This window comes from Macrosteles quadrilineatus, unplaced genomic scaffold, assembly GCF_028750875.1.
Source record: "Macrosteles quadrilineatus isolate MER2022 unplaced genomic scaffold, UCM_ALF_1.0 Scaffold_2__2_contigs__length_208266976, whole genome shotgun sequence".
NCBI classification, from domain to species: Eukaryota; Metazoa; Arthropoda; class Insecta; order Hemiptera; family Cicadellidae; genus Macrosteles; species Macrosteles quadrilineatus.
The window spans coordinates 9,744,928-10,861,181 of NW_026542595.1; the positions used below are offsets into that span (position 1 = coordinate 9,744,928).

The 1,116,254-nt window shown below is 34.0% G+C and overlaps 9 protein-coding genes, 2 long non-coding RNA genes and 4 other non-coding genes across 29 annotated transcripts; 9 read left to right on the forward strand and 6 right to left on the reverse strand.

Moving 5' to 3' along the window:
• Positions 1-1,196: 1,196 nt before the first annotated feature.
• On the reverse strand, positions 1,197-44,250 carry LOC128987433 (sedoheptulokinase-like). 3 transcript variants are annotated; one of them, XM_054408275.1, is made up of 11 exons: positions 43,877-44,250; positions 25,597-25,698; positions 23,069-23,209; positions 22,596-22,747; positions 20,566-20,667; positions 19,557-19,749; positions 17,148-17,220; positions 12,169-12,300; positions 11,219-11,362; positions 5,656-5,851; positions 1,197-4,800 (listed from the first exon to the last, which is right to left on the reverse strand). In XM_054408275.1, exons 2-11 carry the CDS (start codon positions 25,687-25,689, stop codon positions 4,620-4,622), a joined length of 1,407 nt encoding a protein of 468 aa, XP_054264250.1. In that variant the 5' UTR covers positions 25,690-25,698; positions 43,877-44,250; the 3' UTR covers positions 1,197-4,619. The 3 variants fall into 3 exon arrangements, with proteins under 3 accessions (XP_054264250.1, XP_054264249.1, XP_054264248.1); XM_054408274.1 differs by lacking the exons at positions 1,197-4,800; positions 5,656-5,851 and adding exons at positions 6,215-6,401; positions 29,340-29,612; XM_054408273.1 differs by lacking the exons at positions 1,197-4,800; positions 5,656-5,851 and adding an exon at positions 6,215-6,401.
• Positions 42,019-42,951, reverse strand: LOC128987786 (uncharacterized). The gene has a single exon (XM_054408811.1). It carries the CDS (start codon positions 42,949-42,951, stop codon positions 42,019-42,021), a length of 933 nt encoding a protein of 310 aa, XP_054264786.1.
• Positions 44,251-46,108: 1,858 nt separating the features above from the next.
• LOC128986624 (uncharacterized) lies at positions 46,109-50,811 on the forward strand. The gene is made up of 3 exons (XR_008490144.1): positions 46,109-46,279; positions 49,322-49,484; positions 50,683-50,811. It is a non-coding gene; the product is annotated as an uncharacterized LOC128986624 (long non-coding RNA).
• Positions 50,812-52,750: 1,939 nt separating this feature from the next.
• On the forward strand, positions 52,751-59,004 carry LOC128987795 (uncharacterized). The gene is made up of 5 exons (XM_054408821.1): positions 52,751-52,929; positions 53,036-53,042; positions 53,652-53,790; positions 57,555-57,867; positions 58,881-59,004. Exons 1-5 carry the CDS (start codon positions 52,751-52,753, stop codon positions 58,942-58,944), a joined length of 702 nt encoding a protein of 233 aa, XP_054264796.1. The 3' UTR covers positions 58,945-59,004.
• An 8,541-nt stretch (positions 59,005-67,545) lies between these two features.
• Positions 67,546-90,878, forward strand: LOC128986558 (THO complex subunit 4-like). The gene is made up of 5 exons (XM_054406986.1): positions 67,546-68,086; positions 79,098-79,247; positions 85,073-85,220; positions 87,215-87,346; positions 89,142-90,878. The coding sequence occupies exons 1-5, from the start codon at positions 67,877-67,879 to the stop codon at positions 89,270-89,272; spliced, it is 771 nt and encodes a 256-aa protein (XP_054262961.1). The 5' UTR covers positions 67,546-67,876; the 3' UTR covers positions 89,273-90,878.
• A 20,688-nt stretch (positions 90,879-111,566) lies between these two features.
• LOC128986010 (RNA-binding protein Musashi homolog Rbp6) lies at positions 111,567-913,819 on the forward strand. 12 transcript variants are annotated; one of them, XM_054406067.1, is made up of 17 exons: positions 111,567-111,866; positions 176,768-176,808; positions 628,139-628,220; positions 696,305-696,389; positions 712,578-712,619; positions 786,724-786,816; positions 865,359-865,407; positions 887,848-887,930; positions 889,223-889,307; positions 893,938-893,970; positions 894,805-894,888; positions 898,816-898,866; positions 903,029-903,160; positions 903,992-904,057; positions 904,727-904,971; positions 905,382-905,436; positions 907,777-913,819. In XM_054406067.1, the coding sequence occupies exons 1-16, from the start codon at positions 111,811-111,813 to the stop codon at positions 905,427-905,429; spliced, it is 1,275 nt and encodes a 424-aa protein (XP_054262042.1). In that variant the 5' UTR covers positions 111,567-111,810; the 3' UTR covers positions 905,430-905,436; positions 907,777-913,819. The 12 variants fall into 12 exon arrangements, with proteins under 12 accessions (XP_054262042.1, XP_054262043.1, XP_054262046.1 ...); XM_054406068.1 differs by having other exon boundaries at positions 111,568-111,866; positions 905,388-905,436; XM_054406071.1 differs by lacking the exon at positions 903,992-904,057 and having other exon boundaries at positions 111,569-111,866.
• Trnav-uac (transfer RNA valine (anticodon UAC)) lies at positions 472,583-472,655 on the forward strand. Its single transcript has one exon. It is a non-coding gene; the product is annotated as a tRNA-Val (tRNA).
• Positions 913,820-1,013,324: 99,505 nt separating the features above from the next.
• On the reverse strand, positions 1,013,325-1,013,397 carry Trnav-uac (transfer RNA valine (anticodon UAC)). The gene has a single exon. It is a non-coding gene; the product is annotated as a tRNA-Val (tRNA).
• Positions 1,013,398-1,015,231: 1,834 nt separating this feature from the next.
• Positions 1,015,232-1,016,612, forward strand: LOC128987115 (lysozyme M1-like). Its single transcript, XM_054407823.1, has 2 exons — positions 1,015,232-1,015,348; positions 1,015,929-1,016,612. Exons 1-2 carry the CDS (start codon positions 1,015,316-1,015,318, stop codon positions 1,016,553-1,016,555), a joined length of 660 nt encoding a protein of 219 aa, XP_054263798.1. The 5' UTR covers positions 1,015,232-1,015,315; the 3' UTR covers positions 1,016,556-1,016,612.
• Positions 1,016,613-1,024,959: 8,347 nt separating this feature from the next.
• Trnap-ugg (transfer RNA proline (anticodon UGG)) lies at positions 1,024,960-1,025,031 on the reverse strand. Its single transcript has one exon. It is a non-coding gene; the product is annotated as a tRNA-Pro (tRNA).
• Positions 1,025,032-1,026,073: 1,042 nt separating this feature from the next.
• Trnas-uga (transfer RNA serine (anticodon UGA)) lies at positions 1,026,074-1,026,155 on the reverse strand. The gene has a single exon. It is a non-coding gene; the product is annotated as a tRNA-Ser (tRNA).
• Positions 1,026,156-1,029,015: 2,860 nt separating this feature from the next.
• Positions 1,029,016-1,040,685, reverse strand: LOC128987319 (uncharacterized). The gene is made up of 3 exons (XM_054408098.1): positions 1,038,811-1,040,685; positions 1,035,362-1,035,497; positions 1,029,016-1,029,427 (listed from the first exon to the last, which is right to left on the reverse strand). Exons 1-2 carry the CDS (start codon positions 1,040,552-1,040,554, stop codon positions 1,035,391-1,035,393), a joined length of 1,851 nt encoding a protein of 616 aa, XP_054264073.1. The 5' UTR covers positions 1,040,555-1,040,685; the 3' UTR covers positions 1,029,016-1,029,427; positions 1,035,362-1,035,390.
• Positions 1,040,686-1,060,030: 19,345 nt separating this feature from the next.
• LOC128988053 (28S ribosomal protein S23, mitochondrial) lies at positions 1,060,031-1,069,994 on the forward strand. The gene is made up of 3 exons (XM_054409235.1): positions 1,060,031-1,060,439; positions 1,062,586-1,062,747; positions 1,069,570-1,069,994. Exons 1-3 carry the CDS (start codon positions 1,060,396-1,060,398, stop codon positions 1,069,868-1,069,870), a joined length of 507 nt encoding a protein of 168 aa, XP_054265210.1. The 5' UTR covers positions 1,060,031-1,060,395; the 3' UTR covers positions 1,069,871-1,069,994.
• Positions 1,069,995-1,075,059: 5,065 nt separating this feature from the next.
• Positions 1,075,060-1,079,831, forward strand: LOC128987625 (uncharacterized). Its single transcript, XR_008490257.1, has 3 exons — positions 1,075,060-1,075,297; positions 1,078,316-1,078,478; positions 1,079,679-1,079,831. It is a non-coding gene; the product is annotated as an uncharacterized LOC128987625 (long non-coding RNA).
• Positions 1,079,832-1,084,451: 4,620 nt separating this feature from the next.
• On the forward strand, positions 1,084,452-1,103,276 carry LOC128987418 (uncharacterized). Of its 2 annotated transcripts, none has more exons than XM_054408251.1 (6): positions 1,084,452-1,084,841; positions 1,097,125-1,097,197; positions 1,098,511-1,098,587; positions 1,101,050-1,101,156; positions 1,102,152-1,102,222; positions 1,102,844-1,103,276. In XM_054408251.1, exons 1-6 carry the CDS (start codon positions 1,084,752-1,084,754, stop codon positions 1,103,176-1,103,178), a joined length of 753 nt encoding a protein of 250 aa, XP_054264226.1. In that variant the 5' UTR covers positions 1,084,452-1,084,751; the 3' UTR covers positions 1,103,179-1,103,276. The 2 variants fall into 2 exon arrangements, with proteins under 2 accessions (XP_054264226.1, XP_054264227.1); XM_054408252.1 differs by having other exon boundaries at positions 1,102,866-1,103,276.
• Positions 1,103,277-1,116,254: the final 12,978 nt, after the last annotated feature.

A 1,116,254-nucleotide genomic window follows, 5' to 3' on the forward strand; every position in this document is an offset into this window, starting at 1 on the left:
CTCTTAACACTGACTTATTATACAGAAATAACTTGAAGAATATTGATTTATTTAAAGACCCAATAAGTAAATTCAAATGGTTCAAAGTTGAGGTTTTTTCAAGTGATCTAAAAAATATAAAATGTAAATAAAAATACTACAAATAAGACTATTCAGGCTATCATGTCTGTCCACATCCTCACATAAACTGACCTACTTTGTATGGTCACCATTTCATTGAAAAATATTAAAAGTAATAAAGTATTTGAATTTGTTGGTTCCAAACCATCTGTTTTTAGATGTTGCTTGGACCAATACTGTTTTTGTCTAAAAAATATAATTTATTGAATATCAAATTATTAAAGAAATTGACAGGAAAGCAGGCTTACATTTAAATAAGTCCATAGAGACACATAAAATATACAACAAAAAAATGAATTTATATGAATTGATTTGATACAATTGATATGAATAACCACTATCATTCATATCAAACCCACCAATAACCTACAATACTTACATTTTGACAGTTTCCATCCAGCCAAAACCAAAAGATCTATACCGTATATCCAAGGCATCCGAGCCAAACGTATTCCTCACCAGAAGAGGAACTCTCCAATTTCAATTCAAAAATTTCCAACACATTCGTTGAAAGAGGCTATCCCAAAAACCTTGTAAAAAACCAAATCTGATTAGCCCAATCAAACAACCCTAAAAAAAGAAACAGAAACCACCCCAAAAATGAAACCTAAAAACTGAACACCACCATGGTCTACAATCCCTCAACTGCATTCTAAAAGATGTATTCAAAATTCTCCAAGCTTCCCCACAAACAAAGGATTTCCTGAAAACACCCCCAACCACCACATTTCGCCAACTACCTAACATCACAAAGATTCTTGTTCATCCTAAGATACCGGATCCAATGACAGCAACCAGAAACAAACCCTCAAACGGCTCTTTCCCATCTAATACTTCCAGATGTAAAACGTGTCCCATCAAACTCCCCACCACAAGTTTTTCCAGCAACGCCACAAATGAAGTTTTCAAGATTCAAGGACACGACACCTGCAGCACAAGCAATGTAATGTATCAGCTTCAATGTAATAACTGCCCAGCTCAGTATATAGGCCTAACAAAGAACCAGTTCCGTACCAGAATGAACGGTCATCGTCAAGATGTAAAAAAAAAACAATTATAAAGACGAACCAGTAGTCAACCATGTCTCATCACACTCTAAATCTGATTTCAATTGCTGTTTTTCTTCAAAAATAATAAAACAGCTGCCTCCAAACTGCAACCACTCAGAACTGAGAAGATGGGAATTAAGCTACCAATGGTTCACCCACTCTAAAAACCCACCAAACCTTAATATAAGATAATCACCATTCCTCACCTTTCATAGCAGGCTAGTGTAAATATAGAACAGTATAAACAAAGTGGATTATTCATAATGAGTGAACAATATTAAACATATGCAACAGTATAAACAATGTTTAGTCTCTTGAGCTGTGTTAGCAAATGGCAACCCTGACAAGGTGAAATAGATTCAAATTGCAACTGCCATTGCCATTTCTCCAGTGGTTGAAAATTTCTACTTTTGTTTTGTATAATTTATGTGTCTCTAAGGACTTATTTAAAGGTAAGCCTGCTTTCCTGCTAATTTCTTTAATGATTCATGGCAAATACCCTACATTTTTATCAGATAACCTTGAATATAAAATTAGATAATTTCTCTTAGGCCTACAATAATTCTAATGGTTGAAAATACAGAGTATTAATTTACATTGTTCAACATTCTGACTAGAGGCATATTGGTAAATTAAAATATAAATATGTCAATCTAAGAAAATTTAAAAGGATTATTGTTCACGTCATAAAATTAAATAAAAGAAAATCACGCAATTGTTGGTCCTAAAACCAATTAATCCTAGTAGTATATCCTTAGTAAAGAGAAAAGTAAAGAATGTGAAGTAGGTAAAGGGTAACATTGAAATTGGAATGTTTACTCGAGGTATACAGTTGAATATATAAATATTTAGCTAAAATTTGATTAAATGCTCACTTTCAAAAATACTTATCAAAAGAATTTTAGAAAATGTTTTATTTGTCTACACTGTTTTGGTCGATAAAAAATTTAAATAGATTTGTTTCATAGCAAATATGTCCTAAAAATATATTTATTGAATTGAAACAACCAACATTCACAGAAAGTCAAATCACCCTTCAGTTTGTCATGATTCATAGATAATCAACAGCCTTAACTTTTAGATAAAAAAAAAAAATATATTACATGATAAATTATTATTCATTCACATCTATTTCTCACGGCAGTTTGTGAAAAATTGTTGAGACTGTTGCCATAAAGCATATTATTTCAATATTGCATTGAAAGGTTCTGCAAACAAAATTATGAACATAAAAGCGACGTTATACAACATAATCTATGGTTACACCCATGTTCCACAACATAAAAACTGTTGGTCGTAATTTTGACAAACTGAAAGCTGAAACTATAAATGACAGTAATTTATAATCTAAATCTAAGCTAATGTGTATAAATATATATATGATACATTGTGTTTACTTTTGTTATAAATGCTGAGTCAAAATAATTCCAATACTGTATTTCATGAATAACTAGAGATTACTTCTACATCACTCAAAGCTTCCAGATTTACTACTATTAATCACATTGTGGAAATAGAGAGTATAAGTGCTTTTAAATACTGACAACATACCATGCAGTTTGTGCACTCCATACAATTCCTAAACTAGTTTTAAAGCTACTTCTCAATTCTTTCAGGAATACAATGATAAATTAATCCAAGTATTAAATCCTATTAAAATTAGTAAAACAACAATTTTACTAATGAATAACGTAAAATAAATGTACATACTTTATGAACTACAATAAAATTATCCATTTCTTTTTTACGGATAAACACGTGTTCTAAATATATGAATTTTTAAATTTGATGTTTAATGTTTTATATTGGGTTAAAAAAATCAAGTACCCTAAAGTTAAAGAAAATCTTCTCTGTTTAAAAGTACTACAGTAAAAATAAAATTGCTTATGTTCCAAATGCAGTATATTTTTCTTAGTTAGCAAAAAGAGGGAAATATCTGAAGAGGAAAATATATCTGTACCTCCTCAGTTAACAATCAACTTCAGACGTTGACAGTGGCCATGACACTGACTGACCTCAACAAAAAAACAGAGCTGCAGCATGGATAAAACACACTCCCTTAGTAGATTTCTCATCCATATGGAACAGCTGAAGACAATTTTATTGTTAGCGCTGTACAGCGTACTGTAGAGGTCGTGTTTTGTTTACAATTTGTTTCTTGTCATTTAAAACCTCGTTTAGCCAAATAATACGATCTAATCATAAACAATAACTCTTCCCCTAGTGATATAACCAAACAGTAAAGCACAAATCAAGAAGTTAACCCTAAAATAATAGAAAAAAATGTTGTCCACACTAGCGCCCAGTGTCATCATACATGAACTAGACACAAAAAACTAGCTTCAAAGTTTACAATAGGATGAGATGTCTACTTGTGTTGGTTAGTGTATGGATGCAGCCAGTAAAGGACATCAAACATATGAAATCCCTCAACTCCCTGGTTACTTAACATCGTCATAAACAAATCATATACTCTGCTCATAGGGTGTTCATAGGTAACATTACATATTCAAAATAACTTTACTTATTTCGATATCACTCTTACAGAATTCTGTAAGCAATATTGTACTTGTTTTTGTTTTTAGAGTACCTATCGTGTATAATGAAAAGATATACAGACTAAGTTTTACTGGCAAAAAAATTGAGGTTTAAAAAACTCACCAAGGTCAAGATTAGAAATGTCATATAATAAAGTTATCTGAGACTAATGGTTTTAGTCAAAAACTGTATCTTTATTTATTCCTTTCTCTAATATTATACCGTACAGGTATAAAAGCTTTTTATCAAACCTTATGAATCTGTTATAACTTTACTTTACTCTGTTTGACTACATAATACTGTATTAAATTATCACTAGGGATTTGAGGGCCAGACTTTTTTTATTTGGATCTGTTAAAAAATAATGGATCTCTGGTATTGGGCCAAAATTGGGTCAGTTCAAAATCAGATTGATTTGAAAGTATTGATTTATGAAAATATGAAATAATAAACGAATACTTAATTGCAGTAATGGCAAAATCAAGGACAACATCTGCAGCATTGGTGAAATCATCAACGTCTTCCACAGGCATGGCAAAAACTACCTCTTCAGCGGTTTTGGCAAAATCGTGAACATAAACCATATACAGTACATTACCACGATTTTACCAAAATTGACAAAATTGGAATGCACATCTTTGCAGATCTCAGGGATTGCAAAAGTAAAAGCTCAGCTCGACCCGACCTGAGTTTGGCCAAAAAATTATTTCCAGTTCATTACCGAAAATTAAACTTAACTTGGTTAAAATGTGCCATTTAAAAATGTAGTAAAGTTTACACCAATTTTGGACCCACTTACTGCTCAAACCAGCAGTGGTTGTTGGAAGTAACAGTGGGAAGTTTGTTCAGCATGTAAAGGTTAGCAGCACCCTCTTTTGGAGGTCGAGTCAAATCATATTGGGAGGTAGGTGTCTAGTTTCTGCTGACAGCCATGGCTGCCCCCCAGGCTGCGTCACCTCCGGGGACAAACACTACAGGCAGTTGGTAGCACTGCCGCACCTCACTCTGCAGCACTGGGTTGCGAGTGAGTGCCGAACCTATCCCCAGGATTCTGGAGATGTTGGCCTTGAGCAGCATTTCACGTGGCATCATACTGTGTTGATAAAAATGCAAAATAGGTGTTTTCAACATTGTGTCTTGGAAGCAATAAAGTGTCTTTATTTATGTAAAAATCTTGCAGTATTTCTCAAATTGATACATCAAATTACATCTTAATTTACTTTTGATTTGCAATGTTAACTCCAGGGGGGAATAAGATTGTATTTACAAAACAGGCTAGGCCTACTCCTACAACACGCCAAACTAAAATTTCTTCCCAGGAGTGCTCAGAAGGAGCTGATAAAATCCAGGTGTGATACAAAAACTATTCCATGGTTTTAACTAATTAATTATTTTATTTTGTATGTTTTTAAGACAGTTTCAGTTTTGATTTAACTAAAAGGCCCAGAGCTCTGGGAGCTGTATCGTGCTCACATTCGTTAAGAGTGTTTTGAGAATCTTGCCAACTTTTAGGATAACTCTGTGTTGTCCTCCTGATCATCCAACACCAAAATAAAACATTACAGGTCAATCTCATTAAAGTTTAAATCTCACTTGCAAGGATATAAACTCAACATTTTTTATTTGACCCTAAATATCTGAGTTTGTATCATATCTTTCTCTTGAAGTAAGTGCAGAGGCAAACAGAATTCATAGGTATGTATTACGGAATAGTTCATGAACAAAACATAGATTGTGCGACTGTGGAATTCATAATGATAAACTACAATAAAGGAACAAATGAGCAGTATAATAAATTCAAAACTGACCCCTTACGGATCTCTACAAAGGAAATAATTAGTACTTGTTTACTCCAAAAAGTGGGCAAACTGGGGGTTATAATTTCAAAATCACAACACATATAAATAATTAACTACCACTTAGTTTACTATGTCTACATTGAGCCTACCTGTGTAGGTTCTCTATGATTCCCCGACAGATGGCTTTGAAGACCTGACCCAGTCCCAGGTTGCCGGGGTCTATGTTGGTGATGGAAGCATTCTGTTGTGGTGAGTGTCTCTCGCCTAGCAGGGTGGGGATGACACACAGGGTAGACTCAGAAGAGTCCTGGGACCCCAATTCTAGCACCTTGCTCCACACACTACCTGTCAACATACCAATGTTGGTGATGGAAGCATTCTGTTGTGGTGAGTGTCTCTCGCCTAGCAGGGTGGGGATGACACACAGGGTAGACTCAGAAGAGTCCTGGGACCCCAATTCTAGCACCTTGCTCCACACACTACCTGTCAACATACCAATGTTGGTGATGGAAGCATTCTGTTGTGGTGAGTGTCTCTCGCCTAGCAGGGTGGGGATGACACACAGGGTAGACTCAGAAGAGTCCTGGGACCCCAATTCTAGCACCTTGCTCCACACACTACCTGTCAACATACCAATGTTGTGATGGAAGCATTCTGTTGTGGTGAGTGTCTCTCGCCTAGCAGGGTGGGGATGACACACAGGGTAGACTCAGAAGAGTCCTGGGACCCCAATTCTAGCACCTTGCTCCACACACTACCTGTCAACATACCAATGTTGTGATGGAAGCATTCTGTTGTGGTGAGTGTCTCTCGCCTAGCAGCGTGGGGATGACACACAGGGTAGACTCAGAAGAGTCCTGGGACCCCAATTCTAGCACCTTGCTCCACACACTACCTGCCAACATACCAATGTTGTGATGGAAGCATTCTGTTGTGGTGAGTGTCTCTCACCCAGCAGGGTGGGTTGCAAAATGTAAATGCTGACAAAAATCCCCTGACAAAAAAATTAAAAACTTATCAGCAGACCAACTTTTTCATGTCCCAAATTTTATACAACCTTGTTTTGCTATATATTTATATTTTTTTTTTTAATGGGTTAAAATTTCAATTTACATAATTCGAAAACAATATTACTGAGGTGATATAGTGTTATTTAATACCTCAAAATTTCAGAATTTTATCTCAACTATAAGTGGCTGTTTTGACGGTGTTAATGAATCACGGTGAATTAAAAATATTGTGGTCGCCGCACGCAGTGGAGTTGTCAATTGCATCTCTGCTTAACACAGAAGGTGGCTTCAGCACATGTGTCCTCTATGTTTAAAGGATAGGGATTGCCACTCTAGTATAGCACAAATGCCTTTGCCTAGCCTAGATCCAGAGAACTCCGCTAGGGGCAGCAGTGACCGGGACGATTTTACTGGGCGTCACCCGTCACCCCTGGGCAGTGGTGGAGGTGGCACCGATGGTCGCGTATGCATTCTTGAAACTTCATTGGGTGTAGATCAGCCAACCGAAAAACAGTTGGATTGAGTTGTGGGAGAAGATTGGTGGGGGTTCTATTGTTCGGCTGTCAAGGATTTTGTTTGCAAAATCGTGCAACAACGCCGAAAGAAAGATTCAAACGTCCAATAGAGCCGAAACAATTTAAAGCGTTGGGATTCGGTACTGTTGGATTTATTTTTATTTCGGAGCTAATGGAATGATTCTAAATTCGGTACTCTTACACATTTTTAGTTTTCGTTCGATGGTGTTGGATTTTAAAATAAATATTTCGGCTCTGTTACACAAACATCTCTTTCGGCGCTATTGGAATTTAAAATCCAACAGTGTCGAACGTGAAATTTGGCAAATTTGGACTAAAAACATGATTCGGCACTATTGGATTCGGTGCTATGGCACCTTCTCGAGATCCAACACCAAACTTTACCAATTGAAATTGAAGATTTGCAAGAAAAAGTGAGATTAATGTCACAAAAAATTGAACACCTAGAAAATGAAAACAAATACCCCCGCCGCAGCAAACCTGCAGACTAAGCGAATTTTCATTTGCCTGATTGGATTTACACTAAAATGTCTCCTTAAAAATATCACATTTATTCCCTATTTAAATAGAATCAGTTTAACACATACTTAGGTTTGCTGCAACAGGGAGGGTAAAAGTGTTTTTTTATGTAAAATGTTAATAGTTAGTAAGAAATAAAAACATTTTCCAAATTTGGGCAAAATATGTTAATAAACAAGCAAACTATAACAGTTTACTTATTCTCCATAAGAATAACATAAGAATTTTAAATTTACAATTTTTTGGAATTTTCTCCGTAACCATTAGGCGCATTATAACGCTTCAATATACTAAATTATTTGTTTTTTTAAGCTCTACAAAATTGTTTGGAAAGAAATTGCAAAATTTTATGTTTTTTGGGTCAAAAATGGGAAAAACCCATTTTTACCCCATATAAGCCCCCATAAACCCCCGTTCCCATGGTCCGACCATGCTGGTTCGCGAACTCGTTTGAATAAATGTAGGTTTACACGTTTGTACCAAATTTCATCAAAATCGGATCATTTTTGCTCGAGTTATTGCGCTAACGGACACATAAATATATATATATATATATAAATATATATATATATATGAATTTGAACGGATGGTGTTTTTGGCCTCTAGGGACCTCAAAACGAAAAAAAAATCGGTCCCGGGTCCAAGTCTTACCATGAGTACTACGGTAATAGCTTATTCCCTATATGGGAAATTCGCTAAAAACTAAAACAAGAAATGAAATCTTTAGTTTGTAAAACAGTTTTAGAAAATCTTCTTTTTTGTACGAAGAAATTAAAGAACTAAATGCTCAGTGTAAACATACAGATGAGAAATTAACTGCTGTGTTGTCCAAAATCTTCACACCAGGAAATAAAAAATTTTATTAAATCCGAAAAAACGGGTCCGTTGGTCAAACGAGGACATTGCTTGCGCCACCAGCCTCAGATCGATAAGTGCAATAGCTTACCGCTACATGCGAAGCAAATGAAATTACCCTCTTCCTGCTTTGAGCACTCTCAGAAAATGGGCCTCCAAATTTGAATGTTCGCCAGGAATAATGAAACATGTGTTACTGGTCATTGAACACTATGCAAAGACAATGACCGAATTTCAAAAACTCACATGTCTTTCATTTGACAAAATGAGTGTGAGTGGTTGGATGGGTTTCGATAAAATAAATGAACAGATTGTTGGTCCTCATGAACAAGTGCAAGTCGCATTTATCAGAGGACTAACTGGAAAGTGGAAGCAACCTGTTTACTACGAGTATGACAAACCAATGACGCTTGGAACTCTAAATGAGATAATCACTTCAGTTGAAAAAACTGGATAGAAAATTGTATCAGTAACGTGCGACTTGGGCGGTGAAAACCGATCAGTTTGGAATTCATTAGGTATAACTACAAATAACACTTATTTTCCAAATCCTTTCGACAAATCAAGAAACATTTACGTTTTTGGTGACGCTCCACACCTCTTGAAACTGGCTAGAAATCACTTTTTGAACAAAGGGTTCATTACTGTTGATGGAACTCACATAACCTCTAAGTGTCTTGAAGAAATTACGGAGCTTCAAGATTCCGACTTAAAAGTTGCTTTCAAGCTGAAAAGTGACCACATACATGTCAAAAATAAACATAACGTCAAACTGGCTGCTCAACTAATGTCAAACTGTACCTCTAAGGCTGTGGAATTCTTAGTCAAAAAAGGTCTATTAACGGATCCTAACTGGAAGTTCACTTCTGAAATGATTGGGTTATTTAATGATTGGTTTGATGTACTTAATTCCCAAATACCAAATCACAAGATTCCTGAGAAATGTGCATTTGGTGTTCAGATCGAGAAACAGACTAACATATTGGATAATATGTCTCAGTTCATTTCAACCATATTAGTATTTGGAAAGAAATCCTTTTCGCTTACTGCCATTCCAAAAAGGAATTCTAATCACGAATAAATCACTCAAAGATATGTTTGATGATCTACAGAAAAGATATAAAACTAACTTTATAATTACATCAAAACTGAACCAAGATGTCTTGGAAAACTTCTTCTCCTACATAAGAAGTATGGGTAGGGCGTATGACCACCCAGATCCAATGCAGTTCCCGTATAGATTACGATGGTATATTCTAGGCAAACATTCCTCTACAGCCTTTGCTGTGAAAGGAAATGTCCAACCGGGTGATGAAACGTGTTTGGTTTCAAGTTTCAACCTTTGAAACATATGTACCTACAGCTGCGAAGGAATTGAAATGGAGTTCTGCCAAAGCGCATTCATAATACCTCCAGAGTCAAAACCAGCAGACATCATAGGGGACGAAGGACTGCGATATGTGGCTGGTTATGTCGCATTTAAGTTGAAGAAAAAATATCCCCACCTGGGAACACCCTCAAGCCACATATTGAGCGTTGATCCAGAAACATCTCAGCAGTGGATCGAGACTGTTTCCAAAGGGGGTTTAAGCGTCCCTTCAGACGATTTCTTAGGCTTTGCCAGACATATTGAAAATGCATTCAATGAAATTCATGGTGAATGTGTTTGCAAAGAGCGTGGTATAAAAAACAAAGTGTTTGATAAAGTGAGTAAAACCAAAGAATTGTACCCAAATATCCCCGATAAAGCGGCGTTACGACTGATACAAGTTAGAACTTATATTCGAATAAAGCACCTCAACACAAACTCTAATGCTGCATTTGAGGAAGGAAGGAAAAAAATGACAAATAAAAGAAGAAATAAAGAAGTTAAAAAAGTAGACGAGCCTGTAAGAAAACAAAAAGTTTAAATGAGTGTTTAAAAGTTTGTTTGATATTTATACCAATGTTTGCAATTTTCAATGTTAAATATTTAAAAAGTCATAGAGTTAGAAATTTAACAATCATAACTAATTAGTAACTGTATTGAACACTGTCTTTATTGTAGGCCTACAACTATCACATACTGTACAGTACTGCAATGTCTTGTTTGTGTTTTTTATGCCATGACTTAGGGTATTTTGTCTTATGTATTGTATCCTAGTTCAATTATAACAATAAACCTAATTTTTAATTAAACCTTTAACAACTAAAATGAATTCTATTTTAATGATAAGTTTATAATTTATACTTTTATAACCACAATATATTGAATTCGATACTTTTAACAGTCACTTTTACAATAAAATGAAAGTTTAACGTTGTTCAGTTCAGTTTTGGAAAAGGGTTTGTCGATCATTACATTTTAAGTTGTTATCCGATTTCTTAAAACGCGGTTACGAATTTTAAAGGTGTTACGAAATTGTCCTCAGTAAAATGTTCCGAACAGACCCGTGCGTTTTTCACATTAATGCCAACCCGATCAAACGATCGTAACCACTGTCGTTTTAGATAATCATTTTCTGGAAATCTATAATATTTTATTTGAGAGTCTTTAGTTTTGCGATAGTAATTTTTACAACCGGCAACTGCACAAAACGCCATTCCACTATTTTGAAAACATTACAAAAACAATAACAATCAAATCAAAACAAACACATACCAAAATGACAGTTACAATCAGGTGATCTTTTGTTTGCAATCTGAGTGACGTCAGAATTTACGGGAATAGCACACCTATGTTTTTTCCTTCCACAATAAGAGTTTAACATTTGAGGAATTTGTAACACATGACATATACTTAGACAACTCACTCTGAGGCATGTTGAAGCCCAGGTCTAATGTCCACTGCTGCAGCATCTGTATGAAGGTAGCCAGAGCGTTACCTCCGTTGAGAGCAGTTGCCACAGCCAGGTACTTGCCATCAAAGTATGGGAAATATTCTACCGGACTGGAGGCTGGAACACGCGGCGTCAGTTAGGAACCATCAATAAAATGCCAGAAACATGCCATCAAAGTAGGTAATACTAAAATAAATAAAGAATTTCATAGGAAAACTGGCCAAATATCAGACTGATATTGCTTTACCTGAGCTGAAAACCTTTTTCCTACCTTAGAGAAATATAACTAATTTGGTGGTCTCCCTGAATGGAGCGCCGAATTCATCCAATTAAAGAACACTGTTAGCTTTAAAATGATTCTGATGACAATATTTTAATACTTTTTCAATGAATAACATGAAAGAAAAAAATAAGGATGAAATTTGGGACAAACTTGTGTGTTACCCTAAACTGTTCTTTGTCCAAACAAAAATATTCTCTTAAAGACGAGTCTAGCAGTTCAGGTGTCAAAACATACTCTCTATGAAGCAAGCCTTTTTATCATGATTGCATTAATGACTTTCATACATTGTTTGGATAGCAAAAATAAGTTATTGCATTTATTGATTAGTTATTGAAGAGACCGAATTAGATTCTGGGGCAATGAATTCTTCACCAACTTCACGCAACATTGTGCAAACCAATTATAGAAAACCTCTGTCTCTTGTCACTTCACCAAGTCCTAGCTTCCGCCTGCTCCTCGCTTCACTTCAATCTGTGGCAATCTTACAAGTTTACTCACATAGGATACAGCTGTGTTTCAAATTGAACTGTTAGCAACAGTTATTGGTTTTTTAGTATTCTTTTGTTCAGATCTGAAATAGGATTAAACTACGACCTCAATTCTCGCCTGCTAATTAAAAAGTTAATTTAATTATACTTACCATCGACTTGATCCGTTTGGAAATTAGCAGCAACAAATCCCAGCTGTGCGGATGTAGAAATGTTCAAAACAGCATCATCCAAATTCCGAAGTGTTGCTAAAACTGAACACTGCAGATCTCCTAGAGCTGCAGCTAGAGCCAAGTATTTGATCATAATCTAAACTAATAGGTACTTATAATTTGGATGTTATAAATACGTTTGGTATGCAAACCATACAAGCAATGTGTCTGTACCCAAATACATCATAATTATTGGTATATTGTATGGTACACAAATTAGGAATATTTTAGTTGACAGCTATTTAGGCTACAGTACAGGGTCCATAGGAAGTGTTTCCGGGAATTTAGAAAGTCTTCAATTAGATAATATTGTTAAAATATCTTTAAGATTAGTGTTTTATCCTATATTTCTGTAATATTCTTTTTACAACAAAAGCAATCTAAGGTTTGAACACCCTGTAGGATATATCCTAAAGACATAGATTTATAGTTGTCTTATCAAGTTTTTAAATCTTGTAGGTTCATATTGAAAAGAATTCCACACTTACAGAGGGTTTACTTTGATGGGTTTTCCCTCACTTAACACATTCACTGCTGACAGCTCTGATCAGAGTCTTGCTAGTGCCATCAACTAGTGCCGCTAGCGGACAGTTCCAAATAGAGTCCCCTTTGTGCACCCTTTAGTGTGAGCCTAGCTTTTGCTGCGTTTTAGCCTTTTTGAGGCTTTTCAGCAGTGAACATTATTTTTATTTACAGTTGTCTGCACTAACCTTTCAGGATGGTACATTAAAAGTTATTTGTTGTTTCTATTGGAAACATAATGACTAATTTCCTTTTCATATCCATAAAAATCAGTGATTTACTTAATAGTTTTGTATAAAAATCCTGATTACTTTTTCCTCCCATACATAGTATGTGGAGAATGTATTGTTTTGTAATTTTCGAGTTTGACTACTTTGAGTTTTGGGGTGATATATTTGTTTTGGGTGCCCTGAGGCCCAAAGGTAGGGTTTTAGGTGATGTCTGGTTAAGTGTGTGAGTGTCTGCGTATAGCGCTACAGACTACATCTGTGGTATGATTTTGATCAAATTTTGTATGTGGGCAGTGGCGGCGATAGCGGGCCCACGAGCTAGGGGGGCTTTTAAGCATTGACCGGGATTTTTCGGGAAATTTTACCGGGACAGGGGCCTGCGATTGTGCGACAGGCTGAGGGCTCCTATCGTAACAATATTTATATGAGAATTACCATACTTTTTTATGACAAAAATTTGTTAAACCCAGTAAGAGCACTAGGACAAGTAGTTTACAACAGCTAAACTGACACTATTAGTACAGTCTTACCTTGATATAACGAACCTCGATATAACGAATTCCTTGATATAACAAATTTTTTTTAATCCCCTAGAACTCTCCATAAGACACAATGTATATTTTACCTCTACATAACAAACAAACCATAACAACCACCTTGATTTAACGAATTTTTCGTGATTTCGGCTAAAATAAGACACCTCAATATAACGAATTTATCATTGTCAGAACCTCTACATAGCGAATTTAACCTCTGCATAACGAATTGTCTACGTCTTTCCCTTGATATGGTTTATGACTACACAATACAGTGTTTGGCTAGGTTTTAGGAGGGTTAGAACAAGCTGTGATTTTAAACTTACAATTTTTAACCTGTACCAAGGTCAATGCCATTGTCATGATTGTGCAATATTCAAGATCCCTCCCCTTTATTATGCCGGATAATTTAGGTTCTACTGTACAATGTAAACACTGTACTGTAAAGTATTGTAGCCTATGCTACTTTAATTGTACTGTATTTTAATGAGGTCAAATCCCGACCTATATTGACACTATATCAAACCTGACTATATCAAACCACTATAAGCTAATTCTGAACCTCGACTTAGCGGAAATTCCTGCAAACCTAACCTCTATATAACGAACCTCGTTTTAACGAAATCCTTGATATAACGAATATTCAGTTCGGTCCCTTCAGATTCGTTATACTGAGGTTGGACTGTATTACTAGACCAATCGATATAAATCCTCTACCAACTCAAGTAAAACAATTTTCATCAGTCATGCAGGTGTCATTAACTGTCCTCGTGGACTTTGTAAAAGCGCCATAATTGGGCCGTATTTAGAACCAATGTGGCCCCCTGCCTAGGAGATCCTCCTAGGCCCCGGCGGGTCACACCAGAGCCCTCTATGCTGATTCAAATAAATGAACTTGACATTTTTTTTCGACCAAATCGGCGAATTAACCTAGGTGGCTAGGGAACTAGCTAATAAATCATTTCATTCTTTCATTGACGCTAATGGAGGATTTTCATTTAATTCTTTACTATGAGGAGGCTGCACTTTAGATTTGTTTACTTCGAGTAAGGTAAAAATTTTTACTTAACTATAGGCCTCGAACCCAATCAGGTCGGTTCAAAATCGGTTTGCTTTGGAAACAGTTGATTTTTATATAATGGCAATTTTCGAGCCGGGCAGAGCCTGGCCTACAAGCTTGAGAGATCAAGCACAATGTCAGAAAATCAAGCTCATCTAGCCGATTTTCTCAGTACACAATACAAAAATGCCCAATTAAAAGTAAAAGCTTTTATGTCCGCGAAGATCACACTCACTAAATTGAAAGATTAGGCCTACGCTTTTTCTGCGATCGCGGATATCGACCAGAACTTTTCCCCGCGATTACAGAAGACGATATTGACGTTTCTTTTTCCGCGAGAGATATATCCAGGATTTTGCCGCGATTGCAGAAAAAATTATTTCCCTCTCACCACGGGTTGCGTAAAATACCAGGAATTGGGCCGTGAATGCGGGAGACGATGATGTTGTGATTTGATGATGTCCTAGGTTAATTGCAATCACGGTTGGTTGATGATAATGTTTTCATGACTACTGAAATTATTCACGATTTTGCTGCGATCATGGAAGACGATGATGACACCTCGGTGCCTTGGGAGATGCTGTGGCAAGCTAAAGTGCAATTGCTTTAATACTTTTCGATGAAATGGCAACCATACAAAGTCGGTATATTAAGCCAAGTATGAATGTTTAGGCGATAATACATGTGATAATGTTTTAAAGAATATTGGGAGAAGGGGGCCTGGCGAACAAACTTGCTGGGGGGCCCGCGGGATCTTATTGCCGCCTTTGTATGTGGGTACTAATCCGTAGTATTTCCAGGCATTATAAAATTTTTTTTGAGAATTTGTTTTTTATTTTTTCATGATGGGTTAGCCTCTGGATCGAAAATTGCAATATAAAATGGTTTAGGTTACCTTTTGCGTCGAACGATCCTTGTGTAGTAAGTGATAACTACAGCTGTTTCATGCCGCTGGGGCACATCATCAGGTTGTAGAGCGTCAAGATAAAATAGCTGTCATCCGTGGATGATTTGGTCAAAATAAATATTACACAGAAAACATAAATAAGAAAACATTTAAATACACGAATTTAACAAACTTGGCCAAGTGACAAACTGACAAACACGCGAGACAGGCGCCGGTGAATGTTGCGTCATGACTGCGGGCGTGGTCCAAGCATCAGCTGTTACCCCCTCCCCCCTACACCTTAATCAGGACCTGTTTTGTTTTGGTCTATTGGTTTTGGCAGTATTGTAAATAATGTTTGATCTGAATGAAGTTTGTTCGTTTAATAGATGGTCAGGGTGTTCTTTGGATACCTTGTAAATTTCGAATTCCTCTATTGTGTCCATATATCTGCCTTTATTGCATAAATGCATAATTTCCAAATTACTATGTATATCTGTGTAGTTGTGGTTTGAGTCAATAATGTGGTTGGCAAATGCTGATTTCGAGTTCTTTTTGGGTAGATGTTCTTTAAATCTAGTAGCGAACGAGCGAGCAGTTTGGCCGATGTAGAAACTCGGGCAATCGTTGCATTTGAGTTAGTAAATGCCGGTGTTATTATAGTTTTTTATGGTAATTTTTCCATACCCTATAAAATAAGAGAAAAAAATTGAATACGGTATTCTCAAAGATGGCTCAAATGATTTTGATTCAAATTTAGTAAGTTAAAGTCCTTTTAACACTAAACAAAACAGAACAACACCCTTTATTGTAAAAATTGAGGTTCAAAATTTATAATAACTTATGTGATTTTCTCATAAAATAACAAAAAATGGATTTTCAAAACCATATTTATGGTTTTTAAAATTCTATACAGTTTTGTATAACAGGTTGTATGATAATTTTGTAAAGTGAAGTTCCAGGTTTTTTCCTGGATTTTCCAAGTTTTTTTCAAGTTACTGCGTGAATGTTTCCCATATGAACATTATATTAATTCCTGCGTAAATGTTTAGTTCCAATTAAACTATAACTAATTTAAGACTTACAGCTAAGGTATGCATCAATATACATCACATTTGTATGTTTATAATCTTTCCAAATATCAGTGAGCTAGTGTTGATCACAGCAAAATCATGAAAATCTTCTGCGGCCGTAAAGACATCATTATTGTCATCTTTCGCAGTCACGGAAATGTCATCTTCGTCATCCACGATCCCAGCAAAATCATGAACATCTTTCGCGGCAGTGTACACATTATCTTCATCATCGTCTTTCACGGTCACGGAAACATCATCATCGTCATCCGGGCTCTTGGCAAACCCACTAAACACTTACGTGGCCATGTAGACATCATCGTTGTCTTTTGCGGTCACGGAAACATCGTTGTCGTCGTCCAATATCGCAGCAAAAACATGAACATCTTCCGCTGCCGTGTAGACGTCATCATTAATTCCAGTGTGAAAACGTGATCCTCGACTTCCATGATTGTGGTAAAATCATGAATATTTCTCGCAGCAGTGTAGACGTCATCATCAACATGTATGGAATGTTTTGTGCAAATAAAGTATGTCTATGTCTATGTCTAAGACTGAACGTTCATAGATTTATTGACATAGGCCACTACGTGTAACAAATTGTTTACGTACCGATGGGTGTTCCAACAGGGATTCCATGCCACTGATCTGCCAATGTTCCAGCCACATCTCCACTTGGTATAACCTTGAAGTAAAAAATAAAGTTAAACTAAAACAGAATGCCTTGCTGGCCTCACATTTTCAAGTTTTTTGAACATCTTTTTTTAATGGAAAAACAAGCAACGCTCATTTACGTACAAGCACTTATAATGCAGCTTCAATCTAAAATGCTTGCACACACAAGCTAAAAGACTTAAACCATTAAGGTAGCTAAGATACCTACATAGTCCACCAAAGATTTCAACCATAAATCATTTCTATAAATTATTGGATTAAAACTAAATTATGTTCTGCAGGTCACAACTTGTAGATTGAATCCAAAGTTGACAATTTTTTCAATGGGTAACAAAAGGTAGGTTGTTACCTTAAACTATAATGAAAACAGCGCTTAACTCCGTTTTCAGTTTATTAAAAAGAAATTTTATTTTAAGTTAATTTCTTGTTTGATTTGTTATGGCTAAAGTTAATGTAAAGGATAAAAGAAGGATGAAGTAAAAGGAATTCTTTGGCATATCCTTAAGTGTACATAGGATCTTTACCACTAGGTTTCTAAATAAAAGTAGTTTACATAGCTAGCAAAGCAATCTATAGTTCTCGCCACCTTAGGTTGAGGAAGCCCAAACTGATTTGCAGGGCCATTATCTGTTGGTTCCGCACGACCCTTTTACAATCCCATTAGGCCGGCCGCACACAGATGCACCATTTCACCTGAAGCAAGTGTTGCGAGGCAAAATGTTTTGCTGGTTACGAGCACCCCATCTATTTCAATGGGAGGCTGCACACTGATCAAGCAAACGTTGCAAGGTGCCTCGCAAAGCCTTGAAACATTTGAACAGTTGCTGGACGAATGGGTCCGGTATAGCACGATGTTTGATGTTTCAAGGAGCAAAACTTTCTGCGAATGCGCCAAATCGCTTTTAACCAGTAAAGCTTAGTGGCTCTCAAAATTCAATTGACCTTTTGTTGTTTAAAAATAACTCATCTTTGAAAAATTAATTTTTAAGTTCCATTAAAACTTAAATTATGTTTTTAATTACCGTTGAATTGTTTAATTTTTCTTTCTACCATTTACATAGTCATACAGCCCATGCAAAGTAGTAAAATAATTGAAGAAATAATTAATATATTAATTTACTTGTTTACGTTGGTGACATCGATTTAACAAACATTTCTATTTTTGTCTCATCTTAAGGGACAATGTTTATGGTTTTTGAACTATAAAGAAAATACCAATTAACATAAGTATTTTAAACCGTAAACATTGTCCGTTTTAGATGGGAAAAAAAGAAGTGTTTGTTAAATTGATGTTGCCAAAGTAAACGAGTACGGTAAATTAATACATCAGAATATAATTTTAATTTTACTAAATTTTAATATTGTACTAAGGGCGGTCAAGGAAGTGTCGCTAATAGGATTCTAAAAGGGTCGAGCCGGTAATGGCCCTGCAGGTCAGTTTGGGCTGCCTCAAGTTAAGGTGGTGAGGAGTATAACCCATGATTGGCAATAGAAATCAGCTGATGCTAGTGACGCATAGCGTCATGCGGCTACATGGTGCATCAACCTAGATCGTGCGAGCCTTCCGTTCATCATTCCTCTTGGTCTGTCACTGATACCTTTTTACGATTCGCAAGAAAAAAAAACGTTTTTGCAAGATGCCTGATCTCCATTTGACAACTCGACATTGTCAGCAAGTAATTTAGGAATCATCCCAACTTGCATTAGGTCCACAGATAAGTGTTTAAGTGTAAGAAGCTAATCAAATAAGTGTATTTTAAGTGTAGGAAGCTAATTAAATAAATGTATTTTAAGTGTAGGAAGCTAATTAAAGGTTGGTTACACTCAATCTCAAATCAACATGTGTTTTAGTTCAACCATATTTTCTATAGATTAGATTGGAAGGTTTCCAATATTAGCAATAAATTAATAATTGTAATCAAATCTGGCTTGGCCTGCTTTCTGGTCTGGGTAAAAGATCTCCGTCCTCTGGTCCCTAGCTAGGTTCCCAATTTGGATATCTCAGTCAATTTTGGTAACAATAAACATAGGTTAGGGCTCAGACAGGCTAGGGTCTGATTTCCAGGCTCTGGTACACCATCTTACAAATCAACCACAGAGCCAGAGAGAGCCTGCTCTGTACATGTGGTTTCACAATGTGTGTTGTGATAGCACAATTCAATACATACACCACAATGTACATACTAGCAGTGGAAGCCAGTTGAGCCAAGCGATATTGTTTCATAGTCTTTAATAAAGCAATAAATAAAAACAATGTTCATAGATGTTTTATATATATTGTCAGCCAATAATCATAATAAATATTGATGAATAACTACTAAGTCTTACGCTTTTTCCAGTCCTTACCTCAGGCAACAGACTGGTGGGAAAGCCAGCTCCCTCCAGCAGTTCAGAGTTCCAACTGTGATCTTCTGTGTTGAAGTAGCCCCACGATGCAGCGTTCTGCACGGACATCACAGGGCGCTTCAGATTGGCCAACATAGCAACCATGAAGTCCTGCACTGTCCCCGCACAGTTGAATCTTTCAAGCTTTTCTGGCCTATTCACCAAACAATTTTATTACAGTAGAGACCTAGAGGTTGTCAAATTAACACATGCACTCATGTCTTCATACGTACTGACATCTACAAGGGTGCACTCAAACCTCCCTGTCAGGTCCTTACCTCGTTGTTAGCAGATCTGATAATACTGCAGTTGTTATGATTTGAGGCAATGAAGTAACCGTTTCAATGGGTCGACTTAAACAAGTCTATTCACTAAAACCTGACCACATTGATTCCAGCATTTCTAGAGCCACCGACACTACTACCCCTTCCTTAGGTCATGCTGACAATCAACTCAAGGCAATTTGATACCAAAGCCTATTTTGAGGACTACATGCTTTGGACAATTGGACATCAAGTGAATTTTCAGTACGGTTCCAGGATTAAGATTTTTTTCTTAGTTGATTCTTCGTGGTTCAATCACTGGCAGGGGGTGTTGTGTCTGCCTGTATATAAATTTTTATTTCACATTTGTTATTTATTGATTTAATTTTGGTTTTAATTGTTTATTTGTTTTACAACATAACACAATCATTGTTATCACTTTAATTTGTGAGTTTTCAACTTCACTGTCTACAAGGAGTTAACAGACTTAAGTGAATTGTGGCCATACATTTACATGTTTATAAAAAAAATCTAAGATGGTATGTTACGGATACAATTTAACTTGCAATGTCATCAGACTACCCTGTTATGTGTTGTACAAATGATGAATGGTTAAATTTAGATTTCAAGTGCACACCTTAGTTTATTATAGTTGAAAAGATTCCATTTACCTAGTAGTTTAATACTCACAAAATCTGTTGACTTACCTATTTTTAGCAATCCAGAATAGTGTATTGCATCCATAACCTGAGTAAGCTCTGAGGTGTGAGTCAGGTTTAGGAAGAGAAGACAAAAAATCAGGATCACATCTGAAACAGTTGTAATATTCACTATGTGACTACTTGAAAAAGTGGCTCAGGTAAGCGAATAACTCAAATGATGAATAAAGATGCTTTTTTATGATGTTATGATGTGTTTTTTGTCTATGTGTTTTAAAGATGTTTTTTATGTTGGATGAATGAGATCCTTTCCGATATAGCACATAACATCAATTTGACGTAAAAATTAAGTTAAAGACGTCAAATTGATGTCCTGATCAAATTGTAGACGTCATATTGACGTCAAATTGTGGTCAATTTTTGTATCACATATTTCAATGAAAAAATTTTTTTCCTTTATTTTTAATGATGAAATATTAATACTATAATGTCCATGGTCTGGCTCCTTTTGGACGAGAGGGTCCAACTTCTGTCCCTGAGCCTAGTGTCATCTGGAACTGATACTCACTATCGAGGACATCTCCATCATCAAATTTTTGGTTAGACTAACTATCTGCTAATCTTTAGTACATTTGCAAAAATCAAGTACGAAATTTTCTGTGGGGCAGTTGAATAAAGCAAGAGAACTTTCTTTCCGACAAGAAAAACAAGACTAGCCTCTGTACAATCATTGACTATATGTGAAGATGATGAGGAAGAAGACAATGAAAAAGGATGTTAATACTGTTCTATGAAACAGAGATCAATCTTTATCATAACATGAATTTGTGATGTATTTTCAGTGGCAAGAACTAGAATATTCAATTATAGAACTAATGTTACCTTGTTCTTGCAAGAACAATGGCTCAGTCAACATTAATTCAATAATTAAATATGAATTTATTTTGTATGTTTTAATTGTTTTAGCTTGGATCATCGTAATAAATAGATAACCTTTTTATTTTGTCAAATTGTTATTTACATAACTATTACCAATTTTTACCTTAAATATACTTATATTTGATCTAAAAAATTATCAGAAACCATACAAATCGTGCAAATAAAAAAAATCAAAACTTGGCGACTATTTGTGTAATTCATGATTTTCTCTTTTAATCTTAAAAACGCTGTAACTTTATACCTACATCTTATCTATTTACATATTTGTATATATTATTGAAGTAAATTTAATTCTCTACAACCTTCTTTCCGTCAATATTTCTGAAAAATAAAAAGGAAGGAGAAAAAATAAGATTTTAACAAAAAATGTGAGGTGAAAATCTTTTTTCGAACATTATATTTTTTTTGAGCGCGGATATCTCAGAAACTGTGCGTTTTTCACTAATAATGTATATGATCAAAGTTGTAGCAAATTTAATAAGCTTTAACTTTTACATGGAAAAATTTAATCTACGACACACCGTTTTCAGGTTATAAGCAAAAAACCGCAAACTAGGGCATTTACACCTCCCACCACCAGAGAGCGGCAGGGTGATTTTATTCTCACCTATCTCTATCATATTCATTAGGGGACCCTCCCCGACACATTTTTGAAAAAAATTGGGAATACATAGATTTGTTCCTCTATTTTTCCTAATTTGGACTTATTTGCTTGAACTAAGTCCATGGAAGCCAAAGGCCATCTAGTATTTGCCCGCCATAAGAGCAATGTTAATTTTGTCATTTTCAAACAGCTGCTGAAGAGCTATTTACCACCTTAAAATATTTTATCACATGCTAAAGTGATTATAATTTAAATTAGTATACTGTGAGATTATAAATTTGCTTTGTAGTTTTTTTTTATTGTTTAATGAGTTAGAACGTCTAGGCTCCAAGGACTCTAAAGATCAGTTGAAGAGTTATGAAATAACTTTCTATAGAGTAAAGATCTTGCTTTGATTCTGAAAAATATTACAAATATAAATGCTTCACAACTAACTCATTAAAAACCTAGACTTTTCCAGGTTTCTAGAAAAGCTAAAGCCGAGCTCTGAAATTTTCGACCACTAGTCCTTCCACACCATTTAGTAAAAACCAACCTTGAGTCCTGCCAGGTATAAAGGTTGGACACCTGGGTAGGGACAATGTCATAGCGAGAACTCTCTATGTCTGCTCTCTCCCACGGAGCTGAGGTGTCATAGTGCCACAACATGACCCCATGCATTTGTCCACAGATTCCAATAATCTCCACCTATCACACATATAAAACCATGTAAAGGTTGCACAAATAAGTGTGCTTCAGAGTTTACTGAAAATAAAATAGCACATACTGAACATAAAAATCTTTTCTATTTATGAAATGTTTAATATATTTTTTTTTTATAGCGTCAAGTTATTCACTATTTGCCTATGTCTATGATCAAATTAGTTTTAAAGTTTATTCAGTAGTAACATTGTGCTGAATAATTTGGGGTGTATAAAAATCAGATGTTAGTAATTCACATTGTACAGAATAATTGATGTTATTTACATAAATTTATAGTTGGCTGAGAGCCAGTAATTCAGAGTTCACCTGGCGCAGCAGTTCCTTGGGTAGCCGAGAGACACAGATGTGAACTGCTGACATGATCTTGGGCACATTCTGCTTGTTGCCCTCACACCCCAGCTCACTAGGTACATTGGCCTGGGTATCCTTTGTCTGGCGTGCCACCACCTGCAATTCATTCTTTAACTACCAGTTTTTTGGGGAAAAACCAAACCGCGAGAATTAATTGAATATTTCAGTTATGTTTCATTGGTTGTGACACAACAATTTCACTGCGATTGTCTGACAACATTGTGACATCTTTGATATTGCGAAGAAAGTACCAGATTTCGCCATGATCTAAGGAGACAGCGTTATGTATTAATGATTTTGCCTGTATCAGGAATAAATTTGGGAATGTCTAAAAGACTGCAGTAGATATCCAGGATTTTGCTGTGACAGCAGGCGATGATTATGATGTCCACGCGATTGCGGGATACAATAGTTTTGTCTTCGCAATCACGATGGATGTTCAACATTTTGGCCACGATTGCAGACAATGATATTATCTTCGAGATCTTGGCAGATGTTTTAACATTTTACTGCGATTGCTGGAGACATAATGTCTTTACTAACGCACAGGAATTTATATGATTTTGCAACAATTGGAGGAGACGATAATGACACCTTGACAATCACCAAGATTTGGTTACGAATTACGATGATACATAATTTTCATTTACATTACATAAATGCACACTTAAACAAAATCCATAACAGCTTTTCTATTAGAACAAGACAGTTAATCATTACATATTATGATGGAGTGTTTAGGAATAAATCATAACTAGTTTCAAGGATAACTGCAAACATTTCTCAGTGATTGGTGAAACTAGAATTTTACTAGCAATAATCCCTGTAACAAAATAAACGGTATTAGCAATCTGACACGTACTTTCTCTTATTAGCTTGTTAACAACCTTTATCATGGACTAGCAGAGAACCCGTCCTTCATACGGGGTGTGCATATAAGTATAAAATGCTTATTGCAGTTATGATCAAGCTTTAGTTTTCAATGGGGAGGACACAGTTTGATAAAATTTGCTTCTTTAAATTCACAGTACCCTATAGTATTACACATCTACCATAGTCATAAATGTTCTACCACTTCACCGTAAACAATCCTACTTTGACAGTTATCATCGCGTATCACAGTTTTTTATTGCTGCTTAGTTCAAATTAGCTGTTTTCATAAATGCAAAAAAATATTGTGCTGCACCCTGTTGGTAAATTTTATAACTTTTTAATGCTTTTACATATCATAGAACCAACTTTTTTATTTGAAACAGCTGACTAAAGTCTTTAATTCCCTTTTAATATAATTACTCATAAGGTTAACATGGGGAACTACAGAGCCACTGGGGCGGTGCCCGAAAGGATTTTTGAGATAAGAATATGCCTATATGTTAATCGGGAATGTGAGCTATCATCATACCAAATTTCAGCCCAATCCGTCCAGTAGTTAATGCGTGATTGAACTTCAAACAAACAAACAAACAAATAAACACACAAACTTTCACATTTATAATATTAGTAAGATATCGGTGGGAGTAACGTTGATATTTTATTTTTGGGAAATCACAAAAGCTGTAATAACTTTTGAACCGTAATTTTTACAGCAATGGGGGTTTTCACTATATCTTTACAATTATAAAGACCATAACATACTAATTTGAATCAAAACCGGTTTTTTCTCAAAAATATGATTTTAAGTTATTTTATGCGGTTTTTAATGGAAAATAACCTTAGTTACAATATCTTTTGAACCGTAATTTTACGGAAATGGGATTGGTGCCATTTTGTTCAGGATTTAAAGGACTATAACATACTAAATTTTTATCAAAATTGATCAGGTCATTTTTGAGAAAATCCTATTTTTCCGTTATTTTATGGGTTTGATGGGAAAATCACCATTAAAAATCAAGATTAAAAAAATTAAAAAAGCCTGGAGATACTATGGACCTACATACCAAATTTCGTCAAAATCGGACCACAGGTGTGGTTTGTAGCTTTTGTACACATCCACATGCAATGACAGACACACACACAACTTTTTTGGGTTCAGGGGTGCCCAAAACGGATATATCCACTCAAAACCCAAACTCAAAAATTTTGACAAAAACAATGTAAAGGGGGATAAAGTAAAAAGGGTTAATATAGCATCACCAACAGTAAACTTTACACAAAGAAAGTGATCTTTAGTGGTTTAGGCTGAAATATAAGTAGGTGGTCATTTTATTTATTAACCGAAAATAAATGAAAAAAAAACAATAAAACAAAAAACAAGCTGTAACACCAAACTGAGTAGAATTGCAACCGACACATCACTAAATTAAATAGCCTAAGCCTAGACTAATGTAGAAAGGCACAATAAATACATAAACTGAGAAATGCACAAGGTAAATATTTTAGAAAATAAAAATGAGGAGGAAAGACAGAAAAACAAAGCAAATGAAGCATTGAATATACTCAAATCATATCATCTAATCTTAAAATTGATCTTGTGAGGTACTGACCTTGCCCTCAGTCCAGTCCACCAGGCAAACCTTGACAGACGTGGTGCCAATGTCAAGCCCGAGGATGATTCTCTGGTCAGTCCCAGTGCTCATATTATAGCCCTGTACCAAAAAACAACTCAACATTTCGCCAATCTTTAGAAACAAGTATTTATTCTACAAACTAGTTTGTCTCCAACAGGGCAGTGAAAAGGAAATTTATTACAGAATTTTAACCAAGCCAATCACTCACATATTTCCCAAGCTTATTTTTTGACAGTTGAAAAAAAATTAATAGTTGATTTATGTGATAATGCCGTGACCCCCTTGGAGTAGCTTGAAGCAATGCGTTAAACAGTTCCAGGCTAGAACCGTCCTAGAATGTAAAGGTGGGACATAAAAAAACTACTGTACAACTAATATTGTACTTCCGTTTTTTATAAAAATCAAATTGAAAACCCATGATTACTGTAATCAGCAGTTTTACTATTTATATACCTAAATAGAAGCTTAAACAATACCTAACAGTAATTGAGTTTCGTTTTCAATCTAGAAATCATTTACTTAAATGAATATAAACTAAAACTAGTTTATGATATTATAATAATTATTGTTAGTGTTAAATAAGAAAGCTGAAGGAAGATATGTTATTTACAGGTAAGGTCAGACTAACCCATTCCTAAACAATGAAAATAGATTGTGTACCCTTTCATAATAAACTGTTGGATTGGGAAATAAGCAAACTTGAGATCTTGTTTAGAAAACCATAAACAAGAAATCATCAGAGCTTTTCCTAATGTTTAAAGACTCTATCTACAAACAAATAGATCCTCTAAACTAAGGGAATGGGTTGTAGATTTAAATTACTCGTAACTCATTGATGACCTTAGAAGAATGTTACGTGTATGTGGGTATAAAAATAAATATCCAACTATAAATAAATAAACATTAGCAGATTAAACTTTTCCTTAAAAACATCCTAGTTAAAGTTAGACGACACCATGTGATTCTTATAATTTCTCTATTTAAATCTGATGATGGTAGGAGTGTTCAATACAACATTATCCCCATTTAAAACCTGATTATGTGTTTGACATCTTGTATATGTATTCAGTATACGTCTAATGGTAAGACCTAGACCCGGGACCAGTTTAATTTTTTGTTTTGATGTCTCCAGAGGCCAAAAACACCATCCATTCAAAATCATCATATCTACATATTATGTGTCTGTTAGCAATAGCACGATAACTTGAGTAAAAATGATCCAATTTTGACAGAATTCGGTACAAGCATGAAAAATTAATAATATAAACTTAAATTTTGATTCTAACGAGTTCCCAACACCAGCATGTTCCAACCTCAATCGGGGTATCACTGATTATAAATTGGCTTTTATTCCCATTTTTGTCTCCCAAAACACTCCATTATTGTTGAAGATGCATTAATGCAACTTTGCAGTTAAATTGACTGATCTATGATTTGAAAAACTATTTTTTATGATATCAACACCTAATTTAGGTAATTTAGACTCTAGGCGAGTAATTAATTGATTTTTAGGGAATTTCTCATATACCTCATCTTACCTTACTAATAATATTATAAATGTGAAAGTTTGTGTGTTTGTTTGCTTGTTTGTTTGAAGTTTAATCACACATTAACAACTGGACGGATTGGGCTTAAATTTGGCAAGATGATAGCTCACATTCCAGATTTAACATATAGGCCTATTCTTACCTCAAAAATCCTTTCGGGCTTCGCCCCAGCAGCTCTGTAGTTCTTCATGTTAACCTTATGAGTATTCATATTTAAAAGGAATTAAAGAATTTGGTCAGCTTTTTCAACTTATATAAAAGTTAAAAGGTTTACCAACAGAGTCCTTCAACTGGCCACTCCAATTGTGCACCCTCGCTACTAGTTGCGAGCCCACGCAACTAACGAGCGAGTGGCCACACATAATAAGGCTCTAAGCAGCAACAAAAAGCTGTGATACACAAAGAGACCTGTCAAAGTAGGATTGTTTACAGTTATGTTTATGGTTTTAATTTAATGAATAATTTGTGATACCATTGTGTGAATGTTTGATCATTTATTTTTTTCTATTGTTTAGGTGCAGTGGTAGAACATTATTTATATGGTAGATGTGTTATACTGTACTATAGCATACCGTAAATTTAAAGAACAAAATTTTATCAAACTGTGTCCACCCCATTGCAAACGCAAATCTTGAGTATAACCGCAATAAGTAATAATGCCAACTCCGTACGAAGGATGGGTACTCTGCTAGTATATATATATATACTAGCAGAGTACCCATATATATATATATATATATATATATTATTTATTTTATATATATATATTTTATGTATATATATATTTTCCCCATATCTCACATACATTATTCAAACTAGATTGCGAAACAGTATAGAATGGGATTTTATGTGGTAAAATTTTAATTGGGTTTTCCCATTTTTGGACCCCAAAAACATTCAATTTTTCCCATTTCTTTCAAAATTGTTTGTAGAGCTTAAAAACAAATGATTCAGTATATTGAAGTGTTGCCATACACCTAATGGTTACAGAGAAAATTCTTAAACACTGTACAATTTTAATTCCTATGTTTTTCTTATGGATAATACCATTGACTATACATAAATTGTTGTAGTTTCCTCGTTTGGGATGTATTATTTTGATCAAATTTATTTAACAAATTTGTTTATTTCGTACTAAGCTATTGACATTACAAAACAAAATTTACCTCTTTCTTTGTAGCAGTTAGCCAACACATTAAAATTAATGGTACAGTATTTATATAGGAAATTAGCCTGATGATTTTAAGGGATTATTTTAGTAAAAATCCAACCAGGTAAATGGAAATTTGCTTAGTCTGGAGGTTTGCTGCAGCGGGGGTATCTTAACTCTTAACTGCATTAGTCTTGATTCTAGATAAAAGTCAAATACACTAACATATAAATATTGAGAAAGAGGTCAATGATTAATATGAAAAAGTACGCCTACTTACACAGGTTAAATGGATGTAAAAAGTAGGTAGTAAAGGATCAAACAAGCCGAATACAAGCCCTTAGCAACTTATCTTATCAACTTCAACCACATCAGGTGTCACATGATAAAACATCTGTTATCACTCCTGATAGGGGTATTCACAATCACTTAAAACTTTCCAGGTGTTAACAACAATATACAGTACTAAGCAAACGATTATTGCTCCTAAATTTTGAAGAAGACAAATCTTAACAGCCGTTGGAGAAACCCTGTAGATTAAAGAATAATCCACACAGGAACTCATTTTTTTTCAAAAGAATTAGGGTAAAACACACATTCAGTGATTGAGAATGGAGCGGAGTAATGCCATTCAGAGTGACAAAATCAAACCCATACAATCAAGTAACTATGCACACACATACCACTGTTGTGTGCATAGCGTAGCATCACGGTTAACTTTGAAACAACAATCTCGTTTTTTTTTTTGCGTTTGGGAGTGGAGCGGGCAACAACCTTGTCATAAGTGAAGTCTGCTCTAGTCACTGTACGAAGGTAAAGTGTAATGTTGTCAGTGATTTTACATTTATATCTCTTTTAAAGGCTGCATTACAAAATAAAAGAACAGGTCTGGAAACGATTGGGTGAGTTATTAGGAAGGTAAGAGCAGCTTACAATGGATGTGCTACCGGTATATATTAATAAAATAAATTCTTTCTCACCGTAGTTGAATCTCACCTCAAGAAAATGTTATAATCGCTTACCTAATACACCAGTCTTTTCCTCTGCACATATTGGTTTCTTCCAATTAATAATCTTTCTACTTCACCGAAGCTGCTTCAAGTTTTGAAAGAATGTAATCAAAGGTCTAGATAGGCATGCAAATGTATTGCACGAATTGTGATTCATGCTTCGTAAAGGGAGCGTTTCATAATCTCCAAATTCCACAAACTCCAACGATTATTTCACAAAGTCCAACGTTAATATATTAAATAAACAGAGCGTTTCATAATGTCCAAATTTCATTAGCTCCAAATCTATAACATTCAAATAATCACCGTTTCACAATGTCCAAATTTCACAAACTCCAACGTTTAAATACCAAATAAACAGAGCGGTTCATAATGTACAAATTTCATAATCTCCAACGGTACAGTCTGGGCCAGAAGTCTCTACAGTGGTTGCCACGGTCAGATAGCAGGCACCTGCTGCCGGCGCTCAACTACTGATTAATGGTGTGCATTTTAATGATTGAAGAACACTTAGCTGTGTGACTCAACTATGTGTTAACACATAATGTGCAAATCAAAAACATTTTTATATTTTTAATAGCTTTAATTCAAGCTTTCGGCCGAGTTTCTGAACTGTTCTGTCTCTCAATTAAAAATATAATTACAAATATCGTAAGAGATTTTTTTTACCGATGAAAAATTTTAAAACGTATAAATATATTTTCTAATAGCTGTCAAAATGTCATGATGATTACATCATTATTTTTTTTTATAAAAAGTCAAAATAGCCCTTTGTTAGAAAAGTGCCGAAAACCTTGTACTTTATTAATTCTACCCACTGAAAGGATGAATTTAAACTACATAAAAAGGTAGAAACTAACATACATAAACGCAGAAATAAATTTTTATAAAAATAATTTAACTTATACATTATATTGTAAGTATACTGGTCACGTTTCAATAAAAGCTCAAACTCGAGTATTTACACTTTTTTACTCGACAGCAGTCACGTTTTCTCTTTGCAACTTAATGTGGCTAGTTCAATAATGTTAAAAGTTTTGACAAGACGATAATTTATATTTGGATTTGCCTTTTCAGTGGAGAGCTTAGCATTGTATACCTTTTATTTACCAAAAAAATGCGTAATCACAAACAGTGGAGTCTTTGACTTTTGTATAAAATATTAAGGTATGAAGTTGTTGTTGTTGTAACGATTATTACATATTCTTACGATTTTTACTTTTAAAATATGATTACCCATAATGTTAACATGGGAAACTCCACAGACAGGAGTCTGAAAGGATTTTTGTGATAAGAAAATGCCTATGTGTTAATCGGGAATATGTGCTATCATCATGTCAAATTTAAGACCTATCCGACCTGTAGTTGATGCGTGATTGGACTTCAAACAGACAAAAAAAACACGCAAATTTTCACATTGATAATATTAGTTAAGAAGTACAATTATATGAACGAGGCTTTAATTATCCATGTTGCGATATAAAAACTAAAGGCGGGACCACAAAAGTTTGCAGTTGAGGGAGGAGCCTATTTACCACGTGACTCTGAAGGAGCCAATGAGGACAATGTGCTGTTGCCAAATCTAATAATACCAGCTGATTTGAAAATATTGTTTAGGAATTTATTTAGTGTTGTCAATGGGCAATATGGCAACGTCGCACTAGCCTTGTCTTGTGATTGGCTACCGCCAACTGCAAACTTTCGTGGTCCCGACTGTATAATAACTTCATTCACGTTTAACTTCATTGAGATACAGTAGAACGTTCACTAGTGTTAGAGAATATCCGAGTAGGCCTAGGCTGACTACTAGGTTTGCTGGGGACAGTTGACCCTTCACTAGGGTTAGTTTTGTTATAAGTGTTACAAGTAATTTGTAGAGTAAGTAGGCTACCTGGTTGTAATAGATCGACATTAGTGGGCTGTTTATTCACATTTATCACAATAGAAGAGTGTTTGTTGTTGTTTACTAAGTTAGTTGATGGTTAGAATAACTAACCTCAAATATACACTATTGTTGACATTTGGCAGTTTGACACTGACAGACTCATCTAAAACAGTTTGGGCAACGTTCATGGACAAATTAAGTAGGCCTAGGCCTACGGCAGGGTCAGAGGTACCAACCAACAAACAAAGGCCTATCAGCTGACAACTATACAATAAATACATATTGTTCAGTAGGTATCAACAAATAATTACAAAAAATATTAACTTAGGCCTATATTGAAATGAAACTGTTCTAAGAAATAAACTAAGTTAACCAAACATAGCTTAAGTTAACAAACCAAACTTGTTGTAAGTCACCATTGTAAAATTCTGTTTGATATTCCGGTTGCACTTAAGTAGGCTATCTGCCCTAAATAAAAACAAAAAAAGTTGGATAAAGAAATTAGTTTTACTTTTGTCTAACAAAGCCCATGTTATGAGTACAATGAGAATTATTTGTTGTTGTTCAATAATAAACAACACATGTTCTTAAAGAATATTAATACCAACTCAACTCACAGGCTCTCAGGTTTCAAATTTTTTTTAAAATTTACCCTCAAACCTGAGAGGTTCAAAAGTTCCTTCAGTCGACTAGAAGGTAAACTCTTCGTCAAGAAGTCTGCCAACTGAAGTCTTCCAGGTACATGTTCCATTTTGTAACATCCTTTGTTCAAGTACTCTCTAACAAAGTGGAACCGAACACTGATGTGCTTCGTTTTTCCATGTGTTAAAGGATTGTGTGCTAATTGTACTGCACCAGCATTGTCAATGTACATAGTTGATTCGATCAAGGAACCACTGATTTCTTCTAACAAGCCTTTAAGCCATATTACATGCTTAGCAGCTTCACTAGCAGCAACATATTCCGCTTCAGTAGTTGATAGTCAGATACAACTTTGTTTCTATGAAAACCAACTAATGGCTCCGCCAGCAAACAAACATAGACATCCTGAACGTGACTTTCTGCTGTTTTCATCACCTGCGAAGTCTGCATCGTAGTCCTTAGAACCTTGCAGGTAAAGAAGGATTCTCTTGACTTAGTTCCAGTCTTTGATGGTTGGACTAGTCACATGCTGTGCCACCATACTAACTGCATAGCAGATGTCTGGGCGAGTGTTTGTCAAATGTAGCAAACTGCCCACAGCTTCACGATACGGCACATCTGTTGATAGAGGCTTTGCATTTGTGTTGACATCAGATTTGTCAAATGGTGTTGACACTGCGTTACAGTTTGACATCCGATACCTTTCTAGAACTTGATCTAAGTATGCCCTCTGGCTGAGAACTATTCCATTACTTGTTTGAACAATCTCGATTCCAAGGTAAGTTTCAGGTTTTGATACTTTGATTTCAAAGTTTTGTTTCAAGTTCTGCACAAAAAAATTCACTTGTTTTTCACAAGTACCACATATAAGTCCATCGTCCACATAAATGATGACGAACATATTTTCGCCATTTCCTTCACGAAGGAACAAAGAAGGATCTGCTGTACTCGGTTTGAAATTTTGAGATTTCACGAACTCAGTAAGTCTTTTATTCCAACACTTAGGACTTTGCTTAAGGCCGTAAAAACTACGTTGTAGTTTCCATACTCTTCCGGAGTTGTCGTTATAGCCTCCAGGTTGCTCGACATAAACCTCTTCATCTAGCTTTGAATGTAAAAATGCTGTTTACACCAAATTGTTTAAAAAACATGCTTTCCTGTGCTGATATATTTAATACTGTCCTTAGAGTATCGAATCTTGCTACAGGACTGTAGGTGCTAAAATAATCTACTCCTTCTTTCTGAGCGTAGCCCTTTGCAACAAGTCTAGCTTTGTATCGATCTGGAGTTTTCTTCTTTGAAAGAACCCATCTTACTCCAATTGCTTTCTTGTTCTTGGGTAACGGTACGAGCTTGTAAACTTGGTGTTTTCGAAGAGATGCCATCTCATCATTCATAGCTGCCTGCCAATGAAACCACCCTTCACTACTAACGGCCTCATTATATGTTGGTCCAGCTTCAGCTACAAGAAAATAATCTTGAAGATAACTAGGTGGTTGCCTTTGCCTTCCCGGTCAATTTTCCTCTTCCGGTTGTTCACAATATTCAATTTCATCAGGTTCAGCTTCTTCATTTTCCTCTTGATAATTGATTGGCTGACTCTTGTCTTCGCATAGGATAGGAATGGATACGGTTTTGTCAAGTTCTTTGTCTTCATCAGGAACAGTCTTAGCCAAATCTTCTGTGATGCCCTCTGCTCTGACAACCTCTCCTTTCTGATAAGGTTTAAAGACAACATCTCTACTGACCACTATTGTGTGACTGTTGTAGACTCGAAATCTATCTCGTTAATCGCAATATACTCAACCAATTTTCCTGGAACTGATTTTGCTGACCATTTCTTCCGTTTCTGTTTTGGGATATGGACATAGCTTTCTGTAACCAACGGTCAAAAATGTTCAATTGGTGCTGGTCCTTTTCCATACCAAAGTTCATATTTTATTCTTCAAAAAAAGGCCATAAGAGTTTTAACTGATACTGCACCTCGTACTTCTTGTCGTCCTCTGTTTGTACATTTGAAACTATTTAACAATTCATGCTGTGTATATATATCAACTATGTATATTTGTTAAAAAACACTTGACCTCATTCTCATCAAAAAATCACCAACATCCATATAACACTCGACATAGACACTCTTCAGTTCCCTATCCATAGAACAGTTATTTATGAGAAAGCTCCTTTGTATATGGGTAGGAAGCTATTCAACCACCTCCCTAACCAAATCAAATCGACAGAAAAGATGGATGTTTTTAAAAAACTACTTACGGAACATTTGGAACTACTTTGTCCTGATGAATTTTTTTGTAATTAACTCTTTTTGTTATATTTTAATCTTCTGACCTATTTTTTAATATATTACTAACTACAATGAAATAAAATATATAATATCATGTATTTTGTTGTGAAAAACTGACGTGCCATATGTTTACTGGTGATGTATCACAATTATGTAAATTCTATGTGACAAATAAACATTTCATTTCATTTCATAAAGGTGTAGCCTACCTTCTGTACTTGTTGGTCCTGTCCGATTGATCACATGACACGCTGTGTTCATTGCCTCTGCCCATAAGCTCTTTGGCAATCTTTTTGAATACAACATGCTTCTTGCTGATTCAACTAACGTGCGCATTTGCCGTTCAATAGAACCATTTTCTTCTGGTGTATAAGGCATAACAGTTCTCATAGTCATGCCTCGTTTAGCGAGCAATTTCTTCACTGCAAAATTATTAAAATCAGTCCCACCATCACTCATAAACGTTTTTACCACATGTCCAGCAGTTTGACATTCATTCAAGTATGTCTCAATGCAGTCTGTAACCTCCGCCTTATTTTTGATGAAAAATACTCTACTGAATTTAGTAAAGTAGTCTTTGAAATCCAGGCAGTAGCGACTTCCTCCTAGAGAAACATTTTCCATAGGACCACAAAGATCTCCACTTACTATTTCTCCTGCAATTGTTGGCTTTACAGTCCAAGAAAGGTATGTAGCTCTGTGTTGCTTGCCTAGTACGCACCTTCACAAAATTCATCTTCTACCTTGACATGTATTCCCCTGCTTTTAAGAGTTTTTAACACATGTGTCTTATTTTTATGAGCCAGAGATTCATGCCACTCTTGGATGGTTTTCAGTTTACTACTACACACTGTTTCAGCTTCTACATGCGGCAACAGAACATCCATTTCAACTTCATAGAGTCCATTTACACAATGTCCATACAGCTGTGCAACGTTATTCTTCATGAAGACACATTTTTCTTTAGTTACCTACTTTGAAAGTAAATCTTTTCTTCACTGTTGTACTGACTGACATCAGGTTCCTTCCTAGCTTGGGAATGTACCATACATTCTCTAAAGTTGTGATGTATCGGTTCAACTGCCTAAATATCATCACCATTTCCCACAATGACTGAGCACTTTTTAATATTTGTGAAGTAAACCTCTGATATGTGTGAAAGAAGTTCCTCCGGAAACACATATTCTGCAATGCTCCAGAGTCTGCAATAAAGTTGTCTTTCCTGTGCTCCTTTGCTACAAAACACAAGAATGGACCACTGTTACCTTTTCCAGGCTCTGTTGTGTTTTTGTCTTCTTTTTCTGATTTCTTTGGACACTGACTAGCATAGTGTGATCCCTTACAAATAAAACACTTTATTTTCTTCTTTACAGAATGCCTTTTGCCTTCTGAGAATGAACTTGTGATATTTCTACTAACCTGTAAGGCTTGTCCATTATCATTTAATTCATAGACCTAGGTAGCCTGGACTCAATCAGACGAATTCTCTCTATTAGCAAATCAACACTTCTGTCTTTCACTGGTATGCTTTCCCCCACACTCTTGGACTCAAAGAATTCTTTAGGTAGTGTACTCATAATCCTTGACATGAACACAAGTTCTGGCAGTTCTGAAGCTTTATGCTTTTTAAGTTCATCATTCACTTCTCTGAAGTTCAACTGCAATCTTGAGATATATTTAATCAAATCTTCTCCATCAGTTATAGGTACTAGATGTAAAGAACTGTTCCATTGTTCTATCTAGTCTCTGACTTGATGATTGTTCATATATAGGTACTCAACAGCTTCTGCCACATTTCATGGCACTATCACAAGTAGCCGTTAATTCTACACATGAATCGTCTAGAGCAATTACAATAAAGTAGGCCTACCTGAGCTAAGGTGTCACCTTTCTTGAAATCCTTAAGCTTCTGCTCCTCTGTTTCTTCAGGCCTTGCCTTTTCACCAGTAATCAGATCACTAATTCCATGATGTCTCAAAACTAATTCCATCTGGCGTTTCCACCTTCTTCATAATTGAGAATTGCTTAGTTTTTCAACATTCACTCTTAAATCCATTCTTTTAATATTTTCTGTAGCCCATAACCAAATAAAAACAATAAAAGTTGGATAAAGAAATTAGTTTTATTTTATTTAACAAAGCCCAGGTTATGAGTAGAATGAGAATTATTTGTTGTTATTCAATAAAAAACAACACATGTTCTTAAAGAATATTAATACCAACTCAACTCACAGGCTCCAAAATTTTTTTTGCCCTGCACTCATTCGAATTAATATATCGATTGGTAGGCCTATATCGATTATTTCAGTTGATATTAAGTATCAAGTTTTGTTAGTTAGGTTAACATAGCATAACTAACCGAGAATGAAATAATACGTATATAGAATATTCTATATTTCGTTATTTTTCATTCCAATGAGTGTAGGACAGATTACTAAAGTGCAGCCAATATATTCCCCACATGCCTTTACGTCATCAAACAGAATTTAGAAATGGTACAGCAAGTTCGGTTGGTTTAAACAGTTTCATTTCTTCCATAGGTATACATCATTTTTGCCTAAACAAGATGAATAATGAATAATGAATATGAATAATGAAGTTTATTTCCCACAAAAAACCACAATATAACAATACATGAGATGTAGAGAAATAGAACTGGCTACTTGATCCAGTAGTGTAACCAGTTTGCTTAAACTAACTTATCGGCTAACATGACGTTGTAATTTATGGTCTAGCATCTGTTATAAAACATTGAATTCCGCCTGAACTGTGCATCTGATGGACAAAAACAAGAACTGTTTTAATAAAGAATGAAAGTTATTACAACAGGATATTATTGATATAATTTATGTCCTGCTGAGAAGAAAGCCAAATTATCGTTGCTTTGCTAAAATGCTTTAAATTTAAACTATTCTTTATTTGAAGTGGTAGATAATTATAGTATTTTGGACCTAGATATTGAAAAGAGTGACGAAAAATAGCTTTATTTACTTTGGGTAGTTTCAGAGTATTATTGGTAATGCTTCTTGTTATGTATGTGTGTGTAATATTTGGTATGACGTTAACTCTGTTTCCACTTCGAACAAAAAACAGTCTAAGAACTTTGAAAACAAAAAGGTGCTGTATGGGCAAAATTTTTAACTGTTTGTAGAGTGGAAATGAACTTGTTCTTTTAGGTTGTTTCAAAATTATCCGCATAAAAAAGTTTTGTGATGTTCTTAATCTATTTATCAAGGTTTTATAAGTTCCTCCCCAGCATGGCAAGGCATATTGCAATCTTGAGTTGATTAGTGCAAAGTATAATGTTCTCAAAAGTGATTCGTTACAAAAATTTCTTAAAAAATAAAATTTTCTTATTTGTGTTCGTATCTTAGCATGTAGATTTAATATATGAGGTTCGAAGGTGACTTTTTCATCGAGTAGAACTCCTAAATATTTTATAGATTTTACTTTTTCTAACGGCTGGCAATTACATAGTTGTGGACTGCAATTTGAGGAGTGAAAAATTAAAGGAGATGGCAATTCAAAACCGGTTGAGTGGAAATTAACAAATTTGGTTTTGTTTACATTTACCTGCATTCTATTGATCAAACACCAATTTCTTAAAAGTAAAAGATCATCGTTTATTAAATTTTCCATCAACATCAAATCGTTTTGTGTGTAAAAAAGAGCAATGTCATCAGCAAAAGCAAAGATATTTCCGTTAAAAGGTAGATTTAATAAATCGTTGATGAACACTAAAAATAAAATACCTGAGGTCGTTGACCCTTGGGGCACACCCGTTTGTACAATGAGAGGATTACTGTAGTCATTGTTTATTTTTACTTGTTGCCTCCTATTTGTGATGAAACTCTTAAACCACTCAAAAGCTGTACCTCTTATTCCTACGTTTTGCAATTTATTTAAAAGAATGTTGTGATTTACCATGTCAAAAGCTTTTTTAAAATCAATAAATAGACCTGTTGTTTTCAGTTTTGAGTTTAATCCTTGGAAGATGTGATCGGTTACTGCCAATAAAGCACTTTCTGTTGACCTGCCTTTAATAAAACCAAACTGCTTATTACTGAAAAAATGTGTTTTATTTAAAAACTTTTCAATTCTAATCATCATGAGCTTCTCGAGTATTTTAGAAAAAAACTGAAAGTAAGCTAATGGGTCTGAGATTTTCTAAATTAAAAGAATTATTTTTTTTCAAAATGGGTACAACTAAACTTAATTTGAGTGTCTCTGGAAAAATACCTTTGTTGAAACTCATATTAAATATGTATTCTAAAACAAGAGATATTTCGTCAATTATATGTTTAAGTAAACTAACACTGATGCCATCAAAGCCAGTAGATTTTTTGTTCTTTAAATTACTAACAACTGACTTTATTTCCTGCACTGTAGTTGGTGCTATAAAAAACGTTTGTGGACAGATGTACATAGGAGGTAGAATTGCTGCAGGGAAAGTGATTGGTTGTCCAGCCTGTATTGAGACAAGGTGGTTGTTTATTTCCTGGGCGATAAGGCCAGGCTCTGTTATCAGTGTCCCATCGTTTAGCTCAATCCTATCAATGTTCTTATCTTTTACATTTCCAGTCAAGTTATTAATGATTTTCCATTGTTGGGCAATATTACCATTACATTCTTGAAGTTTATTTGAATAATATAAGTTTTTTGCTGTGTCAATGTCAACTTTTAAATTGTCTGTAAATCTTTTGAAATAGGTGTTGAAAGCAGTGTCATATGGTCTTTTTTTGGAAAGTATATAAAGCTTTCTTCTCCTTTTTATTCGATTAAAAATTTTTTTTGTAATCCAAGGACTCGATAACTTTGCTTTCCTCAGTTTAGAGTCAACATGAACAGTTTTTTTACTAGTATTAACAACGTTCATTAATTTTTCATAAAAAATACTAAAACAATTGTTTACATCTAATTCAGAATAAATATCTTCCCAGTTAGTATTCTTAAGCTTAGTTTTTACAAGATCAAAATCAAGTATTTGTTTCTTAAGGTTTATGTTATCATCACATGTGTTAACAGTTTTTGTATTGGACAAATATCTAAATTTAAGACCTAGAACACAATGGTCAGTGATACCTAAATCGAATACTCCACTGGAAAACTGTTGCATATATCTATTTCTTACAAACATGTGGTCTATTAATGTTTTTGTAAAGTGAGTAATTCTAGTAGGAGAGTTAACTATGGATATAAACCCATTATTGTTTAGGACACTATTGTAGCTTTCAGATATAGCACTTTCCTCCAAAAGATTAATATTTATGTCACCAATATATATTGCATTATTTTTTATTTCTAACATCAGCTGAGATAAATCTATTAAAAATGAGTTTTCTGGAATTTTTTGTAATCTGTACAGGCATACTAGCTTAAAATACACTTGGTTCTTTTTATATCCAGCAATAAGATATCAGCTGATCTTGGGTTAAAAGACAACTTTACATCCTTACTTTCTATTGATTTGTCAACAAAACACAAAACACCTCCAGCTCTGTATTCATCGTTGCATGAGGTAAAAAGGTTATATCCTGGTATGCTATATAAATTTGCTTCATTACTGTCAATCCAAATTTCACTAATAGTCGGGTAAATATAGGATATGACCTTAAAAAAATTGCAAGAAAACGTTTTATGGTTTTATTTTGTAGAGCTGGGTTTGCAGAATGACATACTAAAAGTTGCCAAAAATCGGTGCACGAGAAAACCACTAAAATCACAATTAATTTAAAATGGCGGCTTTTTTCAACATTGGACAAATTAAAAAAACATATTTCACATGTATTTGTTATGCACATTTTTTGAGATATTGACTTGGGACCACCGCCTGTATTTATTGAGTGGTTAGTACTTCATTTTGATAGGGAACATGTTTTTGGCCGCCATGTTGGATCCGCCATATTGGACATAGATAATTTTTTTTCAATGTAATGATAGTGTTGTGATACATCATTACCAACTACATTTTTACACTGATTTCAATGCCGAAATCCGTTTTTAAATATCCTTATTCATTTAGAAGATATATACAAAAGAAAACTCTGCACCATACATTTCTTATGGACGTTTCGTAGTTTGACATATTTTTTTAAATTATTTTTCTTATATCTCCAGTTCTTATTAACGCTTGTAGTTCGTTCTAGGCTTAAAATATTCAGTAATGTAAGGGCTTTCATTTGAGCTCTTGATCATTAAAATCAGACGAGTTAAAGACCAGCTACAAACCTCAGAACAATATTAAATTTAACTTTTTATAAATATATTTTTATTAAAAGATTTATAACTCGGGTTGTTAATACGTCACCGAGTTCTTTCTGGTCTCAAATTACTCAGTAAGTGTTTAGCTTTAATTTTATTGATCATTAAACAAAATCTGACAATTTTAAAATGAGTCATGGGCCATAATTTAACATTAAAATGTATTTATTTTGAAATTTGTCTTTAGTTAAAGACGTATATCCCCAATTCTAAATAACACCCAAAACTCTTTATAGTCTTAAATAATTTGCCAAATTATTGACTTATATTTTAGCTATGGATTACGTTCCGGGAGTTATTAGGGTTTGGGATATATGTCCTTAACTAAAGACAAATTTCAAAATAAATAAATTTTAATGTTAAATTAAGAACCATGACTCATTTTAAAATTGTCAGATTTTGTTTAGTGATTAATAAAATCAAAGCTAAACATTCACTGAGTAATTTGAGACCAGAAAGAACTTGGTGACGTATTAACAACCCGAGTTATAAATCTTTTAATAAAAATATATTTATAAAAAGTTAAATTTAATATTGTTCTGAGGTTTGTAGCTGGTCTTTAACTCGTCTGATATTATGATCAAGAGCTCAAATGAAAGCCCTTACATTACTGAATATTTTAAGCCTAGAACGAACTACAAGCGTTAATAAGAACTGGAGATATAAGAAAAATAATTTAAAAAAATATATCAAACTACGAAACGTCCATAAGAAATGTATGGTGCAGAGTTTTCTTTTGTATATATCTTCTAAATGAATAAAGATATTTAAAAACTGATTTCGGCATTGAAATCAGTGTAAAAATGTAGTTGGTAATGATGTGTCACAACACTATCATTACATTGAAAAAAAATTATCTATGTCCAATATGGCGGATCCAAGATGGCGGCCAAAAACATGTTCCCTATCAAAATGAAGTACTAACCACTCAATAAATACAGGCGGTGGTCCTAAGTCAATATCTCGAAAAATGTGCATAACAAATGCATGTGAAATATGTTTCTTTAATTTGTCCAATGTTGAAAAAAGCCGCCATTTTAAATTGTGATTTTAGTGGTTTTCTCGTGCACCGATTTTTGGCAACTTTTAGTATGTCATTCTGCAAACCCAACTCTACAAAATAAAACCATAAAACGTTTTCTTGCAATTTTTTTAACGGTCCCTATGTAAGTTTGTTTAGTTTGCCTGGACTATAAGGACAATGAAATGTATTTTGTGTTTTATACTACTTATTTCAGCAATGAAGCTATTGAAATTTTTTCTCAAGCTCCTTATATTAGTATATATTAAATTAAATTCTTTTGTAGCGTTCCCAGGCAAAAAGAAATCCTGTATTTCAGATTGAGAATTGTGTTTCAGTATGTGATGATTCATTTAAACAGTATGCATTTTTAACTCTAAAAATAAATTGTTTATATGTACGGTTTTATAAAGATAAACAACTGTCACACTCCTTGATGACAGAGAAGTAAATAGAACCTGAGATAAAAATAAACATTTCATAGAATATATAAACATAATAACAATAAAGAGATAACAAACATTATATATATATATTTTTTATTGGACAAAAATAGTGTAGGTTGACTCATGTTGACTTACATGTTATTTAAGTTTCTCAAGTTCCTCGTAGGTGTCCACTCTGAGGCAGCGATCATTGTCACACTTCCGTACGAAGAATTTACCTTCTCTGCACCACGCATACTTGTATCCGACTTCTTTGCACTTTTCTTTAAGCTTTGACAGAAATTGTTTATTTTCTGGAGAGAGGTGTTCGTTGACGTAGACGCTCCGGGCTGGGAAGGCTGCATGGATTTCTTTGGCTGTCATCGTCTTCTTCTCCCTAAAACTTTTCAGCAAGGTTTCACGAGATGTCCTCCTGGAGAACTGGACGATAAGTGGCTGCGTGCGTTCTTTTTTGAAGGATGGAACACGGTGTGCAATCGATATGTCACCTTCCTGGATGTCGATTCCCAGAGCAGCTCCAACATCTTTTACCAACTTAACCACATCTTCATTTGGAGTTTGAGGGATCCCGCTTATCTCAACGTTGTTTTTCCTGGAATATTGTTCCAGTGAGCGGACTCTGTCTTTCAAAGAGGTCACTTCCACAGTAAGGGTTGCATTTTCTTTGCGGAGATCATCATTTTCCTTCTTCAATGTAGCTAGTTCTCCTTTTATTTCCGTCATTAGTTTGTTTGAATCATCCATCATGTTTGATACAAAATTTAAAGATTCCTTAAGTTCACTTATATCGTTTCTAGTAGATTTCAACTCCATGAAGACCTTTTGTTTGAAATCTTCCAGTGCTTGTAACAGCTCTTTCGTGCCATCCGCACTAACCTCCGATGTAGCTGATAGTGAAGGACGACACTTTTTGCATTTCCAGTCTCGTAGAGATCGCGTCTTAGCACCAACCAGATCATCTTGAGCACAGCGAGAATGGAAGAAATTACCACAAACACCGGTACACTTGATCTTCTGTTCACTTTCACTGTTCTCGATCGATACACCACAGATGCCACAGTTCGACGACATAATTAAGTAAAAATTGTTTTCATTAATAGCTCAATAGACACAGGGTAATACCTAATAGAAGATCAGGGTAATACTGAACTTATACTACTTATGTTATATGGCATTTTTTCCTTATCTAACTTATCAAAATTAGACTAGGTTAAGCACTTTTTACCTTTGGCACTTTGGGGGAAACGCCTATTTCACCCAGTTTTTTTGTTGTTTTTTTTTTTTTTGTTGGAGTTCGGATAATTGGAGTTTCACTATTCAAATGTTATCTAATTATTTCCAACTAATGTGTGTTTATATCTAGGCTATATGCCTAGGCCTAGCCTACTACGCGTTTGTAAAAACTGTACAAAAATGTTATGAAATCCAATAGCCTATTCTTTTTGGTTTAAAAAGTAGCAATGGTTCGTTTTCCATGTAGCCTATATTTGATACACAAAAATATCGGGTACCGGTACACTTCCATATCTGTTGGCACAAACAACCGAATGAGAAATATTGATTATCAAATTGTTTAATTTGATATATCGTTTGGTTAGTTGGGTTAGGTTAACCTTACCTAACTAACCAAACGATATAGGTAGGTATCAAATAAACTTAATCGATATTTCGATCGATATTTTCATTCAGTTGTTTGTGCCAACAGATATGGAAGTGTACCCAAAATATCTAACTTAAGTTATATAACTTATTGAAAAAATTAATTGATAGGCCTTCCGGTATTAATTAATCTTCAAAATAGCCTAGGTAGTAGCTCAGTTAAAATGCAAAGTTGCCCTTATGTTAAACCATTAATAGGCTACATCTTTAACACTGATGGAGTGTTGCCATAAATTAAGCAAGATAAATTAACAAGTTAGTGTTTGAAGTCAGGTTCCAGCCTAGGCTAGTAATGATAGGCCTATCAAAATAACTTAAGATCTTTCATCTTTCTTACCTTTATTTCAAATCAGTGGAAGCAATTTAGTGTTCTAAGCTCTCCCCCACATCCACCTCTGGAGGACAAGTGCTACATTGCACGTGAATGCTGTCTATTATCATATTAAATGTAATTTAAAGTCACTGTCTATTCATAGCTGAAGCACAGAATACAAATAGGCCTAAGTGGGATACCATAACCTCCACTCTCCACTCCACTACGAAAAGGGAAAAGTTTACAAAACAATTTCACGCTAGGTAGCCTACAACTCCGATTCCTCCAGCAAATAAACTAACAACAACAAGAAAACAAAATATTAGTTAACAATGGACTTTGAACGTTTTTAGTCCATAATTTTTATCATTTTTCTCCCTCCCTCCCGCGACATCTTAACTTCGAGCGAGCGTCGTCTGCGCCTGTCGTCCTGTCACGTCACGTCGGCTGCTCCCGTCCGCACAATTTTTATTTCAGCTGCAGTTTTTTAATACAGACAAAATGAGAATTTAAAAATAAAAAATAAAAAATATTATAAAACTAAAAAAATTAAATTAATTTTAGCGAATTTCCCTATAGGGAAGTAAGCTATTACCGTAGGTGGCAAGGTAAGACCTAGACCCGGGACCGATTTACTTTTTCATTTTGATGTCCCCAGAGGCCAAAAACACCATTCGTTAAAATTTTTATATATGTATATATATAGATTTATATATATATATATATGTGTGTGTCCGTGAACGCGATAACTTGAGTAATTTTTGTCCTATTTCGATGAAATTTGGTTTAAAGGTGTAAAGCAGGATAAACTTGTTCGCGAACCAGACTTGTGTGATCCTGGCAATAACTTGGCAATAAGAAGTGCGCGCGCCACAAAAAATCTATTGCTGGCCGTTTTGCGGCAAAATACGTCCGCGATGCATATTACAGATTATGCCAACAGATAGAAGACACTTTAACGGACACGACAGTATCAACATTATGTACCTGGGGAGTAGGATAAGGGGGGTAAAATCGGCAAAAAGTAGTGTGCGCGCCACAAAAAATCTATTGCTGGTTGTTTTGCGGCAAAATACGTCCGCGATGCATATTACCGATTATGCCAACAGATAGAGGACACTTTAACGGACACGACAGTATCAACATTATGTACCTGCCCATGTAGCAAGCAATGTATATAATACGTAAATATTCGGGATTAAGGTATAACCAACGTATATGTATTAATGATACAGATAATATACATATTATATACCAATATGAAAATACGGTTTCATCCAAAATAAATTTTGCATAAAATACTGTAAAATGAAGAAACAAAGTGTAAATTTTCACCTAAATGTTGTTTTGAGGGCATAAATTAACTTTCGAGAATGCAGTAAAATAAGTAAAGGTATTGATGATACAGATAATATATGTATTTTATATCAATAGAAAAATACGAAAAAAATTGTAGTGTTGTATTTATTTCCCTGCATTTTTTCAACATCCTGTGTAAAATGTATTTGTAACACATACTATACTATAATATTCATAGATGATGAACAAAATATTCTGCCGCGCGAGATACCCGAGTCTCTGCGTTTTCTTAGGTTCGACGATGTTCGCTGATGCATTATGGGAGCAAAACAGCGGGGGTCAGCATCCGATCCGATCCGCCACCGCCATATTGTTTGTCTAATGTCTTTGTCTCACAACTCACAACAAACGTTGTCCTTGTGACGAGACCTTACCGTCAGACCGTCACCGCCCACCACCGCGCCGTGCAGAACGCATAACACCGTGCTTAGCCGAACTGATCGTGGGAAATTGTTATCTCTATCACTGTCGCTGTAAAAACGTGTCGTTTGTAGGTTAAATTTAAATTAATTTTAACTGTCATAACCTAACCAAACTTGCTGATAATGAAAATTTTGAATGAAAGAAAGTTTACTAAAAACAAAAATAGTTCTGTTGATGAAATAAAATTATAAATGTCTCAAAATCAATTATATATTTTTTTAAATATAAAATTAAACTATCATAACCTAACCAAACCAACCAAACTTGCTGATAATGAAAAAATCGAGTCAAAAAGTTAATGCCTCCTGTGGGTTTCGAACCGGCTACCTCCAAAACATCAGCCCGGTGCGCTATCCACTAGACCACCGAGACACACGGCTATTGACAGTATCGTTGCGGTAATGGTGTTCGCTCGAGCAGTGGTGGACGGTGGCGGTCTGTCGGCAAGGGTTAATGTCCTACGGGCGTGTTTAGACTAGAGCATCTACTTCTGATTTTCAGTGTTACACGTGAAGAATTCGTTGTTTTGTTATTATTTACTTATTAAATAGGTCTATTAGTTACTTTTTACTTTATATTCTTTAAGATTTGCGTTACATCTTCGACTTTTTAACTTCAGTGGCGATTCGACCAACTTGAGTTAAGGTAAGTTACACAAATTATTATCGTTATTGTAAGTTATTAAGAGATTTAGCATATGTTTTGTTAATAACTCGAATGGTGGTAATCTAATTTAAATACTTTATAAGTGGAAATAGGTTACAATAGCCTTCCTAACCCCTTAAAAACTCTACGGATGGAGGCTCTTTAGGGAAAAATTAGGCTGTAGTTTACAAAACTAAGGAAGCCAACTTCAGGAGATAACCTAGACCTAATTCATTTCAATATGTCCTTGGTCTGAACTAATTTAGCTTGGAGACAAGCTAGGCCTAGGTCTACTTAACAAATACCGTAGCTAAACTTATGCCTAAGTTACTTAGAACCTGTCATAAGTTAGCCTAGGCCTAACTTACAGTTAAGACTAAAAATGATGTTAATTGGTAAGGTTATGTTAAAATTCAGGCCTAGTCTTGTAGGCAGATGAATATTTTAAGACCAGAAGGGGGTAACTTAACTTACAGTTCCGAAGAGAACCTGTGATCTGTGAACAGATGTATGACTTAATGATAAATATCTTTGGTAAGTTAAATTAAATGTTTATTCTTCTTCCCAATGTAAATATCAAATTGACCTATGATTTGTTTTGCCTACGTTTCTATCGATATTAACTAGCCTATAAGCATATTTAACCACAAACAAAATATAGCCTGAGACGGTAACTTACTAGCCAAATATAGCCTAACCTATTTAATGAATAAGCAACAAAAGAAAACATAAAGTTAGCCTCTTAGGCCTATAACTTAATGTATAAGCTAACTGGGAAAATTAAAGTCAATGCAATATTAAAGTTAACTAGGCCTAAACTTAGGCCTAGGCCTATGTTAATATTTATAAAAATATTGATAAATTGTTATTGATCTGATAACTTAATAAGATCGCAGGTTCTCTGCGGAACTGTAACCCCAGAAGGCTGCAGCTTTATAATTAGGCCTACGTCCTTCCAAACTATCAAAAGGAAATGTCAAACAAATAACTTAAGGTGCCGCGTTTGCGATCAGTAGGTTATGGCTAGGTTAGGTTTAGCTACCGGTATGTTTTTTTTTTTTGTTTACGATTAACTTAGGTCTAACTTATGAAACAACATCGCAGCTACCTACGTTTAGTAATTTTTATCAAGGCTTGGCACATACGGTAATAGCCTAGGGTACGATTTATTTATAGATGGCACTTTGAAGGGTAACAACGCTATCAAAATGTATATCAAATATGCCTATGACATCACAGCTGTCTTTCTAAGATCTAGGGATGAAAGTTTTAACTTACCCAGTACCGCGGTTAAAAATGGGCCCTGGTCCAGGGGCGCAAGAGTTTTTTTTGTTTTGTTGGGTGCGCTAGTAACAGACACTAATTGGAAAATATCTGAAACCTCCTCACTTCGTCTTCCACTCATGACTCATCACTGCCACTGTTTGTATATTAGGCCTATCATTAACTATACTTAATCGTCTGTCTTTATTTGTAGGCTATTAATTTGTTATGTCCTTTTTTCATTATACTCAATGTCAGTTGCTTTTTTCAAATGGCGAGAAACTTATTACAGTATCAATTTGTTAGCAAGTAAAGATACTGGCCGTGTTTTTGCTTATGATTTTATTTAAGTTTGAAGGATGTTATTTTACGTTGTAATATCACACCCTTTTTCTGTGAAATGAGCAAAAAACCAAGTGGCAGTGATTTTAGAAAGAGGGCGACATAAAAGATTCGTAAGGTAAAAGTGTTACAAAAAGTTCCTAAAATAAGTAGCCTAGTTTTTACGGTAATTAAAATCATTTAGGCCTAAATGATGATGTGTACAGAAAGTGATGTAGGTAAATCTGAAAATGAACTTTGATGATGTTAAGTTATTGACGAGTTGGCCAAAAAAAAAATGTAGAAAAAACCAGCCATTTTACGGTATTGACTTTTTGGAGTTTTAAATGTTTGCAATTATAACTTATATAAATTAAAACTATGTTTTAATTCACACTTTTTTACAACTAAACCAATTTTACTTTTAAGAACGCACCATTGGAAATATAAGTGTTTACGGTATGTAAGTAACAGTTAAACTTTAATTGATGGTTTACGTTTTTAGTTACTAAGTTTAAAAGTAATTTAGTTATTCAATTAACAATCAAAAGTAAACACAATGAGTCTTCTTATATTTGTTAGGCCTATATTGCAGATGCGCAAGCAACTCATAAAATGTCTATATTCATTTTATAATTCAAATCAATGTCGGCAGGGTGGGGGGGGCGCAACTATGACTTGGGCCCATAGCGTATCACATAACTGACCGCGGGCCTGAACTTACCCCCGAGTGTAGATATAACTGAACCTAAAAATACAGAGGAGTGTGACGGCTGGGACTGAACCTGCTAAGGGAAAAACTTAAGAATTGAACTCACAGTCAACTTTGTATAAAATATAATTTGCCCGTTGATTTTCAGTGGCGTAACAGAAGGGCCCGCAATGCGGGGTGCCCGGGAGCTGGGGGGGGGGGGGGGGGCGGTGGGCAGAGAGACCCACTAATTTGTTTAGGGTACCACTCTTTTTATGATTAATCTGTTTGATCATTGTATCGGTGGTCCTAAAATAGCTCTGGGGGGAGGGGGAGGGCGATTCACTATGTTGAATCGGTGGTCTTAAATTAACTCATAAGAGGGGGGCCCAAAAAATAAGTTTACAGGGGGGCCCGTAAAGATTTGTTACGCCACTGTTGATTTTGTTGTGCTAAATAATGTATGGAATCTCGAACGTTTCTTTTTCTAAATGCTGGGCCCAAATACACTACTTTACTTCTTTGCATTTGCCCGATTATGAGCAACATGTAGGCTAGGCCTACACTAGTTTATTATAAATGAAGGTCCTATAATCAAAGCTTCTTACAAACAGATTTGTAAACTTAAACTTTTCTGCCATCCTTGTTGAAAATAATAACATACCGTACTTTTAAACAAAAAAGCTTTTTATAAGACACCAGACTTGTTAAACTAATATAATAGTAATAGAGGTTGAAGAGTTAAGCATTTTTATAATGTGTTTCAGGTCAGTTATCTTCGCACGGTTGGCGGGGCCAGTGTTGAGGACTCAACAAGACGGATCCTTGTAAGACTATTCAAAAATGAGCTTGCGAGAGAATTTAGTTGGGAAGGAAGAGGAGGAAAGAAGTGGAGTCTGCAGAACTCTGCATTGGTGCAGTTGATTTGCCGTAAGTTTTTAACATGGTTTATAATGTTACTTTTATTTATTCTTTCAATGATAGGCCTATATTTGACATTTATTTATTTTTCTATAAAGTCAACTCAACCAAAGTAAGTAATTTATTTTTTAACCCTGTTTTTACCATCATAGGTTTTATGATTTAACTAATAATTGGTATGTACATATACGTCATACAGTAGCCTACATTTACTTCATACCCCCACTTGAAAATGTCATTCTGGCGAAACATCTTGTTATTCTTTACATACATTTTTAGCAGTATGGCGTGAAGTTACGTAACAATTATTAGTCAATAAAAAGGTTCAGGGGCTAGATCAATGGATTTTAATTATATTAATTTATCATCTTATAATTAATTATCATAGGCTATATGATATTAATTTATGATGTTACACACATTTTTTGTCTGTAGAATGTACCGTACCTATCCTTTTTTTCTGCACTGTACTCTTTAAACCTCTTCAATACTTTGATTTCTTGATTGCAACTTGTTAGTTTAGCTAAAAAAAAAAAACGATTTTGCTTAACACGTTCAGTGCGGCAGGCATTCCAACAGGCGCTCGCCAATGGCGGCAATGCCCTGGCGCGGTGCCGTACCAACAGCAAACGCAATTGGCATTCAAATATTTCAATCTGACGAAAAACAAAAGAGCATGGGCGATTGTACTACGTTACCCCGAGATTGAACGTAGTTCCCTAAAACACCCAAAGGTAGCAGCACTGCCTGGATCAGTAGTCAGTGGCTTTGTAATATGGCTTGAAGAGAGAAAATCCCCAAAACCGGTACAAAAGCATTGTCAGACGGGATTTTACGGGAAATTTTAGTACCAACCTACACCAAAATGAAGCTTACATTCTAAGCTACGGGCTAGCAACGATTTTAACGTTCCCCGGCAATGGCTGAGCGCATACTGAACTAATGTAGAGGGGGTTGCGCAACTACATCAATTGATGTAGGCCGCTCATGTCGCGACTACATCAATTGATGTAGTCAGCACTAAACGTGTTAAAAAAATGTTAAAAATGAAAACATTAAAAATGAATTAATCTAAGTTTTGCCATCAAGAAAACAAAGGATTGATTACCAAAAGATATGTTGCTCTAAGCGTGAATCTTGTGCGTACCCTAATATTACCTTATACACAGGAATACAGACATTGACACAAGTGTGAATTTTGTTTCAGGTGTAGTTCGTCAACAACACCCGTCCTCATTCGATCTCACAACATTTGAGAAAAAACCAGCGAATGGTTACGTCAAGCAGGAACAAGGATTTATGTCAAAAATAAAAATTTAGGCCTACCGCAGATGATTAATTAAATAGTTTTTTCTTGACATTTCTTCATTGTTTCATTTATATGTTCCTTTAAAAAGTGTGTTAATAAACAATAGAAACAATTTTATAAAAACAACTTTTATACTTGAATGTATTAGGGTACTTGTGATTACATCTGAACAAATATTTTTACTCATTTTTTTTATTTTTGTGCATTTATTTTTTGTTTTTTTTACTGTGCAAGTATTTTTTGTGCACAATTTAGAATAGGTCTAAAAAGTTACTACAAAATCTATTATTATTTGTTGAGCCTAGCCTTCTTGTTTTCTCACATTAAATAAACAACAGGGAAAATGGAAAACTAAAAAAACAACATTTTCATGTAAGAATAAGATTCAGTTAAAAAAACTAGAAATTATTCATCAGTTGTGAGAAGTGAGTTAGTATTTTTTTTTACACTTTCAGTTGTTATTTAATCATACTGTATTATTATTAATAATAGGTTATTTTTCTAAACTATTTCAACTTAATCTTCTTAACATTCAAGCTAGTTATTACTATTAATTATTATCAGCTGAATAATGCTTGGTAATATAAACACTAATATAATAATTAACATATTATTTACTTTTTTATGCAAATAAATGCACTATCCAAAATGCTTGTTAAGTGGTACCTATTCTCATCAAGGTAATTTAATAAGTTTTTCTCAAATAATCTTCAATGTACGATAATTAAAAAAAATTGAAGCTGTCTTGGTCTAATATTTGTTAAGGTAGTTGCCATATTCTTTATCTTCCCTACTTCATTAAAACACATATTCTTTAAAGGTAAAATCATTTGTTTTTTTGTGGCTGCTACCATTTTTAAGGAAGTCTACAAAAATTGCATAATTCTCTCATTCTTTGGTTTGATTATGATATGAAAATAAATGCTGATAGCTAGCCTACACCAACAATATAACATTACATTTTTTGCATACTGTATTGTAATGATGTAGTAACTGTAATAGGTGCTCTTTCCCCTTCTAGACTTTCACTAGGGCCCCTCTGGTTCACCTTAGGAGCTTGATGTGATCCGTACCCGAGGTCCTACGGGCCTGCTTCAGATGAAACTACTGAACAGCAGTAGGTTGTCCCTAAACTAGATCAATTAGGTATTTACCTGACAAATCACAAAACACATATTTCTAATGAAGACTTAAAATATTGTTTTACCATCATACAACACACCAACCCTCATGACACATAGTTCACCTCCCATAACATTAAACCTTCAAAGAAAACTGTTAGTAAAAATCAATGTATATAATTTTATATATTGATTTTTATGACAATTGTATTTTGAGCCACTTTTTATTAATATGGCATCAAATATGTATCATCTATGTATAAAATATGTATTTTATACATTTAAGGTATGCATCAATTTCTATCAAAATTTACAGATTATATACAGATGTATAATATGTATCATATCTGTAGTTGGATCCTTATACAATATGCATATAATACATATTTAGGTGGGACATATTTACAGATACAATCTGTATTGTATACATTTCTATACAGATTGTATACAAAAGCTATACCATGCCGGTAGGTAAATTATACGTATTATATACATATTTGTGCTACTTGGGTGGGGAGTAGGATAAGGGGGGTAAAATCGGCAAAAAGTAGTGCGCGCGCCACAAAAAATCTATTGCTGGCCGTTTTGCGGCAAAATAAGTCCGCGATGCATATTACCAATTATGCCAACAGATAGAGGATACTTTAACGGACACGACAGTATCAACATTATGTACCTGGGGACTGGGCCTGACCTTGGCGGTGTAAGAGAATCGGTCGTCAATCGTCACCCATCCAAACCAGCCAACCGTGCTGTAAGGGAAAGTGGTAGCTATAAAGGTGGCAACCCTCATCCCTCGTGGCTGGGTTGTCAGGGTTGCCACCTGTGGTTATGTAAAAGGCACGATGGTCCCGCCGCGTCACCCTATCACTTACATTGGCTTAAAACACGTGGCGAAGGTGCTTACGGGTGGCAACCCTGATATATCCGGTACATCATCGTTGTCGTTGTCCACTGTCCAGTGTCCAGTCCACGTTTTCGTTGCCATAGCCATTACAGGAGAGTGCTGTGCTGAGCTGACGAGGTAAGCCATGCAAGTTATGTAATTAGAGAAAGTCGTTAAAGTCACCCTAGTTCTAGTTCCCTAAATTTGAAGTAGGTAGTAATTTATGTTGTACTACTATTACTAGGTTACTGGTAATAACTTATTTAAATTGTTTGTCAAATTAGGGGGTTTTTTAAATTGGGATTGAAGGGCTCGGTTACAGGCATGTTACAAGTTGTTAGTATAAGCGCAGATTAGTAATATCTAATCTGAGTGTAATAATTAGATAATAATAATAATAATAATAAAGCTATAAACAAACATTTGTCGTACTAAATAAATACCTAAAGTTCATTTTAATCTATTAACTTAGGTAGATCCTAACTTAAACGAAGTGCTGCCATTCACATTGGGTAGGGCTGACAAGGATCAAGAAGTAGGTAGTTTGACCAGCAGGGTACAAGAGGTTTGAAGGGCTTCCCTGCAAAAGGGGGACTTTGGAAAATTTTAATTAAAAATTAATTACTTGTACTGTTTTTCCTTTATTTAATTATCATTACATCTATTCATTTATTTATCTTTTTTGAAATATCCATCAAAATCAAAGGTGGGCCTGGCCTACCCTCTCTAGCTGTCCCTGTTAGAGCAAAAGTTACATTAGTAGGCCCAGACATACTTTAGAAATGTGAAAACTTTTCAGCAAGGACATAACATATTGAACTTAAAGTGAAGACTAAGTTTGGAAAATATTATTTTCACAGATGCCTAACAAAAAGTTAAACTTAACGGCTGCGTCCACCTATGTGGTGTCGGAGGAGGCTCTTCGGCGGGTGTCGATTGCCAACCGAGTCGCCGAAAGCGTCCCTTGGGCCAACACATACCTGGTGGTTGGAATGCTCGGTAAGTTGCAGGAAAAATATAAATGAAACGTCAAACTCATTTACAATTTGTGTGTAGGGACAGTTGTAACATGTTGGCCAACTACTAATAACTACTACAAACTAATAACCAGAATAACTGTGCATAAATTGCAACATAATAACAGCATGTTACTTTCGTAACATGAGGATAGTATTTGTAGCCTATTATTGGTCAGAATAATTGCAACATCCTTTATTACTCATAATTTGGAATAATGGCACAATATAGTATATTTCGTACCTAGGTTACCAAAAAACGAGGTTTTGCCGGCTCGAGATAGTTTTTAAGTTCGAGGCAAAGTCGAACACCAAAATCGATCGAGAGCTGCAAAACCAATTTCGGTCCATGGTACGAATACTATTTTTCACCACACTACTACTATATTCACAATAATAGTAATGAAAACTGATAGTCAGGGGTGCCCACAGGGGGGTTTGATGTCGCAAAATGCGACATCAAACTAGGTAGATCAAACGCTTTTTTAGTATTTTCTTGTTGTCTTTGTTATATTTAAGTTTAGTGAAGATTCCATGTTATAGACCATGTTACTAGAATCTATGGCCCTTTTTTTGTTAACGAGGTCTATTGTAACATATGTTATTTAATGACCAATAAAGATTTATGATTTATTTAATGTAAATAGCTATTTTACGCCACACTACACTATTTTGACGAACTTCCCATGCAAGGATCTAGTCCAGAAAACAGCTGTTTGTCCTTAATCAAATGGGGTTTCATACAGTACTACTGTACTATGAGTTTTGCCGGACACCAATCAGCTGATTATACTGTATTTGGGTGGCAATGAGTGGTTATAACAAAAACATAACCTCTCTTAGAGGTTATGACTAGTGATTTTTAGTCCTTTAGTTGGTGGTAATATATAGGGATTTGAACGGATTTAGTAGTATGGCGTAAACTATCGTACGTCACTCGTCCAAAATGTGTTGGCCGGACTCGTATAAAAAAACCACTACTCCACTTCGTCTGGCACGGGATTCAGGACTAGTAACGTAATAAACTATTTTACCACACTATGATGTTTTTAACTATTTTACATATAGGTACATTAATTGGTGGCTGAAAGTTACGTTTTGCAGGCCATGCCACAGCTGTCATCGTCATTCGGGGATCGAGCAGGTTTTTACATCCCTAGGGCTGCAAAATCAGCTGCCCGCTTTAAATACACAACAGTATCCATAGCATTGCAATAGAGTTGTTTTATTGTCACCGCTGCCTAGCAACTATTTATATTATTATTTTTGCTGATTCCTCAAATTATTTATCCACATGACCTTAAAGTTGTAGTTGTGTTGACTATATCAGTCAGGGACATATTTCCGAATAGGCGGACTAGGCGACCGCCTAGGGCGGCAAATTTTAGGGGCGGCAACATTTTGAGGGTAAAAAAATAAAAAAACAAAGTTTTAATCTAAAAAAATTTTAGCAAATAATTTTGGGAACGGCAAAATAGCCATTTCAAATATTTTTATTAAGTATACAACTATTTCAGAACGCATCCAAGTCAAACAAACGTCAATAGTTTATTACACAGCTGTGTAGAGTTGTCCGTGCTGCCTGCTGCCCCTATTGGTCTGGCGGACACGCTCGCCGCGGGAGCGGGTCGCCGTGCCGGCCGCTATGTCTAGTGACAAACGTAGAAAACACTCCCTTCTGTTTACTTTATACACCACTACGCAGTGGCAGCACTATAGCTGAAAGATTCTTGGAAAGTGTGAACTAAATACTTACCACTGTACCAAACTTAACTAATTTAAAATTGTATATTATTCTTTCAGTAAAAGTACGTAATTTTTCTTTGCGATTCATGTGTTTTTTGTAAGAAAAAAATAGTTTAAGAAAACATATTTCTTTCATTTCAAATCAAAGCCAATCTCTCAAGTGGATCTGACTAATAGTGTTCAATGAAAAGCGTTATAAGAACCATTGTATACAGGCGATTTTGTGTGCCGTTTTAAGCCGCAAAATGGGATTGTAAAAATACTGATTAGATAAAAAAAAAAATGGTGCATTCCGTGTAGGCCTATCCAAGTCAGAATGTTTTGCAAAAAAAAACGGCACAAAAAACGTTTGTTAAAAGGGGTCGAAATAGTATATTTCGTACCTAGGGCCGAAAATGAGGTTTCGCCGGCTCGAGATAGTTTTTAGGTTCAAGACGAAGTCAACCTAAAACGATCGAGAGCTGCAAAACCATTTCGGTCCGTGGTACGAACGCCATTTTCCACCACACTATACCGTAATAGCACTATTACCACAAAAATGATGCACACTGATAGTCAACACAACTAGAACTTTAAGGTTATGTGAAGAAATAATTTGAGGAATCAGCAAAAATTCAAATAAATAGTTGCAAGGCAGTGGTGACAATAAAACAATTCTATTGCAATGCTATGGATACTGATTGTGTATTTAATATGCATTCATGTTTAAAAAAGTAAGCGATCAGCTGATTTTGCGGCCCTAGGGATGTAAGAACCTGCTCGGTCCCCAAATGACGATGACAGCTGGCATGGCCAGCAACTTTCAGCCACCAATTAACGCATGTAAAACAACTAAAAACATCATAGTGTGGTGAAAAGTTATTAAATTTGTTGATGCAGCATGCAATATTACCGATTATTTTTCCACAAAACCAGCTGACAGGGCATGTATTGGCCAATGGAGTGATATTAGTGAGGTCGGGGAGTGCGTTGAAAAGTGGGAGCGGGAGGGGCGGCGGCAAACTTTGTTGCCTAGAGGCGGCAGATACTTAAATACGTCCCTGATATCAGTGTGCAGTGCATTATCATTGAGGTGAATTAGTGGTAATAGGGTATAGTGTGGGGTGGTGAATAATAGCGTTCGTACCACGGACTGAAATAGTTCTCGATCGTTTTAAGTCCTCGACCTCGTATCGAACTTAAAAACTACCTCGAACCAGCTAAACCTCATTTTTGGCCCTAGGCATGAAATATAGTATTAAGTTTAGGCCTAGTAAAAGGCCTCTAGTTTAGGCCTCTATGCCGTAGAAATTATGGTTCAAAAGTTATTGCAACTTTTGTGATTTTCCCTTTTAAAACCTGTTAATTCATAGAAAATCGGATAAAAAAACTACTTGGCCAATTTTGATTCAAATTGTGTGCATGTTAAAAATCCAACTCATTTAAATTAAAACTAAACCAACAAATAGTTTGCTACTAGAGTTTTAAAGGAAAATTGTCCATTTAAATTGGGTTAAAAGTTTGATTCAAACGCTTAAATTCCCATAAATTTAAAGAAGTGTCGGGGGCACCCCTTCCCTCCCCACATTATAAACATAACTATGGGTACCCGCATTATAAACATAACCCCAGACCTTCCGGCATGGGTTAAACAACGAATTTGGGGGGGATTCTGCGACGTGAGCTTTGGGGGGGATGGGCACCCCTGCTGATAGTCAACGAAGTTTAACAAACACGTTATTACAGGAAATCAGCTGATTATACAACAAGTCGTTGCACCACTTTCAGTGGCAATGACAATACACGAAAACTTAACCTCTCTAAAAAGTTATTAGTAGTGATTGTTAGTAATTAAATCCAGATTGATAGTAATTAAAAAAACGGTCGTAGGTAAAGTAGTGTACGCAACTCGCGTTAATAGTCTTTGTATTGTATAATTGTCTATAATAACTATATAATAATTGTCTATTGTATACTATATGTATTGTATATATTTTAATTTATTGCAATATCTGTTTACAGAGCAATTTAAATACAACGAACAATGTTTTATTAACATCCTCCGCGGCTGGAGGATGTTAGGAAGACGGAGGGAATTCGGACGAGGAGGTGCGAGAGGAAGTGAGAGAGGAGGTGAGAGAGTGCGTGAAAGAGGAGGTGAGAGAGTGCGTGAAAGAGGTGAGAGAGTGCGTGAAAGAGGTGAGAGAGTGCGTGAAAGACAGGAAGAAAGGGATTTGGAAAGAAGAGCGGAACACATAGTAGTGAGAGGCCTAATGGATGAAGAGAGGAGGGCAGAGAGAAGAGGAAGAGAAGAAGGGGACAGGCATAATGAACAGTAAGTTATCACATTACCAAAACTGTAATATTAAAAATCCAGGAGTGCATATTAAAAATATGCAAACCTTTATTAATTTATGGTTACCTATACATAAATTAATATCATACAGCACAACAGTTACATAAATCTGTGTAAACAATCCTACTTTGACAGTTCTCATTGTGTATGACAGATTTAATATCATCAATAACTAAATTGTATGTCGTTGTAAGGTTGTACAGTTGTCAAGTTATAAGTACAGTGTAAGGTTGTAAAGTTGTAAGGTTTACAGTAGCCTACCTACATGGTGCAGCACGATTAATTTTTATTGCATTTTTTTAAATATCTAAGTTGAAGCAACTACAGTAGAACCTTGATTAAAAGACCCTCAATAACAAGTCACCCTTAATAACAAGTGTAATTTTCAAATCCCCTTGAATTTATTTTACCCCTAATCACATGTTATTACAAACCACAATAACAGGTCAACCTTGATAACAAGTCCAATTTCATAATCACCATCAGAGTCTTGTTATCGAGGTTCTACTATCATTAACAAGTGTGAAAAAGAGAATTTAACTGTTTTATGTTTACAGGCAGTGGTAGAACATTCTGGCTGTGGTAGATGGACCCATACCAAGAACGGATACACTGCTAGTTTGTATATATAATACAGGTTTTAATATTAATTTTCATTTCAGCAACTGCAATAGGTTTGATGACGAAGGAGACGAGGAGGTTGGTGAAATGGAAAATGGATAAATATGTTTTAAGATCTATTTCCTTTATAAGTGGGCAATGTTGCTATAGTAACAAACTAAATAAATTTTTTCCCAAAAATAATAGCATAGGACTACCGTGAATTAAAAAAAGGTAAATTTTCTTTAACCGTGTCTTCTTCCATTGTAAACTCCAAGAACAAGTATAACTGCAATAAGCATTTCATACTAAAACGCCAACCTCTTATGAAGGACAGATACTCTGCTAGTTTGTTAATATAATACAGGATTTAATATAAATTTTTGTTTCAGCTACTACAATCGACACAATGGGGGGAATCAAAATGACGACCTAGAAGATGGAGAATCAAATTAATTTCATTTTTTTTTTGCAATATTTCTAATTTAAGATACAATTTATATTTCATGTTATTTTTTATATTGTTTATGAATTATTGTAAAAATACTTTACCTCTTTGTTCCATTTTTTTATTTTTTATTTTTTCATATTTGTAGGTTTGTGAATAAACTGTTGTGGTGGTGCTCTATGATTTTCCTATCTTTCCTACTCTATCTAATCTAATCTCTATCTAACCTACTCCCCAGGTACATAATGTTGATACTGTCGTGTCCCGTGTGTAAGTGTCCTCTATCTGTTGGTATAATCGGTAATATGCATCGCGGACGTATTTTGCCGCAATACGGCCAGCAATAGATTTTTTGTAGCGTGCGCACTACTTTTTGCCGATTTTACCCCCCTTATCCTACTCCCCAGGTACATAATGTTGATACTGTCGTGTCCGTTTGAGTGTCCTCAATCTGTTGGCATCATCGGCAATATGCATCGCGGACGTATTTTGCCGTAAAACGGCCAGCAATAGATTTTTGGTGGCGCGCGCATTGTTTATTGCTCATTTTACCCTCCTTAACCTACTCCCCAGGTACATAATGTTGATACTGTCGTGTCCGTTAAAGTGTCCTATATCTGTTGGCATCATCGGTAATATGCATGGCGGACGTATTTTGCCGCAAAGCGGCCAGCAATAGATTTTTTGCGGCGCGCGCACTACTTTTTGCCGGTTTTACCCCCCTTATCATACTCCCCAGGTACATAGTGTTGATACTGTCGTGTCCGTTAAAGTGTCCTCTATCTGTTGGCATAATCGGTATTATGCATCGCGGACGTATTTTGCCGCAAAACGGCCAGCAATAGATTTTTTGTGGCGCGCGCACTCCTTTTTGTCGATTTCACCCCCCTTATCCTACTTCCCAGGTACATAATGTTGATACTGTCGTGTCCGTTAAAGTGTCCTCTATCTGTTGGCATAATCGGTAATACGCATCGCGGACGAAATTAGCCGCAAAACGGCCAGCAATAGATTTTTTGTGGCGCGCGCACTACTTTTTGCCGATTTTACCCCCCTTATCCTACTCCCCAGGTACATAATGTTGATACTGTCGTGTCCGTTAAAGTGTCCTCTATCTGTTGGCATCATCGGTAATATGCATCGGGGACGTATTTTGCCGCAAAGTGGCCAGCAATAGATTTTTTCGGGCGCGCGCACTACTTGTGGCTGGAGTTATTGCCAGGTTCACACGAATGCGAACCAGCATGATCGGACTATGGGAACGGGGGTTTATGGGGGGTTTTATGGGGTAAAAATAGGGTTTTCCCATTTTTTACCCTAAAAACACAAAATTTCACAATTACTTTACAAACCATTATGTAGAGCTTAAAGAAACAAATAATTTAGTATATTGAAGCGTTATTATGCGCCTAAGGGTTACAGAAAAAATTAAAAAATTGTAATTTTAAAATTCCCATGTTATTCTTATGGAGAATAAGTCAACTGTTGTAGTTTGCTTATTTATGAACATATTTTGATCAAATTTGGAAAATACATTCATTTCTTACTAAACTATAGTACCTATTAACATTTTACATTAAAAAACACTTTTTACCCTCCCTGTTGCAGCAAACCTAGGTACACGTTAAACTAATCCTATACTCTAATACGAGCAATGTTTGCTTGTATGTATGCTTGCTTGCTTGCTTGCTTGCTTGCAGAAAGATCTCGAAAACGGCTCCGACGATTTTCTTCAAATCTTGTAAATAGTTTATTTTTGGCCTAAAAACAAGTTTCATGCAGTTAGAACTGCCAACAAAAATCTAATTACGTAGAAAAACGAAACTGAAAGTCACATTTTTTTAACATTAGTCTTATGGGTTGCTAAGTAACCATGTTGGTTGAATTAAATAACAAGGAAAAAGTAAACAAAAGACTTGAAGTTGTAGCACGTGTTCATAATAAACCAACTACCCACAGTATACTAGCAAATTACAAATACAGTACAAAAGGAAAAACATCACTTGTTAATATTGAGCAAAGATTATACTTAAGATTACTCGAGACATTGTAGTCAAGGGTAGCAGTGCGAAGTCTAGGATCTGTTTATGACGAATACATTAAGGTATCTGCAATCCTAAAATGCTATGGGAAGGGAAGGAAACAGGTCCGTGACGTAGGAAGTAGTGAAGGAAGTAGTAAAGGCAATCATAAAATGCTATGGGAATAGAGGGAAACAGGTCCGTGACGTAGGAAGTGGTGAAGGAAGTAGTCAAGGCGAGCTGTCCGGAGTGTGGGAACTGTTTATGACGATTAGATAAGGGTATGGGCTATCCTAAAATGCTATGGGAAGGGAGGGAAACAGGTCCGCGACGTAGGAAGTGGTGACGGAAGTAGTCAAGGGGAGTTGTCCGGAGTGTGGGAACTGTTTATGACGATTAGATTAATGTATCTGCAATCTTTAAATTCAATGGGAAGGGAGGGAAACATGTTTGCGACGTAGGAAGTGGTGAAGGAAGTAGTAAAGGCGATTAGTATGGAGCGTGGGAACTGTTTATGACGATTAGATTAACGTATCTGCAATTCTGAAATGCTATGGGAAGGGAGAAAAACAGGTCCACTACGTTGGAAGTGGTGAAGGAAGTTGTCAAGGCTAGCTGTCCGGAGTGTGGGAACTGTTAATAACGATTAGATTAAGGTATCTACAATCTTAAAGTGCTATGGGAATGGAGGGAAACAGGTCCATGACGTAGGAAATGGTGTAGGACGTTGTATAAAGGCGAGCCGTGTGGAGTTTGGGAACAGATTTATGTATCTCCGAAACTAAGACTGCTTTCAGAGTGAACTAATGATTTTCTCCGAGCAAAGCTCGGTCCCCAGGTACTTCTATTTAAATAGGGAATAAATGTGGAAATTCACTAAGTCTGCAGGTTTGCTGCGGCGGGGGTATTTTTATTATAAAATTAAAATGTTATAACCTAACCTAACTAACCAAACTTGCTGATAATGAAAAAATTGAATGAAGGTTTACTTATCAAAAAAATAGTTCTGTTCATAAAATAAAACTATAAATGCCTCAAATTCAATTTAAAAAATTTAATTATAAAATTAAACTGTCATAATCTAACCAAACTTGCTGATAATGCAAAAATCTTAGATAAAAAGTTAGTGCCGCTTTAGCTTCTCAGTCCAGCACTGAGGAAGCAAGCCTGAATTAATCTTAAAATATCAAGCCATCAAACCAAATTCAAGGGTCCTACTGAAAACTTGTGAAACCTGAATCAACCCTGAAAATTTTAGGTTGATTCAAGGTAAACATTTCTTGCAGTTATGCAAAATCAAGGCTGAATTGAGGTTGAATTAAGGTATAAGTATGTTTAAATTAAGGTAAAATCATGGTCAACTCAGGACTTAAACCTGAAAATTTTAGGTTAATTCATGGTAAACCCTTTTGGTCGAAATCAAAATATATTAATTGTTGAATTCGGGTTAAATAAAAGCATAATCATGATCAACTCGACATAACAAGTGATTGACTGACAAGGAATTTTACTTGAGTTACGGTCTTAAAGCAGTCCGACATTTTAATGTCCCTAGTGGATAGCCTAGCTGTTTTGTTTTTGTGAACTCGAGAACTTTAATGATGCCTTTATTTATTTTAAAACGGTTGCACCATTTTTACAAGATAATTTATTTTTGTAAAAAAATACAACCGACTTCAAACGCTCTAAAAAGAATGAAATAATTTCAATAAAGTAAACTTTTGTATTAGGCAAGCTCACGTATTTAAAGTCGGCGCGGCTCTATGATGATTTTTGATACAAAATTTAAAGAGGGTGTCCATATTGCAGGTGACTATCTATAACTAAAGGGGTTAATCTGCATGTTTTTTTTTCATAGTTATGCGTTAAGTGTTATTTTATTACCGTAATCAGAGATCGGCATCATAGTGGTATTACAAGTATCTTTAAAAATATTATAACGCATTTAAATGTTTCTAACTTAGAAAAGTAACGTTTTAATACTAAACTAGCTTCTTTTCCCTATCACAATATCAAACTAAATTATTTTCCTATTCATATAGAACATTTGTGTGTGTTATTTTCATAATGCATTTATTCTGAAGTAAACATAAAATACAAGAAAATATTTCCTTTAATATATAAACAAAACAGTTCAGAATGTTTTTTATATATTTATGTTATCCAGCTACAATTTATCGATTTTCAAAATACACACACAATATTTAATTTCAATCATATTTGTAGCTTGAGCCGCGCCGACTTGAAATACGTGAGCTTGCCTAATACAAAAGTTTACTTTATTGAAATTATTTCATTCTTTTTAGAGCGTTTGAAGTCGGTTGTATTTTTTTACAAAAATAAATTATTTCATGATTTTTAGTGACTGTATAATTTTTTATGTATTAATTACTTGAGGTTTTTTGACAAGCAAAACTGTTTGAAACAATCAAAAGTTCCACAGAACAATCATTATTTTAAAACTGCTTGAGTCACCTGTTCAGGTTACATAATCAATGGGTATGAAAATAAACATTTTTAGATATTCCTTTAAGAAAGAAAGAGTTGTCCATTACATTAGGCCTAATGAAAAACTAATTGTATTTTCTAGATACATTGAAATGTCAGACATCATCGTTTCCTGCAATCGGTGTACTTCTACATTATAAAAAGAAATACGTCTCAAGCCTTTTGGAGCAATATGAAAGCTATTCCTCAGCTACCAGCACTAAAAAATCTCTCAAAAGTTGAAAATTGGTCGTTAACACGTATAGTACCTTTGGAAAATATTATATGAAAGATTCGTTCAGCTAAAAGTGGTGTAAGTCATGTAGGGGGTTTTGTTTGCTCAAGATATAGCCTCGACGAAATTGCAAATCATCTTATTCCTCTAGGACCCTCCGAAGCAGGCATGATAGTATTGATATGTTATAGCAACTGGGTAGAGAATATTAATAAACATTCCACATCTGCAAATGAAATATGTATATGAAAGATTGGCTCAGCTAAAAGTGGTGCAAGCCATGTAGGTGGTTTTGTTTGATCAAGATATAGCCTAGTCGAAATTGCAAATCATCTTCCTCTAGGACTTTCCGAAGCAGGCATAATAGTATTGATATGATATAGTAACTGGGTAGAGAATATCAATAAACATTCCACATCTGCAAATGCATGTTTAGTAATTAAAATATTTTACATTTTTAAGACAATTGGAGATTATGCACTGTCACACTTTTTAGGTCGTGTAAGGAATAATTGCATTTAATTTATATTTAGACCTGTTTTACGAATGCTTTGGTTTTCACAATACACCTTTCTTTGTCAATATCATACAGCTATTCACTGAAACATATATGTTTTTGTAAGTCAGAATATTCAATACTAAAAACAAAATTACTGTATACACAAATCAGGTCAGACGTTAAAATACATTTTTTATAGTAACCAAAGCAAAATGCATTTTTCTCAATGTAATTCATTAAGGCTCCATGGCAAGAAATAGTTTATTGATCAATATGAAGCAACTGTTTCATGAAGAATTGTCTGTAGCTTCATTTAAATGGTTTCAACTAACAGCTGTAGGAATTTTATTATTATTTATTGCCTTCTCTGCACAAATGTAAACAATCTGAACAAATGTAAACAAAATAAGTGTTGAATATTTAAGGTTTTCAGAATTTTTCACCGAAACAAATATTATACTTAAAGATAATATATAAGGTACCAAATAGAAACTCTCCTGGTTATTTTGGTGGTGGAACCACACTGATCGGTAAAAGAATCACAGAGAAATTGGTGAACATACATAGAAAAAAAAACATCGCCACAAACAAATTGAGAACCTCCTCCTTTTGTTGGTAGTGGGGAAGGGGAAGTCGGTTAAAAAATACAGTGGTACTGTCTTACAGAAAGAACAAGCAGCAGAGGGAAAACAAAAATCACAGGCGAGTACAAAAGTAGTGAGAAAAAAACTGGAAAACAAGACTTCAATAACAAGACATAAAAGATAAATAACAACTATAAATAACAAATTATAAATAACGATCTATAAATAACAAACTATCTGAACAAGTTGACAAAACAAGAGATTTGAAAAACAAAACCAGAGTAGGAACAATAATGATACAGTCATTGTTAAAGGTGCCCTTTAGTCTACAAAGGCAAAACAGCTATCTATTAGGACATCAACATATTGGTTGCTTTATGGCAGTATATTCTATTTGTCTATATGGAATAAGATCAAAAAAGAGCTCTAGTTTTGCAAACTGGAACATGAAAGTTATTGAAAAATTTACAGCCATGAAAAAATTAAAGTGATCGAATGTAAAGTTCCAGTTAATAACGTCTAACGCCTCTTTCACACGAAGCGGCGCGCGCCGTGCGGCGTCCGCCGTGCGGCGCTACGCCTGACAAGCGTGTGTCTTCACACTAGTATGGTTTCGTGCGGCGCGCGCCGTACGGCCCTCCTAAATATTTATTATTTTCTGTTCAGTTGTGGCTTTTAAATTAATACTCCACTTAAAAGTTCAAATAAAATGAATACTGTAGGCTAATTTAATTTCCGTTCAGTTGTGGCTTTTAAATGAATACTCCACTTAAAAGTTCAAATAAAATTAATACTGTAGGCTAATTTAAAATATAAAAACTAGTGCACCTGTTGCTCGAATTCGAGCAATTGCAAAATATTAAAGTAGTTTTTTTACGAATAATTGTCACAATTTCCGTCGACTTAAAAGAGTCAACTCATAGATAATGTAACCAATCACTCCACTCCAGTATTCGAAACTGGAAACGAACTCACTCTGAAAACGAACGCTCACTCCACTCCATCTATCGAAACTGAAAACGAAAACTCTCTGTGTATCATGTGTGTACTATGAACAGTTGTAATTAATACTAATTATTCGTCTGTTTAACCATAGATAAAAAATACTCCCCCTAAAATAATAGAAACAAAATGTCGTCGACACTAGCGCCCAGTATGGCGTACATGAACTAGACATGAAAAACGAGCTTCAAAATTAACAATGGGATGAGAAGTCTACTTGTGTTGGTTAAACTAAACAAAATCTTGTCTTCATAAGATATACATTGGGATTTTCATGGCCGGAGGGCAAAGCCCGAGGACTTTTACTACAGGAATTGGTGAAAGGGTACACAACAAATACTTAATTTTGACACATCGTTTGTAAAAATCCGTCCATTATTAACAGAGGAGTAGTATTTTATAGAAATCGCCTTCACGTATTATATATAAGTATTCGTCATATCTGAAAATATTGTATTCTAGAAGTTAAAAAAATGTTACATTACGTATAAATTACTAAATTATTAACTTAATACTAAATATTCTCCTCTAGTTATTAAAGAAAAAAATTTGTTTTAATACTTTAAGTTGACCGATTTGCATGGGATGAACATAAAAATATATGTTTTGTAATAGCTTTAAATATATTATTTTCCGATACAACGATATATAATTTCTTAATTAACTGTTGCACCTTCTTGGTCAGGTTGTTTGCCTAAATTGAGACAGCGTAGGGGTTGGGCCGTGCGGCGCGCGCCGCACCGTGTGAAAGCTCCCATAAGAACCAATGCACCTTCACCAAGTGGTCCGGCGTGGACGCCGCGCGGCGCTGTCGTCCGGCTCAAGGTGCATCCGGCGGTAACTCGCGCGCCGTGCGGCGAATTCGCCGCGCGGCGCGCGCCGGACATAGTGTGAAGGGACTCATATACTCCCATAGCCCTACGCCGGATCCGGCGGGCGCCGCACGGCGCGCGCCGCGTCGTGTGAAAGAGGCGTAACATTTCTTGCCATAGCCTTTATAAAATTCTTCGTATCAAAGTCGGATTTGCGGGTTTTAATTCCCCCTCTTAAAGCCATTTCAAATGATGTGCTATAGGCTTATATACTTAAAAGGTGGTTGCCATTAAACATTTTAAGGTACCCCCAGCATCCCTGTTTTGGGTGGGGGTGTTGGGTGAATTTCTAAATAGCACCAAAAAGTTATTTTCAGGATTAGTTACCGGTACGTATTAATATCACGGTCTCCTGATAGAATTGGCAACGTCACAAGTGGTGTTGTTTAGTGACATACGTCCCATAAGATAACATGGCAGACAGGTGACATCAGCTCATTAATTCACACTTTATTGATTTAAATGTATGAACATAAATTTATTAAAATATTGAAAATAAAACATAGAAATTAAAACCAAAACAATATGAATTAAAAATCTTTATTTGTACATTTTAAGCGGAGTCAATCAATCTTTGTAAATACACAAATACCATTAGCGGCTTCCAAACAGCTGTTACGACACCACTTGCGACGTTGCCACTTCGAAGTCGAAGGCCGCGGCGAGTTAAAGGCGGCCGTCGTGATTAATATACGTATACGTAACGTGTATCGTAGCTCGTTTGAATATTCATGCAGCCGTTAAAAAATAATCAGTCAGAGGGGAGTATTATGGGCTATGGGACACCCGGTATGGCGATATAACAGATTAAAGGTCAAATTTTCTCTTCAGTGTCATCTCCAATGTTAAGCAGGGGTATCGACGATCGAAGCTCAATAGAAAGCTTTTTGAGCCAAATACTTGGCATTAGATCTGGATTCTTTCATTTTTCCAGCTAAAGGGGCAAATCTAAGCCCAGCCAATCACGCTCGATTCAGCGACAGCCCCATTCCGATTCCGCCATTTTACCCTCCTTTTGTGGTTACGGTTACAGCTCAGCGTTACGCGTTAGCGATCGTAGCCAAGTCGAAGTCTTATTCTTTCTGATTGATCTAGTTCTGTCCGTCAGTAAAACTTTGATTAAATTTAAACTGATAGATGCAGTGATGAGTTTATCCTAAGACACTCTTAAACTTTACTATCGTAGCCTATAACGCTTGCGGAATTTGAAACTAAGTTAGGCTACGTTCAAGTTTGCACTATGATGGATAAAGTAGAAATGAGTTTGGATGATATCATCAAAACCAGCAAACAATTTAGAAATCCACGCGGTAGAAGAGGAAGAGGTTCAAGAGGAGGTGGAGGGTTTCGTCGTGGAGGAAATAGAGTAAATGAATCTGGAGGTGTCAGCAAAGTAAGAAATACCGGTTCTGGAAGGAGAGGATTTGGGGGGAGATCTCCTTTCTCAAGAGTAAGTCTGACAATTCATAATTTCATCATAGCCATAGTAGGCCTACTTTAAATTTATCACTTTTATGACTTAGTTCAGGACACCTAGGCCTATAGGAATGTTCATGTGTTCAGTAGGCCTAGGCCTAACAACATTTTAAGTTGGCTTTCGAGTTTTGGCTAGGCCACTTGTGTGAACCTGGCAATAACTCGGCAATAAGAAGTGCACACGCTCGCTAAAATCTATTGCTGGCCGTTTTGCGGAAAAATACGTCCGTGAGCCATAACTTATTACCGATGATGCCAACCAGCGAACACATAACAAAATAGAAGCGCTACTTGGAGCGTGGCAGTCTGACTAGCCGACGAAACGGACAAAGATGGCGGCACTAGCCTAGTCCCGGCGTCTGCAACGCCTGGTCGTCTGCTGTGCTTCGAGTCAGGGTTGTTTACATAGGCTTTGTTTAAATGTAAAAATACTTCTGTATAAAAATTACTTAGGTTTTTCTGGAAGTAGGCCTACATTGTCGTATTACTATATTGTTGGATATATCTTAAAGTAAATCGATTATTTTACTGTATTATTGGCGACATAATTTATCTAATGAAAACCTTTATACTTAAGTTCCTATAAATGAATTATTCCCAACTGATTAGACAAGCACAAATTCTTTTAATCAGAATTTTTTTAATCAGAGTTTACTTGGCTATTTCCAAAGTTTAATGGTTTAAGAATCGTTAAGGTTGATGTTAGCCTCCGGATTACCAATATACCTAGGGCCTACACAAACATAATTACTCTAATGATAAATTAAAATAACAATAACCAGCATATGTAGTCCTACTCTGGACGGATAAAAAAAAGAGTAAACTATAATAGGGGTCATTCCATATGAAATCAACCAATAAAAAATTATTTTCAACCTGACCATCTTGGATTTTGATGGAATTTTTCATACTTGTAGTATTTTGAGTCCTGAATCCAAATATGTTTTTTAAAAAAATCTATCTTTTATAGTTTTTATGATATAAATATTTGAAAATGGTAAAAATTGGCGTTTTTTACCGTGCGCGCAAATCTAAAATGTTGTCTAGGATGAGTTCTATTAATCCTATCAAGTTGTACAATGGCTCATTTTAAAGAGGATTCAAATGCCTTTAATCTGATACCAAACTCAACCTACTTTGGTAAAAATGAATTTTTTTTGAAAATTTCAAAATATGTTTTTGAAAAAAAAAATTAAGATAGGCCTAGTGTTTTTTGAAAAATTTGAAAATTAGATATGTTAAAGAATGTAATCTAGTAAGTACATTATAAAAATTTCAAAATGGGATGATAATGGGATCAGCAGTTATGATAAAAATACTTGACTATGGTTCACTGTTTCCAAGCATTTTGGCGCATACAGCGTGTAAGTACTAACCTAAATGTATCATTAAATAAGAGTCTATTAATTATATGATTAAAATTAAAAATATCTGCCTATATTTGAATTATGTATGTCATATTTTGCTATAATAAACTAAATCTAGCAAGTAAACAACATTATTCAAGTTAACAGAGTTTCCGCCAACCTTTGAACAAACATGGACCAATGGGTTTTGGTTCAGGTTCCTCAGTCTTTTCCAGTTAGGCCTAGTTGTGTTGCAACCATTTACTGTAATCAATCTTTAAGTCTGCCTTTTCACTAGGCTGTAGACACTAGTCAGCCACTAGATCTGTGCAAAATCACATTGAGAAGCACTTTACGTTTACACTATCAGGTTGCAGCGACCCATCTCGGCTGTAGCGACTCGGTCTTGAGACAAGAGGAAAGACTGACAAACATAAGTTAGACCTGTGTACCTGTTAAACAAATTACAACTTCTCAAGACCGGGTCGCTACTGCCAAGGTGGGTCGCTGCGACCTGATAGTGTAAACGTAAAGTGCTTCACAATGTGATTTTGCACAGATCTAGTGGCTGACTAGTGTCTCCAGCCTAGTGAAAAGGCAGACTTAAAGATTAATTACAGTAAATCGTTGCAACACAACTGGAAAATACTGAGGAACCTGAGCCAAAACCCATAGGTCCATGTTTGTCTGTCTTTCCTCTTGTGACAAGAGAGAGAGACAAACAAGCATTGATAATTTTGTCACACAATATACTGTGATCAATCTATTTAAATCCTGTAGTAACCTTATTATTGATACATAGATAATATTCCATGATAGCCTAATTATTTAGTTTTGGGGAAATGTCTGCTCATAGGTAATAAATAATGTATTCTTACTTTAACAATTAAAATTTTTTTAGTGAAAACTGATTTGTGGATTTAAATACCACAAACCACATACCACATTTCTGTATAACTACTATTTTGATATGTTAAAAATTAAAAAAAGTTACGGAGAATTTTCAAAATGTCCGTCCAGTTATTTTTTAACTTTGCAAGGATATTTTTTAAAATATCATAGCAGTCAAATAAAGGAATTGGATTATGGCTGCTAATAATAACTAAAGCTCAAAACATCTGTTTTCATTAGAAAAATCATTTTAAAAAATAACACTTAAACTCAAGTATTTTTTTTTTCATGTCCGGGAAATTTTGCTCCAGAACTAAGGGTCGCGACGCCATAAGTAAGGGTCAGCAAATTGGGTAATTTTTCTTTTTTTTTAAGTTATTACTGCTTATAAAGTAATCAAAGCAGGTATTTTCTTAATCCCAGATAAATGGGCTATTCAATTATGGTTTTATGTCATAAATCATAAACTTACTGGGTTTGCTGTAGACATGGAAGTTTGGACGACTTTTTTTTACTAAAAAATTTCAGTGAAAAATAAGTATTTTTAATTTTTTGTAGAACCATAGTATGCACTGTTAAATATTTTTTTTTAAGTAGAGTATTTATCTGGGAATAGAAAATTATAATAAACATTATCATTTAAAGATAAAATTAATATGAAAAAAAATAAAATATGAAAAGTGGAAAGTTTGTTCAAAGTAGCCCCCATGTTCAAAGGTTGACGGAAACTCTGTTAACTTGAATAATGTTGTTTACTTGCTAGATTTAGTTTATATTATAGCAAAATATGACATACATAGTTCAAATATAGGCAGATATTTTTAATTTTAATCATATAATTAATAGACTCTTATTAAATGATACATTTAGGTTAGTATGTACACGCTGTATGCGCCAAAACGCTTGGAAACAGTGAACCATAGTCAAGTATTTTTATCATAACTGCTGATCCCATCATCATCCCATTTTGAAATTTTTATAATGTACTTACTAGATTACATTCTTTAACATATGTAATTTTCAATTTTTTCAAAAAACACTATCTTAATTTTTTTTTCAAAAACATATTTTGAAATTTTCAAAAAAAATTCATTTTTACCAAAGTAGGTTGAGTATGGTATCAGATTAAAGGCATTTGAATCCTCTTTAAAATGAGCCATTGTACAACTTGATAGGATTAATAGAACTCATCCTAGACAACATTTTAGATTTGCGCGCACGGTAAAAAACGCCAATTTTTACCATTTTCAAATATTTATATCATAAAAACTATAAAAGATAGATTTTTTTAAAAAGCATATTTGGATTCAGGACTCAAAATACTACAAGTATGCAAAATTTCATCAAAATCCAAGATGGTCAGGTTGAGAGCCTTGTTGATTTGATATGGAATGACCCATAGAAATTAAAACTGGGCTTAATTTAAGTAGTGTCACACGTTACGAAGTAAATTATTTATAAAACAATAATTGAATTACCGTAATTTATGAAGAAAATTAATAATTCTTTTGAGTCTAGAATCAAATAAGAGATTTATAAATCTTAAGTTATTGTCATTCTTTCTGTACTGTAGCTAGCTTGAAATACATTAGAGGTAGGTTAAGTAACCTGCCTGCTCTACTGGTCTCACTTAAACACGGCTTCAGGCTGTGTAATGATCACTCAGGGGTTGATTTTTAAAATGTCGATTACACAGTAAAAATTTGTGATTTTTTCTCATTTGTATTAGAACAAAAACACAATCTGCCTCATTGTTAATTAAGAGGAACAGACCATGAATTTATTACTGGCAAAGGTGAATGTACTGTTGTAAATTGTAATTATAGGCATATGGTACAAACTAGCCTATTCGACCTATTGTTTGGTCCAGAACATAAAAATTCAATACTTGGAAAATAATAGTGAAATTCCCCAAATTTTAACACAAAATTAGATATCTAGGCCTATTTCTATTTAGGCCTACCTATTTATTTTTTTTTTACATTTCATTAGGCCTACATCATTTGACAGGACATAAAGTCATATAGGCCTACAGGATACTACTAAAACTAAGACATAACAAAAATGTCTTAACTTACTAAATTATTAATCCAACTTAATGTCCCTATTTAAATACCATTCGATAGGAAAAACAAATTTTGTCTTTAACCAGGTCTTCAGGGTGGATCTGAACTGTGTATTACAAAACAATCAATATTTTTTATGCGGAGTGGTAACTTATTGTACACTTGTGGGCCCAGAGACGGATTTATACGTATTTCCCCCCTAGGCACTATCCTTGGTGCCGCCCCCCTTCATATTATGTTTCGTACCTAGGACCGAAAATGAGGTTTTGCCGGCTCGTAGTTTTTTAAGTTCGGGACCAAGTCAAGAGCTGCAAAACCCTTTCGACCCGTGGTACAAACGCCATTTTTCATCACACTATACAAAAATTGAGGGTCAGTTGTAATTTTCACACCATAAAAATGCACATTAACAGTTAACACAACTACAACTTTAAGGTTAGGTAGGCTATGTGAAGAAATAGGCCTAATCTAGAGGAACCAGCAAAAATATACTAATAAATAGTTGCTAGGCAGCGATGACATAAAATGCATATGGATATTACTTGTATACTTTATTTTGTACATTGTTTTAAGTAAGTAAGCGAACAACTGGTTTTGAGACCCTAGGATCGTAAAAACCAAATCGGTCCCCAATGACGATGACAGCTGCCATTTCGGTCCTGAACAGCAATTACATCTAGCTTCCAGTCTCCAATTAATGTTTTGTAAAACTGCTAAAAACATCTTAGTGTGGTTAAAAGTAATTAGTTTTTAAATATAAACTAAGTCTAACCCATTTAGAGTGTTTATAAAAGAACACTGCAAGTTATTTTATTATTTTAATTACAGTTGAAAAGGTCTACCATACCACAAACATTAAAATACAGTAGCCTACCTACTTGAGTTGAATAAAAGAAATAACGACTTTGAATTTATATATTTTCACATAAATATCTTTGTAAAGTCTTTATTCTGAGTCCCTACAATGGTTTCCTCCTATTTTTAACCATTATAAACTCATCTATCTCATCATTACCCTTTGACTGTCGTTTTCCGTCACCACCGTGCTGTCACGGTCGCGCCTACAGTCGGCGGACTATGCAGCGGCAGCGGCCGTAAGCAGCGCACTTGTAAGCGGCGGCAAATGTAAGTGGCGGCACTCGTAAGCGGCGGGAAAAACGTAAGAGGCGGCACTTGTAAGCGGCGGCAAATGTTAGTGGTGGCACTCGTAAGCGGCGGGAAAAACGTAAGGGGCGGCACTCGTAAGCGTTGGCACACATAAACGGCGGCACTCGTTTAAGTACCCGATCGGGAATGGCCGCACTCAACGTGTTAAGCAAGTAGGCAATATTACATTTGGATTACTCATTTGCCAGTCAATTCTGCAATGTAATATAAAACCAGGGATAACGTAACATTACCTAATAAATAAGACTTTTAACTTAGTTATGTTATTATTTACTTATTATTACAGTAACGAGTCAAGATTAAATGGAAAACTTCTGCTTTGTTTTGATTTCAAAACAAGTAGGTAGTGATTTATTGTAATGTTTAATAATCAATACAGTAGAACCCCTCATATTCGGCCTTGGTTTTACCGGTCCTCTGTTTATCCGGCCCCTTCCAGGAAGCCAATATCAAAATTTTGTTTCTCACAGCTTAAAGACTTTAAGATGCAGCCACTAGTCTTTGTGACTGCTCTATCATACAATAAATTATTCTCATTATTTATCTGTTTGTTTATACATTTATTTGCTGAGTCACTATATACTCAGTTGAGCTAGTAGGCCTAACCTCTGATCAGTTGGTTGGTTATTCCCAAAGTGGGGTTAGTACAGTCCCGGCCACGTAAAGAGAGAAAATGTCCAGGTAGACCCGGTCAGGCCTAATCCGCCGTTGTCAAAACATAGCTATTGTTTTGAAACCGAGGGGGCGCGCTACCCCATCCCAGCGGTCATTGCTACAGCCTCCCTTTTAATTCTTAGAAATAACTCGGGCCAGTACAAATTCTATAAATCGAACGGGTGATCGCCTATAATTTAGTGACAGGTCATTTTATTCACAAAGTGAAGACGAATATCACAAAATTTGAATCGCAATTCTACGTCGCTTCGTTGATTGGCTAGTCGATGTTGAGAAGCAGCAGGCAATGACCGCTGAGGTAGCAATGACCACTGGGAGATTCCTGGGATGGGGTAGTGCGCCCCCTCGGTTTCAAAACAATAGCTATGTTTTGACAACAGCGGATTAGGCCTGACCGGGTCTACCTGGACATTTTCTCTCTTTACGTGGCCGGGACTGTACAGTACGAGTACATTAATTTTTGTATTTCACAAAATGGTTAAGAATGTTGAGTAGAAATGCATGTACCATTTAAGTCCTAATGATTTTTAAGTACAATTTATTGTCATTTTTACCTCCAATTAATAGGTTTTGTTACCTGGAATCATAATATTTGTACATTCATTACTTAATGACTTTAACCTACAAATACTTGTTTTCTTTTTACAAACATGTTTATTTTTCTAAAAATGGTCCCAGAACTGAATTAAATTATACTTTTGATTGCATATATTGATTACCTGTTATTATTAGGTATGAATTATCATTTTCATAGTAGGTTGGTTTATCCGGCCAAATCGTTATCCGGTCAGGGGCTTGGTCCCGTGGTGGCCGGATATGAGGGGTTCTACTGTATTTTGTATGAAGTGGAATAACCTCAACGGCCACTCTTAGAAATCAACCTGGAAATAAAGATTAAATATGTTAGGTTCGTACCTAGGCAATATTTATGAAGTAAGTATAGTACTATGACAAGTTCCAATGGGTGGAAAAACAATATTGTTTCGAGGGGATTTTAACTAGGTTCAAATCTATTCACTGTTCACTGTTCCCGGTCGTTTCTTGGTGCGCGTGCCTTCTTCGGTGGACCTGCGTGCGCAACTACCCTAACCGCGTCACGTGTCTTTGCAAGTATTTGTAGCGGGCCGCTACATCCTCCCCCCCCAGTGGGTTGCTTTTTTGGGGTTGGTTTTGAGGTTGGGAAAGATGAGTGGGTGGTTTTTTTTATTGTTATTTATTGTGCTCTTCGTGAGATTGTCTCGTTCTGACATCGTTGGTGTGTTAATGTGTCTCAACAGTTTTCTGCACTCCTTTTGGTTTTGCTCATTTGAGGTCATAATGTGTGTTGGTGCTTCTTGTAACTATTAACTATTTTTTTTACCTAAACTAAAGGTAACTATGGTTTTGGGAGTTTCCTTAATCTCTGATCTAAAATGTGGGCGGGCATATATCAGTGGGCATATAATGTGGGAAGGGGGGGGGATCAGTGATAAATTGAATTATATTGGGGTTGATGAAGATCTGTTTGCTAGTGAAGTTGGATATATGGTTGAGGTCGAAGCATTTTGGAAGTCATTTTGTAACAATTCAATGGAGACGACGATGATGTCATTGATGTCTACAAGGCCGCGGGAAATGTTCATGATTTTGCCGTGATCGCGGACGACGACGATCGCGTTTCTGTAACCGCTGCAGTCAATGATGATGTCTAAACGTACGGTACGTGGAAGATTTCATGAAAAATAAAAATTTGCTAGTTTGAATTTTTTATTGCTGCATAATTTCTTTACTTGAAAACACCACATTATCATAATACTACTTTAAGACAAAGACAGGGGTTGGTGTAGTATTATTCAGAAAATTTTGTTAAGCTATAACAATTGGTATCGGTATCAAGAATCGAGAATTGATACATTTTGGTATCAACACGCACTAATTGTTGAAAAAACTAGTCTTGAAAAATCTGGAATTAGTCTTGAAAAGTCTGGAATTAGTCTTGAATTTTATAATGGAAATAAACTAGACACCCTGAATTCAATATTTTCAATACGGTAATACTTTTTTAATAGAATAATTTAATTTCCACCATTTGTTTTTCATTTTATCTAAATGTCAATCCCTTTTCAAACCATATATAGTAATTAATTGTCCATGCAGACCAATAGGTAATCAATTTAATACAATATATAATATAGAAATTTCAAATAACATAATTTCATGTAAATATATAATAGCCTAGGCTATAACTTTTGTAACAAAATTGCTTCAAATTCAATATAATTTTATTTAAATAACTTTTCAAAATTATAATATAGCTCTATAGCAAATGAAATTTGTTATAATATATATGTGTAAACAGTGGCCTACAATTTTATGTGATTAAGTCAGCATTGACATATGTGAGTGCAACAATGCATCAGACCATCATCACTTCCAATAGAGACAAGATAGTATGAAGATGTAAATTGGATACTACATATTTAATATCAACATTTTATAAAAAAAAGTGCATTATTCGGACAAAATTAGTGGAATTTGTTGAAAGAAGACCCATCCTTGTTACGAACATTAATCATTTATAACATCAAGAATTTTACTACAAAGAAGACATCAATTTTGGTGAGATCACTCCAATAGACATTTGTACTCAAATTCAAAGTCAAGAACTAATAGAAGCTTAACTTATTCAGAACTATTATTAATTCAACCAATCTATAATTCGAACATACTTTATTTTTTTTAAAACAAAATTTAATTAGGCTTATATCACAACATTAAATTCAAATGCCGCTCGATCACCCCACCTGAGATAAAGATCCTTGCAGTAAGTTATAACTCTTGAACCTAAATTAAAACCATTGTAATAGGCCTAGCCTAAAGATTTTAAAGTAAATTCATTTCCCACTGTTTGTACAATTTATTGTGAACCGTTTTCTTTTCTTTTACTATCAGTTTTGTATTATAATTAATAAATTTAAGTTTCGATGTTGTACATGGAGTAACCATTGTAGTCTTAAGTTTAAGGTTGATTACAATTTTATTCCATATTCAAACAATACAATATTATTGTGATTGATTTTGTCAAAAAATAACTACATCCTAATTTTGGCAACATTGTAGTTGACAAGAGACAACATTGCATGCTATAATATTCCGGAAGGTTATTGAAGTGTTGACGATTGTTGAAGTTTGATGGATGAAGTCTAGTAATTGCTGGTGAATTTTGAAGGTTGCTGAAGTTTGATAAGTTTCTTGAAGTAGGGTAATTGTGAGTTGTTGTAATTGTTATACACTGAAGTTCTTGAAGGTGTATTGTTGTGACATAGTCTCTCAATTAGCTCTTGACCTCTTACTAAGTACGGGGCTCTAATTATATTGCTGATCGTCTCTTTATGTTGGATGAAATGCGTTGGGTTTTGAAGTTGGTGTCTGGTTGATGATACATTGTTTTAGAGGTGAAATTGGAGATTGTTTTGATTGATTTTTATTTATTTTGGTTTTTGTTATCACTGATATATATTCCCTAAATATTCTGAAAAATTGATCGCAACTACTCTACTTAAAGATACTTTTGATACTTATAATCTAAAAGATTTTATTAACAATAAAAGAAGGTGTCCTACCTGATTAACAATTAAATTTAATTTACTGAGGGAAAAAGAAAAATATATATATACTAGCTGACCCGGCGAACTTCGTATCGCCTAAGTTATAGGTTTCCCCTAAGATAGACCGATGGAAAGAAAGTACCGTTACGTTTAATTTTCAAGATGATCTCGTTCGCATCGCTCAATCACGTCCTGGTTGAAGTTCGTTCGCTACGCTCACTCACCTTTGGGCTGGAGCTCGTTCGCTACGCTCACTCACCTTTAGGTTGGAGCTCGTTCGCTGCGCTCACTAGCCTTCAGGTTAGCTCGTTCGCTACGCTAACTCGCCTCCAGGTTGAAGTTCGTTCGCTACGCTCACTCACCTTTGGTTTGGAGCTCGTTCGCTACGCTCACTCACCTTTAGGTTGGAGCTCGTTCGCTGTGCTCACTTGCCTTCAGGTTAGCTCGTTCGCTACGCTAACTCGCCTCCAGGTTGAAGTTCGTTCGCTACGCTCACTCACCTTTTGGTTGCAAATTAGCTGTTGTCATAAATGTAAAAGAAATAATAGTGCTGCACCCTGTTGGTAATCCTTGTAACTTTAATGCTATTGAACATCATAGAACAGAACCAACTTGTTTAATTGAAACAGCTGTTAAGATTCATTAATTCCATTCCTCATAAGGTTAACATGGGAAACTCCAGAGCCACTGGGGCGGAGCCCTTTTAAGAATTTCGAAACGGGAAATAGTTTACGTCCGATTCACATACCTACAGAATTTACACACCAAATTTCATAACGATCGGTGAAGTCGTTGCAGACAAACACTGTGACACGAGAATTTTATATATTAGATATATCTAATGTTTTTCTACTTAAATGCTATGTATTTGATTGACTGGGTGGTGTATTACTAAATTTATATTGATTTACTTGTATTTATTAACTAACTAGTTGTGACACACATTTTATACTCTTTCGGTTTGGATGCTTATCGTGGTTGTGATTCTTAGCCTAGATGCAAAAACTGTATTTAACCTCAAGACCTAGGTTCTTGTAAGTTACCTCTTTAAAAATAGTAAAAATGTAAGTTGGTGATGAACTTCAATATAAACTGCTGTTCCTGTATTGAAAAAGGCTGCATAGTATCAATTTTACAATTAATTTAGTATTAGGCAAATTTAATTTTAGAATTCAAATTACGTTTGGATTAGTCAACACTTTTGAGATACCTGAAAATAGTTTCTTTTTGTTCACTTAGATGTTTATTTTCAGTCACCAGGAGATATTAACAGCCGTTGGCAGCACGATATGTACGACGGACCAGCGTTCAACAGACGCACTGCAACATCAGGATTGGCTGGTGGTCCTACAAAACTTCTTGTTTCCAACCTTGACTTTGGAGTATCCAATTCAGACATTCAGGTCAGTAGACTTATGGCGTTCTGTATTAGTGAGGAAATATCACCATATATAAAACATACTCCCTTAGTAGATTAGTCATCCTAATGGAACAGCTGAAGCCAATTTGATTGTTAGTTCTGTACGTCCAACTACATAGGTTATGTTTTGTTTACAATTTGTTTCTTGTTATTGCAGTCATTTGAAACCTCGTTTAACCTAATAAAACGATATAATCATAAACAATAACTGATCTCCTAGTTATATAACCAAACAGAAAAGAAAAAATCGTGAAAATAACTCTAAAATAATAGAAACAAAATGTTGTCTACACTAGCGATCAGTGTGGACGTACATGAACTAGAAAACTAACCTGCATCAATAATGGCCTGGTTCTACGTCACTAGACAGCAAAAAACCTTAGTCGAATCAACTGCACCAGTTTAGTTAGAATCACGTATTTAACCTTTTTTGATGTCAACTAACAGGTCTACCAACATTCATTTTTTTCCAAAATGAAATATGTATGTCTAACTTATATGTATAGTTTTCATAATTATTGTCGTGTCGGGTTGTAACTGGTATGGAAATATTTAGAATTTAATACCGCATTATTTGATGCAATTTAATATTATACTCCGTATATATAAATATATATAATGCGCTTTTTACGTTCACCGGTTTAGAGTCGGACACTTCCAGCATTCTACTCCGTGGCAGCGCTTGTCGCCCGGTGACTGCTCGAACATTGGATTCCCGCCCAAAATTACGCGCTTTCTTTACTACCTTACCTACCCGTTTTGGTTATGTTATGTTACGTCTCCAACTCTTCATATTGTATGGTACCTAGTTTATGAAAGTTATTAGTTTTTTCGCTGTGATTCATCATGAGTGCTTCAAGATTACAATTAATTGAAGAAGCGGTGAAGGAAGTGAAAGAAAAGAGACTGAGCATAAGAGCTGCGGCAGAGAAATATGGTTTGCCGAAATCTACTAATAAGCGACCATGTTACTGGCAAACATAAAGGCACCCACAGAAGGCAGCCAGTATTTACTACAAAAGAAGAGCAGGTGATGGCAGCCCACATTGAGAAGGTGGCGGAATGGGGATTTCCGTTTACAAGACTAGAGATTAGATTTCTAGCAAAACTCTACCTAGACAAAGATGGAAGGAATGTAGAAGTATTTAAGGACAATTTTCCCGGTGAGGATTGGGTGGATGGCTTCATGAACAGGAACCATGATCTTCGTCTGCGGATGTGCAGAAATATAACATTTCGACGAGCAAAGGTAAGAAAATTTCATAACTAGGCCTTCCCAACTAGGCCTACCTAACTAGGCCTACCTAACTAGGCCTATCTAACTAAGCCTACCTAACTAGACCTATCTAACTAAGCCTACCTAACTAAGCCTACCTAACTAAGCCTACCTAGAGGGTTCTCAACTCGTCGAAGAGTGCAATCTCTTTGATGCTCGCCGGCCGTGCGACTGGAGAACTACTTCCACCCATGGTCTGCTACAAAGCAGAACGTCTGTGGGACTCGTGGGTCGTTGGGGGTCCAAATGGGACCAGATACAACCGGTCGAAGAGTGGGTGGATAGATAAGACCACATTCACCGATTGGTTTAAGACCATCGTTTTGCCTTGGGCCCGATCCGAAGAGGGCACCAAGGTTATGATCGGTGACAACCTGTCCACCCATTTTTCACCAGAGGTAATAAACCTTTGCAGTGAAAACAACGTGTTGTTTGTTTGTCTTCCTCCTAACGCAACACATCTGTTACAACCGCTGGACGTTGCCTTTTTTAGGCCTCTGAAACGTGCCTGGAGGGACATCCTTTGCAAATGGAAGCTAAATGCGGATCGTCGGCTCTCCAACCTGCCAAAAAACCATTTTCCAACCCTCCTGAAAGAACTGATGTCTGCGATCTCTTCAAACGCTGCGAAAAACCTTTAAGCGGGATTTAAGGCATGTGGAATTGTACCATTAGATGCCCAAGTGGTTTTAAACAAACTACCAACCACCACACAACCAGAAACTCCGACTAAAAAAGCCAAAAATTTGGTTGGAGAAGGCGTCATCGAGTTACTATCAAAGCTCAGATATGAAGCACCAGGCGCAGGCAGAAGGAAGGTAAAAAAAAGACTCAATGTTACACCAGGGAAAAGTGTATCCCAAGATGACGTGATTGAGAACTCAATCCCTACAACTTCTACTGACCTCCCATCTGACTTGTCTCCACCCAGGAAGCAGAGGAAGCGGAAACAAATCGAAGACGAATCAGAGAGCTCAAACCCTGATGACAATCTTCTTTCGCTAAAGGAATTCTCAGACAAATTTAATGAAGATCCGCCAGAGGACGCCGAACATTTAGTCTTCAAAGACCCCGAGGTCGGCGATTGGCTATTAGTAAAGTTCCCCGCAGTGGCGTAACAGCCGCCCCCGCGGTGCGGGGGGGCCCGCGAGGTTTAGGGGCCCGCGAGGTTAAGATACCCTTTTCTCATAAAACCGTCCGTAAAACCGATCCTTTGTTCACGAATGTTTTTCTCTCCTGACAAATTATAAATAAAAAAACGATGTGTTGGTAGATACTTTTATTCTGCCAAATCTACTAAAGTTTTATCTTTTAATTAACAATATTGTTAACGAAACGCCAACGCTCACTACGATCACCCGACGATGTGTATTGTCAGTGTGGTTGTGTAGCTTCATGCTAGCGCTAGGAGCTGTGTGCCTGCCTGCCGGCCTGCCGCCGCGCCGTGGCGACACACACTCGGAGCCAGCCTCTCCGCCTCCCCCCTCCCCCACTAACCGCTCACGTGTACTCAGCTGACCGTAGATCACCTGATTTTGGAGATCCATTCCATGCGGATTTCCATGTGGAAATTTTTTACAATTTTAAAATTTATGATTTTTAATATGTAATCGTTGAAAATATTATCTAAAAGACACTAAGAAATTGATATTTATAATAGTACTCTATGTGTAAATAAATACCCCCGCCGCAGTAAACCTGCCAACTAAGTGAATTTCCATTTGCCTGGATTGATTTTTAATTAATTTGTTAAAATAACATAAGTAGTGCATGTCGCGAGAGTTTCTCAATCAGGTGTCATGTCATTAAATTGGGCTAATTTAGTGAAGCACTAACATTTACAGTCGGGACCACGAAAGTTTGCAGTTGGCGGCAGCCAATCACAAGACTAGTGCGACGTTGCCACATCGCCCTTTGACGACACTAATTAAAATACTAAACAATATTTTAAAAACAGCTGGTATTATTCGATTTGGCAACACCGCACTGCCCTCATTGGCTCATTTGAAGTCAAATGGTAAATATGCTACTCCCTCAACTGCAAACTTTCGTGGTCCCGACTCAAATTATAGTTGGAAGCTTGGTTGAGTTTAGTAATGAATGTGAATGGTGGAGTAATGGAGTAGCCCATATATATTAATCACGGACATAACTCCCAAGTTTATTATCACTGTGACAGTGACAAAATATAAAATATGTTTCAAGGACGACTCTGGTCGTGTGGTTGAAGAATAGGTAAATACTTGATATTGCTAGAGACCATCCTCTGCCAGTCTGATCGTGTAGGCCGTATGCCTGCCGTCACCTACGTCATGTGATAGTTGTGGTGTGGTGATGGTTGTGGTATATAGTGCTGTGGTGGGGAATGGGAGGGGTAGTAGGGGGCCCACACAGACATATTTGCGGGGGTCCCGGGGAAATACTGTTACGCCACTGGTTCCCCGGGAAGAAATCAGTAAAGTTTTATGTGGCCCTTGTAGAGGGTAAAGCCATGGAACTATTTGTAAGATGTGCCCGAAATGTGGAGAAAGCCAGTTTCAAGTGGCCAGATCCAGAAGACAGGTGTTTCATAGACTATGACCAGATCGAAAGAAGGCTCGAACCACCGAAATTTAACTACAAAAATGACAGGCTTGTCTCTTTTTCCTTTAAGAACTCGTTTTCTGGATATAACGTTTGTTAAAGACTTAACGTAACAACGGCTTCTACGCCATTTTGTGCCTAGTGTCAATTTTTCAAATGTTTGTAACAACGGCTTCTACGCCATTTTGTAGGCCTAGTGTCAATTTTTCAAATGTTTGTTTAAACTTTAAAACCATATACTGTACCCGTAATAAATAATTAATTGTTTGTTTGAACTGTTTTGTTTAATATCCTAATCTGTTGTCATTGACTATTACAACTCCACATGTATTTATTTATGCTTTTGGTTCCTATTTTATCTTAATCTATGCTTAAAATATTGAACCCCTTAAAATGTGATGTTATTTTAGAGTTCCTTGACTAACTTACCTTACTAACAACATTTTACACGTCATTGATATGTTAAAAGACATCAGACGACTCAAAGCACTGTCCAAAACCGGACAGGAGAGGTTAGTTTGCAGGATTTTAGCATTATTAAATACGTGTCCGACTTAACCCCGATTGGGTGGGTTGACCCGGACACTTTATTTTATTTTATATTTAATTAATGTTAACATCTAAAGAAAGATCTGGGTTAAGGAAATAATAAATGAAAGACGCTCTTCAAGATGGTAATATTTTTACTGTCGATATTCAAAACACAAAGTCACTATAACCTAAAAATAGCAAAAAAGTGTCCGGATCAAGCCTGATTTACGGTATTTAGCTTTCAGAATGTCTGCTCATATAGTCATAAAAACAGGGTAAAAATGCTGGTTGTTATCTTCTGGTCGCGCATGTGAGCTTAAGTTTGAACAAAAAATGAAAAACTCATATTGTATCAGAAATTTTTTACAATTTTAAAATTTATGATTTTTAATATGTAATCGTTGAAAATATTATCTAAAAGACACTAAGAAATTGATATTTATAATAGTACTCTATGTGTAAATAAATACCCCCGCCGCAGTAAACCTGCCAACTAAGTGAATTTCCATTTGCCTGGATTGATTTTTAATTAATTTGTTAAAATAACATTTATGTTTATTTATAATGGCTGACGCCAATACGTAAGAAGATTAAGATTTTGATACAATTAAAAAAAAAAATAACAGATGTAAAATGTGAAACAATTCAGATCAGTTACAAGTAATAACATTTGACAACAATAATTGAACAACATATACAAATAACGATAAATAGCAACAATAATACAAGTTAACAAACAGGAATAAGTTAACAATAACAATTTCTAATTCAAGAAAATTTTTAATATGAATTTGTGTGCAAAAACAGAAACAAAATTTTTGCATGAACCATAACAAGCAAATTAACAAACCAAACATAACAGAAAAAATGCGAACAATCAGCCGTGATAATTTAACAAAACCAGATAGGGCAGGTAAGAAAATTTGCCTAATGAAATTTTGTGTTTTGAGGGTCAAAAGTAGAAAAACCAATTTTTACCCCATAAAACCCCCCGTAAAGCCCCGTTCCCATGGTCCGATCATGCTGGATCGCGAATTCATTCAAGTTTATCCCGCTTTACACCTTTAAACCAAATTTCATCAAAATCGGACAAAAATTACTCGTTATCGCGTTCACGGACGTATATATATATATATATATATATTAATAAATGAAATAAATAATTAAACATTTAGTACCCTTTTTTTAAGTTATTAATTTATTGAATAAACACAATTTTATACATATATAAAAATTTGAACAAATGGTGTTTTTGGCCTCTGGGGACATCAAAATGAAAAAGTAAATCGGTCCCGGGTCTAGGTCTTACCTACGGTAATAGCTACTTCCCTATAGGGAAATTCGCTAATAAAAAGCCTATGTTAACCCTATCCTCCAGGTTAAAAATGTCAATTAACTTTCCAACTGTTATGTTCCAGGAGCTGTTCACAGAGTTTGGCCCCATACGAAGCGCCAATGTAAACTATGACAAGTCTGGGCGATCCATGGGTTCAGCCAACGTTTTGTTCGAACGCAGATCTGATGCTGTAAAAGCAATGAAGCAGTACAACGGTGTTCCATTAGATGGTGAGTAGGAAATACCTTAGATGCAGCAAATCTGCTGACTAGGTGAATTTCAATCTGTCCCATTAGATTCTTAACATATTTCTTTAACCTGTCCCCTACTATTCCCTACTATCCCCTAGTAGTGTGCATTTTTACGGACGGTTAACTTGTAGTCAGTTGAAATCTTATTAGGCCTACCTGTATTTAGAAGAGCAGTTCTAAATATAATAAGTAAGCATAGATTCAAGTTTCAACTTTCCTGATATGCAGGCAAAACTATTATTATACACATAACAGGGTGTCTAGTAGTCGGTAAAAAGGGGAAAGTCTGGATTTAGTATTTAATTGAATTACAAAATGTTCTTGAAAAGTCGGGATTTAGTCTTAATTTTGATATCAGTCAGGAAATTTCATGACTTTGCTGCATTCGCACTAGACGATGATCACGTTTCCATGACCGTGGGAGTCGATGATGATGTCTACATGGCCGCGGGAAATGTGCGTGATTTTGCCACAATCGCTGACAACAACGACGTTTCCGTGACCAATGATGATGTCTACACGGTTGCGGAAAATGTGTATGATTTTGCCGCAATCGCAGACGACGACGATGACGTTTCCGTGACTGAGGGAGACGACGATGATGTCTAAACCTCCGCAGAAGATGTTCACGATTTTGCCTCGATCGCGGACGATGATGATGACGTTTCCGTTACCAAGGGAGTCTGTGATGCCTACGCCCAAAATGGCCGCGGGAGATGTTCATGACTTTGCCGTGATCATCGCAGGAGTCAATGAAGATGTCTACACGGCCGTGGGAAATGTTCACAATTTTGTAGCAATTATAGACGACGACAATGACGTTTCCGAGACCACGGGAGACGGCAATGATGTTTCCGTGACCGAGGGAGACGACTTTGATGTCTACTCGGAGTGGTAGACGCTCATGATTTTGTCGCGATCGCAGACGTAGACGTTGATATTTTTGTGACCGTGGGAGTTAATGATGATGTCTAAATGGGCTTTGGAAATGTCCATAATACAAGTTTTGATGTTTAGTATTTTTCCTCTGTGCCTTTACTTCACCATCACCTCCAGTCTTGCATTGCCTGTTGAAAGTGATTAGCTGACAAATTTACTACTGACTGTCTTTGTACTTACTACATTGATATGTTTTTAAAAGTTTAAATTAAACAATTAGTTAGCCGAGATTGTCTCCCGTGATATACTCTAAATGAGTATAGTAGTAGCCTACATGTCTGTCACTTGCCAATTTGTATCTCAATAGGGGAAAATTACAATCAGCAATAAACATGTAGTGGCTAAATAACCTAAATACAGACTTGGCTATCTCAATAGGGGAAATTACAATCAGCAATAAACATGTAGTAGCTAAGTAACCTAAATACAGACCTGGCTATCTCAATAGGGGAAAATTACATTCAGCAATAAACATGTAGTGGCTAAGTAACCTAAATACAGACCTGGCTATCTCAATAGGGGAAAATTACAATCAGCAATAAACATGTAGTGGCTAAGTTACCTAAATACAGACCTGGCTAGTTAGATAGAATTTTTGCAATAGATTCTTGTTCTTGTTCTTGTTGTGTAACCCTAAATAAGGTTGTAGCAGAGGGAAAGATATTTAAAGCTGCGGAAAAAAAATAATTGGAAGATAGGTGCCAAGATGGAGTGATATTGAATTGATTGAATGATTGAATTGATTGAATGATTGAATGTGATTGGAGAGAAAAGGAGAGGGGAGAGTGTTTGCTCAACCACGGCGGGCGGTTGAGTTGAGCATGCAGCCCGGCGTTGTAGCTTGCAGATACTATACCAAATAGCGTGCCGCTATGTGTTACAAGATTATATTTTAAGTAGTAAACTCAATATTCTCCCTAAAAATAATTGTTCTTCTTAGACTTGTTGTAAAGTCCTGTATTTTTAAAGTTTTCTTATCACCATTATAATATTATTACTACTGGATTATATTAAGTTAACCACCTTTTTCGCAGGACGACCAATGAAGATAGAACTGACCACCACGGATGTTGGTCAAGTGTTAAACAGAGTGTCTGGCGGGGGAGGGTTTGGGGGCCGCAGAGGAGGTGGTAGAATGAACCAACGCGGCACAGGCGGAGGCAGAGGTAAAAATACTAATACTTTGCAAGAATGTTTTGAAATATCAGAGAGCACAATTTTATACCATAAGAAAGTAGTGTTGTAGTACTGTGAGTAATTTTTATTTTATAAATTAATTTTTAGCTTCTATTTATTTATTAAAAAATTGAAGAATATGGACCTAATCTGTGACGTAATATAATCTACTCTCTATATACAGGGTATCCGGTCATAGTGTTAAATAAAATTAACCGTCAAACTACATGGTAATAGTGATTGAATGATGCCTATTTGAGGTTTCCAACTCAAACAGTAAGGTAATGAAAGATAAATTAGGGTAACAAAATAATAGTAGTTTTTATAAGAAAATCTGTATTACTATGTAAGAGTGACATGTGTTGTTAAAATAAAGGTCACTTTTGAAATCCTCACAAAAGTTAAACATTTTTTTGACAAAAGCTTAATAAATAATATTAAAATCCTTATTTCTAGGTTGCAGAGATCCGCTGAAGGTATCAAATATGATCTAAAACTTCTCATCAAATAAGCTTTAAAATGATGTATAATAACCTATAATTACCATCACAATGCATAGTGAAATTCTTGCATCATTCTGAAAATATATGGTCAGGCTAAAAATAAGTTATTTAAAGAATAATTGAACAATAGTAGTTTTCATCACTAGGAGCAAAAATGGCTCTTTTTGGTACAGAAATACAATTAAGTACCAAAAAGACACTTTCGCTCTGTGTGATTAATAATTATTTTCATCATACTGTGTAAATAACCTTCATATCGTTACAAAATTAGACCACATAAATGGAGGTTATTTTACAAAGTCGTCATCAATGTTTACATCTTCAAATATTGTGTGATTAATAGCGTTTTCATAATGCACTGATACAATTTTAAGGTTAGCAAAGCGAAAAATTTACCATATTTCCCTATTTGAAGTTTTCCAAAAACGATGATTTCGCTGATGAATTAGAGAACTAAAAACGGCTGCTTTCTGGACGGTATGATGAAAACTAAGTGCAAAAGACCTTAACATACCCCTTACCTTGAGTGTAAATTTGTTTGGGGACCATGAGCATAGGCTACTAATAGTGATAAAATTATTGAGACATCCATTTACATCCCTAGTTTCATTGAAAAATGAATATAAGTAAAAAAAAAAAACAAGTACAGCAATTTTGAAGTCTGGACCAATTACATTGGTAATTTTTATCGGGTGCGCACCAAACTCTAAACTGGTACATTAACCAATAAACATTATTATACAAAAGAATGACGGGATTTTAAATGGTTATTGCTTGGGTACTATTCAAGGTAACTACCAAATTTATTCATTCTTATTATAGCAATATAAATTTTTTTTATAAAAAACTATCATGTTATAAAAAAAAAGTTTGTTCGCTTACTGTTTGATTTAGGAACCTCTAAACATCATTCAATCACCATTATCATGTACTTTGAAAGATAATTTCATTTAACACTTATGGTCGGACATCCTATACAGTGATGAGGAGTAGTCAACAAATAAAACTCATAAATCAAAGACATAAAAATATTATGATAAAATTTGGCCTAGTTTGTTAAACAGAACGGTTGCACGTGATTTATGTATATCAAGACTAAAAGCTGACCATAGTTTGTGGGCTTTTGATCTGACAACCGCTCATCATCCAAGTAGAATATCAATAAACTAGCAAATACAGACTTAGGTGTAAAATAAGTAATTAATTGTTCTATTATGATCGGCTATATGAGTTGACAGTCCTTAATTGCACATCAAAGTAATATATACTTTATTTGACCTAGGTTTCCGCCGGGGAGGAGGTGGTGGAATAGGCCGAGGCGGAGGAAGAGGAGGAGGCAGAAAACAGCAACCCACCCCTACAGCAGCAGAGCTTGATGCACAGTTAGATGCGTACGTTAACAAGATAAAGTGAAATACTGTACTACACAAATTGAATGGAAATTCTTTGCTATCTGCCATTTGGATTAAGTTATCATGTATCATAATTAAAATACATGGACTTCTCTGTTTATAGGTTTCTAAAGGATTAAGTTGTTTCAAAAAATGCAATTGTTTTATATGTTTTTGTGCAATATCACCTGAGTGGTTATATTACTCATTTTATATTCTCATTAGTCCATATTCAATTTGTCAACAACTAATTTTAGACTATAAAGTTTTTATGACCCTACCTGAGTACAGTGTAATTTGTTGCCTTTTATAGCTTTAGTATTAATTATCTCTGACTATTAATACAACTAGACATCCCATCCCCATGTTAAATGTTATGACCCATCAAATCCGTCAACAAAAGATAAGGTATAATTTTAAAATATAATTTTAGACACAAGCACATTCTGTGACTGGCTCACACAGCCACGTTCATTTTAAATAAAAAATTGGTGACAGCTAGTCCATATAGATGGGATGTCTACTTCAGTATCCAATAGTCAATGGTATATCTAATTTATTTTGCAAAGAGACAAGTTATGTAGTTTTTATACATATGTTAGTCGGGGGTGTAAATTATTCTTTCTACGTAAACCATACTATTTTAGGAGGTAGGAATGATGCAACAAAGCAAATAAATCAGATTTTTCTTCAACTGAGTATGCAAGAATGTAAATATTGTAATTTGATAACAACAAAAGTAGACCACTAGTACCTCGTAGTAGTTGGTAGTTTGCTTTTTGTAATAAGCAAATCATTTTGTTGGAAGCTTACATTACTTTCTACTTTCTTATCCGGGACAGTTTTTCATTTTATTTGCCGTACACATCTCTCCAAGCAATATAGTTTTTATTATGAATAATATTTTAACATAAAAATAATCGGGAAGCAAAGCAACTTAGCCTATTAGGAAATTGTAAATAATTTTGATACAGTGACTCTTGTACATATTTATATTTTTAAAGTTCAATTTTATTATTTATTTAATTTTTATTCTAAGCAACCTTTAAACCCCCCAAATAAATAAAGCTGGTTCATATCAAAGGAATCTTCGAAAATAACTCCAAATTTAACAATCTCCCTTAATTGTAAGATTCATGGTACAACTAACCGTGTTATGATTTGAAAGCAAGAATCGGGTCAGCACAATAATAACAATGTTTAAGCAGTATTCCTCCTACATAACAAGTCTTCTTAAGTCTTACAACTCACAATCTCTTTATTTTACTTTTGAACTGCAATGTGTTTATGTGGATCATGTTATTATTTTTCTACATAATGCATTTGATATTTAGTAGTTCATTATTTAATACTTATGTATCTTCCATTTATAATTACGATCTTCAACTCAGGACAGAGGAGTTCTCGCTTAATGAATTTCAACCCATAATGGGAGATCTATAAATTTATTTAAGGACAAGATTCTTTAGCCATACTACTTACAGGTTAAATCTCCTACCCGAGATACAGGTGTATTCACTAAAGTAGTAAATATATTATGCCTACTACTAGTAAAGATTTTACAAACAACAAAATTGTTATATTTTTTTATCTGTTGTTTGACTTTCCTAATAAATTGCAATACAAGTGCAATACTAGTAAAAAACGTCATTGCCAATAAATCTATGTAGGTCATATTTATCATCTTATCTGTTTAATTGTAGTTTTAAACTTTATCATGGACAAGAGACTAATCCAAAATAGAACAAAACCAACATTACAAATAAAAGTTCTTCTTTGTTTAATTCTCTTGTAATGTGGGGCATGTGTTTTATAATCATATTGAGTAAACTGACTAAACAAAAGTATATGCAAAGTTTATAAGGGGAATTTATTTGTTTTCATAGCAGGTAAGTCTCCTTTTGTAAAAATGAATAAAGGTGGTCTATGAGTCAAACCATTTAAAACCCTATTGACCAAAGTATATGAGATTTTGTTGCAACATCTCAGTGCATTTGTATATATTAAATCTTTTAAATACAATAATTTAGTTTTCTCATTTCATTGTCCTATAACCAAACCTCTTAAGTTTCACTCAAATATGTTTCCACAAGCAGATGAGCTTGTGACAACCCCAAGCCAGTCCCAGATTTAACATAACGCAAAAAAAAATTTATTCAAAAACCATACTTTAAATTTAAAAAAGAATTAGAAAGAAAAACTGATTTTGATTTATAAAATTACTTATTTGCCGCAATGGCTAGTGACTTTGATGATGTTCCGTTATCGTGGGAAATTCTCACAATCTATTTGCCATCATGGGTGACGATGAGGATGTACCCTTGATCTTGAGAGATGTTCACAATTCCGTTGTGGTCGCAGGGAAGCAGTGGCGGCTCTTCCATAAAAAATCTCTGTACCTCTTCTTCATTTTAGGCATAAGCACATGAAATTGCTACCCAATTCCCCAATGCAATGGAGCACAAACATAACACCTGTACACATAACATAACACCCAGTAGATCAAGGTCTATTAATCAGTAAGTTTTAACAAGAAACGTCGGCGTAAGTGTGGCGCCTGCAATCTGAGTGCAGTAAGCACAAACACTCTGGGCTAAGCTGCCGGCTGCGCAGCTCCAGCCTTACCAAACCAATGGTCACGTTAATTTCATGCGGGTGGAATGGTGGTTGCTTCACTCCCTGCAAATGTCTACCTGACGAAGCTACATTTTAAGTGTATTTTGATGTTCCTGTATTATGATAGTTTGACAATGGCGTTCTGCTGAAATGTAACTACAAAGTACAAACTAAAATTTTGGAACTGCAGACAAGGTAATAACCTTCACCTTATTTTAGTCTTAATAGCAGTTTCGGGGCTACAACAATGGTTTAAAGTTAAAAGAGGAGATTATGCAAGCAGACTGCTGCATGGGCAGAAAGCAGATGGCTAAAAGGTTTTAGAGGCTTACTTTGTTAGTTTTAATGATTCTGTAAGCAATGGCTATGGCTCAGTTAAAAATGTACCTTTTTTGGACCCACAAACACACGTTTATAACATTTGGTAGCTCTGATGATGTCACTGATTTGTTACTGCATATTAAATTTGTTGAGTTAGATTGTGGGTTTTGTTGTGTGGGTCGATGGCTCAGTAACTGTACAAGGTGATTCAGGGTCTTATTAGAGTTTATTGATTTAAAAGCAAAATATGGTTACCATTTTGACTCCCTTCCCGGTTGGTTATAATGATGAGCATTCAAAGGCGATTGTAAATAAGCTTGGTTTATGTGGTGTTGTTGAAATGCATTGCTCAAAACAAAACAATGGATTTGAGTGTGGTCTAAGAGTTTTGGTCAATGCTAAGTTTATTCTAGATTTTTATTGTAAGCATGTAACATCAAACTCATTGTTACCTTTCTTTGAGTGGTACAAGAGCTATTGTACAAATGGGGCCAGAACTGAGACTCCAGCTGCTGGTGAGACGTCACCCGCACCTGTGAGCGCTGTTTACTCACCTGTTAAGGCTGTCCCCATTGTACGTAAGGACGACTGGACTAATGTTAGGGTTAGGCCCGCTGCACATTGGAGCGAGGCGAGGCGCGGCTTATTCTGTAATACACGTGTTTAAATGGAACACCGCACATTGAGCAGAGGTTGCGCGCAGCACAGCTGCAGCCTCTGTCAGGCCTCCGCGGCATTGTAGTTGGAATACAGTTTTCCTGCACCTCGCTCGCGCCTGCGTTGGTTATCTAGTGTTTTGTGAGTGAAAGATATAGTAAGTCAAAGTCAAAACATTCTTTATTCATTGTTTTGTAGCGTAAGTACATTGAACATGCGTCATTTCTTAAAAACTAATCCTTATAATACAATTTCTGTCAATAAGTACAATAATGTGTTAAAAACACCATCATTTCTGTTGGCAAATATTAAATTTAAGGCCGTTAGTTATTTTAAAACTCATCTAGTGAGTATAATGCTCTCTCAACTAGGTGTTCTTTTAATTTTCTCTTAAATTTTGAAAACTCTTGATTTGTGTCTATTATGGTAGAAATTTTGTTTAAAAATTTAGATCCTATATAATTTGGCTTTTTCTCAAACATTTTTAATCGGTGACTTTGCAACCTTATTTTTTTATTGTTTCTTGTATTATAATGGTGGATCAACTGACCAGTCTCAAATTGCTCTTGATTTTGTTTTGAGTAAACAATAGTTTGATATACATAAAGACTAAATACCGTCATAATTCTTAATTCTTTAAACTTTTCTTTAACATGGTCAGTTTGTTCCATATTTAGCATTATTCTGATTGATTTATTTTGTAGTTTTAATATCTCATTCAGATTATTAATATTGGTTGCTCCATAAACATGTATATTGTAGGCTAAATGAGACTGAATCATACCGTAATAGACCATTTTGAGAGTTGTCAGATCACAAATATTTGTTAATGTCCTGGAGAGCAGACACACCTGAATTCATTTTTGCCAGTACTTTTGCAATGTGGGAGTTCCAACTGAAACTGCTGTCTATATTTAGGCCTAAAAAGGTTGTTTGTCGAACAGGTTCTAAAGATGTATTATCAATTTTTATGTTGGGGAAAGCAATTGTTTTGTTTTTGGTGGAAAAGTTAATATAATTAGTTTTAGAAATATTCAAAAATAAATTATGCTCAATTAAAAACCTTTGGATATTAAATTAAATTAATATGTATTAATGATATTAAAACAACATATTAATTAATGATATTAAATTAATATGTTGTTAAGCATTGCATTCCTTCCCAATAATGCCACTTTCAATTAATGGATTTCTACTATTGTTTGTTTACACCAAAATATTCTCTAAAAGATCGGTCTGGCAGTTCAGTAGTTAAAACATACTCTGCATGGCTTAATTTTTTTCATGATATCACATTTACAATAACATTTTGAGGTTTTTCGGATATCGAATAGAGTAAAACTAAATTTTAAACCCACAATCAAAATCAGCAAATGTCAAAAAAATCTCCATCTATTCGCGACAGTAGGACCAAAGCTAGGAAACCTCTGTCCCGCCTCGCTAGGAGGGGTGTTAAAAACTAAAGCAAAGAATATAAATAAATTACCTCTAATTACATGTAAGAATAGGTTTGGTGTTTGAATCAGCAGGAACAAGGTTGTTACAGTACAAAAACAGTTATAATTTATTTTTGTAAAAAAATACAACCGACTTCAAACGCTCTAAAAAGAATGAAATAATTTCAATAAAGTAAACTTTTGTATTAGGCAAGCTCACGTATTTAAAGTCGGCGCGGCTCTATGATGATTTTTGATACAAAATTTAAAGAGGGTGTCCATATTGCAGGTGACTATCTATAACTAAAGTGGTTAATCTGCATGTTTTTTTCATAGTTATGCGTTAAGTGTTATTTTATTACCGTAATCAGAGATCGGCATCATAGTGGTATTACAAGTATCTTTAAAAATATTATAACGCATTTAAATGTTTCTAACTTAGAAAAGTAACGTTTTAATACTAAACTAGCTTCTTTTCCCTATCACAATATCAAACTAAATTATTTTCCTATTCATATAGAACATTTGTGTGTGTTATTTTCATAATGCATTTATTCTGAAGTAAACATAAAATACAAGAAAATATTTCCTTTAATATATAAACAAAACAGTTCAGAATGTTTTTTATATATTTATGTTATCCAGGTACAATTTATTGATTTTCAAAATACACACACAATATTTAATTTCAATCATATTTGTAGCTTGAGCCGCGCCGACTTGAAATACGTGAGCTTGCCTAATACAAAAGTTTACTTTATTGAAATTATTTCATTCTTTTTAGAGCGTTTGAAGTCGGTTGTATTTTTTTACAAAAATAAATTATTTCATGATTTTTAGTGACTGTATATTTTTTTATGTATTAATTACTTGAGGTTTTTTGATAAGCAAAACTGTTTGAAACAATCAAAAGTTCCACAGAACAATCATTATTTTAAAACTGCTTGAGTCACCTGTTCAGGTTACATAATCAATGGGTATGAAAATAAACATTTTTAGATATTCCTTAAGAAAGAAAGAGTTGTCCATTACATTAGGCCTAATGAAAAACTAATTGTCTTTTCTAGATACATTGAAATGTCAGACATCATCGTTTCCTGCAATCGGTGTACTTCTACATTATAAAAAGAAATACGTCTCAAGCCTTTTGGAGCAATATGAAAGCTATTCCTCAGCTACCAGCACTAAAAAATCTCTCAAAAGTGGAAAATTGGTCGTTAACACGTATAGTACCTTTGGAAAATATTATATGAAAGATTGGTTCAGCTAAAAGTGGTGTAAGTCATGTAGGGGGTTTTGTTTGCTCAAGATATAGCCTCGACGAAATTGCAAATCATCTTCCTCTAGGACCCTCCGAAGCAGGCATGATAGTATTGATATGTTATAGCAACTGGGTAGAGAATATTAATAAACATTCCACATCTGCAAATGAAATATGTATATGAAAGATTGGCTCAGCTAAAAGTGGTGCAAGCCATGTAGGTGGTTTTGTTTGATCAAGATATAGCCTAGTCGAAATTGCAAATCATCTTCCTCTAGGACTTTCCGAAGCAGGCATAATAGTATTGATATGATATAGTAACTGGGTAGAGAATATAAATAAACATTCCACATCTGCAAATGCATGTTTAGTAATTAAAATATTTTACATTTTTAAGACAATTGGAGATTATGCACTGTCACACTTTTTAGGTCGTGTAAGGAATAATTGCATTTAATTTATATTTAGACCTGTTTTACGAATGCTTTGGTTTTCACAATACACCTTTCTTTGTCAATATCATACAGCTATTCACTGAAACATATATGTTTTTGTAAGTCAGAATATTCAATACTAAAAACAAAATTACTGTATACACAAATCAGGTCAGACGTTAAAATACATTTTTTATAGTAACCAAAGCAAAATGCATTTTTCTCAATGTAATTCCATGGTGGAAGGAAAAAACATAGGTGTGCTATTCCCACATATTCTGACGTCACTCGGATTGCAAACAAAAGATCATCTGATTGTAACTGTCAAATTAGTATGTATTTGTTTTTATTTGAATGTTATTGTTTTTATAATAATAAAAACAATAACAACCAAATCAAAACAAACACATATACTTATTTGACGGTTACAATCAGATGATCTTTTGTTTGCAATCCGAGTGACGTCAGAATATGTGGGAATAGCACACCTATGTTTTTTCCTTCCACCATGATGTAATTCATTAAGGCTCCATGGCAAGAAATAGTTTATTGATCAATATGAAGCAACTGTTTCATGAAGAATTGTCTGTAGCTTCATTTAAATGGTTTCAACTAACAGCTGTAGGAATTTTATTATTATTTATTGCCTTCTCTGCACAAATGTAAACAATCTGAACAAATGTAAACAAAATAAGTGTTGAATATTTAAGGTTTTCAGAATTTTTCACCGAAACAAATATTATACTTAAAGATAATATATAAGGTACCAAATAGAAACTCTCCTGGTTATTTTGGTGGTGGAACCACACTGATCGGTAAAAGAATCACAGAGAAATTGGTGAACATACATAGAAAAAAAAACATCGCCACAAACAAATTGAGAACCTCCTCCTTTTGTTGGTAGTGGGGAAGGGGAAGTCGGTTAAAAACTGTATCTGGCTTATGGTGTGTAAGGCAAAAAAAAATATTCACATGGAAAAGCGACAAAAAAAAAAACACACATTGTGAACAAACAAAAAGGTCTTGGTTTTGTCATGACCTAAAAGTGCAGGATGATCGTGGTTCAAATACTTCCAAGTTTTGTATTTCTGAGGAGAACATTAACAATAGCATAAACTGTTTGGTAATTGGGGATTCATTGTTGCGTTATTCTGGGCAGAGAGCAGGACTGTTGTGAATGTCCTTCCAGGTGCAAAAACTGTGGATATTAAGCATTCTCATCCTGTCTTCTCAGCATCAATTGTAGTAGACACCAACAATCTCGCTCTTGACTACAAGGGCGAAGCTGGGTATAATGAGGAGTGGGGTAAGCGCGAGGCATTGCACAGTATGGCAGATCTATTGTCTACCACCAGACGATCTTTTCCTGACTCTATAGAGTAATTTTGAGTGGTGCAATTGTACGAAGGGACATAGAAAACTACCACCTGAATCACTTTAATGAACAGTTGTACATGATGTGCATAAACTTTGGCGTTTCATTCATAAATGCAAACCGTGTCTTGAGTAGATCAAATTTGACACAAGATGGTAGACATTTGAATAGGGCTGATAGTTTCAGGTTTGGGAATTTTATTTTTGGAATGCTTGGTAGTAAAACTGCAGACAATCTGAGCTCATCAAAATTACATCAGCTTCCTTCACAAAAACCAAAACAGTCGGGAAATGGGAGAGGCCATGCAACAAATATACGAGGATAGCTCATGTTAACATGCGCTCTTTGGGCACAGAGGTTTTGAAGAATTGAAATCTGTAATTAATGACTTTGATTTTGATGTTTTAGGTGTAACAGAAACATGGTTGAACCCAATGTTGGCCGACGACTGTTGTAATATCAATGGTTACCAAAGAAAAGCCAAAAGCCTATGCAAATTATTTTACTGCTCGAAATTTTGAGAAAAGAGTAGGAAAATAACAATGTTTACATGTTTAATTCATCTTGGTAGCTTTTTGTTAACAATGAATCTTTGACTTCTTAAACTTTGTTTGGATTGGGCCTCGAAGTATTGTTGTTGTCAAACAAGGAGATCAAGGATGATAAGGAATCACGGTTTTAAATTAGTCATTAGGAGACTCCTTTTATCTATGGTTTTATCCAGCTGATAAACAGATAGGTGACATACAGGGTGGCGCAGAGAAATGGGAAATTTTGAAGTCGTTGTTGGTGCACCTGTATGTCTTGTAGGAATGAGAAACGGAAGTCATGACGCCAAGTAGTAATAGTCCAGGAGCTGAGGGGGTTTGAGCGTGCATGAAAGTAGTACGCAATGTTATTGCTGATTATTGTAATATGGACTGTGGTGATCAAAATTACGTATGTCGCCTATTTCAAAAGTGGTCGATAAGGTGGGGGGGGAGGGGGCAAACATGGCGGTTTGCGCTATGCGTTAAAACGCTGATAGTTCGAAAACGGTAAAAGATAGAACATCGGTTAAAACGTCGTTGGAATTCTAAAAATGTGGACAACAATAATGGTTATAAGGTTCGAGGTCGTATCTCTATAAATAAACAAGTTATTGTATAAAATATGTAAAAATGGACTTTTCGTGTAGTTTTTTAACCGAAAGTAGAATTAATTTGTCAGTGTCGCAAAGAAGTAATATCAAATATCTTTGCTGATAGTTGTAATATGGACTGTGGTGATAAAAAATACGCATGTTGCCTACTTTTCAGGTGGTCGAGAACTTGGGGGGAGGGGGCCAAAGATGGCGAAACGTGCTATGCATCGAGACGACTGTAGCTCGAGAACGGTACGAGATAGGACATCGGTTAAAACGTAGTTTTAATCCAAAAAATATTACCAATAGAAAAGGACTTTGGGTAAAAAGTTGTATCTTAACTAATAAAAAAGTTATAGCAATAACAAGTTTAACAAAATCTACATCGTACAGCTATTTTTTTCGAAAATCGTATGGATTGTTGATAAATAATAGTGCAATTACTTAATTACTCTGCTAAATATTAACTAGGTGCATTTTCTTATAAGAAAAAAATATATTATTACGAATACATTTGGTTTAAAATTTAAAACACGGCCTCCAAACTACATAGGTATAATACTTGGGGTTTCGCCGCAATCAAATGCATAATACAGACTACCACTACAAATCCAATTTTAATTATTATAAAGTTGTAGGTTATTAAAATATGATTATGTAACAGATTCTTATTCAGTTATGCCAGTTATTCAGTTCTTATTAACAGTTGTGCCGATATCAGCAGCACTGCGCAGCAATTATGACGCAACCTATCGGACGAACCCCAAGGCGTTTGGAGGCCGTGTTTTACATTTTAAACCAAATGTATTCGTAATAATATATTTTTTTCTTATAAGAAAATGCATCTAGTTAATATATAGCCAAGTAATTAAGGAATTACACTATTATTTATCAATAATCCATACGATTTTCGAAAAAAATAGCTGTACGATGTAGATTTTGTTAAACTTGTTATTGTTATAACTTTTTTATTAGTTAAGATACAACTTTTTACCCAATGACCTTTTCTATTGGTAATATTTTTTGGATTAAAACTACGTTTTAACCGATGTCCTATCTCGTACCGTTCTCGAGCTACAGTCGTCTCGATGCATAGCGCGTTCCGCCATCTTTACCCCCCTCCCCCAAGTTCTCGACCACCTGAAAAGTAGGCGAAATGCGTATTTTTTATCACCACAGTCCATATTACAACTATCAGCAAAGATATTTGATATTACTTCTTTGCGTCACTCACAAATTAGTTCTACTTTCGGTTAAAAAACTAAACGAAAAGTCCATTTTTACATATTTTATACAATAACTTGTTTGTTTATAGAGATACGACCTCGGACCCAATAACCATTATTGTTGTCCACATTTTTAGAATTCCAACGACGTTTTAAACGATGTTCTATCTTTTACCGTTTTCGAACTATCAGCGTTTTAACGCATAGCGCAAACCGCCATGTTTGCCCCCTCTCCCCCACCTTATCGACCACTTTTGAAATAGGCGACATACGTAATTTTGATCACCACAGTCCATATTACAATAATCAGCAATAACATTGCGTACTACTTTCATGCATGCTCAAACCCCCTCAGCTCCTGGACTATAAGGGACATTTAGTTGAGAAGGAGCAGTGGAGTGGTGCGGAGCGTGCAGTCGCCGTGAGAGCGTACAACAAAAATGGTGACAGTGCAACAGCTGCAAATGTTTGGATGTCTGTCACTTTCATGTAATTGGACATTTCAATAAGCAGAACATGCGTTACTGAGCTCAACGAAATCCCACTGAACGTCATCAACGTCCGTTACACAGTCCCAAAGTTACAGTATGGTGTACAATACCTTGTCGTGGTGGGATTGGACCTTACTTTTTTTAGGATGAAGATGGTTCCACTGTAACTGTCACATCTCGACGAAACATTCATATGGTGGAGACATTTTTTTCTCCACGGATTCATGCTTTTCCAGATATTGAAATTCAGCATACCTGGTTTGAACAAGACGGAGCCACCTCACACACTGTCAATCTGTCAATGGCTGCATTGAGAAGTTTGTTTGGGGAACGCATCATTTCAAGGAACGCTAACGTCGTTTGGCCCCACGGTTTACATACCTCTCAGTGTGCGACTTCTTTCTATGGGGAGATCTAAAGAGCGTTGTGTACCTGACTAGGCCAAGAAATCTTATTGAGCTCAAGACTCAGATCGAAGAACACGTCGCCAACATCCCAGAGGGCACATTGCGTCGCACATTGCTAAGTCTTAAAAACCGATTGAACGAATAGGCTCAAAAAAGACAACACTTAACTTATGTTATTTTTAAAATGTGATTTTTAACTTCATTCCTATTTCCACCATTTCTTATGTATTTTCCACACTTGACCAACACATTTTCACCATTAAAGATGTGTTTTGTACAATTTTCTTGGTTTATTATGATTATTTCAAAATTTCCCGTTTCTCTGCACCACCCTGTATATTAAACACAATGTGACATGATTAAACACAATAGACCGAGGATTCTGCAAGTAGAATTACTATCCTTTTGTAAAATCGTGTGTTCATGTGTGGTTACGTTTGGATGCGCTGATGTAGGCAAAATATCACTTTTATTTCAACTAAATACTTGTATCTTATCGTTTGAATAAATGAATATGGGAAATTACGGTGTACATACATTCAATGAGGGTGGGTAATTATCACGGATATTAGAAAGGATAACGCACGGCCACCTTTAACTCCAGGACGCGGCCTGGTAGATTTGGCAACGTCGCAAGTAGGGTTGTTAAGTGTCAAACGTTCCATAAGATAACATGGCAGACAGGTGACATCAGCTCATTAATTCACACTTTATTGATTTAAATTTAAATTTATGAACATAAATTTATTAAAATATTGAAAATAAAACATACAGAATTGAAAACTAAAACAATCTGAATTGAAAATCTATATCTATATATTTAAAGTGGAGTCAATATTTTCATAGTCCAGTAGCCTAGCTTTCGTAAATACAAATATTAACAAGCCATAGAAAAAAGATATTTAACATATTACACATTATAGACTAAAAAGTAGTAAATAATTTAGTCAGCAGGTTTTTGTGGCCGTGGTGTTATTTCTATTTTGAGAATATTTATGTCAATTGGGTCAAAAATGAGAATTTAATTTTTTTATGGAGATTTAACATGGAGCCAAATTTTTAAAGTTACGATAGTCACCCTGACCATACTACTGGACGGATTTACACGCGGGTGGTACCAAAAGAAAGGTTATCGGTCCTATATGTGCAGGTTTTATTTTTATTTTGAGAATATTTATGTTAATTGGGTCAAAAATGGGAATTCAACTTTTCTTATGGAGATTTTACATGGGGCTAATTCTATTTATGTTATTAATAGACAAGCATGTTTATTGAAAACCTCTTTCTCAGCTCCTGTGCATCGCAGGGGAAATCTACGCATACTGTTAGAAAGCTATTTGCCTGTAGATGTGCAGAATCTCTTTATAAATTAAAATAGGCTCAAAAAAAGCACAAAATATGAATTTAAAATTATAAAAAAATAACATGGTCCTTATGGGTTGTCATGTTGGTGAATTAAAGTTTGTGACATTAAAGTTACAAGGATTACCAACAGGGTGCAGCACTATTATTTCTTTTACATTTATGACAACAGCTAATTTGCAACCAAAAGGTGAGTGAGCGTAGCGAACGAACTTCAACCTGGAGGCGAGTTAGCGTAGCGAACGAGCTAACCTGAAGGCAAGTGAGCGCAGCGAACGAGTTCCAACCTAAAGGTGAGTGAGCGTAGCGAACGAGCTCCAACCTAAAGGTGAGTGAGCGTAGCGAACAAACTTCAACCAGGACGTGATTGAGCCATGCGAACGAGATAATCTTGAAAATTAAGAAGTTAAACGGGGCAAAGCCCGCGGGTTACAGCTAGTACAGTATAAAAAGAAGATATTGGTTGGTTTCCATGGTTGCAATGCGAATACTCACAATATCACAATGTTTAAATTTGCTTTGACATTTCAATGTAAACCAGAAGAATTGTCAAATTGTTTATTTTACAATTTCAGACAGCTGATGCAACGAAATTAAATTTAACTAGTGAACCTGTGCGGCTCAATGCCCCGCAAAAAACATATGAATTTAGAAAACAAATTCATCGTGTTATATATTGACTCGACGTCGAAGATTAAATACAGTTAATAATAAGGCTTTAGAAGGGAAGCAGTCCAGCCATTTTCTAGCTGTATGCGTATCATATTTAGTAAATTAATAAGTGTTCAAGTTCAAGTATGTTAAAGGGTAGTTATTTTTTTAAAGATTTTAAAAACACATTTAACAAAACATTTTATCATATCAAACCAATAGGCCTATGTATCATATTTTGAGGGTCATAAAATGCTGCTTGAAGAAAACACTTTAAAAAATAAACACTAAAAACAATATTTTTATGACCAAATCACTTCCATGAATACTACAATTTTAGTCCTAAAGTTACCTTCAGGAATATTAACCTGGCCAGAATTTTCCGTAATGAATATGCGTATCCTATTGAAAGATGTAGCCTTACTTAAAACAACATATATATAGTTGCTCCATGACTGAAATTGGTCTGGCTAAGAACAGTGCTGCTCTTTAATTAAAGTGCTTGTGCTGCAAATGCCAAAGATAACAGAAATTAGCATCTTTCCATTTTAAAAGGTAAGTTTGTTCCAGACGGGCAAATTTGTATCCTCAAAATCAAAATAACTCTATATTTAAAAACTCAGTTGGATTTTCTAGATGGGCGTCTCCGCCTTCGTCTGTTTTCGAGGACCCACTCTTCTTCCCTTTGGCATACTGACAATTAATTACCTAACTTGTCAAGTTCATGTAGTAATTCATTAATACTGTTAGTTTATAAAAAAAAATTAGATAAAAGTTACTTGGCCTTGTGCTTTTATAACTGCAAACTCAAAATACACTCACATGTAAAAAAGAATCAAGTTATTGGTTAAAAAAAAACTATGTTTGTGTAAAAACATTATTCACATGAAGTAGATAATTTGTTTGATTTCTCGATCAGCTGTTTCGTTTCTAATGAATTAATAATTCCAAAGATTTGTGATTTTAAATACATACATTATTATAGTAAAGTTTTCTATGTCATGGTAACCTAGTCTCAACTAAATTTTTCTATTCCCAGCATTAAAATAAAGTAGTGAGATCCATTATGAGTAAACTTTAAGGTACACAATCCTTGATTGAAATGTAGTATACATTAACAGCCATAATACACAGCAATTATTTTTTAGTAGACTTTGACTATTTTCAAGTAACAAACATATGTTTCTGTAAATGAAAATGATCTCCCACGTTATCCTTATGGAGAAATACGAAACTTTAAAGGGCCCCAGGGCCTCGCTCTCTAATTATTTCCCGAAAAAAAGGTTTCCTGCACAACTTCACGTTACGCTCTTTCCAATGACACCAAAAACATATCAATCAGTTCAGTAGTTTCGGAGAAGTAATTGTCACAAAAAACCTGCTTGCGTATTAAATAAGTAAATAGATATTTTACACAACTACTAGGTGAAACCATCGATCTCTATTAGTAGTAATAATAGAGATCGATGGGTTAAACCCGTCAGTTGCTTTAAAGGCTTACGATAATTCCTCAAACTGCAACAGAGTGAAATTATAAAAAATGTTAGCATTTAGTATTGTTTAATGAGGATAAATAAGTGTAGAAACAATAATGACTATTGCGTTAGTTACAAAATATGGTTGATCATTCAATGAATAACATATTTCGTAAACCGTCCGTCACGACGGTTATTGTTCCTATGTTAACTGGTTTCTCTTTTTTTTGATGAATATAATAAAATGAAGAATGCTTTTGGAAGAATCTTTAAATAATATTAAAATCGTATTGGTGGATCTTTTGTTGTACACACTTTTGCGACTTCATCAGTGTTATGCAGATTAAATCTGTGTTTTTTTTTTACAAAAATATCTGTATGTTGAGAAGGCACGTCTTTACTTCAAAGGGAGGCCCACCCTAAAGCTGTGTAAGTTTTATTTTTCCTTCGCCACGTCATCATACCGTACTACTGTGCCAATGAATAACCCTCCAATTTTAGCAATAATAATTTTTTAGCATAATTTTGATTCCATTTCATGCGGATATCAGTTGTCTCAGCCTTATCAATTACATAAAGTTTTCAATATAATCTGTCTTCGGAATGTAAGGTATAGTGGAATATACTTGTAGTGAAGCTGGCTTTTATTCTTGAAATGAGGAACCTCGTTCATATGGTCATGGGACTTCATTAGCAACAAATAATGTAAATGACAAAGCAATGCTGCATTTCCAAAAAGTAAATACTGTAAATTGTTAGGTAAATAGTGACGTTTACATGCATTGTTGTTGATCAACGTATCTTAGAAAGGATGAGGATATCTAGTTCAAAACGAACATGACTTTTCTGTCATGACAGTAACTGCTTAAATGGAAATACGTTTTTGTGAAATTTGTTTTACAGTCGAAGTGTAGTGTTATTTTCACAAATCTCACTTAAGGCCAACCAAGTGGGCCACGGTCCGTAATAGGCCACTGCAAACCATCTGTCAAGATATAGGTAATATTTTAGGCAAGGTTTCTGTGTTTGAATGTTATTACACAGGATAAGAGCACAATGAACTTCTTCTGTAGATAAATAATCCGTTGGTTGAGAAAAATATAAGCCGAATTGATAAATGTCACAATCTAAGCGCATTAAATTGGTTCTGGCCTGAACATTTTTTGTAGTATATAATTTGGGCATTTTTATGTTACTATCTTGGTAAGTTACCGGTGCAATTTACAAAATTTCTTTTAGGGATAAACTAAATGGTTTTTGTTGCTGAGTAGCGCTAGTAAACATGCACAACCCTTTTCGTTAGTTCAATAACAGCCAAAGGCTCTATTTTGTTTTCACTAAGCTGAATGAATACATCAAATTAATATCTCTAAAAAGTCTGCAATCAAATTGCAGTTTTGCAGATTAATGACTTTCTAAATCATGCACATATTTCTTCATAACAATTATTACAAATTTAATCCAGTTGCCGTAAACCACAATTAATTTAACAAAATATGGACACGGCTCATATGGGAAACGTGCCCTTCTGCACTATTATTTTGTATTGTAATACACAATCAACATTTTTTCCAATAATTGAAAAAATGTATGAAAATAGTCTCATGAACCTATGATGATCTGTCTTGGACATAACAAAATATTGGCAAAAGTGGTCAAAAAGGCAGACACAAATCCGTAAAATAGATATAAGATAATTCGATAAGAAATCATTTTTTAAGAGTTACTGTAATATTAATGTTTTACAATGATTTTGTAATGGAACGTTATATTGTAAAACATGAGATGATGCAGAACAAAATAAATTTTAAAATCAAAAAATGACATTGCAAATACTTCTTTTTGACCAACTCAGTAACTCCCTATAATATGGGTTGTTTAAAATACAATTTAAATATTAACAGCTTTTTCATTAAAATTAGTGAACAATTATCCATATAACGATAATGTAAATAAATCTGGGAAGGAAATTTTAAAGGATTCTAGGGCAGAGCCCTAAGGGAATTTACTTTGTTTTCTTTTGATGGCTCATCTACAGACAGAGACCTTTCTTTGGACACCTCTATCAAGTTTCTACGACCAGCCGTTCTCTCAAATTAGTGGAGACAAAGTTTCCAATTAAATATTTAGATTCACCCATGTTACTCTTTTGGGAGAAAACCCAACGTTGATGGAAGATTCTGCCCAAACTAATAAACACTCCAAAAAATGAAAAATAAAAACTTTGCAATACTACAGACCAGGGCCATTCTTTTGACATTTTAACCATCAAAATCGGTCAAAAAATGAGGGAGGAGTTCTGTTTACAAAAATCGGCTTAGCGAATTATATACTATATATAGATCTAGTGCACCTGTTGCTCGAATTCGAGCAATTGCAAAGTATTCCAGGCGTTATTTCAAAACTAATAACAGTTATAATTTCCGATTACTTAAAAGAGTCAACTCAAAAGTAGTGTAATCAATCACTCCACTTTCACTATAGTTATCAAAACTGAAAACGAACTCCCTCTGAAAACGAACGCTTTTGTGTGTATCATATGTGTTTACTATGAACAGCTGTAAATTATTCGTCTGCTAAATAGACAAAATATTAAGATTGGGATTTTAATATTTTGGGATTTTTTAGATTGGGATTTTGATGGCCTGTGGGGCAAAGCCCGACAACTTTTATTACAGGAATTGGTGAAAGGAGGCGTCTACACAAAAAATACTTAAATTTGACAGATCGTTTGTAAAAATCCGTCCATTATTAACGGAGGAGTAGTGTTTCGTAGAAATTGCCTTCACGTATTATACAGTATATAAGGATAGAAGATAGATAGATGTGGTAGGTTTATTTAATTTAACACTTTATCATAGAATATTAATTCTAAAACTATGTCAATAGTTACAGAAATAAAAAAAATCTATAACCGTTTCTGTATCAGACCAGGTTCAGCTTTAGATTTTTTTTAAGTGACTAAGTTATTAAAATGATGTGATTGAAAAATTTTAATGGAGTATGAAAATTACATTACGATGGGTAGATGTTTGATATGAATTTGGAGGCTTTTTTCATAAATTCGAACTGCTTAACATGTGTTGGATTAACTTAACATTACTTGCACTTCATATTTACTTGTTTACATTTAGGTAAATTTAGTTTGTGTTTTGCTACATATATGCTTAAATTAAACTAAAGAATATAGTAAATAACTACATTGCACGCCGTTGATTTTTATGTTAAATCTGTGGCATATTTAATTATTAAATGGTAATACAGAACACTCTTATTTTATCTTAATATAGCTTGCAGTTCTTGAAGCTGATGAAGAGAACTGGTTTGTATATATTATGTTTGTTGATATTTTTGTAGAGTAGAATCAGAGATGCAATGAAACATATACTGTTTTTACTTTTACATATTTTAGTCCTTGATGTTTTGATAATCATATTACTTTTGTCTGCCGTCTTTAATGGTAAATTAATAATGTACAACTTTTTATAGTATAGATATTATTTCTTTGATATCTCAAAAGACTATTGATAAGGAACAACAGTATTTGTAAAGTTTTTAACAGCTAATTTTAGTGTGCTAATGATTTATTGTGAGTAAATATGGAAGGATTTGTGATTTAATTTGAAGAAGATTGGCCTAAAAATTTGTTTATTTAAATTTAATAAATAGTAGTTTTGAAACTTAAAGATTGGAAAAAATGTCAAAAATTAAGAAAAAAGATATGTAAATAAGGAAGATGAAGGTAAATCATGTATGTGGATAAGTTATTCAAAAATATTGTAAGTTTTTCTCATATCAGCCTACACAAGATTTAAAAACAAATAAAAACCAAAATGCTGGTTTCCAGTTCTTAATAGATTTAAATGCCAGAAGCATTCTATAAAGGCCATAAAGGTTAAAAATAGTTATACGTCCACCAACGCTTTTAGAAACAAAATTCAACCTCAACCTTTTAAGGTTGAACTTTGTTTCTAAAAGCGTTCGCGGACGTGTAACTATTTTTTACAACAGATGTAAGATCAAAATGTTTCTACAGTATTTCGTGTCCTCCTCTCGTTTTAAAGCACGGGTGCAACGGCTAGTAATCTATGAGTTGTTTATATCGTTGGTAATTTATAATTTCAAAAGAATTTGTTGGCTTTTTGTATTCAGAAAATTGACCCCTAAATATTTATTTTCATATGCACATTGGGTAGCACTTTTATCCTCTAGATGTGGCTTTCTTGGGTTTGGATGATATCCCGTGAAAGCCCTTCGTCCTATGCTTTTAAAATTTCAAAGTTTGTGCTGAACTCTGTTGTCAATCATCTGAACTTTTTCAGTTTAAATTTGTTTAAATCAAAACAAGATGGCCGTGATACAATTTTGTTTGGATCCAAACGAAACTGGTGTTATCGTTACGGTTGGTGATGTTTTGGTGAATTCTAGTAACATATTTTACTGTTATTTTTTTGAAAATGGAAAGAAGAAAATTACTTACGTTCGATTTTGTGTTTTCATATGTTTCATTAGTATTTGTAATTTTTCTAAGATACCTCGAAGAGATCGTGCACGCAATGAAAACAATAAGTCACGCAATACAAATAATAGGGTTATGACGAGACATAACTGTTTTCACCCTTATCAACTGCCCTTAGCCATGGACAATTCAGTGTATCCCCCTTTTTAAACTTGGACTAATGAATGAAGTATGTAGTTTTTGTGATGCTTTATCTATACTATTATATACAAATCTAGTGGTGTCTGTCTGTATGTTTGTTACTAATAGGCGCATAAACTACTGAACTGGCTGGGCTTTAATTATACAAAAATATAGCTACCATACCAAGGACCTTTATAGGACTATTCACACTTCGATACTGACCGTGGGCTTTGCCCCTTTGGCTTTAAAAGTTCTGAGGTGAGGATTTTAAAAGTAAATATTGATTGGTCTCCATGGCTGTCATGAGAACACATACAACGTTTGCAATTCGCTATGCCACCCAAATGTAAACAAGCTGAACAATCAAACCACATTAATTCACATTTCCACAGCTAATTTATAAATAGGCATATAATATTCTCTACAAACATGTGACATGTTTATTTAATCTTATATTTGATGGTTCATTGATTATTAATTTTATGAAAGAAGTGAGATTGTATATCTATTGCTGTATCTAACCCTAATTAATCATTTAAAATTTCGCTAATGTGAATAATTGTATTGAAAGATTTTGGTGTAAAAAATAGAGAAATTATAAAGTTCACTTTAATTCAATCATTTTAACATTTTTGAACAATTAACATGTGTTTAGAGTAGGGCACACACCTTAAAAATGGAAATTTTTTCTCAAGAAGATAATTAATTGTATATTTTGCCATTTTGAGAGAAATATTGTTTACACTATTTGCCTGTTCACAAATTTTTAATTCATAATTTCATATTACTACCCATAGATTAGTTATTATGTTTTCTAATCCAGAGGTAGTTACTACCTATCTATATTATAACTGTTGACACTTCCTGTAGATTTCACATTCTATTCTAATAATGAATAACTTTTTACGAGCGTTTCATGTTCATCACATGTATATTTTAAACCAAGTTCCTCTTAACTTAACCTACCCTTGACATAAACATTTTTTGAATGACGTTAAATTTCCTAATTCTAAGCTGATACACAAATATTTCAATTTAAAAACAACAATAAAAAACTAAGTTGTATATTCACTTGCCTTTGGTGCACGAATAGTAGGAGCTATAAATAGTAGGGATAAGTATATTTCTGTTTGTTTTAGTAGTAAGAGTGTTAATGTTTTTGTTTGTTCACATAGTATATACTGAGATATTTTTATAATCAATGCTAAGTGAGCAATGCTTTTTAGAAGCAAGATCACAAGTTTCTTTTCATTTAAACCGTAATATGCCCCAGATATTGTAAATTATTGTTTGTCTATGTTTGATTTTATCATTTAAAAGTAAGTAAAAGCTTTGAGTTTTTTATTTGTTTTATTGTTTGAAAATATTTTTTTATGTAATTATTAAGTTTAAAGTTTGATATGTACATTTATTGGAATTGAATCTTATTTTACACTGTTTTTCATTTCAGATTTCAAAAAGCACCATTTAAACATACATCATCCCCGGACGAAGGTCGGGTACTCTGCTAGTATTTCATATGTAAAAGCAGCTACAGGCGTTATTATTAAATTAATTAAAATATATATAGGATTTTGGAGTCACGAAGTGACGCTGGCTGCTAGTATTAACTTAAATACAATTCACGTAGAACTATTTTAGTTTTGCCTATTTCACCTTACTAAGATAGAACCACTTAAAAGATTTACCCGTCACCCTGGTTGGGAAGTCGCCTTCCGTCCGTGGCTGCAATCTGGATACAGCGATCACTTTGCCTATCTGCGGTCTGACCAGGCGCAGCAAGCACATCCTAAACACTTACACTAAACTCCGTTTAAAGGAATTAATTAAAGGTATTAATCATACACACACAAACATATACACACATTATTATAAACTATATATAATCAAATAATTATTTTTGTAATAGTTATCATATTCTATTATCAGGTACTGTATGTAGTTGTTCTGTCATGATTGTAATAGCAGGGCTTTTTATCTAAGTAAATTTATATCTCTAGTTGTCATCTAGTTAGTGTATGTTAACTTTGTCATTTTACTGTTCTGTACTCAACTTGTTGTTACAAGCCATTGCATAGTTTACTAATTTATACATTATTGTAAATGGAGTGATCCGTTGAAAATCATTAAATAGAACCATCAAACTATAATATCGGCAAATTGTTGTTGTCATATGGTCAAAATAATTTACCAACGTTGAGAGGTATGGGAATTTTAATTATATTTTATAAGTTGTAATAAATAGTGTACTGTCATACAGTTTGATTACACTTTTAAGTAAAAATGAAACCTATCATTTGAACAACATAAAATAACTGCGCTCATTTATTGCATAAAATTGTTTATGGTAACAAGTTTAATAACTTCTAATAGTTTACTTATAGTTAACTTCAGTTAGTTTACTATGTAGAATACTCTGTACGATACTTTTAATAAGCATTCTACATAACTCAAATCATATACCTCGAAGTTAAAAAAATGATTAATAGGACAATGCACACAAACAGCTTACTTTATCATATCGAGCAGTCAAAACAACAAGCGAAAAGTCGATGTGTATAACTCGCGCGAGGAAACGGTCGTGTATGTCAGGACCGACAGTAAAACAACATTGTAAATAAACAACACGTACAGTTACGTAAACACTGTTCTGCGTTGCGACGGTTGACGACATAGTTGTGCGTTTCTCCGCCAGGTCGTGGGAGCGTTAGCGACGTGCCGTCTCATCGACACAGTCCGACAGAGACAGAGATACCGCGGCACGTAGGTGCGAGAGAGAAGAAGCTACTCCGTCACCATGAAAAGGTGCAGCGGCTCGGCCAATGGCGGCGGCTCCGTAGCGCGCAGGCCCCCCTCTGTCCGCCAAAACAGTAGCTTTTGTTCAGTTCAGTTTCGTGTTGGCACCGAGGCGAACGGACGCTCCGTGACTGTGTAGTTGACATCAGGGGTAGAGCAGAATACCGACCGTAGTGAGTAGGTTCCCCCCAGTGACTCGTGCTGGTGTCTAGTGTTGTGTAGAGAGAGGGAGGTTTCTGTTTTGTACGAGGTCCGAACAATCAGCCACGCTGGAGATCTACCTGGAGATGGAGGCGCAAAGCCAGGACGGCGCGGGTCCGGCGGAGGTGCCTAATGATCCCGGGTGAGTGACATTAGCATGACGTACCTAGACATAGTCATAAAACAAGACTACAGTAGATAACATCACCTGCGGGGTCAACATAACCTATACGCGGTACCTCGCCACCGTATCTGGCCTGCACAGCTGATCGTGTACTGTACTTGGGGGATAAACTGTAATATCAATACTAAAACACAATATCAAAACAACAAACAAACAGTTAGGTTATCAACAACAGTGATAACTAACCTCACTTTTATACCTTGGTAAACTAACCGTGTAATCAATGTAATCTTACACTAGTTAAACACACGATTCCGTATACCATTTTAATACCGATAGTGTATGCTTATTGATAACGTTACTGATAAGAGATAAGCCCTCGTAGCTTGGACGTCAATCCGAGAGTACTCGAGTATCACATGTTTATCATTTACTACTTACTGTCGAGTGGTTCAGCATGATAAATAATCTTGTTTTGAAGCTTTATCAATTTGATAAATAAACTTTGATAACGTTTAAGACTTAATATTATTTAAAAATTAAAATAGACCTAGTAATTAATTAGTTATTAGTTTTAGTGTTTTCAGTAAGTAATAAAATTAGTATTATTAGCAAGTGATGATTAAATAGGTGTTATGTGCGTTAAATCTTGCCTGTAATGATAATAATAATTAAAATGATAGTTAACAACTATAAGCCTAAACATTGGTAAAAATTGAAACGCAAAAATGGTACAAACGTTAAATATATAGACATTTGAGGTTAAACTAGCAATTGAATTAAATAGTTTTTATGACGGGAGGTCGCTTTCATAAATTACCCTCGCCAAAATGTTATTTAATTTGATTTAATTGCCTTCAAATATACTGTAGTACCACCGGTACATATTAAGCGTAAGGTTTTAGAAAACAATTTTTCATAGGAGATGACATCAATGAATTCCATTAGTACGAATACGTACACAATAATTATTATTTGCAATTTAAGGTGATTAAAGATGATAAGCTTGAATTAGCGGCAAGCAAGAGCGGGGTTGACTCTATTGATCGGGCCCGGCCGGCCGGCAATGTAAGCGTGGGCATTCCACCCGGAACTACGCAAATATGTGAATTATATCCCATATACAGTAGTATAATATCACGTGTTACGTTTTATACTCCATGGAGCGCGACACAGCTGGCCACTCTGCTTCTCAGCTGATTAATTAATTTTAACTGCGGATGCATCTCATTCTTTCATTGTTATCTCGTTTATAACAGTTTTTAGGTTAGGAATGCACTTCAACACTTGTGTATATTAGTGTACGGTACATTTTCTATTCATTTGTGTACGGATTGTGTTTTTAAGGGATTTGTTTTAATTAAAAAAATATTGTTGTGTCAAATTCTAGAAATACATAGTGAACTAAATATTATTCAATACACGATACTATGGGAGTATGAATATTACATTCAGCATAATAGGCCTACATTAATATAAAGTTGAAAAAAACTAGCTTAAGCCAAAATTTTTCTCATTACAGTACCTAATCATTTTACATTTTACTGTTTTAAAGATTTGTTAAAATTATTTAACTGTTTAGTAACCAACTCTGTTAAATATAAAATATTTACGGAAACATTTTTGATATTTACCTACTAAGTTACCTAATTAATTATTTCTAAGAAATGGTAAGTGGGTTAATATTTTTTGTCAGAAGATTCGCCTCCTATAGATGTAAATAAAATAGGCCTAGTAAACGTTGGCTATCAACCAACGTAAGTAAGCTTAATAAGTTTGATGTAGTTATGAATGAACATTTCTATGGTAATGTGTTGACTTTGTTGAAAAGTATTTGTATTTCCATATCTTGCAAGTGATAATAAATGCCGGCGGCTATCGTATGAGATAAAATGTTTATTCGATATAGTTGGCCACATTAACCCTCTAACTTATGCCATTGTATTTAAACTGTTACAACAAAACTTTAAACTTAATACTAAGAACAATTAAAGGGTAGAACTTCCGGTATAAAAATAGGTAATAATTAGGTAGTTTTAAAAGACCACTTTTCTTAATAGGCCTACTAAAAAGTGTTCAATAACAATTAACGATCAAAACCTTTGGCAACAAAAAGATTAGACCTAGGTACATTTGTACTTAAGTTGTAGTTAAGTTATGCTAGCTTTAAAACAGTTTATAGAATACGGTAGGCATACTTAATGTAAAAGGAAAATATTATCCATACAATCGCTTTAATATTACCGGTAATTTTAAATACTTGCGACAAATAAGTAACTACGAAACTAACACTACTTAGGCTATTAAGTTTAATTTTAATGAAACATGAGAGCTATTTAGTATTGGGCTCTTCTGCAACTGTGTTAACCATTAGATACCTATTTAACTTATTCGCTAATTTCAATTACAATTTCAAACATTGTAATAAATTGTTATTTTATATTATTTGAATACTTTATTCGTAGTTAAGATAATTTTTTTTTCTTTACCAATGAACAATAAATGACGTTTGTTGTTTATTTTGTCCTTATAACTGATTAATAATGGATCTTATAACATAAATCTATGGTTACGTTTAGTTTAATTTAATTATAACTTTAATACGGTAACGAAAATCAATAAATAAATACCAAGCATTCGATTGAAGATTAGCGTTATAAAATATTAAAATAATATAAATATCTAACTCAAATAATATTTCTAAATTAATTACTTAAGTAGTCATCAATCGAAAATATTTTCAAGTGATATTACCTGTATTGTTCTAGGAGTTATAACTCTTATTATTGAACATGTAAATTGTGGCATATTTTTTAAATGTGCTGTTTTTCACTTATTAAATGGAATTGAGAACGTGCCTACACTATTGTAGGCACCGACGTGGCGGCACAACCAATAAACCTCTTAACATTAAAGTATGGTGTAATTATTAATCTTAAACAGATGATTAAAATCATATGAACGTCATAGTGTTTTGCCATTTTAGAATTCACTAGGCATACACCAGGACTACCTTTTAATATAGGCCTACCTAAAGTATTTTTGTTGAGAACAAAATAGACCACAATTAATTAGTTTATATGTATACTACTTTTTAGGGACCTGTATAAAAAATTACAAGTTACAAGCTGCATCTTGTTATTTGTAATTTCCAATAGATTTTCATCGGACGATTAGCTAGTTTACTAATAATATTAGTTAGTAGTTTATAAATTTCAATTCACACATATCAGTTCCGGCAGAGTTCCGTCACAGTTCAATCGTTGTTGCATCCTTAATTTTTCAGTCAAACTGCCAGTCATTTGGTTTCAGTCAGTCTTCCGTCACTTTATTTACAATGATGAGTCAACAATTTTTAATTAGGCTACAACAAAATATTCTATGAATTTTTCATCGTCTATCTAGTTGATTGCTACAAACAGTACTTAAAATTTAAAACGAGCATTTAAATAAAAAACACTATTTTCTAACCTCAAACACATCCGTCAGGCGTCCGAACAATCCAAAAATATCTGTGAGATGAAATCTGAAATTGACTGACAGACGCCGGCAGAGCGACTGACGGAACTGCGTCGGATGAGTGTATATAGCGCAATAGAAAGTTCATTAATAATATTTTTTCCGTGACGTTACTGATTTGACTGTACTGTGATGTGGCGTGTTAACACGTTTTGCGAATACAGTAATATGAATTACCTTAATACCATACTTATGTTTAAATACACTTTCAATATAATACGATGCAATTGTTTTTCCTATTGAGCTTAGGACGGTGTGTCGGACCAATCTACACCTCATGTAGACAATGGCTCGAATAATGGCTTCGAAGTGACAGTGTTTTTAATGTTCTTGTACAAGATCTGATGATGAAGACTTAGTCTTCGAAACGCGTTATCCGTAAGGAACAAACAGGATCACTCTGGCAGTACTCAGGTAATTTTATACCTTTTATAATAAAAAACTCTTCAGCAGCTGATTGAAATAAATATTCAGGGTTGGTAGGTCATTGAAAACCTGGGAAAGTCAGGTAATTTTGTTTGGTCTGAAAAAGTCAGGGAATTATGTTAAAATTCTGGAATTTCTCCTGAAAGATTACCTTTTTACAGATATGCTACATTTTGCTCTAAACATGTTTTTAACATGTTGATGACTAATGGCAAAAAGAACGACATAAGCACTGATGCACAATTTTTTATCGATAGTTAATTATCGGTGCGGGGGAGGAATCGATATGTATATAGTTCGAAACAAGCTCTGTATTAGAGAGTTATTAAAATGAGTTAAATATTTACCTTTTTTCTAATATTTCTTGATTTTTATTAGTCGATATCGACTTACGGTATACCTGGAAAAAGTATAATATCAGTCTGGAAAAGTCAGGGATTTTTTTCAAATTTAGTACCAACCTTGACATTGCCCTTATGATGGGCATATCCAAGATGACCGACAGCCTCCAAGGACTCCATTGGAAAGAAGTCAACAATAACAAAACTACAAAGAAAATTTCTAATCCCTCAGTACCATGGATACTTATATTAGCTATTTGAAAACAATATTTTGGAATGATAGATAACCCTTCAGCGGCTGTTATAAATTATCCAAGGTGACCGCTAGCCTCTTAATCTTGCCATGTACGTTGCTGTTTGGCAATGAACATTTCAATACTGATTCCGAGAAGTTGAGTTCACTGTATTTAAGAGCGGAGTTGGACACGTAAATTAAAGTGAACAGAGCGTTGTTAGTAGGCCTAATAGTCCCAGGAATATCCGACAATGCGCGATGCGCGAGTTGACAATACACGTTATTACCCCTGATACACGCATAGCCGCAGCGACGTGTAACTTATGTACATGAGCCGACAGGGCATTTCTAATTTTAGGCCGTAGACTGCATGCCGAGGCTCTGCAGACTGCACTAGCCACCAGAGACCTGCACTTCATTTGTGACTTTCATTTAATTGCAAGTCTCGTTGGGAGCAAAATGTGTAGGAATGCGAACACATTTGTTACTCTACCATGAGTTGTTGGAGGTGTTAAAGTACCATAGCTTAATTTAGTTAGCATTTAAAGCATTTTACACTTTTTGGAAATCTGATGGTATGGGCTTAATACAAAAATAGTGTAGGCTACTTTAATACTTAGATGTTCTGTGATCTTTTAATCTGCCTTATTGTCTAAAGATATAGGGATGGAATAAATCCCAAGGTAGTAACTCTTATTAAAGTGTTTGGCGGCTTCTTTCAACCTTGCGCTTGCCCATCCACATGATCCTGGGGCCTCTGCATGCTCTGCGCTAAGATAAAACTTTGTCCATTTCAACGTTTTGTTTTCCTATTGTTATCTTTGAAATGATACATAAAATAACTTAATAAAATAAATGCACGAGAAATGAGAAAAGGTTATAACCAAATGGTAAAACACTTAGTTTAATCGGGAAAAAAACTTTACCGTACATTTTTGGAAAGTAAAAATACTGATATTTACTTATTTAACGTGTTTATGTACTTTAAACAGACCTAATTTCTAATTTTTGTCATGATATTGACTAATATGCTGTAAACACTAAAATTCGCTAAACAATCATGTTTCGCATAGATTTTACCCATGATTTACATTATAAGTTGTTTTGTACATTTACCTGTACGATTTAGAAGATCCATCAGACTATATATGGAGGACATACAATATAACTCTTCAACGAACCTTAGGAGGGTTTTCTAAGGATTTTACAAACGATAATATCTACTTATATGTAAAACTATAATGTAAAAATGCATATAACAAATGTATGTTTAATGTCAAATGCTACTAGCGATGGCCGAGATATCTAAATTGTATTTGATGGTCTACTGGGCGTAAACTTGACCGGGCTGTGACTTGATTTGATTTGATTGCTGCTGCACAAATCAAGCCTGCGATGGAACAATATTCAAACTGATTAAATTAACTGATAATATTGTTTGGTTTTGTGTTGTATTAAATCATAATTAATTTAATTTGTGAAAGATCGACTGTGTTAACAAGCTTACAATGGTTCTTTTATAATAGAAAAACATGGTTGAAGAGTATGGTAATTTATGTACGGTAAGCAAACATCAATGTTCGGTAGTGATGGACGCACTGCGAGGGGTTTGTTTTCTGTACATAATTCTTATCCGTACATGTATATTGTTGAGCAGCTTTGTGGGAAAATGATCAAATCTCTTAAAGTGAAAACTTATACATTTTGCTAATATACTTTTTCTATTTTAATTGTATAAAATAAATATGTCCATATGTTGATTTATACTGGCTAATGTACGTAATTGTGTTATGAAATTCGCAATAACTACTTGCAAAGTTGGAGTGGTATTAGTTAAAGAAGTAGGACAAGTGATAGTTTAAGCTGCATCTGAGTTCGGAGGGATCCGCTTTAGTTCCGTAGTGTCTCTACATATTCAGACTCTAAATTAGTGGTTTTCTCGACAGGTTAAAATATATTCATTGCAGTCTAATAGCTCCCGATATTTAAACGATGAATACGAATAGTGCGGTTCACACATTGCTATTTACAAGTTCAAGCCATCTTGTTCATTCGGCGCAATCTGACAACAGAGCTTTTTGGCTCTTTTTGTTTTAACAGATGGTTGGAGTTGCAGATGATCCTTGTCCTGAACGGTCCTTGCGAGGTATTTCTGTCAGTTGTACAAGCACCTAGGATCTCATGTCTAATGTCCTCTGGTAGTGATTTGTTAGCACAAGTTTCACCGCGCTGAAGATGTCCAGGACCGCAATGTTGTGGGAAGCCTAACTTAATTCTACGCCTGTGGATATTTTAATTGAAATCAAAAGGTAGTTTAGTTTAAACGATTTTAAGAGAAAGCGGTTCAAACCAAACTGGACAACATCTAATAAATAATCTAGTGCTGGTATTGAAAGAGATTGGGGAAATTTCTAGAAGGTGAAGCCATCCTTCTTGCAGCAATGAAAAAATTACAGAAGCATTTTAGAAGACGCTTTTGGAACCGAGAAAAGTCAATCCAAATTCAGAAACATATATTGCATGATTTTTTAGTTTAAACGTTTTAAGCAAATATACGGTTATATTTTCATGCTATGAAAATTGATTGACGACACCTATGCACTGGGCTTCATATAGTGCTAAGTAAAATTGCAATTTTATAAAAGGCTTGCGTGAGTAAGAACCATAGAGCAGAAGGCTGTTTGTTTGAATATAACTTTGACATTAAAAATCTCACGAGATTGTTATCCTGAACTTTTATCTGCGTTCTCGAAAACCAAGTACGCAAGTACATTGCACAATAGCTGAGAGGGATCATACACAAGTTCCGGCTGTAATTTTTGTTTTGCACAAAACATTAAATAGCTCAATACAAGTGTATACAATGACAATTTTCGATTTGAAATTTCCTTACTTGAGTAAACTCCGGTATTAGGAACGTGCTAAAAGCGCGATTGGTTATGAATTAAGAGGTATTCATGGCTGGCTATTTACCCTGTACCAAAGAATAACGTGTCGACCTTCATTAGGATCAACTCTATATCCACGCATCACGTTTTCAATCACAGTTAACACCAATAATGCGTCGCTCTCCTGTGTGTCATGTCATAGACGTATTTACTGGATGGATTTAGCCCACATCAATGGAGGTGCTATTTCAAGCCGGCAGATGACCGTGGACTCTGCCAAACCAAAGACAAATTATCGGTCGGTAGTTTCGAAGCATAACACACCGGCAGTCTGTTACCTGTTCAGAAATATATTTGTCGGTCTGTGAAACTACCAACAACCCTTCGTCTCCTCTGAAATATTAGGAGAATCCTCAGAAGTCGTGTTTTATTGATACAGTATATTCTTAATTTAAACTGAACCAATATGTCTTTACTTGTTATTTTGTTTAGACACGAGTTTAATGGCATATTTCAATTCATTAACTTTCTCAGAAAATCTAAATAAAACATTATTAAAAATCTGAATTCCGTTTTCAAAAGTGTTAATTGGATCAAAAAAGTATCTTTACATGATTATAGACTATTTTAGAGTGTTGACTACTAACACAAAAAAATGTTCTCCAGATTTAACCTAATCGCTCTTAACACTAACACAATTTTGTTCTCCGTGCATAGTCCTGACCAATGTCCTGAATATGATTTATACGTAAGTAAATAAAATAAAATTAAAAAAGGTTCGTTCATGAAACTCGACCACTGTACTGTATTTGGTAAAACGTTTATCATATTTTTTTATTCGAAGAGTTCTCTTAGAACCAATTATATTTCATAAATCACATTAGTCATAAACTGAAGTTCCTAGCCTCCATACGAACTGCTTCATTTGTTGGCGTTGATGGCCAATTTACTATCTACTAATACAACAAAATGTTCATTAATCCTTTACCTCAATTTCGTGGTTTTGTTTGATCTCATTCGACATGAGCGAAGCAGCTAAATGAACACCTGTCAACGTCTCGACAAGAGTCAGTCGTAAAAACTAACGACTCAGTTCTCTAACGACTCGCTCACTCCTGGTCCCGGTAGACTCATTTCCATAATTATTATCAGCGGTTTTGTATGTGGATAGATTTGTAGACTGAGCGATTGAAATGAGAAATCACAACTGTTTGTCAAATAACAGATACAAACTATTTTTTACGAGAAAGGACGATTTGTTCTCTGATGTTGTAACCTAATTGGCCAAATTGTTATTACAAGCGTTCCACAAAAGTAGACTCTCAGTGGAAGGAATTATATTTTAAATTTATTGTAGTACATTGTGTTGAATGCAGTTTATATGATATTACAAACACTGCTGTGATGAGGTGAACAATCCAGTAATCTAATTCATCTATATTCACCTACTTACTTTAAAAGTTATTTTTTTTTAATATATATATATATAAATTAATAACATGCTAAACGTGTAGGATGAACATAAGAGTAACACTAAGTAGTTGAACATATTTTGTTTCTGATAAAATAGTTTGTATAATTTTCTGCATTCGTTTATGTCTCAGATTTTTATTTTTATTTTGTAGGGGTATACTGGATAGTGTTTTTTAAAAGAGAATGATCAAAATCGTTTCCCGATTGTCACTTATCAGAAAGCACTACAATAAGCTTAACCTAAGTAATCAACACCATTTGAGATTTTCACGGTCACATATTGTAGTGGTCTTCGGACTACATCGGTGCCGATGCACGTGAACGCCCAATATTTTTAATAATGTAGAAAAATTAAAAAGTTTTATTCTTTCTTGTTGTTTATGTATGGGAGTTCGAAGCATTGCAAGTTGCGCTGTTTGTTGTAGTATTATTGTACTAGTCGTACTAGTAAATTAACTACAATAGCATATTAACCGTTCTATTATCCAGTAATTTTAAATAATGAATTCAGTAATAGTTTGAATGCACCTTTAGAAAAGTCACAAAAATGCACGTTAACATGTGAGGAACTCCATCATAATTTATACATTTGAAGACATATGAATGAAGACAGGACGTTGTGTAGTTGTAGAGTGTGGAGTGTCTCTATCGTCTATCATCTCCTACATCGGTCACAGTGTTCCCCGTCAAACGTCGACCACTTCTAATGAACAAGTCTATAAAAAGCGCGGCTCCTGTGACGACCGCCGCGCCAGACAAGTCAAAACCTTACACCTGGGTAGACGGCATCCGTCAACGTACGTCAACGTCAACGTCAACCGCCGTCAACCGTCAACGTAACTGGAGAAGCACACTAGTAGGATACTTTGTTGCTTCTGTCCGCTAGACGCTAGTCATGCCTGGGATGTCATTGTTTCTGCATGCCACTTAGATACCTAAGAGATGGTGTTCTATCCTGCAATCTTGTCATAAGCTGTACAACAAATTAAAAACAAAATTGATTATTTTGTAGGTTGCTGATTTGGTTTTGAGGTCTGTTAGGGTGTCAAGTTTTGAAAATGGCTCAAGTTTAAATGACATTTGGAGTTTTAATATTTACACATAAATAATGTAATGGTCTGTAAGAGTCATCGCTCTATACTATGTACAAAACATACAAATTTTTACCCTAAAATAATATTTCAAGTGATATTTTTTACAAATATGACTAGGGGTTTAGACTACTGCTTAACAACAGTATAAAAACCACGACGTCAAAATCAGTTTATTGATTTTGACCGTCATGACTGAAGGAATAATTTTTGTTTATAGAACAACTAACTGTCAGCATTCCTGATATTTAAATTATACATTAAAACCTATTACTAAAATGTATAAACACACAAGGTAAATCGTAGTTGCAACTGATAAGTAGTAACCATCTTAGAACTTAAAAATTTGTTTATTTTTTATTAGGTTTAATTATTAGCAACGTACGAGGAGATTTTCAGCTTGACACATAAATAAGTAATTATTGTCACCAAAATAATCAAAAAAGTTCCCTTAGCTTATGTCAGGTTCCCTATCGTATGCTTTATAATCCGTCCGACACAAGCTCTCTTCTGCAATAGTAAAATACTACATAAACATTTCTTGTTACATAGTTTTTATGAATTTTTTCTCAAGGAAAGAAGCTTAAAGCTGGGTTTTCCTATGCGCGGAGAGAGGAGCGCGGAGAGCGGACTCCTCTCGTTTTAGCGGAATGCCATGTTAATCGCTTTTCCGCGCTCCTCTTCCGCGTCTAGGAAAACCAGGCTTTACCGTAGGTGGCATAGTTAGACCTAGACACGAGACCGATTTACTATTTTTATTCTGATGTCTCCAAAGGCCAAAAACACTATTCGTTAAAATTAATATATTGTTATTAATATAAATATTCAATATATATTTGTGCGTGTGTGTGTCCGTGAATACGACAACTCAAGTAATTTTGGTCCGATTCTGATGACATCTAGCTTGGATGTTAGGTACTGGATAAATGTAATCAAGTTCGTGAACAAGCAACATCGAGCAATAAGAAATAGGTTTTATGGGTATTGATATTTTTCAAATAGGTCTAGGCATATTAGTTTTTTACATTTTTAACTAAAAAAATGAAGATACTCAGATTTCATTGCAGTCATCAAGTAGGGATAAAAAATAAATAATTTTATATATTGAAGCATTGTTGTACCACTAAAGCTTTCGTAGAAAATAAAAAAATGAAAAAATAAAATTTTACTGTTATTGTTATGGATAAAAAGTAAACTGTTGTAGTTTGCTAGTGAATATTATGATAAAGTTTGACAAATTGATTTATTTTGTAGTGTATTATTAACAGTTTACTAAAAGAGCTTTTCCCTTCGTTGTAGTAGCAAAACTAATTACTCGTTATACTTAATGTTATTTAAGAAGTGAACAAATCCGACATGTTAAGGAACTACTGTATTTCGTGTATAAACCCAATCAGGCAGATGGAAATTCGCTTAGTCTGCAGATTTGCTGTAAATGGGGTATTCATAAGGTGTTTTCGAAAGTTTATCATCATAAGATAGTCTCAATGTCAACAATATTACCTTATTTTAATACACGATTGGACAATAACAACTTTAATCCGTGGAATGGCAACATTAAAGCTCGAACGGTGATGTAAGTAAAGTTGGCGCCAACTATAACTCTAATATTAACTTATAACTGTTACGTAAGAGTTCAGATGTAAAGATAAAGTGTTTGAGTGATGAGTAGTAGTGTTGTGTTTAGCACATGTAACACTTCTCTTTAAAACTGTCGATACATAAACAAAAGCGTTTTTTGTGAATAAAACATGCACTTTATTTATGAGCATCTTTATTTATGAATTGCGGCTTAACAATAACTCTGCAGTTTGTACAAACAATTGTATAAGAGTTAAAACAAAGTAGATACCAAGAGACTACAATTACAAATAAATTGAACACGATCGTAAATAGAGATTAGAATATTCCAATCAAGACCTGAAAGCAATGAGGCAATTTTAATCCTTAAAAGGTAATCACGTGCCGTATATTAATCCCGCTCGTTGTTTACGTCTGTGTTGAGTTTATGCTTTCAGCTCTTGGCGACGCGCGACGCGAGCCTCGGCCGCCGCCTCGTTCAGCTCATAGAGCACTGCGCATCGGCTTTTTATAGAATCCTGCTTTAACAGGGATCATCTCATAACTCCAAGGTTTCATAACTCCAAGTGATCATAACTCCAAAGTTTCATAAGTCCAAGAGATCATAACTCCAAATTATATTTAATCCAAAGTTTCAAAACTACAAGTACCCGAAAAGGGATAATTTCATTACTCCAAGAAAAATATAAAAGCAAGTGATCATAACTCCAAAGTTTCATAAGTCCAAGATATCATAACTCCAAAGTTTCATAAGTCCAAGTAAAAATTAAAGCAGAGTGTCATAACTCCAAAAGTTGAGTCGAGTCTCATATCTCCAAGTGGAATGTGTAGTACAGTCAGCGCCACAAGTTCCTGCGCTGTCCGCTCCGCTGTAATACTGCCAGCAGCCTTTGCCGCATCATTGTATCCATATACCTACCGTCGCCTGTCAAACGATTATGTAATTTTGTTATATACTTACAGATTAATTAATTGATATACTTCTTACTTCTATGCTAAAGGTACTTAAACCTTTAACTACTCGCGCGGGTTTTACTAACGTATGTACTCGCGTGGGGTGTTTTTGACACCCCGTTATTACATATTTGTTATAATTAATTGTATTAACACTAATAATTGGTAAATAACATTTTTTGTTGTTATTTAAGTTTATTAAAACGTTTTTATTAGCTCGCTTTCTTGTCCGGTACAAATTTTGCAATCAATTTTATACTAACTTCCCGATGAGCTAGAGACTTGAAACTTGAAACATAGCCCACAAATGGAAGACAATGCAATATAATATCATTTAATTTTCATATTTCCCTTGGGCTACGCCCCATGGGCTTGTTTTTATTTTACTGTATACTGTTTCCAATATGAAAGAGTTATTTATTTTAAGTTATACAATGTAAATAATATATTTCTTTTACCAACTGCAGTTTATGTGTGTATTTGGTCAAGTTTTGCATATAAACCATTTGTTGTATTAAAAAATATGTATTTTGTCATTGCACTGTTTAATATTGAATAACTAGCATATGTAATACCCGGAAAATATATAATTTTTAAAAGATTATAATGTGTCTGTGAATGGTAAAGGTATTATTTTTCCCTAAAATGTACTACTAAAAAAACAGTTTTTAGGGGGGGGATCGTAATACACACAAGTTTTGTGCAAACAAATTTATTTATATGTCAAAAACACTTGTTTGTTATCGAAATAAATGTAAATAAAAAATGTCCTTTCATTACTTTTAGAGTCTTTCGCAAAAAGAACAACATTACCTTATACAGGAACTTGTACTTTTTACGAAACGTTAACACTCACGTGGGGAGTTGAAAACACCCTATACTTTGTAATACACATGTATTACCAAGTGAACACTAGAGATCGCACGGGGACTTTGGATGAGAAACGTTTCTGTGTTTCACAGTTTTAACTTTACATTTCAGGTAATTTACACTAAGTGTACAATGCAGTTGTCTGCTTGCAACATTGAGCAGATAGCAGACATAATAATCAAATAATTTCTAAAGTCAATGTTACATATGTTTCTCGTAAATGAAATGTATACTTGCAGTATCCAATCTCATTAGTATATATTTTGTTTCAAATGAATGCAATGTCTAATTTCGTTATTCAAAGTCAATTACAAGTCTGGTTCAATTAAATGTATTGTCTACCTCAAAGTATATATGTGTCATCTGGTTCTCATAAATTAAATGTCTATTTGCAGTAGCAGTATCCTAAATCAATAGTACGCCAGCTTCACAAAAATGAGAAATTTACTTGCAGTATCCAATGTCAATGGTCCATTTGGTTCACATAAATAAGATGCCTATTTGCAGCATTCAAAGTCAATGATACGTCGGGTTCACTTAAACGAATTGTTTACTTGAAGTATACAAACTCAATGGTACATATCGTTCACATAAATAAATTGTCTACTTGCAGGATCCAAAGAAATGGTTAATTTGATTCCCATAAACGGAGTGCCGATTCGCAGTATATTAAGTCAATGTTACGTCTGGTTCACGTCAATGGAATGTCTACTTGCAGCATCTAAACTCAGTGGTATCTTCGGTTCATATTAATGGAAGTCCTAATTATTGCAGTACCTATTCAAAGTCTGCATTATTTAATTGTAAGTCTAGTTCACTGAAATGGAAAGCCTACTTGGAATTGCAAGTTAAATGGAAATATAACTCAATGGTAGGCTTATATTTGGTTAAAATGTAATGGATATTTAGATTATTTAAAGTCAAAGGTGTTTCAGCCTTATTCTGGCGACCATAATTATTGGTTGTTTTCATTTTGTAGTAAATTATGCTCAATGATATTAATCTTATTGTTCTTCCCTTTTTCTGTGTCCTATACGGTAATGTACTTTTTAAACGATTCTTTGACTAACATATGTGGCAACTCTTGTTTATCTTTTTAGTGTTATCTCGCAAATAAAGTCATAGCAACCAATGAACCCATAAGGCCCATGTTAAATTAAAAAAAAAAAAATTCACGTAGGGAAAAGCCCTGTTGTCCAATTTGTACCATTTAAGATTTATACATTCCCATGGTTGGTTACTATGATCGTGCTAAATTTCGTGTAGATCGCTTCAGCCGTTCAGGAGGTATTTGTAAAACAAAAAGAGGAGAGTAGTATAAGAGCTTCGCTTTGCGCCGTTCAATTACTAATGGTTGTTAATCCTCTATATATAGAAAACGGCTAATACGATTTCCTTCTAATTTGATAAATAATTTATATCTGGCCTAAAAACGTGTTTACTGCAGTTAAAACTGCTAGCAAAAAACTAACTACGCAACAAAATTGAATTGAAAGTCTATAATTTTTAACATTGGCCTCATTGGTTTCCAAGTAACCATGACCATAGACTAATAGAACTATTTTAAGTTGTAGTGTGTTGTTATGTTCACCAAGGTTTTACGAGCAAATTAACGAATGCAGTGCAAAGGGGAAAACACCAGTTGTTTCTATTGAGCAAAGATTACACTGAAGATTACTCAATGTAGGGGTTCAATGGAAATAAACTAATACCACTACCCTGTCATGGCTTGGTTCCCAGGTACTACTACATAAAACCAGGGATACCGTCACCTCTAATTGAGACTTTTAACGAAATTCCCATAATAAGGAATAATCTATTACCGTAGATCTCAAGGTAAGACCTAAACCCGGAACCGATTTTTATCTTCATTTTAAGAGCGCCAGAGGACAATACACACTTCGTTCAAACTCATATGCTGTACTGTATATAATATATGTGTGTGTAAATTTGGAATAAAGGTTAAATTTTAAATATGCAGATCTTGATGAGTTTAAGTTATAATTGGGCCTATTAGGCTATGCTGATTCAAAATGTCCAATGACGATTTGTCCTTAGTTAGTGATTTAAACGAGATGGATGATGGTTACCAATTTGGAGTCTCTGTCTTCACCTTTGTACCACATGCAATAAATAAAATAGGGGTTGGTTAAAATTTGGTACTTTTCAAGGCACTTTTGATTTAAAAAAATTTAAAATTTAGATTACACTTTGGGATAAATTTAATTTAAGTCAAGCACAATGTCCTATAAAGTGATGTTAACACTGCAAAGAGTTGGCAGGATCTGTGGAGAGGCAAGGGTTGAAGTTCTGGAAGTCCATGTCCATTGTTGAAATAATGTACAGCTGGTTAATTCACATAAATGACACTTGCCACAGTAATTTTGGTTTTCTTTGGATTAATTTTGAAAAGTAATACTATATTTAAGATGTTATTATTATATTGCAATTTTCTTACAATTATAATAGTTAGATTATCACTTTAGAGAGCCACTGGTTTTCTTCCAACATTGACAAGAAAAACTGGTAGCCTACAACGTTGTGTTCACCACTGTGTAGGGTGGCAAAAAGAAAATGTCGCATATATACATATAAATATTAAATAGATATGTATATTCTTTTTCCAGTTGTATCCTTGTTATTGGTTTTGTGTCATATATATGGATATTCGAATACTCTTTATAAATTGCCAAGATAGTTTTTAAATGTAGTGAAACATTGGACAATAATTAATTAATTATAATTACACATCTGTGGCTGGGTGAATGCCAAACGACAAAACAGTAATTGCTGAGGACGCTTTTTAAACGATGAATAACCAATACTAGTGTACATGTTGCTCGAAATCGAGCAATTGCAAAGAAGTACAGGAGTTATTTATAAACAAATTACTTATTTAAAAACTAAGAATAGTCATAATTTCCAATGATTTTAAAAGAGCCAACTAAAAGATTATTAATCAATGGAAATACTCACAATTTACATAACAGTCCTATTCCAGTTTAAAGGGTAAATTTTTAACAATCAAACTGCCCATGGACGGGAATTGCTTACAATTTAAGTCAACGTAAAAAAGCTGTCCGCTTTTATAAAGTACCAATTAAGTAAAAATTTAACTAATTACTTATATCATTAAACAGAAACCAACATCCAAAACTATACACATTTTTAATACAACGTAGATAATTTACACATTGACTGTTTACAATTAACGTATGTTTTTCTTCTCACTACATATTAATTTTTCCTTCGCAATGGGAAAAATCTGTTTCATAATCATTGAAATAGATTTATAATAAATAATCTATCATAAAGTTTAAGATTAAATAAACCTACCACATAGTTGTTTTAATTTTTTTTATCAGCTGTCTAAAATTGTGAAATAGGCATTTGACAGTTCTGGTTGTTTACATTTAAATGTCAAAGCAAATGTAAACATTGTGAATTTTCTCACTCTTCCATGGAGACCAATTATTAATATTTTATTTCTTACAACAGCTGGAGTTTCAAAACAATATTTGTTTCTCATGTTAATCTTATGGAGAAATACGAAACTTTAAAGGGCCCCAGGGCCTCACTCTTTAATTATTTCCCTAAAAAGAAAGTTTCCTGCACAACTTCACGTTACGCTCTTTCCAATGACACCAAAAACATGTCAATCGGTTCAGTAGTTTCGGAGGAGTAATTGTCACAAAAATCCTGCTTGCGTATTAAATAAGTATAGATGAGAGGAAAAGATGGAATGCAGGTGTCCACAGAAAATACAGGGTGTTTTTAAAAGAATGCCGGGATTTTAAGTAATAATTGATTGAGTACTATTCAAGGTAACTAAATATTTGTCAAATTGAAGTTAAAACAACTAAGTTTTGTTTCCCGTGTAGCAAGGGAGGAAATTTTGACCTTGGCACGAGCAAAACAGGTGCGCGGTGGTAGGCCGCTATTGTGACTCATACGCTTGACGCAGTCGCCAGTATGACGTTTACGGCGCAACAGAAGGCACAGATTGTAATCTGTGGTTCGCAGAGTTTATATCAATTACTAAATTAAAATTAATTTAAATCTACTTGATGATAAAGAAACTTGAAGCTGGTTTAATGAGTTTCGTGGCACCGTAGTGTTTTGAAAAGACATTCACCTGGCCAGCTAAAAACGAGTCGCAGTCAGATTGGCACCACGACAGATTGGCACCATGGTGTTTTAGCACCCGGCGTCACATTGGAACCTCGTTGACATGAGGCCGTGAAATATCACCCCACGTCAGCTTGGCACCACGACAGATTGGCACCACCCCTTTCTAGAGGTTCCAATCTGTCATGTACTGTAACGACTGATTGGCACCTCTGCGGCCGCCGTCAGCTTGGCACCGCGACAGATTGGCACCACCCCTTTCTCCAGGTTCCAATCTGTCGTGTACTGTTACGACTGATTGGCACCTCTGCGGCCGCCGTCAGCTTGGCACCGCGACAGATTGGCACCACCCCTTTCTTGAATGAGGTTTGAAAATACAACAACGCAGTTTTCTGCGTGCAATATTGAGTGGAGCTGGAATATTAATCCAATCCTTCCCAATGAGTAGTTAAATCTCATTCACGAGGAACAGGTGTAGTATTGACTTTTAGATCAATACTACACCTGTTCCTCGTGAATGAGATTTAACTACTTGCAGTATTCAAGTAGAGACGGTAAATGTACAAAAAAATAAATGTAAATAAATAAAGGTAAATGTATGAGATGGTAAGTGGTAACCATTTACCATCTTTTTTGTGTATTTACCGTCTTGTAACAGTATAATCGTAAATATATGTTTTTAATGTTATAAGACGTTTCTTTTATTTACTTTCCATCTAACTAACGTACATTATAAATTAAACGTTTTATTTTCATTTTAACTAAATCATAATATACAAAAATAAAATAAAACGTTAAAATGTAGTTCTTTAACTTAAAGTCAATCACTTCAACAGTCAATCTGTAGATTCTTGTGTAAACCATATTAATAATACTGCAAAGGGCAAACGTATCAAACTGTTACGACTTCCCGAAAAAATAATCAAATTTTAAGTTCATTCTAAAAATATTTTAAGTTTTGGAACGGTCAGAGTGAGGCAGAGAATCTGTCAACTATCACTAATCGTCTTGTTTTCCGGGTCCGACTCCTATTGTTGGGGCGTACGTACTTCCACGGAAACAAGAGACACTGACTCATAATAAATGTGTTCAGTATAAATATGTATCTTGTACAACTTTTGATGATTTACAAAAACAAATATCATTACGTTCTTAGTCATGATTTTTTGACATTTTACATTAAATTTCTAGCAAATCGGTTTACGTCTGCCTTGACAAGTAAATACTACAGGTAATGTGTAAATTAAACATATTTTAATAACTAACAAACATACATGTTATTAAGTTTTCTACAATGAGATTCTGTGAATTTTGATATAAAATTACAAACAAATCTGTTTACTTTTGCAAGTAACAACTACTGATTGATGTTAACAAATCCGGACAGTTATTATTTCTTGTGAAATTATTATTATAGGTTAAAAATAAGAACAAATAATGTTGCTTTTTAAACAATTTGTTTTGTTTGGTTGGAATACTAGAATACTGGAGTGCGGCAAAAGGAAGTAAATGCAGCAATTAGCAACTGTCTGTACTATAATCATAATTTGTTAATTGTACAAACAATTGTACTGATTTTATTTAACTAATCCTGATTAAAAAAACTTATTTAAAATTCTTTTATGGTTAACTAGCAGTCATACCCGTTCTCCGCAACGGGAAGAGAACGCTAAAGAGAATAATTATGTTCTCTTTATGCAACCGCATCTTGTTTACAAAAAGGTAAATTAAGTAATAAATTACAGCATCTCAAATATATCACAATTTATCACTCTATAATGCATAAAAAATATCATTTCATTGAAATAATATTAGTTAACTGAATGATAAATTGTCATATCTTTGACAAGCTGTAACTTCTGAATGAAAAAACCCTTTTTAACCAGGTTAACGCACACCCAACTTCCGAAAAATGACAGCAAGGTTTCATTTAATTGTGCCAAATACTTTAGTAGGTATCAGACGTTTTCCAAATTATAAACTTGAGTTTAATGGCATAATATTAAAAGCCTTGAGGAACTGTAACTTTGATTAGATGGACCATTTACGAAGTGGTTTGTGCTGTTAAAGTTAATGTTATTATCAATGTGTATGCATTAATTGACATTAATTGCATCAAGTATTGACACGTTTCTGTTTTCAAACATCAGACTAGTAAGTAAAACGAACAGGTGGGCCTATTGAGGGCAGCGGTGCCAATCTGTCGTATACTGCTACGACTGATTGGCACCTCTGCGGCCGCCGTCAGCTTGTCACCACGACAGATTGGCACCACTCATTTCTCGAGGTTCCAATCTGTCGTGTACTGTTACGACTGATTGGCACCTCTGCGGCAGCCGTCAGCTTGTCACCACGACAGATTGGCACCACCCCTTTCTCCAGGTTCCAATCTGTCGTGTACTGTTACGACTGATTGGCACCTCTAGGAGCGGTGCCAATCTGTCTAGGTGCCAATCTGACGCGGTGCCAATTAGACGCGTACCCCTAAAAACAAGCAATGCCATAGTCGAAGAAATCCGACAATTCTGCATCAGAAACCCAAAAAAATCAATTGCCTGACGAAGTCTTCAGTTGAAAAAAGCTAAATTGGTCACTTTATGAGGTTTTCTGTAAAAGATAGAGTCTTTGTGCCTAAAAGGATTCGTTGAAGAGATCAGATAAACCTGCCGATCACCCTACGTACAGACATTGCCAGTTTATGCTCATATAAGATTGATGAAAATCTGAATTTTATTAAATCATTCCAAATTGTATCAAAGAATGAGGAAAAAACTTTGTTCTTTTTCCTTCAATTTGACGTTTAAATCGTTTAATTATCTTGAATAGTCCCCGAGCAACGACCGTTTAAAATTCCGGCATTCTTTTAAAAACACCCTGTACTTCATAAAAATTTATGTAAATAAATGACAATGACCTTTATTTTGAGTTATGTTGAAATATTGAAACGCATGTGTGTAAATTAATATAAGGTGATCAAAGATATAAAAATGATCAAATATTTACAAGAAATGTTTATTATATGGAACTGTTAGGTACGTAGTGTATGAGTTGAGTCTTAAACTCGTCGGAAATTATGACTTTCATTCTTTTTCAAAAAAGTTATTTGTTTTTTAATAACTACTTGACTTCTTTGCAATTGCTCGATTTCAAGCAACATGTACACTATACATTAAAACGTCTCAGAGTGATTTATTTCACGATGCTAATCAATAACCATTTGACATATTTTCATGATTTTGTGTTGCAAGAAACATCGTTACCCCTAGGACTGCCAATAACCGATACCGTATGTTTCAGTTCGAAAGACTATGACAACATACCTTAGTGTAGCAATAACACAAATAAGGTCCTCGATATCAATGCTTCTGTTTCATTCAATAAGATGTTTTATGACATTTCTTCAATTTGAATCATGCCTATTTATATTTCATTACTATATACATTACAAATAAAACTGTGAGCAATACTCTTACAAAACTTGTACAACCTTTTTTTGTCCGAACATAATCCCCCAGATGAACATATTTCCTAGCATCAAAAACATATTTTTTCAAGTAAATAAAACAAACGCCAATTAATTGCATTGCCCAGCTCTTTCATTAAATGAACAGAATTAAATTATTCAAACTGTGAAAGCATAACAGACGTAGCCCGTTGAATTCGGCCTATGGGGACCTGAGAAATTAGTCCATACCTATAATATTCAGCAAATATGCACATTCTAAGCTCAAGTTTGATGTGCTGTATGCCTATATTTTTATTTGGTAAACTGCCATAACAGTTTACATTTAATTTGATTGTATCTATATGCAATATTTATAATTTAATTTATATTTATATTTATATTTATATTAATACTAGCTGTACCCGCGGGCTTTACCCCGTTTTACTTTATAAGTGAGCTCGTTTGCATGGCTCAATCACGTCCTGGTTGAAGTTCGTTCGCTACGCTCACTCACCTTTAGGTTGGAGCTCGTTCGCTGCGCTCACTTGCCTTCAGGTTAGCTCGTTCGCTACGCTAACTCGCCTCCAGGATGAAGTTCGTTCGCTTTGCTCACTCACCTTTTGGTTGCAAATTAGCTGTTGTCATAGAAAAAAAAAATAATAGTGCTGCACCCTGTTGGTAATCCTTGTAAGTTTTTAATGCTTTTGCATATCATAGAATCAACTTTTTAGTTGAAACAGCTGACTAAATTATTTAATTCCCTTTTAATATGAATACTCATAAGGTTAACATGGGGAACTATAGAGCCACTGGGGCGGAGCCCGAAAGGATTTTTGAGATAAGAATATGCCTATATGTTAATCGGGAATGTGAGCTATCATCATGCCAAATTTCAGCAAAATCCGTCCAGTGGTTAATGCGTTCACTTGTCACAAACATACATCCATACATACATCCATACATCCAAACTTTCTCATTTATAATATTAGTATGATTTTTTTTATTATATTTATATTTATAGGCCTTTCTTACTTAAATTTACATTTTTTAAACGGGCAGTTCAGAAGACGGGGCACGGAAGCCACGTCATGTTGGTAACATTGACAATTCGAAGTAAGCGGCAGGCAGGTTGCCAGTATGGATACTAAAAAAGTCCCACACGCCCCTGCTCGCCCCTCCACGCAACTCTCCATCAATTCCAGAACATGAAATGATCCATAATGTCATATGGGTTCAAGTTATGACCAAATGTTACAGGACCACTTTTGTTAGCTGTATTGTTCTACACCTTTTAATTTTATAACTCTTCTCTAGAGTCATTATTAAAAGAATTAATAAATACTAGTGTACATGTTGCTCGAATTCGAGCAATTGCAAATATTACAGAAGATATTTCAAAACGAATAACAGTCATATTTACAACGAATTTAAAAGAGTCAACTCAAAGATTACCGGTGTGTAACTCAGACTATGTTTATCTTCGTTATTGATAAACCTAAAGCATTCGGGCCGGTTTTCTCCTTCTCAAAATGCCTCGCTGTACAGGCAACACAGGTCATTTATAGAGGGCCAATTGAGAACGAAAAGTCGTTTTGGGGTAGTGTTAGGGGGCATTTGTAACCTAATAGTTGAGATTGTCCAGGGTCAGGTGCTGACTGTGATGAGTTAAGCCTACTCGCCACTGTTCTGTGAGCTGCGGTCGTTATCACGATTACGCCTCCTATCTATATGTGTTGTTGTCGTCACGTCGGAGGCATATAAAAGAAAAAAAACAACAAATAAACAAATGATAGCTACACAAAACAACGATAAATGTTACAATCGTACTAACACGATCCGTCATAGCTACACAAAACAACGATAAATAAATACACAAATTTAAGATACTGTACAACCATACTAACAAAATCCGTCTTGGAGGTTATGTTTACACAAACTCAAATAGTAAATAAATGTAGTCGATGGGTTTCATTGAATTGAAAAATAAATAACAGCAATTAAATTAAACAGCTGACCAAAATGTAAACAATTATGTTCTTCATAAGGATAACATGGGAACTTTCAAAGCCACTGGGGCAGAGCCCAAGGGACTTTTTCAAAAATGTAAGGCCAGTTTGCAAATCTACGCGACACGTTCTTTCCAATGAGATGTCAATGGATAAAATCGGTTAAGAAATGGCGGAGGAGTTCAACCGACAATATTAAATTTTGATCAGCTGTATAATTTAATTGCTGTCAATATTTAAACTGCATTTCAAAGAAAAGCGTCCTACAAAAATTAAATCTTTGAAAAATAAATCATTGAAAGAACCCATTTGCAAATTATTGAAACATTAAAAGTCATAGAACGCCCCCTAGTAGAAGAAATAGAGATAATATTTTTTTAAAGAATTAACTATCGTCATTAGCCTGTATAATGAAGAACACCTACAAGATTCAGATTCCTACAAACTATGAACGAGGATGTTAGCCGAAGTGCTACAAATTTTATTAGGAAACATGGACTTAACTTTGTAATCATTGCAGAGGAAAGCCCTCTAAAGCCAAATAAATCTGGTACGTCAATGACATTAATCTAAGTTTTCATAAAAGTCAAGCAATTTTAATAATAGCCTATGAAAATATCCAAGAGCCCCTTACCAACATTTTACTGAAGGCTTTTAGTTATTATTCATATGCTAAGGGAAACAAAAATCATCTGAACAACAGAAGGTCTTTAACTTTGCATTTCTCAGGTAAATATAATTAACGTTATTGCAACTAAACAAAAAATACACCAATTGAACAAATAAAATTGTGACAGACAATTTGATGAAAAATAAGTACGACAACGAATTTAACACAAACAAAAAACTAACATTTGGATTATGAGTTAAAATTCTGGTGACGCAATAACAACGATAAATATACAGAAAATCAAAACAAATTGAAGACTGGTACACAATCATCACATGTTTGATTTTCAGCGTGGGATGAATATAGATAAGTTCATATTTTATTTGGATTGTGGTCGAGTTTTGACCACTGGACGACATCAATCTATATATCTATATATTTATTTAATACGCAAGCAGGTTTTTTGTGACAATTACTCCTCCGAAACTTCTGAACCGATTGACATGTTTTTGGTGTCATTAAAAAGAGCGTAACGTGAAGTTGTGCAGGAAACTTTCTTTTTAGGGAAATAATTAGAGTGTGAGGCCCTCGGACCCTTTAAAGTTTCGTATTTCTCCATAAGATTAATATGAGAAACAAACATTGTTATGAAACTCCAGCTGTTGTCGGATATTAAAAGTGAGAAGAAGAACATATGTTAATTGTAAACAGTCAATGTTTAAATTATGCTGTATTAAAACTGTGTATAGTTTTGGATGTTTCATATAAGTCAGGAAATATTTTTTAGAAAACACTAAAAAACAGTATCAGCTTATGAAACATGATAAAATATTTACAGGAAATGTTGATTACAGTATATTGAACTTTATATACATCATGAGTATTTCCATGAGTTATACACCGGTAATCTTTGACTTGACTCATTTAAACTCATTGTAAATATGACTGTTATTCGCTTTGAAATTACTTCTGTAATACTTTGCAATTGCTCGAATTTGAGCAACATGTACACTAGTTCTTATATTAAAGTACTTAACTCATTAAGGTACTTCAATAATACCTAAATGATAAATACCTTCTAATTAACTCAAATAAAACAATCTGGTATTAGGTATAGATGTATTTACTCAAAAACCTATTTCTATGATAATTTAGTCACGAAATCCAAATGTTTAGACCTATCTATAAATTATATCCGCTTGTTTGGATCATACAAGTCTAGATAGTATTTTTAAAATTTTAAATATGGTATTTTTTTATTAAACCCATTATGCACTACAGACATTTTACGTACAATTTACTTTGCTAACATACACTCTCATATTTGTTACGGAATAAAGATTTATGAGGGAACAAGTAATTGTAACTATAATCAAATTTTATATTTACAAATGAATGCTACAAGATGAATCCTTAACCTGGATTAATACTGTTTAAATTTTTCCGAAAATAGGAGATAAAAAATTGTGGAAAAAAAGGCACTACGACTTATTTGCGTTGTGCACCACGAATATTATGTAGAAAAAATTTCGAAATTTCGTACATACAGATTAAGAAGTTAAGACTAAATATTTTTCATAGTTTAGAAATTTTAAAACGTGAACTAATACTGTATTTCCTTAATATTGTTGTTGGAAGACGGCAATTGCTAAAATACTGTGCGCGTAAACTAATTCATTCACCTCATGGTGGTCATCTAAGTCGATTATTGGACAAACTAAAAGTCTTACGAAAAAATGTTTGGAACAAAAATTGAAGAACATCTTATTATCTATACTTTTCTCGCTGAAAGTTTTCATCTGACCAAAAAATAAAAAAAATCCTCGCTCACTTACTTTTTCATGTTTACATTGAACAACCTTTTCATATTTTCCATTATTAAACATTAATCATCTGCACGAACTAAATTGTATTTATATAGTATTAAACATCAGTTTACGCAGAATTTAAATATGTAAATTTCATCCTCTCACTATTTGTATTACAATTTAGACGAACGTGCAAAGCGACAGGGAACGCACCACTTCGAATAATCTCGCCAACATCGGTAACTCTCTTCCAGCATGTGTGTGTGTAATGGGTGCGTGTGTGTGCGTACGTTATCGCTTCCTGCACAGACTGTACCCATTGTCACTTGGAGTTATGAAACTTGGTGTTATGAACCCTTGGAGTTTTGAAACTTGGACTTGTGGTCCTTGCAAATCTGTACGTTTGGAGTTATGAAATTTTGAATTTTAATTTACTTGGTTTTATTTTAACTTGGACTTATGAATCTTGGAGTTATGAACGCTTGGAGTTATGAAACTTGGTCTTATGATATTTTGGTTTTAATTTACTTGGACATAATTTTACTTGGAGTTATGAAATGTTGTATTTAAAAGTACTTGGAGTTATGAAAACTTGGAGTTATGAACCTCACCCCTTTAACACCGCACAGAAGAATACACCCATTAATTAATTAGCACTCCACTCTGGAAATGGATCGTGATTCAGAGAACGCCATTCTTGATCCTTCAGAATGAAGCGTCAAAAAGTCTAACGTTTATTGTTGCACTAATTGAAAAATAAAGTATTTTAAAACTGCGTGCATTTCAAAAGTAATTTAACCATTGGGTCGTCTTAAAACTTGGATCAAGTTCAGTAAGCGTTCACAATGAACACTTATTGAGCGGGTGCCACATTCATTACATACCACAACAATTATTCATCAAGTTTTTATTATATCAGGTATAGGTTAATTTTATATACAACATTTCAACATTTTGTTCAACCATTACGTATATGTTTCAATAATAATGAATTTACAATCCATCTTTACTCTGTATTTTCTCCTCTCCAAAAAGATAAAGAATCAAAACAGATCTTCTTTGCAGAACTTAAACAACTGACATATTGTTTTGATTGCGAACTCAATTCAATCATTGATAGGTTTGCGATCCTGTAATCGTAATGCCCGTTTATTTCTAAATTGTTTTATTAATTGTTGTAGAAGAGGATACGTTAGCCCCAGATGGGCCCAAATACACCATAGTCGTCATGCTACGATGTTTTACACCTCCAGTCACGTGTAAAGGCTACAAGTCAGGTTTGTCGAAGCTTGGAACACGCAGTGGTTTGTACGCGAACAATAATTCCCCAATCCACATAATGAGGGGCCTTGTCCTTGCTGTGGGGACTGACCGCTCGGGGCGCTGGTGGCGTGCCACGTTACGTTAATGTGCTTCGACATTACTGCTCTTGAGTTGGATATTGACTGTGTTGAACGACTGCTAAATTAAAGCAGCTGCACATATGCATGGGATGCAGAAGTAAACGATTAGCTTGTTGTTCTCAGATATAATTTGCTTAGAAAAGCAGTTCCACAAGTATCTATAGACAGATGTATAGATATATAGATCATTGACTGCCCAAACTACGTAACAACACTCATGCAGTTCTGACTGGACAATATTTGTCAATCATTTGGCATTCGATTGTACAAGTTGTAGAAATACAGTACTTTTAATTGATACATGCATTGATATCTCATGTATAGTTGGGCTCGTGCCTAGCGTCCTAGGAGAAAAAAACAGGTTTACTGAAATATAAATCGAAAAGATAAGCAATCCACATTAAGGTATTAAGGTATTAAACACAATCAATGGGATGTCAAAACTTTTATTATAAATTCTACAGCCTCTGGTTTTGTTACCGTAAAATGACATGTTATGTTCAAAATTTAGAAATATACCACCTTGTTACGAGAGGTGATGATCCCTAAAAAAATATTCATTTTAGCATCGTCAACCTATCCCCACATTAATTTGCAATAGCTAAAATAAAAAACACTATTGAATCAGTCGAAATTGAAAATGGTGGTTGAGGCGTGAATAGCTCAAACAAAATGAACAGTTAAACCCCAATCAAAGATGGGCTGCGGAGCTGCGAGAGAATCGATCAAGTAGGGATTCCCTCCTCGAGACGTGAGTCCCAATTTCGCCTGCTGGCGTTACACTGTCACACTTTGATATTGTGGTGTTTGGGGAGGGCAATATTTACCCATAATCAGCCAATTATTCTAAAGGAAAAATTAACATGGGATCAAACCATTGTAATAGTAAAGTGAGACTATGGCAAAGATAACTTTAAAACGATTAACTGTATCCTGTTTTAATACAATTATTATAATTGGTCAATGATGTAAAAGAACATCTCCTCAAATGAGCTCGCGAACAAGTCATCGTACAATTAGAAGAGGTAAATAAATAAAGACGACATCATTTAGTGACTTCTATATTTATTCGACTCCAATCGATCATGTAGCGTAGACTACATGCAGCGCACTCTCAGGTTCAATACTTGGCTGGTCTGACACTCAGAAAACTACTCCTATATCACTGATGTAGCAGCAACACAGTATGTATGTGTGTGACACAATCGATCATGTAGCGTAGACTACGTAGCCTACATGCAGCGCACTCTCAGGTTCAATACTTGGCTGGTCTGACACTCAGAAAACTACTCCTATATCACTGATGTAGCAGCAACACAGTATGCATGTGTGTGACACAATCGATCATGTAGCGTAGACTACGTAGCCTACATGCAGCGCATTCTCAGGTTCAATACTTGGCTGGTCTGACACTCAGAAAACTACTCCTATATCACTGATGTAGCAGCAACACAGTATGCATGTGTGTGACACAATCGATCATGTAGCGTAGACTACGTAGCCTACATGCAGCGCACTCTCAGGTTCAATACTTGGCTGGTCTGACACTCAGAAAACTACTCCTATATCACTGATGTAGCAGCAACACAGTATGCATGTGTGTGAAACAATCGATCATGTAGCGTAGACTACGTAGCCTACATGCAGCGCACTCTCAGGTTCAATACTTGGCTGGTCTGACACTCAGAAAACCACTCCCATATCACTGATGTAGCAGCAACACAGTATGCATGTGTGTGAAACAATCGATCATGTAGCGTAGACTACGTAGCCTACATGCAGCGCACTCTCAGGTTCAATACTTGGCTGGTCTGACACTCAGAAAACCACTCCCATATCACTGATGTAGCAGCAACACAGTATGTATGTGTGTGACACAATCGATAATGTAGCGTAGACTACGTAGCCTACATGCAGCGCACTCTCAGGTTCAATACTTGGCTGGTCTGACACTCAGAACACCACTCCCATATCACTGATGTAGCAGCAACACAGTATGCATGTGTGTGAAACAATCGATCATGTAGCGTAGACTACGTAGCCTACATGCAGCGCACTCTCAGGTTCAATACTTGGCTGGTCTGACACTCAGAAAACTACTCCCATATCACTGATGTAGCAGCAACACAGTATGCATGTGTGTGAAACAATCGATCACGTAGCGTAGACTACATGCAGCGCACTCTCAGGTTCAATACTTGGCTGGTCTGATACTCAGAACACCACTCCCATATCACTGATGTAGCAGCAACACAGTATGTATGTGTGTGACACAATCGATCACGTAGCGTAGACTACATGCAGCGCACTCTCAGGTTCAATACTTGGCTGGTCTGACACTCAGAAAACTACTCCCATATCACTGATGTAGCAGCAACACAGTATGCATGTGTGTGAAACAATCGATCACGTAGCGTAGACTACATGCAGCGCACTCTCAGGTTCAATACTTGGCTGGTCTGACACTCAGAAAACCACTCCTATATCACTGATGTAGCAGCAACACAGTATGCATGTGTGTGAAACAATCGATCACGTAGCGTAGACTACGTAGCCTACATGCAGCGCACTCTCAGGTTCAATACTTGGCTGGTCTGACACTCAGAAAACCACTCCTATATCACTGATGTAGCAGCAACACAGTATGTATGTGTGTGACACAATCGATCACGTAGCGTAGACTACATGCAGCGCACTCTCAGGTTCAATACTTGGCTGGTCTGACACTCAGAAAACTACTCCCATATCACTGATGTAGCAGCAACACAGTATGTATGTGTGTGACACAATCGATCACGTAGCGTAGACTACATGCAGCGCACTCTCAGGTTCAATACTTGGCTGGTCTGACACTCAGAAAACTACTCCCATATCACTGATGTAGCAGCAACACAGTATGCATGTGTGTGAAACAATCGATCACGTAGCGTAGACTACATGCAGCGCACTCTCAGGTTCAATACTTGGCTGGTCTGATACTCAGAACACCACTCCCATATCACTGATGTAGCAGCAACACAGTATGCATGTGTGTGAAACAATCGATCACGTAGCGTAGACTACATGCAGCGCACTCTCAGGTTCAATACTTGGCTGGTCTGATACTCAGAACACCACTCCCATATCACTGATGTAGCAGCAACACAGTATGCATGTGTGTGACACAATCGATCACGTAGCGTAGACTACATGCAGCGCACTCTCAGGTTCAATACTTGGCTGGTCTGACACTCAGAAAACCACTCCTATATCACTGATGTAGCAGCAACACAGTATGCATGTGTGTGAAACAATCGATCACGTAGCGTAGACTACGTAGCCTACATGCAGCGCACTCTCAGGTTCAATACTTGGCTGGTCTGACACTCAGAAAACCACTCCTATATCACTGATGTAGCAGCAACACAGTATGCATGTGTGTGAAACAATCGATCACGTAGCGTAGACTACGTAGCCTACATGCAGCGCACTCTCAGGTTCAATACTTGGCTGGTCTGACACTCAGAAAACCACTCCTATATCACTGATGTAGCAGCAACACAGTATGCATGTGTGTGAAACAATCGATCACGTAGCGTAGACTACATGCAGCGCACTCTCAGGTTCAATACTTGGCTGGTCTGACACTCAGATCACCTACTCTTTTAACAATAGGAGCTCAATTTCGTGATTTATTAATATTAAGTTGATAAAAATATATTTTGTACTAGTAGTTTTCCTACAGCTGTAAAGCGAATTTCCATTTATCAAGCCATAACTATAAGTTTCTCTTAAATTATTAAAATTTATTTCTTATTAAAAAAACATTAATTTTTATTAGTTCTTATGTTTGCCGTCACAAGGAAGGTAATTATGTGTTGATATTGAAATGTCAATAGCTGAATATGAAATAAACAAGATCGACAATTTGCATTAAAATATAAACCCTAAACAAGCAAACTTCAACAGTTTATTTTATTTATATTTATCCTCCATGAGAATAATACGGGAATTCTTAATTTACACTTTATTAAAAATTTATTCTATCAAGCATACGATAACGCTTCAGGGCATACAGTACTAAATTGTTTCTTTTTAAGCTCTAAAAATTACATGGAAAGAAATTTCAAAATTTTATGTTTTTGGGTAAAAAATTTAAACCCCAATTTTTACCTCATAAACCCCCGTCCCCATACTGTACTTCGATCATGCTGCTTCGCAGACTTATTCGAATAATCGAATTTTTAAGTTAACTTACATGATTGTACCGAATTTAATCAAAGTCGGATCATGTTTTTTCTCGAGTTATCGTGCTAACGTAACGGAGACACAAATGTATACTGTAAATATATAATACACACACCGTTCTCATATTTTGACTACAGCAGTATTTAAGCGACTTTAAACAAAAAAAAGATTTTACTCTTATTCGACGAGAATATTTAAACAAAATAGTAAATTCAAATAGTATCTGAGCAATATATTTTGCGTAAATATTTAGTTAACAAGAACAATGCAACTGGATGTAAACTGGATAACCCACCGCGTTTACTAGCTGTCGTGACGAAGTCCAATCATTCAATAATGGATGCCACATCAAGAATCCATAAGCTGAGAGGGGTTTTTCTTGTAGAAAAACATTCTTGTAGTGTAACAAAAAATAATCTCAAATGGTTGAATGTTAACACTATTAGTCTCCTATTAAAATTACGTGTTAATTACTTCATACTGTTAATTATTTAGAGTTCATTTTCATTCGGTTCTCTCTATCATAATGTAAATTGGTTCCTTTACTATTCGTAGGCCTACATTAAACTATTTATGATTTAAGAGTATTTTAGAATAAAACCTGTTTGATAAGTTCGATAAAATCGCCGAATTAAGAGACATTTACCTAATTAACTAACAGTAATTGAAAGATTCGCCTTCCTTGCATCTCAATAAGACCTCGATCGGCTACGTTACTCTTGACGGCGCCTTGAAAGAAGCCCTTCATTTCTCATCGTTCATTTTCCATTACGGTAATTACCTTCAGCTTATATAAGTTGCGTTGCACGTGTAGGGTCAGTCCCCCCCTCCCCCCACCCTGTAGTACACTGAGGGAGGTAACTCTGACTGTAGGAACTTTATAACTATGCTTATCTCTGTTAAGCTCCTTGATCTGCTACATATTGTAACTCCCCTTTTAAAGAAATTGTACCGGTAAGTAGAAACGAGTAGTTAACTTTAAACTATTGCTTGTAATTAAAATAATTTGCTGTGCAACTGACATTAGCTTTCTTGGTACGTATTTTGTAATAAATTTTGTATTACATGATATTAGAATGGTTCACATTTCGTATATATATAAATATGAAATTTCTATTCAACTCATTAGAACTTTCTTTATACATCAACGTTTGATGTGCAAGACTCTTTTTTACTAAAATGAATTATGTGTAAATCCTGAGCGATCAAATATCATAAAATTAACGAAACGAGTTGGTGAAATAATAGGATCATCCGCATAAATACTTTTCAGGAATTAAAACAAATCCTTTAAATAAAAATTCTAATGAATTCAATACTATAAACCTTAGCATCCAAACAATATAAACGGTTGGTCAGTAACAAGTAAAGTTGCTGATCCGGCAAAACTGGTCGCTGCAAATGTTTATCTCTTTAACATCCGAGCAAACGGACAGAACTCGAGTCCACAGAACCACAGAATCATCAGCTCGCCAGTGAATGGGCGATTGGTGGCTAGATGATAGAGGGGGGGGGGGGGGGGGTAGTGAGAGCAGTATTGTAGCGAGAATCCAAATCTGGAATTGTTGCTGTTTATTGAACCATCTCAAATATTAATTACTCGCAGAGTTAAGGAGTTTCACCGGGATGATCCTGGAGCGGCGGAGGGGAAGGGCGGGGGTTTGTAGGGGCAGTGGAGGGGAAGCAGGGATTGTAGGGGTGGCTTCCCTCTTTTCGCTAATGTATCAAACAACACGATTGTTTGCTTTTGATTGTTGACCACGCCGCCATTCCCAGTTTCAACAAATCTGCTTAGCGATTGTGTTTCCCTAAAACAAATAATGTTCTCCAAATTCCACTGCTGCTGTGTCCTCGTTTTATTAGGTTTTACCAATGATTTTATTTTCTGAGGCTTGTCTGATATTCTCTAAAACATTGTATGTATATTTTGATTTTTTATTCTCAGTTACTAAAATTGACAGCAACTTAGGCTTACCACATCTTTTTATCTATACAAATTGTTTACAGCATTTGACATTTTATGTCCGCCTAAAGGGCGGAATGTTGTGTTAAATGTAATTTTAATGAATCGCTCATTAAATATCATATAATGCATTTTGTGAAAGTAGTGTGCGGAAGGCAGTTTCAAAAAATTAAGTATAGCTCTAGTAAACTTTTAAAACCTAAGCAACATACATATTTATCATATTTATATTTTCTGAAGCAATTAAAAGTTAACTTTAGAAGGTACTTAGGCGTTTCTAAATTAAGATTTTTAAAATTTTATTGTAATTAAGCAATAGTAAATTTAAGACTAAATATATGGAATCAGCAATATTTATATGATACGTCTATAAATCATTTTGAAATTGTTCTGTTATGAATTTTCTTACAATCGTATTGTAAAAAACATATAATTGTTTTATTAAAAGATAACCATAAACAAGCAAACTACAACAGTTTTCTTATTCTCAATAAGAATAACATGGGAATTTTAAATTTAGTATTCATTTAAATCTTTCTCAATAACCTTAGGAGATAGGGCAAATATTGTCATTACAAAAATATTTTTTGTGCTCCTTAACTTTTGTACAAACAAAAATTCTGTATTTCCAACTGTTTGTGAAATATGGTTAAAAAGTGAAATTTGCCACCATTTTCCAAGATGGTGGCCATAGCACATTATGCATGAATGTTGATTTATAATATGTTTTTTGTTACTGGGTACTAGTGCTATACATATGCTAGGTTTCCCCTCTTAGGGTATTATTTCAACCTAAAACCGTAAAATGACTAGCTGTTTGTATTAATCTATACAATGCTGATGTGTTACTTAACGTCGCTTAAGATGGTTCTTCCATAACCTTTTGTGCAAAATAAAAACAGTATTGTAATCCTGAGAGACATTCATCTTGATTGGTTGAAGGCAATTGAAACGGATTCCCTCCTTTCTGCATTCAAATAAGGCTTCAGTCGAGCGGACTTTATTCTTGACGGCGACTTGAAAGAAACCTTTTAATTCATCACTCATTTCATCAATTCGTTTAAAAGATTTAGTTCAAAAGGTTGTTCAATGTATTAAATAATGAATTACAGTCTTTCAGTATTCTTGAAAATGCGGCATATAACTTTCAATGATGGTTCCCTATGCTGCGATTGCACTTGCACGGTTGTACAATGAAGGTCCTGTACAGATGGGCAGGGATGGTTCATGTCGAATCTGAAAGTAGACTCTTCATCCTATTGTAACGCAGGAGCCTTTTTTATGTTGTTTCATGTTGTTTGGTAACTTGTAGATTGCGCTAATATCGAGTAAATATTTGCATTAGTTTAGAGTAGACTTTACGATTGGAGTTTTTTTTGGTCATGAAACCAGAGGTCGAGGCTATTATTTAAAAGTAAAATTAGTTTTATTACAAGAAACATAATTATAGTAAATGGACTGAACGAAAACTGTCTTCAGCTGACTCTTGACACTATGAGGAGGCATGCAATTAAACCAATGCTTAAACTTCCGGCGAAGTTCCATTAAATGCTTTTAACCAACAATGGAGTGACCTCAACATACGGATACAAGTAAATAAGTAATTAATGACCATACCGTTAAATATTTGTAATGGCAAACGGTACCACTATTTACTAATCTAATGAGCTTAAATTAAACATTGTAATCTCATATGAACTACCTTGCAGAACAAAAACTCGAGGTATTTAAAATAATAAATATAAATAGTTGTTACAACCTCAGAACACGTTACACCCCATACAAACCAGCAAGACGAGTGGGAGTAAGTAAGGGTAGCGTGTGATGTAAGTAGCCCCCACACCCCCCTCAACCACCCCTTCTTTGATGTCAAAGTGTGACTGTGTAACACCATCCGACAAAATTGGGACTAACGTGAGGAGGAATCCCTACTAGTTCGATTCCCTTGGAAACAGATTTCATCCCATTCTCTATCAACGAACGTGATACTCATTAATTTAAGAAAACAACTACCGCGATGGAAAGAATATTCGTCAAACAGTAGTGTCCATGACCTTTTTAAACGTGATTGTATGTGAAAGAGGATGCAAACTTAACAGATTTGAAAACTTTTGGTGATTTCTGAGTCAACTTTCACGCAATTTTTTGAAAAGTTCCACACAATAATTAAGTTCACTATTAATTAGTTATCCATGTAATGATTATTTTTTTGAGTATGTACTAATATATTATCTAAAAGCAAGGAGGCCATATGCCTTAGATTCTCATTAGTTCAATAAATAGCATTTTAACTGATACAAAATCTGAAGTAAAATCATGTAAATACCGTATTTTCAAAATCATTGAAGGGTTGATCACCTTTTACTGTACACAGGCTACGCTGTCTCCAATAGTTCTACACTCGCTAACAGTTATGCACAATTAGCTAGCTTTACGCTAGTCATTGCGTAAGCTATCATGATTGGGGTTGATTATTGTTATCAATGTGATTACTGTTTGCAAACAGCTTTATCTGGCGACAAAGACGCTTTCCAGGAAACTGCATATAACATTAAAACAATAGTTTATTCGGCTGTATCGTCAATACCAAAGACGCACTAAATGCAATGTTTCGGTTGATGTTACCGTTATTTTACATGTTTAGGTAATTGATTGTCAATGAGATAGCATAATAGAAACAAAGTTGTTTACTAACTATATCTGCCATATTTACCTCAGACAATTAGTGTCGAAGCAGAAATAAAACAAACTGCTTAAAAGGTCATTGCTAAATTATGATAATGGTGTAAAATGTTCAATTATTAGATGCATTTCCATAAAACCAGTTAATCCCAAGGGGGACAGCTGTGATAAGATATGACGTCATGTTCGACCGGTCATTGGCTGCTCTACCTCTCATCTGTCGCAGCGTTCAAAGATTGATCGGACGAGATCTGTGATTCAATGAAGGTTGCGTTGCGTCACGCCCTGTATAATACTGTACCAAGTTGGTCTGTTTACTTTGTTATAACTGAACATTGCGATACAAGTTTGTTGAAATTCAATGTATATTTAGTTGTGTCACACCTTGTATAATACTGTGTCATGTTGACCCAGTGTCTACTGTGGTGGTTTAACTGAACATTGTGATACAAGTTTGTTGGAATTCAATGCATATTTAGTTGTGTCACACCTTGTATAATACTGTGTCATGTTGGCCCAGTGTATACTGTGGTGGTTTAACTGAACATTGGGATACAAGTTTGTTGACATTCAATGTATATTTAGTTGTGTCACACCTTGTATAATACTGTGTCATGTTGGCCCAGTGTATACTGTGGTGGTTTAACTGAACATTGGGATACAAGTTTGTTGACATTCAATTTGTATTGTCTTGCGTCATGCCTTGAATAACACTGCGCCATTTCGGTCGAGTGTAGATTTTTGACGCAGAATGACTATTTACTGAGATTTAAATTCCTATGTTTAACGAATTAGGGAAGTAGCAATTACCGTAGGTAGTACGGTGAGACCTACATCGGAGACAGATTTATTGTTTTAGTTCCGATGTCGCCAGAGGTCTGATTTTGATGAAATTTGGCATCAACGGATAGGGGTGGCATAATATTTTAATGAGTTCGTAAACTATCACGATCGAATCATGTGAACCGGGTGAAGTTTTAACTTTTTAATTTGAGTTTTTGTTTCTAATTATTACCCTCAAAACTTGAAAAATTACCAATTTTTATTACATCTACATATCGTGTATACATACCTTAAAAACAAATAAATTTGTAACTTAAATCGTTGTTGTGACATTAAAGGTTACGGAGAAAAATTCAAAAAATGCACATTTTAAATACTTATGTTATTATTGTAGAGAAAAAGTAAACTTTTGCTGTTTGAGTGTTTGGCTAATTTATTCATTTTATAGTATTATACTTTTTACATTTTACAAAAAAACCTTCCCTTCCCTGTTAGGTAACCTAATTACTCGTTAAACTGAATGTAATAAATGAGTATGATAAAGCTGACACAATTAATTAAGGAAATATTTGAGTGAATTTAAATCAGAAAATTGAGAGCTCGTTTAGTCTGCAGGTTTGCTGATGTGTTTTTTATCACGTTATAAAGAGAGTAGGCATATTATTAAAGAGAGCTACTTATCATAGATGTTCAAACTTATAGCCAGCACTTAAAATGAGTCTTTATTCATAATATACAGGATGGCTGGTCGTCAGTGTTACAAAGATTTTTTTGTGTAAGTACAAAGTAAATGAAGTATGATTATGCATATAAGAGTTTCTAAATAAAAAAGCTTCCCAAAGAATTTACCTGTAAATGATGACATTTTTCGTGTTCTTCATTATATTTTGAATAAGAATAATAGAAAATTGTGGATGATCAATAGTAAAAACGGTTTGAATACTAGAAAACGGGGTACTTTTTACTGTTTTTACTGTTCAAACTGAAACAAAAATACAGTTTTTGCTGAATACACGCCTACTATCTATATTTAAAATGTAAAAAAAAACACCATGTTTTGGAGTCTTCAAACCACTAAAACGAATATAAGCAGATCTAAAGCTCAATAGTGTAGCATTTGGTTGGAAAGCTTATAAAATGGCAGCGTTTTCAACATATTTTGCTACCTTCATGTATACAGGGTGTAGAAAAATGCAATAGACCATTTTATTTTTTATTTTTATCATATACCTTAATTTTAATATCCGGGAATATTTACAATGGCGTTTTTACTATTGATCCTCCATCATTTTATATTATTCTTATTCAAAATTTAATGTAGAACACGAAAATGTCATCATTTATGTACTTAAATCCATTTACAGGTAATTGATATATTGCTGTATTGTTTTTAAAAACATGGTTATGAAAAACTTAAAATAATTCTTTGGGAAGCAAATTTTTTGACTTGGAACCTTTTATATGCATCATCATACTTCATAGCCACCCTGTATACAGACAGCATAGTTATTACTGTATACTTTTTCCAATAAAAAAAAAAACGATTATTATTGCCTATTAATCCAATTTATCTTTAAGTGATAGAAAGATATAAAAACTTATTATGTATAATAGCACGTTGTTGATAGTATTGTGCATGCAGCTATTATCATATCGCTGGGGAACATTCATAGCACATTTATGGCAATTGTCCAGATCGATTGGATGCCACTTTATACTTTTTAACAGAGTTGGTTTTGTTTTAATTACCTTAGAGACAGAAATTGATCAATCATTTATCTAAAAGAACTATACATCTTTACAAAGAGTGATTAAAATAAATCAACACAAAACTAATCAAGTACTTATGACATATTTTTTCACATGATTAAGATTAAAACTAAAACTCTTTCAGTGAATGTTTGAAAATGTGTTGGTATTGTGCAGAAACTGTAAGTTCATTATGTGTATTTCTGTGGCAGATTTAAATAGGTGTCAGTAAAATAATTATTTGTGCCACGTGTATGTGATAGAACCCAACTTAAACTTTATAAACGCTTGGCAAACCTTATTTAAAAAAAATAGTATGTAACAAACAATCCATCCATGTTTTGCCTCCTGGATTGATAAAGAGTATTAATAATAATAGGTTAAATGCCTTCTTTACGACTCCAATCCAAGTCGTCTTATTTCATGACTATAGTTTCGGGGCAAACAGCCGCTTTGTCAAATCTTCTGTCTTTTTAACAGAAAATCACAATGACATACATAAGATTTGACAATGGGGCTGTTTGCCCCGAAACTATAGTCATGAAATAAGACGACTTGGATTGGAGTCGTAAAGAAGGTATTTAACCTATTATTATTAATAATGTAACAAACAACTTTATGAAGCAAAAATTCCAATAGAATAACCGGTTGGCATTGAAAAAAAGTAAAAACAGAATAAACAAATTTTAGTTTTCATATAAAATCTTATCAATCGCCAATTAATTAATATTTAACGTCAAAGGTTTCATTTGGCGCTTTGTTTATGAATGCGTTACCGATTGTGTATACATAATAAAATTACAACCATCGCGTTTAGGTCACCTATTAATTATCCATTTTAGACAACTAGTATTTGTGGAGGGGGGGGGGGTTGTGGGCGGAAACGCTTTTAGACCTACAAGATGATATGAGCTGATAGCTGATGGCGCGGGGCACGACACGACACCTGACCAATGACCAGCTGATTGTAGGGCTGATGGTTACATTACATTGTATAGTATAAACACGCGTTAGTGTCATGTTCAATGGAATTAATCAACATCGTGCTACAATTCATTCACACAAGCTGATTTTTTGTATGATCTCCTAACAGTTAGTTAGTTTTTAAATTGCCGTAAACACGTACATATATCGTACTAATAAAGTATTAAGTTTCATTGGTATTTTTATCATCGCCTTTAACAATTGGAATCTGCTGAAGATTATGTTAATCGCTAACTTTCGACAGTTTCAAATAATTAGCCACTACGTATATCTATCTTTAGCCAAAAATATTATGTCTCGGATGCCGTATGCTAAACCTGAACACAATAATATACAGTAGTTAAACTACACAAATACATGTATATCATATCATTGTTTATCTATATGTGTCATCCTGCCATACTTAACAGCGTTAACAACCTGAGGCTGTATGCTTGGTCTTCTCTGTATGATTGTGTACGCAATATTCAATCATTTTTACCCTGTATAATATCTATCATCGTATTCAATATATACAGATATTTTGTAGAAGTAATTAGTATGTCAAAGAATGTAATTTTATAAGTATCCTCACATTGGTTTTGAGGAATGCAATTATTCGTATTTTTGCCTTACGAACATAACATTATACCTGCCTCGTATTACAGACCCACATTCGATAGGTAAGTGTCCTAGCGTTAAATCAACTGCTTGTTTCTTCATTGTCGTATCACGATCTACTTGATCATGAGGCATCGTATTCCATCCAACAATTCTGCAGCTGTTGTATGCGGTCCAGAGTTCCTCCGCAGTTCCCTCGCAGCAATGTTATCCCCTGTAACTGATGTGCTCCGTATCTCTCCCCACCCCTCATTATCAGCCCTGTTCGCACGATTAACCGATTACCCAGTACGTAGGCCAAGCGTTGTCGATGTCTGTGTGTAGGTGCCGTGTGGCGCGTGCTGCTCTTTATCCATTATTGGCCCCTGGGGGCCGTTGATGATATATTTATCCCTCCCCACGCCAAAACCACTCGCCCACTTATTTATTGGCATTTCTCGGTGCGATGGAACGCATACAGAACGGGCGGCACCCCCGGGGCTAATTTGAGGGTGATCTTTTAACGGTGGACTTACTGCAGCGGAAAATCAAATGAGATAAATAGAGCTGCAGATCCGTATTGGGCAGAATTGTACACACATACCTTGAAAACAACACGCAAGATTTTTTAAATCAACTCCGCTGAATCTACAAAACTATTGGAGCTATTTTACTTTCATTGAATTTGGACTTTGGAAGCGATACGGTCTATAGGAGTATTAATGGTTTGCGGGGAAGCGGTTTTAGTTTTGGAATCAACTACAGTACGAAAGTAAACGTTTTGTAAAGACTAGGAAAAGTGCTACATTTTACAGTAATTTCGAAATAGCATTTCTGTAATGCGCCATATCAGTTCAAATAACGTTTTATTATTGATTTGTCTATGGAACCCTTATATCGTGTATTTAAACAAATACATTTATAATAATCTCATAAGAAGACACGTAATTTTATGTGTGATATTGAAAATTTGTCAAATGTACGCTTAAGAAATTTAAATTTCGTATAATCCTGATTTATGTGGGTGCGACATTGTTAGCATACAACACAGGCTTAAATTTAACTCTCATGGTCTCATGCATTTTTTTTACAGTATAAACTCCATTATAGTGTTTTATGATTTTTTTTGTTTTTGCTGAATGTCCATACAGTTTCGGCATCAACCACGTGGTCAGATGGAAGTTGCTGTCAGACATTACGTCCTTGACTCCACGATTGACGTAGAACACACTACTATGGATTATGAAAGCAGCCGCCGTGGAGGCTTACGAATGAAAATGTTAGCTGAATTGTTAAAATGATTCATAATGATTACGGCATATCATCTTTAATAGATACTCTTTAACAGAAAAATATAGTAATATGTATGGATATTTGTTCAATATTAAATTAACAACTTTTTTCAACTCTTGAATGGGTAAACTATCCTAATCTTCTTTAGTTTTAAAACTGAATATCATTCAATATCAAACCTTCCAAGATAACCGATTTACTTTACAAACTACTTATCGAAATCTCCGTTTGTAAAATAAAGTCAATCCCACGTTTTCCACGTTGATTGTTCTCACTAGTCGTGTACAGTACGATGTGTAAGGTAATGTGTGCACAATACGTCATCATGTCGACACGATCGTTTGGACGTTTATTCGACGACGCGATGTAAATGCAGTATTTACACGGTCGTCGCGACCGATGGCGACATACGCTAGTGCCATTCATCTGATGCATTTGGCCCGGCTTCAAAGTGATTATAATTAACCCCTACGGATGGCAGCGACGTCCTAGCCTATCATTTGAAAATCACCTGTACTTAGTACCGTCTCAATTTATGGAGCACTTACAGCATCGCCTTGGCAGGAACAATAGGGAGTGTAACTGAGTAAAACGTTGGCACCCATACTGCCAAAAAATCGACCTTTGCGAAAATGTATTCTCACGTCGAATTGCATGTTTTGTGCCTTCTCATTTGATGGACTACATCCGAGGATGTTTGATTTTACGAGGATTTATAGCGCATTCATGTTGATTTCGTCTTATTCTTTAAGTGAGTTGTAAGCCCAACTATTTCGGACAGACTACACACAATTTTACCAATAGAAATAAATTTTTTAGCTAAGACAGAGTGAAATAAATGCAAATGTTAATTTTATCGTAGTAGAACCTCAATTTGTTTTAAACCCATAATAGCACCACTATAAATGATACAAATCAAGAGGCTATATTGTAATCAACCACGTATGCGCGACGTACGTAACATGATGCTGTACGCCTATGTTCTCCCGTACACGGTTGTTCGTCCCCGGTGGACCGTGTCCGTGCCTGTGTACGCCCTTCCTATCCCGAACTCGATAAAGGACACGACCTTCAAACCTTGTAGAACGGTATAGGCTTCAGTGACTATATTTTTATGATAGGAGGAATATGTGTGAAAGAGACAAATTTTTTAACGGTTTGATGATCGTTTGAGCCTTAATATTTGTCATGTTACCCAACAATTATTCTTAATGTAAATTCAATAATAATAGGTACATTTTAGGTAAATTTAGAGCATCATCAATACTATCTGCTTTTGTTCTTTAGGTATCCGAGAATTTAGTAGCCAATCATAATGTTGACTACAATTAGACTCAATTAAGTGACAAGTCATGCAGCTATTCCCTGTTACCTTGAAAAGAAAATAACATGAAAAAGAGTTGATTTGAGAGATGAAGTTAGAACTTGCTCTAAAAATAAATAAAACAATTATATTGGATAAATAAGACAAAATAATTTAAATAGCTAACTATTTACATGATAAAAAAATCTTTTCATTATAAACAGAATCGATCTTGTCATAGAAACCTGTTTTACCGAACACTTGTTGGCCTTACTGCGGCCCCACAGACCCCTAACAACAGCTGGGAGTTGCTTTGGTCTGTTGTCGTTGTCACACAGGACTGCACAGCTGGATATAAGCCCCTCCACGAGCCAGTACTGTGTGTAGCATGCGGAGGATTAGCGCATCTCTCGTCTGTGTCGCAATGCCATGCGATAACCACGTTATGCAATGTCGAGGTCTACATTCAAGTAGAGAATACCTAATCTAATTGCTAATGTTTGGTTTATAGTTGATTTAAAATAGAGCCAGCGAACATACTATATATGACAGAGCACAGAGGGGGGGGGGGAGTTTGTTACTCACAACAATGAATACAAACATTGACTATACACCTAGTAGAGGTGTATAGTCAATGATACAAACCACAAACTATAGTGGTTTGTATTCATTGCTCACGGCAAGGCTGAGCCCATCACTTTCTTTTTGTAGAGTTCTTAGAGCCATTTTACTGTTATTTTCATCATTTCATCAAAACCTCTTCATGCTCCTTAGGCTATTTTAAAACTTAATTATGCAGTTTGTAGGCATATAATTAAAACATAGTGTGTAATAAATGTATGATGTAATTTATTACACATACTATCCAATCAACCGAAGCAAACTACTACATGTAAAGGGTTTTTGATTCGTTGAAGTAGTTTACGTCCTAATATCAAAGTACAAAAATGGATCGTAGCTTGTTAGTGATAAATGCGTGTTCTGGTGTTCGAATTATGCCAACTACCAATACAATATAGCCAACTAAACGATTAATGAGTATATTAAATTCAACGTATATGGTAATTTGTAAATTATCGGCTGTTCTACGGGGAAAATACATAGTACATAGTGTTTTATTATTATTGCTCTATTTTATTAGCAGGTCTTGAGTACTCATCATACCCATAACTAATATACAAGGTTCATTTATCTAAATTCAAATGTGGTGTGGGATTATATATATGAAATTTAGGATTACTATTAAATTCTTTTTGTAGTAATATAAGGGGGCCTTTCAAAAAGCCCTGAGTGTGTCAATTTTACATCGTACCCCCCGGTCCCGGTTCCAATGTATCACATATTTGTTGGAGCGGCGCGGTGGCGCTTAACCGTTTAAGTCGCGGGTTATCAACATACCGGTGTTATCTGCTGATAACAGTTTTACAGCTGTTTGAAGAGCGCCTGGATGCTTTACGACTGATAGCGCATTAGAGCTCCGGAGCAGACTTTGGGCTGGTTTATGTCTGCTAGAGGTGCGCAGATCTAAATCCATCCAAGCACACGATGTCTATGAATACGAACAACTGACGTTCTATTACAGCACAGCGCATGTAGTAACCTCTATAGTAATACCGTTTAGTTTGGTAGCAGTTTTTATCTCAACTTGACGGTTTTACTTCAACACTGCATGGTGTAGGCTTATAGTGTTTACGTTTTTAGGTGTCCTGAATAATGTAGATTAAAACTAGATATAGATAACCCTGACAAACATCGTAATGATCACGAGAACGTAAATTGGCGACTAACCGTAGGTCATGACACTAGTTTATCGTGTAAAATTATAACAAAATATATACATGTGTATTACTGGTATGTATTACTGTATTATCATTTTATTTTTACAACAAAATCATATTTTCTGACGTAGCAACGTCTTGAACCACTATACAGGAGGGAGCTGATACCGTCCTCGCTGTTGAAGCTGCTATCTCAAACCCTTGGCGATAAGGGAAACTGCGATGGTTTTGCTCCTGTTGAGATCTCAGTGGCTTTAGGACGGGCAAGGTGGTAGGGAGGTGTATCATAAGCGGCTTAACATCTTGCAAAACCCTTGCCATTTTAGTTAACTGTCTCCGTTGACATAAGTTTTGAATATTTTTGAAACTTCCATACGGTTTTTAAAGATTTTTATTATATTGTTTAGGTTTAAATCGCTTGCATTATACAAAAAATAATTTGTCTGAAGGTTAGTTATAATTCTTTGAATAATTCAAAACTATTAACCACCCTTCATACATAAACAATATTTTTACGCACAAAACGATCGTTGTAAAACCAACTATTTGACACAATTCCAGTTTCTCCCAGATGCGGTATTCAGGTAATCTCAAGTTTTTGATGTTTGGCACATCAATACAGTCTCAGTGATAGCCATTGAGTGCAGTAAGCGCTCAATATAGTTTCAGTTAGCCATTGAGTGCAGTTAACGCTCAATGTAGTTTCAGTTAGCCATTGCGTGCAGTAAACGCTCAATATAGTTTCAGTTAGCCATTGAGTGCAGTAAACGCTCAATATAGTTTCAGTTAGCCATTGAGTGCAGTAAACGCTCAATATAGTTTCAGTTAGCCATTGAGTGCAGTTAACGCTCAATATAGTTTCAGTTAGCCATTGAGTGCAGTGTACGCTCAATATAGTTTCAGATAGCCATTGAGTGCAGTGTACGCTCAATATAGTTTCAGTTAGCCATTGAGTGCAGTGTACGCTCAATATAGTTTCAGTTAGCCATTGAGTGCAGTAAACGCTCAATATAGTTTCGGTTAGCCATTGAAAGGAGTAAACGCTCAATATAGTTCCAGTTAGCCATTAAGTGCAGTGAACGCTCAATACACTGCTTCAGCACAGTAAGCGCTCGACGATAAACACAGATAGGTAATAGTATATTTCGTACCTAAGGCCGAAAATGAGGTTTTGCCGGCTCGAGATAGTTTTTAAGTTTGAGACGATGTCGAGAACTTAAAACGATTGAGAGCTGCAACCATTTCGGTCCGTGGTACGAACGCTATTTTTCACCACACTATACCCTATTACCACTATTCACCACAATAATAATGCACACTGATAGTCCACACAACTAAAACTTTAAGGTTATGCCAATAAATAATTTGAGGAATCAGCAAAAATAATATTAAAAATAGTTGCTAGGCAGCGGTGACAATAACAGTTCTATTAATTGCAATGCTATAGATGTTTTTCATAACACTTGGTTTTGTGGAAAGCAGGAGAAAATATTTGTAATTTTCTCAAATCATAATTATTCTTACATAATTCATAATTTTTCCAGAATTTCTTAAAATTAACTTATGTAAAACAGCTAAAAACATCATAGTGTGTTGAAAAGACCTTTTATACCTTTTTTACTACGTTTTCGTTGATTACTACTTTCCTGTTTACTTTGGAGACATTGTTAACACTAAACGACTCGATAATTAACTGCGTAATAAATTCCAACTTTATAGGCTCAAGCCATTGCTTCTCACCTCTTTTACACAGAAAATAGATTTCATTAAACTTTAAATTAGATTAGTATCGGCAAAATTATTTACATAATGTCCCCTACTTAAACATTATTTACGACATTACTATTTATGACAAATTTAATATACACGTTGAGATATAAATTGTAATTCCATAATGTATATTTAGTTTATACTTAGCTAAAAATGGATTTTTAATATAGTACTGGTAAACAAACGGAGGATTAAAATTACAAGGACGTAAATTCAAATAAATATTAATCACACAGTAATTGGAAAAAACCAAACAAAATAGTTTTTAACAGTTTCCACCCCTACACGTCAATGTCAACGACTATCCACGTACTTGGGATGCCGCTTGGGATGTAAGTTTGTTCTCGGTTGAGACACTCAGGCTAGGATTCCTTCCCTGGGACGGTTGAATTTTATCATACTGTACCATTATTTTCAAAGTTGGAACCGCGTCTTGATATCCAACCCAAGTACAATTGTATATGCAACAAACCTTCCTGGAAACAAGTAGACTGTACTCGACCAATACCGAAATAGGGAAAGTTGGTGTTATAATTAGGCGTTTACGTACATGGGGGCTGAAAAATGAGCGATCCTGCGGTGTAGATTAGAGCCCCAAACTATGGATAACATAGGAAATGGGGATGGATCACGTGATCACTTTCCTGGAGAATTGAATGTTCTACTTAAAACAAGCGAGGGAATGCTAACTATCTATGGCTCAGTGAAGAAGTATATTTTTTACATTTTTTGATATCTAGGATGATCTAGGATTAAACAAAACTTTTCTTATTTGATTCCATTGTCCCATTAGTATTAATATTTTTCGTTTACCATGGTGGCTGATTGCGAAACCATACGATGTATCGTTTTCATTGTGTCAAATCAAAGGATGAATGCAGCGACTGTGTTGTGGGTTAGTTTCAGTTACAAGTACAATTGTACCTATTGATTGGTAACACTCAGATCAGCCTGCCTTAGGTTCATCAGTCTGTATGTAGCAATTTCACGTTGATGTAACAGGGTTAAATACGTTGGTGATGATGTCTATTGTTGCTGGAGTTGCGACTCTCAGTACCAACACGCTCGCACTTGTCCAAGTTTATACATGTTTGATTTCTGTGTCCTTGTTGCATTTTTAAGTGAATACCTTAATATTGTTCTGAGTCAGTACAAAAACTACTTACTGGGTGTAATGATAATTGTTTATAACAACCTTGATACTTATCGTCTCTTTAAACCTACTTACAATCCATGAATTGACACCTATGTTAGCCCTTGGGAACGCGCCAAGTCATCGTACATTGGCCTTACAACAATAAATTGCCAATTCCACGTACGCTGCGGACTTTTTTTCTAAGTTGTCCTGTAATTCATTCTTTGTGCCTATTCTGTTCTGTAGCAGTTTCGCAGAGCGCCGCGGCGCGTCAGGTACATAGTCATATGACTCGTACTATAATGCACGGTTTCTACCAGACAGCACAGAATAGGTTTCTACGTATTGTGAGCCTATATTGTTCCGTAGCAGTTTCGAAGTGCGCCACGGTGCGTCAGGTACATAGTCTTATAACTCGTACTATAATGTTCTGTTTCTACGTATTGTGAGCATATATTGTTCTGTAGCAGTTTCGCAGTGCGCCGCGGTGCGTAAGGTACATAGTCTTGTAACTCGTACTATAATGTTCTGTTTATACGTATTGTGAGCATATTATATTGTTCTGTAGCAGTTTCGCAGTGCGCCGCGGCGCGTCTGGTACATAGTCATATGACTCTTACTATAATGTTCTGTTTCTACGTATTGTGAGCCTATATTGTTCTGTAGCAGTTTCGCAGTGCGCCGCGGCGCGTCAGGTACATAGTCATATGACTCGTACTATAATGTTCTGTTTCTACGTATTGTGAGCCTATATTGTTCTATAGCAGTTTCGCAGTACGCCGCGGTGTGTCAGGTACATAGTCATATGACTCGTACTATAATGTTCTGTTTCTACGTATTGTGAGCCTATATTGTTCTGTAGCAGTTTCGCAGTACGCCGCGGTGTGTCAGGTACATAGTCATATGACTCGTACTATAATGCACTGTTTATACGTATTGTGAGCCTATATTGTTCTGTAGCAGTTTCGCAGTGCGCCGCGGTGTGTCAGGTACATATTCATATGACTCGTACTATAATGTTCTGTTTCTACGTATTGTGAGCCTATATTGTTCTGTAGCAGTTTCGCAGTACGCCGCGGTGTGTCAGGTACATAGTCATATGACTCGTACTATAATGCACTGTTTATACGTATTGTGAGCCTATATTGTTCTGTAGCAGTTTCGCAGTGCGCCGCGGCGCGTCAGGTACATAGTCATATGACTCGTACTATAATGCACTGTTTATACGTATTGTGAGCCTATATTGTTCTGTAGCAGTTTCGCAGTGCGCCGCGGCGCGTCAGGTACATAGTCATATGACTCGTACTATAATGTTCTGTTTCTATGCATTGTGAGCCTATATTGTTCTGTAGCAGTTTCGCAGTGCGCCGCGGCGCGTCAGGTATATTGTCATATGACTCGTACTATAATGTTCTGTTTCTACGTATTGTGAGCCTATATTGTTCTGTAGCAGTTTCGCAGTACGCCGCGGTGTGTCAGGTACATAGTCATATGACTCGTACTATAATGCACTGTTTATACGTATTGTGAGCCTATATTGTTCTGTAGCAGTTTCGCAGTGCGCCGCGGCGCGTCGTAGCCTGGGTTGATACAAGACGTGATGATGCATAATTGAAGCCTACATTCTTGACTCCCTCTTCCTCCCTCCCCTCTCGCTTCACCGCTATACAATACAGCCTCGTGGATCAGTTTGAATGCTCAACTAACCATTAATGTTGCAGCTACGACAGTGAAGCATAGATTACTATCAAACTAAGTGATATTGTTTATTTACGCTTCGCAAAAAATCGAAGCACTAAATCTTTTTATTAAACATCATTTTAAGCATCTACAAGTCCAAAATAAAAACAATTTTCAAAATATCCTTTTCATCAAGGTAATACTACACAAACTAATTGCTAGTCATTCGTCTAACCAACTCATTATGAGGAAGCATGTACTACTGTTGATCGCAACTCATCATAAACAAGAACATAACTTTAGTTAAGAATGGTAATGAAAACCTGCTGCTATCGCTGCCTCGCCAACTACGTGCTTGTGACATGTATTCCCTCATTATTTCACTTACAAGTAGGAACGAGTAAATTACTGTGTTAAGGGGCAAGGTATATTGTACAATAATAATGATTTGTTATTCCCTATTGGTGTACGATTACTCTAGGCCACGTTGAGATATAAATTGTAATTCCATAAAAACAACCGACGATATTTAATAAAATTCATAACATTTAGTTGTTTCTTAATAGGCCATAAGTCTTTCTAATACACTGGTGTTAACATTGTAACAGCTAATACAAGTAATTAAGTTTGAAAAGAAATCGTTTTCAATCTACATCGACGATGATTAGTTAGGATGAACTTAAGATAAGTTGCTCTTACTAACAGAGTTTAAACGAAACTGCGATGCTTAGTTCCACAAAGTAGATGTAGATTAATCTGCTTCTAGTGAACGATTTTTTAGATCGATCATATTCAAGTTGTGAAACTGTGTTGACCAGATTAAAACCATATCACCCGGAGCTTACTACATTTAAACCTTTTTATAATTATACACAAAGGTTCACGTATTAATACAAAAACTCTGCCACTACGTCAAAAGGAAGAAACTTCTTATTGGCCTCAATTTACTCATTGAGGTCCAGAGTAGCACTTTGAATGGTTGTATCCCGCTCTCGTAGCCAGGCTGTGGACCAGGCTCTCGCTTTACTTTATTTTTTCCACCAAGATTCATAGAGAATAGCCAAACATACATCTACAGTTTTTCTGTCACCAATAAACATAAAATTTTCTTCAAAAAATTACATATAAATCAATATTTATAAATCAAATTGTCATAAAACTTTCTCTGTGTCTGGTAGTTGGTATATGTTTAGTTATAACTGGTAATCCTCACATGGACTTTTGTATTCTAATCGGTAGATGGCACTAATACCTGTTATCTTTTTGATCTCAACAGTTAGTTGGTAGTTGGTTTCTAGTTGGTTTTTGGTTGCTGGTTGCTGGTTGCTGGATGCTGGTTGCTGGTTGCTGGTTGCTGATTGCTATTTTCTAATTGATGGTTGATAGTTGCTGATTGCTATTTTCTGGTTGATAGTTGCTAGTTGCTGATTGCTAGTTGCTGGTTGATGGTTGATAGTTGCTGATTGCTATTTGCTGGTTGCTAGTTTTTGGTTGCTAGTTGGTGGTTGCTTGTGTTTGTTTGCTAGTTGCTAGTTGCTGGTTGCTAGATGCTGGTTGCTAGTTGATGGTTGCTAGTTGCTGGTTGCTGGTTGCTAGTTTTTGGTTGCTAGTTGGTGGTTGCTCGTGTTTGTTTGCTAGTTGCTAGTTGCTGGTTGCTAGTTGCTGGTTGCTAGTTGCTGGTTGCTGGTTGCTAGTGGCTAGTTGCTGGTCGCAAATTACTAATTGATGGTTGCTAGTGGCTAGTTGCTGGTTGCTATTTGCTGGTTGCTGGTTGCTAGTTGCTATTTGCTGGTTGATGGTTGCTAGTTGTTGGTTGCTAGTTGCTATTTGCTACTTGTTGGTTGCTAGTTGCTGGTTGCTAGTTGTTGGTTGCTAGTTGCTATTTGCTAGTTGTTGGTTGCTAGTTGCTGGTTGCTAGTTGTTCGTTGCTAGTTGCTATTTGCTAGTTGCTGGTTGCTAGTTGCTATTTGCTAGTTCTTGGTTGCTAGTTGCTAGCTGCTAGTTGATGGTTGCAGGTTGCAGGGTTTCATAAGTGTGAGAATCGCACGCTCAGCCCGGCCGGTTCCACAATGCTAACCTACTTACATTACATAAGGTGTCAGTAACCTGCCGCTCGGCGACCACAGTTGCACAGCTACAGTCCGATATTTCGGTGGAACTTTAACGTGCAAACATGCATTTTACACGTCCTATACGTGTAACGGTAGAAATGCGAAATAATGTACACCAAATAGGACTAATGTAGAGTTTTAAATTGTATAAAAATAGCTCAGTACATATTTAAATAGAATTCGAATCCAGTTCAATTTACATTTTTGTTTGTGTTATAAGTGTGAAGCACTTAGTAACGTTACAAATTTGTCTAGTAAAACATAATTGCATACATGTGTTAAAGCCATGAAACTTAAACGATATAGATTTCGTAAGGAAGCCATGCAATAACTAAGCTTACCTCTCCCCTAACTTTTACAGAGTAGGTTAGATTGTTAAAAAATAATTGTGCCTTATACTAGTCTGCCTCATATAGGCGTGGTTATACATATCTCCGTTAGGCCTACACACACAGGAAGGTAGCGCTCGGGAGAAGTCGCAAGTTTAACAGTAACTAATTGCACTCACTACATACAGTCATGTATGTACCAGTATGCCTCATCCGAGACCTCTAGTTAGCGAGTAAAGTAATGAAGTACCTGTCTTGTCCGCGGGCTGCCAGATGCTGCGAGTTGACGCGACGTGCCGGTGGAAACCTTCCAAACCCTACATGCCATCACTCGATATCGCAACCGCGGCTCCACTTAGTGCCCCAATACTGCCAACTTGTCAAGGTGATGGCACTTTTATCAACGAGACCTTGCATTCCCAGCTGCATTTCAATTGTAATCCTCTTTTGGTTTGACTCGAGTGGGTTGAGTGATTTTTACAGTTTTTAAATCCCTCGATCAATTAAACTTTACAGCTGTGAGATAAAATGATTGGTTTGACCAAATTACGCGTACATTTTTAACATTTGTAATGATTGTTTTTTTGCTAGTCACGTTTTAAATTATACTGTAAACAATGATATATATAGACAAAAACAAAACTTTTTTATCTGACTGCTGCTTATTGTAGTGAATTGAAATTTAGTGCATATATTAATAACGGCAAAACTGATTTTGAGAAAAAATATTTTTATCAGGTGTGGTTTAAAAATCGTGGCCATTAAAGTCTTTAAATTGAAATAGCATAAAAAATATTCAGGTTAACACAACTAATGTAGTAATGTTTTATTTAAACAACTTGCTTAGAATTTTAACCGTACAAAGTTGAGAAGATCGGTTCATAAGTAACGGAGAAAACTCATTTTTAAGAAACTGTGTAGTGTGTACATATAACCGCTTGTTGAGAAACCAAAAATTACAACGGCTGATTTTTTAGCTTAGCCGTGATATTATCCAATGACCACAGATTCTTGATTGAAACACAGTATCTTAAAAATTAGTTATTCCCTTGTTCTTTTTTATCAATCCGACCATCTCAAATTTGGTATCGTTAGAATCTGTAAGAAAATTGCCTAAATAAAACATTGCCACTGTAGTCTTGTTTACCTAAGTAGTGTTTATGTTATTTCAGTTTACAGATTTTTAAGAGCCGCCATGTGTTTTTAAGAACTGCACATGATAAACAAATAATACTTTTTTCTCAAAATTGGTCGTGACGTTATTGATCTAAGCACCAAATTTCAATTCACTACAAAAAGCTTTTTATCAAAATAAAAATAGTTTAATGAAAATTAAAAATTGGCGGCTGTACTGGTAATATTGATTATTGAGATTTGAACGTGATATTTTATTTTGCCTGGGCCCAGGAATGATACTTCTAAAGGTCGGTAGAGTTCAGGATCACCATGTATTTAATATGTTTAATATGTAGGGTGTGACTTTGAGCTATAAGTCTAGTTAGCCATAGATATAAGGATACCCCGCTTAAAACATAAGATAAACTCGAGGCACTCGAGGATATTTTAAATTCAAAGTATTATTTTAGTTTAGTGCCTACTCCAATTACTTTTTCTTTAATCCAATTTAAGCTTTCTTAAATAGTGAAATTTAGATTGCTAATAACAGCTGTGTCTATAGACCTGAGGGCATGTTATTGAACGATTTTACGCTTATCTTTGTCAAATGCAAACCACGTCCAACAAGCTTATGGCTTATGACCACCAAGCAGTTTTCTGCAGTCTAGTGACACGTCTTTTGCTAGAGCTAGTCTACTCTGCAGTCTGCAATACGCACGTATCCGCTGTCGTCCGTGGTAATGAATTAATGGCCCACGTCCGACTCAACCATTAGGCTAATTTATGTCGGATAGGTCAATTAAACCGGCCAGTTTGCTTGCTCAGCTCTCCGATTGCTCACGTCCAGTTGATTGCCAACTTTCCTGACACTTTTATTTCCTCAAACCGTTCATAGAAGTACAGTATCTGATTATTTGTAAAACACATTTCCTTAAGTTTCCTCAGTAGTTTTGTTGGAACGCCTAGTCAGGTAAATCGCCAGCAGTCATCTAAAATATTCTTACCACCATTTGCTTTCATACTAAACTTCAAAGTTCTTAACTGAGCCACAAGTAGGTAATTCTTTTCCGTGGATCCTAGTTTTGGTAATGATTCCTTAGGCAAATGAGTACTTAATTATTATTCATTACTATTCCCTTATTTGAATAAAGAATACTTAGGGTTTCGTGGCTTATTTAGGTACCTACTGTATTTGTTTTTGTATAAACCTTTACATAAATTATTTTCTAACTTCATAGTAACGGATACACGATTTTTTACGGCCAGGGCGAATGCATGTAAGAATTTTAGTATTAGGTAGTCTTGTGTTGGCAATGACAAGACCACTATCCTAACATAGCCTAAGTGTGCAGCTCTTATCTTGTTATATACCCTGCTCATACATTGCAGGAGTTTTGTCCCACTGATAAACTCTTACTCGACCTTGTAAAGTTTTCATGTTACACAACAACACAATGAACGTCCTCGTGGCGGATGTCCGTTCCATTGTCGGGTCTGTGTGTTCTTTGATATATAGTTCTATCAAACAAGATAAAAAAGCAGTGCTCCGTGTAATCCCAGATAACGCTTAAGTAAAGTTGTTTTCTCAGTCTCCAACTGTCTCACTAATGAAGAAGTATCCAACTCCATAGTAGAAGAGGAAACGGACCTGTCCTTGTCTCAGTGATAAGCCCAGAGAATGACCTTGCGAGGTATACAAAACCACCATGTTATACAACACCACAATGGACGTTCTCAGGGCGTGTGTCTAGCCTCTATTGTTCCAGTCCTCGGATTGAGTTACTCGCTTCGCTCCCACCTCTTTCCTCTCTCTCTGTCTCACTATCACTCTTTATTTTTAACTATTGCCAGTCGCTAGTCCACGTCGCATTCCCCACCTAATTGTATTGGACATAGTCTAATTGTTGACAAATCATCTGTTCTGTTCACAGGTCATTGTTGTCTGTTAAATCAGCTGTTGTTTGCTTTGGCCTTTGATGATCGCCTATCACAAGAATAATTAGTGCCTCCGTGTTGTGTAATTGATTGCCCGTGTTTACGTTAGTTTGTGACAATTTGCTGTTTAAAACGTAATTTGCAATCAGTGTAAATATTGAGTTTTGTCAAACATTCAATAGTTTTTAAGTTCTGCGATTTTATTGTCTATAAATGAAATATATGTAACTTGTAATAGTTATTTTTGTAAATAATCACCGTATGAAAGTAAGTATTTTGTAACTTAAGTATTTGCATTTATCTAAACTTAACTGTTGTGTTTCTAATCTTCAACCTTAACTATATTTGAACTATTTTGACAGTTTTGGAAATTCACAAATCGCAGAAAGCATGTTTGTGTCTTTTATTCAACTCGGATTTAGTTCTCTATTTCTCTATTGAAAGAAATATGTATATAATATTTCACTAGATTTCGTTTGGCTCCAGTTCCGTTATGTCACCGTCCAAGGTAATTTCCATTTTAATGTCCAGTATTAAATAAAACCACGAGTTAGATTGATAAACAGTTTTGTGTGTTTAACCAAAACTTGCTAGTCAAGCATTTCCTAGTGTTAGCTGGTGTGGGAGGATTCAGCAATTGTTTGATAACCACAGTTGGGTGGTGGCGGTGGTTGAGTGTAGTGCTTGGCTATCATGTGACCCAAGTGATTAATACATAACACGCACACATGACTTACGTGCCTACACCAGTACACAGGCCCTTCACTAGAGACTAGAGGCTAGAGGCTAGTGTTAGCTGGTGTGGGAGGATTCAGCAATTGTTTGATAACCACAGTTGGGTGGTGGCGGTGGTTGAGTGTAGTGCTTGGCTATCATGTGACCCAAGTGATTAATACATAACACGCACACATGACTTACGTGCCTACACCAGTACACGGGCCCTTCACTAGAGGCTAGAGGCTAGAGGCTACTGTAGATGAATGGACCTCTCATTTAGCATGCAATAACTATCTGCACACCGTCTCATGATTCAGTTGTGATAGACAATAGTACGGACGTGGGTTTGTACACGAGATTGTCCTGAGAAATTGCGGTTTTGAATGTAGATTGAAAATCATTCGTGCTAATGCACATTTTCAGCGACGAATGTATGGTTATATTGCATTGCATGTTCTACACACTCCCAGATTCAGCTACCGTAACATTAATTGCAAGATTTATCTCTACAAATAAGAGTGTAAAAATATTTAATATTTCCACACCACTTATCCGTTGATGATAATATAATGTAGTAAAATAATTACATTAGAAACTATAACATTTGAAATCATTCAACATTACTTGGTTTGAGTAATGAGAACGAATAATTCATTTTTGGAAATGTCCTTTCCAAACATTTTTTGGTTGAATAATTTTAAGTGTGAAGTACAATAAATGGAGCTTTTTATAGGGTAACAAAACTCTGTGTATACTTCACTGGTGTTGTATTGCATGGCCTACGAAATTTGTTAGAGAACTTAACTTATTGCTGAAATATATTCATTCATATTTATATAATTTTCAGTCTTTCTTGAATTCACATAGCGTTTTCTTGCGAATCATTATGTAATGCAGTATTTAAGTGGATACTAAACAAACACTGTTAGAAATTTGTTATAAACCAAGCAAATAGTAAATTTGTTAGGAGAGAGTGAATTAATCCCAATGGAATTAAATACTTTTTACCACACCTAGCTTAGATTTGAAGTATTATACATATACATTACACATTAACCATAGATAGTTATTATACTAACCCATTCACGAACGACATGGTTTGAGGTATTTGATCCATGGCAGCCGCTATTGTAATTTTCGCTATTTATACGTACTACAAAGCATCTTAAACAAGCATCTTCAACTTATTAACTCTTCCACGAAGAAAGCTACGATTAAGATCTGTTTTCAGTTCTAAGTTATGGTAGATTACCTTATTATATTTCATAGTGAATAAAAACACAATTAAAACAACTTTTTAAAATTTGGCAAGAATATAAACGTTTAATTTGAACAGGGACCTCCTAAAGTAAAAAATACCGCAAGTTTACGGAATTTCGTTTGCACGCATACTGCATTTCTTACTACCGGATACTGTAAAGACGCGTATTTTTAAACGCAATTAGTGAAAGGGTGAGTTCAACATAAATCGTTCCAGTAATTGAATAAATCATCTGAGGCCGGTTGTGACAGTCTCTCTAGCACTAGCATGTAGCGGATACTTGTATATTCCCTAGGCACCAGCCTAATGTGGTACGTGACCGTGTTATGGTACATGAACGTGGACATCACCTAGGCTGACTTGTAGGGAAGTAGTGTGACAGTCTCTCTAGCACTAGCATGTAGTGGAGACTTGTATATTCCGTAAGCACCAGCCTAATGTGGTACGTGACCGTGTTATGGTACACGCACGTGGACATCACCTATTCTGACTTGTAGGGAAGTAGTGTGACAGTCTCTCTAGCACTAGCATGTAGCGGATACTTGTATATTCCCTAGGCACCAGCCTAATGTGGTACGTGACCGTGTTATGGTACATGAACGTGGACATCACCTAGGCTGACTTGTAGGGAAGTAGTGTGACAGTCTCTCTAGCACTAGCATGTAGCGGAGACTTGTATATTCCGTAAGCACCAGCCTAATGTGGTACGTGACCGTGTTATGGTACACGCACGTGGACATCACCTATTCTGACTTGTAGGGAAGTAGTATGACAGTCTCTCTAGCACTAGCATGTAGCGGTGACTTGTATATTCCGTCAGCACCAGCCTAATGTGGTACGTGACCGTGTTATGGTACACGCACGTGGACATCACCTAGGCTGACTTGTAGGGAAGTAGTATGGCAGTCTCTCTAGCACTAGCATGTAGCGGTGACTTGTATATTCCGTCAGCACCAGCCTAATGTGGTACGTGACCGTGTTATGGTACACGCACGTGGACATCACCTAGGCTGACTTGTAGGGAAGTAGTATGGCAGTCTCTCTAGCACTAGCATGTAGCGGTGACTTGTATATTCCGTCAGCACCAGCCTAATGTGATACGTGACCGTGTTATGGTACACGCACGTGGACATCACCTAGGCTGACTTGTAGGGAAGTAGTATAACAGTCTCTCTAGCACTAGCATGTCGAGCGATGCAAAGGATACTTGTATATTCCGTAAGCAGCAGCCTAATGTGGTACGTGACTGTGTTATGGTACACGCACGTGGACATCACCTAGGCTGACTTGTAGGGAAGTAGTATGGCAGTCTCTCTAGCACTAGCATGTCGAGCGATGCAAAGGATACTTGTATATTCCGTAAGCAGCAGCCTAATGTGGTACGTGACTGTGTTATGGTACACGCACGTGGACATCACCTAGGCTGACTTGTAGGGAAGTAGTGTGACAGTCTCTCTAGCACTAGCATGTAGAGCGATGCAACGGAGACTTGTATATTCCGTAAGCAGCAGCCTAATGTGATACGTGACCGTGTTATGGTACACGCACGTGGACATCACCTAGGCTGACTTGTAGGGAAGTAGTGTGACAGTCTCTCTAGCACTAGCATGTAGAGCGATGCAACGGAGACTTGTATATTCCGTAAGCAGCAGCCTAATGTGATACGTGACCGTGTTATGGTACACGCACGTGGACATCACCTAGGCTGACTTGTAGGGAAGTAGTATGGCAGTCTCTCTAGCACTAGCATGTCGAGCGATGCAAAGGATACTTGTATATTCCGTAAGCAGCAGCCTAATGTGATACGTGACCGTGTTATGGTACACGCACGTGGACATCACCTAGGCTGACTTGTAGGGAAGTAGTATAACAGTCTCTCTAGCACTAGCATGTCGAGCGATGCAAAGGATACTTGTATATTCCGTAAGCAGCAGCCTAATGTGGTACGTGACTGTGTTATGGTACACGCACGTGGACATCACCTAGGCTGACTTGTAGGGAAGTAGTATAACAGTCTCTCTAGCACTAGCATGTCGAGCGATGCAAAGGATACTTGTATATTCCGTAAGCAGCAGCCTAATGTGGTACGTGACTGTGTTATGGTACACGCACGTGGACATCACCTAGGCTGACTTGTAGGGAAGTAGTGTGACAGTCTCTCTAGCACTAGCATGTCGAGCGATGCAAAGGATACTTGTATATTCCGTAAGCAGCAGCCTAATGTGGTACGTGACTGTGTTATGGTACACGCACGTGGACATCACCTAGGCTGACTTGTAGGGAAGTAGTGTGACAGTCTCTCTAGCACTAGCATGTAGAGCGATGCAACGGAGACTTGTATATTCCGTAAGCAGCAGCCTAATGTGGTACGTGACCGTGTTATGGTACATGAACGTGGACATCACCTAGGCTGACTTGTAGGGAAGTAGTGTGACAGTCTCTCTAGCACTAGCATGTAGAGCGATGCAACGGAGACTTGTATATTCCGTAAGCACCATTCAAATGTGGTACCTACGTGATATCCTGAGCTACGATTGAAATACGACAAAGCAATTTCCTAATAACAATTACGTTTTAGTTTCAGTTTTATGGGAAATACGGATATAGTTAAGAAGGATAAGCCACACTGCGATATCATATGAGCCGCCCAAGGTTAATTGCAGTTTCACAGTATCTGGTGTAGAGAGCTCTGCTCCCTTCATTCAACTCTGCCCAGTTGTAGTTGGAGACTCAAACTTTGTTTGCAACTCAAGCGAACTTCTTGGGTCAAGTAATCCTCGAGCAAATAACCCAACGAGTGCACAGCCACAACTGAGCTGTCAGTGTATAAACACTCTAGATTCAAACTGCATGTATACTGTGTTCATACGTGAATGTTTACTGTAACGATTTAACTGTGGGACCAATCAAAAAGACAAGCCTAGATGTTTATTTTGGACAGAAATAGAAAAGCCAAATACTGTAATGTTTTTCATTTTAACATGTAACAAGCTGTTGAATAAAGTTGGAATTCATTCAACACAATTACAAAAAAAATTAGGTCCAAATATTTTAATCTCTTTATAATTTAGTGCAGATGTAATGCAGTAACTTCAAGTTTTGTTGGTAAATTTTAACATTTATGTAGAAAAGTTGTCATAAAATATAAATTACAATCTGTCTCTGTGGCAACTAAACTCCATTAAAAATCGCCCCCGTGAAAGTGTGGATTCAAATAAAATGCATTTCATGGATAAAGTAGGAACATTGTATTATTGTATATAATTCTAAATTAAATTTTTTTGTAAAATTGAGTCTATATTGTAATTTTATCATATTCTTTGCGTTGTTAGCATTAGAGACATAAACATAATTTGTATTGACACATACAGCAGGGAAATTGTTTTGTAAACCAAACAACCGACATTTTAGTAGCAAGTAGACATTTGCTCTTTAAAAATATAGCTTGTCAATGAGCTAAAACTAGACCTTTTTGTGTTATAAATTTTTATTCCAAAATACAATCGTACGAAACTCAAGATCTGCAGTCCATGTTTGGTTTGGGACCTGTTGCGATTCAAAGCAATGGCCTCATTCTTTCTATTGTTCTACTTGTCATTCATCCCTCCTTCCACCCCCAACCCTTCCTTCTTTCATCCTTTATCGATTCTTCATTCGTCATCCCTTCTTTAGAGCCTCTTATAACGCTCGACGGACTCTACTTTGGTTACGAGGGTGTTTGTCATATGTTTTACGTAATTGTAAGCATTGTTTGTTTACTTAATGAATTGTTTGTTTCAAAGTAGGCCGTAATGCAGGATGTTAGGCTAATAGATGACTCGAAGACCAGAGTTGATCTATAAAAATGTTTCAGTAGTCCGCGAAGTTACAGGCTGATGTATGTACAAGTACAATACGCTCGAACGATTGGTTTGTCCAGACAACAAAGGGAATATTTACTAGCAAGATCTAGGCATGACTTTTGATGTTTCTGAAAGGTTTATTAAGCTTGTGATGTAAGACTTGGTTGTTAATGTTTTCAGAAGGCCAAACAGTGCAAGTAGCTTTAATGAAACGAAATTATCGTAGGGAGTTTAAATAGGAATTAACACAGCATTTCCATGTAGTTATTATTTACAAGAAAGATTTAATTTTTAATTTTTAGTCACTTTCAAAAGAAATCTTGTATTGACTCCACTGGAATGAATTCAAAACAACACATGCAAAATGAAATGGGCGTATTAATAAACTCAACTAATGCACGCCCCCCACTTGTATGTAAACATAACCTTAGGTTACAAAGATTCAACAGTTCAACAAACAAGGAAATAATGTCGACCGAATGCAAATTTCAATGTGAATCTACTGCATTAGAGCGGTAAATATTTGAAATTCACTCTGTGGAATCAATACAGATAATACTCGACACTTTGTTTGGTCGACGATGTAATGCTACATCCACCAACGATCTTAGACAACAATAAGTGTTCTTGAAACTGTATTACATTCCGAATACATATCCGCTACTGCGGAACAGAACAACCGTCCTGAGACGACAACTGAATGAAAATTGGGCTTAAACTTGTTTGATTCTCCCTACTCAAACGAATCTGGGCACCAATCGTAATTGTATGATCAGTTAGCATTGCGCCAGTATTTAGTAACAATTATTAACAAATTGTTGTTCAATAGAAGCGGTTTGCATAGATTATTTATTATTAGTAAACCACAGTAAACTTATTTTATATTATTCTTAATATTCAAGGTTGATATAGTATATTATCTTATACTCGTACTACCTCGAAACATCCAGGATTGCTTGTAATTAGTGATGTGGGTCGGGTAAATACCCAGTGGGTAGGTAAATATAAATTGGGTATTTACCCGGGTTTTTACCCCAGGCCCGGGTAAATACCCAAAAACTGGGTATTTATAATTTTTATTACAGTTAGAGAAGATTTAGATGTTTTTTTGCAATTATTACCCTGTAAGGATAGTAAAATGATGATAAAATGTGTTAAACAAAATTTCATATGGTCACTACTAGCATTTTCCTTACGGGTATAATCGCCATAAATACCCAGGTCTGAGCATAAAGCATTATCGGCATAATACCCTGGTCGCATGGTTGCACTGGTCCTGACTCCTTATGATTTTGTAATTTCTATGATAGATAAATGAATTTATTTTATTGGAAGTGAAGAAAAATAATTTGTAAAGTAATAATTATTATTTAGAAAGAATGACAGGAAGATTTAACCTAGTAGTGGCCTATGTGTAAACAACTTATGAAAATAATTAAAATTCAATCTGTAGGATATGGCAGGATTTAATAATATTTTTGTTCTAGATCTTTTGTTGGTATCAATGGTATCAAAATAAAAAAAAAACTAATTTCATAAACTTGTGATACAAAACATTTGAATCTATAGCACAATAAATCTTTCAAAATTATATTAAGTTAGACCAAAAAACAGGAGTTACATTTTTTTAGTAGGTTTATCCAAATATATTATTGTTTCCAACTAAGCGGTAACACAGAAGAGTTTAATTACTTTTAGTATTCTGCCATTCTGCCTATGTCAATCAGGCTTAGGTCTGTCTAGCCTTCCAAGCCATTTATACAATAGAAATTTTAACTATCATAATTAAATAACAGTAAAAGTAGGTTCACTATTTCTCTGATGAGGTTGTTTTGATTTCATTTCATAGGGAGTGTTTAGTTTCTAGCATTCTCAATCAAAGGTAGCATCACAGGCTTGTTTTATTACTGCACACCTGCACACCCAGCCTGTTTATGTTATGGTTATAAATTTATAAAATGATAAAAATTGAAATAGCCACAGGCTTGTTTAATATCCTATTTTTTATTATGTTAAATTTAACTGATGTTACTCGATTTAAGACACGAAACCCCATGCTTATTAAGAAACTTTATGTATTATTTACAAAAAAAGTGCTAAATCATTAAATAAAAGGTACTATCAAAGCTTCAAGTTACTGTAAAAGGTGTTATAGGCTATCCTAATTTATCATGTAGTGATAACAATAACATATTTAGGGGTAAATATAAACGAATTTAAATTGATTTCATAAATACCCAAAATACCCGGGTATTTATGGATTTTGGGTATTTACCCGGGTAAATACCCAGGGTATTTACCCCGAGTTTTAAATACCCAGGTATTTTACATCACTACTTGTAATGTTTTAAATCAAATTAAACTTACTTTTTATTAAAAACCATTAGTTTTGAGTTTGTATGGCGACTAGTTAAAAAAATTGTTTTTTTAGGCCAATCAGGCTTGAAATACCCATAAGCCTCTTATTTGTTAACCTGTGATATAAATATATTTATTAACCTACACTCATTTAGAACAATGTATTCTAGATCTAGAGTACTTCTCGTAACATTTGTTAAATATTTTAATAAATTACTAAATAAACATTACTATGATTGATGTTTTAAGTGAAGTTCTCAAAACCAAACGTGATGAATGGATGTATAATAAATATTTCGATATATTAAAAATGCAGTGACCTATTTAGAAAGACAATTTCCTTATTTATGCATAATTGGATATCTGAGAAGTTGATAATACTGTACTAAGCTTAAAAATAAAGAAAAGAAAATGTTGTCTATATCTAGGTCAGAGGAAACCATTCCAATAGACAAATACTGTGTTGGTTGACAATATTGAAATTACTATTCTTTAGGTTTCTATTAATATTTTTTTTGGCAAATAAAATCTTTATTTTAGTGTATTTTAAGCAAAACTCAACTAAAAAAGTAATTACTTGTAGTGTATCCACAAAACACTTACAACAATCAACAAAATCTTATAAGAATAAATACATTTGTGAAGAAATGTGTTAGGTTTTAAAACAACTACTATAACTTTAACCTATAAATTGTTTGCCCAAATGTGACCCTGTTTCATTCACACAAGATTTTAAAAATATTTTATTTTCAACATTTCAAGAAAGTTCAACTGTCAGACTTGAAATGCAATTTATATTGTAAAGCGGTTGGAGCCCGGCTGGTTAGAGTGACTGTTCAGTGTTCAATGCTGACGTGGATGCTAGTGTATAATGCATGCTCAGGGGTAATTGATTATCAACTAAGGTAGCCTACTGCAGAAGATATATTGCGGTTCCCAGTGGTTGCGTATCATAGTTGGCAATGCTATAATTACTTTGCTTTGTAGTCTTTCACCAGTGATACTCATTTCTAAATTAATAACCCAGTTTTATAACTGCAGTATTTATACATTTTTTTACTGGGCTGTGTTGTATTGTTATTTGTGTAACTAGTGGGTGAAGTGGCACTTTGCTGCACACGAGAGAAATGTTTTTCGAGAGCAGTAAAAGCAGTTTGCACTTGTGTTACACATTATATTTTCCTGCAGTTTCTATAAATCATATAAATAATTAGGCTTTCAAACACTGTACAACACGTTTTTAGGTTAGGTTAAATCTAAACATCAAACGAAATGGGAAACTCTGCACCAGCTGATCGTAGTTGTAATATCTGTGGTGCCAACTTATTTTCAATCGTACACGGATTACGTGCATAATAAAAGCACGCTGTTAAGTGTTGTTTGGTTGGAATACTGGTGTGCGCCAAAGTAAAAACTGTGCGCCAAAGCATAGAATAAGCATACTCTCTAAGGAAGTATGCTTAATCTATGGCCAAAGTAAGGCTTTCTGTACTAATCTGTGCAAGGAAGCCCACTATGTTGGGTGACTATAGGATAAATCCTTTAAGTGTGTACTTAATGTATCTTCTAGAACTGTAGCTGAAGTGAACTGATGTTTAGCTTGATTTACAGCTTTCTTAAAGTAAACAGCTGTATAAATAATCAATCAACTAATGACACAGAATACAGTTAAATTGTAACGTGTTAATAAAAAAAATCACGATATTTAACTGTTCTAATAAATTGATTTTAATAAATAAATTGTTCTCCAACAGTGTCTTATATTTCTTTTGCACTACAGTACAGTGCAAAATAAATATAAGACACCGTTGGAGAACAATTTGAATATACTGGTAGTTAGTTTACACAAGAACTTAAACAAATACAGTTCAATTTTTATTGATAAAGCATAAGTCATTTAATTTTATTTTTCAAGTTGAGATCTCAAGTACCACAATATCAATTCAATAATCTCTCCAAAGGCGGCTGCATGGTAGTTAGTTTTTATTCAATTAACTAAACAAATATATTTTTATATGTGAAATACCTGTTAAGTCTAGCACAGATGATTCCTCGCCAAGCCATTGACCCACTTACCCCCCCCCCCCCCCCCCCCACCAACAATTCACCCCAACAACGCCTAAGACCCATCCGCCACGTCTTATTTGCCCCTTACTCGATGTTTTCATCGATTTCTCATCCCTCATCCTTTCGTTAGATCATAAAACCAATGATACGAACCATATGTGTTATGGGATTTTTTTAAATCGTTCCGTTTCTTTTCTTATTTTACACGTCTTATAAATTGCAAACATAACAATTTACACCCAGGAAATCTCTTTTAACTTACACCTTACCCTGTCGTGAATAACTTAACTACCTCGAAAATAGATACCAATGATAACTGAGCTGTCAAATGTGTATCTGTTAAGACATTTTTCTATTTAAAGCTGTATAACAGCCTCGTAATATGTAAAAGCGTTAAACCATTTAATATTGTAACTCTAACTCTTTGTACTTAAGAAATATACGATTTTGTCCTAATAATTCTGTTTTATCTTTTACAGAAAGATGTTCATAGGAGGCCTCAGTTGGCAAACTAGTCCAGGTAAGACAAAATTGTATTGATATCGTATTCGAAGTATAGTTACCTTAAGTTATATTTATACTTATATGTGTACCTTGAAAAATCATTGTACGGTAGTTCGTCGAATGTACATTTACACTCCACGGAATTGACTACCAAAAATAATATAACAAAATCAAACAGCTTGTTTTACCAGACTAAGGTGCTATGTTTGCTGCTCGCCAAGCATATTATGTAGATTGTTTAAGCTGGCATTTCGTTTTCTTGCAAATTTGATTATCCCTCAACGTGGTCACGTAGTAATGTAGTCTATTACAGTAATGCTTTGTAATATTGAGTAGGTAAATTAGTTTATTTAAATTTAACCATAGTATAGTTTTGGTATCTCTTATCAAGTGTTGATTTCTAATGCATTTTTCCATAAAATGAAGTGATTTGTTGTAACATATCCCTCTAGAATAGTAACGTTTTAAGAACACTTTTGCAATAAGCAAACTAATTTTAGATTATCAAAATTAAGTGATATACAAGGCACCAATTAAAAACACTCGGTTTTTAGGAAGATATGAGGGATATGAGGGGTTTTCCACGTTGAGAGAGAGAGAGAGAGAAAAATTCTTTATTTACAACAATTATTTTGCAGCATTACATAAAGGAAATAAAAAAATATCACATGGGTCACAATGACCTGTGCGTGATAAAGAAGCATGTTAGCATGTATTTCCTTTTTGTCATGAATTTCTCTGCTTAATCAATTAGATTTTGCGTAAATTCTGAAAGAATGTGCTTGACTGATGTGTTGACGGAAAGTTTCTTGCAACGTACAAAACTGAAAATAAATATGATTGATTTACAGGTTGACATGTAAATAGTTTTAGAATACTTGAGTACATTGACAATTTTGAAAGCTCCGTCATAAAGCTTTTCTTAAATTGTACGTAATGTATCTTTTTACGTAAAGGTTTCACATTTACTGTATAATTGTGTACAACGGTAATCCACACAATCTTAGTGATTCAATCATTCAGTGAGTCATTCAACCATTCAACATAAAAATAAATGGTTTAATATCAGTCTATGTTGGATCACAACTAAGTCATGCGATATCAGTATCAATATTGGAAAAGATTATGCTTCATCGAGGATATTGAAAAAATAATAAAAAACATGAATTAGAGTTAAAACATTTAAATAAACAGTTTTACAAAGTACGACTTAAAAATAATTAATCAGGATATCTGGTGGTGTTTCTTGGTGATTTTTCTAAACTACAATATTGCTAGTGTCTTAGCACCACTCTTGTAAGAAATTATTCCTAAAATAATAAAAAAAAACAATTAGTGGTTTGCCACGACCTTGATACGGTATAATTCTATTCAATTAATTGAGATGGGGACGCCACATAACCCAAATATGAGTGTAGATTGGTGTCAGATGATCTGTGTAGCCTTGTTACTGACTAAGATCAGCTGTTTAATTTATTTAAAGCCCAATGATCAGGGACAGCTGGGTCCAGTTTCGAACCATCACAAACCTACTGACACAGATGATTTGTGATGATTTGTCTATCATGTGTCTCAGGATAGAACCGGTGACCATTTGATCGAAGGCGAGCAGTCGTCTACCTGCACTAATGCACTGTTTAAGAATTTCCCAAATTTTTACGAGGCCTTTAGTCCTAAAACCTATCACAAATGGTATTTCTTAATTCAAGAAAATAAAAAAAAACACTACACCGTTAACTGTTTTGCTTTGTTTCAACACTAAGTGATCTGAACTAATTAATGACTGGATGCTTAGTAAAAATCCACTAAATTAGTTATTTAATAGCTATTGGTTGCCTATTTTTGAACTCTCAGTCCCATTTTATTATTATGGAGTAATAGTGAATTGCTAATGCTATGCTTTTTACTGATACTTATTAAAAATAAATGAATACTTATTTGATCTTTTGAAATTTGTATCCGGAACCAAAAGCTTAGTTTCAAATGCTATTTTACAATCGACCTACAGTATTTAAATTATAACTAAATATATAAGCCTAATGGGGAATTCATTTTGTGTAAAGGCCAAATTTTGTCTACATTTCGTCTATTGTAGGAATTGGTCACTAGTACAATGTTATCTAAAGGAATAAAATTACATTAACTAGCATTTTTATATTTTATTTGCTTAGTCAATGTTAGCGTTAATCACGGTTTACATTATGTTGTTCCAAAACTAACTCTTTGGAAAATATAAGTAATTAATTTACGTCGAATTTCAAACAAAGAAATATTTTGTGTGGTCTTTGGGTCTTCGAAATATAGTATACTAAAAACGCTATCAACTATACACAATAGGTAGTCCTAATTAGTATTAATTTTGTTTTCTTTTAGATATTGACTTTTAAATGAATGAGACAAATGATGGCATCTGTTTAAGAGTAATCACTACTCTTAAACAGACGCCAAACACCAAATAAGGCTCCAATAGATGTGTTTTCATTACAGACACATATTCAAGTCCATTTAAGTTCTCTGTCTTTTCTTCATTTTAGTAACGTAACAATGAACACGTTAAACGACAATTCAAACACCATTACACTTAATATCTGCAAATGTCGCGTACAGACTGGCTGTGACTGATGTGAGGTCAAGGTCATGGGAACCTATAGGCCTACTAATATTTTTTTAACATAAGAAAGATATACAAATGGACCCTTCAATACATCCCTATGCATAATTTGCTAATACGTGCATGGAACGCGAATAAATTGGGTAAATGTAAGAATTCGGTACACACCATCGAGTACGCTATTACGGGGCCATAGAATACATTATTATATGTATTCTTATTATATATGTATTCTATAGCCCCGACGCTATTATACGGGGCGGCGTCTTCGCTCCTCAGAAGTTCAAAAGTGGAGCGGTGTGGTCTGCTGGTCTGTCTGGCCAATAATGGACCATAAAGTCTCTCACCAGAACCAGACCTCGACCCCACAGGTTATGTATACAGAGCTCGCATCACACAGTCATCTCCAAGAAAATTCGAAAACCTTTTTAGTTTTCGGGCTTTTCGTGAAAAGTTTATAACAATCTGAGCACAAATCTGTAAGTCCCGAACTTCTTCTATTCCTGAACTCAGTTTTAGTTTGCATAGGGTCCAAATTAAATTTTAATTATTTAAGAAAAAGATAAGTTAGCCGTGAAACCAACCTTACCTAGGCCGGCAAGCATTTAAGGAACTCAGAAGTATCCGACCGTAGTTGGTTGAAAATAATCACGGTATATGAGTAAAATATGTAATACACTTGACCAAATAAGAACGTCGAAACAGCCAATCATACACAATATGGTCATGAGCTCCAATAAGGTTTGTATGCCTACATACCCTTCCTGTAAGCAGTTGGATATAATATAAAAATTCGCTGGGAAATGCGCAAAAGTTGCATGGTGTTTTTGTATTTATAAAGGTACTAACATTTTATATTGTCACAGGAAGAGGGAGATTTGCGTCACTTAGAGATCTTAGAGAGATCTTAGTTGGTTTTCAATAGCTTTCTAGGTAGATACGTATAGTGAAAAGATTTCTGCATTTCCGAATGGTTAGAGTGTATCATTTTAGGAACGATAAATTAACAACCGAAAAATAAAATGGCATTGGACACTATGGTTTTTGTTTTGTAAATTTAAGCACATTTTACGGAGGGGAGTTGAATCCTAAATTAAGGGTAATTGTCACCATCAAACTTTGATTTTTTTATTCAAGGAACAAAAACAGTTAAGTCCAATAGCATGCAATTGATTAAAACTGCTATAAACCCAGTTAATTCTTCGGCGGTCCTTTGACGGTTCACGACGTCATATTACTTTGCAGTTGGCTTATATAATTTTGGCTGTTAAGTAACTAATATGAGGGTTTTGCTCCGAGACCAAACCCACACCGGTCTCCTCTCCAAAGGCTTTTGTTCCCGCTAACAAAACATTGAATTGTAAACAAAACAAAAACCACAATAATGCAGCTCACCTAGCTTAGAGCTTTAATTAACTTTGCTTTTTGCTCACTCTTTGCGCATTAAATTTAGAGATGTTATTGTGGCCCTTTGAAATATGACGCATCTCTTCATTCGTTTTTATATACAGTACATTTAATAAATGAGATCATTCATGACAATTTAACAAATTTCATCAAGGAAATAACTACTTAATTGATACTTCGATGTAGTTTTTTGTTCATTTGATTTGTTTGTTTGAATTTTGTGAAAAGAAAATTCTAATTTGTATAATTATTAAAGGTAAACAATATCGATAAAGTAATATTAAAGAAAGTTGTGGCCATTATCGGCTTAACAACACTGAAATGTTACATTGTTGAAATAGGTTTATAGCTACTGTATGGGAAAAACTACTTTTTCTGTGGAGCACCAGTTACATGTATAAGCAGACTCATATATAACAATCAAGCATTTAAATTGCAATGTCACATTACATGTTACATTATGGTGTGTTACAATTTAGGCTTTTGATCAACCAAATTACATAATAACTCTATTGACCTATCAGGGGTAGGCGTTTGATGGCACATTAAAAGTCAAACCAGAGATAATGGAATATATAACGTCAATATGGGTGGGATTAGTTGAGCATAACACAAAACGTATGTGACATTTTAAGGTCTGTGGAAAAGTACTTAGTCAAAATATTAAAATGATCATGTAGTCGGGTAAATATAGGATATGACCTTAAAAAAATTGCAAGAAAACGTTTTATGGTTTTATTTTGTAGAGTTGGGTTTGCAGAATGACATACTAAAAGTTGCCAAAAATCGGTGCACGAGAAAACCACTAAAATCACAATTTAAAATGGCGGCTTTTTTCAACATTGGACAAATTAAAAAAACATATTTCACATGCATTTGCTATGCACATTTTTCGAGATATTGACTTGGGACCACCGCCTGTATTTATTGAGTGGTTAGTACTTCATTTTGATAGGGAACATGTTTTTGGCCGCCATCTTGGATCCGCCATATTGGACATAGATAATTTTTTTCAATGTAATGATAGTGTTGTGACACATCATTACCAACTACATTTTTACACTGATTTCAATGCCGAAATCCGTTTTTAAATATCTTTATTCATTTAGAAGGTATATACAAAAGAAAACTCTGCACCATACATTTCTTATGGACGTTTCGTAGTTTGATATTTTTTTTAAAATTATTTTTCTTATATCTCCAGTTCTTATTAACGCTTGTAGTTCGTTCTAGGCTTAAAATATTCAGTAATGTAAGGGCTTTCATTTGAGCTCTTGATCATTAAAATCAGACGAGTTAAAGACCTGCTACGAACCTCAGAACAATATTAAATTTAACTTTTTAGAAATATATTTTTATTAAAAGATTTATAACTCGGGTTGTTAATACGTCACCAAGTTCTTTCTTGTCTCAAATTACTCAGTGAATGTTTAGCTTTGATTTTATTAATCAGTAAACAAAATCTGACAATTTTAAAATGAGCCATGGACCATAATTTAACATTAAAATGTATTTATTTTGAAATTTGTCTTTAGTTAAGGACATATATCCCAAACCCTAATAACCCCTGGAAAGTAATCCATAGCTAAAATGAAAGTCAATATTTTGGCGAATTATTTAAGACTATAAAGAGTTTTGGGAGTTATTTAGAATTAGGAATATACGTCTTTAACTAAAGACAAATTTCAATATAAATACATTCTAATGTTAAATTATGGTCCATGGCTCATTTTAAAATTGTCAGATTTTGTTTAATGATCAATAAAATTAAAGCCAAACATTTAGTGAGTAATTTGAGACAAGAAAGAACTTGGTGACGTATTAACAACCCGAGTTATAAATATTTTAATAAAAATATATTTCTAAAAAGTTAAATTTAATATTGTTCTGAGGTTCGTAGCAGGTCTTTAACTCGTCTGATTTTAATGATCAAGAGCTCAAATGGAAGCCCTTACATTACTGAATATTTTAAGCCTAGAACGAACTACAAGCGTTAATAAGAACTGGAGATATAAGAAAAATAATTTTAAAAAAAATATCAAACTACGAAACGTCCATAAGAAATGTATGGTGCAGAGTTTTCTTTTGTATATATCTTCTAAATGAATAAAGATATTTAAAAACGGATTTCGGCATTGAAATCAGTGTAAAAATGTAGTTAGTAATGATGTGTCACAACACTATCATTACATTGAAAAAAAATTATCTATGTCCAATATGGCGGATCCAAGATGGCGGCCAAAAACATGTTCCCTATCAAAATGAAGTACTAACCACTCAATAAATACAGGCGGTGGTCCCAAGTCAATATCTCGAAAAATGTGCATAGTAAATGCATGTGAAATATGTTTTTTTAATTTGTCCAATGTTGAAAAAAGCCGCCATTTTAAATTGTGATTTTAGTGGTTTTCTCGTGCACCGATTTTTGGCAACTTTTAGTATGTCATTCTGCAAACCCAACTCTACAAAATAAAACCATAAAACGTTTTCTTGCAATTTTTTTAACGGTCCCTATGTAAGTTTGTTTAGTTTGCCTGGACTAATGGTGCATGTATGTGTACATCTTCGAAACAGATTATGTATTTTATTTATTTTTTGGTGGAAGAACAGCCAGAGAAGAAGTTTATATTACCATAGATTCGATGGTAAATCTTATAAAGGTTACTATTTCATCCTAAGAAACTCACATCTATGTACTCGTTATGTACCCGTTATGTACTCTTTGACAAAACTTCTACTAATAATATTATTACGAGTATTATTTTAATTCACGACCATTTTTAAACCTTTACATTGCTTTATATGGGAACAGGTTTTATCAAGTGTACATTGACTTCATGAACCAACAGCTAAAAATATATTAATATATTTGTAAGTTTAAAGATTAGATTGTTTTTAGTGGAATTTGAATTTTCAAAATTGCATCAAACTATAACCACGGCCCGCAACAATTTACTTATCCTCCATAAGAATAATATGGAATTTTTTAGATTTAAAGTCATTAAAAGTCTTTTGACCTTTTCTCCCTAACCATTAAATTTTGCCTCCAATAATGTTTCAATATATCACACATATCAGTACAAAGTGGTTTAAAAATAATTTGCTAAGTTGTATGTTTTGAAGGTCAAAAATGTAAAACCCCAAATTTACCCCATAACCCCCCCCCCCCAATGGAACCCTTTTCCCATGGTAGGATCATGTGCTAGTTTGCGAACTGGATTGAATAAACGTAGGTGGAACACGTTTCTGCCAAATTTCATCAAACTTAAATTTTACGAATTACCGTAGGTCTCATGGTAAGACCTACGGTAATACCTCATTCTCATTCCCTACAGATTGGACAATAAGTACGACTATATATCACATTATTGGCCGGTCTTACATGCGTTTTTATTGAAACTAAATCACATTTGCGATTACCAACTAAAACTGGTTAGATTTTAATCTATAAAACCTGATCAAAACTGTAACTATTCAAGCAATAGCTATCCTCAAAGTTATTTGAACTTTGTTTATATATAATGACTTTTAACCGTCCCTTCTACATTAATTTGGTTCACATATACTACACCATTATATGCCTACTTATCGTTTAATAAACCACCAAAATGTGACTAAACCGGAGCCTCTGGCTAAACATATCTGTTTATAGCTTAGACTGCATGATTTGTTCTTTACAAGCCTAGCGTTAAGTTGTGTAGACAGTGTTTACGGTAAAATTAGTTTTCCTCTTTCACAGAATTATACATGCATCTTACCTAATAAGCTACTCGCACCTGTTACAGCGTTATTTAAGACCTGTGAGGATTCTAGCCTTTCAAGCAGTGCCAAGGAGTTAGTGGTTTATTTATTGCAATTTCATTGTTCTCAAACTATTCGATTGAGCAAAAGCATCCTCCTCGTCTAACTAGTAGTCTCAAACAAAGGGTAGGTGGTCGGAAACATTCAAAGAGAAAAATAGGGGTTACTTAAGTTCGTAGATGTAAAGTAGTTTAAGTTGAAGGTAATGCAATACTAAAATTTAAGGTTCTAAAAGGCATTTGTTTTATTCCACAAGCGCTTTTGAAAAATATGTTCTCGTCTTCAGGCTGAGTTTAAGACTCTGCTTTTTTATATAGTTGTCAACTTTCATATATTTCTACAGTTACGGTAGTTGTATTTAACGGTTTATACTTAAATTGAAACGTTTGGGAAATGTTCTCTCATTTTTACTACACGTATTTAGCAGGCTTTTTAGTTTAGATATGATATTTTATATAGAACTTCTAAGCCCTGTCAAAACGGGAAACGGAGAACGGCATCCTCTGGCCCTGTTCCGCATATAGAAGTTTGGTTAGGTTGGTTAGGTTATGTTAAGTTAGGTTATATAAATATGTCACCTGAACTTACGACCAGTGGCCGGGACCCCTACAATCTGTCAAAACAACTGCAGAGTAAAGTAGCCAATTAATAGAACATTGAAATTAATTCTAATTTACCTACCGACAGAAAAATATAATAAATGATTGATAGTGTTAAATATATATTAATTATAGCATAGGTTGTGAACTGTTGTTGTTCAATGGAAGTGACCTCGAAAGGGCACTAAATTTGTAACTTGTTAATATTGTGTTAAATAAATGTAAAATCTTCAACAGCACTTATAGAATGTATTTTTTCTCTATCCTTTATTTTGACTAATTAAAATAAATATAAAATAATAAACTTTTTATGTCAAGTGTTTTAGCATGAGAGTAGTTAGAAAAGAGACTAGCGTCGGAATTATTTACTCTCTACTGATCATTCGCTCAGAAGCACGATTTATGTTATTTGTTAGACATTTAAACTAACGTTAATCCTGCACTTTACCAAGCCACTTACCACATAGGACTTGATGGCCTGAGGGCGTCCAAAACACGCAATGAGAGCTAACGCGCTGTTTATAGCTTCTGAACCTTCGCCAATCTCGCAAATAGTTCTGGGACAAAAGCCTCTCATTAATGGATACCTGCGGAATTAACCTCCACCGCCGAGTTCAGCGAGTTCACACTTATTTCAGTCATGGACATTGTCGCTACGGAAAACTAGGCTCTTCTTGTAATCAATTTTTCAGTTTTTCCAATGTTATATTTGCTTGTTTAAACAGTGCTTGCAAGGCAAAAACATCTTGGTTGTGTAAATAAATGGGCAGATGATAATTACAATACTTGTTTACACTGTTGTTTCTTGATTCAAAAATATTCTTATTTCCAGAACAATTCATAAAAAAATAAAAATATAAGATGTTTTCTATAACGTTTTATTGACAACTAGAATATCAGTACTGTAAATAACAAAATGTATTAAAAAATCAAAAGAAGTGGTGTACTAGATACTGTACTAGACTGGGGCGGTGGCATTGTTTTATAATCTAGCTACTAGGAGGTCACGAATTGTGGATATTTATAGGCATGCACTGTGGATGTGATACTCCCTGGTGTGGATTAACGTCCACTAGTGAGTACTACCACTATGCGCAGTACTATCCTGATAATTAGACCAATTAGTTAATACCAAGGCAAAAATGTGGTTCAGATTCCACGATAAACCTTAGGTCCCTAGTTGCCATTAGCTGTATGGGGGTCACTAACAATACTACCAGATCGCGCCACTCATCATACACTCATCTCCATTCATACTTGGCTTAAAATACCTACTTTGTATGGTCGCGATTTCAATGAAAGGTATTTAAAAAGTATTAAAGATAACGTTATAGCATTATTTTTAGTGTCAGTAAAATTCATCAATATTTATATAGAAACACATGAGATAAACTACTGTCGTCATATCGTGATTTACAAAAAGTCATCATTCAAACGCAACGTGCAGAGTTATAAAAGGGGAGACAAGATATATATCTCATTGAAGATAGTCATTCTATAGTTAGTTGAAGACTAGTTGTTGAATAACGGTAATTTATTGTACGATGAATCTTGCTAGTGTGGTAGTCTGGCTGTGATACAGTATCTCCGCCAGAGTCCAGTCGTCGACCTCAGCAGCATTGTCTGTGAGGAGATGGCACGTCTTTGTACCTGCCATCCCCACAACACCTTTCACCACTGTGCTGCACGCTGACCCGTAGACCGTAGTTAGCGACAATGAGTCAGCTGAGAAAATATATCAGGTATCTAGGAATGACTTCTGAAATTCATTCGCTTGTATACACGTTTCTGTACAGAGACGCCAGGATGAATACAATAAAGTTTAGTTGTGGTTTAAATTTTTATCTGGATGGAAATCTGTAAGAGGTGGAAAGCCTGGATGGATGAAGACAAAAGAACTATTCCACCTGAAGTTGACGACTGGGCAATAATCGTAGACGAAGACAATGCACGTAACACCTGGCCCCTTGGAAGAATATCTGCCCTATACCCCGGTCGAGATGGACAAGTAAGAGTTAGTTGTTGACATCACAACACCAAAAGGTACTTTTCGGCGTCCGTTGACAGAAATTGTCATTCTACCTGAGGAGGGGAAAGATGTTAATGACTAATTTCATATATATGTATGACCATTGATTAATCTTTATATTTCTTTTGTATGGTTTATTTGTGAAGATTAATTATCACATGTTTTAATATTGTAAAATGATTAAACTGATTAATATTGATTAATGATTAATAATAAACAGTGATTAAAATGTTGTACTGAAATTGACTATTCATTTGATTTGACTTTGATAATTGACAATTTGAGGGCATAGCTGTGATTAGTGAATTACTCTCTACAGACATATACTATACACAAACTGTGGTGGTTTCTACTTCAGTGTTAATTGGTATAACTGATAAAACCTTATGATACTGGTTCTCCTCTGACTAAGATTCAATTCAATGCGATCTTCTGGATGTTCACTGTTATCTGATAGCTCTGGTATGCAAGCAGTAATTCAATATAACTCCATATATAGTACCTGTGGATTCAATTAGTAGTAGGCGTGTTCAATTTCTTATCTCAAATGAATGTATAATATTTGTGATTTAAATAATATTTGCAACATTTCGTTTTTTTATAGTTTTGGGCTCTATTATTCATAGTACTAACAATTCTACAATTATTTAAAAGTGACGTGTCAATAGTTGTAAGGCGTGTTCTTGAACTGAATGGTGGAATACAACGGTTTAGGAGTGAAGCCGAAGAGTTTTCTCAGCCGTATTTCGTGGCATTCAAACTCAATTTCAGTCCTATTCGATCATTTAGTGTTATTTGCCTCTGAAAATTGCGTCGACAGAGAGAATGGATCATAAAGAAAAAAAAACTGATTCACAAAAAACTATGGTTTCGGGTGAATAAAATTACCTTTTCTTTTATTACTTTAGCTATTTTTTGTCTAAGGAAAAACGTCCAACTTATTACTCATCTAAAGAATTAATACATGAATAAATGAATTCAACCTATGAATGCGGAATACGACATGGTCAAATGATTTATTCTATAATATTTAGCCCCGATTGGTATAGGACAGAATTATGATTTAATATCGAAATCAACCAAAGTCATTGTACAAAATAAACTGTCAGTAGTTGTTTCCAAAGTATTAGGCGTATACTTTGATGCGCTTTACTTCCTCTTTCAACAGAAGTACTGTAAGATTTGCTTTGTCTGAGTTCCATCATACCTATATTATGCAACAGTAGAAAATAAAGGAAATTATATTATAAGCGCAGGCAGCGCAAGGGGCGGGTTTTGAAGCAGACTATACAAAGGAGTCTTTGATACTCACTCGTCGTTTCCAACGATCTTTTGACCCGAGGGAACTTCGTTATCCCATCATACAACCTCCACTTAGATTATTAGGGACTAAGTAGGTGTTCTTTGTTGACTCAAAACAGGACACTATCTTCAACTGTGTTTACAATTTCTTATAGATCGTTGATGTTTTGAATATTCGTAGATTTTACTCCCAAACTAATGGGTTTTTCTAGATGTCACTTTTTACGTGAAATATAACAAAAAAACAACGAAAACCAAAATGAAATATGTACAATGTTATCTAAAAGAATACTAAAAAAATAATAAAATTTAAAGGTTAATCAATGGAAAGGTTGTGTGCATAAAATGATGCAAACACATCAAGATTACAATATATAATATGTATTACAGCGTTAATTTTTTTATTTCTATTTTTTTCGTATGCGAACTGTTTCCATTGAACAAAAAATAATAATATTCTCTTAAACATCATATTCTGTATACTTACTTTACAGAATCTTATATAGGAAAGAAACAAGTTCAAAGTAATAAAAACTAAATACAATATATTGGCTTTAGCTGGTTTTATAGAAATCTTATTCCTCAGACATTAAAATATTTTTGGCTTGTACTGTTTATAAAAAACAACTTTAAGAACATTATCATGATATAAAAACATTGTCTAACTTTAAGAAAGTTATCCACAACGCTTAACCTAAAGGTTTAAAGTCAAACGCCGACCTAAAAATAAAACATGTTCTCGATGCGTCAAATCGACCAAAACAAGTACTTCAACTTTGGACTCGTCGGTATTGGATGATAATTCTATCAATTAAAAAGCTTGAAAATCTTGTAAAAGTTAGTTTACAATAGCACACTCATTTTCACTAGTAATCAAAATTATTGGAGTAAAAAAAATATTAGAATCTTTAATGCTAAACTTCTACTAGACAGAATCGCATGTATTTTATCATTCATTAACTTTACGAAAGGTATGAATGGAAAACAGATAATTATTTTCCGAACCATTTGCTACATAAAATCGAATATAATATACACCAATAGACCTTACCATAACCTTACTATACCGTATAAGTTTAGTTACCGAAACACACAGATTATTTCAATATTTTGTTTTGCCCTATAACTAGACAATTGTTTTATGAGCAGTAACTTACAAACAGTGTAACTTTTTGAATTAGCCTTAAATCGCTAATTCAACTACTAATTCATACTACTTCAAAGACTAATTTATACTGGATTTTTTTCTCTTTTACTTAGAGTAAATTGTACATTTTAATATTGTCACAATTTTGCAATTCGGGCAGCAAAGTTTTGCTTTAGAGGTTTCAAAGCTGAGCACGCAACCTAAGCCATATCCATCCCCTTTGAAAACAATAGTTTACGATCAACCAAAAATATGATTCTAACGTTTTGCCTTTGCATATAAAAAGCTACAAAAATTGTTTGAACAATTATTTGAGGTAAAGGCACTTTGTAGAATTACTCTAATTACGCTAAAATTAATGAGCCCGGGTAAAGCCTTCCCCGGCTATGTCTTCAATCTTTGAGTCTTAAAAAGCCAAGATTCAATTTAGATCACCGCCGGGATACTGGCCCATTCGAACAGATTATAAAACCATCTTAGACATTAAAGCTCTAGAATCTTGTGTTTTATTGAAAACTCAATTACTAAAATTGATATGAAAAAAATAGTTCAGGATCAATTTACACATAAATATACTTTGTTCTTATTACATGGTTTGCTGGAAAATTGATATGTCTAAATTACTTTAATGTGCACTATGACTGCATTTTGCGCGATGCGTTGTCAAGATTTGTTGTCGCTTGGACTTCGATTTTGTTTCATACTTTTTATATTTTTAAAGATGGTTCAAATGACGTAAAAAGGCGCTTTTTTGCCATCCAGATTCTAGGCCTTGGTATTTTTATATTTGTTAATATATTGTACAAGCCAAAACTGTTCGAAAACGTAATTTCGAACAGAAAAAATCGAAATATTTCTGAATATTGGTAACTTATATTAAGCGTAATACATCAAAAATAAATTTGAGACAGGAACCCAGACACAAGAGGATCTGTAGACTAAAATATATTTTGTTGCTTTAAAACGATTTATATTGCTTTAAAACTAATAAACATGTTAAATACGCCGTGATACAAATTTAACCTAATTTATCAGAATTAATAATTTATCTCTTCCTCAGAATTAATTGCGCTGATAGCCAACGACGTAAAATCACATTTTACGCCGGGGTGGACAAAATCCTTCTTAATATTTTAAAAACAGTTAGCCCATTACAATTTTAAAAATAAAAATAAATACCGGAATAGTAAAATAATTGCTATTACTGATTGTTTAATGCAGTTGAAATGGCAAACCGGAACGTTTTTGCTGTCAAAACAATAACAGGCACATCCAAGCAAATCCTAGGGGTTCCGTAAACTGACAGCGAACAGACTTGGCGGGCACCCGCGGGTCCGGTTTTACATTTGGATTTTGACAACCAGGTAAATCATCACGAAGCATTACGGTAGGTATCACGTCGGTAAAATATTATTGTTGTTGAGTATTTAGCCTGTTGAAAATTCTAATGCTATTACATATTAATCCAATGTTGGCTGTATACACCAAGACTATTCATACGACGATGGCGGTGGATTGACAAAAGGACCACGAGTTTGCAATGATCAGCAGTCACAATTTTCAATCAAAAGTATGTATACATATTATGTAATGTTTTCATAAAAATTCATGGAATCAACAATGAACTTTTAATTTTCGTCACATAGTATTCCAAATGAAGTAGGCAGTGAAACAGCTAACTAGTATATGGCTTAGACCTTAGACCAATATAACAAATACAACACGTATGATACCCAGAGTGATGACCGAATCTTATGATAGAAATAATATTTACATTTTAAAACAAAAGTAGCTTAGGTCGATATTTTATCAAGTTGTGCTAAATGCCTACCTACACACCATGTTAATGTGTTGGATTGCATTTTAGCAGAACGTGTCCACTTTACACTCCCGGACATGCCAGAACATGCATGGACATGCCGGGGTCACGTGACTCGTTGTGCGAGTGACGAGATGAATATTTACACCCTGCGGTATGCGGTAATTGTATATAATTTGGCCGCATACATAACCAAATGGCCGGGACTATTGTTCAGCCGTCTTTATCATCTCATGACAATTCCATTGACCGTTCCAAATCGTCCGGTTAACATGAATGGGAAGTGTTTAATTGGTTGTAAATTGTGCATGGGATTTGTGCATGTGATGTGTTGTGATTCTGTCTTGTATGGTTTACCGACAATTGATGATATAACCTACACTTACAGTATATCTTATAAATAACATTTTTTGGTCAATTGGGTCGTTTGCAACGTTTATGTTTGGGTGTTAACGAGATGAATATTTACACCCTGCGGTATGCGGTAATTGTATATAATTTGGCCGCATACATAACCAAATGGCCGGGACTATTGTTCAGCCGTCTTTATCATCTCATGACAATTCCATTGACCGTTCCAAATCGTCCGGTTAACATGAATGGGAAGTGTTTAATTGGTTGTAAATTGTGCATGGGATTTGTGCATGTGATGTGTTGTGATTCTGTCTTGTATGGTTTACCGACAATTGATGATATAACCTACACTTACAGTAATATCTTATAAATAACATTTTTTGGTCAATTGGGTCGTTTGCAACGTTTATGTTTGGGTGTTAGTAAGGTCATAAATATGAAAAAATCATCTTCAGTATATAACGGTGGTAAACCAAACTATTATGAGGAATCTATTTGAATAACATCGTTTGTATTTGAAATTGAGAGTTAATAAAACAGCATTCTGTGGTCTTATTAAATTAAACCACCAGCTAATAAGCTGATTCCTAAAAATAACTATCCCATTACTGTACATTGTCGTTAATTAGTGTTGGCTTTTCCATAATGAGAGTACAAAGGTTGTACACAGATGAATAGTATTTGTAAATTGCATTTTCATCGGAACATTTGCCTGTATATCAGTGGGTTATTTGTTTTCCTATTCTAGACTACATACATATAAGATATTACGGTATAAACATCTGCTCAGTTGAATTGGTCGTAGAGTTAAGTCACTTATAAATTGCCCGTCTTATACAGGGTGGTCGCGAATAAGCGTTAAACTTTTTATTGGGTATAAGAGGAGCATAAATGGAACTCGTAAACGTGGTTTAGAAAAATATATCTCATACACACCCCGAGAGATGAGTTGTTTTAAGTTTTTTGGAAAAAATTGACATAATTGCAAAAATGTTGCATTTTTCGGGTTATTTTAAAACTTTTATCAACATTTAACAGTACCATCGCATTCTCCACAAAATTTTGTATAAAAATACATGGACTTCAACTTGCCTAATCTGCATAGCTACTTATTAAATTGAATAGAAATAAAAATTTGCGTTTTTCAAAAAAATATTAAAACATATGTAAACATAAAACTTTTTTAAAAAAGGTTTTAAAGAGCAGCAAATACTTTAAAAAACTGGCCCATAATCTAAGCTTTCAAACAATACCATAAAACGTAATATTTGATTCGGATAAATGTCAGCTATTCATGTTTGAATGGCGTAAAACACAATTTATCCAAAACATTTTTCACTACTGTCGCGTCGTAATAATGTTTTTTAGATTATTTAAAATAGCACCATCCTAAAGGATTTTGAAATCAATATTTAGCAATACTTTTAAAACTGGATCCATTAACTCAGCTATAGGGCCAATCTTATACAAATTCTAGTAAGATATGTATGATATGAAAATTAATAACATAAAAACTAATAATAATCCATTTCGTAGTAGAGAAATTTGTTTTATTATTTACAGTACAGCCATGATATGAAACTAAAAAATACTTAGTCACTTTCCCTTATTTACACTACTGCATACTTCACTAAAACGACAAGGCTGTGCCCTATTAAACCTTAAAAAACAAGATACAGATATTTGATATACATCAACTTAATAAATAAAATAGCCTTGAAATATGGTAAAGTGGAAATATTACAGTAGTTGAGGATTAAATTGAACACATGAGACAAATTATTTAGTTTCAGGTAATGAAAATTTTCAACATTTTGGATAGCTTGTACAAACAGTTGATAAAATTTAAATCAAAAAATAAAAGTTAGCCATAAAATATGGAAAAATAAAAAGATAAAATAATGGATTAAAATAAACAATTCGCCTCACTTCACAAATCAAATGAGAGAATGGCTTCACTTCAACTTCCCACTTGGATCGGACGTGGAGACACTGTTTCTTGGCATGCTAGATCTCCGGATCTTATCCCTATGGATTTTTTGTTTGTTTGGGGATTTAGAAGATTGGGGTAAGAACTTTTTAACAGGAGCTTTTTAATTGGAGCAGCAGAAGTGCAGAAGAGCAGGGGCAAGATGAGCCATAGCATAAGATGAGCCAAACAAATTACTCTACTACGAAATGAATTGTTATTAATTTTTAATTTCATATCATACATATCTTACTTGAATTGGTATAAGATTGGCCTTATAGCTGAGTTAATTGATCCAGTTTTAAAAGTATTGCTAAATATTGATTTCAAAATCCTTTAGGATGGTGCTATTTTAAATGATCTAAAAACCATTATTACGACGCGACAGTAGTGAAACATGTTTTGGATAAATTGTGTTTTACGCCATTCAAACTTGAATAGCTGACATTTATCCGAATCAAATATTACGTTTTATGGTATTGTTTGAAAGCTTAGATTATGGGCCAGTTCTTTAAAGTATTTGCTGCTCTTTAAAACCTTTTTTAAAACAATTTTTATGTTTACATATGTTTTAATATCTTTTTGAAAAACGCAAATTTTTATTTCTATTCAATTTAATAAGTAGCTATGCAGATTTAGGCAAGTTGAAGTCCATGTATTTTTATACAAAATTTTGTGCAGAACTCGATGGTACTGTTAAATGTTGATAAAAGTTTTAAAATAACCCGAAAAATGCAACATTTTTGCAATTATGTCAATTTTTTCCAAAAAACTTAAAACAACTCATCTCTCGGGGTGTGTATGAGATATATTTTTCTAAACCACGTTTACGAGTTCCATTTATGCTCCTCCTATACGCAATAAAAAGTTTAACGCTTATTCGCGACCACCCTGTATATTCATTACTTAACTTGAGGAAATTGCCAAGACACTAAAAGACAATGTTACATGAAAACATATCCCACAGAAGTAGTTCGCTGGAGCCAATCGTTATGTCTTCTTATAATTGTTAGCAATATTTTATTGAAACGGTACAAGACCCTGTAAAAGGTTTACATTGCATGGTCAATTGTTATCCCTATGAACTACTCATGGGAGGTTTGGATTCATGAATAAATATAGATTTTTCGTAGATAAATTTGCCAACTAAATAATTATACGTAATTGTTTTATTAATTGAAGCCAGGACAATCTTAACAAGGATAAGGTTAAAAATTCAACCGTCCCATCAACGATTTTGTCTTTTAAAGTTAATATGCAGTATTTTTATTAAACTCATCAACGAAAATCCTTTTGTTATACGTTTTGCTCTCATATTATTTCAAAAATTTAAGCAAAGGGCTCTACTAGTCGTTAATTAGGTAACTAACATAAATTTGTTTGTTGAACAGTCAAGTATAATTTTATATTGCTATAATTATACATAAAAAAGTCTAAAGGAGAGAATAGAATTTTTGTAAATAAAAATTACAATGCAGTTACTGAGTTTCAAATTCCTTTATGAGACATAAAATTGATATCTTATGTTATTTACTTTACTCAAACTAAAATTATTTTTATCAAATGATCAAAATCCTTTTTATTGGTTTTAACTCGGATGTATTATGGCACTTATTCAACATTAGGGGCCTACTCATTATTATGTATTGTTGTTATTACTTATTCAACAAATAACCATACAAAAGGGAGTGTTGCACGACGTCCAAGTGCCACGACGTCCAATAATATTTTTCCAGTGCCACGACGTCCAAAACATCATTTTTGAGTTGTTGCACGACGTCCAAGTGCCACGACGTCCAAAAGTACAGTAACTGCCAAAAATATAGTCTTTCTACAAGCTTTGGACGTCGTGGCACTTGGACGTCGTGAAACAGCGCACTGTAGGATTGTAAAGAAGTATCATTTGCACCACGTCCAAAGCCTCTGCCAGTTGCACGACGTCCAAGTGCCACGACGTCCAATCAATATTTGACTGTTGCACGACGTCCAAGTGCCACGACGTCCAAAGTCCCTGTACACTGTGAACACTGTTTGCCGACCTCAGTGCATACAGTTCGTATTGCAATTATTGAAAGCAACTAGGCCTAGTCAACTGTTTGAAAGTTGTCAACCGCTTCGTCTTCGATTAATGTTTAAATTATTCAATATTCAATGATTCTAATTGAACTAATTATTGTATTAGCTTAAATTTTTATATGTAAAATAAATACTATGTCACCGTAAAATGTAGTGATGCAGTATTTCTGTTGTTATGATTGCATAATTGATTTCTACAAAATAGAGCTATGTCATAGAAACGAAATAAATAAATGACTACACTATTCACTATATTGTATGATTAATACAATAAATTAATCACTAGCCCAAAAGTAAATATGGTAGGTTTAATGTGAGTAGTGGTAGAATTCTAAGTACTGCAGTAGAATAGAATTGTCATACTATATCACTTGGTAGCAAATTTACTCGTAAGATAAAATGTATGCACAGTTTTATAACAGCTGTAAGACTTCCCATTTAAGTACCGGTATCATTGAAATTCTATAACTTCCATTGAACAGAAATGAGATAAGTAGATATTGATACACGGATATATGAATTTTCATACACTTATAATATGACGAATTCAAAAAATGTTTATCCGTCAAATGTGCTAAATATTATGTAAGGTGATTGGTTTAAAGCTGTTAGTTGTTGGCGATGACAGTTAGTTAGTGCAAGTATAAAATTGTAGTGCATCTAATACATGTTGGAATTGATTAGCTAACTGCCTATCAATCTGGTTCTTCTTGTTCACGACGCCACTATCATACAATATTTGCATTATTGGTGCGACGACCAATATTACGACGTGGTCTTTGAGCCATGCTCAAAACAAATATAGCAAAACTGTTACTTCCATTGATAAACTAACTTTAACCTAGGATGAAAGTAAACATTGAAATGTAAACAAAACAGTTACAAACAATTAACATATGTTTATCTTATTTAAATAAAACAAGATAAACCCATATGTCATAAACCCAATATAATTTTTCTTTCAACTTACATTAAAATAACAAGCGAAATTGCGTGACCCGTAAAATAAAATCCAGAAGGAAATTTGCAAATATTTTTTACCAAAACATTGTGCTCAGTATTCTTTAGCTGTTGGCCAAATTTCATATCAATTGGTCAAGCCATTACATTGTGATGCTCTTACAAAGAAGTTACAAAGTGAGGGAAAGTGAGCTACGCTCGCTCCGCTCGTTTCGCTCAAAAACGTATTTTAGCCATAGCACAGACAATATATAATACTATAATAGTAATCTATCTATCTATCTATACTATTAAAAAGAAGAGGTGGTGTGTGTGTGTTTGTGTGTGTGTTCGTGTGTGTTTGTATGAGATAATCTCAAAAAGTACTGAACCGACTGGGCTCAAATTGCACGCAAGTGAATCTACAGCTCCGAGGATGTTATAAAATACTATTGTTACAAGTTAAATAGAATGAAATGAAAAGAATACTTTACTGGAAGAAACTTTTATAATGTACTAAATTGGTCAAACTTATTTACAGAATAATTAATGAACAACAGAAAAAAATATTTGAAACAATGAAATATTTAAACAAAAACATTTGAATTCTCATAAGGAAGTCAAAGAGTACTAAATATAATAAACATAGTCCAATAGTTATTATATGCAACACTCCCCCTACTCAAGGCTTCCTTAGAGACTTCATAAGAACGTTAAGCCAGTCCAATTTTCTGTCTTGAAACCTTCAACCTTGCTAGTTGTGCACTTGTGTCAATTTTCTTCACTTCAAGGTTTCCTGCTGTCACTTTTTCTCGAACGAAAAAGTGTTTTTTTTTCAATGTGTTTGGTTCATAATGTGCGTTCCCCATAACGGCATTCATCGCAAAATCTTCAAAACGAATGGGCTGCCTTACCATAGCTCTATCTCGGAGTGGGCGAGTTTGCACAACGTTTTCTTCATGTTGTTCTGCTTCCTCGTCTGTCAATTTATCTTCTTCCGATTCATCTTCAGGAAAGAGAATGGGGACATTTTCTACTACAGGGGCTGAACAGTTCTCATCTTTTGCTTCATCGGGGACTTTTTTTGAGAGAACGGCTCGGCGTAGAAACTTGGTAGGGGTGTCTTGGTCTGTAGATGAGTTATTAAAAGAAAAACTAAGCAAAATCCCTTAGGACTCTGCCCCAGAAGCCTTTAAAGATCCCTCCACAGAGTTGTTTACACTTTGGCCATGTGAATAATACTTTTTAACGAAACAGCTGTTCATTTTTAAATTGTATTTCAAACAACACACATTTATTGGGAGTTACTGAATTCTACCATTGACTATTGGATACAGAAGTTGTTGTATGAATAGTCAAAGATTCTACCAAATAAGTATTAGCAATGTTATTTTCTGATTTAAAAATTTATTTTCTTCTTTATCATGTCATGTTTTGCAACATAACGTTCAATTACAAAATCAGAGGAAAATCATTTCATCACAGCAATTCTTAAATTATTATTGAACTATCTTATATCTATTCTACGGGTTGGTGTCTGCCTTTTTCACCACTTTTGCCTACATTTTATCATATTATTCTACACATATCAAATATTTATGTAGAAATATCTGCTCTTATCGTGTCTAATAATATCCAAACATAGAAACCTTGCCTAAAATTGTACCCATCTTGACAAACTATTTGCGCCTGCCTATATTACGGACTTTGGCGCACTGAGTAGGTAACATCATTGAAAAATAACACGACATTTTGGCTGTAAAATATGGTACAAAGAGAAAATACTATTTAAGCAGCTACTGTCATGACAGAAAGGTCATATTCCTTTTAAACTAGATAACAAAATCCTTTATAAGATACGTTGATTAACAATATGTAAACGTCAATATATACGTAACTGCCAATTTACGGTATTTTTGCTTTTTGGAAATGTCCCATTGCTATGTCATTTGCATTATTTGTTGCCAATGAAGCCGCAAGACTATATGAACTAAGAGGCCCCTAACAGTTCAAGAATAAAAGTCAACTTCACTTCAAGTATTCCACTACACCTAACATTCCATAGAGAGATTATATTGACAACTTTATGTTATTGATAAGGCTGATACAACTAACTGACATCCCCCATGTCAAGGAATTCCAGCTTAAACAGTAACCCCAAAATCAATTTCTCAAAACTGTGCTAGAGGGTTCATTCATTGGCACAGAAGTACGATATGAACTGACGCGACGTGACGAAGGAAAAATCAAACTTCCACTTTAACGGATATACCTCCATTATGCAGTTAGAATATGTCTTCCCAAAAAATATTTTCTTTTCAAATAAAATCATATTACATTGATGAAATCACGGAAGTGTTTAACTACAAAAGATCCACCAATACGATTTTAATACTATTTAAAGGTTCTTCCAAAGGAAGAGATACCATATAAAATACTAATAATAACTCCGATGGCGTACGGTATGGGAAATATTTTATTCATTGAATGATCAACCATATTTGGCAACTAATGCAGTTAATATCATTATTGTTTTTTTTTACACTTATTACTCTTTAAACAATGCTAAATGCTCAAAATATGTAATATGTGTATTTCACCCAATTAATCGCAGTTAGATGAATTAACGTAAGCCTTGAAAGTAACCGTTGATTTTGACGGGTTTCACCTAGTATTAAATAATGCACGAATATTAGAACAGAGAGGGTAAGGATTATAAATTTAAAATAATGATGTTACTAGCCCGAATGTAAACATTATTTTACATTACTTAAATGTAGCTGTCAAACCATTTAATGTAATTTCATTAGTATATGATTGTTACTTATTACTTAGTTATTTCATTTGTTTATGTTTATGATCTACTAGCTGTACCCGCGGGCTTTGCCCCGTTTAACTTCACAAGTGAGCTCGTTCGCATGTCTCAATCACGTCCTGGTTGAAGTACGTTCGCTACGCTCACTCACCTTTAGGTTGGAGCTCGTTCGCTCCGCTCACTTGCCTTCAGGTTAGCTGGTTCGCTGCGCTAACTCGCTTCCAGGTTGAAGTTCGTTCGCTACACTCACTCACCGTTTGGTTGCAAATTAAATGAATGATTAAATGAATTTATTTATTTCCATTGAGAACTAACTTATTACAGTAGAGTCCCGCAAACTCGGCTCTCGATAACCCGGCAGTCTGGATAACTTGGCCATCACCTGGCTCAGAAAATTAGTGATTTTTTGAGTCAGAGTTAAGGCCGGTCTACACGCAAGGATTTACCGTACGTTTTACCTGCGCAAGTAAATCGTTGCGTGTGTACCGCAAAACTGTGCATTTTTGAGAACTGCGCGGAGACGGAAGACGGAGCGATAAAACTATTGCGGAGAGCATAGTTTTGACAACGTTTTCAGACAACTCGTTGCGTGTGGACACTGTCATCCGTTTCAACTCTGTCTTCACGCTCAAAACCCCAGTATGCAGCGTTGTCTTTACGTGCTGTCAGAGGTATAAGTGTGTTTTTTTAATTACGATCGCAGATCTTCGCCAATGTTCCCGTGATTTTGTTGTTGAATTCATCGAACTGTACAGAAAATTTCCTTATTTATGGAGGGTCAAGAGTAAGGAACATAGTGACTGTGATAAGAAAAAGACTTAAGAGTCTTTTGAAAAAAAAGAAGAAAAAAAACAGTAGATTCAAACGTGAACAGAGAAACTATTTTGAAGTTTGTTGTCTTTTTAGTAAGCAACGTCTTGACCATACGAGCGCCGTCGTCTCTCAGACTTTCTTTGCTTACTTGTAACACTGGCTGCAGAAATTGCCAACAGAAACACATCTTCCATGATATTACATGCACTACACTGAAAGTTATCACAAAACTGCACTAAAGTTGGTGCTGAAACCTGTACCGTGTGGACGAATTTCTTTGCAACGACTTGACTGTAACGTTTTACCTGCGCAGATAAAACGTACGGTAAATCCTTGCGTGTAGACCGGCCTTTAAACATGGACTCAAGCCAGCTCAAGTCAAATTATTCGCAACTGGTACTAAGGATTTGTTGTACTATATCTGATATAGTCTTTTTCTAAGTTCACGTCGCACTCGCAATTAGTTCGCATGTTTTATCTAGGAAAGCAGGTATGCCCTAAGTCATAGCATTTGTAGGTTAAGTATAATAATAACAAACATGCTTATCGTAGGTTTGTAGGCACACTTGTTTAAGAATATGCCGTGGTAGGTTTTGTTTATAAATTTTATTTTTTAATTCTTGTCTAATGACGATATTGATTTGTATTTCTGCGAAAATGTTAATTTATTTGTCAAGGGCATGAGCGGCCCTCTAGTCTTTGTATGTTACATGAAGCACAACATGAAAAAGAATAAATTAAAGGAAGGTAAAAAACGGATCAGTCGCTGAAGGTCTAATCAGACCTTCGACACACATTTTGCAGTTTGTACTTGATGCTGAGGATCCCATGAATCCTGTACAAAATTAAAAAAATGTTTCATTAAAACTACAAGTTTATTACTTTTCCGAGAACCAGCCTTTATCAGGTCTTCCGCTCCCACGCTAGTCGGCAACATCAACTGTGCTATATGAAAACAATAAATCTTGAGTAAATATACTGTATGTTGAATTTTGAGGTTGTGGTGTTCCTTCGTAAGCACATTTGATTATAATCTAGGAATATGTAAATTTATTGTTATACGTTAACTTTATTGATATTCGATTTGCTACAGTACTATTAAACCTAGAACATTTTTAATTCGTGCGCGTTGTATTTTAGAGTTGGGGAAACAAAAGAACCCTGTGTACAACTTATTTATATGATATTCTCATTGGTTGCAATTTAATAAGTGGTGTAGCAAAACACAAACACAAAATTTATTGAAATAAAATTAAGTCAATGTTAAGTGAATACTATTAATAAACATATTTGCGACATAAGAACATTTAATCGAAGCCTACAAAACAGTTCGAAAAAGGCATTCTATTCTTTATACTACTACAAATTAAAATGAGGGTATAAAAAATAGTTTTCAAAGATCATGTTGATCAATGTACATTCATCTAATCTTGAAAAAATAAGTATTTAAAAGCTTACTCCAAACATAATGAAGTTTATCGGTTGTTAAAAAAAGTCATCATTTTTCAAACCATGTAAACCTTATAGTTTTCCAACTGTAGCCTTGTTTATTTTTTCTTTTTATGTTTTTTTTTTTTACTTTATGATGTTTCAATTTATGGTTCAAATATTCATAGTATATATATTTCTGAACAAGAACATACACCCATGTATATATAACTAATAAACGTTCCATAAGCATTTTACACGAGAGAACACTGTTCGGCAAGTAGCCGGTCATCGTAACCGGTCATCATGAAGGAGCTTGGACGTCGTGCAACAGCGCTGAGCTATATTGGACGTCGTGCAACAGTCAAATATTTATTGGACGTCGTGGCACTTGGACGTCGTGCAACTGGCAGAGACTTTGGATGTCGTGCACATGTTACTTTTTTACAATTCTATAGTGCGCTGTTTCACGACGTCCAAGTGCCACGACGTCCAAAGCTTGTAGAAAGACTATATTTTTGGCAGTTACTGTACTTTTGGACGTCGTGGCACTTGGACGTCGTGCAACAACTCAAAAATTATGTTTTGGACGTCGTGGCACTGAATAAATATTATTGGACGTCGTGGCACTTGGACGTCGTGCAATGCATCCATACAAAACACGATTATAGTTTTCAAACTCGACGCGAGCGAGGGCTCTACTATTGTTATAATAACATGCAAACTAGACTTTACTTTTCGTATCGATTTCCACACAATTCATCATATAAGTGTTGATTTATGCATTAACTGTATTCATACGACTTGTTTTATGGCTTGCTGTTGCAACTATAAAATCTGTAAATACGGTGTAGAAACATTTACAGGTAAAACGTACATGCTAAAGTATAAGTAAATACCTTATGTTGAGGGAAAGGAATTTTAAAGTTAAAAAAATATCTGGTCCATCAGCATAACAGATTATAATTGATACAATTAGGTGAAACTTGTGAAAGTTTATTCGTGTCTCAATTTAAAAACTTTTCATCTTTATTTATGGAATGTTATATCCTGTTAGCGACCGCAGCCTATTCTTTTCACCTAACTATATCAAATGTAATTAATAACGATGCATGGCACATCTTACTCTCATCTCTTGATGGAAGCATGTTTATATCAACCATTTTATCAACCTAACTAGAAAGTGTTACATCTGCATTTAGGTGTATTAGCTTAAACTTGCACTTTTACTACTTACGATTAGTATAATTTTAAGAGAAGTGTTTCGTGACTGTGGAATAGCACACGTGCGGGCCAATACCAAAGAATGAGAGTCAACCAGTTGAATTAAAATCATATAAAGAGCGAACTGCGAGTGCGTGCGTGCGAGGGCGAGGGCGAGGTATAAATAAGCGACAGCTGCGTAGCCGTTCTTCACATTTGTTTATAGCTGTCTCTGCAAGTTTACCTGGTTAAGGAGTATAACAGTACAGCGAACAAATGTTACGTCTTAATAAAAAAATTTACCTTGCAAATAAAAAATTGACGTTTTGCAACCAAGGAACGCGAAATACATACAAATCAGTCTGACACTAACTTAATGCCCTTTAAGTAAAATCTTAATTTATGTTTGTAAGTTTCATCGTCCCCATAAACTTAAAGTTATTGTAACTGAATCTCTATCACTATCTTCCGACAAGAGTTAAATTCCCTAAAAAAACTCAAATTTAAAATAAGTAGTAGTTGTCCTTTTGACCGAACAGTATTTTGAAAAATCTTATTTTTACACGTCAATAATGCCATGTAATAAAGACATCAATAGATTACTATAAAAATAGTCATAATGCCTATCTTCACATCCTAGGGAGCTATGCTCTAGCCCTACATGCCCTAGAGAGTCCTGGTATTATCACTTAGATAAAAGCGTAATAGTAATTATAATTATAATTAATTAGGTGCCAGGTGTCAATATTCTATGATTCATATTTATGCAGTTGTTTGGCGTGGAGATGTGGCAACGTCGCTTCGGCCACGTCAATGGTGCCTCAGAATATTTGAATGAACGAAGTGAATTCTCATACTGGTACAAAAAGCATCTCATGTAAATCCAAAAACTCGAGAATGACTACGTATATGAAGTTGATGTTTTGCACAAAGGTTCTTTATCATATTATCTTGGTTAAGTTCGTTATTGGAGATTATTTGTTCAGTAATTATAATAAAATCCTAAAAAAACCATTTTAATTTATCCCCATAAGAATAACATTAGGAGCTACCTTCTTCTTCTTTTTTTTTGTTTACATTTTACGACCAACAACTTTGTTGTGAATTCTAGAGACCGATGTGAATTATATTATTTCTTTCATCCATGGAGTAAACAGTGTATGTATATTAATGTATATTATATTAGTCAATGGTTTTATGCATAATAAATCTTTAAATTATAATTATTTAAACATTCATCTGAGGAAATATGGGATTTAAAAATATCCACTGAAATGTATTACAACCGATAAAAATATTTTAGGTAGTTACATGTTTTAACTTTTTACATGTGTTTATGGTTGTTTGATATGTAGGCTTGAATTAAGACCGTAGTCCTTGGGCCGAACTTCATCACTTGGGTGGCATGATGGATTTCTAAAAATAAGTGGTTTTAACATTGTCTTGAGCTTTTTATATTATTAATTTTCAATATTATTGTTATAGCATACAATTAAATGCCTATGCCAATCAGATTTTTTTTAAAGAGACATTTTTCAAACTGTCTCTTTTTTATCGTCGTCCGTCAAGTCGTCGTCGTCGGATCGGTTGTGTTTTGTTTGTTGTGTTTTCTGTTGTCCGTTGGTTCTTGGCTAGGTGTTGTGCGGAAATTATAAAATAGTGAAAGATTTTTGGGGTACAGTTTCTTAACTGGGCTACGCTAATATTGATTGAAACTACTATCGATTCGATTAGTAAACCTTCATGCGATTTTTCACCCGGCATGTCAATGGAAAACATTAGATCTAGGCTAGGCCTATATGAACTCAGGGAGGCATGGCCATTGATTGGTTAGACTAAGCAAGGAAGTAGGCTAACTTAAATTACTGTGTATCGTCATTGTTAAGATATGATCTTTCAAGTGTTATATTGAAACTAGGCCTATAACTTAACGTTATCCGGTAGGCCTATAAGCTAAGTAAACTTAGGTACACTAACAAATTAGGCCTAAGTTATCAAGTGTAACTGACAGAGTGTTCCCTATCAAGTTAGGGTAGCCTGCAATCAAAGGTAAAAGCCTACCTACCTTGGCCTTTTCTACAGTCTTAATTAATTCAAGTTAAAGGACCTAGGCCTAAGTTAATAGATAAATTTCTTCTAAACTTTAAATTGGAGAAGTTAGCCTATCTGTGGCCAAGCATGGTTTTCCTAGGCGCGGAGTGCGTAAAAGCGATTAACACCGCATTCTGATGCTTTTCTAGGTAAATAGTTAAGTTAACATTAACTTAAACTTAAATGACTGTAAGAGGCCTACCTAAGGCAAGAGGAGTCTATATATAAGGTAACATTAAGTTACCTTGATTGCCAAGTGACCATGTAAGTCCAAAAATAGGATTACTCGCGTTGGCGTTTCAACGTCAAAGGGTCATTGTCAAATCGTAAGTTACAAAAACTTTCTAAACCATTATGGTCGGTTCACAGTCTTTCCGACACACACAAAAAACACATTCAGTTACCAGTACAAAAATACATTTAAAAGTAGACCTAACTTACTAACTAAGTAATTTGTGGTAGGCCTAATGCGACAGATCTGCTCGCATGCCAAGACTCGACTGCCGAGCAGTCGAGTATCGGCATGCGAGCAGATCTGTCGCGTTACCACAAATTAGTTAGTAGGCCTACTTTTAAATGTATTTTGTTGCTCGGCATGCGAGCAGATCTGTCGCGTTAGCCTCTCACAAATTAGTTAGTAGACCTACTTTTAAATGTATTTATGTACCGGTAATGTGTTTTTTGTGTGTGTCGGAAAGACTGTGACGTGACCATATTATGGTTTAGAAAGTTTTTGTACGATTTGACAATGACGCTTTGACGTCGAAACGCGCGTAAACCTATTTTTGGACTTACATGGATCACTTAGCGATCAAGGTAATCTAACCTTATATATATTTTATCATCAGTGATTCAGAAAAACAAAATAACTTACAACATAAAGAGGAGTCTGTGTTTTGCACTCCGTTTCTGTGCCTAACTTAGGAAACTCCGGCTTAAGTAGGCCTACAGGGTGAGTTAGGTTCATCAGTTTGCAGTCAACTTTCCATAATTACTGTACTAAAGCCTAAGTTAGTCTTAAAGCATTCATAGCTCATCAGAATCTATAAAAATTGATTCATGTGACTATTAATTGTTCTAACTTAAAAGCCAGTTAACCTCAGAATTTCTCATTTAATAGGCCTAGGCATGGGTGCAGTTCCGGTAAAACCTGCAATATTTTATCAAATTAATAATATATCGATTATGGTTCGGTTCGATGAATTTTAATAACTTAGGCTAACTTAAACTTACTTACTTAGGTCTAACCTAAAAATAATAACAAGCAAAAATGATCCAATTTTGATGAAATTTGGTGTAAGTTAAACGTGTCAACCTAAATTTATTCTAATGACTTCGCAAACCAGCATGATCGGACTATGGGAACTATGGAGTATGGGTTTATGGCGGTTTTATGGTAAAAATAAGTTTTTTCCTTTTTAACCTTACAAACACAAAATTTTAAAATGTCGTTCCGAAACCATTTTGTAGAGCTTAAAAAAACAAATAATTTCTTAATGAAGCGTTATTATTCGCCTAATGGTTACCATGCACGGAGAAAATTCCAAAAAATTTTAAATTTAAAATTCCTATATTCTTACGGGGAATAATTCAACTGTTGTAGTTTCATGTTTTTTAACATATTTTGATCAAAGCCGAAAGTACATTCGTTTCTTAAACTACTACCTAACATTTTACAATAAAAAACACTTCTATACCCTCCCTGTTGCAGCAAACCTAAGTACTCATTTAACTAACCAAATTTAAATAGGTACATAGCCTAAATATGATATTTTTAAGGAGACATTTAAGTGTACATACACAATCAGGCAAATGGAAATCTGCAGGTTTGCTGCGGGGGAGGTATTATTTTAAATTTGAGCGACTAAAAAGGGAAGAAATTATAAATTTTCTAACTGTATGCGGTACCTAATTGACTTAAGTTATATTAATAAGGTTTAAGTTGAATTATGATAGTTATTGTTTGTTTTGTTTAACTTTCATAAAATAAATTTTTATTTTGGTTGAGTTCAAAATCAATATGGTAATAACTCAATTCCACGTTTTAAACAACAAAAATATATTTTAGAAACAATAGCTTATATCGAACCGAACCAAAAACGATATAGCGTTTTCGTATTGATATTTAAATCGATAATATATAGCAGGTTCTCTGCGGAACTGTACCCCTAGGCATACTTCTAGGTTTTGAATTGGCTTAAAGTATCACCACGAATAAATGTTTTATACCGTACACATTAAGCTTGATTCTAATATTACACCGAGTTAGGCCTAGGCTAAAATACATTTATATTTATTCATATAAAAACTAATGGTTGACAGAGTGAGAAAAAAAGCCATGAGTCGTAGTGGGAAATCTTTTGCTTGGGTTTATCCAAATAAGCAACTCTTATGCAGTGCCTTTTTTTAATAATAGCCTATTGTTAACGTAATGAAGTTAAGTCTATGATATTGCGTTGGCCAAGGCCATCTTGAATTGTAGAATAAATGGTAGTACCGTACCTAGATATGTTCAATTAATTGTGCTTCTAACATGCCTTAGGTAAGTTAAAAAGGCTATTAAGTAAAAATTTAAAAATATTTCATACTTAACTTGTGACCTTTCCTAGCCCACAGGTCACACACTTAGGCATAACTAAGGTAAAAGAAATTCCCCAACTTAAGTTACCGGTATACTAAGCAATTAAGGAATAAAATATCTTTGCAATTTACCTTTACATAGCATAGTGGTTGTGGTGGGTATTTAACGCATGGGATATATAATAGGATACTATTACTAAAGTAAAGTGTCACCTATTAAGTTAGGCCTACCATTACCTAATACTTATTACTTATAGCATAGTACAGGGTACCATAGATAATGCCGGTAGTAGCAGGGCTTTCTTAGATATACCGGTAATAACAACAGAAAATTAATATAACGTTGAATGAAATATTTGAATCAATATTTATATCGAACAAACATTTCATGCGATAATATATCCTAAGTACTCTGTAAGACACTTAGTGGTTTCATGTTTAGGCCTACAGCAAGCTTTATAAAATAAGGTTTTGAAATAAAAGAATAACGAGTACAGATACACAAAATATGTTTATTTTTACAAAATCTACAACTCGTACAGTCTTTTTAGAGATAACTCCCACAATTTTCGAGACATTTGTCATAGAGTAGTACAAGTTTGAGTATACCCTCCTCGTAGAATGTTGCGGCCTGTGTAGTCAACCATGAGGTAACACTTTCTTTCAGCTCTTCATCCCAGTTAAACCGCTGACCGCCAAGAAAAGACTTTAGATTGCGAAACAAATGAAAATCGCTTGGATCGAGGTCAGGGCTGTACGGAGAAAGCCCTGAAAAAGTGTCTCGTCATATTTGCTGTGTGTGATCAAGCATTGTCATGAAAGAAAACCACTCCTTTCGTAAGCATTCCTGGGCGCTTATTCTGTATTGCGCAACGCAATTTCCTGAGAGTCTCGCAATAAAGATCTGTATTGATTGTTTGGCCTCCTGGCAAAAAATCAGTAGGCCTAAGCAAAATCCTTTTCTGTCCCAGAAAACTGTGCACATAGCCTTTCGAGATGGCAAGAATTACTTTCGTTTGATTTTTGCAAAAACGTAAGTTTAGTTAGTGTGCCTCCATTCCATTGATTGATGCTTGGTTTCAGAGGTATCATAAGAAACCCATGATACGATTCGTCTCCCATCACTATCTGCAATGAAAATGTATCACCATTCTCGTCATAATGAGTCAAGAAATTAAGTGCACTGCCCATTTAGTGGTTTTTTCCCCGTTCAGAAAGGATGTTAGGCACCCAACGTGAGCGAAGTTTATAAAAGTCAAATTTTTCAGTAACATTCTCGTAAATTACAATTCTTGAAACTTGAGGAAATTCACGTGCAAGAATTCATATTATAAAATTAAAGTTTTCTTTAATCTTCACATTGACTAATTGCACTAATCATTTCATTGTTTACCACAGATGGACGTCCACTTTGTTCCTCATCATGCACTGTATCTCGCCCTTCTTCGAACTGTCAAACACATCTTCTCACCTTTGAATCACTCATTACGTTGTCCCCATAATAGATTTGTCGGTAAATGTCAATTGCTATAACTTTTTGTACAGTATTAAAAAAACAAATCACTGATCAAATTTCACAATCGGCTGGATTATCAACCAACGCAGGCATTACGAACACGCATTACGAAGTGTACGACAAAAAAAAAACGAGTTCCAAATGGCGTAATTTTCTTCTGGGTGATGACACAGAGTAACTACTGCGCATGCTCTAACATGCGATCGCAGTGCTCCCCCGGAGAGTAGGGGAATCTTACGTTCCGAACTTACCTCGTATATGCGACGCTGCGGTCATCGTCACGAACCGAGGTATAAATTTAATACTATACATCTAGAGCTGGTGTCTTTTGGTTCACTATACTCAACAGACCATGGACCAGTGATGCAGCAAAGAAAAAAAACAGTTTAGCCAACTATTATATGATGCCACTAATCATCATATCCACAGACCAAGTAAACTGCTTAGTGTCTTGTTTACATTCTGACTGTGGCTAAACATTCACCTTAAATTACAGCTGTTAAATTACCAGTGGCGATTCCAAGGGGGGGGGGGCACAGAGGCTGAAGCCACTCCCGGGAGTTTTTATATTGGACCTGGAAGTATAAATTCAAACATAATTTTTGTTATAAATACGTAACGGTGGTTTTTGAACATAGTGTATAGACCTTAAATGTGACTTTAAAAATAGCAAACTGTCTGGGCGAGGAGCTCTTGGATCCCCTACTGTTGAGGAACACCCCGCCATCCCCCCATAACAAGGCCCCTAGAACCGCCACTCTAAATAACAATTCACATATCAATCTTAATGAAGAAAGTTTCAATTATAAACCAATCAATCAAAGTTTCTCAGTATACCAGATATTCTGACCTTAAGATTGAGGATCTTTGAAAATGGACTCTAGAAATAAATTAAACTTAGAGGGGACAAAGCCCTAAAGGAAATTAAGAAATTGTATAAATCCACCGACACAGGGTTTTAAACCTAAGGTGGTTATTGTTTTTTTTTACGTTGTATAGAAAAAAATAAATATTTAAGAAAAATTACCATTTGCAATCATTAGCATTAAAATGACACCTAGACCTAACTATTAAAATCTGAGACTTACCTAAGTTTTAAATTTGATAGGCTGGAAAAGGGTTGTTACACAAAATCCCTTATTGTTTTAAGTTTATGGATCATTTAAAATAGTTGTAGGCCTATGACTTTTTAGTTTGGTTTTTAGCTACTATTTAGCAAATTTCTCATGTATAGAGAATAAGCTATTACTGTCTCAGGTCTGGGTAAGACCTAGACCTGGAACCACTTTAATATTTAATTTTGATGTTCCAGTGGCCAAAAACACCATCCGTTCAGATTAATATATAAATATATATATATATATATATATGTGTGTGTGTGTGTGTGTCCATAAGCACGATAACTTGAGTAAAAACCATCCAATTTCAATGAAATTTCATACAAACCTGTTTGGACGAGTTAGCACAGGAGCATGATCGAACTACGGGAACAGGGATATATAGGTAAAATTTGGTTTTTCTCATTTTGGACTAAATAAAACTTAAATATTTTCTCTCTAAACCATTTTAAACAGCTTAAAACACAAAAAAATTTATACATTGAAATGTTTTCGTACGGTTATTTAATACAGAGAAAATAAAAATATTTTAATAGAAATTCCCCTGTTATTCTTTTTGTTTTATTTTATTCTAAGCTATTAAGTATTTTACCAAAAATTACACTTTATTATTACCCTCCCTGTATTAGCAAACCTAGGTACTCGATAACCCTAATGTTAATGTTATTAAAATTCATTTTAGTGAAAATCAAATAAGGCAAGTAGAAATTAGCTTAGTCGGCAAGTTTGCTGAGGTGGAGGTAATTTTTTAGAGTCATATAATGAAAATTGGGATTTACTGAATGATAAAAAGAGTCCCATATAAAAAAAAAAAAAACAACTTTCTTTGATGTAAAACTTGAAATTGGGGACTCTAAAGATTTTAACCCTTCCAGGGCTATGGACGGGTATATATGTCAATCTTTTTTTACTTTCCGGGCTAAAAACGGATATATCCGTCCCGAGAAATTTCTTTTCTGGGACAAGGAAGAAAAAAATATCCGTCCAAAAAACGAATTTATATACAATGTTTATAATATGGTAATATAAGTTTTAAGATTGGTTTCAACTAACTTACAGCATAGCAGAATCCATGACTACAAGTTCTGTATTGAGTACTGAATTCTTCAGGTATTAGTGACTTGTATCTCAAGTAACAGTCTAATGAACACCAACAAGCTGTAGAAATTCTGCAGGAATACCATCAGGGCCAGGTGCTCTTCCATTTCTAAGGAATGGGACAGCGGAGAAAATTCCCTCTTCCCGAAAGACTGGTAACGCGCCCTAATCTCCAAATTCCTTCGCTGGTAGCGGTGGGTGCTTTGGAAATAACGCTTCAATGATAGTAGCCACGGTGACAGGTTCCATGGCTGTAGTTGGTGATCAAGTCCCTAGCTTTTGGGTTACAATCTTGTAGCCCATCACTCAAGAATTGTTCTGGATGTCCTGACAGTTGCTTCCAGCACCTGACGTTACTCCAATTGATAGCACCATGGGGATCTTGCATGGCGGCCTTGTGCTCTGCCGATCTAGCATTAGCTTCAGGCCAGTTTCTGGCATGCTGCGCTGCTCGTTGGAGCTCAAGGCATATTTTCCGGCGTTCTACAATCTTGGGTTTCCACCAGTTAACTGGCTTCTTTCTGCGGTGGCGAAAATCTTAGGCATGGAACGATCAAATGCCGAAGATGGTGGGACGCATTGTCAACGTAGCTTGAAATTCGGCACTTCCAATGTCCCCAACAGGCTAATTTTTTATGTAACCCTGAAATGTGCCCTGGCAAAGACAACTGAGGTACATTGAGACGGATGAACTGAGCTGGAATATTGTGTATATGCCCAGCTCAGGAAAGTTCAGGAATTTCCTTGAAGACAATTGCCTGATAAGTCGCTTGCAGAGTAGTCCTCAGAGACTCTCCTGTCAGTGACCGGTGGGCTAGGGTTTCAGATGCCAGAGAGATGTCAGGGACCATCTTTCCATGCCGGGGGTGACGGATGGTGGAAACTTCAACTGTGTTTAGGATATAGAGAGCTAGCCTGGCTGCCATCTCTAAAACATACCGCCTTCCTGTGTTTGTTTCACATTCCACCACGCTAGCATTGAAATCCCTCCAAACAGTCACCTCACCATCGATGTTTAGGATCTTGCCCTCTAGAGAGTCGAACGTTTGACAGTACTCTCCAATTGGGTGTGAAGTAGTAGGAGAAAAAAAATGCTTGATATTTAGAAAATATTTACTCCTTCATAGTAATTTTGCATTTAAAACTATCTTATTATAATGACTTAAAATATGAATCTAAATATATGAAGTTTTAAAACTTAAAAACATTTGTTTGGTCACTCGCACAACAAAATCAGCAGTATCTGCTGGTTCAAAATAGTGTTTCCCCACCACCACAACACACAAGGTTTAAATTCTCATCCTCATGTATTGTGATGATTATAATTCTTCTTAGTTCTTATGGGTCATGTAGGAGATGTTCTTACACACTGTTGTACAAGCCCAGTACAATGTTGTACAGCAATGAATCATCACAAATAATAATGTTGGAGATTTTATAGATTGACAAACCTATATTACTTAGCATTTTCTAGCAATATTGCTGGTTTTAGTAATAAATTGAAATACATTCTTTCTTTGATTATACATCACAGAATTTGGAAAGATTTACCCGTTCTTTTAGTGGATTTTCTCAAACCTGTCTTATACCTTGGACCAAAGTTTCCATGCTTCAGCACCAACTCCCTGATTCCTGGTCCTGCTTTAATGACACAAGCCCAAAGTGCAGTTTGGTGAAAAAGTATTATCATACTGTAGATTAAACATACTCCCTAAGGCCGGTTTTATGCACCGCGACAGTCGCGTGTCGCGGCGCGACTCAAGTTCTATTGAGTTAAATGGGAGCATTTATGCACCGCGACAGCGACAAACTGCCGCGGAGCGACTCTAAATACCCGCGACAGGTTTTAGAATCGCAGCTTCAAAAAATGTGTCGCGCGCGGTTCAAGTTCTATTGGATCAAATGGACACGTTTATACAGTCGCGGTGCGACAGTAGTATTTTTAATACTCCACGTGGTATATTCTCTATATATTTATATTGATTAATGTCAATAATTAATATATAAATGAGTTCTTTACCCTTTATTTGTATTATAAATTACATCATTTTATTATGAAATGACATTTTTAAGAGGGTTGACCCAATTCCAACTGTAAATTGTATGTGTTGTTTAAATAACTGGGGTTTTGTCATTAACGTGTACAACACTACAGGGTCTATATTTAAACAACTTAATAATCACTCATACATCACAACCACAACACACAACATTGGATTGAGAACTGACTGAGTTCTTTAATTCCCCCACCACCGGATGTGAGTTTACGCGACAAAAAAGTGTCGCTGTCGCGTGACATTTTGGTCAGCCGCAAGACGTGGCGCGACTCGTGACTCGCGACTGTCGCGGTGCATAAAACCAGCCTTAGGGAGTTTGTTTCATCTATAGTATTATGGATTTGATAAGTGCCTTAATTAAGTTAAAACTTCTTGAGCAGCTAATCAACTGATATGAATGTGGTTAGCTCTACTGTTAAATAACATATTTGTATGTATGAAATGGTCTTCGTTCATTCTCATACGCGACTTCGGAGCGTACTCCTAGTTATATGTTCTTTACCCACCGCCGGCGGCATCCCTTTCAGCCTTCTTATCATTTTGTCATCACGTTTTCGTATCAATATGTAAAGACGGTTCCATAAATTCAGTATATTTTGGCGTAAAATATTGCATAGGTTAAAACATGTCACAAAACATCCGATTTATAATCAATAAAAAGGGATTTTCATCAATTAACAATAATAATTTTGGTTGAAGTTACCTTGAGATATAGATTGTATGTCTTAAAAGGACTTTGCCATTCAATAACTGCCTCATAATTTTGGTTTACCAAATTTTTTTCCCTTTAGACATCTTTATTTATAACTAGCAGCTATACCCGTGCCTTGCAACGGGGTCAGTATGCAAAAGAGACAATGTTGGTTGTTTGAAAATGCCTATAGTTTCACTCCTACCATTTAATTTAGAAAGTGACACCTAGTGACATAATTCATTTATGTTTATGATCCATACAGTTTCTGTTCTCTTATTCGTGCAGTATTAACATGTTAGAACCAGCTGTGTGGAATTGTGAAATCAAAATTCATTTTGACACTTAGTTCTGCTTGTTTACATTTTCACACTTGATTGGACCTTTGTAGGTTTGTTCTTTGTTACCATGGATACCATCAATCAATATTTACTTTTAAATCTCTCACCTCCGATATTTGAAAGCCCACGGGGCAGAGCCATAGATTGAAGCGGGAATAGTGTATCCTGGGAGCTGTAGCTTCATTTGTGTGCAATTTGAGCCCAGTCGTTTCAGTAGTTAAAGAGTTTAGCTCATACATACACGCAGACAGACACCACCTCTTCCTTAAAATAGTATAGAATAGAATAGAACATAGAATATAGAATATAGAATACATAGATCGATAGATAGATAGATTATAGCAATATCAAATACTGTAATACTGGACTGTACAACAAACTAATTTATGTTGATTACCTAATTAACGACTAGTAACGCCCGTTGCTTGATTTTTTTTAATAATATAAGGGCAAAACGTATAACAAAGGATTTATTTTGTTGAGTTTGATGAAATAAAATACTAAATTTTAGTATTACCACACTAATGAAGGAATATTGGTCGACCAATGCTTATTTGTTAATGTGTGTACTGTAGCATTAAGATATTTCACTGATTTAGCACATATGGTACTTTGTTCCACTAACAAATCAAGCCAAATCTGTAATATTATACCAGATTTTTATAGCAATAGTATAAGGAGGTATGGTGAAGAACAGACCAAAATTAAATTTTGTAAAATAATGAAGTTTGGTTGAATGACTAAAAAATAAAAAATATTATACTCTAGCTATAATATTATATAATAAACTATTTTAAATTGCAATAAACTCAGCGTATCGCTGTTACTTAACACATTCAGTTGGACCTAAGTAGGTAAACTAGAACTTGTTACTGACAAAAAGTGTAACCTTGATAAGTATGATACCTCGATTGAGCAAGGCTACATGGTGTGAAGATAATCATCGTGTGCAAGCTGCAATTTGACCTACCTATCGTCCTGTGCAATCAGCAATCTGCAATCTGATCCATCTTCCGTTGTTGACTGGCAGCAGTGTAGGATAGCAGCTTTTTACAAGTCTCTAGTCGTTCACCTGGTACATGCAACTATTGTATATGACCATCATTACTGCGAATGTGATATGCTGCCGCTTAACACAAAGAAAACACAAATCATCTCGATAGCATAAAATGTAAAAAAGCTGTATAATGCTATAGGCGTTACAGAATTATTACGTTTTGTGTTTAATAAAGAATTAATTTTACAAACATATGCTAAATATCTTCGTACACTGCAAAAACTGTTATCAAGAAACAAACTGCATTGAAAGAGCAATTACAGCTTATAAAGATAAACTTATAACTAAACATGTGACTAATAAAAAAGATCAAAGCACTGGTAAAATTTTATAGAGAGTCTAGACAATGAAGTTAGATAAAAAAAGAAAATTTAATATACAAAACTAATCTAGAGGGAAACTTAGTTTTTCCTCCACCTTGTGCACCGATTCAGAACTCCTAAAATCTGATGGTTGGATTTGAGATGACTTATAAAATATTAGAAAAAAGATTTAATGAGCATAATTTCAACCAAAATTTTACTTTTGTCTGTCATTATTAAAGGTTTTCATCGAAAATTGAAATAGAACTCTGTTTTTATTTTATAAATTTACATTGTCTATCCAGAGTTTCCTTTTTGCCCTGTAAACGTATATTCTATCACACCTATATTTAGTGTACAACTAAGTTTTATTCCGTATATTCATTTTTTTATTTACTTGAGTTTTTCACTTTAAGTAAGAGTTTGAGTATAGTATTTCTGATTTATTTCCTGTTTCTAGGTATGTGTCTGGTAACTCAAGCGTCTTAACTAAACCGAATACACCCGGTAAGTGATGGAAAAGTTTGACATAATTATTTTAATCACCCTTATTAGGTAATTAGTACAGTATGCAATACCATTGACTGTTGGATATTAAATTGAATAATAGTCAAAGGTATTCCAGAATATCGGTTAAGTCCAAGATAATTTTAATTGTAAATTTCTGAGGTGCAGGTTACAAATCACAGACCATCACGTGGTTATTGTAACCATTAAAGACTATCACGCAGCTAATGTAACAAATACATTATATCACGCAGCTAGTGATATGATCACAATGTATCACGCATTTCATTACTTAAAATTAATTGCCCTAGATTTGCTTTTGGCTTGTTTATGATTACGCAATCAACTTAATATTACTAAATAAACATGTATATATTAGTAGTGACTTATTAAACACGACGTCACATCGTTAGCTGCCTATTATTTTGCATGCCTATATACCGATTTTAAATAATGTTAAATAATTTACATAATACCAGAAGATATAGAATTTTTTTACTAATTAAATTAAACAAATAAAACGTCCGACTTGTCTTACTTATGATTGTTGAGGTTTATAATATTGTTCATTCTATTGTGACACCAGGGTAGTAAATTAGTGTGTAAGCCTCAATTTATGACCTAAATTAAATTATCGTGCAATTTAAGGGGGTCCCATTTAAGGCCTGTTTGACATTAATATTGTCATCTATAAGTAGTAAATATATTTTACTAAGTAACTCTTTAGGCCGGTAGAAAGATTTATAGTAGTTATAACTTATTTTTGAAGTAGGTGAACATTTAATTAATCAATAAATTATATCAACCATTCTCACAGAGAGCATGCCAAGATCATTGATGTAAATTCATCCACATAACGAAACAAACCGTGTTCGAAGACATCTTTGTCGACGAATGTCTAATTTCACTGGTCACATTCTGAAAGTCTGACTGAAGACAGATTTTTATCACAATTCCTTTGAGAACGGTGATTATTTTTAGTGACGTAAATTGCCCCTCCATCGAGCCACAATCTTTCTTTTCTGTTTGGAGTCCTTTACCAAAACTTAATTTATCTTAATAGTTATCTAAGTGTCTTTTAGTTCCGCTCCGATATAATCTGAAAAGGAGAGATAGTTTTGACGGTGATTTATACATCAAGCTTATTATAATATATAAGTAACGTCGTTTCGTATGACTGAAATTTTAGTGTAGTGTATTTGATCTTTATACAATTAAGTATTAGTAACAAGTTTTTGCTCGTCCATACTTTTCACTGCTTGTATAGTTTGAAAATCATGCGTTTTATCATATTTCTTTTTCTAGTACTACTGTAAAAATATTAGGAATTGAAAAAATTCAGTTTAACCATTGAAAGGATTAAGAAAATATATCTATACGGCTTTTATTGTTAATTTTTATTAAAGATAACCGCCTACTCAGAAGCTCGTTTTCACAACACTATTACGTAATCGTACATGGATTGTTTCTGTATCACAGAATTCGATTCGAAGAAAAATAGAAGCAAATGAGCAAGAAATGCATTTTGGCGGAGGTCCATGTTACCAGCGGGGGCTCCTAAGTGGGCAATTTGGTTCGTCTGTATGGAGCTCCATGCTGGGAGACCAGCAACTACGAAATAATAACAATCAACCCTTCAGCCGAGCACTCCTTGTCAAACTATATCAACCCTTTCAAACTCTCTTCTCTCTGGACTTGACTTAAACATTTCGTTGTCCACCTTACGCTTATTTATATTAGGTAGAGGGCGAATTATCAAAGATATTGTTTTTTACTGTTAAGACAGTCTCAGAGATTACTTGTAGGTAAATCATACTCACACTCACTGTATGATCGTATTAGTAACATCAATGAGTCAGAGGAAAACCTAAGATAAAACTTATTCCTCACGAGTAAAATAGACCTATTCATCACATGTTCCAGGCTAAACCCCTAAAGATATTCATAAAAATATATTTAATTTGCAGTAATTCCGTTCTGTTTAGCATTTCTTATACGAGGATCAGCTTTAATTTGATATACGACAAGTCAAGATTTAAAAAACTAAATATTTTTCTATGATTTAATTTTTTTTTAAGTTGGTAGCCTTGTAAATGAAAATTTTTAAATGGCAACATATGTAAAAGTGTGTATAATTTTGAAGGTCTTGTAAAAACAAACAACTTTTAAATTTAAACCTACCGTCTATCTTTGGTCGTTTTATAGTAATCAACCAAAAACTCCAATTGCCCAGATAAAACTCATGTTAAACGCGCAGTACCATGGGAATAGTGTATCTCCATCCACTAATCTTCAGTACTGTACGTTTAACATGGGTTTTATATGGGCAATTGGAGTTTTTGGTTAATTACTATAAAACGACCAAAGATAGACGGTAGGTTTAAATTTAAAAGTTGTTTGTTTTTACAAGAGCTTCAAAATTATACACACTTTTACATTTGTTGCCATTTAAAAACTTACATTTACAAGGCTACCAACTAAAAAAAGAATTAAAATCATAGAAAAAATGTTTAGTTTTTAAAATGTTGACTTGTTGTATATCAAATTAACGCTGAACCTACGAGGATTAAGAATTTTCAAATAGAACGAAAATAAGTTTAGTGGTTTTCAAGATACAGGGTATTCTGTAAATATCAATATTTTATATAAAAATGGCCGCCATTTTGAAACGGACAAAGATAAATGAGTTCTGTTTTCACTAAATTGTTTGTCTAGTCTAGAGCTTTAAAATTATGCGTAACATGACATATGTTTACATTCGAAAACTCTGAGATTCGAACCCATGACCCCCAGTTTCTTGAACACCCTGTATTTTAAAAATAGTAAAAACATTTTTACGTTATTCCTTGGGTATGAATTAGTGGGGAAAAGTTTTGTTTCATCCCTGTATGTCAAGCCGTTCGTCTGTAATCTGTTTAGGACAGCTTAGAAGATTCACCCTGTATATTTGCTTTGTTATGCAGTTTAATGATCAGATCCACGACTTCATAGCATGTAGCGGCTTCTCCTATAGGGTTGGTTTTGGGGTCCTCAGAGTTGAGTGAGGTTGTGATGGGATCAAACCAATGCAATTATAATATTGATTATTATTTTAAAATCGTATGAAACCCGTAATCAGATTCCGTTATTATTGCTTAAACCTTGACTCGAAGAACTATCGTTGCATGGTGACCGAAGGTCCGTTGGACTTGAGATACCAGTCTAATGATTAATGAATCCTATGTTTTATAGCCACTGTCTGCCTTCGTGCATGTGAGTCATGAAATCAATTTCACTCTCATTTGATAATTTTAAATCTCCATTTACCTACGGTTCAATAACTGTCTATGCTTCCTTTTCGTTCTCATATGATATTTTCAAAGTTCAAAGCAAAATTTAGTATTATACGGTAATCACTAAACCTTTAACCTTAGGGGTTTAAAAGGCTAACTTTCTTTTGAGAATTTGACGCTTTTAGTTTTTAACTTTTTGTATTATCTTTGACTATTAATACAACGTATTATTTTAGAACAACCAAATAAATCAAAAGCTTTTTACCACTCAAAACATCCAATTAAAAAAAGAAGTGTTAACTTATAGTCTGAATTAATATGATAAACTTCCATTTGCGTCTTATATTTGTGAAATATAGTACTATTTTTAACAATTTTACCCTGGCACAACTTGATTTAAGTAACGATAAAAAACTAACCCATTTATATAATATGTTAAGCCTCTTAAAGAAGTAGATTAGCTAATTAGGGTGAATCATATAATGAATTACGACCTAAGATTATCTCAAATCTCTAGCAACAGGTAACTCATTAATATGATTTCATTCAGTCAGCGGGTTTAGCTACTTTCTACTTTATCTAGAAATTTAATGTTTTCGATAATTTTAAAATTCTGTGCCCAGTGTCTGTTTGGATTAGTAACAATGTGCTTTAATTTGGAAATTATCCAAATCGGTCTAATCTGGTGCAATTAAACAACAAACGTATATTGTTTGGAGCATACAACAACAAATAGTGTAGTTGTGTGTTTGTGTTCAGCCGCACTCATGTTTATTTTAGCACTTTGGACGTGTAGCTTTGAGGTGAGAATGCCATTGGGCTTGTTTCCATTCCTGATATCAGTAATGAATACACACAGAGTTCTGGCTGCAGACCAAGTTAGCCGGCGCGGCGGACAGTTGCGCTGTCTGGGGATGTGTTGGGAAATACCCGGGAAAATACCACCAGTTCCCCTCATGCGGTCCGTTACACTCGCATTCAGTTTGCTTTCGTCTTCATGATAATAATAAGCGAATACAAATGCTGACGTTGTACAAAGATGGTGCAACAGTGGGTGTTGAGCAAATTGCAAAATAACGATTAGGTTAATTGTAAGACGTGTAGGTGAAGATTGACAATTTGATTTGCCATTTTGAATGCAAATGAAAATTCAATCTGTTTAATTAGACGTCCTATACCTTTAAGTCAACTACTAATTTATTGATCTGTAGACGTACAAAGGTATGTACCTTATAACAGTCATTTTAGCGAATTTCCCATTAAGGAAATAAGATATTGCCATAGGTCTCATATTAAGACCTGGATCCGGGACCGATTTACTTTTTCATTTTGATGTCCCCATAGACAAAAAACAAGATTCGTTCAAATACATGTGTGTCCGTTAGCACGATTACTCGAGGAAAATGATCCGATTTAGATGAAATTTGGTATACAAACGCGTAAATCTACGTTTATTCGAACGAGTTCGCGAACCAGCGTTATGGGGCCATGGGAACTGGGTTTTATGAGGGGAATTATTGGGTAAAAATTGGTTATTCCCATTTTCGATCTTCAAAACACAAAATTCCCCACCTTTTCTCCAATCTATTTAGAAGAGCTTAAAAACAAATAATTTATTTTATTGTAGTGTTTTTGTGCGGTTATTGGTTATGAAGAAAATTTACATAATTACAAATTTAAAATTCCCTTGTCATAGAGAGTATTCAACTGTTGTAGTTTACTTGTTTATGGATATTTTTTATTAAACCAGACAAATTTATTTGTCTTTTGCTAAACTATTAATATTTTACCTAAAACACACTTTATTACCCTGCCTGTAGCAGCAAACCTAGGTACTCGTTAAACCGAATAATATTGAAATAGTTTTGAGTGAAAATCTAACAAGGGAAATAGAAATTCGCTTAGTCTGCTGGTTTGCTGCGGTCGGGGTACTAATGCATACTATCATTAAACCCACTCTCAGTGATCGTTGTAAGAGTATCTTCAGTAGTATGTTCGTTATTGTATCTTTCAGCACCCGATGAATGGGATTAGAGGGACTAAGGTAATTAGATTTTTTAAATATACGAATAATTGCAGTACTGCATTTGATGTTAAAGTCTTTGAATATAGTGTTTGTACAACAACTAAGCACTTGATTGCTATTGACTAACACTACATAATAGAGTAAACACAATAATTCAAGTACAACAGGAAAAACATGATATATACCAAATGAAATGTATCATTTGCATAAAACACTACGTTAACCAAACGGGGCAGTAATTTAAACGTAGATACAACAAATTCGTACAAGCAAAACATGCAGCACAATATAAAATGTATGACGGAAACTGAACACTTTTCTATTCTTAACCCTACTAACACAGGTAAAAAATAAACACCAAGGCCAATGCTTTTATTCGTACAATTCATTGAATAATAAAACCTGGATGTTTTTCACAGAATTACAACTCAAAACTCTTATGGTGTTTATCTACAATGTAATAACCATACTTAGGTCTACTATTGTATATGAAACTGGCATAATTTACTAAACACGTCATAAATAGTTAAGTAAAAATATACATTTAAAATATACTGAAAGGAACATTCAACTGCATGTTCGTCACCAATATTTCTACTGAGTTGATTTTTTTATCTGTAAATTGGACGATTCTCATTGTTTGCAGTTTCAGGGTAAATAACACAAATACCATTAATTAACTGTCAACAGAGACCGGCTTGATGGACCTTTTCATTATAATCATTAATTACAACGGAATACTGTTAAGTACCTTCACTAACTAAATTAAAGTTTTAATTTATTTTTACTAAACTGTATTTGATTATTATTGTTGGGATACAATGGATAAAAAATAATTTCAGGAAGCTGGTAAGTAATTTTCTCTACATAGTTTAAGTCAAGCAAGGGATTTTCAAATGTAAAGGGATAATTAATGCCCATTCAATAGAAATCTTACAATATCTATTCCTCATTCGAGCTTTACTTATACATATTAGGCTCTAACAATTGTAATTTTTATTGTATGCCTCATTGGAACATCAAATATTCTAAATCTCCCGCTAAGTTAAAAAGAAATAACTTTACACCGGTAAGTAATTATAGCCAAATTCATGCAGAAATCACATCTTAAAAACGATTTTTCGATTCGGTGTTTATTCTTTAAGGTCATTTTGGCATCTATTTCCATTTCGGTACAAAAAGCCTAGAAGTGAAGGTGGCGCAACGTGGTGGCCACACGGGGAACCTCACAAGTGTCAGATTGTGAAAACATTTCACTCTTTATAAACACAACACACTCACTCACAACCGTCTTTTTATAACTTTTGACTTGTTGCCAAACTCATAAACATTATTTTGGGACAATTCTTGTTAATGGAATTTTGAAACACTGACCTTGGCATCTGATCTGGTTATTGCGAATGCAATATTAAATGTTCTTCATAAAGTCAGTTTAATGCAACTTTAACATTATAATTTGAATGATCATATCTTGCATCTCAAATACAATCTCTTAATTACTTGTAACAATACTTCTTTGGTTGAATAGTATCAACGATTAGAATAGCAGTAAAACTCTGAGAATTTTTAAAACTATGAGGACCCTTGCAAGGTAAATTTTTTCACGAAACAAAAGTACAAAAGTATTCAAAAGTGTGCAATCACGAGTTAAGCCTTCTCAGTAGTGATCGAAAATAAACGTTACTTTGAATCAATGAGCCGTCATTATTTTGAATTTACAAGAGATAGTAAATACAACAGGACTCTGTAGGCTATTTTATTACTATCAAATAAAGTATTTTAGTTAATCAAGTAATCTTGTATGGTTATGGAATGACAATCTAAAAGCCAAAACTCAATAACTCGCATGTATGCAGTGGCGCAGATAATGGAATTAGCGTGTGTCTATTTCAGGTATATATATTTTACAGATATTATTTGTTTACTATTTTACAATGGTTGAAAGAGTATAATGAACCAAGCGATAGATTTGTAAATGTGTATGTAACTGAACAATAAATTTACCTAGTATAAACGGACATAAATGTCAATTTCGAAAACATAAAAGAAACCCAATAAAACCTCACTTAATATGATACCTTAAATATGCATACCTTGAATTATTTTTCAAATTCAATTTTTTATTACGAAGTACCACTGATACAATAATTAGTCATAACGCTTTTCGTATATCCCATGATAGTGCAATTGATGACATAGGTTTTAAATATAAACTCATTTTAAAGATCTTTAATGATGTTCAAAAACAACAGGAAAAGTAATTATACGTGAAATTGTAATGTATGGATAACCGATTATGATATAATTTTAAACAAACAAAATCATTAATTAGTTTCATTATTAGTGTCAAAACCAAATTTTGAAACGTAGCTCCTATTAATAACCTTGTAATGTTTCTTTGGTCAAATGGATAATTCAAAGTTTTCAAGTAACCGTCGTACACTATTTAAAAGAGTATACAATTCCTGACAAGTTAGTCTGCAAGTCCTGGGGGAAGAGGACGGCTACTTGTAGTCCAGTAAATCTGTCAGAAAAAATGGGGTTGCTGTGCAAAAGGTCGGGTAGTTCTGATTTTTGGATATGTTGTTAGTATTGGGCCCATAACATAAAATCCAAGTTATCCACCTCGAGATACTGCCGCTCGCCGCGGGGCGCGCCACTTGTTATCGAATTATAAAAAAATATGGCAATTCCTATTGTTTTTCACTCAATCTTGCGAACCGTTGATTTTACCGGAAATTTTATATTATTACATTAAAGAAGAATAAATTTGTGGCAGTTTAAGCCCAACAGCAAGTATGTAGCGTAAATAATAGTCATAATACAGACCATCAAAATAAATAAATTTTCCAAAGACGTATAAAAATTGTGGTTTTTTCAATATGTCCACAATATAGTTGTTTGAAGCAAACACCGTATTGAATTAGAGAGTATGCCAGTTTATTTGTTATTAATAGAAAATAAATGAAAGTATGAATGAAAATATCCCCACCTCAGCAAACCTGCAGACTAAGCGAATTTCCAGTAGCTTGATTTGATTTTCACAAACCTATTCAAATAACATTAGGTTTAACTGGTACCTAGGTTTTCTGCTACAGGGAGGGTAATATAGTATATAAAATAATAATAGTATGATAAGAAACAAATCAATTTACCCAATTTTATAAAAATGTGTCTATAAATAAGGTAAAAACAATAATTAAACATCTTCGCTATTGGAATAACTTGAGGTTTTTTAATTTACATTTTTTAATTTTCTCCGTAACCAATAACTGTAAAAAACATTTTAATGTACTAAATTATTAGTTTTTAAGCTCTACAAAATTCTTTAATGATACAATTGTAAAATTGTATGTTTTGAGGGTTAAAAATGAAAAAAAAAATATTCTTACCGGCAAAATACCTATAAAGCAACCGTTCCTATGGCCGGCCTTATCATGCCGATCATGCTTTTAATAACTCGTTTTAATAAATAAATGTACGTTTAGATGATTCAATGATTCATTAAGCCATTAAGCAAAAGCAATAGGCTAAGTCACTTACAATACAAACTAAATGATAAATAGTCCATCTCTTGATTCACAAATAAAAGTAATGTTTGTACCAAATTCCATTAAATCGGATGATTTTTGGGAATCATCGTGCTAACGGACGATAATAACTTTTTTGGATACAGTTTAGTAAAATCTTTAGTTTTTTTTTTTATACAGGGTCTGCAAAAAACTTACCTAGTTAGAAAATTTATTTATTTATTGTACTAGATACAAACTACTGTTTAACGACTGATACCATAGAGAAGGCTATGCTAATACATTAAATGAAAGGTAATAAAATAAAAGTTATTTTAACACGACCACACCTCAATATGCGAACCATTTGTAGCCCTGCAGACATGCAAGCTATTTTTACTCATTTTTATCATTAATATTTTATTATTCGTATTATAATTTATTACCAAAACTATGTTCAAGGTCAAATAGGTGTACGCAACTTATTGCCAACGTACGAAACTAAAACGTTGAAGTATACTCTACACAGCACGAAATGATTATTACTCATCCATTTGAACAATAGTATCAGACCAGTATCACACCAGAACTCGTCTGTACGTCTTGTAGTGAAATTTCCGATATTTGTGAATTTGTTGTGTTCTTCAATATCAATCATGTATTTCAATTAATTCATATTCAGCATGCCCTGTATAGATGGGCGCACTTGGCGTGGAAAAATTACCCGCTGCATGGAAGATCTGTAGAGTGATTGTGATTGGAAGATCTCATTTGCCTGATCTTTAAGCCTCAATAAACTGTTAACTATGTTACACTGTTTTTTTTTGTTTTTATGTGAAAGTATTGTACCCAAAGCTTAGCTTAAATGTTTATGTATAAACATTTGACAGCTTTGGAAAGAGTAGTTTTGCCGTTGAAGGTATATTTGAAGGTCTGTTTTTCGGCATGTAAACCTACATTTATTAAAACGAGTTCGCGAAGCATGATCAGGCCATGGGAACGGTTGCTTTATGGGGTTTTTGTTAAGAACGGGTTTTTCGTATTTTTGGCCCTCAAAACATACAATTTTACAATGAGTCTCTAAACCATTTTGTAGGGTTTAAAAACAAATAATTTAGTACATTAAAATGTTTTTACAGTTATTGGTTACGGAGAAAATTAAACAACCTCAAGTTATTCCAATAGCAAAGATTTTAATTATTGTTTTTTCCTTATTTATAGACACATTTTTATAAAATTGGGTAAATTTATTTGTTTCTTATCATACTATTATTATTTTATATACTATGTTACCCTCCCTATAGCAGCAAACCTAGGTACATACCAGTTAAACCTAATGTTATTTAAATAGGTTTGTGAAAATCAAATCAAGCAAATAGAAATTTGCTTAGTCTGCAGGTTTGCTGAGGTGGGGATATTTTCATTCATACTTTCATTTATTTTCTATTAATAACAAATAAACTGGCATACTCTCTAAATCAATACGGTGTTTGCTTCAATTAACTATATTGTGGACATATTGAAAAAACCACAATTTTTATAGGTATTTGCAAAATTTATTTATTTTGATGGTCTGTATTGTGACCATTATTTACGCTACATACTTGCTGTTGGGCTTAAACTGTCACAAATTTATCCTCGTTTAATTATATAAAGTAATACTTTCGGTAAAATCAACTGTTCGCGAGATCGAGTGAAACCCCACAGGAATGGTCAGATTTTTGATATTTCGATAACAAGTGGCGTGCCCCGCGGCGAGCGGCAGTATCTCGAGGTGGATAACTTGGATTTTATGTTATGGGCCCAATACTAACAACATATCCAAAAATCAGAACTACCCGACCTTTTGCATACCAAAATGTCTTATTTTACTGGACTATTGTTCCCTCTATTTCACACATTCGAAGTTCTTTCTCAGCTGATAAACTATTTATTTTCTCATGTAAGAGTTTTTCAATCAGACTTTCTTTGTTTTCGCTCCTGTTCTTTTCCCATATTCTCCTAAGGGAGTCTTATTGTCGTCCTTAACACTTCATCGGTGTACACATTTTCTCATTGTACGTTTCGAATTACAGTATTTGTAACCTTTGACATGAGAAAATAAAAAAGTTAATTTACTGTGATTATAAAAAAGAAGAGGTTTTTTACTACTGAAGACTTTTAAGCAATGCTGAATTGATTCAATGGCATTCAATCCGTGATTTTTAATTGACATAGCTAATTAATTAAATTACTACAACTATGCTGGTAGCTTTTTTGTACAATAATATACAGCATAAAGTCAGATACTTTAAAAACCTTTTTAAAACCAAGGTTTTCATTTAACTGCTTAAAAAAACTAATTAACCAATATAGTAATAGCATATTAGGTCAGCGATACTCTCTTTTATTTGAAATTACTAAAGCACCTAATATTATAGTTTAATAAGGGGAGTAAATCTTTAATCATACGTTTTTAGATATATTGCATACTTGATAAAACCTGAATAAGTAAACCCCTTTATGTAAACAATAAATAAAAATGTTTTAAAGATATTTTAGTAAAATTAGTAACTGATATATGAGGAAATTCCATGCTTTTTTGGTTAAAATATTTAATTTCATAATTTCATTAATTATATGTCATTGTATCATTGTATGTATGATCATTGTAATTAGTTTGTAAGTTGTGTTTGTGAAAATCAATAGCTTAGCAAGCACTTCCTAAGATCAAAGTTAGCGTTTTTAAACTATAAAACGTGCGATTAGTTTATTTTATAATCAAAAGGAAATCGGTCTTATATTAAACATTTTATCAGGAAAATCTTACATTTAACATAGCACGTGTTAGGATAACTTAAAATGCATTTATGAACACAGCGAATTTAGAATCAATTTAGAATCTTTGTTTTCGTACAAGTTTGTAAATAACTCATTATCTTTGACAATTATTGATTGAATTAAAAATCTTAGTTCGAAAACAAGTCTAAGCCTCCCCCGTATTTTTCTAAATGAATATTACAGCTGTAGACATCAGGAGAAAGATAAGGCATGTTACAATTAAAATTGAAACTCGTGATTACAGTGCTGCAAGAACCCCCCTCCCTCCCCCTGCTGCACCTTGCACTGCAGACGTTACGTCACTGATCACAGTGCTGCAAGAACCCCCCCTCCCTCCCCCTGCTGCACCTTGCACTGCAGACGTTACGACACTGATCACAGTACTGCAAGAACCCTCCTCCCTCCCCCTGCTGCACCTTGCACTGCAGACGTTACGTCACTGATCACAGTACTGCAAGAACCCCTCTCCTCCCCCCCTGCTGCACCTTGCACTGCAGACGTTACATCACTGATCACAGTGCTGCAAGAACCCCTCTCCCTCCCCCTGCTGCACCTTGCACTGCAGACGTTACATCACTGATCACAGTGCTGCAAGAACCCCTCTCCCTCCCCTTGCTGTTCCTTGCACTGCAGACGTTACGTCACTGTTTTCAATACTGTACTGTTATGTGCCACCTCGTTATTAGCTTTCAACTACACTATGCATAGTAAAACTTGTCATAATCAAGTTGCCTGTTTATAGTATATGCAGTAAAAGTAGTGGATGTTTGTAAATTTCACTTTTAACTTGTAAAACCTAAATACTGTTAGCTAATGAAAACAAATTTCCGTAAGTTAACAGAAACAAAAATACCCCCGCCGCAGCAAACCTGCCGACTAAGCGAATTTCCATTTGTCTGAATTGATTTTCAGTTAAATATATTTTAATAACATTAGGTTTAACGAGTACCTAGGTTTGCTGCTACAAGGAAACAAATAAAGTGTGTTTTTGAGTAAAATATTGATAGCTTAGTACAAAATAAATAAATTTGCCAAGTTTGATCAAAATATATCCATAAACAAGCAAACTACAACATTTGACAATATTCTCCATAAGAATAACATGGGAATTTTAAATTTACAATTTTTTTAATTTTCTCCGTTACTAATAGTCGAACAAAAATACTTTTATATACTAAATTATTTGTTTTTTTAAGCTCTTTAAAAAGGTCTAAAGAGAAATCGGGAAATTTTGTGTTTTGAGGGTCAAAAGTGAGAAAAACCAATTTTTACCCCATAAAACCCCCCGTAAAGCCCCGTTCCCATGGTCCGATCGTGCTGGTTCGCGAACTCATTCAAGTTTATCCCGCTTTACACCTTTAAACCAAATTTCATCAAAATCGGACAAAAATTACTCAAGTTATCGCGTTCACGGACGTATATATATATATATAAGTCTATATATATATACATATATAAAAATTTTAACGAATGGTGTTTTTGGCCTCTGGGGACATCAAAATGAAAAAGTAAATCGGTCCCGGGTCTAGGTCTTACCGTGCCACCTACGGTAATAGCTACTTCCCTATAGGGAAATTCGCTAACAATGTAAAAAATCCAGTATGATAAATTGAGATTGGCTAACAATTAAAATTATAAGGTAAAAATCTGTGAACATTAAAGTCAAAAATGTACTTACGTTTTAAGTTCATAATTAGCTTTACCCATTAGTGGATGAACTTTACCTGAAATTTGGGATAATTAAGAGAAACAGTGTACTCTTTACTCTTTGTGCTTCTTACCAGTAATATGTAGTAAGAGTGATGAGGGAGAGATGCAAGAGTGCGGGAGGAGAAGTGTAAGAGGGGGGGGAGGATGAGTTGTGACGAGAGTTTGTAATTACTACTGTAGCCGGTGATCAAAGTGCGCGAAATCTTCACTCAAATCCTACTCTTTGAGTCCTCAATACTACCGGTATTACCTTTGGATTCTTACCATGGGCGAGGTTCATATATACCTCTCTCCATCATATGACTTATGTTACATCATGCTAAGTAACGGATATCTGTAGTATTATATGCGTTGGCATTCATTTAGTAGTCATGTAATCATGTACATAATAATTCCCACCGACTGTTTGGTAAAATCCATACAGTATTATATATTTTAATTTACAATTATGCTCACAATTTTGACTGACTAGTTAAAAAAAAATGTCCGTTATTAGTTGTTCATACTGTCTCAATAATATTGGGAATCACAATAAATCATTAAACCCACTATTTTCAGTGGGTCTGTCATTGTCCCTGTGGATCAGATTTTGCCAAACTTACGTAGCTTCAACACAGGCTGTGTGCTAGAATTATATGCGTTTCCGATGACTTGATGACCCACTACAAGCTGTACGCCACTCCGACAGCGAGGTGATCCTAAGTTCTGTTTGTCATCGTACTGATGAGTTTGTTTATGTATGCCGATGACCCGGACCCTAGCTAGACCCTGACACCGCCATGACGATGGTAATGACAGGTCGAGGGTCGCCGAAGTCATTCATACATCTAGAAATGGGAGGCAATAACTTGTCAATTAAATGATAATATGTACATAATTAAAAAAAAAAATTATATTAATTTAGATTACAACTGACGGTGTTGAACCAACGGTTCTAAAGATTGTCAATTCAGTCAAATCTTAAAGGTTCGACTCGGATTATTGAACATTGATAGAATTTGGTTGGGACTTTGAGGAAAAACTCGTTGGCAATTGTTTGCAAATGAAATGTAAAACTTGTACTACATTGGTGTGATATAACATTTTCCGTTTTAAAAAGTAACCCAAGTGATGCTACATTGCTGCTAAAATAGTAGGAATGTGAGGAGAGGTTTGAATTACAATTGCACAACTACACGACGTATTTAATAGTTTATACAGACCTTACAACCTATTAAAAATCCAACTTTGTACCCTGACACAAATGCTTGGATTTCCTTACTGAGGGATAATCTACAACATGACGTGTTTATGCTTGTCTTCAACTACTTTTATATTACGGTACATCTTTTTGTTTATTTAATTTAACTACATATGTTTTTAGATTTAACTCTTACTTTTATTTATGTTGGTATACAAAAATAAAAGTTGTTTTATGTAACTTAGGTATATCTGTTGTTAGTGTTTTAACACTTTCAGAACCTGTTACATTAGTATATTTCATCAATAGGGTGTAAAGTGACTCTTTTCGATCCGAGTTCAAGTTTAATAACCGAGGCGAAGACGAAGTAGGACATCTACTAGGGAGGGTTGAAAAGACTCGTTTTGTCCGTATGATATCTATATCTTTCGTCATAATATTGCTATTTTAATTAACAAAAAGAGCCAGAAAACAAAAATTCTTTTCATGCAGAGATAACCTCTCAATACGACTTCTAACTTGTTTTCAATTTTGCTCATGGAAATAAGCAGCTATTTAGTAAGTAAGTCAATCTTTTCATCTATTACGAATGTGTACATTCGATATGACGAACTATTAACAAGAATATAACAATAAGCTATAACTGATGAAATCAATCAAAAAATCATTTTGATACATGGGATTGCTTACAATTCATATTTATAACTGTTTACATCAGCAGATTTTTACTCCCAAGGGACAAAAATGGCTTTTTAATCCCTGGGAAGTAAAATAGATACTTAAGATCCGCAACGCATGTATTAAAAACGGCTGTTTTGCTACAGTATAACGAAAATTTGTAGCCGCTTGCTAGTCTTTAATCTTTGAACGTGACAAAACACATTATTCATTCGACCCTATCCAATAGATGGTCTCTTGTAGTTTTAGATCACTAGCGCTCATACTAGTAATATAGCCTACGACGTTTCTTAGCAAGTCTGATAAAAAATGACAAAATAATCATTTGCTACAGGCCTATATTTTACCATACATGTCATTTACATGACACACTTACCATCATTTGATATAGTTTTGCCTGTTTATAGCTGACAGTATAATGCCATACTACGCTAGTAGTCCGTTGCACGCGTCACTACAATGCCGTACAACGTGGAACGGTTTCCTTTGTACCAATATCCTGCGATTGCAACATATTAAATGCATTTCACTCTGTGTAACAGCCTTGCATTTTGCGCACAGGCAATTAACAAGCCAATATACTATGCTATCAGTCACAGCCGGTTGATTTAAAAGAATGCAATATGCATTGTATTCAGCGTTTGAGTTTTTATATTATTCACTAGTATGTGACACAATATTAATAATAATTTAACAAAATATAAAACAGATTTTACTTCATAATACCATGGGGCCGGTTGTTTAACTATTGTCATTATAACTACTGGGGTTAATGAAAGTGACTAAAACACCTAAAGAAACAAATGTGCAGAACTATTTACTATTATAAATAGAAGTAATTAAGTGTGTTCATTTAAAGAGCGATATAATTGATGCTGTACCAATTATTTTCCTACACAACAATCGACTGGTGACATTTGTTTCATCATATTGTTATATCCCTGACAGAAGAAGGACGACGATTGCTAATCAAGACTCAATATTGGACGATAATGAAAATGCATTTGTCGCGTCTGCAGCCCGGAATTGCAGCAATGGAATGCACAAAGCTTCGTCGTTAGTTTTGTAGTTTGCAGTTATAAAGGCGACTGGATTGTCTCGTTTTATAAATTTGTTGATTTAATCAGATCCTTACCAAATCCTCCTTAAGCGTGTCAAATTTATTTCCCTTTTTAAATATCGTAAGGTTTAACGATTAGTAAACCTAAAAAAGTTTACCTATATAGAAGAAAGAGATTTGTCAAAGGTTGCCAGTTTCCATTGAAAACATGTCAAATCTTTATTTAAGAGGTGTGCTACGTTTGAGACGGGTGCTCGATTATACTAGTGTGTGTGTGTGTGTGTGTGTGTGTGTGATTGGCGGGAGAGCACCTGTTGTGTTTACTTGACTTTGTTTATTCCTGGACTCTAGTGCAGTAAATCAAACCTGGAGGGAGCGAGCCGTGAAGGTTTACGGCCCCACATTGTTGCAGCTGGACTAAAATAAATTCTGGATCCACACTACTCCCGATCGTACACCTATAGTGGAATGTGATATTGTATCGGTGCTGGATGCTTTATCACAATTTCAAAGGAAAAATCTTATTATTAAACGTTAAAAGGTTAATGTAAAAACGTTGTACTGCCTTGAAATAGCTCAAGTCTCATTTGAAGGCTATGTGATAACTTTCCTTTATGATTATAAAGGTTGTAAATGTTTTAAGATGCGCAAAGGATTTTACATGATTGCATCACGAATTTCTTAATTATTCGTGCTTAGATTTTTTTGCTTAGTGGTAAGGTTCGTGTAATTATTCTGTGTTTTATACATATTTTAAGCTGTACTTATTATTATGGCCCACTGCCCCCCCCCCCAAAAAAAAAGAAAAAAGGCTTGAACTTGCACATTCCCTGATTTATATGATAACAATTAAGGAAATACTTTTGTGAAAAGCCAATCGGGAAAATTAGAATTCGCTTAGTCTGCAAGTTTTCTGTGGTGGAGTTTTGTTATGCATCATCAGTGGTAGCTTTAATAATAACGAAGAATACAGTGTAATAGACCCTGCTTAAAGTCGAACCAGCATCTCTCAGACCTTACTGTGATCACTATATCCACTCAGTTACTCTTACAAAAGGAGACAAAAATCTATAATTTATTTGACGTCTTTGAGAAGCGGAGCATTACTAGTTGATCATCTTTTGCTTATGGTAAGCAGATAAATCTTTTGGTAAGATGGGATTAAGTGTACCTATCAAATATTTTGGTAGTTTTCAATATGACTTAATCATTAAACTGTCTCTTAGGCTGCAATAAATAAATGGATTGTTTTATTCGAAAAAATTAAGAACTTAAATATTTAAAGCGAAAACTTAAATTCTTGGGGGCATTATTAAAATGCTGTTTTGAAAGAAATGCTCTCATGTATTTGAGAACCCTTGAAAGAGTAATAAAGCTGTAAGTCAAGATTTAATATTCATCTTTTCTTGTAACTGACTTATTTAGCGAATTGAGTTACAGTAACATAGTTTGCAATGAATTGAGGTCGTCAAGTAATTATACGTGAAGTAAACAACTTATCCGTGTCAGAGATGTTTTTGGGATACAGTATATGAAGAAATATTATTGATTGTCTAGAGATATTAGTATCTTCATTTTAAATACTATACATACGCTACGAATGTACAGTAGTTCACGTAAAATGTTTTGAGGATAATTTAAAACATATATCAAATAAACTATGTTATTCTTACGTTTTGAAATATAGATATCAGTTTTTTGTTTAATTATTATACAGGGTGATTGATATAAGTGTGCCAGCCTTTTTATTCGGAAACTATAAGAGATATCAAAAAAGGTTAAATGGTAAGTGCCTTGGATTTTTTATTTAAAAAATTGTAGTAAAGTAAAAAAAAATATTTTTTCTTTATATTTTTTCCAATATGGCCGCCAACATTGATTTTTCTTATGGAACACCCTGTATTTTATGATGTATTCAGGTAGAAAATGTAATTTTAAGACAATTTTATTATTGTAATTTTTTTCATAAACCTAACCGTTTTAAAGATAATAATGGTTAAAGTTTTGAAATTTCTGCATGAGAAAGAGTTTTGATAAAGGCCTAAGCAAGCATTCCAGCTGTTTTATTTGAAAACTATTCGAAATTTCACAACTTTTTAACTATTTAACTTTTTTTAATATCACTTATGGTTTTCGAATAAAACGGCTGGCACACTTATATCAATCACCCTGTATACTGCATAATATGAAGGGCCACTTCATTAGGAGCAAACCTTTACGTTTCCAAGATTGTCTTTGTAAACTATTTATCAAATGAACTGTTTGCTGTTTATAATATACCAAACGATTAACTTACCTAAGAAATTCATTATAATCATCAAAGAACTATACGAGTATACAGTACACCTGCCTACTGGTATTGTCAGTCCAAGCTATATCTAGATAAGTCATAACCTAGATGAGTTGTACGTCGGACATAACCTACAATGGTCCACTGCGTACATCGTGCTTGATTATTGCACCTCGCTCTCTTATGTTCAGGTTTAACAGAAATATAACACACATAACGCTATACTGATTAAAAACACTAACAGCACAGGCATTGAAAATAATAGTTAGGCAAATCACGTCTAGGCTGATTTTCCAAAGAGAGCTTTGGCAATATTTACATTATATCACTCAGATAATACCCAACACACTTTTACTGTGCTTATTATTACACTTGCCGCTTTTATACGTGGCTCGCCAAACTGAAAACTATTATACCATGACTTGTTTTCCAATTTGTTATCTACACTACATTGACCTTCTCTAGTAACAGTTGTGCTATATGATTCATTAGTCTGAGGAACAACGTCCACTTTGTACAGGTTTATCTGGTGGTCAGCGGCGCGGCGGCGGCGGTTTCTCAACTTAATCATTAACAGCGTGTTCCGTCAATAGATTACTCAGTTTGTATCGCTCCAAAGTCCTGCGCTCCCCTCTCACCCCCACATAATGATAACCCCTTTATCTGTAGGTTAGCAGCTCAATTGCCGGGTCCATCAGATGCATAGGTTGCAACATCCGACTGAGCTACATAGCTTTCTGCTTTGTCCATGACTACTTACAAGTTGACAGTAAGAGTTAGCTACCTGCAATTAACGCTCAACAGAGATGTTATATACTACGTGTCGTTGATGTTTTTTTTATGGTGGATTAGCTAGTCTTCAGTAGTATTACAGAGAAGTAAGGTACAGAGGATAGGTTTCAGCTCTGGTATGTTGGGGTGGTAGTATTTTGATGAACAAAGAAGAGTTTTAACGTCGAGCACTACTTGAGTGTACCATTGAATGTTTCCTCAGTATCTTACTTCTCTATGGTAGAATACAGAATGGACATTCCATATGGTTGAAGACTGAGCAAAGATGAACTTCATCTGCTCTGCGACTTGAAGGGGAGACATTTTACGACAATAAAACATTTTACCGGTGTTTTATAACTTAACTTTGTGTTTGCAACAATTTGATATTACTAAATTACTTTTAATTACATTATTTACGTAAACTATTTCAACTCTATTGGCATTTCAACAGATGTTTTAATGTTGTAGACTGTAGGTAATAGGAGCAAACATGAAATATTTTAGATTTTGTGTAATAAATTTCAGATTACTACTGTATGTAATAACTGTATGTAACAACTGTATGTAATACACAACTTAAGTCATTAACGGACCTTGGGTCGAGCCAGCTGTGGTAACCTTTTCACGCTTCTTATTTTTACAATGTCTGAGTTGCAGACCAACGAAATGACTTTTATAATTTGCATTTGCAGATTTTCAAATTATTACTTACATATGAATATAGAGCGGTGATATAGCAAGTAACATCAATGTAATGATAATTTTGAAACACATTTAAAATATCGAATCCGTAGATTTTATATTAAGTACAGGGTTGAGAAATATAATGCTACTGGAATAGAAACTATCTCTTTTTTCACAAAAAGAAAAAGTTTAACAAGTATTCAGCAAATTTTCCTTCGTAAAAACCTAAAAAGCCTAAGATCCTGAAATTTGTATTCGTGTAATACAATTAAACTAAACAATTTGTTGAAGGATCTTATGATATCTGATTTCAGAGAAAATAAAGTTACCATTTCCCAATATTAACGTTTTACTGTATTCTGTTTCACCGAAATGTTGCGCAATTTTTACAGTGATTTTATCGTTGTAAAAACTGTTATCGAGAATATCACCAAGAAATAATTTATATCTAATATCCAAGCTTCCCTTTCGCAGCAAGCTCTCACAGTAACCCTCTCATCTTTGGTACTCTACTTTGGCTTATAGTATTTAGAGTTTTTAGGGCCAGAGTGGAATAATATGCGATCCTCGATTAAGTTTATTACCAATATGTCTAGAAAAACTACTACTTCTAAAAATACCAAGCCAAGGCAGCTAAGGACCACAGTAAGATATACAACCCATTATATATCCTGAGATGTACGTACAGTCCTTTTCATTGAGGTAAATTTACATATTCCCAATTTGATATTACTATATATAACAGTTTCTGCCGATGAATTTTGTTGGATGTAAAAATGAGTTTCTTGAGTTTTAAACATTAAAAAATGTGATAACTTCCTGAAATAAATAAAATGCTCTTCGGTCTTCAATGTACAGTAATGTGTCAAAAACTGGTTGTATCATTGACTAACTTAGAAAATTACTCGGAGTTAATTTGAATAGTTTAAGGTTTATTACTGCACTAATTACCTCGCTGAAAGGAAGTGCAATCTGTAGTCAACCGACTGCATAACAAGGGGATATTGGTCCATCAATGAGCTCTACTGGGTTGCAATACAAATGCCTCGATTCAACCGACATCTCATTGTCTCCAGTTGCTAGGTACACTTTTCTAAGGATAGGCCTCACTCATTGCAAACCATCTTGCAACCCATCAATTTAGCAAAAAAATCTTACATTTTGTGCATTATGATAAAATTGATTTACAAATCGGTAAAACTCAAATGTTTAGTAAGTGGACAGTTTTTGTTTGTTTGGAAAATGCAGAATCTACCCGATTAATTCGAGCTTGCAAACAAATTATATCATTATTCATATAATTCAATCATTCATACCGTTGTCTCATATTATAGGTTTGAGTAGTTATTCATTATTTCAATAACTAGGTGTGAGATGTTACTAATGTTAAAACGCAATTTTTACAGTGATTTTATCGTAGTAATGTGTTTATTTAAGTTCTATTGGAATAAAAGTGCCTTCGAGAATATTACCAAGAAATAATTACTATCTAAATCCAAGCTTCCCTTTTCGTAGGAAGCTCTAACACTAACCATCTCATCTTTGATACTCTACTCTGGCTTATAGTATTTAGAGTGTTTAGGGCCAGAGTGTAATAAACACTCTACCAATTGAGCGTAGCGAACAAAGATGTAAAAAAACGTATTTCCAAACTCGATTTTTAGCAAATGATATTATAGATTATAACATAACAACTTAATATGTCCTTGAAAAAAAAAAGGTTTTTTCCAAAATAATATCAATCCTAAAACACGAAGATTCTAATTTTCATTCTAGCCATAGGATTCAAGCTTTGAGCTTGAAAAACTATATAGTTTAATTGTTGTAAAAATAAAGGTTACGACGAAAACTCTCCCCCCCCCAAAAGTCTACATTTGACATTCTCATGTTATTCTTATAGAGATAAAGGTAGATGTTGTAGTTTGCTTGTTTATGCATATATTTTGATCAAACTCAAAACATTTATTCATTTCATTATTTGCTATTAACATTTTGATCAAAAACACTTTTTTCCCATTCCCGTTGCAGTTAACCTTAGAAGTACTCGTTAAATATCTTGTATAATACTTACAATGAAGTAAAAATAAATATGCGTGTTTAAAATAACCTACGGTATTTAAATCAATGTTGATTTGACAATTTTAGACCATGGACGGCATTAAAACGGGATGCGCAATCAAACAAAATCTTTGACATTAATGCGGGGGAATAAAATGGGATTTTCTTGGTCGGGTGAGTGGGGTTTTTGGGGTTTTTGTTTTATTTGTGTAGAAAGACTGAATTAGACTTAAATAATTTTTTATTCTTCCCCAATATTTCATTTAATTTTGATAATTAGAATGTGTATTATACTGGCTTGATTTGTTTTGTTTTAAAAGAATATTTGAAAACAGTCTAAAATAGTTGTGTTTCATGTTTGACAGGTTATTCGATATTAACACACAATAAACGCCTCTTAAAACGTACATTTCTGAAATCAGCAAAACATTTATTCGTGTTACAATTATACGAGCGCATCAACCATGAGTTGGGTTGGCCTACCAATGAAACCATTGAATTCTGCATGAATTTTGTTATCCCACTATGGTGGCAACCCATTAGTTGACCAGTTTTATAACTAAGTAACCAATATTCTACATATGTTTATTACAATGACCAATTCGTCCGATTATTGCACACAGAGACAAGCGTTAACAGAATGACAGAAAATCCACGTTTAGTAACGAATAAGAGGCCTACAAAGGCTTGTGTGAAAAGACGAGAACGCATTTGAGTGCGAGGTTCGATCCAATCTATATAACGGCCCGAGCGACGGTTTCCCATCTGAGCTTTGTTGGAACGGCGAATTGAGGCTCGGACTGAACAAGTATTTAAACTTTCATTGTGGAAAACATGTTACGTTATGCTATTAAATGTTATGTTCCCAGTGTTAGTATATTCAAGGTATCGGTTTACAAGACTATCACGTTGCCGTTATCTTAGGATCACTTTGCTGACTAGCTGGAAAAGTTATGAGCAGGTCAAATTTTTACATTACATGTAATAATTTCTCACAAAAGAAGTGCATACCTCAATGTAATTAATCGTATTATTTGTATAGTTTATGAGTGACCGTTTCAATAACTGAAACGATTTTAATAATAGACTTTTATGCGACAAATACAATAATACAAACCCTTTTACAATATATTTTGTTTTTTTAATTAGGTCACCAACTATTTCAAACAACATTATCATACTTTGAGTAATCTATAGATAGTTTATAACTGAGATACTAGGTACGACGTCGATGAATTTAGAACATAACTATGTTGAACAAGTATGGGCAAGTAAGCAGAAAATGTTTTATAATAGTAAAGTAGCTATATGATTATTTTCTAGTTACTGTAGCATGAACTAGAAGTAGCAATTTAAAGTTTCCGGAGCACGTGGTACAAGGGGGTCACCCAAAGTCCGCGATAGTTGCCTTAGAAACGTGTTCTGCGTCCAGTGACACATCTACATCCGCTACTGATACACGTTGTAACCCCTCGTATACTTGTAGTTCATATATCATCTTCTCATATACTATCAGTGAATTGACCACTCTTTGCTGTAACTTGTAACCATTCACCGACTCAGTGAATGGTCCACTCTTAGTTTTAACCATTCTTATAATGTGTAAATGGTTCACTCGACGTTGTAATCACTCATATCCTAAGGGAAGTGGTTGTATCTTAGCTGTAACCACAATATAATAAGTTAATGGTCCACTCTTCGCTGTAATCACTCATAAACTCAGGGATGGTTCTTTCTTAGCTGTAAGCACTCATACTCAGGGAATGGTTCTCTTTTTGCTATAACCACTCATATACTCAGGGAATGGTTCTCTTTTTGTTGTAAGCACTCATATAGTCAGGGAATGGTTCTCTTAGCTGTAGACACTCTAGTTAACGGTCCACTCTTAGTTATAACCAGTGTTAGTGTTCACTTTTTCATCGTACTAATGATTTGCTGATATATGAATTTAAAGAAGACAGAAAATTCTCGGTTACTTAAAGCGAACAGAATAATGAAAAGTGTATGGTAAATACTTGAGACTCTTTTAAAGCTCCAACTTACGAAGCCATGGGTGCAAGCACAACTCGGTTTTGAACCGTTAAAAATATTTTTTAAAGTTCTTTTATCGAACTGGTAAGTACATTATCCGTAGTCGAGCTCTCTTTGCAGTTATACTGGACAAAAATAAACATAGATTGATTAAAAGTAGATTTTAATTTATATTCTGTACTGTTTCTGTAATTTCTCGCATTTACTTTGTCTGTATTGCGTTTCCATGATCATAAAACATATTTGGAAATACTTTCATCAGTGTGGCATGTTTATTATATTAATTAATGAACACAATGTTTTCCATTACTATACATTTGTTTTATCCAGTTATACTCGTGCTGGTGAATATAAATCGAGGTTTGATTGGAGTGACAGTGGCGCGCTTAGTGGTTTTCACAGAATTGTGAAAGCTATAAGACATGGAGCACCATTGTCATCTGCAGCAGTGTCGAGGGAATTGGATTCCTCTATTCCAGTTTCATGTTTTATAGTATTATGCAAAAATTTAAACAATTTATTAAAAGATGCATTCTCTTGTCATTTATTGACCGGGTTTGTTCTTAATTACGAAAAATGTTCAGCACTTAGCTGCTTCCTTCTTTCTCCTCAAACATTAATACAACAATGGAATACAAAACCCTATTAATATATATAAAAGATTCCAATACATGTTCGTAATCATTGGGTAGCGTGCGTAGCCAGGATGTTGGGCGTTTCACTGTTGAACCTTCATTGATTGAGGCTTGGCCTTTAAATGTCACTCCCCTGCTATTCTTCCGTCAAATGACTAATTTAATTATATATTAGAACTAGCCATCAATTCTACTTTTTGAATCGGTTGTAAGAACAACAAAACAGCAATTCTTTGTAATTTCCCACTTGCAGTCATAATGAAGATTGACAATTGTATTCTTAAAAATATTCTTGAGTAAAGTATATTTGAGTTAAGTGTTCTTGAGCATTTTTAAAAATCTTTTATATCTTATCAAATCTAAAAGGGATAGACAGGGCGATACGTTATTTGATCTTGTCGACTTTCCTGAGATCTTTTGTTGCTCTAGCAAATAGCCTGAAAATAAGTTTCTAAAGGTTTTTGAATAAAATATTGAAAATGTTATATTACTTTCTCGCCCCAATTCGGCGACTTTCGGATTCGAATGCGAGCAATCACATCACCCGGCTTTTAGCAGACAGTTCAATCTATACTTTTAAAATACAGAATACAAGTGATTTAAAATTATAACCATAATGTTACTGCACAGTTTGTTTATGAAGATGTACAAACACAGATATATTTAATTAGTGCACAATTATCATAATTATACGTTTACCTTTCAAACTTTTGGTTTCACATTACGTTTCATTAAATATTAATTTTGGTTACTAAAGATTTAGTTTGGATATTCATTTGAACAAATCAAAAGTTGTCAATATCTAGTAACATTCTAAAGATTCAGTTCTATTTTAACAATTCCAGAACCTATTTTTGTCAAGATTTAACTAAAAAAAAAAACAGGAAAAATCGGGTCATTCGAAACAATATTTACGATTTATATTTGATTCACTCCTAAGTCCTTATAGTTGTAAATTAGGTAAATTTACAGTTTTTGGTATTAGTTACAAATATAATATTTTATTATAGTAAAATTAATAGAAACTTTATTTCTAAATCCTTGGTATATCCACGTCTGCTTTTGTGCGTTGTAGAGGCAATAGCTTACAGTTCACCAACACAAACTTACCCCATATAATTTCTCTATAACAAGACTAAGCAAGTGTGACTAGTGTGAGTTGTGTGAGATGTGTGGATGTGATTCCTCACAACAATAGACTATAACATTCCACTCCACATTAACGCTGGGTCCAGCCTTTTGTCAGCATTCCGGCTATGTAATACATCGCGGTTTGCCGAGCGAGACTCCGCGCTCAATGTCGAACTATAAGCACCATTGTTGTAATGCAATCATAGAATAGCTCTTGTTCAAATGATTATAGCCCACACCCAAGTTTCGTATAATGGCGTATGGATTTGTGGTTTAGCCATTTATCTTCGCTGACAAACAATAATATTTCATTATATAAAAATGTTATAGAATTTCATCATTTGGTAAATGGATTTGTTTAGCCAAACATTCGCTATATTTGCGTAAATACAGTATGTATTTGTAAATACGTCCTATATATGAGCGTAACATTAAAATAGTTTAATGAATTATTGTTAATGTTAACAATATTATCACAATATTAACACACTTTACAATATTATCACTAATATTTAACTAACTATTATATGTATTTTTCAGGTTGGTTGTCTTGGAAGCCTTTGGCGTTGTGTGTGTGTAAGTAATATTACTCAAAAGGTAGGCTGAGATGTTTTAGAGAACGAGTATTAAGAATCGTAATTTGTTCAGTTTAAAGTATATTTATTTATAATAATGTATTAATATTGTATTAATAATAATGTATATTTATAATACCCCCGCCGCAGCAAACCTGCCGACTAAGCGAATTTCCATTTGTCTGAATTGATTTTCAGTTAAATATATTTTAATAACATTAGGTTTAACGAGTACCTAGGTTTGCTGCTACAAGGAAACTAATAAAGTGTGTTTTTGAGTAAAATATTGATAGCTTAGTACAAAATAAATAAATTTGCCAAGTTTGATCAAAATATATCCATAAACAAGCAAACTACAACATTTGACAATATTCTCCATAAGAATTAAACATGGGAATTTTAAATTTACAATTTTTTTAATTTTCTCCGTTACTAATAATCGAACAAAAATACTTTTACATACTAAATTATTTGTTTTTTTACGCTCTTTAAAAAGGTCTAAAGAGAAATTGGGAAATTTTGTGTTTTGAGGGTCAAAAGTGAGAAAAACCAATTTTTACCCCATAAAACCCCCCGTAAAGCCCCGTTCCCATGGTCCGATCGTGCTGGTTCGCGAACTCATTCAAGTTTATCCCGCTTTACACCTTTAAACCAAATTTCATCAAAATCGGACAAAAATTACTCAAGTTATCGCGTTCACGGACGTATATATATATATATATATATATATATATATATATATAAGTCTATATATATATACATATATAAAAATTTGAACGAATGGTGTTTTTGGCCTCTGGGGACATCAAAATGAAAAAGTAAATCGGTCCCGGGTCTAAGTCTTATCGTGCCACCTACGGTAATAGCTACTTCCCTATAGGGAAATTCGCTAATAAACAAACAAAGACCAATTTAATGCTAATACTCTGTCTGTTCCAACATAATTTCTGTCCCAAACTATCAGATATACATCGGTTTTTTAGATTTACCTACGTATGCAATTTGCATAATGTTACATTATCACTACACATCGGCATCACACGCACATTAATACCATCACTTAACATGGTTACAGCTTATTTTAATTGTTGGACTAGAAATCATCACCACTACTTGCTCTTTAAAGCATGTGTTTAAAAAAGCTTGTAGCAATTGTCTCCAAGTATATCTTATTTATATTTTCGAAACGACTTATTTGACCTCACAGACAGCCACCGAAACTAATGAGTAAATGAAATCCTAAAACCTAACTTAAATACGTTTTAGAATACACCTTTATTGATATATTTGTTGAATGAAGATTCCAGTAAGGAATTTATACATATTTGCATTATCGTTTATCTCACAGTGTTATGTCATGTCAGTGGTCGGCGTCCATAATAAATATCATAAAGAATTTTTAAACATTTTACTAGTCGTTGAATATTTAAACCGCATTTTACCTTATTTCAAACAAAAATAATGAATGTTTAAAAGGTTTTTGTCAAAAATTCCAAATTTAATACTCGATGGCTTCACTACAACATTTTCACTGAACATTTTCTAAATGTTCGTGTTGTATGAAATGCTCCAGAAACAAATTGTGTAATCGTAACAGATAATTAACTGGTGCAAACGAATCACTGCTATCAAATATATTACAGATTCATAATACGATGAAACAATAAACAAGGCAAAAACCAAGGAAAATTTACACCCAACAATCATGTAGGAGACGAAGATCTACGCATATGACTATCTAAATACAATGAATATAAAAACATCTGAGATTGACAAACATGGTGAACATTAAAAATATTAAAGTTAGACTATTATAAAGACTAATAAAATTAAATTATTATATACTTCAAAATATAAAATACAAGTAAAATAAGGTTTATATGTAGGATACATCTAGTAAAGTCTCTTGAGTACATACTCAGCTCGAACACTCCTCGATAATTTCTAAAATCACTTGTCCTTTTCATACACAAAAAATCTTAGGTCAGTTGGACTTGTAGGATGTGCCTTGGTCTGTGCTCGCTGCTAGAGTGTTGCTGGCTACACAAACATCAGCTGTTCTCAATCAATATCCCACCCACTACTCACCCTACCACCCCCCCCCCCGCCGTGCCTTTAACCTTTACTCTACTTCCCCACGTTCCTCGTGTAGGTACTTACTTTATGCGCCATCAAACACATGTATGCAGTGCGCCGCGTCTCCTTGCGGATATCTTGATTTATGTCAAACATACGCAAGTTTATGTTGAGAAATTCGCCTACCGTATTGTTTTGAGTTTTACTTCATATTCCAGATCTAAGAACGATTAATTCTAATGTTACTTTTACTCAATTTGTTTAATATTTGTTAGAGATTTAGTAAAACGCATTTTTAAAGCATAACATTTTGCAATCAATAGAAATATTAGTTAAGTAATATTATTAGTTGTAGAAGACCTAAAAGATTCGTATCGTGTATGAAGTAGTTGTTAAAAAACGAGACCCTAAATACGGGCCTTAATGATTCTGTCCCACTGCACATTTAATCGATTTGTAGCCTCCGACCTGCTATATAAAATGTACTTAAAATAAACAGTACACCGAATTGTATGAAATTTTTAATAATTTTGATGAACCAGTCCAAAACCATATTGTTCGCAAGTGTAATGAGTAATTTGGGCTTGTCATTGAAATGGGAATGAATTAATTCAATTATTGCAGGTTTTAGTTTATAGTCATGTCCAAGAAATTTGAATACTTTTTGTACTTATTAGTAGGCGTGAATAAAATGAAAAAAGAAAACGTTAATTTGTGGGTTGAATTTCTCTTCATGTTTACCTTTTTCGATTAATTAGCAATAGATTATTTGGAAATTTAATTAGTAAACAGTGTCTACACTACATTTAGGATGTTCTCTCTGGACCCTCTATTCCAGACCCTGAGGTTTGTTACAGGCGGTTCTCTAGTTTCGGACTTGCCTCAACCAAACCGCACTGGTTCCTGAAACCGGTCCAAACAGTTGTGCAACCTTTGCACACGACAATGCACTTATACCGAATTCACTTTCCAACTGAGCTTTTGTATTTTCTCAATGGAAAAATGTTTGGAAAAAGATACAATGTCTGGGTGTATATTGTGATTGGATCTTTAACCTTTCAGTCACCATGGTCAGCACCACAAGATACTAGTTCCAAGAGAATACTTAATGTGTACTAAACTTGGAATTGTCAACATATATAGTTCACGATTTATATTCACGAAATCCTATATTAAAAAAGTTCTATGAGGGTTCATCAGAACGTGTAAAACGTAAACTAAATCGTTATTTTGAGCCGCGAGGTTGGCAGCGCAGATAGCATTGTTGCCAACGCTTAACAGTAAATTCCCTTAACGTCCCGGTCCCTAGGGCCTTACTTCAGGCTGGACAAACCGAATTTATGCCCATGTAAACACTAAAACCCTCAGTTTTTAACTGGTTACTCTCGGAATATTATAAGTTTTAATATGAAGGTTTTGAATATAAAACGGTTAATTTTGTGATCACTTAATACATTTTAAAATGATGTCTAATCAATCCAAAATTAACTATTTTGACATGTTAAAACATGTTCAATTTTATAGAATAGTTTAAATTTGTAGCGTTGAAAATAATTAGAAAATAAATACACAGTAGAAAATAAAATGTATGGTACATCTCTACCGTTGTGCATTGGGAATGTAGCACTGTAGCTCATTGTAAAAACTACTGCAATACTTAATTTCTCACATTTAAATAGATAACATATTATTTAACCCATAATTATGTTGTCCCAAAATGTACCTTATCAATAAAATTTAAAACAACAATAACATAACAATAACATTTATTTATTTTGGGGTTTTTAACGTATGGTTCCAAAAGTTTTTTTGTTTTTGTTTTAACGCCGAGTCAAATAAATGTTACTAACCAAATATTGTTTGACGAATTATTTCAGTTAACGTATTTATTTAACTGACTGACCTATCGGCGACTGTATATTACAATGACCTGTTTCTAGTCAAGACATATAGACGACATTCGTCCAAGGTAGGGAATGATCTAAATGTAGCGTCCCTTTAATAAATCAGGTGACTGACGGAGAGGCTCGAACTTGTAGCTGGACAGCTGTTATTTATTAACCCCAGCTGATCGACCCCGATTAAACAGCTGTTTCATTTGTCGTTGCGACTGACTAATGGTATCCAAGTCTTGTTTTACATTTCACGTTGTCGGGTTGATGTCAAGTGATGATGTACTAAAGGACATGCTATAAAGACTACTCGTGTTATGTGATGTACGATTTGAAATATTTTCCACTTAAAACATCGTACGTTAGTAGGTTACCATTCATTTTATGTTATATCACATTGATGAATTTATTACAGAGGGAGTTTAAGCTAAAATTCAATAATGTAATTACGCCTTTATCTAAGAAAAAAGAATGGTTTTGTATTGGTTTTTAAACCACACATTTATTTCATTTTACCCTCTTAAAACAAAATCACATTTTTTGCTTAATGTAAAGATTACATCATTAATATTATTTTTTATTTTTAAGTCAACGTCTTTATTTAAACATAACAATACAAGCGGCAATTTCAATATGATCAATCTAAACAGCCTTTTTATGTAACAGTTCCTAAATAAATTTGTCAACTATCTCTTTTTATCAAATACGGAACCAGTTATTCCTGGACGTACATATGCATTTTCGCAAAATCGATGAAACATTCAAACTATTCAGCCCTTCTGGCATTTCAATTCAAAATATAATTTCGCACTCACCATTTCTAATACACGACAGATTTATAATTTAGTCGAAAAAAAACATAAAATCATCCCTAAAAAACTTCAAAATTATAATGAACTCACATTAAACCATTTACGACCCTTAACTAACAATTTTGATCATAAAGGGTTTCAATAAGTGCGAAGCGGTGTAAATGTTCATTTTAAAAGTATCGTTAGCCAATTGAAAACAATGTTAGTCTGAAAGCGTTTGGAACGAAGAAAGTGTATTAAACCTGACACAGGCAGGATTATAGGGTTTAACGCGCGCGTGTGCGTCGCTGCGCGTACGGGCGCTTGTCGCAATGTACCAGCTACTTAGTCTTTCACGTGTTTACATGTCCACTCGGTTTAGGTAGTTTTGTTTTCGGAATAGGTATAGTTTTTATGTAAAAACTCATTTAAAACAATTATTAAACAACAATTTTATGCTTTAAAATTATACATCACAATCCAAACATCGCAATCTTTTCCCTATGTATTTAACAAATGTATAAAATTTTCTCTTCATAAGATCGGGTAGGCTTACAATGTGAAGACAAACTATGGGCTTTCGAATAAGCGGACTCTATATAAATGGTCGGCTTTTTTGCATTTTATGTTGCAAACAAATTGAGGGTGTCAAATAATTTATTATAAGCATAACTCTATTGTGAACTTTAACTTTTGAATATAATTTGCATATAATATAATATAATTTTTTACGGATAAATTTATGAATGTAATGTTTTTGTAAAAAAAAATTACACTTGAATAAATGATCAAAATTTCGCTTTAATAATTTAATACATCTAATTGATATATTATTATATGTTTAAAATTTATTTTGAACAAAAGAATGTTTGAAACCCACTTATATTCTAAGTGTGCATTTTGACATGTAATTTTGATGCTATATTACTAAGTGCTTAAGTGTTGAAGTAAAAGCACGACCAGATAACTTAATGAAGTGTTATCGAAGTTTTGGTTTTTAATAATTGAAAGAATAGTGTAACATGCATAAGTGACTTAAACGTCACACACATGCGGGCTGTGGTTTCTGTGGAGTTATGGGGACTAATTACTGCAGTCGGCGCACGAACAGTTATTGCTTAATAAATACGCGCACTTTTAAACGGAATCCAATATGATGACGCATGTAAACTGCATCACTGCAACGTTTAAACTTACAATTTTTATTGGCCTTGCCATTAAGTGGCGGTATCGTTTTAGCTTCCTATTGGAGGTTTTATTGGCCTTGCCATTAAGTGGCGGTATCGTTTTAGCTTCCTATTGGAGGTTTTATTGGCCTTGCCATTAAGTGGCGGTATAGTTTTAGCTTCCTATTGGAGGTTTTATTGGCCATGCCATTAAGTGGTGGTATTGTTTTAGCTTCCTATTGCAGGTTTTATTGGCCATGCCATTAAGTGGCGGTATAGTTTTAACTTCCTATTGGAGGTTTTATTGGCCATGCTATTAAGTGGTGGAATTGTTTTAGCTTCCTATTGGAGGTTTTATTGTTTTGCCACATAAAACGAATGAAATACGAGTAATATTGTTTCATGTCATAAGACATTTTCAGAGTAGCCTACAAGTTTCTCTGATCTTATTGATTGAACCTAAATTCTATTTTTAATTTATTGTGACATTATTGACCACGTAGATTAAGGACGGATCTACTATTAAAAAGGTCAGTTCTACTGAATGCGTAAAGTTCAGAGATTTGTCTCCCAAATATAATGATTATCAGAAATATAAAGAAAAAAATATAAAATAATTATCGAACAAACTTATAAACTTATTCCGTTGAACTTCCACGACTTAAAAATAGGGAGTTTTCAAATAAAAATAATCCAAACATTACCGTTAATTAAAAGCGGGTATTTACTACCTTTATCGGCATGTAAGAATTAAAAAGATAGTTTTGCACATCTTTGCTTTGCAGCAATGATTAGTCGCATCTAGAATACAACAGTTATTGCTAAACTGTCGCTTAAAAAAGTATCAGTGCAAAAACAGTCACATGACATGACACCTGAATCATCTGCAACTGACAAAAATGTAGACCAGTGTCTAGACTAGGGCAGGAAACAGATGGCATGTTTTTGTAAGAACAGATGTAGGCACTCGTGATGGTGTGGCGGGAAACTACTACCCCCACCCCCCCACCCCCCCACCACACACCCCCACCCCCCCACCCCATACCCCTCACAACAGCTTCAATCTTAATCTTATTCAAATCTCAATAGCCAAGTGCTGAAAGTAAATTCTCTTCCTAACCTCACTTCCTCTCCCAAATACCTGCCCAATTTCTATACCATAAAAATTCTTTCATAAAAACTTTTGCACACTTTTTATTAACCACCTGAGAGCAGTTTCAAAACATGTTATACTCTTCTACAAAATATAACAATACTTTTAGATTTATTAAAGAAAAAAGAAGAAAAGTACTAAATATTTTATTCAATAATATATTAACATTAATTATAAGTAATAGGCCTACATTTTTATTCTTCCTACAAGGTTTACCATCATACATTGAGTAGATACGTGTATTCTAATATGTTTTTGCTAATTAAACATTTTATCGGTCTAAATATTATGAATACAGTAATTAACGATGCCTAATGACACATAAATCAGTTTTTTTTTCAACTGAAGTAACTGATTTAAGTTTGTTGCAAATAAAATAATATTAAAGACAAGACTTTTCTAGAATTTTCCAAACTTGCTTTTTCCTTTATTGATTGAATTTAAATTATTTTTAAACTCATGTGCTTGGCAGTAATACATTGTGAAACAGAGACTGTTATGTGTAAACCCGTCCTGATGTTATGGATTTGCATTGGACGCTTAGTGAACCATGCATGCCAAAACGTATTGACCATCAACTATTCAACTATTTTATTGTAAGTTATCATCTTCGTTTTGCGGAATACTATTTATTCCTCGTATTAAAGACTCTTAAGAAATAAAACAGATTGATTTTTCGGTTTTCAATGCGCGTTTATTAGGCTCATAGGTTGAAATAAATCTATATCTATAAAAGAGGAACTATGTATGTGTGTGTGTATGTATGTATATACGTTATGGACTCCGAAACCGCTCGACAGATTGTAATGAAACTTTCAGGCATTATTAAGCATCTTTCAAGGATGGTTCGAGTGCAGTTTGGTGCAGATCTATCAAAAGGGCTCTGCCCCAGAGGGTTTTAAGTGGGCCAATGTCAGACTTTTTGATCTACAATGTTTACAAATAAATATAATTTAAAAGCAGATGTTAACTTTTACCAACTGTTTTGTAGGTTGGAATAATTACAACATTCTGTATTAGCATTAGCCATGATTTGAAATAGTGCCACAGTGTTTCTACAGAGTGCAGCACAGAAAACTATTTTACTTTTGAATAAGTCCAAATGTATTAAACCCCAATCGCAGCACACCTGTGCACTTAACAACGTTTAAATTCTCCAATGTTAAATATTAAAACATAAAAACCTTTATAAAAGTACTGTATTATAAACAATAAAAGGGATGATTTTTTAAAATTTATGACAACAGCTAATTTGCAATCAAAAGGTGAGTGAGCGTAGCGAACGAACATCAACATGGAGGCGAGGAAGCGTAGCGAACGAGCTAACCTGAAAACAAGTGAGCGCAGCGAACGATTTCCAACCTGAAGGTGAGTGAGCGTAGCGAACGAACTTCAACCAGGACGTGATTGAGCCATGCGAATACTTATGAAGTTAAGCGGGGCAAATAAATACAGTGTTTAGTACAGCTAGTAATAAATAAATATGAAATAAATAACATATTGCCTATAGTATGTATTTTTAATAGTAGCAGTTTAGGGGCTACAAAAAAAAAACAATTAGAAATGTGAGTAAACAAAATTTTCCCCGTTTTTTCCCGTGTAAAAATGGCTTCAACAATTTTCCTCCGAGTTTTTTTTTGTTTTTGCCTTTTTAGGCTTCAGTTTTATATTTTTATGAGACTCAGCTACAGAGGCAAAGCTTGCGTTGAGGGTCGCACATCGACCGGACGTCGTCATTGTTTGTTCTACATAATGTTGTTGTCCGTCCCGGGCTGGACGATGCTAAGAAAAGGAGACCCAAGTGTCGATAGTATGCCATCGATTTGTGTACCATGCCTTATTTACACCTTCAAGGAGGTTGTCTTCTTGTCAGTTCTGCCCGATGTTGTCCGTGCCTGCTAAGACAGTTGACTCAAGAGTATACTATTGAGAGTAAACCTATTGATCTACGTCCCATCCCTGAATTATTTAACAGCTAATGCCATCAAGGAGATTGTCGCCACGTAGTTCTGCCTAATGTTTTTGTACGTGCTACACTGGATGATACTATGTTTAGATATGGATGACTCAACCATTGACAACCAATCAATTTACGCTCTATTTCTGAAATAATATTATCATTACGTGAGTCAGTGGTTTAGTCTGTAGCGTGCCCTGGGCAGCGATGTCTTGGGGTCCGGATCCTAGTATCTGCTGTTACTTTTGATCAGTACAGTTCACCCTTGTACTGTACTGGCTCACCCCCTGCTGTACTGGATATTTTCCACGCTAAGGCTTAAGGCCTATGTGGACGGGCAAGTGCAAGGTCAAAAGAGACGGTCAACCTGTTCAGAAAATACATATATAGCAGCAAACACCACCATACGATTGTTTCTCAAACACAAGTGCCTCAATTGTTTATAGTACAACATCAATCCACAATTCTTTCTTGAATAACAGAACAGTAAACACCATCAAAGAGATAGTCGTCATCTAGGGTCACGATTTGTTGAAGGTATATACTTCTAAGAGTAAGAAAAACTACATTATCAATTAAAGAACAATTTTAGGTACTTTGCATAGATTAAATGTGAATTTTTTTAAATTACAAAAACGAATTAATTACATAGTTTTAATAGGAATATGAACTCGAAATTAGAAGCCGTAATCATTGCTCAATAATTCAGAACATCCAGTTAATCAATTGCAGTAATCTATTTTCTGTGAAATTTTTCAAAATTTTGCTGTTCGCTTAATCCCTACGCAATATCTCGTGAATTAGCGTTGCACAACTTATATGGAAAATCAAAACGTCTAATTATGATGAATTATGACTTTAGACCAGGTAGGACTAGGAGCCAGGTCAGAAGTAGTTGTAGGCGGATGACGGATTTGCCGAACATCTCATGATTTGACTCGTTAAAGGCTTCGCCAACTGCCTGTTGTCTAAATTAACCGATTTCTACTAAGCGTCATTCGTTTATTATGACTAAGTTTGACTTTTAATATTGGAAACATAATGAATTCACAGTATATATCGCATTATATAATGTTCACTTTCATATAGTTCTGGACTTACACAAAAACATTATCGTTCGTATCACAACTCCTTATAAAATACGTCGCACATAGCTATAAAATTCGCTTATTTATGGAAAATAGGTTTTATGGTTTATTTTTTTCTGTGTAAATATCTAAATGTATTCATTTACTTAATTAAATATTCAACATTTCATATTTGTATTCTTCTATATTGTTAACGTATATTTAGATTGAAAGTATAGGTATTCAACATACGTCAAAGATATCGCTTTGTAAGCCTTAATTGATCGTTGAATTATCAATCTGTAGCAGGTGTTCCGTTTAAACACGCGTACACAATGCTGACGTTACGGTTCCTGGATTTGAACTGCAGTATTTTGGATGTCAGTTACAACTTACAGTTACTTTATCGATGTTTTTACATATTATATCGTTACGACGCCAAAACACGACTATTAGATTTAAAGCAAAATGAATTAATGATGTGTTTATAGCCCTGAACGAACAACATGGGTGACGACATCAGGTCGATACGGACACCAATTTACGTCACATTTGATGGATAAAAAATAAACATCATCAAGAATCACATTACTGATAGAAAGAGTTTCTAGCCAATGTTTTTAAAAGTTTTAGTAAACGTTTGTGTAAAATTTTAAATAATTCAATCCACTAACAAATTACATAAGCGTTTTAATAGATTGCAAAAATTGTGTCTCGACACAATGCACCGTTCAAATTAAAACCAATGAATAACTAAAGATATGGATTCTCTGTACATCGACATAATTGATTTGAATAAATCAAAGTTCACTCTTAAGCGATTCACTCTTGCCTCTGTAATGTACTTCTCTTGAAACTGTCAGGAACATATAACGAGAGTTGGCAAAGTTTGTGAAATCGATATGTTGATTGTTTGATCTTACTTACGCTTGGATTGACTTGTTAAGATTTGTAGTACTATCAAGTTCTTACTTAACATCACGGCGTTGTTTTTGACTAAAACTATTGACGTAAAGTTTGTGTTTAATTTTCATAAATCCTGATAAAATTATGCTGCTAATGTTTTGGTGTGCTTGTTTATGCAACTTGTTATTTTTACGCTAAGGCAAACAAGTATATTTTACCAGGTATTTTATCGCAGAATAGAGCGTAGCTTTTACTATGTTCTCACATCACGACTGTTTGGTACGACACTAGCCGCAAGTAAAGCTCACAGAAAGAAAGGGCTTACAGTGCAAAGTATAACCTGTTATTTTCAACCTCAGCAAATTTTAAATTCTAAACAGATTAATTGATTTTTTTGGTGTGTACCTTATTGTAAGTGATGATTTTACTCCTTAAAATAATATGGTAACATTTTGAATGTCAATTCTGTTAATTCGTTATTTCTCTTTTAATACTCTTATGATATAATCTTTTTGAGCTGTATTAAAGAAATAAAATAAACAGCTTTTTGTTTCTACCATGCTAACTGTGCAATGCTGTATATTGATATTCGTAACGAATGGATTTGAATGGTTTAACGGAACGCTCGGAGTTTAGGTGAATTTATTTTCAGGTTAAATATAAATCACCCTTCACTTTGGCTGCGATTGTTTCAACTTAATGGACTTGCATCCAGGTTGCTGATGGAAACATATCGCACATTCTAAACCTGTGGTCGCCAGTGAATCATCTGACTAAATATATCAGCTCATGTGAATTAGCTGTGGAGAAGTTCTCTTTATTATGCGATGTTACTATTTCTTACAGTATTATCTCCTTTTTCACATCAATGTATGAATAATTAATCATCAGCGAGTTTAAAAACTTGTATACATTTGAGGGTTTATAGTTACACAATTACAACTTAATAACACCCCTAAAACTCCTTACTCATTTCTATAAATATATAAAGCAGCATCATAGAAATTTTCAAAACAAAATTGTTAGGAAATTACTATAAGACGGCATATGGCTACCTAGCTTTTACCTTGTGGATATAAAAAAATGTTTAGTTACTATATAAAAACCTACGCCTTATAATCGTAGGAAAATGAAAATGAAGTGTTTTATATATCTCTTATCTGTTATTCAATGTGATTTGCCCTCTTCGTTTGTCTCTAGTTGTATACGTTAAAAAGGCTTATTATATGGATGTTTTGCAGCAGAAACAACATTCACCTGGCGCTAGTCAATGATGGTCGATTGGTAGCAGAATTGAAAGAGCAATTGTTGCTAATCAACGTTCGATTATTAAAGAGAATACACGGACGAGAGTTCGTTTGTAAAACGTACATACCAGCTACTATACTAGGTATTTGACATTCTTTGTCTGTTGGGAGGGTAAAATATTTTCTATGAATAAATTGGTTACCTTTGCCAGTAGGTTTAGTATATATATTAGTGATTTACTATTCCAAGTATGCATTGCCAAGTACCAAATTTTACATCAACTCAGATTCTAGATATTTTGGTGTATTAGGAACTATTAGATATCTTTACATATTCTTATTAATGATACACGAAAAGTATTTCAATTCAATACTGACAAGATTGTGAGTAGTTTACTCTGCTTGGGCCAGCAGGTTTCACCTTTGACAGCTTACAACTAGATCATGACATAAACCATCTATCTAAAGTCCATTTCTGATTGTACTGTAATTGAACCTTGTTGTAGGATCTAAGTTGTGACGTTGCATCTACTTAATCCGTAAGTGATTGTTGTTTCCAAACCTAGGCCATACCTTGTTAATCTAAGTCAGAACAAATAGGCGTTTTATTTTGCAACAGGCGCTTTTTTAAATGCAGCATGCCTCGAAGAGCATTGCAATTCCTAGGTTTATTTTTATTCTGCGACTTTTATGACGTTTGCTTCCGAATAATTCAAGGATCGAACGTATATTTATGTGATATCTTTCACTGTATTAATAGTGGTTTTATTTTGATCACATTGTCTAACGGTTTGTGAATGCTGTAAAAATAGTTGTATGGCAATAAAGATTTCATTTTTGTAACTATATTATACGAGTAATCCACCCATGTTTGAGACACTCTCTTAGTCTCGTCTCGAACAACGGCATTAGGGAGAACGCGACACCATTCCCCTTGATGATAGTTGCTGCTGTATAATTCAGGGATTGTACGCAAATCGATGTAATAATATCGACACTTGGGTCACCGATGTTTGAGAAACTGTCTTGGCATCGTCCAGCCCGGGACGGACAACAACATTAGGCAGAACAAACAGAGACGACGTCCGGTCGATGTGGACTCCTCGTCACTTGTAAGAAAATTTGTTCTCTAACGTAGTAAATGTATTACAGTAAGGGCTTTCTAGACTAATTACCTAATATTTACATAAAAATTATATTTTAATATCTAATATCGTTTATGGTTTTAACTTTTTTACAATTATAAAAGTTGCGTGAAGATAGAAGTTTTTTAAGGCACTCACACTCGTACCTTAAATGTTCTGCTTGTGTGGTTAACACTATTTACGCGAGTTGCGTACACTACTTTAACTACGACAGTGTTTTAATTACTAAACATTACTACTCATAACTTCCAAGAGAGGTTATGTTTTCGTTTATTACCTCTCATCGCCACTGAAAGTGATGAAACAAAACATTGTATCAAACACTAATTGCACCTTTCAACATTTAAATTGGTCTGAACAGCTGATTAGCTGAAGTTCAAACCGTTACAATTTGACTTTTTCTCTCTCAATCCTTGTACCTCATTGGTCCGTTACTCGTTTTATTATTAGTAAAACTATGCTGTTATGAAAGTAAACAATGCTGTTATGTAAAACCTCTCAATTCTAAGAACTGAACTGAAACGGCTAGTTTACTAAACGCTCGTAGGTAAAGTTGTTAACTTACTACGGATGGATATAAGTTGCTTCAACAAGTTAACGTTTGGTCTATTTAGGGATCAGATTCGAGAGTAAAACAAACCAAACATACCATATCTTTGAACTAAATGGTCAAATATGTATTATTGCGTTGAATAGGAAATTCAATTTCAATTTACTTCTTTACGCCGTTAAAGTGATTTATGACCTTTCATCGAAGCTCTTTGTTGTAATCATACCCTGATCGGTGAGGGAGGGTCCAATGTCATTATTTTACCGGGGAGGCGAGAGCGGTCGAAATGCGGTTGATTCGCGGTTTGGGGTGAAAATCAATCCGTACAATGCCCAGGATATTAAAATCTACTGCATGTATGTTTTGATTTAATAAAACCCCTATGAACTTGAATAAAAAGTGAATGTTAGTAAGTAAACCATCGTAAACCATCACGATTCAATGATTGTTTTCAACCTAAATAGTCTAGAGTCAATGAAAGTATATTTGTGCTTCACAACACGTCAAATAAACGTTTTCAAATGTTCCCGAATCCGAGTACTAGCTATTTAAAATAAAGGAGTTTAAATTGAGTAGCCGACTTGCACAGATAGTCTTGTCATAAAAAGAACGCTACAGTTATATATAACTGTATAAATATTATGTTTGAGGTAGGCCAATAGTCAAATTTTGCTGGGTACAAAAACACATATTATATTGATATTTTGTATGTTTTTTTTTTCCTGTAAAATTGTGCAAACTGGAACATTGTAATGAGAAACTTTTTTGAATATAATATCTACACTCTAAATCAAAAGTAATAGCACTAATCAATACTGTCATATATTTATCCAAAATGTACCGATATAATTTTCATTTGCCTATATAGCCTAGTTATTTTAAATTTTATATTTGAAGCTAGATTACATATGGAACACAACTAATATAGTAGAACATAAGTTACTTTTGAAAAACAACTGACATGGTATAATGTAGCCAAGAGTCGACCATGATAAATAGAACGAAGAGCTCCTCCAATCGAGTAAGTTTACCCCTCCTCAATACCGACGTGTATACACCTCTTCTGTTAACCTAGGAACCTCTCTTGAACATAGTGGATCATTATATTATGTAAAAACCGGGGAGCGAGCTGGCGTAGTGGCTAGAGCGCGGGACTTCAGTCCCTGAGGTCATGGGTTCGATCCCCGTCAAGTCACCAATGGATTTTATCTAAGTGATAATGCCGCAACCCCTAGGTCTAGCCTGAAGTAATGTGAAAAACTATCCCAGGCTCGTGCCTAGCGTCCTAGGACAAAAAATATGTAAAAACCTAAAAATAAAGTAACATAATGGCGATGACTGAAAATAATAGTTAAAAGATTGAACTATTTTTCTAGCAAACTAGAAAAAAGAACCAAATAAAAGCAGTACTGTAAACAATATACTTTTTTTCTGAATTAGTTACCTACATGTCTAAAATGGTATTCCTTAAAACTGCCGTAAAATGTTTTTGTGTGTGCTTTGGTATAATTTATTATTTCCATTCTAGGTTGATAACGCATGACTTATTCGGTATCGTACCACAATTTTAAAAATACTCGTATCAAAAACATGGCGTGCAAAATGTGAAAAATTGAAATCTTCGTTAAAATAACAATCTACAGAATTTTAGTTTTCATAATTGCAAATCGAGATGCAGTTATATCCTATATCATAACTTGTTCAACTGGGTTGTGGAGACGAGCAGCATTGCCAGATTACACTTGTAGGATACTGTAGTGGTTTACTATTTGATTCATTGTCCGATTCTCTTCCACTCATTGTTGCATGACTGATATAATTGGAGACCTTTCCCAATTATACTTCTACGAATCACACCTACCACCTACCACCTACCCACATTGGCACGAAACAAGTTCAATAAAGCCCACTTCACAAGGGAGCCACTCATGTTGGATAGGAAATAACAAAACTTTTGTCTACAAAAAATAAAAATATTCATTTTGGGCGATAATTAACTGTCAGTTTTTAGGTGAGAAGTCGTGCAAGAAGAGAAACAGTCCTGGAATAAACAGCAATTTCCATATTTTTAGTGTATTTTTATGATTATAAGTTTGATTTAGTAAAATAACCTAGGGGGTTGAGATGTGGGCATTCAGGTACAACAATCTTCAGGATATTAGAGTACGCAACTCATGTATATAGGCCACGTAGCCAATTTTTATAAACATAACATTCTGTATTTTAATGAGTCAACCACTGAGTGTGCCACTGTCAAAAATTCTATTTCACCCCTTACATTTTCCGAGACAATTGTTGTGACAAACAAAATGCTTATGAATATTTATCTTTTCAGTTTGACTTGGGAAAAATGTTTTCGTGTTAGACATAAATCAGTTATTTATACCAACGCACTCTGTCGTCTCCTTATAACTACGTTTTATGTTACAGTATTAAAAAATAATCAACTACAACTGAAACCTAGTCAAAATACAACTTAATGGTCCCAATGTCCTGTGTACATGAACACTCTTGTGTACACATTTGTACAGAAACACACAGTAACTGTTGTCGAATTCGTTACTTGACAATAAACTTTGTTATTACATAACTAACGACAAACAACAAGTGTCGCTTTATTTACTATCCTTTAATGCTACTTTACACCAATACACAAAGCATCGTAAGCTGTTAGTGTTTGAGAAACACGCTACATAGAGAGTGGTTGATGCTGGTAGAGTTGGAGGGAGTGCGAGTGTGATACTCTGAATCCCCTGATTTGACACGTCTACCTGCACAACTTGTTTACCTTATTTACACAAAATGAAAACTTGATTCAGCTCTTCCTTGAGTTTGCCTGCCTATTCTTACGTTTTGTCTTTCAAGTTAATTTACGTATTCACTTCATTACGTACTATATTCATTTTTTAAACAACTTCTAGAAAATTAGTTGCCGTAGTTTGAAGGCGTTTTTACATTAAAACTAAAAGGTTAAGTTTTTAAAATACATTTAAAAGCTTTGGCCTTTAAAATGGTGAATATTATCTACGCTTGACATATTACTCACCTTCGTAAATAATTAATTGATCCGAAAATATCTCATAATATAAAACGGTTTGACCATAAACAATTAGTTAAGGTGGGTGCCTGAATCAAATTTCATGATATAGGTTAGTTTCATATCAATTTTCCATTGCACCAAAATTTGGAGATGTTGTAATAAGTTTAGTAGTCCAGTCATTCACTATCATCACAGTAGCCGCATGAGCGAATAACGCTACTAGTAGTGTAAAGTATAATCGCAAGTTAATATACAAGCTAACCCAACTTTGACAGATAAAATTGCATGTTTAAACTGTAATTGTAGAATATCCCGTGGCTTCAAACAATAGAATACAATTATACCAGTATTAGACGATTTGTCCGTTCTTTGTACAAAATGTGTTGTGGTTTTATAACGTTCTTGTAAATGAAAATGTGAGAGGCGATGTTTTGCCAATAGCTTGTAGACGGTTTCGTAACGAAGCTTGATTGTTCCATTTAATGGACATGCCACAGAGGAATCAGACGTGTTGCCAACGATCAAAAATTAAATTTCCCTCAATATTTTAACTCGCTGTGTTTTCTCTAAGGAGTATATCGTTATTTACATGCAACTAATAGTCTAATTGGTATACGGAAATTTGCTAGTTAAAGGTAGGCCTATAACGAAATATGAATTCAAGCTGTATTTCTTATAGTGTTCATATTAATGTACTCGTAAGTAAATAATATTCCATTTTGCAATTATATTTAACGTTAAAGTTGTCTATGATAAAACTAACTTATATAAATATTCAAATGCTTTACAAAATCGTATTTTTTATTTCCTATTTAAATATAAAACCGGGTTTTTAACGGTATACAAATATTTTAGCTGTGAAAAGCACACTTGAGTAGAAGTGTTTTCAATTTTCTTGATCTTCAGTTAGAGTTAGAACTGAGAAAGAGCCTTGGGTGCAATAGATCGAATGAAGGACCTCTCCAGCGAAGAGCGACTGCAACCTACTGCGGAGTGATAGATTAACGCACCATACACTCTTCACTTCTTACTGAACGGCCAAGGGGTGACTCTTCCCTCATTAGTGGAATAATAACTTACTTGTTACAGTTTCTGAGCTCTTCTCTAAACAAACCACGTATTTTTAGCTAGACTCTCAACAGGAGAAAAGTGATGTCTTCCTTTAAACATATTCTTCTTTATTTTCTTAATAACCGAATGATAACTTACTTGTAGCGTATTCTATGCTATTTTCTTATCAACCCAATGATAACTCACATGCAGCGTATTCTATGCTATTTTCTTATCAACCCAACGATAACTCACATGCAGCGTATTCTATGCTATTTTCTTATCAACCCAATGATAACTCACATGCAGCGTTTCTATGCTATTTTCTTATCAACCCAATGATAACTAACATGCAGCGTATTCTATGCTATTTTCTTATCAACCCAACGATTACCTACTTGCAGCGTATTCTATGCTGTTTTCTTAACAACACAAAGATAACTCACTTACTGTGTATTTGTCATAATGTCACGTGATACAAAAATTAAATTTTATTATATATTTTATTAATTGTGAAAAATATTTGTTTTATACAAATATATAAACGGTAATAAGTGTAAAATATAAATCAAGAAAAAAGTTAAATTTAAGTTAAATAACATAATCTAACTTTAAATGTTTGAGCAGATAAATTGATAGCTGGAAGGTAATGAATGTCAAAGGAGCTTGCTTGTTTCCTTTATAAGGAGATAAACATAAGTAGACCGGTAAACCGTTAGATATGTTTCGAGTTTGTTTATACAGTAAATACATTTTTAATACTCAACCAAAACTTTCAGCCAATGGAATTATGTGTTTAAGGATACAATTTATTGTAGTTTTGTAAAAATGTCAGTTGATATTTTGCAGTTTAAACATTTTAAGATTGTACACATAATTATTAGGTATTATGAGTAAATATAATATTAAACTACATAGTTTGTTGGTTTGAATAGTATTGGAGCTATAATATCGTGCTTATATGGTAATAACTGCATTTAAAACAGGAATGTCATAAAAAAGAACAAGAAAAAATTGTTATTTATAACGTCTGAACCCGAGGGTTCCATACTCCCAAAAGGTTCAAAATAAGATCAGTCAATACCCCGTTCCGAAAACACATGTCCCTCACAATTCTGCTGTTGTCTTACGGTCTTCAATATTGTTCACGCCATTGTTATTCACATTACACATTAGGCCTAACCATTGTAATTCATAACTGCTAATGAAACCCCAAAAAATACTAATACAAATATCTGTATTGAGTTCATTATGTTGTTCGTAAATATGCAAGCACAATGCGTATTGTGCCGAAAAAGCAAGACCAATTTCTGTTCGTATATATTTATTTGCTTCATAATGTATGTTCTTACAGATTGTTCAAAGTTTAAAGTTAGCTATCATTTATGAAACATTGTAATCAATATTATAAATGTATGTTATGGTATTTTAAGAATGCAGATGAAATCTTGATATGCATTTAGTTTCTGCATTTTCTCTCTCAGCTTAATCGTTTAGGATCTACAGGTTGCAGAATGGACACCGCCAGCAATTTTTTGCTTAAGAGTAAAAGGCTGTAACACCTAAACGAACAGATTTAGAGAAAAACCTTCAATAGAATTTTATTTTTCTTTACAGAGTGGATGTGCTGTCCATGCACACCCACTACTAGATAAGGGGTTGTGGCCTTAGGTGGTTGATCGGGCGAATTTACCGTTTATTATTGGTTTTATCGATTGATTATCTGATTAGTTTATTATTGGTTTTATGGATTGATTGATTAACTGATTAGTGATAACTGTTGCCCTAGAGCTCTTTCATGATTCAAGAGTTTTCTCTGTTATCTGGCATCAGCTAGTACAGGACTGTTATTGCATGTAATTGATTGGTTATTTGTGGTACTAATTGGACTTAAGTAAGTACTTTATGAGTTTAAATTACTATTCTACAACAATCAAATAGTTTTTGAAGAAACTATGATGAAAGAAAAGCTTTTTATAGTATAGTGTCAAAAGATTGAAATTTACAAAATATTGGGTCCATCATAGGCTTGTACCCATCATTCTAAGATTAAAAACACTGTACTAAGGCTCTAAGACAATATATTACTTTTACAAAATGAATAATGTTGAACAAAGTCATTTATTAGTGTTTAATCTTCTGTTTCAATCGACATAAACTACCTTTTACCTCGTCTACTTCCTGTACTATAAATTTACAATTGACTGTATTTCAAAAGTAAAAAGGTCAAATTTATTAAAAATGGTCAGTTGAGTCACTAAAATATATAAATCGCCAAGAAATATAATAATAATTCACTATATACTGCATCATTGTATGAGAAATGGCAAAAGTTAACAGTAATCTCCTTGAAAGAGGAAAATTTTTTCAAATTGATTTTTGAGCCCTAAATATGCAATTAAATTGAGGTAAACCATTAATTCCTCTTGTAACTATATGTAAATTGTCAGGAAAGTTTACTCAAAAATTAATAGGTTATATATTTGTAAAAAAATTATGTAAAAGGTGTTGCGGAAATATGATGCGTGAAACTAGCTATAACTTACTTTAAATGAGGATTATTCTTTAGAAAAATGACTTTTAATGGGCCAAATGTTGAATAGCCTAGTCTTAAATATTATTTAGTTTAAAACAATCTCATTTAAAACTTAAAAAAACAATTTGGGCTATTTTGAGATCAAATTTGATACACCAGATTATAGTCTGAAATGAATCGCCGGTACTGTTAAACAACATTTTTCAAGAAATACACCTTATACTTGCTCTAAATCTTGTCAAATACATTTAAGTTATCCAAACCAAGGGTATTTTATGGTAAAACTGCCATTATTGGGTTTAAATAACTTTTTATTTCAAGAAATGTATGATTTTCAAAAGAATTGGCCAGTTTTGTAGGAATATTTTATTATGGTAATAACTTTGCCATTTATTGGCCAATTTGCATAATTTAAACTTTTAAATGATGGTATTGTCATGTAGTTTATAGAATAATAAATAACTCTCACATATCAAAAGGCAATCTTTGTAAATTATGACTGTCTACATAGCCTTTTCTTGTTTAGTAGGAAGCATTGTAGAAATACAACGCAGTACATGGTTCTACTGCTGGATTTTACACTTTATGAATTTATACTAAAATAAACCTTTTTGATAGTGTAAAACAAACATTAAACAACTGTCACCGAAATAAAAAATGTATTTAGGATTTGCAGTAATAGAGTTTCCCACTGTACTAAGGAAGTCTGTCAAAATACATAGTAATATGGGTCTCTTTAGCACTAATATCAAACAATGACCAATGCTTCTTCCTAAAGGATATTAGTATTTTGTTCAGCAGATTATTTCTTTTTATTACCATCATTCAAATCTAAAATCGGGATAAACTCATAGCTATACTCACAAAAATACTGATAGGTTATTTCAATCATCAATCAGACAATCAATCACTATTAAGACACATTTCATTTTGCAGCTAAAACTTCTTTATGGTAGACAAAGGTATAAGAGACTGATTTTAAACATGGCCCTAGGTTAAACTAGAATTATTTTGATTATACTTGAGATAATAATACTATACGGTACATTATTTCAGTAGGCATGTTAGGAATAAAGGGAAACTCATCGTCTTTTTGGTAGTTTTAACAGAAAAAAACAATCAATCTAGCATCTTTTGGGTAGGTTTAGTACCATATCTTATCAGTCAATCTATTAATCAGTAATCAGCCTATCTATCAATTAGATAAAACCAATAACAAACGGTAAATTCGCCCGATCAACCTTTAAAGCCACAACCCCTTATCTAGTAGTGGGTGTGCATGGACAGCACATCCACTCTGTAAAGAAGAGTTTGATAAATAAATATCTTTAAAATAATAAAATAATAATAAAATCAATAAAATCTTTTTTAAATAGCGTTTAAATATCAATCATAAAATATAGGGTGTTCTATAAGAAATATTCAAGTTGGAATTATTGGATAGTTAAAGTTTTTTGAGCCACACGTATTTATACACAGAAATACTCTTAAGGTGGAATTCACTTCTTAGCAATGCTCTTAGAGTTTGAAAAGCGTCCCATATAAAATGCATGTATTTCAGCTAACATCTTAATAATCTATTTATTAATGAGTCCAATACTTTTAGACCTTACTCGTTTTTAAACTGTCAACATTTGATAGCTATGTGAGTTGAATGAATATGTCAAGTACATAAGTGTTTACTAACTACTTAAGTATATTAATGTGTGAATGATTAATGTCAGTAGTGAAACATACTATGACATCGACTCAATGTCATATAGCACCCACTGTATTGTATAGCACCCACTGAATGACGGCGACTCAATTTTATAAATTGATATTCTCTCTTGTGGAACCGTCCTTGACCTGTGTTGAGCTCCACACAACAGACGACAGACGACAGACGACAGCAGTCACTTCACTTACTTACTTGTGTTCTTCAAGTCAATAATGGAGTAATTGTTCATTTATGATATAATACGTAGATAAATTTTGTGCATAGCATTTCCTAGGCATTTGGTAAAGCGGTTGTAATTTTATCAGTGCAAATTTTATGTTGTCCTTGTCCATAAATATTTTTCTGAAATCACATCATAACGTACCTAATTATACAGGGTGAATTTTAAATGAGTTCCCCCCCTACTTTTTTCTACATTTCTTAAGATATCATCTCCGGACCACGTCAGATCATTGTTGAGTAGTAAGTATTTCATTTTGACTGGGTGTACATTTTTGGCCGCCATCTTGGATCCGCCATATTGGATACAAAGTTTTTTTTTCAAATGTAAAGGTAGGGTTGTGACCCATTATTTCAAACAATAATTTTACGTTGATTACAATGCCGCAATTAGTTTTTAAAAATCTTGATCCGTTCTAAAGTCATGAGGACTTTTTATAACTTTATTTTTAGCGCATTTTAACATTGTGCATTTACAAACTAAGACCATAATCTCAAAATAGTGCTAGATAAAGATAAGTATACAACACCATTCATTGTTGACATACTTTCACTTGGTTGTGACGGATGTAGTTTTTTCAGCCGCCATCTTGGATCCGCCATTTTGAAATGTGATCAATTAATTTAAATATGAAGGTGGTGTTGTGACCCATCATTTTGAGCTACTTTTTTATGCTGAACTCAATGCCGCAATCCGTTTTTCATTTTCATCTTTGGATTTTGAAATATTGAAATTTTAAATAAGAGTATTTTAATATTTCATCAAGAAAGCTTGATAACCAAAAACGGATTGCGGCATTGAGTCCAGTATAAAAAAGTAGTTCAAAATGATGGGTCACAACACCACCTTCATATTTAAATTAATTGATCAAATTTCAAAATGGCGGATCCAAGATGGCGGCTGGAAAATTTACATCCGTCATAACCAAGTGAAAATATGTCGACAATTAATGGTGGTGTATACTTATCTTTATCTAACACTATTTTGAGATTATGGGCTTATTTTGTTAATGCACAATGTTAAAATGGGCTAAAAATAAAGTTATAAATACCCCCGCCGCAGCAAACCTGCCGTCTAAGCGAATTTCCATTTGGCCGAATTGATTTTCAATTGATCTATTTAAATAACATTAGGTTTAACGAGTACCTAGGTTTGCTGCTACAAGGAAACTAATAAAGTAGTGTGTTTTTAGTAAAATATTGATAGCTTACTATAAAATAAATAAATTTGCCAAGTTTGATCAAAATATATCCATAAACAAGCAAACTACAACATTTTACAATATTCTCCATAAGAATAACATGGGAATTTTAAATTTACAATTTTTTTAGTTTTCTCCGTAACCAATAACCGTACAAAAACACTTTGATATACTGAATTGTTTGTTTTTTTAAGCTCTTTAAGAAGGTTTAGAGAAAAATTGGGAAATTTTGTGTTTTGAGGGTAAAAAGTGAGAAAAACCAATTTTTACCCCATAAAACCCCCCATAAAACCCTGTTCCCATGGTCCGATCATGCTGGATCGCGAACTCACTCAAGTTTATCCCGCCTTACACCTTCAAACCAAATTTCATCAAAATCGGATAAAAATTACTCAAGTTATCGTGTTCACGGACACATATATATATATATAAATCTATATATATATATACCTATATATATATATATACATATATAAAAATTTGAACGAATGGTGTTTTTGGCCTCTGGGGACATTAAAATGAAAAAGTAAATCGGTCCCGGGCCTAAGTCTTACCATGAGACCTACGGTAATAGCTACTTCCCTATAGGGAAATTCGCTAAAACTCCTCATAACTTTAGAACGGATCAAGATTTTTAAAAACGAATTGCGGCATTGTAATCAGCGTAAAATTCTTGTTTGAAATAATGGGTCACAACCCTACCTTTACATTTGAAAAAAAAAAACTTTGTATCCAATATGGCGGATCCAAGATGGCGGCCAAAAATGTAAACCCAGTCAAAATGAAGTACTTACTACTCAACAATGATCTGACGTGGTCCGGAGATGATATCTTAAGAAATTTAGAAAAAAGTAGGGGGGGAACTCATTTAAAATTCACCCTGTATAGTATATTTAAAAGCATTGATTTAAAATCTACAGATTTTCTCATACTGACCGCTTTTCTCTCTAATTGGCTCTTTATTAAAATAAGCTCTTTATTAGTTCTGAAATAAACACAAAATCTCCCGCAATACACTTAACCTTTCAGGATGCTGTTCGTCTTAACAACTTATGCATACTTGTTGATATTTAATAGTGTTTTGAAAGCATTGGCGTGGGTTTGTTAAGATATCCGTGTTTTGACATTGTTGAAGAAAGACGATTATAAAAGTCTGATTATTCCTAAGTTTATAGTTTGTTACTCACAAACACAACGTTAAATATTCTCATAAACTCTTAACAGATTATAAGTTAAATAATGTATTTCTCATTTACAGATCAATGTAGTCTTTTCGCGTCTACGTTAATTCAAAATGTTTACTGGGCTATATTTACTTATATTAATTTGTCTCTTGTTAATGAATTGAACGCCGGTTATTTTTGTGGTCCAACATTTCTAAGAATGGTAAAATATTCCAATCCTAAAAAAAAAGAAAATGTAGAGAAACACTTCACTTTATTTTAATATCCCACCCACAAAAACACGTAAAGAAATCAAATATACAGGGTGTCCCGGAACTCTCTACCAATATTTTAGGGCATTGTTCCTGGGTAAGAAACATATCTAAATATCATATTTAAATTGTCCGGAAGTCCTTACTTACTCAGATAGCCGCCATTTTGTTTTTTTTTCACTTATTAATTTTTTTCTGAAGATTGGTTAAACATACGAAGTTGAAACTTTGCACAAACATTTATGACAACTAGACAAAGCTACAAAAAAATTATGACGATTTTTCAAATTCATAAAACAAAATGGCGGCTGTTTAAAATTTTGTTTCTTAAATTACTCAAAAACCGTTGATGTTACAAAGATTTTACAAGAATAACTTTTTTAAGGCAATTTTATTACAAATCGATCGACACCTTAATCTTTAAGATCGGACGAGTATTAACTGAGATATGGCAGTTTTAGTGATGCGTGACCGCTTTCAGCATGCGCTGCAACTAATATCCGGCGGTCACGTATCACTAAAATATCTCAGTTAATACTCGTCCGATCTTAAAGATTAAGGTGTCGATCGATTTTTAATAAAATTGCCTTAAAAAAGTTATTCTTGTAAAATCTTTGTAACATCAACGGTTTTTGAGTAATTTAAGAAACCAAATTTTAAACAGCCGCCATTTTGTTTTATGAATTTGAAAAATCGTCATAATTTTTTTGTAGCTTTGTCTAGTTGTCATAAATGTTTGTGCAAAGTTTCAACTTCGTATGTTTAACCAATTTTCAGAAAAAAATTAATAAGTGAAAAAAACAAAATGGCGGCTATCTGAGTAAGTAAGGACTTCCGGACAATTTAAATATGATATTTAGATATGTTTCTTACCCAGGAACAATGCCCTAAAATATTGGTAGAGAGTTCCGGGACACCCTGTATATTAACATAGATTTTCAAGGACTTATAATCTGGAAAGTGGAATATGTCTGTACTGTACCTCCAACTCGACTGACGTGTTTAGTATGTTCAGTCACCTCCTCACAACACCATCACTTGCTACGCTGGGAGGGATTGGAGTTACTACAGTATATTGTTGTTTTAATTCAAAAATTACGTGGGATTGGTGTTTTTTGTTTGCCTCCAGAAATGACGAAATTAAAACCATATATGATGTTTGGAAACGTGTTACTTTGTTTTTGTACCGTACCTTATTGTTGATAACATTTTTATTACTGCGTTAAATAGTTAGTAACACTTAGACACGTAAATTATATTAACATAAAATACCCCCGCCACAGTAAACCTGCAGACTAAGCGAATTTCCATTCTCCTGATTGGATTTACAATGCAATATCTCCTTAAAAATATGACATTTATTCCCTATCTAAGTAGCATTAGATTAACGAGTACTTAGGTTTGCTGCAACATGGAGGGTAATAAAGTGTTTTTTGTGTGAAATAATAATAGTTTTGTATAAAATAAATGGTTTTTCCAAATATGATCAAAATTTGTTCATAGACAGGCAAACTACAACAAAATATTATGTTATCTTCTATAAAAATAACATGAGAATTTTAAAATTACAATTTTTTGGAATTTTTTCTGTAACCATTAGGCGCATGATAACACTTCGACATACTTAATTATTTGTCATTTTAAGCGCTACACAACATTTTTGGTTTAAAAAAATTCCCAAATGGTATATTTTTAGGGTCAAAAATGGGAAAACCCCATTTTTACCCTATAAACCCCCGTTCCCATAGTCCGACAATGCTGGTTCGCGAACTCGTTTGAATAAATTTATGTTTACACGTTTAAAACAAATTTCATCAAAATGGGATCTTTTTTGAGAATTATTTATGAAAACGTGTATGCTGTTTTCTGTACAGATATTATTATTTAAATAATTTCCATTACCTCTACATGTCATAATTATAAGCCCACACCAACAAAAACACAAACTATACAAAATACCGAAATGGTTATACCACTTAACACGTAATCATTGTTTCGTCAGTTTAAACTCGTGGCAATGAATTAGGATGGGTGTTAATTTATTTAATTATTCAATACATTAAATTAACACCCACCCACTATATTCCTGACATTTGTCCCCTTCCTTCATTTGCCGGCGAGTGGTGGAGCTTTTACTGCCTGTAAACATTCCCTAATGCAGTGCAAGCTGTAAGCACGTTTTCACCAGTTAGTTTTACGTTCTCTCGAGGCTCAAGTGGAGGCCAAGAACGAGTTATGTTACAAATTCGCTACACAGTCTATTTATAAATTAAACACAAATCGTAAAATGACATTTCAAAGTCAATAGTGAGCTGCTGCAGGCCAGCCATTTGCATCGATGGTATTTGTTTTAAGTACGTAAAATAGCACATTTATTTAACAATAGGTTTATAAGTTTCTAAATAAATAAGTATACTTCTCTCAATCATAAACGAAAAATACGTTTTATAAAAAATAAAGCCTTGTATTAAATCTGAAAGGATATAAAAAATCATTAAATTTCCTTACCGAAATTGGCTTTAACAGGGTACTGTATTGCATAAGTAAGTAATTTTATTGTTTTAAATTAAATTATTTTTATTTATAAAATTAAACCTAAAACATATAAAAATAATATACTTTTCTAAAACGTAATCTACCTTATTAGCTTGTAAAAAACTTCTATTTATAACGGTTAAAAATATACAGCTTGAGTTGGAAAGGTCTATAAAGTTATCTATATGCGGTGTCCTTCAGACATGCGAGGTACCCTCAACAGGTGCTGGCCAACATGAAATCGATGTTACTGTCATTACTAACCTCGAAACCCCTCAATTCAAGCCATATTTTAAGTACTTTTAGAAATATCTAATTCAACATCATTCTATATCTTAACAAAATGTTAATCACGTTTTCATTCTAGGTAAGGCCCTTTGCGGTACCACATTGGAAGTAGGAATTCAATGAATTAAAATCTTAACTGTTTACGTTGTAGTAAAATATAAACAAAACTGCTAACATAGTATTTTGTTTACTGTCCGTGTTGTTTAATACGTTTTGCGTCACAGCGGGTAGAAGAAGTCAGTGGCATCGGACATGTACACACTAACTATTGATTTGCAGAAAATATCAAAATGGGCTGTGGATTGTTATTAGCATCGGACATGTACACTAACTATTGATCTGTAGAGAGACACCCCAGCAGGATGTGGATAGTCAGTGGACAATGTGCACTAACTATTGATCAATAGAGTGACATCACAACTGGCTGTGCATAGTCATTAGCATCGGACTTGTACACTAACTATTGATCAATAGAGAGACATCACAACTGGCTGTGGATTGTCAATAGCATCGGACATGTACACTAATTATTGATCAATAGAGAGACATCACAACTGGCTGTGGATTGTCAATAGCATCGGACATGTACACTAATTATTGATCAATAAAGAGACATTACAACTGGCGGTGGATAGTCATTAGCATCGGACTTGTACACTAACTATTGATCAATAGAGAGACATCACAACTGACGGATAGTCATTAGCATCGGACATGTACACTAACTATTGATCAATAAAGAGACATTACAACTGGCGGTGGATAGTCATTAGCATCGGACTTGTACACTAACTATTGATCAATAGAGAGACATCACAACTGGCTGTGGATTGTCAATAGCATCGGACATGTACACTAATTATTGATCAATAGAGAGACATCACAACTGGCTGTGGATTGTCAATAGCATCGGACATGTACACTAATTATTGATCAATAGAGAGACATCACAACTGGCTGTGGATTGTCAATAGCATCGGACATGTACACTAATTATTGATCAATAGAGAGACATTACAACTGGCTGTGGATTGTCAATAGCATCGGACTTGTACACTAACTATTGATCAATAGAGAGACATCACAACTGGCTGTGGATTGTCAATAGCATCGGACATGTACACTAATTATTGATCAATAGAGAGACATCACAACTGGCTGTGGATTGTCAATAGCATCGGACATGTACACTAATTATTGATCAATAGAGAGACATCACAACTGGCTGTGGATTGTCAATAGCATCGGACATGTACACTAACTATTGATCAATAAAGAGACATCACAACTGGCGGTGGATAGTCATTACCATCGGACATGTACACTAACTATTGATCAATAGAGAGACATCACAACTGGCGGTGGATAGTCATTAGCATCGGACATGTACACTAACTATTGATTAATAGAGATACCTCATAACAGGCTGTGGATCGTCAGTGACAATTTACACTAGTTATTGATCAATAGAGAGACCTCATAACAGGCTGTGGATCTTCAGTGACAATTTACACTAGTTATTGATCAATAGAGAGACCTCATAACATGCTGTGGATCGTCAGTGACAATTTACACTAGTTATTGATCAATAGAGAGACCTCATAACATGCTGTGGATGGTCAGTGACAATTTACACTAGTTATTGATCAATAGAGAGACCTCATAACATGCTGTGGATCGTCAGTGACAATTTACACTAGTTATTGATCAATAGAGAGACCTCATAACGGGCTGTGGATCGTCAGTGACAATTTACACGAGCTATTGATCAATAGAGAGACCTCATAACGGGCTGTGGATCGTCAGTGACAATTTACACTAGTTATTGATCAATAGAGAGACCTCATAACATGCTGTGGATCGTCAGTGACAATTTACACTAGCTATTGATCTGTAGCTTTGACCGCTTTGACAAACACAACAGAAGCACGTGTCTCTGGCCAAAGCCTACAGACCGATCAGTAGACAATCCGTTGATATTTACTCTATCACTATTTCATAAATATCTTAAGATTTTTAACATCGCTTATCAATAGATTTCTATTCTTATTATTGTAAGTTGATTTTAAGAAAACAAAAGTCTGTAAGCCTTGATGTTTGTTCTTATGGTTTTTGTAATTTTTGACATACTCTCTACAATGCGTCACATTTTTTAAATATAACAAAATTTCAGTTAGGTTTTGTTTTAGATTTTAGTAAAATTCTAACATAAATACACATGTAAAAAATAAAACTCAATTGACTTTTTAGATCATTCATAAAATCTATATAATTTGATTGTTTTTAAATGTTGGATAAAATATTATTTTTTTAAAATGTTAACCGTTTCATAGGATTAAAGGCTTAATTTATTTGTTAATTTGCACGCTAACGCACTGCACATTCCTATTTAACTAATGAATCCATTCAATGTAAACAGAATTTAATAGAAAATTATTTGCTTTGAATAAATAAACATGAAATGAGCAATGCCGTTGATTAGATTGAGTGCTCCACTACAGTAGAGTCCGTGGCGTTGGTGCAGTGGAGTAGTGGAGTGGGTCTATCCCTTGGGCAAAACCAGCTGCAGTCTCATCCATCCTCCGGTTTATAATGGAAATCCTGTTATATGGCTTACAATAGCGGAGTTCAATATCACTCTAAAACAGTCTTGGGTTCATAAACACAATCTACATGTAAATAATATACATGTGTTTCTGAGCAAATTTTGAGTCGCGTGAGAGGTGAAAAGTATGAGCAAATTAACTAATAATCCCCATAGCTATTTCTAACTAAGGTATTTAAGGTCCTATTTAAATTTACACTACTTATTTTTTTTACTAATAGAGTTTTGGACAAAAATATATAACAGTAGTTTAAGACAGTTTTTTTACGAAAGCTTATAAGAGGTTAATAAATTTGTAAATGTAAATTTGTTCCGGAATAGCATTATTAGTGATAGGTTGTTCAAACTTATAGTTATATTATTTCGATTATATTTGTATCTAAATTTATAAGCCAACGCCTTTTTAATAACGTCTAAAGACTGACAATTAGAATTTATTAAAGTTTGAAAAGATGGACAACTATTTAATTAGCTTAAAAGGTGAGGAATACAGTTTAACAAAACTTAATTTTACCTGGTTACCAAAAAAATTAATTAACACCAGTAGAACCTCGATAACCAGACTCTCTTGGGTATTTTTAAAATGAGACTAGTTATCAACTTTGACTTCTTATCAAGGTTTGCATGAACATGAAATAAGGGATTAAAAAAATTCTTAGGGAATTGAAAATGACACTTGTTTTCAAGGGTGAGTTGTTATCGAGGTTTTACTTTACTAAGTTCACTTCACAGTTATATCCTATTATCCTCTTAAAATGCATTATGTTATCATTGAGCATTACATTTATTGTTTTAGATTAATTACGTACAAACATGTTTTGCCATAATTTCGCGATTTTCTTTATTTCACTCATTGATTTTGACACTTTGTTACAACAACAATCTTTTTTGTTTCGCTCAGGAGTATGCATAAAGTAAGGTCTGTGTAAGTGCTCATTTAGTAAATTTAATTTATACCGTGGTAGGATTTCACTGTATTGTACATAATTTCATATGAACCTGGTGGAATAAAACGTTATTAAGGTGATTAGAAATCCACTCGATATTTCCACCAGGTTTTCCAAAACGGGCCGTTTGTTGATTAATCATGATTTAATAATTTACTAGATGCATTAAAACCCCATTTAATGAACCAAAATACATTTACTTAAAAAATCAGGCCAATTTTCGTGTCAGTAAATAGGACAGTTCATTAGTAATGTCAAATGACCACCCATTCATTTGCTGTGTACCCAATTACATTCTTTGAAGTTGAAAGACGGAAGCAAATAAAAGAAAAACTGAGTCATTACAATTCAAGCTTCATTATTAGATTGCAGAGAAATGCAACCAAAACAAATTGAGCCTTGCTGACGGAGAATTCTGATATTATGAATTGTTGAGACTTCTTCAACCCTACGTCCTACCCTCTCCCCTCAGATCTCTTCAAGTACCCTCCTCCCACGCCATCATCCCCTGAATCCTTTCATGCGGCACGTTCTTACGCATCGATCACCTTTATGTCTGCTCATTAGAGATGGCATTTTTATTGTTTATAAAAATTTAAAGTTTTCGTTTGTTAGAATTGTTGCATTTATGTTGTTTTCGTAGCAGATAATACCTCAGCAAACCTGCAAAGTGCTATTCCATTATCTAATTATATAAAATTAGTTTTCATGAGTGCTTAGGTTTGATGCTACAGCAAAAAAAGTGGAATGAAAATCGGACTAAAACTAATCGAGTTTTTTCGTGTTTGCGGACACAGAAACACAAAATGTGTAATTTTTTTTTGTGTCCGTACAATAGAGAGAGTAAAGAGAGGGAAATAGAGGTAGAGATAGGCAAAGAATAGTCCTTTTTACTTCTTGGGATACTAGAATGGGAAAGAATTTGGTCCCGGGACTAGATCTTACCATGCCATCTACGGTAATAATTTCTTTTCTGTAGGGGAAATTTTACGACACACCTATACCTCGCGAGGCATATAAACCTATCATATGATTATTATTTTTTTTAATTATAGATAATTATGAAAAAACACATACGACTACTCTAAGCAATACCAGTGCTGGTTTTGTATGATGTTTCCATACAAACGTTAAAATAACAACAAAAGAGACAAATAATTTGCTTCTTGGCGACAAGCACCACAACACAACGTAAAGTTCACTTCGAACATATTTACTGCTTGTCCAGCATTAGAGTATGTTTTACCGCCCGTAAAAGAAATAGCCTGTAACTAGAAAATATAGTTAAATAAGTTTTGGTGCAGGAGCTGTTCGGGTTGATTTTACAACTTAACAGGAGCTTACAGTCTAATACAGTTAATACAGTCTAAGACTAAATATTTGTTTTTATATAACAATTAATCGTTATCTACAAAATATAAACTTCTTAGGTCTCTGAATGATATTACAAATATATTTAAACAATAGTAATCTCTTTTGGTTGTTTAAAGATTGCCTTTATATATTATAGTCACTGCAGGTTGTTGTATAACCAGTAATTGAGACTACGTATTTTAACCTAAAGACATTATATCAAAATATTCGTTAATACTGCATTTAACTTTATTAGCAATGATTATGTCCTTTTATTTATTTTATATGTATTACTAATATTATATTATTTAACTTTATTAGGAATTGGTTACCATACCAAATAAATTTTACTAAACAATGCGTTTAGTTTTAGTTACAGACTGTTTTTCTATTTTATTTTTATAAGTAATCACAAAATGATTGTCATAATTATACTCTTGAGGTCTTATTAAGATTCCATATTATTAAAACACGAATAATAATAATAATAATAATATAACTGTTACTAAAAATATTCACTTTTATAATTTAAAATTGTATTATCAGTGCTTATTACGTCTTATATACCGTGTGTTCAAACTTACTTTTAGTTTTTTAATTGCCTAAAACTTCATATCCAAAACGCTCAATTTACCGATATTGGCGTTTTTTCATCGATTCTCAGGAACAGAACATTAAATATATATTTCAATTTATTTAAAAATATATGATGAAAATCAGGTTTTATTAATTCGATTAAAATGTTGAAACATGACGTACGACTATGACAAAAAGAAAGTTTAATTTATATACTTACATGATTTTATCGGTTAAATCGTCATAAAGTTGGAACTACATTTTATAATACTAAATATTCAACCATTAAAAATACATATATACTGTTTTATAAGTGTATCAATATTTGTTTAAAAGGCTTATCAATCATAAATGACGTAATGATAATGTTGTTTCATTGTTAATTATAATAAAATGTTGTTGTTTCAGGTATGTTCACGAGACTCTAAAGAGGTTTACGCTGTCTTCTCTGTACGAGAATGGCTATGGTATTCAATTTTTCTTATATAAGGTATTGCCTCTTTCTTACTTTATGACTTTTCATTCGGCGATTTTCACATTTACTTGTAGATTAAACTTTATTCAGATTGCTCGGTAAATACAGATCCTTAATCATACATTTTTTACGAGTACCAAGTATACGTTTCATCTTCAAGCCAGCAGATAAATAAAAAAAATCACCTAAATACAATGTCTTTTGATAATAGACAATATTAACAAACAGAAATAAAAACATACCCGATATTAGTTAAAGTTACTGTTAAAAAAATTGTATTTAACATATGTTCGTTTACAATATTTGTAAACATCTCAGTTCATTGTTTTTCATACCAAATAGAGGTTCATAATCAATTTCTTCTGTTTAATATCTTCATCTTTTTACATTTACTAATAAAGTAAGTTACTGTCCATAACTGTAACAGTTGTTCAGGATGTAGGTGTTTAGATTTATCACAATGTGCCAAATGTTTACATGTGATACGAGTCAAACCTGCTTCATTGTGTTTTCCTTTGAGTATTGTAATTTTAGTAGAGGAACGTTGCAAAAACAATGCGACTCCCGAGAGCCAAGTGTAGCATTACACAAGTAATGCTTACGTATTGTACGACCAGCGGCCATACTTGACGAACTATGCAGTTATAATACGCCTACGACTTGTTGACCAACGGTTCCGCACGGATTCAATTAGTTTTTTCTGAAGTATTATGTTACTTTGTTATTTACTTTTCTATTTATGAAATTGCTTTATCACAATTGGCACATGTTGAAGCAATTACTTTAGGTAACATACAGTTCTCTGTTGTTCACGTGGGATTCAAAAAGCAGGATTTCTTAAATCGTGGAGCTAAACCTAACCCTAGCTATGATGGCATTTTATTTTAAATTAATGCTCGACATAAATATTTAATAAGGTTAAATTATTTTGTTGAGTTGCAGCTTATTAACGGTTTTTATTCAACTGTTAAATTAGTTCAACAAAAGTATTCGTGCTATCCCTAAACGGCTATCACTCGTTGCACATTGTTCAATGCTATGCAAAATAGTTACATTACAATAAAAAATACATTTCCTTCTTCTACCTTCTGACTAAGCATGAATGGTCTGATGCAGTAGCATTTCTCACATGGGCTTGGAAAGATAGCGATATAAAGGGTTGTCTTGATTTGTAAACTCATTTGATTATTTTGAGTCAGCTGATGAACCATACATATATATTATTAGTCATCGTGTTGGGTTAATTGCAAACAATTTTAGCTAAAGCATTTACGGCATGACTTAAAAAGTTAGATTTTGGTTTGATTAAAACCATATTAAAGTTTGTCGTTGCATTACAAAGTCAGAGTTCAAAAGTTTAAACTTTACAGGGTTCCTAACTTTCTTGTTTCCTTGCCATGTGCGACTGCGTCTCACATCTCGATTTTGACAAAATATATTTATTTACAGGAACAATTCGGTTTGCTCTTTATGCCGAGTTAAGAAGTTTTTATATAGTTGGTTATTTGAGCTTTTATTGGCAAAATGTACGCTATATCTTACCTGTTAATGTGTTATATTTATAATTTACGAGTAAACATTATTACCGATTGACCCTTTTTACGCTTTACCTATATCACTAAGGATAATAAAACTAGTTTAATACTAGGATGATATAAACAGGCACTTCTATTGATGTTATGTTGTTGATCACCTCTATTGCTGGGTGCTTGACGAGTAGTTTAGGACTACTGTATCATATTTTGAATAACCCAATGCTCTTAATTGCTCTTCACTATTAACCGATACAAGTTTTACTTAAAAAGCTTATTATAATTATATTTTTAAGACACGCTATATAAAAATATGTTGCATTAATTACACTAATCCTAAAGTTTGCACCCATTTTGTAATAGTTATTGCACGAATGCAGAATAACGTTGTTAACACCTTATGGCTTAGTTTACAGTTTTCATAACCTGAGTTTTACTGTATGAAGTATTAGAGGAACACGACAAAAGCAAGTTAAGCAACAATAAATATAAAACATGAGGTCATTAACGTGAGCAGAGCACGGACCGCCAGTTTGTTCTTGTAATTAACTTTACATCGCTCAGTAACCAACCAGTGTAGTATTTATGGTTTTGCGATTTATACTATTATGATGTTTGTAATTAGATGTTTGTTGGGGTTTAATCTATATTGGCTTAAATGATAAACATATATTGTTTTTTGTATCATTTCAATCTGAAATGGCTTAAAGACAGAAATCAGTAACTTACACCAGCGTCATCTGTTGGCGACCGATTTCAATGATAGAAAAATGGCAAGAACCTTAACATGAGAATGGAATAGAGTCAGAGGTACAACGTACAAATATGCCAGATAATGTATATCAATTGAGCGGAGTGAGCGAAGCTCTTATACGTCGGCTCTTATGCATTTCGTGATACGTAAACACATCCCAGACCGCTGAAACAATCATTTTATAATTTTGCATGATAATAAACACCATATCGGTGAGTGCCAACATCTACACGGTGTGAACAAATTATCCTAGGAATCTGCTTCGGTGGTCTCAAAGTTTCAATGTAATCATTACGGAAGCAGTTTTCAATACAAATGCATAAAATCGGCTACTGACTGATTGAATGATTGCAACTGTTAATAATGGATATTAGAACAGACACGGTCATGGATCATAAACATAAAAAATGATATCATTAGCTCGAACTTTATACTAATGAAGTTAACTTAAATAATCACAGTTTTCCCGTTTTTCATTGATCCATTTATAAATTGATACAAACATGTTCATTTCCAGGCCAGTGACGTCATTTGTTTATGTTTATAGTCGATGCCGTTTCTGTTATAATATTCATCATGTTAATCATACCATTATGTTTTATTTTAGGTGTGATTAGTTTTTGGTTTCAGTTTGAACACGATTTATTATTTTACCTACATAGCAAGTTAATTAGTACGTGTATTTCTAGCAGTGCTAACTAAACACTTTTAATGCTGTAGATTAAATTTGAAGTTAATTGACTCACGTTTAACACCTTAAGAATACGACACAATCTAACAATACTGCCCAAGTACTTGGATAACCTTATTTGAGTATTTTCGTAGCAGCATATCATATAAAAAAATCAAAATATACTTTATTTCAAAAAATATTCAACAGAATAAAATATAAACATAAACTTCCAGTGAAACAGGCACCTTACTAGCTATTGCATGAATAAAATAAATACTGTAATCATAAAAATACATGTAAACTTAATAATAATTATAACAAATGATGGAGGTTTCAGAGAAAGCTATGTTAATATAGTCATTTAGGAAATATGCATATATATTATTAGTGATGATGAAGTTTGAATTAAACTGCAAACACTATTCACCTAAGGTTTCCATCGAACAGAACGATGTGTTGTAATATTAACAATTCATATTCGCTTAAATAATAGTTAGTATAGTGTTTGAAATTCCCTAAGCTTACATGGAAAAAAAGCTTTTTTGATCGTTTTATTGTATTAGTAGCCATCATATTGGCGATGAATTAGTTTGAATGAAATCCACATGTTAATTTAAATCACATGTGAATCAAACGGACGGGACGGAACAATGTGTTTTAACGTAAAAAAAGTTGTCGGTTTACATATAATACTACATAGAATTTCTTCAATTATAATATCTTGGTTAAAATTGATTTTAAATGGAATATGCGTACTTGGAGAAAATCCTTATTGCATTTTTAATAGCGTCTCATATGTTAGTGATGAATCGGTTTGAATTAAAACCATATTACGTTATAACCACGCTCGATCGACAGATGGGCAATTTTTTATCCAGGATTTCCAAAGAAACGACTGATGGCCATTAAAAAAAGCTCCGTCTGGACACATACACAAGTCGATAATGAACGTTTAATATTACAGTTTTAGTTAGAAATTATCATATTCATTAAAATTTACTGACCAATCAATAAACTTGATATTGTATTACATATAAATTTGTTAAGTGATTATTTAATCTAGTTAGTTATTTAATTTATTTATTGTTCCGTACGTATCAGATATAAGGAATAACCATATTTCGTGTTTCCATCATTTATACACTTACAATCCCACACAGTTAAGCTTATATTAATATGCACAGTTATCAGTAACCAAAACTGATGAAGCCAAAACTATTTTGGTTGACTTCTACGTTATCACTAGTTAGAACGGTATCACTATCACTAGTTACAACAAAGTAACCCGAATATTTAAAGCGGAAATATAAATTTAGGTCTCTAAAAATGCATATTTATGACATCGCTGTGTCTTTTTCTTCCATTCACTGGAAACAATATGTAACTACTTTACTACATCAATAATAATTAATTCGACACAAATATGGCCTCAATTTAACTTTTAGTTAAAAAAGGCAGATTGACAGTGAGCTTCAATTACTAATTAAAATAATGCTCTAATAACTCCACTCAATCTTGTGGACGAATCTGAGGAAACCCAGTTTTACTAACACATAAATACGTTCTTTATAAATTTTAATAGCACCCTGAACAAAAATCAGTTGCTTTTCCTAATTGGAAGCTATATGGAAGGAAATCTGAAAAAGGAGGGGATTGAAATAATAAAATACATACTCATTTATTGTGTCTAATAAATTATAATTTTTTTTATTTTGCTATCGAAACAAATGAGAAAAATATGGTCTATAAAGAAATAGGCCTTGTGTAAAATTTGAATGGTTAAAATATTTGGGTAAATATTATTAACTTTAAATAAAAATTCCAGTTTTACTTATTTCATACACATGCAAAACAAATACCGTTCCTAATAAAAAAATGACGTATAATATAACTTGTAAATAAAATAAAGGTTTTACATATTGACACCAGTTCCGCTATTAGTCGCCAGGAGCGCTGTAGTTCCAATTAGTGCCGCGTCAGTTGAGTGATAAGAGATAAAGTGATAACAGCTGACACCGAGGTGTCAACAATTAACGGACTGCCTCAAACTTCACTATCCTGGAACACAAAATTAAGTGGCAAACCGCAGACTATTGGGTTCGTGCTACTTTATCTGTAGAGCTGCTTATTTTAATATGTATTAAATTGTGCCCTATACATAAGTGCCCCTTAGCAATATGAAACGATCTTTGTTGAGTGTCTTGTCATGCATTATTAAACAATATATAAAAAGTAAACCTAGTTTAAATATGCTTGTGTTGCAAGTTCTATTGCATTTCCGTTTGTGATATAAGCTTTATTTGATTGTAATAAGTAAAGTTTGTTGTATTTGTTGGTTTCACTGCTAAACAATAAGACATTTTTAAGCTTCATAGTATATTGCTGATTTCCAATTAAAATTTGAGGTCGAGGAGAAATAAATCGAAAGAAACAACTTTTTCCAAATAAATACTCAAAAATTATTTAGTAAAAAACTAGCAGTCTGCGTCACTTTGTGACTTCAAAATCCGTGATGTATTTGATATATAGTTGATAGGGGTGAAAACGATTATTTCTCCTCATATCCCTATTATTTGCATTGCAAGCACGATCTCTTCAAGGTATCTCAGAAAAATTACATATATTAATGAAACATAATATGAAAACTCAAAATCTAACGTAAGTTATTTTATTATTTACATTTTAAACAAATAACATTACAATATTTTACTTGAATTCCCTAAAACATTAATTAAACATACAATGAAAACACAAAATCCTATCACAACACAAAATCTAACGCAAGTCATGAATTCACTGAAACACCACCAACTTCAGATAACCCCATTTCCGTATGGATGTATCATGGCATTCAGTTTTGATGTAAACAAATGTAAACTTGAAAAATTTCAGATAATTGACAACCGAATTCAGCACAAACTATGAAATTTTAAAAGCCAATAGGACGAAGGGCTTTCACGGGATAACATCCAAGCCCGCAAAAGGCACATCTACAAGATAAGAGCTTTAAACTGATATCCAATATGTTTATAAAAATAAATATTTAGGGGTCGATTTGCTGCACACAAAATTCGAACAAACTCTTTTAATAATATACATTATCTGTTAACAGATAGCAAACAATGTTATTACTTCAATTGGAAGATTTGTAACCAGCTTGTAACTTTAACAATCAGGTTCATTTTCCCAATGCATCTATCTATTTAAACATTGTGTTGACTGATAAAAAAATTGTAATTTGATGTTAAAAATACAGAAATGCTAAATATTGTGCAAAAGACCTGAAACATCGTATATTCATTTTTAAACATTACACGATTTTTACTAGCTAATAAAAATTTAAACAAGACTTACAAATGTGTAAAACAATCCATTAAAAAGCTCTTCAAAAATTGTCCTTTGGCATTTTACAAAGTCAGAGGTAATAATATAATCAACTTGATAACTAATAAAAAACCTATAGAAAAAGTGGAAGGGTTTTGGAAACAAGACTGTTTATAGTAAACTAAAAGTGTGATCAAGCGTCTAAAGTTTTGTTCTATTTCATGTCATGATGTAGATTCCTTTGTAATAGTAATCACAGAGTAACTAAACTATATTGTGAAACCACTGTCGTGAATTATTTAAGCTAACACTTATTAAAATATTAATAACAAAGTTATTTATGTTTAATTCAACTCGTGTTGAAATTTTAACCTACTTTAAATATTTGTTGCAAGGATTATTTTCAAAAGGTCGATGTTTTTGTGCAATAAACAAATATAAATTAATGTCTTTACAATGTTTCGTATGTTTTCGTAGTTTAATTTATTAGCAAATTTCTAAAGTGGATTTAGGATATATGACAAGTCAATCAGGAGGGATAACATTTGTACATCTGAAAAGACTGTTATTATTTTTACTAGAGTTATGAATTGTCGTAGGCGGTTTTCGTAAATTAGCAATTTAATATTTTGTATGTGCAACTATGTTCTGCATTGTTCTACATCTGTTCTATTATGTTCTACATATTTAAGAGTGAAATTATCTAACAGAATATAACGCTTTTGTTACCCGTATATACCTCAAACTTACACTGCTGCGAATATCAAATAAAACTAGAAGTGGTTAAAAAATTGAGCAAAAATATGTAATGTACAGATTTATATATTTGCATTCCACGCTGTAAATAAAACATGTAATTGAAATTTATTCCATTTGTGTTGATTTTCTGTTAATATTTTGTTATTATTTCGTCACCAACATGGTAACTCACAAGGCCCATGTTAGTTTTTATATTTTAAATTCATTTTTTCTAATATCTTTCTAACAGTATGCGTAGATATTCAATGAGATGCTCAGGAGCTGAGAAACAAGATTTCCAATCAGCATGCTTGTCTTTTTAACATATAGAATTAGCCCTACGTTAAATCTCCGTAAGAAAAGTTTAATTTCCATTTTTCACACAATTAACATAAATATTTTAAAAATAAAAATAAAACCTGCATGTATAGAACCGATAACCTTTCTTTTGGACAACCTGCGTGTAATATGGTCCAGTAGTACGGTCAGGCTATCATAAGTTATGGAAAGGTTTTTAATATATATAAGATATTTTCCAATAATAATATTAAGCCAACATTTTAAAGCAATATTGGAATGTTTCTCTGAGGAATACTCGCCCTTATATTGATTCATTTAACCTTTTAACTATGACAACGGTAACAATTGATTACATGGTAAACAAAACTTAACGCAGAGATTTACAAGACCCAGTACAGTGTAAGATTGTGCATAGATACTAGGTAGTGTGTATCAAGCTGTTATATCACGTTGTGAAACAGCAACCACGTGATGTATGCATGAGAGCGATATCACGTCTAATGGAACTATCGTATCTCGTTACCTAACCCCGAGCTATCTAGTCAGAAGCCTTAATATTATCCAACTTTGGAATCAATTACTAAAGAAAACACACGTATTAATTAGTACGTATCTAAATGTCAATAAATGTCGTACATACGACATGAAAATAAAAAAAATATACACGTTACACTTATAAGTTATCAATTAACATGAAATATTCCTGTGATATTATTAGATGTTATTAATAAATAAAATACTACGAAACTAAACACAAACCTATTCTAGTACTTACAACTCAATAATCACAAAGTATGTTCTGGTCTGTAATCTTCAAAGTTAAACATGGAAAATAAAATATTTAAATTTTCAATATCCTCTCTAATATGTGTGGTACCATACTTTAAACGTGTATAGCAACTAGGATAGACTAATTTCGTGTTCTTATAGACTAGACAGGACCCATACACTTGCGACCTATCATAGCAAACGTAATTTCAGTTTTGCGTGTTTCTCGTGGTGTTAGTAGCACATCTATTTCACTATTCAAACACTGATCACGAAAATTAAAGTAAGCAGTAAACTTGCATATAGTTACTTATCAATATTAGGTAAATATCAGGTGTATTATCAGGTGTATTAGGTAAATGGTTACATTATGAAGATAATAAAATGTTGTATCGAATAACTTAAATAAAAAATTAAATAAATACTAAAACCTGTTTAAAATGACTTTCGAAAGCAACATTTTACATTAGGTTATTTTAGAAAAGTAACAACAAAATTTGTATAAATAGCTTATCAAGAAAAATGAAGTAATTAGCGACAATAACAACTCTGTAACTAGCAATATGTTGATTAACCATATAACATGGCATAGAAAGATAACTAACTAACTAGCTACTAATACAACCTACTGTATGTTTTTAAAGAGAAAACAATTACCTGCATTTTTTCTCAAAATATATCTTTGGTGGCATTGCATTGATACTAAACTTAGGCCCTACCCCCTACTAAACCCGAGGGAATATTGTTCTAAGTTATTTTATATTCTAATGTTTGTTACGACCGAACGTCTTTTCGAACGGTGAGTTTAATTATGTGTATTGTAGTTAAAAGGCGTTATACCTGGTTGGTATAATTTGATACAACCCACACAAAGTTTGCATACCATAACTACGCCTACACTGACTGCAGGCAACCAAACCCCATAATAAAATCCTCATTTCCCCATTTTACCAAACCTCATCTCATTACATTTATGATCTTTGTAATATTAATTTACTACTTAAATGTGTGGGTTTCCCAGGAAAAGAAATTAGAAGTATTTGATTGGAGCTTTTATAAATTGTAGTAAAACAACATATCTTTAAAAGAGTGGTTAGATTAATCTATTTAAACATATATACACTCCCGTTTTATCTAAATAACTATACAGCCCGATGTGTAACTGACTCACTCACTCACTGGGGATACTAATTCTAGACCACTTCTAGATGAGCTAGAGACTTGAAATTTTCGGTGGTTGTAGGTCTAGTGCCCAAACCCCCGGGAAAATTCTAAAAAGTGACATTTTTTTATTTTAACCCCCCCGTAATCTCGAATTTCCCCCCCATGTTATTCTTATGGGAAATAGCATAGAAAATTGCCGACTTTGGTAAGCTCATCTGAACAACTTAGAAACGTGCTAGAAACTTCAAATTTGCGTAGTATTGTAGTGAGAGATCTTACGTTGGCGGTGGAATGTGCAAAAGTTCCATTTTCAAATTTTAACCCATCCAAAAATCCAAAATGGCGGACCTCTGAAAACGAAAAAACACTTTTTTTTCAACCGGATGTAGCTCGAAAACGGTAAGAGATAGAAAAGATTTGAAAGTATATTCAGGAACAGGAATTAAATTTTCTACAAAACCCTCTTTGGCGTTTTCCAAAAATCGGACTCCTTCAGCTTAAAAAACGGCCTACTTTCAAAATTTGGTAAATTTTTATTAAATTTTTACCGGTTTTCGCCATTTTTTCATACTTAAACAATTTATTTTTCAAAAATTATTATTGCTTTGTATTCTCCTTACTTTACTTTAAATTTTACTCATTACATGTTTTTTCGTAACCTCACTCCTTGACCCCCAAAACTTAATTTTAATCTCAAAATTTGAAGGTTTTTTGCCACTTTTACGAGCCCCATGTTATTCTTATGGAGAATAAGATTGAAATTTAATGACTTTGGTATGGTCATATGAATCGTTCAGAAACGTGCTAGAGACTTGGAATTTGGTAGTATTGTAGTAAGGGATCATAAGCTAATGGTGAAATTTTCAAAAGTCCCATTTTCAAATTTTAACCACCCTAAAAATCCAAAATGGCGGACCTCTGAATACGACAAAACAAGGTTTTTTCAACCGGATGTAGCTCGAAAACCGTAAGAGCTAGAAAAGATTTGAAAGGATCTTAGCGAAAGGAAATTAAATTTTCTACTAAACCCTATCAAGCGTTTTCCGAAAATCGAACTCCTTAAGCTTCAAAAAACGCCCTACTTACAAAATTTGGTAAAGTTTTATTAAATTTTTACCGGTTTTCGCCATTTTTTCATACTTAAATAATTTTTTTTCCCAAAAATTATTATTGCTTTGTATTCTCCTTACTTTACTTCAAATTTTACTCATTACATGTCTTTTCGTAACTTTACTCCTTGACCCCCAAAACTTAGGTTTAATGTCAAAAATTACTATTACGAATCGGTGAATTGGTTCTCGCTCTTATTTCTGCGTTCTCATTTGACTACCCTAGTTGGATTTGAGTTGCATCTTTAACTCTAATTTTTCGAAGTTCTTCGTGTTATTTGAGTATTTATTGCTTATTATGGATTTTACGTGCGTTGCTGTTGGATCCTTTCACCAAGGAGATCCAAGGTTCACTGACAGTAACAACTCTCAGTGTGTGGCCAATGCGGCCTGTGCTCTAGCTTGGCAAGTGTTCCACGGTGGTTTCAACACTAATGCTATCGATGAAATACTCACGGCCGGTGATCGCTTGTATAGAGAATCTCGCCGTGAGTATAACGTTGGTAGCCGGTACTTGTTCCCCGAGGAGCTTGCCAGGCGTTTCGAAATTGCAGATAGGGACGTCACCGTCGAGGAAATGTCGTTCGTCTGCAACGGATTGTACCCGGCTAATGTAGACAGCCTTGATGAGGCAGTGACATCACTGTCAACTGTCTTGGAAAGTTCAATGCCCGTTGATTCTCTCGACGGCGGGTTTCTGTTCACGGGGCAATTAGTGACTGTGGCCTTTTGGCGTCACCGAGAACACTTATATCTCTTTGATTCCCACGCCGTGAATAATATCCGCCGTAGAGATGTTGTCCCCGATAACAACAAAGCGAGGCTATTTCAATGTGGTAGTTTCACTGCATTGGCCTCACTTTTATTGACAAATTCCGCGTTCGTCGGTGGAGAGTACAGCATCATGAGACTCAAGTTTTCGATTGACTGTACAAACCAACCGATCGAACATGCGGTTATTGATCCAAATCCTATTCCCCCCTCCCCGACGGTTTCAGATCCCGTATTGGATGTCAAAAAAGGTCCTGGCAGACCTAAAAAGGTAAAACGCGGGCGTCCGAAAGTTTTGGACACTACGCATGACGAGCAAGTGCAAGCGGCAAAGAAGAAGTACAGAGAGACGCACTCTGATGACATCAGAGAAAAAAATAGTCAGTACTCCCAGAACCATCCTGAGGTGAACAGGGAGGCTGTAGGCCGTTACAGCCAAACCCACCCTGAGGTCAACAGAGCTGCTGTTGGCCGTTACAGCCAAACCCATCCTGAGGTCAACAGAGCTGCTGTTGGCCGTTACAGTCAAAATAACCCTGACATACACCGGAAGGCTGTTCGAGAGTACGACTTGCGTCATCCCGGAGCTTCTTCTGGAAGAGTGCAGATTTTCCGTCTGAAAAATCCTCTATTTACCGATCTTCGTCACTTGCCAGCTTCACTTGCTCGAAGCATTTCTGACCACGGTCCAATGGGGTCTTGGAAGGGGGAGCTGTTGAATGATATTCCAGCTTTTAGTCTTAAAAAAGTTAGTCTTTGGGACAATGATATTTTTAAATGTATGCACTGTGGCGCTCCACTTTTTGAGGAGGAAAAGGGTAGGAAGAAGTGGTGTTGCGGACAAGGGGCATACAACGTCCTTGATCTAAGTCCTCTTGATGAATCCTTCTATTCGGATCGGCGTTTTCTCGATAGGGCTCGTGCCTACAACGACCTGTTTGCGTTATGTGCTTTAGAGGTATCTGGTGGGTACAGGCACCCCAGTGGTCTCTCTTTCTTTAAAATCGAAGGGAGAATGTACCACCAGGTCTACAATCTGTCCGACCCTGGTCAAAAGTTTACCACTAAGGCTGGGGACGTACAGTTTGTGAACCGGTCCCGTCTTTACATCGACGACGGTGAAGAACGGCGGAACATTGCCTTGGGTAGATCACTTGACGGTGACGTTGTTGACTCTATCAATCGATACCTGTCACAGCAGAATCCATACGTCACTCACTATCGGCGTTTGGGTAGTGAGCCAGCTGTGAACGCTCACTTGGATTTCCAAGTGACAAGTAGATCTACCCATGGTCCCGTTCTAGGTGACAGGCAAACAGGCGTTGAGGTGCACGCTGTCATAAGCACCGACGAGACAGTTTACGAGCCCCGCAAGCTATCCGTATGGAAAGTTGGATCCGGAAGACCCACTTCTATCAACCTTTTCAGTCCCCTCATGGAACCCTTCCAGTACCCTCTGCTCTATCCTCAAGGCACTTTGGGCTGGCATATTGGTCGCCGCGACAATTTTAACAACAAATTGTCCCAGTATGATTATTCCCGTTGCCTTCTGCTGTCTGAGCCTCGTTTCTCACACCTCGGCCGACTGTCTCAAGCTTGGCAGGTCGAAATGTATGCCAGATACGAGGACGAGAAGCTCAACTACATCAAGTTCACGCAGACGAAGGCAGCTGAAAATGCCATGAGGATAGGGCCGTTGGATGAGATTGAAGCGGCGAATCGTGGTGGACGGCAAGTGCTCAACGACATTAACAATGACGAGACAGTTCAGGGGGAAGGTGGGGTACAGGCTGGCAAAGTTTACCTCCCAAGTTCGTTTACCGGGGGGCCGAGATATATGAAACTTCGATATGAGAATGCTATGGCATTGGTCTCACGTCTCGGCTTCCCCACATTTTTTCTCACATTCACTTATAGTGCGACTTGGGAGGAGAACAAAAAAGCCTGTCCTCGAAATAGCGGTCGCAGTGATCCCAGCACGGCCTGCAGAGTTTTCTATATCAAACTGCTGGAACTCCTCCGTGATTTGCGCAGCGGAGCTATGTTCGGTCGGTCTATCTACATAGTCCACGTCATCGAGATGCAGATGCGGGGTCTTCCACATGCCCACATCGTGTTCAAAATCGATGGCGATGGACCAGTGCAGGCTTCGGACATAGACTCCCTCATCCGCGCTGACATTCCATCTCCGGAGGAGGCAGGAGGCCGATTAAGGGCGTTGGTTCTGCGGCACATGATCCACGGCCCTTGTGGTACGGATCACAGGACCGACTTCCCTTGCTGGGACACTGCCAAAGGCAGCTGTTTAAAATTTTTCCCCAAACCTCCCTGTGAATCAACCCATGTAGACGAGAGGGGTTTTGTAAAATATCGACGTGATTATGGTAACGAGGGGAGTATAACTTCAAGAAACAAATCGATTCCTGTACATGACGGCTGGGTCGTGCCGTACAACTCGGCATTACTACTTAAATACGAGGCACACATCAACTTGGAGGTAGCTTCCACTCGTCGTGTGATCAAGTATCTGTTTAAATACCTCATGAAGGGTGGCTCGCTTCAGAACGTCAAAGTTACTCCTCTTAGTAAACAAGACGATGAAGTTGAGCACTACGTCACGAAGCGTATGGTGGGAGCCAGCGATGCATGCTGGCGTCTCTTGGACTTTCCCATCTCAAAGTCTGAGCCCACAGTCGATTGTCTCCCTGTCCACCTAGAGGGAAAACAGACTGTGTGCTTCCGCCCTAACAACTTGACACACGCCACTTCGGGAGCTACCTCTGACCTGCTCTTGTATTTCAATAGGCCTCTTGACTCGGTATTCGACGATTTAACCTACCAGTCTTTTTTCGAGCAGTACGTTATTCATAACAAACGCCCTAGTAATGCTGAGGTGTACGACCATCCAGACGGCAAGCATTTCCTTACCTCAAGAAAGCGTGGTCAAAAGATCTGTCGTCTCTTCTGGGTCTCGCCAAACAGAAGCGAGCAGTACTTTCTTAGGCTCCTTTTGATGGTCATTCCGTGCCGGGGATACGCCGACCTGCTTGCTCGTGGTGGTGATGGTTGCACGACATATCAACAGGTTGCGCGCACCCTCGGTTTGGTTGAGGACGAGGACGAGTACCACCAAGCCCTCAAGGAAGCAGCTCGTTTCATGGTCGGCCCGAGGCTCCGCTCTTTCTTTGTCCTTCTGTGCAACATGGGAGCTCCTGCGGCCCTCTTGTGGGATGCTTTCCGTGACGCATTGTGCGAAGACCATTTGGAGCGGAATCCTCTTGATCACGAGGTTGCGTACAAGCTGGCTCTGATTGAGATCGATCGAAGCCTTCGACGTCAGGGATCCTGCTTGGCCGATCACGGTCTCCCTACTGTAGACGACGACACGACCGAACTGGGGAGGGAACTTCTCATCTACGGTGAAAATCGTCAGAGATCACTTGTAGATGAGTGGGAACCTAAACTTTCCCGCGACCAGAGGGCGGTCTTCGATTATGTTCGGTCTCTACTACAGGGCCAAGTCGATCGTCGATCAACAAAATTGATTTTCCTTGACGGACCCGGAGGCTACGGCAAGACCTTCCTAATACACGTAATCCTCGCTTACGTCCGTAGTCGTAACCAAGTCGCTATTGCTGTCGCTAGCTCCGGCATTGCCGCTGGTAATCTGCCTGGTGGCACGACAGCACATAGCATGTTTCGGCTACCACTTGATCTCGGCGATGGCACTGGATATTGGAACTTGACCAACGGATCTCAGCGGGCAGAACTCATCAGAGCCGCACAGCTCATAGTTTTTGATGAGGCCCCGATGGCTCACCGGTACATTTTTGAAATCATCGACAGATCTCTGCGTGACTTAATGAATTCACCTGAGCCATTCGGGAATAAGATCTTTATCTGCTGCGGAGATTTCCGTCAGATCGCACCAGTTGTTGCCAAGGCTCGTACTCCGGCCGACATTGCCTGTGTATCACTGTGTGCGTCATCTCTGTGGTCAAGTTTCAAAATCTTTTCTCTCTCCACTCCTCACCGGACTTCTGGGTCCACTGCCTACTCTGACTTCCTCCTCCAAGTAGGCAATGGAACAATTACATCTGTTCCTTTTGGGGAAGGCCGTGACTCTGTTGCCCTGATCCCACTGTCCGGTCTGAAATACGTGACATCCCTTCCCGACTTGATTGACTTTGTGTTTCCTGCTTGTGACCTACACCACACAGACATAATTGCTGGCAGGTCCATTCTTTCAACCATGAACGCCAATGTCCAGCAGATCAATAACACCGTTCTCAACCTGATGGACGGCGTCGTTCATGAGTTGAGGAGTGCGGATTCTGTGGACAAGGAGAACGACGATGGTATGGATGTAGACGTTCACTTGTTGAACCAAGCTACTGGCAAGGGTGTACCAGACCATGTCCTGCGACTCAAGATTGGCTCCGTGTGTCTCGTCATGAGGAACTTGAACATTGACAGCGGACTCGTAAACGGCACTAAAGTAATCGTGACGGCAATAAGACCTCGTCTGATCACAGTGCGACTCCCTGGACAACATGATCCGATTTGTATTCCCCGGATACAATTCGTTTTCCCGTTCGTCGAGGGGTCACCGCTTCGTGTCCGCCGTCTTCAGTTCCCTCTCATGCTGGCATATTCCATGACTGGCCACAAAAGCCAGGGCCAGACGATTGATCGCGTTGGAGTCGATCTTCGCAGTGACTGTTTCACCCATGGTCAGTTGTACGTCCTTCTCAGTAGGGTCAGACATCCAGACCATATAGTCGTCCTTGTCCGTCCCGACCGTGTCCAAGGTGGAATCGCATACGCGAAAAATATCGTGTATGACGATCTCCTCCTGTAACCCTGATTTGACTTTAGCTTTAGGTTGTTGTATATATTTCATTTCAGTTTTTTCTTTATTAATAAGTCGTTTTTTTGTGTTTTTAGTATTTTAGTTTGGCAGTACGATAGGGGGCCTGCCTTATCAAAAGTCCCCGTTGTTGTTTATATTTTTTCTTCTTTTTAGTAGTTAGTTAAGTTGTTCTCTATATTTCTTTAAGTAGTTAGTAAAGTTTACTAACTTGTACATTTGTAAATAATTGTAAATATGGTTCCGACGTTTCCTGGCCTCCTCGTGGCGGAGCTGGATATGCCATAAAGTTTATGGCTAACCGACAGGGAAACAAACATTACTTGATCTATTTTCATAAATATATACATGGATATCTACTATAATCTATTTACTTCATATGATACTTTACTATTATCAACTTATTCACTTATCAATCTACTTATCTTATACAAAAGTCTACTGCATTTTTTAACAATTGTAAATATGGTTCCGACGTTTCCTGGCCTCCTCGTGGCGGAACTGGATATGCCATAAAGTTTATGGCTAACCGACAGGGACACAAACATTACTTGATCTATTTTCATAAATATATACATGAATATTTACTATAATCTATTTACTTTATATAATACTTTACAATTATCAACTTATTAACTTTTCAATCTACTCTAATATATATTGTGAAATAATTATTACTTCAATATCGATTTTCGCTATTGCAATGCCAATTATATTATCACTTCGTTTGACCAAATACTCAATTGTAAACATACTTTACTAACGTACTCTCTTACCGCAACTTTAAAATTAATGTTTTATAATGGATTCTTTAAGTTGGAGCTGAAAATTAACTTGCCGAACTCCTCAAGTATATTAGTTTTGATATAACGCAATATAGACTGTTTCACTGACTGCTTTGTTACCCGTCTTGTTACAACTAAACTCTAATCTACTAATGACGACTAACAGCTAGGGGGCCTGGGGGCGGAGCCCCCAGCGAGCCAAAGGCGAGTCTAAATCTAAATAACTATACAGCCCGATGTGTAACTGACTCACTCACTCACTGGGGATACTAATTCTAGACCACTTCTAGATGAGCTAGAGACTTGAAATTTTCGGTGGTTGTAGGTCTAGTGCCCAAACCCCCGGGAAAATTCTAAAAAGTGACATTTTTTTATTTTAACCCCCCCGTAATCTCGAATTTCCCCCCCATGTTATTCTTATGGGAAATAGCATAGAAAATTGCCGACTTTGGTAAGCTCATCTGAACAACTTAGAAACGTGCTAGAAACTTCAAATTTGCGTAGTATTGTAGTGAGAGATCTTACGTTGGCGGTGGAATGTGCAAAAGTTCCATTTTCAAATTTTAACCCATCCAAAAATCCAAAATGGCGGACCTCTGAAAACGAAAAAACACTTTTTTTTCAACCGGATGTAGCTCGAAAACGGTAAGAGATAGAAAAGATTTGAAAGTATATCCAGGAACAGGAATTAAATTTTCTACAAAACCCTCTTTGGCGTTTTCCAAAAATCGGACTCCTTCAGCTTAAAAAACGGCCTACTTTCAAAATTTGGTAAATTTTTATTAAATTTTTACCGGTTTTCGCCATTTTTTCATACTTAAACAATTTATTTTTCAAAAATTATTATTGCTTTGTATTCTCCTTACTTTACTTTAAATTTTACTCATTACATGTTTTTTCGTAACCTCACTCCTTGACCCCCAAAACTTAATTTTAATCTCAAAATTTGAAGGTTTTTTGCCACTTTTACGAGCCCCATGTTATTCTTATGGAGAATAAGATTGAAATTTAATGACTTTGGTATGGTCATATGAATCGTTCAGAAACGTGCTAGAGACTTGGAATTTGGTAGTATTGTAGTAAGGGATCATAAGCTAATGGTGAAATTTTCAAAAGTCCCATTTTCAAATTTTAACCACCCTAAAAATCCAAAATGGCGGACCTCTGAATACGACAAAACAAGGTTTTTTCAACCGGATGTAGCTCGAAAACCGTAAGAGCTAGAAAAGATTTGAAAGGATCTTAGCGAAAGGAAATTAAATTTTCTACTAAACCCTATCAAGCGTTTTCCGAAAATCGAACTCCTTAAGCTTCAAAAAACGCCCTACTTACAAAATTTGGTAAAGTTTTATTAAATTTTTACCGGTTTTCGCCATTTTTTCATACTTAAATAATTTTTTTTCCCAAAAATTATTATTGCTTTGTATTCTCCTTACTTTACTTCAAATTTTACTCATTACATGTCTTTTCGTAACTTTACTCCTTGACCCCCAAAACTTAGGTTTAATGTCAAAAATTACTATTACGAATCGGTGAATTGGTTCTCGCTCTTATTTCTGCGTTCTCATTTGACTACCCTAGTTGGATTTGAGTTGCATCTTTAACTCTAATTTTTCGAAGTTCTTCGTGTTATTTGAGTATTTATTGCTTATTATGGATTTTACGTGCGTTGCTGTTGGATCCTTTCACCAAGGAGATCCAAGGTTCACTGACAGTAACAACTCTCAGTGTGTGGCCAATGCGGCCTGTGCTCTAGCTTGGCAAGTGTTCCACGGTGGTTTCAACACTAATGCTATCGATGAAATACTCACGGCCGGTGATCGCTTGTATAGAGAATCTCGCCGTGAGTATAACGTTGGTAGCCGGTACTTGTTCCCCGAGGAGCTTGCCAGGCGTTTCGAAATTGCAGATAGGGACGTCACCGTCGAGGAAATGTCGTTCGTCTGCAACGGATTGTACCCGGCTAATGTAGACAGCCTTGATGAGGCAGTGACATCACTGTCAACTGTCTTGGAAAGTTCAATGCCCGTTGATTCTCTCGACGGCGGGTTTCTGTTCACGGGGCAATTAGTGACTGTGGCCTTTTGGCGTCACCGAGAACACTTATATCTCTTTGATTCCCACGCCGTGAATAATATCCGCCGTAGAGATGTTGTCCCCGATAACAACAAAGCGAGGCTATTTCAATGTGGTAGTTTCACTGCATTGGCCTCACTTTTATTGACAAATTCCGCGTTCGTCGGTGGAGAGTACAGCATCATGAGACTCAAGTTTTCGATTGACTGTACAAACCAACCGATCGAACATGCGGTTATTGATCCAAATCCTATTCCCCCCTCCCCGACGGTTTCAGATCCCGTATTGGATGTCAAAAAAGGTCCTGGCAGACCTAAAAAGGTAAAACGCGGGCGTCCGAAAGTTTTGGACACTACGCATGACGAGCAAGTGCAAGCGGCAAAGAAGAAGTACAGAGAGACGCACTCTGATGACATCAGAGAAAAAAATAGTCAGTACTCCCAGAACCATCCTGAGGTGAACAGGGAGGCTGTAGGCCGTTACAGCCAAACCCACCCTGAGGTCAACAGAGCTGCTGTTGGCCGTTACAGCCAAACCCATCCTGAGGTCAACAGAGCTGCTGTTGGCCGTTACAGTCAAAATAACCCTGACATACACCGGAAGGCTGTTCGAGAGTACGACTTGCGTCATCCCGGAGCTTCTTCTGGAAGAGTGCAGATTTTCCGTCTGAAAAATCCTCTATTTACCGATCTTCGTCACTTGCCAGCTTCACTTGCTCGAAGCATTTCTGACCACGGTCCAATGGGGTCTTGGAAGGGGGAGCTGTTGAATGATATTCCAGCTTTTAGTCTTAAAAAAGTTAGTCTTTGGGACAATGATATTTTTAAATGTATGCACTGTGGCGCTCCACTTTTTGAGGAGGAAAAGGGTAGGAAGAAGTGGTGTTGCGGACAAGGGGCATACAACGTCCTTGATCTAAGTCCTCTTGATGAATCCTTCTATTCGGATCGGCGTTTTCTCGATAGGGCTCGTGCCTACAACGACCTGTTTGCGTTATGTGCTTTAGAGGTATCTGGTGGGTACAGGCACCCCAGTGGTCTCTCTTTCTTTAAAATCGAAGGGAGAATGTACCACCAGGTCTACAATCTGTCCGACCCTGGTCAAAAGTTTACCACTAAGGCTGGGGACGTACAGTTTGTGAACCGGTCCCGTCTTTACATCGACGACGGTGAAGAACGGCGGAACATTGCCTTGGGTAGATCACTTGACGGTGACGTTGTTGACTCTATCAATCGATACCTGTCACAGCAGAATCCATACGTCACTCACTATCGGCGTTTGGGTAGTGAGCCAGCTGTGAACGCTCACTTGGATTTCCAAGTGACAAGTAGATCTACCCATGGTCCCGTTCTAGGTGACAGGCAAACAGGCGTTGAGGTGCACGCTGTCATAAGCACCGACGAGACAGTTTACGAGCCCCGCAAGCTATCCGTATGGAAAGTTGGATCCGGAAGACCCACTTCTATCAACCTTTTCAGTCCCCTCATGGAACCCTTCCAGTACCCTCTGCTCTATCCTCAAGGCACTTTGGGCTGGCATATTGGTCGCCGCGACAATTTTAACAACAAATTGTCCCAGTATGATTATTCCCGTTGCCTTCTGCTGTCTGAGCCTCGTTTCTCACACCTCGGCCGACTGTCTCAAGCTTGGCAGGTCGAAATGTATGCCAGATACGAGGACGAGAAGCTCAACTACATCAAGTTCACGCAGACGAAGGCAGCTGAAAATGCCATGAGGATAGGGCCGTTGGATGAGATTGAAGCGGCGAATCGTGGTGGACGGCAAGTGCTCAACGACATTAACAATGACGAGACAGTTCAGGGGGAAGGTGGGGTACAGGCTGGCAAAGTTTACCTCCCAAGTTCGTTTACCGGGGGGCCGAGATATATGAAACTTCGATATGAGAATGCTATGGCATTGGTCTCACGTCTCGGCTTCCCCACATTTTTTCTCACATTCACTTATAGTGCGACTTGGGAGGAGAACAAAAAAGCCTGTCCTCGAAATAGCGGTCGCAGTGATCCCAGCACGGCCTGCAGAGTTTTCTATATCAAACTGCTGGAACTCCTCCGTGATTTGCGCAGCGGAGCTATGTTCGGTCGGTCTATCTACATAGTCCACGTCATCGAGATGCAGATGCGGGGTCTTCCACATGCCCACATCGTGTTCAAAATCGATGGCGATGGACCAGTGCAGGCTTCGGACATAGACTCCCTCATCCGCGCTGACATTCCATCTCCGGAGGAGGCAGGAGGCCGATTAAGGGCGTTGGTTCTGCGGCACATGATCCACGGCCCTTGTGGTACGGATCACAGGACCGACTTCCCTTGCTGGGACACTGCCAAAGGCAGCTGTTTAAAATTTTTCCCCAAACCTCCCTGTGAATCAACCCATGTAGACGAGAGGGGTTTTGTAAAATATCGACGTGATTATGGTAACGAGGGGAGTATAACTTCAAGAAACAAATCGATTCCTGTACATGACGGCTGGGTCGTGCCGTACAACTCGGCATTACTACTTAAATACGAGGCACACATCAACTTGGAGGTAGCTTCCACTCGTCGTGTGATCAAGTATCTGTTTAAATACCTCATGAAGGGTGGCTCGCTTCAGAACGTCAAAGTTACTCCTCTTAGTAAACAAGACGATGAAGTTGAGCACTACGTCACGAAGCGTATGGTGGGAGCCAGCGATGCATGCTGGCGTCTCTTGGACTTTCCCATCTCAAAGTCTGAGCCCACAGTCGATTGTCTCCCTGTCCACCTAGAGGGAAAACAGACTGTGTGCTTCCGCCCTAACAACTTGACACACGCCACTTCGGGAGCTACCTCTGACCTGCTCTTGTATTTCAATAGGCCTCTTGACTCGGTATTCGACGATTTAACCTACCAGTCTTTTTTCGAGCAGTACGTTATTCATAACAAACGCCCTAGTAATGCTGAGGTGTACGACCATCCAGACGGCAAGCATTTCCTTACCTCAAGAAAGCGTGGTCAAAAGATCTGTCGTCTCTTCTGGGTCTCGCCAAACAGAAGCGAGCAGTACTTTCTTAGGCTCCTTTTGATGGTCATTCCGTGCCGGGGATACGCCGACCTGCTTGCTCGTGGTGGTGATGGTTGCACGACATATCAACAGGTTGCGCGCACCCTCGGTTTGGTTGAGGACGAGGACGAGTACCACCAAGCCCTCAAGGAAGCAGCTCGTTTCATGGTCGGCCCGAGGCTCCGCTCTTTCTTTGTCCTTCTGTGCAACATGGGAGCTCCTGCGGCCCTCTTGTGGGATGCTTTCCGTGACGCATTGTGCGAAGACCATTTGGAGCGGAATCCTCTTGATCACGAGGTTGCGTACAAGCTGGCTCTGATTGAGATCGATCGAAGCCTTCGACGTCAGGGATCCTGCTTGGCCGATCACGGTCTCCCTACTGTAGACGACGACACGACCGAACTGGGGAGGGAACTTCTCATCTACGGTGAAAATCGTCAGAGATCACTTGTAGATGAGTGGGAACCTAAACTTTCCCGCGACCAGAGGGCGGTCTTCGATTATGTTCGGTCTCTACTACAGGGCCAAGTCGATCGTCGATCAACAAAATTGATTTTCCTTGACGGACCCGGAGGCTACGGCAAGACCTTCCTAATACACGTAATCCTCGCTTACGTCCGTAGTCGTAACCAAGTCGCTATTGCTGTCGCTAGCTCCGGCATTGCCGCTGGTAATCTGCCTGGTGGCACGACAGCACATAGCATGTTTCGGCTACCACTTGATCTCGGCGATGGCACTGGATATTGGAACTTGACCAACGGATCTCAGCGGGCAGAACTCATCAGAGCCGCACAGCTCATAGTTTTTGATGAGGCCCCGATGGCTCACCGGTACATTTTTGAAATCATCGACAGATCTCTGCGTGACTTAATGAATTCACCTGAGCCATTCGGGAATAAGATCTTTATCTGCTGCGGAGATTTCCGTCAGATCGCACCAGTTGTTGCCAAGGCTCGTACTCCGGCCGACATTGCCTGTGTATCACTGTGTGCGTCATCTCTGTGGTCAAGTTTCAAAATCTTTTCTCTCTCCACTCCTCACCGGACTTCTGGGTCCACTGCCTACTCTGACTTCCTCCTCCAAGTAGGCAATGGAACAATTACATCTGTTCCTTTTGGGGAAGGCCGTGACTCTGTTGCCCTGATCCCACTGTCCGGTCTGAAATACGTGACATCCCTTCCCGACTTGATTGACTTTGTGTTTCCTGCTTGTGACCTACACCACACAGACATAATTGCTGGCAGGTCCATTCTTTCAACCATGAACGCCAATGTCCAGCAGATCAATAACACCGTTCTCAACCTGATGGACGGCGTCGTTCATGAGTTGAGGAGTGCGGATTCTGTGGACAAGGAGAACGACGATGGTATGGATGTAGACGTTCACTTGTTGAACCAAGCTACTGGCAAGGGTGTACCAGACCATGTCCTGCGACTCAAGATTGGCTCCGTGTGTCTCGTCATGAGGAACTTGAACATTGACAGCGGACTCGTAAACGGCACTAAAGTAATCGTGACGGCAATAAGACCTCGTCTGATCACAGTGCGACTCCCTGGACAACATGATCCGATTTGTATTCCCCGGATACAATTCGTTTTCCCGTTCGTCGAGGGGTCACCGCTTCGTGTCCGCCGTCTTCAGTTCCCTCTCATGCTGGCATATTCCATGACTGGCCACAAAAGCCAGGGCCAGACGATTGATCGCGTTGGAGTCGATCTTCGCAGTGACTGTTTCACCCATGGTCAGTTGTACGTCCTTCTCAGTAGGGTCAGACATCCAGACCATATAGTCGTCCTTGTCCGTCCCGACCGTGTCCAAGGTGGAATCGCATACGCGAAAAATATCGTGTATGACGATCTCCTCCTGTAACCCTGATTTGACTTTAGCTTTAGGTTGTTGTATATATTTCATTTCAGTTTTTTCTTTATTAATAAGTCGTTTTTTTGTGTTTTTAGTATTTTAGTTTGGCAGTACGATAGGGGGCCTGCCTTATCAAAAGTCCCCGTTGTTGTTTATATTTTTTCTTCTTTTTAGTAGTTAGTTAAGTTGTTCTCTATATTTCTTTAAGTAGTTAGTAAAGTTTACTAACTTGTACATTTGTAAATAATTGTAAATATGGTTCCGACGTTTCCTGGCCTCCTCGTGGCGGAGCTGGATATGCCATAAAGTTTATGGCTAACCGACAGGGAAACAAACATTACTTGATCTATTTTCATAAATATATACATGGATATCTACTATAATCTATTTACTTCATATGATACTTTACTATTATCAACTTATTCACTTATCAATCTACTTATCTTATACAAAAGTCTACTGCATTTTTTAACAATTGTAAATATGGTTCCGACGTTTCCTGGCCTCCTCGTGGCGGAACTGGATATGCCATAAAGTTTATGGCTAACCGACAGGGACACAAACATTACTTGATCTATTTTCATAAATATATACATGAATATTTACTATAATCTATTTACTTTATATAATACTTTACAATTATCAACTTATTAACTTTTCAATCTACTCTAATATATATTGTGAAATAATTATTACTTCAATATCGATTTTCGCTATTGCAATGCCAATTATATTATCACTTCGTTTGACCAAATACTCAATTGTAAACATACTTTACTAACGTACTCTCTTACCGCAACTTTAAAATTAATGTTTTATAATGGATTCTTTAAGTTGGAGCTGAAAATTAACTTGCCGAACTCCTCAAGTATATTAGTTTTGATATAACGCAATATAGACTGTTTCACTGACTGCTTTGTTACCCGTCTTGTTACAACTAAACTCTAATCTACTAATGACGACTAACAGCTAGGGGGCCTGGGGGCGGAGCCCCCAGCGAGCCAAAGGCGAGTACAGTACTATACAATCCGATGTGTAACTGACTGGGGATACAAATTCTAGACCACTTCTAGATGAGCTAGAGACTTGAAATTTTCGGTGGTTGTAGGTCTAGTGCCCAAACCACCCATAAAATTCCAAAAAGTCGCATTTTCAAATTTTAACCCCCCCGAAAATTCGAATTCCCCCCCCCATGTTATTCTTATGGGGAATAACATTAAAAATGGCCGACTTTCGTGTTCCCATCTGAACCACTTAGAAACGTGCTAGAGACTTCAAATTTGCGTAGTATTGTAGTGTAAGGTCTTACAATACCGGTGGAATTTGCAAAAGTCCCATTTTCAAATTTTAACCCCCCCAAAAATCCAAAATGGCGGACCTCTGAAAACGAAAAAAACACTTTTTTTCGACCGGATGTAGCTCGAAAACGGTAAGAGATAGAAAAGATTTGAAAGTATATCCAGGAACAGGAATTAAATTTTATACAAAACCCTCTTAGGCGTTTTCCAAAAATCGGACTCCTTCAGCTTCAAAAACCGCCCTACTTTCAAAATTTGGTAAATTTTTATTGAATTTTTACCGGTTTTCGTCATTTTTTCATACCTAAATAATTTTTTTCCGCAAATATTATTATTGCTTTGTATTGTCCTTACTTTACTTTAAATTTCACTTGGTAATTGTTTTTTCGTAACTTCACTGCTTGACCCCCAAAATTAATTTTAATCTCAAAATTTGAAGGTTTTTTGCTACTTTTACGAGCCCTATGTTATTCTTATGGAGAATAAGATTGAAATTTAATGACTTTGGTATGGTCAGCTGAATCGTTTGGAAACGTGCTAGAGACTTGTAATTTGGTAGTATTGTAGTAAGGGATCATAAGCTAATGGTGAAATTCCCAAAAGTCCCATTTTCAAATTTTAACCCCCCCAAAAATCCAAAATGGCGGACCTCTGAAAACGAAAAAACACGTTTTTTTTCAACAGGATGTAGCTCGAAAACTGTAAGAGCTAGAAAAGGTTGGAAAGAATTTTAGCGAAAGGAAATTAAATTTTCTACAAAACCCTAATAAGCGTTTTCCAAAAATCGCACTGCTTCAGCTTCAAAAAACGCCATACTTTTAAAATTTGATAAATATCTTTCAAATTTTTACTGGTTTTCGCTATTTTTTCATACTTAAATAATTACTTTTTGCAGATATTATTAGTGCTCTGTGTTCTTCTTGATTTACTTTAAATTCTACTCATTTAACGTTTTTTTGTATCTTTACTCCTTAACCCCCAAAACTTAGGTTTAATGTCAAAATTTAAAGTTTTTTTACCACTTTTACAAGCCCCGTGTTATTCTTATGGAGAATAACATTGAAAGTGGTCGACTTTCGTATGCTCATCTGAACTGTTTAGAAACATGCTAGAGACTTGAAACTTGGTATTATTGTAGTAGGGGATCTTATATTAACGGTATCGCACTCCTTCAGCTTCAAAAAACGCCCTACTTTCAAAATTTGGTAAATTTTTATTACATTTTTACCGGTTTTCGCCATGTTTTCATACTTAAATATTTTTTTTTTCAAAAATTATTATTGCTTTGTATTCTCCTAACTTTACTTTAAATTTTACTCTTTACATGTTTTTTCGTAACTTTACTCCTTGACCCCCAAAACTTAGTTTTAATCTCAAAATTTGAAGGTTTTTTGCCACTTTTACGAGCCCCGTGTTATTCTTATGGAGAATAAGATTGAAATATAATGACTTTGGTATGGTCATATGAATCGTTTAGAAATGTGCTAGAGACTTGTAATTTGGTAGTATTGTAGTAAGGGATGATAAGCTAATGGTGAAATTTTCAAAAGTCCCATTTTCAAATTTTAACCCCCCCAAAAATCCAAAATGGCGGACCTCTGAAAACGATAAAACACGTTTTTTTCAAACGGATTTAGCTCGAAAACAGTAAGAGCTAGAAAAGATTTGAAAGTATATTCAGGAACAGGAATTGAATTTTCTACAAAACCCTCTTGGGTGTATTCCGAAAATCGCACTCTTTCGGGTTCAAAAAACTCCCTACTTTCAAAATTTGGTAAATTTCTTTCAACTTTTTACCGGTTTTCGCTATTTTTTCATACTTAAATCATTCCTTTTTTGCAAATATTATTATTGCTTTGTATTCTCCTTACTTTAGTTAAAATTTTACACGGTACGTGTTTTTTCGTAACTTTACTCCTTAACCCCCAAAACTTAGGTTTAATGCCAACATTTGAAAGTTTTTACGAGCCCCATGTTATTCTTATGGAGAAAACATTTGTAACCCCATAAAAACCACCATAAGTCCCCGTTCCCATGGTCCGTTCATGCTATAGATTTACTCTGGTTTACTTAAGGTTTCATCCCCCTATCGAATTTACAACCCCCCCCCCCAATATTAAATGCCCCCAATGTTATTCTTACAGGTGCATAAGTCTAAATCACGTTTACACATTTCTAGATTAACTGGATATCTGAAATTTTTAATGATTGTAGATCTTGCGCCCTTTCCGAAAAGTTACATTTTACAAATATAACACCCACCCCCACGAAATATAGAATCCCCCCCCCCAATGTTATTCCTACAGGTCCATCGGTCTAAATAAATTTTACCCACTTCTAAAATAGCTAAAGATCTGAAATTTGGCTCAATTGCAGGTCTTGCGCCATGGCCCATTTCTATTTACCCCCTACCAAAAAAGGGGGCCTGGGGGCGGAGCCCCCAGCGAGCCAAAGGCGAGTATAATTGCATAACATTCCATAGCTGAATGAATAATATTTTGGTTAGTTGCGTGGTTGCACAAAACATCATATGGAAAGTTGATATCCTAAAACTAGAATAGTTAAATAAATGTAATTTTACTAGAAAAGTATTTCGTGGCAAAATCAAGGAGTGAGACAGTAATGAATATGAAACAACAGATCGTTAGTGAGAACGTGCGCCACTGACTTGTCCCTGTAGCAGCTTAAACTCGTTTGGTCGCCGTTTTGTCAACTTGTAACGCGTTTTATTGCGTAATGTTCTCTTTTATTTATATTTCAAAGATCTCCATATACAGGGTGTCCGAGGTTTAAACGTTTGATTTTGTATTACTTGCCTATTTATTCACCGAAGATTTTGAAACTTTATACAATTTATGAAGCAGGTTTTAAAAATATTCTGGGAAAGTTTCAGCTCCTTAAACCTTATAGAAACAAAATGGTGGCACATAAAAATAATACTTAAAAACGTTAAAATGATATCTTTGGCTTTGTAAAATATTTTTATTGTCACATTCTATGGAAGTTATGATTATAAATCAGAAAACTAGGACAGAGTCTAATGTAAACCCTAAACATAGAGTCCAAAAATATTCGGTGTGATCCATCCACAGTGACACACTGATAACAGCGTAAACAAATTGACCGTAAGCTCTTACAAAGAAATTCTGTGGTTTCCAGAAAAGTTCCTCTTCAATTGATTGTTTTAGTTACTCATCGTTATTAAAGCTAGGATATAAACGTGTTCCCTCAAGATTAGAAGATTGCTTGATCATTTTCTTGAACCATAGAATGAGGCAAGACATCTTAATTTAAAACTTTGCATACGTATTCCTAATCATTGTAAAGTCTGCATTATATGCAACGTAGTACACACATCAGATAATAAGTGATTTTTTTGGAAAACAAATTGGTAAAATTTTCAATATGCCCAAATTTGTTCTACAAGGGTTAGGGACCTGAAGTTTTAACAGAAAATGTTTAAAACCTACTTTATAAATTGTGTAAATTGTGTGGGAAATAAATGACCAAGTAACATAAAATAAAACTTTTAAACCTCTTTTTAGGGTACACTCTGTACATATAATACACAATCCTCAATTATTGTAGTTTTATTTATGTATAAGTTGCTTTTGAATTACAATATAATTGATTAATGTATTAGGTAATATATTAGTTTCACATACTAGTCCGAAATAAGCTAGCTACGAAATATTTTCTAAATGAATCATTTAAAGCACAAGTTCATTTATTGCAATTAAATTGGCTTTATTCTCAACAGTTAGCACTAAATGGCGAGGCAGTAGTTATTGTTACAATTACACTTGCACCTAAGTTACCACTGTGGACTGGAGCAGTTAAGATGTAGTTGTGAGAGTTGTTATGACCTTAGGGGAGAGGGGTAGCAGTGAGAAGGGGATTAAATGTCTCGAGGGAATATAAGGATACTTGAGGGTAAAATCACAGCGTGATCCGTCTCAAGTATCAGATACTTCGAAATGTTACATGATGTTAACTAGTCCAGTAGAATCAACGCAATTAGTTAATAATGATGAATATAGGTAAAACAATCGAGATGCATCTAAGTATAATTCTTGTAATATTCATCACTCTTTGATACTAATACAAAATAAATCAAAACAATCTAGATTAATCTCTAATTCTATTAACTTAATAATAATAAAGGCAAAGGAGTGTAACTTGACCGCGACCTTGGACATGATCATCAGTGTCCATTGAAGACTGGCCGTGGTACCTCCTCACTACATCGCTGCAATACTTGTTGAACAACTGTATAGTGTAGGCTGATGTATCTATATTTATTGTAACAATACACTGCATCAAACTACAGTGGACTGAGAGACGCTACGTCAGTGTAACTTGACCGCGACCTTGGACATGATCATCAGTGTCCATTGAAGACTGGCCGTGGTACCTCCCCACTACATCGCTGCAATACTTGTTGAACAACTGTATAGTGTAGGCTGATGTATCTATATTTATTGTAACAATACACTGCATCAAACTACAGTGGACTGAGAGACGCTACGTCAGTGTAACTTGACCGAGACCTTGGACATGATTATCAGTGTCCATTGACGACTGGCCGTGGTACCTCCCCACTACATCGCTGCAATACTTGTTGAACAACTGTATAGTGTAGGCTGATGTATCTATATTTATTGTAACAATACACTGCATCAAACTACAGTGGACTGAGAGACGCTACGTCAGTGTAACTTGACCGCGACCTTGGACATGATCATCAGTGTCCATTGAAGACTGGCCGTGGTACCTCCTCACTACATCGCTGCAATACTTGTTGAACAACTGTATAGTGTAGGCTGATGTATCTATATTTATTGTAACAATACACTGCATCAAACTACAGTGGACTGAGAGACGCTACGTCAGTGTAACTTGACCGCGACCTTGGACATGATCATCAGTGTTCATTGAAGACTGGCCGTGGTACCTCCCCACTACATCGCTGCAATACTTGTTGAACAACTGTATAGTGTAGGCTGATGTATCTATATTTATTGTAACAATACACTGCATCAAACTACAGTGGACTGAGAGACGCTACGTCAGTGTAACTTGACCGCGACCTTGGACATGATCATCAGTGTCCATTGAAGACTGGCCGTGGTACCTCCCCACTACATCGCTGCAATACTTGTTGAACAACTGTATAGTGTAGGCTGATGTATCTATATTTATTGTAACAATACACTGCATCAAACTACAGTGGACTGAGAGACGCTACGTCAGTGTAACTTGACCGAGACCTTGGACATGATTATCAGTGTCCATTGACGACTGACCGTGGTACCTCCTCACTACATCGCTGCTATACTTGTTACACAACTGTATAGTGTAGGCTGCTGTATCCATATTTATTGTAACAATACACTGCATCAAACTACAGTGGACTGAGAGACGCTACGTCAGTGTAACTTGACCGAGACCTTGGACATGATTATCCGTGTCCATTGAAGACTGGCCGTGGTACCTCCCCACTACATCGCTGCAATACTTGTTACACAACTGTATAGTGTAGGCTGATGTATCTATATTTATTGTAACAATACACTGCATCAAACTACAGTGGACTGAGAGACGCTACGTCAGTGTAACTTGACCGCGACCTTGGACATGATCATCAGTGTCCATTGAAGACTGGCCGTGGTACCTCCCCACTACATCGCTGCAATACTTGTTGAACAACTGTATAGTGTAGGCTGATGTATCTATATTTATTGTAACAATACACTGCATCAAACTACAGTGGACTGAGAGACGCTACGTCAGTGTAACTTGACCGCGACCTTGGACATGATCATCAGTGTCCATTGAAGACTGGCCGTGGTACCTCCTCACTACATCGCTGCAATACTTGTTGAACAACTGTATAGTGTAGGCTGCTGTATCCATATTTATTGTAACAATACACTGCATCAAACTACAGTGGACTGAGAGACGCTACGTCAGTGTAACTTGACCGAGACCTTGGACATGATTATCCGTGTCCATTGAAGACTGGCCGTGGTACCTCCCCACTACATCGCTGCAATACTTGTTGAACAACTGTATAGTGTAGGCTGATGTATCTATATTTATTGTAACAATACACTGCATCAAACTACAGTGGACTGAGAGACGCTACGTCAGTGTAACTTGACCGAGACCTTGGACATGATTATCAGTGTCCATTGACGACTGACCGTGGTACCTCCTCACTACATCGCTGCTATACTTGTTACACAACTGTATAGTGTAGGCTGCTGTATCCATATTTATTGTAACAATACACTGCATCAAACTACAGTGGACTGAGAGACGCTACGTCAGTGTAACTTGACCGAGACCTTGGACATGATTATCCGTGTCCATTGAAGACTGGCCGTGGTACCTCCCCACTACATCGCTGCAATACTTGTTGAACAACTGTATAGTGTAGGCTGATGTATCTATATTTATTGTAACAATACACTGCATCAAACTACAGTGGACTGAGAGACGCTACGTCAGTGTAACTTGACCGAGACCTTGGACATGATTATCAGTGTCCATTGACGACTGACCGTGGTACCTCCTCACTACATCGCTGCTATACTTGTTACACAACTGTATAGTGTAGGCTGCTGTATCCATATTTATTGTAACAATACACTGCATCAAACTACAGTGGACTGAGAGACGCTACGTCAGTGTAACTTGACCGCGACCTTGGACATGATCATCAGTGTCCATTGAAGACTGGCCGTGGTACCTCCTCACTACATCGCTGCAATACTTGTTACACAACTGTATAGTGTAGGCTGCTGTATCCATATTTATTGTAACAATACACTGCATCAAACTACAGTGGACTGAGAGACGCTACGTCAGTGTAACTTGACCGCGACCTTGGACATGATCATCAGTGTCCATTGAAGACTGGCCGTGGTACCTCCCCACTACATCGCTGCAATACTTGTTGAACAACTGTATAGTGTAGGCTGATGTATCTATATTTATTGTAACAATACACTGCATCAAACTACAGTGGACTGAGAGACGCTACGTCAGTGTAACTTGACCGCGACCTTGGACATGATCATCAGTGTCCATTGAAGACTGGCCGTGGTACCTCCCCACTTCAACTGTATAGTGTAGGCTGCTGTTTCTATATTTATTGTAACAATACACTGCATCAAACTACAGTGGACTGAGAGACTCTACGTCAGTGTAACTTGACCGAGACCTTGGACATGATTATCCGTGTCCATTGAAGACTGATAGAGGTACCTTCCCACTACATTTTATCGAATCATGGGATTTAATAGTAGCTTAGCACTTTGTTAATGTTTAATAAAAAATACACATTTGAAAGCAGTGCTATTCCGAAATTTATGTATCACTTTGTTGAGCATAGCTTGTTTTATGATGAAAGTCCTTTACTTTAATAGTACCGACTACCACTTTACAAATTTTAAATTCAAAGGTTATACATTTAACCTGGACAACCAATACAGTTAAGATTACCGCTAAAGTAAAGTTTGAGGGAGCCCGAAAATTGTTGACACCTCGATGTTGATGTTGGTTGTTATAACTCAACTGTCATGTCGTGACGTTAATTGGTCTTCAGATGTCCATTTAAAGGTTTTTAAAATATACCTTATATTTGAAATAGCTTTTTATGATATTATTGTTACAAATCTAATTAAAACTGTAATCAACTTGATTAAGTGGCAAGTAATTAATTGTATTTTATAGGAGCTTTAAAATGTAATATCATTATTTAAATCAAGCATGGTATTCATTTTAAATTCGGATCTACACAAAGGTATAATTAATTGTATTTAGGTTCTACCAAAATTAGGTATAATGATACAATATATACATTCGTTTTGATAAGTGTTGGGTCAAATACATTGATTTTTACAGCTTTAAGGTCTAATTAAAAAAGCATAGATTCTGCGGTTGTACTAAAAGTTAATCCGATGCAAGTAACAACAGATGTGGCAGCTTGAAGTCTCCTTGGTAATTTGAAAACATCCAGCAAATATCCACACATATCCGCGGATTAGATTAAGTCAAGAGGTTGGGACTGTGTAGATCAGGAAGAAGTTATGTGACATCGGACTTCCGGTGCGTAACTTGAAGCGTTTCCGGTCCAGCTCTTTGATGACGCTGCGATAAAGATTCTCAAATCTTGGAAAAGCAAGTCGTGGCCATATCTGTTTGATCTACTTGAGTGAGATATATATTTAAATCTGTGTACGCAATATTTTATTAGCTAACAACTACAGTAAAAAAGTAGATTTCTGATTTTGGAGGGGCCCAAATAAATGCTACATTGTATTACTCATAATATATACACACATTCTTTCTTACTGTGTTGTGTTCCACATATTACGTTTCATTTCAATAAATCAATATTTTCAACAGTATAATGAGCTGATGTGATAAATAGTCTAGGTCTTCCTAGTTCAATGATTTAAATTCTGGAGTTGGCACTGGAGTTCGTAACCGCAACAAGGTACCTTCTTTAAAGTAATTTTCATAAAAATCTATTCTATAGCAAGTTTGTCTAAACTGAAATAAAAACTTTACAGAGCATCGATTTATTTAGGATTTAACAATTGTTGCTGCAAAGTTTCACATGCCATTCATACTGCATCAGCTTAGCTGTGCTGTAATGCTTAATGGTAACCAGGTAACCACAACGCGTTACACATTGTAAGATTTACTGTATATAATGTTTGAAGGTTCTCGGTGATATCGCCCCAAGAAACCCCTATTCCCGTGAGACATCTAAACACCCCTCCCCCCCCCCCCCCGACTGACGCTCCCTCAACTGTCGACAACCCGCTGACATCTATCATACTCCGATTGTTTCATGTAACTTTGCAGCATTTACATTACCTGTACACGCTCCGCTAAATGTCGGTAGATAATTGCCTTTCGTCGATGAGCTCGTATAATTGCTTGTTTTTTGATGAATTATTGTTGATCTTATGATAATTTTTGGTATTGAATAAACGTTAAGAAAATGTAATGCTTGTAAATACCTGTGTACTAGGAAGTGTTGAATTGTAAAAAAAGTTTCCGTTAAAATATTGTTAAGTGTGATTAAAAAAAATATATTTTATGTACATTTATTGTATTTAGTTTTGTACATGTTATGTATATTAGACGATTGCATTGTAAATTAGTATATATTACAATTTGTAATACTTACATTTATTATAAAACGGATAAACTATTTGTTATAGGCCCTACAATATTTTTACAAGTTTAGATACACAACACTTTTCAAAACTAGATTCAATACTCAATTATTGATCAGTTAAAGTCAAAATTGCTATCTCGAAAAACTGTAAACGTTTAGACACATTGTTTAAAAATCAATTAATTGAATCATATAATTAACGTTTAACAGTAATGTGTGTAGAATTTGATTTATAATAATGATTTATTATAATGATAACTGTCCGATTCGCATTTAAATATGAAAGAAATAAACAGGCTGGCGATATAAATGAACAATAAAAGATGGTCGTGTTGGTGTCGACAAATGAGCTGAACGTAATGTTATTAAGGAAACCACAGCGGTTTATGTTGAAATTAAAATTGTGTTGTTTCGTATTAATTAGTAAATTACACTCGACGACCCGTGTTTTTACCTTTGTCTGACAAATTTCATGATGCATATTTGGTTGTAGAGCTACTAACAAGCGTGGGATATCCTAGCTTGAGGGAGTAAAAAATAATAACTTTATGATGAATTTATTTTTATATTTATACTCCATCCGATAACAGTGTTAACATAATTATTAGTTTATTTTGTGTAATTAAAATGAAAGTTAATTCAAGGCCGTCTCAAATGTATGCTCAATGTTAGCCATGATTGATATTTGTGTGTTTTTTTTTTTATATTTAAATAAACCAATGTTTAATTACGTTTTTACCTGAAAAGGAACTAAAATTATATGGGTTGCGTGTGTTTATTGTTTATTGTTAAAAATGCTATGTGTTTTAGCCATTTGCAAATGCAATTTAAAATTACTTTTTTTCATTACAATGTGAGTTTGCTGAAAACAAGTGTTGTACAATTGTTTTTTAAAGATTAAACCTAAAATAGTTAAAATAAAATTATAGATCATCAATACTCTTTAATGTAGCAATGGATTATTGAATGATTCTCTATACCGAATACACAAAAAGATATAAGTTTTAGATATGCATGGATTCATTAATTTATTTTAAATTGTAGTCTTTGAATTACATCATTCACATTGGAGATTTGGACAATGTTAAAAATACATTTTTAGAACTTAAGAAAGATAGTAGACTGTATTTTATATAATGGTACAATTTATAATTATGCCAACAAGCAAAGGTAAATCATTACAAACCTAAACAAAAGCTAAATGTCCCTAATGTGCATAATATACTGTATACATATTGTTAAGGAATAAGTAGCCTATATAACATAAAATATTAAATACAGAAACGAAATTTCTGTAACAGAAAAAATATTTCTAAGATCAGTTGATCTTACAGACAGTGACATAGAAACCAGATATTCACTTCAGAATACCCAATATGTTAATTGTCACTACGATATTGTAGACGTTGCATAAAGCGTATAGATGATAATGAAACAATTATATTTTGCACTATTAATTTTCTTGAGTAGGTATTAATTTTCTATATCTGACCATCTAAATGCATTATATATGTTAGACGTCAATAAACTCTTGATTCTTGATACAAAGGTTGCGCCACAAGTGGGGGCAACCACCATTTAATTCACCATGCAAATTCATAACAATGCCAACTCGTCAGCTGATTGTGATCTCTCCGTTGCTGACGGCGCATTTCCTGTTTACTTCTATGCCTGCGACTGTCTTTCTTTATACATTTCACTTTCTAAAGTGACATGAACAACTTTTCTCAAATTAATATGTATTATACATAATTGAAATAGTTTAAAATCATTTTTGAACAAAATAGTACAGTAGTGGTAGCCCATATTTGTGAAGCAGTTCAAGACAGGTAAATGGTTTATTGCTTGACACGAAGCACTTTTCGAAGAATGAAATAAATGGAAGCGATTAGGGGGAAACGAGCTAACACGCCCGTGATTCGCAACGGCAAGAGAACGCGGAGGATAATAATGGAGAACTATCTGAACGAAGCAGAAGTGTGTATACAGTTACTATGATGGCGTTGGTGACATCGGGCTCAGCTTAGTATAGCGCCCAGACAGCGCGACATAGGTTCTGGAGCAACAGGTTCACGCTTACTGCCATCAAGGTGTTACTTTGATATACCTAGTAGTCAAGTAGTGTAGAACCAACAAAGATAGTACAATTAGTGGTATCCTAACTATATCTTTTACCAGACATTTGTCATTAAACAAAGAAAATTCATCTTTTCAACCAATATTCCATAAAATGTATATTCAGAACTGGGTCCAACATTATGCTGGAAGTGCTTCGAATTAATTAGCCAACTAGAGGAGTTTGAGCCGAGGGAGGGGGGATAGCCGCAACACATTAAATCTGGCCAAGACTGCTAGGACCTTTATTAGTGCCGTTATAGTTGATAAGTGATAACGAGAACTGGCCAACTTTGTCGCTCAATGTTAATCTGGACCGCTTTAGTGTTCAGCATTCAGCCCAAGCTTAGCCTAGGGTTTGTATTGATGGACCGTTTGTGTACAATTGGCCTCCGTTTCTTACAATTTATACAGGATTATTACTAAATAACAGTACACAAAAAACATGTAGGTTTGTGATTATGACATGAAAATACTTCGTCAAGTCTTTGGATTGAAAATGGAACTTTAAAATGATATTTTGGTATTTGTTGCCCATTAATATGCTTCATGGCATGCATATAGTATGTACATCAAATACATAAACTCCTGTGGCATTAAATGAAACTTGAAATATGTTTTATCTGGAGAAATGGTTCAAATCAGTAGAGGCAATATGCCGGTTTTACCCCACTTGGGGCACGTTTTCCCATAAGAAATAACATGGGATCATTTTTTGGCCACTAAAATCAAAAATCCTGATCTTTGCCTAAATATCCCTATATAATTGTCAAACCTTATTTCTTACTTATTCCCCATAAATATATTCGATATTAAGCTAAAAAAGCTATTTCTTATATTTATTGACCCTTACAAGTGTAAATTTAGAGTAGTGGTGAACCCACAATATGACATCACTTTAGGCACGTTTTCCCCATAAGAATAACATGGTGAGCTTTTTTTGACCACTTTTTTAAAAATCCAGCTCTCGACCAATACAAGCCTATATAAATGATCAATACCATTGTATAACACTATTACTATTTCAAATCCATATGCATTCACATGTATATTCTCAAAATCATCAACTTGACAGTGCGAGGTTTGTACGCGAACTCAACTCATGGCGTGCTCCCGGTCATGCTCCCGGCTTATGGTTAGGCTTCTCACTCCCGACTCATGGTCGGTTTTCTCGTCTCTAGTGGTAGCTCTTGATTAAGCCTTGGGTGGGTGACCTCCTGTTGAAGTAATTTCTAGTTAAATTGTTAAAAAAATTTTTAATTTCTAGCTGAAAATTTTGAAAATTTCACAATTTCTGGTTAAAAAATTTTGAAATTTTGAAAAGTCTATAAATAGAAGTGACATTTGGGTGATATTTCATTCTGGACCATGAGGCCCACCTGTCAACACTGCTCCGTGTCGCTCTCCACCAAAAGTAACCTGTTTCGCCACTACAAGGTAATTCATCAAATGAAGGTAAAACTGTGCAAAGTTTGCAATTTAATCTGTGATAATAATGTGGCTTTAAAATCACATATATTACAAAATCACAAGACTTGTAATTTCTGTAAAATGAATGTTGTTGGACATTTTAAAAGACATGCCAATTCTTGCATCAAATGTCCATATACAATGATTAAATTTGTTGGTGAATCGATTAGAGCTGACCTTAAAAATACTCTTCAGTCTTGTCCTCTTCCGATAAAATGGACGTTAGTTAGGAGAATCAAATTTATAAAATATTCAATGGATCAAAATGGAAAATTAGTCAATGAAAAAGAATGTATTGCAGATTTTAGAAGCCTTACTACCTTAACTATTGAGAAGAGAGATTTAAAGCCTCAAATTGAAAATGCACTTTTAAAGATTGACGCTTCCATACACAAATATCAAGCCCAAGGCAGTGGATGGATATATGACCATACTAAATATTGGCAGCTGCATGTTTACAAGTATAAGCCCCTAACTCCAAAGTCATATATCCCTACACCAAAAAGTATTCAATCAAAACATGCAGTTTTAAATATTAAAAATGCATGTTTTGATTGAATACTTTTTGGTGTAGGGATATATGACTTTGGAGTTAGGGGCTTATACTTGTAAACATGCAGCTGCCAATATTTAGTATGGTCATATATCCATCCACTGCCTTGGGCTTGATATTTGTGTATGGAAGCGTCAATCTTTAAAAGTGCATTTTCAATTTGAGGCTTTAAATCTCTCTTCTCAATAGTTAAGGTAGTAAGGCTTCTAAAATCTGCAATACATTCTTTTTCATTGACTAATTTTCCATTTTGATCCATTGAATATTTTATAAATTTGATTCTCCTAACTAACGTCCATTTTATCGGAAGAGGACAAGACTGAAGAGTATTTTTAAGGTCAGCTCTAATCGATTCACCAACAAATTTAATCATTGTATATGGACATTTGATGCAAGAATTGGCATGTCTTTTAAAATGTCCAACAACATTCATTTTACAGAAATTACAAGTCTTGTGATTTTGTAATATATGTGATTTTAAAGCCACATTATTATCACAGATTAAATTGCAAACTTTGCACAGTTTTACCTTCATTTGATGAATTACCTTGTAGTGGCGAAACAGGTTACTTTTGGTGGAGAGCGACACGGAGCAGTGTTGACAGGTGGGCCTCATGGTCCAGAATGAAATATCACCCAAATGTCACTTCTATTTATAGACTTTTCAAAATTTCAAAATTTTTTAACCAGAAATTGTGAAATTTTCAAAATTTCTGGTTAAAAAATTTTGAAATTTTGAAAAGTCTATAAATAGAAGTGACATTCGGGTGATATTTCATTCTGGACCATGAGGCCCACCTGTCAACACTGCTCCGTGTCGCTCTCCACCAAAAGTAACCTGTTTCGCCACTACAAGGTAATTCATCAAATGAAGGTAAAACTGTGCAAAGTTTGCAATTTAATCTGTGATAATAATGTGGCTTTAAAATCACATATATTACAAAATCACAAGACTTGTAATTTCTGTAAAATGAATGTTGTTGGACATTTTAAAAGACATGCCAATTCTTGCATCAAATGTCCATATACAATGATTAAATTTGTTGGTGAATCGATTAGAGCTGACCTTAAAAATACTCTTCAGTCTTGTCCTCTTCCGATAAAATGGACGTTAGTTAGGAGAATCAAATTTATAAAATATTCAATGGATCAAAATGGAAAATTAGTCAATGAAAAAGAATGTATTGCAGATTTTAGAAGCCTTACTACCTTAACTATTGAGAAGAGAGATTTAAAGCCTCAAATTGAAAATGCACTTTTAAAGATTGACGCTTCCATACACAAATATCAAGCCCAAGGCAGTGGATGGATATATGACCATACTAAATATTGGCAGCTGCATGTTTACAAGTATAAGCCCCTAACTCCAAAGTCATATATCCCTACACCAAAAAGTATTCAATCAAAACATGCAGTTTTAAATATTAAAAATGCTGACAATAAATGCTTCCTTTGGTCGATTTTAGCAGCTTTACATCCAAGGAACTCTAATGAACATGCTGAAAGGGTTTCTAATTATGTACCCTATGAAAGTCAGTTGAATATGACAAACATAAAGTATCCTGTGAAAATATCTGATATAGATAAATTTGAAACACAGAATGATATAAGTATTAATGTATTTGGACTTGAAGACCAGAAATGTATATATCCATTAAGAACAACCAAACTAAATAGTAATACTCACATCGATTTATTATTATTACAAGAAGGTCGTAAATCACATTACTGTTTAATTCGTGATTTTGATAGGTTAATGTTCCACTCTACAAAACATGGCCATAAGCAGCATTTTTGCAAGTTGTGTTTGCAACATTTTTATACTAGTGATAAATTAGAACGTCATATAACATATTGTAAAAACTTTGATGCCCAACGAGTGGAAATGTTGAAACAAGATACATTACAATTTAAAAATTATAAATATCAACTTAAAGCCCCATTTGTAATTTATGCTGATTTTGAGTGCTTTATAAACTCTAACAACCATATTCCATCTGGATTTGCATTTGTTGTAGTGAGAGATTCTAAGATTATTTCTGAAGAGTTATATAGTGGTGCAAATGTTATGGATGTATTTTTCAAAAGGTTATTTGAGACTTATGACTTCATTAAATGTCAAATGTCGATATATATTCCTCTTGTAATGACTCCTGAACAAGAGGCATCTTTCCAAAACTCAACGCATTGTCATATTTGTGAAAAACCCCTATATTTTGATAGGGTGCGAGATCATTGTCATTCATCTGGCCGATACCGTGGAGCTGCCCACAATGATTGTAATTTAAACTATAAAGTAACAAAGAAAATCCCAGTATTCTTCCATAACTTGAAAAATTACGATGGACATTTAATAATGCAACACTTGGGAAAATATGATCGTAAATTAAATTGCATAGCCAAAGATATGGAAAAGTACATTTCATTCTCTGTTGATGATTTAATATTTTTAGATTCCTATAACTTTCTGTCACTTCCATTATATAAATTGGCTTCCAATTTAAATACATTTAGATTCATAGACAATCCTCTACTACAGCGTAAAGGCGTATTTCCCTATGAATATATGACGGGACCAGATAAGTTTACAGAGTCTCTACCCCCAATTGAAGCATTTTACAGTACTCTAACTAAAGAACATATCTCTCCCATTGAATATGAACATGCTAAAAATGTCTGGACCCATTTTAATATGAATAATTTACAAGAATATCATGATTTATATCTTAAAACAGATGTATTGCTACTGGCTGATGTCTTTGAGACTTTTAGAGACCTGTGTTTAAAGGATTATAAACTTGACCCCGTACATATGTATTCACTTCCTGGATTAACATGGGAGGCCTGTCTTAGAATGACTGGTATAAAATTACAATTATTTCAAGATATTGACATGCATTTGTTCATAGAAAGTGCAATCAGAGGAGGAGTCAGTATGATTTCCACACGTTATGCTAAAGCCAATAATAGATATATGGGTGAACACTATGATCCCAATCAAGAGAGTGTGTATTTAATATATTTAGATTGTAACTCGCTATACTCTACAGCAATGTGCGAGCCACTGCCTGTGGATGAATTCCGTTGGACTAATGAGATAGACTACAAATACAATCAAAATTATGAGTTTGGTTACATTTTAGAAGTTGATTTAAAATATGATAAAAGCTTACATGATTTACATAATGACTATCCATTGGCACCAGAGAAAATGAATGGGAAATTAATACCAAATTTAAATGACAAAACTAAATATATTTTACATTATAAAGCATTACAAAAATATGAGGAATTGGGGTTGGTTGTTACAAAATACCATAGAATTTTAAAATTTAGACAATCAAAATGGCTTGCACCCTATATTAATTTTAATATTGAAAAACGAAAAAGTGCTAATAATGATTTCGAAAAAGACTTTTACAAATTGTTAAATAATAGTCTCTTTGGTCGAACAATTATGAATCAACGAAAGTTCCGTGACATATATCTCAAGGATGAGTCACTATTAACAAAATATGTCACTAATCCAAGGTTTGACTGTAGCAAAAAGTTCGATAACAATTTACATGCTATACATTTAAATAAATTAGTTGTAAAGTTTAATAAACCAATATATTTAGGAATGACAATTTTGGATATCAGTAAAGTAATAATGTATGATTTCCACTATAATTATATGTCAAAATTTAAGAACAAAAGATTTCTTATGACAGATACGGATTCTTTAATGTATTCTATAGTTACAGAGGACTTTTACAAGGAAATAGAATGTGACTTGCACTATTTTGATACCTCTGGATATAGTAAAGACCATTTCTTATACTCTGATAAAAATAAAAAAGTCACTGGCAAGTTTAAAGACGAATTAGATGGTCATATTATGTATGAATATTGTGGTTTAAGACCAAAGTTATATTCTTATATTCCTCTAAAATGGTTATATGAAGAAGACAAGCAAGTTTTAGAGGTGAAGAAAGCTAAAGGAGCTGATGGTGCTACAGTTAAACATCTCCTCAGACATCAACATTATTTGAACTGTCTTGCAACTGGGCAAGATTACTATGAGAATGTGACAAGAATTAAATCTACAAATCATCATCTTCAAACTTTAACCATGAATAAGAAAGTACTATCCTTTGACGATGACAAGAGGTTCATTCTGGAAGATGGCATCAATACTCTTGCGCTTGGTCATTATAAAATTGATCAAACATAAATTGTATGTGTAGATATATAATAAATACAAATGTTAAAAAACTCCAGTCTTTCATTTATTTACCCTTACCATCCTCTTGATAGAATTGGTCAAACATAAATCTATATTTGCCATTATTCTTTGACCTTTCCTTGTCTATCACGAAAAAGCCATATTTAGTTTTATCCCAACATTGATGACAGAGATTTTTAAATTGGTCAAATGAAAAGTCATTACCAACATGATTGTGATATACATGTTTTAAATTTAAATCATCTTGTTTGAATAATATTAGAAAATTTACATTATCACGTAAATGTTTGTGTACTTTGCTGTAAGATTGACACAAGTAAAAACAGTTAATATTTTTATGTCGACCCATTGAGAAAAATTGTGTAATATTTGGACTATTTATGTCATCAAATACAACAACTGACTGTGTTTTTACATCATTTGGTGTGATTTCACAGTCAGTAAACGTGTGTAATTTCACTTCATCACACAAACTAAATATTTCAATTATTTTTTTATATTTTTCTTGTTCTAAAGATTTAGATATTAAATATAAGTTTGTAAATTTTAATCCTTCCTTTCTTACAATTAAGTTATAAATTACAACCGTCTTCCCACTTCCACTTGGACCGCAAATAACACATCGAATATTGGTGGGAAATAGACCCAACTTCTTTGGTATATTTTCCTTAGTATGTACTATTTTAAATTTGTGTTTTTGTTGAATAAAAGACATTTTTTATATAATAAAAATGGTAAAAAATGTTAATAAGAAAACATGTAAAAAGGGCAAAGGTTTATTCCTAAAGCCTTACAGGGGTCGAGGGTTATTGAATACTCTTATAAATAACCTTCCATTCCCACTTCACATACCATCATATCGGTACTGTGGACCTGGAACGAATATACGTGAGAATATAGCTAAAAATGTACCTCCAAAAAATAAACTAGACTCTTATTGTAAAGAGCATGACATATTCTACATGAATAATCCAGATACCGCTGCTCGGAACAAAGCAGACATGAGATTAGCAGACTTAGCTTGGACTAGAGTAACGGCCAAGGACGCAAGTCTTGCCGAAAGAGCTGCTGCTTATGCCGTGACAAATTTGATGAAGGCAAAAGCAAAGATGGGAATGGGATTAAAATTTAATAAAAAAGATGGACAACTACCAGCTGTTAGAGGCCGCAAAAGACGTGCCTCACTTCAGGGGGGTGTACCTAAAAAACGAGCTAAAAAATCTAACACCAAGAGTAAAAGAGTGCGGAATAGTTAATTTGGACAGTTCATCTGGCACACATTGGACAGCTTATCGTAAAAATAAAGATATTGTAATTTATTTTGACCCATTTGGAATCCAACCTCCAAAAGAAGTAATTAAATATTTTGAGGGATATAAAATCTACTATACAACCGATCAAATACAAGATTTAAATAGTTCTATTTGTGGAATTTTATGTTTATCATTCTTAAAAAATATTTCTTTATAAAAATGGATTCATTTACTATAACATTTTCGGGTACAGAGCCAGAGCTAAAGTCAGTATTCTTTCCTCCCATAGAATTAAATGATGATTATGTAATTGGATTGGTAGATTTTCAAAGTTATAATTCCATATTTAATGTTAAAAAACCCCTAAATACTTTAACATATTACAAAGTAGAGAAAATTACATTACCAAAAGGAGAGATCTCAGTTGATGATTTAAACCGGTTATTAAATGGTAAACTTAAAGTTATAATAGATAAAAATGGAGAAGCATTAATTAATACTAAATCGAAACTTTTATTCAAAGGGCTTATTCCAAAATTAAATCAACTTAAAGGCAACAAATTAACCATTAGAGAAGGTGATGATGTTTTCTATTATGACCACAATGCTCCAGTTACAATAGAAATTTCTGAAGGAACATATGAGGTGGTTGAGCTTGCAAAGGAAATTCAAAAGCAAATCCCAGACTTTTTCCTTACAGCTAATAATAAAACTATGAAAGCGACATTACTTTCTAGCCACGTGTTTGATTTTACAAAACCATGTTTAGGGTCTGTTTTATTGGGATTTAAAGGTATTTCTACTCCTGGTGTTCAGTTTGAATCTACAAATAAAATAAACATTAATAATGTAAATGTGATTAGAGTAAAATGTAATATTGCAAACGGGTCCTATTTAAACGGCAACAAATCACACACCATACATAGCTTTTATCCAGAAGCTCCTCCTGGCTACAAAATTATTGAAGTTCCAAGAAATATTATATATTTTCCTGTAAATAAGAGAAGTTTAGATGTTGTCAGTATTACATTTGCCGATCAACACGACAAGGCAATTGACTTTAACGGAGAAGAAACTACAATTACTTGTCATATAAAAAAGATATGAGAATTTATAAGAATTTATCTATAAGTGTACAAAATGCTAGGTTCCTACGATCAATAGGACTAAAGTTAAAATTTTCTATTAATAAAAATGGAAGATTTTCTAGACGTTACAGGGAAATCCCAATTCGACGATAGTGTGGTTAAAATTACAAATCACTCCTATGTTCCCCACAATACTTTAGCAATAAATAATTCTGATGAAATTCGAATATGTATTAATAATCAAGATTTGCTAACTCTCCCATGTAGGAGTTATCTGTATATTAAGGGAGAAATTGAGAATCATGATAAAGGTCATTTTATAAATAATGCATTTGCGTTCTTATTTGATGAAATTAGATACGAAGTCGCAGGTAAAGAAATAGACATTGTAAGAAACCCAGGAATTTCTAGTCTTATGAAAATATTGAGCTCTTACAATAAAACAACTAAATTGTCAAATGTAGCATTTGATTCTGACACAAATTTAAAAGAGTTCCATAAAGGTGGCAAGTTTAGTACATGTTTGCCATTAGAGCTGTTAATGGGTGTATTTGAGGATTTTAATAAGGTATTAGTAAATGTCAAACAAGAATTGGTGTTGAAAAGATCCAAAAATGATTTGAATTGTATATTAACAACCACTAGTGCTCCAGCCAGTGGCACTGCTGATACGATTCCCAAAATTACACTTAACTCAATTCAGTGGGTAATGCCACACGTGATACCATCAGATGGAGAGAAGTTACAATTACAAAAGATGTTATTGCAAAATAAAAATTTGCAAATTGCATTTAGAAGTTTAGAGTTACATGAACTTCCATCATATCCCAATACCACAAGACATACATGGTCAGTAAAGACGTCTTCAAGTTTGGAGAAGCCTAGGTATATTATATTTGGTTTCCAAACAGCTAGGGATAATAGTGCACGAAAAAGAACTGATGAATTTGATCACTGTAAATTAAAAAATCTCAAAGTATTTTTAAACTCTGAATATTATCCTTATAGTGATTTAAATCTCGACTTTGAAAATGGAGATGTCTCTAAAGCTTATGAGATGTTTATGAGGTTTAGAGAGACTTACTATAATACTATCCCAGATCCTATGATTAGTAGGGCTGAGTTTATGAAGAAATATCCACTAATTGTAATAGACTGTTCTAGACAGAATGAAACAGTGAAGGAAGGAATTGTTGATATTAAATTAGAGATTGAAACTGCAGAAAATGTACCAGCAAATACATCTGCATATTGTTTGATAATACATGATAAAGTGTTTGAGTACAATCCTTTGTCAAATGAGATAAATAAAATGTAAATAAAAGATGAAAAACATTCAACAAGAATTGGTTGACTCTGCAAATCAAATACGAGAGAAATATAGAGCTTTAAAACGTGGCAAGTTTCTAGAGGCTGAAGAGAGGTTCCAAACATTCCAACCTTTAATAGAGCCATTACAAGAATTAAAAAAAATCACATCAGAGAGGCCTCAAATGGAGATACTCCCAATGACTCCATCTAGAATATCAATGATACCAAGATTACAACCATTACAACCATTACAGCAATCCACTCCACAGAAATTAGATTTTGGTCTTTTAGCATCAGACTATTTAGGAAATTACCTCAGTAAAAGTAGTATGACAGACACTACATATGGTATTAGACGAGAAGCAAATAAATTTTTTATTGGAAATAAGGAAGTTGATATTGCCAATGATGATGTTACAGTTGCAAATAAAACCTACAAGGGGACAAAAGGTTTATGGGAATTGTTAACTTTAAAAGAACCTGAGAACTATACTCAGGCTGATTTGCAAAATTATAAAGAGATTTTGGAAGCTACAAATGGACATTTAAAGAGTTACAAAGATGGTGCACCAATTTCAAGTAATAGACATACTAAATATCTTAATATAATTAAACCTCTATTTAAATCTGTTGGTGAAGGTTTGAGACAAGTGACTGGTAATAAAATAGATTATATTTATTGGGATGATCCTAATGAGCTTGTAGATAGGTTAAGACTTCTTTGGCTAAGTCGCCAAGCTGGTAACTCAGGAGTGGATAATGAAATAGATTCCATTATTGAGGAATTAAGAGAAAGTGGAATTATTTATTAAATAAAAATATGTTTATAGATAAATTTTATCGTTTATATAATCCATATAATAAACCTACAGAACCCAGGGCTAGTAATGAACCTACTTTAAATTTACAAGACGATAGTTGGAATTGTTTAAACCGTAAAATTGGTAATGTTAAAGATGGGGAGTTTGTAGATGATGTATCAACTTTGGGTCAGACATTAACTAGAAAAGGTGATGTATTTTTACAAGGTAAAACTAAATATGAGTTTTTAGAATCTAAGAATAAAAATTGGAATGCTAAAAAACAGAAAATTACTAATGTGGAAAAGGGTAAAAGTTTAGATGATGTGCCCACTTTACAACAGACTTTAATACGAACAGATGGTGGTACATTTGTACAAGACAATAAAAATTATGAATTTTTAGAATCAGAGAATGGTGTTTGGAATGCTAAGAAACGGAAAATTACTAATGTAGAAAAGGGTGAAAGTTTAAATGATGTGCCCACTTTACAACAGACTTTAATACGAAAAGAAGATGGTAAATTTGTACAAGACGATAATAATTATGAATTTTTAGAATCAGAGAATGGTGTTTGGAATGCTAAGAAACAGAAACTTAGCAATTTGATAGAAGGTACAGATAGTAAGGATGCTGTGAATGTTTCACAAGTTCCAAAAATGGAAGCAGGCTATTGGGATTTTAATAATAAAAGGTTAGTACGTGTTAAACCTGCCGTTGATGACACTGACTGTGTTACAAAAGAACAGACTATAACTTTTGATAAAAAAGAAAAATGTTGGGATGCCAAAAAACAATATATAAGAAATCTGCCAATGGGGGAATATTTAGATGATATTTGTTTAATGTCACAAGCTATGTATTATGATGGATCAAAATTTGTATATGGAGGAAGAAAATTTAATTTGATGGAATACAATCCTGATTTATTAGTTGCCGACCCCACATCTTTGAGTGGATTTAAGTATATAGATAATAGACCATATATACCAGAAAACTATGTATTTAAAAGAATGGAAGATAATCTATTGATTGAGGCTAATGGTAATATATTTACAGTACAAGGAAAGAATGATGTTATAAAAAATGAATGAAATTGCATACGAACTTCATAAGCCTGCAAGAAAGAATTTCATTAGAAGGTCTTTTAAAGTATTAGGTATAAACGAAACTGTACAAATAGATTTAATTGATATGCAAAACTATGCTAGAGAGAATTCTGGCAATAAATATATTTTAACTTTAATAGATACATTTTCTAAAAAAGCTTATGCTGCTCCGCTAAAGAATAAGACGGGTTTGGTGGTTACAGAAGCCATTAAAACCATTCTACCAAAGGGGGTTAAAAACATTCAATCTGACAATGGAAAAGAATTTTTTAATCAATATTTTAGCAAACTAATGAAACAATTAAATATTAATCACTATCACACATTTTCTACAACTAAGGCTGCAATTGTAGAGAGGTTTCAGAGAACTTTAAAGAATTGGTTATATAGGGAATTTAGTGCTCAGGGGAGTTATAAATGGTTGGATTTACTTCCAAAGTTAATTCGAAAATATAATAATAAGGTGCATAGATCTATAGGAATGAAGCCTAACCAAGTGAATATTAAGAACAGTAAATATGTGCATGAGAGGTTGACTTCTAAAGTAGTGCAAGTTAAAAAGCCAAGATATAAGGTAGGTGATAGTGTGAGAATTTCCAAGTATAAACATGTTTTTAGTAAAGGATATACCCCGAATTGGACAGGGGAGCTATTTACAATAGCAGAAGTAAAGAATACAAAGCCTGTGACTTATACCTTGAAAGATGAAAATGGTAATATAATCAGGGGAGGCTTCTATACAGAGGAATTGTTAAAGACCAAATATAAAGACATGTATTTGATAGAAAAGGTTATTAGGAGAAAAGGTGATTTATTATATGTCAAATGGCTTGGGTTCCCAAGTAGCCAGAATTCATGGATTTCAACTAAGGATGTCCAAGGGAGCACGCCATGAGCCGGGAGCATGACCGGGAGCACGCACACGCCATGAGTTGAGTTCGCGTACAAACCTCGCACTGTCAAGTTGATGATTTTGAGAATATACATGTGAATGCATATGGATTTGAAATAGTAATAGTGTTATACAATGGTATTGATCATTTATATAGGCTTGTATTGGTCGAGAGCTGGATTTTTAAAAAAGTGGTCAAAAAAAGCTCACCATGTTATTCTTATGGGGAAAACGTGCCTAAAGTGATGTCATATTGTGGGTTCACCACTACTCTAAATTTACACTTGTAAGGGTCAATAAATATAAGAAATAGCTTTTTTAGCTTAATATCGAATATATTTATGGGGAATAAGTAAGAAATAAGGTTTGACAATTATATAGGGATATTTAGGCAAAGATCAGGATTTTTGATTTTAGTGGCCAAAAAATGATCCCATGTTATTTCTTATGGGAAAACGTGCCCCAAGTGGGGTAAAACCGGCATATTGCCTCTACTCAAATCATTGTTTTGATACTAATCCATCTTATTTTGAGACAGTATTATTGATGTTATTTTTTAGATTAATGATAGGTGACGACTTTTTAATTATTCTATAAATATATCTCTTTTAACGATTTGCGTTATCTGTTGACGTTTATTAATAAGTTAAACTGAACTGGTTTTAAAATTCAGAGAAATAAAAATAAATGCAAATTATTGCAAAATAACTTTCAATTATTTGACTTGAACTTTATTAATTTTATATATTTGTCGTGTATGTTTCAATTAGCTGTTTATTTCATCAGCTGACTAAGTAGACGGTAAAAGTACATTATGTTACTTTTCCATGTGTAGGCACTGCAACGGGGAACTTTCCAGACAGTCAATACGGATGGAAAAAGTACCTGTTTCTATATAGTAAAATCTAATGTTAAACTTACATTATACGGCTTAGATAACAGGTGCCCAAGATATAGCCTAAAGCTTGCAGAGAATCACACATACTGGTTCTAACCATGTTAGACTTGTTAGAGCCAGCAAGCGCTAAATGTTATGTCCTAGAAGATAATTATTCCAGTTCTATTTGTGAATAGTTCATGTCTCGTTGTAGAATTATCTTCCTTACTGCCGGTGAACATATCCGTTCACTGCCTAATGTTTGTCTATTTCAATTAAATAGGAATGATATAATAACGAAAAGGTTGCACGATGCACCAAATAGGCTGTTTAATGAATTTATAATATTGGCAGTGTACACAGCTGGAGCTGCCCAGATAGTTAATTACTTGGGATTCAGCATAAATATTATAGTCATTAACAGTTAATAAATCCAGTGTCTAAACCTGGAACGTCAATTATAACGTAACGTATGTTCTACTAAACGTTTGCTGTGAGTGTGAGGGAAATGTAATTTGCTACTACGAGATAAAGACAAAAATAGACACTTATATTAAATACAAGTATACAGTATATATACATTCTTATAACCATTACGAGTCTTAATTTTAAATGAAGCCCAATTGCTTTTGAAAGTTGTATCTTTATTTGAAAACAGTTTCCAACACCTGGAACTGCGACCTAGTGCGACGAAAATACTTGGATACACTACGAAAAATACTACGAAATACACTGAACTCATATCCTCTCGCGAATGATTTTAATATTAAAATAACAAAGTAGCTTTGTAACCGATGTAAGTCACCTCTTTGTGTTGGTAATTGCCTATCTCATCGCAGGTTATTGTCTATTACCCGTGTGTGTGTATGTGAATGAGCGTGATATCGTATGAAAATCCAATTCCAACTGTATAATCGTGCCGTGGCTGTTTTGAATTGCACAATTTTTGTCGTATGATTATTATGTGCTGCGATCGTATTAGAATAAATATAGTGGTTATAGTTTCACTGCACATCGATTATGTAATCATGGGTAAATTTTGTGAAAATATGAATGAATTAAATATTATTCCTATTTTCAAGTTTAGCAACATATAGTTTTGATTTGAAATTAGTCGAAATATGAAATGAAAAGGCAAAAGTATGCATTTGTATTACATACATCACATTTACGCCAAGTTAAGTGCGTAGGCATAATTGCTTTTACAATAAGTCTATGTAGATTTTTTGGCCTTCAACAATGGAATTCATTACTTTGACATACACAGTCAAAACTAGAATAAACTTCCTATTCCTATTTGAAGGATACTTGACCAAACTATTCAGAACCCTTTTGATTACTTAAACACCATGAACGTTGTTACAAAACATTCTATATATTTTTCATTAGAGGGTTGGACATTTTTACTAATTTGTGCTACTTTATGTAATTAATAATACATTTGGGTTGTTCATAAAGTAATGTGCCTGTGTTTACCAAACGTCATTAAATTATTCTTAAATATTCGTTTTTATTCTACTTAGACTAATATTGTACTAAATATAAATATTGTGGCCAAAACGTATTTCCTACTCAGGCGCCGTTTCTGCTACTGTCACATGCCGTAGTCCGATCCCCTTAAATGAAAAATAAATCACTTTTGTTATACAAGTTGTCAAAGTTCAAATTGTATTTTGTCTCAATGTCAGCCACACTCATACACCGATTCAGAGAACATTCTACATCATTTTAATTCCGTTGTTCTTTTGTGTTCTAAGTCAAATTTGAAATATTGTAGTTTTAATGTTGTCTTAACTAAGTATATTTTGTGGTTGTATAGACCATTTTTCGTGTGTGAAAAAGGAATCAACAAACAAAAAGGTACAAGAATAAACTATTTAATATATATATATTTTAAATTGTATAACGTTACAGTGCCAGGGGATCGAGCATTGCTCTGTAGCGGTGAATTACGTTTAATAGTTATAACAACAAGCCATACTATACACATTTTTCAATTTTTTGAAACATTTTTATTATTACGAATCATAATAATTGGTAATTCTGAGCAATTACTTGGTCAACCCCAATTTTTTTCATACTTTACTACGGTCATCAGGAGGTTCTCAGAAAGCAAGAAACATATAATTCAAGGCCCGCAAGGCCATATTACAGGTTGCCGAGCGATAAGAAGGTTCAAAGTTTAAGCGATAACAGTGGCTTGCGGGAGACGCGCGGAAGGCCAGTTGTGACAGTACCGTTATGGCTATGGCTAGTGGTTCCTCCGACAATCCTCCCGGCGATTACTGAGTTAATTAATAATCTAACTTAACCTAACCTAACCTAACCTAACCTAACTTATTATGTTTTTTTAGTCTCAAATACATCTCTAAGGCCAATTGTAACAGTACCGTTACGTTACGTTAGGTTACGTTAGGTTAGGTTAATTAATAACCTAACTTAACCTAACCTAACCTAACCTAACTTAACCTTGCGGGGCTTAAATTATATGTTTCTTGCTTTTATAAGAGCTTCTGCAATTTTATTGGGCGTTGGCAATATTTGCATTCTTATTGAAATACTCTGATGTAATAATTTTAATTACCTTAGATATTTTTCTAATTTCAAGTTTTCCTAAACCATAGGTATAATAAACCTTTATAATTATATGTATTTAACCAACTTTAAAACGAATGCAACCGAATATAGCTATCTATATTTAAATCATTACCCCTCCTTTGATATTATATAAAAAGTGTGCTTTAGAAATTTACCCGTTAGTAATGGTTGACAGCCTAAAATTTAGTCGACCAATTCACTCACGAAACGTGCTTCAAAAAAGGCCCCAGATAGAAAAAATGCTTACACTAGTAGCCACGAGAGCCTGTAGTTGGCGGCAGCCAATAGGAAGACTGGACTAGCGGAACGGTGCAACATCACCCATTCGCTAATTTTCGACACTAATAAAAAAAAAAATACCATTTTTAAATCAGCTGGTATTATTTGATTTGGCAACAACGCTCGGTCCTCATAGGCTATTTCGAAGTCACGTGGTAAATAGGCTCCTCCCTCGTGGACCGTACTGTAGATGTCTACTTGCACAATTTACAGTCAATAGTAAAATCACTCATTTATAGTAGTTTATCTTTGTATAAACATCGTCTTGATTGTTTGGAGATTTAAAACAGCCGATTGAAAATGTTTGTTTAAATTATAATTGACATAATACAAACATTAATATTATTCATTTCACTGCTAAACGGTTCATAGTATGCTACATTTTCTTCCTACTACAGGGATTGAGTTTTGTTGGGAGAGGGCCAAGCAAACTAATCAGTATTCGATCAGAAATTTGTTCTCCAATGTCGAGTTATCATCTGGATAATATCTGTTCAATAGTTACTACAGAATGTTTTCCCTCTGTACTGTTTGTTTTAATTTGCAAGTATACTGAGGATTTCTTGTTATAAACATTATGTTACAAGTATTATTTTTACTTATCCCATGTTATTTTGTAAATCCAACATGCCAACATGGTGACGCATAAAGCCACTGTTAACAATTTTAATTTTCAAGATTCAAGATTTTATTTCACACTACATTAACATATTTAACAAATTGTATACCTGTGATGGTTATTTTTGTAAGTGAACAGGTGAAAATGTAATTTATTTTAAAACTAAAACATCTTATACCTATTTTAAAACCATGCATAAATATCAAAGGATTATAATTTTGTTTTAATCCTTTAATTGTAACATTCACTTAGAATTAACCAACTTTCACCATAGATTTATTGAAGTATGGGACAGAATTCTGATTTTAAGCTATGAAACACAAATCTACGAATACCATATGACCAATACAATCTCAGTGACAACTAAGGTGTCTTTACAAAACAACGTCAGCATATTTAACCAACGTTTCAACGCGGTACCATTTACCACAGCAGGTTCTCAGGAGCATTGAACTGAGGGACAAAGCCTCAGTGAATGGTCTGTACCCCCTCGCCCCCCCCTGCCCCCTCGGCTCCCAAACCGTGTTTACGGTGAATTTCGAATTACGGAGCTACGCGGCTGAGCGCCCACGTTGCCACCAAGTCGTCATTCGTTCCATTGACTCCTGAAAACACCAATCTTAGTCCAACTGCTGTTAGATTGAAGATGGGAATGAGGTTCAAATATGATTACTCTGGTGGGAAGATTACCGTTCCATTGATCACATTCCTTGTATTTGATGGCGTTACATGGGAAAGAAACATATTTACTTTAAAGCAATAGTGATAATAAGTTTATAAGGCATTGGGCGTTTCCAGACCTTGGTTTAAAAATGTAGCTTTTTTCGATCAAAGTACATATACAGAATCACAGTTTCATTGAAGCTTTTATTGTACGTACAAAGTTTAGAAATGAATTCATAAAATCATAATTTAGTCATATTCGTGTTATCTTGATCTCACATTATAATGTTTCAAAAATCGTAAAATGGAATCTGCAAAAAAACAGTTCTAATGTCATTATTTATCCATGATACCATCAAACAGTGAATACACAGGGTAGCGTCTAAAAGTAGATAGAACTTAAAAAGGAGTAACCAATAATGTAGGCATAAATGTACATGTAGGTTATTATTTCTAATCTTTATCAAAGTGTCTGTGTATTCTCGACACCAACTGGGTAAAATAATCACTAACTCCTTTATTAAATCGTCACCAATCACATGATGCGTAAAAAATAATAATGCAAGCAAATAATAAGTTTAAAGTTTAAACGCCACTGTTTACATACCAAACTAATGCTGCAGTGTTTGAAAAAAACCTTTGTTGCTTGAATAGCTTCAACATACATACATTTAATATCACTTAGGGTAAGCGGAAAGGTTTCAATCCTCACCGGTATTTTGATATACAGTAATTGATTACTGAAATTAGAACTATGAACACATGGTTGACGTTAATCAACGTTTATAGTTAAGCTAAGCTAATAATGGCACTGTTAATTACCAAGCATTCCGTTGCAAGTTTGGAATGGACCGCGCACAAGCTGCTTCACAATCAGCTGATAATGACAGAAAACCAGTATCAGTGCAAATTGCTACGTATATGTATAATTAGTTAATTAACCTGATACAATAAAGTAATAAATCTACTGCGTCCGACATTGAAGAATTATTTTAATGTAGTACATTATAAATCTTAATCATTTAATATGACATCTACAGCCCTAAAGCATGTTATGATTTCACCGAATGCCCAGCGACACTCACAAAAATTGACCTATTCTATTTGAGAAATGGCCCCATAAAGGTGTCTAGATGCCGCTGTCGCCGAGGCATTATGTAAATAGCGCATGAATAATGCTTTAGAAGATCCAAGGTTATGCTAGAGGTCGCCGGAAGCGACTGACAACGAAATAAACACGTAATAGGACAACCTGCTGTGTAACCCGAGACCTACTGGTGTCAGTCCACTATTGTGGTTCCATGTTTGGTTGGTACACTACCGTCATATGGTCGCCATTTCATTAGAAAGTATAAAGAAAAGACAGCATAAAGTACACATAGCATTGTGGACAAAATAAATATACCCTGTTGTTGAGTTAGGCCTAATATATTATCATACTAATATTATGTGAAAGTGTGTGTGCTTGTTTGTTTGTTTGTTTGAAGTTCAATCACGCATTAACTACTGGTCGAATAGGGCTGAAATTTGGTATATGATGCAGTAGCTCACATTCCCGATTAACATATAGTATAGACATATTCTTATATCAAAAATCCTTTCGGGCCTCAGCCCAGTGGCTCTGGATTCTCCTTATCAGTATCTATCTATATATTAATAGGCAAGCATGTTTCTTTAAAACATTTTTTCTCAGCTTGTGTGCATCGCAGGGAAAATCCACGCATACTGTTAGGAAGATATTTTCCTGTATATGTGCATGTGTATAAGAATAAGAATATCTTTATTGTCATTAAAAACAAACAAAAGTACAATAGACAACGTCAAAATAAATTAAAATAGGCTAAAAAATAACCACGTAAAATTAATTAAAAATTATAAATAAATTTACATGGACCTTATAGGAAATGGTGACGAAACAACAACGAAATATAAACAGAGAATCAAAACTGGTTCGTCGCCACCCATACGCTTTCAACCCCAAGCAACTCCAATACTTGAAGAAGATGTTTCTGAATAAGAATACTCTGAAACCCCTCTTTTCGCCGTACAATGAACAATGTATTAGGTTGTTCATTGTTTTTTACCATGCACATTAATATTTCCTTTTCATCCTCTTCTCCAAGTAATATATTCGCTGCCAACTGTACTTATTTCATGACGGTACTAGTCTTGAGAGTCGCAAGAGTCGCGGCATAGGAATTAAGACAAGCGACTACAGCCGCGCGACTAAAGTCATATCAGTCGCCGCATGTAGGAATTTAACCTTTAATGATTTCAAAACGGCCGCTTGTCGGTATCTACATATGAGTGCATGAGGCAATTGTGCAGAGCCATGTGGCGTTTACTCCATATCAATATTCAAGCTAATTTGTATTCTGTGTATTCCCGCTTTGTATATCAGTAGGCCTAAACTAATGCCCCAACTCCTTGAACTGTCCATTTGAGCAGAGCGTAACATGAATCAACTGAATTGCGTGTGAAGACTTTTTAAACGTCAAACGGGCCGCAATAGAAGAAGCTCAATCATGTTGGTCATGCGAAACATGATGGGAATCGGAAAGAGTGTAGCAGCCTTGCTTTTTAATTTATCACACAAAGAGTTCTTCATTATTGCGTATGTAGTCTTGATGAATGAAAACAACAGAGGAAACGTCTGACTTTATTATATTATTTGATCAGATTACATCTTGATTACCCATTACTTCAAAGGGGTGTAATCTTTGTATACGCGCCGCTGAGCTGAATGGGATACGCAATGTGCCGGGATAGTAAGTAGTAGTTGAGTGGGATTATTTCTCAGCAATCACATCAATATCAGCATGCAAGGTAGAGCCTCGTTTGTAGAAAGCATTCTACAGTAATTATAAATGTGATGTATTTTATTGTGATTCTATATTCTACTGATATATGTAGTGACTGAGCACAAAAGAATCATTCTGCAGAATTTATTTGTCGAATGCTGTTTAGGTACATATAACTAATTATCATGCCATTGATAAAGTTATGAACCATTTGTGTGTGAATGGCTAGTTTTTTTATCAATTTATTACTATTCATATTACTTTACTCGCATTAGTTTTCATGCAAAAACAATTATTCTTATGATGAATAATTTACAAGAAAATTCTAGGTGTTTCTTTTGAAACATACTGTATGTTTAGTGCAAATGTTTTAGTAAATTTTCAATTCTGGATATAATTAACGAATAGGCAGTAAGGAATTTAAGAGTATTTGAGTGGGATGACTTATTATGAACTTATATATATTCATCATTTCCTATCCCGAATGTAGTTATTTGTAATGTAAGTAAGTCATTACCGCTCGAGAGCTGTAGATGTCCGCACACAGCTCATACATTTTGTAATAGGCCATACACACAAGTTTTCCTACCACCATAATTAGTTTATCATAGCACACAGATTAACTCTTTAATTGGATATCAAATGTCATTTAGGTTATGTTTGCTTTCTTTATGTTGTGTTATTTGCTTACCGAATGTTTATAAAATGAAGTTAGGTGATTTAGCGATTTAGCTGAAGGGAATGATTATTCTCGCTCTCTCAGAGCTATTTTGCGTACTGTTTACAGGTGTGGTAATGTCATCGTTTCCATGCAGTATAGGAAAAGTAATAGTGGAACTGGGAATGATATAAATACAACGAGAGCTAAGACGGACTATAAAAGTGACCATGTGATGCTTCATGGAGGTTGAACAACGAATGCACAGAATGCTTCAAGTTCCGACCAAATGAACGCTTGATTACATGAGCTGGCAGGTATCACAACATCAACGCATCATAGACCGCAACAATGCTTTGTGGAGTCCGGAGATATTGGATGAGGACAACTTGTGGACCACCGATTACACATCAGCTCGAGTGTTTACTATATTGTCAAACCTCAGTTCATAGTATCTTTAACACTCTCCAGTTCATATGAGGTACTGTGTTATTTAATTTTTCAGTTGACTAAAAAAATCTAAGAGGTGTTATGGTTCACCTATTTTATTATGTGCATTAACAAATACGTCGCAGCTGATGTATATGCTAGAGTGGACTTCCCTGAAGGGTTCAAACCCCGCATCATCACAGTGACGAGGCTCGGAGCGAACCTCAATCTGTAAAGCCAACTAAATAGAAAAAAATAAAGAACGGGTCTCTTAAACAAAGAGTTCTTTTCCACTTTTGGGGGACCACCTTACGATAATTATGACCATAAAGCTTAACATACTAGGCACACATCTTCCAAAAAAGTTCCTATACATAGTAGCCATTTTCATGCTTAAATCCACAATATTCACTCTGGTGAAAAATATTTTTGTAATCAGAAATAGAGCACAACAACCAAACAACTCAACACTCACACATATAACAATAAAATTGTGTTTATCATATTAATACAAGACATGTATACAATAGTAACAATAAAATAACTTGGATCTAATGTTTTTATTTTAAACTCTTGATATTTAAAACCAATTAAATCAAAATTACAAAACTTATTCATATTTTCGACAATTACTTGACTAGTATTTGTATTCAATTGGCACATGGATGTGTAAAAGTGTCATATGTCTATGGGTTGTGCGAACCAGGAGAGGAATAGTTTGGGTCTTGTCGGAAGATTCCTCAATTCTCGCCCCTTTGTCAACGCCGATCTCGGCGATTCTTTATGCGGCGATCGCGATTTATTACGACCACACGTGACTTGTGTGCGGCAGAAAAGAGATTTTTCATTTAATCTTACTTGAGATGGTTTCGTCGATATCTTGACAAACAAATAAGTGCATTAGAGTTGGAACTTATCACTTGGCTTGTGGCTGAACTGGTTGATGGACCGAATATTAAACTAATTGATTTTCCGGTTATTGTTTATTGCTCCTGTACCGTTACTTATTCGCCTGAAGTTCAATACTAGTTTCTGATTTAACTAAAACATACTGTGCCGTTCTATTGTTGGTATAAATATGCAAAAGAATTATCACTAACAATAACGCATAAATAATAAAGGTTTTCCAGACACATTTAGTATTGTCACATACCATGATTTGAACTTTATTGCAGTAACATAGTAACATACATTTCATATCAGAGGCTTAGGCAATTCTCGTTTTACAATTGTTGATAAATTATGTATTTTTGTTTCAGGTACGTGTAACTAACTGGTCACCAATTAAGGGTAAGAATAACATCAATGTTTCGTTTAGTAGCAAACCATGAACAAAAATAACTGTTTACTTGTTAGAGTAAAATATATTTCAAAATTTTCGCTTTGGAATGGTTTAAAGCGCATAAGGCGCAAATAAATTAGTTTCGTAAAATATGAACTTAATTGATTTTTTAAACTAAAAGAATATAAAACAAAAGCTTAAAGTATTGGTTTTGAAGCATTATCGCCACAATGTTATATATTAGTCCAAAAGTCGTCTATTTGGGCAAACTTTTATGAAATATATTTGCCATCTAAAAATTAAAGTGTTTAATGGAATTAATAAATTAATTCCATCCAACATTTTAATTACAACAACATTTTAACATAGGTGTTAGTAAGAATAACTCAAATTGTTATTATTTAGTACGAAAAGGAATAAAAAGGTCCACTCTACTCGTTTAAGGTGTTTTGGCATATCGAATTGTAATAATAAACACAATAAATGCCTCCATCAATACAACACATGCAATTTATTTACAATGTCACCTATCATACCAAAACACAACCGATATTGGTATTTATTGTGTAAAACCTCAGTTACCGGTTGCTATCTTGTTAATCATTGCTGCTAAAAACTTCTCCTTCATTTTAAACTTGTAAGAAGTTGGCAAAGAATGTATTCAATGGAGCAAACTTGTTTTCAAGTTGAAACAGCTTAATTAAATCGCAATAGGGAATGTGAACTTGACTCAAGTCGACCTCGTTGGTGGATGGTTGGTTCTTATTGGAAAAGAAACCGACTTCGCTCGCCGCACACCGTCCGCATATTACAACTCAACTATTTGATGAAAGTGCAACAACCATAACTTATCCTTCTATTAATATTATTAGGAACTTTTATTTTACTTTATAAAACTAGATGTATGTTAATGTAACTGTTTCAAGCCCATTTCGTGATTTGATTTTAAAATTTATTAAACACTTTTTTATACTATTAATAGTTTTCATAATTAACTCAGTACATGTGCACTGGCCAATAAAGTAAATATATTTTGTTGTGACATGCATGTGACACGTTCTTTGCAGAACCTTTTCCAGTAACTGCAGCTTAGTTTATACAACAGCATATTCCACCTTTCCCCCATTACTGCAATATACTCTGAGATCAACTCGTATTATGTTCTTATTTTTGGTAATCCAACAACAATGATAAATCAAGTGAGTTAAAAGACTTTTCCGCCGGTTCTATATTTTTGTACACAAAGTTAAACTTTGAAGTTTGATGAAATGAAATTATGTAGATCCGCACTTGTTATCTAATTAAAGTGGTAGAATGTGTGATGAACTGAATAACACATCTGGGTCATTTATTGATAACTCCTTAACTCTACTAGATAACCTGGTACAACTTTTCAGCCTCATTTCCCTCTACAATGCATTAATACTAGGAATTCGGCTGTTTTCAGTGATAAACAGTTAAATTATTCATCTCGCTATTCAGCAGCAATCATCCTCTCTAATTAAATACCTGAATTAGTCCTTTATCCGTTAACATAAATTCCTAAGATAAATAAGAATACAAAATTTTGATATTATACAATATACAAGGCATTATGGAAATATGATTTAAAAAAGACACACTCAGTAACTATAATTACATGTTTTAAGGTTGAAATTTCGTAAATGTTTAAAGTCCACATACCCTGTAAGATGATAAGAAAATTTAAACATTATTAGGTAAAGAAAATTTCTATTGAAGGCTGCTATACGATTTTCGTACATGTAATAAAGCTATAAACTTGATTCAATTATCTTTGAATATCCAGTCATGGTTTACGTTTATTACTACAAACCAAGCAATAAGAAACTTTAGAAAGCAAATGTAGATTTTTTAAATGGTAATGTTTTTAATTTGGACATTATATTCGGGATTTTACCAGGCCAAACAAGGATGATAGAAAGTAGATGCCAAAATATATTATTAACTGAGCGAAAAAATATTTATGTCTTGATCGAATTTGTAAAGCAAAAAATTATTTGTATAAAAAATTAACTAAAATTGACTTCCTTTAAAATTATACAATCTATTATCCAATTCTAGTTTTAACTCTAAATCTCTTTCAGGACATAACTTTATCAACGAGAAGAAAAAGAAATAAAAAAGCTATATTAAACATAAGATTGAAGATATACATTAAACAATAGCTGCTCATGGTAGGATTGATTTTGGGGAAATGATGTCATTGTTGTTGGTTATAGTTAGCACAATCTTGTGTAGAAACATTCAAGAGTGATAATCATTCTGAATGGAGCGGCACTAATCGTTGCCTCTAAATAGACCATTACAGCAGAGGCTGCTATAATACAAACCCCTTCTTCCCCGAGACTGCTATAAATTCTGTAAAAAGAGACACAACCCGCTTCTGTCTTCTACTTTTAACTAACATTTTTTCCTTCGAACTGATTTGAAATACGAGCTCCTAATTTGATACGTACGATTATATTTGTTAAATTTAAAACTTTATGGTGAATAACTCATAGCTCCCATTAAAAAGAGTTTTAAAATGATTAATATAAATCACTTATACACATATACATTGATTTGTATAGGAGTATGCATTATTAGATTCTACAAAGATGTGTTGATACTGGTCAAGGCATAATTGTAACATTTATATTAGTATATGTTGGGGTTTCAATACAATGCTAGAACATTGTGTGTGTGTTAGTACTTGACCAATGTCAATAGATTACAATAACATCATACGATTAGTTAGAACATATTTAATCTAATAAAGACCCACAAAAAAGTAAAACAATTTGGGAAATAAATAAAGAAATTTAATTCGTTCGACCTAATAAATCGAACGGTTTGTTACACCTTAATCCAAATATCAATCCCTAGAAAAGTTGTAAGTCATGATAAATATTTATCAAACCACAAGACTTCTTTATAATGCATCGCATGCCATTTAAATCATGCCAAGTCCAATTTACAGCTTATCTTTTTTCATACAAAACACTGCAACGAAACCCACTGAAAGAACAAGAATTGCATATACCTGTCCTTTTGTTAAACCGCCAGCGATAGACAAGTTGACAATATATTCGGTTATCCCCATCCAATATCATCAAATTCCACAAAGCATTTCAGTGGTTTGTGATGCGGGTTTGTCATACCTAGAATCTGTTGATGTCAAACGTTGTTTCTTGCTCGTGTTCGGTGAATGCCACTTGTGTTTATACATTTATCATTTTTATGTGTGATATCGTAAACGTATTTGTTTTTGTAATATTTATCACCAAATTGCTTTTTAAGTACATTTTGTTATTTATTTCGTGAGAAATAGATAATGCAATAATCATCCATTGTGTATCAATAACTATAAAAACAGGGAAGCTAAATTAACGCATGAGAAACGAAAAAATATCATTCAGGAATATTTCAAAACCCATAACCATTACACATAAAAATTAAAAAAATAAACTTTTAACACAAAATAACTGTTATTGTGAGTTAAAATACAGACAATTAGCCTACAAACAATCGAGTGAAGCGCATTAATACAAAATAATTACGTAAACACTGAATTATAACAAAACGGAATACCCTAAATTGTAATTAAAGTGAATAATCAAGATAACACTTAATCAACTATATAAAATAATAATCATAATATATATTTTCGATGGATTAAAAGAAGGTCAAAGCATGATCATTAAAACAATAAACTATATTATATTCTACAGTATTTACTACACACATATAACCAAATACTTTACAAAAATGAGCACAAAGACGTATCGGTTCGCACTTCTTGCATACGAAACTAGGAAATAAACTCAGTGGAACTTCAACTCCTTCAAATTAAAATTGTAAGCCGGGTTTATAACAGTGTCTGTCTTTTACTGCCGAGTTCTAAACAAACGGTCGTCAAGTTAAATGAGCGAAGTTTGAGCAGTAATATTAGACAGTCTGCATTTGTATTGCTACCACTGCAGCTGCATCAAGCAATGCATGAGACGCATATGTAATGTGAGCTTGGAAGAATGAACGTGATCATCACGTGACCGTCTACGTGTCTACAATAACCTCCTTAGGTCAAAGTGTAACGGTAGTCTGCTTAGCAAGGTAAGGACATTCAAACATTTTTATACTAATTACAGGTACGAGTATGTTATGTAACATAGGCTCCACGTTTAATTGTTGACAACCAAGTGCGACTGCATAAAGACTGCAACTAAGTTGAACAGCTTTGCAGTGTAACAGAGAGTGTTCAGGGTAGACATCTGTCCCTAGACAGTGGTTTGGACAAATATCTTATCTCTAATGTAAACACACCACAAACACGAGTTAGTCAAACTGTGAAGATTATTAATACTTCTTGTCCCTTAATCAAGGTTTTACTCGTGGTTAAATGGTTTAGTTTAAATTTCGATCAATTATGAGTGGGAATGAAGTGAAATGTTTGTAGCATTTTTTATTATTGCAACTATCTTAAAATCTTTTCCAGTACTTTAAATTAAGGAACCTTTGAATAATTATTCCACCCGGGCCCATTAATAAAACACCATTTTTGATCATGATGTTATAAAAATATATATTACTAGTGGCGTGTGGGGCCGTTGCCCCTAATTTAGACTGACTACAATAAAACTATATGTAAAAAGACAAATACTTAAAATACGTAAAAAAATCAATTTTATGTTACTGTACTTAAAATTAGGATTGTTTCTTGTTTTATATCTTGGTTTTCCTTCCGTTGGAGTCGTATATTAATTGCTGTGTGTCAATGAAATACAAATTATCCATATGAAGCACATGAAGGCAACTCCCCATTTCGCGGTAGTAAGTCATAAATATATCTATGCATTTTTCCCTGAATTTTAAAACAGTAAGGCCCTTTTCCCGGAATCTCTTTTTGTATAGCGGGAACCGACGCCAAAGACATTGCACTGTTGTATTGCCTTATGTTTTTTTTTTTTTTTTTTTTTTTTTTTTTTTTTTTTTTAAGTTAGAGTCATGTAAAAACAGTTCGTCATTTACTTGTGGTTGGGGCATGTTAAAGAGTCCATTGTGTAACATGCGTTGATATGTCCATTTGTGGCCTCCTCTGCGGAGTGAAATGCGCCACAATGTATGCAAGTGCTGTGAAGAGGACCTAGATTTTGAGAAACAACACTCAACTCATTTTCCAGCGTTCTTCTGAAGGCAGGTTGTAACTTGTAAACCAGCGTGTGGATTTCTTTCATAGTTAGGCCTTAGACGCTCTCCTTCAGCATTTCTTGTGTCAGTTGAATTCCTGGCTCTTCCACGTCTTGCAGGTCTTCCCCTACCCTGTCTAGTTACTTCACTCATTATAAAAACGGAAAAGATTAAACAAATACATTTCATTTTGAAACGTTATTTAACAACATTGACTTTTGGAATAAATGTAAACATTGCAAATAAATAACAGCTGATTAGAATGCAGACGTTTTTCAGTCCCCATGCTTTTCTTATGGTGGATATTTTACGTTATATCTCGTTTTCTGGTAACTTTATGGGAATTTTGCTATTTTTCCCGAGTCCCCGGGGTCAAGACCTTTAATTTAAGACCTCTACCACTTTTCTGCGACTTACCAGACGTCCACAATTTTCTGGTAAAAATTTTGTCTTACAGAATTATATATAGATAACCAATAAGATTTTTTATTTTGAATTTGACAAAACTAGAGCCGTCTTTAACTTGAGAAACAATGCCAACACTACGTATTACCAGGATAAGTTTTTTCAATAAGAAGAAAAAAAATGCGTCTTGTTTTGACACACACAACTGACTAAAGTAAAATTGTAACATTAAATCCCACTAAATTAAACCACTTACTTTGGACTTCTTTAAAAAGTGTTATTTTATCAAAGACAGATATTTCCTTTCGTACTATGAATAGGAAAAAGAATCACGTTTATATAAGAAAAGAAAGCATTAAAGACTTAATGCTATCGAATGAACACTTTGCTATTGGAATCAGAAACAAAAGCGAGTTTTAGTGAATTTTTCTAAAGAAAAGAAACTCTTACCATGTTATTGTATTATGGCGTGTGTGTCCGTGAACACGATAATTTGGCTAATTGTGGTCCGATTTTAATGAAATTAGACATGCAGCGAGATAAGGTATATGAGTAGACGACATGTTGACCTAAAACTAACACGTTCCCTCGCACACACACAGACTGTTGGAAAATTCAGTAGAACTCCCCAATAAAGTGGGACGAGGGAAATGTTACAGGCAGCGAGATAAGGTATATGAGTAGACGACATGTTGACCTGAAACTAACACGTTCCCTCGCACTGACACAGGCGTGTTGGAAAATTCAGTAGAACTCCCCAATAAAGTGGGAGAGGGAAGTTTTACAGGCAGCGAGATAAGGTATATGAGTAGACGACATGTTGACCTGAAACTAACAAGCACCCTTGCACACACACAGACCTGTTGGAAAATTCAGTAGAACTCCTCAATAAAGTTGGGCGAGGGAAGTGTTACAGGCAGCGAGATGAGGTATATGAGAGGACGACATGTTGACCTGAAAATAACAAGCACCCTTGCACACACACAGACCTGTTGGAAAATTCAGTAGAACTCCTCAATAAAGTTGGGTGAGGGAAGTGTTACAGGCAGCGAGATGAGGTATATGAGAGGACGACATGTGGACCTGAAACTAACAAGCACCCTTGCACACACACAGACCTGTTGGAAAATTCAGTAGAACTCCTCAATAAAGTTGGGCGAGGGAAGTGTTACAGGCAGCGAGATGAGGTATATGAGGGGACGACATGTTGACCTGAAAATAACAAGCACCCTTGCACACACACAGACCTGTTGGAAAATTCAGTAGAACTCCTCAATAAAGTTGGGCGAGGGAAGTGTTACAGGCAGCGAGATGAGGTATATGAGAGGACGACATGTTGACCTGAAAATAACAAGCACCCTTACACACACACAGACCTGTTGGAAAATTCAGTAGAACTCCTCAATAAAGTTGGGTGAGGAAAGTGTTACAGGCAGCGAGATGAGGTATATGAGAGGACGACATGTTGACCTGAAACTAACAAGCACCCTTGCACACACACAGACCTGTTGGAAAATTCAGTAGAACTCCTCAATAAAGTTGGGCGAGGGAAGTGTTACAGGCAGCGAGATGAGGTATATGAGGGGACGACATGTTGACCTGAAAATAACAATTAACCTTGCACACACACAGACCTGTTGGAAAATTCAGTAGAAATCCCCAATAAAGTGAAACGAGGATCAAGGGATACTGATCCGAAATAATGCGTACAAGATGATGACCTCTTGACCTGAAACTAACACTCGCACCCCACGCACTCGCACATACACACGAGCATGGAAAAGTTTCGAGGGTTTTCAATGTCACATTAATAACAAGAAATTCTTTGGGCCATAATTTACATTTATTTGCCTTTTATCATAATCTTAGATATTTCAAAATATTGTTTTTAATGAGATCCAAGCTTGGATTTAACGCATATAATACCAAGATATTTTAATTATTATGTAGCCTATAGTATAAAGATGTATGTAAGCAATAAAACGATAGTATGAAGCTGATACAGGTAATAGGTACTTAAATAAGCTATTTAGGTACCTACACCTATCATTAAATAAAAGCTGACGCCGATAGAAGTAGGTACCCTTCATACTCTATTATATCTAAATACCTTTTTATAGCCAACCTAAATTATATCTTTAAAAAAATATTTTATCATGTATCTAATTCTGGTACGTCGACATTTTAACATGAGAAGATAAGATAAAACCTAATATATATTATCTCAAGTATGCACTTGTAAATCTACTACATTTTTCAAAGTATCACTTAAAAATCTTATGTAAAACTCCAATCGGGAAAAAGTTGTTCAAGTTCATAAGTAGTTTTTTCTGTCAAATCAACTGCAAGAAAGATTGATTTATTAGTGTTTAGTACATAACCCGGTAGTAAACCATTACGATTTGATTTGTCGTGGACTGATTGCTGAGGAGATTAGTTTTTCATATATTAGATCATGATAAGTTAGATGATAAAAAAAATAGTTTTACTAACAAAGATCATACATTATACAACTAGCAATGGGAGCCAACTTTTGTGACCTCTCATATCAAAGTATAAAACCTTTACACAAAAGTCAAAACACCTTCTCCAGTGTCAAAACAATGTAGGTTTCCTGTCCAGAGCTAGTGTCAGTTTCGTCGTCCCTAGAGTGTGAAGATTTGTAACACAATCGAGCCCGGCTTACAAGCGCCACAACATCTGTCTGCCGCGATTAGCAACATGAGCGTTAAAAATGAATCTCCCTTCCTGACATGGTGGTACTGTACTACGTTCCACCGGCTCAACATTTTACATTTCTGTATGTTACTTACAATAATATGGTTTCTTAAAGACTTTAAACTAAATTGGTGCACAGTTTTGAAGTCTTGAATGGTTAAGTTTGGAACAGTAAAACATACAAAAACTCTAAGAACAGTTCCCATTTTTATGGGGTAAAGTAGACGTAAAATTTATCGTATTAACAATTTCAATAAATTTGAAATTCCACCAACATTTTTATTAAACTGATTTTAAATTTTTATATCTTCCTCATGTATACAATACTTTATTCTGTTTTTAGCTTATTGTAACAGAAATTGTATTTAGGTTTGGTCGTAGTTACTTCGTTAGTCTGGTTTGAAAATATACTTTCAGTAATGTAGTTATGTAACTTAAACGGGTGGGAAAAATAATGTAACTTATTCTGTGTAGATTGGCGTGTTCTGGGGCAAAAACGAAAGGCTAATGTAGTTGCTAATTTTCTTTGACGTAGGCCTATTAATTTTTCGTCCTCATTTTGGGAATAGAAGACGAATTGTTAGTATTCCGAAATGTTATTTCTTACAAAACAGTTTTACGATACCAAGTATCGCATGCATTATGAAACTCCGATTAGTACATTTGGTATTTTGGTGAAATTATACATCCTCTTAATCTCTTCCAACACACTAATTGAAATCATTAATTATGGTAACAACTATATACAGATGTTTTTATCTATCTAGTTGCAACGAATGTCAGTTTATCAACGTCCAGGTCACCAGTTCACTGTCCGTTTGTTTTCCAGCCTCACGATGTACACAAGAGGTCAACTGAACGTTTGTTTTAGGTCCCTCGCTTTCTTCCATCGGAATCCCCTCAGACTGCGCTCCGTAATTTAACGCAATTTTTTATCCCGGCAGTCGCCTTTTAAACGAATAAACGCGCTTAACAAAGTTACAGGTCTCGGCGCATTACTGTTCTGCTGCCGGCTTGGTTTTCTTTCGTTTTTGTCACCTTTGTAAGTAACCTTTGTAATTTGTCAATGGCCTTATCATGGTCTTATAATTATCGTACATATATGGACATGTTTATAAAAAACAGGGAACCCAAATTTGATTATAATGAAAATCCTAACTAATACGAAACGTGCTGGAAAGATGATTTAGGTTGTGAATCAGAACATGTGTTGTGTAATATTCACTATTAATAATAAGTTTTATTGATTTTCGTCCACTTGTGTGCTGTCCGTCTAGACTCTTTTGTACTGATCCTGGATAAGTATAACGTTTTTTGTTGACTGATAATCCTTTAACTCTATATTTGCACTATGATAATGATGAAAACACAAACATGTTGTAACATTTTGAACAGAAGACAATCGTCTCCCAGATGATGTGGAGTTTCCTGCAGTCAATGGGGCTCAATTCCGCCACCAGCCATGTCTTTGACCTGTTTCCGCAGTCCCAAATAGTGTGGATCCGTTTTGTTTGTGGGTTTCCTATGAGTGTGTAATCTGAATGTATAAACCGTAATTTCCAACAAATATTCGAATTTATTTTGGCTTAATCTTAATCAGTTACGAATCGAAATTCCAATTAAAAAGGCTTAGTCCATTTTTACGTAATATGTCTTGCAACATTTTCCGTCCATTCTTTAACCATAGGTTGCTTATTTAATCTATCAAAACTACATTATACGAGATTAGTGTCATTGATTACAGCGTAAAATTTAAGTGTGGCTCTTTAACAACGCGTGTATACTACGACTACAATCAGCTCGTGCAGCGTTTAACAGCCTTTTGATATTTTGATTATGACTTAACGTGTTGTTTAGTGTTTGAAAGACAAATTATTTATATGCTTTATAGTAACTAGGAAAAACATAAAGTTCAACGCGAGCACAAAAGTCTCTTTGCTGCACTCTAAAACCTTTCCACGCTCGCCTGCGGCTCGTGCGTAAACATTTCTCTCATGTGCAAAAAAGTGCCAATTTGTGCAAGAGTTACATAAATAACTATTTTCTGAGCTAATTGTATATCGTAATAATTTATCATATAGTTTAACTATAAAAGTAATCAAGCAGTTTAATTTAAATCCCTCTTATTTTGTAAGGTCTTTGGTGAAATAACGTGTTATCTTCAGTTTTATTCATATTGTTTCATATATGTTTCTAAATCTTCTATTCACGTATTATTAATTACCTAACGAACAATAGCAAGTACGGTCCTAAACATTATGCATCAGGCATTTAAAACCTATTTCCTATCTAGGAAGAATAATTCTAACGGTGTAGCTACTTATAGTATGGAGTATATACAGGGTGAATTTTAAATGAGTTCCCCCCCTACTTTTTTCTACATTTCTTAAGATATCAACTTCGGACCACGTCAGATCATTGTAGTGTAGTAAGTACTTTATTTTGACTGGATAAACATTTTTGGCCGCCATCTTGGATCCGCCATATTGGATACAAATTTTTTTTTTTCAAATGTAAAGGTAGGGTTGTGACCCATTGTTTCAAACTAGAATTTTACGATGGTTACAATGCCGCAATTAGTTTTAAAAAATCTTGATCCGTTCTAAAGTTATGAGGACTTTTTATAACTTTATTTTTAGCCCATTTTAACATTGTGCATTTACAAACTAAGGCCGTAATTTCAAAATAGTGCTAGATAAAGATAAGTATACACCACCATTTATTGTCGACCTATTATCACTTGGTTATGACGGATGTATTTTTTGGCTGCCATCTTGGATCTGCCATTTTGAAATGTGATCAATTAATTTAAATATGAAGGTGGTGTTGTGACCCATCATTTCAGACTACTTTTTTATGCTGAATTTAATGCCGCAATCCTTTTTGCATTTTCATATTTGTTTTTTTGAAATATTGGAAATTTAAGTAAGATAATTTTAATATTTCATCAAGAAAGCCTGAGAAACAAAAACGGATTGCGGCATTGAATTCACCATATAAAAGTAGTCTGAAATGATGGGTCACAACACCACCTTCATATTTAAATTAATTTATCACATTTCAAAATGGCAGATCCAAGATGGCGGCCAAAAAAATACATCCGTCATAAACAAGTGATAATAGGTCGACAATAAATGGTGGTGTATACTTATCTTTATCTAGCACTATTTTGAGATTATGGTCTTAGTTTGTAAATGCACAATGTTAAAATGGGCTAAAAATAAAGTTATAAAAAGTCCTCATAACTTTAGAACGGACCAAGATTTGTTAAAACTAATTGTGGCATTGTAATCAGTGTAAAATTCTAGTTTGAAACAATGGGTCACAACCCTACCTTTACATTTGAAAAAAAAAAATTTGTATCCAATATGGCGGATCCACGATGGCGGCCAAAAATGTTTATCCAGTCAAAATAAAGTACTTACTACACTACAATGATCTGACGTGGTCCGAAGTTGATATCTTTAAGAAATGTAGAAAAAAGTAGGGGGGGGAACTCATTTAAAATTCACCCTGTATATTTTATAAATATAAGACTCACATTACCGTAAAAGTGGACGTCAAACTACGACAATTGCCAGCTATATGGTGGCGTCATGTTGGGCATCGACTATGACGTTAGCCGCATCACATCTGCCAAATGCAGCTAATGTCAAATTCTTGGCTCCAAATCTAACATGTCTCCACCTCCATTGCAATTATGCGCCCGTGTATCTATCCATCCCTTGCTCTGGCCACAGTTGTGCGGCGCGGCTACTGTGTATTGGAGCACGAACATATAGAAAGAGAGAACGATTCTTTTTAAATACCCATATTTACAATGAACTTATAGCCGATCTAGAATAGGTTTGGTTATGTTTAAATGAAAATTAAGTTATATTGTGAAAAATCATATTTTTTTATTTATTTAGGGATGTCGGTCAATTTTATCTAAAAAAAACAATATTGCTATATTTTTTCTGCTTGTTTGACATGTTTCTCCTCCCAGCACGAAATCCTAGAGCAGGAAAAGAGACCACAAAGAAAAGCTTTCAGTGGTCGCAACGGTTTCACAATTAGTCCTAAAGAACAACTCATTTAACTGTTCTAGCTATCGACCATTTAATCAATCATTATTCTAAATCACTTTTAATTTCTACTGTGTGGTATATTTAAGAAATGCGTTTATGTAAAGCAAAATTTTATCATTAAATTTATTAAATTGTGTTTCCGAAATTAAACACAAATTAATACATTTTGAGCAGCTTCTAAAATAGTTGTTTACTAGAACTCCCTGCTATTTAGCAACAGATTTCATAAGTATTAGTAAAAAAAAAAAAAAAAAAAAAACAGTTAGCTTAATTTAAATTCTAAATATTCCTTAAATGATGCTTTTGTAAAAAAAAATAACCTTTGTACTCTTTCTATCTAAAAATATAAAGGCTAAATAGCGTTAAGCTTAGACCCACCACAATAGTATGTATTTACTTACTGTAATTCATTTTGTATTTAGTTTATGACTATTCAAGTGCATGTAATGCGACACTATATCAAATAAAGAACGTTTTTAAACTTAGGACTTTTTCGAAAACTATAACGATGCAACATTTTTGATCATTTGTACTATTAACCTTTTCCATTTTCTCACAGTTACAGTGACCAACAATTCGTGAAAACAACGAAATGTTTCCAAGTCTACACCGTACGTGTATGCCTTTTACATTTTCCTGTCGCGTGTAGTGTGAGACTAGCAAGATGATGCGATACATTATGTTCAGTGTACGACGCGTCACAGGCCACCGCGACGTCTAGAACAAGGTCGTGGTAGGGTAGAAGATATATTAGCTGCAGATAAAGATTGAGAGGAGCGTCGTATTTCATGTACCAGATTACCAGCCAGCGTCAACGTCAGCCGACAAAACTGATAACGACTCGACGTTCGGCGAAAACACTGCAAATATCTTATCAAAGCCTTTATAAATAACGAACACAGAGAGTTTGGTGAAGTGAAACTAGGATAAGGATGTCATCAGCTCAAAGACCTTTTACTGTTTTATTAGTTTTAAATATTTCTTTTGACACATATTACGATAACAATCTTTAATTTTTAAAGGTGGGTCACTTTATAATTTTTTTCTAATCCTATATAATAAATATGGCAGATTAAATATTTTTGTATACAACAAAAACCTTCAGCCACAAGAAAGGAAGAGGTAAAGAACTGGAATATAAGGCAGACCGAGCGTTTCCTTCGAGGCAATATTTTCCCAATCACACAATTTGGCTGAAGTCCAACCCGGCCGAACCTGGCTTAGGCTCTTGGTGTAGTTTAAAGGAGGAATTGTACAATGTGGGCTTTCTAGAACACACACTGAGTTGGCTAAACGTATAATTGCACTGTTCTAATTGGTTCTATTCGATTCACACGTCCACTTTGTCTTTGTTTCACCACTCTTGCAATTTACTTTAAGTTTGATTCAAATAATTGGCTACGATTATAGTTAGAATCACATATAATACAGTTACAATACAAGTCAATATACTTGTTGAACCTCTCCCAAGATCACGTAGCTCCCAGTTGTGTTGGACACCCCGTCTATTCAACGCTCGATTTTTACCTGTCCGCCAGAACGCAATTATTTTCTCCGGCATGTTGATTTTCAAATTTATAGCATCAGACGGAGCCTGGCTCAGTGCCGGCCTACGTCACTATATCTTGGCAGTACGTTTGCACTTAATTACTCTTTTAGGCTTGTTTGTCAAAACCAATGTTATTGGAATCAGAGATGAGGGGTTCGCTGACTTGGGGATCCACATAAAAACACCCTTATAGGTTTGTCAATTTAAAATATAGGCAATCTTAACTTTAAGTTATTATATCATATTTATTTGAGTATTTAAATAATAGAAAATCGATTGATGACGATTTTATGATAAATAAACTCATATCAAATGTGTGTGGATACAGTGAAATCATACAATATACAAATGTTCATATTCTATTCTCCAGTTCTCTTCCACAAGGATCTAAAGCGGAAGCTATCTCTACCAAAGCCCTTTTTGTTCTAAAGCGGCCTTTTTGTCTCATTCGTTTGAAACAAAGTGAATAAAACTAAACCCCAGTAAAGTAGTCTGGAGCCGTCGTCTTGCGGTCCTGAAAAGTAGGCTTAAATACGTCCTCTAAATCCACCTCTTCTTGCCCAGACATCTTACATTCGATGAGCAAATCTTTGAATAATACAGTTCAGCTATTGTCTGTTGGATGGTACGTAATATTTTGAATAGATTATTTACTGAAAAATTGTTTCGCCAACATTAAAACATAAATGGAAATGTATTTTACTTAGAAATGTGGACCTATATAAGAATGAAATAGTTTATTACAAAAATAACTAAGTTTTATGAATTTATCTAACTACTTAAATTTTTCAATCAAGAAAGATATACGTTTCTTATGTGCGATTAATTTTTTTCACACTTTTATTAGCAGTTATAAAGAAAATTTAATTCCCAGTCTAGATAAACAAAAAAATAAAAACAGATTTGAAAATACGGAAAAATCTATTTATAAAAACGTATCCTCCATCCATTTTACGTTACATCCAAACCACCGTACTGAACCATAGATAATGTAGTATGTTGAGTATGATAACATTGTACCAAAAGAACTACTAGTGTACATAACCTATAATAATTTCAATCTATAGTATCCCATATCCAAAACAAATTGTTGATTCCTGCGTTTTCATAGTTTAAGAGATAAGTTAGTGATCTACTTGGTAGTGTAAAATGGTTTATTGCTTAAAATTAAATAACATTTTGGTACTATCATAAATTTCTGTTGACCCTAATTTGTTTGAAACATGTATACCATACCATACAAGTTCACTCATTGCCATTATAGATTTAACAGACAAGCAAACGAACCGTCTAACAAGCTGAAAATATTCTGTCACTCTTGGAAGCCCAGAAGTTCCTTGGCAGTGTTTTCTTCCAAGTTAGCTTCAACTCGTAACTTTTACTGGGTAACTTTCCTATTTCAGAACAATCGATATTGATAGAAATGAAAATATGGACTTAATTGGCGACGAAAAATACAGTTTTATTTCCAAGTTAAAATAATCATAATCCGAGTCAGTCAACGGGGAAACTGTAAGCTCAATGAAACGTGATCCATTCAAAATCAATACAATTGAGATTCTGTCCAAGTCTCAACATGATCAAGTTTTCAACATGATTTCTACTTTACCTTGCCCTATACATGAGGGTAATACTGCTAATAGCTAAACCTGAAGCGACGAAGTCTCCTAATAGTTATAGCTATCGACACATCTGCTAACATAGAAATTCTCAGGCTTTTAGTGAATTTCATTATTGGTAATTAGTTATTACCGTAGATTGGATGGTAAGACTCAAAATTTAATACTCGAAAACGTTTCAGCGAACCCAAAACGATAAATCTAAGATTTTTACGAAAACCATACTTTTTTGTGATATAGGCCTACTATATTAGGAGGGAGAACTTTTCGCCACACTAAAAAGACTACCTGTAATTCTATTCTTAATTAAAAACATTGGATACTTATTTAATACAGTTTGGAACATTACAAAACTCAAAGAATTTCTTAGGTTAAGCCTTCATTTTAGAGTTAAAAATTACATTGATTGTACAGTTTTTGTTGTTGCAAATTAAAACAGTTGATGAAACAATAGCAATTATTTGTTTATTTGCGTCGGAAAAATACAAAAAAGGTAATATACAGTACTTTTGCGCACTAAACAATATAATATGATGTCAGGTCACATATCGGGTCTATAGGGTTTCACAGTAGTGTAGTGAAAATTGTATTTAAATCATGCTAATATTATAAATTTGATATTTCGACCGCTTGTAAGTTTTTGTGTTTGGGCCTTAGTCACACATTAACTACTGGTCGGATTGGGGTGAAATTTGTCATGATGATAGCTTACATTCTCAATTAACATTGTGCATATAAACAAATTCTTTTGGGCCACACCCCAGTGGCTCTGCAGCTTCCCATGTTACTCGTATAGGTAATCATAATTTAAAAGAATCAAAAGATTTTAAACGCTGTTTCACTTTAAGAAATAAATTGGGCTCTATGATGTGCAATATCATTGAAAAGTTACATTGCTTAATAACAGAGCGAATTACTATTATTTTCTTTATCATGATGAAAACCTTTTTTTTAATAAAAATGTTTAATACAGAAAAAACACTTTCAAAGTAGGTATGTTTCCTGTTATGTTTTAAATTTCATAAATTAGATGTTTATAAATAGCTTTCGTATTTAGTATGTTTGTTTCCCCAAAAATAATGCCTGGAAAACGGAGTAGCGTGTTTTTATTTTTAGTGCATTACTGATCATGTCAATGACTTAGGTGAAAGGAACTAATATAAATGTGTCGTTTTTTAGTAAGTCACATGGTCAAATACTTGAAAACTAGACCATTTTAGGGGATTTTTCCTATGAGCTGTATCCCCAGCCTTATGAACATAGATATATTTTTGTGTTCACTCTCTAGGGCTCTGCCCAAAGTATCTATGTTATTCATGTGAATACCCCTAATTTTATAATTGCAAAATTGATATGAATCATGTCTTTGAATATTATACTCTTGGTGCTTTACTTAAACTGTGGACATTTCATGGGTAACAATTATTTCATACAGCAGATCTAAACAACATAATTATTCTCTTTAACGTTTTCTTCTCGTTGAGAGAACGGGTATGGTGGCTAGTGTCTGACCTATTGAAGGAAATAGTTTAATAAAATCTAATCAGGCAAACGGAAATTCGCCTAGTCTGCAGGTTTGCTGTTGTGGGGGCCTTAAACCTTATGGATGTATGTAATGTTAAGTCTAAGTAGTTTTATGGTAGATCTGCATTTCCCTGTTGAAGAAAATCTCGCTAGGGACCGTAGCGTGCCGAGTGCCTATTGTCTGTGTTAGGAAGGCACTCTGGCAAATGACCAAATTAGTCTTTAGCTAACCTGGCCGTCGGAGTTTACTTAGGTTTTAACCTTTCCAAAATGCTACGCAAACAACCAAAACTGATTTTGTCGTTGCTGTACTACTATCAATCGGTATACCATTTTGTTTTATGCTATCCTCTTAAAACAAATTCAATTGCTCATCTCGAAAATTATTGGTTGAATAGTCGTGCAAAAATCTATACCATGCATCAAACTCATTCTACATAGCACTGCCCTATTTTACATAGCCAAGGGAAATTGTCGTATTGTATTACATGGAAATATGGTAATTGACTAAACTGTCTACGGTTTAAACCGTAGTATTCATTTCGACGTTTCTTCCATGTAATTATTTATGATAACAGGTTTACTTATTGCTTTTGTAATATGATCATTTACTGTTTTCAAGTAACGTCGATTGTAAGACGACCTTGACAGTTTCACACATCTGACAAAATGTAAATTTTAACATGTCGTTTCGAGTCATCAACATAATTGCACTAGATTGATTGTTTTGCCGCTAACACCATCAGAAGCAACCAGTGACAACGGATGTGTCTTACATCTATCATGAGATATATGTTATTAGTTGGCAGCAGTATAAAGGGCTCATGTTGAATGTAATGACTGCGGGTCTCTGGATTATATCGGGCGCCGGTTTTCAATAAGCCATCTCCATATTCTATGGGGAGGGGTGGAATGGGCGGCATACCTTTCGCTCTCACCCCAGCTTCTATCGGGTTTACGTTAATGCTTACAAGATAATAATACTCTGTGGCTATCGACGATATATGTAAACTTGCGTGGTTTGTACAATACCAATCACCTTTACATAATACACGTATGCAGCGCAATCTGTATCAACTATAGCAGTGACAACCAATATCATACAACGTTACCAATACAGTACATCTAAGTTGGCTATGAATATGTATTGACTACAAGTTAACAAAGTTAATTATATTTACCGCACATCAGTTTAAATACTTACATTAAGTACTATCGATATTAAAATTCAATCTTTCAATGAATAGTAAGCTCTATTCATGAAAAATTATCTTACTAAAATAATGTATCATCGAGCTGGATGAATACATTTTTTTGGCGAATCTTCAAACAAAAAATAATTAACTTCTTTAGATTCAACTTCTAAAAGCGTCTAAAAGTATATTCAAGTGAGTGGGAAATTCATTGTTTACAAAAAAACAACTAACATCATTGTTTTTTCTGTGAACATATCAAAAAATAAACCGATTGATTTTCCAAATCATAGTTCAAACTAATTCTTACACTTTAAGCAAGAGTTCGCATTGATGCATGTTAACTATGTTTGAATGCATTGCATATATTTTTTGTAATAATTGCCTATTACCAGTTTTATTTACAACGAACTACTATCCAACTTATGTTTTCCTATTAATATTTAAATAGAATACTTATATTGTATAAATTGTTGCAAAATTAGTTATGATTTACGAAACTTAATTACTGTATAAGTAATTATATATAATATAACTATATGTATTCTAAGATTTTTTGTAATAGGATATATATTTTTTATCACCAATTAAATTTATATTTAAAAATAAAATAGGTTATAGACATAATACACTATTTAATCCCTTACCAAGTTGTGAATGATTGGGAAGATTTGAGGCAGTTAGAAGGCCGTAATGGATTAAGGCTACGACCATTGAGCATACTATTTGAATAGCACTGATGTTACCCATAACAATTACTATTTTAACCAAATTAGGACAGAACCATTGTTGCAACAGTCCTGAAGTCTGGCCCAATAACCTTACCTTGGCTTTTGAACATTTCCTCACTTAAAAGCCTAAGCCAGGTCCGTCCTAGTTGGGGTCCTGCCAAAATGTGCGATCAGGGAAATGTACTTCCCAATGTTGGGAGAACTCGCATCTGGTCTACTTTACCTCAGAGGTGGATTCAAAGTGTACTTGGCCTCGTATAAACTTATTTACTGGATATTGTATTTTTTTACACATTTGCCATTGTAAAATTCGCTATAGGTTCTTTATTTTTATTGCCATACATTTTTTGACAAAGGTCTAAAGGTATAAAGACGCCGGTAAATGTAATGACGTCATTAGGTGTAAACATGGGTTTGTCAAGTAGTTAGCACTTTTGATTAATTTTATAGAGCCAATCGTTGAAGAAAAACGTTTTTTGCAACAATAAAATGGTCCATCAATCCCTAATATTTTGTAAATCCATGTCATTTTTGCTGACAGATCACCATCCAAATTTCATTAAATCTTTCGTTGCAATAGTGATACAGCCTCACTTGACTTGGGAATGAAGAAACATGTGAGTGAGCAGGAACTAAGTGAGTGACCGGAAGCCAGTTAATTATTGACAACCACGTCATACTCATGGTGCATCAGTGTGATAAAAGCGATGAAATACTTATTGTCTATATGACATAGAGACTAAGTCGTTCTTACAGAGATAACACTTGTTTGTTTCCTCAGCTGTATCTGCCGGTAAAAGCTTGCAAACGACCGCGAGCCACGAGACCCTGCGGCAGTACAGAATATTGGTCCGTACATAGTTTCTGATAGAAAATCTCGACAAGACGACAAACTAATGAAGCATGTTTTCCTGAACAGTTTTTTGCTTAAATTAAATTATACTATACACACTAATATAATAATCGTAACTTTGGGTAACATTGTGGGGTGGTTTAAATATCATGCAGGATTTATTTAACACCCTACATTACAGTAATTTCCTTACAGCATTCTTCGATTCTGGTAAAAGGGAGTTTGGCAGTTTGAATTTCGGTCATTATATTAGGAAACCTCTAACCATACTGTGGAAATGAATAGGAAGGAGAGTAAATAATGGAGCAAAGTTTGCAAGGCGCGAGAGAAGCCGCCTTACCCTGCATTGTTACCAACTGAACTACGCTAAATTATTTCGCTAACTGCTCACTATACCAACCAACCAGATAGAATTGAGCAATTCGCCTACCATCTGATTTTGCAAATGCCGGAATTTCATCAACCTTTAAAAATGTTGTTTGTTCCAAGATACGTTATAAGTCCAATTTCCACATTATTGTAATTTGTTGTTATTGCTTAACTATTCAAAGAAATATTTACAGAAACAGGTAGTTTTAATGATCTAAAACATCAATGTAAGTGTAACGATTCACTGTATGATGCAATTCATCCGCATGAGCTATTCAAATCAGAAGGTAGTAAAGTCTCTAATAGACATTTTCTAACTTACAGCGCATATTTGAAAGATTTGAAAGGGTGTCTAAAATTAAACTAATAATGAGCCTTATAATAACCTGACAATATATCTCAAACTTTCACAAATGTTGGGAAATTCAACCATGTTATTTATGTACGAAAAAATCAGTGTGGGTATTCATTACGGCCATTTAACATATTACACTTCTTTAAGTGGAGAAAATGTTCTTACACATGTTCTTATGTGTTTTTTAATGTTCTTATGTGTTGTTATGTTGTTGTTAGATTTATCTTGTACATCATAATTGCAAATTATGCCCCAGAACAGAGAAATGTACTCATTGGGGTTTCCGCCACTAGCGCATTCGTACATATCTATTGTAACTTGAAATTCTTTTTGCTAAACATACATATAAGAAACCAATTGAATTTATTTAAACCACATTAACTTCTTATTAATACAAACTGGGGACAAAGCAAAACAGCATTATGAAAGTGAGTAACGATAATAGCTTTTGATTCGTAATATTTATTCCTTAGTAAAACTAATAAGCTTTTCAAATTTACCTTTTTTTTTAAATTTAAAATTTTAAAATTTTAATTTTTTTTATTTAATTTGAAGAACATAATTGTTTACATTTTGATTTAGCTGTATAATTTAATTGCTGTTATTTAGTTTTCAATTCAGAAACGCATTGTTTACATTTACTGAAATTGTTGAAATTAAGTATTTACTATTCCAACTTCCATTCGTACATATAACAATGTAAAACCACAGCAAACCTGCAGACTAATTTAATTTCCATTTACCTGACTAGATTTCTACTAAAATATTCCTTAAAAATTGTCAGATTTATTTCCTCCTTAAATAACATAAATTTTAGTGAGTACTTAGGTTTGCTGCTACAGGGTAAACTGCTATCGAGGCGTGTGATAGCTTAGTATGAAATAAACAAAATTTCCAAATTTGGTTCAAATATATCTATAAACAAGCAAAATACAACAGTTTATGTATTCTCCATAAAATAACATAGACATTTTAAATTCAGAATTTTTAAAATTATCTCCGTACAACAACCCTTCAATATACAAAATTATTTATTTTTTAAGCTCTACAAAATAGCATGGAAAGAAATTAAGAGTTTTTGTGTTTTTAGGGTCAAAAATGGGAATAAGCTATTTTACTTATATGCAATTGCTCGATTTCGAGCAACATGTAAACTAGTAAGCCTTTAATGCAACCGTCGATTTTGACGGGTTTCACCTAGTACCAATTAGTAGGCTACTCACACACCAGATCTCAAATTAGGACCACATGTGTAGTCTATAGCTGTGTACATATCCATCCACACGCATATCCACAGTCACAAAGACAAAGACGTCACTTCTAAACACACTTTTTGTTTCAATATTTGTACACAAACCTTACACACAAAAAATTAACTACAGTAATAGTTTCTCTATACACAAGAGGAGAAAGTAAAAATTAAGCTTCAATTTCATTTTATTTACCGTGATGATGTAAAATCTCCAATTCGCATATAATATTACAAATAGATACGATAATTTACAGTACAACAACAACAATCATATAATTTATGTTTGTTTTTTGCAACTACTACTTTGCGATTAAAAGTCTGTAAAGTTCTTGTTGTCAATTCAAATAGAGGCCGACGACCTAAGTGTGTTTCACCTTGAAATTCATTACTTTGAGGAGTTTTACCGGAAGCAGCATACTACCACCTGTCGTAAAGAGCACGGTGTGACGTCAGCTGTCGTAGAGTCGCGCCGACCTATCGTCACTGTCGTTAAACTTGATTACGCGCCTGTCAATGTGGGTTTACGATGATTTGCCCACTGATTACATGTGGATGTTAATGATTTGCACAGTCATCAAATGATGTTAGAAGTTTGCCTACAGTTTCTTATTAACTCCCTCAATAAAATAAATCAAATCAGGTTTTTGTCGGTATACGTTTGTTTTTTTGTGCTTAAACCCAATTTTTTTAACGGTGAGTTCGGCTATTTCATTTGTTTTTTGATGGTATTTAAAATAATGCTTGTGCCTTTCTACAAATCAAAGTCTACATTATTGAAAATTTATCGGAGTAATAGCTACTGTGTTCAGACCAAATATTCCTATTTGATAGCGAATCTAAGCCACTTTATTAAATTCTTACGTCAAAAACAATAAAATTAAAACTAAGTAAGTCTTCCTTGGAACGAACTTAACTCTGCTCTATAATCAGTGGTGATACAAAACAATTTTTCTACGGTAGGTCAACGTACTAAGTATTTTTGTATATCTCCTCCATGCGTATCAAATGTTATAGTGACAAATACGGGAATCGAGTTATAATTTAACTTTGTCCTGTCTTGAATGTAATTACTACGGAATATTTATAAGGAATATTTACATATTGTGAATATAATTCACAATAATGTGCATGGTTTGAAATTAAAAGGCTCCATCAAACATGCAACCTTACTTACGACATAAGATACGGTTTTATGGTATTCATTTTTTAAACAAACTCATATTTGCAAAGTTCGTGTACACAAAGAAAGGGCTCAGATAAAGAAGCAGTTCGAGTTTTGTGACTTGGAATATACTGATCAGAAATCGCAGCCATCAGTTTTATATGTATAGACTTCGGAGTTATATATCATATGACAGTAGCCATTCAATTTGTACACATAAGTTTAAAGGGGCCTCCAGTGGCGGTGCAACTGCTCCATCAGACCAATCTTCAGAAACACCATAAGTTGTTATTTAACCGTACAATCGCATGGATTAGCAAATTACTGCTTTGCTCGATAACTGGGTTATTCTACATTGTATACATCATTATATATATATAAATCCAAAAATATATGATGCTAACATTGTATTATTTATTTGGTATCCAGTTTTAATTTTAATAAAACCAATGCATGAAGATTAATTTGTAAAAAAAACATTTTAACAATATATCAGTTAAAAATGCATAGAACCAATACCAAACATAAATAAAATATTACACATCATAGTTTTTAAATCAACACATAATTAATTGGATTATTATGAAATACATTTTTATTTCAAGCCAATAATGTTGATTTTTTCTCTCATATTTAATAGAAGAAAATTAAACTGTTATTTGCTTAAAGTGAAATATTTTAGGAAGCCTAAGAAGAGAAGTTTATTGGTCGGTGTTTTCGTAAAAGTTTTCTTTGAGTCGTAACTTTTCCGAAGTCTTTCATATTTCAGTGAAACTTTTGATCGATCACGCCTCAGTATTAAAGTTGCCACTTACTCGCGCTCCGCTTCTGCGACATTTTCTAGCTCAATCCTGAAAACGCTTTGAGTAAATAATGGGGTATGGCACTTGTAAGTTATTTGGGAAAAGTTGCAAAGTGGTGGTATAGCCAATACGTGGGCTCCACTACATACATGTTTTACCGTGGTTTATTTCTTTTTTTCATTCATGAGGTTTATTTCACTGCTGTAAAACAACTTTAGACTACTCCTAAAGTAAATCTCTTTTACATGATCAGAATTCACCTTAGTACAGTGCAACCGCTATTTAAAAGAAAGTTTTAAAGCGCCAAGAAATGTTATTATATATGTAACAAAGGTGTCTAGCAATGCTTCAACTCTCCCTTGCCATCTTAAAACCATCTAGTCACCTCCTCCGTAATTCAATGGTTTTGGAAATAGTTTGAGCTTCTATATTGGCCCCACTGAGGTAATGTTTATCTGCACTTTATAATTTGCGAGGGCTTAAGTAATAGGTACTATAAAACATATAGTTTTGTTGTTAGTTAATCCATGAAATCCCTGCAATTTATATCATTTAAAAAATATTACGATTACTTTGAAACTAAACAAGTTAGTTTATTTTTGCCAGATATCTGTTTCGAGCTCAACATAACAACAATTTAATTTTGTAATAACCAATAACTTATAACAATGTACAAGCTTTCTTAATTTGTATTTATGTTGATTACGAAATTTGATAATTAAACCAGTTTCCAATAGCTGCATCATTGCTGAAGCCGCTGTGCTGCAGTGCAGGTGGGACCAAATCCTTCAGGATTATGCTAAGGTTATAGTTGTTATTGCGAGGATATCCTAGCAGCTTCACATACATGCCGAGCAGCTCAGTTTGGGGTTAATTTAGTTAAAGAATCGATTCACTAATTAATTTGTTTTTCAAATCGATCTTTACGGTCGGTAATAAATAGATTTATAGCTAATTATGTTCAATAGCCGGTAAATGGGACATTCATCACACGATGGCAATGAAAAAATTTGGATGGCTCTTATGATTATAAAAAAGCATCTCTATTTTCCTAAAAGCTAAGTGTAAATCTGTATATTATTTGTCAATGCGGATTTTATTTACAACTGTGTATGACTATATGTGTGCATCATGGCATTATGTTTCTAGTTCATGTGGTTAAGGTATACATCTTTGTATCAATTATGTTTTAAAACTTGTCATTTGCATGTTTACATGAGCTAATAACGTTTGTTTTAAAGATTTTTCTTATTTTTCAGGTACGTGGAATCAAATCCAGTTATGAACAGGTAGGAATAATATTTAGCAAGTTTGAAAGTATTACAAAAATAATTATCGAAATTAATAGTATAACACTCCCTGGTCACTAAGAAACAATTCACATAAATTCGGGGAAAACCGGGATAAGCCTAACCTAATCAAACAGTAACTGATGAACTATGTATTTTGTTGGATTTTTAAACCCCTTGTTTGAATGAAGACCATAACAGCATAAAAAGAGTAAATAGTAATATTGTTTCAGGTTGTTCAGATGATGAGTTTACTGCAGTTAAACCACAAAACTTTTTAAACGTTTAAAAACTACATCAGTTCCTGGAATGTAATATCCTTCCCGTGTGTGTGTTTAAAGTGGGGAGTTTTGACAGCCAACTTGTTGTTTAGAAATTAGTTTCGGTTATTTTATCTCTCATTGTCCGTGAAACAAGACAGAAAATAAAATGACTATACTGTACTCAACAAAGCAAGTAATTGTTAATTATTCTGCCACAGCAGAAAGTGACGTGTTTAAAACGCTGGAAAGTAAAACGTTTAAAAGAAAGAAACATTTTTATCAGATTCATTCAGTAAATTTTGTCAGCGACATTTTTTAAATTAGTTTCAGGACAAATTAATTCATCCCGACGAGTTGTTAGCTCTTAGCGAAATAATTTAGGGAGATTTTGCTGAAACAATGACGGTGTAAGACGGCTTCTGTCGTGTTTCGCTAACTTTGGAGCATTATTTATCCTTTCCAACGCAAAACAATTGTGTGAATCCGTTTCACTGAGTATTGTACAAATACCACGTTCAGGATAATTGTCTTGTTAAATAGGTTAGCGTGTATTTATCTTGGTAAAGTAAGAGTTAAGATAGTTTGTGACAAAATTGGTACAAGGCATTTAAAACTTCATAAAATGTGTAAGTAAAAATATGATAAAAACAAAATTTTCACTTATTTGTTTACCATTTTAAACTAAGGATCTTTTCTACCTCGCTTCGACACTGTAAGTATTATTTGAATTGGACTTTTACTAAATAGCTGTCTTACGACTTCTCTAACTGTCTAAATAGATGTTAAACGGAGTTTTGAATGAGACTTGCTTTCAGGCTGAACAAGCAATCGAGCTGTAATCGGCCTATACATTATATTTACCCTCGAAATTATTATTATTTTGATGTTTTGTTATTTCGTAAGGAAATTGTATCGATAACGAGAATACTTCGTTACATAGAGATACTACTGGTACGAATCTTTTGACTTAGTCTTGGTATGTCCCTACCTGAAATCAATCCATGCTGTCAGTCCGCTAGTTCTGTCTTGCCATACAGAGCAACGGCACCGTTTATTTCTTCACAAAGACCGGGGCCACACTTGTAATTTTTGACCAGTGAGATTGTTTTTTCCGTTTACACGTGCGACGCACGTGGAACAGTTTGACCGTGGCCACACTCGTCTTACGAGATAGGATTTTCGGGCAAACCAGCGAGACTGATAGATCATGCCACACTGGCAATAAAAATTGTCCGTGTCCGTGATCCGCACTCCCCCCCTCCACGCTCACTGTACAGTAAATCAGTCAGGTTAAAACTAGAAACGTCCGTGGAAAAAATTCAGCGAGATAAGATGAGTGTGGCCCCGGCCTTAACACAAACAACATTGGGACAAACGTTACTGATCCACGTTTAATTACTAAGTAAATCCCTTCTAAATTTTAGTTTAGGGGACCAGGTAAATTATAATGAAAGCATTTATTGAAACATCTTAATAATTTATGGTCGTTCATAAATATTTACAATCCTTAATGTTGAAATTAATTATTTTAATCATACATTTAACACTCCCACTAAATACGTAAAGTGCTATGTCTTGAAGGGTGCCATGTTTGAGTAAGGCTTGTAAACAATAGCCAACAGACCAACTGCCGCTGCCGTGTGTGGTTGTTGGCGGCTACTATTTGACCGCGCTCCAACTGGGGTTAATCTTTACACTCTATCATTTGGAACGTCGCGACCAACTTGAGAATAATTTGGGAGCGAAGAAAGACTGCTCTGTGAACGCGACCTCGTTTATTTTTGCACCTCCGTTGCTCTTGTTTGAGAGAAAATTCGGATTACAGGTGTTTAGCTATTCCTGCTCTCCAAATCTACTAATCGTTTGGTTAATCAAGGAAAATCGTTAGAAAAGAACACTATTGGTAGCTGATACGTTCTTATATTTTCTTACTTGCATACCTTTATTTTCATTCTACAATTAGTCTTGATATTTAAGTATTCACTAATAATTAGAGGCCCCTGAAAGTAATCCTTTAATTGAGACAGAGCAGAGAGGTTTTTAATTTCACTAACACAAAACGAGCTATTGTAATAAATTATTGAATTGATTTAATATCTTCATATTGATATGTTACTTTTTCAAAGTTAGCTATAATAAATACATTTGTTGATATATGGTTATAGAGATTATAATAATAGAAAACTGATATAAAAATGTTATTAAATTTAATTTTAAACCATTGGATTTAATTGTAAGTGACTCCCAAAATTGAAACATTATGAAACTCGTGACTTTGACGATTTTCCGTAATAATAAGAAATTGACCTGATAAAATTACTTGGGAATGCACGCAGTACTTGAAGTTAAGTGTCGTTACCTCTCACTTATAAATACATTTCCATGCGATATTTTAACACACAAGTAGCAAGATATGGTGAAACCCTACAAGCATCAGTTAAGCTATTAACGTTTTTTTTTTTCAAATTGTTTAGGTCTATGAAATAAACACTTTAAATATATAACAGCGTAAAACTTCCTAAAGATAAACTAAACTATATAATTAACAGATCATTATGGTAAACAGTTAAGAACTCAATGGCGAATATAAAGAACTGATTATTTTCCTGTCCTATGGAGGGACCGTTAACTTGGGAACTAGTTGAGATTTGCACTTCTGTTCACAAATGCAGGAGATCTTAAAGTCGTCGTCCACAGATCAGCAATGTATAGCCAAACACACGAAATACGAATGTTGAAGTCCCCAACGACACCGATAACTCACATCTATGCAGCAATTATAGTTTTATCGCCAAGGCACTGACAATGACCGGCCTATTAGGCAGCTCGCTTAATTTATTTGTTGGCTCGCTAACAACTCTCAAGCCAATTAAATTGCTAATTTATACTGACTTAAACATCGATTCCGAGCCATAGCAGCATCGTGGCGCTCCTGTTAAGCGGACTATTGTCATTAAAATAATTTACCTTATTGTTCGGCTTTGCTTCAGTTTCGAATTGTTAATTATCAACCTTTAGAACGTAATTTAGTAGTATACTTAACTCTTTGAATTTACATTCTAAAGAGTGGTAGTAATTTATAACGATTATTTTTAAGTGTGTATAATACATGTATGTATTTACTTAGGTAACGTAGGATATACAACTTATGGAGACGTGCACGTTTTGTTTCCCTAACCGAGTTACTGTATTTTATTTGTAATCGTAAACAATAAGTATTTATTTGATACTCTGTATTACGTGGGAAATATAAAATCTTATATCTGTTGAAAAGTTTAAATAATTATTCTTATAAACTTTCACGTAGTTTTGAGTTTGGTCCCGGCTTTCTTATACCACATCCTTTATACAGGGTGATCAACTCAAGGAGGCCACCATTGGGATATCGGAAACTGTAAGAATTAGAGAAAACTTTAAATGGGGGACATTCCTTTATTTTTTGTGGCAGTTAAAAATATGATTTTATTTTTTCGAAATTCAGCCGCCATTTTCCAAAATGGCGGCCAACTTTGAAATTTCTTACGGAACACCCTATATTTGATCATGGTTTCGGATAGAACAGGCAATTTAAAAACTTTTTTATTCTTGACATTTTTTCGATAAACCCACTCGTTTAGGAGTTACAGCCTATGGAAAAATGACTTCCGGTGTACATTTTACATCATGTAGCTCCTAAACAAGTAGGTTTATAGCGAAAATGCGAAGTGTAAATAAGTCAAAGAAGTCTTAATATTGCATCCACATTCCACAAAGACCATAAAATACACAGTTTTCCACTTCTCAGGTTTGCCGCCATTTTGGAAAATGGCCGCCATTTTTTAAATAATAGATTTAATAGTTTTAACGAATTTTATGGTCTTTTTGGAATGTGGATGCAATTTTAAGACTTATTTGACTTATTTACTTTTCGCATTTTCGCTATAAACCTACTTGTTTAGGAGCTACATGGTGTAAAAATGTACACCGGAAGTCATTTTTCCATAGGCTGTAACTCCTAAACGAGTGGGTTTATCGAAAAAATGTCAAGAATAAAAAAGTTTTTAAATTGCCTGTTCTATCCGAAAACATGATCAAATATAGGGTGTTCCGTAAGAAATTTCAAAGTTGGCCGCCATTTTGGAAAATGGCGGCTGAATTTCGAAAAAATAAAATCATATTTTTAACTGCCACAAAAAATAAAGGAATGTCCCCCATTTAAAGTTTTCTCTAATTCTTACAGTTTCCGATATCCCAATGGTGGCCTCCTTGAGTTGATCACCCTGTATATAACTATAAAAGACCATACAGTATTTTATATTGGTTAATAGTTTTTTTTCAAACACTGTAAATTATTGTACTTAATACCCGAAAAAAGTACATTTGAAACCATTATAAATAGCTTATTTTGACCTTACAGTAGTAATGAAAAGCTGAACTATGCATTAATTATGATTGTAAATCCAGGAACAAATCCATCTTTGTACCAAACTGTCTAGTGACAGCGTCTAGTAATAATTTATGAACATTTGCACATAGTTCTCGCCACCACCATTATAAACTGTTGCAACAACTGTTTAATATTTATTGAAGCAAATCATTGACACGACTTTTGTGTTTCAACATACGAATCTGTTATCAAACTTTAGCTGCGATCGTCCAATGTTTGTGTAGGCTACTCTGGCTACATGCGATAATCGCTTTCAAAATATCCTGTTATGAGTGAGATAGGTTGGCTTTCATTGCATTATGTGAATATACAGACATTATATGTTTAGGGTTTGGATGATTTCGCCTGGAATGTCTTTACCATTTTAAAGAAACGGAACAGAATATAAATAGGTATTTTGACTCTTCATATAAGAATACACCGCTAACATCAACGTTTTATAATAGCTTTCGATGCTATTTTAATGAACTTCAATGCTTTTCTTTATGATTTATAAAGATTCAACTACGTACAACGGACATTATATAAACATATTAACATGTTGATAACCCACACCTTTTGTTAAGTTAGTTTAATAAATTATGTTGTGTAATAAATGGATAAAGTTAAATAATTTTTTAAATTATTGAATTACCTTGATATTCGGCAATACATATTTTAATATTTACTTTAACCTATTATTAAAAAAGAAATATTAAAAATAACTTAGTTTATTCTTTTAAATAAATAAAGACCGCTTTTACGTAATAAAATAAAATCAACAATTATTACAGAAATGGAGATCATGTTTAATACAATTTAAAACTAACCATACGAGTAATTGTACATTTTAGAACAAAAATATGATAGATAGTGTGCAATTTTCTTAAGAAGTACACGAACGTCCTCACTACTAAAAATATAACTCTATTGTTAGACTTGGAGTGTGAAAAAATACTTATTTTATGTCATAACATTTATATGACTAGTTTTAAAACGATACAGCACTAGAGGTGACAATTATTGGGATCTGACCGTTCCTCAGCATCCAATACAGTAGTCTAACTGTAACAACAATAAACATGATCACGTGACTGTCTCCGAACTAATCAACACAGCTCCTGTAATGATCTGTTTCTGTTTCATTAATGAATGTCCGTCAATCCTCATTATAGAACGGTGCGACAGTTTGACCACTTAGAAAGTTCTGTTTTAGTTACGAGAATGATATTCAGTCCTGGAGTTTCGGTTACAGCATTATGTACTTAAATGTGAAAAATAAAAGTAATTAAAGCTTTTTAATTTCATTTAATATTTTTTTATTGAACATGAACATTGATTTAAGCCATTTAATTTGAAAAAGGAATAACCAACGCGTAAGTATTTAAACAAAACACATTGATGATTATCTAATGAAAAAACATTTTGTATGAGAATCAAATATATACAAAAATATACAAGAAACAGGCAAAATGTTACGTTGAAGAAATAGCTTGTAAGGTGTAAACCGGTTATTTTTATCACGGTGAGTATCCCATCATTTTCCTCCGCGTTTAAATTAGTATTTTCACACTACCGATTGGCTCTAAAACTAAAACAAATTTGTTTACCCAACAAATCAGATTCGTCGATACTTCTTCTGTACCTTGAGATTCTACGAATCGTTCTAAAATGTAATACTGCATTTCGTGTAAAACTAACACGGTTGTCCCTATAAATCGATAACTAACTAAGTTTGCTATGACATTAAATGCAGTTTAATAATTGATTAAACTACAATATTCACAGTAATGATGTAAGTGTTCAATAAACTAAGGTACAGGTAAACGGAACTTCAATCAGAAGTGTAACAAGAGATTCGTGTCCCGCAGCACGCAACTGTCATGGCCCTGACTGGCTTCAATAAATATTAAGCAGTAGCTGCAAGTGATTATAGAGGGGGCAAGGGGGGAGTGGTTTAAGGGGGGTACAATTGAATGATGATGGCTGCATCAGCCGTGTGCGAAAGGCGATCAATTATTGCTGACCCGTCCATCGGGGCCATGTGAAATGCTACCACTCTCCTATGGAATGATACATGAAAACTGGGGAATTCAGAGGGTATAAATTGTAAAATCCATAGACTTTGTTAACGGTTAGCAAGTAATAAGCTTATTTAATATAATAAGGAAATGCTAGCAGTGACTCAAATCAATACCGTCAAAATTGTTGAAAATAATTATTTCCTACAATACGAATGGATAACTTAAAATGTGTATATGAAAGTCGAATTGAATTGTAATAGTCTAATTCTCACAACACTAACCACCATCAGAAAAATAAAAATGTATTACTGAAATAGGTGTCCGTTAAAAACTTATCATACAACTATTGGTTGTTTATCCTTAAGTATTTCAAAATTAATTTTTATTCATACAAAATGCTATACTATATGTGTTTAAATATCATTTTGGACATATATGGATACCATTGCGTACTCATAGGAAACGGATTACAACTTTCGAACACCTTACCAATACCGGGGGTCGTATTCCGACAATAACACGATGAATGCTGGGTACCAAGTTGACCAGAGTCTGTAGCTTAACGAAGTTGGGTACCAAGTTGACCAGAGTCCGTGGCTTGACAAATGCTGGGTACCAAGTTGACCAGAGTCTGTGGCTTGACGAATGCTGGATACCAAGTTGACCAGAGTCTGTGGCTTGACAAATGCTGGGTACCAAGTTGACCAGAGTCCGTGGCTTGACAAATGCTGGGTACCAAGTTGACCAGAGTCTGTGGCTTGACGAATGCTGCGTACCAAGTTAACCAGAGTCTGTGGCTTGACGAATGCTGGGTACCAAGTTGACCAGAGTCTGTGGCTTGACGAATGCTGGGTACCAAGTTGACCAGAGTCTGTGGCTTGACGAATGCTGGGTACCAAGTTGACCAGAGTCTGTGGCTTGACGAATGCTGGATACCAAGTTGACCAGAGTCTGTGGCTTGACGAATGCTGGGTACCAAGTTGACCAGAGTCTGTGGCTTGACGAATGCTGCGTACCAAGTTAACCAGAGTCTGTGGCTTGACGAATGCTGGGTACCAAGTTGACCAGAGTCTGTGGCTTGACGAATGCTGGGTACCAAGTTGACCAGAGTCTGTGGCTTGACGAATGCTGGGTACCAAGTTGACCAGAGTCTGTGGCTTGACGAATGCTGGGTACCAAGTTGACCAGAGTCTGTGGCTTGACGAATGCTGGGTACCAAGTTGACCAGAGTCTGTGGCTTGACGAATGCTGCGTACCAAGTTAACCAGAGTCTGTGGCTTGACGAATGCTGGGTACCAAGTTGACCAGAGTCTGTGGCTTGACGAATGCTGGGTACCAAGTTGACCAGAGTCTATGGCTTGACGAATGCTGGGTACCAAGTTGACCAGAGTCTGTGGCTTGACGAATGCTGGGTACCAAGTTGACCAGAGTCTGTGGCTTGACGAATGCTGGGTACCAAGTTGACCAGAGTCTGTGGCTTGACGAATGCTGGGTACCAAGTTGACCAGAGTCTGTGGCTTGACGAATGCTGGATACCAAGTTGACCAGAGTCTGTGGCTTGACGAATGCTCCGGGTACCAAGTTGGCCAGAGTCTGTGGCTTGACGAATGCTGGGTACCAAGTTGACCAGAGTCTATGGCTTGACGAATGCTGGGTACCAAGTTGATTAGAGTCTGTGGCTTGACATCGGAACAGAAAATAGTTCGTCTCTCCGCTGGCATGATTTTGTAATATTATGTTAATATAATATTATAATGTAATATTATGGAGGAAGGAATGAAGATTGCACACATAAATTGTTTGTGATAGATTACAAGTGACACAACCTGTGTGTCCTTTACTTACATTGGTTATTTCTGCCGTGACATTAGCTGCAGAACCACGTGTCCGGACCGGACCGCCCAGCTGTTGACGGATGGTCCCCTGGTCGTGACGGAATGCGCCGTCATTGCTACAAAGCCGCAGCCTGGGGACCCTGGGGACGTGAGCTCAGTTGGGGCAATTACCTCTGTGAATGGACAGCCGCCAAGGTCTCTGCACAACACTAGTCCTGTAACATACGTAACCACGCTTCTTACTGACCGCTCAGTGTTAAAATCATCCTCTGTCCTCTAGAAAAGTTAGGTAATAGATACACTAACAGACTTTAAACCTGGCTACTAGTCAAGGGACTACAAGTATCTTCCCTACTGTATGACTAGCATAGATTGAGCACTGAATACATGAGTGAAATACTCTTTGATAGAGGTCGAGCTAGTTTTCAATCCCGTGAATAGTGGTAGAGTTCAGTTTTCTCTACAAAAGTGATAGGGTGCGAGAAGCGAGAAACATTTAAACCGTATATTAGCTGATACACGGCGACATTGCCCGGGTATTCATCATCAGCTCATTCATACCATTGTGTGATATTTCAATCCATCAGCGCTCGTTCATACAACATCACGGTGAAACGACAACGACGATATGCAGCTACGCGACAACGATAATTGTTATATGAGTGAATTGTCTGCTTGGTAAACACCGCTAGGATAATGCTTTAACGTGCTTTAGTTTGTGCGTTATTTGTTCACAGCGAAGAGGTGTTTTTGAAATGTTATATAGTACAGTTGAATTTACAAACAGTCGAACATTCTCATCTCAATCTACTTAAAGGTTTTTTATGCATTTATGTTGGATAAACTTAGTTAAACCCTTTTCTTGCCATGTAAATAGTTAAGTAAATAATGATTTATTAATGATTTTACATTAGACCAGCCCCTTTTACATTATATTTGGTATATTTTTTACTGACCTGTCAAACAAGATATTTTTGTTTGAACCTTGAAAGTTTGAAGACTAATGTTTACGAATGATATATTTTTGTAAGTTGTTTATGTGTTTTAGGGTTGATTATTGTATGACAATGTCTTAATGTAAAATTATCAATGGTCACTAAGTATATTATGTCATTTCATCTTAAAAAAAATGTTATGGTTGTTTGAAACATTCGTAATAACGAAATAGTTTACACGAATCTCTCTTTTAATAAGTACTGTACAGAAATTTATAAATAATAAACAATCTACATAATGTGTTTTCACTCAAGTAATATCAATTATTAAAATCACGGAAACTGTCTCTCTTAAGATTGAAATGCATTGCAAATTCTACTCTGGATTGTAACACAATTAAATAGCTTGCTTACTCATTTGCACAATGCTCAGGATACCTTTGTAATTTAACACAACGACACAACAATGTTACAGTTCTGCCAACGTAATCCGTGACGGCAGTAATTTCCCTCCTGTCAATCGCAAGCGCTCAATTTCCCTCAGCTTCACATTTAGCGGATTATTGATAATTGTAATCACTTGTTTGTACCCAACGTTAAATGTTCTGGTGAACGATATTTCTCAAGCTTTTGTACAATCTTGTCTCATAGGTTTACTAAGCTTACTGTTTATTATGGTGTGCAAATTAAGTAATGGACATTACATCATAACCTAAAACGACTACCAGGAAGACGAACACCGAACCAATTCAAGAACTTTTTATTTTAAATGTGTGTGATTCTTGTACAGTCCGAGCAGTTTTCTCTCTTAATCTTGCCATCGAGCAAAGTTTCAAACAAAAAAATACAATTATTCAAAGCATAAACTGTTAAAGCCAAGTATCCCAGTTTAATAAATAACTACTGTATTCACTCTCTATCGTACCTCACAGTTTTTTTGATGGTCGATTTCAGTACCAATAATAACATCTTACAGCAAACGATAGTCACATCAACAGTTTTACGTGAATTCGTATTTTTGCAATTTCCTTCTGTGTTTAAACGTACAAGGTTGGGATTATTTTTTTTATATTCAATACAATTTATTTTTGATTAGGGAACAGGCAACTCGAATGATCAAAACTAAAAACTTGAAAGTAAAAGAAAAATGTTTTATACAAAATACAAAATTATCGTTTAACCCATCATATTATTTTTGTATAGTTTAACATTATACGATATCTATGGTGTAAACTCAATAGTAGTACTCATATATTATTAACACGGCCATCTCTAAGCCTCATAGTCAGCAGCTTAAACAACTCAGAGCTTAAATAAGCTAACTAATTCCATCGTCCTACCTGTGGACCGTTGAGCAGTCATACTTTGATAACATAAGCACATTATCCTGCTGGCTATTATATTTGTATCAACAATACTACTGAAGGAAGAGAATTTCGTAACTGAAACTGACAATCACAATGGTTCTCTTACATTAAAACATAGTTAGTAATCTTATGGTTATAGTTATTATATAGCAAGATTTAATATTCAATAACGTTTTTTTAATTTGTAGTAAAATGTTTTATTGCTGCATAATACTATTTATATTATGTACTTTATCGTGTTTACCTCATTAGTTTATTCTTTTATCCAAATTAATTCATTTGAAGCACAGCAATGTTTTTCCTTAGAACATATATTAGTAAACCTTCTAACTTGATAGCGAATTGATAGCTAATTTATTGGTTAAAACCAACATATTATTAGTAGTTTTAAATTACGAGTAGATAGTAGCTAATTTAATTTACATAAAATCCATAGAAATGTGGATACTTTGTACGTACTTCCATAAAACATGTATTAATTTAACTAGAATTTAATAACCGCAAGACCTGCATATTTGACGAACTTAAGCACTAATGATGTTCCCGAAAATGAGCTGGAACAAACAATATATGGTATTTCTATCTATTGTATGTGTGGCCGAGAAGCATCTGAATTCAATATAAGTTTATTTCGTCAGTTGATCGTGTAAAAAGGGCATACATATGATCCAATGATCAATACAATCAGCAGTGTGTACATGAAGGATATCATAAAAGCCGCCTGGACATATTTAATAATCGAAGCGACCACAGAACACTAGCCCGGCAACATGATTATGATCCAACGGTAGCATTGAAACAGAATTACAGCGACTAATAATTAAAACATCACTGGCAGCATTGACACTGGCGAGCGATGCAACTGGCATAGGGGAAATTGAGAGATTCAGATTGACGGATGGGAAATTATAATGGCCCTGTGTTGGCAACACTGACTGTTCTATGTCCCAGGCTTCATTCACCTATAAACAATATACTGACCTCAGTGCAGCAGAATATTCGCGGTTAACAATCATATCTAGAGTGTGGTAAAAACAAGTGAAAAGATAATTATAGGCCTATGTATTTTAAAAACTACAACAGGACACTTAATTGTGTTTCATTTGGGTAATTTCTTGGAATAGATAGGTTTTACTAAGGGGTAGGTGAGGTGAAAATGCAAATTTAGTATTCCATCGCCTGAATGTTATAATATGAATATAATAATGAATGTTATAGTGCAGCAGACCTACCATAACATTTTATCGCAACTTTTCCTACCACCGAATACAATTTCATACTGCATCTAGTGTTGTAAAATTTATGGATTCTTCATTGAACTCGTTTTTAAAAATCTATTTCTATCAAAATCAATGAAATCATAACAACTTTTATCACTAAGGAGTCGTAAGGGAGAAATTGATTATTGGGCTGGCGTACCAAACTATTGAGCCAACCGTATTTCAATACAGAAAAATCATATTATATGTTTTTTCATCGTAATAAATTCATTTCATATACTCACTTATGTTTGCTATGGCTTTTATGTTTTACCACCTTCAAAACCGTACGGAATTGTAAGAGTTTATTAATAAAAATAAAAATATTAGTTACTGTTTATGGGCTGAACAAATAACTAGCCAATACTTAACTTTTATTTTATCCTGATTAATCGAATTTTCTTTATACGTGTGCATTTACGGCTGCGCATTATTATTTAAAATCATAATTTCATCACATAAAACAAATGGTAAAAAACACAGAAAAGTTAGTAGTTTTTGTAACGAAAAATAAATGTACTATTCAATTCTCGGCGATATCCAAATTCAAATTGGTTTGGTATTTTGTTTGTTTGTAATGTTAATTGTGACGATTGTTAATAATTGTTATTAATTTTATGATTCATTGTTATGGTGTATTAATGGTTGACTCAGGTCTACCAAGTTTGGTGCCCATCTCCCCTCTACCACATCGGTTCCTCCTTTACCACCATGACTCGTCTAGTGGTATTATGGGGCTTACCGCTGTCAACAAGTTTCCCAATATGGCGGTCCTGTCAATGGTCGATCCTGGGTCTCATCGTCCTTAATATGACACCTTATATGCTGACAACTTGGGTGTCGCTCAGTGTAACCCTCTGCTTAATCATGCTTACTATTCTGTTTTAAATTATAAACACCGTAGCGGTGGTGGACAAAAAGTATGTTTACTCATAAATTAATTTTATGTCTAAGAATTTGCAAAGTTCGTTTCTTGTTTAATGAATCCTTTATAGATTTTGAGAAGTGCTCAAACAACGGGATAATAACCATTTAAAGCCTGATTTAATAACTGGTTGACATTTTATTTTACGTCCCAAAGGCCATAAACTTATTTTCAAGTTTACTACTATATATTTGTTTATTTAGTATATGCATTTGATATTGTGAAATGATTTGGCATAGCCCTCAACCTAACCTAAGCTTTATGAGAGTATTAACACTTCCTCCAAATTTAACATCAAAGACTGCTCCTTTTATAGCCGATCATTTAAAAACACATAAAAAATTTAAGAAACGTTTTAGGTAATAAAAATTAGAGTGAAGGGTGATAAATTAAAAATATTCTTGTACGTTAAAGATGATCAAATAGAGGACCCATGTTGAACAAAATCAAAGTTGGGGTACGTTCCAAAGATGGCTTAATATAACAGGTACAGGAAAGACACAACTTCATACAAAACAGTTATAAGATGATAATGTTGGATTACAAGTAAAAAATACCTATTCAAGTAATTTTATTTCCGAAGGGGGAAAATAGACACATAACAAAAAATATTGGAACCATACATTATCATATACGTATTGGATAGACATTTAGGCAAAAACGCCCATCCCTTTACTTTAAATTGTTTTTCTAACAGAAACCCTGATAACTACGACTTTTCCAGTGTTATACATTTTGTAAATTCTTAAATAAAGGAAATGACAACGGAGCATCTAATTGGAAAATCGTAGATACCAGAACCGTTGCATTCTTGAATATCAAACCTACAAAATGGTAATCTAATAAAATGTAGGCAAACTCATAAAAAGTGCGTGTCGATATTCCACATGTTATCTAAGTCGTCCCTCAACAAGCGGATAACATTTCGGGAGAACAGTGTACAAAACGGCCTGTAGGCATTGAGACCCGGGCACTTAGCTCCTTGCCCCTTGCTGGATTGAGTGATTTTAAGCTGTCCAGCCCTCCCCTTCCTCGCCAAAATCACGGCTGGTGTAAAAAGAGTCGTGCGTGTTTTATGGCAGATTAGATGAGGGCGATAGCGTGGTCTCCTCCCTATGGACACCCCTATATACCACATCATTGCTCCCCTCCCCCCCTCCCCCGTGACACGCTTGGCACTGTGTCATCCTGCGTGTCACACCTTAACTGACGATGTTGTGCTCAAAATACCGCCACAGAAGCAGACTAAAAATTTAGCGGCTTTTATCCAACCGGCTCGTTATTTCTTTGAAACGAATAATAGGACCTACGTGAAAAGTAGCTTATAGCGGGAAACACATGTTACTAATTACAATAAATTTAACAATAAAACTACGCAAGCCTACAATTAACAACTTCCTTCAGGATTACAACAAAATTAAATTAAATGCATCTACAAAACAGCATTTTTTGCTAGGTAAAAACGCTTGTATACAAGGTTTTGACTGAATTAAACAAACTTGCATAGAAGAAATGTTAACACAGCGACTAATTAATTAGTCGTGAACTAGCTATCAGTTTTCTGGTAATAGCCTACCGTCCTAAAGCATGGTTGATGTCACATAGTAAACAATTTGTTTTTCATACGTATTATCTTTTAATAACAGTTTTGTTAAATAATATTTTGCAAGTGTTTATGTAATGCTCGGACGTATACTGAAATAAATAATACAACAAACTAAAAAGAAGCAACAAAAACTCAACTATTATATTCCCTAATCCCCCCCCCCCAAGTTAATTGAATTTTCTACCTAGAAATTGAATAATTTTCAGTGAGGCAGTAAATAATACAATATTTAGAGGTGGAGTATCTGTAAATGAATCAAAATGACACGAGGACACGTAAAGAATAATTTATGGCGACAGGGTCAGTGCAGGAAATGCAATAACATTGCCATGATAGCCACAAGCGCCGGTTAACTGTATCCAACATATAAATGGAAACACTCGCTTACCTGCAATAGAAACTGGCAGTTAATGATAAACATGTATAGCACGGTTTAGTTATAAATAGTCTCAAAATGTAATTTAAATATATCACACCTACTAAACTCACTCTATTAGCAAAAGTAATAATTGAAAGTATTTCAAAGTAATAAATTAAAACCACTCAGTTATCTTTTTCATTATGAGATTTTGAAATCGAAACTGTTCTAGATATGGTTTAATATATGCAAAAATAAGTTGTAAAAGTAATAATTTGTTAGAATAACTAACAATATAAAGGTCTTTGCGATATGTTCAATGATGTCTATTGAAATGTCTGGATAGTCCACTAATTAACACATTCAGTCTCAACTATTTAAATATTTTTGGAATCAGTCAGTGGGTAATTTATCTTGTTGTGTACCATTTTCAAACTCTCCACGCTATTTCCAACAATATGGTTACCAAACAATAGCTATGCAAGATACTTATCATTGTACTTTTGATAAGAAACAAGACTGTAACCGATTTGGTTAAATAACGCAATATGAATATCAAAACAAACACAAAGTAGGTCAAACGTAGCGTAAGCCACATAACTAACCCAATATAAGTGTATGATTGAATCGCAGTCCCTAACACAACATACATAACGTCGTCATGGCATATCGATCACACAGTTATAACTTTTCCAGACCAAATGATTGGATTTGAACGTTTGGCGTATGCAGATATTAGCTGCAGACCTGTGTTTATCTTTGGCACTGAACGTATTTAGGTTCCAGGCGGTTAGTGTATTTCCCTCGGGCTCTGCAGGGTTATTTAACTGCTTGGGAAGGGATCGTCGCATCCTCAGACCATTATTCGCATTTAAATACAGATTGTCTTTATTTCCAACTCTCTACACAGAATTATATTCTTGGTCTTTCTTCAGTTGTTGAATATTCGAATCTCTTTATTTGTAGTTTATATGGCTTATTTCTGGTGGGAATGATTATGAATTAATAGATATATATTTACCTGTGTATCTGTAGTTTTATACATTGTTTTACTTATTTTTTTATGCATTGTTGCCACATTTATTTTAATAATTGTGTTCTTGAAAATACAAAAAATTGGTAAAAAAAAGACACTTATAAAGTGTTATTTGACGTATTTTTTAGCTTTCAGGTAATTTAATAACACGAACGATGTTGATCAAAAAGTTTTTAATAATTTGTATATCTGTTTACGATTTTAAAAAATTTGAAAAAATGCAGCACAAATATAATAGATCCTATGTATTAAAATTTGTTGTTACTGTATATAATAACAAGGTGTTTCAGAACTTTTCCCTAGGGCGATCGTGTTTGTTGCTAAGTTCACACATTGTTTTTAGCGAATTTCCCTACAGGGAAGTAGCTATTACCGTAGGTGGCACGGTAAGACCTAGACCCGGGACCGATTTACTTTTTCATTTTGATGTCCCTAGAGGCCAAAAACACTATTCGTTCAAATTTTTATATATGTATATATATATATATAGACATATATATATATATATATATATATATATACGTCCGTGAACGCGATAACTTGAGTAATTTTAGTCCGATTTTGATGAAATTTGGTTTAAAGGTGTAAAGCGGGATAAACTTGAATGAGTTCGCGAACCAGCATGATCGGACCATGGGAACGGGGCTTTACGGGGGGTTTTATGGGGTAAAAATTGGTTTTTCTCACTTTTGACCCTCAAAACACAAAATTTCCCAATTTCTCTTTAGACCTTTTTAAAGAGCTTAAAAAAACAAATAATTTAGTATATGAAAGTATTTTTGTTCGATTATTAGTAACGGAGAAAATTAAAAAAATTGTAAATTTAAAATTCCCATGTTATTCTTATGGAGAATATTGTCAAATGTTGTAGTTTGCTTGTTTATGAATATATTTTGATCAAACTTGGCAAATTTATTTATTTTCTACTAAGCTATCAATATTTTACTCAAAAACACACTTTATTAGTTTCCTTGTAGCAGCAAACCTAGGTACTCGTTAAACCTAATGTTATTAAAATATATTTAACTGAAAATCAATTCAGACAAATGGAAATTCGCTTAGTCGGCAGGTTTGCTGCGGCGGGGGTATATTTTATGTACGAATCGAGCTGTCTATAATATCACAAATGAAAGTTCATAAAAATTACGATTTGAAACAGGACAGTCAAATTACCTTAACCACTCATTGATACGAGTTGTAAAAGTTTGTCATTGTGATGTTAAAATTATAAACACCTTTACATGAACAATTAAAAAAAAACCCATGGTATATCGTTGCATCTTTCATTATATTTATGAATTAAATCAATTATATAGTACATAATAACGACTTTTTTTACAAACATAACTAAGTTTTGCAGATCCATTACTTAATATTAGGCCATAACAACACGTTATACAGGACATAAAACAAATTAATTGCGTAAACGCTGCCACATAATTTGACTGCTAAATCGTGTTAATGTCGGGACGGTTTGTAGCCAGAACTGACGGAAGTGGCAGATTTTCCGTCACTGTAGCATGACCCCCGGTTTGGTGGGAGGGAGGGTAGGGAGGGGGGATTAAAATTAGCACACTGTACATATGGTGGAAATTAGTGCGATTATAATACTTAGATTTTATGTAGTAATTTATAAACACATTTTTAATTTGAGTAATATTGGTAATCGCGATACAATCAATTTGACATACACTGTATTTATTTTTTAATAACAATCATTCATAAGGAAGAGACTATTTTGTTTTCATACTGTTAAATGAAAACATGAAAATTTAAGTTGAATTACCAATAGGAAAACTTCTGTCGGCAACTATCTAACATGTAATATACCACAGTCTTATGTGCATCGTTTTGAAATATCACAATTTTTCTGTGAGTGTAAAATAAAAAACTTCTTTAACCCAAAAAAATGGTTTAAGTTACAGGTTTGTTGTGCAAATTAATATCGTCAATTTAAATTAAAAATACAATGTTAATGTAGTCTTGTGTATAGACTATATATTAATGTGCCAGTGCCAAATTTAAAATTCACCGTATTATTTCCGATGTATGTTTTGCAGCTCACTTTATACTGTATACTTGAATATACAACATACCTGAAAACTAAGTTACCATATTATATTTGTATATTAAATATTAATTAGAAAGATATAAATAAAATATGACTATTTTGTTATTAAATTGTTCGATGAGGTATTCAAACGTCCACGGGACAAAAAACAGTTAAAATGATAAATAAAAAAATAAGAAAAAAAAATAAATAAAAAAGACATATCCTCGGTGTACCGCTTATGTAATAAAATCACTTGATGTTTACTGTCGGGAAAAATTATCGCCACGTTTTAAAGCGGGATCGTTAGCTGGAGGGGTCTAATTAGATTTTGAGTTGGTGGAGCGTTTTGTGCTGAGGGGAACGATAGGGGGGGTTAGGGGGGGGGGTAGGCCTTTTAATACATCTCTAAACCATTATGGTGCAAATTAAATCAGTGTAATGAAGATGACCCGTTGGTTATTTAACGTAACCACGTGAGGTACAGAGTGTTGTAGTGGTCGGGTCGATAAGTGGCGCTATCACTTGTCACGATGGTTAACTACTAGCAACCTCGATATCTGCAGTACGATATCTTCCTCTACATACAACTACATACCACGCACTGTAGAATGTTTGTAATCAGTCGATAGAAACAAATCCATCTTACAATATGCCTGCCTCTCACTTGTTAGTTATAGTAAAACGAGACCGTTCAATGATCAATTAAATTAAATTAATACATTATGAACATTATGAGAGATTTTTATATATAAAAAAAAAAAAAAAATAGAACAATGGTATTTGTTTATAAAATGAATTTTTAAAATTGCAAGATTCGTAATAAATCAGTTCAATATTTGGCTCCCGAAAAAATTCTAGAATATATAAAAACACCTAACAAAGTGTTTAACACAAAATTTTAAAAGAAATATTAAACAAAGCATCCATTTCGTACTAAACAAAAATGGTTATGACGGTTGTGTGGTGGATTGAAAAGTTTTCAAAAATAATGTTTAAGTAAACCAACTTACTTGTAATCAACAAAACTATTTAGCATACATGTTAAATCACCAACCTTCCTTCTCTTCTCGTTTTTTTATAACCAAAACACGAGTAAATTTGTTATCACTACTCAGTGCGTTGGACACCACTAATATCCCAGGAACCGTCTCTCCTGGTCCTAGCACATGTTGTAGTCGTTGACAATGTACCTGAGCTCTAGTCGCATCTCAGCTGTGATCTCCTGGCCCTAGCACATGTTGTAGTCGTTGACAATGTACCTGAGCTCTAGTCGCATCTCAGCTGTGATCTCCTGGCCCTAGCACATGTTGTAGTCGTTGACAATGTACCTGAGCTCTGGGTAGTCGCATCTCAGCTGTGATCTCCTGGCCCTAGCACATGTTGTAGTCGTTGACAATGTACCTGAGCTCTAGTCGCATCTCAGCTGTGATCTCCTGGCCCTAGCACATGTTGTAGTCGTTGACAATGTACCTGAGCTCTAGTCGCATCTCAGCTGCTGTGATCTCCTGGCCCTAGCACATGTTGTAGTCGTTGACAATGTACCTGAGCTCTAGTCGCATCTCAGCTGCTGTGATCTCCTGGCCCTAGCACATGTTGTAGTCGTTGACAATGTACCTGAGCTCTAGTCGCATCTCAGCTGTGATCTCCTGGCCCTAGCACATGTTGTAGTCGTTGACAATGTACCTGAGCTCTGGGTAGTCGCATCTCAGCTGTGATCTCCTGGCCCTAGCACATGTTGTAGTCGTTGACAATGTACCTGAGCTCTAGTCGCATCTCAGCTGTGATCTCCTGGCCCTAGCACATTTTGTAGTCGTTGACAATGTACCTGAGCTCTAGTCGCATCTCAGCTGTGATCTCCTGGCCCTAGCACATTTTGTAGTCGTTGACAATGTACCTGAGCTCTAGTCGCATCTCAGCTGTGATCTCTTGGCCCTAGCACGTGTTGTAGTCGTTGACAATGTACCTGAGCTCTAGTCGCATCTCAGCTGCTGTGATCTCCTGGCCCTAGCACATGTTGTAGTCGTTGACAATGTACCTGAGCTCTAGTCGCATCTCAGCTGTGATCTCCTGGCCCTAGCACGTGTTGTAGTCGTTGACAATGTACCTGAGCTCTAGTCGCATCTCAGCTGCTGTGATCTCCTGGCCCTAGCACATGTTGTAGTCGTTGACAATGTACCTGAGCTCTAGTCGCATCTCAGCTGTGATCTCCTGGCCCTAGCACGTGTTGTAGTCGTTGACAATGTACCTGAGCTCTAGTCGCATCTCAGCTGTGATCTCCTGGCCCTAGCACATGTTGTAGTCGTTGACAATGTACCTGAGCTCTAGTCGCATCTCAGCTGTGATCTCCTGGCCCTAGCACATGTTGTAGTCGTTGACAATGTACCTGAGCTCTAGTCGCATCTCAGCTGTGATCTCCTGGCCCTAGCACGTGTTGTAGTCGTTGACAATGTACCTGAGCTCTAGTCGCATTTCAGCTGTGATCTCCTGGCCCTAGCACTTGTTGTAGTCGTTGACAATGTACCTGAGCTCTAGTCGCATCTCAGCTGTGATCTCCTGGCCCTAGCACATGTTGTAGTCGTTGACAATGTACCTGAGCTCTAGTCGCATCTCAGCTGTGATCTCCTGGCCCTAGCACATGTTGTAGTCGTTGACAATGTACCTGAGCTCTAGTCGCATCTCAGCTGTGATCTCCTGGCCCTAGCACGTGTTGTAGTCGTTGACAATGTACCTGAGCTCTAGTCGCATCTCAGCTGTGATCTCCTGGCCCTAGCACATGTTGTAGTCGTTGACAATGTACCTGAGCTCTAGTCGCATCTCAGCTGTGATCTCCTGGCCCTAGCACATTTTGTAGTCGTTGACAATGTACCTGAGCTCTAGTCGCATCTCAGCTGTGATCTCTTGGCCCTAGCACGTGTTGTAGTCGTTGACAATGTACCTGAGCTCTAGTCGCATCTCAGCTGCTGTGATCTCCTGGCCCTAGCACGTGTTGTAGTCGTTGACAATGTACCTGAGCTCTAGTCGCATCTCAGCTGTGATCTCCTGGCCCTAGCACGTGTTGTAGTCGTTGACAATGTACCTGAGCTCTAGTCGCATCTCAGCTGCTGTGATCTCCTGGCCCTAGCACATGTTGTAGTCGTTGACAATGTACCTGAGCTCTAGTCGCATCTCAGCTGTGATCTCCTGGCCCTAGCACGTGTTGTAGTCGTTGACAATGTACCTGAGCTCTAGTCGCATCTCAGCTGTGATCTCCTGGCCCTAGCACATGTTGTAGTCGTTGACAATGTACCTGAGCTCTAGTCGCATCTCAGCTGTGATCTCCTGGCCCTAGCACATGTTGTAGTCGTTGACAATGTACCTGAGCTCTAGTCGCATCTCAGCTGTGATCTCCTGGCCCTAGCACGTGTTGTAGTCGTTGACAATTTACCTGAGCTCTAGTCGCATCTCAGCTGTGATCTCCTGGCCCTAGCACATGTTGTAGTCGTTGACAATGTACCTGAGCTCTAGTCGCATCTCAGCTGTGATCTCCTGGCCCTAGCACATTTTGTAGTCGTTGACAATGTACCTGAGCTCTAGTCGCATCTCAGCTGTGATCTCTTGGCCCTAGCACGTGTTGTAGTCGTTGACAATGTACCTGAGCTCTAGTCGCATCTCAGCTGCTGTGATCTCCTGGCCCTAGCACGTGTTGTAGTCGTTGACAATGTACCTGAGCTCTAGTCGCATCTCAGCTGTGATCTCCTGGCCCTAGCACGTGTTGTAGTCGTTGACAATGTACCTGAGCTCTAGTCGCATCTCAGCTGTGATCTCCTGGCCCTAGCACATGTTGTAGTCGTTGACAATGTACCTGAGCTCTAGTCGCATCTCAGCTGTGATCTCCTGGCCCTAGCACATGTTGTAGTCGTTGACAATGTACCTGAGCTCTAGTCGCATCTCAGCTGTGATCTCCTGGCCCTAGCACGTGTTGTAGTCGTTGACAATGTACCTGAGCTCTAGTCGCATCTCAGCTGTGATCTCCTGGCCCTAGCACATGTTGTAGTCGTTGACAATGTACCTGAGCTCTGGGTAGTCGCATCTCAGCTGTGACTCTAAACATTTAATTAACTCAAGTCCACGTCCCACATCATCCTGTCAGACTCTTACGTTAATTATTACTAAGAGGCTCACCACCCCTACTTAAATATTCTACATTTATATTCATTCTCGCTAACTAAACAATTTGTAATCCATAAGATTCTTACGAGACTTTAATAAATACAAATATTTAAAAAATGTGTTTTTCTAGTCGCTAATTTGATTATGAATCAACACGAAAGATACCTATTAAACCTCTCTTCATCGAATAGCTACATACTTAAAAGTAAAATTAGAACCAGACAAATAGAAGAAGCCTTTATTTTGGTGTCCACACTTCACACACTTTAGAAAAGTGTATTAAAGTGATTATACAAAAGTGGAGCACTTTTATATCAGTCTTTAGTTTTAGAACATTATAAAATCCAACCCAAAAATATATACTGTTGTGATGTAAATAAATAAAAATACAAATATCTTTTTTTACGTTTAAAAACGCTTTAAGGGATATGTAAAATGATTAGAGAGGAGAGAATATAATACCGGGTGTCCAAAACCACCGTACACCCCTTTCAAAACGTTGGAAACATTTTCTTACAAACAAAAAATAATACAGAACTAGCTAAATTGGGTACGGTCTACCAAATGGTGATAATTTCAAATCCAAAATCACACCGGAATTGGGTTTTTCAGACCGGAAGTTGACTTTTTTAATGCGAGCTTCCAATTTTGATTGCGGAATCGGATTCTACGTTGAAAAATACATAACTTTTGTATAAAACATATTTTGAAAAAAACTAGTTTTCTACCTCTAATCCCCTATTAAAGTCAATAATTTTGGGTCATTCATCTGTCAAAGTTACTCGAAACAATAATGGAGAAAAACAAATAACAAAGATTACATAAAGACTATGATGAATAGAATCGGCTGTTTATTGTAAACACCTTAGTAATTGAGTAACAGCTGGTCAACATATTGCTTAATTTAATTTTTGTTTAAATCATTTGTTTTTACATTTGACCATTTTAATGTAAAACAAATGATTTTTTTTATGTGATAGCAATGTGTAGACCAGCTGTTACTCAATTACTATATTGTTTACAATGAACAGCTGATTCTATTTATCACATTTCTTTATGTAATCTTTATTATTTCTTTTACTCTATTATTGTTTCAAGCAACTTTGGCAGATGAATGACCCAAAATTATGGACTTTGATAGGGGATTGGAGGTAGAAAACTAGTTTTTTCAAAACATGTTTTATACAAAGGTTATGTATTTTTAAACGTAGAATCCGATTCTGTAATCAAAATTGGTAGCTTACATTTAAAAAAAGTCAACTTCCGGTCTGAAAAAGCCACTTCCGGTGTGATTTTGGACTTAAAATTATCACCATTTGGTAGACCGTACCCAATTTCGCTAGTTCTGTATTATTTTTTGTTTGTAAGAAAATGTTTCCAACGTTTTGAAAGGGGTGTACGGGTGGTTTTGGACACCCGGTATAACTTTAGGCTTGAGTACAGTAGTATCAAATATGAATGTTAAGAGATTTTACCTTGAACTATTTTATTCTTTGTTATCTTGATGTGCCTTGAGCTGAGATATATTAATAGTGAAAATAGAGGAAACTACTTAGAACTTGTTAGATACTCTGATAGAAACAAAATCACAAAGTAATTAAGAGTAAAAATGATTGAGTTTAACAATTGTATTTCTTCAACATCAACACAGAACATTTTAAAAACCAACAATAATAATAAAGCACAAAACATGTTAATATTTAAGAACCTTATTTATTAATATTTAAAAACATGTGTTAGAGCCAGACCAAAGGCAAAACTATTTGAATGTTACAACTTTTATGTCTTGGAGGCAGACTAAAAGCAAAATAAATCATAGAATACTTAACATTTTATTTAGGATCTATGTCACCCGAGTAGTTCTGACCTTTAAAAATGTATGCTCCATGGGTAATTATCATATGAATATTTTTTTGTATAAAGAACTCGTTTCATAGTGTTGAATACAGTCGGAGTGTTATTTTATTTATTTTTGTAGTTTGTAGGATATTTAATTTTTTTCGGAGCAAAGATCTTTTATTTGTATAATTATGAGATGAAGATACAGTATTTCTTATTTTCTCAGTACAATAATTGACCAAGCGATCTGTGTAAGTGTATGTGAAGGGCCAATACTCTCAGCCCTGCATTTGCAGGTGATAATTTGTGCTTGGGTGTGGAATTAAGGGTTAAATTTATATGTATATTATCGCAGTATGTGTGTGTATATATGTTACCCCGTGCAGGTATATTACCACCCTGTGTTTGTTTGTGTGTGTGTGTGTGGTGTGAAGATGTCTTGAGTAAGGAGAGGGGGGGTTAAATTAACGCAGGCTGATAAAGGACCCTCTGTGGTCTTCGCTAACAAGGCCTAAGGGATGTGTAGGAATCATCCTGCTTTACATAGCAATTTTGTGGGATCAAATAAACGTCGTAATATTGTCTTCAACATTATCGTTATGTGGCAAGTAGCTTATTTACCCTTGGATTTAAGTGAAATTTAGCTAGCTTGTTACATATGCGCACATTTGATGATAATTAAGAAAACTAATAGTATACAACGGGTTGATACGTAACAATATAAATTCTCAATTGATCAAATGGTTATGTATTTAGTATAGAATATATCTTTTGCAGGCATACGTTAAGCTCGTGTTAAGCATTTATTTAACTACAGTAATACGTTTCACAAGGCTAACTTATTTCATAGTAATGATATAAACACTCCCACCACAGCAAACCTGCAGGCATGCGAATTTCAATTTGCTCGATTGGATTTTAATTTTCACAGTTTCTCCATAAGAATTCATTTACTCCCTTTTTAAATAACATTAGTTTAACGAATATATGGGTTTGCTGCTACAGGAAAGGTAATGAGGTGTTAATTTAATGAAATGTTAACAGTTAAGTATGAAATAAATATTTTTTTAAAATTTTATCAAAATATGGCCATGAATAAGCAAATTACAACGATATACTAATTTTCATTAAAATAATAAAACCATTTAACATATACAGTTTTTTTTATCCTTAATTATTAAGCATATAACGTCACTTCAATATACAAAATGATTTGTGTTTACGAAAAAAAATGAGAAAACCCAAATTTCACCCCGTTAACCCACCCCCGTTCCCATAGTCCAATTATGCTGGTTCGTGAGTTCGTTCAAATAAATTTAGGTTTACATGTTTATACAAAACCTCATCAAAATTGGATGATTTTTGCTAAAATTATCGTGCCAATGGACGTATATATAAATTTGAATGAATGGTGTTTTGAACAACAAAAAAAAAATATTTATATGGGCTGTAATTTGTTTTACTCCTGACGCATTACATTTTCTTAGAGTTTAATTCGTTAGAAATATAAAATTTATACAGTGAAATTTAGCAGCAAAACATCTTAAAATAATATGTTATTATTTTAAGTTTTGAATTGTTTTCGTTCTTAGTAATTTATTTTGGCCTGTATGGATGTATTTTTCTGAACTTCACCATGAATTAATTGAATGTGTGGCATATAAAATATTGAAAAATAATTTGGCTTAAATACACCCAAATTTCTTAATTAAATCTTCAGCTTAAATTAACGGCAGATTTGAACCAACAATGCAAAACATGATACAAGTTAGACTAGTTAAACGTCACGAAAGAGGAAAAATACATTGGAAAATAAATTGGAAACAGGTAAAAGCAGTATCGGAAAACCAGAGGCTGAAGAAAACCTGGAGAGGTTGGACCTTCGCCAGCAGAACACTGCCAATAGGAGGGACATGGGATGACAGTGGGGGTGGCTGTACAATTCCATTTACATAAATAAATATATTGATATCTAATAAGGTCCTATATCACATTTGATATATTTTTTTAGTTATTACTATTTTTTATGTTTCTATGTTCAATTTTTACATTTACATTTTTTGTATATATTATTTTTTTTATGTTTTTATCGTAGGATTCAATGTGAATAAAAAAAATTCAATAATATTGGAGCACTACCATTTCTAATGAAATGTTTAATATTTTCTTGTCAAAATTGTACAACAAAGTTTAATAAAAATATATGATATAACAGTTGTTTTCTAAGTTAAATTACATTTAGCTCAAATAATTACGAGACCACATTTATATAGGCTAGCTGTATTATGTTCCATAGTGCAAATATTTACTATCATATGATCTGTTATTGATTTCACTCATTGTGACGTTTATTAACCTTTGTCTTTTCCAATTTATAACACAAAAAGATCCCTTATATTTGTGAAAATCTGAAATAATTGTTTTAAACCGTCTTGTTTTATGGTTTTGCTTATTGTGTGCAGATACCAAATGAAAATGTTTTAATTCTTTTTCAAGATAAATAGTCAACGCTAGTTTCCTCACGTCCGAACCCCCCCCCCCCCACAGCCAGTAGTCCCTCCCCTTCTTACTAATGAGAATGTTTATGGCAACAATCACGTTAGTACGCTGCTGTGGGCATTCATCAAAACTGGGGTTTCGTGGTTGCAACCTCGACAAATTACACCTCTTACGCTTCCATCTCTGGTCCGCAGGCATGATTATTACAATTTAAAGTCACAAGCTGGTGGAACATTTTTCGCTATCCTGCAGAAATCTTTACTGTTTAAAATTCATGCGTGGTGCTAAAAGTGTAATTTTTATCCATATAGTGAAAACAATCAGCAGGAGGTGAGTACATCAGCAGGACAATCTTCCTGAATGCTCGCTGACTTTACAGAAGAAAAGAGGTCCGATAAAAATATGTAAATGGGCATGTGAATTTTAGTACGAGATACATTTTATTGTGTTACATTTGACGGGTTTCAATACGTTTAATATCCCAATCTCAATATTTTGATTAATTGAAATATAAGAATTTTAGCAAATTAAACTTGAATTTCTTCTGGCTTTAGCGGAGCAATACCTAAAGCGTCTTATGGCCGAAACTGATCTTAGTATTTAAAACAAACTATAATAAAACCATTTATTCTAGTTGGTTGGTCAAGAGAATTTTTTTAAAGAAAGCAATATAAGAATTTTTTTTAATTGGATCATAACATGCTAAAGTAAAAGATATTCAAATGTCAAACTATTTATTTTTAGCCTCGCTCATTTTTCACTCCTTAAACTAGAGGTTTCTCTAACTGAGCCAGTTTCGGTCCTAGTAATAAAATGACCGATACTATTTTAAACGGGTGCATGGCTTATTAATTTATGCAAACTACATACCTATAAAGCATAAAACTCATTTCTGTGGAATACCAAGTAATCCGTACTCCATGTTAAACCTAAGAACTACTAAGCCTGGTGAATGTTCCATCCATACCAAAAGTAGTATACATCTGCAGTTGTTCATTTTGCAACAAAAGATTTGATCATTGACGATTGCCGTTCCAACAATCATAAACTGAAGAGCTTCATTAAAGCTGGAAACTGCTAAAGAGGAGAAGCGCTCGTGTTTAATTATAATTGAAACAGTTAAACAATCCCAGGTAAACTGCCTAAAGCAAACGACTGCAGAAATAACTAGATTTATCGGACAATAACGACTAAAAGTGGAAACTTCTTGTTATAAGCGCCTTTTTTCATTTCCCGTAGTTATAATTTCTTACTGTTTTGTTATTGTATTTTACATTATTTAAAAATAAATTTGCTGGGTAAAATAATTATGATTAGAAATTGTTTTTACAATACGGCTTTTTATTTGTTCTTGAATGTCTTCTTGTGTTGCTGAATTATTCCGTCATTAATTTTTACTAAGATTTAAGAAACCGTTGGTATTTAAATTGAAAAAGATAATTCAAGTATTCATATCTACAAACTCTTAACATTTTACAGTGATTCTTACTAGTTTTATCTGCGCCAAATAGTACCTATTATATTTCAATAAATGATTGTGGCCAATCGAATATTGAAAAAAACGGTTCGATTTAGAATTTGTCAAAATATTTAACTCAAACATAGCCGCAAGGAACGAGTTTGCTTTGCAATTTTCTTTTCTGTAAATTATTTTAGGCAACCTGGCAAACACATTCTTATAATGTTAGTTTAAAATCAAAATTAATGTAAAAAAATTGCAGAAAAATTAACCAAACGTAAAATATAATGAAAACAAAACAATAACTTTGACACGAAATCATAATTTTCATAGCAATATAAGTCAAATCAGCCGATAGTAATTTAGTCAGGTAATTCCTTCGAGAAATAAATTTCCAAACTTTTCGAATTAAATGTTGACATCATAACTTTTATAATTAAACTTTATCCAAATATTGTATATAACTTTTGTTGTATTGTTATAATATGTTTGTGGATGTGGTAAAATATATTCTTTTATTAAATTTGGTCGGATTTAAACATATTATACATTTTTATCATGGTTATTTTGTACACCAACTACACGTCTGTGCTGGACACCGTTAAACAGCGCTGCCACATACCGTGGGTTTGACAACATCCAGAGTGTGCATAATGCAGAGCTATATCAAACTGCTGCAGCGAACTGGCTGTGCATAATTTTAGGGACACAAAGGAAGTGACAACTGAGGAATAAATCAAGAAAATGTTCATTCCAGTTTGATTTGTGACTCATAAACCGTTTCTAGTGTTTAACACTGTGATAATGACGTACCAAACTGCTGCTGTGTTGACGTCGTGTTGTTGCGAACCTTTTACATTCACGTTATGATTGATGCATTTTTACTGATGAATCTGCCATAGCATCGTAGGCATACATGCGTAGTGATGTTTCAATACAAACACTATGTACTTGATTTTAGTTTAATTTTACAATATCGGATAGTTCCATCTAACTTAGCTAAGCACACTCCATTTTTATTTGGTAAGGTAGATGGTGTTTCCTAACAATTTAACGTGTTATACAAAATCATCCCATAAAACCCCCCCGTAAAACCCCGTTCCCATAGTCCATGCTGGTAATATAAAAATTTGAATGAATTGTGTTTGTGGCCTCTGGAGACATCAAAATTAAAAATAAAATAGGTCTTACCGTGCCACCTATGGTAATAGCTACTTCCCTGTTGGGAAATTCGCTAAAATCAACCTAATACTAATTGATTTAAGTTTCAACTACAATTGTAAGGAGTTATTTGACCTCACAACACCTTAATTTCTTCTTTCTTATAGTTTTTGGAGAAGAAGGTCAATAAACGCGTAACATACATTTGGAGGTGCCTGTAAATTCATTATGGTTCCATATTCCATACTTCATAGGAATTATTTTACATGAATTATTGAGTGGAAATTGTAAAAGCAACATCTCAATTTAAACACTTATTAAAGCGTTAGTTAAAAAAGAATTAAATCTGACAAATAAGAAAGTTTTGTGTTTTGATAGTCATTTAAATAGATTAAACATTTTAGGCAAAAGGCTTTGAGCTAACGAGGTTTTAACTGACAGGAATTTGTAAATTGTTGTCTCTTAGTTAGTCCACACACACAATTACTACTAGAAGGTGAAAAGGTGTTACAGGGTGTTACAGAGAGCTATATACAGTAGGCAGACGGCACCCTAGAGTGTAGCAAATAAACCCTCGTCTCTACATATGGCTGGCAGTAAAGTGGTAGACGTGATTGAGTGTGTTAGTATCCATGTAAACGAGACAACACACACAATTACTACTACAAGGTGTTAGAGGTGGATACAGGGTGTTACAGAGACCATATACAGTAGGCAGACGGCACCCCAGAGTGTAGCAAATAAACCCTCGTCTCTACATATGGCTGGCAGTAAAGTGGTAGACGGGATTGAGTGTGTTAGTATCCATGTAAACGAGACAACACACACAATTACTACTACAAGGTGTTAGAGGTGGATATATACAGAGTGTTACAGAGAGCTATATACAGTAGGCAGACGGCACCCCAGAGTGTAGCAAATAAACCCTCGTCTCTACATATGGCTAGCAGTAAAGTGGTAGACGGGATTGAGTGTGTTAGTATCCATGTAAACGAGACAACACACACAATTACTACTACAAGGTGTTAGAGGTGGATATATACAGGGTGTTACAGAGAGCTATATACAGTAGGCAGACGGCACCCCAGAGTGTAGCAAATAAACCCTCGTCTCTACATATGGCTGGCAGTAAAGTGGTAGACGGGATTGAGTGTGTTAGTATCCATGTAAACGAGACAACACACACAATTACTACTACAAGGTGTTAGAGGTGGATATATACAGAGTGTTACAGAGAGCTATATACAGTAGGCAGACGGCACCCCAGAGTGTAGCAAATAAACCCTCGTCTCTACATATGGCTAGCAGTAAAGTGGTAGACGGGATTGAGTGTGTTAGTATCCATGTAAACGAGACAACACACACAATTACTACTACAAGGTGTTAGAGGTGGATATATACAGTGTGTTACAGAGACCATATACAGTAGGCAGACGGCACCCCAGAGTGTAGCAAATAAACCCTCGTCTCTACATATGGCTGGCACTAAAGTGGTAGACGGGATTGAGTGTGTTAGTATCCATGTAAACGAGACCACACACAATTACCAATACAATACGGAATAAACTACTTATTCTTAGCTTAACCATCTATCAATGTGTGTTACCTTTCTTTCTTGGCACAAATGCAAAGCTGGTAGTATTTAATGTTTGGCAGTAGAACTTTACTAAGTACTTGTAAAATAATCCTTCATTATTTGATAAATATAACTAGATTATTTCCTTAAGTTGTCAATTGAGAAGTCTTGAAACTTGGACCGCGGGCAATTTATTTAGGCTAATGTAATTGAGTTTCATTGTACATTAAAGACAGCGTCTCAAACAAATTTCGTTGAACACCTTGGTTAATTTCACAAGTAATCTTGTGGCAATGTTTGAGTAAAGTAATACAGCTACGAAAATGATAATAGCTGATTATTTATAATAATAGTAATCCTCAAAATTTCAAGAAATTATAAAAAGTGTTCTCAAATTGTAAACTTATATTTCCGACTTATATTTTTTTAATATACTTTTTTTATTTTATTTTTTATTGCATTAGGTTTAAACAACAGTTCTATATTACAGTATTATATTTTATCATACAATTCTATAAATAGTATACCATTGGCTTCTTTATGGCTAAAATGTAGAATAGTGCGATCTAACTTATGAAAGATTTATTTTTATCGTCAGGAGGATTATATTTAACGGTATAGGAAGTTTATTTCATAAGTATTTTCAATATAGCATAATGTTTTATTACTTTAATATTCAAAGATTTTTAAAACTTAAACATAGGGTTTAGACGGTTTTAAAGTAGTGAATAATCCAATAAGGTAATTTTAGCCTCTTTACGATTTGCAGTTCATTCAACGAAAATTTACATAGTAAATATACTTGTTATCTTTAGGGTAAGTAAAACAACAATCGGTTATCAGCCAGTTTTAAGTATGGAGTAAGTCTCATGTTTATGCATATTAAACACAAGGCCATTGTAATAGCATAACGGTTACATGAGGACATTTGTACTTATCATTAAATAGATTCGTAAAATAGTCAAACCAATTGATAGATTCCAGTAAATTCAATCAATTTTCACAAGAAACATAGTTTGTACAGACAAATATAATTCCAAAGCGTGGCAGTTTCAACATCAAAAGGTAGATGGTGTCGGTGGATTGTGCGATCATTGGAGAGTTAAACGTTCCACAGAGTTTATGGCCCACAAATCAAAACTCCGACCATTGTATGGATTCACAGTTCGCGGTCCTTGCTTTTCTTTCTAAAAACTAGTTATTGCCCTTCTGTTCGTTTTGCACAAGATGAGATGTTTCAACTGTTAAATTACGAACAATATAATATGTTTAGGGACTACAAAACATGTTTACTCTCACATTAGTTATGGAAACGCCAGTATTGATATGTATCAAGATAATATCATGCAGCACCAATATCTATTCATTTTATATATTGTCTAACTATCTGAGAATGCTGTGATCTGATTATCATCCATTATATCCGTTTCAGGTCCAAGTAGATTACAAATCTCGAGTAAATGGATCAGCGTGAAATACCTTTAATAATTTTTAGGTTTGATTAGATTATTAAATACTATTTGCTTTAAAATAACATTTAATACAAAGTCTTTCATAATACATCCAACTAATTTTGATCTCATCAAAGTTAAGGCTGCCATCACACGAATGAAAAAATAAAGATGGAAATCGTGTTGATAAAGAGAAGTTACTTCTTTTTATAAGTCGTTATTGTCCGATAAATCTAGTTATTTCTGCAGTCGTTTGCTTTAGGCAGTTTACCTGGGATTGTGTAACTGTTTCAATTATAATTAAACACGAGCGCTTCTCCTCTTTAGCAGTTTCCAGCTTTAATGAAGCTCTTCAGTTTATGATTGTTGGAACGGCAATCGTCAATGATCAAATCTTTTGTTGCAAAATTAAATTAAATTGTTCCAAAATGTGTAGGTTTAATATTCAAATTTAAACAAATACCAACGCATATAGTTTATTCATTTTGACACATTTGAAAAAAAGTATATAAGCAGAAATTAGCTATCGACCACGATTATTAAAACAACGGCATGAGAATTAAATTAGCTTCTCTATTGTGAAATATTATACTAGATAAAAAATCTAATTCGAAAACCTGAGAAATCTTATATAATGGTTTAATGATTTTCGTTCTGTATGTTAGGTGAGTTTACTGAAACTATCAATTCTAATAATTCTTCTGGAACCATGCAATCCCAACGGATCTTCGGTAGTTCCTATAGCTGTAATTTCACATTTGGTAAGAATTATCTTTTACAGTTTTAAAACCACATTGACTATATAGAATATCGGATTTTATTACGAAGCAAACTAAAATATTCATAAGTATAAACTAGTAATACTGTATATCATTCTATTTTGTTCGGATATATATATATTCATAATTAATAATAGGTTGTTATATACGGTTATTTAAGTTGGCGACTTATTATAATTATGTTTGTTAATAAATAAATAAAAATTAATTCTACCGGGGAACAATGACGGAAACATTTTATACATGACAGTGATGCACATTAAAATACAAATCACCCAATCTGTTTGTGCGTTTCTACATCAAAACTGGCTTGTTTGTAAACATATATATTTAGAATTTGTATTTGGATAAAAAGTTGAGTAGTTAAAATAATTTATTCCTACAGTATTTTTATGTTATGAAATATTTTTGTAAAACATTCAGTAATAATAAAACAGTCGCACCAAAAATATATTTTGAAAACTTCATCAAAAAAAGACTTAAAGAACAAGTAAACATTAGAAGATTGATAATACAGAACTAAAACCACGAACACAACGCATCAAGTGATTATTAGTCAATTTAAGTACTTCATCTACGCTTGAGTTTTTACAGAATGCTGGTCATAAAAAGAGGGGTGACGAAACATCTGTTTTGAGTTTTGTCACTGAGGAACTAACGTGATTGTTGCCATAAACATTCTCATTAGTAGGGTGGGTAAGGGAGGTTCCGACAGTGTGGGTGAGGAGAGGGGGGTAGGACGTGAGACAAATGCACAAGTCTCTGCTCTTGGAAATAAAAACATAAAACTACTTCTTATGGCTGTCTACCTTATTACTGCGATCTAGGTCATCCTTAATGACAAGTATAAAAATGTAAATACATGCGGCATCTATGAGGTGATGTACTTGAATTATTGATACAGTATTATAATCCACGTCATATAATTTTTCTGATAAAACCGTTTTAAATTATTTGTAAAATTGAGTGCAAGTTTAATTTTTTTATAACATTTTGGAAATACTTTTGTATGCTATGATATTTCTCCATATAAAATATACTACATGATAATGAGAGGTAAAGGAATTATTCATCGTAAAAAAATTCTTTATAAAGTAAATCTTGATAATATAATTTACGCGTTCCAAGTTAAGAATACGTATCATGGAGTGGTTTTGCATGACTATGTAAAAAATAATCTTTTCAGCTTCGTAATCTTACCTGTAGGAGATCACTTACAATCTCAGTAAACCTATTTAATAATACCATATCATCAATGTCACAGTGCTGCGATTGCAACTCTGCTATTCTTGTAGGTTCGCATATTAAGCAGACATGATACTTAGCCACGTTAATGTCGCATTATCCTGCACTGAGCGACGGCATGATGCCTAATCTGTCAGGAGCAGATGCCTAATGCCGTCTTAGTCTTAGTCTTAGCCCTCCTGGGAATGTAATCCGTGTAATGTATGGCTTCATAAACCTGCCGACACAATGCCTGTGTTTGCTCTAGAATGTATGTCATATGCCGTTTGAATAGTAAGTAGCTAGTCGTGTTATCCTAGGCATTTCTTCTACATCTCTGGAAACAATTTACTCCCAGTGTAAAATGGTAGACGCCGATTATTTTTACAGCAATTCTAATTTTGTTAATTTAATGTAGAACTAAATAAATAGAATAATAAAAGATTTAAATACAAATTTTGATTTTGCGAAAAGATCTTTGCACTTGGAACCTCACGAGTCATATATTTGTTGTCATAAAATGGTAAATTGAAGGGGTTGTCTTTGCTTGGGAGGGGTATACTTGGTCAATGCGAATCACGTTCTCTATACCTCCCCCCCTCCATCGTTCCAACACTAATGGCCATCGTGTGGTCACAACTATCATAATGATGATTCTTGGAAGTGAACTTGTTATTTCAAAGATTAGAAAAATGGCTGTGCTTTATCGCAGACAATCTGGCCTTTTGTGTTTATAAAAAACCTGTTAGATATATTAACGAATCCAATTATAAAAATGTCTCTTATAAATTACCTTCTAGCTCCAAGTTCTAGCACAGAACAATTTTAACATGTTATCAAAATTGTCCATTTACTCCAATTGAGTTTTCTGAGAGTGTTTCTATTATAGGAACTTGAATATCCAATACGATTACAAAATCAAGGCTTGTTCAGCAAATAGGAAACCAGCCAGCGCCAGATCCCATTACTTCTGATCAACAGTCTTCACTCAACACTATCTGCATTCGTTGCAGTATGAATGACCTGTCCCGTGTAAGTGTAGTGCGGCTGTCAAGGCCAAGTCGTGTCCGTGTCTTCTCACGCGTGCGAAGCGTGTCGCGTTTCCTCGCTTCTCCTTTCTTCGCGGTCAAGACCGTGAACACCATCCCCTCCTCCTCTCTTTCCCATCATTTCTCTCCCATTTTCTTCACCACGGTTTCTGTCTTCTTTTTTGTACCAGGCTGCTCTACTACGATCACTCACCTCTTCAGCCATAGTAATTTGCATTTCTGAACTCCAAATCTGTCTGACTGATAAATAAATCTTACTTAGCATATTTTTAATCGTAAGCAAATTAAATAGTAGACGGTGTCAATTAAGTGTGTAAACATCGCCATGTACGATATGTATCTGTGTGTCATAAGGTAATACATATTTTTTACGGTGAAATGTGTGTGTATAATCTATCTAATGTTTGCTACTACGGCATCACCCAATTATGTTTCTGTAATCTATGTGATTTGTTAAGTCATTCATTACTAATACCACCCAAGTGTGTATACGTAAGAACTTTCTCATGGCAGCTACTACCAGCATCACGACGACTACCCAAGTGTGTATATCTATGCACTTTCTCATGGCAGCTACTGCCAGCTTCACGACGACTACCAGCATCACGACGACTACCCAAGTGTGTATATGTATGCACTTTCTCGTGGTAGCTACTACCTGCATCACGACGACTATCCAAGTGTATATGTATGCACATTCTCATAGCAGCTACTCCTAGCATCACGACGACTACCCAAGTGTGTATATGTATGCACTTTCTCATAGCAACTACTCCTAGCCACCTAGCATTACGACGACTACCCAAGTGTGTATATAGTATGCACTTTCTCATGACAGCTACTCCTAGCCACCTAGCATCACGACGACTACCCAAGTGTGTATATGTATGCACTTTGTCATGACAGCTACTGCTAGCCACCTAGCATCACGACGACTACCCAAGTGTGTATATGTATGCACTTTCTCATGACAGCTACTCCTAGCCACCTAGCATAACGACGACTACCCAAGTGTGTATATGTATACACTTTCTCATGGCAGCTACTCCTAGCATCACGACGACTACCCAAGTGTGTATTGCATGCACTTTCTCATGGCAGCTACTCCTAGCATCACGACGACTACCCAAGTGTGTATTGCATGCACTTTCTCATGGCAGCTACTCCTAGCATCACGACGACTACCCAAGTGTGTATATGTATGCACTTTCTCATGACAGCTACTCCTAGCCACCTAGCATAACGACAACTACCCAAGTGTGTATATGTATGCACTTTCTCGTGGCAGCTACTCCTAGCATCACGACGACTACCCAAGTGTGTATTGCATGCACTTTCTCATGGCAGCTACTCCTAGCATCACGACAACTACCCAAGTGTGTATATGTATGCACTTTCTCATGACAGCTACTCCTAGCCACCTAGCATCACGACGACTACCCAAGTGTGTATATGTATGCACTTTGTCATGACAGCTACTCCTAGCATCACGACGACTACCCAAGTGTGTATATGTATGCACTTTGTCATGGCAGCTACTCCTAGCATCACGACGACTACCCAAGTGTGTATTGCATGCACTTTCTCATGGCAGCTACTCCTAGCATCACGACGACTACCCAAGTGTGTATATGTATGCACTTTCTCATGACAGCTACTCCTAGCCACCTAGCATCACGACGACTACCCAAGTGTGTATATGTATGCACTTTGTCATGGCAGCTACTCCTAGCATCACGACGACTACCCAAGTGTGTATATGTATGCACTTTATCATGACAACTACTGCTAGCCCCTATTTATCGTCTGCTCGCCTTGTATCGCGTGTACGCCGCAACCTTCGCCACGTTGTTATCTGCTATCAACCTCACGATAACTCGTACCACCGGAAGGTCATAAATACAGAGACGTCGGGCCAGAGTGCAGATACTTGGACGATTATCTGTTGTTAAGTTAAAAGTAGATCCTTGGTGTTCTTTTCCACAGAAACCTGTATTTTGAAGTTGTGTCTCACCTTCTCAGAATCTTTTGTAAATTAATCATCAGATTTTTAAAGTTTTTACACCAGATTTTACAGTTAGCGGAATGTTCAGCCTTCATCAAGGTACTGGTTGGAATAAGAAAATACAAATTATTAATTTTTAACGCAAGATCACATATAACTTATAGTGTCAGTAGCAATTTGTAATTTTAAACCTTCTTAAATCGCAGTTTAGTAAATATGTATAATATATCACCAATCAACATCTTTGGTTAAAGTATTTCCCTTATTACAAAACGTGTATTGACCAAAATGTTTGGCTTGATCTCGCAGGTTAATATGCACGACTGTGGTTCACCTGTGCGGGCTTATGGTGTTTGTGCCCCGGTCCCAGGCAAAACAACACCAACACGAACCCTTATACATCATATCACTATGGGTACAGTTTTCCTAGGGTAAGATACTGATAAGAAACCCTGGTTTTAAGATACTGTAAATATGAAGAGGTAGTTTTAGGTGCTGAAAATAGGAATTAATTTATAATATGCCCAGAAAAAATTGCGTTAATACAACTATTGAAAGTGAAATATAATTAGCTTAAATAAGGAATTTGCGTAAATTATAAGTTTAGTTGAGTGTATATGGTATGTATATGGTATGGTGTATATGGATTGTCCTTTTCAAACAGGTCATATAATCAGCTAATGAGTGTTTTTTTTTTGTTTTTTTTTTTTAGGTTGGTGCACAAGAATGTAATTTGGACCTTTTATGTGTGAGTCAGTACTAAAGTAAATAATATTTTCATAAGCGTTTAGCATTGTTTAATACATAAGGGTTAAATTGTATATAATGCTGTAACATAATCCACAGCTACATAAAGCATTGAAACCTTTGTTTGACAGTTGTGCTAGTAATGAGGTATGAACCCACAATGACCTCTGCTTGTACTGTCGATCCAATATACTGTGCGCATAGAAAATCCCCGATGATGATTTGTTAGCCACAGAGCCCATATGGTTCGTTATCCCCATAACTAGACCACTAGTTATAGTAGTTGAAGACAAACATTGGTTATTTTATCGAGCGTTATTCTGTTAATGTTCATAACAATCTTTGTGGTGAGGTTGATATAAATCAATATACCCGGGACATCCTTCAGAGGTTTTTCATCAAAGGTTTGTTATCCATAAAATTTATGCAAACAAGCAACTAGATTGTATTAATACAGTATTGAAAATTACGAAAAACAAAGTGCAACGCCATAATGGTCTAACCAGCGATCACATAAGACAAAATAGTCTTATGTTATCGCTGGGTATAACCACCTATAAATTATGTATAACTAAATTATATCTGACCTAACTTCAGGAGTAAGTGGAAAGATTGATCTTAAACAATGTACTTTATTTAATAATTTTTTGAGCTGGGAAACGTAAAATTGATTTTGCATAGTTCAAGGGAGGATGATAGGTAATTTTCAACTACATGGACAAAATTACTATCCTCCAGTTCCCCTATATGACTGGTCTTTGGCTGTCGTGGGAAAAGAGGTTTTTGGTTAATAATCTTTTCGTACGCATGGAAATGATCACAATGCCACACCTGTAAACTGTACGCAAAATAGCTCATTTCCGCATTATTCATTCCCACTAAATAAATCAGCTGATTTTTTTGGCATTTTTTATAAAACCCTAACATCCGGTAATGCATCCATGAAAGTAATGGCTTGATTCCTTAACCTAAATGACATTTTATATACAACTTAAAAGTCTACTCGTTTGATATTATTAGTTAATCATGGTGGTAGGAAAAGACGGCAAGTGTGTCAGACGCAACAAAATATAGTTGTTGTATCATATTACAATCAGATAATAGTATTATGTAAGCTTACTTACTTTGTAGAATCAAGTCCGAAATACGGTTTGGTAGAGAACCCGACCAACTTGTAGAAGATCGCACAACAAATTTCATCCGCGAGCCTAACGTGCAAGTGTACATTCCTTGCTTGCAATAACGTGAAGAATCCGCCTCTCTCAACCTGTACTAGGAAACTCTTGTCAACACGTTTGTGTTTATATAAAACATAATTGATGCAATCTTTCTAAAACTTCAATATATTGCATTCTCTTGCAAAACTGTTAGCGTCAGAGCACACGCTCTTTAACGTGCTACTCTATTACCGACTAATTATTTTGATTTATTAAAGTGACAGCCCCCACATATTCTTGAAAAATATAAATATAAACAGGAGTACTCTACTTCCTAAAGATTATTGTGCATTCACATTTTTAGACTTATTCAATACAATAATAAGTAATTATTACTAGTATCATTTTAAATCTACCTAGATTGGAAAAATGAGAGAAGAAATAAGAGACTTGGTTATGACTCTAGATGAGACGATTCAAAAGTTTATTTCTGAAGGGAACGTTAAACCGATTCAAGTAGAGTTTAAAAACACGAAATAATTGAAAACAGCTACTATAAACTCGAGTAGTAAGAGGGAAGGATCTTACAAATGAATGTTTATTGTTAGAAGATGTTGGAGGCAGAAATTAGCTCGGGGTCCATCTTATCGTCATCTTTGTAGTGGTAAACTTTGATTGCAAAACTTTACGCCCCATCAGAAAATTCAACTCCGTAGATAACCTCCGCCGAGTCCGTTTTTAACTTAACACTAACATTTCGTTGTTCACTTAGCGCTTCTGTTGACGAACTTGTGTTTCTTTAGGAAAATTATTTTACAACGAAAACATAAAATTTCAAATATAGCTTTACTTTACTTGTTCATTGTTTTTACATTTTTTTTAAACATTAACTTGTAAATGCTGTCTGTTAGTGTTATTTAATAAATTATGGTATCATCAGTTTTAATTAACCTCAGTAAATTCCACTAAAATGTTTCTTTTTCGTCATGAAATTAGCTTTTTGTATGACAACAATTTCTAAGGGATCTATTATTTACCAATCAAAATTAGCTTAGCCCAGTGTGTGCTTCATTAGATAACAAACATTGTTTTTATCTAAAGATAACTACTGTAAAACATAAAGTTTTGTATAGTGTTTACTACAATTTTAATTTCAATTGAGCACCTAACAGTTCACGGATTTCGTGGCAAATTGTTGAGCAGACAATCTTACTAATATTATAAATGTGAAAGTTTGTGTGTTTATTTGTTTGTTTGTTTGAAGTTCAATCACGCATTAACTACTGGACGGATTGGGCTGAAATTTGGTATGATGATAGCTCACATTCCCGATTAACATATAGGCATATTCTTATCTCAAAAATCCTTTCGGGCACCGCCCCAGTGGCTCTGTAGTTCCCCATGTTAACCTTATGAGTAATTATATTAAAAGGGAATTAAAGACTTTAGTCAGCTGTTTCAAATAAAAAAGTTGGTTCTATGATATGTAAAAGCATTAAAAAGTTATAAAATTTACCAACAGGGTGCAGCACAATATTTTTTTGCATTTATGAAAACAGCTAATTTGAACTAAGCAGCAATAAAAAACTGTGATACGCGATGATAACTGTCAAAGTAGGATTGTTTACGGTGAAGTGGTAGAACATTTATGACTATGGTAGATGTGTAATTCTATAGGGTACTGTGAATTTAAAGAAGCAAATTTTATCAAACTGTGTCCTCCCCATTGAAAACTAAAGCTTGATCATAACTGCAATAAGCATTTTATACATATATGCACACCCCGTACGAAGGACGGGTTCTCTGCTAGTTTATTATATTTCACCCAAGATCAGATATAAAATCAATCATATGTAACTTGTATTTAAAAAATGTAAATATAAAATGTATTTCATTGGTGGCTGTTCATCAGTAAAAACAGTTTTACTAGTAATGCTAGCAATGATACTCGTAATGCAATTAATGCTAACATAGAACAAATTATAAAAAGGCAGATGTGTACAATGACTGAAAGAGTAAAACCGTACAACGATGCAAACAAGGAACTATGGGTATAAATTACTATGCCGAAATCCTGTCAAAAAAATGAGAATTCCATTAAAAAGCCTAGTTTCTTCTGTAAGAAATTGAAATAAACTATATTTTTCGAAAAACAATAAAGTAGACAAGTGTGCTGTTATGACCTCCAAGGCTAGTTAGTAATGTTATCGAGGACTCTATAAAAATGAACAGCAGAAAGAAAGAGCCCTCTGTAGTAAGTTTAGAAGTGGCAATTAAATTGATAAAGTTGGAGTTCCAAAGTTGAAGGGGCGGCTACTGTATGGTACAATGGGGGCAGTGTATGTCCAGGCTGGACTTGGCTTCAGTACGTAATTGTCTTGTTGTTTGTTCAACGTATACCTTACATAAACAGATGCATTCTTTATTCTTCTGCTTGAACCCACGATGTAAGCTCAATCTGATGTAAAACTCTCAGTCAAACCCCTCGAATAAACCAACTGATCGTAACTTATTAATTTAATTATTGTTAAATTTACCTCATATTTCACTGCAGTTGATGGTTGTAAACCCCTAGCTATAGCACTCTATAGACTATGAGAATTTCCATTTAAATGCCTGATTTTATTTGTAGTCAATATTGAACTAAACAGGTCAGATTTATTCCCTGTTTAAAGTACACCAGGTTTAAAAAATAGGTTTGCTTATAAAAGAAAAATTTTAAAAGGGTTTTTAGTAAAATGTATCAATGTAAAATGTAAAATGTATGTGTATACCTTAGTATCAAATATAAACATTTTCAAAATGTAATCAAAATATATTAATAAACAAGTAAACTATACAGCTGTTTACTTATTCTCTGTGGGAATAACGTGGCCATTTGAAATTTACAGTTTTGTTGGAATTTTCTCCGTAACTATTAGGCATTCACCAACGCTTCAATAGCTTCAATTATTCTTTTTTCGAGCTCTTCGAAATGGCAAGGAAAGACTATTGCAAACATTTATATTTCGAGGGTCAAAACGCGAACTAGTTCGAATAAACGTAGGATTGCTGGTTTGCATCAAACTTTGAAGTTTTGTTTTGCAAAATATAGCTAAACTAACATAATTGCTCAATATTATGACTAAATAACAAACCATCTTAACAATAACCTTAACTAACTCAAAAACTCTATTATTTAAAAAAATGTAATGATCATTTTCTAAGCCACAACCTAGTGAGACGTTAACTTCTTTAATTCAATTCTTTATTCAATGTTAAAAGAATATAGTCTAGATGCTGGAGAAAATACCCTTATTTTGTTTGAGTGATCGGTTAAAATTAATTAATTAATTGTGCAGATCCATTCTTGTTTATTTAGACTTCTATTGAGTAATACAATTCCTTGCATGAGGATGTGAATTGAATTAGCCCATCCCGCGGTGTCTCAATCTATTTTATCGCGGATTTAGAGCATTAATTTTAAAGTCATTACATAAAGAGGAGGAACGAATTGTATTTGAGAGAAATGTAGCGTAAGAGCGAGTTACTAATGTATGAAATATCAATTAAGTCTTGGTAGTTGGTAGCCGGGTCGCAGCCTCAGTTGAGCACAATGGCGCAACTAGACCGCTATTGTTTAAGTTTCCGTCTGGTCTGAAGTTGCCAGGACTAGAGGCCGTCCCTTCTTGTGTAGTTTTGTAGTTTATAACACAACTTTGTTTGTTTTTCTACCAACCTAATTGCAGAACATGTTATTGTAAAAATAAATGTTGAACTTCATTAAAAACTCCCAAAACTCCAATCCCCTCTACAAAGCCATTTTAAACCTGGTTTAAGTTTAAAACCTATATTGTATGCGATAGAATGGTGGCCGACGTTCTTATTTGTTATGCAATATCTGGCTGGATAATATGATATGTTTATTTCAAAAATCTACTAAGAGTTTCAACTGTAACATCTCTTTTTTACCTGTCCTACTCAACCAATTGTTATAATTAAGGTTCGATTTTTTAAATCTAATAATCTCCTACATGGTAAGAAAATCGGTAGTTTCATTTAGGGTTATGCCCCGTAGATTTTTTTTACATTTTTATTTTATTTAAAAGGTTCAGTGAGCTGAAAAACTGTATAGTGGTGTTAAGAATGGCCATTTAACAGCTGATAACCTTCAGTTGCAAGCTTATACATGGCCGATAAAATAGGACTAAACACAGTTATTGCATTATTGATTTCAATTAGACCAGTTGAGGCACATAATTCCTTAGCTTGTATTCTTTATGAGTGATATGATCTTTTCATATGCAACTGTATAGGTAAATATAGACCGTGGCGATATCTTGTGATCGTAGGGACATCAGAACATCCCCACGTTGCATTTGGTACCATTCGTTGAAACTACAATGGACATGATCAAGTTTATGGCGATTTTACAAGTCGACCGCGAATATTTTGCAGACTTTTTTCGCATTTGTAAAGATAGAAATAGATTTCAGTCTAGAAATTTATCCAAATAGCATATATTGAAAGTCCACCCGTAAATCGGAAATAATGGCCCAGGAGCCATACATTTTGGACGACAATTTATATTTGTCAGTATATTTGCCTCTTGCTGGGTGGTTTATGCTGATCACCCAACTGCTTGTGTGGTAAAAGATCTTGTATTTTTTGTTACTGGTTAGATAATATATTCGCGTTCGATTTCTTCTCGATCTATAGTTTGGGAAACGCCGCACTAGACAACTCCCCAGTAGAGTTCCTATATCCTATCACCAGGTCTGGTTCCCAGGACAGTATAGCATCCTACTGTAGATGTAGTATTAACAATAAGCCCCGCATCCGATGGCGACAGTCAGGTTATATGTAACGAGATATGCGTGGTAACGCACCTTCACCAAACGTCACGCTCTACAGTCCGCCACTTACGTAACGCTGTGACGACGCAACGTAACGCCACCTCAAGGTGACGTATTGGTTGCAGTTGTAGTTAAATGAATGAGAGGTTCTGTTCCCTACTTTCATAGAAAAATGAATTAAACCTATTTGGGGTAAGTCAAACAGCTAAATGTGAAGTATTCAAGTCAATCGTTTCATAAATCCATTGAAAATGATTTCAATGTTCATTAAATAAATAAATATGATACATCAAGAAGATTAGTTAATTTAGTATTTTGTTATATTTGGTTTTTTTTAATTCAATTGCGCCTTGATTATTCATACTGTTGAAATTCCAACCAAACAATATGAGGAAAATTTTCTCTAATTCGTAGATACGTACCTTGGACTGAAGCCGTATGATTAATTTCACTATCAATAGTGATTGATGATTAATTTAGCAAGCTAACTTATTAATCTTTTTTTACCGGATTGCAGCATAGAGAGGAAAGTAGTTTTACAGCAAGTTATAAGTTGTATCGCACGTCTGGGAGCTACCTCTCAACATGTCTGTACAACGTGCTCTCAGCTATATACTTTAGTTTGTAACACATACAAGAGTGTAGTGGTGCAACTATAGGCAGCAAGTTATAAACCAGTTGAATTGCACGTCTGGGAGCTACCTCTCAACATGTCTGTACAACGTGCTCTGAGCTATATACTTTAGTTTGTAACACATACAAGAGTGTAGTGGTGCAACTATAGGCAGCAAGTTATAAACCAGTTGAATTGCACGTCTGGGAGCTACCTCTCAACATGTCTGTACAACGTGCTCATAGCTATATACTTTAGTTTGTAACACATACAAGAGTGTAGTGGTGCAACCACAGGTAGCAAGTTATAAACCAGTTGAATTGCACGTCTGGGAGCTACCTCTCAACATGTCTGTACAACGTGCTCTGAGCTATATACTTTAGTTTGTAACACATACAAGAGTGTAGTGGTGCAACCACAGGTAGCAAGTTATAAACCAGTTGAATTGCACGTCTGGGAGCTACCTCTCAACATGTCTGTACAACGTGCTCTGAGCTATATACTTTAGTTTGTAACACACACAATAGTGTAGTGGTGCAACCACAGGTAGCAAGTTATAAACCAGTTGAATTGCACGTCTGGGAGCTACCTCTCAACATGTCTGTACAACGTGCTCTGAGCTATATACTTTAGTTTGTAACACACACAATAGTGTAGTGGTGCAACCACAGGTAGCAAGTTATAAACCAGTTGAATTGCACGTCTGGGAGCTACCTCTCAACATGTCTGTACAACGTGCTCTGAGCTATATACTTTAGTTTGTAACACACACAATAGTGTAGTGGTGCAACCATAGGTAGCAAGTTATAAACCAGTTGAATTGCACGTCTGGGAGCTACCTCTCAACATGTCTGTACAACGTGCTCTGAGCTATATACTTTAGTTTGTAACACATATAAGAGTGTATGAGTGCAAAGAGTTAGTTTTCTAAATGAGAACCTATTTACATAACAGTTTGTTAATCCTTCTTATGATATTCAATTTTACAATTCACTGTATTAAAAATAAAATCAATGGCAAAAGTGATTTTGTTAAACATGTCTTCAAAATTAACATATTAGCATATGTACTGTACTCGTTCGTATAAAGCATACATCTGATCGGCCATAACAGGGTTCGGAACATCACTATTAATTATTGGTAACAACGCCAATATGTAACTCGATAGGCTCGGGCAGACGACCATTAGAGGATAATAAGAAACATCAGACGTAACACAATTAGTGACTGCGATAATTGTATCCATGGCAGAATTGGGAAGAAGAATAAATTACGAAGTTGAAAATAATAGGAATGTAAAGTTTTCACAATTACTCTCTACATGGGGTCAGAAGAATTAGCTATCAAGGACATCACTTAAAAATGTATTAACAAGTAGTGTATAAAACATTGGCTGAATGAAAACGAATTACCAAAGTAGAACATAATAGACACGACTTTAAATTAGTAGGGGTACGCTTCATTCACATTATTTCTCGGTTTTTTTTTCTTTTTTCAACTCACTAGTTATCATCAAACTTTTTTATGTTGTCTTAATCGTAAACATTTTTGGCTTGTTTAAAACGTTTTCAGTTGTGTTCAGTATTGTTACATTACGTTTAAACCCACCTATATTCAAGGCTATATGTGTTTATAAAGTATTTAAAATAGTAGATGACTTTTTTGGATACTGTTATAATACAATACAAATTTCAATAAAATATATTGTAGATTGAAATAACTCAAAATTGTTTAAAAACAATACATGAAGGATATTCAGTCTTTGCTGGTTTTTTCAAATGTATTCCTTAACTAACTAAAAAAACAAGGCGATGAACTAGCTATGTTAGGTATTCGATTTACAGAGACATAATTGTAGTTACTTTCAACCCTTCTGTGCGTAACCATAGACTGCAGAATAAGTACATCAGGCAGACCTACGCTTCGCTTATTCGACGCCTGAACAAAGGAATACGACACTTTGTCGTATGCTTAGGTACTCGTTTCAACGTAGAAACGCACACCATCTTTAGTGTTAGCACTTAGCCTTGCCCATAGCCTAAACATCATAAAATCTAAGCTAAATCTAACACAGGAGGATAGTGTTGGATGTGCTGAAATTAATCAAGAGAAATAGCCAAAACACCACTTAACAATGATGTAAAGTGTGTTCATCGTGAGCGCCCAATTAGTTGTTGTTTTACTCGTAACTCTTGTAAATTGCAGCATTTGACGGCGAACTGCATGTTTCACATCTGACTCTATTTCAGTGCAAGGTCTCTAGTATACTAGACGGTGGATTAGGAAAATCTGGCACGTCCAGCGAAAAAAAATGGCGATTGTAAATAATTTCACTTTTCTAAATATTATAAAGTCAACTATTAATTTGTCCAATGGGTTAATTGTTGATCTGATTGATATATAACTAAATAATACCAGTTTGCACTAGTTGAATTTATTACTAATGAAAATTTGAGATTATTTTAGTAATCACTTCTGCAAATTGATGAAATTTACTGAAGGGAAAGTAAAATATTGTATGTTGTGTAGTGAATTATGTATGCTTGGCTGTCGTATGTTTCTAAGTGTCCCTTACGTTTCCGCGGTATGTGGGGATGATTGAGATGGGTAAAATGACAAGCGGGGTTGATTGATAACTGTTGGCGAATTGAAATAACACGACTGCGTCAATGACAAATCGCAGGGGATGGAATATGGATTGATTAGTTTCGTTAATATATGAATATAGTGTTTATCTAAATAATGCAAATAGATTCAACCGTCATATTTGTCTTCAGTGTAGCCACAAAATATACAGACTTGTGTTGCTAGACGATATAGCTGGGCCAATACAGGAGGATTCCATTGTACCCCTATGTGTGTTGTGTGTACTGCCCTAGGTTCACTAACTTGTATGTATTGATCAAATACAAATACTACTCCTTCTATTCCTAGTCTATATAAACGAATCTGTTATTTATATTATCAATTACACAAAAACACATGATTTTTACTTAATAGTATATCAACAAACTATTTTCTATACCTAAACCAAATATTTTAAAATTTTTTACAGGTTTCCAACTCTATATACATACTTAAAGTAATAGTGATCCGTATCCTGACAAAGAAGAATGTAAACATATTGTATGTAATGTATTCACAATACTTGTGAATGATATACAACGATATACGGACAAAATTCCTTAATTAGAATAACATATTTCTCTGGTTTCAAATCTGTTTATGTTAAATTATATCGTATAATACAATAATTTGCCCTTATACAATGGTTTCAGATTGTGATTTAACAAATCACATTGATTACTGGTAGGCTAAATCCGACTAAATAACCAAGCCGAAATAGTTTTTAAAAAGGTTGACGAAATATAAAAATAAGTACCTAATACCACATCACAATGATTCCGTCATTATTATAGCATGAGTGTTGTTGTTTTCATAGTTTAGAATTACAGTTTACCTCGAACTAAAAATGCTAGCAGTTCCCTGGCCATAGCAGCTGTACAAAGTCACTAATATTGTCCACATTCTATGTCATTTGAGTTTACGTTTAACTATACAAATGCCAGCAGTTCCATGGCTATACACAGCTAATGTAACCAACATTGTCCACATACTTTGGCTTTACAGTTTACGTTGAACTATACAAATGCCAGCAGTTCCATGGCTATACACAGCTAATGTAACCAATATTGTCCACATACTTTGGCTCTACAGTTTACGTTTAACTATACAAATGCCAGCAGTTCCATGGCTATACACAGCTAATGTAACCAATATTGTCCACATACTTTGGCTTTACAGTTTACGTTGAACTATACAAATGCCAGCAGTTCCATGGCTATACACAGCTAATGTAACCAATATTGTCCACATACTTTGGCTTTACAGTTTACGTTGAACTATACAAATGCCAGCAGTTCCATGGCTATGCACAGCTAATGTAACCAATATTGTCCACATACTTTGGCTTTACAGTTTACGTTTAACTATACAAATGTCAGCAGTTCCATGGCTATACACAGCTAATGTAACCAATATTGTCCACATACTTTGGCTTTACAGTTTACGTTGAACTATACAAATGCCAGCAGTTCCATGGCTATACACAGCTAATGTAACCAATATTGTCCACATACTTTGGCTTTACAGTTTAAGTTGAACTATACAAATGCCAGCAGTTCCATGGCTATGCACAGCTAATGTAACCAATATTGTCCACATACTATGGCTCTACAGTTTACGTAGAACTATACAAACTCCGCCAGTTCCTTGGCTATACACAGCTAATGTAACCAATATTGTCCACATACTTTGGCTTTACAATTTACGTTGTACGATACAAACTCCGCCAGATCCATATTCCCGGACGCTTACAATTATCGTTGCTGTCGCTAATTGTGTTACGTCTGACATTGCTAATTATCCTACAACCTGTCCGCCCTTTGCAGGTCGCATTATTGGTTAGCAGCGGCTTTGTTACTAATTAATGGGCGAGTGTCAGAATGTACCGCGAACCCACCTTTACGTGTGTATCGAATTTGTGTTGAATTTGTATCGTTTAAAGACTAAATCAAATTATTTTACCTATTACGCATATTTACAAGGAAATTAAAGGTCCTCACCCTATTAATTGATTTAGAAAGTATGAGTGACAAATAGTTAGTTTATCTTGAAATAATGCAGCTGATAAACATTGTAGCACTTTTAAAGTCAACTCCTGATTTTGTAAAACTTGCATTGTGATTTTGGCAATCTAAGGCATTGCATTGATTTTACATTAATCAAGAGCTGATCATTAATAGGGTATTGTAGTGTTAAATCTCTGTCAGGAAATATTTTTAAATCAGTAGAAAAGCAGGATTGGTACAGCCCTTGTTCTGGTATGTTTGAAAATTTTGAGGTTCCTCCTCTGTTTGCCTTATGGGTACAGAACAAATGTTTGCATTTTCATAACGGAAATCTGATGAATATGCAGGTTCTGAGCATTTAGGAGTATGTTATATACATCGTATTGCAGGTAGTTCTCTATTTAAAACTACATACTACTTTCTTTTTTGGAAGTGCAGAGTTGTGCACTCAACTAAATCAACCGCATGAGCAACTATATATAGGGTGGTAAAAAACTAACGATCGAGGGAATACAGAAAAGTATTAATTTCAGTTATTAGGGTGACAATATTAGTTGACTAATTTATAGATTGTTTACAACATGTATGTTTTATATTTTAAATATTTACCGAAAGGAAAACTTGGAAAGTTGTATGTTTGCTGAGAGCAGAAGTATGTTGCTTTGAAAGGTTTATTTGTTATGAAGATGGATGACTGGTGATTGAAAGGCGGATATGTCCGACAGTTGGTTGATGAAATTAACATTTTGTGTTAGTCCTACCCGTAAAAAATATTCAGGAGCTGTTGAAAATCTGTGCATTGGGTATCACGCTCAATGGAGAACACTGGAATGCGTGTTTTAAGATTAAGAAAAATTGTGCCAATGTTTGATTGACATATCGTTTATAATAAACAACGTAAACGCATAATCGTTTAGAATTCATATATGTCATAGATTTTAGTAATGTTCTTTTACTTCCTCACAATGTTCATCAGAGAGTTTTTCACTTGGTTTCAGTATCATTCCCCCATTTATATCTGTAATGAGATTCAATTGATTAAAGTTTCGCGAAACAACGAAAAGGCTCTTTGTTTGGTGGAATTCCAACGGCCCAGTGGAATTTACTACTGACACCCGCTACGTTGACCACAGTGTTCGCTGTCTCAGATCTGCAGAGGAAGGAAGGGAAGAGGAGGCAGTAATGAAGGTAATGACCGACAGAGCTCACCACGTGTCTCCGCCATCCCGGGACCGTCATGAATGAGTGGTTCTGGTCCTCAAGGTCGGAAAATCGCCGTCAGCGCAGTTCCGTGGCAAACTGACAGGATGGTTGAGAATAAAGAGGTGTATATACCAAAGATTCAGAAGAGGTGGCGAATTTCATGAATTTAAACTTAAATAAATGTATAATATATAAATGTCTAAAGAGGGATTCTACAATAGTTGCTGACACTACATAAACTTAGATGTTATCAATTCTTTGATATCATTCTTTCATATAATTGTAATATAGTTAAGTGCAAGGAGACACAAATCTTTGCTTGACTTTATTAGTAGTATTTTAAAATTAGGTTCACTGTGCATTCTAAAAAAAAAACTATTTACATATTTGTTTCATGGTAAAACCAGAATTCCTTTAGATATGTTCTATATGATTCATCTTCATTCCATCGAATAATAATATTCACCTTGGACCTATTTAAAATTTTTACTTCAGGATCGGGGTTACAACTTTCAGTAGCTATACACACGAGAACCGATTAAAACTTTTGTATTTTGACACCTTGCTTATTTATTTATTCGAGTTATTAAAAGATAAATTAACCGTCACAATATTAATAACACAATTAAAGTAACTACAATATTAATTTAAACTACTACGTAAACATCAAAATTATTATTAACGGTGCGTCGTAGTTTTACATGACGACTGTTTGTAAGGATTTTGAACTAAAGTTAGGCTATTGAACCAAACAAGCGTGCAAAGACAAGCCAGCAGGCTATCTGTTTCAACATTATACCCTTATAATCACATCTCACGGGCCAGTTGCCATACCGGAGCTGCATTACTGCCAATACACCAGGGCTGCATAATACTGCCAATACACCAGGGCTGCATATTACTGCCAATACACCAGGGCTACATAGTACTGTCAATACACCAGGGCTGCATATTACTGCCAATACACCAGGGCTGCATATTACTGCCAATACACTAGAGCTGCATAGTACTGCTAATACACCAGGGATGCATATTATTGCCAATGCACCATAGGGTTGCATATTACTGCCAATACTCTAGGGCTGCATATTACTGCCAATACACCAGGGCTGCATATTACTGCCAATACACCAGGGCTACTTAGTACTGTCAATACACCAGGGCTGCATATTACTGTCAATACACCAGGGCTGCATAGTACTGCCAATACACCAGGGCTGTGTAGTACTGTCAATACACCAGGGCTGCATATTACTGCCAATACACCAGGGCTGTGTAGTACTGTCAATACACCAGGGCTGCATAATACTGCTAATACACCAGGGATGCATATTATTGCCAATGCACCATAGGGCTGCATATTACTGCCAATACACCAGGGCTGTGTAGTACTGCCAATACACTAGAGCTACATAGTACTGCTAATACACCAGGGATGCATATTATTGCCAATGCACCATAGGGTTGCATATTACTGCCAATACTCTAGGGCTGCATATTACTGCCAATACACCAGGGCTGCATATTACTGCCAATACACCAGGGCTACATAGTACTGTCAATACACCAGGGCTGCATATTACTGTCAATACACCAGGGCTGCATAGTACTGCCAATACACCAGGGCTGTGTAGTACTGTCAATACACCAGGGCTGCATATTACTGCCAATACACCAGGGCTGTGTAGTACTGTCAATACACCAGGGCTGCATAATACTGCTAATACACCAGGGATGCATATTATTGCCAATGCACCATAGGGCTGCATATTACTGCCAATACACCAGGGCTGTGTAGTACTGCCAATACACCAGGGCTACATAGTACTGTCAATACACCAGGGCTGCATATTACTGCCAATACACCAGGGCTGCATATTACTGCCAATACACTAGAGCTGCATAGTACTGCTAATACACCAGGGATGCATATTACTGCCAATACACCATAGGGTTGTATATTAATGCCGATACACCAGGGCTGCATATTATTGCCAATACATCATAGGGCTGCATAGTACTGCTAATATACCAGGGTTGCGTATTATTGTCAATACACGAGGGTTGCATATTACTGCTCATACACCATGGATGAACTGTACCTATAGTACTGCAAAATCTTCAGTACTAGATAGTACTACCACAACACCAGATCTGGACTATCCTGTCAATACACCGAGGTCAAGCTGTACTGCCGTGTAGCTACGGCTGCAGTGAACCGTAATTTCATTACTACATGTAGTAAAGTATTGACTTTATAACAGTTCTCATCCTGAAATAGGCAGTATTACAACACACCAGAAGTGCAAAACGCATAGCACTACACCTTACTATATGGTCATGGAGTAGTGCCCCTAAAACGGTTGTGCACGTAAAACAGTATTTAAACATTAATAGAGGTGTACATCAGGAGGTATGCCGGCAAAAGTTGTTATATTACTACAAACCAACATTTCACCCAAGCCACCTGCAGGTAGGGAGTGCAGAGATGCGGAAACGATAGGTTAGTTAACTTTGCTAGGGCTCAGAACAGGGCTGCGTCTCTGATACAGCATCTCTCGCCAATCTCTGCTGCCCTGAAACTGTTTGTAGCACATCTGGACGATTTTTAAACGCAATATGAAGAAGCCCAAAGAATATAAAATAATTATATATTTAGTTAACACGGTAGGTCCAATCCTGGCAACAAAGTTATGTGTTGGTGTAGTTTTGGTTTTCAAGTACTTACATCTTATGTAAGACTCTTGGAGTGTACCAAATTACTAAAACATATTCCCGAATATCAAATTGGAACTGGTAGATATGAGTTTTATTGCACCAACTTTGGAGTGTCAACATAAAACAAACGACTAGTAAATACGAAATTCCTCATATGTTTTAATTACCTCTTGATATATTATTGAAACGAGTAGTCTATATTTAAATATAAAGTCTTTATTAGAAAACTAAATAACAACTGTGATAACTAAATGCTATTATGTTTAATAGCATTCAGCATTGTTCCTTGAAAGTACGTCTACTAACGTAATACATTTTTCAGTTCTTCCTGGATATTTTCGGGGTTTTCAGTTTTTTTCTGTGGTTTATGTTGAATAATTCTATAAACATATAGGTTTATGTTATACCTTTTTTTACTATGGTAAAGTTTTTTTTTAAATTCCACCGTCAAGGCCTACAGTTGTATTTCCCCTGGTGTGTGGGACTCTCATAAACTAAAAACATATCGGTCCAGACCATGGAAATTCTCTCGTAATCGCTGTTTGCAATACTCTACTTCAATATGGTGCCTTCGTATGCCAGAGAATACCGCATGGGAATGTTGTACCTTACACTATACCACAACACTGTTGCTAAGACAGCAATACTTCACCTATAAGCTTCCTCACTAAAGTAGAGTTTAAAGTTCTGTTTGTGCACGCCTTCTAAAGATGTCTGTAATTGCAACAAGCCAGTTCACCTCAAATCTGATAGAATTAATAGTCACTATACAACTGACTACAATTGATAGAATAATCCCATTATTATATGATTTATAGACTGAGTCAACATTTATTAACGACTCTAATAATTTACAACAACACGGTGTTAGTTTGTATTACTGTTAAATGTCCTATAGTTAATAAAACAGTATGTAGAACTATCCCTTTATACGTGATACTCAACTGTCAATGAGTGGTTCATGTATAGAAAACTTTCCTTGTTTTAATTAAGACGTAAAATCTGTAGCAATACACACCTAATTAGAATATTGTAATAACACAATATAAACGTAATGAAGCTGCAAAGCTGTAAATCCAACACCCATAACGTATTTTACTCCATTGGATCATGGACAAAAAAGTCCATGCTGATGTTTATTGAAAATAAAATTTATTTTTACAAGTTTTAAACATTATAATAACAGTAAATACCCCCGCCGCAGCAAACCTGCAGACTAAGCGAATTTCCATTAACCTGATTGGATTTACACTAAAATGCCTCCATAAAAATAGCACATTTATTTCCTATATATAGAATTAGTTTAACGAGTACTTAGGTTTGCTGCAACAGGGAGGGTAAAAAAGATTTTTTTTTATAAAATGATAATAGTTTAGTAAGAAATAAAAGTATTTTCCAAAATCGATCAAAATATGTTCATAAAGAAGCAAACTACAACAGTTGACTTATTCTCCATAAGAATAACATGGGAATTTTAAAATAACAATTTTTTTGAATTTTCTCCGTAACAATTAGGCGCATAATAACGCTTCAATATACTAAATTATTTGTTTTTTTAAGCTCTACAAAATGGTTTCAAAATAAATTGTGAAATTTCGTTTTTTTATGGTCAAAAATGGGAAAAACCTATTTTTGCCCCATAAAACCCCCCATAAACCCTCGTTCCCATAGTCCGATCATGCTGGTTCGCGAACTCATTCAAGTTTATCCCACCTTACACCTTCAAACCAAATTTTATCAGAATCGGACAAAAATTACTCAAGTTATCGTGCGGATGGACACATATATATATATATATATATATAAAAATTTGAACGAATGGTGTTTTTGGCCTCTAGGGACATCAAAATGAAAAAGTAAATCGGTCCCGGGCTTAGGTCTTACCATGAGACCTACGGTAATAGCTACTTCCCTATAGGGAAATTCGCTAAAAGTACATATTTGCATCTACCCGAACGAAGAACATATCTTGCTCAAGAGGAAAGCCTAGGGATCGAGTAATAGCTTGAAATTAATTCAGCATCGGGTGCGGGCTGAGTGCTGCAGATAAGCGGGGTGGAGTCCTCAGCATAATCATCTTGCAGCATCAGCAGTGGCAATGACGTGCTGATGTCACAAGTCTGCATTCTGTAGTTGTGGACAAAAGTCCCTGATAGCCAAATGCAAACTGCAAACTCACAAACTAGCATGACTGAGTGTGCGGGGTTAGGTACGAAGGCTTTAATGTAGTTAAATAAATTTAAAATACACTTGAAGCATGTGATTGGACATTTACCTTTACATACCCTCACGCGTGTCAGAAAGATATCATGTGTCCATTTATCTTGTCACTTTAAAGAGCAAATAACTTTGATTTCTGGCATGTCATGTAAAGGGTAATTGTCACGGTCATAAAATTATTTCAGAAGAATATCCCTTAACCAATTTTTACAAAATTCATTTCATACTACATCAACGAATTAAATATCAAAGAATAGGCCCATTTCCGGCCGAAAGAATTTGAAATCACACAATAAATACGCATCTGGATTTGTCTATAGTGTCTTATTAACGTATGTGCTACTATAATGAATGACATGTTGCCAGCTTGGCAGGAGGAATAAGGAATTCAAAATGATCCATCACTAATGTGCCTTGCTCCAGACGCTTGGTAATTATATCCGCATTACTACAGAGAGGCGCCGCCTAGCTGGTGACAAGAACATCCAATTACCAAGGAAGCTAATTCACTGGATAATTAGGCTTGGAACTGGTAATTGTTGGACGAAGATGGAAACTTATGTCTCATTATAATCTGTTTGTGGTCTCAAATGCAACAGAGAATATTATCAATCGTTCAAAGTGACATTACTATAATAAAGACGTATTATGGCATTGTTTGCTCAAGGGTTTTATGCAGATTTTATTGTTAGTTACAATAATCTTTGGGTATAGAGGATCATTTATGTTTGTTCTCGCTATTTTAAGACAATCCGTCTAAAGCACAATCCAGAACACAAGTAAAACTACGTTCCTACACGAAGTTTCTATGAATTTTGACAAAAAGAAGAAAAACTTTACGAAGCGTTTCCTTCATGAAGGCCGTTCTTCCATTTTCATCATAATTCTGAATTGCTTTGCACTACTGGGTACGTTCTGATTGAGGTTTAACGTAATGGGCTTTCAAAATCGAGTTTGATACGATTGAGTTAAAGAAGGAACATAATTTCGACATATAAAGAAAATGACTGTATCAGTTCAATTTGTGATAAAATGGAATGTGTTTATAATTCATCGATTACGTTGTGAGTACGGTTATAATTCATCGATTACGTTGTGAGTACGGTTATAATTCATCGATTACGTTGTGAGTATGGTTATGAAACTTGGTTTATAACTGCTGTTCCTCCAAATACAAACCTGTAACTTAATAATTGGCCAAATATTTTTTTGGCATTTGCGCAAAAGAACATGTAAGATTTTGTAACGATTGGTTTTTACATTTTAAAATGTTTTTTACAAATTTCAAGTTTGGCTTTTGAACCCATGATATGTTGAAATATCCTTTATATAACATTACTATACTTTATGATAAAATTACCATTAGAGTGTGATGTTTTTATTTATATAATCCCAGACAGTACCTATGTAAATGTTTTTATTTTTATTTTTACGAATCATTTCTCTGTTCAACTCGGCTTTTGTTGTTTTACCATTTGAAATATAAGATGAATGTGAGAGTAAACAAATTGTTTACAAGATAAGTGATCGAGTTAGGGAGAGAGACGCAATGCGGCAAATTCACGCACAGCAAATTGGACGTATAAAGTTTACCTTGGCTGTAAACATTTACACGGGCACGCCCGCTGGCTGTTGAATGTGTGGCGACAAATTTACTTTATTTTCTTCACAGCTTCTTTAATTTTGATTTTAAACTAAAATTCCAATACCCATACCTTTTACCTCAAATTGAAGTTTGTCCAAGAATCGGATTATTTTGGGACAATAAAACTGCTAAGCACTATCAATATGCTATTCAGTAGTTATGTTGTAGTCTCACTGCTGTTCGCGAGAAGCAAGGTTCCACACCAGAGCCTTATTTCTAACGGTTGTAGTCGTCATGAAGAATTTGCACTACATTCTTTAACTGGAATTGCTGCGTAACCATAAAGATTGTATCTATAATAGAAATATTACCACTATTTGTATAACTGTAATGTGAATACAAAGAAAATTACACCATCAATTATCTTCATTATTCATAAAAAATTACTAAAATTGGCTTAACTATTATTACTTTTTAGCCACTTCTCTTTGAGAGTTTATAATTTTGAAGCCAAAGTTACAACAAAGTGAAAAAACAAGTCAAATACGGTAACAACAATCTAGAAAGGTAACGTAAACGGCCGTTGGATTGCCACTAACCCTTAAATAGTGGTCTATTTTAATTGTGTTAGTAGGCCTACACCAAGTAGGTTAGAACATGTTGATACTTTATTTAAAACTATATTCGTAGCTTGTGTTTTAATACCTATAAACTGCATTACAAAATTGTTTGTAATTTCAACTGTTCTATCGTTTTAAAATAAATTCCTTAATTTAAACACTTTAATCTTTGCTGGAGATAAAATACCTATTGTATGTTTTTGCATATTTAAAAATAACATTTATGCACCGTGTTTGATTTGACCCATCGACCTCCAGTGCTTGATGAAGATTCGTCCACTCTTCAGGCAGTGACTCACATTGTAGAATGTCTTGGATGTCGTTGGACCACAGCAGAGGCAGGATGTGCGAGCTAATCACTTAAAGTACCGTCGTTGCGGGGGATAACTGGAACCAATCAAATCCCCCCTTACCCCGCAACAATCGCCCCCCCCCCTCCCATCATTAACCAGCCAATAACTTACCCTGACTGACCACCACGTGATGTCACAAAGCCTTCAACTTTTGTACTGTAAAATTAAATTTTATCAACTTTTTAAATCAACCGTACAACTTTATTTGATTCTCTCTACGGCCTAGGCTACACGGCTAGTTTTATTGATTATCCTCTTAATTGGCCTTTAAACCGATTAATCCTTTCAATATGTTGAGTTACATCAAAATGCCTTTCAATATTATTAAGCTTGATCTTAGCTTTGTTTTAAACATTAAATAAGTTTTATGGGTTTTCAGTATCGTAATTATGATATTTTAAATATTTTTGTAAAAATTAGTTTTGGTGCTTATTAATAGTTTTTGTAAATATTTGAGATTTGACCAAGGGTTAATGGGGTAGATGTAAATCCTACTACAAGTTCTACAGATGATTAACCTATGTAGCAATGAAACAAAACTTGATCGTCTATTTTAATTAGCACACTTGAAATATAGCAGTACTGATGTTAGTTCTAATCTGTTCCCATACTATTCACAAGAATAACAAATCGCAGTTACTATTCGACCCAACAAACTATGTGATTGGACTTTGGCTTCCATCAGTGACAGAATGAGGTTGGATTAAAACAGGAATCAATAGTTAATACTCCAGTTACCTGCCGCAATCAACTTCCTCTCTGGGAGATTTATGTCTTATATTGCATTGGGACTTCTACGTCTTCCTTTGGCACCCTTCACGTGTTTACAGACATCTTGTGTTAATAGGCATATAGACTTTATTCTTTAAACAAATTATTTGATATAATTTAGAAAATTATTCTATAACATATTTGTAATACTGAACATCTCTCACTTATTTAATTTTGTATTTTGCATGGTATCTATCGCATTGAACTAGATACATTGATTAAAACTTGTATCCATTTGTTGGAATAAATAGAAAATGCATTCTCCAAGGGGTTGATTCTTAATTTCCGAAAACCTAATTTAAAACATTTCCACTGAATATTTATTGTTGTTTGTCATTTATTGTTTGACACATATCAGGTGCAACATTGCACTTGAAAAGTATAATAATATTTATAATACAAATTTGATCTTTATTGTTTGGATTATATTTCATACAGCATACAGGTTAACATAACTGTTTGCCTATTATTGCTACGTTCTTTTTAATACCCATTTACGCCATTGCTAATGTTAAATTATAATATTATTACCAAATCTTAATATTTTATTTAAACCGCATGACGTACATTAAGAGCTAACATTAGTTAGGGGTAACTCATTTGAAGTCCCTGAAGCAATGCAGTACTGAGGTAGAGAGTGTAGAGAAGTGGTTGGTGGCAAAGCAGGGAGGGTAAAGCACCCTGCAGGGAAACTCCCGAACATTTTACTGGCTTATTACCTCTTTTAATGAAGACAATGTAAATGTTTACAAAATTATGGCACTAAGAGCTTGTTAATGTAGCCAGTGTAGCGAGAAGCAAGGCGATCGTTATTGGCTGTTTGCCGTTTTTCGTTTAAAGGGGCTGCCTTTTTGTTCTTCTGAACTGCAATAAGCATTTATTTCATCCTTAAATATGAGGAATCTAATAAAAATAAAGTAAAACCTATGCGAGTGTATACTTAACTTTCCTAGAACATTTCCCTAAGATATAGAAAATGTTATTAAGAATATGCAAGTGACAACAAACATCAAAGTCCCTAACCATGGTAAAACCGATAGTTTCATACCAATAAAAACCCCCATTGCATTGAAAATGCTGTAAAAAAGAAAATATAATTTCTAAAAGTTTTCTTACATCCATCAGACCTCAAAACGTAAGATATCTTATATCCCGGTTCATACAGTCGGTGGTATATTTTTACTGCTTCTTTACAAAACCTTTTCCTTACTCAAGTAATGTACTAAGCGGCCCTTTTTTCCACAATTTGAATAGTGTGAAGTTGTATTGTATTACTAGTCTTTTATGAAATAAATCCGTCTACGAAATCATCTGGTTAAAAGACAGGATCAACGCTTCCATGACTTCTCATTTATATTAAATTCGTCCACGCCATATGCACCCGGATGAGCTGGCGTGGATGTGTAAAAATAATTTACAGATATTTAATTTCGCTAGCAATTTGTATTTATTTAATCTATTTTTGTCCAAATCTTATAAATGGGTAATACTAGTAAGTATGGTCTAATGAAAAATTTAAGATTTTAAAAGCATGTATTTAACCTAAAGAAAAAACGTTAATCGTATTGTCCTTTATTTATTCACCGAATATACAGTTTACTTGTAGTCAAAGCCGTTTAAATAGTACGGGGTAAATAACAAAGTACCAATAATCTATTTGTACGTCTGTCAATGTCTGTAGTATTTTGGACTTTTCAGAGGTATTTTTATAGTCAATATTTTATATATCTAAAAACGATAAAGAATATAAAAATATACCCCCGCCGCAGCAAACCTGCCGACTAAGCGAATTTCCATTTGTCTGAATTGATTTTCAGTTAAATATATTTTAATAACATTAGGTTTACCGAGTACCTAGGTTTGCTGCTACAAGGAAACTAATAAAGTGTGTTTTTGAGTAAAATATTGATAGCTTAGTACAAAATAAATAAATTTGCCAAGTTTGATCAAAATATATTCATAAACAAGCAAACTACAACATTTAACAATATTCTCCATAAGAATAAAATGGGAATTTTAAATTTACAATTTTTTGAATTTTCTCCGTTACTAATAATCGAACAAAAATACTGTTATATACTAAATTATTTGTTTTTTTAAGCTCTTTAAAAAGGTCTAAAGAAAAATTGGGAAATTTTGTGTTTTAAGGGTCAAAAGTGAGAAAAACCAATTTTTACCCCATAAAACCCCCCGTAAAGCCCCGTTCCCATGGTCCGATCGTGCTGGTTCGCGAACTCATTCAAGTTTATCACGCTTTACACCTTTAAACCAAATTTCATCAAAATCGGACAAAAATTACTCAAGTTATCGCGTTCACGGACGTATATATATATATATATATATATATATATAAGTCTATATATATATATATATATACATATATAAAAATTTGAACGAATAGTGTTTTTGGCCTCTGGGGACATCAAAATGAAAAAGTAAATCGGTCCCGGCTCTAGGTCTTACCGTGCCACCTACGGTAATAGCTACTTCCCTATAGGGAAATTCGCTAAAAAACAATATTACAAATTTCAAATAAGCTATTATAAAGCAAAGAATAAAGTTGCGAGGACTTACTTCAGTTATCAATGAGGGAAATGAAGGCTTTGAGTCGAAGCAATCGACCGAAAGGACCGATTGTCGCTGTCAACTTCCCTGGTTTTATTAAACTTTACCGACTCTTCACTCCTTTATTGAATAATTAAAAGGATAATGTCCGTACTCGACGATTGTTTTGTTAAAAAAAGTTAATTATTTATTATTTCTTTAATCAACAAATTTATCACCTTTTAAAACCAAACTATTCGTGCCAATTGAAATTAATATGAATTTAACTTAGATCAAGTTTATCACATGATGCATAGTCAAATATTGTCTTAAATATATATCTATAATTTCCCTAGGGTTATGCAACTCTTTTACTGTTATTATTGTTGGTTCAGATTCATTTTGTCTAATGTTAAGAATTTCTTTTCGTTGAGCTAATAAAAAAATAAAAAAACCGTCCTATAGCGTGGAGAGGTGGTTCTTTGGTAAAATGTAGGAATATTTAGGTTGTTGGTTGATCAATGCTTATAGAAGTGTCGCCTACGTAGGTTCCAGAGTGCCAGGGTGCGGGCCTTATCTTCCGGTGATAAGCTGAGCACCGCCTAACCGTTCTCACGATAACCTACCACCTCAGCAAACACACATACCGAGGCTTAGGCCTGGGAATTTCTCCTTTGGCCCAAACAAAGAAATAATGGTACATACCTGTCATTGGATAATTTTTACAAGGGCGAACTAAACAATCAAGTTTAGCTGTGTAAAGATCAAGAATATTCAAACATTCTCAAAACACAGACATTTGTTTATGTCTATTTATATAAAAATAAAGTGACAGTCTTCTGAACCTGACTCATTATATTTTCCCAATACTGAGTTTTGCGAATAATAATGGTATAGCATTTAATGACCACATTTAGGTTAAAGTGATTACTTTTTATTTATAATTTAGATTTTCTTTGAAAATCGTTTTAAATTGCCTGTTTTTTACAAGTGTGGGTTGTAAAATATACTATAATTATATAACATATTTATCCTGCATCTGTAATTTACTTGTCTTGTACATGATTGTCATTGATTTTTTTATACCGAGGTAGACGTCCTACCGTAAGTGACATCATGTAGCCACTTAATTCATCATTTAAAAAGTAGGAGTAGAAGAACTTATTTAGTGTGCTACAGACCCAAATTGTCTCCTTTCTTTTTATTGCTGAGATGGTGTAATATGAATTATGCGTTAGTAGGCCTTACTCAATAACTTGTTCTATCGGTTTGGCTTCGTTAAAAAGTCAGAATTTTTAACAGGAAGTAATACCTTACATAACCGTACTATCTTGTTGGCTCATTAGCAACTCGTTCATAAAAAATGATATTTTGTACCAACTATGATTGAAAAATATGATGAACTGTACATGGTCTTTCGACTTTTTAAAACAAGAAACACCTATTACGTTGCTCTAAAGTTTATAATTAGTGTGTCGGGTAGGGACGTATTTAGCCCGATGGTAGAGCAGAGGAGGGTATGTGGAGTGTAGGCTTACCTGTCTAAACCAGGTGTTCTGTGTCTGGGTACACTTATAGTCACTCAAATATAACCTACAGGCCACGTGGACCACTCGGGGTCATACAACTTACAACTTGCCTTCACCACCATAAATAGCAACCAGGTAGGCCTACAAGAAACCTTTTATGCTAAACCTGATATTAACAGTGAATACACAACAATATGTATTTATACTGAGCATACATATGACACGCATTTCCTGCATTACATACAGTACACATTGGTACACACGTAAAATAGGAAATATGTTATTACAATACAAAAATGCTATAGATTGATGTATTATCAAGTTTATATTCAGTCTATAATATTCAGTTACTATATTCAGTTTATATGAAGTTTATATTATTCAGACTGTTCACAATCGTTAAAGTATGTGAAATTAAACAATATAAATTGACTAACTAGTAAGGGGTTCAATAAACGTCTTTTGCATCGGGCTACTGTTGGCCTCTTAAAGCTCATTCGTTTACTAAGCGTAGTTTTACTAAACATGCGATTTGTAAAAAGTTTCTTGGTATACAATTCTGTAATAAGAATTTATAAAAAAAAACAACATGAGTATTAAAAGCAAAAGAGATGAAACCGTGATCGGGTTTGTCCAAGCTGTAAAATGGTTGGAAATGCGACTGTAAAATGTAACTGTAGATTTATTGTTGATCACAACTTTCCATTTCAGCGTTCCTTGTAGTTTCTGTCGTTTAATTCATTTTATGTGTATAGTCCCGAGTTTATTGCTGTAGTACAACAAAGCGATTGGCTATCTATTATAATCGTTTTTAGCACTTGTTAATGGTAAATTAAAATAAAAGCTATGCTCATCAATGGGTAGGGAATTTAAGCACGTTTACCGGTCTGCCCGTGTTTCAATTTACATTTGTAATTATACAAATTCTGTTGAAACTATCGTACCATTTATGTCATGCTGAGGCCCACTGGGACCATCTCAGTAAACTAAATAGGCAAATCATCACAATCATATAAATGTTTATACGTCTGAATACAAATTTAAGGTTTTATCAATAAAAAAAAATAATATTTTGAACATGCTATATAATTTTTACAGAGAGACATCCATTATTTTTAATATACAAACTATCATTAAAAATATGTTGTAAAAATGGTCAAAATGAAAATAATTAACATCTACCGTATTGATACTCTTGTCACCTAAGCGGACTCTAATACAACATTAAAGTATCTCACCCGTCCATCTCGTCTTCACGAACAGTTATGGATTCCTAAGTCACAATTATCCTGTCAATTAGTGGCTTTTGTAATTATAATGTTCTTGTGTGCGGCGCTTGTGTGTAGTAAGGCGAGGATAATTGTCGTTCGTGGTCGGCGTACGTACGTCAGTCTCACAATATTAATATCTTAATTATACAGGTCGTTGGAGTGTATGTCGTCACAGACTTGTAGACAAATGGTTAGATCGGGGTTAAGGTATACATATAACATGTAGTTGATCTGACAAGTTATAGATGCAATGTAGTCATAAAAGTATACATATGCACTGCTCTAAAGCAAATGGTCAGACAAATTCAAGTCTAGTGTGCTGTTCCGAAAATTCTGCTTCACCCTATTAAAGTAGTAATCTGCCCTAGCAATGCTTGGAAAGGATGCACATGTACACGGTCAGGCACTTTTTCGAAAGTGTGATTAAAGGAAGTGCCGAGTGTCTCATATCATCTCACTCAACAAGAACACTGATAGTAATATAAAGTTTCGTCTCAAGTGATCAATTAAAATAATGAATTCTTTCATGGAATGAAATAGACTACACTAGGGGCCACGAGAGTCTGCAGTTGGCGGCAACCAATAGCAAGTCTGGTTCAGCGCGACGTTGCAACATCACCCGTTTACAGATTTTCGACACTAATTAAAATATACTAAAAATATTTTTAAATCAGCTGGTATTATTAGATTTGGCAACACCGCGTGGTCCTCATTGGCTCCTTCCAAGTCACGTGGTAAATAGGCCCCTCCGTCAACTGCAGACTCTCGTGGACCGTACTGTAGGCTATGCTCTGTTATTATTGCAGGTAGATGTGAACAGAGTTAACAGATCTATATTTTGTCTAACTAGTATAATATGAGACCTGTTAACCCTTTATTTACACATTGCTTTAATGAAATTAACAGTCTTTCCCTGATTATTTTTTTTCGATCTTGTTAACTGAGCTGTGTAATGATTGAATTAAGTAGAGTACTTTGAAATGTTAAATTCTGTGAATATCGTGTGATGACTGAAGCTTGTATGTTAAAGATTTTATTTAGAAATTTAGAACTCGGAACATTAAATCTACGTAATGCTTATCAATACGAATTTGAAATTAGGCTACATATTAATTTAGATTTACAACTATAAGTAAGAGGAAATCAACATATATGTATCGTTCACAAATCGTATAACCATACGAATATTTAAATTGTGTTGTGAAATGAGTTAATGCGCCTTTGAAAGTTAGTTGCAGCGCCCAAGGCAAAAATTTAATTTTTTTTAATTCAATAATTATTCTCTGAAATATAAACAGAATTTAATAAGCCGTTTTACCTACGATTTTGATAGTTTTGTATTTGATTCCATCCTAAATAAAAACTTAGCTAAATATACGCCAAAATGTGTGTATATGATCGTAAAATTACGTTTAATAACATGAGAAAATTTTATACGGTATTAGACCAGTGTGGAATAGTTCTTACGGTATAACATTTAAAGTCTAATTAATTCGAATAATAAGATGCCTAAAGGTATGTTAAATATTTACATAAGGGTTGTGTAATTAAATACACGATAAGAGTATATCTCATACGTTTATAAGTGTCGTGTTTGTTTAATCTTATGTAAAGCGTTGTAATTGTAATTATATTGTTATTGTACAAAATAAAGTATCCTATCACTTTGAGAATAATGACATCTAAACAAACGAAGTATGTAGTTAAGATTACGCAACCTGCATTATTTCACTTTCGGTGAAAGTTGTTCGAATCGCCCTAACTTTAATCCAAGCAACTTGTATTCAACTTAAACTTTGATGCTAACTTAAATCAAGGCACTGATGTACATTAGGGGTAATGCGAAAGAACACGTTAAATTAACAGGGATCTCCAACGGGCCGCGGCCGCGAGGCCTACCAACATTACGCAGTTGAAAAGTTGTATAATTAGTTTTTAATTACATTATCCAGCAACCTGATTTAAACAGGTATAAAACAGTACAAGTACAATGTAGCCTCTTAGAGCCTTTCCACGTAATTAGGCCTTACCTTCTCATTATATTTATGTTCGTCATTTTAATTTGTTATGTTTATGGTTTTGTTTTGTTATGTTAATGTGCTAGTTGTAAGTCTATAGGTTTTTTTTTTTTATCCATGTTTTGCCTCCTGGATTGATAAAGAGTAATAATAATAATAGGTTAAATACCTTGTTTACGTCTTCAATCCAAAGTAGTCTTTAAGATAACTATAGTTTCGGGGCTAACAGCTCCATTGTCAAATCTTCATGTCTTGTTAAAATTACTGTGTTAACTGTGTTAAAATCACAGTAATTTTAACAAGACATGAAGATTTGACAATGGAGCTGTTAGCCCCGAAACTATAGTTATCTTAAAGACTACTTTGGATTGAAGACGTAAACAAGGTATTTAACCTATTATTATTATTACTATATAGGTTTTTTCTGTGATATATATGAGAGAAGATGCAATGATTACCCCTTAATATTCAGTTGAGTATTTCAAAATCTAAATAATTAATACGTATAATTTTAGGGAATTACACTGTAAATATTTTATCAGCTTCGTCAGCTAAGGGAATAATATCTTGCAAGGAATTAAACCTGGTAACGGTTTTCTTCCTTGGGAGTTTAAAAGTTCTTAATATAAGTTTCCGTCGGCGATTGGGGCCCCAGATGCGCTCTTTAATGATCTCATCGATGGAAAATTTCGTATTAATAGATTCTTTGATTGGAAAAAATAACCGATACTTTTTGGGAATATTACCGACTTCTACTGATGATGCTTTTATGTGTTATGTCAGAAGAATTCTCTGTGGTGTTATGTAGAGAGACATATTATAAGCTTAAATGATTACAAGAAATTCAAGTTTTTTATTACTACATATATAGTGTTACTATTTGATTTGACACAATATAAACTGTCTAACTGTTACCTGATATAAGAAGCCCACCGCTTCTATCGTACTTAAACATTTGTTACATACACTAATGTGTAAGCATTTTCGTACAAGTTTATTCGTACTATCAGAGCTCATTTAAAAATAAGATTTAAGTTTAACTATTCTGTATGTAATAGTTGATTATATAAAATACTCCCCCTGATCATTTGGCTTTAAACAAATGATCATGTCTGATAAAATAGCTAATTCTAGTCAGTAGCAATGCCACACAAATCTTCTCACAACATCCTTCAGTCATATTTTGGTTAAAATACGGACCTAGGATAATGATAATTATAATAATAATAATTAAATACTTGTAATCATAATGTAAGTAGTTAGACTTTCAACTATTATGTGTCAACTGTTGTTAAGTTCAGCTTGAAGAGTTGTAAATTATTGATCCTAGAGTCAAATCTGGAATTTATCATAACCACCGCATGGATATAGTTACTGTGAACTATGAAAATTAACATAATTCAGAAAAAAAAACTCAATTTAGGAAACTATTCTGGATTATATAAGTTAAGTAGACAAACCTAACAATTTTAATTGCGTTACATAACTACATATAATCAAAGAAAATAAATGTTTGATGGTTTTTATTTGTGGTCACGTAATGTACGACATGTGTTACATAGTAATTTGCAGTGGAGTTCATCGTGAAAGTAATACAAATCATGGCCCTCTTCTGACTCACCACTGGTGATTGGACTCACTTACTTGTTTTCTCAAAGCCTACTGACATTGCACAAACAGACCGCAGAAATGAAGGGGCAAAATCAAACTTGCCCCATAACGGCACACAACATCCCACTAAGTTATATTTGCAGACATCCACTCTATTATGCAATTAAAATCTAATTACAGCAGAGTTGCCCCTGAGGGTGTGGATACTGTATTCTCCACACGTTCCTCCCCCACCCCACCCCCCTCACCACCGTGCCACTCAAATCTTCTCTTGTTTCTACAATTCTCGATTTTATACTCTTGTATTCGTTGTTGAACTTTCACTTTACGACGAATTTTCACACTTATATCTCCTTAAGCCACACGTATTTTAAATTACAGTATTTGTGCTTTTACAATTGTTTATGTGATATTTTATAGGACTAGTTGTTAATCGTGATTAAAGTCATTATAAGTTGTGTTTTAATACTATAGGATACCTTAATCATATTTCGTTAATCTAATGATCATATAAGGTCAGTATCTGCCAATTTCTAACCCAAATTAATTATAAGCCCTGTTCCTAAGGCTTTGGGAATAGTAATAAAATATAACTAGACTCATTTATTGGCTCATAAAATGTGTTTTTCTATATTTTGATATGAAAAGTAGGCCTACTTGACACCAACAAGCCATACACACCAATACAACGCCATAAACATAGGAAGGTATCAATGTGTAGCTTTATTATCTATATTTATATTTTTACCTAGCTACTCTTAAAATAAATCTAATCAATTTCTTTTTGTTTCGTGTGATGAATGGTTCGCTTACCAATTAGTGAGTGCTTGTTTATTACACTAGGCTGCAAAATATTTTATTTACTGGAAGTCTTTTAAAATAACATAGTACAAAATATTTCAACAACAGACCCGTTAATTTACCATAATGTGGATAATGTATATGATTTTAGCACCTGATTAAAATAATCATCAAGTTTCAATTTTAATTTTGTTCTACGCAAGCAACAATATCCAAACCTTGGCAGCTTGGGTTGCATGTTTGATATTACTGTACTAGGACAATGCATGCATGCATGGTAGTCTCGGAGCGCATTATACGTAATGAATCATGCAGCATGCACTTTATGTGGGTCGCGCCACCACACCGCATAACACTGACCACCTCGGCATGCGCCATCTTTTATTTAATCTTACGATTTTTCAAAGCTGAAACATTAAATATTTCTAGTAGAAAAAGACAAGATTTTCAGATTGAGTACCCATTAACACAGTTGTAGGAAATACGTTTTGATACGTCGGGCATATGTCATTTGTAATTTGTATGAAGTTAATTTGTTAAGTTCATACACGCAATGTATATTAATTTCGTAGAAAGTATTGTTTAGTTTTCCGTGTATGTATTAAATCAACGAATAAATAAAATATGAATACATAACATATAAAGTATATCTTTCTAGTGGAACATTCAGTTAAGCATTAACTATTCTATCTATTAAAAACGACAACATTTCAAACTCTGTATGGAAAGTGGTTTTAAATTCTTGGCTGCATTATAAAATTAATTAATTGATTTATACTCTTGGAAAAGAATTTTTTTTTGAATATTATCAGTTGTATATGCCTTTAACTTTTAACGGTTATGAGAAACATATATTTTCTAACCTCAATTACGTGATGTTAGGTACTGGAATTTCAAGTTATCCCATTAGACCATGATTTAAAAAACCTTTTTCTATTTTTAAATATGGTTAGATTGCTGTTTTTATAATATGTGTCATTCCTTTGGAAAATGGTTGTTCTTAAATGTATAAAAACAATTATATATGTCAAAAGATTGCGCGTCAGTCTCTTGAACCGAAAAACATGACTTTTCTTAAGTACAGGTATGATTCAAACTATGGTTTGGTTCTTACATGTGCACTGTCACAAACTACCCATTATGCCTGCTTACTTTATAATCTAGCCGCACCTATTTGTGTTGATTTAGTTTCCGGTTCTACCAAAACAATTCTCTTACAATAAGATGTAACCCTTGAACGTGTTGTAAAACAACCAGCTGGCGGCCACTTAGTAGTCTTCGTGAAGAGTTCGAATAATTTAAATTCCCCCTTGTTTCAAAAGGGGTCACGGAAAGAAATAGGGAGGAGTCTAAAATAAATTATGTTGTTAAACATACGTACACCGTCGTAATATTCTTTAACCGACGCACTACTCTACTACTTGACATGTTTTGTACGAGGTGGTGTAGTAAGAAAATATTTATTATGGGAAACAGTTAATTATAACGTTAAATCTGGCCTTTTTTAAATTTTGGATTTAATAAAAATATCCGATCATATTTTGCAAAATAAAAAGAAACAACTTCTTATCAAAAGGAAATAATAGTGTACAGTAAACACTTAAAGGGAACGGAAGTTGAAAATAAAATCGGCAAATCCGGCTCAGACTCGACTTTAGGGTAAGAGGATGTTGAGGGGTGATTTTGAGGGGGATGAAATCTAGAGGGCGGTGGAGTCATGAAGGGATTCGGCTTAGTGTCACCGGTAAAACTCTGTATATTACAATCTGCAAGTTTGTATTCTCTTACCTCATATATTATAGCTTTGTTGGATTTTCAAACTGAGCTATCGATTTTTGTCTCTCTATTAAAGCTAAGCGTATACCTGCAAAAATGATATTTATCTTAGCAAAAAATTAAAACCAGGATTTATTTATAACCAGGAATCTTCTTTATATACAATCATATATAAAAATAAACATCGGTGACAATGTTTTACATCGTGTGTGTAGATGTATCAGTTTCACAAATGGCTTACATAACGACAAACAATACCGAAGACAAGCGTTTATCATGTCTTCATTAATATCGTTGATTATACACGCACTTAAAATATTCTGTTGTTTATTTCTTTCTGATTAAAAATAATTTGGCCCTTTTAGGCAGTTGTATTTCCCTTTTAAACATTTCATCAAATTAATTTGGTTATTATTCAATGTCCCTCATTTCTAGCAAACGTGGCTTGCTGATTGTTTTGCCAATTACTAGCAGACCTTCACATACAAATAAAATAATAAACAGTGATAAATTCTTTTAATTTCGGAAACGTATTGCAGTAAGGCAAGTGATATTTAGTTCGGAGAAAAGAGTAATTACTATCTACTTTGTTGGCAACAACCGCGGTCCTCGCACCACACAGCAAATACGTACCGCACTCTACAAAACCGCCAATAATTGTAAGCCCGATCTTTATTCTCTTATTTTGACAGCATCTACAACAGTAGCTTTTTGTAATGAAACCCTAAAGCAATTTCATAATTAAGTACATAGATATAATGTTATACAATAATCAATTTTATTAAAAATAAATTTTGAAACATTACTTGAAATTATTGCATCAACTGTTTGTCCCAATATTTAATGGACAATTTTACCATCCTAATGTGTACTTTGAATTGAATTTAAAGACCATCGTCATTGTCATTAATAGCATTAACAAAATGGTAGTGTTATTAATAGGCATGCTGCTTAGGAATCTAATTCACTTAACGTATTTAAAATTAAATGTGTAAAGATGTAGTTCAAACTTCTGACATTTTCATTGGCACGTTGATATTGACCAGGACCCGAACCCACGACATCGCTGCCTTGGGCCCGAAGTCCGCGACGCTACCGACTGAGCCACCGACTCACTAACCTCCTCTTTAATTTAATAATAAAAAAAATACAAACTGTACAAGTATTTTTTATAAGCAAATGACATAGGAACTACAAGTAGGATTTTTAGACCCCAACTGACCTTTCAACACGTAATTTATATGGACCATAATTGCGTGTGATCCAAGTGATAGCAGAATTATAACTGTCACGCGACCGTCTTTTCTACATTTCCATGCCCTTTATATTCCTCCCCGCCCCTTCACATTCAACACATACGGAGGATTAGGTTGAATGACGCAATAAAATGTGTAGGGTTTCACATCAGGTCATATCAGTCGTTACACATTTCAAACTATTCGTGTAGGCCTACTTCCTCTGTAAATAAAACACACTAATATCATAACTTACTTACCTGTGGTCAGGGTTACTGGGGTTAAACAATCATTTTGTGGAGTTAGTTAACACAAATCTTTCACCAGGTTCACCTATTTTGATGCATGATTTTGTATAGTTTAGACACAAGTTCATATAGGAATTGTGCAAAATGCGACCTAGTATTACATAGATATACGGCAATGATATAATACATTAGAAGCATACACTCAAAAATAAGATATTTAAATATTATGCATTAGAACTAAACTTTGTATAGTGCTTTTCGCCACAAATAATAATTTAAGTTTATGCCTATACATTTTCGGAACATTATTTTTTTCTTAAAAAGTCGAAAGGCAAAATATATTTGATGAATATAAAATATTTGAGATGACGAATAAACATGAAATGAGACAAAATTCTAGCGAACGATAATTTTCCTTTAGGTAACAGTGAAGTTATAACAATTCCATCAAACCAAAGTCATTATAAAGTAACGCGAAAGATTTATAAATGATTATTTTTTAGAGTATTCTTTTGTTAAAACAAAAACTCTTTTTGGGTAGAACCATTTTTTGCAGTAATCTTCATGTATGTTCGTAATTTGAAAGTAAAAATAAGCAGCAATTGTAGATGTAGACGGATCATTCTCACACTAGTTAATTTTCGGTTTGATAGAATGCTGCAAGGGTCCTCATTTGGCCAGTGTCGACAATTTCCATAATTTCAGCCAGACTTCACTGTCCGTCGTCCACTCCATTTGCTAGACTAATGGACTTCCGCTCCCACTCATCCGAACATTACCAAACGCCTATCCGTACCTTTATCCGAATATACTGTAATCCGTACAAAATTATTATAGTCCCTCTTTGTAAGCAACCAAACTTCAATCTTGAATAAAATTAGTAAAAACTCAGTTAAAAGTAAAAGAATAGTTATTTGTGCAACTAGTGAGAAAAGTGAGCAATTGACTCACTCGAGAGAAATCCTTACTCACGAGCCGTGGGCGAGTGAGGAATGTTTTCTCGAGTGAGGCAATTGTACTTTGAACTCGAGTTGCACATTATACTTTTCCTACAGTTACCATAAAACAAATAAATTGGTGAAGAAACATAACCTATTTTTACACAGAAGTGAACTTTTAATATAACATTTAATGTGAAGTGACTAATACAACAGTACAACAGCTGACCAGCTGATTTACAGCCAGTGCTGCCAACGTATTTCGCGCGCATACGATGTTGCCTGCATGTTACGCGCTCACTATTTCGTGCCTTCACGTTGCAAATCTGGAGTGAGACAAAGTAATTAGAGTGAGACAATGTTAACATTGTCTCACTGATGAGCGAATTGGCCACTTTGCTTTCTCAAATCAGTGAGAGAACATGAACATTGTTAGGTAACTGTAGGAAAATACTTGTTTTAAACAAATCATAAAATTAGTCCAGGAGCTGAGGGGGGTTGAGCATGCATGAAAGTAGTACGCAATTTTATTGCTGATTATTGTAATATGGACTGTGGTGATCAAAATTACGTATGTCGCCTATTTCAAAAGTGGTCGATAAGGTGGGGGGGGGGGGAGGGGGCAAACATGGCGGTTTGCGCTATGCGTTAAAACGCTGATATTTCGAAAACGGTAAAAGATAGAACATCGGTTAAAACGTCGTTGTAATTCTAAAAATGTGGACTACAATAATGGTTATTGAGTCCGAGGTCGTATCTCTATAAATAAACAAGTTATTGTATAAAATATTTAAAGATGGACTTTTCGTGTAGTTTTTTTTTACCGAAAGTAGAATTAATTTGTGAGTGTCGCAAAGAAGTAATATCGTATATCTTTAGTGATAGTTGTAATATGGACTGTGGTGATAAAAAATGCGCATGTCGCCTACTTTTCAGGTGGTCGAGAACTTTTGGGGAGGGGGGCAAAGATGGCGGAATGCGCTATGCATTGAAACGACTGTAGCTCGATAACGGTACGAGATAGGACATCGGTTAAAACGTAGTTTTAATCCAAAAAATATGGCCAATAGAAAAGGTTATTGGGTAAAAAGTCGTATCTTAACTAATAAAAAAGTTATAACAATAATAAGTTTAACAAAATCAACATTATACAGCTATTTTCTTCAGAAATCATATGAATTGTTGATAAAAAGTAGTGTAATTACTTAATTACTCGGCTAAATATTAACTAGAGACATTTTCTTATAAGAAAAAAATATATTATTACGAATACATATGGTTTAAAATGTAAAACACGGCCTCCAAACGCCTTGGGGTTCGTCCGAAAGGTTGCGTCATAATTGCTGAGCAGTGCTGCTGATATCGGCACAACTGTTAATCCTCCAAAAATTCATTGCCTTCTAGCTCAGTGATATCGGGGTTGTGAAAGTATTTGTACAGTTTAAGACTACTGACATTTATTGTGTTTTATTTATACAAATAACATTCTTTTATAACTTTTAATAGTTATTTAAATATTTTAAATTTCAATACATTTTATTTTAAGTTGCTTACGTTTTTTTTTAAATTGTGTGTGGCTGGTTTTTATTTACGTTTGTTCAAAATTTCACCAACTTACAAAAGTTAGGTACCTATTTAAATTCAACAAATAATATCAACAACCAGTGTAATTGTTATGGACAGAATGAAGAGATTTACCGTATTTTTATTATAAAGTATTTACTTTTGTAGTTATGTTTTTTTTTATTTCATATAACTGTATTTAATAAGAATCTGTTACATAATAATATTGTAATAACCTATAACATTATAATCAAAATTGGATTTGTAGTGTTAATCTGTATTATGCATTTGATTGCGGCGAAACCCCAAGTATTATACGTAGTTTGGAGGCCGTGTTTTACATTTTAAACCATATGTATTCGTAATAATATATTTTTTTCTTATAAGAAAATGCCTCTAGTTAATATTTAGCCGAGTAATTAAGTAATTACACTATTTTTTATCAACAATTCATATGATTTTTTAAGAAAATAGCTGTATAATGTTGATTTTGTTAATCTAAATCTTGTTCGAAAATGATAAATAAAATAAAAGTTTATTTTTAATCACCAGTTGTTATGTCGCAAGATTAAATCCTGGAATAAATTACTAGTCTTATCGATTATTATAGTTATCATCATAATTGCCGTTTACAAAAACAAGTACAATCCTTTCTAACTCCAACCTACAGTATACTTTATACTTTATACTTTTCGATGAAATGGCGACCATACAAAGTAGGTATTTTAAGCCAAGTATGAATGGAGATGAGTGTAGGATGAGTGGCGCGATCTTGTAGTCTTGTTAGTGACTAAGGCCGACATATTCCTTAGACACAGCTGTTAATTAATAGCCCATACAGCTAATGGCAACTAAGGGACCTACAGTTTATAGTGGAATCCGAACCACATTTACGCCTTGGTATATACGAATTGGTCTAATTATCAGGATAGTACTGCGGATAGTCGTAGTACTCACTCGTGCGGACGTTAATCCACACCAGAGAGTATCGCATCCACAGTGCATGCCTATAAATATCCACAATTCGTGACCTCCTAGTAGCTGGATTACAGGACGACGCCACCCGTCCCAGTCATTTTGGTATGTAGGCTACACATTTAATGCATATAATACAATAGATATTGTTCAATCTAACTGGTATTAAAAATAACAAAATAAATAAAGTAAACATACGTGTATTTTATAAAACAGACATTGTTGATAACAAAAGGATTTTAAACCGAATAACATGTAATTACCAAAAGCTACGTATGAAGGATCTAAAATCTTATATTATTAGATTACTTAGTACTTACCAACTACTATACGCTTTTCAATGTTGAGGAGCACTAGATGGGGATGAGTTGAAAAGTAGAAAAGTAAGAAATTTGTATGTATAAAATTTATTATATAATTTTTATTTAGCTTATGATAAAAGTAACAATTCCATGCCAGAGTTTTGCAGATGTTGTTTTATCCTCTTGACCCGCCGCGCCGTACATTTCCATAACCAAATCTCACCTCTCCGTCATCATCTATCTTATCTTATATGCTTCACATGTTACCTGTTATACTTGGAGTTTTGTAATAATCTCGTACAAACATGTCTTATCTACGGATACGACAACTTTCAAATCTTATCAATGAGAGCGCAGGTAAACTCAGAGAGCCGCAGTCATAACATTTTAAACTGTCTTTAAAAATACTAAATTACCTATATAGAACTTGCACAGTTTTCCGTGTTGGTTTCATTAGGTTTCCTTATTCAGGATTTCAGTACTCAGAAAAACAATGAATAATAGAATGGTAGGTTTATCGGTTTGTCATACGCCACTTAGAACCTTAAACTTCCTTGAAATATTTGTGTCGCATAATTTACATCCCCGTCGTTGTACGAACTAAAAGACATCTTTTGTTTACTGAAAGAATTAATGGATATGAACAACTTACGATTGGCTGATACGTAGTGTATTGGAGTTATCCTAGTGATGTTCCGTAAATCAGTGTATCAGAATGTAGAACTGTTGTTTGTTATCGGCTCGGTGGCGCTAAACTGTGACGGTAACAACAACCTACTATGTGCTGCTCTCCACATCTTATTTCCCTACGGCTTACTCTTTACTGACTACGGGAATCCATATGGGGTATCCACCAAAACCTTTCCAAATGTTTACTGTAAGTTTTAGAATTTTATTTAGTTCACTAGAGTCGCAGTTACGCTACAGCTCCGAGACTTATAAATAAAATTGTATATTGATATATTTATACCTCTCACAATTAATATTATTTATAAAAGTACTAATCGGTACGAGATCCAATACGAGATGAAATAACGATCATGAGTATTGATAAAAATTGTTATTCATGTTATCTAGTTTACTTGCACAGTATTAGTAATGTTGAAGAGAAATATATATTGGCCTAAGATAATCAAAGTACATGTTTTCGCTGAATTCTTTCATAAATAGTTGACAAATGTTTCATTTTGTATTGCAAATGCGTGTTACACCAACACAAAGACTGTCCTTTGTTAATATTTGTAGTGAAACATGTTACTAACACTTTTTATTAACATGAGCAACAAGATGTTTTAAAACATATTTCTTCGATAGGGTATTGCAATAATACAATTTTGGTTTAAAATACTATTTAAAAAATGTATTGGTTTTATCCATATAAAATGACATTGCTATGATGAACAGAAAACAATACCTTTCACTCATATATAAAGGCAAAGTTGTTAAATAATACAATCTTATACTTGTTCGCATAAAATAAAAAGTACCATACAGTAATTTAATAGTGGGAGTTAAATTGTAAATGGCTTGGTAGAACGAAATGCCAGCCAGGATTAGTTTAACATTGGGGTCAGATGTACAATTACATGAGTTTGAACAGTTTCCTATCTATTGGACTTTCCGGACAGTCTAGTCGGTTCATCTGTCCACTTCAGTGTCAATGCAGAGTCCCACTTATCTATTGATATGTTAAACTCTCAGTAGAACCCCACTCAGTAGAATTATGCGAATCACCTCCAAATTATGCTGATAATACGTGCATATCTCCTGGCAAATGCAAGGCATGTAATTATATGGGAAATCTTAAGACTTAATCAACTCAAAATATTATTATATACAGCTATTAAATACAAAATATGCATTCAACCAACTACCGACACCTAATGGTGATGGTGTATATGGATTTTTTTTTACTCGAGAAAACCATTCAGTATATGTTTGTTTGTTGTCTGTTTAAAATGAAAGTAGCCTTTGGATACATAAAAATGATAATTCATTTTGAAATGAAATAAATAACAACATTTTGTGTTTTACATCAAACTATTTTAATTTATAAAACCGGTTTATCCTAAATATATGACTGTTGGACTGAAACCCCAACCTTAACGTATTTTATATAAAGGCCAATACAGCTTAATACGTTGGTTGTGTTCTGACATGCCACTTTCAGGTGATTTTTTTTATAAATGACATTCAAAATTACCATGGCATTATAATAACAAAACATGTTCGTTACAAACTAGCATACCAACTTGGGTAGAACAAGTGCGTTAGTGAGCTGCATATCGCTAAAACTAACAAGGCAAGTAAACACTTTAAAATTATTAAATCTAGCTAAATTAAATTTCTTTATATTCTCATTTTACACATTTAAAAAATCTAAACAAGAATTTATCAGACGGTGCTTTATACTATCGTGTTTTCTAACATTTAATTCTATAATGATTGGATGTGGCAGTGACCTGGATGAGCTGATAAAGGGGCCAGTGTTTATAACCAGGAGTAGGAGCCATCATCGAAGTGTTGATTAATTTGTATTATATATATCTTAACATTAGCTTACACCCCTTCCTCTTATGCCCTTATACATCCTCACAAAAAACATAATATATACATGACTTTTACTACTCTATAAACAATAAAAGTCTTACAGGAGTAAGGGAAGTATGCAAGACGATAATAACGACGTAATACCTCATACGAAGGCCGAGTGTGTTAATGTCTGAGACGGACAATATATTAGCTCCTTATACAAATAGCCGTTGTAAACAACCTTATCTCCTTCGTTATCAGACTATAACGTTATGCCTAGGTGGTCGTTATGGCTCATACTGCACTCGCCTATCCGACGAGGCGAATCGACACCTTATAACATTTTTACAGACTAAATGCGTATTGCTCTGTTTCTAAAATTTACTACAAATAAAATTTCAATTGCAAGATTTTACTGAAAAGGAATATTGTTTATGAGTACCTTCGAAAATGTATTATGAATAGAGAATATATTAAACAATCGTAGCAAACAAGAAAATTGCTAACCTACAAGATTGCACTGTACTTAACTTTAAATAGCATATACGATTGGCAAAACTGATCTTGGCACAAAAGTTTCCAAATAGAGATATTTCTCCAAGTCACTTTTCTTTACATAACCTGTTGTTGAAGGTTTTGTTTGTGCCGGGACTCAGTAAACATGACGGTAAACAACCACTCTGCCATATTTTGCCGGCTTTTATGACGCTCAGCCCACCGGAGTTTCATACTTTAAAATATTAATTTCCTTAGGATAGTTAAAACTTGTTTCTAAAGTTAGTTTTATACTTATGTTTTTTACTTTTAAATTGATTTTAAAATATTTTGACACAAATACGACACCAAAACGTTTTTATAACATCAGACTAGACAAATTTTGTAAAAATGGGTCCATTAAAGACATTTTAAAATGTTCTGTTGAGATAATATTGTTACTTGGTCAATAATATCCAAATAGTATTTTGTCGATATTGTTTGACCCCAGAACAGTTGTTTTGTATTTTATACAATTATCATGTAGATAGTGTAACGGTTTGTTTAGTTTTATGATTAAGGAATCGGGTTTAAAAATAAACTGAAGTTCCGTCTAACAACAAAAATAATAATAAAATATTTACAATAACACAGCTTAAAGCCTAAACCCCTGATAGTTTGTGCATAATTACTATCTACACCAAGTATTTTATGTATAATTATAAAAGTATAGCAAATTTGTATTATCTTTTTTTAGCGGTTATTTGTAGTATAATTAATTGATTTTCAAAAGAACGAATACGAATTCCTCGACTATTGGTTGGTAAAAGCTAAGCTATTCAGTGATGCAATTTGTAAATTAGACTTGAACAACATAAGTGTAAGCAATAACAACTCAATCGCAATACAAAAACATCTTGATTTTATAAAATTGCAATTGTTAAAATAATAACGAAATTTAGGGGTGGAGAAATAGTATTACCGACTGACAAATCGATTTACACTCGAGTTTGCAACTATGACTGGGTCAAACTCGTCATGAGATGTTACTTGAGGCTTCAACTATAGATGCACACAACTTGACTCCATGAAATGTGTTATCATACACTTTCTTACATGTTTACTGAGCTCAAACAGTTGAATATGTTATAATCACTCATGGATTTCTAAAAATAAATCACGTTTATTTTCCCATATTAATGCATTAAAACTGTTAATGCTGTTAGAAAAATGTATTTATAAGATAACACGAAATTTTTTAAATTATATTCACTTGGTAGCATTACAAAATTATGTCGTTTTAAATTGACCTTATCATTAAGTTGATCTAATATAGGTCGTTAGTTCATAAATTGTTTTTAATATAGGCCTAAACTAATCTAAAAAAATATACAACTTTTTTGTAGTGGAAATATTCTGTGTAAACTAAGGTAGAAATAATTTGTCATAAGTTAAATGTGCTGGATATTTAATTTAATTTTTATGATTCTCTCAAAAATACTGCATACGTTCTATTGAAGTCCATTGCTTGAATAAGTATTTATTTGTTCAATTACCTTGGTTTTATAAGTGCACTGCACGTTTAATACTTATCTTTAGAAACGACCAGACATTATGAAAAATAAATAAATAAAACAGGTTTTGGCCTAAGCAAAATACGCGAAATAAAAAAAAAAACAACAATAAACAAAGGTGAGAAAAAGACAGTTAGACGTACCTCATAAGTGTAAAACTTGTGAACACTGATGCAAATCTTACAAAAGCTTAATCCATGCTCAACTGACACCACACCTCGCCAGCTGTTCGTCATTTGTCCCTTACAACTGGTTTACATGGTATGGAATTTAGCAAATTTTGTACAAAGTTTTGTATTATATTATGAAAATCTTTAAGTATTTATTTACATACCCTTTTTGTGCCGTCAGGTATTCTGTATCATACCTAGGTACTTTAAACAGTCAAAGTATGAAATAAGGTCCATAGTATACTTTGTCTGGCCATTCTACAAACACAGCTTGCCCGTCCGTCGGCCTCAAGGAAAAGTATAAAGTAGTTGTAAGACTTTTTTTAGACTTTTGTGACTAATCCAACTAAGACCATACAGAACATATGCAAATTTTGTTAAGTAAATAGTTTTTTGTGAATAAATGTCTTAATTACATGCGTTGCCCTACATAAACGTGGACATGAAAGTAACACGATTCCGAATATTGTTAATTCACACCTTTCCTGAAAGCTTGATGAAAGCCAAACGCCTAATTTGTCACAATATACAAACTGTTTTTATGATAACAAGAAAATATTGATAAAAGGCCCTAGTACGAGGTTCTGCTTTCATATATAATGAACACACTGACGTTTAACATATATTTAGATTAGTTGCACGACGCTCGTATTCATGGTCGTATATAGCGTATTGTACGAGTGTGAGGGGTACTGTACACGTGATATGGCTCGTGTAGACCACGTGACCTCACAACAACACAACACACCTACAACACCTGCACACTGCAGTCTGCCCGACCACAATAGAAGCAGTGATGCCAACATTAGATGTGTCATCTGCAGATTACTCTATAATTACCAGCTGATTGTTGTGTTGGCTGTCAGACGTTTGTTTGAAGTGTTTACAGTATACAGTCGTATTTTATTAATATCAATCCTGTTTACATAAGTCTGGTCATATTTGGAAACATTTTAGTATTGAGTTGGGCTACGCCATAGTTTGTTTTATCACAATTAGTTACCAATTAATTATCTGACAAAATTTTATGTCTTAAGCCAAATTTTAAAACATTTAATTAGAGTTTAAATTATATGATAGAGGTATTAAGCTTATAATTAAAGAAAATAAATCCTTAAACTAATTACAAACCAACTACTTTAAACTTATACACCGTCTAAACATTTAAAATTTTAAATAAGACTGCCAATTATTATTTTAAAAAAATACGAAAACTGATGAACACACTTGCAACATGCATAGAACGCGAGCATTTTACATAATACAAACTTAGGGCAACCATTTTAAGGTACATAAATCGTAAATAATCACTCGGGTCGATTCATAAATAGGGAACGATGAGTCATTAAAGTCAAATTTAAGAGCTTAATGCCACGATGCAAATGGTATGCAAATATTTGACATGAATAAATGCATGTTTTGACCGAAGCGGCGCCCGTACACGGCGAGCCATGTTCTTGCAGATTACATCAAAGTAAACAACTTAGAGGAACTTAGCTGGGCCAAACATTTCAACTTTGATTTGTTAAAACTTGGGGTCTGCGTCTGAACTTGGTGCACTCTTAACAGTTGTTAATATTTTAAACACAGTAGGCTATATGTTGCACAGTGTGTATAATACCTTTAAATAGTGGTAGAAATGTATAGGCCTACTAATCACCAATTTACTAAAAGAGTACATATGTGCGACGTTAAATCAGTAATTATGAGTAAACGGTATTATAAATTTGTTCTTGGAATATTCGTCGGAAATAACAGGTAATAATTAAATAACTTATAAACTACTTGTATACCGTACTATTAAATATGTTTAACGAGTATTAGTAATATCAAAAATGCACGAACATCTATCAGTAATTTTTAAAGTTTAGGCAGGATGTATAATAGTTTGTGAACCCTAATTTCAATACGAATGCGTTTTAACTTTAACTAAAACAGTGAATATGCAAGTGAGTGTTTTGAATCTGAGGGATTTCAGCATAATGCCCTTATTTCACCTTAGTGTCCTAATTTTCTTGACTACAATTCATCTTGGTAATTTTAGGCCGCTATCTACACGACAATAACACTCCGGGAGGCGGAAGCCATATGTCTGCTGGGTTATCAGTAGATGTGACCTAGGGGTAGAAATGCGATGGTGTCGTGCCTTCCCCACCACCTTGCTGACCTAAGATTAAGATACTCTCCTTCCACTTCTTAGAGTGTTGGAACGTGCAGTTGTGTTAATATAAACCGGTTTTAATATTTGTACTATAAAAAGTTCACGGATATTCCATAATTTTGGGTATCTTAAAACTTTAGTGTATTTTTGTTTTCTTTTTATTTCTTTTTTTTTAGCGCTTGAGATGTGTTTTAGCAGTTTATAACTTGTTTTCAACTTGCTAAGCAATGTGAGTTGTGCAGTAAAAGACTAGTTATTGTTTATTTCAGACCTATGTGTTATTAGAATCCATCCACTTCTGCCAATCCTTGGACGGAGTCACCTTGGGGTACCTTAACAAGAACCAACGTCACTGTGTTTTCCAAAGAAAAATGTTATTGAAACAACTGTTTCTGTTTTGCACTTGGTAATCTATGCAGAAAATGTATGTTTCCTATGTAAGAATTCCGGCAGAAAATGAGTAAGGATTGTATTTTTTTACTGCAAGTACATAAACATTCTTATAATAACACTCTTGAAACATATGTTTACACTTAAACTGTTAACTCATAAGGAGGAAAATGCATAAAAAGGTGTAAACGATTGGACACTCTAATGATCATCAGATCCCATAAGCGAATTACATCAGTTAACAGTATAGGTGTAAATATATGTTTTTAGAGTGTTCTTAGACAGGACTTTTATTTACTTGCTGTACATTTAGTAACACGTACAATGATGAACAAGAAGTTACAGTATTTATTTTTTTCATAATTTTTCATTGTTCCCCAAACAGCACTTTCCAGCGTGTATTGTCACAGCGTGCACAGTCACTAGATTGCAAAGAGAAATAAAATTGTATTATTAGTGTATTCGTACATCCACTTACATAAGACATAAACCCATTTTGCATAGCCATATTGCGTCATATAACATAATGGCCCAGATTACGAGTCCGGGTTTTTCCTAATGGAGTGACTTAAGTAATACAGTCCTGCATTCTTTCCAAAGAGTTTTCACAGTGAATCCAAATGAATCGACTAAAGCATAATGTATTTATTCAAACATTTCATCACGTCACACAAAATTTCTCAAGGCCAAAATATGAATTAAAATCCATCGCTTAGTTTAAACCCTTAAACCCTTGATATATATTGATCAAGAGTCTAAAATATACAGCTTTATAACATGAATAGTTCAGGTATCAAAGTTCATAAAACAGCTTATTCAAGCCATACTAATATTTTGTTTGAATGAAATTTCATAGAAAAAATACTTATAAGACAATATGCAATATCATGAGGAAAATTAATGTAGGCCTACTCTACTATATTAGTCGTGTGGCTATTTCACCAAATATTTTTGTAGTTTTACACTTTTAGATGTCTTGGTGTTATTCTAATGAGAGTTCATGTGTATCAACTAATTACGTAGGTTCGTGTAGTTGATGAGTTGAAATCGCCTACCTAGTGGAGTATATACGCGTGGTGGCATGTCGGAGGCACATACAGCGCGTAATGTGATACTGAACATATCTCTCGACCTGATGGGCCTATAGAAGTGGCCGTTAGTGAGAAATACGATGTTATCTAATAATTCTAAGTCACACCCAGGACACGATGGGCGTATGTCGTGTCTTGAGCCATTACACCCAGCAGCTTGATGGCTTGATAAGGCTAACGTATGACAGGTCATCTGCTGATAACAGGAATCACTGTCTTATTTGTCACCTAGATGATTCCAAGAATCACGAACTACGAAATGTGGATTCTAAATTTAAGGCAGTGGCCACAAAATTACTATGGAGTGGTCACCACTCGTTTGTACGGCTCATTTCATTGTAGACACCATCATTTGTTATTTTTTCAAACCAATTTATTTTCAGAATAATATTTTTTGGTAAATAGTTGTACCACTTAAAGTTCATTTGAATTTGGTCTAAACCATTCTCTTAGCTAAAAAAATTACATATAAGTGTTATACCAGTAAAGGCCTACGTACTCAAACCATCAATAACAAAATTAATCTGTATATTATAAGCATTTAACTTAGAACGAAACATTTTTCTTAGAATCGGAATAATTTTTATGCAGTGATTGTAGATATTTTACATAGCAAGATGGTTTGCTAGGTACTTTATACAGTATAATGAGTTAAATTTTGAAATTGGGGTTGTTTAGTTAAAATTAAATTTTGACATGAGACGGTACAAATAGTTCTAAATTTACTTCTTAAAAATATATTTTGTTTCAGCTATTTAAAGCTCACCCGTTTTATAAAATTATTTTCGATGTGTTAAATATATTTATACATCAATTTAAATTATGTTTAGGAATTCCTGGTCCATATTTCTATCTCTAAAATAAATAACCCTATTTACTTTAAAACTACTGTATTCGATTGAGAATAGACTAGTAACCTTCCAATATATTTATTTTATCTGGAGCGACGGTCAGAACAGCCGTCCGTGATACAGCTTTATAGCAGCATCAAACCTCCGCTCTCGTGCCAAATGCTAAACATATGGAAATTCAAGGATAAAACTCTTTCAACTTAAGCAAGCTTCAAAAACTAGTTTGAACTTGATCGAAATATCACTTATAAATTGTTATATTGAATGCCAGCTTACACGTTGGTGCATAATCTTTATTTTTTTGTAAATAATGTTTTGGCCAAGCCTTAATTGATATAGTTTACATAAATAAATTGAATACAAACAGTAATGGTCAATAAATGTTCTTTCAAATACAAAAATATATAATATCGAAAACTATAATATATTATAACCAAAAATGCATTATATAAATTTTGTACATTTGTTGTTTTTTATTAGGTAAACCATTCAATTCTGGAAAATATGCGTTTGCTGTACAAGTTTGGTTTTTGCGGGCTCCCATCAAAGAGGCCCTCTATTTTGATTCATCGGTGGCTGAAGCTTAGGAGGTTTAGAAATACAACAATACACCTGGTCAACTTGAGGAATTCAACTAATTCTTTTTGACGTTTCGATCGGTGAATAAACCTAGGAGACTAGGAGACTTAATAAATAGTTTGATTTTTTGAATTCAGGCCAGATTTTTTACTTTAATTTAATTAATTTTTTTTAAATAATTGTGAAATCGTCCTTGATCACGATTAAATCGTGAGCGTCTCCTATGGTCGTGGTGAAATCGAACTTCAACGTTAACGGGAAATAATCTTCTTCGTCTACCGTGGACGGGACAAAATCATAGACAACATCCGCGATCGCAGAGGAATCGTGTACACCTCCTATGGTGACGGCGAAAAAGTGAAAATCGTGCACGACCGCGGAGAAATTACTGTACTGTAGTGTACAATTACATAACATTTGCTTAGGCAAGCAAAAAAATTGTTTTCCTGTCTAAATCAATACGCATGGTGAGAAGTACTTTGGTGGATTGTGTAAAATCGTTTTCCGTTATTCAGTACATCCGTAGGTTTACACTTCGATCAATTATTGCCTTAAAATATTTGCACGGCTAAAACCTGTAACTGTTGAATTTTCGAATCCAGATTATACTGATTGTTTATAAATGCCTTTGTAGAATGTAAGCACCTTATTGTAACAGAAACGCAGCTTACAACAGGGCCATTCCAAAGTCGCGTGCTAAGTAAAGGAGTATCATGTAAAGAGAGATAACAGATCTAAATAGGCTTACGCTTAGACCCCTTGCAATGTCTCGCCCGCATATCTATGAGATACCACTGCCACACAGTGTTCAAAACTACGAGATATCATAAGAGATACGGCGGCCTTACTCACAACTGTTTAACATATTTTTATCAAGTTTTGGTAGTCATCAAAAACTTTTATTTTTATTTATTTATTTATTCAAATATTTCCTAAATATTTTCGGCTGGAGTTAAAATGTAACTTAACATCCAGCTATAATAGATGTAAACATATTGACAGAAAATAATTGTAGTAGCAAACATGTAAAGGTTTGTCGTAAACGGTCTTGCAAGATGGAAGTCACTGTCTTACACGGAAAGATAAAAACCCCTATCCTCAGTAAACCTGCAAAATAAGCGAATTTTTTTTCTGATTGGATTTTTACTTAAATAAAACATCCTTAAACATTCCCTTTTTAAATAGAATTGGGTTAAGAACCCTTAGGTTTGCTACTTCGGGGAGGTAAATAAAGTTAGTTTTTTTAGTAAAAGGTCAATAGATTAGTTTAAATAAATACATTTGCCAAGTTAGATCAAAATATACCCATGAACAACAAACAGCAACAGTTTACTCATACCCCTAAAAAATAACATAGAAATTAAAACAAATATATTTTTTGTTTATTTCTCCGTAACCCATAATTATTGTAAAAATACGAAAAACTTATTCTTTTGATCCCTACAAAATGGCTTAGAGAAAAACTACCCTATGAAACTCAGTTCCCATGGCCCGATTATGGTTGCAGGAACTCGTTCGAATAAATGTAGGTTTGTATCAAATATCGTTAAAATCGGATGACATTTCATTGAATTATCGTGCTATAGGACATGTATACATATTTAAGAATCCAAACGGATGGTATTTTTGGCTTCTGGGGATGTCAAAACGAAAAAATTAAAGTGGTCTCTTGTCCAAGTCTTACCATAAGACCTATGATGGATTACCATCATACGAGCAATAAAAGATTGACAACGTTTCTACAGTACAACCTAGATTACAATGTATACCTGTAACGAACATTTCCTTCAAACTTTTCTACTGGAATTCAACGGGTTTTTGGTTTATGTCTATTTCCGTGGCCTTTTCCACAAGAGAAGCGGTCCAAACCCCCAAAGTATTTGGGGATACTCCGGAGATCGACCCCACCCTCTCGTAAGAGATACTAACCTAGCAATCATCAAACTCCAAGTTGTCTGCTAGTCTAAAACATTGATTTTTGTCTCATACATCAGTAGTGGAGAACTGCCGGTTTTACCTCACTTTAGACACGTTTTTCCCATGTTATTCTTATGGGGATCATTTTTTGGCCACCAATTCCAAAAATCCTGATCTTTGACCAAATATCCCTATAAAATTGTCAAACCTTATTTCTTAGTTATTCCCTATAAATATATTCGATATTAAGCAAAAAATAAAAAAAAACTAATTATTTCATTTATTGACCCATGCATGTGTATATGTATAGTAGTATAGTTTGTCGCCGCCGTTTTTTGCGGCACGAGGTTTTTGGGCCAACTCCCCGCCCATGCCTAATTGCTAGTACATTTACCATTCCCCTTTCTAGTTGATGTATTATATTTCTGTCTTATCTTATCTATATATTAGACGTATGAGTTGTTTAATATTGTTAGTATAGTTTGTCGCCGCCGTTTTTTGAGGTTCGACATTTTTGGGCCAACTCCCCCCCCTCACCCCTCACCCCCTCACCACTCCCCTCTGCCCCATGCACAATTGCTAGTACATCTACCATTCCCCTTTCCAGTTGATATATTATATTTCTATTTCAAAATCATGTATGTGCGAACTCGGCTCATGGCGTGGGCGCGCTCCTGACTCATGGTTGTTTCTTGCCTCTAGTGGTGACGTGGTGAAAACGTCACTCACTTGGGCTTGTTCCTTGCTAGTCTTGGATCTGTTGAAGTAATTTTTAAAAATTTTTAATATCTAGCTGAAAATTATTAAAATTTCCAAAATTTTGAAATTTTCGAAAAGTCTATAAATAGAAGTGACACAAATTTTTTTTTTTATATATAAAAATGAGGCCCACCTGTCAACACTGCTCCGTGTCGCTCTCCACCAAAAGTAATATGATTCGTCACTACAAGGTAATTCATCAAATGAAGGTGAAACTGTGCAAAGTTTGTAATTTAATCTGTGATAGTAACATTGCTCTAAAATCGCATATATTACAAAGTCACAAGAGTTGTAATTTCTGTAAAACGAATATTGTTGGACATTTTAAAAGACATGTTAATTCTTGCATGAAATGTCCATACACAATGATTAAATTTGTTGGTGAATCGATTAGAACTGACCTTGAAAATACTCTGAAGTCTTGTCCTCTACCGATAAAATGGACTTTAGTTAGGAGAATCAAATTTATAAAATATTCAATGGATCAAAATGGTAAATTAGTTAATGAAAAAGAATGTATAGCAGATTTTCGAAGTCTTACTACCTTAACTATTGAGAAGAGAGATTTAAAGCCTCAAATTGAAAATGCGCTTTCAAAGATTGATGCTTCCATACACAAATATCAAGCCCAAGGCAGTGGATGGATATATGACCATACTAAATATTGGCAGTTGCATGTTTACAAGTATAAACCCCTAACTCCAAAGTCATATATCCCCACACCAAAAAGTATTCAATCAAAACATGCTGTTTTAAATATAAAGAATTCTGACAATAGATGCTTTCTTTGGTCGATTTTAGCAGCTTTACATCCAAGGTATGCAAACAATGCTGAAAGGGTTTCTAATTATGTACCCTATGAAAGTCAGTTGAATATGACAAACATAAAGTATCCTGTGAAAATATCTGATATAGATAAATTTGAAACACAGAATGATATAAGTATTAATGTATTTGGGGTTGAATATGATAAATTTATATATCCATTAAGAACGACTAAACTAAATAGTAATACTCACATAGATTTATTATTATTACAAGAAGGTCGTAAATCACATTATTGTTTAATTCGTGATTTTGATAGGTTAATGTTCCACTCTACAAAACATGGCCATAAGCAGCATTTTTGCAAGTTGTGTTTACAACATTTTTACACTAATGATATATTAGAACGTCATGTAACATATTGTAAAAACTTTGATGCTCAACGAGTGGAAATGTCTAAACAAGATACATTACAATTTAAAAACTATAAATATCAACTTAAAGCCCCATATGTAATTTATGCAGATTTTGAATGCTTTATAAACTCTAATATACATATTCCATCGGGATTTGCATTTGTCGTAGTAAAAGATTCAAAAATTATTTCTGAAGAGTTGTACAGTGGCACAAATGTTATGGATGTGTTTTTTGAAAGATTATTTCAGGCTTATGATTATATTAAAAATCAAATGGCAATATATATTCCTCTTCAAATGACCCCTGAGCAAGAGGTATCTTTCCAAAACTCAACACATTGTCACATTTGTGAAAAGCCCCTATATTTTGATAGGGTGAGAGATCATTGCCATTCCTCTGGACAATACCGTGGAGCTGCCCACAATGATTGTAATTTAAACTATAAAGTAACAAAGAAAATACCAGTATTCTTCCATAACTTGAAAAATTATGATGGTCACATAATAATGCAACATTTGGGAAAATTTAATAATCGTAAAATTAATTGTATAGCTAAAGATATGGAAAAATATATATCATTCTCTGTTGATGATTTAGTATTTTTAGATTCATACAACTTTCTGTCCCTTCCATTATATAAATTGGCTTCCAATTTGAACACATTTAGATTCATACAAAATCCACTACTACAACGTAAAGGTGTATATCCCTATGAATATATGACGGGACCAGATAAGTTTGCAGAGTCTCTACCCCCAATTGAAACATTTTACAGTTCTATAACTAAAGAACATATCTCTCCCAATGAATATGAACATGCTAAAAATGTATGGACCCATTTTAATATAAATAATTTACAAGAATATCATGATTTATATCTTAAAATAGATGTATTGCTACTGGCTGATGTGTTCGAGACATTTAGAGACCTATGTTTAAAGGATTACAAACTTGACCCTGTACATATGTATTCACTTCCTGGACTTACATGGGAGGCCTGTCTTAGAATGACAGGAATAAAATTACAAATATTCAAAGATGTTGACATGCATTTGTTCATAGAAAGTGCGATCAGAGGAGGAGTCAGTATGATTTCTACACGTTACGCTAAAGCAAATAATAGATATATGGGTGAACACTATGATCCCAATCAAGAGAGTGTCTATTTAATATATTTAGATTGTAACTCACTATACTCTACAGCAATGTGCGAGCCACTGCCTGTGGATGGATTCAGTTGGACTAATGAGATAGACTACAAATATAATCAAAATGATGAGTTTGGATACATTTTAGAAGTTGATTTAAAATATGATAAAAGCTTACATGATTTACATAATGACTATCCATTAGCACCAGAGAAAATGAATGGCAAATTAATACCTAATTTAAATGACAAAACTAAATATATTTTACATTATAAAGCATTACAAAAATATGAGGAATTGGGTTTGATTGTAACAAAATACCATAGAATTTTAAAATTTAGACAGTCTAAATGGCTTGTGCCCTATATTAATTTTAATATTGAAAAACGCAAATGTGCTAAAACTGATTTCGAAAAAGACTTTTATAAATTGTTAAATAATAGTCTCTTTGGTCGAACAATCATGAATCAACGCAAGTTTCGTGATATATATCTCAAGGATGAGTCACTATTAACAAAATATGTCACTAATCCAAGGTTTGACTGTAGCAAAAAGTTTGATAACAATTTACATGCTATACATTTAAATAAATTAGTTGTAAAGTTTAATAAACCAATATATTTAGGAATGACCATTTTGGATATCAGTAAAGTAATAATGTATGATTTCCACTATAATTATATGTCAAAATTTAAGAACAAAAGATTTCTAATGACAGATACAGATTCATTAATGTATGCTATAGTTACAGAGGACTTTTACAAGGAAATAGAATGTGACTTACACTATTTTGATACCTCTGGATATAGTAAAGACCATTTCTTATACTCTGATAAAAATAAAAAAGTCACTGGAAAGTTTAAAGATGAATTAGGTGGTCATATTATGTATGAATATTGTGGTTTAAGACCAAAGTTATATTCTTACATTCCTCTAAAATGGTTATATGAAGAAGACAAGCAAGCTTTAGAGGTGAAGAAAGCTAAAGGAGCTGATGGTGCCACTGTTAAACATCTCCTCAGACATCAACATTATTTGAACTGCCTTGCAACTGGGCAAGATTACTATGAGAATGTGACAAGAATTAAATCTATAAATCATCATCTTCAAACCTTAACCATGAATAAAAAAGTACTATCCTTTGACGATGACAAGAGGTTTATTCTAGAAGATGGCATCAATACTCTTGCGTTCGGTCATTATAAAATCGATGTTCAAAATGTGTAGATGTATAATAAATGCAAATGTTAAAAAAAATCTTTCATTTATTTACCCTTACCATCCTCTTGATAGAATTGGTCAAACATAAATCTATATTTACCATTATTCTTTGACCTTTCTTTGTCTATTACGAAAAAGCCATATTTAGTTTTATCCCAACATTGATGACAGAGATTTTTAAATTGGTCAAATGAAAAGTCATTACCAACATGATTGTGATATACATGTTTTAAATTTAAATCATCTTGTTTGAATAATATTAGGAAATTTACATTATCACGTAAATGTTTGTGTACTTTGCTGTAAGATTGACACAAGTAAAAACAGTTAATATTTTTATGTCGACCCATTGAGAAAAATTGTGTAATATTTGGACTATTTATGTCATCAAATACAACAACTGACTGTGATTTTACATCATTTGGTGTGATTTCACAGTCAGTAAACGTGTGTAATTTCACTTCATCACACAAACTAAATATTTCAATTATTTTTTTATATTTTTCTTGTTCTAATGATTTGGATATTAAATATAAGTTTGTAAATTTTAATCCTTCCTTTCTTACAATTAGGTTATAAATTACAACCGTCTTCCCACTTCCACTTGGACCGCAAATAACACATCGAATATTGGTAGGAAATAGACCCAACTTCTTTGGTATATTTTCCTTAGTATGTACTATTTTAAATTTGTATTTTTGTTGAATAAAAGACATTTTTTATATAATAAAAATGGTAAAAAATGTTAATAAGAAAACATGTAAAAAGGGCAAAGGTTTATTCCTAAAGCCTTACAGGGGTCGAGGGTTATTGAATACTCTTATAAATAACCTTCCATTTCCACTTCACATACCAACATATCAATACTGTGGACCTGGGACGAATGTACGTGAGAATTTAGCTAAAAATGTACCTCCAAAAAATAAACTAGACTCTTATTGTAAAGAGCATGACATATTCTACATGAATAATCCCGATACTGCTGCTCGGAACAAAGCAGACATGAGATTAGCAGACTTAGCTTGGACTAGAGTAACGGCCAATGATGCAAATCTTGCTGAAAGAGCAGCTGCTTATGCCGTGACAAATTTGATGAAGGCAAAAGCAAAGATGGGAATGGGATTAAAATTTAATAAAAAAGATGGACAACTACCAGCTGTTAGAGGCCGCAAAAGACGTGCCTCACTTCAGGGGAGTGTACCTAAAAAGCGAGCTAAAAAATCTAACACCAAGAGTAAAAGAGTGCGGAATAGTTAATTTAGATAGCTCATCTGGCACACATTGGACAGCATATCGTAAAAATAAAGATATTGTAATTTATTTTGACCCATTTGGAATCCAACCTCCAAAAGAAGTAATTAAATATTTTGAGGGATATAAAATATTCTATACAACTGATCAAATACAAGATTTAAATAGTTCTATTTGTGGAATTTTATGTTTATCATTCATAAAAAATATTTCTTTATAAAAATGGATTCATTTACTATAACATTTTCGGGTACAGAGCCAGAGCTTAAGTCAGTGTTCTTTCCTCCCATAGAATTAAATGATGATTATGTTATTGGATTGGTAGATTTTCAAAGTTATAATTCAATATTTAATGTTAAAAAACCACTAAATACTTTAACATATTACAAAGTAGAGAAAATGACATTACCAAAAGGAGATATCTCAGTTGATGATTTAAACCGGTTATTAAATGGAAAACTTAAAGTTATAGTAGATAAAAATGGAGAAGCATTAATTAATACTAAATCCAAACTTTTATTCAAAGGGCTTATTCCAAAATTAAATCAACTTAAAGGAAAAAAATTAACCATTAGTGAAGGTGATGATGTTTTCTATTATGACCACAATGCTCCAGTTACAATAGAAATTTCTGAAGGAACATATGAGGTGGTTGAGCTTGCAAAGGAAATTCAAAAGCAAGTCCCAGACTTTTTCCTTACAGCTAATAATAAAACTATGAAAGCGACACTACTTTCTAGCCACGTGTTTGATTTTACAAAACCATGTTTAGGGTCTATTTTATTAGGATTTAAAGGTGTTTCTACTCCTGGTGTTCAGTTTGAATCTACAAATAAAATAAACATTAATAATGTAAATGTGATTAGAGTAAAATGTAATATTGCAAACGGGTCCTATTTAAATGGCAACAAATCACACACCATACATAGCTTTTATCCAGAAGCTCCTCCTGGCTACAAAATTATTGAAGTTCCAAGAAATATTATATATTTTCCTGTAAATAAGAGAAGTTTAGATGTTGTCAGTATTACATTTGCCGATCAACATGACAAGGCAATTGACTTTAACGGAGAAGAAACTACAATTACTTGTCATATAAAAAAGATATGAGAATTTATAAGAATTTATCTATAAGTGTACAAAATGCTAGGTTCCTAAAGTCAATAGGACTAAAGTTAAAATTTTCTATTAATAAAAATGGAAGATTTTCTAGACGTTACAGGGAAATCCCAATTCGACGATAGTGTGGTTAAAATTACAAATCACTCCTATGTTCCCCACAATACTTTAGCAATAAATAATTCTGATGAAATTCGAATATGTATTAATAATCAAGATTTGCTAACTCTCCCGTGTAGGAGTTATCTGTATATTAAGGGAGAAATTGAGAATCATGATAAAGGTCATTTTATAAATAATGCATTTGCGTTCTTATTTGATGAAATTAGATACGAAGTCGCAGGTAAAGAAATAGATATTGTAAGAAACCCAGGAATTTCTAGTCTTATGAAAATATTGAGCTCTTACAATAAAACAACTAAATTGTCAAATGTAGCATTTGATTCTGACACGAATTTAAAAGAGTTCCATAAAGGTGGCAAGTTTAGTACATGTTTACCATTAGAGCTGTTAATGGGTGTATTTGAGGATTTTAATAAGGTATTAGTAAATGTCAAACAAGAATTGGTGTTGAAAAGATCCAAAAATGATTTGAATTGTATATTAACAACCGCTAGTGCTCCAGCCAGTGGCACTGCTGATTTGATTCCTAAAATTACACTTAACTCAATTCAATGGGTGATGCCACATGTAATACCATCAGATGGAGAGAAGTTACAATTACAAAAGATGTTATTGCAAAATAAAAATTTGCAAATTGCATTTAGAAGTTTAGAGCTGCATGAACTTCCATCATATCCCAATACCACAAGACATACATGGTCAGTAAAGACATCTTCAAGTTTAGAGAAGCCTAGGTATATTATATTTGGTTTCCAAACAGCTAGGGATAATAGTGCACGAAAAAGAACTGATGAATTTGATCACTGTAAATTAAAAAATCTCAAAGTATTTCTTAACTCTGAATATTATCCTTATAGTGATTTAAATCTTGACTTTGAAAATGGAGATGTCTCTAAAGCTTATGAGATGTTTATGAGGTTTAGAGAGACTTACTATAATACTATCCCAGATCCTATGATTAGTAGGGCTGAGTTTATGAAGAAATATCCACTAATTGTAATAGACTGTTCTAGACAGAACGAAACAGTGAAAGAAGGAATTGTTGATATTAAATTAGAGATTGAAACTGCAGAAAATGTGCCAGCAAATACATCTGCATATTGTTTGATAATACATGATAAAGTGTTTGAGTACAATCCTTTGTCAAATGAGATAAATAAAATGTAAATAAAAGATGAAAAACATTCAACAAGAATTGGTTGACTCTGCAAATCAAATACGAGAGAAATATAGAGCTTTAAAACGTGGCAAGTTTCTAGAGGCTGAAGAGAGGTTCCAAACATTCCAACCTTTAATAGAGCCATTACAAGAATTAAAGAAAATCACATCAGAGAGGCCTCGAATGGAGATACTCCCAATGACTCCATCTAGAATATCAATGATACCAAGATATCAACAACAACAACCATTACAACCATTACAACCATCCACCCCACAGAAATTAGATTTTGGTCTTTTAGCATCAGACTATTTAGGAAATTACCTCAGTAAAAGTAGTATGACAGACACTACATATGGTATTAGACGAGAAGCAAATAAATTTTTTATTGGAAATAAGGAAGTTGATATTGGCAATGATGATGTTACAGTTGCAAATAAAACCTACAAGGGGACAAAAGGTTTATGGGAATTGTTAACGTTAAAAGAACCTGAGAACTATACTCAGGCTGATTTGCAAAATTATAAAGAGATTTTGGAAGCTACAAATGGACATTTAAAGAGTTACAAAGATGGTGCACCAATTTCAAGTAATAGACATACTAAATATCTTAATATAATTAAACCTCTATTTAAATCTGTTGGTGAAGGTTTGAGACAAGTGACTGGTAATAAAATAGACTATATTTATTGGGATGATCCTAATGAGCTTGTAGATAGGTTAAGACTTCTTTGGCTAAGTCGCCAAGCCGGTAACTCAGGAGTGGATAATGAAATAGATTCCATTATTGAGGAATTGAGAGAAAGTGGAATTATTTATTAAATAAAAATATGTTTATAGATAAATTTTATCGTTTATATAATCCATATAATAAGCCTGCAGAACCCAGGGCGGCAACCATGAGTAGTGAACCTACTTTAAATTTACAAGATGATAGTTGGAATTGTTTAAACCGTAAAATTGGTAATGTTAAAGATGGGGAGTTTGTAGATGATGTATCAACTTTGGGACAGACATTAACTAGAAAAGGTGATGTCTTTTTACAAGGTAAAATTAAATATGAGTTTTTAGAATCTAAGAATAAAAATTGGAATGCTAAAAAACAGAAAATTACTAATGTGAAAAAGGGTGAAAGTTTAGATGATGTGCCCACTTTACAACAGACTTTAATACGAACAGATGGTGGTACATTTGTACAAGACAATAATAATTATGAATTTTTAGAATCAGAGAATGGTGTTTGGAATGCTAAGAAACGGAAAATTACTAATGTAGAAAAGGGTGAGAGTTTAGATGATGTGCCCACTTTACAACAGACTTTAATACGAAAAGAAGATGGTAAATTTATACAAGATGATAATAATTATGAATTTTTAGAATCAGAGAATGGTGTTTGGAATGCTAAGAAACAGAAACTTAGCAATTTGATAGAAGGTACAGATAGTAAAGATGCTGTGAATGTTTCACAAGTTCCAAAAATGGAAGCAGGCTATTGGAGTTTTTATAATAAAAGGTTAGTACGTGTTAAACCTGCCATTGATGAAACTGACTGTGTTATAAAAGAACAGACTATAACTTTTGATAAAAAAGAAAAATGTTGGGATGCCAAAAAACAATTTATAAGAAATCTACCAGAGGGGGAACATTCGGATGATATTTGTCTAATGTCACAAGCTATGCATTACGATGGATCAAAATTTGTATATGGAGAAAAAATTTTTAATTTGATGGAATATAATCCTGATTTATTAGTTGCTGACCCCACATCTTTGAGTGGATTTAAGTATATAGATAATAGACCATATATACCAGAAAACTATGTATTTAAAAGAATGGAAGATAATCTATTGATTGGGGCTAATGGTGATGTATTTAGAGTTACAGGAAAGGATGATGTTATAAAAAATGAATGAAATTGCATACGAACTTCATAAGCCTGCAAGAAAGAATTTCATTAGAAGGTCTTTTAAAGTATTAGGTATAAACGAAACTGTACAAATAGATTTAATTGATATGCAAAACTATGCTAGAGAAAATTCTGGCAATAAATATATTTTAACTTTAATAGATACATTTTCTAAAAAAGCTTATGCTGCTCCACTAAAGAATAAGACAGGGTTGGTGGTTACAGAAGCCATTAAAACCATTCTACCAAAGGGGGTTAAAAACATTCAATCCGACAATGGAAAAGAATTTTTTAATCAATATTTTAGCAAACTAATGAAAAAATTAAATATTAATCACTATCACACATTTTCTACAACTAAGGCTGCAATTGTGGAGAGGTTTCAGAGAACTTTAAAGAATTGGTTATATAGAGAATTTAGTGCTCAGGGGAGTTATAAATGGTTGGATTTACTTCCAAAGTTAATTCGAAAATATAATAATAAAGTGCATAGATCTATAGGAATGAAGCCTAACCAAGTGAATATTAAGAACAGTAAATATGTGCATGAGAGGTTGCATGAAAGGACTTCTAAAGTAGTGCAAGTTAAAAAGCCAAGATATAAGGTAGGTGATAGCGTAAGGATTTCCAAGTATAAACATGTTTTTAGTAAAGGATATACCCCAAATTGGACAGGGGAACTATTTACAATATCAGAAGTTAAGAATACAAAGCCTGTGACTTATATCTTGAAAGATGAAAATGGTAATATAATCAGAGGAGGCTTCTATACAGAGGAGTTGTTAAAGACCAAATATAAAGACATGTATTTAGTAGAAAAGGTAATTAGAAGGAAGGGTGATTTATTGTATGTCAAATGGCTTGGGTTCCCAAGTAGCCAGAACTCATGGATTTCCACTAAGGATGTCCAAGGGAGCATGCCCGCGACCAGGAGCGCGCCCACGCCATGAGCCGAGTTCGCACATACATGATTTTGAAATAGAAATATAATATATCAACTGGAAAGGGGAATGGTAGATGTACTAGCAATTGTGCATGGGGCAGAGGGGAGTGGTGAGGGGGTGAGGGGTGAGGGGGGGGAGTTGGCCCAAAAATGTCGAACCTCAAAAAACGGCGGCGACAAACTATACTAACAATATTAAACAACTCATACGTCTAATATATAGATAAGATAAGACAGAAATATAATACATCAACTAGAAAGGGGAATGGTAAATGTACTAGCAATTAGGCATGGGCGGGGAGTTGGCCCAAAAACCTCGTGCCGCAAAAAACGGCGGCGACAAACTATACTACTATACATATACACATGCATGGGTCAATAAATGAAATAATTAGTTTTTTTTTATTTTTTGCTTAATATCGAATATATTTATAGGGAATAACTAAGAAATAAGGTTTGACAATTTTATAGGGATATTTGGTCAAAGATCAGGATTTTTGGAATTGGTGGCCAAAAAATGATCCCCATAAGAATAACATGGGAAAAACGTGTCTAAAGTGAGGTAAAACCGGCAGTTCTCCACTACTTACATCTCAAACTTTTTCTTAAAAATGAAATGGTAATGTCTGTAAGAAAATAGAGCCATACATTAAAATGAAAATAATTGTCAGTCCGTACTGTAGCATGGGTAAATAAAATTTATAAACGTTTACAACCTAAAAAAGTCTACGTAAGTTGAATGCATTTTACTAAAAGGTTTAGATTGAAATGCTGAGAACCCAACCGTTACAGTCTCGTGAAAGATCAGCTCAACATTATGTGCACAGATTGTATAAAGCAAGGAAACAAATCTGGAAACAACTTCGCCATCAAGACATTATTATTTCAGAGGCAATACCACAGTAAAAGTTCCTTACCTCCTCTACTCCCCCCTTGTCACCAACCTTCACCCTCTTTTGAGTGCATAAACCCTTGCTTCAAACACGCCAATGTTAAGTGATGGTTAATGGATTCCTAGAAACAAGACTAGTTTTGATCATGGACTTTGAAAGAAAACGCCTAGATAACTTCATTTTATAGGTAGTAACCTAAGCAATTTCTGAAACGCTTTGTGTCGTGCACTTAACCTAAATTATGATTTTATGAGTAGTTTCTGCAGTTCTGTTGGAATTATTATTTAATCCACTCACTTTTGTGGGAATTTACTTAATACTCCTTGTATTTGTGTGTCGAAAAAAAACTCTGAAGATAAAGTTTGTATATTATTTAATGGAAACAGCATTGACTCTTACTGACAAGCTATGTACAGTTCACGTACTCACGTACAATTCAATGTGCAGTTCACGATTCTGATGAGCCTGAACACAGCTTTTTACTTGCGTAGTGGCTCTTTTCTAAATTAAGAAAACATTTATATTTTATAAAAATGACAAGTTTCGTTAATTTTTGGTTATTTAAATTTTGCAATTGTTAGCTAAACTATCATTGAGTGCGTTACAAGTCCATTAGTTTTATAAAAATGTTTAGTATTTTACTAAATATTTCGTGCTGATTACAGTCAATTAGGCCGCTATTTATGGGAATACATTACTTACAAATTTACACTTTGGCCATAACATATGTAAGTGCTGTGCTGTCAATTCGTGAGCGACTTGCAAATGAACTAGTTTCCTTAAATATCTCGTCGAAGCTTAATGAAGAAGTCCGAGGAAGAACGTCCTAGGTAGGTCTGATAAGGGAGGTTTGGTTCGCGTGCCGAGATACAATAAAGGCTCCCCTACACCCACGCACACAGCCCACCGCGGCACTCTCAATACAGTATCTGACTATTAATAACCCCAGCGATCCATTACATAACATTGTGCAGGGTACAGACCGTGCACATTATCTCGTCCATCCATCTACCCGCCGAAATATATCGCCGACTTTCTGCTCTACCAAACCAACATTCAACTTACCGCGTTCGTTATTACAGGAGAGCCATGCAGACGTAGATGAATGTCGTATCGGTGACAGTTAAGACAAAAGTTCATTGTCTTTGGTGATAAATCTTACCTTAGAATAGGAAAAATCATCGGCACATAATGTCCAGGATTAAAGCGTCTAAAGAAATAATGAGGACCGTAGACGTTCCACGGATCAGCAAATAAAAATAAATACACCAATATAAGAATGGTACGGTACGTGCAAAATTCCACTCAAAATTATTGGGATAGCAATAATAGCATTTTGATTTACCTAAGTTAAAATTACATGTAGGCCTGTTAGTGTAGTTCAAAATGGCTTGGTTAATAACTTACTGAGGTTACATTAATTTATCTACGAGTATATACCGTAAAACAAACAATAAAACGAATGAACCTAATATTGCGCTAGTTAAAAGCGAAATGTAATGTGATGTTTCATATAAGCAATAAGAACCCATGAAAGGGTAGGAAGTCAGCGGGGAAGTAGCGGAGCCTTTGAAATGGTAAACATAGCCTCGCTGGAGCGACCCTTCAAACGGCAAACTAACCCAATCTGCATCCCACAGCCTTCAGCCCATGGAACTGCTGCGAGGCGTAGCTGCTGGGCATTGCTGACAACTGGCTTAATATGGACATGTATGGTAAACGGTCAACGTTTCTCTTGTTGTGAAAATAAAATGTTTACATAACATTTGCCTTTACATTTACATTAATGGTATCTTTTCTTCATGTCAAAATGTATTTACAAACGTTTTATTTATCCTGTACGTGGTGTTAGGTAATTATAACTTATCACATTACAGATTGCTCTATGTCACAATACATTTAACAACCACGTATTATTTCATGTTTATTCAATTTGCAATCGTACATTCGCACGTCCAGTATAACATGTGGGCTTATTGTCAAGATGAAAGACTCAACAGTAAGTGGCTTACTCGGGTCTGTTGTAAAACACCGACTTGTGGCAACATTGTAGTGAAGACATTTACTTTCAAAGTCATGACGGCTTCATTTGTTTCCAAGTGTTTGGTCGTTAAGACAATGTCCAAGCCAGACAACAGATGGATCGCTGTAAAGTAGTGTTTGTTTATACAAGCTACTAGCCTCTGGCTTTTAAGATTTGAATTAATATTAAGTCCCTGAGCTTCGCAAAAGATAAAAAAACACAGCAAGCATGGTTCGTTTATTATAGGTAATACATAAAAACAGTTCATAATATGTCTCGCTGCATTTTAACATACCAACTAGTAGTTTATGTAACTAATAATCAAATATGTTTAAGGAGTTCAAAACAATTCCAATGTAGGCTATATGTTTTCCGGATAAAATGTAACAGAAAAATTTGAGTAGAATGGTTAATACATCGATACAAGTTTCTTACTATCAAATGTTTTAATAATTAGGTAATATATATCTGTGCTATCACATCTTCCTTAGCACCAAATTCTAAAGCGTCCAATGCAAACTAAGTCATTAACCACCGAATATTCTATAACTCAGAATTATTTTGGCGATATAGGATTTTATAAACATTCTTTCTCTATAACTCGCATCTTACATTAAACATGCTATGAACCTTCTCATGTTACAATTTTATGAACGCTATTTATGAGGTTTACGCAGTTTTATGAGGTTTGTAACCAGCTGTTCATCTTCAGTCAGTTAGCTCGTTTGTTGCTGCCCGTTGTTGTCCGTGTAGGCCAGTCTGTTGTAGGATGACCAACGCTATGAGTTAATTATTTGATGGCAACATCCGTATAACTCCAACAACGGTCGTCCGTCTACCTACAGACTCACACACGCTTGTATGTACTGTATGTGAAGTGTGGTGTGGCTAATTATAAAACTCCTTAGATGTTTTATATTAATTATTATTGCCAACATTAATTTTGTCTATAGACTTTTTTCCCTAGTGTTGGAGGTATTGCATTGATTAATATAAAATACATATTACGGATGGTGTCTCAAAAGCCTTTTTTCAGAATATAAAAACATGTTAAAACTGTCCAAATAGCTTTAAGAATATAGCTGTGCATGGTTATATACCGAAACAATTCATTTGAATGAACGCAAAAAAGTCAAACTACTTCAAAAATTACTTTGTTCATGCTAACAGCATTAGATTGAAAGCAATAAATTGATTATGTTGATAAGGTCTGTAGGTTAACCCAGCCAATCATAGTGACACGTTGAATTGCCTATGGCACGCTACTCACAGCACACTCCTAACATGACACAGCGATCAACTATTGAAACACTCAGGCAATCAGATAAATCGGCCTGATCAACTATTTACAACTTACTGACTGACAGGTAATCAAGTAGTCCTGACCGAACAACCAATGCTTCTGAAAATCTATAAAACTTAAAGGTAACCCAACCAATCTGTCCTAATGTGAAACATCGCAGTTAATGTGATGCGAACAGTTATAAAACTTGAAGACTATTCACGAAATCTGTCTGATCACCTAACAACTGTTGTAATGTGATAAACTAGGGTTATAGTATACAAATCTAGAAAAAATCCACCTAATTGAGTAGTTAGGTCTAAGTACAGCTTCACAATCAGCAAAATATATCTACAAAACATTCTGGTCCAAACACGTCAGATTAGTTTTATATCAACACTGTTTGTTAAGTAAAAATATGTAGGCTAAGTAGTTATATAACATGCACTTAATAAATAAAATCCACCTAATCAGTTTAAAAAACTATAAAATAGTATGAATATGTGACATTAATTGTTAAAATGTCAATAGTGATCAACTAAACCCATCTGCTCAGCCAAAGAAACTTAAGAGGTCATCGATTATATCATTTAAGAAACTTATTATTTTGCACGTGGTTTCCATTTTTTTTTTTTTTTTATTAAAATTATCAACCGTAAAAAAGGCATATAGATGTAGCGTAATAAAATATTTTAATTCTTTTATTTTAGGAATGTAAGTTCTTAGTAAATAGTAAATTAAAAAAGTAAAGTAAATTAAAAATATAACTATATGTCAGATTCTTTACAAGAGCGAAAAGCGTTTTGTTACTACCACAAAAACAGTAAGAATTTAAAATAAACTGTATCAGCAATCTGATAAAAATACTTTCTCCCATTAACTTGTCAACTTCTCTTTATCATGGGCAAGCGGTGGGAGCTCTTATTATAATGAATTGAAAAAGTTGCAATAACCTCTTAAACGTAATTTTTACAACATTTAAGGGTTGTACCATCATGTTTAGAAAATATAAGGACAGTAACATATGACATTTTTTACAAAATTGTTAAAGCCGTTTTTAGTGAAAACCAATTTCCCAGTTACAGTATATTATTGGGTGTTATAGGTAATCACCATTAAAAATCTCAATTTCAAAACGGATGTTTTATTTAAAACCTAAACTCTAAAATGTTGACGAAAACAATACTTTCTCCATGCGTAGGAGGAGAAAACAATAGCATAACGAAAGGGACATCAGGAGTAAAGCAACAGTTGATAGACGTATTGATTGAAATCAGCTGATTCGACATAATACAATGTCACGTGACCACGGGTGATTATTGTTAATGTAACAGCTGAATGGATATAAATACGTTCCAGTTGTTTACATTTACGTAATGAAAATACCGTAACTAAATCAGTTCAACGACGATTTCTCACGCAACAATAGTTTGCTGACTTCCCACGACTGACATTTTACTTTATTATTTATATTGCATATCTGCTACACCTTTATTAACTGTACCTATGTTATGTATTCATATTGTATGAGAAAGTATAAGGAATTACTATGCAATCCATACAATTACCTAAAACTGTAGATGGTTATTGTCAGTGATTATAATATACCAATTAAACACGTTTAAGACATGTAAGAATATGTACATAAACATAACTTTTAAAGATTTTTTTAAAATTTAAATGATAGACTAATGAAAGAACAAGTAACACACACTATTCGCGTGAATGAAAAGTGAACATTACATTAGTCCAAAACGTATCTGAATAAACTACTAGCACAACCCGTTGTGACTTTGCTCATGAAAATTTTAAATTAAAAAGCTTGTTTTTATTATGGGGGAAATATCACGGATACGGTCTTAAAATAACACGTATTTTTATAAGATTTGTTCATATTTAATGTGACTACTAAAGACACCACTGAACTAAGGAAGCATTTAATTAAAAACATGACTGTCCTTCCACTAGGTCGACCTCTGGAACAACCTTCATAATGTGTTTAGCTAGAATACTATTCCGCTGAATCAACTTATACTTGAATTTACACGCTTAACCTTATTTCCAATAGGACATTTAGTTATTGAGTGAGCTATATTCGTCTTTTATACGTATATATTTGTATTGACAAATTTCCTTTTAAGTATGAGCGTGGTGAAACTGGTAGAAAAGTGTAGGATTTATTCAAGTCGTCAAACCTAGGGGTTGCTGTCAGGCTTCAGCTGTCAGTCTACCCTGTCATCTGTCCCTGTCAGTGTGAGGAGAGGCTGACAGTTATTGGGAGATGGTAGTTACGAAACATTCTGACACAAACCTCTTCACAGAACGAGCGTCTCATACAACATGTTCGTGTTACTATCACTGCGATTGCGATGTTGCAAACTGTTCTATAGGATCAAAGTAAACTAGTTAATTTTTTTTTTAATTATTTGAGTAATTAATATTACAAGTGTAAACTATTTTGACATATTAACAATGAAAAAAAAAATATTTTAAGCCGTAAAAATACAAACGTATACACCTTATTTTACCTTACACTAAATAAAATCAAACTAGTTAATAATCTAATCTTTGATTTGGAGAGTAGAGTGTTGATGGCAAATAGTCATTATAATTTTTCTCAATGTATTTCGATCTCATTTGTTATGAATACATTACTTTAAAACGCCAATGGGAACCTAATAATTTCGCACCAGAGGTATGTCGCCTCTGATTGGATTTTTCATTATAAGAGTACCTCTAAAGAATATTTAATAACATGGGTTAAACATAACGACCTTCATATTAAGGGATTAGCTGCTGCGACAAAGTGAAAAGCCGTCTGTGGTGGTCTTTATTCTCATGTCTTTGTTGTCATAATATAACAAATATTCTACTGAGGTAAACCTTATAACGCTTTGCTTTGATGATCAATTTATTTAGTTTATATATACTGTAGTAACAGCTTGGGATAAAGTACCTATTTAAAGGCGTCTAGGACTTTTAAGTATGAATACTGCACGTATATAAGTTATGATAATCCTGAACAAATAAATAATCGTTTAGTCAATTATTTTCCGGATGCATAATCAATATGAATTTCAAGATAAGCTGACATACATTTGCAAAAATCGTATGACTATAAATCGTGACCTATAATACTTAGTCTAGACTTCTTTATACAGATTATGAACAGCAAAAGATTTTCTTTTTCAATTTTGTTGCTATCTTTATTCTTTGCCATCACACCATTGTAATTAATTACTATAATCATTTAAATCGTGTAAAGGTTGATTTATTATTCGTATGTTTGTAGCATTCCTATCAACTTAGATCATTAACCTGGATTACCGTTAGACCACGATACAAGTTTTATTTGGTAGCAATTTCAATATGTTTTTTATTTCTAAGATTTAAAAAAACAACATTTTCTCTTAAGATAAAAATTATAAGACTAGAATGTCAAACATTATGATAACTAGAACTATTTTGGCTACAGTAAAAATGCCTTAAAAGTAAAAACCGTTCTACCTATGGTGAAAAATCTACCTAACGTGCCTATGATATAAGTATCTTAAAATCTACCTAACCGTAACGTATCGGTAACCGTATAGCAAAGTAAGCTTATACCTGTGCCTTGTTTTCGGGTAATGCCTCTAGTTTACGGGCCCCTAACGAGTAACATGACTTTACCGTCACGCTCAAACGATATTGGAAAAGTTACGCATCCTCTTGTGTCATGGCATTTCTACAACTTTACTGCTATTCTGCAGATTTTGTTTTGTCGGCATAAGAATGTTTGACTTATGATTACAGATATATGTTCAAGCTATATATTCTTATCGTACCTATACAGTTATAAATACGTTTGTCATAATACTCAAAGTTATACGTAGATATTGAATACACCTTTTACCTAGCGTGCATAAGATGTTTCTGATTACAAACTTTGGTTTATACATTTATAATCAAGATTATCTAGTAATATGTCGTAAAAATATAATTATCGATGACTGTTATTCATATCTAGAGCAGTTGTTTAACGTGAAAAAAAATACATTTGATAAGTTAAGTCATATAAAGGAGTTTGTAAATCTCTATTTGGTATAAACAATGGATGAAAATTTAATAAAATAAAAATCGAATCGCTTAAGTGATGTACCGCTACACCGTAGCCTAATAAATAATGTGTTTAAACTTCCAACCCAGTTAACATTTAAATTACCTAGAGAAGAATAAAACGCAAGTGTAGTCAACTCAATAATAAGATTAAGATCTTTAAATGTAATTATTTGTATATCGTCATAATACATTATTCATGTATTTGTATTATAATGCATCATTGTAATACATCATTTTCAATTACTAAAGAGGCCAATGAAAAGAGGCTAACAGGAATACATATTACAAAATTTGTTTCATTTGATACAATATTGTGGGTAAAATTCTAAATACGAATTGTTACAATTGGAATCTCCTTTGTTGGTCAAAATAATGGTCACCATTTAGCTATTAATTTATGTATTGTCCAGTGGCATCTGAAATATTTCCTTACATACATACATGTATGTAAAACATGTAAAGAGATTTAAATGTCAATAATGTTAATCTAATGCCTCTTTATAATGGTTAACTATTTTAAAGATAATTCTTTTAAATATACATATTTTTACAAAAAGTTTGAGTTACATTAGTGGATATTCCATCAAAAACATTACTACAATTACTGTGTTGAGCATCATTACTAAAAACCAGTTGTTCATGTTAACATTAGATGAATACATTGATTTGTTTTATCCCAGGAGTTGAATACTCTACTAGTCGCACATTCCACCCAATGAACTTAGTGTTTGACCAATTGAATCTAATTGATGGTCCTCCTATTTCATTGGATTAGTTAATTGATTAGGTTTCTCCAAACGTTGATTAATTTTGCTTTGGTCGTTTCAAGTGTTTTTGAACGCTGGAATGTGGTTTTATTTCAGGATTACGTTCGTGCAAAGCAGCCTCGATTAAAGTTATCTTCAATTTATCTCTCTCTGTGCTTTTACAGTAATTAAAGCAAAGGGACTGATGTCAATTCAAAGTATTTATTGACTATGAAATTCAGATCTCTCTTGTATTAATTGAAAAATACTTTCAATTGATCTAATATTACTCGTATTCAATCGTTATATTTTGATTCCTTAAAATTTCGATCCGTTTTGATATTTATATCAAGAAATGATAATAATCAAGAAACTTGAAATCGTAAAATGTATTCCTTTCACTGCTGTTATAAAATACGTCCATATAAAGCCTGTGATATAACAATACCGACTTAAAATATTGAGCAAACCCTACTTAACTGATTATATAGTATATATCACTTTTATCTGTATCACATCTATAAATATTTTCGTTAGCAAGCGCCGTTGGGCGTTATGAAGTCTCTGATGAAATTGAAACTGGTATCGTCATTAATTGTTTCTTCAAGTTATTACTTGTTGATAAGTGCTATTATAGCACACATACAGATGCACTACATGAATAAATCTCTATTGGAATATACCTACATTTATTAATTTAGTTAACAGATTCTTCACCATCAGTATTTTCAGTAAATATGCTTTTAACAATACTTCATTCAGTCCAATATGCTATAGTTTTTTTCAAGCATTGCAATTAATTGGTATCACTCTGTTTGCTTGTTGTAATTTATCTATATAATTAACAAACAATACATTATAGCATAAGTCAATTTAATGATGACACATTTTTAGAGTATTATTCGAAAATATCAACAATAAAACGCAAATATTTAAACAGTGTTCCAGTCGAGTCCTATGGATATTAATATTAACATTGTAAAGAATCTTAATAATTTTTATTTTGTTAAAAGGGGATAACAAACTCGCATCTGGTTGATTGTATGTTCATAATACATTTATTTTAGTCTACAAACCTAAGTTAGTCTTATTTGTAATTATGTTATTAATGTAATTTAACAATAATTTATTTTCAGGTGAGCGCAGCAAACAAAGCAATTCAATGGATGTAAGTAATCTTTTCAATACGATAATAATGTTTTTTCGGTGGTAATCTAAATCAAGACCGGATCGTAGTAAAAATGTAAAACACAAATTTAATTATAACACATCTTTGAATGCGTATATTAAGGGGAAGCCAAACTTGAAAAATAATTATTTGAATTAAAATGAAGAAAAAAATAAGTACAGCCACTTTGTATTTTTTTATATTATCTTTTAACTCTTCTGATATTAATGTTAATATTAATGTTAATCTAATATTAATATTAAACTGATATTAATGCAACTTAGTATACATGCTAAGGTAAAAGATACTTATGTTTAAACAGAATTAACTTGGTTCATTTCAAAATGGTGGTTGTAAAATAAAATTTCTTGATTGCTGTCTAACTTATATAACGTGTCAAAGTTACCAAAAACCGACCTGAAAAATACTTTGACGTCTTAATTATGTAGTAGGTTTATAATGTTATGTATTATTTATATTTGTTTTATCTACACTAATTCTTAAACGTATAACGTAAGTTAAGATAACAATAAATCCAATTAGGTTGTACATAACTAATGAAATATTCAATCCAAACAAGAGCATGTTTTATTTTAGTCTACATTTTCAATTAAGTAAAGTTTAATTCTTTAAGTTTCAATCCTCTTGACTGAGATTTAATAAAGTTTTAAGATGAAATCCGATTATACTGTCTGCGGTTTGTGTTTAAAATTTAGATTATATTATTGAAATGGGCCAAATGATACAAATAATCTATAAATATTTCATTACTAACATATAACGTATTTACATAATTGGGAAATTATTATTTAAAGAATTCGTCAAAACACCGCTTAGTATTCTACACCTTTTACTTTAATTTTCATCCATGCAGACATTAACAAGAGGTTAACTGGCTCAAATCTTGTAAATACAGTACTAACATATGTTATACTATGCACAATCTAAAAGCTCGTGTTAATACAAACATTTTAGTGGAATCAGAATTTGTCTACTTTTGTTTGTTTAGAAATGGTTGCTCATTATAGGAAATATTTAGTACCATTTTAAATGTCTTAAATATTTCTTGAAAATACAGATGCCTTTATTCTGATTAATATTTTACATTCCATGTGGACCAAACTTTACTTAGATATACAATTTTACAACAATATCACCAAAAATATTTTTTCAAGTAGTTACATAGCCAGTCAAACCTCAACCATTGTTAAATATATGTCAAACAGCATCATGTTGAAGGTATGCCGATTCCAATAACCTTGTCCGTAACTGTTATAGTTTTCAAGATATCAAAGAAAACATATTTTCCTGAATAAAACCATAGACAAAAAATTCTTTTTTTCTGTGATAAAACTCACATTAATTATATTAATCAACATTTTATGTCACAAAGACATACGAGCAGCACTGCAAGAAATTAACATGCATTTTATTTATATGGTGAACCTGTTGTTTTTTTTTTTACTCTAAAACTAAATGAGTTGCATATATGATTTAAGGTACACACAATTAGAATTTTTGACTTTGTTTTGTCACGGCGTAATAGATGTTACATCTGTGATATATTCTTGTCGTAGGATTCACCCAACCCTCGCAAGGTCACCATGAGACCAAACGATCTCCGCAGTCCTCATATCACGTGACCGGGCGATAGTAGACTTCTGACAATCCTACATGTCATATTAAATGGCAAATCAATATGTATCGCAATGAGGCTTAACAATAGTCAACTTTCAATTGACATTCAATATATTATCTTATATATTACAAAAATTTGGTTTTTCTTTTCCGAGTTCGTTTGGCTCTTCTACCCGACCGATTTTCATGATTGAGGTCTCGAATTGAAGGTATGCACGCACAAATTTGCCATCAATCATCTACAAATATTTACCTACAGTATTACACGACCAGAACACAATTTGATCTATTTTACAAATCTTACTTAAATTTAAGATGTACCTTTATTAGTTATAAATTTATAATCCTATTTATTTTAGTCTAAGAACCTTCAGTTAAATACTGGCTTTCTTTACGCTATTAGTTATTCAACTCGGACGAGTTTCAAGCAAACGCAAGGTGAATAACCAATACAAAATTATTTTTCATAATGTTTTAATATGGTTAAAAATCAATAGATCCAGTATTATTCATGTTTTCTATATGTTTTAGACACAAAATAATCAGTAAATAATAGGATTTAATTTGAGCTATTGATCGTTTGAATCAGTTAAGCTCAAGATACTGTATTACTCAACCAAAAATTATAAATGTGATTGTTTCTCGGATATAATAATTATTTTAACGCGGCGGAGCAGCATGGGTCCTCTAGTTTTTCTTAACAATAATTCGTTGTTTATTTCTAATGCAATAACAACTGTTCTAAAGATCGTTGAATTCCGGTTTACACGGGATGGTTAAGATTGTTAAATTATAAAAGTAAACAATATTTAAACATTTTATATGTAAAATGTTGTAATAAGATAATTCGACTTGTATGTTACAATTTTAAATTGCACGCGGCAAGAGAGCGAGAATAATAATTGTTGCAAACGGTGAAAGCTATTGAAACAAATTAAGAATAAATTAAATCACAATTGAGTCTGGATGATTCTGATTTGTATATGCACGTGTATACTTTATTATTTGATGTATGTTTAAATCATCTCGTTGATTTAACGTATTAAAATATCTCCACAAATTGTATGTCTTCTTCTTTCGGTAAATTGTAATCAAAAGGTTTACTTTAACGTTTCACTTTATCTATAAAGTAGTACGTTTACTTCGTGGAAATAAATGTCAGTAAATTATTTCAGTCGTATCATTTAAACAAACAACCAGTCGGTAGGATAATACAGATGATTCACTTAATCGTACACTCAAAGCGCTTAATCAATGTGTTGTCGATTGAACGAACGCTTCACGTCTGTTCATAAACAGACTAACGTGATTACCGAAACACTGACAAAGTAAATACAAACTCGCCGACCCTTTCATGAATATTTTATTTATTAATCGAACGTATTTGTGTTGTATGTTTGAATAGCTCCAATTTGGAACCTACTCTCTGGCATGACTGAGAGAGAAAGCGAGTTCTGCTGAGCTCACAGCGGTTCCGTGGTGTAGTGGTTATCACATCTGCTTTACACGCAGAAGGTCGCCAGTTCGATCCTGGCCGGAATCATTATTTTTTACTCAAATGTTTCTAACGCAATCTTTTTAATTTGAGAAAATAAACAAATGTGGTAATTTTCAACACTGTTACAAATAAGTTTTCTCGTATTTTTAGTTTTTACTTTATTTTTAGATTACTTGTATTGAAATATTATCTTTGGAGACATTTTTCGTTTATTGATAACAGTTTTAAAATAAAGAATCACCACAAAAAATGTGTTTTGACATATTATAGTGATTGACAAGCCTAAACAATTACTATAACCGTTATATGAATGCAATGTTTTATTAGTTAGTAGAAACACAAAAACGAATTGATTTCTTTGTTCGTTTTTGTTACGTCGTTTGATCAGTGTCGATGTCCAGTTGCTAGAGTGTAGCGTACACATTGATTAACCCGCTTTATAAAGTTTCTGTGTTTATGTTCGAGTGATCTGTTAATTTGTAAACTCTTTGTCAGTTTTATTTCATAATTGTTCATTTACGCTTTAAAAACTTTAAAAATCTACGTAAACATTGAAATATTTACTAAAGCTAGCTGGGTTGTGTCTATTGAAACATAGGCATTATTTAAACGATAAGTGTTACAGTACACCACTGTTACAGTACTTTTTATTTTTATGTGCTCCTACTTGTTCTTTTTCCGATATACATTATAAACAAAATTAATAAACTTGAAATATCCACGTATACTCAACAACATTTAATACTCAATTATATATGATAGTAATAAATCCCTTATAAAGATTATTGTGTTAGGAAACTTGTGTGCAACATGAGAATTAAACATTCAAATAACAAATCATATAAATAATTAATCGATTCACTGAATTTATGACAAATGTTTGAACAAAAAGCAGTAATAATTTGAAACCTTCTGAATATGTATATTTTATCTACCTGCGTTTAAAATCTTAATTAAATAATCTACATTTAATTGATTCACCAAAATGTTTAATAATATATTCATCGTTAGAGGATTTATTTATCATAATTACGATCCAAATACTAAACAAATTATTACATTAGCTACCCTAATAATTTAACAATCGCATTAAAACATAGTATGGATTAAAAGATTCTTTTTACAACACAAAAAAAAACCGAATGAAGGGGAATTGAATAAGACATGTACTTTTACGGAACCTTCAAAGTCATAGACTATCGGTACGCAATACTTTTTTAATTCACAGTTGCCCTCAGTTGAGCATCGCCCGGTCACGTGATAGATATGAGGACTGCGGAGTGCAGCGGTCGTTTGGTTCCATCGTGATCTGGCAGAGGCTAGGTGAACCCCAAGACGAGAATATCATATACGAAATATATCATTTATATAAACACGGTTTAAGCCAATACTTTGAAGAGACATGTACAGAAAAGTGTCTTAATTATGACCGTACACTTACATCGTTTGACGTAAACGTACGTAAGGATGACTTGTATTTTTTTTTTCAATATGTCAGTTTAAGATAAATACGTTAGAAGATTTTATTTGGGTTTTTCCCAATTATTGTCACTCGTGGATGGAATAATTAACTTAATTGTTGTCTCTACGAATTAAGAAAATACATTATATTTGATTATGACCTCTGTCGATTTAGTGGTTTTAAGGTGTAAAACAAACGTTTAAGCAAATGCATTAAAAATAGTATAAAATAATTATTTGGTTTTGGTTGATTTGAGTTCAAGTTCTCCACAGAAGGTTTTCGAGTAAGCAAACAACACGATTATCTAAATAGTTACGTAACAGTTAAAGCAGGTAATAACAATCTTGTTTACTTGTGTTACGTTCATACAGCAAACGAGCTCGACTATTGACATACAATCGTGGAAGTGTCTAGACCAGATAGCATAGTCGCATCACACAAAACAATCTATAAACAATCCGTAAACAGCCAGCCACTTGGGGAGTCTCCTTTTAAATAAAATCTCAGCCGATATAATCGGCTTTAGTCTTAAAAACAAAGTTTAAGAAAGTTCGCAGAAGAAGGGGAGTCGAGGGAAAAGCGGTGGGTTGTTCTAAAATATCGGTGAGCCTGGAACTCGTAAACTTATATCTGTTTGGAAAATATTAAATGACTTGAGTCTAATTTCACTTAAGTTGCTCTTTAGCCTGTAAATAGAGCAATTTTTGGGACCTTTCCTCAGTACCGTATTGAAATAAAGAAAGCTAGATCCAATGGAGAATCGATTAATGCGAAATTAGCTTGTTTATGTTTTGATTTAAATTAGTTCCTACTTAACATGAGTTTAACTAATACTGGGAAAACTGAACGTAATTTTGAATTAGTAATGAACTAACTCCATTTGTCGACGAAAGATTAACTAACTGAGAGATAGTACGAGGATTAGTGCTAACAGGAATAATAGTGGAAGGTTATATCTCAACTCGAGCATACTTAAGACAACTAAAACAACAAAATGTGTGTTAACATGTTATGTTCTTACAAACAAACCATAGTTATTGTTTATGAAATTTTCTTTTTCATCTTTGTAAAAAAGTTTAGGGAATTGCTTTAACAAAGGCTAGAATGTACCCTTAGATTTGTAACACACCTTGAGACATATAGGATGCAAGTTTATGTCAAGGGAGCTAGGTTGTGTGCGGGTGAGGGGGGCACAACCACCCCATGAATCTCGAGCTCTCCGCTCATCCCTCGCTATTAATTTTACCCCAATTCTCTGCCAGAGGTTACCGCTTAAGTGAGATGAAGAACTAAAAGTTGTACCTTCAAGGTTTGCCTTCTAAATATCTATAATCTATATATTTACCGTCTTTGCAAGGAGAAACACAAATTTACTTTAGGATTGACAGTAAAAATATATTTAAAATACTACCAATCAAATAATTGAATATACAACTTGAGGATGAGGTAATCAAGTACTCATTAATTTCGTTTGCAATACTAATGATATATTTGAAGAATACTAGCTCAAAGCACATTCACGTGGCAATAAAATTTACGCTGCTTTCGTTTGACTTGTATACCATTTTTATGTACCATCTTTATTTTTCTTAAAAAATTTCTAACATCCTAAAATTGTAATTAAAGTAGAAAATATAAACTTTCTTAAGGACTGTGCTTGAACAAACGTGTCCACAGAACATATGTTATTAGAAGTGCACAGATCTTAAAATTGCCGGGTGCCATGTTGGGAAAATTCTTAACACTAGAGTAAATTTAAATATTACTCCATACGAGAAGTTATTATTGAAAATTACCTCACTATAGTTGTTAGATATTATATATAACTAATTATAATGCAATAATAATTATAATGCAATAATAATTATAATACAATAATATATTTAATAACATTTGTACCAGTTACTATTCCTGGCAAAGGTGTCCTGTTATCTGGGGTCTCAGAAAGGTCAGAGAGTTGCCAAGGTGGAGGCATGGCTCTGCTATAAATCTTGATAACTCTCAATCTGGGGAGATTAGCTGATAAGTGGCAGCGCGGCAAGCAGCGGTAGCATCTCTATACTTGTAAACCGTTGACTTTGTGTTTGTCTTGCTAGCATAGAGTACTGAACAGCAGCATACCTATTATACCTACTTATACCTACTGTTACCTACTGTTATAAATACCTGTTATACCTACTTATAAACCGTTGACTTTGTGTATGTCTTACTAGCTTAGAGTACTGAACAGCAGCATCTCTAACTTGTAAACCGTTGACTTTGTGTTTGTCTTACTAGCTTAGAGTATTGAACAGCAGCATCTCTATACTTGTAAACCGTTGACTTGGTGTTAGTCTTACTAGCTTAGAGTACTGAACAGTAGCATCTCTATACTTGTAAACCGTTGACTTTGTGTTAGTCTTACTAGCTCAGCAGCATCTCTATACTTGTAAACCGTTGACTTTGTGTTAGTCTTACTAGCTTAGAGTACTAATATTTCTTTAGAGAGGATACTAATAATGTTCTAACAAAGCTCGACCCACAGGTACTTAGTTGTAAATCACTGTATGCATATGTATAAAAATCTGATCCACGACAATGAAGACGCTTTAAAAGAATAAGAATAAGTATATATTTATTTCCAAAATTACAAATTACAAAAATTACAATCGTGGCTGTAAAGAAAAGTACACAAAGGAAAAAATCCCCACAAAGACTGTACATCTGCGTGTGGGGAGAGTCTTCTCTGTCGCATTGAACTATTAAAAATCATATTTATATGAAATAACGTATTATTAGTCAGCAAAATCTTATGTGTGAGTCAAGTTTAAAATATTTTTACATAGTCCTTGAATCTCCCAGATTAATGTCCAATACCACTAATTAAGCCTATAACGAATAGTCTTGCACACAAGTGAAAGTTGTTGGCCCGGAACTTTTAAGTAACATTGAAGTCTGTATTGTAACGTCACTCCATTGTCGGTAACGTACGTCTTTCTACCCCGGTATTTTGTAAACTGATCTTCTTTTGTCCGAGATTTGTTGGGTCAAATGTGATTTCTCGGCTCCAAAGATGTTTTCTGACAGTTGTTGTTCCCCTATCTTTCCGCATTTCCTCTTCTCGATAAACGACACTTGGATGAAAAAGTAACTCGTGTTCGTAACTAGTAAAGCGTGGTTATCTTACAAACACAGCCAACAACCAATCCTGTTGGATTTATTTCACGTTACAGTTTTTCAAATATTATAAACCATCATGATACTTTTCATGTTCTTACATCCTAACAACTGTATGTATCCATCTATTAATAATGCAAGTCATGGTTTAAGTTTGCGTGAATAAACTAACTGTGTCTGGTTTATTTAGTATTTTTTATGTAGCCTATCCCTTTCTTGTTAAAAATTATATCAGTTTTAATAATTGTGTTCACGCATTTGTCAGATTCCTTAAACAGTTGGAAAACTGTAAAATTTTTAATAAAGTATTACCACCAGGATTATGTAAGATAATTTTTTATTTTCAATTTCACGTGATACGATTCTTAAAGTATTACTAAAACAATTAATTCATAATACAGCATTGTCAATACTCTAAAACCCAAACCAGTGATTCGCCTCAATACACCGTGCTGTGTTTACATTAATCATGTACACTGCCATTATCACATTGTCTATTTACATGTCCATTGCCCCAAGCCACTAATCCAATGCGTACCACCGCTTAGCTTATTCACCCATTCAAGCTAATTTTACCGATTACATTTATCCACGGTTTTCACTTACTTCAACATTTATTACAAAAGAAATTCGTAGATTATTATTAACTTTTATACTTTTAAACGTGAATAGAAAATGCAGTATTATTTAAAGGAATGATAGTCAATATTTTGGTCGACTCTTCAAATTGTTTCAAGCGATCACTCAAACCTGTAATTTATATTAAGTTATTAAGCCGACGCAATAGCTCTAGCCAAAGTTTTAGTGATAATCAAAATACCACACCATTATCATTGTATAGGTTTCACTTGAGGAAGCATCAATGCAGAAACAGGTGACTTCACTAATGAGACCTCTCCGTTTAACTTAATCAAAATTAGTAAATACAAACTTAAACTAAGCTAAGTCACCGGTTGTTGTCAACCTAGGCTTCCAGGAGAGGAAACTTTCATATTTTAAAACACACACTACTTCGGGATTAAACCAACTTTCATATAAAAAAAACTAATAACTTCTTAATAAGGATAGTACGTGTTATAAAGTTTACGTAAATTCTTACACAAATTCAAATAACCTAAACGACCTTTTATTACATTCTTCATAAAAACCTTGTAAAAAAGTAAAATTGTAATGTATTAAGTGAGATTAGACGTGTGTTTATTGCATTTAAATAAAAAAATAAGTACAATGTGCTGAGCCTATCCTTAATCTTTACACCTATAAAGTAACTTCATGTGTAATATTAATGTTAGAGGAAACACATTTCAAACGTAAACCTATTTATTCCTTAGATATGCCTACAGGAATTTATATGATATAATACAAAGAAACAAATCGTGTATAGTAGAAAAACCTCATGTATCACAAGCAATGAAGACCACAAGAAGAGGTAAACTGGGACACTTCTTTCTTACCCGTAGCAGCAAACCTAAGGACTCGTTAAAGCTTATTTTATTAAATAGGGGATTCAACTAGATTTATTATGAAAATACGTTAGTTAAAATCCAAACAGACGAATTAATACTCGCTTTGTCTGGAAGTTTGCTGTGACATGGGGTGCTAACTAATATCGTGTTATAGAAAACAATACTTCCAAACACCAATAATGACCGACAAGAAAATTAGAACACCATGTTTAGTCATTTATTATGAACAATAATTTCTTCAAATGTACTTTTAATCAAATAATTAGTTGTTTACATGAATAAAATATACTCTAAATATTAGAGGAAATATATATTGCAAATGGTGCTGTCAATGCTTTATATTGTAACACTTACATACTACTAATCTGTGTTAATAGTTTACAGATTACCAGCAACAAACGTTTTGCATCATAGACGACAAATAATTTAACATAATATTATCATACATATCATGAAATTGGAGCAACGTCAGTGAACCATCTTTAACAGCGAGAAATCATATTTGACCCAGCAAATGTGGGACAAAGGGAGGTCATTTTACAAAATGCCGAAGTAGAAGGACGTCCGTAACCAACAATGTACGTCACAATAAGGACTGCCACTTTACTGCAAATAAAACATAACAAAACTTACAAATCCAACATGTTCTTTTTGGCATATCAGTCATCAATCTTTTTATGTATGGTGTGGAATATTTATATTAATGCCAGTTTAATGTCCATCAATTCATTACCATTGGCGTATAACTTTTATTTTTCATTTATTTAGTTTACATAAATTTATGAAGGGGCTTAAACTAATTTGAAATTATTCAGCTTACATCATAAGTCGTAAGATTTTTCAAGAATCCAGTTGTTTGAGAAAACTCGTAATATTTCGTCAATAAATACCTGTTTTGAAGTTTCACATGTTTAGTAATTTAAAGTTACTATATATGAAGCCATACAGTATATGGCTTATAATTTATATTTTATATATGATAGGTTAGGTATACGACTCAAGTTGTATTTAAAATTAACTTGCATTTACATGTAAATGCGATTACACATATATGCAGATAATGTTCAAGATAGGTAGGGATAAACGATAATTTCACCAGTAAGCATAACGTGTTTTGTAATAATAGAACTTGCTCACGTTGTTAACTGTTTTTAAATTAAGTACTAATTAATCTACCTATGCTCAATACCTAACGAAATGCCCAAAATATAAATTGATAAATTTAGATAACTGAAAACAGCTCAACATAACGAATAATTGTATACAGTTAGGAGCTCCCTAGGTAAAATATGACGTCGATGATTTTAGCTGTCGATAAATAGCTTAAATACTATACTCAATGATAGCATACTGTATCACTCACTAAACATATTTGTATTGTTTCCATATAAAACGGTTTAGTAAAACGTAATATTTGCCCATACGACCTTTCAAGTTTTAGCAGCCACACTGAATCTCTGTAAAATGTGTAGACTAAGTATAAACACCCTAAACCACGCGAAAAGACAACCTAAAAGCGTGTGAAAACGCTTGTTGGCCATATAAATAAAGTAAAACAAAAGAGCTCTTCTTGTAACACAGTTCAAGCCATATAATTCATCGTATTAACCCCCACCCTAGGACGCCGAGACAGTGAGCCCCGTCTTTGAGGAGCTCCATTTGCACTACTTATTGTTCTCTTGCTTACTTTTTGTAGCTAGTATTTTAAACTAGTAATGTTGACACAAATATTGTTTTGAAATAAGGATCGTTAAAACTACAGCACGCCGTAGTGTATGCAGTGATGTATAAAATGTTGCTTTTTGCTTGTCAAGTAATTAAATATGAATTAGACACAATATGAAATTTCTTTTTCTTTTTTAAATAATAATAGTGGGTTTAAAGTTAGCCCACGATACAACTAATCCCAAACTGTGTCGAAAATCTTTCAAACAATTTAACTAAAATACTTCATCAGCCAAATCGTAAATGAAATAAATAAATGCACAACAAACATGACTTTCAAAATAAAAAGTCACATTTATCTTATACTGCTTTACACCGTTAAATTAATTAATAAAACTATTGATTGGTTAAGTTAAGCTGATAAACAAAACAGAATACAGTATCGAAGACAAATAATCACACCTGATTTTAATAAGGTAATAAATTGAAAGAATAACATACATATAAGTACAGCTGAGGTATTTTTAAGATTATATATATGGAAAGTTCCCTTTAGAAAGGAATTTCGACCTAATGGATAGTTTTGCGCAAGATTTCTCGTCATGACAAACATTGTAAGTATATGGTTTATGGGGGTGTGACTTGTAGTTTTCTTAAAAGTTCATGGATATTTTGGGATTTATATATGGATTTGTGGTAAAATTAGTAGTTAGGTAGATTATATGACTGGAACAACACAAAAATAAGAAAACTAGATTTTTGTTACAACTTTTAATCCATTTTCAAGAATAAATAAAAATGACGAAACGGAAATAGTTCGATTATTTCGCACTTATTGTTGACGTTTTTTATTCGTGCATTGTGAAGATATAATTTTTACTACAGGATCACTGTTCACTTTTGCCAGCAGTCAATAGAATGTGGTGTACAAGTCAGAAGCAATGAAGCACAATCTATCATATTATCGTCAGACAGTCTCACGAGGCGTCTAAATCATGGGATGATGGATACGCTCCGGTTTGTACTATGATAAAGGATTAATAGGTGAAACCACATCAATATCGTAATGGGTGCTGGCAATTCATTACTCGTACAATGTAAATCTATCTTCCTTGTTTTCCTAACTTCGTAGTTTAAAAGTAGGTGAAATATGTCGGCAATGATTTATAATCTATAACGGTTCTGTCTCTTTAAAACACCATTTACTGCCATTTGAATTCTGTTGGGTTGGGATGTACAATTATATTAGGATGTTGTTTAATATAGATCATGTATTGAGTAAGAGATTTGATAAGACGGATTAACATCTAATTTAGATAGTTTTATAAGAGCAAATATTTTATTGAGAGATATTTTGTAAAAAATATCAGTTTGTCTTACACTAACATAAACCACTAAACAACATGCTTATTATCCAACCCAACCTACGAACACAGATCTCTTATTTTTTTTTTAAATCAGGTCAAACCTGTTAAAGTAAACATATTTTTAGGTGTACAACCATCATTTTAACACGCATGCACGAGGGGTGAAGACCATATCAAGTGCGTTTAGTCAAGCTCGATCCATCATTTATTCCTAAGCCAGTCTCATGACCCGGCTAAAGCATGAGATGGATGAATGCTGTCTTATACGTACGGATTACTCCGAACTCTGCATTTACCAAGCATACAAGCGTACGTAGAGTGATTAGGAGCGAGAGTTTAATACTTAGTTAACCTGTTTCAAATCAGTTGTAATAATAATTTTAATAGGAATAGGGTGACATCACCAGTGAATGGCCGTTTAAGCTTATGTTTCCTCTTACACTTGACATGGGAAAACATGGTTTTAAGCTACAGTATAAACAATAGTTTAAGCGTATTGTCCGTATTCTCCTTTACATCCTAATGATAACAGTTTATGTATTTTGTTCGAACAGAGTGTTAAAAAAAATCGCACATAAATGATTGCACCGGTTAATGACCGCATATTGTTTAACATTTTCAAACTGTATTACCCCCACTCTCCTTTTCCCGTTCAAGATTCATAGGTTGAAACTGGACTCCCTGTATTATATATATAATCATTTTATAATCGTAAAAATATTTAATGTTGTCAATTACCACTTTTTCGTCCTAAAAATACCGTAGAACTTTATCCACGGTCAAGTTCTGGTAATGACATGTTAGTAAATAATCTACAACAGCAATGTCAACTGGCAGTACAAATTCTATGTTTCCTCTTGACTTCTGATGAAGTTTTGTGGTTCCTAGTACTCAACCTTTCAGAAAGTAACCTTTCCGAAACTTTAAATCTTTCAAATTGGTCAAAATAAAGTTCATGACCGGATTGATTATTCACTGGCTATACCCAAAGATGCGATCCGTTAGAAGACCAACTACATGTAATATATTGCAGTTCCCATCCATGGTGTAAGGAAAAACATAGGTGTGCTATTCCCGTCATATGCTGACGTCACCCAGATTGCAAACAAAAAATCACCTGATTGTATTGCCATATAAGTATATATATTTTTCATTTGATTATTATTGATTTTTTAATTGGTAAAATGACAATCTGGGTGACGTCAGCATATGACGGGAATAGCACAACTATGGTTTTTCCATGCACCATTGTTCCCATCAATAACCAATGGATCATGACAAAATACAACCAACCAAGTTTGTTTGAGACACTATAATGGGAAGATTGTTGATAAACTGGTAGGAACCCTTAATTTTGTTTGTGTTACAAAAGGATGATTTGCACTTTGTTTTTAAAACTGTTAGGTATAGCAAAGATTACCGTTAGGCACATAAGTTACTTTTAAGACCGTTGTTAGTTGACTAGGCAAGACAAAACGCTTGAGATCCTCTAAACATAAAAATTCTTAAAATCCACCTTACCATGTATTGCCTTATTCACCATTAATTCCCAATAACACGAGTGTCTTACGGCACTTGCAACTTGGGTTGAGTCAAAAAACACCCAGTACTGTATTATATAATTGGCATGGATTTATATTAATCATGACTAAATAAATGAATTGAATGAATTGAATTATAAATGTACATAGATACCTAATTGGTATACCGTGAATCGAATGTTTAATCTATCGCTTGTCAAACATTAGCAGTATCGTTAATGATAAATCTTTTAGTTATTTCTACACTATACAAAGTACAAACCAAATCAGTATTCAGTGTTGCCAGGTTGGCAATGCCATGTCCGGTCAGATTTACCAACAAACGAACTCCTATTGTAACCATCTCTATTGTCCACCCTATCCACCCTTGCTCGGCTCGGCTTTCCAGCTACAATTTTCAATGGATTTCATCGTCAATCTAAATTTAGACGATCCAAGTTCCGGTTTTCGGCAATTTGCAGGAACAACATACCTTAACAAGACCCGTACAGTCCATATTTGCTTTACTATTCTCTTTGTGAATTGTCAAAATGAAACGTTTTCAATAAGTGTCAGTAAACATTTTAGTTGAATAATTTTCAATAAAATTCAATTTTAAAATTTATCCATATTCAAACCATAACACTCCAAACGCTCTCTTTACTGTAAATGAATGTTTGTAAGTTTATTATTGCTTTAAAACGTGTACCAAGCACAGTAAATAACTAAATAACCATTATTTTACATTTCGAGTTAAATTCCTTCATAAAGCTTATTCTTTGAAAACAACACACAGCATTTTTTAGAATTTTTTTTGTTTTTTTACACAGCTTATTTGCTATTGATTTTCTAAATTAACAAACTTATTTTTCCAATAAGAGAAAAACTATACGAAAACACATTATTAAAATGTAAATTCTGATAATTGTGGAGGATTAAATTAGCTTCAGATTAAAAAAAAGATCATTTGCATAGTTTAATTTGTAACCAACACAATTCAAATTAAGTTTGGTCAATATTTTATGGTGTTGGTTTATCAGGTTAAATAATTGTATAGGGTTACAGTCTGGGCGCGGATTAATTGCCAGTATTGCGACCCATTTATACACCAGTGTAAAATTAGAATCACTTCTATTTAGCTAGTTATGGTAAACTAGCATTTCGCAGCAAGTGTTTGACAATGAGTTGAATGTAAATTAATCTGCATTAAATGCATTTACCTACTACCGTTTTAACTTTTTCAATTCCATTTTTAAAATTGAAAATATCACTTTACCGCACTCTTTACTTAAGGACAGCACTAGTGTAGTAAAGTAACAGACCAATGACGTTTAAGTATTGAGAGAAAGTAAGTAAAATTGTAATGCTTCAATCGCCAACTTATCAGCTGATAACAACCAATTCAATTGTTGATCCGTCGACTTCTGCTGGACGGACTTCTGCTTTCTCCCTTAAAGAAATTACTACCTACAGATTTAAGTAAACGAATTGCTAACAAACAGCTTAGGAAGGTTTATTAAAAGATTTTGAAAATGTCCGATAGTTCTGTATAATAGACGACATACAAGTAAAGGCCTAAAAGGTTTTGTAATAATCTTGTTCGACCTTAATAAAAGAAACGTTACGAGAAAATAATATGTGTACAACATCTTTATTGAGTATCCTTCTCTGATAATACGTAGCCGTGCAAAAACACAAAATAATATGCAAAAAAGGTTTACATATTTTTCTATGTTGTTATTTTACGGACGTAAATTATCGAGTTAACCCATTCAGTAACACCCTCGTAAACTTTACAGGTTGATACTTTTAAACAAGATAGTTCCAACGAAAAAGGCGGGAACGTGAACAAACTGATCTGGAATGTAACTGTTGTTGAATGCGATATGCGTGTATTGGAGACAACTTCAAGTTGAAATCGCCAGGGACGTTAAACAATGACAACGTAACCCACCATCACACAGTGGCAGCTAAACTGCTTACTTAGAGGCTTGTAGCATATTTCGTAGCTTATACGTGGTTCATTCAATAGTCAAAATGTCTAATAAGATTATAAGATAATTATAAGATTATCAACAACTTCAGCTAAGCGACAATACGTCATACAGCAACGTTCATTATGTTGATTGAAGATTATACTGTATAGCCTTAGAAAAACGTGTTATCGATTCACAAGTTGGTTCTTGTTAAAATTTTAAATATAGGCTTCACTCGCAGATTGTGAATGCCAATAGGAATGCAGGGAGCTGATGGGTGTATTTTTCTGTTCAAAAAGCTCCTAACACGCCAAAATGTTCTTTTAAATTTTAACTAATAACACAATACAAGGATTATTTTAGAATATAGTTAGCTTTTATTCATTTTATATGTCTGCATCCTACCAAGTGGTACATAGCTTACTTCCCTCTTTCAGGCAAGAGGAGAGGTATTTTATCCATGTAACCCGCTGTAACTGTAATAAGATTTTTAAATTTACTAAAACGTCAATCATGTTTATTTTAGGTTGTAAGATAAAATATCCAGTATTTATTTATGAAACCAATATCTTTAGACGCAATGCTGTCAGAAAGGAGGCAACAACTGTCAGAAAACATCTTCGGAACCGAGAAATCACATTTGACCCAACAAATCTCGGACAAAAGAAGGTCGGTTTACAAAATACCGGAGTGGAAAGACGCTCGTCACCAACAATTGAGTGACGTTACAATACGGGCTGCCAACTTTACAGAGAATAAAACGTCTCAAAAATAACTCTTCTGTTGTTATTATTAAGTCAGAGATTTTTAAGTTTTAATTAATGAAAAATGTGAATTAACCTATGTAACAGCGTATAAATTAACAGAGCTAATAACAAAGATTATTTATTTTTTACTTCCATTTTATTATTATTACTATCAGTGTTATAGAGTCCTAGGATGTAAAGGTGGGAAATAAAAAAAGTAGTAATACGCAAGAAGTGCCCATATTTTAATAAAATATTTGTACACAATATCGAAACCATCTCTAATCTCTTGAAGAAACATGTATACAAACATTTGTGATTTAATGAAAATTTCCACTTGAAAAAAAGTTTTAAGTTTCTAGCATTCTTTTAGTTTTTGGCTAAAAGTTATGTTTGCATGATATTGTCATTTTCTTCATCACTCCGGCCTAATGTATTGGTTTTCGACTCCGGCCTAAGTGAAACGGGAAGTGTGCACGTCCACATTGTTGTTAATTATATTTTTCGTCACTTGTACCATTCTCCAGGCTAATTAATTTTCTCACTAAATGGAAATATGGTATATTTATTAACTGTATAAGTTAGCTATAAAATTGATTTCGTCTTGTTTCACTATACTTAACGAAGTATTTAACTACTTTGCTGTGTTTAGTAGTTGAAAGAAATCCTTGGATGTTACTCCGCAAACAGATTAATAATTCCAAACTTTTTGAATTGTAGTTACGTAATCTAAATGTCACGGAAAGGGGTTTTTTTTTTAAATCTATAATGGGACAAGTTAGTAGTACAAAAAAACGTTAATAAAACATTTTACCGGAACTAGTTTTCATTAAAAATAGTAGACGAAAACGAGAAATATATACATCTGACGTCCCTTAGTTTAGACTCTAGTCAAATTTTGTTTTGATCTAGAGATAAATATAACTACCTAAGCCAAGCATCGAGTCATTCTCTGTCTTCACTGTAATACAACGAAAAGTAGTTTTCAGTGATAAAACGTTGTGATTATTTGAATGGGATGTGTGCGATGCAGGGGTTTACATGATGCTTCATCCATCATATTATTGTCAGCTTCCCTCATGAGGCGACTAAGAAATGAGATTGATGCTCTAATACATAGCTAACGACTGCTGTACCTTCAATGTAACTGCGATATGAGTGTTTGCCAGTTATCAAAAATATAACCAAATGGATCTTTAGAGTTGTAGCAACGGAAATGTTTAGTTAACGTGTAGACTACTATCATTGTTTTAACTGACATACGAAGGGGTTTGCTAATAATTTTTAAGGCGTTACTTACCGGCTGTGTTAATTAGATTCTTTATTATAAAGGTATGTAAGGTATTTTATAACTGGTAATAATTAAGCATTTCGTTTACCCTCTTTCTAATAAGCTAAAAGCACATAAAAGGCTCATTTATTAAATTTATAAAGCGGGGTTTTTTTTATTAAAGAACGTAATATCATATTAAACATTGTTTATTAAATTTACTATAATTAATTGTACATTACACTAAAAATCATTTCGCTCTTGCTGGTTTACCATTACCAATTTTTGTATGAATAATATATCTTTTTGAAGACGGTAATTTAACATACAATTATCATACAGGGTACATAAATTAAGCCCCGGGACTATCTTATAGTTTCATGACGAAAAGAGATAGCTCGACCAAATTAGGTATATCATCACTGGCAATACTCGTACTAAGGTACTTTTTTGTTCACCTGTTTTTTTTTTTTTTTTTTTTTTGATCGGTTACCTATAGGGTACAGCCCAAGTTGAGTAGGTTTAAAATCTTAAAGGTACGTTATACAAAACTTTGATATGTACATCAAATCCTTGTTGAAAGGTATCAAGGTCTTGTTGAACTAAAAACACTGCCATAAACCGGACCTCAAAAGGTAGATTCAGTTGGAAGTTTTTGCTGTTTTAAGTTTAAAAGCTGTTTTAATACGACTTTATACTTTGAAAAAGAAAATAAATACAAGTTAAATGCAATATTTACTGATCTTAATTTCAAGTAGTTGCCGGCCTGTTTCTCTGACTTAATCTGCTGGACACATTTTTACGGGGTTTCAGGCTAATTTTGTCTCAGGCTATCTCAAAGACAACGATTATAGTGTACGGAACTGAATGGCCTTAGATACAGTACCTCAGGAAACTCAAGCCACGAGAATACATAGAAAATGGAGTACGCAGCTTATATAACCATTCAGGTTTAGGATATTGCAAGGAGACCAATGGTGCATATTTTAAACACCTTCTTTGTTGGATAAATATCTTCACTTGAAATACGTAGATTTATTCAATTCTAACTATTAAATGTGTGCTACTAAAGCTTGCAAAAACAAACAAATAACACATGTTGGTTGATTTTGACGAGCTCCGGGCAAAACAAACATTGAACAAAAACAGACAGATCCGATATACGGGACCGATATGAGCCCGCGATATGAGTTCTCTCTGTGTACCGCGTGTTGGAACATGTATGCCATATGTGGCATTTGCTGAAATGCCAAAACTACGGCATATACAGGGTGAATCTGTATGCTGTAGGGTGAAAACAGTAAAATAAAAAATAATAATTTATCCGGTAATTTTTCTTAGTTTAATAAATTTAAAAGTTTACGATTGCCAAAAGATGCATGTTACTAAGCTGTCTAAGTGCAAGAAATCGTTTATGTTTTTGTAACTCTATCCACAGAATTTTAACTAAACCAAAAGTCCTAACACAGGAACTTATTGCAAGCTGTAAAGAAAATAGTTGAACTTTTTTACATTTCTAAAAATAACACTCTTTCAACCTTAAAAGACTGTACAAAACACAATTTCAAATTCAATTCTCTAAGTAGGTGAATTATTTGAGCTGTACAAGTGTTTCGACGCTGAAATGAGTCAAGTTGTGTAATGCTGGACGTTGTAAGGAGGGCCGAACTCAGACAATGGTGTAAGGGTTGAACACAGTTTGCCTTGGTTTGTTGGCAACACTGCGTTCATTATATGCTAACCCACATGCCAAAGTGCTGAATAATCACACATGGATGGTATTTGGATTGTTTGGAACCATTATAATTTTACATTTTAACGAAAAGTATTACACATTTTTGCAATTATATAAGAATTATTGGAATGCTTGTACAAGATTCAACCAGATTAAAGATCTAAACCAAAAATCTAAAACACCTAAATACAAAACCTAAATTCGTAAAATTATATACGTTTTGATCATTTAAGTTGAAAATAAAATAAAAACCCCATAATTTAAGTAAGTAAATAATAATTAGGGGTTTAAATAAAATCTTGTATCATTTGAGTGTTTGACAAATTAATTTTTTTTTTCAGGAATAAACATTGTAAGTTAATTGAATAATCATGATTGCTACATTGTTTATAAATTAATATTCTATGTCCAATGCTTCTAACATATGGCACATATTTATTTTTGAAATATAAAAAGTATATACGATAGTATTGTTGAAAGGTATTATTTGATCAAACTTGGGCATCGAGACTTTTATAGATGTCTGCAGACTGGAGTTATACAAATGTAATCTTAGTTTAATCTAAGGTCCCGATGTCGCGAGCAGAATAAATTGAGCGTTTGCCATTCAAAACTTAATTTAGACAAGTTCAATTTAGTCCTGGCTGATTAAATATACAAACGTACTTTATGCTACTTAATTTACCTGTCTATGTTTTACAGTACAAGTAACGTACACTGTTTACGTGCATTAAAATATATCTGTGCATATAGAATGTGTTGTGGATTGTTTTTTTTTACATTTTCACTTCTTCAATTGTTTTGGGAGATCTTTCTGACAATGAATACAATTATAAATACATGTTTGCTAACACTAGTACTACCAAATTATTAGCTCAAAATTAGTATATTGGTTACACCAATATAATTAAATCATGAACAAATACTTCAAATTAATGTCAGGAAAATAATTAACATCTTAGTAAATATCGGTTTATGCATTGTGGCAAATAATTCAAATCAACCACCGCATATGATAGTTTATACTGAGATTTATTTTCCGTCTAGCATTTTAGCTCAGTTTATAAGTTAGTAAATATTTTTCGAAAGCGTTCTTAGACGTTTTTACAAACACTAAAATGTAATAGTTCTATTTTATAATTGAAAACGTTGGATTCTGCCACATATTTTGTAATTAACTATAATCTTGTAGTTTTATTTAGTTTTTTTTTTATGTTACCCTTTAATGATTTGGAGATACAGTGTGCCAAATATAACTCGCAAACATTTTCGGAGTGTTGTATACTTTAAGACGAATTAAGGGTTGGGTATTTGACAATGCAGGTTTACCGAAATATAATCGACAATTGTAGAGGCAGACGCTATACAAAATCAAGTCAAACACGTCTCAAATTTGAGTGAATAAAGCCAAGCCGGCGAGCTGAAGAGCCCTTAGCGCCTTGGAGCTGCAGAACCCTAAACTACGTAGTCTGCTGCTCTGACAGACAGACAAACGTTCGCATAACACAAACGGTTTCAATTTGTTTGTAAACCAAAGCCATCCCGAGATGTTTTAAGACAATAAATGTATTTGAAAAATAAAATAACATTAAGTGTGGGGTTTTAATAGCTAATCTTTGTAATTATTGTCTACAAATAAACGTAATTGTAGTAAATAATATAAATAGTACCCTTTCAATTATTTATTCTGATTATTTATACTTTATGAATTAATTAATTACGTCCTGTATCAACTTATAAAAACGATATAGTGTATTGATTTTAGTTACACAATGTTAAACACAGGTGTACTAATGTATATAATGTGTTAGTGTTTTATCGAACTTTTAAATTGTAACCATAAATAAGTAAGTCTTACAGAACAAACTCAAATAACAAATGTCGCATTTACTAAGGGACAATTATCATTAATGTGTGTATAGCTTTGTGTAAATCAAACTATGAGGAACTACGTAAATCGTGATGTGACATTTGTTGTGATCATGTCATCAATATGAGATCCATGTAATCCCTGATAAGCTATAATAATTAAGCAAAAGTTGTTTGCATTCAGTATTAACAGTAATTATTGTTGTTCATGTTCAAACTGTATAATGTTAGATTGTTGTAAGTCCAACATCAGATTTTGTCGCCAAACCCATATCCACGCTGAAACTAAAATATTAGTTAAGTTTTGAGTTTTTAAAAGAAAAATATCCTTTTGTTAAATATTTAATAAGTTACTGAAGGTATTGTAAAACAACTCCGCAGATATTTTAGCAACATTTGCACAAATTGTCCTGGAGTACAGTGTAAGTTTATTTGGCGCAGTTATGTTGGCTACAAGTGTAATGGTATGATTAAGGTTGGCACTACCGGCGTGCTGGGAGAGGACCACAACATTAACTTGAGATGTAGGACGATTACTCGAGACATGTTGTAATTATAAACTAACTTGGACTAATTATAGAGTTAGTTGTCTGTGCATCATCAAGTCGATACAAGATCGAAGTCAACTCATCTTACACGTTGCATACCGTAGTCATTCAGATAACATCAAGTAGGCCTACATGAGCTTAAACTATTCAAAATATTGATTTAAAAATAATTTTAGTTAATTTTGTACATTATATATAAATTATTGTCACTATTTTTAATTAAAATTATTATTTACTACCTATACCACTGAGAAAGAGCGTATTTGTTGGCACATAATTGAGTGTTTGATAAGCTTTAAATTAATTTAATAAAAATAATGGATACTGTAAATGATGTATAATCTCTTCAACTCGATTTCTTATTCGGTTGGATTTGGATCGTGTTTTATATTATGAATCTTCAACGTTTGGATTTGCAAAAAAAGTTTCCATTTTAAATAATTTAAAAATAAGCCAACTCAATTTTTAGATTGTAACGAATTATTTAGTTCAGTAAATAAAGAAAAACAGATTGAAAGCAGGAAGCCATTAAAAATGGATGCAGTTTACCTAATGGCATTGCTTCTATATTTCCCAAGTTTTTTTTCTCTCGATAAAATTAACAAACACAAGTTCTATGATTGCCATACGTATGGGAGATTAATTGTATTTTGTTCTCGCGTTTACATAATGTGTAATGAAGAAATAAAGAATTAACGTATTAAAGATGAAAAGAATGACGTACAAAGAAAACAATTTTATGAGACTATTAATTATTCCTCAACAACTTTAAAGTTCTGTCTGTAGTGGTATAACACACATTTATCTTAACGTTTTTTATTGCAATTTGGCAATCGTATCAAATAGGTATTTAAATCTAAACAACTCGGTCACAACTGGTAAGAGATTCAGTTACCGTCTAAACGATTCAAACAACCGTACAAAACATAATGAATGGCAATTAATAATTTTGTAGTTTTACATATGAAACAAGTGTTTATCATCAACTTCAAAGACGAATCCCCTTAATGAAGTGGTTAGACATTTGCAATCAATTGTATGTTTAAGAAAATGCTCAGGTTTAATAAGTTTATCATTTATAAAGGGCTGTTTATGGATGTAATTTTGTTTTTCTTATTTGTGGTTACACTAAGGTATGATGTTATACTTCCTTGATAGTAATAACACTACAGGACACAAAACGACGAACCACTACTGATTTATCTATTCGTCGGACACTTTGGCATGTGGGTTTGCATATAATGAACGCAGTGTTACCAGCAAACCAAGTGTTATTGTGTTCAACCCTTGCCCCATTGTCTGACTTCGGCCCTCCAACAATGCCCTGGCAAGGCCAACTCTCCTCTCACAACTAGACTGTGGATACTGAAAACATCCCCATCAATTAATTGTTAGTTTCGTTAAGTTTCTTCACAAGTTTGATTGTACTAAATCTACTATTGGGTTTAATTATATGTATAATGAAAGTATCCCGATATTTTCAGATTTTGGAATTTGATTACAAAAAAGGACCAAATGAAAGAAATATACATAATCTTTAAAAATTATAGACAGGAAAACAAAAGTCTTACGAAGTATGCATGGTTAATTAATACAAATAAAACCAAGGTGCATTGACTTTTCTTTATTTGATATGAAATAAAATGTTATAAAGTTTTGAAACTGTTGTAACATCTGTACAGGTGTTGTACGTATAACAAACTGAAAATTTACACAAATATATTTGTCTATTACAGAATATGGAGTTGACGTAATAAATTGTATACTCTTTTTCTGTGCTTATATACAGTAGTTAGGTATCCAGTATCAGTAGTTAGGTAGTTAGGTATACATATATAATTCGTTATACTAATTTCAAATTACTCCACGAAAAGTAACACCTTAGCAACATTAAAAAATATATCTTCCAAATTTAAAATTGAGGAAAAAATTAAAATGCGTGATCTTGAATGAGTTGAAATATACATGTTACATGAAAATCATAGTCAACTATTATCCGGGCAAAGATAGGGAAATGCAATCCAAACAGAACGCTATAGAACTAGTAATATACTTGTTTTCCTAATGTTCCTACAATATCTTAAAATCATAAATTGTCGCAAACTTAATGTATCTAACTGTGTGTAACCGGCATTTTTTTCGGCATTTTTTTGTCTGGCGTAATGGTCTTATATAAAATATGGTGAGACCCATACAACTGTAGTAAATTATAAATAAATGTCAGTTTAGGCTAAAGTTTTTTTGTCTGTTTCTTTTTTATTTTATTATTTCTAATACTATTATTTTCTTTTCCAGGTTTGTAGGAGTGCAATTTTACACTTTCATTAATAATAAGTAAGTAGAGTTTAATATTAATTTTACTAGTTGATGTACATTCATTAATGTTATAATGTACAATGTACAAGATAACATTGTTCAGCAATCACATAACACTCCAAAAAAAGGTTTAAATAAACAGCAGACGAGATAACCTTACAGAAATAGAGATATCACTTAATCATCATATTAAAAACGTAAAACATGACGTACCCTTAAATCGTGCGAGATTTGGTTTTAGAACATGACTTCATGAAAGAAACGTATATATATACGACTTTCGTTTAGTTAATATGCAAATGGTTGGCTCATTAAACTACTTTAAGGTTTTAGCGATTTTTCCCATACAGGAAATAAGCTATTACCATACGTCTCGGGGTAAGACCTAGACCTGGGACCGATACTTTATATATGCATTTCAACGGATAGTATTTTTGGCCTCTGGTTGGTTACATCAAAACGTAAAAGTCAAGTGGTCCCAAGTCTAGGTCTTGCAATGAGACTTACGGTCAACATAAAATAATGTAATCGCTTATTCCGTATAAGATAAATTTGCCAAAAGTAAATAACATTTTTAAGGATATTTTTACAGCAAATCTAGTCATACAAACACAAATTTGCCTAGTCTAAAGGTTTTCTACGGCAGGAGAATGTGTTTTATATACTATAGGTCAAATATTGCATTCTATGCAAATGAAACTACTAGAGATAACGAATAAAGTCAATGGGTATTGTTTTAACTATTACATCTATCCAAAGATTATGTGAAAACCATCCACAGTATGTAATTGCACTAATTATAATAGCCGGCATAAAATTGTAGGGTAGCGTGTTTCTAAACATGATTTAAAAGATGAAGTTAACAAAATAGTTGTTTATTAGTAAATGTAAATTATCGTTACAAAATATATTTTAACGAGAAATATCAAATATATTATAAAAATAATTGTCATTTTAATAAAATAATAAGTGATTAATTTATATTAATATAATATATTTTCTTTTAATGAATGTCCAATGTATACAGATCAACAAACCGTTTATTAAATAAAAAAAAAACTTTATTTTTAAATTTTTGATGTAATGACTAACAACACATTTATGTAATGAACTCAAAATTGACTTTTTGAATCGATATGAAAATATTATTATACATAATGAGAAACGAATATTTCAGCAAACACCACATATGGCATACATGTTCCAACACGCGGTACACAGAGAGAACTCATATCGCGGGCTCATATCGGTCCCGTATATCGGATCTGTCTGTTTTTGTTCAATGTTTGTTTTGCCCGGAGCTCGTCAAAATCAACCGACTTTTGTTATTTGTTTGTTGTTGAAAGGTTTAGTGGCAAACCCGAAAGTTTTAAACCGTCTGCTGTTTTCAACTAATTTATTGATATGGTTGTTTGTGAAATTAATTAAATAAATTGTACAATTATCGTTGTCAAAGAACTATCTCAATATTTTCATGACTCTTAAATAAATGCTGTTAAAATATGCTACTTAAAAACTCGTATAAACTACAACTATAAAATATAAAGTGCATCAAAGTTCATATTTGACACTCAAATGCTATGCAATGTTTCTACGCATATTTTGTTATTTAATGTATGGTCATGCAATAAAATTTTAAATTTTAGTTTTAAATTTTAAAATTTTAAAATTTTGTAAATTTTAGCTAACGTTATATCAATCATGGAAAACACGCAAATAAAATCTGTAATAATAAAAATATTGAAATAATAAAATGCGAAATACAACTAAAAGCATTTCCTATAATTTAAAACCCTAAGTGTAAAATTGTAGATATACCGAATCAAAACAATATTCACACGAAAAAGTTATGCTTCCATTACACAAGAAGGCAAAACTTATTGCAAAAGATGAGTTATTATACATTATTTGGCCCCAGCATTGATTTTTATTAGGGTACAGTTTTCAATGGACCTGAATCAATTTAATGCATTGTTTATAAAATATTTTTTTGTAATTTTGTACAATTTGTTTGGTATTATTATTATGTTTGTTGTTGTGTTCGGAGAACATTTAATGAAAAAGAGCAGCCCCACACTGCGTCCCTTTCAATGCAAGTCTCGACTCGTTCCAATCAGCTACCTGATCACAGTTGGAGAATATCTGTAGAATGACGAACTCCTAACTTGGGATGAACTTGACATCTTTTGTGAATCTTACCCTTTCCAGCTGATTCAACGTAGACCTTTTCTGATTCTAAACCATCTGTAGACTTACCTGCAGTAAATTAAACCTTCGAATGTTCCTTTTAAATTATTAAGGGAAATATTTTCTGTTTATTTAGTTTGGAAGTGATCAAAAGAAAACAAAAAGTGTTTACCGTTTTACTAGTCCATTTTATAAGTTGTTGTGGTTTGATATAAAACCAATGTTAAACTAAATACATAGCAGTTCATAAAAGATAGAGTGCAGCAAGTTATCAATTTAATACATAAAGGAACACATGATGTAAAATGTATTTGTAAGACTGTATTATGTCCAAACCGTTAACTATTTGTTTTAAATTAAATATTACAAAAATACATATTTATAACAATCCCTTAAGCATTTTTTTAGAAAGCGTGGGATAATTTATGATGTAAAAACTGAGATACCATTCGTAGGACTTTTTACTCCTTAAGGAGAGCTTTCATTTAATGGCAAGCTATTGTAAAAATTAAATAGATAATAAATAAATAAATACTTGCATTGGATTCCACATTTTCATTACAAAACCAGTTTACTTTAAAATATGGTTTGAAATTACTTTCCTTGCATATCCTTTCTACAAATTTACAGCGACAACATTATAACAAGGTTTTAGGGTTTTAAAATGCTTAATGAAAATCACTTGTATTTCTCGTCGGAGTGTTACTTGTGTGGTGTGATATAGGCTGCATGGGGCAGGATGGGCGGATGCCTGTATGTGGGCCGGGTCGGGGTGTCGATGGTTGCGGTGTATAGGGTTACCTCTGCACAGGATGCGGGCCTGCCGTGCTCCTTGTGGGAGACTAGCTTACTCCTACTTGCATGTCAATTGTCCCTCAAGTGTTATGTATTAGAATAGGATAATCAGTGTCTTGGATGGTTTCTACATTTAGCAGCGTTTGGTGTTGATGTGCAATTTTTATTAGTTTTTATTACACACTTATTTTGAACACTTTTGGAATAAAATAAGCATTGAAACTAAAAAGTAATTATTTCAAATACTGACAAAGAGGTTACTTTTAAAATTCATTATTCGTCTGAATAGATCATAGGCCTATTTATGGCAGTAGGATATTTTCCAATGTAGATTAGACTACTATGTGTGCATTTTAATAAATATGGAGTTGTAACACCTTTTATATCAAACGTAGCACTGTAATTTGAATGTTCTTTATGGATACGTGACATGTATATCATGTATGTTGAGTGCTAGTTAAACGTTTTGCTTGTTAGTTGTTGGAAACTATTATAAACTAGGCCTATTTCATTCGGATCAAGGATACACTGCTAGTTGTCTTCAAGAATCAAGAATCTTTATTTCTGTTGATCCATAAATTACAGACTTTGGCATTGTCAATAAATTAAATAAATATACATAAATATTATAACAATTTGAATAAATTTGCATTACCAATTCTTGATAAAACATTTAGATGAATAACGAATAGTATATCTTAAACAACTCACATTATCTTTATTTTAATTGGTAGGTATTGGTCATTTTATCAATAAAAGGAAAATAAGGTGAAACTTAATCTACTGCTATTGAATCAAATTACTGCCAATCACTGGCTGTGTTTTAGTAGATTTATATTAAATGCGAGGTGATAAAATTTAACGAAGGTTGGTGCACCTGGGAGGCGACCAACAGTGTTGCCAATAAACAGCATAACAAAGCCGCTTGGGACAAAGGTCAATAAAGTGACAAAAATGATGGGGACCCGATAACAGGCGTTTGTGACAATCTACACTGCTAGAGCCAGGGTTTATGGAAAACTCACTTAGTTGTTCCCCAGCACCACCTACTCTACGATACTGTAGTAATTATCTGATCCTTACCATTACGTATATTTCTCAGCTCAAATAATGGTTTAAAGTTATACATTTACAATTGGCTTTGCATTACAAATACATTAAATAGAGACCTACTGTAATTACCAAAAACATTTTGCTGTATTTGACCTTTCTCCGCCTTGTTTTTGTAAAATGTTCAGGAATGTTAATCTGTTATTAATCTGAATCATGTTTATAGAAACATAGACAAAAAATGTTCTACAGCTGTATGCCTTACTGTTTACAACATGGTTATTAATATAACTAAATATCTCTGGTAGCGTTTTTCCAAAACGGTTGTAAAAACGTCATTATTTTCTATTCTAAATCATATTTTTATATAAGGAAATAACAGCTTTTTGTTAAAAAACGTCAACTGTGAAGTTGACTCTTTACTTTGAATGATCATTTTTTTTAAATCTCATTATAATATGTTAACAATAGATGGATTAGAATGGACATTTCGAGTGATTGTGTCAGTTAGAGGGGGGAACGTGTAATGTTGATCACTGTTCCTGTTCTCCCTCTGCAGGAGCAGAGCCTAGACTGAGACTCCCTCTGCCAATCTCAGGAGTGATACATTGGCTGCTCGCCAATCTGTCCACTTCCCCTGCTGCTATCAGCCCTTAACTGAACACGATCATTGCCTCACGCCACTTAATGTTCCTTTTATTTTCAAACTAATAGTTCTTGTTAAGTATGTTATATTAAAAACTCCGCCGTAGATTTTTAATGTTTTTGCTTTATTTATCATTAAAAACCTTAACTGAAAACACTACTAGTCTGTACAGGGAGCCTAAAGAGTAACGTAAGCGGGTAAAACTAAACTAAGCTGGCTACATACACAGTTTAGCCTCAATCCAAGTAAGCAAGCCAGTAGTGACTGCAAGATGAGGTGCATACTCTGGGGAAGTCATTGTAATACTTGACATCCCAATGAACCGGTTTACTTCCCTGAGTTAATGAGCTATTCCATACAGACCTAACAGCACCAATTCGACTGTATGCCATTGGCTGTAACTGGTTAGTGGCTCGACCGCCATTATCTATATCTTCCTTATAATGGCCACTAGCATTGCTCAGTCCAAAGTTTAGTACGCAAACCAATAGTATTGTCTACCTCGAACCTCAGACACAGATCACGGTTTAGTTTTCACAAAGTTATTTTTACTCTGGCTGGGTTTGTTGTGGGTAATAAATTACCGAACGGCCTTGCCCGGCACGGCGGCGTCGTGACTCAGAACTGGTTTCGACCCACCTGACGACAACCAGTTCGCACAATCGCGATCCTCACCTCAAACCGGTTTCTTCTCGGTCCACTGCACTTGCCTCATGCATAATCACGACCAGCCCAACTTGTCAACATCTCTGTAATAGATTTCTGCTGCCAGTCACTGTTATTCTCGCTTCTTTTATCACGCCATTTTAAATATTGTCTTACTAGAATATTATGGAAATATGAAAGCGTAACCGTAAGAGCTATTATTACGAAATCAAAATGGTTACGGTTTAAAACTAATTTAAAAAATGTTCTCATGCGTATACGAACTGGCTTTGGTAATTATTTCTATGCTTTTGACATGAAATCAAAGTTCGATATTTGTACTAATAAAAATATTCAAGGATGATTTTCATCGCTCGTTATTTCCTCTACGATCTCTTTTAACCTAGAATATTTTACAGAAATTCCATAAATATTGCTATTTCCTATATGATTCATAGATATGACATAAAACTTTTCTTACGTCTTGCTATAATTATTCATGTCTAAATACAGTTTTAACTAACTTAAATCTTGGCCAGGAGATGTAAGAAGAGTAGAATCTTAATAATAAAAAAACCGAATCTTCATTCGAAACCGAACGTCCATTGCCATTCCAAACCGAATCCACAGATTTCAAGAAAAAAACAAGAACTTTTCTTTTAGCCATTTAAACATTGTGTTTGATACTAAAAACACGATATATTATATAGCTCTTGAAAATTTAACTTACTACGTTTCTTTATCGTTACAAAAAATATTGTTGTAAAGTATTGCCTGTACAACGTACAAGAATGGAACGAATTGTTGACAGTTTAAGAGTGTTTGTGTTTTCGAAAGAGGAATGTAGAGTTCGCTTGGCTGCGCAATTTCATTCCTCAAACACCTCTTGCTCCGAGATAGATAAATACAACGCTTCTTTGTTGTGTTCAGTAGAACCATCCTGTCCTTGCTCTTGTAGCTATAGAGATGCAGAAATATCGAACAATAGTCCAATATGCAATTCTAGATATTACCAGATATTCTATTAAGTGGATATTAATAAGAATTATATATTTTACTAATAAGAACGGTGCTACTTATCACTAACTGTACTAATGTTACCAATGAAAATTGTATAGTTTTCGACAATCAAAATGGAAATGTAAAACAATTAAATGCACAATGCCGTTTTCTAAAACCCCTAATTAATCTTGGCAATACACAGAACTTTTACTTGCCTCTTTAATAATTAGTTGGTTCAAAGGTTATTATTAGTGTCAGCCATTTGGGCGTCAATGAATGACGGGACGAACGAACACAAATCTTACTTTGTTCAGTTAATTGGTGCTCGTAGAACTTCTACAACTAAGAACCAAGTCGAGCTCCTTAATAGCACTTTTATATCGTAATTACTTTAATTTGACAGTAAAATACCTAATTAATTCATCAAAGCTTTTTTTCAATACCTTTTTACGGGTGAAACCGATTTCTTTTAGTAATACAGTGGCCTAATAGCCCAACTTTAATCACAAAAGTTATCCGTTTGAGTATAAAAAAATATGTGAATTTCAAAAATAATAGACAAACTGTTTAATATTTACCTAATATCGGATGAAGCGGTACAGGGACTGTTATATTTTTTTCAGAAATTCAAATCTATCACTTCATTTTTCTTTGCTGCAAATATATATTGGTGAATACAAACACTTAAAAATGTTATAATAAATCAATAAATTTTGGAAGTCTTAATACATGTAAAGTGCGCTTTAAAATAAATATACACAGAACTGGTTAGTTAATTATTTACAATTATTATAAAAACACAGGCGCGATTGTAAGTAATAAAATTGTACACACCATATGATGCAGGCCTACGGTTTGCACGCTTTCAATGTACTTCTCCTGAGCCTGTTACAATCATGCAGCCCACTACGAAACTTGTAATCCAATCATCAGAAAGTATTGAGGGCGCGCCTCCGTCAAGAAATGGCGACTTGATTGGGAACTCCCTTATGATAAATGTTCACCTGTCTCTAGGGAAGATGAATTATTGACACTCATTTATGTCAGGAAATCCAAACAGAAATATTTGAGGTAAAATTTAACCATTTCTTTACCTTTAAGTTTCAAATAAGTAATTACTTTTCATGAATAATTTAATATCATAAATGATTTGGTACAAGTAAGGAAGACTTGAAAAAAAAAACAAAAAAATTGAAAACTATTTGACACTAATTGCATACCGGTGCTCAAAATATAGTTTCTAAAACCATAAATGCAAGTAAATTGTAAATTTTATTAATTTGACTGTTGACACTGCAAAGTAGATTTTTCAATGTCACTGTTGCTTCTTTTAATACATAACTAGGAGCATAAAAATGTAAAACCATAACCTGTAATTGCGATAATTTCTCTTTTATCTGCAACTTACATAGCTTTTCACATGGCCATAAAACTACGTGGTGTGGATATGTTGATTAAATACGTATTTTATAATAACGGAGCTTATATTGACATTAAATATTTTTGATTGCATACATGATTAATCCATAAATACAAGTTATTACATGCTGCTTTTGTGATTAGTTAACAGTTCAGTTGTAAGCGTGGTATTCCAAGAAGCCGTAATTTTGCCGGGTAAGTGAGGACGTATTCAAGTGGCGGGAATTATCACGTCGTTACTTGCAGTCCTAAACGAGCTCTCGGCAGGGCTGCCATTCTCTAAAATGTTACCTTAATTCATATAATACTGGGATGAAATTGAACGAATAAAAAATATCCTTGTGTACCGAAATGTTCTTAATATCACATTATGAAAATCATCAGTACAATGAAATCACACTAACTACAGTATTTCGTCCTAGTCGCCAGGCTTTCAGAGTTATAATTATTAGAATGTATTAATTTTAGTGGTCTAAAAAACATTTTTTTGTTCTACTAAATGTACGTTTATCTAAAACATTAATTACTATGATCTTAAAAAATGATTGTTCCAAATTCACTATGGTAACTAGGAAACTGAGGAGCTGAAAACAGAAGAATCAACATGTTTACAACCATGGATACTACTGATTGGGGGTGGTTATATTAGCGCGTAGAATAGACGTGGATGGTACAAAGTTAATTTAAATAAAGTAAAAATGAGAATTGATTTTGGAGTATGCATCAAACTAACAATTAGACAATTTTAAGCGCATTTAAATTGTAAGGGAATTTCGCATACTGAATGACTGAGCAAAACCGACTTAACTCACACTTTGTTTAGTTAATTGGTGCCTTAGAACTTTGCAGGAAGAAGTTACTCGAGTACGAAGCAAAGTTTTATGCTGGCAGCGCTTTGCTTCCTCTGTAAGGTTGGTAATTACTGAAGGTCACAGTTAGTTGTCAACCAAACGTTTTTCACGTTTTAAAACCTGAACTAACTGAAAAAAAAACTTGTGCAATAAACAATATTTAACATACAAATGACAGGATACAAGGCTTACAATAATTTTTAATCCCTACAATACGAACATTTCAAAAGCTTTTTTATAGAAAAACTTGATGGAAAACAACCGATAACAAGCTAAATCGTTCTTCACTTCGAAAGATAGCCTGTTAAAACTATTCAACAACCAGTGTTAGGCTGTCTAAACAGTTAAATTCTCAAACTACATTTAACCCAAAGTGGCTAATCTTTATCTGTTCCAAACTTTGGAATCCAACCCTCAAACACCATTAATCAGTTTAGCTCTCTTTTGTATCTTTACCTAAATCTAGTTTATTTAATGACATAGTGTAGTTGTAAAAATATACGTGAGCCATCATGATATTTTCCCATGTTAGATTATAATACAACTTTTGATTGTTTTAATTTTATACAAAACGGCAATACTGGTAAGCAATGGTGATTTACCGTACGACGAAACATTTTTAACCATTCATAAAACTTATATTCAGTTGATTGTCAAGGATAATTAATATCTATAATCTTAATCATTTCCCTTTTTAGACTAATTTGATAATAGAGCACATAGAAGTATATATTAAACTAAAGGTATGAAGTAAACATATTATTTAATATTTAATCTTGATAATTAACTACTAGCTACTTAAGGTCAAAGTAAAGAACCCTCCAAATACCCTGTTTACAAAATTTTTCTAACATTGTAATGAGTTATTTTGCAATAGAGATCGTATCGGGCTGGGAACATTGCCTACAATTTAAAATACTAAACAAAATAGCAGCTATGTAAAAATGTTCTTGATAATAGTTAGTTTCCTTTCTACTAATTTAATTTACTCCTGAATTTGTTTAAGCCTTAAATCTACAAAAAAAAACCAAACGTACGCACAGACAACACTATGGTATATATAATATAAGTAGTGGAAAGCACTTCGGTGTGCAAATCTCGCCCCTAACACCACACAAGTTTAGATACCCTTAAACAAACCCGTGTAAAGCAGCTATAAACCTTCTTTGTAGACGACCCCGACAGTCACACCCTCTACAATTACATACACCTAGCTGTTGTATTCAATAACAAGTAGAACTTGGTTTACCCACAGATATATTATATGGCCCGCAGCTAACCAAGGGGTTCAATATTCCATGGTACCGGTAGTATATTGATTTTTGACCGCTTGGTATTTTGACTAATAAGATCTTACGAAATCTAGAAAAATGCTAGGAAAACATTCGCTTGATATTAAAATTAGGCTTAGATAAGAGTACCAATTGCCACCTTTTTTACGTATTTCTATGTATTATTTAGCATAGATGTTATTAGAATTGCTATTACATAATTAATATTGAAGGAGTTATTTTGTAAAGAGAGGTAAGAGGAGGGACATAGGGGTTTTAAAGGGTGTTTATGTGTTTGTTAGTAATTTTATGTTAGTAAAATATTTGAAGGATAATTCAACATTAAAACAAACTATTTTATTAAAATTCAATATTCGTGGAAAATCACGCCTGACCATGTTTTTCATCGCATTTAAAGATATATCAAGGATTTGAATACAATAATCTAAACAAGTTTCATCAGGCCTACTATATCTGTGGCTTTTTAAATTTTTTGCATGGATGTTTTTTTTTTATTACGGAAAATCATTGAACAATTTTAACGCATTAAACAAATTATTACATACAACAAGCATAACATCTAACAAAGCACTTGTGTTGCATTAGTTACTATACAGTTTTATGTGAAAACAGGTTGATTTAGTAAAAAATTGTAATGTGAAAAAGTCCAAAATAAATTACCAACCTACCTCTATGTTTAATCTGAATTACAGATTGTACATTGAAAAATGTATGTATAGTAAAAACAATGAATATACGATCAACTTTAACAACTCTATTTGGAAATTGCTTTTTTAGGTATATTAACAGAAAGACAGTAAAATGATTCTGTCTAACATAGAGCAAGAAGAAACTAATTTTTAACAGAACTGAGCATATTCCAATGGTTCCTATCCAAACAAGTTTTAATCATGCAGCCCAACACAAAACTTGTAATCCAATCATCAGAAAGTATTGAGGGCGCGCCTCCGTCAAGAAATGGTGACTTGATTGGGAACTCCCTTATGACAAATGTTCACTTGTCTCTAGGGGTGACAATCTAAACCAAAAAACTCTCATTTTCTGTTTCCTGCAGTATACAATTATTTATCTTCTTGATTAGTTTTACTTCTTTGGTAATGACATATTGAATAAAGTAAAATTAACATTTTTTAAAGTAAATATGCTAATCAAAAATCTAAAAATTCTATTTCATAGGTTGATAACTACATCGACATTTATTTAGCTGTGCACTGTAAAATAATTATTAGTTACTAACAAGACTACTAGATCGCGCTACTCATTCTACACTCATTGCCATTTATACTTGGCTTAAAATACCTACTTTGTATGGTCGCAATTTCATTGAAAATTATTAGAAAAGTATTGTAGTGTTAATAAAGCGGCTACTCGTAAATATTGCATTTCTTCAAGGAAAAATGAATACAAATGTAAATGAAACTTGTCATTATTTCTGGCTATGTAGTTGAACAATGTTGCTAGATTAGGGCTGTTGAAAGCTAAATAGTACCATGCATTCTTTTCGTATTACCAATATAATAACACATATTACGTGATTTGTTTAAAGATAAATTACCTTTATACAATTTACAATTAAAAAGGGAAGAACGTCTTTTTAATAGCGTAATTAATTTATTACATTCATAATTACTTTAGTCAACGATTTGGTTAAAAGCTGTTTCTTAAATTAGTAGTATAACGTTTACTAAGTAACTTGCTTTTCAACCTAGATATCAGTATTCCGTTCCCTTTATAAAGCGTAGAACAGACCGTAAGAACAATAGCTACCCTGATAATGTTTAAAAATTAAAGAGTTAAAGACATAAACCTCCTACAGGCACAATAAAGGTAATCTTCAGACAATAGGTGCATTAGTTTATGTGACAACTTAGTGTATGTTTTATGCGAATATGCATTTCAAGTCCTCTATACACAAATGAACACAAATGAGTGATTAAACAAACCCCACTTTACTCGCACTTTCATCAGTTAATTGGAGACTCGGAACTTTGCTCGAAGAAGTTACTTGAGTACAGAGTAAAGTTTTATGCTGGCACTCGGCGTGGTCTTTAACGCCAGTAATTATTTGTACTTTACGTCGCAAGTCTATCAACGTCAAATACTTTTTCCACTTCTTAAAATTTTATTAGAAGGCCCTTAAAGTGCTCGTCTATCTTGGATTTATGTTTACCAACAGTTGTGTAAGTCTTTGTACAATTCTGAATCAACTTGAATTCGCACCATCCTTACACTACTTTCAGGTACACGCAAACATATTTAGGGATGCTTTATGTTAATATTTTCCATGAGAAACATAAGAGCACAGTAAGTTTAGACCCAAATTATTCATCATACGTACATATTATAAACACAATTGGTGTCCATTACAAATTTTTCGATCCTCGAGGTTCTGGGTTCAATTTTTACCAACCAATGTTTTGTAACTATAATATATGATAATGGTGTGTCCTTTAGATCTACCCTGAAGTAATGTGTACAATGGTTCCAGTCTAAGGCTAGTAGTCTCCTAGGTTGTGAATGTGGGATGTAAACAAATATAGGCCTAGCTTTGACGTAACAAGTTAGGTGTTTTACAAAGTAAAACCACTATTTATTTAGTACTGCTACTAAAGGCTGTATGTGTGCTAGGGTAAACTGTATGTGTATCGTCGTTGCTGGCTTATAGTTAGTTGCTTTGCAATAACACCTCATCATATTAATTGTCAATAGTCAAAATAACTGCTAATCAAAAACTTGTATTTGGACTTTGTTTTAAGAACTCTAGGTATGTTTCTTGTAATAATAATTTGTCAAACAGACGACAGTTCTAAGGAGAATTTTACTCTCAAAGTTTTAGTAAAATGAAAAAGTGCATTTATTGTTTAGTCGTACAATTACAACTTTTGACATTAGCATGTTCTTCTGAAGTATTGGGTAGATTGCGTATGCAGTTACCTTGCTAGAAATAAAGATTATTCTTAGCAAATAAAATGTGTTCGTAATAAAATAAAGCTATTTAATTTTTTTCTATTCAAACGTAATGTTTTACAGTTTGTTTACAGTACAAAACACATGTAAATTACATGTATTTTACACATTTGCATTCAGATTTGCATTTTATACATGCAGTCGATAAAAATAAATCCAAAATCCATTACAATAATATTTTATGAATAATGTAATAACATTGCGTAATATCCTGTTTAGAGAATGACACTTTCCACCATTCTTCTGGATCAGTGTCCAGCATACATATTGTTTTTGAAACAATAGATTATTTACGTGTTTTTTTTTTTTTTTTAAACACCTTTATGATCTTATCATTTAATCAGAAACATAACAGTATGATTATAATATTCAAGGGGAGGTCACAGGGTGCTAAGATGATTGGGAACACCCGCTGATAAATGTAGCGACGTCACCTGACATGATGAATTATTGAAACTAATTTTGTTTTTGATATCTCGAGACTTGCTGAAAGCTTTCCTCGGGAAAAATTTCCGTCCGTCTTATTGTTTAACTCCTTGGGTTAATCATGCAATCAATTTTTGGGATTATCATTTTCAAATATTGTGTCTTAAACATAGGTGAAAAGTCTACAGATATAAAAAAAACGTGTTGTCGAAAGATAATAGGAAAGTTAATTTAATTATATAGGAATATTAATCATTAGTATACAAAACGAATGTTTGAATGAAATTTAAATTAAAACCATAACACTAATTCCCACATATTTTTATTCTATAGGGGTTCTCTTTAATCTGTTTGACGTTATTATTTCAATAATAATCATAATAATTGTTGTGTTTTATCACTGCACCAAAATTATAGTTATGCAGCTTTAAATTCGTTTAGTATCCTGTTTGAATTCAAAGTATGTGACGTGAATAAAAATTAAAAAAGAGTTTATTTATCGTCTTCTACTTTTAAGGGTGGGTTTGAATTTATATAAGAAGTCAGAAGATGTAATTAATACTATGGAAAGAAAGAGGAAATGCAGACATGTTGTAAAATACAGGTACGAGTGAACCTTTTAAAAGGAATGAAAATACAGGGCGAATCATCGCTGGGGCGTTTTAGGCAAATAAACTTTGAAATTGTGAAAGGCCTGTAGAATGTGAATCAATTACAGATATTAACTGATTGTTTAATACGTTTGCGGAATGATATTTAATACACAGGGTGTCCATAAAAAACGTTTCAGGACTTTGGGAAACTAATCCTCATACTTAAAGGAAGAAAAAAGGTTTATTTGAAGGTATGTCCGAAAATGCATATTCACCCAGTTAGCCACCATTTTGATTTTATACACAAATATTTTTATCTTTGAAGTTTTTCATTCGATGATTATGAAATTTGCTAACCATGTTAACATACACAAGACCTATTAGAGAAAAAATAATAAATTTGTTCCGATTGTAAATTTCAAAATAGCGACCATTTGAATGTTTTAACTTAAATAACTCAAAAACGGCAAACTTTATGGAAAAATGTCAAGGATATTTTTTTTAGCAACAATACCAACATCAAAAAGGTCGGATGAAAGATAACTGAAATATAACGCTTTTGTCCGATCTTTTTGATCTTGGTATCGTTTGATAGGTAATTAAAATGCAAATAAAAGTATTCTTGATATGTTTCATCAAATTAGCCGTTTTTGAATGAAAAACTTGGATAAAAATAATTTTGTATAAATACAAAATGGCAGATAACTGGGTAAATATGCGTTTTTGGACATACCTTCACATAAACTTTTTCCTTCCTTTTTATATGAGGATTTATTTTCCAAAGTCCGGAAACGATTTTTTATGGACACTCTGTATATTACTTTTAATAAACTTATTAGTGATAGAATCCTAGCATCATAGAAAAATATTAACGAAATAGAAAAAAAACTTACTATCTCTAAAAGTTAACCATGAACAGTAGTAAGAGTTGACTTGTTGTTTATTCGGCTCACATATTTAGTTTGCCGTTGTATTGAAGTTTAACCTTGTTTGCAATAAGCCATAATCACTGATTTTATTAGTTACTGTCATTGAGGGACGTTTAATATGTTATTATTAGCATAAACTACAGTAATTAAAATGAATACTGCGTGGTTGGTTCTTGGCACGGTTTTCAACAAGTCATTTAGACAGTGACAAATAAAATATGGTATATACTCGTAGTAATAGTGGTTTCTAGTCATTAATATTAAATTGATTTCAAATTTCCAAGAGATTTAAGTATTACATTTAATATACTTTTAGTACTTTATAAAATTTTCAGTAAAGTTTAACATCGTTTTAGTCAATAGTGCACAAATTTAAAATAATATTAACATATTTTTTTACAATAAAACCTCGAAATAGAATGTCGCTTATTCTTAGTATTATTTGGACAGTAATTTGTCTGATTTGATAAAGAGTACAAGTTGGCTACTGTTTGTCGCTAATGTGATATACTAAGTGTTACACAGTACACAGCCACTACTAGACGAGCGAGACAGCAGTACGGGTTTATAGCACTTAACCTTCCACAGTCTAAGTGTCGTCTTTATTTATGTGGTTGTGCACTTTATTTGCCACAATCACCGTGGTTTCAAATATTTGTATTCAAAGATATACAAGGGGACTAATATTAGTTAAATGGTATGTCATTATCTACATATCAGGTTGAAATCAGCGTAAAACATAACTTAAGAATAAAACAATACGGTGTTTGTAAGACCCGCGATCAATATTAGGAAAATAAATGTTATAGTGGTATAGAAGGACGTAATAGTGAAATGACACTGGTATAGACATTTATCTTTACATGTAATAAATAGTTGGATTGAAATGAGAGCCTTATATTATTTTATCATTACAAATATTCGATATAATGTAGAAAATGTGAATGCTAAATTCTAGTGAGAATGAATCAATTTTATCACTATTGACATTTTCGACAGCTAAATTCATTATATGATTAGTGTAAACGAGTTTTTGTCGGATAGGGAAATTCTTTTACAATATCATGCTACCTCTTTTGTTACTACAATCGTCATAATATAACGAAGTATATTGAAACTTATAAAAAATACCCCCGCCGCAGCAAACCTGACGACTAAGCGAATTTCCATTTGTCTTAATTGATTTTCAATTAAATATATTTTAATAACATTAGGTTTAACAAGTACCTAGGTTTGCTGCTACAAGGAAACTAATAAAGTGTGTTTTTTTTGTAAAATATTGATAGCTTGGTACTAAATAAATAAATTTGATCAAAATACAAAATATATCCATAAACAAGCAAACTACAACATTTGACAATATTCTCTATAAGAATAACATGGGAATTTTAAATTTACAATTTTTTTAATTTTCTCCGTTACTATTAACCGAACAAAAATACTTTTATATACTAAATTAATTGTTAATTGTTGTTAATTTAATTAATTAATTGTTGTTGTTATTACAATGTAAGCTCTTTAAAAAGGTCTAAAGAGAAATTGGGAAATTTTGTGTTTTGAGGGTCAAAAGTGAGAAAACCCAATTTTTACCCCATAAAACCCCCCGTAAAGCCCCGTTCCCGTGGTCCGATCATGCTGGTTCGCGAACCCATTCAAGTTTATCCCGCTTTACACCTTTAAACCAAATTTCATCAAAATCGGACAAAAATTACTCAAGTTATCGCGTTCACGGACGTATATATATATATATACATATATAAACATTTGAACGAATGGTGTTTATGGCCTCTGGGGACATCAAAATGAAAAAGTAAATCGGTCCCGGGTCTAGGTCTTACCGTGCCACCTACGGTAATAGCTACTTCCCTATAGGGAAATTCGCTAAAACAAGGCATTCCAAGCACCGTACCTACTCGTTTATTGTTTGTCGTACTGTTGTTTTAAGTACTAACGTATTTGACAAACAATTCTAGGTTGTGTAATTGACTTTCCATGATTATTTATTTCAATTTGAAGAATTTCTTATGAACGAAACCTTTTGGAGATGGTATATGTAGGATTTTTGTATGTAATAATGTATAGCACTACTTAAGAACTTGTTGAATATCTTGACAGATAATAATAATGTATAATTTACTAAATATTTATGAGTGTAAGCAGTGATATTCCATGAACCAACCCAGAATCCAACCCTTAGGGTGGGGAACATTACTGAAGTCGTATGTCACATAATTTGAACTCTTCTCATATATTTTGGTTTATACCTTTGGTCTCTATTCCCAAGAGATATAACTTTCTTGGAGTCTAACTTTGTCTGGGGTGAACTTTACTCAAGGAAACATTTTCTGGCCCATGGTATTGATATATATACATATATTTAAATTGTTGACTATATGATCAATATCGAAAGTCGTGCGGGTTTGTGGACAAACGTTAATATTCTTGCACAGGTACCTAACTGTACTTTTTTTTAGCTCAACACTGTATGGCATATTTCTTGGTACTGAACTTTTCATTTAGTTCATCGTCTTCTGCAGTACCATAATATGCCAGTGCGTACAGATGGTGGTGAAATAAACCCCACATACATTTTGTTGTATGACTTTAACCAGTAGAGATATAATAATCTTGGACTAATATTGAATCTTTTTATATTGTCGCCTACTGAAATATGTACTCAACGTTATTTACGCTCAGAAACGAATTAGACAAAAACAACTAGGCACCGTCAATATAAGATGTTTACATGCCCATTAGTTTAGTAAAATGTCTGAGAGGACCATACGATTTGTATCATAAAACCATTTATGACTCCAATATGATGTGATTAAAAGAGTTCACTCCGGTTGGTGAATGAGATTCTTAATATTCTATGTTTTGCCACAAAAAATCTTATACACGAGTGATTAACCTGGACGAGTGTACACACATGCCCAGTGTTGGGTGGCCAGTTGTAGTTGATGTTTTCACAATTATCTTTCACAGGTTTCTATTGTGAAACTTCTCATGAACGTAAGAACTCGCCATAGTAGCTCAAGTTATAAGTTTGAAAGCACACTGAAATTGATCCAAGAGTCTACCAAAGACAAAATGAGTTCAATAACTCATTCTGGCAGGTGACTACTGATCATTTATCAACTGTTTCCAATCGCTTGCGTTTCTCTCTTAACCAACCACTTCTGTCGCTGCTAAGTTGGGTGAATAAGATTGTAATTTATTGACATGTTTAAGTAATATACATTCACGATGTATGTTATAATTTGTTTTAAAAACTGTTGTCAATTACCTGTTTTGTAAAGAGGTTTTATTGAAAAATGTATTATTAATTTAGTCATAGTGATTTAAATGACGTTTCACAAATAAAAATGAACGGTATGAGCAAAATGACATATATTTCTTCCATAAGCTTTCCAACAAACCTTATTATGAACAAGCAGTGGAGTTACTATGGTATTTTATGGCTAAAATCACAAAAGTGTCTATAACCTTTAAACCCTATTTTTTTAGTATTAAGGGTGTAAGGATAGTATGCTTAGCGTAACAAGTCCTATAATGACACCAGAGGCTAAAAACACTATTCGATCAAAATTTATATATGTTGATATATATATATATATATATATATATATACGTGAGTAATTTTGGACCTATTCTCATTAAACATTGCTTGAAGGTGTAGGGTGGGATAAATTGAATAAGTTCGCGAACCAGCAAGATCAGGCCATAAGTACTGAATAATTTAAGGTTAAAAATGGTCACAAATTGTTTTATTTTAATTGTTTTTTCATTAAAACATGAAAATTCTTAATTTTTAATACATTTTAATCCCTGTGGTATTCTTAAAGAGAAAAACACTGTTGTTCAATGATATTCGTTGATTAAATTTTTGGCAAAGTTATTTATTTCAATCTATGATATTAATGTTTGATCAAAAACCTACATTTTACCTTCCCCGTAGCAGCAAACCGAAACACTCGTTAAATCTGATATTAGAATTTATTATAATGTATATAAATTATATATTTATTTAAAATGGTATTAAATATCTCTTGTTTATGGAAATATTTTAGTAATAATCAAATTGAAATTCGCTTGGTCTGCAGGTTTGCTGTGGCTGGAGTATTTATCTAACATTATGGGTTTTCCACTAGGATATTTCCACTCAAAACTCAAACTATTTTTATGTGACAAAGGAACAAATAAATTTAACATAAAAATAGCATTTTGACGAAAACAATCCTTTCTCCGTAGAAGAATACAAGAGCGATACAAAGAGGATACAAAGAACGATTCAATTAGAAATAAGATTCTTTAATAATATGTAGGATAATATACCTAAGTATTCATGATTAATTAAGAGTTTTGATTTATTATCGGTATTATCTGTTTTTAAAGCTATGAAGTGAGGGTTCAATTAGTATGCGCCTTTATGATCATCCGTGGGCTTGATTCAGTTTCGTATCGCCAAACGTAATTTATTTTTTAAGGAGACCTGAATGGTTGGAATTCTCAAGCTAACTTCAACTAAAGGGGGGTTCTACAATAAACATATAATATAATTTCTCTATTGAAAACTCCACAAAGTGTATTTACTTATTTAGCATTTTGTCTGTTTACCATAATGTTGAATAGCTTAAGTTGAATTAAATTTCACATTGCATGAAACCCGCTATTTTACCAAATACCCCCGCCGCAGCAAACCTGCAGACTAAGCGAATTTCCATTTGCCTGACTGGATTTCCACTGAAGTGTCTCCTTAAAAATATTACATTTATTCCCTATTTAAATAACATTATTTTAACGAGTTAGGTTTGCTGCAACAGGGAGGGTAAAAAGGTATTTTTTTGTAAAATGTAAAAGTTTTGTATGAAATGAATGCATTTTCCAAATTTGATCAAAATATGCATAAACAAGCAAACTTCAACAGTTTACTTATTCTCCATAAGAATAACATGGGAATTTTAAATTTACAGATTTTTGGAATTTTCTCCGTAACCATTAGGCGCATAACAACGCTTCAATATACTAAATTATTTGTTTTTTTAAGCTCTACAAAATAGTTTGGAAAGAAATTGCTACATTTTAAGTTTTTAGGGTCAAAAATGAGAAAAAACAATTTTTATCCCATAAAACCCCCCATAAACCCCTGTTCCCATAGTCCGATCATGCTGGTTCGCGAACTCGTTCGAATAAACGTACGTTTACACGTTTGTACCAAATTTCATCAAAATCGGATGATTTTTGCTCGAGTTATCGCGCTAACGGACACATATATAAATAAATATATATATATATATATATATATAAATATATATATGCATATATATGAATTTGAACGGATGGTGTTTTTGGTCTCTAGGGACCTCAAAACGAAAAAGTAAATTGGTCCCGGGTCCAGGTCTTACCATGAGTACTACGGTAATAGCTTATTCCCTATAGGGGAAATTCGCTAAAAGTGTAAAAAGTAAATACAACCTGATATTGCAATTAAAATATTCGTTCTAGTCAAAGTATTTGTTTGTTGTTTGTTTTTATAAGTTAAAAAAGAAACATTTTTCTTTAAAAGACTTGAACAATAAAAAAAATAATCAAAGTGTTTCTTGGGAGTTGGAGTCTGTATAAACAAAGCATTGTGAGGAGAAATGTGAAAAGGAGACCTTTTAGGGACCTAAATGCAAAGTCTGATTTTCAGCATTCTGTTGTTTGCTTGTCAATTTCAACACGCTCATTATAACGGGTTCTCTGCTTTTATTCGCACCCATCAAGCAAGTTTTTATAATTTTTTCTAATTCACTTCTCACAAGTTAAACGCGTAATATTTTTCATTTTCATTGACCATAGATTCCAGTTTGAATGTGTATTACCTTATGTAACATAATGATTACATTTTAATACTAATGTTGTATAAGCGTTTGTTTTCTTATCTCTCCCTATAAATAGTATATGTAGAACTAGGCCTAGACTTTTTGTTTTTGTCAACATTTTCGAATTCGAGATTTGGGCGTATAGGCATTTCCGTTTTAGGCCCCCACTGAACCCCGAAAAGTGGCTTTCATAGTTTAGTTATGTCTGATTTCAAAGATGATTTCCTCATAAAACGCTATAAAGGAACGGTAAAAATAAGATTTGCAAAAAAAATTGTCATCAATGTAATGCTCTTTTGAATTCTGAAAAAATTATGATTCTCAATGGTGTAGTAATGACTTTTCAAACTGATTGCAAATTTTGTAACTTTACATATAAAATACCTTAGGTACTCCAACCGTTTGCCCATGATAAGGGTTGTTGACAAGCTAATGAGAGTTGTAGTATGTGTTGGATTGCCGATACATTTTTTTCCGTATTGCAGTTATTATAAAATATTTTCTTAGCTACCAGCCCAATGTATGGTTATAGTCAAATGAAGGAAAATAACACAAACACACAGTATTCTACAAGATCTGGGCATTGCAGCGTATTAACCGTAGTAATTACCTTTTATTGTATAGTTGTTGTCGTCTTATAGGGTAAATCCTTTAATGTCTCTAAGCCATATTTAAAAAAGTGGGGCGAATGTATTAATCTTTCCTTCTCTCAACATAGTCATCATATTTGGAATATTTCCGAAGTTTGAAAACTCTTCTTATACCTGAAGTGATGTTAATAATTATATCAAATTTATTGTGCGTACCTACTTTTAAGCCGATGAGAATTTTGGATACATATGTATAAGCTTAAAACATTTAAAGTATTTAACACATACTAAAAATCGTGTTACAGACAGAGTCAAAAGTCTCAACTTTCGACTTAAGGGCATCAAGACCATGGGAGACTTTCAGTTCGTAAGCTTACGACAACTCTGGAAAGAATCCCGGAATTTTTGACATTTTGATAAAACGATCAACTTGTATTTCAATGTGTATGATTCTGGCATGACCGTGAGAGGAAGAAGGTTTTTCTTAAAGTCTGTTTACCCAATACTTTAGAAATAGCAATAGGTAACCTGTTTTCATCATTGAAGTTACCTTCAAGAACGCCTAACACTGTTTAAACAATGGTGACGTCACATTTTTACGTTTATAATTGAGTAACCAAGCAGACTATATTGTTAATCTCCTAAATACATTGAACTTAACGTAACTTTGAGCTCAAAGATAACATAATGGAAAATTCGGGGTTACGGTTAGTACGAGTCTGGGCGATATACATATTCACTTTGAAATAACTTTACCTGACATTCTAAGTTACACAGAACATACAACGTGTAGTTGACATTGATACAACTGGGTGACTGTCGTGTACCCCCCCCCCCCCCACATCACCAGTGTAAGGGAGTAACAAGCTGTATCCCCCCACCCCTCACCCTTCAGTTAAACAGTACACTAGCCCGCCGACCTAATTTAATTAATCCACCGATTCCACAGCAATTATCTTGAATGCCCCCTTATAGTGTCCTCGTTTTGAAAGTTGAATTATTTTTTTCGGGGACGACTTTTTATTTCATAGATACAAATTTTAAAATAATTAGAAGTTTTAATAAAAAATGAAAATGCGTGATGCATAAATAAAGCTTTTTACAAAAACATAAAATTCCCTTTAAAATAAGTGTATACAAGTTTATTGTAAGGAATAGTAAATAAATATTAATATACTTTATACAGAACTACTCAATTCACCCATCCTGCAGCTATATTTTAAATTATCGTAAATAATTAAAAGAAATATATGTAGCGAGTTCAACGACAAAATGTCAATCAGAAGGTACGTATAAACAACTCGACGAGACTTGAGCTCAGGGCCGTCATAACTATTCATTGTATGAAGCTGCTAAAGACTTAGACGCTTGTAACTTTTTTGTGCGATTTTTGAGGATAGCTTGGATTTTTATACTTACTCTAAATTATATTTGAAATATTTTAAATGCATTTTCTTAAGTTAATTTAAACATTTTTACTCCAAAAGATAAATTAATGCCCATATCAACAATAAATCAGATTAAAGTTAAAGTTCTTAAAATATAGCAGTGTTAAAAACTTCCCGTTCTTTATCACTGGAATTCCAAAATTTAATAAATACCGTATTTTTGGATCCAGTAATGTTTATTATAGGGATTTAACAAATAAAAGTTTTTGCGTAATTTTATATAATTTTCTATACATTTTCTATCGATTTCATATAAACTTGACAATTAATTTTCAGAAGGCATTATCGCATCATCAGTTACATGATATTACAATTTATTTACACAGCGTACTTTTCACACATGTAAAGTGTTATGTTACACAATGCTTACATATTGAACCGTTAGTCAACGAGTGTCCATTGCAAATTTGACATACTTTTTCACAAAAAGAGTTTTAATTTTTGTTATGTCAGTTCTTTGAAGAGTTTGTTTTCACGTTCGGGTTCACCCTAGATTACCAAAAGACCTACCATATGTCCATTTTCTGTTGTATCCAAGCAGTGTTGGTGTGTAGTTACATCTAAATCCTTCAGAACGTACTTGGTCATCTTTCATTGTGAATTGCAAGAGATTGTAACACGATGCTAGTTATCCTAATATATCAAAACAATGGCATACAGACTTTCATTACGTTACTGCTATATTGAAAAGATTTCATAATTGAAAAATACTGGTTTGCCAATTCTCACGAATAAATGTTAATAGAGACTTTTTCCTTTATTTTCCTAGCTTAAAGATAACTCTTAAAACCAATAATTCACCTGTGTTATGTATTACATACTGTACACCTATAGTATTTTTACTGGTATTTGAGTTTTATTTTTTCATGTAATATTTATATTGTAAGCAAAGATTTTTCCTTTATTCTCAAATTACAACAAACGCCAGCCACTTATTCTTTGATGAACACGACGAAAAATATGAAACCTAACCCGCAATGCAAGTCTTTGTACCAACAGTTCCAATTACCATTGTAAATGTGAATTTCATCTTAGGGATTGTAAAATTTGCATTTGTAGTAATCAAAGTGTCAACGTCTGTTTCCCTTTTGGTCGTAAAATTGTGTCCCGCGGCGTGCGGCGTGCGGCGTGCAGGGGGCTGGTAATAAATATGCAGAGGGCCCGGTCCTTTGGAAAAAGCACCTTTTAATGTTGGCCGTTTGTCGCACTGTCGTGTGTAAAGTGTTTACTGTTATTGAAGTTCCTCGGTGTTTATATACGAAGACATTTAAGTTCAAACGGGTCTAATAACAATTAAAGTATTTGATTTGTATCAAAACGGAATAAATGTGTTTCGTTTTTAGTGCTTAATCTTTTAGATTTCTATTTAGAGTAAGTAAGATGGTGTTTAATACACTAAAAATTTATTTTAACGAATTGATTGACCCAATCTTCTCAGATCCATCTTCCTAATTCAAATGTTTTCAATAAATTTGTATTAGATGTTAAACATATCTATGTCTATTTATCCGTTAAAAAAGACGATAGCTTGTCTATATAATAGTGAGATGTAGTAGATACTTTCATAGTTTTTACTTTGCTAACGGTTCTCAATTACTGGACCAAAATTCTCTCAAAGTTAGTCTTTTTAAATGCATCATCTTCCAGTGCATAGTATAATGCCTAATTGTATAAACATTAAACATGAAACATTTGCATTTGGTTTACTGACTGAAATAATTTATATATATTTTATTATTTAATCAATTAATGGTTGTAGTAGTTAATGAGTATATTAGTAGGCCTTTACTATAACCAAAATTTCAAAACAAGCAGTATTTTATAGTACATTAGGTTATCTTGTTCTAAATGTAGGGCAAAAGTACAAACTCACAGTCGCTGATCCAGTAGATAGATATAAAGACCAGGCTGGAGGACCCTGGTGTTGGGGGGGGGGGGGGGTTGGTTGGCTGAGACGCTGGTTGAGAAGGGGTAGGGGGGTTAAAGGTAGAATGTATTGCTTGTCTTATTTGTGGGGATTTTGCGGGCCGATCTTATTGCGTTTCCGACTCAATTTGTTGTCTCGTATCTTGGATCAATTTGATTTTAGTCGAAGCGGTAAATCGAAAACGACCGCCCTAAACTTGACCCTATATTGGATATGAGGGAGCGTGTTCATGTTGCTTCTAGGTTTGACGTGAGTTGAAATAAATAAAACAACGTAACATCACCATAGTTAGCAAGGTCAAGTGCAAATTATGTTAACTTACTGTTTTGTTTCTTCTTTCAGGTATGTGGCGCATAAACAGTTCGTAGTGGTGAGTTATCAAACTAACATAATTTCATTAGCTTTAAGCTATTAGCTATAAACGTTCTAGAAGCATCGTTGTAAAATTAGTATATAGAAATAACGTACTTTATTTATTATTTATTATAACTGCTAGTGTTGGAAAGCAAAGGTTAAGTTCAGTGAGGTATCAATTATTATAAATGTTTTATATTATAAAATAAGTGCTGCATAGGAAAATTATTTCATAATAACATTGTTAACTAAACATAAACACTTTAAATTTTCGTCTTTAAATAGTGGTGGTAAAAAAATAATTCGACCGGATTAATTATTATTTTATTTTACTGGTCTTGTTTTAAATAGTAATTAACTGTGTATTGCTTTTTCCACGTAAAAAAAATAATAACCTTTAAATTTCTAAATTTAAAATATAGTCTGAGTATGTAGGTTGTAATATAAACCAAGTCGAATTTTTATATAATGTGGGCTTGAATTGCATAAAGGCTAAGGACCCACCTTAGCTTATAAATAGCCTATAAATATCGTTAAAAAGATATTTATATTTACAACCAATTGAAGTTTATTTGCACATGTAGACTAATACAATAAATATCTGCAACTTTCAAATGGCAACAGTCATTCGAAGTAGTATTAATTTTACTGAAATACAATCGAACTTAAAGGTTTTTATAACAATATTAAGGATAGAAACTTGGGTGGGCTTCGTCAGGCTAGGTAAAAAATACCTGGTTGCAGTATCCTATACTCTAATACGAGCAATGTTTGCTTGTATGTATGTATGTATGCTTGCTTGCTTGCTTGCTTGCTTGCAAACAAGATCTCGAAAACGGCTCCGACGATTTTCTTCAAATGTTGTAAATAGTTTATTTCTGGCCTAAAAACGAGTTTACTGCAGTTAGAACTGCCAACAAAAATCTAATTACGTAGAAAAATGAAACTGAAAATCACATTTTTTTAACATTAGTCTTATGGGTTGCTAGGTAACCATGTTGGCTGAATTAAATAACAAGGAAAAAGTAAACAAAAGACTTGAAGTTGTAGCATGTGTTCATAATAAGCCAACAACCCACAGTATACTAGCAAATTACAAATACAGTACAAAAGGAAAAACATCACTTGTTAATATTTAGCAAAGATTATACTGAAGATTAGATTACTCGATACATTGTAGTCAAGGGTAGCAGTGTGGAGTGTGGGATCTGTTTATGACGAATAGATTAAGGTATCTGCAATCTTAAAATGCTATGGGAAGGGAAGGAAACAGGTCCGCGTCGTAGGAAGTGGTGAAGGAAGTAGTAAAGGCAATCATAAAATAATATCGGAATGGAGGGAAACAGGTCCGTGACGTAGGAAGTGATGAAGGAAGTAGTAAAGGCAAGCAGTCTGGAGTGTGGGAACTGTTTATGACGATAAGATTAGGGTATCTGCAATCCTAAAATGCTATGGGAAGGGAGGGAAACAGGTCCGCGACGTAGGAAGTGGTGAAGGAAGTAGTCAAGGCGAGTAGTCCGGAGTGTGGGAACTATTTATGTTGATTAGATTAAGGTATCTGCAATACTAAAATGCTATGGGAAGGAAGGAAAACAGGTCCGCGACGTAGGAAGTGGTGAAGGAAGTAGTCAAAGCGAGCTGTCCGGAGTGTGGGAACTGTTTATGACGATTAGATAAGGGTATGGGCAATCCTGAAATGCTATGGGAAGGGAGGGAAACAGGTCCGTGACGTAGGAAGTGGTGAAGGAAGTAGTCAAGGCGAGTAGTCCGGAGTGTGGGAACTGTTTATGACGATTAGATTAAGGTATCTCCAATCTTTAAATGTAATGGGAAGGGAGGGAAACAGGTTTGCGACGTAGGAAGTGGTGAAGGAAGTAGTAAAGGCAAGTAGTATGGAGCGTGGGAACTGTTTATGACGATTAGATTAAGGTGTCTGCAGTTCTGAAATGCTATGGGAAGGGACGAAAACAGGTCCACTACGTTGGAAGTGGTGAAGGAAGTAGTCAAGGTGAGCTGTCTGGAGTGTGGGATCTGTTAATAACGATTAGATTAAGGTATCTACAATCCTAAAGTGCTATGAGAATGCAGGGAAACAGGTCCATGACGTAGGAAATGGTGTAGGACGTAGTAAAGGCGAACCGCGTGGAGTTTGGGAATGGATTTATGTATCTCCAATACTAAAACTGCTTTCAGAGTGAACTAATGATTTTCCCCGAGCAAAGCTCGGTCCCCAGGTACTTGTTATTTATAGCATAAGGCTTCAACTAGAATCACCTCTACAGGAAGAGCGAACTTTAAATTAATTGTATTAGAATTTCAAATCAATTTTTTCAAGGATTAATCTGGGATGTTGCCTCAATGATTTTTTTGGCTGGATAACTATTCCTAAATTGAATTGTTTTATTGGATAATTAACCAATAAATCAACTACTTTCACAATGCGTTCGTTAAAATAATAGTTTTAACATTATTTGACAGCACTCATACTGTGACGACACACTGAGTTAGTAATCTAAATTTTAACTTGACTAACTTGTTAGCAAAACTACAAATTAATATGCCAGAACTAAAATAATGCACCCTTATAAAACTCTTCCCTTAATTTCCACCGCGTTCTTATTTTCTCCCCAGATTCATTTACCTTACAGTCTTTAGTTTCTAATTAGGAACGGATTATACTTGTTGCTGTTTGCGTTCTTAATTATGCCCTTTAGCTTCAGAACAACGCGGTATGGAGGTAAATGTTATTTGTTCCTAAATCTGTTTATAATTTTGTTCCTCACAGCTCTTATTCTGTTTAGAACTTCTTCGTTATATAATTTAGATTAAATTTAGTCATTTACAAAAAGTAAACAAGAAATCATATAATTTTACTGCATAAGTACCGATTCAATGGTACAGTACTAATATAACAATAATAAAGTAAGTCTAAAACGGTTGGTGTGCAATACATACCTTCACAATCACACACAACTACTTTTATACTTAGAATTTACCAAAGCTCTTACACTCTATGACAATTATAGTTTTATTATACCGATTGTGGATTAGTTGTAAATGAGATATGAAATTATGTATATATGTATGCAAAAGTTTGTACGTTACATATCTATCTATTATATTATTAAAGTGATGCAATCAAATTTTATGTAAATGGTTAAGGCCATTTACCAATTAAAAATATACGCATATGGCACATCAAAATGAAGCTTAGAGTGTGTAGATTGGCATAAAAGTATTGATATGGACGAATTTCCTAAGGACTCTGCCCCACAGGCTGATTTCCAAAGGGCTGCGCCTGGCATGCTTCCAATGTTTAAATGATTTAATTTAATTTAGTTAATGAAACAGCTGGTCAGTAGAATGAACTGGTGTTTGTTTATTTACAGTACTCAAAAAATATGTTTGTGACGCTTAATGTAGATTTAGGAGGGTTATGTTTGGTTTTAAAGAAAATGTGTATACTTTTGTAAAGTGCTACATGTAAAGAGGCTTGACTAAAATTGAAGAGTTATGGTAAAACATATCATTCGTGAAGCATCAATATGAAGCAATTGATGCTATTGCTACACTAAGGTATGTTGTCATATTCTTGTTGATCTATTAACATCAAAAGTAGGGCTTTGAATGTAAGTAGGTTTACACTTTTAAATCAGTTTATATTTTTTTAAATCATAGATTTTCTGTATTTAAAAACACACATCAGCACCATTTTAATAGCTCTCTAGGTCACATTTTCTTCCCATTGCAAAGCACGGGTATAGAAGCTTGTAACTTATAAATTAAAAGCAGATTTTGGAGCTTAGCTATTCACAAAGTGCGAACAATAGCCGATTTTGATTCACGTATAATTATTAAGCTCCAATTAATAATAGAAGCTCGGTACAATAATATAGGGAAAAATTATTTAAGAAATATTTTTTTAATTACGCCAAACTTTGGATTAAAAAATATATATTTTATTGACTTATTGTTTATAAATTCACGACCATAATGACTTTTCTGGTCTTGTCCCAAACAGCCATCACATTTAACAACAAACAAAGTGCTATTACCAATGTTGTTGGAATATTTGTTCCATTTTTTAAAGTCTTTATACTACTAGACATAAATTTAAACCACAATATTTTATTGTTATTAAACAGAGCACCCGAATTATGTTACAAAAACTTATTGAAAACAACGAGGTATTTTATTTTTTTTATTGAATGTACTGCAAATAGGTTCTGAAACACACAAAAAAATTTTAAAACCCATCATTATATGACTTTTTTTTACTATTACCTTCGAAGAAACATAACATTTGTTTGATGATAAACAGTGTTGAATAACGAAATTTATATTGCGTGTACGTTGTTTGCAGAGTGAGCTGAATGTAAAGTCATTAAATGTGACATTTAAGTAACGTAAGTTAAATAAGTATTAAGCTAATCCTTGGCCTGCGGCCCTGCAACAAACTAAAGGGCATAATTAACGAGGCAAGGCAAAGCCCTTGTAAGCCTTTCATAATTAGACTGAAAGTCAGCAAAGAAGTGTTGAGTAAATAAATATCATCTCTGAATAATTATGTAAACTTGACTCCTTTCTATGGCATGAACAAGAACACAGTTACTGACCTAAAGTACTCTTGGTAGTTGTAAGAAGAACGGGAAACGTTCAAGAACACAAACCAGTCATTTAAAATAATAATTTCAATGAACAATAAAGGAACAAAAAAGGTATAATAAAAAGGACTACTCTCTCAGCTTAATATACTAAAAGGATCAAAAGGTACATTTCCTTCTTCCAAAATCGTACCTTTTTTGAAATTTTTAAGATGACAAGTTGTTTCTGAGAATGAAACTGTGTAGCAGGCATAAGAACTACGATTCAACGTTGCCACAGACACCTTTGCCTGAACCGGCGCGGCATGACGGCATGACGGCATGAGGGAGAGGCTGACGGCTGGTGGCGTGACACCGGTGTAATTATTGGTCCGGAAGAGGAATCAAACGTTCAGCATTAGACACGAACAGCCACACCCTTCATTTTGTAGCGGCTAGGCTGGCTATAGTATAGCGGTGGCCAAATAACTTGTGTTAGTCAAAGGTTGTGTAGAAGTCAGCGGAGCTAGATGCAGTAGCCAATAGTGTCTGCGAAACAATTTGTTTACATATTATTCGAAGAAATTCAAACAGGTTGACACCTATGTGTATTTTGGACTGTTATTCAGTAAATGTAACCCAATAGCCTACATACCTCAAATGCGTTTAAATGGTATGACAATCACAATGGTACTTGCCATACGCCTTATCAGAAACTGGTACTGGCTCATAGCTTTATCAGAGCAGTTGTACAATAGTAAATGTTTCTATTCAAACTAGACTCCATTATAAAGTGTTCAGGAGGAATAATGGACCAATGCTCATAAAAATCTTAGATTTACAAAAATAACATTGGTTTGCAATAAAACAAAACTTGTTTAACTACAATTTTCCCCTCATCAACACCATTATTACATTTCGTGATGAAAAAATTAAGGGTTCAAACTATTATTTTGAAATCAATTAAAGAATATGGTATTACCATAAAATTTACATAACAATATGAGAAAATGAAATGCGCGCTTAAGGGTTAAAATGTAGTGATTCAGTAAGATTGGATGTGGTGATGTAGTATTGGACTTGTCTTGCTGTGTGTTTATCGAAACTGGTTGATTAAACACTTTCTGCAGCGGTTTATGTAAAATAGACAAAGGCGTGTCCTGGAAATGTTGTATACTGTCCTGGAGATGGTATTTGATGATAAGTCAAATCAACTTAGGCTCCAAAACTTGGTTTCAGTTGGATCATATACAAGCCAATACTGTACCCAAGTATACCTTTGTCTAAGTTTATGATAATCACATACATTGTAGAATAATCATAGTGTTAAAATCGAAGGAAAAATACACTTGAATAATACATGTTTTGCTTTTCTTTGTATGAAGATAGATTCCTTAAAGAATCAATTAAGTACTTTTAGAGTGTCACAGTCATACTCACACTAGCTAAACAAAATATGAATTCTGAAAGAGAATTTCAGTATGATACTTAATTCTTTCAATAAATAGCCTCAAGTCTTCAAATATAGTGTTTTAACAGAAAGTTGGATAAATAAGACAGTAACAACGAACTAGGGAAGTAATTACAACTGAGAGAGGGATTGGACAGCCTTAATGTAAGGACCAGCGTCAGCTTAAGGCTATGTTTACTTATGCTGTTTGTTTGGGCGTATTAGGGAAGGCCATCCAAGAACCTACAAGATGAGAACCCTAAGATGAAAAATTCAGGATTACAAAACTAACACGTAGAACTTCATTACCATTTAAACTTTTTTAAACAAAAGTCTCCAGCGCGCAGTATTGAATCATTTTATCATGTATGAATTACTCTATCACTTGAAATTGAGTTAAAGTATTGAAATACCTATGAGAAAATACATATTTCGATGGTTGTAAGCTCGTGGTTACAAAACAACTTATATTAGTTAATAACAGGGCTTTACAGAATATCTAACCCCATCCTACAGACATCCTATACTAATATTTTAGGTTAAAACACACAATTATAAATAATACTAGCTGTACCCGCAACTTCACAACTTTAACTTCACAAGTGAGCTCGTTTGCATGGCTAAACCACGTTTAGGTTCTAGCTCGTTCGCTGCGCTCACTTGCCTTCAGGTTGAAGTTCGTTCGCTACGCTCACTTACCTTTTGGTTGCAAATTAGCTGTTGTCATCAATTAAAAAAAATAAAGTGCTGCACCCTGTTGGTAACTTTAATGCTTTTGAACATCATAGAACAGAACCAACTTGTTTAATTGAAACAGCTGTTAAGATTCATTAATTCCTTTTAAATATGAAAAATCATAAGGTTAACATGGTAAACTCCAGAGCCACTAGGGCGGAGCCCGAGAGTCCAATCAGAATAAAAACTACTTAGTTTTCTTAATGCCCAAAGAATCAGTGTACCAAATTTCAGCCTCGTAGGTAAATGGGAAGTGGGAGAATTAGTGATGAGTGAGTGAGTGAGTGAGTGAGTCAGTCAGTGAGGGCTTTGCCTTTTATATATTTAGATTCTTTGAACCAGCTGTTATAGCAAATTACCAATTCAATAAACTGTCAGTAGCTTGATAATGAACTTGGCTCTCGAAGAATAGTTATCCACAAATTTCTTTTTTCAATTTTACATGCATTTATGTATTTGTTTTCTTTGATAAATGAGTAAATGATTTGTGAAACTTAACTTCGTCGTTCTTTTATATTTAGCAAATATATGCTCTAAACCTTTTTGGCTTATATTTACTGATAACCCTATTTTATCCCAATCGCACAATATATTTCTTATTTATGAGAATTGGCTCAAATGAAGTTTGTCAAATTTACTTTTACCGTAATGAATATAGATTCCTTGTTGTGGAGAAAAATACCCCACAAATCTTTGGAGGATTTTTCACCTCAGTATTTTTATGATACTTGGTGGTGGAGATACTCTGTCATTGAAGTACTTAAATGACATTTTCCCTCTTGAAATGTCCTTCAAGATTATCCGGAGCACAACAAAGCTCTAGTTCGTCACTTGAGACGTGATGACTCGAGGGTGGCGGTGGTGAGGGGGAGTGTATGTGTCACGTGACTGCCCTGGTGTGGTCTAGTGGTCAAGGATGCAGGAAATGCTGCCATCACCATCGCAGTGTTACTGTAGGGTACTTCACAGCGATTAAGTGGCTAAACAGTCTCGCCACCCTGCCCCTGTGAAGGGCTATACTTGGGAGAGATTATATGGAAAGTAAATCAAATACGTCTAATTACAATGAAAACATAAATTTACGCGTATATAGAACTCACACGACGGTAAGTAAATATAACAGATGGTAAGTGGTGATTAATTTTAATTGGACACTCCAATCATCATCAGGCCAAATAGACAAAAAACAATACAACAATGGGCAAACATAATAATAGGCGTAAACATTCGTATTTTGGGTCTGATGATGATTGGAGTGTCCAATTGAAATCGATCACCACTTACCATCTTTTATATATATTTACCGTCTTGTTAGTTAACAGTATAAGTGTAAATATCAGCGAGCACTAAAGACCAAGTAAATATATGTTTTAAGTGTTATTAGACTACTTTATTTATCTTCCGTAATTTAATGACATGTTCAATATTGATAAAGGATTTTTTTAGATTATATATTACGTGAATGTTAGGGTTGTCTTGATAAATGTAGAAGCTCACATATTACTCAAATATGTGTCAATTATGCTATGCATTATAGCTTTTAATACAACAAATATATAAATTAACAAACTAAAATAAGCTTTCCATAACAAAATAGCTTTGCTTACATGCGGCGTAAAGAATAAGAGATAACAAGGGGCTGATTTTAAATAACGAAATAATACGTACAAGGTGAAAATTACATCATAATACCTTAAAGGCAAATATAATGTTATAAATACCTTAAGAGTTGACATTTGACATGTCGATTTCTTAATAGATGCTTTAACATTGATGTTATGAACGTTAAAGCTAAAAGTTTCAGTATATTCCCTTTGGTTAAATGTTATCGTCCGGTAAGTAGTCCAGTAGGATGGCCTACCTCAAATGTTGGTATTTGGAGATTGCTGCACCTCTATAACATACCACACTCATGCACTGTCACACTGTTGTTGCGAGGCTAGTTTCGTCACGATGGCACGCTACTCTCCTGTGTTGTTGTGGATGTACCACTATGGCATTCCACACTAATGCGCTGTCATACTGTTGTTGCGAGGCTAGTTTCGTCACGATGGCACGCTACTCTCCTGTGTTGTTGTGGATGTACCACTATGGCATTCCACACTAATGCGCTGTCATACTGTTGTTGCGAGGCTAGTTTCGTCACGATGGCACGCTACTCTCCTGTGTTGTTGTGGATGTACCACTATGGCATTCCACACTAATGCGCTGTCACACTGTTGTTGCGAGGCTAGTTTCGTCACGATGGCACGCTACTCTCCTGTGTTGTTGTGGATGTACCACTATGGCATTCCACACTAATGCGCTGTCACACTGTTGTTGCGAGGCTAGTTTCGTCTCAATGGCACGCTACTCTCCTGTGTTGTTGTGGATGTACCACTATGGCATTCCACACTAATGCGCTGTCACACTGTTGTTGCGAGGCTAGTTTCGTCACAATGCCACGCTACTCTCCTGTGTTGTTGTGAATGTATCACTATGACATACCACACACTCATGCGCTGTAATACTGTTGTTGCGAGGCTAGTTTCGTCACAATGACACGCTACTCTCACGTGTTGTTGTGGAAGTACGACTATGACATATCACACTCATGCGCTGTCACACTGTTGTTGCGAGGCTAGTTTCGTCACAATGGCACGCTACTCTCCTGTGTTGTTGTGGATGTACCACTATGGCATTCCACACTAATGCGCTGTCACACTGTTGTTGCGAGGTTAGTTTCGTCACAATGCCACGCTACTCTCACGCGTTGTTGTGGATGTACCACTATGACATACCACACACTCATGCGCTGTAATACTGTTGTTGCGAGGTTAGTTTCGTCACAATACCACGCATCCTCTCACGTGTTGTTGTGGATGTACCACTATCACATACCACACTCATGCGCTGTCATACTGTTGTTGCGAGGTTAGTTTCGTCACAATGACACGCTACTCTAACGTGTTGTTGTGGATGTACCACTATCACATACCACACTCATGCGCTGTCATACTGTTGTTGCGAGGTTAGTTTCGTCACAATGGCACGCTACTCTCCTGTGTTGTTGTGAATGTATCACTATGACATACCACACACTCATGCGCTGTAATACTGTTGTTGCGAGGCTAGTTTCGTCACAATTACAAGCTACTCTTACGTGTTGTTGTGGAAGTACGACTATGACATATCACACTCATGCGCTGTCACACTGTTGTTGCGAGGTTAGTTTCGTCACAATGGCACGCTACTCTCCTGTGTTGTTGTGGATGTACCACTATGGCATTCCACACTAATGCGCTGTCACACTGTTGTTGCGAGGTTAGTTTCGTCACAATGGCACGCTACTCTCACGTGTTGTTGTGGATTTACCACTATGACATTCCACAATCATACACTGTCACACTGTTGTTGCGAGGTTAGTTTCGTCACAATGCCACGCTACTCTCACGCGTTGTTGTGGATGTACCACTATGACATACCACAATCATACGCTGTCACACTGTTGTTGCAAGGTTAGTTTCGTCACAATGCCACGCTACTCTCACGTGTTGTTGTGGAAGTACGACTATGATATATCACACTCATGCGCATTCACACTGTTGTTGCGAGGTTAGTTTCGTCACAGTGGCACGCTGCTCTCCTGTGTTGTTGTGGATGTACCACTATGTCCATTCCACACGAATGCGCTGTCACACTGTTGTTGCGAGGTTAGTTTCGTCACAATGGCACGCTACTCTCCTGTGTTGTTGTGGATGTACCACTATGGCATTCCACACTAATGCGCTGTCACACTGTTGTTGCGAGGTTAGTTTCGTCACAATGCCACGCTACTCTCCTGTGTTGTTGTGGATGTACCACTATGGCATTCCACACTAATGCGCTGTCACACTGTTGTTGCGAGGTTAGTTTCGTCACAATGCCACGCTACTCTCACGCGTTGTTGTGGATGTACCACTATGACATACCACACACTCATGCGCTGTAATACTGTTGTTGCGAGGTTAGTTTCGTCACAATACCACGCTTCTCTCACGTGTTGTTGTGGATGTACCACTATCACATACCACACTCATGCGCTGTCATACTGTTGTTGCCAGGTTAGTTTCGTCACAATGGCACGCTACTCTCCTGTGTTGTTGTGGATGTACCACTATCACATACCACACTCATGCGCTATCATACTGTTGTTGCGAGGCTAGTTTCGTCACAATGGCACGCTACTCTCCTGTGTTGTTGTGGATGTACCACTATCACATACCACACTCATGCGCTGTCATACTGTTGTTGCCAGGTTAGTTTCGTCACAATGGCACGCTACTCTCACGTGCTGTTGTGGATGCACCACAATAGCACTCCGTGGTTTGTGTTGTTACAAAGAAAGTACGCCGTAATGAACTAGAGAGCTGTGTAGAACTAAGATATAAACACAATGTAGCATCCTTGACTGTCTTTCATCTGACCGAGCCCACTTGGTCGCCCCAAGCGCAGTGGTGCAGTGGTGGCAAATGCCTCGTTAATTTGATCGTCTTTCTTTTCCGTCTGAATTCATAAGTTTTACTATTCATATTTTAAAGTAAACCATTGCAAATAAAATAGCAGGTCACAGGTGTAAATGACTAATTAAGGTGCCTATGCACTGAAACTGTTATTGATATATCGTGTGATGTATAGATAAATCATGTGACAGGTTAAAACAAATTTTATTTTAAATAACTCCTGTACCACAGCTACATAATTAGGACCATGTTGTAAGACAGTATTTTATCACACATCAAGAGTTTTGAGTAGTTTGAATGTTTCCGTTTAATTGTTTAATAACTTGTACATTCCAATATTTCCCAGCCCCACCCCGTGCTCAACGTGGATGTTTATCATCGTTTTGGAGTTTCGTAAGAACAGTTACCCTTTTCTCACACGTCGACACTGAGGCAGGATATCAGTAGAGCATCGATCAGACATTGAGGACCGAAGTGTGTGTCTAAAAGCAATCCTATGTCGCATCAGCCACTCATCAATCTGGCTCCTTCAACAGACAAATTTCCTTTAAGAATCTGAATATTACTTTTCTCAGGATTAACGGTTGGGGTTTCTTCGCAAAAGTTATATAACATTTTGTTAACTCATTTTTTAAATTCCTGAATTTGTTTTGATTCAAAACGTTTAAATAACTAATGATATTTTAATTTAAATAATTGGAATTATGTCACTCAAACCCGAGAGCAGAACATATCATTTAATGCTCAGTGATAATTTGCCATGTGTCAACATCCTTTACCGTCACCAACGTTTGTTTAACGATGATATTCATATATCACTATCAGAATCGTATTACTTGCTTCCTGACAGGTCAATTCACACAGTAACTTACGACCAAATTTAAAAAGTTAAAACCCTACATAAATAGAAAAAAATTACGGAAAAGTCAGAATACGTCAAAAACCATCGTACGCCGTTTAGGTCTCCCCAAAGCCAAATAACCGATGCCTCGAAACTAACCGAGCGCATATTCAATGTACCGATTTTTATCTCCTCCCCTACTGTCGTCAACTTCTACTCATCATTTATCGTCTCCTCCCCTACACCTCAGGCCGTTATCCCCCCTCCCTTCACCACTGAGGACTGTCAGCCACGTGTTGGGGGGGGGGGGGGCTGAAGAAGTTGTGGCTGCCACAATTAGCAACCGCGTGGAAACTCCGATAAGAACGTCTCCTCGGCTGTGGCATCTGCAGGCAGAAAACCATTTAATGAATTAACAGCCTTAGAGTAGTCAATGCTGTTCGTAACTTTATCTTTGCATTGTTAAAGGTGAACAATAAAAATACAGGAATTCATTAAACCATGTTTAAACTCACATCGATGTTGTAATGCACACATTACACGAATGAATTTGCTGCTGTTGGATTATTGTAAGTTGTGGAGGTTGAAAGTGAGGGATTTATCGTTCTTCAACGTGAGTCAGGTACAGAAGAACATTTTCTTTACAATATTGAAAGTGGAATACTGTAACTTAGTGAAGTTAATATAATCTTTAAAGATACAGCGCTGTAAAACGTGAACAACATTTACTTTACTTTATCTACACTATTTGCAAAAATAAAAGATAAGTTTACTTATTATTCTGAAATCAGTAATTCATTAGATTAATTGATATTACTCATACACAAAATAATAATATATTCTCTTAAAAAAACATAATACTTTGTCGATTCTAATCAACAAGGGACAACTTTTACAGTTATATCTGGTTTCGTTCGAATGTCTGTAATCTAAAAAATATATTTGCTCTATTTAATCATGCTCCAAAAAGATTTTCTTTAAAATAAACTTGTTCACTGATTAACTGACCAATTTGATTATCAATTGTTTGTTGTATAGGCACCTTTGATGAACTCGATAGTAAGCTGTCCTAGCCATAAATATTTTATAAATATTTATTAACTGTGTTCCCTCAATCTGTTCCTCTGTCTAAGATTGAGGTATACACTTTTTTATATTAATTGGCCCAAAGGGAAATGAGCAACCATACTTCGCTATGAGTAATAACGTGATTTATTCGTGGTAATAATTAGTATGCTCCTTAGTGGTAACACTTCTTAAGGTAACAATAGAAATTATGAACCACGACAACAGCCCTAGTTAGAAATACATATTTCACTTTACTGTCTTAAAGTGCTAACGCTAGCAACCACGAGATCTCAAGGACTTCCTCCCTCCTGGTTCATGGCGTGGGTGACGTGGTGTAAATCACTGCTAGTGTGGTGTTGAAGGGGGGGGGGCACCCCGGGGGCGTCAAATGATGAGCGGTGGACTCTTCAAGACAGAAGAGAGGGACAAAAACTGGCATGGCGAATATAGAGTAATTCGTCCCACAACAGCTGGGTTTGAGTCTTTAAATTGTATTTGATCAGGGAGACAGCTTAATTCAAATAAGATTTAGCTGTTAATAGGTTGTATGGTGCTAACCTCAAAGTCCTCACTTGATTCTGATTTTCTTAAAACTTCTATGATTATATGTGTTCTTTATGCTCAAGATGTCCACCTCCTTCTTTGTGCTCAAGATGTTATGTGCTCGGTGCACGGTTTCATGTCGTGCTCGTTGACAATTTTGGTAGCTTCGTGTTTGAAAGTATTTGGAAAGGGCGGACCTCTTGTTGTGGGTAAAGGATGGAAATTAAAAGTATCAAATGCGAAACTACGCCAATGCAATACTTACTTTGGGTGTTTTAAGATTTTGTAATTACGTTAATTTATACTTTAGGATATTATAATTCATTTATAGAAACAATGCCAGTCAAGCTGATGTTTTCTTCTGAGGGCAATAGATTCATCACTGCTTTGTAATAGTATTATCAGTACGATTGATAATGCAAAATAAACTGTGTACTACAAAATATTAAGACACTTGCATTTTTTTTCTGATTGTTACATGTACGCAAGTACTTTCATATGAAAATAAGTAATTTCTAGTAGAAAAATTATTAGGGCCTTTGGTATTCAATTACACCGTTGTAAAACACTTATTTCAGCAAAACAAAAAATTCTATTTATATTAATTTTAAAAATGTCAGTCACATTTCTCCTGTTCCCTACGACATAGTATGTTTCTGCTGTTCGATGTGTTAGCTCCTACATTTTTTTATCTTTCGGATCTACTCACATAGATTAAGTTTCATAGCCTATTTTTATTGTACAATTTGAAACTATGTAATGAGATTTTCCTCGTAAAAAGTGGCTTTCTGTACTTATTCCTTCTTATTTTGTTACTTATACAAGTCTTATCGTTATGGCTATGTAGCAATAAATGTGTCAAAAGTAAACTCCTCGAGCATGCTGAACTCCCATTTGTGAAGAATACTTCAAAAAGATTATCTCTTTTAAGAATGCCCCTTTGGATCAGTATATTCTCCGTAATACAGGAAACATTAACATTATGAAGGTATCTATTTATGTTTATTCATAACTCCAACTGACCCACCTTATAGTAGGGCTATATTTGGAATGCTAAGCCTGCACACAGGCGCGGGTAAGACTGAGATGTTGGGATGCCGCTAGTTTAGGCCAATAGGATTAGCTAATGTTGGTCACATTAGCAAATTGGCTTGAAGCCTTATCCCTAAACTGTTTTAAACTGTACGAGCTGTTGGCCCGTCCTACGTACATGAATCGAGTAGTCCATTAAAACTGTATATAGTGTGTCTATTTAGTAATTCAGGCATAGTTTAAGCAGTTCAAAATTTATAGTAAAGAAAAAGCTTCCAAGATGAGTTAAAACATGTGATCGTTGTTATTTCCCCAACCTTTCCTCAAAAAGTCGATTAGTAAAATAATTTTCATAAGCTTTCTTTTGAAGATTCGTGAACTTCGATTCGTATATACAGCAATAGTTATAGAATCTTACTTATTTCCTATAATCAATGACAAAATCTCAGAGTAAAAAAACTAATCTCATAAATCCATAGAATATTTTTTATTCAACCAGCTGTTAGTTATAACAAGTTATATTTCACTAAAACAAACTAAATATTTTAAAGACTGCTCAAAAAAATAGATTAGAACATCTATGATTTTACTATGTATATTTAAATAAACCCTCATCCTCTTACCGATTAAATAAACGTATCAATGGTTATAGCATTACACATAGTATAAATAAGTCAATTCTACGTATGTAATTTCATTTTCAGCCAAAAGCTGAATTTGTGTCGAAAAACGCGGGATGATTACAGATGTTTATTATACCAAAAGCTAGAGTAGAATGTTAGCGTCGGCTGCTAGACTTTTTAAAATTTAAAACTTAATTACCAAAAAACTGAAACCCTAAACTAAAGTTATGGCTTTGACATTCCCTAGTTCTCAAAATTATCTTTCTCTCAACACAAAAATCATGAAAATCTGTCAGGTGGCTGATTCAGAATCGTGAAATAAGAAAACCCTATCACGTTTTAATATTATAGATTATAAGTTTTTAAATTAAATGCATTTATGACCTTTTATGAGTTGATTGTTTTTAAACCACATACTTCTTCCATACTGATAAAAATGCTGTTTTGTAAAATAAAAAATTAAAGTACAAACCAGTTTAGTAAAATTAATAGTAATGCGCCTCTGTAGATTTAAAGAATTTCTTCCTCAGTCTATTAATGAAGTCAAGCACTTATGTTTAACGGGTTGTTCTCCATAAATATTTTATCTTAATTCAATGTTTTGACATCTGGCTTTTAGTTTACTATGCCCATCGATTAATGCATGATTAATCCAAAAGTTTTTGTTTTTAGTACTCGGCGATAGTTAACAGTGTTACATTTATAGTATAAGTTAAAATATAATTATCTTCTTTGTATACATGTTATTATAATAGTTATTTTTTCTTTATTTACTTTAGCTAGTGGAACAAAACACCAATTGATATATCATCATACTTTTCAGAAATCGGTGTCTAAATTTAGGTTGGAAAGATTATCCAAGATTTTCCACATTTACTGCTGTCAGGCTAGAGGTCACATGAATTCAAACTTTCTAGCAACATAATGTTCTTATATTTTCATGTAGTTTCTATTTTACGTTTGCATTGTAGGATATGTTAAAACCCTCTAAAAAGTCGTTATCCGTGAAATAATAGTAGCCCTATTAATCATAAGATTTTTATCTCTTCAGTTTCATTGCAATACAATCATTGCTGATCCAAATAATTTCGTTATTTGAATTGCTATTGTAATGACAAAGAACGAGTTTTGTCAAACTAATTACGACTTGTAATACATTTTTTGTTTTTAAGAAGGTATATTTTAGCTTTATATCAACCTACTGTTCAATAACAAAATAATAAAAAAAACAAGGGTGCTGGCTGGAAGCTAGAACCTGTTAGGCGTTAGATCCATTTATCTTAAAACATACTAATAAAAACTATAAATTATTTAGCGTAAGTCACGTTAAATAAAACTCCATATCTAACGCGTAGGCATGGACTCATAAGTAAATGCTTGTATGTTATTAAATAAACAATCTAATTGAAGGTCCGCCACACAACCAACAGTAACTGGTGCTACCTCACACCATCAAGGGACAAGCTATCAGTTGACTGTAAGCTGTTAAGTTCACTTGATTGTATCACAGCTGACGCTGCTTTTCCACTAATCAAACCAGGTTAATTCTATCGCAGGGCGATACGAGCCAATCCCTGCGCTCCTCTGTTGGAATGAGGGTGAAGGAGGGTGAAGATGGATAGGTAATTGTTTGGATGGGTCGCGAAATACCCACACCTTCACTTTTAACTTGTAAATTCATTTATACCTTCTGCATAAGTTTTCAAAATGTAATCGAACCCATTGGTGAAATGAAATATTGAGTAAATGTTGAGTGAGTTATTGTTTGTTCGTAAATTTATTCCAAAAAGTAGTAGACTTAAATTTTGGAATTTTTCACCAAAACAAGTGACATGCATATTAAAACTTAGATTACTTTTTTTACATATTAGTTTTCCAAGTAGAATTTTACGAAAGCTTATTACAATAATTTTACAATGATAGTTCATTCTTATATTGTAGCGTATTCCTTAAATGTAAACCAAAATGTATGCCAAGGAATAAAAAACTTATAAAATATTAGCCAGGAGACTTGTTTACGATGACTTGATACATTTTAAAATACCTACATGGCTGGGTTTATTCCCTGAAAATATTTGCGTTTGTTTAAAATAATTCGATCTAAGTGCATATGTGCTTGTGTACATTAAGTCATATCTAAAATTATGTATAGTTTGGCGACAATGTAGCCTGTATTTAGGGCAGCCTCCAGTTACTATCACCTGATTGTTTGTAGCTGCTCAGTGTAGTTGTAGCAGGTCCGGTGGACAGACGAGTGATTACTGATTAGTCTAGATTGGCTGTGGTTGGCTCCACATTAGCAGATTACATTACGTCGTCTTGGTGCTTTAGTCCTGTGGTACCACGGAATAACTCTTTATCCTGTAGTTGCTATCACCTGATTGTTTGTAGCTGCTCAGTGTAGTTGTAGCAGGTCCGATGGACAGACGAGTGATTACTGATTAGTCTAGATTGGGTGTGGTTGGCTCCACATTAGCAGATTACATTACGTCGTCTTGGTGCTTTAGTCCTGTGGTACCACGGAATAACTCTTTATCCTGTAGTTGCTATCACCTGATTGTTTGTAGCTGCTCAGTGTAGTTGTAGCATGTCCGGTGGACAGACGAGTGATTACTGATTAGTCTAGATTGGCTGTGGTTGGCTCCACATTAGCAGATTACATTACGTCGTCTTGGTGCTTTAGTCCCGTGCTACCACGGAATAACTCTTTATCCTGTAGTTGCTATCACCTGATTGCTCGGTGTTTTTATCGGCATTTTCAAGTAGGCCACAGACATGGACGACTGGGCATTGGGTCCCAGTGGCATTCCTTTATCCAGGATTGAGGGGTGTTTAGCTCTAGGAGAGATGGAAGTGCATCATATTCTCTAACCTACCTGTGTCTGTGGTTCTTACGGTTTCGGCCTGCTTGTTGTGTGCGACCAGCATTCAGTGTGGCAAATCCTCGACTTTGGAAGTAGCCTTTCCTGGAGGTGAAAACGGGCAAGTACCCGTAGCTCACGGGGACACTCAAGGGAAACGTAACTTTCCGCAGTGTGAGGGTAACGGTTTGTAGGCACTTATGCAAACCAATCCCTGTCTCTGAGCACGGACGGTATGCTTATCTTGAGTGTGGGGGGTTCTTCCCGGAACCTCAATTGAGTCAAGGGTGTCGCCACCTCTGGTGGATAGGTTCATCCGGGTGGGTCCCACTTCTATACCTGCCTCCTTTTGGGAAACCCTGATGGCCTGGCAGTGATGTTGGGTCTGACGGGCAAACGAAGTAGATCGGGTGCTGGGTCCGAGACCGCCAGGGGTATCTGGGGATCTATCGCTCTGGTTATCTCTGGTTTCCCAGCAACTGGGTAAGGCCTCGATCGGGTAGTGGTGTAAATGGGAGGTTGGGGTCCCCCCGTCAGCGTGCTGACAATTAGTTTCTGGCTATGTTGGCGGGTTATGCCTGTCAGGGATTAGATAGGTCCCGAGTGTTGCTTGCACTAAATGCGTCGGGGCGCTCCACTATGGTCCTCTAGGGCTTTGTACCTGGTGGAACCCAGGTGGAGTGACGCTTAAACAAGCAGCCGGAATCCCTGGTTAGGATTGAGGGGCAACCCTCTTTCCGAAGGGTCTGCTTCGGCAGCCGGCGAGCCTGATGACCTTAAGTCATCCGCCCATGATGTGCTAAAGGTTGATGCGTAAGCTTCGGCCTACATCATGGGGCCCGGGTATGTCTCACGATAGGTACCGGGTACGTAGTCAGGGGGCTTCGGCTCTCATGACAAAGAAATAATAATAATAATAATAATAATAAAAAGTTCCTATCACTTGATTGTTTGTAGCTGCTCAGTGTAGTTGTAGCAGGTCCGGTGGACAGACGAGTGATTACTGATTAGTCTAGATTGGCTGTGGTTGGCTCCACATTAGCAGATTACATTACGTCGTCTTGGTGCTTTAGTCCTGTGGTACCACGGAATAACTCTTTATCCTGTAGTTGCTATCACCTGATTGTTTGTAGCTGCTCAGTGTAGTTGTAGCAGGTCCGGTGGACAGACGAGTGATTACTGATTAGTCTAGATTGGCTGTGGTTGGCTCCACATTAGCAGATTACATTACGTCGTCTTGGTGCTTTAGTCCTGTGGTACCACGGAATAACTCTTTATCCTGTAGTTGCTATCACCTGATTGTTTGTAGCTGCTCAGTGTAGTTGTAGCAGGTCCGGTGGACAGACGAGTGATTACTGATTAGTCTAGATTGGCTGTGGTTGGCTCCACATTAGCAGATTACATTACGTCGTCTCGGTTCTTTAGTCCTGTGGTACCACAGAATAACTCTTTATTCTGTGTTGAAAATCTATATACGTATCAAGTGGTCAACGATATTGAGTGAAAAAGACACGGCGTCTAATAATTGTTGTATTTATGTGAAATCATAATCGCCGCAATCAAACAAGAAGGTACAACACGGTATGTCCATACCCGTTGCAATATTACAATGTACAAGAAATGTTGGATCTCTAGGAAAGTCTAAAGCATGTTTACTTACATTAATACAAATAAACCTTAATCAAATCTTTATGAATGGACTAAACGTTGTTAGTGTGTCATTGAAATTACAGTTCAAAGCATTTTAGGAGATACAAATGAATATCGTATTTTTTTGTGTAAACAGTAAAGCCGTTTAAACGTTGACACATACATGTCTAATGGAATTTGAATAACAGCTAATAATCTAAGAAACTAAAAAATTATTTGAACGCTTTAAAAAGAATAGCAATACTTTGTATTTTTCTTTTGAATAGTAAATTGGAAATCTATACTATTATATAAAAATCTAATGGTGTCCTTCTGTATGTGTATTACTAATAGGTGCAAAAACTACTGAACTAACTGGGCTTAAATTTTACAAAAATATAGTTACCATACCAAGGACCATTATAGGACTATTCACATTTCGATACTGACCGTAGGCTTTGCCCCTTTGGTTTTAAAAGTTCTTAGGTGAACATTTTAAAAGTAAATATTGATTGGTCTCCATGGCTGTGATGAGAACACTAACAATGTTTGTTTACATTTGCTTTGACATTTAAATATAAACAAGAAGAACTGCTAAACTGCATATTTCACAATTTCAGACAGCTGATACAAAGAAATAATATTTTCCATAAATATGAGGTAGGTTTATTTTGATCTAACATTTTATCGTGGATTATTTATTCTAAAACTATGTCAATGAATATAGAAAAAAAAAGATTTTATAACCGTTGCTGTATCAACTCCGGCTCTGCTTTGGATTTTTTAAAGCGTCTTAAGTTAATAATCTTAAGTGAAAATAATGTTATTGATATGTTTTCATGGAAACAGTATGAAAATTACAATGTATAGATGTTTTGTATGAATTTGGAGGCTACTTTAAATAAATTCAAACTGCTTCACATGTGTTAGATTAACTATAATTTGCACATCACATTGTTTTTTATATGTATATTTAGGTAAATTAAGTTATTGTGTTTTGCTAAACCTATGCTTAAATTAAACTAAGGAATACCATCAATAACTAAATTGTCTTTGATTTTTGTTTTCTAAAATCTATAATACAAAATACTCTTATTTTATCTTAACATAGCTTTCAGTTCAAATTTTACTTTATTTGATAAATTTATTGTTTGTGTTTTGCCACACCACTGATTAAATTAAACCAAGGAAAATATCATAAAACTAAGCAGTACACAGTGTTCTTTTGTTTCTAAAATCAATGAAATATCTGTTACTATGTTTTCCTAATGGTAAGTGTGAAAATGTAAAGGCAATGGACGATGGAACTGATTAAAAGAACTGGTTTGTATATTAAGTTGTGTGTTGATATTTTTGTATAGTAGAATCAGAGATGCAATGAAACATATTCCGTATTTGCTATTACATTTTTTAGTCCTTGATGCTTTGATAATCATATTAGTTTTGTCTGCTGTCTTTAATGCTAAATTATTTGTTTGAAATTTTTTATAGTATCTATGGATATCGTTTCTTTAATATTTCAAAAGACTGTATCGATAAGGCACAGCAATATTTATAAAGTTTATAACAGCTGACTTAGTTTTGCTAATGATTTATTGTGAGTGAAAAAACTGAAGATGAAAGGATTTGTGAATTAATATAAATAAGAGTTTTAATATAAAGATATTTAAATTTAATAATTAGTATTTTTGCAACTTCAAAATTGAAATTGAAAATGTCAATAATAAATCAAAAGATTTGTAATTAAGGGAGTTGAAGGTAAATCTGGAAAATCATGTTCAAGTTTTACTCGAAGATTTGGTCAGTTTTTCTCATATCAGCCTCCACAAGATTTAAAATTAATCAAAACCAAAATGGTGGTATCCACTACTTACCAGATTTAAAAATCATAACTTGAACGTTTCTATTAAGGCTATAAAAGTTGAATTTTTGTTTCTAAAAGCGTTGGCGGATCTGTAACTATTATATGCAAGAGATAATGATTAAAATGTTTCTATTTTGTGTCCTCTTCCCGTTGCAAAGCACGGGTACAACAGCTAGTATTAAATACATTTACCCACACTAACAGGTGTTTAAATCTGGAGGCAGATAGAAGTTGATACGATTTCTTTCAATAATATGAAAGTAAACACCACCAGTAATTAATGCAATCCACTTTCAATAATGAGCTTGTAATTGTTTCCAAATACCAGATTTTATTGAAGGCACGTAAACTTAGTAATGCCAGTTGTCTATTTTTAGTGGTTATCGGTGACAAACATATTAAAAAAAAAACGCTGATTAATGACATAAATGTTAATTATTTGTAAAGACCGGTTTAATTCCCTAGCAAAGTTGATCCAGTTAGATATAATGGCTATAGTAGGGTTATACGGGCCATCGGTTAGCCAGATTAGAGGACTCGGCGTTTATTGAATCAACCAAGTTGGAGAATTACCAAGTTATATTCGCAATCATTTTGTCAAGTCAAAGTGCCATAACATAAAAACCCTATGTTAACGATTTGTGCCGTTCCATTATTTAATTTTGATTTGAACAATTGATGATTGACTTTGCTTATTTTTTTTTTTGGATTTGTGGAAAACAAATGGTTAAAAATGCATTGACAAACCGTTTAAATATTTTGATTTTATTGCTGAGATAATTAAAGTACTATATTTCCTAACATTTGTTTAAACAATTTAACGAACTATGTTCATCTCTACAGTAGTTCGATTATAATGTTTTGTCGGTTTTTAGTCTTAGTAACAAAACTATCAGCTATACAATGACTTTTCATTCCTACTTGGGCCGTATTCATATTGGGCTGGAAGACACAAATTTTTATTTAAATTAGTCTTTTTTAAATTTATATTTGTTTAAAAATGAACCCAATTAGTACTCATAAAAGAGTTGAACTTACTTTTCCTTATCGCTGACTTTTACCAATTCTAAAAGAAACTAATTTGTGCCAAAAATATAACCAACTCATTATTAATTTTAAATGAATATGGAGAGAGGATCCTGGAACAAAATGACCCATAGCCTATTAAAAGAGCCAGAGGGCAAATATACAATTATATTCTCTCATAAGTCAATTACTTTTGTGGAACATTTTAATGGTTTGCCGAATGCTGAAACTGTCTGTCGATGGTGACTATTGACAGAGCCCCGCCCTACACAGAGAACGCCCTTCCGTAGTCTCTCAGTCGCAGGATACAGCATTATAGGGTGTTTCCCGTTCTGTTGGCTACAGGAAGCATTACTGTACCGTCCTAACTCAGGTGGTCCTAGTAGTACAATGGCTACACAAACAATTTCTCAACATTTAACGGCTAGTTTCTCTAAAATGTCTAAAGTAATATATGAAACCGGTATCTCACAAACTCCTAGCATAACATTGATTCCGAATTACCATTCACGTCAATGTGTTCACAAAAAAAAATGAAACAAAAGAAATGTGTGTATAAAAAATAGCTAGTAGACCTACACAACCGCCTTCTAGAAATTGTAATAGTGAAACATAGTTATCAATGTTTTAGTTATCTTTTAAAATAAATAATATTGAAAGCCTTATACTTGTAATATTTAATCATTTAACAACTAATGTGGATAAGGAATTCTGATTTAGAATACTGATGTATAAGATAGGCTACATAAATAGTTTAACCTACAGCTTGTCCTAAAATATTATGCAGTACTATTTTTGTTTTACGATTATAAAAACAGATTTACTGTAGGCCTGGGGAAATGCAAAATCTTGGTACATTAATTTAAACAGATTATTCGTGCCATTAAACGTAAAATATATTTTACGATCTACAAAAGAATGTTTCAAAAACAGGAAAGCGCGTATAAAACGTGCGGATCTGTCACTTTTGGAAAAATTGTGTCCATAAAAGATTTCACTTACTCGTACATCATCCAAACTTTGGCAGTTACGTTAAATTCTTTTACATTTTATAAGTACAAAAGCCTCTTTAAAAATTTTCCTATGAGAGAGGCATGCATTTTATTTACCAAATTTTATGTTATTAACCCATTTTTTTACTGTTAGTTTTTGTATTTATGGAAACAAATTATATTCAATTAAAATCTCAATTTTACTTGACGATGCGCTCCCCGAGGATTGTCCACGTGGGTTAAAATTTAGCTTGTGATCAAATAGTTTTGTCAGAATTATGTTTGTTTTAACAACTTCCTATCTGTCAATATAAATGCGTGTTTTGCGAAATGAATAAGTTTTGGTATGGTTTGATACTATACATGTTCGATAGATCTTTTGTTTAACCAAAATACTAATTTATTATCACTAATGTCCAAATTAAAATATTTGTTAAAAACCTCTAATTTTACAAAAATACGTGTTTTAGAAAAAAACTGTCTGGTTTGGTTTATTTCAATTCAATCAAAACGAAAGGTAATACGACGGTAATCTTAATGTAGTTTAACCATTGTATCTATTAAATCATTGAAAACATAAACGTATATTTGCTATGTAAAAATAAGGTGTATTCATACTAAGCTTAGAAAATCACCACTAGTTTCTATTCTGTAGCGACAACACACAAAATAAACAATGGTCTTAAGGAAATTGATGGGGAAAACATCTTATTGAGAAGAAGCGATAAACAATAAGCCGCACCTGGTCCTGTTGCGAACTGCGGCGCTTCGAGCAATCTCAAGTCCGTCCAACTCTTCAAGTAAACTCCCCGGGGTTTATGTTGAAATAACTCTTCTTGCTGGAACGTCCATGACTAAAATTCCTTAAAAACAGTTGTAGTTGAACGCTTTTTAAAACCTTGTACTGTTCTTAACATTAAATCGCTTTAAAATGTCAGTGTACAAATCCTGTGTTCGAAAATTAAAAACTTTTTTCTTGAGAATTAACTCGAAGAATAACTTATCAATAATAAGTAAAATATTTACTTTAATCTCATGTTACAATTGTGATTTGTAATTGAAATTTCATATAACTATAAATAACTGCTGTAAACTTAAATTTTAAATGGATAATATAAATGTATTTATGGGTTGAGCATTAATTAAAAAAGGAAATATCAATATGATACCAATGAAGCCCAACAACATGTTATACCAATAGACCACCAATAGACTTTCTCAGATTAGTTAACTTCGGATGGTTTTTAATTTTTTGTTTAAAAAAGTATTTAATTTACTGTGGTTAGTTGGTATATCAAATTGTATATAAGTGCTTCTCCTAAGTCCAAGGCTCCCCACGTTGATTCAGTCACTACGTATGGTGAGTTATTAAAACTTTCATATACAGCTGGGGTAACTGTTTTCGTAATTTTACAATTTATTATTTGAGACTTTATTTTTAATAATTTTACATCGCAAATAACTATAGAATAAATATCGGTTTGGTAATTGTAAATAAATCCAGCGGTGTACTTTTTTGCTAGTTTAAAATAATTGGTACAATGTTTAGCTTGTCGCTTATTACATAAAGAGTGATGCATGTCGTTGACACATACTGTTTACGATTATCTCAATGTATTTATGTTTGTTGTAAAACACGCCAACTGCTCTCAACTGTCTGCCACGTGCCTGTATAAAGCATTTATAGTCAACGGTGCCTACTAGATTTTTATTTCGTAATTCTGAATTAAGAGTTGTCTTTAAACAATATCTTTATCCTGGTAGATTCTTTTAAAACATGAGAAATTAAATGATTGGATATTGTTGAACAGTAAAAAGTAAAGAACAAATTTGAGCCTTCAAATAGTATATTACGCTACTAGCCCGGTAAGTAGTGTTTTACCTTGCGAGCACGACCGGTTTTTCATGCGAGTACGTTAAAGCTTACCGGGCGAGTAACTAAAAATACTTTACATCATAATACACAGAATAATTAGTAAATTTTAAACGCATAGCACAATTTATTTAGGAAATAACATAAATTATAATAATTTTATATTACAGAAAATAAAATAGGCCGTTGCAGTTAGCTCTTTATTTCATCAGCTGACTAAGTGCAGGGCAAAAGTTTTGTACCGTGCAATGCACGGTAAAAGTGCATAACGTTACTTTTCCATGTTTAGGACCGGCAAAGGGCAACTTTCCAGCCTATCCTGTTTCTGTGTAGTATGATGTAAAGAATTTTTATTATTTCGGATTTGATAGTTGCGAAGAGATTTATACATATTTTTAAAGTTTTTAACTGTAAAACGTCGTTACTTTACAAAAAAAGATATTTGTAACAGCATATATATTGAGTCAAAACAAATAATAGGCTTAGCAGAATTGATGGGGGCGTCTTATTGTGGTAAGATCGATAAACAATAACCCGCACCTGTAACCCTGAGCAAGGGGCTGCTGGGGTATTGGATTTTAAACGACACGACAAAGAAAAGAAATGTTAGCATGATAATTTATATTCGATGGAAATGTATTTCAATTGATAAGAATTTCACTTGGTATACAATATTGATATTAGTTTAAAACTTTTACATACAACTATTTCAATGAATAAAAATTAAACGTGGCTAAATTTGTATTTAAAATTGTAAATTTCTGGTTGGACTTTATAAGTTTTTAGTCAATTTAACACATATTTTTTATCTAGTAAATCCATGATATATATTGATGATGTTCACATAATTTCGGGTAATTTTCCGCCAGTAGAACTGGAAATTAAATACTGTTTGCATTATGTGTCTCTGATACCGGATGAACATAATTAGTGTTTGCTCTGACTCTGAAATCCATTCTTATCACATATAACATATCGTATTATGTTGATCCAAAAATAATGAATACGTATCAATATAATTAATGAAATTAAAAATAATTAAATGAATGAAATATCACTAAATTCATTTGTAGCACACCAATGACAAACAGCATTTGTTATTGGTATTAGATTTATATGTTTCCATTGCAAGCAAGAAAGTAAATTAATTATTCTATTTATAGAAAGCCTACTGGACGAAAACATATATAACTTAAACTGGTTTTTACTATCGAAAGAGAACAAAATAATATAGTTTACTAATAATACTAAATAGTAATACATTATTTCAAATTAGACATATTTACTTCTCAACACTGTATCGTTGTATAGTAATGCTGTACTCTGATCTTAATAGTGTAGGAACAAAGGACTGTTGTACTGTCCGCCGTTATCGGTCAGATTGATGTGATCGTTACCGTTAACGATATCAAGACGTTATCGATCATCGTTATCGTCCAGTCCCCCATCGCATCGCTTTATCTAATCAGAAATAAGGCGATTGGAAGTACACATTTCTGAAATGGCAATCTTAGTACCTGTTAACCGTATAACCCTGTGCTGTCTTTGGGCCTGTAGAATACACTACTCGTTTATAGGTCTACTACAGCCTTGGCTGCTATTATTCCAAGTAGTAGACCAGAACTTGGTTATAGATTAAAAACGTAGATTTGGCAAGAAAATTAATCTGCTTATAAAATTAAATTGTAATTCATCATTGCTGAACCAAAGCTATATATTGTCTTGTGTTTCATATATTTCATATATTATGGTGAGTCGGTGGCTCAGTTGGTAGCGTCGCGGACTTTGGGCCCAAGGCAGTAGTGTCGTGGGTTCGGATCCTGGTCACTGCCACAAACCTTTGTATTGTAACGGGTCACACCTTGCTTTGCTAGATACGTTCCACGTACAGATCTGTAGTCTTTATGCAAGGTTAAAAAAGGCCGCCAACCTCTAAAAAAAAAATTCTGGGGATAATTTATTTACGTTTCAGATCTAAGAAAAATATCAGTCGAGGTGATTGGTTTTTATCTAGATATTGTGTCAGCTCCTTATTGAAACTGTTTCACTAAGTGAAATGCATTCATTGTTTATGCTTTAGTCTATTCAAAAAACTTCTATTCCATTATTAAAAGCATAAAGGTAATGTTCAACCGATTATGTAATTTACCTTTAACATCGTAGTATATTTTCATGCATGACTGATATTTCCAATCTGTACGTGTTACAAATATTATAAAAGTATAAGTGGCAATGTACTAGATAATAAATAAAAAAGAAAATTTTAAAAACAGATACTCTACTCCGTTTACAACTACCGTACAATAGATCCTTACCACAACATTGTTAATACAAAACAAAATAACCTTGACAGAAGTACCGCCAGTGGCCATCCACACAATCAAATTATCTCGAAATTATAACTTCCCAAGCTCCAACACGACAGTAAATTTTTGATTGAAAAAGTTTCAACAGTGTTTCTCATCTCGATACTGACGTATTATCAACTGCAGGACGAAGCAGCATAACAGTTTGATAACATACAACTTTTTAATCAAAAATATAACAGACAAAGTAACGGGTATGAAATAAAATATACAGGATATATACAATCTTTCTGGAACGCGTTTGTATATTTGTTCCTTGCGTCAAAACAATGAGTAACAACGTACAAATATGGGTCTAAAATCTCTGGGTTTCTGGTGTTGCTTGTCCATGCCCATTTTTATAAAAACCTATTTGTAACGATTAAAACTATATAACTATATTATACCAACATATAAGATATATTTAAAGTCATCATTAAAGTGTTGCAATCTTCTAGGATGAAATCGGACGAAACTATTACCTATCGATCGCTTTAGCTTCACAACTTCACTTAGAGATTTGAAAGACTAATGATCTAATTGTTCTTCAATTCTATCCTTTTTCCTCATCTCTAACTCCCCTGTGTGTTTTGCCATGACTTGTAAACTCTAAGTGACTTAAAATACTGAAAATACCGGAAGGAAATTTAACATAATTCGACTCGACCTAATCTTTACATGGACACAACTTAGTTAATGTAGTGTTTACTAAAATTTGTAAGGAACACATTTACATTTATGAGTATACATTTCAATAGAGTGGATGTCAATTTGCCAACACATGATATTTATTTATGCTAGTATTTGTCGTATTAACAATTTTTTTTACTTGTTTCAGGTGGGATTTATATCCAAAAGAAACTGAAGCAATAACGGTAAATACTTGGAAAATTTATTGTCGGGAAACACGTTTAATTTGGACCTTAACTAACATATTCGAATGAAAATAATGAAGTAAATGCCTCATTAGTTGCATATGTTTTGTTTGACACAAATAGGATTTATAATTAACCAGTTGTTGTTTTTAGTAAACATAAAATAAAATAAAAACAGCAGCATGTACCAAATATTTGCTGGGTAGTACACAAGTATTCAACTAGGGAAACATTTGATCTATTGTTTAGTAAATAAGGATGTATACAGTGTTAAGTGTTTATCTTTAATATATGTGTGAATAAAAAAGCATCATTAACATGATTAACATGATTACAATGTATCTTTAATACACTGAGTCGTTTAACACGTATGAGCTTTTATGAATTATTACGTATCTGTTTCATTTAGGAGTTTAGTACTAAAAAGAAGATGTCACAAACCTAATGTTTAAGAAAATGTACAAGTTAGGTGAAATGGGGTGAGGTAGGGCGAATGTCCGAGTCCATCTAAACCATTAGTCCCTTCCCCTCTCCACCAATCGCCCTCAAACCACGCAAAAACTCTCCAAAAAGCGAGGGAAATCCGCTTGTATTGCCGCCATCTCAGTAAGCTGATTTGATAAGTGAACGATCTGCTGATTTTACAATTACCTGATGACTCGGAAGTCAAAATTAACTTTTAAATTTTGAGAATGTCAGGCCTAACTATTAGGAGTCGCCAATATGTTCAATAAGTAGTCAACTGTTCAATGAACAGTTGTCTTCCTTCAGAAGAAAATGCTCCAACATTATCTTTGTTATGCCTGTTTTGTAGCTGATGTTTGTTTGTTTTTCCTAAATCTCTTTCATTCTTGTTATTCATTCATAGATTTATTGTTGTTTGTTGTTATTTTTTCACGTTGAACTTAATGTCATCATAGTTTATATTTTGTTAAATCTTGAGGAGATATTTGTTGTTGTTGCTTTCAAAATCATGCTTTTTCTGAAGTCCAAATTAATATTAATTTTTTTTTGTTATTATCTGTACAATACTTTGTTAATGTTATTATCTGTAATTTTTGCCACGTTGTTGTTTTCTTGTTATAATTTTGTTGCAAAGCTGCTTTGTTTCATGGTCATTATGTTACTTGTATTTTTTTGTTGTTATCTTTTCATTCTGCTCATGTGCTTAAAACACATATTTTGTAAATGGATATGAATAAATGAATAAATGAATGAATGAATAAGTAGTTTCCTATTGTAATATAAGTATAATATACTGTAACTAGTAGATATTTAACAGAATTAATATATTTTACGATTGTATCAATCTGTCATTTATTGTTTTATATATAACACAATCAATCAACGATTTAATTGGTGTAGTTGCATAGTTCTCAAAACTAACGTAAAATTCACTTACTATTTTAAATAATTTTCATATAGATTTGTCATCAGGCTACTTTTTCGGCCTAATGAAATACAAATTGTATTAAAAAAATTTTAATCTGAAATTAAATTTTTTGCTTTTGTAGTGCAATTTGTTAAAACAAATACGCTTTCCTCTTCATACAGACGATGGTTAAATAGGCCTTCAACTTGGTTTGTCCAGTATCGTTATCTTTTAAGTAACTCAACGTCAAACCTTTCTGTTGTAGCATGTGACCACCTGAAGCCATGAAAATATACTTTTTTATCAACTAATCATGCCCACTTTAAAATTAGCGTTATTTCTTAAAGCGTTAACAAATACACAGAAACGCAAACATATGGATTCCATAGGGAAGTTATGGTCTTCTTTTTTAACCAATCCTAAACGGCCGCATAGTAACTTATCCCCTTTAAACGAAACACATTCTCCCTTTTAAAATTGATTTTAAAATACACTGAGCCGTAATGCGGTCACAAAGACTAACAAATGTAGGAAAGTTGGCACCTGGCGAAGACAAATATTAGCCTTGAGAACACAGGGGGAAGTGGAGGGAACGCTAGGTTTGATCAACGCGGCTAATATTTGATCGTATACCAACATCACTACTGACATTTCGACAGCTTTTACACGTAAAATATTGGTTTTTACATAAGTAAAATATGTACCTTGACGTCAAATTGTAAAACGTGTTCCCTTCCTATTCGACTCCTCAATCGTAATAAAGAGATTTTGAAGAATGTGAGTCACGATAAATTTAAATTGATAATTTATGACAACATAACCTATTTTAGATGAAAAGTAAATACATATTCTGCTGTCATTTGTGTTGGGTGACTATAGGTCAGTAAATTAATGGACATTCACATTTCAAAAAAATGTATAATCTCTTCAGCTGGGTGTGAAAAAATTATTCAACTCACTTTTGAGTATTCTAAATTTCAACAATAGATTTGATCGTTACGATTTATTGACATTTTATTACGTTTGTGCTAAAATTAACTTAATACCATACGTTAGCTGGATGTTGTCATTCGCATTATGCACTTAATTTAGGAACATAGAATTAATGATCAGCTGAAGTTTTAATCTAAATGATCAAATATTTGGCATATCGACCATTAACAGCTTCGGCCCCTGTGTTGTCTTAGCCAACATTTAGATTGGATCAGGTGGCGATTTTCCCTTGCTGTCATATTAACACGAGACTATTCATCGTTTGTTCTAGATAACCTGAATCACTAAATGCATTTTGTCAGAAATAAAAGTGGATCTCAGCTAAAAATTATATACACAGGAGAAGCCCAATCAATCATTATATCCCAAGCGGGTTTAAAACTAATAATAACAAGGATTAAAGGAGTAGACATATCATATGTTATTTTATATAGATGAAAGGAGTAGACAGGCATATATCACTATTTTACATAGATAAATGGAGTGTCTACTCCTTTATACTATGATATAAACATATACGATTTTCAAAGAAAACCCCTTAAAAAAAACCTACAAATTTAATTTGAAATATTTCAGAATATACAATTCTGCTATATTTAATTTTAGTAACGTGCAAAAGTACTTCTTTAAGGCAATTAATTATTAAATTTAATATCCGATTATTTGTAGAGTGATTAAAATACTGGTAAAATCATTAATTAAAATATTGACCCCAATCAACTTTTAATCATTGTAAAAGTATTGCTATGACTTAATGTTAAATCTTATTTTGTATTTGAATACATTGTAATAAACTTTTATTAACAGTTAAGCATGTATATTGATTAATGCTTTTTTATGTCGTTCTTACACTTCCTAGGACGCTAGGTTTTACACATCACGCCAGGCCAACGATATAAACAACTCAGTAGTTTTTTACATCGTTGCGCCAGGCTAGGGATAGAGGGCCACACTTACACACACACATAGTTAGAGCTAATAATGATTGTTGGGATTTTCCCCTTTTTCATTGGCCCATAACCTATGTTAATGGGGTAAACTATAAATTCGCCTTATTTAAATAGTTAGTGTTCTATCTCATTCTATTTTACTTACAATATATAATTTTGTACGCGCTTCATAGTTAGAAAATCACATGGCAATATTATTTTAACGTGTAAGAAAGTTGTATTAGGAAGAAAACAGTTTTAATAATTGTTAAGTTACCAATGCAAAAATCTACTTTAGGAAAGGGAAAAATAACATGTCTTTGAGGAATACATAATATTCAGAGCAGTAAGCAAGAAACTTGTATTAGTTAAAAGTTTACTTGACAACAATATTAGGTTCCACTACGAGTGCTGAATGGAATTGAGTTGAGGCCATTGTAACAGCGGAAGAAGTAACTAACTTATTTTGGAAGGAAATGTAAAAGTTACGTGGCGGGAGGGAGATAAAAGGCGTCCAAACACATTAGGACCATCGCTGATTGGTCCTGAGCTGAATCTGGAAATCCTTGGATCGCCTTGTATAATGACTCGTCATTCAGATCTAAGAAAGTTACATAATAAACCTTCACTTCATCCTTACACTGTTTAAAATTAAGTTAAAACTAACCAAACTTATACAAATACCACATATATCTGACACAAATTAATATAATTTTTCCAAACATGGAGACTTTTTGGTACTGTAAAGTCTGTACCATGGAAATCCTATTTTGTTAAATATCTGCCTTCCTAACTATTGACAATACTTATAAAAGTAAACATCCAGCAAAATTAACACCAAATTCATTATTCTATCTGTACAGCATTTTGTTTTTCCCAAGGCTGTAAATACGTTTGGTTTTAAATAGCGCATTTTAATTGGAATTATAAAAGGATTGACATTTAGCGTACAATTTCAACTTATAGGCAATTTTAAAATATTTTAAATTACATTTTAAATATATTATTTAAGTTGTTATTGCACAATTGGATACTTGCAAAGATAACTTGGAAAGGGGTAATATCAACACCTTATAGCTTTAAACAGTGCACGTTCACAAATACATTTAACAATTTCTAAAAACACATGACAAAAACCGAACAAATCAAGTGTAGTAAATATTTTCGAAGAAGGCTAAACTTCGAATGGATAAATAAAGTGCATTACGGGTGAAGGCGAACATGTTTTAAAGGTGTAATACATTGAAGTGACTCTGGAAGGGAAATGCAGTTTTGCCTTTTGTTCTCCTATCTTTGAAGAATAGGATAGTGGGCGTGTAAACACTCTTGATGGCACTCTGGTCTCATTAGGGAGAAAGCACTGACTAGTTCCATACATACACAAATTACAAAGTGATTAATTTATTTTATTAGACTTGCATGTGATTTTCACATTCATAAGGTGTTATGTAATGTTATAAAACATCCTATCGTATTTATCTACCATAACCTTGGTTCAAAAATTCTGCCTTACAACTATTTCATTAAAGTTTTATTTTATCTAGATAAAGGAGGGGTATTGAATTTACACTTAACTCTAAATGAAGCTGCACAGAGTGAACAAGTAAGGTTCCAGAGCGATTGAGCTGATAATTTTATCCAAACTAACAGTCTAAGACACCTTTTAAGTTTCTTATCTTATGCCAATTTATTTTTTGCCAAAATTCCGATAGGAAAACATTGTCTTCTTCTTTTATTGCAAATAAAACAAAGTTTGGTCGTGCTAGATGGCCAGTGAAATGCTATAACTTTACCAAACCTCGCGTTTGTGTTAATTTGATGTTTAAGAGAAACACTGATCATCGTTTTGCACAATAAAGATAGAATTTGAAGAGTTTTGGTTTTTATATCAGTCATAGATAACTCAGCTCATCAACATTTAAACAGAACAAATGCCTTTATTATTGCAGGTAATGTTTTCCATTAACTCTGTAAACACAATAAACTTCTAAGTAAGCAATGGAAGTAACAAGCAGTTTTACCTACCATAAAACTAATTTATAAAGGTTTCCTTTTAAATATTAAAAAATGACTTTCGTTCGTTTGCACTGCGTATAGGATGCCCTCAAACACGTGGACACGCTCTAATTTGTTGAGCGTCAACTCATTTTACCCTTTTCACATCTGTGTGTGAACGGCCAGACAAACATTGTGTTAGCTTGATATGACTAATAAGTAAGCATATCTCCTAGTCAGGTGGCTAACCGACTTTCTGATACATGATGCAACAGAATCACGCTTCACTTAAGTTAAATAATTTACAGTATTTTATTTCCACTATCGTACGTAACATGCAAAGCGTCATTAAACATTCAATAATATCCAATAATATCCAATATTACACTGTATTCCACAGGAAAATAAAGATTTAAGAGCGCCCAGTCTGTTCGGTTAGCCTGCATACTAAACAGGAATGTCAGACGGGCTGCATAAGCCGAAATGCAGGAGTAGTAGCAGAATAGTCTACTCAATAAATAGTGTTTTAGAAGGGAGGTAATATGTATTCTTGGATATAAGATATATTATGGTTTGTGCTCTATCTGACCAGCTAAAGTAGTTAGAAAAGTAGCGAAAAAACAGTTGTATAGTATTTTTATGTCGTTTAATTTTTTTTTACGATAACCGTTTAGAAGAAAATTAACGATTGCGGCATTTATTGATTAATTGGCACAAAGTACATACCTCGCAACATATTCCCACAATTTGTCTAAGATGTTACATACCACCAGTTGATAAGTGAATAACATTTTTGACGAATACAAAATCAAGTTGACCTTTAGGGGTCCCACAGATTTTCCAGCAAATTGTTCAGATGTTGGCTACACTAGGTCATGATCGCAGCAACGCCACATTGCCGAATTTATACATTTAAACGAGCAATTTAAAATATTTACCCATTATAAAATTGTGTAAAAGCTATTTTTTTCAAAAGTTTTTACCCTTTAAATCAAACTAGCATATACCGGTATATGATTTGTTTTTTGCTTTAAGTAAATTTTAAATATTATTATAATAATGTTTTACTGATCCATTTAACCCTGACTCCAGTTGCAGAATACTTGGAACAAAGTAAAACGTGAGGAGAAATGTTATTTATGAAGCAGAAGTGCTATGTTAACAACTGAGCATGTACACTTTAAACAAATCCTCCTTTTTAACCTGTGGTGTATGTTGTATACATGTAACCCTGGAATCAAATAAACTGATTTACTATCGCAATCAGCGACGTTGCTTTTTCCATAAACTGTAGTGTATTTTCATTATTAGGAACAGTAGACATTACTACATTACTACATTAATTACTATTGACTGTGAGAGAGTTTCCCCGCTAAAGTAAAAGAAATACAACTCTAGAAATGCTATTATGTTCCTATTTGATGCTATTTAGGTAACCAACGTGGTTAAAACGGTGCGGAAGCGTGAGTTTAAAAACTTCGGTGTCAAAACTAAACTACATATTTCCACAAATTACCTCAGAAAAGTTTTACACGGATTAGTGAGCGTGGACATTGAACAGTAATGATTTAAAACCAATTTCCTCAACGAAAGAAAATATCGGCAGTAAATAAAGATAAAGGCATAAAGTGGCAAACGGGAGAGGCTTAGATGCGGTCAATTTGGATTAGCTGATTGTCTCGACCCTTTAACGTTCTTTCTGTTGGCTTACTGGTCATTAAAACCTGCCAAAATAATCCGTTATTATATAACTCATCAGGCTTATCATATCACTAGGAGTACTTGACAGTGTTTAAAGTGTTCTTGTAAAAGTAACAATATATGCATAAAACCCCGTTTTTGTCACGGTTAACTATAGGCTTCTAAACACAATCTTAAGTTGAGTTAAAAAATATCCAACAACTTTTTTAGCAATTTTAATGTTCTTTAGAATCATTAAATAATCTGATTATGAGTATTAAGTGGTATCCTCAACAAAATTAAGTTCGCTTTAAACTTACCAGTCCTTGTTAAGTTATATTTATTTACTGCCCGAATAATTGTCATTTTAGGAAAGTATATACTTGATTCCGTATGACTAGGACCTTGGCGCTAAATTGTTTTAAGGTACATGCCAACCTAAAACACCGTTTTTAAAAATAGCTAGTGTATAAAAATGCTCTTCTTTTATTTTTTTAACTATGACATGTCCTATAAACTAACCATATTAAATTTAAAAAAATGATTTCACTTGTTGTGGCAGCAAACTTAAGTTCTTATTGTGGTTTTATAGTTTACTGTAGACATATAGTAAAAGTTTCGTAACTACAAACCAAGTGATAGTTTTCTAATGACAGAACTATTAAAGGTTAATAAAGGAATTAGACATTTTATTAGTTTATAAGCTTGTTATGAGGTATATTTGCTTAAACATTTGTGTTGTATTGTGATGCACAACAGTAAGATAAATAAACATGTCTTTAAAACGCTAAGCCTGAAAATTTTTATTCACCTAACTAATATTAGCAAAGTAATGCAAAGTATTTGTGTAGTAACTATGTTAAAGTGTCCTAAATTAGTAAATATATAGACTCATGTTAGAATCACTTGCATGTCGGTACTTCAGCACGGCCGTGATGTTGTTAGTGTACAGATGTTGTTGTGTCGGTACTACAACTCGGCCGTGATGTTGTCATGTCGGTACTGCAGCTCGGCCGTGATGTTGTTAGTGCACAGATGAATGTCATGTCAGTTCTTTAGCTCGGCCGTGATGTTGTTGGTGTACAGATGTTGTCGTGTCGGTACTTGAGCTCGGTCGTGATGTTGTTAGTGTACAGATGTTGTTGTGTCGGTACTACAACTCGGCCGTGATGTTGTCATGTCGGTACTGCAGCTCGGCCGTGATGTTGTTAGTGCACAGATGAATGTCATGTCAGTACTTTAGCTCGGCCGTGATGTTGTTGGTGTACAGATGTTGTCATGTCAGTACTTCAGCACGGCCGTGATGTTGTTAGTGTACAGATGTTGTTGTGTCGGTACTTCAGCTCGGCCGTGATGTTGTTGGTGTACAGATGTTGTCGTGTCGGTACTTGAGCTCGGTCGTGATGTTGTTAGTGTACAGATGTTGTTGTGTCGGTACTACAACCCGGCCGTGATGTTGTCATGTCGGTACTGCAGCTCGGCCGTGATGTTGTTAGTGCACAGATGAATGTCATGTCAGTACTTTAGCTCGGCCGTGATGTTGTTGGTGTACAGATGTTGTCATGTCAGTACTTCAGCACGGCCGTGATGTTGTTAGTGTACAGATGTTGTTGTGTCGGTACTTCAGCTCGGCCGTGATGTTGTTGGTGTACAGATGTTGTCGTGTCGGTACTTGAGCTCGGTCGTGATGTTGTTAGTGTACAGATGTTGTTGTGTCGGTACTACAACTCGGCCGTGATGTTGTCATGTCGGTACTGCAGCTCGGCCGTGATGTTGTTAGTGCACAGATGAATGTCATGTCAGTACTTTAGCTCGGCCGTGATGTTGTTGGTGTACAGATGTTGTCGTGTCGGTACTTGAGCTCGGTCGTGATGTTATTAGTGTACAGATGTTGTTGTGTCGGTACTACAACTCGGCCGTGATGTTGTCATGTCGGTACTGCAGCTCGGCCGTGATGTTGTTAGTGCACAGATGAATGTCATGTCAGTACTTTAGCTCGGCCGTGATGTTGTTAGTGTACAGATGTTGTCATGTCAGTACTTCAGCACGGCCGTGATGTTGTTAGTGTACAGATGTTGTTGTGTCGGTACTACAACTCGGCCGTGATGTTGTCATGTCGGTACTGCAGCTCGGCCGTGATGTTGTTAGTGCACAGATGAATGTCATGTCAGTACTTTAGCTCGGCCGTGATGTTGTTGGTGTACAGATGTTGTCGTGTCGGTACTTCAGCTCGGTCGTGATGGTGTTAGTGCACAGATGAATGTCATGTCAGTACTTTAGCTCGGCCGTGATGTGGTTAGTGTACTTGTACATATGTTGTCGTGTCGGTACTTCAGCTCGGTCGCGATGTTGTTGGTGTACTTGTACAGATGTTGTCGTGTCGGTACTGCAGCTCGGTCGTGATGTTGTTAGTGTACAGATGTGTTCGTGTCGGTACTTCAGCTCGGTCGTGATGTTGTTAGTGCACAGATGTTGTCGTGTCGGTACTTCAGCTCGGTCGTGATGTTGTTGGTGTACTTGTACAGATGTTGTCGTGTCGGTACTTCAGTTTGGCCGTGATGTTGTTGGTGTACTTGTACAGATGTTGTCGTGTCGGTACTTCAGCTCGGCCGTGATGTTGTTGGTGTACTTGTACAGATGTTGTCGTGTCGGTACTTCAGCTCGGTCGCGATGTTGTTGGTGTACTTGTACAGATGTTGTTGTGTCGGTACTTCAGCTCGGTCGTGATGTTGTTGGTGTACTTGTACAGATGTTGTCGTGTCAGTACTGCAGCTTGGCCGTGATGTTGTTAGTGTACAGATGTGTTCGTGTCGGTACTGCAGCTCGGCCATGATTTTATTTGCGTACATATGCTGATTGTCGGTATTTCAGCTCGGTCGTGATGTTGTTTGTGTACAGATGTTGTCGTGACGGTACTGCAGCTCAGCCATGATTTTATTTGCGTACATATGCTGCTTGTCGGTATTGCAGATTGGCCGTGATGTTAGTGTACAGATGTGTTCGTGTCGGTACTGCAGCTCGGTCATGATTTTATTTGCGTACATATGCTGATTGTCGGTATTTCAGCTCGGTCGTGATGTTGTTTGTGTACAGATGTTGTCGTGACGGTACTGCAGCTCAGCCATGATTTTATTTGCGTACATATGCTGCTTGTCGGTATTGCAGATTGGCCGTGTTGTTGGTGTACAGATGTTGTCGTGTCGGTACTTCAGCTCGGTCGTGATGGTGTTAGTGCACAGATGAATGTCATGTCAGTACTTTAGCTCGGCCGTGATGTTGTTAGTGTACTTGTACAGATGTTGTCGTGTCGGTACTTCAGCTCGGTCGCGATGTTGTTTGGTGTACTTGTACAGATGTTGTCGTGTCGGTACTTGAGCTCGGTCGTGATGTTGTTAGTGTACAGATGTTGTCTTGTCGGTACTTCAGCTCGGTCGTGATGTTGTTAGTGCACTTGTACAGATGTTGGCTTGTCGGTATTTCAGCTCGGTCGTGATGTTGTTAGTGTGCAGATGTTGTCGTGTTGGTACTGCAGCTCGGCCGTGATGTTAGTGTACAGATGTGTTCGTGTCGGTACTGCAGCTCGGTCATGATTTTATTTGCGTACATATGCTGATTGTCGGTATTTCAGCTCGGTCGTGATGTTGTTTGTGTACAGATGTTGTCGTGACGGTACTGCAGCTCAGCCATGATTTTATTTGCGTACATATGCTGATTGTCGGTATTGCAGATTGGCCGTGATGTTAGTGTACAGATGTGTTCGTGTCGGTACTGCAGCTCGGTCATGATTTTATTTGCGTATATATGCTGATTGTCGGTATTTCAGCTCGGTCGTGATGTTGTTTGTGTACAGATGTTGTCGTGACGGTACTGCAGCTCAGCCATGATTTTATTTGCGTACATATGCTGCTTGTCGGTATTGCAGATTGGCCGTGTTGTTGGTGTACAGATGTTGTCGTGTCGGTACTTCAGCTCGGTCGTGATGGTGTTAGTGCACAGATGAATGTCATGTCAGTACTTTAGCTCGGCCGTGATGTTGTTAGTGTACTTGTACAGATGTTGTCGTGTCGGTACTTCAGCTCGGTCGCGATGTTGTTGGTGTACTTGTACAGATGTTGTCGTGTCGGTACTTGAGCTCGGTCGTGATGTTGTTAGTGTACAGATGTTGTCTTGTCGGTACTTCAGCTCGGTCGTGATGTTGTTAGTGCACTTGTACAGATGTTGGCTTGTCGGTATTTCAGCTCGGTCGTGATGTTGTTAGTGTGCAGATGTTGTCGTGTTGGTACTGCAGCTCGGCCGTGATGTTAGTGTACAGATGTGTTCGTGTCGGTACTGCAGCTCGGTCATGATTTTATTTGCGTACATATGCTGATTGTCGGTATTTCAGCTCGGTCGTGATGTTGTTTGTGTACAGATGTTGTCGTGACGGTACTGCAGCTCAGCCATGATTTTATTTGCGTACATATGCTGATTGTCGGTATTGCAGATTGGCCGTGATGTTAGTGTACAGATGTGTTCGTGTCGGTACTGCAGCTCGGTCATGATTTTATTTGCGTATATATGCTGATTGTCGGTATTTCAGCTCGGTCGTGATGTTGTTTGTGTACAGATGTTGTCGTGACGGTACTGCAGCTCAGCCATGATTTTATTTGCGTACATATGCTGCTTGTCGGTATTGCAGATTGGCCGTGTTGTTGGTGTACAGATGTTGTCGTGTCGGTACTTCAGCTCGGTCGTGATGGTGTTAGTGCACAGATGAATGTCATGTCAGTACTTTAGCTCGGCCGTGATGTTGTTAGTGTACTTGTACAGATGTTGTCGTGTCGGTACTTCAGCTCGGTCGCGATGTTGTTGGTGTACTTGTACAGATGTTGTCGTGTCGGTACTTGAGCTCGGTCGTGATGTTGTTAGTGTACAGATGTTGTCTTGTCGGTACTTCAGCTCAGTCGTGATGTTGTTGGTGTACTTGTACAGATGTTGGCTTGTCGGTATTTCAGCTCGGTCGTGATGTTGTTAGTGTGCAGATGTTGTCGTGTTGGTACTGCAGCTCGGCCGTGATGTTGTTTGTGTACAGATGTGTTCGTGTCGGTACTGCAGCTCGGCCATGATTTTATTTGCGTACATATGCTGATTGTCGGTATTGCAGATATGACCGTGATGTTGTTAGTGTACAGATGCTCAACGCTGGTGACGCAGCACAGTTTGAAGGACGGTGGTTTGTGTACTTAAGGGCCGCAGCCTTCCCTAGCGCTAATTGAAACTCTGAGGGGAAATTTGTAAAATGCTGACAGTGAAAAGTGCCTCCGCCTTGTTATAGCTTACGTGCCACTCTGTAAATGTAATACATAGTTTCATAGTTGGGCATTTTTTCTTGAAATACATTATGGTTTTTAGTGTTTGCTTTGTAATAATCTTTTAATTTATAGAAATCGTAATTTATTTATTTTTTGTATAAACAATATATATATATATATAGGTCACTTACTTAATTGACGCTTTGACTACATAATACTTTTCTAATTTATTTAAAGTTTTACGTATTTCATACTAGATTTGTGTTTGTTTTTTTTATCATAAAGCTTATTTTTTATCATAAGGCTTACCTTAAAATATCTTATTTCCATTACGCTAAACGTTTCCATTTGCGTTCTCACTTTTATTTTATAATATATATTTAAATTTAGCAGCTGGTTACTTTCAGGAAATATACAAGCCGGTTTTTTAAATAATTTAACTAGTAGTATGTCTAATCAACAACAGCGTCAATAAGATTATATTTTTTAATTTGAATTATGAAATTTATTTTGGATTACGGAGATTGTAAAATAAAGCATTAAATAATTCAAAATTAAAATAGCAAGTCCGCGCTTTCTCAAAGCCTCGGTAAACTCCATCATTGTTAGCCCAGCTTGCCAACTTATAATTGCTCCTTACGGAAACTGGAGTTCTGTGTTTGACTCCCTTAAGAAGAATTAGTCTGAGTTAGCTACAATTGATGCTTGTTCTACACACGTTAATGAGTGCTAATAATGAGTATAGCGATTGTAACATCTTGCACATCGACGATAAAGATGGTTTATGGAGTTTTTTGTTTTGTTAGCTTAAATAATGAACTTTGCAGTTTCCTTACGGATAAAAAAGGACATATTGCGCTCAAATACTCAGTTAAAATGTAAAAAATATAGTTAACAAGATAAAGTTAAGGAAAAACATGTGATGTAACTTACACCCAAGTTAACAACTATATACGATTGCTGTTACAATATCAGCAATAAACATTAGTCGTATATTTTTTTAAAGTTTCTACTAATTAAGTAATAACTGATCTACTAATTAAGTAATAACTTAAGTGTCTAATACATTAGATTAGATCAAGATTTAAAAGCAAATTAATTCTTTACAACAATTTTTTTATTTATCTATTGAAGGAACATAAAAAACTTACTCAAATTCTACAGCAAAAAAAAAATAAATAAAAATTTGTCTAACCGTAGTATATTTTAAATCCACAACAAGTTTTACCAGCAGAGAAATAAGAAAATGCATTTCTGCAAAGGAAGCAAATGCAGTTTTCTTCTTTGTTCCTTTATCATTGAAAGAAGCAAAAAAGCAAAGTTAACTCCGACCCCGTTACACTGATAAAATTGTCTGCTTTCAACAATTCATAGATTACTTTACTATGGGCCTTAATTGCAAACTACTTTGTTGTATTTTAAAATGTTGTTTATATAAACCTAACTATGTAAAAATATGGGCCAGTATTTATAGTTATCTAATGTTTAACATGTATTTCTCTTGAACTGTTCGGTTTACATAGTTAAAACATTTGGTGCGTTAATTTCTCTTGGGAATCTACTAATTATGAAATGGCTGTTTTGTGAATTTATAAAATTTTACTTTAGAAGATTGTTTTACTCGTATTACGAAAAATAATACTGTAATTAGCTGATTGTAGAATATAATAAAAATGTGTATGTAAATCGTTTTAACCATGGTAAAAACATATTATTGATTCTCATAAAAGATTTCGATTGTAAGATATAGATACCTCATCATATAATGTATAAAATACTTTGGATAATGTAAATTTGGGTGTCTGTTATTTTGAGACCTCATCAACAACTTAACAACGTCAGAAATATTAGAACATTTTTGAATGAGAACAGCGTTGTGTAAAATTTATTTTAACTTATAAGTATTTTTAAGAGAATTCGTGTACGTACACCGCATTGTTACCTAAGCTTTCCTTTTAAGTTTGTTTATACGTTTAGTGACTAATAATACCCTTTTAAATACAAAATTATACGAAATTAGGTGATCGTTATGATTTTGATCCAAATCCAAGTTGTACAGATTATGTCACTTTGGTCGCTGGACTATGGTCAGCTAGAGGATAATTGTGTTTCCAAAAATTAAAAATAATAGAGTAAGTGGTTCGTAGAAGAAGCGTTGGCAGTAAATAAAGATAAAGACATAAAGGGGCAACCGGGAGAGGCTTAGATGTGGTCAATTTGGATTAGCTGATTGTCTCGACCCTCTGTAGGCTTACTTGGTCACTTTCTTAAAGTTAGTATAAAAACAACTATGCTTATCAATGGTCCAAGCGTTCTGTAGAGCTAATGATGCTATAAAACAGAAAGATGGTTCTTTCGTACGAACTGTGTAATTTCTTTCTTTGGATTTTCCGTTGTATTTACACTACAACGCCAGAGAAGTGATGTGTTGTACTCTGTTCAGAAAATTTAGGTGGTTTTAGAGGGAGACTACCCTCTACACTTAACCCTATATTAAAAAAAAAAAAAAAAACAGCTCAATAGCTCATATAAAAAAATATTCAACACGTCAATCATCTGCAAAATACATTAAGCAAACAAGGTAATGGAAGATCTTCCCATTGAGCCTCCGAAATTTTGTCAACTTTCATAATCTTAGTCAACGTGTTATAGTAAAGGTATATGCCACTATTATGTTTTTACGTCAGTGACATTTATAATTGAAGCCAAAGCGTGTTATGTTTTAATGCTTTAAAGAAACCCGGTTCAAATCCATTAAAGTTTGGTATATTGTTATATTATTGCACGAAAATACCGATTCTAAAACTTAAAATACTCAGACAGCGGCAGTACGAGAGGTCTACTGATAGCGTCAGCCCAAAGCCGTATTTAAGGTCTCGATCCCTTAATCCGCCCATCACCATAAAACCCTTCCGCGCTCTGGCTTTTAAAACTTATTAAATTATTGAAAACGTAACTATTTGGAAATTTACTAATAACTAAATAATGTAACCGTGCCATAATCGTTATTTCATTTGATATAAACTCAAGATGCCAAATCAGTTAGGTAATTTCCTTAGACTTCTAGTTTACTAAAGCAAAAAAATAATATTACAATAAAACTCCAGCTGCATAATAGGTAAGCCTAATACAACTAAAACTTATCAGTAATAGTAACATTGAAGCAAATGTATGATTTATTTCAAACGGAAGTATACGTTTATTCTTTTACTGTTAACACAACCTAGACACTCCATTCCCATGTTAAATTTTTCACCAATTGTTAAATCAAAATCGTCGTAGTTGATGTAAGCCACCGACAATTCTGCTAATGTAAATTACTGGTTTCCGTCGAGTACACAAACTTACCTAGTCAAAGTAATGGAATGACTTATTGTGAACTATAGCAGCTTTTATGGCCCATCATCTTGGTCAGGAACAACAAATAAATAAGGTAGACAATTGAACTTCAGACGATAGCGCATTCTGTGACACGCTCATACAACTTCGTTCTTTTTAGCGAATTTCCCATAACCATATAGGGAATAAGCTATTACCGTAGTACTCATGGTAAGACCTGGACGCGGGACCGATTTTTTTTTTCGTTTTGAGGTCCCTAGAGGCCAAAAACACCATCCGTTCAAATTCATATATATATATATATATATATATATTTATATATTTATATATTTATATATTTATATATATATATGTGTCCGTTAGGACTATAACTCGAGCAAAAATGATCCGATTTTGATGAAATTTGGTACAAACGTGTAAACCTACGTTTATTCGAACGAGTTCGCGATCCAGCATGATCGGACCATGGGAACGGGGGTTTACGGGGAGTTTTAGGGGGTAAAAATAGGTTTTTCCTATTTTTTACCCAAAAAACATAAAATTTAGCAATTTCTTTTCAAACCATTTTGTAGAGCTTAAAAAAACAAATAATTTAGTATATTGAAGCGTTATTATGCGCCTAATGGTTATGGAGAAAATTCAAAAAAATTGTAAATTTAAAATTCCAATGTTATTTTTATGGAGAATAAGTAAACTGTTGTAGTTTGCTTGTTTATTAACATATTTTGATCAAATTTGGAAAATATTTTTAATTCTTACTAACTATTAACATTTTACAAAAAAAGAACAGTTTTACCCTCCCTGATGCAGCAAACCTAAGTACTCGTTAAACTAATTCTATTTAAATAGGGAATAAATGTTATATTTTTAAGTAGACATTTCAGTGTAAATCCAATCAGTCAAATGGAAATTCGCTTAGTCTGCAGGTTTGCTGCGGCGGGGGTATTTTAATAAAATTAATTGCGACAGCTGATTCTATAGATGAGGTGTCTACTTCAGAATCCATTGGACAATGGTATATCTTACTATATAAGCATATATTTAACTTGTAGCAGCCATTTAATAAACCAGTAATCTCAGTTCTGAAGTAATCAAGTAGCCAAGACTAACCATAACTACATCCAAACCCTGCACACACTTAGCTATTTATTTCTTCTGCCTAACGCAAGGGACAGGAAAAGGACACAAACCTCTAATGAAATATATAACTAAAATACCCCCACCACAACAAACGTGCAGACCAAGCGTATTTCCATTATTCTGGACTGATTTTAAATTAAATCTATTTTAATTGCATTAGGTTTAACGAGTAACTAGAAATGCTGCTACGGTGAGGTTGATAAAGTGTGGTTTTTAGTAAAATATTAGTCGCTTATTGTAAAATAAATAAATTTGCCAAGTTTGATTAAAATGTATCCATAAACAAGCAAACTACAACATTTTACAATATTATCCATAAGAATAACATGAACATTTTAAATTTGCCATTTTCGGAATTTTCGCCGTAACCAATAACCGTACAAAAAAAACTCTTTGGTATACTAAATTATTTGTTCTGTAAGCTTTTTAAAATGGCCTAGAGAGAAATCGGGAAATTTTGTATTTTTAGGGCCAAAAATTAAAGAAAAAAACATTTTCCCCCCATAAAACTCCCCGTAAAACCTTGTTAAATCACTTAACACACTTAAGTGACACACTTAAGTGAACACACATAACTCACTTAAACACACCTTGTTTAACTTAACTCACTCCCATGGTCCGACCATGCTGGTTTGCGAACTAATGCAAGTTTATTCCGCCTTACACTTTCAAACTAAATTTTATCAAAATCGGAGAACAAATTACTCAAGTTATCACGTGCACGGACGTACATATGTACGTATATAAAAATTTGAACTATAGTGTTTTGGGCCTCTAGAGTCATAAAAATAAAAATATATCGGTCCCGACTCTTGGGGCCCTATTTTTGAAATGGTTTACCGTTGAGTTGAGTGTTGAGTCATTCTATTTCCAATCGTTCCGTATTTTTGAAACCATTGACGGTTGACTTATCAAAAAAAAACTACTCGCCACCTATAGAGCTGTTGAGTGGACGGTTGACTGCACTTTCTTCTTCCTCTTTTGGCAAAAATTGCTCTTTTTGAGTCGACGCCATATTGTTATTGCTTTAATTTACTAATTGCGATTTAGAGGTTATGTATTTATTAGCACCCAATACTTTGCGATTGTTTTCTGTAGAATAATTGCATTTTAATTTTATTTGCTGTGTCAATACTAGACTATTTAATCAAGGGTTTTATCCTTGTTGGTATGTTTGAAATAGACTAGGCATACTAATTGAACTTATTATAAGATAATTATTGTTATTAGACCTATGATTTAAGGTATTAAAGATTGTGGTAAAGCGAAACAAAATCATAGTTTGTTTCAATACCATTCACCTAATAAAGGGATCAAATTAATTTAAGTTACGATATGCGTTGAGTGCAAAGGCAAATAGCCATTTAAGCTGTAACCTAAATAAAAACACAATTAAAAATGACATGACACAAAACGATGAAGGAAACTAAAATAGGGTGATGTGTTCTGAAATAAGAGACGAAGGAAGCAAATAATAATTTATTTCGGATATGCCTAAACTTATAATGAGCTACATCCCAAAACAAACATCCATAGTAAATTTTATTTGTAATACTTAAGTTTATATAAGGTACTTTTGCAATCACTAAGATTAAGCATGACATAACCTCAATCTCTCAAGAACGGAGCTGACAGTTTTACCTCAGTGTCTCGAAATATGGTAGATTGAGATTAGCTGATCCAGATTTTAGAGTAAGAAGAGGTTAAATCGAAGATCGCAAGAACTCTGCATTGTGATTGGTTCAAAATGACGTCATCAGAATTTTGTGTGGTCGTATGCCCTACATTTCCAAAACGAGTCACTCAACTAGTGATTCCCAACCCACTTCCAAACTGTTGGATTTCAAAAATACCAAATCCTGTTGTTGGTTGAGTTGAGTGCTGACGATTGACTCAACTGTCAACCATTTCAAAAATAGGGCCCCAGGTCTTACAGCCACCAACGGTAATAGCTACTTCCATATAGGGGAATTCACTAAAAACCTTTGTTTTTTTTTCATCGTCCTACTTCTGGATATCATACTGATATTATAAATTTGAAAGTTTGTGTGTTTATTTGTTTGAAGTTTAATCACGCATTAACTACTGATCAGATTGAGTTGAAATTTGGTATGAAGATAGCTCATATTCCCGATTAACAAATAGACATATTCTTATCTCAAAAATCCACTCAGGATTCGCCCCAGTGGCTCTAGAATTTCCCATGTTAAACTAAACTTATGACTATTCATATTTAAAAGGAATTCAAGCACTTTTCCAGCTGTTTCGACTAGACAAGTTGGTTCTATGAATTACATTGCATTAAAAGGTTATAAGGTTTACCGACAGGGTGAAGCACTATTAATTATTTTTGCATATATAACAAGTACCTGGGGACCGAGCTTTGCTCGGGGAAAATTATTAGTTTACTCTGAAAAGTATTGCAGATACATTAATCCACTCCCAATCTCCACACTGCTCACCTTCACTACTTACTTCACCACTCCCTACGTCGTGGACCTGTTTTCCCTCCTTCCCTATACCATTTTAGAATTGCAGATACATAAATACCGCAGACAGTTCCCACACTCTGCACTGCTAGCATTACTACTTCCTACACCATTTCCTACGTCATGGACCTGTTTTCCTCCCTTATCGTAGCATTTTAGGATTGTAGATACCTACCACTAATCTAATCGTCATTAACAGTTCCAACACTCCGGGCTGCTTGCTTTTACTACTTCCTTCACCTCTTCCTACGTCGCAGACCTGTTTCCCTCCATTCCCATAGCATTTTAGGATTGTAGATACCTTAATCTAATCGTCATAAACATTTCCCACACTCCGGTCTTCTCACCTTTACTACTTCCTTCACCACTTCCTACGTCGCAGACCTGTTTCCCTCCATTCCCATAGCATTTTAGGATTGTAGATACCTTAATCTAATCGTCATAAACATTTCCCACACTCCGGTCTTCTCACCTTTACTACTTCCTTCACCTCTTCCTACGTCGCAGACCTCTTTCCATCCCTTCCCATAGGATTTTAGGATTGTAGATTCCTTAATCTAATCGTCATACGTCATAAACAGTTTCCACACTCCAGAGACTGCTCGCCTTTACTACTTCCTTCACCACTTCCTACGTCGCGGACCTGATTCCCTCCCTTCCCAAAGCATTTTAAGATTGTAGATAACTTGATCTAATCGTTATTAACAGTTCCCACACTCCGGACTGCTCACCTTTACTACTTCCTTCACCACTTCCTACGTCGTGAACCTGTTTCCCTCCCTTCCCATAGCATTTTAGGATTGCAGATTCCTTAATCTAATTGTCATAAACAGTTTTCACACTCCGGACTGCTCACTCTTACTACTTCCTTCACCACTCCCTATGTCGTAGACCTGTTTGCCCTCCTTCCTTATACTATTTTAGAATTGCAGATACATAAATGCCGCAGACGGTTCCCACACTCTGCACTGCTAGCATTACTACTTCCTTCACCACTTCCTACGTCGCGGACCTGTTTCTCTCCCTTCCAATGGCATTTTAGGATTGCAGATACACTAATCTAATCGTCATTAACGGTTCCAACACTCCGGGCTGCTTGCCTTTACTACTTCCTTCACCTCTTCCTACGTCGCAGACCTGTTTCCCTCCATTCCCATAGCATTTTAGGATTGTAGATACCTTAATCTAATCGTCATAAACATTTCCCACACTCCAGACTTCTCACCTTTACTACTTCCTTCACCACTTCCTATGTCGCAGACCTCTTTCCATCCCTTCCCATAGGAATTTAGGATTGAAGATTCCTTAATCTAATCGTCATAAACAGTTTCCACACTCCAGACTGCTCGCCTTTACTACTTCCTTCACCACTTCCTACGTCGCGGACCTGATTCCCTCCCTTCCCAAAGCATTTTAGGATTGTAGATAACTTGATCTAATCGTTATTAACAGTTCCCACACTCCGGACTGCTCACCTTTACTACTTCCTTCACCACTTCCTACGTCGTGAACCTGTTTCCCTCCCTTCCCATAGCATTTTAGGATTGCAGATTCCTTAATCTAATCGTCATAAACAGTTTTCACACTCCAGACTGCTCGCCTTTACTACTTCCTTCACCACTTCCTACGTCATGGACCTGTTTCCCTCCATTCCCATAGCATTTTAGGATCGTAGATTCCTTAATCTAATCGTCATAAACAGTTTCCATACTCCAGACTGCTCGCCTTTACTACTTCCTTCACCACTTCCTACGTCGCGGACCTGATTCCCTCCCTTCCCAAAGCATTTTAGGATTGTAGATAGCTTGATCTAATCGTTATTAACAGTTCCCACACTCCGGACTGCTCACCTTTACTACTTCCTTCACCACTTCCTACGTCGTGAACCTGTTTCCCTCCCTTCCCATAGCATTTTAGGATTGCAGATTCCTTAATCTAATCGTCATAAACAGTTTTCACACTCCAGACTGCTCGCCTTTACTACTTCCTTCACCACTTCCTACGTCATGGACCTGTTTCCCTCCATTCCCATAGCATTTTAGGATTGTAGATTCCTTAATCTAATCGTCATAAACAGTTTCCACACTCCAGACTGCTCGCCTTTACTACTTCCTTCACCACTTCCTACGTCGCGGACCTGATTCCCTCCCTTCCCAAAGCATTTTAGGATTGTAGATAACTTGATCTGATCGTTATTAACAGTTCCCACACTCCGGACTGCTCACCTTTACTACTTCCTTCACCACTTCCTACGTCGTGAACCTGTTTCCCTCCCTTCCCATAGCATTTTAGGATTGCAGATTCCTTAATCTAATCGTCATAAACAGTTTTCACACTCCAGACTGCTCACTCTTACTACTTCATTCACCACTCCCTATGTCGTAGTATAGACCTGTTTGCCCTCCTTCCTTATACTATTTTAGAATTGCAGATACATAAATGCCGCAGACGGTTCCCACACTCTGCACTGCTAGCCTTACAACTTCCTTCCTCATTTCCTACATCATGGACCTGTTTTCCTCCCTTCCCATTACATTTTAGGATTGCAGATTACCTTAAAAACAGTTCCCACACTCCAGACTGCTCGCCTTTACTACTTCCTTCACCACTTCCTATGTCGTGGACCTATTTCCTCCCTTTCCATAGCATTTAAGGATTGTAGATACCGTAATCTAATCGTCATAAACAAATCCCACACTCCTACCCTTGACTATAGAGTCGAGTAATCTTCAGTATAATCTTTGCTCAATAGTAACAACTGATGTTTTTCCTTTTGTACTGTATTTTGTTTTGCTAGTATACTGTGGATAGACAAAATTACAAGTCTTTTGTTTACTTTTTCCTTGTTATTTAATTCAGCCAACATGGTTACCTAGCAACCCATAAGACTAATGTTAAAAAAATGTGATTTTCAGTTTCATTTTTCTACGTAATTAGATTTTTGTTGGCAGTTCTATTTGCAGTAAACTCGTTTTTAGGCCAGAAATAAACTATATACAACATTTGAAGAAAATCGTCGGAGCCGTTTTCGAGATCTTGGTGCAAGCAAGCAAGCAAGCAAGCAAGCATACATACATACATACATACAAGCAAACATTGCTCGTATTAGAGTATAGGATAACTAATTTGAACCAAGCAGCAAAAAAAAAAACAGTGAGAAATATACTTTTTCACCACGCTATGATGTTTTTGGCTGTATTACATACGTTAATTGGTGGCTGAAAGTTACGTTTTGCTGGCCATGCCAGCTGTCATCGTAATTTGGGGACCGAGCAGGTTTTTACAGGCCGGGGCCGCAAAATCAGCTGTCCGCTTGCTTACTTAAAACATGCAAAATCCATAGCATTGCAATAGAATTGTGTCATTGTCACCGTTGCCTAGCAACTATTTATTTTTAATTTTGCTGATTCCTCAAATTATTTCTTCTCATAACCTTAAAGTTGTAGTTGTGTTGACTATCAGCGTGCATTATTATAGTGGTGATTAGTGGTAATAGAGTATAGTGTGGTGAAAAATAGCGTTCGTACCACGGACCGAAATGGTTTTGCAGCTCTCGATCGATTTAAGTTCTCGACTTCGTCTCGAACTTAAAAACTATCTCGAGCCAGCAAAACCTCATTTTCGGCCCTAGGTACGAAATATACTATTTCTATAGTTTAGGTGCAGTGGTAGAACACAATGCCTATGGTAGATGTGCTATACTATAGTATACAGTCAATTATAGTAAACCAAGTTTTTGTATTACGTACGTGACCTCTCCCATTGCAAACCCAAAGCACGAGTATGACTGCAATAAGCATTTTATACTCATACGCCAATCCCGTACGAAGGACGGGTACTCTGCTAGTTGTTTTATATAAATAAAATTGTTTCGTTACCTTGCAATATCCTAGTTCGATGTTGGTAGATAAATTACATGTTTCGTGGCGACAGCAACATCCTCAGGTTTATCCTATTCTCAGATTCGCCATAAACTTAAAATAAAATACATAGAACACACGTAAAAGACATAACATTTTTTTCACAATGTTTTTTTGTTGAAAACACTTTCCACTCGGTTATAGTGTTAACAAATTTGAACGGTAAACTTTCTTTAATACAGTACAGAAAGATAAACGATCTACAGATTGTAACATGGTTGGTTAGGTAGATCGACATATGTATAGCTAAAACACAGAAATACTAGTACAGTTAAAAAATCGTGTTCATAAACACTTTCAGCTGAGAGGGATTGATTTTTTCCTCATCATCGTGTTTACAAACTATGTATAGATGAGAGTGCTGTATCTTTAGTCATTACACGTGACGTAAATGCATTTACAATATTTGTATACCCAGCACCTTCAACACGTGGAGATGGTAGCGAACAGTAGATGCTTCAACTACACAAGCGCTTTATTTATGATCCTCCCGCTATTTTCGGTCATGAGAGTACTCTTTGAGGAACACTTCACTGCCAAGTTTCTATATCGACGCTTCGGCAGAACAGGAAAATGCCAAATTCTTCTTCCAAAATCTTGGAACTGCAGTTTACGAATGAAAAGTCATCGAGTGTACACGGTTTGGTCACATGTCTTAAATAACTGTTCCTGTCTACTCGGTACTTTACAAATTTGAATAAAAGAAATGAACTACTGACTTTTTTATATATTATATTCTACCATCAGTTTTTAGGTTTACAAATTTTTTTAAACAATTAACATCAAAACTAGAAACACACTCTTCTCGTATATATTCTTTTACAAATAAGGCATAAAATAGAATTCCATTATTGAGTTTTCAAACTTAAGTTCTGCATATTCGTGATAGCACATTTTAAATATTGAAATATATTTTTGGTTACGATTATTAAATGGCTCCTTTTGGCTGATTGGCGTTACTTTTATTCCTATGGCTTAAAAGGATCAGCTGGCGTCGAAGATCTATTCATACAGTACTTATTCCGAAATAAAGAAGAAGAAAAAACAATAACTTCACGTTATCAAAATATTAAAATTAAAAGTCAAATAATTTGGAAAGAGAATTTAACGGAAACAATCAATTAAATATTAATTCTAGTAAAGATTGGTTGTTATTGGCAATAAATACACAGCTCATCAACCGAGATAAAATTGATTCAACGCAAGCTGATAGTTTAAATTCTGAAAATAACCGAGAACGAATAAAGAAAGAATATTTTATATTGTAATAGTATACGTTTACAACCATAATATAATAATTAATTTTTTATCAAACCTACACAAACAGGGATTATATTGTAGTATGAATTGGTTAATTACAGAATTAAATTTTGTGTTGTTCGACCTAGACTACGAGCTCATGTACTAAATAATCCCTGTTTAAAACCTGCCCCAGTTTTTGAACCGTATACATTGCAATCCCCCGAGGCTAATGTACAGTTTCATACTGCCAATCGATACTGCATTCTATTCTACATATATACCATTCCAATGTATTCGATAGCCTCTCTTTGTAACCTTAGTAACCCTCCTGTACTATTGGTTGTGTCATTAGTTTTTAAATAGCTATCCATTATTATAATAGACTAAACAATTTAATTTGCATCTATTTGCCACGGGATAGCGGGTTTTGAAATTAAAACTATGCCTTAAGTATGTATGTGTTTCTGTATTTTTCAAATAAAAACATTGGGATGAAATAAAACTATATTTTAATCAGAACCATCAAGTGAAGCTGAATTAGTAATTTGACAAGAGTGTGAAATGAGACATATACCTTGTAATTCCTCACTAAACTAGCGACGCGACGCCGCTCTAGCGAGTGTTGCATCTACGCCCTGATTGCGTCTGTAATAGAGTCATTGTTGCAAATAACCATTTTGTTAACGAACTATTGTCATCAGGATTTAGTGAAGGGAGTAGTGGTGAACCCACAATATGACCCCACTTTCGGCGTTTTAGAGGCACTTTTAGGGCACTTTTTATAGGGGAAAAATGAGAAAAATGAGTGGCTCATTTTTTTGGCCACTTTTTTAAAGACCCAGCTCTCGACCTATACACCCCTATATAAATTTTCTACTTTTTTAATACTGAAAAATACTTCTGGAATATGGCTCATTTTTTTGACCACTTTTTTAAAAATCCAGCTCTCGGCCTATACAAGCCTATATAAATGTTCAATACCATTGTATAACTCTATTCCACATCCATTCGAACATGTATATCTCAAAATCATGCAAGGTTTGTATGCGAACTCGGGGGCGCTCTATGGCTATGTGTAAATTATGCCTGACTCTAACGAATGACTGTGAGTGTACCTAATGACCCTAATTAAAACCAATTGTCAACATTTTCTGCCTGTCTTGTGCCAATCTGTCTGGCATCAATCTGGTTTAACCCTTTCAGTGCTATGAAACGATATATTGTTGTTTTTAAAAATCTCTAAGGGATATAGAGAGGAAGGTTATTTTTAATAAAAAGTAGCAAAACGGCCATTGGTGACCTGCATGTTCATAGGATACACTACAACCACTTAGCTAAAAGATTCGCCCAATCCGATGATTTCGAGGTGTATGTCTAAACCCAAGGATTATGAACACCTCACTATGCCCCAGCGGTTGTAGTATATCGCTACAAACACACAGGTCACCAATTATTTGCCACACAGGACGGGGATGGAACCCCGAGCAGACGAATGCCACTGGCCAAGTGACACACGCCTTAGCCCTCTCGGCTATCTGTGCTTGAAGACTGAGGAGTCAAAAACTGGTATTTAAGCTAACACCACTGATCGCGAACAGATAGCGCTACAGATGGTTGTTCAATGCATTACTAAGTAGCAGCACTAGTTAGTCATGGACTATTTAGATGATATTTTTCAGTTGAAACACAACAGTGATCATAAATGTGTTCCAGAGACTTTGCTGCAAAATATTATTTTTCTTAAAATAGCTATAAGTTATTAAGATAACCTTGTCTAACTAAATCAAAGTTAAATTCAATATTACGTTGTAAACTATATGTATTTTGATTTTATATGAGATTTTGGTTTCAAAGAATGCTATCAGAACATACAAAATTATAGGAAAACTGGGAAAATTATTACAAAAACTAAGTTTTATTTAATGTTTACTACAAATACTGGGATTTATCTTTGTTCTATATTTTCTTATTGTCTTATTATTCAAAATTAGCATAATTATTAAAATAGTGACAACATTACAGTTAAAATTCAACAACATGTAATGGAATTAAAAGTCTTACAAAATATGAACTATTGGCCTAGCACTGAAAGGGTTAAACTGGTCTGTCTAGGGTAGGTTTAGACAATTACCAAATATGTTTGATTGATTGACCTTAATTATTCAAATTGTTAAGTTTTAAATTAATTTAGACAATTTTGTGATATAAAAAAGGGAGATTCTATAGTATCATCACTCACTCTTCCACCTGGATCTTCTTGTTTTGGTAAGTCTTTGATATGTAAGCCTAGTAGAAATAAGTTGTCGTGTGTCGGGTCATGGGATCAATTGGTTGCATAATTGATGTTTGTACTCATACTCTGTATTTCTTTTAACTTAGGAGTGTAGCTAATATTCCATTTCTTAAACACTTGGCTGATTTTGGTCACTAAGGAACTTGTAAAAAATATATACAAGTTATTTCTTAAAAACTTAGCCGAATTATACTCACTGGGGAAGTTTGAGTGACTTATTATTTAAAAACTTAGCCGAATTATACTCACTAGGGAAGTTTGAGTGACTTATTATTTAAAAACTTAGCCGAATCTCAATCACTGGGGACTTTGAGTCACTTATTTTTTTTAAACTTAGCCGAATCTCAATCACTGGGGACTTTGAGTCACTTATTTTTTAAAAACTTAGCCGAATTATACTCACTGGGGAAGTTTGAGTGACTTATTATTTAAAAACTTAGCCGAATTATACTCACTGGGGGACTTTGAGTCACTTATTTTTTTTAAACTTAGCTGAATCTCAATCACTTGGGACTTTGAGTCACTTATTTTTTTAAAACTTAGCCGAATCTCAATCACTGGGGACTTTGAGTCACTTATTTTTTTTAAACTTAGCCGAATCTCAATCACTGGGGACTTTGAGTCACTTATTTTTTAAAACTTAGCCGAATCTCAATCACTATATAATTTTTTCATAGGTAGTCTTCTCTATATAACTAACACTAACTCTGTATAAATGTAGACTCAGCATTCTGCTAAAAAGAGTTTTTATTTAAGATTTAGAATTTAGTTTTGATTTAGAAAATTTTAATTGCCATATATTATTGTATAAAATTGTTTTGAATATTAAAATTTAGAATTATGATTTGAATTATTACTTCTCATTAATTTAAATTGTAAAAATGTAATTTCTACTATATAGAAGATGCCAACCTATTTTTTAATTTCATATATAAAAATGAAGACCACATGTCAACATTGTTTTGCATCGCTCTCCAAAAAAAGCAACCTTATTCGCCATTACAAATTGATACATCAAATGAAGGTATGTAAACTATGTGATTTAATCTGTGATAGTAACATAGCTCTAAAATCTCATATATTACAAAGTCACAAGACTTGTAATTTCTGTAAAAGAAATGTTGTTGGTCATTTTAAAAGACACGTAAATTCTTGTAACAAATGTCCATATACAATGATTAAATTTGTCGGTGAATCGATTAAAACTGAACTTAAAAGTACTCTTCAGTCTTGTCCTCTACCGATAAAATGGACTTTAGTAAGGAGAATCAAATTTATAAAATATTCAATGGATCAAAACGGAAAATTAGTTAATGAGAAAGAATGTATTGCAGATTTTAGAAGCCTTACTATCCTAACCATTGAGAAGAGAGATTTAAAGCCTCAAATTGAAAATGCTCTTTTAAAGATTGACGCTTCCATGCACAAATACCAAGCTGAAGGTAGTGGATGGATATATGACCACACTAAATATTGGCAGTTGCACGTTTACAAGTATAAGCCCCTAACTCCAAAGTCATACATTCCCACACCAGAAAGCATTAAATTAACAAGAGCAGTTTTAAATATAAAGAATGTTGATAATAAATGCTTCCTTTGGTCAATTTTAGCAGCTTTACATCCAAGGAATGCTAAACATGCTAATAGAGTCTCTAACTATGCACCCTATGAAAATCAGTTAAATATGACAAACATAAAATATCCCGTAAAAATATCTGACATAGATCAATTTGAAAGACAAAATAATATAAGTGTTAATGTATTTGGAGTTGAAGACCGAAAATTTATATATCCATTAAGAAGAACCAAACTGAATAGTAATACTCATATAGATCTATTATTATTACAACAAGGTCGTAAATCACATTACTGTTTAATTCGTGATTTTAATAGGTTAATGCTGCGGTCTACAAAAGATGACCATAAGAAGTATTTTTGTAAGCTGTGTTTACAACATTTTTACACTAATGATATACTAGAACGTCATACAACATATTGTAAAAACTTTGATGCCCAACGAGTGGAAATGTCTAAACAAGATACATTACAATTTAAAAACTATAAATATCAACTTAAAGCCCCATTTGTGATTTATGCAGATTTTGAATGCTTTATAAACTCTAACAAGCATACTCCATCTGGATTTGCATTTGTCGTAGTAAAAGATTCTAAGATTATTTCTGAAGAGTTATATAGTGGTGCAAATGTTATGGATGTGTTTTTCGAAAGATTATTTGAGACTTATGACTTCATTAAAAGTCAAATGGCGATATATATTCCCCTTGTAAAGACTCCTGAGCAAGAGGCATCTTTCCAAAACTCAACACATTGTCATATTTGCGAAAAGCCTCTATATTTTGATAGGGTACGTGATCATTGTCATTCATCTGGCCGTTACCGTGGAGCTGCCCATAATGATTGTAATTTAAACTATAAAGTAACAAAGAAAATACCAGTATTCTTTCATAACTTGAAAAATTATGATGGACATTTAATAATGCAACACTTGGGAAAGTTTGATCGTAAATTAAATTGCATAGCCAAGGATATGGAAAAGTACATTTCATTCTCAGTTGATGATTTAGTATTTTTGGATTCCTATAACTTTCTGTCCCTTCCATTATACAAATTAGCTTCCAATTTAAATACATTTAGATTCATAGACAATCCACTACTACAACGCAAAGGCGTATTTCCCTATGAATATATGACAGGACCAGATAAGTTTGCTGAGTCTCTACCCCCAATTAAAACATTTTACAGTACTTTAACTAAAGAACATATCTCTCCCATCGAATATGAACATGCAAAACATGTCTGGACCCATTTTAATATACATAATTTACAAGAATATCATGATTTATATCTTAAAACAGATGTATTGCTACTGGCTGATGTCTTTGAGACATTTAGAGACCTGTGTTTAAAAGATTACAAACTTGACCCCGTACATATGTATTCACTTCCAGGACTAACATGGGAAGCTTGTCTTAGAATGACTGGTATAAAATTACAATTATTTCAAGATATTGACATGCATTTGTTCATAGAAAGTGCAATCAGAGGAGGAGTCAGTATGATTTCTACACGTTACGCTAAAGCCAATAATAGATATATGGGCAAACATTATGATCCCAATCAAGAAAGTGTGTATTTAATATATTTAGATTGTAACTCGCTATACTCCACAGCTATGTGTGAGACACTACCCGTGGATGGATTTCGTTGGACAAATGAGATAGACTACAAAAACAATCAAAATGATGAGTTTGGATATATCTTAGAAGTTGATTTAAAATACGATAAAAGCTTACATGATTTACATAATGACTATCCATTAGCACCTGAGAAAATGAATGGCAAATTAATACCTAATTTAAATGACAAAACTAAATATATTTTACATTATAAAGCATTACAAAAATATGAGGAATTAGGTTTGGTTGCTACAAAATACTATAGAATTTTAAAATTTAGACAATCAAAATGGCTTGCACCCTATATTAATTTTAATATTGAAAAACGCAAATGTGCTAAAAATGATTTTGAAAAAGACTTTTACAAATTGTTAAATAATAGTCTCTTTGGTCGAACAATTATGAACCAACGCAAGTTTCGTGATATATATCTCAAGGATGAGTCACTATTAACAAAATATGTCACTAATCCAAGGTTTGACTGTAGCAAAAAGTTCGATAACAATTTACATGCTATACATTTAAATAAATTAGTTGTAAAGTTTAATAAGCCGATATATTTGGGAATGACAATTTTGGATATTAGTAAAGTAATAATGTATGATTTCCACTATAATTATATGTCAAAATTTAAGAACAAAAGATTTCTTATGACTGATACAGATTCTTTAATGTATTCTATAGTTACAGAGGACTTTTACAAGGAAATAGAAAGTGACTTGCACTATTTTGATACCTCTGGATATAGTAAAGACCATTTCTTATACTCTGATAAAAATAAAAAAGTCACAGGCAAGTTCAAAGACGAATTAGATGGTCATATTATGTATGAATATTGTGGTTTAAGACCAAAGTTATATTCTTATATTCCTCTAAAATGGTTATATGAAGAAGACAAGCAAGCTTTAGAGGTGAAGAAAGCTAAAGGAGCTGATGGTGCTACAGTTAAACATCTCCTTAGACATCAACATTATTTGAACTGTCTTGCAACTGGGCAAGATTACTATGAGAATGTGACAAGAATTAAATCTACAAATCATCATCTTCAAACCTTAACCATGAACAAGAAAGTACTATCATTTGACGATGACAAGAGGTTTATTCTAGAAGATGGCATCAATACGCTTGCGCTTGGTCACTATAAAATTGATCAAACATAAATCTATATTTGCCATTATTCTTTGACCTTTCTTTGTCAATTACAAAAAAGCCATATTTAGTTTTATCCCAGCATTGGTGGCAGAGATTTCTAAATTGGTTAAATGAAAAGTCATTACCAACATGATTGTTATATACATGTTTTAAATTTAAATCATCTTGTTTAAATAATATTAGGAAATTTACATTATCACGTAAATGTTTGTGTACTTTGCTGTAAGATTGACACAAGTAAAAACAGTTAATATTTTTATGTCGACCCATTGAAAAAAATTGTGTAATATTTTGACTATTTATGTCATCAAATACAACAACTGACTGTGATTTTACATCATTTGGTGTGATTTCACAGTCAGTAAACGTGTGTAATTTCACTTCGTCACACAAACTAAATATTTCAATTATTTTTTTATATTTTTCTTGTTCTAAAGATTTAGATATTAAATATAAGTTTGTAAATTTTAATCCTTCCTTTCTTACAATTAAATTATAAATTACAACTGTTTTCCCACTTCCACTGGGACCACAAATAACACATCGAATATTGGTAGGAAAAAGACCCAACTTCTTTGGTATATTTTCCTTAGTATGTACTATTTTAAATTTGTGTTTTTGTTGAATAAAAGACATTTTTTATATAATAAAAATGGTAAAAAATAATAAGAAAACATGTAAAAAGGGCAAAGGTTTATTCCTAAAGCCTTACAGGGGTCGAGGGTTATTGAATACTCTTATAAATAACCTTCCATTTCCACTTCACATACCATCATATCGGTACTGTGGACCTGGAACGAATATACGTGAGAATTTAGCTAAAAATGTACCTCCAAAAAATAAACTAGACTCTTATTGTAAAGAGCATGATATATTCTACATGAATAATCCCGATACCGCTGCTCGGAACAAAGCAGACATGAGATTAGCAGACTTAGCTTGGACTAGAGTAACGGCCAAGGATGCAAATCTTGCTGAAAGAGCAGCTGCTTATGCCGTGACAAATTTGATGAAGGCAAAAGCAAAAATGGGAATGGGATTAAAATTTAATAAAAAAAATGGACAACTACCAGCTGTTAGAGGCCGCAAAAGACGTGCCTCACTTCCGGGGGGTGTACCTAAAAAACGAGCTAAAAAATCTAACACCAAAAGTAAAAGAGTGCGGAATAGTTAATTTAGACAGTTCATCTGGCACACATTGGACAGCATATCGTAAAAATAAAGATATTGTAATTTATTTTGACCCATTTGGAATCCAACCTCCAAAAGAAGTAATTAAATATTTTGAGGGACATAAAATATTCTATACAACCGATCAAATACAAGATTTAAATAGTTCTATTTGTGGAATTTTATGTTTATCATTCATAAAAAATTTTTGTTTATAAAAATGGATTCATTTACTATAACATTTTCGGGTACAGAGCCAGAGCTAAAGTCAGTGTTCTTTCCTCCCATAGAATTAAATGATGATTATGTAATTGGATTAGTTGATTTTCAAAGTTATAATTCTATATTTAATGTGAAAAAACCTCTAAATACTTTAACATATTACAAAGTAGAGAAAAAAACATTACCAAAGGGAGAGATCTTAGTTGATGATTTAAACCAGTTATTAGATGGTAAACTTAAAGTTATAATACATAAAAATGGAGAAGCATTAATTAATACTAAAGTCAAACTTTTATTCAAAGGGCTTATTCCAAAATTAAATAAACTTAAAGGCAACAAATTAACCATTGAAGAAGGTGATGATGTTTTCTATTATGACCACAAAGCTCCAGTTACAATAGAAATTTCTGAAGGAACATATGAGGTGGTTGAGCTTGCAAAGGAAATTCAAAAGCAAATCCCAGACTTTTTCCTTACAGCTAATAATAAAACTATGAAAGCGACATTACTTTCTAGCCACGTGTTTGATTTTACAAAACCATGTTTAGGGTCTGTTTTATTGGGATTTAAAGGTGTTTCTACTCCTGGTGTTCAGTTTGAATCTACAAATAAAATAAACATTAATAATGTAAATGTGATTAGAGTAAAATGTAATATTGCAAACGGGTCCTATTTAAACGGAAACAAATCACACACCATACATAGCTTTTATCCAGAAGCTCCTCCTGGCTACAAAATTATTGAAGTTCCAAGAAATATTATATATTTTCCTGTAAATAAGAGAAGTTTAGATGTTGTCAGTATTACATTTGCCGATCAGCATGACAAGGCAATTGACTTTAATGGAGAAGAAACTACAATTACTTGTCATATAAAAAAGATATGAGAATTTATAAGAATTTATCTATAAGTATACAAAATGCTAGGTTCCTACGATCAATAGGACTAAAGTTAAAATTTTCTATTAATAAAAATGGAAGATTTTCTAGACGTTACAGGGAAATCCCAATTCGACGATAGTGTGGTTAAAATTACAAATCACTCCTATGTTCCCCATAACACTTTAGCAATAAATAATTCTGATGAAATTCGAATATGTATTAATAATCAAGATTTGCTAACTCTCCCATGTAGGAGTTATCTGTATATTAAGGGAGAAATTGAAAATCATGATAAAGGTCATTTTATAAATAATGCATTTGCATTCTTATTTGATGAAATTAGATATGAAGTCGCAGGTAAAGAAATAGACATTGTAAGAAACCCAGGAATTTCTAGTCTTATGAAAATATTGAGCTCTTACAATAAAACAACTAAATTGTCAAATGTGGCATTTGATTCTGACACGAATTTAAAAGAGTTCCATAAAAGTGGCAAGTTTAGTACTTGTTTACCATTAGAACTGTTAATGGGTGTATTTGAGGATTTTAATAAGGTATTAGTAAATGTCAAACAAGAATTGGTGTTGAAAAGATCCAAAAATGATTTGAATTGTATATTAACAACCACTAGTGCTCCAGCCAGTGGTACTGCTGATGCAATTCCCAAAATTATACTTAACTCAATTCAATGGGTGATGCCACATGTAATACCATCAGATGGGGAGAAGTTACAATTACAAAAGATGTTATTGCAAAATAAAAATTTGCAAATTGCATTTAGAAGCTTAGAGTTGCATGAACTTCCATCATATCCCAATACTACAAGACATACATGGTCAGTAAAGACATCTTCAAGTTTGGAGAAGCCTAGGTATATTATATTTGGTTTCCAAACAGCTAGGGATAATAGTGCACGAAAAAGAACTGATGAATTTGATCACTGTAAGTTAAAAAATCTCAAAGTATTTCTAAACTCTGAATATTATCCTTATAGTGATTTAAATCTCGACTTTGAAAATGGAGATGTCTCTAAAGCTTATGAGATGTTTATGAGGTTTAGAGAGACTTACTATAATACTATCCCAGATCCTATGATTAGTAGGGCTGAGTTTATGAAGAAATATCCACTAATTGTAATAGACTGTTCTAGACAGAACGAAACAGTGAAGGAAGGAATTGTTGATATTAAATTAGAGATTGAAACTGCAGAAAATGTACCAGCAAATACATCTGCATATTGTTTAATAATACATGATAAAGTGTTTGAGTACAATCCTTTGTCAAATGAGATAAATAAAATGTAAATAAAAGATGAAAAACATTCAACAAGAATTGGTTGACTCTGCAAATCAAATACGAGAGAAATATAGAGCTTTAAAACGTGGCAAGTTTCTAGAGGCTGAAGAGAGGTTTCAAACATTCCAACCTTTAATAGAGCCATTACAAGAATTAAAAAAAATCGCCAAAACAGAGAGGCCTCGAATGGAGATTCTCCCAATGACTCCATCTAGAATACCAATAATACCAAGATTGCAACCATTACAGCAATCCACCCCACAGAAATTAGATTTTGGTCTTTTAGCATCAGACTATTTAGGAAATTACCTCAGTAAAAGTAGTATGACAGACACTACATATGGTATTAGACGAGAAGCAAATAAATTTTTTATTGGAAATAAGGAAGTTGATATTGCCAATGATGATGTTACAATTGCAAATAAAACCTACAAGGGGACAAAAGGTTTGTGGCAATTGTTAACTTTAAAAGAACCTGAGGATTATACTCCGGCTGATTTGCAAAATTATAAAGAAATTTTGGAAGCTACAAATGGACATTTAAAGAGTTACAAAGATGGTGCACCAATTTCAAGTAATAGACATACTAAATATCTTAATATAATTAAACCTCTTTTTAAATCTGTTGGTGAAGGTTTGAGACAAGTGACTGGTAATAAAATAGACTATATTTATTGGGATGATCCAAATGAGCTTGTAGATAGGTTAAGACTTCTTTGGCTAAGTCGCCAAGCCGGTAACTCAGGAGTGGATAATGAAATAGATTCCATTATTGAGGAATTGAGAGAAAGTGGAATTATTTATTAAATAAAAATATGTTTATAGATAAATTTTATCGTTTATATAATCCATATAATAAGCCTGCAGAAACCAGGGCTAGTAGTGAACCTACTTTAAATTTAAAAGACGATAGTTGGAATTGTTTAAACCGTAAAATTGGTAATGTTAAAGATGGGGAGTTTGTAGATGATGTATCGACTTTAGGACAGACATTAACTAGAAAAGGTGATGTATTTTTACAAGGTAAAACTAAATATGAGTTTTTAGAATCTAAGAATAAAAATTGGAATGCTAAAAAACAGAAAATTACTAATGTGGAAAAGGGTGTAAGTTTAGATGATGTGCCCACTTTACAACAGACTTTAATACGTAAAGATGGTAAATTTGTACAAGACAATAATAATTATGAATTTTTAGAATCAGAAAATGGCGTTTGGAATGCTAAGAAACGGAAAATTACTAATGTAGAAAAGGGTGAAAGTTTAAATGATGTGTCCACTTTACAACAGACTTTAATACGAAAAGAAGATGGTAAATTTGTACAAGACGATAATAATTATGAATTTTTAGAATCAGAGAATGGTGTTTGGAATGCAAAGAACCAGAAAATTAGTAATTTGATGGAAGGTACAGATAGTAAAGATGCTGTGAATGTTTCACAAGTTCCAAAAATGGAAGCAGGCTATTGGAGTTTTAATAGTAAAAGGTTAGTACGTGTCAAACCTGCCATTGATGACACTGACTGTGTTATAAAAGAACAGACTATAACTTTTGATAAAAAAGAAAAATGTTGGGATGCCAAAAAACAATTTATAAGAAATCTACCAGAGGGGGAACATTCGGATGATATTTGTCTAATGTCACAATCTATGCATTACGATGGATCAAAATTTGTATATGGAGAAAAAATTTTTAATTTGATGGAATATAATCCTGATTTATTAGTTGCTGACCCCACATCTTTGAGTGGATTTAAGTATATAGATAATAGACCATATATACCAGAAAACTATGTATTTAAAAGAATGGAAGATAATCTATTGATTGGGGCTAATGGTGATGTATTTAGAGTTACAGGAAAGGATGATGTTATAAAAAATGAATGAAATTGCATACGAACTTCATAAACCTGCAAGAAAGAATTTCATTAGAAGGTCTTTCAAAGTATTAGGTATAAATGAAACCGTACAAATAGATTTAATTGATATGCAAAACTATGCTAGAGAAAATTCTGGCAATAAATATATTTTAACTTTAATAGATACATTTTCTAAAAAAGCTTATGCTGCTCCACTAAAGAATAAGACAGGGTTAGTGGTTACAGAAGCCATTAAAACCATTCTACCAAAGGGGGTTAAAAACATTCAATCTGACAATGGAAAAGAATTTTTTAATCAATATTTTAGCAAACTAATGAAAAAATTAAATATTAATCACTATCACACATTTTCTACAACTAAGGCTGCAATTGTGGAGAGGTTTCAGAGAACTTTAAAGAATTGGTTATATAGGGAATTTAGTGCTCAGGGGAGTTATAAATGGTTGGATTTACTTCCAAAGTTAATTCGAAAATATAATAATAAAGTGCATAGATCTATAGGAATGAAGCCTAACCAAGTAAATGTTAAGAATAGTAAATATGTACATGAGAGGTTGACTTCTAAAGTAGAACAAGTTAAAAAGCCAAGATATAAGGTAGGTGATAGCGTAAGGATTTCCAAGTATAAACATGTTTTTAGTAAAGGTTATACTCCAAATTGGACAGGGGAACTATTTACAATAGCAGAAGTTAAGAATACAAAGCCTGTGACTTATATCTTGAAAGATGAAAATGGCAATATAATCAGGGGAGGCTTCTATACAGAGGAGTTGTTAAAGACCAAGTATAAGGACATGTATTTGGTAGAGAAGATAATTAGGAGAAAGGGTGATTCATTGTATGTCAAATGGCTTGGGTTCCCAAGTAGCCAGAACTCATGGATTTCCACTAAGGATGTCCAAGGGAGCGCGCCCTAGTTCGCGTGTCGAGAGCCGGGTGGCCAAAAAAATGAGCCATATTCCAGACGTGTTTTTCAGTATTAAAAAAGTAGAAAATTTATATAGAGGTGTATAGGTCGAGAGCTGGGTCTTTAAAAAAGTGGCCAAAAAAATGAGCCACTCATTTTTCTCATTTTTCCCCTATAAAAAGTGCCCTAAAAGTGCCTCTAAAACGCCGAAAGTGGGGTCATATTGTGGGTTCACCACTACTGAAGGGACTGGTAAAAACGGCGACGAAGGTTTATTCATTGTCTACATATTATCTCGCCCTCTCACACACACGATCTACCACGGGTTGTCTGTCCTTTTTTAACCGACTTCCCCACTACCAACAAAAGGAGGAGGTTCTCAATTTGTTTGTGGCGATGTTTTTTTTTTTCTATGTATGTTCACCAATTTCTCTGTGATTCTTTTACCGATCAGTGTGGTTCCACCACCAAAATAACCAGGAGAGTTTCTATTTGGTACCTTATATATTATGTTTAAGTATAATATTTGTTTCGGTGAAAAATTCTGAAAACCTTAAATATTCAACATTTATTTTGTTTACATTTGTGCAGATTGTTTACAATTGTGCATAAAAGGCAATATTTAATAACATTCCTACAGCTGTTAGTTGAAACCATTCAAATGAAGCTACAGACAATTTTCATGAAACAGTTGCTTCATATTGATCAATAAACTATTTCTTGCCATGGAGCCTAAATGAATTACATTGAGAAAAATGCATTTTGTTTTGGTTACTATAAAAAATGTATTTTAACGTTTTACCTGATTTGTGTATACAGCAATTCTGTTTTTAGTATTGAATATTCTGACTTACAAAAACATATATGTTTCAGTGAATAGCTGTATGATATTGGCAAATAAAGGTGTATTGTGAAAACCAAAGCATTCGTAAAACAGGTCTAAATATAAATTAAATGCAATTATTCCTTACACGACCTAAGAAGTGTGATAGTGCATAATCGTCAATTGTCTTAAAAGTCTTAAATATTTTAATTACTAAATATGCATTTGCAGATGTGGAATGTTTATTAATATTCTCTACCCAGTTACTTAAACATATCAATACTATTATGCTTGCTTCGGAAAGTCCTAGAGGAAGATGATTTGCAATTTCGACTAGGCTATATCTTGATCAAACAAAACCACCTACATGGCTTGCACCACTTTTAGCTGAACCAATCTTTCTTATACATATTTCATTTGCAGATGTGGAATGTTTATTAATATTCTCCACCCAGTTACTATAACATATCAATACTATTATGCCTGCTTCGGAAAGTCCTAGAGGAAGATGATTTGCAATTTCGACTAGGCTATATCATGAGCAAACAAAACCCCCTACATGACTTACACCACTTTTAGCTGAACCAACTTTCATATAATATTTTCCAAAGGTACTATACGTGTTAACGACCAATTTTCCACTTTTGAGAGATTTTTTAGTGCTGGTAGCTGAGGAATAACTTTCATATTGTTCCAAAAGGCTTGAGACGTTACTGTATTTCTTTTTACAATGTATAAGTACACCGATTGCAGGAAACTATGATGTCTGACATTTCAATGTATCTAGAAAAGACAATTAGTTTTTCATTAGGCCTAATGTAATGGACAACTCTTTCTTTCTTAAGGAATATCTAAAAATGTTTATTTTCATACCCATTGATTATGCAACCTGAACAGGTGATTCAAGCAGTTTTAAAATAATGATTGTTCTGTGGAACTTTTGATTGTGTCAAACAGTTTTGCTTATCAAAAATCCTCAAGTAATTAATATATAAAAAATTATACAGTCACTAAAAATCATGAAATAATTTATTTTTGTAAAAAAATACAACCGACTTCAAACGCTCTAAAAAGAATGAAATAATTTCAATAAAGTAAACTTTTGTATTAGGCAAGCTCACGTATTTCAAGTCGGCGCGGCTCAAACTGCAAATATGATTGAAATTAAATATTGTGTGTGTATTTTGAATATCAATAAATTGTAGCTGGATAACATAAATATATAAAAAACATACTGAACTGTTTTGTTTATATATTAAAGGAAATATTTTCTTGTATTTTATGTTTACTTCAGAATAAATGCATTATGAAAATAACACACACAAATGTTCTACTGTATATGAATAGGAAAATAATTGAGTTTGATATTATGATAGGGAAAAGAAGCTAGTTTAGTATTAAAACGTTACTTTTCCAAGTTAGAAACATTTAAATGCGTAATCTTTTAAAAGATACTCGTTGATACCACTATAATGCCGATCTCTGATTACGGTAATAAAATAACACTGAACGCATAACTATGAAAAAGACATGCAGATCAACACCTTTAGTTATAGATAGTCACCTGCAATATGGACACCCTCTTTCAATTTTGTATCAAAAATCATCATAGAGTCGCGCCGACTTAAAATACGTGAGCTTGCCTAATACAAAAGTTTACTTTATTGAAATTATTTCATTCTTTTTAGAGCGTTTGAAGTCGGTTGTATTTTTTTACAAAAATAAATTATATTAATTTAAAACAATGAAACTAATAGAAGCAAAGATTGTGTATTTTCTTATAATAGTAGGTGAATTGATTAAAAGTGGAAAACATTTAGATAAAAAAATATACTAACTAAATCTTTGATTATTACAAAAGAACATTATAAATACATCAGACGACACAAAGTTGTTCTGCAAAGTGATATTTTAATTGTCTTGAGATTAGAGACGTGATTGAGACTTGAGAGAATCACGAGACGAGTAGTCTCAATCATTGAGATCGCTAGAGATCAGACTCGTGGTACATCTACAGCAGCCATCAATGCGATTGTCAGGATAATTTGAACGTCAATAATGAAGGACCCGAAATGACAACATTAATTACACAAACAAAGGTCACATTTGTCACGCTTATTACATCGAAGAATAATTAACTGCGGTATTGCATGTATACCGTTTGAGTAAGTTAAAAGTATTTATAAACTTGATGTTTTACAATACAGTTCAACCTGCCAAAAATAAAACTACTGTACATAGAAAATGGCACCTAGACATTCAGAAAATCTATTTCTTTTACTAAGTAGGCAAATCGTAGGCTAGAACTTTTTTCGTTATAAGTTGTATTTAAAAAAAAGATTTCCCCTTAGCTATGTAATTTTCTTAGAATATAGTAAGGACGATTGAATAGGCAGAAGGATCGGTAAATCCAATTTGAACAAAGTAGCATCAGGACACATCTATAACTTCTTTAAACTGTTCTGTTACAAAGAATACAAGGGAGCTATTAAATTAGTTTTTACTTCTCGTAAAAATAATGTTAAATCCCGAAATATGTTTTTACAATAAAACAAAGATTACGTGTTTTAAAATAATTTTAATGGACCTTAGGTAGGATACTATGGACCCCTGTTTCATCAACTAGGGCAGTGTTTTACAATTGTGTAATTACTTCTCATCATTTTGATATATTTTACAGTCAGTTTTCTTTAACCCCCAACTAAAAATCATAAGCCCATCGGGATCCTTCATAATCGTTCACGAATACGTCATGTATATTTTCAAAGAGATTAAAGAGATCAATTGATATGAAAATGAAGACTTGACATGTTTACCCTTGTTCGTAAATCAAACTGAAAATACAACAGTTAAAGAAACGTGTATCCATCCTACTTTTTATAAATCCTAGTTTAAATTGTGTTGGGACTTTACTATAGTAGCAATCACCTGTCTGCGCTGAAGACGGCGACAGTGCTAGATTGTTAGATTGGTAGGCCTAGATTGCTAGATTGTTAGATTGTGACGCGGCCTCCAAGGTGTTATTCAGACTCTAGGCAAGTCTTGACTGTCGCAGTCGCATTGCACCATTCCTTCAATTCCAGACGGATTGCTATTTTAGCCTTATCTACGTTTCTTTAGATTAAATCAAAATACCTCTCCTTAACCATTATGCTGACAATTTACTTATGGATTGTATTTAATGAAAAGTCGATATTGATGGGTTGTAATCTCAATATTCGATATTTAAATCTCAGTCTTAGATCGTGTTTTTGTATCAATTAGGACATAGCTCAAATATGTAGAGAGTAAAAAATTTATGTTTGATAACTCTCAAAGTTGTTTTATTAATAAATGTTTAAGTAGGTTAGTGATTTAAATAAACCCATTTGAAACCTACAAATGCAGAGTTTCAAACATTCTTAGTAAGTTCTTATTAAAGTATGTAACTAATATAACGTAATTTTATACGTTTTAAATTAGGAGTATCAAACATTATTATAAGTTGGGACATACATACTGATTAGTTATTTATTGTAGGTTATTGTTAAACAATTTCTTTTGCGTAATACGTGTATTATGTGTAGTTCTATTCACCCTATTTTTCCTCTTCTTTAACTATATTTGTTGACAATTACTTTCAATCTTTATTAATCGGCAAAAGTTTTTAGGGATTAGGTTGAAATAATAAATCCCGATTAAAAATTTACGTTTAAAACGGCCACATTCTTTTTTATCAAAAGGTTACACAGAACATATCATATTTATGGTGCATTTTGTCCTTCAGATCTAATTTTTAAGATACAGAAGAAGAACAGCTTCTTTGCCAGTATATACATTTTTCTAAAATTACTAGCTAAGAACTGCTTCCCGATCTAATATTTTGCAGGTTTTCACGTATAACCTTTTGTTCTGTATATAACAAAATTATATTGATGCTACTTATGTTTTTAAATAGTAGACTGCTGTGTTGAAGATATGTTAAGAAATATTTCAATTAAATTGAACAAATCAACTTCTTGTATTCAAGAAAAACTATATTAAACTCAGAAACGTAGCAATGCGCCAAGAGTAATCTCAGGACACGCTGACTACCAACCCTCCTCTGGGTACCACTCCAATCAGACCAGAGATCAATCCAGAAACCATATTGTACTCAGAAACGTAGCAATGCGCCAAGAGTAATCTCAGGACACGCAGACTACCAACCCTCCCCTGGGTATAATTCCAATCAGCCCAGAGATCAATCCAGAAACTGTATTGTAATCAGAAACGTATTAATGCGCCAAGAGTAATCTTAGGATACGCTGGCTACCAATTCTTCTCTGGGTACAATTCCAACCAGCCCAGAGATCAATCCAGAAACTGTATTGTACTCAGAAACGTAGCAATGCGCCAAGAGCAATCTCAGGACACGCTGGCTACCAACCCTTTTGTAGGTACAACTTCAATCAGCCCAAGTATCCGTTTGGATATTGTATTGTACTTAGAAACGTAGCAATGCACCAATAATAATATCAGGACACGTTGACTACAAACCCTCGTCTAATTACAACTACAATCAGCCCAACGATCCATCCAGATACTGTATTGTAGATCTACTTAGCAACGTAGCAATGCACCAAGAGTAATCTCAGGACAGGCTGACTACAAACCCTCCTCTATTTACCATTCCAATCAGCCCAGAGATCAATACAGAAAATGTATTGTACTCAGCAACGTAGCAATGCGTCAAGAGTAATCTCAGGACACGCTGACATCAACCCTCCTCTGGGTACCACTCCAATCAGCCTAAAGATCAATCCAGATACTGTATTGTACTCAGCAACGTAGCAATGCGTCAAGAGTAATCTCAGGACACGCTGACATCAACCCTCCTCTGGGTACAACTCCAATCAGCCCAAAGATCAATCCAGATACTGTATTGTACTCAGCAACGTAGCAATACGTCAAAGTAATCTCAGGACACTCTGACTACCATCCCTCCTCTGGGTACTTCTCCCATCAGCCTAAAGATCAATCCAGATACTGTATTGTACCCAGAAACGTAGCAATGCGCCAAGAGTAATCTCAGGACACGCTGACATCAACCCTCTTATGGGTACCACTCCAATCATCCGAGAGATAGGTCCAGAAACTGTATTGTACTCAGAAACGTAGCAATGCGCCAAGAGTAATCTCAGGACACGCTGACATCAACCCTCCTCTGGGTACCACTCCAATCATCCCAGAGATCGGTCCAGAAACTGTATTGTACCCAGAAACGTAGCAATGCGCCAAGAGTAATCTCAGGACACGGTGCCATCAACCCTCCTCTGGGTACCGCTCCAATCATCCGATAGATCGGTCCGGAAACTGTATTGTACTCAGAAACGTAGCAATGCGCCAAGAGTAATCTCAGGACACGCTGACATCAACCCTCCTATGGGTACCACTCCAATCATCCGAGAGATAGGTCCAGATACTGTATTGTACTCAGAAACGTAGCAATGTGCCAAGAGTAATCTCAGGACACGCTGACAACAACCCGCCTCTGGGTACCACTCCAATCATCCGAGAGATCGGTCCAGAAACTGTATTGTACTCAGAAACGTAGCAATGCGCCAAGAGTAATCTCAGGACACGCTGACATCAACCCTCCTCTGGGTACCACTCCAATCATCCGAGAGATCGGTCTGGAAACTGTATTGTACTAGAAACGTAGCAATGCGCCAAGAGTAATCTCAGGACACGCTGACATCAACCCTCCTATGGGTACCACTCCAATCATCCGAGAGATCGGTCCAGAAACTGTATTGTACTCAGAAACGTAGCAATGCGTCAAGAGTAATCTCAGGACACGCTGACATCAACCCTCCTATGGGTACCACTCCAATCATCCGAGAGATCGGTCCAGAAACTGTATTGTACTCAGAAACGTAGCAATGCGCCAAGAGTAATCTCAGGACACGCTGACATCAACCCTCCTATGGGTACCACTCCAATCATCCGAGAGATCGGTCCAGAAACTGTATTGTACTCAGAAACGTAGCAATGCGCCAAGAGTAATCTCAGGACACGCTGACATCAACCCTCCTATGGGTACCACTCCAATCATCCGAGAGATCGGTCCGGAAACTGTATTGTACTCAGAAACGTAGCAATGCGCCAAGAGTAATCTCAGGACACGCTGACATCAACCCTCCTCTGGGTACCACTCCAATCATCCGAGAGATCGGTCTGGAAACTGTATTGTACTCAGAAACGTAGCAATGCGCCAAGAGTAATCTCAGGACACGCTGATATCAACCCTCCTCTGGGTACCACTCCAATCATCCCAGAGATCGGTCCAGAAACTGTATCGTACTCAGAAACGTAGCAATGCGCCAAGAGTAATCTCAGGACACGCTGACATCAACCCTCCTCTGGGTTCCACTCCAATCAGCCCAGAGATCGGTCCAGAAACTGATTTGTACTCAGAAACGTAGCAATGCGCCAAGAGTTATCTCAGGACACGCTGACATCAACTCTCCTCTGGATACCACTCCAATCATCCCAGAGATCGGTCCAGAAACTGTATTGTACTCAGAAACGTAGCAATGCGTCAAGAGTAATCTCAGGACACGATGACATCAACCCTCCTCTGGGTACCACTCCAATCATCCGAGAGATCGGTCCAGAAACTGTATTGTACTCAGAACCGTAGTATTGCCTACAGGTCCGTCCAGAAACGAGAAACTATTTCGGGAAGAATAAACAAAGGCCTACGCTGCAGTGAATCCTATTGTTTTTATTAAAAGTACCGATTTTAGGTACATACATTAGGTTGATTTGGGATAGTGAGAACTTCGAAGTTTTAACTAACGTAAATCTTTAATGTAAATCTATCTTGAACGATTGTGTGGTATCATTAGTATTGTAAGATAATTATAAGAGTATGCACTTGAACTTAATATGCCATAAGACATATAAACAACTTATTATTAATACGACAATATATAAACAATATTCTCTGTGACTTGGTTTAAAGTTATTTGTTCATCATCTCACCATGGGGAGATTTTATATTAATCTAATTTCCTTTTCCAACGTAGATGTTACAGTTATTGTAAACCAAAAGCATGGCTATTTTTTAGTAGGTGCGAATGTATGTGCATGAGTCGTGATAAATATTTGCGATAGTTATTAGAAATTAACCATAGATATTTAACCAGTACTTTGAAGACTATTGTTCCTTTTAAGATCATAACTTTAATAGGAGAAAATGTTTTTTTTCAGTTGATGTATATTTTAGTTTGTGTATATAATTCATACTTTGGTGACAAAACTTTAACACGAGTAGAGACTGAAATTCATGTTTTGTTTATTATGCGTACACATACAAGTTATAAGGCTATGAACGAAAGAGTTAAATGACTATATTGTAAATAGTCATTCTATTCCAATTGTACACTAATTCAACAAATCAACCCCCCACAATCTCAGGACACCACTCTGACCAAAGATCAATCCCCTGATACAACTATTTGTTTTGTTTGTCTTATATCACGTCTATTTAATATCTATTTAACGTATAAATGGCATATTATTGAATATTATTGAATATGTTATTACAGGTGGAAAGGGTTTAATGTTTTAGCATTAAATTGTTGGAAACATTTTACTATTATCTTGCCTTACGAAGATATTCTAAATATGTGAGTAGCTCATTCGTTATAGTGTTAACCTGTTAATTAAAAGCTCGCAGGTTCGATCCTGAAATGAGACAGTATCTTTGTGATATTTCGAAGCTGGACCCAGCAGTCCTTATCGCCGGGCTTTCAATAGTTTCATTCTATTTCATAAACCTTAAGACAATATCTAACTAATAAGTTATTAAATGACAATTGACCTTCCGACACGTTTATTTTAAAGTTATGATATACGGTTGAAACTACAAGTTACAATATCCTATTTCAAATGGATTTCGTCTGTTATTATTAAGCCTTCTAAGATCGGTGGTTGGTCCGATCCTCATGTAAAGAGTAGTCGATATGTAAAGACGCACCATGATAGATCGACTCGTGCGTGTGCGTGCGTGTGTGTGTGTGTGTACAAGTGACCACACACTACAACCACGACGAGGGATGATCAATCATAATCATAGTGGGACACACGTGTTTTGCGACTCCCTCGTGGTCCACGATACATCTCTTGCATCATCTAATATTTATGGCCTACTTCCAAAGCGCCGGACATTTGCATCCAGCCCTTCTGCCGGCAACATTTATTTACTGGCAAAGTATGTTAATGCACCTCAAGTCCTTGGTGAATTTCTAATGCGTTTACCTAATGTGTTTATCTTATTGCGAATTTCAGAAGGCGAATAAGTGTAATGGAGCGGGAATATAAATTATTTATGAACATTCGGGTTGGACGCTTTTCATGTATTTGAGTTAACAAATTCTGCTTCTGAATTGAGATCTCTATTTAGTGGATTTTCTTAACGTTTTATTACAGGTAATTTTTCCTACACTATACAAGCATTAATAGTTTTTACTGTTTTAAAATTGAAACTCTTTACTATAAAAAACGACATTCTTATCTAACATCTATGTAACTCTAATAAGTTTTTATATATTCAGACTCTTTTTAAAAATTCATATGTTACCGAACATATAAAAGTAACGCTTAGACTTTTTATTGGGGTTGTGAAGAGAAATAAGCTATACAGTACTACTATTATCAAAATACGATATGCTTACATTAATTATGTGCTTTGCTATTTATTATATGTATTTATTAAAAGTATAGCTGTACCTATCCTTTAAGAATATGGGATAGCGATGGGATCATAGTTTGAATAACTTTAAATAATGTTAGGCAAATTTATTGAGTCTGTTTATTTTTAAAATAAATAGTTGAATGAACGAAGTGAATTCTCATACTGGTGTGAAATGCATCTTTTTGTTGATCGAAATCTCGAGAATGCCTAATGTTATAAACTTGATGTGTTGCACAAAGATTCTATACCACTTTATCTTGCGACCATTAGTTGTTGAAAAATATTTGTTCCGTAATTATTATAAAATCTAAAAAAAACATTTTTAATTTTGTCCCATAAGATTAACATTATGAGCTACCTTCTTCTTCTTTTTATTTGTTTACATTTTACGACCTACAATTTTGTCGTTTACTTGAGACAAAGAGAACGACTACTCTTTGATCCATAGAGTAACAGTCAAACCGTATTCACATTATAACTCTACAATTTCTAGAATAATGTATTTACGAAAATAGTGGCAGGAGTTAACAAATTATCTATTAAAATGCATCGCAATTGATTGAAAAATAAATATTTACATGTTTATTCTACAAGCTACGTTTCTTCATTAGGCAATGCTATATAATAAGTACGACGCGACGGTAAACGATGCCGTGGGTGAAAGTCTACTAACTTATTGTTTCCTAACTTGCTAAAAGTTAAGTGTTATCTTTGAATAATTAATATTAGATAAGATTTCACTATCTAATAATCAATGGTTTTAGTTATTTTCGTTCTGGTTGTTCTAAATTAAATCTCAGTAAGGCCTCGCGTCGGTGGCTTTATCTATTCAGTCAGTCATTCAAAATGTTGCCCCAAAATATTTAGATAAGTTACTGTACTTTCATATCACTGTATAATGATATAACATAAGTACTAAGACTTTTTTCATCAAATAAGGTTTTTTTTCATTTAATATATATTTTTTTCATCGGTCGTCTGCAGTTCACTCGCTAAACTAAGACAGAATCAGAAAGAACATACTCCTCAAGGTTTAGTGCATTCTGCTATTGATAATAAGACGGCAACCTAAGTAGGTTTTAAAAGTTTGTGAATAAAATCCTATCCATTTAAATTACGTAGGTAAGTAATGCAATCAAACTGCATTTTAGATTCAACTCAAACCTCATTCATTAAGTTAAGGTTAACCTAGAACAAGTAGACTCAGTTCTGATGAAGAGCGGATGAAACTCAGCCAATGGACACAATAATAGGCAATAGGAAGGAGCTTTCCCGACTTTGTTCTGAATAAGTGACAAATTTTAGTGAGTTTAATATTGAACTCTCAGTCGACTATGTGTCAACTGAGCTTATGGACCCTTCATCAAGTATTGAATACTAAATAATACTGTAGGTCAATAAGTGGGAACCTACTGCTTCAAAGAGCTAACTTAGCCCACTTATAATAATGCTGCTAAGGGTCCATAACAAAAGGACTACGCAGATAACCAAGAAGTGAAGATCAAGACGTACGGTACGAGCAGACATAAAATTGGGCTCACAGGTCTTCATCGATTGTACCAAGGCAGTGGAAGAATGGTGAGACAGACAATCAGAATGCTGAAGTAGATAATCTTAACTTCAAAATATAGCCTAAACAGTATAAACTTTTGAAGGAAGGCGGTGAAGCGAGGAAGTGCTGTGTCATGTAAAGTTGTTTTGTGTAAAGTGTGTCTGTTACATTAATTGCCTAGAAGGCCGTGTTGCCTAGCCTAGGTATGGCCTGTCAAGTGTTTTGTTAAAAATCTGTGTCTAATGATGTCACAGTACTATGTTTATTTGTTCATACAACAATCTGTGTTTAATGTGTTTTTCACCGTCAAAGAATATAGGCCTACGGTAGAAAGTTTAAACTAAGAAAGGTAGGCCTTAATATAACCCTAACTTACCTTAAATAGACCTAAAAAAGTAATGTATCCTATAACTTTCTTTCAGCTACTATATCTGTGTCCTTATAGTAGGCCTACTTAGATTAAGTTACCCATCTTCAGGTGAACAGTTTCGCAGAGAACCTAGCCTACGATAATTTATCAGATGAAATATTTTTGTTTAGCTTAATGTACCCTATATGCGATAACTTATCGTAATCTGTTCAGTTTTAGGCGATACAACTTACCGTACCTATTTATAATGTAGGCCAAGGCCTATTTCAATATTGAACAATTTATGCCTAAGATCTTTTTTTAAGGATACTCTTTACACTGTGTAGCCTACTTTTTAGTTTAGGCCTATAATAGGCCTAATAACAAAGGTAACATTTCTAAAAATCAACATGAATCTTTTGTGTATGATTTGTTAAAGAGATAAATTTTTTAATACATAAGTTAGGCTACGGTAAGTTAACTTTGATCTTTTTCATGAGTTTATAAAAATGTAGGCTATTTTTCTTACCTATGTTACCTACTGGGTAAGTTACAGTTCCGCAGAGAACCAACAATAACTTAATTATTTTATCAGATGAATAACTACTTATCGGTTTGATTTTAACTTAACTTAATATCGTAGGCCTAGGCCTATTGAATATAAGTTCATCATACATTTACCATACGATATAAAGAAAAAAAATAACGTTTAAAAATCCCACTTCCCAGAGCCATAGGTACACCTACCTCAAGATGTATCGAGTAAAAGAGGTGGGCCAGACAGAGCGGACTGCGCGCGATGACGTCACTGCAGTCCCGGCCGCGGCTACCTTGCCGCTAGATACATGCCAAACGCACAAACCTTACTTTTTCAGACACGATTTAAGCTGGTTTGGAGGAAGTATTTCCCGTTATGACACAATTATCATTGTGTACTAAATAATGATTTTTATGATTTATAACTAACATGAATTGTGAACAGTTTGACAATAGTAAATAACCAATTAGGCCTGTATGTTGCATAGAAAGCGATGAAATGCGGGAGTCTACCGATTCAGTTGAAATAATAAATACACTTTAGAATAGTTTTAGAATAATATATAACACTCCCCTTTTCCAGGTTAGTTATTAAATATATGTTTAGCACTATGTAAAAAATTAGTCTGTTTAAAAGTTACTTCAACTGCTTTTTGGTATTAGTTATAAATGAAACGCCATCCTTTTTCATTTTTAATTTCTTCTTTTTCTATTTAATGTTAAACTTATTTGGGTTTGTTGATACAAATAAAACAACAACCAATTATATAATATTTTATATGAGAATCATAAATGTTGCTTACAAATCAAAGCCAACTACGATACTGCATAGCTATTTTACAGGAATTAAATAGACAACAAAAATCTGTTTGGATAAATGGTATTGACCAAAGAATACTCTCAGAGAATACTAATGATTTTCCCCGAGGAAAGTTTGGTTCACAGGTACTTTTAAAGAAAAAATATTAATTACTTTTGTAGGCCTATATACATATATTTCGTTTTAGACTTTATTATTTTCGTGTTAAGATGAAGTGCACGTTTGTTCGGTGATTTTATACGAGATTACTTTCTGAAAACTTTACTTTACTTTCTGAGATAAAAAATGCTAGGTATGCGGTTTGCTCTAGCTATATATAATGACAGTTACCTATTTTAAGACTAAAACTCAATCCGACATAAGAGTTATATTTTATTCGCAAAAATATACGCTTTGTCTTTATTGAAAGGTGCAAAAGAAACGATTTTTGGATTTAAAACATTTTTATATTTGTTTATTTTGAAGATGTTTAAAGGAATTAATTTAATGATTATAGGATTTGGGGAATGTTAAACATTCGTGAGCCCTGAATCAAACTTGTGTCTGAAAACAGTATTATCGCAGTGATGCGGAGGAATGCTCGACAAAACGAAAATTCAGAAAACTTTACCGGGGAAACAAAAAAATTGTGCAATCTGAGTTGTTATAATAGCACCGTAATGTAGGCAAAATGAAAATTGAGAGTTTGGAAAAGGAATTTTTAAAATTGAAAATTAAATATTTAAAATGCTTTGATATGAATAAATGACGAAAGAAAAGACATACGCCATACGCCATAAAGTTAATTGTTTACCTCTAGACCGTCTTGAGCTATTTGCTCAAAGAAGAATAGTAGAGTCTTAGACTAATGATATTGAAGTTTTTTAAACAGGCAAAAACAAATGGACGGCAACGAAAAATCAAAAATATTCAACTAAGAAACGTCATCGTCGCAGTACTAAATTTAAGAGTAAGTAAAAGATTTCAAGAACTCTAATAACGCAATTTGTTTATATCTGATTGCATGTCCAATGGTTAGAGATACACCTTGTAAATAAAGTGTTTTTATTTAAAATGTATGAGGGAAGGTTATTTTTAATAAAAAGTAGCAAAACGGCCATTGGTGACCTGCATGTTCATAGGATACACTACAACCACTTAGCTAAAAGATTCGCCCAATCCGATGATTTCGAGGTGTATGTCTAAACCCAAGGATTATGAACACCTCACTATGCCCCAGCGGTTGTAGTATATCGCTACAAACACACAGGTCACCAATTATTTGCCACACAGGACGGGGATGGAACCCCGAGCAGACGAATGCCACTGGCCAAGTGACACACGCCTTAGCCCTCTCGGCTATCTGTGCTTGAAGACTGAGGAGTCAAAAACTGGTATTTAAGCTAACACCACTGATCGCGAACAGATAGCGCTACAGATGGTTGTTCAATGCATTACTAAGTAGCAGCACTAGTTAGTCATGGACTATTTAGATGATATTTTTCAGTTGAAACACAACAGTGATCATAAATGTGTTCCAGAGACTTTGCTGCAAAATATTATTTTTCTTAAAATAGCTATAAGTTATTAAGATAACCTTGTCTAACTAAATCAAAGTTAAATTCAATATTACGTTGTAAACTATATGTATTTTGATTTTATATGAGATTTTGGTTTCAAAGAATGCTATCAGAACATACAAAATTATAGGAAAACTGGGAAAATTATTACAAAAACTAAGTTTTATTTAATGTTTACTACAAATACTGGGATTTATCTTTGTTCTATATTTTCTTATTGTCTTATTATTCAAAATTAGCATAATTATTAAAATAGTGACAACATTACAGTTAAAATTCAACAACATGTAATGGAATTAAAAGTCTTACAAAATATGAACTATTGGCCTAGCACTGAAAGGGTTAAACTGGTCTGTCTAGGGTAGGTTTAGACAATTACCAAATATGTTTGATTGATTGACCTTAATTATTCAAATTGTTAAGTTTTAAATTAATTTAGACAATTTTGTGATATAAAAAAGGGAGATTCTATAGTATCATCACTCACTCTTCCACCTGGATCTTCTTGTTTTGGTAAGTCTTTGATATGTAAGCCTAGTAGAAATAAGTTGTCGTGTGTCGGGTCATGGGATCAATTGGTTGCATAATTGATGTTTGTACTCATACTCTGTATTTCTTTTAACTTAGGAGTGTAGCTAATATTCCATTTCTTAAACACTTGGCTGATTTTGGTCACTAAGGAACTTGTAAAAAATATATACAAGTTATTTCTTAAAAACTTAGCCGAATTATACTCACTGGGGAAGTTTGAGTGACTTATTATTTAAAAACTTAGCCGAATTATACTCACTAGGGAAGTTTGAGTGACTTATTATTTAAAAACTTAGCCGAATCTCAATCACTGGGGACTTTGAGTCACTTATTTTTTTTAAACTTAGCCGAATCTCAATCACTGGGGACTTTGAGTCACTTATTTTTTAAAAACTTAGCCGAATTATACTCACTGGGGAAGTTTGAGTGACTTATTATTTAAAAACTTAGCCGAATTATACTCACTGGGGGACTTTGAGTCACTTATTTTTTTTAAACTTAGCTGAATCTCAATCACTTGGGACTTTGAGTCACTTATTTTTTTAAAACTTAGCCGAATCTCAATCACTGGGGACTTTGAGTCACTTATTTTTTTTAAACTTAGCCGAATCTCAATCACTGGGGACTTTGAGTCACTTATTTTTTAAAACTTAGCCGAATCTCAATCACTATATAATTTTTTCATAGGTAGTCTTCTCTATATAACTAACACTAACTCTGTATAAATGTAGACTCAGCATTCTGCTAAAAAGAGTTTTTATTTAAGATTTAGAATTTAGTTTTGATTTAGAAAATTTTAATTGCCATATATTATTGTATAAAATTGTTTTGAATATTAAAATTTAGAATTATGATTTGAATTATTACTTCTCATTAATTTAAATTGTAAAAATGTAATTTCTACTATATAGAAGATGCCAACCTATTTTTTAATTTCATATATAAAAATGAAGACCACATGTCAACATTGTTTTGCATCGCTCTCCAAAAAAAGCAACCTTATTCGCCATTACAAATTGATACATCAAATGAAGGTATGTAAACTATGTGATTTAATCTGTGATAGTAACATAGCTCTAAAATCTCATATATTACAAAGTCACAAGACTTGTAATTTCTGTAAAAGAAATGTTGTTGGTCATTTTAAAAGACACGTAAATTCTTGTAACAAATGTCCATATACAATGATTAAATTTGTCGGTGAATCGATTAAAACTGAACTTAAAAGTACTCTTCAGTCTTGTCCTCTACCGATAAAATGGACTTTAGTAAGGAGAATCAAATTTATAAAATATTCAATGGATCAAAACGGAAAATTAGTTAATGAGAAAGAATGTATTGCAGATTTTAGAAGCCTTACTATCCTAACCATTGAGAAGAGAGATTTAAAGCCTCAAATTGAAAATGCTCTTTTAAAGATTGACGCTTCCATGCACAAATACCAAGCTGAAGGTAGTGGATGGATATATGACCACACTAAATATTGGCAGTTGCACGTTTACAAGTATAAGCCCCTAACTCCAAAGTCATACATTCCCACACCAGAAAGCATTAAATTAACAAGAGCAGTTTTAAATATAAAGAATGTTGATAATAAATGCTTCCTTTGGTCAATTTTAGCAGCTTTACATCCAAGGAATGCTAAACATGCTAATAGAGTCTCTAACTATGCACCCTATGAAAATCAGTTAAATATGACAAACATAAAATATCCCGTAAAAATATCTGACATAGATCAATTTGAAAGACAAAATAATATAAGTGTTAATGTATTTGGAGTTGAAGACCGAAAATTTATATATCCATTAAGAAGAACCAAACTGAATAGTAATACTCATATAGATCTATTATTATTACAACAAGGTCGTAAATCACATTACTGTTTAATTCGTGATTTTAATAGGTTAATGCTGCGGTCTACAAAAGATGACCATAAGAAGTATTTTTGTAAGCTGTGTTTACAACATTTTTACACTAATGATATACTAGAACGTCATACAACATATTGTAAAAACTTTGATGCCCAACGAGTGGAAATGTCTAAACAAGATACATTACAATTTAAAAACTATAAATATCAACTTAAAGCCCCATTTGTGATTTATGCAGATTTTGAATGCTTTATAAACTCTAACAAGCATACTCCATCTGGATTTGCATTTGTCGTAGTAAAAGATTCTAAGATTATTTCTGAAGAGTTATATAGTGGTGCAAATGTTATGGATGTGTTTTTCGAAAGATTATTTGAGACTTATGACTTCATTAAAAGTCAAATGGCGATATATATTCCCCTTGTAAAGACTCCTGAGCAAGAGGCATCTTTCCAAAACTCAACACATTGTCATATTTGCGAAAAGCCTCTATATTTTGATAGGGTACGTGATCATTGTCATTCATCTGGCCGTTACCGTGGAGCTGCCCATAATGATTGTAATTTAAACTATAAAGTAACAAAGAAAATACCAGTATTCTTTCATAACTTGAAAAATTATGATGGACATTTAATAATGCAACACTTGGGAAAGTTTGATCGTAAATTAAATTGCATAGCCAAGGATATGGAAAAGTACATTTCATTCTCAGTTGATGATTTAGTATTTTTGGATTCCTATAACTTTCTGTCCCTTCCATTATACAAATTAGCTTCCAATTTAAATACATTTAGATTCATAGACAATCCACTACTACAACGCAAAGGCGTATTTCCCTATGAATATATGACAGGACCAGATAAGTTTGCTGAGTCTCTACCCCCAATTAAAACATTTTACAGTACTTTAACTAAAGAACATATCTCTCCCATCGAATATGAACATGCAAAACATGTCTGGACCCATTTTAATATACATAATTTACAAGAATATCATGATTTATATCTTAAAACAGATGTATTGCTACTGGCTGATGTCTTTGAGACATTTAGAGACCTGTGTTTAAAAGATTACAAACTTGACCCCGTACATATGTATTCACTTCCAGGACTAACATGGGAAGCTTGTCTTAGAATGACTGGTATAAAATTACAATTATTTCAAGATATTGACATGCATTTGTTCATAGAAAGTGCAATCAGAGGAGGAGTCAGTATGATTTCTACACGTTACGCTAAAGCCAATAATAGATATATGGGCAAACATTATGATCCCAATCAAGAAAGTGTGTATTTAATATATTTAGATTGTAACTCGCTATACTCCACAGCTATGTGTGAGACACTACCCGTGGATGGATTTCGTTGGACAAATGAGATAGACTACAAAAACAATCAAAATGATGAGTTTGGATATATCTTAGAAGTTGATTTAAAATACGATAAAAGCTTACATGATTTACATAATGACTATCCATTAGCACCTGAGAAAATGAATGGCAAATTAATACCTAATTTAAATGACAAAACTAAATATATTTTACATTATAAAGCATTACAAAAATATGAGGAATTAGGTTTGGTTGCTACAAAATACTATAGAATTTTAAAATTTAGACAATCAAAATGGCTTGCACCCTATATTAATTTTAATATTGAAAAACGCAAATGTGCTAAAAATGATTTTGAAAAAGACTTTTACAAATTGTTAAATAATAGTCTCTTTGGTCGAACAATTATGAACCAACGCAAGTTTCGTGATATATATCTCAAGGATGAGTCACTATTAACAAAATATGTCACTAATCCAAGGTTTGACTGTAGCAAAAAGTTCGATAACAATTTACATGCTATACATTTAAATAAATTAGTTGTAAAGTTTAATAAGCCGATATATTTGGGAATGACAATTTTGGATATTAGTAAAGTAATAATGTATGATTTCCACTATAATTATATGTCAAAATTTAAGAACAAAAGATTTCTTATGACTGATACAGATTCTTTAATGTATTCTATAGTTACAGAGGACTTTTACAAGGAAATAGAAAGTGACTTGCACTATTTTGATACCTCTGGATATAGTAAAGACCATTTCTTATACTCTGATAAAAATAAAAAAGTCACAGGCAAGTTCAAAGACGAATTAGATGGTCATATTATGTATGAATATTGTGGTTTAAGACCAAAGTTATATTCTTATATTCCTCTAAAATGGTTATATGAAGAAGACAAGCAAGCTTTAGAGGTGAAGAAAGCTAAAGGAGCTGATGGTGCTACAGTTAAACATCTCCTTAGACATCAACATTATTTGAACTGTCTTGCAACTGGGCAAGATTACTATGAGAATGTGACAAGAATTAAATCTACAAATCATCATCTTCAAACCTTAACCATGAACAAGAAAGTACTATCATTTGACGATGACAAGAGGTTTATTCTAGAAGATGGCATCAATACGCTTGCGCTTGGTCACTATAAAATTGATCAAACATAAATCTATATTTGCCATTATTCTTTGACCTTTCTTTGTCAATTACAAAAAAGCCATATTTAGTTTTATCCCAGCATTGGTGGCAGAGATTTCTAAATTGGTTAAATGAAAAGTCATTACCAACATGATTGTTATATACATGTTTTAAATTTAAATCATCTTGTTTAAATAATATTAGGAAATTTACATTATCACGTAAATGTTTGTGTACTTTGCTGTAAGATTGACACAAGTAAAAACAGTTAATATTTTTATGTCGACCCATTGAAAAAAATTGTGTAATATTTTGACTATTTATGTCATCAAATACAACAACTGACTGTGATTTTACATCATTTGGTGTGATTTCACAGTCAGTAAACGTGTGTAATTTCACTTCGTCACACAAACTAAATATTTCAATTATTTTTTTATATTTTTCTTGTTCTAAAGATTTAGATATTAAATATAAGTTTGTAAATTTTAATCCTTCCTTTCTTACAATTAAATTATAAATTACAACTGTTTTCCCACTTCCACTGGGACCACAAATAACACATCGAATATTGGTAGGAAAAAGACCCAACTTCTTTGGTATATTTTCCTTAGTATGTACTATTTTAAATTTGTGTTTTTGTTGAATAAAAGACATTTTTTATATAATAAAAATGGTAAAAAATAATAAGAAAACATGTAAAAAGGGCAAAGGTTTATTCCTAAAGCCTTACAGGGGTCGAGGGTTATTGAATACTCTTATAAATAACCTTCCATTTCCACTTCACATACCATCATATCGGTACTGTGGACCTGGAACGAATATACGTGAGAATTTAGCTAAAAATGTACCTCCAAAAAATAAACTAGACTCTTATTGTAAAGAGCATGATATATTCTACATGAATAATCCCGATACCGCTGCTCGGAACAAAGCAGACATGAGATTAGCAGACTTAGCTTGGACTAGAGTAACGGCCAAGGATGCAAATCTTGCTGAAAGAGCAGCTGCTTATGCCGTGACAAATTTGATGAAGGCAAAAGCAAAAATGGGAATGGGATTAAAATTTAATAAAAAAAATGGACAACTACCAGCTGTTAGAGGCCGCAAAAGACGTGCCTCACTTCCGGGGGGTGTACCTAAAAAACGAGCTAAAAAATCTAACACCAAAAGTAAAAGAGTGCGGAATAGTTAATTTAGACAGTTCATCTGGCACACATTGGACAGCATATCGTAAAAATAAAGATATTGTAATTTATTTTGACCCATTTGGAATCCAACCTCCAAAAGAAGTAATTAAATATTTTGAGGGACATAAAATATTCTATACAACCGATCAAATACAAGATTTAAATAGTTCTATTTGTGGAATTTTATGTTTATCATTCATAAAAAATTTTTGTTTATAAAAATGGATTCATTTACTATAACATTTTCGGGTACAGAGCCAGAGCTAAAGTCAGTGTTCTTTCCTCCCATAGAATTAAATGATGATTATGTAATTGGATTAGTTGATTTTCAAAGTTATAATTCTATATTTAATGTGAAAAAACCTCTAAATACTTTAACATATTACAAAGTAGAGAAAAAAACATTACCAAAGGGAGAGATCTTAGTTGATGATTTAAACCAGTTATTAGATGGTAAACTTAAAGTTATAATACATAAAAATGGAGAAGCATTAATTAATACTAAAGTCAAACTTTTATTCAAAGGGCTTATTCCAAAATTAAATAAACTTAAAGGCAACAAATTAACCATTGAAGAAGGTGATGATGTTTTCTATTATGACCACAAAGCTCCAGTTACAATAGAAATTTCTGAAGGAACATATGAGGTGGTTGAGCTTGCAAAGGAAATTCAAAAGCAAATCCCAGACTTTTTCCTTACAGCTAATAATAAAACTATGAAAGCGACATTACTTTCTAGCCACGTGTTTGATTTTACAAAACCATGTTTAGGGTCTGTTTTATTGGGATTTAAAGGTGTTTCTACTCCTGGTGTTCAGTTTGAATCTACAAATAAAATAAACATTAATAATGTAAATGTGATTAGAGTAAAATGTAATATTGCAAACGGGTCCTATTTAAACGGAAACAAATCACACACCATACATAGCTTTTATCCAGAAGCTCCTCCTGGCTACAAAATTATTGAAGTTCCAAGAAATATTATATATTTTCCTGTAAATAAGAGAAGTTTAGATGTTGTCAGTATTACATTTGCCGATCAGCATGACAAGGCAATTGACTTTAATGGAGAAGAAACTACAATTACTTGTCATATAAAAAAGATATGAGAATTTATAAGAATTTATCTATAAGTATACAAAATGCTAGGTTCCTACGATCAATAGGACTAAAGTTAAAATTTTCTATTAATAAAAATGGAAGATTTTCTAGACGTTACAGGGAAATCCCAATTCGACGATAGTGTGGTTAAAATTACAAATCACTCCTATGTTCCCCATAACACTTTAGCAATAAATAATTCTGATGAAATTCGAATATGTATTAATAATCAAGATTTGCTAACTCTCCCATGTAGGAGTTATCTGTATATTAAGGGAGAAATTGAAAATCATGATAAAGGTCATTTTATAAATAATGCATTTGCATTCTTATTTGATGAAATTAGATATGAAGTCGCAGGTAAAGAAATAGACATTGTAAGAAACCCAGGAATTTCTAGTCTTATGAAAATATTGAGCTCTTACAATAAAACAACTAAATTGTCAAATGTGGCATTTGATTCTGACACGAATTTAAAATAGTTCCATAAAAGTGGCAAGTTTAGTACTTGTTTACCATTAGAACTGTTAATGGGTGTATTTGAGGATTTTAATAAGGTATTAGTAAATGTCAAACAAGAATTGGTGTTGAAAAGATCCAAAAATGATTTGAATTGTATATTAACAACCACTAGTGCTCCAGCCAGTGGTACTGCTGATGCAATTCCCAAAATTATACTTAACTCAATTCAATGGGTGATGCCACATGTAATACCATCAGATGGGGAGAAGTTACAATTACAAAAGATGTTATTGCAAAATAAAAATTTGCAAATTGCATTTAGAAGCTTAGAGTTGCATGAACTTCCATCATATCCCAATACTACAAGACATACATGGTCAGTAAAGACATCTTCAAGTTTGGAGAAGCCTAGGTATATTATATTTGGTTTCCAAACAGCTAGGGATAATAGTGCACGAAAAAGAACTGATGAATTTGATCACTGTAAGTTAAAAAATCTCAAAGTATTTCTAAACTCTGAATATTATCCTTATAGTGATTTAAATCTCGACTTTGAAAATGGAGATGTCTCTAAAGCTTATGAGATGTTTATGAGGTTTAGAGAGACTTACTATAATACTATCCCAGATCCTATGATTAGTAGGGCTGAGTTTATGAAGAAATATCCACTAATTGTAATAGACTGTTCTAGACAGAACGAAACAGTGAAGGAAGGAATTGTTGATATTAAATTAGAGATTGAAACTGCAGAAAATGTACCAGCAAATACATCTGCATATTGTTTAATAATACATGATAAAGTGTTTGAGTACAATCCTTTGTCAAATGAGATAAATAAAATGTAAATAAAAGATGAAAAACATTCAACAAGAATTGGTTGACTCTGCAAATCAAATACGAGAGAAATATAGAGCTTTAAAACGTGGCAAGTTTCTAGAGGCTGAAGAGAGGTTTCAAACATTCCAACCTTTAATAGAGCCATTACAAGAATTAAAAAAAATCGCCAAAACAGAGAGGCCTCGAATGGAGATTCTCCCAATGACTCCATCTAGAATACCAATAATACCAAGATTGCAACCATTACAGCAATCCACCCCACAGAAATTAGATTTTGGTCTTTTAGCATCAGACTATTTAGGAAATTACCTCAGTAAAAGTAGTATGACAGACACTACATATGGTATTAGACGAGAAGCAAATACATTTTTTATTGGAAATAAGGAAGTTGATATTGCCAATGATGATGTTACAATTGCAAATAAAACCTACAAGGGGACAAAAGGTTTGTGGCAATTGTTAACTTTAAAAGAACCTGAGGATTATACTCCGGCTGATTTGCAAAATTATAAAGAAATTTTGGAAGCTACAAATGGACATTTAAAGAGTTACAAAGATGGTGCACCAATTTCAAGTAATAGACATACTAAATATCTTAATATAATTAAACCTCTTTTTAAATCTGTTGGTGAAGGTTTGAGACAAGTGACTGGTAATAAAATAGACTATATTTATTGGGATGATCCAAATGAGCTTGTAGATAGGTTAAGACTTCTTTGGCTAAGTCGCCAAGCCGGTAACTCAGGAGTGGATAATGAAATAGATTCCATTATTGAGGAATTGAGAGAAAGTGGAATTATTTATTAAATAAAAATATGTTTATAGATAAATTTTATCGTTTATATAATCCATATAATAAGCCTGCAGAAACCAGGGCTAGTAGTGAACCTACTTTAAATTTAAAAGACGATAGTTGGAATTGTTTAAACCGTAAAATTGGTAATGTTAAAGATGGGGAGTTTGTAGATGATGTATCGACTTTAGGACAGACATTAACTAGAAAAGGTGATGTATTTTTACAAGGTAAAACTAAATATGAGTTTTTAGAATCTAAGAATAAAAATTGGAATGCTAAAAAACAGAAAATTACTAATGTGGAAAAGGGTGTAAGTTTAGATGATGTGCCCACTTTACAACAGACTTTAATACGTAAAGATGGTAAATTTGTACAAGACAATAATAATTATGAATTTTTAGAATCAGAAAATGGCGTTTGGAATGCTAAGAAACGGAAAATTACTAATGTAGAAAAGGGTGAAAGTTTAAATGATGTGTCCACTTTACAACAGACTTTAATACGAAAAGAAGATGGTAAATTTGTACAAGACGATAATAATTATGAATTTTTAGAATCAGAGAATGGTGTTTGGAATGCAAAGAACCAGAAAATTAGTAATTTGATGGAAGGTACAGATAGTAAAGATGCTGTGAATGTTTCACAAGTTCCAAAAATGGAAGCAGGCTATTGGAGTTTTAATAGTAAAAGGTTAGTACGTGTCAAACCTGCCATTGATGACACTGACTGTGTTATAAAAGAACAGACTATAACTTTTGATAAAAAAGAAAAATGTTGGGATGCCAAAAAACAATTTATAAGAAATCTACCAGAGGGGGAACATTCGGATGATATTTGTCTAATGTCACAATCTATGCATTACGATGGATCAAAATTTGTATATGGAGAAAAAATTTTTAATTTGATGGAATATAATCCTGATTTATTAGTTGCTGACCCCACATCTTTGAGTGGATTTAAGTATATAGATAATAGACCATATATACCAGAAAACTATGTATTTAAAAGAATGGAAGATAATCTATTGATTGGGGCTAATGGTGATGTATTTAGAGTTACAGGAAAGGATGATGTTATAAAAAATGAATGAAATTGCATACGAACTTCATAAACCTGCAAGAAAGAATTTCATTAGAAGGTCTTTCAAAGTATTAGGTATAAATGAAACCGTACAAATAGATTTAATTGATATGCAAAACTATGCTAGAGAAAATTCTGGCAATAAATATATTTTAACTTTAATAGATACATTTTCTAAAAAAGCTTATGCTGCTCCACTAAAGAATAAGACAGGGTTAGTGGTTACAGAAGCCATTAAAACCATTCTACCAAAGGGGGTTAAAAACATTCAATCTGACAATGGAAAAGAATTTTTTAATCAATATTTTAGCAAACTAATGAAAAAATTAAATATTAATCACTATCACACATTTTCTACAACTAAGGCTGCAATTGTGGAGAGGTTTCAGAGAACTTTAAAGAATTGGTTATATAGGGAATTTAGTGCTCAGGGGAGTTATAAATGGTTGGATTTACTTCCAAAGTTAATTCGAAAATATAATAATAAAGTGCATAGATCTATAGGAATGAAGCCTAACCAAGTAAATGTTAAGAATAGTAAATATGTACATGAGAGGTTGACTTCTAAAGTAGAACAAGTTAAAAAGCCAAGATATAAGGTAGGTGATAGCGTAAGGATTTCCAAGTATAAACATGTTTTTAGTAAAGGTTATACTCCAAATTGGACAGGGGAACTATTTACAATAGCAGAAGTTAAGAATACAAAGCCTGTGACTTATATCTTGAAAGATGAAAATGGCAATATAATCAGGGGAGGCTTCTATACAGAGGAGTTGTTAAAGACCAAGTATAAGGACATGTATTTGGTAGAGAAGATAATTAGGAGAAAGGGTGATTCATTGTATGTCAAATGGCTTGGGTTCCCAAGTAGCCAGAACTCATGGATTTCCACTAAGGATGTCCAAGGGAGCGCGCCCTAGTTCGCGTGTCGAGAGCCGGGTGGCCAAAAAAATGAGCCATATTCCAGACGTGTTTTTCAGTATTAAAAAAGTAGAAAATTTATATAGAGGTGTATAGGTCGAGAGCTGGGTCTTTAAAAAAGTGGCCAAAAAAATGAGCCACTCATTTTTCTCATTTTTCCCCTATAAAAAGTGCCCTAAAAGTGCCTCTAAAACGCCGAAAGTGGGGTCATATTGTGGGTTCACCACTACTGAAGGGACTGGTAAAAACGGCGACGAAGGTTTATTCATTGTCTACATATTATCTCGCCCTCTCACACACACGATCTACCACGGGTTGTCTGTCCTTTTTTAACCGACTTCCCCACTACCAACAAAAGGAGGAGGTTCTCAATTTGTTTGTGGCGATGTTTTTTTTTTTCTATGTATGTTCACCAATTTCTCTGTGATTCTTTTACCGATCAGTGTGGTTCCACCACCAAAATAACCAGGAGAGTTTCTATTTGGTACCTTATATATTATGTTTAAGTATAATATTTGTTTCGGTGAAAAATTCTGAAAACCTTAAATATTCAACATTTATTTTGTTTACATTTGTGCAGATTGTTTACAATTGTGCATAAAAGGCAATATTTAATAACATTCCTACAGCTGTTAGTTGAAACCATTCAAATGAAGCTACAGACAATTTTCATGAAACAGTTGCTTCATATTGATCAATAAACTATTTCTTGCCATGGAGCCTAAATGAATTACATTGAGAAAAATGCATTTTGTTTTGGTTACTATAAAAAATGTATTTTAACGTTTTACCTGATTTGTGTATACAGCAATTCTGTTTTTAGTATTGAATATTCTGACTTACAAAAACATATATGTTTCAGTGAATAGCTGTATGATATTGGCAAATAAAGGTGTATTGTGAAAACCAAAGCATTCGTAAAACAGGTCTAAATATAAATTAAATGCAATTATTCCTTACACGACCTAAGAAGTGTGATAGTGCATAATCGTCAATTGTCTTAAAAGTCTTAAATATTTTAATTACTAAATATGCATTTGCAGATGTGGAATGTTTATTAATATTCTCTACCCAGTTACTTAAACATATCAATACTATTATGCTTGCTTCGGAAAGTCCTAGAGGAAGATGATTTGCAATTTCGACTAGGCTATATCTTGATCAAACAAAACCACCTACATGGCTTGCACCACTTTTAGCTGAACCAATCTTTCTTATACATATTTCATTTGCAGATGTGGAATGTTTATTAATATTCTCCACCCAGTTACTATAACATATCAATACTATTATGCCTGCTTCGGAAAGTCCTAGAGGAAGATGATTTGCAATTTCGACTAGGCTATATCATGAGCAAACAAAACCCCCTACATGACTTACACCACTTTTAGCTGAACCAACTTTCATATAATATTTTCCAAAGGTACTATACGTGTTAACGACCAATTTTCCACTTTTGAGAGATTTTTTAGTGCTGGTAGCTGAGGAATAACTTTCATATTGTTCCAAAAGGCTTGAGACGTTACTGTATTTCTTTTTACAATGTATAAGTACACCAATTGCAGGAAACTATGATGTCTGACATTTCAATGTATCTAGAAAAGACAATTAGTTTTTCATTAGGCCTAATGTAATGGACAACTCTTTCTTTCTTAAGGAATATCTAAAAATGTTTATTTTCATACCCATTGATTATGCAACCTGAACAGGTGATTCAAGCAGTTTTAAAATAATGATTGTTCTGTGGAACTTTTGATTGTGTCAAACAGTTTTGCTTATCAAAAATCCTCAAGTAATTAATATATAAAAAATTATACAGTCACTAAAAATCATGAAATAATTTATTTTTGTAAAAAAATACAACCGACTTCAAACGCTCTAAAAAGAATGAAATAATTTCAATAAAGTAAACTTTTGTATTAGGCAAGCTCACGTATTTCAAGTCGGCGCGGCTCAAACTGCAAATATGATTGAAATTAAATATTGTGTGTGTATTTTGAATATCAATAAATTGTAGCTGGATAACATAAATATATAAAAAACATACTGAACTGTTTTGTTTATATATTAAAGGAAATATTTTCTTGTATTTTATGTTTACTTCAGAATAAATGCATTATGAAAATAACACACACAAATGTTCTACTGTATATGAATAGGAAAATAATTGAGTTTGATATTATGATAGGGAAAAGAAGCTAGTTTAGTATTAAAACGTTACTTTTCCAAGTTAGAAACATTTAAATGCGTAATCTTTTAAAAGATACTCGTTGATACCACTATAATGCCGATCTCTGATTACGGTAATAAAATAACACTGAACGCATAACTATGAAAAAGACATGCAGATCAACACCTTTAGTTATAGATAGTCACCTGCAATATGGACACCCTCTTTCAATTTTGTATCAAAAATCATCATAGAGTCGCGCCGACTTAAAATACGTGAGCTTGCCTAATACAAAAGTTTACTTTATTGAAATTATTTCATTCTTTTTAGAGCGTTTGAAGTCGGTTGTATTTTTTTACAAAAATAAATTATATTAATTTAAAACAATGAAACTAATAGAAGCAAAGATTGTGTATTTTCTTATAATAGTAGGTGAATTGATTAAAAGTGGAAAACATTTAGATAAAAAAATATACTAACTAAATCTTTGATTATTACAAAAGAACATTATAAATACATCAGACGACACAAAGTTGTTCTGCAAAGTGATATTTTAATTGTCTTGAGATTAGAGACGTGATTGAGACTTGAGAGAATCACGAGACGAGTAGTCTCAATCATTGAGATCGCTAGAGATCAGACTCGTGGTACATCTACAGCAGCCATCAATGCGATTGTCAGGATAATTTGAACGTCAATAATGAAGGACCCGAAATGACAACATTAATTACACAAACAAAGGTCACATTTGTCACGCTTATTACATCGAAGAATAATTAACTGCGGTATTGCATGTATACCGTTTGAGTAAGTTAAAAGTATTTATAAACTTGATGTTTTACAATACAGTTCAACCTGCCAAAAATAAAACTACTGTACATAGAAAATGGCACCTAGACATTCAGAAAATCTATTTCTTTTACTAAGTAGGCAAATCGTAGGCTAGAACTTTTTTCGTTATAAGTTGTATTTAAAAAAAAGATTTCCCCTTAGCTATGTAATTTTCTTAGAATATAGTAAGGACGATTGAATAGGCAGAAGGATCGGTAAATCCAATTTGAACAAAGTAGCATCAGGACACATCTATAACTTCTTTAAACTGTTCTGTTACAAAGAATACAAGGGAGCTATTAAATTAGTTTTTACTTCTCGTAAAAATAATGTTAAATCCCGAAATATGTTTTTACAATAAAACAAAGATTACGTGTTTTAAAATAATTTTAATGGACCTTAGGTAGGATACTATGGACCCCTGTTTCATCAACTAGGGCAGTGTTTTACAATTGTGTAATTACTTCTCATCATTTTGATATATTTTACAGTCAGTTTTCTTTAACCCCCAACTAAAAATCATAAGCCCATCGGGATCCTTCATAATCGTTCACGAATACGTCATGTATATTTTCAAAGAGATTAAAGAGATCAATTGATATGAAAATGAAGACTTGACATGTTTACCCTTGTTCGTAAATCAAACTGAAAATACAACAGTTAAAGAAACGTGTATCCATCCTACTTTTTATAAATCCTAGTTTAAATTGTGTTGGGACTTTACTATAGTAGCAATCACCTGTCTGCGCTGAAGACGGCGACAGTGCTAGATTGTTAGATTGGTAGGCCTAGATTGCTAGATTGTTAGATTGTGACGCGGCCTCCAAGGTGTTATTCAGACTCTAGGCAAGTCTTGACTGTCGCAGTCGCATTGCACCATTCCTTCAATTCCAGACGGATTGCTATTTTAGCCTTATCTACGTTTCTTTAGATTAAATCAAAATACCTCTCCTTAACCATTATGCTGACAATTTACTTATGGATTGTATTTAATGAAAAGTCGATATTGATGGGTTGTAATCTCAATATTCGATATTTAAATCTCAGTCTTAGATCGTGTTTTTGTATCAATTAGGACATAGCTCAAATATGTAGAGAGTAAAAAATTTATGTTTGATAACTCTCAAAGTTGTTTTATTAATAAATGTTTAAGTAGGTTAGTGATTTAAATAAACCCATTTGAAACCTACAAATGCAGAGTTTCAAACATTCTTAGTAAGTTCTTATTAAAGTATGTAACTAATATAACGTAATTTTATACGTTTTAAATTAGGAGTATCAAACATTATTATAAGTTGGGACATACATACTGATTAGTTATTTATTGTAGGTTATTGTTAAACAATTTCTTTTGCGTAATACGTGTATTATGTGTAGTTCTATTCACCCTATTTTTCCTCTTCTTTAACTATATTTGTTGACAATTACTTTCAATCTTTATTAATCGGCAAAAGTTTTTAGGGATTAGGTTGAAATAATAAATCCCGATTAAAAATTTACGTTTAAAACGGCCACATTCTTTTTTATCAAAAGGTTACACAGAACATATCATATTTATGGTGCATTTTGTCCTTCAGATCTAATTTTTAAGATACAGAAGAAGAACAGCTTCTTTGCCAGTATATACATTTTTCTAAAATTACTAGCTAAGAACTGCTTCCCGATCTAATATTTTGCAGGTTTTCACGTATAACCTTTTGTTCTGTATATAACAAAATTATATTGATGCTACTTATGTTTTTAAATAGTAGACTGCTGTGTTGAAGATATGTTAAGAAATATTTCAATTAAATTGAACAAATCAACTTCTTGTATTCAAGAAAAACTATATTAAACTCAGAAACGTAGCAATGCGCCAAGAGTAATCTCAGGACACGCTGACTACCAACCCTCCTCTGGGTACCACTCCAATCAGACCAGAGATCAATCCAGAAACCATATTGTACTCAGAAACGTAGCAATGCGCCAAGAGTAATCTCAGGACACGCAGACTACCAACCCTCCCCTGGGTATAATTCCAATCAGCCCAGAGATCAATCCAGAAACTGTATTGTAATCAGAAACGTATTAATGCGCCAAGAGTAATCTTAGGATACGCTGGCTACCAATTCTTCTCTGGGTACAATTCCAACCAGCCCAGAGATCAATCCAGAAACTGTATTGTACTCAGAAACGTAGCAATGCGCCAAGAGCAATCTCAGGACACGCTGGCTACCAACCCTTTTGTAGGTACAACTTCAATCAGCCCAAGTATCCGTTTGGATATTGTATTGTACTTAGAAACGTAGCAATGCACCAATAATAATATCAGGACACGTTGACTACAAACCCTCGTCTAATTACAACTACAATCAGCCCAACGATCCATCCAGATACTGTATTGTAGATCTACTTAGCAACGTAGCAATGCACCAAGAGTAATCTCAGGACAGGCTGACTACAAACCCTCCTCTATTTACCATTCCAATCAGCCCAGAGATCAATACAGAAAATGTATTGTACTCAGCAACGTAGCAATGCGTCAAGAGTAATCTCAGGACACGCTGACATCAACCCTCCTCTGGGTACCACTCCAATCAGCCTAAAGATCAATCCAGATACTGTATTGTACTCAGCAACGTAGCAATGCGTCAAGAGTAATCTCAGGACACGCTGACATCAACCCTCCTCTGGGTACAACTCCAATCAGCCCAAAGATCAATCCAGATACTGTATTGTACTCAGCAACGTAGCAATACGTCAAAGTAATCTCAGGACACTCTGACTACCATCCCTCCTCTGGGTACTTCTCCCATCAGCCTAAAGATCAATCCAGATACTGTATTGTACCCAGAAACGTAGCAATGCGCCAAGAGTAATCTCAGGACACGCTGACATCAACCCTCTTATGGGTACCACTCCAATCATCCGAGAGATAGGTCCAGAAACTGTATTGTACTCAGAAACGTAGCAATGCGCCAAGAGTAATCTCAGGACACGCTGACATCAACCCTCCTCTGGGTACCACTCCAATCATCCCAGAGATCGGTCCAGAAACTGTATTGTACCCAGAAACGTAGCAATGCGCCAAGAGTAATCTCAGGACACGGTGCCATCAACCCTCCTCTGGGTACCGCTCCAATCATCCGATAGATCGGTCCGGAAACTGTATTGTACTCAGAAACGTAGCAATGCGCCAAGAGTAATCTCAGGACACGCTGACATCAACCCTCCTATGGGTACCACTCCAATCATCCGAGAGATAGGTCCAGATACTGTATTGTACTCAGAAACGTAGCAATGTGCCAAGAGTAATCTCAGGACACGCTGACAACAACCCGCCTCTGGGTACCACTCCAATCATCCGAGAGATCGGTCCAGAAACTGTATTGTACTCAGAAACGTAGCAATGCGCCAAGAGTAATCTCAGGACACGCTGACATCAACCCTCCTCTGGGTACCACTCCAATCATCCGAGAGATCGGTCTGGAAACTGTATTGTACTAGAAACGTAGCAATGCGCCAAGAGTAATCTCAGGACACGCTGACATCAACCCTCCTATGGGTACCACTCCAATCATCCGAGAGATCGGTCCAGAAACTGTATTGTACTCAGAAACGTAGCAATGCGTCAAGAGTAATCTCAGGACACGCTGACATCAACCCTCCTATGGGTACCACTCCAATCATCCGAGAGATCGGTCCAGAAACTGTATTGTACTCAGAAACGTAGCAATGCGCCAAGAGTAATCTCAGGACACGCTGACATCAACCCTCCTATGGGTACCACTCCAATCATCCGAGAGATCGGTCCAGAAACTGTATTGTACTCAGAAACGTAGCAATGCGCCAAGAGTAATCTCAGGACACGCTGACATCAACCCTCCTATGGGTACCACTCCAATCATCCGAGAGATCGGTCCGGAAACTGTATTGTACTCAGAAACGTAGCAATGCGCCAAGAGTAATCTCAGGACACGCTGACATCAACCCTCCTCTGGGTACCACTCCAATCATCCGAGAGATCGGTCTGGAAACTGTATTGTACTCAGAAACGTAGCAATGCGCCAAGAGTAATCTCAGGACACGCTGATATCAACCCTCCTCTGGGTACCACTCCAATCATCCCAGAGATCGGTCCAGAAACTGTATCGTACTCAGAAACGTAGCAATGCGCCAAGAGTAATCTCAGGACACGCTGACATCAACCCTCCTCTGGGTTCCACTCCAATCAGCCCAGAGATCGGTCCAGAAACTGATTTGTACTCAGAAACGTAGCAATGCGCCAAGAGTTATCTCAGGACACGCTGACATCAACTCTCCTCTGGATACCACTCCAATCATCCCAGAGATCGGTCCAGAAACTGTATTGTACTCAGAAACGTAGCAATGCGTCAAGAGTAATCTCAGGACACGATGACATCAACCCTCCTCTGGGTACCACTCCAATCATCCGAGAGATCGGTCCAGAAACTGTATTGTACTCAGAACCGTAGTATTGCCTACAGGTCCGTCCAGAAACGAGAAACTATTTCGGGAAGAATAAACAAAGGCCTACGCTGCAGTGAATCCTATTGTTTTTATTAAAAGTACCGATTTTAGGTACATACATTAGGTTGATTTGGGATAGTGAGAACTTCGAAGTTTTAACTAACTATGCTATGTAATATTAATGTAAATCTATCTTGAACGATTGTGTGGTATCATTAGTATTGTAAGATAATTATAAGAGTATGCACTTGAACTTAATATGCCATAAGACATATAAACAACTTATTATTAATACGACAATATATAAACAATATTCTCTGTGACTTGGTTTAAAGTTATTTGTTCATCATCTCACCATGGGGAGATTTTATATTAATCTAATTTCCTTTTCCAACGTAGATGTTACAGTTATTGTAAACCAAAAGCATGGCTATTTTTTAGTAGGTGCGAATGTATGTGCATGAGTCGTGATAAATATTTGCGATAGTTATTAGAAATTAACCATAGATATTTAACCAGTACTTTGAAGACTATTGTTCCTTTTAAGATCATAACTTTAATAGGAGAAAATGTTTTTTTTCAGTTGATGTATATTTTAGTTTGTGTATATAATTCATACTTTGGTGACAAAACTTTAACACGAGTAGAGACTGAAATTCATGTTTTGTTTATTATGCGTACACATACAAGTTATAAGGCTATGAACGAAAGAGTTAAATGACTATATTGTAAATAGTCATTCTATTCCAATTGTACACTAATTCAACAAATCAACCCCCCACAATCTCAGGACACCACTCTGACCAAAGATCAATCCCCTGATACAACTATTTGTTTTGTTTGTCTTATATCACGTCTATTTAATATCTATTTAACGTATAAATGGCATATTATTGAATATTATTGAATATGTTATTACAGGTGGAAAGGGTTTAATGTTTTAGCATTAAATTGTTGGAAACATTTTACTATTATCTTGCCTTACGAAGATATTCTAAATATGTGAGTAGCTCATTCGTTATAGTGTTAACCTGTTAATTAAAAGCTCGCAGGTTCGATCCTGAAATGAGACAGTATCTTTGTGATATTTCGAAGCTGGACCCAGCAGTCCTTATCGCCGGGCTTTCAATAGTTTCATTCTATTTCATAAACCTTAAGACAATATCTAACTAATAAGTTATTAAATGACAATTGACCTTCCGACACGTTTATTTTAAAGTTATGATATACGGTTGAAACTACAAGTTACAATATCCTATTTCAAATGGATTTCGTCTGTTATTATTAAGCCTTCTAAGATCGGTGGTTGGTCCGATCCTCATGTAAAGAGTAGTCGATATGTAAAGACGCACCATGATAGATCGACTCGTGCGTGTGCGTGCGTGTGTGTGTGTGTGTACAAGTGACCACACACTACAACCACGACGAGGGATGATCAATCATAATCATAGTGGGACACACGTGTTTTGCGACTCCCTCGTGGTCCACGATACATCTCTTGCATCATCTAATATTTATGGCCTACTTCCAAAGCGCCGGACATTTGCATCCAGCCCTTCTGCCGGCAACATTTATTTACTGGCAAAGTATGTTAATGCACCTCAAGTCCTTGGTGAATTTCTAATGCGTTTACCTAATGTGTTTATCTTATTGCGAATTTCAGAAGGCGAATAAGTGTAATGGAGCGGGAATATAAATTATTTATGAACATTCGGGTTGGACGCTTTTCATGTATTTGAGTTAACAAATTCTGCTTCTGAATTGAGATCTCTATTTAGTGGATTTTCTTAACGTTTTATTACAGGTAATTTTTCCTACACTATACAAGCATTAATAGTTTTTACTGTTTTAAAATTGAAACTCTTTACTATAAAAAACGACATTCTTATCTAACATCTATGTAACTCTAATAAGTTTTTATATATTCAGACTCTTTTTAAAAATTCATATGTTACCGAACATATAAAAGTAACGCTTAGACTTTTTATTGGGGTTGTGAAGAGAAATAAGCTATACAGTACTACTATTATCAAAATACGATATGCTTACATTAATTATGTGCTTTGCTATTTATTATATGTATTTATTAAAAGTATAGCTGTACCTATCCTTTAAGAATATGGGATAGCGATGGGATCATAGTTTGAATAACTTTAAATAATGTTAGGCAAATTTATTGAGTCTGTTTATTTTTAAAATAAATAGTTGAATGAACGAAGTGAATTCTCATACTGGTGTGAAATGCATCTTTTTGTTGATCGAAATCTCGAGAATGCCTAATGTTATAAACTTGATGTGTTGCACAAAGATTCTATACCACTTTATCTTGCGACCATTAGTTGTTGAAAAATATTTGTTCCGTAATTATTATAAAATCTAAAAAAAACATTTTTAATTTTGTCCCATAAGATTAACATTATGAGCTACCTTCTTCTTCTTTTTATTTGTTTACATTTTACGACCTACAATTTTGTCGTTTACTTGAGACAAAGAGAACGACTACTCTTTGATCCATAGAGTAACAGTCAAACCGTATTCACATTATAACTCTACAATTTCTAGAATAATGTATTTACGAAAATAGTGGCAGGAGTTAACAAATTATCTATTAAAATGCATCGCAATTGATTGAAAAATAAATATTTACATGTTTATTCTACAAGCTACGTTTCTTCATTAGGCAATGCTATATAATAAGTACGACGCGACGGTAAACGATGCCGTGGGTGAAAGTCTACTAACTTATTGTTTCCTAACTTGCTAAAAGTTAAGTGTTATCTTTGAATAATTAATATTAGATAAGATTTCACTATCTAATAATCAATGGTTTTAGTTATTTTCGTTCTGGTTGTTCTAAATTAAATCTCAGTAAGGCCTCGCGTCGGTGGCTTTATCTATTCAGTCAGTCATTCAAAATGTTGCCCCAAAATATTTAGATAAGTTACTGTACTTTCATATCACTGTATAATGATATAACATAAGTACTAAGACTTTTTTCATCAAATAAGGTTTTTTTTCATTTAATATATATTTTTTTCATCGGTCGTCTGCAGTTCACTCGCTAAACTAAGACAGAATCAGAAAGAACATACTCCTCAAGGTTTAGTGCATTCTGCTATTGATAATAAGACGGCAACCTAAGTAGGTTTTAAAAGTTTGTGAATAAAATCCTATCCATTTAAATTACGTAGGTAAGTAATGCAATCAAACTGCATTTTAGATTCAACTCAAACCTCATTCATTAAGTTAAGGTTAACCTAGAACAAGTAGACTCAGTTCTGATGAAGAGCGGATGAAACTCAGCCAATGGACACAATAATAGGCAATAGGAAGGAGCTTTCCCGACTTTGTTCTGAATAAGTGACAAATTTTAGTGAGTTTAATATTGAACTCTCAGTCGACTATGTGTCAACTGAGCTTATGGACCCTTCATCAAGTATTGAATACTAAATAATACTGTAGGTCAATAAGTGGGAACCTACTGCTTCAAAGAGCTAACTTAGCCCACTTATAATAATGCTGCTAAGGGTCCATAACAAAAGGACTACGCAGATAACCAAGAAGTGAAGATCAAGACGTACGGTACGAGCAGACATAAAATTGGGCTCACAGGTCTTCATCGATTGTACCAAGGCAGTGGAAGAATGGTGAGACAGACAATCAGAATGCTGAAGTAGATAATCTTAACTTCAAAATATAGCCTAAACAGTATAAACTTTTGAAGGAAGGCGGTGAAGCGAGGAAGTGCTGTGTCATGTAAAGTTGTTTTGTGTAAAGTGTGTCTGTTACATTAATTGCCTAGAAGGCCGTGTTGCCTAGCCTAGGTATGGCCTGTCAAGTGTTTTGTTAAAAATCTGTGTCTAATGATGTCACAGTACTATGTTTATTTGTTCATACAACAATCTGTGTTTAATGTGTTTTTCACCGTCAAAGAATATAGGCCTACGGTAGAAAGTTTAAACTAAGAAAGGTAGGCCTTAATATAACCCTAACTTACCTTAAATAGACCTAAAAAAGTAATGTATCCTATAACTTTCTTTCAGCTACTATATCTGTGTCCTTATAGTAGGCCTACTTAGATTAAGTTACCCATCTTCAGGTGAACAGTTTCGCAGAGAACCTAGCCTACGATAATTTATCAGATGAAATATTTTTGTTTAGCTTAATGTACCCTATATGCGATAACTTATCGTAATCTGTTCAGTTTTAGGCGATACAACTTACCGTACCTATTTATAATGTAGGCCAAGGCCTATTTCAATATTGAACAATTTATGCCTAAGATCTTTTTTTAAGGATACTCTTTACACTGTGTAGCCTACTTTTTAGTTTAGGCCTATAATAGGCCTAATAACAAAGGTAACATTTCTAAAAATCAACATGAATCTTTTGTGTATGATTTGTTAAAGAGATAAATTTTTTAATACATAAGTTAGGCTACGGTAAGTTAACTTTGATCTTTTTCATGAGTTTATAAAAATGTAGGCTATTTTTCTTACCTATGTTACCTACTGGGTAAGTTACAGTTCCGCAGAGAACCAACAATAACTTAATTATTTTATCAGATGAATAACTACTTATCGGTTTGATTTTAACTTAACTTAATATCGTAGGCCTAGGCCTATTGAATATAAGTTCATCATACATTTACCATACGATATAAAGAAAAAAAATAACGTTTAAAAATCCCACTTCCCAGAGCCATAGGTACACCTACCTCAAGATGTATCGAGTAAAAGAGGTGGGCCAGACAGAGCGGACTGCGCGCGATGACGTCACTGCAGTCCCGGCCGCGGCTACCTTGCCGCTAGATACATGCCAAACGCACAAACCTTACTTTTTCAGACACGATTTAAGCTGGTTTGGAGGAAGTATTTCCCGTTATGACACAATTATCATTGTGTACTAAATAATGATTTTTATGATTTATAACTAACATGAATTGTGAACAGTTTGACAATAGTAAATAACCAATTAGGCCTGTATGTTGCATAGAAAGCGATGAAATGCGGGAGTCTACCGATTCAGTTGAAATAATAAATACACTTTAGAATAGTTTTAGAATAATATATAACACTCCCCTTTTCCAGGTTAGTTATTAAATATATGTTTAGCACTATGTAAAAAATTAGTCTGTTTAAAAGTTACTTCAACTGCTTTTTGGTATTAGTTATAAATGAAACGCCATCCTTTTTCATTTTTAATTTCTTCTTTTTCTATTTAATGTTAAACTTATTTGGGTTTGTTGATACAAATAAAACAACAACCAATTATATAATATTTTATATGAGAATCATAAATGTTGCTTACAAATCAAAGCCAACTACGATACTGCATAGCTATTTTACAGGAATTAAATAGACAACAAAAATCTGTTTGGATAAATGGTATTGACCAAAGAATACTCTCAGAGAATACTAATGATTTTCCCCGAGGAAAGTTTGGTTCACAGGTACTTTTAAAGAAAAAATATTAATTACTTTTGTAGGCCTATATACATATATTTCGTTTTAGACTTTATTATTTTCGTGTTAAGATGAAGTGCACGTTTGTTCGGTGATTTTATACGAGATTACTTTCTGAAAACTTTACTTTACTTTCTGAGATAAAAAATGCTAGGTATGCGGTTTGCTCTAGCTATATATAATGACAGTTACCTATTTTAAGACTAAAACTCAATCCGACATAAGAGTTATATTTTATTCGCAAAAATATACGCTTTGTCTTTATTGAAAGGTGCAAAAGAAACGATTTTTGGATTTAAAACATTTTTATATTTGTTTATTTTGAAGATGTTTAAAGGAATTAATTTAATGATTATAGGATTTGGGGAATGTTAAACATTCGTGAGCCCTGAATCAAACTTGTGTCTGAAAACAGTATTATCGCAGTGATGCGGAGGAATGCTCGACAAAACGAAAATTCAGAAAACTTTACCGGGGAAACAAAAAAATTGTGCAATCTGAGTTGTTATAATAGCACCGTAATGTAGGCAAAATGAAAATTGAGAGTTTGGAAAAGGAATTTTTAAAATTGAAAATTAAATATTTAAAATGCTTTGATATGAATAAATGACGAAAGAAAAGACATACGCCATACGCCATAAAGTTAATTGTTTACCTCTAGACCGTCTTGAGCTATTTGCTCAAAGAAGAATAGTAGAGTCTTAGACTAATGATATTGAAGTTTTTTAAACAGGCAAAAACAAATGGACGGCAACGAAAAATCAAAAATATTCAACTAAGAAACGTCATCGTCGCAGTACTAAATTTAAGAGTAAGTAAAAGATTTCAAGAACTCTAATAACGCAATTTGTTTATATCTGATTGCATGTCCAATGGTTAGAGATACACCTTGTAAATAAAGTGTTTTTATTTAAAATGTGTTTTCTTTCCATTCATAAAAATATAAATCTCCATTCCTAATTACACTAATCTAATGATGATTGTACATTACCAAAAGCTACTTTTATTTGGTATATCTGTATAGTGAAAAATGTTTGTTTGATTTAATTAATAATTTGAAAAATTCGAAGGATACCTATCTAATTTAGTTACTAATATATTCATGAACCAGTTAAGTAGGCTATCCTAAAAATATATGCATCATAAAATTAGATGCTATTTACCGGATCAGAGTAGATCCTTAGTGATATAACAAAAATTGCAGAACCGGACATCAATTTAATCAACAATTGCTCTAATATTTTATTAATAATGTAATAAGGAATAACATATTAATATATTGAAACCCAAGCAAAACCAATTTTAACAATTGCGTAGTACAAACTGGCGTAAACAACGCAATATAACATATAAAAGTGTTGTGTACAAGCTGTGAGTAGCGGCTCGAGGACTGCAGTGACGTCACTGCCTCAGTCCGATGGGTGAGGGGGAGAGAGGGGCGCGCTCTGTCTGGCCCACCTCTTTTACTCCATGCATCTTGCACCTACCTAGGTAACCAAACATTAAAGAAGCATTTTATTGTTTTATCCTTGGTTGTTTTGTTATTAGGTAGGCCTAGGCCTATTTGTTTTGTTTCTTTTGGGTACACTTCCATATCTGTTGGTACAAACAACCGAATGAGTAATATCGATTGATATATCGAATTAAACAATCGAATAATTAATATTACTCATTCGGTTGTTTGTGTCAAAGATATGAAACTGCACCCTTTCTTTTTAATAGGCCTAACTTATTATTTATTTTTGGTCAATTTAAGTTAGTCCTAGACAGTAGTTTAGCCTAATTTCTTAAATAGGTATGAACAAAAACCGTTCCAACCATAAATCAATTTGATGTTTAGCGACATACATTGGAAAAAAAGAATTTTATTTAATCGAAAAATTGAATCGGATAAATATTGATATGCATTGTTAAGATTAAATGTATTTAACTTACTCATCCGATAAAATATTTGGCAATTATTTAGTATGTCTACATTAAGAAATGATGTAATTTTTAGATGTTTCCTTACAGCATTTTTCACGCTGATTCCAAAAATGCAATCCATTTTTGTCGGAAAGATTCCTAAGTGGATGTAAAACGAAGGTTAAAATTACGAATCTGAGGTTCATTTCGTGGTTCGGATGGTAATATGGCGTGGTCTGGACGGGTCCGAATGTGGGCTGAGGACTGTGTGAGCAAAGCAAACAGCTGTTTATACTTGACTCAATGGGGAATTAAATCAATTTGTTTTGAAACTAAATAATCAGCTCTTAGTTAGGCATGTGGGGAAGGTAGGTTGGGTTTTATGTGAATTTGTGACTGTATTAACTGTTTTGAAGTTAGGTTCGATTAGGAAGGTAAAGTTTAGGTTATAACGAACCGGCTCATTAATTTATGCTACCTCCAGACTGTCTTTGCACAATTGAAATAGTGGTTGAATCACAATGAAATAATAATATAAAAAATGCTTGCAAATAAAACAAATTGAAATATTTATCTTGTTATTTTTACCTTAAATTCAATATCCATAGGTAGGCCTACAGTACTTTAATTGTTTCTATATACAGGCTTCTATTCTTCTGGTAACATGGTCCTACAGGTTAAAATACTTAAATAATAACATTGTTATGCATTTTAAATAGTAACATTGTTTTGCATCTTCCCTTAAGAAGGAGTTCCAGAGATTACTTATGAAGAAAATTATTTTTATAAAATAAAAAAGAATATAAGATGTTTTAACATAAAAACCTAATGAACTATGCATTAAAAATTCAATAAAAATTAAAAAGTGAAAAAATTGTTAGTAAAAGTTTTGAACATGCCCGACCGGGATTTGAACCAGGGACTCCAGCATCAAACTCCGATCACTTAGCCACTACACCAAGGCCACTTCTAATCACGTATTGTAACGAAAGCCATTACGAATACGAGAATCTAGGTCTCGTAATCGTAAGAACATTCCCAAAAATTGTCTTGCTCGGTAGAACTTTTACCAAACGAAATTCGACTGACTACAACAGTTCCTACAGATTTAATCATTTATTGATCTCATAGGCCTATCTATCAATGAAGTGAAAAATTGGAATATTTTAAAGAAAATGTGAAGAGGGGTTCACCAGTTAATTAATAATAAAAAAGTAAGCCATAGATAAGTTAGGCCTACACACAATGTTATCGTAGGCTAACTTAAGTACTTTAATACTTTTTTTTAATGGTCCTTTACTTATGCTAAAACAAATGGTTGGCAACCATATGACACAAAAACAACATTGATTGTGAAAGGCCTACAATAAACAACACTCTACAAACTAAACAAATTAAAACTATTTTTTTTACTCATGCGTTAATTTAGTTAAAAGTTTTTTCATTTTCTCTGTCAATGGTTACTATCTTTTTTAGGCTTGGATTTTATTAGAATAAAGTGTGGATAACATAAAATGTTAGTTTGTCTCTTAAAACACAAATTTTACCAATTTCATATTCCATATATGGTCAGATCTGGATGCCAGATACGATCAGATCTGTGATGAACTAACTGTGATCTGAACTAATTCCATATCTGGTTAGATATGGGTGCCAGATCTGGAATATGTCCAGATATGTCATCCCAGATCTGGCCAGATAAAGAATCCAGATCTGGGACCAGTCCACTTTCCCATAAGGGTTACTAACACCATTTTATGGCATCAAACTATTGAATATTATTCATAAGAATTCCGAATTAACCACAGTACTCAAATTGCCATTCGCGATAGACCTAGGGTACTCTTGCATTACTTGCTCTAGCTTTTATAATTAACATTATTTATTCAATTTATGATAGGGCCAGGGGCCATCACATAAGGTTTAAAATCTTGTAAATTTTATGTTTTTTTTTTTACTTTTATGGTTGATATAGGGGATAGAGTCTTACTGTTATTCAGTGCTCGATTTGGGGGGAATGCAGTGGAACGGAGTTCCGGTACCTCTCTTTCAGAAAGATAAAAATATTTGCATAAATAGTTAGTTACCTACATAAATAGATATTTCATTACATTTCATTTGACTTCAGTTAAAAAAGGTAGCCTTAAAAAAAAACTTGAATTGAATGATGAACGGTTTGCTGAATATAAGAAAGAATGGTATAAATATTAATAATTCTCTCAATGCACCGTAACAACGTGGTTACAACGAGGTTTTTACCAAAAAGTTTGCCGAAATCTTTAAAATTTGAATTCAGGGGATTTTGTGGGTAATCAAGACTTGATTCCGGCTAATTGCGGGGATTACCACCGTATTTTGCGGGTAAAATGAGCAAGTTGGGTTGGCAACGCTGGTCATCACTGCCACTGTCGCCGCACGAACTTGCGGCGGGCCGCAGAGGCAGGGTTAAGGGGCACCAAAGACTAAAGACAGATTATATATTATGGTAGCCTACATGGAATTGTCTTCGTTCATTCTCATACGCGACTTCGGAGCGTACTCCTAGTTATTTTTAGTATGAATACACGAGTGAACCGTTCCTGGATACAATTTGTTATCTTATTGTGCTGATTTTTTTACTTATCACAAATCTGAGAGCAATGATCATGACTGTGTTTATAAAAAATGTCCCTTGTATTATTTTTTTCACAGAGTCAATTGCTGCAGCTTGCTTCTAAAATAGGACGGCTTGACACACCCTGACAATCTTGCTTGTCTGACAAATGACACTTGTGTTTCAGAATCTCTGCGGGAGTACTTTAGTAAATACGGGGAAATCACGGAAGTAATGGTCATGAAGGACCCCACGACGCGCCGGTCGAGGTGAGTAACTCTCTCTCTCTCTCTCTCTCTCTCCCCCTCTCCCTCTCTCTCTCTCTCTCTCTCTCTCCCTTCTTTCTCTTATATTTCTCTCCACATAAGCAGCATTCCATGTGTATTTGTTTACAAGTAATTACATATTTTGTATTATTATTGCATGTTGAAATTGCATATTAGAGTAATTACATATTTTGTATTATTATTGCATGTTGAAATTACATATTAGAGTAATTACATGTTGAAACATCGATATAAAATGGCCAATGCAAATATTTGAAATAACAAACAAATCTTTTTTAGAAGAAAGAAGATGACAAAGAAAAATGATAAAAATATATAGGTAGTGTAAACTTGCACAGCCGGAGTTTTGTATTTTTAACAGTAAATTTGTTTCATTATTTCATAACACTTTTTATTTAGATTATTAATCTTCCTTCAGTCACCTCCATTTCACTAAATATTATTTATGCACCGTAACAGTTTTGATCCCACACCTGATACGATATTATGTTTTCCAAACCCAATTTTTAACTACATTTAACATTTAAAAAAATACTCATGACTTGTAGGACTATAATTAATTAGCTACACAACGATTAATTTGTTATAAAATTGTATAAACTCTATGTTATAGCTTTGTTATCGAAATGTAAAGTATGTTACGAAGCTATAACCACCGTCAATTCAGGTATAAGGTTATGATAAACCTACGGCCATAAACGTAACGTAGTAAACGGTCGCACGGGTCGTGTTCTGCTCGTAAACCTCATCGTCAAGTGAGATATTCAATATCAAGGTCGCCTCACAGCTGTCACGACTTGTTATCACCTTGCAGTATCACTTTATTAATAAGAATATGAAAATGGAACTTATATGCCTAAACCCGTATGTAGAACTACCTTAGAGTAGGGAAATTATTAGATAAACGACCTCATTTCTCAAGATCAGGTGATAAATATATCAGACGAGATTAACAAAAGCATAGAAATAACCAACCCGGTCATTAAAGACGTAAACAGATTCTTTCAAGTTATTTTTTTAGATTCAATCCTACAGCCACCTACAGTAGGAACATTATTAGATAAACGAACTTATTTCTCTGGATCAGGGGATAAATATATCTGACGATGTTAACAAAAGCATAGAAATAACCGACCCGGTCGTTTAAAGACGTCAACAGATTCTTTCAAGTTTTTTTTTCAGATTGAATCCTACAGCCACAGTAGGAACATTACTAGATAAACGAACTCATTTCTCTGGATCATGTGATAAATATATCAGACGAGATTAACAAAAGCATAGAAATAACCGACCCGGTCGTTTAAAGACGTCAACAGATGCTTTCAAGTTATTTTTTTTCAGATTGAATCCTACAGCCTCCATACCGGAAACCATACCGGGTCGGAAGTAAGTGTCTTTAATCTAGTCTTACCAAAGTATTTTATTATAAAAAAATTAGATGAATGTTTTGAAAAATCCTTAGAGCATATAAAACAGTTAAAAAGAGTATAAATAACTTTTTAAGTTTACTCTAGCGTATACAACATTATTCACTATGATTTAAAAGTTAAAGTTTTATTTTCGGTTAATTATGGCATTTTAACATCAGTAATCAGTGATCCCGCGAGAAGCGTGTGTAGCTTAGAAAACCGTTTCTAGATAGAAACCTACAGTCTGGAGCCATATGGCCAGAAGTCTGCCAAAACCAGCCGATTGCGTAGAGGATATTTTTTTATTTTTAGCCGGTGACTTTCTTGACCCTTTCTGTCAAGTAACATTTCATCACCCCTGGCCATTCGTCAAAGCTGTCTAGTTTATGTTTAGTATTTATAATTACAGGTCTATAGCTCAAGAAGGTACTTATGAATCAATTGTAGCCAAATCAAGCATTTTTTATGTTCATATAAAATAATTATCACCATTTACGTGGTTAAGGGGGATGAAATCCATCCCTGTCCCCTTCAGCCGAGGTAACAAGTAAATATATACAAACACCTATTCAACCTGTCAGTCAGATGCAACATACATTAACCAAAGAAAGTAGAGGGGAGACTTCCTCTCAAACCTCCTAAATTTTATTAACAGACTATAGCACTATAAATACAATATACCTTATTTATTCTTGGCTACATTCCAAACTGAAAACCATTTAATACCTTGACCAAAAAATAAAATATTTGCTGGCTTTGGCTTTTTTCTTTTTTCTTGTGTTTTTATAAACTGTAATAAAAGTTGAGAATAAGCTATTCAAAAAGTCCTAACATATCTTGGGACGTAGAGTCTGATGAAAATCCGCAACTGACACAAACACTTACAGAGCCTACACACGGAGTACAATGTATCCTATAACAATTACAGAGCCCACACGCAGAGTACAATGTATCCTATAACACTTACAGAGCCTACACGCAGAGTACAATGTATCCTATAACACTTACAGAGCATATACGCAGAGTACAATGTATCATATAACACTTACAGAGCCTAAATGCAGAGTAAAATGTATCCTATAACACTTACAGGGCCTACACGCAGAGTACAATGTATCCTATAACAATTACAGAGCCTACGCGCAGAGTACAATGTATCCTATAACACTTATAGAGCCTACACGCAGAGTACAATGTATCCTATAACACTTACAGAGCCTACACGCAGAGTACAATGCATCCTATAACACTTACAGAGCCTACACGCAGAGTACAATGTATCCTATAACACTTACAGAGCCTACACGCACAATACAATGTATCCTATAACACTTACAGAGCCTACACGCACAGTACAATGTATCCTATAACACTTACAGAGCCTACACGCAGAGTACAATGTATCCTATAACACTTACAGAGCCTACACACAGAGTACAATGTATCCTATAACACTTACAGAGCCTACACGCACAGTACAATGTATCTTATAACACTTACAGAGCCTACACGTAGAGTACAATGTCTCATATAACACTTACAGAGCCTACACGCACAGTACAATGTATCCTATAACACTTACAGAGCCTACACGCAGAGTACAATGTATCCTATAACACTTACAGAGCCTACACGCAGAGTACAATGTATCCTATAACACTTACAGAGCATACACACAGAGTACAATGTATCTTATAACACTTACAAAGCCTACACGCAGAGTACAATGTATCCTATAACACTTACAGAGCCTACACACAGAGTACAATGTATCCTATAACACTTACAGAGCCTACACACAGAGTACAATGTATCCTATAACACTTACAGAGCCTACACGCAGAGTACAATGTATCCTATAACACTCTCGGGAGAAACCACATAAATAAGACGGGATATTCTATTCCTATTTATCTGCCTACTAGCAGAGTACCCGTCCTTCGTACGGGGTTGGCATATAAGTAGCAAATGCTTATAGCAGTTATGAGTGAGGACATGGTTTAAGAAATTTCGGTTCTTTTTGAAGTTCGTTCGCTACGCTCACTCACCTTTAGGTTGGAGCTCGTTCGCTGCGCTCACTTTCCTTCAGGTTAGCTCGTTCGCTACGCTCACTTGCCTTCAGGTTAGCTCGTTCGCTACGCTCACTCGCCTCCAGGTTGAAGTTCGTTCGCTACGCTCACTCACCTTTTGCTGTTGTCATAAATGTAAAAGAAATAATAGTGCTAGTGCTGCACCCTGTTGGTAATCCTTGTAACTTTTAATGCTATTGAACATCATAGAACATAACCAACTTGTTTAATTGAAACAGCTGTTAAGATTCATTAATTCCATTTCTCATAAGGTTAACATGGGAAACTCCAGAGCCACTGGGGCGGAGCCCCGAAGGATTTTTTGGGATAAAAATATGCCTATATGTTAATCAGGAATGTGAGCTATCATCATGCCAAATTTCAGCCCGATCCGACCAGTAGTTTTTGAGATTAGCTCATACAAACACACACACAGACACCACCTCTTCTTTATAATAGTATATAGATATCCGTGACAAGTATTTGACAAATAAGGGTATAACTGACTCTTTGGCTACTCGCTACCCAAGTCCTAATATTAGCTTTATTCCTCTTATGTTATTGATAGCTATATGTTATTATACTATATAGCTATTCGTTATTGATATACTATTACAAGTGTAACAGGAAAAACAATACTTTTTTACATATCCTTTGAATATTTTCATTTTGCATATACATGGTGTGTCGGGGAATCAATGATTTTGACTTATAATTCTTTTCCGCTGGAAATTCCTAGGTTTGATGTTCATATAGTATACCTAATACATATAAAGGACGGACTAATGGCCTCCAGAGCTTCCATTAAAATCATTGATTAAATGAAATCTCAAGTATCAATCAGTATGTTTATAAATAGTTATAGGTTGTAGGGAAATGGCTGTTGAAAATTATGTGAATGTAAATTAAAAGACACAAACTCGTTTGTGACGTGTTAAGACTATTAAAATAAACCTAAACCATGAATTCGCACAAATGTTGAAGAAGAAACTAATTGCATATACATGCAGATAACAGGGGTATTGATTGTTTGGATGTGTTTTAATAATTTCAAACTTATTAGGTAGTATAGAAGTTATTGTACAATTTTAAATGCATACTTATATATATCTGGGTACTGTAAGCTGCAATAAAGCTACAACTTTTCCCAATGAAATTTGCCTAAGCCATTCAGCACGACTGGTGCATTTGTAGTAAGATAACATTTGTTACCTAAATGCAATAATGGTACCCACGTGTGCATTTAGTTCATCTGTCTTCTTGAAAACCTTCATTTAACTAAAAGTCAAGATGGTAACAGTTTTTTTATAAGTTACTAAGGACTACTTATGTAATATGATTGTGTAATAAGATATTTACTTATGTAATATTGAAATCGTAATAATTAATTACATGCCAAAAAATGTGAAAAACTTTCCATGATTTACCCTGAATTATGAAGACAATTGATATGGATTTTTCTACTAATTTAGACAGTTTTAATGAACACATAGTAAACTAGCGATCTTAAATTTTGTAGTGAATAATCTTTTAAAAATTTTATTAAAAATGGAGAATTCTTATTAAACTTGTATATTTCGAAATGTTAGGCATGTTAAGTGAATGAATATGAACTAATAGACTTGTTGAAATGTTTTACATTTGAGTACATTTCTTTTACTAGTATGATTTGACAACGTGTTTTAATATTAAATAAAGGCATTTTTATTTATTTATTTACATGTATAAGCAAAGCATTTACCATGCAAAGCAAGGTAAAATTAGTAAATAAATATTTATTTGGTACAATATATGGAAATTTTGGTAGCAATTTGTATTTATATAATTGGTAAAGCTAGAATGTCATACACTCCAACAAAGTCCTTTGTAAAGATGCCACATATTTCAGAAATTATTTATTGCTCAAAATACCTGAACGGTTGGATGGCGCGGAAGAGCTTTATGAATACGCTGTCACAGTGAACGTAAATTTCTGAACCCGTCGCCTTCTAATGATTTATACTCAGGTTTCCAATTGTTTGTAGGACATTTCTTTACACAGAGTAATTCTGCGTTGTCTTGCTGTCCTAGTTCAGCTTTGCCTAAGACAACCGAAAAAACTACCAGCCATTTAAGTTAATAACACTATTTTGTATTTTAGGATTTTCATAGAGTTTTTTTTGTAAATCAGATTCGGGATTATTATTTGTTCATGCCTTTTTCATAAAACGTGATCTTGTTGTAACTTTTTTACTTCGACTTCAGTGATTTTGTTTGGGTTCAAAAGGTCTTACTATTCGAAAATCGTTTGACCTATCGAAGCATACCTAGGATGTTGGCATACAAATCGAGTGAACCTGTTATATTGTTACTCACTAACTTTGAAAACGCTATATTACTAAGAACTCAACCTTTTGCTCCGGTTTTAGAATTGGGCCTCCACATAAATGATTTGTTTACAGGAGAGACATAATAATCTGAAACTTTCTATTATTCATTTCTTGTTCATCGTTTTTCATTTGAATGCATACCTATTCATATTATAAATTAATAATACAAATTTGCAGTTTAGTATATCCCTCCTCAAAAGATTCACTTATGTGGAGGCCCGATTCTGAAATCAGAGCAAAAGGTTTAGTTCTTAGTAGGTTCAGTTAATTTGTAGTTACATACTAAATACTTGCTTTGATAGCTTTGCAAGAGCTTTGCTTTGATATGTCAAACGATCTCCTAATAGTAAGACTTTTGTACACAAAAAGACACTGAAGTAACAGAATGTACCATGTTGCAGTGTTGGGTTATAACGTTATAATTCAAAAATATTTGTGGCCACATTCCTCCGTACTCGACAACAAAAGCAGGGACCACACACATGCCAACCTCAAAACCGCCACGTTTTTATTACAAAACTAAACAAAATCCATTCTCTAGAGCAGAGGTTCCTAATAGTTGAAGGTTATAAAATGCGTGCTACAGTCATTTATATAATTTACGGATAAATTTTTTTTCAAATCCAAGAGTTTGGAGAATTTTACAAAAGCTAATCGTAAAAATGGGTATTTAAATCCCTAAATTTGATACCTGTTTTCGTTTACATTTTGTTAAATATCATTTTGTTTTGTCCAATCGCGTATGTTGAAAAAAAAAACACTTGCATCATTTGTGTTTTTTCATTCTAATGTTTGTTTTTTGATTGATTTTACATTGGATTGTTTTGACCCATTCTGGATTTGTAAACCTTGAATGTATATTTTCTTAAAACTGTTATTCTGCAGTGAGGAATAATGTTCAACGATTTAGGAAGATAATTGCTAAAACATTATTTCACTGTTGTATTGTGTGGTAAGAGAACTAGACAAGCATGATAAAACTAACTGTTGTAGCAGTTAATAGTAACATCAATTGTGCGGAATCCTGTGAGATGTGAATTTCGCTGACAGCTCAGCACTGATCGCAGCCAATCTCATTGTCAACGTTTCCTCAGCACTTGGTTCAGGTGAATCAGCGATTCTTCTCCTTAGACGCTGCCGTGTTTAGGATCAATCCATAGTTTACAAGAGTGTTGACAATCTTATTGATAATGTTTGAATAGGTTTTCACCACTTTTACATTGTTTCTAGCACAAATAGTGAAATAGTGAATGAAATTTAAAAGTACGGTGCAAAAGTTTAAAAAACAATAATGTAATGTCCTCGTTGTATATAAACTGTAAATCATTCATATGATAACATCTTTGTAATCCATATATGAGTAGTAGTAGAAAGTTTAACTAGCAAAATTATATAGGCAGTTTTTATTTTTGGGAGGATTGTGGATTTTAAACATTGCTGAATTCACCTTAAACTGATAAGTGTAAAAGGATTGCGTAACACCAATTGGCATAATAAGTGGCTTAAAATGGCTTCTAAAAAACCACCGCTGTGAAACCTATATATTATATATTTTATTTAAGTTCTTATTGCATAAAATATTATTTACTATTTATTGTGTTTTCATTATGCATAAAACATAGTTTATGTTTGTACACCTACTTTGCATTCCTACCTCTTGTCTTGACAACGCGGGACTGAGTTTTATTTAACAGTCAATCATTTCAGCTTGTCTGAAGCACAATATTAACGGCCATAAACGTAGTAAACGGTCGCACGGGTCGTGTTCTGCTCGTAAACCTCATCGTCAAGTGAGATATTCAATATCAAGGTTGCCTCACAGCTGTCACGACTTGTTATCACCTTACGGTGTCACTTTATTGATAAGAATATTAAATCGGATCGTTTCATATTTTATAGCCTCTATTGTAAACCTCGGTCCATACAAGAATGAGCAATTCCCTTCTTTGATAGATGCAAGGAAAGTAATGTGTGATTTTAGTAATACTTGATAGCTTGGTATGAAATAAATAGTTTGCCAAATTGTATCAAACTATATCCATAACAATCAAACTATAATAGTTTAATTACTATCCGTAAAAATATTTGTGAATTTTTAATTTACAGTCTTTAAAAACTGCTAAAATAAAAACAAAAAACAATTTTAAAACGTTCCAACGCACTAAATGTTGTTTTTATGGTCTACAATATGGTTAAAAAAGAAACATGGAAATTTTATGTTTTAAGGACAACAATGGGAAAACATATTTTTTACCATGCCCTATAGTCTGGTCTTGCTGGTTCTCGAACATTTTGAATAAACACATATTTACGCGTTTGGCCAAAATTTCATCAAAATGGATCATTTTATTCTCGTTATCGTGACACACACACGCACACACTTAGATACTTAGTTATTCATTCATTATTATGTTCATATTGTTAGTATAAATAATTATACAAATATATGTATTTAGAAGATGGTAGACATTAAAAAAAAAGAAAATTGGTCTCAGGTTTAAATGAGATCAGCGGTAATAGATTATCCCTATAAGAAAATCGCTAAAAACAAGAAATAATAAAACAAGTAATGTAAATATCTAGACGGTAACATTATAGTCTAGTTTCATAATCGGATAATAAATCGAAGTTAAATTTGCTGAGTCGAGTTACAGAATCGATACTGTGTATGAGGGGGGGAAGGGATTTTCCGCCAGATCGCGCGCTTATAGTCTGGCGAGTCGGATAAATTATATGATACCGAGCAATACGTTATTGTGGCCGATTGCTTAATAAGGTCTCTCATACAATGCCGCACTCCCGTACAGCTTTACTCCCGAGCATTAGCCTTCTAACGTATAATAGTTAACAAATTATTTCTTATTTATGTATTGATTTGGTCAGTAAATTAGATATTTGCTATTTTGTTGAACAAACAGTCTATACTTCAAGGACGTGATTGGATTATAATTTTTATTATTTTACAGCTAAATTCCGTTTTACAAAAGATAATTTTTAATAAATTGCGTTTCCAAAGGTATGTAAGGAAACATGTAATTTTATCTTGGCAGAGTAGTTATTTCACTGTGAATTCACTGAACATTCGGGGTTTGTAGCTTAGTTATTAGTTTTTAACTTTTTCCCACCATACTTTCTGTTTAGGTTAAAATACTTCCATATAAAATAATTGATTCGACAAACTGAAATATTAATTACTTCTCTGTGATTAAATACGAAATAGATATACAATTATTTAAAGGTAGGAAATTGCTATTGGTTAGTAATTTGATATGTAATGTAAATAGCTTTTCAGTCGCATATTAAAACGTATAAAATAAATTATGTGGATGCAAGTTGGGAAGTAAGGTTGAAACTAAAGAAATATAATCAAACATCGTACCTAAGGGGTACATTTTTACGCTTTATAATCAAGAAAGGGCATTCATGTAAATATATGCTAGCAGCCCAAAGATTGACAGCTTAATTTATTTTAAGTACTATCATTCCTCTTTGGTATTATTAAGAACATTCTTGGGCAAAATTCTTCTTTCTTACACAACTGTACAAGTATAGCCGCTTATCAAACATCGGCGAAGTTTACAAATTTCATGTACATAAAATAAGTTGTCGCCGATACCACTCTCGAGGGCACCGCATAAATAAAGCTTGGGATATTTCCTCCCTATTTATTTGCTTATGTGACAAATGTGTCACATAAAGTTGGCTCTTGCGTTTTATTTACTGACTCAGCCGCTTACATTTGTATGAAAAGCGCACGTCTTTCTATGATCTTTGCTCTGTGCCTTCGTTTGATAAGAAAAAATATCTAGTCACAAGAGGAGGCGTTTTAAAAATTTGTACTGCAGCTGATAAAAATTTTTAAGTAGCATTTTAAACTGACAACTTCTTTTAATTTGAAATTGATCAAATACATTTTCAAAAACTAAGTATCGTACAGGCCTACACATTTATAACATTCATCTCCAACCTTTGACAATTAGAGTGTTGTTCTGGGCATAAAAGTCTCATTGGAGATCACAACAATGAGTAAGTATGCACGTAATGGAATTGTATTTTTTTACAAAATTATTTTGATATGGCTTTAATTTTTGTTGCCGTAAATTGGAATTATTATTTTTATTTATATTTATATCAAAGTAACTTATTTTATAAGTTGTAATAATATTCTTTAATTCTAACCAGAATTGAACGAACATAGGAAACCCAAACATAGTGTACCCTAGTTAGTAGTGCCCTCCAATAGCTCTCGGGAGTCACTTTTAACGTTAGTAATGTATATTAGACAAATACACGTCAAATCGTGTTGTTAGACAATTTCGAATAAAGTTACAGGGCTATGTATATGCATATTTCCATAAATTTAACAATAATACACAGATTTTAATAGATTTATTTATCTTCTTTACGTATCACACAAAAATTCCAAAAAGGGGTTATTCTGAAAGAAGAAGTTGTTTGACAAAATATAAATAATAATACTTCAACTGGTTAACATTCTTACTGGATTCACCCTTGCCAAATACACTTTGTATCAAATATCTCACATTTAATCCATACTTGAACGTGGCAAACTAAGGAAAGATTGCACAATAAATATAATGCAAACACCTTATGTTTTGGGTAGAGCAATTAAAATGATAATAGACAAGTAAACGCTGTTACGTGAATTAAAATATTTTGAACTATTTCTGTACATACAATTATTTTTCCTGTGTTGTACAACCTCAGTTCAACCTTCAATAAACTATTTTTGTACGTAAAATTATTGTTCCTATATTGTGCAACCACAATTTAATGTTCAAACTTAGATCTCATGGAATTCCATGTTTGAATAAATCCTCTTTCAGCGGGAACTGTTATTGTTTTCCTATAATCCCAATACCATCGCATAACATGTGGTGGGGAATGTGGTAGATTCAGTCTCTATTCTTTCCTTGCTCCATGCTTTTGTTGGAGAATAAAATGACAATTTAGATATTAGTAAGCTTTTTATATCTTATTAATTAAAACCTATACTAAGTCATAGCTACTTTTAACTGTAATTTTTTCTGTAAGCTTATTATGAATTTTCTAGCTGATGCATAATCATTAGATTTGAATATATGATAATATTCCAATTACAATTAGATTAAAATAATTTTATAGGCGCTTATAAGCATTTATCCAGTTCCAAAATATGTTTTGAATGGTATGACGTAGAACCTATGTATCATCACATTTTCAATGATAGAATTTATAATGTAGGCCTATACGTATGTGTAATGTTATAATCTATTATTTTTGGTTCATTATTATTATCAAAATGCCTAGTAATGCGAAAATATTAAAAGGTATGCTTGTTTAATGTCAATTTCATACTTAAAACACCTCAAAAATAATATCTTCATAGACGTTTAGATTTATCACTTGTAAACCCTGGGCTTTTCCTCGGGAAACTTTGCAAATGATACGGACATAGTTTAGGGTTAAAACATGTTGTATTAGATAGAGTACACTAATACCTCCTTATATATGACTTTTGTGGTATTTTACGTAGATATAAATTCAAATACATCTGATATATACTGAAGAAACCATGTTAAGAAGGAAATATTAACATACAATGCATAGTCCTAAATCGTGTTTAATGATGGTTTAATTAATTTCAAATAATCAACTTTCGTATTTCGATACCTGAAACTATACAAACACATATAATTTATTGTAAAATTTTTGTTAAACGTTTGATAGTGAAAACTTGTGAGAAACTCCTAATAACAAATTTAACGTTATTCTTAGTAAGTGCTAATAGTTATTCATATAAATGGACCTTTTCCAGTTTTAGTGACCATCCCTTATATGGATGAAGCTATTACCGTAGGTGGCACGGTAAAACCTTTACACTGGATTGATTTACTTTTTCATTTTTATATCCTAAGAGGCCAAAATTTTTTTCTTTAAAAGTCCTACCTATGCGTGTGCGAGTTCATGTGCATAATTCCCCGACAATATACATTAAATATTCACATGTTAGTCTTAAGGAGAAAAAGTAAATATGGATATATTGTGATCCAATTTAGCAAAACTATTTATTTGATACTGTACTATTAATATAATAAAAACACATTTTCCTTCTCTGTAGCAGTAAACTTAGTAATTCGTCAAATCAAATGTTAATTAAAATATGAAATATTTTAGTGAAAAATTAATCAAACAAAATGGAAATTTATTTAGTCTGCAGGTTTGCTGAGGTGTTGTAGATTTCCCTTACCCTTCCACCATTATATGGTGGGTGTCATTGGTGTAATATAAATGAAGCCAAAGTCATGTAATTAGCAAGGTTATTGCCACAAAAATTTACTTCAAATAATAAAATATCGAAAGAAATGTTTTGCGTCGAATGTTTGAACAATTAATCTTTAACATATTTCATATAGAACTATTACAACAATCGCGTTGCATTGTGTAATATTGGTGAGTGGGAGGGTGGGGGGAGTTGAGTTTAGGTTTTGGATAGAAATTGCTGTGTCAAAGGGGTGGTCTACCACCGGCAAAAACACGTTGCTTTGTTCATATTAAAACTCATTTTTTGCTGGCTCATAACTTAAGTGTCGGTCCGTCGCACATATTTAATAAAACTTTGTTTCCGTTCGGAGTAAAAACATGATAAACTGTTATGTTTTGGGAAGGGTCGTCGTGGGTGAACAGTGTTGGTACAAACTTTGCTATTCGAGTTCATTGTTGGACATAAGAATGATCAAAATACATGAATATTTTAATTAAATGTACATGTATGTTATCTTTTATATGCAATGGTGCACTGTTGCTTGTAATTATACAGGGTGAATAAAAAGTCAAGACCCCCCCCTCTAATATTTTTCCAAGTTAATATACAGAGATATCCTTTTGGTGGTCGAGCAATCTTAGCAGGAAGTTTTATTTATCATTTTTAAATTTTTGAGTGTCCCCCCAAAAGGGGGTATTTGGGGGGCAACTCAAATATTTTAAATGTAAACCCCCTTCAAGTGACACCTCATTTTGAAGTGTTTACAAAAACTTAAAGAATGGTGAAAACTAGAGGTCGCTATCTCTTCTCTATCCAAAATGGTAGCCCGTCAAATGTTGTGGAAAATAAATGGTAAAATTGTTAATATTGGCTGTCATTTTGGATAGAGAAGAGATAGCGAGCTCTGGTTTTCACCATTCTTTAAGTTTGTTTAAACACTACAAAATGAGGTGTCACTTGATAGGGGTTTCTACTGAAACATTTTTAGTTGTCCCCCAAATCCCCCCTTTTGGGGGACACTAAAAATTGTTAAATGTAAATCCCCTTTAAGTGACACCTCATTTTGAAGTGTTTACAAAAACTTAAAGACTGGTGAAAACCAGAGCTCGCTATCTCTTCTCTATCCAAAATGACAGCCAATATTACAAATTTTACCATTAATTTTCCACAACATTTGACGGTCTATCATTTTAAATAGAGAAGAGATAGCGACCTCTAATTTTCACCATTCTTTAGTTTTTGTGAACACTTCAAAATGAGGTGTCACTTGAAGGGGGTTTACTTTTAAAATATTTGAGTTGCCCCCCGAATACCCCCTTTTGGGGGGACACTCAAAAATTTCAAAATGATAAAATGAAACTTCCTGCTAAGATTGCTCGACCACCAAAAGGATATATCTGTATATTTACTTAAAAGAATATTAGAGTGGGGGGGGGGTCTTGAATTTTTATTCACCCTGTATAGTGGAAGTGGACTTTGCCAACCAAATGGATGGCCAAATGACCATTGTCTTTTGTACCTAAAAATACAATTTGTAACTTTGTAAACTTGTTCTAAAATAAAGCACTGTTAGGTAACTATCTATCTATACATTTTTTAATCATTTGCTCTTTCGTTATACTCAAAATAACATCAAGTGCGATTTACAACTCATCAATGATGGGATTTAATAAGTATTTGATTGACGTACCGTCCTTTGCTCACTTATTAAGCCATTTGTCTTTCATCTACTGTGTCAATCTAAATACAAGACATAAACTAACAAGACATTTTCATAGTAGTACACGTTTAGCTATGTGGCATCTATTGTGAAACATATTATAATGTAAATAAAAACATGCATGATTGTTAAACTATTGGCAAATGAACATTATACTGTAACTTGAGACTTAACTATAAATTCAAGACATTGTTTGTTAGTTCGTTTTACGGCAAATTAAGGTACATAATAAATATTCATAGAATCAACAAGACATAGCAATTCTCCCTTTCAAGAAATTAAAATGCAAAATGTAATAGTACATATGGTTACTTAGCATTATATTATATAAAGTGGAAATTACCTTAGAACCTAATCAGTATTGCACGTATTTCCGTATGCAAAAAATCTTACACGGAGATTCCTTTACAGTTAGACGAATAATTTTTTTGTAATTTCAAAATGCATTTGTTATTTATAAACAAATCTAATCAACTCACTTAGTTCATACATCTCTAAGAACCTTTTACCTGGTATGTGGTTGAAAGTTAATAAAAGCGTGTAAATATTATTAGGGTTGTATATATTTAAAACTCATAATTACCAGAGAGGGATGTTGGCAGACGGCGGCGCGGCGTCTCGTTGGTGTGTTTTCTCTCAAAACACGGCCCCGCCACCTGTAATGGTGCTGATCAAATTTGTATTTGCTCTCTGCTCTTTGGATATCGTTAGCAAGCTTTGCTGTGCGTCATTTACTGAAACCTCGCATACGAACTTTAGAAACCTGTTGACGCAGTTTTTTTTTGTGTGATATTAAACCAGAATCACGAATACAGCCGTTTATTTTGTCAAGGCTTTTGACGTGTTGTTGCATAAACAGCTGTTCAAAACTAAACCATTTCAGTATTACAATAATATTAACCTTTAAGTGAAGAAAACCTAGGCAGCGTAGTTCATCAGATCACACATTATTATTGTTGCTTAAGTCAATGCAGTAAAGCTGTCAAATAACCAGCTTCTTGTACAAATCATTGTAATAATATTAAGTTAAATGGCTAAATTGACTGTATTTTTTAAAGAAGTAATTTCCAGGATAGTATTACTAACTATGGCTCGTCTGCTCTTTGTTACATTGTATGTAATTGTTACAATGAAAAATTATGAAATTTAGATGAAACTTAGTATAAAATATCAAATATCTTGATGGTTTTGGAAACGGGAATTGCAATTTCCTGTTTAATTATAACATGTTATACGTGATCAAACTAAACACTTAAAAATATCTTGTATGTTTTTTAAAGCCTACAATAACCAGTTGTCAAAAATGAGATGGAAGCCATATATAGCTCTTAATCTATTATTTGTGCTATATGAAAAAAAACAAATATTAAAAACTAGAAGAAAGTAGATAAGATATATTTGATGTATTGTTGCTGTACATACTTAGACCACAATTAATTATTAGGCACTGAACAATAAAAACCTCTAGAACTGTAGCCATTGTGTTCATAGAATAGGAACGAATGTTTTATACTAATTATATTTTTGGGCCTGGTTCAATTAATAATCCCCATTGTGCTATCACCTTTTTCATGAATTTTTCAAAGTAACGAGGAAATTTAAATGTTCACAAACCATAATGTATAATAAAAATAATAAAATAAATTCGCACTATTAACTGTCTGCAGTTAAAAGTCTACTATACTAATATACAATAGAATGAATACTTGCTTTTTACAACCCTCAAATATTGGTAATCTATAACATTTTCTTGATTACGTTCAAACTATTTAAATCCAAATATTAACATTGAGTAGACTCTCCCGTGATTGCTCCCATCCAGGTTGTTTTTCTGCAGTACGTATTTGATGTAACGTTGCGAAGGATATCAATGTGTACCCCCCCCCTCCACCCCCCACGGTCCTGTCTAACATTAATCACTCCCCCCTAACTGTGAGAGGGCTCTTGTCAAAGCATTCCACCCTCGTACCACGACAAAAATGTTCAATTAGCTGCTATGATATTAATCTGTTGTCATATCACTGAGGGTTTTTGTTGTTCCGTTGTGTTTTCCTATAAAATTGTTTGCGAACGTTGTGATAAAACTCAATATTCAGGTCCAATAGTTGTTTTTGTCCCTTGTATTGTTTTGGACATGCAATTAGTATTATTGAACCACAAAAATTTAGGAAAAGAATAAGCTTTTATTCTTTTCCTAAATAGTGGTGATTAAATATTAATGTACACCATGTCAAATCATTGTACATTAGCGATTTAAGTTTCTAATATCAATACAAATGTACACGTGATTTTATAAGTTCGTTTTCATTAAGTTGTGGCTATTACTGATTTTCCATTCCACTTTTTTATTTAAATTATACATTTTTATTCAAAAAACTACTATACCGAGTAGATCTATAATATTCATTTTCAAAAGTCACCCGCTTTTCACCACTATGCCCCTATGTAACCTCTTTATATAATTTCGCCCGCAATGATTGTGCCACAGCAAAAACGCGCACAGTGTAATGTTCAGACAGTGTTTTCTCAACAAACAGCATGCGGCCTGCACGGCGCTGATCAAAACTCTATTTGCTCTCCTCCCTCTTGAAGCATCGTTAACGAGTTTTCTGACTGTGTTCCGGTATTATATTAATATGAGAAATATTTCAAAGTGTTCAAATTGAATATACTCTTTAGTTTTATCTGTTGTTCTGTTCAGATATTAAATAGCCCCGCCATAACAAACTTGCAAACTTTAAATTTCCATTTGCCTAGATTTTTACTTTAATTATTCCCTAAATATCTCATATTTATTTCCTATTTTACATTAGGTTAAACGAGTACTTTGGTTTGCTGTAACAAGGAATATAGTAAGCTATATACTTTTTAGTAAGATGTTAATAGCTTGGGATAAAAGATACAATTAGCAAAGTCAGAATCAGGCAGAATATACTCGTATGTATAATACAAATAAACTACAACAGTTTATTTGTTCTCCTTAAAATAATAGCATGGGAAATTTAAGTTTACAGTTTTATGGCATATTCTCCAACGACGCTTCAATATACTAAATAATTTGTTTTTAAGCTCTGCTAAGTGGATCGGAAGGTTAATGCCTAATTTTTATGCTTTGAGTGTGAAAATGAGAAAAAAATCATTTTAATACCATTAATTCCGTTACTAAAGTCATGGGAAATATTGAATTAGGAATATAGAAATATCAGTCTAGTTGATATTTTAACAGTTTGCTTTTAGTTCATATGTTTCACTTCATTGTCCATTTACCGTGTCTATGTTTTCACACTTGATAAGGTGGGTTCCGCGGTGTGCGCCGGAACCTTCCTTGGACAGTCTTTGTTTATCCACTGTATTTGTCTATGGTGATACTTGTGGAGAGTCTCGCTATCGTTGTAGGATGCCCTGTCTACTGTTCTACTTATGTGATTTCCATGGTTTTCCCCTCTCTCCTATATCTGTTGGAGGCACAGTCTCCCTTTTCCTCAGACATTGTTCACATTAATCATTTTGTTCAGCCACAGAAGCATTTCCCCTGTCTTTCTTCAATTCGGAAAACTGTTCAATTGCGACTAGTTGTTTATCTACTGTTAGGAAACTTACGATAAGTAATTTTCCTGCATTTTAAAATAAGTAAAAATATAAATTGCATACTAGATGAGCTTAAAATCACTTATTACAATACTTTGTTGTTGTACTTGTACTTTGATTGTTTTACATTGGTCGCACGCTATTTCGTACTAAACCAATACATTTAAATTCAAATTAGAACTAAGCGGTTCAATGTCAAATCTGTTTTTAAAGATTTTTGTAAGATTACTAATGACCAGTTTCTTTAGTCTTACGCTATTAGTATAATATTTATACTTTACATTTACGAAACGTGCCTGGGTTTTTTATTGCACACAAGGTGTAAATTAACCTTAACAGAAAAATATAAATACTTTTTACGCAGTAAAAAAATCTAAAAAATATTGTGTATATTTCACTGTGTCTTTTCGACATATTGGCCTGAAAATCATCGTAACTACATTATCTTTCGAGTGTATACCCTTGTAAAAATTATCTCAAGTATTGATTTATTCTTAAAACTGATCTTTGCTTTGTCTCCATCGATTAGCTCTTATTATTGATATTTGATCCAATTATTGTTGACCTTTCAAAAATAAGATGTTAAATTTCCTTGCGGTTTTCTTATGACCGGTTTACCTGTTTACTTTACGTGAGTTTCAATAAGCCGTCGCAGCGCTAGACTTCAAAGGATACGTCACAAGTGGGGCATAAAGGTCTTTGTCTTCTTCCACTTTGAGCGAGAGGCCGGGAGGAGGGTTGTGGGTTTAAAGCCGTCCACTCCAGTTAAGATATAGTCGCTAGGCCTCGTTGAGGAAGTATTACAGTTCCGGATGATGATTAATCTTACAGATGAACATAGTTATCATATGTGTGCAGAACGCTTTACTAAGACATGTGTAACTATAAAGAATTCAATTCAGTATAATATAGTCAGTTTCTTTGTATTTGCATCCCAACTTTCTTGTCTGGTTTAACCTAGAACAGATGTAAAAGCCATAGCATCTAAAGCTCAACGGTGCACCCAAGCTAAAAGTGTAGTTGTATGTAAAGAATCTGCTAAGAGTTGTATACCTCTTAAAATGTGTGGCGGGAGTTAATGGTTATAAACTTACTAGCTCATGAATATTCGATATGTAAAACTATTAACAAACTTTATTGCATTAAAATGTAGGTTTACTTTGTCATTCTTACCATCGAAGGTATCACTAACTACTAAATAATCTGATCTAAATTCGGAGTATTTGGGGGAATCGCTGATTCGCCGCGCAAACGCTTGTAAACCTTGTCAAAGAGATTGGCAGCGAGGTAGTGATCAGCGTTCAACTGTCAGCGAAATTCACATCTTCAACGACAAAACGCTTTACAGCTCCGATAGTGGATCGTTTGACAAGGTTTTTGTATTTCCAACTTGGATATTTTTGTTGCTCTCAGTATAAATTACCCGTATTCTCTTAATTTGGTAGCCTGTTTTCCCGCAAGTAAGAAATTATTCTAACAACAGCTCCATTTTCTTGTTGGAGGATGTGTATTTTTTTTTTATTTCTTTAGGGAGAGGTGGGAAAATGCATTTATGCACACAGGTGGCTAGCCTGTAGTGTGGGACTCCAACGGGCTTAAGGCCCAGAGACTACCCTCTAAAAACCTCCTCTACTCTTCGGACACTAGCCTGGGAACACTTGTCGCACTTCAGAACTAGGCCGAGTTTGCCTACGCCCGAGGGGCTTACGCCGTGTCTAGCCGTTTATTTCTTATAAAATCTAGACTGTGATCCGATCTAGATCGTTCTTTTTAGCCTGTGTATTACCTGATAGATATATAAAAAATATATATAAATCTATCTATCTATATATTAATAGGAAAGCATGTTTCTTTAAAACCTTTTTTCTCAGCGCGTGTGCATCGCAGGGAAAATCTACGCATACTGTTGGAAAGATATTTTTCTGTAGATGTGCAGAATGCCTTTAAAAATTAAAATAGGCTAAAAATAAGCACAACAAACGAATTTGAAAACTTCAAAAAATTAACATGGACCATATGGGTTGCCATGATGGTGACGAAATAACAACAAAATGTAAACAAAAAATCAAAACAAAGGGAAGAAATTCCATTCACATGTTTTATTTACAGTGTGGGGAGAAAATAGAGAAGTCTGTACATTAATTATTTTTGGTCGAGTTTCGACCACAGGACGACCACTAGTACTTATTTAATACGCAAGCAGGTTTTTTGTGACAATTACTCCTCCGAAACTACTGAACCAATTGACATGTTTTTGGTGTCATTGGAAAGAGCGTAACGCGAAGTTGTGCAGGAAATTTTCTTTTTAGGGAAATAATTAGAGAGTGAGGCCCCGGGTCCCTTTAAAGTTTCGTATTTCTCCATAAGATTAACATGGGAAACAAACATTGTTATGAAACTACAGCTGTTGTCAGAAATGCTGTTCAGTAGATATAATAGGACAATATGACCCCACTTTCGGCGTTTTAGAGGCACTTTTAGGGCACTTTTTATAGGGGAAAAATGAGAAAAAAATGGAAGAGCTTTTTTTGGCCACTTTTTTTAAAGATCCAGCTCTCGACCTATACACCCCTATATAAATTTTCTACTTTTTTAATACTAAAAAACACGTCTGGAATATGGCTCATTTTTTGGCCACTTTTTTAAAAGACCTGGATCTCGTCCAATACAAGCCTATATAAATGTTCAAACTCTATTAAAATTTCAAATCCACATCCATTCCCATGTATATTCTCAAAATCATGTGAGGTTTGTGCGTGAACTCGGGCATGCTTATGGCTATGCGTTAACTATGCCTGACTCAAATGAATGACTGTGAGTGTAACCTAATGACCCCAATCAAAACCAATTGTCAACATTCTCTGCCTGTCTGGTGCCTGTCTGTCTGGGGCAGGTTTAGACAATTGCCAAATATGTTTGATTGATTGACCTCAATTATTCAATTGTTCAATTTCAGTTTGTTCAATTTCCATTGTTAAGTTCTAAATTAATTTAGACAATTTTGTGGTATATAAGGGGGGCATTCTACGGAATCATCACTAACTCTTCCACCTGGATCTTCTTGTTATGGTAAGTCTTTGACATCTAAGCTAGACTAATGTAATATGTTGTCGCGTGTCGGGTCATGGGATCAATTGGTTATGTAATTGATGCTTGTAGGCTACTCATACTCTGTATTTCTTTTAACTTAGGAGTGTAGCTAATTTCCCGAGTCCATTTTTAAAAACTTAGCCGAATTGAGTCACTAAGGAACTTATAAAAATGTATATAAATCTATTTTTAAACACTTAGAGTATTTTGAACAGTCACTAAGGAACTTAAAATGTATATAAGTCTATTTTAAAAAACTTAGCCAAATTCACTCATGAGGGGGACTTTGAGTCAAAAGTTTGCACAAGTTATTATTTAAAAACTTAGCCAAACTTCACGCACTGGGGAACTTTGAGTCAAAATGTGTACAAGTTATTATTAAAAAACTTAGCCGAATTATACTCACTATATAATTTTGTCAAGTCCCTTTTAACATAGGTAACATAGTCTTCTCTATAACTAACACTCACTCTGTATATATGTAGACTCAGTATTCTGAATTGCTAAAAAGTATTTTTATTTAAGATTTTGGATTTAGTTTTGATTTAGAAAATTACAATTGCCAAATCTTATTGTATTAAATTGTTTTGAATATTAAAATTTAAAATTTTGATTTAAATTATTATTTCCCATTAATTGAAATTGTCTAAAATGTAATTTCCACCATATAGAACATGCTAACTTAGTTTTTTTAGTTACATGTCAACTGTGTGCTGCTTCTCTATCCAAAAAAGTAACTTATTTTGTTATTACTATTTTTAAGTGAGTCAAAAATATGTACAAGTTATTTTTTAAAACTTAGCCAAATTCACTCACGGGGGAACTTTGAGTCAAAAGTTTGTACACGTTATTTTTTTAAAACTTAGCCAAATTTACTCACGGGGGGAACTTTGAGTCAAAAGTGTGCACAAGTTATTATTTAAAAACTTAGCCAAACTCACTCACAGGGGGACTTTGAGTCAAAAGTGTGCACAAGTTATTATTTAAAAACATAGCCAAATTTTATGCACCGGGGGACTTTGAGTCAAAAGTGTGTACAAGTTATTATTTAAAAACTTAGCTGAATTATACTATATAATTTTGTCAAGTCCCCTTTAAAATAGGTAACACTCACTCTGTATATATGTAGACTCAGCAATCTGAATTGCTAAAAAGTATTTTTTATTTAAGATTTTGGATTTAGTTTTGATTTAGAAAATTACTTTTGCCAAATCTTATTGTATGAAATTGTTTTGAATATTAAAATATAAAATTCTAATTCAAATTATTATTTCTCATTAATTGAAATTGTCAAAATGTAATTTCTACTATATAGAAGATGCCAACCTATTTTTTAATTACATATATAAAAATGAAGACTACATGTCAACATTGTTTTGCATCGCTCTCCAAAAAAAGCAACCTGATTCGCCACTACAAGGTAATACATAAAATGAAGGTGAAACTGTGCAAAGTTTGTGATATAATCTGTGATAATAACATGGCTCTAAAATCTCATATATTACAAACTCATAAGACTTGTAATTTCTGTAAAAGAAATGTTGTTGGTCATTTTAAAAGACACATCAATTCTTGTAACAAATGTCCATATACAATGATTAAATTTGTTGGTGAATCGATTAAAACTGAACTTAAAAGTACTCTTCAGTCTTGTCCTCTACCGATAAAATGGACTTTAGTAAGGAGAATCAAATTTATAAAATATACAATAGATCAAAATGGAAAATTAGTTAATGAGAAAGAATGTATTGCAGATTTTAGAAGCCTTACTACCTTAACCATTGAGAAGAGAGATTTAAAGCCTCAAATTGAAAATGCTCTTTTAAAGATTGATGCTTCCATACACAAATATCAAGCCGAAGGCAGTGGATGGATTTATGACCATACTAAATATTGGCAGTTGCACGTTTACAAGTATAAGCCCCTAACTCCAAAGTCATATATCCCCACACCAAAAAGTATTAAATTGACAAAAGCAGTTTTAAATATAAAGAATGCTGATAATAAATGCTTCCTTTGGTCAATTTTAGCAGCTTTACATCCAAGGAATGCTAAACATGCTGAAAGGGTATCGAAATATGCACCCTATGAAAATCAGTTAAATATGACAAACATAAAGTATCCTGTTAAAATATCTGATATAGATAAATTTGAAAGACAAAATAATATAAGTGTTAATGTATTTGGAGTTGAAGACCAAAAATTTATATATCCATTAAGAAGAACCAAACTGAATAGTAATGCTCACATAGATCTATTATTATTACTACAAGGTCGTAAATCACATTACTGTTTAATTCGTGATTTTGATAGGTTAATGCTACGGTCTACGAAACAAGACCACAAGAAGTATTTTTGCAAGTTTTGTTTACAACATTTTTACACCAAAGATAAATTGGAGTGTCATATAACATATTGTAAAAACTTTGATGTCCAACGAGTGGAAATGTCTAAACAAGATACATTACAATTTAAAAATTATAAATATCAACTTAAAGCCCCATTTGTAATTTATGCTGATTTTGAGTGCTTTATAAACTCTAACAACCATACTCCATCTGGATTTGCATTTGTCGTAGTAAAAGATTCTAAGATTATTTCTGAAGAGTTATATAGTGGCGAAAATGTTATGGATGTGTTTTTTGAAAGGTTGTTTGAGACTTATGACTTCATTAAAAATCAAATGGCAATATATATCCCCCTTGTAATGACTCCTGAGCAAGAGGCATCTTTCCAAAACTCAACACATTGTCATATTTGTGAAAAGCCTCTATATTTTGATAGGGTACGAGAACATTGTCATTCAAATGGCCAATACCGTGGAGCTGCCCACAATGATTGTAATTTAAACTATAAAGTAACAAAGAAAATACCAGTATTCTTCCATAACTTGAAAAATTACGATGGACATTTAATAATGCAACACTTGGGAAAATATAATCGTAAATTAAATTGCATAGCCAAAGATATGGAAAAGTACATTTCATTCTCTGTTGATGATTTAGTATTTTTAGATTCCTATAACTTTCTGTCCCTTCCATTATACAAATTAGCTTCCAATTTAAATACATTTAGATTCATAGACAATCCACTACTACAACGCAAAGGCGTATTTCCCTATGAATATATGACAGGACCAGATAAGTTTGCAGAGTCTCTACCTCCAATTGAAAAATTTTACAGTACTTTAACTAAAGAACATATCTCTCCCATCGAATATGAACATGCTAAAAATGACTGGACCCATTTTAATATACATAATTTACAAGAATATCATGATTTATATCTTAAAACAGATGTATTGCTACTGGCTGATGTGTTTGAGACATTTAGAGACCTGTGTTTAAAGGATTACAAACTTGACCCCGTACATATGTATTCACTTCCAGGACTAACATGGGAAGCTTGTCTTAGAATGACTGGTATAAAATTACAATTATTTCAAGATATTGACATGCATTTGTTCATAGAAAGTGCAATCAGAGGAGGAGTCAGTATGATTTCTACACGTTACGCTAAAGCCAATAATAGATATATGGGCAAACATTATGATCCCAATCAAGAAAGTGTGTATTTAATATATTTAGATTGTAACTCGCTATACTCCACAGCTATGTGTGAGACACTACCCGTGGATGGATTTCGTTGGACGAATGAGATAGACTACAAAAACAATCAAAATGATGAGTTTGGATATATCTTAGAAGTTGATTTAAAATACGATAAAAGCTTACATGATTTACATAATGACTATCCATTAGCACCTGAGAAAATGAATGGCAAATTAATACCTAATTTAAATGACAAAACTAAATATATTTTACATTATAAAGCATTACAAAAATATGAGGAATTAGGTTTGGTTGCTACAAAATACTATAGAATTTTAAAATTTAGACAATCAAAATGGCTTGCACCCTATATTAATTTTAATATTGAAAAACGCAAATGTGCTAAAAATGATTTTGAAAAAGACTTTTACAAATTGTTAAATAATAGTCTCTTTGGTCGAACAATTATGAACCAACGCAAGTTTCGTGATATATATCTCAAGGATGAGTCACTATTAACAAAATATGTCACTAATCCAAGGTTTGACTGTAGCAAAAAGTTCGATAACAATTTACATGCTATACATTTAAATAAATTAGTTGTAAAGTTTAATAAGCCGATATATTTGGGAATGACCATTTTGGATATTAGTAAAGTAATAATGTATGATTTCCACTATAATTATATGTCAAAATTTAAGAACAAAAGATTTCTTATGACTGATACAGATTCTTTAATGTATTCTATAGTTACAGAGGACTTTTACAAGGAAATAGAAAGTGACTTGCACTATTTTGATACCTCTGGATATAGTAAAGACCATTTCTTATACTCTGATAAAAATAAAAAAGTCACAGGCAAGTTCAAAGACGAATTAGATGGTCATATTATGTATGAATATTGTGGTTTAAGACCAAAGTTATATTCTTATATTCCTCTAAAATGGTTATATGAAGAAGACAAGCAAGCTTTAGAGGTGAAGAAAGCTAAAGGAGCTGATGGTGCTACAGTTAAACATCTCCTTAGACATCAACATTATTTGAACTGTCTTGCAACTGGGCAAGATTACTATGAGAATGTGACAAGAATTAAATCTACAAATCATCATCTTCAAACCTTAACCATGAACAAGAAAGTACTATCATTTGACGATGACAAGAGGTTTATTCTAGAAGATGGCATCAATACGCTTGCGCTTGGTCACTATAAAATTGATCAAACATAAATCTATATTTGCCATTATTCTTTGACCTTTCTTTGTCTATTACAAAAAAGCCATATTTAGTTTTATCCCAGCATTGGTGGCAGAGATTTCTAAATTGGTTAAATGAAAAGTCATTACCAACATGATTGTTATATACATGTTTTAAATTTAAATCATCTTGTTTAAATAATATTAGGAAATTTACATTATCACGTAAATGTTTGTGTACTTTGCTGTAAGATTGACACAAGTAAAAACAGTTAATATTTTTATGTCGACCCATTGAAAAAAATTGTGTAATATTTTGACTATTTATGTCATCAAATACAACAACTGACTGTGATTTTACATCATTTGGTGTGATTTCACAGTCAGTACACGTGTGTAATTTCACTTCGTCACACAAACTAAATATTTCAATTATTTTTTTATATTTTTCTTGTTCTAAAGATTTAGATATTAAATATAAGTTTGTAAATTTTAATCCTTCCTTTCTTACAATTAAATTGTAAATTACAACCGTCTTCCCACTTCCACTTGGACCACAAATAACACATCGAATATTGGTAGGAAATAGACCCAACTTCTTTGGTATATTTTCCTTAGTATGTACTATTTTAAATTTATGTTTTTGTTGAATAAAAGACATTTTTTATATAATAAAAATGGTGAAAAATGATAATAAGAAAACATGTAAAAAAGGCAAAGGTTTATTCTTAAAGCCTTACAGGGGTCGAGGGCTATTGAATACTCTTATAAATAATCTTCCATTTCCACTTCACATACCATCATATCGGTACTGTGGACCTGGAACGAATATACGTCAAAATCTAGCCAAAAATGTACCTCCAAAAAATAAGTTAGACTCTTATTGTAAAGAGCATGACATATTCTACATGAATAATCCCGATACCGCTGCTCGAAACAAAGCAGACATGAGATTAGCAGACTTAGCTTGGACTAGAGTAACGGCGAATGACGCAAATCTTGCTGAAAGAGCTGCAGCTTATGCGGTGACAAATTTGATGAAGGCAAAAGCAAAAATGGGAATGGGATTAAAATTTAATAAAAAAGATGGACAACTACCAGCTGTTAGAGGCCGCAAAAGACGTGCCTCACTTCCGGGGGGTGTACCTAAAAAACGAGCTAAAAAATCTAACACCAAAAGTAAAAGAGTGCGGAATAGTTAATTTAGACAGTTCATCTGGCACACATTGGACAGCATATCGTAAAAATAAAGATATTGTAATTTATTTTGACCCATTTGGAATCCAACCTCCAAAAGAAGTAATTAAATATTTTGAGGGACATAAAATATTCTATACAACCGATCAAATACAAGATTTAAATAGTTCTATTTGTGGAATTTTATGTTTATCATTCATAAAAAATTTTTGTTTATAAAAATGGATTCATTTACAATAACATTTTCGGGTACAGAGCCAGAGCTAAAGTCAGTGTTCTTTCCTCCCATAGAATTAAATGATGATTATGTAATTGGATTAGTTGATTTTCAAAGTTATAATTCTATATTTAATGTGAAAAAACCTCTAAATACTTTAACATATTACAAAGTAGAGAAAAAAACATTACCAAAGGGAGAGATCTTAGTTGATGATTTAAACCAGTTATTAGATGGTAAACTTAAAGTTATAATACATAAAAATGGAGAAGCATTAATTAATACTAAAGTCAAACTTTTATTCAAAGGGCTTATTCCAAAATTAAATAAACTTAAAGGCAACAAATTAACCATTGGAGAAGGTGATGATGTTTTCTATTATGACCACAAAGCTCCAGTTACAATAGAAATTTCTGAAGGAACATATGAGGTGGTTGAGCTTGCAAAGGAAATTCAAAAGCAAATTCCAAACTTTTTCCTTACAGCTAATAATAAAACTATGAAAGCGACATTACTTTCTAGCCACGTGTTTGATTTTACAAAACCATGTTTAGGGTCTGTTTTATTGGGATTTAAAGGTGTTTCTACTCCTGGTGTTCAGTTTGAATCTACAAATAAAATAAACATTAATAATGTAAATGTGATTAGAGTAAAATGTAATATTGCAAACGGGTCCTATTTAAATGGAAACAAATCACACACCATACATAGCTTTTATCCAGAAGCTCCTCCTGGCTACAAAATTATTGAAGTTCCAAGAAATATTATATATTTTCCTGTAAATAAGAGAAGTTTAGATGTTGTCAGTATTACATTTGCCGATCAGCATGACAAGGCAATTGACTTTAATGGAGAAGAAACTACAATTACTTGTCATATAAAAAAGATATGAGAATTTATAAGAATTTATCTATAAGTATACAAAATGCTAGGTTCCTACGATCAATAGGACTAAAGTTAAAATTTTCTATTAATAAAAATGGAAGATTTTCTAGACGTTACAGGGAAATCCCAATTCGACGATAGTGTGGTTAAAATTACAAATCACTCCTATGTTCCCCATAACACTTTAGCAATAAATAATTCTGATGAAATTCGAATATGTATTAATAATCAAGATTTGCTAACTCTCCCATGTAGGAGTTATCTGTATATTAAGGGAGAAATTGAAAATCATGATAAAGGTCATTTTATAAATAATGCATTTGCATTCTTATTTGATGAAATTAGATATGAAGTCGCAGGTAAAGAAATAGACATTGTAAGAAACCCAGGAATTTCTAGTCTTATGAAAATATTGAGCTCTTACAATAAAACAACTAAATTGTCAAATGTGGCATTTGATTCTGACACGAATTTAAAAGAGTTCCATAAAAGTGGCAAGTTTAGTACTTGTTTGCCATTAGAACTGTTAATGGGTGTATTTGAGGATTTTAATAAGGTATTAGTAAATGTCAAACAAGAATTGGTGTTGAAAAGATCCAAAAATGATTTGAATTGTATATTAACAACCACTAGTGCTCCAGCCAGTGGTACTGCTGATGCAATTCCCAAAATTATACTTAACTCAATTCAATGGGTGATGCCACATGTAATACCATCAGATGGGGAGAAGTTACAATTACAAAAGATGTTATTGCAAAATAAAAATTTGCAAATTGCATTTAGAAGCTTAGAGTTGCATGAACTTCCATCATATCCCAATACTACAAGACATACATGGTCAGTAAAGACATCTTCAAGTTTGGAGAAGCCTAGGTATATTATATTTGGTTTCCAAACAGCTAGGGATAATAGTGCACGAAAAAGAACTGATGAATTTGATCACTGTAAGTTAAAAAATCTCAAAGTATTTCTAAACTCTGAATATTATCCTTATAGTGATTTAAATCTCGACTTTGAAAATGGAGATGTCTCTAAAGCTTATGAGATGTTTATGAGGTTTAGAGAGACTTACTATAATACTATCCCAGATCCTATGATTAGTAGGGCTGAGTTTATGAAGAAATATCCACTAATTGTAATAGACTGTTCTAGACAGAACGAAACAGTGAAGGAAGGAATTGTTGATATTAAATTAGAGATTGAAACTGCAGAAAATGTACCAGCAAATACATCTGCATATTGTTTAATAATACATGATAAAGTGTTTGAGTACAATCCTTTGTCAAATGAGATAAATAAAATGTAAATAAAAGATGAAAAACATTCAACAAGAATTGGTTGACTCTGCAAATCAAATACGAGAGAAATATAGAGCTTTAAAACGTGGCAAGTTTCTAGAGGCTGAAGAGAGGTTTCAAACATTCCAACCTTTAATAGAGCCATTACAAGAATTAAAAAAAATCGCCAAAACAGAGAGGCCTCGAATGGAGATTCTCCCAATGACTCCATCTAGAATACCAATAATACCAAGATTACAACCATTACAGCAATCCACCCCACAGAAATTAGATTTTGGTCTTTTAGCATCAGACTATTTAGGAAATTACCTCAGTAAAAGTAGTATGACAGACACTACATATGGTATTAGACGAGAAGCAAATAAATTTTTTATTGGAAATAAGGAAGTTGACATTGCCAATGATGATGTTACAATTGCAAATAAAACCTACAAGGGGACAAAAGGTTTGTGGCAATTGTTAACTTTAAAAGAACCTGAGGATTATACTCCGGCTGATTTGCAAAATTATAAAGAAATTTTGGAAGCTACAAATGGACATTTAAAGAGTTACAAAGATGGTGCACCAATTTCAAGTAATAGACATACTAAATATCTTAATATAATTAAACCTCTATTTAAGTCTGTTGGTGAAGGTTTGAGACAAGTGACTGGTAATAAAATAGACTACATTTATTGGGATGATCCTAATGAGCTTGTAGATAGGTTAAGACTTCTTTGGCTAAGTCGCCAAGCCGGTAACTCAGGAGTGGATAATGAAATAGATTCCATTATTGAGGAATTGAGAGAAAGTGGAATTATTTATTAAATAAAAATATGTTTATAGATAAATTTTATCGTTTATATAATCCATATAATAAGCCTGCAGAACCCAGGGCTAGTAGTGAACCTACTTTAAATTTACAAGACGATAGTTGGAATGGTTTAAACCGTAAAATTGGTAATGTTAAAGATGGGGAGTTTGTAGATGATGTATCAACTTTGGGACAGACATTAACTAGAAAAGGTGATGTCTTTTTACAAGGTAAAACTAAATATGAGTTTTTAGAATCTAAGAATAAAAATTGGAATGCTAAAAAACAGAAAATTACTAATGTGGGAAAGGGTGAAAGTTTAGATGATGTGCCCACTTTACAACAGACTTTAATACGAAAAGAAGATGGTAAATTTATACAAGACGATAATAATTATGAATTTTTAGAATCAGAGAATGGTGTTTGGAATGCAAAGAAACAGAAAATTAGTAATTTGATGGAAGGTACAGATAGTAAAGATGCTGTGAATGTTTCACAAGTTCCAAAAATGGAAGCAGGCTATTGGAATTTTAATAATAAAAGGTTAGTACGTGTTAAACCTGCCATTGATGACACTGACTGTGTTACAAAAGAACAGACTATAACTTATAATAAAAAACTATATTGTTGGGATGCCAAAAATCAATTTATAAGAAATCTACCAGAGGGGAAACATTTGGATGATATTTGTCTAATGTCACAAGCTATGCGTTATGATGGATCGAAATTTGTGTATGGAGAAAAAATTTTTAATTTGATGGAATACAATCCTGATTTATTAGTTGCTGACCCCACATCTTTGAGTGGATTTAAGTATATAGATAATAGACCATATATACCAGAAAACTATGTATTTAAAAGAATGGAAGATAATCTATTGATTGGGGCTAATGGTGATGTATTTAGAGTTACAGGAAAGGATGATGTTATAAAAAATGAATGAAATTGCATACGAACTTCATAAACCTGCAAGAAAGAATTTCATAAGAAGGTCTTTCAAAGTATTAGGTATAAATGAAACCGTACAAATAGATTTAATTGATATGCAAAACTATGCTAGAGAAAATTCTGGCAATAAATATATTTTAACTTTAATAGATACATTTTCTAAAAAAGCTTATGCTGCTCCACTAAAGAATAAGACAGGGTTAGTGGTTACAGAAGCCATTAAAACCATTCTACCAAAGGGGGTTAAAAACATTCAATCTGACAATGGAAAAGAATTTTTTAATCAATATTTTAGCAAACTAATGAAAAAATTAAATATTAATCACTATCACACATTTTCTACAACTAAGGCTGCAATTGTGGAGAGGTTTCAGAGAACTTTAAAGAATTGGTTATATAGGGAATTTAGTGCTCAGGGGAGTTATAAATGGTTGGATTTACTTCCAAAGTTAATTCGAAAATATAATAATAAAGTGCATAGATCTATAGGAATGAAGCCTAACCAAGTAAATGTTAAGAATAGTAAATATGTACATGAGAGGTTGACTTCTAAAGTAGAGCAAGTTAAAAAGCCAAGATATAAGGTAGGTGATAGCGTAAGGATTTCCAAGTATAAACATGTTTTTAGTAAAGGTTATACTCCAAATTGGACAGGGGAACTATTTACAATAGCAGAAGTTAAGAATACAAAGCCTGTGACTTATATCTTGAAAGATGAAAATGGCAATATAATCAGGGGAGGCTTCTATACAGAGGAGTTGTTAAAGACCAAGTATAAGGACATGTATTTGGTAGAGAAGATAATTAGGAAAAAAGGTGATTCGTTGTATGTCAAATGGCTTGGGTTCCCAAGTAGCCAGAACTCATGGATTTCCACTAAGGATGTCCAAGGGAGCACGTCATAAGCCGGGAGCATGCCCGAGTTCACGCACAAACCTCACATGATTTTGAAAATATACATGGGAATGGATGTGGATTTGAAATTTTAATAGAGTTTGAACATTTATATAGGCTTGTATTGGACGAGATCCAAGTCTTTTAAAAAAGTGGCCAAAAAATGAGCCATATTCCAGACGTGATTTTTAGTATTAACAAAAGTAGAAAATTTATATAGGGGTGTATAGGTCGAGAGCTGGGTCTTTAAAAAAAGTGGCCAAAAAAAGCTCTTCCATTTTTTTCTCATTTTTCCCCTATAAAAAGTGCCCTAAAAGTGCCTCTAAAACGCCGAAAGTGGGGTCATATTGTCCTATTATATCTACTCTGTTCTGCTATTTAATTTAATTTGTTTACAAGAAAATTTTTATTGGTGTCATGTGGTCAATGAATTATACTTTTTCATATATTTTAAATGCAATACACTATATAAAATGATAGTAATACATTAAAAGATCTTCATTTAAATAATCAATATGCACAATTGAGCCTTTGCCTATATGTTTCCTGGTAAGTGTGTTGTAACTGTTTCTTATAGTATTATTAAGGTTTTTCCGCATTGTAATATTGTTATATATAACAATGTACCAATCGGTAGGTTAAGTATGACCAAGAATACACTACAACCACAAGAAATTCATTTATTGTATTAGGTTGAAATACAATTTAAATGGATTTCGTAGGGTTTGTTGGTATATACATATACAGTAATTTATACTTTCTCTTGAGGGATATTTTATAAATTAAACCTAACATCGTAGCTGACCTAACGATCTATAGTGGTTATCGCCATCGATGTAGCAAAGGATGGTTGATCATTACATCAATGATTCAAAGTTGAAGCCAGACTGGGTCAATATTGATGGTAAACAAGAACGTTTGAACTACCGGAGTTGCAAGTTCAACTTTCTCAGATAAGCAAGAAGTTTCCTTTGACAAGTTTCTAACTTAGATCCAAGAATAATCAAGCTCATCATTAATTGAAACAAGTAAACAGTATTATCTAACGTAACAAATCCATTAAATACATACGAAAGGATTGATAAACGGTAATTTCTATTCTCTTGTTTGTAATTTAAAAATAGATTTTTAATACCCTAATTGAGTAAAAAAAAAACTAATTTATTTTATACAATAAAAGTACGAATTGTGTATAAACCAAGACGTGAATAATGCACGCTCGTGGAATGCCATTACTCTAGTATGCTGGATCGACACGACAGGACATTGGTATGATTTGTAGAAAGGGCAGATTGTTAGCCCTCATCCTAAAACATTTATTGTGATTTTTGGGTTAAAGTTTTTTATTAATAAATGTAGCAATAATGAAACTACAGTATTCCGTTCTTGGTACGCCCCAAATTAATTATCTCTAACGATTAAAGTTTAGTCTAATGTATCTAATTTATTTCTATTATTGAATATGGTTTATATGCTTCTATAAGTACAATAACCTTCTTAGTATCCATTGGAAAAGTCGAATCGCAATGTTTGGAAACTATTATTGGAAACTTAATTCAAGAGATAGTTCTTTACGATTGTGGATAGAAAATTCTCCTAACTACACTCGTCAGGGAATCTATATATTAATAGGCAAGCATGTTTCTTTAAAACCTTTTTTCGTAGCTCATGTGCATCGCTGGAAAATCTACTCATATAGTTAGAAAGATAATTTCCTGTAGATGTGCAGAATCCCTATATAAATTACAATAGGCTCAAAAATAATAAAAAGAAATGCATTTGAAATTTACAAAAAAAAAATAACATTAGGTGTTGCTATGCTGGTGACGAAATAACAAGAAAATATAAATATAAAATCAAAACAAATGGAAGAAATTTCAATCACATGTTTTAATAACAGAGTGGGGTGAAAATAGAGAAGTCTCTACAATACATATTTTTGGTCGAGTTTTCGACCACTGGACGACCACTAGTAATTATTAATTGAATCCTGATAAAGCATCATGCGTGATTACACATCTTTTTAAAACCGACCGAGAGGAGTTTTTTGGATAAGGACACACAGTTTTACTACAGGCTATTCTAATTAAATCTATATAACGTCTAGGTTCCTTGCAATATTTATTTTGTGGTTGACCACACTTGTCTGCTTAAGTTAAACTTCCCATAAACGTCTTGCAGGCATTTGGCTTGTCTATAATCATCTGCACATTAATATCTATCTATATATTAATAGGCAAGCATGTTTCTTTAAAACCTTTTTTCTCAGCTCGTGTACATCGCAGGGAAAATCTACGCATATTGTTGGAAAGATATTTTCCTGTAGATGTGCAGAATACCTTTATAAATTAAAATAGGCTCAAAAATAAGCACAAAAAATGAGTTTAAAATTTTGAAAAAATTAACATGGATCTTATCTGTTGCCATGCTGGTGACGAAATAACAACTAAATATAAACAGAAAATCAAAACAAATGGAAGAAACTCCAATCACATGTTTTATTTACAGTGTGGGGTGAAAATAGAGAGTCTGTACATTACATATTTTTGGTCGAGTTTCGACCACTGGACGACCTCTAGTATTTTATAAATAAGAATATGTATATTATTAGACATATAAGCCGGTAAAAGTGGTCTACATGTACAGTTACAAATATTAATACTAAGCAATGATCAGCCGTAAGCAACAGCCACGGTCAATTATTATTTTCTCGAATAGCGTGGAGAATGATCATAACATATCAAATTTGTTTTTAAGAACTCTTAACTCTCGTAAAACGAAATCTGAAAGTAAAGTATTCCGTGAAAGGTTTCACTGTGGTTACATATAATATAAAATATTAAAAAAAACACTCGTATATGAATAAGATATATTTAATGTACGTATTTCGAAATATCAATGTTTTACTGGTTGGTTAAAAAAATCTATGCTATTATTGTAATAACATTCATTGGATGAGGTATAACTTACTCAAACCAGTTATTTAAAGCTTGATGAATACCTAAATTAACTTTACTTATATCACGTTTATACGTATCCTGTTAAAAGTAAATATAGTAAGAACAGTGGTTGAGCATATAGTGTGCAAACAAATTATCAGCTGACTTTGAAGTTAACGTTGGAAAAAAATCTCTTTGTGAAGATTATGCTGATAAGCAAGCCAAACAATCCCTTCACAATCTATGGGCAAAATGAAAAGTTTTCTAAGACTGGCAGAACCCCCAAACTTGTATACAACTTTTGTCTGTAACAATAAGGTTACTGAACAATGTTAGACAAATCTTCCCGACCGAGTTTAATCGTGTTACTTAAGAAGAGACAAGTCGCTTTAAGCAGTTGAATGAAGTTTGAATAAACACGTTTTGCATATTTCATAAATATAATAGTTTACTATAACAAACCTTGTACACGTAATAGATATTTAGAATAAAAAAAAAATAGAATAGTAGTATATATTTTTGTCGGCAGGTTGACTGCTGCTATCTTTTTTTATCAACAACGCAGTGCTAACTTGAAAACAATTAGCGTGATTAATTATTTGAGAAAATACACATTTTATAGCTGTTCAGTGTAATATTGATATCCACAGCTTACAACCACCCCCATATAAATCGAGCACTTCCCCAGTGTTACAGACAATATTACCCTCTCAATAATTTACCACAGTTAATTGGTGTCAATATGTAGGCCTTAACAACACGAGTACAGCTGATTTTAAGGCTTTTGGCAAATATTTTAAACTTCAACCAATTCGCACTTTTGTGGAAGCTCTAAAAATAGCTTCCACAAAAGTAGCTTTGCTTTCGCTTTAGATTTTTCATAACAGGTGAATGTAACGTTTCAATAAAGGGTAAGAGCACATAACCATGTTTACTAAATCCTACAGTTTTAATTACGTTAGATTAATGGAAACATTGCAAACGGGTAGTTTTGTTTACCTCGACTAAGTGAAAATCAAATTCGGTTAATATTTTACACATAAGACAACATGGCTATCTACGCTTCTATGTTACACAGTAATACAAAGAGGTCCTATTTATTCTTACTAACTAACACACAAATGATTCTTACAAACCAATAAACATAACTAAAAATAATAAAGTCATAAATATTATAATCTCATTACCTTAACTGCTTTTTAATTCTGAAGTCGTTATGTAACATAATATAAAAGTATAACCGTACTAAAGAATTTCCATTACCCAATAAATTCCCATCAATAAGCTATACATTTTATAAAAACATAGTTCTACGAGTGTTCTAATTGAACATCGAGATAAATTTAAATGCCGAGCAGTCTTCTCATCAGCAGTCTTACCGTCATCATTCATTCACTTTTAAATGCTGAGCCAAACTAGTCTTGTGCCAAGGCAGACAAATACTTTTTTCCTACAGTCACCCGACAAAGTTGGCTTCCCTGTACTGTTTATAGTACAGAAAGCTGCTAATTGCTGCATATTTATACTTTGCCGTACGGTTTATACTTTGCCGCACGGTTTATACTTTGCCGCACATCAGGATTCCAACCAAACAACACAAAACAGCGTGGTTTTATTATGCACGTAATCCGTGTACGCTTGGAAATAGGTTGGCAACACTTAAAGATTATAATACTATGAACAGCTGATTGACTATTATAACTACGATTTAACCTGTCATTTCGTGTTTATAGTTTTGGTATTTCTGAACTTTCTGGACTTTTCTTTTAAACGTTTTTAAAACATTCCTACGGTCTTAATAAACAAGAAAATACCTTTAAAGCATTTTTTTAGGCGCGGAAACCACTTCAAATTACAAAAACATACGGAACTATATTCTCAAAAGACGGAGCACATTTCTTGCCGAGGAAAAATAGCGGAGTGATACGGACCACGGGTACTACTTTCTCCAGGGCACCATTTGTGTAATTGTGTTGCTAGCTGAACCTAAAAACGTGTTGTATAGTGTTTGAAAGACTAATTATTTATGTTTTATAGTGACTGTAGGAAAAATATAATGTGTAACACGAGTGAAAAAGGCCTTTGCTGCACTCGAGATCATTCCGCACTCGCTTGCGGCTCGTGCGTAAACATTGCTCTCGTGTGCAGCAAAGTGCCACTTTCACCACTAGTTACACAAATAACTATACTTTAGTTACAACAATGCATTTTAGTTCACCGTGACATAACCTTCGCCAACTACCACGTGCCCCAGACCAGTCTATTAGATTACAACTTTAGCCCTTGGTATGGAAAAGCGTTCAAATCTCAGACAGCTACAGAATCTTAACACCATTTTAACAAGATTCGTCCTGTTTTTCTCAAATCATAATCTATGATTGATTTTATAGCAGTGAAAACCAGTTAAGTGGAGCGATCACGTTTATAGTTCTTAATAAAGCAATGAATAACAAAAATTGTATGGATACAATACACAATACAACTATTTCATCAATTCAACTTAATAGTTTCGCTCAGAACTATCAACATATATAACAACAAGTTTCATAAGTAAAGATGTGGATATTACATACATATTCTTTGTATCAGTATTTTTCCTGCGTTTGCTTGCTAATGTCATCTGGTGAACCCACAGTTCTGGTTGAACCCGACCTTGAACCTAAACCAATCGACATTTTCTCAATCTTGGCCAAAATTTGCAACTCATTTTGAAATAACCCAGCATGGATCTATACGATTAGCAGATGTAACTATTTATAGACTTGCCTGCTTTGAGAAAATTGCACAAATAGTTGTCCCCCTCAAATTTTTTACATTTAACCTAAATTATGAAAAGCATTGTTTTCAAGCAAGTACTCTACATTCAACTATCTCAAAACATTGTCAGAAGTAGCGTTTCGGGTGTTTATTGCTCTACTTCATTTTCTACAAATATCAGGCAGTTTTTGAGAATGTATTCTGAAATTTTCCTTAATATGACACTCTTATGGAAATTCGGTATTTTCTTGTAAAACGAAAACTCAAAAAATACTTTATCTTTCTTTGGCTGCATCTTTCTTATATACCCCAAGTCACTGACAACACAACAATCAATACAACAAGTGCACTGCCAACACGATGATATCATCACAAATATTTCAAAATAAATACTAAGAAAGCATGTTTATATTAGCCTATTAAGATAAAATATTGGTTTGAGGATAAAATATTATTTTCAAAAACTGCAAATTCTAAACTAAAGAATCCTGCATTACGTTATTACTCATACAGTACTGTTTTTCAACCTACTCCTTTATCAAGACACATATAGTTGTATCATTATAAATCATTTCAGATGAATAAATATGGGATTTTACAAATGTTGTATGCAATTGTGTAAAAAAAAATGTTCTCAGAAATAATTTAATTAGGTTGTTTGTATCTTAAACAAACGTTGTATAGTGGTACTTATGTAGGTGCATCAAAGGAATCATAAAAGTGTTGCTGATTTATAATATGTCATAAGAACTCTTTTCCAAACTACTAAAATGATTTTATTGGCGTAACTTGTTAATCAATCTTATACTAGCAAGGTCCTCCAATTAATTTCAATTTGCACTAGAATACACATTACTGAATTCTCCGAAGGTTTTTACGATGACATACCAATAACGTGAATCTAAAATATTTCATTTACACTGTCAACCTTAATAATTTACAACACATATTTACTTTAACAGTAGTTACTATCATAGGAGATGTTAATATTAAAATATAAATTATTGCATGAGTAAGAGTCGCTTGGACCGTGTTGCCGCTTGATGTACGACCAGTCGCGAGTGCTTTGACCACGCAATATCGGACCGGCGATGTACAATTTATTATCGTGAATGGTTCCGATTCGTTACAAAGTGTTAAATAACTTTTTAACCCAGCACACTTGAACAAGAACCACTCTGGTCCTTGTGCTAGGTTTCACTCATCGAACAGAATATATAGAAGGTTATTATTATCTGAGATTGAGGTTTTATGAGATGCTTTGTTGGTTACCTTTGATTTTTCGCATTTTTTCAAGTATTTTTTCTTCACAATTTCACAATTTATTGTCTAATACATTTAACTTATAGCAAACTTCTCATATAGGGATCAAGCTATTACTGTAGGTCTCTTTGTAAAGACCTGGACCCGGAACCGAGGTCCCGAGAAGCATATATACGTGTGTGTGTGCGTCAGTTATGATAACCTGACTCATACAAGAATGATTGGATTTTGATTAAATTTTGTATAAACGTGTAAACCTACATTTATTCGAACGAGTTCGCAAACCAGCATGATCTGACTATGGGAACGGGGTTTTATGGGAGGTTTTATGCGGGATTTGATGGGGTAAAAATGGATTTTTCCTATTTTTTACCTTAAAAACATAAAATTATGCCATTTCTTACTAAACCATTCTGTAGAGCTCAAAAAACAAATAATTCAGCCTATTAAAGCGTTGTTATGCGCTTTATAGTTAAGGGGATAGTTCCAAAATACTGTAAATAAAAATCCCCATTTATTCTTACGGAGAATAAATAAACTGTTGTACTTTGTTTGTGTGTGCATATATTTTGAACCAAATATTAATATTTGGCCATAAAACACCTGTTACCTGCCCAGTAGCAGCAAACCTAAGTACATGTTAAACCTGATGTTATTTATATAGGGAATACATCTGACAACTTTAAGGAAACGATTAAGTGAAAATACTATCAAACGAAAATACGCATAGTCTGCAGGTTTAATTTGGCGCCCTATTATCAGTACAAGGATTTTCGAGTCTACAACATTTAGAAGTAAATTTCTTGGTATGCGTTTTAAATATATACATATTGCATCTAGAATTTGTAAAACGCCAAAGTGTATTTATACCGTACATACTAGTTTAATGGTCAGCAAGGTTTAGAGGACGGTCATAACTAGCTAGGTCTGGTTTAGCTGTAAAACTACTTTGTCCTCGTGCCTAAGCCTATAACCCCTCCTGAGTCTAGAGTTTGAAACTCATTGAACTCAGCAAGTTTACTTCAGGTTTGTAGATTGTTTAATGGACGCTGAGCACATAGATCCTACACCCTACTGACACATTTGTATTTCTACCAGAAAACAAATGTGTATAATTCTTAGCATTTTTTTTGGAATCTGAAATAATTCCTTGGCAAAATTGCAAAAAATGATTAAATTGTGGTCACTATAAAAAAGTAAGCAACGGAACTATGATCAAACTAACAAAGAGCCGCAATATTGGAAAATGGAGGCCATGTTTTAAGGCGGAATTAATTAATTTCTTTTATATGCCATAAAGAACTATTTGAAGTTCTCTATTTGATGTCTTCCCTAAATCTTATCTACGTCTTATTGTTAGCAATAGGATAAAATGTGTTCTCGAGAAAATGATGATCAGTTTTTCTTACAGCGTTGTTTGTGTAACAAAGGTTAATCATATGAAGGTTAAAATTAGATATATTGTAGTTTGGCTCAGGTTATAGTATTTTACAATCGTAATTGGATTCACAGTTTCTGAGATACCAATGGTAGCAAAGTAAAGTTGTTCATCCTGTATGCACTTTAATGTGGCCTCTGGTGACATTAGGGTCTAATACTTAAATCGGTTACGGATCCTAGGGTTTACTATGAGACCTGTGGTAAGAGCTTATATCTCTATATGGCTGGGTAGCTGAGTGGTTATAGTTTTCGCTTTACAATCAGACGGTTGCTAGTTCAATCCTGAGAATGGTTAGCAAATATTTGATGGTTCAAAAATGGACACAGACATCATTGGTTATTGGGCTAACACTTAAATGACATTATCCTGGATAATGGAAACAGCTGATCTTAGTTAGTAACAAAGCTACACAAGTCATCTCACTTTATATTCACTCATCCTTCACTCATGTTTAATATACGAACCTAGATGGCATCTCAATTGATAGTATAAAAATAGCAATGTAATATGGAAAATTCACTAAAAGATTTTTGGCTATTAAAATAATTTGTTTCTTTTAAAAACATTAAATTAAATACCACACCCTATTAATCTGACGATCGGAACGCGATTCTTTGAAGACTAATGCTACGGCTAGATGTAGAATTAATAACAATGTGAATTTTCAACAGGTGTTACGTACAGTTTGTATTGTAGAACTCGGTATGAATTTCACAAAATGTTTCTGCTGCACAGACAGAGTATTCCATGACTTGCCGGTCCCCCGACATACATTATTTATGTAATATTGTGTCGCTTATGGGTTTGACAAGTGCAATACCGTGCTGTTTAATGTTTAATGTTCATGATTCTGTTTTGTGCAGCTTTGGTAGCGTTAATTCAATCAAATAAAACAAAATATAACTGAAAACAGTATCAAACTCTGGATTTTCATGGCAATATGATATATTACTTTCAGTTCAAGTAATATGTAAGGGACATTATTGTTCAGATATGAATTCCAACAATATCTAAATTAGTAATCTGTCGTTGGAAAAATCTGTCTTATACTTTCGAAATATTGACAGTAAAACGTAATAAAATTACTTTATACAACTAAAAAAATGTGTTCTTATGCTATGAATACTAAAACATTTAACTAAGGTTTTTACCAAGTTTGGCTTTTTAAAGTTAAAAGTTTTTATCATATTACTCATATGATTCATCATATCGTATTTATAGCGGAAGAAATATTAGTATACTTAAATTGACAGCTCTCTCTACAACTTGTACAAATGGATTTTAGTATTAATTTTCCACGCCTACACATTCTCTAATTGTATAACATCAGTCGCTAAGTGATGGGAGTGATAGTTTCTCTACCCGGTGTCAAATACGTGTGTAAGTTGACAGAGTATCATTAGAACTACCTGTCGAGGAATGTGTAGCAATAACAGCAAATAATACACTTCTCCAGCAACCAATGTTCCTTGGCATTCTAACATTACAGACTCAAGACAATATGTGGTCGTCTGTCAGTCGTCAACAATGCTTAGTGAAACCTTTCAACTGCAATCAATCATGACCTAACATATGATAAGCTACGTCCACTTTTTAAATGTATATACGTAGATATACATTTGCTATTTCCTTAATCATCCTTAAAATATCAACATAAAAACGCAATGTTGATATATGTTAAAGTTTATGGTTGATAATTTGGCTAGCCAACTACTTATTAGAAACATAACTCAAGTCTAAACACATATTTGAATATAATATCTGCGAAGTTGTTGACGTGTTTTACATGTCCTGCTAGACTGTGTTTAAAATTGCCAAAAAAACCCAATCAATGATTGCCATTCAAAGTAATTATCAATTCCATTTACGGCCATAAATAATATATGTATTGTATGTTATGCATTGGCAGGAAATATGCTGGCGTTTGTAAGTTTTAAATAAACGGAAATGAGGGACGTCAAAAGAAAATCGGAAACACCACTCCCATCCGGGGTGCAGGGCAATTCTATTCTAATCAAAGCCAAATTATTTTATATAAACACTTAGGTAAAGGCCTATGCATTCTATTTATAATATAAGTTAGCTGCCCGTGACACTTTTGGAAATCATTTACATTGTGTTACCAAAAAGCTGAATCTTTTATATTTAACTAATAACTATTTGTATCTTTTTATGTTTCAGGTACGTAAAATCACGTCTTTTATGTCAAATATCGGCAAGTATGTCTAGATTAGAGGTATTTTCCTCCTTGAAAAAATATGCTAAGTGTAGACACAGTTGGTTTCTGATTGATAGCTTTTTAGGTATAATTCTTAATATTGAAAATTGTTTAATAAGACACTATGTAATATTTTGTTTTCTTATTGGAGTAACGGGGTAGGCCAGATTATGTAGATATTAACAGTTGATACTTGCAATCTTTTAATACATTTTTTACCTTATTTGTGTCAATTGTTCATGACCAATGTTTTTATAGGCGATAGGCTTTAACTGCAGATGAAATACTAGGAAAATACAATACAAATGTTATTTGTTTTTTCGTAATAAATTACATTGGGTGATAAAGTTAATCCGTTATAATTTTAAAGGTATTTTTCAATATCATTATATGTCATAAATGCATGAACTAGCTAAAATGTTACTTAGTACTATTAATATTCAATTAATCGCAATAGATCTAAAACAAGCTTTTTTTAATGTATGATTCTGTATCCAGATGCTAAGCTAAGTAAAGACTGTGTTGCTACAAAATAATTGTGTTCAGCTATCATAGCAGTTACAAGTTTAAATCTGTATAATGACCCTACACAGATTACATATTCTGCCATTTACACTTTGACAAGCGTAGCTAAATAGTTATCACGAAAGGACCCATGAGCAAATTATGAATTTTAATAGGGTTTGATTTCTAGGAAACAATTAATGCAATTAAATTTTATCATTGAATATTTATATTTGTTTGGGACAGTAAATAGGCGAAAACTGTAAAATTACTAATTTACAATAAACAAAATTTGTTGCTTTTTATCTCATTCAACCAGTTATTCAATAATTATAGTTTTTGAGGTAGTTAAGAGGTTCGTCTGTGTAATTTGTGTCTAAAGTTGACTGTTTAATTAATTTAGGAAGCGTACGACAAGTAAGGTAGAACTTATTTAATAGTTACATGTTTTATATATACATAAAAAATGCCCCTTTTTTACCAGATCTAAATATTTTTTTATCTAAATATATTGTGAAATAATGTTTAGACTTTTTCAACAAAGCTCTAATAATGCTGCAAGGATAATAATAAGTTTGTTAATTGACTTTTTGAAGTTTATGGTTGAAAACTAATTATAAAACCCATTGCATGAAGATGCTAAAACTATTCAAATGGAAACTATTCAAAACCTTACCGAAAGTCGGAAAGTTATCATGATGTAATACGTATTCAACATTCATCTTTATTATTATACGCATTTTCAAACCATTGTATAAGAAAAATCTCGTTAGTGTATTTAGTGCTTGTAGCATTTTAATACGGATCAGGAAGAGGTTTAACAATATTGTAAAACAATATTGTTTTGAAATTACGATAACATTATTATTTTTAAACTTCGCACCGTAATTAGAGCACGAAAAGTTGTTTAATTTAGAGACAGGCTTGTGTTCTGAGTGACTTATGTTTCTTATGTATTCCAAGTTGATAAGCCAGTGGTTTGATGAGGTTTATTACCGTCGATTCAAGGTTTTATCACATAGATTAACACGTTATTCGATGCGTAATTATTATTAGGATGTGACTAGAACCTCAACAAAAGTTCCCTGCACTGCAACCATTAGATCAGCTATGACCAATTATAAACTTTATATATGTTATCTGATTTACAACAAATAGGAATTTCAAGTCAAATTAAAAAAATGCATCACCATTACAAAGGTGCGGAACATGGAGCTAAATTGCAACTATTCTAAAGGGGAAATTGACTCTAAAGCCCTCCATTTGAAAAGACAAATTGCAAGTTTATGGACAGTTTCCAAGAGATAGCAAACGCTCCTGAGGGCCTTTAAATAACGGGATTCGCAATGTGCAAGGTGGCCAGCTTCAACATGATAAAGGGCTTTTGATGAATTTGATATTAATTGATAAATGATCCATATTGATAGCCAAATAGAAAATAACTTTGTCTTGTCCTTTTATACTAAAGTAAACTATAAAATTAAACTGTTGTGCCAGAAAGTCAATATGTTTTAAGAGGTTAGACCTAAATGTTTGTGTTGCATTCTTTTTCAATAAAAATGGCTTTCAAGTATTACATTAATTATACGCCCCCACCATAGCAAACCTGAATGTTAATTTAATTTACATTGTTTGATTGGATTTTTAATCAAATCTGTCCTTGATCATGTGCAATTAATTTATTCCGCATTAAATAATAAGGTCCGCATATAACTTTAAGTTTAACTAGTAGTCCTACTTCATTTTTCCGCTGAAAAAAAAGAAAAAACAATTTTGTCTGTAAAATGTTAATGGTATAGTATAAAATGAATAAAGTCGTATTAAACCATATCCACGAACAAGTAAACTACAACAGTTTCCGTCTACAAAAAAGGATTTTTTTAAAATTTTGTCTACAGTTTTTATCCATAATCTTTAATCTTTAAATTAACATAACCTTTAATCGAACAAAAACGCAAATTTTTTTTCTTAGCACTATACCTTTTTTTTTTTTTCACATTTTTATCTTGTAATAGTAATTTTTTGAAGAAAAAAAGTGATTAGGGAAAATTTAACCATAAACTTCTGGTTTGCGAACTTATACAAGTTAATCAACACATGCATTCCAAATGTAATCGAACCAGGCAAAACACTTCAACAAGTAACATGGGCACACACACACACTGTCATGAACACTGTTCATGGGCACATCCATATCTATACATATACTTATATTTTTACATTTTTACGAATAATGTTTTGGGCCCTGATGAAATCAAAATCAACAACTAAATTGGTCTTGTGCCTAGGTATTACCGGGCAACGGTAATATAACTTCTGCAATGGTATGCATAGATTCTTCCCTCTAAAGGAGATTTACCAAAATATTGAAATTCATGTATTAAGAGTAAAAGTCGAGTCGATCTATTTGTTATTATAAAAATGCAATTCCTCTTGACCTGATATTGTCCGCGAAAACAAATTTATGTATTAAACAACTATGAAATGCATGCAAAATATATTAGTAATCTGGAAAACAAAACGGTATGAAATCATCTTCATAAACATGGGTTCCCTTTTAAGAAGCCGTACCCAGTTCAGAGCCATCCTTTCTTCAGCAGTGTTTTGAGGTCTAGTGAGGCTAGTTAAAGCCATAGTGCACTGAATCGTTTACTGAATCATAACCTCTTTTTGCATGACTGATTGAAATCTGCACACTTAAACTTTCAGAAACTACACTACTTTCAAAATCCGGGTTCATGCCGATGACATAGGTCCACAAGATCGATTTGAATAAAGTACCCAACTTACTGGAGCTACACGTTATCTATAGCTTTTATTCTATCGGAAATTAAGGCTTTTAACTATCAACAACATTTCCAAAGAGTACATTTTAGAAACACATAGCTATAACCCATTGTTTACTAATGTCTATGTTCATACAAGATATTGGTTTAAAGTGTTATGAGCCATCATTAGAGTGTATTTTGTCTCTTACGTCAGATATTTGTATACTCTGTGTAGTGGCTGTATGGTTATTGTGCTGCCTGATAAATCACTCTCTCAGTCCTCTATTGTTGTTATGTACTAATCATTAGTTATTCTAGCATTGAAACTAGATTCCTCGTACATTTGAGTGTTTTTAGTTTTAAATTTACATTAAACAATGCATGTCAATCCTGTTTCTGTTATGCAATAAAAGTAGTCCTCTTTAATGCGTCAATAATCCTTTTTTTAATCCTTTTTTTCTAATGATAATGTCGAATGACAGTTTAATCATAATTTTGTTTCAGTTACAATGTAAACGCCTATCAAATCTAGCTAATTATAAATTTTTTTCTATCAATATTTATTGGATATTTTAATAAAATAATTATGAATAATAAAGTTTAAATCCTCAATTTGTGTGTTGTTGAGATATGTTTAATCATGCGTTAACATCATTATTTCTAAATGTTGTAAACTAACTGCAAGACTTTCCAAGAATATAACGTAGATTTGCTGTAACCGAAAACACGTTATGTTGGTGTGCAATGATTACATACCAGTTAACGTGTAAAACTGTTAAATCATTTATTGTAAAAATAAGCATTTGGCTATTTTCGGTCTATTGATTTTTACTCCGTTAGCCATTTTGAATGTAATAACACAATGGTTTTCTACTTATTCATGTTTCGAAAGCCTTGCGCTAGTGAAAAATCACCAATCTTGACTAGTATGAAATACGTGATAATAAGTATAAAGACATAACCAGTTAGTTGTATTGGTTTTATTTGACAAAATAATATGGAACTACCTATAATAAATAGATGAACAAATATCAATTAGAGTTAATCCTTCGAGCCACGTTAAATGTTAAAACACGGATTATAACTACACAGCTACAAGCAAAACTTTGATATTAAGCTGTTGTTCGTGTTAATTGTTTTTGAAAGACACACACATCACTTTATATTCATTTTAAACGAGGAAAAATTGGCATTTTTGTTGAACATAGCTAACGTGATTTTAATAAAATATATTAAAGAATTACTTATGCCATTGAGTATACACATGATACGTACACCCTTTGAATGTAGTATACATTGTAGTCAATAACGTATTTGTAGTATAACATGGAAATAAGGTATACGATGAATGGGAAGCGTTCTTTTATGTTGCCGTGCGTCAGCCAATCGAAGTCACTGTTTAAACGACGATGTCATCCCAGACTGTATGCTCGTTTGATTCCACTTTGGTTTTATTGCTATTCCGATTATGTAAAACATTCCATTCTTCCGCACGGTTTATTTTTTCAATCCCATATCTTGAGATTCGTATGTCTTCTGATTGAGTTGTTTTTCTCGGTACATGGATATGGCTAGGTTATTCTGATGTTGACATACGCAAATTACGTTAAAGAAAACTACTACTTAAGCGAAATCAATTATGAAATAAAAATTACAGTTTAATATCAATTGGTAACAACGTCGGTTTATATATTCTAAGAAAAAAACCATATTCAGCTTATGATAAAGCAAAACACTATATCGATATTTACAGTCCTTGTTCTTATGTACAGTTTAGTTTGAATATGACTCCAATGCAATTCTGCTATAATAAAGAATGATGTGCAGAGCATTTTCTAAAACCAAGCCTTTGAGTTTTGGTAAGTATAACTTCAAGTTACATTCAACTACTGATTATTAATTCTGTTAAATTTGTTAAAGGACGTTGAAGAATCTTTTAAAACAAAGCCCCAAAATATGTACTCTATAAGTACATTTCAGAAATTGAACTATCCGTTTATAAAAACAAAATAACACTCACGGAAAGCTAAAAAACGTATTTAGTAAAATCATGATTGTTTTTACTTATGGAATTTGTTAAATTAAAATATTTAGGGTGTTCTGAAAAACAAGTTTGGTGATTGTTAAATGAATATAAAGTATTGTGCGCTATCTCTTATGGTTTCAAAGATCTTTTTTTCACCGCAACTAAATAACAGTAGACATAATTTCATGTATGGAGAATATCAATGTCAAAGTGCAATTATTTGCTATTGAGTAGCACCCGCCTTCTCCTATCACTTTATGATAGGTGCTCAAGAAAGACGATCAACATATAAACATATAGATAGTGTTTAAAATGTTTTCCTTTATTTATAATACTATTTTATTGGCCTAGGATCCTGAAATTAATAAAAATCTGTAGGGAAAATATGTTTTTGATCTACGTGATGAGATTGTTTGTATTTATTTATTTTATTAGGATGGGATTCGTTCAAACCATTACGTCTTTACGATCGCGAAAGATAACTTCGTTATGGCTGGAAATGATTATGATGCACTCGCGATCGCAGGACATCTTCACACAATGTTGACCCAGATCATATCCAAGATATTTATAGGGTAGAGGTTAACGATGGTTTTTTACTTCGTGATCGTGGGCTTTATATGTTCATGATTTCGTGACACCCGCGATCACGGGCTTTATAATCATTATGACATTGTGATAGGTACTCATTAGTATGATTACTTAACCTAATACTGCTTCCTGGTAACCATACAAGCCACCGTATAAACCTTAAAACTCGGCATATCTTTTAAAAATGCAGGGATAGTCGGCTCTCATTCCGGTATTTGATTAGCCTACGCACGGTGTAACTACCATTATGTAACTGGTGTCCCATTGTTAAATAGAACCAAACATGTTTTTTTTTTTTTGCAAACGGTTTATATTGCCCACGTACCAAACATTAGTTTGTTAAATTTACTAAGCTCTCATGCAATTTTATATAACAGATTTTATTTCTCATCAACTATTTGCAAGAAATGCCCAATATTTCTTTATATTTATTAAAATGCTACATTTCAATAAGGAAAGAAAAGTGTTATCCCAAACAGAGTGTATAATTATCTCCATCCCTAAATATAAGCTAATAGAAATGCCCCCATTATGCAATTGGAGATGAGTATGTTGAGTATAATCTGAGTTCACATCTTAGGGGGATTATGTAAAGAAAAGCAGTAGAAATTAACTAAAAATATTTGTAATTCTACTTTTTGTGAAAAAAATAAATAAAAAATTAGGTTGTCTTACAGAAACCAATATTTCCTTAGTGACATATATTTTGAGGAACACATTTTAAGTGAAGCATTAAATATATTTCAGTAAATTATACTTTTGCCAATAACAATACCAAACCTTTCTTTCAACAAACAGTTTTCCCCTGCAGTCCACACATTATATCAATGTATATTGTCTACATTTTAGGCCTACATACGGTTTGAACATTGTTTGAAAAGTAATACCATATACAACATACAAGCTTATCCATGTTTGAGGCAATGCATTTGTCCTAGATGTTGAGCTTGATATAAGTTCTAAGCTATGCATTATTCATGCAATATTGTGTCGCGTATACATTAACTTGTAGTAGTATAACTAATATGCATTGCTTAGGTAGAAATAACACGGCTGAGATATTGTATTGATACAATTAATACATAACTCTTTGTTATATATGATATTGTGTATGATTATCTTTTTTGTATCTATTGTTTTATACGTCCTAATGTAGGCCATATAGGCATGCACACAGCAAAAATACATGTCAGAATAGGCTCAACAACGCACTTAACCTTTTTTATTATTGGATAGCATAGTTAATTACCTTGAGATTATCACAGCTCTAAAAAAAAAATAAAAATAAACTGAACCATGTTAAAATGTATAACTGTGCAACGCTTTTATAAATTATTAAAATCAACCATTAATTTAAGGATCTTTACCGTAAATTGTCCAGCACAAGGAAATTCATTTTGGCAAATGTATAACATAAATAATGTTTAATGAAGAATTTATTGATTTTTTGGTATTAACGTAGAGAGCAAAAATTATTAATAAGAAATGAAAATCAACGTTTTCAAAAGTAGCATTTAGCATTTTTTCTTGTTAAAAGTTAGTAACACTTTTTAACGCCAGTAACTTGAGTTACAAGTCATATTTCGCTCACCTCCTACTACACGATGACGTCACGAATACCTCCGTTATTGTCTACTGAATGATATACGAGGAATGTATATCTACTGTCATATTGGTATGCCTTCTGTATATAAAACGGTCTAAGCATTTACTCCAAACACAAATGATCCACCACACTAATATAACATTACAACCTATGAGAGATCTAAAAAATAATTAGAAAATGAAAAGAACATTCCAAATAGTTATACTTTTGTCCATTTCTGTTATATCAAAGAACCCTCTTTTCTTACATTGATTACACGACAAAATAGCCTAAGTAGTGTGACAGCGTTGAAAAAATCTAATAACACAATCAATTTATTAATATATCAGTATTTATGAAGATATAATAATTTAAATCAAATGAGTGAAAGAGCTTTGTATTTTGTTATGTAACAATAGTGTTTATCGTAATAATCTTTACCTACAACAGTTTTTAAAGTAGCCGTTTCAGTTCAGTTCTTAGAATTGAAAAGTTTCTCATAACAGCATTTTTTACTTTCATAACAGCATAGTTTCACCACGTTTTAATCATAACAACACGGGTAACGTATCAATGAGGTTCAAGGATTGAGAGAGAAGTAGTAAAATTGTAATGATTCAAACTTAACTAATCAGCTTTTCAGGCCAATTTAATTGTTGAGTGGTGCAATGTTTCGTGTAAGTAATTAAAACATTGTCGTAGGTAAAGTAGTGTAGGCCTACGCAACTCGCGTAAAGTGTTAACGCAATCGTTGCGTAAACTACTATTAAATAATAGAAAAATACGCATATTATAATGTTTAAGTTGTTAAACAATAAATGGGCTACAGGATTAAAAAATCTATTGGAGCAACTAGAAAAATAAATAAATAAAAAATGATACAAAAGAATTATGCTTAGATGACTCAAAATTATGATAAAAAATATAAAGTTGGATGTCTCATTAGAGCAAGCATTGATTATAAAGTGGGTAACGTCAATTGGACGACGAAATCAGTCAGACAATATATCCTGACGGTTCCATTATTGTATTTGTGTAGTTTAAAGTAAGCTAATGGGTACCATATGATATATATTTATTATTATTATTATTATTATAAAAATGGGGAGCGAGCTGGTCAAGTGGTAGAGCACAGAGACCTGTGCTGTCCCGAGTTCAAATCTCTCTAAGCACCAATATTTTATCAATATTGTATCACGGATAGTAGAAAAGACCCGGTATGGATAATAAACATAAAAAAATGATGTTACTAGCCCAAAAGTAAACATTATTTAACATTGCTTAAATGGAAATGTCTAAATCGCAGGATATGTTAATGCTATTAGTCTAGGGTTCGGGCCAGCATCGTCATTTGTTTATGTTTATGTTTCATACCGGTTCTGTTCAAACTAGGAAAATGATCATTGAAGTTAATGAACATTAATGTATTAAATGTGCATTATTGTAATTAATTAATTTAATGCACGTTAATGTAATTAATTTACGTTGATGTACTTAATGTACATTAATGTTAATCCTTCAAGTATTCGTGGACTTTATACAAACAATAATGACGCCAAAACGGTTCCGGGCTGGGGCCTACCGTCATCGACTATACAGGTCTACCTTTGGTAGAGGTGTATAGTCGCTACCGTCCGGAATGTGAAGGTAACTATACTTCTTTCACAAAGTTTAGGTGGTTTTAGGTTAAGCGATTCTATACCTCTCCACCTTCGCCTTACTTTCAAATACAAGCAGAGGGGTGATCAGCTGACGTATACATTAAGCTAATAAGAAATGGTGGGGAACCCAGGAAACTTTCCCCAAAAACAACCTAAATTTTGTTAACGAAATCTAAAAACCTGCTTAACTTACTGTATAAACATAGGTTTTTTACTGTACTTTCCATTTACTAGAAATATACAGTGTATACATCAGCAAAGCTTACACTTTTATTTAACAAATATTTAGGTGGCGACACGGGCGCAGGTGAGAGAGTAGGATTAACCTGCTTGTCCTGCAATCCCGGATGTGCGCGGCGTTCCCGCGTTTTGTTCAACGTGCTTCATTTCCGGTTGTCTTTTACATTCGGACATATCAGCTTATGTTGGCATTTTTCCGCTGAAAGAATGTATTTTATTAAATTGTTTCATGTTGAATGTATTTGATTTCGTTCAAATTGTTTAAAACCAATGAATTCAAATGTTACTCGCATATCTCTCTTTGTAAATAAATATTACATCGAAAACACGATTATTTATATATAATAATACTTATTTTTGCTTAGTGATATCATAGATAAAACATACTCCCTTAGGGTGATATGTATTTTTTTGATAAAACATACAAAATCATTAGTTACACAAATGAGTTTATAAGATTTTATAAAAGGAAGTAGAATAATTACATTTAAAACGTTGGCATTATTATCGTTAATAATAACCACACACTAAATCTGTTTCTTTTCTCAATTACTTTTTCAAAGTATTTAAAATGAGTCTATAAAAAAAAGGTTTACCAGTATGGTTTTAAGAATTGAATTTTTTTTGTGCTACGAATTTTTAAGATATTCAACCTGAATATACAGAGTTATTCATGAGTTATCAGAATATTTTTATTTAATAATACTTATTCTTATTACCAATAAAGGATTGTGGTTTGAAAGTTCTTGTTATCTATCAACTAGTCATTGAGAATGCTAGTCAGCTTTTGTATGGTCAAAATATTGCTGAAACATAGAATGTCGTGTGCACCTGATAGAGCGACGATAAATGTATACACAAATAACCAGGAGCTTAAAGTCCTCTCCCCATGCATTATTTATGTAATATTATGTCGCGTATGTATTTGACAGAGTTATTCCAAGCAGTTATAGGCTTATATCAGTTTGATATTGTTAGCATATTTTCTACAAGGATGAGAATATTACTTTATAAGTCCACTTTCCATGCTTAAACTCACAATAACCTTACAAACACTGTTATTCAGTGTTAGTGTTTCTAAGAGCTTAGTTTTCATAATAAATATTACTGAAGATGTAAAATACTACCTTTTTTGTGGATTTTATATATTTGTGGATATTGTGGATATGTTAGTATAAATAGGACAACAAACCCACGATTAGGCAACAGGAAGTGTAATTTCATACTGTTAAATTTGATATTGGTGAACAGCGTGAACTATCAGTGTTGCCAACTGATTTTTGATGACACACCACATGCCTGCATTTCTGCCAACCTATACATAGAAATAGAAAAAGAATTGCTGCCAAAAGCTACTCTATACTGACGATCCTTTAGTATGTCAATCATTTTATAAATGACACTTTTTAGGTGCGTAAGATGTTTTTTATGAAATGTATTTTGTTAGCAGAATAATTTTAAATTACTATAATTATATTATGGTAATATCTTAGTTACGGCTCAACCTTTATTTATTTTTATTTGAAAAACTTCTTAGTACTGATATATTTTATGAATTTTTGTTCTAAAACAAACAACTTTATTGGTTTCAAGATTTAATGAAAAGCGCCTAGTATTCAACTAAATTATAGTCTGTTAGCTTTGGAATCATATCCTGAAGATTTGAAGATTGAGAGGTTCATCAGATATTCGGCTAGTGTCAATCTCGTCGACGCGAGAGTCGAGGTTTTATGGCGTCTGCTACGAGGTTTAGAGGCTCTAACCTCCATTACTGATGACTTATATAACCTGATACGACTGACGTCCGATGATACTCGGCTACAACAATAAACCCACCACTTCCTGTGGAGATGAAGAAATTAATTTTGAAGTAGGTTACTCGGACCAAAGTACACAATGGTAAATTATATAGGTAGTTGGGAAATACGAGAAGACGACATAATCGATAAAGCTTAAACAAATTTGTTTTAAATCCTATAAGGGATTTGTGAACTTATGTTACCGTACAGAACAAGATTAGGGACTATAGAAGTTAGTATGTTATCATTTAATATCATAATTAATATTTGATACCATCACTATATAACGTATGAAAATAAGCTTGACCTATTTTTTACAACCATAAATTGAAGAAAAGCTAACTAAAATGAATGAAAAACATCTGGTAAAATACGTAACAATGGAGGAATGAGCGTAATTAGTCACATTTTGTTAACTTTTACTGTCTACCTGTAGTATTGCTATAATATTATACAGGCACAATGCCTAAGAAGGAACAATATCTATTTTAAAATAGCTTTTATTATCCTGTTATACAACAGCATAGTTTCGCAGTAGAAGAGCTCATCAAGCGACCGAAAGCTAATAAAGTGAAAAGATAACAAGCTTTTCTGAGTGAAATAGATAACCGATGATGGGGTTGAGCCTAACAATGAGCCAGTGACGCGAACAAAAACACTTCTATATCACTTACTTAAATGAATGCACGTTTAACAAAGGAGTGCTGACTAGTTTTGGTATTTTAGACGGTATCTGATAGAAATAAAAGAAACAGTATCAAATGCTTCCTAAACATGCATTGAGATATTTTTATTCAACTAAGGAATAATTTTTTAATAAATATAAACAGGTACAGTTTAATGTTTAAATGAATGGATTCATATAAAATACGATACGGTACGAGTTTTATCAGTTACTATTTAAAACAAAGTACAACCCTTCACTTCTAGGGTGATTCGAAGTATGTTAAACAAAAAAAAATGCTTAGCATTCTAAGGGAATCAGAAATCAACAATTAGCCTAAATGTGAATTATATTAAATAACTTCCTAGCGTCTTACATAATTGATATTTGCATGACTGAACTAATCGTTTGTTTGCGTGACTAGAGTAAGATACTCTATTTGTATCTTCACTAAACATGCAGTTGAAGTTTTGAGCTTATATATATATATATATATACATATACATCCTTGTTTTTCTATTTAAGTAATACAACGTTTATTAAATCATAATGTTCTCCCTGCAAATAATTTAAGTCAGCAAAAAAGGAAATTTTATTTTAATTATAGCTGTTACCTTAAGTAGATGCGCTAGTATTAACATTGGCATCAACAAAGTGACAAACATGTTGAATCCAGTAGTTTTAATGGAAACACACTTGGTCAAATGAAAATCATTGGAACAACTACAATTACTGTATATTTAAATATATTGGTCCTATATAAGGGCAATAAAAAATATATAATTAATATAACATGTAATATGTAATATTTCAGTTAATTACAGTGTCATGTGAAAAAATAAACTTAGTAACAAATCCTAATAGAGCTACCCCGTCAGAAAAATAATGCATTAGTTGATTTCGATTTAAAATCACGCTTGTTTTCGTTAGTACTACTAAATGTTTTAGTAAATGGCTAAAAGTGCATTATCCAAGCGGGAAAACATACATCCTTATCAAACAACTTAGTGGATGGATTAAATTAACCCTGAATGGCAAATAAGGTTTGAAAGACTGCTAATTATTCCGATACGGTTGACGCTCATGAGGGCCGCGTCTATTGGGCCACTTACTGACGACGCGACGAGGGAAACAAATACATGGCAGAACCGCGGCTGTTGTTCGGCAAAATCATTCTTCAACGATGTATTCTTGTGTTTTTATCCTTGTAATTAGATCATATGACCTTCGTGCTAAACAAGGGCTAAATCACAAATATGGCTTGTTTTAAAATTGGTACTTCCTATGCGTGTTTTTATATATTTGAGAAGTACATTTAAATACTGTTGTACAACTTTTTTGGAACACGTTCTTAAGCATACGTCGTTGCTATGTCACTTGTTTGTTATTTAATTAAAATTCATTTTTTAGTTTCCTAAAGTTATGAGGTGTTGGTTATATTTCATCTCTTAAACTAAAACATGCGTTGAATTTAAAAAAGCGTAATAACTCTCGTTTGCAAGTACATAGTTAATAACATTAACGTAAACCTTGATTAAAGTAGAGCAGATCAGTTTAGTATCATGTAGTGTTTCAATTTCTCACAACGAATGCATTGAGCAAGGCGCATTACGAATGTCGAATGTACTGCTTTAATTTTATTTTAAACTTACTTTTTCTTAATTCGTTTCCGTATTAGAAGCTATATACAAATTGTATAAATGATATAATTTTTCGAAATGAGTTAATAATATTTTAGATTATAATTGTTATGGTATAGGTATATTGTGGATGTTTATGTTGTCTTTTATGAAACTTACTCTTTTCCGACATTTAAAGAATAGTAATTATAATCATATGGCATTTGCAGAAGCTTTACCAATGTTCTTTCATATACCAGGGATCATTGCAAGATAAACAAATTAGGCCTATATCAAATAAAACCGGATCTTTTATAAGATTTTTATTATAACACCAGTTTGCTGTACCAACTCTCTTTAGTGATTTACAAAAAAATACCAAACGTGTTGTCAGTGCTGTAATAAGATTGCTAGTTTACATACATCTAATTTCCATGCCATCGTAACACGCCCAACGAAAATTTAGTGAATGAATAAAAAGGCCTTTATTCTTTAAGCGAGTTTCATTTACTATGGTTTTGAAATTAACTCAAGGTAAAACTAGAAAATATATTTACACGTAGAAATAAAAAGTAAATGTAGGCTATAGAAATAAAATCGCCATCTACTGTACACAGTCGCTTAAAGTGGTAACTGTGTATCGTGTGGACTGGCAGCTCAGTGTGATACAAAACACAGAGTAGTTATACAATCTGGTTATGTAGAAGTAAGTCTCGCTATAAGTAAGGATGATGTATGAGTAAGTGAAGGTAGTGGGATGACGTTTTATGATGGCTGTGGCAGGAGAATGAGGGTGATTCAACAGTGCAGGTAGCGGGATGACGTTTTATGATGGCTGTGGAAGGAGAATAAGGGTGATTCAACAGTGCAGGTAGCGGGATGACGTTTTATGATGGCTGTGGCAGGAGAATGAGGGTGATTTAACAGTGAAGGTAGTGGGATGACGTTTTATGATAGCTGTGGCAGGAGAATGAGGGTGATTCAACAGTGCAGGTAGCGGGATGACGTTTTATGATGGCTGTGGCAGGAGAATGAGGGTGATTCAACAGTGCAGGTAGCGGGATGACGTTTTATGATAGCTGTGGCAGGAGAATGAGGGTGATTCAACAGTGCAGGTAGTGGGATGACGTTTTATAATGGTTGTGGCAGGAGAATGAGGGTGATTCAACAGTGCAGGTAGTGGGATGACGTTTTATGATGGCTGTGGCAGGAGAATGAGGGTAATTCAACAGTGAAGGTAGCGGGATGACGTTTTATGATGGCTGTGGCAGGAGAATGAGGGTGATTTAACAGTGAAGGTAGTGGGATGACGTTTTATGATGGCTGTGGCAGGAGAATGAGGGTGATTCAACAGTGCAGGTAGTGGGATGACGTTTTATGATGGCTGTGGCAGGAGAATGAGGGTGATTCAACAGTGCAGGTAGCGGGATGACGTTTTATGATAGCTGTGGCAGGAGAATGAGGGTGATTCAACAGTGCAGGTAGTGGGATGACGTTTTATAATGGTTGTGGCAGGAGAATGAGGGTGATTCAACAGTGCAGGTAGCGGGATGACGTTTTATGATGGCTGTGGCAGGAGAATGAGGGTGATTCAACAGTGCAGGTAGCGGGATGACGTTTTTTGATGGCTGTGGCAGAAGAATGAGGGTGATTCAACAGTGCAGGTAGCGGGATAACGTTTATGATGGCCGTGGCAGGGGAGTAAGGTCGATTCAACAGTGCAGGTAGCGGGATGACGTTTTATGATGGCTGTGGCAGGGGAGTAAGGTCGATTCAACAGTGCAGGTAGTGGAGTGAAGTTTTATGATGGCTGTGGCAGCAGTTTGGGGCCTCTGACTACTTACTGACTACTTATACAACATTAGTCGTATACTGTTAGAGGCGTAGGTGTTAAATATTGAACATCTTACACACAACGACCTTTTAAAATTGAACAGGTAATTTAATAAAAAAAAAAATCTTTGCATGTTATTTGAGTGTAACACTAGGCCTAAATGAAATGGGGATATTAAACCCAAATAATGCATTTGATATAGGAAAACTAGATTTTTTTATTTACTCAAAAACTAAAATCCATCAAAGTAAGTTCAAATGACAAAAATGTTAATTCTCAAAAAACCTAAAAAAATTATGTGCCACTTGAGATATGTTTCCATTTGAAAAATGTGAACAATGGACATTTGAAAATAAAAATATCAGTTTTTTTATTATTTTTGATAACCCTTAATTTCATAACGAGTAAGAAAATTCAACTGGAGAACGGATAAGGTCATTGGTATAGAAAACACAAAGTATTAAAAACATGTTGATTCCTCCTCCCCCCAAAAAAACTGCCGCCATTTTGAAACGGGAAAAGATCATTTCTGTTTTCGTCAAAATGTTTGTTAATTAAATACCTTTAAAATGATGTATAACATGACATATGTTTACATATGATAACTCTGAGATTCGAACTAATGACCCTAAGTTTTCGGCACACCCTTTATTGGAAAAAAGTTAAAAATAAGTTAACGTTATTCCTTACGGTCGATTTAGTGGAAAATAATTTTATTTCATCCTTGTACGTTAAGCCGTTTTTCCGTAGCCTAATCAATTTGAGACCCCTCAAGTGGGACACTCTGTATATTAAACTAATGAAACACAGTTTATGACATTATACTTTTTAAAATAATCTACTTAAACGTACAGTATTCAATTTTATCTTAACTATTTAACGGTATAATATCCGTGTATGGACACCAAATAAAAGTGTTTATTATTATTTATTTATTACTAAAATGCTGTTAGCTAATTATCAGGCACTGTGTCAATTTAGTTGCATAAAGAATAATATAAAAAAGTAACAAACTAAAAACAAAACATTTTGTTTAATTTTTATAAATACTTGATTAATTGACTAACTTCTCATTCCAATATATTTTTGACTTTTGTATCTTGGTTAGCTTTAAAAGAGAGGAAATTTATGTTACCAGATTAATCATATCGTAACTTTCCGCCACAATGGGTTTGATTCACAGCACTGGCCACAACGGACAGACACAGTCAAATCTAAACAGCCGCCATAAAGCTCATTAATTTCAAATCGATTCTGGCAAAGGATTCATGTCAAAGCAATTATTGCCACATAATTACGTATATTACGTCTGTGACTGTGTAGTGAAACGTTTCCGAAGCTTGATCGTGTTCGTATATCGGTAATTGTATTGTAGATCTTCCTCTTTCAAACTACTAGTGAAGTTAGTGTAGGCCTATAGTGTGTTCAGTTCTAAAAATAGTGTGTTCTTTTAGCCGGAATATAAATGATTTAAAATTATATGCACACATTGGTTAGAACTCTCTCCTTCTTATAATCATATTTTACCACTCCACACATTGGTTTTTGTGCCTCTGAGCTCTTGCCCATCTGAACTCCTATTTCCACGTTGGCACTCTTTACCCACTCATTCAACAGGTTTAGCATGAAGAATCACTAACGGTTGTGCAAAATAAAACCTCAAGAAGCTCATAAGATGAAAGAAGACGTTGATGGATATATTTTTAGAACATTTGAAGTACATTAAACGAAGAAAATTTGAAAAATGAAACTTTCAGCTCAATATGAAGATAAAATCAATGGACCATTCATTCTCATTACCAACTACTTTGAAGCACTGCTTCCTGTAAGATCTAGCCCTGATTTGGCCAAGGTTGATTGCAGTCAAGCTTAATCTTAATCTAAATTTGAGCTTTCAAAATTTGATGGAGACCTACTAACTTACTTGGACATCATTCGGAAATGTATATCACTCCACAATCCACACCAATGATTCTTTGTCTAGTGTCATGAAATGGTAATACCTTATGAGTGTATTGGTGAAAGAATCTAAACATTGTCTGTCTCGTAAATATTAAATCATCAATGCAGAGGTAAGAACAGCAACCAGCTGTGCTTAGTTCCTTTGTTAATTTAAACTCTGCCTTTTTCTTCCGGACTCACTGATGATGTAATAACCTACACTAACATTCACTGTCATTTAATAACACTAATAACACATTTATGACATTTATGACCCTAATTCAAGTTTTAGTCAGGTGATTTTCCATCCTCCTTTACTTGTTACATAGGTCATTTATGACCCTAATTCAAGCTTTAGACAAGTGATTTTTCATCCTCCTTTACTTGTTACATAGATCATTTATGACCCTAATTCAAGCTTTAGACAAGTGATTTTTCATCCTCCTTTACTTGTTACATAGATCATTTATGACCCTAATTCAAGCTTTAGACAAGTGATTTTTCATCCTCCTTTACTTGTTACATAGATCATTTATGACCCTAATTCAAGCTTTAGACAAGTGATTTTTCATCCTCCTTTACTTGTTACATAGGTCATTTATGACCCTAATTCAAGCTTTAGAAAAGTGATTTTTTATCCTCCTTTACTTGTTACATAGATCATTTATGACCCTAATTCAAGCTTTAGACAAGTGATTTTTCATCCTCCTTTACTTGTTACATAGGTCATTTATGACCCTAATTCAAGCTTTACACAGGTGATTTTCCATCCTCCTTTACTTGTTACATAGGTCATTTATGACCCTAATACAAGCTTTACACAGGTGATTTTCCATCCTCCTTTACTTGTTACATAGGTCATGTATGACCATGATTAGGGCTTTACACCGGTTATCTGTCGCCCTATAGTTTTGTCCTCTTTGTTGTTGATCCGCTTTGTTTATGAGCTTCACCCGTGTGGAACTTGCACTGCCGTTATCTGTATTATCCATTGAGGAGGATCATTGACCAACTAATAGTCTATGTTAATCGCTAACTGGTTAACCAACCGTTTAAACACAAGATTAAACTATACAACCATTAGCCTATCCATCTATGTATTTCCATTTTTTATTACATTCACTACATTCACGGTAGTTAATTGTATAAACCATTCCTTAATGTTTATTTACATTTACTGAATGCGATTTTATTGACAACATTATAGACTATAAATTAAATCTAACACACACAAACATAAATAAAATATAAATGTTTTAAATACGTTTTATATTGAGTAAAATATTAGTTCGTTTATCGAGGACCGGTTCTTAACATACCTGTATGTATATTGTAGATTCAATTATTTGGCAAATTTGCTAATTGCGTACGTTCATAGCATTCTAGTTCTACAGATTTGATTTCCAACAGTTCACATTTAACTGCTCAATGTGTACAGTACTCCATATGTCAAAGTCACGATAAAATACCGCAAACGTTTATAGAATATAAAACGTTCGGATGTAATGAACTAAAGTGGTTTAAGCTTCGGTTTGCATCTTTATGGAACCATTAAATGGACTGTTCCAGCTTATCGCATTTTTAGCTTCCAATGTTCATACGGTAACTCGGGGCTTGTTTCGATAAATGTTAGTTATAAAATTATAATTCTATAACTTTGATACATTTCATTAACAATCAATTATACCCTTATATGTAATTAGTAGTCTACTGATATTAACTCATTGTTTTATTTATACATGATAAAAGAGTAGGTACATAATTATACCATAATAGAATAGTATTCAAATACATGCACGAAACTTTAATCCTATTAAAGTAAAATAATATGAGATTGTTGGCCTGAGATAAATCTGAAAATCTTAAAATGTTTGGAATAAAATTATTACTACATCAGTTAGTTGCTTATTATTTAGAGTTACTGTATCAATTACAAAATTATACAAATTTCTGACCCAGATTGAGTTAGTTTGTATCTTTCATTCAAACAACGAGGCAGCTTTACTGATACATGTAGCATACTGCTAAAAGTTCTTCTGTACTGATTTATTCATTTAATTTTCTTAGATATTTGTTTGCCTTGTTGTGGGTTATATACACACACAAATGGCAGCTGTCCAAAGTTCTAGCAGAAAATACCTGCACAGGCCTTAGTATTGGTAAATACTCGAAGTCAACATTAGCTAGAGAGCTGAAACCCGGGTTATTTGTTTTGAATATTGAATTTTGTAACGGATGAACCAGTTGAGCTGCGGTTTCTGGCGATGAACTCCAGTTGACCAGCCCTTTAAAATGATGTGCATATCAACCTATGCTTACATTAAAGATTATGTATCTACTCATCATGGTACATCCCCTGGTGGGAAGTCAAAAAATGGTAATGCTTGCAAAAAGTAGTTTTCACACATATAAGTTGATTTACAAGGTTTGAATTTCTTTACGGATTTAATTCAAAAGAGCAGTTTCCGGACTTTTTTGTTACCCTGTAATGACCTATATAGACTATACACTACTCTAGTCTACTTTTATGTACTCTATATACTATCTATGATATACCGTATACTAGCTTGCTCATTTAATGTCTATACCTTATTAAGAGGCTATTTGATTATTTACTAGCAGAGTACCTGTCTGTGTACTTATACGGGGTTGGAGTTAATAGGCCAATAAAGATATCGTTTATACTTATGTATAAAATGCTTATTGCAGTTATACTCGTGCTTTGCGTTTTTAAAGGGAGATGACACGGTTTAAGAAAATGTGGTTCTTATGGTATGCTATAGTATAACACATCTACCATAGCCACAATAATGTTTTACCACTGCACCTAAACAATTGAAAAGAGAGTAGGCTAAATTACCAAATATTGGCACGATTTTTCTAATTATTTATGGATCAAAAACATAAGCATAACTGTAAACAATCCTACTTGGACAGTTCCCATTTTGTATCACAGCTTTTTGTTGCTGCTTAGTTCAAATTAGCTGTTGTCATAAATGCAAAATAATTTATAATGCTGCACTCTATTGGTAATCCCTACAACTGTATAATGCTATTGCATATCATGGAACCAACTTGTGTAGTTGAAATATCTAGCAAAAGTCTTTAATTCCTTTTAAATATGAAAACTGATAAGGTGTGAATACATGGGAATCTCCAAAGCCACTGGGGCGTAGCCCGTAAGGATCTTTGATATAAGAGTATATCTATAATCGGGAACGTAAGCTGTCATCATGCCAAATTTAAGTTCAATCCGACCAGTAGTTAATGCGTGATTGAACTTAAAAAAAAACAACAACAACAAACAAAAGACTTTCGCATGTTTAATATTGGTATGATTTTTAGACTTTTTTTACATTGAAACATTAATACATTGTCAACAAATTTAAATATTCTGTTTGCTTCTTATTTGTTATTTACAACTGGAGACTAATCCGCATGTTTGTTTAATGACGTTGGATCTTCATGTTAGATTCTGCTCAGTGTCGCTTGTTGACGTTATCAGTGTTATCTGTAACTTTGTTGATACAAGTTCGTGAACATCGGTTGATTTTTGGCTTTTAAAAACACATTTTTGGACAAGTTTGAATTTAATAGTTACTAACTTTTCCCTTCAAAACCTAAGGGGTATTACTACAGGTCATCGTATCTTTCTGTTCATTAACAGATTAGATGTAGTGTAAATCATTATTACATGAGATGGGAAAAAATACCTTTAAAATGATATCCCTCTCTCCCTCATCAATCTATGGCCCTATGTATTAAATTATGTTCCCAACAATACATATATGTGATAGCATCTACGGGTTGACACTTGTAGTTCCTTCATCAGCGGAAAAGGAAATAATAATAATAAAAATAATATTAATAACAATGATGATAATAATAATAAAAATAATAACTTTAATTTCAATTTGTTTATTACTCGCATGCGAACATTTGTTGTACACTGCAGCGGCAGCGCCTTGTATACCTCTCTAGCTGCAAGCTATTTGAGAGTAAAACTCATATCCATTACCTTATTATAATATCTTTTACAGGTACATAGTATAAATCTATTTGTTTTGTTTTCAAATTAAATAATATATAATAAACAACTATAATTTGAAGAATAACACTTTTTTTACTTTTTTATATTTTTTATTATTTTTTTTATTATATTTGACTTTGAGCTAGTATGTTTTTTTTATATATGTGTGTGTTTCATGATAGTATTATTTGAATAATTAGTTATGGGCCGGGCTGGTAGCTCCGTGTTAAAACCCGGGGCCGTCAATGCTTCTGTCACCCAGTTTCACCATTCCATATTATGTATACATTTATTTAATTGGGTTGGAATTCATGCAAACTATTGATTAAGAATACTCATAAAACAACGAGTGATTAGCATTTTACACTACCAAAAGACTTTTCAAACAAGTTTGTGCATACAGATTTTAAATAACACTTAGGTATGAAAATGTATCTTTTATGAATAAAACTAACAATGTTTCCCCTATCCTGTCTCCTCACTTTGGGAAAAAAGAAAAAAACCAATGATCCAGTCCAGTTCAGATCAAAATAGATGGAAGTAAAAAGTGAGGTTATGTAGCTCAAATCTTCATTCCTCAACTCATGCTTGTTTAATGACTACATTTGACATGAAAGTGTTGATAAAATTGAAATAAATAAATACTAAGTCCTATAAAATAATAATAATAATGACAATTTCAATTTTCAATTTTAATTAGTTTATTCTCGCATGCGAAAATTTGCTGTACACTGCAGCGCCTTGTATACCTCTCTAGCTGCAAGCTATTTGAATAATATTAATAATAATAATAACAACAATAATAATTATAATAATACAAGCGACTATATACTGCCATCTTTAGTAGACATAAAAATAACTGATCAAGCTCACCACAAATAGCTTAATGAATACAATATAATGAGGACTAGATAACGTGTGGGTATTAAAAATCATAAATATTTACTTGTGAAAACCTGACGTTGGCTCGGGTGTGTTCAATAAGGACATTTCTAAATCAACACGAAAATAAATCTTGCCATCAAAAGGATTTGTAATAATATAAAATATACAGTACTTTTAAATCAAATATATTAACTAACACTAGCATAATGAAGTTTGTAAGTACCCTAACAGCATATCTATTATAGTACGGCAGTTGCCGTCTTTGAAGTAGTTAACAACAACAAGCTTGCCGGGTGTAAAACTCAGCAGTAAAGTAAACTGATATTTAACGATGGTAATTTTCATAGACCACATTGTTAACAGTAGTTGGTAGTTGCGAAATTTATGGGATGTACTCCATTTATTACCAAATTCAATATAACAATCTGCAAAACGTCCCGGATATAATGGACAAAAGTGGTTTAAGCATCGGTCCGCTTCTTTATGGTGCCATTAAACCGGATAAAACTGAACATTCCAGCTCGTCACATTTTGTCCGTCTATCCGTGGCTTGCACCTACAGCAGTGGGTGCTGAGGTCTTTGTGTTGGCAGATCCTGGGTGTTGCTACAGTTAAACATTACAGTCTTTTATTACTTGTAATATCGACAGATTACCTATACTTTCTCAAGGCCAACATATTTAACGTTTCTTCGCTTATGCATCGATTTACAGCATAAATTATTTTTTTTACAAATTACAACCCAGTACACTTTGTAACGATTTGTTTATTTTTACTCATTACAAGTATTACTCTACTGTACCAGATTTAGCATGACTTTTTCTTGTATAATATCCTGATTAATATTCTACGTGTATTCTTTTTTTTTTTTAAAGATATTTATAACCATCCTAAAACCTAGTGTTTGAAACGACAGAACAAGAGGGTTGTCAGGTGATTCATTACAAAAGCCGTTATAGTCGCTTTGTCCCTGTAGAAGTACGCTATCCTTAGCTAAATTGCTCTGGTTACAGCGAGCTATTAATTGCATTACTCTAGATAACTTTACCGCGATGTGAATTGTCGTAAAACAATATCCAAACACTCTCTCCCTCCCTTGGCGACTTCAGCTATCAACGGATAACAAAACTGGTAGTTTGTGTTGAATAAACATACCCATAATGTTTTAATCATGCCAATTTTATTTATAGTAGGGTCAAAGTTTGAATTTCCTTTTATTATGAATTTGTCCAGGTAAGATTATTTTTTAACTGCTTGGTTTGCAGGTTTTTTGCAATGGCCTTTTTCACCTATCTTATTTCAAGCTTTAATAAAACGTTAATAAAACGGCAAAAACGTTTTCATAGGATTATTTCAAATTTATGCATATAAAAAGACACATGGTAATAGTCCTATTCCGACATATACATTCAATTATAACTGATTCATATCATATGACATATCATGTGCTATGCACAATGCACATCGACATTTGATTAACATTTTATTACAGATGAACAGCGAAGTAAAAATAAATGTTAAAATTTGATGTAAATATACTAAACCAAGACTATGACGGAGGTGAAAAAGAGTTTGTAATATAAACGTTGATTTGCAACTCAAAGGTTTAGTTTACAGTGGTTCGTCTTTCGCTGACCCGTTGCTGAAAGATCTGTGTATAGCATTTCATATTCTAGCTTTTAATACTATCTAAGTTTTGACTATGATTTAGGTATTTGCCTATTATTTTGTATGTTTACCTATTAGTTTCTTCGATGAAGTTAAAACATCTTTATTACATTTAATTTAAGATGAAATTTTTATCCATCGTCTTTATAAATCAAATATTTGTGTTTTACAACTGCCAGACCAATGCATTAATAGCACGTAAACTGTGATGTTTAGTGGGCAATGTTGTAGGGTCAGCAGTTCTATCTATAGCCAGTATCCTAACAGTTATCCAGTCTATATCCTACAGACTTACACCAATGTTTAGGCATCGAACATTCGTGGGGTTGTAATCTCGCCCAAGTGTCGATAGTCATTTCTTCTAATACAAAAGAATTAACAGCATAGCCCCTACAAATAAGGTAATGAAGGAGACATTTACTCGATTGAAACACAGATATAAAGTCGGAATGCCTCGATGAACTGTAATGGTCCTTTCGCCTTGTGGATTAACGGCAGTCGTTAAAAACATTACGACCACTGAGCCGATAGAGCTAGTAAATTACTTTGTCTGATTCTTTAGATTTGTTCCACCATGATAAATGGGGGATACGGCAGGAAATTGGTAGTTTCAAACGTAAAATAGTACTCTCTTTAAAAGTTTGCAAATTACTGCGTTATTTGAATTTACTGTTATGATACTTAGTATAAATGTAACATGTTTATGTATGTAACCTAAATAATTTGTATTATTTTTTGCAATACTAAGTATTGCCATAAATTGATAACTAATGATCGCGAGACCGTAAATTTCTTTAATTTTAATTTTATATTAGAATTAGGACAGATATTTACAAAATTTTACGAAAAAAGTTTTATTACTAGATGGTTAATTCGTACTTAATACCTTCAAACCTGCACAGGTATTTGTGCTACAAAACTTTTTATTGTTATCTCATTTGTTTGTTTAATTTACACGTGGACCCAATTGTATATGTTGTGTAAGAAATTACATATATTCTGTAGATGTAAAACATCTAGCAGTGAAGTTAGTTAGAGATAACCAATTCCTTCTCCAGCAAACTATTTGCTTGTAAATGGTTCTGGAACGGTAGAGATTTTACATCTAGAACCGGTGATCGTATTTCATTGCGTCTGCCTACAACGACCCAACATTACATACATTACAACACAAGCGAGTGCGTGGTTCAGGCAGAAGAAAGGAATGTAAAGCAAACGTAGATTTACAACTCAAAGGTTCGGTTAGGGACGGTGAATTATGTCGTCGTCCTGAGCTAACCCTCAACGCATCTTTCTTGTCCGAAACTTTCCCCCCCTTCTGCAGGGGATGATTAGAATGCTCTCTCCTATTTGCAGTTCAACTTTTAAAAGATTTCAAATATGAAAGGACTGGGGGAAAGATTCCTTTTACCGGAAATCTTAATTGTTTTTTCCAAAATCATGAGACAACGTTGCATTTAGCTTTTAGCTCCTACCGTACTTACTTACTGCTGCGGCCACTGGTAACCTAAATGGTACTTGGCTTCCATATATGTCTGCATTCTGCGTCAATTTCTTTTAACAATAGCATTAAGGAAAAATTTTCTACAAAAATGCATTGAACGTAAACAGGGGTTTTCGTTTCAATGGCCAGTTTTCACAACTTATAGTTGGTATAGGTAAAGAAAGGCGTATACATTTAGAGACCTTCTGAAGGTTCTAAGATACATATTTTGAGGTGGGTTCATTCCAATACAGTCTAATTGCCTGAAGTATGCATATGCTGAACTAATTAAAATAGCATACCAAAATATCTAATTGATTTTTTACCTCTCAATATTCTAAAATTAGCAACCAGCCATGAAAGAACGTGATATTATACGTTCTGCAAGGTTGTTTTACGGAAAAACTTGTGCCTTTATCCAAGACGACTATTTTAATAAAGTATGTGAAATTTGCTTTCAACTAGGAAAAAGAGTATAAATGTTGTGGATTTGTTAAAAATAAAACAAGTTATTGGTTTTTCTTAAGAAACAAATTAAATTCGCCTAGTTACTTTTTAAAAATAAGTTAGTTTTGTATTGATTAACCTGTTACATTTTAAGGTAGGATGAATATGTGAAGCATGTAGATAAACAATTCAAACCTAACACGTTATTCTGTTACAGGGGGTTCGGATTCATAACGTTCGCAGACCCTTCTAGTGTAGACAAGGTCCTATCACAAGGAACACACGAACTAGATGGAAAAAAGGTGAGTGATTACTGTTACGGTACCATCGATATATAACTAATAGTAGTTATATATCAATAATATTTTTATCATTACATATTGGTTTGGGGTGGACCAAAAAAACAGGGACAATTTAAAAATGTTATTACTCAGCTGTTATTAAGGCTGGAAAGTTCATTGATGTGGCAAAAGCAAGTTTATTGGATGCCATTTAGTGTATAGTTACTATGGATCATCAATGGTTATCGCAACATCGTGCCTGTGTCATAGAGACTTTTTTGAAGAATAATTTGACTATCATTTCTACTCAACGTCAATTTCGTGTTCACTTCAACTTTGGCCCTAATGGTGCAGCCCCAAACCGAATAAACTACTCAAAGATGGGTAAACAATGTCCTAAACACGGCTTTTGTACTCAAAATTAAACCTATGCAAATTTAAATTTCAATGCAATGTTTTGCAAACGGTTGGCTTTGGACGCTCGACGCAGGACACTCGCGCGAACTATTTCAATGTTTTCCGGCGTTCGAACAGTCCGAGGTATCTTACTAGGTTTGACTTTGAGTGCAGAAGACGTGTTCTGGAAATTACTTACCCAACTTTAAATAGTTTTTCGCTTTGGGGTTGCACCATTACGGCCAATGTTTAAGTAAAAACAAAATTGACGTTGAGTAGAAATGAAAGTCAAATTATTCTTCAAAAAATTCTCTATGACAAAGGCACGATGTTGCGGTAACCATTGATGATCCATAGTAACTATACACTAAATGGCATCCAATAAACTTTCTTTTGTCGCATCAATGAACTCTCCAGCCTTTATGACAGCTGAGTAATAACATTTTAAAATTGTCCCTGTTTATTTGGTCCACCCTTTATAACTACGACAAAGAGTGACAGTGCTAATTTTACTCCAATGCAAGCAAACGGTAAAGTTGTACAGTAACATGATTTTGCCTACCACTAAATTCAAATTAATATCCCCTAGGGCATTTTAGGGGGTAAAATGTTTAGTCCTAAAATATAACAAAAACATTTCATTGGCACAATAAAATCATACATCTTTTTTTCTTAATGGGGATTATGTTATTGTTATACAAGTCTTTAATATGCTTTTACCTACGGCAGTTTTTTTAAGTAGCCTTTCGGTTCAGTTCAAACAGTTTCACATAACAGCATTGTTTACTTTCATAACAGCATATTTTTACTTATAACAACACGGGTAACGGACCAATGAGGTTCAAGAATTTAGTGAGAAGAAGTAAAATTAATGATCCGAACTTTAAATAATCAACTAATCAGGCCAATTTAATTGTTGAGTAGTGCAATTCGTGTCTGGTACAATGTTTCGTTGCATCACTGTCAGTGGCAATGAGAGGTTATAAACGAAAACATAACCTCTCTTAGAAGTTATGAGTAGTGATTTTTAGTAATTAAAACACCGTCGCACGCTACCCGCGACACTCGTAGATGTTTTTAAGGCACTCGCCAAAGCTCGTAGGCCTACCTTAAATGTTCTACTCGTGTCGTTGATACTTTCTTTACGCAATTGCTGCGTGAACTACTATAACGACACTCGTAGATGTTTTGTAGCCACTCGCCAAAGCTCGTACCTTAAATGTTCTACTCGTGTCGTTGATACTTTCTTTACGCAATTGCTGCGTGAACTACTATAACGACACTCGTAGATGTTTTGTAGCCACTCGCCAAAGCTCGTACCTTAAATGTTCTACTCGTGTCGTTACTTTACACAATTGATGCGTAAACTACTATACCGACACTCATAGATGTTTTTAAGGCACTCGCCAAGGTTCGTACCTTAAATTTTCCACTCGTGTCGTTAACACTATCTTCAACTACTATTAACGAATAAACCAATATTTTTTGTGTTTAGGTATGGTTAACTAAATAGAAACTAGAAAATCGTGCTTACTGCCACCTCACGATAGTTTATTACATCTAAGGGTTGTATCACGAAGTACTCCACACAAATGTAAGTAAATAGTGCTCGAGTGTGTGAGTGTAGGATAGGAGAGGAAGATAGAGATATATAGAGCGATGTGCGGTTTTCTAATAAAGCGTCGCGGTAGGAGCACTCCTATTGACTTAGCTCTACAATCAAACGCTTATGGTGGCCTGATATCTTAGAGGTATCTAAATACCGTGTCGTTATTTGTAATCAAAATACTCCCCTGTGTAACATATAAAAACATTATGGCAATAATGTCTTGGTAATATTTGGTAATTATTAATCAAATAGTAATGAATAGGTAGTGAGTGATGTTTATGCAATCACTGTGTTCGCATTACTTATTAATATTCTCCTTTATTTTATCTCAGATTATTAAAAATGATGTACTTTTAATCCTTTATGTCCTTAAATCATAGCCTATGTACAATAAATGAAAGCGTGTGTTTACTTGCCCTTAAAATGTCATGCTGGTTTTAAGCTTCCATAATACGAATTACCTTTATGATGGCTTGCATGGCTCCAAAGGATGTTCAAACAAAGCAGCTGATTATATACTGAGATTGGAGCCTTATCCAAGGTCAATAACAACATTGTTCATATTATTGAGATTTAGCTTCAATCAGGATTGAATTCTGAGGAAAATATATGTCGTGTCATGCTCAGTGCTCTTGTAAACTTAAGATAAAAAAACGATATTGTATTTGACATAACAATTTTGTTTTTAGTCCTTACTTGTCCCATGAAATAAAATGTTCTCTGCTTAAAAATATAAACCACTTGAAACTGTAAAATCTTAAATATAGAATTTGATATTTTCTTTTTAATTATTTAAAATTTAATTTGGCTTTACAACAATTAAGATTCATACAAGGCAACGTTGCCTTGATTCATATCAAATAACTTTTTTACCCCGATGTTTACTGATAGGTTTCAACATCAAAATATTGACTGTAGGCCTAACAAAATACTAATTAGTCTAAGAGTGACATTGTCTTAAAATTGAATTTAAAATTGCCAAGGCTTACGAATTAATAAATTAAATGATAACAATGAAAATGTCAAATAGTTTTAAAAAGTCTCTTTAATTACAATTTTTAAGCTTCTTTGCGTAAAGTCAAGGGTTGAAATAAGCCGCACAGAAGTCGAGTAATGAATGTGAACTTGGGACCGCCAACAAAGCCTTAGAACAATGCAGAGTCCCTTGGCTAGGAATTATTATAACTCTTTTTTTACTTGATCTTCCGTTTGTGGAATTAAAACTGCATGGCAGCCTTCTGCTCTAGATTATTGTTGGTACTAACGTATTATACCGACCACACCTAATAATATTATAAACTAACCTAACCTAACCACGTTTAGTCTTTCGTTTAGGTTAGGCTAGGTTAGGAATATTCTTTTTAACCAATTAAAATCTTACTTGGAAGTAGTTTTTCAGTATGGTCGGTATAATACTTAAGTACCTATTTTTTTATCGTGATCTTTAAAATAAAGATTCTTTTTGTAATGTTCTATTTGATTACATTACAAACCACAAACAAATGCGGCTTGTTTTTTCACATACCAGGTGTTTTCACATATGATTGCCCAAGTAATTGGTACATATTTTGACGTTTTACTAATCATTACTAATTAGTACTACCCACAACTTCATTTTCCATTGAACCTTAAACAAATAAAAATATCCTAACAGGCTCCTATTTACCAAATAATAGTTTTCTAAAAATGTTGATCTAAAAAAGATCAAAGAAAGCTTCTCAATTTTTTTTTATTTTCTCTGCTTTGTGTAAATAAATGCATGCATGGGCATAACTTTTATTAGTGAGAGGCTATGTTTCAATAAAAAAAAAACAAGCAGTAAACAAAAAATTAACATGATTTTCAAACACATTGTAAAATGAAACTAACTACGTAAACTTAGTTTTACGGAACCATAACTAGGAAATAACTGCTTACTACAAAAACATTGGATGGATTCTCGAAGTGGTGACAACATCGGCAACAGACCGACTATTAGTATTCGATGTTCACCGAATACAACACTTGCTTTTAGCCTAATAACACGTTCAGAAAATGAAATTTGTTTTCTATATTCTTGCATTTATTTCATGTTCGTTTACTTTATATAGCAATCTTTTTAAATAAAAACTTCAAGATTATTATCGGTTTGTATCATATTAATAAGCAGAAAATCTTAATTTTAAACCTTGAACATTTAAACTATTTAATGTTATATACAAGTTTAAAAATCAACAAATAATTATTAATTTATATTAAAATATCTTTAGTTAGGCATATTTTATAATCTTAAACAAATTAAAAAATTCAAATAAAGTAATCTACTGTCGTATATTTTCGCAAAATCGATTTAGATCACCCAATCTTGCATATTTCATCATCGCCCAGATATGAGATCTGGCGTCGATCAAAACAATTATTCAAATTGCAATTATTTCCGCTTCCCAATTAAGCCACCCTCCACCACTCAATCCCTAACGTCACGTTTAAGGAACATTTCTTATAATATTGGCCTTAATTGAGGATTATTATTTTTATTTTTCTTGTTTCGCTGATCATTGGGGAACAAAGCGTTCTTTATAATAAATAGATAAATAAAAATGACTTTATTAAAGCGTTTCCCGGTCCCCAAGTTTTACAAAAAAAACTTAGTCACTATATAACAAACTATCCTATGCTATTATTTGGCCTCTATCACTTAGGATATCCTTAAACATTTCTTAAAAACAACTCTCTAAGTTTGTCTTTAACATATTGTTAGAGGCAACAAGCTTCAGACCGTTGGGTAGACCAGTACAATGAGGGTCCAAAGTAAGACAAGCTCTTCCTCCCAATCTCTAGGAAAGCTCTTGGGAGGTGAAGCCTCCCACCATGACGTGTCCTGTGCTGGAAAACCTCATGGCGAAGAGACAGCATCTCGCGTAAATAGTCGGGCTTACAAAGAGACAACACTCTGTGGATCATGAAACACGTTAACAACCTGCACATGGCGTCAACAGGAAGCAGATGAACGACTTCACGATAAGGAGAGACATGATAAAATTTTTCAAACAGAAAATGAAGCGGATTGCCGAGTTTTGTAGACGTTGCAACCGGCTGATGTCTTCCTGAGAAATGATGTTGCCATATGCGAAGAAGCAGTCGCAAAATACTGACAGTATTAGTCACAGTATTAGACTGACAGTATTAGACTGCACAAGCTGGAATTTTGCAGCTTCACCAACAAGCCTCTGAACCTCTTAGTCTCCCTAAGGCACGCTGGGAGACACAAGTGACATGATCTGAAAAGCTCAGGTGGCTGTCAATTACTACGCCAAGAGTCTTTGCCTTCTCACACACCACTAGACTCCGGCCATCGAGACAGACAGACACTCCGGCAACCTACAGGGTCTGCACTCGGTCCAGAGGTGCTATATGCAGAACAATGCACTTATTAAGATTCAGTTTATGACCACTTAGAGATGTTCTTCAGATCAGCGTTGAGTTTGTCAATTGCCTCTTTCATGAGATTAGGCTCATATGAGAAGTGAAGTCGAGAATCATCTGCATACAAGTGTTCTGTACAGTTTTGTACACAACTAGAAAAGTCAGCTGTTTGAAGTGTGTAGAGAACAGGGCCCAAGCAGCTGCCTTGAGGAACATCTTGCTGTTTGACGAGGGGTTCAGATTTCTCATTTCCAAGTCTAACCTGCAGTTGGTCGATAAGATAAGATCAAATCCATGTAGTGATTTCATGGCTAAATGAACTTAGCCTCTTATTTTGGAAAATAGTGCATTCAGCATATCATCATATCATGATCCATTGAGTCGAATGCTTTGGAGTAATATATGTTTGTTATATTTAAGTGCAACTTTCTTCCATCTAATATGTTCTTTTATTTTAAAGTTGTTATTAATGTTCTATGATGTTGATCATTCTAAGGTACCATATTACGTGTTGCATTACTTAATTGGCCGAGTACCATATTTGATCCAACAACTTTATTAAATAAATAAATATAATATATAACCTATATTTGTTTAAATCATTATAATATACAGCGGAAAATAAAAAAAAACATATAAAAAACAAAAATTTATTTAATGTAAGTTAGCATAAAAGATTAAGAAGATGAGGAGATTGTTTTTACTTCCCTCGCTATGTATTTGTAAAAAAAAGGATCATAATATTCACGTTTTTAATTAAAATAGCTATTGGTTTGAATAATACTCTATATTCCTTCTTTATAAATAACGAACTGAAATGCCTTTAGTTAAATCTAGTTAGCATCTTATGGTAGTTCCCCTATTTCCTCTACAATGTGGTATGATACACATTCTAGAGATACACATCCCAATGTGTCTGTCATCCCACTTTATAGGATATATTCATATTAAACCTGGCGGTCTCTAAGAATTAAGTTTACTTCAGTTACATACGATTAAAAAGGGTTTAAATCTTTATTAAGTCCAATTATAATCCAAACACATAAAATTAATTCCAATGATGGAACTGCAGATTATACTGTAATGTTTTAATCACAAAGATGGCGCTGTTCGAAGACATCTACAATATATACCAAACTCTTATTAGAATTCCAATTATTTTTAACCGCACCAATTAAGTTAGTCTTCTTCAGAAGCTTAATCTAACCATCGTCGTTTCATCGTTACTTTCATTCCACTTTGTCTTAATTAAAGAATATTTCTCTTATCTTTAATGATTTGAATTCTGGAATTATGAAAAATAATTTGTCCACACTAACAGAAAAATTAGCTTATTTAAATAAACTGGTGATCATGGGAAAGGTAACTTTTTTACAATATATTGTTACTTCTTTGATGAATGCATAATTCTTAAATATATTATTCAAAGGTTATTAAGTTGGGTACCACGCAGATATCCTAAACCATAACACTATATTATTTAATGGCTAAACAAGTGTAAAATTCCCCAAATGAGTTATTTTTATTGTTGATACCCTAAATTTTCAAATGGTTGTATCCAAAAATTGATTTAACAGAAATGCTATATTTTTATATAAGTTCTGTAGGTACACACCTGCTAAAGGGCCGGTAAAAGCGGTTAAAGAACTTTGCTAAATGTGGACCTTTGTGTCTATAACAAACAAAAACGTGAAGAACTGTTATAGATTCCCCTAAGTAATATAAATTCCAGCGTCCTGTACTGTAAGAAATAATACGGCTATTTTAAGGATTTTTTTATTTACCTTTTTCTAATTTAGATTTTTTTCTCAATTGCTTGAATGTTGTAAAACTAAACTCAATCATTTTTATAAGTAGTTGACTACCGATAGTTGATTACAGTTTAACGTGCATTGTTTTTAGTCCACTTAGTTCACTTGTTATTATTATATTTTTTTTTTTTATTATCCTATCTTGAATTTAGTTAAGGACTTTATTGCCTCGTAACTGATTGAAACTAATAGATTTCATTGCTTATTTTTTACCTGTGTAGATGTCCATGTATAGGTTTAAACGTTGTGTCTACCTTGAACAAAAACTAAATATAGTGTACGAATCTTTCAAATGTGTTCCAATTAAGTTGTTGTTTCTTATTTTAGGTTTTATCGTGTTGAGAAAACTTTACATAAATAGTATAGTTAGGAAATGCATGTGTAACATAGTTAAAGACTTGTAACATATCAGAAAACAATATAACAATACGGTAGCTGATAGGAACGCGGGTGGTAGTTACTGGCTTCCTACCAAAACATCTGTTGCATGTAGATGTAAATGCTAACTTACGTAAACTGTACAACTTTGTACTGTCAGATTCCACAAGTTGTACAAGTGTGCAGCTTCAAAATGCGTTTTGTATTCACCACTTGGCCTTCCTGCATCAGAACTTACGATGCCGCATCAAACTGATGTTCTCCGTGCAAGCTTGTGCAGTTAAATATAAAGTGCTCAAGTTTAGTTCAACTGGTCTAACAGTCATGAGATAACTTAGTTTTGGTTTGTATCTAGCTACATATCTGGCATAAGATAGTAAAACATGCATATTAAATATGAATGCTTAACAATTTACTGTTGTGATAAATTGCAGGATTTCTTCAATCTAATTGACTTACCCGAGTATTCATCATCCCTTCAACATTTTATACTAGCACAAATATCCGTGAAATTCTATTTTGGGTGAGTTAGGTTTGTATTTCAAAACCACATTTAAAAAGTTGAGTAATCCAAAAATACTTTAATTAGTGTGTTTCCCATGCAACATCATTGTTTGCCAGAAAAGCTTGGATGTGAAGAAATTTCAACACGGTATATTTTATCCACTCTGACTCACCAAAAACCATCGATCAGTTGTAAGTTATTGTGGAGGTTAGGGCATGTTTCGACACGATGGTGTCATCATCAGCTATGGCGACGTTAAGTTCAGCCGAGGGCTTTGACATAAGATCTAAGAGTAATAGAGTATATACATTACACACAGCTTAGGGACTAAACCATTCTACGTTATCTTCACATCTCAAATCCTTTCTATTGCAAACCTTTGGATATTTTTGATCATATGTCTGTTCGCGTTACTTAATCTACTCATTTATGAATCGAAGAAAAATAAAGAAAATTAAAACCGTTGCAATGATTACACAAACAAATTACAGTATAAAATACAAACATACATTGATTGTTCAGTCTCACATTTTACATGTTAACAAAACTGCAATGGATCGATGTTCGCCATTATACTAAACCTCGAAGTGTACAAGTTGAACTCCGTTACAACACATGTGAACCGTTCTCCGTCTGCACAGTGCACAGTCAGATGTGAAATTGCTTAAGTTGAGGCGATCCAAGTAAGTGGACAACTTCCAAGTTTAATAACTTCCTTCCCGCTTAAACTGCAGCTTAACCTTTGCATGTTGAAATTATCAAATACGTGTTTGAATATTTAAGGGTAATCGCACAGAATCAAAATTTGAATTATAAATTTTACATCCGAGGTTTGTGGTTAGAAAAATAATGCCTCTACGTAAATATTTGTGATATTTATTTAGATTTTATTCAGTTTTGTATTTCTTCGCATTCATAAAACTTCTTCTTAGTAACTAGGAAACTCAACAAATTGAAAAATCGGTCTGTTTGCTCTGTGCAAATGGCTCATTTTTTAGGCTTAAAATTATTTGGCTAATATTATCAATAAATGTTATCAATCAATTATCAATTATTTAAGATGGGGACGCTACTATGTTGCGTCCTTCATAAACATTGTATGTGGGAAGGTCTAAATTTGTTAAGTTTGCGCATCGTGAAATATTTTGATGGAGTTTTTATACAGAACGGCCGAAATAAGGCTTAAGCGTATAACGAAAAATACAACTTGGGTGTAGTGTATGATGACAGTACTAACTACTAAGGGACAATCCACAAGGTGACAAAGAACATTGCTGTGCAAATGAACGGTGCTTGTAGGTTTTCATTCAACAAAGCCGCAAAACTAGAACAATGATCCCATTCCAAGATGACTATCGGATTAGGAATATTATAGTTTTGGTTAGTTTGAATTTACTTTACTATGTCACTATTGTAATTATTTATATCATTTGAAAGGTTAATAAGTGAATTTCATTGAATAGGCTATGGAATAATATTCTTAGTTGATAGCGAGCTATTTTCTCATCCCTTGATTAACTGATGTAACATTCAAGTACTGATACTAGTATGAAAGGCTTTTTATTTTTGTCGTTTTTACTTAGTTAGGAAATTTTACGTTAAGTATGTAGGTATGGTCTGTAAGGTCTGTTTTGTTACCAATATTTTATACCAATAATTTGCCAATTTCACATGGTCAGTTATATTTACAACTCAAATAATTTAAATTGCAAACATTCGGATGTTCTTGATACTATCCATATGTCTACCTAATAAGACATACCATATATATAGCGCAAATGAGAATTGGAGGAGCCGTCTTATCCAATCAGATAAGTTTATTAGGGATGCGATTTTATCCTATACAATACCTTTTCCAATATTCTATTCCAAGTTTTATCATTTTAGTTACTTAAAAAACAAATATTAATATTTGGGATAACTTGGGGATGTAAGAAGTTCAAGCCTCTTGCTCAATTTGCTTGCTTAATTTCATGAGAATTTCACACATCGATGTGACGGCTCAGACCTCATCAATCAAATCATCTATTCAACATGCATCTACCAGCGATTCTTGGGATCTGTTACAATTGACGTCTCCATCTAACAACGCAGGCTCTTAGATAAATAAATTGGTTCACGCATTATAAACTCTAGACTTATTCCGCAATAATTTGTTGTATTCCCAAGATAAGAATAGTATGATCAGTATCAACTTCATATTATTCGATTGTAGCACGTTTTAAGTAGTTTTTATTGTTTTTGTTTTTTTTTTCGAATTCCTAGTTATATAAAAATTTCTAAAATCTAACATCTAAAATAAGAACAAGTATAATAAATTTACTTAATGTAATAAATTTAAATATATAATATAGATATAAATATAAGTTTTATAGCAATTATTTATCAAATGTATTCATATTTTTACTTCTATCCATGTAATATTTAACGTAAAACAAAGGTAAAACTGTATAGAAACATCCATAATCTCACATGTGTAATTTCCATTGGTAATAAGGTTTCAAAGGTTGTGGTTTTATACAGAAGCCTTTTAACGTGAGTGATAACTTGTGTAAAAATTCGTTTACAATAAGAGTTGTATTCTTAAACTCGTTTTCGCCCTCACGATTCTACCTTACGAGCGTTTATATTGATATAACCACTTGTAACGAGCTTAAATCAAAAGTGTGGGAATAATTTCAAATTGAACTAAGTGTGTAGGAAATAATATGCAACATTTGATCAAATAGGAGCATTAATTAATTTATGTTATAATAAGGACCAAAGTTTCTTAGTGATATTATAAGTTTCAAATAAATTAACGTACCAGGAACAACCTAGTTTCGAACTTTGAACATTTTTTTTTTTATTTCAGAATACAAAATTTACTAATAAGAAATTTATTTCTTGTTCGATTACATTGTAGTAATGTGATGTCATAAGTCATAAGTTTAGTTAAGTAGCCACTAGCGCTGACTGTCGCTGCGGCTGACAGCGTAACTAACACTGTTCATATCAGCTGATTCATTACCGGAACTGATTTATTGAATGTTGTACGTTGTACCTGCCTCCGCCACGCCGCGCCGCGCCGCGCAGTGACGTCAAACGAGCGAATAAGGTTACTGCCTCATCAGTGAAATAGTTAACGTTTTCGTAATCAAACCAAACTTAAACATATAACATTTCCTCGTCTGAGCAAGTACCCAGTAATAAGCACATGAACTGAAGTTTGTAAACATTATTTCTAACCACTAAAACATAAAAAATAAAACGTATTCAATAATTGAGCTAATTTTAAAAAGTAATTGCTACTTGATATTAGGCTACAGTAAATTTATAAGTAATTCAGAATGGTCTCACAATAATTGTAATGAAGTTTTATTAAATCTTTATAGTTTCAGATTCTATTCTAGTATTCTATAGTTTAGTATTCTATTATGTGGAAAGCTTTTAACTGTTTCAAAAGTGATATTGCTAACTTGCACGTTTACTTAATTCTTTCACCGTATAAGGCACATCGGATCTACAATATTTATATAACTAACAATTTAATAGTAAAAAAAACTGGCCTACTAATTCCAAGCTGCAATCTCAAAGATTCCTGCAATTCATTGTAACTAATTTTATGCCTAAAATGCTAACACGCAAAACAACAAAACACACGTCAAGTTTGTTCAGTACGTTGTGAAATTGCACAAGTTAAGCAATCTCATTTAAGTGGACAACTTCAACAGCGAAGTTTATTAACTTCCTTTGCATAAATAGTAACTAAATAGTTTGGTACCTGTTATTATGAGTAATTATTTGTACAATTTCTAGTGCTATTAAAATATAGTGTTATTTTTAGTTTTATTCGAAATACGGTAGACAAGTAATATATTTTATGATCAAATTAATCTTTAATTTTCTACTTTTTTCTTGTAAATTTCTCATAGCGATTGATTTTTTTAGTTTTTATTTAGTTTTGCCACCCTTTGTATCTACTTATTTATAATTTCTAATTTGTTTTATTACCACGTTTTGTACACCTTAAGCAGTCTTATATGTCCCTGCACCATTTTCACCTGGAATAGGTAAGCGAAAGTAACTTTTTTAAAGAGAGACATGGGACTTGCGATACACATAATCATACTGAGACAGCTGTTGTTCCAAACGAAAAGATTTAAAATCGTTAACAATTATAAGGCTCAAATCCATACCAAATGTGGATGGTGCCAAATATGGTTCCGTTTGAAGTGCTGATACAATCAAAATCCCACATATTTCAAACTATTAAATAAATTACATAAACGTGGATGCAGAAATCTATGTTCTGAGAACTTGACTTCGACATGACTGCATTTTATGTTACTGCGTCTTTGCAAACAAAGTACCACATTACAGCAATGCTGGATGTTTATTTATGTTCTCCTTCCCCCAACTATTGGTTTTTTGGATTTTCCGCCTGTCATGTGTAACGCCTGTAGTATATAAAAGCCTTACGATTAATTTTACTTACTTAATTTTCAGATTTTTAACTCTGACTTGTAATAGCATGTAAATGTAAAAGGTCAATTTATTTAATTTTTTTCTGTATTTGTTTCTATGAAAGGTTTTTATAAGGGATATCAGAGATTATATAAAAATATCATCGATACTTTGACTATCTGCCTTAAAATAGTTACACGGAGCTACGTATGGACAGAAATTGAATTGGTTATTATTCTATAGGAATTATGTATAGTTACTTTAAGTTGAAAACAAATGTATCGTATATTATTATGATTGGAACCTTCAACAAAAGTGCTGGATTTCGTTGACTTGCTTGTATTTTATTTATTTATTTATTTATTTCCAACGGACATCTTCATTTTACAGCCATACAAATCAATCCAGTACAACTCAGGATGGCTTATACCGTAATTTAACAAAGACAACAGAAAACAGTATGAAAGGATTAAATAGTTCATTGTAAATAAAGAAACTTAGCTTACTAACATCCTAATGCAAAAAGGAACAAAAACAGAGTGAGTTTACATAATACTGAAAGTGGAAGACTAGAATACATAGTTGATAATTGATAATAGCAAATTTTGTGCTTATAGACTAGAAAAAATTCAACAATATAATAATAATTTAACAACATATGATCGTCAAACATCTGAAGTTATTATTTGAAAATGATCCAGCTATATTGTATTAGTAAAACATATATGTACGTTGTACCAAATAATGCATAATATGTAAATAATATCCCTACATTATTACACCCTATAATTTCACCCTAAATATTGTTATATGTATACATAAATCATAAATAATTTAATTAATACGTAACTTCGTAACTAAAATTAGGTGTGAGCGAACCAATCAATATAAAGTCAGTCACTTGAATTCAACGTACCTAACTATAAAGTATGACTGGCATATTACGAGAAATTATAAAAGCAATAGCACTATTTATCCTAGTGGAAAATTGGTTTATAAAATAGTGTATAGTTCCATTTGGAAGCAGAGCAGGACTGATGTAACAGCTGATGTTTCCAATATCAGCTCAACCAATATACCTCATACACATTGAAGGCGGTAGAAGGAGCAATCAAAAATTTATCCAATCTCATATTTATGTTCCATATGTTGTGGCGGATTGTATTATTCTTTAAATCTGGGCTCATATGACACCAGCTTGAATTTTAAAGCGTCAGATTGTTTTAGAAATGTGAATTGAATCTTGGTATACCTTTTTCGTTTTATATGCATGTCATTATCACAATGCTATTATGTAACAATTATAATTTGTTACTGCACTATATGATTAGTACAATTCTTACACCTATTTATGTAATATTATACGAGCTCTAGTCGTAACAAAATTTAAAACTTCAATATACAGAGTGTGCCGTAAGTAAACAGCCAAACTCCGAGAAATAGTTAAATCGGTCAAAATAAAGAGAAAATCAAGAATAACATATTTTCCAAAAACGCAAAACATTAAATATTTTTATCTTTTAAGTTTTTTAACCGATTATTATGCAGCTTGGTACGTATGTAAAGGTTAAAGAGCGACATGTTAGAAAAAAATTCATCTTGATTCATCTTACATTTTCAAAATTGCGTAGATTTTAATTTTTTAACTTAAATTATTACAAAATGGCAGATTTAATAAAACAAATTAAGAACATTTTTATTTGGCATTTTTAATTCCCTATCAAACGATACCAAGTTCAAAAATATCGAATAAGAAATAGGCAAAATATTACGATTTTTAGTTGTAAATTTGGGTAGAATAAGGCTAAGCTAGTCAGGTTTGCGCCATTTTAGATCTAAAAATCGTAATATTTTACGTATTTCTTATTTGTTATTCGTTTGATAGGGAATTAAAAATTCAAAAAAAAAGTGTACTAGACCTTTTTTCATAAAATCTGCCATAATTTAGTAATTTAAGTTAAAAAAGTTAAATGTCAGCCATTTTTGTTATCTTTAGATGAATCAAGATGATTTTTTTCTACATAGCACTCTACTATCTTAACATACGTACCTAGTTTCACAATGATCGGTGAAAAACGTAAAAGATAAAAACTTTTATGTGAAAGAAAAATGGCAGATGTCTGGTTAACGAAGCGATTTTGGAAACATATTATTCGTGATTTTCTTTATTTCAACCCATAGAACCATTTGCAGGAGTTTGGCTGTTTACTAATGGAACACCCTGTATATTAGCGTTGACTGTAGAGAAACAGTCAACGATATTAGTTAAAACTGAGACCAGTTTGCTTTAACTACACTAACATGCCATGAGGGATTGAGGCTAAACAAAATTACAACGTTTCATTTCATTGTTAAATTATCTAATTTTATAAAGCAAAAACCATGATATGTACTTGGTTGAAAATATATTTATTTACAAATAATAGTTATTAATATAAATGAAGTTGGGATCTGTTTGATGATAATGTGTACAGTTAGAACATAAGTAATCGTACATTATGGTAATAAAGTTAACTTAAATCGATAAAAAATATCCCTTTGTACAGTTTGTGTTCTCAGTTTATAATACTGAGGAGAAATTGACCTGTGTTTTTCTTGAATGAGGAAAGTGACAATGACTTGCTGACAACGATTTTGCTATCTGAACTTTAAGTTTATAATAACATTTAAAACACTAATGACACATTAATGAAGATAAACACTGAAAGGTAAAAGATTAGAGATAATACAATTATATACGTTACCATGTTATCATTATAATTGTATAAGCTACTTCTTTGTTATTTGACGCAAACCATGCGTCAGGGCTGGTAGATCTGGAATGCAAACTGCAACATTAAATACAATTTCATAGATAATTCCTTAAAACTAATCATTTTTAAACCTACTGGATATCACAGTTCTTTTTGCAAGTTAATGTTTTGCCCTAAGCTAATGGTTTTCATTATTAGGCAGTTATTTCGGAGTTTATATCATAAACTAAAAATAATTTTCTAATCCAAGAGAAAGATAATTGATATCTCATCAAACAAAGATTACTTGAAGCTGGTTTTGAAAACTCAAATGCAAAAGTATAGAAATGGAAATCTAATTGGAATCACATTGTCACAATTCGTTTACGTTTTGGCCTTTCCCTTCATCAAACCGTTCTTATTTTACTATTATTCTTCGTTCATCCATTGAGCGTCTAATGATCGGACGGCGATTAACTTAAATCCCGCTTTCAAAATACCTACTAAATCACTTTTCCTAAGTAAATAAGTGATCACTTTTTTTGTATTTCAAGTTGATTATAAAAGGAAAGACAGATTTTCTTATTGAGTTAAATATTATTTATTACCTCTTTCGACATAAAGACTTGGCAAGACTTGAGTAAAAATTAATTATATTCTCATATTCACTATTTACTGAAGGATCAGGGCTTTTTATAAGATTCCATGTTGTGCTTTTCTCAAATCAAAATGCTGTACTATTTTACTTCTAGTTCATTTTTCTGTCGTGTGCATTTTCTCATCAGATTGTACATTTTCGGTGTGAGTTCAAACAATATTAAGAAATAACCTTAAAATATATTTCTCAGGTAATGTTTCAACAAAGAAAAACTACTGCGAACGCTCGATTGAACAGGAGATGAGTTAATGTATTTTCTTTTGTTTCAGATTGACCCCAAACTAGCCTTTCCTAGAAGAGCACATCCAAAAGTAAGTAGCTCTCTAGTTGTATTACCTTGTTATATTGCCACTTTATACATTCCATGTTATTTTACCTAGTCGCTTTATTTACCGCATCCAACTAACTCTATTACTAAAATGTTATCCTACCTTTATCCTCCCTCCCTTTCCTTGAATGTCTCAAATCGGTTACCCCAGCCCCTTTAACACGTCTGCAAGCGAAGAACGATTGGATATTTCTGCATCTTCGGAAGGTCGAAACGGAAGCTATAAGGATGAATAAGTGAGGAGCTGCGCCGATTGTATTACGCTCAAAGGAAAAAGAAAGCAATTGAAAGTGTAAATTCTCTAAAGCGGGCGCTCGATTCATGCTTTTGCATAAGTAAATAGTTACTTGGCGCCTCGCTTACTAGATTGGAGTACGCTGTTGTATTTGCTCAATTCTATTTAATAATACACATCACCTTACTTTACTTAGTGTTACTGGTAAGGAATTGTATCCCAAGGATAATTTAAACCCGTCAAATAATTATCTGTTTGAGATCTATCTATAGGTATCTTGAATTATTAACGATATGTTTCATCAATTGGCAATTAACGTATTTTCTATCAATCGTATGAAATATGTATTCCTGGGTAATGCATTTCCAAACACGTGATTCAGAATATTTTTTATTTGATATTCAGATTATTTCTCAGTTGTTTGGACATTGTAAGTTATGAACGTCAGTGTAAAATCGCTATATCTAATTCATTTGGATGATTATGAAATAATTCAATTCATTGTGATTTTAGACTCGGTAAAAACTTGGTAAAGAAAATTGTCTATTGTGTAGCCTGTCACATTTACCTCTACTCTTTAAGAACACTGCACTTTACTTTGACACTGCATATAATGTTTTTTTTATATAGTCATAACAGTTTTATATAATAATAATCTATGTATACATAATGAAACATCAAATCGTCGCTGAAACAGTTGTGATAAAAGAAGTACTTAACTCGACTCAGAATGCCTCTTATCCTAAGACTATGCCATTGAATAATAACATTGAATTACTCGTTAATTTTATTCGTGATCCAACGCCAATATGGTATTTTGTAAATCAGGATATGGTACAATCGTTGTAACTTTATAAGTTATTATCATAAAATACAAGACAATATAAAAGGCCTAATGGATTACTGTATTCGAACTCGTTGTGTGGAGGGATTTATCTTCATATTTATTTTATTTAATTTTGTTTTATTCTCGACTCAATTTACCCCAGTTAACTGTACCTATTGGTGTATGGTATGAAAATTAATAACCAACCTTTTAAGTAGTGTGAATGTAATTATGAGGCTAACTGAGAAAGCCATTCATTACATTTTGTTATATGATGTTTCATAGTCATGTATCTCAGATCTCTATAGCTGGATACCAGTATTTACAACATTGATCCAACGTCCAGAAGGTTGATCCACCCAAGTACTTCGATCTACTTGGATTAGAAGTAGTACTTAATTATTGGCATTTCTAGGGGGGATTGTTTGAGTGTTTCAAATAGAGGCGGAACTCTAAACAGAGTTGCCACGACCGCAACAATTGTGTGACAATGTAAATTTTGTAACTCATTGAAGACATAACAGTGTAAAACGTAGCTATACCTAATCCTAATATAACAGTATACTGATACAACAATAAATAGTGTCACAATCTGTGTAAATTGCATGATGGACTGGGCAAACTAAATCACAACTATAGTTACGTCCCAAGCTTATTGTGAAAGTATACTTATGTAATCTGAAACATTGTATATCGGTCAATGATCATGGTCATTCATAGAGTGTTAAACATTGTAATAGTTCAGGTCTATTTGAGCTACGTTCCTAGACACGGGTCTGGACCACCTCGATGGTCTGGACATATGTCACAGCAAAATGCCGCTGTATTTATAGTGTTACAAATAGTGTAAAATGTGTATACGATTGCGAGCAACGCTGTGTTACGCGGTTTACAAATTGCATATTTAATGTGTTTTTAACATTTATATAGTTTTTTTTTTTTACCGGGACTTATACCCGAGAGGTTTAGAGCTTGCCCTCAAATATAAGGTCTAATGTTTGATGTTTCGTTCCCGAGTAAGGTATTACTGGATCGAGATGCCAAGTAGCAAAATTACCTTAATGATACTTCAAAACTTAATGCCGTTGGTGCACCGTAACAAATCCCAGACTTGAAACCTTTCCTAAACCGGTACCTTAAAAAAACGGTAAAACTGCAAATAGATAAGAAAAGCATAAGTGAATTTCAAGTAAAAATCTAAAAGTGCTTGTAGGTTTATATGTTCTCAATATTGTTAAAGTCGGTGAGAGCTTTAAGCGTAATTTTGGAGGTGTTATTAGTATAGCAATTGTATTTCGAAATTTTGTAGTTTCTTTATTTATAATAACTTTGTACTATCTGATAGTAACACGTCTTACGTGCATTTTAATGCTATATCTTGATTCCGTTTCGGCTTTCTGCGTTTAAATTTGTATAGATAATTCCAATTTATGTATAAAGTAATGAACGGATATTTTCTGTATCGTATCTTTTCGACATAAATTTGTTCATCTCAAACCAAACAAATCATCCCCCTATCCTATAACCAAACAAATTATCCCCCCATAACCCTACCTATCCTACCTATCGATAACCAGCTGCAAAGTATAGTACAGGGAGGTTTACTTTTATTACGCCATATAAAGTGACAATAGAGTGTAAACGAGACATGCATATTTCACGTATCAGTTGGTCCAGACAGAAGCTATCTATGGCAGTGTAAAACCGGTGAGATGTAAATCGTCAGTGGGTGTCTGGCCAACCAGGGGTGATTTGGCGTTTTACCAAACCTCGACATTGCATTTAGGCCTGCACACTGCACATGTATAACAGCATATAGGCCTGCCCAGTCTGTCGTCGTTAACATTGCTTTTGTTTTCTTTGAATCGTTATTAGAAAATAGGATTTAAAATATACTACGGGAATTTCGATGCCAATGTCTGAAAGTCTGCAGCATGGATTTTAATAATAAAAATAGAATTCTTTTTTATATCATTTGTAGAGTTATTGAGTATGTTTGGGTGAGTCGTTCCTAATATTTTCAATACGTTTAAGAGACCGGCAACGATATACTAAGCAGATTAACCAACCGTGAATCGCTGAAATATTGTAAATATTTTTGGTAAATTATTATGTTGCTGGAACCGTTAAATTTAAATAAAAACAAACATTAGAAAAATTACTGAATTTGCACAAACAGTCTTTGCCTTTATTGTGCACTTATCGCCCTATTCAGTTACGTTTTTCGAAAGTAATTTCAAATACTGGATTGAGCAAAATCACACGAAGCTTTTGAAATGTTTCCAGCAATGTAACTATTATTTCTTCGTTCTGACCTAATAATTGTACCAAGTAGTGTTGTATAGCCCATAAAATATTAAATAAATTTATACTTATTTGGCCTGAGCCTACGCAATTAATTGTTACTGTAAATCCTAGGAAAACTCATCAAATTAATGTTATATTGTTTGCAGTTGTATAAGTAATCAAATAATTAATGTCATAGTTTATTTGCACATTTTGGCCAGACAATTGAACATGAACACAAGAGTTAATTCAGTAATTACTCAAACTAAATAATAAGATTCTTATATACAAATCTGTTGAGTAAATGTGGAAGGCAGGGTAGGATTGAGTATTTAATTATTTTTGTCTATGGATATAAGTATTTTAATGTCATTATGTTAATTAGCAAAGAAAGATTTTAGTAGGCTTTCCCCAACATTCAATTATTAATTTATTTCAACATTAATATGAGTAATATTTTCAATCGAATTAATTAGTATTATATTGTTATTACAAGCCCGTCTTGAAACATTCCTTTGAAATGAAGCTGCACCTAAATAAAGTGCCACAAATACAATTTTCTTTTTTGTTCAAGGAAACTCCCATTTAAATATTTTTATATTTCAGTGTAAATAGATATCATAGCTCAAGTTCGGCGATAGCTTTTCAGTGTATCTTAAACGTTAAACTGATCATTCCATAATATCAGTTGTGATGTGGGAATGGATGAATACAGGTAAATGAATAAGTCACGATCTCAAGCTCAAGATCGTATTTCGCTTAATGTGAAAGAAAGGAATAGAATGTGTAATTTAGTCTGAGCGGAGCTGAGTTCATGCCCCTGCATAAGTAAATAGAACCCCTCGAGGCTTCGGATTGGAGGTGCTGCTGGCTTAGCCCGATTCTACTTATTAATACAAACCTACTCGCTATTCGAGCTGTGGTGGGGTTATATATATGTGATAGCAAGTTCTTGTTATCATTTGAAAATATGTACAAAATATGTATTTTGAATTTGAACTCGCTTGTCAAGTTGTTATCTGACGTTTAGCTATCGATCCCCTTTTCCTCTTTTCGGTCCTTTTAATTAGTCTCCTTTCCTAGCTTGTTTATATGAACAAGTGTTAAAACTATCAGTTGTTAATTATCTTTCACTTTATTGGTCGAACCTTTTATTTTAAAATAACAGATGATTTACTTAGTCAATGGTTACACATAATCTTAAAGGTGTTCTTCAATGAAAATTATAAAGGAAAACTAGTTGTCTTAATATTGTGTTTCAACATAAAATTACTTATAGAAAGTCTGTAAAAAGTAAACCGATATTAAAAGGTCAGCATTTTAATTTTAATGAAGTGTAAAACTTTTGAAATACAGCTAGTCTTATAAAAAAAATTTTAGGATAAGTAATGCGTTTTATTACCAATTTTTAAAATCTCAATATTCTACATGTAGTACACGTAGTAGCGAGGGAACTTCGATTACGCGTTTCCCAGGCCACGTGCAGAGATCAATCTATCTTAGTACATAAAGCCTTTGAAATAGATCATGTCGTAATAATCGTACCGTGAATAATAGAGACGAGCCAGCAGAGTAGAGGCCATAAATATTGGCCTACCGCAGGATGTGTGATTATGAGCCTATGGTGGCCAAACTAGGCCTGTTTATGTTTTAGAGCTGCCAAGTTGTTGGAATACGTAATCCTGTTTTATAGTGTTTTATGTGATGCAATACTGTGGTACTTACTCACCACACTCCGCCCTTTCTTGAATTATTGGTTTTTATTCGTCTCATTAGTTCATAATAGTTTAAACATTTTCCTCTACTGCTAAAACTCAGTCGTGTTTTTACTTTAGTAAAATATTATGACGCAAATGTACAAATTATATCACTTCTCCGGAGTTAACATCTTGATGTCTAGTTGACCACTATATTGTTTTTTACTAATAGTGACTCAGAATTCCAATCACCATATGTTAACATCAATCATACATTTATTACATTAGTCATTAATCAAACATTATTTAAATAGTTTGACTAGTTTTGAACCAAAACATCAAGAGTAATTTAGTGTTCTAGTAACAAGTACAAAGACATACCATATTAATAACTACTTAAACCTTAGGAATTTGGCTATTAGACATCATGTTAGATAATTGTTGGATTACACTTTTCTATACGTTTCATGCTGTTTACATACAAACGCCCAACGCTTGTGTAATTTTTAACAAACTTTCCCTCACCAAACACCGTCATACACACTATTGTACGATGTAAAGCTCACGTTATGGGCGCAACTTTGCCAGTTGTGCTTGTTAAAGTCTTGAGTCTCGAACTTCAATACCATTATTTATCTGGGGACCGATTTATGATTCAATATTCTCTATTGGTTCCTCCTGTAATGGCTGTTTTATCCAATACTTCTAAAGTTTTTCACCTTTCCGATTCTTCTATTTTTGCACGGAAAGTCTACACACATTTTGTCATTGTACTGTTCATGAATACTTTTCATGAAAAAACTAAAAGGGTGATTCAATATTTATGTTTATACGTTTAATTAATGGAAAAATTTTAGAATCTACAAAAAACCCTAAACTACTATACTGATGACTTAGAGTCTGATTAGGCCTCCATCACCTATCTAGTATCTACTAGCAGCCTAAATGTTTGCTTTGTCGTGGGTTAAAAATATAAATTAATCAAAGATAGTTATAAATATATCAAATACTACAATTTGTTAATAAGAACTACAGTCGACTAACCGAAATAATAGTTTGAAAATTTAAAACTATAAGAATAGTTAAATGCAACTTTTCTTTTAGCTATTGATCTTAAACGATAGATAAGCCCTGAGATAACCCACTGTGAGGTTCTTTAAATTAATAGACTAGGATTATGGGTCGTAGCGCTTCATATATCTGGATAAGTTTTTACTGCACCCATTCAAGTTATCTCAATGTCCACAAGGTATATTACATATTACCTGAAAGTACTTGTTTATTATTATGTACGGTAAAAAATGATAACTGATAAACCCTTTTATAATCATTATAATATTTTAATGCAATTAATCGTTAATTCACTTTGGATCTAAACTAAAATTCGGCAAAAACAAACGAGGAAACGTATACCAATAACACCAAGAGAGCCTACAAATTATCTGTCTTTGAACCGCACCTCTAAAGATTCTAAGACCCTAATAAACAATCTAATCAAATATTTTCATGGTATATTTATTAGCTAATAAACAAATATTGTAAAATTGCAATACGTTAATTATTATTTGACATCTTAACTACCTTTGTGCCTAAGCTATGTAAAGGTAAACTTATTCTTTTTGCAATAATAATCTGAAGGAAGGACAAATAGTAACGAACACATTTTTTTGTGAGACTCAATAACCATTCATCATTCGAACCCTTCAAGAAAAGCAAAGATTAATACTCAGAAAATATACGCGAAAAAAGTAATAAGAAACGTATAAATGGTAAAAGTCTAATCTGCAATATAAATGTGAGGGGAAGTATTTACAGCGTTTGATAACTCCTACTCTACTCTAAGGCAGGAAGGGTTTGTAATATTAACTGAAAGGGGGAAGGCTTGAAGCCTGCGATCTGATTCACAGGGCACTTGATATATTTACCTACAGCGGATAATGGGGCTGGACGTCATCTCAGGCGAGACTGAATCCATTTACTTAATTCTTTCTACATGGATTATATATTTCACCGAATTGTGACACTGTCAAAGTCCTTACATACCCAGTTAAAAGCAGAAAAAAGATAAAAATATGGTAGCTATAATATTTTAAAATAAATGTAACGCCAATTACATTTATATTTAAACCTATATTTAGATTACGGACTATAAATAGTTGTTGAAGGTAGTGTAGTATTTTCTTTTCATTATATTACACTAACCACGGTTTTTGCGAAATATTTGAGCAAAAATGCAATATTTTGATAACAAATATTTACTGATTATGACATACATGATATGACTGCTCTTTTACTTTAAATAAAACACATTTATAAAATACAAACACAAATTCTAACAATATATAATGTTCAATCTTTAACTGTAATAATACACAATTAGGTCAATATAAGTTATCCGTATACAAATAAATTACAATTAATCACACCAAGGAAGTTAATCACACCATTTTTTTTTTTTTTTTACAAAAAAAGTCATCGAAGTGAGTCTGGTAATCTAGGGCTGAGCTACTGCTGGAAAAAAATGAAAATAAACTATCTGAGAGTCGTGCGACAAATAAAAATTACCTGGTATTTTTACAATAGTAACTAAAATCAAATCCATAAATGGGTAAAAACGTAATACGTTGTTCTGAGAAAATTTATAAATACAAAAATGTACCACAAAACATATTTCCTTATTTCGTCTACAGTTCAATTGTATGTACAAAATAAGTACCGTGCTGATATTTAGTATAAAATTACTGAGCATTCGATACAATAATCTAATAATGATACTGTATGTGAAATAAATATTTTTCATCCTTCTACCTGTTTATAAATAGATTTTCTTCAAGTTACTTTTTAAAAATGTTTTGTGTACATTTTATAAATTCGTGATTACAATAACCAGTTTAATTACAGAAATTATTCAAAATGATGCTCTGCTGTTTTTTTTTTTTTTTTTTTTTTAATAGTGAAAGTAAAATTAAACTTTTAGTATTCAGTTTTGAATAGGAAATGTAAAATATGTGTTTCAGCTAGGTTTATAGTGTTACGTTATAAGTGTTAAATGAGATAAAACTATTGTGAATGAAAGATCTACATTTTGCTACGTACATTTCTTGATTAAACTCCCGCCATTGCCGGAATCAGGATTTTCGTCTCTTGATACCCCTCCCCTCCCCTCCCATCATAATTGTCTGACAGTCAGTCCGTTAACCGATATCTGGCTCATAGACCACTAATGGATGTCTACTCAAATTATCCACTCAATCATCAATATCTTACCTCATGTTGTTAGATAATAATGTACTGACAGCGTCAAAAATAAAACTGGTTAGTTTGCCTTGTTTAAATAACAACCCTACATCGACTAAAACCTTTGTAAAAATTATATTTTTCAGATACCCTTAGTAGAAGCAAGGAATACAAATTTAGAGCTCATGAAATTTAAATTCAAACGTGACTCTTAAGTTGGAAACATTTGATAAAATACAAATTATTCGTGATCCATAGTTTTTAAAATCCCAGCACTACAAGTCGGGGACAATAGTTTGTTTGGTTCTTCTATGAGAATATGATTAGTATTATATGATAAAAGAAAACTTGTACCGGAAAATTAGTCTTGTTAAATTAAAATTTAAACCAATTAAAATGTAATAACTTTTACACTACACTACACTGTTTTAACGAACTTCCTACGTAAGGATTTAGTCCAGAAATCTGCCGTTAGCCGCCAGCTGATTCAAATGGGATTTCATTACGTACTATTGTACTGTAATGATCTTTACCGGACACCAGCTGATAGTATTTGGCAATGAGTGGTTATAAAAAAAAAAACATGACCTCACTTATAAGTTATGTATGAGTAGTGGTTGTTACTCCTATAGTCCGTGGGAATATATAAGTATTTATTTGTTCGGTTTTTTATTGTTAGCCTAAGGCGTGTCAGTAGTAAGGTGTAAAATATCGTACGTCACTCGTCCAAAATGTGCTTACGGTACGTGAGTACGGTACTCGCATGGTAATCCCGCACTCGACTTCGTCTCGCATGGGAACGACCACACTCGTCCGGTAAACACATATGTTCTGGGCTAGTAACGTATACTGTTATTTAGATCCGATTTAGTAAGTCAAGTGTATATACATCAATTATTGGATTTATCAATTATATAAAATATATAATTCACCTAGCTATTTTCTGAATTACCGAAACCACCGTTTTATATGAGTAAGACATATTTAAGAAAAATAACATAAAATTTTCTTCGAAATTTTTTTTTACTTGCTAAAGAAGCATTTGCAACATTTTTACTAGTAAGACCGAGAAATTTTGTGTAGACTCTCAAAGTTAAATATTTAACCCACCAAAACCTAAAACACAGGTTAAGCATAATAACACCCCTTGGCACTATAAAAGTACACGTGTACCCTTAATATCTAGTTGAATATTACTGGCTCTACATTAAAATATTCTTGAGACAATAATAAAAAAGGAATTTATTAAATCGTTAAATAAACACAGTTTCAAACGAAAATAAATCTTATTGTTTTTTTTTTAATACAAACGGAAATAATTTTATAACCAAAGATGAGCGCGTGTTGTTATTTTTTAATCCTCTCTTGAAAATTTCTATAGAAGGACATTACTCAATGGAAAACATATTTCTTTGCCGTATACCTATTACATCTAATTGGGCAGCACAAAACCAACATATCCTGCCAGGGATAAATCAAAAAGGAGAGATTGGAAGATAAATAATGCATCGTTGGACATGATCGATCGACGATAAATATTAAAAGTCGGAGCCGCAAGATACATGATGGAGTAGTAATTGTTCGGTGAATAATTGATAAGTCGGTGGGATGGCCTGCAACGTGGACAGTGGACTGCTAGGTTGTTGTTGATGTTCAGCGTTCACTGTTCTCTGTACACTGTTCATTGTTCTTTATACTAATCATTGTTTATTCTCTGTTCACTGTTCACTCCTAACTCTACTCTTCACTGTTCACCATAAAATATTCACTGTTCACTATTGGTTTGTCCCATTTTCACTTCTACTTACGTTTACTGTTAATTGTTTACAGTTTTCATGATTTTTATTTTTATGTTCATAGAAATTAGTAATAAAGACCTACTTATAATGGGGCACTGTTTATTAAAATAAAATAAAACTGATCTAATAAAGTCAAATCTTTTTACAAAAAAACATTGTTCTTTTAAAGCTTAACATTTTCCTCTTTCACTTTCTTCGCCCTTAATTAAAGTATATGTGGGTAAAGCTTGTTAACACTATACAGGGTGATCAACTCAAGGAGGCCACCATTGGGATATCGGAAACGGTAAGAATTAGAGAGAACTTTAAATGGGGGACATTCCTTTATTTTTTGTGGCAGTGAAAAATATGGTTTTAGTTTTTCAAAATTCAGCCGTCATTTTCCAAAATGGCGGCCAACTTTGAAATTTCTTATGGAACACCCTGTATTTTATCATGTTTTCGGATAGAACATGCAATTTAAAAACTTTTTTATTCTTGACATTTTTTCGATAAACCCACTCGTTTAGGAGTTACAGCCTGTGGAAAAATGACTTCCGGTGTACATTTTACGTCATGTAGCTCCAAAAAAAGTAGGTTTATAGCGAAAATGCGAAGAGAAAATAAGTCAAATAAGTCTTAAAATTGCATCCACATTCCAAAAAGTCCATAAAATACACAGTTTTCCCCTTTTCAAGTTTGCCGCCATTTTGAAAAATGGCCGCCATTTTTAAATAATAGAATTATTATTTTTAACGAATTTTATGGACTTTTTGGAATGTGGATGCAATTTTAAGACTTATTTGACTTATTTTCTCTTCGCATTTTTGCTATAAACCTACTTTTTTTGGAGCTACATGACGTAAAATGTACACCGGAAGTCATTTTTCCACAGGCTGTAACTCCTAAACGAGTGGGTTTATCGAAAAAAAATGTCAAGAATAAAAAAGTTTTTAAATTGCATGTTCTATCCGAAAACATGATAAAATACAGGGTGTTCCATAAGAAATTTCAAAGTTGGCCGCCATTTTGGAAAATGGCGGCTGAATTTTGAAAAACTAAAATCATATTTTTCACTGCCACAAAAAATAAAGGAATGTCCCCCATTTAAAGTTTTCTCTAATTCTTACCGTTTCCGATATCCCAATGGTGGCCTCCTTGAGTTGATCACCCTGTATATTATCTTCGACAGGCCATAAAAGGAAATAATTTTGGCTGGGTAAAATGGTAAAATTACCTGCCACACAAATACTAATATTCTACCTTATATGACTTTTAACACGAATCTTTGAGTTGTTTTTTATATTAAAAGGAATGTTACGCATAATACTCCTTCGACATATTTAGAACCGCCGAAACGTATTACAACTTACAACAATGTGAGATAAAAAATATAACCATTTACAACGGGTGATTAAAATCGGTCTATACTAAAATTTTTTCAAATAAAATAATTTACTACCAAAGAAAGTTATTTATAAAATAAAAGGTTAAAATACCTGGTTGATGCATTGTGGTCCAAGCTGTCCTACTGGATACGACTGGATACCGTTGACTACCATTCAGTAGGGCAACTTGTACCACAAGGTGGCAACCAGGTATTTGAACCTTTTATTTTATTGTCAAATATGTGATCCGGAAACACCAAACAAGAAATGAAAATTGTAATGTTTTCTTGTACATTTTTTTGTTTACTTCTTCTCACATTCTTGCTTTCTATATGCTTATCATCGTGGTTGAGAATAATATGTTGATGCTTAGGTAAACAAAATAAATTTGTCTTTTATTTAAGTGATAAGCAAAACATGGTTGCATCGGTTGTTATTACAGTGTATGAAATAAATATTTTAAAACTTGTCTTTTTTCTGTCTGAAAAAGTAATTATTTTTAACTGCAGTTTTATGACGGTTGGTGGTTAATGTACTGCTAAGATAAGACTTAAGATGTCCAGACGACAATTGAGGGAAGAGTTAATTAAAATAAATCACCGTGATTGTTCTGGGTAATTAATTTGCCAATTAAAATAAGCATTATGACAGGTTTCAAAAGGGGTTTATCTATTTTGTGATTTTATTTAATTTTGAAACTAGGCTACAGACTAAAAATATAATGAAACGAGTGATTTAGGTTTTATTATAACATATAAATGATACCTACTAACATAGGGTTTTCTGTTTTATTTTTCAAATATTAGTTTTACAATATTTTTACATATCTATCGTTTTGTGTTAATTCCTGAATTCAACAACTGACATTTTCTGAACTAGAAATGAAACTATTAGTTATCTTATGTTGGCACGTTAACACGTTCGCGGCGGCACGTCAAATGGCGGGCGTATCCCAGGTCCGGCGTAGCCCTCAGCATCGAACAAACCCGATTGCCGCGTGTGATTGGCTTTCCAATTTCGGGCTGACAAATAGCAAATAACGTGCAGGGATGTCCTGCTTTACAACGAGAGTTGACGTAGTTCGCTAAACACCAACAGATAGCAGCACTGCTTGTAACGTAGCCGGTCCCATTGGAATTGTATTGCCAAATGGAGGGAAAAAGACGGGACAAAAAAAGAATTTTGAGATTGCCAGACGGGGATTTACGGGAATATTTACTACCAACCAACACCACAACAAAATACAGTATACTATTGAGCAGTGCTGTGTGAGGTTTCAAGTTTCTAGCTTTAATCCTGGCTTAAAAATAAATCATTTCGTACTGCATTGCAGCTTGGGAGCGATCGCACCCACCAGGATGGCATTAGGGTTCCGTATGGGAGCGATCGCTCCCATGCCGCCGCGAACGTGTTTTAACTGGTAAAATATTATTACAGTTTCGAGTATTATAGATTGATAGAAAGAGAAATACCTCATTTTCGTCGGTATTAGTTATTGCTGATTTTCAAGAGCATGGTTTTGTTTATAGTCTAAATATGTACATAACTGCTACTTTTAACTACATACTGACCTGTATGCAGCTGTTGCCTCCCCACTACCCTCGTGGTTGTTGTTTTTCCCGCGTTGGTTCGTGCAGTAGTTTCCTAGTTAGCCCTCCGGAACTTCCGGCAAATGCTGCCCCGAACTTGAGTTCATGAATTACCTCGGCTCAACTCATCCCAGCTTAAATTATTATGTATTTGTTTCCAGGTCAACATTAGTTCGCAAATGCCTCGCAGAAGTTTCAGTCGCAAAATTAATCTCTAATTTGTAAAGCACTCAACGTAATAAACTTACACACGTAGGGGTTTGTACGTGTAAGGGATGAACATGGTTTATTCGATATCACTTGGGAAGGGGGGGGGGGTGTAAATCATTATAAGTTAGTGGCTAGAAGGCAAACACTTTAGACTGATACTCGTTATACACAGATGTTTATTAATAAAATTTACCTTCTATGACTCTCAGATGGTTACCTGTAGGTAAATGTAGCTACAGGACTTTAATTGAGACCTTTGAAAAATAAATTATCAACAATAATATTTTATTTTAAATTATTGAAATAGGATTAATTTGTTTGACTGAATGGCCTACGTATCAGTTTTGTATGCGTTAGTCATGATCGTTTTATTTCTTACTAAACAGTTTGGGGGGGAAATTAACATTCCTAACATTCCTGGTAATTAAAACCTAATCTTATTTTACATTCGTTTGATGATTATGCTGTTTTAATTTATTTTATTTTGTTTGTTTAACTTGTTTTAATTTGTACTTTTTATTTGTGTTGTTTCCTGAAATGGCTTAATAGCGAAATATTGAAAACAAAATAGAGTAGGTCAAATAAAAAAATCAAATCTCCGTTAATCGTATGTCAACGTTCATTAATCATCACACACGGCATTAAGCGTGTATGTCACGTATTACCACATAAATTCTATTTAGTTTGTATTAGATAACTCTCACAAATTTTTCCCACAGAAAGATTGTACTTTTTATTGATCCAGTCAAAGGATTTATAATTGAAAATTTAACGTATGGGGAAACACATAAAATAGTACAGAAATTGTTTGGTATCTTTTGATTTGTCAGGACAATATTATCAGCCCTGGCGGCCGCACGGCTCTTCAGCTGAGTGGTATTATGACAGCTTCAGTCCTGATGACTGCTCCCCCCCCTGACTCACCCCCTACCACCCCTGTCACTACCCTCGTCTCGTCATAACCCCTTAATCCATCTGTTCTTTTAACGCCTCGCCAGTCTACTTGCAATTAAAAAATACATTTGCATTTGCAGAGATTTCTGAAGGCAACTCTAATTATGTTAGTTTAATTACAGAATTAAAGGTGTATTATTTTTTTAATAACGCGGCACAGCTTTAGAATAGTAGTTTTGAAACTGAATAGGTTTTTTTTTTGTTTTGGACAAAATATATATTTTTAAAATTAAGAATTAACAAATTTATTTTCCGATAGGACATCATTAATCTATTATGTAAATCTATTGAATTCCGTTTGTGAATATAATAATTTTATATTTGGAACTTCCGACATCCAAAACTTATACCAGCCAACGTTTACGTTTTATATCTTCCTAATGCATTAAGTCGTTGGAATTTAATTTTTAAATACTTTGTTCAATTTAAACCTTTTTCAAAACAGTCTGCTGTTTTAGCCAGGATTATTGTCTTTTAGCCCAAAAATCGATTACAGCTGTGTAAAGTTTTGAATATCAATATTCTGCCTTCACTCAGGATTGATTCGGCAACCTTTTGTTTGCTAGGCGAGCACTATATCTATTTAGTTTTAAACAGACATGGTAAATGCACGACAATTTTTAGACCATTGGTGATCCAAAATAAATATTCATTTTAAATTTGAAATCATATCTAAACAAATATTTGAATAATTAAAAACTACTTTGGTTGGTAAAAACCTAAACCAATACCCCATTCGTCGGAGGCCGGATCTGTTTACGCCATGATTCACATTTGTAGCCAAAGTTCCGCAGCAAGTTTCTAACTGGTGACAAATCCGACAGAGATGTTGTCGACCGATCACAAGATATCTGAAAGACACATCAGTCTCTAGTTCTAAATCCGAGTTGAGAACAATTAGTAAGAAACTTTTCTCTTAGAGTTCCGCTAATGGCAACATACATCTCAACTCGCTGGAGTTTCCCAAGTATTAGGGCAGCGCTATCCCTCAACTGCGAATGAAACGTCCGGTACTTTAGAACGGTCAAACATGTTATAACCAAGCTTTTGTTATAAGCCTCATGTTCATTATCATTCTCATTATAACAGCTATCTGAGTGAGTGGGCATCCAATAAATTGTGTTGATTTATTATGTTGAATTCAGCTGTTCAGAAGAAGACTCTGTCGATGGACGGATCATTTTCATGTAATTTGGTGTCATGGAAATGCTTGAAAGGGCAATTAGAGCGCTACACACCTATAGTATAAACCAAATGAATTTTAACGCTGTGAGAACTAAATAGCTATGGCTCTTGAATATTTCTCTGCACTTGTGTGTTTGTTTAAACAAAAAAATAATAAATAACTTAGGTTTAAAAAAAAAGATTGCATCCAGAACACTCAAAATAATGTTTTTTTCGGTTTATGATATACTTAAGCGTATATCTTTTAATGTAGCTTTTGGGTGTAACGTTGGTTTTAATGCAAGTGTCTGTGGTAGAGATTTTAAAGATGTTAAGGTACTGTTGCGGGCTTAACGGGTTCTCTACAATAAAAACTTGGCGATTTTATAGTAACTATTTATTTACACTAATTATTCTATATTTACAGATATTAGAATTACCTAACACCTAACTAACCCTATCTAAACCTAGCTATAGCCTATTCTAATTTACAATGTTTCTACTTACAGCTAGCCTCTACAGGATTTATCACTTCTGTTACAACACTGTCACTACACTGTCACTAGTGTCACTACACTGTCTCTACACCGTCACTGCACTGTCACTGCCACAAGCACTAGCACTGGTCACTAACACCGACACGCGCTTGCTGCGACGATTCTCGGAAGGCTCAACTCAACTCAACTGCCGTGTGCTGGAGGACGGCCCCTTATATAAGTTTTTCGTGGAACATTCTAGGTGGAGAGTTCGAGTATCCGTTGTTTACAAACCGGCGTAGAACTGTAGAAGGTTCTGGAGGGCCTATTCACGTAGTCCGTTGACATAGGTCTATTGTCTATCACTGGTACGTTCGGAGAAATCCCGTTTTGACAAACAACCCTTTTGAGACGGCGCCTGGCTATTGTTGTGCGGGGCTCCTGACTTGTAACACTACCCCCTCCTTAAGACTGTTCTGCCCCAGAACAGATTTCTCTCGAAGCTTGAGATCTTCTGGACCAATAATGTCTCCGGTTCCCCACGGGTTGTATACACAGACCACAATGTCGATGCCAGTGTCCTCGAAAAGTTCCTGCACCATATCCCTCACGATCCTCCACTCCAATCCGTCATAACCACATCCCAGCCTGGGGATAGCAAGCTTCTTTATTCCAATCCGAAGGAGCTTGTCACGTAGGTCTTGCAGGCTTTTCTTCAACGATTCGTAGGAAGGCTTATTGTTTGACGTTTCCTTTGTTACGAGGTAGAACAAATGCTGTCCATTGCGCTTCAGGTGAAGGGTCGTGCCAATGGTGGGGCTCTGACGCTCAAGATCTTCGGTCCCTCCAAACTTTTTTCTGAAGACTGTGGCTATACCTCGCGACGCTCTCAGGTCTTCTGCTACGCAGTGTGCCAAGGCATATTCCACTGGCAAGGTGAAGAGGTCCTTGTATAACAGCCTCGGTCCTTCCTTCCCACGTCTCTCAGGCACGGCGTCTTTTGGCTCGGTCGACAGGTTCCGAACTTGTTGTTCCTCTCGTTGGCCATGATCACCTTTGTAGCGTGCAAGCCTGTTGAAATGGACTATCTTGGGTTTGCCGTTTGGTTGCTTCTTAATCCGGTAGATGACATCATTTAAACGAGAAATAACTTCATAGGGTCCTTCCCACGAGTTCTGGAGTTTTGGCGAATATCCACGACGCCTTCTGGGATTGTGTAGCCACACGAGGTCTCCAGGTGTGAACCCTCCTTTCTCGGCCTTCACGTCGTACCTCTCCTTCATCCTGTCGCTTACTCCAGATATGTTGCGACGGACTTTCTCGTGTATCTCGTCCATTCTCTTCCGAAGATTGGATACGTAATCCTCACCAACGACACATTCATCTGGTTTCAAACCATACTGCAGGTCGCACGGAAGACGGAGCTCTCGGCCGAAAACTACGTTGGCTGGAGTCTGGCCGGTGGTTTCGTTGACCGAACTCCTATACGCAAGTAGGAACAGGTGCAGGTATTGGTCCCAGTCCCGCTGATGATCGGAGACAACTTTTGACAGGTACCTTCCCATCGTCCTGTTCATGCGCTCTACCATGCCATCTGACTGTGGATGAAGAGGTGTTGTTCGAGTCTTCCGGATACCAAGAACTTCACACATTCTAGAGAATACCGCTGACTCGAAATTCCTTCCTTGGTCAGAATGAAGTTCGAGTGGGACGCCAAATCTGCTCACCATTTCCTTGATTAATATATCTGCAACTGTTACCGTTTCCTGGTTAGGCAATGCATAGGCCTCTACCCACTTGCTGAAGTAATCCATTGCAACCAAAATAAATCTATTTCCAGAATCGGACATGGGGAACGGTCCTGCTACGTCAATGGCGATGCGCTCAAACGGGGCACCTACGTTGTATTTCCTCATTGGGGCTTTTCGTTTGTTGACAGGGCCATTTGATGCTGCGCAGGTCGCACTCCTTCTGCACCAGTCTATGACGTCGTCTTTCTGATTAGCCCAGTAGAAGCGCTCCCTTACTTTCACCAGTGTACGATGTACCCCTAGATGGCCTCCAGAAATTCCATCGTGCACTTCCCTTAGCACTTCAGGAACCCTCTTCCTTGGAATTATTAGTTGGAGTTTTCGGTGCCCCCCTTCTTCCGATTCGATGACTCGCTTCAAAACTCCTTCTTCCATTAAAATCGAGTTCCACTGCGCCCAGTAGGTCTTGACGTTCTTAGACAATGGAGCAATATCCTGCCACGACGGTCTTCCTTTATTGTCCATCTTCCACTGCATGACGTGTTTTAGGTCTGGGTCTTCCTTCTGGTCCTCAGACAGTCTCTTACTGTCCCATTCGTCGTCAACGGCGGTCACGCGAAGAACTGATGCACTTTTGTCTTCCTTGCGTGTACAGTGCACGCAGTTGTCCCCGCACGGTCTTCTAGATAGTGCATCTGCATTCCTGTGGCTCGGTCCCGCACGATGGATTGATTCGAAGTCATATTCTTGTAATCTTTCTAACCATCTTGCAACCTGTCCTTTCGGAGACTTAAATCTTAGCAACCACATCAGTGCGGCATGGTCCGTTCTCAAGAGAAACCTTCTTCCATACAGATACTTATGAAAGTGTTCTATGGACTTAACCACCGCGAGAAGCTCCCTCCTGGTGACACAGTAATTACGCTCAGGCGCTGACAGGACCTTACTGAAGTATCCAATCACATGTTCTTCTCCATCCTGAAGCTGAGAAAGGACTCCTCCAATGGCTGTATTGCTGGCGTCCGTGTCTAGTATGAACTTTCCGTCTGATTGTGGATAGCTCAATATGGGTGCGCTGCATAATTTGGTCTTCAGCTCTTCAAAAGCCCTACCGCAGTCGTCATCCCAAACAAAGGTTCTCTTGTCTTCGGTTAACTTAGTTAGTGGTTTGGCAATATTAGCGAATCCCTTAACAAATTTCCTGTAGTAAGCACACAGGCCAAGGAAGCTTCTAACTTGGTGTTTATCTTGTGGTATTGGCCAATCGGTGATAGCTCTGATCTTCTCCGGATCTACAGACACTCCTTTGTCTGATACGACATGGCCGAGGTAATTGACCTGTTTGCGGAACAAGTTGCACTTCTTGGGGTTCAACTTCAGATTAGCCGTCCGCAGTCGCATGAAGACATTCTCCAGGTTCTTCAGGTGGTCTTCGAAGGATTTGCCTAGGACGATAATGTCATCCAAGTATACCAGGCATGTCTCCCATGACAATCCCCTGAGGACGTTCTCCATAAGCCTTTCAAAAGTAGCAGGGGCATTGCAAAGTCCAAAAGGCAGGACGGTGAATTGCCAAAGTCCTGTCCCAATAGAGAACGCCGTCTTCTCCTTGTCCTCAGGAGCGAGCCCGACCTGCCAGTAGCCACTTCTCAGATCCAAAGTTGAGAATATTTGACATCCTCCCAGAGTGTCGAGTGTGTCATCAATCCTGGGTAGAGGGTAGCTGTCTTTCTTGGTGACATTGTTGAGAAGGCGGTAGTCTACGCAAAATCTCGTTGAGACGTCTTTCTTTTTCACTAGTACCACAGGTGATACCCAAGGGCTGTTAGAAGGCTCGATGACACCATCCGCTTCCATCTCCTTTATGATTCTCTCGGCTTCGCCACGTTTTGCCAGTGGGAGTCGTCTTGGGGCTTGACGTATGGGTTTTGCATCTCCGGTGTCTATCTTGTGTTGTACTATATTCGTTCTTCCTCTAGGGCCACTTCCATACTCAAAGACATCTTGCCATCTGGTAATAAAGTCCTTTATTTTAGCACTTTGTTGATGCGTCAGCTCCTGACATATGCTCTCCACGAAATCTTCCAGCTCCTTCGGCAATCCGTTTGGGGATGGCAGACATGATTTTAGCTGACGTACCACCGAATTAACAGCCACGCAAGTTCCGATCGTTACTCCTCTTTTTATTGTCACAGGAAAACCATTCAAGTTCATCAGTCGCACCGGATTGTCGTGTCCTAAGTTAAATAAGGATCTGGCGACAAAAACACCACGTCCAAGCTGGGATTCACTGTCACTTCCTGGCTCCAGAAGAACACTTTGTCCACTAGTCCACTCTCCTTCGACAGTAGTTCGAACGATGACTTGGCTGCGTGCTGGTAGCGTCGTGTCTTCCAATAGAAGGACGCGTGCAGAGATATCCTTTCCACGCCGAAGTATGACATCTTCATCTCCGAGAGTCACTAATCCCCTTGACATGTCCAACTTCAATCCGAACTTCACCATTATATCGGTTCCCAAAATCACGTCCTCGTCTATGTCGGCAACAAGTGCGCAGTGTTGAAACACGCAGCCGCCGATGTGGAAGGTAGCAACCGTCTGCCCATAGACCTGAGCCAGCTGACCTGTAGCTGTACGTAGAGACCATGATGTTGGTGAAATATCTTCATTCGACACAGTGTTTGGATTCAGGATGGTCATAGTCGCCCCGGTGTCCAGAAGACAGCTTTGGAGACGCCCGTTCACCTTTCCGTCTATGTAGAAACTGCTTGACTGACTTCCAAGTGAAGCAACTTTAACACTTTTCCTCGGGGCTTTCAAATCGCGGGCTGACGGTTGCCCCTTTCCATCAACCCTCCTTAGTTTTCCTGTTCCGGTTCTGATGTGGTCGAAGGACATTTACTCCGGGGATGCCCCATCTGTCCACAGCTCCAACAGCGTATCTGCCGGCGACGTGTTTTTAGCGCCTCCAGAACTCGTTTCACCAGCTCCTCGATGTCGAGTGGAGATGTAGGTTCTGCGTCTGCCACACGGACTCGGGCCTGACCTCTCACCGACTGCCGTACAGCCTCGAACTCCAGTGCCTGTGTCAGTGCGTCACTCAGGGTCTTAGGTCTGGCGAGCTTCACTGCCTGTTGAGTCTCGGGTTCACGTAGACCGTCGAGGAATTTATCCACCGCCAAACTCTCGTAGACATCATCCGTGACCGATGGATAGGCGTTTCTCACCAGGCGAGCAATGTCGGCTTCAAACTCCTGAAGTGACTCGCTGGGTTTCTGGATCCGGTTCCGCAGTTGAGATCGGTAAAGCTGGTCCATGTGTCGATGCCCGAAGCGCATGTCCAATCTTCTTACTAGTTCAGCGAAATTCTTCCGCTCCGCCATTGGCATAGCATGCAGAACAGCTAATGCATCGCCTCGTAGTGCAAGGCACAGTGCTGAAGCCTTTGTCTCATCAGTCCACCCATGGACCATAGCCGCTGTCTCGAAGAGAAGCATGTAGTCCTCCCAGGGGGTTTTGCCATCGAAATGAGGAACGATGTTCTGAGGGGCAACGGCAGCAATGGTGGGCGCTGGCTTGGAGATCGTTTCTAGGGCGTTGTCCTGCTGAAGTTCGCCAGTGCTAGCCGATGACGCAGGTGTGAAGCTCCCCGATGCAGCAATTTCCTGCCTAAGCTTAACTAACCTATCTTCTAGATTTTTTTCTATACAATTAAATTTCTCATCTATTTCATTCATCCTACTTTCTAAATCATCAACTTTGCTAGAATACTCATCTAACTTGTTTAGCATTTTTGATTCTACATTTGACATTTTTGACTCTAATGTTTTGCTATTTTCTAACATTTTTGCCTCAATATTAGCTTCTAGGTTTTCTAAAGTTTTATTAGTTTCTGACATTTTTGACTCTAATGTTTTGCTGTTTTCTGACATTTTTGCCTCAATATTAGCTTCTAGGTTTTCTAATGTTTTACTATTTTCTGACATTTTTGACTCTAAGTTCTTAAGCATTTTATTCATATCAGATGTTTCAAATAAAAAGTTATCTGGGTCTTCACCTGCATCAATTAAAGCTTGTTTAAGGCGTGCCTGAAGGGCTGATTTAGTTCCACTAGTATCAAGATCTCGTTCTTCTAATTCTCTCCTAAGATCAGCTACTTTTAACTCATCAAGTTTCACACCTTTGAAAGCCATTTTTATGCCAAACAATTAAAATAATTTTACAATAAATGATTTTTTTCCTTTGTAAACAAATTTACGACACAAATTACTAATATGTAACAAAGACCTCGAATCTTTCTAATATCTAGTACAACTAAAATTAAACTCAAGATTTTACAATTAAAATCGCCAAAATAATGCCGCTTTCTGACACCAATTGTTGCGGGCTTAACGGGTTCTCTACAATAAAAACTTGGCGATTTTATAGTAACTATTTATTTACACTAATTATTCTATATTTACAGATATTAGAATTACCTAACACCTAACTAACCCTATCTAAACCTAGCTATAGCCTATTCTAATTTACAATGTTTCTACTTACAGCTAGCCTCTACAGGATTTATCACTTCTGTTACAACACTGTCACTACACTGTCACTAGTGTCACTACACTGTCTCTACACCGTCACTGCACTGTCACTGCCACAAGCACTAGCACTGGTCACTAACACCGACACGCGCTTGCTGCGACGATTCTCGGAAGGCTCAACTCAACTCAACTGCCGTGTGCTGGAGGACGGCCCCTTATATAAGTTTTTCGTGGAACATTCTAGGTGGAGAGTTCGAGTATCCGTTGTTTACAAACCGGCGTAGAACTGTAGAAGGTTCTGGAGGGCCTATTCACGTAGTCCGTTGACATAGGTCTATTGTCTATCACTGGTACGTTCGGAGAAATCCCGTTTTGACAAACAACCCTTTTGAGACGGCGCCTGGCTATTGTTGTGCGGGGCTCCTGACTTGTAACAGTACTAAAGGCCTGTTCACACCGGCGTAGCTAGACGTCTGCAGACGTATTCGGTGTATTAATACGTCGCCAGTGCACTGTTCACACCGCAGCTACGTCTGACGGCTACGTAGCCGGTGAGCCGGCTGTCGTTTGTTTATTTTATTATATTATTTCATATTTGTTTATAGCCTACTTGTTAATTTATTGTTTATTTTTATTAGTGTTTCATGAATTTCAGTTAAGATCGCCACGGTTCAATTGCAGCTTTTATTAGTACCCTGAAAAGTCTGTTGATTAATGTGTTAATGTTGACAAAAATATTTCACTCTAATTTTTAGGCCGTATAGCCTATAGTAGACTATAAGATTTGCACTATATTATAATATAAAAAAATTACCAGAAAACATGCAATAATTTTGCTCATCCATAAGGATTACATAATAAAATAGTCTATGGTGTAAGTAAAAAGACGTAGTAGGCCTATGTCTAGAAATAATTCATTATTGTTTCATAAATATGAGCCCACTATATGAACCACAATAAACCATATTAAGAGAGAGACATTGTTTTTGATAAGGAGATTTACAAGCATAAACAACAAAAAGAATTAGTGGACGCTACTCTTATGGTACTCTTATGATGAAGTATTATTATATTGATCATATAAATTTGGCTTAAGATTGTTATGTTATAGTCTAATTTGAATGTGATAGATTAACGCGATTTAATGATTTATTAAATTATAGTGAATTTTTGTGTTATAGTCCAACATTTACCACTTATAAATTAATTATGAGGTTGAGGGAGGGTGGCGGTGACAGCCCGGTTTGCTTTTGCGCATGCGCGTATTCGGCGATGCGAGCTACGCGTAGCTAGCCGGCGTAGCGGCAGCTCCGTAGCTTCCGTAGCTCACGTATTAATACGCCGGTGTGAACACTCCCTATGAATTACATTAGGAGCTACGTCAGCTACGTATTTCGAAAAAGTATTAATACGTCTGGCTACGCCGGTGTGAACAGTCCTTTAAGACATATTTCTAACAGCTCCTGCTGCTTCATTATGCTTTTGCGATAATTCATTGTTCTATTCTGATGCGGTTGGGGAAATGTTTAGTTTCTCCCTTGTTAGACAGCCAAGAATACTCTCAAGGTAATGGACTCAAACAGTACGAAAAAGCATCTTGGTTGTGGTAATGTATAGTGTTGGTTCTAAGTTTGACCTTTCAAGCGTGATCCAAGCTGGAATCATAGGCTGGCAAAACTATCAGAACTCAATCAGACTGTTTTAGCATAGATTAAGTTGAAACCATTCTGAAATTTGCATAAGCAACGCAATGTCTTCCCGCCACAGATACACAGGCTGTAATGTGACTTGCATGGAGAGTTTTCGAGAGGAAACTCGCAAATGATAAGGTGTTGAGAAACACAGGTGTTTACATTAGTCGAGCCTTAAACTGTGTAACCTACTTTTATCAAACTACTGTTGTTAATAGCAAGTTTAAAATGCGGAGTGCAATATCAGTTTGTAAAATAATCGGAAGAAACAAAATCTGTGCCGGAATAACAACATTTACCACTCCACATATATCTTCTTCAATAAGACAATCAGCAGAATTGGATATATGAGAATAATATACACTAGTTTAGTAATGTTCTTCTATTTATAATATCTATAAGTAACAGCCTAAGGGACAAATATAGACCAAATATAACCTACACAAATCGCAGGGAGATTCTTAGGTCTTCCTATAATTTAAGACTTGCTTAATACGTTATACGTTAACGTATTAATATTATAGTTTTTACTGAATTATAAATTAAACCGATTTATGTTTATTACCTAACTTAACCTTACAGTTACACCTAACATAACATAACCTAACCTAACCTAACCACTTACGGTTTTCAACCCACGCCTTACTGGTGGTAGAACACCTTTGAATACACTCTTACAGTTTAAGAATTTAATCAATATAAAAACCAATCTTACCACGGAAATAAGTTTAATTGAACTTGTATTTAACACTTTAAATATTATTTGGCGAAATGTATAAGCTAGTTAAGAAAGTAAACTTTAAGCTACATGAAGAACCAACATCTGTTAACTCTGAGCGTAAAGATTCAGAACGGTATTTGACCAAGATCAGTTGTTTCCGTTCGGGCGAAGGAGGCATGATATACCCGGCGTGGCAGGTAGTAGACGGCAGACCCTAGTAGGCTACGGCTCAATAATTTTCGTAGATATGACGAACTTGGACATGACAATCTCGGGAGACACGTATAAGTTATAAACAATAACTTGGTGAAAAAAATCATGTAAGACGCATAACAAACACCGCGTAGGTAAAGTGCAGAAATATGTTTTGTATACGTAAATCATTCTATTTGTTCGTTTTGCAATTAACGAATGGTAAAAGAGTACATTAAAGGTTTTTGCCAATACTGTAATAATTTAAATTATTTAGATCAGAATGCACAATGATCTGTTTTAAAATGAAATTTCCATTTTCAGTATTCAATTACCAAACAGTTTTCAAGACTTAAGGGCAATTGTTTTCTGAAGATTGCAGCAAGTGCTACAAACGAGGGCAGACTAGACTATTGGGTCGCAGGTCTAAATCAATCCCCAGTGTCTGGGGCGTCCTAAATTTCCTTAAGCCTTCAGTCTCCCCCCTCCCCCCTGAACACTATCTTACTATAACCTCTCCCTCCCTACCTACTCAGGACTCCATACACAACAGGTAACACCCCCTGCTTCAATATAATAGCGAAGGATAGTAAATTAGGTGTTAGCCAAGCTTTTGTATGTGATTAGTGAAATAGTTATTTGTGTAACTAGTGGGCAAAATGGCACTTTGCTGCACACGAGAGCAATGTTTACGAGAATGATCTCCAGTGCCTCAAAGGCCTTTTGCACTCGTGTTACACATTATATTTTTCCTACAGTCACTATAAAACATATAAATAATTAGTCTTTCAAACACTATACAACACGTTTTTAGGTTCAGCAGGCAACACAAATAGGTGTCCTAGAGAAAGTCGCGGTCCGTATCACTCCGATATTTTTCCTCGGCAAGAAATGTGCTCCGCGTTTTGAGAATATAGTTCCGTATGATTTTGTAATTTGAAATGGTTTCCTCGCCTAAAAAAAATGCTTTAAAGGTATTTTCTTGTTTATGAAGATCGTAGGAATGTTTTAAAAACGTTTAAAAGAAAAGTCCAGAAAGTTCAGAAATACCGAAACTATAAACACGAAATGACAGGTTAAATCGTAGTTAATAGTGAATCAGCTGCTCATAGTATTATTGTCTTTAAGTGTTGCCAACCTATTTCCAAGCGTACACGGATTACGTGCATAATAGAACCACGCTGTTTTGTGTTGTTTCGTTAGAATCCTGATGGGTGGCAAAGTATAAACCGTACGACAAAGTATAAACCGTACGGCAAAGTATAAATATAAAGCAATTAGCAGCTTTCTGTACTATAAACAGTACAAGGAAGCCAACTTTGTCGGGTGACTGTAGGAAAAATATATTTTTAAGTAGCCCTACTATGTGAAATGGAGCCTATGTAATTTCGTACTACTTAAGATCGAAATTTTACATGAACGTGTAAGGCTGGAATGAGTTTGTGAACCAGCAAATCGGGTCATGGGTACTGGGTGTTTCGAAATCTTAAAAATATTTTTTTCCGAATTTTACCCTCAAACATAAAAATGCCAAATTTTCATTTACACCATCGTGTGGAGCTTTAAACTCAAAAAAAGGAAATATTGAAGGGTTATTTTAGTTTTAAGGGCTATGAATATAGTTCTTTAAAATAACTGTACATTTAAAATTCCTATGCTAAAATATGCTCATGGAGAACAAGTTATATGTTGTTTGCTTGCTTAAAATATTTAAATTGGCAAATTTTTTCGTATTTTTATTTTTTTCATTTGATATTATTAAAGTTTTTTAAACAAACCCTTTTCCTTTCATCCAGCAGCAAACTTACATACTCGTTGAATATGATATTTGATTTAAATATGGAATACATTTTACAAGCTTAAGGAAATATATTATTTAAAATCTAATCACACAAATGCAAATTCGCTTAGTCTACTGGTTTGCTGTGGAGTGGCTATTTTTCGGATGTAATGTTTTAAAAACTAAATATAAATATGTAAATTAATATAATCTACATATAATGCAAATTCCATTGGAGTGACCAACGATAATTGCTTTAACATTAAGGTAGAAAATCTAAACAATAGAGCACCCTAATAGTTTTTATGAAGAGTCATGTTTAGACTAAGTCAGCTTACTAAATTTGGTATTTATTGAAGTTTGAAAATTGACCTAATCTAAAAATTGTCACTTTATGAAAAAACTTATTGATTTCAGGGTTCTCAGTTGTTTATTATTTCCCACCTTAATAATATTAGCTGCCCTTTGTCGTGAAAATCAAAACATATATCAACCAATGCTAAAAAAATGTTTTGTTTACTTATTTATTATTATTATTATTATTGGATAGTTATCAGTTTTCGTTAATCCCCTGAAGAGAACCGATTACTGTAATATTCATAACCTTGGTTCGAGACCACTAAAGCTTTTCGTTTCAGGGGCCAAGAAAAACACAGTTTTTTTTTAAATTTCTTACAGTTAATAAGTAATTCCGTGTTATACTTATGGAGTATTAATAATTAGCTACATCTGGCATGTTTATTGACATTGTTTTCTGTAGTACAATTGGAGAAGATAGTTTTCATTATCAAAATTACTGTATGTTCCTCGTAGCAGCATATCTACTCGGATTAAATTAGCATTGCTCATAAATCCAAAGCAAGCAGTATTGAAGTAGAGGAAGCAGGGCTGCCGGCTTTTGTTATTTTTTTCTGTAGACAATGACAGTCTGTACCCGTAATTTTGATCCCGTTAAAAATATATCATCATGTATTTTTGTATTATTGTTTCCTACTAGTAGGCCTAGTGACTTAACTCTTCTTTGCCTGCCCTTCACTCACAATCATTACAGATATAGACATGTATGTTAAGGATTAAAAGGTAACCCAGGTACATTACAAAATATAATACAGATATTAAGTATATTAATATAAATGTCCCGAATATCCAGTATCATATGGAACACTACAGTCCTATGTTCCACGGCAGCTAATCCGTTACAATAATGCAGTATTTGTGTACGGAGAGACTTAGTAGACGCATATGCAACATCGCACAAGCAGATTATCTGTAGACTGGAGCTTTATGATTCAGTGAGCGCAACATGGACTCATTGCCAAAGCTCATTGATGCTCACAGCTCAGCGATCAGTGATCAGTGATCGATGATCAGTGATTACTGATTACTGATTACCGCTTAGATGTGATTGTCTTGGAGTAGTCATCTCCGTTACCGTGGTCTCTACCTCACATTCAACTCTAAATTGACAATTGTTTAAGAATATGAGTATATTATAACAGCTGCCATTTTAAATTATAGAAGAATTTGCCCAACCTTATTTGGGATTATATTTTCTCTTCACTTGTATGTGATAGTACATTTTCTTATTTCAGTTTTCCGAAAATTCTTCATACTAGCCCTAGAAAAATTGACAACGAATTATGTTATGTTTAGTAGTTACCTTTTTTTTCAATTTTAAATTCTCAGTTCTCAAAAAACTTAAACTACAGAACTTACGAAAATCCAATACCCGCTTCAGCAAACCTGCAGACTAAGCGAAATTCCATCCACCTAATAGCTTTACTAAAAATGTCTTTTAAATGTCATATTTAATCCCTATTTCATTTAAATTACATTATTTAATGGAGTAATTAGGTTTGCTGCTTTAGGGAAGGGGAAAACGAGTTTTTATGAGATGTTTATACAGTAGTTAAGTATGAAATATATACATTTTCCAAATTTGATCAAAATATATTCATAAACAAACAAACTACAAGAATTGATTCTCATTGATTGTTCCTTCTCTAGAAAAAATACCATGGGATTTTTAAATTTACGGGTTCTCTATAATTATCGTCTCAGTCATTAAGCAGTAACAACACTTCAATATACTTCATTATTTCTTATTTGAAGCTCTACAAAATGGTTTAGAAATAAATTGCAAATTTTATGTCTTAAAGGTCAAAATGAGAAAAACTATTTCCATCCCATAAAATCCCCCATAAACCCCCGTTTCCATAGTCCAATCATGTTGGTTCGCGAATTAATTCGAATAAATGTAGGTTTACACGTTGATACAAAATTTCATCAAAATCGGATCATTTTTGTGATCCAAGTTATCGAGGTTATCGGGCTACGGTTCTAACGTTCATACACGCATTTATGTTATATATATGGATGGTGTTTTTGGCCTATTTGGACTTCAAAAAGGAAAAGTAAATCGGTCCTGGGCCCCCCAATATAGGAAATAAGTTTCGTCAACTATACTAATTGGATAATCTTCACAACAATAAAAAACATAATTTTGAAAATCACGTTATTGATAACAAAATGCCTATGTGGAATAGAATGTTGAATTCTATAAGAGAAAGGAAATTAAAGAGAGAAGGTTACTTTTAAGTAACATACTCACAACAAGTTCGAGTAAATCCTCTTAAAATTACTCACTCAATTAACTTAATTTCGAATTACTGCTGGTCGGGGCAAATCGCGTTAGTCTCGTGTGCTTTCTTAAATGCCGTTTTCCTTACATTCTCTTCCTAAACAATACCAGTTTTACGACTTTTTAAAATAGAAATTACATTTGCTACAGTTGTTTTAAAGTAGCAACCCTGCTGCTCCTATGGATTTGGTTTTGTTTTTGTTTTTGGTTTTTGGTTTTTTTTTTTTTTTATTGTTGCTCACTATTATTGCACGATTATTGCCCTTTAACCACACTGGTTTAAGAATCTCCAAATTACAAAATCCATATTCTATGTACATTATAAAGATATACCAACTTTTTTATGATTTTCATTTGGCTTTATGTGCTTAAACATAATAGTTAAGTTTACAAAAGCCCACTGTTTAACTATGAAGACTACTTAGTTTAGTATAACATCGTCGTGACTGTGTACATTTATAATACTGTATAGACTCTGTGAGATAATTCTCTACTTCCATGACAATCGCAGCTAGGTTGATATGTGTTCAGTGAGTAACGATACAATATTATCTCCCCACTTCATTGCATATTGGATCTTGTACGTCTAATGTGGTGGAGATGCATTATCACAGACACTGAGCTCTACAATCTAATGTTAGCAAATCGGTGGTTCAGGGGAATCCCCGCTGATACAGGACCTAGTCCATGAAAAACGTTTCTAGACTTTAGAATATGATAAGTATGGTAACATAGAAGCGACAAGTTATATTCAATAGGGGTAATGGTTATTTTTATGTTACCTTCTAAAGACATATTTATTAAAAATCATCGACATTGATCATACAAAGCTAGAAAGATCAAGAGCAGTGCCGACTTGAAAACTTGAGGAGGTCGTTAGAGAAAACAAGAATTTTTTTGCAAATGTATAAAAAGAACAAAAGCTCCTTCAACACTATATAACACTAAGAATTGTGTTTTGCTTAGTAACAACACCATGACTTTTTGTATTCCAAAGCTAATATAAAGCTGGCGTTGTAAGTTTAAACATCTATTTTGTTTTACTATTTTATCACTATTTGGTATAAACTTTTCTTATTGTTGCGAGCCCGAAAATTTCTTTCAAATTATTATGTTGATTATACTTCACATGATATATTCCTGGCTAAGCTTGCCAGATGAAAAATATCGTTTCAATTAATGAAACTATGCTTACACCTTTGGGTATTTGTTTGCATATTAACCCACATCATAACGTTACTGTAATACCTTAACGCCCTGAAACATTTTTTGAACAAACAGAATGATTTTTTTTTCTTTCTTAATTAAGGTTAAGAAAGATTTATTATAATAAATATACTATAAAGCTATGCACATCGGTAGCTGTGGCAGCCAATGTATCTGTAGAGGTTCAATTCTGTATCAATGCTAGAAGTACTATAACAATAGCCAGTCTTTTAGATAGTCTTAAATATGTCGTGGATGACATACATTAGCACAAAAACTGATAAGAACATGTATTTGTGTAATAAAAGTAAACAAATTAATTGCGCTAAACAAAATGCATACTAGAAATGTATGTAAATTAAAAGATTAATTTAAAATGCCTTTAGTTCAGCCTAATTTCACAATAATTATATCATTCATTGAATTTGAAATGCTGCAGCCATGTAGTGTGCACCCGTTGTTTCCCAGCACTATGACACCCGTTAGTCAGCTGCACGATGTATCACAGTGTATAGTGTATAGTGTATAGAGTAGTGTATTGTTGACGGCCCAGTAAGCCTTTTGACGCGTCAGTAGACAACTATCCTCATTGACGGACGAGAAGGCTTAGCAAGGCTCATAGGCTCAACAGATCACACGCTTTAGCTGCAACTCATCAATGCTATCAATTATTATTTGCACTGGTTTCAGTACCACTTAGTTGGTAAGGGAGAATAGTTTCATAACTTCCAGTCAAGCACATAAAAGACTATAAGAAAGTTATGTAAACACACCGCATAAATGTGCTTGAACAAACCATGTGCTTGCTGTTTTAAAATGATTTAGTATTTAGAACTTAGCTTAATAAATTACTTTGTGATATCTTAGTTGCTGTCGTGATACACATTAATTTAGTTTTAATACTTTAAGCAACATAATTCAAATGTTTTTTGAGTTGAGTAAGTTACAGTATGCAGTTAGAATATTTTTCAGACTCCAATTTGATGGACAAATCTGATATAATGTAAATTTGTATCATACAAAAGTAGCATAAGCATGAATAGGTATGTTATAAATCGGTACATGTCTGATAAATCATTAGTAAGACTGTCGTACTGTATCATGTGGGTCAAAACTTAGTATAACAAATAACAGGAAATACAGAGTAATTGTCTACAGGTTTGAGAAAAATTTCTATTGATATATTGGAGGGAGAGGTTTATGGAATTTGATTTATTAGTAACTGTGTTATGTGGTGATATTTTCTCATTAGATGAATCACTAACTAAATTATCCACCTTATCTCTACCATACCAAACTTATATGAAACCAGAGCAAACATATTATGGCATTAATGCTGCTTTCGGTTAGATTGCGTTTAGTAAGGTAGGATATCAAAAGCATTCATTTGGTGGAAGTGGTAAAAATGCAGATGTTACTAATTCTTAAACGTCAGAGTAATATTATTATATAGATTGGATTATGACGTTTCACTTAGTGTCACCATGGATTAAGCATACTCTCTTAGGTGTCAATTTATGTGTATTATTATTAAATATTTAATGGTATTGCATTGTTGAAAGTCGTTTAACATTTTTTATCCACCAACGCTGAAGCTCATTGTGTTACAGTTCACAATCAAATATTTTTTTATTTCGATATTTATTTACGAATTCTCATTTGTAAGTTGCAGTTTTATGTCGTCTTTTAACACTTTAAACAAAGAATGGAAACGCCTTCTTGGAATTGGGAGTTTAAAACAGTGTGCGTTGAAATATATTTATCAAACAATAACAATTATTAGAGTAATAAATTTTAAATCAAAACACGTTCACTAAATTATATATAAAACTTTTGTGGCTTACCACTATTTTTGGAATACGCAGCTACTTCGGTAAATTCCCACTTTTAATTGAATTTAGCTGAAGTGGTCTAGGGATTTTCTTGGCTTGGGGGTTTAAGCTCGTAAGTCGGTGAAAGATGGGGCGATATGCAGGCTGCACTTGGAGAAATAGACACTTAGGCACAAGATTATCCTAGCAGTACTTTGTACTTCACCTAATGTTTATGACGTAATCCACATTCTGACCATACTAAAAATACTAATTTAAAAGGTCTCGTTTAATATTTTTAAGTTTATAACAGTTTTTTTACATTAATCAAAAATATTGTTTTGTAAATATTACAAACGAGAGACCACTTTCGCTGACCTGGAAGGAAGAGAAAAATGTCCATTAACAATCTTTTGTCGGACAAAGACAAAGATTGATTTGTTTTCCAAGTGGATTGATAGCTTTTGAAACAAAGTCTTATTTCTACGTGGCACGTTATTACACGTATGAAGATACCTGTTTTGGATCACTTTTGTATTTATAGTGTGTTTATAACTTAAACTATAAAAATCAATTAACATGTTATTAACCTAGTTCATTGTAATAATAAGAGTTAAATTACGTGTCATCAAACATGTTGAGATTGTTGAGTGGTGATTTTGTCTATACTTTAAATCTATAAAAATGTAGGAATACATTATTTGTAATACTAAAACCGATAAATATGACAAAAGTATCATTAGTTGAAGAGACTCATTAAACTAACCGATGCTTCTTCTGCACTTCGTGTAATTTGAAATAACATGCCAATTCAACCTAATTCAGTCGAATGGCAATAATAACCCTCTCATTAACACGATATTTTCAATGGAGTATGAAATTATGTTTTACTGCAAGCCTATTAAAATTACAATATATCACTAGAGTTGATTCATTATGGCCAAAACTGACGCTTGTAAGATACAAGCTCGACTTTAACGGACTAGACTAAGCCGAGGGTTGAAAACACCCTTTTAAACCGCGAGTTTGGTTATATTTTCACACACCACCCAAATGGTACTACATTACATAGCTAAACCGTATAATTAAACATTAGTTTCTATCATATGCCCCATTATAACATTAGGCTAATGTTTGTAACAAGCTGCTGCAGAGATGTATGAATAGATTTATTTTGTTTAAATAGCTTACATTTAGTTGTAGTTGTGTTCATCGTAAAGCAAATTTAATAACTTTTAAAAACTAGTTTTCTGGCTACGTTTAAACTTGAAATGGTATTCAGCTCTAATGCTGCAAAATGCAATGATTTTTGCACTAGAAACTCGGGCAAAAATACATGACGTATAAAAAAACTTAATACCATTAAGCCAGCATAATTGAAATACATAAATAATTTAATTAAAAATTATATTTTCAGTTTCCAAATGGTATATTTTTTACACAATGTTTACGCAGCCGTTATAGTTTCAGGCTTGTCAGCCTGTGTGACTTATGAATATTCTGGAACGATGCATCTTCTTTGCAACATATTCCTCAATACAAGATCCATCTCGAAGACAAGATTGTTATTACACGTTTTGGCAAAGATTTTCAAAATTCTAAAGAAACTCTACTTACATTCTGCGATTGATGTTAACATTTCTATGAATGTAAATGTGATGTTAAACACTTTTATAAATACGACTTAGTTGTTTCTTGTCAACTGTAGTTTATTCCCACAGTTTCCATACATTCGTTTTTCAACTGCCGTTTTCAATTAAAGTAGAGCGATAGTCTGCTATTCCCAATCAATTTATAGGTCTGTTTACACAGGTCGGGCTACAGTCTAGATTTATCACCCAAATAACTCCCGCACGTATTTGGAGAGATGGATATGTTGGTTGCCGTGCCATTCCTTCCTTTCAAATAACTAATTTTAAACATATTAAAAATGTATTTTCTAAGCAACGGATAATTGCCTGATTTTTGAAAGGTTATATTATTTACAACAAATTCAATAGTGGATTTGTTAAATAAAACTTGTATAAAGCAGCGTTGCTCAGGACGTAGCTTATAACCAGCTTATAAACAGGGACGTATTGATTTTCATATTGCTATTTTAGGCGGTACTTTCCTGTTAAAGGGAACATTCATTATTATCGATGATTTTTTCGATATATCGATATTTTTGTTTTCCGACCCATTACAAATTGACAACAACTAACTACTGATCTTGTTTAGGCTAAAACAGTCTATTATATGGATTAAGAAATGAAACTGTTCTAAGCTAACCGTTTGATAACAGAAAAGGCAAGTTAAACACGGAATTGTTAAATGTTACAGCAAGTTTGGTTAGTTATGTTAGGTTATTTTTTTAGAACAGTTTCATTTTATTATTGTTTGTTGATACTGAACAATATTTATCGTAGTTGTCAGCTGATATGTTTCAATTTGTTAATATCGATACATCAAGAAAAAAACCATCGATAATAATGAATGTTCCCTTTAACAGGAAAGTACCTTTTAGGCTATAAAATATGTAAAACGTTTTACAACACTGTTATTGTGTTTGTATATATATATTGGTCAAACAATAAGCTGTTATTTTAATTCATTCCATGCCATGACCAAAAAGTTGACCATAGTTACTGTGGTGATACCTTGGGGAACAAAATTACTATTAATAAATCAGGATAGTGATGTTTTGTGAATTAATAAACAGAGGTTCCTTGGTTGATGCTAATCACATTTTATTGCATGTTTTTAAACAAAGGGTTACTCATTTCCATTACATTATTGAATAAACCGTACTAGAAGACGGTACAATGTGAAAGCTTTGAGACAACATTTATCACACCACCATGTAATTAAGCGAGAGGACCTAAATCTGCTATAAGCCTACATGAATTGCTTGGCTACAAAACATAAACACATTACTTATTTTACTCTTACAGAGCATCTACTCTTCATAACTTCGCCCCTTTATTCACCAAGCATATATTGACGATGAATGTATACCGTATGTATGCATCTGTCATCATTAAAACCTTCAACCCAAGCACTTTGCTTATTTTGTTAAAACCAATTTACTATTATACAACAGTGATGATGCTGTATACCTCTTTTTATACTGTATAGTAGACATTTGCTTAGCCTACATGTATAAAATCTGTATCGTATATATGTAGTAGGTAACATGCAAACTCTTCTGTACAAATATTTCGCATTTATTTACGATAACATGTCTAAATGACCCCACCGCAGCAAACCTGCTCACCAATGGATTTGTACTAACATCATATAATAATTAAACATTTAATAGCATGCTTTCTCCCATTTAAATAACATTAAATTAAAGATAACATTTAGGCTGGCTGCTAATGGGATGTTAAAGTATTATTTTAGAGAAATGGCACTAGTTGAGTAAGAAATAAATAAATTTGACAAATTTGAATAAAATATACTATTCATTAAAAAAACAAACTACAACAGTTATTTATTCTCTTCGGTGTTTACCTCAGCAAGTACGCTTTGCTGATGTAGTCGTCTGGATCATGTGCTGTGGTAGAACATTCTTCCGTAATCTATGTTGTAGTTAACAGAGGTTATTGTTTAAAGTTATTTTTCTAATTTACTATTTATAACAGCTGTTCTCAGTTCAGTTATCATATTAACTATGCTATATCTTGTTTACTTTTGTTCAGTTGAAGAAATACTGTCCACAAAGAAACATATCTAGTTTTTCCTCTCTTTTTATCTATCTACATCTACATCTTAATCTAATTTTATCCATCTATCTGAATTCTTTAATCAGTTATAGATACCAGGACGTCACAAGGTTTTCCGCTGCAGATCTGTAGAGGCATGATGTTGTAGTAGATCACTTCACCGTAATCTGTGTAAAAGTTATCAGCAGTGTGATAAAGCCTAGCTCGTGGGAAGCTTTGCTAATGCAGCTTAATGCAATTGGAGGGAGCTATTTATTCTATGATAGTACTTTCATAGATAATTCTGCCGTATTCTGTGTCGGAGTTAACAGCTTTTGTGTCTGGGTTGATCAGAGTTGATCTTTGAATAAGAAATACGATTGCGTCCTTGCTATGAAACTAAGATATTCTTTACATTCCTTTACTTGTTCTTTCTCCCATGTTTTATTGTGCTAATTTGCTTTTTGCTTTTAGGCTATCAGGTAGGATCTTCAAATCGGAAATACGGCGTAAACTGTTGATCTTAGAGCGTGTTATATCCGTCTGCTCATTTCCTCTCCTATTTATAAGTTAACGTAAAAGTGTAATTTGAGCTGAGTTCATAAGCAAGTATTTGATTTGCACACCCATGGAAGGCTAGTTTTTTCTACATCTATCTAAAAAATACGTTAATGATGAATAAACATTACCTTACGGATTCAGTGGACTTTTTGTGTTAACGAAAATTATGGGTTTTATTGCACATTAAACTGGTACCTATTGTACAAAAGCGTTTCAACTTATTATCTCCATAGAAGAGTTATGCATGCGACTGTAATGTTGGCAAAGTAGATTAAGTTTCTCTGGATCAAATGAGTTTCTAATACCAAGTTAATAATTTAATTTTTGAATAACTAGTATCTTTATTTAACCTACCAACCTCCAGGAGGGTGTTTGTCCAACATCGGGCAGTAACGAGCCTGAGGCGACAATATCCTTCCTAGGCCGTAGACGTGCGTAATATCCGGACGAGTGGAACAAATCACCAACCACAATATCTTATGTGCGAGTGCAAATATGCTTTACTTTTGTCATATCTATAAAAGAGGTTTTCAGTTTAATTCAAGAGGAAAGATCTAGTCAATTATATGTCGATATTGTAAAAGACGGGCATTTATCGACGAATCCACCAGCTTAAATTCCTTCTCAGGTGGACATGATTCCTTTCTGCACATTAAACAACAACTGTATCAGATCGAATGCAATACGTTAAAAATATGGTGTTAAAACTGTTAAGAGTCTACTGCTTAGCTTTTGTACACATATAACTTATGACTGTGTTTGATAGTTACGCCGTTGAAGTTGGGGAGTTTAAGGTTTATAACAGTTGTGTCAACCACTGGGTATTCGGTGGTCTGATTGATTTATATTAATTACCGATATTTTTCAGCTAAGATAAACATGTTTTGTGAACACTGATACTCCGCCAACGTCTTGTCCAACTCAATATGTTAACCAGTGGCTGATGCTGTCCACCGGTAGTTATAAAAATATCACCCTTGTTATTGGAAGCTTCAATGCAGGAATCAATTACAATTACAACTTGAATGAATAGGAATACTGTAGTAAATCTAATGCATGAAACTTAATACCGTTAAAAGTAAAACAGCTGAGCTATTTTTTAGAAGTAGACAATATCTAGATGGATATGAAAACCACCCATTTGATGTTCAAGGCTTGGAGATGCAGTGGATGGCCAGTTGTTGGATGGAGTGGTTAATGATATATTTACCACAGGTATGATACAATCTGACTGTGGTGTGATTGGCATGACGAAGCATCAGTTGAGCCAGATCCGCCGGGACTCACAGTGTATTAGCATTAACATTAACTGTATCTGGGGACTTGGAATATTAACAAGGCGATCAGCTGACTGACTGTCAATGTAGTCTGCAGTTTACGCCTCTTTCACACGACGCGGCGCGCGCCGTGCGGCGCCCGCCGGATCCGGCGTAGGGCTATGGGAGTATATGAGTCCTTTCACACTATGTCCGGCGCGCGCCGCGCGGCGGATTCGCCGCACGGCGCGCGAGTTACCGCCGGATGCACCTTGAGCCGGACGACAGCGCCGCGCGGCGTCCACGCCGGACAACTCGGTGAAGGTGCATTGGTTCTTATGGGAGCTTTCACACGGTGCGGCGCGCGCCGCACGGCCCAACCCCTACGCTGCCTCATTTTAGGCAAACTACCTGACCAAGAGGGTGCAACAGTTAACTAAGAAATTATATATCGTTGTATCGGAAAATAATATATTTAAAGTTATTACAAAACATACATTTTTATGTTAATCCCATGCAAATCGACCAACTTAAAGTATTAAAACAAAAATTTTCCTTTTAATAACTAGAGGAGAATATTTAGTATTAAATTAATAATTTAGTAATTTATACGTAATGAAACATTTTTTTAACTTCTAGAATACAATATTTTCAGATATGACGAATACTTATATATAATACGTGAAGGTGATTTCTACGAAATACTACTCCTCCGTTAATAATGAACCGATTTTTACAAACGATGTGTCAAAATTAAGTATTTGTTGTGTACACGCCCCCTTTCACCAATTCCTGTAGTAAAAGTCCACGGGCTTTGCCCCTCAGGCCATCAAAATCCCAATGTATATCTTATGAAGACAAGATTTTGTTTAGTTAAACGGACGAATAATTTGTATTAATTACAGCTGTCCGTAGTACACACATGATACACACAAGAGTTTTCGTTTTCAGTTTCGATAGATGGAGTGGAGTGAGCGTTCGTTTTCAGAGTGAGTTCGTTTCCAGTTTCGATAACTGGAGTGGAGTGATTGGTTACATTATCTTTGAGTTGACTCTCACACGTCAACGGAAATAGTGACAGTTATTCGTAAAAAACTCCTTTAATATTTTGCAATTGCTCAAATTCGAGCAACAGGTGCACTAGTTTATTATATTTAAAATTATCCTATTCATTTAATTTGAACTTTTAAGTGGAGTATTCATTTAAAAGCCATAACTTGACAGAAATTAATTAATATTTAGGAGTGCCGTACGGCGCGCGCCGCACGAAACCTAGTGTGAAGACACACGCTTGTCCGGCGCAGCGCCGCGCGGCGGACGCCGTACGGCGCGCGCCGCTTCGTGTGAAAGAGGCGTTAGAGTCGTTGTCACGCTAAATAAACCATCAGCTGTTGCTACCTGTCTGGACTTGCGCGACGCTCTTGTTTATTACATGACACTGAGCGTTAGGTTGATTATTTAAATCTTCATGATACCACCGACAATGATTTGCGTTTTGATATTGGAAAGCTAATGGTGTTTATCTGGAAATATTATACGTGAAATCATACAGATTATTAATACATAAGATTATTATTAAAGATTGTACAAGTATGCAATGTTTTATTGATAACACGTTTTTGTTTTAGGTATGTACTTGACAGATGAATGACGTAAGCATGTAAGTTGGGTAGTAGTAGTCCATTAATCACATGACAGTGAGGTGTTCGAGAAGATTTAGAATGTTAAATAGTTTTATATTATTTGCTTTCATGTTGGTTAAACCACGAAAAATAGGTCATAAAGGTTACTCGTTTCCTGAATACAAATATCGTTTCCTTTTAGATATTAAATAATTCTCCATATATTTGATTTCAGGGCTGTATTTAGTTTAAAACTACTGTGAAATGTATAATTAAATTTAAAAGTTCAACAAGGCCAATATATAATAAATTATTTTAATCCACAATCTAATGCATGAAACTTAATACCGTTAAAAGTAAAACAGCCGAGCTATTTTTTAATTTTTAAAATTTAATTATACATTTCACTATTCATTGCCAATATCTCCAATATAAGTTATAAAACTACTATAGTAAAATAGTTCGTATAATATTTAGTGAATTGTATATTAGTCTATGTGTTAGTATGGAGAACTGGCGTAAATAACAATTTTAAAACGTATGTCTTTAAGTAGAAGGAGCGTGCTCTTAAGAATAATTATAATTATAAAATAATTATTTTGGCAAATTAACGATAAAATAAATTCTTGGACTAATTTAATCTTTGGAATATTTCCTTCGGTGTAATTAGTTGCTTAACCTTCTTTAAATCACTACTTGGGGTCCATAATTAAAAACATTTTAAAACTATCTTTAAAATCGCTTAATTAATATTTGTGATATTATTAATATACACTTAAATTTTAATAAAACCCAATTATATTTGAGTAGTTGAACTAAAAACCATAACAATTTTAGTTTATAAGATAAACCAAAATGTTCTGTAGATGTTGAATCTACGAATTTATTTTCATAAAAAACTATATTCGATTATATATGTATTCAACATCCTTGACCTTTGCGGATTTTTGTATCGGATCATTTCAAACCATGGTCAATTTACTGATATTTTGCTATCGTCATCTTCGGTCCTGTTCCAGATACACCAAGCAACCTTCAAATTGGAACGCGAGAGAACTACGATCGCCATTGACAACGATCTTCTTACTAGCCAAGTTGATCCTATAAAAATAATTAATAAGCGAAAAATAAGTTTGTATTATTATTCTTATTGTCAATAAAACTAATCTTTAGGAATAATGTTTATAGTTATTTCGATGAAAATAATATTAATGAAACCAAATAGTTTAATTCTCAATAAATCATCTATTTATAAATAAAATAAACTGGTGTTGTGAAACAAGATACACAGGTAAAATAGTAAGAAATAGTAAGTAAACACATGGCACACTCTTTCTGCTCCTTTTCTGATTCCTAGATCATGGCTAATTAAACATGTTTTACAATGAAATACGTCCAGTCTACCTTTTGAAAATAAATTAGTTAAACAACGTTAGCCCACCGATAATGACCTTAACAATGCAACAGGCTACATACTAGATTTTCGTGGTCGTTGCTAATTTTTCTGCTCCATATAAATAATAATGTTGAGGTTTGAACGATATTGTGGTTTCTGCGGCGTGCCGTGCCTCTGAATTTACGTTTTGTTTTGGATGTGGTTTGCTTTAAACTGTTTGGTCAGTTGTTCGTATTTTATTCATTCTGATGAAAATGTAATCCATTTGCAAGTTACCTAGGTGTTTTCCCAATCCACTAAAGTTATTTTTTTAGATTTGGAATACCGGTAGTTAGTTAATAATTCTGTTATTTTATGACTTTGTATAAATTGGTTCGTTATTTAGAGGTAACTCTTTAGATTTTATAAGGTTGACATAACCAAATTGTGTCTGTTAAACATGAACTTCTTAACACATGTTCGACGTGTTCAAAGGTGCCAGTGAAACAATTATAATTTGTATGTATTTTAAGTAACTATCTAATTGGGAGTAGGAGAGATTATAAAACGTAATCCTTACAAACTATAGGGATTGTTCATTTATAGAAAGATTCGAACAGTTTAATGGTCTAGGTTTTTTTGGTTTAAGATTAATGTGCGTGCAGTGCAGCCACACGTACGGTACTCTATTCACTTTATGTTGAATTTTGAAGTTTTAACTATTTTAATTTCATTATTGAAGATGTAACGTATTAAAAACTTCAATAAAACATTATAAAGTATTTTATTGTTAAATTAACTCTATTTTTCTGTTTCGCTAAATTTTATATATCTTGCTGAACATGTAAACCTACCAGTTCAACCTTGTCTATTAATATAAGTTTTTACGAAAAAAATATGTATAGTTTAATGAGTTGATTGAGGGTATTTAGGAAACTTTTACCTGTGGACGTTGATTTAATAAACCTTCCCTTCAAATTAATTTTAGAGTATTTTTATCAAACAACCTCATATTATTAAAAAAATTGAATAATAATTTTCTATTAAAACATAGTTACAAATTGATGAAGTATTGGTTTATTAATATAATTATCGCCAATAATATAGGTTAATAGTATTTAGCAATGGTAACTGTCCCTCCTCCTCCCTTATTCAAATATATATTAATTAATACAAATAATAAGAACACAATTTTCATTTTAGTGGCAGTGTTTCTTCTATCACTTTCATCAAGCTCCACTCTAAATCCCGATTATGAAAATCAGCATTGAAAAACATAATGGATTCATTACGCGTTCGACGTAAACGGAGCAATTGTGGGGCTGAATTGAATAAAAATGCATTTAGTGGACAAGCTTTGTTTCATTTGGATAATGCCCATTTAGCCAACAAACGATAATTAACGCTAGCAAGCGAAATGCACAGCAAAGCATTTTGTGTCCTACGGACTATTGTTGTATACTGAAAAACAATGGGTTGTCAAATTGTCGTGTGTAGACATGTAACACGGTATTTAAATTTTATTTATTTTAAATAAATATTGCAATCCATATTTAAATACTTCGAAGTTACTAGAACAGGGTTTATTTTCTCAGCCTTTTTTAGTATGATCAACAGATGTTTTTTTCACTCAAACTATGCAAATCTGAAATAAATTCTAAATGCGTACAGCCTAGAAACTTGTGTTTTCTATTTTTGAAGCCAAAGATAATAACAAGTGGATTAGATGACAGAGTTTTAAATATCCCTTTTTGAATTTATACCGATCAGAAATATATTGATGATTTACTGATTACGCGTATTCTGTAAACGGTAAGTTTAAAAATGTACGTTATATTGAACAAAAACTCATCTGTTCCAGTTTATTTATATCCAATCCATTTGGAATAACCACTTATAAATAATTTAAAAAAAAAATATTAAGATTTAGTATGTTTTTATATCAAAGGAATAAATATTGTTTACCAACTAAATGAAACTAACTAGTCTTATAGCACTTACACAAATTGTCTTAATCAGTCTGGCAACTAAATGTATATTATAAATCAAACACAAACACAGGGCTCACAAAACAGTAAAAAGTAGTTTCTATAATTTAATCCCACACCAAAAAAAAAAAAAAATCAATAAAACTAGAGCACAGGACACTTTTGGTACCAAAGGCATTTACCCTCGTTATACGGTAATATATTTTCCGCATAGTAGACAAATATACTACCGTAGAAATATTTTTCTACGTTAACTATTTTATCTAGTACTGTGTTAATTCACAAAAATAGTTCAACGGTATTGTTTTATATAAATTGCGTCGTTATTTTATCTGTTTATTAACTGTTCTAGTAGGGTCGAGTCAATTTGCCTGGATCGCTAATGTATCCGCCTGGTGTGTGAAAAGTATCTGAGTGGGGCGTTGGCTGCTCTAATGCTAATCTTATTACTGCAAAGTCAAAGTAACTTAAGTCGAGCTCGTCAAGAAACAGAATTACACCGACAATCTTTAGTTCCATTCGTCTGTAATTGTTAATCTGTTACCAGCTGCTTGGAGTATCTTACTTTAACTATATATTGTGATGATAGTAGATTGTAACATTGCTGAATAATGTTAAAATGTTAAACGTAAAATGATTAAATAAATGGGTTCAATTATTGGTGGATGAAAAACTGTCAATAATAATTTTTCCTATTAGTTCTTTTGGGGAAACTACATAGAATAAATTTCTTAATATTTTCACACTTTTCTGTCTGATTATACTACCTAATATTAATATTGAACATGAGTGAACACTTTGATTAAACTGTTCCATTATTGATTTCAGACCCATATAATGAAAAAAATTCTGTATTAACTCAACACAATTGTTCCTACAATCAACTATAGTTTAAATTCTATTTAGCCCTTTGCTTCATCTCATGGTTTTTAACATATTTATTGTAACAAATTAGTACATTTTATGTGGGTTATTCCCCTTTGTAGAACGCTGTAGTTGGCTTAAAATCTTAGTAGAATTTAATTTTTGTGTTTTTAAATTTAAATAATACTCAGTGATGACCTAGACTAGCCGTGATTGTGGTAAAGGTAAAGGGTGAGTTGGGTAGGGGTGGGTGTGTATGGTAGGGCAGTAGGGTGGGGGAGGGTGATAATTGTATAAGTTGCAGGACCCACCTCGAGCGCTTCTACTCCGTACGTTCAGCCGCAAATCCTGGCTAAATTAACTCATCATCGTATTACGTTTTATTTTTCATAATATTATCCTTCGCTCTTACAATGATATCCTAACCCGTTATGTTTACACGTTTTTATTGGTTAGTTTTCTTATAGCTGATTTCACTTTGTTAATACTGTAATGATTACTATTTTAGTGTTTTGATTATAACTTCTGATAAAAAAAAAAAATTGTACTATAAATCACTTATCGAGTTTCACAACTACAATGTGCTGAATGCCTACAAAATATACATTTTCCTCATTACAAGCCAGTTGCACTAAAATATTTAGTTGTTAAGAGTGGGCATTTTTTTAAGATAAAAAGTCAACTTGTATGATAAATATGCAAAACCAGCAATGTTCCACTTTTATCTAGAGCATACGCCAATTTTTCGAGTTAGATTTCATTATTAATCTTTTCAAGTTTAAAGTTAAATGGTTAACTACTGGTTTGCATAACATGTGTCAATGTTAATTTTAATCTTGCAAGGTTCAAATATATTGCATTTAAATCTAAACAAATTAACAGTTAGTAATCATTATATACCTGCTGAAAATAAATTAAAACTGAGAAAACATTAATCTTATCGTTCCTGCCTTGGCATTCTATTCAGTATTTTCATCCAACGTGTTAATTAAGTTAAATGCAAAAGATTTACTGAGATTTGGTCAATTATAATTTGCATAAAATTAGGTGTCATAGTTTAACTAATTTAATTAAAAAAATTACATTAAACTATGCATGAATACAGTTTGACTTAACTCAAATTGGTTAATTTTAATGTTATCAATGTTGATGGCAGATATTATCCATATTAAGCGTTCCTAGCACTTCATATTCGCAATAAAAGAAAGAACATCCGAGTACTTAGGTAATGAGAAGGGAGAAGGGAGGCACAGGGTGTTAGGGGGGAAGGTGGGCTGGGTTATATTTAAAATATGTTTCGAAGAGTGTCTGGATATTCTCCAGGAACATATTTTAAGGCAAAGGGAGTTTAAGAACGTTTTTGGTCTTGAAGCGGCATAATGTGTCTTTGCTTGCAACATAAACCATCAACGACAGGATTAAACTTTAAAACCAAACAAGGTCATGTTAACTTACTCAACAATTCATTTATTATTATCAGGATATTAATATTTTTTAAATTAATATCTATTAAAAAGCAACTTGACTAAATGTGCTGCAAAATAGCCACAATTTGCCAAATATGATAATGAGAGAACATGGATTTACTGAAAAGTGCTTTAAGTGATATTAATTTTCACATTTTCAGTGTTATTATGGCGTTGGAGTGCGTTTAAACAGTCATAGTAATTCATTTGCTTATTCCACGTAATCTATAATTAATTGAGATTTATTCATATTTAAATGATTGAATTACAAGACTGTTTAGTATTTCTGCTGCAGATCAACGAATTTAACTTTTTTGTCCTTCCTTATTTACATAAAATAATATGAATTATATCTTTACAATTTGAAATATATTGACAGTCGCATTATTATAGATAATGTGAAAATAAAAATAATGTAACCAATATTTATTGAGAAATATATTTCATTCATGATTAGGATTATTTCGAACTTTCTTTTTTTGCAATTAATTGATAAAATTGGCATATGGAGGATGAAGGAATATTACAAGCTACAGATATATTAAAGGTAAATGAAAGTTGCGATGGAAAACAAACACGATTTTATGTGAAACCTCATAACTGGCTGAGGGCAAAATAAAAACAAATCGAGGTAAATTAATTGATTAGTTTGTTTACCGATTTGCTAATGGAAGATACATGGCCTAGGGCGGCACTCCGTGGACCGCACAGCGTCATCGCGACTATTATCTGCCTTTTAATAAAATAACTATAACATATATTCAGCTTTGTATGTTGTGTTTAATGGTTCACTATTAAAGGTAAAAAGAAATGTGATTGTTTTATGAACAGCAGTTATAAAACCGGACTTTTAATTTTGTACGTTTTTTGAGTGTAGAAAATTCGCTATATATTCGCATGACTGAATAGTAAGTGTAGTTGAGGTGAAATTTAAATTCAATATTTCAAAGCATAGCAAACGATAATGAGCATCATATCATTACCACCCAAAACTCACATGCAAAACTGCCTAGTTTAAACTATTTATACTACTTACTGTGTGTTACCTCGTCCTTAATAGATTTTTCCTTGAAGGGGGTCTATAGACTATGAGTGAATTCCAGCCTGGGTTGTAGCATTATTCTATTTCATTCTAAAGGCGTTAGTAATTGCCGGGATTTGGAACGTTGCCTAAGAAGTCTCAGACTTTATTAAACCAAGCTGAACTCCCTAACTGTCCAACTAAAATAAATTAAAAATGATAAGAAATAAAGGTATAGGGTTAAAAGATTTACTGAATTTATTGAATAGTCATATTCATGTTTATGAACATTATTGTAAATGGGTTTCCAAGCTTAAAATCTACTTTTGTGTTTGTACTTCATACGATCAATTGTTGTTCCTTAACATAGAAAAATAATTTGAGGTTTATCACTCATTCATATCCTGCTTAGGTTTGGTTCGTTAGTGTCAAAATAACTTATGTAGTGCAATGAAGATGGTGAATAGTTTACCATAAACCAATACATAAGCATAGATGTAAATATATTCACAAGCCAAAACTTTAGAAGCATATTACAAACTAGTTTTCAAGTAATATTGACGTTTACTGACCTTAAGTACTGTAGATTCTTGTGAGGCATCATTCATCCAAGTTGGACCCTTGGCTTCCCAAATTAACTTCACTCTACACACCAAACCACCCCTCTTCTAACCCCTTTTAGGCTCACCACAACTTCAGCTTGACTTCTGTTAGTACTTAGAGTCACTAGTCGACTCGTCTTCTAACCCCTTTTAGGCTCACCACAACTTCAGCTTGACTTCTGTTAGTACTTAGAGTCACTAGTCGACTCGTCTTCTAACCCCTTTTAGGCTCACCACAACTTCAGCTTGACTTCTGTTAGTACTTAGAGTCACTAGTCGACTCGTCTTCTAACCCCTTTTAGGCTCACCACAACTTCAGCTTGACTTCTGTTAGTACTTAGAGTCACTAGTCGACTCGTCTTTCCACTTGAACATTCCCCTGTCAAATCTATAACCTTTAATACGCAATGCTGCATTAGGAGTATATCCTAAGCCAGACGTATTATACAACAATTTAAACATTATTAACAAACAAAAACACGTTTTAATTTGTTATAGGATATGCAGTTAATATTTTAATCAAACCCAGTCTATGTATCTAATTCATAGAATAATGCATAGTACAGTTTTTTTTTCATATACTTGATCCTATAACAACGAGGATACACCAAAATATATGGTAATCTTAATGATCCTTAGTATACTTTAAAAATATACTTCTCAATATTTCATATACCCTTATACCCAGAAAAATTGTATACCAATTTGGTATTATACTTCCATAAAGTTTTCTATATTCTTATCACACTCATAAAAACAAACACATTATTTCTTAAATACTTTTCACCCTGTTACAGTGATAAGCAAAAGCATATCTTGACACTTTATTTTAAATGAAATATATTATAACCTTCTAGGTTAAGATTGAATCGGTGGGAGCATCTCGTACATACTGTTTTAACAAATATAAATTTAATCGAAAAATCAATATATGATTTTTTTTATAACAACTAAAATACACCATGAAAACTATATATTATTATTCATATTTATATCAAATGGCATTACAAATATTATTATAATTTTCTAGAACGAGGAGTATTTCTACACAAACTAAAGGGAGACTGAGCGACTGGCAGTAATAATTAGAGCTGCGAGCTGCGTGGCAGATCATGTATAATTCACGCTTTCTGAAAATGTTTCATATTCATCCGGCTGAAAACCTTTTCAAAATTGCGTCCCTTAAGGGCTATCTTGATGTACATTGCGATCGCAATTTGCGCGGCTTTTCAAACCCAAATTATTTGAAACATCGTCTTTCTGGGAAAGCAACAAGTCAAGTAAACTGATGGTTGCGAATATTTGTACAAATATATTATAGCTTTAAGCAATATAAAATGTTTTACCTAATATGTATTGTTAGCAATTGCATTTATGGTTGTTAAGTCACATATGCATAATATGCTGATTTACGAAACAAATTATCAATATTATATACTTAGGAATAGGTCAAATATAAGTAAATAAATAAAATTGAGATAATGACAGTTCGTCAAATACAGCTAGCCAAGCTTTATACCTCAAAACAGATGTGTGAGAAGACGGTCCCAAGTACAGCCAATCGCAATTCTTCGATGATAAATTTCCCTCAGGAATGTACGCACTAACAGGGAAGTTCATTTGCTTGCACAGTAGTATTTAGTAACCTGAACTTTCAAACTTGGCCTGGTTATTTTCTTTGTTATAATCTTGTCAAATATAAACTCTAAGCTACAACACAAAATAATGTAATTGTTACATTTTGTTACTCCCTGGATTTTGTTATCTTAAACGACAATATTACTTTAATAGATGGCTACGGTATCATAGTTTGGCAGAAATAATACATATTATAAGTTTGAAAGTGACATGCATAACATAAGAGTTAATTATAAGGAAACTAAACATTCTTCGCTAACATGAATAAAACTAGGACATAAAACTGACCATGCTAAGCTTGATCACAATAGACTCAAGGTGGTTGTTGTTAAAGAAATATTAATATATTCACAAGACAAACTCAAACAGTAAATGATGTAATCAATCACTTGTACGTCTCCCTGGCCACTTGTCTCCATCGGCGTCCTTGTTAGTCAGCTGATGGCTATCACTTATCAGCTGTTTTCTAATCAGGTGTTTCGCCGCTTGTTAGCGCGGGAAGGTTTGCGTGACACCCTGCACAATTGATTTCACTCCGCCCTTATTTACACGAATGCCGCTATTTTTAATTAACTATTCACGACAAATAACGTCTCATTATCCGCGATGTTATAACAGTTGTTGAAGTTCTTCAGATAACAAGAGACAAATGCCTTTGTACTGTAAACTATGTCACAACTATTGTTAAAAATATTTTTATTGAAATTTTTACATTAATCATCTTCTCTCTTACTGTAAAAAGTTTACTCCATCGATTCAATAATTTTTTTGGTTTAATCTCACACGCAAATTTTATTTTTAAGAAATATAAATCGTCATTGTTTATTCATTTAAACAATATTCTGATTGTCTATTAAACATTAACTATAAAAACCGCTTTAGTTATAGAAAAGTAAGTGTAAATGTTTATGTTTAATAACAAGAATTGACTCGCCTTAGTTTCAAGTTACTAAAAAAATTATCTGGGTTTATTCAGTTTGTTGTATTTTTTATATACCAACAGTAAAGGAAAGTTGTAATTTTTAATGAAATATCTTGAAAACATGATAGTAGCAAACAAAGAGAAGCAGCTGTTTCTTGTAAATACCGGAGACAATATGGCGGCTCTCTGTGGCGCCTTGGCGGGAAAGTTTGCAGCGTGAGTGACAGATCCTGTTCACAATGGCGGCCACCAAAGTCGACCAAGATCTCGTTTTGTTTGAAACGTCATAGCTTCACTTAGACTTCTGGCTGAGATGCTTTCTTATTGTTGATCTTAACCAAGAAAATGACACCGCTTGTCAGTTACCGCTCGTAATGATATTTGAAATGCAAAATACACCTACAACCATAATAATTCTTTTACACTTGTTTAGAGAATTGTGTTAGATACCACCTTTTATTTTCTTATCATTAAGAAGGAAAAGAATCCGATAACAATCTTAAATAAATAAATGATAAAAACTAACAATTAGATGTAGAACCTAACGAACATCTACAGAACAGTAACCCAATACTCAACTAACTTGGTTTGTTAGAAACCAGACACCACTACATACAGCGACACAGCAGATAGTGACCTATAGATGACTAGCAGCGGTAAAGAGTTCTTCAATATCGGATAAATGTTCAGGACTAATTTGTATAGTTTTCCCGCGGTTAGTAGTCTGTACTAAATTCGACTTTTCAAAATAAACCAATTAAATTAATAATGTATATTAAAACGAAATTAAAATCAACCTCTTTCCAAGAGTCTTTATAATCAATCCAACGTAGTCTATAGGCTGGAAATGTTAATTGGGTTGAAACTTGAGACAGGGATATTGAAACATATTTGAATTAATATTCAAACCTAACTTAAAATGAATGTTAAATAACAAAGATATTCATGTTATCCTCAGCATGGTGGGTACACCCCCTGTGCGCAGAGCTATAGTGGGGGAGGGGGATTAGAGAAGACCTCAACCAGAATTCTGGAGATGATTACGTAAGGCCGGTCGTAAACCAACCCCCATATGTTGCTTTTGCTTTCTGTTTGGTTCCACTATTTCCATCCGCCTTAAACGTTATTTTTGTTTAACATTTTCCAAAACATAGGTTAAAATACTTATGTTTTTAAAAGGTTAAAAATAAACATAAAAAGATAACATTCATAAGTTGTTCAATTTAAAGTAAATTATTAGCTTAGAATAGTCCTAAATTCTTTTAAACGAGCTCGAAACTTATTTCAATATATTTTTTAAATTGACCGTTGAATTTCTTTTCTTTTTTCGTGGATAACACAATCTATTCTCTACACTTGCTTACTTTTAGATTCCTTTACTTTTTAAATTATTAAAAAATACATTTCTACTAAATTCAACTACCCAGTCATATAAAATGTTATACAAATTAGTAAAGCACATTATTCATAGGTTTTGAAAGAATTCAAATAGATTTCAGACGAAAGATCAAGATATTAAATAGCTTAATTATTAATGAATTAAATCTAGCTATAACGCTTTAAATGGTTCACATTATGTTATTGTGTAAGCAAATTTCAATCATATCACTGAACATGGTGTATTCTACCAACTACGCCTGTAAAATTAAAGTAATACAACAAACCACAATAACTGCTCCACCAGACACATTAACAAAAATAAGCTTGTATTTTAAATTTACTTTGTAATTGTACTTTTTAAAGATACCTAACGAATACGCCTCAACACAGAGAAGTAAGGTTACTTCTCCGTAAATTCAACGTAAGCAAGTCCATCTGAAAATTACTTAAATGTACTTCTATATTGTTCTATTGTTTCTATATACAGAATATGTTCTATATTCTGTATTGTTTCTATTCACCAACCTCACATTGCCAAACGTCGTATCGAGTATGTGTTGTTGTGAGCCGTGTCGGACGTATCGGGAAGTATAATTTTATTTAACATCCGCCGTCCTGCATGGCTATGAGGCACTGAATGCCCCAATCAAGTCCGACGTATGGCGTACATACAAACGTATCCCTGGCGCTGCCAGCCCAATAAATATACAGCAGCTGCTTCTTTGAAAGTAAAATTGCTGCTATTGCTGTAATACTATTTTGGCATGAAACATGAATGTGCTTTGACGTCTTCTGATCAGTATAATCTGACATGGTACAAGCGTTAGAGATACTTTTGTAATTTTTCTTTACATTTTTAGCGATAACTAGCACAATAAAATCATAACAGATTGCACGTCCAAAATGCCTCAACATCATTTAAAATTTAACAATATTCCTATCATAAAGTAAACAACGAAACAAAGTAAAACGTCCCACAACTTCAATTTAATTTGCAGTGTCAATACTACTTTATTCAGTGTGAAAAGTCTGTATCAAATCTTACCTAAACTTTGATTAGAACTGGATCAAACGATAACGGTTCACAGCCTAAGGTTGTTTTTACCGAAAGTCCAAACTTTATCATCTTATTGCTTTGCTACACGGAATTCTAGCACTCTAAACTGTTGTTTCACTTAAAGCACCTCTTTAATCAAGTGATTGTTATCTAATTTAGCTTTCTGAACCCTTCCATTAAAGTAATTCTTTGTGGCTTAAAGTATTGTGTTTGTGGCTTGTTATTGATAGTTTTTGTCTTCTTGTGGTACTGAAATTTAGACGTTTGTATAAACTGCAAGGGTATTTAGAAATAATTTTGCCAAATGTCAAATGGTTTATTAAATTATGTTCACGGCTTTCTTAAAATGTCGAGAAATGTTCGAATTTCCAACAAAATAGGCTTGAAGTGGCTACCCTTTTTAACAACTGTTAAATTCCAAACAGCATAAATTTTACAAAATGTTTCATACCATACACATGCATTCACAAGCATTCATCATTACTACATCTTTTAGGTACTTGCAATGCTACCCGTTAGTAAAGTAAAGTTGTTGTCTTCATTATAACTATATACAATAGAGAATTAGTATTGGGTTTTATGTATAAAACTGTTTTATTGCAAAGTATACGTATATTTCAAACAAACGCTTGGTGTAGATGTGTATTTAAAGGGGTATTTCGACCCTTGTAACTGCAATAGTTTTTTCATGACCTATATCACAGAGTATCTACTTTAAAGAGACATAGTTTGTTGAAAATGAAAATTAAACACAACAAAAAGATAATAGTTCAAATTGGCTAAACAACCAAAATAAATGAACGATTTAGATTCAAATTATAATGCAGCACAGACACTTTCATCTTGTGAATTACTACTTTAAAACAAAATGTAGTAATAATAATAATAATAATAACATTTACTTATACTCCAGTATACTGCATACCCTCAAGTATGTGTTTCATAACATGATTAACAAAGTTACTAAGATAAACTTTGTAAAGTTTCCGTGATAACCCCACTTATTTATACACGATAATCATTTTAATTTGCTGTGTTGAATAAAGATAACGGTATATAATCATTCAACGTCAATACATAATCATTCAAAGTGTTAAACATAAATTTTCTAACGAACACATTGCTCGATTCCATTATTGCCCTGTATTAACCTCAAGATCAATCTCAAATCAGATATCTTGCGGGTTTTTGATTTTCAAAGTAAACATGGTAGCTTAACTTAAAAGACCTGCATTCGCCGTAAATAATAAGTAATACACTTAGGTTTAAAAGAACTTAAATTACAAATCACCAATTTCAATTAACAGTGATAGTAAAGTGGGTTCTTCGTCGGATGTTCTGCTTTTGAAAAATGGATTTATGATTATTTTTCATGATTTATATACTGTTTTAAATTATCAGAACGGTTCCTTGAACGTTTAATTATCCTGACAAACGTGACACGTTTAATAGCCTTCAAAAACACATGTTTGTTGATTAGTCTGTTTTAACTATAAACAATGCGTAATCGACCACTTTCTTCCAGATGTTGTGTAGATAAAACAGATAACACCCTCATTATGACATAATGCCTCTAGGATTTTAGGAACACCGTGCGAGAGAAGGGTTTGCCAACTAAGAAATGGTTTGTTGACATTAAAATCCAATTTCATTGAGTTTTTGTTTCGTAGGACATGGCTTAGGTAGAAACTACTTTTTCAAAACTTCAAATAACTATCAACTAGAGGAGAAAACAATTTATTCTGTTTAATATTTATTAAGATAAAGCCATAGTTTGTCTAAGGTCCGTCTTTTCTTGGCTCCTCGGCGTCGACCAACCCTTTTGTTTCAAAATCAAGGTAACTCGAGCCCGGTGTAACAATAGACCTGGCACCCTCGCTATTGATCGCCTATTATTGATTCCCCTATTGAAAGCGTGTATCACATAGGCGTCGTGGCAGAGTGTGGGTATGGTGAGGGGGGGGAGGTAGTACCCTTGAGATGACAATAGACGACTCTGGAGACGCCTAGCGTCATCATGCAGCTCTTGGATGCACTTTTGTTGAATGAGGAGTGCAAAATGTAGCGAGGTACAACCTCGGAGTGATACTACTTCATTACATAGTTTTGCATTTTTGTTTACAGTTATACATTACCTTATACGCCGTATCTCAAATGAAATAATCTTTAATGGCTATTTATATAAGTTTATATTTTTATGTTGTAATTGGTGTATCTACACGAATTTCAATTTAGTCTCATCGTATAATCAATCGTCTACAGGTAAATTTCTAAAACCATTTCTAAATTCACAATCTAGTACAACAAAAGATGTAGCAACACTATGTGGTAAAATTTAGTTAAAGTTAATTTTGAAATGAGTTAAAAAAATTCTATAAATTATTTTAATTGTCGTCTCTTCTTGAACATGGTGATTCTGTTTAATTTTAACCAACATTTATCGTCTTGCAGTTTGTTTTTTAAGTTCCTTGCAATGCATCAAAGCAGTTGTACACACTTTAAATATGCCTTAGAGAATATTGATCTATTCTTTTTTAGGTCTCTATATTTCTGCTTCGAATGCTCTACAAAAATATTTCTAACGCATATACGCAAAAAAAGCTTTTTCTACATACTGACGCTTACTTGTATTTATGTTCACCAAAAACATAGTTTACATTTATACTAGGAAAATATTAGTAACATTAGGTGTTTATTTATAAAATTAATTTTAAAAAAAGCAACTACGCTTGTTTACCCCTACCCCGGCTGCGACCCGGCGCCGACTGAGGTATCGACGACGCCAGGTGGAGGGTTGGAGGGGGTGAGGTGGGGGGAGGTGGCGCGTGCGGCCTAGCACAGGCTGGTGCCGGGTAGCACGACGTCGCCAGTAGCGCCGCGACGCCTTCTACACGACGCCGTGCCGCGTCAGTCCGTCGACCATGCTCAGCATAGCCGCCTCTAGTCGTCTCAAGTTGGAGCCCGAGCCCGTGGTCGCGGTGAGTACTCAGTGGTAGTGGGGGAGGGGGGTTGTAGGCCTTCCCCCACCACCGACCTAGTCTAGTCACAGTAGCTGTAGCCCTAGACTACATGTATCGTAATCGATACGGCACCTGTGCTGTACATCTCTAGGCCGAGACCTCCTACTAATCTATATTTTGTAATCTAATAGTAAGATAAAATTCCTGTAATTGAATCATTTGAACAACACGTTATACCGAAAGAGATATGTATTGAGATTTGTAAATATAACCTCACTTTACACTCACGCCTCGTAAACGTTACATCTTCAGGTTGTGTTCAAGTTATGATTTTCAAACGTACAAATCCAACCAAATGATTTCCAGAATTGCCTTAACTGTGCTTAATAAACTATAAACGTTTTTTGATATTATTTCCCCTCTATTTAATAAGACGATTTGTATTGCTTATATATTTATATACCATAAAGAAACGATATTTCTACCTAAATATATTTAATTTTTTTTTTATTGTGCTTCAGATATTATGAAATAAATTTATATTTACAATATAGGCTATTCTACTATTACAAATTGGAGACATTTTAAAACGACCAAACTGTATTATACAAAAATGAATTACTATTGACGTGAACAAATCTATTAATCATGCAAAATGATGATTTTAAAATCTTTGAAATTTAAAATTTTTTCTTGTTATTTTTTTTAATTTTATTTGAATTTCATATCAGACAAATAGGTTAAGAGTTAAAACGCTAATTTTGAACTCGTATAGGCCTATTAAAATATTTTTTTTTTCACAAATTTTGTTTTTGTTTCATAGATTGTAATTTAACATAAAAATAAATTATTGTATAAAGCGTAAAGTGAATTGAAATAAAGTTACTTAATATTATATTGCAAACGTATTTCTTTGTATTTACATACTAAATTAGTTGTTATTTTGCCAATCCCATTAAATCAATATACAAAATAGCTACAACATAGCTCAATTCTTTAACAACATACAAAAGTGTGGTAATATATAAAAAGAGGTAATGTTATTTCATAATCTACTTAATTTACTTGAAGAGTTTATCAAATTCCATTACCAATATTGTGTATATATCTTAGTGTAAACAAATTTTATACACCATTTTTTTACAACAACATAAATTTCCCACGTATGTTTTACAATAGCTACTTATGATTAATTCTAACCTAGCTTTTAAATTATTTTGGTTACCTTGGTTATACCTGGAATAACCAAAGCACATTAATTCATCATAATGTCGTTACAAGAGAGTCCCGTGTACAAGTAAAACGCTAAGTTTTAACGCGGCAAACCTTGTTAAAGGTTAACAATTGCTTTTACGTGTTGTTACTGGTTAAGATTTCGCATTAAAAAAATATATTTATATTTTGTTTATTAATAAAATTGTGAAACATAACCTCCACAGTTTTATAAATTATTTGGCTACTATGTAGATATAGCACTGACCATAGTTTCTATGAAACACAGCAGTCAAATTTAGATAATACGCCAAACATTCCAAAACGTTTTTGTAAAAAAACCTTACAATCATTCATTTAATTTTAGGTATTACTATAATCGCAAGTGTATTTCGCATGAGTTTGTGCATCATTTAGACTAGCTACGCTTACGAGTATGCAAAAGGTTGGACAAGTTTTAGGGGCAAATATCTTTTATGTAAAAAAAGGCTATTAAAGTTAATCTGTAGAGTTTTCAAGAGACTGATATGTTATAACAATGTTCAGAAAGACACTTCTCATTTAAAGTACATAAAATGCCTTTTTCTATAAGCAATCAAGAAACGTCTGCACCTCTGTAAGTTTCACCGAATCAATAAAACACATAGAAGACTACTCTGATTCAACCTGGTGCATATGTTTGTCTTGAGATATAAATTAAAATATGTGTAATATTATTTCCCGCAAAACTAAATGCATACATTTTATTTTTCATACAAATTTAACTTTTTTACGTATTGTCTTATCTCTTTAGAGAATATCAGACAACAAATAATTGAAAATGCAGCCTAAAAAAATATATTTCACAAAAAACATTTAAAGTAGACGATCTTTTTAAACTTAAATCTCAATAGAATACATGTTTAATGTGTTTTAATGTTGAACACCGTGGTTTTAATGTTAGGTGTGTAAATCAGCGGACTTTCAATCTGCGTTTACGGGAACGGGAACCTCTACGAATATTTACGTTTATAAGTAAAAGTCACGGAAAAAACAACTCAAGAAGATGGTTTTAGTATTTATAGCAGAAAGAGAGAGAATCAATCTCCACTCGTATTCCGTGGACCGCCGTAGAAGCTGTTTGTTTACCTGACCAGCTAATTGTTGCTAAACAAAGATCTGTTTCCAGAAGATCCGAAACGTAGGAATTCCCTCACAACAACGCGTTTCGCACAGTTGTATAATCGCCCGTGTATAATCAGTTGTTTTTCAAATTCTTGGGCAACAACTCATCAGCTTTATTATTTACATGACAAAAACTGAAAAAATGAAATAAATATGACATAGGGTTGTTATAATCAATGGTATTGGAGTAGGTAAGTGTACGACAACAGACCATCCTTTTAAGCATATATGGACATAAATCACAACGTACACTTCCAAAAGTATTAAGGTATGAAATACAGAAAGTTAAGAATGTGCGTATAATTAAAAGGTATAACAAGACCATAATTTTTAAGTAATGATAATGTTTCATTCCAACAGCTTTAAGTTTGTTCAAACAACAAGTAGAAAATAGAGCGACTGTAATATGTATTTTACTTTTAAAATACAATAAACAAACAATTAAGTAGGGTATTTACGTTGTTTGTATGAAACTATATTTAGATTTTTACTTTTACGTGACGACAAATTCAAAAATGGTGATAATCCTATTTAAATTGATAATTATATTTATTTTTCTGTTTGTGTCAATTCTTAGAAATTATTTTTACAGTTAATCTTAGTTAAGCTACAATTAAAACGTGTTTTCAGAAAATTAAGGTGTGAATGACGACTATATAACTTTTATTGGCCGACATTAAAAAATCGTATAGAAAAGTATTCCTGGAAACCTTTACCAAAATTTTCTATTCATTTTAATTTTAAAAATAAAACACAAAATCCTAAGGTTGCAGAACTTTTGAAGAACAAACAAAAGAAAAGTCTGTAATTTAACCAAAAACTTCGGCACAATATATTGGGCACCAGAAATCCGGCTTGACTCTACCTCGGCGGTTTTTAAGTTAGAAAACAAACATCGAATCGTGCGTTACACTTGATACATGTGCGGACACGGGCGTTTGTCATACGAGCAAATAAAATCGGAGAAATCGGTGAGGCGTTTGGCGTAAAAACAGACCTTCTTTGCCGCCGCTAAAATATGCACTGCCCGCCTTATACTTAAGTCATTTATTTCCAACTTGTGGAAATTTATTTTTACAAACATTCTGCCCCTCCCCGCTCGTTGTGGTGCCGTAATTTTTACGACTCGCTTCGAAACTCTGCTCCCCATCGCGAGATATTATAATTTTTCTCTTTAAATGTTTTTCTTGAAAGCTCTGATTTGCAAAGTGCCCATCACTCTTGCTCGGAACTGTTTGAATAAAGATCCTTTCCTTGGATCATTGACCTGGTTTTATGCCACATTGTTTCGCAGACATGAACTTTAAGTGTTTATACAACGTAATCAGTTCTATAAATATCATATCCTTTAAGATAACACTAATTTATCCTTTGAGTGTAGAGCAAATTTATATTAGTACACTTATGATGTATTTTAATTTTACGATGTATCAACTTTGAATAGTTTTCAGTACTCATTACGACTAGATTACTTTTAATTTCACTTATAGCTATAATTTGTAATTGCTTCAAGTCTGTTATAAGTAAATATTGAAATTTTTTTTGCAATAGGTCTTTGAGGAACGAAGAGTATTATCATAATTTTACATGCAACCCACACAGAAGGGACGGCAGCCTGCTCGCCTGACCATGTAGAAGATTAAGCTCGGAAGACTGGTCTTAATAATATTTGAAGCGAAATTGTTTTGCACCCGATAAAAGTAACTTGACCTTTTTCAGAAATTTCAGTTCTATCTAAAGTGTAATTAAAATGAAGATGTTAAGTGAATAAAAGTCTTGTTTGGCGAGTTACGAGGGTATTTCTTATAATATTTATCATTTTTTTTAATTACTAGTATTTAAAGAGATTGTTGACCTATTTAGGGTTATAGATAAAAACGCCTGTAATAAACAAATGATAAAGACGCGTTCCTTAGTTTACTAACGTTATTTGTTAGTAATTATAAATTGTAAAGTTACTAAACTTTAAAATTCTTAAGCAACCATTTGAACAGGCGTAACTGATTTATGGATTCCTCTAGAAGTACAGTTTATAAAGCCTGGAGCGCATGTATCCTAAGTTTGAGTTGAGTAATCAAGATTTAGCTGTATATTAGGTGATATTTTTTACAATTTAAAAATCAACTAGTAAACTTGTAATAGATTTCTTATACATAATTAGAGAGTAAATTATTCCTTGCTATGAAAAAAAGCTCAGAAAAAATATCGTCTCTTTTTTAATATAAAGGTAGTCTACTTTCTTCAAATTTGTTTTAAGCACGTGGAAAGGAATTGTATTACACACTAAAAAATGGATACATTAGAGGAGTAGTAGTTTTAAAACGAATGTAGACGAACAAGAGTAAAGACTCGTAAGTAGTTAGCGTATGAGTAGAACGTATGTGCTACATAACAGTTCTATAACAATTCCATTCTATATTGAAACCCATTTGAACCAGCTGATATATTCACAACATCAGGATATAATAATACTCGATAATTGAGATGATACACAATGTATGCTGCAATTAAAATGATTGCACCTTTCACTTAGTGGACTTTGTAAAGGAAAATGAGAGAGGAAGGAAGCAAGAAACTCTTTACGAATGTTTTCTTCCACGCCCCTCTCACCGAATATTTCACATTTTGAACAATGACAACATAAAAGGCTGTGATACTGTTTAACGGATCCGAAAAGAAATTTTTGTCTTTCCCCTTAAGCGTTATAATTAATTTTTGTTGGAGAGGCTTACTGAACCATTCCCTGCGTCATATTTATATGACACGGTTTTTTTTTATTTTAGCTGATAGTTATCATTAAACTGAAGTTGTTAGTGAATGAATTAAGAATGTTAGTCCAAGAGAATGAAAATAATTTAAAGGGTAAATTTTAAATGGAAATACTGTTGACTATGTTATTAGAATATTTGTTGTTTTGCATACACAACACAATGTTCATGTTTCATAATTTTTGATTTGACTTAATAAAATTAACAAAATAATTGAAGAGACATTAAAAAGTAAAATGGTTTAATTTGGAATGATTATACACGAATACAAATACAAAAGTGTAATAAAATAATTATTCTATTGTATATAAAATTCACAATAATTACTTTTAATTTTTAGTCTCGCATTTTTTAAATACATCAAGCATAGGCCTGCTCGTAAATAAAATATAGCCTACACTTTTACACTGAACTTAACTAATTATATCTGATTATTTAGAAAACTACTGATTATATTTTTTAAAGGTGCCGTACAAATTTCTTTAATCATTTTTAACCTTGAGGTCATGCTTATAAAAGTGTTAAAAGTCGCTGAGAGTATTCGTGCAAGGAACTGGAACGCAAAACTTAATTATTCCTTCCAAAAGTTTAACTTTTAAAACACCTATTTTGGAATCTCACGTAAAACGTTTTGTTGCCTTTTAATGACTGCCTTTTTTTATGTTTTATCTTCTTACATACCACCTGGAAGTCAAACAATGTAGCATATAATTTACATTAAAACATGAACAGTTGCTTTCACTTGATTCGATATGTCAACAAGCTTATACGTTGACAATGAAAGGAATGCAACGACATATAATTTTGAACTTTTGATAACTTATCTTAAGACTTGAGTGTGTCTTTTGTCATGATATAAAAGCTTTTCGTTGTTCTATTGTACATTGGAGTAGTAGTTCTTATGTCAATGTAAACTAAAAACATTAATAGCAAAAACAAAACCCTTTATTTAACAACACATATATTTGCTCAATGTAATGTGTTAAAAACACTCGTAATTTGGTTGCAAAATTTTGCAAAATTTACATCATAAGATTTACTTACAAAAATTAATAAACTATTTATTAATGCCATTATACGGTTATAAGAGAAATTTTGCTTTTATTGATCCTGTGAAATAATTATTCATATAGCAAGTCACCGATGGAAAAAGGAAATATTTAAACTTAAATGGTTGAAAAATATAACGATTAAATTAAATCCGTCCCTAAGACGGTGCAAAGAAATTCTGCTGAAAGAAAGTTTTGCCCTTTCTCTATCGCTCCCCTATACAGACGCGTCACAAATTATTCCCCTCCCTTCCCGACATTTTGCCTCCTTCCGAAACACCCTTGCCCTTCAAAACCAAAACAAGCCTATCGATGTGCTGCTAGCGGCGGCGTCTATGTCTGGATACGCGAGCAGAGAGGTGCACTAAAACTATCATGCTTGTTTGATCAGCAGATTCAGGTTTTGGATATTATAAAGTACACCTTATGGAATCATGTTAATGATAATAACTTCCATTTTAATCTCTCAAAATAGTATTGAGAATTAAAAGCCTTCAAAAGTGTTAATCATTATTATTTTGATTCTTTCTTATAAACACTGGGAAGTAAAAATATAAACTCCTCATGAAAAGCCGACAGTCAAACGATGCAAGGAACAAAACGTTTTAAAGAAAGGTTGAGGGGGAAATCCCAACTCTTTGAGAAGCGTTTTAACAAGCAAAATCATAATAGGGAAGGTGAAGCGTTTTACGCGTAAACTCCAAATTAGGGAGTTCAAAGTTGCGCGCGTGTAAAGAATAATTATGTGTTGTTCCTAGAGTGCTGGGCGCGCGGCACAGTGCTGCTTGGGAACAATTTTATTAACGTCTGCTCTTAGACTCTATCAGCGCTCAGATTTTCCAACTTGGAAAGAGCGCTTCCGACAGTCTATGCAAACTTTCAAACGCGATAAGAAAAAAAACTAGCTTTGAAACGGCTGTAGCATAATAAGCGGCGCTATTTAATCGTATTGAAACGTTCCAACTTCTGTCCATTCTCTGTTGAGCTTTAGTTTTCTTACCTCCGTGTTAACGACGATAACAAATTCAGCATACTTTGAACTTTAAATATATTTCTCGAAGGTTGTAGCAATTTCTTTAAGCAATCACAATATTTTTATTTAATTATTTTGTTTACAAAATATTGGTAGACCTATTCTGTGTTAGTAAAGTATTAACAAAATTTGAACTAGTCTTAGTGAGTTGTTAAGATAATTTACATAATAAAGCGTTAGAGAACATGTTATCCCAGACTTTCGGCTACGGCAGTAACTATTACTTATAAAAGAACACATTCAGCATAGTCTTATAGCGATGTATTGTATGCAGATTAGTCGTTACTAAATTTTGCTAATGAGAAATCATATTTCACTTAACCATGAGTCATTTCAAGTTATTTAAATTGTTTAGAGACGACGTTTATACTTCCCGTTTTGATAGATTTCCTTAGTTCTGATTAACCTACCAGCATTACACAGTACACGTCCCCAGAGTTCTACACCCTCCAGCCCACGCAGGTTTGAGGAGCCTCCATCGTAGATTCTTTCAACCTGTAAGCGAGTTTTCCCTGGACCTTGCACTTCCACCCCTCTGCTCGGCTCCCCTGCGTCGCCTCTCAAAGGGCGCGACTAGGGGTGAACTGTGAACCAGTCTTGTCGGAGGGGTCTTGGCTCAGTCTTGCATCGATTTTGAACTTGCACACTACTAACTTGTCTTTTTGTTTGGTAGTAACGGCTGTGCAGACCGAGTCGGTCTCGTTCTTTGTCTCTTCGCATTTTGTTACTATTAGTTAGCTTGTGTTGTATTTACTCGGGTGTGCACTTGTCTTGAGCGTCATGTTTCAACTCTCCAGTCTTTTGGAAGATCAAGTGGAGGTATGTTTTATGTTTCAATCTGTATAATTTATGTCATTAATTGCATTTTATACTTCTCAAGAGGACGGGCTTAGGTTAATCACTTGTAGATTTCTAAACGTCTCAGTGAAATAGTATTACTTTGGCAAATAATGTATATTTCCGGGTTTTGGAGATGTACACAAAATAAATTAACAGACGTTGTGAAACTTAATAACCCCTACTTATTCGCTTGTATGTTTACCGATAAAATAGGCCTACTTGGTGTTATTCGATAACGCATCCGTTAGTTAGTCTGACGGTAAATACAGATACATGTATCGTAGTAGCTAGCAGCCAAATGTCCTACACGGCCCGTCTAGTGTCTACACAGGTGTAGCATATCTACAGGGATCTATCCATGTTTCCGGCCAAGTGTCCTAGTTCGGCTACATTAGACTGAGAGGATCCACTTCTGATTCATATGCCAGCATCTAATCCACTTAAAATGTTGAGATATAATCCCACACCTAGTCCTCTCTCAGAATATCGTATATAGCTCTGAACAAGAGCAGAACTTAAATTAACGCCCATTCGTTTTGTATCGATTGCATGCTTTATATACAAAAACCAAACCTTTTTAGTATTGATATGTATAAGATCCACATGTAATCAGATTGATAAGATATATATATTTCAATATACAGTAAAACCAAGACTCTCATGGGGATTATTAAATAAGACATTTTATCAAGGTTGACTTCTTATTGAGGTTTGCAGCATGTGATTAGGAGTAAAATAAATTCACACTTGTTATCAATGGTGATTTGTTATCGAGGGTCTTCTTATCGAGGTTCCACCGGCAAATACCATTCGGCGAAATTAAAACAATAAATGAATACTGTTATAAGAGTGTTTTTACATAACTACATAACATTGCCCTACTTAAGATGCCCTTAGTTCATAGCAATGTATAATTTGGTATTTGGGCGTGTAGCCAAAACTGCACCAGAACATTACTATTAAATATAAATTAATACACAATATATGAACACAGCTTACATGAGTATTTCTTAATGATAAAAGGTAAACATTGAATTATTTACAGTATGAAATTATTCCAGTCACAAGATCTTAAAATAAAAATAGATTTTTACAGTGGTTTACGAAACGATCGCGTACACTACTTTACCTACGACCGGTTTTACTAATTATCACTTCTCAAAACTTCTAAGAGAGGTTATGTTTTCGTTTATAACCTCTCATTGCCAAGAACATTGATGCAACGACTCATTGTAACAATCACTAATTGCAAAAATCGTTACAATTTAAATTGGTAAACAGCTGATTAGTTGAAGTTCAAAGCATTACTATTTTACTTCTTCTCTCTCAATCCATGGACCTCATTGGTCCGTTGGCGTGTTAAACCATGTTAAACTATGCTGTTATGTAAGTAAACTATGCTGTTACGTGAAACTTTTAATTCTAATAACTGAACTGAAACGGCTACTTAAAAAAAAAAACTATATAACTAGGTAAAATATATAACGATTCCTCCCTATTTTAGAGAATGTTCATTTAAAAGTTCATCCTTTTAATGTGTTTCTTGATTCTCATTTAACAGTGAATGATAGAAACATCTGGTTGTGAGCATGCATTTTACACTTTGGCATTATATGAACACAGCTATTGAGGCATGTTTATTTCTTATTAATAAAAGGTAAACGTTGAATTATGTACAATATGAAATTATTGCATTCATCGGATCAATATCAAAATACAAGATATATTTTTAAATAGACAGTAAAACAATTACAATAGGTAACTACTAAAATATAAGCTATGCAATACTTCATAGTTCATAATGTATAATGCCTCATCCCAATTTAGTAAAGTAGTCGATAAGAAGATATTCAAGATTACATATTGACCCAGCAATCTTTGGTCCAATTCTGTATCGACCTCGTAATAACAACGCGTTGTTTGCACCTCAGGGCTTCATAGATTCAAAAGACAACATGACGATTTCACTACACTATTTTTTTGTGTTTGTTAATACTGAAACGTAAATAGCTCTAAATAAAATATTCAGGATGTAAGTTCTATAGTAAATACTATGTTACCTCATTAAACATGTAAATCGATGAGATTAGGGTTCGAAAGCTCAGAAAATGTTCAAACTGCTAACATTCATTTCATGTTATAACTTTTAACCAGTTATAGAATAAACCCGACTTAAATTACATCATCGTACATTTATTTTTTTAAACTTCTGTTTTAGTTTGACGATTTTTGGGATTCTGCTTATTTACAATCGAAGTATCAATAATATTAGGGTAACTATAATGAAGTTATAATAATAATAAATAGCAAATACTAAACTGAACCTTAAATTAATTAAAACCCGGTTAGCTTTTATCACTATAAAACATATTATAAAATTACATTATCCTATAGTAAAAAAAACATAAACAGTGAAATTGAGACTCTTATGAAAGATCCATACTAATTCAATATTGTTTCACTCTTACAGTAAAACATGTGTATGTCAAAAACATTACATTAACACATAACATATAAAAACAATCACACACTCTAGCGGTTGAAGTAAGGAGTGCGTTTCAAGAGTTATGAAGTCTAATAACATCAATTAATACTATAATTTATAAAACGCGATATTTTACAAAATAACGAGGGACGTAGTTTCAGAGGTTGACAAAAGGGATTTAAAACACAAAATGTTGACATGCCATTGTACTTTGACGCGTCATGATGGCACACATACAGTACTTATGTACAAACGATACGCACATATAGCCTTTGACGGGGTAAAAATATAACAAGCCCTTGAATGGGGCTTTGTGTCCCCAGTTCTTTGACGCCCCACCCGTGTTGTGTTTTTGTTATTTTAATTATAAAGCGGTAACTAATTTATATGCTGTTGATTTTTTTCTCACTCCTAACTTCCTATGAATGTTTGTTGGCCGATGTATTATATGAATTAAAATCAAATGCATGGATGCAACGATTGATACCTTTATCAGACAACAATGCCACTATAAATGCTCCCAAAAGTATTGCGCTAACAGTTTAATAGTTAAACATTCATTGATTGAATTTACGTTTTAAATTGCCATTCTTAAAAGGTTAGTTCAAAGTTTGAGTAGATGTTTTTCTTTCTGTACTCAAAAGATTTACTCTTTCACTCAGTAACACATTTTATTTCGATCTCAACGCTTTGCTGTTGTACCACTCTTATTAAGAATTTAACACGTGTTTAAATTACTAAATTATACATTTACTCCATTTATCCGAACGATACATTTTATATTTCGAAATCATGTAAAATAGATTAGTAAAAGCAAAATAAAGTCTTATTATATGAAAATGATTTATTTGCTCGATAGTATTTACTATAAAGGGTAAATAGAAAACTTTTTTGAGTACAGACAAAGGTACAAATATACAAAATATTAATATAAGTATAAATACAAAATAAATAGGATTAGAAAATGGTATAGGTTTTACTAAAATTGTGTTGCCGTATCAGTTGTGAATACCGTATCGTCAAATACACTAAATGTACTATCTTAGAGCATCTAACAACTTGATAACATAACTTATATACTGCGGGAATACTGTCATTTTATGACTCTAAGGGGAGGTTCCAAACAAATGTATACACTACGTAGGTTTTTATTTAATTATGCGAAAATAACGTTAGTTTATATTGCTGTAACCGTTTGTAACTTATTAGACGACTTTATTATTAACAAATAAAAAAATAATTTCTACTCGTTTGAATGCATGAATTATAAGTTATATAAACTGTTGTACTAAGAAACCAGATGAACTAAGGGAAAATTTAAGTTGCATTTTACATTTTCTTCAAAAAGTCGAAGCGTCATATAAACGAGCCTTTCATTACACCGGTACAACATGTCGTCTCAATGAATACCTTCTGAACTACGGCAGTAAATAAAACACACGAAACACGATAAATTCAGTTGAACCTGACGTTTCGGTGGCAACGACTTTACAGTAAATTGAATCTCTTCAACAAAAGGAGTTTTCCTCAAGTTGTGAAAATAAAACGCAAATAAATGTACCATTCTAAAAATATTATTTATTTATTAATTTTGTTTATTTTTTTTCTTAAAAACTACCCTTTTAGAGGAATTAAACTTTGTCATTGATTTTGTAAGAACTTGAATGTTACTTGCTTAGTCTATGGTTTTACTCTTTTGAAAAAAATTAAAAGCTTTGGATGCATAACTTGAAAAATGTGCTACAAAAAACTAGTTTAGCCTGTTCTAAAACCATTCCAATATTTTGATTTACGTGAACTTAGATCCAAACATAACCTAATTTTAATAAAATATAAAAGTAAATATAAAAAAAAACAATTGTGGTATGATCTTGATGCAGTTTTATTTTTTATTTCTCCTATCTTACAGAAATAATGAAGTTTGTGTTGGTCTCTTCGTTTGTTGGACAACCGAAAGTATTAAGCTGGGTTTTCCTAGACGCGGAGTCGGCCAGCGGAGAGCGGACAACGGAGAGCGGAATTGAAATTAACATGGCATTCCGCTCCGCTGCTAGGAAAACAGTAACATTAAATTACGTAAGACAAGCTGAGTCCGCTCTCCGTTGTCCGCTCTCCGCTGGCCGACTCCGCGTCTAGGAAAACCCAGCAAGGAAGAGTTGGTATAAAAGGTACAGTTTGTTGTTGATGGATACAGCAGCGTGTCTACGCGACAAGATCCTTCCGTAGAAATAATCCGTAGAGAAACTAAAATTAACAAAATCAAACTTCATAATTACTTCCATGGCTACGGTTCGTTTGGTGTAGCTTACTATTATTATTTTGTATTTTGTATGTACTGTATTATTCAACTGAAATTTACTCAAATCCTGCTTAGTAAATTAGATTTTTAGTAAATATAATCTATATTAATATATTTTTGTGTGTGTTTATTTAGGAAGATAATTTTAGTCTAACCTTGGAAATTCTATAAATTGTGTTTGAAGATTAAAATTACCAATATTTAGATTTAAATATTAGAGTTCATTACAAATATCAGACATTTCATTTTATAAATACAATTTTATATCGGCGAAGTCCTGCACTGCGACAGTGAAGCGGTCGTGTGAAGTTTGTCAATACCAATCATGCACCTTGCCCCACAATGTGAGGTCCATGTATGTTATGTAGCAGGGTAGCATACACTAGCATGCCGAAGGGGTGAGGGGGGGGGCAAAAGTTGGCCGATCAATTGATTAAGGCCAACAAGGCCTCGTCCTGGGACCACTGACGTTTACGGTCCAAATTAATTATCACCCATTATGACTAGCGCTGAACAGTCGGACACGTTGCAATCGAGACGTGTCGACCCATATGGCCTGTTATTGCAAAAACGGGCACCACCTCTGTTTGGGACAGTTTATATCACACCATTAAATAAAAAGGGATATTCTACAAGCGAATCGATGTTCCATGTTCCCGACCGTTATCGCTTGTGAGTCAATGCGTTTGAATTGTTCTCTGTGATGAAGCGAATATTGTTGTTCAAGTATTGCAGTTGTATGTCTATTTTCCATGACTACCTCCGCCATAATTTAGGAGTCCGGTAGTTTTTAGGAGTAAACTAAATACAAAACTGCGTGCAAGATGCCACATAAAATATTTTCTTTCCGCGAATCGTTAGGCGCTTTAACACTTTATCAACTAAATTTCCATCCGACTGCACAATTGCCGGATTACTACCTTCATAAGCAAATAAGCCTTCGTCCCAATGATATTATCTTTCCTACGTATACCCACGCCTATTGTCTAAGCCAGTAGAGTCCCTGATGCGACGCACAAACGCAATAACCACGATTGCATCGTCAGTCTGCCTATTATTTTTATGCTCGAAATATTTGGACTTTCGCCAATAACGACCTTATATTTTAATTGCGACTTAACCCAGCCGAATCGCTTTAATGGCTCCAGTCTAACTGCCGCTGCTCGTTAGATTTCGACGTTCAAAACATACGTTGCTTCATATTTGTTATGAAACATTCCTTAATATTTTTGTTTATCTATTAATGTTTTATTTATTTTATTTGTATTTCATCTTTTTTTCAAGGTTTGTAATCTTTATAACACACTGCACACTAAATTGAATTATTTACATCTACGTATGTTTGTTTAAACATAAAGTCAGAAAGATATAATTGGCTGTCTACATAGCCCAATAAAAACAGAAAACCCCTAATATAGTGATTAACAATATATGTTTACTATGTACTCGTAGAGACAACAAAAGTACAATTGATGCATTGATAGTTATAATAGTTTTCGTAGGGAAACCTGAAGCAGGCGAAAAATATTGAGTAAAGGGAAGTTCTCTTAGTTAAACATTGCAAACAATATTAAAAGTAGATAGAGTCTATATTTTTTTAAATAATGTAAGTACAGATTCAATTTTTTTTTTTAACGATACATTTGGACGGTGGGAAATCAGAGTGGTCACCGAAAATTGTCCATCCCGATGATTACTTATTATTATTAACACCGTGAACTGTGTCGCGACTTTTTAACCTCCTCTAGCTTGGAACTGCACAGTGGCAGGCAAATGACCATTATCTGACAAGAGGTCCTAGCTAACAACGTGGTTACCATCATTTAACTCGACCTTTCATTAAAAATCCGAATCAGCAAATAGCATTGTACCCGCAACCGCTAGGCTGGTCCAACCCAACAAAATAGTCGCTTAGTTGAATTACTGTTTACACAATTAAGGTATAGTTGAAGACTTTCATTGCTTATATTATTATTCCTTATAAAACGTAAAATTGGCGCAAAGATATAGTAATAGAGGTTTTATTTATTTATAATTTAGATGAAATTGAAGGCGGAAACAATTAATAATGTCTTAAAAATAAATCCAAGGAAACATGAACGCATTAGTTTATTAAAACCTTTATTCATGAATAGACCATTCCCATTTTAAAGCTGTGGCCAGTTTTTTAATCAAAATAAACCTAGTTTAGTGGAGCCATCAACAGTAAATGCTAATGTTGAAACTACTGATTTCTGTCGAATATTCAAACGATAAACCTAGCCAAAATGAAAGTAAAACTGAAAGTTAAAGCGTGTGGAGTTTTACATTAATTATAGCAGAACCCAAATACTAAAGAGCAAAGAGGAATTTCAAGTTTTGAATGGTCTGTTCAAAGATGCTCTTTTTCAATAAAACAGTGAAAGGGATATCTACTCCAGCATTAAAAAGTCTATTATGAACCTTATTCGTAACATGACAATACGTACATTTCACTACGGTATTATTCAATTCAGTAATTTTTAGTGAAATATTACTGCCCCAATAAGATAATATCCCAATATTTCTTAGTATAAGGGCATTATTGTATAACAATCTAGTTATAAAGACATGGCATCCTTCAAAACTGCTCTTTACTTTAGATGAGACATTGTTTTTCGTGGTATTGTAGAGACATTTTCTGAAATTTGTTTTGTTAACACACCTCCATTTAAGACCATGTGACCTGTTATATTGAATAATCGTTTTTTATTTTTATCAATAATGAAATTAATGTGTTTTTTCGAGAGGGTTTTACATAAATTAACAAGTATGACTGATAAAACAAGGGATTTAATATGGTTTGTAAAAATGGATAGAAACCCCCAATATACACGTTGAGAAGAACAATCGTCGATCTACAGGTTGTTACCAACGCAATGTGGTTGTTATGGTTCCATAGCCAGTGACCTGAGGACCGAAACAAAGCAGCCTTGCCCGCGTGTCGTCCATCATACAAACTATGCCGCGACCAAATTGGAAGAACAATGTCGCAATGTGGTTGTTATGGTTCCATAGCTAGTGACCTGAGGACCAACACAAAGCAGCCTGGCCCGCGTGTCGTCCGTCATACAAACTATGCCGTGACCAAGTTGCAAGAACAATGTCGCAATGTGGTTGTTATGGTTCCATAGCTAGTGACCTGAGGACCAACACAAAGCAGCCTGGCCCGCGTGTCGTCCGTCATACAAACTATGCCGTGACCAAGTTGGAAGAACAATGTCGCAATGTGTTTGTTATGGTTCCATAGCCAGTGGCCTGAGGACCAACACAAAGCAGCCTGGCCCGCGTGTCGTCCGTCATACAAACTATGCCGTGACCAAGTTGGAAGAACAATGTCGCAATGTGGTTGTTATGGTTCCATAGCCAGTGGCCTGAGGACCAACACAATGCAGCCTGGCCCGCGTGTCGTCCGTCATACAAACTATGCCGTGACCAAGTTGCAAGAACAATGTCGCAATGTGGTTGTTATGGTTCCATAGCTAGTGACCTGAGGACCAACACAAAGCAGCCTGGCCCGCGTGTCGTCCGTCATACAAACTATGCCGTGACCAAGTTGGAAGAACAATGTCGCAATGTGTTTGTTATGGTTCCATAGCCAGTGGCCTGAGGACCAACACAAAGCAGCCTGGCCCGCGTGTCGTCCGTCATACAAACTATGCCGTGACCAAGTTGGAAGAACAATGTCGCAATGTGGTTGTTATGGTTCCATAGCCAGTGGCCTGAGGACCAACACAAAGCAGCCTGGCCCGCGTGTCGTCCGTCATACAAACTATGCCGTGACCAAGTTGGAAGAACAATGTCGCAATGTGGTTGTTATGGTTCCATAGCCAGTGGCCTGAGGACCAACACAAAGCAGCCTGGCCCGCGTGTCGTCCGTCATACAAACTATGCCGTGACCAAGTTGGAAGAACAATGTCGCAATGTGTTTGCTATGGTTCGATAGCTAGTGACCTGAGGACCAACACAAAGCAGCCTGGCCCGCGTGTCGTCCGTCATACAAACTATGCCGTGACCAATTTGCAAGAACAATGTCGCAATGTGTTTGTTATGGTTCCATAGCTAGTGACCTGAGGACCAACACAAAGCAGCCTTGACCTGCGTGTCGTCCGTCATACAAAATATGCCGCGACCAAGTTGGAAGAACAAAGTCGCAATGTGTTTGTTATGGTTCCATAGCCAGTGGCCTGAGGACCAACACAAAGCAGCCTTACCCGCGTGTCGTCCATCATACAAACTATGCCGCGACCAAGTTGGAAGAACAATGTCGCAATGTGGTTGTTATGGTTCCATAGCTAGTGACCTGAGGACCAACACAAAGCAGCCTGGCCCGCGTGTCGTCCGTCATACAAACTATGCCGTGACCAAGTTGGAAGAACAATGTCGCAATGTGTTTGTTATGGTTCGATAGCTAGTGACCTGAGGACCAACACAAAGCAGCCTGGCCCGCGTGTCGTCCTTCATACAAACTATGCCGTGACCAAGTTGCAAGAACAATGTCGCAATGTGTTTGTTATGGTTCCATAGCTAGTGACCTGAGGACCAACACAAAGCAGCCTTGACCTGCGTGTCGTCCGTCATACAAACTATGCCGCGACCAAGTTGGAAGAACAAAGTCGCAATGTGTTTGTTATGGTTCCATAGCTAGTGACCTGAGGACCAACACAAAGCAGCCTGGCCCGCGTGTCGTCCGTCATACAAACTATGCCGCGACCAAGTTGGAAGAACAATGTCGCAATGTGTTTGTTATGGTTCCATAGCTAGTGACCTGAGGACTGACACAAAGCAGCCTGGCCCGCGTGTTCCATCACACCAACTAAAATGCCGGGACCAAGTTGGAAGAACAATGTCGCAATGTGGTTGTTATGGTTCCATAGCCAGTGGCCTGAGGACCAACACAAAGCAGCCTGGCCCGCGTGTCGTCCGTCATACAAACTATGCCGTGACCAAGTTGGAAGAACAATGTCGCAATGTGGTTGTTATGGTTCCATAGCCAGTGGCCTGAGGACCGATACAAAGCCACGCAGCCATGCAGCCTGGCACGCGTGTCGTCTGTCACACAAACTATGCCGTGACCAAGTTGGAAGAACAATGTCGCAATGTGGTTGTTATGGTTCTATAGCCAGTGACCTGAGGACCGACACAAAGCAGCCTTGACCTGCGTGTCGTCCGTCATACAAACTATGCCGTGACCAAGTTGGAGGAACAATGTCGCAATGTGGTTGTTATGGTTCTATAGCCAGTGACCTGAGGACCGACACAAAGCAGCCTTGACCTGCGTGTCGTCCGTCATACAAACTATGCCGTGACCAAGTTGGAAGAACAATGCCGAAATGTGGTTGTTATGGTTCCATAGCCAGTGACCTGAGGACCGACACAAAGCAGCATGGCCCGCGTGTCGTCCGTCACACAAACTATGCCGTGACCAAGTTGCAAGAACAATGTCGCAATGTGGTTGATTATAATTGCATAGCCAGTGACCTGAGGACCGACACAAAGCAGCCTGGCCCCGCGTGTCGTCCGTCACACAAACTATGCCGTGACCAAGTTGCAAGAACAATGTCGCAATGTGGTTGATTATAATTGCATAGCCAGTGACCTGAGGACCGACACAAAGCAGCCTGGCCCCGCGTGTCGTCCGTCACACAAACTATGCCGTGACCAAGTTGCAAGAACAATGTCGCAATGTGGTTGATTATAATTGCATAGCCAGTGACCTGAGGACCGACACAAAGCAGCCTGGCCCCGCGTGTCGTCCGTCACACAAACTATGCCGTGACCAAGTTGCAAGAACAATGTCGCAATGTGGTTGATTATAATTGCATAGCCAGTGACCTGAGGACCGACACAAAGCAGCTTGGGCCGCGTGTCGTCCGTCACACAAACTATGCCGCGACCAAGTTGGAAGAACAATGCCGAAATGTGGTTGTTATGGTTCCATAGCCAGTGACCTGAGGACCGACACAAAGCAGCCTGGCCCGCGGTCGTCCGTCACACAAACTATGCCGCGACCAAGTTGGAAGAACAATGTCGCAATGTGAGCCGATTTATGTTCCCGGTTCAATTCGCAATGACTGGGATAAATTATAAGGGTTGCCGGATATCCCGGTATTATCCTGCCACAATACTCCGCCCAATATGCACTATTAATTGAAATTTATCTGTAAGCCCGCTGCTACTGTAAGCGCTATTATCCCGCTTCCTATCCATGTATCACTTTATTTTAATCATTTATCGGCCCGATATCTCTGCAGTAATGCATGCAAATCTACAACAACTTGATTAAACTTTACGCCCCTTATTACCATCGGTGATTATGCATGTGAATTGTTGTAATTTGGAATCGTTTGGTAGATTACAGATTATTTTGAGGCTAAACACGCGGTAGATTGCCAAAGTTATAAACAACGAACTTTTTAAAGTAATTTGATAATGTTTATGTTTAGAACACTGCAAATTCAAAATATGTCCATGGAATAAATATTTAATACTGAGTATAACCTAAGAATGAAAGTAATACATTTTAACATTATTCGTATAAACCAAGGTCTCCATACAAATTACAATCATATAATCGGAATCAAGGAATCCGAGGATGGGACTGTTTAGAAAAACATTATTCAAATAATAATGAATGTTTTGTTGTTTTGTTTCAGATGGTAACGAGGACTAAAAAGATCTTCGTTGGAGGCTTATCGGCGCCAACGACATTAGAAGACGTCAAAAACTACTTCGAACAATTTGGACCGGTAAGTTAAACAACAAATACCAACCCCCAAGTCCTTAAAAAGGGTTAGTCTTGCCTTTGTCATTTACATTGTTGTACCTACAACACTGTTTTATTTTAGTTATTGTACTTTTTGAGTCAGAACCCATTTTATTAGATCCCATTTTTAATACTATAAAATTGCTATTAGTAAGAAAGTATTGACAGTAAAAATATCAATAAACAGTTTAAAAGTAGACAAATTTTATAAAAAAAAATTTATGGATGTTTATTAAAAACATTGTCTAACTTGTCTGTACTTCCAGAATCATTTCTATTATGGTGCAGCATTATTCCAGCTAATCATTAATTTAATTTTATTTTCTAAGTTAAGTTAAATAAATGACTTACTTAAAAAAAAAACGTAATCTACTTATGATAAAATTAGTTGTTCTTATTTTTGTAAAATGAGCATGGGTGTATCAAATAAAATCTAAATTTGTTACAACTCATGTAATATAAATACGAATCTTTATTTAATACTTATAACCGTCGGTTTAATTTTATTATTCCTGTATCATCCTGTATATTTTTTTGATTGTTCATCTCTATTGAAGCTGAGCCAAATTTTTAAATTTTATTTTCATTTAAGTCGGTCAAACTAAAAATTGTGCTTGTTAACAAAATAATTAATTTTAATATTATATCGCTCAGGGTTATAGTTCTATTTTATGTTAGTAAATTCTATTAACAATTAGCAGATAGCAAGCTTAAGTTTAACTGTTACAACGTTGGTAACACTGAGCCGGACAGCGGACAGCGGGTTGTTCACAGACAGTTGGCCACACTGACCACAACTGTCTCCAGAACGTCGTCTCTCTCTCTCTCTCTGGTACAACCATCGTCTGTGTGGAAGCTATAAATGACATTAAGACGTTCCTGTTTATTATTATAATCCAATAATACTAAACTAAAATTATCAAATTTAAATTTGTCGCTAAAATGTTTGATTTTGAAGTTTGGAATTAAATAAGCGAATAATTGAGCGGGAATAAGCTATATACTATTATTCTTTTTTAGAATCATTATAAGTTTTAGCGAATTTTTTTATAGGGAAGTAGCTATTACCCTTTACAATAGCATTTTGCTGATTGTGTGAATTACTATTTACACCATTGTCCTCTGTTCTGAACTGCATTGAATGGTAAATGTAAATTGTAAATCTTTTCACCAACACAATTCTACGTTATCACGTTTTACGTAGTTACATACAATACATGCAAAATATTATAGGCCATAATTAGTACAATTCGAGACAATAACAAACTTGAAACTTGTTTTATCAATTTACTTGGACTTTTTCCGTAATTTACAACCGTTATGTATTTAGGTTGAAATGTTATGATTATCTAAAAATCCTGTTTGTGGTTTGATTATTTTAGGTCGAGTTGGGTTAGGTGATGTAAGGTTAGAACCATTGCATATCCTTAACCTTACAATGTGTATTGTTATATGCAACTCGCATAGTGGTAATGAGTCAATGGAAAAGGTTCGAAACGAAAGAAAATATTAATTCTCTCTTGCTAGTGATTTATATCGATGATATTATATCTACGCTTGTTTTATTTTTTTCAAGTTAATAGTATTATTTTTGTATACAGAACTAATGAATGCCTACATCATGTGATGATGATGTTCTGTTGTACAATACCGTTACCAACACCATCAGAACAATCGGAGCGCAAACGATGATCACGGTGGGGAATATCGGTATGCATGTGGCATTGGACAGCTGGAATCGATTGGTCGACGAACATTACTGGCTGTACACGGTTCTGCACTAGCCGGGCCTCCGGCCGATTAGCATTGCAAAGCTGCGGACAGACCATAGGCCTTAATCAAATCTCTGTCCTCCGGCCTCATACTTTCCGGCCCATTGAGAGTTCCAGCTCTTCGATAAGACGCATTTCCTGCATGTTTATGCTGTGTTAGTTTATATTATGCGTGTGTTTATATCTTGATAATGTTGAGTAATTGTTTAACTTTAAAAGCGTGATTTCTTATTGTTTTAGTGACAATCACGTGCAATACTGCCTTAGTTCGGTTTATCAAAATTTAACTACCATTACAAACTTGTACATTGTACTAAAAGTGACTTAAAAGTTCAAGCTTTTACATTTTATCAATTGTTTAGCTGATTATTGTTTAAGTTTTATACAAGTTGCTCATTTTGAGGCTATAATTTCTTTACCTACTCAAGTATGACGTACAATATGGATAACATTTATTTTATTCCGATTATCACAAGGTGAAAGAGCTGTTGTAAGTCCATTATGACAGCCGATGTAATACTATTGCATTGTCATCGTCATGCCATGTGTGTGTAGTCTACACATACACTATGTCAGCCTCCAGGGCTGCCATTACTGAGAACGGCTGCAGATCAGCTTATCTACCTAGAGTACCTACCTAGCGACGGAAAGTATTCCAGTTATGGCTGGAGTCAGATTGAGGAAGTCGAGACGCCTGGAGCTCGGCGCTCTCCTTATAGGAAATTACTTGCCGTGCAATACTGAATCATACATTAATATTTAGTGCAAAACACCCTTAAGCGGTGGATTTATGGGTGTCGAGCAGCGTAAGTTACCTCACCCGAGTCAAAGTGATGACTAGGCTGGAGATTGAGCCTACTGGCGGAATGTATAACTATCGTCATCTTAGGGCTTTCACACAGCAAACAGCTTTAGTCCTCAAAGTGCAATAAGCCGCGCTCCAGGATGCGTGGCCTTACACTAAAACAAAATGTTACTTGAAACAACTTAACTTAAAACTAACCAAACGAGTATTTAGATTAATTCTTTTCACACAATTAACATAATTATGTCAAATTGGGTTGTCTCCTTTGATCGTTTAACATTTTGTATATGAATGTAATGTAACTACAGAAAATATATGTAACCGTATCACGTTGTTTTTGTAGATACGAGCAGCTACCAATCAAAAAATATATTTATTCGATTGGGTCAAATAAACAAAACTAATTTAATCCATTCCATTCTAAAAAAATAGGTATTTATTCCTCAAAAGTAAAAGTCACACTAAACTAAGGAATTAAAGAATGCTAAAACAAACAGAAATGCATAGACACTTAAGCACAAAAGGTCTTTCTTGAAACATCTTGAATTTTGTATGTAAACTGGTTTGAATGTGCATTCTTGATATCAACTGTTTTAATATCTAGCTGGCAGTGAACATTAAAATTCAGCGACGAGGATACCTAGTCGTCGTCGTCGTCTGCTTGCGAGTATTGCGAGCGTGCAAGTATCAATAAGCCAAACGTTGGCCACATTTACCTGGTTACGATATCTCTACGAGGTAGCGGTGCGGGGAGCGGGGAGGGACCTCCTTCACTAATATCACAAAGACCACATTTTACCCGAGTACTTTGTAGGAAACAGGAATTTCTTGCTCCGAATTTATTGGATCACGGTATTGTTATCATATTCTACTGGGTTTAACTACCTGTCTCGCGTTTTGGTGTATCTTCCTGTTCCAGCGTGACAGACGAGATCGTTTCTGTTTATTGAGACAGTAAAAAATACTTATTGCACCATGATGTTTTCTGTATATCCTATTGTGTGTATGTTTGTGTTTTTGTCTTTTTCTTGCGTATTCGAACTTAAGAAAGTATGTTAGTTGTCATCAGTCATTAGTATATTCTATTGCTGCAGGAGTAAATACCCACTTTACAGTATATCCTTATCCACATGTTATAAGGCATAAAGTGGTTAAAGATTAACCATTATTTGTACAAAGAAAGTGTTATGTGAAAGGTTGATCAGTATTATTGGAATTTAAAGAAGAAACTACGGAAAATATATAGTAAGTTCGTAAATGAATTGTAGATCATCGAATTTGTACCATGGAACTGCCATTAAGTGTTGCTCCATTAGGAAAGACATACCTTTGACTTATTCGGTGTCTTGTCTATTGTGAGATGCTGACTCTGATACTAAGGTTTCCTAAGCGAACATCTGGTGAATAATTTACGATATAGAAATATTTGCAGTTTCGATGTAATGCGAAAACATGAATCCTTTATTTATATTTCTTGACGAAACTACGTACAAGATGTAGCGATGTAATGATCAATTTCCGTTTGACTTTCGAACACACGGATCAAGTTATTGTATACCTAACACTTTAACTAACTAACATGGTGTAATTTAATATTTAAATTTACCTTGACGGTAGTTTGGCGAACAGACTGTAAACACAGTACATATTGAGCTCATATTAACGTTTCGAACCTAAGGCGGGTTCCTACGTGGTTAAAACTAAGCAAGAACTATCATAACAGTTTAGATTAACGGGTTTTTATTGTGAGTTGTTTTGTTTCCGTTTGAAAAGTGAACAAAACTTTGAGATTTCAAAGAACTTATTTGTAAGTTTATCCTTGATTTGTACAACGTTAAAACTAATAATGACAACAGTTATAAAAAACTGCAATCCTTTTAAAATGTGTAATGTTTTATTAATATGAGTTTGTATTAACGGTGTACTGAAAGTTTTCAAACATGCCAAATGTTAAATGGTTAAAATTCCAACACAACTAATGTGAACTAATTTGGGGGATCTACTTGATGGGTTGAATCCGTTGCAAATTGTAAGGACTTATGTTTTGTTAAATTGGAAGCTCAAAATATAAATTGGTCAAATTTTGTGCAATTGTGTCAATGTCCCATCGAGATATTATCTTAGTGATTGTGAAAAGCTGTGTTCCCTGAATACCAATGAATTAAAATAAATAAAAACATCCGACCTTAATATTCTTAAAACTTCATCTTTTTGTTTATTTATAGTGACAAAGGTTTAAGGCTTTGCTTTTATGTCACGATTAGATAAAATAATCTACACCTCAATTCCATATAAGAAAGAAAATTAATGTATTATATTGTATTTCTATTATTGAGCATGAACTAGATCAATCTTATGTCCCGAGTTAACATGCTAATAACTTTTAAAATAATTTATTCCTTCCAAGGATTATCTTAACAAATCCATGCAAGAAATGCATATGCTGTTGTGAATATGAAATAACATAAAGAATCTTACACCCACTACAAATACTACGTGCGCATGGAACTATCGCCATCCAAACCAGAAATGTTTCAGAATCAGGCGTAAAACTAGGAAGATTCTATGAAAAAGTAAGCGGGTAGACATTGTTTACAGAACACCTGGCAAGCAATATGAGCTGGAGCGCGCGGCGTGTGTGTCTGCGGTTTATTGAAAACATCAGGAATCTGTTTGCACTCCCAAGAATGCGCCTCAGCCAGACCGCTCGCTTTGTTGTAATGTTTGTAAAATTGACTTGTTGAACAGGCTACAATTTCCAGTTGGCTCTTGTGTTGTCATTCCAGGCTACTCATCAGTTACCTATTCGTGAATGCGATATGAGAATTTTAATTTGTCAGGCATTTCTCGGTGCAACATTTATGTTCGTGTCCTGTAAACATTTCAACTGAAACCATCCTCAAGTTTTCAAGTTGAAAAGGTTTTGGGAAAAATAGCGGTTGTACAACTACCTGGTGAGTTTGATGTTTTGATTGTCTTTGGTCCATGTCATAATTGGTTAGTATACAGTTCGTGGACACATTTTTATATACAGGTAATATACGTCTTGCTCAGTATGCGTGTATACTTACTTACTTGAATGCTGCACCGGTGACCGACTTCGGAATAGATTGCGTCACAGTATATTTAATACGTTTTTTACATGAAAACTAAGATGGCGGCGGGTTACCAAAAGGTTGTGTGTCGTCCCGCTCACTTGAAGGCCCTAATGTCCAGCTCGCGAATTTCAACTGGTAACGTGATATACTGACGTATAGGGAGCTGAATACCCTTTTCGTAAATAGATATTGCTAAATGCAAATCAGGTTTGTACTTTCGTCAGCATTTTAAACTATCCGAAAATCTACTTAAAAACATTTAAAGTTCAAAGAAATACAAGCTGCTGTAACTATAAGTCAATAACTAACAATAATCGAAGATAAACCAATAAAAGGAATTGCGCCAGTTACAAACTAAAGCGATTAATCGTTAAAAGCGTAAGTAGCAAGTCATAGTGGTGAAAATAAATTCCCTAGTAACTGCCCCGTAGTGGCTGTAAGATTAATATTTCTTTAAAGCACTTTGAAACTCGTGAAAAAGGCGATTAAATATGAAAGAATTTAAGTTGTCACATTAAAAGTTACCTAAACTTTCTTCTGAGGCAACTTCATTCTTAAGACAAGATGTACAAGTATTGCTATGTTCGAGTTGACAAATTAAGTACAATCTGGGTTGAGGTTTTAGTTTTAGTTTTAGTTTTAGTCTATTGGATATTTTATGAATAAATGATAATTCCTGCTAAACATGTTTTTATGGGTACATGTTACAAGCATGTATAATTTTTTGCATAAAAACAAAATAAATCTACTGTTTTTGTAATACATGTTTAACTAAACGTCTAAACTGCTTACGGACATATACAAAATCTTCACACTACCAAAACTAACTCATTTTTTATCTTTGGTCTAGAGGCTGGAAAATATTGTTCTTACTTCCATTTTTATTGAAGGAAAATGATCTAATGGACTAAATAAATTCGATATTTTCCCCTTTATATTGCAATGATACTGTTTTCTATAGGAAAATGGGATTAGGGTGATGTGCTGACAGAGAATGATTGAAAAACACAACAAAATGGACAGTATCTTGTAGTTGTGCAATAATATATTAATTTACTTGTTTGTTACAACTGTGTTATTAAAGAAAATGCATTTCGGTTTACAACTAAGAAAGGATAACCTGCAGTCAGTCCCCCTCATAATAGAAACACTTTACCAAACTCACCAGCTAGAGATAACCAATTGTTACGAGCCTCTGCTCATCATTATGTACCTACAGTGCATTTGAAATTGTCTGTAATGTGCCTCATGACGAATATGCTTTTATTTTCTCCTAATTTATTTTCCCAGGATGGTAATTAGATTTAATAATAGACTTTTATTTTGTCAAAATACGCAATAGTTTAAACAACAAACAAGCATTTCATAAAGGAATAACAGTGAAATGTACCTCCCATCAATATGTGATATCAAAAAGCAACACTTATATAGTAATTTAATTGTTTACAGAAATATGAGCGCTGTTTCCTATTGATGTCGCGTCCATCAATACTTAACTATCACAATGAAATGACGTACACACACCATCCTTTAAAACTCTAATCTTTCACACTAATAAACTTTTAAAAGACGTCACCCGAGTGCACAATAAAACAACAAACCATTTCTTGTCGCTTTAGTAGACGACGAAATAAAAACAACACGGCGCGAAATATAAAACGGCGGCGATAAACAAAGATGAAATGTAATTCTTTTAATGCGCAGCGTTAAAATAAACTCGTCTGCAATGAATGGAAGAGATTACACTGTAGTAACAATGGGTGTATAATTTGTGGCTGATGACGTCCGTGAATGGGCCGTAATGGCGACTGGCAAGGTTGTAACGCACTAGCCACCGACTCCAATAATGGAGAAAACGCTGGCTCGATAATTGCGTTAAAAGGGAGTAAATTAACGATACTTCACGAATTTCGACTAAAATCGTTCGTAAACATTGAAAAATCCTTTCTTTTAAACGCTTAAAATCGTCGATTAATAAATCTTCGTTAACAATTCAAAATTGAATTGTTAAACGTTGCAGCTTTTCTGAAGACATTTTTCCACCAACATCCGAAACAGTAGTTTGTCTTTACTTAATTGATTTTGTATGCAAGGCCTGGATATTTTGCAAGTTTTATATACAGTTACACTAGGAGAAATTTCAAGTTCAATATCGTGGGTTGTAAAATGCGTTTTTTAAACGTTAGAAATTATAATTGTTAGTTTGTAATATATTATAAATTATGTATTTTATGGAGTTATTACAACGTTAGTCTGGATATCTTTACATATAACATATAACCCGGTAAAGATTTCAGCAATAAATGCACAGAACATAAATAAGTTCGTTTGTAAACAATATGTATAATCAATTGTGAACTAAAACAAATATCAATCAAAATTTAACTTCTTGAGAAAAAGTTAGTTACATTTACATTATTTGATGAACTTTGCTAGTATACATTAACATCTATACATGTATATATGAATCTGACATATAAGTTACTTTAATCAACACATCAATTAGTGTGAAATAATATATATTATTTTACAGAACACCCCGGGATTCATACTGCGGTACAAAACACGAATGTTCACACATTGCACGGCCGCTACACTGTCTAAGAAACAACACGGACGATGTCTACAGCGCGCCACGCTGTTTCACGTGTTGTGCCTTATCTCTACCATTCTACACCTCCACTTCTATATTTCATTTTAATTGTGTTGCCTTTTTCAAATTGGACTCATCCGTCTTGGCTGTGTATTGTCTTGCCCCGATTTATTACACTCCTGAGTGTTGAGCTTGCATTGGCTTTTTATTCCAGCCGTATTTCACAGTTATGATCTCGTGTATTGTTAACTTGCTGCTATACACGGTTCAACTTTGCTAAGCTGGTTGAAAATGTGTTTGTAGGTTTTTATGTAAAAATAATTGTGTTAACGTAAACTATTTTATATAAATGCATATATTTTATTCATAGAAAATATATTGCATGAATATATTATTATTTTGTGTGCTCATGTGAAGCCAGTACAGTTATAAAACATTTAAGTATAAAGTTATTTAGTAATACATGATTTTCGTAAGTGTGCTTAGCAGCTACTCTACGCTATTTTTGTAATTGGGTTCGTTATTGATTTTCACTAATTACTTTCATCGAAGTTAATCCCAAATTGTTAGATTAAATGACACGACCGTTTATTAAAATAACTTATTGTTTAGATGAGATAAAATACAATAATTGGAGGGTCTTGAAGGTAAATTAACAGAAATACTTTGATGGATTTAGCTTAATTCAAGGCATGATAAACAACATTGTAGGACAGTAGTTTATGTCACCTGCTGTACGTTTGAGCTGCGTATTCGTCTCATTAGTGTCTAGGGCAGCTCGCCAGCATGACGACAGAGCCCGCTGCCCTTCAGAAGTGCCCTTTAAAGGTCGTACATGCGAGGGTCTCCACCACATCCGACCTTGTGGTTCAAAATATAAAATTATTACAAATACCACTCCACTTTTTGAATTCATTTTTAATAACCCTGAGGATTTCCATAACACCATAACTTAAAAGGATTATTTATCGTGTGGGATATTACCTTCTTCGTATATTTGTTGATTAAAATGTATTCAAAATATTAAATCTATAACAACAGTGTTTGTGATAGGCTATTGTATATGTGTGCATTATAAACCCCTAGGGGCTAGTAAGTTGGGATCGTCTCATAAAATAGCCAAAAATTCTTTTGGAAAATAAGGTTAAAGTTAAACATTTATATTCAGCAATCCTACGTCATCAGAATAATATCAGTAGGCCTATTATTTCAATAGGTAATAGTGTTATATATTTATTAGGGTGCTAAAAGAGTGAAAAAGAATAGTATAAATCCTCTTTACTGTTCAATACAAGTGGTCCATAAACCATCAACAGATACCGCCTTCAGTTCCGGATATCCGGATGGAGAGGTAAAAATATGTATCAATGGAGCAGATGTACTATCGCACATTCCAGCTGATCGCACCCAGCGAGCACTCGGTGGAAACCTACAGATGACGTCACTGTTAGCATCATCAGTCGTCGATCATCAGTTGTTTACGAACATCTACTTCCGGAATCTCGGCTTCCGATTCGGATCATCGGCGGAAACGGCGAGGCAGTGAGAAATGGAAAATCTTTGGTGAAATGAAATACGACAAAGATAGGATTGATGATGTAGTATTGAGAAGTATTAAGCCCGGGGAAAGATGTTTGGATTAAATGCTATGAAAATGGAGGGGACTACTTTTACGGACAGTAGAAACATAAATACCCCCGCTGCAGCAAACCTGCCGACTAAGCGAATTTCCATTTGCCTGGATTGATTTTCAATTAATCTATTAAATTAACATTTATGCTTAACGAGTACCTAGGCTAGCTGCTACAGGGAAACTAATAAAGTGTGTGTTTTATTAAAATATCAATAGCTTAGTATGAAATAAATAATTTTGCCAAGTTTGATCAAAATATATCCATAAACAAGCCAACTACAACATTTTACAATATTCTCCAAGAATGGGAATTTTAAATTAACAATTTTTTGAATTTTCTCCCTAACCAATGACCGTACAAAAAACACTTTGGTATACTAAATTATTAGTTTTTTTAAGCTCTTTTAAAAGGTCTGGAGAAAAATTGATAAATTTTGTGTTTTAAGGGTAAAAAGTTAGAAAAACCCGTTTTCATCCCATAACCCCCCCCCCCCGTTAAACCCCGTTCCTATGAACACATTCGCAAACTCATTAAAGTTTATCCCGCCTTACACCTTCAAACCAAATTTTATCAAAATCGGACAAAAATTACTCAAGTTATCGTTCGGACAGACACACATATATTATATATCTATTAACATATATACAAATTTGTTGAACGAATGGTGTTTTTGGCCTCTGGGGACATCAAAATGAAAAAGTAAATCGGTCCCGGGCCTAGATCTTACCATGAGACCTACGGTAATAGCTAATTCCCTATAGGGAAATTCGCTAAAAGAGTTTTGATATGTATCACCATTAGTTAATCATAATATACTTCTTGCTGGTCTACTAAGGTACATGCTTCCATAGTAAGCTAAAGGCCAACTAACTTAAACAATCTATATATTAATAGGCAAGCATGTTTCTTTAAAACCTTTTTTCTCAGCTCGTGTGCATCGCAGGGAAAATCTACGCATACTGTTAGAAAGATATTTGCCTGTAGATGTGCAGAATCCCTTTATAAATTAAAATAGGCTAAAAAATAAACACAAAAAACGAATTTGAAAACTTCAAAAAATTAACATGGACCAACTGGGTTGCCATGATGGTGACGAAATAACAACAAAATGTAAACAGAAAATCAAAACAATTGGAGGAAATCCCAATCACATGTTTTATTTACAGTGTGGGGAGAAAATATAGTAGTCTGTACATTAATTATTTTTGGTCGAGTTTCGACCACAGGACGACCACTAGTGTATAGTTTAATATAAAGTATAACCTAAAACATAAGCTATCGAATGTCATGTAGAGCGCCGCTATCAAGAATAATGTGGCTACCTCAACATTCTTGGCGAACTAACGGTAAACTATCAACATGTTGGCACGAAACTAGTTCTGCTAAATCGATGGATTAAAGTATCCAAGTAAATTAGAAACTTTACTGTCAAACTTCCCCCAAAGATTCTTTATCACACAAACTAAAATACACTGTTCAAAGCAATTATCTGTAGTAATGAGTTGTAAAATGATGAACATTTAAATATTATATTTTTTTAATGTACAGTATACGGTTTTTGGTAAGTAGTCAGTACAGTATTAGATAAATGAGTCATATAACCCAAACCTATATTCTAACTTAATCAAACGGCAGGTAACTACTGGTATAAATAACGTTGGATTAAAGAAAAATGGCGGATATACTGGTTGTAGTTTTATGAAGAAAAAAAATGATTGTGACTAGATTTTACTTTTGGCCACATCTTTTTGAGTATGCATGTTTTTAAAAAGCGAAATAACGTAATTTTTAAATATCGTATGCGTTTTTAAATATAATTTTACTAACTTTACTTAGAAGGGTGATGTGGCTGAAATATTAACACCAAGGGCGAATAGCGGGGATGCGGGCGAGATTCTGCTCTTAAAGAAACAATGGCAAGGAGAGAAATTGAATAAGGGCATACTGGCGAGGCTCCTAGCGCTTTGGGCTCATAAAGGTACAAATTCATTTGAACACGTAGCACTGGCTCGAGTGCTACCAGCTGGTTGGAGATTGGGCTGTGTAAACTGTTTGTAACTGATGAAAACTTTAGTTATTTCTTAGTATAACTTGGAGTTTTGTATGGAACAAGAAAAGTTTAAAATTAATCAATATAGTATTCAAATCTGGTAAAATTATTTAATTGAGTTCTACAAATAACTGATTTTTATGTGTGAACACACAATAATTTAATCACATTTTAAAACTTATGTTATAACACTTGATCCATAGAATTGTATTTTAGAATAGAAGTATACTAAAACATAAAATGTATAAACAACTTCTACGTTTCTCACGAATGCTAGGTGAAGTGAATAAACATAGTCTCTTATACTATTCTTATAATCAAAATGTTGAAGGACGTGATTGTTGTTCTGAATGCAGAAAATCCCGCCGCGATTTATACCGAGTTTCGTCGTGTATCAATCTTCATCGATGTTTGTTTAATTTTCGCCGACGTTTCTTCCGCGCCCTTCGCAGGCTATCAATCATCCTTCGATATTTTAATTTCAATTCGACTATTGTTGATATTCGCGACATGCGACGTGGTGGTGTCATGGTGACAAATCGTCGCTACATTGCCGAGTGCTGACTGGTGGGTCTCGACTTCTTGTGGCACCGCTTGTCAACAGTGATGACGGCGTCACTTCCAACACTTAAATGTTGATGGTTGATGGCCACGAGGTCCGAGGATGAAAAGGAATGTCAATGTTCGAGGAAAAGCTGTGATTTTCCGAACATCGTTGTGATTGTTGTTTCTAATTCCATGAACAGGAATTAAATTTATTTTTACGAAATTAGGTATGTTGTACGTAGAGTGGTAAATGAAACGCATTCAATAATAGTTTTATTAATAATTCTGACTAATAATTTTCAACGGTTTGTGGTTTTTTCAGATTTGTTGTATGTGTGTCTTAGTGGACGTTATTTTTTCTGACAGATGTATTTGTGCATTTATTCAATTTTTCTTTTTTAATATTTCAAATTTTATAAAGTAATGCATTAGCTAAAAGAAGTAATAAGTTAAACAGGTGACCATGAAACTTAAATTGTACAATTAAAGAATGTTCGTTCAAACTGTAGCAATTCGTCCTATTTCATAAACTAAACACGTTATACAGAGCCACAATCCGTAAACATACACGTGTGTGTGTGTGTGTGTGTGTGTGCAGAATCGTATCTCGTACGTGAACATGTGAGTGTATGTGACAATGTTTAGCCGAGGTGCATTTCAATATAGACGGTATATTTGTGCGCCTCGGTGACTATACGTGTTTTGAATGCCTCCCCACCTTTTTGCCACTGTCACTTTACCCTAAGCTGATTTGCATCATCCCTCTCCTCCCCATCACCCCCTTCCCCTCCACCCCCCCCTCCTCCCAGACGGATCATTCTTCGTTCAGTCTGTAACTAAATATTTCTTTACCTAATACGCGGGTGATCGCCAGAATGCCGATCGGTTTTTCATCTCAGGCGTTTGCAGAATCCTCTAAAACGCTTGAGCCATTTAATACCTTCTTACTCGTCGACTGAACGCCTTCGACTCGCTATTCAAATATACGAGACTTTAATGTTTTATTATTTTCTTCTGATTTTCGTGGATTATTTCATCAAAAAGCCACATAATATTCAAGTGCCATATTTATTGTAAGATAATATTTACCCAGTCTTTCAATTGATAAATTAAATAACACCAAAATAAGTGTTTGCTTTTTTTGATCCGTTGGGCTACATAAAAATAAATATTGTTATATTTAGGAACTAAATTTTCAATAAATCTGTTATTAAAAATCTAAGACTAGAAAGTTTTACTGTTTGTTTTTCATCCGTTGGCTTTATTCTAACATTGCATTTTATAAATTTTTATTTATATTGTAAGTTCAGTCAAAATCGTAGTTTTTTTACAAATACAGCCTTTTTACTTCAACTACCCGACAGGCGACAGCTGCGTTAATTATTGGTGGAACGTCCCGAGTGACACAATTCCTAATTAAGCTTTATTAATTACATACTGTATTTATATGTCATTTATGGGTACCGTTCATTTATACTCTGGTAGTATTACGAAGCCCAAAACACTTACTTTGATAATAAATTAAATTATTGTAAAATATGAAGGCCTGAAACCTTAGGTAAGATCCCACGATATAAAAAAAAATAAAAAAAAATAAAAAATAAAAAACTAGCTAACCGCTCTTGCTTCGCCAAGGGAATATTGTCAGCAATAAAATAAAATACGTAAAAACAAACAAATTCTGATTATCTTGGAATTTTATTTTGGGGCTGCTTAATTCTTTACATGAAATAAAACTAATAAATGGTCTGTATAAACTGATGAAACCAATATATATTAGTTTAACCAAATGAGCTGCGACCAATTAATTATTATCACTAATATTACCTCAGTTGCATTTTGTAAAAATTCTTCTCTATATCACGTTAAAGCCATAGAATAAATATCGATAAAGAATCTGACCTAACTTATAGTAGTGGAACCCTGATTCTGAAGTGGAATCCTATGACGAATTGTATTTTTCAAAACAAAACTAATTGTATTAAACCATCAAATGTATGATAATGTTAGACAACACGCTGTTTTTCCTAAGTAAAATTTATGTTATGCTCATACGCCAGGCCTGTTGAAATGCTGTTACTAGTAAGAGTCGAAGGTAAAGAAGGTTGATTTTGTAGCACACGGGGCGAGCTCGGGACAACGCAGTTACTGAGATATTGCAGGATTCCTAAGGATATTGGAATGTCTGTCTGTCCGTCTGTCGTGGCAATATTCCGCCACCTGTCCTGCTCCTGCTCTACTGTAGCCCCCCCCCCCCCCCCCAGCACAAATGTACTTAACATGCGTCATGTAAAAATACGTATACACCATGATTGGAAATTAGATCTATGCCTAAGGGTATATTATTCACACAAAGTAATTTCAAAATGACTTTGTTAATGAAATCAACTACTGATAAATCCCTGTATCAGTCGTTAAACATGACAGAAATATTACCATTAAGGTAAAGTACAGAAAACAATATTACACACAGGCCCTACATTCATACACTAAAAGTATATACAGTATTTAATATATGAAGACGATTTTTATGAAACACTACTACTCCATGTAAAAAAATCCTTAAATCGTAGCCGTACAAAAAGGTTTTATATTTTAGGTAAGGTAAATCTGTTTTGAAAGACACGACCATAGTAAAGTTTGTTTTTCATGCTCAAGAAAGTAAACATATGATCATTTGATAACTTGTAAAAAATGCTTGCCTTACAAAAGATTTCGTTCGCAAATTCGAGCCGAATAACACGCGTCACAAGAAAATATTATTCGCAAAAATCTCTTCTCTTATTTAATTGAGAGAAAACAGTGAAATAAAAAGACCCGTTGGAAAACTTTGAAACGGATATTAAGGGCGATGGCGTGAACAAAAAACTATACGAATATCTCAGTTACGCTTGATCGCCTAAAGCAAAGCTTGGCTTATGAGAGCATCAAATCAGACATACGTTGCCATCTCATCCCGCTGTTGTTTTATTGTTTCTTGCCGCATTGTTACAGTTGTTGTTACGTCGTGTTATTGTTGCCGAGAACTGTTGCTCCTTGTTTTGGTGAAACGATGCAAGAGCGCCCGTCTACAGTCTAGAGATAGCGTTTCCAAGTGATGTACACCGCACAGCGAATATTGTTACTCTAAATCCACTGTCTTTGATTCTTCGCAGAAGAACCTTGTTTGACAGCTGTTAGTTTGGTGTAAGATAAATTTATAAAATTTGATGTTTTGACTATTGCAATTACTTTAAGTGATAACTGAAAAAAATCAAGTCGTGAGGGTTCACTACTTTATGTAATTTACTATAATGTTTCTAAATGATATCACTTTTACATTTCTTTTTAATTAACAAGTAAACAGTAATTAAAATCAATCGCACAAGAGTTAGAGACAAATTAACTTTTAAATATTTAATGTTGCTTTATTATTAATCGTCGTGTATTATTTATTTATGTTTGGGACGAAATTAAGTGCTGTGGGATTTCATTGTATTTACTAACTTGTGTTTGAGTACAAAAATCCCAATTTTACTATGATTTCCTAACTCTTAAGCTTGCAGGCTACGACAATATTGATATTCTTTGTTTGAATTTTATTGTTGGTGATGGTCAATTAATGTTGTTTAAATTAAATTAACTGATTAATTGATTTTAAATTAATATTAATAAATCTTTTTTGAGAAAATATGCATATTATATGCAATTTAATGTTTGTGATGAATATTTGCATTATATAAAGGTGAAGTGATAACGAACGATACTATTGTAGTAATGGTTAGCAAAAGAAAGATGCCTACAATCGATTGTTGTATAATTTTCCCATAATTGCCTTAGTATTTAGTAAGTGTTGTCCTCTATAACTTTTTACCTTGGCCTTTTTCATGAAAAGGACTACTAACTCTGATAAAAATATTAATGTGTATAGTTTTAAGGTTTAAAAAAGCCAATTATAATTCCAAGTGAGCCACGACGAAAAAGTGTTAAGCATTGTTACAAAGAGTATAAGGAAGTACAGTAGTTTAAAAATTTGAGTATTTGTTTGCTCAAAAGAAAAACTATCATCCTTTTATCAAATTCTGAATATTTTTATAATAGCTTACTAAACTGTGTAGAATTTTAGGCCTGCAGGTAAACATCATTCACTAACTCTAACTCGGGAACCGTTAATGGAAAGTTTTCACCGGGAAAATGAAAATATTAGTTTCTTTCTCAAGTTTTTCAAGACTGTGGCAGTTAAGTCGTCAAGTCAGTCAGTAGTCACTTAGCTGCGTCCGAACCGTGGAAATCGGAATGTTTGTCTCCAACTTTGGTCGAACAAATAGATCGATCGCAATAACAACGAACCACTTTAAAGTTTCTGTCAATAAGACGATACTTCCCATTCAACTTTGATTTAAAGGTTTCTTCGGTGAAACTGTTTTTCTGGCTGTTTTGATACTTGTTTTTGCTCTTATTGCCACTCTTGACAGACGGTGTTTAAATTTCAAATTGACGTTTTGTAAAGAATAAATAAAGCAGTCGCCTCGATCTTCAGAATAATATGCAAGCAAGATTCAGTAGTTTTAAGTTGTTTTACCAGTAATGGTCCAATTAGTGTATCTTTTAGCGTACACTAAATAGGTAGCATTAAATAAAGTATGACCTTCATTTTTCCTTTCTTAGACTTTGTTTATCTAATATAAATATGCTATTTTTGTGTTGTGAAAGGTAAGGTACTAGTTTGGAATGAAAAAAATATATTCTGGTAATATTTATGAGCAAACAATTTTAAATTGTAAACGTGATTTTGAAAATCAGTGTTTGGAAAAAAAAGTCACGATATTAATATCAATATTTCTTAATATGATTAAAAAATAATAAAAAATTATATTATATGTAACTGGTGGCCATACTATAATATTCAATTCCTTACAATAATTAATAGAATTAATTTCATCAGAACATGTATAAACAGTAGTAATAGCTACTTAAAGATAAAAGAATGATGTAAAAGATAGTTAAAGATACCAACCATATATATATATATATATATATTACAAGGTATTAAGATTTTTTTACTGATTAAGCTAAGTATTTTAATAAATTTATTTTTGGACAAGGGTGATAGGATACCCATTAAAGACGATCAAATTAGCCATCAATTTGTCAAATTAGCAATCAATTTGTCAAATTAACAATCAATTTGTCATTTAGGAAAAAGTACTCCAATAAGCGTTCGTTTATCATAAAGTTTATCTTAAAGTCTAAGGGTTGATTAGAGTATAACAAATTTTATACGCTTTATTCTAGATAGAAGTAATATTACAATTTACTTCTGAATTTATTTGAGCCATTCTTTAAATAATTCGCTTATTATAATCCCGTTATTTTTATTGTTTAACTTTATTTCAATTCGTTTGTTTACCAACCTGTTTCCAGTTAAACTTTAAACCAAACATAAGAATCCCGAGTAGAAACTTTCAAGTGTTATAAAATCAGTTCAAAATAGCTTCTAGTTGAGCTTTATATCGCTGCAGAACCTTTACAAGAACTTGTCGGAAGTTCTTATAAACATCCAGGCTCGACCGACAAACTTTTCAAGTAATTTATTAAGCAATGTTTCGAGACTTGAAAAGCTCTGTAGGAAACTGTACTTGGGGGAAAAGAGTAGTTATGTAAAACAGTATTGACTGGATATGATTCTTGGCGTCTTTATATGTTACTTTATCGTTCCTTTATTACTCAATTTAATAATTGGATTATAGCTCACCTTTTAAATATTTTAAAGTCAAGCTAATTCCGGGAAAACTTGCATCTATCTAAATTAAATGCAGGGGTAGGCAACCGAAGTGCTCGTTATTTGTGCTCATATGCATAACACGAAGCTTATGTGTTATTGTTGTGCGGGGTGTACAGTAAACTAGACACATTGGTCAACTTCAATATTGAATTTTTATTCAACGATTACCGTACCAAATTATCAGTCATTTTTTGCATGGTAATATAATTAATTATATTTGAAAACAAATTAATGTTGTATAATCATTGGAATGCATTTTTCAGATTAATGAGTTATAACACAGTCCATTTACTATCAACACGCGCGTTTGTCAATAAAGCGTTGATTTCAAACGCGAATGTCATACTTTTAAACAAAAAGAACAAAATATTTATGTTAAATACTGTTTACAGCTCTACAACAGTTCACATATCAAGTACCGCGATCAGTCTGTAATGCTTTCCAAGTGTAGTGTAGAATATTATATAGTCTGAATATACACATAAGGTCCGGAGTAAGACGGATGCAGAGTAAGTCCAGATAATACACAGCGGGTTGAAAAGCCGAGCTCGCAACAACCTAATGCCCCTCTTGTTTATCCGTTGCCTTTTTGTCGTCAACTCACTCGCTTCTCTTCTCTCGCGTGAGCTACACGCTATTATTCTCGGTACTTTGTGACGAACAAATGTCCGCTTGTTTAATCGATGAGAGTGGAAGTACTAAGTCGCAGTCGTGGCAAATACCTTACACGGCTCTTCATCCAAGTGCAATATAATGCAATGGTTATACGAGTAAACAGTTGTACGTTCTGCTATACTTATTCACTAGTAATAAACCATTTAAATGTAATGTGTAATTATTATACATATTTATTTTGTAAAATGATACAATACAAATCATCTCTCATTAAACAATATAGAAAAAATTATATACAATGATTAGCCATGTATTTTTTTTGTTTCAATAGTGTTAAAATTAATACGTTATTAGTAAACTATTAAGTGTCATTGTACTTCATAATTTGTTTTCCGGGATCCAGAGTGGTAGCAACGGTTATGAAAACCACTAACACGTGAAAGTATACGGCTAGACGTTCCACGTTATATTATTGATTTAGGGCAGTAATATAAAATCTTTAAAAATTGATTTACAGTATATGATTCCGTAAGTAAATCTGTCCCCAGATCGCTCAAAGATAAACAGACCTAATAAAATTAAACAATTCATACAACATGTCACTACGAAGCTTTTATTTGTAATGAAAAGAAAAAAAAACTTTTAAAAATATTCATCGTAAAATGCAGGCCGGTGTTAATTAGAAAAAGGTAGCAACGTGGCAAAGTTGAGTTGAGACAATGGGCACAGATAAGGAGACTGTGTGGACGAGGATCAGCTGGCAATTTACCGGATTTAAAGGGTGGCCAACACTCGATCGGACTCCTTAGAATCAGCAGATATCCTTCCTTTGTTACCTTGAGAATCTTGACCTTTGCCAGAGCTTAATTAAAGATCATATTGTGGAAACAGTTACTACTGTAAAAAACATGTGATTTTTTATAATCATTTAAAATGTCAAAATGTGTTTACATTCAGCTAAAACGGGTGTTGACGAGTCACAGTAAAGTTTCGCTATTATTCCTCTAAACATAGGCTACACATTACTGTAGTAAACACAATAGCACAGTACCATAAACAATAATAAAACTGTACTACCTAAAACGGGTTTCCACATATTAGGATTACAAGATACAATCACAAACATAAAACAACATACGTTATAAAAAAAAAAAAACTAAGTTATACGAAGAGACTTAAATCGGGGAAAAAGCTTCCGTTGAATATACAAAACATATTTTAATTTACTTAACAATAGAATGTGAACATTGAGTCTACAGGCTTGTTTCCCATATCATATTGATATTCACACTCCGTGCTATCTTGGTCGTAATCGTTGTATCACAGTGCTTGGGGATGGTGATGGGGGTGAGGGAGATCCCAGGAGGGCGACGGTGGAGGATGGTAGTCCAGGGACTTGGGTTGCTATTAAACCTTGTATACGATCTTGAGATTGTAATTTACTGGTTCAAACAGATAACATGTAAGTTCTACAAAGGTGGTTCATTGGTAAGAAAATATGTAGTATTTCAAACTGAACACTTCATTATGAACAATTCGCTAAATTTAACATTGCACTTTAACTAGTATGTAAATATTGAAACGTACATTCTGAAATCCGGTTGACCGGTTACAATAAATCTTTATTGAATTTCCAATTCCATACATCCATAGCACTAAATGATCGTTTTTATTGATAAAAATTCTACGAACTATTATGCTCTATCAACGGGAGATAAATATAAAGTACACAAAGTGTTAACTGTTGCTGGAAATTTCTGAAAGAAGGTCTGTGGTGTAAATATTACAAGTTGATACTGAGCTAATACGATAAGTACATATGAACATTCGTTATTTATTTGCTTATTTAATTTCTATATTATTTGACATTTTTATTATAAACCGATTTAATACACAATTTCACTCCACTATAATGTCCTAGAATTTTTTTAGCGTGGAATATCATTGACGATGGATCGTATTTAGGCAAAAGCCTCATAGGAAGTAAGAGAGTTTATGAATTAAATCACACTTTAAAGCAAGGAAGGTCATACTCAAGAATAATTTTATTATTTTTTAAATGCAGATGGAATATGGAAGAACTGTGAAGACCAATCCATATGAATTTGGAAAGGCTCTATTATAATTATCATGCGTAAGATTATTTTTCAGTGTGTGATTTTAAATTCGAAACCGATCAATACTTTCTAACACTTTTTTGTTCTATATAGAAAAAACTATTTTGTAAAATATGAAACTGGATTATAAATAAATCCAAATTTCTCGCCTTGAAATGTAAACGTATATTGAGTCCAAAAAAAGACCCTATTGAAAGTCAGCATAGCTCAAAGTTGTTGTTTTAATACATTATTAGATTTGATAAGAGTACAAAAGTAGAAGCCATTGAAAGTCAGTATAGCTCAAGTTTGTTTTCAATTCGTTATTAGATTTACTAAGAAATACCAGAACAAATTCAAAATAACTAATCTGAACAAGTTAATTTCGTTTAAGAATTAGTGTCTAGTTTATAATGGTAGATTTGTCGGAGTTAAGGACTACCCCTGGTGGTTCTACAAATTACAGTACATCAATTAAACTATACCCAACAACAAGTGGATATATTGTGGGGTGTAAATGAATCCGGGCCACGAAGTTCGATTTCATTAAAGTGAAAAATGAACCCGAGTTGATTACAAGAGCGGATATCTGTCTGAGTTACCTGAACTGACCAATGGCATTAACTATACCAAAGCTAACGGTCGTGTAGCTAAATGGCGGTGGCTAATGGTTAGAAACAGCTGAAATGGCGATACCAGTGGTCCGTGGTTGCCGTTGCCATTGGTCTTCCGTCTTTAGTTGATGAGGGTTTGTTTCTTCATTGACATCGTTCTTCAGTAAAACACCGTATACTGTAGTCTGGAAACGGATGTTGCAAGTATGCCGAATAGTATACTATGTGTTTGTAAATTGCTTATGTTATGGCAATACTTTCGCGTCTTGAAAATTGTAATTCAAGACCTTTCGTATAGAAATATTTCTTTGCTTACTTCTCTGCAGAATGAGATTGATAAGATATTAAGTAATCTTTAACAATAAACTTTTATTAATTTATTTCTATATTCTGAAACATTTTGACCACATGAGTTTACAGTATTCCCTACTAAGAAGAAATTAATTATACCCTGTTTATGCAACGTGCGCTAATATTTGGTTATAATAGCAGTGAAAACCATTAGTTATTTACCAAATATTTAGCAGGAAACTTTCGAGGTGGAGAATTAGGCATGCATATTCCTCAAAATGCATGCATATTGGTTATCCTAAGCTGATAAAAGTGTACAAAACCTATAAGAAAATTTGCTTAATCGTGATTTGACATTGGTTTAGGAGGCTGTAAAAGCGATGACAGGTTACAGAACATTTCACACAGGATTCAACCTCGCTCCATACAATCACACACATACCTTGTCTCCTGCACTTGACAAGAAGTGTTCCGTAGTTCGTACGTGTACCCGACCGGAAATAAATCCGAGTAAGCGGAAACCAAAGTCGGCGACAAGAGAGGGATAAACAAGAGAAGTATTAGACTACAGCGGGCTTTACTTCCCATCTCCTCAACGTCTATCCATCTCGATTTCGACCCTCGGTACCCGTATTGACGTGTACCCCCTCCCCTCCCCCCCCCCGCCATCACTACCCTCTACTACTTGACAAGTCGTTGAGGTTGCACTTCACACTCCCACACACCTTCTGGGCTTCATACATATATCATTCTAGGTCTTACTGTTGAATCAAGGTGTTCTGTTTAGTGAGATTGGTGATTTTCATGTGCACAACATCTTAAAAGTTAAACCCGACATTTGTTGAACCTGAACCAAGGGACCTGTTAGAATAAGTTTTTGGGTGATGTGATACAGCTAACAAGTGATCGAATGAAATCAGTAAGCTGTATCACCATAAAGACGAAACTGAATTAAATGAATCGTAGTAATTGTTAATTGTTAATACCAAACATCACAAGTACATCTCTGTTCGCCCAGATTAATTGTATTTCATTTTTGATCAAGTTCTTAAGTAGTCCTATGGAAAAGTTTCTTTACAATTGTTTGACAAGATTTAATTTAAACTAATGAGGGATAGATTAAAACCGGACGAAATATTTATCACGATTTTAATTGTTAGCGGGTCTTGCAACTACATGAGTAATTAAAAGGAATAGTTGTGACTGGAAAATTTGGGACTGAAATATATCAGCTTGCTTAAAACTATACAAAACAAAGCAGTGGTTAATAAACATATGTTAAACATAGAGCTGTTTTACATCGAATATAACTGGGACTAAAGTAAAGTGTAAACATTTAAAAAGTTTTTAGTTTAAAACATTTCTCTGATTCCTACGGTGAATAGAAATGCCGTTATAAAAGAACTCCCGCGTTATTTCGGACTTGGAGGGAATCAAAGGTGTGGATTGTAGGGGCCGTGGGGAGAGTGAGAGAAATCCTGAATAAGTGCTTTGCGCTCCTGGGATATCTAGCTGTGGTGTCCGACCATCCTGACAAATAAATCACTATTTTATGCTTTCAATAGATTAAACAAGGCTTTAAACGGACATTTAGATCAATTGTCTTAGTATTAACGCAATGATAAAGTTCTTTTGTCAATCAAGGAACTTCAATTACATTATTAAATTAACCTAAATAAAAGGTTGCATCAAAAATATATTTTTGAATGGTTATGATTCAATAACCATAATTAGTCATCGGCCATACCATACAAGTGCTAGATAAAAATATGCATACAGTACTTAGATTTGAACTGTCGTACAATCATCGAAAGATACAATCCAGGCTTAATGTAGGATACAGTTAGGGTAATAAAGTCTCGCCACTTATTTTATTACTTTTTAATAGAATAGAATTCGAGGCTTATTAGTATCTACAATATAAATATAGAAATATAAAAAAATTTGAATCGCATAGCTCGTTGTATTTATTAAGGATAATGTTTACTGTGTAATGTAAAATACTATTTTTGTATGGTAACATAATTTTGTTTATAATTGAAATAAAGGTTAAAGAAAATATCATTTCAGAGCACTCTTTCCTACATTAAAAATAAAGATTTGTAAGATTTTTCAAACAAGTTCTCAACAAATAAACCGGATTGTACCCAAAGTATTTAAGGATTTCAGAGGAGTTAATTCCTTGGAGTGGGTAACAGTGGTGGTGGTAGGGCGAAGTCTGGGCCTGTATAATTACTGATGTCAACCTCCAGTGAAGCGGGACCGAGGTAAGTAGGCAAACAGGGCGGAAGATAACAAGGGTTAGTTTGCGGAATGGCCACCAGATCTCATGCAACGTCACGCTCCTTCCCGCCAAAATATCTGCCATGTTTGCCTTGCCGCCGATATTGCGCGCTTTGAAGATCAGTTAATATCTCGGCTAAGATCGACTTTACGCCGTTATCTCTTGATATTACAATGTACTACGGGGCAATTTTGAACTAATCAGACGAGGCACAAAGGGAGAATCAATGCGCAAAGTTCAGGGTGCATAATAAGTTAAACAAAGGGCTCGCCCTCCCCTCCCATAACCACTTTAGGCATAACTTCGGTCCGCTAAATGAAAACTTGCCGTGGATGTTTAATTTATAAGGGGATTAAGATTTTAAATTTCACCTTCGTTTTATACCGCAGCTGCCGAAGTTCGCCAGTTTTAAATGCCATCTAAAGTAGGTTACCAAGTTTAAGGGCTGGAATTTCGTATTTTATTTTCAGAAAAATCCTAATCATCTACTACAAAAGCCTACTATAATGGCAACATATTACAATCTGTGTACATATTCCTAGGGGTCCACACAAACATACATACAATAATTACTTCATGTACAAACATCTCTTGTAGTCGTTAATATATTTTTACTTGTATAATGTGACCAACTAGTCTGTTACAGCCAATGATTTTTCTGGTTATGTCCATCAGATTTGAAAAGAAAATCGAAATTCAATTAATTAGTAATTAACTTAGATATTTAACTAAGACCCCCATGAAGAGGTATCTATCCTGAAAAATCTTGTAAATGTATATTGTATACGTGAGCGAGATAATCATGCATTTAACAACATTAAATCAATAGAAAATATTATATATAGAATGCAAAACCAATTTATTGTATAGTTTAGACATTTTGTAAACGCACAAACCTGTCAAACTGTGCGTATCTCAGTTGCTAATCGGTGTTAAGTCGTAAACACAACAAATTGATATGCAAACACCGTGTTACCGGCGTCGTAATCGTTGTATCTTGAGTGAGCGGGGGTTGTATGGGTCCCAGGGGTAGAGGGGCATGCAGATATCAGGCAATCGAGCCGGAGCACTTGTCGAAGGTGATTGTGAAAATAGCTGTAGCAACTGATGTACTTATAGACTCACTATTGGGTCGTGCGTGTATTTTTCGAAAATCATAGTATTTTTAGCTCATTACATTTTGATTAAAAGTGTTTTATGTGATCGAGTTCTAAAATGAAAACTGGTGATTTTAAAGAGGGGATGAGTTATAAGTGTTGAAAGTAAGAAATTTGGTACGGTACGTCGTCTGCCATGACATCCTTACAGGGGGTGATTGTGTAAATGTGTTTGGTAATGACTTAGGGACATCTTGCAAAACTGAATTCTGTCGTATGCTTATAAATTACAATCAAATACGAATTTTCGATACCTCGTAGCAGATAGCCTGACTGCTCTCCAAACCGATTTGTTTTACACTTGGTATGGATTAATAATGTAAAAAACAGTCAAAATTTGTAGTAAACATTGTACATAAAAATAAAATTATCTATGGATACAGCAAATTTTTTAATATCAGTAGTTAGGCTAAAGAGAGTAATCAATCTTGGTAATTTACAAAATCCATCAATAACAGCTGCACGTTTTTGTTTTTACACATGACTGAAAAGTAATTAAAACGAAAGAAAGCTCAAACGCACACGTGGTGCACCAATCCATCAACCAAATATCGCATATTAAACGTGCTTCCAAATTGGCCATTCCACTCGTAGGGATAGGCTGAAAACATTAGTTTTTTTATCTATACATTTGTCTATCCATCTGTTCTCTGTTGGACGATACTGTATGTAGAAACTGGGTATTTTAATGTGTATTCAATTTATTTAGTTCTATAAACCAATGTAAAATTAGGTAGATTAGTTGTGCGTATTTTAACTGTAGGTTGTATTTCTATAGAAATTACATTTTATGGCAATTGACAAGAGTTAAATAATGGTTATCACAGCATTTATTGTTAACAAGAGTAAAATAATGGTTATCACAGTATTTATTGTTAATTATAATAAGAGATAAGGTCTATTTCTGTTTTGAAAGCTATTGAATATTATCAAGTTATGCTATATGAACATACCAATAATTAGCACTGAATAAAATTTAACAATGTTATATTAATTAAATATATTGTTGACAGATATAATAATAAAATATCAGAAAATTATAACATGTAAAATAATGGGTAATTTGACTTAATTTAAACATTTTTTAATACATTTTTCATCATTTATTAATTTTGTTTGTACATAAATAACAATGCTTTAGGTACTTGAAAAATCTATCTTCAATCTTAGGTACTTGATGCCGGTTTTGTGACATGTGCTGAGACGGTATAATACAGTACTTGTGTGTTTTAACATTCTTACATAAAAGCATTGTGGAGGTATATTTTTAGTAAGCATAGTGACCTGACAGTTGATTCCTGTCTCAATAAACGTAATTTGAGGTTAGGAGTTTACAAAGATTGCATCGTAATTCCCAAACATTGTTCATAAACAAACATAGTATGCAATGTAACTACTGCACGTAGATGTGTACGAGGCTGGATGCAATAAAATAACACAAGGTGTATTCCCAGTTACCCCCCCCCCCCTCCCCCCATCACCCTCGATGGTCCGAACTCATTTTCGCGCTTCCGGTCCCGCGAGCCCCGACAATCGGAGTTTTGATCCTCTCGAAAATAACGCCCAAGTGTTCCTCCCCTTCTACATTCAACTAAGTCACCAGTCTCCTGTATCTTTGTCAATTATTAGGATTGGTTTAAATAATTAAAGCTTAAATGGAGAAAATTAGTTTTATGCGGGTTTATCAGAATTAAGGATGCCAAAAAGTTGCATTTTTTATACAGTAGTAAAGATTTGTTTATTTTGTATTGTGGCTATCACCTTTGAGTGTATTTTAAATCGCACTTGAGTAATAACTCATAAAATGATTTTATTTTAGTCATAGTCAGTTAGCTTGGTTAAAATGAATCTTATTATTTTTAGTTTTACCATGTTATTTTCAAATTCTGTTGTTCTGAATCTAAGGCAGAGACTCAAATTACTTATTAGCATCGAATAATCATTACAATTCATATATTTCCCAGATATTCGTAAAGTTTACGGTTAAAACAAATTCCTGAGTTAGGTTTTCAATTAGGAGTCGATACAAACTTAACGATGCAGATAATTAGATAAAGCTGATGATGACTGGAGGCTTAAACGTTCTGTAATTGTCGTGGTCGGTGAGAAGGGTTGTGGCTACTGATCTGTGAGAACCAACCCTTCAGACGTCCTGGACATCTCAGCTGTTGGGTGGGGTGAGGGAGGGGGGGGGAATAATATCTGATGGGGAGTCAGACTCGTTACTACTAGTATGGAAATGAATATTTGACATAGATAATAACACTTTGCTATCGCCTTCCAAAGTATATTCAATATCAAACTCTATATCAAACTCTATATTGATCACCAATACCTCTTGGAAAAATATTTAAACAATATCATTGATGGTAACAAGTAAAATAATACTTCTTCAGCTTACAGTGGGAACAGTTGTGTATAATTTCTGTAAACCAGTACAAATAGTAAAGATGCAAACTACTTTTCTGTGAAAAATTAAGAAATTTACAAAACATTTACTACTTAGAATTCCTATCGCGTAAAATTACATTTTAAGTCGTGTTTACCAAAATATAAGTAAATATTATACAAACGTCTTTTTGCGTTTTGCTACACTTTGCACTACGTTTTCTAAACAATTTTCCTGTTAATATAGTAAGTTAACATATTTATGTATACTGTATAATATTTTGTCGCATTTGTGTATAATAATTCTTGTTGTTTGTTACAGGTGAGTGAGACAATGGTGTTAAAGTCAGTAAGTAGTAGTTGAGTAGCCTCCCTTCGGCCTAACTTGGAACTTTATATGGACTATTAGCGATGATGATCAATATTGCAATCCTTCTTTCCCATCTCAGTCAACTTTAAACACTGAGAAATCCGATATTGCATAGATTATAAACATTGTCATGCCCTTAAAAATACAGTTTGATTTGAACTATGTTTATTTAAAGTGCGTTTGAGGTCAGACAAGCTGATATGATCCTGCAAGATAGTTATGCAATGAACTTCACGATAAGATACAATGGCCTTTGATCACACACTTGGCTTGCTACATCGGACTGTACAAAGTTACTCTCCCCCCCCCTCCCCTTGCCTGACCGACGACCTGTCACTAACTTCATCATCACTAAACCATTTCTATTGTTTTGTTATTAGACGGTATTTACCTAAGCTGATCTTTGTATGCCAAGAAACAATTTAAACTCAAAACGATAGTGCCAATTGGATTTAGTAAAGACTGTTTCCTACTTCAATTTTGTGTGTTTAAATAGTAAATATTAGATTTTTATATGTCAAAAGTATACAAAAGTAACATTAACAATCACATTAAACCAATTACAAATTACAGAATTTAACACAAATAAACCTAGTGGTAGTACATTTCAATTTGGTTGTCATTTTGAATTCCTTAGATTTATATTCAAAGACAAACTAAACTGTACATACAACTTTCAACGAACGTACGGAAATGTAATAATGTATAAGGACTAAATTTTCTAAAAGCAAACTATAGCATTGACATTGTTTTTGTTTAGATTATTTTACTAATTTAGTTTATATTACTAAATACGAGTAACTTACAAGAGCACCAATGTTATCGGTTCGATTCATCCTAAGATGCTGCTAATTTACTAATGACTACACTCCAACTTGCCGTATTACCTGACCCTAGAGATTGGCGGGAGGGGGCGCAGATTTGGCGGGTAACGTGTCACATTAAGGTTCCATTACGGCGCGATTGACACCTCGTATCCCAGCGACTCCATTATCAGGCTCTCGTGTTTCGACCAACATTTTGACAACGACCGGTTCTCGGAGACGTTGCTGGACTTATCTTGTCAGTCTCACAAAATGTTTACCCTCAACCCCTTCATTCCATTATCAGAGATTTTCCCAGTCATACTTAAACACTATTTATAGCTTAAGCTGTAGACTTGTCTGTACAAACATTTCTAAACTTGAATATTTCCATCTATTTACTTTAGACTACAAAATTAAATCTGTATTAGCAGTCTCTTGCATACACAGCAGATTTGAAACAAAAATTGTCAAATTATAAAAGTACATCAGTTATTTTGTTTACGAAACTTCAAATATAATTTGGAATTTTAGCTTAATTATATTTATCTCAACAGAGCGATCACTACACACTGTCATGCTTTGAAAAGCCGATTCACTTCCGAATCAAAGTTTGCAATTTCAATTTGTTATTGAAACCTCTTATTACGTTTATCTCCGGGAGTGCAATGATTGATTAAAACAACATTTACCATTTCCATTATTGCAACAGACAGATTATTATCGGAAACCCACGAATAGGTAATTACTTCGGATACGGTACAATCAGAAACGAACGATGATTAAAATGTAGAGGGGAAAAGAGTTACGGCAAAGCATGTTTTATGTGTTAATAAACAATAACCTTTTGTGGATATTTCCAATCTGCTTTTGTGTTTCGCTCGGCCATTGTTGCCACGTTTCCTGCTTCCATTAGCCAATTATTATCTTTGTAGCAAAATAAAAGTTTCAGTATTTGTACGTGATATTTCTTTATCAGAAAAACTTATACTCGTGGTCGAATGATCATTTTAAACCTTGACAAAAAACAAGGTCCTTTTCTATAATGCACCAGGGTTTTTGAATTACATATATAACATCCTAAAATAATCAAAATAACCTGTTTCGGTGCGTTTAATACAGTGCGGTAGAAAGTAAAAAGTAATACGTCATAACATGCACTCATTCATTTTCTAAATCCACAATAACGGCATATTTAGCAAGTTATATATGTTTGTCACTAATAGCTTCGCTTGTACTGTATAATGCATACTCTCTACCCTGTATTATCCCAGTATACCAACATTGTATTTCGCGCCAAACCACCCATTGATGGTTTGTTCTTTTCCCGCTAATGCAGCTCAGCTCACCCCCGGATGTAGCCTCTTAGCTGTACCAACAATAACCATAATGGCCGATCTTCCGGTTTCCCCCTCAACCCACAAACCTCAAACCTCTTCTCAAACTCGATAGGCCTACCTCTGGGATCAAGTGTTCGTTAATCCAGAATGGCTAAAAGTAAAACTTATCTGGTATCATTTCAAGTCCCAATACCAGAATAAGTCTTAAAATAGAGGCATTCACTTTGCTTGCATTTAAATCGAATGAAATCGTTTAAGTCTCAATATGAAAAAAAGATTTAATCTTTTATCCCACCTTATTGGAGGAAACCTGAAATCCCTACGTGTTTTGATGCACTACGTACTCCTCTATAGATCCACTGCAATAATGTAAGATCACCATTTCTCTTACTCGTCTATTACGTGTATGTAGTATCTTGGCTCGCCCTAGTTTTTATTGTTTAGCAAGCCTTGTCGATCGCTCCTGTACACTCGGTTGAACACTAAGCTCTTTGAAGTTCCCCGCCAACGCTGTGAGTATTTGATGTAAACTATGGTAATCAGGTCTTTGACCAAGTCTGTAAAAGAGGGAGTTTGGAATAGTCGGGGTCTTTCTTTTGCCTTGGTTAAGGTTTTTTTTGAAAATTATGTCTATACAAACACCACCATTTACACTACATTATTATGTTTATTATTGTTTCCTTTCAATTATTATTAGTTTGAATAATTTTAAGTTTTCCAAACTTATTTAAAATGATTATTAATTTCGTTAATAACAAATATTAATTTTATAGCAAGTAAATGGTTGGTAATAAGTCTATTTTCTATGAGTTGTACAGATGACGAACGAGGTTTTACTATTTAGTACTCAGTAAAACGATATTTACAAATTAGTTAATTAACATTTTGTCACAAATTGGTGAATAATTTATGTTATTACATTTTACATTAACTGAATAGTAAGGATACTTTAGCCTATATCCAATATACGTAACAGCAACATAGTCCATACATTCATATATTTCTATACCTCGAAGATTTTTTGAAATGGTCTAGAGTCCTAGATAAAGCTGAGAGGTGAATAAAAATATCCGTCGAATGGAGTATTGGAAAAGTTAAACCTCATTTCCTTAATCGCCGGTTTAGAAGTCGCCGTGCCGCGCGAGTTGTGCCGCGCTCGCTCAATGGCTTGATATACTTCTTCTTTATCCCATACCTCTGATTCTGATTGTATCTTTTAATGCTCTTCTTTTGTAACTTTATCTATCGGGGAACTTTTTTAATCAAGATTTGTTTTCGCAAGGATAGTCTGCAAGATACCCGATCTATAAATTAGGCATTATATGTTATAAAACAGCAACAATGGAAAATAACAGACGATAGCATAATAATTACTTAGACATTTAGATTACTGAAATTCGTTATTAGTTCTTTAAAGTTTACCTGGATAAAATCTTACACTCAAAGTGGAGTGTTTATAAATCTTCCTTACAGTATTATGAAACGATCTGCAATCCAAAATACTATTTTGTTCGTATTTGAATGTTACAGTTCTTAATTTTTGAAACTCAGGAAATTATGCTACTTAAATCAGACAGTGGAAAGTGAGTATCATTTAAAGAATTTATATGCTTAGTCTATCAAGCCATACTCTACCTACCTTGGATTAATTAACGTTGCACTTCGAAACTTTCTGTATCCAAAATACAACACATAAAGGATAAACCTTTCAGGCATATTTGAAAAAAAAACTTTACTACAGCATAATAAATTGCAACAATAAAAATTCTAATAAAACATTACTTTTCGACTCTAAAATCTTAATATGACTGTGAATGTAACAAAAAAAAACTTAAAACAAAGGGTTTTAACACTGTATTCAGCTGTTCAATCCCCAAATGCAGAGTCATCGCACAGTCACAGAATATGCGAGGGCGAATGAGCATTTTGATTAATTATGAACAAAATGGGGCGAAACACGGGCTCCATCTATTACATGGACAGGTTACTTTGTGCTATTAATAACACCACGTCTGTCCACACGGCGCAGCACATCAATGTTCAGCTCGTATCTCCGGCCATCTCTCACACCGAACCCACTGATGCAGCGGGAGCATCAGGTAAATCTAAATATCATCCAGAGAATCTTTCCTTCAAAAAATGTTTACTAATAGGCTACACGCTATTGTACGATTTACTGAAACTCCTAGTTTCAAACAAACGGAATGAGCTTGTGTAGGTTTCTCTGTTCCCGCGATCAAAAGTAGTTATCTTCAGTTGAGAAGTTTCCCATAAAAAAAATACATGTGATGTTTATTCCAATGTTAAGTGTGTTCACGTACATAATGGGGGAATTGTTATTTGGTACTCTAATTAGTTAGATGTTTTAAATTACACTGCGTTCATACGTTAACCTTTATATTGCAAATTAATAGGATAACTTCACAGATTGATAAATTTTGGACCCAATAATATGTCACTGTACCTGCTGTGTAATCAACACATTCCATGGCGAGGTATAGTGTATAGGTACCGTCACGGCAATTACTGAGGTGGCCAGACTCCAGAACTGATACAAGATCGGCCGTCAATGACTCTTTGATGCGCAGACAGTCACAAATGTGCTTGTAGATAACGTAAACTGGCCAGAAATACCCAGAGTTACCAGGGAAGTGGCAATGATGCGTCTGAAGATCATATAGGTAACACTATTACATTTTGTTATCTGGCATCTGAGTCAAGAGAAAGTAACAGTTGTCACTTTAAACATGCATGGTGGGCTTAAGGGGTCCATCCAGTGATGGACCCCTTAATTTATTTAAGGGGTTTGGACCCCTTTTTTGTCTGATACCAGTTTTATTATTTAAAAATTAAGTGTCGTTGGATAATCTCGTGATTTCGTATTTGACCAATACAACCGGTTGATATTTTCAATTTTATTCTGGTTTTACGCCAGTAGCATAAACATATTTTGTAAAATGTTGGTCCGAACTGGTCTTGTTAATTTTTTACGTCGACCTTTTGTAAGATAGCATCATTCATTGATATCCCAATGAATATGGAGGTCTGGTAGCTATCTTGCTTGGAATCAAACCATTTTGTCGTGTTAGCAAATAGGAAATTTAATAATTTAACAACATAATGCTTCGGAGTATCTTTGTCATCGCCTACAAGAAATCTAAGATACCGAACACGACAACCGTCAACTGATCTAACTGTACAGACTGATTCAGACTGACAAGCTCAGGTTCCAGGGCATATGACAGAGAACGCAGGCAGCTGTTGGCAGCAATGCATCCGTAAACCTTTACAAATGTGCAATAACAATTTCAATATCGTCGTGTGTTTAGTGCACGCAACATCGCTGTTTATTGACTTTAGAGTGACAGCTTCCAGTTCCGCAGCCCAATAACTCAAAACGGTCAGTCGCTGGCTCGCTGGTGGCTGTCAAATGTCGCCCGACTGTGTTTCATACTGACACACCGATGTACACTGTACAGTGAGTGATACTAACTATTATTGAATTGCTACGTTGTATTATATGTAAACGTTGTTTTGTTGAATTGTCCTAGTGTATTGCCCAAATACGAATGAAATTTTTTTATGACCAAGATGGACTTTCCATAAAATACAAAATCACGCCTTTATTTTTTGTGTGACTCATGTACTTCAATTAACGAAACAGTTGACCCATTGAAAATTTGTAATGTGGGCTTATTTTTATTCCTGAACCTATGTTCTAAATAGTGACATTAGAGCTCTGTTAATAAGTACTTAACCTCATAACAAACTAAACAATTGCTAAAAAATTAGTATCAATCCTTTGACTTCCTAATACTTCTAACTTACCTAAATTACAAGCCGTTCATATTGGGTTGAATGCTGAGTAAACGTATAAACCGTATTTACTATGTTTTCTATGTAATGCGTTCTCACTGATCGGCTCCCTTAACACCATAATTTACTAATGTATTATGTATTCAACTGCCTCCTGGACAATTGGTGTGGTCCGACAACATGGAACTGCGCGACCACAGAATGGAAATGGAATGTTCGCCAACCACTCGGACTGGTCTGTAATGGATTCCAGTGACACGGCAAATCCATTTGAATGGGGGTACTTTCCACTTTATTTAAATAAATAATACTTGCCTTTAAACTTCGTACTATAACTTCCGTATTTCCAATATTTGATTTAAGGTGTTTCGATTTGTGACTAGCAATTGATGAATGATTGTTTTTTTTATTTAAATGTAGTATTGTTCTTACTTAAAACTCTTTTGTACGCATTTGCTTTTATTGTGATGACTTGTGATTGTGATGAAATTTTGTCAAACGTATAAACGTACGTTTATTCGCGAATTTGCATCACTAGTCTATGCTAAGGGGGAGGGTTTAATAAGGGTTTTGACCTTCAAAAACATAAAATTTAGAAATTTCTCTTTAAGTGATTTTGCAGAGCTTAAAAAACAAATATTTAAGTATATTGAAGCGTTCTTGTATGCTCAATTGTTACGGAGGAAGTTGATCAAATTTGGCTTGTTTATTTCATTCAAACTAAGACATTAACATTTGATACCTAAGTACTCGAATAACCTAACGTTATTTAAATAAGAAAAACACCTGACACAGGCAGATTTACAATTCACATTGTTTGCAGGTTTGCTGTGGCAGGGTATTTTGATATAAAGTAATGAAAGTCCATGGAGCGCTGTGTATTTAAATGAACATTGGATCTCGTACATTTTGTTCGAGGTCCTATTGTAAGTATTAGAAGCTTCATTCAGCTACAAAGTAACAGTTTTGTATAGACTCTCTAGAAGGGAGTCAGGGTGGATTGCGTGTCCAGGGAAGCTAAGCAGAAGCTTCATAACAAGCATAAACAGCACGAGCACTGTCCGACAGTAAGGGTAGCTATACCTCCCCTCCTACTGTCCTACTGTAAGTATTAGAAGCTTCATTCAGCTACAAAGTAACAGTTTTGTATAGACTCTCTAGAAGGGAGTCAGGGTGAGTTGCGTGTCCAGGGAAGCTAAGCAGAAGCTTCATAACAAGCATAAGCAGCACGAGCGCTGTCTGACAGTAAGAGTAGTTATACCTCCCCTCCTACTGTCCTACTGTAAGTATTAGAAGCTTCATTCGGCTACAAAGTAACAGTTTTGTATAGACACCCTAGAAGGGAGTCAGGGTGAGTTGCGTGTCCAGGGAAGCTAAGCAGAAGCTTCATAACAAGCATAAACAGCACGAGCGCTGTATGACAGTAAGGGTAGTTATACCTTCCCTCCTACTGTCCTACTGTAAGTATTAGGAGCTTCATTCAGCTACAAAGTAACAGTTTTGTATAGACACCCTAGAAGGGAGTCAGGGTGAGTTGCGTGTCCAGGGAAGCTAAGCAGAAGCTTCATAACAAGCATAAACAGCACGAGCGCTGTCTGACAGTTTGATGAGTTATACCTTATAGTTCCAGATATGTTTAGCAATAGTGAAAACAAAAACCACAACACACAGTTTTATTTTACTGTACCGCTTTTTCTGTTGCAAACTAGAGTATGTATTGTTTATGAATATTGTGTTATCTCTTTAAATATTTTGGCTTTTAATATCTTATAGCTCACCGCCATCGCTCGTAGTTTGACATTAGATTACAACGATCAAAGCATTCCTGAAACATTCCATTTAATAAACGGGTAATTAGTATTGGATGGCTTATGGCACATTGCATAACCATCTGATACCCTATGTTTAAATGGATTTTACTACAATCGCTTCCTAATACGACATTAGTCAAGTGTTCCACAACCTATTGACTTTATTTGTAATAAATAATTTGTTCTACGGAATTTTATTAGCTAGCTTAACCCTAATGTTATTTAGACGAGAGACTCTTTTAGAACATACCGTCAAAAATTAAAACTTAGACTAAAAAGATTATTGAGTAATATTACTTGTGTAGGGAACAATTACATAAGAACAAAGCAGTATTGCAGTCATATGTAGCCTATGTTAAGCTAGTCTCTTAGTACAATGCGGCCGTGTGAGAGTTAAAGTAGTTACGGCAAGAAAGCAAGCACAATCAACACATAGCATTGTACCTGCTTGTGCGGATGTCGCGGTCACAACGTCCTGTCTGCCAAGTAGTAACTACTCTTTCGGGTATTTATACAGTTCTTTCATTGACTATAGATTGTTGAGACAGCTCTTTGGTATAAAATAACATATTCAAACAAATTCAAAATTTTTGTAATAATAATTTTTATTTGCATTAAAAATACATTTATTTAGTTATATTTCATTGGTTGTCGTAATTAAATTGTGATAATGTTCGAATCATTGAACCATAAATAAATCATCTAAATCTACTATAATTTATCACTTATTATCAGTGAGTTTTCAATTCTAATTCAACTGTTCTAAATGCAAATACTAAACAAATATAGATAAATATCCATTAACCATTAGGTACAAAAGATACGAATACATTATATATAAGTGAACAGTAAGAAAGAAGGGAATTGATATTGCGTGTAGAAGACAGCTAAAATGGGGTCTCATAACCACTATAAGTAACGCGAGCTCCTGGCTGACATGGGGTGAGTTACTCTCGCAGATATGACCACGATCAGATACGAAGCCATCCTTCAGCAGCATGACCTCACCTGCTGCCAAACTGACAACATCTAGCTATTTAAAAAACCAATATGATAGTCTAAATAAGATACATTTTTAACAAAATAGTTTTGTTAGGTGACAACGTTTTACGAGCAATGTCTCTAAATACTCTTGATCATAAAACTCGTCACAAAATAAAAGGTTCCCCTGTCATCAAAATACAATGTAGGCATAATTGGTCTGTGAACATTTACTTTCATTCCTCGAAAGAGTTGTAATTAAAAGTTGACGTCATTTATATTTTTATTTTGCAAAGGTGGCATAGCAATGTTTTATGTCTCTGAAAGTTAATTATTACTTTTTTAATTCCCAATTTTGTACGATGCTGCTACTTTTCCATTACTTACTTGTTATGTCATAACTCTTTCTATTATATTATATGTCAGAAACGTTGAGAGTACATACCGTACCACAACCACATGGTTTATCCAACTGTCTGGAAAGCTGAGTAGTTATATGATTGCCTCTAAATCTGGAGGTCGTTTTTTTAATTCCAAGCCAGGTTGATTCTTGACCCACATGCGATCAGTTATTGGGCTATCTATTAAAAAGTATAAAAATATAACTACTATAAAACTATAAATGTCTAAGTCGTGGATACAGTTGCAGGGCAGAGCCCGAGTGGCGAGTGGTCGCGGAGTTGTCTGTTGGTTAGACCCAACAACCAACAGCCATATGCTGCATAATACATCGCCAATTGCTGACTAACTAAGTTAACTGCAGCTTAATTGCATATAGGGGAGTTAACAGTGGAGTAGTTGGGGCTATCTTAAAATACAATAACAAGTGAATAAAAATCTATGTGGTATATAATTCTAATATCGTTAAATTAGTAACTGGTCACCTATTTATTTACTTATTTGTTGTTTAGTAAGTCAATCCTAGTATTTCTTTCATAGTACATTTTAAAATATAAACTTATATAACTCTTAATCGTTGCACTTTAATCGTTATTTCCTAATTTATATACACTCATAAGTTACATAGACCAATTATCCGTACATTTTATAACTTAAAATTAACTTATCATTGGTCAGTGTAAAAGACATGTTCCTCACAAAAACATAGACGAGAGTGTTTTTGAGTTCTACAAAAAGCCTGATTGACATACTATTTAACACATATTTAAAGTAGAAATTTTAACGTAGTAGCTTAAGAAATGCATGAATGTCAGTCAAGATTGAAACTCCTCTTCTACAAACCAAACTTTCCCTCGCAGTGATTCAATCTAATAATCTGTAAATACGTCACACAGTCTTGTTTGGTGCAAAGGACGGCAGACTGATCAATCCTACACTTTATCCGATAGTGTATGACCACCACCTGATATCAATGCTCCGATAAACTAAACTAGTAAACGACACAATAGGTTTAATGGCATTGAACACACAACAAGTGTAAGTTTTTACGGATTATGCGGTAGAGTATTTTGTGATAACTAGTCCCAAGCACAACTTGATTTGGCCATTTTCCGATATCCCTTTCTTTAGGCGAAATTAGTGAAATTCCCATCGCGGGGATTTATTTTACTGCTCGAACGAATCTTGAAGTCCCTTTACTTTATTTTCCGTCCACTCGATTAAACCGTAATTGTAAGAAATCTTTTCCTCGAGGCTCTTCAATTGTGTCTCGTCAGTCTTTGTGAAGAGGCATTTAAACAACCTCGGTCTATAAATTTCGTTTGTTGATTTTATCGGTGGAGCTATAATTCAGGAGGTATTGGCTCAGCCACGGCCGTCTTGAGTTGTGCCGACTCCTCGCCTGGGATTGTACTGTTGTACTGTTGTATCCACTTCACTGTGCACCACACGACTCTATACGTATTCAGCTACAAAAATATATTAGCAAAATAAATATGCAGTAAATATATTAGTATCTTAACCGTAACAGATTAGTTCTTACTTAAGCCGAATACCTTCTTATGCTTGGTAGTAATTTAATTTAGGAATTTAAGTAGAAAGATAATAACAAAATATATTGTATGCACTAACCGTATTACACTCTGTGCTATAGCAATCTCAAACTATGCCCTCAGCAGATTATTAATCAATCATTATTACCCGATGAGTTTTCCCTGCACAATACTTATATGGAGAACATAAAACTCTTGCTTCTAAAGATCATTAGGCTGTTCTTTCTGTCTAACTAACCTGAAGAGTTAGAACGAATCTAAGAACTTAAAACTTTGAGTTCATTTTAATGTTGTTTATTAGAAATACCATGATATATTAGGTAGTATTATTTTTTCCACTTAAAACAATGAGTTTTATAAATATTCAACTATGTCATGTTTCTTTCATAGTTGCGTTTACTCCTCCAAATGAATATATAGTTTTCCAACCGATTTATAAGGATAAGCTAACTTAAATTGTAACGTTATATTCTGGTTTTAATTTTTGAAAAAAATGTATCCTCGCAATATAATTGTAATCCGAGCTTTATTCCTTTTTCCACTTGAGGGCAGAGAGACTAATCCTTATGACAATGTGTATTGTGTGCGGAGAGAGACAAAGAAACGTAGGTTGAAGGGATCAAAGATGTATAGCAAAGTAACAGAGAATAATAAAGCAAACAGTCGTAGTCGCTACTGCGGTTGTTATGTTCTGTTCTGTAGTCATCTTTGCCCTTTACCCTTACCCAACAGTCAGTGATTCCATCAGCGGCTCTTTGTAGCTTCGGATGCTTAATCTTTTACCACTGATTTTGATATTTGGAAATGAAAACGAACGGCTGTTCCGTGAATGTACGTTTGTTTAGAAACATGTTTGGCTCTCTTTATAGTGTCACTTTGACGATTGAAGCGTTCCCAATTATTTAAAAATATTACTTCAGTTTCCCTTGTTGTCAGACTCCGTAAAGATGAGTTGTACCAATAAAAAGTATAAATAGTACGGTAATGTACAAGGGAGATCAGCAAACACTGCTATGTCATCACCTCTCATACATCATCAGAGGTGTAAAGGTTCAAAGCTTTCCAAACTCAGTGTTGTCTCCATCGTTATTATTTTGAAATAGCATTAAATTTGTTTGTCTTAAATTCCAAATTAAAATGCAAAAGAATCGATTCTTGAAAAATCTTTTTACTCCATACTTTCAGCACCGACCGTCCAAATTGCTGGACCTTCATAATGATTTGTTCCCTCGCAGTGGCCCTGCTGTACTGTATAAAGATTGCTTAGAAGTTAGAGTGTCCCCAGATCCATTAGTGTGTGTGGTTTACATATATGTGATTCAGCGGCTACCTGATACCTTGCATTGTCCACTGTCCCCGGCCTGGGGGGGAGAGGGGGAGGGGATGAAAACTTTACGTAATCGCATTAACATTGCGGTCTGCTGTTTATTCACCACGGCCCCCTCCCTCCACTCCCCCCACCACTGCCATTATACTACTCTCATTCAAAACAGTCTTGTGTTATTTGCGGGTCGGTTTTGGTATATATGACGACATAATATTTTAAAGCGGATCGGATTTTATGCATATTATCTCTACGAGGATTGGCTAGCCGTGATCCCCATTATTGGTAGAGTAACATTTCATGTGGCAAATAGTAAATCGGTTTATTCTGCGGACGACTTCATAATTCAAACGGGCTTTTCATTATTAATGTTATTGTTCGGATAACGGCTTTATTTGTAGTTTCGAAAGATAATAACGTTTTGAATTGTGGTTATGTTTAGTGCCTCTTGTATCGTATTTCAATGCTATATTATATTATATTTATCGTGTTTATTACTAAGCAAATATATTACACAAACCACGGTGTAATTATTTACTATCATGAAACTAAGGTGTAATTTTTATTCTGGAAATTATTTACTGTTTAATCAAAATAAGCATTTAACAAACTTATCATTTATAATTCCACTAAAAATTTGTCTCCCATTCAATAAACGATGTGTACTTATGTGCAAAGCGACTAGTGTACATTTGCCCGATAGGGGTGCCAGCATATCGTTTTACAGTGTTATACGCGTATTTAGCAACATAGAATGCAAATTTGTATTAATTGTGATTTCGTGTAGATTTTTGTCACGCGGAAAATGTATTTAATATTTTATTAATAATAATATGCTCAACAGTAACTCTTGCCTACTGAAGGTTTGATCTCTGTCATATAAATAGTAAATCACAATTTGGATTGCCTGTTTAAGTGAATCTACATGCGACTATACCACAGAGAAGTAAACCGAAATATAAACTACACAACGAGGTACTTATTGCGGAATGTTAACCATCAAAGAAGCTTTAGGCCAAGACGAATCAGTTTCATTCAAACGGCTTCTTCGTTACCTCTCCAGGGGTCGCTAAATATTGTATAAAAGGTAGCCTCTCGCCCGACTGCGCGCTAAAGTAACCTTAGTCCCGCGGTCCCACGGCGAGTTATTATCTGCCGTCGGTCATGATAAAGGAAAACAAGCTGAAATGTAAATGTACGATACAATTGTGCGGTATTTAGACAAAACAAAGGTAAGCCTGGCCGTGGTTCGTTACGGGACCAAAGCCCCCGCCCCCTACCTTTATACCTCACCAGCCCCCCCCCACCACCGCGATAATACATCCCTTTGTGGGAGGCTGACCGCTTTAAATATTCAAAACTAATTTTAGAACGCTGACGATGAACGTGACATCTTGACGTTTAAAAGACCACGCTCGCTGAGAGCTCGGTATTATGAGGGTTAAGGCAAACAGCCCTTACGTGAAATGGCGCCACCGCCACCGTGTACTTTAGTGATGAAAATATTTATAATGGTGCTTTGAAATTCTGTTTATGGAGCAGTAAAGGTCAAACACTTTTCAAAAGTCGTGCAGAATGTTTAAGTGTTCTACAATAATATGAGCTCAAAATACTTCCAACATATTTGGTATATTTATCCGTTGTACTCCTGTGTAAATACGAACTAAAGTTTGCCCTGATCAAACTTTTCGTTGAATTTTACAATGATTAGAGCTCGATGTATATTTTTCTCAAAAACCATCGCATCCCACACTTGTTGCCTTTAAGTTGTTATTTTAAACTCTGACATACAATTAAAATGATCTAATGTTTTCTGATTTTTCACATCGCTTGTCCCTCTGTTGCCTGTTTATTGATGTATAACTAAATGTGGTACACTTTATTCGTAATTGAAGCTACAGACTTTGAGTTTAGGAATAACTTTGTGCATCACTTCTCCACGTGTAGGCCTACAGTAACTGCTGCTAATGCTAAACTCAGCTCATAAACGACAAGACTCTGTGTCGACACTAAACATAACAACCAGCCACCAGCCCAGCTTGTTTTGTCCACACTACTTTATGGGCAGCCTCCCAAGGTTTTATTGCAAGATTAATTCTTCTGCGTGCCTAGCTTAAACTTTGAACCCTACCTTTAAATGCTAAGCCCTCCATTCAACAACAATTCTGGATTTTAACAAAACTCACTGTGGTACAGCTGCTGCCCTGTTTTACATTCTGTTTAATTTAACTTTGACTCAGTATCATTTAATTTTGTTATTATATAATTAATGGCATTGAGTGACTGCTCTAAATATTGTTATTGGTGTGAAAAACTTAATTATATAAAGGGAAAATGTAGTATTCTGTCATTTTAGTTCAGTTTTGTTACATTTTGACAATGTATCACCAATAGCTTGATCAGATCGTCCCGATTGCCGATCCGGATACAATTGACGAGATATTCACTCCTACTTGTCTACTTAGATCATATATTCATAAATTGCAGATAGAACGTATTTTAAAATCCACACAAACACAAGTTTACACAAAAAGAGTTTTATGATAAAGTAAGAAATATGGGTCCATTTTGTGATTGAAAATGCCACGATTAGAAAGTATTTAAATGTGCTTGACTACACAAAACGATACATTTATCGAAGTTGCCGCAAGAAGTACAAACGGCAACAATCGACGTTGGGGCGGCGGCTAATGGTTTGTGCGTAGCGAATGATTGGATTATCGCTATGGGTCGATAATTCCCAAGTTTGACGCGTTCGGCCTGTAATTTACAGTAACGGTGGTGGCAATGTTTGTTTGTTTGGCTCCAAACCACATGCACTTGCCAGAAAGAAATACCGGCACAGTATTTCCTTGTTTCTGAAATCAGCTTGATACAGTAACACGTTTTAGTGCGTAAATTTAACACGTAAAATTGTGGGATTTTGGCCGGGGTTCGTATATCAGGTAATTACAAATATGAGTTACTTCAATTCAATTACGTTGGAGTCACAGTGAAATATAGGGTTTCTGTCCAGGAACCAATTTCTGAAATCCAGGAAAGCCATAAAAATACGTTTGTTACGTTTACATAAAAATTAGTACGCGAGACTACTGTACTAGCAACACTGGTAAATTTTTGTGGTTATCACAATTCTTATATAAAAACCTAGTACAGTACGTTTATGTCTTAAGTTTATGCAAAAAAACTGTTTATTCGTGCATTTCCAATTATGACAATTGACCCTATTCTCTGACCAACACGCGGATAAACTTACCCAACAAAGTTATTAATAAAACCTTACCGAAAAAGGGAAATTGATAAACTTTAACCATTTTAATTTTCCAATTTGTTAAATTTTGATTTCATAATATTTTATTCTCAATATACTTAATATATCTGTAAAACGTTGGATCGTTATATCTTCGGTAAAGGTGTTTTTAGCCCCGAGGGCTCTTGTGTGGGCTAGTTAGAGAAGAGTTATACTCGTGGACTGGTTTTTTAAACTTATAGATTAAGTACCTACTTTAAGCAGACAATGCCATTTGAGCAATTCTTATCACCAATAAACATTTATTAATTCAGTAAGCCTCTGTGTCGCCGGTGGCGGTATCACATCAGTATTGACCGGTTGGTCGACGGGCACGACGTTTTATCATCCCGACAGGAGTAGTAGGCGGCAGAGGAGTATGCAGATTACCAGGATCAAATCTGCCTCGGCTAATCCACCAGTGATTGCAGCCCCTTGATAAGTGATTAGGATTATCCTTTCTCCAAAATGAAATTAGTCCTTCTTATTCGTTTTAATTTCTGCAATAAATGTGGATTAGGCAATCGCAGCATATTAATGTATGCTTTTGATTTACCAAAGTGATTCATACTCATTATTCTCACTGTTGTAAAACATGTTTTTGTGCCTAAAATACTCGGTGGCATTATAAGGATGTAAATATTCAACGACAAGTAAGTTCTTAAGGTATTAAGGCTATCAGGAATATAAAATGTTTATTCTTTAGTTACTAGAGTAACCTCAATGCCACAAAAAGACCTCTCCAAAAATAAATTATGAACCATTATTTTTATAAAGGGTGTGTAGTTTCGTTTTAGATACATTTCAGAAGACACAAATTACATATTCTTCCTCGTACGATATGCTTCTATTGTAAATAAAATTGTCACCTAAATGGGCAATCCTACAACTATATGGAGAATCCGTACTATCACTTGCTGTATTCAAAGGTGATAAAAATATATGTTTAAAGCATTTACACCTCAATAACAATTAAAAATAATCGTTGAACCGGTTAACATACAAATTTTGATATCGAAATAGATAACTTTTAGTTGAACAAAAGTTTGACACAGGTCTCAAACACTTTACGAGATCAAATCTGAAATTGCCGAAGGGAAGTTCAGAGGAGGATTGGGTTGGACAGGTTGAATCGATCTCCTAATCGAAGCGAGCTTGTATCGTGTGTAAGTCTGCCTCGTCCAGTAGGCTTTCCTCGTAGGCCTATCATCCACCAATGTTGGTTTGGAATGCTTCGCAACAGACGACTCACTATTCTATAGCACAACAGTCTATTGATATTGGTATTATGATTTGGATTAGACGAACCTTTATTGTTTCCATAAGTAATTTATGTTCTCAGCCGAAATAATGGAACAGTAATTTGTCAATGCTCTTTTTAGTGATTGGGTACACGAGAATTACAGTGCTTTCCAAGTCTGAAAGTTATTGATCTAATCCGAGGGCGTATCAATTCTAAAATCAATTATAATGTAATACACTGTTAACATGTAATACATATCCAAGTGTAATGTTAACAGCAAGACCAGTATCCTAAAAATATCTCTGTTCTAACAATTGTAATAAAACGATCAACTGAAGAAGGCAAATCTACGGCAATACGAGGCTTAGGTTCACCTGGAAAATTTAAATAAATAATAATAATCTTAAACATTTTAATATGTTTACTATTCAATAAATTCATGAAAACGTTCACTCTTATATTATATCTGTACATTTTGAAAAGCTGTTTGACAACACAACGAATATTAATCAATAAGGATGCCTAACCTAAGATTGTCTTGTCACTACGCCGAGGTTCAATTGTTTGAATTTTATCGATGTAATTATTATTAAATAGCTGTTCAAAAGAGACAGTATGGGGATTGTTGCAAATAAAAATGATAAAGCATAAATAAATACCCGTACTCTTTAAACGGTTTTAAATATTTTAGTAATTATCTAAACAAGTTCGATCCGTGGTATCAAAATATTTCAATAAACGTTACATTTAAAGCGAGTGCTACAAATAGACTACAACCGGAACGAGTTAAATCGATTTCGCCATATTACTAACGACCGAATTGCCAGAAAAGTACCTAATAAAAACAAGTGAACAACGGCCACCGTATCACCATCGGGACTAACAGCAGTTTGTTTTTATTAGGAAAGTAATTTAAATCGTCTGTCCGTTGGTGTGAGAACACTGATCATTTAACACGGTCGCAAATTGGCCATTAAATGACAAACGCTGCTCCGGAGGCGATAAAACATAAACAGCAACAACAACAAAATCCATCCGCCAACAAATGTGTTTTATCTGTTCAAATAAGCAAGCGAGGCAATAAAAACACACGACAACTCTCTTCTCTTAATCCCGAACACAATAATTTCATCACACCACCCTGTACCCTGCACCCACCTTGTTGTTTTTACTTTCCTATCAATGTTTATTATTATTTCCTACCAGTTAAGTGTTAATTAAATTCCAGTTGTTCAACTTAGTATTTTTCATTATAAATTAGCTGCGAATTGAAAAATTGTAGTTGGGTATTGTTTGATTAAGTTTTAAACATTTTTAATGTTAAAGTAGATAGTAGATTAGTATATTAACAGTAAACATATTAGATTAGTATGTTTTACTCATGTATATTGTCTAGTTAGATGATATACATTATATACTATACGTTATGAATTCAAATTCGAATTCTTTACTCGCATCAAGTTCCTGAAATTATTTTTTGTTTATTGCTGTGCGATCTATTAGTGTACAACAAAATATTATAATACGAGTTGGTTTCAGTAACCTCACGTTTATTTACAATTATACCTTATCATAATTTAACAAATAATAATCTATATCACCAGAATATCATTAGATTAGCTGGGAAACCGACAATTTTTTTTTTGTAACTCGTTATATCATGTACAATGAATAATACTGGATTGTATTCAAAATTAATTAGTAATGACGGAACCTTTCTGATTTAGTACCTTATTACGGGGTGAAAATAATCATTGCAATTGAATAACTCAGAATTTAAGCGGTAGATGTTGAATGCACAATGGATATCTTTAAGCTTCTGCTAGCCGCGGGATTTAATTTCTACTCCGATCACTAAATTACCCTAAGTGGCGGGAAGCAGCAAGAACTACCGTGGATGGATGACGGGGCGTGGTCTGCTGATGAGTTGAGTGCAAGATTTATTTTGTGATATTTATAACCTTTGAAAAAGCACAGCTACGAAAAACTGTATGATGTTATTGAGTGATTAGATCAATGTTTCTTTACCTTCTATGGTAATAAGTCTGACATATGAACTATCAACATTGACATTTAAGCTATTGAGTTATCCAACTGACCTTGGGTTTACAATATCTCATTAGAGTGCCAACATTAATGTGCTAATCAATATAATATTGTTTGCACTGTAAAATAAACTGGGATATATTTTGAACATGGAATAAATCTCAGATAAATAAGTTGTGCACATAATTGGGAACTTCTCTTGGACCTGTACCACGAATATAATAAAACAATATACTTTTAGTATTAATAACACAATTTTTCAAATCTGATCACGTTTTTTCCCTTAGCGAGACAGTTATGTGATAACATTTTGGATCAACCTTGTTTTATAAATAGCTTATAGGAATATGGGTCATGTTAAAGTCATATTATACCTTTTAATAGAAGTGGTATACCTGGATACGAAATGTTTGATACTTGTCTCTACTAATAATTTTTCATAAAGTTTCATATTGCCAACCTAATAGAATGCATTATTATTATAATAGAGAGAGTCTCTCTACCAACCTTGGTCTGGTATGACGTCAGTCCCAGTTTAATTGGCTGTGTGCTATGGCAATGGCATGCTAGTATGCCACTCAGATTAGTCTAATGCGGTGATCGCGATGACGTCTACAGTCTACCGTCTAATGTCATCATCTGCACTACAGCACTACAGCACTAGATCTCTACCAATTTCCTATCTGTCGTTGACGTCCTGTTAGTTCTTGTGGAGTGATTGTTATTGTAGTGATATATTTCTGGTAGGATAAATCATTTATCAGCTTAATTGGTTCATCGAGATTCGTTCATTGAATTATTTTAACAAGTACCACCTTGTAACAAATTTGGCCGTTTATGTTGTCAAAATAGTTTGTTTTGCAATTTGTAATTTAGTTAAATTGCTTTTGTAATGTGTACATATATTAACTACAAAACGAATACAAATTCTAAGGTTACTGGGCTATGACGTCCTTTTATTCGTTGTTAAGAAGGAAAAAATTTAGGCTACATTTATTTGTGTAAACCTATTCTGCTTGTTTGAATGGAGTTTAACCAGTTTTAACGGGCTATTTTATGACAGTTCATACTTAACATATTTTGTTAACTGAATTTGCTTAATAATAAGTAAAGTCAAACTCCCTAGACACTTTTAAAAGCACAAACCCAACCACTACCTCAAGAAATGTAACGATAACAGAACATTGTAGGAAATCTATAGCAAATTATAGGAAAGACTAAAGCTGTCTATGAGACAAAGCACATATTGTGTCATGGACAATATAATGAAACAATAGATCTAACGAGATATCTGTGCAACAGTATGTTTCTACTGTAAGTGTATATATGATCACGTGACCTATATCGGAGATAAGTACAAGAGAGGAGCTTGCCGTCTGATACCACCTGCATGTCTGTCTGTCCGTCTGTCCGTCTGTCTTACTGGAGGAGAAACGTGGGAGTTGAACACGCAATCCAAAACTTGAATATTTGGGAATAGATAGCTTCAACGATCGTGATGCTTCTTGTGTAGTCCTACATAAATCATGGTTAAGAATAACCTCCTGAACGTTTTCTATTCGTATCAACGATTTATACATTTAACATGAACCAAATGTTTTTAAATTGATATTGTAACATACTGTATAGTACAAATAATAATCAACTTAATACAAAGACATAATCTTTCATTTAATCATACTTAATCTTTAATAACTTTTTAATAACTTAAGATTTACGTAGACTGTTGGCTTACAGTTAGGAATTTCCAGCTAAAATAACGATGCAATATAATGCACGATTTTAAAACTAAAGCATATAAAATTTCATAGGTAAACAAATATTGTTGGAATAGAAAATAGAGAAGCTAATTTTTGTAATTGGTAAGAGTCACGTTACAATCTTTAAGATCATCCATGGCTCAAAGGAAATATGCTACATTTTTACTACAGGTTACTATTTGTCAAACGGTACCTACCATGAAATGTAATATGTATACGTATTGTTTGATTGAGAACTAATTCTTAACTAATTTTTAAACCTATACATAGATTTGGTATTAGCATTGTTTCAATATGTCCAATCGTCCTCCAGAAATTTTTTCAGCCTTAGTAAAATTATTTACTTTGCATCACACTCTGTCAAAGTGTTAACTCATAATGATGCCGTCCTTGTATAGTTTAAGAAACATATAGTGCAACGAGGAAGGTATCAAAGTAAGTTAATAGCGAAACAGAGGGAGATTGACTGTAACCACAATCATCAGTCTTGCCTTAGATATTTGTACTAGTTGGGTTTTATCGCATGTGGCGTGTCGTGTGACGTGCACGGCTGCCACGCTCGTCTTCACATATAGTATCTCCGACGTGTATCACGTTATATAGTCACGTCACCTCACTATCTTCGTCTCTACCTCGCCGTACCTTTGACATGACTACAATCATCAGCCTTGCCTGGGATATTGATACTTACCTGCTGGGTCGTATCGCGTGTGGCGTGTCGTGTGACGTGCACGGCTGCCACGCTCGTCTTCACATAAAGTTACTCCGACGTGGGTCACGTGATATAGACCCCACTGTCTTCGTCTCTATCCAAACCGTGACTATTGATAATTTTGCTATAAATTACTTTGAATATGAAGCTATTAGTCAAGCAAACTAAAATACATTAACACTATTAACTCTTTTAACTGGAAAGACCAACTCTAGTATTTGTAATACCTATCAGCCAAGTTATAGAGAATAGCTATATTGTATATTGAGTGTGGCCATAGATTTTGAGAGTGGCAAAGACTGATTGTGCTCGTAATAAACTCGCGATTTATCCTACCATCATAATTTACTTACAATTTTTTTTTTTTTTTTTTTGCTTGTTGGGTTTGTTTGTTTGAGGTTTTTTGCCGAAGCAATCTCGACACCTAGAAGCATCGGTCCACCCTCGTCTTCACATAAAGTTACTCCGACGTGGGTCACGTGATATAGACCCCACTGTCTTCGTCTCTATCCATTTTACTTTTTTACTTAAACAATGGCACATAGATTAACTTTTTAGGTGTATATACAATGTCATTTAGGTTAGGTTTGTTTTTTAAGGTTATGTTATCTAATGTTATGTTATGTTATGTTGCTCGCCGGTTATTAACTAACGTTCCGGATCCGTGGCTGTGATTGGGCTAGAATCGACAACTATAGTAAATCAGCTGATTAGCCAGTGGCAGTAATCCATTCCCGCTCTAGAGGGGCAATGAGCTACTTCGCGTACTGTTTACAGGTATGGCAATGGGATCATTTCCATACAGTGGTAGGAAACCCCCTTTTTCGTGGATAACATTTTTAGAGGATGAATTGTAGCTAAAGACGTAAATATGTTCTATCAGTAACATGTACTATGTTATGGTAAGATGTTATGGTAAGATACCATGGTATCTTTGTATACCAAAAAGATTTCCAATTTCTTAATAAATACCATCAATGAAGAGATGTCCTTTACAAACGTACTTAAAGATGAATTAAATGACTTAATGGTTTATAAATTATTGAAGATTCACTAGTATAATACTAACCAATGCACTCCTAAAAATGCCTCTTACAAAGATTTCACCAGAAAGGTAAACACCTCAATGTACAATAATATGTCTGTTCTTAAACCTGATTTAAATAAGTTGCTAAATAGCTATTTCTAACTTAATCCAATCGAAATGTCAACATAGTACGCCCGTGATGGTTTCAGACCGAATGGGCTTTTGTGTCAATAATAAATGATCACGAATGGATTTGCGACAAGCACGGGTGATTAAGTGATCAGAAAATCTGAGAATAATTCAGCTAGTTTGTATCAGGAATGGTGATGTGCTGAAGTAAGACTGTCAATCTACGTGCAGTGTCTGGAACGTCAAGAGTGGTTCTCGTAGTTAAATATATCATTTCACAATTATCTTTGTCACCTCAATTTATTAAAAATAAGTTAAGTACGAGTAAAAAGCAGAGAAGCTTCATGGTAGATATATACATTTTTCAAAATTGAATGAAAATGTAAGTTAAGCCCATTTGTGCAGGTTTAACATGTAATTTTTCATATAAGTAAGATATATCATCGCAGCCTCCTGCACCTCATTCCAAAATGCTAATATTTTTACTTGCCCTGCCAGATAAAAAACAAACATACATATAGTGTGCAGCATAATATACTAGTCGAATGATCTAGTGCTATCACAGGCCAAATGCTTATGATATCTGAGTGACTAAGAAGATTGCAGATAACGCGACTAAGCTGCGATTAACCTAGTTGGACAACACACTGCGAGACAATATGAATACGGTGTAGTCAGGAACAAGGAAATATGCACGAGGACTTTGGTGAGAAATGTAGTCTATAGCATAAAAATCCGCTGCAGATATACCTTCATACTTTGTAATTGGATCATTGTATTTGCCAATTATGGTGCACTATCTTATTTTATATCAGTCGTGAATTTTTAAAATACGGAGGGAGATTTATCTTTAAAAATGTTAAATATAGTACAAGGTTGCATATTATCTGGTATAGCATCTTTTATGTTGAATTGTGGTAAGAACTAGGTGGCAGAAATTTATTGTTGAGACACTAGAGGTAGATTTGAGTAGGTAAAATGTATAGGATAGAACATAACATCTTATCTTTATATTAATTGAGTAAAGTATTATGGCATCATATAAAATGAAGTTTTTTTTTATTTGTAAGTTACGTTTAGGTTATAAGAATTGTATCTCTTTATTATTCAAAAGGAGATTTTTAAAACTAATAATCTTGAAGGATGATTGTTTGTTAGGTTCTGTAATGTTTTCTGCTCATATAATTGTTGGTACATTATACATAAAAAATATTAGTTATTTTTATTATAGGCCTATTAGCCAAAATATTTTGTTCATGTATAATGACTAAAAAAGTGATAAACAGATAGTGGAATAAACTGGGAGGAAACACGATCCTTTTTACGTAACAAACAGTTGATAAATAATTCCAGTTGAAGCGTTTACATAATGCCTGATCCGCTCCGCCTTTAAATCACACACCTTTCCCTAGGTGTTTATTGATTTGGCCGTATTATACGATACCCTCCGTATGTTACGTAACGTACAGCGTATATATTTGGTATTGCCGAGTTAAGATTATTGGGACGTAATTATAAGTAACCTATAAATGCGAGGGATGTTGGGTTTTATTTCAAATGTTTAAAGATTATCCATGTCCAATTGTTATAGTATATTTTTCTGTTAAATCTTTCATTAAGTTAAGTATGCAAATATTTAAAGCAATCTAAATGCATCACTAGTATTGATAAACTACTTTTATACTTAATTAGACTCTGAACTATTACCTCTACATAATGTTTTATTGTGAAAATTAGTTTTAAATGTTTATTGTTTGCATGCTAAATTCGATCTAATTATTTTTATAATTTGGATATTCAATTTGTATATATATATATATATTTATTGACAGTTGTAATACATCTTCTTTTAACGTGATTGCTGCCCAAATATGCATCCAGCGGTGTTCGGTGTGCTCTCAAGTCCTTAGAATGTACTCGTACGTGCAGTTAATGTTGTAAACCATGCCAACAATAATGATACAATTTTTAATTTGTTAACTAAAACCGCTGGTTATTTCATAAATATAAGTTAGGTAACTAACGACAATAATATTTGGAAATCGAATTTCCTTGAATCCTGGACATAACGATGTGCTGGGCCTAGAACTCGAAATCTTGAATATTTTCGGGACATTGTTGGTTGTTTGAATAAGAAAACAACAATGTTTGTGTAAAAAACCCCTAATGTTTATTTAGTTTAATGAGAGATTGCTAAGACAATTTTATATAATCGGCACCAAATGTACGTTGTATTACTTTTTCCTACCAACACTATATCATATTTCTTACGTGTTGCAACAGGGTTAAAGCAGTACGGCCCATTGAATAAACTAATTAACCGGAGGAACATTAGACTAGGTGCGGTATATATAGGGATATATAGTTACTGGTAAGTCATTCTAGAGATGTAATTAGATAGAGGCTGATGGGGGAAATCGTTAGCAGCATCTGGTGATACCAATACCATACCATGAGAGAGAGAGAGACCCCTACGATGCCGCGATTAACCTACTTGGTACCTCATAACCAACTTAATCCTCATTACTCGGTTACAAATTGAACCATACCGTAAGACTTTTATTTTTCCCCGAATTTTATTAAGCCGATAATGTACGTTTAGATCGGTTATTTTATCACTAAAAACTCATTCATTTTTAAACGTGACTCTAAAAGAATAACCATCTATTTAAATATCTATTCGTATAGGCTATTGTAAACAAAATTTTCAAAAATAGCGTTTTCCTTTTTCAAACTATAAAAAAACATATTAAATATTAAATTTCTAAATCAGTACAGCTTAACCGTTTGCACGTTTATCTGGTTGGGTAAGATGTTTGGTTTGTATACTTTATAGCCATACATTAACTCCGTCATTATTCTACTCACCTAATGTGTAATAAAGTGAGATAATCTGCAAGATCTCACAGCTGTGGCCCGCATCACAAGAGACTGTTTACAAAGAAGAAAGTGATTAGCCGTCAGTGTGTGATAGTAATTAACAACCCCGAACTCGTCCTTCTCTCTCTTGCGTATCGGAACTTGGAACTTTCAAACCTGTATACCTCGGTTGTTCTCTCTTTGCTACACAGGATGAGTTCAGTATACTTTATCGCTGTTTCAACCGCTATATCTTCCTTGTAATATGAAACTTTTAAATGTTTCTGCACTTATATGTGTAATGGAAACTCTCTAGCGTCTTAGTAATTATCTTAATTCAACATAAAACATACCAACTAACCAGATGCTCACACTTACCAGCTACTTATTTGAGTTTGGGAATTTTATTAGATTCTTAGTCTTTATTGTGTATAAAATACAAACTGTTTTAATAACTCTCGTGCTATGCATTCAAAAGATTTCATCTTAAGTTTTCTATTCCGTATGCTAGAACTCAAAATATACAATCCTCTTCAAAATCTATCACTCTGAACTTTAAAATGATTTACAATTACAACATAATTCACCATAACAAGTTAGTGAGCTATGGTAACTGCCATGGTGTACTATAGTGGCAACATTTCAGTTTTAAATACTAACAAAGTACTTATCAAAACAACACGTTCTCTCAACGCAGGGCTGAGGGGCGAGGGCCTCCATTTTACAGTTTTGGACGACATTTGACTGTACCACGTCTCAAAGCTCTTCACAATTACAATTCTTTGCCTCACTTGGGTTTTATGTTCCAACTTTTAAACGGCCCATAATGCGTTTATAGCCACGCTTGGAGTTGCCGTTGTTGGCCTCACTTTAGCGTCTATCAGCTGTTTCTTAACTGTTGTCTGCTTTTCTTCCACACTACTTAGCCTCTTTAACAGAGTTGGCCTGGAGTATATTTACCTACTTAAGAATGCTTATGATGTAAGCAACAATGCCAAACGTTTACAATAACTTTTAATTGGGTTTCAGTGTTTGTGACCGGGTATTAATTATTTTCACAGTTTTTCTAAACGTGTTCTCTTTTGCAGGTAAGTGATACACGCAGCTCACACGGCCTTTTATGGTATGTAGATTCATCGATGTTTTAACTGTTAAAATGAGCATCAAGTCAAGGCTACTTCTATAATCTATACATAAAAAGGAGGAAAAAATAAAGTTACATCTTTATTGATATGAGTTCTTTTTACTTAAAAAGAAAGTCCTCAATTTCTTCAAATAATTATACCAAAGGCTTCAGTACACACGAAATTTCTAAACACAACAGAGAATTGTACTTGATAACTTTACACTCACTCTGGCTAACCATGTAATTTGTTAATTAACAACGCGGTATTAACAAAGTGGAGATAATAAAGAACCAAAATTAAAGCCCATGTGTCAGTTGCAGAAACAGGAAATACATTGTACTTTTTCTGTCGTTGACGGGAAAATGCTGACTCCAATGTGTGGGGTCGAGTACCACATACTCATTCTCCCTGATTCACCCTCTATCTCTCTGTCTCTCATAGTGTTTACGTGTATATGTGTGTAGTCTATGTGTGCGCCCGTGTGCGTGAGCGTGTATTTAGTGTGAGTGTGTTGGCTAAGCGCCTTTAAATCTGCCGCGGATTACGATTTTCAGCCACTGAATATTTTAAAGTTGGCTTTGTCATATTCATAATGAGCAGTGGTTGCTATTTTCCATTAGAGCTCGGAAATAAGCTTAATTAAATATTTAACATGAGTCGGTTAAACAGTGTGTGGGAACAGAATAGTTCTAGCTCTTCACAAAATTGTCTCTTTGTTGTTGTGTAATATTAGAATTTCCAATGAACTCTATTTTGAGGTTTGCTCTGTAATATTTCAAAATAATATGTAGTGTAATATCAAAGTAAATAATTGTTTTACTTACCATATTGGATCTACAAAAATTCATTCGTTCTAAACCAATTTGGTGTATCCATTATTGTTAACTTATGTAGTCCAAAGGTGGGGGGGGGGCTGGTTATAGAAATACAAAACGCTAATTTGTTTTTAAATATGTCTAAAGAAAAGAGTGTAGTTGAGTACTGGTACACAATTGGTAGAAATCAAGAGCTATTTTAATAAGTCTATTGGGAACTGGGTTTCTCTAACACACGTAAAAATATTTTTTTATCTATAATTTTCCCTATACATTTATCTTTTGTTCAATTAACACGAAAATATTAACCCTTTCCTGGAAATTTCTCAGCTTTTATAAACATATTAGGGTTTAACATATTTTACATAGCTGTACATAAACACAACATATACACTAATTTGAAGTTGATCATAATAAGAAAAGGCTTTAAGGAAAGAGAGAAAGTAAATGTATTACCAGAGAATATGTCACGTTCTTACACAATGTAAGGGGAAATCAGGACCAAGACAATCCAGAGTGTGTTGACAACTTGCTGTAAATACATAGACGAAGTAAACGAGCGTAATGCGCTGTTCGAATCAGCAACAACAACAAACACTGGTTTGGTTTCCAATAACAGATTTTTCTTAACGTTAAAAAGTTGTATTGGAGGTACCGATTACTATAAATTCTAGGTATTCTACTCCTTAACATCTGATGTGCTTCAACTTAACGAGTAAGCACCTACCACTGTATTCGATCTAATAAGTTGTCACAAAAAAAAAACGCAAACTAAACGAGATCTAAGAAGAAATCGAGAAGAAAGAATCTACAAACTGTATGATTTACAATGTCTATTAACAGTTTATACAATTTACAATTTTTAAACAACTTACTTTTTGACTATTCAATTAATAAAGAAAAGGATTTTTAACTATGTGTTTATGTTTCATGTAATTTTGCAAATATGTTAATGTAGATATTTTGTCGTATAATTATTATTCTAATATTATGTAACAAGGTTAACTCTAAGAACCCCTTTTCATTGTTTGGAAACTTGTTAATTGTTTTTACAGTTTCAATTTGATAAATTATTATGTATGATCTACATGTTATTAATTGTGCAAATGAAAGCTACACAATAAGTGCGCTTACACAATGTGTTTTATATAACGGAGGTCACAATAAGAGTTCGACAAGACATCTTGTTGAGCGAGAAGCCACGAGTGGTGCTGCTGCCGCGGAAAACCCGCCATTAAAATTTTCCGCACGAAGGACTCCTGGGATGGCGGGAGTCTGATGGTGCATGCCGGCATTCTTCTTCTCTGGTCTCGTCACTTCCGCCCGATTCGGATCCACGTCACTGGCACATGTTTCCCTAATGGCTTCCCCCATTTCCTCAGACGAGATAACCAGCGTGATTGACTAAGCTGATAGACTGCGAATGTTTTGGACGTTCTTTAGTAGCTTGTCGACATTTCACCTAAGAACATCTGTACAGTATTTCATTTACTTACTATACTAATTAATTTACATCCTAGCTATGATCAAGAAGTATCTGTTTTGACTCCATAAAACGTTTTATGAATTCAATTCTAGTTTGCACCCCACCTTAATTTGCTTTTTTTGGTTCATATCAATATGTTGCACCGTTCTGTCTTTACAAGTTTACAATAAATTGTACCTATCTTATTGCATGTGATTAAACATTAGGTATCAATCAATATTGTATTGTGACACCTATCTGAACAACAGATTACTTAACTATTTCTCCTTTAAAATGTTAAATGGTTATTTTAAATTTGTTGTTTTGTACTTTTATGGTAGAATAAGGAGAGGTAAAGAAATCATGCAGCGCATCATAGATTATAGATTCAGATACAAACAACGCAACACGATCCAACAGACAATATCTACAAAAAATCATATCCTAAAACAAAGAATCATTCTAATACAATATCCCATTTTAAGAAAATCCCGAGAAGATCTTTATAAAATATTCAACATAAATCGGCAAGGGCTGAGTTAGCAGAAGATACTTTACTCTTACGCGACGAGTGAAAAGTGAAAGAGAATATTTTCTAAAAAATATCATCGATGGGTAAATCTCCTAGGTGGGATGAACTCGCGAGTGTTCTAAGACGCGCCTTGTGTAGAGAGGAGGGGTAGGACTATATTAAAGGATCGGATGTAAATGGTAGCTGAGTGAGGTTACGTCGGTAGCAGTGGGTTACGGAGTCCGTCAGCTGTTCTGATATTGCAACAGTGATGCCAACCTCGGAACATAACCACCGAGATTTCCCGCCCTATCCCCGTAAACGGGCAACACTTGGGAAGGATCCGGTAGGGGGTAATCGATTTGAAAGTCAAACTTCATTAAATGTTTAAGCATTAAAAATAATTCAACTTTTTCTTCTTCGCTCTTTTCAAAGGCTATGTTACTGTTGCTGGGCTAGTTTTATCTATATAGTTATTATATGCATACATTTAAACACGTCAAATCTTTTACCTCCGTTGTTTTAATTATAGAAAATTATCGAATTAAAAGATGTCTCTAAGATAAGCGATCAGTTATCAGATGCACATTTAACGTGATTATCCGTGTTAACAACACTAATTATGTTGAATTATGTCAAGTTTAAAGGCAATAACTACTTCTACAATCAGTTACAACAGCCATAATATTAATATTAACACTACACACCATTAATTCCTTAGCTGTCAAACGTTATAGTTTATTTCTTAGTTGGTAATGTTGTTCAAAAGAAAAAGATACAGCACATGATGGACAGTACGGGCAAGGGCACTGGGCAGTGTCCATGAGATCCACACACTTGAATATTGCAAGCTAATAGTGTAATGAGAATATCGGTATCGTTTACCCTCGCTTTCCAGTAAAATGGATTACTTGTTTAACACTTCAGCTTTGTTCATATGTAGGACTTTCTAGATAGCAAACACTCAAATTAACTCTCAATGAAAATCAAATACGAAATAAATATAAATATATACAATAAAGAGCTTTTTACAAGGGAACGGCAGAGTTTGTACTCAGGATTTAGCTTTCTCTATAAAACTTGACTTTTAAATATTTCCAAAATACCAGGTGTGTTTCTTGTGTATGTTTACATTTTATTTCAATGTAACTCTTTCTTACATGTATATTCAGTTTACTACATTGTTACATTCCAAATTAAATGAATATTCGTCATGATGTCATTTTGCCTATGTACAATTACGATTTTAACTAAGCAACAGCAAATTCAAAAATAGGGACGCTGAATAATGTTTGTGGGTGTTATAATATCCTCCATTATATCACTGTTTACAACCCTATCCGCGTTACCTCCATTTTTAGTTATGTTAAATACTTAATAGAGTTAAGAATGATTTGTCAACTTATCTCAGTATTACTTATATTGTTTTTTTCCTGTAAGATTTAAAACACACTTCGTTTATGATGCTTTAAATAATAATTAATTATAGAGCGATAGAGTTTTGGTGGTAAGACCACTTCGCCTATGCCGACGACGCCTGAACATATGCAATAGCCGCAGCACACGGCAGACTCTAGATTGCGTACTAGCGCCGCGTTGGGGCATATAGGCTATATAACATGCAACGCATTAACTAGCTATGTTGACAGATAAAGCATGCATTTTAATTCAGTTATTGCACCCCAAATTTCACTAACAGAATAATGGGTAAAATTTGTGGATAAATACAGTCCATAAAAACGATATCTTATATTATGAACACTTACAAGCAACACTTTCCAGTTTCTTTGCTTCAAATTGATTCTACCTTACAAAAGTAAATAACTCAAACCCATGATTAATTATACTTTGTTGTATTGTTGAACGCAAATTTAAAATAAATTGCAGATTTAGTTGAATACAAGCGGTTCTAAATAACTTTCAAACCAGAAACAAAACTACATCTTCAGATTTCGATTTAGGTAAAACATGCAAACCTGTAACACTGCTCAATATCAATCGTATGTGAGAAGTTTGGAAAGAAAAGCAATATTGTTTTACTGGCCATCCAATTGAATTTCAAGCCGGGTTCCCCTAGACTCCTTATACACTGGCGCTTCATAAGACTCGGTATATCCTCCCTCAAAACAACCATTCCCCACCTATTTATCCTCTTCTATTGGAATAGCTTTTATTTCTTTTCCTCCTTTGGAAACAAATACCGAAGTTAAGGACTTTAAAGGAAGGCAATTTGAAATTCCGCTCCCCTGTTGTTATTTCTGCCTTTTGTTGTCTTTGTTTGTCCTCTTTTTGTGGAAGACAGCGACGGAATAATCGTATATTTTGTTGTCTAATTGAAACAACTCTCAACAGAAGAATAATTTTCGTAGCCTTTTTATCAGGGGAAGACTAAGATTATATTTTATCACACTAAGCAGTGATCGTGTGGATTAAGTAAAATAAGTTTTTAATTTTTCACTTAAAGAATGTTAGTTGTTAAAAGTGTGTGTTAAACAGTAAACCCTTTGAAACCTATAAGTTGGCATTGTTTACTTTCCAATATAAAACCTATTTTTTACTCTATCATATTGATGTCACAGTTTACACAGATATTAATGTCATATATTCTTCAATAAGTACTTAGTTCCTCCAGGATAATCCTCGTATCCTGTATCGACTGTACCGTGACTGACTGAGGCGTGCGACTGCCAGATCAATACCTGGGAAGGTACACGGGCTGGTACCTGGCTGCGACTACAACATAACTCAGACTACCTTCGATACCTGTCAGGCTGATCGACAAATAAGGAAACCTGCCTGCCTCTATTATATCGGTTATTGTTTCTGTTTAAATCAAGGTTTATTTTCGTTTGCAATTTTTGGAAACGTAAATTAATATGTCCATCAATAAAAATGTATCATAGTAAAGATGTTTCAAAGTATGTTAAGACCCTAACTTTCATCAATGCTAAAAAATTATGTCAAATACGCAAACACTAGTTTATGTTAAGTTAATAATAATTACATACGAAACATTTTTGTGTTGACATAAACCAAAATCTGTAAATGTTCATAAAGGCGCACCTAAGAAAAACCTATAAATCTATATATGCCCGTTTACCTGGTTGTTTCAAATTAATTTAAATTATTCAAAAGCATAGTACATCCTACGGTTCATAATCGTTAATATTTTTAGCAGATAAAAAATCTTATTATGTTATATTACATGGATAGTCTGAAAATAACACGATGTATGTTTTCTGACCGCAATGTGAATTAGTGAAATAAACGTAAACGAGATTGCACATATCTGAATTCAGAGCAGTTCCGGGCTTTAGAATGGATGTAAGTGTGCCAAGCGTTTTCAGTCTAGAGCCTGGAGTGTTCCTTTGGAGGTCAAGGGGTCTTGAGCCGCGGTGGAGCTAAGAATGAGAATTATCGGCCGAGCTCCCACTCACATCTGCATTCGCTGCAACGCCACGAATAAAATGCATTCTGGAGCGAATGAGATTATTTCGCATGAACAATGCAAACCTCGCATGCAGCACACCTGCCGCCTAAACAAAGTAGTTGCTTTGTCATAATACTAGTCAAATAGTTTCAAAAGAAAACATGTTTTTCAATTTTACATCCAACTCAATCAGCATCAGCTAAATGAGTACTACAAAGTACGAACAAAATTATTTTTTACTAAATTCTAACATTTTAGAATTTAATTTTAATTTTAAAATTAAATTGTTTTACAATTTGTGTGCATTTATATCTATGGTCAAGCAACATACAATAATTTAATCCCATTAGGGTTCACAGGAAACAATGTTATACGTTTAGAACACATAATATGTATTAAAGATGTCGAAAAAAATTTAACATACTAAATTGTTTGTATGTTTTTTTTTTAATATTAAAGCATTCATAGTTAAATATTCAAAACAACATTTTCTAGCGATAACAAACCCAATAAAACCATTTTCAATAGTTCGTCAACTCATTTAAATGAACGTTGGTTTTCACGTTTCATTGAAGAGTTTAAATAGTTTGTTTCCTTAACTTACACATTTGCAATGTAGTTTAGCTAAACTTGTTCAATCCATAATATTTCGTTACTAGCCAACTGCCGAGTGCCCGTTTTTCGTATGGAAAAATAGAAATCAAATAATTATCCTAAAGAGCTATACTGGTCATTTACCTACTTAAACATGTTTCAAACTAAGTGTTTGTATTATATTTATGTATATAACATTGATACATTTAATAAATAGTTGAATAAACTCACATGATCAATGGCAACACCGACTTTAATAAACTAAAACGTTAAATGTTACATAAAAACTCTAGTGTAAAACTTGTACAGCTCCGATGTATTCGTGGACTAGTTGTAGACAAACATTTATATCCCCTTTAGCAATAATTAGCATTAGCGAGAAGTTGATATTAAACAATACATTCTCCTGTTATATATTCATCTGACAGTAGCAGAACTGAAGATGATAAAATAATACTTTCCTCAATTAGACTATGCTTTGTTCTTAAGTGCCTTCCAGGAAAGCGCACATTATGACAATTATTTATAATAACTCTACTTTGAAATTGTATTTATGAGTAGACCGTATAATTGTTTTATATAATTAATATTATTATTTATCATATTGTTATATTATTATAAATAAAATAATAATTATTTTAACAACATATCATCCGTTATTGATTAAGGCTAACATTTATTTATTTATATAAATTATTAAAGCTTTTAGGTCTTTTTTATTCTATAAATTAACAAACGACAGCATTTTTTCTCTAGGGAATGTTGTACTAACTATTTGCTCAATTGATACTTTGGGGGTTTAATTTACGTTGGATGACGAAGAGAAATAATTATAAACATTTAATATTTAAATCTGTTGTGTATATTACAAAACCACACTTATGGGACGTAATTTAACCCAAGGTGCTCTAAAAAATGAGAACAATAATAAATGCATCTAAATGATCTGAAAATCATGATTTTTTAAATTTTTTTTATTAAAACCAAAAAGCTTCATAATTAAGGACGTTTTATTTGAATTCACAATAAAAAAGGGGTTATTTTTAACTTAACAGCAAGGTGATAATATGGTTATAATAATTTAAATGAACTCTATCTAAAGGCACATTATAAGATTGTAGGCACACATAGTTTTTCTGATAAAACAATTACCTATGCCTTGCCTCGCCGCGGCATTTGACTAACGACCAAACAACCGGCAACAAGTAGCAAGAAGCCGCATCGATTTCCACGAGCCAGGTGTATGGAATGGGTTTGGCCGCGGACCTTGCCCGGACCCAAACCCACCTACTGTACTGTGTATAACCTACTGGATTTTACTGTTTAGGAGTTTTAAGCAGAGAGTCAGAGAGTGCTGGCCTATATAATTTGATTTTCATCCTACCTTATACGCGGTACAGCTAAATATTGATACATACTGATATGCATATGTATCATAACGAATTCTGCAGTAAACACATTCCAGCCTTTATCCGTGGATGACTTGGTGGTTATTTTAATTGTATTTGATAATAATTTATATTCTCAATAGTTCTAAATACGTCACGGAATCGAAAAAATGACGGTAAATAAAACGTTGGCTCTGATTATCAAGCTAAGTGGCTTTCAATTAATTACATAAGTAAATAGAAATAGAAAATGGGTCTACTACCGTACTAATACAAATAATGAGTTACAAAACAATACTAACAAGTTGGGTTGAAGTAGCCAATTTTATTAAACCATTTGTTTGATTAAAGTATCGTTGTCAATCATTTTGAAGATCAAGAAACTGTGTGTAAGATTTCAAAAACGAGTGTTATACTTTAAGCTTGTAACCATGCTTGCAATTTTTCGTTAAGTTTAAAATTAATAATGCTCCAAATTCTTTAAGCGAAAGAGAACAACTTTATGTACTCTTTGAGAGAAGGGAAACGGTGTTGTAAAAACTTGTAAACTTTGTTATCGACGGTAAATAAGAAAAAAGAACAAACACTTGCGAAGTTTGCCGAACAGCTTTGCCCTAATCAGAGGCAGCAGTAAGGGGGGGGGGGAGCGGTAGGGGTGCCAACCTATCAACTTGTTATCAGCTGTTATCATGAGACAAGGTCGCGGATTCCCGCCAACAGAGTTGCCAACGTCTCGCCGCAAAAACCTCTAATGTCCTCGTTCATGTAAATAGTCCTGCACCGAGCCAGACTTTATGGTAATCATCTGCTTTAGAGTGGTGATTAACGTTAATTATAATCCAACAGGATTTACAGCCTGCTCTAAATATGGTCAATTATTTTTTGAAATTCTCTTCCAAGTTTTACCCCTTAAATAAAAAATTCTCGCTTTTGATAATCAGATGTTATTTGAAATTTGTCCCCATGGAACTTTTTGTTAATTTGATCAGTTTGTTGTCCTGTAAAACCATCCACGATTTTTTATTTAATAGTTTGCACAAATGTAGGGCAATACTATGACAGTTGTGCTTGTTCATCCAGTTTAAATGAATATGCATTCGTCAAAACTACGTCAGTTTGATTATATTAAGTACCTGTGTGTGTATTGTTCATTTACTTTCTAACGAATCATTTTATATGAAACTTCATAAAAACTCTAGCTAAAATCACATACAATCCGCAAGCTCTTGTGATTTGGTGAGTCCATAGAATCTTGTAAAGCCTTTACAACCTTCAAACGCATAACAATCTATATTAATAGAAAGACGATCTGAGCTATGTTAGACAATCTCAACAATCCATTTATTCAGTAAGTTTCTTACTTGTGTAACTACTGAAGAAGGTCGAAGCCTAAATACTGTAGTAGCATTGTAATTAGAGTGAGGGATGGGAGGGCAAAGAGATGGCTTGAGAGTGGGAAGGGAAGGCCCGAAACTCAAAGTGTCAAACTTGTCATATTGACATTTTGACGTGAACCTACTTTCACTTCGCTGAGCATTCGTGACTGGTGCTTGCGTGTTTACTAATATTGTTTGATAAAACTGCACATTCGAGACGGGTTTGTCTTAACAGACAGCCTCATATCATCTATTGTTTACCTCTTAAACTCAAAGATTAATATATAGGCCAAACTTACAGTTGAATACACACTAGGAATCTAAACTGTGCTAAAATGGCGCATGGATAGCGTTGACAACATATCATAACGAGCAGGTAGAACGGTCGCTACTACCTTAACATAAGTTTCGTTTAATGTTCTTTTAAGCGTAAATACAAAATAGCACTTTTTAATTTTTCTTAACTTAAGGTAGCAAAAAGATATACGCAATTTTAACTGTGTATTTACACATGACCATGAGTTGAGAGACAGTCACAACTTCGCTTTAGCAATATTATAGATATAAATTGTATATTGTATAGGCTGTGTATGTAGGATATGTACTTTTGCTCCGTACTAATTTAAATATAAGTACCTGCAGATTGGCATTTCATTTTAAGGGTTTAATCTTAAAATTTTCTTTAAGAACAAGAGGGTTCTATCCGCCACCGCGTTGGTTACCGCAGACTTGTTAAAAATGAATTTTTCTTCGTCGGTTACAAGCTCTGTTATGTTAAGAGCACACGATGCACACAATCATTGGAATACATTTAGTTTTCGAATTTTGAGAGCTTATACAATAGAGGTATGTTCAGAAACATTAGTGCAGCGATAGTATGGTTGTGAACCTGGCGGTCACTCACTGTACCTCGCCTCTTCTTATACCGGCAGCCACTAGCACAATCCGCCATCTTGAATTGACTTCAGGCTGTCGGGTAGAACCAACTTAATAACTAATTAAGGCAACATAATATGTTTATTAAGTAATTCAGAAACTCTTAACTAGCATATATTATTTCACTACTACCGACAGAAAAGATTATAATATTCACAAGAAATAATAAGAAGTATAAGAATCACTTTGCACAGCTTCGCTATTAAAACAAGTACCGTATAGTCTTTGTACAACGGGTTTTAACAGTAATAAGTTTAATAACGCTACTCGCTGCTATAATGCTACCCTGCTTAGCTACGGGAGGAGGACGCAGAAGACAATATTGTGTTTCGTTACATAAGAATGCTGTAACTTATGAACTTGATACACATCCGTAATTAATTTTAGGAATAAAATTGAAGATGACCACTTATTTTTATCATTTTCTTTTGTTTTTGAAATTCAACTTAAGGTTTAACATTTTCTAAGCATTCTAGTACGAATTAAAAGTTGCTCTATTACAAAAATAGTCTACTATAACTGTTTTATTTAATTTGAGAAAATGTTCTTACTTTTAAGTGTACTTACATTAAAAAGTCAATAGATACAAAATAATTCCACAACTTAACATAGACATGGTTTACCCTAATTCATCGACAATAGCCAAGCCCCTTGCCTGTTGTTTATTATTCAAACACAGAAAGCCGTAACATTTTTTTCAAATTATTGATAACTTTTTAACGAAACATAACTCTGTTATCACATAACTCACAAATTTCCACAGTGTAGATAAAAGATTTACTAACACCTTGTTTGAGACAATGTGTTAACCCGAATACTAAGTATTTTGTAAGAATAACACGTCAAATTTGAAGCCATTGGCACGGAGTTCTAGAAGAGTTTCAAAATAAAAATAGGTCTATGGGGAATATTGTCTATAATCCTGGAAAATCCTCGTCCTTTTGGTACAGTTGACAACGTAAATCGCAATGCAGCATACTCACAAACATCCAATCTTTTAGATCTATTACATTAATAAGATAAGTGTCTACAGTATAACAAGAAGTAACAAATATCAATATATGTGATCTCTGCTTGTGATCTCTGTTGCCAAATACAATAGAAGTATACACTGTTCGCTCAATGTAGTCCAGGTGATTACTAAGTTACGTCACGTTTTCTCATTCCCACGCAAATTAACCACGTTATAATCAAGTTACTTTGAACGACACTTCTACTTCAAATAAAAAGGCGACGATCTCTTTGGTACAAAGTTTCCTCAAAATTGAGAGGCGCTTACGAGATTTAATCTTGCCCTGTATAAATCATACAAAACATAACATCAAAGATTATTGAAAAATCATTGTTCAATTTAATGCCGTGATACATTTTAGTTTGAATATTGAAAGATGTAAGTATTTATACAGAAAGTTATTCGCGTTTTTATTGTACACAAGTTTATAATTGACACGAATGTGTCTGCCGATTTATTAGCTACAACGTGATTACTGGTTTGAATATTCCCATCAACAGTTTTACTTTTTTTGTTCTTTATGCACCGAAATGGAATCCAGAATGAAGTTATGTTATAAACATGAGTTACATGAGCGCTTTAGAGACTGGATTATCTCAATTATTGGAGAAACAGTTTTACCCTTTAGTCGAGGTAATTTACAACCTAGCATTCATCTTGGGGTCTTAAAAGAGACATTTGTCCTTTAGACGTTTTATGAATCCGAAGGTATAATGGCGGCATTTTTTCTGGGTATTCACACCAGTAAAACATTCATAAAAAATATTTATGACAATCAAAAACCCCACTAACTCTATGAAGTTTTAACTAACCACCTGTACCTAACTGTAATACAATATATAATTTGGATTTATACACAGCTAATTAAGTTCATAATGTGTTGTTACTCCGAATCATATTGCCATAAACTGTAAAAAGGCTATTATTTAAACCTGGGGTATTATACACATACATACATATTACAGTCATTATACACCTAGGCTGTTAAATTATACATGTTACTGTAAAAGGTTATCATGGTCTGATGTTGATGTAACTTCAACATAGAATTGCGTAGTCCATTCTTGGAGCAAGGGAGTTAGTTGGTAATTTAACCTTTTATACAGCTATTTAAAATAATAAAGGGTTATTTTTCCGGTAATTTAACAAACACTAGGGCTTCCAGTAAAACAAGAAGTGTCACTGGACACTTAATCGACGTTGCTCACAGGATTAAACATAACAAGTTTTAAATCCTTAATTAAAATCTTATCACTTTCGTCCGGAATTGGTGCAATAAAATGCAAATCTTCTTACAAGGGTTATCACATTTTTACAGCCCCTCGACTCTTTAAATCCCGGAGAATATTCTCCAACTTTGTTCTTTAATTCGATACGTCCGCACATTTGTCATCCTGGAACTCTGTTCTTGCAGTAATTTATATGTCAGGGTCTGCGAGTGAGGAATTCATCTCTTCTAATATATCGCCTAAACAATTTCGTATTCCGCCCCCCGTCCCGGCAAAGTCGTCACAACTTTTCTCTTTCGCTCTTCTGATTTCTCTCGACAGCGAAATGAATTAAAAATGACCCTTCCACTCAGTAATGTACTTGTAGATTCAACTTTGATATACTCTTGTTTTGTCGTTGTTTTGCACTTCTAGTCGTTACTGTCGTTAGGCTGTCTCCGCGAGTCTTGCTCGGAATAAGTTATCACTCTCTGTCAGGATAATCGGTTATTTATATTGTGTCGTAGTTGTTTAAACTAGCGTAGTGATAAGGAGACATTTGTTTAAAAGGTGTAATCTTTTAGACGGTTTGCTTTCATCAATTAATTGTAATAAATGAAAGTAAAAATTAATGTATGAAATACTAGTTTATAAGGGAACCTATGCAAGCGCTCTTGTACAATTTCTTTAATTTGTTTTCTCATGCAGCTACTTGGTCCTATGACTCCCTTGGAAGAAAACTATGTTGTTAAATAAACGCATTTCTTTTTAAAAGAGATCTTTCAAGTCTTTAAATATTTCATTACGTCCCTTTTGTAGTTTAGAATTCAAAACACCCATTAGGGCTTTAATTGGCTTTCAAAATATTAATGTCATTGAAAAAGCAGTATATCTGTTATCTTTGACTATTAATACAACTGCTGTTATTTAATCAACGGGAAATAATACAAAATTGTCAAATGTCTTAACGGGATTACCAAATAAGTGAATGCAAATTGTGTTTATGCCATTCTGTTGCAATCAATCGCTAAAACATTCACAAACAGTTAAAGTTGGATTTCTATTGATGGGTTCACTTGGTCGACTATATTTTATGTTTCTTTGTCTGTTTTAGGAAGTTAAATTGCTTAAATACTACATAATCAGGAATACATTATTTTTTCCAAACATTTTGTTTTATCTGATTTACTGAACATCATCATATCCCATACATAAGTGTGTGTTATTACCAAATCTCAATGTATTAGTTTGATAATTATGTTTCTTCTAAAAAAATGGTTTCAATGGTTTTGAAATCGTATGAATTGTTATGATTTGAAAAAAATAAATTTACCTGCTTTACTAACATGAATTCACTTTTGTTCCTAAATGCGTACTGTTTTCGGTAGTATTTATCCTGCTATCATCCAGTTATTTTGACCTTAAGAAATAAACCAATAAATCATTCAAACATGGATACAATAAATTTGTCCTAATAGTTTTACCATTAAAATAGTATTTCGAATACCACTAAACACGTGTTTAATTTAAACAAAAATATTCTGAACTTGTATTAATCAACAGATAGGCTATAAGTTATATGGCTTTCTCCACAAATTTAATCCTCCAAAAGGTAACCTGTGGTTAGACAATTATACAGTATTTTAACTGTCGATTGTATTTAACATGACGATTGATATGATGTGAGCTTGTATCTTTTTAAGGCTCTTGCCAAACAATAAGTTACTTCTTTTAAGGGAGAGTGCTTGGTGGTTGGTGGGGGGAGGGGGTGAAACTGTTGACAGGAAGACAGTCTTGTGGCGGAAGCTCCTCTCGCAGTTTCTTCTAATGAACCCATTGTTGAACCGCGCGACCCGAATGCGGTGTTGCCATTTGTGCTGCTTTGAAAACCGGCAACAGCGCAGTGCAAGCCCTCATATAACATTCTATCGCAATGTCATTGAATTAGCCCGGGTTTAACTGTGTTAGTGTTCGTTTTAAATGCACGTTTTTTACACTGACACGTTATCCAATTTGTGTTACCGGAGTCAGCCCAATGTAGAATATAAATCGAATATATTTCTATGTCACTGTTGCTCTACATCATGTCATTGTTATTAATTTTAAGCTTCGTGGTTTCGAAATAATCCAACTTTCAGCTAGTAAATGTATTTTTTCCACAAATATACTCACAATTACAATGAAATTAAGGCTTAAACGAACTTACCTGTGTCCCTTATACTATACTGTATCTGATTAAACCATCAAGAAGGCGCACTATTTCAAGTTTAATAGCTTACACCTAAGTTCAAACTATAGATATTGTAAGACGTGTTTAGAATAAGCTGGTATCTAATGTCATTGTTATTATTGGTAATATTTCAGAAGTAACTCTCGTAGTTATTGAAAAATATATTAGCCTACCATAAAATATCCCGAGATAAAATCATTCAGCACATAACGGTGTATATATCTTGCTTGGTGATTTTTTTTACAACACGTTTACTCACATGTTAAAATAACATGAAAATAGTGAAAGATTAAATAGAAAACACTGAAATAACAATTATTACTGTTCCTTCACTGATATTAAACGTAATAATTTTTTTTAACAACTACAACAAAAAATTAATAATATATTACCCACAGAAAGGCCTTTAAATTTAAAAAAACTGTGTGTCAATTCAGGTTTAGTGACTTTATTTCCTCTAGTTTGTAGATAGCGCCTGCCAGTTAGGCAATACCCGCCTGACATCGCTGTATCTCAATTGCTTCTCAACGCCGCGCCTCGCCGACGCAACCTCTCATCGTTTACATATTAGTAACTTGGTAGTAATTCTGTGGGTGGCTACTTTGTTTTTTAAGATCAATTTTACTAAAATACCTCCATAAATGCAATTAATACGATTTATAAGGAACCTTATAGCACATGGAATCTGTTTCAATATAGAAATCCCTATGATGTGAGATTAAAGCTTTAAAAAAAATCTCCTACCGAAAGTTAGGCCTACTTGAAGGGAGAAACTTTACTGACGTGGCAAGTAGCTTGGTTGACATTCCACGATATGCTGACGTCGCATTCTAATTTGACTGTTTCGGTGAACTGTATTACTTACACTTGCTAATGCACATAGTGTATTAGCGCCATTTTATTTTTATGTCAGCAGTGCCTCATGTCTTAGTCCATTTATAAAATAAAAAAAATTGTTCGATCACCAAGCCGGCTTAAATCAATATCGAGTTGTCATAATGATGGTAGCCTTCACTTTTTACAATTAAGTTTTTCACGACGACCACTTTTGGTCGTATTTAGATAGTGGGCTATGACAAAATATTATGTAATAAAAAGATATATTTTACTACCAGTAACTAAAATCAATCCATAGTCTATAAAATTGTATGAACATTCTTGCGTGAGTGTGTTTTCTAAAGAATATTTCTAGAAAGGCATGTTTATATCCAATTTTAGTAGAATGGAATATGCAAATAAGTGTGTGTATCAACTAGTATTCATTGTAAAGCTAAGCTACGTTTGTTTTAGTTTTAAAGCATATTTCATTAAAGATAGTCGTACAAATATATGTGACGGCTAAACATTAAAATGTAACAAAATAAATGTTTTTATTTTCAATATTAGTGTTATTTCAATTTTTAAATTACAATTTATATTTTCAATTTCCAGAGTTGATAATGGAGATCGTAGATTCAATAACTAGTCATCAAACAACGTTCCGGTTAATTATTAATTATTTCCAATCTTTCGCCAAGTGGTGCGTATCATGTCAACATTCAAATTGCAAATATCCGGTCATCGGAATTATGAAAATGAGTCTGGTCCAAATTACGTTCAGTTATTGAAATTGCTAATAACCACCTGTTTGGGACATAAATCACCCCTTATAATCTGCGGTTTTGAACCAGTGAAACGTAAATACATTGCAAATATGCAATTTATCTGCAATGCCTGATCCACGTATAATCCGAATACTAGGATAGAGTTCCCTCATTCTTAAAACTTTCTTTCTTTTAAAGTATAATTTTACATGCATTTGTTAGAATCTTTTGAATAAGTTGCGATCAAGATTATTAGAAGTGAACATCGCCAAACAAATCACAAGAGATCTGATATTCATTTATACTTTTGTTAAGTATAAACTCAAAAGTACATTTAGTGACAGGCACACAGACTACAACCATCCACAACCTCCTACCATGAAAAATTAATATTTCACTTAATAAGGTATATTTTCACATTTAAACAGTGAACGTGATGTCAGCTGTGCTGGTGATGTCAGAGGGCTGAGATAAGCCAGCTTCCCAACTGATTGTTTTGTGCTCCAAACCTCCCCTCTCCTCCCCTATCCACTTCTCACAACTACTATTTATATTTTTATTCAATCCTGCCCATTCCAACCTACGCAACGCATTTTACATTTCTAGAAGTATTTAAATTACTTATTATTAAACATGTTGTATTTTATAATATATTTCGTTACAGAGTTTTTTTTTTAAGTTGAGACTCCTCCACAAAGTGAATCTAATTGGATTACAATGACAATTTAAAATAGTTTGCAACGCACAATATATGCTTTGTTAAACCTATATTACACATAACCACATGCGTTTAGGAATTAAGTGTATCAATACACAACTGTTATACAAGATTAATTATACAGATCAAATATAAGATAAACACATAACCTTAACACTTAATTGTTTATATGACAGGAAATGTAGTCCCAACAGCACGAGACCGCCTTGAGGGATGACATTCAGTAGTTTATGACCTCCACCAGATCTCCCCCTTACTACTTTATACCAACTCTCGGTAATGTAATTATGCCAACTTATTAAAAACCCCAGATGTTGCATTCAAATTAAACCAGACAATTTATGTTACTTCGGATCATAAAAGGACCTTTAAATGTTGTTCCTTAAAACACTGTCTAATTAGAACGCAGCTTTACTTGTCGTTATCATGGCCTTGAAATGTTGTAACTTTTATTATTATGTTAATTAATTAATACTAAAACTATGAGCAAGAGTTTACTGTTTGTGGCTATTACTTTGGGCAAATCCTATATAGAAACTACTAATAAAAGATTTTAATTTAAATAAATAACATAACACTGTGCTAAATATTAAGAGCGCTATTTTAAGAGCTTGTTTGGAAACTGGTAAATTCCATATTGTTGTAGATCCTCATTTTAAACATCGTCTTTTAAAACACAATTTTAAAATGAACTTACTTTACTACCCAGATTTACGTTTGTCACATTTTATGGGTCCCACGACGTTGGTATTATGTCATCAAACTTAATTAATTATTAAGAATAGTTTCTGAAATTTGAACATGTTTTTTTTCAACCAAACATTTAACTCAAAAGATTTTGGAAAAACTTTTTTTTTAAATCCTCACAGACAAGAAAACTTTTAAATACGTTAATTAGCAAATAAAACTAATTACTGAAAATATAAATTCCCTATCATAAATGCAGGGCCTTTTTATGTTATGAACATTTTATTAAATAAACATAATTTTGTAAATTTTATCGTATGACCATCTGTATTCATATTCCTTTCATCCTGTAAGATGACAAGTTTGCACTCCGAGACTTTTATCATCTCCTTTCTTCGTGTCTTTAGTCACAATTCTGACGAGCCCCCAAGGTCCAATCGGATGTGTGCAATCACTTCAAAATCATGCCTTAAGAATTTTTATTTTTCTTCTTCACGTACTCATTTTATCAAACATTGTTTGCTCGTAGATACTGCATAAAGTATTTATTTTAAATTAATTTTTACCAAATGTATCAGCAGATATTCACATTTCAAATCATTAAGGATTTGTTTTATCTTTAAAACGTCAAGTTCTTACTTAACTGAAAATAATAGATCAAAGAGTTAAAGATTTTTATTCCGCCGTTATTTTTTTTACAGTAGGCTAGGCCATACTTTTATGCTGAACAAGTTCAGTATGAACCAAAACTAATTAAGCAAAAAAATCAAAACGAAAGTCCAAACAGCACAAAATGCAAAGACCAAAATAAATTAGTGCCTTATAACGTAACTTGTATACACTAACAAGTATAGAAATCATTAGCAACAATATTGCGTGGCGATACACTGTTTGAGTCTATCTTGAAACATATTTTTTTAAACCCCCAAATATAACTAGTCGAGGCGCTGAGGGGGTTTGAGCATGCATAAAAGTGTAACGAAATTTGACTTTTGATTGTTGCTATGGGTACCTAGTAGATAAAGAAAATCGATGTTGTCGCATTTCTAGGTGGTTAATAACATGGGGGGGAGGGGGTGAAGTTGGGGGGCCGCCCGGGGGGCCGCCGCGCACAAAATAGCTCATATCTCGAGAACCAAAAATCATATGAATACGTTAGACACCTCAAACTGTGCAGAAAAATGCATTCTACAAATAGATTATGTAGTAGTTTCACAGAAATTGACAAGAAGTTACTAAAAATTATATTTTTAAAATTTACGATAAGTATAATCAGGAGTATAATGGTTTTTGTTGTTGTTTAGAACCATTAATTTTTTAATTGACAACTTTTGAGAGTAGTACACTATAGGTAAATAGTACTTCTGTATAATGAAACTATTGCGGTACATAACTTAACAGCTATACAATCCTCAGATCCAATAAACATAACACAAACAAAGGCGCAAAACGCGTCGCGGTCATTGTTCCTGCTGCCTTAACTATTAATGGCGAGTACAGTTCAAGCTGAGACTTATATTATACTTTTAGAACGATGGAGATTCTGAGGATTCATTTTCATATATATAAAATAGTATTGAGGGACTATTATGTAGCGAGAAATATAGTTTGTAAAAGAAGAGAGTTTATAAAAAATTGGGCAGTATTTATTATAGTTGAATATAGTTGAACGTTTCCATCATCTGACCAGGCTGCACAATTGGTGCAACAGCTGTTTCGGCGATCGCGTAAAGGTAGTGTAAACGATACGAGTAGAAAATGTTAAATACAAGCCTTGTTGAGTGCCTTAAAAACTTCTACGAGTGTCGTTAACACTATTTACGCGAGTTGTGTGCATTAATTAACCTGCAACAGTATTTTAATTACCAAAAACCACTACTCAAAACTTAAAAAGAGAGGTTATTTTTTCTTTATCCCTCATTGTCTCTGACAGTAATGCAACGAATCATCGCACCAATCGTTAACAATTAAATTGACCTGAACAGCTGAAGTTATAGTTGAAGTTCGAAGCATTATAATTTTACTTCTTATCTCTCAATCCTTGACCCTATCTGGGTACCAGTGGTGGTTATATTTTGGCCCTTTTTGTAGTGGTACCATATAATTCACCAGAGAACAGTTACATGCCCATATAAGTAGATATCTATTATATATTATGTTTCAGTGATAAATGTAGAATATAAAAATATATATTTTTCAGCAATGCTTTTAGGCGTAGTAGCAAGAGGTTTGCAATTTTTTGGATTATTCAACTTAGAAATGTTTAAATCAACCCGCAAAAATCATAAAAATAATGTTTTTATCCATATTATCCAAATGTTAAGGTTGTGTAAAATATGATTCCTTACGTAGAAATAGCAATGTTTTTTTTTAATACGCATAAAAATAAAATTATAAAAAACTACCAAACTACTTTATTTACCAAATTGTATTTAATTGTTGTATGAGAAATAAATTTATTGCATCAACAGTAAATGAATATTATACTGCTGTAACAATTTAGTATTTTCACAAAAATTTTCAATAGAATATAATTTAATTTTTACCATATGTTTTTACTTTTATCAATATGTCAATCCATCTCTCTTTATCAAACCTTGTATAATATATGGCCAAACAGACCAATAGGTAATTGATTCAATACATTATAATATAGAACATTTTCAAATAACCTTATTTAATGTAAATATATAATAACCTATAACTTTTTGTAACAAAGTTGCTTCAATTTCAATATAATTTTACTTAAATAACTTGTCAAAATTCAAATTTAGCTCTATGGCAAATGAAAATTGTTATAATATATGTGTGAACAGTGGCCTACAATTTTCCGTGATAAAGTCAGCATTGACATATGTGAATGCAACAATGCATCAAACCTTCCTCACTTCTAAGAGTGCTGAGCTAGTATGAAGATATAAATTGTAAACTGCATATTTTAATATACATTTTTTTTTAAGTGCATATATTTGGAATAAATTAGTGAAATTTGATTAAAGAAGATCCGTCCTTGTTACAAATATTAATAACTACACAACATCAAGAAATTTAACTGTGAAGAAGACGTCAATTTTGGTGAGATCACTCCAGTAGACATTTTCTTTCCTTGGATCGAAGCCATTACAACACTTTTAAGCCTAACTTTTGAACTTTTGTACCATAATTTAAAAGTCAAGAAACTAATAGAAGCTTATATAGAACATAAATTAATTAACCTTTCAGAAAATAATTCGAACATAATTTATATTTCAAAACAAAATTTAATTAGGCTATATATAATCACAAAATTAAATTCAAACGCCGCTCGATCACCCCACCTGAGATAAAGATCCATGCAATATAACCCCTCAACCTAAATTAGAACTATTGTAATAGGCCTAGCCTAAAGCTTAATTTAGTAAATTCATTTGCACCCTTTGTAAACTTTTATTGTGAACCCTTAGTTTCTTTTCTTTTACAATCAATTTTGTATTGTAATTAAATAAATTTAAGTTTAGATACTGGACATGGAGTTTCCATTGTATTCCTAGCTTGTATTTGTAGCCTTGTTACACTGCATAATTTAAGAGTAAAAGCTCTTTCTAAAAATGTATAGTTAAATGTTGTTGAAATCGAAATTTCCTGAGTAATTTACGTCAGAATGTGAAATGTTAACATTCTTTTACGAAAACATAATTTTTATCACCTTTTCAAAACTACATAAAATTGTTATAACCAACCTCAGATTCGGAGATGTATAAATTGTAGGGAATTTATTGCAGTTTCAGATGGTGATGGAAACGATCCACCACCAAAATATATTTTGAACTCTCTTCTTTTACAAACTATATTTCCCGCTACATAATAGTCGCTCAATACTATTTTATATATATAGATATGCAAATGAATCCTCAGAATCTCCATCATTCTAAAAGTATAATATAAGTCTCAGCTTGAACTGTACTCGCCATTACTAGTTACGGCAGCAGGAACAATGACCGCGACGCGTTTTGCGCCTTTGTTTGTGTTATGTTTATTGGATCTGAGGATTGTATAGCTGTTAAGTTATGTACCGCAATAGTTTCATTATACAGAAGTACTATTTACCTATAGTGTACTACTCTCAAAAGTTGTCAATTTAAAAATTAATGGTTCTAAACAACAACAAAAACCATTATACTCCTGATTATACTTATCGTAAATTTAAAAAATATAATTTTTAGTAACTTCTTGTCAATTTCTGTGAAACTACTACATAATCTATTTGTAGAATGCATTTTTCTGCACAGTTTGAGGTGTCTAACGTATTCATATGACTTTTGGTTCTCGAGATATGAGCTATTTTGTGCGCGGCGGCCCCCCGGGCGGCCCCCCAACTTCACCCCCTTCCCCCCATGTTATTAACCACCTAGAAATGCGACAACATCGATTTTCTTCATCTACTAGGTACCCATAGCAACAATCAAAAGTCAAATTTCGTTACACTTTTATGCATGCTCAAACCCCCTCAGCGCCTGGACTAAACGTCGTTTCGACAACTACGATAGTTAGATAGAGATTATTTCGATAAGTGTGAAATTATTATAGGTTTAAAAGGAATAATGTTTTAATTTATAGATGAAACACATGGCTCTTGATAGAGTTTCGTACGTTTGACTAGTCTTGCTATTGTTGTTCGCTCTCAACACTACTTATCAAGTTCAATTTGTCGTACATGTGACGGTAGCTGATTGTGTTGTGTCGCTCTGTTCGATGCAGTTTTTCACATCCCTGATGCCCGCATGCCCGCGACACCGCAGCCATTGCGAAAAGGCTACCATTAATCACATAATGGGCTTTTCCTAAAGCCCAATTTGCCGCGGCTTTCCACGTATGGACCCAATTCGTCTTCTAAATGACCCACGTCATTGGCTAATTAGTTCTGAACGAGCGAGTACTTTTTACGATTGGTCGGTCAAATGTAAAATGTGCTTTCGATAAGTTACAAATGATTTTGTAACCAACAAGTAATGTGAACGGGTTTTGGTGTAAAAGTACTACGTTTTATCAAACCTGATGGATAGTGATTGTGAGAATTGTTCCTCTTATATCTGAATTGATCCTTTAAATAGTATTTGCATCATATTATGGAAAACCGACACATACCTATGTAATAGTAGAAAGGTGGCGAGGAGAACCATGTCAGATAAATTAGTGCTGCTCTAGAAATAGGTTCTATTATTTTGAGGTCAAAGGTTTCCGAGGTTGAACTCTCAAAGACCCAGTCAAAAGTTTGTTCTGTCGGTTGTTCTCGTGGGTCAGTTTTCTTCCTTCAGGTGAAAGTAAAATTTCTGCTAATTTATTTGTATTTACATATCGTGATAATATAGTTAAAATATTAATATAACCATCCATCTACTTGTATTTACCATTTATGAATAAGTTCGTTATTGTGGAAGTTCATTCTTATCATCATCATTATTATCATTATTATCATTATTATTATTATTATTATTATTATTTTTTTTTTTTTTATTATTATTATTATTATTATGTACCTCTAAAATATATTATTATAAGGCAATGGAACTTATGGCTTTCCTCTCAAATAGCTTGCAGCTAGAGAGGTACACAAGGCGCTGCAGTGTACAGCAAACTTTGGCATGCGAGATAATAAACAAATTGAAATTGAAATGATTATTATTATTATTTATTTTTCCCAATGAATACACAGTAATATTCATTAATAATGCTAAGCTCTGAACTCATTCCATTTTAAATATCTCATGTCTTTGTCATTTTGATTTGTTTGCCCAGTATTTTCAGATTCTATTTAAATATTTTTACTTTCAGTAAACAACCGAACCACGATTTAAGAATAACTCTGTCAATTAACTGTATCACCTGAGATTCATTATGTATCCAAACAGCTGATTATTATTGTGATATTTCCCTACCCTCTGTCATTTATTTTCTGCAGCCGTGTTTGCCACAGAGTGTACAATGTGTTACACATGCCCTAGGTTTACATAATGTAACTTGACTGTATTCCCTGCAGGCCCAGCACACAAAACCTCGGCCTGTTCTCACTAGAGGTGACATTCATTCTCGCATTAACATAACGCAGGGCAAAGCCGTGAGTTATGGACTTTCTGTCGCCCAAACCACTACTTTCTGTACAGTTTCATTGTAACTCAGTTGTACCAAACGATACAATAAATATTGTATAAATACAATATAAATATTGCAATTATTATATTGTTCTTTATAATACATGATTTACGCTTCTCGATAACTAATTTCATTATTTGTTTGCAGATTGAGGACGCGATGCTCATGTTCGACAAGCAGACAAATAGGCATAGAGGTAAGTCGATTTTATATTTGACATAACATGCTATGTAACACTCGTATCGGAATATTGCGTATTGGATTTGCTTGCTAACCACCATCATTGTACGATGATAATTCAAATCTAAGAATTCTTCAATGTTATGGTATTAAAACTACAGATCCTTTAAATACTTAGGTCTATAGGGATATACCTTTTTGTATTGGATTTTCTCGATACAGTAGTAGCTACCATTGTAATAAAATAACCATATATGATAAATAATTTGTTCAATGTAATAGTAAAAAAAGTATTTTTAGTTGATGATTATCTATTAAAAACAAGTTATAAGTTGAACCTCGGGTTCAAGGGTGATTTTCCTTTAATAGTATACTGCTTATAATCAAGAAATTAATTCATTTTTAAATACTTTACATGACAGACTTTTCCTATTACTAAGTTATTTTATTCTACTAATAATGTTTATTAAACTTTTAGATCAAAATATATTTATTTATAAAAGATTGCCACTTTGTAGCACAAGACTAGAGTTTCCTAATTCCATACGCCATTGTCGGCGTTTTAATATTAACGAATACATCATGTTTCTGTCTCGCGTAGCTAAGCTAAACTACATAAAGCTGAATTGTTGTTGCAACAACCGTAATCTAACGTTATTCTAGTCGAGAATCCTATGTTAATATTGTGAATCAAGGACCTGCTTTCTACAAATGAAAAATATCCTACATGGTTATTTACTGTATTCCAATTGTGGAGCTTATATCTACAATTGCAGCCTGAAAATCATCGGTAAACGAATATTTCCTCGTATATGCTTATTAAAATAACTTAAACTGAAGTATACACTCTTAGCTCGTGTATAGGGATCCTACTGACATTTTACACATTCCAAAGCGTGCTACCCGCCCATGTTGTGAAAGCCCCACGGCGGCGCTGCTCCGATTATTAGTCTGGCAATTGTCATATTTCCCCACAGTTTGTTTTTCGCCCTCCCTTATAACTACTTGTGTTCTTAGCTAATTTATTAAGCTACGTGTTACAATTCCGCCCAACTTCGTTGCTGTGTTTCAAGTGGCTTTTCTTATAATAGTCAAGGGTACAGTTGTGTAAATAACTATGATAATTATATTTTTAAACTTTTTTATACATCGGTGAATTATAATTTATGTAAGAAATGATAATTACCCTTGAGTATTTGTCATAACTATGTATTGTGAATGTAAAAGTAAACAGTTAATTTAATTAAATAAAAAACTATTAAATATAGAAACATATATTCATCATTGAATCTTTTAAATTCAAGTTACAAGAGAAATATTGATTAATGTACCTTAAAAATGCTCAATGATTTGCATCTGTAATTCCTCCACATGTACTCAAGCCTTCGGAATCAACAATGTTCGTTTACAGATAATATTTCTTAACTTTTCTACACCAGTCCTCCTATATTTATCGGTTTCTTAAAAAACAATTCATCTCCAGAATTGAACGCAAATGACGAAAAAGGTAGGTCTACTTATTTCGATTAGTTGGCTTTGTGTTTAGAAAATTCTGATGATTTCGTTACATTCATGTTTAGAGATTTTTCAGAATTAATTCACTATGTAGGCCTATAATTTTTACGAAGAAAGTAAATCCCTATTTTGCTAGTAACCTTCATACCCAACCGCGTGTACAGTTATCAACATTTAGTTCATTAAAGACGGTTAACTTCAGTGTCTACAATCTAGCGATATAACGTTACATTTCGCGCGTTTCACAGCGGACGTCACCAAGTGACGATGATAATGACGCATTAACTTGTTTATCGTCATAACACTGCTTATTCTTATCAGCGCTGTTATCAGTCAAACTTCATCTTATGACGTCCCTTCTTACCTCGGTCATTACTTAGTTTATGCTGTTGAATTCTCTCGTCCTTAGATAAGAACAGAGTGGTAGTTTATGCCATTGAATTATCTCGTCCTTGGATAAGAACATATTGAACATAAAGAGTATAGATTAAGTAAACCTATCTTTGAGGTAGAAACGTATATGTAGAGGTTTTTGGTAGCTTTGTAAGAGAAAATTCTTGGAACCACTGTTCAATAATTCAAATCAAATCAAATTTGAGTTTAAATGTTGATTTCATTACTATTATAGTTTCATACAAAATCAAATAAATAATTCGAAGTTATCAAATAAATTTTCAAATAATCATCAAATAAATTTTGTCGAAATCTCTATTAACTTAGAATTAAGCAAGTAGCTAACACGTTGAAAGGGGTTTTTTATGCAGGCATAATAGTTTAGCCCAACAATTTCGTGTCTAAGTCTATAAATAAAAATTTAATCCAACTTGTTGGATTAAATGCTACAAATGTATCTCCTTTTAAAATTAAACCTTGAAAATTGAGTTTAAAAATGTTTCAATGATAATAAATTGCTGTTATATCCTAATCGAAATCAACAGTGAACCTTATTTGGATTCTTTAACTGATAACGACAATAAATAATCAAGTTTGAAGAAGGATGGAGATTACAGTTAATACAGTATATACAGCAGCTAATGAGACAAAATAGTTAAACTAGATAAATACGAGCAAAATGATGAGTTAACATATATAAAAACTAAATCTATGTGTCTAGATGTAAAATATCTAGGTCCTAGTAATGATCGGATATAATAGGATAATATATCCTTGTGCCATAAATCCTAGTCAGCTTATCTGGTATGAAATATTATCTTGTATCCAACAGTGAGAGTCGTCAGACATGTATTACACACAATACAAGCCGTAACTTACCAGGTCCCTGGCCCTACTGCATATATCCAGCAAACAGTTAGTTTGTCACTTTGCCGCTAGACGTCTCTGCGAATCCTTACCGACCACGATTACAAAAAAAAACCGGTATGGATCATAAACATCAACAAATGACGTTTTTGGCCCGAAAATAAACATGATTTAACATTGGTTAAATGGAACTGCTAAAACATATGTTCAATGCTATTAGTATAGGATTCGGGCCAACAACGTCATTTTGTTTATGTTTATGATCCATACCGGGTTTTTTCTAGTAATCGTGTTACCGACACAATAGATACATCATATTTATAATATCAGGTGTTTGTGATCAATATATTTGTATACAGCTATACCATTTAACTACTGCAAAAATTTATTTACTCATAATGGATCGATACTAATGTAAACAATAATACTCCCTACACTACAACTATCGACTACAATATTAAAAGTTCATTCAATTTAATTTGAGGACAATAAATTTTAAAATTAATGCTAGCGTAGTTAGTTTATTACATACATTCCTATTAAAATAATTACTCTCAGAAAACATTTACGACAGTTACGCAAGAATCAGGTTGTACTAACTGTACATGTTGGAATTCAAAATTATCATTTAGAATAAAATTCAACATAGTTAGTAAAGTTAAAGCTTTTAAAACAGTTAACCAGACAGATGTTACTTGTTATTTCTCTTTAAATGAGAGTTTACTCTATTCACTTAAACGCATACCGTAACAAGAATGAAAATTAAAAATCATGATTTAAAAAATCTTCGTTGGCTGTCATTATTAAAAAAATCAAAAGCTTTTTCAAACTTAATATACGTATATAAGGAACTGACAACTTCAAACAGTATGTACACTTTTTAAATATAGTGTTATAGACACAAATCGAATAGGAAATCATGTTGAAGTAACATAATTGGTTGATCTATTACTGATACAGGACGGACAATCAGCACAATTGTCCAACCACCAACTTTTGTTTATAATATCCCCTATAAAATATACGAAAATTTGTTTACAAGCCCTACAAATTTTATAGAAACCCTACTCTACACTTTTTTGTCTTTCATAGTATTGTACATCACTGGATGTAATAAAGACACGGCGAGAATGAATGAATGTAAAAACTGAATATTGCACCACTACTCATGTTTTTCGTAAATCTAATGTAATATTCTAACATACAACCCAAGTGAGGAGAAGGTGACATACAAATTTGATTAGCATGCTAATATTTGCACCATGATATTAAGGTAGCATATGAGATGATAGTATGTTAATTATACTTATCTTGCTCAAGGGACAGGAGCCAGCATAGAACATGGCCAGGGAGTGGCATTTGAATTAGAAAATTATACTAATGTTGTACACCTTGACATAATAGAGGAGCATGGCAGCAGGGTATTGCTCATCATGGAGAGGTAGTGGGATATCAGCAGATGTACACTTGACTGTAGACTCTCATGTAGCATAACACCACCAACAGCCACGTCTCTGGGGACAACGCCATGTCAGTTGTAATTAATAGTAATTGTTAAATATTAATAAGTCAGTTTGTATGGTATCTAATTCACATGCTACGGGGTGAGCAAAAAAAAACACGGACAAATTTAAAATGTTATTACTCAGCTGTTATAAAGGCTGGAGGGTTCATTAATGCGGCAAATGAATGTTTATTTGATGCCATTTAGTGTATAGTTACTATGAATCATAACACACCCTGCTAAAGTCCAGTAGTTATAATGCACCTAACTTCACCTCGTCATGAAATCTGTGGTATTTTCTGAGGATTAGTCTTAACGTTTATTTTGTTTAACTCTGGAGAATTACAAAATAAAAACATGAAATTGTTTTAAATGTACATGATACGCCTGCCAATAGTCAGTTGTCCAGGTAAAAATGTTTAAAGGTTAGTAAACCAGTTGCAGTAGGGTATTTAGGGATATTCTCATTCTTAATAATCGGATTTATTTTATTGGAATCATAAGTTATTTTTACAGTAATTGCAAGGACATAGTTCAATTAATTTCAAACCTTAACTATTTTTCCCTCTTTTAAGTTATAAGTAAAGACCAAGTCATATTTTTTTAATTTTATTTTGTAAAACAAATTGGAACTTCTGTCTAATATTAAGGCAAACTGGAGGCAAATTTAAAGGGAGAGAGCTGTAACTAGAATATCAATTAATTCTTCGTCACAAGAATGAAAAATGGTAGAAGTTTGGTAGTCACTCATACTTGGGAGCCGTTTTTCCGCCGGCGACAAGACTGTTGAAACCTCCATTAATTAAAAAGTCAGCGTTTATGAAAGCTGGGTAATTCATTGTGGGACCTGTCTAACGTGAGGTTAGGAATTTCTCTAAAATGTTTACCCAAGACGAATTTGTGTTTGGTTTTAACACCTCCATGGGTGTTCGGGGTGAATATTTGGGTTTTTGGTAGTTTGTATCTATTAGATGAAGAGTTTGAAGCTTTACTTATCTGTTATATCCCTCGTTACAGCCCACGTACACATCACTGGTCGTTCTAATACTCGTACTAATGTCTGCTCTGTATAAAGACTTGGTATTTGGACAGCTTGAATCTGTCGGTTAAAGCGTTACTTACTGGTTTTAACCCTCGATACACCACGTATACACATCGCTGGTCGTTGTAATACTCGTACTAATGTCTGCTCTGTATAAAGACTTGGGGATTTGGGCAGCTTGAATCTGTCGGTTAAAGCGTTACTTACTTGTTATAACCCTCGATACACCACGTATACACATCACTGGTCGTTGTAATACTCGTACTAATGTCTGCTCTGTATAAAGACTTGGGACTTGGACAGCTTGAATCTGTCGGTTAAAGCGTTACTGTTGGTTTTAACCCTCGATACACCACGTATACACATCACTGGTCGTTGTAATACTCGTACTAATGTCTGCTCTGTACGGAGACTTGGGATTTGGCGAGCTACGTCTGGCGAGTGATGGATTGGCTGGATGCACGTCGGAAGGGATTATAATATCGGGATACAAGCGTTTGATAAATTATGGTACAAGACGCAAGTTTCTGCATAAAAGGATAATCGGTTGCAAAATTACTATATTAAACTGTTCTAATCATATACGAATATTATTCATAGTTAAATTTGTTCCACGTTTATCCGGTTGAAACTGAAAAAGACAGTTGTTTCGTCAAAATAAGCTTGATAGTTACGTATAACACTTGGATAACCTTATTAGCTTATTTATCTATATTAATCATAAAACCTTACAGTAATGTAGGATAAATGTAGGAACAATAACAATTTTGGCTACTACTTTTTATTGAATACAAAATCTAGAACCATACAAAAAGATAATAATATTTAATTCCCATCAGCATACATTCTTTGATGTTTTAAAAACTTTGATTTTCATTATCTTTTTCACGAGACCATTTTTTTATTATTTAAACAATTCCTCTATCATGCAGAACGTGGTGCATAGAGTCGTAATGCTATTATGAACGCTGCTAGCACTCTATGACACTGTATGGGACATTGCCATTTATGAGCAAATACGGTTATGGTTAATGGATAATGGTGCTGGTGATGGTAATGGTGAGTCGCGATAGGCAATGTTCTAAAACTCGTATGTTACGCCTAGGTAGATAACAAGATCTTGCTTAACAATTTTGTTTCAGAAGGTTATGGTTATATTATTTAATAACAAAACTGGTACTATCAAGTGTTAACATTATAAGGTGTGATTCCCCAATTTACACATTACATGATATTAAAATTGAAGGATTAAAACGTGTAATTGATCCTAATTACAGTTATGAAGATTGTTAGAGTGAATCACCATCTGCAAGAGACATATTACACAAAGTAAGTGTTGTCTTACATAATGGATCTGTAAGGTATAAAAGTGTAAATCGCTATATTTTTCTAAGAGTCCTTCGTGGACTCATCATCATGGAGTCATCTTTCAAATCTCGTAAATCTTCTGTACAAACAACTAATATCACTAAGAATTCAATTTAAATTGTCTATTGTGATACTTTATAATGTACTCGTTATTTCTTTCCGCCTCCTCCCTAATTATACCCAACAGAATGTTGAGTCGCATAATTTATCAACGGGCTGTAAGTCGTGATATTATAATCTAGCAAGACATGCGTCCCCCCTATCCATCATATTCAGCAGCCCCCTTCCCCTCTACCCACGCTTTCATCCCTTATCCAAGAGGAAGTTTTCATTTAAACTGTTTTCATATCACCTCCCTAACCCTGCCTACTGTGTTTACCTTCTGCAAGTAATTGATGGTACAAGAAGACTACAAAAACCACGAATTCCTTCCTGAGGTTGTGGTTCTAGTGACATTGCTATTTATCATCAAGGTTGCAAAAAAACTTCCACAATCTCAGAGCTTAAAATCTCAAGATTTTTACCTGAAGAGTAAAAACAATATAATCGTGTACAGTTTTACAGAGGGTTAACTAATTTAACGTTTGGATCAAATGAATCAGCCACATTTACTATTTACCTCACCTTTAGACACGCTTTAACAAATCTTTGTTGTGTTATTTACTTGATTTTTATAAGTTTGCACTAATTATTCAATCGAAGATGTATTTCCCAAAGTTAAACTGAATCAGGAACGTGGCGTTTGTTAAATTAGGCGTTTTTTCCCCTTAGTGCATAATTTAATACTATCTTAATTTTAAATCAAGTCTAGGTTCACCCCTCATTTACTTGAGTATTGTAAGGGGTCCAATCTGTTGACTTTTGTCATTTTATTTGGATTTGCCACACAATTAATTCCTAAGAACTCATTGTTAAACTGTGTTTGTGCAGGGTCCATCACAAAACCGTATATTTTCATAATTCATTTTTCATTACTAGCAGGATAATCCGAGCTATCTTATCAAAGGTGGATGTATCGTTGCGTTTAATATAATCTCAATCAATGTACATTGTACAAGACAATCCTCTACCAAGTGTGTAGTGGGTGTATTGCACATTCTCACCATGCTACTCGTCCTCCCGGCTCCCTAGGGAGTTGAGGGATTTGTATACAAGTATTCCGCCACAGATTATCCCTCACTCCTCGCTTAATCGTCTCCTTACCGACCGTGTTTACATTCTCTTTACCCTTTGTTGTTTCGCGTGGTAACTAAAGTAAATTGACTGGGGTTTTAAACACATCTCTCCACGTATATACTGTGAATGTTTTACATAAATTCATTTTGCTAACAGGTGTAAATTTGTACTATGTATTGAGGGATGAAGAGTAGTTTTTAAGAAACAAGTCGCCTCAGTCATTGCTTCCTAGAGATGGTTGCTAATTTGGTTTTAGATATCAGTGTATCAAATAAATTATAGTTCGAACTACCCTATATAAATTGATCAATGTTTACTGATGATCATGGATATGTTAATTCATCCAAATTTCTTAAACGAATGAATATGATTCATGAATTAAAATATTTGGCTAATAATGTGTAAGTAAACTACTGAACCCCGATACATTAACATGACGTCCGATCCTATCCAAACGTTGGGTGCTCCATATCTGTGTACATGCACTCGGGCTACTATCGTGTAAAGTGGTTATTCCCCTTATAGTTTCATGAAACATTAATACTGCTGCTGATATCTCTCCATATGACGTAATCACTTCACAGGTACTGCGGGTATTGGGTGTTGAGCGACTACTGATTTGGTTATGTTTACCCGTCTAGTCATAGTACAGATAATATTTTAATTTAATAATATTATCGGTTTACTTATTGGTTGGAGTAGGCCTACAACCTTTGTACGGCACCGTCTTCTATTATTCTTTCCAAAATTTCGTGTGATTCGGCTGATTTCGTCAATGTCGTAAACTGTGTATGTAAATAAAATGTGTGTCCGTTTTTGTATGCGTGTTCTTCGTTTTACGATAGTATGTGACAAACACTCTCAATGTGAGCTAATGTTTTAACCTGTATAATGGCGCAGCTGAAGATGTGTCGTAATTGACATGAAACGCGTAATGCAGAAACGTTTGACACCTTAGGCCACCGAAAAAAGGTAAATTATTCTGAATTATTGGTTTCCATGTTGGTTTCAGAGGTTAACGTTAAAAACGGCAATGAGTTCCTAGGTTTACATTTAAAAAAATAATTATTTTAGTGTTATGTTTTTCATTAGTAAATACTCTACGTCCAAATACTAAATAATTGTATGTATTTGTATAACACATACAATGTGATTTTCCTAACACCCAAAGTTGGTCTAAAAGTGCCTCGTAAACAACTAGTTCAGTATTATTTAAGATCTGAAGCTACAATAATACCACGTATCGTTTTAATACGAGAAATTATGTTATTGTAAACACAGATTAAATTTGCTAAATACTAATCATTGTTGTTGGTTCTTTTTAACATTATATTTAAAGTTCTACATATTTTCTGGTAGAATATTCTATACAAAGAATCATAAAATAGCATCGTAGAACGTGGGCATTCTTTGTTATCAGCAATCACATGATTACCCACATTGTGATCGCCACTCACTTATTTATGACATCCCTCGGGCTCTGAAGCTCCTCTATCCTGTAGAGTCCGGGAGATGTATTGAAGCTCAATATCTCCGAATGGGTCTCTGGATGAAGAATGTTTCTGTCAAGATAATTGATTATCTTTTGAGATTTCTCCGTAATAACTCACATTCATACGTCCGGAGTACCTTCTCCGTCTACTTCCTTTTTGCTTTTTGTGAGACAACAAAGTAGTTTATTGTTTTCGTGTCATCTTGTTCGTCACCTACATCAGGACTAATTACATTGTTGATTTTTCATAGGAGCTCATGTCTAGAGAACATTGGGACTTGTCGATAAATACTTTAAATACTTCCATTATTTACGTAAATATTGATGGAACTAATGTCTTGGTTATATATTTAAAGCCATGATGTAAGTTTGTATCGATTCTGTGTACCAGTTTATAGAAACATCGCGTCATTAAGTTCACCCGTCGCTAAACGATATTATATCGAAAAATGGTTTGACCTTGAAAGGTTTTCATTTGTAACTACGTGACGTAAAAATTATCATTTGACTTACACACAGTAATAGAGAGACAGTTATACTGGACTTGATAGGTATCTTGGATGTGTTTCTTTCTTCTTAAGACATTGTATCCATTAGTGAAAATTGTAGTTGGATGCATTTTAAAAATTAGTCTATATTTTACCAAGCTGATAAATATAAAAATGTTCATCGTGTTAACAGTTATCACCGTATGTTTAACGAAGGAATATTCAAAACAAAAGGAAACAAGTATCATTACTTGTATTTTTAAACAACAACGAAATGTGCGGGTAACGCGTGATGATGTTGCTCTTTGCTGCCAGTCATTCTCATATCTCGGGCGAGTTTTGTTCCGGAGACTTTAGCCATTAATTAAAACAGTCAACGTTAAAAGAAGATATTTTAGTGTCAGAATCTGCCTGAGTAAGAAGAATGTTTCAGTGCGAACAAGTAACTGCGTTTTGTTTGGCTTTTTAGAACCATACAAATAATAAATAATTGTTGGGACTTTTCACGAGTGAATTGAATTATTGTTTGAAAATAGTTTTTTACTAGTAACAGTTTCATATTGTGTAGAAATTCTAAAATTTAAGTTGTTTACAGGCCTGAGAACCCTGTAAAAGCATAAATGGTGGGCGAGCGAATACACATTCATTTTTATAATGTACCCAGACTTGATCCTTTTGCGTTAATGGATATAATTATTTTGTCGAGTTTAGGAAATTGTAGAAGTGTTTTACAAACTGGCGTACAAATCTCAAGTCAAACAGTCAATAAATCATTTCATTTATAATTGTAAAAACATGATTTACACTTTCATTTTATTCTTTTAGTTAGTCATTTGTGTCATAATTTTTTTACCAATTTGACTATTCGTACAAAGCACGGTTCTTAAGCTTATTTTAATAAAAAAAAACATGCTTAAGAAATCTATAAATCAAACTATAGAAAAATCCCATTTAATAAAGCTCAACCACAGCTCCTGCAACAATTGTTAACAAGTAAAACATTTAACTTGTCTATGCAAAGATAAAGCTCGATTAAGGAAGTCAAAGGTTAGAACTGCCATCAACTAAAACGTAGTAGTGTCAAAAAAAAACTGCGGATTTTAAGTAGCTAAAGCAAATAATAGACTGGAATGCTCAGACTTGGTATTGATTGTGTGGACAACCTGCTCCATATTCAAGGGCCGCGAATTGCTCCTTACGAATTGCAAATTTTCCTCTTTTGTTTGCTATTGCACATGCATAAACATATTATTAAACGAGGCTTTCTTTTTCCTATTTCCTTACAGCTCTTATAACACAAGAGATATTCAAGCCCGAGATTGTTGACTAAATCTACATTTTTGAGGAACGACCATTAAAGTGTAATTTTAACTAGCCTTTTATTGAATAGGCAACAAATTATTGGATGAAACGTGAATACTGTTCTGTAGCACAGAACTATCTCTTATCAGAATAAATACTAGAAAGTGCAGATTAAACATCAAATATGTACATTAAAATCATTAAATTAACACATTAAATAATCATAAATCACATAAATTAACATTAATATTTTAAAATTTAATTTAAAATATAACATAGCTAGCTCAAAAATTCTTTGATCGAGTGAAATATCTACGGTACCTAAATTCAAAGTGTGACATAAAGCATGACGATATTTACTTTGTAGCCTATAATTCATACAACAACCATGAAAAAACATCTTTCGAAAGTATACAAACGCATTTATAAAATTGCTCTTATTGGCTTTCTCTATTCATGTATTCTTGAAAACAAACTATTAATGCAAAAATGCTAGTTTTATTGATTGTGCAAAATTAAAACCATAAGGTTATGAATAGTGTTTAAGTATATCTGCAATTTAAAAACACGCATCTTTTTAATATACCGTAAGAATCCATGTGACGGATTCACAGATTCCTAGCCCACCATGTTAAATAGAAATTAATCAATATTTATCTGCGTCATGAGCGAGTAATTCTATCAAATTTGGGTGTTAATTGGGAGTGGAAACCCGACCGAACTTAGTTACTTGAGGAAATAGAGCGCGCTGCTTACAGGAAGTGAACGTGTAATTCCAGGTAACGTGCTAAATACTTGGGCGCAAACTTGTACAGCAAACTGTTACAATCTCACACTCAAGACGCAGACAGAATGTACAGGTTTGGTTGGTAATTGCTTAAACGAGCAAAGAACGTACAACGGAAAATTGTTGACCGTAATCCGCTCCTCATACTTCTTGTTATTTAACTTGAGATGTTGGATCATGCCAAGTATCTTCAATGACAAAGGAAAACAAATAAAAGTTCTGCTCTGCAGAATTAGCGGGAGCTCTTTTCATATGCTGGACATATCTTTTCCATAGTTGGGGTCCCTTGCAGACAATTCAGTACCATCAAACGATATTTGGGAGATAATATGGAAATTCATATAGACCTAATTCGTTTGAATTTTATGTTCATGGAAACAGTTTGTTATTCTTAAACAAAAGACCAAAACTAAGTTCACTCCTCTTCTCTGACCTGTCTTGCATAAGAAAGATAGGTAATTAGGTAATTGAGCAAATGTCATGTTAATGATTTTACATACATACTTTTATTGACATTTCAGAATGATTCTCACTAGCTCTTTCTACACCTATTCCAATAGAAGAATAAATAATTATTCTGTCAAATAAAAAATCGAATGTGTTACTTTTCTAATAGCGTCTCCTGACTATCCCAACAACACTTGATGGACAGTTTTTGTTACTATTGTAACTTGGTTTATCAACGGTTTGAATTTAATACTACTTAGGATATACCACGCATAATATAGCCTTATAAAACTTTCATTTAATTATGTGTATATTATTTAAAAGAGACCAGCATTGCTGCATTAAGTTGGAGAGCAAGTCTCTGTTTAAGCGACAAGCAACACGATTCCAATTTTGTCGATTGGGAGCACAACGTGCGTAGCTTGCCGCTAGTTTTAATCTGTGTTTATCGCTACCATACATACCGTACTGTCCCGACATTATTGCATGTTTTGTAGCGAATACCAGCGCCGAATTTACGGTGGATTCCGTTTTTGCAATTAGAGCTGGCTGTAATATATCCTTGAGAAAGAAGTTGGGAATTTTAAGTTTCCCTGCTGCAACATTTTGCGATGAAAGAAAGAGTTTATAGAGGTTTGTGTTTTTTGTTGTGTAAAGTAGTAGATTTAATTAACTTGCCAGTCCAATTTACATTCTAAGCTAAATTTTCCGTTGACTGTAGAAACATCATTAGGCTACTACTAGAGTGAACTGGTATGTATAATCAATTAATTGTTATATAGAATTATTCAATTACATGTTACAATTTATCAAGATATAATTAAACCATCTTATTTGGTAACTTTTATTAAACCAATTCTTTTATTGGCACTAGTCAATAATATGTTAATATATTTTTAATGTATTAAATGTAGATGCGTTTTACTGACTAATCAATTTTATTTCCAAGAGTAAAAATACAAAAATGTTTGTCCTGACATTTGCCAATAATATTACCTTTAGAATACATCTAAATTAAAGATCTTTTTGTGTGTGTGAGTGCGTGTGCATGCGTATGTGTGATGTAACTCTCAATGTTTAAGGCACATAATCTTTTTAAGCGTTTATCTATTATTTTTGTCAAACTGATTAATCATCATGTGATTATCATTATGCGATGTTGTCATCGTCACTATGTAATGTAATTTTAAATGTTAAAGTACATTACGCTAGTATATAATATTTTTTATTTAACAAGCATTTCGAAAACTTTATTTTCTTCTTCAGGCTGTGTTGAAAACTAATACAAAAAGTAAATATTTACAATATTTAAATAAGCTTAATAACAAATTATTTTAAATGAAGTTCAAACAGATTAATTAAAGGACATTGGGAAAATATATGAAAAAATAATATTTAAAAATTTGAATATACATTACATATTATATCATTAAAATTTAGAATTACGTTACATTAATTTGCCAATATCTTTAATATAAATAAACTAAATAATATCTAGAATGTGGTTTTATGTTGTAGATATCTTTAGTTTTATATGTAGGCCTAAGGAAATTGAAATAATTTAATTCAATGGTTTTATTTCAACTGCGTTAAACTTAATTTAGCATCCCTCCGCATAAGATTAAATGTCATATTATGCTTGATAATCGAAACACCGCTTTAAATCGATAGGCATATTAATTATAATTTAACAGTTTTGCCTAAAATTATGATACATCATTAAAAATAATAATTCCTGCAATAATACAAAAAATAAAAGAAAGGCAGAGCTTCTCAGAGGACTTTCACACAATTCTTTTAGGGGAGAAACAATCGTTCTCCCGTATCAGGTGTTCAGGTGGACTTGACGGCTTCCGATTTTCCGATACTTCCGACAAAACTTATTATTTCCGGGCAGGTTCGACTACTGAAAGGACCCCTTATCAGGCTGCGATAATGTCCAAGTATGCCTGGAGTTCACCTCACCCCCTCGATCTTAGCTCGTTCCTTACAGAAAAGAAAAATTGAAAAGCTCGGCTGGTAATCAGATAAAACGTCATTTCCGTCGGTGGACATCCAATACAGCCGCCATATTGGCCCCAGGCCGCCATATTGGATCACAAAAACATTGTTGCGACTGTCGACCAATTATCTGATTGCCTTTTGTTGACTTTTGTTGCCTTTTGTACCATATGTTTTCCAGTTCGTGATTTCTTATTTTGCCTCTCTACTGAAATTTGCTGCCTCTTCTATTTATTCCATTATAAACATCGAGCAACGCAGTTCTATTACATTGAGCAGTTAATTAGAGTGAAATTTAAAAGCCTAGTAAATATCCTTTGCAAGTTTGCTTAGCAGATTTTTTGAATAACGTTTTGTACAGTATTTATCAATTATAAAAATGTTATTTTTCTCAGTGAGTTTTATTCTTAATAATTTACCTTTAACAAATATTACAAGTACACTCACATTGACTGTTAGAAAACTGAATTATTTTGAATGTATCATTAGTTGACTTTTGTGTAAGTAAGTAAGTCTTCTCAACCCCAATTTCCAATACAGATGAAAACTTAACGAGCCCATTCAGTTAAGGGCAGTCAGTATGCAGGCCGTAATCTAGAAGTGGCGCTTAGCAGCTCAGATACCGTCGGAACTAATCATGGCTGGAAAATGTAATCTGTAAATTGGTTTTTGGACCGGGGGTTGGGGGATGGGGCTGAGTCTGCATCCCGCTCGGCTGAAATCAAAATGCACCACTAAGTCCCCATCAGCCCATATAGGCCACTTGTGGCGCGTTTGTTTCTTATAAATATACAGTTTTGTGTTCCACTGCTTCTGCTGTTTGCTGTCCACGATCATCTAAATGGGGTTTTAAAATATTCCGATTTCAATGTTTGTGATGACATTTTCAATTTTATTTAGTCAGTTATTTTAAGTCGTAAAATTTATTTTTATACAAGCTGCATGCAAGTAATGCAAGAAACGGCGTTATTTTTTTATCAAATTAATGAGACTTACGTATGAAATCAAGGCCTTGCATAGATTAAGAAGCTTGTTTAAAAAAGTATGATCAATTAGCATCGTGCAAACACAATTGTAAAACGTAATTTCCTAGTTCATGTAAATACACATATTTTAAAATAAACGTATTAATGCCAGTAGACTCTATAGAATTTATAAATTCACCCTATAAGGTATAATTGCTTGTTTCAAGGATGACCCCTCTCCGAACTATCGTTTTCTCGTATTTTATATAAATATTAGGTAACACATATGTCTTTGCTTTTCTAGAGATTACTGCCTCCAATATTTTTGTCATTTACATTTACTACATATAAATAATTATAAAATTTGAAGATGATATTTTTAGTTTTATATGTGGGCCTACTAAAACTTCTAGAATACAATTTGGAGCCTCGTAATATTTTTGTATGTCTTATCCATATTTTTTGCCTTTTAAGTACCATTTACACCCGTCAATCCCTATAGAATATCCGATTACTATAGTTTGAATACATCTTGGCCTATTTATTTTATACTTAGACCTATCCGTTTAGTCGGGACATATTCCTTAACAACATTTGATAGTAGCTGACGCGGCCGTATAAATGATGTGGCGGATGCGAGAGTTGCGGTGATATGCAAGATGTAGCAGAGTAGAGTATTTATCAGGTGGTTGGCGGTCAATGGTTAACAGTACGACATGCATCACGGCCAATGGTTTATGCAGGGCTGCGGACGGACGTTACAAATGTTAGGGGTGGGCTCAGATTTGCAGTCGGAGTAGAGAGGGTGGCATATGTTAGTTCCGAGGTTTAATATATTATAACTCCTGTTAAAGGGCGAGTCTGTTATGTGCTCGTATTGCAGACATTAATATTGTTAATCGTTTTTTGTAGTGAAAGTTAATTATTAAGATTATTTGTGTTGTAAAGATGTAAAGAAAAGGCTTAACGATGCTCTAAGCGCAGAATTAAAAATTAAAATTATAAGATCACCATCAATATATGTTATATTGTGTTCACCTTACTGAAGTTAACATAGCTTCTATTCAAGATAATATTTCCACTTATACAATTTTTTTTTACAAATCTTTCAAAGTCCAAAGAACGTTCAAGTCACAAATAAACCTAGGCATATAAACTAGTGTTTTCCCTGAAGTAGTTCAAATCTAAATTTAAAAACGTGCTCATCCAAGCCAAATTCATAGACAAAATAATAAATGCGATATCAAAAATATCTCGTACAGATTTGTATCCATACAGTAAAACAACAAATGAGAAGTTGAATCATGATTTATCTCCAATATTTACCAATAAACTGATAATAATTGTATGTTTTTGTTTTAACAATACATTATTACCACTTGAGAACTAAATGAAGAGTAGTTTCCAGGACCTCTATTTGCTATCCGTATGTTCCCCTATTTGAGGCCCCTATGTGATACTCGGCCTTTCCACACCAGCGCTAACACCATTAAGGGTAAATAGAGGTGATGTTTTGTAGCCGGTAATTAAATCGGCCCTGTTGAAGGAGGGGCAGTTTATCTGGGGGGGGGGGGGGGTCCACAGCTCTAACGAGGTGGAATTCAGGACAGCTATGAAGATTTATACAATATAAAACTTTTTTACTAGTAAGCTTAAGCAGTTTTGATTAGTCTATGTGTTTTGTAAAATTTGAGTTATAACTCCCTACATTTAAATTCGGAGTCCAACTAAAAATTTAATTTAATTTTTCAAAATTGTTGCAGCACTAGGGATATCTAAATGGTTTTGTTTCAATTCGAAGATTTTGGACGGATTGGTCGTTAACTTAGAGTAGCTTAGGCACAAGGTTATGAGCACTTCATATCCTGTTATTTACAACTAGCAGTTCTTTGAACGATTATAAGGAGATGGTTTATTTTTCATCCACTTCATTATTTGTTTCCAAATTTTTCTAAACAAATCGTGTTTTTAAGGTCTTAGGAAATTCGATTAAACGTATGAGCATTCGGCGAACCATTTTTCAAAAATCAAAGAAACTATACATTCAGCTGTGCCTGCATTTATTTAAGCTCAAATAAATGGATGTATTAGTAATTTTCTTAAATTATATCGATATCTATAGGCTAAACAACAGAAACTAGTATTGTTTTCTTTCTTATCATATATCTGCACCATCTCGCCGTAACTGAACTGAACGCCACATTGGCAATGTATTGCTAAGATAAACGGACACAAGCGTTTCATCCATGTACAAACACAATGTCATCATCGGGTTTCAGTTACTGTGGGATGAATAACTCCCCATCGTGCACAGTATCACCCCCCCCCCTTCCACTGGGGGCGTTTGGCTTATCTGCCCCCCCCCCCCCCCCCAACATGGACACCTTTATGGACTGTAATGAACTCAGTTATGTGCTGGTTTATCCGGCACAAAAAACCAAACATAGTTACTTCCAAGCCGTGTTTATGTTTCATTGCAGCGTTGATCCCCAATCGCTCGTGAACCGTTTAAAGCTTTGTACATTGAGCTGATGCCTGTACTCTGGTAATGACTCCGATCTCGGGTGTTATCTGTCTTGTATGTTGATAGAAAGTTCATGTAATTTTGAAATGTAAAGAAACTTTTAGCATCATACCATATATAAAACATACTTCCTTGTGTTGTTTTGTCCATGATTATACTTAGCAAGTAAGAAACGCGAACACAACACCTGTCAAACCAACTACAATAGTTATACGTACACACCTTCTTTTCAAATACCTGTAGCTCGGTATAGTTTATTTCAATTGTAAATGTAATATAAAAGGAAAACTTCAGCATGAGCATACTCTCTTAAATACTCTCGAATTTTGATTAGCTGAAGACAGACAAATCTGATTCAAGCGTATATTGTTTACTATAAAGATTATTGTTATTTAATTAATTTTAATACAAATTCAACTGAATGCAGCTGTCCAAATGATGTTAACTATAAAAAAGAGTGCATTTAAATTGTAAAATCTACCCTTAAAAGAGTGAACCAGCACTACTATATCGTCACAACCAAGAAACACGCATCAACACTTGCTCTTTTTTCCACTATATCGAGTAATCTTTAGAGGAAGCTATGAGTTACAACTGATGTTTTTCCCTTTGTACTGTATTTTGCAATTTATTAGCTCGTACTAGAGTATAGGATATTATTTGAAAGCTGTGTTTTAAACTGATTGTCGATCAATCTGAGTACGATTACAAGGTCCGGGGAAACAGATGTAGATCAAACAGTTGGCATTGCGGATGTTGCCGTGAGTGGGTGAGACCCCTTCCCTCGCTCCACAGACGAGAACGTGACCCGCTTGGGAAACCCTTACAGCCCGGGGCAGCTTTCAAATGCTATTCTCAAAATCGAGTTGAGGCCACAAGTAAATCGCTTGTTTTATTTGCTCATCGCTCCTCCACGTCTTCGCTTCGCTTTTCAGACATTAAATGTTCGCCCCGAGTGTTTTGGAATGAGAGTTTTATTGTGTGTTATAAGATTAGCGAATGATAATTTACTTTGTTATTGGTTCGTGGAGGGAATTGAATTACTTTACGTACATTCTTTAACAAAGTTTTCCGTTAATCATATAAGAACCTATGTATGATGCAACTAATGCAAGCTAAAATTATTGCAGTAAATCAAAATATTATACAATTCACGATGAATAATAAAAATCTAACTTAAAACTTTTTAAGTTTTCAGAAATTGTAGGACAAGTTAATTATACGCCAAGCCACCTATTTAAGAATTGAAATAACGATTTACCAAATTGGATTCACCATAAACTAGTTTGAGTCGTGTTTTCAAAGGATATGTTGCTATCAGTGGTCACTGGTAGTATTTACAGCACAGCCATATGAGGACCACACACTCCACTGTCACTAGTTTAGTGGAAACTGAAACCTGACTATACGATTTCACTCATAATTTGGGTGTATACTATTATTAATGCGTCTCAAAGTTATAGAATCTAATAATCATAATTAGTAAAAACTAAACTCACAAAGTAGTGAGTTTACAGTAAACCAATTCAACATTGGTTTACCATTTCCCGTATTCCTGGGGAAGTTACCGGTGCTGTTTACGAACACAATTACCATGAAATAATTACCCGTTATTATACTTCTATGACAAATTTGAATCACTAAAATACCGAAATAATCTTCAAATAGTGTAGTATTTTAGTTTTTGCTATTAAGTTGGTAGTATTTGTTACTAAGAGTAAATTATTTTTTTTGCAGATTCTTCGTCTTTTATTTAGTGTGAAATATTAAATGAAATGCCTTCTTAAAGTTATAGAATCTATCATCTACTTACATGGATGAATTGGCAAAAACCCCTTTAAAATTTGTTGTTTTTGTTATTTATTTAAAGTTTGTTTATATCAAAATTTAACCAACAAATGTTTTAAAAATTGAGGGTCCAATGTTAATTTGATTTAATGGCGTTCAATGACTGACTGAAATACACAAATCCCAGTAGTAGGAGATAGATTTTCGTTGAAGGTAAAGCAGTAATCCATCAAGAGTGTTGTCGCCTGCGAGACGTCGGCGTCGGCGTCGGCGTCGTCAGGACGCTTTGGCTAGATAATTAGTGAAAAATGTAAATAACTGTGACAAAGAAGACAGTGACGAGCAGGTGACAGATTGCTGCTTATCTTTCTTATCTGCGATTAATTAATTTTGAACTGTCAAGCCTGGCTCAGACGGGTACTTTCCGTCCCGTCGCCCTGAAGAAAACTTAGTTAACTTGCAAATTACCCTTCTGGGGTGTCTGAGGCGCTAATCTATCGGAATATTTCAATCGATTGCTTATGTAATGACAGCGACAGACTCTTTCAAAAATCTGTGTAGAAATGATGATAGGAATGATATGGTTGTTTTGTAAATAATTATATTACATCTAATCAAGCCACTTAGAAAAACTGTGAGCAGTGGGCATGTTTTGCACAACTTATGTTCAATCTTTTGATTTAATTCGAGCTCACTGAGTTGCACTGTTGTACTAAGTACTGTATGTGCAAAGAAGGTACATTATGTTTTTCTTGTTTGATCCCTAATCTTTTAATTTTATAATAACGAAACACAGTTTTGAAACAAATTTGTATATTCAGTGTCCTTGAAAACATAAAAAACATGTTTAGGTTTTTAACTTGTTCTAATATAAGCAGGAAAATAAATGAAAATAATAAGAATAATGGAAAATTAAACAAAAATTAATTATCAAACTTAATTTAAAACTATATCTTTGCTATATTTTTAATTTATATCACACACATTTAGTTATTATTTTATGTTCAAAACTTATTTTTAGTTTAAAAGGTGAAAAATCTTGTACAATTTCCAATGTAATTTGAATTAATTACTTGTGGAAATGTATTTGAGATAATCACAAGACCGCTTGATATGTTTTCAAACTTGTTTCAGCGCTCTCAAAAGAACATAATTCTTGTTCTACAAAGTTTTGTAGAAAATCCAAACTTGTGATAATAAGGAGTGAATTCAATCTTGTAACTTAGACAATATAAGTTGGTCCGGACATTATGTTTTCTACCTCTCAATAAATCTTTCTCCTTCTTTCTCTCTCTTCCATTGTCAAACAAACTCTACGGTTATTACGCCCTTACTCTGCACAATTTTTCTCATATTCCTATGACCAGAAACTTAAATTATATAGGTACAGCAAAAATAGGATCCAGCCAAAGCTATAATATATCAGAAAATAGAGGTTATCGTTTAATTTTTATGTAGAAGACGGAAATAAAAACTAAGTATTGTATCTTAACAAATTGTATGCAAAATAGGCCTATGTTTTTTATAAAATATAAATTAATATTTTTCTCGAATAAATAGTTTATTTGCCACTTGATTGAGTTAAAAATATTTTGTTTTTTGTTTCCTGAGATTGATGTTTATTTATGTATATCAACCAAAATCAAAATACTGTATTAATATTTTAGTCAGTGTCCCTTGATCCTTCTTCCTTCCTTCTTGATCTGCAAATTGAATGTTAAGTTTTATCAAACATTTAGCTTCATATTAGCATTGTCAAGATAAACAAGCTATAATATGCTGAAATATAGTAAAATTGCAAATATTTAAAGCCATTTCCTTAATTATCCGATTATCTTATACCTGTTTACCTTAGGCACACATATACAGTATATATATATATATATATATATATATATATATATATTTACATTGTCATATTAGCCTGAGGCATATTGGCTGTACACAAACCGTTCCTTGAAAACAATTATACGAGCTTCAACCTCTGCTGCAAACCAAAATTAACTCAATAAGTACTTTCTCTGCATCTCAACAATTGTTTAGATGCAAAATTAATACTATGCAGTTGGAAAAAAACACCGATTGTAACATTAAATAATGCACCTTGCCTGGAAACATACGTTTACATTATCTAGTTTATAGCCAACCCACTTTAACAATAACCAAAATATTGCATTACAGCCGAATAGAACAAATATATGCCAATTAAAAATGCCTAATCGAATTCATTGATTTAGTCATTAATCGAAATAAACATTGATTGACCGAGAATATAATTTGATCTATTTGATCTACAAAAAATGTTTTTGGAAATGCCTTTTTAAGAAAGTAATAAAATTTACTATTTTTATGGGACTAAGTGGAAGAATCTAAAAGTGACATTCTTATAACTTAGTATAGTTCAATTTCCTAAGCTATATAATTGAGTTTTAGTAATACGTACGTCTCCTTCGGTTAAATATTTAAAAACAAGTTACTCTGCCCCTTTAACGTCCGTACGCCAGAGCCAAGGATTGTTCGGACAGTGAGGGGATTGTACCTAGTGTTCCATCTTCGTAAGTCAGAAGTATGACCGGTGAATTTATAATGAAGACCTTTCCCTAACCCTACAAGAATTAATCTTGGTTGGAAACCTGTCAGTGATTTATTGGGGTGAGGATCAACATTTCGTTTCGTTAAATGGCAGGGAATTTCATCGTTTGCACAAATTATCAATGACTATTAGAATGGGTTGTTTATAGCTTTTGTCTTCACCTAATTGCTACAATTATAATACAATTATATAATTCTGTTTCAGGTTTTGGATTCGTTACGTTTCAATGTGAAGATGTGGTAGACAAAGTTTGTGAGATCCACTTTCACGAAATAAATAATAAAATGGTAAGTGTTTGTTGCAACATTTACTACCTATACTGTATAGAAACAAATTGAGAAGTTTCATATGTTTTCCAATATTGAAACATGCACAAAGAGATTTTTCTTAATACTATTAGATTAAGCTTTTCAAATGATAAAACAGAAGGCAAGAAAACATTATATAATGGCCAATGTACCCCATGCAATAGTTGATTGTAAAATCACTTACAGTTAACATCCCACAATAATAAGAATATATTTCACTGTAATGTTTTGACTGTCATAAATGAAAAAAAACCTCAACTAATTATGGTCATTTATGTAAACCCTTTTACCGAATAATTGGATATTTAGTACTTATGGCCGTGATCACGAGTTTTTAACATATTTTTGTGGAATACTTAGTCCATGAAGGCTTAAGAGTTCCACGACTACTATAATATTGACTACAATATTACAACACTTATAAGTATTTAGAATACATCATATTTACTCGTCACATATAATTCTACAAACATTATACATGGACAAGTTCCAAGGCAATATTCCTGGCTTGTTGTTAATTAATCGAATCGCAACCATTAAAGTAAATGGACGATGAAGGATATCAGACAGATAGGCCCTGACAATCTGCAGGTCGGCGTTTACCGCAGCCCAGTGATAAATGTAGGTTACGTTCTGGGAAATTAACTGTCGGACTTAGGTTCTCTGATGGATTTTCGGCATCTCTCCAGTCTTTTCAATTTCCTATTTGATATTGGATAAAACCAGAGCTTAATGCGGCCATTTCAATGTAAATAGAGATACGAAAACAGAAATTATTTAGTATACTTACAAGTTAAATAAGAATAGTATATATTATTGGCATTAATTTCCAAAATTTTACATTGGACAACCTTGGATTTGTTAGTGTTCCGTTTTCAAATAATCTTGTTCGTTGCTTATTAATTTATAGAGCAACACTTTTATACGTCCGTTAGCCAAATTGACAGAGTTTCAACCTGGGTAAAATACTCGTTATATTTTGGAATCCCTATTAGGCTATACTTACGTGTAGAACGATATTTGCGTTTCTAGAGAAACTTATTGCTTGACAATTTCGGTTCTTGAATCCTACATTTATCTTCATGTTTAGGTCTGGTTTAACAACCAACTAAAGCAAATTTTGAGATCTCTTTTGTTCTATGACTTGCTTCTTTAATGACAATTTTCACATATCGAGCCAGCTCTGAAGTTTCCCATTCTAAGATACATCTAATAATGTATAAGTATTGGCATCTTCTCGTCGAACAAATAACGTTGAATGTGTGTTACAGGTGGAATGCAAGAAAGCGCAGCCCAAGGAGGTAATGCTGCCCGCGAACCTCGCAAAGACTCGTGCGGCGGGTCGAGGAGCGTGTGGTGAGTTATTAGTCGTCAACCCCTCTCCGGCTTCTGGCAGCGGCGCCACGGCCCCCGGTGCCACCTACCGCTACACCCCATACCCTCTCCCGACCCCCATCACCCCATCGTACCTCCAGTTCCCCGCGCCCTCCACCCCTACCTTGTACAACGTCGCTGGAGCTATGCAAGCAGCCGCGAGCTTCAAGCGGGTGATGGCGGCCACGGCGGCCGCTGCACTTCGTCCTCCCACCACACCCACACTCACATACAGCATGAGTGACCTCCTCGGTGTACAGGGGCTGGACATGAGCGCGGTCTACCACCCCGCCATCCCGGCCGCCATCGGGCTCTGACCCGTCCTCACTTCGTTTCCGAGGCCCCAGTAAACAACCAAGTTGTCCTACGAATCTAAAGTTACTGAATATGTTTTTGTTAACTGTTACATTTTCTAAACGTTAATTAAACGTGTTACAAGAACAAGTACGTTTTAGGGATACAGTATAATTTTTAATCTGTAAAAACAATATTATTTTGTTAAATCTGTCTTATTACAGGTGAGGTTTGATGATACATGTAAACAATGAAAAACAACACAGCACCTAGTAGACGTCATGTTTGGACAAAATACATTTTTGAAATTCATCCGTAACTTAGAGATACAACGATATAACGTGCCATCTCATCCTGTTATAATGTTAGTCTAGAGTAGAATATTAATTCGTCAATTGATTAATTCACGGGTAAATGTAGATTAGATAATCGAGTAATAAACATACTTTAAGACTGTGTTCACGCCTTAGTAGTGATTTGTTACGTGATGAAATACCTCAAACTAGTATTGTAGTTCCTAGTTTCAGCGAGATACAATCATTTGTAGCAGATCCGATTTAGATTGTTTTTAATTAAAACAAAAGTCTTCCTGTGTTAAATGGACCATAAAAGTGTTACGATTTCGCGTACCCATCAACCATAAATCTAGCCGATCATATCTGAGTAAATCGTGTCTGTATTCACATAACCCCTCAAATATACAGAAAGAACCATATGCGGCAACATAACTAAGCTATCAAATCATTAAAAGTTAGAATTATTTTTTTTTGTCCATTTAATGGCAAAACGTACTGCTAAAACGTTTCATTGATCAGCCAACACGTACAGTAATATCAAATAAGGTTAATATTGAAATATATTAGTTATTTTGTAGGAAGTCGTTTGATATCTTGCATAGCTCCAACAATCCTTACTGTCACCTTTACTATATTAGTCGAAATGTATATAATCCTGTTGTCTGTCCTTCCCAGATATTAGAATCTCTTGTGCTGTGTAATAGATGACATTGTGATTCTTTACCGTTGCCAAAGATTGAAGCATCAATTAATTATATTTATTGAGTGATATTATTACCTTTGTAAATTGTACATTGTACATGTATTTCTGGTATACTGTCATAACTATTATTTATGATTTTATTAATTGTATTAATGTAAAGGCTATCACTATTTAAGTTCTCTCTATGTTTATTTGTACACCCACATATCTTTTTCACGTATTTCTTTCTTGTTTATAAAAACAGTTTCGTTTCGTTGTTGGCTGTAAATACCATATTAGTTTTTATTGTAAACTTTCATGAAATTTCATAAAAAGTTTTAGTTACAAAATCGTATTCGTTGCGTGTTTATAGTACATCATTATTTTTTAGATAACAGATTGAGGATTGTGCCACAACAATTTATAAATTGTAGTTTTGTATCCTCTAACGACTTCTAAAGTATTTTTAATTTTTATAAAATATGGCTGCATAAAATAGATTTCTGAAAACCTTTTTATTCGTGACGATTTGTTTTTCTTCTATATTGTTTAGATTAGAATATTAAATTTTAGTTAGATTAGAAAAACTGCATTTGGAAAACTATTTGTCTAACTTGTTTGAGCTTCATTTATTTGACAATAATTAGTTATTGGTCAAATAGATTTGTGTTTATAGTTGAAGAATTTACGAAAGTATTTTTTAGGAATTCGAGTTAATGCCATATTTTTACAATAAGAAGTTAATTTCACAAACTTCTTACTTAAAACAATTTTGAATAAAATTTATAATTCATTCCTCTTCTTATGTTTTTCAAATTTTTGATGTTGCATAAGAATAAACAGAATTACAATAAGAATTTCATTATTTTTATTGGAATTAAGTCTATCTTCATCTGCTTACCTTTGTAAGCTATAATTTGAGTATTTAAACGTATTTTTTATATCTAAAGCTCCTAAAGAAAAATACTAAATCTATTTTTTTTTTACTTTTTCGCATTTAATAATCGTATACTTCCATTTTCATATCCATACCTAGGCCCCTTTCTAAGTTACTGTCACACCGTTCAAAATAACTTTAGGTGTACAAAAGTAGTATTTTTTATTTTTTATTGTGTTAAATATTTCATACAAACGTTAGTATTCAACAGGACTTATTTGTATTAAATTATTATATATGTATTTTTAATTTCAGTTTTAATTTTAATCCAAATTATTTTCTAAATTTCGAATTTGTTTTCGTTTAAATGTTTCTATGATAATTTTCTGTTCCCATATTTAGAACCATTATGCGATCTCAAAGGTATGTTGTAATTACAGCTGTTTCCTATCAAAAGTATTAATATAAACCCCCTATGTACTTAATGTGGCTACCAAAGAAATGGATTATTTTTGTGTGTTTGTGATCATTATTATTACTGTTAGTTCTAGTTGTAGAGTTCGTCAGTAGGAATTTCCAGGGATAACACTAAAAAGGTTTGGGGTTCACATATATACATATAAATATATATAATTTTACAACGTAATGTATTGAACTTACATCGAGAAGTGTGGATAGTATTAGAGATAGGAGTAGATTTGTAACGGTAGCCTCAGTATTTGTAACTGTTTAATGTTTAGAATAAGGCTATATATATAATGTTGGTATAAATTAACATATCACTTATCCTATTCGTTATGAGATAAGTTTCAGGTGAAAATCTTCTCAAAGGATATTAATAGAAACCCTTTGATTTTTGTAGCGAGGCTTTGGCCCGACTCGAATGTTCATTTGAATCGAAAATTGTAAAATCCTTTTAGGAAATATTAAAAGGTATCTTAATCCTTCTATAGATATAATCTGTTTTTTACTTTGAGCTGAATATTCGCCTGAAGCTACTGTAAATAAGTATAGTAGATGTTAAAGGTACAACGAGTCCTTAGTAGTTTAACTTTCATTAACTTTATTGATCCCCAATATTTAAAATTAAAAATATTATTTGTTTTGTTATGTTTCGAATCAATAAATTTTAAATTATTCTTAATGTTATTGTTTTGCTGTTTTAAAACGTCTTTGCTTAAAGTAGACGGTAGACCGTAGAGTAGAAACCATAGCAGTAGTGGCTTCCTTTCCCACCATCTTTTTAAATCGGGTGACAAAACTAATAGAAAAGATTATATAGACCTACAGTGTGATTCCTGCACATTTTCTTTAGTTTTAACAACTTTAGTTTTTCAGGTTTTTTTTATTTTCTTTTTAAAACGATAACAAGGCAATTTAAAAGTTGAAATATATATGAAATCTTAATAATTTTGTAGATAGCTTTTGTGAAGTCTCAAGCATAGAAGGTGTGGTGCTTTTTGATCAGAAATGTTCCTTTAAGTCCTATGATTTCTTTGCACTAGGTCGCAAAAGGCTTATATTGCTCCTACAGACCTTTAACCTGTACTGTAAGGATCAAAATTGATTTGTCCATTTCAAAGTTAATCAACAAACGTAGAAACACCAAAAGTATAGCAATGATTTACAATAATGTTAGTTTTTTATTGGAATCGCTTGTATCTTTATTCCATTCTGTACAGTCTTAGTTTCTGACAGCTTAAAAAAGTCATATAGAAATGTTAACTTATAATTATTTGTACAAATATGCCCATAATATATACAAAGAGAAATACTTATAATATCCAAGCATGAAGCACTGAATTAGATTCTTGGTGTTTAGAAACATTTTAAAAGATCTTCACGCAAAGCGTGATACTTGTTTGATAAGCGAACAAGAGCTTTAGTGAAGCATTAGGGGAAAATATTTCAACTATATCAAAGCACAACAAAATCAGACGACCATATCAATTTAAATTTCAAAACACAATTTTCTTAACTTTTTGAACTATAGTATTTTCATTATTCAGATTTTTCGTTTTACTTTTTGTTCTAAATTATTTTATAGTTCTTTTTTTTAGTTTTGCATTGTAAAAATGCGATTCGTCTGTGAGCTGGTCATTCAATATAGATAAGTATTTATATGTTTAGTTAGTGGTTTTAAAATAGAAACTTCACTTTATATTTTAATAGTTTGACAATTTTTAAATAATGATAGCTAGATGAAATCCGAAATAAGTACTTCTATAACTAGAACAATTGTTTAGTTTTTAAACATTCTTATTTTGTTCTTATTGTTTTTTATTGTTTAGTTTTAGTGCTGTGGATCACACTAAAATTGCTTATGAAATTTCATGGAGGGTTATTTGAAAATCAAATCAAACCTAACATAACTTCGTTTATCATTGAACTTTAAAGACAGATTACATAAAGACATCTTCATTTGTATATAAATGATGTTTTAACTGTTTTCTTTGATTTTAGATTGGATTTGGTCAATGGGGCAAATGCATGATGGTAAGTTCCATAATCATATTCGAGTCCTTTTCCTCAGTACGCAAATAGAAATAGGTAGGCCACATCATGTGGCATAGTCTAGTGTCGTTTCATTTACTGCTGAAAGCTTTTATGTGTTGGATTGGAAATTCAAATTTTAAGTTTTCTATTTCAATATAAAAACAATTTCTCCATTATAGACCCTCTAAAAGAAGTGTCTTAGTATATATTAGGCAAAACAACAATCCTCTTTCTGTTGTACTTTGTTCTCTGTTTTCTTTGCATACGGTTGTTTTTTTTATACAGTACAGTATATCTATTTTGTTATATTCATTGGTAAGTGTAAGTACTTACCGTAATTATTGAAAAGTTTTCATTTTACGGAACCTCAACTACACTAAATTAAATCCAAGCAAACGAAAGTGATTTTGTTCTAATTACATAGCTACGATAACATTTGGAACCTCTTATAACATCTCTTCTGTTTGAATAAATTATCTTCGATTTAAACTCCTAAAATCGACACTACAAAGTTATTTGAAGCTTACATTATATCAAAAAGAGAGGTCACCAAACTATAATGTAGGAAACGTTCCATTTGTAAAGCAAAGTGTTTCAAATGTAATTAATACAGTACACAAAAGTAAGTGGAGTTTAGTACAGGCTTGGTATTGAAATATAAGTGTTTGTATATACAATACATTTAATAATATAATAACTTTTCCTAACCTCATATTTAGATTATATATAACAGAAAAATACACTTCTAAAATGCTCCACAACTAATATTCTTCATCAGATTGTGCCTGTGATCCTAGGCCTATGTTGACTAACATGGCAACGTTCTGTTCGCAGGTTTTCCGGCAGCGCTGTATGCTGCTTATGCAGGCAGTCGCGGGTATTCTGGCTACCCTAGCTTCGGCCTCCCTTACCCTGCAGGTAATAACCATCACCCGCACCATCCCCTCGCTTTGCTCCCGTACCCTCTCGATCCCCTTTATCTGCATGCTATGCCCCTGTGAACAACACACAAACACACAACACCGAGTGCGAGATCCAAGACATTGCGTTCATTTGTAAAGAGGCAGTTTTAAACTTCGAAACACAATCATTCCGTCTAAGACTTTTTAAGGTAATATGGTTAAAGTGAATGTTATGAAATATTATGTTTTAATAATATTAAGTTTTTCCTATGATAAGATTGAATTGTTACCAAGCAAGTTAGGTAAGTGGAAATAATTATACTACACAAACTGTGAGTGGTCTATTTTAAATAAATTGGATCAATATTAATGGTGTGCTGAAATTAGGACATATCCAATAACCTATTTAACAAAGATTTTTCTTCGTTTGCAACTTAGTACATTTGTTGAAGAATAAAACAAGTTTATAATAAATTATAATGGAATATAGCCATACCGATCTTAACCTATAGCAATAGGTAAAAATACAATAAAGCCAACTACTAGTCGTAGATAACTTAGTGTCTATTATGTGAAATAAGTCACACGTCGTATCCCTTATAGATGTCGTGGCCATGTAAGAATAGTGTTAGCTTTTAATCATCTATTAGCTGTCTATGGATATAGTGTTAGCTTAGGCATAGTATATAGTTGGAAATTAATCCCGTTTCATAAACAGATATAAAGTGATAGATTTGCAGCTTTGAAGCGACACCTAACAGTTTGTTTAGTTCAAGATTCAGTAGACTATTTTGCATATCCTATAAAATAATTTTTGGTTCAGGTCTTTTAACCCGGCAAATTGAAAATGAGTTTGGACAGAATCTTTCCTCTCCACCCAAATTTACAATATAAGCATTTACAATAGCCATAAAAAATACTAATCCATCACAGGTCTTTAGATTCAAAAATGTATACAATTCGTATAGTTTTTATCCCTCTTGATACATAATGTTTATTGCTGAAAGTATTTTGTTTCTTCCTAATTACTAACAAGCCTTCTAACATTCTCGCAAACCCTTTTTAACCTTTATTCTTAACCTATTCTTACCATTCATGCTAACGTAGATTTAACAGTGTTTTGATTTTATTCCCTCTAATTAAAGCACAATGTTATATCATAACACACAACGACTGCTCAAGATTTTGTTTACAGCCTGTTGATAACTACAATAATGATACTGTATAGCCAATACAGGTTCACTGAAGATGTGGGTCTTTTAATTACTTTATAATCATACCTTCTTTATTTTGCATAATCAAATTAATAGTAAAACACCTTTTCTTAAATTGCCCTCAATAAGAAATTGAGATTTATTATTACACATCAATTTATGGTAAAATGTGGTATTATATCAAACATAAAACATCAATTTTGTGACTCCAGTTTATGAAAGCCGAAAGTAATATTTGTTTGCCAAACAGGTGCCATAAGAGTTAATGGTCTGTTTGTTGTTAGGTATGGTGGGAGTTATCCCCGACAGTCCTAGAGTCCTCTTGGGAGATTGTTTTGTTAATACAAACCTTGTTGGACAAACATGAGATCTTGTGAAAAGTACCAGGGACAAAACACCAAAGACTCGGTTTAAATATCTTAACTTTTATATTATCTGAAATATTTGTGTACATAAATCTTATTACGCTCCTGTGATAACTAAAATTGTATGGTTACAGTTTGCCAATCTTAGCTAAAATATATAAGTGGTTATTGTTATGTTAGGTCAAAACAATGTTAAAATTAGTTACAGGTATTTTATTCATGCGAAATAGATCTATTGTGTACCACACAACAAATAGTACTAAAAGAGTACCGTATTTAACATATAACCAAAATAGGGAATCCAATACATGTAAAGAAAACGGATCTCTATTCACCATTTCCATCAACTATTTTATTTGAAGGTAGTTTAAAAATATAAAGTTAGGGCCAATTTATGGTTTGTATTAGTCATTTATACTTTAGAAAAGCGAAATTCATGTATTACTACAGGTATCTGCACAGATTAATTTCATTATTGTAATTCCATTGTAACGTTATACAGTATATTGCGATTGAGGCGATTGTTTGTTTTGAGACTTGAGATCCCCCGTAGTTGTTCACAGGTGCATGGTGCAGGCCAGTTTATTTTATCATTTACACTTGTAGGTTTTAAGTTCAACCCGTTAGAGCCCCTGTAAGGTCCGAGCTAGGGTAAGGCAAAGACGTACTTGTGTGATGCCTTTGTGTGAATGTTATGTTAAGTTGCCGTAAGCGGTGTACGAGCTTTAACGTACGACATACGTCCTGCGGTTCAACGCTGTTGAATTCATTCGTTTCAGATTGTGATACATTGTCAAATATTTTGTTAACAGTCAATTATTTTCATACCCGATGTTATTCCAAGTCGACTTGAGGTCAACCGTGCCAACGCTTTTTAAGAATATTGATTTTTGTATAAATTCTACATTTTCTTACTGACGATTGTATAAGCTATTTGTCCATACATATCTGAGTGTATACCTCCATGCTTGTGTACCTCCACTGAGGGGGATTGCCTGTAACATTGTTATTGTATTATAAATAAATATGACTCAAGCCACGTACCAGTTGTGTCGTCAATTCAGTGTCTACAAGTACAACACTATGTCTCCCTATAGTTGTAATGGAAGACATGACTCGTTCATTTCTCAGTGATTCAGACTAGGTAGGGTTTATTTACCTTGGGCCTCGTATGCTGTCAAACACTACCTACGCCAAGCTAACAAAACCTCTTTCCTTCAAAAATAAAGTAGAGTCCCGCAAACTCGGCGTAATGTGGACTGGAAGGGTGCCGAGTTTGTGAAATGCCGGGTTATCGGGAACTAGGGTTAAAAATAAGAACAAGACAACTTTTAAGCCTTTTAACCGCCTGTTTTATTTGTAATTATTTTAAGTCAGTATTGAGTCATCAGATATAGTACAACAAATCCTTTACTTAGTACGAGTTGCGAATGATTTGACTTGAGCTGGCTTGAGTCCATCTTTAACTCGGACTCAAAAAATCACTAATTTTCTGAGCCAGGTGATGGCCGAGTTATCCAGACTGCCGGCCGCCGGGTTTTTGAGTGCCGAGTTTACGGGACTCTACCATAGATAAAAGGGGGATAGCTCAACTGTACAGTAATACACTAAATATTTACGGTTCAGTTGTAGGACACTTTTTAATTTTATTTGAATATTAAGTATTAGTAAATATTAACACTTTATAGATAACATAAAATATTGAATAATGCAAATCTTTGTACACGAGGAAATGTTGAGGATTTGTTAGAAGCGTTGTTAAAAAAAAGGAGATTTTTCTTATCACGATAAATAATTTCAAGTTGTATGCTCTGTATACATTTTCTGTGGCAGGAATATTGTTCATGTTTAAAAGCTGTGTTTACCAAGTCATTGATTGAACCGTCACCGCTGACGACGAAGGCCACGTAATAGACGTTATTGGCGTCACTTCTCATCTCATGAATGACGTATCTTCCCTCGCCACTCTTTTCACCACTTCTTTTTTAGGGAGCATAAAAATCTATTTCTGTATTTCTATACTAACCTAACAAATAAATAAAACCAAGACTACGCAATAAGTTTTTCAAAATTTTCTTAACATGTGTAACTTTATTATACATAGCCTACATACATATATATATATCTGCATCATTCATTTATAACTTTTCAAACAGAGTCAACAGAGTGCATTTAAATTAAAATAATCAGGATTAAAATTATTAACCTTTTTTTAACATGATTGGCCCTGTGTCCTTTGTAAAACACATTCAATTCAATTAAACGTTTTTTTTTAAGCCACTCTAAATGTATGAAGTTAAATATTTGGTTTCGGTCAGATATCTTTGACTGGCAGGTGTGGTTTTGACTGGTTTGTATTTGTAGGGGTGCCACTGTGCCAAAATAGATCCATGACTACAGCAAGGTGTTTGACTGGTAAGGCATTCTCCGACCTCGCTGTTATGTGATAGTACATAGACTAGCTGTACATGTACATAGTCCCCTGAGATCGTTGTCTAGTAGGCTACTAGAGTTGGTTATCCCGTTCCAACCATTAGACTCACTCTACTGTATATATATATCGTATGTAGTTCGATCTCACTTCGATTGAACACATTTCATTTAGTGATTGTTAAAGGAGTTGATTAGTGGCTTGAGTGGTTTAGTTTGGAAGTTTACCGGTTGATTTGTTTCAAATGCAAAACTGGTGGATCTGCGTCACTTTTGTGTTGATAAGAAACATGAATATTGGCTAGGTTTTACTAAAACTGCTCCAGCGATCTATCTTCTTCAGCCCGCTTTACTAAACGAGTACACAGTTTTAAAGAACATTTAAATCCATTTTAGCGAATTACATAACAATTGATTCCTCAGTTGTATATATTCCTAAGGATAGAAGTAGAATTTAAACTATATGTTATAGAGTAGTTTATATAGAATTTTTACATGTTAATATTAATATATTTTAGAACAATAAATGGACTAAGCATGAGGACTCATGTTAGCTAGGACTATTTGACTCTTCTTGTTAGATTAGGTTTCATTGAATTAAATGGTTTAGAAATTAAATACATACCCACATAACTCTAAAATGATCAAAAATCAAATGTGTGTACCATTTATCCATTTTTCATTTTCTGAACTTTTTATTTAAATATATTACATTTTATAGATGGTTGCAAAATAAATCAATTTATTACAGGAGGGGCTTTATGAACCTACTATCAGTCGTTAACCATAAAAATTTATTTTTCTTTTAAACCCCTTTTACTGATTGAATTTCTGCTGTTAAGTGTTGTAGCAGCCGGTTGACAACCACTTAGTCAATATTATTTATTTTGTTTTGTCAATAGTAAATGTTTAACTTTTTGCTGGATAGGGCAATGCATTACATACTGAAATAAACCTTGTAGTATCAGAAATGAACGAGTCATGGGTTAGTTGTACTAACGCATAGTAAACGGTCAGTTATACTCACTCTTAAAGTACAGATACAGCAACATTACCTTCTTTAACTTATCTGGATAAAGTCTAAGGGATTTTGAAGTATAGAACGGTGAAACTTGTTTAATGAGATTGTAAAATAAAATAAAAAGAAAGAATTTTTAGAACGTTAAAATAACTATACCTTACACATTTCTTATATACAACTAAAGGTAAGATTTTACTTGAAAAACTCTATTACAATTATAATTTCAAATATTAAAATAAGATTAATGCATACCAACTACTCATAAATGCATCATTAATACATTCTAAAATTGTCATTAGTAGTATCTATTATGGTTCAAAAGAATCAAATACCTGTTTCCTGTAGCATTAGAACCATAATATATAAAACTCGTAATTAAATCTTGTAACGTTCAAACGCACGTAACAAGTTATAAAACAAAACAATAACAGACAAATCGAGTTTTCTAACTGATATCCCCTGTAAATCAACAAGCTGTATATTGGTCATATTTCATATATAGAATAGTTTGGTTTACTATGCAAGTACGACTGACACGTAGGAGTTTCTAAGATTTGAAACTAATAATTTTAAATATTTAGAGCAAGTAACTAGAGGTTGTCAGGACAGTGTTTGTAAGGAGTTTTTAGTGGTTCCCAAGATTGAAACAGGCTAGTTTTGAGGCAACGGTTCCCTACCTGAAGGAACAGCTGAACAGCAGAAGAGGTGATCAAGATCTCCACAGATAACAAAGTTAGAATGCGTTGTTTACTTTTGATTGGACTAGCATTTGTCAAATTAGATATGTGTTTAAGAGAAGTTTTAGCTCATTTTATCCCAGTCTCTAGACTAGTTTAATTTGTTTATGTTTATTCGATATAACTTGTTGCAACAATTTTTTATAGAATTGGAAACTCAACTTTTATACACTCTTACTACTAAAGAGACGATTCTCTGTGTTAAGTATATACAATTTATTCGTAGCTTCCTACATCTTTATCTTTATAATTTAAACACTGTTTTAAAACTATTACATTGATTTCAAGGGACGTGTTTAATTTTTATTTGAAGAGCTTCCTTTTATGAGTAGGGCATAAATATCACTTTAATCTTAGTGTTGTGATTTTATTGTAAAAGTTGAGTTCCCATCGTAGTAAACATACTAATCATTAGATGTGTGTGTGTTTTGTGATAGCGCGAAGTCTCTAGTCCAGAAGAGTGTCGTAGAGTTAGGAGATTAAATATATGTCTTTTTATATATCTGTTTTGTGTACCATCGGTTCAGTAGATTTAGTAATTGATTATTTTACTATTCCCCACTAACGCTTTGTTAACACTCCTGACGTTATGTTTTCATTGTTGAACATTTTCAGATGACGACCGGAATTTTAAGTTTCTATTACTTATTTGTTTATAACGTTGTTATATGTTTTACACTAACATTTGGTCATTGTAGATTTAGGTAGATTAGATTGTGTGTTCTAACATAGTCTAACATAGTCCCACCCGAAAAGGTTTACTTATAATAATACGTAGAATAGTATAAAGAAAAATAGTGTTGAAGAAAGGTCTTGGCTAAGTGTGGTTTTTTGTAGTAACATAGTAAATATTTGTGTATAGTAATCATGTATTATCTATTTGGAAATAGTCTTGTAGCCTTAAGCAATTGGCTGTAGAAAATTTCGTTTATCGGAGGATTGATGACATTTGAATCCATGGCTTAGTGTCTTCGAATCTAAACTTTGTGAACTTGCATTTAAAATATACTGTATTCTAGTAACTATATCGTTCAAAATACTTTGGCTATAATTATTTTTATGCCATTTCAATCCTAAATAGAGTAGTCATTTATGCCAAAACTTTTCCTCAAATAACAATGTAGAGTAGCATTTAGAGTACATAGTTCACTGAATATTACTAACAGTTAGTGCTTATACAATAGATGAATTGGTTGTTTTGAAGTGTGTTTATTGAAGGTCTGACCCCGTATATGTTTATTGATTTAAAAAACAAAATGGTTTAGAAACCATGTGACTGGACTGCAAAATATGGATTTTCTATGCTTGGTAAACAAATTAAATAAAAGTTTCTTGCTTAAGTATTTTAAACATATTTTGAATATGGTTTCTCATTTAAAATAACGACTCCTTCCAAATTATTTTCTTCATTTGTAATTTCTAATTTTGCTTGTCCAGTTGTGTTGTTGCCAATCTAACTTCATTTGTTTATTGATTCTTACTGCCAAGTGCACAGTTTTCCAAAGAACATTTTGTTAAATAATGTGAAATTATCCGTCACAGTTTGCAATTGATTGTACAATCTAGAATTTCTTAAGGATTGATACACAGCTGAAACTTATCACTCATTGTTCCAGTAATGATTGTTATAACTGTCTCATGTTTTTCGCTTTTCGCTAACAATTTTTTTTAAATGTTGTGTGATGATAGTGCACATGACGTCTTTACAGTTTTTTTCATAATATAATTTGGTTTGTTGATTTTCTGTTTTTATTTTTTGCATGTTTTAGCAAAAACCCGTAGTTTTATATTTTTAGCTCGAGCTTTATATTTGTTTTTTAAGTTTGTTTGACATTAATTTAACACTATGTTATAAACAATTTTTCTCATAGGTGTATCTCAAATTTGTTTATCTATTTGTTTTACTCCCAATATCTAAATAAAATAAAACAACTATCAAATATTTCTTTGTTAAAGTAAAAACTTTAGCATGAAAACAGCTTTCTTATTTATTTCTACTTGAGGCTCTGTGATTAGTTACTAGAAAGGCATGTTATACTAATGTCCATATAATTTATGTAGCCGACTCCTTAACTTTCGGGGGCTGCAGGTATTTCCTACTTCCTTTCGTCCATCATCCTTCCTCATAAAGTGGGGTCGTTAGCTTATATCTTCTTACACACAGAAAATATCAAAAGAGAATGCTGTTTTCCTTATCTGTTGAGGTGATGTTAATCCATATTAACAGTTTTAACAGTCTTGTTTTTCTTGGATGATACAATAAACTTTTCAATAAAAACTTGACAAGTGGTTGTTGGCTTAAACAGTTTAACAGAAATGGCGCCCACAAATATATAACTTATAACATCAATAATCTGGAAACAGGAATTACATTTGAGTTGGGTTTTAGCAGGGTTTCCTGGGTACAGCTTCATTCCTACCCCCTCAACACCACCTAGTCAGCCCCCGGGTGTGGAGAGGTCGGGCTACATGGAGTACCAACCCGACAACACCAGTGGGTCGGACAAACCCTACGTCACAGGTAGACGATACACGATACCGACCAACTTATGCCAAGCCTAACCTTCAATACTGCACTAAATGCATCATGAAATCAATTCAAACCCCTGCATTTGTACAGCCAGTTTGACATGTCATGCTAGCCTGACATTTACCGATTGAATCATAAATTTGCATTCTGCTTTCATAGTAGCCTAAAGTGAACGCATTTGTAGACGTTTTATGCCTTAGAATTTAGTTATAATTTTGTATTTGAGCATGAGGAGGAGTAGAGCAAGAGGATACAGATTAAACATCCGTCCTCATCACTTCCTTATCTAGAGAGTAACAGGTGTATGTTGGATCCCCTACTTAACCTCCTTGTAATGCATATATTTGCTTTATGATAATAACTAGGCCTATTAAAAGTTAAAGTAGATTGTGAACTAACAGGATGGATTCGTAATGTTGTATAGGAAGTTAAAAACTGTATTGACATGCAAAATCCATGTGAGTGTAGTTAGTCCTTGAAAGCGGCAAAAATGTCTTTCTTCCTTACTCTTCAATAAATCCTGCAGTATTAATCATAAACACAATTTATCTCTACTTGAACATTACGCTTCATGCTAATCAGGGGTTGGGGTTGAAACCACAGACATTAGTAGTGCATGCTGTTTGTGTTTTTTTTATTACTTAAATATTTAAGTGGATGCAACAATGTTGATAAAATTAAGCATACATATCAAGTATTTTATCGGCTATTGTATTTTAAATCATTTTGTCAGTTTTTATGAAGGCGTAAACTGTGCACCTGGCAGATAATTTTATGTGTGCTGTTTGCTACTAACATCTAATTGTGTTTGTTTTTGCACAGTTGATCTCACGAACGGGCAGCTAACCCCCAACAATAACACACCATTGCTTACTCAGGCTTTATCAGGTACATGACATTGAACTAATATAGTATACTTTGATAGTATCGTTAGCATGTGTCCTCAAGGATAAATGAGCAGAAATAATCTTTTACACGTACCTACTATATCTGTATAGAATTGTAATGAGCGTATTTCTCATTCAATCTAAGTTTAAAAACTAGTCACAATTATTAATTGTATTTACAGTTTGTATAAGGACATGACCCGACCTCGAGAAGGGCCGCAAGCGGTTGGCTTGGGAGAGTTGTAGCACATGAGTCCCTAGATTTGGGAGTTATAGGGATGAGTGTATTGCTCACTCTTGATCCTTTCCTTCCTGTTTGTAAAGGAAGTTATGGAAAACAAGTAAAAGCTACTCTTCCCTATATTCATTCAAGTATAAGGAATGTACATTCATAGGTAATTTACCACAGACATGCAGGTGTACGTTTAAAATGTGTAGTCTACATAAGTATGTACCAGGATTTTTTAAACATGTTCTGAAGGTTTTGTAAGCTTAAGCTACTAAGATGTTTCAAATTGGCTGCATTATTTGTTCTTAGTTCTTTTAACATCGTCTTTTATTCCTGCCTCAATCACTCATATTCATTTTAAACTGAGTTTGCACAGTGATGTTACACACCATCACTTACTGTACATCACATCGCTGTCACTAACGCCAATTGATATTACAGTGATGAACAACTACCAAGCAGCGGCGGCGGCGGCGGCGCAGGGCTACGGTCCCCCAGCGAGTCCTCACACTGTCACCCCCCGACCTGGCTATCCTCCGGCCAACTCTCCCGGCCCCGGCCCAGCCCTGGACATCTACAGCTCCAGCGGCGCGGACAGCGTAGCGGGGTACGTCCAGGCACCCAGCCCCCAGCCACCGGGCTTCCCTGCCATCGCTGTGTCTCGCGCCCCCATCAACTACAACCCCGTAAGTTGCTACACACGCCTTTTTAGCGATCTACCTTTGTGTGGTTTAAAGAACAAGCCATTAAACCATATCACTGTTGAAAATTAATTCATTATAACCGCTAAAGCAAATAATGTCTTATGGTTGTTTAATATTCAATTAATAAGTACAACAACAACAACAACAACAACAACAAAGTAAAACATAAATATGCTTCAATATATAAATATTGCTCAATACCGTTCACATTGTTAAAATTGATTACATTATACAATCATCAAACCACATAGGCATGACTTTTGAATTTTACTTTGTTGCAACAGTTACACAATACTGTAGTGAGCCAAACTAATATGTTTCCAATTATTGTGCATTGAATAGCTTATTGACTTTCTTTGAACGCCTTAATTAATTTAAATGGTATATTTTTGTTTCAGGGATCCTTGATACCAGCTGCGTTCACTAATGGATACCATTGAGACTCAGGTAATCTTGTCATCAAACACCATTTCTCTTATTCCATGATTCAACTTATTTTCTTCTACATAAATAGTTTGGTTAAATCATATCTAAACTAACTTGTAATTTCATTTGTTCTACATACATTCTATAAAACTAATTCTGTATTTGCTAATAACCATTTTCTACAACTGTTTTGATATTGATATTAAACCATTGATGGGGTTACAAAATATGAAAAATGCATCACATTAGGAGACTATCAATGATAGACGGAAACACTACCAAATTAAAGGAACTCTAAGTCCCTAATACAATAATATTTTAAGTTTCAAATGTTGATTTTACGAACGTCTTCACATCTGTTCTTATCTAATAATGGTTGAAATACTAATATTTAAGAAATCGATATAACCATGAAACTATTAAGATACAAGGAATTTACAGATTCATAATATATACCAATTATATTTATAAGTTTAGTAAACACGAGAGGCTTTACCCGTGCTTTGTAACGTTTTCTAAAACTGTAAACATCGTTAAAAATGCTCCTGGTTGAACTAAACTATACTGCGCTAAGATTAAGTCAGATGCTTGACAGTTTCACAAATTAAATTAGAACAGCAAGTATTTAAACCCAATTTATATGAATCATCGACCGAGTAAGATACATCAAGTATACATAGTGAAAACAGACTAACACGACTTAGTAATCTTCATCAAAATTTAATTTGTTTTTCATTTATGATGAATTTTAGCATCTTTTCAGTGGAACTAAAAAATTGTTTTAGTTCAAAAACTACTTAAACGTTTTCGTGTTGGCTGCTGAGCTTTCTAATTAAAAATACTTCCTAATTAATTACATTTTACAAATTTAAACCCAAGTCACGGTTATGGCTTCGACATAAAAAAGCCCCTGCCTCTCAAAACAATAATTTCTTGAAAAGAAGATGTATGAAGATCCGTCCTGTAATTGATTCAGAATACGTTCACGTTTAATATAAGATTGTAAATAGTATGATGGGACTGAATTTTAACAATGTATCATGATATCAAATTAACCTTAAACTGAATTGATAATCAACTTTAATCTAATGCGATGATCTTTGCGATGTGATAACCAATCAATCTTGATCCATATACTTTATTAATCCTTCGTATTCTTCGTATATATTGCGATGGTAATATGTTTGTAAATCAAACGATATAATGTTGGCGTTGGTGTGGACTGTATCAATAGTCTACGTGAATGATTACCTCGACTTACTAAGGCCAAGGTGTCTAGTCTTACCAAGGTCAAGGTGTCTAGTACTTAGCATATGAGACGTTCTGCAGACAAAAGTTATATTTTCACTAGTGACTTTTATCTCAATTCTTTACAACTGTACACCGTCTTTGGAATTGCACTTTTTTAGAATATTTACAATTATAAACAAATTATTACACTTCTTTCACTACCATCATTAAAAAATTAATAATAAAATCCTAATGAATAATAACACGAACCTTCACTGAGTATTCAAAAAAGATTGTTTTTGTTTGATTATTCATCAGCAAGGAAGTTACATCATATTCGTAGCTCTTTGACTGCACAAAACACAAAACCTGTTGAAATACAAAATAATGAATAACAATATCTATGTGTCTATGTAATTGGTTTGACTTTAATTTTTTTTATGATACATTCGTATTACTCAACATAAGAACTGTTCCAAACGAGAAAAGACTACGATGGCATACCATTATTGTTGAATCGTACTGTACCAGAAAGTAAAGTTTCTCAGTTTGAATTCCATATTATTTAATACATTAGTCTTTCTTTATTGTTTAAATTCTTGTATCACTCATTAATTACTTAGTTGCATAAAGATAAATTAAAGCATGTCTTTCACTGATATTTTTAATAAAATAATAATTTTATTTACAAAAGTATTAAAATGCTAAAAGATATAAAACTCAAACTTGTAGAAGTGTTGATGATTAAAATAATTATGTAAACATTATTTAATGCAATGTTTGGGTTTATAACAACTTTGAGTACAGGAAAATAGGTATAATTTTTTTATTAACCCGATTGGGTTTTTACTGATATTTTCTATCTAATTTACAGTACAGTACATTGTTTTAAGGTTAACATTTTAATTTGACTATCTAATCCGCAAATTTCAAAACTGTGAAGCTAAAAGATTATGTGGAATTGTGGTATTGCTATTTAAATTGTAGCACGCAATGTAGGATATTTTCGTTAAATATTTTATAATTTGAATAAATGTACTGTAGGCCTATTCCCATGTTTTACTCAACCAACTAACTGCAGTAAATCCTGTGATGTATTCAATAGTGACACTTATTTCCTTGTAATTGCAGGTTTGTGGACTCTTGGGCCCAGTGGACTACTGACAAACGTTTCTGAAATCTTCGCCCAAGACAAGTCTCTGGTCCTGTGCTAACCTAATCATAATTAATCTTAAGTATACACTGCACTATGTCAGTATATATGATAATATAACCTAGCCTTCACCCTGTACAAGAACACTCCTAATTCCCGTGTCCCACTATTTGTAAGTTGTAAAAACTTTTTTAACTCGCTGCAAACATTAAATAATTTGCAATAGTAGTCGTTTTAAGAAGATACGTCAAATCCCTTTAAACTCGTTTTTGACGATGCCGAAAAGTCCTACTTAATTGTATTGTTGAATCAGAAAGCACTGGGAATAGTGATGTGTTTAATGTTTGTGAGCAACCGTACAATAAAACACATACGTACATTACTATTTATTGTATTTGAAACAATACTTACTGTCGATTGTTGTTGTTATTAAATTATTTTAAGTTTAAAAGGAGTTTCTATTGTTAAAATTTTACTGGAGCACTGTAGCTGACATGGATGTTATTGTTTTGTTGTTGTTTTTAAGTCTGTTAAAACAGCCCGACAATTTAGGCAGTAGTTTGCAGTTGGAATCCGTCACTCGACACTCGGTTTATTTATAAATATTTTTATTTAATTTTGAATCTTTGAAAGGTTTTTTTAAACATTTTCAATATCAATTGTTGAAAAGTATATTTTGTTGAAAGTTTAATCATCCCAAGATTATATTTAGTATATTACAGGGTATACTCTTAACAGTGGTAATACAGGAGATTTTTTGACGAAGTTATCCTAAATGCAAGACTCTCAAGATATGCAAACGACTAAATGGACCAATGCGGCTAAAGGAATTTTAATTCCAATCTTTAATATGCTATTAGATTTTGTCAAGCTCTCATATAGTAATTTAATAACTAATTAATTATTGTTTGTTTGAAGATTAATTTTAAAATAAAACATGTTCGGTGATGGTTTTTGGTGAGTGGAGCAACCGTTATTCACAAAAGAGTTATCTTAAAAGTGAATAGAGCTATTATAAATCTGTTTACAAAACTAATGACTATTTTTCATTGCCTGTGGGCTCACTTAGTTAATAAATGGGTTTTATATATTACTTCAACTTTTCTACACTCCAATAGTATTTGTTTATATTTTTCAGTTATTTTACAAAAGAAATATAAGGAACTTGCCCTACAAATTATGACTCTATCCTAAGCTTGTTTGTCCTCGCAGAGTGTCGGCCGCCATTGTATTTTGGTTATAAGTGTAGGTAGCCTCAAGCATACCTTGTTACCATGGTCTCGGTTGCTCCACTTTACAAACATATTGAGCATCTCATTTTATTTTATTTTTATTTTTTTGTAGGCAGCTTTTGATAAGAAGGCCTAATTATAAATTTATGTGTAAAATGCAATAGAGAGACAGAAATGAATAGGATATTTAGAAACAGAAATAGGTCAAAACCATCGAACAGTTTGAGCACGCCATCGTTGGTTTGAAGTTTGTAAGTATATCTAGAGTAGAACCACTTCAAATTACCGAAAGAGTGCTCGAAATTGGTTTAATTAAGCGGATGATTATTTGTAAATAACATTTAGAAACTGTTTTAATAGGTTATCGTTTTCAATTTGGGCATTTAATTAACCACTGTGCGCCTCTTTAATTTTGGTTGAATCGTTTTTAATTATGTACATAACCATTGTTCACCCTGAACCAAAATACTAAGTATATAGCTTTTAGTGGATTCTGAAATAACAGCTGTATATCTTGTCAGATGAAGCTCACTCTACACTTACTGTTTTTGTGGACCTGGCACTGAGTTGCGTCGTGTGTGTTTCTTGCGACAGACCGTGTTGTTATTATCGTGTATGAATAATATATACATATATCTGGAATCGTTATACGGATTACTATAATGACGTGATAAATATCTCAATAACGAGCAATAGTCTGGAGTGGATGTGTCATGTGTACAGATCTACCCTTCATACCCTGTTCCTGAGTTCCATTTCCCATGCCCACGTAATATAAGAATACAAAGCAATACTATGTTAACATAGAAATAGATTTTACAAAGCAGTTCATTTTAATGCTTTAACATCAATTATCGGAAGTGATTTTAGATGAAATTGTATTTTGATACTGTGGTAAGCCGTTCGGTGTTGTATTAAGTGTTACAATTTGTTGTGCTCTGCTTGCTAATTTGGCAGTTTTTTTCACATGATTCAATGTGCTGTCTACTTGTTTAATTAGGTGTGAGGGTTTTTGTCCATAAAAGTCCTCAAAGTAATACTTTCTACTTAAATCTATAAATTCATACCAAAACATCCGAATTGCATTTTTATTCAAAAAATATCAAACCTATTAATCACAATACATTTTTATATTTTGTTTTGTTTTAAATATTCGTCTAGTTCATTAGAAGATCTTTGCTGAGAGTGGCCCAAACAAACACATCAAACGGAAGAAAGATTGATTAAAAAGCAAATCGAAAACAAAGGAATAATTTAACATCATACTTATGAAAGAAAATTGCTGTAAAGTTAATATCCAAATTATAAGCCTGTATTCTATTTTAATCAGAAATATCAAATGGATTCACTTGGATGAATCTTAAATTGAATGGACCAAAACCTTCAGTTTTCATGAGTTGACGGCGTCTTCCACAAGTAGGCATGCGCAACTCTTTGTTGTTAACACTAATAACTACCGCTCGGTGGTAACAGTGATGTTATTGCCACAGACCGTAAGCTTATATCTGTTGTACATATATATCTCTGTCGTTATTGCCTGAAGTTGTATTGCACTACTTAAGCTACTCTCATACTTAAGTAAACGATAACTACTTAAGTATAAAATCATACTTGAGCGGTGGGGCAGACTCGTTGAATAGAAAACGTATAGTAACATTGTACATATATTTAAAGCGCATCATTTTTTAAAGGAAAATGTAAAACTTTCTTTGTATACTTTGTCTACCAAAAAAGTTATTTTTATCTATGAACTGACTGTACGGTATTAAATTAGATAAAATGTGTATTTAGTAATTTATTTGACTTGTTGGATGTACCATAGGCCCTATTAGTTTCAAACCAGCCGCTAGCTTTCTTATCTTTTTGTTTTGACTAGCTGAGAATTGTTTTAGGAAAACAGATGAACTGTAATTTTTTTTATATATACAATATTGTCTTTTTAGACTATATTATTTTTAAGTAATATATTGTCTTTCAACCCTGGAAAATAAAAGTATATTTGACAAAGATTTGGTGAAATAAATGCATTTAAGTATTTAAATTACTATTGACGTTTTGCCGTATTTTGATTTGTGGTTTTTCCAGTACATAAAATGTTATTCGACTCATTAATAACTGTTCAAATATTTACCTTTTTATTTACATTGCATTATATTACTATAATGTTTATCATAAACCACACCTAATTCAATTACCATACCAATGGTGATTCTTAAATTTCCTTTTCTAAAAGCATTTCTTTCACCAGGAAAACAATTTATCATCCAACCCGTTTTGTACCAAAGGAAACAAAGAAAATTAAACTTATTTAGGATTTTAGTATAGTCGTTTAGTTGCATCAGATAAATGAGATTGTAAAGATGTTTAGAGATGTAGGCAAAATTACAAAATTAGTTCAATGAATTTTAGTTCCTGAATCAGAATACCAAATGGAAAGTGTATTGGGTTCCTAGACATCGTTTCACTATTTTCCAGGATGTATTTAGTCCATATCAAAGAACCAGAAACTGTTGAACAAGTTTCGTGACATGTGATACAATTGACTAGCTAGCTTATCTTTCTATGTTATATTTGTTTTGCCAAATAATTGTACAAACGCCCTTAAAGAAGAAAATATTTTTTACAGTTACTTTAGATTTAGATTTGTTTACTCTTTTTCATTTAGATATAGTTTCTTTAACTACCTTACTCTATGTATTTGGATCAAATTAACACCCCCTTCAATATACGTAGATTACAAATCTTATATTTTAAAGGAATATAAGGTAAACGGAACATATCACCCACATTATACCCCCATATGGGAAATACACAACAAAGGAGTACAGGGCTTCTGTATTTCCTTAACAATAAATAAAACGATTATACACCAAGTTTTAGCAAATACCTATTGCTTTCTTCGGTATCATTAAAAAAGTTAAAGCATATTTTTAAATGATTTGTTGTGTTACTTAATAACATGAGTGTGCAATTTATCACTAAGCAGATTATGTTCAGAAGGAAAATTAAACTACTTGCTGACAAGTTAAGTTATCTTAGTGTATTTTAAAACCACGAATAAACTGTGTATTTCTCAGCTCACGAGTTATATTTTAATTGTTCAAAGTAATTAATTGTAAATCGGAATATTTTTCAATCTGCCAAGCTGTGTTCGTCAGGACTGCAGACCTAAGTTATTGCCCCCCCCCCTCCCAGTACCATCCTCCCACCGAACTTTACGCTTGCTGGTGTCTCAAACCATATTCGTCTGACAATATTAATCGATAACTAAATTCTATGTAAAAACTGTTGTGTTGGTTGATTTGTTTTGTAATTTATATGAAAATATAATCGTTGGCCTTACTATCTGTTTAAATGTTTCTTTTTTTGAGAATTTAATATTAGATGTTCTTAAATATAGAAATAAATGTAAATGATATAAAGATAAAACACAAAAATATTACTGAAATGAACGTAAACTCAATGTGAAATATTGTAAAATACATCTGGAAGCTTATAACTGTCACATGTGCACTATACTGTATATCTGTAGCCCGTTAGATCTGTAGAAGCTTGCAAGTGGCTATGGAGGTTACACCTCTGACTGAGGGCTAAACTTTATTGATCTCTAAATTGACTGACTCAAAGTGTGTAGATTCGATCGTAAAGGTAAAAAGCAGTCACGAATTGTCTAGCTTTAGCCAAGCCCGTCTCCTTCTGTCTAGCTGCTAAAGTAGCATTCGAGGTTCCCCAAATTTTACAAACCACATTTCTAAAAAAAAGAACTGTTGTCTATATTTTTTGAACTATTTTTATTAAATCAGTATTATAAATACCCTACTATGAAGGATGTTAACTTTTATTTAGATATTTTTTGTAAACCTCAGAACACCAACTACTATTTTTTAAGGTTGTGTCGAATGTAGGTTGATTTCGAATTACTATCTGAGTTTAGTATGGATTAGTTTATTGAATGTTACTATTGTTATTGTACATTTTGTGAATACTCTGGTGGTATCCGTCACTCATTGTTGTTATTGTATATTTTTATGTAATTTTCTATGCCAACTTCCCCATACTCTACCGCCCGGGTTATTTACAATCCTTCCCTTGTACCAAATCTGCTGTTGTTTCGACAATGTGAGACGTCTACCACCTTTTTATTATTATTACCATTAGATTTTTCCTCTACTTTGGACATATTTATGTCATAGACAACTCAAACTAGAATAAACGCTAGCAGTAGATCAGAATATTTTTGTTTATGGAAAGCCTAACAGCCGATTTTTTCACTTTAAAAGACAAATTTTATGGCTGCATATTGCAATAAAATAAAGCAATAACCCTATTTGTAATGGAGATGCTTTTTGGGGGGTATATTTTGTCTTACGGGAATTTCCCTCATTAAGTCGAGTCGTCAATAGGCGTTCTAGTGTGAAACCAGTGTTTCACATTTTACAAGTTTTTTATGGACCTACTATAGTATGTGTGTGTGCGTATGGATGTCTGAGCATATGAATGTATTTGCGGCGGCGATGCTGGCGTCGTGTGTGTGATTGTGTGAAGCTTGACGTGTGAGAGTGGTTGTACTCCATGGTTTATGTGCAAGCTTTACATCAACGCTAATAATAAATATAACGTTCTTGAAATGTGAGTTTGTGTGTACAGATAGTACCATTGTATATATTATTATTATGATTATTATTATTATTACTATTACATACAAATTAATTCTATATAAACGTAAAGATGAGAAAAAGTCGGTTGGTGCCGTGTGTCCGTGGCAAATATAAAAACATTGTTCAATGAATGCTGTCTTTTATTTTTCCTTACATTTCCAATTCAAGATGATATTATATCAATAAACCCAAAATATACAGGGTGATTGATATAAGTGTGCCATCCATTTTATTCGAAAACCATAAGAGATATCAAAAAAAGTTAAAAGGTAAGTGCCTTGGACTTTTTATTTAAAAAATTGTAGTAAAGTCGAAAAAATTATTTTAGCCGCCATTTTTCCAATATGGCCGCCAACTTTGATTTTTCTTATGGAACACCCTGTATTTTATTATGTATTCTGGTAGAAAATGTAATTTTAAGACGTTTTTATAATTGTTATTTTTTTCATAAACCTAACCGTTTCAAAGATAATAATGGTTTAAGTTGTTAAATTTTGAATGGTTTTCGGATAAAACAGCTGGCATGCTAGCTTAGGCCTTTATCGAAACTCTTTCTCATGCAGAAATTTCAAAACTTTAACCATTATTATCTTTGAAACGGTTAGGTTTATGAAAAAAATCACAAGAATAAAAACGTCTTAAAATTAAATTTTTTACCAGAATACATAATAAAATACAGGGTGTTCCATAAGAAAAATCAAAGTTTGCGGCCATATTGGAAAAATGGCGGCTAAAATAATTTTTTCGACTTTACTACAATTTTTTAAATAAAAAGTCCAAGGCACTTACCGTTTAACTTTTTTTGATATCTCTTATGGTTTTCGAATAAAACGGCTGGCACGATTATATCAATCACCCTGTATATAATTAATATTATTACTAACTGAGATTGGGACATAGCTGGGATCACTTCAACCCAAATAAAGCATTCATAAGTTGCCTTGCTAAGCTTTGTTACTGAGTAAGACAAATATTTTCTTGAAATTATTTGAACACATAAATATATATATATATATATATTGCATAACAGACAAGGATAACTACGATGATATTAACATATTGCTGTCTGCATCATTTATTGAAAGCACAATATATCCTTGTTGTGTAATTATTCATTAAATAAAGAATTTTTTTTTTCATTTTTAACCATCAAAAAGTCTGACGTTTTTAGGATTGAACCGGTATTTTTTACTGTTCCTTGAGAATCATAATCGATCAGCTACTCAGTCATTTTTTTTATATTCACGCTTTTGGAATTTGTAATGGATTTTTTTAAGGTAACGGTCCAAAACAAGGTCATGTTTCTATATAATACACCAATTATACTATTAACAACTTGTAGCTATGTTTAAAAAAAGGTTTTGGCCACTAATAGAGTTGAGTGTAAAATAAACACAATGAGCACCAACTAGGTAACATGGATTTCAAAGTGTTATGACATTTTATTGATCAATTATTTCATTAATTTTGTTATGTTCATATTCTAAACATTCAATGATTGGATGAATAAATATTAGGGGTGGTTATTTGGTATGGAAACAAAATGTTATTTAAACAGAACAAATTTAATGATTGAGTTATAAGAGAATAAAACTATGAATAGTTTGAATGATCAGAGGTGTAATGTTGAGAAATGGAAATACTCTAGTTAAAAAGAATATGTGAAAGAGAGAAAATGAAGGCAAATTTATAATGGTTACAAGAGAACATATTGTTTTGTTTGCTTTTTCATACAAAATATACTCTATGTTTTAACAGTTATAATAATGAAATATGATTGTAACACATGGTAATGGAAAAAGATATGTATTAGTAAGTAAATATTCGTATATCATAGACTGTTTAAATAGATTTTTCAAGTTTACTGAACATACCGGAGGCCTTGAATCCCTAGTAGATTCAACAAAAACAGTTCACACATTATCTATTCCAATAGAGGGATCACTTTGTGGGAAGGTCTTGTGAAGGCTACCACTTGAGATCTTTAAGTCTATCACTCGGTCAACCCCATCGGCTCCTGGATGAACAGCTGTTTTATGAGGGAGACGCCTTTAGAGAGGTGGTGAGTCCATGCACCAGAACTTGGTGCGTTGTTGCAAGTTGTTCAAGGTGTTCTATAGCATATGCGTTGATGAAATACTTGCAATTGCTTGATACGATTATCAGGAACCGCTGGGAGGTTAGGTTCAGGTACTGCTGTAAGAGGTGCACCAATCAGAAAGTGTCCAGGAGTGAGTGCTGTAAGGAGTGAGTTTCAAGGAGAAGTTTGAGACTTCTACCAACCCCGGTGGTGTATTGCCCTCCTGGTACCTTAAAAGATCCCAAGAGTACAATAGGTTCGGACGCTAGAACCCGCTGAAGGCGGGCGGCAGCTCTGAGACTGTTCACCTCCTGTGAAAACTGTCTCCATGAATTTGTTTGGCTATTTTATTGCAAGGCTGTATTCTATCAGTGCCCTTCCATATGGCTCCCAGATACGGCTCCATTTGCATTGATTGAATAGTTTCCTAACACCTGAATATTTGGTCAATTATTTAATATGACTCTCATCTTTTTCCCCGCTAAACGTAACCATGTTTGATTCAACTCAGTCTACAAAATGTTATTGAAATCAAACATCGACAAAAAATCCACTCTAATTTTTTCCCCTGTATCCGGTATTTATACAACAAATGGGTATTCATATACATGGTAAGGTGTAAACATTTACTACAATGGGGTCAAAAAATGCCTCCGTTGTTATTCGTGAAACCAGTAATGTCATATTTCTCTTAGTTAAGCTATAAGTTGAGCTATACCGGGTTTTCCGAAACTCTCTGGAGCATTTAAAAATAATAGTTTCTTAGGTTCGGACAGATACAATTCACAAAATAAACATGGTTCTTCGGTGACTGGTTTTAAATTTTATACGTTTTTATAAATTATTTTGTAACTCAAGTTTTATTTAAGATGGAAACTTCAAACTTTGTATAAATGTGTACCTTAATAAGTAAAATAAGTGTATAAAAGTTCATTGCTTTAACTAAGCCAGTTTCAAAAAGGCTACCGGTACCGTTTACAAATGTAAATTTTGGTTAGATAATTCGTTGGTTATTGACAAATTCCATGTAAACCATTACAGTACAAAACATTAATAGAGGCAAAAAAAATGCACTGAACCAAATTAATCATATCTTATATACTAAAATCATAGTTTGTTTTTATTGGTTTGGATATGGCAATGACGTTTTATACACTTATTCAACTAAGGTTCCCATTTAGACTAAATATGAAGTTTCTAACCAAAATAAATCTTGAGTTATAGAATAATTGATAAAAAACACAAACAGACCTATATACGGAGAAATTTTCACCGGAGAACAGTGTTTATATTGTGAAATGTGTTTGTATCGACCTAACTACGATTCTAGGACTAGGAGTTCTAGGACACTCTGTATAAGTAAGGCTTAGTTTGTGGCACTAAAACTTCCGAAGCCAAAACTGCTACCTGGATCAGACATTGTCCCCATTCCTTTTTTTTTGTGATGGTGCTTTTGAACTAAGTTTTGATATATGAAGTCCCCGATGATCATGAGTTTGGTTCTACAAAACGAAAATCCAACTATAAACTATCAAGGGTTTTTGCAATCAATCGTACTAAAAGAGATGTTTCTTACATATCTTACAAAAGATCACAATTGCACTACTTTGCATCACATATTGAACTGAATAAAAGACAAAAGAAGACGAGTATGGACTGAAACTGGTTCGTGTGTGTTCGCATTTAGCACACACCCATGCTTACCTTGCTCGTCTCCTTTGACCCGTCCCAAAAACTGACCAAACAGCTCCAGCACATGCGAGCACGAATCAATGGAAGGAGGAACTATACCGATCGTACCCGAGTAGACCGAGTACAGAATCGTACTCGCCTTGGCTCGTCTACAGTACATTCGACAATAGTATACTGATAGTTGAGCGTGTGCACTGGGAAATACACCATTCGGCGCTAGCGAAATATACTATTACCTGGGGTTGGTTGGTTATATTCTACAAATATCTATGTGATACAATTCTGTAGTGTTAGACTAACAAACAAATCTTTTTGGGTTATTTTGGCACAAGTTATTTGATTCCGGTGGGACGTGAGCAAATAAATAATGCGTTCAATAAATAGGTTTGCGTAAACTAAACACATTTTACATTGTAAATACATTAGGAATGTAAGGTTAAAGGAAATCTTGTTAAAAACACATTGTTTTGTTACCTCCATTGGTTTCAGTATCAATACCAAAGTGAAAATATATCGTCCAAGTTGAGAAGCCTATTAAAAGGCAATCTGGCCAACAAGTTAGGCACAGACACGGTATCAGCGACGTTGTGATTTATTCGACCGTTTGGCGACTAAAGAAGCTGAGTGCAGCAGAGCACCGGCAAAGTTTGAAAATTGTGATCAGCACTGGGGAAACACATTTGTTGCTGCTGTGAAACCGTAACTCGCTAAGGGCACCTCACCTTTCCTTGCAAAAAACTTGGTTGAACTAACTTACCACATGATTTGTTATAAAGCCTGACTGCTGTTATAACTGCTTCTACACTTTGAATATATTATACAATTATTTCCTAGTATCGCAATGTATCTTATTGCGATCAATGGGGACCCGTGAGTAGATGTATCTAGAAAGTATTGTAAACGGGATTTGAAACAAATGCAACATTATTCGGTTTTACATTCATAGTTAAATAACAACTCCCACTGAACCAACATATACATAACATTTCACTAAGTACTCACCATTATATAAACTCTAAAAAATATATATTATGAAGACAAGATAAAGACAATATTTTCGCTATTAACCACAAACCAATGTTTGAAAAAAATAATGCACTAAAACAAACTTATTATTGAAACTTATTATTGTGAAATTGTGTTGAAGTTATCTATCTTCTTCTATATGTTTGATACGGTAAGGGGTGTCTATGTTACATCTCTTTTCCAGTTCTCCTATTAAACAATTTTTTACGATTAAGGTGTCCTTATACAGCTTCTGATCTAGCGCTCCTTTGAATTGTGATAAAACGTAATTTCCTTTAGGGTTTCGCCCCCTTACTTAAAATTTATTCCTACTAGTAGAGTCCATTTCAATTACCCAACTTATTTTATAACGGTTCTAATGTGAATTTTAGTTCAACGGCTGTTCCTTCAGTTGAATGTTTAAGTTGTTTGTAAACATGGCTCTAGACAGTTTATGAACATGTATTTCAATTAGGCTATTTTTTGACAAAGAGACTTTGACTTGATTCAGGGAGTTGACTCACTCTTAAAGTGTAGATCTAAATCAACAAATCAATTGTAAATCAGTACAGTACTTTTATTCACATTAAACAATTGAAGATTATATCATGTGTTTTTGCTTTGTGAATATCATGTTAAATAAGCAAACATAACCTTAAAAAGGTAAATGGGTATTGCTATACTGGATTCATTTTACCTTGGAAAGAACTTTATCCTATTAAACTACTAAATTTCTACACGAGGCCCCTCGTAATAATTATAAATCTGTAAACTATAAACCTATGTGTATTTTAGAAATTTTTGAGGATATTGTAATTATTGCTATTTTGCAGGCAAAGACAACATCCATTTCATCGAAATATCTTATAATTATAAATTAATCACTAGCTAGTGTGGTTAAAACGTTTACCATCATTTCTCCATATGATGGTCAAATGTATATTCAAATACTACAGCTAAATAGCAATAATATTAAATAAAGGTACATTAGATACTCAATACAATTGTGCTCTAGTTTGCCACAATCAGTTTCAATTCAGGCCAATGTCTATTTTTGAATCTTTTACCCCACTAGAGCTCCAGGAGAGGTAGTGTTATCAAGCATTAAATATTGGGTGAGTGTCCACTGATAACTTCTACTTCCTGTGATAACACACTTCCGGTCAGTTTATGGCGCTTATCTCCCACCATGCTCGCCATCTTGGACTCTTTTTGTTAAGAATAGACAATATTTCGCAAGTATATGTGTGTCTATACCGTTATTACGAATGATTAACAATAGAGTATGTTGATTGAATGTTTTATGGTCTACTGACACGTACCCGGCTGGAAGTAATATTGTATCATAAGAGATTACATTATTTTTAGTAGCATTGTAAGTATACTTGTAAAAAGGAAACAACGATGTTTTTTATAACCTTACATCTAAAAGTAATTTGACGATGTACCACGGTAAATCCGCAGACTTAAAAATGTATACATATTCGATTCAATAAACAAAAAATACGTTTTAATAGATGAATTTAACCGAATATTAGTAAGAAAGTTTCAAAAGTTGTGAAGACATTAAAAGTTCCATTATAGTCAGTACACTATCTATTGCTTGATTATTATTTGGAAATCCATATTTATTACTAGTAATAAATATCCTTCCTATTCTTCCTAGGATGCAATCTGTTAATTTGTAAGTACCGTACGATCATATTTGGTAAAATTGTAGATCAGGTCCTACTCTGTACTTTTTTTATCATTCAGACACATATTAGTCGGTCTTATCAATACATATTAAAAATAAAAGAGGAATATATTCAAAATAGTTTGTCATTTTTCAATCGGAGAGCCATGCAATACAACTATAATTTATATAATTTATATTTTATATAAATTTGTTGGCGTACAAGAGCGACGCCGGTAACGTATCCATGACACAACGGTAAACGCGACAATAACTAATAATGGACGTCACGTGACATATTCTGCAGCTGCGACTGGCGCTCTCATAATAACATTTAAATTATATATGATTAGCATTAGATGATATTACTGGGAAGTCAAATGCTTTTCATTCATCTTTGTAATCATGCATTGAATATAATAAAAAATGTTGTGGTGATGGTAGGAATTGTTTCTGTAGGAGGGAATTTATCAATATTAAGCATAAAATAAACTCCTGTTTTATCATTGATTTGGAACTAAAACCAGCAAAATTTTAAACAGTAATATACTTTAATTAAACAATCAATATTCTGCTTCGTGTAGAAAAATTGTAGGTGTCCCTTGTACTGTAAAATTATTAAGTAGATTAAATTAAACTACCCTTTGAAGCCTTTATACTATGATTTCTCATTAAACATAGAAAATTGCCCCCAGTGTTAAAACGTTTTAATCTTACATACTATTTAAGCTGTATAAGCTACATATGGGTACATTGTAATAAAAATAGAATTAAATACATATAATGCCATCTTCAGTTGTATACCGAAATAAGTTTAATTTAAAGAGATTGAATTTAAAATTGTTATGTTAATGGAATGTTAATATGAGAGTGTCAGTCACAGCTGCAAAATTTGTCACGTGACAACCATAATTTGTCATTGTCACTGTTACCGTTGTGTCACGGATACATCACCGGTGTCCCTCTTAATGTCATAACATTGTTAGAAAATATTGTAAAAGCAAATACTAAACAATATACAGGGTTATTACAAATGATGTTCCTGATTTTGATTATAAATATTACTGGGTTAATTTATTTCAAGACTATTTTAGTTGGTACCATTGGAAATAAAAACTCACAAAGTTTCATTTACATTGGTTTGGGTGCATATCAGCTGTTTGTCAAGTCAATTGTTGTAAGTGTTGTGTAATGGCTGAATTTAAAGGCAGGAAAGCTTTTTGCCAGTTGGAATATTACATTAACCAATCTGTTATTAGTGTGCAACGACACTTTAGAACCAGGTTTAACGATTATCCTCCTAGTAACCCCTATATTGGCAAGTGACACTTGAAATTTAAGAGAAATGGCTGCATTTGAATGTTACTTGTAGTAGGGCTGAACTTAACAATGTCCTGCCTGAGATCTGTAACGAGCTCGGTGTTCCAAATAATGACACACCCCTGAACTGGCCTACAAGATCACTCCCTGATTTTTTGCTTGTGGGGATACATGAAAGATAAGGCGTACACACCACCATTATCAATACTTGAGATCCAGCAACGGATTACCAATGCTATCGAAACAATAGACCTAGACACACTTTTCAAAATCTAGAGCTTGACTACATTATTGACATCTGTCGTACCACAAGGGGTTCCCGTATCGATCATTTACAGTTCTGTGTATTTGGGTCGAAACTTTTTGAGTTTTTCAAAAGTTGTAACCATTTTATTTCTTTTTATAACAAATAAAACTATATTTTATGTATGCATGAAATCGTGAACATCATTTATAATAACCCTGTATATAAAAAAGCAGCATATGCAGATTTTTCTGTTCTTGGTTGATTTTGCTAACATATCTCTACTGTAACACCCTTAATCTAAAAAAATTTCGAACTGAGGGAAGTTGAACATTTTATATAAAGTGGAACTAATACTATACAACGATTTTCGTTAGAAATACATCGGAAACTTTGAAACATACATGTTAGTAGATTGTAATAAAATTTTGAGGAATTTGTATGAAGATTTTAATAGGAATAAGAACAAATATTAGATAAATTTGGATAGCTATCTAAAAAATAAAATGTATTATATTAGTAAGTATCAAAATAGTTATGCTTAGTCAATTTATAAATTACGACCACGAGTTTTTTATTAAAATAATATCCAGGCATATTTTCTTTACTTGCACATTTTGATTTATATTTAAAGAAATACTTTGTGTTGGTATTAAGCAGATGTAATACTTATAAATTAAACAAAAAAACTAGAATATTTTAAGGGACTAAAAATATTAAAGGAAAGTTTCATAAAATATACTTAATAAATAAGGTACAAAAATCGTCATAGTAGTAACACCTAATTGCCGGAAATTAAATAAAACTATACAATAGTTTTCCTCATAAATAAATAGGAGTTTTCATTGCAGTTATAAAACAATCGTCCTGCAAAGGATTTAATACGGTATTGTTGTGTTACACATGTTAGATGTGTTCAGTTCATAGTTTACAGTATAGGTAACTTTATAAATTATCGAACTACCTCCATTACTCATTACCATTAACCATTAATTCAACGGGTATTAATCGACACTATTACAAATCATGTGGTAAGTTAGTTTCAACCAAGTTTTTTTAAAAGAAAGGTGAGGTGCCCTTAGCGAGTTACGGTTTCACAGCAGCAACAAATGTGTTTCCCCAGTGCTGATCACAATTTTCAAACTTTGCCGGTGCTCTGCTGCACTCAGCTTCTTTAGTCGCCAAACGGTCGAATAAATCACAACGTCGCTGATACCGTGTCTGTGCCCAACTTGTTGGCCAGATTGCCTTTTAATAGCTTCTCAACTTGGACGATATATTTTCACTTTGTTATTGATACTGAAACCAATGGAGGTAACAAAACAATGTGTTTTTACCAAGATTTTCTTTAACCTTACATTACTAATGTATTTACAATGTAAAATGTGTTTAGGTTTACGCAAACCTATTTATTGAATGCAATATTATTTTCTCACGTCCCACTGGCATCAAATCACTTAGTGGTTTGGCTGAAAACAATTTTTCCCGTTGCTAAGCACGGGTACAACAGCTATTTTAAAATTGAGTTGGTGTCGGACTGTGCGGCTGTCTGGCTGTCACGACTTAAATTAAACCGATACAGCCAAAGTTAAGCACAAAGGTGGTCCACATATCTATGAATGTCTTAGGCCTATTCACTTCCTTGAGTACCTCTCGGGCTACGCCCTTTGGATGTTCAAAGTTTTGAGGTGAGGTTTTCAAAAGTAAATATTAATTTGTCTCCATCTGTTCACAATGTTTACCTTTGCGTTGACATTTTAAAGTAAACAATCAGAACTGTAAAATGCTTATTTCACAATTTCAGACAGCTGATAAAAAAAATATATAATCGTAGGTTAATTTATTTAAAAGATTTGTCACATATAATTTATTCTTAAACCATTTATCTTTAATTATGATAATCAAAAGAAAAATTCTATAAACATTTTTATATAAACCCAGGCTCTGCTTCAGATTTTTTAAAGTGTTTAAGTTATGAAAATAATGTCATGGCATATTTGCATGGAAACAGTAGGAAAAATGTCAATAATACATGTTTTCACATAGATTTTCTTTAAAACAAAGACAATATTGTTTTTAACAAATTTAAGAGAGCTAATGTTTGTTTACACCATTTGCTTTGTTATACAAATTTGTAATCATAATTTTAAATTACTACCACAACTTCTGAAGTTTTCTGAGGTTTTAGAATAGGTAGTATCGAAATGCTTATAAGTAAAATAAAATCAGGGTTATGTATTATATCCTTTGGGAAATATTATAAAATTTCAACTTAAATCATGATTGCCTCTTGTTTAAATGACAACCTTTTTATTGTACCGATTTTGATTGGTAAGTCGTTGAAATATAATCTTTTGGATTGTTTCTTGATTTCAATATACTAGACATCATTACTAAACATAATTAATACGCCATATTTAACTACTTAAGAACGCCGCACGTGGTAAAGGGTGTTTGATTCAAAAAGATAACAAGAACTTTTCTGTTTTCTCAATCGATTTGTTTATTTTAGTCAATAATACACATTAAAAAACTAAATGGTACATAGCGTATTAATAAAAAAATTGCTTGTTTTTTTAACAAAACGTAGGCCTCATTTTGTCAAATGCCTATATGATCAAATTATTTCTTGATTGTTGTTACAAACGCTGATAAACAATCCAAACCAAGAATTCTCTTTATAGTATTTAAACAGGGATGCAAGGATTTGCGTTTGTTTGTGTTTTGTGTTGTTTGCAAGTATGTGGTCAGGAGGTGATTTGTGTTTTTCAATAGTTTCACTGCCGTTCAAACTAAATTCTGGTTTTAAAGTTTTTACTCCCTAGATGTTCAAGAAAATCAACGAGCAGCCCAACCTTAAAGGCCTAATAGAATCGCCATTTCATACGCTATGAAATTAGGATGTCAATATAACTTTTGATAAATTAAAAATTCGTCAACATGATAAAACAATGAGATAATGCCTTTGTCTACTTAAGTTTTTGAATTTTCTCAACACCAGAGATGAGCGAGAGACTGATTTGTTATGCTCGATTTGAATAAAATATTTAAATACAACATTAACATTAAATACCTGACGGTTTATAGACACCATAGTTGGGGATGGAATTCCATTCAAAGGATATCCAACCTATTGATATATTACTGTATATATTTATTTATCTGTTAAGTATTAACTAACGATGAACATGTGTTTGTTTCTTCACCGGAAGGTTATTTGGCCAGTATTTTTATGAAAAGGTAAATTTTTGTTGATTCAACCAAGCTTAATTACCAGGTTTTGGCTATAATCTTATGCGAGACTATAGTAAATATCATTTGAACGCGAAGCAGATTGTTGGGACATATCCATAGGCTACGTTATAAGCTGATAGGCTTGCGGATCAGCTGTCGGCAGTTTCCGGTCCAAACGATCAACAGGACTTCCTACCGCAGTGTGCCAAGAAATACTGTGGAAAAACAACATAATATGTAGTCTAAGGATCATATTTCGTTGAAATTACTCTAAAGTAGCACCTTTGTCTGTGGTAGCACATACAAGTTGGTCTTACGTTGTTATACTTGCATTTTTCAAGGTATAATAAAATATCTGAAATAGTTTGCATATCATATCATGATCTTATTTTTTTATGTTGCTTCTGTTTCATTCTTATTCTCATTCATTCTTCTGCTATATGCATTATTGATCATACTCTTTAACTTCAAACATCTTAACGTTTCCATCCTTGTACATTTACAAAACCTTGGGTTTCCTAAAACAAAACATCGACAAGTTCAATATCTCCCATAACTATGATTAGTTTAAGAACTCCTAATAATCTTCCTGTTCCTGTCCACCATTCAACCTTTTTACAAACAAATCTCTGATACAATGTAGTAAATATTTTCATTAATCTTCCAACGCATCTTAAGGCATAATCAACCCATATGAAATTGAAACGGAGGTTAAATTAGTTGCTACTGAATAAATGTTAGGCCTACTACAGCGTCCTTGACTTCCTGGCCAACCTCTAGATTCTAAATCATCTCCGGAAACAAAATGATTTGTTTATGTTTAGTTATTTTATTATTGTAAGCTAATGACATTGTATATCATTTTGACACGACCAATAATTATATATGTATGTATTTGGTTTAGTAAATGAGTTATTGAGTTATTATTGAGTGTTCATTTTCTTATTGCTTAATAATGATGTCATAACTACATGGTAATTAGTTAAGCAAGCCTTATTCCACCAAAATAGTATTACAAAAGTTTAAGACCTTATTTTACGTTGTCTACCAATATTTCTTGGAATGTATACGTTTCCCATTATACTTAAACATCGTCAACTGACATTAAAAATGTTAAAGTCAACTGGCAGGTATTGCACTGCGCTGTGGGGTGTTCAACTCATTTACGTCAAAGGGAATTATTATTAGCTCGTGAGTTTGAAAGCAGTGCAATTAGTAATGTTTTTTTTAAAGATATTTAATTTTTCGAATGGTTAAGTTCTGAACAATCATAGTTGTGTTTAAACGCTTGCTAAAGCATGTTAATGTGTTTCAGCGTCAGTTGTAGCTGTAGAATGTGTTACATGGAAACCATAATTACTCATCGTCGATGTTACAGTACCTTTGTGCTACCAAGTAATACATTACCAATGTCTTTGAGTTAAAAAGTGTTGTGAGTTTAATAATTAACAATTGAATTTAGAGATATCAAACCTTTAACTCCTTACCATAAAATAAGACTGTTCATTTATGAACTAACCCCTCGTGATACTTCAGCTTACTTATTGAAGATTATGTGTCAGTACAATTATTTTAAACACCGCGGTGTGATATACATATTGAAAATGAAAATAGGGTTATTTTTTGTATTTTTAAAAGTAATATATACAGTATAGGATTTACATATATTTGTTTGAAATTGTAATCGTGTATAGTGTGCACATATAACAAACAAGACGGTGTACCATTGAATCACTATGTTGTGTTTAATATAGTAAACAATTATCAAAATTTTATTTTCTTATAACTGAGTCTACCTTCTAAGACTTGCATAAAAATACAAGTGTTTTGCTGTTACATCCTGCAACAGTTCTTGCGAATTTATTTTTTACAGTCTTTAAAATTTTATGAAGTAGCATAATTGAGCAATTCCTCAAACGCTAATATGTTTTTATTCTAGTGTTGGACTCAATAACCTTAATGGCGCAAGTGTTTGTTTCAAGTGAGATCAATAAACAATTCTTTAATCTAAACCTATAGCCAGGATGTAAAAAACTACATCTATAATACTATAATACATAATAAATGTCCTACTAATATCATAATATAATATAAATCAATAATACTAATTATACTATCAATATTATTTAAAACGTCATATAATTGTTAAGTATTACTTCACTCTTAACTAAAACTTTCTTCATAAAGTAATTTAAGCATCTACTAATGCCCATCCATTTACCTTCAACTTATTTTAATGAAGTATTACCCAAGTTTAACACAAAGAGTCCAAGATGGCGAGCATGGTGGGAGATAAGCGCCATAAACTGACCGGAAGTGTGTTATCACAGGAAGTAGAAGTTATCAGTGGACACTCACCCAATATTTAGTGCCTGATAACACTCCCTCTCCTGGACCGCAAGTGAGGGTAAAGTTTCCAACATTTTACTCCTTCTACTCTATACATATAATCCTAATACTATAATGACGTAGGTTTTTTTTGTTGTTGCTTTTATAGTTAACGTAAATATGTCAACACGTTATGTAACATTCATTCCTTCACAAACAGTGAACTTGTAATAAATATAAAAAAATAATACGTATATTTAGCAATTTTTTGTCCTAGGACACAAGGCACGAGCCATGTACTGTTGTTTATCACTTTACTTCAGACTGGAAGTATTATCACTTAGATAAAGTCCATTGATGATTTGGCGGGATTTGAAACCGGAACCTCAGGCACCCAAGACCCGCGCTCTAACCAGCTCAAGACCAGCTCGCTCCCCTTGTGCTAGCTAGTAATACATTACAAAATTTAATATGTTTTTAATACGAAACGCTTTATTAAAATATGCAATCGTGTACCTATTGTATAGGTGCTAATGAAATCAAAGGTACAATAAAACACTCATGAGATTCTTGACCACTAGAACAGACACCCTTGAACTTTACGATTTTGAAAAAACACATTTATTAATCGCTCTTACAATAGACAAAGACAACAAACAAAGACTAACAATGAAATTAACATTCCATTAACCAAGACCCATGATATCTTCAAAGTATAAAATATTGTAATGCAAAAAGAAAAGTTGTATTAGTTACCAGACAGTCATAAAAAATTACAACTAACGAGTAACTTTATAGACCTTATGCTAAAATTTTGATTCTAAATACTAACACTATCTAGTACTTAAATAATGTGAAAAATTGCCTTTATAATTCAATAACAATTTAATTAACTTTAAATAATACATACAAAACTTTTAAAAATAGATTGTACAATATACTTGATTTTACCTACAAGTGTTATAGAATCCTGTTCACTTTATCGGTGTATCTAATCAAATTTGTAGGGGTAAATATATAATTACTTACGATGTAATTGTTTCTCTGCATTACAGGGTAACGAATTATCCTAATATAAAAGCCTCGTTTCGTAATGGCAAAATCTTAATAAATCAACCAATACTGTTATTATGTTGTCCTTTAATTTGAACAAAATGCAAATGATGAGAGTTTGCGTTGTGTGACATCGACTGGTTTGCAGTTAAACATTTGAACCTAACTCTGCAAACATGTGTGCAAGGTTCAGTTTACTGTAATGCCCCACAGCGTCTAATAGACTAAACCCAAGTCCAATAAACCGTATATACGACTTGACCTGTCGTGAACTGAATACTCCGCAACTACTAACACGTCACTGTAATCCAACATGACCTACCGTGCAATAAATACTTTGCAACTACTTACACGTCACCGTAATACATGACCAGCCATGTTATACATACTCCGCAACTACTAACACGTCACTGTAATCCAACATGACCTACCGTGCAATAAATACTCTGCATCTACTAACACGTCACTGTAATCCAACATGACCTACCGTGCAATAAATACTTTGCAACTACTTACACGTCACCATAATACATGACCAGCCATGTTATACATACTCCGCAACTACTAACACGTCACTGTAATCCAACATGACCTACCGTGCAATAAATACCCTGCATCTACTAACACGTCACTGTAATCCAACATGACTTACCGTGCAATAAATACTTTGCAACTTTACACGTCACCGTAATACATGACTTACCGTGCAATAAATACTTTGCAACTACTTACACGTCACCATAATACATGACCAGCCATGTTATACATACTCCGCAACTACTAACACGTCACTGTAATCCAACATGACCTACCGTGCAATAAATACTCTGCATCTACTAACACGTCACTGTAATCCAACATGACCTACCGTGCAATAAATACTTTGCAACTACTTACACGTCACCATAATACATGACCAGCCATGTTATACATACTCCGCAACTACTAACACGTCACTGTAATCCAACATGACCTACCGTGCAATAAATACCCTGCATCTACTAACACGTCACTGTAATCCAACATGACCTACCGTGCAATAAATACTTTGCAACTACTTACACGTCACCGTAATACATGACCAGCCATGTTATACATACTCCGCAACTACTAACACGTCACTGTAATCCAACATGACCTACCGTGCAATAAATACTCTGCATCTACTAACACGTCACTGTAATCCAACATGACCTACCGTGCAATAAATACTTTGCAACTACTTACACGTCACCATAATACATGACCAGCCATGTTATACATACTCCGCAACTACTAACACGTCACTGTAATCCAACATGACCTACCGTGCAATAAATACCCTGCATCTACTAACACGTCACTGTAATCCAACATGACTTACCGTGCAATAAATACTTTGCAACTTTACACGTCACCGTAATACATGACCTGCCATGCAATACATACTCTGCAACTACTTGGATGTCACCGTAATACATAACCTGCCATGTTATACATACTCTGCAACTACTAACACGTCAAATACAACATAAGCTGCCATGCAATCCTTTTTACTCTGCAACTTCGTCGTATCTAAAAACAGAATGAATCCAGGGCTGGTAGCTGGTAGCCTGGCTGGTCGCTTACTCGCTTCTGCGATGAAGTGTACTACGCATAGCAGGTGTGCAGTTAGGTAGCCGGGATGGTTGCAGTGAGCTAAGCTGCAAGCGGTAAGAATTGTGAAGTAGATTGCTTGTTGTAAGATGACACTTTTAAACCAAGTTTGCTGGGGCTCTCATATTCCACACTGAATCTTTCACTATTTATTCTATGTACGAGGCGTTGTATTGTATTGGTTTATATTTCAGTTTTAGAGTCACACTTCCCCCCTCTGAGATCTTTCGTGAACAGGCACAATCAAGGACTTAAGAATATTTTCTGCTAATTGACACAGATGCGTATTGCTAGACATTGTACGGAAAAGTAACTGTTGGATACCGCCATCCATTTTTATAAAAATGATCAATTATATGACCGGTATTTGCTCAATACGTCTTGGGCAACATTTTGGGAATAGTTATTTGTGCAACTAGTGAGAAAAGTGAGCAATTGACTCACTCGAGAGAAATCCTTACTCACGAGCCGTAGGCGAGTGAGGAATGGTTTCTCGAGTGAGGCAATTGTACTTTGAACTCGAGTTGCACATTATACTTTTCCTACAGTTACCATAAAACAAATAAATTAGTGAAGAAACATAACCTATGTTTACACAGAAGTGAACTTTTAATATAACATTTAACGTGAAGTGACAAATACAACAGTACAATAGCTGACCAGCTGATTTACAGCCAGTGCTGCCAACGTATTTCGCGCGCATACGACGTTGCCTGCATGTTACGCGCTCACTATTTCGTGCCTTCACGTTGCAAATCTGGAGTGAGACAAAGTAATTAGAGTGAGACAATGTTAACATTGTCTCACTGATGAGCGAATTGGCCACTTTGCTTTCTCAAATCAGTGAGAGAACGTGTACATTGTTAGGTAACTGTAGGAAAATGTATGTATAATCGTAAGAAATTGTGTTTATTCCCATGCAACAAGATCAGTAGGTGGGATGTAGATCTTATGTTGTTCAAAGGAACAACGGTTGTTACCTCGAAAAAATCCAGTACAGTCTCTCAAACATCTTCCGATAAAATTAATTTACAAAAATGATAACTAAGATATTCCAGTACTCTGTCCTTCCTCCCCATCCCAGGTCGTAGCTTCACCAGGTTGTAACTTCTATAGCGATGCACAGGGTTAACCTGACACTTAATTGGATTAATAAAAACTCTTTGGAATCAGAGCTATCGAATATCTGATACTCCTACACTTGGAATCGACATCCCAACGCGCCGGTCGACAGAAAGACTGACGTGTGTGTGTACCGCTTTCCTCCAAGTAACCAGCTGGTGAGCTAGTGCTAGACTACATGCGATCAGCGAGTACGCGACCTGCCCTGCTCCACTGTGTTTAGGCTTTAGTCAACCCATTTCAACGTGTGTGAGAACTGTAATTTTACATCTAAGTGTTGGAAGTAGAATTATTTCTTTTGTAAAATATCCTTACCTCTTAACAACCTAGCCCTGGCTCGATTACACAAGGTGAGTTTACACGCCACTCAACAGACCCTCAGTGAACTAGTCGTAAAACAAGCCAAGTTCACTAACAGTATTGTGCACATGCGACAAGTGGGATTGGTTGGTCTTGTTCAAGTCGGAGGAAATGGTTAGTGTGCGTCGCACTCGCTGACAAGCCTTTTGTAGCTTGTAAACGGCTTCTTTTTGGTTGAGCCTTTAGTAAGGGTTGTACATAGTATCAGGTATGTGTTTACATAGTTGACTAGACGGAGCAGATGTAAAATGTCTAAAATTGTATGCCTATGTGTATTACCTCAGAATACTATTTCAATGTACAACAAATCATTTAGAATGTTTAATGCATACCTATATTACAGTCCATTACACATTAAGTGTAAAACGAGATAAGTTTCATATTGAAGTAACTCATTTTAATCCACGTTCAGTAGCTGGTTTAACTTTCCAGTGGCAACAATCACTTATACCGTATAACACTACAGTAACGATAAGTGTTACATCCGCCCACACAATACCTGTGACATGTAATGTCTATTGTCCAGCACCGGATGTCCACGTTACTAACACTGCAGTTTAGAAGGTCTACATTAGAGTTTATAACATTACCTGTCGCACTTCAGTGTTACAATACATAGTTAATTCGGACTTCACTTAACCCATTTAAGAATTGTAACTTACATTAAGATTTAATCTTCCAACTTTTGGAAGCAGTATTATTTCCTTCACGCAAATCCTTGAAATCAATACTACTGGATCAATAAGGACTACTAATAAGTCAATGCCTGATGTATTGTTTTCGAGTAACGATTCGATTGTTGACTGTATAAATAACTGTAGTTTAGCTTAAATTAGTTTATATATATATATATATATATTTAGATTTGATTTGATGTTTATTGCATTTCATTACGATTATTGTCAATATCAACCATAGTATTATATTATTGTTTTTTTTTTTCAACATATTAAAAAACATTATTTATGGAGTAAGGCGGCACGCAGACAAAAATGAAAACCACATCAGCAATTTGACTCTCCTCGATCTTGGCTGCAAGACGTTTTTGTCTGACACCACCTGGCGGTTCATTGTTCTCCTAGCAAGAGGTGGATTTTAGTTTCAATGTACAATACATTTCTTTACAAAATCTCTAATACACACCACTTAAAATATTTATAATTGTTGTGTACATTCAACAAGCAGCATTATTGTTTAGGAATTTAGTTTTTTTATCACAAAATTAGTTTTTACTTATCAAAAAACGTCTGGTTTATTCATTTATATTCAGTTATAAGTACATAAACATTAGTGATTAAAAGTAAGGTAAGAGATTCGTAACTAAAAATGAATTTCCGGACAAAAATTAAGACAAAGATCGATGCACCTCATATTTTCATGAACACTCAATAGTTGATTGGACTGATAGGCTACTCCAAAACGGATTTATATTGTTTATGAATAAGGGTGTATTTTTTTTATATAACACTTATCACATTTTTCTTAGTTAAGCATAGACTACTATTTAGCAAAATAGATATTCAATGTAACGCAAATCTAAACCTATTTTATAAAAAAAATTTGAATGTATTATAAAACATTGAAACTATTGTAAAATTAAACGTAATTGATAAAGATATTAAGGTATTCGTACTAAGCTAAATTAAAGCTACAGGAGGAGTTTAGACTAGGCAATATAGGGGTCAAGTGATTGGAATTTCGCAAGTTAGTGTTAAGGATTATTTAGTAAATTCGAGAAGTATTGTTTTTGCTTAGTATTATATACTGAAAAGATAAAAACGCTGGAAAAGATAAACATGGCTGAATTTGCGCTTAATGGTATTCTTATTGAAATAACACTGTTTAATATGACATGTATCGTCATTACAGTTCCAAAACAATGCTTCATGGAGCGGTTTCATCGTATGGTAAAAAAATTATATTCTTAAAGATTTAAAAAATCAAAATCTGTAGAGTTTTTAAAACATGTGAATGCAGTAGAATTAGGTAACTTTACTGTATTTAACTTGAAGATTACAGTGCATGTTCAACACAAAACTGGTCAGGAGTGTTGAAAAACAAGTTACCATGGAAAGTCCCCTGGGTAGCCTCAATTTGGGCCAGAAAATGAAGGGATGAGGTATTGGGTTGCCCGGGAGAGGCTACTAATTAGGCGGGTAATCTTGGCGGGAACTTTGGTGCATATTGACCTTCGTCTTCTCCATCTTAGTTAGGCCCGACACATGGATAATAGTCGCCACCCCTCGTCCACCAATCGGTTAGGAATTTAATCTCAACGGGCAGACTGACAGTAATTTATCTGTATTGAAGAGTAGCGATCCTGTATCTTCAAATAGCCTCCACAGATTTCTTGACCTTAAACGCAAATGAGCATGTACTTAATATAATTGTGAAATGTAATTACTGTATTTTTATTGAAACTGATCTTTCAACTACAACTGCAGTAAATTCAAATATATTCAAGGACAAAAAAATATTTATGGAAAATTGAATATCAAAGAGCGTTTATACAGGGTGTTGAAAATGTCTGGAACCAACATTATATCTCGTGAGTGGTTAAAGAAAAACAACTGATATTTTGTGTACGGATATACTATGGTTTTACCTATCTTTTAGTGCCTTATGAAAATGTTTACCACTTGTAGGGAACGTCCTGTGGAGGATGCAGTAAAAAGTTTTAATGGAAGCCTATGGCAAATGATGCATCATTTTAAAGGCCATTTTTTTCTGAGTAAGGAGCCACAAGTTTCATCTCAAAAGGACCACCCTAGCAAAAATGGCGACTGTTTGAAATTTAAAAAACCACTTATAGGGAACGGAATTTTTAAATTTCAAACAGTCGCCATTTTCGCTAGGGTGGTCCTTTTGAGATGAAACTTGTGGCTCCTTACTAAGAAAAAAATGGCCTTTAAAATGATGTATCATTTACCATAGGCTTCAATGAAAACTTTTTACTGCATCCTCCACAGAACGTTCCCTATAAGTGGTTATTTAAATTTCAAACAGTCGCCATTTTTGCTAGGGTGGTCCTTTTGAGATGAAACTTGTGGCTCCTTACTTAGAAAAAAATTGCCTTTAAAATGATGTATCATTTACCATAGGCTTCCATTTAAACTTTGTACTGCATCCTCCACAGGACGTTCCCTATAAGTGGTAAAAATTGTCATAAGGCACCAAAAGATAGATAAAACCATAGTATATCCGTACACAAAATATCATTTGTTTTTCTTTAACCACTCACCAGATATAATGTTGGTTCCAGACATTTTCAACACATATTACTAGAAGATGCATTCTACTATACAACCGGTTGCAATTTCCATTGTCACTCATACTATCGTAATAAGAATTTTTTAATTACTTGAAGAAATCATTTAATATTAAATTAAGGGATTAATAAATTTACAAGCTAAGTTGATTTACCCTTTTTTTCAAACGACTATTCATTAATTATGACATTAATTTATGATGGTTCACGTTGATAATATAAATTCACAAATAAATTCACTTTGATAGCTTTCAAATTTCTGTTGTTATGATATATTGTGTTATATTTTATAGATTGTGTAGCCTTAACCGAAGTTATCTTACTGGTTCTTGGTATATTTTCATACAATCACAAATTAGAACAGATTCGATTCAATAGTAATTAAAATAAAACTAAAATTTAGACCTGTAGGTTAATTTTCTATTGGTAAACAACAAAAACTTGTATTAGTTAATAAAGCCTGTAAGAAGTTGATTTCGGTTACATATCATCAAACACCGATTTGTAGATAATAGATTATATTATATATCTACTTATCGAATCTATCTAATCTAATCTATATATCTATTATATCTATAATAGATAATAGATTTGTAGATAATTTAATTGATAGTTTACTTATTTACAGTTATAATTTTATGTATCATTATATTAGGTCGTTATTCGTTGATAATCGTGTTATGAATGTAATGCCCGCAATAGTTTGATAAATTATGATTGATAGTCCGATTGCAGTTCCCACTCAATAGAATGTCTTTGTGTACGAGTCAACACAACAATAAATTTTTAAAAAAATATTCTCCCAATTGTAAAATAAATTGCGTTTGGGCAAAAATATTTAGAGCAGTTGGACAGAATATAAGTACTGCTTTCAAAAATATTCTTGATTAAGATAACAAAGGTTAGCATTAAAAAATAGATTAATATATCTTTACTCCTTTAGTTTAGGAAACCACATATAATTGACAGCATTGTTTATTTTGCACTCAGGATGTGTGGAGCTTAGAATGAGATCAACTAATCAGAGGTGCACGTATTACTTCAAAGAAATATTTAATTTGGATCAACCCAAATAACCGGACAACATCGAAGTGAAACACCTCATTCATAGTTGAATCACGGGTTCATTGAAGCCAAGTATATGTTCAATATCGTGATGACGATTCAGGTAATGATATTTATATCAAAAATCGAATAGGAAACAAAGTTACTTCTTAAATTTGGACTTATAAAAGACGATGGAAAGAGGGCGTCGTTCTGGTACGTGTCTGCATTTGCCTATCTAAATCAATAACTGTTTTACTGAATTACAATTAGTAAGGACAGTATGACATAGCTAACAATGTCAAACAGTCACACAGCCAATGTGTTAGTGCTAGATACGCAGGCTGGAGTATGTTAATGGAATGTTAATGTGAGAGTGTCAGCCACAGCTGCAGAATGTGTCACGTGACAACCATAATTAGTCATTGTCGCTGTTACCGTTGTGTCACGGATACATCACCGGTGCCGCACTTGAATGTGTATTGCATACATAGATTTTGGTCATTATTGAACTTTATTAGAATGTTCGTAATGTTAATAACTTATGTGCCTTGTTTCAAAGTATTTAGGTAAATTAAAATATGACTAAATGGCCTATATTTGCAATATTTTAAATGCTCGTAATAATACACTACAAGTACTGTATCTCCTTTGGGACAGTTTGTTGAAAAACGTCTAACTATTACAATAATCACAATAAATTCTCCTTGCCACAGAAAACCTGCAGACTAATCAAATTTCCATTTAGCTGATTGGATTTTCACTCAAATATTTACATAAGGTTTTCACTTATCGACTATTTAAACAACATTACTTTTAATGAGAACTGATACAGGAAAGGTAATAAAGTGATCTTTTAGTGAAATATTATTAGCTTAGCATGAAATAATAATAGATTTTCCGAATTTTATTAAACTATATGCATTTACAAGCAAACTACAACAGTTAATTTACCCTCCTTAATAGCATTGGAATTTAAAATTTGCAGGTTTCTCTGGAAAGCGTAGGCCTACCGCAACCCTTCAATTTACAGTATTAAAGTATTTGTTTTTCAGCTCTACGAAATGATTCGGAAACAAATTGCAAACTACTATGATTAAACGGTCATGAATAAAAAATATACAAATTAAATAGCTGAAAAATTACGATTTTTACTTGTACAGGCCAGACAGAAGAAGGCGAAGCAGTCAGGGTTTGCCACATTTTGTCCCTAAAACCTTTGACTTTCAGCTGATATTTTATGAGATTTTTAAACCTTGGCGTTGTTTGGTAGGCAATTGTAAATACTAAATAAGAGTATTCTTGTCATTTTCCTAAATTCAGCCATTTGTATTGCTTTCAGTTACAAAATAGCTATGAAATTTAAAACTAAAAAAATTATTATTGGTTTTCTATCAAATAGTTCATGTCTCTCTAAAACCGTACCTATACCAATTTCATAAAGATACCTTTAAAAGTTTTTAAGATATGAAGTTAATTAATACCAAAAAAATTGTTGATTATATCATTATACCTTACTCTCCTTTTCCTCAATCTTAGGTACCACTTACGGGTTAGTAAACAGTTAGTAAACAGCCAAACTATGGGAAATGTTTATATTAGACTAGTAAATAAATAATAAAAAATGAACTTTTCCTAGATATCCGTAATTTGTATTTTTTACATAATCATGTTTATCTTAGAATTGCGCCAAACGATCTTTATTAAACGTGGTATATACGGGAATATAACTATGTTAGTCAACAATTAACATGGTTCAATTCAAATCTTCAAAACTTCAATGGAAGAATTTTTCATTTTTATAATGGACCAATTATTTGTTTTAACTTAGGTATTTTTTACCTTAACATACATATATAGGTACCAAATTCCATAAAGTTTGGGTGGAATTATTCAATGACAAAAATATTTATGTAAAAAATACATGATGGTGGCTATCTCTGTGGTGGCTATCTCGAAGCGGTTTTGAAAAACGATTTCATTCTTGATTTTCTCTTTAATTTGATCCATACAACGTCTTCCTGGATTTTGAATGTTTACTTTAGGGAAACCCTGTATCATATGAATTTGAAGGGATGAAGTTTTGGCTGTTAATTTCTGTTTGGATTTATATTCAAATATATAAATATTGTTTCTTAAAATTGTCAGATATATTCCTGGGTTATTTTACATACCATTTGGAGTAATGAATACCTAGGATTGGTACAACAGTAAAGGAAAAGGTATTTTCCTATGGTAAATGTTAATATTATGCCTATAGTATGAAAAAAATGTTATTTTCAAAATTTGATCGGAATATATCCATTAACAAGTAAACAACAATAGTAGGCCCATCCATTAGAATAACATTGGAGTTTTAATGTGTTGTTTCTCTTTGGAATTTCCTTCGTAACCTTAAATTATTCTACTACTGATATTTGGGATTCTTTTTATTTGTAAAACTAAGGCAAAGCCATTTTGTGTTTTTGGTCTCTGGAGACATGACAATGAAAAAGTAATTTTGTCTTGGATTTAGTTTTTGCCGTGCCACCTACGGAAATAGCAACTTAATATAGTTACTTACCTGTAGGGAAATTCGCTAATACTTCTCTGGGGATGTTCACTAAAAGATCTAACTGTAATACAAATTATTTATAAATTGTTTTAACGTTATGCGCTGACCTTAAATTAGAATAATGCGTTCTTTAAGCCTCCTTAACAATTTTTTAATAAGTAAATTATCACCATATATATTTAAAATTTCTAGCTGTTATTTCATTACGAAAAGTAAGCTAGTATCATCCATTACCTATTTTTTAAATTGCAGGCTTGATTGTAACGAGAGTCTTAAAGACAAAAAAATGACCATAAAAACGCCTCTCAATTAATATGGCAAAAGACGTCCAAGTTAGATTGAGTCTAGAGTTTGGTGTGCAATGATTCGTAAAATGGGGCTTGACACCTGTTGCGTGGATTCATCATTTCAACTCGTAAACTACTTCCGAAACTAACATGGGGCTTTTGTTAAAATAAGGGACCGAAGGCAAGGAAAACTCTCGGCTGAAAAGAAACTTCTCAATTAGAATGCCAAAAGGCGCCCAAGTTAGATTGAGTCTAGCGTTTCAAGCGCGATGACACGTATAATAGGGTTTGCCACCTGCTGCGTAACTTTATCATCTTGCTTATTCATTGCTTCCAAAATTAAACGAGTCAAATTGGCCGGTTCGTGACTTATGTTTGTGAGCGAAGGAAACGTAAGATTACTCCATGTCATACCAGCCCGTTTCACTATACTTTACTAATTTATCGGAAATGTAAATACGATTTTCTCAGCGGCTATTTAGCGTGAATATCTTTTTTTGTCCCAAATACACAGTTTCATGCGTATTATGCCGAGCTCCATATTATACACAGTGTCGCAATATTCTTCACAGAGATATGAGAATGATTTTGGTGAATATTTGGTAGAAATGAGACAAAAGAACGATCAACTATGGTTAAATATTGTAAATTATTGGTTCGGTAGTAGATGCATTGGTAGGTTTCATATCATAGTTTAAATGTTTGATAAAACAATACTTTTAGAAAACCAAATTATTAAGCATAAGACGTTACATGTATCGGATGTTTTTTTTAACAAGTACGAAATCGAACATGACAAGGTAGTAAGTAGAACATTGATTTTCAATATTCGTTAATAAATAACAGAAATTAACTATCTGTAACTTTCATCCAAACACTAATTTGAACTCACGGTCTTGTCATAGTTTATAAATAACAATATCAATAGTTACATAACATTAGGTTTATTATATATACATCTGTATGTATATAGAGAGTATACATATGGAGAGTGTATAACTAGTATAGGTATTTACTTTTAATTCAGCGCTTTACATCTATTATGGCATTCAAGACACAATTTATTAAAATCTTATTTAAATTCATTATTTGACGCATACTACCTAAACTACACCCATAGTCGGTCCCTGTAATATTTTCAGTAAGAAATAATTAGAGCTGTTTGCACCCTAAAGTTATGAAATTAGGTCATGATAACAAATAACAGAGTCAAGAATTTTGCTGCGTCTGGAAATATTCAGGAACGAGATTTAATTTTACTCTATTGGGATGCAATTAGGAGACTTAATCGTGAAAACACCGAGCTGAGGGGTGAAGAAAGCGTGTAGTCCTATTCCGCCCGAGTTTTATTTCGCCCGGAGCCTAATTACTCCCAATTCGCCCGCGGTCCCAGATTAACCCCTATAATCCTCAGCTCTACCTGCGTCAGGAGTCCTATTCCATCCACGGTGGCGAAGCCCCGCCTCCTAGGACCCCACCCACCCCCAACTATGTAAAAGCCCTCCCCTACCCATCACCCCGTTATCCACCTCCGACTACACGGCTATTTAAGCTTAAAATATTTATTTGACAAACCAGACAAACCAAGCGAATTTCCTTAATTAATGTAAATTCATTAATGTAAAGTTTAAACACGAAGTTTTAAGCATTAAAATATAAAGGGGCATGTGCCCTTATTGATGTAGCCGTTGTAAAGATGTGTTAAATCTTTATAATCTGGAACTTTCCTTTGCGTTGAAACGCTTCAACAGTGATATTGATACATGTTTACGACATAACAGATTAATAAAATTTCCTACCTATGTGCTGTTAGTTACTGTATGTTTGTCTCCCTATCCAAAATGTGCAAATAAGCAATTTAATTATTTAAAATATTGCGTTTAACGGCAAACAGCACACCTAAAAATATACTTTTTTAACGAAATATCAATTTTCTGTCATATAATTTTGACGTCCCGCAAGGAGTCAGAAGGAAATCTTAAATTGAAGCATAGGTTGACATGCACATCAAATTTAAGGTGTTTAAAAGCAGAATATAATGCCGAAAATTTGAACTCAAACAGACAACCGAGCCAAGAATGACAGTGGTTCAAAGATCCATTTAATTTGCTTTGCTATTATACGCTTACTCCTAAGGGTGCGCAACCCTAGGAATCGGAAGAAAATCGTTAACAAAAGAATAGGTCGATATGCACATCAAATTAAAGGTCTTCACTAGTAGATTACAATGCCGTAAATTCCAGTTTAAAAGAACGCCTGAGGAAAAAATGGCAGTCGTTTAAAGATCCAAAATGGCTGTTCCAAGAAATCTTTGACCGACTGCAATTTTTTATTCAGCTATCCGTTTGAGTTCCAATTTGTGGCAGTATATTCTGCTAGTAAAGGTCTTTAATTTTATGTACATGTCAACCTATGGTTCTATTTAAGATTTCATTCTAACTCCTTGCGGGACGTCCCCATGATATGACAGAAAATTGATAGTTCCTTAAAAAAGTAGATTTTTAGGTGTGGTGTTGATGTACCAATTCTTATTGATTTATATGCTCTCGTTTTGAAAATATTAAACCGGTCCGGACAGCCTGTATATATAAATGTGCCTGTTAGCGTGATAACTCAAGCAAAAATAATCCGATTTTGATTAAATTTCGAAAAATACATTTATTCGAACGAGTTCGCGAATCAGCATGATCAGACTAAGGGAACAGGGTTTTATGGGGTAAAAATAGGGTTTTCTTATTTTTGACCCTTAAAACACAACATTTTACAATTTCTTTCCAAGCCGTTAAGTAGAACTTAAAAAACAAATAATTTAGTATATTGAAGCATTATTTTGCGCCTAATGGTTACGGAGAAAATTCCAAAAGCTTATAAATATAACATTCCCATGTTATTGTTATGGAGAATAAGTCAAATGTTGTAGTTTGCTTGTTTATGAACACATTTTGATCAAATTTAAAAAATAAAATTCATTTCCTACTAAACTATTAACATTTTACAAAAAAAACACGTTTTTACTCTCCCAGTTGCAGCAAACGTAAGTACTAATTCTATTTCAATAGGGAATACATGTGATATTTTAAGAAGGCATTTTAGTGTAAATTCAATCAGGCAAATGGAAATTCATTTAGACTGGAGGTTTGCTGTGGTGGGGGTATTTTAATCCTTACACTGTCAATTTAAAAACAATCGTGGGATGGTTTAATTTACTTTTAATTTATGGTGCAAAATGATAAAATAGTTACCGGTATTAGAATCATACCAGATGCCATAGAATTTACCACTCAATCATGCATAAATTAATTATAATAAGAACATCTATAAATCTGTAAACCCTAAAATTGTTCTTATTTTTTGCCGAAAGAAACATAATTTTCAAGCAAAGTAAACGTTAAATTTTTAATATGTTTTCAGTATAGTACTATCTTTGACTATCCAATCGTTGAGTATCCAACATTCAATTGGATAACATAAGCATATATTTAGAATATGAAAGTTACGAGGTAAATTAATAATTTGGATGAAGTTGACTTTATAATGCGGAAATGCGCGCTTGTGTCTATTAAATATTTATATTAGCATAAATAATCACATAGATTTATATAAATGTGCATTATGTTTCGAATAACCTGTTTTTAACTAAATAGCAATTATGCAATCAAAATGTATATGTCAACCTATGCTTCAATTTAAGATTTCCTTCTGACTCCTTGCGGGACGTCAAAATTATATGACAGAAAATTGATATTTCGTTAAAAAAGTATATTTTTAGGTGTGCTGTTTGCCGTTAAACGCAATATTTTAAATAATTAAATTGCTTATTTGCACATTTTGGATAGGGAGACAAACATACAGTAACTAACAGCACATAGGTAGGAAATTTTATTAATCTGTTATGTCGTAAACATGTATCAATATCACTGTTGAAGCGTTTCAACGCAAAGGAAAGTTCCAGATTATAAAGATTTAACACATCTTTACAACGGCTACATCAATAAGGGCACATGCCCCTTTATATTTTAATGCTTAAAACTTCGTGTTTAAACTTTACATTAATGAATTTACATTAATTAAGGAAATTCGCTTGGTTTGTCTGGTTTGTCAAATAAATATTTTAAGCTTAAATAGCCGTGTAGTCGGAGGTGGATAACGGGGTGATGGGTAGGGGAGGGCTTTTACATAGTTGGGGGTGGGTGGGGTCCTAGGAGGCGGGGCTTCGCCACCGTGGATGGAATAGGACTCCTGACGCAGGTAGAGCTGAGGATTATAGGGGTTAATCTGGGACCGCGGGCGAATTGGGAGTAATTAGGCTCCGGGCGAAATAAAACTCGGGCGGAATAGGACATAACCGAAGAAAGAGGGGGGTGGTCGATGGTAGTCATTATCACATATCAGCACGGCTCAACTCACTGATAACGCTTGTTTACACCTGCAAAATCAGCTGCCAGCAGCCACTGTTTATGAGGCGATGGGAATGAAACAGCGCAGACGTGACTGTACATACGTGATACAACCTACAACATATCAGTGCCTAATGTCCAACGACGTCATTCGCTCATGCCCAAATCTGGCGATACCATTTTGCAACTGGATCAAACCAGGAAATAACACATCAAAATTCACAACCTTATTCCAACAAAACAGTAAAACGCAAAGCAGTAAAACGTTGTGTTTTAGAGTAAAAATATAAGTGATTGTTTACGAAAATACAAATTAAATTATTTTATATATTTTATAATATAAGAGCTTGGGTTTTTTTATTTGGATGTTATTTATATGAATAATTCAATTTAAATGTTTGTTAATTTAACCCTGGTTCGCGTTTCTCATGGTTTCGTGGTTTCTTCGTACGGCATAACGACATATTTGTGACATGGCTTTAAATAGTTGTGTTCTAAATTCACAATGAATAATAGTTTAATAGTTAAAATAAAAATTCCCCCAGCAAGGTTTTTACTATGAAGCCTTAAATAATAAAACCCATTAATAACGGCATTTTCAAAGTAGTATGCAATTACATATATGCCTACATTACTAGTAGGTACTTTTATTAACTGTTGTTGACAAGTGCTTATAGCATCTGTTATTTTCATTTGACATATTATACAAGTTGAAACAGCAGCGCCCAAAGGCCTACATTGCTTCACCTCTCCATCGCCACAAGACAGAATAATTGTGAGTGTGGAATAGAATAATGTAACAAGGTGCTTCGCGTTCACTTTAAACAAGATGGCCTCATTAATGCGTGCAGGGGTGTAAAATGACCTTGTAGAGGAACCTGACAGTCTCATAACATGCACACGTTGCTTAAGCTTTTATTAGCGAGTGAAACAAATAATACATTGTTGACTGGTAATTAATAACCTATTTAATAATTGTATTAGCATATTAATCATTAATGTGATTCATAAAAGGAAGTAAATCTCAAATAAACTACAAGAGCCCAGGGTTCTAAAATATAAACTTTTAAAGTACCATTTTGAAATGCCTTCAGAGAAAATTGAGATAATAACTGGATATTGAAGATATAACCGTTCGTATATTATTTGTTATATTTTATATTATCTTTTAATGGTTCTAAACGACAAATGTTTGAACTCCTTTTCCAACGAATAACGTATCAGATAAAAGCTAATTCATTTTTTAGATTTAACCACAGAAAATACTTTACTTGTTTATTTCGCACATGTAAAACGGACACTTCTCAGAAGCCATCATTTTTCATACAGAAGGAGAAATATGAAAAAATAATCCCTCAGACAGACTATCTTCTAAGCTGCTCAGGACAGGATTTTGGTTACCCACATTTTTCAGCGGATCAGAGAAGTTCCTCTTTATGTGTATATTCTGATTATACCTCTACTACTCTTATCTTGCGGTTAGTATTCTATGAGTTTATTCACTGCGGATCTATTTGTAAACAATAGGGACTGAATATATATATATATGTAATAATATGTTCTAAATATAAATTTACTTTGTAAGTAACGGAATCTCCATTGTTTTATTTACATATATAAATAAATTTATTGAAATTATGCTGGTTAATATTTAAAATTATCATGTAAGGACACTTTTACTGTAACAAACTTAAATCTAAATCATAAAACGATTTTGAAAAAGTAAGCAGTTTTTAAGAACAAAACTGACATTTTCGTATTAGCCTCATACAGTATATTAATTATTCATTGGATCTTTGTTTGAGCATAAGAACTTCGCAAGGCATCCGTAGTTTTCCTTTGGAATTGAAACTATAAGATATGTTTAATATCAGTCCACATTGCCAGTAGCCTTAACGTAATCAGCGAAAATTGAAAAGCTCCACCTTGAATCGTTTAAACAAATAAAATCACTAAAATTACAAATTCTGTATTAACATTTTTTTTTTTAGATAAAAAATGGTAAGTGGTTATCGATTTCGATTGGACACTCCAATATATCAATAGGCAAACCCAATAGGCGAATGACAAGAATCTTGAATGACGTCTCTACTTATAAGTATACCACCTTTTATGTATATTTACCGTCTTGTGTGTAACAGTATAAGCGTAAATATTTGTTTTAAGTGTTATAAGACGTTTCTTTTATTTACTTTACGTAAATTTAATAACACGTACAATGCTAATTAAGAAGTTATTTAATAAATGGTACTCTGGTTTTTTATCGTTGATTTTAGTTTTGGCCCTTCTATTTAAATGGGCCTCAAACGAGGAAAAATGTTGTTGTCAGTTTAACTATATAGTGTATGTGTGTGTAATATAAAGAGAGTTATATGTCAAACCCTAAGGAAGACTCTGCATCGGGGAAAGAAACTGTATTTATGTAAAACACTCGGCTGAGACCTCAAGACTCATTAATATATACAAAGTCTGGGACATTCTCTACCTCACTGCATAAAGGTTGCACTGTCAGGCGGACATTTTCCCCCAGCAATTGTGGTTGAATATTTTTATAATTAAGTATACGTTTTATATCGGTGTATAGTATTGCTGTGTATTTCTTTCAAATCTCGACCACATATTTTAGAGGGCATGCTTTGTAATTTTAGTTATTAGAAAACAAGGATTAGTGATTAATTGTGCCAAAAACAAAGCAAAGAGTGAAATGTAAAATTTATCTCTTCTAATATGATAATCTCACTTAATTTGTAAAAAAAATAATGAAAGACATATCAGAGGGAATATTGGTTTTAACTATATAAAATGATTTTTTCTTCTATAACTAACTGTAGTTTAAATCAATAATTAATTATATTCCAACAGATATTATTTAACTACTGATTTTTGGAAGTGGTGCTCTGAACTTTAGGGATATAGTACCGTACTTGTATTTAAACCTTCACTTTAATTTTGTTAAATCTAAAATATGTCTAATGAATGAATGACAAGTTTTGTATTTTTGCAAACCTTCCATCGGTTTAGAGGTAGTGTAACTTCAACTCCGTGCAACTGAAACTCTTTAACTTGCATTATTCTTCAACAATAACAAAGAGTGAAATGTTGATCAAAATTATCATGACACATTGTGAAACTGGGCAAAGTGTGTATACCATAACCAAACCTAGCTACTTTTTATAAAAGAAAATGTAGTATGACATAATAATTGTATTTAAAATTATATCATTAAAAATGTGTTAAATTCTCCGAATAATCATATTAATGATGGATCAATCCTCTTAATTGTTCCTATACAATATATCAGTGTAGAGTGTAGCCATGTCGAGCACCGTATGGTAATGTAAATGATTAGTGGCAAGACCCTGCATATATTGGCTGGCTCCAAGTGCAATATATCAGTTTGCTGCGTCAAGTTTTGGTCCTTGGTAATACATTTTGCTATGTACCGTACAAACTGCCTCTGTAACTGTTTATTTGTACTAATGCGTGGAATATTTTTTCATTTGAAATTTGTAAAACAGATAGAGGAAATAAATTTCACAAAATTGTAATTTGTATTTACTTTTTATCTACTTTTTAGCGGATTAAATATTTAAATATTCAAAAGGCATCGACTTTTACTTAATTTATGACTAATAAGAAAGGAATAGTATTTTAATGATAACTAATTTAATAATAATTATCAGTCGTAATAATTATGTAATTTAATGATTTAGTTACAATTTTATGTAGCGGATAATGTAAATGCTAAGTGATATTAAAATCAGTTGTGTTTAAAGAAGACTCAAGGGTAGTAATAGTTATCCTACAGTCGGAAAGCTAAGGGAATCTTAATGAGAAGGGTGGGTGGTTTCGGTTTTTGCGGCTTCACAAGACCTGGCTAATTATTGGAACATCGATCTTGGCTAGAAATGCGCTGCAACTCAGAGTAACTGTATGGAAATGCAATTCTAACACTTAATTAGTCCTAAATGTGACTCATGCAAATACAGTATAACTGTCGACAGACAAGGCTTGGTATAATGCGTATTGATAAGCCATTTCTTGTTTCAGTTCTTTTGTTGGAAAGGTTTGAGGATAAAAACGTGTACGTTACAAATTTCATAAAATCCAATTGTTTGTACTCTTTTATGGGAAAATATTACAACGAGAAAATAAATCATTTGCACATGTAAAAAATGAACGAGTACCGTTTAGATTACACTTAAAGTTGTATTAGTATTGTTTCCTCACTAAGCAGTAAAACGTGTTTTAGAGTAAAATATAAGGCATTATTTAAGAAAATCGAAATTAAATTATCTTATACAGTATTATTAAATCATATTTTTTTCTTATTTGAATGTTGTTTATGTAAAACGTATGAAGAAGTCAATTTAAATGTTTGGTTCGCGTTTGGTAATGGGTGTTTAAAATATATTCACAATTATAAGTTTGGATCCTGAAGTAAAGGTATAATTATTATTACGTTTCATCACAAACTTCTTTTTTGCCTTGCAATTTAACATAATCCCACGAATATTATTCTGTGTTATAAAATGAATTAATGTAATTTTAGCTATTTGATTTTTTTGACAACATAATAAGGTATATTGTTAATGTATCAACTTTTAAATGTCAAATCATTACACTCAGCATTTAATTACTTAAGAAAAGAATTATTTTAACGTGGGTGTAAATCAGCGCAATGTCTTCCTCTCAATGCCCTTATTGTTTTAAAACACGTTCAAAGTATTATAAAAAAGCTCAAAGGTAAATAATGTGGTAATGCAATACTTTATTACAATATTTATTATAAACTTTTGCTGTTATACGCGTGAACGCTTTTTATAAGTTGTTAAATCGATTTTATAAAAGTATTGCCTTCTGTTCAACAATTTGTTTTAGACATTGTTACATATTGCAAACTCAATTTTAACTATGCGGTACCTCCTTTTTCAAGTGGGTCAAAGGGTGTCATTAGGTCCATGCCTATGAAACACCTAATACACATGTTTTCAAAAAGAAAAGCTTTCATACGCAAGACATATTGATCGTCCCGCAACTGCAGGTAGTAATATATTTTACACGAATACTGTGTAGAATTAACTTCATTAAAAGTAAATAAATAATACCAACTCCATTTTAAATATCTGCCTCAGAGATCATTAGCTTACCTAAACATTCAGTTTTACTAAGTTAACGTTAACATCAGCTTAACCTTAATTTGTATTTAAAATATGTTTTTTATTTGCCACAGTAATATACACATACTAGTTCTGTGTTAGCTGCTGTGTTTTTTTTTTCTCAAATTTCTCTCGTCGTAAGGGTTTCTTGTATTTTTAGCGAATTTCCCTATAGGGAAGTAGCTATTACCGTAGGTCTCATGGTAAGACTTAGGCCCGGAACCGATTTACTTTTTCATTTTAATGTCCCCAGAGGCCAAAAACACCATTCGTTCAAATTTTTATATATGTATATATATATATATATATATATATTTATATATATATATATATATGTGTGTCCGTGAACACGATAACTTGAGTAATTTTTATCCGATTTTGATGAAATTTGGTTTGAAGGTGTAAGGCGGGATAAACTTGAATGAGTTCGCGATCCAGCATGATCGGACCATGGGAACAGGGTTTTATGGGGGGTTTTATGGGGTAAAAATGGGGTTTTCTCACTTTTTACCCTCAAAACACAAAATTTCCCAATTTTTCTCTAAACCTTCTTAAAGAGCTTAAAAAAACAAACAATTCAGTATATCAAAGTGTTTTTGTACGGTTATTGGTTACGGAGAAAACTAAAAAAATGGTAAATTTAAAATTCCCATGTTATTCTTATGGAGAATATTGTAAAATGTTGTAGTTTGCTTGTTTATGGATATATTTTGATCAAAGTTGGCAAATTTATTTATTTTATAGTAAGCTATCAATATTTTACTAAAAACACACTACTTTATTAGTTTCCTTGTAGCAGCAAACCTAGGTACTCGTTAAACCTAATAATGTTATTTAAATAGATCAATTGAAAATCAATTCGGACAAATGGAAATTCGCTTAGACGGCAGGTTTGCTGCGGCGGGGGTATTGTGTATATTTGATCATTATTTTCTATGGTTGAGAAGGAGGGTTAAAAAACCCAGTAATACAAAACGAAATAATGTTATTCTTATTTCAGTTCATTAGTTAATTTTGTTCTTTCTACAACTGTTTCTCTAAGCACAGACTTCCATTGGATTTGAGGCAAAACTGTTCTAATATAATTTATGTTTTGTAGATTCCGAGCCAGGTTTTTCAGCAAAGAGTTGAGAAGTGGCTGTTTCGGATCGGTTCAGAGACCGTGGGTGCCTTGCTTCAATACACTTGCCCACACTAGTATAATACTATTCAACATAAACAATTCTACTACTATTCTACACATACACACCTTAATTTTCCCTTACTTAATCTATACCACCATAATGAGAGTAAACGCACACAAACATGGCTCACTTAAATTCGTAAAAAAAATTACATATCATAGACACGAACACTAATTGACACCATAAAGTCACTTAACAATGAACACTATTTATTTATTATTTTTTCGTGTCTAAATGACCAATTTAGAACAATTTCTAATGCACGCCTGAAAATATGTAAAATATAAATTATGTACATGAACAAAACAGTGTTTTTATTTATTATCAGTAAACTTATGTATTTAGGCATTTAGGTTACTTGAGAGCTTGTGAATTAGAGACTCCGTATTGAGTACCAAAAAAACTCTTGCTCAAACTCAGACTTCAGTCTTGTGGAGAAAGTTTCTATTGCATGAACCTTTAACATTGTAAGCATTGTATATTGTTTACTGTAAATAAACATCTTGTATCTTGTTTTTTAATGAACCGACCAAGGAAAACTATAGACATTTGGTTATTTAATGGAAAAACTAAAACACTGACCATCATCAATAACCTAAAGTGATAAATGTAGGACGAGTTCTAGGAAATTAACTGTCGAGCCAAGGTCGGCTGATTGATTCTCGGGACCGATACTAAGTAGTGTCCAATATCCGGTTCTGAATGATATGCAATTCCATCCATGAAGAGGTAATTTGTCCCAATAGTAGAGTGTCCGTGATAAGAGAGATGTAAAACATATATTTTATAATGATTTTATCTAGTTATTTAGTTCAAAAAGTGACTAACAAATTAGTCACCTGACAAATTATTAGCCCCCTGAAAGAAAATTCATATTTATTCCAAACGACATTATGCTATCAAAGCGAAATGACTGTTCACCCAACAAGATTAAAAAGAAAATAACATCATTACGTTATTATTTACCATACGCAACGTTTCACCACACGTTGAATAATTTCGTTTTGCAGGAAACTAGTTCTGAATAAAAGTAATGTGAGTTAACTCTATCTGTTGTAAAACCACCAAACAATATTTAGCGTACATATATCAGTAACTGCAACTCCATTCACTCGACTACCTTTTATTTAGCATTAACTGTTCCTGTAGCTGTCTCATAGCTTAGTTGTAAACAGTATTTTGATTAATTTAGTTTTAATTTTTAAGAATATTTCTAATTTGTAATAGAGCTCGTCCCGCGCACAGGTCTTTTACGGCCTATGCGGGACTATTGTTCGTATTTTGTATATGTATATATTGTAAAAATTTTTGGAAATAAAGCAGATTTTGATTTTGATTTGATTTGATTTGTAAAACGTGTTTGTTCGAGCAAATTTCCCATACAGGGAATAGGCAATTATCGTATGTCTCGTGGTAATACCTAGGCCCAGGACTGATAGACTTTTTTATTCTGATGTCCCTAGAGGCCAAAAACAACATCCGTTCAAATTCACAAACGAAACACACTAATTAGTGTCTGTTAGAACGATGACTCGAGTAAAAATCTGCCGATGTTGATAAGTTTGGTACAAACGAGTAAATCTAAGCTTATTTGAAGGGGTCATGGACCAGCATGATCGGACAATGGAACGGGATTGTATGGGGATTATTATGCGGTAAAATAGGTTCCCATTTTAAAATTTTCCTTCAAACACGTTTGTTGAACTTAAACATTTTTTTACACTGGAGTGTTACTATGCTTGTAATAGTTGCGTTAAAAAATTCCAAAACTGTAAATTTGAAATTCCAATGTTATTCTTAAAGCCAAATACAAATTCGCATAGTCTGCAGATTTGTTGTCACTGATTGCATTTCCAAAGAACATCATCCAAGTAGTGAATGGAGCTAAATTTTTCATTACATTAAGAATTATTTAAAGCAAATATCTGGATTTCTGGAATAATATTTGTAGCGTAATAAATTACTACATTCTAAAATAATGTGTATAACAGTTCCCGTCTAATTCTAGGAGGAGATAAGCGTTTTTCTCTTGACATTTTTTTTTTCAATTATGCAATCTTAAAAGAGTTTGAGTTACAATGAATAGCCAATGGCTCTGACCTGGAGAGATATCTCCCTCCCCCCACTGTCACTCCTCCTACAATATTCGCCCATACCACCACCCACTCCCCGCCCTTGCAACCCTGGCCCCGCCTGCTATTATGCCATATACATATTTGCTGTTCCTTTGGAAAATTCTACTGCAAGCTTTAATTTCCCGCAACGTGTGATACAAATAACCTAATTCCCTGTATTAAGTACAAGTATTGAATATTATGATGTATTGAATTAATATTCAATTAATCTCAGTCCAAGACTGCCGACAACATTTAGCTTTTGTGTAAAGTTAATAATAATGTTTGTAAAGAAACAGTTTAGTTGTATTCCAAAAAAATATTCAAGAATCTATAGTGTCAATGTGTTTTACTATTTTTTTTTAAAGTGAGAGTAAAATATTGTGGTCTTAAAGAGGAAATTCTGAAAACATCAGGAGGAGGTAATTTGTTAGGAGGTAATTGTGTCATGTGGTTGAGTAGAGAAGAACAACAGTCAGAATGTATTAAACTCAGAATACAAACAGGAGTGAAATGATTACCTAGTTTGTGTGGATGCTTTGCGTATGCGTTTGAAAGGAGGAAAGGAATAATGCGTACAATTTTTAATTCAGGCTGGGAATGGCTCACTATGCAAAACGAAAAATCATATTCCTAATTTGACCAATACGTTAGGAATCAGTTCATCAACAATTTCGTTGACTCAAATTTCGTAGAAAGTATAAAAGACTAACAAAATAGAGGCAAAGGAATGTTAAGCCCAAAACTAGTGACTACATCTCTGTAAAAAGAAAAAAAATAGGTACTGTTTTCTCAAAACTGCCAAGAGACCGGAAGACTCAATACTAAAATAAGTAAAAGCCCAGTTGGGATACTTCCATTTCCTATCTAGTGTTTAAACAGTATGATAATAATTTGACTGCCAAAATAGAAAATCTATTAAAACTTCAGAACGGTATGACTTACAGTATGCGAAATTGTAATTGCAGACAAGGATCAACATGCGGCACAACATTGTTAAGCTACGCAAATTTTAACAAATTCAATGCAATGCAAAGTAGGGCAGTAATTAAAGATGACTATGTCCTGATGCCTTTAAGATATGACATTCAGAGACCACATTGAGTTAAAAATGTAACGAAATCAAGTTGTTGTTATCAGAACTTTTTATGACAGTTAACAGACGATAATGTAAATCGCTAAATAGGGTAGATATTTACCTACCAAAATCCTTTTTACTCATAGACTACTTAATGTCACCTTGAGTAGGTCAACTTAATTAAAAGGAAGAAAATTACACTCGAAAGAAATTAAAGCCAGGTTATGGTGCCCGAACGAAAATTAACAACCACTACAATCTTGGTCTTTCAAGAATATATTTGATGATTCTTAGTCAAGGAATTATAGACTTATTGTCTTTACGGGCTGCTATTGAATTAAAAAGCTTTCATGTGAATGATTGTAATTAACTGTAACTTCTGTAGACTATGGGTATGGTAGCAGGACATGTATATTATATTATTCAGAAACAGTGAAAAGTTAAATACTAAAGGCAATTCCTTAACACATATTAACCTTTGTATTGTTGGCGGGTCCTTAGAAATTCCAGCAAAGCAAGGTAAATAAAGTGAAGTAACTTAAATTAATAACTTTCTCTTGGTAGACGGAAGCTGTGGCTAGCAAGGGACTAGAGAAATAAACGTACTTTGGCTGCCAGGAAGCAGAGGTTTCCGCCCTGCATAATAAATAGTGCAATATAGTAGTCGAATCTCTAAATAAAATTAAATATACACAGCGTAGCTTAGGATGCTTATGCAAACACAAAGTATGAACATGAGCAAGAAAGTCCGGAATGATAAAAAAGTGAAACTTACGATAGAGAAATCTCATATGAATAATAAACTACGAAAATATTATTGCTACTTTTACTTATAAATTCTATGCCAGCCGGAGCAAAAAGAATACAGTAAGTTCTACGTGCAAATGGGCAAACTTAAAAACAAAAATATAATTTCGTTTTCTTCTGTTTAAAACAAAAGGAGTGTAGTTGCTCTATTAAGATAATTTAAAAAAATATTTAAGTTGACAGAACATGCAGGATGGACTGGGAGGTTTTGTGTGTTTATGGAAGATACCACAAAAAATGTTTGACTAAATATTTTGAAATACTCTTTTATAACTTAACCTCAAAATTTACATGCATAGTGGTAACTTATCACCAATACAGGAATTATTACGCATTTAAATATTTTTCTTTAAACCATTTGCTAAATATATATTTAACAAAATACAAAAAAGCAAACATATTGTACTACATTGCGAATGGCATTTGTTTTTTTGTGTTATTTATAATTAAATTAACTTAACTTATAAGCCTAACAATACTGCAGAATAAAACCCACAGTTAGTGTATATTATAATCACTAATGGAATACGAAACCAAAGTAAAGTATTCCAGAACCTTTAGTAAAACAAAGGTTTTAAGCATCTATTACATGATGATAATTAATACATGGTGTTTTAATTAATGTTAGTAAAAAGTTTAATAATAGTAAGACACTTCGAAGTTGTAGTTATTTAGCACAGAGATGTTTCAAATCTATGTTTTCCTAAATATTCAATAATAATCTAATCTAGGCTTTTGTTAGAAATCGTTTCATGAAATTAAATGGTTTCATAAATTGTATTTTATTGCTATTATTAAACATTAACAGGTTTGTTTGTATAACTTTGTGCTTACCTTACTAACTTTTACGTTCCATATAGGCTCCGTTATATCTTTCCACAGTCATTTAACCCTTATAGAGATATGGTAAAAGTAAGTAAAGAAAATTCAGGCTATCATAGGGACAACTGTACGTATAACCCACATATTAAAGAATATATTGCGGATACACTATTATTGAGCCCATTATTATAAACATTAGGCAACAGCAAATTTCTGTCCAAGATCGATTATTGGACAATTAGCCAGTTCAGTTCTTGTGAAGCCGCAAAAACCAGAACCCCCCCCCCCCCCCCAATCAAGATTCAGTTAGTCCGTCAGAGTTTGGGGTGTCCATATCAATCCTTTGTTGAAGGTTTGGGTTTTATTTAGTTTTATTCCCGCTTGAATTTGTGTTCCAGCTTAGAAATTGTATTTTTGATCACATTAACATTTCTATTACGTGTTATGTTATTTTGTAGCACTATTAGAACAACAGTTCTTGTACTAGTACTAAGGTAGTCAGCTTTATTTAAGTCAAGTTTTATAACAGCTTTATTTAAGTCAAGTATTATAACAGCAAAAAGCCAAATAGTTTTTTTTTTTTGCTAGTTTTGATAATAAACAATCATTTGCTGTATCATCTTCTATATGAATTTAAGTAATCTGAACTCATCCATGTATTGGTTGGCGTTTATTTCGGTTTTTCCCGACGCCTACCGATTTCACTACAAATGACCTGGGGTCCCTAAAGGGATTTAGAGACAGTATATTGTTATTGAAACTAATCTTGGTTTCATTTAAATATTCAATATAAAGTTTAGACAAATAAATAAAAATAAATAGTATAATTTGTTTTCTTAGTCAGAAAAAAGACGTATTGGTCAAATAAAGTTAGACTATGTGTTTCTTTTTCGTGTATGTTTAATCACTTGAAAGGCATTCGACCTCTTCAGGTTGACAAGTGTATGTTCTAAATTTTCTAAACCAAGATATGACAACCCTACCTGTGTATAAAAATGTTCCATCTAATCATAATAAAATGAAACAACGCATGTATATTATTTTTTGTGAAAAAAAACTCCCCCTAAATTGGAACGCCGCTCGGGAAACTGTACTGAATCCAGAGAATATTTACCTAATCCCTGGTTCGGGATCCCTGGCTGGGTTCAGGGTGACCCATTTCAGTAAATTTTGTACGTTTGCAAACAATATTGATTTGAAATCGTAGTTTCTTTGTACCTATGGACCTCCTAATGAAACTAGTTCTTTTCATAGGATTTTTCCCTACAGTCACCTGACAAAGTGGGCTTCCTTGCACTGTACTATAATGTATTATAATTTCAAATGTAGCTGTTTCAAAATACGAAATGTAGGTTAAATTACATAGAGATTCAACTTGGAATGTTATTTTGGGTGCTGTTCTTAAGTATAAAAGTGGTAGTTTGTTTCTTATAAATATCTCCATCGATAACAAATTGTATAACATGATAAATTATTATATTTCTTCACTAGGGCCTAAAGTGAATCTTTTTGACCCGAGATCAAGTTTTACGATCGAAGCAAAGCCGAGGTCGAAAGTGAGCGAGGGTTAAAAAGAAACTTTTTGTATGTATAATAGTTATGCAAAGATGACCTCTCAAAACAACTTCCAGGTTGATTTCAATTAATTCTGCTAATGCAAATAAGCAGCATTGAATCACTATTGAATCAGTATTGAATCACTAACTAAACAATAGTGATTCAATCGGTTCGTCTATTACGATTTTGTTAGTGTACTATCGATATGTCAAACTATTTACAATAAGGGAACAATGAACTACAATCTATTAAACAATCTATACATATTTTCGATACATGCAATTGTTTACAATCGAAATTTACATCTGAGTTGGCAACAGCTGATTTTTATCTAGCCTAGGGGCTAGAAACGATTTTTCCCTAGAGAGTAAAAATGTTACTTTCGACCCACAACGCATGCATTAAAATGGCTGTTTTTGCTGCAGTATGACGACAAAGTTTTTTCCTGATTCTTTTCAGAAAGTTTATATTCAGATTTTTCGCAACGTAGACAATACTTGTTACTACAAGACTTGTGCTTTCGCCAACAATAAATAAGTGTCTTGAGCTCTAGTAGAAACTACAAACACCCGAATAAGCCCCTACTTTTATTAATATAAGCATTAATGCCACATATATAATACAACTAAATAATATATACAGTAATATAACTAATTGTATTATATATTTAACTATAACAAATTGATTCGACGATTTGATTAAATATGCTTCACACTTGACGCAAAATGCTTCTAACACCAATGTTTATATTTAATTTAAAATATGAAAAAGATATTAAATCAAACATCGAAATACTAGTTTGGGATGGGAAAGGTTTATATTGGGATATACATACACGTAATTAGTAAAAAAATGATATTTTGTAGATCACTCATGGTATAAAAGTTTTTGAAATATGCTAACTTATCGTACTCCATTTAATTCATATTAATTACTATAAATTGTATTTATTTCAAACATAGAGTATATAAGCGATGTATCCTCCTACCATCCATTGTCGAGACATAAATCAACATACTACATTGTTTCTACCGTTACCTTTAAAACTCAATAAAATTAGTAACTTGCATTTAAGTAATTGAAAGAATATATTAAATTAATCTTTTTACTCCGTTGTAAATGTTTTTATATTTACTGATTCTTAATTATATTTTTTTTTGCTACTGAACTCATTTTTATAATATAGAACTGACTTAACCTTGTTATTTTTACCGAAAGTGTTCATACGAAATTTTACTGAACAAGGGGACGCCTATTATTTCCAAGGGGAGAATGCATCGTTCTCAAGATAAAGTTAAACATAATGATTGACTGTGTAATTTTTAATAGACTATAATACCATTTCTAATCACTTGTCTACCCATTAATTCTAATAAATAATAATAATAGAGATTTTATACTTAGTAAAAAAGATAGGTTGTAGACTTTTTATCTATGCTACGTTAGGTTTCAAAGTATAATTAATAGGTTAGCCATTGTTTTGGCGAATTATACCTCTTTCACTCCTGCATTATTATTGTTGGACCTTAGGCACTGATATGTTGCAGGTTGTATCACGTATGTAGAGTCACGTCTGCGCTGTTTCATTCCCATCGCCTCATAAACAGTGGCTGCTGGCAGCTGATATTGCAGGTGTAAACAAGCGTTATCAGTGAGTTGAGCCGTGCTGATAACAGTGTGATAACGGCTACCCTTCTCCCACTTATATCCCCACCTCCCTCCTCTATTCCATCACACGATCCTACCAAATAAATACACTCATCTAATAAGTGAGACAACAGATTAAATTAACTTTTTACTAGTATATGCTACATGTTACCAGTCAAACCAATAATATTAAATTAATACAATAAATACGTTTTACAGGACTCCGAAAATCCCCAATTCAATATATGCAATATGCAATATGCGTAGGCCTACTTGAGAAAACCCTAATTAAATTTTTAATAGTAGCCCATGTATTAGTAATAGGTTAGTTTGAATTAAAACCATATTATGTTAAAGCCATATATCGCTATCTTGTAGCCCAGGATTTCCAAAGGAACGACTGATAAGCATAAAAAAGCTCCGTCTTGACACATAAACAAATCGATAATCGATAACGTAAAATATAAAAGTTTTAGTTTGAGATATTATAATTCATTGAAATTAATTGTCCTAGACTTGATATTTTAGTACATGTAAATCGTTTTGGTGAATATATTCATCTACTGTAATTGGTTAGTTACTAATTTTGTTTACTTCTGAGTGTAATAGATATCAGGGGCTGCTATATCTTTCGTGTTTCCATTTAAATATTTACAATCGAAGTTTATACTTTATGCAGTTATTAGTAACCAAAGTGGGATGTAAGCGTGTTACTAGAGCCCTAGCACATTATTTTGTAAATGTAGCTGTGGCATCCCTAGACTCACACCATGCTTTGTTCCGGCTCTGATTGAGCCTATAAAGCATATTTTTATTTAGGTAACTTGAGTACATCCGTTATCAAATGTACAAAATGTATCAGTTACCAATAATACTCTGCTCGGTAATGTTGGGTGATGTGATATCCATACCACTGTGGTTTAATTAGATATCCGATCGTTTGACTTAAATCGTTACAACATACCTCAAGTATTAAACAAAACTGCCATTCGAACTGTTGGATATTTTATATCAATAGAAGGTAATATTAAGTGATATCAGAGTGGCCTAGTACATACAGTAATGGTATTATTGCTTGGACATTGAGAACACTAGCCCAGAACTAAATGTTGTGGATTCAAAGTGCGAAAGTGCAAAAGTTGGTTAATGTTTAACGCAGATAAAACAGTTCTGATGTAAAGGAAACTCTCGCCCTTGTTTTCTGTCAGTTAGAGAATACGTGATGAAGTTTATGTCCATCCTCAAAACCTGTTGAAATCTTTTTTATTTGCTAAATACATATAAATAGCCTATATACATCTAGACTAAATACATATAAGACTTTTCATAAAAAGTCTTTAAGTTTTCAAACTTTATGAAATAAATCAGATTTCAACTGATATGGTCTTGAGTTTACAACTTCAATATTTAATATTGATAGAAGAGCAAGCACTAGAATAAACTTTTTGGTATTAGTTATTTGAGCTAAGGTGATTTCCCAAAGCTAATTTATTACTTAACACTTAGTTCACTACCACAACCCAACTATCAACTTAATAGTCACCATGTCATTGTGCAAAGTTAACATTAGTAGGTAGTTAGTCGTGTTTTGCTGTAATAACTTTTTCTATTGCTACAATGCGTATATCCAACTCAAATTGCGCAGACCTTTATTAAGTATAAATATTTAAGTCAAGACTCAACTTTCGCCGGCATACTGTCCGATTAAATCATCAAATGTTAATTTATCGTGTATTCATATAATGTGTTTTCGTTTCTTCATTCAGTATTTCCTTTTATTATAATTGACTGTATTTTAAAAAATATGACCACAATAGACATTCTTCTACATGCCAAGGACGGCCCCTAGTGGCCGACGGTAGTTGCAAGATGCAGTGTCATGTAATCCGAAGGCTAGCCATAAAATCAAACCGATCTAATAAAGACCTAAAAGACATAAAACTGTTAATAAAATAATAATCATCAATATTGACGTTTTTGTTAATAATTAATTAATTACAAATTTACTAACAATTTACTTTTGTCATATTTATAAATGTTTAGAATATTTTAATATTTTGCATTTTACTTGGCACTTTGAAAAGGAAAAGGAATATATTGGACTGTATGAATAAGAAATCGAACCAACCAAAAGTTTGCGTTTCAATATTACCTATTATTTAAAACAATAAAAACTAGTCGTTCCGAGCATGTAATGAATTCATTTCTAGGGACCAAATATTATGGGAAGTAGATAATACTAAGTAAAGAAATATTAATAAAGTTTGTTTTAAAACTGTGTTTAGTATGTTAAACGTTTAAGAAAAATTTTATTTACATTTCTTGCAATATACCCTTGCTTCCAAAATATGTTTAAATAATAGAAGCTTATTAGCTATTTAAGCTGCTGTATTATTAACGTATTATTATAATTTTGTATTATGGCTTATGCTGTTTGTGTTTGCGTTACATGTGTGTTTTATCATTTGAAATTTAATGAATAATAGCTTTATTTACAAATAAATTCAGTTATAAAAACTTACTGTAACAAATCACACTGTAGAAAAATGGTTAAAATGTGTCTTATCTTGTATGTAATGCAATCATAGATGACATTGCAATATATAGGCCTACTAGTATATACCATAGAGGCAGAGTAATAATATCATATATTCGTCCCCATTACAAGGATGTCGAAATATGAAATACTGATATTTGACAACTACGAGATCACAATATGATTAAACAAAGACACGAAAGTCTGAATTTCAACGTTCAAGTGTTTTAAATGATCACAGTTAGCTAACGAACTGGAGAAGGGTCAAGTTTGCTTTTTCACTTTAGTAGCAAATATTAAAAGTCAAACAGTACAGTAAGCGTTACGGGGCTATTATTCTTTCTGGTAGACCAGAAATAAACTATTTCTGAAAATGACAAGAAGTGTATTTAAAAAAAATAGATACTCTGTTGGAATTGAGACAGTGATTTAAGATTATCAGACTCTTCAACTGTAAAAGGTTAAGGAAATCGCAGTAACTGTTTGGCCTAACAGTATTGTAGAATCAACGGGGTACCGTGATAGGTATACCTAGAAGCTGTAATCAAAATATTTTAGTATTGTATACACCCAAAGTAACACTTATATTGTTTTATTATTGTAGTATTGTGTTATTTATGTTATTGTATTGTTGTGTACACAACCAACACTGGTAATAACAATATATCGTTGAATCGTGTGAACCAAAACCCAGCTCAACATTAACTAATTATTCGAATTTATCATTGATATTGATTAAAAAATGCTCGAACCCTTCCTATCATGTTTGCTTGATTATGTGACCGCAGATGACTTGACTTGTATGTAAGGAATACGTGACATCACGGTACAATTCACGTGTGTGTTTCATTACCAAGTACAACAGAATGGCGAGTCCGTGGTTATCCGGCGTCCATCTCCCGTTAGGCTGGATACTAAATAAACTACGCTTTTAATTAAAATCATACTTCAGGATAAACCGGGTCAGTGGAAACAGGCCACTGCTGTAGGTTTGTGTTTCAAATTCTTGTTAGACTCGTATATGTATTTGTTTATTAGGTAGCCATACCACAATAAGTCACATGGTTCTGGGTGTATGTGACATACCATTCATATGGACTAGAGAGGGATTACTGAAACTTTTCAACTCAATCCTCTCAATAAAGTATCGATTGTGGTTGTAATAGCTAGAATTAAAAATACTTCAGCATAATACAGGGTTCTGTAGTACTGACATTTATGTATGTTTTCTGTCAAAAGACAAGTTAGTAACAATCATATAAAAAATTTTATATCAGCTTTTAGCTACTTCAATAATTGTTCAATACACTATTACTTCTCAAAAGTTTTGAATTTGCCTTTGTAGTATCTCACGATACAATAATCAATACTGCTATACTGTATAGCTTACCCAAATACAATATAATTAAATAAAGAATACTGCTTTACTAGTATGTGCTTATACTTATACCTTTGATTATCAATACAATCTCAGTATCCCATAGTCAATGCTTATACCCATCAACCTAAGTAGACGCCAAGAACAAAATAAATATTTTTTGCCGGGGACCTATATTTTACTTGGGAACAAAAAGGTTGTCCGACGGTAATACCTCAAATTATATTCATAACTTGTTTGTTATGAAATTAATTAACTTAATTAATTATGTAATTATGTTCATAACTTGTTTGGAGATATGTTTTGTACAGAAACAAGATTTTTAAGTGCACTCTATCTGTTAATGCTTGGATGTTAAAAGATTGTTTGGATTGTTTGGTTTAATTTTACCTATCTAAGTTGCTGCAAAAATACTGTTTGTACGGAAATTATTCAAACTCAACGCTAATTCCGCTACTGTCATCCATATCAATCAGTAATATGATGTTGGTACGTATAAGGTGCATTCTTATGGTCGGCATTTCAAAGTAAAGTAAAGTGTTAAAGTATAAATAGAAGTGAATAGAAATCAAAATATTCTAACAAGCAATGTCAAATCAAATATCGCATGACGTCCACCTCTTTAATGACAGAGTAAGAGTTTATGTGATGAATATTACTTTATGTTATAAAAGTTTAAATTATGATTCAAAAGTTCGATTTAAAACACTTTGCTATCTGGAGGAAGGAGGTCAGGGCAATGTAACCTGGTTTCCTGGCCGAGATTAATAGTGTCGCCGTTTGGCTGCAACTTCTGTCTGTCATTAATTTATTATATCATTATACTTAAATTATTGAAAGGTCACATGTTATTAATTAGCTACGAGTAGTATTTTACTATGAATTCATAATTTGTTTTATGCTTTAAAAATTTGAAACACTTGGTTTTTCTAATTAGATAGTAGGTTTGTGTTACACATTCTTTGACTGTGTATCCCGGGTTTACAAGATGTCAGTAGGTGAGACAATTATATGTCACTTAAGGCACAGAAAACATACTACTATAACCTACTATAACTATTAAGGTTATAATAGTATGTTTTCTGTGCTTCAGGCCAACCGACCTCACAAAGAATTTCCTGAAATTCAGTTGTCTCCGGGAGTAGACTGAAGACAACCTGACAATATTAACTTGGCGAAAACAACGGTCTCACCAAATGGATTCGTGTAAACTAAATCCTAGCATAACATGAAGTTTACATACTTTAATAACTATACTGTGAGTATGACCCAAGTGTCAAAATACATATTACTTAAATGAATTAAATTTCATCAGGGTACTGTGGTATTTATTATTTAAATTCATACACGGCCGCCTATAAGTAAACATCCAAAGTTAAGGCAAAGGTTCTATGTGTCAACATAAAGAGAAAAACCGAGAATTACATTTTTTTCTAAAATCGCTTCATTAAGAATATATATCCAACATTTTGTATTTTTCACATAAACTTGTTAAAGTTCTCAAACCTGCTCGGGTTTTATTTAATAGTTTTATATAAAAATATATATCCAGCTCTTTAATGTTTTAACTTGTTTATAAAAATAGTACACAATAATTCCACAAAAGCAAATTGTTGTGTATACAATCGTAAGCAAAGAAAAATCACTATCAATTTGGAGATTGCTTAGCTTTTTTGGTAACAATTATTAAACGGTGATGAAATCGACCATAGAAGAATGTGATATTCTGATAGAGAATTATATTTTCCCATAAATTTACTACTATGCATTTCTTGAATATACTAAATAAAGGCAGCCAAAAGTTGCCTTCAAATGAAAAAGATGTAAAACGCCCCATTTTCAATGTTTTTAATAGAAATTTTGAAACGCAAATAATTAAAAATTTGTCATTTGGTAAAAGGTTTGTGGTGAAAAATATAAACAAAATAATACATTTAAAACTGCTTTTTGAGGGTTTTATTTGTGGCCAAGTTTAGGCTGCCTATAAAATGTATTTTAAGGAAATACATAAAATTAATTTGTAGGAAATTTTATTCTCGTTCTAGTACAATAAAAATATGTTTTGACCTAAAAAAAATTAGCACAACCGGGGAATTTGGTACAGATGTTGGGTGTACCTTCCTTTTGAACATACTAAAAGTCCCCTAAAATTGAAGCTGTGCTACGGCCGCCATATTGGAAAATGGCGGCATAATTCTGTATTTTTCGCTATAGTGACTTTATTATTAGAGATACAAGAAAAAGCTTAATATACAAAATGTGGGTCATCTAAAAATACACATTTTTTGTATTTACCATCTTTCTCTAAACCCAACGGGTTTTGAGTTATTTGTTATTAAGTATATTTAGTTTTTTCTATTTATCAAAAAAAGGTGAAACACATGGAAATTGATCGTTACTTTCAAGGATTATGATAATTTATCCCATTTAGTTAAATAGTGTGATACTATAAAATCTTAAAATGTAACCTTATTTTATGAGTAAAACAACTCCGCCACAGCAAACCTGCAGACTCAGCCAATTTCTATTTTATTGGATGTTTTATTAATTGTACTTAAATAAAATTAGATTCAACAGGTACCCAGGTTTGCTGCTACAGGTATGTTATTATAGTGTGTTTTTTTTAGTAAAATATCAATAACTCAGTATAAAATAACTAATTTTCCAAGTTTGATCATAATAAATCTATAAACAAACAAACTACAACAGTTCAACTAGAATTCATAAGAATAGCATGGTAGTTTAAGATTTACAATTTACAAATTTAAATATAAAAATTTTTGTTGTGTTTACTAAAAATATGACGATTATTCGTCACGATTCGAATATTAACCAAATGGGTTTTCAAAAGGAGATGTTGCCTGTTATTTAAGTAATACTAATTCGTACTAAGCACCGAAAATATTGTATGCAGTAAGGTAATCTACCATATTTTGTAATGTACGCAATAGTCATATTAATATTTTATCCTCATTTTTTACGCATTTAATAGTTAACATTTTAGTATTTTGATGGCACCACAACACTAACTAACTATACTTGACTTTCCATTGTAAATTTAGAAGGCTATTTTTCGTGTCTAGTTCATGTTGGTGACTAATTAAGTATGGTATAGTATAGTTTGAAAACTAAGTATAGTTTGTTTTATTTATAAAAAATCGGTGAAACCCATCGCAATTGACGGTTACTTTCAAGGTTTACGAAAATTATTCATCCCACTTAGTTGATATCAGAGTGATAGTGGTAGTGCCATCAAAATATTAAAATGTTAATTTATTAAATGGGTAAAAATGAGTATAAAATATTAATATGACTATTGCGTAGTTTACAAAATATGGTTGATTACCTCACCGCATACAATATTTCCGATACTTGGTACGAGTTAATATTACAGTACTTAAATAACTTGCTTTACCTCCTTTTGAAAACCCCTTCGGTTAGTATTCGAACTGTGACGAATAATCGTCATATTTTTAGTAAACACAACAAAAATTTGTATATTTAAATTTGTAAATTGTAAATCTTAAACTACCATGCTATTCTTATGAATTAGTTGAACTGTTGTAGTTTGTTTGTTTATAGATTTATTATGATCAAACTTGGAAAATTAGTTATTTTATACTGAGTTATTGATATTTTACTAAAAAAAACACACTATAATAACATACCTGTAGCATCAAACCTGGGTACCTGTTGAATCTAATTTTATTTAAGTACAATTAATAAAACATCCAATCAAATAGGAATTGGCTGAGTCTGCAGGTTTGCTGTGGCAGAGTTGTTTTACTCATAAAATAAGGTTACATTTTAAGATTTTATAGTATCACACTATTTAACTAAATGGGATAAATTATCATAATCCTTGAAAGTAACGGTCAATTTCCATGTGTTTCACCTTTTTTTGATAAATAGAAAAAAATAAATATACTTAATAACAAATAACTCAAAACCCGTTGGGTTTAGAGAAAGATGGTAAATACAAAAAATGTGTATTTTTAGATGACCCACATTTTGTATATTAAGCTTTTTCCTGTATCTCTAATAATAAAGTCACTATAGCGAAAAGTACAGAAATATGCCACCATTTTCCAATATGGCGGCCGTAGCACAGCTTCAATTTTAGGGGACTTTTAGTATGTTCAAAAGGAAGGTACACCCAACATCTGTACCAAATTCCCCGGTTGTGCTAATTTTTTTTAGGTTTATGGAATTTTTCTCTTATTTTTACTGCACTATTCAGTGTTTTACCTTCCACTTCGATCGATTTCCTCGCCATTTAAAAGCTATTTGAAAAAGCCTAGTAACCACGAATTTATAGTGGTGATAAAATAAGGAGTTAGAGATGTGTTTTTTAAACTTTGTACAACTAAATCCACAGTTTTACCTGGTCGATTTTGTTAATTAATAGGCCAACGGAAAGCTTAGTTCGTGTAGATTAGCAAACAATTTTAAAACTTTGATTTTTTTTAAGAAAAACACAGGTTTTAAATCAAAAATATATTAAGAAAAGGGTTTTTCAAATTTCTGTTTGTAGCCAAATTTATGGTGCCTTTATTGAGTATTTTCAAAAATGCTTTAAAGTAATAAATAAATAAATAATATTTAATTTGTAGACTAGCAACAGAGCCAGTTCTGGTTATTTACAAAGGTCTCTAGAAATATAGTATATACGCTACCAGAAATGCATACTGCATAAACACACAAAATAAAAATAAAAATTTAACAAATAAAAATTATGGAAATTACAATGCAACAATCAGCTGTTAAAGTATTAACACATGTTCCATATGATAAGATGAAGCATACCACGGATGAAGCTTTCCATTGACCTATTAATAAATTATACTTAGTTCACAATATTTAGGAAATTTTAGGGAAATAAATCTATCCCCTCCACTTGACCCTTACCTTTCAAATATAGCTTAACAGCTGATTAAGGAACATAAATTCAATATGAAAAAAGTGGTAGGGGACTTCCCCTCAAACCACCTTAATATTGTAAACGAAGTATAATCAATAAAAGGTAGGCGATTTTTTTCTCTTTCAGAATATCACCTTCCACTTTGGTCAATTTTCTCGCCATTTAAAAGATACTCGTATTTGCAAGAAAACTAAGCCACCTCCAAATTTATAGTGGCGAGAAAATACTGGAACGAAGATATTAATTTGCTAATCTTAGTCAACTAAATCTACAGTTGTAATGGATTTATTTTATTGATTATACTTCGTTTACAATATTAAGGTGGTTTGAGGGGAAGTTCCCCAACACTTTTTTTCATATTGAATTTATGTTCCTTAATCAGCTGTTAAGCTATAATTGAAAGGTAAGGGTCAAGTGGAGGGGATAGATTTATTTCCCTAAAATTTCCTAAATATTGTGAACTAAGTATAATTTATTAATAGGTCAATGGAAAGCTTCATCCGTGGTATGCTTCATCTTATCATATGGAACATGTGTTAATACTTTAACAGCTGATTGTTGCATTGTAATTTCCATAATTTTTATTTGTTAAATTTTTATTTTTATTTTGTGTGTTTATGCAGTATGCATTTCTGGTAGCGTATATACTATATTTCTAGAGACCTTTGTAAATAACCAGAACTGGCTCTGTTGCTAGTCTACAAATTAAATATTATTTATTTATGTCAACGTTTGTATGATATTTCAAGCGAAAGTGACCATATTTTATTGAAATTTGGAAAATACATTAATTTGAACGGATTCACAAATAGCATGATCGAACTATAAGAACGGGGCTATCTATGTTGGGGATTTTCTCGAGTAAAATTGAGTTTTCCCGTTTTAACCCTAAAACATAAACATAATAATTTCATAATTTATTTCTAAACCATTTGGTAGGGCCTTTAAAACTAAATAATTTATTATATTGAAGCGTTGTTATGCATTAAATAGTTACGGAGAAAATTTTACCAACTGTTAATTTAAAATTACTATGCTATTCTTGTTGCGAATAAGCAATTTGTTGTAGATTTCTTGTTCATGAACGTATTATGATCTCTGGACGTATTAGGTGAGTTTTTAAAGAGGTTGGACAAAAAGAGGTTGAGGATTGTTTCCTCGTGGAAGGTAGACAATAACTGGGGTGGCTCCTAAGTTGATGAAGCCGTCAAAAATACATCTGGATGACCAATAAACGACACACCGCCGTAAAGCCCGACAAATCACCTCGCAGAACCACTACTTAACTTATCACAAGAGACATGAAATCTTAAATCAAAACCCAATGTCTTTTATCCACTTCGTGATAACATTGTGCTTGGTAATCCTGTTACTTTAAAACTAAATAAGATACTAGTGTACCTGTTGCTCGAATTCGAGCAATTACGAAGCATTACAGGTGACTCACGAAGATTATGGAAATACTCACGATCTACACAACAGTTAGATATAATCAAAATCTTTTGTAAATATCTTATCTTTTCTCAAAAAGCTGATCTTGTTTTTTAGTGTTTCTACAAATTTTTCCCTCTCATAGCCGCATTAGGTTGTCTATAATAACAATTATAAATGAAACAAAAAAACATTATTTATTTTCTTCTACTTGGTTGTGTTCTATGACTTTTTGTATGTTTCCATTGTTTGCAAGTCGGTTATTTCAATGATTGCTCAAGAAATGTAGCATATTGTTAATTCAGTTTTATTTTTAGCCTATATCAAACTGTCCAGGATTTCTCGCTTTTTTGCATTGTAATAATTTCACCAACCCAAGTTTCGTCTACAGATGCAATACGCCAAATAATGTCACCTACGTACAATCTCCAAGAAGTGGTAAAAAAAGGCAGAAACCAAGCCACGCAATAGATATAAGTTAACTCCATAAGAAATAATTTTAAGAGTTACTGTGATATTAGGATTTACCACTGATTTGGTAATAGAACATTATATTGCAAAACATGACACGATGCAGAATAAAATCGATTTTAAAATCAGAAAAACCCATTGCAAATACTGTACTTCATTTTGAAAAGTTCAATAAATCACAATTTTACCCCTACCAAGTTTCTACGCCCAGCCGTTCTCTCAAATTAGCTGGGACAAAAAACCCAGTTTTTCCTCCATAAGAATAACATGGGATAGGAATTCAAAGGCCACTGGGGCAGAGCCCCAAGGGAATTTACCACGTTTCTCTTTTGATGGCTCATCTACAGACCAAGACCTTTCTTTAGACACCTCTACCGAGTTTCTACGCCCAGCCGTTCTCTCAATTTAGCTATGACAAAGAAAAACAGTTTCAAATTAATATATAGATTTTACTAAACCTAACACTGTTGAATCTCCAGAAAGCAATAATGTACAATCGGGAAACTCTAATACTCCGTAATCTATAATACATTCGACCAACTAATACAGTGCTCCAGTTGTTAGAACAAACGAACTAGGAAAGTATAAAATTATAGAATCTACAGTAGAAAATACTAATACCACTTATGCATTTACAAATCATGTATCACCAATTGTTATCATAAAATCATCTAGTAATCTGTTTGGTAACCTAAAAGGAGTAAAAACAACCAACTTTTTCGCTACCTCGCTTACATAACAGAAATCGCGTTGTTGTGCCTTATATCTTTTCAATGCTTACAGATTGATCGGATAAATAATGGACATTTCATTTTATCCTACGTATAAACGTCGTAGCATAACACAACATCCACTACTCTTCACCTTGGAAGGAGGACGAGACACAATAGGTTGTTGAGATGTTGCTTATCGCGGGAAATCTACGCCACTCAGCCACCTTGTTGTGGCTGAGGTAAATTAAAAGACTAAGAGTGAAGGAGGAGACAAGAGGAGGAAGGGTAGGCTTTGTGACAACACGCCCGGCTACTCTTCTAGTGTCAACTTAAAAAATATAGAACTTTGACATGGATTGCAACTTTTAAAAGCACTACTTTATTGTTCTTGTATACACTTATTGTTCGTTTAACATTGATTGATCTATGTTATATGTAAAAGAGATACCATAACAATCTGAATAAATCCCCTCCTTTCTTAAGTTAAAACTTTATTGGGGTATTTTCATTCTCCTAAAATTAACATAATCGTGCTAGAACTACTTGTACATATATTGTGTTAAAGATAATGAGACGCACTATTTTTGCAGCTATCGATTCTTAGGTTTCAAATTTACTCTTGCTCTTTACTCTAAAAACATTAGACAAACAAAGCCATTACACAATGTTTGTTTATTAGTAATGGATTATGTCTGAAACTATCCTTTCCAATTTATAAACACAGTACTGTAATCGCTTAGTCTGATCAATAAATCCATACGGAAAGTCGATCAATTACGTAACACTTAAACCATATTTAGACTTATAATGTTGGCTCATATGTCGTATTAAAGACGTACATATAAAAGATGGTAAAAAGGCGAATGAGGTATTTCACAGAACAAATCTCACAAGAATCTAGTTAAGCCAGATTACAAATTACCTTAATTTACTTAAAATCAAAACGAATACATAAGGTACGCAATTTTTTTATTACAACTGCAACACTTCAAGTTTATTTTGAAAACAAAAATGATTATCAAATCAACTTCATGGACGTATCAAATACTAAACAGTAAAGTAATCTAAAATTCTCAACGTATAAATAGTTGCTTGGACGCACAAAACCAGAGTTCAACATCTTGGCGGTTAACACAGTTTGTAGGGAATTGTATAAAAATACGCATTGATGGAATATTGCAAAATGCCAATGTTTGTTTTTGTGAAAACACTTCTAAAGAGAACGTGTAGTTTAGCTGTTAAACAAGAGGTTGATTGGAAGAGCAATAAATAAATGGTCAAATAATATTTTTTTTCGAAATTGCTATTCTTATAATTTATTTTTCAATATTGGTTTCTTAAATAGTAGATAAACACAATAAAAGACTAAATTTTACAACTGCACCGTAAATTATTGCATAAACAATAATCCGTGTCTGCAGTATACCGTAAGAGTTAGATTAAATAATCCTTTCAAATGCAATTTGTTCACATGACTGTACGTCTTTCAACTATTACAAACAGTAGTACAGTTATACAGGAAATTAAACTTATTAAACTATAAAAACCATTTCAAATAGTTTATTTCGGAATAAAAATTATGTTTGCAGAACATTTAAATTATTTTTAGCTTAATAGATAATCTTTATACTCCACCCACTTTTCTTTTCAGCGAATTTCCCATTTAGGGAATAAGCTATAACCATAGGTCTCGTGGAAATACCTAAACCCCAGGAAAAATTTAATTTTAATTTGATGCCCTCAGAGGCAAAAATCCTTTAAATTCATGTAATGTTACAATTAGCACTTTTTATGGGATGTGTTTTAACCCTCAAAACATGACTCAAGAATCACAATATCTCTTAAAACCATTTTAATAGCTTATAAAAAAAATAATTTGGTATGTTGATGTGTTTGTACAGTGTTGGAGAGAAAATTCAAATCATGTTATTTTTAGGAGGAATAAGTAAACTGTTGTAGTTTACTTGTTAATAAAAGATATAATTTGATCAAATGTGTTGGAAATTTTGCTCATTTTATGTAAAGCTATTACTATTTACTAAAAACACACATGATTAACCTCCTTGTAGCAGCAAACCTAAGTACTTTTTATAAACCTAATGTTATTCCAATTTTGAATAAAACGGATATGTTTAAGAAAAGGAAATATTAAGTGAAATCCAACCAGGCAAATGGAAATTCGCTTAGTCTGCAAGTTTGCTGGCATATGGTATTTTACCCTTTTAATCGTGGGAATATCATTACATCATAAGTTAAATTCGAACTAATTAATAGGCTACTATACTTCTCAGAATGTTGAGTTCAGGTTGTCAATGAGGGTGACGATATTATTTATTCTTTCCTTTGTAAATTAAATAAAACTGTAGATATTTCTGAGGTTTAGCCAAAAGATAACAGGGAGTACTTTACGAACTTATCAAAGTTTTACCCTGCTAAGTCAGTTGCCGTGTAAGGAAACACTAGAACGTAAAGATACACAGCGGTGCAGGTGAAAAGCAAAACACTTCTAACAAATTGTTTGGAGACATTAAGTATTTTAAGTTGCAATAAGAGTTTTTTGGTTTTGTTTTTTTTATCTAATGCAAAGTTACAACAAGTAACAAAGCAAATAGTTAAATGCAAAGATTCTAGACTCATTAGAACCAGCTAATTTAATTGGCATAGTTCATTATAGTTATTATCGTTTAACCTTTTAATCATTATTGTTATACGAGTAATTTAATAACAAATCAGCAAAGAAACCCTGATAAAATAGTTTAACAATTCTATTGATTTTATTTTTGTATTGCATTTTTATTATTGATTGTTTGTACTCGTAAAAAACTGTAAAATTTACCCATTTCAAATTTAAAATAAAACCAAACATTTGTGTTTGATAAATGTTAACTTGATAGTAAATCAGAATATATAACACATTCTATCGGACATTCCAGTCTTCATATGGTTCAATGATTGCATTAAGTTAGGCATTAGTCACAAATTAGAATTTTGTTGCGATATTAACAATTCATAATAATATGTTTTAATTTATATTGCCTACAGTAATGCGTAAAACAAATATCATTTGAAGTCAACACGCACCTTTATGTATCTCAACGAATGTCTAAAATTATGTCAAGTAAAGCACACCTGATAGATTATGTTTTAATATTAACTAAAGGTGTACTATTTTAATCGCAATTAGTCAAAAGCAAGCCTAAGCTACATGACGAAGGTACTAAGACATGATGTCCATGGTAATGTGTGGTTTCAGTGCCCCCCACCCCCTCCCACACAGGGTTCTCTTGAGGGTGTCCAAACTGTACTCATTTGCTGAACTACTTCACCCCTTCACATTATTATTCTGCAAAAACTGTGCAAGTGTTTCGTAAATTAAATAACGTGTGTACACTTCTTTGTATGTTCTGGTTAAGTTTTCACCTGTCATATTTTCTATATTGCAATCCAAAACAGATGAACGTATTTAAAATGATTCGAGAAAGAATTTATTGAGTATCCCCTTAATAGTTTGAACTTTTCTTTTGCAATTACAAAGATGCTGATTGGTTGAAAAACGTCTACCAATGTTCTAAACACACTGCATTTCTAGCAATATAACTACACTCATTCACTTAACACTGCCCTGTTAAGGGATTTAAAACCTTTAAACCACATTTAAACTGGAACACAAGTTAAAGTGATAACTCGTCCAAGCAGTGTCAGAGTGGTAGTGTCAGTGACGGGTACAATGCTGTCGTCCTCCCGCCTCTCGCCAGTTAATATATGCAGAAGGCCTGTTGATCATTGCAAATTAGACACTTGCTAATGCCCACTAATTAATAATGATCCTATTCAATTGCATCTGCCATAGAGTAGTCTGTGGTTGTTTTGATAAATAAACATGTTGTGAATTCAACTATTCCACGAGTAATAACAAATAGATTATAATTTGTAGTTAAATACATTTAGACGACTTTTAGGTAGCGGTAAAATCAAAGATTCAAGCAGTCACTAATCCAACAAACTGTTTTACACGTCTAGGGCAAATCTCTGTTGCAATAATAGACCTATTTTGCAGCCTATGAAAAAATGTTTATCTCTCAACACTCAATTTTCCCACGAAGAACAAGAATCCTCACGGATTAAAAATAGCCACTTATACGAAGCAATGGAAACAAAACATTATGTGTTATCCATGACGATATGAAAGCATATCATAGGGTCGGCGGACTGTCACAGCATTGCTTTTAATACTACTACTATTCTTTTTACCAAAATGTTTTTGAAAATTACTTATTATTATCTGATCGATTTTACTTTGGCATTAACTGTATACAGTATGGCAATCAATGTGCGTGAGACAATATTACTGGGCTTTATTGACAATTTACTACTTACTACTTAGGCTATGTAACAGCTAAAGTTAAATCAACCTTTTTTCATTGCACTAAATGTAACTTAAAATAATAAGGGCAGAAAAGAATCTGAGAAATTAGTCCACCTAATTTCATCAAGGTGGACAATAACTGAAGTGGGATCCAACATTTATGAAGCTGTAAAAACAACTTGAAGATCCATAAAACAACCAGATCAATAATAAAGGTCACTGTCGTTGAGGTAGCTCTTCCTCCGACAAATCTGACAGCCCATTACCTACTATATGGTTATTATATGGATGTATTCAAGCTGTTTATTTGTCAAATATACGTACTAACATTTCTTTCCTTTAAGTTTATATTGTATATTGTATACAATTTTATTTGACGTGCCTTAAGTAACATGTTTACGGACTATTCCCTAAAGTGTAGACGGAATAGCCACGGACACCCTTATCATTATTTTTATAGGTTATTTAGTTCGTGTATTTTAGCGAATTTCCCTATAGGGAAGTAGCTATTACCGTAGGTCTCATGGTAAGACCTAAGCCCGGGACCGATTTACTTTTTCATTTTGATGTCCCCAGAGGCCAAAAACACCATTCGTTCAAATTTTTATATATCTATATATAGATATATATATATACTTTTGTGCCCACCCGGTTTGGCAGTCAGTGCGCTGGTAATTTACTCGGTGTGGCAGTCATCCGCCCGAAAGCCAGTCAGCTCTCCCATAAGCCAGTCAGGTATGGCTTCCCGTGCACTTTATACGTATGAAAACAGCAAACCGGTGCTGCTGCCTGTGTCGATAAGCGTAACTGCAATACCAATGCGGTGACTGTCTCATCGTGTGTTCTATCCTATCGTGAAGTAGTGTAGCCAAGTACGGCACCCTCCTCGCCTACTTTGTAGCGGTAACACCCAGCGGTCTGTAACCTTCGTTTACTCATTGTTACTATTTGTGTTGGGATAGTGATTAACTACGTGTTAATGTTTAAACATGTTCATACTCCAAATAAATATGATGCACCTCTAATAAGGATCGTCGAATATTAATTAATTATAAATGGTTGAATCTTGATCCTACCCGTTCATCATCTCATATTTTAAGTTATTTTTATTTTTTTAACCTTCAGTTGAAATTTTTAGTCAATTTCTCTTTTATACAATATTTTATATCCTATAGTACAATATTTACAGTGTGTCCACGGACCGAGAACTATACGGATTTTCTTTATCTCGGGAAATATACGTGAATCTTGTCCGAGATACGGGAACTGTTTTTTTACGCAATTGCGTAACGCGAAGGAGTAACTATTACATATGGCAACGATATTATTCTATCTGATAAGAATAACCACGAAATTACACTTGAAAGATAAAAAGATTTTTATAATAATTTTAATTTTACAAACGAACTATTACAGGAATTCTATTTTGGGACGGATGAATGATAAGGAAGCAACAAAAAGTGGTCACGAGTGCAATTGCGGGGATGGGGGGGGGGTACAATATAACAAACGCCAAAATCGATTATTTGTTTACTTTTCAGATTCCTTATCAAATCTCTCTCTCTCTCTCTCTCTCTAACGATGTACAGATTGTGGACTTTACGATTTAAGTTTTCCTGCAATTATTTCAGTTCAATCCCGTACCTATCCTTATGGTTTCCTTTCTATTGTTTTTCAAAATAAATAGTAAAGCTGGTTAAACTATTTTTTATTTTATTTTCTTGAAACCAAACTCTTTACAATCCGGTATTCTGCAGAGTCAAATGTTTAACACTGTGTTTATAAAAATTGAATGGCCACACAATTTCGTGTTTTATTTTTTTAAAGTAATAGTAACTTGGATATTTATATATACCAATAAGTGCTGCAAGCTGTAATGAATGCTTCTGATTAATATCAAAATAAGTTATGATTTATTTTTTATAATACATCGGTCATTGAGTACAAACCATTATAGGTTTCCTATTTGTATCTTAAACTTGCAAATACAGTAGAACCTCGCTTAACTGGGGTCGCATCATCATGATGCCTATATATTATATAACCTCACAAATCCCAAGAAAATGTTTTATGAACTGTGTTTTTTCAGTCTAATATTTCGATATGAACGATATATTTAACTATTTACGGTAATTTTTATGTGCAGTAGGTTCCCAATTATTGAAATATTACAGTTCATTTGACAAAAATAAGATGGAAGCAAAACGGAGAAATATCGATCAGTAGCTTCAAGGTCAAGCTATACGCTCGCACCTACAGACTGACAATCTTGCACTGACACTGACATACTGACAATCGTCTGCTCCTGTCTGCTGTCACAACACTACAACATTTTGTGGTTGGGTCGTTGGGTGATTAGTAACCATGACAACTTGTGGATGGAGAGAAACCAAAGAAAGAATAGAACAAAGAAAAATAATAAGAGGTGTTTTACATCATTGTTATCTTTATCTTATTTTTATCACTGTTGTTATTACCAGAAAGACTTAAGTACAGTACTATGATTTTATGGTGTTTTATGAGTTATTTGATATTTTTATCCCCATACTTCTGTTCTGAAACATCATGTAGTAGTAGCCTAGGATGACTACGGTATCAGTAGTCTTCTAGTCTATATTTTCTTTTGTTTTGTTCTTTACGTGATTTATTGCTGTACAGTAAGCAAGTTTTTTTTTGTTTGAGTAAGCATACGGTGTAGTTTTTTATTACTGAACCAAGGTTAATGACTTAACATATCACGGTTGCGCAATACCTATTGTATTTTGACTATGAAAAATGCAAATTTACAATCACGTTAACGTCCATTTATATAGAGTGTCCCGGAAACAATAATTGTTCCTGAGTAAGAAGCATATAAATATCATATTTAAATTTTCCAGAAGTCCTTAGTTACTCACACAGGAAAGTTTTAGGCCTAAATCATTTGAAACTTGTACATTACATATTTTTGGTCGAGTTTTCGACCACTGGACGACCACTAGTTAAAGTTAATTGTATTACAACAATCTTTATAGGAAGCAATATAAGCTTGAATCGGACCTATCTGCCTTCAGCTAATCCATCATATGATAGTACGTTAGAGAGTATGCCCATGCTGAATTTTTACTTATAATTGAAGAATGACTTAATTTAATACCAAGGAATAAATCACACGCCTTACATACACTGTGCTGTTTTAATTCTGTGTAGCTGATTGCTACTGTATTAACCTGTGATCGCATATCAATTCTTCATAAGAACGTATTTAAAAAAAATACTACTTTAATTTAACATTTCTATGATTTATTTACAATAACAGAAATGTGTAAGATTAAAATAAATTAATGTGTTGCATTGTCCATTTAAAGTTACATCATAGTAAATTAAAATTCCACTGAAACTTAAACAATAAAAGCCGAAATTAGTTATAAAGAAAACACGAGTTTCCTTTATATTGCTTTTACAATCGAAATAAACATACTGAGCCACGGCTCGGTCCCCCGGTACTTTTAATTTTAAATTTCAAATAAACCCAATTTTAATTACGTTCCTGATCAAGAACGCAAACTCCGGACTTGCATTTGCTATTTTATATTCAGGTCGGATTTATTTAAAACCAAACAAATACAAACTCATTCGTTGTCCAAAAATCCCCCTCTTCTAAGTAAGGCTATAACGGCACATTGCAAAACGAGAAAGTTGAAATTCTCAGAAGTCATCCGAATGTTCCTCTACCTATGCGCGCATCCCTTGCAGTGATTCAATGGTGTCAGACTCAGACCAGCTTGTCGTGTGTCGAGTGCTTGAAACTGTGCAAATGTCTAAAAAAAAAATTCTTCTATAGAAATAAAATTGCAGTTTTGTCTGTCCATTGCGTAGAATCATGCTGTTTTTGGTTATTTTTTAAGTTTCTAGGCTATGAAGGCCCAAACGAGTCTCATCTCAATTTCTGTCTGTTTGTCTTTCTGTCATTCTGTCTGTACAAACAAAATGTAAATTTACGCTGCCTACTCCGAGAAAACTGGATTACCGATTATGATTCAAATCTTTTTCCTGTATTCACTGGATTGGTTATAGTGTGTTTGGCTGTTAAAATATGGCCTTGCTACTTTGGAAATAAAATAACGAACAATCAAAACCCCGATTTTTAACTCGTACAGTTGCAGCAAACCTTAGTAGGTACTCATTAAACTAATGTTATTTAAATAGGGAATGAATGTAAATATTTTTATGAGATAATTTAGTGTAAATACAATTTCGCAAATGGAAATTCGCTTATTCTGCAGGTTTGCTTTTGCGGTGGTATTTCACTGTTAGTAGGGTAGTGATAAATATAAAAAAGTATCACATTTTAAAACTTATCATGCCTGCTATAGTTGGCAGGTAATGGAAAATAGGATTTTTCAAGATATGATTGGCCTAAAGAATGTTTTAGCGAATTGTATCACTCAGTTTATACGTAAACTAAATTTGCTCCCATGTGCCTATGGGAGTTTTGGTTTTTCTTTTTTAGAGTTCGTTTGGCTCTTCCACCCGACCGATTTTCATGATTGAAGCCTCAAATTGAAGGTATGCACGCAGAGATTTCATATCAAGCATAGGCATATTGATATTTATTTATTTATTAATGGTATTTATTTCAATGCTGCGGGGCAGCATAGGTCCTCTAGTCTGATATATTATATGTATTTTTAAAAAATTGTTTTTATTTTCCGAGTTAGTTTGGCTCTTCTGCCCGACCGATATCCATGATTGAGGTCTTATGTTTAAGGAATGCTCGCACAGATTTCACATAAAGTATCGGCAATATTTATCCAATGTATTACTCCACCAAAAATATATATTTGATTTTTTGTATTTCTACTTCGATTTAAGATGCATTTCACCAGTTACAATATCTAATCATATATATTTTGGTCTAAGAACCTTCAGTGAAATACCGGCTTTAATTTAAGCTATTAGTTATTGAAATCGGACGAGTTTCAAGCAAACACAAGATAAATAACCAAAATAAAACTTATTTTTCATAAGGTTTTTCTATGATTAAAAACCAATAGTTCCACTATTATTTATGTTTTTTTTTATATGTTTTAGATTTAAAATAATCCGTGAATTATATTAATTTGAGCTATTAATTTTTGGCTTTAATTAATCTTTTGAAACAGTTAAGTCCAAGATACTGTATTACTCGATAACAAATCTTAAATTTGACATAAATCAAAAACATAGGCATAACTGTAAACAATCTTATTTTTGTCACTCCCAATTGTGTGTATCAAAGGTTATTGTTGCGGCTTGGTTCAAATAAGCTGTTGTCGAAAATGAAAAAAAGATAGTGCTGCACCCTATAAATCCTTAATGCTATTGAATATCATAGATCCAACTTGTGTAATTGAAACAGCAGGTAAAATTCTTTAATTCATTTCAAATATGAATACTGATAATGTTAACATGTGAATTTCCAGAGCCACTAGGGTGGAGCCCGAAAGGATATTTGAGATAAGAGTATGTCTATTATGTTAATCTGGAATGTCAGCAATCATCATACCGAATTCCATCTCAATCCGACCAGTAGTTAATGCGTGATTGAACTTCAAACAAACAAACAAACACACAAACTTTCACATTTATAATATTAGTAAGATAAGATGTATTAATTGAATATTAATTACTAGCTGTGTGCCCGTTCTACGCATGGGGATCCTCTAGTGGTCAGTTGAAACCTTCCTAAATAAAGAAAAGCAGTTGGTTTGCATATTTTCAGATATGCTGGCCAAACTATTGTATACAAACAAATACAGTATCTGACAGTTTCAAGTAAAAAGAAAATGCGTAATAGATCATGAGGGGTACACTTCCATATCTGTTGGCACAAACAACCAAATGAGTAATATTGATTATTCGATTGTTTAATTCGATATATCGTTTGGTTAGTTAGGTTAGGTTAACCTTACCTAACTAACCAAACGATATATAGTTAAAATACTATACCTCAACCTCGCAATTAAACATTCAGGTTGAAAATTTCACTATCAAAGGTGTTCTTGTCCTGTCCGTACGGAACACTGAGTAATATGCGCTACCAACTTATGAATAATTTATTTAGGCCTGCGAACCCAAGAGATGGGCAATTGGTCTATTGGCTGTATGGTCCAGCGAGCAGCACATAGCGTTGAGAAGACACATTGGAAATACGATTTGAGCATAATCCGTAAACCTCTGTTACAATCACCCACTGCAGTTGTCTCTTAACACTTTACACAACCACCATTGAAGTGCCATCAACGAGTTGAAACCTTTTATGTAAGCTATTGGTAACGCTTATGTAAAAAATGTAAGTTTCCCAGGCACATAGAACACTGAGTCAAGGTCTTTTCCCCGGTTATCAAAACTCAATAGAAATTGTATACACAAAGAAGCTCTATTTTCATTTACCGTTACCCTACACATTATTGCACTTGCGATTAATTAAATCCGTTATGCAAGGAAAAACGGTTTTAATCCAACTTGGTTTGGATTTGCTTTTGAAACGTGATCTGAAATGATTGTGGTATTTGTAAACAACATTCTATGTAAACATATCAGTGACAGCTAGAGAAAAATAATCTTGATCCGAACAGCTGTTCGCTATTTCATAGATGATTATGTGAAAACATTGTGAGAAGACATTGTGAGAAAACTTGACAAAAATCGCACAAAATTGGGGTTTTAAACGTCCGTAAGTTTTTTTACAAAGTAGTGAGGCCATATTAGCTAAAGACACTTTCGCTAATCCAGTGAATACATTAAAATGATTCGAGGATCTTGATAGGTACTCTCGTTTTTCAGGAGAAGGCCGCGTAAAAAGACAGACAACAACGGAATTGAGATAGTAATTGATGATTGAGATGATAACGGAATAATTGAGATGAAACTTGTTTCGGATTCTTGAATGTATAAAACGTAAAAATAATCTAAAAATTGATGATTCTGAGCAATGTACAGACAAAACTCTAATTTTATTTATATGGATTAGTACCTGTGGTGATTTTTATTAGAAATTTATTTAAGTAAATAAACAACAAAGTTAAAAACCATCCGACCAGTGTTTTTATTTAAAAAGTACGCAGGCCCATTTGATTGGCTTTGTTTTCTGAACTAAAATATCTATTTCCTGATCTATTTTTAGTTCTTGGTTTCGAAACATAATTTGGCAAAACAATTATTTATTCATTAACACGTTCGCTACTGCAATAGTACGAAATTTTCCATTCACATGGACCAGCGACGCACATATGCGACGGCCGGTTTCCACCCATAGACTGCTGTCGCATATATGCGACGGCTAATCACATTAAAATAGACTGCCGACGCATATTTGCGTCGGGGTTCTAATGTTATTAAAATGCTTATATCTTTGTAGTGGTCTATTTGAAGGCACTGAATACCCTGCAGTGGTCTACAGAGATGTCTGACGCACAACTGCGTCGCTTGGTCTGTGGATATGATGATTGGTGACGTCATATAATAGTTGGAAAAACTGGTCTTTACTTTTCTGCATCACTGTATGTATGTATGCAGTATGTATGCTGCATTATCCTATGCAGCTTTTATATTTGTTCAGTTATAAACTGTTCTAGAATAATCTGTTAATTTTTTACTTACTTTTACCTTAAAAACAAAAAAATGAACTGTCGCATATATGCGACGTTTAGTCTATTTTAAGAAAACTGTGATAATTTTCACTATTGTCTTCGCTGTAGACCGGGCGTCGCAAATATGCGACATTACAAAAGGTTTTAAAAAATACAAAGAAACAAGAATAATTTATTTACTAACATGATTGTAGCATATTACAATGTAAATGATCACTGTTTTACAGGTTTTCGCCCGTGGTCTGTGTGTACTGTTATCCAAGTGACAGCCGGTCTATGTGTAAGATTCAAATGTATACCTCGGTCTGTGGCAATGACCGCGGCGTCGCAATATATATGCGACAATGTGTTAAACAACTTGATCGAAAAATAATTTCTAAACATTGGAGGACAATTAATTTTAATCATAAAAAAACTTTTGAATTCTAATAAACCTAGCTGCCGTACCTGTGTTTTACATTGGAGAGGATTTTAAAGAGAAAAAGTTTGATACACGTCACAAATTAAGAAAGTCACAATCTCCAATTAACAGGCCCGTAGCAAAAGTTAAAAGTTTCACAATTCGAATCGTTTCTACCTTTTGGACCGCAAAATCAAAGCACTGCATTGACAGCATTTACAGCTGACTTCGTTTAACATTCTGTTATCTGATTTCTTCAAAAATGTAAACATTGTGAAACTTTGGAATCCCATGGGGCGTAACTCAAAGAAAACATGTTAAAAGTACAATCGGTATATGTGTTAACCGTTACAGGGCTACCTATTCAATTTATATAGATAATAAATCAAAAAATAAAGAAGTATAAGTTGATTGATTATTGGCTCTTACAAAAGGGTAAACAATCAAGGAACATGATTTGATTAAGTAACCACACATCACTGAGTCTACATCTTCTATAAGTCTATATCTTCATTCTTTCTTGTAAAAATCGCTTTGATTGTGGCTATATAAAATAGGGAAGTAAGATTTCACTGTGCAACGAGCTCAAAAAGTTCGAGAACCAGCAATAAGATGGAAATAACCGGCCGAACCTTTAACCATCCACTGGCTCGCTAGTCGCTACCCCAGGTCGGTCGGTAGTCGGGTAGCCCATCAATGGAACCCGTTAGGCCCGCCCCGACCTCTCGCCACAAGAGGGACAAAAATTTTGCCTTGTTCCACGCGCCTTTGATTGTTTGGGGCAGGAAAACTATTTGTGTGCTACGGCCCGCGCAACACAGGATATTGTTTTCGTTTTAGTTGGCCTTTTTCCAAGATGACCGTGACCGTTAGTTTATTTTATGGAATCCCTTGGAGAATAATTCAAAACTACAAAGAACATTTCTAATCCCACAGTATACTAGCTATTTAAATTATAAACACTTTGGTGTTTGAAAAATATTTTTGGACGATACATTTTGCAGCTATTTGAAATCATCCAAGATGGCCGCTTGTCTCCAAGGACTCAGCAATAGGCCTAATTGTGCGACTATAAAGCAATAACTTCCCACCTTGCGCTTGCGAATTAGTTCGGTACATATTTGTATCCACAGTTGGCAGGACGACCATTAAGAAGACCAAAGATTACATTGGCTTTTAGGTATTTAATCTGTAGAATAATAATTGCTAAGTAATCTGGAAGACAACTAATTAAAATGAAGTGCGAAAGATTGGTTATGAGAGTGCTCAATACCTGAAGCATAATCCGTTTGTTTGAGGTGCGGATTTTCAAGCTTGTAGAACAAATAAATATCACAAAGTAGAAGGGCAGGGGTGAAAGTGACTGAAGTGACGGGATACCCGGTGGATTTTCAGTGACTGGATTCCAGTGGTATGCGGTAAAATATATAGTGACTGGCTTAGCAGCACAAATTTTACGTGACTGGCTTTCCCATGCAAATGCGGAGGTGACTGCATTAGCATAGCATTTTTTACGTAATTATATTTTAGTATTTTTAAGAAAAAAAGAGATATATACGTTCAGATATGTCTAGGCTTAAGATATTTACCAATTTAAATTATATATATATCATAGTCTTGAAATATATTGGGGGGTGCAACTGACTGACTTCCAGTGTATATTTTATGTGACTGGCTTCCCGGGCGCGGCCGTGTATATATATATATATATATATATGTGTGTGTCCATCCGCACGATAACTTGAGTAATTTTTGTCCGATTTTGATAAAATTTAGTTTGAAGGTGTAAGGTGGGATAAACTTGAATGAGTTCGCGAACCAGCACGATCGGACTATGGGAACGGGGGTTTATGGGGGTTTTATGGGGTAAAAATAGGTTTTTCCCATTTTTGACCCTAAAAACACAAAATTTTACAATTTCTTTTTAAACCATTTTGTAGAGCTTAAAAATACAAATAATTTAGTATATTGAAGCGTTATTATGCACCTAACTGTTACGGAGAAAATTCAAAAAAATTGTTATTTTAAATTTCCCATGTTATTCTTATGGAGAATAAGTCAACTGTTGTAGTTTGCTTGTTTATGAACATATTTTGATCAAATTTGGAAAATACATTAATTTCTTACTAAACCACAGTACCTTTTAATATTTTACATAAAAAATACTTTTTTACCCTCCCTGTTGCAGCAAACCTAAGTACTCGTTAATCTAATTCTGTTTTAAATAGGGAATAAATGTGATATTTTTAAGGAGACATTTTAGTTTAAATCCAATCAGGCAAATGGAAATTCGCTAAGTCTGCAGGTTTGCTGCGGCGGGGGTATATTTGTTATAATATTAATATTGTCGATCAAAGAAGTTCAACGACCCAACAAAGCGCTTTATAGGTCTAAGGAAAAAGACCTGTAGTACAAATAGGCCTATGTTATATCCCAAATTTGTTTATTCTGACAACTCAATTTTCAAACAACACGTCAATAAAAGTGAATATCTGTTTCTTAACTATTATATCAAGATGATTCTAGATGTGAGTACTCTCAAGCCTTAGACTCCCTTAAACTTCGAAGCTATTACATTTTCGACATCAACGCATTTTTTACAGACAAGAAGCATTAACGTTTGTCATGCTTAAGCTACAAAACAAATGTTACCCAGCTAGAAATGAGAGTTCGAATCTATTGTATAGATTGGGAATATACAAGGCAGCTGTTTTGTACTAATATTATTTAAACTGTACACATCCAGCGTCCAGTGTTGTGTTCAGCATTGCACTGTCCACATGCATGTTGACAACTATTGACTGAAATCGTCTCTGGTTCTTCCCTGTTTGATTGTTTCTATGACGACCTGTGTTAAAGAAAACGTAGACATGAATCTCCCATTTGCTGCCCTCATCAGTTAGATGGATGGAGTGGGATGGATGGTGCATGTATAGACAGATAAGTTCGCTTTATCGTCATTTAACAATGTAAGTAAGAGTTGCTTTTAGTACGTGCAGATGAAAGCAGTTTATTGACATTATCTGTTTTGTTTTAGGCCAGTTAAAAATAAGATTATTGTTATTCTTACGAAAGTCCTATTACATTATTATCATCCCATAAATTCTGTAACTACCACATAACACTAATAGTAATATAACTGTAAATAGTATTGTACTATCACAAATAAAGTGTAACTTTTCTTAAAAGTCTTAACTGTATTAAATTAATGGACTTAAAGGACCCAATAATAGTAATCATGAATAAGGATTCATGTGTAAGGGGTCCTCAGATACCAAATACTAATAACCGTTAAATTGACATCCTCCAAATTGTGAAAGGTCTCTCCAAACCCCACGGGATCACTTAGATTCCTTCCCTTATGAATTTACCATAAGCCACCAATTGGAACAAAGCATTAGTTGCATTCATCCAATAGAGTTTCTCTTGTCCTGGTTACGGTGGTATTCGTATTTCTTCTAACGAATATTTTTATTCAGTAAAATATAAACAATATAAGAAATTTATTGTTTTTAAAATTATAGAATATTATAATAGTTGAATAAAATACAATTATTGGAACCATTAACATAAGTAAAATTGTAGATAAAAACTAGATTTCGTATCAGTGACTACAATAAACAAATGTCCCATGGTAATAATTTTACAAAATCGTAAATTATCTCCTTAAATCTAGAAAAAATACTGCTCTTTTAAAAGGTTAATAGTAGACCTTTAAATATCATTGATCAACTGTCATGGGAGAAAGATTCAGACCCCTCTTTGGCGACATTTAAAATAGTAAGTTTCCCCCTAAAGTAAAAGACCGTTTAAACTAGTTGAAGGTTAAATAATTGATACTCCGTATTTATTTTAGGGTAAATTTCAGAATTGAATAGATAGTGACGGAATGGTTGTGATAATTTGACCGATAGTTTGAAGGGACGCAATAGTGATGTCACAACCAATATTCAAAAGTTATACAGCGTCAATTATGTTTAATTTGTGCACACTGATTTGGGTCCTAGAAGTGAAATGTGTCAATCCTGTCCAATCGTCAAACAACGTCCAATCAAGTGTTCTGACTCACCTTTGTCCCTCCAATCAGTCGCCAAACAAATTATCAATCAAACGATTCTATTCTGATGACTGGTAATGGGCGCACTCACAGACTGTTTGTTTCACAATGTAGCTAATTCTTTATACTGAAGTGTCTTATATCAGCAACATTTGCGAGGCAACACTTATGTAGTATTGTGAAAAGGTAATCTTTAAATAAACGATATCAGCAACTGGACACATTCTTTTTCCCATTAGTTTGTCAACAGCCTATAGCCCTCAATTCAGTAAAAAATGGCAGCTGATTGAAATCTTTAGAAATCAGAATATTAACTTGCAATTTTATATTCAATTGGCTTCCATATTTTACTGTGTTACGATGGAGACCTCTAGTTTGCGTTGTTAGTTTTCTTTTATTACGACCTTCAAAATGAGGGGTCGCTCTATGTGTCTTACCATTCGAATTTTTTTAGTTTCCCTAAAAAAAACCATTTTAGGGATGTACACTAAGTGGCGGTTATGCCCAAAAAGTACTTCATAACATGCCATAAAGGTGTGCCGAGTTTAGTTTTTCTAGTATGGTCCGTTAAAAAATTAATAGGGGGTTTCCAGACTTTTTACTAACCCTGTATATCAATTTATACTAGCAAAGACTGATAGCTATGTGGATTGCATTGTTGAGCAATGTACCTAAAACCTCACAAATGAGGTTGAAATATACTGCAGATTATTTATGTTAAATTGTAAGGAAATAAACCCCGGTTTTCTTGAATACAAGAATTTTTTACCACACTATGATGTTTTTAGCTGTTTTACATGCGTTAATTGGTGACTGAAAGTTACGTTTTGCTGTCATCGTCATTTTGGGGACCAAGCAAGTTTTTACATCCCTAGGGCCGCAAAATCAACTGTACACTTATTTATTTAAAACAATAATGTATATAAAATACACAAGCTGTATCCATAGCATTGCAATAGAATTGTTTCTTTTCACCGTTGCCTAGTAACTGTTATTATTATTATTATTATGTTATTATTATTTTTGCTGATTCCTCAAATTATTTCTTCACATAGCTTAAAGTTGTAGTTGTGTTGACTGTTAGTGTGCCTACATTATTATTGTGGCGAATAGTGTTAATAGGGTAAATATAGTGGTGAAAAGTAGCGTTCGGACCACGGACCAAAATCGTTTTGCACCTCTCGATCGTTTTAAGTTCTCGACTTCGTCTTGAACTTAAAAACTATCTCGATCCACCAAAACCTCATTTTCGGCTCTAGGTGTTAAATATACTATTATAAATAACTATGACTATAGTGCTGATGTAAAACCTGGTTTCTAAACCTTTCCTTTCCAGACAGGATAACAATGTTTTTAAAAAACCTAACTAAGCTGAAAATTAATTGCAGTTCATTTCGTTAGACTCAATAAAATAACTAAAACTGTATAAACCTCCTCAGAATGAAAATGCGTATCAAACTTGTATGAGGGTCGGCAGCCGGAACTCTGCCAGTAACGCCGCCGGAAGTCGGAGGTATTAATTATTTACCAGAGTGAATCCGAGGCGAGATGGAGTTGAACTGAGAGTGAGGTGATCAACTGGAATGGGTCTTCTGCAATAGAAAAGGTCCTTTATGAAACTGCCAATTCAATATCTACAAGACTATTTTAGAATTGCCTACGTTCACGATAGGCTATACTTTGTAAGGTATTAGAATAATGTAGGCATTAACTATTATTAGTGATACAATACATAAATATGTTGTTTTGGTTGTGTTCATACACTTTAATATTTATAAAGTCATAGCTATGTAAAGTCTATGCTATTAAGAGGATATCTCTTAAAACACTTTTAGTTTATACCCTCAAAGCGTCAAAAAGGAGTTTTTTTGTAACTGGGTCAAACTTGAACAATGCAACAACTATGTATTAAGTTTCTTCTCATGATCCACTGTGTGTTATATTTTGTACCTATTCATATTTTGTGTATTTAGCCTATACATATGTTTATTTTTTAGTATCTCCATAAATTCACTAAAAATACTTATGTGTCCTCTGTAAACCATTGCTGAATATGGATCAAAGATCTCCACTCTCCAACTCGTGTATTATATATTTACAAGGTATAAATGTCTTTAATGCTATACAAATAGATCCAATCCTTCTTGAACTTATTGTTAGAAAACATTTAAATAACATGTGTTTCCACACAATATTTATAAACATTCAGTTAATTGTTTAAAATTTAAAATAAAGGTTCGCTATTTATTTATTTCTCGTTTGTATCTTCATATTTTCAGCAACGTTCATCCAAAATAACCCATCACGTCCATTTATACACTCAGGAGTTGACAAACCTTTCATTATTAAAACTTGGCTCTGGAACACCAGTGCTTCTAACACTAATCCTTATTATCTTTTTAATTGAACCCATCCTTTCTAAACTAATCATTTTTTAATTTATTTGGAACGCTAGATGAAAAGTCAATAAAAAACTGTCATCCCCATAAACATATTTCTAAGGACTTTACGTATTTTCTTTCGTCATAGTTAGAGAGTTTATATTGTGGTGTCGGTCAACACACTTCCTTCTCAGACAAAGGCCAATGTTACATCATCCGCCTTATGAGGCGGCAGTCCGATATATCTTTGTATACACACATAGACATAGTTAGATCATTGGGCGACTTGTGTGCACAGTCACTCGAGTTGGCTGCTAACACTATTCTTCTTCTTTACTTTGATAGAGGTGCTGCCAACTTTATTCACAAAATCATCATCGAGTACAAGTGTGTTATGTGAAGTAGAATAATGTCCAAGATGTGTATATTTTACGATTAACATTTTAATATGATTTTAATATTATGATAACTAAATATCATGATCCAAATGCTTTCTAGTAATGAAAGTAACAAATAAATAATCTATGTATAACAAATAGCTATAAAATGTTGCAAGTGAATAGTTAGCAATTTACCACAAACTGACAACTTGACAGTAAATGTGAAAAGCACCGTATCAGCCACCGTGCCAGGCGAGTTGTAGGTCAGTTTATTTCATCCTGAATTATGATTTTAATTAAAACTGTAGTTTGTGTCTGTGTCACTGAGATGGAAGGTGGATATCCACGGGCTCACAATATTGCTGCATACCTCGGCTCGTCAAATACATCAACAGCGAACACTTCAACTCGTTGTCCTGTACATGCTACATGCCAACTTTCCGTCTCTAATTGTCTGCACGTGTTAAATGTTTCGTTCGTACAAAACTAGAAATTGTTTTGTCCAAGTAAAATTCTTTAACGTGTTATTCGTCTTGGCCGGTTATACTTTCAATCCTACCTGGTTTCAGTTCGAAGTAAGATTTCACAACTTCCTATTTTAATAGTGTTTCAGTCGTTCTTATATCCGATTGTAGATTTTTAAACAGGAGGGAATATCAAATTTTGGACCTTATAGAAGTACGGCAAGGTTGATTGGGACACAATAATCCTACAATCAAAAATCAAAGTAAAGAAGTGCAAAATGTACCTTATACGCTCATTTGCTTGGAAGTAGTTATATAGTGTAGTAGTTGTTATAAAGATGTACACTTAGTCTATGTTTAAATAATATAGGTAATTAACAACTAAACACGGATTCAGACGCGTTAGACAAACGCGGTCTAAGGGATTCTAAACTACAAACTATCCTTCAAGAGCCATTTACAATAAAACTGATGGGAATAAAATCCAGGACCAACATAGTAAATCATCCAGCTGGTAAATCTTGAAGAGCTAACACACAAGTTCGAGAAGTATGTACTCTAATTAATCCTTTGTGTCTGATATTTTCGGTTCCTACACAAGTATACAGTGTATCCGTGTAAGCAGACTAGTTGCTTAGTTTAAATCGATGTGAATGTAATGGACGTTTACAAGAGCAGGGCGTTACGTCCTCAGAGACTCCAACTCAAATAAACCCCATTCAACCTACATCAATGTTAACATTCCTCCAATACTCACATACCAACAAGTGACTACCTCTACGTATTATTTGATTTTGTTGAATGCAATTAAGCTTTTTTACAGGCAATGTATGTTGTTTCAATAATTGTTTATTTTTTTATATTTTAAAGATACGAGTTTGCGTCATTATATGCCTGGGTTGAAATGGCAATGCAAAAAAAATGAATAAAAACACTTTATATTCTTACAATAAGGATTCTCATTTTGGCCTACAGGGTTTTTAGGTAAACTAACCTTTAAAACTAAAGAAAAATAGCTCGCCTTTTCTTGGTTAGATTTCTACACTACCATTTCTACAATTAAGAAAATATAATGCTTCTGTATCAGGAAGCAGGGTATATTTGTTAGATTGTGTGTACACTATTAAAACCAAATGGATGGAAGCCCTTAAAAATAAGCTAACCTTTTAATAAAAAAAAGGTTGATTTAGCCAACCTTAGATCACGGTAGTTGTTTATTATTTCTTGTGTATTGTTCTCATAATGTAAGTGCTTGGTATCAACCCTTACTGACATTTATGTTAATGTTGATTCAATAATACAAAGCATAATAATTATCAAATAATTTCATCATTACAATTTGCCTATAGATTCTAAAGCTCCATAGCAGCAAGAGGCAAGAGTAGGAACCAATTCAGACTAGTGATGCCAACATTTCCTTTTTGATTGTAAAAGAACCATTCCGGTTGAGCACCACAGCCCAATCCGACTCCATTCTGGACTCCATTTCGCCTCGGATTCACTCTGGTAAATAATTAATACCTCCGACATCCGGCGGCGTTACTGGCAGAGTTCCGGCTGCCGACCCTCATGCAAGTTTGATCCGCATTTTCATTTTGGGAGTCCAAACCATCTTCCGCCATTTACAATGCAACCCCATAACGTTAGCTACTTGCATGACTAATTTTTTAACATTACTTAAAGAATCTCGAAGCTATTTTTTTTACAATTAAGTAGCATAAAATTGTCTTTGATTACATTATCTACTGTAGTTTATACTCCATCTAAGTTAAATTGTAAATTGTTATTATCATCTCGAAAATATTTTGCTACAAAATATTATCACTGTAAGATGGGACAAATCACTTGAACTATAGTGTGTTGTTACTTGTAGAATTCATAAAACACGTGTATCGTAAAAAAGCTTTTTAAAAAGGTCTAAAAAGAAATTGGGAAATTTTATGTTTTGAGAGTCAAAATGAGAAAAACTATTTTTTACACCATAAAACCCCCGGTAAAACCCCGTTCCCATGGTCCGATCGTGCTGGTTCGCAAACTCATTCAAGTTTATCCCGCCTTACACATTTAATCCAAATTTCATCAAAATTGGACAAAAATTACTCAAGTTATCGCGTTCACAGACGTATATATGTATATATAAATAAAAAATTGAAATAATTGGGTTTTTTCTCTGGGGACTTCAAAATGAAAAAGTAAATCAGTCCCGGACCGATGGCTTACCGTGACACCTACGGTAATGGCTACTTCCCTATAGGGAAATTCGCTAAGAGCGAACAGCCGATTTCTGGCCCTATCGTCGCAAAAACCTGCTTGGTACCCAAATTACGATAACAGCTGGCATGGACAGCAATGCCGTACGTAGCTTTCAGCCTCCAATTTTCTAAAACTGCCAAAGTTTGGTGAAAAAATATTAATCTTGGTCCCAAATATTTTTACGATATCACTAAATGTAATTTATTCTTACCATTATTTGATTTATCAGAAAATGTGTAATTTTGAACTATGCGACTATGTCCTAAATACTTACAAATAATCAAGCTTCGTTGTAAATACTAGGTGGCGTTCGCAAAGGCATCCACGAAATTGAGCGGAGTCATCAAGGGTTTATATTATATTGTTTTGGTCATACTTCAGTAATAACAGTTGTTTTTAATGCATGCGTTGCGGGTATAAAGTAGCATTTTTACTCTTTAGGAAGTAAAAATAGTTTTTAGCCTCTATGGAGTAAAAATCAGCTATTGTCAACTCAGTTGTAAATTTCTATTGTAAACGATTGCATGTATCGAAATATGTATCGATTCGTGCTTCGTAATTATTTTAACCTACAGTCTACACCCTCCTCCCATAGCAAAAGTTATGGATTTTTGCCCATCACAGCCATTTCTACAACTTTCTTTAGAATATTTCTTCAGAAAGCTGAATATCAATCAATCAGTATGGCGTAAAATATGAATGCTTTTTTTGCGTCTAACTACTACAAACGGTTTCCAGTTCCCACACTCAACACGCTCACTTTTACTACTTCCTTCACCACCCCCTACGTCGTGGACCTGTTTCCCTCTCTTCCCATAGCATTTTAGGATTGCAGATACATTAATGTAATTGCCAAAGACAGTTCCCACACTCTGCACTGCAAGCCTTAACACAATCCTTCACCATTTCCTACGTCAAAGACCTGTTTCCTTCCCTTCTCATAGCATTTTAGGATTAAAGATAAATCAATCTAACTGCCACAGACGGTGGACTTGTTTTCATCCTTTTCCATAGCAATTTAGTAATTTAGATACGTTAATCTAATTGCCACAAACATTCCCCACACTCCTCACTGCTAGCCTTTACTACTTCTTTCACCATTTTCTATGTCGGGGGATGCTTCCATCCCTTCTCATAGCATTTCAGCATTGCAGATACATTAATCTAACTGCTACAAACGGTTTCCAGTTCCCACACTCCACACTGCTCACCTTACTACTTCCTTCACCTCTTCTTACGTCGTGGACCTGTTTCCCTCTCTTCCCATAGAATTTTAAGATTGTAGATACCATAATCTAATCGTCATAAACAGATTCCACACTCCGGACAGCTCATCTTGACTACTGCCTTCACCACTTCCTACGTCTCGGACCTGTTTCTCTACCTTCCCATAGCATTTTAGGATTGCAGATCCCTTAATCTAATCGTCATAACCAGTTCCCACACTCCGGACTGCTCGCATTTACTACTTCCTTCACCACTTCCTATGTCACGGACCTGTTTACCTCCCTTCCCATAGCATTTTAGGTTTGCAGATACCTTAATCTAATCGTCATAAACAGTTCCCACACTCCGGACAGCTCACCTTGACTACTTCTTTCACCACGTCCTACATTGCGGACCTGTTTTCCTCCCTTCCCATAGCATTTTAGGATTGTAGATACCTTATTCTAATCGTCATAAACAATTTCCACACTCCGGACAGCTCGCCTTAAATACTTCCTTCACCACTTCCTACGTCGCGTACCTGTTTTTCCTCCCTTCCTATAGCATTTTAGGTTTGCAGATACCTTAATCTAATTGTCATAAACAGTTCCCACACTCCGGACAGCTCACCTTGACTACTTCCTTCACCACTTCCTACGTCACGGACCTGTTTCCCTCCCTTCCCATAGCATCATAGGATTGCAAATACCTTAATCTAACGGTCAAAAACAGTCAAAATAATAAAATAAATTAAAATAAATTCAAAAGTCAACAGCTGATCATATGTCTTTGTTTATGTGTCAAATACTGCTTCCATTAGGATTACATTGAAACTTTGAGACCCAGTAAGGGCGGATTCCTGAGAGTTATTTTTAACGCCATATAGATGTTGGCACTCACCGATATGGTCTTTATCACCATCCAAAATTTGAAAACGATTGAATCAGCTGTCTAGGAGGAGTTTGCGTATTACGAAATGCATAGGAGTCGACGTATAAGAACTTCGCTCGCTCCGCTCAATAATCTGTGTAAATATAAGTATATGCTGTGGAAATTTGAATTCGTGTTAGGAAAATCATTTTCATCAAACTATCGCTTATTTGATTATATAAGTTGTTTGCGTGTTGATAGCTCTTTTGGCATACCAAATTGCTGGTTAGCTACGAAAATGTCAACCTATACATGCGTGAAGAAGAGAAGACAAACAATCTATAAGTGTATTTCAAGGACAACCACAAGGTAGACGACCAATTGGAGGACCAAGTAATGAAAGAAATCTCTGAACTCTAGAGTTTTTATAAGTCTAAATTATAAGAATAATTCATTTGATTAAGTATTATATTTAATGAGTTTGATAAATTGGTGATGTGTTGTTAGTTAGCAAAGTCAAACCCCTTCTGAGGTTTTGATGGCCGCTGAAGTATGATAAGTTTAGTAATAGTATTCAATGGAAGGTGGTATGTAGCTACGTATAACCAGTGTAGAAAGTAGCCCCCAGTTTCATTTCAAGGCATTTCACATTGACAAAGTTAAAGAATTTCTTTTTTACTGTAAAATTATTGGATTTAAAATGCATACCGTATAAAATTGGATAAAGAAATAGGTCGCCACGAGACATTTGTTTACAAGGTGATTTCCACATTTAAAAAATTGAGGATTAGACTTTTTTACGTCTGTAATATATTGAGTCTTAAATATGGCTATGTTCATTGACGAAAGGTAGTGTATGTTAAAGAGAAAGCTGAATATCAATCAATCAGTATGGCGTAAAATATGAATGTGCGTGAAAATATTCAATTTTTTACACTATGTCAGAGGTTTACAGGGTTATCTAGGAAATGTGATATGTAGGGCGTTGTATAACTTTTAAAATAAAATATGAAAATGCGTGATAGTAGTTGGCCTTCAATGTTCTACCTTGGAAAAAGATTATTTCACATATTTCTAGATTTAGTGGTACAAAGATTTTGTGTACATTTATGGAGCAGAAAAACTGATCCTATAAACATTATTGAACATTGTATTTGTACCTGGGGGTTGCTGCTAATAAGGAATTAATTTCAAAATGAAAAGTAATTTTGTTTACTAAAAATTATCATTTTTTACTACAGATGGTCTTTAAAAATTCTGGGTATGTGATAACCGTTTATTTGAAAGACTTAAGTTTGGAGGTCTCACTAAAGTTTCAATGTTATTTCAACTGTAGCGTTTGGCCAACAGCGTAACTTCGTCCACATACTAAAACAGGGAATGTTTTAGGACAATCAACAACTTTCAAGCCCACATTCATTCACATTTGCACATGTCATAAAAAAAGGGACGATGACGAAGTTGAACAACGATAAACGCGGACAACGATAAAAAGATTTACCACTTAAGTTAGACAACGATGAAAACAGACAACGATGAACCTGGACACATTCAAATGTTTCCAAGTTTAACGTTGCTTAATCTATGATACAGACAAAACAAGCTCAGCAATTCTTCTTTTACTGTCGCCCAAAACTGACCTTGTGATCTGTGGTTATACTGACCTTGGTATTATCGAAAATAAAAATATTGAATGCTTACATACAAACATTTTATATCGCTGATACCCTAGCACCATGTCTACGAGGTAAATCATTACCTACTGAACCATATAAAACTAATCAGTTAAATACTTAATCCTCGGGATATATACTGGACTCACAATTTAGCTTTTTAAGTAGTGTGGCAGTTTTATCGAGAAAATACCTTTCATTATTATCAAAAATATTTTCAACGACGATTCGTTATACAAAATTCATACCGATGAGCCTGTTAAAATGTTAAAATAGACAGCATAACAACGACTAGTTAAAAGACTTATGTAAAAGACTAGTTTAAGTCACACCAATAATACTAGTGCAACAAAAAGTGTACTACCTTTACAAAATAAGTAGTTTTACAAGATTCTCAATATTGAATCCAAATATTACTGTTTACACACATCCATCCAGGAGCATTAAGAGAATCGATCAAAAGAAATTTGAGAAGAAGGCAGAAATCTGAGGTGAGGTGAATAGTGTTTATTTGCATTTGCTTTGGCAAATGTGATGTCCAAGGAAACCCAACACTCTCCCTTCCACTACCCTTCATATGCTGGTGAGGGGGAGGGGGGGAGATGGCAACAAACACGCATTACTGATGAAATACTACACTCTCTGCATATCTACATGCTTTTATTTTAATTTATTTATTTTTAATTTTCTGTTAGTTTCAACCACGTTGTTTGGTTATCCTTAATAATAATGTCACAAATGAAAAAAATAATTGTTAAAATACCATGACATGCAACATACATTCACTCAACATGTTAAATCGTGGAATGTAAAAAAATAAGTATTGAATAATGCATTAAGGTTTATTATGTATTTATGAGGGACAAAATTATATGAGTGAAGAGAAATCATCCAACTGCGTTTCTTCATTCTTTTGTGGTTCCTTTAGAGTTGTGTTGAAATGAGTTTTTTTATCAATCCACTTTACAACAAGGCTTTGAACACGCCTCATTACATAGTTAGTAAAATAAGCCAAGTATTTGATACATTGCTGCTTTTTGAATACGGCGTATCTTCAATCTTTTCAGATGTCTTAGCTCGTTATTGCAAGTACATGCATTGAAATCCTCTACAAACTGTATAATAAACACAATACAAATTGGAAAGTAGCTTGGTCTTTATAATTTTTCAACTTGTGAATGTAAGATTAGCCTATGTATTTTTTGTAATTTTATGGAAAACCAAAACTGCCCTTATAAAATATTTAATTTTCTAATGGCAATACTAATGGACAAGGACTCTCATATGAACACTTGATGAGTCTTTCTCAAATAAAGTTAGAACATCTTTAGAGGTTGCTGAGTTAAGTTACCATCAGATTATTAGGAGGCTGCAGATTGCTGTCTTATAAAAACAAATTTTCTCCATAATAGAAATTCTGTACTTTTTCGCTTGTTTTGTTTCCTAATAAGGCCAAGGGGATGATATGATGTTTTCAACACAGATTCTATTGCATTAAGAGATTAGACATTTTACGGTTTTTTAAACGATTAAGAATATAAAATGCGATATGTACATTCAAAAAGCTCGATCGGGAAATACATCCTATGATAGTTTCTTAAGGTACTCTTTGAAAACAAAAACATTGATGAAATAGTATATTACGTTACTAGTCCTGAAAATAGGTGTTTATCGGACGAGTGTGGCCGTCCCCGCGCGAGACGAAGTCGAGTACGGGATTACCATACGAGTCCGGCAAACACATTTTGGACGAGTGACGTACGGTATTTTACTCCATACTACTAAATCCGTACAAATCCTTATACCACCGACTAAAGGACTAACAACCACTAGTCATAATAAGAGAGGTTATGTTTTTGTTTATTAACTACTCATTGCTAAATACACTATAAATCAGCCGGTTGGTGTCCGGTAAAACTCAACAGTAGTACACAATGAAGCCCCATTTGATTAAATCCTTGCGTGGGAAGTTCGTCAAAACAGCGTAGTGTGGCGTAAACATATTTTGCTAGTACCTTAAGTTGTAAATGACCTTAAAAAGGGGTGTTTTGTAGTAATGAATACCCCAAAACGATGTATAAAATTCTCATTAAGAACAAGCTAATTCCTCTCTTAATATCTCTGATAAGAATATGTTAAGAACTATGTATCTATTTTAGCTGAGTACTGATTGTAATTTTATTGTGTTACCTAATTAAAGCACGCAACTTTAGAAAGGTTTAAGGTTGTAGTGTATAACTGTTGCGAGTATAGTAAACTACTTGTTCACTTTGGAACTATTGCAGTTGGTTATGAATTGTTGGTTTCTTTGTGGATATACCTCGTCAGGTATATCTAGGAATTAAAATACAATAATATTCCAATTAAAAGCTCAGCCCCATGATGGTTATTTAAAAAAAAAACTTAGAATGGTAAAACCATTATAACTATTCGGTTGTGGCTAACAATGTCGAGGTTCAAAAATAAGTCGATAGGCTTGTGTTAATTAAACGGAGATTAAGAGACGGTATTTTACAAAAAGGGACGTGATCCGATATAAATGTGGACAACTGAAACCTCATTGGTTGGTTAAGTTAAGAGGGTTATTTCTAAACCCAAAGTAACATATAGTCTCAACTCTTAACACATACGACATAATTAATGCAGGTCAATCCATATTACCATGCTATTGTAAAAGTAACTATATATTTGGGTGTCAATAAAGGGAATAAAGCTCAAAATGGTAGGTATGTAGCTCAAAGAGTATGTATGTAGGTCTACGTTTTTTTTGTTTTTTTTTTTTGTATACTACGGATCCGGTTTCCTTAAACTCTACAAGTCAATAATAGTTGATTTATTAGGCACTGAATCACACCTGAAAATTTAATTCCAAACGTACTACTATTAACAATTTAAACCCCCCGCTTTCCTTCTCTGTAGCAGTAAACCTAGGTACTGTACTCGTAAAACCTAATCATTTAGTTTTGCAATAATCCAATCAGACCTATAGAAATTCGCTTAGTCCGCAGTTTTGCTACGGAGATGGTATTTTGTTTTACATAGGGTGATATGTTATTGAATTACTGTTCCTAAAACCTGTTAAAATTATTGGTTGTAAATAGTCAGCTTTCACAATTTGCAAAAGCTGTTTCGCTTATGTTTTTATCGACCTTTGTAAAGTCTCTTAGTTTATTAGGGAGCGATCCAGGGTGGTAACAGGTGGTTGCGTAATTTTGATTACCAGGGGCAACTTAATGAGGTTAAAATATGCGTACTTAGTGTAATCTAGTTGCCTTCAAGATGAGGGGTGAGGTTGTGGGGAGGAGGGGGGGGGGGGGGTAACTTGATTCAGGAAGTAACTTATGGGTCGTCTCTAACTGCCTTTATACCGGAAATAATCAGCAGCAAGTGGGAAAAGGTTACAGTTAAGGTTATTTTCTTCGATATTTTTTATATACTAAATGGAATATAATAATACTTAATGAAGTAAAACTATCTCTTTTAATGTGGACTCTACACACTAACTCTTCAGATCGTCGTTCCCCAAAAAATAGTGATTGTTTTTTTATGAAGTGAAATCTTACTAATATTATAAATGTGAAAGTTTGTGTGTTTGTTTGCTTGTTTCTGTGTTTGAAGGTCAATCACGCATAAACCACTGGATGGATTGGGCTGAAATTTGGCATGATGATAGCTCACATTCCCGATTAACATATGGGCATATTCTTATCTCAAAAATCCCTTCTGGCTCCGCCCCAGTGGCTCTGTAGTTCCCCATGATAACCTTATGAGTATTCATATTTAAAGGGAATTAAAGAATTTAGTCAGCTGTTTCAACTAAAAAAGTTGGTTCTATGATATACAAAAGCATTAAAAAGTTATAAGATTTACCAACAGGTCGCAGCACTATATTTTTTTGCATTTATGTAAACAGCTAATTTGAAGCAGCAACAAACAACTGTGATACACAATAGAACTGTCTGTTTACAGTTATGTTCATGTTTTTAATGTAATTTGTGATTTTTTTAAATTTGTAATACTTTATTTTTTTTATTGTTTAGGTGAAGAGGTAGAACATTATGGCTATGGTAGATGTGTAATACCATAGTATACCGTCAATTTAAAGAAGCAGATTTTATCAAACTTTGTCCTCCCCCATTGCAAACGCAAAGCTTGAGTATAACTGCAATAAGCAATTTAAACTTATATGCCAACCCCGTACGAAGGACGGGTACTCTGCTAGTGTCTTAATACATTAGACGTAAAATATCTTGAGGTGATTTACAATTCAACAATTACAATGGGATTTCTTCCAAATATGTTTGAGGCCGTAATATTGGTAATATCTATGATAGGCTCAATTAATATTTTTATTTCACGAGAACAATGTTGGAGGGTATAGTTATGCTATATGTATATATTTTGCGTTTAGTATCCGTAAGTGTTATTTCCCTTTAGCAATAATTAAATCGCTAACAACCGAAAACAGTCACTACGTTGATATCTATCTAGACCTATGCAAAAGAAAGAATGGCTTCTTATGATGCTTTTTGACCAATAGTTGTGTTGGTACTTTATTAATGTTGTGATCAGGTGATTTTAAATACGGTTTATATGGCATGATAACACTTTCTGTTTTATTAGTGAGCTTGGAAGAACAAAAATAAAGTCCAACAAACGCTCAGTAGCCCTTCCCCCCATTATTTATTGTATCCACATCCCCTGTCCCTCGCGGCCCAACTTACCCCTATTTCACACCTTTGCTTTTTCCGCTTACTTGCTTTAGGTTCCAAGATTTATGTAGATGCTCAATAGATTTTTGAAACGGAAATAAATTTCAATGTAATCAAAGTTTTAATACGTCTTTAAACACAAATAATAGCACTATACCAAATATTTTTAATATGGAAGATTCTTTAAAAATCTAGTTGTGTTCTTATTTCCTTTTTTTGAAGTGCCCATTATTAAACTAGTAAAGCATATACCATTTCTTTAGTGAGCCAATACATTGCCAAGTTAACGATTAAAACGATTCATCCTGATATTACTGTTTATTTCAGATTGGTCATAAAACCTTTTATTGATAATGAACTTCAACTGATGAACTGTATTTTATTTAATAACCTTGTTATACTACGTTTAAAATATTTATGTAATCAAGCATTTTTACAATAAACAGTTAGCTAGTGAAAATAATACAAATTTATATTGTATTTTAGTTCTCAAATTTAATCAATTTAAGTCTATTTTGAACACACTTTGAATGTATATAAGAGTATTCAATAATATTTTCATTTTATTTTTTATTCTTTGTTTTTGACAATTGTTACATTCCGTAGCATATTCTAATATGATATCCATGTGCAAGTTTTATTAAAATATAGGCCTAAAGTCCCAGTTTCTTTTAGTTGACACCAGAAGAGTAGCCGGGCGTGTTGTCACAAAGCCTACCCTTCCTCCTCTTGTCTCCTCCTTCACTCTTAGTCTTTTAATTTACCTCAGCCACAACAAGGTGGCCGAGTGGCGTAGATTTCCCGCGATAAGCAACATGTCAACAACCTATTGTGTCTCGTCCTCCTTCCAAGGTGAAGAGTAGTGGATGTTGTATTATGCTACGACGTTTATACGTTAGATAAAATGAAATGTCCATTATTTATCCGATCAAATTATAAGACACAACAAAGGTTGTTTCTGTTATGTAAGCGAAGCAGTGAAAGAGTTAGAATATAATAGTAGAATAATAACAATGGAGAGAAGGGAAAATGTATTTTACTGTTTTTCATTGAATAAGTCGTTGGACAGAAACGTGATCATCATACGATAGTATAATATTATTTATCTCAAAACTTAAAAATCATATTTGAGGCATTGATTAAGATATTAAGCGATTAAGTTGTTTAGATTATTATTCTCTAAAGTAGGCCTATATCCACTTACCTAACATACGTTTGGGGTGTTTTTAAACAATATGATACCATTTTAGTAGATCTCAAGAAGCGATGGTGTTTTATGAAGGTTTAATCTTAGATAAAACATAAACGTACTCCATAAGTAGATTTCTCATCCTTATGGAACAGCTGAAGACAGTGTTATTGTTAGCTCTGTACGGTGTACTGCAGAGGTCGTGTTTTTTTTACATGTTTCTTGATATTGACTTACTTACTTGACTTATTTCCTTGCGCTCCTAGGGGGAGTATAGGGCCTCGACGGACACCTCGAGTTTCTTGTTATTGCAGTCATTTAAAACCTCATTTAACCGAATAATACGTTATAATCATAAACAATAACTCGTCCCCTAGTTATACAACCAAACAGTTGAGCACAAATCACAAAATTAACCCTAAAAAATGGAAACAAAATGTCGTCAACACTAGCGCTCAGTGTAAACGTACATGAACTAGACACGAAAAACGAACTTCAAAATTTACAATGTGATTTGAAGTCTACTTGTAGGTTCAAAAGTCCAAGTTCAAAATTGTTAGCAAACAATTTATTTTGTTATGCTTTAAAAGAAACCCCCCGTGGAGTTTTTTGTACAAGTTTGCAAAGGATTAGTTTGTGTCTGTAAATAGTTTATGTCAATCTTATTCAGATATGTAGGTCAATTTATGTATTACCTGTAACTAATTTTGACTACTTTATTCTTCCGTTTCTATCACATTGTAGTTAATGGATTTTCATTGGCACGAAAAGTCTCACACTTAACAGCAAACTGACTTTAGGAGGGAGTGGTTGCAAAATAGCTCATGTTCAACGCGTAACATATACTTCGCTTAGTTCAAAAATCTTTAAACGATCATTTGGAACATATTTATACATTTTCTGCAGCCACAAGCGAGTATTACTCGTTTCACTTGATAGGAAAGCCCTATAAGGGAACGAGTCTACGTGTTAACACTTCCACTAGATCTAGGAGCAAGATATTCTCCCCTCATTGCATTAATGAGCACATCTTGTAGCATCTACTCGAAGGCTCTTGTTATTTTAATTTTATTCCCCTACCACATTGCCCTCATAATGTCTAGACAAACCCTGTAGCTGTTTTGATGTGAAAATACTGATTCTCCTGCAGCGGTGAAGCCTCAACCTTAGGTTGTAAATCAATTTCCGTTTATTTTGCTATAGCCATATAACGTATACACATTAAGGATTTCAAATTAAACTTATCACGCTGAAAATACAGTATCGCTTAATTAGGATGGCATGTTTTAGGATAGAGGTATACTAAAACTAGGATAGAGAATTTATTTTGGGAAAGAGGTGGCTGAATTTAACTTGTACAACATCCATTCAAATTCGTATAGTTCAGTTAAATATATTTCAATAGTTTGTTTCAATACACAATTAACTTCCCATGCAGATTTCAACTATACTAGGTGGCGTTCGCAGAGGCATCCACAAAATTGAGCGGAGTCATCAAGGGTTCATATTATATTGTTTTTGTCTTACTGCAGTAAAAACAGTATTTTTTCATGCATGCGCTGCGGGTCTAAAGTAGCATTTTTAATATTTAGGGAGTAAAAATCGTTTTTAGCCTCTATGGAGTAAAAATCAGCTGTTGTCAACTCAGTTGTAAATTTCGATTGTAAACGATTGCATGTATCGAAAATATGTATCGATTTGTGCTTCGTAATCATTTTAACATATTACAGTCTACAGTCTCTTCCCGTAGCATTTTAGCATTGCAGATACATTAATCCATTCCCAAACTCAACACTGCTTCCTTCACCACACCCTACGTCGTGGACCTGTTTCCCTCTCTTCCCATAGCATTTTAGGATTGCAGATACATTAATTTAATTGCCAAAGACAGTTCCCACACTCTGCGCTGTTAGCCTTACTACTTCCTTCACCATTTACTACGTCATTGGCCTGTTTCCTTCCTTTCTCATAGCATTTAAGTATTACAAACTCATTTATCCATCTGCTCAAACGGTTCCCCCACTCTGCACTGCCAGCTTTTACTACTTCCTTCACCACTTACGTCGTGGACCTGTATTCATCGCTTTCCATAGCATTTTAGTATTTTAGATACGTTAATCTAATTGCAACAAACATCCCCACTGTCCGTACTGCTAGACTTTACTACTTCTTTCACAATTTCCTATGTCTTGGGCATGCTTCCATCCCTTCTCATAGCATTTCAACATTGCAGATACATTAAAACTGCTACAAACGGTTTCCAGTTCCCACACTCCACACTGCTCACCTTACTACTTCTTTCACCTGTTTCTACGTCGCGGATCTGTTTCCCTCTCTTCCCATAGCATTTTAAGATTGCAGATACCTGAATCTAATCGTCATAAACAGATCCCACACTCCGAACAGCTCGCCTTTACTACTTCCTTCGCCACTTCCCACATCGCGGACCTGTTTCCCTCCCTTTCCGTAGCATTTTAGGAACGTTGTGACCTTAATCTAATCGTCATAAACAGTTTCCATACTCCAGACTGTTCACCTTTACTACTTCCTTAACCTCTTCATACGTCACGAACCTCAAGCTAGTGTCGTCATTTGATTATAGTACCTGGGGACCGAGCTTTGCTCGGGGAAAATCATTAGTTCACTCTGAAAGCACCGTAGTATTGGAGATGCATAAATCCACACATCTACATCCTACACAATTTCCTACGTCATGGATCTGTTTCCCTCCATTCCATTGCATTTAAAGATTGCAGATACCTTAATCTAATCGTCATAAACAGTTCCCACACTCCGGACTACTCGCCTTGACTACTTACTTCACCACTTCCTACGTCGCAAGCCTGTTTTCCTCCCTTCCCATAGCATTAGGATTGCAAATACCTTAATCTAATCGTCATAAACAGTTCCCACACTCCGGACAGCTCACCTTGACTACTTCCTTCATCACTTCCTACGTTGCGGACCTGTTTTCCTCCCTTCCCGTAGCATTTTAGGTTTGCTGATACCATAATCTAATTGTCATAAACATTTCAAACACTCCGGACAACTCGCCTAGACTACTTCCTTCACCACTTCCTACGTCGCGGACCTATTTTCCTCCCTTTCCATAGCATTTTAGAATTGCAAATACCTTAATCTAATCGTCATAAACAGTCCCCACACTCCGGACAGCTCACCTTGACTACTTCCTTCATCACTTCCTACGTCGCGGACCTGTTTTCCTCCCTTCCCGTAGCATTTTAGGTTTGCTGATACCTTAATCTAATTGTCATAAACATTTCCAACACTCCGGACAACTCGCCTAGACTACTTCCTTCACCACTTCCTACGTCGCGGACCTATTTTCCTCCCTTTCCATAGCATTTTAGGATTGCAAATACCTTAATCTAATCATCATAAACAGTTCCCACGCTCCAGACAGCTCGCCTTGACTACTTCCTTCACCACTTCTTACGTCACGGACCTGTTTCCCTCCCTTCCCATCATAGCATTTTAGGATTGCCCATACCCTTATCTAATCGCCATAAACAGTTCCCTCACTCCTGACAGCTCGCCTTGACTACTTCCTTCACCACTTCCTACGTCGCGGACCTGTTTCCCTCCCTTCCCATAGCATTTTAGGATTGCAGATACCCTAATCTTATCGTCATAAACAGTCCCCACACTCCGGACTGCTCGCATTTACTACTTCCTTCATCACTTCCTACGTCACGGACCTGTTTCCCTCTATTCCCATCATAGCATTTTAGGATTGCCCATACCCTTATCTAATCGCCATAAACAGTTCCCTCACTCCTGACAGCTCGCCTTGACTACTTCCTTCACCACTTCCTACGTCGCGGACCTGTTTCCCTCCCTTCCTATTGCACTTAAAGATTGCAGATACCTTATTCTAATCGTCATAAACAGTTCCCGCACTCCGGACTACTCGCCTTGACTACTTCCTTCACCACTTCCTACGTCGCGGACCTGTTTTCCTCCCTTCCCATAGCATTTTAGGATTGCAGATACCCTAATCTTATCGTCATAAACAGTCCCCACACTCCGGACTGCTCGCATTTACTACTTCCTTCATCACTTCCTACGTCACGGACCTGTTTCCCTCTATTCCCATAGCATTTTATGATTGCCTATACTACTTCCTTCACTACTTCCTACGTCACGGACCTGTTTCCTTCCCTTCCCATAGCATTTTAGGATTGCAGATACCTTAATGTATTCGTCATAAACAGATCCTAGACTTCGCACTGCTACCCTTGACTACAATGTATCGAGTAATCTTAAGTATAATCTTTGCTCAATATTAACAAGCGATGTTTTTCCTTTTGTACTGTATTTGTAATTTCCTAGTATACTGTGGGTAGTTGGCTTATTATGAGCACATGCTAAAACTTCAAATCTTTTGTTTACTTTTTACTTGTTATTTAATTCAGCCAACATGGTTACCTAGCAACCCATAAGACTAATGTTAAAAAAATGTGATTTTCAGTTTCATTTTTCTACGGATTCCTGAGAGACTTTTTTAACGCTATATAGATGTTGGCACTCACCGATATGGTCTTTATCACCATGCAAAATTTGAAAACGATTGATTCAGCCGTCTAGGAGGAGTTTGCGTATTACGAAATGCATAAAAGTCGACGTATAAGAGCTTCGCTCGCTTCGCTCGCTCCGCTCAAAAAGCCATGTCCGCTAGTTAGTTCTTGTCAAAACGATCACAAAAAAAAACTACTATTTGTACCTTCCAAATAGTTCGTAAAATTGGAAGAAAAAAAATCTAAAACAATATGACTGCTACAACGAAAACTACTGTTGTGTTGATCAATATCGTGAGTTGAGTTTTAAACTACAGCTTGGCTTGCTTAAAAAACTTAATTAAAAACTTTCGTTGCAACGTATTATAATATTATATTATCCAGGAACTGTTGGGATAAAAAGGATTTCTACGCTTCCCTCGTAAAAAGTTGTATTGCCAAATATTTTGCAAAATTCTGTCATTTTAGATTTAAATGGTTCGTATTCAAAGAGCGAAATTGTGTCATTTTATTAATGTGTAACGCAGATAAAACAGTTCTGTTGTACGGGAAAGTTTCCCTTGTTCTCTGTCACCGGGTAATTCCTGATGAGGTCGCTGTCCGTTCTAGAAACTATATAATTTATATTTCAGCTTTGACATTGATTTGTTTAAATTCTGATTCTAAAATCTGAAACGCCAATCCTCCACTAATCCTACTGGATTTAAACCCGTGTTGGGAAATATAGCCTTTTCTGTTTTATAGCCTGAGCGAAATTATTCAGATTATAAATCGTATATATTATGCTAGTTTACTTCTGGCTTTGTTCACTTTGGCAGCCCTATCAAGGTAGGAAAAGTCCTCAATTGAACCGCGTGTCTAATATCATAGTGTGCTCTTTGAGTGATTCAATTTTTAAATTTCTTCCATTCTTTTGTGTGCAAAATGCATTTTATGCAATAAGAATCTCTGTAAAATCGTCAACTGCAGTTTTGGTTTAGTTTAATTATTTACTAATTAGTCGACACCTTTTAATGCAACAAGTTTCTATGAAAAAAATCTCTAAGAGTTTCATTCATTTACACACAAAAATGAGATTCAGGATAAAACTTAGCATGGGGTAATTGTTTTTGTGTAACTAGTGCGCAAATTGGCACTTTGCGCTCGTGTTATACATGATATGTTTCCTACAGTTACTATAAAGCGTATATGTTAACTTTTACTATACAGTTTCACAAGTTACTGTAACAAATTTAAACCTAAATGAAATTGTCTCACAAACAAATCAAAACCTAAATGAAATTGTTTCACGAATTAGCAAATACTTAATGAAATTGAACAAACCTAATGAATCAAAATCTGAATACAACTTTTGTTTTGTACTGTTCATGTTAACACGTAACACCAGGTTTGTACTCACTTTCACTGTGTTAATTTGCAAACATTTTACATATAAATAATAAGTCTTAAGCGTTGGACGACAATTAATTGTTAACATGCAACAACAAGTTTATAGCTTAATTCATAGATTCAGTGGTCAAATGGAATAATGAATAAACTGACGTATAACATGTGTACAGCATGTGCAGCATGTGATGTGCATTAACAGCTGATCGTAGTCTTAGTATCTAAGTGTTGCCAACTTGTTTTCAAGCATACAAGTATTACGTGCCTAATAAAATCACACTTATTTTTGTTGTTTGGTTGAAATACTGGAGTGTGGCAAAGTTAGTAACTGCAGGAATTAGCTACTTTGCGTCCTATAATCAGAACAATAAAGTCCGCTTTGTCAACGTAACTGTAAGAAAAATACGTTCCACCTCTGTAATCAAGTTTTGAGCGGAAACAATAGTGTATCAACACAATGAAACAAATCATTTTGAAATGTAAGAATATTATCATTACTTTATAACTCTATTAGAAATAGGTATTTGTGTAACTAGTGGGTGTGGGGGGTGGGTTGGGTGTGGCACTTTGCTGCACACAAGAGAAACTTTTGCTCACGAGCCGTAGGCGAGTGTGGATAGTTTCTCGAGTGCAGCAAAGGGAGTTTGCACTCGTGTTGCACGTTATATATATTTTTTTCCTGCAGTTACTATAAATCATACTAATAATTAGTCTTTCAAACACTATACAACCCGTTTTATTGTTAGGTTAAATACAAACACTAAACAAAATGGGAAACGCTGCACCAGCTGATCGTAGTCGTAATATTTTTAAGTGTTGCCAACTTATTTTCAAGCGTACACGGATTACGTACGTGCATAGCACAGTAAAAGCACATTGTTTTTTGTTGTTGTTTGGTTTGAGTACTAATGTGTGTGCCAAATTAAAAACTGTGCTCCAAAGTGAGCTTAGTGTAGGCTACTATAATTTGTGCAAGAAAGCCCACTTTGTTGGGTGACTGTAGGAAACGTATTAGGATGGTGTTTTAATCACTTGAAGTTGACTATCTTTTACAATAGAGTCACTGAGTTATAGTTATCAAAGGATTCATGATAGTTAATATATGATTTTGTTATTCTTGAGCAGCATCAGTATCTGGTTTTCTATTTTGTTTTTGTATGATTTTAGAAGTCTTAAAACATTAAGTTAATAAAAAAAGTTTTTACTAAGTTAATAAAAAGTATAAATGTGTAATATAACTGTTTACAGCAAAACTCCCTGTGTCTTGTGTCACAGATAATATAACCCCTTTGTGTGCAGTCATTTCTAGAAGAAAACAAATACACCTTTAAAAACAAGGCTAAAATATAGGTCTGGAATATGACAAGAGAAAGTATACGCTCCGGAAGACTATATTCCGAGCTCCTCTAGGAAGCTTTTGGCTGCCCACATTTTTAGCGGATCATCCAAAGTCCTCTTGATGCGTATTTTCCAAACGTTTCAGGTAAAGCCTTTCTGCTGTTGGTTTCCAATGCTAAGTAAGTCTGTCCATACATTCTATACTCACATTTGTGCGTTACAATGAAGCCTATCTTACTTCTACAACGTTGAGTAGAAAGTGGAGTAAAGGTCGAGAGGGGCTTTAAAAACCGAACATCACTAAAGTTGACTTCGGAAAACAACAAAGAATTTAATTTTCACAGACCGGATACATCTCAGATTAAATATCTGCATTTTATATTGAATTACCTTTGTATTTTTATATTGCAGACATTACGTGCCACTTCCTTATGTAGGATAAATTAGACAGTTAGCTGGGTACTTGAAAACATCGGATTTAAATTGTTTATTTTAAATTTTAATCTACGCAAGACCGAAATTTTTATTTTATTGATACTTTAGCTGTTGAACAAAAGTTAGTTTTCTATACTTAGAGACCAAGCTCAGGAGAAATTAAGTGATGTGCTAGTATAGACAGATATATGCACATTCACATATATCTGCAGACATATGTACATTCATGCTTCTTTTGTTTAGATTTTCATTGTTATTCCTTAACCAATTTGAAAACCCATAATGATAATGCATAGACTTAAATTTTAAATTGTGTTGTAGATTGAAATACCAGTTTCCCTCAAATAGTTCCATGATAGAAGTAATGTACCCTCATCGTCCTGGATCGCTGGCGAACTTTTGAATTCTCCCAATGATGTTAAACCGATCTCTTGTATGTCATCCCAAATCTATATAAACAATCATGTTAAGTTTATTGTTTTAAAGACTGTATTGTTGAATTCTACAAGTCAAAGGGTTATACCAACTACTCCAAGCATGATCTTTGCTGACTCCAATACTGAATAATTTTAAACTTTCAAATGGGTGTTAAATAAAATAATGTCATTACCTCACAATGTAAATTCCCATTCGGTTTTAAAACCCATTCCCTTATCTGTCAAAATCCCTCAGCAAATGTAAGAATCTCTTTAGGCCGTCTCAAAACCTCAGAGGCTCGCACTGTCTATATTAATGAAACTGGGAATACAATTCCACTGTTGTTTTACATAGAAATTGTCTCCAACAAACTGCCAAGAGTGTTGTAGATAACTTGAATGAGAGTGTGGAAAACTATCAAATACCTTGGTAGCTTTGACGAAGCCCACTCTTAGAAGCATAATGAGTTTATCGTGTTCACCCCAACATCATTACCCAATATCTGTAAAACATTTGGACGAACAACGTGTGACCAGTCAGCAAGTGTGCTGCTGCACACCCCCCCCCCCCCCCCGTCATCTTATAATAGCCTCATTAACCAGTTTAGTCCCCAAAAAATATATAGCACAGTTAGTGCATGTCTCTGTAAGCATAATATGTCTATAAGCCAACTGTATGCATTTGTGATAAGCCCTTGTGTTGTGACTTAGATACTGATTATGAGTTTTTGACATCAAAAAAATATTAACTTTTTATATGTTTCAGGTGGTAAAGTAAATATATAATTATTGAGGATGTATTAGTTTAATGGATGTTCTTATACCAGCAAAACTGGCATAGTCTGAAGGTAAAGTGACAATAATCATGGTAAGGCCAAGGAGATGAAGTTCATAATATGGATACTTACATTATATACTACTAGCTGCTATGCCCGTGCTATAACGGCAAGATGACGCGGGAAAGATTGATGGGGGTTTTAGCGAATTTCCCTATGGGAATTAGCTATTTATTTATCTGATGTATGAAATCCAGATCCATAATTTGATTTCACAATTAAATATTTATTTTACAGCTTTATAATATCCTTTTTCTTTTAATTCAGATAAATGGACTTAAATTCGTAAATAAAACATTTTCGAACCCCTAATTTATTTATTTAGGAGTTTAGAAATAATAATGGAAAATAGAGCCTCTATCTATTTGTGGGTAAATTGACTCTATTCCTGCAAAACTTACGCTAAATTAGTCTTGCACTTTTTCACGTAATTGACCAACGGACTATTTAACTAAAAATTCTGTAATTTTTAACGAAGATAATTGAGGAAATAGAATACGGAATAAGTAATAAAACGTTGTGATAGTAAAAACTTATTTAATATAAATAACAAAACTTTGTGAGAGTAAAAAACGTATTTAATATAAATACCATATTAATTATTCTAATTCAGAATAATAACATCTTTAGTTTTAGGCTATACTGTATATGAAATTATCCGATGTGTTGGTTACCGGACAGAATTGTTTTATAATTCATTTCCAACATTGGATTTATGTAGCAATATTGCAATATACAACTAAGCGCCTCTGGCTATCCGCCCCTTTATACCACGTTAGGCAGGAATACAAACTGCAGTTTTAATTAAAACCATATTTTAGGATAAAATTAATAGTGGACAACGCCGCTGGTGAGACCCCCGTGTTTTGTTTATTCTTTACATTATTTTTGTGTTTATATAATCCTAAGCTGGATAACACCTTATAATTCCTTGGATCAGGTCAATTATATGTTTTTGATGCTTCAAGTTGTCATTATAATATTAGTATATTGTTAATGATTAATTATTCAAGTAAGCCTGTTGGTAAAAACTTAACGTTTAATGTTCCTCATGATAGAATACCAAATAACCAATCCATTTTATTATACAGGGCGTGATTCTTAATAAAGCTTTCCTTTGAACGTTTCAATAATCTTTTTGAATTAAAATGGGATAAAGCAAAAAATGTACAAAAAACTGTATATTAATACTACATATAGCCATCATTGGAATAAGGAAATTTTACCTTTATGTTAAAGAGAGGTATTCTGTAGCAATTAATTAAAAGAATAATAATTTATTTTACCTACTTAAAATTCCATAAGAAATAACGTATGACGTTTAATATTTTTTCTCTCAGTAACCACGGACGTATGATAGGCCTAATGTATCGTGCAAATTAAGCTGGTTGAAATTTAGGTTCACATGTTCAATTCAAACTTCATAAAATCGGAAAATTTTTACGAGAGTTACCAAACATACAGACAATGCACATACGAATTGTATATTTTACATATATATTTATAAAACATTTTGCTTCTAGGGGCTATAAAATGAAAAAGTAAAGTGGTCCCGGACGTAAGACTAACGATGACTGTTACAGTAACCACTACTCTCCTATAGGGAAATCCAAATCAAAATGAGATAACTAATTAAATGTTTGAGCTTATGTATTAACGGACACTTGACAAGGGACTAAAAAATTTTGTGCTAACCTAAATTAGACTCCAAAGTCTCATATATTGAATTATTTTCCATGCTAAATACTGCATGTAATAAACTAATAAAGTTCAACAGTATATTGATGTAATATTGATAAGATTAATCATACATATTAAAAGGATGTTACATCACTATTTAATATAGCCTCTGGTGATAAGTAAACTGTCGTAAGTTATACGTTTGAACTTGATTCGCAAACCATCAGTGGCTAAAATTAACTTTTCATACATGTGAATCAATATTAGTTTCACAAACGGCTTATACAACATTCTGTAAATATTTCTTCCTTAAAACCAGTAGGGATTGCAATAATTGCAATATCATATTTGGGTAAAACTATTAAATGAATTAAACTATTCGGCTACCGGAAAATAAAAACAATACAAAAACAATGAGTTTGAGTAGAATTCAATCGGATAAAAGCCTCAGCTAAATGTAACATCCAATAATACTTAGACCAAAATTAACATTTCCTATTTGCCAAGCAATACCCTGTCTCAATGCTCGTCACAATGGACCCGTACGACTATCTTCCTTATACGTCCCATTTGTTGGCTTCTTCCATAGGCCAAATGGACCCAACAAAAAGGTTTTGCCCATTTTAACCCCGCTCCATTCTGATCAAATTTGACTTCGTACTAACTTGGTAACTCCTAAATCTTTATTGTGGTTTGGTAGTTGCTTTGATTCATTTGTGTCCGTAATTAAGTGTTTATGTAGTTAACAAAAGAGTATAATGCATAAATTGCATTGTTAACTTTTGTAGTAGGCTACAGATAAATAATCATTTTACTATATCTCTTTAATACAAGATTGGAAGTATTATCATTTTGTTCCAAGAAGGTAAGGGAGCTAAAATTTTCCAAGAATATTTTTTAAAGTCACTTAACAAATCGTGTAGGTTTCAAAATATGTTGTACCTAAATCGGCAAGTAACACAAAATTACACGTCTTCGTGGGACACTCTGTATATAATAAAGTGTGGAGATTATGCAAGCTCCTTCAACAAAGTAAACGTACAAGGCAAGCCGTAGTGTTCGAAGAATATAAAGTCGTAAGTCGAAGGCGTTCACTTTAAATTTGCAATAACTATTGTTCCGTATCTGTATACGAAACGTTTTGTATAACAATAATTTGTTATATATTTACTTGGTTCGTAACTTGTCGGCCTATGGCACACTAGAAATTTTACAAACAACTTTTGATTTAGTTTTTTTTTTGTTTGGCTGGTTGGACCTTTTGATTTTAAATGTTTGCGTTAACTAATGGAGAAATCTTTGAAAAATAGTTCCGTCAGAAAAGAAATTAATAGAGCACTTTGGTAACAGTGTCCTTGTGGAAAGGTTCACAAAAAGAAAAAAACTTCAATGTAAATATTATATTGAATGTACCGGTATTATATAATATTATATTTAATGTAAATAGCTTTTTGAAGGTTTACGACTGCGGTTGGCACGGATATTAAATTATTAAAGAGTTAACTGTTTTCTGTCTGACTGTCCCCGAAGCAACGTAATTTACCTATTCGAATAGATGGAGCGCCGACATTTTGTAAAGGTTACGTACAATTACAATAAACTGATGTATAGGCCTACTTATCTGATAATTTAGTACGGAAGTGGCCGTAGTGGCTGCTGGTTTTCGAGCCGCTTACCGGAATGAATTCTTCATTTCAAATTCAAATTCAAATATATTTACTATGGAAATTACAACAGCTTGGCCTCACCAAGTTTAAAAAACTTGTCGGTGAGGTCCAATTGATGCATAAGGCAAAAAAATAGTTAACATTTTTTTTCTTTTTTTTTAGAACAAAGTTTTCTTAATATACTATATTTCTACGGTGGTTTGTGGCAGGCACTTTAAGTTAAAACAAACAATTCTGGTTTTAGATTCCGATTCAGATTTTGCTCGAACGCAAACTACTTAGTTAAATAAATTATGTTGTTATATTGATTTTTTTCATTCTTACATTTAGGATAACCACTAAACGGTCTTCAGGATTTTTTTTTATGTAGATTACTCCAGTTTCTTACAATACCATGTCCAATTTCAATAATAAGTTTCGGTAATTTCGGGCTCCACTCAACGAAGCTCTATCATTTCTAGCTATAGGAAAAGAGATATATAATATTATGAACACAATTTTTCACTGGCTGTAACTTCACAACAGTTTCAGACCCTATAATTCTACGCGTACAATTAGCTTTTTATGATTTAACGTTTGTTAAAACGGCTAAAAACACCGTAGTGTGGTGAAAATTGTATTTAAAAGAAGTGCTGGTTGGATTGTGTAGACAAAAAGATATGATTCCGGCCAGGATCGAACTGGCGACCATCTGCGTGTAAAGCAGATGTGATAACCACTACACCACGGAACCGCTGTGAGTGCTCGTGGTCCAGAGAGATAGTTAGACTACTACAGACTAGAATTACTACCTTTCATATATCAAGTACGTTTTGTGGCGTCGGGTCATTGTTCGTTGTAATCTTCTCCTTATTGGGGAAAGTTTCAATTTGCCGCTAAGTTCTAAGGGGAGTAGCACCATTGTTGCACTTGAACTTAGGCTTTCCGCTATTAGGTATAGTTAGGTCTATTTGGTTTAATTTTTCGAAGTCATTAAATAAAGCGGTTTTTCAAACGTTATGAAGGTACGTGCTAAAAAGTAATATTATCAGAAGCATAGGTTTCAATACAGTGTATAACCAATCGGTGAAGAATGAAAGTAGGCCTACTGTACTGTACGCAATGAATCTGTATTTTTAAGCTGAATCAAAAAGAATAAAACATAAACTTTGTCATACACTTTAATATAAAAAGTATTTTTTAGTACGAAAATCTGCCATTACAGTATTTAGTTGACTCAGACTTGTAAACGAATTGATTCTTAAAATATTGATTTTATCCGTTTATTAATGTTTAAAATTTGGCTCTAATAAAGATACTTCTCTGCTGTAAAGTTCTCTAAAAAATATTTAATTTAATGTCAAATAATTTAAAAACGTACAAGATCTAATGAAGCCTGCAGCAGTGACTACAAGAGAGGACTCTTAACTCTAGGTACACCCTTAGCATAATGAATGTTCTAGCCCTCTTCCCTACTAATTTTACCAGTTAATTACGTTTTTCTTCCATTTATAAAACTTAGAAAATTCAACAATTGGTTGTTATTTTTGTCTTGGCTTTTATGTTTCATTTTCCAGTTGCCTACTTTAGTACTGCGCGCTACGAGGTAGTTTACGAGGTAGTTTGGTAGTCTGACAACAAGGTAGTTAGTCTAGAGTTATATTACGCACTTTTCAACTTATCACGTTTTACATACAGAATTTTCTTTCTTCATAGCCCAAATTCAGAGAGTATGTTAAAAGTAAATTATTTTTTGCAAAGAAAAACTAAAGCTAAAAACTAAAAATTAGGTTTTCAGGTGTGAGTCTAGTACCTAATAGATCAACTATTGTAAGCAAACCAAATCCGTAGTAAACAAAAAAATCTTCCACCTACAATATACTCTATTTTTTGAGCTTTTTAAAACACCATGTTGAGTTGTCGTGGTTAATCCAAGAAGAGACATTCAATCTAAAAGACACAGTCAGCACAAGAAGAAATAGCTATTTGTGTACTGTATCGTAAAATACGTCATTGCCAATCATGAACTGTAAATAGTGTGGCCATACATTTCGAGAGCGGCAATGACTGTAAGTGTTCGTGATACACAGATTTTTCCTACCACTAATCCTACCACTCATCAACTTACTACTACTAATGAAAATGGCATTGATAACAGTTTTGTAGAATAAGAGACAAGGGAAACAAAAGATAATATGTCATAGATAATACTTCCTTAAAGCTTTAAGGAAACTTTTATTTCCTTAGTCAATGGTAGAATACAGCTATATCACTACTCCAGGAATGGTTGATTTTGTACAAATCATTCCAGTTTTACCACAGTGGTGAATAAATCCAAATTTAAACGAGGATTAACTTTTGTTTTAAAGCAAAAAGTTAATGTTGTAGGTGTGTTAATGTTTGTGATAGGTAGGCCTACTTATATAGCTATCGGAATATTGAATAAACTCAGTAGGAACAAAAACCACCTAATCTAATGTCAGGTAAGTGTAGATTTCGCACATGTTGATTAATGTTCAACGTTCATGTTAGCTGACATGAATGTGTGACATTGACTGAAAGACAAACAACAAACAAACTACTGTACAGACGAACTACAGACAACACAGAAAGCTAGGGCTCGTATTTAAAAGCTGAGGAGAGGAGCTGAAGAATCAGTACAATCAGACAGCATGTGGCTGGTGCATATTGTGTTTTCATCCCTTGTAAGTATGTCTAATTCAGAGCATAATTCAGGCTGGTTGTTAGAATAGTATTAGATTATTTTAAATAGGGAATCAGACTGTCTTATTGCCGTTATGGTAATGGTAAGACCTAGATATAATAACCTCCATGTTTAAATAGCAGAATTATTGTTTGCAAGTTACACCATAAACTAATGAGAGAGGTAGTAGAGGTAAAGTTTCGGCGGCAAGAAGCGATCATTATTCTGAGATTGTACATAAAAGTAAAATTATAACGAGTAAAATAACCAAACAAGTAGACCTAATCTGGCCAAACAAAAACATATTTTACTCAGTACGGTCTATAAGTAAATCTAAATTAGGATATTTAAGACAAATCTATGATTGTTGTGATGCTTGATGAACAGTAATTATTTAGTACCATATACTATACGCTAATATTAGCACATTAACGAGATCTTTGACTTGTGTAAATTTTCAGACTAAACCATTAGATTAGTATTGAAACTATTTTTAGAGAATAATGTTCGTGGTGAAACTAAGGCACACAATTTATGTTCGAAGGGCGAGCAATTGTATAATATAATTTTACAATTTTCAGATAGCATGGGTCTCAGGGAACTTGATCATAGACGTCTCCCATTATAACGGCAACATCGACTGGGCCAAGGTGAAGGCTGCTGGGGTGGTCGGTGCCATCGCTAAGGTGTCCGAGGGCAATCTATGGGGATGGCGAGATCGTCAGTTTGTGAGGAACTGGCAGCAAATGAAGGCCAACAATGTGGAGCAGTTGGGGGCTTATCACTACTTTAGAGGCGACCGAACAGCCGACTCGCAAGAGTCACTGATCAACAAGTGTCTGGCTAGAGTAGACTTTGATCCCAACAAGCATATCTTGGCTATTGACGTAGAAGGGACAGGAAATGAAAAAGTATCGGCGGCCGCAATGGCTGACACGTTGAAAAGTCTTCTTGACAAGTTGAAAACCAAATATAAGAATATCTACATCTACTCTGCGCCTAACATGGAAAACAAAGTTTTGTGGAATAAATACAGCAATGATTTCAGCTCTTACAACCTTTGGATTGCCCACTACACTAGCGCCGCTGAACCGACTATTCTCAGCATATGGAAGAAGAAAGGATACAAGCTGTGGCAATACTCGCAAACAGGCAAGTTGAAGGGACTGAGTAGCTTGAACTTCGATTTGAACAGGTGGAAAAACTAACTTTTGAGTCATTCTTTATTTTTTTATTGACAGATAAATAAACGTTTACTCTGTGTTGGTGTGAAGTTTTTCCTTAAGAATATTAATTAATATAAATTACAATTAATTGCATCTACAGAAATCACAATTAAAAAACATAAAAAATCATTATCAAACAAATGTTCATTTAATTAGTTTTGTCGGGAGTCTAATTCACGTTTAAGTCCAAGTTCAAATATATTAAACCATTAACAACAAGTAGGTACATGTAACTTGATTTTATGCATGAATTGGCCAAATCGTTGCTACTCGATTGATCAATATAAAATCTATGTGCAAGAAGTAATTATAACTTCAACTGGCAGCACAGTGGCAGCACATGCACATTTCCACATGGCTACTCACCTGGCTACTAGGAAATTTGTTTTTAAACCTTAAACTAGGATATAAATAATTTAAAATCAAACAAAAGTCTCTGTAATTATCAACCTGGTATATCCAAAATTTACGTAGAGAAAATCAAAGTAAATTAAACGTAATGTTTAATCCAACGTTATCATCAAACGATTAAGGCAATGGATATTTTTAAGGAAGCTAATATAAATAAATTTTATAAGCATAAATTTAGCAGTATACTGTACTAATCTGTGTGGTATATTTCCACTACTGTGTAATATACGGTTGAAGTGTGCCTGGATTACGCTTCCCTATAGAGTTGTTAGCATATCTGTTTCAATGACAATCGTAATTGAAGGAAAAAGCGAGAGAGTTTCTGAGAGGTAGTGGTGAAGGAATGAAGGTAGTATATATTAATGAAGGTTGAGACCTGAAGCACATGTGATGTCCGCCATCGCCCGTCGGACTGTCATTCATACAAAATAACCCAAAGCTGCACGATTGTGCAATGCTCGTTCTTAAATTTTGCTATCTGATTTTTAAGATTTTACTCACAAGTAATTTCTCAAATAACATGAATAAGTATTACAACAAGTCCGTCTTCTTATATGCTTCCGTAGGCATCGACGAGAGTGGGAACACAGCATAACGATTGCGTTAAACACCTCTTTTTTTATCTTGTATGCCATAAATATATGTTAAAATTGTATTTATGTTTCATAAAATGTGATAAAATAGATAGGCTAGTATTTTTGTTTACTTATGCTTGCCCAAAAATCTACTAAAACTGGTAACAGCTAATAATTATTTTAAACTCTGCCAAATTTAGCATCAACAGACGAGGTGGGACGAAATCAACTCTGTAGAGTAATAGTATAAAAAAACAATAACAAATTTATGGGATTTAGAGTTTACAATGTTACCTTGACTTCAAGAATAAAAGTATTCCTCTGATCCAGAAAGTTCGCGTCTGGCAGAATTACTCTTGACTCAGATCGTTTTACGGCACAACTAATTACAAGCCTGTATGTTATGACAGAACTTGAGGATATTTTGTGTAAACGAGCGTTTGGAGGCCTGATTGCCCATTTAATGACTTCTGCAGTTGACGAGGTTGTTGAAGCGCCCTCTCAGTGCCTTATAAATCCTCGCCTCTCTTGTGGAACATCACCTCAGCAGAATATCAGACATATTGTACTCGAATGAGGAACTTCTCAGTCAACGAATGATAGTTTAAATGTGTGTTGAATGTCTCAAGCCATTCGTGATACATACTTTGCAAAAAGTACAAAAGTAAGTTGTTATCTTCTTTAAATCATTAAGAGTACAAAATAATGTGAAATCAATAAAACTATTTATTACGGCCAAAGCATGAGGCACTATGCTCCCATGGCGTGGATTATGCCAATGATATGATCTATGAGAGTACTTAGATAGTAAACATCTTCAAGTAACTTACTGTGGAGAATATTAATAATTGGTAGAGTCTACTTGATATGTAATGTAATAGGATAAAAGCCTCAGGAGTTTAGGGTGTTATCTTAGTGCTCTTTGGAAATTCATTCATTTGTAGAACTAACTTAATGAAGTTTTAAAATTTCAATTTTGCTCGAAGTTACGGAAATAGATGATATCGCGGAACTTACAGTTGGACCTATATTGGTTGTTTACAACATTGCCACAGCCACACTAATCAATAGGCCTAGCCTACTGCTGTAGTATTAGCCTCAACTTCTTCGAGAGCTTGCGCGAGAGCTTCGTGAAAACTACAAGATATAAATACATTCAAAAATGACGAGTTGATAGCATATAGTCAGTTCAAACAACTATTAGTTTCTTTGCGTAGTTATAGCTATACTTAATCTGATTACTGAATACAGGAACATATTTGATCAGTAAAAGTTCAAAACATTAACAGCTAAGGATGACCCACATCTGTTTAACCATTCCTACTTTTTGCATCTAAAGCTGCGTACCAATAAATTAATTATCCTTAAAATACCATTTTTGTTAGAAGTAAACATTAATTTCAGAGAGTTATAATATAATGCACAATGTTGTTGAAGCTTTGTTTATCTTTGTAAATAAAAAGGTGATAGAAAAATTGGAAAATTATTTAAAATCCGCTTATGATTTCATAAGTAAACTTGGGAGCGATTACTCGTTAAATTATGTCTGCATAGTGTATATCCAATGTTGAGTCTGTATAATATTGAAGAAAATACTAACATTCGCTCCATTCTTGATAACATTCAGTAAAGGAAAAGGTAATCTACATTTGAATAGAAATTAATTTTGCAGTGAGTGCAGCCCAATCCCATTAGTGATTTGTAATTAGTAATAAGTTTGCCGAAATCACTTCAATTGAATCTTTTCAGCTCTCCGCTCCCTTTAAGTAAGATCAGTCCCAGAAGAAATCCGCTTTCCCAGCTCAATCCACCCTTATTGTTTGTGCGAAGTAACCGTTTTATCAATTTAATTCTGATTGTCCTTGACTTTATACACTTAATTGGTGTGAAATCACCAAACAGTTATTTATCAATCCAACGATTACGAAATATTTAAAACGAACTTGTTACAATAAATATCAATAGCGCCATAATCATGTGTCAATGTGGATTGGTATATTTTATGTAGCCTACATCAAACTTTGGAGTATACAAGCGCTTTCAATTTATCATGTTTTCTCAAACTTGTACGCTTGTCATAAGGGGATTCACCCCGGCCACTTGATTTATTTTTATTTTTAGCGTTATCCTTTTAAATGTAATGTATTTAGGTTGCAATTAAACTAATTAAAGGAATATAGGAAAACATTTATATATCTCCCTACAGTATATGGCCAATAAAATGTATTAGCTGAAAACTAAAGTTTTTTTTATAATTTTTAAAATACTTGAATAACTTTAGTATCATATGTCCTATTTAATTATCTTGGTCTTGAATTATAGGCTTTTTCTTCAACTAAAAATTCATGTACACTCATGTTTGAGTTAAACTTTAATATTTTTTAAATAGTATCAAATTTTAAGAATTATAATTATAATTTTAAGAATTAAGCATGGTCTTATCGCGATTTCGATCAATAAATGTAGGTTTACCCGTTTGTACAAACTTTCATCAAAATCCGTTTCAGCTCGAGTTATCGTGGTAATAGTCCAGGACCTGACTAGGGTTCTGTGTGCATGTCGTGTATAGAGAATTTTGCTTTTGCATTTCAATATAGGTGTCTTAGGAAGTGTTTTCCACTCGGGTGTCAAGTTCGCACCTGGTACGTTTTCGAGCTATGACGTCATCAAAATGGCGGCCATTGATTTTTTAAATCGTATATTTCGCAAACTATTTGTCGGATCGGAATGAACTTTTTTTTGCTTGAAAGATAAGTTTAAATGCTACCTGTTTTACATTTACACATTTGTTGTATGTTTAGTACATTCTTCGTAATTATGCAAAAACCTGTATTTTTAAATATTTTTGTGTTATTTTTGCTTGTAACGTTTTATTGATACAATTTATCAAAAACCACCAATAAAAAAAGTTGTAGAACGTTTAAAAATCTTTACAACAATACCAAATTCGATTTGTTTTACTCTAAAGATTACGTCAAAAAACTAGATAAATCTCATAAAAACACCAATTTTGGCGCAAAAACGCCTATTAGTCCGGCATCTAGGGCAGTTCGCAAGTCTTATAAAGACAGTTTTACCATTCAATGTTGATGTATGTGTCTAAATAAGTGTTTTCAACTCGGGTGTCACGTCTGCACCCACTGCAGTTTCCGGTTATGACGTCATTAAAATGGCGGAAAGGGCTATATTAAAAATAACTATATTTTACATACCATGTATCGGATCGGAATGAACTTTTTTTTGTTTGAAAGATAAGTTTACATGCTATCTTTCTTACATTTACACTTTTGTTGTGTGTTTAGTACATTTTTCGTAATTTTGCAAAAACCTATATTTTTAAACATTTTTGTGTTGTTTTTGTCAATAACGTTTTATTGATACAATATATCAGAAATAACTTAAAGACAAAGTTGTAGCACGTTAAAAGAGCTTTACAAAAATACCATATTCGATATGCTTTACTCAAAGGATCACGTCAAGAAACTAGAAAATCGTACAAAACAACCTAATTTGGCGCAAAAACGCATATAAATCCGACATCGATGGCTGTGTACGAGTCATATATAGACAGTTTTACCATTCAATGTTGATGTATGTGTCTAAAGAAGTGTTTTTAACTCGGGTGTCACGTCTGGAGCCACTGCAGTTTCCGGTTATGATGTCTTTAAAATTGCTACATGTTACGATTTCACCAACTATTTTACTTAAAATAAGACCATTACACTCTTTTATGCAAATAAAAACACAACAAATCAATGTAATTAGTCCATAGGAATGTTTCCACTATATAAATACCCCCGGTGCAGCAATCCTGTCGACTAAGCGAATTTCCATTTGCCTGGATTGATTTTCAATTAATCTATTAATCAACATTGTTTAAGAGTACCTAGGTTTTTTGAACGGTAAAAGTGTTTTTGAACGGTTATTGGTTATTGAGAAAATAAAAACATTTTTCATTTAAAATTCCAATGTTATTCTTATGGACAATATTGTAACCGTAGTAGTTGGCTTGTTATGGATATATTTTGATCAAACTTGGCAGATTTATTTATCCAATACTAAGCTATTAATATTTTAATAAACAATCCACTTTATTAGTTTCCCTTAAGCAGCAAACCTAGGTATTCTTAAACAATTTTGATTTAATAGATTAATTGAAAATCAATCCAGGCAAATGGAAATTCGCTTAGTCGACAGGATTGCTGCACCGGGGGTATTTATATAGTGGAAACATTCCTATGGACTAATTACATTGATTTGTTGTGTTTTTATTTGCATAAAAGAGGGTAATGGTCTTATTTTAAGTAAAATAGTTGGTGAAATCGTAACATGTAGCAATTTTAAAGACATCATAACCGGAAACTGCAGTGGCTCCAGACGTGACACCCGAGTTAAAAACACTTCTTTAGACACATACATCAACATTGAATGGTAAAACTGTCTATATATGACTCGTACACAGCCATCGATGTCGGATTTATATGCGTTTTTGCGCCAAATTAGGTTGTTTTGTACGATTTTCTAGTTTCTTGACGTGATCCTTTGAGTAAAGCATATCGAATATGGTATTTTTGTAAAGCTCTTTTAACGTGCTACAACTTTGTCTTTAAGTTATTTCTGATATATTGTATCAATAAAACGTTATTGACAAAAACAACACAAAAATGTTTAAAAATATAGGTTTTTGCAAAATTACGAAAAATGTACTAAACACACAACAAAAGTGTAAATGTAAGAAAGATAGCATGTAAACTTATCTTTCAAACAAAAAAAAGTTCATTCCGATCCGATACATGGTATGTAAAATATAGTTATTTTTAATATAGCCCTTTCCGCCATTTTAATGACGTCATAACCGGAAACTGCAGTGGGTGCAGACGTGACACCCGAGTTGAAAACACTTATTTAGACACATACATCAACATTGAATGGTAAAACTGTCTTTATAAGACTTGCGAACTGCCCTAGATGCCGGACTAATAGGCGTTTTTGCGCCAAAATTGGTGTTTTTATGAGATTTATCTAGTTTTTTGACGTAATCTTTAGAGTAAAACAAATCGAATTTGGTATTGTTGTAAAGATTTTTAAACGTTCTACAACTTTTTTTATTGGTGGTTTTTGATAAATTGTATCAATAAAACGTTACAAGCAAAAATAACACAAAAATATTTAAAAATACAGGTTTTTGCATAATTACGAAGAATGTACTAAACATACAACAAATGTGTAAATGTAAAACAGGTAGCATTTAAACTTATCTTTCAAGCAAAAAAAAGTTCATTCCGATCCGACAAATAGTTTGCGAAATATACGATTTAAAAAAATCAATGGCCGCCATTTTGATGACGTCATAGCTCGAAAACGTACCAGGTGCGAACTTGACACCCGAGTGGAAAACACTTCCTAAGACACCTATATTGAAATGCAAAAGCAAAATTCTCTATACACGACATGCACACAGAACCCTAGTCAGGTCCTGGACTATAACGGACACACATAATTATATGAACTAGCGTACATGTTGCTCGAATTCGAGCAATTGCAATGTATTTTACAGGAGTTATTTCAAAACGAATAACCGTCATATTTACAATGAGTTTAAAAGAGTCAACTCAAAGATTTTTTAAAGAGTCAGACCATTTTTATCTTTGTTATTGATAAACCTAAAACATTCCGGCCGGTTTTCTCCTTCTCTAAATGCCTCGCTGTACAGACAACACAGGTCATTGATAGAGGGCCAATTAAGAACGAAAAGTCGTTTTGGGGTAGTATAGTGTTATTATAGTGTTAGGGCTCATTTGTAACCTAATAGTTGAGATTGTCCAGGGTCAGGTGCTGACTAAGCCTGATACGCGCCACTGTTCTGTAGCTGCGGTGGTTTTCACAATTACGCCTCCTGTCTATGTTTCGTTTTTGTCGCGTTGGAGGCGTTTAAAAGGAAAAAACAACAAATAAACAAATTATAGGTACACAAAACAACGATAAATGCACAAATCTAAGTTAGAATCGTGCTAACACGATCCGTCATAGCGACACATAACAACCATAAATACACAAATTTAAGATACAACCATACCAACACGATCCGTCTTGGGGGTTATGTTTACACAAACTCAAATAGTAAACAAATGTACTCAATGCGTTTCATTGAATTGAAAAATAAATAACAGCAATTAAATTATACAGCTGATCAAAATGTAAACAATTATGTTCTTCATAAGGATAACATGGGAACTTTCAAAGCCACTGGGGCAGAACCCAAGGGACTTTTTAAAAAATGTAAGGCCAGTTTGCAAATCTATGCGAGACGCTCTTTCCAATGAGACGTCAATGGATAAAATCGGTTAAGAAATGGCGGAGGAGTTCAACCGTCAAAGTTTCATGTAGCGTATTAATTATATAGATTTGAACGGATGTTTTGGTCTCTGGGGACACGAAAACGAAATACATCAGTCCCGGGTCTAGGTCTTAACACGAGACCTACGGTAATAGATACTTCCCTATACAATATGGACGATTCGCTAAAATGACCGAACAAAACTTAAATAATATATTTTACAGGTAAAATTTTACAACAAGTATTTTATCCCTTTTTAGAATTTCATATAGGGAAAAAGCTAATGCCATTGACTTTATTACCGTAGGTGGTGTGGTAAGACCTAGGTCCGGACCGATTTACTTTTTTATTTTGATGTCCCCAGAGGCTAAAAAAACCATTCGTTCAAATTTTTACATACTGTATGTATGTATATATATATATATATATAAATACATTACTAAAAACTAAAGTACCCTTTTTAAAACTCATTTTATTGAACAACGTCTAGTTTCAACAGTAATGTCATAGTCATATTGTTTCTATCTTAATCTTTTATCATGCGAACTAGCATGATCGGACCATGGGACCAGGGTTTTACGGGGGTTTTATGGGGTTAAAATTGTTTTTTCTCATTTTTGATCCTCAAAACACAAAATTCCCCAATAATTCCTCTCTAGACCTTTTTAAAGAGCGTAAAAAGCAAATAATTCAGTTTATCTAAGTTTTTTTGTACGGTTATTATTTACGGAGAAAATAATTTTAAAATTCCCATGTTATTCTTATGGAGAATGTATTGTAGTTGTAATTGGCTTTGTTTATGGATATATTTTGATCAAACTTTACAAATTTATTTATTTTATACTAAGCTATTAATATTTTACTAAAAACACACTTTATTAGTTTTCCCGTATCAGCAAACCTATGTCGCCTACTTGTTACACCTCAGGCAAATGGAAATTCGCTTAGATGGTAGGTTTGCTACGGCGGGGGTATTAAACCCCATGATACACGTTTTCATGACATTTCCATAACTAACTGTAGTAAAAGTTAAGGAGGAAAAATAATAAGATACAAAAGTTAAGGGCCGCTCCGGGATTTGAACCCGGGACCTCCTGCACCCAAAGCAGGAATCATACCCCTAGACCAAGCGGCCGCCGTTATATCAGACGAGCCTAAATGTCGTACTTGAATTTTATTTTTAGGTATTAGCCGAGATCGAAGTTGCCAGTTCATTACAAGTAAATGATTCACATAACAGTTAACAGTTCTTCAAACTATCGATGGTTTAAAAAAGGGATACATGTATAAATGTCATGTGCGTTCCAAATTTCACTCTACTTTACTCACTCAGAGATAATCCGAACAGATAATGAGTCAGTGTTTTGAACACCTTTTTAACCAAGATTTATTTGAACATTATTAGTCAATTTGTTATAGTTTGTTGTAAGCATTGTTCATATTTTAAATTGCAAAAGGTTTCAATAGCTTGAACAAAGATATAAGGTGCGGCAGGTCTTTATCAAACAAACGTCCAAATAAGGTCAGAAATTTCGAAATTTTTCAAATTAATTATTACTGATTGGTTTTGCGAGTTAATAACTTACAGTATTTGTATATCTAAAAGCCGTTTAGTTCTGTAAACCATCGTATCCCTGAATCGCATTACTTACTGTATTTCTAGGTTCTTACTGCAAAGCGCGAGTACAGTACTGCGCAACCCAACCCACAAAAAAATTTAGGTATGTGTATGTTTATAAAGTTCGTCAAAAATGAAAAATGCATCGGTCAATTTGGTTTGTAATAGATACTGTATCGTGTATACTTCACAACATTGCTGTTTTCAAGTGTTTCATTACGTAAATATAACACACTGTATTTTGTCAAATAGTGCTACTATTATAATTTAGATAGATATTTACACAAAGGTTTCTAAACTAATTTACATTGAAGTTCACGGACTTTGGCTATGGTTCACTATAATCGATGGTTGCATCATATATAATTTATTAATGTTGTATATTTGGCCATTCAAAAATATTGCTGGACAAAATATATTGTTAAATAGTTTCGAATACAATGTAAAATTTATAAATTTAACCAAAGTTACCGAATATTTACCCCAGAACAAGTAACAACTTATTACACATCAAGAGTTGTGAAGTGTGCTAGTACTTACTCGCATAAAAAGAATACGCCGCTGAGGACAGGATTCGAACCTGCGCGGGTAGAACCCATTGGATTTCAAGTCCAACTCCTTAACCACTCGGACACCTCAGCCATGCGCTTCAACATGGTTGTTCATGAAATTATTTCTTCGCGAAATTTATGATACACAATGTGAAACCAGCTACTGTAGAAGTAACATTGTTATTTTAATATTTTACTGACTTCAGTCATATTCGTCTTGAATTGAAACAAAATATATTGAAAGGTTACATTTTTATAATCATAGTTAGTTGAGAGTGTAATAAATAATAATTTAGGTTTAATGTCAAATTATAAAAACGAGAACATCTAACTTCAGTTAAATATCGTACAATTTGCTGGTTTGTAGATTTGGTTTAATCTTAAAAGGTAAAGTAGAAAAGGTAGCAAACAATTTCTTAATCGTCATCCTGCGATCACATATTTTATATCAAATACTAATACTAATGGAATGCGTGGTATACTCTCAATGTGAATGTACAGTATTTGCAATCTCACTGTTATGTGATACTGGGGCACGTGGCTGGGGGCTCTAAGTTCATTGTTCTGTTATAACTGTGTACCATTGTACTTACGGCGAACACTACCAGACAGCAGGGCAGTCGCAGCACTAATTCACTCCTTCCTTACCCAAGAGATCGCAGCAGCTTCGTTTCATCTGTCTTTCTCTCTCTCGCACTCTCAGCTGGTTTCTTATTAGTAGGGTATGGAAATTTACAGTTTAAAAAGTAAACTCTACTATATAGCTGTTATGTTACCCAAGGTTATTAAAAATTACCTACGGGCTTCACCCCGTTAGATTTCATAAGTAATAAAACTATTGATTGGTTAATCTGAAATAAACAAAACAGATTATAGTAATACAAATAAATAATCACACCTGATTTCAATAAGGTAATAAATTGAAATAATAACAAACAAATAAGTACAGCTGAGGTATTTTTAACATTAGGTATATATATAAAAAGTTCCCTTTGAAAGTAAATACGACCTTAAGGGTAATTTATGAAATAATGGATAGTTTTGCTAAAGTTTTCTCGTCATGAGGAACATTTTAAGTATATGGTTTATGGGGGTGTGACTTGTAGTTTTCTCAAAAGTTCATGGGTACTTTGAGATTAAATACCTATTTAATTAGGGTTGCTGCCATTAGGAACACAAAAATATTGTTTACTACCCATTGTGTTTACTACCTAATTAATCTGTTGAGGTACTTTGTTCTCAACATATTGTTTTTTCTCCTATCTCCAAAAATCTTAAACAAAAATGCTATAGTTCACTTAAAACACAATTATGGAATCTAATAGTTATTTGTGCAACTAGTGAGCAAAGTGATTTGCACTTTGCACTCGAGTTGCACATTATATTTTTCCTACAGTTACTATGAAACAAATAAATTGGTAAAGAAACGTAAAATATTTTTACACAGAAGTGAACTTTTAATATTACATTTAATGATACAACAGTAAAACAGCTGACCAGCTGATTTACAGCCAGTGCTGCCAACGTATTTCGCGCGCATACGACCTTGTCTGCATGTTACGCGCTCACTATTTTTCGTGCATTCACGTTGCAAATCTGGAGTGAGACAAAGTAATTAGAGTGAGACAATGTTAACATTGTCTCACTGATGAGCGAATTGGCCACTTTGCTTTCTCAAATCAGTGAGAGAACATGTACATTGTTAGGTAACTGTAGAAAAAATAATTAATTATGTCTCAACAAAATAAAAAATACCTTATTTCCTATATATTGGATATTTTGCAAAAACAAAACAGTGAATAAAATATGTAGGTACTTAAATATTAAGAAAGATGAAGAATATAGTTTTACCTCAAGTTTGTTTTACTAAAGTTTGCAGTAAAACTTATCCTTACAAAACTGCTACGAATACCATTGGAATATTTATATGATATATACATACAAAATAAAATTGTATTGAAAATGGTATTGAATGACACAAATGAAAACGAAAATATAATCAGGGCTTTAAATCAACATATAGAGGTATTTGACTTTGAGTCTCAGTAAGCCAGGCTTGGGAATCGTACCTTAATAACAAAATTCAATTTGCCAATAAACTTATCTATACAGGCTTTACTTGCTTGGTAAAGTCATCTGTATATTACACAATCTAAGACACTATAAATTAGAGATGCTGTTCAATCAAAACATTAGTTTATTTTATTATCAAGAATAAAGACATGATAACTAGGCTACCCAAAATAACAATAACAAAAGTATTTCTATTGAAAGAAAATCATACATTTACTTATGTTTTAAATAATGCTAATCATCATTTCTTAGACAATAGTTTTTGACATTACAGTACTTAACTTTAAAAATACATCTTTATTTTGCTTATTTACATTTTGAGTATTGGATTGGTTTAGAAAGCAAGTAAAATGTTAAATCTAAGCCATAAGACAATGCAAAGTATTTAAATAAAATTTGCTCCATTATTTTTTGCATTGATATTATTATACTGTTGATATTGATAAAAAATCAATTATTTTAAAAATACAATTTGAGACTGAAACCTTTGGTACAAAGAGCTTATGGCAACTGACTATTATTTGCACAAGCAACTAATTAACCAACTAATTATCCATCAGTTTAGGATATTATAACTACAATACTATTTTAACGGGACTGTCACCTCTTTGGTATGTAATTAGCATTATTTATAATAATGTTTTTGCAGTCACGGAAACAGCTAAAATTCCACAATAAAAAAACATTAGAAATAGGGATCAAGTTTAAACAACATATTTTATCCATACATATTTCTTATAACGATTCAATCCTATAGTGAGCCCACCATTATTCTTTTTCTTCCTTACATTAGTAAAAACATAACAGCTAAAACTCACATGAATGCATTTTTTTTTTTTTTCAGTTTAAGCATATAAGTTAGAAAATGTTCCTATTATAATGTATATGTTTAATGTTTTTTTGAACAAAACCAAACAAAATATGTATTTCTAAACCTCTACTATACCGGTACTTAACAACTACACTACAGCAATTCTATAAGTAGCCAAAGATTCAGCTTGGATCCCTAACTCAGAGCAAGATGTACAGAAAATATCCCTTAAAAATTACAAAATATTGTTTCTACCATCCTACTAACAACATACAAAGTAGGCTAATAACAATACTACAAATATTACTCCTCAATTCCTCAATCTGTTCCTCCTATTCAAATTATGAACACAAACCTATTTACTTAGACGCTAACCTAAACAAAAATTATAAAAACTGAAATATAAAAAATTTGTTTACTGCCAGCTTCTCGAAATGTTTCCAAGATGAAATCCACTTGATGGCATCTGGATCTGCAGCTTAAAGAAAATAAATAATTAATGTCAGATATAGCAGTTTATAAAGTTTACTAATTTATTTTTTAATCTTAATACTACTTAATACTTCTGTATACTCTCCATCAGAAATTACGGAAAGTAACTTTAATTAAAAAACATCTGATTTTTATCTGACATCCTTCCTTCATTTCCTCACACACAGGGGCTTCCTGACTTTCTTGACTCACTAGAGTGGCCTTGCACTTCACTTACCACAGGCACTGGGAGAGTCTATCTTGCAACAGTCACTGTTGATTCCATGTGAATGTTTTTGTATTTTTACAAATTTAGATGATGCTGGTATTGAATTGAATTTGGTTGGGACAATATATATCAGTAAATACTGTAATGCCGCTGTTGTTTGATACATATAGCCTAGACATTCAAATAATTAGCTCAAATTTAAAATCCATACTATAAAAATTGTTTAAGCTAAAAACAGTAGCTAAGAAATTGGCTTTTTGATTTGTTCATAAAACTAAAGGTTTGGACTCCCTATGAGCAAGTTATTTTCAACGATGTACTACTAACCAACTATATCGTTGGTTATTTTTTACAATACTGTTTACTCTCAGGTTTTGTTAAGTTTTACCACAAAACTTTGAAACTTTTTTTGTGCATTCTGTGCACTTTTTGGTAAGTAAGAAATTTGTAAGTGAGATTATGACAGATCAGGAAGAAATTTTCAAATAAATCTATTTTCATTTTACAATGAAGTTTGAGAATGGTCTGTAAGTTAAGGTCTCCAACAAGTTCCAGTTGCAGCGCAGCCAAACAAGCTACAACCTTCAAGCCAAACAACTATAGTTGACAGTTGACATCTGAAACCGTGTTTATTTACTACTATTTTAGCCACTTTCAACCCCTATGCAAGGATTAATCTCTTCACTTGCTCAAGTAGCCTAAAGAAAATCAACGCCCCCACTAATAATAATGAATACTGTTATGTGAATCGTTTTCTGTGAGAGGGTCATCATCCGGACATACCCTATTTAAATCCATTGCCAGTTGATAGACAATTATAAAAAAGTTTATAAAAATAAAAATTTACAATTTTGCAAAAATATGGCCTAGGAAGGGAGTCACAAGCCCTGCTCACATTTGTTCTGTGCAGGCTTACTTTTACTAAGTTCCCATCAAGAAGTTTGCAACTATTGTTCAAACTAAGTTCCCATGGAGACTCGAGACGAGACAGGGATTAAAGTTGAAAATGTTTACTATAAGGAGCAGCCTGTTTAGGACTACCAGCGTTTACCGTTGTACTTGGTAGTTTTAGAGACGTCCCTAGTCCCCAGTCAGTTCAGTTTGATAATATCTCATTCAGTCACTCTTGAACCATCGACTGAATTTCTCTAATTTTGGCCACTGACTCTCATGAAACTGATGATAAGCTTTCATAGCTGGCCTACACTAATTAAAATCTCGTAAACATCTCCGAACCCCTGTAGTAGTATAAATTTCACAATTTCCTTTCACTGTATTTAAAACAGCTCTGTTAAATTTGTTCCAGTAAATTTTATGTTAAGTTTTTATTGTCCTGTTATTCTATTCTTTAAAATTTTGTTCAGTTTTAAATTGAATAATACCGTTTCAGTTGGTTCAACTTGTCTTTTTCATAACAATTCATTCAACCTAACAATAATCATCTTTATTTTCATAACATACCTCAAATCAATGGAAACGCTTTTCCCACAAGTACAATTGTGCTTAGACCCTAATGATCATCATGCTGATTTAGCTAAGGAATCATTGGAAAGCATTGAAATTTCCATCTAAGAAATATGTGCTGCTAAGGAATATACTAATATAATAACAATATAATATATAATAAGTTAAAGCTTCTAATACACTTTATGAATTACAGTATACTGTACTAGTACATGAAGTAATTTAAGGAGCTGACTCTTATGCTGACGCTATATTTATCGGGAGCATTTAGCATTTCACAAGACTCCAAGTTTATATTGCCAATCGGAAGATCCAATAGTTATTTACCGGATCGGAAGATCCAAAGTTTATATTGCCGATAATGACTCCAAAATTGTATCCGAATCTGTATCCATCAAGTCTCATCACTTAAGAAGAGTAATTGTTACTTCAGTGTGCAACCTGGACATCCTCGAAATAAGTGTCTCTGCACCATTTGTAAAAAACTGCATGTTTCGTGTACATGGCCATTGTACAATTGACATAGGAGAAACAAATATCCACAAGCAAAACTCAACTTGTGGGTTGATGTTGTGATAGGGCATGATGATATTCTTCGTCAACACTCTGCCGTAGCCCGTAGGGTTAAAGATTGGTAGAGAATGCCCACATTTAAATGTGTGTAACCAACTTAGTGTCAAAGTTCCGCCTGCTCAGATTTTCAGTAATATAACTAAATGGTGGGGCCTCATTGAAAGTAAGTCCCAAGAAGACAGCAAGTTTAAGATAAAAATTTAAACTCAGACTGCTCTTGGTAGGAGTTATTGAATCCAGTAGATTTCCCTTGGGAGCCCTGGTAATGGTTGTCAATAACAAACACAAAAACCCTTTATGTGTTGATTACACTCAAACTATTAACAAATTCACTCAGCTTGTATTGAAATTGATCAGTGCAAAGTATGTAGATTTAGTACAATTGATCTAGGAAGGATATCATTAAGTCCCAATCTTTCAAAAAAAAAAAAAAACAATTTAAATCTATAATGGTAAAAGCATTACCATTACATACATCCATATTCCTTTTGGTGTGACAAATAGTGAAGCGTTTTTGCAGAGAACTCTTATTTGGTCTCTTCCTTGTTCAACCAAATGCTTAATGGTAAAGTAACAAGATAGAGAGTAACAAGATTCTAAAGAGGCGACTTCAGTTAGGATCATACTCCTCTATAATACAGGGTGTGGGGCAATGAAAGCGCCCCAATTTATAAGCAGTACAAACTCAACAATATTCACCCTATGGATATAAATAGCACATCAAAACACAGCTTATATTTTCCCATTTTAACTTAACAAAGTCATTTTTCCATTTCTTGAGAACGAAATCCTCCAAGTGACGTCCTTGTCGTACTTGACATTAGGCACTTGAAAACTCCAACAAATACCGGTACTCCTCCAGCATTTCTTCAGCAATCACTTTAGTTTTTGGACAATTCTTAGCTTCGGTTCAAGCAAATCTGTGAGGGTGACTTCGAAAAACCTAGAACTTCAAGTAGCTTATTAGAAACCCCCCCCCTTCCAAAAAAAGGAGCCAACGTAAAGCTTTCAACAACAACAGTTTCCTGGCAAATCTCTTAGGACTTTGAGTTACTGCGACTCGCACTCTTTGAAAATTTGCTGGTGTACAAGGAGTTTTTCCGGCACCCACCAATTATTTTTAAGGTTTAAGCGTTTATCCTAAATAATTTTACCCAGTTCACCGTTGTTTTCCAATCCTGAACAGTACCATGTTGACCAAGGATGGAATGTGGTCCAAACAATCTCTGGGTGTTTGCACAAGAACCACTATTTAAAAAATAGGTTTGCACATCAAAATCTCAGTGTTAATAGCCTCGGGCATAATATTTACTAAAATGGCATATTTTAATTGATGTTTTAAGCACAGCTGATCATTCGTTGTTGCAACAATTAACATGTGACAGCCAAAACAAATTGTGGCGTTCTCATTGCCCCACCCTGTAGTTAACTGATATGACAGAGAAAATGTGGTAGTAGATGCTCTTTTACGTGTTATTTTGTTCTTCACTTTTAACTCGAGACTCTGAAAAACACTGGCTATCCAAGGAGTATTGTGTGGTTGTTTCATTTCTTGAAAAGACAGCATTACTTACTCTACTTAAATATTCCTTACTCTATAGAATATGTTCATAGAATGACTGCTACATGTTCTGTTAGTGCAGAAATTAAATCAAGATTCTATCGCAAATTCACAAGCCTAATTATAACCTTAATCAATGCCTTGGCACCTTTTGAGAGACGTGTTGTTGACTTTAAGGGTCTGATTCTCTTAGTTACATGAAACTATCATCGATGAGTTTTCAAGATATCCATTTGCTATACCATGTGTTGATACATCAGCATCTTCTGTAATCAGTGCCTGAGACATTAATCATCACCATGTTTGGCATGCCTGCATTAATTCATTTAGTCCAAGGATCTGATTTTATCAAGAGAACTGAAGGATTTCTTACATTCAAAAGGAATTGCCGCAAGTCGTTCATCACCCTACAAACCCTATCTATATAGTATTCTCAAGTAAAACACTTTCAATAAAATAATTTGGAAATCAGTGTCACTGAGTGATTATCAAGAGTTAACGGCTGAAGTGAAAGAACAGTGTGATTATGTTATTCTGGAAGCTTCACACTGTATACAATCCCTGTTGTGCACCACTACAAATTTAACACATCACAAACACTTATTTAAATATCCGAGACATTTGTTTTATAGAACCCCTCAAGCACTGTGCTTGAGGGCCACTGTGGCTGATGAACCTGGGACCGGATTAGTTAGGACGCATGTGTGTAAAAGCAAGTGCGAACCCCTTGTTGAACAGACTCAACTTGTGGAAGCTAATTCACGAATTCGGACTATGCTCACATCAAGTACAATGATGGGAAGGAGACTGTTTTTTCAACTCGCCACCTTTTGCAGTTCCCCCCGAAGCAGTTTCTGAAATTGAGCTACCTGTAGTGAAAACATTCTCAGACTTGGATACTGTACCTTCAAATGCAGATTTTATAACGGCGCAAAATAAGAGAAACAGTCTAGAATATAATACTCATCTGCAAAAGACTGAAATTGGACCAAAAGGTCTGAAATCAAATCAAATTACAGTTATCCCTCTGTTAAAAATTAAGATCAAACATTTTTCCCCCTTTTCTATAGTAAGAAGGACCCCTGCATAATGCAACGAATACGTACATTAAATAGAGGGTGAATGTAGTAGTATAAAGCTTTATAATATCCTTTTGCTGTTTTTCAAATACCCGTAATTCATTCTCAGTATTTATTGTTATGTTTAGTTTTTATTGTTCTGTAAATCAATTTTCCGAATTTTAGTTCTGTTTTAAATTGATCAACACCATTTCAGTTGGTTCAAATTCTTCTATTTCATTCCTCATCCCTATGCACGCTTTCTATGTTCAAAAACGTTTCCCAATTCACATTTATACAGGTGGTTTGGATTCCACAATAAACTGTAGGTCTCTTAGTTGCCATTAGCTGTGTTGTATGGGCTATTAATTAACAGCTGTGTCTAAGGAGAAATGTCGGCCTTAGTCACTAATAAGACTAAAAGATCGCGCCACTTATCCTACACTCATCTCATTCTACTTGGCTTAAAATACCTACATTAGTATGGTCGCCATTTCAGATAAAAGTATTTTAAGTATTTTTCTACTGGAAATGGGCTTTTATAGGGTTTGGCCCTTTAGACTTTAGATATGTAATCACAGAAAACAATTCATAGTTGATGGGTGCATCAATATTCAATATTTCCCACATTGCTATCGGCTATCATGATGATACTAATCCTTGCATTGGGGTGGGAACTAGCTTCCCAGTAATCAGGTAATAGTAATCAGGAATGAAAAGATCACAATGCTGGTGTCTGGTGTCATATTTGAGCTTAGCTACAACTGGAGCTTGTTGGGTTTCTTAATTTACATACAACCATAGTATAAAAACTATTTTTCTTTTATGCTAATTTCACTATTTCATAATTCGTTAAGAAAAGGATCTAAATTGCAGGCAAGGGTTCATTTATGTAAAATTATGAGAGCTTGAATTAAATTAAAAAGTTTAAATTTTACAGGTAACGCTAAAAAATATACTACCAAAAGTGTTCCCACAACATAAATTTTATGTATGACTACGCCACTGGTTAAGTTTGACTCTGATGATATATCTTAAAACTTCAAATTAACTTACTAAGTTACTACAACATGGGATAAAGGCCATTAAACTCTGGGATGTAATGGTTTGAATCGAGCAGATCTTGGAAGACCAACTCTAAGGACTGGTTTCTTAGGAGTAACAAAGGGATGAGGAGGTGGAGGAGGATATTCTGTAAAAACATAGATAATTTATTTTTAATACAAATCAACATTCAGTCTACCCATACAATATTCCCTATCTACTAACATACAATGTCTGGGTTAGAGATATCAAGAAATAAACTATCTAAGGGATGATTTTGTTAGCAAAGTAAACCTAAAATACAAACAAAAAGAAACCCAATCTTAGTTGTGTTATAAAGGTTTGGTAAAGGTCATCACACACATTCCTAAGAAAAACTGCAGGTTAAGTGTATTTAGTAACTTCCATTTGCCCAAACTTAATCTCTGGCCATAATGACTTGGCCAATAAAATCAACGTGAATGTAAGCCAAGTGATTATATTTACTGAGAAGATGTAATGCACAACTATTGGCTTTAAATCCACAACAGTAAATATTGTCATTTTGCTGTTATTTTATTATTCAGAAAAATGTGAATTTTTAAAATTGACTCTTGAGAGGAACTTGAACTTATGGTCATAAGATTGAAGTATAAGAGTGATCTTGGTTGTTTTAAAACATGTTAGCACATCAGTGCTAGGGGGGGGGGGGGTGTAGCAATACCCGTAATCGTCCACCTGGACCACTGCAACATCCGTGAGCATGTCTTGCAGTCTCTGCTACTCTGACTCCAGCAATCATCTCCCCCCTCTCCCCTCTGACCTTGGGTCTTGTAGTCTCGGTACCCATAATATCGTCTAATGTTTCAATTCATGCAATTCAAACATTTGGTCAGAATTTAAATAGCATAATTCAAAAAGTAAGGTTTGATTTATTATAATTTTATGGGGTATAAAATAACAAGATACAATATATGTATAAAAATATGTGATGTTAAATTTGTAATGTTTCAAGAAAGATTTGCAAGTTAGAATTAATATCAGAATTAAACTAGTCGATTTTAAGCCAAATTTAAAAAAATATTTAGAGAGGTCCCCCGAACCCCGTAAGCTTCCCTGAACCCCCCCGGAAGACCCTCACCCCCCCGAAATTGAAATCCTGGCTTGGGCACTGACTGTATTATACTTGTAAATAGGATAATTTTAATGTACTTATTTTTATTTCTTAGAAATAAGATCTGACACCATTCATTGTACATAAATTGTACTATTATGAATAAAGACATATTTGATTTGATTTGACCAAGGAATCCAAAAAACTTTTAATTGTGTTTGAAAAAGAGAATAGAGTGCAGAGAAAAATATATGGATCAGTTCAAGAAAACAGAGGTTGAGATACTATACTAAAGAACAGAGAGCTGAGATAAATGTATAAACACCCAGATATTGGGGTGCTTTCCAAAAGTAAAAGGCTTGGATGGGGTGTTCTGATAGCTCTGCGAGGTGGAGAGAAGATACATAAACTTTTTAAAGTAAAAAGTGTATTCCAAAGACTACTGATTACTGTTAAGATTATATATATTAGATATGTTAACGTATGATTATTTCAATTTTACCCCTTGTCTGTATTGTATATGATTTCCTTTGTTGTCAAATTTATGTTTATATTCACAAGTGAGTTTTGTTGGTTTAATGTTCTCTAACACTTAAAAGTTATGTCCTGTTAATAAAATAATTGTTCCTCCACGTGCTGCCTTATTTTATTGAAGAATAAAATCATCTAAAAAGTACAACAAGGTATATACTGTATGACTATTTGGAGGACCAAGCAAGAATGAAGTGGAAAGACCAAGTAATGAAAGACGTCACCAAACTGGGGTCTACATTAGAAGAGGCTTGGCGAGACCAAACCCCTCTTAAGGTTTCAATGGCCCAGAGGTAAACAAACGTGTTTGGTAATAGTAGGCTACGGTACTCAATGAGAGGTGGTATGTAGCTACTTAACCAGTGTGGAAATTAGCCCAAGAGTTTCACTTCAGTGGTCTTCACATCGACAAAGTTGCTGTTTTACTGTAAAATTATTGGATTTAAAATTGCATATTGTATATAATTGGATAAAGAGGTAGGTGGCCACACAACATTTGTTTAAAAGGTGATTTTTCATATTTAAACTAATAGAATTTTCCTTTGTCTTAATTAACAAAAGGGTGTTATATTTGACAAAAGTTAGTGAATGTCCGCTGAATATGGTGTAAAAAACGAGTGTGCATGAAAATATTCAATTATTTTGTACACTATTTCAGAGTTTTCCAAGGTAAGGAAATTGAACCTGAAAATAAAAGGATATCATTTCATTTTAGGGTGTTTTATGACCTGCATAGTAAATTTTTTATCAAAATGTGCCATAGTAGTTGGTCTATGTTCTAATGTTCTACCATAAAGGAAGAATATTTAACATATTCGTAGATTTAATGGTAGGTGCCAAGATATGGGTACCTACGAAAACAGACAAAACCTGATATTTTTATAGGCAAAGTCGGGTTTTGGTACCGTAGTAGTTTTAAAATTAAAATATGTTTGTAGTTGTTTCTTGATACCTCCAACCCAGACATCCTGTAGTTATGCGATTCAGGCTTTACTCTAATGAAGGGAATAATAAAATCAGGAAAGTATAAAGTAATAACAAACTTCATTATCAGAGAAATTCTTTGCCTGATCAAAAATTTGTTGCTTAATATGAGCACCAAAAATATGTAAGAACATAGTAACACATCATCGTGTCCTTATTACATTACTCTGAAAGTCATGAGTATGATCATTGACTATTGAATACTGAAGTAGACGTCCCATCTACATAAACCAGATGTCGGCAATTTTTAATCAAAAAAGAATATAGTTATGTGACCCAGTCACAGAATGCGCTAGTGTATAAAATTATATTTCCTACCTTATTTTTTATGCTGATATAGTTGATGGGTCATAACAGTTGCTATAGCTCACAATGAGCTATTCCATCAGTTTGACTTGGTAAAAATGTTTGTGTATTCTACAGATCAGTAATTTCAGCACAATCTGTCGGTGGCTCACATCAACAACGACGATTTTTTTCCCAGGGATGGGATGTCTAGTTTTATTAATAGTCAAAGGTATAAATCTACAAGGGCTATGGATAACAAGTTTGAGTGGTACAATAACATGTAAAGACAAACATGTTTGATGACAAAATTGGACTGACAAAATTGTTGTTGAGGACTTTGAGTACAAGATTGGCTTGAATACTAACTTTTCTCTATACTTTAAGAATGGATGTATTTAAGTTTGACCTAGAACATGACTTTGTACTACAGTGAACACATGAAATGTAAAAGTGTGTCATAAGACAGCATAGATTAAAACAAATGCAGCAGTATTATTATAACTACTGTGTGTCTTGAACTGAATTTTTTTTATAAGTTTACTAAATATATATACATGTAGATTACCTTTGTTGAATGTTGCATTTGAAGGAACTTCCTGTTCTGATTCATCTTTATTTGAACGATCTGTCTTTTTTTCCTCAAATAAGTAGTTCTCGTCTTCCTCCATTTCATCTATCTCATCTGTTCCCTCCCTGTGATATCCTTGAATATCCTCAATCAATCTCAATTGTATGTCATTATTTACAGATGGATAGACATTAGTAAACTGAACTGCTTCCAAATGATTTGGTATCAATATGTTACTCCTACTAGTGATATCGTGGTCTGAGTAACATTTCCTTTCTATAATATTGGGCAAGTCTCTAGTTATAAATTGGGTTTGGGATTCTTTTGAATCAATATAACTATAATTTGTATTTCTAGTTTCATATTGTAAATCAAGCATTTCGTTCAAACCAATTCTTGGTTTTTTTGCTGGTTCACTTCTGCAGTTATCTAATTCTAGACACCTTTTACATTTGACATAGTCATCTCCTATTAATTCTGTCTGGCAGGACTTTTCAGCAATGGATGGAGTAGCTAAGACACCAACATCCACTGTAAAATTCTCAAACCTGTTTATTGAATCATCAATTACTTCATCAAGTTCATCCACATCTCTGGCTTCTACAACATCAGTCCTTTCATTGCTAGGCAGTGGTGAATTACACAAAACCTCATCTTCATGTAATTCTGTAAATGTTTCTTCAGAAATATCACAATTTTCCTTACTTGAGTCATACTTTGAAATATTTAGCAAACTATTGTAATTACAGTTGTTAGGCTTTACAGTATCTTTATCACAACTACCAGCATAATTTCTCTGAGTTACATTTAAAATATTACTTATAGCAGAGTCACGCATATTTAGAACTGCATTTGATTCTTTGGATACTAATTTACAATCTACAGTTTTGTGAGAAATATTTATTTGTGTTGTGTTTTTTGGGCTATCTACAAATTTTGACTCCAAAGGTGAGGAGAACTGATTCCTGTTCCCAACATCAGAGTAGCTTTCAATTCCTGTTGTATTGCTATTACTTGGGGAAGGTTGTAATAAACTAAGAATTTTGGAAGGAATGCCGTCAAAATCATTTAGTGCAATTTTATTCACCAATGATAACACAATTTTATTTTGTGTTGTTATTTCAATCAAACCACATGGCTTTAGTGTACTGTTTTGTCCACTGAGATCTTTGTCACTATTTGTTATCATGGAAGCTGTTTGTATTGTATAGTTCTTACTTGTTTCAAACTTACTCTGCATGACTTCATGTGTAGGCAAATTTAATGCCATTTGATTGTTTTCAATGAAATCACTGGGTACAATTTGGTCGCTTTTTAAGTTTAACTGAGTAGTATTTTCTGTATTTTCATCAAACAATGAAAGAGTGCTTGAGCTGGCTGATTCCAGGGAAGATATTTTATTATAATGGTCACTTTGGGTTTCACTTGGAATTGAACATGCCAGATTGTCTGTTTTATTTAGAAGGAGTTCTATCAAGTTACTTTCAGTTGAAGTTGGAAATGATACATTCTGAGTTACAGCAGAAAACATGTAATTATTGGATAGATGTTTTTCTTCCATAAAAACGGCTATATTTTTTGTACTACAAAGACCAGCTATGCTCTTAACATGTTGTTGATCATGTGTACACCCTTTTGGCACAGCTAATGAACACATATTAGGATGGGTATTGCAAACATTATTTATTTCTGCCTTGATAGTGTACAACAAGGTGTCATTAATTAAATGTTCACTCCTCATTTGCAATAGTGGGGTTGACTTTTCATTAAGGTCAGGTAAATAAGGTGTATTAGTGCCTGGTCCTGAAAAATTGCTGAATGCCAATCTACCCTTGGGTAAGTATGGTGGGTAATAGACTCCACCAGTTAATAGATTCCTCAAAATGGAAGAGGAAAAAGCATTTATATGCATATGATTTTTATATGCATTTGATGTTGAACTTACAAAACACTCTATTGATTCTGGGGTTTGATTTTGTATACTGCTGTTTGAAATGAGGCCTCTCTTTTCACTCAAATTAGTCATCACTGACCTAGCTTTTGATGTTGTTTCAAAAACACTATCAAGAGTTTCTTCTAGAATTTTTCTAACAATGATTGCAGGGGTTTCATCTAGGTTTGTACTTGATTCAAAATCGGTACTATTTGTTGAAAGATGGCACTTGGAAACCTCATATCTTACTGAACTCTGTGTCTTTTTTGGTTCTTCGTCGTCTAGACTGGATATCATGGGCAAAGCTTCAGAGGCATGTTGTTGTTGTAGCTCAGTTATAATACTCTGATTGTCATGTGGTTTGTAAATTGGTTTGGTATTCCCAACTGGTGCTGTGTTCTCCATCATATAATTAATGAAATTAGTACCGTAATATCTTATTATTTTTCCATGGTAAAATCAACAGTTCAGTTCAAAGTGGAATTCAGGTCACAGAAATTGATCCTATTGAAAACCAAATCTCTTACTGACTTTTTCCGGGTTGAAACTGTTGATTCTTCTAGGGTGAATTTATTAGTTAATGGCTATGGATGAACCTAAACCTGTAACAAAAATCACAAAAGAGAATTTATTTTCCATTAAAAATTTTTTGGTTTTTTATTAGACTGCTTGCTCAAGTCTGGCGCAAGTACGATGCAAAACATGCAGCTACATGGGGCGCCATCAAGGAAAGGGCACCGACGCGTAAATCGGACATCAGTTGTGGCTAAGCGTCCATGGCATAGTCAAAAGTATTGGTATAAACATTTTTTGTGACAAATTTTTTTATATTTTGTGTTCATATTTGTTCATATACCTGTTTGCCTTTTTGTGATACCAAGAAAACGCCCTTTTAGCAAATTTTTTCTATAGGGAATAAGGTGTGACCTAAATTTTTTCTGATGAGCCAACCCGACCAGACCAGACCAGACTCTTCAGACCGGAAGTGGGTTGATGTTCCTACACTACAACCAGTCTCACGGTCTTTCCTCACAAACACTCCACAGTCACAGTGCACACAGCACATAGCGTTTGTGTTGTTATTAAAGATATTAAACTTAATTTGTTGTTGTTGAACTTTTTGTTAATTAAATTTGTTTATAATTTTGTGTTTTTAGGCAACTTTGCCATATTTTTTGTTGTTTATATTTTGTTATTGTTATTGTTTTTGTTTGAAAAATGGATGAAGAAGTTTTTGATTTATGTTATTGGACAGCAATTGAGGTTTTGGTAGTATTTGTCTTTCTTGTTCCATGAAGCCACTTTCTTACGTAGGCTGCTAATTCCATCAATTAACGTGTGAATACCAATGTACATATGATATATGAATGTATATTATTTTTAGCATACGTCTAAATTACCATTTGTAAATCCCAACTCAAGTTCTAACTTCTAAGTTCCCTTAGAAATAACCAAAACTTTGTTTATTATATGTTTCATAGTCTTAAAGTGACTGCCAACTTTGTCAACCATTTTAGCACAATCTAAAAAACAAACAGACAAAATAAATGACATAAACTATACACCAACCTCGGTCAAAGATTCTGATTCAAAATTCAAAGCGACTGGGTCTCTGGGTCTGGTCTAACCGGGCGAAAAAACAAACTATTAAGATTCGTTTCTGACAAGCTCAGACCCATTCTTCCTTCCCGACACTACGATTGGTGCCAGTGTAAGAGGGGAGACGGCACTACTTGTGTTTCTTTCTGGCAGACCCGGCCAGACCCGCGCAGACCCGCTCAGACCGTCAGATTCCGCCTCCAATGTAGGTCACGCCACAGAAAACATAATACTATAACCCAGAATGCCAACCGCATTGTAAAAAGCATTAAGCGTTTTGAGAGAGCTTTGCCTGTCAATCCGTAGGCAGCGCCACCAGCGTTGCTATGCTATTGCTATTGCATGGCAACGCTGGTGGCGCTGCCTACGGATTGACAGGCAAAGCTCTCTCAAAACGCTTAATGCTTTTTACCATGCGGTTGGCATTCTGGGTTATAGTAGTACGTTTTCTGTGGTCGCGCCCAGTGGTGTAACAAATTTTTACGGGCCCCCTTGCAAACATATTTTTTTGGGCCCCCTCCCATGAGTTATTTTTAGACCATCGATACAACATAGTCAAACGCCCTCTCTCCTCCCCCCAGAGTTATTTTTGGACCACCGATACAATTATCAAACAGATTAATCATAAAAAGAGTGGTAAATAAATTAGGAAAAAAATATTAAATTAAAAATTAAAATATTAAATTATGGGTTATGTTCCATAAAAGGGTGTGTTAAGTATTTCAGTCGTGGTTTGATTAAAGTGTTACGTCACTACATCATTATATCAATATTAGTGTTTGTAAATAGTTTTGAAATCAAATAAAAAAACCTTATTTTCCACCTGTCTATCAGAATGTTAATACTGTATCAAGGAGGTTAAAAATTTTACATTTGATTTAAGTTTATCACACATGTTATCAATTTTTATTACCCTGATAATTAGACTAATTCGTTAATTACAAGGCAAAAATGTGGTTCGAATTCCCCTATTAACCCCCTTAGTTGTCTTTTGCTGTATTGGCAATTAATTAACATCTGTGTCTCAGGAATATGTCGGCCTTAGTCCCTTTCAAAACTAAAAGGTTGGGCCACTCATCTATATAATTAATACGCTACATGAAACTTTGTCGGTTAAACTCCTCCAAAACAAAAGGTTTGAATGTTAGGAGACAAGATTTGTTAGTTTCATTCGATATTGTCAACCTTTTTACTAATGTACCAGTCGATCAAACTCTAGATATAGTTAAAAGTAACCTATCCACGAACTCAAACATGTTACCTGAAGCCATTGATGAGTTGTTGATTTTATTAAAAGAGGTTTTGAAGCAGAACTATTTCATATTTAATGAAAAATACTACACACAGTCTGATGGCCTAGCAATGGGTTCTCCATTGTCAGGTATTCTTGCGGATATTTACTTAAATTATATAGAAAACGAATTCATACTTTCAGACTGTAACAAACAAAAGCAAAAGATAATACAGTACCACAGATACGTTGATGATAATATTCTGTTGTTCAATGGAAATAACAGACAACTGGATTTATTACACTCTTATCTCAACACCATATCACCTAATTTAAAATTTACAATGGAAGTGGAAGAATCAAATAAGATTAATTTTTTGGATTTGACAATAGAGAAAGTAGATAGCAGATTAGATTTCAGCATTTACAGGAAGCCAACCACTTCAAGCCAAACCATTCATAACACCTCTTACCATCCACCCTCACAGAAGTTTGCAGCATATAACAGCATGGTGTATAGGCTGCTAAACATTCCTATGTCGATCACTAATTACCAAAAAGAGCTCAATATCATTAGGCACATAGCAATAGCTAATGGGTATGAAACAAACATGGTTGATAGAATAATTAGTAAACAAAGGAATAAAAATATAAATAAAAATGGTAATGAAGTGCCACGAGATAAGAAATATGTATGCGTAGAATACTCCCATTCGTTACAGCATGGTTTAGCCAAGGAATTAAAGAAAAATGGTATAGAGTTAACTTTTAGGACAAACAATAAGACTTTAAACAAACTTAATGTTACAAGAAAGGCTATAGATAAGGGTGACAGGTCAGGAGTCTACAAAATTAAATGTGCTAGTTGTCCTAGTGTTTATGTAGGAAAAACGGGGCGTACATTCAAAACAAGATATAAAGAGCATCATCCGAACCCGAAAAATGACAAACAAAAATCAACTTTTGCTCAACACCTGATAGATGAAAATCACGACTTAAATAACCTTGACACTGGCTTGGAAATCCTTCACACCTGTACAAAAGGCAGCAAATTAGATACCCTGGAAGAATTTGAAATCTACAAAGCCCACATGAAAAATGACAATAGTGAACTAATTTTAAACGATAAATTACAATTTAAATCACACTTCATCTTCAATAGTATTTTAAATCAGTGGAGAGAACCAAGACCAAAGGGGCAAAGTACAGCTGATAACACCACAACCACATGACAATGCAAGCATGACTCCAGTCAGCTACTTGCTCAAGTTCGGGAATGTACTATCCTCAACAGGCCTGTTTTCAAAACCCCGTTTTGTGTGTGTTTCGTGTATGTGCTTTTGTGTTTTAACGACGCCTTTTGGCTGAACAGTCCGACGATGGCACAGTGATGCTGAAACGGCCGTAACAAGTTGATAATAAATCAGGAGCTGGATGACAAAGGTAAAATTTCAATTTAGTAAACTCCTCCGCCATTTCTTAACCGATTTTATCCATTGACGTGTCATTGGAAAGAGCGTGTCGCGTAGATTTCCAAACTGGCCTTACATTTTTTGAAAAAGTCCCTTGGGCTCTGCCCCAGTGGCTTTGAAAGTTCCCATGTTATCCTTATGAAGAACATAATTGTTTACATTTTGATCAGCTGTATAATTTAACTGCTGTTATTTATTTTTCAATTCAATGAAACATATTGAGTACGTTTATTTACTATTTGAGTTTGTTTAAACATAACTCCCAAGACGGATCGTGTTAGTATGGTTGTATCTTAAATTTGTGTATTTATCGTTGTTTTGTGTCGCTATGACGGATCGTGTTAGCATGATTCTAACTTAAATTTGTGCATTTATCGTTGTTTTGTGTAGCTATAATTTGTTTATTTGTTGTTTTTTTCTTTTAAATGCCTCCGACGCGACCTCAACGAAACATAGACAGGAGGCGTAATCGTGATAATGACCGCAGCTACAAAACAGTGGCGCGTAATAGGTCATCACAGTCAGCACCTGACCCTGGACAATCTCAACTACTGTATTAGGTTACAAATGCACCCTTACACTACCCCAAAACGACTTTTCGTTCAATTGGCCCTCTACCAATGACCTGTGTTGCCTGTACAGCGAGGTATTTTGAGAAGGAGAAAACCAGCCGGAATTCTTTAGGTTTATCAATAACGAAGATAAACATGATCTGAGTTAGTCTACACACCGACACCGGTAATCTTTGAGTTGACTCTTTTAAACTCATTGTAAATATGACTGTTATTCGTTTTGAAATAAATCCTGTAACACTTTGCAATTGCTCGAATTCGAGCAACATGTACACTAGTCTCCATTAATTCTTGGCTTAAAATACCTATATTGGTATGGTCGCCATTTCAAAGTGAAGTATTAAAGTCAATCAATCAATTATTTAAGATGGGGACGCCACTATGTGCGTATTTTAACCCAAATATGAGTGAAGGATGAGAAAGTTTGAATTTATTAGGTTAGTTTAATCTTTTGGTTATAATTAACTCATACACTAAAAGCTGGTTAGTTTAATAGATTGACGTACTTTTATCACAGGCTAAAAATATCCTATTGCATTTTTTTATTTTATCTTAGTATGGATTTCAAGCGTCTTATTATGTTGTAAGCGTTTATCTTACAATAAATGTCTTTAGCATTGGTTAATTGTGAGGTAAAATGGGCTAACAAACACATCAGTCAGTAGAGTAGTAGTATATTGTATTTAACAAAATACAATAAAAATTAGGACAAAATTAAAATGTAAAATAATACTACTGTATATTAAAAGCCCCAGCCAACGTTCATGACTCCAGAGTCCAGACTCCAAAGTAACAAAATGTTTGCATACAACATAAGCAGTGTATGAAATCACCGAGAAGTATAATATTTCTCGGTGACGAAAGTAAGATTGCATAATAATCAAAGACCCACGTTATAACACGTTAAATTTGTTACCCTATTTCGTTATCAGTGAAGATGCCTAACAAAATTAAACGATAACTGATAACAACATATTATTAATAACATCAATGTTATTACTTGTTCAATACAATTTTGACAATACATTTTAATAAGAATTAACTCAAACTCTTCGGCCCCACTCGTCTCATGGGCCTCTCTGCTCGCCATTTCCCGCTCACTGGTTTGCGGGCCCCCTCAGCTCCCGGGCCCCCCCCACATTGCGGGGCCCTTCTGTTATGCCACTGGTCGCGCATAAGCTATTACTGTAGTACTTATGGTAAGACCTGGACCCGGGATCGATTTACTTTTTCGTTTGAGGTCCCTATGTCTTATGATACATCGTCTTATGACAGGTACGATGTATAATGACATATATGTGTCCGTTAACACGATAACTCAAGCAAATAAAATGATCCTATTTTGATGAAAATTGGTAAACGTGTAAACCTATATTTATTCAAACGAATTCGCAAACCAGCATCTTCGGACTATGGGAACGGGGGTTTGTGGGAGATTTTATGGGATAAAAATTGGTTTTTCCCATTTTTGACCCAAAAAACATCAAATTTAGGAATTTATTTCTTAACCGTTTTGTAGAGCTAAAAAAACTAATAATTTAGTATAATAATCATAGATAAAAGGAGTATGGCATAATGAAGCGTTATTATGCGCCTAATGGTTACGGAGAAAATTAAATTTAAAATTCCTATGTTATTCTTATGCAGAATAAGTAAACTGTTCTAGATTGTTTGTTTATGGACATACTTTGATCAAATTTGGAAAATGCATTTATTTCTTACTGAGCTATAAACATTTTACAAAAAAAAAACACTTTTTTGCCCTCCCTGATGCAGCAAACCTAAACTTGTTAAACTAATTCTAGGCCTTTTTAAATAGAAAAAAAAATGTGATATTTTTATGGAGACATTTTAGTGTAAATCCAATCAGGCAAATGGAAATTTGCTTAGGCTGCAGGTTTGCTGCGGTGGGGGTATTTTTCTTTTATGGTCAACACATACCACTATAAGGGAGTCATCCTTTCAGAGTCTATGCCCTTTCTAGTTTAAGTGAGGATTTCACACCCTAAACATTAGAAGGTTTTTTTTTAACTAAAAGAAACACCATTATTATTTATTTTTATTGTTACACTCTTGTTCAGTAGCTAGTGTTACCATAAAGGTAACACTTTTGTTAAACAAGAGCAATTAAAAGTTGTATTGGACATAATCTTTTCCAGCGCTTTTTACTCTCAATAAAAAAGTTGTCCCCCAAAAGTAGCGACCATTTTTTTCAAGAATCAAAAGAGAAAGGCCCCTCTTTTTAGAGCCGTTATTGATTTCTAAGATTTTACAACCCACACCGCCATCCTTTCATATTGGTTGCTCTCAAATATGTCTTTACACCTGACTCTAAAAGACTGTATCATCAAACTTCTGATGATTCATTGCAAACAAATCACAAAAATAGCAGAGATGCAGCTCCTGATGGGTGGCAGTGTGTCTTTGCCTTGAAAGGAAAAGTAGCAAGTTTCTCTTCTGCAGATAACACGTTGAAATTCAGTGTTAGATTATCCTCTATGATCACGGAAACATCAGAATCATCGAGGTTGTAGCATTCATTGCTCTCCCTATATTTTCTCTAATATTTTTTTCCTTTTTCTCAGTTATAAACATTTAAGTAGAATTCTTGGTTCTCCCAGTTGGCTGGATACTCTAGTTTTAGCTGAATTTTTATTGGAAGTGTGTATTTAAGTCTTAGAAATAGTCTAATTGGGAACGTTTACATGTAGCATGTTAAATATATCAAGCTTAGATAGGCTACAGAAACATAAGTATCATATTTGCTTTAATTTTTATAATCTGTGTTCAATGTAATTTTTTTCCTGTTGTATCTCATTAATTGAATGTATTTATTTGATACTGAACATTTTACGAAGTATAAACTTTGTTTGAAGAAAGAAGACACTGTGACTTTGATGCTGTGTTTTTCCAGCTGCTCATAGATTGCTGCATTGGAAAAATGAATAGTGGAACATTTTTCAGGGTTTAGTTTTGTTTTAACCCATGATCCCTAGACCATTCACAAACCTTTGAAAGGTCACTACTCATATGTTGTAATGCCTCCCCAACCAAATTAGGCTGGTATAAGAAGATTTAGCAGTCGCCATTATTCGTCAGCATAAGAATACATAAAATCCCGAAATCCAATACAGATTCAATACCTACTGTTGAAAATGACTGTCTCTAGATGATTATTTATATGTTAATTTAATTCATCAGATGTTTTATTTGTTTACATTTTCCAATTAGTGTTTTCCTTTTGATTGATTGTTAGAGTTGGTCTTGAATAGTTATGTCTGATTAAAATTGAAGTTCTTTTTGTACTATGTTTTCTTGAGATTATTTAAAAAGTATACCTCTTTTAGAAGAATCAGTATCGCGTTTTAACATTTGGCGACCGTGACAGGATAGTATGATGAGTGAAACTGATGTTAGGGAATTTAATAAGAACAAGAAACATAGAACTGTTGTCAGGGCAAACTTTTCAAGACTAGTGAACCATTTAAAGGATGAACTCACACAGGAAACGGTTCACTTAGATGAATTGAAAGGTAGGTTTCAAACTGTAAGTATGGTTTATGAAGAGTTAAAGAATTTAGACACAAAGATATCTGACCATTTATTTCAATTTGAGGAAAGTGAAGCAATTCTTGAAGAAGAAGTGTCTAAAGCTTATAGTTATTTGGAAACCTATAATCAAGTAAATGTTTTGGTACAAAGTAGGTTGAATGAGTCTAGAGATTATGATTTGGTCAGTAGTAATTCAGCTAAGAGTGGAAGTTCAAATTTAAAGACTAAGCTTAAACTTCCCAAGATTAAACTAGTACAATTTAGCGGGAATCTTAAAGAATGGCTTCCTTTTTGGGGAATTTTTAAGAGGATAGATGAAGATCCCTCTATTGATGATGTTGATAAGTTCCACTATTTAGTTCAGGCCACTATTCCAAATTCTAAAGCGAGACAAATTGTAGATAGCTATCCTGCTACATCAGAGAATTATAGAGATGCTATTCAGAGTTTAAAAAGTCGTTTTGGAAGGGATGATCTTTTGATAGAAGTCTATGTTCGAGAACTTTTAAAGTTGCTACTCAATAACTTGAGCCAAAAGGTAGTGATTTCGACTTTATTTGACAAATTAGAATGTCAAATCAGAGCTCTTGACACATTAGGAGTAACTACTGATAAATGTGCGGCTATTCTTTACCCATTAGTTGAGTCGTGTTTGCCAGAGGATCTTTTAAGGGCGTGGCAACGTCATTCCGACTTTGATCCAGAAGCTGATTTGAAGAATAGACTCGATGCACTTTTGAAGTTTCTGCGTATTGAAGTGACAAATGAGGAGCGAATTTCACTTGCTACCTCTGGTTTTGGGGACTCGAAGAGACAATTGGGTAAGTCATCCAAACCATTCTTTAGTGACGAAACGGAATCAATACTAACTGCAACCGGACTTGTTAACCAAAAGGTTGGTAAAACCCCTATGAAATGTATTTTTTGTGGTGAAAAACATTTGACAGAAAATTGTAAGAGTTGTAGTAATCTGACACATTTAGAAAAGGTAAACCTATTGTCAAGTAACAGATGTTGTTATCGTTGCACAAAGTATGGCCATGTTAGTAAGAAGTGTCATGTTCGACTAAACTGTTCTCTTTGCAATGGTCGACATGCAACAGTAATGTGTAACAAGTCTCAAGATAAATCTAATGTAAATTATGTTAATGATAGCACTTTAGTACCTTGTGAAAGTAATTTAGCTAATAATGCACAATCTGAAGTATTTTTACAAACTGTACGTGTGAATATTAGAGGAGGTAATAAAGAACGAGCAGCACGTGTCATTTTTGACTCTGGTTCTCAAAGGTCCTACATTTTGAAGAAAACTGCAGAAGAAATGGGGTATGTATCATTTGGAAAGGAAACCCTTAATCATGCATTGTTTGGTGGATCAGTAACAAATGCTGTAAAACACAATCGTTATAAAGTAAGGTTAAGTGATTTGTGTAATACTTACTATTGCAACTTTGAAGTTTTGGATCAAGATGTGATATGTAATGATGTTTCAACAATCAAAGCGGGTCCTTGGATTAATGAACTGCAGTCTTTTGGTATTAATGTTTCTGACACTGTAGAAGGGCCAATTGAAGTTTTGATTGGATCTGATATTGGTGGAAAGTTGTTTACAGGGAAACGTCATGTTTTGACAAATGATTTAGTTGCAATGGAAACCTTACTTGGTTGGGTGTTAATGGGGAAAGTAAAAGTAAAAGGAGTGACATGTAGATCAAGTGTAATGACTATAACATCTTTGTTAACACCTATTTCTGACAAGTGTAGTGTAGACATTCCTAATATAGAGGATACTGTAACTGTCAAGATGGAATCTGAAAATAATAAGATTTGTGAATGTGATGAAGAAGCTGTTGGAAAAGAATTGAAGAAATCTACATCATCATGTATAACAATGTTGAATTCGGAAAGATTTGTGGATTGGTATCTTTATTTCTCAAGATATGATAAACTTCTCCGAATGGTTGGGTGGATTATAAGGTTTACAAATAACTCAAGAAATCAAGAAGATCGAATTATTGGACCACTTGTCAAAGATGAAATAGCAAATGCAGAAAAGACGGTTTTTAAGCTCATACAGAGGGAGTCATTTTCAGGCTTAAAGGATGACAGATTGAAGTCATTTTGTGTTTTTGAGGATATAGATGGTTTAATAAAGCTCAAGACCAAACTTGTTGAAAGACCTGATACACAAAATTTTCGCTATCCTGTAGTTCTGCCAAGTGATCATCCAGTTGTGCAAAGATTGATTCGTTACAAGCATGAAGAAAACTGTCATATTGGAGTTCAAGGTTTGCTGTCTATGTTACGAGAAGATGTTTGGATAATTTGTGGAAGAAAAACGGTTAAATCAGTAGTAGAAAAATGTGTTACATGTAAAAGATATAGCCGCAAGAGGCTTGATTCTGTTCCAGTACAACTACCTTTACTTAGAGTACGTGATGCAACTGTATTTGAGGTATGTGGAATTGATTTTGCTGGTCCTGTGTTCTTGAAAGGTGGTCAAAAGGCGTGGATTGTGCTATACACTTGTGCTGTTTACCGCACAGTTCATTTAGAATTGGTAACATCATTATCAACTGATACGTTTCTGCAAAGTCTCAGGAGATTTGTTTCAAGAAGAGGTCGACCTTCTGTCATATGTACTGATAATGGAACAAACTTCCAAGGTGCAGCCAACTCACTCAATAAACTGAATTGGGATAGCATTTTGAAGTATAGTTCCATAAAAAAGATTGAGTGGAAATTCAATCCACCAGCATCACCCTGGTGGGGAGGATGGTGGGAGAGACTTATCAGACTTTTAAAACAACTTCTTAGGAAAGTACTGGGAAGATCTTGTTTAAATTATGAACAATTGTTAACAGTATTATGCGACTGTGAATCTGTGATTAATGCAAGACCACTTACTTATGTGTCCGAAGATAGTGGTGATATGGAAGTGTTGACTCCAGCAATGTTCCTTCTTGAAGCAAAAGAACATGGAGTAATAGATATTGATTGTGTTGAAAGAACAGATTTATGTCATCGTATGAAACATCAACTAAAATTGAAAGAAGATTTAAGGAAGAGATTTCGAAATGAATATTTAAGCCAGTTGATTCTTCATTCAAATAAAAGTAAAAATCGTCAAGTTAAAGTAGGAGAAATTGTGCTGATGGGAAGTGACAATGTAAAACGTATGGACTGGCCTATGGCGAGGGTTCAGAAAACTTTCAAAGGAAAAGATGGTAATGTGCGTTTGGTGGAGCTGAAGACATCCAAAGGAACTCTGCTACGACCTATTCAACACATTTATCCCATAGAAGTTATTAATAACCAGGCAGAAGAAGTTCAAGATAAAGAAAGTTTAGATGAAAAAGTTATAAAGAAAGACAAATTTACAAAAAGAGGAAGACTAATCAAGTTACCAAAAAGACTGGAAGTATGATAATTGTTTTTAGTCTTTAAATAATGGAAACTTAAGACTCAAAAGGTGGGAGTATGTTGAAAATGACTGTCTCTAGATGATTATTTATATGTTAATTTAATTCATCAGATGTTTTATTTGTTTACATTTTCCAATTAGTGTTTTCCTTTTGATTGATTGTTAGAAATGGTCTTGAATAGTTATGTCTGATTAAAATTGAAGTTCTTTTTGTACTATGTTTTCTTGAGATTATTTAAAAAGTATACCCCTTTTAGAAGAGTCAGTATCGCGTTTTAACACCTACTATATACATATTAAACAAGATAGGACCAAGACAACTTCCCTGGGGAACACCGACTGTCTTTGCCACTGACGATGAGAGCTGATTTCCCACCTTTGTAATCTGTGATCTCCCACTCAAATATGTGGTCATCCACTCTAGAGCCGTACTATCAAATCTGAAGTATTTTAACTTTGAAATTAACATGCTATGGTTTACAGAATCAAACGCCTGTGTATAATCTAATGACGACAATACGCTGCATTGCTTGTTATTTTTGGCTTTGTAAATTCGTCAATTATATTAAGCAAAGCTGTGCATGCACTATGTCCCCTTCTAAAACCAGATTGGTTAACATCTAAAATATGCTCTGCATCAATGAATTGCGTTATCTGGTCCACAACAACCTTCTCTAGTATTTTTTATAAGTATCATAGGAAACGGAATTTTTCGTCCCCTGCGGTGTAGTTGCTGCAATCAACAATACAGTTATGTAGATGAATTGCAGACCAGCAAATAGAAGGCGCGGTGAAAAAGCCGTGTCTCATCAACCCCCGCCAAGCAGATGCAACCAGTTGATGGGATATTTGGTGCGGCTGGCTCCCTGCACTGGGTTATCAGTGCGCATGCGCCAACCCAGTTATGAATGACTGCAGGACGTTGGCAATGTCGGACTTCCAAGAATCTGACCCTTCACTGATAACGGCAAATTTGCTGTTCCGGAAAATAAGACTACTTACAAACAGTCCAGAGTATTTTTATACCGCAGCAGCACGGGCGCAGGGTCCAAGAATAATACTGGTATATAGTAACTGGTTCAAACTACAAACTGATTATTTAAACAACTGATATGTTAAAAAAATCAGCTTCGATATCGTCCTCTACCACAAGTGTAGGCGCAGGCCTACCATTCCGGTGAGTATGTCTGTAGCCAATTATTTCTCCAGTATTTCAGTATACTAAGTTAAATATGTAACTTATAAGGATTTAGCACACAAGTTAGCAAACAGAAATTAAAAAATAACCTCAAAAAGCTTGTCAAAAAGTAAAAACGCTAACGTTGACAATTTCACATTATAATATTTAAACAATTCTGCCACGTGTAGTTGGCGGGGGGGCTATATAGGCCTATATACCTCAATTCTGGGCCAGATGCACTGTTCCGCCACTGCAAAAATTACCATGAACCACTGTTTTTCCTACAAAATACTGCAACTTTTTTTGGCCTCCCACTAGTGGAGAAAACAAGACTTCCACTAAATATTGGTTTCCCGCGGAGTGTCAGTAACTTAAAGATAAAAAAAGTTGACTTACAAAAGTGGAAGACTAAGTTTACTTAGTTGCTTTTTACGCACTTTCCGTATTAGAGAACTGCCCTCCCCCTGACCCTGGCCTGCAACACCCTAAACTCAACCTATGATGCAACAGTAAAATTTATTAAGAGCAACTCATTTAGTTATCAACTTTGGTGTAATCGCGCCTTAAGTCAACTGTTTCATTAGCCAGGATCATTTAGACCTAAGTTAAGTTAAGTATTTAAGTTAAAGGCCAATCAAACGGAATTGGTCCAGTTTCGAGCCATCAAAAAGCTAGGTTAATGGGGAAGTAAGCCTAGGCCTAACTTACTGTTTTTCCTCAGGATTGTAGCCTACTGGTCCTGGTGACCTTGATCGTTAGGCGAGCACTAAGTTATAACTTAACCACTCGGCTAGGTTCCCCAATTCAATCTTTATAATTTTAGCCACAAGACTCCCCTTAAGTTAACTTATATAAACTTAAGACTTAAGTTAAGTTAAGCCTATTGCCAATTAAGTAATTAATAAGTTAACTTATAAGTTACAGCCTATGAAAAACAATGCCTAATGTAAATATGTAGCCTAAATGATAGACACAAGAGATAAGTTAACTTAGCCTAACCAAGTTGGAGTTGTCTAAGCTAACTTAGCCTAACTTACTGACACTTTAGGCAGGCCTTAACTGTTTTGAATGTGTGTCATTTAAGTTATAGGCCTGGGCTAAACATTACTTGCCACTTAAGTCCTTTCCTGAAACCAAATTAGGCTAGCCTAGCACAATTAACTTAACTTATTCTGTTTCGCCATTGACTCAGTTAGGCCTAAATTTTATCCTTGGAAAAGACTAGACATCCATGCTAATAAAACTACCTAGCTCATGTTAGGCCAATAACTTACAGTACTTAGTTGGACCCAATAAGTTAATTTTACCCACAGCTATATAGCCTATTATATTTTAGGTTTATGAAGTGGACCCTACTAACTAACCTATGGCCTAGGCCTACTGTAACCTTTTTAAGCATCTAGGATAATACTTACTCACTGTAACTCTGAAACAACCAATAGGTATAAATTATAAGTTTAGTGCAATCGATTTAAATTTGTGCCTCTGGTAAAGTAAGTTAATGAGGGTTATAAGGACACGATAACGTAACACAAGAATTAAATACTTTTCACTTGTTGATATATTGTAAGACTAATGATGTTAGATTGACATGAGACCTTGTTTTTAGACTAAACAAAACAAATCACAAAATCAAAACTGTCCACTGTACACCCTACGTGACTCTACAGTCCTCAAATTATTTTAGTTTATAAGTTAAAGTTACCGTTCAGTGTTCATTAGCATGAAGGAAGAGGAAACGCATAAACGCAACGCAACAATGTCCCTCAAACTACCAACAACTAATAAAAATTATGTGGGAAAAGGAAAAATAACAACCAAGCCAAAGAGTATGAAACATATTTTAACTTTGCTTAAGTCTTTGATTATACAGGGTGTTCATTTGAAAACTTTCCATATCTGTTGTGTGCAAAGGTAAGGCTTTTAACACTTGTTTGTTCTCATTTCCCCCTAATTTGGACATGCCAAATCCAATAAAATTATTTTCAATTTCGAAAATTGCCCCAAAAGGGCCCAATTCGGGGGGTAGGGGTGCTTTTTGAGAAATTTTCAAATGTAAACATGGGTTGTGTGATACATCAATTTAAAGGTCTAATCACCCCGACTATTTTGGTGCAATAAAAATGTAATTATCTTTAACCGTATTTACAGGGTGGGTCAAAACGTTTTTAAAAAGGACTTTGAAGTTAAGTGCCGTATTACCCAAACTACTGAACGGAACAGCGCCAAATTTCTTTCCAAGCTTATTCTTGATCTACTCTTTAAGATAACTTGTAATAAGGGCATTTTCCATGTTATCTTCTAATTTTTAAAAAATCTCAAATTTTAAGAATAAAAGAAAGGTGAAAACTCAAAATTCTTAAATAGCAAGGTATGACAAATTTCATACCACGTGAAAGGTCCTTTTTTAACAAACATTTTACGTATTTAAGTTTTCTTTCTATCTCTTACCGTTTAAAAATTGCAGTAGAAAAACTGAATTTTCCATAGTAATATTGTAACTAGTTTTCTAATAAAACAGCCAAAATTCGTCTCTAGACACATTTAATGGTGCATTAACTGAAGGAAACAATTCATAATTATTGATACCCTGATTGACAAACAAGTCATTACGTTTTAATTTGTGAAAAACAAGTCTTATAGCTGATGAGGACAACCTACATGTGGGCTGCTTTCTGTAGTACCATTGACTAGTCAACGGTAGTACTAATTTCAAAAAGTACTATTTTCTGTAGCATCTAATCGAATATGGCGTACACTTAAAAAAATATACTTTATTTTTACTTATTGGGCAGAACAAAAGTGTTTCAGGATAACTGCAAAGTGTTTAACAATAAATATCCAGGTAAGACCTTAAGTCATAAAGCTGTAAATGATTTTGTTAAGAAATTTCTGAAACTGGCTCAGTTCCCAATGAGAAAAAAACAGGATGAAGGGTCCAAGATGAACTGACACAAGTAAAAGTAGTTGATCAATTTGTAATTAATCATAATACATCGTTGAGCAAAGTGCAATGTGTTTTGTTAGAAAACTAGTTATAATTTTACCATAGAAAATTCAATTTTTCTACTGCAATTTTTAAACGGTAAGAGATAGAAAGAAAACTTAAATACGTAAAATGTTTGTTAAAAAAGGACCTTTCACGTGGTATGAAATTTGTTATACCTTGCTATTTAAGAATTTTGAGTTTTCACCTTTCTTTTATTCTTAAAATTTGAGATTTTTTAAAAATTAGAAGATAACATGGAAAATGCCCTTATTACAAGTTATCTTAAAGAGTAGATCAAGAATAAGCTTGGAAAGAAATTTGGCGCTGTTCCGTTCAGTAGTTTGGGTAATACGGCACTTAACTTCAAAGTCCTTTTTAAAAACGTTTTGACCCACCCTGTAAATACGGTTAAAGATAATTACATTTTTATTGCACCAAAATAGTCGGGGTGATTAGACCTTTAAATTGATGTATCACACAACCCATGTTTACATTTGAAAATTTCTCAAAAAGCACCCCTACCCCCCAAATTGGGCCCTTTTGGGGCATTTTTCGAAATTGAAAATAATTTTATTGGATTTGGCATGTCCAAATTAGGGGGAAATGAGAACAAACAAGTGTTAAAAGCCTTACCTTTGCACACAACAGATATGGAAAGTTTTCAAATGAACATCAAATTAATCATTTTCTAAATAGCTGTTTTATACATTTTGAGAGTTATTTGAACATGTTTACAATCCTAATAGGAACACAGCGTAATCAGGCAAAATATTTAACTATCTGGGTAGCCATGTGGTAAGTGTAGTATGGCCAGTTTAGGATGTATTTTCTTAAGGCTAGTGATGATTTATTTTGTTTCGTTTATCGATTTTATGTTTTAAGGAAGAGAGTTATAGTGTTGTTTCCATGTTTGTAGGGGTTTTACTTGTTCTGTATAGTCTGTGTTGGTTTTGGTTGAGATTTGCCCCTGACCTAATACGTATTTATAGCATTCTCGTTTGGTTTTGTGGGGGATCTAATTTGATGGCAATGATTGGGTCAAGGATGTATTTGGGAGGATAGAGTAGGATCTTATATTGGATAAATAGTGGCTTGCAGTGTCCTTCATTTTCGACCCTTGCGATGATTTTATTCTATTCTATTATTTTAGCAGATTATTTTATTATTTTAGCAAAAGATTTTATTCCAAGCGTCATCGTTACTGAACACAAAAATGCCAATTGCTTCATTATTAGGATATCAAAGATAAAGCTATCCGCATAAAAATCTATGTTAGATAGTGACAAGACAGTTGTTTGTAGTATGGCTCCAATAAAAAAAAAATAAAAAGGCCAAATGGTGCAGACACACAATATAAAATACCCCCGCCTTAGCAAACCTGCAGACTTAGCGAATTTCCATTTGCCTGATTGGATTTACACTAAAATGTCACATTTACATTTATTCCCTATTTAAACAGCCTAAGTTTAATGAGTACTTAGGTTTAATCTAACGGGGATGGCAAAAAAGCACGGCCACCCAGAATCAGCGGAGCACGACGTGTCATCCGCCGCCCCACCTGCGAGAGACCCCTTCTAGAGATAACAACCCCAGCAAGATCTTCAAGCAGCACAGCACCAGCCTGCTACGCTGCGACCACTCTCCCGAGCTCATGGACAGAGGACTGTAGGTGGTTTAGTGGGTATACTACAGGGCAACCTGTAGGAGTCCCACACTCCCCTGGCACGTCTGTCGCTCCAGGAGGTGCGCTCAACGTATCGGGAAGTGCATAACGCATTCCACCTACCAATAAAAAATATTTAAAAAAACGGATACTAACTCTATGCCATGTATTTTATTGATAAAAATATATCAGCAACAGCTAGTCCTTATGAATACATATTATATAGCATACAAAAGTCAATGATAAAACCATAGATAAAGCACACTCTCTTAAATGATATTTAAAGTCAATGGTAAGTATTCCAATCTGAAGATATTTAAAATCTAATAGATTGTGAGCTTAATTACTTTTATTCCAGCCTGCGACAATGCTGCGACCAAGCAAACTAGTATAATTAGAAATGGAAGAAAGGCTGACTCTGTCTTAGATGCCCTCTCCTATATAAATGGCACTTGTAATTGGTAAAATAATACTAAAACTAATGCGTTATGTGCTTTAAAATTTAACAAAACAAATATTTTATTCAAACGGTGATTTATTATTTTACACGTATAAATAACTGATCATCAATAAAAATTGACATAAAGGAGCCAATTACAAATAGTGTAACTCGAAGCGGCGTGGTTTTTAAAAGTTATAGCCTAGCCTTAGCCATCGGCTTAAAAAGATAAAAAATCTTTTCCTACAGTCACCCGACAAAGTTGGCTTCCCTGTACTGTTTATAGTACAGAAAGCTGCTAATTGCTGCATATTTATACTTTGCCGTACGGTTTATACTTTGCCGCACGGTTTATACTTTGCCGCACATCAGGATTCCAACCAAACAACACAAAACAGCGTGGTTTTATTATGCACGTAATCCGTGTACGCTTGGAAATAGGTTGGCAACACTTAAAGATAATAATACTATGAACAGCTGATTGACTATTATAACTACGATTTAACCTGTCATTTCGTGTTTATAGTTTTGGAATTTCTGAACTTTCTGGACTTTTCTTTTAAACGTTTTAAAAACATTCCTACGGTCTTAATAAACAAGAAAATACCTTTAAAGCATTTTTTTTAGGCGCGGAAACCACTTCAAATTACAAAAACATACGGAACTATATTCTCATAAGACGGAGCACATTTCTTGCCGAGGAAAAATAGCGGAGTGATACGGACCACGGGTACTACTTTCTCCAGGGCACCATTTGTGTAATTGTGTTGCTAGCTGAACCTAAAAACGTGTTGTATAGTGTTTGAAAGACTAATTATTTATGTTTTATAGTGACTGTAGGAAAAATATAATGTGTAACACGAGTGAAAAAGGCCTTTGCTGCACTCGAGATCATTCCGCACTCGCCTGCGGCTCGTGCGTAAACATTGCTCTCGTGTGCAGCAAAGTGCCACTTTCACCACTAGTTACACAAATAACTATTTCCAGCTGTTTTTTATTCTTTGGCTCTGGCTCTGCTGATTGCTGAACTGAACTAGACTGAACGTCCTGCTAAGTGAAGTGTTGAGTGCTGACTGAACTGCGAGACTGAGAAGTTTGAGACTCGAGCGAGAGTCCAGACTGAGACGATGACGATACTGAAGGTGAAGTCTGGCCAAGGCCAGTAAGGCCACTCCCACTCCCACTGGGCCGGCTTTGGGCCAGTGGCCAGTGCAACTGGCCTCCTCCTGATGACTCCCGAGCGGAGCCCGTCTGCCGTTTCCGTCTGTTTGGTTTGTTTGTTTTTGAGGTTACAAATAGTGTGAAAGAAAACGAAAACAGTTCGTCATGAATTCTTTTTCAAGGGCTTTTGATACTCAGTAGTTGTGACGGCAAATAAAATTGAACAATCAACGCTTTTTAATGCAATAATCTTTAATCAAAACATAAAATATTAAAATTAACAGTAGTAGACCTAGGGTCCTAGTAACCTAACTTGGGTTCTTGATCCTCCAATTTTTTTACTAAGCTACGTATTTTCTTCTTTAGAATGGCCCACAGCAGGTTAGAGAAGATTGGAACAATTTTTTCCAGGTAGGCCTAGGCTAGATAAGTCATGTTAAATATGATTAAATCTTCTAAGCTGGAGTTTAGAACCTCAGAGGCAGGGCCGTCTAGAGGTGGTGAGGGGGGGGGGTAGCCCAGTCGGATGTAATTTTTTTTCTGTAGGCTACATATAATCTGCTTGAGTAAAAAATTTCAGCATGGTTTTTCCAGTTCACTAAGTAGGATAGCCTAAAAATTTGTGACTTAAGTTAGGCCTAATTGTTTTGACTATGAATAAAGCTGAAACTGTGAGCAAACATTATTATTATAAGTTAGTTATTTGTGTGACAAAACGGAGACGGCTGGACATTAAATTAAGTAAATATGGGGCCCGAGATCGCTGAGCCCAGGGGCCCGTGATGGCTCTCGCCGGCCCTGCTCAGAGGCTTAATTAGGGTAACTTAATACACAAAGAATACGCGTCCGGGTAGACACAAATTAGGCGTCCGGCTGTTGCTATCATAACCTAACCTAACCAACCAAACTTGCTGATAATGAAAAAATCAATTAACTTAAAGGTTAAATTCTGTTCATAAAATAAAATTATAGTCAATAATTCCAACAAAAGATGTACTGTTAAGAAGAAATGGCATTCAAAGCAAAATCTTTGACACAAAGTTAAATATAACGATGGGATTCGAACCAGGGACCTATTGCATATCAGCCGAGCACTCTATCCACTAACTTACACCACAAAATCGATGGCTGTACATCGTATCGTTGTGATAGTGGCGTTCTGTTCCAGACTTGAAAATTTTAAGAGAAAAGTGTGTGCCAAAAATCCTCTCGCCGGAACAAAAGGAGTCCGGGATGGAAATCTGTTCTGACATCTTAAAAAACATTTAGGGAAGATCATGAACTGTTGGAAAGAGTTATTATGTGTGATGAATCATGGTTTTTACCTATGACCCAGAAACTAAGCGACAATTAATGCATTGGAAGAGTCTGAATTCACTACGAATGAAGAAAGCTCGTAATCAAGGCCATGATGATTGGAATCCATGGAATTATGTATGTAAATTAGGTTCCTGAAGGTCAAAGCTTAAATAAAGAATACTATCTTGGGGTTTTGGCCACCCTCCGTAGGCGAGTGCGAAGAAAGCGACCAGAATTGTGGAAGAACAAGTCGTGGATTCATCATCAGGACAACGCCCCGGCCCACACTGCACTAGTTGTTAAGGCATTTTTGGCCAAGAATGAGATCCCTGTGTTAGAACATCTACCACTCACTAGACCTAGCTCCGTGTGACTTTTTTATGTTCCAATAAGTGAAGGAAGTGTTGAAGGGGACCAGACTTGAGACTCGAAGACTTTTAACGATCAAATCGGCAAATAAACCTGGGAGACTATGACACTAGCTAATAAATAGTTTAATACATTACATTAGTTGCATTGATACTTTTAGGGAGTCTGCACACTAGATTTGTTTACTTCAAGTCAGGTTAAAAATGTTACCTATGGGTCTCGGGCCAAAATCAGGTCTCCTCAAAATCGGTTTGCTTTGGCAACAACTGTTGCAAACAGGCATTCCATATTTTCAATCCTAATCCAAATAATTGACATTGGATACTGCAAGTAGAAATTTCATTTATGAGAACCAGATGAAACATTTACTTTGGATAGGCCCACTGAAAATTCCATTTATGTGAACCACCGACCAAATGTGATATACCATCGACTTTGTATACTGCAAGTAGATTTCTCATTTATATGAACCAGATGAATACTGCAAGTACTGAATAGATCTAATTTAGGAGAAACGGACGTAGCATTGACTTTGGAAAAGTATTGGATTAATATGATAGCTCCTCTTTTTAACTTATTGCAAGCAGACAACTGCATTGTACAAATTTTTGTGTAAATATACTGGTTGGTTAGGGACTAAATTCCGGTACCTCTTGCACTTATGTACAAGAAGCTTTAGTCTACTAGGCTAGCAACATAATCTAATTTTGGCATACCGTATATTTTTTACTTGTTTACTATTAGTAACTACAGAATATCCATTTTAATATTACATGCTTTTTATACCATCCAGAATTATTCCTTAAGTTAATAATTACAGTATTTCTGAATTATTCCCATACACTGGATACTGGCTACTCAACAATTATCATCCTTGTATCTTTTTCAGAGTTTCCAACTTGATCAGAACAGGAGCCATGAACATAAATGATCGTCCCCTATGGTATGATGTTTACAGAAGCTTTCCCCCTTCTGTTCCTCCGAAATTTGATCGTCCTGTTCCAAACATCAAAATCAAACCAATTTTCTACAATGAAGATGTAATAAGGGCGTAAGTGTTGTTTAGCTTTACAGTAGACCCCCTCTTAACCAAACTTGTATTAACCGATAATCGGATTATCCGCCTTCGATCGTAAAATAATATAGTTTGTTTTAACCGACCTTGCTTTGAGAGCAGTTTGGTTTAACCGCCGCTTTCTAGGAATCTCGGCATTTCCGTTCCATTGCTGGGCGATGAGAACTGAACCATACGATTATCTCCACAGGATATGACTAAGAATAAGTTATTTTGAATTGGTCACAAAAAATATAGCATAGCCTATTGTCAGTTTTTCATCATCAGCACATCTGATCTGATCTGATCAGAACATCTGTGCGGCAAATTTATAACATCATAAAGTGCGTTACGATTTTGAGAACAGACTATCTTATTGTTGGAGTAATCAAATAACGCAACTTGTAGGGAGGGCAGGGAAGGGGGGTTAACAACTCCAAGGTCAAGATAGTTTTTGTGTAAATAAATATCCTGTCTTGTAACAAAATGGTTGCTTGTATCTTTAATTTCGACAGAAGGTTCTGTACTATATTAGAATGGATTTGGAAAGCATCAATTAATACATTACAGTAAAGTTATTAAAGTAAGAATTTTTATTGACTCTTGCCTAGTATATTCCACTGAAAGTAGGCCTATTAGACTAAGTGTTTTTTTTTTTTTTTAGTTTATTTGTGACTTTTCTATCAATACAAAAAAGGAGATAAGAGTAGTTTATTTTAGCGAATTTCCCTATAGGGAAGTAGCTATTACCGTAGGTCTCATGGTAAGACCTAAGCCCGGGACCGATTTACTTTTTCATTTTGATGTCCCCAGAGGCCAAAAACACCATTCGTTCAAATTTTTATATATCTATATATAGAGATATATATATATATATATATATATATATGTGTCCATCCGCACGATAACTTGAGTAATTTTTGTCCGATTTTGATGAAATTTGGTTTGAAGGTGTAAGGCGGGATAAACTTGAATGAGTTCGCGAACCAGCATGATCGGACTATGGGAACGGGGGTTTATGGGGGGTTTTATGGGGTAAAAATGGGTTTTTCCCTTTTTTGACCCTAAAAACACAAAATTTCACAATTTCTTTTTAAACCATTTTGTAGAGCTTAAAAAAACAAATAATTTAGTATATTGAAGCGTTATAATGCGCCTAATTGTTACGGAGAAAATTCAAAAAAATTGTAATTTTAAAATTCTTATGTTATTCTTATGGAGAATAAGTCAACTGTTGTAGTTTGCTTGTTTATGAACATAATTTTGATCAAATTTGGAAAATACATTAATTTCTTACTAAACCACAGTAGGCCTACCTTTTAACATTTTACCCTCCCTGTTGCAGCAAACCTAAGTACTCATTAAACTACAGTAATTCTGTTTAAACAGGGAATAGGCTAAATGTGATATTTTTAAGGAGACATTTTAGTTTAAATCCAATCAGGCAAATGGAAATTCGCTAAGTCTGCAGGTTTGCTGCGGCGGGGGTATTATAAATAATGCAAGTATGGCTTCAAAATAATGATTATATAATTCCAAATGAATAGCACTTCATTATGTTATGATTTTAAGGATCGCCCGTTTTAATTGACCTTTTGAGTTATACAAACCTAGGTCCGGTCCCATTAGGGTCGGTTAAGAGGGGGTCTACTGTATAATGAAACTGATGTGTATCAAGTTAAGTAGGACTAGGTGAACCTGTGCGAATTTGCATGATTAATAAATTAGGATAATATAGCAACGTCGTTAGAAGTTGCATCGTTGTATCGACGTTGGTCTTGAGCTCGATCGTTGGCTATATACATTCTAAGTTCTTTTTGCTGTTCAGTTGGGGTATTTTGCAGGACGGAGCTCATCATGCTGAAAACTTGCGCGTATGGGTTAATATCAAGTTGAGTCAGTGCTGCAAGAGCCATTAGCTTTGTTTAGCATTCTTTCTTGAACAGCGGTTTGGAAGTCCGTAGGTATAAATTGGGGCATATGTGGGATGCTCCCCTTCTGACGGTTGAAAGGTGACAATTGGGTGATAAATTGTGTCGTGCACCTTATACATGAAAGGCTCTCCACCGTTATGTTCTTAAATTTTAGCTCGAGTGCTGACCATTGCGCATAATATAATAGATTTCTTGGTATGGTGGTAGATTCATTTTTCCTTTATGGCAGCAGGATGAAAATCCTTCACCTCGTCCTCTTTGTTCTTCTTTAAAATGTAGCGCACCACATTTCTGACATTTTAATGCCATCTCGCCAAGTGAATGCTGCTGAATTCTTGTTCTTGTCAGAGTAATTTTGTAAATACACGTTGCCACTAACTTTTCCAGCTCTTCGTCTAGGCTCCTTCCGTTTTGCATTGCTTGCCGTATGTTGACTCGCCGTGTCCGACCGGCAATATTTCTTTGTCGTCGAGTCCTTGGCTTGCTCAAACGAAAATATAATGTTAAACTTTTCTCCCATCGTGTCCTATAGGTAACATTTCTTTGCCGGGTTCCTAATTATTTTTAAAAACATGCAAACTGTTTACATTTCAAAACCAAACAAAACAGCTGGGATTTAACTTTTTTTAAACTAATGTATTGACATCTGTTTCAGAATATAATAACATTCAAATCAATCACAATGTTATCCTTATGGAAGGAACTTTGAGGGCAGCCCACGCCCTTAAAAATATATATTTCGAAAATCTAAAGCCAGTTTGCACATCTTCACACCTAGACGAACATTTTGGTATATAATATGTGGGGTTAAATCTTGAAATAAAAAAGCCTTTTTGTTCACAAAGTTTCATGTCGCGTATTAAATATATAGAAGATAGGGCCTTCATCTATTTTTAAGGAATAGCCTAAACCATCAGATTAGAATCCCTAAACATCAGGGATCAGAAGTAATTTTCACATAAAATCCAAAAATATCGAAGAGAAATTAGTTCTTTGCACAGATAGCCATGCGAAAGACTACACTAGCCTTTTCAAGACTTTAATATTTTATATGGAAAAAAACATGCATGAAAGTGGTGACACCATATAATCTCTTTGAAAAAGAAAATTAATAAGAAAATTCATAAATTTAAAATTTATACTATAGCTCGGCCGCTTAGAAAACGACCTCCTCCAGCATTGGTTTAGCATTAGCGCGCAGGTCGTTTTCTAAGCGGCCGAGCTATAGCTGTGTACCCATTCTATGGACTGGGATCTTGTAGTCAGTTGAAACCTTCTTACAATCAGGCAGGAGTTGGTTTGCATATTTAGTGTGCATTTTTTCAGATATGCTGGCAAAACTATTATAGGAATACACATAAACATAAACCTTGCAATAATACAACATCTGACATTTTTAAGCAAAAAAAACATGCTTAGGAATTAAATGTCACCCGGATATAAATCTTGTTAGTCTGTATTTGATATCTAATGATTAAACTAAAAAAAAAAAAAACAGCTTTATAAATCTATGATGCATAGCCCTAAGGTAAAATTGAAAACTACTTCCCACACTGGCTAAAGTAGTTAAAATACTACCTCACCATTGTACACTTTATTCCGGTTGATATTTTCATTAACAAAGGTTTTGTCTTTTTCGCAATACACTGATAAATAAGCACTCTGATGTGTTAACAACAGACATACACGCAAAAGTACATAATTTAATTAGGACATTTACTATGCTTTAACCAAGGTAAAGCAAAATAAGTATTTGCCATCTTTGTTAGTGTCATCAAATGTTATCATATCGTACTTATCGTGCAGTGATAATGCCGTCTCAAATAGCAATCTATGTTTGCATAATCCCAAGATGACTTGAAATAATGTCGAAATGACTGCATACTTTATGAAATGAGGTACTAAAGACGATTTAGATTGGTAATTTACAATTAACAGTCCACGAACTATTGATAGGCAACGTAAAGCGTAAATAATTCTTGATGGTTTGCTCAAAAAATGTTTTACTCAAATGTGACAGAAAACGTAAAACTTATACAGTAAGACATCAATTAAATTTAATATGACTGTAAGAAATAAGGTGCAACAACAACGATAACTAAGCTGTAAATAGTGATGTGATGGTACTTAGAAATGGTTAACGCTACTCGCTACCACCGGTTCGAAGGAAAAGTACCAGTACCAAAAACCAATGTTAAAATATGGTTACGGACAATTTGGTAGGCCTGAGTACCCATAGGACCATAGCGTATCATTGAGCCATAGACATATTGGCAGTGGTACGGTGCAGGGATGGCAGTGCAATAGCGGTGAGCAGAAACCGAAAGTGACACATTGGAAAAGTGAGGTTAGCAGTACCGTATATCTAAACCTCTGTTAGGATCACAACTATCTTCCAAGATTGCAGCAACATCTGCAATCAAACTGTTTTTGTGATTTTTTACTTCACTCAAAAAATCATCAAAGCGCTGTCAATGAGTGGAAACCTCTTTTGTAAGCTATTGGCGACAGAGATCTACAAAATGTAAGTTTCCTAGCCGTATACAAAACTGATTCAGGGTCTTTTTCCCGGTTATCAAAACTCAAGTACAGCTCGTGACACCTTAGCTGGCAGTTGACCAATCGCTACTAGCAAGTAGCTAAAAAAAATCATATGCTGTCATGCGGGTTGCGTCAACTGCCCTCGCGACCCTCCTGAAGGCGCTCAGTACGAGAAACAAGGGGAATCAACCCCCTGAGTCAACAGAAATGTTTGCAGTCCGCTCTTATCCTTACTACCACCCACCCGCCGCCTACTCGCCTACACTGGCCATGCTAGGCTAAGTTCCAGCTTATTTGAAAACGAGCTGTACAATTTGATACACACACACACACACACACAATCTCTGGTTAACAACCTGAATGTTACATAGCAATTTAACTTTATTTACAGTTAGGCCTACACATTATTGCACTTGCGATTAATTAAATCCCATATTTAAGGCACAGCGTTTTTAATATCACTTGGTTTTGGATTTTCATACAATACCGGTACATCTTTGGAAATGCTTGCATTATTTGTATATAACATTTAATGTAAACATATCAGTGAAAGCTAAAAAAATAATCTTAATCCAAACAGCTATTTGTTGTTTCATAGATTTCGTATAAAACAGATGATTAGTATTTCATAAATGGTGGTAAATATTGGGAGAAAACTTGAGAAAAATTTCACAAAACTGGGTTTTTGGACGTCAGTTATTTTACTTCAAAAGTAGTGATGCCATATTTTAATGCCTAAAGACACTCTCGCCATTCCAGTGAATACAAAAAGACTATTTTAATCCCAATCAATCCTCTCGTTTTTCATGAGAAGGCTGCGTAAAATTCCTTCTGGGCCGTGAAAGACAGACAGACAGAAATTGAGATAAGACTTGTTTCGGCTTCTTTAATGAATAAAACGTAAAAATAACAAAAAATATATAATTGTGAATAATGTACCGACAAAACTCTAATTTTAGCAAATTTCCCTATAGGGAAGAAGCTATTACCGTTGGTGACACGGGAAAGTCCTAGGCCTGGGACCGATTTACTTTTTCATTTCAATGTCCCCAGAGGCCAAAAACACAATTTGTTCAATTTCGTTAGATTTATATATACATATATATATCTATATCTATAAAAGAGGAAGTATGTATGAATTTAGTACCCTATGGAATCTGAAACCACTCAACAGATAGCAACAAAATTTTCAGCCATAATTAAGAATTGCTAGTGTACCTGTTGCTCGAATTCGAGCAATTGCGAAGTATGACGCGCTATTTTATAACAAATAACAGTAATAATTTCTGATGACTTTAAATGAGTTTGTTTTAAGATTATGGAAATAATCACGATGTACATAACAGATCGTTATAAGTTAATCAAAATTTATTGTAAATATAATATTACCTATTTTTCAAAAGCTGATCTTGTTTTTTAGTGTTTTTTAAAAATGTATCCCACTCATAGCCGCATTAGGTTGTCCATAATAACGATTATAAACTAAAAAAAAAACATTATTTCTATTTCTTCTAACTTATTTGGTGGTGTTCTATGACTTTCCTATGTTTTCATAGTTTGCAAATCGGCTCTTTCAATGATTGCTCAAGAAATGCAGCACAGTGTTCATTTTTCTTTTTAGTATATCAAATTGGCCAGGCTTTCTCGCTTTTTCCCATTGTAATATTTACGCCAACCCAAATTCAAATAGTAAATATTTCATTTCAACCAAATCAGTAAATGTTTGTAGCACACGTTTCCTTAAATTGCAACTAAAATATGAACAGGAATTAAATTATCCAGGTGATCATAATGTAAACAAATATGTTCTTCATAAGGATAACATGGGAACTTTAAAAGCCACAGGGGCACTGCAGAGCCCAAGGGACTTTTTCAAAAATGTAAAGTCAGTTTGCAAATCAACACTGCTAGACAAACATTTTGGTATAATATGTGGGGTTAAATCTTAAAACAAAAAAGCCTTATTGTTTACAAAGTTTCATCTTTGACTATTCAATGGTTTCATGTAGCGTATTAATATCTAAAACAATACACTTTTTTAATACTACAACATAGATAATTTACACATTGACTGTTTTGTTTACAATTAACATAATATGTTCTTCTCAATTTTAATTCCTGACAACAGCCAACTCAGCCACCACATTCTTGTGTGTATGCACATCCCACTACTCACTCTACAGTATATGAAAGTTTTTATATAGTTTGATAATATGTTTCTTAATGAGGTTTTTTTTTTCAAAATCAGCAGACCAATTTAAAACAATAAAAATGTACAACTGATGTCCTCGGCTAATTATTTTTTCAAGTTTAGAAAACCGCCATTAATTTTCTAATGTTTCAGGAGGTTCCACAAAGACATGGGAAGAAGTTTGCCTGCAACAAATTTGAGGGATACAAACTTTCAAACTCTAACTCAAAAACTAATAGAACTTTGTCTCAAAATACAAAAAGAAAAGAATTTGGATTTGGACGAAGCTTACCAAGAAGCTTTTCAAGTGATTAAAACAGAAGCAATCACTTATGGGCCAACTGAAACACAGAGCTCAGATATTGCCTCTTCTTTTAAAGCTGCATTGGATAAAAAAGCCACAAGTGAACAACCTTTGAGAATTCAAGTGAAAGACATTCTGCAGGATAAATAGTGTTCATTTGTGTTATTGTTGTTTTGTAAATAATTATTACTGTAGATCCATTCTGTTTGATAATTTTCCTGTAATTTAGCAAATTTGAAATTCTCGTTGAAATAAACTATTATTGAATCTGGAATGGCAAGGACAAACTCTTGACTGTAAAATTAGTAATTGTTTTGGGAGCCCTATACCTTCCGCAAAAATTCGTGGCGTCACCCACTAGGCTCAATGCATAGTTGGTAAAATGTTTGTATATCACCATAATGTTTATTAAATAACGTAATTTTTGTAACCTGCATCAAATAACAAGAACATTGAGCCCAAACACGAAATAATTGCGATGATATTAAGCATACCACGACACCAAAACTGTATTATTTTAAAACCAAAAGTATACTTAATATCGTCGCAATTATTTCGTTTTTTTTTTTTGTCATTTGTCAATTTACATTGCTATAGACAACGTCAAAGAAATACATTAAAGTGCAGTATAAAAGGAGATGAGTACAATGTACTTGTCAGGATAACAGATAAAACATCACAATTAACAATTAGCAACAAATCAATATAAACTATGAAAATTAACAATAAATAAATTACAACTATTCACCAAAGCATCACTGGATCAAAGCTCAATAATATTAAGTTAAAATCTATATGCTAAAAACTCATCAAGAGAATAAAACGCTTTATTTATAAACCACCTTGACAGTTTTGATTTGAATGGTTGGATTTCAAGGTTTCTGATCTCTGGTGGCAATTTATTGAAGCACTTGATTTGTAGATATTTATGGCTGACTATTGTTTTCCGCAATCTAAAAGAGGGTGGGACAATATCTTGTGCTCTTCTAGTGTTATAATTATGAACTTTCTCAAAACATACATAATCACTCTGGTTTTCCTTTACATATACAAGATTTTGAAATATGAAAATGCAAGGGACAGTCATTATATTGTAATCAATAAAACATTGCTTACAGTCATCTTGATAAGGTAGATTGGCTATAATCCTTACTGCTTTTCTTTGCCAAGCAAAAACATGGATAGCACCTCTACTATTTCCCCAGAGCATTGTGGCATACAGCAAATGGGAATGAAAATCACTAAAATAAGTATTTAATAACATATTTCTACCAACACATTGTTGTAGCTTACGTAGCAAAAAACAAGCCCTTGAAAGTTTTGAAACTACTGAGTTGGTGTGAGATTCCCATGTAAGCTTCTGATCTAAAGTGACCCCTAGTAATCTAACAGGCTTACAATCTTCATCTGAGTCTAATTTTTTCAAAGTAAAACAGATTGTTTCAGTCTTGTTGGCATTGACTGTAAGGTGGTTAGCATTAAACCAAGAACTGGCTAATTCCATTACTCTGTCACTGTGTGCTTTTACATTTTTTAACACTTAATCGGTAACTACAAAAGAAGTGTCATCCGCATATAGAATGGTTTTACAAGGAATATTGCTAGGCAGATCGTTTATATAGATAAGAAATAAAAGTGGACCCAGAACTGACCCCTGTGGAACCCCTGCAAGGACCTCCTGAAAAGAGGACTCAATGCCTGCCGATGAAACCTTGTGCAATCTACCACAGAGATAAGTTTTAAAGAATTGCATCTGCTTATCATCTATACCATAAAATGTTAGTTTGTTTAGAAGGGCTTCATGTGATATACTATCAAAGGCCTTGCTGAGGTCTACAAGAGTCATATTAACATAATCACAATTTTCAAAGCTATTAATAATACCAGTTACAACTTCATTTAATGCCTTAGTTGTGGAACGTCCAGGTCGAAAACCAAATTGGCTACTACTTAAAACATTATGTTGATCCAGAAATTCTAAGAGTTGGTTCTTAACACATGATTCTATTATTTTTGAAAATACAGATACGATACATATTGTTCTATAGTTATCAATACATGACCTGTCACCCTTTTTGAAAAGCGGTATACTCTTGGACATTTTTAAACAATTAGGAAACAAGGAGCAATAAAAGGAGAGATTGATCAAATATGTCAAAGGTGATACAATATTAGCTGCAATATGTTTGATAACTCTGTTACTAAAACCAAAAATATCTTCACTCTTAGATGGTTTCAGAGATCTCATTATTTTAAGCACATCAAGCTCACTAACATAATGCAACTTAAATTTATCAGGAGGCTGGTCTACATTGTTTAGAAAGGTGAAATAACTCAAATTACCTTTATTAGTTAATTTAGTACTATCAAGCACCTTTTTCCCAATACTTATATAGTAATCATTAAATTCATTAGCTGAAATAGGTGGAATTGGATTTTCCCGCTGATAGTAGTTACCAGCTTCTGATTTAATTACTTGCCATGCAGCTGAACACTTATTCTTAGAACTTTTTATTCTGCTTTCATTGTGCATGATTTTGGCTTCCTTTATTTTAGACCTGTACAATTTCTTTTTTTCTTTGTAGTAGTTCTTCAGTGTCATGTTATTTTTATAATTTGGTATCTTTAATAGATCCTGCAACAAAATTACTGTGTTTCTCATTCTTCTTAAGCTATGGTCAAACCATGAAGAATTATGTCTAATTGGTTTTCTTTGTTGAACTTTTTTACTCTTTGTTGGACAACAGCTATTATACACGGTTGATAGTTTAGTTACAAAGTATTCAAATGCAAAATTAACATCCTCAATACCATACAACAAGTCCCAATTTAATATGGAGGTTGCTTCAATAAACTCATGCAAAGTCTCATCATTTAGTTTCCTATATGAAATATTTACAGATTGGGAAACAAAGGTAGGCACATTAAATTCAAAGTAAATAATCGAGTGATCTGAGATCCTGTCCTTCCATATACATGTTTTATAAAGACTATCATCTAAATCAGTAACTATATTATCAATACAGGTTTTGTTTCTAGTTGGAAATTTATTTACACATTTGAGGTTAAATGACTTTAAATGGTTAACAAACATTACAGTGTCTTGGTCCACACTCTTTAAGATGTCAATATTAAAATCTCCCCCAAGTACAATTTTGCATTTAGGTTTTTTTCTTTGCACGTAGTACAGAAGATTGTCAAGATAATCCAGAAATGTTTTACAGTTAGAGTTGGGAGTTCTGTAAACAGATATGAACATCACATTAAATATATTTACATATATACAAACAGCTTCAAGGATACCAACTTCCGTTAAATGACCAATATTGATCACCTCAAAAGAAATGTCATCCCTAACAAGAATAGAGGCACCTCCATAAGCATTCTCTCTACAAAATGAAGAAGCCAATTTAAAACCTACTGGAACATATAAGGAGACTTCTAATCTGTGCAACCAGTGCTCGTTAATGAGGACAATATCACATTTAGCATCATCTAAAACAACAGCTAATTCATTCAATTTATTTCTTATAGACTGGGCATTTAAATGCAACACACGGACACCAGAATCAGTTGGTTTTGGTTTACTTATCTTTGGGATACCTGCTAAATTACATACAAGTCTGCTGTTTAAACTACAATTAAAATTAGTGCTTAAGCTATCAACCTCACAATGCATCAAGTTGTTAGATGGTGCACTACCAGTGGAGCGTTTCCCGATGTAGGTCCTTCTGATGACTGCTTAGGGCTTGATATGATGTCTATCAGTGCTGATTGCTCACTGATGGTGATATCCTCCGTTGCCGGTGACGATGATGGAGTCTGTCTTGCCTTTGAGGTTGCTGCTATCCTTATCTTGTCTGCTAGCCAAATTTTTCCTTTTTGGTTTAAGTGCATTCCATGTCTTGTGTGGAGGTCTCTACTAGCTTTGCTGGCTTCCACCAGAGAAACATTGTCAAGTTCTTCACAAATACCTTTAAGAATCACATTGGTTTTTCTTGTTTCCACATTCACACAAGACCATTCTACCAAGTCATATCGATTAGGAAGATCAACCAGAATAACTTTTTGTTTATGGTATTTTTTTAAAGTCTTAGTTATGGAGTCAATGGCCAAGTGTGCTTCGTTACAAGATACATCATTAGTGCCACAGAGAACTACTAAAAAATCATTGTCTCTCAAGTTTTCTCCATCGATGTTCTTATGATCTAAAACCTGATCGGCTCTTCCCCCAGCTTTAACAAAGCCAACTGGTTCATATGGCTGTTTATTTTTGTTAATATACCATGAATGTTCTTGTTATTTGACAGAGGTTACAAAACTGGTGTCATTTAATACACTTTATGGTGATATACAAAAATTCTTCCAACTATGCATTGAGCCTAGTGGGTGACTCATGGTCAAAACCCAGAGCAGTCGAGCGAGGGCTAATTTAGGGGCTGGGACACAACCCGATCGTCCTAATCCCTCAGCCGCCACGAATCTTTGCGGAAGGTATAATGCTGTGTAAATAATTTGAAACTTAACATTGGCTAAAAAAGCTGTAGTTCTTTGGTACTTTCGGTTCAAGCTATGAACGATACTTTTTATCATGGCACAAAAATACTCACATACAGAATAAACAGACCTCAGTAAAATCAAAACCATTACATTTCCTAATTAGTTTTTATTTAATGTAAACATAAAGCAAATGTGTTATAGGAGACCTACATATCAATGTAAAAATTAAAGATCAAAGGTTATGTTTATTGCAGTAAACATGCGCTATACAAAAATCACTGCACAACTTCCTGGTGCATATTATTGTTTACATTTAGATATAAACAGCTACCCATGTAGCAAGCAATGTATATAATACGTAAATATTCGGGATTAAGGTATAACCAACGTATATGTATTAATGATACAGATAATATACATATTATATACCAATATGAAAATACGGTTTCATCCAAAATAAATTTTGCATAAAATACTGTAAAATGAAGAAACAAAGTGTAAATTTTCACCTAAATGTTGTTTTGAGGGCATAAATTAACTTTCGAGAATGCAGTAAAATAAGTAAAGGTATTGATGATACAGATAATATATGTATTTTATATCAATAGAAAAATACGAAAAAAATTGTAGTGTTGTATTTATTTCCCTGCATTTTTTCAACATCCTGTGTAAAATGTATTTGTAACACATACTATACTATAATATTCATAGATGATGAACAAAATATTCTGCCGCGCGAGATACCCGAGTCTCTGCGTTTTCTTAGGTTCGACGATGTTCGCTGATGCATTATGGGAGCAAAACAGCGGGGGTCAGCATCCGATCCGATCCGCCACCGCCATATTGTTTGTCTAATGTCTTTGTCTCACAACTCACAACAAACGTTGTCCTTGTGGCTGTGTTTAGACTAGAGCATCTACTTCTGATTTTCAGTGTTACACGTGAAGAATTCGTTGTTTTGTTATTATTTACTTATTAAATAGGTCTATTAGTTACTTTTTACTTTATATTCTTTAAGATTTGCGTTACATCTTCGACTTTTTAACTTCAGTGGCGATTCGACCAACTTGAGTTAAGGTAAGTTACACAAATAATTATTATCGTTATTGTAAGTTATTAAGAGATTTAGCATATGTTTTGTTATGGTGGTAATCTAATTTAAATACTTTATAAGTGGAAATAGGTTACAATAGCCTTCCTAACCCCTTAAAAACTCTACGGATGGAGGCTCTTTAGGGAAAAATTAGGCTGTAGTTTACAAAACTAAGGAAGCCAACTTCAGGAGATAACCTAGACCTAATTCATTGCAATATGTCCTTGGTCTGAACTAATTTAGCTTGGAGACAAGCTAGGCCTAGGTCTACTTAACAAATACCGTACCGTAGCTAAACTTATGCCTAAGTTACTTAGAACCTGTCATAAGTTAGCCTAGGCCTAACTTACAGTTAAGACTAAAAATGATGTTAATTGGTAAGGTTATGTTAAAATTCAGGCCTAGTCTTGTAGGCAGATGAATATTTTAAGACCAGAAGGGGGTAACTTAACTTACAGTTCCGAAGAGCACCTGTGATCTGTGAACAGATGTATGACTTAATGATAAATATCTTTGGTAAGTTAAATTAAATGTTTATTCTTCTTCCCAATGTAAATATCAAATTGACCTATGATTTGTTTTGCCTACGTTTCTATCGATATTAACTAGCCTATAAGCATATTTAACCACAAACAAAATATAGCCTGAGACGGTAACTTACTAGCCAAATATAGCCTAACCTATTTAATGAAAAAGCAACAAAAGAAAACATAAAGTTAGCCTCTTAGGCCTATAACTTAATGTATAAGCTAACTGGGAAAATTAAAGTCAATGCAATATTAAAGTTAACTAGGCCTAAACTTAGGCCTAGGCCTATGTTAATATTTATAAAAATATTGATAAATTGTTATTGATCTGATAACTTAATAAGATCGCAGGTTCTCTGCGGAACTGTAACCCCAGAAGGCTGCAGCTTTATAATTAGGCCTACGTCCTTCCAAACTATCGAAAGGAAATGTCAAACAAATAACTTAAGGTGCCGCGTTTGCGATCAGTAGGTTATGGCTAGGTTAGGTTTAGCTACCGGTATGTTTTTTTTTTGTTTACGATTAACTTAGGTCTAACTTATGAAACAACATCGCAGCTACCTACGTTTAGTAATTTTTATCAAGGCTTGGCACATAATAGCCTAGGGTACGATTTATTTATAGATGGCACTTTGAAGGGTAACAACGCTATCAAAATGTATATCAAATATGCCTATGACATCACAGCTGTCTTTCTAAGATCTAGGGATGAAAGTTTTAACTTACCCAGTACCGCGGTTAAAAATGGGCCCTGGTCCAGGGGCGCAAGAGTTTTTTTTGTTTTGTTGGGTGCGCTAGTAACAGACACTAATTGGAAAATATCTGAAACCTCCTCACTTCGTCTTCCACTCATGACTCATCACTGCCACTGTTTGTATATTAGGCCTATCATTAACTATACTTAATCGTCTGTCTTTATTTGTAGGCTATTAATTTGTTATGTCCTTTTTTCATTATACTCAATGTCAGTTGCTTTTTTCAAATGGCGAGAAACTTATTACAGTATCAATTTGTTAGCAAGTAAAGATACTGGCCGTGTTTTTGCTTATGATTTTATTTAAGTTTGAAGGATGTTATTTTACGTTGTAATATCACACCCTTTTTCTGTGAAATGAGCAAAAAACCAAGTGGCAGTGATTTTAGAAAGAGGGCGACATAAAAGATTCGTAAGGTAAAAGTGTTACAAAAAGTTCCTAAAATAAGTAGCCTAGTTTTTACGGTCATTAAAATCATTTAGGCCTAAATGATGATGTGTACAGAAAGTGATGTAGGTAAATCTGAAAATGAACTTTGATGATGTTAAGTTATTGACGAGTTGGCCAAAAAAAAAATGTAGAAAAAACCAGCCATTTTACGTTATTGACTTTTTGGAGTTTTAAATGTTTGCAATTATAACTTATATAAATTAAAACTATGTTTTAATTCACACTTTTTTACAACTAAACCAATTTTACTTTTAAGAACGCACCATTGGAAATATAAGTGTGTACGGTATGTAAGTAACAGTTAAACTTTAATTGATGGTTTACGTTTTTAGTTACTAAGCGGGTAATTCAATTAACAATCAAAAGTAAACACAATGAGTCTTCTTATATTTGTTAGGCCTATATTGCAGATGCGCAAGCAACTCATAAAATGTCTATATTCATTTTATAATTCAAATCAATGTCGGCAGGGTGGGGGGGGGCGCAACTATGACTTGGGCCCATAGCGTATCACATAACTGACCGCGGGCCTGAACTTACCCCCGAGTGTAGATATAACTGAACCTAAAAATACAGAGGAGTGTGACGGCTGGGACTGAACCTGCTAAGGGAAAAACTTACGAATTGAACTCACAGTCAACTTTGTATAAAATATAATTTGCCCGTTGATTTTCAGTGGCGTAACAGAAGGGCCCGCAATGCGGGGTGCCCGGGAGCTGGGGGGGGGGGGGCGGTGGGCAGAGAGACCCACTAATTTGTTTAGGGTACCACTCTTTTTATGATTAATCTGTTTGATCATTGTATCGGTGGTCCTAAAATAGCTCTGTGGGGAGGGGGAGGGCGATTCACTATGTTGAATCGGTGGTCTTAAATTAACTCATAAGAGGGGGGCCCAAAAAATAAGTTTACAGGGGGGCCCGTAAAGATTTGTTACGCCACTGTTGATTTTGTTGTGCTAAATAATGTATGGAATCTCGAACGTTTCTTTTTCTAAATGCTGGGCCCAAATACACTACTTTACTTCTTTGCATTTGCCCGATTATGAGCAACATGTAGGCTAGGCCTACACTAGTTTATTATAAATGAAGGTCCTATAATCAAAGCTTCTTACAAACAGATTAGTAAACTTAAACTTTTCTGCCATCCTTGTTGAAAATAATAACATACCGTACTTTTAAACAAAAAAGCTTTTTATAAGACACCAGACTTGTTAAACTAATATAATAGTAATAGAGGTTGAAGAGTTAAGCATTTTTATAATGTGTTTCAGGTCAGTTATCTTCGCACGGTTGGCGGGGCCAGTGTTGAGGACTCAACAAGACGGATCCTTGTAAGACTATTCAAAAATGAGCTTGCGAGAGAATTTAGTTGGGAAGGAAGAGGAGGAAAGAAGTGGAGTCTGCAGAACTCTGCATTGGTGCAGTTGATTTGCCGTAAGTTTTTAACATTTGGTTTATAATGTTACTTTTATTTATTCTTTCAATGATAGGCCTATATTTGACATTTATTTATTTTTCTATAAAGTCAACTCAACCAAAGTAAGTAATTTATTTTTTAACCCTGTTTTTACCATCATAGGTTTTATGATTTAACTAATAATTGGTATGTACATATACGTCATACAGTAGCCTACATTTACTTCATACCCCCACTTGAAAATGTCATTCTGGCGAAACATCTTGTTATTCTTTACATACATTTTTAGCAGTATGGCGTAAAGTTACGTAACAATTATTAGTCAATAAAAAGGTTCAGGGGCTAGATCAATGGATTTTAATTATATTAATTTATCATCTTATAATTAATTATCATAGGCTATATGATATTAATTTATGATGTTACACACATTTTTTGTCTGTAGAATGTACCGTACCTATCCTTTTTTTCTGCACTGTACTCTTTAAACCTCTTCAATACTTTGATTTCTTGATTGCAACTTGTTAGTTTAGCTAAAAAAAAAAAACGATTTTGCTTAACACGTTCAGTGCGGCAGGCATTCCAACAGGCGCTCGCCAATGGCGGCAATGCCCTGGCGCGGTGCCGTACCAACAGCAAACGCAATTGGCATTCAAATATTTCAATCTGACGAAAAACAAAAGAGCATGGGCGATTGTACTACGTTACCCCGAGATTGAACGTAGTTCCCTAAAACACCCAAAGGTAGCAGCACTGCCTGGATCAGTAGTCAGTGGCTTTGTAATATGGCTTGAAGAGAGAAAATCCCCAAAACCGGTACAAAAGCATTGTCAGACGGGATTTTACGGGAAATTTTAGTACCAACCTACACCAAAATGAAGCTTACATTCTAAGCTACGGGCTAGCAACGATTTTAACGTTCCCCGGCAATGGCTGAGCGCATACTGAACTAATGTAGAGGGGGTTGCGCAACTACATCAATTGATGTAGGCCGCTCATGTCGCGACTACATCAATTGATGTAGTCAGCACTAAACGTGTTAAAAAAATGTTAAAAATGAAAACATTAAAAATGAATTAATCTAAGTTTTGCCATCAAGAAAACAAAGGATTGATTACCAAAAGATATGTTGCTCTAAGCGTGAATCTTGTGCGTACCCTAATATTACCTTATACACAGGAATACAGACATTGACACAAGTGTGAATTTTGTTTCAGGTGTAGTTCGTCAACAACACCCGTCCTCATTCGATCTCACAACATTTGAGAAAAAACCAGCGAATGGTTACGCCAAGCAGGAACAAGGATTTATGTCAAAAATAAAAATTTAGGCCTACCGCAGATGATTAATTAAATAGTTTTTTCTTGACATTTCTTCATTGTTTCATTTATATGTTCCTTTAAAAAGTGTGTTAATAAACAATAGAAACAATTTTATAAAAACAACTTTTATACTTGAATGTATTAGGGTACTTGTGATTACATCTGAACAAATATTTTTACTCATTTTTTTATTTTTGTGCATTTATTTTTTGTTTTTTTTACTGTGCAAGTATTTTTTGTGCACAATTTAGAATAGGTCTAAAAAGTTACTACAAAATCTATTATTATTTGTTGAGCCTAGCCTTCTTGTTTTCTCACATTAAATAAACAACAGGGAAAATGGAAAACTAAAAAAACAACATTTTCATGTAAGAATAAGATTCAGTTAAAAAAACTAGAAATTATTCATCAGTTGTGAGAAGTGAGTTAGTATTTTTTTTTACACTTTCAGTTGTTATAATCATACTGTATTATTATTAATAATAGGTTATTTTTCTAAACTATTTCAACTTAATCTTCTTAACATTCAAGCTAGTTATTACTATTAATTATTATCAGCTGAATAATGCTTGGTAATATAAACACTAATATAATAATTAACATATTATTTACTTTTTTATGCAAATAAATGCACTATCCAAAATGCTTGTTAAGTGGTACCTATTCTCATCAAGGTAATTTAATAAGTTTTTCTCAAATAATCTTCAATGTACGATAATTAAAAAAAATTGAAGCTGTCTTGGTCTAATATTTGTTAAGGTAGTTGCCATATTCTTTATCTTCCCTACTTCATTAAAACACATATTCTTTAAAGGTAAAATCATTTGTTTTTTTGTGGCTACTACCATTTTTAAGGAAGTCTACAAAAATTGCATAATTCTCTCATTCTTTGGTTTGATTATGATATGAAAATAAATGCTGATAGCTAGCCTACACCAACAATATAACATTACATTTTTTGCATACTGTATTGTAATGATGTAGTAACTGTAATAGGTGCTCTTTCCCCTTCTAGACTTTCACTAGGGCCCCTCTGGTTCACCTTAGGAGCTTGATGTGATCCGTACCCGAGGTCCTACGGGCCTGCTTCAGATGAAACTACTGAACAGCAGTAGGTTGTCCCTAAACTAGATCAATTAGGTATTTACCTGACAAATCACAAAACACATATTTCTAATGAAGACTTAAAATATTGTTTTACCATCATACAACACACCAACCCTCATGACACATAGTTCACCTCCCATAACATTAAACCTTCAAAGAAAACTGTTAGTAAAAATCAATGTATATAATTTTATATATTGATTTTTTATGACAATTGTATTTTGAGCCACTTTTTATTAATATGGCATCAAATATGTATCATCTATGTATAAAATATGTATTTTATACATTTAAGGTATGCATCAATTTCTATCAAAATTTACAGATTATATACAGATGTATAATATGTATCATATCTGTAGTTGGATCCTTATACAATATGCATATAATACATATTTAGGTGGGACATATTTACAGATACAATCTGTATTGTATACATTTCTATACAGATTGTATACAAAAGCTATACCATGCCGGTAGGTAAATTATACGTATTATATACATATTTGTGCTACTTGGGTAGTTTATATTATGAAGATTAATAGTTGAGAAACACTAAGTGTGCTTAAGTGAACAAATGGAAAACTGATAGAAAGAGAATTGCTATTTGTTTATTAAGAGCCTAATGTACGTCATTGGCGCTCGAGAACTAGATGGCTGCACAGTTTTAGTCCTGAGTGTGGCCATACATTTTGAGAGAGGCAATGACTGTTTGAACTTGTAATACACATAGGCCTAACTTGTCATAACTCATAACACACAGATTATCTTTTTAGTTGCAGGCCTATACAAAATGTCATTTTGGCTATGTTTGCTCTTTTAGATTATGTTATTTGCTTGTCGGTTGTTATCGTACTGGCTCTGTGGCTGCGATTGGTGTAGAAACGCCAACTGTGAAATCAGCTGATTTAGCGAGTGGGAATGGTCATTACAGCTATATAGCTATTTTGCGTACTGTTTATAGGTGTGCCAATGTGATAATTTTCATGCAGTGTTAGGAAATATGGCTTATTGTGTATTAGGAGGGCAAAATACGTCATTGCTGCTCGAGAACTGTGGATGGTCGCAAAAAGTTTTGGCTAAGAGCAGCGCTATACATTTCAAGAGCGGCAATGACTGTTGGTGCTCACAATCCACATACGATTTTTCCTACCACCATAATTAACTAATCATAACTCATAGATTAACTTTTTAGTTGTATAAAATGTCATTTATGTTAAGTTCGCATTATCTTCTGGAAGGAATGTAACCTAGATCGTCACTATTAGACATGAAAACAATGTCTAGAATACAAAACCAAGAAACTCAAACAATTAACTATCGACTTTATACAGTCAATCTTCTGGGCTACACACTAAAAGAACTTCAAAAATGTCTAAATTAGCATTATTCTTCCATTCCAAATTCAGACATTTGAGTTGATCTGCTGGTGTTGAGTTCTTCAAGTATGGAAAGAGGTTTGTTTTTTTTTTCATCAAAGGAAGTCCTCCTTTGGCGGGCAGTTGAGCCATTACACGTCCACGCAATGTCACGCCTCAATGTTTTTGTATAGCATTTCGTCGCCGGATTTGGTTAGGATTGGAATTGGGTCGTTTCGTAGTAGACCTGCATACCCGAAGTCAATGTCCGCTGTTCTGAAACATATGTTGTCAGAAGGCCCGTAATTGTCATAAAAAAAATTTTTGTACCTGTATGCATCTGTTCGTATTTTTGTTCAATGTTAAATCTTTCATCGTTAGTGAATCCATGGTGAATCCAGTTAAGTGGTTCGCCAAGCGTCAGTGAGGTCCCGGATGAGAGGCTTCATTAGCAAGCAATAGATAATAATAATTCAATAGGTTAAGATAATCGTAAATTAGCTATTGCAAGCGGCCCACGTTTTTCGTAAATCTTACATAAATCTTACAAGTATTTATTCCCTCCACATTTTTATAAAATATTTTCTACTTTTCAATACGTTTAAAAATGTGATATTTTAAAAAGTCATGTGGAAATTATCGTAGTCTTCCGAGATTGCAGCAAAACTCTGTTCATGTCCCCCGTGGAATGGAAACATCATCATATTCATCTGCGGTCGCGGAAAAATTTTTATCGTCTCCTGCGGCGTTCAGACAATGTTGTCTTGTGCGATTGCGTCAAAAGCGGTAATTTTCCGATCGTCGCAAAAGTGTCTGGTATCGGTATCAGGATCGACTTTTGACGATCGATTCTCGACACTGATAAGTTACCAATGTCCAAGAATTGAAAATTGAGTGTTATTGAGAATCGGTATCAATAAACAACACATCCCTAATATAAAAAAAAATTTTGGGGTGGCCCCGCCCCCCTCTTTGGATACGCCACTGGCTTGCATATAGATACAACCAGAAATGACCTCAGGGACTTGTAAAGGTGCGACCAGACAGGGCGCTGCCCCGCTTTTGGGGTAAAACGCAAATTAGTAAAGAGTCTGCACATTTTACATAATTGTGTATGGGACCGGAAAATTTTACATTTTGAATAGTTGCCAGTAAAACCCGCCAGCAATCACTTTTTTCCTCTTTTTGCATTGTTGTAAAATATATCGCACAAGTTAATCTACTAGCCTGAAGTAATGTGAAAAACAATTCCGGTCTCGTACCTAGCGTCTTAGGACAAAAAGAAAAAAAATTGCATTAAATTATTGTGGTTGTTGCCATGATGTATAAGATGTTCACGACATTGCTATATTGTGTTTCATAAAATTATAAATTGGATGACGTTTTGTATTAGAGTTATAAATGTTTCATTGGTTAAGTAGTTAGGCCTATATAGTTAAATTCAACTGTTCTTGCTAGGACACCATATGCTTCTTACATAGTCTAAATTCGACCCGGGGCCTAGGAAAATAACAAATAGAAAACACCACATAACAAAGGAAACATGTAAATTTACCATTCTTAATTTTATGAATAAAAAAAGGAAAGATTATCCTAGAGCTACTATATGGTGATTGGAGAGATCATAAATACTAGTATTTTACATTGCTATTATTGTTTGTTGGTAATGTTGGGGTATAGTAGGAAGGGCTCTAAAGGTTTGGCCCCACACCATCCAATGCCGGGCCCTGGTCACAACAAAAACACAATGATTCATTTTTTTTTTTTAGAGGAAAGCCTTACTCATTGAGCCAATGACATACTTGATTCTGGACTCGGAACCTAGAATGAAATTCCTTTTCATAAGCCAGGTTTCAGATTGAAGAAATCTACCTGAAATTCATTTGATCTGCACATAGGCTTTCTGAAGTTGCATTTCATTATATAGGATTTAGTTTGGAAAGATAGTGTTTACATCTCGGATGGAAGTTTCTAGCAAGCTTCAATCTTATTAGATTATCAAGTCTCAACTGTATAACCTAATGTTAAACTGTAATCTTTACCCCCCTAAGGAACTAGTTATGGATTCCTAGTGTTTTTGGGTTGCTCATTTGTGTCATGTTCATATTCCTCTTTAGTCTGTAGAATGTAAAAGAATGTTACATTTAAAAACATAAAAAATAACATCTATACCAGCTGCTAGGCCATAACTTATTGTTTTCAATATTTATGATGTCAAAAATTTGTGTTTTTGATAAAATATTGAACAGTATTTATTTTTGATTGATAAGACCTAAATGCTTGAGATTTAAAACTATTCATCCTTTCTTAAGTATTGTTAAACATTATGAATGGCAACTAGTTTGGGGCAGTGTTTCAACCTATTGACTAATATTAGAAAATGTTATTCGTTAAAAAGTCAATAAGTTTTCTAGTGTAAACAATTTTGTACCTTATTCTTGTTTGGAAACAAAAAACTGTACAACCAAATAATTGTAATAGAAAAAATGGGACATCAAATTTCATGACAACCATAAAATTACCCTTCTTAAAAAAGTTTTGCTGCTGTATGGAGTTGGTTACTGGAGTGCGGGTTGTCACTGGATTTGCTCTTGTAAGTAAAGTAGCCTGCTCTACAGAAATTGAAATTTACAACTATCTGTAGTTTGCTATTCATTTTTTATACTTCTCTGCATGGTATAGTTAAAAGCCTAGATTTACATTTCCAGGGTTGTCAATATTTAATGATGTGTGTAAGACAAAGGAGGAACTAAATTAAAGTCGAGCGATTTACAGAACACTATCAAGAGATTTGTTTGGTGTGATGACACAACTAATTTTGTTAAATTAGTGAACTTACAGGAACCCAATCACTATCTATTGAAAGTAAAAGTTGTATTTTTTATATTAAATACTACTTTCTATAACGAAAATAAGATATCTCGCATAATAATAGGGTTCACTTCTTGACAACTAATGTACAGAGTGGCCGAAAAGTCCCTTTACACAATATTGCAGTACGTACACTATATAAACACAACTGATCCTTTGCCCAGACAATGGAGGTATACATGCTGATGTTATGGGCTAAAAATTATGTTTACTTGGTTTTAGTCCACAATAAATTTCTAATGAAAATTTTACTAAAGGTTTCTATGGTTTTAACCCTTAGCGCTTGTTTTTTTTTACACTGGAGCAAACAAAAATGGTTATAAAAAGAATTTTTTGATAGTTAGCTCTTTAAACTTTAGACCTAATCTCTATATTCATTTTCTCATATTGTTATGTATATTTTATTATAATACCCTTAATTTTATGATATCCTTAATTTGATTTGAAACTAATATTTTGGACCCTTTATTTTTTCATCATGAAATGTAATAATGGTGTTAAAGAGGGGAACATTTTAGTTAAAGAAGTTTTTACTGCAAACAAATGTTATTTTTAATTTTACAAAAGTATAATATCCTATCCTATCCTATACTCTAATACGAGCAATGTTTGCTTGTATGTATGTATGCTTGCTTGCTTTCAAAAAAGATCTCGAAAACGCGGCTCCGACGATTTTCTTCAAATGTTGTAAATAGTTTATTTCTGGCCTGAAAACGAGTTTACTGCAGTTAGAACTGCCAACAAAAATCTAATTACATAGAAAAATTAAACTGAAAATCACATTTTTTAACATTAGTCTTATGGGTTGCTAGGTAATCATGTTTAGTCGAGGCGCTGAGGGGGTTTGAGCATGCATAAAAGTGTAACGAAATTTGACTTTTGATTGTTGCTATGGGTACCTAGTAGATAAAGAAAATCGATGTTGTCGCATTTCTAGGTGGTTAATAACATGGGGGGGAGGGGGTGAAGTTGGGGGGCCGCCCGGGGGGCCGCCGCGCACAAAATAGCTCATATCTCGAGAACCAAAAATCATATGAATACGTTAGAAACCTCAAACTGTGCAGAAATATGCATTCTACAAATAGATTATGTAGTAGTTTCACAGAAATTGACAAGAAGTTACTAAAAATTATATTTTTAAAATTTACGATAAGTATAATCAGGAGTATAATGGTTTTTGTTGTTGTTTAGAACCATTAATTTTTTAATTGACAACTTTTGAGAGTAGTACACTATAGGTAAATAGTACTTCTGTATAATGAAACTATTGCGGTACATAACTTAACAGCTATACAATCCTCAGATCCAATAAACATAACACAAACAAAGGCGCAAAACGCGTCGCGGTCATTGTTCCTGCTGCCTTAACTATTAATGGCGAGTACAGTTCAAGCTGAGACTTATATTATACTTTTAGAACGATGGAGATTCTGAGGATTCATTTTCATATATATAAAATAGTATTGAGGGACTATTATGTAGCGAGAAATATAGTTTGTAAAAGAAGAGAGTTTATAAAAAATTGGGTAATTGAATATAGTTGAACGTTTCCATCATCTGACCAGGCTGCACAATTGGTGCAACAGCTGTTTCGGCGATCGCGTAAAGGTAGTGTAAACGATACGAGTAGAAAATGTTAAATACAAGCCTTGGTGAGTGCCTTAAAAACTTCTACGAGTGTCGTTAACACTATTTACGCGAGTTGTGTGCATTAATTAACCTGCAACAGTATTTTAATTACCAAAAACCACTACTCAAAACTTAAAAAGAGAGGTTATTTTTTCTTTATCCCTCATTGTCTCTGACAGTAATGCAACGAATCATCGCACCAATCGTTAACAATTAAATTGACCTGAACAGCTGAAGTTATAGTTGAAGTTCGAAGCATTATAATTTTACTTCTTCTCTCAATCCTTGACCCTATCTGGGTACCAGTGGTGGTTATATTTTGGCCCTTTTTGTAGTGGTACCATATAATTCACCAGAGAACAGTTACATGCCCATATAAGTAGATATCTATTATATATTATGTTTCAGTGATAAATGTAGAATATAAAAATATATATTTTTCAGCAATGCTTTTAGGCGTAGTAGCAAGAGGTTTGCAATTTTTTGGATTATTCAACTTAGAAATGTTTAAATCAACCCGCAAAAATCATAAAAATAATGTTTTTATCCATATTATCCAAATGTTAAGGTTGTGTAAAATATGATTCCTTACGTAGAAATAGCAATGTTTTTTTTTTAATACGCATAAAAATAAAATTATAAAAAACTACCAAACTACTTTATTTACCAAATTGTATTTAATTGTTGTATGAGAAATAAATTTATTGCATCAACAGTAAATAAATATTATACTGCTGTAACAATTTAGTATTTTCACAAAAATTTTCAATAGAATATAATTTAATTTTTACCATATGTTTTTACTTTTATCAATATGTCAATCCATCTCTCTTTATCAAACCTTGTATAATATATTGCCAAACAGACCAATAGGTAATTGATTCAATACATTATAATATAGAACATTTTCAAATAACCTTATTTAATGTAAATATATAATAACCTATAACTTTTTGTAACAAAGTTGCTTCAATTTCAATATAATTTTACTTAAATAACTTGTCAAAATTCAAATTTAGCTCTATGGCAAATGAAAATTGTTATAATATATGTGTGAACAGTGGCCTACAATTTTCCGTGATAAAGTCAGCATTGACATATGTGAATGCAACAATGCATCAAACCTTCCTCACTTCTAAGAGTGCTGAGCTAGTATGAAGATATAAATTGTAAACTGCATATTTTAATATAAAATTTTTTTTTAAGTGCATATATTTGGAATAAATTAGTGAAATTTGATTAAAGAAGATCCGTCCTTGTTACAAATATTAATAACTACACAACATCAAGAAATTTAACTGTGAAGAAGACGTCAATTTTGGTGAGATCACTCCAGTAGACATTTTCTTTCCTTGGATCGAAGCCATTACAACACTTTTAAGCCTAACTTTTGAACATTTGTACCATAATTTAAAAGTCAAGAAACTAATAGAAGCTTATAGAACATAAATTAATTAACCTTTCAGAAAATAATTCGAACATAATTTATATTTCAAAACAAAATTTAATTAGGCTATATATAATCACAAAATTAAATTCAAAGCTCGATCACCCCACCTGAGATAAAGATCCATGCAATATAACCCCTCAACCTAAATTAGAACTATTGTAATAGGCCTAGCCTAAAGCTTAATTTAGTAAATTCATTTGCACCCTTTGTAAACTTTTATTGTGAACCCTTAGTTTCTTTTCTTTTACAATCAATTTTGTATTGTAATTAAATAAATTTAAGTTTAGATACTGTACATGGAGTTTCCATTGTATTCCTAGCTTGTATTTTTAGCCTTGTTACACTGCATAATTTAAGAGTAAAAGCTCTTTCTAAAAATGTATAGTTAAATGTTGTTGAAATCGAAATTTCCTGAGTAATTTACGTCAGAATGTGAAATGTTAACATTCTTTTACGAAAACATAATTTTTATCACCTTTTCAAAACTACATAAAATTGTTATAACCAACCTCAGATTCGGAGATGTATAAATTGTAGGGAATTTATTGCAGTTTCAGATGGTGATGGAAACGATCCACCACCAAAATATATTTTGAACTCTCTTCTTTTACAAACTATATTTCCCGCTACATAATAGTCGCTCAATACTATTTTATATATATAGATATGCAAATGAATCCTCAGAATCTCCATCATTCTAAAAGTATAATATAAGTCTCAGCTTGAACTGTACTCGCCATTACTAGTTACGGCAGCAGGAACAATGACCGCGACGCGTTTTGCGCCTTTGTTTGTGTTATGTTTATTGGATCTGAGGATTGTATAGCTGTTAAGTTATGTACCGCAATAGTTTCATTATACAGAAGTACTATTTACCTATAGTGTACTACTCTCAAAAGTTGTCAATTTAAAAATTAATGGTTCTAAACAACAACAAAAACCATTATACTCCTGATTATACTTATCGTAAATTTAAAAAATATAATTTTTAGTAACTTCTTGTCAATTTCTGTGAAACTACTACATAATCTATTTGTAGAATGCATTTTTCTGCACAGTTTGAGGTGTCTAACGTATTCATATGACTTTTGGTTCTCGAGATATAAGCTATTTTGTGCGCGGCGGCCCCCCGGGCGGCCCCCCAACTTCACCCCCTTCCCCCCATGTTATTAACCACCTAGAAATGCGACAACATCGATTTTCTTCATCTACTAGGTACCCATAGCAACAATCAAAAGTCAAATTTCGTTACACTTTTATGCATGCTCAAACCCCCTCAGCGCCTGGACTAGTTGGCTGAATTAAATAACAAGGAAATAGTAAACTAGGTGGTGTTCGCAGAGGCATCCACAAAATTAAACGGAGTCATCAAGGGTTCATTATATTGTTTTTGTCATACTGCAGTAAAAACAGAGTCGTTTTTAATGCATGCGTTGTGGGTCTAAAGTAGCATTTTTACTCTCTTAGTAAAAGTCGTTTTTAGCCTCTATGGAGTAAAAATCAGTTGTGGTCAACTCAGTTGTAAACTTTGATTGTAAACCATTGCATGTATCGAAAATATGTATCGATTCGTGCTTCGTAATCATTTTAACCTACACAGTCTACAGTCTCTTCCCATAGCATTTTAGTATTGCGGATACATTAATCCATTCCCACACTAAAAACTGCCCACCTTTACTACTTCCTTCACCACCCCCTACGTCGTGGACCTGTTTCCCTCTCTTCCCATAGAATTAGGATTGCAGATACGTTAATGTACCTAATTGCCAAAGACAGTTCCCACACACTGCACTGCTAGCCTTACTAATTGTTTCACCACTTTCTCCGTCAAGGGGCCAGATTCCTTCCCTTCTCATAGTATTTTAGGATTGAAGATACATTAATCTAACTGCCACAGACGACTCTCACACTATGCTCATACTTTACTACTTCTTAAGCCACTTCCTACGTCGTGGACCTGTTTTCATCACTTTCCATATCATTTTAGTATTTTAGATACGTTAATCTAATTGCCACAAACATTTCCCACATTACGCACTGCTAGCCATTACTAATTCTTTCACCATTTCCTATGTCGTGGGCATGCTTCCATCCCTTCTCATAGCATTACAGCTTTGCAGATACATTAATCTAACTGCTACAAACGGTTCCAGTTCCCACACTCCACACTGCTCACCTTACTACTTCCTTCACCTCTTCCTAAGTCGCGGACCTGTTTCTCTTCTCTTAGCAATTTAAGATTGTAGATACCTTAATCTAATCGTCATAAACAGTTCCCACACTCCGGACAGCTCGTCTCGACTACTTCCTTCACCACTTCCTACGTCGTCTCGGACCTGTTTTCCTCGCCCTTCCCATAGCATTTTAGGATTGCAGATCCCTTAATCTACCCGTCATAAACAGTTCCCAAACTCCAGACTGCTCGCCTTTACTACTTCCTTCACCACTTCCTACATCACGGACCTGTTTCCCTCCCTTCCCATAGCATTTTAGGATTGCAGATACCTTAATCTAATCGTCATAAAAAGTTCCCATACACCGGACTGCTCGCATTTACTACTTCCTTCACTACCTCCTACGTCACGGACCTGTTTCTTTCCATTACCATAGCATTTTAGGATTACAGATACCTTAATCTAATCGTCATAAAACGTTCCCATACTCTGGACAGCTCCCATTGACTACTTCCTTCACCACTTCCTACATCGCGGACCTGTTTTCCTCCCTTCCCATACCATTTCACGATTGTAGATACCTTAATATAATCGTCATAAACAGTTTCCACACTCCGGACAGCTCGCCTTGACTACGTCCTTCAAAACTTCCTACGTCGCGGACCTGTTTTCCTCCCTTCCCATAGCATTTTAGGATTGCAGATACCTTGATCTAATTGTCAAAAACAGTTCCCACAGTCTGGACTGCTTGCATTTACTACTTCCTTCACCACTTCCTACGTCACGGACCTGTTTCCCTCTCTTTCCATACCATTTCACGATTGTAGATACCAATATAATCGTCATAAACAGTTTCCACACTCCGGACAGCTCGCCTTGACTACTTCCTTCACAACTTCCTACGTCGTCTCGGACCTGTTTTCCTCCCTTCCCATAGCATTTTAGGATTGCAGATCCCTTAATCTACCCGTCATAAACAGTTCCCACACTCCAGACTGCTCTAGGGTGGAATGAAAAATCTTTTTTTTTAATTTTGAAATGTAATAGTGATTAAAAGTTGCCAAATGGCTTCAAAAAGACACTGTAAAAATTTGGTTAAATTAAAAATATATTTAGAGGTGCCGCAAAGCTGCTAAAAATATGCATTTTTTGTCAATTTTGAAATTTTTGAGGATTTAATATTTTTTTACAAAACATATATTCTGCCTTTAATTATACTTAATTTTAGTTTTACTACTTATGTGAAAGCCTTTATAAGTAAAACTAACTGTTTTTGCTCTTATTTTGCCCTAAAAACTAAACATATTTACATGCAGAAAAATGTCAAATCCCACCTATAGGCCTACAAAACAATAATGAGGAATGCATTATAAGATATCTAAGAGTACAACATCTTAAAACAATATTATAGCTTTGCAAAACTATATGACACATGGAATAAGTAAGAAGAGTAATAGGCATTAGAACATTGTGGCTAAAAACTAGAGTGGTGGGGAAAGGGGAGGGGGAATCATGTTTCAACATGAAAGTCTGGCTGCCAAAAACTCTTGCTGTCAGTAAGCTCAGGTCGAGTGATTGGATAACAAGTGTGGTTACCTTGTGTTGATAAAGTGTATCACTGTAGTGTTTTGAACTATTATTTCAAATGTGACTTGTAGTTTTACTTCTTAAATATTGAATGATTTAATTTTCATATTATTACAAGTGAGATTTGAGTGTAATGGCCTTGTCAAAACCATTCAAGACTAGACTTCAGTTGGAATGTCAGATATTTGGCCATTCTAAACAGTTGAGTGAGTTATGTTTACCAACGTATTGTGACATTATGAAGTATTACTTGTTTATAAGAAATGAACTAAAGCCAGAAGTAATGTCAAAGGAACCAACGGTGAGTGAAATACTAGATATTGTTATGGAGAAAGTCATAAATATTTGGTGTAAGGCGTCAATACCCGTAGTTTCAAAAACCCGTATGATACAAATGGGGAAATCTTATCATGATAAATATAGAAATCTATTAAGATCGAAGGGTAGAAAGGGTACAGAGAGCTACGATTCCACTGTGACTTCTTTTTTAAATGAAAGTAAACGCCTTTTTGATGTCGCTGCATGTAAATGCAAGGCTTTTTCAGATTGTAAATGCCCTAAAGAAAAAAAAGTACCTAAAGTAGAGCAAGAGTTTTTAACCGACCAAAGAACAACAAGAAAAATGACTATAAGTAACATAGACAAAGCTATCTCAAATGTTTTAAATCGAAGGGAAGAACGAAAGCATAGAACAATGCAGCAACAGTTGAAGCATTGTGAACAATCAGCAGGCATTAGTAGTGAAACTGTAAATATTAGTAATGATTCTGATACCGATCAAAGTTGGGATGAAGACTTAGCATCTACTAATAACACAGAAGATCTACCCTCCACTTCCACTCGGGTTTCACCTATAAGCGAGCAAATGCGTGTGGAATTACCAACAGTTGCGTCAATCTGTGACAGGACAGGAGTATCAGACAGAGTTGCTGCTGCTATTGCCAGTGCAGTTCTAAAAGATGTTGGGATGATTACAAACGCCGATAAAAGTAAAGTAATTGATAGAATGAAAATTCAAAGAGCAAGGGCCAAGAACCGAAAAAAAGTAACTGTGAGTAGTTTTAACCAAGTTAAAGAAAACAAGGGATTATTTTTTGATGGAAGAAAAGATAAAACAATTATGCAAGAAAAGAAGGGAAACAAATTTTATAAGAAAACTATAGTTGAAGAGCATATTGCTTTAGTAGAAGAACCTGGTTCATCTTATCTAGGACATGTCACACCTTCTTCTGGAACAGGCGAAGCTATTAAAGATAGCATCACAGAGTATTTTAATAGCAACAGTAGTTTAAATATATCTAACTTAACTGCAATGGGATGTGATGGAACAGCCACTAATACAGGAGTAAACAATGGTGTACTTGCTTTGATGGAAAAATCTCTAAATAAGCCACTGCAGTGGCTGATTTGCTTGTTCCATGGCAATGAATTGCCTTTGCGCCATTTGTTTTGTGCATTAGATGGGAAAACAACAGGCCCTAATGAATTTGGAGGTGTTATAGGAAAGCAGCTAGAAAAATGTTATGACCTTCCAGTTGTTAGATTTTCTCCTATACAGCACAATCTCCCGGATCTTGTAATCAAACAAAGATTTAAGTACAGACCAAAAGTATTTGTTTGACATGTGTCACGCAATTTCTAGCGGTGAATGTTCACAAGACCTTCTATTAAGAAAACCAGGAAAGTTGGCGCATTCACGATGGCTAACATTAGCAAGTCGAATACTACGATTATACGTTGGAACGGAGAATCCATCTGACAATCTGAAATCCTTGACCGAATATGTTGTTAAGGTCTATGCCCCAGTCTGGTTTCATATCAAACTGAAACCTTCATGTGTAAATGGCTCAAAACATTTATGGCACCTGATTAAATTGTCACGCTACCTTAACGATGATCATCTAAAAGTAATTGATCCAGTAATTCAAAGAAATGGTTATTACGCTCATCCTGAAAACCTGCTGATCTGCATGTTAAGTGATGAACGAAAGCACGTGAGAGAGCTAGGTCTTCGGAGGCTTTTAAAGGCAAGATCTGAAAACAGAAATGCAGTAAGGAAGTTTGTGGTCCCAAACATCAATTTCCAGGCAGAAGATTTTATTGATTTGATTAATTGGGTAGATATAACCATAACGGAGCCACCGATGACAAAACACATAACAGATGAAGCATTGAAAAAATTCATTGACAATTCAAGAAAAGATGGTTTCCAAAATCAATCAGTAGATTTTCCTCGTTTCCCCTGCCACACTCAAGCAGTTGAAAGAGTAATAAAGCTTGTAACGGAGTCTGCACTTAGTGTGTGTGGTGATGAAGCAAGAAATGGATTTGTCAAAGCCAGGATTGAATCACACAAGATAATGCCAAAATTTGAGACAAAAAAACATTTTGTTTAATTTTCAAAAAACATAAGGACTATCTAAACTGACATGAAGTTACTTTTATGTATCTTTACATAGAATATACTAGATTTTAAACAACATATTGTTCTATTCTCTTGGGAATCCTACGCCATACCTCAATTTTCTTTCCGAAAGAACAACTGAACCTATATTTTTGTATATTTATGTTTTAATTACTCTTCTTAGATCATGGTTTTTAATTTTATTATACATAAAAGCTATTAGTGATCAAAATATTGTACATAGAAATAATAATAAGGCAATATACCAAATTAATAGAGGTGTTATAACTGAACAGTTTTATTTGGAAATTCGCTTTAAATTCTCTTTTATTTGACTTTTTGGAAATAAATTTTACAAGTATAGCACCTACTAAGCTTACTTTTAATATTTTTTTATTTATAATAACTAATTTGTCTTCAACTTAAAAATATATTAACATGAAATTGGTGACAAAAAATAATTCTTGAATTTGATGAAAATAACAGAATATTTAAAAAAAATTCAAATTTTCAAGGCTTTTGCGGCACCTCAAGACATAAACATAAAACAATGAAATTTTGTTGTGTTATTTGTTACATTAAGGTGCAACTTTTAAATGCTATTAGAAAGTTTTCTGATGAAAAAAAAAATTTGCCATATAACTTCATTCCACCCTGCTCGCCTTTACTACTTCCTTCACCACTTCCTACGTCACGGACCTGTTTCCCTCTCTTCCCATAGCATTTTAGGATTGCAGATACCTTATTCGAATCGTTATAAAAAGTTCCCATACTCCGGACTTCTCGCATTTACAACTTCCTTCACTACCTCCTACGTCACGGACCTGTTTCTTTCCATTACCATAGCATTTTAGGATTACATATACCTTAATCTAATCGTCATAAACAGTTCCCATACTCTGGACAGCTCCCCTTGACTACTTCCTTCACCACTTCCTACATCTCGGACCTGTTTTCCTCCCTTCCCATACCATTTCAGGATTGTAGACACCTTAATATAATCGTCATAAACAGTTACCACACTCCGGACAGCTCGCCTTGACTACGTCCTTCAAAACTTCCTACGTCGCGGACCTGTTTTCCTCCCTTCCCATAGCATTTTAGGATTGCAGACACCTTAATCTAATCGTCACAAACAGTTCCCACAGTCCGGACTGCTTGCATTTACTACTTCCTTCACCACTTCCTACGTCGTCTTGGACCTGTTTTCCTCTCTTCCCATAGCATTTTAGGATTGCAGATCCCTTAATCTACCCGTCATAAATAGTTCCCACACTCCGGACTGCTCGCCTTTACTACTTCCATCACTACCTCCTACGTCACGGACCTATTTCATTCCATTTCCATAGCATTTCAGGATCGTAGATACCTTAATCTAATCATCATAAACAGTTTCCACACTCCGGACAGCTCGCCTTGACTACTTCCTTCACCACTTCCTACGTCGCGGATCTGTTTTCATCCCTTCCCATAGAATTTTAGGAATGCAGATACCTTAATCTAATCGTCATAAACAGTTTCCACACTCCAGACTGATAACCTTTACTACCTTCACCACTTCCTACGGCACGGACCTCAAGCTAGTGTTGTTATTTGATTATATTTATGATCCATACTGTTTCTGTTCTAAAATCTGTGGAATAATGCTATCAGCTATTTTTATCTACTGCATTCAAAAGTCAACAGCTGATCATATGTCTTTGTTTATGTGTCAAATACTGCTTCCATAAGGATTACATTGAAACTTTGAGACCCAGTGGGGCGGATTTCTGAGTGACTTTTTTAACGCCATATAGATGTTGGCACTCACCGATATGGTCTTTAGTACCAAGCAAAATTTTAAAACGATTGATTCAGCCGTCTAGGAGGAGTTTGCGTATTACGAAATGCATAAGAGTCGAAGTATAAGAGCTTCGCTCGCTCCGCTCAACAAAAGACTTGAAGTTGTGTAGCATGTGTTCATAATAAGCTAACTCCCCACAGTATACTAGCAAATTACAAATACAGTACGAAAGAAAAAACATCACTTGTTAATATTGAGCAAAGATTATACTGAAGATTACTCGATACATTGTAGTCAAGGGTAGCAGTGCAAAGTCTGGGATCTGTTTATGACGATTAGATTAAGGTATCTCCAATCCTAAAATGCTAAGGGAAGGGAGAAAAACAGGTCTGCGACGTAGGAAGTGGTGAAGGAAGTAGTAAAGGCAATCATAAAATGCTATGGGAATAGAGGGAAACAGGTCCGTGACATAGGAAGTGATGAAGGAAGTAGTAAAGGCGAGTAGTCCGGAGTGTGGGGACTGTTTATGCCGATTTGATAAGGGTATGGGCAATCCTAAAATGCTATGGGAATTGAGGGAAACAGGTCCGTGACGAAGGAAGTAGTCAAGGCAAGCTGTCCGGAGTGTGGGAACTGTTTATGACGATTAGATAAGGGTATGGGCAATCCTAAAATGCTATAGGAAGGGAGGGAAACAAGTCCCTGACGTAGGAAGTGGTGAAGGAAGTTGATTGCTACATGAAAAAAATACCCTTACCCAGTTTCTCTTCTAACTGGACTACACGTTCAGCTAACAATATAAATCAGAACTTTATAGGCACCTTGTTACTTGTTCGTTTACCTGCTGGAAAAGCTAACAGCTTACATAATTTACCATATTATTTTATTACCTTCAAGTAATAACATTCATTTATTCACATATTTTTATTTTATGCACTTGAAAAATTTATTTTACAATGATCCATGTAAATGTTCCAGGTATTAGGAGATTTTTATATTGTAATGGGTGCCACGCTGTATGATGACTTCTACCCAACTTTGGTTTTAGCTTGTGAGTTTCAGGAGATTTATAAGCTGTGTATTTTATATTTTATTAATTATTTTATAAACTAACTAGCTGCTATACCTGTGCTACAATGGATTTGTTCAAAAATATAATGTTTCTCTAATAGCAAAGCAAAGCTAGTCCCTTTGCAAACAATTTTTGTGTAAGTTTTTTTTTTTAAACGGCTATAGTTAAAAAAAAAAACAGTAAGAGCTAGCAAAGATTTGAAAGAATTTTCATGATCAGGAATGAAATTTTCTACAAAACATACTTTTAGGCGTTTTCCAAAAATCTCACTCCTTCACCATCAAAAAATGCCCTTCTTCTAAAATTTTTTGGATTTTTATGTGTTTTTTTTTATTGAACAAGCGTGCCAGCTAGTGACACCTTTGAAAAATGCTTGTTCAATTAAAAACACATCAAATATCAGAGAAATTGTAAAACATTTAGAAGAAGGGCGTTTTTTAAGATGGAGGAGTGCGATTTTTGGAAAACGCCTAAAAGTATGTTTTGTGGAAAATTTCATTCCTGACCATGAAAATTCTTTCAAATTTTTGCTAGCTCTTATAGTTTTTTTAGCTATAGCCGTTTAAAAAAAAACTTACCTTTTCTCAAAAAGGGGGGGGGGAATTAAAATGTTGAACTACCATAACTTTTGATAGGATTGACGTATAGACCTCTAGTTTGCGCCATTCTTTTTCTTTTTTCATGCCTTCTTTTTGTTGAAATCGGAATAGTTGTGGCCTCTACGTCAAGGTGATTCTTGCAACTGCATATTTCTATCTAGGCTATTGCATTTTTTACATAAAGAAGCAAGTTTTTATAAAACACCCGGTAAAACTGCTCTGAGAGTGATATGTGGTCGATGTAGCGGTGGGGTCTTAGCACCTTCTCCAGGTAGGTTATGGTCATTGCGCCAAAAATGTTTGAAATAAAGGCCAGGTTGGTGTCATACAGATACAGTAGAGTCCCGCAAACTCGGCGTAATGTGGACTGGAAGGGTGCCGAGTTTGTGAAATGCCGGGTTATCAGGAACTAGGGTTAAAAACAAGAACAATACAATTTTTAATCTTATTAACTACTTCTTTAATTTATATTTATATTACAAGTTAGTATTAAGTCATCAGATATAGTAAAACAAATCATTTGTACGAGCTGAGAATGATTTGACTTGAGCTGGCTTGAGTCCATGTTTAACTCGGACTCAAAAAATCACTAATTTTCTGAGCCAGGTGATGGCCGAGTTATCGAGACTGCCGGGTTATCGAGTGCCGAGTTTGCGGGACTCTACTGATACTCACCAAAGTTCATATTTTCAGCTGCTGTCTCTTATTACATTTCGGGAGGACTCTATTGCTTATGGTTTTTGTTTCTCCTTCTTTTTCAAACTTCCACGGTAAGCATTTGAATATCTTAGTTGATAAATCATAAATCATTTTATTTAGCTATTAAATATAGATGATTGTACAATATAGGCTAAGTCATAACAAGCATTAAAATTTAACATGCACAAATCAAACTACATCAAATAATAAAAAACAAACGCAAGCATACAAAATAAAATAAGAGGTCAAAGTAAACAGCATCTGCAGAGCAGCAAACCATGCATTTTACCAAGCTATACATTAGTTGTATTATCTTTTTCTTTTTCTTTGATCATGCTAGAGAGATCTGCTTAAAAAAAACTCATCCATCCTATATAGAGGGTTTGATAAAAGCCATGATTTTATAATTTTCACAAACTTAGTGTTTTACACAGTTTTTTTACAACTATTGGGAGGCGATTGACAAATTTCATACCTGAAACTGGATAACAATTCAAAACCACACTTACCTAGATCTGTTCATGGGAAAGTTATTTCTATTCCTTATATTATACCTTTGACTATAGTCAATGATTATACTTATGGATGTCGATGTCGCTGTTTGTCAGAAACACACTCTCATTATCTTTGATTGCTACTAGCACTGAAAAATGTAAATACTAACAATATTCATTGCACCACACACAGTTTGAACAATGGTTTGCAATGGGCTCGGTGATGGGCATTACATACAATTCTTACTGCTTTTTTGCAACAGAAGACACTGTGGGTCCTGCTGGAATGACCCCATAGCCTAGGACCATACCGAATGACAAATGACAAATTCTTTATTTAACCTGCCCTGAGTGAGACCAAAGGTCCACTCTTCCCTCAGGACAGGAACAACAAATATACAAACAAAATATACATGTACAGAGTTGTGGACTATGAAAATCTAAAATTTACTTCTAATAAGTGAAAAACACAAATTATGTGAGATTGGAAAAAGCAAAGAAAGCATATTTAAGGAAAACAAAATGCATATCACTTTTAAGTCCACGCAACAAGAAAATGATTCGACCTAACTTTGAACAAAGCGAGTCAGTCTATGTGGTCACTCCAGCTTAGGACTGAGTCAAGAGAAAAGCCAAGCAGTTTTACAGGAACAGTATTACTCTTTGTGTTCAATCTGGTTTTACTTAGATAAAAAGCTATTGGCTGTTTCTTATCTTTGTTTAGAGCAAGCTTATTATTAGAAAACCAACCTCTGCGGCTAGTTTAAAGTTAGACTCTACAGTTTCAATGGCTATAACACAGGGTCTTCATGGCTAGCAAACAGCGTTGCATCATCATCGTACAACAACACCTTCGTGTCAAGTCTGAAAAATATGTCATTCATGCAAAAAATGTACAGAAAGGGGCCCGATATGGAACCCTGGGGCACACCATACTTAACAGGCAATAAGGCAGATTTGGATCCATTTAGATAAACTGTTGCCTGTCATAGGTAGGAATTTTCTACCTTGAGGGCAGAATCAGCAAGACCATACTTTTTTTAAATTTCTAGAAAAGTATGTCATGAGGCACACAATCAAAAGCACGGGAAAGATCACAAAGGCATACAACTGTACTCTCTTTGGATTCAAAAGCACTAAGAATATGCTGGACAAGGGAATCCACCACCCTTGATGTTACACTATATGGCAAGTTAAATGGAAAACTGTCTCATCGGACATCTTCGTTGGATCTCTAGAGTATTTAATTCATTATTTACTTCATATTTAAATGGAAAGATTGATTCAGGACCCAGATGCTATTTGTCTTTGTGCTATGAATTTTAGAGGTTAGCTGTAAGAAAGGACCATGAGGTCCTAAGTTCGCCTCAATAAAGAAGGATTTTCATTTAATTTCATCAATGATGCTATGTAACAAAAGGGGAGGTTCTCTCAGAACAATTTCTCAAATCACCGACACTAAAACTCAATTAACAGTTTATCACTCATATTTTTCATCTTTAATGTCATACAGAATTCTTGTGTGGGGAAATTCTTGCCATGGCAGAAAGATTTTTAGGCTTCAAAAGAAGGCATGCACTTAGAATCAATGCTCAATTTGTAAAAAATGAGATGCCTATGCAACAATTAGGTACAACCAATTAAAACAATCAACATGTGATTGCTTTACAAACAAAATTTCTGTTGTACTCACTGAAAAGCTGTTGATAACATTAATGGAATACTAGTATTCTTTGGATTATTTATAAGCTTACTCACAGATGCTGAACACACACTGGACACAGAACAGATGCTGTAAATTTCATTGTCAATTCCTTTTACAACCCTCAAACCTGTATAAGGACAAAAACTGTATTTACACCAAAGTTTACATGTTTTGAACAAAATTTTACAACAATCCAAAGAACACATTTTTTTCTAACACTCTGTTGTTTTCAACAGGTCTTTTAGTGTTTACAGCAGGAATTTGGTTTCCAAAATAAATTGTAACACCCCATTTCCCGCCTCTGTTTTACTTGATCAATGATTATTGTTCTCAGTCCAGCAGGTATGCTCGGACAGTGATGTTGGTGCATACCAAAGTTCTCATGGTCTGGCTTCTAGTTGTGATTATATTGTTAGCATTATCAGTTCATGCTCTTTCAAGGTGAGTATTTTTCCCAATAGTTATTTGTGCAACTAATGAGAAAAGTAAGCAATTGACTCACTCGAGAGAAATCCTTACTCACGAGCCGTAGGCGAGTGAGGAATGGTTTCTCGAGTGAGGCAATTGTACTTTGAACTCGAGTTGCACATTATACTTTTCCTACAGTTACCATAAAACAAATAAATTTGTGAATAAACATAACCTATTTTTACACAGAAGTGAACTTTTAATATAACATTTAATGTGAAGTGACAAATACAACAGTACAACAGCTGACCAGCTGATTTACAGCCAGTGCTGCCAACGTATTTCGCGCGCGTCGTTGCCTGCCTTCACGTTGCAAATCTGGAGTGAGACAAAGTAATTAGAGTGAGACAATGTTAACATTGTCTCACTGATGAGCGAATTGGCCACTTTGCTTTCTCAAATCAGTGAGAGAACATGTACATTGTTAGGTAACTGTAGGAAAAGAATATTAAGCTGCAGTAAGATTAATGTCTCTTAAGCAAAATAGATTATAGTAAAATCTAAATTCAATTATATAAACTTCTTTAATAGAAATGAGTTTTTTTACATATTTCTTTTAAAAATGTTGATTTCGTTAACTGCACTTTGGTGTGATTTTAAATGTAATAAATTTAATACATACAAGAAACTATAAAGACTATTTATTTTTGTTGTTTATATGGCTTTGGACCACTATCAGAATGAAAATATTATTAGGCTACCCATATTTTCTATTTCTGTCTTTCAACATACAAGAGTTAATATCTCTGAGGGGAAAAACTTCTTTATGAATCATTTTTGTTTAAACGCTTTCTGAAGTAGTTACATGAAAGCAGACACGTAAGTAACTATCCACAAAATAAAAATTGTATAGAATCGCAACTGATGCCTAATTTTAAATAGTTTTTCTTTCATCAAAGATATAAACCTCCTTTTGAAAATATTTAATTTTCTTAACATAAACCTATTTCTATGCATATATTTTCTAGGTACAAACATGTTTCTGTTTATGAAAAAGAGAAACAGTTGATTTATTTTGGAATACTTTCTGCCATTTCTGGTAAGTTTAAAACCTACACAGTATTGTTAATTTAAATTAGATTATTACTTATTTCTTTACTAAGCTAGCTACTAAAGACCCTAGGATTCAGCCTGATCCACTCTTGTCCATTCTCAAGCTATGTGTTTAGACGAAGCCAGTTGGCGGGCACTGGGCAGGTTACCGGTCTCAGGTGAACTTGAGATACACAGAAGCAAGTAACATGCCTGCTCTACTTACTTTACTTGCCTTGTGTAAACGCGGCTAAGGCTTTATGGAGTAGGTAGTCCTGAAGACTTATACAAAGAAAATACAGTACTGTAATTGGTTAATACAGAGCTGACTTAAATTCATAGAAAAAGTTAGCTCAGTGTAGGCCTATAACTTTAAAAATGGGGCCATATAAATATTGTATGCAACTCAAGTTTAATTGTTTTTTTTTTTAAGAACTAAAACTAACACTGCAAGCCAAATGTTTCTAAGGTCCTCTTGGGTCAACATTTACATTGTGCAATTTTGAGTTCCTATTATTAATTTGATTTTAAATAGACAATTTTGTAGCATCATTGGAAATGGTTGGTTGGGCTATCAATGTTCAATGAGAGCATAAATATATTTAAAAATAAGCATAATATTTTTCAGCTTTTGTAATGACTACTTACAGTTTATGGATACTGGAAAGCTATATTTACTGCTTGGAAGTGGACGAAGCTTCGACTAGAACCACATCACATATTCCTGAAGAGGGTGAAAGATTTGAATCTAATGAAAACCAACTGCTTCAACTGGATCATGAACAATCTGAGAAATTATCTATAAACGATTTACAAATGAAGCTATCCAATGGTAATGTGGAGTCTGAAAACGTCAGACTTTCTCAAATATCTGTTTTGTCAGATTCCAACTCCTCCATAATGGTATCTGCTGAAGATCAATGTAAAGATAGTGTAGTAAACATTAATGAAAATAAAAGTTAGATACAATTAGATTTGGGGAAATAAAATAAAATTGCAGCAACGTTTTAAAGGAGACTCATCTTTATTGTCTACTTGGAGAAATATGCCATAATTGTATAGTAGAAATGTGGTATTGTAAGAGTATGATGATTGAAATGACCACAAAGTTAAAATGTTGAGGTAATTAAACCCATTGCCCCTTAAGCATTTATTGAAGAACTTTTTCATAAATGATATTTTTTTTATTTATTGGTTCATAGAGAAAGACAGTGCAGGGATGGAGGGATGCCACATATAGCTGCTCATTTGCCCTTGTTGATGGGTATTGCAAATGAAAGTTGCACCGGAAACTGCAACCGCTACCGCTTGAACCCATAAGAATTGTTATGAGAACACCTCTCATAAATTTAAAATTCAAACTTAAAGCCTCAAGTAAAACTTTCACCAATTTCTTGACTGTAAGTCTGGCTTCATTACACAAAATTGTGGTGGTACAAGTTCTAAGAAGAGTTAGTGGTATATATATATTTTAAATGTGTGGTGGCATCGTTGGAAAATCAAGTGAGTTTAAGTATTCTGTTGGATAATTATTTACCAGTTCTTGTTAAAAATGTTTAATTACTTGTTATTTAGCAATCGATTAAATTACAGTCAAAACTAGTTGCGACTGCAATTTAATGGATTGCTTAGTAGCAGGTAGGTACCTTTTTAAATAGTATTTGGCAATCCAGAGGCTATATCATCTACAATAAAAAAAAAAAAAAATTCTTGTAACACTGTACCTATGGACAATTTTGTTGTTTTTACACCAGAGCATATTTTAAGGGATTTCCACTGGGCGACAGTGGCGCCGGACTTACCAGGGAGTCTGGGGGGAATACCCCCATTAAAAAGGGGGGTCCGAGGGTTCCCCCCGGAATTTTTGTTTAAATTAAAGTGAAAATCACACATTTCTACGTATGTTTTAATGATTTTTTCTATTATATTTGCTTGCAAATAGTCCATTTAATCTCACTTAATTACGTATTCTAGAACGTTGTAACAGGCCAAGGTTCACTTCACAACCTTTTGGGCCAAAATCATACCTCATACCCTACTCTAAAATATTTAAATAATGTTACTTTTTAAATTCCGATAAATTTAAAATGTGGATCATTCAAAAAACATGCCGGCAACACCCATAGTCACTGGGCGACAAAATCTCAGGACTGGGTGACACTTGTGTCGCCCAGTTAACATGTTATTTTATGCCCTGTTTTACACCATGTAAGCTATTCTGTCTAGCATGTTGTTATTGATCATATAACATCGTTGTTAGATGCTGCTAATAGAAAGTACATTAAGCCACTGATCTATTTTGTGGTTTTCTACTATACTTGGAAAATATTTTCTATTAAATTATCTTTGGTCAATGATAGCTTACAGAAGTTGTGGCAGTTCGCCATTTTCGAGGGATATGTTAAATCCCATCCTTCTATTTCCAACATCCCTGAGAATAGTTGTGCAGAAACATCTTCATGTAGCTAAAGATTATAACATGTTAGTTTTAAAAATAACTTATTTACATGCCTCCATAACACAATGATGGTTTTTTTTCAATTGTCAATTAATTAAGATGGGTACGCCACCTAGATATTTATTTTAACCCAAATATGAATGAAGGATGAGTGTAGAATGGTCTGAGATGATCTGTTTAGCTTTGTTACTGACTACAGGTGTTTCATCTGTCAGAGGGTTCATTATTTATTTAAAGTCCAATGATCAGGAGCAGCTGGGTCCAGTTATTTCGAACCATCAAAACGGTACTTACTTTTCTCAGGATCAAACCTGTGACCTTTTGTTTGTTAGGCGAGAACCTTAACCACTCAGCTACCCAGTCATGCCTTATTTTAGTTTTTCATGGGGTGTAGAACATTGTAAATTTAACATTTTATTTGAAAAAGGCCCAGAACGTAGCCAGAACATTATAAAGAACACCCAGACCACAGACTATAGAGTAAACATTACCATATTCTTCTCTGTGCCCAGACATAGCCTTCATTTTATTAGCGAATTTCCCATATAGGGAATAAGCTATTAAAGCATACTAGAGGTTGTCCAGTGGTCGAAAACTCAACCAAAAATATGTAATGTACAGAGTTTTCTACAGGGTGGTTGAAAAGCCTGCATTGTCGACACAATTTCTTAATCCAACAGATAGATTTTGAACAGATTTTTGAATAAAGTCTTGTGGAACATTGCCAAGAACATCTAAAATGGTAACTTCCTATTCATGTAGAGTCTTTTTGGATTCCTTCTGTCTGTAACCTTCTTCTTTTGCTTATCCCCACAAAAAGAAATCACAGGGTGTAAGGTCTGGGCTACCTCATCAAATCCATTTATCGAGGAATGTTGCATTCTCTAATAATATTTTAATTATTCACTCTGCCACTTTCAAACAGTTTTTATTATGACATTTTTTATTGTTTTTGCATTAAGAGTGTTACCTATTTATTCCATTCTGTACTCTCCACCACCTCTGGACCTGAGCAAGAGATTGATTGGTTCATATTTTGTATGCACTAAACAATTAATTGTTATTAAATTCTAAAAGTATGTTAAATTAAAACAATCATATTTAGTGGAAATCTCTAGACTTTTATTTCAGGTATTTCTCCTATTTAAATGAGGTTCTTTTCACTAAACATTTTCAAGGAGATATTTTAGAAAAAATCCAATCGGGCAAATGGCATTTATCTTAGTCTGCAGGTTTGCTGCAGCAGGGGTATTTTATATTCAGTACTAGCTGTAACCCCCCCCCCCCCTAGCTTTGCCCCGTTTAACTTCTTAATTTTCAAGATGATCTCGTTCGCATGGCTCAATCACGTCCTGGTTGAAGTTCGTTCGCTACGCTCACTCACCTTTAGGTTGGAGCTCGTTCGCTGCGCTCACTTGCCTTCAGGTTAGCCCGTTCGCTACGCTCACTCGCCTCCAAGTTTAAGTTTCTTTCGCTATGCTCACTCACCTTTTGGTTGCAAATTAGCTGTTGTCATAAATGTAAAAGAAATAATAGTGCTGCACCCTGTTGGTAATCCTTGTAACTTTAATCCTATTGAACATCATAGAACAGAACCAACTTGTTTAATTGAAACAGCTGTTAAGATTCATTAATTCCATTTCTCATAAGGTTAACATGGGAAACTCCAGAGCCACTGGGGTGGAGCCCAGAGGTCGGAGGGTAAAATCCTTTCTTAGTGAGCGAGCGTCTACCACCCAAAAGGAAGATGCCTGCCATGTTTCAGGTTCGTAGGTATTATGGTTTCTGAGATTTCGTGATGAGTGAGTCAGTGGTATTTGAGCTTTAAAATTTTGTATCAAACTACATGGTAATGGCGATATAATTACGCACATTTGAGGTTCCCAACCTCAACCGTTAGGGAATAACAAATAAAATAAGATTTTTCAAAAATTATTGTAGTTGTTATGAAAAAGGTTGTATTACTCTGTTAAAAATGCAATAATTGTTAGTTTAAATGTCATTTTCAGAATCCTCACAAACTTTTAAATAGATATAACACATAATCGCTAGGGTACGGAAAAATATTCTACTTAAATTTCTAAGTTAAACAATTATTTTTAATACCGACGAAAATTTAAATAACATTCAGCGATTTATTTCTCGGTTACCGAGATCCGCTGAGTTTAACAAATATCACTAAAAACTTCCTTATTTAAAGGGCTTTCCAATGGTGTATAATAGTTTTTACCAAGTTTAAAATTTCCTAATGTAATTAAATCATTGTTGTGAAAAAACATGGTAGGGCAAAGAAAAGCTATCATGAAGAATAATACATTTAACTGCAGGCAACGAATAATTTGTATTTTTTCTCGCATGCAACGCTTTTTTAATAACTATTAAGCTAAGAAAAGAAACATATAGTAGCAAAATGGGTTTGTGATAAAGTTACGATAATCGTATATTTTTCATATTTCAGATAAGATTTCAATTAACTCGCGGAAGTTCGCTTGTGGCTGTACCAAAACTACCCGACATGGATTGGACGTGGAGGAAGTGTGACATGGCCTCCTCGATCTCCAGACTTGAGCCCGTTAGATTTTTTGTTTGGGGTTACATGTAAAGTCTAGTTTACTCGACTGTTGTAAACTCTGAAGTTGAGTTACGGTAGAGAATCTTTGAGGGTGCTGGGAAAGCCCGCTTGCGGGAAAACGGAGGGCACTTTACACCCAAACTGTGATTTCACCTTAATGTTGAGCTTCGGACGAAGTATGTCATAGATTTGATTTGTATTGTATTTTTTTACTAATGTATTGTGTTTTTTTTAATAACAAATTTTCCAAAGTCTAAACAAAAAGTCTTTAGTTTGATAAAAGTGTAGTCTGGTCAATCATAAATTACACAAACCCATATCATCAGTGGTAAGCTCATAAAATAGTAAGAAAAACTCATTATTTTTTACAATATCTGTTTTGGTTTAACAGTGATTTTTCACAATAGTAGGCCTACGTAAAATTCACCATAGATTTGACAGTAGATAATTGTAGTTATACATAATTGTAAAGCCCTTTAAATGAGGAAGTTTTTAGTAATATTTGTTTAACTCAGCGGAACTCGGTACCCGAGAAATAAATTGCTGAATGTTATTTAAATTTTCGTCGATATTAAAAATAATTGTTTAACGAAGAAATTTAAGTAGAATATTTTTCCGTAACCCAGCGAAATTTTCTTAGCTTAATAGTTATAAAAAAAGCGTTGCATGCGAGAAAAAATACAAATTATTCGTTGCCTGCAGTTAAATGTATTATTCTTCACAATAGCTTTTCTTTGCCCTACCATGTTTTTTCACAACAATGATTTAATTACATTAGGAAATTTTAAGCTTGGTAAAAACTATTATACACCATTGGAAAGCCCTTTAAATAAGGAAGTTTTTAGTGATATTTGTTAAACTCAGCGGATCTCGGTAACCGAGAAATAAATCGCTGAATGTTATTTAAATTTTCGTCAGTATTAAAAATAATTGTTTAACGAAGAAATTTAAGTAGAATATTTTTCCGTACCCCAGTGATTATGTGTTATATCTATTTAAAATTTTGTGAGGATTCTGAAAATGATATTTAAACTAACAATTATTGCATTTTTAACAGAGTAATATAACCTTTTTCATAACAACTACAATTTTTTTTTGAAAAATCTTAATTTATTTGTTATTCCCTAACGGTTGAGGTTGGGAACCTCAAATGTGCGTCATTATGTCGCCATTACCATGTAGTTTGATGCAAAATTTTATTTAACACTTATGACCGGACACCCTGTATATAGATTTAGACAACTTTAAAAAAAACATCATATTACTCCTCTGCTATGTATGGGGTAGAGATCCCTAAAATAATAATATGATTGTACATCCTAGCATCCCCAACTATACAGGGTGAGTTTTAATTGACCCCCCCCAACTTTTTCAACATTTCTTTTCAAATATCATTCCCAGACCACTTCTAAACATTGGTCGGTAGTATATGTACTTCATTTTGACAAGGTGGTCATTTCCGGCCGCCATCTTGGATTCGCCATATTGGATGCAAAATATGCTTTCAAATACACAGGTAGGGTTGTGACCCAATATTTCGGACTAGATTTTTACCCTGATTACAATTTCACAAACTGTTTTTTTATCTAGATCCATTCCAAAGTTATGAGGGCTTTTTATAACTTAATTTTTAGCCCATTATAACATTGCGCATTTACAAACTAAGACCATAATCTCAAAATGTTGCAAGATAAAGATAAGTGATAAGTATACACTACCAGTCATTGTCGACCTATTTCCTCTTGGTATGACGGATGTATTTTATCGGCCGCCATCTTGGATCCGCCATTTTGAAATGTGATAAATTATATTAAATATGAAGGGGGTGTTGTGACCCATCATTTCGAATTACTTTTTTAAGCTAAACTCAATGCCGCAATCCATTTTTTGTTATAAAGTTTTCTTCATGAAATATTGCAATTTTTTTGTTAAAAACTTTGATATTTCAAAATCAATATCAAATTTAAAAAAAAATTTATACAAAAAGAAAATGAATGTGACAGTTTCAAAAGAAGTGAAAACCCATAGAGGTAATTGGAAATCCGCTTAGTTTGCAGGTTTGCTGTGGCCGGGGGATTCTTTTCTTTGCTACATATTCATACCTACTAGAGTACCTGTTGCTCGAATTCGAGCAATTGCGAAGCATTACAGGTGACTCAAAGATTATGGAAATACTCACGATCTACACAACAGTTAGATATAATCAAAATCTTTTGTAAATATCTTACCTTTTTTCAAAAATCTGATATTGTGTTTTTAGTGTTTTTAGTGTAAAAAAACCATATTATTTCTATTTCTTCTACTTGGTTGTGTTCTATGACTTTTTCTAAGTTTCCATTGTTTGCAAATCGGTTATTTCAATGATTGGTCAAGAAATGTAGCACAGTGTTAATTCAGTTTCATTTTTAGCCTATATCAAATTGTCCAGGATTTCTCGCTCTTGTCCATTGTAATAATTACATTAACCCAAGTTTCGTCTACAGATGCAATATGCCAAAGAATATCACCTACGTACAATCTCCAAGAAGTGGTAAAAAAGGCAGACACCAACCCATACAATAGATATAAGTTAACTCCATAAGAAATAATTTTAAAAGTTACCGTGATATTAGGATTTTCCACTGATTTGGTAATAGAACATTATATTGCAAAACATGACACGATGCAGAAGAAAAATCCATTGCAAATACTGTACTTCATTTTGCCAAATTCAATAAATCACAATTTAAATATTAACAGCTGTTACATTAAAAAGTAGTGTAGAATTATGCATATGGTCGTAATGTAAACAAATCTGAAGAGGCAACTTTAAAGGCTTCTGGGGCAGAGCCCCAAGGGAATTTACCTCTTTCCTCTTTTGATGGCTCATCTACAGACCAAGACCTTTCTTTAGAGACCCCGACTAAGTTTCTACGCCCAGCCGTTCTCTCAAATTAGCTGTGACAAAAACCCCGTTTTCCTCCATAAGAATAACATGGGATGGGAATTTAAAGGCCACGGGGGCAGAGCCCCAAGGGAATACACCATGTTTCTCTTTTGATGGCTCATCTACAGACCAAGACCTTTCTTTAGACACCTCTACCGAGTTTCTACGCCCAGCCGTTCTCTCAAAATAGCTGTGACAAAGAAAAACAGTTTCAAATTAATATATAGATACTTTCATTGATGTCATGCACAGAATAAAATGCTGTCTGAAGTACAGTAGTGGCATGACACATTTTCAGTGCCTACATAGGCTAATTGTATTAGCATAGTTCAGGAGATTATGGTTTTACAATAGAATCATCACTTATGTTAATCCTATCACTTACCATTTCTCTCCAACTACACACGTAAATAATGAAAGATTTTTTTCTCATTGTGGTTGAAAACCACTAAGTGATCTAAATCAGTATTGATTAAAAAAGGGTTATCCTAAATTCAAGGAACTTTAGATAACATTTAAGTACCGTTAGGTACCATGTCAGAAGTATTGAGATTGGGAGTTGTCAAGTCGTAGGTTGAGGACTATCCCTAGGAAAAGCCCCAAAGATTCTAGGGTTTTATCTGCATACAGTCCTGTTGGTACCTAAAACCTGATTCTCAATCCATGTATATGCATCAACGAGTAGGCTGTGTTGGTGTCCCACCTACTAACCTTGGCCTACAAGTGTGCTGAGATAAGCTTTGGTCCCTGGCCAACCTCCAACCTATACAGTCTCACTTCAGTGAGTCTGTGTCTTCAGTAAACTACTGTTACTGTATTGTGCAGAATATAGTGCTTGTGTTGAAATATTGTTTAAAGTGCTTTGGTGGTCACAAACTATTGGATTATTTGGACTGTTAAACATAATTGTGAGGGTAAGTATGTGCATTGACATTAAATACTGTGTAGAGAGCCCAAGGATGATGGATCATCTAATTTGTTTAATTGTCTGTCTATCATTGAATACTTGTTGGTTTAGTGACAGTTTTTCAACCTTTTATTGACCTTTAGATCACAGTTCACTTGTATAGTCCTCCATTCCCCCCTTGTGGTTGTCCTAATTATATTGGACATGAATCAGGTCCTGATTTGGTAGTAAAGAAAACTAACACATTTTATTTTAAATGCTCAAATGAATTAAGATTTCAATTTGGTACAATGTTTCTTAAACTGCCACAGCATTGCTTCCTTGAATGAGAATGCTAAATATAAAATTATTATTATAATACCTTTGGCTATTGATAAAACATTCCATCTGCATTTTAAAGTTGTCAAAAGATCCGGTTTTAAATCAAATTGTACTTAGGCCTACCGGTATTTCAATTGGGGCACATTGGGGGTGCTGATGTAAATTAGTAATTTCTATGCCAACATGTTAACAAAGTCAAAAGGATAGGGTGGCTTAATTATTGTAAGCTATATAATTTTTTATATCAATTAACCATTTTAGTATACCGGTATTAAATAATAAGGCAGAAAATATAATTTTAGACTGTAGCGCATTCTGTGAACGGCTCATTCGACTATTTTCTTGTTTGATTCAAATAAACTGCAAAGCTGGTCCATATGGGTGGGATGTATACTTCAGTATCCGAATGTCAATGACAACACATGAATCTATAAGAATAGATAAAACATACTCCCTTGGTTAGTCTATGCTATAAGGTTAAGATCAAGACAATGCTGTGGTATTTACTTGTTAATCCATGGTTATACCTTGCCATGACAAAATTAAATATTCCATTTAATCCCTAAAGTAGAGGTAATCATTTGAAAGTTGTCTGTCATTGCCGCCCAGATGAAAATGAAAAATGCTTTGGAAGGCATAGTTGAGAAGTGACAAAGTTATTTATTTGTAATGTTTTCCTCACAGTAAGTGTTAAGACCACAGTTATAAATGTCAGGAAAGGACACGGAAATGATAAGAAATCTTGAAACTGAGTGAAAGCGTGAATGTGCGAGATGCTTACCCGCGACGAGCGATGCTTGTTTGTTGATGTAGTCTGTCTCTGCACCTACCTTGAAGGCCACAATCCAGAATAACACTCAGTTAAAATGAGGAAAAATTTAACCCAAAGCCTAGTTTTAGTCAAGGGTCAGTTGTATCAAAAAACCTAAAAATACAAACAATTTCAATTTTGAATTTTAGTAATAATAACCTAGGATAATTTGAAAATAATTTCCTTCGTCAACGGTCAACTTCAGGGCTCGTCGTTATGATTTTATATTAAAATGTATTAAATTAAGCTAAACACGTGTTTTACTAGAGTGTCTTGCGTTTAGACACTTATGTGAGTAGGCCTATGTAGCCGAGCCGGCCTACGTCATTTTAAGCATGTAATATTAGGTATAGTTACAGGGCATTTTTATCGGAGTCTAGGGAAATCATAAGTTACAATATTATATGCATTTAAACTTTTTTCTTGAAAACAATACGAGTTGTTTGATTTTTTACCGATAAAAGGAACAAACCAACAGAAAGTAGAACTATCAATATTTAATAAATTTCCAACCATAATCGCTAAACGGTTATCATATTTTAGACAAACATACAGTTTCATTATAGTTATAAATGAATCGAACAAGTAATTATTATCTAATCTCTGATACCAAAGAAGGAAGGTGATGATGTTTTGTACACGGATATGCAAAATGTTTAAGTAAAGCTAACACGGCCAAGGGCACTCTGTGTGTGCTGAACTGGGAGCGATGACGTATCATGTGCCATTCCAGTGGGAGTACCAAATAGTTGCATAGGTACTTTTATTCGTATGATATTATGTATGAGCAAATCAATCAGGAAATAATTTACCAAAAGGTTCACCATGTGATTTTCTCCGTTTGCAGTATAGCTACTTTGTAGCCACTAAACCACATTTTCTGCACAGGCGTGTCTAAGTTTCCGAGCAGTGACTACTGTTACCCGATATCGTCAATATTACATGTTATTTTCGACACTATGAACTTTATTTGGAGCTCAACCTGAAACACTTAGATACAAAATGTAAACATTGGAATATAATTTAGCATTCGTTGCGCGGTTGCGGTATGAGACGTGCGGCACGATCCTTTGCTTTAGCATGGATTAAACGACATACGTCTAGCGCCAGCATAGAAGTAGACGAAAGGGTCTACTTTGTAATCTAACTATGGCTGTAGGTAGGCCAAGCAAATCATACAACACACGCAGAATAGCAAGACTCACAGTTCTAAAGAAAAATGTAGTGTTTTACTTTTCAGGAATACGTTAAACATTTAAGTATATTTTTTATAAGCAATAGAAAAATATAGAAATGCACGACTGTCTAGTAAAAAGGTTTATTTTGGAATGATTATACAGTATTCACATTTATAAATTACATTTTTGTAACATTATAAATACATGTTTATTCTATCGACATTCTTGAAAAAATGAGATATTGCCACAGTGTATTATGGGATCATTGGGATAAGTAGGTTTACTGAATTTAGATTTTTACTTAAGCATTTTAGAAATATTGTACCCCAAATAATTTTGTAAATTGTTTTAAACCCTGAAAGCTACATAAAGAAAAATGTGTTAATAGAGTGTTTACATGGATCAGACCAAGTGAATTTCTATCTGCCCGATTGGATTATTACCTAAAATGTTCTATATTTAACAGGACCGCATGAATTTTGCGATAATTGCTTTGGATTGGTCACGCAACCGATCACCATCTCAAAGGTGTCGTTGGTTAGGTCGTGTCAAGTAGATTTTCCATCAAATAAAAAATGTTTGTTTCATTAAACAGGGCAGATTGATTACCTATTTAAATAACATTAGGTCTAAAGAGTACTTATATGCTGCTACGGAGAAGGTAATAGAATGCCAGTAGCTTATAGGGTAATGAAAATTAAATATTACTTACCACGGTTCATTTTAGTATTCGAGTATAACGAATATTATACAGTTATATATTAAACGGAAATTATAAAATTAAAACTGAACAGGTCGTGATTAATATGCTTAGTATAAAAATGTCAAAATCATTAACAATCACAATTACACCAAAATTTTCCTTTGGATTTACTCTGTTTACCGGTATTTAGTAACAAATATACTTACACAAAAAATCCGTCTAAAATATTTTTACATGTTTAATATTCAAAGTATTTTCTAATTTGCTATTTTCTAATTAATTACCAGGTTGCTGTTATTTACAAATATACACGAAAATGTTCGAAGTTATTATCCTTGCTATAGAGTAAGTGGGGTCAATGATTATAGCTAGGGTTTCAAATAACATTTTCCTTAATGCAAAACATACATTTTTATCATGCAAACATAATCCTTTGTAAATTTAATATTTGCAACAGCGACATTTGAACTTGATATGTTTGAACATTGTTTAAATTGCAGCTGACTTTTAACTTTGATTAATAAACTATTTCTTGCCATGGAGCCTAAATAAATTACATTGATAAAATGCATTTTGTTTTGGTTACTATAAAAAAGGTATTTTAAGGTTTGACCTGATTTGTGTATACAGTAATTCTGTTTTTAGTATTGAATATTCTGACTTATAAGCATTTGTAAAAGATGTTTAAATATAAATTAAATGCAATTATTCCTTACACGACCTAAGAAGTGTGAGAGTGCATAGTCGTCGATCGTCTTAAAAGTGTTAAATATTTTAATTACTAAACATGCATTTGCAGATGTGGAATGTTTATTAATATTCTCTACCCAGTTACTAAATCTCTATATCATATCAATACTATTATGCCTGCTTCGAAAAGTCCTGGAGGAAGCTGATTTGCAATTTCTACTACTGTACATCTTGAGCAAACAAAACCACCTACCTGGCTTACACCACTTTTAGCTGAACCAGTCTTTCATATACATATTTTCCAAAGGTACTATACGTGATAACAACAAATTTTCTACTTTTTAGAGATTTTTTAGTGCTGGTAGCTGAGGAACAACATTCAAATCGTTCCAAAAGGCTTGAGACGTTACTGTATTTCTTTTTATAATGTAGAAGTACACCGATTGCAGAAAACGATGATGTCTGACATTTCAATGTCTCTCGAAAAGACATTAGTTTTTCATATGGCCTAATGTAGGACAACTCTTTGATTTTTAAGGAATATCTAAAAATATTTATTTTTATACCCATTGATTATGTAACCTGAACAGGAGACTCAAGCAGTTTTAAAATAATGATTGTTCTGTAGCACTTTTGATTGTTTCGAACAGTTTGGCTTATCAAAAAACCTCAATTAATTAATATATAACAAATTATATAGTCACTAAATATCATAAAATTATGATTTTTTTAATACAACCGACTTCAAACGCTCTAAAAAGAATGAAATAATTTCAATATAGTAAACTTTTGTATTAGTCAAGCTCACGTATTTCAAGTCGGCGCGGCTCTAACTGCAAATATGATTAAAATAAAATATTGTGTGTGTATTTTGAAAATCAATAAATTGTAGCTGGATAACATAAATTATATAAAAAATATACTGAACTGTTTTGTTTATATATCAAAGGAAGTATTTTCTTGTATTATATGTTTATTTCAGAATGAATGCATTATGAAAATAACACACACAAATGTTCTTTATGAATAGGAAAATCATTTATTTTGATATCATGATAGGGAAAAGAAGCTAGTTTAGTATTAAAACGATATTTTTCCAAGTTAGAATCATTTAAATGCATTATAACCTTTTTAAAGATACTCGTTAATACCACTATAATGCCGATCTTTGGTTACGGTAATAAAATAACACCCAACGCATAACTACGAAAAAGACATGCAGATTAACACCTTTAGTTATAGATAGTCACCTGCAATATGGACATTCTCTTTCAATTTTGTATCAAAAATCATCATAGAGCCGCGCTGACTTAAAATACGTTAGCTTGACTAATACAAAAGTTTACTTTATTGAAATTATTTCATTCTTTTTGGAGCGTTTGTAGTCGGTTGTATTTTTTTTTTACAAAAATAAATTATATTAAACTAATTTACCTGACAATTTATGCATTTACTTCAAACATAATAAATGTC

What these genes read in the sequence shown, in the direction of transcription:
- LOC128987786 (XM_054408811.1), bottom strand. Translation starts at nt 42,951, where the DNA reads ATGTCGTCGAACTGTGGCATCTGTGGTGTATCGATCGAGAACAGTGAA.
- LOC128986558 (XM_054406986.1), top strand. Translation starts at nt 67,877, where the DNA reads ATGATGGATAAAGTAGAAATGAGTTTGGATGATATCATCAAAACCAGC. An exon ending in TATCCAATTCAGACATTCAG is followed by an intron (nt 79,248 to 85,072) that starts GTCAGTAGACTT and finishes GTTATGTTCCAG; the next exon opens with GAGCTGTTCACAGAGTTTGG. An exon ending in CGGCACAGGCGGAGGCAGAG is followed by an intron (nt 87,347 to 89,141) that starts GTAAAAATACTA and finishes TATTTGACCTAG; the next exon opens with GTTTCCGCCGGGGAGGAGGT.
- LOC128987115 (XM_054407823.1), top strand. Translation starts at nt 1,015,316, where the DNA reads ATGTGGCTGGTGCATATTGTGTTTTCATCCCTT. An exon ending in ATATTGTGTTTTCATCCCTT is followed by an intron (nt 1,015,349 to 1,015,928) that starts GTAAGTATGTCT and finishes TACAATTTTCAG; the next exon opens with ATAGCATGGGTCTCAGGGAA.
- LOC128987319 (XM_054408098.1), bottom strand. Translation starts at nt 1,040,554, where the DNA reads ATGAGGAGTGAACATTTAATTAATGACACCTTGTTGTACACTATCAAG. An exon ending in AAATGCAACATTCAACAAAG is followed by an intron (nt 1,035,498 to 1,038,810) that starts GTAATCTACATG and finishes ATGTTTTTACAG; the next exon opens with AATATCCTCCTCCACCTCCT.
- LOC128987433 (XM_054408275.1), bottom strand. Translation starts at nt 25,689, where the DNA reads ATGAGCACTGGGACTGACCAGAGAATCATCCTCGGGCTTGACATTGGC. An exon ending in TATACCTGGCAGGACTCAAG is followed by an intron (nt 20,668 to 22,595) that starts GTTGGTTTTTAC and finishes CAACTGTTTCAG; the next exon opens with ATGTGATCCTGATTTTTTGT. An exon ending in CCCTGTTGGAACACCCATCG is followed by an intron (nt 12,301 to 17,147) that starts GTACGTAAACAA and finishes ACTTGGCTCTAG; the next exon opens with CTGCAGCTCTAGGAGATCTG.
- LOC128988053 (XM_054409235.1), top strand. Translation starts at nt 1,060,396, where the DNA reads ATGGCCCACAGCAGGTTAGAGAAGATTGGAACAATTTTTTCCAG. An exon ending in ATTGGAACAATTTTTTCCAG is followed by an intron (nt 1,060,440 to 1,062,585) that starts GTAGGCCTAGGC and finishes TATCTTTTTCAG; the next exon opens with AGTTTCCAACTTGATCAGAA. An exon ending in AATGAAGATGTAATAAGGGC is followed by an intron (nt 1,062,748 to 1,069,569) that starts GTAAGTGTTGTT and finishes CTAATGTTTCAG; the next exon opens with GAGGTTCCACAAAGACATGG.
- LOC128986010 (XM_054406067.1), top strand. Translation starts at nt 111,811, where the DNA reads ATGGAGGCGCAAAGCCAGGACGGCGCGGGTCCGGCGGAGGTGCCTAAT. An exon ending in ACGAAATAAATAATAAAATG is followed by an intron (nt 887,931 to 889,222) that starts GTAAGTGTTTGT and finishes TGTGTGTTACAG; the next exon opens with GTGGAATGCAAGAAAGCGCA. An exon ending in GGCGGGTCGAGGAGCGTGTG is followed by an intron (nt 889,308 to 893,937) that starts GTGAGTTATTAG and finishes CTTTGATTTTAG; the next exon opens with ATTGGATTTGGTCAATGGGG.
- LOC128987418 (XM_054408251.1), top strand. Translation starts at nt 1,084,752, where the DNA reads ATGACAACCATAAAATTACCCTTCTTAAAAAAGTTTTGCTGCTGTATG. An exon ending in TTGTCACTGGATTTGCTCTT is followed by an intron (nt 1,084,842 to 1,097,124) that starts GTAAGTAAAGTA and finishes TAAATGTTCCAG; the next exon opens with GTATTAGGAGATTTTTATAT. An exon ending in CCCAACTTTGGTTTTAGCTT is followed by an intron (nt 1,097,198 to 1,098,510) that starts GTGAGTTTCAGG and finishes TCATATTTTCAG; the next exon opens with CTGCTGTCTCTTATTACATT.
- LOC128987795 (XM_054408821.1), top strand. Translation starts at nt 52,751, where the DNA reads ATGGTCCCGCCGCGTCACCCTATCACTTACATTGGCTTAAAACACGTG. An exon ending in CCTGGTGGTTGGAATGCTCG is followed by an intron (nt 53,791 to 57,554) that starts GTAAGTTGCAGG and finishes ATCTGTTTACAG; the next exon opens with AGCAATTTAAATACAACGAA. An exon ending in GGGGACAGGCATAATGAACA is followed by an intron (nt 57,868 to 58,880) that starts GTAAGTTATCAC and finishes TTTTTGTTTCAG; the next exon opens with CTACTACAATCGACACAATG.